The following is a 1,000,356-nucleotide window of genomic DNA, read 5'->3' as shown; positions in this document are numbered from 1 at the left end:
GAGTGATCTCACAGTAAATCTTCATGTAGTTGAGTTATTCTTATCTTTCAGGTCTTTGTTCCATGGTTACTTTCTCCCCAGTGGCTTCCCTGGCCATCCAATCCTACTTGCTACAGCTCATCGTGTTATCTTGTTTCATTTTCTTCTTAGCATGTATCACTACCTGCTTCACTGGAATATAAACACTTAAGAGTGGGGCCATGTTTTTCTTATTTATTACTCTATTCCCAGGGCCTGGCAGAAAATAAGTTGGAAACAAATATTTGTTGATAAAGACTTATTATCCCATGACTACTATGCAAAATATAACAAGTTTACTCACAAAGATGACGTTTATCCTATATTTTTATGTCCATTCATAATTTTTAGTTAAAATATCACAAAAATATTTCTCCAACTTTGGAAATTTAAACCTTTTTTTTTTGTATTTCAGAGAAAGAGCTTAATGGTTAGACAAAAGGAATAGTTATCACTGCAGATGACAAATTGCTAGAGGAAAAGTTCTGTGTTGCTGGTCCTTAAACAACAATTCCAGAAGATAGCAACTCCACCCAATTGCACTCAGAAGGGCCAAGGCTTTTAGTGCATCTTCCAGCAGTTCATTGGCCCCTTTACTGTCACCAAAGCAAAATTATTGAGACATCTCTATATTCTAATTATTTCTCTTCTTCCCCAAGATTACTTACATGTGGCTGTTCAAGGCTCTGATAGGTGATCCATATTCAACTTTCTCTCATAAAATCTAACGAGCGAGGAGAAAAGATAAAATAGATAACTGTAATTATTAATTTTTTTTCTGGGTCTTTTTGCCTCTTTGAATATAGAAGAAGAAAAACATTTTTACTGAATAACTGTTATATGCAGATACTCTATTAGGTATTTTGCGCATTTTATATCACTCGACCCTCCTAAAACAATCTTTCAAAGTAGAAATGAAGAGTGAGTGGAAGGGTCTTCAGATCCTCAGGCTACTCGGTGGTTGTTAAGCATAGTTCATGTTTCTGTTGTTGTCGTCGTTGTTTTGTTTTGTTTTGTTTTGTTTTTCACATTAGTCCCTGGGAATGACTCTGATAACAAAAAAAATACCATTTTAAAAATGAAATCTATTGACTTAAGACAGGCAGCCCTCTGGCTGAGTATATACATATTTTGATTATATGTTTGGTGTTCACATCAACACCATCAAGAAATCTTCACAATAGTGTTCCCCTCTTTTGTATAAAAGTTGTTTCATTCCAGAAGGACAACTCCAAAACAGTTTGAGGGTAAGCTAATTTTCAGGGCTTTATCTCAGAATATTGTTGAAATGTCTCATTTATATGTCAGTTTTCTTATACTGTTTCAGACAGACAACAAAAAATTTTTGATTTTTTTTCCCTAGCTGAAATACCTTTTAAATAGAAAACAATCCTAACTTCCAACTCCATTGACCCTATGTAAACTCTTCAAGTTCAAAACTGATTTTAAGTTTGGCAGTTTCTATTGCCTGCAATATAAAGGTGAGGGAAATCTAAGATTAGACCATCGAATGTGGGAAAAGAAGATATAATTGATAGAAACCAGCAGACATTTATTTCAGCTCACCTCCACTGCAAAATAAGGACTATTCACCTTAGCTAAAGAGATTTTTGAAGACTGCAGAATACTGACAAAAAAAATTGTGACTGTAGTGCAAGTTCTCTCGAATGTGTATTAATTTATATATATATATATATATATTTTATACTCTTTATTGCAGAATACAAACATATGACCTGAATATAGAACAAAATAATTAAAATCAGAAACTTTTCAAAAAATTTTAAAATTAGATTTATGGAAGAATGCATACTTTTTTCTAATAAAAAAAGAATATTTCATAATATGGATGCTTGTACATAATACTTTCTGTATCTACTTCTTAACCTCCTCTATCTCCTTTAACAGTACACAGACATACAGTGGTTTTTCTTTTTGTCAAAGAAAGTGCTACAATTTCTAAAGCTGCCCATTGAGTGTTTCTGAGCCATAGCCAAGAGCTATTTCAAAATGAGGACAGATTTCTTTTCTCCCTGGGGACAGACAGCATGATGCTTCTTCAGCCCTGCATTCTAAGTTTTTTCTCCCTCAGATCTTGTCCAATGCCAGGCATAAAAAGTCACTTCTACTATTAAAATGCTGACAGCAATCAAGGTGGGATTAGGTTTATTTTTTATTCATTTCATGTTAAACTAAATCATCTGTATTTCTGTAACGATGAATTTAGCCATTCACTTAAAGAAAAACAAAAGAGATTTCAACCATCCCATCAGAAAGGAAACAACCACCAAATTGTTCTCAGATATGGGTCAAGAACAGGTCATTGTGAATGTAGTTGAACATAATTATGACATACATTAATAATGCCTGGCATTGTCTCCATTCTCATCAAAGAGCGTGCAAAGAGAGTCTTTTAGATACTAAAGATGACAACCATCTCATCTTCCTGACCCATCACTATGTTTTGTCAAGCCTGGTTTCCCCATCCATTTTATTTGCATCTGCTGCAGTAAAACAACAGTGTGTTTTGTTATTGTTGCAGAGTTTTCCCAATACAGTGCTTTTCCGTATTTTCATAGAGGTTTAACAACTTGCAGATGAATTCTCACAACATCCCTTCAGACTTCCCACGTGGATTTAAACACAATATGCAATTATGTCATTTATATGAGGAGAGAGAAACCAAGAAAGGTTAATGTTCCAATGCTTTTAACGGAGTTCTTTCTGCATCATGCCATTTTATTTCTCTGTGCAGAAAGAAAATACAGTTACATATGGTGATAAAGGAGATGAATCAAATAAGCCTGAATCATATTAGTGATATTGAGTTAAGCTTCAGCTGTCAGATTCTCTCTACCTTGCTACACTTTGAACATCCTTGAAGCTACCAACATTCTTCTCCACTATTTAAATTTTCTACCTATTTAACCTCCAGGTTGGTAGGCTGCAGGAGGGGCAGAAGGTAGAGTAATACATTTTAAGTATGAATCATTTGCTTTATAAAGAAAAGCAGTGTTAATTGACACATTTCAAATGTCTTTAATGCCAATTCCATTTTGAAAAGGACATAAGAAAAATATATTTTAATAATCTCAATTACTATTTTAATGTTTTGTTAGGGGTGTGTGTGTGTGTGTGTGTGTGTGTGTGTGTGTGAGTTTTTAAATAGTATTCATGTTGCCATTGCAGGATTCTCTTGTCAGAAGCAAGATTCTAGTGTACTGCTCGAACAGGCTTAAGTTAGCAAGAAACATATGCGTAAGTACTTCTATAGCACTACTGCTGCTCCCTGCCTGTCAACAGCTATTCCAGGGCTCAGGGAAGGATTGGATACCACTTAAGAGAAGGCCAAGCAAAACATGTGGGGTTGAGCAGAAGCTAGGGACTGGCACAAAAGACAGTTACCAATGACATAATAAGCTATGCAGCATAAAGGAACACAGATCTAAGATGAGAGAGGAATGAATCTGAGAAGGAAGTCAGGCAGAACTCAAGATCCAGAAGCTGAAGATCAAAATATAAGCAGCAGAAATGGAGACTTAGACATTTAAATAGATAGCATGTGGAGCCAAACCTAGGCACTAAGACACTTGGAGTCAAGGGCAGGAATTCAGATAATTGAAGATGGCACCATGTTTAGTGGAAAAAGGAAATAAGCTACCAAAGCATGAAAAGACATGGAGAAATCTTAAATGCATATTACTTAGTGAAAGAAAAGCCATTAGATCTGAAAGGCTATCTACTGTAAGATTCCAACTATATGACATTCTGGAAAAAGCAAAACTAGGAAGACAGTAAAAAGATTAGTGATTGTCATGGGTTAGGAGGGAGGGAGGGATGAATAGGAAGAGCACAGAAGATTCTTAGGGCAGTGAAACTACTAGGTGTGACACTATAATGGTGGATACAAGTCTTTATACATTTGTCAAAACCCATAGAATGTACAGGAACAAGCATTGACCCTAATGGAAACTATGGACTATAGGTGATAATAATGTTTCAATGTAGGTTCATCAATTGTAACAATTGTACAATTCTGATGCAGGAAGTTGACAGCAGGAGAGGTGAAGCTGTGTGTGTGTTGTTGGGGACAGGAGGTATATGGGAACTCTCTCCGCCTTCCTCTCGATTTTGCTGTGAACCTAAAACTGCTCTGAAATAAAGTTTGTTAAAAAAAAAATGGTACCATCAAAGTTAAAGCAGAATTACCAGCAAGACTGTTTTAGTAATGACCCAGAACATCAATCAAAAAGGAGTCAAAGCTGGCCTTGTTGTCTGGGGACAGACTCAAATTTTAAAATAATGAGACAACATTGAACCTAGAGTTGGGTGATGTTATGAGTTGAAATGTGTCTTCCCACTACCCAATTTATATGTTGAAGCCCTGACCCCCAGTGCGATAGTATTTGGAGATGGGGCCTTCAGGGAATAATTAGGTTTAGATGAGGTCATGAGGCTGAGACCCTAATAATGGGATTAGTATCCTTATGAGAAGAGACACCAGAGGGCTTGCTCAATATCTTTCTCTACCATGTGAGGACACCCTGAGAAGGCAGCCATCTGCAAGCCAGGAGGAGAGCCCTCACCAGAACCTAACTATGCTGGCACCCTGAACTCAGACTTCCAGTGTCAAGAACTGTGAAAATAAATGTCTTTTGTTTAAGACACCCAGTCTATGATATTTTGTTATGGCAGCCCAATCAAACTAACATAGGTGACAGCTGCCAGGTCTAGCTTCTCCTGAACCAAGGCCCCTAATATCCAACCTAAAATTGGATGTGGTAGATGTTGACTGTACCCTTCAATCCTTGTAAACTTCCAGGTCTTTCTATCTTTGCTCTGCAGCCAAATGCATTGAAACATTTCACTAGGTGCAGAAGAAATCACTGAGGCCAAGATAAAGTACTTAAATGTCTAGAATCCAAATTGCATTGTGAATGAGCACTATGTTACTTTGGATGGATATTTATTTTTTAGTATAAAAGATATAAAAATTTATAATTATGAAGGTCACTAAGGTGGTGGATATACTCACAAGTCCCCTCAGCCATTCTGTGTTAGGTAAAAATGCAAAGGAAAACAGACAAAATATGGATAAAAAGGATGCTCTTTACTTGTTTTCAAACTCTGTCATTAAAACCACTTCAAAGAAGAGTTGCCCTCTGGTTGTCCTATTCTTGAATTTTCTGAGGAATTCCACATTCATTATAGCCATTCCCCACTTATTCTGACTCTTATTTCCAGGGTAACACATCCTCATCATTTTGATCTATGCTGAAAAGTTGCCCTAGTGTTATGTTTTCATTTTCATCTTCACTCAAGGGGCAATGATGAGACTCTGGTGACATGGCCCAGGTAATGGCACACCGAGGCCTTCTGAAAGGCCCTGATAAAGGTTGCTCATGTCCTTCCTTACTCTGTGGTCAGGGACTGGGGAAAAGGATTTGAGGTAAAGATCCTGCCTCTATAAAGTAATACATATGCACAAAGTAATGCAAACACTACCTGTACTTTTGCTAGTCTCAGGAAAAAAAAATAAAACCCTGAAATTCTTTTTTGACATGATGCCTAAGATGAGAATAGCAATAATAGAAACTAAAAATGAACTCAGTCAATTAAAGGAGAATCTCAACATTTTCAAGGGCATTAAAAGAAGGAAATCTGAGGACCTCAAATAAGGAAGGAAGGGTAGAAGGACCATTCACGGCAAAGGCAGAGGTTAGGAATCATATTGACTAAGTAGCCTATTATGTAGACATTATATCATTAAACCTGTGAGGGTTTGCTTGCCATCACTCTCCCCAGCTTTGCATCTGCTTGTGAGCAGGGAAAATTGAACTTAGCATTCAGAGGCACTCTGCTCTTTCAAGAGGTCTAGAAGCGACTATTATTACAATTTATCAAAATACCAACTTCAACAACTTGTACCAGCACAATGTATTGAGGGTTTAGTAAGTGTTGGGCGCATTCTCTCACTTAATACTTAGAGCAAACTTCCTAAGTGTCCTCTCTCTCTTTTTTCTATGCAGGATACAGATATGGTAACTAAGTTGACTAAGGTCATGAAACCAGCAAGGATGAGACACAAAATTTTAACCCATGCTTCTGGAACCATGATCCATTCCGCCAGACAAATATGGGGGTATGTTAGGGATTTGATACACTATTTTGTGATATAATGAGCATACATGGCTACTTAATATAATACAATGTCAAGTGTATACGAATATAGATGAACACAGAACTTCAACAAATTTCCAGGTGTATTATTCTGTCACGATGGGATATAACCCAGGTCCTCCTTCAGTTTCCTTCTTCTAATATTATTAGATGCTGGGTTGAAAAGTTGGGGGTGTGCTCCTTTCATGCAACGTCTATACAGTCAGTATTACAGTTTTTATAAATGAGAGTTCTGAGGAAAACTGGAAGACAGCATGCCCAATAAAAATGCAAAAGCTTAGACACAGAAGATAAAATCTAGAAATCTTTGTGTTTTGATTCATGTATGTTCCAACTTCTTATTTCACTCCTGTCTTATTGAGCACTAAATAAGACTCCTCATACACCAGTCTGATGTGGATTTGAGTTGCCATTGTTCTTAGTTTTGGAGGCATTCTAAGGTTCTCTCCTAAACATTTTTCCTTGCCCACTTTCAGGCCTGGGAACCACAACTTGCCATGGCTTTGCTCCATTTCAGCTCCACAGCCATCCTGACCTTTGGAAACACCTTTTCTATATGACTCCAAATATCCCTCCTGCAAGCCATTTCACACTAACTCTGCAGATGTCTTCTTTGCCATTTGAGAGCCAGGGACCTGTGCCTGTAGATTCCTCCCCCAGGGTACTTCCTTCTTGCAGCAAAATCCTCCTCTAGCACATGACTCATCCCTTTCCGCCTTCTTCATCTCTTTGAAATATAACTACTGCCCCCACTACTATTTTAAGATGGGCTCACCTTCCAGTCTAGGTGAACACAAGAAGCTGGTCCCTTGAGCATTCAAATGGCCTCAATGTCTGCTGCCATCATCCATGCAGAGCCACCATCTCATCACAGTCCCAACCAGGCTCAGCCTACCACTACCAGTCAGCAGTGTTTCGCCCAAGGTAGAAAATTTTAGCAATCACAGCTTTGAAATCTGAGAGTTTCCTCCTAGGTTTCTGTAATCCAAAATGAAGTAGAAGTCTATTATATATAACAGACATAGAGTTTAAACAATGGAGACAATATATTTGAACACATGTCTCCAGAGACACAGTTTCCTTTACCTCTTTTCCTCTTCTCTCCATCATGCTCCCATGAAAATGACCATTCACTAAAACAGATCTTAAAACAGTTTATGGGAACTGATGAATGAACAGAAAGCCTAAACCTTCTTCTAAAACATTATAACTCATTGAATCCAGTGAATCTCCCTTGGGTGCAATGGGTAGGAGAGCTCCCAGTGCACACAGGCTGCTGCTGCTCTGTTCCCTTCACCACCTGACAAACTGATAGAGCTTGCAGCCAAAATCATGGAGTCGCATAACCCAATGCCATCCACCTACTGTTCTTTTACCTTTGAAGACAGCTTTGTTCCCCTCAGTAAAACAGTGAAAATAGTCTTTCAGTGGCAAAGAAAATATTTCAAAACCTGTTGTGGAAAGTATCCAAGTATACAGGTTTCCTCTCCTGCTTTTTCTTATTTTTGCTTTGCAGCAAATCCCATAACAACAACAAAAAAAAAAACTGGAAATAAATAACTCTTCATTGTCCCTATCCATTTCTAAAAGAATGTACAAATCTTCTGGTCTGTCCTTCCATCAGAAAATTATGAAGTTTGAAAGCCTGTTAAGATATGACCTAAATTCATCCCATTTTGCCTCCAATCACAAAGGCATAATTCCCTTTCATTTTTTTTAACAGAATATGACTTTGGTGTAGAAGTTATTCATTTTGATATAAATCTCACTCTGCAAGAAAACATGAATAGTCAATATTTCGTCGTGTATCATGCTGTTTATCTACAATAACCAATTTATTCAAAGAGATTTATTACCTTACTACAACTCACTGCTTAGCACTGACAAAGCTGATAAGATATTCACTATATTTATGAAACTAAAATCATTTAGATAGGTAAAGGAAGGTATATATAAAGATGTGCAATGAGTATGTTTTTACATAACTGGAGGTAGAATTGCAGAGTGGTGAAACTGACATAACTACCTTAAGGAACCAAGTACTAGCCAACATGGCTGAGGTTCTCTTGGGCTCTTGTTTAGAAGCACTTCTTTTAAGCAGAATCTGTATGTATAAAATTGCCAACTTCTTCATATCTTTGACAAGTATATGTCAAAGTGTTAAGTTTTCATTAAATGCAAATTTGATCTTTTATAAAATCATGCTTAAAGCTAATATCACAGCACATCAATTAGACTTCTGTATGCTTTTAAGAGGATGAATAATTGCATTCATTTAGAAGGTACCTTGCAATATGCATAAAACAGAAATCTTATAAAATTTAGCTAATTAGAGCACAAGCCAATTCCACTCTCAAAATGTAAACAAAGCCACACTACTATTTGTTTACTCACTCAGTTCCTTTCTCTTCAGAATAATTCTGGTCCTTGAAATCAATACTAACTGATTCATCCTTCAGTGTTGCTTTAGTTCCCAGGCATGAGAAATAAGGTATTTTGGAAAAAGGAGGATTCTAGAGCTCTTCAACTATATAGTCAAACTTTAAAAATTTTAATAGTAGTAACATAATCTTACAAATATCTTTTATGTATTTCAATGACTCAAATAACATAGGTTATTTTAATCTGACTTTAATCCTCTTCTACACTCTGCCAGGTATGTAGAACAGGTATTTTCACTGAACAGAGGAAATAAAAACAGAAAGCTCAGAGAAGTTAAATGACTTTTTCAAAGTCACTTATCTTTTGAGTGGAAGATACAATACCAGAACCTATGTCTTTAGATTCTATAAAAAGTGTTCTTTTTGTCAATAATGTCTTGAAAATATCACACTTAGTTCTCTGCTTTACAAAACATGTTTCTCAAAATACTTTAAAATTTTCTTGATGAATCAGAAAGGTTTTTTGAATTCAAAAATTGAACTATGCAGTAATATATTGCTATTTTTTGCATTTTGGAACATGAAATATTACTTTTCCCAACACTGTATAATTTCAGAATACAGCACTGTTCTAATTGGTGAGCTTTATTCTTAAATTGGCACTAAGAATCCCTAGAGGGTTACTCAGCTATGCAGAACTTAAATTATCCTTACACTAAATGTCCTCAGAATATTTTAGTGTTCTAATGGATGTTCCTCTCTCTCTTCCCCATTGTTGTCTACAGATACTTCCACCATTGTTCAGGTGTCAGAAGGTTATCCCATCACTATTTTCAATTCCCAAAGGTACTTTTAGTATCATTTTTGCCTGCTGTTGCTATTTTACTCTGTCTTAATCATCTTTAATCTTACTAAGATTTAGGTTATTATATTTAACATCCAGCGAGAGTGGTCCTTTCTTCAGGTTGATGAACTAAATAATTACACCACATTTCCGATTACCTTTTAATCTTTTTACCTGTGGTTCATTTCAGCAATTTTTCCACTGTTCAGACTTAGAATATATACATATATAAATATTTATTTTAAAATTTGGATTTGGGCCTGCTGCGGTGGCTCATGCCTGTAATCCTAGCACTTTGGGAGGCCACGGCAGGTGGATCACAAGGTCAGGAAATCCAGACCATCCTGGCTAACATGGTGAGACCCTGTCTCTACTAAAAATACAAAAAAATTACCCGGTCATGGTGGCACGTGCCTATAGTCCCAGCTACTCAGGAGGCTGAGGCAGGAGAATTGCTGGAACATGGGAGGCGGAGGTTGCAGTGAGCCGAGATTGCTCCACTGCATTCCAGCCTGGGCGACAGAGTGAAAATCTGTCTCAAAAAAAAAAAAAAAAATGGATTTGTGGTTGATCAAAGCTGTGATCACAAATAAGTAGGGATGTTGCTGTTCTAGAGAAAACAAATATTTTGAATATATAATACTCAAGTTGTCATTAAACTCATAAAATGAAAGAAAATTTGACTCTCAGTGTAGTAGATGAAGTAACTTAAAGGAAATTGTGGATCTCTTTGATTCCTGATGTGGAGAATGGAGAACATCTATAGTAGAATAATGGGATCATGGAATGTTAAAAGTTAAAGCATGAAGCCTTAGTGACCGTCTGAACTTGACCCTGAAATTCCCAACCTCTTTTTTTCTGAATCCACATATGAGATGATACTTATAAGCATAAACTACTCTGTAAGTTTATTCCTGGCACACAAGCTACAAATCTACCCTTTTCTCTCCCACTCAAAATTAACATATAGGAATAAAAATGATTGTGCATGATATTATGCTAAATATAACAACCCTAAAATAAAATGTAAGTCCTTGGCAAATTTAGCACTATCCACCATTAGAAACAAATTAATAGCAAAACACATCATGTAAAATTCAAAATAGCAAAGTGTCAGGTCCAAATTTCTGTGCAGCACCTGGGTTCCAGAGAGGTGGAACAATTTAAGATCACACAGTAGGTGGTGATAGTGCCAGGTTGGAACCCACACATGTAGTTCCACTGATATTTGGAGTATATTATGATGCTCACAATTAAAATGCAAGACCATGACATACTAAAACACTAGAGAAAGGCTACAAAATGATTTTTAAACTGCATATTATTGGAGAGGAATGCTACTCCTCTTGATAATATAGGCCATATAAATTATTAAAAAGTATTAATAGTGATAAATTAACAGCCAAAGAGACATTTCTGGCATATAAAAATTACCCAGTAGAAAAAGAGAATCCAGAAAAGACAAAGTGGAACTAGCTAGCACATTTGCTATTACAAACATCCTTTTTCTATGCCATATTGGTAAAAATAAGTTCCAAGGAAATAGCACCATAAAATCAATAAATATGTATGTGATGCAAGATGTAATTTTGATACTGAACAAAGTAGTTTCCAGCAAGCTTGTATCTACATGCTCAAAGTAGTATGTAGAAAAGTAAAACTGTCTTCCTGCAATTATTTGGTGTATCTGGCTGAATTCATTTTTAATTACATTGGCTGATGGGGTGAAATCAGGTGGAGCCCTTGCCCTTTAGGCACTTACAGTCTAAAGTAGACAACATCTTTGTTGGTGCTGATAGTAACCCATGATCTAAAGAGTGTACCTCAATTGCATAGTTAGAAAGTTACTATGAATTTTGTCATAAAACTATATAAAATTAATCAAAAGAGAAAATGTGCAAAAATACTACAGATCAAAATGTTAGGTTTTGTAATTTAATCACAGAAGTAGATTTTTATCATTGTTTAGTAATTAGCATGCTAAAGTATTTTTAAAACATATACATATATGTTCAAAAACACTCCTCATGTTTCAGCAGAATGTCTTGCTTTTCCTTACAAGTGATTTTTAATTCCACTAACCTAACCGCAGATACACTGCTTGTCAGATACATGAAATATCCTATCTGTTTCACACATGGTTCACCTATCTGCAGAGATAAAATTGGATTCCACATATTCGTTGGGGGTGAAAAAAATCTCATCCTATTCTTCACTTTATCCTGAACCACCTCCTCTATGCTCTGACAATGCTTATTACAATCTCATGTGTGATGATGCAGAATATATGTATCAGAATTTTATATACATACATAATCATTACAAAAAAATGTGCTTGAAACCATACTGTCATCAAATCAATGTTTATTGTTGTCAACCTATCTATACTTTTGATGTAGAACAGATAAATTATCTAATCAAGCCAAGCCCCTACTCTTTTAAAGGGCTGCAAACAAACAGACCATTGTACAATGACAAGGGCAGATCAATGAAAATGACTACTGTCAATAAGGAGTTGTGGTTTGTCTTGAGCAAAGATCTTGGAAAAAAATTAAAATAAAAATCCCCACCAAATTGAGGGATAGAGTCACAAACTGTAATGGTTGTTTGAATTGCAGCTTTACCTGAATTCTTTGAATAGTAAACAATAAAACAATCTTTTCCTCAAAGAATAAAACAATTTAGACATGCCAATGAAAATTTTCTCCAAAACTGGAAGCCAAATCTTGAAAAAGATAAACATGAATGGTTAATTTTGTAAAGCCTGGTAAACAGATTCATTTTTAGCAAGCTTTTATTTCTTTTAATGCACATTAGGGAATTCAGAATGTGCTTAATATAAATAGGTTTAAATGTAGAAGGATTTCAAGTCCCAAATGGGCAGCTAAAATATTTAATGCTTCACAGACTATATATGCCAAGTACTTTGAACTTAAAGACAACCATTAGCAATCGCCTGGGAAAAAAAATAGAAAAAGAAAGGAAAAGAGCTAGGCTGTTCAATCTCCTAAAGACATGATTCTATGTTAAAAAGATTTGTGGCTAATTGAGGATGTTAAACAAGTAGTAAGAAGACTATGACTGTCCATTATATAATTTTATTCTAAAGTTCTGCTTATAAAACTTACAAATGTAAATTTTCTTCTAGAGCTATTACTTTACTACTCTATTAACTTGTTTTAGTAGGATTATGAAAAGGGAATTTAAACATGTAAAGGAAAGTTTATCATAGAAACCTATGAGAAATATAGTTAAATTTACATACAATAATTTGAAGACTATTGACATGATGTGTTAGAAAACAATTAAGCCTGTATCCTAAATTCCTTTGAGTCTCAAATTTCAAACTTGATGTAAAATCTCAACATATTAATAACATTTGAGGAAAAGCAAATCTGAATATAGAGTATTGTTTAGGTATGAATTTTGCAATTATTTTCAAATATATACAAAATAAAATCTCAACTAACATCATATCCATAATTTATGTCAGTTATGTTTTTGATTATAGGATTAATTTCCTATATATTATACTCAAAGTCATAAAATGCGTGTTAATGTGTGCTTCTAAAACATTTAGGAAACTTTAATTTCAGAGTAGTTAAACACTACTCAGCTCCAGGTTTATTAATGTGTACCTTTAATAGAAGGCCATTTCTAAGCTAAAAAGGACAAACCTAGCCCATACCCAGTTATCTAAACATAAAATTAATTTACAGTCTAGAAATCAGTATTGACATGGTTTCATTTTCAGGATTGTAAACTCCAGAGGGTATTTTTGTCTGGTTTGTTCACTACAACATCTCCAGCATCTAGAATAGTGGGGGGCACATGATGGGTACTGAAAGTCTTTCTTGAGCATTAAATGAATATGTTGTATTTCCAGTTTTACTCGTGGAGAAAGTTTATTATTCTTCTCTCTGGCAGAGCAAGTCTTTTTTGCAGGAGAGAGGCTCTGCAACTGATCTCTTCATATGTTCAGACTTGTCTCAGTCTCTCGAAGTAAGTATTTCCTCAAATAATGTGCTGTTATTTTCAGAAATAAGATTTTATTACATAATGTTGCTTTTAATCGTATTGAATTGCAGGATCTTTTAGAATATATAGAGCTGCTTGGGCATAGTTAAGAAAAAGAGTTCCTTGATAAGATTCCTCCTCAAGGAAGGTAACTAGCTAAGTGCAAATGTTCCAATTTATTCAGTGTAACCAAGAAAGTGATGTGAGCTGGACATTTATCAGTGGTCCAAGGATTAGCATTTCTAAAAGATATATTAACTAAACTATTTTTAAGAAAACTCCTTATACTCAGTTTACTCTGAGAACATTTCTCAAACATTAGTAGAAATAAAATGTTTCAAAAGATAAAATAAGGAAAATCACAAAGATTAGAAAAAGTTGCCTTTTTGTTTAGCATACTCATTGACAGAGTTAATAAGTAAAACACTGCATGGATTTAATCTCCTTCACGGCAATATGGTTCAAAACTCATAGCAGAGATCAGATTGCACATTTTGCTATCTATTACCCAGAAATAATCAATCATTTTTGTCTTACAGAAGCTATGTTTAGAGATCCCGTATACATTTTTCAGCTTGACTTGTAGTCCTGAATCTCTATGAGATGAAGCACAGACCTAAAATATGGTTTAGGGATGTCTTTACACTTTCTGCTTCCTTTTAATTTTTTGAAAACTCCATGTTTTACTTCTGCTTTTAAAAATACACACTCATTGTTAAAAAATGCAAACATTAACAAAATGTATGGCTTAGAAAGTAAAAATACCTACATCCAAAAATTGATGACTCTTGGCAGGTAATGAATATTCTTCATATTTTTTACTTTCCATTGACTAATATATGTATGTGTGTGCTGTACATTTAGACAGATAGCTAAGTGGATATATTTTTACAGAAACATAATCATATCAAATGTAGTGTGCTGATGCTTTTTCTTTTCATCTAACAATATGTCTTATAAACTTTCCCATATTATTACAAACATAGAAATCTAATTTTGTAAAAATAGCACAATATTTTATGGCTATACTATAAAATATTTATTTAATACAAGATTGGCAGATATATAAGTTTTACCTTTTTTTTCCTTTTATAAGTGAGCACTTCTGCACTTAGATAATTCTTGTGTATTTTGTAGGGTGAATTTTCTAAAAATACAGTTTCTGGGTCAAAAATATGTATTTACAAAAGTTTAAAAGCCAAATTTCTCTAGAAAATGATCATATTCACTTACACTTTTACCAATATAAGTGAGAATATACTTCATTACACCTTTGCCAATACAAAGGCTACTTTTATAGATTATTTAAAAACTTCTTGCATATTAGGGATATATGCCTTTGGACTGTTTTATTGTTGTAAATATTCTTTTCAGGCTGTTGTTTATTTTTGAAACTGGTTATGATATTTATATTTTTTGCCACAGAGATGTCTGTTTTGTGCATATGTAGTAAGATCTTCTCCACATATAAATATATATAATATAAATTTACTCAAATATGGAAGAGTAGCCTCAAAATATTTAGCACTATCTTAGCTTGGGTTTAAATTTATATACTAAAATGGTAGAGAGATAGATAGATGACAGCTAGAGAGATAGGTAAATGATAGATACAGATAGATGGATGGATAGATAGATAGATAGACATAGATACAAAGAAATAGATAAGCAATATATTCCATGCTACTAGTATGCCTGTACTGATTTGTTAAAACTGAATATCAGTCCTGCATGCATCTGTCTTCTTTTATTTCTTTTATGGCTTAAAAGTGTATATTTAAGTCTTTGATTCATATGAAATTTACTTAATATAAAGAGTGAGATAAAATGCATAACTCAACTGCCCCCAAAAGCTAAATATTCTATTGTCATCTATTAAATATTAAATATTACTCCAGTAATATAAATGGCAACTTTATTTTTGTATAAAATATATAGATATTTAAGGGAAGGAATGTTCCAGGAATTCAAAGTATCCAGTACAAAGGCTCTAGGGAGAGTACACCTGGAGTATTCAAGGAACAGCAAGGAACCAGTGTCACCGGAGAGGAGAGAGCTAGAGGGAAAGGACAAGGAGATAAGGCATATGGGAAATGCCAGGAGCATCCACCTTGTATAGGGCTTCTTCAATCACTCTCTGCATCGGAAGGACTTTTTAACTGGTATCCTTTATTTTGTTGGTTTGTTTGTTGGTAGCTAGAGGTGAGTGTGGATTTTTGAAAATCTCAATTTCTTTCATTGTTATTTACTCATTAAGTTATCTTTTTTATATAAATTCTAATCATTCCTACATTTAAAAAATTTAAAAAATTTGTGTTTTCTGGCACTTTTCCAAATTTGTAGCTATGGAAAGGTACAAAGACATATCTTAACATTTAAAATGTATAGTTCCTCTAAATCCACAGATGCTGCTTTTTTTGGTTCTTATTTACACACCATTTCCCTTTTTCTTTCATTAAGTGAGCTAGTAAATTTTTTTCAAGAATTTTTTTAAGAAAGCACCTCTGAATTTATGTTATTTTTTCTCCAATTCGTTAATGTACATTTCTATTTTAACAATTATTTTCCTCTGTATTCTTAGTTTGTTTTCCCATCCTAATGCCTTGAGCTTAATATTTAAGTGATTCATTTTTATTCTTTTTTTGTGGGGGGGGATGACGAAGTTTCATTTTATTGATTTTCAGTACCCAAGTGTGGCAATGTAAGGTTGCCACAGACAGCAAGTGACATGACACCACAAGGACCTTCTAAGAGAATTATTCTTACTTTTGATGGAAGACATCACTTAAACAAACAAACAAAACATTTAAAGAAGCTCTCTTGGTTTTTATAATTCCTAACTGTAGGCTATTATTTTAGTACAGAGCAAAAAATTCTCCTTGGTTGGTCACATCATTCATTATTGAAAGGGAAACTCAGTAACAAAGGAAACAAAACACTGAAATAAAGAACTAAATAATTTACTGAAAGGTAGTTTCAGAAATTATTAATAATTATTAATCAGAAATGATTAAAAATACCGCAATATTTTTATTGACCACACAGAATTCGCCCATATCCTATAGCTTGTGAATTTACAATGTTGCACCTTTATTTACTAGAAATTCTATAATTTGTTTTGATCTCTTCTTTGATCTAAAAATTATGTAGAAGAGAGATTTGTTGTTCTTTTTTTAAAAATGTTTTTTTTGTTTTAATCTCTGCTATTTTAATGAATTTTGTCAAAAATATTGATTACATTGCTTTAATTTCTTAAAATCTATAAGGTTTATATTTATGGTCAATATGAAATTCTTTTAAAATTTTGATAGATTTACACTTAATAATAAACCTTAATTTAGCATTTGAAATTTATTCAAAATACTTTTACACTCTTTCTGTGAACTGAAAAGAATCTTGGTCCTTCATAGAATTAAACTAAAATCACTACTTGGTATTAACGCATTGATCCTATCGATTCAATTAATTCCATTCAAGCAAACCAACTGAGTCCCTATACTGTTTCAGGCTCTGTGTTAGACATGCGGGGTAGAATCATAAATGAGCCATAACTCATTTTTTTCTCACCTACTATGATTTAGTGAGCAAGAGAGTTGTGCACAATTACAAACAAAAAACAGAGGGTCACATAAAAAGTCTGGTTAGAGAATACAGTAGGGAGAAATTAATTCTGAGAGGAGGATCAGTGAAGGCAATAGGAAACCATTGCCTTTTCTCTAACAGGGTCTTCAATACATATTGTTCAAGACGTCTGTTCACAACTGTGATCAGAAAGGACAAGAACTGTTAAATAAATCAGGTCTCAAAATACCATGAAGTTTTTGCTATAGATGTCATGGTTTTCATCATAAACCCAAAGTAAGAACTATTTTATTACGCATAGGAAAATCTTCCAATGAAGATTTTCTAGCAAGACTTACTAAATTATTTCTCATATGATGGCAATGCCCCTACCCTGCTTCAACCCACACAATTGAAAAAGATGTGACTTAAGGGAATTTATATTGGAAGGCACAAATCTCTGAGACCACAGTAAAAGCTAGTGAGAAAAAGGCTGTCAGAAAGGGAAAGTAAGGTTTCATAAAACAAAATGGGACATTTGTCTTATTGTTAAAACATGCCATGGAACTCCAGGAATTGTGGTGCTCAGGTGCAGAATAATGAGCCTTGATTTGGCAATGGAAAATTCCATGAAGGATCCAATAATACATTATGCTTCATTAATATAAAGATTTTTACATTTCTACTGTGGATTTTCATCCTTCATTATCCCCAAATGCTTTGTTAACTGAAGCCACTATGAAGAAAATCTCACCACCACCTTAGGAAAGGTTTCTAACGATATGTTTTTAAACAAAAATATCAAAAACAAGTTTGTTTCAGGAAAAGAGAAAAAATGTACCATAAAAGGTTCAGAAATATCTAAAGCCAGCAAATCTTAGCACCATCACAATATAAGTTTAGATTTACACAGAGTAACTTATTTGCACTGAGAGGAAGGGCAAGGGCCTGGCCTGAGCTGATAGTTTAACAGTGGATTTGGATGTCAGCCTTTTTGTTGATAAAATCTTTGAGTGACAATCTTTGGGAAGACAGATGTAAAACTGCTACATGACACCTCATATTAGGTTGGTGCAAAAGTCATTGCGGTTTTGGTCATTATTTTTAATGGCAAAAACCGCAACGACTTTTTCACCAACCTAATACAATTTCTAACTCTTCAGTCTGCTCAACCGAGAGGTATGATTTAATTCTCACCAGCCCTTTTCCCTTCTACCTAATGTTTCTCTGTTACTTGTAATAGAATAAATGTGGATAGAGAACAGGGTACTCAGCAGTGCAGAAGCATTTCATGTACTGAGGTTGGTTTTTCCTATTCTAGTTACAAGCAGCCACAGTCAGCAAGTCACAGCAGAGCTCATGGTTTTGAGGTTCAATGAAGACTGCATGTGCTATTTCCTAAGTTGTCTTGCCCAGAATAGGGGTAGCAGCCTCATCTTATCCATAACAGGTAGTCAGGGAAGCTTCTAGTTAACCGTCAGTGGCTACAAGAGATGTGGTCAGAAGGAGTGGGCTGTGTCTCTGTTTCTGCCCTTAAACAAGGCAGATGTAAATTTTTATTCATCAAAAAGGCAGGAGATTCGACCTGATCTATAAAAGCCCTCTACTACCACAAAACTTAAATTCTTCCAGTCCTTGGGTAAGCCCTGTCCAATGTGTGGAGTCTAATACAGACATTCTCAGAACCTACAAGTATTTCCTAGGCTGACTTTCTTTGACTTAAAAAAAAAAAATAGTGTAAAAGCACAGATTCTGAGCTTATGAGTTGGTTACCTTGGTCAAGTTACTTAATCACTCCATGCTTACATGTCCTCATCTGTAAAATGAGGATAATAACCATGCCTATTTAGTAAGTTTTAAAAAGAAAGTGCTTAGAATAGTGCCTCTCACATGGAACATAATCTATGTAAACATCTGTTATTGTTAATGGTCAGATTATACAAGGTAAAATGAGATAGAAAATTTTGCAAGTACACAACTGACTATAAAAAAATTAACAAATATCCAAATTAATGTTTCACAAATTTATATGTTTAAAAGCAAGATTTTTAGTATTTTCTCATACCGACTTCCCTTGATATTATAATGGGAGCAATTCCCCTGCCATTAATATTTTCAACATTGGTTTTAATGGTATTATTACATTCTCTCACATAAGGATATATTGTGATATATTTAAATTCTTCTATTGTTTAAGAAAGACTATTTCCATTCTTTGCTATTTGAAAAATGCTAAGATAAATAACCTTGTATGCAAATATTGGACTAAAAATTGATTTTTATTTCCTCAGAATATATCCCATGAATGAGATTTATTGGTCAATAGGAATTAACATCCTTAGGGTTCTTCATATACAGCTCCCAATTGCTTTTCCAAAAGGTTATCCTAATTTGCACTTCTATTGGTAGGGTTTGAGGGTCCTGGTCAAACTATTCCCTATTCAGCATTGAAAAATACCTTTAAGTAATCTTTGCTAATCTGATACATAAAACAGTACATAACTAACAAATTAATTTGAAAATCTTTGCTTACAGCAAGTTTTTTAGTAGTTAATAACTCATCATGATGTATTTCTTCTGTGAATTGTTGAATTGTCTGTATACATTTTTTAGCCATCATTTTTTATTATAGTATTTGTGTTTTATTATGGTATCGTTTTATTACATAGACCTTTGTTATGTTTTGGAAACTTTTTTTTCTCACAATTGCTATTCATCTTTCATTTTGGTTTACATTGATACTTCATTCATCTAGCAAGTATTTATTGAATATAAACCATATGTTGGTCATTGCTCTAAGCCCTGAGGAAAAAAGCCAATTTTCTCAAATAAAGACGAAATCCTTGATCTTGTATAACCTACAGTCTTGTCGGGGAGACAAATATTAATCAAGAAACAAAGCAAGTAAATAATATAATGAATAATTTATAAAATTGATATCCAAAGGGTATTGATCATTTTTCACCAGCCAGAATGCTGCAATATAAGATACATGTTGGCCGGGCGCAGTGGCTCACATTTGCAGTCCCAGCACTTTGGGAGGCTGAGGTAGGTGGATCACCTGAGGTTAGGAGTTTGAGACGAGCCTGACCAATATGGTGAAACCTTGTCTCTACTAAAAATACAAAAACTAGCTGGGCATGGTGGCATGCGCCTGTAGTCCCAGTTACTCTGGAGGCTGAGACAGGAGAATTGCTTGAACCTGGGAGGGGGAGGTTGCAGTGAGCCAAGATCATGCCACTGCATTCCAGCCTGGGTGACAGAGCGAGACTTCGTCCAAAAAAAAAGATACATGTAATTCATGAATTTTGAAGTTTAAGCAGTGTTTCTCAGAACACACAGAGCGATTTTTCTTGACAGGTTTCAGGATAATGCCTACCTCTCTTTACTTCCAGGAAGAGGGTTCTCAACTCTACCTGCACAGTAGAAGCATCAGCTTTTCAAATACCCATGCTTGCTCACCCATCCCTACCTGATGAAGTAGTATTGGGTAGGAGCTGGGCATAATATATTTTTGAAAGCTTTCCAGATGATTCTAAAGTGTATCCAGTGTTGATAATAAAATTACCTACTAATGCCTTTCTGTTCTCTCAGCTTGAATACAAAAAGTCTAAGACCAGGCTTCTACGTTAAAACTAGACACACTAATGTAGGTCACCATGGGATAATGAGGAAAGCACACAATTATCTTAATTTCTGGGTGAACTTGTAATGACTGAAAACCAGACCCAAAATTGTCTGCTAATAGTTAAAGGGAAGGATTTGGGGACTATGGCTAATACATAACTTAAGATAAAACTAAGATACAATGGGCAGTGTGGAAGGAAAACCAAATAGCAATCAAAGCTATGCAATAAGAAAGGAAAGGGCTATGCTTCAGCATTGCTATAATAATTAGCAATTCCGATTGTTAGTGGTTTAAAACCAATAAAAGTTCATTTCTTGCTCAGGGTAAATATTATACAAGAGTTGACAAAGAGCTCTACTTCACAGTCACATTCACAGTGTTAGGATAACACATGAATTTAAACTCAAAGAAATACTAAAATATGAAAATCAAAATACCATATCTTTCTAATTTGGACCCATACTGATAAAAGTTACTGCTGTTTTTGCTCTCCATCCTCAAAAAAGAATGATAGCTGTGTTAAAGTGGTCTATATATATTTATTATTATTAATCAATAGATTGTCCCTCAAGGCAAAACTGACTTTATTCAAAGCTGAATTCAGCAACAGAGGAAGAAAATAAAATATGAGTGTTAATGAATTTTTAAGCCATGTTAGCCCTGCTTACCAGGCATATGGTTTAGGAGTTTGACCTCTCAGAATAGCAATTCTCTCTCACATCTGCATAGGTGTGAGGGTGGCTGGTGGATAGAGCTAAGAAAGAAGCTAAGATATGGAACTGTTGGCTGTTCCCTACATGGCATCGCTAATTATGAATAACAAATTGGCATGGAGCGTACTATATTCTTAAATGGCTGCCGTATGTAAAAATAAATCATAAGACCTGATGACATCAGAAAACAAAGAATACAGCAGGTAATACTGACAGGATGTATTCCTTAATATCATCCGATGTATGTTAACTCATGAATATTATTGTATGGGACTTAAGTTCAGTTGGTTGAACACCAAGTTCCTGACATCCGTTAGCAGTGTGATCCAAATCCACATGTGCCTATCTACCTCTTGGAAATAAGAGAAGATGAGATGAAAGAGGCTGGATGTATCGGTTAAAATACTTTCCCCTTTTCCAGTAAAAAAGTCAGAATATGGGCCTCTTTTAATCTTAGAAACAACACTTCAGGAATAAAATAGTAGTCCTTCTCTAAGTTCTAGTACGTTATTGAAACACCCTGCTGTGAGCAAATTCCCTCTTGAGGAATTTAGGACTATGACATGGGTTTAGGAATTGATCACATAGGGACCAGTGACACAACCCTATAAATGTTTTTATATTAACCAAAATAAAAGGAAACTCTAACATTAAATAGACTAGCAAGGGCACACAATATATTTTAAATGAATAATTACTGATATTCTAAAATTAATTCTCATTTTCCTTTTCTTCCTTACTGGAGCTACTTCAGGATCTTCTGTCCTCATCATTTTAGTGAGAGGCTTATTAAAGAATTTTGTTTTGTTGCAATCTGTGACATACTGAAGTGGAGTTTGGTCTTGTATAGAAATGTTCAATGTCTTTCTGCTCTTCTGACCTACATTGTTGAGTTCTGCTTCCAGACACCCAACAAAACCATAATAATATATGTACTTTATATATTGAGATAAAGGAGAAAAATGCAAAGCAACAATAATATTGTGGGTAGTCTTGCAACTTTTTCAGTGTATTACAGAGGAGTAGATTTTATGAAGGCCTAATCCTACCCAACAAACATGCCCCAAAACAAAGAGACAGTTAGTTATTTAGAATTAGCTTCATGCATGAACCTAACCAATGCCAGCATAAATCAGAATACAGAAGAAGATCTGGGCCAGACTTCGTGAAAATCTCTGACACTTTTAACTGCTTCGCATCTAACAGAGAAGGCTTGGGGTTATTTGCATCATCTTCCTATCTCAGTCTTAAGGCAACCTGTGAAATCTGCCATCATACATTGCTGACCACCAGTGCTTTATTTATCTTTATGCAAGAAAGTTGGAAAAGATGCTTCCTTCTCAAGACGTGATGTTAGCTGTGTTGATAAGATCATGGACTACTCAATCTGTTTTTATCTTCTGCCTTTACCAATAAATAAATAAATAAGAAAATAAGACAAAAAAGGGAAACAAATTTACATTCTTCCAGGATGATGATCCATACCATGATCTTTCATAGTACAATGTACTGTGAACAAATACATTTCTAAGATTTACCATTTTTTATTTCTTTTAGAAACCTGGGACACTATACCGTGATTTCAGGAAGAAGCAACAGGACCATACTTCATCTGTGATTTCTTCTCTGCCTTTCACCAGGGCTCCTTTTCTCTCTGAAGTATCACTTCTCACACACATTCCCAATTTTCTCAAAATCCATATCTACTAAAACTGCAATTTTCCATGTTGAGGAAGAACTTTTTGAATCAAATTATCAAGGGAAGAAAAAGTATATGAGGATAGACCAAATTAAGAAATTGCAAATCAAAAATCTGTTAGGGTATATTTTGCATTGAACATATAGTACTAAGTGCATTAATAAGAAAATTTAATGGTTCTATTCAAATAGAAGCATTTGTCTTTCCCTCGCTTTAAGAAGTATTCAAAGCTATGATGGATTATTTTTCATATTGTGTTTGAAAGAGCAAGGATATATAAAATAATTTCCTATTTTGATTTTAAAGAAAAAATATTATTTTGGATAGAAAGTTTCGTAGCTTGCATGTCACAAACTTTCTCAGACATAATTTGGTAAAGACAAGCATGTTAGTGAAGTGGCCTCCTTTGGGGCTGGACCTCATTCCCGACTCTACAGAGGTGTGGACTATTGTAGAATACTCATATGCAGTCCTGATCTATGCTGCTAAACTAACCACCACTAAGGGGTTCCTTAGCTGTTCCTCTTCAAGGGGAACTCTGGGCCTCAAAGGAATTCAATCCTATTTTCATGTGTTAGGCATCCTTTGGACCATACTACCCAATATAGATCTATAAAGGAATACCTAGGGAAGCTTAGAGAAGGTCTGGAGAATAAGTGGGATGGCTCCAAAAATAATATTATGGTTCACACAATTAATATACATTTATCAGAGACCTACTGTGTTTCCCACACAATTTTTTCTATCCTTCTCTGTTTGCAGGTAAATACTCAGTTAACCAAGTCATAGCTTCGTTTTTCTTCAAAGGCAAATATTTAGTGAAATATATTTGGTATTTTTCCTCTTCTAATAAATAGACCAACATATATTTGAGACATCTAACCTCCTTGCAAGAATCTCAGAAGACACTAAGCCTGTAAGTTAGCATCACTGCTAATCATTTCAAATTTTAAGGGTTACCATTATGTTTGCTTCTGTATCTTCCTTTATGTTTGTTTTCCATGTGTTTAAAGTGCTAATGACATTCACTGCTTTTGCGATTTATCAGATTAGCACTGCTGTAACAGTTTATGATGTTACATTTTACAAGATTCACTTAATATAACTTTAATTATCACTGAAAAATGGCTTCTAGTCATAAAAGTACTTTAAAAATTACAAGCTAAACCTACCCTAAATTAAAAGTCAGGGTTCATGCTGTTAACAATTTTATAAAACAAAAACATCCCATGGTACAGTAACTCAAAATTAAAATATCCATATTTTAAATAATAAAAACACATTTAGAATTATAAAACTGCCAAATAAAATGGATTCTTTCTGATACTTTATAGCATTGTAGAAAATCACTGGCGTGACAATTATGGGGTATTACCAATGTGTGTTATTTCAGGAAACGAGGTTTAGTTTGGAATCTTGGCATTTAACCACCATATGGTAGCTCTAAAATATAATGTGATGGTAAAAACAGTGGAAGAACCCATTGGAAGCTAAGTACCATAAAGATTGTACTTGCGTAATAGATAAACTGAATTTTGAATCATCTACAAAAGAAACTCATTAAAAGCGTTAAATAATGACTCTTAGGCACCAATATTGCCAACAATATCTTAAGATTTTGTGCAATTTTTAATTTAAGAAGCTCTATTCCAGAGGATATTGTAAACAAAAATATCAACTCCTTATTCCAATCAAAACCAGTGTATAATTAGAATATTTATTATTTCACATAACTATTTGTTCCTTCCTGAACATGCTATAGGATTTCTACCTCTCTAATTTGCTTAAATTGCTTCCCCTACCTCTTACTGGAGTGTTTTCTATACTTCTCAATAGTGCTCTACTACCCACCTCAATTTGTATTAGGTCAATTACTTTGAAGACCTTGTTTAAGGCCTGAGGGTTAAGAAAATCTAGCATTATATACAATTTCTATCTAGAACACTAAAGGGTTGGATAACAATGTCAAGGATTAAAGACCTTAACAGCTTAAAATATTAGATCATGTGTCCAAAGGCAGATCTGAAATTTACAGATTAGTTAATCAGGGGAAAAAGATAGGCTGGACTAAAACATGACTAGCCAAAAGTCCTATACCTTATCTAAGATTCAAGGCATATGTTCAAGCCAGGGTCATTGGCTATTAACAAAAAAAACAAGAAGACAGGTGGCTAGCATTTGGAAACCTGGTAGATGATATCAGAAAACCAGCTCTGAGAAGTTGGTTCAGGGACAGAAAATTCATTTTCTGGGAGATCTAGTAGGTAAAAGTGGTGGTTCAGAGAGAAACTCATTTATATAAGCCAAACAGAAGTTTAGTTACTGTGAATTTGAGGCATAAGGTGAGAATTTACTCACAGATTTATAAAACAGAAACTCAGATAATGGATGTAGTGCTTAGGTCAGAGTGGAGACGAATAGCCTAAGAACCAGAATGGGCAAAGTGCTTGGGCAGAAGTTCTCCTACATCGAGAGTTAGAAGCCTCAGGCATAAACAAAACTGAAAAACAGACTCCCTCAGAAAAAAATAAGAACATAAAAACAAAAATTTCCATGTGATTTCAAAAAATTCTTGATGTTTATGAAGTCCATCTGTGAATCCTTTATGGGTGCATGGACCACTTTCACAAATAGCTGGATCTCCAGATACATGTTTAAAGCCTGGAAAACCATTGCTGTACTTTTCTGGGGAGTTAGTCATCTGCCCCAGCTTTGACTTCTTAACTCCTGTAGTAATTTTTATTTCCCTCACTTATGTTGAATATTTAGAATATACTATTAGTGTATAGTGTTAAAAATATGTTTATGATCTCTCTATCCCTGATGTCTGAGATCGTATCGTAAATCTCTTTGCCCTTTATTTTCCAGGAACCTGGCACAAGGGCTATTGATAAAGATTTGCAGATGATGGTGACTTTATAAGACAGAACCAGGAGAGCTGGCAGGCATTGACTTTGAAAATTCAAAATGTTCAACAATTTTGAGGGAAAGGGGTAAATTTATTTACCTTGAAAACCGGATATTGCTCCTGTGAGTTTCCAAATATCAGATAAACAGCTGTTCTGATTAACCACATCAACATTTAATCCTTGCCACGGAAATCTCACAATCCTCAATATTATGAGAGAGAAGGAGTGAGTGAGAACACGATCGGTATGATTAACTTAAAATTATTTAAATGAGTGGATTTTTAAAAAAATCATCTTTCATGTACTTATAGAAAAAGTGATTAAATACATTGAAAAGAGAAAATTTTAAGAGACTTTAAAAGTGTACGATTAAAACCAAATGAATGGAAGAAAGAAAAAGGAAATGAGGCTCAAAATCAGGAAAGATTTTGGTAGCAGAGCCATTATCCTGAAGTACATAGAAGTGGATAGGAGGATTACAGATATTGTGAATAGACAAGACTTCTCATTGCCCTAGAGTACAGACTAGAGTTTGAAGTTAGTTTTTTCCTATACAACTAGTGAGATGCTTTGTGAACTAGTTGGTACTATTGTGGTGCTGAAAAATTTTGCTCTCATTTTGCTTATAAGAATGTTTATATTTATGAAAGGATTGATGGTTTTCTGTTTTAGGACTATATCTTCTTTTCCTTTGTGCTGGTGGAGGCTCACGTGCATGCACCCATTCAAGTACACACACACACAAAGAGAGAGAGAGACAGGGAGACAGAGAGACAGAGAGAGACAGACAGGAAAAGGAGGGACCTATCTCTCTCATTGCTTTGAGGTATGAACTTAGAGATATCTTACTTCTAACTTCTTGTTACTGTTATGACTGACATGACTGACTTCTGAGTCCTATTAACACTGGTTGGAAAGACAGAGACATTAATCCCACAGTCAAGTTGTCTCACCAGCTGGCCTCAGTGATTGCAGTATGCGTGCCCAAAACATTGTCCATATGGAAGTTCTACCCAACTCAACTTCCCAGTGGGAGAGGGGCAGAGACATGATGGTATCACTTGGTCAATTGAAGTGTGACAACTAAGAGCAAAGAGAAGAAGGAGGCACACTTTAAAAATGCACAGAAGTATTACATAATAATATATTCTAAGCTGCAACCAGTAGTCAAAGTAGATCTTAGAATGCAAATTCATAGGCTACTATGCTGGAAAGAACCTTGGAGCTCTCCCAAAACAGCCTAAATTGCAATCCTTAGATGGAGAAATTGAGGTCCAGTGAAGTAAAGATATTTGCCTGGGAGGGGAGGGTTATATGCCTGATTAGCAATGGCAGGTAGACCAGCATTTCAGACTTTTGGAGCCAAGGTTTTGAATGACACTCGTTGTTAGAGGCAATTTTCTAGCCAATGCCCTTAAAAGACTTGCAGTTAGAAAACAAGGGAATGTCCATATACCTGAATAATTTTAAAAAGTATTGGCTGCCAATCATTTTTTAAAATTCCTTTCCATTATAAAGATATCCATCTCTGCTAGTAATAACACCTTTGAAGAAGAGAGAGATGCACACACACACACACACACACACACACACACACACATACGCACACAAACTTTAAAAAGCACTATCATCTTTACCCCTTCTCTTAGGGGTAAAGTAGCCCCAAGAGTTCAATTTGTAGCTTCACTCTACTCAGAGAAAACCCCTGAAAATATAGTGTACTTCCTGACTTAAAAAGCCATTTGCCCCCATTTCATTTCATTAGTCTCCTAAGGACAATTGCATTTATTTCTTCACCTTCTCATTCAAAAAATAATTGTTGTGCATCTACTGTGTTCTAGATATCATTCTAGGTTAAAGGAGTAAATACAGTGACAAATAGAATAGAAAAGTCCTTCTCATTATTGAACTTCAATTCTGGTGGATACAACAGAGTGCACAAAATTATCACATACCTTTCATGAGGCTGCACATTTATAGTTTAAACTGTCTCCTGCAAAGGGAATGGGAGATTTGTCTAAATAATTTTCTAATGTCCTTTCCAATCGTATTATTTTATACCAGTCAGAGTAATAGTGGATATTAAAAGTGTAATAATAAATCAAAATGTGAACATCCACTGTGTTACAAACTCTCATTCAAAGAGCAAAACCACAATATCCAGATGTGTTTCTTTCTCCCTTTTCCTCTTAAGCAGTCTCATTTATATTTTTTACAAACATTCACTATTCCTACCCTTCACTCAGAATGCTAAACTATTATAGGAAAAAGTTTTTAAAATCTCATTTAGTTATCTAAAAACCAGTCAGTCCCAGCCAATTCAAGGTGATCTCAGTTCATTTCTCTCCTCTCCTTCCCTCCCTCCTGTTCTTCTTGCCAGCACTTGCATGACACCCAGGCCTTCATAAATGAATTACTTGCTGTGATGAAGACCAGAAGTCATTTTCCCCTTAATCCCCTTCCTGGAGTCCAGCAGATTGAAAATGTACCAACTTTGTTTTCTGAAGCTAACCAATGTAGGTCCAAACTCTGTATGGAATTCAGGACAGGTAAATGGGAAAATAAAATAGTATAACCTCAAATACTCCATTTTCATTTTGGTTTAAGTGCTCTGGTGTATACAAGATTTAACATAGAAGAAACTAAAATAAAACCTTGTGATATAGTCAGCAAATCATTTGCTTTGCATTTATTAGCTGCTTTTCTATAATACAATTTACTATCATTTTCTATGTTCTCCAATTCCACTTTCCTAAACTTGATTTCCTAATGAGTATTAATATTAAATCACTATGAAGTGGCATATTATTCATAGGAAACATAGTTGCCAACTAAACAATGTATCAAAATTCAAGTTTGATTTTTAAAAATTTCATGTTTTTATTTATTGCTCCTGAGAAATGCTTGTGTGCCTCTGAAACCCTAGGAAAATGTAGGGGCCTGTGCTTTTCTTAATCAACAAATATTTATGTGGTAAATAGAATGCCTTTGGCCAAGAACTCACATGTCGACTTGCATCCTGATGAAAATTTAAATAGCTGATTAAACTCCTCAAACACAGGATTTATAATGAATGCCACTATCATTTTGCAAAGTAATTTAATGCATATTTAGCGCGATTATTATCTGCTCTCTTTTCATAAGGAGACCCAGCTGTGATTTTGCAAGTTCAAGAAAGAGAGCAATTGGTATAAGGGCAGCAGTTTGTTGAGAGCTGTGTGAAGAAGGTCTTCTGAGCCTCACTTCACTGGAGATATGTAATTGTAGCTTTGGAAAAACTTCGTGGTGTTGCTACTATATATTGTGTGCATGTTGAGTAAAGTAGATAAACAAATATAATATCCAACACTCAAGAATTCAAAAAAATTATTTGGAACTTACTATCTTTAATTAGATAAACACATTTAAATGAGCACACTCATATGGTATATTCCTTATTATGTAATGGAACACAAAGTAAGCTAAGGACATAGGGAGATAGCAGAGTATTGCCTTATAAGGTGTGTGCACACACATACACACACACACACAGAGATAGAGAGAAAGAACAAATACAGACTGAAGTCAATCTTCCTCCACTATGTGAATAAACCATAAACACTTAAGGTCTATCTAAATTAAGCCAATAAAAATTCTCCCAATTTCCAAAGATCTCAATTTCCTCAGAAATTGTTCCTGGACTCTCCCAAGTAGAGAACTATTTTTAAAAATTATTATTATGAACTCTCAATTCATATTCTTCTAAAGTAGTGGAATGTTCTTTGGAGAGAGCCTTTCAAATCAATTTTTGCAAGGGAACCATAGAAAACACGGTGCTTCACAGATAGGGAGAAGGAAGACAGTGAGAAACCAAGGAAATGATGAGAAATGTATCTTCAGATGAGAGTTAAAATGAACCCAGCCAATGTACTCTCAAAATTTATTTCCAAGTTAAGTTTGTAGTATATACCACCAGCATATTCTCATTTTATATCCTTTTATGAGGGGGAAAAAGGCTTATTCAGTGTATCATATTTTGCATATTTTCTTTCTGCTGCTTTTAATAAAAATGTTATTAAATCTTTCCAGTGCATTTTGGCTTCATTTACTAACAGTGCTCAGCCTGTATGTGCATGTCTGAAGCAGCCTTCTTCCCGTAGGCTCCTGAAATCTTATCAGCACAATTTCCCTTCCCAAAAAGCATAATAAAAAACCTTGGTCTCTGAACCCTATTTAAATTGACATGTTTAGACTATTAACTAAAAATATGTCAATTCTTGCCTCTCTTTAAATGAAATTCAGGATTATCTATAGACATTGAAAATAATTGGAAAAAATAGTCTAGAAAATAATATTCTTTAACAGATAAGACACATTAGTATTTTCTTTAGAGGGAATGTAATAAAGGTGCCATGTGCTATCTTTAGTACTCAAGGGCATTAATCATACAACCCCCTTCCCTTCACCTGATGCCCTCTGGAGGAAAGATGAGGCTGAGAGGGAAGATAATCTCCCACCTTTTTTAAAATGGGGAAATAGACAAAAAAAAAAAAAAGCACTGAGAGATTTTTGTTTTTTAATTTGGGTTACATTAGTATAAAAAAATGCACCAGGGCCCTTGGAGCCGGAGCCTCCACAAGGTTAAACAAGAGTTGATTGCAACCCTCTCGACCTAGTGCTTAAAACCAAAAGGTAACCAGGGGGAACTGAGAAAAAAGATGTTGTCCAGAGCATCAGTTATTATGACTTCTAACTAAATTTTCTGGGGTACTCCAATTTCATATAAATATAGACTTTGGAGTCTATATTTTATAACCACTGTTGACTTCTTCAGTGGATGTTTATTTAGTTGCTTTATGCATTTCGGCAGGAGCTGAAAGGGAAGGAAAGCAATCTTTCAGAAATTCTCAAAAGTATTCAAGCTCTAATAAAAAAGTGAGGAGAAGCAGTAGGGAAAAAAGAGGAGGGACAGATCTCAATGTCTTTCCTCCCAGAGAAATCAGTAAATCAGACAGAGTTTAGATAGCGTTGCTCAAATTACACTAGCTTCAGCTTTAGAGAACTCTTTTCCTCAGCACTGAGAGGAAATGAGAGAGGGTAAATCCTCTTGAAAGCACTGACGGTAAGAAATGGAGGTAGCTTTTTTTTTTTCCAAGTCCATTTGAATTATGTTTTCACAGAACAATTCAATATGTATTCTTAAAACGTATGTGTCATGGAAGTGTGAGATACATTCATGTTCAAAACCAAAAATAACATTACTTGGGAGTCAATATTTGTGATCTACTTTACAAGCTTCATTGTTTCATTCCACCAGCCACTCCAGCACACAGTTTAACAAATATCTCTTAAAGCTCTATTATACAATTAACCTCTCTAGCTATGACTGTAGGGGATGCATTAAAAAAAAAAAAAGAAAAACTGTGACCTGTAAGATGGCTGCCTACTCTAAAAAAACTTACAGATTAGTTGAGGCGTCTAAACCTAGAGTTATTCTGCTGATTGTAAGAAGGATTGTCCCCTGCTCTGGGTGGACAGGAAGTAAAGCTTAGTCAAAGGGATTTTGTATGAAGAGTGCAATTCAGTGGCAGGCTGGATCAGTTCAATTGACTTTTCTAATTTTGAATACATGTTAATAAAAAGGGTTTTTATAGTCAGTGAAAAATAGAGTGGCAGATTGTTCGTGCTCTCTTGAACTATGGACTTAGCCAGTGAACTCTCTATGGTCTATCCTACACAGAGTGAGTTCTATAACCTACGTTGTTTCTCTGCTGGTATCCCTGTTGCTGTCTTTTCTTTCTTTTATTGGCAAACAATTTTTTGATTTAATACGGTTATTAAAAGGTGGACAAGTAATACTGCTAAAACTGCTGTTAAGACACAAGAGAGGATTATGATAGTACACTTAAGGTGCAAATTTTAGAGTAGTTTGAGGCACCATCAAGATCATGGTCAAAGAAACATGTAGTGAAGATCAACAGCCACATAGGTATTGGAGGAAGTCTAACATTACTAATGGCCTTGTACAATTATTGTAATTGGGAGTAACCACCCACAAATGTATGGCTAGTAGCTGGAAGAAAAAATAGTTGGAAGTGCATCACAACGTCAGGGATTTAAGGAGAAGAAAGGGTGATTACTAACTCTTTGTATCTGGAAGAGTTACAAGTACTAACTGGTATCTGGAAGCAAGACTCAACAGGGCTACACAATAATAATACTGTACAGAAATTATCTCATTTGAATTACCACTTCCAGGAACACATCCCCAATGTAACCAGAGTCTGCATACAGTCTTTTCTAGGAGAACAGAGGAAGCTTTCTGTTTGGTTTACCCAACAGTAAAAGGGTTTTGAGCCATGCAACTTCAATACATGTGTATTTACTTCTTCATAACACACTACTAAAGTAATCAGAATTTTAAGTGTTTGTTACATTACAGAACACGTTTAAAAGCATGACATAAGGACTAAATTCACCATAACTTTAAATATTCTTTTTAAATTAATAGGACAAACTCTTTTGACTCCTTCCACAATATTGTTTATAGTAAATGTAGTAGATAATGTCTTATTTTGTGAGATTTTGGCTTAAATTTTGTGATTCAGATATTTGAAGGTCTGGTTTTAAGTCCAGTTTATTTCAATATTTGATTTTACTTGCTGTCATAGTTGAAAGGCTAGCTCGGCCGGGCGAGGTGGCTCATGCTTGTAATCCCAGCACTTTGGGAGGCCAAGGCGGGTGGATCATGAGGTCAGGAGTTCCAGACCAGCCTGGCCAACATGGTGAAACCCCATCTCTACTAAAACTACAAAAATTAGCCAGGCGTGGTGGTGGGCACCTGTAATCCCAATTACTTGGGAGGCTGAGGCAGGCGAATCACTTGAAATCAGGAGGCAGAGGTTGCAGTGAGCCGAGATTCCACCACTGCACTCCAGCCTGGGCGACAAGAGCAAAACTCCGTCTCAAAACAAACAACAAGAACAACAACAACCAAAAAAGAAAGGCTAGCTCAAAAACATACATAGTTTCAAACAGAAGTATATACTAGCTATGTTTACTAAATCATGAAACTTATTTTTCAATCTCATCTACCAATTACACAAAAATTTCTGCTGAAATTCAGATAGTAAATTTTCATCTTCTCTGCTATTAATCAGTTGCCCTTAACAAACAAATTGGAATGTGATAATTTTCTGATTTTTTTTAAACTAATGGGTTCAAACTCACTGAACAAAATCATTTGGAAGATTTTTAAACAGGTGAGAAAATTTAGTTTTTCAATTTTGTAAGTACATCCAATTTTGTAGATACAAGAGATTTTATATGTGACATTATTTTCAGCAATAAATGACAAAGCAATAAACTTTCAGCAATAAAATTACAAAGCAATGAAAACTTCTAAATATCCATTTCTGAAATGCTCTCTGAATAGAGAGATTTTTTAAAAATTACCTTTTACTTTCTCACTTATGTTTTAAATTTCACCCTTCTTTGAGAGAGATATTTAATGTATGTGTGTGTATATATATATACACATACATATAAATATATATATATTTCAGATAGCATACTGCTGGAAGTCATTTCCTTCATAAAAATTTAGCAAACTTAAAATATGTATCTTTTTATAAAATAGAAATATTTAACTTAAATTTTAACAACTGTTTTTAATATTTTGTCAAAAGATAAATGGCAAACCTCTGTGTGAAATTTCAATGTTACTTCACTTCTCATTACAAAGTATTTAAAAAAGAAAAATTTCTTGGTCTTCTATTTATAAAAATAATTACCTTGGTGGCAATCAATGGCATGTAAGCTATACCTTTGTTACAAGACACTAAAATCAAATGAGTAAGACCAGCATTGTCAACACCTCCACTTTGAGAAACTTCCATTTTTCCTTCAGAATGTCTCAAGGGCCTGGCTTGCTGTCTACGATGCCAGTGAGTGCAGGAACCAGTGTTGATCCATATATTGATTAAGAGAAAAGCTTAATATTTTATATAAAAAGTAATATAAAGAGAAGCTCTAATTATATTTTCTTTGCTCTGGTGAATGCCTTTGTACACCCCAGGGAGCACAGCACTGTGAAGACTACTGCAGAGTGTGTGGTAGCTCCTATCTGGGTTTTTACACATAACTATTTTTATTTATTTATTTATTTATTTATTTATATTTTAGAAACAGGGTCTCATTCTTGCCCAGGCTGGAGTGCAGTGGTGCGATCATAGCTTACTGCAGACTCAAACTCCTGGGCTCAAACACCTCCCTCTTCAGCCTCCTGAGTAGCTGAGACTATAGGTGTGCCACCATGCCCATCTAAATTTTTGTTTTTTATAGAGATAAGTCTTGCTATGTTGCCCAGCCTGGTCTCAATTCCTGGGCTCAGGTGATCCTCCCGCTTCAGCCTTCCAAAGCACTGGGATTACAAGTGTGAGCCACCGCCACCAGCCTACATAACAATTTAGAAAACATGAACAGAAGAACTTCAGAAGAGTAAGTGAAAATTTGGGATCTGAACTATAATTCAAAGTTGAATCATACAGATGCTATAAACTCTACAGCCCACGCCTTTAACTGTCACACACACACACAGCCTTTGCAGTGGGAGGTGGAAATGACTAGCCTGCTCCACTCACCAAGATGCATTTATGACAAGAGACAAAGAAAGAATACATCTTGTGAGAAACTAGAAGTCCAAGAGGAAAATGGACAGCTTTTTTTTCTGCCCATGGGCCATAGAAACCTTACCATTTGTATAAAACCAAGGGGTGCTCCCAACTTTGACAAGAATGGTATGTTCTTTTTTCCTGGGTAAAAGGACTAAAAGGGAGTGTGGTGGAGGGACCCAAATAATTCTCATTGGCACTTCCAAATTGAAAGAATAAAGCAGGAAAACCTTCCCTAAGGGCTGAGTTCTCCCACTATCTCTCAGCAGTTAAGATAACTTATTCAACCCTTTTTAGTCTTTGTGTCCCATGTAAAACAGACTGGAATACCTGTGCCAGGCTTAAGTGAATGTGTTTCATAAAATGTAAAATACTATAAATGTGAGGATGGGTCAGGTAGGTCCTTGTTGCCCTCAGTAGTTCAAGAAACTGACAAACATCCAGTGCTCAGGGCTACCTGGTGAATGAAAGGAGGAAGAGAATACATTCAAATTAAGACAATTTCAAAGAAATTGGCTTTCAATTCACAGCTTGGGTGGATGCAACTCTTCCTCCCACAGCCAGCTGTGCACAGAGAAAAACCTAGTCCCTGTATTGGGTAGCACCTGGTCTGCCTAGAAAGTTTGAGGAACAGTTCTATTTCTGGCCATCTCAGAAGTACCCAAGCACTCCTCCACAACATGCAATTGAATCAGTACTTTCCTTGGACTGCCAGTCTTTTGTTTATTCCTATTATGTATTATAAGGCCTTTATAGACAAAATTCTCATTAACACCCCTTTTTGTCTTCCCAAAAGAGTTAACTAAAACATGACTCCTCTTCCTCAAGCTGTGGAAACCACATTCAGGGAGAAAAACAAAAAGATACCCTTGTCTAAAAATCCTGTGTTTTTTGTTCTACAAACCATGGAACTTCACTCTTATAGAATTGCTTATGAAAGCTTCTTTCAGTATAGTATTAGGGTATAAGTGATAAATGAAATGAACGGTATAATTCATAACAAGATAGTTCGTAGATGTTTTGCCTTTGCTAAAAGTCAGAACTCTGTCATACTTTCCTTCATTAAAAGCTCTCAAATAACCATTCTTATTATAAGCCTGATAGTCTGTATGTTATATATTTGAAAGTCATATATTATGTAACAGATCTGAAAATAAACTTCAGATACATTTGTGAATCAATTTTCTTACTCCTAAAGCTACTATTCCATCTTTCCTTCTCTTTACCATCATACTTCTATAACAAGAAGTAGGTCTCCTTTTATCAGCATCTTGTAGCCTGGCTTCTTCTCTCATCAGTAGACTGAAGCTGCTTCCTTGGAGATCATAAGCTGAGATATCATCCATCTTAAAGTCATAAAACATTTGACATTAACATCCTGTCCTAGAAATTGTCTCCTCTGCTGATTCTAGGCATAATGTCTTATTGTTTTCTGAGTGCACTATGCAGTTTCGTATCTCTGGTCCCTGGTTTTTTTTCCTAGAATACCTAACCTGACGGCAAATGGGATGTCACTAAATCCTACACACACATGTGACACAAATGAGAAGGCTCTCCACCTCTCAGAAGCCTTCCTGAATACCCAGTGATATTAAATCTACCCTTTGACACCTCCTCACCACACACACAGCGTGGAGTCAGCCTCTTCTGCTGGAGCATTTAAGTGATTGTATCTCATGTTATTTGTCTACATGTATATTTAGCAAAGGAGGTTTTAAGCCTCCTGAATCATAATGCATAGAAGATGCTCAATATATATTCAATAAAAGAATGAAAGATTTAAAGAATGACTAGAAATCTTGTACAGAATTGGTATAGGAGAATGGGGAGGATAAATCACTTTTTTAAAAAAGTCTTCACATCCTCTCCAGCACCTGTTGTTTCCTGACTTTTTAATGATCACCATTCTAACTGGTGTGAGATGGTATCTCATTGTGGTTTTGATTTGCATTTCTCTGATGACCAGTGATGATAAGCATTTTTTCACGTGTCTTTTGGCTGCATAAATGTCTTCTTTTGAGAAGTGTCTGTTCATATCCTTTGCCCACTTTTTGATGGGGTTGTTTGTTTTTTTCTTGTAAATTTGTTTGAGTTCATTGTAGATTCTGGATATTAGCCCTTTGTCAGATGAGCAGTTTGCGAAAATTTTCTCCCATTTTGTAGGTTGCCTGTTCACTCTGATGGTAGTTTATTTTGCTGTGCAGCATTGTGCACATGTACCCTAAAACTTAAAGTATAATAATAATAAAATAAAATACATAAAAATAAAAAAACATAAAATTTTAAACTAAAGGGCAGGGAATATTATAACAAACACCAATGTTTAACACTATCCAGAAATAATAAAAAATAACAAATGTTGACATTTCATTTGCCACAATTTTTTTTTGTTTGTTTTTAGAGATGGAGCCTTGCTCTGTCACCCAAGCTGGAGTCCAGTGGTGTGATCTCGACTCACTGTGACTTCTGCCTCTCGGGTTCAAGCTATTCTCCTGTCTCAGTAACCTCAGTAGCTGGGATTACAGGCATGAGCCACCACACCTGGCTAATTTTTTTGTACTTTGAGTACATACAGGGTTTCTCTGTGTTAGCCAGGCTGGTCTAGAACTCCTGAGCTCAAGAAATCTGCCTGCCTTGGCCTCCCAAAGTGCTGGGATTACATACATGAGCCTCTGCACCTGGCACCACAAATATTTTTAATTTTAATTTAACAAAACATTTCTGAAACAATTGAAGATCCCTTAGTATCCAATCTATAGTTGCATTTTCTTCTCTTTCGTGATAGAATTGTTCTATATCTTATCCTTCGGAATTTCTTATTTTAAATACTTTTTACATATTCAATAATGCAAAAACAACGCCAGTATTTTTTTGTGCATTTTAAAAGTTTAAATAAGTTATATCACTATGTAACTTGTTTCTTCGTCTCAATATAATGCTTTTGAGATCAGTCCATATTGGTATGTAATGATCTGGTTCATTCACCTTAATTGCTATACATGTCATTTTGTAAATATACAATTTGTTTAATCATTTTCTTATTGATAGATAGAAAAACTTTCCCCAGATTTTTGCTCTTGCTAATAGTACTGCCTTGAGTATACTTGTATCTGTGTCCTTTGCACATATGCAAGTGTTTCTCTAGAATATATGCATAGAAGCAGAATTGTTGGTTTATGAATGTTTGCATTTTCAACTTTAATAGATACTGCCACATTGATCCCAGAAACTGTGACTTAGGATGGAGACATCTTAATAAAATGTGAATGTAATAGACAAAACAAGAACTTATTTCTGTCATCACTGACAGTCAGAGCTAACTAGATTACCAGTCAGTGAGAAATACATAAATATTAGGAATTGGCAATTCACCTGCTGCTTACCAATAATCAAGTAAACCTAATTTATAAAGATACTGGTGTTAAGCTTCTGTGAATTTTTTTCTAGTATACAAAGTTGATCCCTCTTTAGCAGATATTAGTCTTGATGAAAATATCAAGTAAGCAAAAACTAAAGTTTCTTTTTTTCTTTATATTGCCTACTATTTTATTGATATCTCCATTCTTCTTTTATCTTCTTCCCTCTCCTTCCTCCAGATCCCCAGGGATATGCAAAGTTTCCAGGGACATATGTAGCACCAGGGCTTTCCAGAGTTCTCTACAGTCAGTGCTGCAGGCGCATCACTGAAATTCTGCTGTCCCAGAGCACACGGCCCATTCTGATCTGGCAGCTTAGCTGCTCATTTGTCACAGGAGAGCATGGAAATATTTGTCGAAGCACTGAGGCCATGTGACTAGGGCCCAGATGACTCAGAATCGCTATGCAGGTTTCTTAGGTATTATTCCCTCTGTGCTTCACTCTAGGGGAGTGAAGATTTACTAATCTCGGGAATTTCCTATTTTTTCCTCTTCCCTACTTTCTTGAAATCCAGTCCCTCTATCTCCCTCATTCTCATTATCTCTCTCTCCCTCCACCCTTTCCTTTTATCTTCAAAAACCTTCCACTCCCTTCCTTTCCACTACAAAAACACTTAAGGAAATATCCATGGTTTATGAGAGCAAATAACTTTTGTCTTATCTCTGTGGTATTCTATCAATTTGCAACAAAGTTCAAGATATTTCAGGGACAACTGCCACTTTTCGTTGATTAACAAAAAAGGCAATTAGGGACACCAATTAGCCAGAGTGTCGGTTTAATTAGATGAAATAATTATTTTCTGCAGGGCTTGGAAAAGACATGAATAACCACTTCTTAAACTACTGAACAGTTTGAGGAGGACCAATTTGGAATTACTGGCTCCTATTTCTTCCTATTCTTTTTCAAATATGATGGGCACAGAGTGAGCACCAGTACCAGAAAGTTACCAGAAAACACCAGTTGACAATGCCGTACCAATTGTAGAGAAATGAAACTCATCAGAGGAGGTTCAAAGGTCATGATAGTTTTTTGAAGAACTGTTCCTAAATTACTAAACTGCTCAAGGATCTAATTCTCTTTTATAAATATACAACTGGGGAAGGCCAAGAAAATCAAAAGACAACTCGATTCCAAGCCCAATTGACCACCAGGCTTTCATGTTTTCCCAGAGCTCAGTGTAGACACGGTGAGCAAACCTTCAGGGCCTGATACATGGTCCAGTGTGAGCCTTGTCTTGCCTCTGCTGACCATGCTACACAATTTCTTATTCACCCAAGTGCTGGCTTTGTGGCTGTAGAGACTGAAGTATATCAAGACAAAGAAAAATAAATAAAGGTCATCTGTAAGCCCATCTGACTGAAAGGGAAAGCATGTATCCTACTACAAGTTTGGGTCGCTGGGCTAAAAATAGTATCACTGACAAGGAAAATGCAAATGGATGACCATAATCTACTCATTAACCTGAATACTGGAATCAAATGTTATATGGCAAGTGGAAATGGTGGGTGGCAATACGAGTTTCCCTGTTTTATCACACAGTAAGTCTCAGCAACAAAGATTCAAATGTCCTTTCCTGTTGCTTTATTTATAGGTCATTAAACTATTCCCCTGAAGGAGTTCAGCAGGATTTGGGGTAGAATACATCCCTGAAGGAATTATGACACAGAGTTTGCCTCAGTTCTCTTGCCAAGGAAGAGCCTTGGGTAACATAAACACAGGACATGAGACAAGTCAATATCTCCTCTACAGGTGAGGGAGTCCAGGGGAAAACCCAATAGATTGGTACTTAACTAAAGGAAGAGTCAAGGGCTTTATTCCATGAGCTAATTCTCAGCATATGGTCTCTAATCAGGAGTGAAGAGCTGTTTGCAGCAAAATTACTACAACTAGCTGGAGTGAAGAAATCAAGGACTAGCTCTTCATTATTTGCAAGGTAATCTCTTAAATAGAGAGCTGTAGCTGAATTCTGTTAAATATAATGAAGAAATGTATGTGTGAATAAAGGAGACAAAGAATCCAGTATATAATTTTTTTAGTACACTATAAAGATAAATCTTAATTGCTTTGGAGATAGACAAAGGAGTCAAGACAACACTGAAATCAGTGTTCAGTATCCCACTTAATAATTGGCTAATGCAAAGGAAAGGTTAGGAGAGTCACTACTGCTTTTCATTCTACCAGGCTGGAATAAGCAACACTGTGAGGCCAAAGTAAAGGTGAGAAGACCTCAAAGAAAGAAAACCCAGAGAGCTGGAAAACTTCTGGAAAAATGATAATAGCTGATCAAGGCAAGCCAGCCTCCAATCCATTGGTAGAAAATCATAGGACTATTTCATAGGGAAGAAGATGAGTTAGACTGGGATATAAGAAAATAACCTATGCTCATTGGAGAATATAGAGGAAAAATTTCCCCTCATACTCAAATGTCTAGAAAGAGCATGAAATGGCACATGACCAGAGGTTGGAAACCAGTAATCATAATAGCTTGGGGAGTGAAGAGGGGAAATCAAGCACTGAGGCCCAGGGGATGATAAGAACGTGTTTGTACATGAACATAGGTCTTAACAACTGTGAAAAACTGTTTAAACTGGAGAAACTACAGAGATGACCTGGAAACAAATGATAGCATAATAGTTCAATATCTAATTCTGTAGAGGGAAAAGACTTTCATCAGAGGAATAAACTTAGAGAAACAAGTGAATAGCAAGTATCAGATGAAAAAGATATTGGAAATTTAAAAATAATAGCACTCCTAAATAATTGATGAGCAAAAGGAAAAAAAAGAAATTGTACTGAAGATTAGAAAATACTTGGAAAATAATACTAATAAGCTTACAATATGACAAAACTTATGATATGCTGGTTAAGTGTTACTTAGTGGGTTACCTACAACCTTAACTGCTTAGAGAAAAAAAGTTAGAATAAAAATCATGAGTTAAAGGTTATACTTATGAAATTAGAAAATAGCAATAGATTAAATTCAAAGTAGAAAGTAGAAAGAATGAAATAAGCATAATACTAAACATTATTAGGTGTAATATTAAACATTATTAAATAGAAAGCAAAGATAAGATAGAATCAATTAATTTAAATTATGGATCTTTGAAAAGTCTAAGAGAGTAGACACATTTATGACAAGAATTATCAAGAAAAATAATATTTGCAATGATAAAATAATCATAACTACAGATAAAGCAGAAATTTTAAACATGATAAAAGAATATTACTAATGACCTTATACTAACAAGAGTAAAATTTTAAACAAAATGGTTTTCTAGAAAAATAACTTACTAAACGTGAGTCAAAATGAAAGAGAAAACATGAATGAAGCTACAGTAACAACATTACATCAGTCATTAAAAATTTGTCAACTTCAGCTCTGAGAGAAACAGAGACCAGATTTACCCTATTTCTGAAAACAACAACAACAACAAAACAGGACAGAGTTATTGAACAATAACAGGCAAGACATTGTCCTGAGCTCTATGATTGGCCTAGTTGACTGCCAAGACAAAGTTTCCAGGTCACACTGCAGAGAGGGAAAACTCAGTCATAGCACAGCAGTCTCCCTGAGTCAGGAAGATAGAGCTTGGAGTCCTTGGATACCAAGGTGTCTAGAGTTTGAAGTGAGGAGTAAGATAGAGGAGAGACCTATACGGAAACCCCAGAGACCTGCAGAGGTTCCCCCTTGAAAATTTAGTTTATGATCAGTGCATGCGTGAAAGTAAGCAAACTATCCAAATCAAGGTGGAAAACCACATAAACAGATTACAAAGAATAGTGCTTTAGACTCATGCAGAGCAGAGAATAATGGACTCTTCCCAGGTGCTAAAGTGGAAAATCTTATAATTCACAGGGCATCAATTAAAGAAAGGTCTTGCCCCAGTAGCAGGGTTAAATTAATCATAGACTAACTACTGCTGCTCTGGTCCTGCCTAACATATCTTAAGAGCATAACCTAAGAGGATTAAGCTATTCCAAAGTAATTTATCTGCTTCCCAGAACAAATCTCAAAGTCTGCCACCCAGATAAAAATTATCAGGGATGCAAAGCAGCTGAAAAATATAGCCAATAATGAGAAGAAAAATAAAAACTGACAGAGAAATGACACAGATTATAAAACTAGTAGATAAGGACATTAAAAGTTATTTGTAACTGAATTCACATGTTCAAGAAGCTAGGGCAAAGGTTGAATATGCATGGATAATGTAAAAAGACCCAAGCCAAATTCCTAAAGATAAATCATACAATGTTCAAGATTAAAAATACACTTGGTCAGATTAAAGGCAGATTGCATGCTGTAAGACAGAAGATTAATTAATTCTAAAACAGCAATAGAGGCAGGGCACAGTGGCTCATACCTATAATCCCAGTGCTTTGGGAGGCTGAGGCAAGAGAAACGCTTGAAGCCAGGAGTTTGAGACCAGCCTGGGCAACAGAGCGAGACCCTGTCTTTAAAATAAAACTTTTAAAACCAAATACAGAGACATACAAATAGCAACTATCCAAAATAAAATATACAGAACCCCCACCCTCCCAAATTGACAAGACTTACGCGGTGGAACAACCTAAAACAGTCCAATGTACCTGTAGTTGAATGTCCAAGAGGGTGAGGCCAGAAAGAGTATTTTAAGAAATAATGGCTGAGGGAGGAAATGGAGCAACATGGCAGAATAGAAAGATCCACCAATTGTCCCCACTCCCCCTCTGCAAGGACACTAAGTTAACAACTATTTAAACAGAAAAAACACCATAATAAGAACCAAAACTCCAGGGAGTACTCATATTACCTGTTTTTAACTTCATATCGCTGAAAGAGCCATTGAAGAGAGAAAAAACAGTCCTGAGTGGTAGATGCCACTCCTCCTCAACCCTGGTAGTGGTAACAGTACAGTGTCTCTGAGCACTGGGGGAAGAAAGAACACAGCACTTGTGAGGCATTGAACTCAGTGCTGTCTTGCTGGAGCAGAAAGGAAAACCAGACCAAACGCAACTGACACCTGCCTATTGAGGGAACATTTAAACCAGCCCTAGCCAGAGGGGAATCGTGGATCCTAGCACTCCGAACTTGAGTGCCTGCAAGCCTTGGCACCAAGAGCTACAATGGCTCTGTGTCTCCAAGTAAACTTGAAAGGCAGTCTAGGCTGTAAGGATTGCAATTCTTATGTCCTAGTGCTGAACTAGGGCCAGAGACAGTGGACTGGGGAGGTACACAACAGACTAAGACACCAGCTGGGGCAGCCAAAGAAGTGCTAGCATCACCACTCCCCTAACCCCAGGCTGCACAGCTCACAGCTCCGAAAGAGACCCCTTTCTTCCACTTGAAAAGAGGAAGGTGAAGAGTGTGGAGGACTTTGTCTTGCATCTATGATACCAGCTCAGCCACAGCAGGATAGGGCACCAGTCAGAGTCATGAGGCCCTTTACCAGGCCCTAGCTCCCAGATGACATTTCTGGACACACCCTGGGCCAGAAGGAACCCGCTGCCTTGAAGGGAAGGACTCAATCCTGGCAGCATTTATTACTTGCTACATGAAGAGCCCTTGGACTCTGAATAACCAGCAGCAATACCCAGGTACTATGTATAGGGCCTTGGGTGAGCCTCTGAGAATTGCTGGCTTCAGGTGAGACTCAGCACATTCTCAGCTATGGTGGCTGCTGGGCAAAACTTCCTCTTGAGAAAAGCAGGGGGGAAAGTAAAAGGGACTTTGTCTTGTATCTCAGGTACCAGCATGGCCACAGGGAGGCAGGGCACCGAGAGGGTTCTTGGGGTTCCCAATTCTAGGATTTGCCTCTTGGATGGCGTGTCTGGACCTGCTGTGGGCCAGAGGGGAGCCCACCGCCCTGAAGGGTGAGTCCCAGGCCAGGCAGCACTCACAACAAGCTGACTTAAGGGATGTTGGGCCAGGCTAGGTGCAGTGGTTCACGCCTGTAATACCAGCACTTTGGGAGGCCGAGGCGGGCGGATCACGAGATCAGGAGATCGAGACCATCCTGGCTAACACGGTGAAACTCTGTCTCTACTAAAAATACAAAACATTAGCCGGGCGTGGTGGTGGGCGCCTGTAGTCCCAGCTACTAGGGAGGCTGAGGCAGGAGAATGGCATGAACCTGGGAGGCGGAGCTTGCAGTGAGCCGAGATCGCGCCACCGCACTCCAGCCTGGGCGACAGAGCAAGACTCCGTCTCAAAAAAAAAAAAAAAAAAAAAAAAAGAGAGACGTTGGGCCTTAAGGGAACATCGGAGGTGGTCTGGTAGTACTCCTCATGGCCTGGGGTGGCAGGGGCTCCTCTGCCTTTTGAAAGGGGAAGGAATAGTGGGAAGGACTGCATCTTGTGGTTTGACTGCCAGCTTAGCCTCAATACAACAGAACATCAAGCCAACTTCTACGGGTTTTGACTCTAGTCCCTGACTCCTGGACTACACTTCTAGACCCACATGGGTCTGAGGAACCTCAGTGCCCTGAAGAGAAGGACACAGGCCTGACTGGCTTTGCCACCTGCTGATTGTAGAGCCTGAGGGCCATGAATGAACACAAGTAGTAGCCAGGGAGTGGTTACAGCAGGCCTTGGGTGAGACCCAGCACTGTGCTGGCTTCAAGTCTGACCCAGCACAGTCACAGTGGTAGTGGCCACATCTCCAGGTTTCATTCCATCTCCAGGTTTAGGTGGCTCAGAACACAGAGAGAGACTGTGTATGTTTGGGAGAAAGTAAGGGAAGAGAACAAGAGTCTCTGTCTGGTAATTCAGAGAATTCTCCCAAGTCTTGTTCTAGATAATGAGGCAGTGCCTCTATGAGTCTACAAGAACCACAGTGTTCCTGAGCTTGGGGCTTAGAGGACAGCACCCAAGTACTTTCATATATCTGGAAAGCTTTCCCAAGAAGTATGGGTAAAAATAAGTCCAGGCAATGAATATTACAATGAATACCTAACTCTTAAATACCCAAACACTAAAAAAAATCTACTAGCATCAATATCATACAGGAAAACATGACCTCACCAAATGAACTAAATAGGCACCAGGGACCAATTCTGAAGAGACAGATATATGTGAGCTTTCAGGCAGAGAATTCAAAAGAGCTATGTTGAGGAAACTCAAAGAAATTCACAGAGAAGAAATTCAGAAGTCTATCAGATAAATTTAACAAGTAGATTGAGACAATTGAAAAGAATGAAGATGAAATTCTGGAGCTGAAAAATGCAATTGGCACACTGAAGAATGCATCATAGTCCTTAATAGCAGAACAGATCAAGCAGAAGAAAGAATTAGTGAGCTTGAAGGCAGGCTATTTGAAAATACACAGTAAGAAGAGACAAAAGAAACAAGAATTAAAAACAACGAAGCATGCCTACAGCATCGAGAAAACAGGCTCAAGAGGGCAAATCCAAGTTTTTTTTTTAACACCCCGCTTTCAGCATTGGACAGATCTTCCAGACAGAAAGTAAACAAGGCAACATCAGACTTGATCTTTACTATGGACCAAATGGATCTAACAGATATGTACAGAACATTTCATCCAAGTGCTGCAGTGTACACATTCTTTTCCTCAGCACATGGACTATTCTTAAAGATAGATTATATGTTAGATGTCAAAACAAATCTTAAAGCATTCAAAAAATTGAAATAATATCAAACATCTTCTCTGATCACAATTAAATAAAACTAGAAATTAATAACAACAGGAATTTTGGAAACTATACAAATACATGGAAATTCAACAATATGCTCCTGAATGACCAGTGGGTCAATGAAGAAATTAAGAAGAAAATTTAAAAATTTCTTGAAACACGTCATAATGGAAGCACAACATGCCAAAACCTATGGGATACAGCAAAAGCAGAACTAAGAGGAAAGTTTATAGCTATAAGCGCCTATATCAAAAAAGAGGAAAAACATCAAATAAAAAACTTAATGATGTATCTTAAAGAACTAGAAAAGCAAGAGCAAACAAACCCCAAATTAGTAGGAGAAAAGAAGTAATAAAGATTTGAGCATAAATAAATAAAATTAAAATTAAGAAAACTACAAAAGATTAATGAGACCAAAAGTTGGTTTTTTGAAAAGCTAATTAAAATTGACAAACTTTAGTCAAACTAAAAAACAAAGAGAGAAGATCCAAATAAAAAAAATCAGAAATGAAAAGGGAGATATTACAACTTATACTGCAGAAATTCAAAGGATCATTAGTAGCTACTATGAGCAACTATATGCCAATAAATTGGAAAATCTAGAAGAAATGGACAAATTCCTAGTTACATACAACTTACCAAAATTGAACCATGATGAAATCCAAAATCTGAACAGACCAATAACAAGTAATGAGATTAAAGCTATAATTAAGTCGCAGAGTAAAGAAAACACCAGAATCTGATGGCTTCACTGCCGAATTCTACCAAGCATTTAAAGAAAAACTGATACCAATCCTACTCAAACTATTTTGAAAAACAGAAGAGGGAATACTTCCAAACTCATTCTACAACGCCAGTGTTGTTACCCCGATACCATAAACAGATAATGACACATCAAAAAAAGAAAACTATAGTCCAATATCTCTGATAAATATTGATGTAAAAATCCTCAACAAGGTACTACCAAACTGAATTCAACAATACATTAGAACGATCATTTATCATGACCAAGTGGGATTTATCCCTGAGATGCAAGGATGGTTAAACATGTACAGATCAATCAACGTGATACATCATATCAACAGAATGAAGGATAAAAACCATATGATTATTTCAATTGATGCTGAAAAAGCATTTGATAAAATTCAACATCCCATCACGATAAAAACCCTAAAAAAACCTGAGGATAGAAGCAACGTACTTCAACATACTAAAAGCCATATAAAACAGACCCACAGCTACTATACTAAATGGGGAAAAACTGAAAGTATTTCCTCTAAGATCTGGAATGTGACAAGAATGCCCGCTGTCACCACTGTTATTCAACATGGTACTAGAAGTCTTTGCTAGAGCAATCAGACAAGATAAAGATATAAAGGGCATCCAGGTTGGAAAGGATAATTTGCAAATTATCCTTGCTTGTAAATGATATGATCTTATATTTGGAAAAACCTAAAGACTCCACCAAAAAAACTATTAAAACTGATAAATAAATTCAGTAAAGTTGCACTATACAAAACCAACAAATAAAAATCAGCAGCATTTCTATATGCCAACAGTGAACAATCTGAAAAAGAAATTTAAAAGTAACCTCATTCACAATAGCCACAAATAAAATTAAATACCCAGGAATTAACTAAAGAATTTAAAAAAATCTCTATATTGAAAATTATAAAACATTGATGAAAGAAATTTAAGAGAATAACAAAAAATGGAAAAGTATCCTATGTTCATGGATTGGAAGAATCAATATTGTTAAAATGTCCATATTGCCCAAAGCAATCTACAGATTCAATGCAATCCCTATCAAAATACTAACAACATTATTTACATGAATAGAAGAAGAAAATCCCAAAGTTTATATGAAACCACAAGAGCCCCAGAATAGCCAAGACTATCCTAAGCAGAAAGAACAAAACTGGAGGAATCACATTACCTACTTCAAATTGTACTACAGAGCTATAGTAAACAAAACAGCATGGTACTGGCATAGAAACAGACACATCAGTCAATGGAACAGAATAGAGAACCTAGAAACAAATCCACACACCTACAGTGAAATGGTTTTCAACAAAGAAGCCAAGAACATGCACTGGGGAATAGGCAGTCTCTTCGACAAATGGTGCTGGGAAAACTGGATATCCATGGGCAGAACAATGAAACCAGACCCCTATCTCTCACAATATACAAGAATCAAATAAAAATGTATTAAAGACTTAAATCTAAGACCTCAGACAATGAAACTACTACTAGAAAACATTGGGGAAAATCTCCAGGACATTGGTATGAGCAAAAATTTCTTGAGTAATACCCCATAAGGACAGGCAACCAAAGCAAAAATGGACAAATGGGATTACATCAAGTTAAAAAGCTTCTGCACAGCAAAGGACACAATCAACAAAGTGAAGAGACAACCCACAGAATGGTAGAAAAAATATTTGCAAACTACTCATCTGACAACAAATTAACAACCAGTATATATAAGGAGCTCAAACAACTCTATAGGAAAAAAATCTTATAATCTGATAAAAAAAAATAAGCAAAAGATTTGAATGGGCATTTCTCAAAAGAAGATATACCAGTGGTAAACAGGTATATGAAAAGGTGCTCAACATCATTGATCATCAGAGAAATGCAAATCAAAACTACAATGAGATACCATCTCACCCCAGTTAAAAAATGTCTTTTATCCAAAAGACAGGCAATAATAAATGCTGGTGAGGATGTCAAGACAAGGGAGCCCTTGTATACTGTTCATGGAAATGTAAATTAGTACAGCCACTATGGAGAACAGTTTGAAGGTTCCTGAAGAAACTGGAAATAGAGGTACCGTATGATCCAGCAATCCAACAGCTGGGTATATACACAAAGAAAGGAAATCAGTATATTGAAGAGATATCTGCACTCCTATGTTTGTTGCAGCATTGTTTACAATAGCTAAGATTTGTAAGCAACCTAAGTGTCCACCAACAAATGAATGGATAAAGAAAATATGATACATATACACAATGAAATACCATTCAGCCATAAAAAAGAATGAGGTCCAGTCATTTGCAACAATATATATGGAACTGGAGATCATTATGTTAAGTGAAATAAGCCAGGCACAGAAAGATAAACGTTGCATGTTCTCACTTATTTGTGAGATCTAAAAATCAAAACAATTAAACTTACTGACATAGAGAGTAGAAGGATGGTTACCAGAGTCTGGGGAAGGTAATGGGGAATTTGGGGGGAGGTGGGGATGGTTAATGGGTCCAAAGAGAGCTAGAAAGGATGAATAAAACCTAATATTTAATAGCACAATAGGGTAACTAAAGCCAATAATAACCTAATTGTACATTTTTAAATAAAGAGTGTAATTGGATTGTGTGTCACTCTAAGAATAAATGCTTGAAGGGATAGATATCCCATTCTCCATGATGACCTTATTTCACATTGCATGCCTGTATCAAACATCTCATGTATCCCATAAATACGTTCCTACAAAAATTAAAAATTAAAAATTAAATAATGATTGAAATTTTTCCAAATTTGATCAAACTAATCATAAAATCTGGCAGAAAGGAAATCAATTAGGTACAGAGAAACAAATATTAAGATATATCATTAGTTTTTTATCAGAAATCATAAAGGCTACAATAAAATAGAACATCTTTAAAGCAGCTAAAGAAAAAACTGTCAAACTAGAGTTTTTTACCCAGCAAAAATATCTTTCAAATGTATGTTACATACATACAAAAGCTGAAATAATTCATCACCAGCAGACCTGCACTATAAAATATGTTTCTAAATAAAAGTTCTTCAAGCAGAAGGAAAATGATAACAGAGGAAACTTGGATCCTCATGAAGGAATAAAGAGCACCATAAATGCTAACTACATGAGTAAATAAAAATATTTTACTATTACTTAATTTTCTTTAAAAGGTAATTGACTATTTAAACAAACAAGTTTTATGGGGTTTATAATATTTTTAAATCTAAGTGTATGTAAAATGTATGAGAGCAACAGTAACATTATCAAGAAAGGGAGAAATGGAAGTATACTGTATACTGTTATAAGGTTATTATATCATAGATGAAGCAGTAAAATATTATTGGTAGAGATGATATTCTATCGATCTTTCATGCTTCCACATTTTTGGGCTTTGCCAAGAATGCAAAGTTCTAATCACTTTCTTCCCAGGTTATTATGGTGTCTGCGGCAAGCAATGTTGAGGAATGAGGTAAAGTTTTCCTCTGGGAGGAAGGGTTGTCTTGTTTATTGCTTGCTATAAAATACTGTGTTCCTCAAGTTAAATATTCTTCTCCTATAATGCGAACCACTGACTGTGCATGCATTCATGTCCACCCCACTGGCCCCTGTGAGACCTGGGAGGTAAAAGGAACCAACACAAACATGTTGATGCTCATGCTGCCTGCTGTGCCATAAGTTAATAGTCCATCACCTCTGACCTCAGCGTCTCATACCTCCTTTCAGCATCTATGAAACAATAACAGGATACTTTATTTATTAGCTTTTAAGTAGGATAAAATAAAATTTAAGACCTAACAAATAACACTTGGAATTGACTGTGATAAGTTAAAGATGTGTACTACAAACCTTTAAAGCAATCAGTAAAACACTTACAGCTAATAAACCAAGAAAGGAAATAAAAGAAATCACAAAATGCAATTGATCTAAAGGAATGCAGAGAAGAAGGAAAAGAAGAGCCAAGGATGATGAGACAGGAATAAATATAAGATGATAAATTTAAATCTAACTATATCAATATTGTTTTTAAATGTAAATAATCTAACTACATCAATTTAAGTTTGGAACTTCTCAAACTGGGTAAAATAAGACCCAACTACACGCTGTCCATGAGAAACTAATTTCCTGTGTAAAGAAACAAATAAGCTAAGAGTAAAGGGATGGAGAAAGATAGGCAACAAAAACACTAATCAAAAGACATTTGCAGTGGTTACATGTCAGACTAAGTAGACTTGCAGTGGTTACATATCAGGCTAAGTAGATTTAAGACCAAAGAATATTATCAAAAATAGAGGATTATTTTATAATAATAAATGGTTAAATTCATCATGAAAAGACTACAATTCTAAACATTTATTAAACAACAGAGCTTTAATATATATGAAGTAAGAACTGATAGAAAAAAGAAGAAATAGAAACTGCAGTTATGCATGGATATTTTAGCACTCCTACTTCAATAATTGATTTTAAAAGCAGATGAAAATCAGTAAGAATACACAACCCTTGAAAAGTACTATCAACTAACAACATCTAATTGACATTTATAGAACACTCCACTTAATAGAAGATTAAACATATTTTCAAGTGCACACAGAATGTTTACCAAGAAAGACATTCTGGGTAAATTCTCAATGAATTTAAAAAGAGTCAAGTTTACAAAGTGAGTTCTCTGACCACAATGAAATTTAATTAGAAATCAATAATAGAAGGATATCTGGATAATCCCCAAATGCTCAGAAATGAAATAACACTTTTCTAAATAACTCATAGGTCAAAGAAGAAATCAGAAGAGAAATCAGAATGTATTTGAACTGAATAAAAATGAAAAACGCAATAAAAATTTGTGGGATGCAGCTGGAGTAGAATTTAGAGAGGTCTATATTAGAAAGGAAGATGAATCTCAAGTACTGATTTTAGCTTCTCCTTTAGAAAAGAGAAAAAGAAGAGCAAATTAAATAAAAAGTAAAGAGAAGGAAATAATAATAAAAATCACAGCTGAAACTGACTAAATAGAAATATAACAACACAGAAAATCAGCAAAACCAAAAGCTGCTGTTAAATAATTACAAAAATTGATATGCTCTAGCCAGGTTAATTGGGAATCATGAAAGAGAAAAAACAAAGTATCAGTATCAGGAATGAGAGAAGTCACATCACTATAGTTTCAACAAATATTAAAAGGATAATAAAAAATATTATAAACAACTTTATGCCATTATATCTGACAACTTAAATGAAATGGCTAAATTTCTCTAAGGACACAAACTTAAAAAGCTTGTTTGATCATTCATATGTCCTTTTATGACATGTTTTTCAAGTCCTTGCTCATTTATTGTGTGTTGTTTCTCATTTCATTATGGGTTGTAGGGGCTCTTTATACATTTTGCAATCAAATTAGTAAAATCAAAAATAAAAGGAAATTAATATGGATATTGGAGATATAAAAATAATTATAAGAAAGTACAATGAACAATTATATCTCAAAATTTAAATGAAATGGGCTAATTTTGGGCCAGATGTGGTAGCTCATGGCTATAATCCCAGCACTTTGGAAGGCTGAGTTGAGAGGATTGCTTGAGGCCAGGAGTTTGAGACCAGCCTGGGCAACATAGCAAGACTACATCACTACAATTAAAAAAAAAATGCATAGAAAGACACAAACTACCAAAACTGACTCAAGAAAACAGAAAATCTGGGACGGGCGCGGTGGCTCACACCTATAATCCCAGCACTTTGGGAGGCCGAGGCGGGCGGATCATGAGGTCAGGAGATCGAGACCATCCTGACTAACATGATGAAACCCCGTCTCTACTAAAAATACAAAAAATTAGCCGGGCATGGTGGTGGGCGCCTGTAGTCCCAGCTACTCGGGAGGCTGAGGCAGGAGAATGTCGTGAACCCGGGAGGCAGAGCTTGCGCGAGCAGAGGTCGCGCCACTGCACTCCAGCCTGGGGCGATAGAGCGAGACTCCGTCTCAAAAGAAAAGAAAAAAGAAAAAAGAAAACAGAAAATCTGAATAGACTCGTAACAAAGAGTTGGAATGATGATCAAGTTGGCCTTAACATTACCCTCAGCTTCACTAAACTTTAAATAAACTGCAAATAAACTTCTTTCTCATTATATGCCCCTGAAGTTCCTTTTCTTAGAAATTTTATTCAGAAAACTTGTAATTATAAATTATTTATCTGCTCTTTGAAGACGTAATTTTTTTTCCAACCTCTTGCCAGTTTTACATTTCAGGAATATCTTTCTCAAGGACCTGGGAACCATCTCTCTGAAATGTAATCATCCAATAAAAAAGTGTTCCTATCTCCCAGTTTCTGGGGGAGGGTAGAAGTAGGTAGGATACCTTGCTCCAAATTGTGAAGCTACTTTCTGTTATAAAGACAGGAGAAGGTTTACTTTTTCTCTGGGAAAAACCAATTCGCAAACACTGATGGCCTATAATCTCCCTGACCTTCTCCAGCACTTAAAACATTTCCAGCACTTTGTCTTGAAGGAACCAGGTATCCAGATGTGTTGTGTGACCTCTGCTCTATGCTGGCACTAGTATCAGAATAAAAACAACTGTTGTCTGTCTGCTCATCTTGTCCGGTACATTTTTTTTTTCTTTAATAGCTAGTAATAACAACAAGAAAAATCCCACAAAGAAAAGTACAGGACCAGATAGCTTCAATGATAAATTTTATCAAATGTTTAAATAAAAATTAATACCAATCCTTCAAAAACTCTATTAGATAAATAGATGAGGAGCACTTTTATAGGAATATTATGAGGACAGTATGACCCTAATTCCAAGGCGAAAGATATTATAAGAAAAGATCACTACAGATTAAAATCCCTTAGAAATATAGATACAAAAATTCTCAACAAAATACTGGCAAACCAAATCCAGCAACAAATAAAAATATGATACATTATGACCTAGTTTGAATTATCCCAGGAAGACAAAGTTAGCTCAATATATGAAAATCAGTCTATGTAGTATACCATGTTAATGGAATAAAAGGGAAAAATTACATGATTATCTCAATAGACACAGAAAAAACATTTGACATAATCTGACAACCTTTCATGACAAGGACACACAACAAAATAAGAATAGAAGAGAGCTCCCACAATCCGTTAAAGAGCATTTATTTTTTTAAAAAATACCCACAACTAACTTAATAGTGAAAAACTGAAATCTTTCCCCCTAAGTTGAAGGACAAGACAAGGATGCCCATTCTCGCCACTTCTATTCAACATTGTACTGAAAGTTCTAGTTGGGAAATTTTACAAGAAAAAGAAATTAAAGGCATCCATATTGGAAAAAATGTGAAATTATTTTTACATGAAGATGACATGATATTATATATAAAAAACCTATAAAAATACACATATATACACACACACACGAACTAATAAACAAGTCCAGCAAATTTGCAGGATACAAAATCAATAGACAAAAGGCAATTGAATTTCTATACTCTAGCAATAAACAATCTGAAAATGAAATTAATAAAATAATTCTACCATCAACCAAAAAAGTATAAGCTTTTTACACTGACAACTATAAAGTATTATTCAAATAAATTTTCAAAGATCTAAATAAATGGAAAGCATTTTGTGTTTATTGATTGAAAGATTGAATATTGTTAAGAAGGCAATATCTCCCAGATTGAGCTACAGATTCAATGCAATCTTTATCAAAATTCTAACTGCCATTTTTGGTAAATAGAGAAGTTAATCTTAAAATTCATATGAAAATGCAAGGGGCTCCAAACAGCTAAAACAATATTAGAAAAGAAGAATGAAGTTGAGAGACTCACATGTCACAATTTAAGAAGCTACTACAAAACCACAGTAATAAAGAGAGTGTGGTATTGGCAGAAGAATTGACTTATAGACAAAAGGAATAGTATTGAAAGTCCAGAAATAAGGCCATACAATAAGATCAACTGATTTTGGACAAGGGTACCATTGCCATTCAACAGAGAAGGAGTAGTCTTTCAGCAAATGGTGTTGGGCAACTAAATATCCACATGCAAAAGAATAAATTAGGTCCTCAAACCATATATAAAAATTAACTCAAAATAGAATAAAGAGCTAAATATAAAAGCACCATGTATAAAACTCTCAGCAAAAGTAGATGTATATCTTCATAAGTTTGAATTTGCAAGATTTCCTGTGCCTATCAAATCATGATAGACCTATCAACATTCATTTCCAGCACTACTTCATTCAATGTATTCAGACTTCAGAAAATATCTGCAACTGTGCCTATAACACTGGTCCTGTTCTCCTGGGAACAGATTCATTTCTGCTGCTATTTCCTGCCCTCAGACTTTACTGTGCGTTATTTTCTAGTGATTGCCAATAATTTGATCTGCTCCAATCCATGCATGTCCCTGTCCCTGAACTCTCAACCTCATAATACACTATAAAATGCACATTCTAGTCCCACCCTGGAATGACTCTGTTCCAGCCCTCAGTTATTATGAAATATTTCTGACCATAATTGTTTATTCCATGCATAAAATATTCCAGGCTTAAGTTAAGATTTAGAAGTAAAATGTAAAATAAGCCCAAAAGATATCCTATTTTTCCAAACTATAGTGGTTTAAGAAGAAAAAGCAAATTCATTTTTCAGGTGTCTGATTTGGAGATTATACAAGTAAATAATGTTTTTACTAAATATTAGTAGAATTAAGAGCTAAATAATGGAGAAAATAAATATTCACATTTTATTTACATTTTCTTACTTACACATGAACTCTTATTTTTACCTGATTCAACATATTTCCTAAATTGCAAATGTATAGTTTTCATCTTCGTCAATTTATATTGCAGATTGAATAAACTGTACTGAATATTTAGAAACACAAACATCTTCTCTTGAATGATAAGCTAGTCATGAGGGGAAGAATAGGCATTCTCATTCTCAGGAATAGCCATATATATTTAGAATGCAAAGATTTCTTTTATAAATCTGAGACCAGAGAACCTATTGTAGATATGCAATACTGATTTAGAGAGTCCAGCTAGGCTGATGTGACCAAACAATAAATTGAAATTATTTTTCCTGAAGAAAAATTCATTAGCTAGAATAAGGAGGACATATTTTCACCTTTTTTTTGTTTGAATTTAGTTCTAAAAGCTATGTTGAGATTAAAAGCTTGAAATTTATTTTAAGTGAGGTTACTTGGAGAGATTATTTAGTGATTGGTCATGATGAATGTCATTCTCAGTAAGAGTCATAATTATCAGGTGATGCCATACAGTAATTAATGCTCTTGTACATTTTCTGGAGCAGCCTGAGGTAGGAAGGCACATACTCCTATCCCCACATTTAGATGAATGGCACCTACCAACATCCACTTATAAAATTTACATCTCTCTCCTCTCAGAATTTGACCCAATGCTCTTTGGGTACCTGCCTGCTGTTAGGACAATGGCTGCAAGTTTCTGTTCATGCTCTGCCTAGAGAAGAGAAAATACTAATCCTTACTCTTCCCTAGGCCAGGCACCCTCGTTTTTCTTTCCTGGGTCAAAAAGTAGCAGGAGCAGCAATTAGTTACAATTTTATTTATATGACTGCAGTCTCTGTGTAGGAATCTCGTCAGGTGAAAGAAAAATATATAGCTTTTGTTTCATCTTTGAAAATAAGAACTTAGTCTTTGACAAGTAAAACACCTAGTCATTCATGTTTAACATGAAGAAAATTTTGGGTTTATTAGACATAAACTGAGAGATTAAATGACTTACTCAGGTCAGTACAGATATGGGAAATCTTATAAATTTGAAACATACTTTTCTTATGACTTTATGTCATAAGGTTATAAAATATGTAAAATATTATTAATATTAATTCATACAAAGAAGGCAATGGCATGAGAATCAGACCTAGTAGAAAATAAGAGGAAAAAGCCCAAATATAAGGGATTACAGAAAAATGGTTGACAAACAAAACAAAACAATTTCTTTGGAAGACCAAAAGCCAAAATACCATTCTCCTCATGCTGAAACAATTATAATATAACCCTGAGACTGCCAGCTCAGGTTGCTTGATTCTAAAAATGTATCTACTGTCTTTTTATTCATGAATCTATTTCTCTAGGAAAATATACATCAATTAGTCCAGTTGCCTATTTAATAAATACTAGTAAAATATTACCCACTTATAAAGTTAATCCCTAAAGAGTGTACTATCATATAAATATACCAATCAGTCACTGCAACATCTAAATAGGAAAACTTTCCATTATGGACAAAATCAAGTGACAAGAAACATCATTCCATAAGAAGGATTTTTCCCCCTAACTACACTTGCAAATTATTCAAAAATTGTAGCTGTTCTCAAACCTGGTTTCACATAACAATCATCTGCAAAGCTTTTCAAAGAAGTTTAAATTCAACCCTACACTCAATACTGGATAGATCAGACTAAAGATAAGCAAAGTAAATCCAGGACTTGAATGACAATAGGACCAAAAAAGAAAAAAAAAAGAAAGAAAAAAGAAAGAAAGAAAGAAAGAAAACTAGACCTAATAAACATATACAGAACATTCCACCCAACAACAGAATACATATTCTACTCAAGTGCCTGTAAAGTATTTTCCAGATAGACCATATATAAGGCCACAAAACAAGTCTTAGTACATTTTAAAAATATTTAAATTACACAGTGTCTTTTCAGAGCTCAATGGAATGAAGTTAGAAATCAATAACAGAAAGAAAAACAGAAAAATTCACACAAAAATGTGGATTGAAACAACACACTCTTAAACAAACAATGGGTCAAAGAATAAACCCCAAAGAAAATTAGAAAATACATAAAGGCAAATGAAAACAAAGCACAACATACTAAAGCTTATGGGACTCAGCAAAAGGAGTGGAATTTATAGCTGTAAATACCTATATTAAAAAAGAAGAAAGACCCCAAGCCTACATCTAAGTTTATATTTTTAAAAAGTAGCAAAAAATGAGCAAGTCAAACCCAAAGTTAGCAGAAGGAAGAAAATAATAAAGAATAGAGCAAAGATAAACAAAAAAGAGAATAGAAAAACAATAGAGAAATATTAATATAACTAAAAGTTGGCTCTTTGAAAATATAAACAGAATTGACAAACCTTAAGTTAGACTGACAAGGAACAGAAGAGAGAATATGCAAAAAACTAAAATTAAGAAGGAAAGTGGAAACATTACTACCAAACTTACAGAGATAAAAAGAATTATGAATACTATGAAAAATGTATATTAACAAGTTAGATAACCTAAAAAGACACATTCTTGGAAACATACAAATTACCTAAACTAACTCAAGGAGAAATAAAAAAATCTCAATAGATTTATAGTAAGTAAGAGACTGAATAAGCAAACAAACACTATCCAACAGAGAAAAGTTCTGGATTAGATGGCTTCACCAGTCAATTATACTGAACATTTAAAGAAGAATTACTATCAATCTTTCTCAATCTCTTCCAAAAAGTTGAAGAAAAAGAAAACACCTCCTAATTCATTATATGAGGCTAACATTACTCCAATATCGAAATCAGATAAAGATGTTACAAGAAAGAAAATAACAGATTAACATTTCTTATAAGTATGCGGGTAAACCTTCTAAACGCAATATTAGTCAGTCAAATCCACCAGCATATTAAAGGAATTATTCACAAAGACCAAGTGGGATTTATCTCAAAAATGCAAGAGTGGTTCAAAATAAGAGAGTAAATCAATATAATTATATCACATTAAGAGAATGAAGAAAAAAAATACATGATCATCTCATTTGATGCAGAAAGGCATTTGATAAAATTCAACACCATTTTATGATTAAAAACTCTTAGACAACTAGAAATTTAGGAGAAATTCCTCTAAATAATAAAGGTATTTTTTTATTTTCCTCCAGCTTTATTTAGGTAACATTAATAAATAAAAATGGTATATATTTATAGTATCTAATGTGATGATTTGATAGACATATATAATGTAAAATGATTACATCAAGCCAATTAAGATATCAACATCTTATGTATGTATCAGTTTGTCTGCGGTGAGAACATTTAATCAAATCTTAGCAATGTTTAAATATACAAAGCATTATTATTAACTATAATCACCATGTTGTACATAGATCTCCAAACTTGTTCATTCTAACTGAAACTCTGCAATCTTTGAACATCTCCCTATCCTCCTCCAGTCCCAGTCTCTATTCTTTGCTTCTGTGAGTTCAAATTTTATAAATGGTATTTATGAAAAGCCCACAATTAACATCATATTCAGTGATGAAAGACTGAAAGCATTCTTCCTAAAATCAGAAACATGACAAGAATGTTTCAACACTGCTGTTCAACATTGTACTGTAAGTTTTAAACAGAACTATTAGAAATAGAAATAAAGAAAAAAGAAATAGAAAGCATCCAAACTGGAAAGGAAGAAAGAAAACTATATTTATAAGTGACCTAATCCCAAATATTCAAAACTTCAAATAATCTACAATAAAGCTACTAGAGTAATAATTATGTATTTTGTACAATTAATTTATAAAAAATTCTTTAAAGTTGCAGGATACAAGATCAACACACAAAAATCAGTTGTTTTTAATATACACTATCTACAAACAACCCCCAAAAGAAATTGTGAATAAATACCTTGTACAATGTGACTAAAATAATTAAATACATAGAAATAAATTTAATCAAGAAAGTAAAAGCCTTATACACTCAAAATTATAAAACCCTACCAAAAGTAATTAAAGATCTTGAAAAGTGGAAAGACATCTTGTACTCATGGAAGAAAGTTTGACGTTGTTAAGATGTCAATACTACCCAGAGCAATTTATAGATTTAAAACAATGCCTATCAAAATTGTCACAGATTTTTCATGCAAAAATGGAAATGCTAATCTTTAAACTGATATAAAATTGCAAGGGTTCCTGAAAAACCAAAACAATATCGAAAATGAAGAATAAATTTAAAGAACTCACACTTCCTGACTTTGAAACTTACTAAAAAGCTACAATAATCAAGAGAAACTGATATTGGTTTAAGAACAGATATACATACCAGTAGAATTAAAGAGAGAGGTCAGAAATAAACTCTCATATATACAGTCAATTGAATTTCTTTTTTCTGACTTTTATTTTAAATTCAGGGGCACATGTGCAGGTTTGTTACATAGGTAAATGTGTTTTATGGGAGTTTGTTGCACACATTCTTTCATTACTCATATTAAACCTGGTACCCATTAGTTACTTTTCCTAATCCTCTCCTTCTTTCCACCCTCCACCCTGCAATAGGCCTGAGTGTGTGTTGTTCCCCTCTATGTGTCCATGTGTTCTCATCATTTAGCTCCCACTTATAACTGAGAACATGCAGTATTTGATTTTCTGTTCCTGCATTATTTTCCTAAGGAAAATGGCCTCCAGCTCCATCCATGTCCCTGCAAAGGACATAATCTTATTTTTTTTTTTTGTTTTTTTTATGATTGCCTAGTACGTACTCCATGGTGTATATGAATCACATTTTCCTTATGCAGTCTATCATTGATGGGCATTTAGGTTAATTCCATGTCTTTGCTATTGTGAATAGTGTTGCAATGGATGTAAGTGTGCATGCGTCTTTATAATAGAATGATTTATATTCCTTTGGGTATATATGCAGTAATGAGGTTGCAGGATCAAATGGTATTTCTGCCTCTAGGTCTTTGAGGAATCCCCACGCCGTCTTCCACAATGGTTGAAATAATTTACATTCCCACCAACAGTGTATAAGTGTTCCTTGTTCTCTACAACCTTGCCAGCATCTTTTTTTTTTTTTTGACTTTTTAATAATAGCCATTCTGACTGGTGCCAAGATGGTATCTCACTGTGGTTTTGATTTGCATTTATCTAATGACAGGGATGTTGAGCTTTTTTTCATATGTTTGCTGGCTGTGCAAATGTCTTCTTCTGAGACGTGTCTGTTCATGTCCTTTTGTCACCTTTTAATGGTTTTTTTTTCTCGTAAATTTAAGTTTCTTACAGATACTGGACATTAGACCTTTGTCAGAGGCTTAGTTTGGAAAAATGTTCTATTTTGTAGGTTGTCTGTTTATTCTGTTGATAGTTTCTTTTGCTGTGTAGAAAGTCTTTAGTTTAATTAGATCCCATTTGTCAATTTTTGCTTTTGTTCCAGTTGCTTTCGGTGTTTTCATCATGAAATCGTCGCCTGTGCCTATGCCCTGAATGATATTGCCTAAGTTATTTTCCAGAGTTTTTATAGTTTTGAGTTTTACATTTAAGTCCTTAATTTATCTTGAGCTAATTTTTGTACATAGTGTAAGGAAAAGTCCAGTTTCAGTTTTCTGCATATGGCTAGCTAGTTATCTCAGCACCATCAACACACGTAGGCTCAAAATAAAGGGATGGAGAAAATTCTATCGAGCAAATGGAAAACAGAAAAAAGCTGCGGTCACAATCCCAGTTTCTGACAAAACAGACTTTAAACAAACAAAGACCGAAAAATAAAAGAAGGGCATTACATAATGGTAAAGGGTTCAATTCAACAAGAAAATCTAAATATCTTAAATATATATGAACCTAGTACAGGAGCACACAGACTTATAAGCAAGTTCTTAGAGACCTACAAAGAAACATAGACTCCCACACAATAATGGTAGGAAACTTTAACAACCCACTGACAATACTAGACAGATCATCAAGACAGAAAATTACCAAAGATATTCAGGACCTGAACTCAGCCCTAGATCAAATGGACCTGATAGAGATCTACAGATCCTTTCACCCAAAACCAACAGACTATACATTTTTCTCATCAACACATAGCACATACTCTAAAATCAATCACATAATCAAAAGTAAAACACTCCTTAGCAAATACAAAAAAACTGAAATCATAACATACTCTTGATCCATAGTACAATGAAATTAGGACTCAAGACTAAGAAATTTACTCAAATCCACACAACTACATGGAAATTGAACACCCTGCTCCTGAATGACTTTTGAGTAAATAATGAAATTAAGGCAGAAATCATCTACATATTTACAGTCAACTGATTTTTGACAAATGTACCAAGAACACACAATGAGGAAGGGGTAATATCTTCAAAAAACTGTGTTGGGATAACTGGATAGACACATACAGACAGATAAAAGTGAACCCTATCTCATATCTCATATCACAAAAAATCAACTCGGCTGGGTGTGGTGGCTCATGCCTGCAATTCTAGCACTTTGGGAGGCCGAGGTGGGTGGATTGCCTGAGCTCAGGAGTTCAAGACCAGCCTGGGAAACATGGTGAAACCCGTGTCTACTAAAATACAAAAGAAATCAGCTGAGCGTGAAGTTGCGTGCCTGTAGTTCCAGCTACTCCGGAGGCTGAGGTAGGAGAATTGCTTGAACCTGGGAGGCAGAGGTTGCAGTGAGCCGAGATCGTGCCTCTGCACTCCAGCCTGGGTGACATAGCAAGACTCCATCTCTAAAAGAAAAAAAATCAACTCAAAATAGATTAAAGACTTAAACATAAGATTGGAAACTATGAAACTAACAGAAGAGAACATAGGGGGAAAGGTTCTTGACATTGCTCTGGGAGATGATTTTTTGAATATAACCTTAATAGCCCAGACAACAAAAGCAAAAACAGACAAATGGCATTGCATCAAAACTAAAATATTTTTGCACAGCACAGCTAATTTTAAAAAAGCAACAAAGTTAAGAGAAAACCTACAATTTTGTCCTATGGAAGAATATATTTGCAAACCATCTGATAAAGGATTAATATCTAAAACATATAAGGAACTCAAACAACTAAATAGCAAAAAAACACAATACGCATTTGAAAAATGAACTGAAAAATACTAAACATCACCAAGCAGCAGGGAAATGCAAATCAAAACCACTATGAGATATTATCTTATACCTATTTAAATGGCTACTATCAAAAAGACAAATGTGTTGCTGAGGATGTTAAGAAAAGGGATCCTTTGTGCATCACTGGTGGAAATGTAAATTGGTATAACCATTATGGAAAACAGTGTGAAGTTTTCCTAAAAATTAAAAATAGAGCTACCATATAAAATATGGTGTATATATATATATATATATATATATATATATATATATACATACATATATGTATCCCTAAGAATTGAAAGCAGAGAGTTCAACAAAATTTTTTATAGCTATGTTCGTAGCAGCATACTTCACAACAGCAAAAAGGTAAAAACAACAGAAATATCCATCAACAGATGAATGGATAAACAAAATGTGGTATATGTGTGTACAGTAAAATATTTAGCCACAAAAAGAAATAAAATGTTTGATATGTGCTACAACATGGAGGGACCTTGAAAATATTATGCTGGGTGAAATAAGCCAAACACAGAAGGACAAATAGCATATGTAAAAATATACAGAAGTACAAATATGAGGTTCTTCGAAAAGGCAAATTTGTAGAGAGAGGAAGTAGAACAGAAGTTAACAGAGGATGGGGAGATGGGGAGAGGAATGCTATGGTTTAATGGGTACAGAGCTTTTGCTCAGGTTGATGAAAACATGTTGGGTATCAATAGTGGTGATAGCTATACTACAATGTGAATGCACTTAATGCCATTAAAACATACACTTAAGAATGGTTAAAATTATAAATATTGTGTATATTTTGCCACAATAAAAAGTATTGAGGCCAAACCAAAGACTTTACAAAAAGGAAAATTATAGACAATATCTATTATGAACCAAGTTGTGAAAATCTTCAATAAAATATTAGTAAATTGAATTCAATGAAGTATAAAGGAATTTTATACCATGACCAATTCCAGATTTATGCTAAGTATGCATGGCCGGTTCAAGATCTGAAAATTAATTAATGTAATCCACCATATCAACAGGGTAAAGAAGAAAAATTACATGATTATATCAATTGATGTAGTAAAAGCATTTGACAAAATCTAATACCCATACATGATAAAAATTTTCAGCAAACGACGAATTGAGGAAAATTTCCTCCACTTAATAAAAGATATCTACAAAACAACCTAATAAAGACATCATAACTGTGAGAAACTAGATGCTTTGTTTTCCCAGACTGGGAAAAAGTGAACATGTTCCCTTTTACTTCTCTTATTTGATATTATACTGGACATAGTACATAGTGCTTTAAGATAAGAGAAAGAAAGAAATCACACAAATTGGGAAGAAATAAATAAAACTACCTTTTTCAAAGATTACATGACTGTTTGTGTATTAATAGAAAATCCCAAATAATCAACAAAAAATCCCAGAATTAATAAGTAATTTTAGCAAGAGCACAGGATAAAAGGCAAATATCCAAAGTTAATGGTTTTTCTTTATATAACAATGAATTGGAGTTTGAAATTTTTAAAAAATCATTTACATTAGCATCAAAAGTTAAATACTTAAGTATTAACAAAATATGTTTATGATCTATATGCAGAAAACTACAAAACTCTGACAAATGAAATCAGAGAAAATCTACATAGAGATATATTCTGTGTTTATGAATTAAAGTACTCAGTATTGTTAAGATGTTCATTCTTTCTAACTTAGTCTGTAATCTAAGTCAAAATCTAGTCAACATACAAGCAAGATATTTCATGGACATCGCTAAAGTGATTATAAAGTTCGTATGAAAAGGCAAAAAAAGTGCATAATGGCCAACACAATACTGAAGAAGAATAAAGTTGGAGGATTGACAACGCCTTCTTCAAAATTTACTATACTGCTACAATGATCAAGACAATATAGCATTGGCAAAAGAATAGACACATAGAACAATGGAACAGAATACAGAGTTCAGAAACAAACCCACACAAATATAGTCAACTAATCTTTAACAAAAGGAGCAAAGGAAACTCAATGGAGAAAGAGCTGTCTTTTCAACAAATGATGCTGAAAGAATTAGACATCCATCTAAAAAGAATCTAGACACAGACTTCATTACACTTTTCACATAAGTTAACTCAATGTAAAATTAAAACTATAAAACTTCTACAGAAAACAAGGGAGAAATCTAGGTGGCCTTGGGCTTGATAAGTTTCTAGATACAACGCCAAAAGTAAAATGCATGAAAGAAAAAATTGATAAGTTGGAATTTACTAAAATTAAAAGCTTCAGCTCTGCAAAAGACACTTTTCAGAGAATGAAAAGACAAGACAAAGATTAAGCAAAAATATTTGTAAACCTATCTGATAAATGCATTCTATTCAAAATATGCAAAACAAAAAACTCTACAATAAGAAAACAAACAAAAAACAAAAATGGGACAAATATACAAAAAAACCTCACAAAAGAAGATATGTAGATGAAAAAATAAGTATATAAAAAGTTGTTCAACATCACTTGTCGTTAAAAAAATGCAAATTAAAACAATGAGATACCACTATCCATATCTTAGAATAGCTGAAATACAAAAAACTGACAATACCAAATCCTAGTAAAGACATTGAGCAACAGAAACTTTCATGTATTGCTTGTGTGAATGCAAACTGATACGAACACTTTAGAAGACAGTTTAGCTATTTCTTACAAAGTTAAACATAGTCTTATACAATCCAACAATCATGCTCATAGTTATTTACACAATTGAGTTGAAAGATTATGTCCACAAAATATTTGTGCATGAACACTTAAAGCATCTCTATTCGTAATTACTAAAAACTAGAAGCAACAAAGATGCTCTTAAATGGGTGAAAAAATTGTGATACCATCATACAGTGGAATACTATTCAGCAATAAAAATAAATGAACTATCAAATGATGAAATGATATGGAGAAACCTCGAGTGCACATTGCTAAGTGAAGGAAGTCAATATCAAAAGCCTACATATTGTATGATTCCAATTATATGACATTCTGGAAAATGCAAAATTATAGAGACAGTAAAAAGATCAGTGGTTACTATGGGAGTAGGAAAAGGGCAGAAGAAATAAGTGAAGCACACAGGTGAAATGATTCTGTATGATACTGTAATGATAGATATATGGCATTACGCATGTGTCTATAGAACTTTATCACAGAAAGAATGAAGCCTAGTATATGCAAATTTTTTAAAAATTATATTTTTCCCAAATATAGATTCTAGGTTATTGACAAGAATTTTAAAGTTTCATGCTTTCAGAGGCTTACTAATTATTCTCAATGATATGCAAATTAAACATGATTGAGGAGTATTCCTTATAAGAACTCAAATTCGGGGGCAGTGGTAGGCAGAATGGTTCATCAAAGATATCCCCATCCTAATCCCTGGAACATAGGAATATGTTACATTGTATGGCAAAAGGGATTTAGATGTAAGTAGGTAACAGGCTGTAATACGGAGAAATGATCCTGGATTATTGAGTGAATTCAATCTAATGTCATGGAAGGGCCAAGGTGCCAAGGAGTGTAGGCAGCCTTAAGGAGTTAAGGGAGGCTCCCCACTGACATTCAGTAAGGAAAGAGGGACCTCAGTCTTATAATTGCACAGACCTGAATTCTGGCAATAACCTGAATTAGCATGAAAGCAGGTTCTCCCCTACAGCCTCCAGATAATAGTGCAGGGCCACCAACACTTTGATTTCAGCTTAAAGACACCCATTGTAGAGGACCAAGCTGACTCCATCCAGACTTCTGACTTATAGAACTGTGGGATAATAAATTTGTGTTCTTTTAAACCATTCATTTTGTGGTAATTTGTTACAGGAGACAATTGTAATTTTGCCCAACTCGAAAATAGCTTTAAATTTAAAAATGTTTAGAAACAGTGAGTTTAACCCTTACATAATGTATAACTGAGCACCATGAAGAAGATACCAGCAGATGAAGTATTACATAAATATTTCTAAACCCTGTACTACCTCTGCTATTCTGCTCTAGTTTATTTATTCATTCAATTCACTCATTCACTTAGATATTTTGAAATGGAAGTACCGAAAGGCTTGAAAGAGAAAAACAAACAAAAACCAGCAACATGAATGTAAATGAAATAAGAAATAATCAGTCTTGATGGATTAAAGAAAAACAAGGCCGGGTGCGGTGGCTCACGCCTGTAATCCCAGAAGTTTGGGAGGCCGAGGCGGGCGGATCATGAGGTCAGGAGATCGAGACCATCCTGGCTAACATGGTGAAACCCCGTCTCTACTAAAAATACAAAAAAATTAGCCAGGCATGGTGGTGGGCGCCTGTAGTCCCAGCTACTCCGGAGGCTGAGGCAGGAGAATAGCATGAACCCGGGAGGCGGAGCTTGCAGCGAGCAGAGATCATGCCACTGCACTCCAGCCTGGGCGACAGAGCGAGACTCCGTCTCAAAACAAAAAAAAAAAAGAAAAACAAGTGCATAGAGAAGGAACAATGAGAAAAGAAAATAGAAATTCATGAAATTACATATACAAAATTAGTAACCAGTAACCTTACAGTGGCTTAATAAAAACAGTGGTAGAGACCTGGGTTCTGGTTTCCGCTCTGCCTCTGACTGAGACAGACGTTTAAACAAGTCAATTAATTTAACTGGCCACTTAGTGAGCTAATGAAAATTTTCTAGGACCTTTTGGATTTCAAATTCGTAAACATAATAATAAGAGGAGGAATGGCTCTGGAAAAATGTTCTAGTATTCATGGAGTCCCCGCCTCTGACATTATTGCTGTGGACTCTATCTCAGAACTCCAAATGGTGTCATGACGCTTGTGGGACAGGAGAGCACTTTGAAAAGGCGATTATCAAGAGAAAACGAGGCTGACATGAAAACAGAAAGTGACTGTTTAAGACAAAGTTCTTTTAAGGGACTAAAGTGATACAAATGGGTACTAACAAGTAGACAATCATGAATATGATCTTTTTTGCTAAAAGAATAGCTCTCTGAAGACTCAAGGACTTGGCTGACTATTGAAGGTTGAGTTTAAATGGAAAGTTTCACAAGTTTGTTCCTCTGTACTGAAATTTCCTTCAATTATATTTTTAATTTAACTGTTATTGAGATAGTTTTATGCTAGCAAGTAGATGATTTAGTGGTGGTAATAAGCGGGATTTATTCGGGCCATTAACTATTCCCTAAAGGTTTCCATCTGAATGTTGCATCTTATTGAACCTGAAACTAAGTTTGTGTGAAAATTCCCATAAGAGTAAATTGTAGGATTCTCTATTTTTCTTCTATTCTAAGAAAATTTGGTTAAGGTAGCATTAGCAATGATAGGGAAACAATAAAGTCATTTTTTCCTAATTACTATAATTACAAGCTTTAAATGAGAAACATGAGTGATTAGGACTTTATATTGAAAACCGGGTTGTATAAGTTGTTGTCGGAGGACTTGCAAACTCTTAAGAGGGAGGGATTCCTCTCAGGCTGGGGACTGAGTTTTCTGCAACCATCTTAAAGAGACGAATTTATTATGCTCATGTAAAATGTGGTGAATAGATTGTAAATTATGTGCACAATGTAAAATTAAGAATGTATGGCTTTCTTCATATAATTAAGATTTTTGAGAAAGGTTGAAGAAGAAATTAAGAAAAAGAAAGCTTGGCTGGGCGCGGTGGCTCACGCCTGTAATCCCAGCACTTTGGGAGGCCGAGGCGGGTGGATCACGAGGTCAGGAGATCGAGACCATTCTGTAAATGGTGAAACCCCGTCTCTACTAAAAATACAAAAATTTAGCCGGGCATGGTAGCGGGCGCCTGTAGTCCCAGCTACTTGGGAGGCTGAGGTGGGAGAATGGCGTGAACCTGGGAGGCGGAGCTTGCAGTGAGCCGAGATCACGCCACTGCACTCCAGCGTGGGCGAAGGAGCGAGACTCCATCTCAAAAAAAAAAAAAAGAAAGAAAGAAAGAAAGAAAGAGAAAGGTTGGATCAAGGAAACTGAATAGGGAATGGAGTGTGTAAGAGAGAACAACCTGAAGATATTTTATACAATTTCCAATAACCCGGATTTCTCTGACTTGGTAATTTCCAAGATACGCTTGATTTATATTTGAATTATAACAACGAGGGTCAGAAGAGTCAGTTCACATGGGAAAAATAAATCTTTCAAATGCTAAATCTCATGAGAAAGCAGGATGATGGAATAAATAACAAATATCCTAAGACTCATTACAAAATTTTCAAGAATACATAGGCCAAGTCTATATCATAAAAACATTCTTAAGAGATTCTTTTTCACCTTAAAATTATTTTTTTAAGTCAAGAGAAAATGAAACCAGTTAAGGTGCCTCAACTTTCAAGGCGCTGCTAGTCCTCTGCTTCCTGCAGCTGCAGAGACAATCTTCATTCTTCACTTTGCAAGGCTATTACCTAGGGAATTGTATTCCTCTCCTCAGAGAAAACTCATAGATTGGACACTGGACTTAGGAGTTGTAGTAAAGGAATAATCATCCCTATTTTATATAAATTGGTGTTATATTTCTTAAAGTACTGTATCTAATAATATTAGCATGTGAGTCAGAAATATTAAAACAGAATGTATATATCACTGAAGTGTCTACAAAAATTTTCATGTGTTATATTTATATATTATTTCATCTTCACAACAAACCTGTGAAATATTATAATGCTCACTTAACTTGTAGCCCATTAGTTGGCCATCTCAATTATTGACAGCCTGATCAAGTATCTGGAGAGAATTAAAAAATTAATCAGCTCAAATCAATGTCTGGAAAGGCCATATATTAAAATTTGTCTGCTCTACTATTAAGAGAGTCATTCAGTTTTGCTCTGTACCTAACCCTATGTTCACTTGAGGCATAACTCTAAGAAAATGAATCATAACTGAGTAGAAAATCAACTAGAAGTGGTATGGGGAAAGGAGCAACGTGTTATTGATGGACACATTGAGAGGCAGTGGTCTGATATTTGAAACACTAACACATTTTTATTGTAAAGAAGACTTGGAAGCTAAAAATGGGAGCATTTACTCATGGCACAAATGCTTCTGAGTTATTTTATCAATAAAATAACATCAAAAAAATAAAATTTATTGTGGTTATTCACATGTATTGACTAGCGTACTGTTCATAGTACTTTATAAATATATTGGCATTTATACTCACCACAACACTATAATGTGGAAACTGTTAGTATCTCTATTTTACAGATAAAGGAACTGAGACATGGAGAATTTAAGAACTTTGTTCAAGGTCTCACAGCTAAGCAAAGACTTCTACCCAGGCAGTGTAACTCCAGAGCATGTAGTTTTAATTATTCTACCTTAATTCATATGACCACTCTGCATAATCCAGGAACAAATCTATTACATGCACTGAACTTGCTTTTTGAAGGCAGAGAAATAGATATGTTTAAGAAACATTTTCTTCAAAAATATTTTTATATTTTTTAGTTTGTTTTTAAGTTCATACATTTGTTATGTGAAAAAAAAAACTTTAAGAAATATCCCATTCCTTAGTAATATTAGTTTAAAAGTTTTGCAGTATTTAAAAGTTCTGACTACCTAACTGTCCCTCTGAAAAGCTAAAGAGCTAGAAGAACCAAAATGAGAAACTGTTAATATCTCTGATCACTTTAGTAACAGAAGAAAGGGAGAAAATAATAGTCATTTCAGACTAACACTTATTGTCTTCTGCATGCCAGGGCTGTCCATACCAGGTGGCAGACAGGAGGCTTGCACACTCTTCCACAGGGATCCCGGAGGTGTATGTGTTCTGCTAAGGATGGAACCACTGAACTTCCGGAGTAAATGGCTACATGAAGGTAACTACTCAGCCCAGTTGTCCTGGACAGTCCTTTTGTAGGCCAGTTAGGTCAGTATGCCCCCTTTCATTCTCAAAATACATTGATATGGATTAAAACTCGGTGTGGCTAGAAAGGTTGACCCCTAGGTACCAAGTTTCCAGTCCAGCAAAGTAGTTTCAGCAGCAGATGCAGAACAATGAGCTTAGATGAGGAGCATTTCAGTAGCAGGAAGACCAGAAGTCTTCAGTGTCTGAAAGTCCCCTACGCCACCAAGCTGGAGAGCTCAAAAAAATGTGAAATTTATGGCAGTCTAGCATAATGGGATTTGGGGAATCAGTTTAATGTAAAAGGTAATACTAATATAATGTGACATTTCTACACACCATACTTCTCAACAGGGCTGAATCCATGGGCATTGCAACCTGTGTGGCTGCACAATGCCATAGTCAGAAAGGCCTTGTGATTGATGTAATGCTCTGTTGTCGACATATTGAAATTCATAATAGTTTTTGAACAAGAGGCCCGGCATTTTCACTTTGTACTAGGCCTTGTAAATTATTTACTCACTCCTGTTTGCAAGTATGCAGAGTGAAACCTACATGTACTACATAGAGTTTTGAACATTTTTAACATCTCCACACTACCTGACTTGAAACTTACCTATTATAAATAGCCAATAAGTTTTAGGGCTGAATTAAAATCTTACAACAAATAATTAAAATTTTTCTTTTGTTTCACAATTTAAAACTTATCAGATTAAATTTTAAAACACAAAACCTTCCGGGCAAAGTGGGTTAAAAAAACCCTTGTAGAATTGTATATTGTAAAGCCAAGTAATAATGGAATCCCTGTGGACTAAACAATATCACTTAGCAGCCTGCACAACGTGAAAGACTAAAAGCTTTTAATTAGACTTTTACTCAATAGGGGAGAAAAAAATAATTTAAAAGACTCACGGCTAAATCTGAATTGTTAGTTTTAACTTTGAACACAATGAAGAAACAATTTGACTAAATTAGTTTAGCTGTGTATTCATTAGCCTTTAATAGAAATGTGAATGCAAACTGACTCCAGGTTATTGTACTTAGAGCCAGCTTTTTAATTAGTGATTGGCAAAATGTTTATCTAGTTTGTTGTGGGAATGTTGAATCATTTATACAACAGGACTGTTGCAAACCTTTATGCAATCTTAATTAGATCTTTTAGGAAAACAAGATTTCATGTATATAAAATCCAAACTATAGTAATAAAGTTAGCTAATTTATATCACACTTGGCACTTGAAAAGAAAAGGTTGTGTTATGTGGCTCAGTGAGGTGAAGAAATAGTTTATGTCTATTTAGTTAACTACAATGGTCAGTTGAACTTGGGTAAACCTTGGTTGTCATTGGCTTTGAAGTTGTACTTGATTTCCAGGTGGTAAGTGGCATACTAATCCTGTAATATTGGACACATTAATTAGCCTCTTTGAACCTAATTTCCTGCTTTGAGTTATTGTGAGTGTTCAAGATAATATATGAAAGGCCCTGTCCCTGTCACAGGCACTCAACATATGGTAGCTATAATCCTCATCATCATCATCATTGTCATCAATCAGGTGTTCTTTTAATGTACTTAAATTAAATATATTTTAACTATATTATACCTATATTTTACAGATAAAATGAATCACATGTTGTAAAAATCAAAATCCTACAAAATTTAATATACAAAGGCGCATACAGAGAAAAGTACTGTCCCATTCACCATGAATAATATGGCATATTGTATGCATTATTCAATAGGTTATGTCATAATTATACAATATAATAGCAACTTTATTATTCTACATCAATACATATAATAGGTCCTCATCCTTTTAATGACCACATGGATATTTCATCATTAAAATAAGTAGTGCATTATTGTTGGAAAAATAGGTTATTTCCACCCTTTTGCAGTTGTAAATATACTGAAGTAAATATCTTTACTCATAGATTATTTTGCACCTGTGTAAAGACAGCTGTAAAACAACGTTCTTAAATAACCTTTTCTCTTTCTGCCATGGTAAATTATTTGTTTAGTATTTCCATCTTTCCAAAGTTGTTTTCAGTAATTTATAATCATAAATATTTATTATTCTATTCAAAATCATATTAATATTTTTCTATTTATATTTTCACATTTAATCTCATTCATTACAGTCTCTTCTGACTTTTCAGTTTCTTCCAAATGCATGGCTACTTGCCTATTTTTATTTATTGATTAGGTTGGCTAATATGTGATCTCTTATTTTCTTCTTGTTAATATTATTAATATTGTCTTTGTTACTAAAACAGCTCTGGGATTTATTTCATTATGGAACTTTTTTGATTTTGTTTTTCTCTTTTTTTGTTTTGTTTTGTTTTAGAGACAAGATCTTGCTCTGTCACTTACACTGTAGTGAGTAATGCAATCCACGGCTCAATGCAGCCTCAAACTCCTGGGGTTAAGGGATCCTCCTGCCTCAACCTCCCAAGTAGCTAGGACTACAGGCATGCACTATCACACCTAGCTAATTGTTAAGTTTTTTGTAAAGATGGGGCCTCACTATGTTGCCCAGGATGGTCTCCAACTCCTGGCCTCAAGTGCTCCTCCTGCCTCAGACTCTCAAAGCACTGGGATTATAGGCATGAGCCATCATGCCCAACCTTGTTTCCTAATTTTTAGTCTTCTGACTCTTTTTGTCATTTTCTTTCTTCTGCTACAATGTAACTATGTTTTTGTTTTTATAACTTCTTGAGTTGAACGCTTAATTTAGTTTTATTCTTTTTTTATTTAGATGAACTTTTAAGTTTATGTATTTATATTCTTTAAAACTAGAATATTTTTATCCTTATTTTATTATTACAAGTTTTTTAGTATATGTATTTATACTTTTATAAGTATATGTATTATGCTTTTTTAATATGAGTTTTTAAGTTTTTGTATTACACTATTTTTAAGTGTATGCATTATACATTTTAAGTACATATATTTTTATGTATATGTATTATGTTTCTTAAAGTATAAGTATTATGCTTTTTTAAGTGTTTTTATTTATATGTATTATACTTTTATGTTTTTAAGAATGTCTTTATCCTTTTTAAATTAGAAGATTATTATTTTATTTATATGCATTTTTAAGTATATGTATTTATACTTTTAAAAATTAGAACTACGTTTATGCCAATAAAATTTATAATAGATAATACATAAACTACTTAAAAGACAAAAAAAAAGATTTAAGAAAAAATAGAATACCTGAGTAACTTACATCAAAGTTTTTCAGTTGATTGTTACAACAAAGAAAGTATTTTCTCTGAGTACTATTTTAGTTGGATACAATTGGTTCTGCTAGGTACTATTATAATTATTACTATTTTCTAGATATTTCAAAATTTTGATTGTGGATTCCTATAATCATAAGAGTGTTTTAAGACAGTTTTTAATTTTTAGGAGACAGGATTTTATTTTCTACTTTTATTTTTCTCTGAGCAGAGAATTTTGCCTTTACTGCTTCTATTTTTTTAATTCATTTTGGTTGTGCCTAATATAGTCATTATTAATGTTCTATATATTTATGCATAGTACATTAAATACATTATATACATAATGTACTATGCATATAATATACTTTTTGAAAAGAAATATGCTCTGTTTTCTTTGAATATAGTTTGATATTTATACTTAAGTAGATTTAACTTATTATTGTTTTATTTTTCTGTGTATTCACTTATTTTTCATCCTTTTAAATTCATATTGTCTGAGAGAAGTACATTAAAATGTCTTGCTACCAAATTCTGTCTGTATCATATCATATGTTCTATGTTTTGCATCTATTTTATTTGGCACATTATACATGATTGTTAACTATTCATTGTGAATTATCATAATAAAGATTTTTTTGTCTCATTTTGGCCTTTTTTTCTATATTAAACCTTATCTGATACTAAAACAGTAAGCTAGACTTTTTTGGTTGTTTGAATTGTCTGGAACACCTTCATGCATATTTTTTATTTTTAACTTTTCTTAGTCATTTTGTTATAGTTGCATTTATGTATTCAGTAAACATAAAAAGTGAATAAAAGGAAAAATCAATAAAACCAAGAGCTATAGTTCCATAAAAACACAATGAGATGGATAAACTCTAGGCTTACTGAGAGACATCCAGAGAAAGAGATACAAGAAGAAAGAGAGAGAGAGAGAGATACACAGAATATAATTATGATTATGAGGTATGAGCGAGAGTATTTCTACAGGCTCAAAAGGTATTAAAAGCATAATAAAAATCCAAGAACTATATTTATGCCAATAAAATTGGTAACAGATCAAATAGGTAAGCTACTTGAAAGACAAAAAAAATTAAACAGATGTAAGAAAAAAATAGAAAACCTGAGTAACTCCATATCTATTAAAGTTTTTCAGTTAACAGTTACAACAAAATCTAAGGCCCAAATGACTTCAATAGTGAATTCTATCAATCATTAAGTGAGGAAATAATGCCAAAATGACAAAAACTTTTTCAGAAAGTAAAGAATGTGAGACTACTTCCCAACTTATTTTGTAATGTTAGCATTTCTCTGATACCAAAATAAGACACAGACATTACAGTAATCTTTTATAAACGCAGCCATTAAAAATTTTGCCCCCGCAAAATATTATCAAATCAAATCCAACAATATCTAAAAGTACTATTACACAATGACCAACTTTATTTTTCCCCCGGGAATGTAAGATTGGTTCAAGATACTATATATATATACGTGTGTGTGTGTGTATATATATATATATACACACACACATATACACTCTCTAACACACACACACACATACAGAAAAAAAGGAAAACCACATACTTATCTCAGTAGGTATGCAAGAACACTTAACAAAATTTGACATCCACTTATAAAATTCTCAGAAAATTAGTGATAGAAATGAAATTCCTCAATTTAATAAATAATGTCTATAAAATACTTACAGCTAACATCATGCTCAATTATTAAAGAGTGAATGCTTTTTTCCTAAGACTAGAAACAAAAAGAGGATGTTTGCTAACACTACTTTTATTACACATTGCAATGAAACAAGTAGCAAGTTTAGTAAGTCAAAAAAAAGAAAGAAAACAAAAAAAGAAACAAAGGCATGAAGATAGGACAAAAAGATATTTTCACAACCGTCTTTATTCTAAGACACCTAATGTACATATTGAAAATCTTAAGAAATCTACAAAAAGCCACCGTGAATGGTGGCTCACGTGTGTAATCCCAGCACTTTGGGAGGCCTAGACAGGCGGATAACCTGAAATCAGGAGTTCAAGACCAGCGTGTCCAACATGGCAAAAATTAGCCAGGCATGGTGGTGGTAGCCCATAATTCCAGCTATTCGGGAGGCTGAGGCAGGAGAATCACTTAAACCTGGCAGGTGGAGTTTGCAGTGAGCCAAGATCATGCCATTGCACTCCAGCATGGGCAACAAGAGGAAAACTCCATCTCAAAGAAAAGAAAAGAAAAGAAAACAAAAGAAAAGAAAAGAAAAGAAAAGGAAAGAAAAGAAAGGAAATCTACAAAAAGGTATTATAATTCATAAGTAAATTAACAAAGTAATGAGTAAATCACAGGATACAAGGAAACTATTTCAAAAATCAATTGCACTTGCATATACCACAAATAAGTTCTAATTAAAAAACTAGAACTTAAAATTTTACTGTTTACTTTTTAAATTTATTCTAACATGAAATAACTAGGGCTGAATGTAATAAAATACATGCCAGACCTGTAGACTATAAACTACAAAATAGTCTTGAGAAAAATTAAAGATCTAATTTTATGGAAAGTTATGCCATAATCATGAGTCAGAAGATGTAACATTGTTAAGATGTAACTGATACCCAAATTAGTCTACATATTCAACATAATTTCAATCAAAACCCCAGGAAACTTGCAGAAATTAATGCATTGACCCTAAAATTTACACTGAATTGAAAGAACCTATAAAACCCAAACAGAGGAGTGTCCTATTCAAAGTTTGGATCAATGAAGCCAAGAGAAGAAAATGATCAGATTATAAACTTCCTAAGGAAACAAATTTCAAAAGAAACCCTACACATCACGAATCACAAGCTGCTTTGTTTTTTTATACATGAACTTAATCTACCTTCCCTTTCATCAAGTAAATAAAAATGTGTAATTCTGATTCAAAAAAAAAAGTTAGCTCTGGTGGCCAGGCACAGTGACTCATGCCTGTAACCCCAGAACTGTGGAAGGCAGAGGCAGGAGAAATGCTCAAGCCCAGTAATTCAAGACCAGCCTGGACAACACAGTGAGACCCCATCTCTACCAAAAAAGAAATACAAAAAGCTAGCTAGGCATGGTGGCATGTGCCTACAGCCCCAGCTACTCAACAGGCTGAGATGGAAGGATTGCTTGAGGTTGGGAAGTCAAGGCTACAGTGAGCCGTGATCATGCCACTGCACTCCAGTCTGGGCCAACAGAGCAAGACACTGTCTCCAAAAATAAAAATTAATAAATAAACAATGTTAACTCTGGTAACCAAGAAGAGGAGGAACTGAAGAATGGCAGGTCTATATAAAAAAATGTTTTATAGCATGAGATTAAAGTTGAAGATTTACTATAAAACTAGAAATATCAAGTGTGATATTGTCATAAGGATAAATATATAGAATAATGAAACAGAATACAGAATTCAGAAATTGATTTACTAACCTGATACCAAATAATTTTCTTCTTTTTTACTTTTATTTTGGATTCAGCAGGTACATGTGCAGGTTTCCCTCATGAGTAAATTGCATGTTGTTGAGCTTTGGTGTATGGATTATTCGGTCACTCAAGTAATAAGCACAGTACCCACACTCCCCTCCATCCATCCTTGCTCTAGAAGTCCCCAGTGTCTATTGCTGCCATCTTTATGTCCATGTATACCCAATGTTTAGCTCCCATTTATAAGTGAGAATATGTGAAATTTGGTTTTATGTCCCTGCATTAATTCACTTAGGATAATAGCCTCTAGCTGTATACATGTTGCTGTAAAGGACATTATTTCATAATAAAAAGGCATGGTAATTTAGTGGTGGCATGAATACTTTCAGCAAATATTTTAATGGAAAAATGAATAACCATATAGAAAAAATACAAACCTGAACCTTTACTCCATAACATACATGAAAATTAAATAAATGTAACTAAAATATCTCTAAATGTAAAAAGTAAACTTTAAAAAATTCTAGAAGAAATAGAGGAGAAAATTTTATGATTTTTGAGTAGGCAAATATTTCTTAGAAAATAAAAAATGATAAATTGGACTTCACCAAAATCAAAAATATTTTATTTTCAAAAGACACTGTTAAGAAAATATAAAGGCCAGCCACAGACAAAGACTGCCAAATATTGTATATACAGTAATACATCACTTGATGATGGGGAAACATTCTGGGAGATACCCTAGCACATTGATCTGGGCAAAGATTTCTTGAGTAAGACCTCAAAAGCACAGGCAACCAAAGCGAAACTGAACAAATAGGACCACATCAAGCTAAAAAGCTTCTGCACAGCAAAGGAAACAATCAACAAAGTGAAGAGAAAACCCACAGAATGAGAGAAAATGTTTACAGCCTAGCCATTTGAAAAAGGATTAATAGCCGGAATACATATGGAGCTCAACTAACTCAACAGCAAAACAATTAATGTAAAATTGGCAAAAGATCTGAATACATATTTCTCAAAAGAAGACATACAAATGACCAATAAGTATATGAAAAAATGTTTAATGTCACTAATTATCAAAGAAATGCAAACCAAAACTACAATGAGATATTATCCCACCCCAGTTAAAAGTCTTTTATCCAAAAGACAGGCAATAAAAGGTGCTGGTGAGGATGAGAAGAAAGAATCCTTCTGCATTGTTAGCAGGAATGTAAATTAGTACAGTCATTATGTTGACCAGTATAGAAGTTCCTCAAAAAACTAAAAACAGAACTACTATACAATTCAGTGGTCTCAATGCTGGGTCTATACCCAAAAGAAAGGAAATCAGTATTTCAAAGAGTTATCTGCACTGTGTTTATTGTATCACTATTCACAATAGCTAAGATAGGTAATCAATGAAAACATTCATTAATGAGTGAATGGATAAAAAATGTGGCATATATACACAATGGAATATTATTTGCTATAAAAAGAATGAATTCTGTCATTTGCAACAATATGGATGGACCTGAAGGACACTATGTTAACTAAGCCAGGCACAGAAAAACAAATACCATATTTTCACTTCGATGTGGAAGCCGAAAAAGTGAATCTCATGAAGATAGAGAGTAGATTGGTGATTAGTGGAGAGGGAGAGATCAAGCGGGGTTGGTTAATAGGTACAAAAATATAGGTAGATAGAGTGAATAATATCATGTTCTGTAGCACAATAGGGTGACTATAGTTAACAATAACATATTGTGTACTTCAAAATAACTAGAAAAGTGGAATTGGAAGGTTTCTAACACACGAAATGATAAACGCTTGTTAGGATAAATTTAAAGAGTAAATATTAAAATTTTAAGTTCTAATTTTTATTGATAGTATATACAAATGCAATTGATGTTTAAAATAGTTTCCTGATATCCTGTGATTTACTCATTACTCTGCCAATTTACTTATGAATTATAATAGCTTTTTGTAGATTCCTTAGGGTTTTCATTGTGTGTATGAAGCTGATCATTTATATTGGAGATGGCGATGATGTTGTTTGCAAGTGATGGACTTTTTATGGGGACTTGGTTTGCACTCAGATATTTTACAGAGTAGATTCTGAGTAGACACATCACTAGATTTTAGATTTGGATGCTTGAATGCAAAGCCTTCAGCTGATTCAAAATGAGGCTCATGACTTCTTCTCACCAAACATCATTTCGAAATTGGGCAGAAGAGGTCCAAACTTTTAGCATAAGACCCAGGAACTTGCTTGGAGGCATCCTCCCTCAGGGATCTTTATATGGTGCCTGATTTTTGTATGGAGTTGTAGAAAGGAAACTTACTGTTTGAAGTAGTTTCAATTCAAAGGATTCTATTTTTTCCTATGGAAAAATAGGACTGTACATCACACTTGTATCCTTTGTGTATATATGTATATTTCTCTAATGTCTTATTTCATCTTTGTATTATTTTTCATTTTATCCTTTTAGTATGTCCTTTAAGTTTATTTACTTTTTAATTAGCAGTACCTGTAGCTGGCATCATTGTTGAATGTAGTTTTCTATACTATACTGGTAACTATGGTGTTCACACATGTAAAAAATACTAAATCTGAGAGTTCTAAGTTCTCCTCATAATAAATAATAAATTACCCAGTTGAAAATAGAGTTTATTAAGTTATTTCATTATCAGTAGATATTAGGGTAAGATAAAGTTATTATCAGGCTCCTACTTCTAAAACACAGAAAGCAGATGTTTTTGTTGCTAGTGGGCTGGTTCAGTTCTTGACTTTACTGCACAAAAGAATGTGAGAGAGAGTCCAATGTAAAAGTTACTGTAAAGCAAAAGTATACTCTGACAGCGGATCAGAGCGAGCTGCTCAAAGGTGAGATAGCACTGACTGATACTGGGGAAATTCCCTTTATGGGAGTATTACATGATTATTCATGAAAGGGTGGGAAGGGGTGTTGATATTAAGCATATTACAAGTGGTTTCTTCAGCCTGCATGCACAGCAGCTCTACATGCTGGTATATACATCACATGCCTCATTAGCATCTTAAATTTCCACCCAGGGTTTACTATTGTAATGAGCATAGGTCAGCCCAAAGACATTGAGCATGGGTTTCTGCACTTGTGTGAGTTTGGGGATTTTCTCTTCTGCTCTTCTTCCTCCTTGCTGCAGGATGTTCTAACCACAAGCCCAGGATGCAATTTGTGCATTGTCGTGTGGTTTGTTCCTCCATTTATTTGGCAAGTTTTGCCCCTAAAGGGGAGGCTATGACCACCATATCTAATCTACCTCACTTGGACTTTTATCTTGTTGTTCTCCTCAGCCCATTTCTTACATTTCATCTGTAACTAAACAGAGTATATTATTTCAGGTAAGAAAGATCTATATTCAAATCCTGACTTTGTCACTTACCCTGACCCTTAAGTCACAACTCTCTGATCCTAAATTCCCTTCTCTATTAAAATAAAGAAAAGGGTAATAATGAGAATCATAATATTCCCTTTCATGAGTAAGAGAGAAACCATAGAGGTTGGGCATGTCAGTAAGCCTTAACAGAGAAAGTGATATTTCAACTGTTCTTTGATTCACAGGTGGGTCACAAAGAGATAAAAGTGTTACAGTCCAGTTGGGTTCTTCTTGCCCACTACCTAGAAAAAGCCAATGCCCTGAAACAGTAGGGAATTGCAGCAGAGAAAGTTTAATAATCACAGAGCAGCTGTGAAATGAGGATGGGAGATAATTCTCAAACCCACCTCCTTGAGATATTGGAGGCGAGGGTTTTTAAGGACAATTTGATGGGCAGCAGGCTAAGGAATAGATATTGCTAATTGGCTGGGTCAGGGATGAAATAATATGCTTGTCAAAACTATCTTCAGGCACTGAGTCACACTGAGTCAGTTCCTGGGTGGGGGCCACAGGACAAGCTGAGTCAGTTTCCAGGTATGGGTCACTAGTCCAGGTGCCATCAGTTGTTCTACCAAAATGTAAGGTCTAAAAAATATTTCAAACACCAGTCTTAGGTTTTACAATAGCAATGTCATCCATAGGGGAATTTGGGGACATGAAAGTTATACATCTTGTGACCACCAGCTACATAATCCTGAGCAGTAAGCAGTTACAAAAAGGCAAGTTATAAAACTATGACTGGTTAGAGTTTAACTCTACTGTATTAGTCTGTTTCACACTGCTATAAAGAACTACCTGAGACTGGATAATTTGTAAAGAAAAGAGGTTTAATTGACTCACAGTTCCATATGGCTGAGGAGGCCTCAGGGAACATACAATCATGGCAGAAGGGGAAGCAAGACACATCTTACATAGTGGCAGGAGAGAGAGAGTGAAGGAAGAAGTGCCACACACTTTCAAACAACCAGATGTCATGAGAACTGACTCACCTATCACAAGAAAGGCAAGTTGGAAGTCTGCCTCCATGATTCAATCACCTCCCGCCAGGCCCCTCCCCCAATACATGGGGATTACAATTAGAGATGAGATTTGGGTGGGGACACAAAGCCAAACCATATCACATACCTACATCTTAGCAAAAGAAACAATGACTGGTTAGAGTTTAACTATGCCTACATCTTAGCAGAATTCTGGCCCCTACCATAATTCTAAACTTTGTGGCTTTTCATTAGTTTTACAAAGGTGATTTTAACCCCTGAGAAAGGAGAGGTTTAGTTTTGAGAAGTGACTATTATCATTCTTGCTTTAAACAATAAACTAAATACCTCCTATAGTTGGTCTAGCCTACATGTAAATATGAGCAAAGACAGCTTCTGAGGTTAGAAGCAAGATGGAGTCAGCCGTGTTAGATTTCTTTCACTGTTATCATTTTGCAAGGGAAGTATCAGAAGGAAGAATGTAGCATTTGAAGGAGAATGTTTTCTTCAGCAAATGAACATTGGTAAGAAATTACAAGGTATACTTTGCAGCTATTCCAGTTTGTACATGGAGTAGGAAATTATGAGAGCTGTGAAAGATGACTATAAAGGCAGATTGGGATTAGATCACAGAGAGCTTTAAATTCTAAGACATAGAATTTCAAATTCATATGACAGCTAATGGGTAGAAGTAAAAATTCTTGACCAAGAAAATGATTGTTCAGAATTATACATAGAGAAGAGTATTCTGGTGATAATGAAAAGTACAATTGGTACTCGACCAACCAATGTCCATAATTCAAGAGAGGGTTAATTAGGAATTTACGTAGAATGAGACATCAGGTCTAAGATACTATCAGTTGTAACATGCATCCTTATTTTATGTACCATCATGAAAAAATGTAAAGCCCTGATAATTATACTTTGACACAATCCTAATACACCATTAATTTTAAGACATGTGCCAGTTTCGGACATTAAAATTTGAACAAATATGCATGTTAGAATTGATGAAATATGTTTTAATGGTTTAATGAAAAGGAAGAAGAAATTAAAAGTCTTGACAGAATTTGATAATCAAATTGCTGAAGATAGAATGGAAAAGGAAGTAATCAAACATGGGCTTGAGATTTTTAGTTTTATTTCTTGATGTCAGTATCAAAAAATGGGAAGTCATAATGAGAAAAATGGTTTAATTGTGATGCCATTGGGATTTCTGGGTGTTGTAAAAGAGTCAGAAATGTGAAATAAAGCTTGAAAACATGGTTGTTATTTGAGAGTGACATTTAAAAATCATCTCCTTAGGAGTAATTTTTAAAGCCATGGGAATATGTGAGCTCATTAAGTAGCAGAGGATATAGAAAGAAAATAGAACTAAGGTTAGGAAGCTAAATTTCTGGATGAGGATAAAGGAACAAACAAACTCCAAAAGCAATGATAATTAGAATAGCAAGAGGTGTGAGATAGAGTGAATTAAATACTTTGGGCATTTTGTGGTTATTTTGGAGAAAATCGTTACCTTCTTTAATCATTTGGATTGTGTGTGCTGGGAATGCACTGGTGATTAGGGGTTTGATGGAGGTGTAATTCGACTCTGGATGTCAACAGGATCACAACTCTAGATAGTAAACATTGCCTGTTAACTGATGATACCTGTGTAACTTAAAATGTCTTACAAGTTGTGTCTTGGACCTCATCAATATATTTATGCTAATAAACTCGTTTGTGGGAGGGAACATCAAAACAACAAAAACAACAACAACAAAAACAGAGAAAAAAAGAAGTAGAGAATAGAAAAACAGTCATTCTAGGATAGGGGATCCAAGTTGGGAAAGAAGAGTTTCCAGAAGAATGGGTTGGCCATTAGGGTCAGTGGTTATAGAACCAAGAAGGAAATCAGCTACTGCAGGAAGAAAAAATTGGTAAATTGGTTCGCTTTCAACCGAAGTTAATTAAATGAAGTTAAGTTTTTACATGCTGAAAAATAGTCTCAGAGAAACATGCAGAACAGATTTTATGTTCGTTTCTTTTTTGATATTTTTCCAGTGTTTAAGAGGGACACATTTTGTTTTAAAAGCTAGCATATAGGTGTTTAGAATCTGCCCCAAATTTTTAAAAGCTAATGCATGCAATTTACCAGTAATCTTAACTAAATCTGAAACATAGTGTCATAAAAACTTCTCTAGTTCCCAGTACTGCAGATGGTCATTAGAATTTTCAAAGAGAAAAAATAAATGTAGCATCCAAAAATATAAAAACAAAGAGCAAAACATTTCTCCAAATGAATAAGTAAATATTAATATGCATTATATTACAAGTACTTTCTAACAGAGGATAAAGATATCTGGTATATATTCTTCCAGAGCCAAAAGCTCTACCAAGTCACACCTTCTCATAGAAAGCATAATTTCATTGAAAGGAAGCACCTTATCTTATGCCCAGCTCCTCACTCACCCCAATAGCAACCTGCTTACATCTCATGAAGAAATGACTAGCACTTTCTGGGTCTCCACGTATGCATGGGCAGGGACTATGGGACTACTCCCATGTCAGCTTTTGTCCAGCTTCTGTTGTGTTTCCCAATTAGAAGAATAAACCAGTATTCAGATTCATTTATTGTTATACATTGCAGTTTTTGAGGAAATTGTAAAGTTAAATTCTCCTCTAGAAACATGCCTGGGTAAAGGAAAGGAGATTAGGGAGGAGTGAATCACCTTCTTCAAGTGCCCCCACCCTGAACATTCTATACTGGCAAAGTCATAGTAAAATGATCATTAAGGGGAAGACTTAATGCAGAAAATGTAGGCTCAAAAAGTAGGGACAGAAACTAACATTTGTTGAGCATTTAACTATGAGCCAAATCTTCTGCTAGATGCTTGAGATATATTCTTTTATCTCATTCTGAAAGCTACATTGTAAGATGTATATTATTGGTCCCATTTTACAAGTTCTGATATTGAAGACCAAAGAGGTTATTTGTAATCTGTGAAAGACGTTTAACAATATCTACCTTCTAATATTGTTGTATAAATTAGAGATTATTCATTTACACAAAAATACTTATTGAGTACCTGTTACATTCCAAGAACTGTTTTAGTTACATGAATAATAGAGCATCATGCATGCAACATACTAGCACTCAAAAGAAGGGCATGCATTTCATCTTATGGAATCACAAGCAAACAGAGAGTCAATTATCAAAGGGTCTGCTCATGACTTCTGAGGAATGTCCTTTTCCCTTAGTTTCCAGGCAGGCATTGATCATTGACGATCATCAGTGGAGGCTTTGCTGTGTTTCCTCTCTAGACAGCTGTATACCTGGATAACACAGTGTTAAATAAATGGACCAAGATGGCTCCTGTATATTGGCCTCTATTTAATATAACAGGCCAGGACCATTATGTCAAAGCCCACCAAACTCAAATTATTACACATTCAATTGCTTTAAATATAGGCCAAATAAACATATTTTTAACCAGTTAGAGTGTGCCCAATTTGGCCACCTGTGAAACTGCACCCAACACTTGCTGACCATAGATAAGACAAACTAAGTATGTGAAACAACAAAAACAATTTGTAACAAACTAATCGTAAAGAAAGATTATGTTTCCAAAGCTTATTATACCCCACCTCCCTATACACACACACACGAAACCAAAAAATCTCTAATAAAGGACCATAATCAAAACTTTGCTTAAGAATATAGTAAATTGAAAAAATTGGCACTGACTGTGGCCTCTATCTACAAAATACTCTTATTAAAATGCTAACTGTGTACATTTTATGTACAGTAGTTATATTTCTAAAGTTCTTTATCATGAGTTAATGTATAGTATATTAAACAGAAAAAATAGGGGCCTTCTAGTAAGAAAAATATATGGTAGGGGCACATTTAACCCATTAAAAATATAATTTGAAAAGTCTTTGATTTATTATTTACATGCAAATAGAAATAGCTATAATAAACTACTTCTTAATCCAGTTTACAGAAGCAATGTTTTATGAAATGTTGAAAAGAGCGGACTAGGTTTAAATTCCAGATTGGCCACTTAATAGCTGCAATATAAGCAAATTACTTATCTTCTCTGAGCCTCAGTGTTCTGATTTGCGAGCTAAAAAGAGTAACGTTTAGGATGATCCACATGAAATTGCTGATATTCAACAGTTTTTTACCTACAGAGAAGGCAAGTTCATGTGGTTTAATCAAATAATTAACTCTTATATGTATGGCGAGGGAATTACAGAGATAATCTGTGAAGAGCCTCCAGCATGCTTCTGGGAATATAGTCAACACACAATAATGTTCCCTTATATTTCTCTCAATTCTCCACGGATGATGCTGACCATTAGGATAATCTGGATTCAATTTTCTGTGTTAGTGAAGATACCCACAGGATGGGAAACCAAATGCTGCAAGTGATAGTCATATATTGTCACAGCTGAATATAGGTAATAATTATTTCTGCCTCCTATATTTTTTCAAATCAGGAAGCTGAATAGAGCCACTAATAGAGAATGCTTTACCATCCTACCTTAGAATCAAGGTCTATAAACCCACAAATTTTCTTATGTGGCTAATTCATCTTAACTCAAACTTTAAATGCCAGAAGGTCTAAGTGGGCCTTTTTGTGGTAATTTAGAGCTTGAAATAAAATTTAACATCAGTGTTAGTTTAGAGTGATGTTGTGTTAGAACTTAATAAACATTACCAACTGTAGCCATTTCATAATAATTAAGTTACGAGGAACATTTATTAAAATATTTAAAGGAAAGATCCCTAAAATAGAACTAAAACATTAAGTTAGCAATATAGGTCGTAATATATTTTCCATGCTGCTTCCTATAAATTTATCTTCCTCACACCTACTATTTAACCTTTTTAAGGCCCCCTAGGCTTACTTATTTTATGTAAACTTTAGCATAATAATGCAATATTCACAAAATCTTTAAAAAGAACAGGCCACTCTGGTTTTATAGGCATGCTGTTGTTTTATACACAGTTTGTTACAGAGCATAAACATGCTATATTCAAAATAAGAATACCAGCAGCAGAAAACAGCAGAATGTCATGACCACTTCAATTAAGAAGTATAGATATTTGTTAGATTAATTAAAACTCCAGGCTTTGATTCAGAAAAATATTAACTGCAATTCAGCCTCAACTAGATTCCAAACTGGCAAAAAGCAAACGTATTAATATGTGGTCAATAATGACTGACAGCCTTAGCAAAATCTGGTAAAAAATCAAGAAATGATTTTCTGGGTATAAAGTTTAAGCATACTATAATCCATTTTTCATCTGCTCATACCCTGTCAGTGGTATTATTATATTGCCTATGGAACTCAAATTACAAAGCAATCTTTCTTTGCTTATGTTATACCATGCCAAGTAGGCCCAATAATTCAGAAATATAAAACCACTACCACTGCCCATTTTCAATAGAAAGCAAATAATTGGCTAGGTTTTTATTTGAATAGTAGCCTTGCTTTCCACAGATCAGAGGAAAGATAAAGTGGAACAAGTTAAGAAGGAAAAAAGGAAAAAGAAAAAGATTGCCTCAGAGGTGACTGAAGTTAGCAAGGGCATCCAAGAGTCAGGATCATAGCACCACTTTGTCATTTGTTTTCTCAAAGTGTAACCAAAGGTTGTTTCCAGCTCTTGATTTAGGATCTAAGCAATCCTGGCAGTACTATCTCCTTCATCAAGTATTCTGTATTCATTCCCTAGCAAAGCTGGTTATCGATTAATTTTTTTCTGATTAAATTTACAAGAATAATACAAAAGCAATTGCCCCATGAATTTTGCCTCTGATACCCCAGCCGACCAAATGTAAAAGTGGCATATGGCATAAAAGCAAGCTGCAGATGGCCCAACAACAGCCGTGCACATCTGGCACATGGTTGTTTGATTTTGTCTTTGCCAACTCGCCAGATGACTCTTTCTGGAGAGAAGCCCAATAAGAGAAATTCACTCATCTTCCTTCTTTCACAAGCTCAATGTTTTACTCACTCTTCTCACTCGCATCTGTACATCTTGAAACAATTATAAGATTCTCAGCCATTCTAAAACAAAAATATATATATTTTTCTGGTTCAATATGACAGTAAATAGTAACCAGGTTCTCCGATTTTACAACCTCTGTAACTAATTCAGAGCTTTATATTTGGAAGCTAGTTAGCCTATAAAATGAAAGAACATTTGGTGCAATGACTATTTAGTGGTAAAAATACACTGATAAAAATCCAGGAATATCACTTTCCCTCCAAAATCCTTGTAGCTAGATACTGGAATCAAGCTATCAAGATATTTTTAATCTCACTCAATTTGACAGTAGAGATACAATTGGAATAGAATATTAAGAAATCACTCTTATTACAAAAATTATTTTTTATGGGAGGTAGATTTATATGTTCTACGACAAGAGCATATATGCTTTAAGTATGAGCTATCAGCATAAGATGTCTGTGGTTGTTATTTTTGCTAATCCCCAACTATTACCTATTCTCCCTATTTCTAGACACAGGATGTGATTGATCTTTGCGACTATGTGACTTGCTTTGGCTAATAAAATTTGAGTGCAAGTGACATATGCCATGTCCACGTGAAAGACTTCAAAGCCAGTATATGATTTACTACATTTCCTTCCCACTGATGAAGTGACCCTGAAAGCACATGTATAGAAGGAGCCACCATCAACCTGGGTCTCTAAATAACTACAATGAGTAGATGTTTTGCTGCCAAGTCACTTCAGACATATAGACTAAGTGAGAAACTTTTATTAAGCACTGAGATTTGAGAAGGTTTTTTTTAGTGTATTATTAACCCATCCTCACAAAGTCAAACACAAATTTCAGGAATACAATCATCTTAACTTCAAGTTTAATTAAAAAAAAGAGTGATTTAATAACTAGTTCTCAGACAAACTATCTTATATAATCATATTTAAAAATGACAGGATTTTATTGAGAAGTCGAGAGACTTCAGTCTCTGACTAATTACCCCCCTTTCTTCTTGCTTCACCACAGAGAGAAGTGAAATAAGATAAACTGGAAGTACAAATGGAACCTTTATAGTAAAGTGTTATAATCCAGCATTTAAACTATTTCCATGCTATTGTATGATCTGAAGCTTAATAGAAACTAGCAGTAGAGACTCTAGAAACCATATTTCCTTCAAGTTCCTGGAAAACAGAAAACATGAAAATACCTAGAGACGATTTTTTTTTACTATAAGAAAAAAGTGTTTGGGAAGCTATCAAGGATTTTTGTTTTGCTTTTTTTTTTGCTGTTTTTTGGTCATTTTATTTGTTTTCTTCTATTTTAACAATTCTAACCTTGATTTATCTTGGGCTGATAAAAGTTAGATATTAAAGACTTCACTTCCCATTATGGGTGACTGACACCAAGAGTCCAATGACTCACAGGGTTGTGTCTGAACATTACCTGAATTTTTCTTCAGTGCCTCACAGTCAACATGTTCAAAAGAAACAAGTCTCCTTCCTAAAATTTATTTCTTCTACTCAATTTCCCAGCCACAGAATGCAACCACCATTCCCTCAAGTTTTCTGAGTTAAAGGTACATGATCCACCCTTGGCTTCTCTATATTTCCTGGTTTACTAGGTGATATGGCTTGGCTCTGTGTCCCCACCCAAATATCATCTGAAATTGTAATCCCCATGTGTCGAGGGAAGAACTCAATGAGAGATGATTGGATCATGGGGACAGTTCCCCCATGCTGTTCTCATGATAGTGAAAAAGTTGTCATAGATCTGATGGTTTAAAAGTGGCAGTTTCCCCTGCATGGACTCTCTCTCCTGCCACCTTATGAAGAAGGTGCTTGCTTCTCCTTCGCCTTTCACCATGACTGTAAGATTCCTGAGGTCTCCCCAGCCATGTGGAACTGTGAGTCAACTAAAAACCTCTTTTGTTTATAAACTGCCCAGACTCATGTATTATCTTTATAACAATGTGAAAATGAACTAATACAGATAATTGGTACCAGCAGAATGGGATACTACTAAAAGATAGCGTGAAAATGTGGAAGCAACTTTGAAACAGGCAGAGGTTGAAACAGTTTGGAAGGCTCAGAATAAGACAGGAAGATGTGGGAAAGTTTGAAACTTCCTGGAGACTTGTTGAATAGTTTTGGCCAAAATGCGGGTAGTGATGTGGACGATGAAGTTCAGGCTGAGGTGCTCTCAGATGAAGATGAGGAACTTGTTAGGAATTGGAGCAAAAGTTACTGCTGCTGTGCTTTAGCAGACTGGTGGCATTTTGCCCCTGTCCTAGAGATCTGTGAAACTTTGAACTTGAGAGCGATGATTTAGGGCATCTGGTGGAAGAAATTTCTAAGCAGCAAAACATTCAAAAGGTGATTTGGCTTTTGAAAGCATACAGGTATATATGCTCACAAAGAGATGGTTTGAAATTGGAACATATGTTTAAAGAAAAAGCAGAGTGAAAAGTCTGGAAAATTTGCAGCCTGACCATGTGGTAGAAAAAAAAAACAAACATATTCTGGGGAGAAACTCAAGCCAGCTGCAGAAATTTGCATAAGTAATGAGAAGCTGAATGTTAATAGCTGAGACAAAGGGGGAAATGTCTTCATGGCATCTCAGAGATCTTCAAGGCAACCCCTCCTATTAAAGGCCTGGAGGCTTAGGAGGGAAAAATGGTTTCAGGGGTCAGGCCCAAGGCCCCACTGCTCTGTGCAGCCTCAGGACATGGCGCTCTGTGTCCCAGCTAATCCAGCTCCAGCCATGGCTAAAAGGGGCCAAGGTACAGCTTGGGCTGTGGCTTCAGAGTATGCAAGCACAAAGCCCTGGCAGCTTCTACATGGTGTTGGGTCTGTGGCTGTGCAGAAGAAAAGAACTGAGGTTTGGGAACCTCCACCTAGATTTTAGAAGATGTCCAGGAACACCTGGATGTCCAGGCAGAAGTTTGCTGCAGAGGTAGAGCCCACGTGGAGAACTTCTGCTAGGGCAGTACAGAAGGAAAATGTGGGTTTGGAGCCCCCACACAGAGTCCCCAGTGGGACACTGCCTCGTAGTGCTGTGAGAAGAGAGTTACTATACTTCAGACCCCAGAAAGGTAGATCCACTGACAGGTTGTACCATGTGCCTGGAAAAGCTGAAGGCACTCAATGCCAGCCTGTGAAAGCAGTGGCAGGCACTGTACCCTGCAGAACCACAGAGGCAAGCAACTCAAGACCTTGTGAACCCACCCCTTGCATTAGTGTGCCCTGGATGTGAGACATGGAGTCGAAGGAAATTTTAAAGATTTAATGACTGCCCAGCTGGGTTCCCAACTTGCATGGGGCCTGTGTCTCCTTTGTTTTGGCCAATTTCTCCCGTCTGAAACAGGAACATTTACCCAGTGCCTGTATGTACCCCCATTATATCTTGGAAGTAACTAACTTGCTTTTGTTTTTACAGGCTCATAGGTGAAAGAGACTTGCCTTGTCTCAGATGAGACTCTGGACTTGGACTTTTGGGTTAATGCTGGAATTAGTTATGGCTTTGGGGGACTGTTGGGAAGGCATAATTGGTTTTGAAATGTGAACAGGTCATGAGATTTGGGAGGGGCCAGGGTGGAATAATATGGTGTGGCTCTGTGTCCTGCCCAAATCTCATCTCAAATTGTAATCCCTACTTGTCATGGGAGGGACATACTGGAAGGTGATTGGATTATGGGGGCAGTTTCTCCCATGCTGTTCTTATGATAGGGAGTTCTCACAAGATCTGATGGTTTAAAGTGGCAGTTTCCCCTGCATGCACTCTCTTTCTCTTGCTGCCTTGTGAAGAAGATGCTTACTTCTCCTTCACCTTCTGTCATGATTGTAAGTTTCTTGAGGCCTCCCCAGCCATACAGAACTCTGAGTCTATTACAACTCTTTCATTTATAAATTACCCAGTCTCAGGAAGCATCTTTATAGCATTGTGAGAACGGACTAATATACTAGGTCTTGTTGACTTTGTTTCCAAATTTTTCCCTTCTGTCATCACCATTTCTATTGTTTTAGATCAAGATGTTATTATATTTCATGGGAATATTGCTATAATCAATTAACTTCTTTTTGCATTTAGACTTGCCTCTCCCCAGTCCACTTTTTTTTTTTGGCTACCAGAGTTAACTTTGATCATGTCACTCTTCTGCTTGACTCTCACTTTTCCAGTTGTTTTTAATTTTTTGCTTTGTATGGTCACATATCTTAATATTCCAACAAGTGTCCAGAAGCAATAATTGTTTTATTAGTTGTCTTAATATTTTTCCTCTGTAGACATCAATCTTAATATCATAGCAATTTTTCATTATTGTCCATTGTAATAATGATTTTAAAACTTTAAGAGCAAATGAGCAAAGTTGGGCAAGTGTAGTTTATAAAAGACCCAGAGAGGATTCTGATATCTTTCACTCTGATTGAGAATAACTAACCTATTTAATAAAGTCTAAATGCATTATCATTGCATAAAAGATGCTTCATAATCTGAAAGCTGCCTGATTTCATAGTCTCAACTCCTCACCTATCTCCCTGCTTGCTCTTCATACCCCTACCCACTAACACACATGGAAACACACATATACAAACATATCCAACTCTACCAAACAACTTGCATTTACCTAAATATTCCATGATTTATCACATCTTCTTATATTTGCATATACTTTTTACTTTACCTGAAATATTCTTCTCCTAATTTTCCACATAATATCTTATTCATCATTGAAATTTCAATGTTACCACTTCTATGAAGATTTTTTTCTTCTTTCCCCAACCCCTAACATTACCTGATCTCTCATTTATGCTTTTATAGTACTTCAAAAGTCTTATTTTTAAAATGCACTCATCCAACTTTATCTACCTGACTAGTGTATTAGTTTGCTGGGGCTGCCATAACAACATATGGCTTAAACAACAGAAATTTATTTTCTCACTATTATGGAAGCTAAAAGTGTCAGATCAAGATGTCAGCATGACTGGTTTCTTCTGAGGCTTCTCTCTTGGCTAGTAGATGGCCACCTTTACCCTGCATCTCTACATGGTCTTCTCTCTGAAGATATATGTGTCATAAGCTCCTCTACTTAAAAGGACACTGGTCATATTCAATTAGGGCCCACCCCAACTTTCTCATTTTAATTTAATTAACTATCTAAAGACTCTATCTCCAAATACAGTCACATTCTGGGTACTAGGGGTTGGGACTTCAATATATGAATGTTGGAGGAAACAATTCAGCATATAACAACTAGGTCAAATACTTTGAGTCAAGATCTGTCTTAATGACTTATGTATTTCCAGTTTCTAGCAAAACCTCCAATACATAACTTCAGTGAGAGCTCTCAACCCATTTCCCCTAAAAATAAACAGAGATGGAAGTTGAAGGTAGGTCCAAATCCGTAAGGAGGAGAGGTCAGAGAGAGGTCGTGAGAATAGCATTAATTCACAGGATTCAGTCAATGACCTAGGTCACTTATTTACCACGCTGCTGACCAGGCAAAAAGTATCAAAAAAGGTGAAGGTGAAAAAGGTAAAACAGCTTATTGTCACTGAGGATGAAATGGATTCAGTCACAAGTATTGGGAAACCAAGACATAAACCAGAAAATATAGTTCTTGATAAACAAAATAATAAGGCAGAAATCCTAACACTAAACCTTAGGGCTATTATTAGTGCCAACATTTTAGTTGTTGTGGTCACATCTGTTAGCTATTACCACATGATATTATGTAACAAATGGCCCCAAATTTATTGGCTTAAAATGGCAACTCAGGCATGGGTGGTTCAGCTCGGGTAGGGAGAGGTGGTTTACTCATCTACTCTAGGTCAAGCTGGCCAGCTCTGTTTCAAGTTTTTGTTGTGTTTAGGCTTATCCTCACTGTGGGTTGGATTCAGGTCAGCTCCATGTGTGTTCATTCTGGGGTCCAGTGTAAACAAACAGCATCTACGCAGGGGAAGCTATGCTCATGGTGACAGCAAAAGTGCAAGAGGGGAAGCCCAACCAGGTTAGTCCATTTCAAGCCTCTCTTTGCATCATATCTGCTAACATTACGTTGGCAAAGCAAGTCACATGGTTGCATACAAAGTGAAGGTGGGGAGTTCACTCCACCTGTAGTAGAAAGGATAGCAATGTCACATGACAAAAGCCATGGGTACAGGAAGTGGTGAATAATTGGGGCCAATTACACAATCTACCATAAGGACCTTCAAGATACTGAGGTTAACGTTACAGGAGACAACGAAGTTGACTTTCAGTCACTTCATAGATTGTTTTTTCTTTACCTATCCTTAAGTAAAGATAAAATTTACTTAGTAAAGATAAGTATCTTTATCTAAAGATAAATCTACTTAGTAAAGATAAAATTTACTTAGTAAAGATAAATATCCTTATCAAAATGGAAAAAACATAATTACTCAAATAATATACAAAAATATTTAGTCATCAATCAATATCTTATTCCAACATAGAATTATATAAACTTTACTAATTTCTGGTCCCTCCCAATATAATACCTTTTACCTGGCTGAATCTTACTCTTTGTACAAATCCCAGCATACACAAAACTGTCAATGTTGAACATGCTACTCTATGCTCTCACAGCATTTTCAGATTCTTGATTTTTGAAAATTTCCTTCTATTTCAGTATAGGGACAACCAGGTCTATGGTTATATTGTTAACTGCTGTAACAGAAACATCTAATACAGTATCTGGTGCATAGTACTCACCAAGTAAATGTGTGTTGAATGAAAAGGAATGATATCCTTGGCTTACAGTCTTCTCAGAGTTAAGTGGTGGGTCTAAGAGTATTACTGGATCTTAGGAGGGCCTGAGACTGTGTCCTGCATCTCAGTCAATAGGACCTCTAAAGAAGGCAATACAAGGCCCCTGAGTACAAACTAAATGCAATAGCTAACTCCAATTTAAACTCACACTTGAGCTATTCTGGTCTATAAATAATACTTTTTCATCATTGTATTTCTTTATTAGAATAGATAAATGCTCCTTTAAGATGATTTATTGGATCTCTGTCCTCAGGATCAGAATATGTAAGTTAAACACATGTTGGGGAGGTGAGAGGAATGTCTGAAACTGAGGGCAATTATCTTGTTAATAATAGAAATCCTTCTGGCATCAGGAGTTAACGCAGGCCTATGTCTGCAGCTTGAGTAAAATCCCCAGATGATCTGTGTTCCCGGTGAACCAACAGAGCAGCAGTAGCTTCTGTGGCTCAGGAGAAAGGTGCTGCTAGTTCGACATCACAGTTAGGCCAGGTTTCAAAGATTTGGAGGGAAGAGGCCAAGGCACTGGCCCCTTAGGGGAGATAACAGGAATTCCAGGAAACTATTACTGCTACTAAATTTGCTATCATCTAATACAGTAGGTTACTGAATGCACTAAATAATGAAAGCCACATATTAAGGCAATGGTATTCCACTTTTTACCTCCCTAAAAATATTGTTAAAGTCATGTTTAGAGATAGTACCTAGTTCGAGTTGATTTTGGGGTGGTCAAGCCTCAAAGTTAATAATGGAGTTGGATATAAATTATCCAAACTCCTTACCACAGCCTTTAGAGCCTCTATGATCTACCCTCCCAGCCTTGCCTACCCCTTCTCATCTTGGAAGCATCTGGATCAGTACCAATTCAAATATACCAGTATTAATTCTGACTCCCTGAAACTCAAATGCCAAAGTCTTTCCTGTGTCTATCCTTTTATCTCCACCGTCTCCTGTACTTACAATGTTTTTCTAAAATGTCTTCCTGGATGGCTCCATATCTTCATTCAGATCTTTGCTAAAACACCACCTGCTGAAAAAAGCCTTCCCTGACCACATAATCCAACAGTCTCCTCACCCCAGCCACCCTTGCTCCCTTTATTTTTCTTCATAGCACTTGCCATTCTATGAAGTTATCTTATTTGTTGATAATACTCCCTACTAGAAGAGAAGTTTCTCAAGGATAGAGACTCAATAAGTATCTTGAATGAATACATTCATGAATGAACCAAAGAATACAAGCAGAACCGGCAGTAAGACTGCTGAATTTGATGCGAATGACAGAGCCTTGTTGTAGGATTGATCTCAAAGTTTGGTGTGAGACTAATTACAATAATAATTGCTAATAATATTATCCTGCTTTTACAGAACATATGCATGGGCCAGGCACTGTGTAATGAACTTTACATGCATTAACTTATTTAATTCTCAAATAACTCTATGAGACAGGGTACCATTTTTATTTCTGTTTTACAGGTAAAGAAATGGATAGTCTCAGGGACTATAAGTTGAAGGACTTTTGGTAAGTATGAGGCAGCACAGAGAGAGTCCAGAATGTTTTATTTAAAGCATAAGCCCAATGCTATGATGTCTACTGGGATACACAATGCAGTCCTGTTTGGTCCTTCGCTTTCTGGAAGTTATGCCACTAAAGTATGAATTTAACTACCTCATAGTTTTGTTTTCACTCATTTTCACCCAAAATTTTGCTCATGTCACAGAGGATTTGAAATCTGTAATAAGCTTGATTTCAATTTTCCCTTTCCCTTCTGGGTCATTATGACCTTGATGGCCTGTCATGGTTTCACAGATCTTTTCTATAAGTCTCTAAGTCCTTGAAACATGTACATTTCCTTTACTCTTTGTTTATTTTGCTTACTTCTTGGTAATATGCTTTTCTCACCCAGTATTCATCCTCTATTCTCTATCACTGACTACTGCTTTCCTGGCCTCCATAGCACATTGTAACTAAATTTATAATCTCTTTTGTACATAAGATGAGGTTATTAATATATAAATTGGAAATTCCAATTTAGTGATCAATGTGTAGTTTCTCTTTTGAAAATTTTAATATTCCCATCACAATTAGTAATAACAAATGGCATTATGGTCTTTCCTGTTGTAATCTATTTTGCTTTCTCATAACTCTTTTATTAAGAATATTTCAAAGAGTAAGAAATGTCTCTCAGGTAACCTCGGCATCTAATTTTCTGCTTTGGCTCCCGTGCTTGGCATATACACAGACATTCACACTACTAGAGTCTAAATGAGACAAATATGTTTGTTGTTATAGATCTGGAGCCGAAACAGTTTCTTCTTTTCACTGTGTCCACAAAAACATAATGACAAGCAAAAGAATGACTGGCACACAAATTTTCTAACCAGAGATAGCAATTAGACTTATAGTCAATGCCTACAGTGGTAAGGTCAATATTAAAAAACTGAGCTGGGGTGGTCAAAACTAGGCTATGTTCCTGGGAATTATGAATCCTGGCCTTGGAAGAAGGGACTATGGGATATAGTATTGCTTTAAGTGTTCACCCTCCAATGTGGTGTTCTGTATATTGTCAGCATTTCTTAATTTGTGCAATAAAAATCTAATGTTTGCCAGGCAATTCAATTTGAGATTCGGCTCAATGTTTATGGACTAGTTTAGAAATAAGTCAGTCACTGTGATAGAAATTTAAATAAATACGAGCTCTATATATTCTTTCTTCTAATTCAGAAATCTAAACATGGGGTTTTCCATTCACCTTTGGCTTATTTTCATGTGGCTCCTTTCACTTACATGTTTGCATATGGCTGGTTAAATATAAAGTGGCATGAAAATCAAAGTTAAATAAATAATAATTAAAGGGGCGTAGCAAAAACAGCCCATATCAATAGGGCTTTGTGGAGAGGGGACACAGCAGTAATTGAGACATGCATTTGAGAACTGCTGCTGCATCCAACACCTCTGAAGGAGTAAATATCTATGTTCTAATCAGATTTGATCTTAATAGGAAATGCCATACACAAAATACCCACGTGTAAGAAGGTCTAAGGTCATGGCTCTGAAATTAATTCTACAGTAAATCCACACATCAAACTCCATGAACTTCAACTGGAGTTAGGAAAGACAATTTCAGAACCTGGCTGTGGGTGGATAATTTATGATGTGGTGTGAAACAAGGGACTTTCTATACCTGAGCAACACAAAGGGCTGAATTTACTGCCGTCAATTACTTTTATACAACAGCAGGGTCAGCCTCTGCCCCCAATTACTCATGTGCAGAAACAGAACTGGTAGCAAGAAAATCAACAGATCCTCAGAGGTTGTAAAAGAAACCTGGAAATGAATTGAGCAGATAACATTGGTCTCTCCATCCTCTGGCCCTAGGCACCAGGAAAGTTTTGTGGTCTTAAAGAACCCACAGTCAGACATTTTGAAATTCTGATTCTAAAAGAATGCCTTAAGTTTGGTTCTCCTTATTGTATGCAGGAGAGTATAGTCTGGAGATAAGTAGGAGCATACTTGGAGTATCTCACACATCTTTTTCCTTTACCAATAACTGAAGCAGGACATAAGTGCTGTCTGGATACCAGAGAAGCTCTTGAACTGAGTAATTCTATGCAGAAGGGAAAGGTTTTACCTATCAGCTTAATAAAACTTGGCCTTTCCCTATGTTTGGTACATGCCAAATCTACCAAAGTGAACAAGACAAAAGATAGAGTCATGGACCTGCGAAACCATAGTCCCAGTCTTCCTTCCCTTTTAAAAGCCCATTTTCTGCCTACATTTTGGGAGTACGGGCCTGGACCAAATGTTATTGGTCACCTCTTCTCACCTTTAGGTTAGTTGTTTTCAACAGTGCTCCAGTGTCTAGGCTGCTCCCTGTTCCTTAACTTAATCACAGAATTCCTGTATTTATTAGATTTACATAATTTGGATCTCAGGTAAGGTTTTATTAAAATAAAGGGTTATGCATCTAAAGATTTGAAAAGCATTGTAGAAGTGTAAGCTCAAGTTTTTCTTCTATCCTCATTTATACCCCCTTGAACTCCTCTTGAAGACACAGACAAACCATAGTTCTGAGGAGACAATGAGGCCAGACTATGTGGAAGTGTAGCTTTTAGTATGTGGAATTATATATTGAACATGGATGCAACCATTCTTTCTTTTTTGTTTTTGTTTTTTTTGTTTTTTTTTTGAGATGGAGTTTCGCTCTTGTTGCCCAGGTTAGAGTTCAATGGCGCGACCTTGGCTCACTGCAACCTCCGCCTCCCGGGTTCAAGCAATTCTCCTGACTCAGCCTCCCGAGTAGCTGGGATTACAGGCATGAGCCACCATGCCCAGCTAATTTTGTATTTTTTTTTTGAGACAGTCTCACACTGTCACCCAGGCTGGAGTGCAATGGTGCAATCTTGGCTCACTGCAACCTCTGCCTCCTGGTTTCAAGCAATTCTCCTGCCTCAGCCTCCCGAGTAGCTGGGATTACAGGCATGTGCCACCACGCCCGGCTAATTTTGTATTTTTAGTAGATATGAGGTTTCTCCATGTTGGTCAGGCTGGTCTCGAACTCCCAACCTCAGGTGATCTGCCCACCTCGGCCTCCCAAGGTGCTGGGATTACAGGCGTGAGCCACTGTGCCTGGCCGAATGCAACCATTCTTATTGGGGAAGCATGCTTCCATTTTCTCTGAAGAGCTCACTTCATTTATTCCCATGTAAGGTGAAGTTGCAGAGGTTCAGGGAAGGGTGCTTTCTAATGAGGAAGACTTATGGGACCAAGCTATAGTCTGGATACCCAGAGCAGCTGACACTGCTTTGTAAGTGGGCACGGCCAGGCTGGGGCCCTAGTAGAGGCCAGCAGACTAAGGAGTGCTCAGGTCAAACCAGCCCTGTCTGATGTGCAGGACCACCCTGCAGAGATCAGGTCCAACAATTCCCCTAAAGCAGAGCATGACCAGGAAGGCCGGCTGCTCTGCTGCAACATCTGTAGCAGATGTAGCCATCCCTCTAGGCTCCACCTGCTCCCATAAGACCTAAAGCCTAGAGGGATGGCTGTCCCTGGTCGTGCTCTGCTACAGATGCTCCTGCACCAAACCCACTGGGCTCCACATCAGCTGGCTTGCTGGTTCACCACTTTTCTTGTCTCCTGGGGGTGCCATCCCAGAGAGATGGAGGCCAGCAATTACTCAGTGCAATCAGCCCAAGATCGAGGGTCTGTGCTGTGGGCCCAAGCCAGGTGTTCCCTGTCTGGTGATGAGCAGTGGCGGAGTGTGGGAATTATGGACGATCCACTGGCCTCCTCTTCTTGAGTCAACTTCAGCTTGTTGGAGATGTGGATAAGGTACTAAGGGTCTTTGCTCCTTTGTTAGCCCGAGGGTACCAAGGACGGTTCCACAGCAGAAGCAGTGGCAGAGAGGACCTGACAGAGCTATTGAGCCAGTAGCAACTTGGCAACTACCTGGACAGAACTTCTAGGGGCAACTGAAGGCCTCAGTGCTGGAGACCCCAGTTAGGAGGCTCTGCCTGGTGATGAGTAACGGGATCTGGAAACTACTTTAAAAAGTAGTCTGGCCATGTCTTTGTAGGGCTGTGCTGGGGTGCCACTTATGCCCCTGGTTGGCTTGGACTTTCCAAAGCCCAAAGGCTGGAACCGCTAAGTCACCCAAACAGCAAAGATAGTGGCTCTTCCCTCCCTCTGGGAGCTCAGTCTCAGGGAGGTTTGAAAACTTTGTCAGCTAGAGAACACTGGTGGGGGTGGCTGGAGACCCCGGTTGGGAGGTCCTGCTCAGTGAGGAAGAATAGGATCAGGGACCCACTTTAAAAAGCAGTCTGGCCACATTTTCTCAGGACAGCTATGGCTGTTTTAGGGGACCACCTCTGCCTCCAATCAGCTTGGACTCTCCAAAGCCCAAAGCCTGGAACTGCTAAGTCACCCACGCAGCAAAGATGGTGACCTGCCCCTCCCTCTGGGAGCTCTGTCTTGGGGAGTTTTCAAATCTCTGTCAGCCAAAGAACACTGGCAGGGGTGGCAAGAAACCCCAGTTGGGAGGTCCCACCTAGTGAAAAGGAATGGGATCAGGGACCGATTTAAAGAAGTAGTCTGGCCATGTTTTCATAGCGCAGCTGCCATGTGCTGGGTACTGCTTTTGCCCTCGGCCAGCGTGGACTTCACAAGGCCTAAAGGCTGGAATGGCTAAGTCACCCAAACAGCAAAGATGGCAGCCCACTTCTCCCCATGGGAGCTTTGTCTCAGGGAGGTGTAGCCCTGCTACTGGTGACTGGCTGGAATCCCAGGCCAGTGGGACTTATCCTGTGAGGTGCCACAGAAGTGGGGCCTGCAGACTGTGGCTGCTTGCCTCCCTGGATTCAGCCTCCTTTCTAGGGGTGTGTATGGGGTGTCTAACCTCCCATTTAGCCAGAGTTGCAGCTGCTTTTGCTGAGAAGCCTGGAAAGCCCAAGTATCTCCTGGGCCTCTGTGCCTGCCTGAGCCGCTGCTCTGCCGAGACTCCATGTAGCTCTGTGTGTCAGACTAAAGGCCCTGGAGGAGTGGGTTCATGAGGGAATCTCCTGACCAGAGAGTTGCAAAGATCTATGGGAGAAGTGTGTGGGGGCGGTCACACATTCACTCACCACTTCCCTGTGCAGGGGGAAGTTCCCTTGGCTCTGTGTTGTCCCCTGGGTGGGCCGTTGTCCTGGCTTGCTTTTCTCTGTTGTCCATAGGTCGAGTTTTTTCTTGATTAGTCCCAATGTGAGTATTTCAGTTGAAGATTCTGTATTTACTCACCCCTTCCATTTCTCTCCATGAGAGCCACACACACTAGCTGCTTCTAGTCGGCCATCTTGACCATCTCCCCAGCAGTTTTTTTGTTGTTGGTTTTTGTTTTTTTTTTGTAATAGAGAAACAAAACAACATTTAAAACAAACAAGTAGCACTTTGGGAGGCCGAGACGGGCGGATCACGAGGTCAGGAGATCAAGACCATCCTGGCTAACACGGTGAAACCCCGTCTCTACTAAAAAATACAAAACATTAGCCAGGCGTTGTGGCGGGCGCCTGTAGTCCCAGCTACTCGGGAGGCTGAGGCAGGAGAATGGTGTGAACCCTGGAGGCAGAGCTTGCAGTGAGCCGAGATCGTGCCACTGCACTCCAGCCTGGGCGACAAAAAAAAAAAAAGTGACCATCCTGGGTTTACAGGCATGATACAATCGTGGTATCACAAACCACAGATGAGCAGCTGAGCTTAACAACATATGGGAAACCCAGTTTGAACCATAATAGTGACTGTCCTCCTTAGCACACACAGAGGAATTTTACTGTACCTCTTAAAGATGAACTGGAAGTATGTATGAGAACTTTAATGCATTTTATAATGTGTTGCATACTCAATGTGTATCGTTCTAGTTCTCTAGTATGGCTTTAATAACTCTCCATCTTTTCTTATGTTTATGAATCCAAAGTTATAATACATTTCTAAATGTTAGTATGTCTGGGGTGAGGGGATACTATCAGAATATTTCAATCAAGATTCTAGTATCTGCAAGGAAAATTTCTCATTGCAGAATTCTATTTTAACATCAATATTTCAGTGCTGTTATGCTATATATCCCATTTTTAATAAAGTGTCTTAGTGAAATCATGCTTCCATAACAAAATACCATAGGATGGGTAGCATGAGCAATAGAAATTTATTTTCCTATAGTTTTGGAGACTGGAAGTCCAAGATCAGGGTGAAGCATGGTCAGATTATAGTGAGGGCTCTCTTCCTAGCTTCTTTCCCACAGCATTGTTTTATCAAACAAGAACATCACCAATTGCCCCATGAGAAATGTGTACAGCTGTTACCAAGATGGCATTGTATACATGTGTATCACTTCATGGTCACCAGATGACCAGTGCAGCTCCAGTATCAAACCCAAATTCCATACAGTAAGAAGGGAGGAAGAAAATCTCCAGGGATCTGTTCATTTTATCAGGAAAGCAAGTTTCTCAGTTGACTCCTAGTCAGTTTCTTCTTAATATCTTATTGGTCAAAACTGGGTCAACCAGTCACCCTACCTGGAGGGAGGCTGGAAAACAGGTTATGCAGCTTTCTATTTCTATACTTGGTATGGCATGGAAGAAATGGATTAGGAGTGGCTAATGGGCAAGTCATCTGTGATAGGCAGAATTCTGACAGCTTCTGGTTTATACATACCTTCTCCCACTTATACACTCAAACTCTAATATAAGTACTGCTGTGAAGGGATTTTTTTCAGATATAATTAAGGACCAGAATCATTTGAGTTTAATATAGGGAGATTATCTGGGGGAGTCTAACCTAATCACAGAGCCCTTTAAATATTAACCTAGATGTCAGTGGCAGAGAAGCCAAGGTGATTCCAAAGCACCCTTGATCCTTAAAGAAGGAAGAGGCTGCATGGCAAGGAATGTGGGGACCTCTAGCAGTTTTGAATATCCCTTAGCTGACAGCAAGCAAGGAAATAGGGACCTCAGGCCTACAATCTCAAGGAATTGAATACCAATAAAAGTGAGTTCCAAACAGCTGGGGGTTTTTCTTCCTCCCACCCTTTTCTCAACAAAGTCTGTAGATATGAATTCATTTTAGCTGATATCTGGACTTCAAGTCTGAGAGAAGCTGACCTAAAAAGTAGCCATGCTGTGTAGAACTTCTGACGAACAGAACTGTGAGCCAATAAATGCATGTTGTTTCAAAGCCACTGTTTGTGGTCATTTGTTACACAGCACTGGGGAATTAATACACCTCTAACACTGCCTACCATAACTCCTTTTAGTTTAGGAAAAGTCTAAAGAGTATATTTATATAATAAAAGTAATGTAGGAAATAGTATGTGGTGGGGAGGTCAGAAATACTTTGAAGGAGGAGAGATGATTTGCTCCAGTTGGCATAATGAAAAGAGGCAAAAAGCAGGGAGCAGTGGTGAGTGTTGACTCAAGTCTCTAGATTCAAACAATCTGGGCCCTAAATTTGGAGGTTACAGGAAGATTTTCTGCATTCAGCAAGTAAACAAACAATTTCTAATAAGAAGAAAGTTTTCAAACTTAATTCAAAGAATAATAAAATAAGCATTGTTTTATAAAGCAATGACTCCATCATTTGTGCTAAAAGACAATTGCACATACAATTAAGATATGAACTTCGCTATATTATGGCTTCACTTGCAGAGGTATTACTCGAGGCCTGGAGCAAAAGAAGCATTTCTACAATTCAAATTTATTTCTATTCTAAAAAGGAACTTCAACTAAGTTATTGTAACTGCCCCAAAATCATAACCAATTACACAAAAAACATTCATTTTATCTAACTACATGTAACATCACTTTCTCAATATTGTATTTATACAAACTAAAAGAAGGAGTGAGAAAACAGTTAAAATCCACAAAAATGAACATTTAGTATCTATATCAATGTCAGAAAAGTTGATTACCATGGGAGCCTTTGACACTTATTCAGAAACACAGAATCACTACCTAATTTCATAGGGTCAATAAAAAGAACACTAGCCCCATATCACCTGAGTCAGGTGGACACTGGGTCCAGTGTCCCTACACTGGAAAAAAAATTAACCAGATGTGCATATATGATCCAAATCCTGGCATCTTGCAGATAATATGATCATTTGTCGGTATGACACCGGGATGCTTCGAAAAAAAGGCGAACCCTAAAAGTCACCCAGCATATTAGAATTCTTGAAGAGAAAAGTAAAAATCACCCTGTCACTTGGTGGAACTGAAGGATAGAAAAATTAGACTTCCTTTTGATTAATGTTAGTACCTTCAGCTTCCACTCTGTCACCTACTTTATTGGAATCTGGGTTTGCATCATGGGCAGGAAGGAGCAGTTAAAGCATGCATCAAGGCAAAGACAGAGCTAGCTTTTAAAGAAAGATTGCTTTAACTCTTCAAAGGACCTCCCCTTTCACATACATCATGTCTCTCTCTATGGCTAGCTCAGATCAGTGAGTATAATTAGACTGAATCTCTGGTGGCAGGATAGGTAGCAACTGAATGGCTAGAAAATTACATGCTTTACTTCTACACTGCCAGAAGCTCCTGTTTCCCTGTTTCAGATTTTGTTCTTTGGAAAAAATAAAAAAAGGTTTCCCAAAGAACAACTTTAAGAAGAGCTACATTCAAAATCTTTACAAAACAGCTAACATTACAAAAAGATAGTCTATAAGCACTGGGTCCTGTTGAATATGATAAGTAAATTAATAAAATGTAATATTAACACAAACCAGACAGGTTAAGGAAGAAAAGTAATGATATTAATCATACATGGATTATTTCCAAGTTCATATAAAAATCTAACCATATTTATTCCTTGTATAAGTTGAAGGTAAGATCTTGATCTTTAAATCCTTACATAGGCATGCTTATTGTCATCTTGGACACCCTTAAGAATTAGCTAAAATCATAAATCATCTCCATAAGAAAAATGCATATGCATACATTTATGGTGAAGTACCAGAACTTATAGAATTATAGAAACATCAGTTTTAAATCTTTCTCAATTAAAATTCTATTCATTATAGATTAAAAGATTTTAAAAATCCAAAATATAAGGACATATAAATATTTAAAAAAATCCTTTTCTTCAAGAAGTGTACACCCTATGCTGGACAAATGTTCAAATGTGATAGTTCCTTTCTCAGAAGCAGTACCTTGGGTAAATGAAGGTGTGCTATGAGACAAATTAAGGAATAACTTTTTAAAAAGGATGTTTAAATTAAAAGGCGGTTGAGAAAGACCAGTACATTATTCTAACAAAAGGGGATAGTGGGATAAAGTTTAGGCAAGACTTTAACAGATGAAGCAAACAAACAGAGAATGGCTGCTCAGATGGAGTCAAGGGAAAGGACAAAGGATATATAAAGATATACAGAAGGATGTTGAAAGAGTACTCTGAAGCCAGGAAAGGAATCTGCTGCAAAGAGCAACAGATGGACATGTGAAAACTATAAAGGGTGAGGATCATTTTCAAAGTGGTGTCAAAAGAGAAAGAGCAGAGGAGTTAGAAGTTGATGGAAAAGAAAGTTTATTATTAGACTAAAGAAATTAAGAAGCACAAGCCTTAAAATTCAAAAACTAAGTGGCAAAATTTAGAAATAGTAAAAGTAAATGAGTGTCAGGGGCCAGAGGGTATGATGGATTAATAACTCTCATGACAATTTTCACAAATAAAATAACTACACTACTTGACTGAGGAATGCAAGACCAAGGTCAAGAAGTGACAGGGGATGGGGGTGGAGATCCCTTTACTGATTGGTCTCAACCATACAGCAGGACATGTCCAGAAATTTCTAAAACGTCTGGTTTCATAAATGTTCCCTAATATCCATGGAATGTCTTTAAATCTCTCAATTCATTCCCAAACAAAACCCCTTTTGTCATACCAAGAACAGTATTCTTACCGTTCCTGAACCTCTTAACTTCTCTTTATCGACAGGCTCTCTTTCTCTGGTTGAAGTCAGCTTCAGTGGGCTATGGTCTCTCTCACATCTATGTCTCCAGCTTTTATCTTTCTCCGAAGTTCTAACCCTACATTTGCATTGCCTCCTGAATGGCACAATGTGGTCATACTGAAAAACAGTGATTAAATCTAACTTGTCTACTGTTTCCCTGTTAGTGAAAGGAAGAGATATACTTTCACTGTGTCCACTCACAGTTTTCTTCTATCTTGTTAAAGACATCTCCACTTACTAGTTTCCTAAGCTATGGAATTCATAATTATCCCATCTTTCTTTTTCTTCATAGCAAATTTTTCACTGAGTCTCATACAGTTTTCTCTAGAAATATACCTTAAATCCGATGCCTTTTCTTCACCACCATTATAACTTAAACACTCATCACTGACTTAATCCACCCAACACTCTTATAACTGGCCTTCCTGCTACCAGATTGACTCTTCTTCAAGCTACCTTCTTTAGTGTCCAGATAACTATTCCCAAAGCCAAACACATATGTAACAATAAGTTATATTGCTCCTTTGCTTAAAAGTCTTCATGGCTTTCATTTACCTACCGGAAGATGTTAAGATTCCCAATCAGGATAGTGAAGGTCTTTTGGGATCACAAATAGCTTATCTTTCCAACTTTACCCCCACTCACCTCTTGCTTTGCAATCCACAGCCAAACTCAGCTTCCCTAAATACAATTAGCAGTGTGCTCCTCCGGCTCATCAGGAGAATCCTATTCACTCTTCACAAAACTCAAATATTACTTTTTGAAAGCCCTTACCCCCGCCAGACACAGCAATGGACCAAATCTATCCCCCTCCAATACATTCCTCTGTATTAAAATAACTCATTTCTATATCTGCCACTCTCATGATACTTTGAGTGACTAGAGACAAATATGATAACATGCTCATCTCTTCTACTAGCACAGTGTCTGCTATGTCTTGTTTCTAAAAATATATTTCATAATTCACTACAAATGATGTGACTTCAGACTTTGATTTCAACCTATAGTTTTCCTAAAGTATATTGACTGGTTTCTCCAATGTACAGAGAATACCTATGCAGCTGGAAAAAAAAAGATGTCAAAATGAAATAGGAAAGGACATTTTGCCAAGTGCTTAGAAGTAGCTAGGAGAGAAATTGGAAGCGCATATATTGTTTTGTCATATTATTTTTAGTCTTGATATAGCATGACATGAATTTAAAAGTATATGTTTATATGTAATCAAATGGATGATTACCGAAGTCCTAGAAGCACATAAGAAAAACAAGGATGGTTAGAATTTTCTTCCAATAATTAAACCAAGAAAGCAAACACAGTAGATATAAAGGCATATTCTTTGGCCAGCAAAAATTGATCATAACCAAATTAATATTACAGATATAACTGAGTAAAGAATGTTTCACTCAAAAGAAGGTTGTTCAGCTATATGAGCACAAAAAATGATTGCCACAGAGGCAAACATCCACAATGTCAATACAAGCACTAACAAGGAAAAAAGATACCTTTCTAGGCAAGTATAGATGTAAAGCTGATCTCACTAAAATATTTCTGTGTGGAGCTGGACATAGTAAGCTATCTCTAAGATGTAGTCTTTATAATTACATGCTATCTCCTGACAAATTTTCTCAATTAAAAATAGGAAAATATAGAGCAATTGGCACCAGTCTTAAGAAAACAAACTCTTAGAAAATAATGGTAATTGAGAGTTACAAAGATTAAGAATGGGGAATAGGGTGACTATACTGCTGGAATCTGAAGAGTGATTTCAAGGAGGAAATAATGCAATCTGAAAGGATAAGTAATGAGTCATACACTTAAAATTGGTAATAAGGACATGATTTTAGTGAACTGGAAACCAGACTGCTGAAAGTGAAGGAGAAAACAAGACAAAGAAAAGTAAAGGCAATAATATAAAGCTCATAAAGCACAAGGACAAGTGACACATTGAGATTCACACTTACAGAAAGATAAGAGCTTTCAAGTTTTGCTCACAGACCTGCAACATACCATTTTGTTCATGTAACTAGAAGTGACTAGAAGCAGGAGATGTCAGAAAAGTGGTAGCCAAAAAAAGAAGAAGAAGATAGTGATCAATAGCAATAAATAAAATACAAACTAAAGTGGCTCTACAATTTTTGCTTTCCATACCAAACCAATTCCAAGAGGAAAAGATCAAAGTTTAGTTGTCAATACAGAGGATATTGCATCCAACGTAGATTTTAAAATTAGGCTTCTTCTATTTTCTTTACTACAACAAAATCAACATTATCATGGTCTGCTTTGCGCTCAAGTATAAATTTTGCCACCAATTATGGGCAGCTGAAGGGAGACTCTCAAGCCCAATTTTATCAAGTTAAGAAGCTTTTATTTTATTGTAAATACATGTGTATTCCTTTCACATAGAGAAAAAATGTTCACTATTTTTGAAATGGAAATTTTAACAGTAAGCGGATCAGTAACACGTTCTCGACAAAGATAATCTGAATCGCTGCCGTTTATCAGGATTTATCTAACCTTTAGTACTTAAGACACTTTCTATTATAATTTAAATATATAACTAGGATAAGCCCAAGCAGTTATTTGTTCTCTGAAATGGTCTCCTAAAGCAAGTGGTTCAAGTTCAGTAATTTAAAATTTCAAAAATCAAACAGAAAATTACACACAAAGCTGCTGAGAAGGTAATCTTTTTTTGGCACAGGACCAGACCACCAAACAGGTCTTTTTGACCTTTTATTTCTGCATGGAGAGTAAAAATTCTGAGATCTTTCAACTCTTACAGGATTAGCCAAACATGAACAGTAAGCCTACTAAAAGTTGATGAAACCTCCTTTAAAGCAAGGCTGTATGTTGTAACACATTACAGTAGCTTAGCAAATCTCAAGCCTTGAAGCAGATGACTTGATAATGAGCAGGGTCAGTGTTTTTACTTAGTTCTGCAGGGGATTGGAGTAGTTCGAAGGCAGGAGAATTAATGTATAACAAAGAAATTATATTTATTTAAATTCTCCCAAATATTAATCAATAAATTGCACATCTAATATTAAAATATTTGTAGAGAAAATTGAAAACAATAGTTCAAAGTATGATTTATCTACTTAACTATTACTTCCTATAATTCATTAATTGCTTTTGGACTTTGACTAAAAGTGACTTTTAGACTCCCTCTCTAGTAAAAAATGATACACACACACACACTCATATGCACACATATAGACACATACACATAAATTGAACCAAACATTTACCATTTCTTTTTGCTAGGAACATTCCAATTCCACTTTTCTATAATAGTAACTTTACAATATACAATAAATTATTGTTAACTACAGTCACCTTATAGTGCTATAAAGCTCTAGAACTTATTCCTCCTATCTAGCTGTAATTTTTTATCCATTGACCGACCTCTCCCCACCCTGTCCTCCTCACTACCATTCCCAACTTCTAGTAACCATTATTCTACACTCCACTTTTATGAAATCAACTTATTTAGCTTCTGTGCTTGACTTATTTTACCTAGCATAATCTTCTACAGGATCATCCATATTGTCGTAAATGATAAGATTTCATTCTGTTTTGTGGCTGAATAGTATTCCACGTGTATAGATACCACATTTCTTTATCCATTCATCTGTTGATGGACACTTAGGTGGATTAGCTATCTTGACTATTGTGAACAGTGCTGCAATAAACATGGGGGGGATGAAGATATTTTTTCAATGTACTGATTTTCTTTCTTTTGGATAAATACCTGCTAGTGGGATTGCTGGATCATATGGTAGTTCTATATTCAGTGTTTTGAAGAACATCACCAGAAAATAAAAAATATTATTATTATTTGTCTTTTTGATAACAGTCATTCTAACTGGAGTGAGATAATACTTCATTGTGGTTTTGATTTGCATTTCTCTGACAATTAGTGATGTTGAGCATTTTTTATATACATGTTAGCCATTTTTATATCTCTTGAGAAATGTCTATTCAGATGCTTTACTCATTTTAAAATCAGATTATTATTTTTGCTGTTGACTGTTTATATATTCTGGATATTAGTCCTTTGCAAAATGAATAGTCTGCAAATATTTTCTCTCATTTTATATGTTGTCTCTTCACTCTGTTGATTGTTTTTACGGCTATGCAGAAATTTTTTACTTTCTCTTTTCCTATTTGAATGCCCTATTTTTGCTTTTCCTGCTCGTGCTTTTGAAATCCTACCCATAAAATCTTTGCATGGACTAATGCACTGAAATATTTTCTTTATGTTTTCATTGATTAGTTCATATTTTTAGACCTTAAATTGAAGTCTTTAATTCATTTTGCATTGATTTTTGTATTTGGTAAGAGACAGCATTCTGAATAAAACATTCTGAATATGTAGTTTTTCCAGCACCATTTATTGAAGAGGCTATCCTTTCCCCTTCAGTTCCTTTGTTGGAAATGATTGGCTGTAAACATGTGAATTTATTGCTGCATACTCTATTCTGTTCCATTGGTCTATGTGTTCATTTTTATACCAATACCATGCTGTTTTGGTTGCTATAGCTTTGTATTATATCTTGAAGTCCTCAAGTTTGTTCTATTTCCTCAGTATTGCTTTGGTTATTTGAATTCTTTTGTGGTTTCATACAAATTTAAGAATTTTTTTATTTCTGTGAATAATTTAATTAATATTTCAATTTGGATTGCATTGAATTTTTAGATTGCTTTTGGTATTATGGTCATTTTAACAATATTGATTCTTCCAATCCATGAGAATGGAATATCTATATTTTTCATGTACTCTTCAATTTCTTTCATCACTCTTTTATAGTTTTCATTGTAGAGATCTTTTACTTCCTTGGATAAATTTATTCCTGGACATTTTATTTTTACACCTATTATAAATGGGATTACCTTATTAATTTCTTTTTTAGTTATTTTATTATTGGTGTATGGAAACATTACTGATTTTTGTATGTTGATTTTGTACCCTGAAATTACTAAATTTGTTTCTTAGTTCTAATAGGTTTTGGTGGAGTTATTAGGTTTCTCTATACATAAAATCATGTTGTCTGCAAAGAAAAAAAATTTGACTTTCTCTTTTCCTATTTGAATGCCCTTTATTTCATTCTTTTGTCTATTTTTTCTGGCTAGAACTTCCAATACTATGTTGTATAACAGTGATAAAAGTAGGCGTCTTTGTCTTGTCCTGTTCTTTGATTTTTAGAAAAAGAGCTTTCAGTTTTTGACCATTTAGCATAATATTAGTTCATATAAGGTCTTTATTGTATTGAGGTATGTTCTTTCCATATCTAATTTGTTGAGAACTTTTGTTATAAAAATATGTTAACAAATGCTTTTTCTGCATCTATTGAGATGATTATATGGTTTATATCATTCATTCTATTGATGTGATGTATCAGATTTATTGATGTTTCATATGTTCAATCATACTTCTATCTATGGGATAAATCCCACTTGATCATGGTATATTATCTTATTGATGTGTTCTTGAATTCAGCTGGCTAACATTTTATTGAGGATTTTTGCATTTTTGTTCATCATGGATATTAGCCAGTAGTTTTTTTTATTGTTGTGTCCATGCCCGGTTTTGGTATCAGGGCAATGCTCATAGAACAGTTAGGAAGAATATATAGTTCTTCAGTTTTTAAAAATAGTTTGACGGCCAGGCTCCGTGGCTCACACCTGTAATCCCAGCACTTTGGGAGGCCAATGAGGGTGGATCACGAGGTCAGGAGTTCGAGACCAGCCTGACCAACATGGTGAAACCCCATCTCTACTAAAAATACAAAAATTAGCCAGGTGTGGTGGTGTGTGCCTGTAATCCCAGCTGCTTGAGAGGCTGAGGCAGGAGAATCGCCTGACCCCGGGAGGCAGAGGTTACAGTGAGCCAAGACTGTGCCATTGCATTCCAGCCTGGGCGACAGAGCAAGTCTCCGTCTCAAAAAAAAAAAAAAAAAAAAAAAAAAAAAATTTGACAAGCATTGGTGTTAGTTTTTGATAGTTTGGTAGAATTAGCAGTAAAACCATCCAGTCTTGAGCTTTTCTTCATTAGAAACTTTTTATTACTGATTAGATCTTAGTACTCATTATTGTCCTCTTCATGCTTTCCATTTCATTCTAGCTCCATCCTAGTAGGTTGTGTGTGTCCAGAAATTGATCCACTTCCTGTAGGTTTTCCAATTTGTTAACAGGTAGTAGTCTCTGCTAATTCTTAGTATTTATTTGGTATCAGTTGGAAGATTTCTTTTTTATTTATCTTTTTATTTAGTTGTGTCTTCCTTTTTTTTTAGTCTAGTTAATGGTTTGTCAATTTTGTTTATCTTTTCAAAAAAATACTTTTTTGTTTCACTGATCTTTTGTACTTTTTTGTCTCTATTTCATTTAGTTCTGCTCTCATCTTTATTCTTTCTTTTCTTTTACTAATTTGGGGTTCCTACTTTTCTAATTCCTTGAGGTGCATCACTAGGTCGCTTACTTGAATTTTTCTAGTTTTTAAATGTTGGTGTGTTTATTGTTGCAAACTTCCTTCTTTTTACTGCTTTTGTTGTATCCCAAAGGTTTTGGCATGTTGTGTTTCAATTTTCATTTATTTAAAAAATGTTTTAAACTTCCTTCTTGATTTCTTCATTGACCCATTGGTCATTCAAGAGCATGACATTTAATTTCCCTGTATTCGTAGTTTCCAAAGTTCCCCTTATTAATTTTTAGTTTTATTTCACTGTGATTTAAGAAGATACTTAATATGATTTCAATGTTTAAAAATTTGTTGAGACTTGTTTAGTGGCCTAACATGGTTCATCCCGGAGAATGTTCTATGTGATGAGAAGAATATGTATTCTGAAGGTGTTGAATGAAATGTTCCGTAGATATCTGTTAGTCCTATTTTTGTCTATGGTGCAGTTTCTGCAAGTCTTAACCTTCTTTGTTGATCTTCTATCTAGATCATTTGTTCAACGCTGTGATCGGGTAGTGAAGTCCCTAACTATTATTGTATTTGTGTCTATCACTTTAATTCTAATAATATTTGCTTCATATGTCTGGGTGCTCCAGTGTTGAGGGCATATATATTTATAATTGTTATGGTCTCTTGCTGAATTGATCCCTTCATCATTGTATATTGATCTCCTTTGTCTCTTCATATGTTTTTTGACTTAAAGTCTGTTTTTATGATGGGGATCTTTACAGCTGAAGTGAATTTCATGAATAATGAAAGTGAGTTTCAGCATATAATTTGGTCTTCTTTTAAGTCCATCAGCAAGTCTATATTTCTTAAGTGGATAATTTAGTCTATTTACATTCAAGGTTATTATTGATAGATGAGGTTTTTTTCCTGTCAATTTGTTAATTATTGTCTGGTTATTTTGAATATCTTTTGTTCCTTTTTTCTCATTATCATTGTGGTTTGGTGGTTTTTCTGTAATGATAATATTTGAGTCCTTTCTCTTTCTCAATTGTGTGTCTGCTTTACTAGTGAGCTTTATACTTTTGTATGTTTTCATGATGTACTTGTTATCTAAATGAAATGGATACAAACAGAACTAAATAAAATAGATACAAATATAACTAAATAAAATGGACACACAAATACAAAAAAAGAATAAAATAATAAGGTGCTTTTTAAAAAATGATAAACATGATAGCTTACAGATGTAGGACTCCCTTACACATTTCTTATTCGCTGATCTAGTAGAGATGAATTCTTCAAGTTTTTGCTTTTCTGAGAGACTTTATTTCTCCTTCATTTTTAAAGGATAGCTTTTCAGGTATAGTAGTATTTGCTTAAAGGTTTTTTTCTTTTAGCACTTTAAAAATATCATCCAATTCTCTCCTGGCCTGTGAGTTTCTGTTGAGAAATATGCTGTTAGTCTGATGGGGATTCCCTTATACGAGATTTTAACACTTTTCCCTTGCTCTTTTTGGAATTCTGTCTTTGTCTTTGAATTCTGACAGTTTGATTATAATGTACCTCAGAGAAAACCTTTTTGGATTGAATCTATATGGGGAGTTTTGAGCTTCCTGTATCTGAGTGTCCATATTTCTCACAAGACTTTGGAAGTTTTCAGCTATTATTTTATTAAATAGGTTTTCTATGCATTTTTCTCCTGTTGTTCTGAAACTTCCATATTATAAATGTTTGCTTAATGGTGCCTAATATGTCACATAGGATTTCTTCTTTAATTATTTTTTTTTGCCAGACTTAGTTATTTCAAAATATCTTTCTTCAAGTTTAAAATTTTTTCTTCTTTTTAATCTAATCTATTGTTGAAGCTCTCAGTTGCATTTTTTATTTACTCATTGAATACTCCGGTTCCAAGTTTTTTTTTTTTTTTTTAGTTCTTCTTTATGATATCTATTTCTTTGTTACATTTCTTATTCAGCTCATGAACTGTGTTTCTGATTTCACTGAATTATTTACCTGTATTCTCTAGTATCTTACCAACTTTCCATAATGTCATTATTTTGAATTCATTTTCAGGCATTTCATAGATTTCCGTTTTGGAAGATATGTTACTGGAGAATTATTGTGTTCCACTGGAGATATCATGTTGCCTTGGCTTTTTTGTTTCTTGTGTTTCTATGTTAATATCTGCATATCTGATGGAACAGTTGCTTCTTGCAATTTAGTGTACTACCTTTCATAAGGAAAGACTTTTTCCTGTAGATGTGTCCTATAGTTTCAGTTGGACAGGATCCTTTGGCTTTGTTCTGACTGGGCACAGTAATGTAATCTTCATGATTTTTTCTTCTTTAATCAATGTCAGCAGAGTCTACAGGTGCCTCAGTGGCCTAGGATGCTGTTACTTGTGGAGCGGTGGGGACAACAGTAGACCCAAGCTGGACAGTCTTCAAGCCCCTAGGCAGTGCATGTGAATGTGGGGTGACCCTTCCACTGGAGATGGTGGAGTCCACACTGGGGGTTGTAGTGGGCCCCAGATAGGCAGCTCTCAGGCTTTGCAGTATGTGCATGTTAGCTCTCTCTTTCCTGGAGGAATTTTCCATGCTATGCTGGACTGTTTGTTTCCAGTAGCATAGGGTGATGTGTGGGCTCAGGTGCCAAGGGTCACAGCCTCACTGTTGGGTCTGGCTGGTGTTGTGATACTGTAGACCATTGGTTGGGTGTAGCAAGATGTCAGAGGGACCCCAGTGATGTGGAAATACAGGGGCTATTGGACCTCTAGGCAGGATTTACTCTGTTGGTGGCTCCACTCTAAATATGGTGCCATGCTGCAGCAGCTTGGGTTCTGTTGCCCCAAGCTCTGGAGGCGGGATGATTCAGCATGAATTTCCTCTCTGAAATAATGCAGTCACATGGACTCCAGGCAATGCTCTATGCTGGGCTCAGGAATGTAAGTGCTCTGGGGATCTCCTGTAGCTAAGATTGCAGCCATCTGTAGTAGGAATGTTGACTTCTGGGTATCTCTCACGTACCTTTTCTCTTCAATGGAGACTCCTTCTTGATTCCAAGCCAATCCTGGCTGACTTCTTTATTTCTGTCTATATACTGCCATCCTGAGTTTTCATGTCTCATGGGGGTTTTTGTCACTTCCTTGTTTCATTCCAGTGTTCTCCCTTAGAAGGTCCATTTAATGTGTGGTTATCCAGTTGATGTTTTGGTCTTTTTTTGTGGAGTAAGTGCTGGGTGCCTCTAGTCAGCCACTTTGATCTATTTTTTTAAGCCTGAGAATTTAGAAGTGGGAAGAGTACAAAATGACTTGGTTTAGTGAAAGCTGAGCTTGTTTAAGATATGTTAATTTTGAGATGGTGGCAGAATACTAATCAGAAAGATAGAGTAGGAATTTAAAAATGTAAGGCTTGAGCTCAGAGTTGTAGTCAATGTTAAGCATTTAGATCTATAAATAAGTATAATGTGGAAACTTGGGTAGGCATAAATGACAGAAAATACAGAGGTTAACTAAAGAGTGAAGATTAGATGCAAGTGTCTACAAAAGACATTATTGATTAATTAAGTTACCAGGGATCTGTCCACCATCTAACAAGCTTCCAACTCAACTGAAATTTCCTCAAGAGCACAAATTGCTGTATTTTATTTATCTTTATATGCCAAGTGCTTAACATAGTACCTGGCCAATAGTAGATATTCAACAAAGTGTATAAAACCTACATTGACAGAAATCATGGACTTTTGGTTTGTTATATCCAGTTCTACCTCATGTAGCTCCTTTTTAGAGTTCAATACTCATCTTATCACACAAAACCCTTCTCTCCAGGTTTACCTGCCACTCTCCCCTTGTGCCAACACTTTGCTATAGCTAAGCATAACCATTTAAGTTCACAAAAACATATCACTTTGTTGCAAAAGTACATATCATACACATGCTGTTTCTGCTAATAGAAATCAATTTTTCTGCCCCACTCATCACCTTCATCCAGATAACTCCTCCTCATTCATCAGTTTCATCTCACATGTTGTTTTCTTCAGGAAACTTTCCTTATAACACATCTAATCTGACTTAAAGTTAGTTTAGCTGGAGCTGGTTCAAACAGGCTCCTGAGAATCTATTGTGCAGGTTTCTTCCCACCTCTATGTTCAGTGGCATCATACTGATGCCCCAAATTATCCATAGTAGAGGTATTTACACCAGGGGAATGGACACCTGCCTCAAATTGCTTTTTTTTCCTCCAAAGAACTAGTTGTTGAACATTTACCAACCCATACTGAGTTTCTCTTTTCCATGTTTTTATACTCCCCAGGAATTATATTATCATAAATACTATATTATCTCACTGTCCTAAAATCATTGATTTGTTTGCCTCTCTCTCTTTCTAAATCTTAAATTTCTCATAGATTTTCTATCCTTAGCTTCTACCACATATACTAGGTACTCAAGAAATGTTTATTAAATAAATCAATGAAAAAGAATACAATTGTTTCCTTTTATTGATACTTTGAAATCTTTTAACCTTGAGTTGATAGAGCCTTTCTCCAAGTATAGGAATTACAATTATGAGAATAAATTAATTATTTTAAGGGGAAAAAAGCCTCTTTCAAGAACAGCAAAAATCCAAGGAGTGAACATTGCAAAATGTATATATCTGGAGGCATTCTTTGGGTAGGGAAGAGCAGAGTTGGAGAAAATAGGGAGCAGAGAACAGAGGGGGCAATAAAAAGTATATTTTGAGATATCAGAGACTATCAGGATAATGCACTGTGGGAGAATAGAAAAGAAAGGATTTATAAAGATTGGGCTAATCAATTATCAAATGCTACTCGTTGTAATTTATAATGCTTAATAATTCTTTAAGAGGGATAATTTGCCCAAGTTCCAGCATCAACACTGAGGATAATACACAGATCACATGATAAAAAACTGGCTTTAGGATCACGTGCAGTGGACTTTTTATTTAAGAAAATAGAAGTGAAAATTTTACTATGAACATTTCCTAAGCAAAGATTTTTCTTTTAAACAAGTATCACAAATATTTGTGGGATTAGAAAATAATCCCCCCCCCACACACACAAACACACACATAGCAAACTTATATAATTGGAAAAGTATATTTATCTCTTCCTAATACTTCAATGCTAGAAAAATATTTTACTTTAACATTTATTTAAAAGCAATACTATATTCTGTTAAAGTGGTAAACTGATAATTTCAATAATTGCTTCAAATAAAATTTTAAAAATGTTTTAATTGTGATAAAATACACGTGACATAAATTTACCATCTTAACGATTTTTAAGTGTACAGTTCACCAGGGTTAAGTGTATTCACTTTGTTTTACAACCAATCTCCAGACCTTTTTCATCTTGAAAAACTAAAACTCTTTACCACATCAAACAAAAACTCCCCATTTCCTCCTCCCCTCAGCCCTTGACAACTGCCATTCTACTTCCTGTTTTTATGTGTTTGACTACATTAGATACTTCATATAAGTGGAATCATATAGTATTTGATTTTGAGGGTGTGGCTTATTTCACTTGGCATAATGTCCTCAAACCATGGTTCATCCATGTTTTAACATGTATCAGAATTCTCTTTCTTTTTAAGGCTGAATACTTCATTGTATATATATACCTCATTTTGTTTATCCATTCATTCGTTGACAGACACTCGGTTTGCATATACTTTTAGCTATTGTGAATAATACTATCATGAATATGGATGTGTTCATATGAAATTTGAAAATTATTTTTCTTAGTAGTTATAAATAATAATTATATTGAAAGTTAGCAAAACTAGAAACCAATACATCAAACATTATGCTTTTGGCAATAGAATAATAAAAGTTTCCATATAAAGTAAAAATAGTCAACAGCCTTTACCAAGTTCAACATGAGAAATCATTTACTTGCCAAATATATAATTAGAAGAAACTTTTAGAAATTGAAAATAATATGCTTCACTTTTACATACATTATATATGTAAAAACCTCTAAATTTTACTAAATGCTTTGAATAATTAAAAACTGAAAACGGATATAAAACCATTGCTTTAAAATTGTTCAGTGTGATACAGAGAAATATTTCTTCTTTGATCACTATAACCAAACTCCCTCAAAATAAATTGCCTGTGTTAATTTAAAAAAAATCTTGTCATGTATTTTACAGGATATTTGGACAATAGCAGCCGAAGGCTTTTTTAAAAAAACTGTATACATTGGATAAGAGAAATGACTTCAACATATGGCTAGTTTTGCAGCTATAACTTAGCAGATGGTTAATACTGTTTGAAAAACTAAAATAAAATTTGTTAGCATCTTAATATACCACGTGATCTTATTTACCTTTTAAATTACTGCTGTATCTTTCTATAATGTAAATTGCTTTAATTATGGCAAAATAACCAAAATAATAGAAAATACTTGTTAAATATAAGAAAAGGAAGTAAAAAAATAACAATTTACTACAAGAATAATACTTTTTTATTCCATAAAGTCTTCAAATAAAAGTATAGTAAAACACTAATCTAATTACCTTGTTGTAAGTTCTACTAAATAATGTCCACCATGTCTTGCATGTGTAACTCTTACTCTAATGCCAGCTCAAACATTAGTGTTGATTATTCTAGGTCCGCAAGACCTGGAGATTTATGAGAGTCCTATGCCTCCGAAAACTAATGAAATTTCTAAACTAAAACAACCCTTGCTCCAGCCAGGTGCAGTGGCTCATGCCTGTAATCCCAGCACTTTGGGAGGCTGAGGCAGGCAGATCACGAGGTCAGGAGATCGAGACCATCCTGGCTAACAACGTGAAAACCCGTCTCTACTAAAAAATACAAAAAATTAGACAGGCGTGGTGGCGGGCACCTGTAGTCCCAGCTATTCGAGAGGCTGAGGCAGGAGAATGGCATGAACCTTGAACCCGGGAGGCAGATCTTACAGTGAGCCAAGATTTCACCACTGCACTCCAGCCTGGGCAACAGAGCGAGACTCCGTCAAAAAAAAAAGAAGAAAGAAAGAAAGAGAGAAAGAGAGAAAGAAAGAAAGAAAGAAAAGAAAGAAAGAGAGAGAAAGAAAGAAAGAGAGAGAGAGAAAGAAAGAAAGAAAGAAAGAAAGAAAGAAAGAAAGGAAAAGAAGAGAAGAGAAAAGAAAAGAAAAGAAAAGAAAAGAAAAGAGAAAAGAAAAGAATCCTGCCCCCTCTAAGCCAGGCTCATGTGTTCACTTGAAAATTTTCCAAATGGATTGTGATATGTCCATAGGAAACAGGTATTTTAATTTTTAACTATTTTTAGTCTACTTATTTTAATTTTTTATACAGAGAGTTCTAAAATTGTCCATTTTAAAATTTTTATACGTGGAAGAAGAAAGAGTTGCACACAATTAATTGCATTGTTCAGGGAAATATCTAATAGTTACAAAGAAGATTACTCACTGATACAATGTAGCAAAGGAATTCAATTTCATAGAAAACAAAATCGTAATTAAATACATAGGGTTGATTCTTGTTATTCTTGGAGGTTATGTTTTATAAACTAGAACTCTGAAGTGTTGTTCTTAGGGGAAATACAAGGTTAGATTCCTAGAAGCCTCCAGTCACAAAATTTTCATCAACCAAAATGCTATCTAAGTTATTTTGCTACTGTCCATGTTTCAACAAGCCATTCTCATCAGCGTTGAAAACCTGTTCTTTCACACAACTCTTTTCCTGTATAGCACTAAATAGTTATTTTAAAAAATTATTCTCCAGTATCCTGATCTTCAGAACCCACTTTATCTGAAAGTTAAATATTTTTCATACTATATGGCCATTTGCAATATGTGAGTCAGCCGGCATTTGCTAAGAATGGTTTAACATTTTTCTGATGCTGGGTAACTTTCTTTGGCTTTCAGCCTCAACAGCAACACTATTCACTACATTTTAAAAATCAGTTGTCATCTCATGAGTCCACAAATATAGCCATTTTCCCATAGCTTTATCACACACCATAGATGTTACTTTAGTACTTTATGGAGTGGCCTCACGTAGATATCAAAGAATTTATTCTTCCCTTTTCTAGATATACAGTATTATTGATTATTAATATTGAACTGATGACCAACCCCACTATACCCATACCTTAATGAAGCTTATCTAATGCCCATATTTGCCTCCATAAAGAATATTACAGTAAACTTGTGCTTTGGAACACCAGATAGCACTTTAGCATTACACTTGGGGGCCATTTTAAAAAGTGAAATCACAAACAAAAAGCCCCAAAATGCAAAAAACAGGGCATTCAATAGACCTGGAAAAGGTTACTTATATACAGTATGAGAACTGAAACAAGAAGGCAGAGTCTCACTTTGTTCAACCTCAGCTAGAATGTGTGGGTCAGGCAGGTGCCTCACATTTTTAGCAGTTCTGCACGTTTACAAAAGACCACAAAAGCACAAGCGTATTAATTTGAGGGTTAGAAATAAATTTTATCAAGTAGATGGATTCACAAATACTGAATTTGCAAATAACAAGGACAAATGCAAGTCACAAATATAAATTGTGAGCTTGTGTTTTGGGAGCAGGACTGACAGAATTACATCTGTGTGGCAGAAAGCTCTGGAGCAAAATAGAGCACTTGAAGAGCTGAGAATATCTAGTCTTGGTTCTAACATATTGCTCACTCACCACAGGATCTGCCTTCTTTTACATTTTTAAAAGTCATTGTTACCTATATGTTAATTTACCGTAAATTGGAAAACCAAAATCAACCAGAAGGTCCTAATACATGGTCAGCATAATGACACAGAACTAATATTCATTCCAATTTTAGTTCTCTTCCAATGAACTTACCTGTTAATGAAGTAACATAACACTTAATACAGTTTGTCAAAAAAGCTTTAAAAACTAACAACCAGAAGTAGAAAACAAAGTAAGTAGAAAAAGAAAAACATATACATTTACCATGTGCCAGATTTAAGAATCTAAGAGGAAGGAAAAAAAGAAAGCTAAAATTTATTAAATCCACTATTATCTATCAGGCAATTCAGTAGTCCCTTTTTACAGAGGGAGAAAATAAAAATCAGAGGATAGCATGCACAAGAACACAGTACAAAGTGATGAAACCATTATTCAAACCTGCTGTTACAATGCAAGGGAAATTTCTTTCCAATCAAGAGTGTAAGGCCAACATCGGTTTAAGGGACAATGTTATAAGGAAAATTAGCTTCTACTAGTAAGTTTGTAGATGTGTCTAGGATTGCAACTATGAGCAGGGAAAATGGACTTGTTATTCCCTGTGTGTCCCTCCATCCCATGCTTTGGGCCCCGATCTCTGAGGACTGTGCTACCAGGGCTCTATTATCCTCTGGCTTGCAGTTGGGTTTAGCTAGTGGGAAGCTGCAGCAGGAGAGTAGACGTCAGGATAGAACAAGGTAGTCCTAACAAAAAAAGAGGTAATAAGGCTGCTAATATGCATTCATAGTTTAAAGAGATGCAGGGGAGGGAGCAGGCATGGTGGCTCAAGCCTGTAATCCCAGCACTTTGGGAGGCTGAGGCGGGTGGGTCACTTGAGATCAGGAGTTTGAGACCAGCCTGGCCAACATGGTGAAACCCCATCTCTACTAAAAATACAAAAAACTTAGCTGGCATCATGGTGCATGCCTGTAATCCCAGCTACTCGGGAGGCTGAGGCAAGAGAATCGCTTGAACCTGGGAGGCAGAGGTTGCAGTGAGCAGAGATTATGCCACTGCACTCCAGCTTGGGAGACAGAGTGAAACTCCATCTCAAAAATAAATAAATAAACACATAGTTTAAAGAGATGCGCACAGTGAAGAGGTTCCTGTCACGAAGCAGGATATCACTAATTAATGTATAAATGGTGACAATGATACCTAGTAACACTGTTTTGAGAATTAAATATTAAGATAAAAGGGTAAAATTAGACGCAAAGTTGCCAAAGCCATTGCATAAATGCATAGTAATTTCTTTACTTCTTACTTAAAAATTAGAATATAAAAATTTTTAAAACTTTATAATAAAAATAGTTAAGTGACTTATATAAAATCAACAATAAACCATGGACTTTTAAGTGAATTTGAATTTTCTGCTTTCTTTTTCCCACTACACAAGGTCAGTAGAGTCTCATCAAAAGTTACGGCTCAGTCAATCCCATGAAATTCTCCTACCCCGGGCTCCACTAGTCCCCAGGTGAGGGCACTTTAGTATAGCTACAGACCCCCGATTAAGGGGAAGTCTAAGAAACTTGAGAACGGTGGCCTTTAATCTTTCTAACAGTAGGAAAATCTATTCTTGTCCTTTTCTCTTCTTATGTAACTTTAAACCATAAACATCAAATAAATATGTATTAAAGTCTAGAGGAACTGGCTGATTCTTATGATTTTAAACAGGTTTATCATGGTATAACTGATATAAAATACATTACAATTATTTAAATCATACAACTTGACAGGTTTTGACATATGTATAAATACATGGAAACATCACCTTAATCAAGATAATGAATATATCCATTACACACAAAAGTTTTACTACACTCTTTTATAATCCTTCCCTTCCATCCATCCCGATCCTTCTCCTCATCCACTGTTTCCAGATACCCATTGATCTGCTTTTTGTCACTCTGAATCAGTGGTCCCCAATCTTTTTGGCACTAGGGACCGATTTTGTGGAAAACAATTTTTCCATGGATCGGTGGTTGGGTGGAGGGGGGCGGGGGAATGGCTCGGGGATGATTCAAGCACATTACATATAATGCGCACTTTATTTCTATTATTATTACATTGTAATATACAATGAAATAATTATACAACTCATCATAATGTAGAATCAGTGGGATCCCTGAGTTTTCCTGCAACTAGATGGTCCCATCTGGAGGTGATCGGAGACAGTGACACCCAAACTGTGTTGCTTATGTCTGGTCTATTTCTTAATCTCGTTTTAGTTGCTGTCACTGCAGAAGACCCTGCTTCACAAAGATAAGATGTTGGATATGGAAGCATGCTTTTCAGTGCTTTTGTGGCAATCTCAGGATATCCTGCTTTGAATTAAATCCAGAACATATGGAGATCTGAAGTTGTCTCAAACATACTTTTAAGGCCACTGTCATTTGTGATCTCAAGCAGTTGATCCTCTTCTAGCACAGACAAAGTTGATTCACCAGGCTTACTCACAGATGGTTCCCAACAGATCCATTCCTTCCCAGTTTGGCAGTCTTTTATGGTTGGGAAGTAATGCTCAAATTCTTTTGAAAGCTGGGATAGGTGATCATGAACCAGCTCAGAGAAAGAAGGCCCTGGCTCAGTCTCTTTCAAAATCTATGCTAATGTTTGAAACATGTCAAAAATCTCAATGTTCACTCATCGCTCCCATAATTCCAGTTTGGCTTTGAATGCAGCCACTTTATCTGCTGACTTGAACATAGTTGTCATTCTCCCTTGAAGTGACATATTAAGTTCATTGAGCAGGTTGGATATGTTACAAAAGTAAGCAAGTTTTGTGACCCATTCTGTGTCACTGGAACATGCTGCCAGTGGTGACTCTTTTCTAAAACAAACCTCTGGAGCAGCTCTGACAACTAAAAAACTCTGGCCATCTTTAGAAAGCCATCTCACTTCTGAGTATAAGACAAGACATGTGTGCTCTGCATCCATCTTCTCACAGAACTAGGGGAACAGATGTGAGTTAAGGGCATGTACTTTAGCGTGGTTAATTATTTTAATCACATCCTGCAAAACATTGTTACATTCAGGTGACACTTTTTGGCTAGCCAGCATTTCTCTATGGATGACACATAGATTCACATTCAGAAGTGGCATAGATTCACATCTATGCACACTCAGAAGTGCATAGATTCACATTCAGAAGTGGCCTCTTTGACCTGAATAGTGAAACCAGAAAGCCGTCCAGTCATGGCAGCTGCTCTGTCTATGCATACTAACACAAAATAACCAATTCAGTTTTCCTGATGCGTAATCGTTCAAAGACTTGAATAGTTCTGCAGACGTGGTGTTGGTTGGCAACAACAGTGCACATAACATATCCTCATGCACATCCTCCTGAAAAATATATCACGCAAAAATAAGCATTGTTGCTTTGTTGTCAACATTGGTAGACTCATCAACCTGGATTGCATACCACAGTGACTCATTAATCCTCTCTAAAAGTTGTGCCTCAATATCCTCTCCTATTTCATCAATTTGTCTAGTTATGTTGCTTGCCAAAAGAGGCACACGTGCCACCTTTTGAACTGCAGCCTCTCCTAAAAGTTCTCAACAAACGTCCTTAACAGCAGGTAGGATCAACTCTTCACCAATAATAAAGGGCTTCTCAGCTTTAGCAATGCAGTTAGCCACTAAGAATGATGTTCTCAATGCAGACACATTTGATGAAGTGAGGGCCTTCAATAATTGCTTCCGTTCTTCATGTTCAGACTTTTTTTTCTTTTGAAAAACTCCAAAGGCTTGTCTTTTAATGCAGGGTGATTGGTCTCCATGTAACGAAGGAGTTTTGAAGGTTTCTTGGCTTTGTTGGATAGCCGATCATCACATATAATGTAAATTTGGTTTGGAGAATGTGAATCACCTGTTGCAATGAACCTGTAAATTAGGTAGGGCTCTTGGTATTTTCTTTTAAATGCAGCTTTCTTTTTGTTGGGAGTCTCAGAGTCTTCGGCTGCCTCATCATTGAGACTTTCCCCCTTTCCAAAGAAGCTCTTCAGTAACATTTGTTTTTTACTCATTTGGCTAGGGTTAGCTTGTGGGCTTACTATAACTGTGACTGAGTCAAGTGCACAGTGCAGGAAAGAGGCATGAACAGAAGTGGTAAATAAAATAATGGACAGGCCATGTGCAGACTAAAATAAGTGTCAGATTCTGACTTAAAGCCTGTTACCAGATGCATCTGTACAATTGAAGTACATTGCTTGCCACTATAAAGGCTGCCACCAGATGCAGCTTGTCACTGCCACTCACTAATAGGGTTTTGATAGGAGTCTGCAAGAAATTGATTTATTATGGTCTCTGTGCAAACCTCTCTGCTAATGTTAATCTGTACTTGCAGCCACTCCCCAGTGCTAGCATCACCACCTCAGCTCCACCTCAGATCATCAGGCATTAGATTCTCATAAGGAGTTCACAATCTAGATCCCTCACTTGCACATTTCACAATAGGGTTCACACTCCCATGAGAATCTAATGCCACTGCTGATCTGACAGGAGGCAGTGCTCAGGTGGTAATGCAAATGATGAGGAGGAACTGTAAATACAGATGAAGCTTTGCTCACTTGCTCACCTCCTGCTGTGTGGCTTGGTTCCTAATAGGCCATAGGCTGCTATAGGGGTTGGCAACCCCTGCTCTAAATTAACTTGCATTTTCTAAAATTCTATATAAATGAAATAATCAAGTATGTTTTTTGTCTGGCATTTTTAATTCAGCACAGCTTTTTGAGATTTGTCCCTGTAGTTGTATATTTCAATAGTTTATTTCCTTTTATTGCTGAATGGTATTCAATTGTGTGGATATATCACAATTGTTCATTAATTGACTTGAGACGTTTGTGTTGTATCCAGTTTGGGGTACTGAAAATAAAGTTACTATGAACATTCTTGGACAAGTTTTGTTTGCATAATATCAGGAAACAATCCTCTACAAATATTTTTGTTTTTCTGAATTGTCGAGGCTTTCTGGGCAAAGGATACTGGCTCTTAGATTAGGAGATGAATGAACAGCAACTCTAAAGACAGAATTCTATAAGGAGATATAAGATATAGTCTCATCTCTCCTAAAGGCCATCATTTAATTCCATTTGCAAGTGTAATTGACCTGGAGACTTTCCTTCTTCTCCCCAGAGAGGATCTGCTGGCATTCCATATACTCCAGAGCAAATCTCTCTTCTCTCACTCTCTCTCTTTTTCTCTTTCTTTCTCTCTCAACCCAGAAGGGGTATATTGGACAACTGCTCTATATAAACTCTGTAATTAATAATTTTGGAGTTCCTTTCCTATGGTGCAAACTCTCCTCCACACACTGTGTCATCCCATGGAGTATTGAAGTGTGGAGAAATGGCAGGAAGATAGTCTCTGAGTAAATAATTAATCTGTCTATAATCCAGTAACTTCATATGTCCTATAAGGATATATAAATAAATATAGACACATTTTTCATTCTCTCACATAAATACTTAGGAGTGGAATAGCTGCATTAAATTATAGATATATGTTTAACTTTTTAAGAAAATTCCTAATGGTTTTATAAAATAGTTGCACCATTTTTCATTCTCACCAGCAGTGTGTGAGAGTACCCATTTCTTCATATCCTCACCAGTACTTGATGTAATTCATCTTTTTATTTTTTCCATTCTTGTAGGTATATCATATCACTTGACTGTGATTTTAATTTTCATTTTGCTAATAATTAATGATTTTAAGTATATTTTCATGTCTTTATTTTCCATGTATAAATCTTCTCTGGTGATGTGTCTATTCTTTTGACCCTGTTTGAAATTTTTTAATTGGTTGGCTTTTCTTCTTATTGAGTTGAAAAAGTTCTGTATATAATCCAGTTACAAGGCCTTTGTTGGATGTATGTTTTCCAAGTACTTACTTACAAAACAGCTTATCTTTTTATGTTCATAATAGTGTCTTTCAAAGAGTAAAAAATTTAATTTTGATACAGTTGAATTTTTACTTTTTCCTTAAAAGTTCATGATTTTTGCATCCTGTTCAAAAAATGTTTGCCAAATCTAAAGTCATTAGTTCTTGCTATATTTTCTTCTAGATTTTTTATACATTTATGTTTTAAATGTATACATATGATTGATTTTGAGGGTTTTTTGTATATAGTATAAGACACAGATCTAAGTTCTTTTTTTGCAAATAGATGCCTAATTATTTCAGCATCATTTATTGAACAGACTACTCTTTCTCCATTGCACTCTTATTAAAAATACATTGTTTACACCTGTGTGGGTCTATTTCTCTATTATCTTCCATAAATTTAGTTGTCTATCTTTGTCCCAATGCCATGCCACCTTGACAGCTGTAGCTTTATAGTAAGTCTTAAAATCATGTAGTGTAAACCCTATAACTTTGTCTTTTATCAAACTTGTTTTTCTTATTCTATGTTCTTTGCATTTCTGTATGAATTTTAGAATTAGCATGTCAATTAAAAAAAGACTACTGGGATTTTGATTGGGATTTCATTGAATCTATATATCAGTTTGTGAAGAACTGACATCTTGACAATTTTGAGTCTTCTGACCCACTGACACAGCATATATTTAGTTAGGTCTTCTTTAATTTCTCTCAACAATGTACTGTAGTTTTCAGTATTTAGGCCTGCACAGCTTTTCTTAGGGTTATCTCTAAGTATGTATTTTTTGCTACTATATTGTTTTCCAATTTTAACTCTGATTGTTCATTGCTAGTACACAGAAAGAGAATTGATATTTATCTATGAATTGGTTATCTGCAATCTTGATAAGTCTTCTCATTTTTTACTAGTTATTTTTTGTAAATTTTAGTTACTTTTTTGTAGATTCTATAGCTCACTGATGCCCTTTTAATTTTTTCCATTTTTAGTTTTATTTTGGATAGTTTGTGTTGTGGAGTGTGTAAATACATATATCTCATATTCTTCAGTGTCTAATATGTGCATTTTTATCTCAGTCTATTAATCACATATAGTGTATTTTTCGTCTCAGACATTGTAGTTTTCACCTCTAGAGGTTCATTTTGAGTCTTTTAAAATATCTTTCACATTTCTGCTTAAGCATTTAAAGATATACAGTGAAAATAATTGCTCAATATATTTGTCTGCTAATTATAACGTGTCATTTCTGAGTCAGTTTATATTGATATATTTCTCCTCATTATGAATTGTGTTTTCCCACTTCTTTGTATGCCTGATAATTTTTCATTGGATATCATACATTGTGCATTTTACCTTGTTGGGTATTAAGTATTTTTGTATTTGTATAAATACTCTTGAGCTTTTTTTCTGGAATTCAGTTAAGTTGCTTGGCAACAGTTTGATTATTTTCAGGTCTTGCTTTTTAAAATGTTTAAGGCAGGACCAGAGTAGTATTTAGTCTACAGCTAAATACTAGATACTGTATTATTTCCCTATATTGAATCAAGACACCTCTGGGTACTCTATCCACTGCTCTGTAATTTATGTGGTTTTCTTGACTGGCTTGTAGGTCTATTCCCAATCCTGAGGTGATCATTGGGAACCGTCCCTCTAACAATTTTGTGTGGTTCTTTCCACAGTCTTAGACTCTTGCCTTGTGTGCTTGCACTGATCAGTATACTGCTGAAAACTCAAGGGGAAATCCAAAATCTCTGGTGTTGTCTGTACAGATCTGTCTCTGGTACTTTCTCCCACAAATTTAAACCTTCTTGGTCTCCTTCAATCAGAGGTCTGCCAGGCTCAAATTTTGTCTCCTCTCCCTGAGCCCAGGCCTAGAAATATTTTCAGACCTAGGACAGTCTTAGGGCACACCTTGTTTGTTTCTTATTTCTTTTTTTTTTTTTTTTTTTTTTTTGAGACGGAGTCTCATCATTGCCCAATGTCCAATGTCTTGAAAATCATTGTTTTACATATGGAGTCCAGTTTTTTGTTGCTGTTTCTTATGAGAGGATAAATCTGGTGCCTGTTTCTTGTCACAAACCAGAAGTCCCCCTCTGTTCTGTTTTCTTTTGGAAAGCTTATATTGTCAGAAGATATCTTTACTTAGGATTTTATGACAACTATCAGCAGTTCCAGACATATGTCTTCATAGCTCCACTCCCAGAAGAAAAGATCTCAACTCCTTTCCTGGTTGCTGAAGTAAAAATTTCCAAGTTGGTACTGATTAAACTTGACTGGCTGGACATCAGTCAGGTGTATATACTGAAGCAATCACTGTGGCTTGCGGGGGTGCTGTGTTCTGCTGGGGTCACCATGCATCTCTGTCAACCCCAGAACCAGAAGATAAATAAAACTTACTTTATTCATTCAATTAAAAAATTTTAGGTCATTTTGTTTTGTTGTCTGTTTGTTTTACTTTTAAATCATTTAATTAACTGTTACAGCTTTATATTAATTCAGTTCAGCTAAATTAATGTTTTGGTCCCAACATTATAGATATTCTCTGTTCAAGATCATAAATGAAATACACTTTTATTAATAAGATATTTTCATTACAGAAAAGAATATTTAAAATAATAGTAAGCTTCTGCTTTATCTCTTTTCTACATCAAATGTTTGCATCATTTTTCCAATTAGTTAACTTCTCAAGTTATCTGTTTTCAATTCTGTATAGACTTTCATGGTTTATTTTATATTAAAGATTAGGAATATGCAAACACAGATTCATTGTTAGTAAGGACTTTCAAATTTTTATCTTGTTCTAAATTAGTTTAAATAAAGTTACTGATTCTTTGCTGACCAATGGTTTTCACGCTGCTTCTTGTGAGTAAAACAAATGGGGTGAGGCGAAAATGTACTCTTTCCTCCCTCATTTATATTTCTAAATGACTTGTGAATAGGTAGATATATCCTAGGAAAGACATCAACATTATTATCAAATTACATATCACCTATTTTTTTCAATGAACTTTCCCACATTTTCTAGAGTCTCCTTAAAAGTAGGATCATCATTAAAATATAACTAAAATGTGTTATTTAATACATCTTTCATTTTTTAATGTCACAAGTAATCATGCACCTTATATTAGAATAATTTCCATCTTCTAACTCCAGCTGTTCAAAATGGCATGAAATTCATTTAAAAACTTATAGAACTATTGGACTGAGATTTCTTTAAATAAAAGTTTTGTGACAAATAAAGTTATATCTGCCTAGTCTTCAGAACAACAGAATGCCTACTGGGAAATGCTAGCTGGGAGTCAACCCATTGGATACATTTAATTTACACCTGGCTACTTCTCTTCACAAATCATCTCTAATTGCAGACAGGTACAATAATCTAAAGTTTGAATGACATTTCTTGAGCATGAATCAATGTATTCACTTCAGAAATGCTTAAGCTGTCCATTTTTCCTTTATTATTTTCCTAAAATGTTAGTTCTTTGAGAAAAAATGATATAGCAGCTCATTAAGTTAGATTAAATAATCCTTTTTTTCCTGAGGACTACATCAATGCAATCTGTATGGTTTTATTTTTTATTTCTCATCAGGATTGGATAGTGTTGATATGCCTCTACACACATTTTAAAACTACATAAAACTTTTGTCAAAAAGTCCAAGAAGAGTTCTTAATTATAGGACTCTCCCTGTCTACGTTTATAAAAACAATCAGTCAGAATGACAGTTGGTGAAACAATTAGCATTTTTGTGTTTCAGTTTCTCTTATATGGCTACATGATGTGATTTGATTTTTTCAAGACATTTTTACCAACTTTTCTTATTCACTTTATCCCATCATAGTGTCATTTAAGTGAGTAGCTGCTGCTCAGAAACTAACATATAACCTCAAAATGAATATATTGATTTGTGACATGAACCCATCACTTAGCATGTTATAAAATGGCAGGCTATTAAAATATTGATGGATGGCTATGCCCTTTTTTTTTTTTTTTTTTTTGAGATGGAGTCTTGCTCTGTCACCCACGCTGGACTGGAGTGGTGCAATCTTGGCTCGCTGAAACCTCCACCCTCTGGGTTTAAGCAATTCTTCTCCATCAGCCTTCCAAGTAGCTGGGATTACAGGTACCCCCCCTCCACACCCAGATAATTTTTGTATTTTTAGTAGAGATGGGGTTTCACCATGTTGTCCAGGCTGCTCTCAAACTCCTCCCTTCAATTGATCAACTCACCTTGGCCTCCCAAAGTGCTGGGATTACAGGTGTGAGGCACCGTGCCTGGCCTAAATTCACTTAAAATTTAAAAGTAAGCATTCATTCAGTGTTGACATTGGAGACTCCAAGCCTCCTTCAATGAGTTAAATATACTTTGTTAAAAACTGGTCATAGATGGCTGAGTGCAGTGGCTCACACCTGTAATGCCAGCACTTTGGGAGGATGAGGTGGGTGGATCACCTGAAGTCAGGAGTTCAAGACCAGCCTGGCCAACATGGTGAAACCCCATCTCTATTAGAAGTACAAAAAATTAGCTGGGTGTGGTGGCTGACACCTGTAATCCCAGCAACTTGGGAGGCTGAGGCAGGAGAATCGCTTGAGCTGGGGAGGCAGAGGTTGCAGTGAGCCAAGATTGTGCCATTGCACTCCAGCCTGGGCAACAAGAGCAAAACTCCGTTAAAAAACAAAACAAAACAAAACAAAACAAAAAAACTGGTCACAGATTTCACTTCTGGCCTAAGTGAAAATATAGAGACCAGATTTACCCAGTCACTTGAAACAATGAAAAAACATATCAGACAAGTGATATCTAAAAACAGATATGAAATACAGTGATTCCTAAGAGACAGAAAAAAAAATGAGGTAATCCCTACTATTGTCCCCAAACCACTGCCTTGAGTAAGTTTCCAGGCTGTGACCTAAGGAGAGGAACATGGGCATGGGCTGGAAGAGTCCATAATTGAAGAGAAGAAGCTCAGAGCCCATGGAGACAAAGGCAGTTAGAGTTCTCAGGGAAGAGAAACAGAGATGTTGTAGCTGCAAAGAAAAAGAACCCCAGAGTGCTGAAAAGGGTTTTCCTCAAGTATTCAGCAAAGTACTGATTGGTGTATACACACTAGGAAACTCTTGAGTCTAGGGAAGAACCATCTGAAAGAAATAAAGGAAGAGGTACCTCAGTCAGGGTCAGAATTAGTGAATGCTCCCCTAAGCCAGTTTGGAAATTCCTATAATTCACAGGTATTGGGTGGAGTTATTAGAAGAGTATTCCCTCAGAGTGAAGTATTTTGCTCTAGACAAAACATTATTGTGTCCTTACATAACAAATCTTAAAAGCAAGACTAAAAAATGAAATTGTTTCCAAGAAACTTAACAACATTATGGAACAAAGCTCAAAAATATTAATAGTAATACAAAACATCCAGCATAAACAAGGTAATGTTATTTTCCTTACATGGTTAAAAGAGAAGGGACTTCTTTATTACACTAAAACAGGTTTAGCAGAATCTCTTCTTTTATAGAAAAATTGGACCACTTTAAAGTTTAGTTGGATAATGGAACATTTTGGACAAGTAACTTCATTCTGGTTTGGTCTGATCTGCTAGGGTCTAATGCAGAAAGCTAGCTCAATCTCCCAGAAGCTTTGTTTCACAAGTGACGTTCAAATATTTTCACTCATTCTATAGGTTGTCTTCTCACTCTGTTGATTGTTTTCTTGGTTGTGCAGAAGCTTTTTAGTTGGTGGTGATCTCATTTGTCTATTTTTGCTTTTATTGTCTCTGCTTTTGGGGTGATATCCAAAAACTCATTTCCCAGACCAATGTCATGGAGCTTTTTCTGCATATTTTCTACTAGTAGTTTTACAGTTTCAGGTTTTGCTTTAACTATTTAATCCATTTTGAGTTGGTTTTTATATATGATGTGAGACCAGAGTCTAATTTCACTATTTTGCATGTGAATATCCAGTTGTTCCAACACTATTTTAAAAATAACTGTTCTTCTCCTGTTGTATGTATTTGGCACCTTTGTCAAAAATCAATTGACCATAATTCATGGATTAATTTCCAGGCTCTCTATTTTGTTCCATTGGTCTCTGGGTTTATTTTTATGCCAGTAGCATGCTGTTTTGATTACTATAGCTTTATAATGTATTTTGAAGTCAGGTAGTATGCTGCCTCCAGCTTTTCTTTTATGCTCAAGATTTCTGTGACTTTTGGGGTCTTTTGAGGTTGCAGATCAAGCCAGAATAGACTCATTTGCACTAAGTTTTATGTAATCAAACTAAACTTTAAAATGGGATAGTTTTCTTTAAAAAACAAGTGATTCCAATTAGCCTAAATCAGTGTAATAAGTCCCCTTAATTTTAATCCTATAAGGAAAGTAACTTTGAAATGACAAATCAACTTTTGTTCTCTGTTTCTGCTTTTTTCAGACTTTTCTTTTGCCTAGAAAACCAACCTACCCTGCTCAGTTAATGAAAACACTCATTCTATTGTGTAGAATGAGGTGTTGCCTGATTTTAGAATTGGAGATAGAAACCAATTAGATCTTTAAGCTAAATTTGTTGTAACTTCACCTTTTGACACATACATCTGATACATATACATCTGATACATTCTTAATACATATGCAATATGTATAAAGAGCTCAAACAACTCAATAGTAAGAAAACAATAAGCTGATTAAAAAATGGACAAGAACTTAAATATACATTTCTCAAAAGAAGATATCAGTATTCTAATTTTGTCAGTTTTCTTACTTTTGCCAGTTAAGTTTTATACTTTTAAATGTTTACTTATTACAGGTTAATATCCATTTCTTTCACAGACCTCCTTTTAGCATTTCCTTTAAGATAGGTCTGGTGTTGATGAATTTTCTCAGCTTTTGTTTGCCTGGGAAAGTGTTTATCTTTTTTTTATGTTTAAGGATACATTTCCTGGAAACAGTATTCTTGGTTGTCAGTTATGTTTCTTAAGTGCTTTGATTATAGCATCCTACTCTCTCTTGGGCTGCAGAGTTTCTACTGAGAAATCCACTGAAAGCTGTATTGGCACTCCATTGAATGTAACATGTTCTTTTTCTCATGCTCCTTGAAGAGTCTTTCTTTGTTTCAATTTTTACTAAAGTGATTATGATGTGCCTTGAGGAATTCCTCTTTAAGTTGAATTTGATTGGTAATCTCTGAGCTTCCTGTACCTGGATGCTGTCATCTTTCTCCAGACCTGGGAAATTTTCAGCCTTTATTTGCTTAAATGTCTCTCTTGTCTCCTTTGGGAAGTCCAATCATGCAGAGATTAGTTCACTTGATAGTGGTCCATAGTCCTCATAGGCCTTCTTTAATCTTTTTTTTTAATCTTTTTGTGCCTCTAATTGGCTGATTTTTTATGTTCTGTCTTCAAACTTGCCCATTCTTTTCTCTGTTTGATCAAGTCTGCTGTTGAATCTTTCTAATGAGTTTTTCAGTCAGTTACTATATTTTTTACTTCTAGGATTTATAATACTTTCATACTGTTGGTGGGAATGTAAATTAGTATGTAATTTTGAAAAACAGTATGAAAGTTTCTCAAAAAATTAAAAACAGAATGGCATGTGATCCAGCAATACCACTGCTGGGTATATATCCAAAAATAATAAAATCAGTATGTCAGATATCTGCACTCCCATGTTCATAGCAGCATTATTCATAATAGCCAGTCAACCTACTTATACATCAACAGATTAATGAAGACAATGTGCTGTATATAGAAACTGGGATACTATTCAGCCTTTTTAAAAAGGAAATTCTGGGCTGGGCGCAGTGGCTCACACCTGTAATCCCAGCATTTTGGGAAGCCAAGGAGGGCAGATCACAAAGTCAAGTGATCGAGACCATCCTGGCCAATATGGTGAAACCCCGTCTCTACTAAAAATACGAAAATTAGCCAGTCATGGTGGCGGGTGCCTGCAGTCTCAGCTACTCACAAGGCTGAGGCAGGAGAATAGCTTGAACCCGGGATACGGAGGTTGCAGTGAGCCGAGATCATGCCACTGCACTCCAGCCTGGCGACATAGCGAGACTCCATCTCAAAAAAAACGAAAAAACAAAAAAGTAAACCAAACCAAAACAAAACAAAACAAAAGGTAATTCTGTCATTTGCAATAACATGAATGAATGTGGTGAAAATGCAGAGATTTTCAGATTAAATAAAAAGCGAGAACCTAGCAAGACTAATAAAGAAGAAAAGAGAGAAGAATCAAATAGACGCAATAAAAAATGACAAAGGGGATATCACCACCGATCCCACAGAAATACAAACTACCATCAGAGAATACTATAAACACCTCTACATAAATAAACTAGAAAATCTAGAAGAAATGGATAAATTCCTCAACACATACACTATCCCAAGACTAAACCAGGAAGAAGTTGAATCTCTGAATAGACCAATAACAGGCTCTGAAATTGAGGCAATAATTAATAGCTTACCAACCAAGAAAAGTCCAGGACCAGACGGATTCACAGCCGAATTCTACCAGAGGTACAAGGAAGAGCTGGTACCAATCCTTCTGATCTATTCCAATCAATAGAAAAAGAGGGAATCCTCCCTAACTCATTTTATGAGGCCAGCATCATCCTGATACCAAAGCCTGGCAGAGACAAAACAGAAAAAGAGAATTTTAGACCAATATCCTTGATGAGCATTGATGCAAAAATCCTCAATAAAATACTGGCAAACTGAATCCAGCAACACATCAAAAACTTATCCACCATGATCAAGTGGGCTTCATCCATGGGATGCAAGGCTGGTTCAACATACGAAAATCAATAAATGTAATCCAGCATATAAACAGAACCAAAGACAAAAACCACATGATTAGCTCAAAAGATGCAGAAAAGGCCTTTGACAAAATTCAACAACCCTTCATGCTAAAATATCTCAATAAATTAGGTATTGATGGGACATATCTCAAAATAATAAGAGCTATCTATGACAAACCCACAGCCAATATCATACTGAATGGACAAAAACTGGAAGCATTCCCTTTGAAAACTGGCACAAGACACAGATGCCCTCTCTCACCACTCTTATTCAACATAGTGTTGGAAGTTCTGGCCAGGGCAATCAGGCAGGAGAAGGAAAAAAAGGACATTCAATTGGGAAAAGAGGAAGTCAAATTGTCCCTGTTTGCAGATGACATGATTGTATATCTAGAAAACCCCATCGTCTCAGCCCCAAATCTTCTTAAGCTGATAAGCAACTTCAGCAAAGTCTCAGGATACAAAATCAATGTACAAAAATCACAAGCATTCTTATACACCAATAACAGACAAACAGAGAGCCAAATCATGAGTGAACTCCCATTCACAATTGCTTCAAAGAGAATAAAATACCTAGGAATCCAACTTACAAGAGATGTGAAGGACCTCTTCAAGGAGAACTACAGACCACTGCTCAAGGAAATAAAAGAGGATACAAACAAATGGAAGAACATTCCATGCTCATGGGTAGGAAGAATCAATATCGTGAAAATGGCCATACTCCCCAAGATAATTCATAGATTCAATGCCATCCCCATCAAGCTACCAATGACTTTCTTCACAGAATTGGAAAAAACTACTTTAAAGTTCATATGGAACCAAAAAAGAACCTGCATCGCCAAGTCAATCCTGAGCCAAAAGAACAAAGCTGGAGGCATCAAGCTACCTGACTTCAAACTATACTACAAGGCTACAGTAACCAAAACAGCATGGCACTGGTACCAAAACAGAGATATAGATCAATGGAACAGAACAGAGCCCTCAGAAATAATGCCGCATATCTACAACTATCTGATCTTTGACAAACCTGAGAAAAACAAGCAATAGGGAAAGGATTCCCTATTTAATAAATGGTGCTGGGAAAACTGGCTAGCCATATGTAGAAAGCTGAAACTGGATCCCTTCCTTACACTTTATACAAAAATTAATTCAAGATGGATTAAAGACTTACATGTTAGACCTAAAACCATAAAAACCCTAGAAGAAAACCTAGGCATTACCATTCAGGACATAGGCATGGGCAAGGACTTCAGGTCTGAAACACCAAAAGCAATGGCAACAAAAGCCAAAATTGACAAATGGGATCTAACTAAACTAAAGAGCTTCTGCACAGCAAAAGAAACTACCATCAGAGTGAACAGGCAACCTACAAAATGGGAGACAATTTTTGCAATCTACTCATCTGACAAAGGGCTAATATCCAGAATCTACAATGAACTCAAACAAATTTGCAAGAAAAAAACAACCCTATCAAAAAGTAGGCGAAGGATATGAACAGACATTTCTCAAAAGAAGACATTTATGCAGCCAAAAGACACATGAAAAAATGCCCATCATCACTGGCCATCAGAGAAATGCAAATCAAAACCACAATGAGATACCATCTCACACCAGTTAGAATGGCAATCATTCAAAAGTCAGGAAACAACAGGTGCTGGAGAGGATGTGGAGAAATAGGAACACTTTTACACTGTTGGTGGGACTGTAAAGTAGTTCAACCATTATGGAAGTCAGTGTGGCGATTCCTCAGGGATCTAGAACTAGAAATACCATTTGACCCAGTCATCCCGTTACTGGGTATATACCCAAAGGATTATAAATCATGCTGCTATAAAGACATATGCACATGTATGTTTATTGCGGCACTATTCACAATAGCAAAGACTTGGAACCAACCCCAATGTCCAACAATGATAGACTGGATTAAGAAAATGTAGCACATATACACCATGGAATATTATGCAGCCATAAAAAATGATGAGTTCATGTCCTTTATAGGGACATGGATGAAGCTGGAAACCATCATTCTCAGCAAACTATCGCAAGGACAAAAAACCAAACACCGCATGCTCTCACTCATAGGTGGGAATTGAACAATGAGAACACATGGACACAGGAAGGGGAACATCACACACCGGGGACTGTTGTGGGGTAGGGGGAGGGGGGAGGGATAGCATTAGGAGATATACCTAATGCTAAATGACGAGTTAATGGGTGCAGCACACCAACATGGCACATGTACACATATGTAACAAACCAGCACGTTGTGCACATGTATCCTAAAACTTAAAGTATAATAATAATAAAAAAAAGCGAGAATCAACTGTGTGCTGCCTACCGATGCAAAAAAAAATGGCTTTTAAATATAGAAAAATATATGCTAAAAGCAAAAGAATTGAGGAAAGTTATACTATGCTAACACTAATTATGGAAATGCTGGAGTGGTTATATTAATATTAGTCAATATCAGAGCAAAGAATATTACCTTGGATAAAGTTATTTTGTGATGATAAAAAGGTCAATTCCTCAATAAGCATAACAATCCCACCTAGTAACAGCTTTAAAATATATTAACCAATAACTAATAGAACTGCATGAAGGAATTGACAAACACATAACTATCATCAGAGATTTTAACACCCCTCTCTCTCTCTAAGAGAACAAGTAGAAAGAAGTATTATAGTAGACATAAACAACACTATTAACCGATGTCACTTAATAGGTGTTCAGTGAAGACTCCATGCAACAACAGAAGACTACAAATGCTTTTAACTGTATGTGAAACATTTAACAAGATAGATCTTATTCTGGGGCAAAAAAAAAAAAAAAAGGAAACCAAAATTTCAATAAATTTTCAAGTATCGAAATCATACTGTGTTCTCTTTGGAAATAAATTAGAAACCAATAACAGAAATATTTCTGGAACATCCCCTAATTAAAAAAATATAAGTAACACATAGAAGGAACTCATTGGTCAAAATGTCAAAAGGTAAATTATAAATATTTTGAAGTGAGTAAAAATGAAGCAACATACAAAATTTGTGGGATAAAGGTAAAGTAGTACTTTGTATAAAATCTGTAGCACTAGATGCCTATATTAGATGAAAATCTTAAATAAATGTAGGTTCTGCCTTATAAAACTAAAAAATACAAGTAAATTAAACCCAAAGTGAGCAAAGAATAAAATAAAATAAAATTTAAAGAAAAAAATCAATAAAATAGAAAACAAGAAAAATACAAAGGAAATCAATGAAACCAAGAGCTGGTTATTTGAGAAGATCAATACATTTAATCATCCATAATGATCAATTTTTAAAAAACAAACACATACAAATTACCAATAGTAGTAATGAGAGGTAAGGTATGCGTCATTACAGAATCTATGGATATTAAGCATATACTAAAGCAACATTACGCATAACTTTATGCCAATGAGTCTGACAATATAAATAAATAGATAAATTTTTTGAAATACGTAAACTACCAAAGCTCACTAATAGGATCTGGATAGCCCCATATCTGTTAAAGAAATTGAATTTGTAGTTAGAAATCTTTCCACTGAGAAAACTGCAATCTCAAGTAGCTTCCTAGTTTATTTTTTTCAGGAAACCAAAGAGCACAAAGTACTTACCAACTCTTCTATGAAGCCATCACTGACCTGAAAGCAAAATAAAAACATTACAAGCAAATAAAACTAAAAATAATGCCCCTCCCAAATACAAATGCAAAATTATTAATAAAATTTTAGCAAACAAAACTCAACAATATAGAAAATGAATACTACATTTTGTCCAAGTGGGATATATCCCAAGAATGCAAGGTATATTCAAAAACTCAAAAAGAAAAAATTATGTTATCATTATTAAAACTGAAAATTCATAGTTCATAATAAAAGAGATGACCTTAGAAAATAATCAAAATGGAAAAATAATACAATAGCATCAAAAAGTGAAATAAATAGGGATGCATCTAACAAAAGATGTGCAAGGCCTATATACTGAAAACTAAAATACACTGCTAAGAGACATCAAAGCAGACCAAAATAAATGGAATTATACACTGTTTGATGGGTCATAAGACCCAATATTTTTACGATGTCACTTCTAATTTGGATTTGATGTCATTCAAATTAAAATTCTTGTAGACGTTGTTTTAAAAATTGGCAAGCTAAATTCTGAAATCTAACATCAAAAAGAAATACAAAGGATGTACAATAAGCAAAACAACTTTGATTTAGAAAAAAATGTTGGATGACTAACACTACCTAATTTGAATACTTAAATCTACAATAATCAAAACAGTGTGATTCGGTATAAAGATAGAGAAAAAGAAGAATGGAACAGAATAGAGAGTTCAGAAATAGACTCGAACATATATACAGATAACTGGTATTGAACAAAGGTTCAAAGGCATGTCCTTAGAGAAAGGATAGTCTTTTCAACAAATGGTGCTGAAACTACTGAATATCCATATGCAAAAAACTGAGCTTTTTCTATAATTTGCACCATATATAGAAGTTAGCTTAAAGTGGATTATAGACCTAGATATAATACATTAAACATAAATCTCTAGAATAAAACAAAACACTTTTGTATCCTTAAATTAGACAAAAGACAAGATAAAACATCAAAAGTATAGTCCATCAAAAAATATATGGACCTTTGCAAAATTAAAAACGTTTGCTTTTTGAGAGACTCTGTTATAAGAATTCAAAAACAAACCACAGACCAAAGAAAATATTTACAAATCATATATCTGATAAAGGATTGGTATTTACAATATATAAAGACATCTTAAACTGAATAATAAGAAAACAACTCTATTTTTTCAAAAATGGAAGAGGATATACTAATGGCAAATAGTCACAAGAAAATATAATCAAGATAACTACAATGAGATAATACTACATACCTACTAAAATGACTAAAATTAAAAATATTTACCACACCAAGTGTTAGTGATGGGGCGGGGGAACTAGAACTCACATACACTGCTGGTGAAAATATGAAATAATACAACCATATTGGGAAACAGTTTGGAACTTTATTAAGAAGTTAAAAATATATCTATATCACATGTAATTTCCTAAGAGAAATGAAAGTATATATCTATACAAAATCTTGTATATGAGGGCCTATAGTAGCTTTTTTGGCAATAGACCAAAAATGGGTACCACCCAAGCATAAACCAACTGGTAAGTGGATAAACAAGTTGTGATGTATCCATACAATGAAATAATATTCACCAATAAATAAGAATTAACTATTAATCTACAAAACAACTTGGATGAATTTTAAAATAATTATGCTAAGTAAAAATAAAAAACAAAAACATAAAGCAAGCTGAGACAAGAAATGACCAGGGTCTGGGTAGCATATTGAATATAGCTAGGCTGGAAGTCAGATATACCCCAGCACTTTTTAGTTAAGTATGTGATTAAACCTAATCTTTGGGCAACTTATTTTAGATTGTATTCACTGTCATATGAAACAGAGAAACAATAATGTCAATTGTCTTTTTAATATTGTTCTCTGAGGTATATTATCATTCAAAATTATATCAATCACATTAAAAAGTTGAGACTTGACATAATTAGCAAAGTATTACTTGATCTCCCAAAGCCCTGCCTTCATTGTATGTAGCTTTATTCCTGGTAACCACAGGCTGCATTACTGTGACTGCATTTTCCCTACGTTCCAAAAGCTAGCAGATATTGCAGATATCTGCTAGTTTTTGGAATGTAGGGGAAATGCATCATCACTGCCTTTGTCTTAACCATGTCTGAATAGAGTTCACAAGTTTAGTAAATAGAAATACAAATATTGCATGAACCATAGATATAATAAAACATAATTCTTTGTTTATCTGAAATTCAAATGTGACTGGGAATTCTGTACCTTCTCTGGCAACCATAGATAAGATAATTTCAGGTCTTTGTCTTTGACATTCTATATCCGAGACACACTTTTGGTACCAGAGAAATCATTGTAGTTATTTCAAGCAGAATGGAATTGAATAAAGGGAATTCTAGGCTTGCAAATATGTCAGAAGGCGGAAAAATAACAGGGAAGACTCCTTCTACCTCTTAAGTTTGTCATTAGATTTCAGGAAAATCTTCTCACGTCAGGAACTGCAGGAAAACAGTTGCAATGCCCATGGCTACCGACAACACCAAAGAGATAATTCCTGAGGGAACTCTCTAAAGAGGCCCATTTGGAGGCTGATGCAAGTTTCCCATCTTCACATATGACCATTAAAGGCATATATATGTAAATGTTTGAATCAGCTTTACTTTTAAGAGCCAAAAACTTGTAACAATACAAATGTCCATTAAGAGTGCAATAGATAATAAAATATGGCATGGTCATATAATGGACTACTACACAAGAACTAAAAAATGAAATACTGCCACATACAGCAAATGGATAAGTCTTACAGACAACATACTGAACAAAAGAAGCCAAACAATGCAAAAACCATACATAACTGTGTGAGACAATTTACATGAATTCCAAAAGCAGGCAAAGCTAAACTGTTAGAAATCACAATTGTGGTTACCTCAGGTGGGTATTGATTGACAAATGACATGAAGAAAACCTCTGGGATGATGAAAATGTTCTGTGTCTTTATCAGGGTGTTGGTCACACAGATACTTGCATATGTAAATATTCACCAAGCTGTAAACTTAATAATAATGCATTTTACAGGGTACATTGGGTTTTTTTTGTTGTTGCTGTTGTTGTTTTAAGTCATATTTTCTGGAGCCCACACAACTATCTACCACTACTGGAGGAGGAATAACATTCCCCACTTTCCTTACAAATTCCAAATGTCATCAAGTGTCTCTTGGTAGAAACTAGAACTATATGAGCAAGGGACTCTAGAGAATTCAGTGCCCAGGATTCTGACCCCAGCAAAACAGGGGACAGGATAAGATGGAGTAGGAATGATGCTGAGTGTTCTTCACAATACTTTTATCTTGTAGAGAGTGAATGAAAAGCAAAGAATAAAAGTGTTTTAGATTGTGGGCACTGCAGATAATATTTTTAAAATAATCCCCTTGGAATATCCTACTATCTATAATTTGTGGTTAGCTAGGAACTAGAATATTTAAATTATGACTCCCTATACAATTGCATGATAAACATTTAAATTTTCCTAGAACATGGGAAAAAATCTTAATTAGACTATACTTTAACAAAACAAAACACAAGCTTTAATTCCCCAAAAAGGAATTTTTATTGAAACGGCAGAAAATGCAATATAATTACAAACATATTTCAATAACTTTCTTATCATAATTGCAAATATAAGAGATATATACTATTTTCATGTTTTTATTTTCCTTGTTTTATTTACCTTCCTTAGAAAGGAAATCTTTGAATGCACCCTGTCTAGCTTCAAGTCCATCAATCCAATTTTATGACTTTTTAAATTAGCACATTTTACTACAGAGAAAAATACTTGACATGTTATAAAGTGCATTGCCATTAATTAATAAACTAAATTGCCATGCTTTTTAGGTTTTTCTTCAAATTAAAAAAAATCTGTAATTATGCATACTACAAACCAATAGTTCAAGGTTTTATCACACCACATTACAATGACAAAACACATTACAGAGAATAAGGGTTGCAAGTCTTACAAAACACTATAAAAGTATCTTTTTAAAGATTTGTTGCCTACTCTTCTGCAAATTTTCATCTTTAATACTATCCCTACTGCTATAATTTGTCCTGTATCTTCCAGCATCCTGTTATGGCTCAGACAATATCATTTAACAAGCAAGGCCCATATACTTCTTTTTAATTTGGAAGCCTCCAGTTGTATTCTTAACTTGGTATAGATTTGTCACATTTCCTTATGAAGAAGAACACAGGACAACTTACATAATACAGATATGTTGTTTCATTCCATCTGTCATTTTATCTTTTCCCACCTCCACTGAGTATGGGCATCCTAGGTTCATTTGGATGCATTGTGCTTATATATCCCAGCATGTTCCTGAAGAGAAAAACACTGTCCCTCTAAACTATTCTCCCTACCTTCCTCATAGCATATTTTGTAATTTCAAGTTCACTGGCCATTTCCTTCTGATTTATGGAACACCACTGCACTGCAAGTGTCATCCAATAACTATTCATGAGAACAGTTGCAGCAGGATTACTGGGGGAAAACAGCAACTTGAAACTGTGTTTAACCATGTCAAGGGCCTCTCTTTTCCCATATTCTTTTTAAAAACATGACTAGCACCTTATTGCAATATTGTAGTCATTTCACACTTTTCCATACATCATTGAATACTCATCAGAGGTTGATGAGAACATATTCAAATGTCTTGAATTCAGCTCTATGGCTCTCAGACCCACTAAAATATATGTTACTTTTCTTTCCAAGCTTTTGTTTCTTCATCCCTGCTTTGATTTCCGCATGCTATTTGGCATTCTTTTCCTAATTCCTGTTTCTTTCATGATATCTGAACTCATTTCATAGACTATTCTTCAATTCTTCTCTTCTTCATCGCACTCATCTAAATCTGACCACAGTTCTCTTAAATCGTTCAACATGCTTCTCTTGAATGTTTTAATATATGTAGAGTGTACCCACTTTTTTGTTTTTAATTCTCTTTTCTCCCATCTTTATCATATTTTTTTCTTTTGTTCTCTTAGTTACTTATATCTTAATTTTCTCTCTTGCTTTTTTTTTAATCTATGCTTACAAGAGGCCCCATGATACAGTGGGGAAGCATTAAACAGGAAAGAAGTCTTTGGTTAATATCGGTACATTAACTCTTCCTCTAACCTTGGACAAACTACTGCTCCTCTACCGGCCTCCTTTTTTTTCACTTGTAAATGGGAAGATTGGTTGGAATGTTTTGTGAGGTTGCATCTAGTGCTGGAAATTCTATAATTCTAAGAACCAGTAATAATATCTATACCTATATCTATATCTATATCCGTATCTATATTTATATTATATCTATGTCTAGCAAGCTAGCTATTTTCCTGTTATATTCAATCTGTTTCTTGCACTAAAGTAGAATCAAACTTTTTCTCTCAGTTTCCTGTTCTAAATTCTGCAATATTATATTACTTATTGTTCTTATTCTGGCTTTCACTTGTACTTTATTTTACTGATTTCTGTCTTGTTTTTGGTCTGAACTCTAGAGAAATCAGAGTATAAAATTTATCAGTATCCTGCTCTGTACATTTTAAACCTGGCAACATTTGGTAAACTATGCAACAGTTCATGAGCATATGTACATGTGAATACACACACACACACACACACACACACACACACACACTGCTGCCTTTGGAATCATAGTGGTCTAAGTTCAAACTCCAACTATATACAGTCATGTATCACTTAATGATGTAATTATGTCCTGAGAAAAATTTGCCGTGATGTGATTCTGTCATTGTGCAAACATCATAGAGTGTACTTACAGTGACCTAGATGGTATCACCTACTACACACCTAAGCTATATGGTGTGCTCCTATACTGCAATCCTGTATATCATGTGACTGTACTGAATACTGTAGGTAATTGGAACACAATTATAATAAGCATTTGTGTATCTAAACACAGAAAGGTAGAGTAAAAATGTGGTATAAAAGATAAAATGCAGTACACCTGTATAGAGTGCTTACCATGAGTGAAGCTTAAAGGAGTGAAAGTTGCTTTGGATGAATCAGTGAGTAATTGGTGAGTGAATGTGAAGGCCTAGGACATTACCACACACTACTGTAAACTTTACAAACACTGGACACTTAAGCTACACTAAATTTATAATAACTTTTTTCTTCAATAATAAATTAACCTTAGCTTAAATTTGTCTTTTTAATTTTTAAAACTTTTTGGGTCTTGTAAATACCTTACATACATTGTATATAAATACCTTATATCTTATAATACAAACACATTGTACAGAGATACAAAAATATTTTCTTTATATTCTTATTCCATAAGCTCTTTTCTACTTTTTGTTTTTTAACTTTTTAAACTGTTTTATTAAAAACTAAGATGCAACACACACATTCATCTGGACATATACTGGGTCAGGATAATCAATATCACTGTTTTTCACCTCTATGTGTTGTCCCACTTCAAGATCATCAGGGGTAGTAACATATATAGAGCTGCCATCTCCTATGATAATACTGCCTTCTCCTAGAATACCTCTTGAAGGACCTGCCTCAGGCTGTTTTACACTTAACTTTATCTGTAAGTAGAAGGAGTACACTCTAAAACAAGGATAAAAAGCACAGTATAGTAAACACATACGCCAATAACATAGTCACTTATCATTATTATCAAGAAGTATGTACTATACATAATTTTATGTGCTAGACTTTTATAGCACTGGCAGTGCAGTAGGATTGCTTACCAGCATCACCATGAACACATTAGTAAGTGTTGCGCTGTATTGTTACAATGGCTAAAGGTAATTGTTCAGATACATTATAATCTTATGGTACCACTATTATATATGTGGTAGGTCATTGACCAAACTGTTGTTATGAGGCACATGACTATACTTGTGGACAAGTCACTTCCCTCTCTAAACCTGCATTTCCTCAAATGTGAAAAGAAGGTAATATCTCTACCTCAGAGCTCTGTTATGAGGACTGCACAGGTAATTAATGCATAGCACTCAATACAGCATAGGCATACAGTAGGTCTTCAGTAATTGTCCAGCTGTTTTCCTCCTCCTCATTATTATTATTATTATTATTATTATTATCATTATTATTAAAGACGGAGTTTCACTCTTGTTGCCCAGGCTGGAGTGCAATGGCATGATCTCCACTCACTGCAACCTTCGCCTCCCAGGTTCAAGTCATTCTCCTCCTCAACCTCCCAAGTAGCTGGATTACAGGCATGTGCCACCACACTCGGCTAATTTTGTAGTTTTAGTAGAGATGGGGTTTCACCATGTTGATCAGGCTGGTCTCGAACTTCTGACCTCAAGTGATCCACACACCTTGGCCTCCCAAAGTGCTGGGATTACAGGCGTGAGCCACTACACCTGGCTTATTATTATTTCAAATGCAAGAGCTTCTTGAGGCAAGCCAGATTCCTTGGCCTTCCATGAAGGGCACCATAACTGCGACCTGGTAGAAAGATGGGGTCCTTCAAATCCTTAGATCTATTTTTAATAACTCCTGGAGGAATTCTTCCTTGGTAGATTTTCTGGCAATAATAAGGATTGGCTAGCAATGACTGAATCAACTGTACGTAAAGAAAACTACCTAAGTTTTATTATATGGTGTGAATGGCAGCTCTAGTTTACCTCTTCATCAGTGAGAAACTGATATATCCCTTAGCTAGTGTCATCAAAAGAATAGTATTTGCTCTGGTCCTGAACAAATAGATTTGTCACACACAGCTTCCTCCTTCTTTGTCCAGATAGGAATTCCTTTGTCTGCCAACCACCAAATTCGTGGACTTCACTGTATCCTAACCCTCATTCTCTGCTTTCCCTTTTGCATTACTGGAAAGTATGTCCTGCCAACTTTTCACTTGTGCTCGTGATCCTGTTTCCACTCACCTTCTCTGGGGCTTTTATTCCACGGTCATTCCTGTCTCTCCTGCATTATTTATTCCTTATTCTCTACCATGCCATTACTATCTGCTAATGACAGGTTCTAAGATCTACTCTCTTTAAAATATAAACCTTCCTCGGTTCCAAATCCCTCAGTTACTATTTCATCTCTCATGCCCTTCACAGGAAAACTGAAACAATAAAAGTAAAAATAAATGTTCTCATGTTCTTCACTTCCTTACTTTCCATTCACACTCAGGCTTCCTTCACTTTTGAATCAAAATGCCTCTATCTATAACAATCAAAAACTATCATTTTGTTAAGTCCATATCTACTTCACTGGTTTTCTCTGCTTTGGCCTCTAAGAAGCATTAACAGAGAACTCACTTTTTCTGGAGTATTTTTCCCTTCACTTCCATGGTGTCACATAGCCCTGATTTTCCTTTTCTTCTATCCTCCATCTCCTTTGCTAGACTATCCTCCTCTCTGACTTATTAAGATTTTTCCTAGTTTGGACTGCTAAAACAGAATGCCACAGACAGGGTGATTTACATACAACAAATTTATTTCTCAAAGTTCTGGAGGCTAGAGTCTGAGATTAGGATATCAACATGGTCAGGTTCTGGTGAGGACCCTATTCTGTCTTCTCCTTATGTCCTCATATGGTGGAAAGAAGGTAAGAGATTCTCTGGGGTCCCTTTGGTAAAGGCACTAATCCCATTCATGAGAGATCCACCTTCATGACCTAAATACCTCCCAATGGTCCCACCTTCTAATCCCATCACATTCAGAGTTAAGATTTGAACATATGAATTTGGTGGGGAGGGGGGGTACATTCAGTTGATAACAATATCGGGGAGCCTAGGAGCTCTGTTCTGAGATGTTTGCTTTCATCTTTCTGTAAGTAATCTCTCTGTGTGTAATCTCTTCCAGTTTCATAGATAGAATTGCTGCTTTTGAACTGACTTCCAAAATCTTATCCCTGGCACCAAGCTCCACTCCTGTATATCCAGTTTCTGCTTTACGTCTCTACCTAGATCTCCAATAGGCATCTCATATTTGACACGTTCTAATCACCCTCTTAATATAAACCCCTCAGTTCCTTTTAAAATCTTCCCATCTCATTAAATGGTACCACCATCTTTCCTGTTAGACTAAACTAAAATCATAGCCTTACCACTGGCTCTTCTCTTTTCTTTTTATCCCCTTAAATTTAATTTAGGTAGGCCCTGCCTATTATTTCTATCTATGAAATGCATCTCATAATATCCATTTATCTCTACCTCAGATGTTGCCATAAATATAAAGAATACATGGCTCCAGTAGTCAATCCTTAGGGCTTTCCAAGAAAGGAGTATAATATAAAGATATTTGAACACGTGTTAATAACATGTCTATTATTTGAACATGTGTTAATCCAAAGTGCCTTCAAAATGCATAACTCTGTCTTTCTAATTTAAATCTGCAACTTTTAAGAATAATCAGAATTTTTAAGTTTACAATATGCATATAGCAATAAATAAAATTTAAAATATGCTTTTGATAGAAAATATCTCTTTATATTTGAAGTTAGAACTTAATATATCTCATTTACTTCTTCCTCTTCTTCCTCTTGTATCCCCATGCCCCTAACTCTTAGACAGCCCAAGAAACCGTATTTGGGGACATTACTATGTAATCTCTTCATGTTTTAAAGGAACAAATTGCTAACACATAATTTTTTGGTGTAGGATCTAGCAAATATATCTTTCCCCTTATGTTAATCTTCTGATTCTCCTATTGTCACCTCACTTGCTGAGCAGGCTTGTAAATTTTTGTTTATTTTGCTTAAATCCCATAAGCCCTACACAACCTTCCTGGAGGCTAATATAGTACAGACCACACACTGATATGCTGGAAATAATGCCACCCTCTGGGTATCTTCTGTTCATGTATGTAGATTATGGACTTCAGCAGTTGGCTTTCCCTGCTCTCTAGGGGAGACTCTCCAAAGTGTTTCTGCTGTGGCTCTTCTCCAATATTTTAAGAGGACTAAAATCTTACTTTGCTTTCTCCCTTTACCATCTTTCTCTTCCCAGATTTTACTAACCAATAACTTTTTATCTTGCCCTCCAGCTTCCAAGAGGACTCTAGTTTCCTCAGATATCTCTTCAAGTATCTCCTGCCAATCAGAATTCGATGCTGTCCTACTCCATAGTATTTTCTGCTGCAGTTTTGTTAAACATATTTGCCTTAGTTATTCTCTCAAGATCTCCTTTGAAATCCTTCTTGTCCTACTGTCATTCTGTCTCACTTTGTTTCCCAATTAAGTTTTTCTCCTATCTTATATTTCCACTTCTGCTATAGCGTCTTTATTTTTACCACTATCAAAGTCACAATATCTGTTAGCCACTCCTTTTCTGACCTTTGCTTTTTTCCTGATATTCTTTAGTTTTGGCATATTCAGAAGAATTACTAAAATAATCTCAAGAGTCTTGGCCTCCTTTTTCATATTATGTATTCTTCAAAGTTGAGTCTATTTCTTTTTGCCCAATATGAAGCTTACAGCAAATTTATTATTAACAAGGAATTTAATTATCTCAAACCTGTATCTTGTGTTCAATCCAGCTGAGTTTCTAATCTGTGTTCCCTGGCTGAACAACTCTTTTCAGCCTCCTGTGACAAATCTTCACTGTGATTCTCCCCTTGAAGGCATCACCAGCAGCCCTCCTATTCTTTTAGAGACTAAACAAGTTCTTTCATGGCTACTTTTAAGCTCCTCCCTAAGTTAATCCTTAAAAAACACAAAATATCTAAACCAACAGGATTAGTTTGCTTTACTTTTCCTTCTTCTTCTGTTTCTCTTTTCCACACTAACTCAGCTTCTTAGTATGGTCCCTCTTTTTCAAAGTCCACATTTGCATTTGGCCTAGACATGGACAGTGGGCTTGGTCTGAGCTCAGGAATACCACTGAGAGGTCATCTCAGGTAAACTTCGCCCACTGTGGCTCTCCCAGAAAGAGTCTTTCCTTCTCCACAAGGATCACAATAGCCTGAGCACATACTATTCTGTTGCTTTCCCTTGACTCCTCCAACGCCTGACCTACCTGAGTCATTTGCCTTCGATTGAAAGATTGAAGCACTAAAAATTGTTTTAGGAGTTCTGGCTCTTTTCTCTGGATTTCATCTCTAAATTAAATCTGTGTTGCTGTCCTCATTCTTTGTTCTTCTTTTACTTCTTATCCCAGGAGCCGTCATGCTGCCTCATCAGAAATACAAGCCTCTAATGCAGGTAAAAGAAGATCTACAAGCTAAATTTAGCAGTAACTGTATTTCAACTTATAATGGCTCTAGCATATGTAATGACTTCTAACCTGAAAATTATAGGGGTCTGCTGTGATCCAGCCAGGCATGGCAGTACAATCAAAGAAACAGTAAAACAAAATTAAATACAATTTACTTCAAATCTTCACTCATCTCTTTAGAAACCCCACAAGACATAGTAAAATATCTTTAAAATCCTTTTTAGCTATCACTGCCACTCATATTCTCCAAACAGATGGAGATACTTACAAAAACTCAACCCACATGGCTCTTCTCACTTGCCATATGTTCTCTCTGTCATGTCAGTGGCTAAAGGCACTCCTTCTTTAGTTCATCAGTGCACCAACCTTTGCTACACAGTGGTTTTCTATTTTCCTTCCTGCATGCTTATGCCATCACTCCATCCACACCATGCCCCACTTGGAAGCCCAAATTCTCTATTCTTGAGACACCTCACTGTGCAGAAGAAAGAGGTGTAGTGTAATATATTGCCCTCACAAGAATCAGCACATCACCCAAACTGTAAACAAACAAAAAAAGAAGGCCTATGAACTGACCTATCCATGAAGGATGGAATCCTCCCTCCTTTGAAGGGAGCAAAAGAGTGAGAAAGCATATATGAATATGGTAAATACTTATACTTTCTTTTGAAAAAGTTCAAATCCACATATGCATAAAAAAGAGCTGGAAGGAATATTTTCTGACTCTATTTCTACCTTTCTGATGTGTACATAAATGTCTAGAGTTAATATCAATCTTAAGTCTAGTATATACAGAACACTTCCAGAATGCAATAGTAAAAAGAAAACTGGTATAAGACTTAGAAAACCTGGAATTAAATATCTTCACTGCCACTGGCATTTAACAAGTCACTTGCTGTCTTAGTGTGGGTTCCCCAGAAACAAATTCTAATTCAAATATTTCAGTATAAGTAGTTGACTTGGAAGGTGATTCCAAGAACACCAGTATTTCAATAGAAAAATGGAACAGAAAAAGGAAAAAAGTTAATAATAAATGTATTATGAATTATCACCATGGGCAACTGGAGATTGATTTTGCTAGAGAACTTGGGATATGGTATAGAAGATACGTCACCAAGTTATTCCACTCCAAGATGAGGAAGCTATGTATTTACATAGCAACCCCTATCAAGTGTTGGTTGAGAGCATGTGTGTGTGTGTGTGTCTGTGTGTGTGTTTGTGTGTGTGTGCATGGTGGAGGGTGGAGATTAATTCTAGCCTGCCTTTAGAACAGACAGAGAAGGATCTGTTGATCAGAGTGAGCACTCAGAGTCACAAGTCCTATCAGTCGGAAGAGGTGTCAAGATACAGGAAAATAGTAAATACACCGATTCCACAGGTAGGGCACTTGCATGTCTTGCTACTTCCTCCCCTTGCGCAACTCAGATTTACTCATAACTTGTATGAAGGTCATTCAATCCCATCACTGATTCACAATTTCTTTTGTAAAATTATATTAGGAATATTGGTGGAATAAACTACAGCACTTACAGTTTCAGTTGATCCTGAAGCCATAACTGGTATGCACTGTCTCCTTTTATCATCCCCGTGCTAGCTTTTTTGCAAAAGAATCCTCAACTAGTGATTCAGCTTCTCTAGGTTGCTATCCTGGTAGGGTGACTCAGACTCTCATCCTTGAAGGGTCTGAGCGCCTAGTTACTGTACTCTTGTCAGATGTGGCTGCTGCAGTGCCCATTCAGTTATCGTCATGAGGAGAAAGGCCATTTCTCTTACTGTCTCCTGTCACTGAAGAGAAGGAGGAATTAAAAGCTGAAAAACAACAGGAATGAAGTCAGCGGCAAGACCCACCAACGCCACTGACCAGGCATGAGGTTAAAAGATTAACCCCACCCCAACTCTAACCTCATGTGCTATCTATAGATCTCAATCTATCACAACCCTTTCACGTGGACCCTTTAGTGTTGTAAGCCCTTAAAAGGGCCAGGAACTCTTTCTTCGGATAGCTAAGTTCTTGAGACGCAAGTCTGACGACGCTACCAGCCAAATAAAGCCTCTTCCTTCTTTAACCCGGTGTCTGAGGGGTTTTGTCTGTGGCTCATCATGCTCCATTTCTTGGTTCCCTGACTGGGAATTGAGGTGATTAACAGACGGTTAAGGCAGCCCCTTAGGCGGCTTAGCCCTGCCCTGTGGAGCATCTGGCCAGCTTGAACGACACAGAGCCTGACTCCCAGGTAGGCATTTGCCCTGGTAGAACGCCTCATCAGAGCTGTGCATGGCAGGCCCCCACAGAGGATCAACACAGCAGCTGAACACCGGGAAGGAACTGGCGCTTGGAATCTGGACATCTGGTACTGTAGGACCGGTCTTTGGAACTTGCCCACTCCATTTGAGTGGAAGCATGGCCTGATCATCCACAGTGTGCCCTTATTGGCACTTTGGTCTCAGTATTGATTTTGATTTGGCTTGACTTGTTTGCAAAAAGAAAAGTGAAAGTGAGTGCTTGAGTTTGAGAGGGGCAAGGTGAGTGAGTGACCCCTTTACCCTTTCCTTCTTGTGGTGTGAGTTTTGTTTTGTCTTGGGAGGAAGATGGGTGGAACACAAAGTAAGCCAACTCTGCTAGGAACTATGTTGAAAAAATTCAAGAAAGGATTTAATGGAGACTATGGAGTTACTATGACACCAAGTAAACTTAGAACTTTGTGTGGGATAGACTGGCCAACATTAGAAGTGGGTTGGCCATCAGTAGGAAGCCTAGAAAGGTCCATTGTTTCAAAGGTATGGCACAAGGTAACTGGTGAGCCAGGACACCCAGACCAGTTTCCATACATAGACACTTGGTTTCAGATGGTTTTAGACCCCCCACAGTAGTTAATAGGACAGGCAGCAGTAGTACTAGTGGCAAAGGGACAGACAGCCAAGGAAGAATCCCGCTCCACCTGCCGAGGGGGATTGGCTCCTAAAGTCCTGTCAGACCCAACATCACAGGATTCATGGCAAGAAATGGCACCAGTGCCCCCCACCCTTTCACCAGGGAGGAAGGCCTCCCACTCCTGAGCCCACTGCGCCCGAGCTTCCACAAGGCCTACATACCCCTAGGCCACCCAGAGTAGAAAAGGAAGGATCTGAGACCTTGGGAGAAACCCTTCCCTTGGCAGCCTGTTTGAGGCCTAGAACTGGGATACAAATGCCCTTAAGAGAGCAATGGTATACTGGGATAGATGAGGACGGGCACATGGTAGAAAGGTGTGCCTTTGTGTACCAACCCGTCACCTCTGCCAATCTCCTCATTTGGAAAAACAATACCCCATCCTATACCAAAAAGCCTCAAGCTATAATTGATTTGCTCCAAACTATTATCCAGACCCATAACCCCAACTGGACTGATTGCCACCAGTTGTTCATGTACCTCTTTAACACAGATGAAAGGAGGAGAGTGCTCCAAGCAGCAACTTGGAAGAAAATGTTCCAGCTGATTACCAAAACCCACAAGAGTATGTGAGGATACAATTACCAGGAACAGACTCCCTGTGGGACCCAAATGAAGACAGGGTATGCAAAGGCTAAACCGGTACAGGGAAGCCCTTCTGGAAGGGTTAAAGAAGGGAGCTCAGAAGTCCACAAATGTTAACAAAGTCTCTGAGGTCATTCAAGGGAAAGATGAGAGCCCAGCACAATTCTACGAGAGACTATGTGAGGCCTATCGTATGTATACTACCTTTGATCCTGATAGCCCTGAAAATCAGCACATGATTAACATGGCTTTAGTTAGTCAAAGTGCAGAAGACATTAGAAGAAAATTGCAGAAACAGGCTGGGTTTGCAGGCATGAATACTTCACAGTTATTGGAGATAGCCAACAAGGTGTTTGTGAATAGAGATGCAGTAAGCCACAGAGAGAATTGCAGAGAGAGTGAATGCCAAGCCTGGTGAAATGCCGACCTGCTAGCTGCAGCTATGAGAGCGGTCCCCCTGAGGGGTGAGAGAAGGGGGGCCCCAGGAAACATACCCAGTCTGGCTGTCCACGCTTGCAGTGTAAGCAGTGTGCTTACTGTAAGGAAATAGGACATTGGAAGGACAAGTGCCCCCAGTTGAAAGGGAAACAAGGCAACTCTGAGCAGGAGGCCTCAGAGAAGGACGAAGGGGCCTTGTTCAATCTGGCAGAAGGGTTACTGGACTGAGGGAGACCAGGCTCATGTGTCCCCAAGAGCCCATGGTCAGGATGACAGTTGGGGGCAAGGACATTGAGTTTCTTGTCAATACTGGTGCTGAACATTCAGTAGTAACCACCCCAGTCACCCCCTTATCCAAAAAGACAATAGATATAATCAGAGCCACAGGGGTTTCAGCAAAGCAAGCTTTCTGTTTGCCCTGGACCTGCACTGTGGGGGGACATGAAGTGATTCACCAGTTCCTGTACATGCCTGACTGCCCCTTGCCTTTGCTAGGAAGGGACCTACTTAGCAAGCTGACAGCCACCATCTCTTTTACAAAGCACAGCTCTTTACAGCTAAAGCTACTTGGAACGGGAGTCATCATGGCCCTTATGGTTCCTCAGGAGGAGGAATGGGGACTCTTCTTAACTGGGCCAGGCCAAGAGATAGGATCAGCTCTGACTAAGCGGTGGCCAAAGGTGTGGGCAGAAGACAATCCTCCAGGGTTGGCAATCTACCAGGCCCCCGCACTCATAGAAGTTAAGCCTGGGGCCCAGCCAGACAGACAAAAACAGTGCCTGGTCCCCAGAGAAACTCTTGAAGGTATCCAGGTCCATCTCAAGCAGCTGAGGTCCTTTGGAATTATAGTCCCTTGTCAGTCTCCATGGAACACTCCCCTCCTGCCTGTTCCCAAGCCAAGGACTACAGGCCAGTACAGGATTTGCGCTTGTTCAACCAAGCTACAGCTGAGGATAGCTGGTTCACCTGACTGGTTCACCTGGTTCATCCTTCAGGGATGCTTTCTTTAGCATCACACTAGCCCCTGAGAGCCAGAAACTGTTTGCCTTTCAGTGGGAGGATCCGGGGTCAGATGTCACTACTCAGTACACTTGGACCCAGCTTTCCCAAGGGTTCAAGAACTCCCCCCACTATCTTCAGGGAAGCACTGGCTCGAGACCTCCAAAAGTTTCCCACCAGAGACCTAGGTTGCATGTTGCTCCAGTACATTGACAACCTCCTGCTGGGACACCCCACAGCAGTCGGGTGCACCAAGGGAACGGATACCCTGCTCCACCACCTGGAGGAATGTTGGTAAAAGGTGTCCAAGAAGAAAGCTCAGATCTGCAGACAGCAAGTATGTTACCTGGGATTTACTATCCAACAGGCGGAGCACAACTTGGGATCAGAAAGAAAGCAGGTCATTTGCAACCTATCAGAGCCTAAGACCAAAAGGCAGGTGAGAGAATTCTTAGGAGCTGTGGGGTTCTGCAGGTTATGGATCCTAAACTTTGCAGTACTAGCCAAGCCCCTGTATGGAGTCACAAAGGGGGGTGACAAGGAACATTTGGAATGGGGGTCCCAACAGCAATGAGCTTTTCATGAGTTAAAAGAGAAACTCATGTCGGCCCCAGCCCTGGGGCTGCCTGACCTGACAAAGCCATTTACACTATATGTGTCAGAGAGAGAAAAGATGGCAGTTGGAGTTTTGACCCAGAACACGGGGCCCTGGTCAAGGTCGGTGGCCTACCTCTCTAAACAACTAGATGGGGTTTCTAAAGGTTGGCCCCCATATTTGAGGGCCTTGGCAGAAACTGCCCTGTTAGCATAAGAAGCAGATAAGCTGACTCTTGGGCAAAATCTGAACATAAAGGCCCCCCATGCTGTGGTGACTTTAATGAATACCAAAGGACATCATTGGCTAACGAATGCTAGACTAACTAGGTACCAAAGCTTGCTCTGTGAAAATCCCTGCATAACCATTGATGTTTGCAACACCTTGAACCCTGCCACCTTACTCGCGGTATTAGAGAGCCCAGTTGAACATAACTGTGTAGAGGTGTTGGACTCAGTTTATTCTAGCAGGCCCAACCTCTGAGACCATCCTTGGACATCAGTAGACTGGGAGCTGTACGTGGACAGGAGCAGCTTGGTCAACCCACAAGAAGAGACGTGTGCAGGATATGCAGTGGTAACCCTGGACACTGTCACTGAAGTCAAATCATTGCCCCAGGGTACTTCAGCCCAGAAGGCTGAACTCATTGCTTTAATTTGGGCCTTAGAGCTAAATGAAGGTAAGACTGTAAACATTTACCCTGACTCTTGGTATGCCTTCTTAACCCTCCAAGTGCATGGGGTGTTATATAAAGAAAAAGGCCTGTTGAACTCTGGGGGAAAAGAGATAAAACATCATTGAGAGATCCTGCAATTGTTAGAGGCAGTGTGGAAGCCCCCAAAAGGTGGCAGTCACGCACTGCAGAGAACACCAGCGAGCTTCCACCTCGATTGCCTTGGGGAACTCCCGAGCTGACTCAGAGGCTCAAAAGCAGCATCCACCCCCTACCGGGCATCAGTCACTGACCCCTGCTCCCTCAGGCACCTGACCTTGTACCTACTTATTCTAAAGAAGAGAAGGACTTTCTCCAGGCAGAGGGAGGGCCAGGTGATAGAAGAGGGATGGATCCGGTTATCAGATGGAAGAATAGCCGTGTCACAACTGCTGGGCACCGCAGTCGTATTGGCTGTGCATGAGACCACCTATCTAGGCCAAGAGTCATTTGAAAAGTTGTTAAACCAGTACTTCTACATCTCGCATCTGTCAGCCCTTGCCGAAACAGTGGCGCAGCAGTGTGTCACCTGCTGGCAGCACAATACTAGGTAAGGTCCAACCGTCTTGCCCGGCATACAAGCTTATGGGGCAGCCCCCTTTGAAGATCTCCAAGTAGACTTCACTGAGATGCCCAAATATGGAGTTAACAAGTATTTGCCAGTTCTAGTGTGTACATAATCTGGGTAGGTGAAGGCCTATCCTTTACGAACTGAGAAAGCTCATGAAGTAACCCGTGTGCTTCTCCGAGATCTCATCCCTAGGTTTGGACTGATCTTACAAATCGGCTCAGATGACAGGCTGGCATTTGTGGCTGATTTGGTACAGAAGACAGCAAAGGTATTGGGGCTCACATGGAAAATAAATACCGCTTACTGACCACAGAGTTCTGGAAAAGAAGAGTGGATGAATCGGACTATCAAAAATAGTTTAGGGAAAGTGTGTCAAGAAACAGGATTAAAGTGGGTACAAGCTCTCCCTATGGTATTAAGATTAGATGTACCCCTTCTAAAAGGACAGGATATTCCCTTTATGAAATATTATATCATAGGCCCCCTCCCATACCACGAGGACTCCCAGGCACTTCTCAAGAGCTAGGTGAAATTGAGTTACAGCGACAGATACAGGCTTTAGGGAAAATTACACAAACAATTTCAGCCTGGGTAAATGAGAGGTGTCCCATCAGCTTATTCTCCCCAGTTCACCCTTTCTCCCCAGGTGAACGGGTGTGGATCAAAGATTGGAACGTAGCCCCCTTGCGGCCGTGGTGGAAAGGACCCCAGACTGTTGTCTTGACCACTCCCACAGCTGTAAAGGTAGAGGGAATCCCAGCCTGGATCCACCACAGCCGCATAAAACCTGCAGCACCTGAGACCTGGGAGGTGAGACCAAGCCTGGACAACCCCTGCAAAGTGACTTTGAAGAAGACGACAAGCCCTACTCTCGTCACACCCAGAAGCTGACTGGTCCACACACAGCCAAAGCATGAGGAAACTCATCGTGGGACTTATTTTCCTTAAATTTTGGATTTGTACAGTAAGGACTTCAACTGACCTTCCTCAGACTGAGGACTATTCCCAGTGTATACATCAAGTTACTGAGGTAGGGCAAAAAGTTAAAACAGTCTTTCTGTTTTATAGTTATTATGAACATACTAGAACTCTAAAAGGGACTTGTTTGTATAATGCCACCCAGTATAAGGTATGCAGGCCAGGAAGCGACCAGCCTGATGTGTGCTATAACCCATCTGAGCCCCCATGAGTACAGTTTTTGAAATAAGATTGAGGACTGGCAACCGGGGAAATGCTGATGTGAGTAAAGTAATAACTAGAACAGAAGAAAAAGGAGTCCCCAAACAAATTATCTTAAAATTTGATGCCTGTGCAGCAATCAACAGTGACCTGTATGGAAATAAATAAGATGCAGCTCTCTAGATTGGGAAAGGGCTATATAGCATAAAATAAGTATGTTTGTCATGAATTAGGACTGTGTAGTGAAGATGAGAGTGAGAACTAGCACTAGCGAGTGAGATTCTCAAAGAGGGGAATGAGGAGCGAGGCCATTTCTCTTACTGTCTCCTGTCTCTGAAGAGAAGGAGGAATTAAAAGCTGAAAAACAACAGGAATGAAGTTGTTTTCATTCCTGAAATGACCAACCGGCACCACCAACCAGGCCTGAGGTTAAAAGATTAACCCCCGACTCTAACCACATGTGCTATCTATAGATCTCAATCTGTCACAACCCTTTCACGTGGATCCCTTAGAGTCATAAGCCCTTAAAAGGGACAGGAATTCTTTCTTTGGAGACCTCAGTTCTTGAGACACAAGTCTGCTGACACTCCTGGCCAAAGAAAGCCTCTTCCTTTTTTAACTCGGTGTCTGAGGAGTTTTGTCTGTGGCTCGCCCTGCTACAATCAGGCATGGGAGAACTAAAAGCATCTCACTGAATACTCTAAGCTCTATCCATACTCTTTCTTGCCCTCATTTGTAACAGAAATCCTAGCTCCTCTTGACAACCAGGGTCAATTATCCTGCCAATGTGGTAACTTCTTTCTTTGCTTGCTTGGCCACTATTGTGAGAAGCACAAAATGATCAGGTGGTAGCCATAGCCAAAGCTTAGTGGAACATTTACCATGTCCATTGGTAGAAGCCTTACTTTTTGTTCTTAGTAACCAAGACCTCTAATCCATGGTTTAAAGTTGTGGGAACAGTAATCACAAATTTGTCAATTAGACTGATAGTGAGATGAGCCATGCCAACTTCCACTCTTTGGTTCCTTTTCTATCAGGAGACACTGCATCATAATAATGGCAATCAATTTAAAGAATATAACATCTTTTGAAAGCAGAGGCCCCTTCCCCTAGAGCTAGAAGCTGGCTTTTTAGCATCCCCATCTATTACCATATATAAAAATCAATGCAAAAATGGGTTAAAGACTTAAATGTAAGACCTGAAACTATGAAACTATCGAAAGAAAATGTTAAGAAATTGCTACTGGACATTGCTCTGGGCAAATATTTTTTGGGTAAGACCTCAAAAGCATAGGCAACAAAAGTGAAAATAGATAAATGGGATTGCATTAAGCTAAACAGCTTCTGCACAGCAAAGGAAACAAACAACGAAGTGAAGAGACAATCCACAGAATGGAAGAAAATATTTTTAAACTATCCATCTGACAAAGGATTAATAACCAGAATACATAAGGCACTCAAACATCTCAATAGCAAATAAATAATCTGATTAAAACATGGGCAAAAATATCTCAATTGACATTACTAAAAGGAGACATACGGGCTGGGCGTGGTGGCTCATGCCTGTAATCCCAGCACTTTGGGAGGCTGAGGTGGGCAGATCACCTGAGGTAGAGAGTTCAAGAGCAGCCTGGCCAAAATGGTGAAACCCTGTCTCTACTAAAAATAAAAAATAAAATTAGCTGGGCATGCTGGTGGGCACCTGTAGTCCCAGCTACTTGGGAGACTGAGGCATGAGAATTGCTTGAACCTGGGATGCTGAGGTTGCAGTGAGCCGAGATGGTGTCACTGCACTCCAGCCTGGGTGACACAGTGAGACTCCATCTCAAAAAAAAAAAATTTAAAAAAAAGAAGAACAAGACATACAAATGGCTGATATATGAAAAATGCTCAGCCAGGCATGGTGGCTCATGCCTGTAATCCCAGAACTTGGGAGGCCAAGGTGGGTGGATCACCTAAGGTCTGGAGTTCGAGACCAGCCTGGCCAACATGGTGAAACCCCATCTCTTCTAAAAACACAAAAAATTAGCCAGGTATGGTGAAGGGCGCCTGTAATCCCAGCTACTTGGGAGCCTGAGGCAGGAAAATCACTTGAACCTGTGGGGTGGAGGTTGCAATGAGCCGAGATCATGCCATTGCACTCTAGCCTAGGCAACAAGGGCAAAACTCCATCTCAAAAAAGAAAAAAGAAAAGAAAAATGCTCAACAGCACTAATCATCAAAGATATGCAGATCAAAACCACAATGACATATCATTTCACCCCAGTTAAACTGGCTTTTATCAAAAACACAAAGAATAACAAATGTTGACAAAGATGCAGTTATATTCCCACCAACACTCATACACTGTTGGTGGGAATGTAAGTAGTACAGCTGTTACTGAAAAAGGTATGGAGGCTCCTCAAAAAACTAAAAATAGGACTAACACATGATCCAACAATCCCATTGCTGGGTATACATCCAAAAACATAAAGGAAATCAATATACGGAAGAGATATCTCTACTCCAATGTATATTCCAGCACTATTCACAATAGACAAGATATGGGACCAATCTAAGGACCTATCAATGGATAAATGGATAAAGAAAATGTGGCATATATACAATGGAATACTATTTGGCCATAAAAAAAGTATGAAATCCTGTCCTTTGGAGCCACATGGATGGAATTTAGGTCATTATGTTAAGTGACATAAATCAGGCACAGAAAGACAGATATTACATATTCTCACTCATATGTGGGAGCTAAAAAAAAATGGTTCTCCTAGAGGTAGAGAGTAGAATGCTGGTTACCATAGGATGGGAAGGGAAGCAGGAGGGGGAGGGAGGAATTAGGAGCTGGTTACTCAGTACAAAAATGGTTAGATAGAAGGAATAAGTTCTAGTACTTGATACTACATTAGGGAAATTTTAGTCAACAATAATTTATTGTAGATTTCAAAACAGCAAGAAAAGAATTGTAATGTCCCCAACATACCTTTAAAAAAATGAATGTTTGAGGTGATGGATATCCCAATTACCCTGATTTGACATTACATATTGTATACATGAGTAAAAATATCACAAGTACCCCAAAAATATGCACAACTGGGATATATAAATAAAACACACACAAAAGAAATAGGTAGCACTTCATCAAGCCAGCAGCTTCTGGGTCATGCATGTAAAGGTAGAGCTAATGGCCCTGAGGTCATTTGTCTGCTGTTGAACCTCCATTCTTGTAAGTACATCCCTTAGTGAAGCAATATCTTGTGGAATTCCATTAGGATAAATCAAACACTTTGTGGGCCCTCTGATTGTGGCACTGGAAAAGCAAAAGGTCACATTTACTGGCAGTTTGAAAGCAAGCCAGCATGCACAGAAATGATAAATGCAGAAAGAGTATGGCTGGAGCACTGACAGTATCTTCTATACTCCCTGAATCTTGTTTCCTCATCTATAAATTGGATCCAATAATAATGCACTTTAAAGAATTTGTATGGAAATCTGCTTTTGAAGTATTATAGAAATTTAAGCTGTAAATATTCAGTTTTGTGATAGAAGCTACAAAAGAAATAAATATCATCACCCGACCCTCCAGAAAGTGAGAACCTATTACGAAATTTCTTTTACATTCTATTTCATACTTTGCTATTTCTGGTTAATATGTGACTTTAAATCTCAGATATAAAAATTAGGCAACTAAAAAGAAAAGTTGTCTTAAATTATAAATGCAAAATAAAAAATTAATGTTGAGTCCATTTTCAAAAAGATCATTACTATCAATAACACAAAAAAAGAAAACTATGAAAAATTCATTTTTAAAATAAAGTGTAATCAAATACTTGGGCAGTTTATTGGGGGGAGAGGAAAGCCATTTACCTGTCTATGATTGATTGACATTGTTATCTAATCTATCAAAATAATCATTTATTTTAGAAATATGATTACTGAAGGGTACCCTTCATTTCCAAGATCAATAAAATCAATCCTTAGACTTTAAATTCTATTTCAAAATTTTCTTAATTAATTTAAATGCCCCAGCGGTATTTTCTTCCTTTGAGGATCAGCTCAAATTATTTTCTATTCAGTAAGTACATATCCATTTTTGTAAAGATCTAGTTTCTTTTAAGTTATATTAATTTTGTGCACTTTATAGGCAAAAATGATACCCTAGCCTTAGGAACATGAGGCTACTTTGTGAAATGCAAGAGCTAGACAAGTAGAAAAAAAGGTCTACTAGGAAAGAAAGGGTATTATGCTGACACTTTAAGGAAGCAGAAAAGAAGTTTATCTGCACAGAGAGAGGTGGATTTTTGTTGTTGTTGTGTGGGTTTTTTGTTTGTTTGGTTTTTTTTTTTTGCCAAGAAGGTGCTTTTATAAGAGAAAGAACGGATTTGACCTAGTTGGTCCTAACAGTAATGTTCATGAGCAAGATAATCCTGGGGAGACAGAAAGCATTCTCTCAGAAGAATGAGAGTGTCAATTGACTGTCAGGTGGGATATCAATTACCTCTTCGAATATATTGTTATTTTCCAATGCAGACAGTTTCCGTTTTTATAAATTTTATCTATTTGCCTATTATTTTGTTTTAATTGTAAATTATAATTGCTTTAACCAAAAATACATATCTTGTTATAAGTAAACATTGATAACCTTTATGATGCCATGTAAAATCTGTTTGCACATTCCTGAAGCTGTCTAGATATTCACTCACAATTAAGAAATGTTCAGTATATCTTCTTATTCAGTGCCAGTAACATAAGAGTGAGCACAAAATCTTAGCTGCATCTGAGAAGTGGAGTTGGAACTACCTCAAGCCTCAAAACAATAAGAAAAATAATGGGCAATACTTGTTAAAAAAAACAAAAACAAAAAAACAGGGTGAGATTCTTCACGTCCTTTACAAAGGGCAAAGATGAAAAGAAAGAAGTCATTAGTGACAACAAATGCTCGTCACAAGACTTAGGGCTTGACAAACCAGGACTTATGACTACACCAACATTCAAGATTAATGTTCTTTTTGGTTCACCTGGAGAACTCTAGACATGATTAAAAGTTTGTCTCTCAACCACATCCTCTCTTATATATGTTCTTCCCACAAACAAATGTTTTCATCAGCATTGGAGAAGGCTATACCCATAATCTCATTCCCACACTCAGGAAAATTATATTTAATATTGTGAAGAAGACTGATGTTGTGTATTTTACCACCTGCAGAGCTAGTTAAAATTACATATATATGTGTAATTTTAACAAAGGAAACTATATATGTGTATATATATATACATATACAGCTTATATATACAAAAAGTTTTTAATTTCTTGACTAGTTATGTTTTCTTCTACCAGCATAAAAGTATTTCTCATGTAATATTTGGATCTAAAGTTACAAAGGAAATAATATTTTGGGCAACACCTGAGGGAAAAGAGTTTATTCTTTTTTATTACAATGTACAAATGCAGAGATTTATTTTCTTTACACTTTTATACTTGTATGGCATTTTAAATGGTGCTTTTCATACTATGAAAAAATATTTATCTCAAAGTATTTAGGGATAGAAGCAATACTAGACATTGAGAAATGCAGAGGTGGGAAGAAAAAATAGGAAGAGAAAAAATGTATATGATTGCTGGGATAGCAATGATTTTTAACTAGAAGGTAATAATTAGATTCAAATTTCTAAACCCCTGGTCTTATACTTTATAGTAACATGAATTTATAGGAAATTTAAATAGGCAGAAATCATATTAATTTCTATCTAAATGAAAAAACCAGATCAAATGTTCTGTCAAAAATGGATCTTTGATTCAATTTGAAAATTTTAATCTAACCACCAGTTGCATTATACGAACTGAAACACTTTTGTTTTGTTGAACGAAGAATATAAAAAATTAAAAGACATAGTTTCTGAATTTATGATATGGATAATTATTATTTTATGTACTTGGTCTATTACATTTAACCACATAAGAATTTATACTTGATTTATTTAACTGAATAGATATTCAACTAAACTAATCACCATACCACAGTTCTAAATATTAAATAAAAACAGATACAAGACAAAGTTTATATTCCCTATTTACTTCAAACACTTGGATTTTCAAAAACAGTAAATTGCAAAGAAAATTCAATGAACGAAATATGCCACCTTTATATAATATTGCTATTAAATACCTGTTACAGTTAACTTATACATTTACAACAATCTGACTTAAAACACTTTAACTAACTAATGTATACTGAAGATCTTTAACAAAAAACCTGTGATTCCAGTATAAATTCAAATATATAAAACTATTCTAATAAGTAATTGTATTTAACAGTATGAATGTACTCTGAATATTTTAAGTTCTCCTGAACTGACTTCATAACCTGAAAAATAATGGGGGAAAAGATGAAAAAGTAACATATTAAATGCTTGCTCTGTGTTTGTCTCTGTTTTCAGTGCATTGCAAATATCATCTTAAATGCCAGTTGTCCTCCTTTCTATACTCTAAATGAAGGTTGGCATTTTCTTTTCCATAAAGGGCTAAATAGTAAATATCTTAGACTTTGCAGGGCTCTGTCTCAGTTGCTAACTCTGTTGCTGTAACATAAAAGTAGCTATGTACGTTACATAAAAGGATGAAGTATCTGTGTTCAAATAAAATTTTATTTATTAAGACTGAAGTTGGAGTTTTATATATATTTGTGTGTCAAAAATATCATTATTCCTTTGATTTTTTAAAACTATTTTAAAATGTAAATATTATTCTTATCTTGACAGCTGTACACAGACAGGTGTCAGACTGGAATTGACCCACCAGCTAGAGTTTGCCAACCTCTGCTCTAAATTTATGTCAATATAATCCATATTTTAATAAATTAAAGTATTGGCATTTTACAAAATTAAATTGAAGTGATGGTTTAATGAAGTTTTTTTTTTTATTTTTCTCTATGTCACTACAGATTACATTAGCTTATGAATTGACTTGTTAGTCCCCAAATCTCATAAATTTGGGCAGAAATTTATAACTAAAATCAAGAGAATTTTTTACAATACTAAAAACTGTTATTAATTTTAAAATTAAAATTTAAAAAGGTCATGCTTATTGCTTTACAATAAATGTTAAAGCTCTTTTTAAAAGATAAAATGTTATGGCCAGGCGCGGTGGCTCACACCTTTGAGGGGGCACCTTGGGAGGCCAAGGCGAGTGGATTGCTTGAGGCCAGGAGTTCCAGACCAGCCTGGGCAAAATGGCGAAACCCCATCTCTACTAAAAATACAAAAATCAGCCGGGTGTGGTGGCGCACATGTGTAATCCCAGCTACTAGGGAGACTAAGGCATGAGAATCGCTTGAACCCAGGAGGCAGAGATTTCAGTGAGTAGAAGTTGCACCAGTTCACTGAAGCTTGGGTGATAGAGTGAGAGTCTGTCCCAAAAAACAAAAAGAAAAAGAAAACGAAAAATTTAAAAGGTAGTTTGTACAGCAGTCAGAAAACTGTATTTCATAGTATATAGAAAGTATGTCTATTTAGACAAATTGTGACAGAAAAATATCAATTCAATATTCAATAAAAACTTGAACTAGTGAGAATTTCAGATGTTTCTGAAAAAATTCTCATAGTTCCTATGATGCCACCAAGTCTTGATTGTTTTCTTCTACATCCCTGATGACATTTTCAGTTTTCATTGCATAATCCTTATCTGACTACCAATGTCACTGTGCTCTGGGGTTTGGTTCTAGTAAGACATCTCTTCTAATCTTTCTACAAAGACACACAGATGAAAATTACATTTTTATAATCAGAGTAGACCACTCTCTTGAGATACACATTTCTATAGTCAACTTTTTACTTAATGTATCCAGGGGAACATTTAATAGATGCCTGTGGCAATGCATAGCCATTGACCAAAAATGAAAGCTTCTTTCCCAGTTCAGAGTTTCTTCTGGAAAGTGGCTACTCTTGCTGTGAGGGGATGATATTTCCCAGATTCTTTTGCATCTTATTTTATTTTTAAATTTGACAGATAAAATTGTATGTATTTATCATGTACAACGTGATGTTTTGAAGTATATATACATTGTAGAATGACTAAATCTCACTACTGTTATATGCATTATCTCACCATTATCAGTTCTGTGGTGAGAACATTTAACATCCACTTTCAGCATTTTTCAAGAACACAATATATTGTTGTTAACTATAGTCAACATGTTACACAATAAGATCTCTTGAACTTATTCCTTCTCTCTAATGGGAATTTTATATTCTTTGGCCAACATTTCCACAAACTCCCCTAACCCTCTACCTCACTGCCTTGTAAGACATTATGTAAAGTGAACTAATACAGGCACAGAAAGACAAATACTGCCTGTCTTACTCATATGTAGAATATTAAAAAGTTGATCTCTTAAAAGTAGAGAGTAAAATGATGGTTACCCTTTTGCATCTTGGTGGGACCATATGACTGATTTTCCCCCAACAAAATATAAATGGAATATATATGTGTCATTCTGCTCCAAGAATAAGAAGCAAGTGTGCATTCTCCATATTGTCTTTCCTCTTCTACCTGCTTGATTCAGAGGGCTTTGTTCCCTCAGTGCCTGGGGAAACTCAGGGGAGAAAGAACTTGAATCCTTGAATCAATATATTGACAAAAGCCAGCCGCTAATCAGGAAACCAAACTTCTATTTCGGTAAACCACTGAAATTTGGGGTTTAGTTGCTATGGCAGCTAACATTAGCCTAACAAATACATCTCAAATGTAACATGTCCAAAATACAACTCCATTCCCCCAACATATTTCACCCCCAATCATTCCCATCTGAATAAGTATAGCAACAACCACTGAGTTTCTCAAGGTCAAAACCTCAGTGTCGCCAATATGCATTTCTAAAATGTAAATCAGATTATGGCAATTCCCTGCTTAAAATCTTTCAATTGTTTGTCAGTGAAATCAGAAAAAAAAAACAAAACCCAGATTTCTTAGCACAGGCCCTCCCTGACTCTTCAACCTAGATTTGTGCCACAGATCCTCTTAGTACACTCCAGCCATATGGGTCTTCTTTCAGCTCCTCAAATGTACCAAACTCTTTCCCACCACAGGAACTCTGAGTATGATGTACTCTCTCCCTGGAATGCTCTTCCCACCGTACTTCTTTTGGTTAATTCAGACATAGCTCAAATGGCACCTCCTCAGAAGATCTTTCAACCTCACTATATAATTTGTGTCTCCTTTCTCTTTCTCGCCTTTTTTTTCCCTCTCTCTCATCACTATACTTTTTATAGAATTTATTATATTTATAAGTATATAAACATTTTTCTCTCTACTGATTCAATGCCTATCTCATTTACTAGGCAGAGCTTCCTACGTGGGTAGAAGGCGACCCAGGAAATACACCTGAAAATTTATTACTAAAACTTTAATTCATGTTTCCTTTTATCTTACCCTGTCATGATTTATTCTTGAATTAGTTTTTTAATGTGCTTCATATATTAGTAAAATAGTACATGCATGTTATTTATAGGTAAATATACATATATCAATGGTGCATTGTCAAATATTTCTCCTATTAGAGCCGTGCAATCAAACAAGTTTCTAAAACGTTGCACTAGACCAAAAACTCCACAATATGAGGGATAATGTCTGTCTTCGTACATGATTACCCCTAAGAAAATACTTGTTTAGTAAATAAATGAATAATAATCACCTCCAGTGTACTATCTTTAATAATTATTTGGAATTATTATATGTATACTAGAGTAACTAAAACTATATTTGTAAAAACAAATTATTCTAAACTTGCTTTAATTAATAGACAAAAATCAATTCATAAATAAAAGCATCTATTTGCATACAATGTTCTAAAGCCTTCTAAATTATGTTGACTCTTTTATAAAGGTTAAATATCTTCAACCATCTTCTTTAAACTATTCATCTATTCAGTTAAAACTTTCTTCAGGATAATGCAAAAGGAAATGTCACCCTTGGCAAGCAATCACAAATTCCAAATTATGTAGAATATGAATTAATGAGGTCTTATATCTTCAAACCAACAAAAATCACTTTATAATGTTTGAGGTCATTAGTTCTATTTTTTAAATGGTAAATTTGACTTTTAAGTAAATGTGTGCTCAATATTGATTCTCTGAGCCAAATGGTGCATCCATATCTTGGAATGTCTTAGAAAACATTAAAATAATCATTGCTAATAAATATTCATATCTTAATTATAATGAAAACATTTTTATAATTTTCGAATCATATAGTTGCTTTATTACTTTTTTTACTATAACCTCCTTCAGCATACTAGAAATGTAAAATCTTTTCCTGTTTTTAATATAACCTTTTTTATACAATAGATTTTGTTTAAATAAATTCCAATTTTCTGCCCCAAATTCCAATTTATTTCTTTTTCTACTTCTCATTCAGATGCAAGAACCCACCTTCCAGTACCATGCTGTTTTGGGTACTGGTACCAAAACAGAGATATAGATCAATGGAACAGAACAGAGCCCTCAGAAGTAATGCCGCATATCTACAACTATCTGATCTTTGACAAACCTGAGAAAAACAAGCAATGGGGAAAGGATTCCCTGTTTAATAAATGGTGCTGGGAAAACTGGCTAGCCATATGTAGAAAGCTGAAACTGGATCCCTTCCTTACACCTTATACAAAAATCAATTCAAGATGCATTAAAGACTTAAACATTAGACCGAAAACCATAAAAACCCTAGAAGAAAACCTAGGCATTACCATTCAGGACATAGGCATGGGCAAGGACTTCATGTCTAAAACACCAAAAGAAATGGCAACAAAAGCCAAAATTGACAAATGGGATCTAATTAAACTAAAGAGCTTCTGCACAGCAAAAGAAACTACCATCAGAGTGAACAGGCAACCTATAAAATGGGAGAAAATTTTTGCAACCTACTCATCTGACAAAGGGCTAATATCCAGAATCTATGATGAACTCAAACAAATTTACAAGAAAAAAACAAACAACCCCATCAAAAAGTGGGTGAAGGACATGAACAGACACTTCTCAAAAGAAGACATTTATGCAGCCAAAAAACACATGAAAAAATGCTCGTCATCACTGGCCATCAGAGAAATGCAAATCAAAACCACAATGAGATACCATCTCACACCAGTTAGAATGGCAATCATTCAAAAGTCAGGAAACAACAGGTGCTGGAGAGGATGTGGAGAAATAGGAACACTTTTACACTGTTGGTGGGACTGTAAACTAGTTCAACCATTGTGGAAGTCAGTGTGGCGATTCCTCAGGGATCTAGAACTAGAAATACCATTTGACCCAGCCATCCCATTACTGGGTATATACCCAAATGACTATAAATCATGCTGCTGTAAAGACACACGCACACGTATGTTTATTGCGGCATTATTCACAAGAGCAAAGACTTGGAACCAACCCAAATGTCCAACAATGATAGACTGGATTAAGAAAATGTGGCACATATACACCATGGAATACTATGCAGCCATAAAAAGTGATGAGTTCATGTCCTTTGTAGGGACATGGCTGAAATGGGAAAACATCATTCTCAGTAAACTATCGCAAGAACAAAAAACCAAACACCACATATTCTCACTCATAGGTGGGAATTGAACAATGAGATCACATGGACACAGGAAGGGGAATATCACACTCTGGGGACTGTTGTGGGGTGGGGGGAGGGGGGAGGGATAGCATTGGGAGATATACCTAATGCTAGATGACGAGTTACTGGGTGCAGTGCACCAGCATGGCACATGTATACATATGTAACTAACCTGCACATTGTGCACATGTACCCTAAAACTTAAAGTATATCCAACTTCCTCCTGCTAGCAAGCTATTAGAATGAAGTGACAGAAAGTTTAGCAGGACTTGATCTCTGATATCTCCTAGTCAGTTTCTCTGCAGTCAAAATGGGAAGGATTAGTTAAGAAATGACGTTCAGTAGCTGGTAACAGTTGCTAACCTTCACACACAATTACTAGTATGATTTCCTCTTATTTCTTTATTTATTAGTCAGTATTTAATAAACACCTTTATGTGTCAAGTGTTATAAATTCAGGTGTGCGCACAACAGGCTTAAACCCTCCCATCATGGAGTTCATTTACAGTAAAAGAGAGAGGTTGTACACCTGTGAACAGATAGATGGGATATGTGAACAGATAGATGGGATATCATATTGCAAAATATGATAAATGCTAAAAATAAAAAGAACAGGTATTTTTGTTATGTTCTACCCACAAACTGATGATTTAATAAAAACCACCAGTCAAAATAGACAAAATTTTTTTAAAATTTCATTCTGGATATTGGTAGAGGCTGAGACCTTCCTGGTTAGAATTCAAACACTTCTGTACTGATTCAGTTTCAGTATTATAACCATATCATGCCATGATTTTCTTGCCTGATTTTATCTCCGTATTCTTGAATCTTTCATGGTTATTCTGTATTAAAAAAATTATGAAGGACAAGGTGGGGTGTGGCAGTTAGAGGAAGTCAGAACATCAATTTTTTACTGCATGTGTAAATAATAAAATGCTTACCACCATAAACACTTAGGAACACTGAGGAAAAGCAAAGGAAAAACAAAAGGCTGTTAAAATGCTGACAATGCAATGACAATTAGCTTGGGCACTTTATCTATCAATCGATCTATCAATCAGTCAACTATCTGTTCCTCAGGCAAATGCAGTCAAGCCAGATATCAAACTGAAATGATATCTCTTTCCAAGCACAGCCAAGCTGCGATGCCCAACAAAATATAACACGCTTCTAATGTATACACATTCCAGAATAAAAAAGCATTCTTAGTTGTATGTAACAGTACATTTAATATCAACTAAGGAACAGTTTATCTTCAGTTTCTGCTGTGGAATATACTAATGATCTTTTTTCTGAGCTTCCAGCACAATTATCAATTTAAACTTAAAAGACAAGTGAGAACAGTTTAATTATTACTATTAGTTCAGGAAATGCCATGTAGTAATTTACTGAGGTGAGGAAGCTCAGAAGGACATTCTGTGTAGAGAAACAGCATTAAGCATTATATTTTCTTCTTTCTTCTTCTTGCTTTTTTTTCTTTTCCTTTTCAATGAATATTTTTCTTGTTAAAATCACTATGGGCTTTATTTTATCCAAAACACAGAAAAGCAGAATATATCCTTATAGAAAAGGCTGGTATAGCAACAAATTATTTCTACATGCTTAACTTTCCCAAGGTGAGTCATATTTAGGTGCATTTTATTGTAATGATTGTTTGTGGGTTAATTAACATTATAAAATTATGCTGTTTTCTTATTTTTCTAGATAGATGTTAATCTCTAATTCAATTTTACGGTAGTTTAAACATCATTTTTACATGTATCTAGAAATGTCTGAATTTTAGAATTTTAGGACCGTTGCATTTCTTCTATCAAGTATTTTCTCTTCTTATCTTTTGTTGTTTTCATTCTGCTTGTTATTCATCTTTTGCTTATGATGTGGGAGAATAATTTTAAGTATTAAGAATTTTAAACCTCTGTCATGTGTTATTTTTATATATTATTAGACATTTTTCATTACTTAAGGACTAAAATACATTTTAGTTTCATGGCATCTCGGGTTTCAGTATTGTTAAGAAGACATTTTCTACCTCCACAAGGTAAAATTGTCATTTCATTCTAATGCTTTGTCAAAAAAAATCAGTTAGTACTTTTTCCCATTGAATTTTAAGCAAGCCCCCAGAATAGCTAACTAGCATCAAACTCCTGAAGAGACTGCTACTGTACCCATAGCGATGAAAGAGAAATACATAGAAATAAATAAATAAATGCAACTGTGACCAAAAACCTCACTATGCTGACATCCAAATGCTCTAGGGATCTGAGTTTGAATACAGTCTTCCCTGGTCTCCTCAGAAAGGGCCCAGGCTGAGAGTGAGGCTGAGATCTGAAGTTGACCCTTCTTCAGAGAGGGTTCAGTCCATAAAGTTGTCTGGGACAGCCCTCCTTCCCTAGCCATCTTTACCCTTTTCCACAGCCTTAAAGGTGATGTTCCACAGCTGACTGGGGGCACTGCACTTCCTACCTGAAGCAAGTGCTAGTCCATTTCAAGGAAAATGGCATTTCTCCTCATCAGATGAGGAAGGTGAAAAATGAAGAAACTCCAAGTAAAGGACAGGTAGAGGAAACAATAAAAAGCTAGTATCTTCATTTTTCAAGGTGGAGAATGAGCAATTCTGTCTGAAATTCATAGAACAAGGATAATAAGTGAAATGATTTTTTCACAGTAACACACAAGAAACAGATAAACTGAAAATAATAAAACAGTATTAGGAATATGGGCAACATAAAACGAAGAAGCAGTATAAACAAGTCCTTGCTATTCACCTCCTGGATGGAGTATGTCTAGGATAGATTATGTCCAAGAGTTCACCAGTCAAGAAAGAAGAGTATAAGCGTCTTATTGGAAGGCTAAACATAATGACCATAAGAACTAAAAATGAAAATCGTTAAATTTGGAACTAGGAATAGTGCAGGGTGGAGCAGAGGACAAGGAGGCTGGAGCCATATAAGACCCCTGTGCAACTGCATATTTTAACCATGTGCATGTTCTACTTTTATAAAAAGTAAGTATATGTGTAGAGTGCCAATATACACTTAATGACCAGCTCTAGCATCACCAAAAGTTAGGCATTATCTCCTAATAATGAAATACAATAACAATTGATGCCAATGACTGTGAATTATTTTTGTCTTAAAAGAAGCTAACTGTAATCAAACATTTATATTCTAACAACCAGTTTATTGGAAATACATGGAATAAAAAAATGAAAACAAACTGAACAACAGAAGAATAAAACAATCAACCAAATTTCAAAATGTTGGACATTCTAAAGGACAAATGATCAGTGTTCTAATAAATCAATAAATAAAAAGGGTGAAGAAGAAGAAGGACATAAGAAACATAAATTAAAGAAAATATGTAAAGCACGTTTGATTCCTGGTTTGAATAAGCCAAGTGTAAAAAATACATTATTGAGAGACAGTCAGGCAAGTGTGAATATAAACTGGGGAGAACACAAAGCAATTGCTATTAATTCAATCAGTTAAGACAATGGCACAATGAGTATGTTAAAAAATGACTTTGCAGTGAGAAATGAATATGAAAGTATTTATAGGTAAAATGATATAATATCTAAGATTTGCCTTAAAATATTGCAGCAAAACAAAATGCTATGGGTAATAGTGAGTAATAAAAAAATAAAAAGTGTTGATTGTTGGCTGTGAGTGATAGGTACACAAGTTCACTCTGCATATTATGGTCTCCATTTTCCATATGTTTGAAAGTTTCTAAAACAAAAAGATTTTAAAATTTTAGTAAAAAGTGCATGAAACTCAGATTACTAAGACACTTTAGTGACACATAATCATGTAGAAAAATTTTAAACTATAGATAAGCAAAATTAAGATTTTAAAAAAGTCACACAATATCATTGTGGTACACACTAGTTCAAACCTTTTTCTGTGTATGTGTGCGCAAAATAAAGTGGATGTTTCCACTGAAAGAAATATTTATTCTGAGAGAGAGGAACTGGGAGCCGGACTAAGTCCTCTGAGCTGATTCTACCGTCAGTTTGTGACAACTTCGAAAATGCTCTGGACTAAGTCACTGTAGATTTGCCTTGGAAAGCAGGGCTATGAGTGAACACTGCAACAACCATTAAGTTTTAGAGTATAAGCAATCTTGGTGTTGAGTATCTTTGGTCAAGGAAAACACAAAAGAAAATACATTTTTCCCTCACACCCTAAGGAGTGGGTTGCACTGGACAGAAATATGTATCGGCAGAAGGGACACTAAACACACCTTTCGTACCGACAAATTTCAAGGGCAATATTCACTTCCAGTCTTGTTAGAAATCTAAGGGGTACGGTGACTTATTATGGAGCAACTGGCACTCAGTGGTAATGTGCAGTCATTCAGCCTCAAGGGAGAGCTTCTGAATTCTGGCTCTTGCAACATGGCTAAGAAAACCAGAATAGGTCCTTTGGACATGAGAAAACAGCCAAAGGTGTTCTTGGAAATATATCTGAGGAAGGGCCTCAAGGAGAGAAAAACATTCCACCAGTCTTTGTAGGAAGGTGCTCTAGTGTTGTGCTTTGGGTACTACTGAAAAGCCGTTATATGCTTCCTAAGCAATTAAGCAAAGAATCTCACTTAAATACATATTTACATAAATATAATCAGATGTACACACTCATTGTTTTATTGCTCTTAATAAATTTGAACATATCAATAAATAAACTACAATATCTTATCACATAAGTATTTGATTATATGACTGCACTTCAATTTGCTCAATTTATCTTCTATATTTAGAAGTTTAGATTGTTTTCCAATTTTCGCTACTGCAAAAAAGTGACACAAATAAGTATTATGTAGTCAAATATTTGTGATGATCCTTAATTATTTTCTTAGGATGAATGTCAGACAGTGGAGTTTCTGAGTCAATGTAGTATTATAAATGAGCAAAAAAAAAAAAAAGAAAGAAAGAAAGAAAAGAAAAGAAACTGCCCCAAAACAGAGCTTAATATATGTAAAAAATTAAATATGTAATAAAGACATCATGGATTCGTGCAGAATAAAAGTTTTTCAATAAATTCTGTTAGGCCAATTGCTTAGCTCTTCGTGAGATTTATATTTTATACCCCTCTTTGTTACAGAAATGTTTTAAGATGCCTTAATATGTATCACACAGCAAGATAAGGCAAATTTAAGATGGGAGAAATGAAATAAGAGAAAGATAAAGACAAAAAGGAGAGAGGTTAATTTTTAATGCGTGCATTAATATATTATATACTTGCTGGACATGAGCCATAAACTTTATTTTAACTTTCTAGAATCCAGAAAGCATTAGTTACTTAATTCACATAGACCATAAGATAAACACAAACTGGTTGCTAAGGAAAAAAACACAAATACTTGTGTGTTGACCCCTGCAGGAAGTTTCTCCATAGGTTCTCTTGGAGAACAAGGTGTAAATGTAATGCACAACACCCTTATGGTATGCGCAGCAACGCATTTCGTCAGGCTGCTTCCCGCAATATCCTTCAACCTAAGTTAATGTCATTGTGTCAAAGTGCAAGTCAATACAAACTCCACAGGATATAGGAGCAATAAAACAAAGTTCACACAGGCAGCTCCCTATTGAACTGGTTTTATCCAGAGACAGAGTACCTGAAGGAAGATGAATGGCATATTTTTCAAGTCAATCTTCCTTAAATTTCTGTCAACAAGAACTTTGATGGATGTTGAGCAGAATTGATTTAGTATTAATATAATACTTTCTCAATGTACCCTGAGTGTAGCAATATTCAAAGAAGATAATGGGACACTGAAGCTCCTTACAAGCATACATAAACCTGCATAGAAGTCCATCTCATCTCCTTGAAGTAATCAGGGCAAGTAACTTGAAACCGTTTAGATGGAATAACTAAGTCAGTTAATGGGTCCATACTCTTTGCATCATGGTTCCTTATACCCCAGTAGTTAAATACTTATGTAATGAGACATTTCATGTATAATCTCCCTGCTAGACTATAAGCTCTAAGGGCAGGAATCATAGCAATCTCAACCAACACAGTACTGAAACATCACAGGCACTGACAACCTATCACTACCATCACAATTATGTGTCTTGCGTGGAATACTGACCAATAAATTCAGGCCTGTAACATACTAGGCAAAAGAATGGCACACATTTTGGGCAGACTGTTTAGTAAGTCAATAGTCTATACTTTGCAGGGATTAAAAATGCCCCTGTTTTATTAAAAGGAATACACTCAGACCTGGGAGTTCATATAATTAAATTCTACCTGTTGAGCTGATAAAATTGAAAATGTAAGCAAGAGCTAAAGGCCAAAATTCAGAGGGAGACTCTTGATAGTGTTAAGGTCAGGAATCCCTCCCCAGTTGCTTCTTTTAGCTTAAAACTTTAATTATATTCTATCTGGGTTCTGCAACGTTTGAAGCAGGTGCCTTTTGTTTATAAACTGGAAAGAATAAAATCTTCCAGGTGGTAATTTCCCAGAGGTATTGAACTTGTTAAACAAATGAATCTCTAATTGATGGAAATGCAGGCAGCTGTGGAGCTCATATTGTAGGGAGGGGAACTTTCTTTCATACAATACACTCTGCCTATTGGTAGATGAAAGTGGGGGGAAAAAGAGGAAGAAACATATGAGCCCCTTTCTCTTTCCCATTAATCCTTGTTTTCTTCATTTATAATTTTTTTCTAGTGTGCAGACCACTTTATAGCATATTTTGCACTATAAGTTACTTGGACATCTTGTACATATTCCATATTTTTAATAAATTGCCACATTTTATTAGAATTATTTAATAAGATATCTAACAACATGCTTTTCCTAAATAATGTAGCAAAAAAAATGCTCTTTGAGATTCTATAATAGCACCCCCAATCATGAGATATAAAAAGTCTAGTGAAAATATGATCATACTATAATGAGGTATATGTTTAGAATACTGACTCTATGAAAAATTTTTAACTCATATTTTTGTTTTTGCTCTGGCAGAACATGTAAAAATAAGCAACCTTATTAATACAGCAGTGAAAACATTCATACTAATGGAAGACTTTTTTGCTATCACTTTAGATAATATTCATAGTAAAACTAAACCTTTTAAACTAAATATTTAACTAGCTTTAAAATCTATCCTTGATCTTAGTGAGAAAAAGTAAATTTCTGTAATTATGGATGAATTTAACAAATTTTGCATATAATCCAAGAAACTAAACTAAACTCACCTGTTTCATTTGCCTATATCTCAATGATCAAGACAAAATACTAACTTTTCTTGAAACTAGACAAAATTAAATTCATTATTAAAACAACAGTTTACACCATTAAAGCAATAAAAAAAAAAAAAACAGTAGAGTCCTAGGCTCAATAAAACAAAGGGCAGAGTGCCATCTATGTATAATTATCCAGAGGCCTGAACCACTCTTTCCCATTCTTGGGACACTGATCACTTTTATCACATTTCCAACTCTCAAGAGAATTCCAAAGTAGGAGAGAGGAGAAATAGTGAAGGGGAAAAATAGAGCAGAGGGAGAACGAATGTCTGGCGCTTTAGGAGAGGCAGGTAGAGTCCCTGCAAGTTTTCCAGAGAGGAGAAAAGAGAATCTTTTTTCACTGAGTCAACAAACATGAATGCTTTCAACATGCCAGAAAATGTTCTAGACATTATTATGGCATCAATTTTAAGTAGTTAAAATAACGCCTTCAAAGATTCAGACCATAATAGTCCTTGTCCAAAATATCATATGACTGATGTGGAGCAAGAAACGTGTCCATCAAGAAATCCAGAGTAAAGGCAGGAGTGACATCAGCAAATGAGAAGGACTGATATCAACCAGCTTTAAACTGTCATGATGAAAAAGCAACATCAGTTGAGGGATGCCAAATGACTCATGTTTTTCTTTATTTTTGTTTTCTATTATGATGGAGAAATATGCTTTTTGACAACTCGTATATTGAATATGACTTAGATTTCACAATTTAAAGCATAAGTTTTAAGTCTACGGCAATTCTTTGGTAGCAGATCTGGTATACATGTGTTCTCCCCTGAACCCCACCATACCCACTCCTGATGTTCTTCTTACTTTGGACTTCTTTGCAATTTAGGACAAGTTTTGTAACAGTGAGAATCCTAAATATAATGGTGACAAAAATTTTAATTGCTTGACAAAATGACTAGTATAGTGCAAGACCTAAGATAAAAGCTTACTTTGGAACATATAACATGTCAAGGCTTCAGGGCCATATACACCCTGACAGTGTCAGTTACTCTCTTTTGACCCAACTCCTTCTGAAAATTTCACAGCTGTGCTATCTCTCTCCTTTCCTGCATTAAGTATCACATTAATCCTCTGACCCTATCCTCACTAAGCATCGTTGAATACAGGTGCCCTCCTCTGTCAGCTCCTTGATGCTCACTGCTCACAAAAATAACCAGGTTCAGAAAAAAAAAATCCTAACCTGCCTTTACCCCCACCTATCTCAGGGAAAACTTAGGAAAATATCAGGAGTCATAAATAATAATTGTATAAATGGTAACTCCATTAAAAAAAATTATTACAACCACAAACATTCAAAAACCACATTCTAACATCTTAAACATAGTAGTGGTTCAGTAAACATTTATTGAAACTGAACAAACAAATGATAAAGAAAATCAGTCTTCCTTTCCACTCACTAAATTGTAGTTGAATTACAGTTGTTTAATAAGATGGTAAAGGTCTACTTACGCTACATAATGTAGCCCATCCTCTGTGTCTGTGGGTTCTACATGCACACATTCAACCAACTGGAGATCTGAAATATTTAAAAATTAAAAATCATAATAATAATATAAATAAAATACTCCAAAACAACTATTTTTATAGCATTTACATTGTTTAGGTATTGTAAGTAATCTAGACATGATTTAAAGTACATAGGAGGATGTCCATAGGTTATATATAAATACTACACCATATTATATAAGGGATTTGACCACCCTCAGATTTTGGTATCTATCGGGTATCCTGGAACCAATCCCCCATGGATATGGAGGGATGACTGCATTTTTCACGATTTTGTTATTACTGTTCTCTTTTCTAACCTATGAAATACTACAGTCTGCAATTTAAATATTTGTATGTATATATTTAATTAGAAATAACAAATTTGTAGGTTGGGGTCTTTCCTCCTCAATAAAAGCTATTTTAATCCAGAAGATAAGAAATCTAAGACCACTTTATTTGGTCAACAATAACTAAACTAAAATGTCCTAAATTAGGTCATAGTACAGGAGACCCTACTGACTGAAATAAGCCATTAGGCTATTTCAAGTTCCAACTTCTTTTATTTTTTCTAGATAATTATAAGACATAACAAAAAAACGAATAAACACTTTCTACATCCTCATGCAGACATGACATTTAGGCCTTCATAGTTCATAATTTCCACAAAAGTCAAATGGCTATTACTAGTCATCCTGAGCTGTCATAGCTTATAAAGCAATTAAGACCTTTTCAAGGGTTTGTAATGGCTATTTTTTCTTAAAATACTATGGCAAGCAACAAATGACATTTGGCTGCACTTAAGTCATTTTAATGGTTTGATTGGATCACATTCATCATTAGACCAAAAAACTCAGAGGGCACTTTTCTCATAAATCTCTTTATACAAATCACTGCTGCACATGCATTACTTAACAGACTGTTCTCAATTCCTAAGTACAAGGACATAAAGGTAGTCTTGAAGTTTAAGCTGCACCTCTATTATCATACCTTGAATTGGTGCACTAATACCAGACTACATCCTCAGCATTTTATAGGAACTCTTTCTGTTGCTATAGAGCCTTCATGCCTACATATGTTTATGTATGGGAAGACATACGGCTACTACCAGAAGGAAGCATTTTTGAAAGCAATCTGTAATCATAGCTAAGTCTTTTATGCTAGGTCTTTTAAATGATGTGGAAGACAAGTGTAATGAGCAAATCTATGTACTGGCTGGAGTGACAGGTGCAGATAAAGTCAAGCTCTGATTATCAACAAAGAACAGGCTGAAGCTCAGTGCTTAAGAGAAATGAACAGAAATGTGCTGCCTGAAGGCTCCAAAGCAAATGCTGAGGCCTTGATGACAGCTTCCATTTTCACTTACAACTTGCAAAAGATTGATGACAAGTGGTAGACGAAGGAAAAAGATAGCCCTGATCCTATATATACACAGCATATTTCAGCAGTTTCCTTGGGAATATTAAAGTTATTGTTTTTACATCCTAAATCCAGATATAGTTCCAACGAGTAATCAAGAATCTAACCAAAATTACATTAACCCACAGGAATTGAAAGCATAGAATAATGAAAGCTAAAAATGTATTTAAGAAGAGAGAGCTGAAATTTAAACTAGTCTTTCATAATATTCAATATATAATTGAGCTGATGCATGCTGTCTTAGTGTGTTTTTGCTGCTATAACAAAATACCTTAAATTGGGCAATTTATAAAAGACAGAAATTTATTTCTCACAGTTCTGGAGGCTGGGTAGTCCATGATCAAGGCACTGGCCTGTTGCATGTTTGGTGAAAATTGCTGTCTGCTTCCAAGATGGAGTCTTGTTGCTGCATCCTCCAGAGAGAACTAACCCAGTGTCCTCATATGATGGAAGGAATGAAGGGCCAGAGAACTCTCCTTTCAACCTTGAGCCTGTTTACAAGAATGTGACTCCCATTTATGAGGGTGGAGCCCTTATGACTTAATAACCTCTCAAAGGTCATACCTCTTAATACTGTTGCATTGAGGATTAAGTTTCAGCATAAATTTTAGAGAGGATGACATCACTCAAATGATGAAATATGTGCTTAACTTCATGGGATGTAAATTAACAGGTAGTAATATTTTCTTTTTGCTACACTTAGGTGATCACAGTTCTTTTGGTTGCCATCCATGAATCATTGTATTGTTGCAATTACTCCTCTTTGGTAGCATAAAAAGCCAACAATCAATTAAACAATAAGCTTTCTCCTATCATTTATGAAATAGAGAAGATTGATTGATAGGGAAGTTGGGTGGTTATGGTTTTCTGTTTTCTATTTATCAACTCCCTGGTACTTCATTGAATCTTAGACACTATCAATTATAAGACACATCATTATTTTATATACCACTACAAAAGTTTTTAAAAACCTGATAACTGAACTATGACATTAAACTATGACATACCATCAATTATATGCCACATTCTAATTTCAAAGATGTTAAATGTGAAAAATATGGTAATCTCAGAATTGCTGAAATATGGTATCATGCTACACATGAAGAAAAGGGCCACATCTTGGTCCAAAAAATGCATAATTAGATAATTAATTAACCATTACCTAATACACAGATATAAAACTTTAATTTTATAAGCAGTTGAGATCCAGAAGAGCAGATGACTTAAATCACAGAGAACTGATGGGGTTGTTGAGATTTAAATGCAGATTTGCACTAACTGTGATGGCAGCTTCCGTAACTGCAACTCCTACTTCAAACAGTAGGTGACTATGTGCCTGGCAGTGAGTCATGTAACCCTCTCTCTGGATCACTAGATTAAGAATGAAGGTCCACAATAAGAACGTAGCACCAGGTTCTCTCTACAATCCTTTTCAGACTTAATGATCTTTAGTTATTATGCATAAATGCAATAGCATATTCTACACAAAACTATAAAGTAAAAATCTAAAATGTTTATGAAGGATCCGATCTTCACTCATGCCTATTATAATCAACACTTATTATTTTATTGTCTGTATGCCAACTAATTTCAGAAATAATTTAAAGGAGCTTAAAGAAATAGACAAATATATAATAAAGCCATTAAAGTAAATCAGAGGAAAAAGAATTAAATACTAAAGGGTAGAAGATAATTGTATCATAAAACCTAGGCCAAGAAGAGCTATATAAATTTAATCAAAAAATTAGTTATGGGCATCTTTAAAATTCAAAACAACAAAAAATATTTAAAATGATTTAAGGAGCATTTGTAAGATTTATTACAGGAAATATTCCTTAAGAGGAGAATTACAAGGAAAGACACTGATGTTTCTGGACAGAGTCTTGAGCGAAATTAATAAAGAGATTCCTAACGTGTTTTGCATCATTGACCCTTTTAACAATTGCTTTGAGCCCTGCCCCAAATTTCCGTATGCAAATACACATAAAATACTGCATGTTGTTTCAGGGAGTTCTTGAAACTAGAATTAAAAACTTCTGCCTTGATTTCTCATCCTTCTGTCTGTGCCAGAAATTAAGGCCTGCATTCATGGTTTGGGCAATTCCTACCACACATGAGCTGAGGGGAACTTCCATTTTTCATTCCTTCTGCACTGAACTCTCCTGTAATCCCTTTACACCAAAGTAGGACACATGCTATACACAGATGCCACTGAGATGTGGCATCTCAGTGAGATGTGATCTTCAACTTTGCTGAAGGGTGTGATTCCCCAGTCCTGGGGTGAATTCTTTAATGCCAACCCCTACAACAATTTACCTCTATGTTCTTCTACATCTCCATGCCAAAAAAAATCTGTAATTTTTATTGCTTTTAGTTTTAGAAGTATGTTCCATTTCCTTCAATTTAAATAAATCTTGATTGCCACTTCAAAATTGATTTAAATTATACAAGTAGTACAACTTATCATGAAATCATCAATCTAAAAGTGTAGGTAGTATGAAAGCATGTGGAAAATCTTCCCATGTGTCACTTCTCAATCTTAAAATTTGAGTGTATTTTTCCAGAATTTTATCCATGTTATAAACCAGCATACTTCTGTGAACTCAAACACAAAGATACATGAATTTATTATTATATAAATAGTAGGAAACTTATTGCTTTATACTTATTGCTTTGCTCTATAATACCATGTGCATATCAAGTAGAAGTTTACTGCAAATATAAGGTAAATTTTTACTTTCCCAATAAGTGGATCCAATATTTTTGGAAGGTGGTCAGCTTTAGTGTACAGACATTTAGAGATGTATATAAAATAGCCAATGTCTGCTTATAATGTTGACTTAATTTTGGAATGATACATGCTTTAAATGAAACATTGTATGAAATACCACTTTGCTCCCACTCTCCAGTTTCATGAAACTGAAACATTTCAGATGTATGTTGAACATAAATATTTGTGATCATTAGAGCTAGTTTTGGAGTCTTGTAACTTAACTTTTTGAAGTGTTTTATCTTCAACTCCATCTAACTGTTGGGAATGCCATTACAGCAAATGTATTCCAAACCATAAGAACTCACTCACAAACTACTAGAACAATAATTTTTTATTATGAGGATTATTTCCATTTATCTAATAGACCAGCAGTTATCGAAGTGTGATTCTGAGCCAGGAGCATCAGCATCACCTGGAAACTTACCAAAAATGCAAAATGCCAGGCCTGGCATTTATCTGACCTATGAATTAGAAACGTTTGAGAGGGTGGGGCCAAGTAATCTGTATTTTAACAAACCCTCCAGATGCTTCTGTTGCACACTGAAGTTTGAGAAGCACTACAGTAGATATTTATTTCCATTTTCCATAACATATTTACTTATTGCACTGCTTTAAAAATAATATTTTTAAACTTTATAAACAGTTTCAAACACTTTTATTTGTGAATGTATATACACAGGAATAAATAACTAACTCTACTTCTACTTCTCTACTACTTGGACTTCTTCAAAACTATTTTATTGATTACATCAGATGAGCTTAACAAGAGAGCATAAATGGCACTGATAAAAATTACTGAAAGCTATATCCTCCAAACAGCATTTCTTGCTTCAAACAGGATAATTGAGATAACATCCTATAATATGATTTCAAGAGGTCTCAAACATAAAGTAATTGTATCTTTTTTGAGGAATAATTTTTGGAAAACAATATTTCCTTATAATTATGCATGTATACTACTCCCATAGCTTCATAACATTTACCACTGTTGAGAATTTATGTGTATGGATTATAACTAAGTTCTGGTTATGGCAACTTATCACAATTTATCAGCACTGTAAGAATTACCTGTGACCAGGAAGAATATCTAATTTACATATTTGTAAAATCCAAAGTCAGATAAGAGGTTGTAGCAGAGTCAAATGTTCACTATGCCCATTTAGAACCAACATATTAGGGCTTTGACCCTGCTTTGTAACACCTGCTTCCTCTGCAGGACTGTCTGTTGCTCTTCCACTGTTCCAATGCTGGAAGGTGGAGTCTCTGGCCACAAGCTCTGGACTTTGCTCTGACAAGAGATCCTTGTACTGAATCTTATCCACAGTGATGATCTAGGCAGCCACCAGTGGGAGAGGAACACTACAAGGCAACTAAGGAACAATCACAGATACCACCTAGATGCTACTGTAATGGAGGCTATGGTATTCCACTTAGATTCTCCATTTAGGACCAGGGCACTCATTGCCCCAGCTGCCAGGAATGTTTGCCAACCACGCTTCATAGCTCAATCCCACTACAGGAATTGGCCTCAACCAAAGAAACTTCCTTCACCCACACTTATACCCTCCACAGGGACAACCTATATTCAAAGACTGCTCAATGTAAGGGTACAAAGACTCAACACTCTTGCTTCCATTTATGACAACTTTGAAAGTCCATCCCAGCCCCAGAAATCCCCATGGGGTCAACTAAATATTCCAACAGCATCACAGTTCAGCTTTTCCACTGCCCAATCTGGCAGCCCTCTCTCCCTCACAGGTGTTCCCCAAAGCACTCCCAATACATCACCTACATGCAAATCTCTGTCCCAGATCTGTTTCCCAGAGAAACTGACATAAGACAGGAACTGTGGCCTCCTGCCCATACTGTCTCTCTTCCTCAAAAGTGTTGGTGGGAGATTTAATTTATACAGATTACATAATTTTATACTAAATAATCTGTTGTGTTAAATAATTCTATGATAAATGTAAGTATTTTGTGAAGGTTACCTTGGTCAGTTTCTCCATTTTTACATTAAATCCAATTGATATAGTATTGTATTACAGGCTTTAGACCTGCAGTTGTTTTGTTGCTACCCTCCTACATTTTTTAAACCAAATGTTGAATACTATTCTAATATGTGGATATACTACAATCTATTTAACCAATTCACTATTAATACAAGTATTTTTAAATTAGATTTAATATTATGGAAATAATTTCTACATATGATTTGAAAAGAGTAATTACAAAGTAGAATATATGTAATATCTCCCATACTGTATCCCCGATTTCTAGTTCCCAAAAATGATCACTTTAAAGTATGTGGTTTTTGATCTTTAGGGACTGCCATTACAATTCTAAATAAAATAAGTAAACTTTTTTTCAGTTTATCAATTTGGATTGTATTTGTTGATGTCTCTTATGAAAGAGGACTGCTTTGACTATGTTTTATCAGCCACTTCCTCATTTTACTTAGTTATATTATTACATGTAGTTGTTCTAATGGTCTCCCTTTTAAGTTTAAATAATGTACTGAATCCTCAAATTCTTGATTCACCATTGTAAGACATTATTAACTTTTGACTGTTTATAATAATAGTAAGTAGTGTGACTAGACCTGAAGTTAAATATTTTTCTTCCTCTTAAAAGAAAGAAACACCTATGCTTGTAGATCTTCTGAAGAGTTTCTTTAACTGCCTTTATTTATTTTATCCTATTTCATCTTTCCTGTATGGCCTGGGAGACTCTGGTAAGTGTGATGATTCACAAGTTGAGTTGTGAAGTTAAAGGATCTGATTTACATTTTTATTTATTTTTTTATTTATTTAGAGACGGAGTCTTGGTCTGTCGCCCAGGCTGGAGTGCAGTGGCATGATCTCAGCTCACTGCAACCTCTGCCTCCCAGGCTCAAGCGATTCTCCTGTCTCAGCCTCTGGAGTAGATGGGACTAAAGGTGTGTGCCACCACACCTGGCTAATTTTTGTATTTTTAGTAGAGATGGGGTTTTGCCATGTTGGTCTCAAACTCTTGACCTCAGGTGATCCACCTGCCTCAGCCTCCCAGAGTGCTGGGATTATAGGCGTGAGCCACCACACTAGGCCCTGATATATAATTTTAAAGGATAACTGTGACTGTTTGGAAAATAGATGGTAAAACAAGAATTCCAGTTAGAAAGATATTGTACTGGTCCAGTCTAAAATGGGAGAGGTAGACATTGTCAATAGTCAGACCTAGATATATTTTGAAGGTTAAATTGATGGCCTTGGTGTGGGATTAGATACCAGATTGCAAAAACAGAAGCAGAATCAAGGATGACTCTTAGATTATTGTCTTAGAAATCTGGGAGAATGATGAAGCCAACTGCTATGGTTTGAATGTTTGTCCCTTCTAAAATTCATGTTGAAATTTAATTGCCATTTTAACAGTATTAAAAGGTGAGACCTTTAAGAGGTGATTAGGCCATGAGGGATCCACCCTCATTGGTGGAATTGGTGCCTTTATAAAAGGATGAATTTGAACCCCTCTTGACCTCTCTCACCCCATCATCTTCCACCATGAGATGACACAGGAAGGGACTTCCTAGACTCCAGAACTGTGAGCCAATACATTTTGTTCATTATAAATTACCTAGTCTCAGGTATTCTATTATAATGGCACAAAACAGACAAAGACACCAACTAAAAAGACGTGAAAGACTGGGAAAAAGAACAATATTCGAAGAGAAATATCAAGAGAGTCCTACTTAATGTCTTGAAAACACTTCGAACTTAGCACGTTTTAAAACTAAAAGTGCCTAGCACATAACAGGTCATCAATAGATTTTTATTAAATGAAATGAAGGAAGAAAAGGCAGAAAAAATAAATAGGAAAGATTCAGCTATACAGAAGGCAATTCTTAATTATTCTACTTATCTATGGCCCAGTTTCTCTTTTTGTAATTATTGATCCTGTCTTAGAATCTCCTGGGGCTCACTTGGGAAAAACTATTCATAGCTTTCATTTTCATTGTTGGTCTCTCTAGTTTCCCTATCAGTTCCAACCTGTCTGTTTTGTATCTTCCATGAGGTCCTTAATACCCCTGACGTGTTGATGTTGCTCTTTCTTTTCTTGCAGCACAGTTATGACTTCATTCTTTTGAAATTTACTTTATGTCATTTGCATAATACTTTGGAGAAAAGGAGAGATGAAAGTGGGTATTTAGCACACTACGTTGAACTAAAGGACTCCATAAATAATGTTTAAAGTTGGTAAGAATTACTTGAACAAAATTTTAAATCTCTAGATTGTATAAGTATTAGGTTGCAAATGTATCATTTTAAAATAGCATTGACACTAGATGGAAAACAATGTATTAGAAAGAAAAAAAAGGATATCTAGCTCCTCACTGCAGGAGTTTGTAATATTTTTAAAAAGACAAAGACAAATTAAAATAAATATATATAAAGGATATGAAAATAGTCTATTAATTATACAACAGTCCAGAAAACAATGTCACACCAAATTCAAAAACTGCAACAAAAAATACTTGCAACAGCATGGATTTCTGTCTTACATTTTGTTTTTCATTTTGCTTTCTTTTCTTTCCATATGTGAGAAGCATTGAGGCAAGAATGAATGTGTCATTTCTGTTTCTCAATTGGAGAAAAAATTCAGAGAAGCGAGATTTTACAGATATTATCAAAAACTGATATTTACTGTCTCTCTTCCACCTGATCTAAAAAGGATAACACAATAGCAGACCCCATTGCATATTCTGTATGTCGCAGTAATATTCAATGAAAATACCATTATCCACTTTCCCCCCTTCAACATCCTATACCACCAAGAAAATCTCTTTGCACAGAGTGGTTTTAGAATAAATATAATTGACTGACAAACCTAGAAGAAATGGTAAATACTTTAAACCATTCCCTCATTTCCATTTTTTAAAATTATAGCTTATTGAGCTTCTCTGAAGTCAAAGCAGCTGGGGAAGTATGCAGGAGTTTGAGGGCAGGCCAACAACCTAATTCAAAACATTACATAGGCCTAGAATAGATGTAAAATGCATTGCAACAGAATAAAGACATGGCTACTCCTACTCACATGCAGGGGGAAATGTGAAATGAAACTTACTATGAACTGATTATCTTCCTTCCTTTCCTGAATATAGGTCTTCTAAATTTCAAGCTATGAGCAATGACAAAGGAATGAACTAAACCCTATGTTGTCTGCATCTAACCATCTGCTTTTCAAAGTTATGTTTTAAAAGGACACATAGGGACAAAGCAATCAGAATCTCTTCTACTGCAAACATTCTTTAAATTTCTTTAAAAAGATTTTCCTTAAATAGAAGGAATCTGGGATGAAAATAAATCTTGAATGTTTAGTCATCCATTTGACCATGAAAACAAAGCATTCAGACATTTTTAATAAAAATGCCATATCAGTTGGGATTTGAACCTAATGTTTTTGAAATATAAGGTACTTAAAACTGTTTATAGTGCTCTTTTTATTTGTTTTAATGAGACCGATTCCACTTATCTAGCTTTTCTAAAAAGCGAGTCATGGAGAAATGAAATTTTGACACTTCTAGTTCTATAAAACACATACACACACACCACATACACATACACACGCACTCACACAAATGACAACTTTGCTGCTATTTACAGATAAAAGTTAAATTTTGAACACCTTTTTTCTAGCAGTCATGTCTTCTAAATATATAGCATATTATCTGAGTATTCCAATAATTACATAGCTCTCCTTTCTGTGTCTGGTTTAATTAGCTATTATTTTTCCTATTAATGAAGTAAATCAGAATCATAGATAAACCAAAATACAGTTGTGTGATGGGCCGCATATATGCTGGTAGTCCCATAAGATTATAACGGAACTGAAAAATCCCTATTGCCTAGTGATGTAGTAACCATCATAATGTCATAGCACAATGCATTATTTATGTGTTTGTGGTAATGCTTGTATAAACAAAACTACTGCACTACCAGTTACATAAAACTATAGCACACACAGTTACGTACAGTACATAATTCTTGATAATAAATGCCTATGTTACTGGTTTATGTACTTACCATATTTTTTATCATTATTCTAGAGTGTACCCCTTCTACTTATTAAAAACAAAAATTTAACTGCAAAAACACCTCAGGTAGGAGGTATTCCAGAAGAAGGCATTGTTATCACAAGAGATGATAGTTTCATGAACATTATTGCCTCTAAAGACCTTCCAGTGGAATAAAATGTCAAAGTGGGAGACAATGAGTGATACTGATCCTGAACCTGTGTAGGCTAATGCCTGTGTTTGTGTCTTAGTGGGTTTTTTTTTCTATTTTTTTATTATACTTTAAGTTCTAGGGTACATGTGCACAACGTGCAGGTTTGTTACATATGTATACATGTGCCATGTTGGTGTGCTGCACCCATTAACTCATAATTTACATTAGTTATATCTCCTAATGCTATCCCTCCCCCCTTCCCCGACCACATGACAGGCCCTGGTATGTGATGTTCCCCACCTTGTATACAAGTGTTCTCATTATTTTTTAATTTTTTTTTAATTTTTTTTTTGAGACGGAGTCTCACTCTGTCACCCAGGCTGGAGTGCAGTGGTGCGATCTCGGCTCACTGCAAGCTCCACCTCGCAGGTTCACACGATTCTCCTGCCTCAGCCTCTTGAGTAGCTGGGAATACAGGTGTCTGCCACCACACCCGGCTAATTTTTTGTATTTTTAGTAGAGACAGGGTTTCACAGTGTTAGCCAGGGTGGTCTCGATCTCCTGACCTCGTGATCCGCATGCCTCAGCCTCCCAAAGTGCTGGGATTACAGGCGTGAGCCAGCGCACCTGGCCAAGTGTTCTCATTGTTCAATTCCCACCTATGAGTGAGAACATGTGGTGTTTGGTTTCCTGTCCTTACGATAGTTTGCTGAGAATGTTGGTTTCCAGCTTCATCCATGTCCCTACAAAGGACAATTAACTCATCCTTTTTATGGCTGCATAGTATTCCATGGTGTATATGTGCCACATTTTCTTAATCCAGTCTATCATTGTTGGACATTGGGGTTGGTTCCAAGTTTTTGCTATTGTGAATAGTGCTGCAATAAACATATGTGTGCATGTGTCTTTATAGCAGCATGATTTATAAACCTTTGGGTATATACCCAGTAATGGGATTGCTGGGTCAAATGGTATTTCTAATTCTAGATCCCCGAGGAATCGCCACACTGACTTCCACAATGGTTGAAGTAGTTTACAGTCCCACCAACATGTAAAAGTGTTCCTATTTCTCCACATCCTCTCCAGCACCTGTTGTTTCCTGACTTTTTAATGATTGCCATTCTAACTGGTGTGAGATGATATCTCATTGTGGTTTTGATTTGCATTTCTCTGATGGCCAGTGATGATGAGCATTTTTTCATGTGTTTTTTGGCTGCATAAATGTCTTCTTTTGAGAAGTGTCTGTTCATATCCTTCGCCCACTTTTTGATGGGGTTGTTTGTTTTTTTCTTGTAAATTTGTTTGAGTTCATTGTAGATTCTGGATATTACCCCTTTCTCAGATGAGTAGATTGCAAAAATTTTCTCCCATTCTGTAGGTTGCCTGTTCACTCTGATGGTAGTTTCTTTTGCTGTGCAGAAGCTCTTTAGTTCAATTAGATCCCATTTGTCAATTCTGGCTTTTGTTGCCATTGCTTTTGGTGTTTTAGATATGAAGTCCTTGCCCATGCCTGTGTCCTGAATGGTATTGCCTAGGTTTTCTTCTAGGGTTTTTGTGGTTTTAGGTCTAACATTAACCCATCTTGAATTAATTTTTGTATAAGGTGTAAGGAAGGGATCCAGTTTCAGCTTTCTACATATGGCTAGCCAGTTTTCCCAGCACCATTTATTAAATAGGGAATCCTTTCCCCATTGCTTGTTTTTCTCAGGTTTGTCAAAGATCAGATAGTTGTAGATATGCGGCATTATTTCTGTGGGCTCTGTTCTGTTCCATTGGTCTATATCTCTGTTTTGGTACCAGTACCATGCTGTTTTGGTTACTGTAGCCTTGTAGTATAGTTTGAAGTCAGGTAGCGTGATGCCTCCAGCTTTGTTCTTTTGGCTTAGGATTTTCTTGGCAATGCGGGCTCTTTTTTGGTTCCATATGAACTTTAAAGTAGTTTTTTCCAATTCTGTGAAGAAAGTCATTGGTAGCTTGATGGGGATAGCATTGAATCCATACATTACCTTGGGCAGTATGGCCATTTTCACAATATTGATTCTTCCTATCCATGAGCATGGAATGTTCTTCCATTTGTTTGTGTCCTCTTTAATTTCGTTGAGCAGTGGTTTGTAATTCTCCTTGAAGAGGTCCTTCACATTCCTTGTAAGTTGGATTCCTAGGTATTTTATTCTCTTTGAAGCAATTGTGAATGGGAGTTCACTCATGATTTGGCTCTCTGTTTGTCTGTTATTGGTGTATAGGAACGCTTGCGATTTTTGCACATTGATTTTGTATCCTGAGATTTTGCTGAAGTTGCTTATCAGCTTAAGGAGATTTTGGGCTGAGAAGATGGGGGTTTCTAAATATACAATCATGTCATCTGCAAACATGGACAATTTGACTTCGTCTTTTCCTAATTGAATACCCTTTATTTCTTTCTCCTGCCTGATTGCCCTGGCCAGAACTTCAAACACTATGTTGAATAGGAGTGGTGAGAGAGGGCATCCCTGTCTTGTGCCAGTTTTCAAAGGGAATGCTTCCAGTTTTTGCCCACTCAGTGTGATATTGGCTGTGGGTTTGTCATAAATAGCTCTTATTATTTTGAGATACGTCGCATCAGTACCTAATTTATTGAGAATTTTTAACATGAAGTGCTACTGAATTTTGTCGAAGGCCTTTTCTGCATCTATTGAGCTAATCATGTGGTTTTTGTCTTTGGTTCTGTTCATATGATGGATTACGATTTATTGATTTGCATATATTGAACCAGCCTTGCATCCCAGGGATGAAGCCCACTTGATCATTGTGGGTAAGCTTTTTGATGTGATGCTGGATTTGGTTTGCCAGTATTTTATTCAGGATTTTTGCATCGATGTTCATCAGGGATATTGGTCTAAAATTCTCTTTTTGGTTGTGTCTCTGCCAGGCTTTGGTATCAGGATGATGCTGGCCTCATAAAATGAGTTAGGGAGGATTCCCTCTTTTTCTATTGATTGGAACAGTTTCAGAAGGAATGGTACCAGCTCCTCTTTGTACCTCTGGTAGAATTCAGCTGTGAATCCATCTGGTCCTGGACTTTTTTTGGCAGGTAAGCTATTAATTATTGCCTTAATTTCAGAGCCTGTTATTGGTCTATGCAGGGATTCAACTTCCTCCTGGTTTAGTCTTGGGAGGGTGTATGTGTTAAGGAATTTATCCATTTCTTCTGGATTTTCTAGTTTATTTGCATAGAGGTGTTTATAGTATTCTCTGATGGTAGTTTGTATTTCTGTAGGATCAGTGGTGATATCCCCTTTATCACTTTTATTGCGTCTATTTGATTCTTCTCTCTTTTCTTCTTTATTAGACTTGCTAGCAGTCTATCAATTTTGTTGATCTTTTCAAAAAACCAGCTCCTGGATTCATTGATTTTTTGAAGGATTTTTTTGTGTCCCTATCTCCTTCAGTTCTGCTCTGATCTTAGTTATTTCTTGCCTTCTGCTAGCTTTTGAATGTGTTTGCTCTTGCTTCTCTAGTTCTTTTACTTGTGATGCTAGGGTGTCAATTTTAGATCTTTCCTGCTTTCTGTTGTGGGCATTTAGTGCTATAAATTTCCCTCTAGACACTGCTTTAAATGTGTCCCAGAGATTCTGGTATATTGTATCTTTGTTCTCACTGGTTTCAAAGAACATCTTTATTTCTGCCTTCATTTCGTTATGTACCCAGTAGTCATTCAGGAGCAGGTTGTTCAGTTGCCATGTAGTTGAGCAGTTTTGAGTGAGTTTCTTAATCCTGAGTTCTACTTTGATTGCACTGTGGTCTGAGAGACTGTTTGTTATAATTTCTGTTCTTTTACATTTGCTGAGGAGTGCTTTACTTCCAACTATGTGGTCAATTTTGGAATAAGTGTGATGTGGTGCTGAGAAGAATGTATATTCTGTTGATTTGGGGTGGAGAGTTCTGTAGATGTCTATTAGGTCTGCTTGGTGCAGAGCTGAGTTCAATTCCTGGATATCCTTGTTAACTTTCTGTCTCATGGATCTCTCTAATGTTGACAGTGTGGTGTTAAAGTCTCCCATTATTATTGTGTGGGAGTCCAAGTCTCTTTGTAGGTCTCTAAGAACTTGCTTTATGAATCTGAGTGCTCCTGTATTGGGTGCATATATATTTAGGATAGTTAGTTCTTCTTGTTGAATTGATCCCTTTACCATCATGTAATGGCCTTCTTTGTCTCTTTTGATCTTTGTTGGTTTAAAGTTTGTTTTATCAGAGACTAGTATTGCAACCCCTGCTTGTTTTGTTTTCTGTTTGCTTTGTAGATCTTCCTCCATCCTTTTACTTTGAGCCTATGTGTGTCTCTGCACGTGAGATGGGTTTCCTGAATACAGCACACTGATGGGTGTTGACTCTTTATCCAATTTGACAGTCTGTGTCTTTTAATTGGAGCATTTAGCCCATTTACATTTATGGTTAATATTGTTATGTGTGAATTTGATCCTGTCATTATGATGTTAGCTGGTTATTTTGCTCATTAGTTGATGCAGTTTCTTCCTAGCAACGATGGTCTTTACAATTTGGCATGTTTTTGCAGCAGCTGGTACCGGTTGTCCCTTTCCATGTTTAGTGCTTCCTTCAGGAGCTCTTGTAAGGCAGGCCTGGTGGTGACAAAATCTCTCAGTATTTGCTTGTCTGGAAAGGATTTTATTTCTCCTTCATGTATGAAGCTTAGTTTGGCTGGATATGAAATTATGGGTTGAAAATTCTTTTCTTTAAGAATGTTGATTATTGGTCCCCTCTCTTCTGGCTTGTAGAGTTTCTGCCAAGAGATCTGCTGTTAGTCTGATGGGTTTCTCTTTGTGGGAAACTCATCCTTTCTCTCTGGCTGCCCTTATCAGATTTTCTTTCATTTCAACTTTGGTGAATCTGACAATTATGTGTCTTGGAGTTGCTCTTCTCGAGGAGTATCTTTGTGGTGTTCTCTGTATTTCCTGAATCTGAATGTTGGCCTGCCTTGCTAGATAGGGGAAGTTCTCCTGGATAATATCCTGAAGAGTGTTTTCCAACTTTGTTCCATTCTCCCTGTCACTTTCAGGTACACCAATCAGATGTAGATTTGGTCTTTTCACATAGTCCCATATTTCTTGGAGGCTTTGTTCATTTCTTTTTACTCTTTTTTCTCTAAACTTCTCTTCTTGCTTCATTTCATTCATTTGATCTTCAATCACTGATACCTTCTCTTCCAGTTGGTCGAATCAGCTACTGAAGCTTGTGCATGTGCCATATAGTTCTTGTGCCATGGTTTTCAGCTCCATCAGGTCAATTAAGGTCTTCTCTACCCTATGTATTCTTGTTAGCCATTCGTTCGATCTTTTTTTCAAGATTTTTAGCTTCTTTGTGATGGGTTCGAACATCCTCCTTTGGCTCAAAGAAGTTTGTTATTACTGATCTTCTGAAGCCTTCTTCTCTCAACTCGTCAAAGTCATTCTCCGTCCAGCTTTGTTCCGTTGCTGGTGAGGAGCTGCATTCCCTTGGAGGAGAAGAGGTGCTCTGATTTTTAGAATTTTCAGCTTTTCTGCTCTGGTTTATCCCCATCTTTGTGGTTTTATCTACCTTTCCTCTTTGATGATGGTGACATACACATGACGTTTTGGTGTGGATGTCCTTTCTGTTTGTTAGTTTTCCTTCTAACAGTCAGGACCCTCAGCTGCAGGTCTGTTGGAGTTTGCTGGAGGTCCACTCCAGACCCTGTTTCCTAGGTATCACCAGCGGAGGCTGCAGAACCACAAATATTGCAGAACAGCAAATGTTGCTGCCTGATCGTTCCTCTGGAAGCTTCATCTCAGAGGGGCACCCAGCCATATGAGGTGTCAGATGGCCCCTACTTAGACGTACCTCCCAGTTATGCTACTCGGGGGTCAGGGACCCATTTGAGGAGGCAGTCTGTCCGTTCTCAGATCTCAAACTCCATGCTGGGAGAACCACTACTCACTTCAAAGCTGTCAGACAGGGACGTTTAAGTCTGCAGAAGTTTCTGCTGCCTTTTGTTCAGCTATGCCCTGCCCCCAGAGGTGAAGTCTACAGAGGCAGGCAGGCCTCCTTGAGCTGCGGTGGGATCCACACAGTTCCAGCTTCCTGGCCGCTTTGTTTACCTACTCAAGTTTCAGCAATGGCAGGTGCCCCTCCCCCAGCCTCGCTGCCGCCTTGCAGTTCGATCTCAGACTGCTGTGCTAGCAGTGAGCCAGGCTCCATGGGCGTGGGACCCTCCTAGCCAGGCGTGGAATATAATCTCCTGGTGTGCTGTTTGGTAAGACCATTGGAAAAGCGCAGTATTAGGGTGGCAGTGACCTGATTTTCCAGGTGCCATCTGTCACGGCTTCCCTTGTCTAGGAAAGGGAATTCCCTGGCCCCTTGTGCTTCCTGGGTGAGGTGATGCCTTGCCCTGCTTTGGCTCACGATCCGTGAGCTGCATCCACTGTCCTGCACCCACTGTCTGACAAGCCCCAGTGAGATGAACCTGGTATCTCCGTTGGAAATGCAGAAATCATCACTCATGCTGGGAGCTGTAGACTGGAACTGCTCCTATTTGGCCATCTTCTGGAGTGTTCTTCCATGTCTTAGTTTTTGACAAAAGAAGTTTAACAAGCCAAAAATAAATAAATAAATAAAATAGAAAATTTTAAATAGAAAAAAGTTTATATAATAAAAATATAAAGAAAAAGAAAACCCCATTGTCTCAGCCCAAAATCTCCTTCAGCCGATAAGCAACTTCAGCAAAGTCTCAGGATACAAAATCAATGCACAAAAATCACAGGCATACTTATACACCAATAACAGACAAACAGAGAGCCAAATCATGAGTGAACTCCCATTCACAATTGCTTCAAAGAGAATAAAATACTTAGGAATCCAACTTACAAGGGACGTGAAGGACCTCTTCAAGGAGAACTACAAACCACTGCTCAATGAAATAAAAGAGGATACAAACAAATGGAAGAACATTCCATGCTCATGGGTAGGAAGAATCGATATTGTGAAAACGGCCATACTGCCCAAGGTAATTCATAGATTTAATGCCATCCCCATCAAGCTATCAATGACTTTCTTCACAGAATTGGAAAAAACTACTTTAAAGTTCATATGGAACCAAAAAAGAGCCCGCATTGCCAAGAAAATCCTAAGCCAAAAGAACAAAGCTGGAGGCATCACGCTACCTGACTTCAAACTATACTACAAGGCTACAGTAACCAAAACAGCATGGTACTGGTACCAAAACAGACATATAGATCAATGGAACAGAACAGAGCCCACAGAAATAATGCCACATATCTACAACTATCTGATCTTTGACAAACCTGAGAAAAACAAGCAATGGGGAAAGGATTCCCTATTTAATAAATGGTGCTGGGAAAACTGGCTAGCCATATGTAGAAAGCTGAAACTGGATCCCTTCGTTACACCTTATACAAAAATTAATTCAAGATGGATTAAAGACTTAAATGTTAGACCTAAAACCATAAAAACCCTAGAAGAAAACCTAGGCATTACCATTCAGGACACAGGCATTGGCAAGGACTTCATGTCTAAAACACCAAAAGCAATGGCAACAAAAGCCAGAATTGACAAATGGGATCTAATTGAACTAAAGAGCTTCTGCACAGCAAAAGAAACTACCGTCAGAGTGAACAGGCAACCTACAAAATGGGATAAAATTTTCACAACCTACTCATCTGACAAAGGGCTAATATCCAGAATCTACAATGAACTCAAACAAATTTACAAGAAAAAAACAAACAACCCCATCAAAAAGTGGGCGAAGGATATGAACAGACACTTCTCAAAAGAAGACATTTATGCAGCCAAAAGACACATGAAAAAATGCTCATCATCACTGGCCATCAGAGAAATGCAAATCAAAACCACAATGAGATACCATCTCACACCAGTTAGAATGGCAATCATTAAAAAGTCAGGAAACAACAGGAGCTGGAGAGGATGTGGAGAAATAGGAACACTTTTACACTGTTGGTGGGACTGTAAACTAGTTCAACCATTGTGGAAGTCAGTGTGGCGATTCCTCAGGGATCTAGAGCTAGAAATACCATTTGACCCAGCCATCTCATTACTGGGTATATACCCAAAGGACTATAAATCATGCTGCTATAAAGACACATGCACACGTATGTTTATTGAAGCACTATTCACAATAGCAAAGACTGGGAACCAACTCAAATGTCCAACAATGATAGACTGGATTAAGAAAATGTGGCACATATACACCATGGAATACTATGCAGCCATAAAAAATGATGAGTTCATGTCCTTTGACATGATGAAATTGGAAATCATCATTCTCAGTAAACTATTGCAAGGACAAAAAACCAAACACCGCATGTTCTCACTCATAGATGGGAACTGAACAATGAGAACACATGGACACAGGAAGGGGAACATCACACTCTGGGGACTGTTGTGGGGTGGGGGGAGGGGGGAGGGATAGCATAGATGGGAACTGAACAATGAGAACACATGGACACAGGAAGGGGAACATCACACTTTGGGGACTGTTGTGGGGTGGGGGGAGGGGGGAGGGATAGCATTAGGAGATATACCTAATGCTAAATGACAAGTTAATGGGTGCAGCACACCAGCATGGCACATGTATACATATGTAACAAACCTGAACATTGTGCACATGTACCCTAAAACTTAAAGTATAATAATAATAACAAATACATATATATTTTTGTCCAAGCTTTACAATATGTTCATGTTTTAAGCTAAGTATAATTAGAAGAGTCAAAAAGTTAAAAAGATAAAATTTCACAAAGCAGAAAAGTTACAGTAAGTTAAGTTTATTATTGAAAAAAGAAAAAATATATATAAATGTAGTATAGCCTAAGCACACAGTGTTTATAAAGTCTGCATTAGTGGCTAGGTGTGGTGGCTCATGCCTGTAATCCCAGCACTTTGGGAGGCCAAGGTGCGTGGATCACCTGAGATCAGGAGTTCGAGACCAGTCTGACCAGTATGGTGAAACTCTGTGTCTACTAAAAATACAAAAATTAGCTGAGCATGGTGGCAGGCACCTATAATCCCAGCTACTTGGGAGGCTGAGGCTGGAGAATTGCTTGAACCCGGGAGGCAGAGGTTTCAGTGAGTCAAGATCACGCCACTGCACTCCCGCCTGGGCAACAGAGCGAGACTCCATCTCAAAAAACAAAAAAGTCTACCTTAGTATATAGTAATGTCCTAGGTCTTCTCATTTACTTACTACTCACTCACTGACTTACCCATAGCAACTTACAGTTTTCCTGCAAACTCCATTCATAAGGGCCCTATCCAAGTTTCCATCTTTTATCTTCATATATTTAGACACACAAATACTTACCATTGTGTTATAATCGCCTACAATATTCAGTACAGTAACATTCTACACAGATTTGTAGCCAAGGAGCAATAGGCTATACCAGATGGCTTATGGTGTAGTAGGCGATACCATCTAGGTTTGTGTAAGTACGCTCCATGATTTTTGCATCACAAGGTAACTGTCTAACAGCACATTTCTAAGAATGTATCCACATGACTGCAGTATACAACTATAGTATACATGACTATAGTATACAACTCTCATCCCTCTGCCACCCAAAAAAACCTACAAAACTTTTTTTGGAATATAATTCCATCCCCTAGTATTAAGAGGAATAATGTGATATGGTTAAAAATGTGTACTTGGAATCACATCTTCTAGGATCCATTTCCAGCCCTCACTATGTTTGACTCTGTGACCTTGGAAAAGTTTCCTAATGTGGCTAAGCCCTAGTTTCCTCATACACAAAACTGGAGATACTGATGATACCTACCCAATAGTGTGGTTGTGGATCTTAAGTTGGTTGATGTATATAAAGTACTTTGAACAGATTCTAGCACATGACAAGTGCTTAATAAATGCTAGCCGGTAGTAGTAGACATAGAGGTACTAGAATTCTGTAAATGAATTTTTTTAAAAATTATAAAATCACTAAGAGGAAGACTGATTCAGGGGGCTCTAAGGAACAATATTTACCATGAATATATCTTAGAGAATAATATCCCTATAATTTAAATGTCGACAATATTCTCACAATTAGAATGTCTTGCTCTTCCTTGAGAGAGATCTAGGTATCACACCACAGTGTTCACCATGAAGACTCAAAACCCTGTTAGATACAAAGACAGTTCAATTAAATAAGAGATGTATCTTATTTATATATGTAAATAGTCTAATAGTTATACATCTATATTATACACATGTACATACAATTATACATATATATTACAAATATATACACATATATATTTCCTAGAGTAAGTTACACCCAGAAATCAGGAATATGTTTCAATTTAAAAGGAACAATCAGAGAAAGAGAAGGAACATGAAAATATGCATACTTAGATGTTAAAAATTCAGTGGATCAGAGGTGCAAAACTGCTGAGAGTTGTGAGAATGGGTATAAACTATTAAAAATCAAAAAATTTCATGGTTTAGCAACAATCTGGCTTAATGTTAAGGAATCTCTTTCACTAAAAACTGGGCAGCCTGGAAGCTTAAACAGCGAAAACCAACCAAGGAGAGAATGACTGTAACAACTTTAGGCCGTTATTTTATCATTCCTGTATCTCTGTCTGCTTGGAAGATGAACTCAAGGAATTTTAGCAAAAGAAAGAGACGAGAGAGCCCCTGCATGATTTTTCTCCATCTTTCTAACCTGACTTAACTTGGAAGTAGGAAATATTAAATGATAATGACAAGCTAAAAGATAATTTAAAGACTCCCCTCAACATAAATATGTAATGAGCAATGAACTAAACCTATTCTGTTCCCTCAGTGGCTGTTTCAAAGAACAGAACCTGAGGGTTGAAGTGACAGCTTCCTTCATAATGAGGTAGCAGTTGAGGGAGAAAGGCTACAAGGATTCTAGGCTAAGGTACTCAGCTGCCAAACAATGGCAGAGGTGCCCACTGCAACTGACCCCTGAATATTCCAGCTCGTAAGAAAGGAAGTTCCAGAATTATTGCTTTATCACAGTTAATTGAAAGACAGCAAGAATAAGTGGTATTGAAAAGATACTAGGTTGAGCCTCACTTTTTGTTTCTTTTAAATATTGCTGTTTTAATATGTTCTTATTTATCAGCTTCATGTAGCAGAGTCTTAATAGTATTCATTCCATAAGATCTATTTTTTTTATTTACCTCTGTCTGCCCTTAATGTGTTTCCATCTTTCAACTTGTAAGGCTCAATTGACATTCCACCACAAAGTGCCTTCTTCACCTTGCATCAGTTCTTTCAATACGTAGAAACCAGCCTGAAGCCAGTAGTAAGCCTAAAGGGGGCATTTCTTGCCAATACAATATGATTCTAGTGACAGCTCATAAGATTTGGAACTGAAATAACCTAGCTATTCATCATATTAGGTCAAGACTCTAAAGCCAGAAGGGCTGAAGAGAGGTATGCAAGGTCACATGGCTAGCTCGTGATAGGTTTTAGACTAGAACCAGATTTCCTAATACCTAAACTTACGTGCTTCCCAGGGTACCACCAAACCACACTACCATTCTCGGGGAATAGGAATGAGGAGGTGAAAGAATTTGGCTCTGCAACCTGCTATCAATGTTACTTAGATTGCATGCTGCTTCTGCTGAGGAGTCTGCAACCAAAGACATGTATCTACTTGACTCTTGCCCACTTCGCACAGTTATATAGGATTATAATTAGTGAAAATGTTTTTAGAATGTGTATCAAATGCAATTTCTGTGTCCTCCAACCCCAGAAATTTGCTTGGCTCTACCGTCCTCCTAGATCTTCTGCCATGTGCTCAATGTAGAGCTTCAACCCCTACCACCATTGCCTAACTTCTGAGCATTGTCAGTGTTTCAGTCTCCCCAAAAAAAGGAGCAGGCTCTGGCTAGTCCTCCACGTGCCCAGTGCAGCAAGAGCTACAGCATCGCCAACTCTCACACTCTACCGAGTTGGAACCAAAGAAGCTTGTCCTACTCTAACCATTTCTGGACTCAGTTGAAACGTCTTTGTGTGGCACATGGAATCCAGCCCCCACCAGCACTAACATCCAATTGGTTCACAGAATCCCTGATTCTTCAACATGACATCCCCACAACATCTCTTCAGACCACAGGATTTAAAATATATATGTGTGTGTGTTTGTGTCTGTGTGTGTGTGTGTGTGTGTGTGTGTGTGTGTAAGACAATGGGTTCATGACTATGAGAGCATTGCTAGAAGTACTGCCTGATAAAAGTGAGATAGTCTCTTAAAAGCTCAACTAGAGCCCTAGCTTGGGGCAAACCCATCTCAGGATTGCAGCACTGTCTTTCAGGATGCAGTACCTACATTTAAACAAGGACCAATACATGGTACTATCTTCTCAATAGTTGGAATGCTTGGGAATTAGGTGATACTCTGCACCACCATTCCCAGTGACCCACTTACAAAAATGTATGCTTTCACATGCTAAAAAACTAAGATCTGGAGGTTAAAAATTCTGGGCCCACGAATGGGGTGGTTACTACTTCTCCCAGAGGACATATTGTGTCCACTGATTTGTAAGCTGTGAAAACCACCCGACCACACTGAACTCTTCATGTCAGTGGACAAGCAGGGCAGAAAAAAAAAGAGTTATAGCACTTTATGAGCTAATCAACCCTAATTACAATAGCAAGCTAGGATTGTAACACAATGGGGCAAGGAGGAGAGTGTCTGAAACCTAGGGAATTCACTTTGTTCTCTTAATAGTTTCATGCCCAGTACAATTGTCAGTGGGCAAGCAGTAAACATATCCTAACAAAGGAAATGCAATTAAGAAGTCAGACCTTTAAAAAACCCTTGAGAAAGATGTTGAGTATCAATTATAGCAGCAAGATAAGCAACAACAGAGGGCACTGTAGTCTGACTTAGAGATTATTGTTTTTCAAAGATTGCAATAGGCCACCATCTTAAAAGATGATTTATGATTGGATGGATTTATACCTCCCTTTTGAGGGTGAAATGAGAATACCTCATTCTTACAAAGATGGAGGCCCCACTCTAAACTATCACAAGAGGGTATGAGCTAATCTGAATGCTGCAAGGAGAGGATTATACAAGACGCAATTTATGCGTTTCCCAGATTTGCACAGACTCACCTGCCTTCTGATCCCTTGGCTGTTAGGGGAAACTTGTTGCCTTACCTTCTAACACTACCAGCTGTCTCTGCCACCTCTCAGCATTTGGGTAGGCTGTGCCAGCCGCTATTATACCCACTGAGGAAGGAGCTGCCACAGTTCCAGACTCCAAGCCCAACTCAGGATTCTGGCTTCTCCCACTCTTCCATACTCAGATGAAGTGCCATACCAAGGGATGTAGGATCTGGCTTCTCCACGGACTGTCCAAAGGGGTCAGGTGACAAAATCCAGAAGTGTCGGAGAGGACAGTGAGAAGCTAACAGATTCCCCTCTTCTCCTCCCTCTGCTAGACTGTGCCAAAGTGCCGTGATTTTGTATGGCTTTTCTCATCCACATGATCAAGCTGGCTGTGTTTTTTCATGAAGTCATGCCAGTTTGGTAATGAGCCACTTCGTATTTGCTGTCCCTCCTTCTCTGCCTCCCCATCCTTTTTCCCTCGCTATTGCCATCCTGGGATTATGCTTCCCAGTGAAGTATTATCATGGAAAGTTCTGCCTCGGGCTATGTTTTCTGGAGAGCCCTGGCTAAGACATAAATATTTTGAGTCACTCCTCCAAAAGTACTCCAAAATTCAAGATTACATTCTATGTGCTCCTTTCCCTGAGTTTACCACAAAAAGGGGTATAGCATTATCTAAGGATTCTATTTCAATTGATAAATAGCCTCAATTTATACTTTCAATAAAATAAAAAGTTAGTGTGTCTCAAATGTTATTTGTTCTTCATAATTCTCTGATATGCATTCTATTAAAATTTTTGTCTAAGTGTACTTGAAAGTGTTTTTCTTCTAGCTTACTTTACCAAGCATCTTTTTATAACTTTTAATTTGGCAACACATTGTTTAAGCTTGAAATATTTGTGCACTTTAAAAAAGGTTTGATAGCACATTGTTATGATAAATATATTTTTAAATATCTATCTATAATTCCAAGTTTTGAAAGAGAAATGTGTTCTTAAAATTGCAGAGTATGAGTACACATAAGAATAGAATACTGAATTTTTTTTAATTCCTCCTCTGTTGAAAATGAGCACGTGAGACATCTTTTTGGAGGATAAAATATAAAAAGCAGTGATAGTTGTTGAAATACTGATCCACGACCTCTAGATGACTGAGTAGAGAAAAAGTTACACCATCAAAAGAAGAAAGTTGATCCATTAGCAGAAAAGACTGAAAGACTATCAAATTATAAATAACTAATTTACAAGAAAAATCTAGGAGGTTTTGTTTCAATTTGTTAAATGGAAGCTTTCAGATGTATTTACTAACTAAACACAATGGTAGTGATATAGTGAAAATGAATTATATCTTCATTAATAGAATGTTGAAAGGGCCCAGGGAGACTTGCTAGACCCTAAAGGGGGTCATTGTAGATATTCAGTCTGCACTTGAGGACCGGGTGTTCAAACAACAGGATCTTGTCATAAGTCATTACAACCAAGCAGAGTAAATGAAGAATTCACCAGAATGCAGGCTCTCAAAAGAAGGAAAATAGTAGGCTCTCCTGCTTTTTAAAATACATTTTCTGTTGGATTTTTAAAAGTTGTTTTCCTAAAATGTAGCAGAAAGCTAAAAAGTGCTTTCATGAAGCAGATTCAAACACGACAAAAGGAAACACACAATTCAGAGAGCATCACTTGAAATCTCAGCACAGAGGTGGTGATTCTTACCAATTACAAATTGTAGACTTAAGACTTAGTGAACAGATGTCTACCACTTTGGGAAGTAGCTCATCCACCTTGTTTTCTTCTGGGGAAAGTTGGGTGGACTATGGTATGTGCTCTCCTTTTCAGGTTTGACCCAATGGCCTTTCAGAAAGTCACCAAATCTCTAAGAATGTGAATTACTTTTTTGTGGATTCATTTCATTTGTTTGAGGCAGCCATAGTAAAAACTTTCAAAACTGTTCTAAATGTGATCAGTTTTACGAAAAGGTGACTCCTCAGCTTTAATCAAGTAAAAGTACACAAGCCCACACATCTTTTTCAGAAAATCAGGTCCCTCTGATCTATATAATTGGTGAATATGGTTTATAAAGTATTTAGAAAATCATGTGCTTTTTTATAAAATGTAGTTTTTATATTTAAAATGTGTTTGAAGGGTAGGAAGAAAAAAGTAACTTTGAAATCAGTGGTCTACTTGCTTCAGTAAAGAAAACAATTTTATCTTTAGGAGATAATGATTAGGAGGGCAAAGGAAGAAAGAAGAGAGGATCTGAGTAGGGTGGTTGCCTTGGCCAGAATAAAAATAGAAATAGTCTGTGATAGAAGCTTAGAAATGTAACTGTTGCTGATTGGAAGTTTGGCATCATAGGGAGACAGGAGAGAAAAAGAGAGGAAGGAATAGCATATTTTCTATTTTTATCTGAAATAGGCAACATCAAGCAGTAGCCCTTCTAAAGACTGCTATAAACCAGCTTCCTAAGCTGTGAACTCCTGGAGAACAAAGCCTGTGTCTTCTTTATATCTTTATCCTCAGCCCATGGCACAGTATGTGGCATATAGAAGGCTGATGATAGATGTTTACTGAATGAATAAATGACTGTGCAGCTATTTAGTGAGAGGGAAGCACAACTAAGCATGATATAGAAATGTCAGGAAGTTATCACACAGAGGAAGTTATGTGTCAGTGATTGCCACATATGGAACAGCAGAGAAGCAGCATGGTTTGAGAGGTCCCTTGTCTTTTATCTACTGTCTTTGCCTTTTGACTTTTATGAGACTCCTAATGAAAGGAATCTCATAGCACTTCCTTGTGCTAAGTGAAAGGTTGCTTTGTAAACTTTATATTTTAGTCACTGCTGAAACTTAAAACTCTTTCTTGAAATATTATATTAGCTTCTGAAATGATACCATTAGAGGCTAGGACATTCATGCCCCACTAGTACATTCATGCCTCACTCTTCTTTCCCTGTTTGCTTTATGAGCAGCTCAGTTTGACCCCTATATCAGAGATATGTACATTCAGAATCACATTTACTTTATTTACTTGCACAGCTCACAAACTCATTGCACCCATTTGATTGTGGAATAGCTCGGGAATGTATTCTAGTCACATTTTATGTTTATAATTTAAAAAAATACTGGCTCAAATCCCAACATGTAGAGATAAATCTTCCTCATCTACCACAAAATGTATTCAGTGGCTATTTGTTTGGGATGTTTTCATGTCCCCAAACACCAATTCAGAACAGAACACAGACTAAGTCATTACTTAAAACACAGTTACACTTTAAATTGAGCATTTACGTGACCTTGTAAATTTCTGTTTTCTTCAGGTGACATTCACATGAAGTTTACTATTTAACACACCAGCATGGGAATCTCCTGGATGCAAGCATGAAAAAGCACTGCTCACATTACTGGACACGCCCCATGATGACCCCTTAGCACAAGTGTGCCCACTGCAAGAGCACATGCCAGTTAGCACACGCAAGGGCATACAAATGCAAGTCCTTTTCAGCTGACTCCTGAACTGGCTGACACCTTGGTTTGACACACAATCCTGTTAATCCTATTTCTGACTTGGCTATTCCCCTGTTTATGGCTCCATCTCTCCATTTTGACAAAATACTGCTATAAACAAAGCCCTTTTATTTCTACCCACCAACAGAACCTTTGGGCTCATATACCACCCTGGGGGCGGGGGGAAGTTTCACCACCTTGCAGAAATAATCCGTATGATATTTTGACTTACAAGGGAATACTCCATACAAACCATGCATGTATTAATGCATTAATAGATTATGTTAACCACAGACTTCCTCTATATGACAAATTATCAACCAAATAGTTATATCAGATGCATCCTGTCAACACTCACCTTTAGCCAATTTCATTAACTAAGTATCATAACCATAAAACTGTATGTGTGTGTATATATATATATATACAAACATATATATATACACACATATATACATATATACACATATATACACACACATATATATACACACACACACGCACACACCCAGCTGTGACCTTGCTGTTGTTATAAGATTAGCAGACCCTAACCCAAGCCAGTGACTTCACAGCACAACTCCTCCAGTCGTATGCCCACTCATGAGCCTAATCTCCCTTGGAAGTTCCCTTTTACTTCATCTTGACCTGCTCAATGTCATTGCTCTACTGACACCTACTTATTCTCTCAAGGACAGACTACCCTATCAGACCTAATACACATCAAGGTGCTAAAGCTAGTAAAGCTTATTATAAAACCAGACCTAAAGTTGCTCCATTCTAGTAATGAACAATTATTTATTAATGGTAAAATCTCAGTCATTAGCAAAAAAGATTATGAGGAGATATCCCAGAAAGAAGACCCTTCTCATGGGGCTCTACCTACATCCTCTATATAAAATGATCCTACTTCCTATAATCAATCCCCAGCTTTCCAAGGTGTACTTTATCTATATAACTAAACTCTATGCATCCCTGGAAAACACTGATTGAGTGATAGTCTTTCCTATTCCTGCCATCATTACATTTTTTTTAATCAGGTCCTATTGTTTCCTATTAACCAAATGTCAATTTAAATCATTCAATAAAATAGATATAACATTATTCTAGGATGTACCTGATGAATTTTACAGTGTTCTGCATTCAATAAAATAGCCCTTGACCCACAGAGTCAAGTATTTCATGAAACAAAGCCTGTGATTTAATTGAATAAAATTTTAGCAAATTCCATTTATTTATTTATATGCCACAATGCGATCAAGCAATGTTATTAAACTAAAAGGACTCTTTCCAGATTTGACATTCTTACTGCAGGCCACAGTATATCTCAAGATAAAAACAGTAAACTTTCTTCAGTAGGGCAGAAAAAAGAAAAAAAAAACTTGATTAGTAAGAGTGACTTAAATAGCAAAACCTATCTTTAGCCAGAGTATAAAATGTTCCAGTCTCAAAAGTAATTATCCTAAAAGTAATGGTGAATAAAATTGGATTTAAATGCAATTTTCAAAGTGCATTATCTATTCTAAATTTGATAAAAAGAAAAAACTTGCTAGTTTTCACATCATCCCCTGGTATGTATGATTATTTGCCTCTGTGCCTGCTCTTCCCTCTGTACCACTGTCATTAACCAACTGGCAAGGGTTTTTCAAGACCCTGTTCAAATACTACTTCTTCAGTGAAGTTTCTCCTAACTATGGTGGGACATTAAAGATGGGATAATAGGGATAATTATGTGCTTCATGATGCGCATATGATACAGTAGGAAATACCTACCTCATTTACAAAATAGTATTAGGAAAAGAGTAGAACCTTCATCTACTCGAACTCCTCAATATAACAAGTAGTTTATAAGAGGCATATAGAATAGAAGAAACAGTTAAATGACACCCCAAAGAAGCACTTAGCCAAATCCAGAATGCAGGGCATTCTCCAGGATATATTAGTGGAATTTTTTTTTAAAAACATAAGGTTAGGTAGATAATTATAGAATAAAATATACTGAAGAGACATAACAACCAAGCATAACTGGTGGACCTTGTTTTGGTCCTAATTCCAACAAAACACTATAAAAAGACATATTTGAGACAATTTGAGAAATTTGAATGTGGACTGGAAGATGGCATTTACGTAAAAAACATACTTTTCAATTAGAGATTCCTATTAAGTGAAATGACATGGAATTTGTTTTAAAATACTTAAGCAAAAAAAAAAAACAATAAGGGACTAGATGATAGTTGAAATAAGATTGACAAAACAATGGTAATTATTGAGGTTGCTGAGAGGTATATGAAGGTTTATTAAACAACATTCTCTACTTTTGTGTATCTTTGAAATTTTACATAATAAAATGGTTTAAAAGCTGAAAGGCTATAGTGGGGGAAAAGCCGCAGGACTCTCTTTATACAATGGCGAACAAGAGCCCCACAAGTGTTTATATTCTCAAGTAGGAAAAACAATAATAAGCAAAATTTTTTTACAAATATAAAATATTACAATCTGTTAGTGCTACAGAAGAAAAATACAGTGTGTCATCAGAGTGTGCAATCAAGATTATGCTTGGCTGCCTGCGGGGCTCTGCATGCTTCTCAATATTCAACCCAGACATCCCACCAGCTCTCTGAGTTATCTTGTCCTCACTAGGATATCTGGTTATCCTCTCCTTTTCCCTTCACTCTTATATACCACATACAGTTTTATTCATAATGCCAATTATAATTTACTGCACATATCTAATTACATGTCTTCCCAAACTACATCCACCTCCACCTCCTCCCAAGTTTATAAAGTTCTTAATGGCAAAGACATGATTTGGTCCAGGTCTCTGTTCCCAGGATTCATTTAACTGTGGGTGCATGGAGATACTGGCTGATCCTACCATAAAAAAGCTCCCCCTTCAACCTTTCACCTAATTGTTTTGGTATCCATTGGTAATCATTACCCAGATATATTATTAAAGCAATGTTTTAAAAATAAAAGTTTACTAAAGGCAAGGACATTTATTAAGCCTTCTGTCTGACCCTACACTAAAGCCACAATGTCAGGCCAGATTCCAGGACTCAGATGGACAAAAGGACCTGATCTGGCCCCTGAAACCTCTACTTAATGACTTTATTGATTACATTCCCTTACTCATCTTCACCGCAGACAGGGGTGAGAGTTCCTTTCCTGTCACTTGGAAAACTTATTATTTGAAGTAGAGAAACCTAGATTAGAGTAAAATGAAGCCAAAACTCCTCCAAGACAACAAAGTATCATCTATCTTTCTAGTGTGCCTAGGGGGTTCTGCACCTTACAGAATCTCTGCTTTACCTAGCATGATAACCAAAGGATCCATCCAGTGCTGAGATTGTGGTAACCAGTTAAGATGTTTTTAGCTAGGTACAGTGGCTCATGCCTGTAATCCCAGCACGATGGAAGGCCAAGGCAGGTGGATCACCTGAGGTTAGGAGTTCGAGACCAGCCAGGCCAACATGGTGAAACCCTGTCTCTACCAAAAAATAAAAATAAAAAATTCCACTATTCGGGAGGCTGAGGCACCAGAATCGCTTGACTCCGGGAGGCGAAGGTTGCAGTGAGCAGAGATCACACCATTGCACTCCAGCCTGGGCAACAAGAGCAAAACTCTGTTTCAAAAAAAAAAAAAAGTATATATGTGTATATATATATATATGTTGTTTAAATTTTAATCTTTTTATACATCATATATATAGATTATATATACATAGTAAAGATTTGAACTTAAAGGTTTGCTATACCTCATGGAAAAAAAAGTTCCAATTCCCAATTAAAATGTGTGTATTATATATATTTATATATAATTATATCTAGCAATACAGTGCATGTAGTAATTTTACTTGAGCTAAACCTAAAACTTTATTAATACTGCTGGGAAAAAAAGGGGGAATTTTATTTATAAATACTTCATTGTGTTCAGGCCTGATCATTAGCCATGGATAGGAGAAATTGGGAAAGACATGACTGTGGCAGCAAGCACTCCCCCTACATGCAACCTGAGATTAGAAACAAGGCAAGGACATCCATTCTCTTACCACTTTTATTCAACATTGTACTGGAGGTTCTAGAGAGTGAAATTAGGCAAGAAACAGAAAAAAAAATGGTAGCTAGATTGGAAAACAAGAAGTTAAACTGTCTTTATTTACATACAACATGACAGTGTACAAAGAAAATCTTACAGAGTCTACAAGAAAATGCCTAGAACTAAGGCGTGAGTTTAGCAATGTATGGGATTCAATGTCAGTACATATAAGTCAATCATATTTCTTGTGCATTAGTAATTAACAATTAGAAACTGAATATTTTGAAATAGCATCAGAAAAAATAAAATACTTAGAGAAAGACTGGACAAAAGGTATATAAGGGCTATACAATAGAAATTATAAAACACTATTGAAAGAAATAAAGACCTACAAAAATGAAAGCTATACTGTGTTCATGGATTGAAACTCTCAATCTTGTTACAACGTCACTTATTATAAATTGACCTATATATTAAATGCCATTCCATTAAAATTCTGGAAGTCTTTCTTTTAGAATTTGGCATACTGATTCTAAAATTCATGCAAAATGCGGAGGACATAGAATAGCCAGAGTAACTTTGAAAAAGCACACAGTTGGAAGATTTATATTACCTAAGTTCCAGACTTAACATTAAAGCTACATTAATCCAAAATGTGGTATTGACATAAAAACAGAGAAATAGATAAATCAGACTGAGTAAAGGGTCCAAAAATGGGCCCATGTATATGTGATCGGTTGATTTTCAAAAAAAAAAAAATGCAAACCATTACAGTAAAAAAAGAGGATAGTCTTTCAACAAATAGTACTGGAACTATTCAGAATCCATATACAAAATGATAAACTTCCATCTACACCTACCAATGTAAATAAAAATTAATTCCAAATAAATCATAGGCCTAAATGCAAAGTCCAAACCTATAAAACTTCTAGAAGAAAGTAAAGGAGAAAATGTTCATGATGCTGAATTAGGTAATGATTTCTTAGATACACCAAAAGCATGATGTATAAAAGAACAGATGAATAAACTGGATTTTGTTAAAATTAAAACCCTCTGCTCTTTGAACAACTCTTGGAAGAGAATTAAAGTTATAGACTGAGAGAAAATATCTTAAAATAAAATATCTGAAGAAATACCTATATCAGCATGTTATTTAAAACTCACAAAACTACTCAATAAAACAACAAAACTCAAACATGCAAGATATTTAAGCAAACATTTATCCAAATAATATACATGAATGATAAATGATCCATTTGTATATAAAAAGATAATATAATTAAGTAATTAGGGAAATGCAAATTAAAACTATAATGATAGTTTCGATTTTTAAATGACAGTATGGAAGCAAGGTGGCTCTACTCTCTCCAGCTGAAAACCTAAAACAAATGCACAGCACTAAGGTTTTCAGCAGCAACAATCCAGAACTCAAATATGAGGGTGAGACAGATCCTGGGGCCACAGAGTAGTAAAATACTCAGAGCAGATGGTGAGAGTATTGGACTTTCACCCAAGAATACTGTATACAGAAAAAAATTCTTTAAATATGAAGAAAAGATAATGATTTTCCCAAGCAAAAGCTGAGATAATTCACCACCACCGGACCCATCTTACAAGAAATGCCAGATGGAATTCTTCCATCTGAAAGAAGAAAACACTAACATGAAAAAAGAGAACTTTTCAATGTATAAAACCCACTGGTAAAATTAAGTACATGGACAAACCCAGAATACTCTATTACTGTAATCATGGAGTACAATTCATTCATAACCCTAGTATGAAATTCAAAAGACAAACCTGTCAAGAACAATAACTACAGCAACCAGTTAAGACATAGGTAATGTAAAAATATGTACACTGACACAACTAAGTCAAAACGGGGGGAGTGAAGTTAAAGTATAGAATTTTTGTGTGTTTTTGGTCTTTGTTTCTTTTCCTTTGTTTGGGTTCTAAGATAAGTTGTCATCTCTTTAAAATAATGTTTTATCCCTATAAGATATTTTTATAAGCCTCATGGGTAACCACAACACAAAAACCTTTAATACGTTCATTAAAAATAAATAGCAACAAATTAAAACACACTACCAGAGAAAATCACTAACCACAAAGGAAGACAGTAAGAAGATAGAGAGGATTCTCAAAACAACTAGAAAACAGGCAATGAAATGGCAGTAGTGAGTCCTTACAAAACAATAACATTGAATGTAAATGGTCTCATTTTTTTCAATTAAAAGGCTGAAAGTAGCTGAACGGCATTGCAGGAAGTCAGGGACCCTGAATGGAAGGACCAGCTGGAGCCGCGGCAGAGGAACATAAATTGTGAAGATTTCATTTGAATATGGTCGTTTATCAGTTCCCCAATAATACTTTTATAATTTCTTATGCCTGTCTTACTTTAATCTCTTAATCCTATTATCTTCATAAGCTGAGGATGTACGTCACCTCAGGACCACTGTGATAATTGTGTTAACTGTAAAAATTGATTGTAAAACATGTGTGTTTGAACAATATGAAATCAGTGCACCTTGAAAAAGAACAGAATAACAGAGATTTTTAGGGAATAAGGGAAGACAACCATGAGGTCTGACTGCCTGCGGGGTAGGGCAAAAAGAGCCATATTTTTCTTCTTGCAGAGAGCCTATAAATGGACATGCAAGTAGGAAAGATATCACTAAATTCTTTTCCTAGCAAGGAATATTAATATTAATACTCTGGGAAAGGAATGCATTCCTGGGGGGAGGTCTATAAATGGCCGCTCTGGGAATGTCTGTCTTATGCAGCTGAGATAAGGACTGAGATACGCCTTGGTCTCCTGCAGTATCCTCGGGCTTACTAGGGTGGGGAAAAACCCTGCCCTGGTAAATTAGTGGTCAGACCAGTTCTCTGCTCTCAAACCCTGTTTTCTGTTGTTTAAGATGTTTATCAAGACAATATTATCAAGACAATACGTGCACTGCTGAACATAGACCCCTATTAGTAGTTCTGCTTTTGCCCTTTGCCTTGTGATCTTTGTTAGACCCTTATTAGTAGTTCTGCTTTTGCCCTTTGCCTTGTGATCTTTGTTGGACCCTTACCAGTAGTTCTGCTTTTGCCCTTCGCCTTGTGATCTTTGTTAGACCCTTATTAATAGTTCTGCTTTTTGCCCTTTGAAGCATGTGATCTTTGTACCTACTCCCTGTGCGTACACCCCCTCTCCTTTTGAAATCCTTAATAAAAACTTGCTGGTTTTGAGGCTCAGGTGGGCATCATGGTCCTACCAATATGTGATGTCACCCCCAGCAGCCCAGCTGTAAAATTCCTCTCTTTGTACTCTTTCTCTTTATTTCTCAACTGGCCGACACTTATGGAAAACAGAAAGAACCTACATTGAAATATCGGGGACGGATTCCCCCGATAGAATGGATAAAAAACAAGACCCAACTATATGCTGCCTTCAAGAAAACCACTTCTCCTATAAACATACACATAAACTGAAAGGCAAGAGTTGAAAAAAGATAATTTATTCAATTGGAAACCAAAAAGGAGAAGGAAGAACCATATTTATATAAGATTAAATAGACTACAAATCTATGGTTGTAAAAGAGACAAAGAAGGTCACTATATAATAATAAACGGATCAATACAGCAAGAAGTTATGAAAATTTTAGGATATCTATGCACCCAACACTGCAGCTCCCAAGTATATAAGGCAAACATTAATAAAGCTAAAGGAAGTCATAGACTGCACAACAACAATAGTAGGTTCAATAATAATAATTTGAAAAGATACTGATCTGTTCAAATATGAAGGAGAGAGAAAGCTTTTCCCAGACAAACAAAAACTGAGAGACTACATGAAAGAAGGGAAAAAATGAAGGATAGAGGAAGGAAGGGAGGGAGGGACAAAAGGAGGGAAGATAATCTGGGTATTCTCACACACAAAATATATAAGCCTTGCATGAGGAACACTTGAAAATTCTGATAAATAAAAGATTATATAAATAAATGAAGAGTATTTCCATGCTTTAGAAGGCACATCCTAATAGTATAAAAATACTGGTTTTCCCATATTAATCTCTAAATTCATCATAATTTAAATCAAAATTCCAGTTCAATATTCAATCAATAATTATTTTTGTGGAAGAATAAAATCTAATAAATACCATTTTTATAAGGTTAGGAATTTGAAGAAGCTCTGGATGTCCCTTTGTAAGACAGTAAATTAAATGCTTATCATGGAGTACTACTATATGGATTTTTGAAATCTGGGACTTGATGCACACATAACAATATGGTGGAACTTAAATACACAGTGCTGCAAGAAAAAAAGTAAGAGAAAATGAGATATATAACTCAATGCATTATGAAGCTATAAAATATAAAAAATTGTTTGGGGTGAATGTATATTCTTTTAATTTTGTGAGTACATAGTAGGTGTATATGTTTTGGGGTACATGAGATGTTTTGATACAGGCATGCAATGTGAAATAGGCACATTATGAAGAATGGGGTACCCATCCCCTCAAGCATTTATCTATTGAGTTGCAACAATCCAAATATACTCTTTATTTTAAAATGTACAAGTATTATAGTCACCCTATTTTGCTATCACATAGTAGGTCATGATTTTTTCTAGTTATTTGTACCTATTAACCATCCCCACCTTCCTCCCAGTCCCTCACTACCCTTCTCAGCCTCTGATAACCATTCTTCTACTCTCTATGTGTTAAAAAGGCTTCTGCACAGCAAAAGATACAATTAACAAAGTGTAGAGACAGCCCACAGAATGGGAGAAAACATAAGTTTTGGGTGAATGTATATTGAACACATGTAAACAAATGGCTGCACATTGAACACAATGCAATGGTTACCCAATGTAGGGAGAGACTGGGAGTGAAAAGAGAGGAAGAAAGCAATAAATAAATAAGAGGAAGATTATGTACAGACTAAGAACAATAATCTGTCAAAAACTGAGCTGTTTGATTAACTCAACCCACTGCATCTGAGGTCCTACTAAAAGTAAATAAAGTAATTAACTAAGAAGGAAACACCTTAATGTTTGAAAGATCCTTCTCTGTTGACACCAATTTAGTGACATAAAATTATATTTTCTTCTCTATGGATAAAACAATTTTATTTAGATCTATATTGTATTAGTTTTATATTACTATATAGCAAGTCATGACATCTTAAAACCACATGCATTTATTATTTCAGGTTTTGTGGACCAGGAGTTTGGGCACAGCTTAGCTTGGTCCTCTGCTTAGAGTCTTACAAGGCTGCAATCCAGGTGTTAGCTAAGCCACATTCTCATCTAGAGGCTGGACTGGGGAAGAATCACTTTCCAAGCTCATTCAGTTTGTTGTCAGAATTCATCTTCTTGTGGATGTAAGACTGAGGTTTCTATTTTCTTGGTGGCTGTCAGACAGGGCCCACACAGCATGCGTGCACACACACAAGTATGCATGCACACACATGTGTGTGCATGCTCACACACATACACACCCCTATAATGTTATCACGGGAGTAACATCCCATCACCTTTGCCATATTCTATTCGTTATAAGGAAATCGAAGGTCCCACTCATACTCAAGGAGACAGCATAAACATGGGGGCCACCCTAGTGTCTGTCACATATATGAACAATATTTATACCATCATATGACTATAAATGCTATTTTTAGCTTTTCAATTTTTAGAATAAACCTACAATGTACAGAGTTAATAACAGCTATTAAAACGGGAAAATTTCCCTTGTCCCCCTCACAGGGCATGCAATGGGGGTGTGGCTCGCTTCTTCAGTACCCTGCTGCTCCTACCTCTAGGGCAGCATACGGACAGGCAGACTGTGGGGCTCTGAACCACTGTGAGACAGTGTCTAGGGGTGAATGTTTACAACTGAAGCCCCAATGGGTGTGTGTTACAGGATGCTCTTTTAGTTTAGCCATCCATAGGCAGCTTGTATTAGTCAGCTCAATTAGACCCCTGCCTTATCCCAAGGAGGAGGGCTTCCTGTATCCCGGGGTTCTTGCCTTGGTGTACCAAAAGAATCGGATCACATGTGGGCTTGGAGAATGAGTGCAAGGTTTTATTGAGTGGAAGTAGATCTCAGCAGATGGGGATGCCAGAAGGGAGATGGTTTTCCCCTGGAGTTAGGCCACTGGGTAGCCCCGGCTCTCCTCCAACTGCCCTGGCCAAACTCCGCCTCGTTCCACCAGTGCCAGCGTCTGTCGGTGTGCTCCCGATGTCCTCTCGACAGCCAGCCCCTTGCGTGTTCCTCCGCCGATGTGTTTCTCTCAACATCCAGCCACTTGTGTGTTTGCCTGCTAGGGTTTCGGGGTTTTTATAAGCACAGGATGGGGGCATCACAGGCTAGGGTGGTCTTGGGAAATGCAACATTTGGGCACGAAAATAGGCGTGCATGTCCTCACCCAGGCCCGTGAGCACAAACCTGGGGGTGGAGCCCTAGCCAGGGACCTGCCCAAGAATTCTTTTCTCAGCACTTCTCTGCCCCCTTCCGTTATCACTATTACACAGTTGATAAATAGTAGGAGAGTTGGAAAATACCAAAGATATATTCTAAAGTGACTGAATAAAAAAAAAAGGAGAATGTGTTACTTAAAGTCATAAAGGTAACTACTGGAAAAGCTAAAAATAAGACATAACTTAAAAAATGAGAAGGATTTGCTGGTAGTATAAATGGAATCAATTTTACATCTTTTATAAAGGACGTCCATATTATCTAGTAGTAAACCTAGAAATTGAGTGACAAGATACTATTTGAACGGTAATCACGAGAAGTGAAAACCAGAAACCATTAATGCTTGCTTATGAGGCACAGGCCAGTGGTAGAAACAGGAAAGAGGATATCTTTAATTTTTCATTAGACCCTTCTGCTATAATTAGCTTATTGTTACCATGTCATTATTTTTATATTAGTTTTAATCTTATTTTAAAAATAAGATATTTTAGGGCTGGGCAACATAGTGAGACCTCATCTCTACGCATTTTTTTTTTAATTAACTGAGCATGGTGGCACACACCTGTAGTCCCTGTTACATGGGAGGCTGAGGTGGGAGGATCACTGGAGCCCAGAAGTTCAAGGCTGCAGTGAGCCAGGATTGTGCCACTGTACACCAGCCCAAGTGACAAAGCAAGACCCTGTCTCAAAAAAAAAAAAAATAAAATAAAATAAGAATTGGGTAACAACATATACATCGCCAAATATAAAAGTTAGAAAAAAAAAACAAAGATTATACATACCACCAATCTAATTTCTATACCCACAGAAACTTAATCACAGACAAATTAAATTGTTTATTTTGGGTGACCCAGCTGATTCTAAACAGATCCAGGATTAGAACTTTGGTCTCCTGATTCTAAACTCATTTCCCCATTGTTATATAACATGGTGCTCAAGTGTTTTTAATCAAAAAGCAAGAAAGCTGAGGTCTAGGTTCTAGTTTTAGATATGTCAAGAATATGCTTTGGGCAAATCATTCATTGAACTTCACCTTCCTCATGGATAAACTTCATGATCAGATATAGGTCCATGGTTTTCAGCTTTTTTTAAGCAGCAAAATTTATATATCAAATGAACTATTGGAGTCTTAGATTTAGCGAAAGCTCACAATGAAAGAAAAAAACATCAAACCTGAACTTCTCTCATTGAAGATTTCAGGCTCTCCACAGTCCTAAAAGACACTGGTTGAGACATCTGTGGCTCTTTGGTTCATGTATGTGTAAACTATCAAGCTAGATTCTGATTGATGAACCCAGGGATAGGGCAAAGAGCCTGCATTTCTAACAAGCCCCCAGGGGATGCTAACGTTGCTGGTCTGCTTACCACCTTTAGTCAAGCCACTTGATGAGCTAAATGTCTCTTCTGTGCTTGTGTGAAATTTTATCTTCCTTCTGCTACTTAACATCCATTTTTATGTGCCCCATTGACAATGGAGACCAATCATGAAGAGCATTGCTGGTTCCCAATTTACTACTCAGGGAGCTAACATAAAGAGTCTGAATCTCTGCTGCAGCACCAGAGCACAGGGACAGATAACATAACCTCTGAGTATGATGGATCTGGACTCAACTTTCAATTTTCCCACTTACTGGTTGGGTAACCTTGGCAATTAACTTCATCTCTCTGAGCGTCAGGTTTCTCATCTGTAAAATGGAGATAATAAAAGTAGTGTCTTCTAGGTGGTTGGGAGGATTATAAATGATATTATGCTATAAGGCACTTAGCACAGTGCCTTGACTATAACAAGCATTCAATGAATGTTAGCCATTAGAGGAGCAGAGAGAATATTTCACAGAATTGTTTGTAAAACCTTAACTCTAGTATAAAAGTACCTATGTATAAAGAATTCTATCCTTTGGTTGGTAGACCCAAAGCAAAGTTGTAATGAACAGAGCAAAAGAACAGGAAGGGTTAGGCAACCGAAACAAACTTCATTATTTTCACCGGGGCACTACATGCCCTTTATTAATATATCATATCAGGAAGACAGTGTCTTCATATCATTATAGTTACCCAGTGTTTTGCCAGAAAAGAGTGTTTCTTCTAATGTGTCTTTGTAATAACAAGTTATAAATAAAATACAAAGCAAGAGCAGATCTTTTCTAAGTTATAATTAATTAAATATTTCTTGAAACATTGATTACATCTCCTTAGGGTTTCTGTCACATTTTGCTAATAAAACTCTACTATTGTAAGAAGAAAAAACATATTTTACAATCATCTTCAAAACCAAGTATAAACATTTTCTCCATCGCATAAAAACATATGTCCTCTAGTATCTCCCCCCAGCTCACCATACATAAATCATTTTTAAAAATTTGAAGCTTCTATACTAAAAAAATATAGATTTGAATAGAGGAGATTCTTTCCTGAGAAACATAGTCAAGAATACTGTTTCTTTCTGATTTTCTTTAAAGTAGCACTTCCCAAGAGCTGAGGATAACTCATTGTGTGAGATAGCCTAGGAATTAAGTGATTTGCAGCTAAGGCATGATGCTATATTTTGGGAGAATATTGTGCAAAGATAATCTATCACAAGGTATTTTCACACTAACCTGTAATAATCCTAATGTTACAGGCTCAGCCAAAATGTACTTTAAGAAAGCTTAGCTGTAAGTAAATAGCTAATTTAGAAAATAATCAAAAAAGTAATCTAATAGCAGAATGTGAAACAACAAACAAAAAACAAGCTAAAGCTTCACTGAATAACTATTGAATAAAAGTCACACATATTTTCAAAAATAATGATTAATTTATGAAAAGCGTATGTATAGCAGAAGGGCAACAATGCTGGCAAGAATGGAATAGGTCGAGCCTTAGTGAGATGGAGCTCACCCACATGTTCCAATAAAATGTAGTTTGTTTTCTCATATTCAAGAGGCAATATATTGTCATTTTATAACCTCTAAAGAGCATGTGAAATAATTTACCCCAATTTTACCTCTACTGAGTTGTATGACCTTGGGGAAGTCATTTAATTTCTCTGAACTTTGATTTCTTCATTCATTAAATAAAGGGATTTCCCATTCCAATTAATTTTTTCTATAGTTATAGAAAAATATAAATTTACAAATTTTCTATATTTATCCTGTGCTGTTGTTGTAACCTTATCTTTCACAGGCCTTCAGCAACAAAATTTTAAAAGGTTAAAATAAATTATATTTGAGAAGGAGGGATGTGAGAGAGAGAGAGAGAGAGAGATAGGGAGTTAGAGAGTTCATGCCTGAGAGAATACATATGTGTTGAAAATACAGTGAATATCCATCTTTCTAAAACAATCCTGCAATGTAGTTTGAGTCTTGTATTTACGTTGTTACCTCCTGGAAGAGAAGAAAAACAGTTTCAAAATGACTTTGCACAGTGCCTGCCGTGGTCTCACAGGTATTTAGGGAGTTATGAGGTACCATGCCCATTAGAATTGTTTCTTCCCTAAAGAATTACTCTTCCTTCTCTTCCATGACATTTCTTCCTATTTATTTCCCAAAAGACGCAGTGTCTTATATGCGGTAGGCACTCAATAAATGCTTGCAGAATGGAACTGAATGCTAGCCAAAGTGAAAACAAAGCAAAAGGAGCCGTTTCTCCTTCTTAAATTCTTTCTCCCAGTTCAGTAAGCTTCTTTCTCTTGTTTTGATGCCTCAGTGTCCATCACACCAATGAAGTCTGCAGTTTTTCTAGTTCTCAGCCTGGAAACCTCCTGCAGCTCAGCCACCTGCTTCCTGATACACTTAACCGGTATGCACCTCCCACACCAGATGGCTCCTTTCTCCTGCTTTTGCTTGGCAAGAATTTACAAACATATTTCCATGTGTCCAGGCTGGGACGTGGATGGATACACTCAAGAGTCAAGGATCTGTGTGGGTGTCAGTAGAGGAGGTTCAAACAGCTTTACTGAACTTGGAAGATCTTCATTTCTACACCATTTTAAATTTTCTTTTGTTTTACACTATACTTTTTTTGCATGCAAATACTTTGTTCTAGAAGCTTGGTTTCCCTGAAATTTCATATCTTTTCAAAAATTCCCCAAAATCTGCCTAATAAAACCATATCAGAGAACTGAAAGGATTTCTTGACTCTAAGGCTCATATTAGACCTCACTATTTTGTATAAACCGAACATCAGTCCCAGCCCCACTGTGATAATGAGATTAAGAATGGAGTGCTTCTTTAGGGCAACTGTAATTACAGGTTTCAGAGGGTGGGAGTGAATGGAGGAGGTAGACTTTACACCTGGAAGATCACTTGTAAAGCAATAAGAGCAAGCTTTACTATTCACATTTTAGAGATGCCAATCACTTCACTCCTTCTTTTGATTTACGTTCTTCAAAAGTGAACACAGTTGTTCAAAATGGGAATATAAACACTATACAGTTGGAATTGAAAGAACTTTACTTCCTCTTGGTTCATCTGTTATGGAGGTGAAAAAAGGAAGCAAGTCTACTTCCCCCTAAGTTCTCCAATTCTACAAACTAATATACAAAAGTGGGGCTCTAAGTGGAACATGGTACCCTTGTAAAGGGTAAAGGACAGAAACAAGAATTTAATTCAGCCTCTCTTTAACAACCACCTTCCTTCCCTGAAAAATCAGTGATGAGCCTGGGCCAATTAGCTCAGTTGGTTAGATCCATGATCTCAAAATATAGCACAGAAATAGTGAATTTTTAACATATGTTCATAAATGTATCATGATGTTTATGTTATTGCAGAGCCTAATCTAATAACTGCAGAGTAAACTGCAGTTATTTGTTTATAAAATTTTGAAGAAAACCTTTACTGATAACATCTCAAAACTGTCAGCTTGACCCCTCTGTCCAGTGAAGCTCCTTGGGTTCATTGGATGATTGGTTATACTAGAATTCAAAAGTTGGTTTAGATGGTCCATGGATGTTTTTTGACATTACCAAGGATTCACTCGCATATCTTTGAACCTCACAAAATTATCTTCCACCCACTTGAGAAGGAAATGAGAAAATCAAGAAAGATGATATCCTTGAATAATTTCCACTCCTACACGCATTTCTCTCTCCTTGAGATAATAACCATGGCAAAAACTTTAAGATCAATCAGTTTCACAGCTGGCAGGAGGGAAGAAATCTTGTGTATCCATCATTTTCTTAAACATTCTCCTTTAATTCAAGGCGATCCTTCCATTAAGAATAGTCTACATGTGAATCACAATGTGCCAGCACAGAGTTAAGACTAACACATTGTGAAGATTACTAATACTTGTAGCTGCTTCGCCCCTGTGCTCCCATTGCTGTTGTCTGTCTCCATTATTCCTCACCTGAGCCAGCCTAGTACAATGCCTTTCCTGTGGATCAAAAGTCTGAAGCTAAAAACCAAAAGCTTGAAGGAACAGAAAGTAATGAATATAAACATCACTTTCAGTCACTTTATTCCCTTCCAAAAGCACTGATGCATTCATTTTTATTACTTTCCTAAAGATACGTTCTCTAAATTGCTCTCAAGAAATAGCTGAGGGAAGAAGTCAGGGAAGAAGGTGAGGAAAGAGAGAGAGAAATGAGCCCAAGATTAAAGGCTGGTGTTCTGAGTAGGCAGTGTTTATGGCTGCCAACTACTGTCCTTTCAGAAAGTCTCCTCTGCCCCTTAAATTTCCTTTCCCACAAGTTTACTAAGGTTTAAAATGCCTTATTCAGACTTGTATGAGTGAATTTAAAATGTTAGGTCCTATTAAAATACAATTGCAAACACATGCAAATTTTAAATGACTTATTAGACCCATTCATAAGAATAGATTTGTTAGCAGTAATGGAGGAAAAATGTGAGAAAGCTAGGGATGAGTTTTTTAAAAGGTGGGGTTGGGGAGAAAACACAGAAAGATTACTTGGCATGTCATAGATAAACTGTTACTGCCTAACTTTGAAGTCAACATTGGGTTTTTCAGTTAACAGGAAATAAATTTGCAAATTATTATCCTATATTCATATTACTTTCCTTCTCTCTCATCTCAGAGCAGTGGTAAAATGGGCAGACTCTAGCATTAGAGTGCCTGCTTTGAAGCCTGGCTCTGCCAGTTACAATCTATGTGACTTTGGACATAAATAACATCTGCCAGTCTCAATTTCCTCATCTATAAAAAGGGTATAATAACTGCCTATTGCATAAAAATGAATGACATGTTGCACAGAAAAATGCTTGGTTCAGTGCTTGCCAAATTAAAAAGCTCCAAAAAGTGTTCTTCATTATTACTTTCATATGGGAATACAATAAAGAAACAGAGAAATTGTGTAAGAAAATTAGGTAGTAAAGATATTACTTTAAAAAATTATTCCCATTTGATATTAATATCCCCCATAAGCTCAATAATAAATTTTGGTTTGCTTTCCTTGACTAATAATCATCATCATTTACTGAGCATCTATTAAGTGCAAAGCACTGTGCTATTTACTATATGCATTTATATTTAATCTAAGACACAGTACTCTGAAGAAAAGCCCATTTTTAATTAATTTTAACACAGCAACCTACTTTCTAGGAATTTTCCTAAGAAAAAAAATTAGACCTATGCACAGAAAGTTATGTATAATTTTGTTCACAAAAGTATTATCTATAACTGCCAAAACAAGAAGAAAACCTAGATGTCCAACAATGTAGAATTAGGTAAATAAGAATGTTTGCCTTTCTAATGAAATATTATTAAGCTTTTTCAAAATATATTGTAGAGAAATATTTAATGACATGGAAAATTATTCAAAATATATAAGCAAAAAAGCATCTTATAAAACATTGTAATGTTATTTTATTTGTGTAAATATTGACAAGAATGTAGTCCAGAGCCTAAATTAAAAGACACTTGTCAAACATATGTAAATCCAGAAAACAAATACAGTAAGAATGTTTAATGCTACCAATGGTTATGTAGGGGTAAAAGGATTACAAATATCTTTGATTTTTTTTAATTTGTCTGAAGTGTCCAAATTTTATATAACAAACATATATTACTTTTGTAATTTATAAAAGCAAAAAGAGACATTCTGACCATCTCAATAGACCAGTAATTCTAAGAAGCTTGGCAGAGGGGAAGCATTTTACAGGAGACAAGGCTGAAAATCCTATAAACAGGTGAGCAAGGGCTTTAAAGTTGAGGGTGGGAAGCAGAACCTATACAAACTCCCTTAGTAGGACAGAGGGGAGCTGCAGCTGCCATCAGCTGGTTCTTCAGGCATGAACCAGGAAGTAGCTGCTAAAAGTTCCAACCCACCTGGGACATTCATTGATGTCAAAAAAATCAATGGCTAATGTAGCTGCTCAAAGCATACACACAATCTTCATCATGTTGTTCAATGTCCCTTACATAAGATCCCATATGATGAATTCCTTTTGGAATTTAGTGCCAGAAGGAACTTTGTCTTCCCTAAAGAAGCAGTATAAATGAAGGCAGTGTAGCATGGTTGTGAGAGTGTGGGCTCTGAGCAAGAGTGCCCAGTTTGTTCTAAGCATCTCTCTGCCACTTATTACCTTAGTGATCTTAGCCAAGCTACTTACCCTATTTAGCCCAGGTGTCTGCATTTGGGAAATTAAAGTTACAGTAATAACTACTTAATGAGCTCTAATGAGGACTAAATGAGATTCTACATGTGTAATATTCATTAATATTGTCTAGTTTGATTATTGTTATTGGATAATGAGGCTTATATGGATATATGGGGGCATTATATTGAATAATGAGGCTTATTTGATCCACAGTCTTTCCTTATTTGTACTGGCTTCCAGAAAGTACTGAATAAAATTTAATCTTCAATTATATTCACTACCTCATACCTCATAAATAGGCTATTTGCTTACTTTGCTTTCACAAGATTTTACTTTTCTGTGTTTGGACATTATCATACATTTAAAACATTTATCACAAAGTGACTCATTATTTTCTGAAGGAGGCAACTCTACTTTAAAGAATCTTTACTTCATTTCTCTTTCTAGTACCACCTTATCTCATCTACTGCATACTCAAACTTCGTTTTCCATGCTTACTGTTGACTTCATTTCTCTTCAAACCTCTCCAATCGAATTTTGCTCCACTGTAACCCAATCACATCACTGAAGTATCTCACTCTAAGGTCCCCAATGGCATCTGAGTACCTAATCCACTGGATATTTTCAGTGTTTTTCTTATTTGACCTCTCTGTACTTGACCACACACAGTACTTACTACCGTGGATCACTCCCTTCCCTTTGAAACATTCTCCTTCCTTTGCTCCCATGATGCCCCTCACTTAGTTTTTCTTCAAAAGTCTCTGGCTCTTCCTTATCTAGCTCCTCTACTGGCTCACTCTCCCTAAGTTGGCCATTAAATATTGATATTTTCAAGTATCAGGCTTAGTCCCTCTTCTCTTTGTACTCTATAGATATATTAGCCATGTATAGATCTGCCTGGGATTTTATCTTGCTCATGTTATAATACATCTGATGATTCCCAAATTATCTCCAGCTCCAGACCTGTGTATTCAACTACCTACCAGATTTCTCAACTTAGATGACTCAAAGCCAATTTTAAGTTCAGTTTTCTTAAAACCAAAATAATCATTTCCCCCATAATTTTTTAATGGTTTAATGAATCAACAAAGGAACCAAAGGAGTCACTTTCTCTAATTCTACAATGAGTATTTCAATAAATCTTACATAATTTACTTCTCTCTCTTCCCCTGCAACTAATTTAGTTCAACCTACTATTACATCCTACCTGGACCATTGTAGTAGCCTCTTAATTGGTCTCCCAAGATCAAATTTTGCCTGTCTCAAAATCATTCTCCATACATGTCAGAGTAATCAGTTTGAATACAATCAACTATATCTCCCACGTTTTTTACTGATACATGATATTTGTACATATTTGTGGGGTACATGTGATAATTTGCTACATGCATAAAATGTGTAATGATGTAGTCAGGATGTTTAGGGTATCTATCACCTTATCATTTCTATGTGCTGATAACATTTCAAGTCCTCTCTTCTAGCTATTTTGAATGTACAAAATATTGTTATTAACTATAGTCTGCTATCAAACATTATAGCTTATTTCAATGTAACTATATTTTTGTACCCATTAACCAGCCCTCTTTACCCACTCCCTCACCATCCACAGGCCCTTCTCAGCCTCTGGTATCCCTCATTCTTTTCTCTATCTCCATTGATCAACTTTTTAAGCTCCTACACATGAGTGAGAACTTGTGATATTTGTCTTTCTGTACCTGGCTTATTTCACTTAACATAATGACCTCCAGTTCCATCCATGTTGTTGAAAATAAAATGATTTCGTGGGGTGGAGCCAAGATGGCCGAATAGGAACAGCTCTGGTCTACAGCTCCCAGCGTGAGCAACACAGAAGACGGGTGATTTCTGCATTTCCATCTGAGGTACCGGGTTCATCTCACTAGGGAGTGCCAGACAGTGGGCGCAGGTCAGTGGGTGCGCGCACCATTTGCGAGCCGAAGCACGGCGAGGCATTGCCTCACTCAGGAAGCGCAAGGGGTCAGAGAGTTCCCTTTCCTAGTCAAAGAAAGAGGTGACAGACGGCACCTGGAAAATCGAGTCACTCCCACAAGAATACTGCGCTTTTCTGATGGGCTTAAAAAATGGTGCACCAGGAGATTATATCCCGCACAAGGCTTGGAGGGTCCTACGCCCACGGAGTCTTGCTGATTGCTAGCACGGCAGTCTGAGATCAAACTGCAAGGCGGCAGCAAGGCTGCGTGAGGGGCACCCACCATTGCCCAGGCTTGCTTAGGTAAACAAAGCAACCGGAAAGTTCGAACTGGGTGGAGCCCACCACAGCTCAAGGAGGCCTGCCTGCCTCTGTAGGCTTCACCTCTGGGGGCAGGGCACAGACAAACAAAAAGACAGCAGTAACCTCTGCAGACTTAAATGTCCCTGTCTGACAGCTTTGAAGAGAGCAGTGGTTCTCCCAGCATGAAGCTGGAGATCTGAGAACGGGCAGACTGCCTCCTCAAGTGGGTCCCTGACCAATGACCCCTGAGCAGCCTAACTGGGAGGCACCCCCCAGCATGGGCAGACTGACACCTCACATGGCCGGGTACTCCAACAGACCTGCAGCTGAGGGTCCTGCCTGTTAGAAGGAAAACTAACAAACAGAAAGGACATCCACACCAAAAACCCATCTGTACATCATCAAAGACCAAAAGTAGATAAAACCACAAAGATGGGGAAAAAACAGAGCAGAAAAACTGGAAACTCTAAAAAGCAGAGCGTCTCTCCTCCTCCAAAGGATCACAGTTCCTCACCAGCACAGAACAAAGCTGGATGGAGAATGACTTTGACAAGCTGAGAGAAGAAGGCTTCAGACGATCAAATTACTCCAAGCTATGGGAGGACATTCAAACCAAAGGCAAAGAAGTTGAAAACTTTGAAAAAAGTTTAGAAGAATGTATAATTAGAATAACCAATACAGAGAAGTGCTTAAAGGAGCTGATGGAGCTGAAAACCAAGGCTCGAGAACTACGTGAAGAATGCAGAAGCCTCAGGAGCCGATGTGATCAACTGGAAGACAGGGTATCAGTGATGGAAGATGAAGTGAATGAAATGAAGCGAGAAGGGAAGTTTAGAGAAAAAAGAATAAAAAGAAATGAGCAAAGCCTCCAAGAAATATGGGACTATGTGAAAAGACCAAATCTACGTCTGATTGGTGTACCTGAAAGTGATGGGGAGAATGGAACCAAGTTGGAAAACACTCTGCAGGATATTATCCAGGAGAACTTCCCCAATCTAGCAAGGCAGGCCAATATTCAGATTCAGGAAATACAGAGAACACCACAAAGATACTCCTCGAGAAGAGCAAGTCCAAGACACATAATTGTCAGATTCACCAAACTTGAAATGAAGGAAAAAATGTTAAGGGCAGCCAGAGAGAAAGATCGGGTTACCCACAAAGGGAAGCCCAACAGACTAACAGTGGATCTCTCGGCAGAAACTCTACAAGCCAGAAGAGAGTGGGGGCCAATATTCAACATTCTTAAAGAAAAGAATTTTCAACCCAGAATTTCATATCCATCCAAACTAAGCTTCATAAGTGAAGAAGAAATAAAATACTTTACAGACAAGCAAATGCTAAGAGATTTTGTCACCACCAGGCCTGCCCTACAAGAGCTCCTGAAGGAAGTGCTAAACATGGAAAGGAAAAACTGGTACCAGCCGCTGCAAAATCATGCCAAAATGTAAAGACCATCGAGACTAGGAAGAAACTGCATCAACTAATGAGCAAAATCACCAGCTAACATCATAATGACAGGATCAAATTCACACATAACAATATTAACTTTAAATGTAAATGGACTAAATGCTCCAATTAAAAGACACAGACTGGCAAATTGGATAAAGAGTCAAGACCCATCAGTGTGCTGTATTCAGGAAACCCATCTCATGTGCAGGGACACACATAGGCTCAAAATAAAAGGATGGAGGAAGATCTACCAAGCCAATGGAAAACAAAAAAAGGCAGGGGTTGCAATCCTAGTCTCTGATAAAACAGACTTTAAACCAACAAAGATCAAAAGAGACAAAGAAGGCCATTACATAATGGTAAAGGGACCAATTCAACAAGAAGAGCTAACTATCCTAAATATATATGCACTGAATACAGGAGCACCCAGATTCATAAAGCAAGTCCTGAGTGACCTACAAAGAGACTTAGACTCCCACACAATAATAATGGGAGACTTTAATACCCCACTGTCAACATTAGACAGATCAACGAGACAGAAAGTTAACAAGGATACCCAGGAATTGAATTCAGCTCTGCACCAAGAGGACCTAATAGACATCTACAGAACTCTCCACCGCAAATCAACAGAATATACATTTTTTTCAGCACCACACCACACCTATTCCAAAATTTACCACATACTTGGAAGTAAAGCTCTCCTCAGCAAATGTAAAAGAACAGAAATTATAACAAACTGTCTCTCAGGCAGCAGTGCAATCAAACTAGAACTCAGAATTAAGAATCTCACTCAAAACCGCTCAACTACATGGAAACTGAACAACCTGCTCCTGAATGACTACTGGGTACATAACGAAATGAAGGCAGAAATAAAGATGTTCTTTGAAACCAACGAGAACAAAGACACAACATACCAGAATCTCTGGGACACATTTAAAGCAGTGTGTAGAGGGAAATTTATAGCACTAAATGCCCACAAGAGAAAGCAGGAAAGATCCAAAATTGACACCCTAACATCACAATTAAAAGAACTAGAAAAGCGAGAGCAAACACATTCAAAAGCTAGCAGAAGGCAAGAAACAACTAAAATCAGAGCAGAACTGAAGGAAATAGAGACACAAAAAAAACCTCCAAAAAATTAATGAATCCAGGAGCTGGTTTTTTGAAAGGATCAACAAAATTGATAGACCGCTAGCAAGACTAATAAAGAAAAAAAAAAGAGAAGAATCAAATAGACGCAATAAAAAATGATAAAGGGGATATCACCACCAATCCCACAGAAATACAAACTACCATCAGAGAATACTACAAACACCTCTACACAAATAAACTAGAAAATCTAGAAGAAATGGATAAATTCCTTAACACATACACCCTCCCAAGACTAAACCAGGAAGAAGTTGAATCTCTGAATAGACCAATAACAGGAGCTGAAATTGTGGCAATAATCAATAGCTTACCAACCAAAAAGAGTCCAGGACCAGATGGATTCACAGCCGAATTCTACCAGAGGTACAAGGAGGAACTGGTACCATTCCTTCTGAAACTATTCCAATCAATAGAAAAAGAGGGAATCCTCCCTAACTCATTTTATGAGGCAGCATCATCCTGATACCAAAGCCGGGCAGAGACACAACCAAAAAAGAGAATTTTAGACCAATATCCTTGATGAACATTGAAGCAAAAATCCTCAATAAAATACTGGGAAGCCGAATCCAGCAGCACATCAAAAAGCTTATCCACCATGATCAAGTGGGCTTCATCCCTGGGATGCAAGGCTGGTTCAATATATGCAAATCAATAAATGTAATCCAGAATATAAACAGAACCAAAGACAAAAACCACATGATTATCTCAATAGATGCAGAAAAGGCCTTTGACAAAATTCAACAAGGCTTCATGCTAAAAACTCTCAATAAATTATGTATTGATGGGACGTATCTCAAAATAATAAGAGCTATCTATGACAAACCCACAGGCAATATCATACTGAATGGGCAAAAACTGGAAGCATTCCCTTTGAAAATGGCACAGGACAGGGATGCCCTCTCTCACCACTCCTATTCAACATAGTGTTGGAAGTTCTGGCCAGGGCAATTAGGCAGGAGAAGGAAATAAAGGGTATTCAATTAGGAAAAGAGGAAGTCAAATTGTCCCTGTTTGCAGACGACATGATTGTATATTTAGAAAACCCCATTGTCTCAGTCCAAAATCTCCTTCAGCTAATAAGCAACTTCAGCAAAGTCTCAGGATACAAAATCAATGCACAAAAATCACAAGCATTCTTATACACCAATAACAAACAGAGAGCCAAATCATGAGTGAACTCCCATACACAATTGCTTCAAAGAGAATAAAATACTTAGGAATCCAACTTACAAGGGACGTGAAGGACCTCTTCAAGGAGAACTACAAACCACTGCTCAATGAAATAAAAGAGGATACAAACAAATGGAAGAACATTCCATGCTCATGGGTAGGAAGAATCAATATTGTGAAAATGGCCATACTGCCCAAGGTAATTTACAGATTCAATGCCATCCCTATCAAGCTACCAATGACTTTCTTCACAGAATTGGAAAAAACTACTTTAAAGTTCATATGGAACCAAAAAAGAGCCCGCGTTGCCAAGTCAATCCTAAGCCAAAAGAACAAAGCTGAAGGCATCACACTACCTGACTTCAAACTATACTACAAGGCTACAGTAACCAAAACAGCATGGTACTGGTACCAAAACAGACATATAGATCAATGGAACAGAACAGAGCCCTCAGAAATAACACTGCATATCTACAACTATCTGATCTTTGACAAACCTGAGAAAAACAAGCAATGGGGAAAGGATTCCCTATTTAATAAATGGTGCTGGGAAAACTGGCTAGCCATATGTAGAAACCTGAAACTGGGTCCCTTCCTTACACCTTATACAAAAATCAATTCAAGATGGATTAAAGACTTAAACGTTAGACCAAAAACCATAAAAACCCTAGAAGAAAACCTAGGCATTACCATTCAGGACATAGGCATGGGCAAGGACTTCAGGTCTAAAACACCAAAAGCAATGGCAACAGAAGCCAAAATTGACAAATGGGATCTAATTAAACTAAAGAGCTTCTGCACAGCAAAAGAAACTACCATCAGAGTGAACAGGCAACCTACAACATGGGAGAAAATTTTCGCAACCTACTCATCTGACAAAGGGCTAATATCCAGAATCTACAATGAACTCAAACAAATTTACAAGAAAAAAACAAACAACCCCATCAAAAAGTGGGTGAAGGATATGAACAGACACTTCTCAAAAGAAGACATTTATGCAGCCAAAAAACACATGAAAAAATGCTCACCATCACTGGCCATCAGAGAAATGCAAATCAAAACCACAATGAGATACCATCTCACACCAGTTAGAATGGCAATCATTAAAAAGTCAGGAAACAATAGGTGCTGGAGAGGATGTGGAGAAATAGGAACACTTTTACACTGTTGGTGGGACTGTAAACTAGTTCAACCATTGTGGAAGTCAGTGTGGCGATTCCTCAGGGATCTAGAGCTAGAAATACCATTTGACCCAGCCATCCCATTACTGGGTATATACCCGAAGGACTATAAATCATGCTGCTATAAAGACACATGCACACGTATGTTTATTGCAGCATTATTCACAAGAGCAAAGACTTGGAACCAACCCAAATGTCCAACAATGATAGACTGGATTAAGAAAATGTGGCACATATACACCATGGAATACTATGCAGCCATAAAAAATGATGAGTTCACGTCCTTTGTAGGGACATGGATGAAATTGGAAATCATCATTCTCAGTAAACTATCACAAGAACAAAAAACCAAACACCGCATATTCTCACTCATAGGTGGGAACTGAACAATGAGAACACATGGACACAGGAAGGGGAACATCACACTCTGGGGACTGTTGTGGGGTGGGGGGAGGGGGGAGCGATAGCACTGGGAGATATACCTAATGCTAGATGATGAGTTAGTGGGTGCAGCACGCCAGCACGGCACATGTATACATATGTAACTAACCTGCACATTGTGCACATGTACCCTAAAACTTAAAGTATAATAATAATAAATTTTAAAAAAAGGAAAATAACATGATTTCATTCTTTTTCATGACCAAATTCTATTCCATTGTGTATATATACCACATTTTCTTTATCCATTCATCAAACAACTCAACAGTAAAAATATCTCTCCCATGTTTTAAGTCCAGTGCTCTAAGACTAATGTAGGCTTAATTTGACCTACCAGACCTTGGATGATCTTGACCCTATTTATAGCTTCACTCTCATATCACATTGCTCTCCCTCCTGTTTTCTTTGACTCAACCTTACTGATCTCCTCCAAGTTCCTTGAACTTAATACCAGATTCTTGTTCACCTTGAGGCTTTTGATGTGCTTATTCTTCTGCCTAGACTGCTGTTCCACAACTCCCTCTCCCTCTTTCATATTTGATTCTTACCCATTCTGATTTCCTAGCAAATGTTATTTTTCAGGGAAGCCTTCCCTATATCTCCACAGGCCTGCATCAGATCTTCCACTACATATTCTTCCAGCGCCAAATGTCTTCCCTCCATAGCCCATTCTGTGTTTACAGTGATGCAATTATGAGATTATTTAAATAATCTCTTTCCCCACTACTATATTATAAACGTTCTGAAAGCAAAGCCCATTTCTACTGTGCTCACCAATATTATTTCAAAACCTAGCAGAGCACAGGGTATCCAATACATAGTAGCTGGACAGATGAACAGCACATTTTACTCATCCACTTATTTCCATTCCTACTACCTCTCCTAAATCAGGCATGCATTATCATTTTTCTAGGCTCTGCAATAACCTCCTAACTAGAATTTCCCCCTCCCAGTCTCTTCTCCCTTTGGCACACTTTACAATTCACTACCAGATTAATCTTCCGGAGCACAGCTCCGATCATTTCATTCCCAGCTCGAGAAACTCAAGTAATTTTCCATTGTCCACATAATAAAATCCAAATTCCTTTTGGCCTGTAGCTGACCTTTCCATCTTTCCATTCTTACTTTCCCACTAATCTTCACATGCACTATGCTCTGGTCAAACTAAACTATGTACATTCCATGATACTTTTATCATTTTTGTGCCACACACTGGATCCTGTTTTCATATTGTTTCCTCCATCTAAAGTATTTTAATAATGCCTCCACCATGTCCACATATTCAAAATGTATGATCATTTAAACCTAGTCAAAATCTAATTCCTATAAGAAGTACTTTAATTTCTTCCAACTAGAAATATCTCTCTTGCTTTTGACTTCCCATCCTTTCTTTCCTATACCTCTGTAATGAAGCTTGTCATTTTCTATCACTACAAATACTTATTATGTGCATGCTCCACCAGACTGCAAACTCTTTGGAGACAAGACTGGATCACCCAATCAGTGCCTTGTACATTGGAAGAACTGTAAAAATGTTCACTGAAGTTTTTACTTATGTGAATTATTTCAGTAAGATGCCCTTTAAGGATTATTGTATAATTAGAAAGAGGAAAATCCATCCACATCACCTCCTCTTTGTAGACAGAAGTTTGTTTTCATTGTCCTAGCAGGTAATTTTCTTTGTGCACTCAAATTCTTCTAATTACTAAATTGGCAAAAAAAAAAAAAAAAAATGATATGGGGAAAATTATACTATTAGTTGTTTCCTTCTCTTTGGATTAGAAGTTCAGGAAAATTCTGCAGCTACAGATCCTTTTGACAGAATATAATTATGGCCTATAGTTCTTTATCTGTTTCTTGTTAATTCCATTTGGAGGATCATGCTGGCAATTGAAATTCTCAGTTTTTCTTTTTGCCTGAGCTACTGTTTCCAGCTAGCTTGGACAGCTCATGCTGTGCAGCCAAGCCACCTCTCTCAATGGGCTCCTGCCTCCCCTTTTAAAGTTAGGAGGCATACTAGGGAAAGAAAGTGCCTTTCCTTGACAAATTTAAAGCATTTAAAGGCAGAAGGAGGGAATTAACCCATCAGCATAACAATGTGTACTGTTGTCACAATTTTATCCTTGAAAGTTCAAATCAAGTGAACTCTAGATAAATGAATTCAGATGAAGAGACCTCATAATTATGGCTGTAAATGTGTTTTGTACCTTTAATGTGTTCATAGAAATATAAAATATTGTTAATACTAACTACATATGATCCAAAAGTCTAATTCAGTTACAATATTGAATTGTGTTTGAAGGACGTATTATATATTGTTTGAGAACCTAGAATTTTTGACTGGGAGTGATTTCATTTCGGCCTATTGTAAAGGACACCACAGTGGAAGCCAGAAAACCTTTGTTCTACTTAATGATCATGTGTTCCCAGGAAGAGTGCTTAACCTGTCTGAGCTGCAATTTGTTCTCCCTGAAATCAAAATGATAATATCTAATCTATCTGCCTCTCTGGATATTTGTAAGAGTTCAATGAGAACAAATGAAATACTATATATAAAGGTATGTTGTGAGCTGAAAACACATGATTTTAGTAAGACATTTTCAACTTAATGTAGTTAATATATTGCATGAAACTCAAATATTTCCAAAAATATTTAACATAAACCACATTTTAACTTTGTCCATATAATAGCATACCTTCATACATAATTGAATATAACCTTGCCCTATTTCTTCAAATAACTTTTTCTTTGGGGTTAGTAAGGCCAAGACCTATTCCTACAAGGTTGAAATTAATCCTCTTTTTCTCTTCACCTTTTCCAAATTTTCAACATTTAATTTAAGCTGCTAACATTAGTAGTAGACAGACTGAGCCAATGGATATCAGTTGATGGTTGAGCTTAATGATAATACCAGCCCACTAATTTTCCTTCATGCAAATTTTAAAACTGCTTGTATTAGCATCATTCATTCAGTAGCATTTATTGAGCACCTATTATGTGGAAGGCAGTAAAGAAGGCATTTATTACATAGAATGCAAAGTTATGTTTGATACTGGCTTGTCTTTCCAGGAGTATACAGATCTAGTAAAGGAGATAAAACATTCAGACAGATAATAATGTCAGTTTCTACAAAGAATAGATAATTTTTTTTAATCTGTGGAAGCTTTATTCTGAGAAAGTAACTTTACTTCATGATGTTCCAGGAATCTTACTTGCAAGAGTAATTTCATTTATCTCAAGAGTGGTCATATACCTGTGTGCTGGAAGTCCTAGGCTACCAGTGTTTATCTTTCTTCATATGTTTAAATGACATTCTTCTTTCCCAAGACCTGGGTATGTCCTGAATCTAATCAATGCTTCCCAGACTGTGTTTCTGATTTATTATCAGGCATGAGACAGTGATGCTTCTGGTATAATCAAAATGTCCAACATCACTGACTCCAAGTGAAAATATAACCCAATATGATATTTTAAAGTCAAATCAAAATTTAGAAATCCCACTCAACTTCTTTTATTTTACAGATTTGAAAAGTTGAAGCCGAAAGAAATTCAGACTAGCCTGAGGTTCCACAAGTAATTAGTAATTTATCTGTGACTCTCTGTCCTCCCAAGGTAGTGTCTTTTCTATGTGTCCAAATTAAGAACCTTTCAGATAAAATTACAGATATCTCAGTATTTATTGACCTTTTTTTTTCCTTTTTACACTTCCACTGTCCTTTTTACCAAGATCTACACAGGACTGCATCTTTTCCACAAAAACTTCATAGATTGTTAGTTCAAAGAAGCTGGTACCATGAATTGAATCCTAATGCATAATGAAGTGATTGGACATGGCACTTAATTGCCTTTTAACACATTAAATAACAGCTTCAAACAAACAGGTAATTGTGATTATTTTCAAACAATGCATGACAGCTGAGAGAAATCATTCCTTTTTTAATTCAATTTACATTTACATATAATGAGCTTGATATATTAAGACAATTATATTGACTCACCCAAAAATAAAAGTAATATCACTATGCTTATCTTAGAGTTTATTTTTATATTTTTAGGATTGAATTTATTTTTATCCAGATCCCAAATAACCACTCAATTGACCATACCTCTTTTGCTGTACTATGCTAATTAATTGTGGATTTTTTTTTTTTTTTTTTTTTTTTTTTTTTTTTTTTTTTTTTTTTTAGACGGAGTCTCGCTCTGTCGCCCAGGCCAGACTGCGGACTGCAGTGGCGCAATCTCGGCTCACTGCAAGCTCCGCGTCCCGGGTTCACGCCATTCTCCTGCCTCAGCCTCCCGAGTAGCTGGGACTACAGGCGCCCGCCACCGCGCCCGGCTAATTTTTTGTATTTTTAGTAGAGACGGGGTTTCACCTTGTTAGCCAGGATGGTCTCGATCTCCTGACCTCATGATCCACCCGCCTCGGCCTCCCAAAGTGCTGGGATTACAGGCGTGAGCCACCGCGCCCGGCCTAATTGTGGATTTTAATAGTAAAAAATCTTCTAACACAATCCCTTTAAAAATGATTTTTGCTGAATAAATAAGTTAGTTGATAACAGAAGTTATTCATGTTGAGAATTTAGAAGACTATGAAGTCAGGAGAAAACAAACATTTAATAAATTCTTAAATGTGTATGTTAACATCTCTGATCAAGTCAATGCATTCCTTTGTCATGAAATGAATTTAGGGTCTACTACTTCAAAAGAGAATTTTCCCCCTTCCTTGATATTTTAATACTGCATTAACTTTGTCATAATCATTTAGACTTTCTTTATATTCTCATCTTTTAATCATATATGACCATTGCTGGCTTGAAAAACTCACTTAAACTTGACTCCTGATGTTTCTCTCAAAATCTGTCATAACAAAAGTTCTAAAGTAATGTTGAACTCTTTGTTTTTAGCAATATGTAAGAAGCACTTCATCCTTCCCCTGAAGAAACTTATTTGAAGATAGTAGGAGATTTGCAATAGGAGAAACAGAAGAGAATTAAAATTTACCTTTAAGAGTGTCTGTAAATGAGCGCAAAAATGAGATAAGAGACCAAGACAACCTCAGACTTTTCAACTTCATAGCCATGTCAATTTTATCACATGCATTGGTATATCAAAAGGTGGGTTTGGAGATTATTTTATTTCTATAACTAGAGAGTTCAGTTCTCTGAACACAATCTGACCAACTGGTATATGCTAGAATCCTGAATTTGTTATTTGGACACTGGGTCTCTCTGTGGCTCTGGTAATCTTGCATTTAACTCAATGTTAAACAAATCAACTAACATTTCTCAGTATCATTTTTCTGATTGTACTGTGAGAATAATGAAACGTGTGACTTTTCTACCTTATAAGTGTGAGTGGATGTTAATTATGTGCAACATTTACCAAGTAGCCTAAGAACAGCACTATGTAGAGCTACACAGAACTGAAAGAATCATCTGAGGAAAAATGAGCTAAAGGGGAAAGATGAGAAAATCTGTGTACTGGCTAAATCGCAAGTTTTTTAAAAATGGCCAATATATTTATTAAACAATTTCTGTAATTCTAATGCATTTGGTATAAAAATCATATACAATTATTACCAAATGTTACATGGCAGACAGATTATCCCCTCTTAACAGCATAGCAAGAGTTCATGAATGGAAGGCTGTGTTATTTGTGTTGGCGGGGATGCTTAAAAAACTATGGACATTTCCTATTTAAGGCATATATTTTAAGAGCAGACCAGATTGCTCAGTTCTCATTTTTCAACCACAAAGAGAATGAACAATGAATGCTATTCAGTGATTTTTCCCTTTTTGGGGAGGGCATTGGTCAGAGGGCTCCCATCATTCCTTACCACACAAGATTCCGCTTTCTCTTCTGGCCTGAACTCTTTGATGTCACTGATTTCACAACAACTTTCTATGATCACATTGTGAGTAATTGACAATATTTTGATTTACATTTCATAAATTGAACAAAGAATATCGCACATCATAAAACATCTAGAATTATGTCATCCATTTTCTGGGGCAAAATCAGTATGGCTAACATGATAAAGATATTTTACTGTAATCAACTTACAAAGAAGATATTTAATTTGACCCCAACATTTGCATTATAGAAAATATTCATGATTCATCTAATATTTATACAACAACTTTAAGGAGAGTGTTTTAATGACCTAATTATTCTCACAGCAGTTAAAAGCAAGTTTTATTAACAGGGAGATTACATTGTATTTGATAGCAAGGCTAGCACTGAAACCCAGATTGCCTGTCTCTGATGTAGCATTCTATGCCACACTTCATTTTTTCTTCAGTTATCTGATAAGTAACTACTGTGTGTCAAATACAGTGCTTGATACTGTTAAAATAATGCAGAGCTTAGAGTCTGAAGGTCCTGGGGTTTGTTTGTTTGTTTGTTTGTTTGTTTTGAGATGGAGTTTCACTCTTGTTGCCCAGGCTGGAGTGCAATGGTGTGAACTCGGCTCACTGCAACCTCCGCCTCCCAGGTTCAAGCGATTCTCCTGCCTCAGGCTCACAAGTAGCTGGAATTACAGGTGTGTGCCACCACACCCGGCTATTTTTTTTTATTTTTAGTAGAGACTATGTTGACCAGGCTGGTCTCAAACTCCTGACCTCAGGTGATCCACCCACCTAGGTCTCCCAAAGTGCTGGGATTACAGGCTAGAGACACTGTGCCTGGCCTGGTCCTGGTTTTTAAAATGAGCCTACCCCTTATTAAATGTGTGACTATGGGCAAGATCCATTACCTCTCTACAATCTTCTTTGATAAGATGAGCATAATACCTACTTCACTGGGTTGTTTTGAGGAATAAGTGAGATGCTGTATATAGGTAAGTTGTCTAGAATATTCTGGATGCTTAGTAAATGTGAAGGAGTAAGAAGAAAAGAAAGGAAAAAAACAGGAGGATGGGGGGGAATAGTACTAAATGAAATAGTGAGGTTATAATTACTTGTTCCTCATCTTACTTTCTTCACTATAACCATCATCATTTTCTATCTCTTTCCTATCTCCCCAGCTCCAGAACACAGCCCTAACAGAAGTCCAAGTCAGCACTGGTAAAATCAACTGCTTATCCTCAGTTGGCAAAAAGCTAGTAACAACATTTTTACTCCATCTATTCTCAAAAATGTTTTCTGCCTTGGGCTTCTTTATCTTGTCTACTGCCTCCTTCTCCTCCTTAATGCCAACTCTCCCTTTGATTTCCATTAAATTGCCTGCTCCAAGTTTCATTTTCTTCCATTCTTCCTTATCCTCCTTACTGTCTCCTCCTCATTTCTCTTTCTTCTAAATGTAGCATTTCCTCAAAACTCTATGTTAGGAACTTACTCTTTCTCTATAGCCTCTTTCCCTATAATCCCATCCATTATCATAGCTTCAACAGTTTAAACCTCCTCACCCATAGCCCAATGTTCCTCTCTGCTCTAAATCTGCATTTTCAACTCTGCCTAGCATCTCAACTGAAGTGCCCTGCATTGAACCATAACTGCACAGGATAGCTTTCATGAGCCCTCCAGATCATTCTCCACCCTTCACCCTACTCTGCACCCTGGGAGGCTGACATAAGTGGATGACATCAACAGTCCTCTTGCCCTCTGGCTTCCAGTTTGCCTGGCCAAGGGGAAGTCCTAGCAAGAAACCAAAAGGAGGGAAGAAAATAGTCAGGCTATTTTCCCTGAGGTTGCAATAAACCAGCTGCCTCCCTCTGCAAAGGGTTTTCTGTCCCACACAATTCTTTCCTTCTGGGTTCTGATAATGCTTCTTTCTCACCACTTCAGACATAGGGGTGGTGATGCTACCTGCTCTAACTCATCCAAGGAACTGCATCATCTATCCCCAGTAACTTTCCCATGCTGTTGACAGCTGTAAAAACAGTTCCATTATTAAACTTTTCCCAAATTACCCAAATTGAGTATACCACTTGTTTTCTGTTTGAACTCTGTGTAACAATTCTTACATCTCTGCCCTGCAATCCCACTCCTTTCTAAGTAATCTAGGTACTAAAATATTGCAATAACTTTACAGTTTATCTTCTCTCCTCTAATCTCAATCTAGCCTAATTTCTGCCAGACCATGTTTCTTTAACTATAGCACCAAACCTACTCTTCTTTTCCTCAAATTCTTTCAATGGCTCTCTACTTCCAATGAAATTAAGTCTGGATATTTCACCTAATATTTAGACCCTTCTTCAAGTGTCATTCTAATTTCATTTCCCACCAAGTCTCCAACTGTACTTCAGATCTCAGTTACCTTCAACTACTCCCTATTCCTTCAAAATATGGACCATGTTCCCACCATTTAGCTTTGCTCACACGCTTCATTCTTCCACCCCTGTACTTCTCACCAATCAAAATCCCATCCCTTATGCCCATCTTAATGCCATCCTTTTCACAAATCTCAATTACTTTAACTAGTTTGGTGCAAAACAGACATATAAACCACTGGAACATAATAGAGAACCCAGAAATAATGCCACACACCTACAATCATCTAATCTTTAACAAAGCTGACAAAGAAAAGCAATGGAGAAGAGACTCCCTATTCAATAAATGGTGCTGGGATAACTGGCTAGCCATATGCAGAAGATTGAACTGGACCCCTTCCTTACATCATGTACACTAATCAACTCAAGATGGAATAAAGACTTAAATGTAAAACCTAAAGCTATAAAAACCCTGGAAGAAAACCTAGGAAATACCATTCTGGACATAGGACCTGGCAAAGATTTTATGATGAAGATGTCAAAAGCAATTGCAACAAAAGCAAAAATTGATAAATGGGACCTAATTAAACTAAAGAGCTTCTGCACAGCAAAAGAAACTATCAACAGAGTAAACAGACAACCTACAGAATGGAACAAAATATCTGCAAACCATGTACCTGACAAAGGTTTAATATCCAGAATCTATAAGGACCTTAAACAAATTTATAAGCAAAAAGCAAACAACTCCATTAAAAAGTGGGTAGAGGACAGGAACAGGCACTTTTCAAAAGATGACATACTTGTGGCCAACAAGCATATGAAAAAATGCTCAACATCACTAATCATTAGAGGAAGTGCAAATCAAAACCACAATGAGATGCCATCTCACACCCATCAGAATGGCCATTATTAAAATGTCAAAAAATAACAGATGCTGATAAGGTTGCAGACAAAAAGTAAATTTTTCTGATGGAAGTGTAAATTAGTTCAGCCTCTGTGGAAAGCAGTGTGGTAATTTCTCAAATAAATAAAAACAGAAATACCATTCAACCCAGCAATCCCATTACTGGGTATATACCTAAGGAAATATAATTCACTCTACCATAAAGACACATGCACACATATGTTTATTGCAGGAATATTCCCAATAGCAAAGACATGGAATCAACCTAAATGCCCATCAATGGTAGCCTGGATGAAGAAAATGTGGTACATATACACCATGAAATACTACACAGCCATAAAAAAATGAGATCATGTCCTTTGCAGCAACATGGATGCAGCTGGAATATCCTAAGCTAACTAACACAGGAACAAAATACCAAATGCTATATGTTCTCAATTGTAAGTGGGAACTAAACAACGAGAACACATGAACACAAAGAGGGGAACAACAGACACCAAGACCTTCTTGAGGGTGGAGGATGGGAGGAGGGAGAGGATCCAAAAATACCTATTAAGTACCATGCTCATTATCTGGGTGAGGAAATAATCTACATACCAAATCCCCACAACATGCAGTTTAGCTATATAACAAACCTACACATGTACCCCTAAACCTAAAATTACAAAAAAAATTGTACTTTTCTTACTTTTTTATTACAATTATTTGTGTTCTTATCTTCATCCCACTATTGATTCATAAGCTTCTTGAGGAGAAAGCCCATATCTTGCCCCATTTTTATATAACCATCTTGTACATAGTGCTCTGTTAAAGAGACATTAAATGAAAAGTTAAATTTTAATGATAGTGTCAGAAGCTACTCATGTATTTCTAAGCCTTTGGGCTACTGGCCAAAAATTATGGAAAACGTGATCACCTACATTATATAAAGGTGTCCATCTATATTTTTGACCCTGGCTCTTGATATAACATGTATAATTTTGGAAGTCGCATACTTGTATCATTCTCTATGTCTGTATTTGTAATTTTGCCTCTAGGTCTAGTAAAAAGAATTTCCTCATCCATTTTATTACTGCACATCACATGCAGCAAGGAATCAAGTACATATGGGACTTTGATGTATTAAATTTTCTTCCACATGTCATGTAGAAAGCTGGAGATGGAGTTCTGTCACAAAGCCTAAACTAAATGTCAAAAATCCAAACTGTCCACTTTTATGACTCATGATAAAAGGGTAGTGTCTGCTGGCCTACTTGCTACTTCATGTATATAGTAGGTCATTGCTGCTCAAAATCCAGGACAGAGAAAGAACAGAACTTTCAACTTTCTAACAGGAAAGGAAAAAATCTGCATTTAGCTAAGCTGCAGTGTAGCTCTTTCATTGTTCACATTAGCCATGTTGTCCAAAGTCAGGTTGTTGATGGCCAATTTGACAAAACAAAACAGACTATGGGAGGGTCTTAGAGATAAGACGGTGAGCTTGTCTTTTCATTGGCTCATTCACCAATTCATTCAATTACTTATTAAATAAGAGTTTGTGGAGTGCTTACAATGTGCCACGTATGGGGAACCAGCAAACGATAAAGAAATAAAGTAATAAAAATAGTAAAGAAATGCTTCAGGGAACTCACAATATAGTTGGGAAGGCACAGGGTTCAACCTCTTTCTTTTACAAAAAAAATTTAGAAGACTTTTTTCTCACCTCTACTTACTTTTTGTTGTAATAACCAAAATATTAAGGCATATATGTGATATAAACATTTATATTATTGCCCACACCTTTCCTTCTTTCTTCTAAATCACTGTTCTCAGTAACTTAGACCCATTTCTGAACCTAACCTTTCAGTAATAAGAGCTGAAAAGACTTATCTGAGGTTATTTAGCTGGTGAGGGAATGGCTGACACCAGAACACTGCTGACATCCTGCCCTTCCACCACCCAAGTGGTTTGAAATAATCTTAACAGCTATTTTTTCAAATAATATATTATACAGAATCCCATTATATAAAATGGTAAGTGATGTATAAAAATATACATTATATAAAATCATAAAATGCTGAATGAGGTCCTTGGGTAATTAAAATCTTAATTGTTAGGTGGAAAGTACTTTGCTGTTTCACTATCCTGAAACATCTCCAGGAAGTCATTGTGTTACCAAAAGCATGATCTGAAAACCTGTTCCACCAACCCCAACATGCATTTTTGATCACTTCAGTAATATCCTCTTGAGAGTAGGAACGCTATCTCTTCTTCATGACTATAGGAAGTCTTCATCAACACTTTCTTGGCAGAGAAACAACAATACATAAGCTAGTAAGGATCCTGAATAAAGAACTCCATGGTAGATTTCTACAAGATTTATGTGAATGAGGCATTCAATAATCCTGAAGGATATGAATTCAAGTAGCAATGGTTAATTTTTTGATCTGGTCCTTACAGAATGCTCACAGTACAATGGACTAGGTAGCATATGAGATTAAAAATTGCCTGGTTCTTGTTCTCCAGAAGACTAGAGACCAATTTTGGTCTTTGATTAAAAACCTCAGAATCCTCAAGCAGACTCGCTTTCATTTACTTTTTCTGTTTTACACAGAAGCAATACAAAGCTTCCCTTTGCTGGGGGTCACCCTGAATGACCTAATTGAATGTCAGGAGCAGTGACTTCCCAGAGAGGTTTCTATTTCAGTTGAATGAACTTCAGTGACTTTCTGGCTGCCTGAGGGCCAGACCTGAAACAGCAAAAGATCCTGTTTGTGTCTAGCTTCTGAGAATAGCTTACCTGAACCCTCAGTTTTGATCTAACATGGAGAGTACTCATTCCTATCTATGAAGTTACAATGTCACCAAAAGCAGTGTTCGGTTTTACCTGTGATTTCAAAACTTTGAAAGAAAAAGAAAAGACAGATGTGCAGATAATTGCAACATACGTGTTCAGAAAACAAAGAAAATATTTTTTAAAACTAATTGTTCAGAGTAAAGAAAAATGAGTAGAGAAACAATGGCAGTTGTAAATATTATATTCAATGAGAATAAAGAGAAAATAATGTCTACTACATTTAAGAATACATAAAGCAAAGGAAAATAAATCAGTGAAATAAAGTGCAATGCCAACCAAAGCAGGAGTGCAGAAGTTTGGTTGACACTTTATATGTAGCAAGTGAGCTTTCCTAAATTTCTTTTCCTATGTGTATTTATCAAATTCTTGCAATTAAGGACCAAGGCTACAACATGCTGTGAAAACAAGAGAAAGTAGTTAAGGAGCAGAAGCTACTAATAATAACTGCATGGTAGGATAAGGAGTTTGGACAAAGTAAACTATTTTATTACAGAATACTTTTCTAAAGGTATAAATTCATCCTTTTTATCATTTCATTGGAATAAAGAAAAAGTTGAAATATATTATTGGCTTATAATCTTTCATGATAAACATCTGTCCTTAATTGCTTAAAGAACAGTGGCCAGGAGTGGTGGCTCACACCTGTAATCCCAGCACTTTGGGAGGCTAAGGCAGGCTGATCACGAGGTTAGGAGTTCGCGACCAGCCTGGTCAACAAAGTGAAACCCCCGTCTCTACTAAAAATACAAAAAAATTAGCCAGGCATGGTGGCGCGCACCTGTAATCCCAACTACTTGGGAGGCTGAGGCAAGAAGAATCACTTGAACCTGGAAGGCAAGGGTGCAGTGAGCCGAGATGGCGCCACTGCACTCCAGCCCAGTGACCGTGTGAGACTCCATCTCAAAAAAAAAAAAAAACAGCTTAATTAAAAAAGAAATAAATATAAAATCAAAGGGTTTTCTTTGTGACCTCCTCTAAATACTATAATCAGTGGGGTGGTCTGCTTCTAATGTTCTTTCATTAGTTTTTACAGTGGTATACAACCATGCTATAGAAATCATGTCAGAAAAGGTGGCTGGTCTTGGCTGAAGCCTCTATCTCTGGCATCAAACATCAATTCACATATGTAAATACAGATGTCATGGATTCAGTTCTGCCATGAAATTCATATGTTGAAGTCCTAACTCCCAGCACCTTAGAATGTGACCTTATTTGAAAGTAGGATCTTTGCAGATATAATTATTTAAAGTGAAGTATTACTTGAGTAAGTTATATCTGGTGTCATTATAAAAAGTGGAGACTTAGACACACATGCATACTGGGAGCCCACCATGTGAAGATCAGAGTTCTGCTGCCACAAACCAAGAGGCTAGGAAAGAGGCATCGTACTAACTCTTCTCTTGTACCTTCAGAGGGAGTGTGGCTCTGCCAACCCCTGATCTTCGACTTCTACCCTCCAGAACTATGAGACAACAAATTTCTGTTATTTAAATTGCTCAGTTTATTGTACTAGAAACTAATACAATGGGACTGTAAAAACTCGATTAGATTAATAAACTACTCTAGCTTGTTTACTGCTTGTTTACTCTCATGATAGGAAATTCATGAGAACTGATCAAGTACATTGTAAGGATAATCAGTCGCTCTTTACATCAAAACCTATAGGTGAGGAATTGTTCAATGATCAAAGCACTCCAAATCAACTGATAAATCTTTAACTACTAAACAGATACATGTATTTTTCTTTTCCTAAAGAAAGATATACCAGTGGATGACAAATTTTGAGAGTCAAATAATTAAATGTTAAAAGCCCAACCAGTTTCTATAGTGCCTTTCCAAATCCTTAGGTAACAGCCATGATTGAAAGATTCTACATGTGAACCACCAAAGCGATGCTTCATGAATAAAATAGCAGAGGCAAAAGAAGTGGATGTACCTTCTCAAAATAGCAGATAGTGAGCACAGAGAATAAAGCATGTCCAGTTTTATGGTTAATTTAAAATTATAAGCCTTGAGAAACATGTAAGGCCACCATTATATTGTTCAGATACAATAAAATACAGCAGATGATATCCATTAAAAGATACTGAAAATCTCAATAAAAAAGTTTTACAAAATGCTATATTAACAGTTCTTTAATAAATGTTATACGTTAAATATGAAGGTTGCTGACATTAGAAAAGGGAGAGAAATTCTCATGAATTACCTGTACCAAATATTTTGCCCTAGAGATAATAGAAAATTAAGAAGATGAGAAGTAGGAAATGATGTGTATTTTATACTTACATTTTTTTGCTACTTCTTGATTTTAATTTTATAGTTTAATTTTTAATTTATAGTTTCCTATAAATTAAAAGATTATAGTCTATTGATTTTTCTCAGTCATATTTATTAAAATATGATTTACTTAAAATGTACACTTTTTAATTATAAATCTCTACCGTCAGTTCTATGAATCCCGATAATTGCATAGAATTCTGTAACCCTCACCAAACCAACATACAAAACAGGCCCATCACCTCATAAAATCTCCTTGTGCTTCTTTGTGGTCAAATTCTTCCTCTACTCCCATTACCTGACAACCACTGTTCTGATTCTGTCCCATTGTTACAAACAAAATCTTTCAAAATGATGATTTAATTTATCAAAAGTGTTGATTATGTTGAGTAAAATAATACAGTTCTAAAGAAGTTTGAGATTCATTCATATCATTACATATATCTATAGTCCATTTTTTATCTCATTGCTGAGTAGCATTCCATTTTATGAATGGACTGCAGTTTGTGTATCCATCCACCAGCGAAAGGATATTTGGGTTGTTTCCTGTTTGGTGCCATTACAGACAAAGCTGCTATAAACATTAGTGTACATTTTTATAATTTCTCTTGAATAAATTACCTAAGAGTGGGAATGCTGAACATTATGATAAAAATACATTTACCTTCATAAAAAACCTCCAACTTTTCCACAGTAGCTGTACTATTTTGCATTCCCATCAGCAATGTACAAGAGCTCCAGTTGCCCCATATCTCAGCTAGCACTTGGTACTAGCAGTTTTCTCTCTGTATTTTAACCATTCTAATAGGTATGTAGTGACATCTTGTTGTGAATTTAAATTGCACTTTCTTGATAACAAATCATATTTAGAATTGTTGTATGTGCTTATTTGCCATCCACATCTCTTTTTGGTGTAAGTCAGTTAGTTCAATTTTTTATTATTGTATTTTGAGAGTTATTCTTATATCTGGATACTAGTCATTTATAAGATATGTGATGTGAAAATATTTTACTCAGGCTACGGCTTGTCTTGATTTTTCTAAACTGCATACGTCTTAAGAAGAAAAGTGTTTTTTATTTTAATAAAGTGAAATTGATCTAATTTTCTTTTATGGATCGTGTTTTTGATATCATTTCTAAGAAAACTTTGCCCAACCTGATGTCACAAAGATTTTCTTCTATACTTCTTCCAGAAGTTTTATAGTTTTAGGTTTTACATTGAGGTGTCTGATCCATTTTTAGTTGATTTTTGAAATTGGTGCAAGGTATGGATCAAGGTTTTTGTTTCATATAGCTATCCCCTTCTAGCGTCTTTGTTGGAAAACATCCTGGACTTCCAGTATCAGGTTCAACATGCAGGAAGCTTAGAAGTGAGCACTCCAAACCTTATAACAAGAAAAGAAGCTGGATGAACTCAAAAGTTGATGACTTTTCTTGACCTAGCAGAGAATTGAGGCTGCAGGGCAAACTGCCACCCCTGAAATCTGGAGAGATGGGTGAATACAGAGAATGGCAGCAAGATCTTTTTACATGAAACAGAATCCACTGAACCATAAACTGGTAAGGATACTTAAGTGGTAATTTTTTTACTAATTACTGGAAGTTTAGAGCAGATTAGTATGAAAGTGAGAAACTCCTTCTGGCCATAGTCTTAGGACCCTACCCACCCTCAACAATTGTGAGTTTTACCTCAAGGAACATAATGGGGTTTCATATGGGTACTAGCGTGAGAGGGCTTTGTTGCACATAGTAGGTTTTCGTCTTTACATTTTATAGGATATTTTTTGCATTTCTCAAACTCGGGTTTTATTAAGTCACTGTTGGATTCACAGCTGTTTCTTATAATTAATGATGCCAAATAATTGAAATGTTAACTATACTTATTTGGTTGACAAGTACAAGCCAAACATCTATCATTGGGTACTATTAAAATGTTTATAAGATACATAAGGAAAAGTGAAAGTATAAGCTACCATATGAATTAGAACTCATCAAACAGCAAGTCATTTTTAAAGGAACTTATTAAAAGTTAAATTGAAAATAACAACTTATTAATAATGATGTCTTACCAAACAGTTGTTTAAATTCAATTGTTTGTTTCTGAAATGTGGTTTTAAGGAGAAAAATTAAAATTTAAAGTAGATTAGTTAAGGTTAACACTAGACTGGATAAATGAGGGGCATACAAATACAATACAAATAAAGAACTTAAAAGGGGGAAAGCACTTTGGTGAATATAAGCATATTTCAATAATGTAGCTTGAAAACATGGAAGGAGTTGGAAAAAACAGAATGGTACCAAGTGCCACAAAATCAAGAGGAAAAATATATAAAAATGCATAAGGATTAGCTTGATTGAAGAAAGAAATGCCTGTGTCTTTTCAAATGGAAAAAGGAGCCAGGCGGAAAAGTAGCTTAAATGTTTCCTAATTGTAAACATCACAAATAAGATCAAGAAACATTGCAAAGAATTGATGGAACAAAAATGAGCAATCGGAATTGGAGGAAAATAGGCATTCAGGTAATGTCGAGCTCATATTACACATATAGAAATGAGAGAAAAATATTTAAACAGAAAAAATAATATTTGGAAAAGGTTACAAAAAAAGAATATACCAAAACTTAATATGTTAAAAGGTAATATGATTCAAACATTTAAGCAAAGAAAGAAATGTCAATTGCACGCCAAGAAAATAAAATAGAGGTGTTTGAAGACATTACTATCTCAATAAAATATTCTCACTTAAAATGACAGAGAAGGATCCAAAAGGCTAAACAGAATACATGAAAGTCATAAAAGTAGACAATCAAAATGAATCGACCCACAATAAGTTACCACAAAATCTAGTTTCCCACGTGGTTGTTTGAATCACTTGTGTCAATTTTTTTATGAATGTGGTAGACGGAAAACACTAAAGAAAGGCCATTGATCTGGAATGTAATTATTTCAAAAATGACTACAATAAATAATGCAAAAATACAAAAAAGAAGAGATGTAACACCTGCCAAGTGTCTATTATGCAATTAAGCGAAATCATCACAGCAACACTTTAAAGTCAATATTATTGCTCAGATTTTACAGACAAGGAAACTAAACTCTAGCAGGCTAAGAAATTAACCCAAGGAATACCACTGGAAGCCAAGAAAAGGGACTCAGATGTGGTTCTCCGAAGGCAAAGCCTGTGTTCTTTGCTTCCTTCCCTACTACAACTAAATCTAGTGATGTACACAACAATGGACACTATTATTTGTAGTAGGAAAGGAAAAAAAATGAAAGTGCAAATTATAGGACTCTATAGTAGGAATGGTAGGAATAAGGGCATTCAGTATAAAATTGTTCAACTTCGTTGTATGTTTAAAAACTTTCAAAATAAAATGTTGCCATCTGGGGGTAGGAAAGATACCTGACTGAAAGATCTAAAGAGAAAAAAAACTCTAGACATTAAATGTGGAGTGGTCACCTCAACTGAGTATCAAAAAACTCAAAGGCCCATTTTCTTAAAAAATATCTTCACCAGAGTAGCAAAATATATGTACATCTCTTTTGGTTAAATGGCTTTATAGCTCTCGTGTTGAAATAGAGATACATTGCCTGGATTGGAATAAGATCTTAAACCATTTAAATCCATGAACATATTATGATAATTTCATCATCTTAATACTTTAGAAATTATACAAGAGGCCCTAGAATAATGGGGCAAGGAACACTAATTAATTTAGTGTTCCTTGATAACACTAATTAATAATAATAATAAGAGCTTTACACCTATACTGTGTTTACTATGTTACAGACACTGTTCTAAATACATAACAAGCAATAACTCATGTAAGCTTCTTAAAAATAAGACGAAGAAGGTATTTTTATTATATTCTACAATTGATAACAGTAGTTTGACTCCAGATAACACATTCGGAGCCATTGTACTGCATAGCCTTTCTGAGGTTCATTGCTATCTCCAACATACATGGAACCCCCTGGACACCTGGGAGAGGTAAAGTGTTAAAAGTGATGGTGGTAAAGCTAAGGGGGTTGGGTAGAGGGGTTGGTGCAGAGGTAGGATTTAAAATGAAATGTACAGCCAGGCTTGGTGGCTCACATCTGTAATCCCAGCACTTTGGGAGGCTGAGGAGGGCGGTTCATGAGGTCAGGAGTTTGAGAGCAGCCTGGCCAACATGGTGAAATCCCGTCTCTACTAAAAATACAAAAAAAATTAGCTGGACATGGTGGCGGACACCTGTAATGCCAGCTACTCGGGAGGCTGAGGCAGAAGAATCGTTTGAACGTCAGAGGCGGAGGTTGCAGTGAGCCGAGATCGTGCCACTGCTCTCCAGCCTGGGTGACAGGGCGAGACTCTGTCTCAAAAATAAATAAATAAATAAATCATACATGACTTCACTTACGTTCTCACCAGTGCATTTTTTGTGATAGGAAAAGAAAGGAAAACTATATCTACATGATGTTTTGGATAAAATAATTATTTAGAAACATGATAGAAAGTCAGTAAGAAGCTAAAAAGGAAAGGAAAAGAAAAATATAGATGTTTATGCACTGGAAGTAATGAAAATTGAGCAAAGAAAGGGGGAAAAGATTATTGTGATTTATAAAAATTAATTTTTACAAAATTTCTATCTTAGTTCAGCTGCTATAACAAAGTATCATAGACTGGGTGGCTTATAAACAACAGAAATTTATTTCCCAAAGATCTGAAGGCCAGATGTCTCATATCAGGGTGCCAGCATGGTCGGTTTCTGGTGAAGGCGCTCTTCCAGGCTGCAGGACTGCCATCATCTTGTTGTATCCTCACATGGTAGGAAGAGGACTAGAGAGCTCTCTGGGGTCTCTTTTGTAAGGGCACTAAACCTATTCAAGAGGACTCCAGATCCACGACCAAATTACCTCTCTACCTCCTAATACCATCACATTGGGGATTAGGATTTCATATGAAATCCCAACATATGAATTTTGGGGAGACATAAACATTCAGTGCATATAAATTTGGGGAGACACAAACATTCAGTGCATAACAATTGCTAAGTCAACAGTAATAACATTTTAAGTAGAAAAGTATCTGAAGATAGAGCATGGAGTGAGTCCATTAGGCCAAATGCAAGACAGGTGCAAACCATTATGCATTTCTATACAAATGTTTTTCCTTTTAAATGTTTCTAGTTGCATTATTTTATTATCATGTTTTCCTACTCTGTACCCCAAAATTTTCTGGTTGGAGAAAATCCCTCATCATATGTTATGAGGGCTCTGATTGCATAGGCTGAAGGGCCCAGAAACTCCCTCCTTGCCCTCAGAGAGCCAAATCAAAGATACATGACCTAAGATCTGTCAATTGGATGTTTGTACTAGGGAGTTCCAGTCCTGCAGGAGTAATACAAACATTCAGTGGCTGGAATCTATGTTGGAGGCCTAGACCAAAACCATGTCACCTCCAATAAGCAAACAGAGACTGGGAAGCCTCAAGCAGTACTCAGGCTGTTCTAAGGCATGATCTAGGCTGTTTACCACTGCAAGTGGCCTTACCTCTTGCCATTTCTAAGCTTAATTCGTCAGCACTTCTATTGCTTCTATAATTTCTCTTCCAATCAACTCATTTTCAGCTTAAATTTGGTTTAGTTTTATTGCTTGTGACTAGAAAACCTGAAAAACAAAAATTGGTCCTAAGGAGGGGCCACAGCATTGAAGGCAAGATGCAGAAGGCCACACTGCAACAAAGAAAGTATGAAAACATGAAGACCTGGTGTGGTGCTTTTTTCAGTGGCATTAAGTAGATAAGAGAGGACATGATAAGCTCATATCCTCAAATGTTGGGCTAAAAGAACAAACTGATACCCAGAGGCTTTCTGTGAATGTACTAAAGAATTGCTTCACTGTTAAACTTCAGGGCAGAGGTGGCAAAAAGCCCAAACTTTGGGGGTGGGCAAGTAATTTGTGTGGGTTTTTTATCTTTTTTTTTTAAGACAGCGTCTCACTATGTTGTCCAGGTTGGAGTGCAGTGGCATGATCATGGCTCACTGCAGACTCAACCACCCAGGCTCAAGTGATCCTCTCACCCCAGCCTCCTAAGTAACTGAGACTACAGGTGCATGCCACCATGTCCAGCTAATTTTTTTTTTTTTTTAGAGATGGAGTCTTGCTATGTTGCCTGGGCTGGTATCAAACTCCTAGACTCAAGTGATCCTCCTGCCTTGGCCTCCCAAAATGGGTGAGCCACTGCATCCAGCAGTAATTTGTTGAATTACGTCCACGGAAGTTATAGCTTCACCACTTCCTTTTATATGGAAGTTACGGTATTGATGAAGAAAAAGTAAGACCCTATAAATTAGAACAGGTATAAATAAAAGGCTTCAGAAGACACAAAATACTTTAAACTCCAACCTCTTATTCACACCTATGTGTCCCTCCCTTGTCAGCTGACATATCCACTACTTCATTTTCTGATGAAGTTCTTCCTCCATTGCTTGGAATCATGTCTTACCTGGGGAGTTATCTTAAAAGATGAAGTCAATATTCAAGCCTCTTCTGCCTCAGTCTAGCATACCTGTAAGGTCAAATACATCAAAGAATTTTTCAGTGTACTGCCTTGAGCAGCTGAGAAGGATTATAATTGTTTTCTCAGCTGATTATTAGAAACTTGGAGTCAGTGATGGACAACACTAAAATGAGGCTGACATGCCAAAAAGTCCTTGATGGTTTCCATTAAAAATTCCTGATGGCTCTACATTCAAAATGTATTCAGGGTACAATAGTTCTGACCATCTAACTGTATCCTGGACTGAATCACCACCATCTCTTGCCAGGATTACTGCAGATGCTTCCTAATTGGTTTATGGACTTCTACCCTCATCTCCCTTACCTCGTCACCATAATTTTTTTCCCAATTCAGCAGACAGATTGATCTTTTAGAAACCTAAGTTCTGCACTGTGACTTTCTTCCAAACCTTGCAACAGAGTAAAACCTCACACAGTAAAAGCCAAACCTTTAGAATGGCCCATAAACTCTACATGGCACAGCTCCCTGCTGGCCATCTGACCCTTTCTTTTACCACCAATTCCTCAGTCACTCTGCTCCAGCCACACTGGCCTCCCTGCTGATCCCTGAACTCGCTGAGCACAGCCCTCCTTAGGGACTTTGTACTTACTGCTCCTTCTCTCTGGACCTCTCTGTCCCTAGATACCTATTTAGTTGGTTTCCTCACCTCCTTTAAGTCTTTGCTTGCCTTCTCAATAAAGCCTACCTTGATCAATCTATTTAATTTTGCAACCTTCCCCCTTCTTGCCACCCAGCATTCTAGATCCCCCTTGCCTGCCTTTCCTTTTTAGTTTACAGTTGCATGCAGTCTTCTAACATGCTATGTAATAATTTAATTAGTAAGTTTACTGTTGATCATCTATCTTCTTGTGGTAGAATATAAGACTCCAGGGATCTGGTCTCTTATGCCAGTCCTTAGCTTACCTATTTGTCCTCATATTTCTTCTGAGCCCTTCTGTTCATTCTGTATCTAGGAGGTGCTGATTTCTTCAGGCTGCATTCCTAGATCAGCTACCTTGGAAATAAAGGGAGACAAGAAACTCGAAATGAGTTGGTTAGGTAGATATTTTGTCTTTCAACCCCCAACACATCATGACCCTCCAAAATCCTGATATTTCTTGAAAGATCATGAATGCTATTGGTCTACTAAGATAACATTAATTGGAATGAAGATATTGTTTACTAAATAGTAACCTGAAGGCTTTAAAGAGTTAATGTCACTTTCAAATAGGCTAAACATAACCAGACCATGTATTTGGGGTGGGGGAAAAGATGAGGTTTTGTTCAATTTGTGCTCAGATATTTGTCTTACGATATATAGTTTTTCTTGAAATTCTAAAAATAATATATTCATTTGGAAAGGCATAAAAGTTGAAAATTATTATAGGAAGTTTCTAAAGCTAATTAATTTATCTTCTCTTGATTATTTTCCATAAATATTCCCTGATGTTTCCTTCTGTCTTTTATGGTTTTTGAAGTAGTTTGCAGTGTTTCAGAAACAGTCATGGTGAGCTAGCTGCATGCTAGTGTTCCAAAGTCTGTTTCCATATTTCCATCAGACAGTAGGCTATTTGTTCTTGGATATGTCCTAAGGCAATCTTGACACAGAAATGCAAAGTAATCACAGTTATCTGGAATGTTTGATTAAAATTTACAGTGATAGCTTTGGCAGCAGAAATATTCTTATACACTAAGATGTCATAACGCTTGTTTTTTAGACTGTGATTAGACAATGAATCCATATAATCCTGCAAAAGTACCTTTACATTTATTACAAGGGCTCCTGTTTATTCAACCTGGCTATATGTACTGGACAATTTACAAACATTATTTCTTTGAATTCTCAGAACCATCCATTTTACAGATGAGAAATTGAAACTGTGAGTCATGCAGTTATAAGTGACAGAGATGAAATTTCCATGCAGATCTCTCTGATCTCAAATACTCAGTTGTTTTTACTAAATCTGCCACCTTAGGCTTTACAAAAGGTAGGATAGATAGAAATAGAAATGCACAAATAACTACGAAATATTTTTGATTCCCAATTAATATAAACTTATTTCAGGAGGGAGTGAAAGTATTCATTTCAGAAGGAAAGTGACGTGTATTCAAGCCAGAAGATCCAGTTGAAGATGAGGCCAACTGGGAATACTGTCTGTTCCCTTTTGTGGTAGTGGTAACTCCATATAATATATCACAAAATTTCAATGAGTTTTAAATTAATAAGGAAAAGGCTGAGCTAGCTAATATTTAGATAAAGAGTCATTGAAATATCTAGGAAGAGTACACAGAGAAAATTTTCTGTACTTCTACTTAATAGTAGTAGATCATATTTTTCATGGTTTAATATGAGGCAGTCACTGGGAGAAACACTTTCATGCAATCCATAATGTCCTCCACACTCTTATTATCAACTACCTTAGTTGAGGAAATTGAGACTTACATAGGTTCAGAATTTGCCCAAGATAACAAATGGGAGAGTTGGCAATTAAAGTCTATGTTTTTAACCGAAATTCTCTTAAGTACTATAAAGCATTGGTGGTATTGCCTCTGAACTGAAATGTACCTTCACTGCATGTTCCCTCACCCCCATGCAAGGTCACAACATCTTATAAAAACAATTGAAATTATTTAAATTGTCCTAACACAAAATATTAAACATAGTAGTATTTGAAATCAGCTATATAGAGTTATGTAATATAGATTATGAATGTATTTGTTCTGTAATAGTAAAAAAAGAAATCAACTTTAAACAAACTATTTTAGATAGGGATCTTCTGGCCATAATAACACTCCTAGTGTGTCACATCTTCTTGTATCCACATCTTTGTGTAGTTCTCTCTCACAGTGACTTTAAGTGTGGAGCATGCCTTGCTTTGGCAGTAGGATGTAAGCAAATATGACACAAGTAGAGGCCTGAAAGATACTAACACATTGAGGGGGATGTTCTTTTGGAATACTACCATAACCTTGGTAGTATCCTGCTGGAGAAACTACATGGAGAACACAGGCACATTGGCTAATATCTACAGATAACTCTCAGACACGTAAGTAATGTTATTGTGGACTATCCAGCTCCAGTTGAACCATAAGAGGACTATAGACACAGGAGTGACTACAGGCAATATCAACAGAAGAACCACCAGCTGAACACAGCCCAAATAACAGAATCATCAGCATATAAATGGCTGTTACCTTAGTCAGTAGGTCTTAGGATAGCCTGTTACCAAAAATAAATAACTGATACACTTTTTTTTTCTTTTTATACACACTCAAGCACCTGTGTGTATACATACTATTCTCTGCCAACATATTTTCACGTATTATCTGCTCTTGACACTGAAAGAAAATGTTACAAAATGTCTAAGCCATATTTCTCGATATTGTGTGAATCATTGATATTGCTGTCTTTTTGGTTGCACTTCTATAAACCTTATGAATATGTCACAAATACAAATTTACTGCACTGTGGTATAAAACTAGCAAATATGATGCATACTAAAATATAAAATGTTATTTCATTTAAACATTTACATATAAAAATATTTAGTCCCTATCTTCCTCTTTTAGTGATTAAAAAATAAAAGACACTCATAAGATGGGTAAGACTGACAGTAAAGTGAGTAATACTTTAAAATTCAGAAACATTGACTTAAAGTCACCTTCATGGACAGATACGAAAATGGACATCTGTTTATCAGAACCTCAAAAATATTATCCTCATCTGTATTATTCATAGATGACTGAAATAGCAAGAAGATATTAAATATTTTGGCACAGGGCATTGCCCCCAGTCAAAATGCAAATCCTTGGTTAGGATAATATCTCTAGCATCATCATTAACAATGTAGTATAACTATATCGGATTCCTCCTTGAGTATGGGTTTCCCAGGATATTAGGAAGTGTGTGAAGAATCTATGACCCTAAGGGACTATGACTAAGAAGAGAAAGGGTGGGAGACACACCTGATCCATTTTATTATTTTTCTCAGAATCGGGAATGGAATCAGGCTAACCATATATGCTTTCAGGGAGCAGGTAGGGGGTACCAGCCTCATGAGTCCCAAACTCTCCCAATTTTTCATTCAACACTGTAACTTTTATGCCGGCCTCTCCTAGAAACTTGCACAACAGAGAAAAGGAGAGTCACATAGGATTTTGAGAAATATGAGAAAGAATTCTAGAAATATATTCAAAGCTCTGCTACTTTGACCTAAGTTCTCCTAGTTCTTTCTGAAAAATGAAAATAATAAATCATTTTTATTTGATTGTTCTAAGGCAAAGATTAGCAAATTCTGGCCCATGGGCCAAATCCAGCCCACTTCCTATTTTTATACAGCTTGTGAGCTATTTCTAGTCTAGTCTACAAGGCACACAACATAACCAGAAATGTGACAACTTTTTCTTCTGATCTTTATTAAAAAGTAAACAAAATGATTCATGCCAAAATTTAATACTAATGAAGATATCACTAAAAATATTACATTTTGTAAGCTCTTGAAAACAAGGAATGTTTTGTGAACTGCCATGAAAAAAATAGTGTTTAACATTTACCAGAGGCTCATGAAAATCTTTTGTATGAATGAATCCATTTCAACATTTTATCCATTACTAACAACTAGCTATCTTACTTGCTTATGTACAGACAGAAAAATCCTTTAAAAATGCAGAGAATATTAAAAAATTAGACTAATATAGCCAAGAAAACCAATTTGGAAGATGAAATTATTTAGACTGGTTGCCTTTACTGCTCTAATTACAGATAATAGCTCTGCTCCTCTCTGCTTTGACTTGTTTGTGTGGACCTTGTCTTAAAGGACAAAGTGGAGTATTTGAGGATAAGGAAAGTGGAAGATTAAATATTTCAAAGAGAATCAGAGGAATCCTGAGAGCAGATGGGCAGATTAGAGAAAGAATAGCAGAGCCACGGCAGTAGCTGCACCTGTCAAAATTTGGCTGGAATATATGTTCCCAGTTGATCTGATTTTACAGTAACAGGATGAGTCCATGAAATACTTATCCTGACACTTAAAAATTGTGGATTTTACGGTTTGCTGCTGCTCCCGCTGGGCTGCCTGTTCCATTCAACTATGCTGAATCTACATATCTGGAAATGGCATCACTTGTCAGAGGTTGAACTGCTTCCAAAAAGGCCAGTTTAGTCCCAAGAGACCCAAGATTGACAGTGAGGTCACAAGGTATTATAAGAATATAATAAAATAAATAATGGAATGTTGGGGGAAAATATTGCAGTATTTTAGTAATCAGTGAAATTGATAAATCATAAAAAGAATATTTATTACTTGGCTCTGAAACTTTAACAGAATAGAATTTGGTTTCCTTGAACTCTGTGATGCCTATAGTGTTTAAATCTATAATAAATAAAGACTAAAATTGTAGATACTGTGGCTCCCATCTTGGTAGAGTATTGAGATTTGGACTCTGTGAATAGAAGAAAGAAGGAAGGGAACTGGGATGGGTGTAGATATAGAATAGCAGCCACCTCATTTCCCTACCACCAAATAGCCTTGTTGTCCATTCCCTCCTTACACTACTACCGAATCGTCTACCAACACTCTGAAATACTTGTATCAAGATTCCCCATTAGTCAGTGATATTGCCAACTCATGTTCCAGAATATGTGACCTAAGTCCCTTGAGTGAAACTCCTAGAAAAACAGAAGAGTAAATATTGAATCAAATGTCTTTTAAAAAGCTTAAATTTATGTATGAGTTGGCAAGAAAATAAGAAATACTGAGTTAAGGCAAAAAACCAAAAAGACATGGGAAGCATTGAAATTGGCTTTCACCTTGTGAGCATTTGCCAAATTCTGATACATTTTTACTTCCGTTTTTATGACTTTGGAACCTGTCAGGGGTTATATGGGGGTGGGGGAAGTCCAAGGTCTCCTAACTTACAGAATATGAAAAGCCCTTCCCTCATAAAACTGGACCTCAAAGAACTGCAATCTCAGTGGAAAGGTGAGAGCGAGCATAAAATAATTCATCCGACCACCCACCTCTAAAAAAAAAGACTACAAAGAAAAACACCTTGGCTCCTGTTGAAGGAGAACTCCCTTGAGAATTTATAAACAAAAGCCAGGCTTCACATGGGTTTTACATTAACTCATGCTACTTATGCTACTTATTTAATCTGAAAACCTCAAGTTGAGAATGTAAAACATTTCTAGACTTGAATTAGTAGAAGACAATGCAAATCTTCTTTGTATAAACTTAACTTTATTCTAGGTCTCATGCTCCAAGAAATATTTACTCAGTCAAAATTACAAAACACAGAAATATGTCACTTAGTAGAAAAAAAAGAAAACAGAATCAGACAGACAAACAGTTTAAAATATTCAACTATCAAACTATAAAATAAATGTTTATGTTTTTTAAAATAGGAAGGATCAATAGTATAAAGATCAAGAAACTAAAAATGGCCAGCCATATTTGAAAAGTAACCAAGCAATTTTTGGAAATAAAAATATAACAATTAAAGTTGAAACTCAAATAGTGAATTTAATAAAGTTTTATTTAACAGTAAGTTAGATCTGAAAACTGCAGCAGAAAAAAACAAAGATGTGAAAAACATAAATGAAATGTTAAGACATATAGAAGAGAGAATAAGGTCTAAAAATTTTCATCAGTTAAATTGTCTATGTTTTGAAAACTATCAAGCAAGATGAATAAAAAATTTCCCTAAGCAAATCACTACAAAACTACAACTAATAAAACAAAGAATATCTTAAAACAGAAGAAAATGATAGGTTTACCTTTAAAGAAACAACAATTATACTGACAGCAGATTTTCAGTGGTACCAGTGCAAGCCAGATGCAAGTGGAATATTTTCAATGTGTTGAAAAAAAATTCTTTATCTAAATTCTATACCAAGTAAAAATATCTTTTAAGAAAAAGATAACACAATATATTTCTATGCAATGAAAACCTGATGGTTTGCTCACCAGTGGACCATCACTAAAATAATCTCTAAATTATATGCCTCAGGCAAAAGGAAAGTGATTCTTATGGAAAATCTGAGAAGTAAAAGGAAAAGAATATGAAATGTCCTTCCCTCATAAACTGGACTGGACCTCAAACACTACAATCTCAGTGAAAAGGTGAGAGTGAGTTTAAAATAATTCATTCAACCACCTGCCTCTCAAAAAATGACCATAAAGAGAATCCCCTTGGCTCTCTGTGAAGGAGAACTCCTTTGAGAATTCGTAAACAAAATCCAGGCTTCACATGGTTTTTATTTGAACTCATGCTACTTATTTAATCTGAAAACCTCAAGCTGAGAATGTAAAACATTTCTAAGCTAGAACTAGGAAAGTCACTGGTTAATATTTAAATAAATCTAAATATATATTGACTGCATTAAACAATAACCATGTATTCTGGGATAGAAAATATAAAACTACAATGCATGACAATAAAACATATTTAGAAGAGAAATAATTGGATTTACAGACATTAAATTATATTGTTTTGAAAGAGATGGAAAATATTGATTAAATTTAGACTTCAAAAAATATTCATGTTAAATTTGATAGAGTAACCATTAAAAATACATTTAAAAACCTATATTTTCAAACTGACAGAAGAAAAATTTAAATAAGAAAAATAATCCAAAAGAAGGCAAGAATAGAGAACAATGAAGCATAGAAGCAAGATAGTCAAAAACACAAACTATGACTGTAGAAATAATTTCAAATATATCAGTAATTCCAATAAATGCAAATGCAAAAAAAAATTTAAAAAATAAAGATTATGATTAATTTATTGGATTCTGTCAGATTTCTTTTTAAAAAGCAATTTATAAAATATACATCTAAGACATAGGATTCAGAAATATTAAAAGTAAAATGATGGAAAAAGATTTATCAATCAAAAGAAACTGGTGTCACGCTAATGGTATCAGACAAAATAGACTTGAAGGGAAAAAATGGATTATTACAGATAAAAATATTACTACATATTTAATAAAAGATTCAGAAATATATAAAAATCCTAAGCCTTTACTCATATAGTAGCCTTTTAAGTATAAATAGCAACAATCAAGAATTACAGGAAGAAGTCAACCTAAGCAAACAAAAATTATTGTTACATCAGTAAGTTATATATTTAATGGGTGCACTTAACAAGCTTTACATACATAAAAATATATAAATAACTGGATCCAACAATTGCAGAATACACATTGTTTTCAAACTCACAGAGAACATTATAAAATTCATCAGATAAATGAAGAGTGCATCTCAACAAATTTTAAAGGGCTAGTATAACCATCACATTTTCTGATCTTAATAACTTTAAAAGAAATCAATAATGAAAATATAACCATTAAAATCTCCATATATTTGGATATTAAGAAATATCTAAATAATCAAGGAGATAAAAAAAAGAAACCACAAGGAAAATAAGAAAATATTTTCAACTGAAAGATAATGAACATACTACATATTAAATTGGGTAGAATGCATTGGAAGCATTATTTATAATCATAAACATTTGTATTAGTAAAGAAGAAAGTTTAAAAATTAATGAAGTAAACATGCAATTAGCTTTAGCACTTTTCTATGCGACCCTGCAAAAGTGACTTAACCCCTCTGTGCCTCAGTTTCCTCATCTAAAAATAGTACGAATATAGTACTTATTGAAGATTGTTTTGAAGATCAAATGAGTATGAAAAATATTTCACATTTCCTCCAGATCTACTCTCCTGACTTCTCCACTCTGTTCTGTATCTCAGGACGCTTACCTACATAGACTACAATTATAAGACTTTCCGGATCTCTGTAAATCTCAAGCAATAGCAGGAAATAAGTTGATCAGAAAAGAAAGAATAAGGATACTTATTCACATAGCTCCTTCACTCTACGCCAAAATTTGGCAATGGTTGCATTCCTAAACTTAAGATTACAAGTCCTGTTTGGTGGCCAGGTTACAGTAACTGCCTTCTCCTGTACTTTAAGGCTTAGAGGTGGCAGAGGCTTACCGTTGTTGTTACCCTAGAGTCTTTTACCATCTATTGTTGGTTTCCTTTAATCCTAACCACAATGTTGTAGAAAGGGAGAGAAATACGGATCAAAGGGTACAAAGTATCAGTTAGACTGAAGCAATAAGTTTTAGTAATTTATTGCACTGCCTAGGAACCACAGTTAATTATATTGTATATTTCAAAATTGCTAAAAGAATAGATTTTTAATGTCCTTTTAATGTCCTCATCACAAACAAAAAGCTGATGAGGTGATGGGAATGTTAATTAGTTTGACTCTACAATGTATACATAGATCAATGTATACACGACATCATATTCCATATAATATATATAAAGTGATTTGTCAATTAGAAATAAATTAATAAAAAAGAAATTTTAAAAGGTTGGTGAGAGGGATGGATTTAATATAGATTATTGGCAGTAGACTGTCATACATAAACATAATGGCAGTAGAGAAGGGGAGCAAATACAAGATTACCTAGATTTATTTTTCTTGCTAGAATTAGGCCATTTAATAAGCATGTCTCAGCAACTTTCAGACTTAGATGGATTTAAGGTTTAAAGTCCCTCAGGTGAGATAAGAATAGTATGGAAAATAATGCACTACGAGGAAGTTGAGATTAAGAAATACAGAAATCCTTATAATGATTGAACTTGGAAAAAAACAACAGGAATGGTATTGGGCAGAAATGTCTTGCCCAGTGTCCTTCCCACACCCATATTCTTCTGGTTTCTCTCTTTGATAACTATTTTTCAAGTTCAGTTTTAGAAAATAAAGAACTCCCCTCTCTATCCCTTGTGTTACGCTCTGAAACAGGGATATTTACACTAGTTCTGAGAACTGAACATCACTAGGAGTCACCAGCATTCTGTGCTTCTGCAGGGAAAAAGCTAATTCAATTGTGCCTGGATATTTTATTGAAATGAGAACAAAGAATGGGTAAGTAAAACAAATAAAATACCACCCCTAATTTACACAGAATTGATATGATAAAATGGCATGGAGCCATAATAATCATCTTTGTTGAAGAAAGCTCCCCTTACAATCCTTTGAGACTTGGCTCAGATTTCCAAGAGAACCCTGTGGATCCTCAGGTTAGGTAGAAGTCCAACCTCTCCATTTTGATAATAACATGAATATGTAATCAATAAATTCCCCATTAAACAGAAATTTATAATAACTTCGTTTCATGCATTACTGTAGGGCAACGACAATGTTGCTTTATCATCATATGCCTGCACTGTATCATGTCATGTGCATAAACATAGGTGTTCGATAAATATTTTTTTGAATTGTGGCACCAAAATCATCCCATATAAAATAACGTGATGCCACCACACATATATGCTCCGCTTAATCTAAATGCCACCAAAAATAGCCCTCCAATACAAGGTACAATATTTAATCCATTATTGAAATAAAGAAATACATTCAACTATATTAATATAAACAAGAAAATTTTCCTCAGGCAGGCTATACCCTGGCTCAAAACAAAACTTCAACTGATGCCATTGATATGTAATGCAGATGCTTCATGCCAGATGAAGTATTTGAAATAGGAAAACAGTGAATGTGATTGTTCACATTCAACTTTGAATACAGATATCTTAAGTGCTAAGCTTTTTTATACAGCCTTTTTTTCTTGGCAAGATTATTTCATCTCCTCAAAACATTTTCAAACAATTTAATAATGTAATATGACGTAATGTAATGTCCTCAAACAATACCAGAGTGTATGAAAGACAATATAATACAATAACGGGGTCCCTGTAACAACTCCAGCCCTGATTCGCTAATGACCTAAGTATATCATTATATATATAATACAAACTATTTGTACTAGAAGTTTCTAAAACTTCATGAGAAAAAGACATATCGTGCCTCTATAAAAATAGCCTTTTCTCATTAAGAATATTTGTCGTTCAAATATTCTTCGTTCAAATATAAGAATATTCAATTCTAAATATTTAAGATTTTATGAAAGTTAAAACAAGGGAAGTAACTCATTCCTATAGTGAAGTAGAAGCACCTGGTGCAGACTAGAAAAGAAAGACTAAGAGAATCTAGGTTAAGAGTAAAGTATATTAGGGAGAAAAAACCCTATCAGCTTAGCATCAATTCTTTTTTCACATTCCACTGACAACTCTCAATGATATTGAATTTGGTTATATGTGTTCTCATTGGAAGCCAAATTTTTGTTTAACATTTTAGAAAGCAGTGCAGCACCTCTGGTGGAATACCCTCTTATCCTATGGGGAAGGGTCTCAAGTATGACCTCTTCAGGCCTTTTTTCTTTAGTCATGATTTTAAGAGCCCACCAAAATGTCCACCCTCTCCCTCCTGAGGTTGCCTAAGCAGGATAACTTTGAAGTTCAGCCCCAAATCTGATAGTATGCATACCTAAACTTCACTGTAGAAAAACTCCAAGGGTTATTATTAGAAGTTTGTTGCGAGGTTGGAGAAGTCAGTAACTTTATAATTTCAACTGTTTTCTGAGAGCCTCTGGGACACTGTCCTAGATAAGCATGGTGTATAAAACATTGGTATATGATTTCTTATATCAAATAGCATGGTAAGACATAGCCTGGCTTTGCTTCACCAATATTAAAGGAAGTGGAATACTCAAAGGCAGAAGTGCAACATAGGGCTAGAGTACAGACACTGAAGCCAAGGTAAGGTTCAAATGCTCCATTGTTTCTAAGCCTCAGTTTCTGTACCCATAAAATGGTGCTAATGATATTTACCTCATGGGGCTATTAAAAGATTAAGTTGGCCGGATGCAGTGGCTCACGCCTGTAATCCCAGCACTTTGGGAGGCTAAGGTGGGCAGATCACCTGAGGTCGGGAGTTCAAGACCAGCCTGACCAACATGGAGAAACCCCATATCTATTAAAAATACAAAAAATTAGCCTGGCATGTTGGTGCATGCCTGTAATCCCAGCTACTCAGGAGGCTGAGGCAGGAGAATCACTTGAACCCAGGAGGCTGAGGGTGTGGTGAGCCAAGAACGCACCATTGCACTCCAGCCTGGGCAACAAGAATGAAACTCCATCTCAAAAAAAAAAAAAAAAAGATTAAGTTGAATAAGATATGGAAATGCTTAGCACAGTGCTTCACACGTGAGAAGTAGTCAAAAGAGGAGGGTTAGTATTATGCTAAGAACCAATAACTAGTGTATTAGGCTGTTCTTGCGCTGCTATAAAGAAATATCTGAGACTGGATAATTTATGAGAAAAGAGGTTTAATTGGCTCACGGTTCTGGAGGCTATACTGGAATCATAGTGGCATCTGCTCCTGGGGAACTCTCAGGAAGCTTTCAATCATGGCAGAAGGTGAAGGGAGCAGGCACATCACATGATGAAAGCAGGAACAAGTCAGAGAGAGAGTGGTTGGAAGGAACATTTTTAAATGACCGGATGTCACAAGAGCTATCACAAACACAGCACCAAGCCAGAAGAGATTTGCCCCCATGATTCAAAACCTCCCACAAGGCCCCACCTCCACCACTGGAGATTACAATTCAACATGAGGTTTAGATAGGTACGAATACCCAAAGTATATCAACTAGTATACACAAAGAGTATTAAATATTTAACCCTTTTTAACTTTCTTTCAAATGAAACTTTTTTCTTCCTAAAACACGCACAGCTAAGAATTTCTTTGCTTGAGTCTTTTAATCACTTCTTTATAGACATTAATCCTGTATTTTTTTCTCTAATTTGTACTGTAATTTGATCCTTTTTTAAAGAAAGCCTGTTTGAGGCTGACTCTTCAGATTCTTTGTACAGCATACTTAAACTATAAAAATGAACTTAGGATTTTCATGTATGTTTTGGGGAAGAAGTTCTGAGGGGTGTTAAATAATATATATCTATTTTTTAAGGATCAAATAAATATCATGGATTTTGCAAGTGAATAATGATTTGTGAATCAAGCCTCACTATATTAAGACTATACTGAGTGCCCCTTTTAGGACAAGACTAACAGTTTGTTTCTTTAAGCAGTTTTTTAAAAAAATTATACTACAGTTCCTCTCATGCCTTAGGCTGACAGTTGCAGTCTCCATGACATTTACCACTGTTAATTTTATTTTGGCTGCATTTGTAATAATGCCATTTTATTCATCTTTAACATACCAAATTTGATTAGACTTCTATCATATGAAGATATAATTCCAGTATAATAAAATAAACATGCTATGTTAAAGATCTCATATGGTCTCTTGCATGTACTCTGATCTCTGCTTTTAAAGCTAGGGATAAACACTATAAATATTGTATGAATTAAAACTTTGTCACATCAGTTTTATTGTAGTACTAATAGGCTGGCAGAATACATTTCATATTATGGTGATACAAATGCTTAATCTCTGAGCAGAACAATAAAATTCAGAAACATAACATTCCTTTGTGGGGAGGAGTTGCTTTTAAAGGAGCTCAATAAAAAAATGCAAACTGATTACTCCAAGCACACTGAAAATTAGGCATCGCCAGAAGGAATGTGTAAAAGGCTTTCTGATAGCTTGGATTAGAGACAACGATTCCCACAAAGCCTATCAGAGATAAATGAAATAAATGGAAGGAAGATGCAAACTCGGTCTTTGTTCCAGTAACTGCCGAATGTCATATTGGAATTCTCAACACAAAACCAAATGACTAGCAAGATCATCTGCATGCAAATGTAGAGTAAGTGACCCTCCCCAGCTCAATAGCTATTTTGAGATAATTGAAGTCTATACTATAGAAAAGTAGTTTCTTTCAAAGACTATGTTGCCTTTTCATGACACCTTAAAAATTCCATGTGAGTACTTAATGGCTAAAAATATTTTACTTTTACAGTTTAATCCTGTTTCTGTAGCTGTTCAGCATCTGAAACCCTTTCCTACTTGGTGAAAGGCTAGTTTTCATTTCTCTGAAATTCAAAGGGGGTCAGAGACTACCTCTCCCTGCCCCGACAGGTAGATCAGGTGACCCAGGCTTGGCCAATCTGATGATCCTTCCTGCCACTTTGCATTGTGAGCAAGTGATAGAAAGGAGCAGGGACAGTTTGGAATTCATTTCACGAGGCATCTTGCAGCGGGAAGTGCAGCGCTGCCCAGGGTGGAGGCCGAGGGTAGTGTGACAGCAGCAGAGCTGGGCGGGGCACCCCAACCAGGCTGTTCCTGCAGCATGACCTTGGCTGTGGTTCTTGCTGAGGAACCTGCCTGCATTTTTGCCAGTTTATAGCGTCTTCAGGCTTCTCCGCAAACAACTGAGCTTCCTGATATTCTGCCAGCAGATCTCTCTTTTGCTGAAGTTAACAAGAGTCAGTGTCTGATGCTTGCAACAAAGAACCCTGACTGACACGTAGAGGGTTTTCTTATTGTAAAGTGTTGTCGGCACTGCTCTAATATGTTTTGTTCTATGTATGAAATGAATAATAATACTTGATGGAAATATACCCACTCTTCCACACATCTCTCTATATAATGAAATCCTCATAATTCTAAGGATTCATCTGATAAAAAATATTGTTTCAGAGACAGAATAGTCAGAATTAAAGATTTTTATTGTGGGCGTGTTACGTCACATAATAGGCACAACAAAGGATTGGTCACTAAAACTAACAGAATGCAGCTATTGAAAGAAAAATTATGTAAGGAATGTCCATCTCTGTATAAGTAAAAATGTAACTTAACAATATATAACTAGCAAAAGATTTTGGGAGGCAACATAGCAAATTTATTAAGACTAAGAGTTCCAGTTCAGATTTGCCACTGACTAGCCATGTGATTTTAACCATTCTACATCTTATCTTCCACATCTGTCAACTGTTTGTGCTGATACCATTTAGTTCACAGGGCTAAAGTGAGAATTAATCGGGATGCTAATATAAATTTGTGAGTGCAGTACTAACACACAGTGAGAGCTTATACATGATGGAGGCCCATCTGCCAGGTAAGTCTGTTGCACTCACACACCAATACCACTCCCGGCTTTTCCGAGGTTCCGGCATATTGATTTGTTGGGATTTATGTTGGGAAGCTCATATTAGCATTCTGTCTCTTCCCTGGTCCCTCAGGGATTTCATTAAAGGAAACTATCCTTTCCCTGCCTCAGCCACTAGGGAACTCCAGGTGCCGTAATGCTGGTATTGTTGTTTTCTGCTCTATGTGACATTTAATGAGAGAAAAACAAAAACAAAAAAAGCCAACAACTTTATACTGTGAATAATATTAGCAAGTTTGCTCTAGAATAAAAAATGCTGATGATTTAGACAACGAAAACAGCCATTAGGGAAGTACTATTGAATTCTTTTTTCCTTTAAAATTAGCTCCTCATGCCCTTCCTCACCTTTGACTAAGAACTGATCCACGGAAAAAGAATCCTGAAACTTCCAAGTTACAGACTATAAGAAGTCAGATTAATGCATAAAAGTTGCTCATCATTAAAGGAGTAATCGCAAATCTTTACCTCCAGCAACCTAGCGCAACCCATCATTCTCTCCCCTGCCCCACTGCTCATGCCTCCTAAGGGATCTCCCTGCTCTTCACACTGGCTCCCACCCATTCTCTAGTCATCATCCTGAGTGATCTTTTAAAAGCATACATCAAATCACCTCAATGCATCTCACGAAACTTTCATTCATCTGCCTCTGCACTTAGAATAAAATCTAAGCCCCGTCCATGTGACACACAAGGTCCCACATACTCTGTACTTCAACTTCCATCTTGAATGCCTTTACCCTTGCCTATTGTGTGAACAAGCTGAAGACTTCTCCAAATGGACTTCCAAGTCAGATTTCCCTCTGCATGACTTACCTCCTTCCCCCAGATCATTTCCTTGTTGTATCCTATCAGACAGGACCCCTCTTAGATGTCACCACCACCCAAGTACTTTCTATCTCATCACTGTTTTATTTTCTGCAGAGCAGTTTTCTGAAAAAAAATGCTGCATATTTATTTCTTTCCCATTCCCCAATGGAGTTAAGCTCTATGCATGCAGGACCAATTCAGGTTTGTTTACCAGTGTGTCCCCAGTGCCTTAAACAATACTTGACACATGGTAGTTCAATAAATATTTGTTACCTGACTAATTGACTGAATGTATGATTCAAAAGATAATGGTTTCTACCACGCACCCCTCACTCCCTTTTCTGAAAGTTTCTCCCCTTTCCTGAGTAGGATTCTGCCAGTAAGAAAGAAAGAAAATGCTCTGCAGCCCCCAGCAACTTCTGGTTCTGCCAGTACAAGGGACATACATTGTTTGTAGCCTCTGCCAGTTTCCCAGATAACAGTCTGAACTCTCCTTTGCTAGCAGGGTCTCTCACGCTCCCCGGACTAAGAAATCACCCAGGATTGCACACCTAAATCAGACCATAGAAGACAACCTCATATGGTAACACCACACCAGGCTCAGGACAGGAAATTTACTCACCACACATCAAGGTAATGAAGGTAACCAAGTGCGATTTCACACCAGGCTTCCTGCTCCCAACAACAGAGGATGAGGGGGCAGCTCATTAACCAAGTTTGAATTTAAGTATAAAATGCCATATTTTCACAGGAGGAAATAGATGTGTTTTCTGTTAAGAATTCCAGTCTGAGTTCTCACTCAGCCTTTAATTCCTAAATGCAGAAAAAAACTAATAAGCTTCTTAGAATACATACATAAGAAGTTCTGTTTAACCCTAAGCTATTTAACACCTCAGTGGTTTTATAAGCACCAGTCTCATTAAATCTTGTGTGTGTGTCTTTGTGTGGGTAAGGCAAAGGGTGGCCGGGAGAGATCACTGCCACTGAACAGTCACATTGAATAAGCCATAGGACTGAAATTAGGAGGCAAGCAACAGTGACATCTAGTGTGGGTAAGAAATGCCAATACTGGCAAACTGCTTTTCTTTCTATAGCAAAAGACAGGACACAAGAAAGATGGTAGCAAATTAGGGTCAGAAAAGTGAAGATGATGCCAAATGTGAAACAAGAATGCAGATATACTAGATGACTACAGGAAAAGATTCTTTTCCAATTCCTTTGCCACTAAATGTTCTTCCTAGTTATATATTATTATGCACTTTCTTAGCTGAAAAAGCCCCTAAGGTGACCCAGCCTCCCACTTCTGCTCTCCCTTTCCCCTAAACCCTCCCACTGTGCCCTCTGGATCTCCTGTCTGGAATCAGTAAGCTCTTCTTATCCTCTTCTTGGAACATTTCTTTGCCTCTTGTTTTAAAAGGAGTCTGTTGGATACTACTTGCCCTGAAACCCCCCTGAGGAAAAGCTCTTTCATTTGTTGATCACACCCTGCCATGATGGCTGCTCTTCTTGCCTCCCGTTGCTTATCTATATCTCCCTCTTACAAAAATTTCTGATCCTTTGAGCTCCTGCTAAGCAGATGTGTCACTCTATCCCCACTATACTTGTTGCAACCATCTGACAAATCCCTGCTCATTCACAACCATTTGTTGAATATTTTAACTCTTGTTCACAATTTTTTCTAGACCCACCCTATCATCGTTTTCAATATCATCAACATCCACTTGATGAACCACGGCTGCTCAGCTCTTCAACCTCCTCAACTCCAATGCCTTCCCCTCCACCTCAGCCACCTACTCCCATTGTCCCATTTGTCATCAACAGAAGCTGCAACATTTCTGAAAACTCACTTCAAACCTCCCACTCACATATATTTCTCCTATTCAGTCTCTCAAGTACACCCACTAACCTATTCCACCAGCCACAGTGAAACCTCGAATCCATTAACCCCTTTACTTTCTGCACCTTCTGTCAGTCCCTACCTGGACTCACTGCCCTCCTTATCCAGTCCATATACTCAAGGTCTAATATTGTATTTGCTGCTCTGAAAATACACTTGATTCTCTCATTCTTTTCTCCTTCCACCACACTCATGGTTAATATTGCTTATCCTTGCCTAGTTAAGCAGTCAAACATTCCTAAAGAAAAATTAGTAAACCCACCTGACTGGTTTTACTTTAAATTCATGACTACCAACCTTAAGTAGATACTCACTACTGGCTGGCAATCCTGCTATGTTTCTCAAGTAGTATAACTTCCTAACTCACCAAGAACTATTTTATACATACTTCAACCTCACTCTCATATAACAGACTCACCTCATTACTCTTCGAAAATAAAAAACTCAATGATCCACTTTATATTCTCAACCTTAAACCTATAAACCTACCAGCATCCACACCCATTTTTTCTTCTTCCTTCCTCCTATCAAAGCCTACAATGTGAATGTATGCTCAAGCTCCCACCTTATCTCTCACCTTCTCAAGGTCTTCACTAGTCAATCTCTCCCCCTTGTGCATCAGCAATTTTCCCTTCTCTGCTGCATCAGTTCTATCTTTATACAAACATGCTGCAGTATCACAGATCAAAAACAAGCAAAAACCTCTCTCAATCCCAGAATTTTCTGTTCCCTCCTTTGGAGCCAGATTCCTCAAGAGGCATTACTGGTGCTGCCTCCACTTTCTCACCTCCCATTCCCCCTTCATTCTGGTTCCTGCTCCCCACTGCTCTGGCAAACACTTCTTGTCCTTAACCTCTCAGGAGCATTAATCAGAGTTGACAATTTCATCCTTCCACTGAGGGCAGGACTTTACATTCTGAGTTTTCCTCCTGCTTCTCTGGTTATTCCTTGTCACTCTCCTTTCTAGGCTCCTTAGCCCCCATACTAAAGCTATAAATATTAGTAATTCTCAATGCTCAGTCTTGGCCCAACTTCCCTTCTCCTCTTCGAGGATGGTGTGCATTCTGACCGAAAATACTATTAATATGTTTCTCCCAGAAACTAGCATGAATCTCTACTTTGAGCCCCGACTCACATATTCAGTTACCTAACATCTTTACTTAAATATTTCACACACATCTCAATATTATTATGTCCAAAGCTAAGTATTTTTTGTCCTTTCAACCTGTCCTTCACTCTTCCCAATCTCAGTACACAGCACCACTACAAAACCTGGTGATCATTTTTTATTCTTCCTTCCCTCTCTTTCCCACATCCAAGCATTTAACAATTTCTGTATTTTTTTTATATCTAGCATATATCTTGAATTAGAGTATTTCCTCCATTTTTACTGCCATTATCATATTCCTGGTCAACATTATCTCTCACTTGGTCTCTAAAAAAGTAGAGTCAAGATAGATTAGATGATGCTCCAACAACCGTAAAATCTGAGTGACCAAGAAAGAAAAAGAACGAGAAATATTTGGCACTAGTGACTACAAAGTCTGCCCCTTTAGTCATCAAATATTCCATTCACCATCTTTCCCACAGGCCCAATAACTACCCCTACTCCAGAGAGACAACCTGCATTGTATTAAGCTCAAAGTTCAGGATCTCTTGATGATATATGATGGGCTCTCATCTTAGTGTGGCTTCTCTTAATATGGAGACTATAAAGAAACAGAAACTTCCGCACATATACCCAAAATACAATAGTGGAACAGGGTCAGGATAACTGCAATAAACATGCCCATTTAGAAAGCAAAAGAATGAGAGGAAGACCAAAGTAGTCAATGTTCCATTGTAATTATGAAATTCTACCTGGGGGTGGAGAATGTTCTTTGATTAGGCTCCAATTCTCCTGGAGAGAGATTCCCTAGTCCATTGTTTGTCATGACCTTGGCTCTGCCCTTGGAGAAGATCTTTCTTTTTCATCATCCAACATGGCCACTTCTAAAATAGTCATTGGAGAAAATGCCCTCCCAACCCTCACCTCCCACCCCTTTGGGCACTGAGCCTGCTTCCTACCTTTAGATATTTGAGGACCCAAGGAACACAAACATATCTAGTTCACACTGTGATTTCTTTGATATACAACTCTTTCAAAAAGTTTGCTTCTCATCTATTTGATTCCAGCTAGCTCTGTGTGCCATTTACCACACCCATAATCCTTTCAAGGCATATCTTCTCTCCTTTTCCCCTCTCCTCTCTCTTTTCCTGTCTCCTTTTTCACTAAAATTTTGGCTCTGTGAGATCTATGATTTTATTATTTACTGCTGTAACCACAATACCAAGCTCAGTGCCAGGGATATAGTAGACACTCAGGAAGTAGTTGTGAAATGAATGAATAAAGGAACCTTACCTGAACTTTGAATTATGATTCTGCCTTCAGGTCCAGTTTATGCTTCTTTTAACTATTTCATTCTTCTTTCTTCTCATCTTCACCTTGTAAAAATGATATCACCTGCTGGCCCAAGTCTAAGTAACTTCTTGTCCTAACCTGTTTTCTTCTCTACAAGTTTTCACTTCTTCACTCAAGTATACTTTGGACCCTGAGAAGTTGAAGAATTCTAACTAATATTCTTCACCTGTTTTCCTAAAACAATATTGGCCTTTTTAAACTCTAGAGCAGAGGTTTTCAATCTTAGCTGCACATTAATATCAGCTGGAGAGCTTTTGAAACTCAATTCACTAGCAACATACCAAGGCAATTAAATTAAGAGTCTCTGAGGGTGAGACCTAGACATCAGTACTTTTTAGAGCTGCCCAGGTTATTTCAGTATGCAGCCAAAGTTGAAAACCACTGTTCCAAAGTAAGCTTTCTCTCCACCTCTTTCTTTCCTCCATGACTCTGAACCCTAATACTGATTGCTCAACCTGTGGATCTACCATCATTCCAAACAGCAAATCAACAAGTATTGAATTCCCTAAGTACTCACATCTGTGACTAATTTACTTCCTCCTCATTCATTTTCCCCCTCCCAGCTGCGCCTTTCTCTTTCTATTCATGGCACTAAATTCATGGTTTTAACAATTGCACTTTAAATTACTTTTCAGATTTGATCCCACATCTTCTCTTCTCCTCAATTCCAAAACTTTGCTTGAGATTTCATATAAATCTTCTATATTTTCCCATCCAGCACATGAGCTCATTCTCTCTTGCTTTCACTCATTCTCACCCACTTGTCTTTATTTTTTGTTTTAATCATAAAAAACAGTATATCCAGACTTTTAGTAATGTAGCTTATCTCTGTTATGTTCACTGTCCTCTGATTTGTCCTGATTCTTGCTTTCTTGACTACAGTTACTGGTCAGCACATCCTCCTGCAGATATCTTTCTAAATATGACACTGTACTAGAAGGACACATTGTTATTTATTGTCTCAATGTCTAAAAAAAATCTATAAACATGCAAACCAATATTTCATATGCCTTGCTATGAGCCTAATTTATAAAAAGAGGGTATTTTTAAAGAGAATAAAAAATGGATATTTGAAGATCCATAATCTTAAAACATGTATAAATAAGCACAAATGTATATGGTCAGGAATGGGAATATCTTTTGACAGCTTATCAACCTCCCTTAACATGTCAGTTGGTCCTGAATATGTGTCTGTAGGATGTCAGACTCTTTCAGGGCCTGAAGCTGGGGCTAGAAGGTAACATCTCTGGTTAGCTGGCACTTGAACTTTCTCCGTAGATTCCATCATACTGTAAATGGGACAGAGCAAGCTGTTGGAGACTTGACTGGGAAATAAGTTTCTGGTCCAAAGTATAATTTGGGCAGGTCACAGGTTCATACAGCAGTTGAGTTCAATTCAGACCCAGCTGGACGCAACAAGCTAGCAGTAGAAACAATCATGATCAGACAGAAAAATAATATTCACTCATCTGCTTCTTGATTTCCTGAACTGCCCCAGACATGGTGCAAAGCCCTGAGATTAAGAACATCAAGGACGAGTGAAGAAATAAATATACTAAAATAATGGTACTACCATTCAAAAATTGAGATGTACATTGGGTAGAAACATGACATAAAGGAGGGAGTATTTGAATAGGTCCCTAAAATTTGCTGGGAACCAGGAGATAGAAATTGCGGAATTAGTGGTGGCAGTTCACGCCTGTGATCCCAGCACTTTGGGAGGCTGAGACGGGCAGATCATGTAAAGTTAGGAGTTTGAGAGCAGCCCAGCCAACATGGAGAAATCCTGTCTCTACTAAAAATACAAAAATTAGCCAGGCATGGTGGCAGGTGCCTGTAATCTCAGCTACTAGGGAGGCTGAGGCAGGAGAATCGCTTGAACCCATAAGATGGAGGTTGTGGTGAGCTGAGATCACACCATTGCACTCCAGTCTGGAGACAAGGGCAAAACTCCATCTCAGGAAAGAAAGAGAAAACAAAAAAAGAAAGAAGGAAAGAAAGAGAAAGAAAAAGAAAGAAAGAAAGAAAGAAAGAAAGGAAGGAAGGAAGGAAGGAAGGAAGGAAGGAAGGAAGGAAGGAAGGAAGGAAGGAAGGAAGGAAGAAAGGAAGGAATTGTGGAATTTAAGTATGTGGAGGAACATAGCAATCATTAATTGACAAAAAATCTGCTGGGCTATTTTGAAAAGCAATGAGCTTCCTTCCCATGAAAAAGGAAGCTGTTCACATCTGACAGAGATGCTGAAAAGTTCTTCACCAGGAGGTGAAGATAAAGCTCTATATTGAGTACTTATTCCCCCTCTGCAATCCTAGAGCTCAAATGGAGAGCTAAAAATAGAAGTATGTAGATAAAGATATGTATGCACATATTATATCCATATAGACAGAGAAAAATATAGGAAAAACTCTACTTAATACATAGACTTGGAAATTTTAAAAAGAAAATCACCAGTAGTGAAATTAATGAAGTGAAATGGAACAATTTCACTTGCAAAATCTTTCCAAATGTACTATCTTAAAATAACGTTAAGACTCTCATGATGAGACTAGTGGTGGTTCTATTAACTCACGCAAACACTGAGGACATTTTCAATCATTCTGTGATAAACTGTCACACAGCAGCCTAATTAGCTCCACAGACTGCTTTCATTTAAGGGCTTTCACTGTGTTACTATTCTAATCATTTTTAAATGTCCTCCTCAGACTATTTTCTATTGTACTGTTTTTCACTCTGGGATCCACATTTTATAGGCCTCCCAAAAGCTCCTCATCATTTTAAAGATTGTATTTCTAATAGTGTCTTTGATTATGTTGCAAACTCCTTAATCTATATGGTATTGTGTTGGTCGTGTTAGCAAAGTGTGATCTGAAAGAATAAATCCCTGTAACATTCTATGAACACCAATGAAGAAGGGGTTAATGATTTTTCAGCTGCATTTCTTGCTGGTGAATATGGCACAGATGAATATTTTTAAAATGAATATGAACGGTTTTAGATGAGTGCTCCTTAAATGTCACTGCGCATTAGTCATGCAAGGATCATTAAGGGGTATGAGAGGTAGACTTGCATCCAAGACATAGATTCTTGCTGAAGACTGTTACTGTCAGAGTTGCCAGGTTAGACTATGCTGGTAATGATTATTAATGTAACTGAAGCATTAAACGGTTCATTTTTCTCCATTTTTCTTCATATACAACAATATTTCCAAAATATTCATAAAAATGCATTTTTCTGCATGAGTCCTGGGGTGGCAGAGAATACAAAGTAAATAAAATGGTACAAATATCAAAATAAATGCATGCAATGGAAATTATCTTCTACTAAAACTTAACAATAAATTAATGTGTCTATTTATAGGCATAAAATCCATTCCTGCTAATGAACCATGTTAGTTTTCCAGGGAAACATGAATCATTGAGCGTCTCTAATGTTTAAATGCCAGTAGATAACAATAGGTTTTCTTCCTTTTTGATAGTTATGTTAGATATAAATCCCTGGTTTATAAGTATACTTTACCTTAAGATAATATCCAGTGCCTCCCAAATGTTTCTGTGCCACATGAGAGACAATTCACAATCTCACAAAATACACTGAGTAGCAAATCATCTAGAATTTGTTAGAATATCAAGTTGCTTGAAAGAGTCTTGAGATCAATCACCAAAGAATAGGTTCTTTGAAATTAGCCTGATTGCCCCTAGACAGCCTATCTGTGCCATTGGCATATTCTCACTGTAGGAAGAGGGGATAGGTCTGGATCAGTGGTCTGAGTAAGGCCCTAGCAGCTTTTCTAAGAAAAAATACCTTTTTTCAATACCAGGTTCCATATATCCATTTCCTTTGACTCTAAGCAAATCACTTAACTTCAGTTTCTTCATCCATAAAGTGAGAAGTTTGTCATGGGGATGACAAGCCTGCTTAAAGCTTTTAATAAGGTTCTTTGAAGACAGCCAATACAATTCACTGTAAATTATAATATGGCAATTTGAATTTAAATAATTTTTTTCTCCTGAATAATATTAGATACTCAGTACTCTTTGTCAGTGTAGTAAATTATTCTGTAACTAGGTAAAGCTAGCCAGCAAAGTGTGAAAAGTTGCTGTCAGCATCTTAACTTTGCACAAAAAAAATCACTATAAAGTGGCAATGTCTTTCATTTTATCGAAATATGAGTAAGGTGGCAAATAAAAGTGATTTTAAGCCTAGTTGTTAAACAATGAGTTCTTAAATTGAGTAGAAATCCCCATGCAAGGAAAAGAATTCAATGGTTTCTATCGTTATTACTATTATGTTTTCAGAATCCAAAGCTTTATATTAAAAGCTGTAATTAAATTTTTAAAAATTAAATATCATAAACAAAATTTCCTTTTCTATGTAGATTAAAAATTATTTTTATATCCTGACAAAAATACAACTCTGCAAAAAGTTTTTCCTGTCTTCCTAACTCTATTCATCAATCTCCTGTATATAATCAAGTAAAAAAAGTCTCCCAAAGCAACTCAAATGATTAAATAAACTAGCCCTAAATATCACAACCTCATTAAATGAGTTTGAGGTAGAAGTAGCAGGGCACAAATGCATCATAAACATAGTTATAGTCGTAGGCCAAATAGGAGAGTAACGACTATAAAACTCGCCTACGACTTCAGACACATTTTCACTAAATAATATGCTTCATTCTCATCCCCATTAAGTCCTTTAGTAAGAGTATGATTGTGAATATAATCATTGAGATGAAAAGGCCCAAGAAAATTAAATGACAGATCCAATAATCCTTTAAATATCAGTTGCAAAGTGATGATTGAAAACACACACACACAGGCACACACAGAGGTTGGGGCTGGCCCCATGCTTGGTACAGCGGGTATGCAGAGGAACTGTAACCATAGCCTCCAGCATCCTTTGCCTCAGCCAACCCACCTTCCTCACTCCTAGTATCACCAGAATGAAGCCTATATGTCTTTGCATTGCCCCTATAGCCCCATCAGGCTTTGTCTTCTCTGCCTGTCTCTCCAGATTTATTTCTTGCAACTTTGCCACATATACTTCATGTTCTTGTCCAACTTTCTCTGACATGTTATGCACACACAATGCTGCTACATACAAACTTTCTTTCACTCCTCATTCTTCACTACTCAGGACCTTTCTTCATCTTTTAAAACTCCCCTCAGAGGATTCCTCCAGGAGGCCTTCCCTAGCCCTCCAAATCCCCAGTCTGTACTCTGATAGTACCCTATTTACTGCTGTCATAGCGCTTTTCATAGTCTGCTTCTTCTCTATTTTCTCTACAAACTGTACGCAGCTCAAGAGCAAGGACCATGTCTACCTTATTCTAGCAGCCTCAGGCCCTAGCACAGTGACTGAGACATAGTGAGTATTCAGAGTTGGGCTCTAGTGGTGCTTATGAGCTGGTCAGAAACCTAAAATATATACATTAGCAATTAAATACAACAAAAGGCCATTTCAAACTGTGAAGTGTGGAATTTGGTGCTCTTTGATATAGGAAGACTTCTAAGAGAAACAATAATTTGAACTGAGCCCATATGAGCAAAGAGGTGGAGGAAAGAACAGCCAGTATGACGACCGGAAAGCCAAAAAATCAAGGGTTTGGACCTAACCTATAGCAGGGAAAATGAAAAGAAAGAGGCAAATCCAAACACTATAAGAATACAGTATAAGACCTTATATATGCTTGTATATACTACTGTTGGAACTGTAAATTTGTACAGTGTAAGTAGGCAATTTTCCAGGACCAAAGCCTTAAGATATACCAGCACTGTCACGACCAACACCACATTACTGTCTCTATATCTTTCCCCACCTATTAATACAATTCCACTTCTAGGAATTTTCTAGGGAAAGAAATAATTAATAATGTGTGAAAATATATATGTACAAAGTTGTTCATTACAGTATTCTAAAAATTAGCCAAAAAAGAAAAAGGAAACTAAATATCCATTAGTGGGGACTCCTTAAGTAAAGCTTCATGTTGCCATGTAATGAAATACCCAACTAACTATCCAACTGACATTTGAATGTTCATTTCCTGTTATAACATGATATAATAAAATCATATTAAATGAAAACTCTAAAATGTTAAATATATTAACCAACAAAAGCCCACGTTTATGCAGTACAATTTTATTTTCAAATATATTGGCAGAATCAAATCTAAAAATATCAGAATGTATGAACAATGGAGCAGTTGTGGGGAAATTTTTGTTTTGCTTATTTGCATTTTATATGTTTTTTAAATAATTATGTTTTATAATAAATTAATATTAATTAACAGAAAATTTCTTATTGGCTCTAGTAAATGAAGAAGAAAGGATAAATTAAGACAGGTGAATTATTTGGGAGAAAATGCTGAGGTTATTTTAGAATTACATGTTATGGAATGGTTGTTAGACTCCAGTGAAATCAAAGTGAAAGGGCTTTGAAAACTCTAAAGCAAAGTGACTGCATTTCTTGAAGACTCTTCTCAGAAATGTTCATAGAGGCTATGTCAAAAATGTTCCATGGTATAATAAAGATAGGATATGCTGGGTTAAGCAAAGTTAAGTAGATTCTCACTGTAGGACTTCTCAGAGCTTTTAATATGCTAGTTTTAATGTAGACATTCAAGAAAGAAACATAATATGCATTGTTTTGCAAGCATATTTGACCCTTTTCTCAAAGAATATCTGATAGGACTAATGTTTTCTTGCACATACTTTGGGAGATGCATTAAAAACACAATGTAGTATTTATTTTGAAGTCATTGCAAGCAACCGTAAATACAGGACTGGGGCACTCAATTTGAGTCATCACTTTAGGTCAGGTTTTCTTAATCTCACCACTATTGACATTTGTAGCCAGAAAATTTTTTGTTGGTAGGGGGATGCCCAGTGCATTGCAGAATGTTTGTCAGTATCCCTGGCTTCTACCCACTAGATACCAGCACCTCTACCCCCACCCTTCACCATTATCACAACCAAAAATATCCACAGGTATTGCCAAATGTCCCAGCAATGATAAAGAACACTTATTTGAGGGATTTAAGTGGTAAACTTTGGCTGAGGTCAGAATCCCCAGCTCTCCAGTCTTCTTTAATATAAACTGCCTTAACATCTTGCAAAATGCCTTTCTGCTCTAGCAAATGCAGATTGTCATCATGTTACTTTTCTAAAACACTATATCAGAAAACAACCATCTGTTAAAATGCTGCATCTGACGCCATCGTCATTTTATCTATATAACATTTTGATGAATGCTTAATTTTTAAAAAACAGTTCCAACTTTTGGAAACAAACTAAAATGCCCTCTTTTTATATTAACCACAACAAATAGGTGTGTTATTCTGGGGAAATCACTTATTCAAAGCTTTGGTTTCCTTACACACCAAAAAAATAATAATAAGGCCTAGACCTTTAGCCAATGTTATTTCTAGAGTCTTTTCCAGCACGAAAAACATCAACATATGTCATTAAACCTCACTTTTATTATTTTTAATCATGACATAAAACATTTTACACATTAAACTTATTTTCTGGTTGTTGCAATATTTTCAATTAGGAAAATGCTACATTTAGACTTTGAAACAAATTATATTCAGAAGAAACCAAGAGTTATAACTTTATACTTTGGAACCCTAATGTACAACTGGGAAAGTGAACTATGAGTTTATCAAAAACAATAATATTAATACACAACATAATGAGAAAGAAGATAGAACTTCAGATACATGGGACATCTTTAAATTATAGGTAATACTATGTTAACATTAAAATTAGAATTATTGAGGCTTCTTAAAAGCTACAAAATTATAGCTAGTAGGAGGAATAAATTCTAGTGTTCTTTACAACTGTAGGATGACTGTAGTTAAAAATAATATATAGTTTCAAATAGCTACTTAGGAGGATATTGAATGTTCCCAACACAAATAAATGATAAGTGTTTGAGATGATGAATATGTTAACTACCCTGTTCTGATCACTATATATTATATGTATCAAAACATCACTATGTACCCCCATGAATATGTGCAAGTATTATTTGTCAATTAAACAAATTTTTAAAAATTCAAACCTAAAATAATTAGAATCATTGATGAAAGAACTTTATAGAAAAAATGATAAAAGCAATTTAAAATGTTGTCCAAAGAGGCCAAGCTGAGTTTTATGACAGAAATCTTTCCTCACAACACAGGTTATTCCTATGCTATTTTAACACTTCTGATAAAGAAAAATCTTGAAACTTTGTCGATTCTTTTAAAGAAGTTATCAATCTTAATACTAAAACATGATGAATATGTCACCAAAAAAAAATACTAAAATAGCAACCTCACTAATTTAAATGCAAAAATCCTAAACAAAACATAAGTAAATCATATCCTATAAAGAATGAAAGGAAAGATCTGACATGATTAAGTGGGATTCTGTGCATGCATTCATTCATTTAATAAATGTTTATTAAGCATCTATAATGTGAATCATAATTTTCATTACTAAGGTTATATCAGCAAACAAAACAAAGATCTCTGCCTCACGGAAATTACTTTATAGCAGATGAATGAAGACAACAAATAACTTGAATCATAAATAAGTAAGTTACGCAATAGTTAGAGAATGAGGAGTGATACAGGAGAATAAAAACTAGAGCTAGATAAAGAGACCAGAACTGATGAGAATAGATGGTTGGTTGCAACTTTAAATACGTAGTTCAAGAATAGACCTCCACTACTCAGTGGAGCATTTGAACTCAGCTAGCATTTGAACAAAAACATGAATAAAATGACGGAATTAGTTTTGTGGATTCCTTGAGACAAAGGATACAACTAGGCCAAAAGTATTATGGCCTAATTATGCCTGGAAATTTCAAAGAACACCAAAGAGGTCAGTGGGGTGGGAACAGAGTGAAGCTGGGGTGGAGGAGGAGTCGGGTTGGAGAAGTAATGGGGCCAGATCCTTCAGTGTTACATTATAAAGGTTTTAGCTTTTACTCTGAGTTAGCTGGGGTGACCTTGGGGGTTGAGCAGAGCTGTAACATATATGACCTACACTGTAAATGAATCGCTCTGGCTGCTGTGTTGAGAGCTGACTGTAGGGGGAAAAGGTGGGATGAGGGAAAACAGGAGCTTATTGTGTATTGCAGGTGATACATATATATATATGGTATTTAAATCCATTAGATTAGATAATTTCAAGGATAGAAAAAGACAAATAAAGACTGAGCTTTGGGACAGAATACTGGAAGGATAGAGAGAAGAAACTAGCACAGGGCAATCCCTGTGAAAATTCCAAAGACATTTTTTACAGAAATGGAAAAAAATTTCCAAAATTTGTCTGAAACTCCAAAAGATCTTGAAGAGCCAAAGAAATCTTGAGCAGCCACAGAAATCTTGAGCAAAAAGAGCAAAGCTGAAAGCATCACACTACCTGACTTCAAAATATAACACAAAATTAGAGTAATCAAAACAGCATGGCACTGGCATAAAAGCAGACACATAAACCAATGAGATAAACTAAAAATAGAGAGCCCAGAAATAAATCCACGCATTTAGAGTCAATGAATTCTCAACAAAGTTGCCAAGAACACACAATGAAGAAAGGACACCCTCTTCAGTAAATTGTCCTGGGATAACTAGAGATACACATGGAGAAGAATGAAATTAGACACTTATCTCACACCATATACACAAAATAAACTGAAAATTGATTAAAGACTGAAATGTAAGACCTGAAACTGTGCAACTACTAGAAGAAACAATAGGAGAAAACCCCATAACATTGGTCTGGCCAATAATTTTTTTGATGTGAACCCAAAGCACAGGCAACAAAAGAAAATATAGACAAATGGGACTGCATCAAATTAAAAAGCTTCTGCACAGTCAAGGAAACAATCAAGGGAGTGAAAAGACAACTTATGAAAGGGGAAAGAATATTTGCAAGTCACATATCTGATAAGGGGTTAATATCTAAAAAATATAAGGAACACAAACAACTCCATAGTAAGAAAATAAATAACCAAATTAAAAAATAGGCAAAGGGTCTGAACAGCCATTTCTCAAAGGAAGATATATACCTGGCAAAGAGGTATAGGCAAACATTCTCAACATGACTCATCATCAAGGAAATGCAAATTAAGACAACAATGAGATATCACTTCACACTTGTTAGAATGGCTATTATCAAAAAGACAAAAGATAAGTATTGGAGAGAATGTGGAAAAAAGAAAACCTTTGAACACTGTTAGTGGAAAAGTAAAGTATAGCCATTATGGAAAACAGTGGGGAGGTTCCAAAAAACAATAGAACTACCATATGACCCAGACAACCCACTACTAGGTATATATCCAAAGAAAATAAAATCAATATGCCAAAGAGATATCTCCACTCCCATGTTCATTGCAGCATTATACTCAATAGCCATGGTATGGAATCAACCTAAATGTTCCTCAACAGATGAATAGGCAAAGAAAATACATTTTATATATAGTATTTATATTTAGTGGCATGCTATTCAGCCTTTAAAGAGAAGGAAATCATGTCATTTGCAACAACATGGATGACCCTGGAAGACATTATGTTAAGTGAAGTAAGCCAGGCACAAATAGACAAATAATGCATGATCTTGTTCATACGTGGATTGTAAAAAAGTTGAACTCATAGAAATAGAGAGTGGAATGGTGGTTACCAGGGGCTGGTAGGGAAAGAGAAATTGGAGAGTTGTTCATCAAAGGATACAAAATTTCAGTTAGATGGGAGGAATAAGTTCAAGACATCTATTGTAAAAAAAAAAAAAAAAAAAAAAAGGAGAAAAGGAAAGAAAAGCAATCAGCAAAGGAGACTGAGACTGAGAAGGAAAGAAAAAAAAGTGGAAAGTAATCCAGGAAAAAAATATATTCTAGTAGCTGATTCCAGTAAAGATGCTTCAACACAAGAAACTCTATTAAAATAATTAATATAACATTATGCTAAAATATTTTGACATAATTAATAAAACACTAAGAAGTCAAAGAAGAAAAATTATACCATCATATTAACAGCTGCCAGCATGTTATTTAATAAAATTGAAGGCTATTTAAAAAGATATGTGATCATCTAAGCCAATATCACTTAACAGTGAAACAATGAAGAGGAGACATTCTCAAAGTCAGGAACAAGAATGGAAGCCTACCATATCCCTGCTATACCCTTACTTTTCTACAAATTCCAGTGAATGAAACAAGATGTTTCTCTCTTTAAAAAATATTAAAAAATGAGTTACATATGTTGGAATGCAGAAGACAAATTTGTCATTATTTGAAAGTAATAGGATTGCCTATTAGAAATCTTCAGAAAAATTTTGAAAATATTTCCAAAAATTGGGATTGAGGCCTGTGGGGACACTAGATCTACAGAGTGGTTTTTCTGAGACTTTTTCCCATAAAGAATGTGACATGCTATCGGATTTCAGAAACAAACTTTATATATCCATGAGCAAAAAGTAAAGCAAGCAAAAAGGATTTGATCACAGAGAATAATGGAGACCTGAATTCTAGTTCAGCCTGCCTATGGATGATCATCATACCATACAGCTGTGCAACTGGCAAAGCATCTTAATCCTCACATTAGCCACATGAGGTTGCATATAGACACGGCAGGTTCTACTATTTGTACTTGTTGCACAAAAGAAAGCCCATCTTTCTAGAGATTAAAAGTCTTTTTTCATATGTTTACTGGCTGCATAAATGTCTTCTTTTGAGAAGTGTTTGTTCATATTCTTTGCCCACTTTTTGATGGGGTTGTTTGATTTTTTCTTGTAAATTTGTTTAAGTTCCTTGTAGATTCTGGATATTAGCCCTTTGTCAGATGAGTAGATTGCAAAATATTTCTCTCATTCTGTAGGTGGCGTGTTCACTCTGATGATAGTTTCTTTTGCTGTGCAGAAGCTCTTTAGTTTAACTAGATCCCATTTGTCAATTTTGGCTTTTGTTGCCATTGCTTTTGGTGTTTTTAGTCATGAAGTCCTTGCCCATGCCTATGTTCTGAATGGTATTGCCTAGGTTTTCTTCTAGGGTTTTTATGGCTTTAAGACTTACATATAAGTCTTTAATACATCATGAGTTAGTTTTTCTATAAGGTGTAAGGAAGGGGTCCAGTTTCAGTTTTCTGCATATGGCTAGCCAGTTTTCCCAACACCATATATTAAATAGGGAATCCTTTCCCCATTGCTTGTTTTTGTCAGGTTTGTCAAAGATCCGATGGTTGTAGATGTGCAGTGTTATTTCTGAGGCCTCTGTTCTGTTCCATTGGAAATGCAAATCAAAACCACAATAAGATACCAACTCATGCCCGTTAGAATGTTGTTCATTAAAAAGTCAGGAAACAACACATGCTGGAGAGGATGTGGAGAAATAGGAACACTTTTACACTGTTGGTGGGGGTGTAAATTAGTTCAACCATTGTGGACGACAGTGTGGCAATTCCTCAAGGATCTAGAACCAGAAATACCATTTGACCCCACAATACCATTACTAGGTATATACCTAAAGGATTATAAATCATGCTACTATAAAGACACATGCACATGTATGTATAGTGCAGCACTGTTCACAATAGCAAAGACTTGGAACCAACCCAAATTCCCATCAATGATAGACTGGATAAAGAAAATGTGGTACATATAGACCATGGAATACTATGCAGCCATGAAAAAGGATGAGTTCATGTCCTTTGCAGGCACAAGGATGAGGCTGGATATCATCATTCTCAGCAAACTAATACAGGAACAGAAAACCAAACACCACATGTTCTCACTCATTAGTGGGAGTTGAACAATGAGAACACATGGACACAGGGAAGGGAACATCATACATGGGGGCCTATTGAGGGTGGGGGGCTAGGGGAGGGATAGCATTAGGAGAAATACCTAATGTAGTTGATGGGTTGATGGGTGCAGCAAACACCATGGCATGTGTATACCTATGTAACAAACCTGCACGTTCTGCACATGTATCCCAGAACTTAAAGTATAATAATAAAAAAAAGAGTAAACACAGGTGTATATATATATATATAAATTTATAAAAAAATATATATTTTATAAATATATATATTTACCTTTATATATATATTTACCTTTATATATATTTACCTTTATATATATGTATATTTACCTTTATATATATATTTATATATATAATATATATATTATATATAATTTATATATTTATATATAAATATATTTTATATATATTATATATAATATATATTATATATATAAATATATATAATATATATAATATATATTATATATATAATATATAATATATATATTATATATTATATATATAATATATATTATATATATTATAATATATAATATATTTATATATATAATATATATTATATATAAAGGTAAATATACATATATATAAAGGTAAATATATATATAAATATATATATTTATATATAATATATATAAATATATATATTATATATAATATATATATTTATATTATATTTATATATATAAAGGCTTTATATATATTTATATATATAAAGGCTTTATATATATATTTATATATATAAAGCCTTTATATATATATTTATATATATATATAAAGGCTTTATGTATATATTTATATATATATAAAGGCTTTATGTATATATTTATATATATATAAAGGCTTGCCTGAGGTCACAAAGCCTGTGAGTGGCAAAACCTAGGGTTGAACTCCAGCCTCCTGGTACAAAATCCAGGGTCTTGCCACTACATCACTGCATTAGTCTGGACCAAAAATTTCACTTCTCTAAGGACTCAGTTCCCTCATTTCTGCAATACACAGCCACTATCACTCCAGTCCTTCTGGGTCTAAATTCTTTCTGTTTTATAATACATATTTTTAAAAATGTTTAAATAAATTAGAAATCAAATTATCAATGAAGCTTTATACCCTATGTCTTTATAAAAAAGCGTTACTAAATTTAAAAAATATTATGTGTATTCCTTCTTTGGAATTTTTAAGACTAGTAGCCTAATGAAAATCTTCTAATTTCAAGTTTATATTACCAAAACCTAGCTGGCTTTATTGCCAGACTAATTATGTGGTACACAATAAGTCATCACAACACTTGTCTGAGCAAATAAAGCACTTTTTAATATCTCACCACATCCTAAATCTCAAAATCTGACCAAAAGCCCAGAGTTGATTCTACATTTGTGTCTTTGGGTCACATTGTTTCCTCACCTGGGAATTATTTCCCTGACATTCCACATATTTCAATGCTGTGTCTCCTTAAAGACTCTCCTCACTTTCTGCTATAACCTCAAACAAAACAACTAAAACCTCTTTGACCAGCTCCTCCTCTAAAAGCCTCAAAATGCCCAGAGAACTCATGGTCTTCTCCTAAAGGACATGACTGTATTCACTACCAAGCAGATATTTGTCTATTTATGACCACAGAGAATTGTTTGTACCCACTTGTCTTCAGAGAGAAGGAAATATCTAGTTATTTTGCATTCAATATACTATTATATTATCACCAATCCCTTGAAGTGGCAATAAGACAATTATTCAGCATTTCATAGATTATGCCATCAAATTATTTTATAGCCATTGTCCTCAGCAAACTAATGCAGGAACAGAAAAGCAAACACCACACTTATAAGTGGGAGCTGAACAATGAGAACACATGGACACAGGGAGGTGAATCACACACACTGGGGCCTGTGGGGCTTGGTTGAGGTGGGGAGTGAGGGAGAACATTAGAATAAATAGCTAATGCATTCTGGGCTGAATACCTAGGTAATGGGTTGATAGGTGCAGCAAACCACCATGACACATGTTTACCTATGTAACAAACCTGCACATCCTGCACATGTATCCCGAAACTTAAAATAAAATAAAATAGAAATCCTACTATTTTATATTTCTCCAGGTGAATTACCTGATCTTTTACTGAGAAATATATCCTTAAGCACAGTTCTTTAAGGAAAACTAAAGGACCAAGTTTATTTACCAAATTTCTCATGTACATACATATTTTAATATAAAACATTATTTTAGTATAAAATTATAATGTATGTATAAGAAGTATTAAGGTAATATAAAATTTATACAGAATACTTTTAAAGTAGAGATTCTTAAATTATTTCATATTGCTATATTATGGGCAAGATGGAATATCTAAAATATTCTAATAGGTGAGGCATGAAATACACCTTATGGTTTTTGGAAAAGCTCAACTTTATACTTCCCTTAGGCTTACATTTGAGTATGTCACTTAGAAAGGAGTCAGTTGAATTTAATGAATATTCTTGCCTGAAAATTTTCTGCTGGCTGCTATAATCATAGACACTTTAAATTTTTTTTAAGGCGGGAGAAGATAGCTACACAACACGTGAAACAAACCAAGGAGGCTGTATATGTATGAAGAATGTAGTTAATTGTTGAAATAAAAAGCAAAGTGCTATCTTCAAATAGAATTTTATCTAAAGTGGCCATGGATCCCAATATTCTACTTGCAGAACCAGCAAGTAGCAGATACCAGAGAGATGCGTAATAGTTTGGAAGAAATAAGGACAAAAAAAGGCACTAGATTTGGACTTTTAAGACCCAATTTTCAGGAGCGATTTTTTTTTTTTTTTTTTTTTTTTTTTTTTGAGACGGCATCTCGCTCTGTCGCCCAGGCTGGAGTTCGGTGGCATGATCTCGGCTCACTGCAAGCTCCGCCTCCCAGGTTCACGCCATTCTCCTGCCTCAGCCTCCCAAGTAGCTGGGACTACAGGCGCCCGCCACCACGCCCGGCTAACTTTTTGTATTTTTAATAGAGACGGGGTTTCACCTTGTTAGCCAGGATGGTCTCGATCTCCTGACCTCGTGATCTGCCCGCCTCAGCCTCCCAAAGTGCTGGGATTACAGGCATGAGCCACCACGCCCTGCATATTTCTAGGAGAGATTCTAACGATGTAATAGCTGTGTAAACTTCTATGTAAACTTCTTTAAAGATCAGTTTTCACATCTATAAAATGATTCCCATAAGACCTTCTATTATCTGACATGGTAAGATGCAAGATGTATTACATATAATAATGTATATAAAAGCATTTTGTAAATTATAAAGAACCATATAATTATTCAAAACACTTCTTGCTTGTTTATAATTGCGAAATAATATTTTGTCAAAGAAAATAAGAAATGCAAATTTTTTAAAAAAGAAAAAAATCAAATTACAAATAATTCTATCATCCAATAATCATTACTATTTCAGAGTGTAACTTTGCAGTTTTTCTTCTATATGCATGTATACACATAAATATCTTTTTAAATTTTGAGTTATGCTACACTTAGTGAGTTAGAAGTTTTTTTTAATATAGTAATATACTACACAGATTTAAGTCATCATTAGATATAAATGACAGTGGGTTACATATTTAAAGTTTTTCACATTCAAAACCAGCATTTGTGGGCTCAGATAAATAAAACAAAGAGAAAAAGTGTGTAGTGAAGAGACAACTTGACAATGAAAATCTCTCTAAAATCTCTGAATGCATAACACAGAGAGTCCCCAAGATTAGGACCTCCCTGCTTTTTCAGTGGGAACTATCTGAACTTCTTTGTCTTTTCATTGACAAGGGTAGCTCACCTTCAGACTTCATCTTGGAATCCAGTGAAGGAAGGGAAAGGGTAGTGGGTGCTGTGATGTCTGCTTATATTCCATCTTCAGGTGGAAGTACCCATCCCCCAGCAACTGAGGCTATCTGCTACTGATGCTTCAGAGCTCCCTGCTCACATGCAAAGGCCCTTGGCCAGGAACCACCTCACCCAGAGATGGCGCCAAGCTGATAATTGGCTAATAAAAGGCCAAAAGTTGGCCTGTTTCCTCAAATGGAAAAATTCTGAAAGGCCTTCCTCATTTCCATATAGGGGTATCTCCAGAGAACTCTTCCAAGGAACAAATTTTCTCTTAATTTACTCAACTTTCCATCTCAGAGCTGTTTGCAGACACCCCATGACAACACCACATCCAGCAAAAACGGCAAAAAAGGCCTAAAAGTGATTCAGTTATAGAAAGAAAAAAGAAACTTTTGTGGCTGGTTCTGAAAGTAATAGAAGGCTGGGATCCAGGGCCAATTTAGATAAAATTCTATTGGTAGACAGCACTTTGCAGGTTACTAAAGACTTTCACATATATTATCTTAGTTGAAATTCACAACAGCCTGGTAAGATGTGTTTTATTTTTTCATTTTTTATTTATAATATTTGTGTGTACATAGTAGATGTATGTATTTGTAGGGTGTATTAAATGTTTTGATACAGGCATGCAATGTGAAATAATCACATCGTGGAGAATGGGGTATCCATCCCCTCAAATGTATATCCTTTGTGTTATACAAATAATCCAATTACACTCTTTTCATTATTTTAAAATGTACAATTAACATATTATTGACTATAGTCCCTCTGCTGTGTGATCAAATAGAATGCTTTAAGATGTGTTTTATTATCTCCATCTTATAATTTAAGCATCTAAGAAAAGTAGATTGCATAGCATGATTTATGGAATGATAGTCCCTCAAAAATGCCTTCTGTAACCCATAGACTCTCTGAAACTTTTTATTTATCAGATACCTATAGAAGAGTTAAGTAAATATTAGTCATTAATTTCTTTAGTGTAAATTATCTTGCTTTTCCCATAGCTTCGGACATGTAGTTTCCATGACAATTTGTGGAAGATTAAATGATACTGGAAGAGTCAGGAGTAAAGGGAATATGAGAGGATAATTTTCTCTCCCCAACTGCCTTATTTCATAAATGGGCCCACCCTCCACCTCCAATCAAAATCTCCCACTGCACTCCATCTCATCCCATGCTCCTAGCCAACTTCAAGCTATTCCTCAAATAAGCCCAGCTCCCACACATTTCACACAATAGTTTGAGTTTTCCTACCTGGAAAGTACTTCATAACTCTTTGTGTTTGGAAAACTCCTATTCATCCTTCAAGATCCATTTCAAGAATTCTATGGCTTTTTCCTTCCTAGATTTCAAATACAGAGTTGATACCTTATTTCACCTGTTTATATCCCTTATTTTACCTCTCTGTTTTTTGTTTGTGCTGCTGTAATGGCTCTGGAAGCATGGTCTTGTATTTATCTGGTTTTATATCTAACTCCACCACTGGACTATGACTACAGAACTGTATTTAATTCTGTGTATAAAGATTTTGGGTTCCCAGAGTTTTGCTCAGTTTCTGGTAGGTTAGTGGTTTATCAATAAATGTTTACAGAGTACATGAATAAATAGTAACTTGACTGGGTAAAAAGTCATAGAATGATTGGATAGAGGCAGTTTAAAGGAATTAACTGGGTTTTGAAAGGTAAGTAAGAATGTTAGAATGATAAAATTTTATCTTTCCATACATTTAGCTTTATTAAATAGTTAATAAAGTAGTTTGGAATTTTCACATTAAAATTATAATGCATCTGAATTTCATAAGGTAGAAGGATAAAGAAAGGGGAGCATAAAATGTTCAAGTCAGAAAACAACAGATGGTGCTTCTGTTCATAGGGCTGTGGGACTTTCACCTTATATACCAATAGTCAGACAATGGCAGTGACTGGTTTACTAGAATTTGCCTCATATAAAGGCAATTGTTTTAGCAAGTTCACTGAGATATGGGGCAAGATGGCTGACTGGATGCAGCTAGTATGCACTGCTTCCAAGGATAGGAACCAAAATGGCAAGTGGATATTCACATTTTGAATAGACCTTCTATGACAGAACACTGGAATTCAACAGAAAAGTTAAAAGAAGCATGAAAAGCAAAAAAAAAAAAAAAAAAAAAAAGAAAGGGAAACAAAGCAGCCTTCTTGGCCACGATCCACTGGGAGCCAGGTGAAGATCTCAGATACGTAAAGAGAGTAAGTGAGAGACCTCAAGGGCTCCACATTCCCACCATGGACTTTTACAATCCTAGCTGTGAGAGAGCCCTTTGACCCTCATGGGTCCTGAGACTAACAAAGGGAGTTGCTAAACATTGCACAAAGGCATTGACCCAGAGGGGGAACTCATGGTGAGTCCCACAGGTTTCCAAGACCTGAGCAACTGCAACATGGTGCCATTCTGAGAGCTTAGTCCCAAGAGGACTATGTTATGCCCTGAGGCCAATACTTCTGATGCTGCCAATTCCACTGATGCTGCTTTGGGATGCAGGACCAAGGTGCAAGCAAACCAAGCTATGCCCCATAGCTACCTTCCTATGCTGTCTGACTGACAGTGGCCACACCCTCTCTGGTGGCAGGTCTGCAGTGCAGCTGCAGCTGCTCCCACCTAAGCATACTGCCAGTGACATGGTGACCACCTTGCTCCTGCCTATCATGGCCAACACTTGAAGTACTACCAAGAGGCCTGAGGACACATCCACCAGCCCAGTCCTGTCTCCCTAGTACTTCAGCACAACATCCAGGCACCTGGGAATTGCCCAATCCAGCCCGGCACCATTGAAACCTGAGCACTCTTCCTGGAGTCTGAGGTCAGGCTGACCCAAACTATCAATGCCACCATAGCAGGAACCCACCTACACAAGTTACCTGTGGGCCAGAAGACTGCCCCACTTAACTCATTGCAGCCACTGCCAAGATCAGCATCAACTGCTTGGGTTTCAGTGGGTTGCCCCACCACAACTACTGCCATTGCTGACATCATGCCCACTGCTTAGGGGCCAGAGAGCCCACCCACACACCTGGCCCAGCACTGCCACTACTGGCATCTGGGTAAGCTGCCTCGAGGCCCAAGAATCAGCCCACCTGGACCCCTAACACCAGAGCCAACATACTCTCTTCTGGGGATCATTAACAGGTACATTCAGCTTAATGCTGTCACCACAGGGGCCAAAAGACTGACCCAACTAGCATCCAACTCTCCAATAGAACTTCACCACAGCTTCCATGAATAACCCCATCCTAAGCCACTAAAGAAATCACAGATATAACTGAACTATATACATCCAAAGAAATCATATAGAGACTATATTTCTGCAGGACTAAAAATCAAAGCCAAAGTGCCCTACCCAGTGAACACCATAGATACCTCTTCAGGAAAACGTCATACCCTATGAAAACAAATTTTAAAAATTGGAATGCAACTGTTACAACAGATGTGCTGATATCAAAGTAAGGACACAATGAACATGAAAAGGGAAGAAAATATAAAACCTCCAAAGGAACAGAATAATTCTACACCAACAGATTTCAATCACAAGGAAAGTCACAAATTCTCAGATAAAGAATTAAAAATATTGATCTTACAGAAGCTCAGTGAAATGCAAGAGAAATATGAAAAACAATACAGAGAAATCAGAAAAACAATTCAGGATATGAATGACAAGTTTACCAAAGAGATAGATGTTTTTAAACGAACCAAACAAATCCTGGAACAAAAAAATTTATCAAATGAAATACAAAATATACTTGAAAACTTCAATAGACTAAATCAGGCAGAAGAAAGAATTTCAGAACATGAAGGCAGGTTTTTTGGAAAAAAAAGAATTAAAAAGAATGAGTAAAGACTTCAAGATATTTGGAAGAACATAAAGCAATAGAATACTCGAATTATAAGTGTCCCCAAAGAGAGAACAAAAGTGTTAGAAAACCTATTTAACAAAATAATAGATGAAAACTTCCCAAGCCTAGCAAGAGACTTAGATATTTAGATACAGGAAGCACAAAGATCCCTAAAAAGATGCAATGCAAAAAGGTCTTCTCTACAGTACATTATAGTCAAACTGTCCACAGACAGCTTCAAAGAGAGGATTCTACAAACAAGAGAGAAGCATCTAGTCATCTATTTTCTAACAAATCATCAGAATAAAAGCAGATTTCTCAGAAGAAACCTTAAAGCCCAGTAGAGAATAAAATGACATACTGAAAGTGCTGGAAAAAAACCTGTCACCCAAGGATATTATTTCCATTAAGATTATTCTTCATGAATGAAGGAGAAATAAAGTCATTCTCAGGCAAGCAAATGCTGAGGGGATGAATCACCACTAGAACAGACCTATGAGAAATACTCAAGGGATTCCTAAACTTGAAAGAACAACATTTACCATAGTGACAACACAAAAAAGTATAAAACTCACTGGTAAAGCAAACACACAAATGAGAAAGACAATGGACTCAAATGGTGCCACTATAGAAAACCACCAACCACAATGACAAACAATAAGAGAAAAAGAAAGGAACAAAGAAAATACAAAACAACAGAAAATAATTAACAGTATGACATTACCAAAACCTCAAATATCAATAATAATCTTGAATGTAAATAGATTAAACTCTCCACTTAAAATATATAGACTGGCTGAATGAATGACAAAATGTGATTCAACTTTATGCTGCTTAAAAGAAACACACTTCACCTATAAAAATACATATAAACTCAAAGTAAAGGGATAAAAAAGATATTCCACAAAAATGGAAACCAAAAGTGAGCAAGGTAGCTATACTTACAGAAAATAAAATAGACTTTAGGTAAAAAAAAAAAAAGTGAAAAAAAAGTGAAAAAAAAAGATAAAGAAGGTCACTATGTAATGTAATGATAAAGGGAAAGAACAATCCAGCAAGAGGATATAACAATTCTAAATATATATGCACCCAACGCAGGACCACAATGATTCATAAAGCAAACATTATTGGATTTAAAGAGAGAGAGATAGCCTCCAATATAGTAATAGTAAGGAAATTCAACACCTCACTTTTGCATTAGACAGATCATCTAGACAGAGATCTAGAAAACCAATAGAGAAATATGAGATTTAAACTGGACTTTAGAGCAAAAGGAACTAATGGACATTTATAGAAAATTCTATCCAACAACTGCAGAATATATACTGTTTTCGTTAGCACATAGAACATTCTCCAAGATAGACCATGTATTAGGCCACAAAACTAGCCTCAACAATTTTTTTAATTTTAAATTATATCAAGTACCTTCTAAGACCACAATAAAACAAAGCTATAAATTAATACCAAGATTAACTTTGGAAACTACAAATGCATGGGAATTAAACAACATGTCCTCAAAGACCATTTGAACAATGAAGACATAAAGATAGAAATCAAAAAATTTCCCGAAACAATTGAAAATGGAAACATAACATACCAAAACCTGAGGGACACAACAAAAGCAGTGCTAAGAGGAAAGTTTATATTAATAACCCCCTGCCTACATCAAAAAAGCAGAAAGATTTCAAATAACCTAACAATGTACCTCAAGGAACCAGAAATGCAAGAATAAACATAACCCAAAATTTGCAGAAGGAAAGAAAAAATAAAAATCAGAGTAAAATCAAATGAAATAAAGACTAAAAAAAATTACAAAGGATCAGCAAAAAAGTTGGTTCCTTAAAAATATAAACACAATTCATAAATCACTATCTAGATTAACCAATAAAAAGAGGCAGAAAGCCCTAACAAACAAAATCAGAAAGGAAAAATGAGACATTGCAACATATACCACAGAAATACAAAAGATAATCAGAAACTATTAGGAATAACTATTTATTAACAAACTGAAAATCTAAAGGAAATGGATAATAAATTCCTGGAAACACAACCTACCATGATTGAATCAGGAAGAAATCGAAAACCTGAACAGACCATTATGAATAACAAGATTGAGTTAGTCATAAAATATCTCCCAACAAAGAAAAGATGAAGACCAGATGTGTTCCCAGCTGATAGCGACCAAATGTACAAAAGATAAACATAACCAATTCTCCTGAAGCTATTCCAAAAAATTAAAAACAAGTGAATTCTTTCCTACTCATTTTATGAGGCCAGCATCATTCTGATAACAAACCCAGACAAGGACACATAAATGAAGAAAATGACAGGCCAATATACCTGATGACCCCAGATGCAAAAATCCTTAACAAAATACTAGCAAACCAAATCCACCAGCACATCATAAAACACCATAATCAAGTGGGATTTATCCCAGATATGCAAGAATGGTTCAACATATGCAAAACTACTGATATGAACCACCACATCATCAGAATGAAGGATAAAAATGACATGATCATCTCAATAGATGCAGAAAAAGCATTTAATAAAATTTGACATTGCTTCATGATAAAAACCATCAACAAACTATAAATAGAAGGAACATACCTCAAAATAATAGACTAAGTAAGACAAACCTACATCTAACATCATAGTGAATGAGGAAAAGCTGAAATCCTTTCCTCTAACATCTGGAACACAACAAGCACGTCCATTTTTACCACTCCTATTCAACATAGTACTGGAAGTTCTAAACAGAACAGTTAGGCAAGAGAAAAGAAAAATAAAAGAGGTTTAATTGGAAAGGAAGAAGGAAGATTGTCCCTCTTTGCTGATGATATGATGTTTTATGTAGAAAAACCTAAAGTTTCCACCAGAAACTCCTAGATTTGATAAATAAATTTTGTAAAGCTGCAGAATACAAAATCAATATACAAAAACCAGTAGCATTTCTATACACCAATAATAAACCAGTTGAGAAAGCAATCAAGAAGGCAAACATATTTATGATAGCTACAAAAATATACTTAGGAAAAAATTTAACCAAGGTTAAAGATCTCTACAAGAAAAATTTCAAAACACTGACAAAAAGTTAAAGAGGATGCCCCCAAAATGGAAAGATAACCCATGCTCGTGGAATAGAAGAATTAATATTATTAATATTAAAATGATCATATTGAATAAAGCAATCTACAGATTCAATGTGATTCCTATGAAATACTAAAGTCATTATTCATAAAATTAGAAAAAACAATTATGAAATTCATGTAAAATGAAGAAAGAGGCCAGGCGCAGTGGCTCACTCCTGTAATCCCAGCACTTTGGGAGGCCGAGGCGGGCAGATCACGAGGTCAGGAGACAGAGACCATCCTGGCCAACATGGTGAAACCCCATCTCTACTAAAAATACAAAAAATTAGCCAGGCGTGGTGGCGCACACCTGTAGTTCCAGCTACTTGGGAGGCTGAGGCAGGAGAATCACTTGAACCCGGGAGGCAGAGGTTGCAGTGAGCCAAGATCACGCCATTGCATTCCAGTCTGGGTGACAAAGCGAGACTCCATCTCAAAAAAAAAAAAAAAAAAAAGAAGAAGAAGAAGAAGAAAGATCCTAAGAGCCAAAGCAATCCTGAACAAGAACAAAGTAAAAGGCATTACACATTACACTACCTGCCTTCAAAATTTATTAAAAGGCTGTAGTAACCAAAACAGCATGGTATTGGTCTAAAAATAAATATAGACTAATGGAATAGAAAACAGAACCCAGAAATAAATCCACGTATTTACAGTCAACTAATCTTTGACTAAGCTGACAAGAAATTACTTTGGGGAGAGGACACCCTCTTTAATAAATGATGCTGGAGAAACTTAATAGCCACATGAAAATGGAACCTTCTCTCACTGTGTACAAAAATCAACTCAAAATGGATTAAAGATTAAATGTAAGCTCTAAAATTATAAAACTACAAAAAAAAAAAAAAAAACCTAAGGAAAACTCTCCTAGACATTGGTCATCTAGACAAATAATTTATGGTTAAGACTTCAAAAGCACAGGTGACAAAAACAAAAGTAGATAAATGGAACTATATTAAACTAAAAAGCTTATGCACTGCAAAAGAAGTAATCAACAGTGAAGGGACAAGCTGCAGATATGCTCTCCAGCCTTCTCTGCTCTGCTCTGTGCCCAGGAGGCTGACCTCTATGCCTTGTGATCCTATTTGGCTTTGCCAGCAAGAAGCACTAGTAGCTGATCAGAGAATGGAAGGAAAGAGAGATGGGGCACTCCTCCCTGTGAAGTGCAGGTTAGCAGTAGCTACATTCCTCAGCCTAAATTCACAGCTCCTCTCTGGTCCTCCTCTCCTTCAGCTGCAGTAACCACTCCGTTTCCTGCTGAGATCCTAAGTGATACAAGTAATAAAGCAGAATACTACTTTAGAAAATTTTCTTCCCTGCTTCCTTCCTGCTAGACTTTAATTATCTGTTCATATACTATTCCAGCTTATTAGGGAGAAACAGTTCTTTTGAGAAGTAGCCACATTTCTCAAGCATTAAGGACTCTAAATTATATTTGTTTGGTACCTATCAAGCATCACAGTCCCCTGATTACTAGATATGACTATAGTAATGTGCATTTATTGGGCAATCACCAAATGGTTGTTGGTTTCATACAGTGAAATCTAACCTAAGCAATTTCTGTGATTATTTTATGATCCCAATTACCTCAGTAATGTTACCTGAGGCAAAAAAAAGAAAAAAAATTAACAAAAAAAATCATATTATCAATCAAATAGAAAAGAACTCAAAAGCTTTTGAAATTTCTAGGACCACCTTTGGGAATAATCAGTGAAATTGAATAAAGCAGCTATATAGAAAAGAGGTCACAATTTTTAATCAAATACAAGTCTAGTAACTGCATATTTTTACTAATGAACAGCATTTAGTCTTTTCTTAAGGAATAAATTAACTTTATATGTGTTTTAAGAAAATTTCTTAAACAGGTGGCTTTAACTACAACATATATTTTCCATCTCATGTATCTGTGTATTTACAAAATTAGAAATGTCCATCTTAAAATATTTTAGTAATTACTACAACTAAATTGGAAAGGAAAATAATACATAAATAAGGCAAATAGTGTTATTCCACAGCAAATTCAAATAAACATTAAATTGTTTTCCTTACTTATTGTGTTTACCAGCTAAGTTATAAAAATTTATTTGTACAACATAAAAATACAAAACTTGTGGAAATTGAATCTTGCAGAAATTTGTTTAACTTTTCATTATGTAAATCAAAGAAGCAGAGCACCTACAGCTTTGACAAATGAAGATTAAGTACCCTATTTGTGTTGGTTAGTTCACTCTTTCACAAACCACAATCCTGAAAAAAATGAGAGGGGCCGCATTCCAGGTGGAAAAACAAACCCTTTTAAAGCCAGAACAAATTTGACCCTAATCTACTCGACCACAACTTTGCCTCACTGAGAAAGGCTGAATGATAAACGGGTTAGTAAAACCAAACCTATCAGAAAATGTGTTATACCCAACACTGAAGAGAATGACAAGGACATAAACCATCTGGACTGTGGTGGAAGCTCATAACCTCTTCTATGTGTTATCAGAAGTTATACTTAATAACTTTATGGGAAAGTACTCAAGCTGACCTTAAAATACGAGAAAAGTTAAGAGACATTCTCTCCTCTTGGTCCTGGAAAAATATGATGCTCCAGCTTGTAAAGTATAATTAAGCTATTAACAAATATGACAATAAAAATCTTCAGAATAAGAAACAGTGCTCATTTGGAGTCACTTAAAAAGCAGATTTTCCTACACATTGGAATCTGACTCATAATACAAAAAGAAAAAATTCTTACAGAAAAAAGCTATAAAAATTCTCAAAATCCAAGAATATAAATTTTAAAGGTAGATGATTACAATAAATACTAAAGCTTGTGAAAATTAATGTATAGATACATTCAAATATCAAGTTGAAAAAACATTTATTCTGAGAGAAAATGTTTTGAAACTCCCAATTACAATGCATTATTCATTTTCTCTCAACCTATGATCATGAAAAGCAAAGTTCTTGGAGAGTCACTAAAATTGTTTCATGAAGATATATTTTTAAATAATATTTATCATTTGATAAGTAAATGGTTTTTGAATTTTAAATTATAGAAAAATATAAAAAAGAAAATAAAAATTATCCATAATAAGCCAACCAAAGACAGCAACTCATTATGTTTTGGTACTGACTATACATTTGATTCCTGTCTTATTATTTAACATATGTCATCAGTATTTTTCTGTGACTTAGATGTGTCATAATTTAGCAATTAGAAATAACACCTTAATTTGAATACTTTTGATTAAAGTTTTGTCTGCATTTTGAAAATCTCCTTACTACTGAGTTGTAATACTGAAAAAAGGAAAACTTTAACACTTGAGAGAGACACACGATGGTTAAGGTTTTAGAATGAAAAGTCCCTTGTTGTCTAAAAATATTATTTATTCCATGGTTTTAGATTTCAAAATTTTCAAAAAAAATACTGAAAATTCTGAACAACTCTCATAAGAACAAAGTTTGTAGGGTAATTGAAACAGGGTTTTAAAAAGCCTTTTAATTGAATATTATTTTTGAATTATATATTGGCTACTCTCGACAAAGAAAAATTGCACTGGATAAAGTAAAACATAAAAGAAAGACTTTATTTAAAACTAATGCAAAATGAATCAGAGATTAAATTCAATACCCCTGAAACAAAAGAAGAAGAGTTCTTAGGCACTGGAATGAGCTAGTGAAAAAGTACTGAAGGACCTTAGAGGGGAGGTTAGTCCATGTCATTAGGCAATCTGTGTTTGTTACATTGGAAATCAGGCTCCTACCTCTGAGAGAGAATGAGAGATAGAAACACTATCTTTCTTGATGATTTCATTTCAAAGGGATGACTCCCAGTTTTTTTCAGAAAGACAGCCCCTCACTTCCTCCAGCCTCAGGAAAGTGTAGATTTACATCTCAATGGGGCAAAGAAAGAATTTACAATTATAGGTTTTCTAAAGTAAACTCCCTAAGAAGAGTAAGATCAGGCCTGGAGTCAGGAATAAAGGACATTGCCCATTGTACTAGATGGCTGGTTTTATGGACACAAAACCCCAAGAAGAAATTATCTTTCTTATATAATGACTACAATTTCCTGTTTGCTTTTCTTATGACTAATAAGACACTCAACAGCCGTTGTTGACTGAATTCTTCTAAAGATGTGTAAATACATCCAGATACCAAGCACTTCATTCATTTTTTCTCACGATCTCACAAGTCCCAGCTACTTGAAATAAATCCCTGCAAATGACCCCACAGGTTTGCAATGTGAGTGAGTAATGAACCTTCAGTGTAACAAGCTCTAAAACTTTGGGAGGTTTTTGTTACTCGATTATACCCACCTCCCTCCTTTCCCAACTAATTTACCCTGAAAGAACTCGTTGAAATTTACACAGTGTACAAAAGAAGGAAGACAAACACCTTTCAACCTGAAAAACAAATTTCCAGTAATTTTCAACTACAAGCACCACGTTATTTCTAAATTTAATTATTTAGCCCAGTAAAATCTAGAACAAAATGTCTATTGTCAACAGCTAGTAATTACCCATAACTCAGTGAATAGATCTTTATCACAGAAAAAAAACAGAAATAGTTGTATATAGGAATAAATGTTGGAGGAAAAAAGAACACAAAATTCCATTTTTACATTTAGAGTCAATACGTCAATAAATTGCTTAAAATTTCTCTATTTAAGGACCCATATTCGTGCAAGTAAAACTTATTTTACTTAAAATAGGCTGATTAATGGCATTTTCCCTAACAAACTTTAATACTTCTTTAATCTGTAGAAGTTTTAATCAGTTAAAACGTGAATAAAGTCTCTTGAAGTATTTTGAAAATATTAAGAACTTTGCCCAAGCTTCTATTCCTTTTTTTGAAGGGCAGGGACAGAGTCTCTCTCTGTCGCCCACACTGGAGTGCAATGGCATGATTTCAGCTCACTGCAAACTCCGCCTCCTGTTTTCAAGCGATTCTCCTGCCTCAGCCTCCTGAGTAGCTGGGATTACAGGCGTGTGCCACCATGCCTGGTTAATTTTTGTATTTTTAGTAGAGACGGGGTTTCACCATGTTGGTCAGGCTGGTTTTGAACTCTTGACCTCGTGATCCACCCGCCTCGGCCTTCAAAAGTGCTGAGATTACAGGCATGAGCCACCGCATCCGGCCCACATATCTATTTCTACAGTAGACAATTATCTTAGAATATTTGTATCCAACCACATGACAATTTACCCATTTTCCCATCTTTATGACTTTAGTTTTACATAAAATTTGTATGATCTTTTGAAATTTGCCATTAAGAGAGTAAAAACATGCTACAAAATACTGCATAGTAGCATACACACATAGCCTTTTAGCAACCATGTCTTTTTAAAATCCCTTCACTGGTTTCTGGTACCTTTTTAAAAAGCCTACTTTGATTCATTATCACAACATGGCTAGTGAGAGATATAACTTGCCCTTTGAAAAAAGAAAACTATGGTTTTTAATGATCTGAAAATGACAAACCTCTGAGAAGTCCAAAACCATGGCAACCCTATGTAAAGTACTAATTATACCTTAAATTCAAGAGCATTCATCATCTTCTCCCCAAAAGCCTTTACTTTGACTATGTCCCCATCTTTACAAATGGCATTGTCATTTTTCCAGTTACCTAGGTTCTCAACCTCAGAGTTATTTTGTGATCACCCTCTCAAATCAAGGCTCCAAGTCCCATTAAGCCTAAATCCATTATGTTCTTTCCCCAATCCAAAATATATTACTGTAAGAACTATCTCTCTAAAACAAAATACAAATTGAAAGTACAATACTGTATCACTATACACCCACCAGCAAGATAAAAATTTTAAAATATATATGTATATACACCAAGTGTGTCAATAATGTGGAAAAGACAAAACTCTCATACGATTCTGGTGGGAGTATAAGTTGGTATGTGTTTGAAAGTCAGTTTTTACTAGAGCTGAATATGTGCATATCCCAAGACCCAGAAATTTCACTCCTACGAATATTCCCAAAATAGCAGAATATGTTCTCACAAATGTAACTTGTCCTCTCAGATAAGAATAACAGAAAAACAGAAGTAGCCATTTCTAACTAGACTTCTAAAAGGACACAGAAACATACTTTGTATTTCTTTGACGAACTCATAACTATAATGTAATTAATAAAAAATACAGTTAGATGAAATTGTAATAAGCTGAATTAAATTTCCATCAAATTGTATACATTTAATTTAACTTAACAATAAGGGCATTAACCAATAATTATTTATTTTAGTGCCCTCTGCCTTTCCTGTTGGCGTTGTGACAACTGTTCAGTCCATTATAGCTGCATTCTTTGTGCTCACTCATTCTTTATTTTTATACATTTTTCCAGTGGGTTTTTTTTTTTGCCTTAATGTTTTCATTACAATTTATTTCTACATTAATGTAGAATATAAATAAAGTGACTTTTTAAAGAATTTTTAAAAATAATTGAAAAGATTCAGAGGAAAAACTAATAAATGAAATGTTCTACTATAAGCAAAATTTTTATTTCTATTCTGAATAAATAAGAAAGATACTTTTTTGCAAATAAACACCTTTTGTCGTCATTTTGATTGTTACATCTTCTACTTTATTCATATGAATATAAGAACTGTTCCTGTGAGATCTTTTATTATTTAGTCTTGGCTTTAATCCTCATAAAATTAGGTGAATCAATATACAGAAGACTGGTTCCCAAGAGTCTGATGCCTATAAACAACCTGTCTGTTTTTATTTTTAACTTGAAGCTCAAATCATCTCTCATAGCTGGAATACATCAAATAATATTTGCTGTCATAATATATTTATTCATTAGTTTAAACTACTTGTGTTGAATGTAAGTTGGGCAATTTTACACATATCAATTCCCCTAATTGTGACAGGAAATCAAATAACATATGCTTTATTGCTGTGGGAAAATCCAGTATCATTTTTTTTCATCAACACATCCACTGCAAAGAATGGATTTCAGTTGTAGTACTTATTCTGACTACTTTTGTCTGTAATGAATCATTTTGAAAGTGTCGTGACATTTTGCTCTGTCAGATAATTAATCTGTACTTTTCCTAAATACTCATTGCAACTCTATGAATCATTTTATAGCTAATAAAAGATATTGTGTAACAGAAAGCCTGGAATATGTGAAGATATGTGGTGACTGTGCATGTTGGACTTAAGGCAATACACTCTGCAGGCTTACTTCAGGTGTCCTGTGTGCACCAGGGACTGCGGCTAGTGGTACACAAGAAAAGTTAAGAATAAGGAACAATCTTTGTACTTAAAAAGGTAGCATCTTAGGTTAAAAATAATAATCAATTTTAAAAAGCATGTAAAGTTTTTTATGACTTATTTGCTGTGGGAATCCAGAGCGGACAGTGATTTACTTGGAGGATTTAAGAAACCACTGGAGGTAACCCATGTGTGGAGTCTTTTTACAGGTGAATAGGGTTCTGTTGGCATGTAAGAGGGGAACAGAGATTACAAGCAGAGGAGGGGCATGATGGACCCCCCAAAACATGGAATCTCTGGAAAAGCAGAACGTTATCTTGTTCTAACACCAAATATCCCCCAAAGGACTATATTATTTTCAGTTTGTAAATCAAATAATGGGATCAGGGCACTCTAGTAATTCTGCATTTATTTGGATTGGAGGAACATTCCAAAGGAATATATCTCCTGCCAGAAAACTGAATTTATTATTAAAGCCATTAAGGCAAGGCACTTAAGCAGCAAAATTACAAAGTGTTTATGTCAGTGATCTTTGAAAGTTGCTAAAGGGCCTTTGTCTCTGCTTTTAGTAATCCAATTAAAAGCTACAGAGTTAGGCCCTATGAAAGGAAAAAAATACTTTCTTCTTTTAGTTCCAAATGTTTTCTTTTGTTCCAACCTGATATTACAAGTCTTTGTTGAATAGAGTATGATCTTATCTCTGTGTGATTTAGCCTGCATAAACAGTCAGATGAGGGTGAAGGAGAGTGGAAAGGAAGGGAAGTTATCTCCAGTACCATTTGATTAGCTATTATTTAGTCAGAATTATATATTAAAAAAAAAAGTGGCAAATGATACTAATAGCAAGTTTTCAGGTTGGATGTGGTGGCTTATGCCTATAATCCTAGTACTTTGGGAGGTCAAGGCAGGAGGATCGCTTGAGGCTAGGAGTTTGAGATCAGCCTGGACAATATAAGGAGACCCCATATCTACAAAAACTAAAAATAAATTATCCAGGCATGGGAAAGTGTACCTGTAGTCCCAGCTACTTAGGAGGCTGAGGTGGGAGGACTGCTTGAGTCCAGGAGTTCAAGGCCGCAATGAGCTATGATTATAAAACTGCACTCCAATCTGGGTGACAGAGCAAGACTCTGTCTCTAAAAAAATTTTTTGGAAAAAAATAGCAAGTTTTGAGCAATCTCCCATGGTGAAAAAGTTTTCAGTAATCTCCCATGTTGAGCAAATTTTCAGTAATCTCCCATGGTTTGTATGCAGATCAGGTTATTTTTGAATCCTCCACATATCATGCCCAATAAGATCTCACTTACTGAAATTTCAGTGATGACTGTAAAATGTGTTTGATATGTGACGTTATATGCCATTAGTAAAATTAAGGACTAGGGTATTGTCTTAGTTTATTTTGTGCTGCTATAACATGATACCACAGACTGGGTAATTTATAAAGAACAGAAATTTATTTCCTCACACTTCTGGAGGCTAGGAAGTCCAAGATTAAGGTGCCAGCATCTGCTGTGGGCCTTCTTGCTGTGTTCTCACATGGCAGAAGGCAGAAGGGCAAGAGAGGGTGAACTCACTCTTGCAAGCCCTTTTTATAGTGGCATTAATCCATTCATGAGGACAAAGCCCTCATCACCTAAATACCTCCCAAAAGCCCTACCTCCCTATATAGTTGCATTAGGGATTCAGTTTTTAACACATTATTTTGGGGGAAACATTTAGACCATAGCAGACATTTATCCAATATAGTGTACCCATAAAACATCTTTATTCTTAAACATAAAGCTATTTTAAAATTATAGAAATCAAAATGTCCATGATGACAAATTTTAATGATCATTTTCTACAGTAGGTTCACAGAGTATTCCTAAATGCGATACATTATCTACCTTTGCTGGGGATCCTTATGTTGGAAATGCTTATGTATACAGAGATGTTCAAGCCAGCACATTATATAGTATCTTCTACAATAGTATTTCACTGATTGAAACATGATACACTTCTACCTTTCTCACCTGCCTATCTCTAACATTATCTAATACCAATGGGTCCCTCATTCAGCCTCACTTGCCTTTCTTTCTATTTCTATCTTTTGAACACATTGCACAATTCCTACCTCAGGACACTTGTACTTGCTGTTTTTTTGCCTAGAAAAATCTTCAAACAGCTGGCTCATTTTCTTCCTCTCTCTCTCCCTCCTCCCTACCTCTCTGTCTGTCTGGCAGTTTCTCTTAGAAGTCAGGTGCAACATGTTGGTCTCAGCCAACAGCCAGTGTTAACCGCTAGACAAGTGAACAAGCCTTCAGATTTTTCTAGTCCTCAGCCTTTGAGCCACTCCAGCTGATGCCAATTTAAGCAGAAATAAGCTATCTCTGCCAACACCTGTCCAAATTTTGAGCAAAATAAATGTAATCATTTTAAGCCACTAAGTTTTAGGGTAATTCATTATGCAGCCATCGCAACTGGAACAGATTTTTGGTACACACATTGTAATTGTACACTTGTTATTGTATAGTGTGATTATACACATATGTGTGTACATATATGTGTTGTCAAAAGCAATATTTTGTCATATCAATATCCGTTTACTCATGTATTTTCCCTCTCCAATGTTCTTTATACTTTTCTGTAGCTTCATGCTTCCATCTGTGATTATTTCCATTGCTTAAATAATTCTCATAGTATTTCTTTCATTTGAATTTGCTAGAGACTTTTTTTTCCACTTTTTGTTTAAAAAGTCTTAATTTTACCTAAATTTTTGAAGGATATTTTTGCTGAATATAAAATTATGGGTTGGATGTTGTTTTCTTTTGGCACTTTAAAGAGGCTATTACAATGTTAGCCTAATTGTTGTTCTTTTGAAGATAATATACCTTTTTCCTCTGTTTATAACATTGCCTTTTTGTCTTTCTCTGTAGTTTAATTATGCTGTGCCTATGTTTTTTTTTTTAACTAGTCATCCTGTTTGGGGTTGGTAGAAGCTTTCTGGATGTGCTTCAAAGTCTTTCTTAACCATTATCTCTTCAAATGTAGTTTCTGCCACCTATTGTCTTTCTTCACTCATTCTGAGACTCCAATTATACACCTGTTGAATCCATATATCATACATATTCTCTTCTGTGTTTTCCATTCTTTTACTTTTCTGTGTTTCAGCCTGGATATTTTCTCTTGACCTATTTTCCAGGTCACTAATTCTCTCCTCAGCTGTGATTAATCTAATAATTCATTGAATTCTTAATTTCAGTTATAGTCTTTTCAGTTCTAGAAATTCTATTTATTCTTTTTGTGTAATTTCCACTTCTTTACCAAAATCTTCACCTTCATGTTTAACTTATAAAACATACTAATTATTTTACTTTAAATTCCAAGTTTAAAATTGCCATCAATCTAATATTTGAATCTTCTGTATGTTCTATTGGTCTAGGTTTTATTTTAACTCTCATTCAATTCTTATCTTTTTATACATCTAATTTGTTTACACTGGGTGCCAAATATTTTGAGAGCTCTGAATGATGTTCTTTTCTATCAGAGAGGATTTACAATTGCTCTTGGCAGGCAACTAGGCTAGGCAGGAAGTGATCACCATATCTAATCAGGGATTGAGCTAATTCAAAACTAAGCCTCTAACATTTCGAGGGATGGTTTATTACTAGCATAACCTTACTCCTAGAGCTCAGTCCTTAGGAGTCCCAACTGAAAATTTCAGGTATTTACCAAAATCCTTTCTCCTTAGAGAGCCCCAAACTCTGATTTTTATCTCCCAGTGCCTAGAGATTGCTGAAGTCTTTGCTTACCCTCCTATCCTCTAAGCCAAGGTTTTAACTTCAGTTTCTCAGCTTCCCCTTTTGAATCAGTAAATGTCTCAAGGGGAAAACTGGTACCAAATATTGGATCATTTCAGTGTGTGTGTGTTTTTTTTTTATATATCCTCACTATCTTGATATTTCTCTGGTGTTATCAAATGTATTTTTAATATTTATTCTAATTTTATAATTGCTTCCATGGCAGAGTTGGTCAGAAACAAACTAGTCTGCCATTATTAAAAATTGCTCTCAGGATGATTTATTGTTTTTTATTTTTTATTAATTTTAACTTTTATTTTAGATTCAGAGAGCACATCTGCAGGTTTGTTACATGTGTATATTGCATGATGCTAGGTTTAGAGTATTACTGATCCTGTCACTCAGGTAGTGAGCACAGTACTCAATAGTTTTTCAACTTTTGTCTCCCTCTCTCTCTCCCTTCCCCCTCTAGTAGTCCCCAGTGTCTGTTGTTGCTGTCTTTATGACCATGTGTACCCAATATTTAGCTCCCACTTATAAGTGAGAACATGTGTTATTTGGTTTTCTGTTCCTTTGTTAATTCACTTAGGACAATGGCCTCCAGCTGCATCCATTTTGCTGCAAAAGACATGATTACATTCTTTTTATGACAGTGTAGTATTCTATGGTATATATCTACCACATTTTCTTTATCCAGTTCACCATTTACGGACATCTAGGTTGAGTCCAAGAATTTGCTGTTGTGAATACTACTATGATGAACATACAGGTATATGTGTCTTTCTTGCAGAATAATTTATTTTCTTTTGGATCCATACACACTAATTGGATTGCTGGGTTGAATGGTAGCTATATTTTAAGTTCTTTGAGAAATCTGCAAACTGCTTTCTACAGTGGCTGAGCTAATTTACATTCCCACCAACAGTGAATAAGCATTCCCTTTTCTCGGCAACCTCTCCAGCATCTGTGGGTTTGGTTTTTTTTTTTTTTTTTTGAGTTTTTATTGATGGAAGATGGCTTATTCTTAAGCATTAGATGACTATAAAAATACTACTGTGTTCAGAGAGGACTTATTTTACCATGGATAACCAAATTCATCCTCATCCTCATTCCTTTACTTTCCTTCATATTATCTTATTTCCTTTAGAGCATTTATCACAACCCGAAATTATCCTGTTTAATTACTTGTGTATTTATTAATGATTTTATTTAAAAAATTGTCTGCCTTTCCCAACTAGAATATAAGTTACATGATAACAAGAACATGACTCCCTTGATTATAACTATATCCAAGTGCCCAGGATTATGCCTAAAATACTCAATTACTATTGTTTGAGTGAATAATGAATGACTGAATGAATAAAATGATCATAATCAGCCAGGAGATTTGAAAGGTGCTTTCCAGGAAGAGATAAATAAATACAACTAAAAAATCATAAGTAATACACTTAGTTGTGGAGAACATTTTATTCTATATATGTATCGCTAATGCAAAGAGTAAGAATGTTCCTCCTAATGGGGTTGATAAAATTTAAAGAAGCCATATCTAAATTTTGTGACAGATTTTCAACCATGTCAGTCATTTAACAAGTATTTGCTGAGTGGCTATTACACTCTGTTAACAGCTTTTCTCTGCAAATTACGAGAAGCCATGGGAGCTTTTGAAAACAAGCACCCATTCATGTTCTTTACTTAAATCAGTAAGTGTTATGGCTACCACTGCTCCTCTCTTCAGTTTATTCTACAATTACTAGTACTATATAGTTAAACTGCAAGATAATTTTCTTCTTCAGTATTTTCTTCATCTTTCCTCTTTAGATCTCTAAAACTGTTTCATATAGAATGTAGTAATTTTTATATATGTTCTTTCCATAAACCTCTCTTACTGTCAGAGTTATGATGTGCATGTACATGCATATATGTATACAGGAGATAAAGTGGGGAATAGAGAGAATAAAATGCTGGTAGAGACTGAAATATATTATTAATGAGTTCACTTTAAATTGGCTGGGTATTCACTCTGCCTGAATCTCTGAACCATGCTCAAAAGGCCATTTGAATGGATGTTTGGTTTTACCTCTCCTAATATTCAGGGAGAAATATGTCCTGCAGCTACCCTGAAACTGTGTGTGTGTGTGTTAAAATCTTGAAAAGCCAATGCTTTCAGCCTACTTATAAGACTCATTTCAAGGTGGGCTGTGACAGCTGGTGATAAAGCACTGCAAGTTGGTGCCAGGTTGGTGCCTTGGTGAACCTCTCCTTTACACCAAAGGGGAGGTGTGTATACCACAGTTACAATCATTGTTTCCAAATACTATCGCACAGACAGGTCTTCCGGAATGGGAATATTTTACTTTTCTAGAAGAGTAAATTCTGTCTCATTACACCTGGACAGGAAATAAAACGGAAAGACGCTGGAACCAATCTAATATATACTGAGTAGTACTTGAAGGCAGATGGAGGAGGCAAATAACATACAACATCTCAGTCTTCTTTCAGTCTCTTCTAATTGCAAAATTCAGCCCCAAACCTGACAAAGATAAAATGTGAGGTAATGCTTGAACATAGGTCAGAAATCAAAATTTTGAAATAGAGGTTGTAAACTGGCAACCCATGGATTGAGCTGATCCTCATATATGTGTTGTTTGGCCTGCACAATGTTCTTAAAAATTTGAATTTAATTCCTTTGGATTGGAAACGTGTCCTTCACTCTGCCAATTCCCCCCTACTGCCTAGTATTTTATACCAAACATGAGTGTCTCAATTATATTGCATGCCAAACTTCCACAGGCATGTCAGTTTGCAACCTCAAATTTAGAATGTATGTATTCAGATTTTTACAATAAATGGAGTTTCCTTAAAATTAATTGCATAGATTAGCTTGCAATTTTTTCAAGAATATTGAACAATGGTCATTATAATTTTTATTTCAAAGCAAATATTCAATATATTCAGTCACTTAGATGCCAGAATAGCCAGAGACACACAATGTACATTTAGAAAGCGAACTGTTGGGCTCCGCTTCATGTTATTCTGTTAGGTTGCCCAAGGTCCCCCAAAAGCATAAAAGAAATACACTATTATAATTGTTATTCTGATTTGTATTTACAAAAATATTACTATCTGTAAAATAAAAATAACAACCACAAAATCTCACTAGCATAGTAGCGTACAACAATAAACATTTGTGCTCAGTAGTCTTATGGGTTGACTAATTTTGCTGCTTTGAGCTGGGTTCAGTGGAGCTCAACTATGTGGCTACTGGCAAGTCAGATGGAGATAGGCTGGCCTAAGATAATCTTACTTGGGACAACTGGTCTCTCCCACTCCACTAGACCAACCTATGGTAGCAATACTGCAAAAGAGACAGAAGAGGACAATTATTCTTGAGGTCTAGGCTCAGAGATGGCATACTATCAAAACATGAAATTGACCAAAGTCACAAGGCCAGTCCAGATTCAAGGCATGAGGAAATAGACTCTACTCTTTGAGGTCATATTACAAAAGGTTGGCTACAAGGAGGGGTAGAACACTGAGGCCATTTTTAAAATCAATATACCACAGTAGTATTTTCTTTTATTTGAGACTGAGTCTCGCTATGTTGTCCAGGCTGGAGTGCAGTGGCATGATTTTGGCTCACCGCAACCTCCGCCTCCCAGGTTCACGCAATTCTGCCTCAGCCTCCCAAGTAGCTGGACTACAGGTGCATGCCACCACGCCCAGCTAATTTTTGTATTTTCAGTAGAGATGGAATTTCACCATATTGGCCAGGTTGGTTTTGAACTCCTGACCTCATGATCCGCCCGCCTCAGCCTCCCAAAGTGTTGGGATTACAGGTGTGAGCCACCATGCCTGGCCCACAGTAATATTCTTTAAATCTCTTTTTTCAATATACCTCAAGATCCTTAGAAATAATTAATGACCTCTGCCAACTTCTTAGGAATGTTCAACTTTAAAAGCATAGAATTTTAATGTTGCCTTAAGGTCTAGGATTCAGGTTCTAAGAATATGTTTGACACTGTTATGGCTTTGGATCTCATACAATCTAAAGACTAAAAAGGTTTTTAAAAAACAAAATAATTTAGTGGCAGAACCAGAAATAGATATTTCCTCAGCATTTATTCTGATTATCCTCAGACTTTGTTGGTTTTTTCCTTTTTCTTTTCTTCTTTTTATTAAGGTTATAGAAAACATTTCATAGGAGAAACTTTTAGTTGGTGTGGTAATTCTTTCATCATATTGATCAATTATTAAACCCAATAGAATAATCGTAAAAATTTATCTAAATTCTGAAGATTTTTATTCAATTTATGATTTTGAGGTAATTTACTGCCTAAAAAAGCAATTAGACCCCAATTGGCTTTTCTTTCAGACAACATATTGCATAATTTTGAACAAGAAATATTATATTGTAATTGTTTGAAGATCCCTATATGTATACTAACACATCAATTAACACATCAATTATGCGTATATCACTCAAATCCCCAAACTACTGTTTGTATAAGCAAATGTAGAGAAAATTGAATATTTAAGTCTAGTTGCAGTATGTCTTTCTAAGAATGGAGTTTAGCTTCTGTGACATGCAGGGATTTATTTCTGTAGCATCTGTTGAGCACCACACAACTAGCTAAGCATGGAAAACACAAGACACACTCCCTGCCCTTAATGAGCTCACAATAGAAAAAGAAGCAGGGATGGTTTTTTGTTTTTATTTTTATTTTTTGAGATGGAGTCTCACTCTGTCACCCAGGCTGGAGTGCAGTGGTGCGATCTCGGCTCGCTGCAAGCTCCGCCTCCTGGGATCATGCCATTCTCCTGACGCAGCCTTCCAAGTAGCTGGAAATACAGGAGCCCGCCACCACGCCTGGCTAATTTTTTTTTTTTTTTTTTGTATTTTTAGTAGAGACAGGGTTTCACCGTGTTAGCCAGGATGGTCTCGCTCTCCTGACCTCGTGATCCACCCACCTCAGCCTCCCACAGTGCTGGGATTACAGGCGTGAGCCACCGCAACCGGCCAGAAGCAGGCATGTTTTTCACTAGCTATAGTACAGTGAAAATCCTGGAACAGAAAGTGTTTTCTTCCACCAAATAGAAATTGTAATAAATTTCTCAAGAAAGAGCTTAAAAGGGCCGGGTGCAGTGGCTCACACCTCTAAGCCTAGTGTGTCCGGAATTGGTGGGTTCTTGGTCTCACTGACAAAGAATGAATCCGTGGACCCTCGCGGTGAGTGTTAACAGTTCTTAAAGATGGTGTGTCGGGAGTTTTTTCCTTCTGATGTTCGGATGTGTTCAGAGTTTCTTCCTTCTGGTGGGTTCGTGGTCTCGCTGGGTCAGGAGTGAAGCTGCAGACCTTCACAGTGAGTGTTACAGCTCATAAAGGCAGTGCAAACCCAAAAGAGTGAGCAGCAGCAAGATTTAATTGCAAAGAGCAAAAGAACAAAGCTTCCACACTGTGGAAGGTGACCAGACCTGGTTGCCACTGCTGGCTTGGGCAGCCTGCTTTTATTCCCTTATCTGGCCCCACCCACATCCTGCTGATTGGTCCATTTTACAGAGAGCTGACTGGTCTGTTTTACAGAGAGCTGATTGGTTCGTTTTGACAGGGTGCTGATTGGTGCATTTACAATCCCTGAGCTGGACACAAAAGTTCTCTAAGTCCCCATTAGATTAGCTAGACACAGAGCACTGATTGGTGCATTTACAAACCTTGAGCTGGACACAGGGTGCTGATTGGTGTGTTTATAAACCTTGAGCTAGACACAGAGTGCTGATTGGTGTATTTACAATCCTTTAGCTAGACATAAAGGTTCTCCAAGTCCCCACTAGATTAGCTAGATACAGAGTGCTGATTGGTGCATTTACAAACCTTGAGCTAGACACAGAGTGCTGGTTGGTGTATTTACAATCCCTTAGCTAGACATAAAGGTTCTCCAAGTCCCCACTAGATTAGCTAGACACAGAGCACTGATTGGTGCATTTACAAACCTTGAGCTAGACACAGGGTGCTGATTGGTGTATTTACAAACCTTGAGCTAGACACAGAGTGCTGATTGGTGTATTTACAATCCCTTAGCTAAACATAAAGGTTCTCCAAGTCCCCACTAGACTCAGGAGCCCAGCTGGCTTCACCTAGAGGATCCTGCACCAGGGCCACAGGCAGAGCTGCCCACTAGTCCCACACCATGCACCCACACTCCTCAGCCCTTGGGCAGTCGATGGGACTGGGCACCACGGAGCAGGGGGCAGTGCTCGTCGGGGAGCCTTGGGCCGTGCAGGAGCCACGGTGCAGGGGAGGCTCAGGCATGGCAGGCTGCAGGTACCAAGCCCTGCCCTGCAGGGAGGCAGCTGAGGCCCAGCGAGAATTCGAGTGCAGTGCCGGTGGGCCGGCACTGCTGGGGGACCTGGCACACCCTCTGCAGCTGCTGGCCTGGGTGCTAAGCCCCTCACTGCCCGGGGTCGGTGGCACTGGCTGGCTGCTCTGAGTGCGGGGCCTGCCAAGCCCACGCCCACCAGGAACTGGCACTGGCCTACAAGCACCAAGCGCAGCCCCGGTTCCCACCCGCACCTCTCCCTCCACACCTCCCAGCAAGCAGAGGGAGCTGGCTCCGGCCTCAACCAGCCCAGAGAAGGGCTCCCACAGTGCAAGAGTGGGCTGAAGAGCTCCTCAAGCACGGCTAGAGTGGGCGCCGAGGCCGAGGAGGTGCCAAGAGTGAGCGAGGGCTGCAAGGGCTGCCAGCACACCATCACCTCTCACTAGCACTTTGGGAGGCCGAGGCAGGGGGATTACCAGAGGTCAAGAATTCGAGACCAGCCTGGCCAACATGTTGAAACCCTGTCTCTACTAAAAATACAAAAAAATTAGCCAGGCATGGTGGTGCACGCCAGTAGTCCTAGTTACTCCAGAGGCTGAGGCAGGAGAATCACTTAAACCTGGGAAGTGGAGGTTGCAGTGAGCTGAGAATGCACCACTGCACTCCAGCCTGGGCGACAAAGTGGGACTTCATCTCGAGAAAATAATAATTTTTTGAAAAAAGAGCTTAAGCTTAAAAGGCATTCTCCAAGCCACCCAACCTCCATGGAAACATATATGTAGCTCTTCATGAAAAATTAGCCCTAGCTTCACCAGGCTAATTCAACTCTTCCCTGAACCACTTTTTCCTTGACTGCCTAAATAGTTTGACTATGCTGCCATCCTTAGGACATGGGAACACTATCAGAAAAGCATGCCCTTTAGATGATTTTTGCTGCTGTCCTGTCCTGAAAACCCTTTCCTGTCCATATGCAGGCTTCCCATTATTTACCCCAGCCTCCTCATGAAAGGTGAACAAAAAGATTGACAGCAGCCAGCAAGGCCTCAGTGTCACACCAATCCAGGCAGTTGGTGGTGGGGGGAATCATTCACAGTGTATGCTAAGGAAATGGGGCCCTGCAACAGCACTGTCTCAATTTTGGCAAGGATCTTACCATGGAGTGAAGGCACTTTCTGCATATAACAATGCTTTGCTTTTGCTATTTAATGACTCATAATGACCTAATCATGAATTATGATTTGTAACTTAAGTTCTTTTTTTATATATAGATATACACTTTAAGTTCTAGGGTACATGTGCACAATGTGTGGGTTTGTTACATAAGTATTCATGTGCCATGTTGGTTTGCTGCACCCATCAACTCGTCATTTACATTAGGTATTTCTCCTAATGCTATCCCTCCCCCAGCCCCCCACACCCCAACAGGCCCTGATATGTAATGTTCCCCACCCTGTGTCCATGTGTTCTCATTGTTCAACTCCAACCTATGAGTGAGAACATGCGGTGTTTGGTTTTCTATCCTTGTGATAGTTTGCTTAGAAAGAGGGTTTCCAGCTTCATCCGTGTCCCTGCAAAGGATATTAACTCATCCTTTTTATGGCTGCATAGTATTCCATGGTGTATATGTGCCACATTTTCTTAATCCAGTCTATCATTGATGGACATTTGGGTTGGTTCCAAGTGTTTGCTATTGTGAATTGTGCCGCAATAAACATACGTGTGCATGTGCATGTGTCTTTATAGTAGAATGATTTATAATCCTTTGAGTATATACCCAGTAATGGGATTACTGGGTCAAATGGCATTCCTAGTTCTAGATCCTTGAGGAACCGCCACACTGTCTTCCACAATGGTTGAACTAATTTACACTCCCACAAACAGTATAAAAACATTCCTATTTCTCTACATCCTCTCCAGCATCTGTTCTTTCCTGACTTTTAATGATCGCCATTCTAACTGGCATGAGATGGTATCACACTGTGATGTTGATTTGCATTTCTCTGATGACCAGTGATGATGAGCATTTTTTTTTATGCCTGTTGGCTACATAAATGTCTTCTTTTGAGAAGTGTCTGTTCATATCCTTTGCCTACTTTTTGATGGGGTTGTTTGTTTCTTGTAAATTTGTTTAGGTTCCTTTTAGATTCTGGATATTAGCCCTTTTTCAGATGGATAGATTGTAAAAATTTTCTCCCTTCCCGTAGGTTGCCCTTTCACTGTGATGATAGTTTCTTTTGCTGTGCAGAAGATCTTTACTTTAATTAGATCCCATTTGTCGATTTTGGTTTTTGTTGCCATTGCTTTTGGTGTTTTAGTCATGAAGTCTTTGCCCATGCCTGTGACCTGAATGGTATTGCCTAGGTTTTCTTCTAGGGTTTTTATAGTTTTAAGTCTTACATTTAAGTCTTTAATCCATCTCAAGTTAATTTTTATATATGATGTAAGGAAGGAATCCAGTTTCAGCTTTCTACATATAGCAAGGCAGTTTTCCCAGCACCATTTATTAAATAGGAAATCCTTTCCCTATTGCTTTTGTCAGGTTTGTCAAAGATCAGATGGCTATAGATGTGTGGTGTTATTTCTGAGGCCTCTGTGTATCTGTTTTAGTATGAGTACCATGCTGTTTTGGTTACTGTAGCCTTGTAGTATAGTTTGAAGTCAGGTAGTGTGATGCCTCCAGCTTTGTTCTTTTTGCTTAGGATTGTCTTGGCAATTTGGGCTCTTCTTTGGTTCCATGTGAACTTTAAAGTAGTTTTTTCCAATTCTGTGAAGAAAATCAGTGGTAGCTTGATGGGGATAGCATTGAATCTATAAATTACCTTGAGCAGTATGGCCATTTTCACGATATTGATTCTTCCTATCCATGAGCATGGAATGTTAATCCATTTGTTTGTGTCCTCTTTTATTTCATTAAGCAGTGGTTTGTAGTTTTGCTTAAAGAGGTCCGTCACATCCCTTGTAAGTTGGATTCCTAGGTATTTTATTCTCTTTGTAGTAATTGTGAATGGAAGTTCACTCATGAATTGGCTCTCTGTTTGTCTATTATTGGTTTATAGGAATGCTTGTGATTTTTGCACATTGATTTTGTATCCTGAGACTTTGCCGAAGTTGCTTATCAGTTTAAGGAGATTTTGGGCTGAGACAATGGGATTTTCTAAATATACAATCATGTCATCTGCAAACAGAGACAATTTGACTTCTTCTATTCCTAATTTAATATGCTTTATTTCTTTCTCTTGCCTGATTGCCCTGGACTTCCAACACTATGTTGAATAGAAGTGGTGAGAGAGGTCATCCTTGTCTTGTGCGGGTTTTCAAAGGGAATGCTTCCGGTTTTTGTCCATTCAGTATGACATTGGCTGTGGGTTTGTCATAAATAGCTCTTATTATTTTCAGATACATTCCATCAAAATACCTAGTTTACTGAGAGTTTTTAGCATTAAGGGCTGTTGAATTTTGTCGAAGGTGTTTTCTGCATCTATTGACATAATCATGTGGTTTTTGTCATTGATTCTGTTTATGTGATGGATTACGTATATTGATTTGCATATGTTGAACCAGCCTTGCATCCGAAGGATGAAGCTGACTTGATCGTGGTGGATAAGTTTTTTGATGTGATGCTGGATTTGGTTTGCCAGTATTTTATTGAGGATTTTCGCATCGATGTTCATCAGGGATATTGGCTTAAAATTTTCTTTTTTTGTTGTGTCTCTGCCAGGCTTTGGTATCAGTGCAGCCTGCCATGCCCAAGCCCCCCCAACGGTAGGCTCTTGTGCAGCCCGAGCCTCCCTGACAGGTGCCACCCCCTGCTCTGCGGTGCCCAGTCCCATCGACCACCCAACGGCACAGGAGTGCAGGCACATGGCGCGGGACTGGCAGGAAGCTCTGCCCACGGCCCTGGCGTGGGATCCACTAGGTGAAGCCAGCTGAGCTCCTGAGTTGGGTGGGGACTTGGAGAACTTTTATATCTAGCCAGAGGATTGTATATGCACCAATCAGCACTCTGTGTCTAGTTCAGGGTTCGTGGATGCACCAATCAGCACTCTGTATCTAGCTAATCTGGTGGGAACTTGGAGAACCTTTATGTCTAGCTAAAGGATTGTAAATACACCAATCAGCACAGTGTCTAGCTCAAGGTTTATAAACACACCAATCAGCACCCTATGTCTAGCTCAAGGTTTGTAAATGCACCAATCAGTGCTCTGTGTCTAGCTAATCTAGTGGGGACTTGGAGAACTTTGATGTCTAGCTCAAGGTCTGTAAACACACCAATCAGCACTCTGTGTCTAGCTCAAGGTTTTAAACGCACCAATCAGCACTCTGCGTCTAGCTCAGGGATTGTAAATGCACCAATCAGCTCTCTGTAAAATGGGCCAATCAGCAGGATGTGGGTGGGGTCAGATAAGGGAATAAAAGCAGGCTGCCCAAGCCAGCCCCGGCAACCCGCTCGGGTCCCCTTCCATGCTGTGGAAGCTTTGTTCTTTCGCTCTTTGCAATAAATCTTGCTGCTGCTCACTCTTTGGGTCTGCACCACCTTTATGAGCTGTAACACTCACCATGAAGGTCTGCAGCTTCACTCCTGAAGCCAGTGAGACCACGAACCCAATGGAAGGAATGAAGAACTCTGGACGCGCCACCTTTAAGAGCTGTAACACTCACCATGAAGGTCTACAGCTTCACTCCTGAAGTCAGTGAGACCACAAACCCACCAGAAGGAAGAAACTCCAGACACATCTGAATATCTGAAGGAACAAACTCCAGACACACCATCTTTAAGAACTGTAACACTCACTGTGAGTGTCCGTGGCTTCATTCTTGAAGTCAGGGAGACCAAGAACCCACCAATTCCAGACACATCAGGATGATGCTGGCCTCATAAAAGGAGTTAGGGAGGATGCCCTCTTTTTCTATTAATTGGAATACTTTCAGAAGCAATGGTACCAGCTCCTCTTTGTACCTCTGGTAGAATTCGGCTGTGAATCCTTCTGGTCCTGGACTTTTTTTGGTTGGTAGGCTATTAATTATTGCACCAATTTCAGAACTTATTAATGGTCTATTCAGACATTCAACTTCTTCTTGGTTTAGTCTTGGGAGGATGTATGTGTCCAGGAATTTATCCATTTCTTCTAGATTTTCTAGTTTATTTGCATAGAGGTGTTTATAGTATTCTCTGATGGTAGTTTGTATTTCTTTGGTATCAGTGGTAATATCCCCTATATCATTTTTTATTGCGTCTATTTGATTCTTCTCTCTTTTCTTCTTTATTAGTCTTGCTAGCCATCTATCAATTTTGTTGATCTTTTCAAAAAATCAGCTCCTGGATTCATTGATTTTTTGAAGGGTTTTTTTGTGTCTCTACCTCCTTCAATTCTGCTCTGATCTTAGTTATTTCTTGCCTCCTGCTAGCTTTTGAATTTGTTTGCTCTTGCTTCTCTAGTTCTTTCAATTGTGATGTGAGGGTGTTGATTTTAGATCTTTCCTGATTTCTCTAGTGGGCATTCAGTGCTATAAATTTCCCTCTGTACACTGCTTTAAATGTGTCCCAGAGATTATGCTACAATGTGTCTTCGTTCTCATTGGTTTCAAAGACCATGCTTATTTCTGCCTTCATTTTGTTGTTTACCCAGTAGTCATTCAGGAGAAGGTTGTTCAGTTTCCATGTAGTTGTGTGGTTTTAAGAAAGTTTATTAATCCTGAGTTCTAATTTGATTGCATTTTGGTCTGAGAGACTGTTTGTTATGATTTATGTTATTTTACATTTGCTGAAGAGTGTTTTACTTCCAATTATGTAGTCAATTTTAGAATAAGTACAATGTGGTGCTGAGAAGAATGTATATTCTCTTGACTTGGGGTGGAGAGTTTTGCAGATGTCTATTAGGTCTGCTTGGTCCAGAGCTGAGTTCAATTCCTGGATATCCTTGTTAATTTTCTGTCTCATTGATCTGTCTAATATTGACAGTGTGGTGTTAAAGTCTCCTATTATTATTGTGTGGGAGTCCAAGTCTCTTTGTAGGTCTCTAAGGACTTGCTTTATGAATCTGGGTGCTCCTGTATTGGGTGCATATATATTTAGGATAGTTAGCTCTTCTTATTGAATTGATTCCTTTACCATTATGCAGTGGCCTTCTTTGTCTCTTTTGATCTTTTTTGGTTTAAAGTCTGTTTTATCAGAGACTAGGATTGCCACCCCTGCTTTTTTTTTGCTTTCCATTTGCTTGGTAGATCTTCCTCCATCTATTCATTTTGAGCCTATGTGTGTCTTTGCACATGAGATTGGTCTCCTGAATACAGCACAGTGATGGGTCTTGACTCTTTACCCAATTTTCCAACCTGTGTCTTTTAATTATGGCATTTAGCCCATTTACATTTAAGGTTAATATTGTTATGTTTGAGTTTGATTCTGTCATTATGATATTAGCTGGTTATTTTGCCCATTAATTGATGCAGTTTCTTCATAACATCAATGGTCTTTACAATTTGGCATGTTTTTTCAGTGGCTGGTACCAGTTGTTCCTTTCCATGTTTAGTGCTTTCTTCAGGAGCTCTTGTAAGGAAGGCCTGGTGGTGACTAAATCTCTCAGCATTTGCTTGTCTGTAAAGGATTTTATTTATCCTTCACTTATGAAGCTTAGTTTGGCTGAATATTAGATTCTGGGTTGAAAATTCTTTTCTTTAAGAATGTTGAATATTGGCCCCCACTCTCTTCTGGCTTGTGGGTTTCTGCTGAGAGATCTGCTGTTATCTGATGGGCTTCCCTTTGTGGGTAACCCGACCTTTCTCTCTGGCTGCCCTTAACATTTTTTTCCTTCATTTTAACCTTGGTGAATCTGATAATTATGTGTCTTGGGGTTGCTCTTCTCGAGGAGTATCTTTATGGTGTTCTCTGTATTTCCTGAATTTGAATGTTGGCCTGCCTTGCCAGGTTAGGGAAGTTCTCCTGGATAATATCCTGAAGAGTTTTCTAACTTGATTCTATTCTCCCCATCACTTTCTGGTACACCAATCAAACGTATATTTGGTCTTTTCACATAGTCCCATATTTCTTGAAGTCTTTGTTCATTTCTTTCCATCTTTTTTCTCTAATCTTGTCTTCTCACTTTATTTCATTAATTTGATCTTCAATCACTGATATCCTTTCTTCCACTTGATCGAATCGGCTATTGAAACTTGTGCATGCGTCATGAAGTTCTCATGCTGTGGTTTTCAGCTCCATCAGCTCATTTAAGGTCTTCTCTACATTGTTTATTCTAGTTAGCCATTTGTCTAACCTTTTTTCAAGGTATTTAGCTTCCTTGCAATGGGTTAGAACATGCTCCTTTAGCTCGAAGAAGTTCATTATTACCGACCTTCTGAAGCCTACTTCTGTCAACTCATCAAATTCATTCTCCATCCAGTTTTGTTCCATTGCTGGAAAGGAGCTGCGATCCTTTGGAGGAGAAGAGGTGCTCTGGTTTTGGGAATTTTCAGCTTTTTTGCTCTGGTTTTTCCCCATCTTTGTGGTTTTATGTACCTTTGGTCTTAGATGTTGGCGACCTACGGATGGGGTTTTGGTGTGGATGTCCTTTTTGTTTATGTTGATGTTATTCCTTTCTGTTTGTTAGTTTGCCTTCTAACAGTCAGGCCCCTCAGCTGCAGGCCTGTTGGAGTTTGCTGGAGGTCCACTCCAGATACTGTTTGCCTGGGTATCACCAGCAGAGGCTACAGAACAGCAAATATTGCTGCCTGATCCTTCCTCTGGAAGCTTCATCCCAGAGGGACACCCGCCTGTATGAGGCGTCTGTCGGCCCCTACTGGGAAATGTCTCCCAGTCAGGCTACATGGGGGTCAGCGACCCCCTTGAGGAGGTAATCTGTCCATTCTCAGAGCTCGGACACTGTGCTGAGAGAACCACTGCTCTCTTCAGTGCTATCAGACAGGGACGTTTAAGTCTGCAGAAGCTGTCTGCTGTCTTTTGTTCTGCTATGCCTTGCCCTCAGAGGTGGAATCTATAGAGGCAGTAGGCCTTGCTGAGCTGCAGTGGGCTCTGCCCAGTTTGAGCTTCCCGGCCACTTTGTTTACACTGTGAGCTACTCAAGTGTCAGCAATGGTGGATGCCTCTCCCCCCGTCAAGGTGCAGCATCGCAGGTTGATCTCAGATTGCAGCACTAGCAGTGAGCAAGGCTCCATGCATGTGGGACCTGCTGAGCCAGGCTTAGGAGGGTATCTCCTGGTCTGCCGGTTGCTAAGACTGTGGGAAAAGTGCAGTATTTGGTCAGAAGTGTACCGTTTCTCCAGGTACAGTCTGTCATGGCTTCCCTTGGCTAGGAAAGGGAAATCCCCCGACCCCCTGTGCTTCCCAGGTGAGGCAGCACCCTGCCCTGCTTCAGCTCACCCTCCATGGGCTGCACCTACTGTCCAACAAGTCCAAATGAGATGAACCAGGTACCTCAGTTGGAAATGCAGAAATCACCCATCTTCTGAGTCAATCTCACTGGGAGCTGCAGACCGGAGCTGTTCCTATTTGGCCATCTTGGAAGCGACTGATTTGTAACTCTGGTTCTAACAAGAATGTCATGTTAACTGGCACTGTAATCATTCAGGATTTTGGTATGAGAATAAACTAATAAATGGGTGGGTCCAGAATCTAGAAGGAAGCCAATACTTACTATACACATATATATGTATGTATGTGTGTGTGTATATATATATATATATATATATATATATATTATGTATAACATTACAGTACCAACTTTTTCATATAATCTCCACTGTCATCTTTCAAATGAGTAATTTTCTAAGCACTCATTATGTGGACTATTTTTCTTCTATCTGTCCCTTGAATGTTATACCCCTCAGAGTTCCAATCTCTGTCATATTTTCTTCTCAGTAGCTATATTCTCCCATTGATCTCATCCAGAAGATGGCATTTACTACTGCCTACATGTGACCATATCCTAAATTCACATCTTTAGAAAGAGCTCTTTCCTGAGTTCCATACCCAATTCTCCTATCTTCTAGGCCTCTTGGTTGAAGTATTCCTTGTGCCCCCTCCAACTTTACCTGTCTAAAATTGAATTTATTATCTTTTCCCTCAACCCTTATCTCTTCTTGTATTTTCTCCATATTAACAGCATCATCATTTTCTCAGTTTCTCGGGCACCCAAATCTGAAAATTATTTAGACAAAACACCCAAAGGCAATGAGTGTAGTCTACCTCAGCTCTGTAACAACTGTGCCTTATTCTCCATCCCCACAGTACTGATTCAATTCCAGTCCTCATTATCTCCTCTCTGGAATATGATCAAAGTTTCCTGCCTGCAATCTGAAATCAACCCGAAAAAAAAAACCTACTAAAATTAGCTTCAAAATGATATCTAATCACACAACTCTATTCTGTAAAATGCTTCCACGGTTTTCCTATTTCCCCAGGATAAGGTCCAATCCTTGGCACAGCATTGTACGTGCACACACACCACACACCACCCAGAACCATCTGTTTTCTTCCCATATGTAACCTCATCTCCTGTCACCTCCACATACTCCTTATGTTGTAACTGCAACTCAACATTCTATTAATGTGCCATGTTGCCTCACATCTTTGAGACTTGACAAATAATGTTCTCATTTATGGCCTACAAATTGACAAAAATGTAAAAGATTGATAAGCTGTAGAAAAACAGATATTTTCATATGCCTTTGGTAAAAGTCTCAGTTGTTACTAACTTTTTGGAAAACAAACTGGCAGTTATAGTAGAATACATGATCTTTCCATTTAGTGGGAGAACATATTAAACACTGATCTTCCTGCTTCAATTTTATTTAACTAAAATTTACCAGTAAGAAACATTGTTAAATAAGTGAGATTCTAAGTAACTAATCAGTGTCATATCATGTCAAAAAACATAAATATATATTCTTTTAACCGCTGAATTTTTAAACCTCTTTTCTTAAGAGCAAGATTTTTTTCACTATCTCCTCCAAGAATCAGCACATATATTTTTAAAAAGCTAAGAGCTTGTAACATAGATGAGAAAGAAATGGCCCTAAAAAGCGAAGCTATTACTGCAGATGGCCTTCAAGCAATCCCATACCTCCTTGAGCCCTCATTAAAGTTTATTTTTTATAAGAAACACATTGAAGGTCAGTATGCTGTACTGAGTAAATTGAATGTGGATGCTCTTTCACACCGGGTTGTGAGGAGGACTTGGAACAATCCCAAAAATGAAACAAGCTCACTGTTTTTGAGAGAAAAAGAAACATTGTTAGCATCTTAGTGAAGTTTGCAGTTTTGCCGCTGAGCCCCTTATGATGAGTCAGGTGGACAGCCTGAGCTGAGAAAGGTGAGTGATGGACAGATGATAGGTCAATATGACCAGAGTGTTTACAGAGAGTCGGTGAGACATCTGCCGCCCCCCTGGCTTGGTATATCCAAATCCATGTTTTATCATCAGCTAAATGGGGAGAAAAGGAGCTGACTCTGCCAGCTTTTTAAAACTGACCCTACATGTCCTCATTCACCACTGCACACCCCCCTGGGGTGACCTACTTGCCAGTCCTTAAAACATTAAGAGTTTGGATGTTGGAATAACATAAAACTATTTTAAAGCAAGGTTTATGGGAAGTACACACTCCAGAATTTATCAGATCAAATACAGATAAATTGCAGACCTACAATTGGCATTTTTTATACTTTCATTGTTTCATTAAGCACGTTCGTAAATATAAATAAAAACTTCAGTTTATAGGCATATACAATTGGGCTACGAAGAGTGAGTATTTGTGACAGGCATTTGCTGACAAATAATTCTTTTCTTTTTTTTTTCGATTAACCATTGCCTTCAATAGAGTTGAGAACTAGAAGTTAGCAGCCGAGGAATAAAATGTAAATAGCAAATTCCCTAAGTAAGAACCCACCTTCAGCTATACTCATAAAGAAAATCATATACCAGTCATACAGCAAAGTATTAGCAATAGTTTTATAAAGGGAAATCAAAAGAACAAAAGACTCCTTTTCTATTCTCAGAAAAAAACACCAGCACATACAGGCACTGGTCTAAAACAGGACTAATGTTCAAAATCAATGAATTATGCATAGGGGAGGAAGGACTGAAATCGATTTCGTTCACATATTCCTTATTGTTTCTATTTTTCAGGACAAAATATATTTTTTATTGTCTTTCATTTTTAATCAGGCCATTTTTTTTTTAGTTTTTAGTAGAGACAAGGTTTCTTTATGTTGGCCAGGCTGGTTTCAAACTCCTGGCCTCAAGTGATCCACCCACCTCAGCCTCCCAAAGTGCTGGGATACAGGTGTTGTTTTATTACTAATGTGACTTAGGAGTTAAGTTGTAAATTTTTTGGAACTAGGAGGATAAATCTATTATGTATTTTAACTGCAGTTGGAAAAAGAAACATTCTCAAAAACAATCCTTCAGACAAGCCAGCGCAATGCAGAGAAAGCCTAATTCATTTGGCTATGGGGCTTTTGTTGTTTTTGTCTTTTTCTGAAGTGGGGGCTATGTCTTAATCTCATATAAGGAAAATATATGTCATTTTAAAATTATTAAAAAAATGTTAGTCCTTGCAAACTGAGCTAGAAAAATATTTTCTCCTGGATATTATAAATTTACTATTCTCAATATTTTAACAGACATGGGACTCTCCTGCTCCCCAATGTGGTGGGCAGAATGCTAAAATGATCCCCCTTTCTGTACACACTGTGTATAATCCCCTCCCTTTGAGTGTGGGATCTATGAATATCACAGGATATCACTCCTGTAATTAGATTATGTTATATGGCAAAGGTGAAGGGATTTTGCAGATGCAATTAAGGTCTTTAATAACTTAAACTTAAGTTAATTAAAAGGAAGATTATCTTAGGTGGACCTGACATAATCAGGCAGGACCTTTCAAAAGAAGGGGGTTTAGAGATCAGAGACAGACTTCAGAGAGATTTGAAGCAAAAAAAATAATAAAAGCCACCACTCTCCAGCTGGCCTTGAGAAACAGACAGACATGCTATAAACTGCATTTGGAAAGAGCCAGCCTCTAAGAATGAAGGGCCTCAGTCCTACAAGCTCAAGCAACTGGATTTTGCCAACAGCCTGAATGAGCCTGGGAGAAGATTCCAAGGCTCAGATGAGATTATAGCCCCAGATGATACCTTGATTTCAACGTGGTAGGACCTTAACTCATACTTGGACTCCTAACCCACAGAAATTGTAAAAAGATAATTTACATTGGTTTAAGCTGGTAAACTTGTGGTAATTTATTACACAGCACTAAAAAGTAATAGACCCAGCAAATTGTTGGCCAAGTTTAATAGAACATTCTTGAGTGGAAAGAACAGTAGAAGTCATCTAGTCCCATTTTTCATTCAATTAGTTATGTAAATACTTTTCTGATTAGAGAAATTAATTAATGTCTCCTTGTTTCTTTGTCTGCGTGCTCCATAGTTCATCATGAGGTGTTATGTAGCTTTGAGGAACTGATCTCATAATGTATTCATTTCCTTAGATATACCTCTCATGTTTACTAATATGATCGAAACCAACATGGGCTGAGAGTAATATGAGGGCAAAGTATTCCACTATGCTACATGGTACTTATTTCCAGTTAGCTGGTCCAAAAGCAGGTTTGAGATTTAGCTATCCAATTTAGCTCATTAGGATGTGACCACTGATTTGAATCTAAAAATTGGATGTGGGCCCATTCTAGATTGTCATTTGTGAATAGAAGGGAATTTATGCACTTACATAACTTCTGACTAGGAGTCAGTCAGAATATTCAGGTGCAGATTCTACCTCTGCCACTAATTCATTGTGTCATTTTACACGAGGCCCAAATCTCCGTACATAATTTATAAAATTACATGAATTATTAGAGGAGACTCTGGTGGTCCTTCTAGTACAAACGTTCTAAGATCATGTTAGTTCATGTCTATTTCTTAAAGTAGGCCTATGCCTACACCAGCTCACTTGATTTCTTTGCTATACTCACTAGAAATATTGTTTCATTTGTATTCTCTCTAAATGAAGTGTATCAATGATAAAAACAACTCATAGAAGTGATATAATGGAATATTTGGCATTTGCCCACCTAATATCCCAAGTTATAGCAGACAGAAAAAATGAGAGGCAAAATGAAGGGGAACAAAGGGGAATAAAAGAGAAGAACTAGGAATAAGAAAAATATAGACTAAGAGACAGCGTTTGCAAAGGGCAAAAACAGCCAACTTTTCCAACCTCATCTCCTTCCAAGGGAGGAATCCCAGGGAATCTCAAGATTCCCATACAAAAAGGAGATCCCCACAATCCAAGATCCCCACAATCCAAGAAAAGTGTGAATTGGCTTCTAGCCTACCTATAATGTAATAGCCTCTCTATAATATGAATTCACAATGTCCTTAGAAACAACTATGAAATACACAGGGTCTTAAAGGCATCTCAGATTTTGTCCACAAGACTCTAATCATATTGAAGAAGATTTCATCTCTCAGAGGTCCTATGAAATGATATCACTAAGCTCCTAGAAGACAGAGTCAATGTTTAATAATTTTCTGTATTATCTAGAACAATGTTGTATAAAATATTAGCTACTGATAAACGCTTTTTCAGAACCATACTGAGAACAGTATGCTTTAATAGGGGATCTGTTAATACCACACAGAAAGGAACAATTCAACCATCTGTTTCATTTACTTTTTTCCCATCTGTCCCATTTAAACATCAGTGAGCGTATCTTTAAGAGGCTTGAAACAAATTTTCAGACTGACCATGAATGCTGAGGGGGCCACATGGTAACTACGACCCCCTTAATGATATCTAATTCCCATAAATCTCCTGGATCTTAAAGAGTGTGAACCAAAAACAAATTACCTGGGTCCTTCACAGCATCAATTTCAAATGATCTGGTAAAAGGGAAACAAATGTGTTTCTCTAGTTAATAAACATTTCATTCCAAAGTTCACAAAAGTTCCTCTTGTTCCTGCTCCTGCCATTTGATGTGCAAGCTCCCACTTTGCCTTCTGCCATGAGTAAAAGCTCTCTAAGGCCTCCTCAGAAGCTAAGCAGATGCTGGCACCATGCTTCCTGTGCAGCCTGTAGAATCATAAGCCAATTAAACCTCTTTTCCTTATGAATTACCCATTTCTTTATAGCAATGCAAGAAGATCCTAACACAGAAAATTGGTACCAAGGAGTGGGGCACTGCTATAAATATACCTAAACACGTGGAAGCAGCTTTGGAACTGGATAACAGGCAGAGGTTAAAAGAGTTTGGAGGGCTCAGAAGAAGATAGGAAAACAAGAGAAAGTTTGGAACTTCTTAAAGACTGCTTAAATGATTGTGACCAAAACGCTAATAGTGATATGTACCATGAAGTCCAAGCTAACAAAGTCTCAGATGGAAATTAGGAACTTATTGGGCAAAGGTAACACACGTTATGCCTTAGCAAAGAACCTGGCTGAATTGTGTCCATGCCCTAGGGATCTGTGAAAGTTTGAACTTCAAAATGATTATTTAAACTATCTAGTGGAAGAAATTTCTAAGCAGCAGAACATTCAAGATGTGGCCTGATTTCTAACAACCTACACTCAGAGAGGGATCAAAAGAATAATTTAAAGTTGAAATTTATATTTAAAGAGGAAGCAGAACATCAAATTTTGGAAAATTTGCAGCCTAGCCATGTGGCAGAGAAAGAAAAACCATTTTCAGAGGAGGAATTCAAGCAGGCTGTGAGCAACCACTTGCATAACTTTAGTTATGCACCATGTACTAATAGCCAAGACATTGGGAAAAACTGCCTTGAAGGCATTTCAGAGACTTTCATGACAGCCCCTCTTATCACAGGTCCAGATGTCTAGGAGGACTGAATGATTTTGTGGGCCAGCCCCAGGGTCTGGATGCTCTGTGCAGCCTTGGGGCACTACTTCCTAAGTCCTAGCCACTCCAGCTCCAGCTGTGGCTCAAAGGAGCCCAGGTGCAGCTCAGGCTGCCATGTTGGAGAATGCAAGACATAAGCCTTGGCAGCCTGTATGTAGTGTTAAGCCCACAGGTGCACAGAGTGTGACAGTGAAGGAGGCGTGGCAGCCTCTGCCTAGATTTCAGAGGATGCATGAGAAAGTCTGGGTGCTTAGCCAGAATCTTGCCACTGGGGCTCGCAAAGAACCTCTACTAGGGCAGTGTGGAGAAGTGTAAGGCTGAAAGTCCAATACAGAGTCCCCACTGGAACAATGTCTAGCAGAGCTGTGGAAAAAGGGACACTGTCCTCCAGACCCCAGAATGGCAGCTCCACCACCAGCTTGCAACATGCACCTGGAAAAACTGCAAGTACTCAATGCCAAATGATGACAGCAGCTGTGGAAGCTGAACCCAGCAAAGCCGCCCAAGGCCTTGGGATCCCACCCCTTGCACCAGTGTGCCCTGGATGAGGGACATAGAATCAAAGATTATTTTGGAGCTTTAAGATTTACTGACAACCCTGTTGGGTATTGAAGTTGCATGGGGCCTGTAGCCCCTTTCTTTTGGCCAATTTCTCCCTTTTGGAATGGGAATGTTTACCAGATGCCTGAATCCCCATTGTATTTGGAAGTAAATCACTTTTTCTGATTGTTTAGGCTCATAGGTGGAAAGAACTTGGCTTGAGTCTCAAATGCTGAAATGAGTTAAGACTTTGAGGGATTATTAAGAAGGGATGATTGTATTTTGAAATGTGACAAGGACATGAGATTTGGGAGGGGCCAGGGACAGAATAATATAGCTTGGATATTTCTCCCTTCCCAAACTTCATGTTGAAAAGTAATCCTCAGTGTTGGAGATGAGGCCTGGTGAAAGGTGTCTAGGTCATGGAGGCAGATCCCTCATCGTTTGATGCTATCCTCACCACAGTGAGTTCTCATGAGATCTGGTCATTTAAACATATGTGGGGGATTCCCAGGCAAGATGGCCGAATAGGAAGAGCTCCAGTCTGTAGCTCCCAGTGAGATCACTGCAGAAGGTGGGTGATTTCTGCATTTCCAACTGAGGTACCCAGTTCATCTTATTGGGACTGGTTAGACAGTGGATGCAGCCCACAGAGGACCAACAGAAGCAGAGTAGGGTGTCACCTCACCCGGGAAGTGCAAGGGGTCAGGGAACTCCCTCCCCTAGCCAAGGGAGGCCATGAGGGACCGTGCTGTGAGGGATGGTGCTATCCAGCCCAGATAGTATGCTTTTCCCAGGGTCTTCACAACCCACAGACCAGGAGATTCCCTCAGGTGCCTATACCACAAGGGCCCTGGGTTTCCAGCACAAAACTGGGCAGCTGTTTGGGCAGACACCGAGCTAGCTGCAGGAGTTTTATTTCATACCCCAGAGGCACTAGGAATGCCAGCAAGACAGAAACGTTCACTCCCCTGGAAAGAGGACTGAAGCCAGGGAGCCAAGTGGCCCTGCTCAGCGGAACCCACCCCCATGGAGCCCAGCAAGCTAAGATCCTGGCTTGAAATTCTTGCTGCCACCCCAGCAGTCTGAAGTCGACCTGTGATGCTTGAGCTTGGTGGGGAAAGGGGCATCCGCCATATCTGAGGCTTGAGTAGGCAGTTTTCCCCTCACAGTGTAAACAAAGCTTCCAGGAAGTTCAGACTGAGTGGAGCCCACTACAGCTCCACAAAGCTGCTGTACCCAGACTGCCTCTCTAGATTCCTACTTTCTGGGCAGGGCATCACTGAAAGAAAGGCAGCAGCCCTAGTCAGGGGCTTATAGATAAAACTCCCATCTCCCTGGGACAAAGCACCTGGAAGAAGGGGTGGCTGTGGGCGCAGGTTCAGCAGACTTAAACATTTCTGCCTGCTGGCCCTGAAGAGAGCAGCGGATCTCCCAGCACAGTGATCCAGCTCGGTTAAGGGACAGACTGCCTCCTCAAGCGGGTCCTGAACCCTGTGCCTCCTGACGAGGAGACACCTCCCAGCATGAGTCAACAGGCACCTCATATAGGAGAGCTCCGGCTGGCACCTGGCAGGTGCCCCTCTGGGACGAAGCTTCCAGAGGAAGAAGGAGGCAGCAATCTTTGCTGTTTTGCAGCATCTGCTGGTGATACCCAGGCAAACAAGGTCTGGAGTAGAGCCCCAGCAAACCCCAGCAGACCTGCAGAAGAGGGGCCTGACTGTTAGAAGGAAAACTAACAAGCAGAAAGAAATAGCATCAACATCAACAAAAAGGACAACCACGTGAACTCCATCTGAAGGTCACCAACAGCAAAGATCAAAGGTGGATAAATCCATGAAGATGAGGAAAAACCAGCACAAAAAGCCTGAAAATTCCAAAAACTAGAACGCCTCTTCTCCAAAGGAATACAACTCCTTGCCAGCAAGGGAACAAAACTGGATGAAGAATGAGTTTGACAAATTGACAGAAGTAGGCTTCACAAGATGGGTAATAATAAACTCCTCTGAGCTAAAAGAGCATGTTCTAACCCAATGCAAGGAAGCTAAGAACCTTGAAAAAAGGTTAGAGGAATTGCTTACTAAAATAATCAGTTTAGAGAACATAAATGACCTGATGGAGCTGAAAAACACAGCAAAAGAACTTTGTAAAGCATACAGAAGTATCAATAGCTGAATTGATCAAGCAGAAGAAAGGATATCAGAGATTGAAGATCAACTTAGAAATAAAGTATGAAGACAAGATTAGAGAAAAAAGAATACAAAGGAACCAACAAAGCCTCCAAGAAATATGAAACTATGTGAAAAGGCCAAACCTACGTTTCATTGGTGTACCTGAAAGTGATGGGGAGAATGGCAGAAAGTTGGAAAATACACTTCAGGATATTATCCAGGAGAACTTTCCCAACCTAGCAAGACAGGCTAACATTCAAATTCAGGAAATACAGAGAACACCACAAAGATAATCCTCAAGAAGAGCAACCCCAAGACACATAATAGTCAGATTCACTGAGGTTGAAATGAAGGAAAAAAATGTTAAGGACAGCCAGAGAGAAAGATCAGGTTACCCACAAAGGGAAGCCCATCAGACTAACAGCAGATCTCTCTGCAGAAACCCAACAAGCCAAAAGTGAGTTGGGTCCAATATTCACAATTCTTAAGAAAAAGAATTTTCAACGCAGAATTTCATATCCAGCCAAACTAAGCTTCATAAGCGAAGGAGAAATAAAATCCTTTCCAGACAAGCTGATGCTGAGGGATTTTGTCACCACCAGGCCTGCCTTACAAGAATTCCTGAAGGAAGCTCTAAATATGGAGAGGAAAAACCAGTACCAGCCACTGCAAAAGCATGCCGAATTGTAAAGACCATCGACATTATGAAGAAACTGCACCAACGAATGGGCAAAATAACCAGCTACCATCATAATGACAGGATCAAATTCATACATAATAATATTACCCTTGTAAATAAATGGGCTAAATGCCACAATTAAAAGACACAGACTGGAAAATTTGGATACAGAGTCAAGACACATCAGTGTGCTGTATTCAGGAGACCCATCTCTCATGCAAAGACACACATAGGCTCAAAATAAAGGGATGGAGGAATATTTACCAAGCAAACGGAGAGCAAAAAAAAGCAGGCATTGTTATCCTAGTTTATGACAAAACAGACTTAAACAAAGATCAAAAGAGACAAAGAAGGGCATTACATAATGGTAAAGGGATCAATTCAACAAGAAGAGCTAACTATCCTAAATATATATGCACCCAATATAGGAGCACCTATTTTCATAAAGCAAGTCCTAAGAGACCTCCAAAAAGACTTACACTCCCACACAATAGTAGCAGGAGCCTTTAACACCACACTGTCAATATTAGACAGATCAATGAGACAGAAAATTAGCAAAAATATTCAGGACTTAAACTCAGCTCTGGACCAAGCAGACCTAATAGACATCTACAGAACCCTCCACCCCAAATCAATGGAATATACATTCTTCTCAGCACCACATCACAACTAATCTAAAATTGACCACATACTTGAAAGTAAAACACTCCTCAGCAAATACAAAAGAACGGAAATCATAACAAACAGTCTCTCAGACCACAGTGCAATACAATTAGAACTCAGGATTAAGAAACTCACTCAAAACTGCACAATGACATGGGAACTGAACAACCTGCTCCTGAATGATTACTGGGTGAATAACGAAATGAAGGCAGAAATAAATAAGGTCTCTGAAACCAATGAGAACAAAGACACAATGTACCAGAATCTCTGACACACAGCTAAAGCAGTGTTTAGAGGGAAATTTATAGCACTAAATGCCCATGGGAGAAAGCAGGAAAGATCTAAAATCAACATCCTAACATCACAATTAAAAAATCTAGAGAAGCAAGAGCAAACAAATTCAAAAGCTAGCAGAAGACAAGAAATAACTAAGAGCAGAGCAGAACTGAAGGAGATAGAGACACGAAAACCCTTCAAAAAATAAATGAATCCAGGGGCTGGTTTTTTGAAAAGATCAACAAAATAGACCACTAGACAGACTAATAAAAAATAAAAGAGAGAAGAATTAAATAGCCAAGATAAAAATGATAAAAGGGAGATCACCAGTGATCCACAGAAATACAAACTACCATCAGAGAATACTATAAACACCTCTAACCAAATAAACTAGAAAATCTAGAAGAAATGGATAAATTCCTGGACACATACACCCTCCAAGACTAAACCAGGAAGAATTTGAATCCGTGACTAGACTACTAACAAGTTCTGAAATTGAGACAGTAATTAATAGCCTACAAACCAAAAAAAGCCCAGGACCAGAAGGATTCACAGTCGAATTCTACCAGAGGTACAAAGAGGAGCTGGTATCATTCCTTCTGAAACTATTCCAATCAACAGAAAAAGAGGGAATCCTCCCTAACTCATTTTATAAGGCCAGCATCATCTTGATGCTAACACCTGGCAGAGAGACAAAAACAACAAAAAAATTCAGGCCAATATCCCCGATGAATATCGATGTGAAAATCCCCAATAAAATACTGGCAAACCAAATCCAGCAGCACATCAAAAAGCTTATCCACCACAATCAGGTTGGCTTCATCCCTGGGATTCAAGGCTGGTTCAGCATACACAGATCAATAAATGTAATCCATCACATAAACAGAACCAATGACAAAAACCACATGATTATCTCAATAGATGCATAAAAGGCCTTTGATAAAATTCAGCAATGCTTAATGCTAAAACTATCAATAAACAAGGTATTGATGCAACATATCTCAAAATGATAAGAGCTATTTATGACAAACTCACAGCCAATATCATACTAAATGAGCAAAAGCTGGAAGCATTCCCTTTGAAAACTGGTACAAGAAAAAGATGCCCTCTCTCACAACTCCTATTCAACATAGTATTAGAAGTTCTGGCCAGGGCAATCAGGCAAGAGAAAGAAATAAAGAGTTTTCAGATAGGAACACAGGAAGTCAAATTGTCTCTGTTTGCAGATGACATGATTGTATATTCAGAAAACCCCATCATCTCAGCCCAAAATCTCCTCAAGCTGACAAGCAACTTCAGCAAGTCTCAGGATACAAAATCAATGTGCAAAAATCACAAGCATTCCTACACACCAATAATAGACAAACAGAGAGCCAAATCATGAGCAAACTCCCATTCACAAATGCTACAAAGAGAATAAAATACCTAGGAATACAACTTACAAGGTATGTGAAGGACCTCTTCAAGAAGTACAAACCACTGCTCAAGGAAATAAGAGAGGACACAAACAAATGGAAAAACATTCCATGCTCATTGATAGGAAGAATCAATATCATGAAAATGGCCATACTGCCCAAAGTAATTTATAAATTCATTGCTATCCCCATCAAGCTGCCACTGACTTTCTTTACAGAATTAGAAAAAACTACTTTAAATTTCATGTGGAACCAAAAAAAGAGCCTGCACAGCCAAGACAATCCAACGAAAAAAGAACAAAGCTGGAGGCATCACACTACCTGACTTCAAATTATACTACAAAGCTACAGTGACCAAACAGCATGGTACTGGCACCAAAACAGATATATAGACCAATGGAACAAAACAGAGGCCTCAGAAGTAACACCACACATCTACAACCATCTGATCTTTGACAATCCGGACAAAAACAAGCAATGAGGAAAGGGTTTCCTATTTTATAAATGGTGTTGGGAAAACTGTCTAGCCATATGCAGAAAATTGAAACTGGACCCCTTCCTGACACCTTATACAAAATTTAACTCAAGATGGATTAAAGATTTAAATGTAAGACCTAAAACCATAAAAACGCTAGAAGAAAACCTAGGCAATACCATTCAGGACATAGGCATGGGCAAAACTTCATGACTAAAACACCAAAAGCAACGGCAACAAAAACCAAAATTGACAAATGGAATCTAATTAAACTAAAGAGCTGCTGCACAGCAAAAGAAACTGTCATCAGAGTGAACAGGCAACCTACAGAATGGGAGAAAATTTTGGCAATCTATCCATCTGACAAAGGGCTAATATCCAGAATCTAGAAAGAACTTAAACAAATTTACAAGAAAAAAGAAACAACCCCACTAAAAAGTGGGTGAAGGATATGAAAGAAGACATTTATGAAGCCAACAAACATATGAAAAAAAGCTCATCATCACTGGTCATTAGAGAAATGCAAATCAAAACCACAATGAGATACCATCTCACACCAGTTAGAATGGCGTTGATTAAAAATTCAGGAAACAACAGATGCTGGAGAGGATGTGGAGAAATAGCAATGCTTTTACACTGTTGGTGGGAGTGTAAATTAGTTCAACCATTGTGGAAGACAGTGTGGCAATTCCTCAAAGATCTAGCACCAGAAATACCATTTGACCCAGCAATCCCATTACTGGATACATACCCAAATGATTATAAATCATTCTACTATAAAGACACATGCACATATATGTTTATTGCAGCACTGTTCACAATAGCAAAGAGTTGGAACCAACCCACATGCTCATCAATGATAGACTGAATAAAGAAAATATGGCACATATACAACATGGAGTACTATGCTGCCATCAAAAAGGATGAGTTTGGGCCAGGTGTGATGGTTCATGCCTGTAATCCCACAGCTTTGGGAGTCCAAGGTGGGCAGATCACAAGGTCAGGAGATCGAGACCATCCTGGCTAACACAGTGAAACCCTGTCTCTACTAAAAATACAAAAAATTAGCTGAGCATAGTGGTGGGCGCCTGTAGTCCCAGCTACTCGGGAGGCTGAGGCAGAAGAATGGCATGAACCCAGGAGGCAGAGCTTGCAGAGAGCAGAGATCAACAGAGCGAGACTCTGTTTCAAAAAAAAAAAAAAAAGCATGAGTTCATATCCTTCGCAGGGACATGGATGAAGCTGGAAACCATCATTCTCAGCAAACTAACACGGGAACAGAAAACCAAACACTGCATGTTCTCACTCATAAGTAGGAGATGAACAATGAGAACACATGAACACAGGGAGAGGAACATCACACACTGGGGCTTCTCGGGGGTGTGGAGGGCTAGGGAAGGAATAGCATTAGGAGAAATACCTAATGTAGATGATGGGTTGATGGGTGCAGCAAACAACCGTGGCATATGTATCCCTATGTAACAAACCTGCACATTCTGCAGATGTATCCCAGAACATAAAGTATAATTCAAAAAAGAAGGAAGAAATTTAAAAATAAAATAAACAAACAAACCTCCACCAATTTAAAATAACAAACAAACAAAAACTTGGAATTTTTGAGCTCCTGGTGGTCCTGAATTTATCACAAAGGATTCTTGAATTTATAAAAATATTGGCATTTTGTGTAGATTGAGTAATTGACATGCCTTTACACATGTGTACATATGTATGCTATAAAAAAAGAAAAAACTACTTTAAATTTCATGTGGAACCAAAAAAGAGCTCATATAGCCAAGACAATCCCAAGCAATAAGAACGAGGCTGGAGGCATCATGCTACCTGACTTCAAACTATACTACAAGTCTACAGTAACTGAAACAGCATGGTACTGGTACCAAAACAGATATATAGACCAGTGGAATAAAACTGAGGCCTCAGAAATAACACCACACATCTACAACCATCTGGTCTTTGACAAACCCAACAAAAACAAGCAATAGGGAAAGGATTCCCTATTTTATAAATGGCATTGGGAAAACTGGCTGGCCATATGCAGAAAACTGAAACTGGGCCCCTTCCTTACACCTTATACAAAAGTTATCTCAAGATGGATTAAAGATTTAAACATAAGACCTAAAACCATAAAAACCCTAGAAGAAAACCTAGGCAATACCATTCAGGACATAGGCATGGGCAAAAACTTCATGACTAAAACACCAAAAGCAACGGCAACAAAAGCCAAAATTGACAAACGGAATCTAATTAAACTAAAGAGTTTCTGCACAGCAAAAGAAACTATCATCAGAGTGAACAGGCAACCTACAGAATGGGAGACAATTTTTGCAATCTATCCATCTGACAAAGGGCTAATATCCTGAATCTAGAAAGAACTTAAACAAATTTACAAGAAAAAAACAAACAAGACCATCAAAAAGTGGGTGAAGGATATGAACAGACACTTCTCAAAAGAAGACATTTATGAGGCCAACAAACATATGAAAAAAAGCTCATCATCATTGGTCATTAGAGAAATGAAAATAAAAACCACAATGAGATACCATCTCATGCCAGTTAGAATGGCATTCATTAAAAATTCAGGAAACAACAGATGCGGGAGAGGATGTGGAGAAATAGCAATGCTTTTACACTGTTGGTGGGAGTGTAAATTAGTTCAACCATTGTGGAAGACAGTGTGGCAATTCCTCAAAGATCTAGAACCAGAAATACCATTTGACCTAGCAATCCCATTACTGGGTATATACCAAAGGATTATAAATCATTGTAGTATAAAGTCACATGCATACGTTTGTTTATTGCAGCACTGTTCACAATAGCAAAGACTTGAAACCAACCCAAATGCCCATCAATGATAGACTGGATTAAGAAAATGTGGCACATATATACCATGGAATACTATGCAGCCATAAAAAAGATTAGTTCATGTCCTTTGCAGTGACATGGATGAAGCTAGAAACCATCATTCTCAGAAAACTAACACAGGAACAGAAAACCAAACACCACATGTTCTCACTCATAAGTAGATGAACAATGAGAACATATGGGCACAGGGAGAGGAACATCACATACCAGGGCCTGTCAGGGGGTTGGGGGAAAGGGGAGGCATAGCATTAGGAGAAATATCTAATGTAGATGATGGGTTGATGGCTTCAGCAAACCACCATGGCACATGTATACCTATGTAACAAACCTGCACATTCTGCACATGTATCCCAGAACTTAAAGTATTATATATATATGACACCTCCACCCCAATACTCACTTGCTTCTGCTCCCACCATGTGGAATGCTCTCCCTTTGCCTTCCACTATTCACGCTCTCCCTTTACCTTCCACTATGAGTAAGCTCCCTGAGACCTCCCCAGAAGTGGAGTAGATGCTGGTGCCACACTTCCTATACAGCCTGCAGAACCATGAGCCAATTAAACCTGTTCTCTTTCTAAATGTTTTTAAAGCCCATGAAAGACATGATTCATATAATTTACATCTGTAGGGTTCTTACAGAATAAGGCATGGGGGGGTCTAATGTACATATACTAACAATATTATAAAGAACTAAGACAAAAATGTTGAACCTTACAGCGTCAATCAAAAACAGAATTCAACAGAGGGGAAGCTGTTATTTCCCTCAGATTTCAGCCTAGCACTCTAAAGCAGATAAAAGTAAGTGCTATATTGAGAAAGTCTTTTGTGGAAGAAGGTGCTAAATCTCCAATTACACCTCAAAAAAAAAAAAAAAACCTCAATAGTTGCTCATCACAAATGATGACACATATTTTGAGATCAAAAGTCAGCCACCTGCCTGGTGCATACAGCAAAAGAAAAATTTTTTAAAAATCTATCCTATACTCTGTGATAATGTAAGTTTGATAAGAAAAATGATAGAAAAGATTAATAAATAGCATAGCTGTATGTTCATAGTTAAAATTAACGGCCTTCAGAGTTGTATTCTGACTCCCTGATGAGTGCCCAAAAATGTCCATTTGAAATCTATGAAGTCTTATGTTGTAATTTGGGATCACGAGGTGAAAGAATTAATTATAAAATAATTTTGCAAGCCATTATCAATTTATACACAGTAAAAATCACATGTATATGTATAGACATATATGTGTGCATATATGTATTTTATATATATGTAATTTGTAATTTTCTATAAAATGCCTATCTTTCATACCCCTCCTTTTAACCCTTAAGACTAAAATGTTAATTCTTATGAATTGAAAGAAAAATATCAAATTGAGGTGTGTGTGTTTGTGTGTGCATACACAAATATATGCATTTTCTAGTATATGCAAGTCTGTCCAAACAGTAAGTTATGTAGCAAATCACAATTTGTCAGGTGTGGCACTGGGTAGCTTACAGTTATTTGTTTTGGTTCAATGCTTATAGCCTTAGAAACAAAGGTGCTCTATTCTGTGCACATTTAAAAGCCATTTCATAAACTTGAAATGCCAACAGTTTCCCATAAATGTTGCTGTAATTATGTTAAATCACCTAATAATATTCCAGGAAAAAAAGTGACTTACCTGTGTTATGCCCAAGTTCATTTTACAGAAAACAACAGCATGGCCTAGAGCTTGGTGATTTTATTCTTTGTTTTCATTTTTGTTTTTTAATCAAGATATCTGTCATAGTTCAATTACTGTTATGGTTTTCAAGAAGCCACCTTTAGGCAGGGATAAAAAATGTTTCAATTGATTTAAAGAATACTGATTAATGTGAAAGATTAATAGACTAGGGAGATACATGAAAGACATCTTTTGTGGCTCAAAATCTCCAATCTGAATCATATCTACCAACATGGCAAATCATAAGAGATTATTTTACATTCAAATCGATTACCATTTCATTGTTAGTCTGCATACAGCTTCTTTCAGAAATTCCATTTTCACAAGTGAAAATAATGAGAAAATACAGTCTACACAAATATTTAAAAAAACTAAAATAATCACCTGCTAAAGGCTTTTCTCATAAAAGTATCAAAACTTCTGAATAAGCAACTATATATTCACACTCAAAACAATCAACATTTTTGTTGGTTTGTATTTTGTTGTTTATGAAGCATTTTTATTACCTGGGTTTATAGCGACAGTGAATAAAATATATTTGGATAGCTTTTTTTGTGTTATGCATCAAGATCTCACCTACAACCATTCTCTGCACTTTTCATAACAAGTTATATTCATAGGTTCTAGCTATGGTGCTTGGAGTGTGTAGTACTTAGGAGGCCAACGAACAAACTGCCTCCATCATCAGCCTAACCATACCTGGTCAAGGTATCCAAAGTAAATGAAATGAAATTCCTGTTTTGCAGTCAAAAAAAACAATTGAATGCTGTTCCCCCTCAAAATTCTTTTAACTTTATTAGATATTTGAAACTTTTCATAATAGAATGTTGGAAAAAGGTCAAATAAACTGCTATTCATATGGTTCAACCTAATAGTATTCCTTAATTCTGTATCGTTGAATTTCTTAAAGTAGATTCCTAAGCCTTCCCTGCCTTGATCCCAATTAAATTGGACATTTAATTGACCAATGTCCCAGATCCTAGACCAGGAATGACAAACATATGATACACACTCTGCCACTCACAATCTGTGTGAAACAGCAGTGAAGTTGAGTGAATAGGGCCTCTCGGCACCTCCAGGGATACATCCCCCGAGTTAACTCCCTTCATTTCTAAACATAGGCCACCCAAAATTTCCCTATGGTCATGTGGCCCCTAGTTATCAACACAGAAACCATCCACGATTTTCTTTAGGGCCGATACTGCAACTTCAGCCCCCAACTCTTGGGAGTTCCAGTGTGCTTTTTCCACCTAGTTCTCAGTTTGAGCAGTCTCTTAATCTCACCACATACAGTCTGCATAGCGCCTTCAGCACCATCTTCCAGGATTTTCCCAGTTTATTCTTCTTTCTTTTTTATAATATTACATAAATTCATAATTCTCCACCAGTTTCAAGATCCCCTGGCATGTCTGTTGATTATGAGTACTTGATCAATGCTTTCCTGCGTGTAGATACCAAGTAATCAGTCATGTAACCTGTTTTGAGTGGTGACAGTCCATGGTTCTAAAATGACTACATGCAGTGGGAAAGGGTATCACTAGGTAAATGAGACAACTAGAATATTTAAACATTCAATCAACATTTACCGAGCCCTTAATATGAGCCAAGAATTTATCATGCTAGCCAGTCAAAAAAGGCAGCTTCTCCTCACAGGCCTATGACGACTCCAATGAATTCCAGTGTAAAGATCTTTTTCTTTTTGGTTAAGGTACAAGTTTCCATTTGTCAATGTTTACATTCGCTATTGATTTTCTATTACAGAAAGCTAAGATATGGCTCTCTCACACCACACAAAACACAAACACACACGTACCCTTTGCCCCAGTATCATTATGGTTTTTTTCTTAAATCACTATATAGTTTGCATTTTTCTAAAGAGCTGATCCATGCAATGCATTTTTTGTTACAATTTCTTTTTTGTATAGCTTTTTGTTTTTAAGATTTTATTTTCAGAAAAAGTTTTCAATCTTGGAATCTTGCAATATTTGATCCGTTTGTTTTGTTAGTCATCTAAAGTAGACCTTATCTCTGATCTTAATAGGTTTAGATTAGCCCCACTTCTCAACCTCAACAGTTTTTAGAAGACTCACTAACTGTACATAAGGAGGTTAACAACATCCAGCGTCTCCTAAATCATAATTGGCCCATAGTATGCAGGTAAAGAAGACACATTCAACTGAAAGACTACATACATTGTCTTATTTATGTGCATATTTCCTCCCTTTTATCAGTAGACATTTTATTGCTAAACTTACTGAATTAAAATTACCCATATTTCCCTGACTATTGCCAACCAGGTATCTAGGAAACTCCAGAATTCCTGCAATTCTCCTTTGAAGATTGTTCCTACTTCTACTGCAACCCCATGTAGAGAAGCACCTGAATGCTTATAAAAAGCAAAAACACCTATTGCTTCATTTACATTAACCAAAAAAAGTCAAGTCAAAATCATTTTATAACTCTCATCAAGCTTTAAAAATCACAAGCACACAATGAGGGAATTAAGAGGAAAAAGTCTATATTGAATTTAAAATTTGTGAATAACATAAGAAAATATAACATTGTTAAATAGGTGTACATTAAATAACACTAAATTTATAGTATCACTGAAAGAATTTCCAAATTTGTTGAAAGTTTGCTGTTTTAAATGTACATAGTGCCGGGCGTGGTGGCTCACGCCTGTAATCCCAGCACTTTGGGAGGCTGAGGCGGGCAGATCACAATGTCAGGAGATCGAGACCATCATGGCTAACACAGTGAAACCCCGTCTCTACTAAAAATATAAAAAATTAGCCGGGCGCGGCGCCTGTAGTCCCAGCTACTCGGTAGTCTGAGGCAGAAGAATGGCGTGAACTCGGGAGGCGGAGCTTGCAGTGAGCCGAGATCGCGCCACTGCACTCTAGCCTGGGCGGCAAAGCGAGACACCATCTCAAAAAAAAAAAAAAAAAAAATGTACATAGTAATTTGGATTAGATCAACCTGTTTGTATAAGCAAGTTAAGTTTTTGAATGCAAATAGATAATTGTGCACAAGAATATCTTCAAATATCTTGAAAAAATCCTTCATAAATAAAGCTCCCCTTAGTTATGTTGTTTCCTTAAAAGGGTATGTTTCAAATAATGTTAAAACTAATTTTTGTCTTGTCTACTTCCTTGCAAACACAAATCTTTAATCAGTAAAGTCTATATTTATAACACCAAATCAAAATAACATGGTTTTAAAATAAAATATTTTAACAAATTTACATATCAACTATTCAGACTTCTGTTTTCAAAATTACCTTTCATTTTTCAATTTGAAAAGCAAAACATAGAATAAGCCTTACATATTTATTAAGAAGGACATTTGAAGTTACTGTATGCTTTCATTGTCCAAAGTTATCAGAATTACAAATCCCACATTGTATTTATAGATAATTTCTTCTAGACCTTATTACTGCAAATACCTCACCTACTGTGAAAGAGTTTACTAGAATTTAATCTTTTATTCAAAACTGAGTATTTTGTGGTACAAGCTTTGAAAATATTAATATTTTCTCCAGTGTGAGCTCAACACAGTAAAAGAAAATAAGCCATGCAACATAATTCATTCTGTCCGGAAGGAATCAAAGTCATCCTACACAGTAAAGACTCAGGTATATGAGTGGTGAATCAGGCCTAAGAACCTACCCAGAAGGTTCAAATTGCCATGTACATAACAAATTGGCAAGAAGAAAGAAGAAAGAAGGAGAAAGAAGGAAGGAGAGGAAGAGGAAGAAGGAGAAGGAGAAGGAGAAGGGCAAAAAGAAGGAGAAGAAGGCAGGTTTCTGACAAGCCATTTGCGCATAATATTGTACATCTTCTGTACAGCTTTGAACTTAAACCAAACACAGACTAAAGTGGGTAAACTTAAATTTATCAAAAAAGTTAGAGGATTTGAAACAATAAGTGCTCAGCTACTAAACGAAACGATTTTTAAAGGTTAGTCATTAACTCTGGTTTCCCCACAACTATCTAATCCTAAATCATAAAACTGAATATATTTATTGGTCCTAGAGGTTTCACCAGCAGACACACAAGTGAAATAAGGCAAGAAACATAAATGTAACACACATTGTAACCAAAATAGTAAACTGTCATTATTTCCAAATGATAAGATAATGCAGAAAATTCTAAGAAATACACCAAAAATTATTAGACTCAATAATTAAATTTTGGAAATCACATGATACACTCACTATGCAAAAATCAATTGCATTGTTAAATACTCACAATGAAAATTTGAAAGCTGAAAGTTTTAAGTACCAAACCTGTAAAATTATTAAGGAAAATTTAATAAAATATGTACAAAATATATATGCCAAAAATTATAATGTATTAATGAGAGAAATTAAGACCTAAGTAAGTAGAGGAATACACCATGTTCATTAATAGAAAGATTCATTATTGTTAAGATGTCAATTTTCTCTAAATTGAGCTATAGATTCAATGTAATCACAAACAAAATTCTAGAAAGATTTTTTTTGGTGGAAATTGACAAGTTAATTTTACACTGTATATAGATATGCAAAAGAACCAGAAAAACACTATTTCAAAACATAAGACAAAGTTGAAAGACTTAAGTAATCAAGGCAGTGTAGAATTAGTATAAAGCTAGACCTACAGATCAATGGAAAGACAGAAATCAGAAAAAGAGCAATACACATATAGGTACCCTATTTATAACAAGATGTCTTTGGAGGAAAAGATCCTCTTTTAAAAACTCCTCTCTTAAAAAAAAGTAAGTAAATTAAAAACTCATTTTAATTTACCTTAAAATGAATCATTGACAGAAATGTAAAAGCTAAAATTATACAATGTCCAGAACACAGCATAGAAGAAAATCTTTATAATCTTTCAGTAGTCAACATTGTCTGAGATAGGCACAAAAATATAAACCGTCACAAGAAAAAAATTGGCAAATTTGACTTTTCAATATTTAAGACTTTTGCTCTTGGAAAGACACCACTAATAAAATGAAAAGTCAAGCCAATAACTGGAAGAAAATATTTGCTAACCATTTAACTGCCAAGGAATTTTTATGTAGATTGTATTTTAAAACCCTTTAAACTCAATAATAAAAAGATAAACAATTAAATTTTAAAATGGACAAAATATTTGAATATATACTTTATCAAAGAAGATATATGAATGGCTAATAAGCACACAAAAAGATGCCCAACATTTATTCATTAGGGAAATGCAAGTTGGAAGACCAACAAGATATCATGACACACTCACTAGAATGGCTAAAATTAAAAGAACTAAAAATACCACGTTTTGGTGAGGTTTTGGAGCAACTGTTACTCTCATGTATTGCTGGTAAAAACATTAAGTTGTACAACCACTTTGGTTCTCATAAAGTCATGCATACACCTACCATATGACCTAGTAATTTTACTCGTAGAGAAATGAAAACGTATGCTTACACAGAGACTTGTTTAAGAATGTTCACAGAAGCTTTATTCATAATTGCCAAAAGCTAGCGAGAACTCAAAGGCCTACCAAAAGGCAAATGAGTAAATAACTTGTGATATGCCCATTGAATGCCCATGAATTGAAATTCAAATTGAAATTCCAATTGAAATACATAATGATATATCCATATCATGAACTCAGTAATAAAAATGGGACAATTTACTGAAACATGCAACAACATGGATAATCTTAAGCACATGCCGAGCCAAAAAAAAAAGCGATTCTTGACACAAAAGTAGTACATACTGTATGATTCCACTTATATGAACTCTAGAAAAGCCAAAAACTATAATGACAGAATATGTATCAGTGTTTGTCTAGGTATAGGAATGGCAGAGGATTGACTTGAATGTTGGGGGATGATGGAAGTGTTCTATGTCTTGATGTAGTGAAAGTTACGCAGGAGTATACATTTTTCAAAGACCATTAAAATGTATGCTAGTGCTGCATTTATTATATATAAAATATATCCCAAATAATATTAATATTTAAATGATATAAATATTTAAGTGACAGGAAAAGATAAATCATTAAAATTCTTTTTAAAAGTTGCCGTTATCTATATAAATATCAGACAAAATGGGCTTCAAAGTTAAAAACATCACTGGAGTTAAACTGGGTACCAGGATAAATTTTTTTTTTTTTTTGACACGGAGTCTCGCTCTGTCATCTAGGCTGGAGTGCAATGGCACAATCTCGGCTCACTGCAACCTCCCCAACCCAGGTTCAAGCAATTCTCCTGTCTCAGCCTCCTGAGTAGCTCAGACTACAAGTGCACGCCACCACACCCGGCTAATTTTTGTATTTTTAGTAGAGACAGGGTTTCACCATATTGGTCAGGCTGGTATCAAACTCCTGACCTCAGGTGATCCGCCCACCTCGGCCTCCTAGAAATTTTATATTTTATCCATTTAAAATTATAATGGCTTCAAAATATACAACTCAAAAATTGACAGACCTATAAAAATATGTAAACAAACCCACACTCATGGTAGAAAATTTTAACTCATCTCTCTCATTGAGAAAACAGACAAAAATCTTTAAGAGGATAGAAGATTTATCAGTGTGATTAACAAAAAATGTAATGAATATATAAAATCATTTTAATAAACTTACACAAAATACATATTCTTTTCAAACTCTTAGAAAACATTTACAAAAACTGACCATATTCTGGACATAAATTGGGAATCTAGCAACATGTAAAAAGAATACTACCTTATTACCAGGTGGAATTTGTCTTGGAAATGCAAGGCTGTCTAAACATTCAAATCTCAATCAATGTAATCCATCATATTTACAGATGATTTAAAGAAGAAAAACAATGTGATCATCTCAACTGATACAGAAAGATATTTGACAAAATTCAACATTCATTCATGACCTATTAACAAACTAGTAACAGAAGGGAATTTTCTTAGACTGATAAAAAGCATCTGAAACAAATTGGTTCACATCATACTTAGTGACAAAACACCGAATGTTTTCACTTAAGATTGTGAACAAGTCCTGAATGATTTTTTTTAGAAGAAGAGCATAAATGGTAAATTTCCCAAGTTCTTTCCTGTATTTAAATGTCTTTGTTTTGCTCTTATATTTCACTGTTTGATTTATTGTATTATATTTCAACACATTTTAGAGGAAACATTCATCTCCATATATCAACTTCTGGAACCCTCCTCTTTCTTCAAGGTCCCAGCTTTAAGCCTTTTCTCATTTTCCCATCCAGGAAAGATCTCTTCATTTAGTGACTTCTCCACTATCTTTGTAATTTTTTGATACCAACAATATTCTGTGGTATGTAACAGTTACTTTTGTAATTCCTTCTCCCTGTTTAGTTAAAATTCCCGAGAAGAGTTGCTATCTTTTCTTAGCAACACCCAACTAAGACCCTATATAAAGCTGGTAATCAATTAATATTTCTTAAACAAAATAGAAATTTGCTGCTGAACTGGAGAAACATTTCACCTGGCCTGTCATCTAAAAGCACTGGATTACTCATTTCATTCACTTAGGCACCTTTTGCTGTTTAGTGCACCTTCTGCTGACATAGTTGTTAAAATTCAAATGAGGCATTAACTAACTGCCACTCAACTCTTTTTACAGGCATCTAGTGCTTTAGTGGCTTCACATAACCAAAGGACTATAGCAGTTAAGTAAAGCAAATATGACACTTTTCTAAATAGAAAAATATAATTAACAGTATCTCTTCTTTTCCAATTGAAATTCAAAATGCTCTTTTAGTTCTCCTATCAAGGGAAATTACTAAACTGATGCTTCACAAAATTGTGTACTATTAGAATCCAAAGCATAATTATGGAATTGTAGGGACAGGTAATATAATTTTTGCCTTCATTCATCTCACAGATGGTAAGGTCAATAGTTTTGAGAAGTTTGTCAGAAATGGAACTCAAAAGCTGAAAAAAAAGGACATTTATCTATAATGAACTTCAACTAAAAACTCAGTGTCTTGTGCCAAACACACTTCCAAATATACTTTTTAATTACTGTTCTAAGGCACAGAATTTTTTTTTAAATGACAAAATATGCAAAAGAAAATCAAGCCTTTTACCAATAACATGGTATTTCCCAAAGTGGAGAGATCCATGCTCATTATCAGTAAATATTCATTTTCTCCTTTTTTCACAGCTGGGGGTCTCACTCTGCACTCTGTTGCTGAGGCTGGAGTGCATTGTTGCAGTGGTGTGATCATAGCTCACTGCAGTCTCGAACTCCTGGGCTCCAGTGATCCTCCTGCCTCTCAGCCTTCCAAGTAGCTAGGACCACTGGTGTGCACCACCATGGCTAGCTAATTTTTGTTATTTTTTGTAGAGAGAAGATCTTGCTTCATTTCATTTTCTTTAGATGTGATATGGGAATCCTACTGACCTATGTAGGTAGCGTATGTGTTTAAAACTAGTTAAATATATTAAATAACTATGCACTACATGTATTTAGCATTGTACTTTGCACATGCCCTTTTGACAAGATCAGACAATACTTACTTTGTTAATAAAGACCAGACTATTTGGGGGAAGAGGAAAAATGAAAAGATACCCAATTCTTAGCACAGTGCATGGCACCTGGTAATCACTCCATAAATATTTGTAGAGGAAGGAAGGGAAAGAGGGAGGGAAGGAAGGAAAAAAGGAAAGAGTGAATCAAATAAATAAGTCTTTCGAGCTCTATTCAAAATAGGTGTTTTGCAGTTATAAGTGTAAACAAAGATGAATCAAAAATGCAAGCAACTATTGAGAATGAAAACAAATTCTTCACAGAAGCCATAAATCAACTGCTACAATTTTATTTCAGATTCCTCTAAATGATTTATTTCCAAATTCAAAAAACCTCCATGAGTTTAATTAAGAACTTTTTTCCATGGTTTAGACTTCCTCCCTCAATCATAGGATTTTCTTTGTTTTTTTTTTTGTTGTTGTTGTTATTTGTTTGTTTTGTTTTTCTTACAGGTAGCTCAGGAACAGCAAATTTTTGAATCTACCTCTTACCTATCACTACTGCACAAAATAAATGGTGTTCGTGGAGAAAACCTTATCTTCTAATAGCATAAACTATTTTATTTGATTGAGATTTTATAGTGCTATTTGTCTCAACTGCTTGCCTTGTGTCTTTAAAGCTGTCAGGAATAATTTTATAAGAAATTTGATATTATCAGAAGTTAAAGAGAAATAATACAGTAGTCTCCCTTATCCACAGTTTTGCTTTCCACAGTTTCAATTATCCAGGGTCCACTGCTATCCAAAAACAGATGAGTACAATACAATAAGATATTTTGAGAGGCAAATCACATTCACAATGTTTATTACAGTATATGGTTATAATTATTCTATTTTATTATTGGTTATTGTTGTTCATCTCTTACTGTGCCTAATTTGTTAATTAAATTTTATTAAATGTATAGAAAAAAAGCATATATATTTAAATATATATAAATACACACACACACACACATATATATATATATGGTTCAATACTGTCCATGATTTCAGGTATCTACTAGACATCTTGGAATGTATCCCCCTGAGGGTAAGGAAGACTGCTGTATGGACAAAGAATTTAGAGAGAAATGAGGGCCATCTGTGTATAGAACCAGGAAAGTGATGCCTCTTAGACAGAAGGTCCTGTCAGGGATGTTTATCAGAAGTCTTCTTCCTACAGCTCTGATACTGCAGGTTTATATAGCTGGTGTCTGACCTAACTGCAATTCCCCAAATAGACTTCTTTTTTTTTTTTTGAGATGGAGTTTTGCTCTGTCGCACAAGCTGGAGTGCAGTGGCACAATCTCGGCTCACTGCAACCTCTGCCTCCCAGGTTCAAGGGATTCTCCTGCCTCAGCCTCCCGAGTAGCTGGGATTACAGATCCAAGCCACCACGCCCAGCTAATTTTTTGTATTTTTGTAGAAATGGGGTTTCACCATGTTGGCCAGGGTGGTCTCGAACTCCTGACCTCAAGTAATCTGCCAGCCTCGGCCTGCCAAACTGCTGGGATTACAGGGGTGAGCCACCACGACTGGCCCCAAAATAGACTTCTTTACAGAAAAAAAAATGCACAGAATGGCCGAAATTAATATTAGCAGCATCTGTAGCAATCATCTCATTTCATAGGTCTATATTTACCTTTTGATACACATTACATTCTTGTGAGCTTAGGGACTGTAAGTTTTGCTCTGGGACTGATCAGGGCTGAATGACCTGGCCATCCAAATTTCAGAACTGCAGTAAAAAGAAAGGAAATCATGAGGTATAGAGAAGTAACAATCAGACTTTCTTGGCCATCAATCCATTTTCCTCTCAGGCAGTGCAATGATTTGTTTTTGGAGCAAGAGCAAGTGTGACTCTGGTCAGTATACATGGCAAAATCACTTATTCAAATATATTTGTAGATTCCCTTAATTTCTTTTGATGTAGTATTTTAGTAATAAGAGTTGGAATGAATGAGGAAAAAAACAAGTTAAAAAACAGTAGATATAAGCCAAGCATTTGGGATGGCCAGAAGCATTTTCCAAAATTGACATCTCTTTGAAATCCTTCATATATAACTGAGTAAAAAGTATGCAGGAACAATTCTTGCTATTCCCCTTACTTAACTAGAAAAATTGCAAAATTTCATGTGTACCAGGTTAGTTATTGTTACTATTTATATTAGCAAAATATTAGGAATATTGTAATCACTCATAAATAGGGAACTAGTTTGAATAAGCTATGGTACATCCTTAAAATGAAGTATTATGCAGCCATAAATAGGAGGAAAATCTCTGTTTTTATCTAAAGTAATTTTGAAGATGTATTGCTAAGTAAAAATAAACAAAGTAGAGAACAATGTATATTACTCTTTTGTGTAAGGAAGGAGGAAAATGCAAACAGACATGTGCATTTCCTTATATTTGCAAAAAGAAAATACTGGAAAGATAAATAAAAACTAATAAAAATGCCAACTTATACAAAGAGGAAGAGATGGGAGAAGGAAGAATACAATGAAGAATTTCTTCAATATACCTTATTATATACTTTGAAATCATGAAAATGTTTTACATACTGAAAAACGAAAATAAAAAATAAAAAGCAGTCCATAAAAATTGAAAACAAATTTAAACAACAAAAACATTCCTGTGTCAAGGTAGTGCTTTTGCTGTATACTCTTTGTAGAATACATACAAAGGGTAATTTTTGCCCTTTACATCTTTTTATTTGCCTTAAACATTTCACAACAAAGTTTTTTAAACTTTTAAAACTTACACCTGTGTCACATGTTTGGGGGAAAATTATCACTTTCTGTAACAGTAGAAATCAATTGGATAGTGCAAATCAAAAAGTAAATTGTTATTTTATCCAAAAGCTTATTTTAATAAGAAACCTGCTGTTGTTAATCATTATATATATCATCTTTTCAAAAGAAGCTGTTTTCTAATGAAGGGGATCCCAAATGCATAGTGCATTTTCAGGACAGAGAAAACTAGGGATGTATCTTCAGCTTTGTTAGATTTATGCTTCCCCTGGAAAGATCTTGCCATCCACAAAGCAGTGCTTTTGAGTTCCATTATGTTTATGGAAACAAAACAAAATAATGTGTCTATGAGTCTATTACAAATGAAAAGAAATAAAATAACTTTAAGATCAATTTCTAGAGTGTTTGATAAAATTTTAAATGTCACATTAAATATCTTACAACTTACCACATTATAAAAGAAGCATCAGATAGGGTTTATACCTAAACCCTAACAGAGAACAAAACAGGCTTGCATCAGATCCTTTGTTGAAATATTTCAAAATGATGTTTATTTTCTAAGTAAAAAGAAAAAGGTTAGATATACTAATGAGGGATTTTTTTGCTCCTTAGTTCTGCTAAAATCCAGGTTCTTGTCTAATGACCAGGAATAATTAGGCACACAGACACATTGAAAGGCAAGGAGAGCAAAATTTATTAAAAGAAAGCTCTCAGCAAAAAAAAAGAGGGGTCCTGCCAATAGGCTCCCACCTCACAGATTGAATACCAGGCCACCATACACAAGCTGAAGAGGCCAGGCTCCTCCCCGCTGCATAAGGTGCAAATCCCCAGTGGTTCCACCCCACTCTCCCAGTGTGAAGGTGGGCCCCCAGTCCATTGAGGGCATGCCAAGACAAGGCCCTGGGCAGGTTCCCTCATCTGCACAAAAGCATCTGTATACATCTGATGTATACACTTGTGGGGTGGGTCAGAGATTCTCTGAGTACCCTCCCTTATCTGCCTCCTGCATCTATCATTCCCCCCTCTAAAGAAGTACATCTAACTGCCATTAGAATAGGGATAAGGATAAGGACAAAGACTGATATTAACTGCCTCTTGATGACATGGGGTGCTGTTTTGGGGAAGTGGCAGTCAGAGCTCCCTCAAAAACCTATCTAAGCATCCCCAACAAAAGGGGCCATCATCCAAGGCTCCGGTTGCGTGACTGTTTGGAGTTTGATGGCCCAAAGGCAAGAAGAGACAAACCAAGTTATTAGAAAATATGTATCAAAACAAAACAAGGTGGGGTAAGAACAGCTCAAAAATCCCAAAGCTTTTACCAGTTTGCACAGGGAGAGGGAGGCCAAAAGCCTGACTGGTAAACAAACAAACAAAAAAAAATTTACCCTTTTGCAGACATGTCAGTGTTCTGGCTTCACTTACTCCAAGCCCAATCCTAAGCCAACCAGTTTAAGGTTTGGGAAATGAACTTTTCCAAGTTTCAAGGATGTATATGAGGGGAGTGTCCCATAGTACAGAGACACAATTACCTATCTGTGAAAAGAAGACAGAGGAGGAAAAGGAAAAAAGAAGGCATTTTTTTCAAAAGCATCCCAGGGGTTCAGGATATATTCAAAAGGAGTACAGACTGCAGAAGAATGGCTACTCATCTAGAAAGAGGGGAACAAGCATCCCTGGTTCCTTTCTCTTCCTAGTGAACGCCCAGAGTACATAAGGGAGAGAAAGTGAGGCATCCTTTCTTTCTTCCATCCTTATATCCCTAAGTCCCAGCAACTGCAAAAGGGTGCTGCCCATGGGTGTCAAAGCGGCTTTCGCCAATGTTAAAAGGAGGGCCTAGGGGTGGGAATACCCACTCTTACCTACATACAACCTGTCTCGCCTGCTGTGAGTAGCCTTCGAGTTCCCGAGACTTCATTTATTCCATGAATACTAGCATGACCTTTATCCATGGAATGAGAGGCTTGGCTTAATTGTCAGGAATTAGTCATGCTCACCTGTGCAGTGCCTTTTAACTTGTGTTATGGTCTGCCTCTGGATTCCTTGAATCCAGTTTTTGTTTTGTTTTGTTTTGTTTTGTTTTGTTTTGTTTTTTTCCTAAGGCTTTGACCCAAAGCTTGAAATTTAGTTTGAGACAAAAATGTGTCTCAAGGTGGTGGTTCCAAGATGGCCGAATAGGAACAGCTCCAGTCTACAGGTCCCAGCATGAGTGACGCAGAAGACGAATGATTTCTGCATTTCCCACTGAGGTACTGGGTTCATCTCACTAGGGCTTGTTGGACAGTGGGTGCAGGACAGTGGGTGCAGCGCACCGAGTGTGAGCCGAAGCAGAGCGAGGCATTGCCTCACCCGGGAAGGGCAAGGGGTCAGGGAATTCCCTTTCCTAGCCAAGCAAAGCTGTGACAGACGGCACCTGGAAAATCGGGTCACTCCCACCCTAATACTACGCTTCTCCAATGGTCTTAACAAATGGCACACCAGGAGATTATATCCCGCGCATGGCTCGGAGGGTCCCACACCCATGCAGCCTCACTCTTTGCTAGCACAGCAGTCTGAGATCGAACTGCAAGGTGGCAGCAAGGCTGGGGGAGGGGCACCTGCCATTGCTGAGGCTTGAGTAGGTAAACAAAGCGGCTGGGAAGCTCGAACTGGGTAGAGCCCACCGCAGCTCAAGGAGGCCTGCCTGCCTCTGTAGACTCCACCTCTGGGGGCAGGTCATAGCCAAACTAAAGGCAGCAGAAACCTCTGCAGACTTAAATCTCCCTGTATGACAGCTTTGAAGAGAGTAGTGGTTCTCCCAGCACAGAGTTCGAGATCTGAGAACGGACAGATTGCCTCCTCAAGTGGGTCCCTGACCGCTGAGTAGCCTAACTGGGAGGCACCCCGCAGTAGGGGCAGACTGACACCTCACACAGCCAGGTACCCCTCTGAGACGAAACCTCCAGAGGAATGATCAGACAGCAACATTTCCTGTTCAGCAATATTCACAGTTCTGCAGCCTCCACCACTGATACCCAGGCAAACTCCAACAGACCTGCAGCTAAGGGTCCTGACTGTTAAAAGGAAAACTAACAAACAGAAAGGACATCCACACCAAAACCCCATCTGTACATCACCGTCATCAAAGACCAAAGGTAGATAAAACCACAAAGATGGGGAAAAAACAGAACAGAAAAACTGAAAATTCTAAAAAACAGAGTGCCTCTCCTCCTCCAGAGGAATGAAGCTCCTCACCAGCAATGAAACAAGCTGGATGGAGAATGACTTTGACGAGTTGAAAGAAGAAGGCTTCAGATGATCAAACTTCTTCGAGCTAAAGGAGGAAGTTCGAACCCATCGCAAAGAAGTTAAAAACCTTGAAAAAAGATTAGACGAATGCCTGACTAGAATAACCAATGGAGAGCAGTCCTTAAATGACCTGATGGAGTTGAAAACCATGGCACAAGAACTACATGATGAATGCACAAGCTTCAGTAGCCAATTTGATCAACTGGAAGAAAGGATATCAGTGATTGAAGATTAAATGAATGAAATGAAGCGAGAAGAGAAGTTTAGACAAAAAAAGAATAAAAAGAAAAAAACAAAGCCTCCAAGAAATATGGAACTATGTGAAAAGACCAAATCTACATCTGATTGGTGTAACTGAAAGTGCCGGGGAGAATGGAACCAAGTTGGAAAACACTCTGCAGGATATTATCCAGGAGAACTTCCCCAACCTACCAAGGCAGGCCAACATTCTAATTCAGGAAATACAGAGAATGCCACAAAGATACTCCTCCAGAAGAGCAACTCCAAGACCCATAATTGTCAGATTCACCAAAGTTGAAATGAAGGAAAAAATGTTAAGGGCAGCCAGAGAGAAAAGTCGGGTTACCCACAAAGGGAAGCCCATCAGACTAACAGCTGATCTCTCGGCAGAAACTCTACAAGCCACAAGAGAGTGGAAGCCAATATTCAGCATTCTTAAAGAAAAGAATTTTCAACCCAGAATTTCATTTCCAGCCAAACTAAGCTTCATAAGTGAAGGAGAAATGAAATACTTTACAGACAAGCAAATGCTGAGAGATTTTGTCACCACCAGGCCTGCCCTACAAGAGCTCCTGAAAGAAGCACTAAACATGGAAAGGAACAACCAGTACTGCAAAAACATGCCAAATTGTAAAGACCATCAATGCTAGGAAGAAACTGCATCAACTGACGAGCAAAATAACCAGCTAACATCATAATGACAGGATCAAATTCACACATAACAATATTAACCTTAAATGTAAATGGGCTAAATGTTCCAATTAAAATAAACAGACTGGCAAATTGGATAAAGAGTCAAGACCCATCAGTGTGCTGTATTCAGGAAACCCATCTCAAGTCCAGAGACACACACAGGCTCAAAATAAAGGGAGGGAGGAAGATCTACCAAGCAAATGGAAAACAAAAAATGGCAGGGGTTGCAATCCTAGTCTCTGATAAAACAGATTTAAACCAACAAAGATCAAAAGAGACAAAGAAGGCCATTACATAATGGTAAAGGGATCAATGTAAGAAGAAGAGTTAACTATCCTAAATATATATGCACTGAATACAGGAGCACCCAGATTCATGAAGCAAGTCCTTAGAGACCTACAAAGAGACTTAGACTCCCACACAATAATAATGGGAGACTTTAACACCCCACTGTCAACATTAGACAGATCAATGAGACAGAAAGTTAACAAGGATATCCAGGAATTGAACTCAGCTCTGCACCAAGTGGACCTAATAGACATCTACAGAACTCTCCACCCCAAATCAACAGAATATACATTCTTCTCAGCACCACACCACACTTATTCCAAAATTGACCACATAGTTGGAAGTAAAGCACTCCTCAGCAAATGTAAAAGAACAGAAATTATAACAAACTGTCTCTCAGACCACACTGCAATCAAACGAGAACTCAGGATTAAGAAACTCACTCAAAACCGCTCAACTACATGGAAACTGAGCAATCTGCTCCTGAATGACTACTGGGTACATAATGAAATGAAAGCAGAAATACAGATGTTCTTTGAAACCAATGAGAACAAAGACACAACATACCAGAATCTCTGGCGATTCCTCAGGGATCTATACTGGAAATACCATTTGACCCAGCCATCCCATTACTGGGTATATACCCAAAGGACTATAAATCATGCTGCTATAAAGACACATGCACACGTATGTTTATTGTGGCACTACTCACAATAGCAAAGACTTGGAACCAACCCAAATGTCCAACAATGATAGACTGGATTAAGAAAATGTGGCACATATACACCATGGAATACTATGCAGCCATAAAAAATGATGAGTTCATGTCCTTTGTAGGGACATGGATGAAGCCGGAAACCATCATTCTCAGCACAACTATCGCAAGGACAAAAAATCAAACACCGCATGTTCTCACTCATAGGTGGGAACTGAGCAATGAGAACACTTGGACACAGGAAGGGGAACATCACACACTGGGACCTGTTGTGGGGTGGGGGGAGGGGCAGGGATAGCATTAGGAGATATACCTAATGTGGATGACAGGTTAATGGGTGCAGCACACCAGCATGGCACATGTATACATACGTAACAAACCTGCACATTGTGCACATGTACCCTAGAACTTAAAGTATAATAAAAATATATATATGTATATATATACAAATTATATACAAAAAAAATGTGTCTCAGGGGTTTTGCATAGACTCCTTATCATAAGCCAAATGCTAAGGCAAATCTGTGGAATTGAGTCCTCCTACAACAAGAGAGAAAAGTATGTCCTGTGGCATGCTCAGATAACTGGTGGCTATAGTAATGCTTGCTAAGATTTGAGTGCAAATGATTTGACTTTGGTTAGCTCCTTTGGCCTTACTTTCTCAAAAAGGACACCTCTGTGTGATGGGCACCCTATTTATTCCCATCACCTGGCAGGATTTGCAGGATAATTGCTCAGAATTAAAATATCGATCAGAGTTTTACATTACTTATCCCTTTTGTTCCTTCTGAGCTGCAGTTGGAAATTGCTGGTTGGTTCACAGGAATAAGCAGGGTTAGTCTGAAATGTAGGCAAGAAACTTAAAAACAATCAGTGAGTCTGGAGTTTAATAACAAATGTATGATAAGTTTTGAAACACAATTACTCTCTCCAGTCCTCATTTTTGTTAAAAGCAAATTATGACAGGACGGTGTTGTTTGCAAAATAGACTTTAGTCTTATACTTGGCCTGATTGTTTGCATAAAGTGCAGCAAGAATAATTATTTCTACATAAGCCTGTTAGATTGGCTTTGATGGAACTGTATTTCACAAGGAATCTCAGATAGGATTTTCTAAAGCTGAGCCCAGCCATAGGTTTGTATCCTTAAATACCTGTGAGTTGGGTAAACTTCTCTTTTCCTGAGGTCTAAAGAACATGGGTTTCCTGAGCCTGTTAGAACGTGACTTTCTCTACTAACCACAGGTTAGGAACCCTGTACAAGGACTGTGTAGACAAGGTATGAAGACAGTTTCCTAACAAGGGCTTTTATAAGCTCTGCAAGTCGAGCTTGACTCCTTAAAGGGAGGCACACCCTTCCAGTCAAAGCCTTGGTAAAACAACCAGTTTCTCCAATTGTGTCCTGTTGCAAAAGAAAATAAATTCATATTGCACTGATGCAAACAACTATATTGCCAGAAGTTAAGAATTCTCACAACTAGTTTCCAAATTCTGTAGAAGCCAGAGAGGACAAATATGCTCCAAATTTTGGTCACAGGAGTATACCTTACTCAATTGTTAAAGGCTGTAAATAGCTCAAAATAAGTTCCCTTGACTCTGAAAAATGAAACAAGGATCAGTAATGTTCCAAGCAAAAGTCAAAAATATTACTTCAGTTTTCTATTAGTTCAGTCGACCCAGTTAACTCTTATTCTGCTTTATATTCATGAACATTTCAGCTCTTCCTGAATCTGGTATATTTTTCCTTTATTACAGTGTAACAATCTCCAAAGTTATAAAAAAAAAAACTGCATTTGAGAGGACCTGTCATAGTTCTATAGCTGATTATAAACCATCTTTTGAAGAGGATTAAAACAAGACAACAATTGAATAACAAAATGTCCAGGGTAGTTAGAGTCAGAAACACAATTATCAAAGCAATTTGGTTATCTCTGTAGTTTACTATAACTTTAACATAATTGTGATTGATGGCATATACTCAGACATTAGAATTTTAGAAATCCCATACAAATTCAGAACATTATTAATATTACTCATTAAAATATAACCTGAAGAAGATTAAAGATCATTTTAGCAATCCCATGTACCTAAATATGTCAAATAATCCTGTTTACTTCTCTTCTGTATGTTTCAGGGGCCCTCTGTAACATCTAAAAGCTAGGAGTCGGGAGAGAAATTTTTGAAACTAAAGTTTGGTTTTGGGAAGTCTGTTAAACATATTAGAGGTTTAAAACACTTGATGTTATTAAACAGAATTCCAGATTACCTTAAGTTATTTATTTGTCAAATGATGACTCAGAAATTTTAAAAAAGGAAAAACATTTTATAATCCTTTTCAATTTAGTCAATGTTCACACAATTTTTTTCAAGATTAATTTTTATAATCCTTCCACAACTTGTTTAGACTTTTAGCTTTATCTTATCTAATTCAAAAGAATCCTTTAACCATAGGCAAAAATTTACATTTTGACATCTTCATTTTACCAATAATCTTTAAGGCTGTTTTTATTTTTCAAAGATTAAAGTCATGTGAACTAAAAGGTACCACAGCTTTTATCGTCCCTGTAAAAAATGTTTGATCCAAGCACTTATCCTTCAAGTCAATTAACTAGATCTCTTATTTATAGAAATGACACACATAACACATATAGAACTACACAGACAGGCAGAAGAAGATCCAGTAGCTGTAAGATTTTTTGTTTGCCAAGCTCCTAATTGAATTATTGGCCTCTGGGTGGAGCCCTTTAAGAGCAAGGCTAGGAAAGCATGTGATTTTCTAGGACCTAATAAACAGGTATAGCTGGAAGACAAAAACAAATTTTGAGAGGTATCCATCTGCCTCTAATTCCTGGGGCTCCATGAGGAAAACAGAGGTCTCTCCCAAAATGGAATCCATGGGGCCTTTTCTGCTTTTCCCAAGGACTCCTAGACCATCAGAAATTATCTTAGAGGCTCTTCTGCATGGATTAAGGGTGGCAAGACAAAAGGGAGAAAATTCAGTCGACTGGAAAAAAAAACTTTTTTGTAGCAAAATAAGATCCAATAAGAGAAAAGCATAAAGGCCTTTAAAATATACCTGTAATTTTGATATCCACTTTTAATTAAGCTGAGCACTCTTAAAGAAAAATCCTTGGAAATCCCTTATTACCTGTCTTTAGCCACACCAAGTGGCTAATATTCCTGGCTTTTGAACTTTACCAAACATAACCTCCCAGGTGCTCAGAGAAAGGAAAATTCAAGGCAGTTCATGGAGGGGTAGAGAATCAACAAATGGCAAAGGTCACACAGACATCAAATCGGAAAGGAATCATTCCCTAAGCCAGATTGAACCTGGGCCACCACTGTAAAATGGCAGAGGTTAAAACAAAGCACTGCCACGTGGTTCTCCCAAGGACATAAAACAAGATGGAGGCCTGCAGCAAAGTTTACTACTGACCAATTTGCCAGGCTGGCTTGAAGAGTGGGCTTATAAAATCCTAGGCCCACATCTCATCCTAAGGTACCCCTCTTTCTGATGGAACCATACAGAAAGACATGAAAATCATAAAAGAGTTGCTATAGCTTAAGACAAACCTCACAAATCCTTTATCATAATTAAAACTTTACAGAGAATGTCAACAGTGATATTTGGGGTCCTGGCTTAGTAAAACGTCTTCTAAAGGGGAAAAAAAAGCCTTCCATGTAAAAGTTAACTCCCAGTGAAGAAAAGAAAAAAAAAAACAGCTTAAAGCACAGGGCTGTGTGAACTGCTGACAGGGTGGAGAAAAGAAAAAATCTGTTGCTAGAGAAATTTTGTGTTCCATTGGTGGTGTCATATTTCCTTGCTTTTTCATGTTTCTTGTGTTCTTACATTCAGATCTACACATCTGGTGTAACAGTTACATCTTTCCATTTTTTGAGTTGGCTTTTATAGGGAAAGACTTTTTCCTATAGCTGTAACCATAGTGTTGGTTGCATAGGGTGCTTTAGTTTTGATTCTGAGTACATGTGGTAATGTAGTCTCTGTATGACTTCTTCAGCTGTAATGAACATCAGTGGTGTCTGTGAGTTCCTAAGTGGCTTAGGTTTAGGTTGTTAACAGAGGCTGTGATGAGGCTTTGTTGAGGCTTTATTGCTGAGGCTAACCCTCAGGCCCCAGTGGCAGTGGCAGAAGGCCAAATGTGCTTGTCCTTGGATTCCCATGTGGCATATATGGACAATGGTGTTAGCAAATCTAGGTGGACTGATCCTTGAGCTTCCAGGTAATGTGTTTGGATGCCATCAGTGGCAGAAGTAGGTCAGGTAGGTAGGCAGGTCCTCAGTTCCCTGGGTGGTGTGCATGGCATCAGTGATGGCAGTAGTAATGGCAGGCCAACCCTCAGGCTTTCAAGTTGCACATACAGGCAGCAGTAGGCTAGGCACGTCAGTCCGCAGGCCCCTAGGTGGTGTATGTGGGTGGATGCCAGTGTTATTGGTGATGGCAGGCTGGGTAGGCCTATCTTCAGGCTCCCAGGAGGAATGTGTGGGTGCCATCAGGCCATCAGTGGAATGCAGGGCAGAACAATCCCCAGGCACCCAGACCATGCACTTGGGAACTGGCAGGAATGACACCAGGTGAAGCGGTTCTGTCCTCAGGCCCCCAGTAGTGCACATAGGCACAAGCTGCAGTAGTAGGGCTTGTTGGTCCCTCAGCCTCCAACAGATGGGTACAAGCACCAGCAGGCTATTCAGACCTGTCCTTAGGACCCTGGAAGCTATATATGGGTGCCAGTGACAGCAGGTGGGGTGGGTTAAACCCGGGTCCCCAGAAAGCACACTCAGATCCTTGCAGCAGATGTGCTGGGTCAGTTTTCAGCCTTCTGATGGTGCACACACATGCCGGTGGTGACATTCAGGGTTGGTCAATCAATCCCCAGGTGCCCATATGGCATGCTCAGGCACTGGTAGGAGCAGTACCAGGTAGGGTGGCACTAGTCTGTTTTACACTGTTTTAGTCTGTTTTCACACTGCTATAGTCTGTATTAGTTTGTTTTCGCACTGCTATGAAGAACTGCCCGAGACTGGGTAATTTATAAACAAAAGAGCTTTAATTGACTCACAGTTCCACATGGCTAGGGAGGCCTCACGAAACTTACAATCATCGTGGAAGGCAAAGGGGAGGCAGGCACCTTTTTCACAAGGCAGCAGGAGAGAGAGTATGTCCAGGATAAACCGCCACTTTTAAACCATCAGATCTCATGAGAATTCCCTCACTATCACGAGAACAGAATGGGGGAAAACAACCCCATGATCCAATCACCTCCCACTAGGTCCCTCCCTCCACACATGGGGATCACAATTCCAGATGAGATTTAGGTGGGTACACAGAGCCAAAGCATATCAGGTGGGCCAACCCTCAGTATCCCCCCCCGCCCCACAATGATGTGCACAGGTGCAAGCTGTGTTGTGCAGGGAGGTTGGGGCAATCCTTAGGCCCCTGGCAGATACATTCAGGAACTGGTAGCAGGCAGCCTGGGCCTGTTGTCAAACCTCCTGATGGTTCTCATATGCACCAACTGCAATAGATACCTAGCTGGTGTGCTCGGGTGGCGATGGCACAGGGCAAGGTGGGTCTGTCTTCAGGCCCATTAAAGGCATATGTAGGTGAATGACAGCCCTGCTCCTGGAGGAGAGGGTAAGGTTGTTTTCAGTGGCAGCAGCCCCAGGCAGGTAGCTCTCAGGCTATGGGGAGCATGCATTTTGGCTCCCTTTGTCCCTAGGGCAGCCTCCTCCCTGTTAAACTGCACTGCTCATTCCCTAAAATATAGCACCCTGTGTTGGCTAAAGTGCTGGGGACTAGGCTGCATGACTAGGTTCAGACAGTATCACAACACTGCAGCCTACCAGGTAGATACAGGAGAATGTTATGGGGCTCCGGAAATATGGAGATGCAGGTGCTGTTGGGCCTCTGGGCAGGATGTAGCCTGGTGAAGGCTAGGCTCTCAAAATGGTGCTGTCCTGCCCCTGCTTGAGTCTCAGGGGATGTGTGGGACCCCGTGCAGACTCCCTCTCTAGAACAATACCATCACACAGACTCCAGGTAGAGCCCTATACTATTCTCAGGGTCTATTAGTGCCAAGTGGCTCACCCATGGCTAAGATTGCAGGAGTTCATGCTGGGGAAGTGGACCACTGGGAATCTCTCACTTACTCTTTCCCTGTACTGGGGATCCTCTTCTAGATCCCAGCTGATCCTAGCCAGGCTGTGTGCCTCACTTCCTTTACTTTCTGTCCCTCAGATGTTCCTTGTCACTTCCATGCCGAATTCCAGTATTCTTTCTTAGATGCTCTATTTAAAGTGTGATTATCTATTTGCTGTTTTGGTCCTTCTTTGTGGAGTAGGTGAATGCCAGGTGCCTCTAGTAAGACATCTCTCATAGTTTTAATCAGTAATATTATTCTAGCCCTAGAAAGAGATGCAGCCTTTCCCCTCTCAGAGAGCAGTATCCCTTTCCCCAAACCTGGACCATTCCTGTACTGTCTAACAGAACTTTTCTGTAAGCATTTTCCACCTTAAACTCAATATTTTGAATGAGTTGAAAGACTACCCTTGAAAATAGCTCAAAACCATGTTTTGAAATTAGGCTGGATAGAGGGAGGCCAAGGGCTATGGGCTGTTTATCACTATCTTAGAGTAAATGAAAATTGAAGTTGAATGCTAAGGTAATGCTGACTCAGACTTCAAACATAGAAGCTCTGCATTCCATTCCAAACTTCCCTTTCAGACCAACTGAGTTTTTATACCACTTGGCAATACCCAGAATTACTATCACTGTGGAACTTAACCACTTTTTAGTATTTTAAGTAGTTAATTGTATTGAATGGTTTTAGAATGTTCTCATGTATTTTTGTTCAATAATATAGGTAGGGAAGGCATGTCAGCATATACTTATAAAGTGAATATAATAACTTATGATATATTCATTCTCATTGTTATAAAACATCTTTAGTCTCTGGCTATTCAAGAGACATTAAAAAATTTAAAAATTCCAAATATGGCAACATTAGAATTAAGAGCATTAGAGTAATGCTGGAGATGAGAAAAAAAGTTAGCAAGTGAATGAAACTAAGAGGAGCTGATGAGTTTGAAGTATGCAAAAGATAGGATTAATAGTGTGTAGACAACTTGAATAGAGAGGTAAATAGTTGCAAGGAGTCTAAAAAAGTTCTTTAGCTTCAGCAACTTTCTGTGTGGTAATACTATAGGTAATAGGGTGCTGAAATATAATTTGGAGAGATGCACAAAGGAAATATACAGCCTATTTTTGTGTAATTTTGAAGCGCTCTTGTGAGCTGTCTAGGCAGAAATAGCTAGTCAGTAGTTAGATATACAACTGTAACTCAGGAAAAAAAATGGGTCTAATTTTCTTTTCAGTATTATTGAGGTAGAATTTACAAACCATAAATTCATTCACTGTAAATGCATAGCTCAATAATTTTTAAATTGTTGCACTGCTTCAATCCAGCTTTAGAAAAGTATCACCCTGAATCCCATGCAACCACTGATTTACAGTCTGTCTCTATGGATTTGGAAATGTCACAGACATGGCATCATATAAAATAGATACTTTTTTTGTCTGGCTGTTTTTACTTAGAATACTGATTTTGAGGTTCACCCATTTTGCTGCATACATCAGTAGTTTCTTCCTCTTTATTGCTGAGTTGTATTCATTAGATAGATATACTAATTTTGTTTACCCACCAGCATGTTGAGGGACATTTGACCATTTTTTTTTACTATGATGAACATTTGCAAAAGTCTTTGTACAAACATGCTTTCATTTCCTTCAAGTATAAATGTAGAAGTAGAATGGCTCATTTGTATCATATGTGTATGTTTGACTTTTTAAGATACTGCCAAATTTTTTCACTAAGTGACTGTATCATCTTAAATGCCCACCAGCAATATATACGGATAGTGATATATATTTGTCATAAGTATTTAAGTAGTAATAAAAACAGTATATAAGTGGTAGTGATCATCCGGCATACTGGTTATAATAGGCTAGATTATGCTGCAATAACAAACAATTCCAAGATGTCAGTGGTTTATAATAATAAGAGTTTTTCTTCCTGCTCTTGCAACGTGCCCATAAAGAGTTGGTTGAACCAACCAACTCTACCATATTTCATCTTCATTCATGAGCTCAGGAGGATAGAGCAGGCCCTATGTGGAGTACTTGCCTTTTGTAATAGTAAGGAAAAAGACAATGTAGCAAACCATAACCCAGTTTTAAAGCTTCGGCCTGAAAGTGACACCCTAATACTAACCCTAACCAGTTCCACTCATGTTTCTTTGTTCAATCTAGTCACGTGGCTAAGCCTGACTTCAATGAATGGGAAGATATAATCCTTCCTCAAGAAGGGGAAGAAAAGCAGATATTGGTGAAGCTGAGGCATACAATCTACCACACCCAGAGGGAAGATAAATGGCCAGAAGTGAGCAAAGACCGTGTGGAATACCATTCATTTATTTAAACACATTTTTAGCAAGTACCTACTATATTCCAATGATAATGTGTCTCTGGTCGTCTAGCAAGCTAGCCTGGGCTAGTTCATGTGGTAGGGCAGGAAATCAAGAGGACAAGTAGAAGCATTCAAGACCCCTTGAGGCCAATGCTTGAAACTGGCACAATTTCATCACATTATACTGGCCAAAGCAAGGCACAAGACCTACCCAGTCTAAAGAGATGAGGAAATAGACTCCACCTCTAGATGTGAGAAGCTGCAAAGTCATACTGCAAAGGGCATAGATACAAAAAGGACAAATAATTGTACTTATTTTTACAACCATTCTACCACACAACAAAATGCCAGTTATTGCAGAAAGCTACTGTAACACTGCTTCCATATCCATATGGAACACTTCCCTTGGAAATGGAGTGTTGGAATAAACCCAGGATGAGGGTGGTTGTAAATTGAGTAAGAAAGTGGTCAAGTAAAATCTGGTCAAGTCTGAGGAACTCATTGAATTGTTTTCTCCTTCTATAGTAATAGAGAAATTTCTAGTACATCATGAGATCCTGTAATGATCAGTGTGGAAACTATTTTCAAAATTATGTATTCCAGAGGATGGAAAGTTTTTCTGATATAGCATAGGAACAATTTTTGCTGTAGTCATTAAAATTTGCAAACTTGTATGGAATTGCTTAACTGTAAAATATACCAGGATCTATCCTAATATATGGTGATACAGAGGTACATGACTCCTGGAAACTATCATGAGCAAAATATTAGGAGACTTGATTGGGCACTGAATAGGCTAAGGCCCAATGCCTGATAAGAGGAAAGTTTGTCTTCCATTTCCTCCCCTGCCAACATCCAAAACAAATTATCTGCTTCTAACACTCCATTGAAGATAAGTGAATAAAATAGAATATTAATCTAAAGATGTGAAATTAGGAAGACAAGGGTGATTATTTGAATGCTAATAGCATTAAGAACTCCATAATTGCTACATAAATGAAGCATCACCTCCTTTTTAAAGAATGCATCTCTTGATTGGGGAAATACCCTTGAGAGTAGTTTTCTACACTACTCATGGTTAAACCCTGCCTGAACAACACATGCACAATACGTGGACCACCTTTGATATTGCTTCTCACCTGTAAACTCAGTGTAGCCACTGATGCTAGTCTAAAGAAGACATTTTGTTTTGAAAACTGTAAGGTGCCGTTTTGAAGATCACTGACATTTTGAAACAGAACAAATTGAAATAAAATCAAACGACCAAATTTTAAAAAGAAACTACTCAGTTTCCATCTTTGATGAAAGAATTCGAAGTCATTTGCAAACCAATCACCATGATAGACAATTGCTAAATGAGTTATTAATATGCATTATATAGCAAACTATATAAATATATCCTCAAATATAACCTTATATAAACGAGAATCATGCAGTTGTTAGCCAGAGAGTTGGGGGAGATGCGTTCTTTTTTAGTCAGTCATTGTGGCAGCTAATATATGTAACAAGATGAGAAAAGATACAGTTCAGTTCCACTTTCCTGGTGATTTACTGCCACTCACAAGACTGACAGAACATCGTACCCAAGGCATCAGTATTAATCATTCCACAGCTGTTCTCAATTTACCTCTTGAGCTTTCCAAATGTTAATGGCATATACTAGTCTGGAATGGCAAGAAGAAAAATTTTAAGTAAAGGTTTAAATATTTATTAGGAAAGATATAGATATAGACATAGATACAAATGATATTACTAGGTACAAATCAAGAAGACTAGATGGCCTAGATTATACATGAAAAAAAGAGACATGTAAAACTTTTTTGTTTTCAATTTTTTTTCTAAACCATATATACACTATGTTTAAATAGCAACACTCAATAATGTGTTTTAGATGCTACTTACATGAATTTATGGAAGGATTTCCACAGTACTTAGAAAATTATTTGACAATTAGGTGTCATAGAAAGAGTTTTCCTAAACAAATGGAAGTTTATTATTGCCCCGGTTTAAAAAACAAAACAAAAAAAAACAAACTTGGTTTGTGGACATAGAATTTCCCTGTGTAAATCAATCAAGCAGAAAAATTACAAATTACTGGTATTGCTTTTTTTACATGTAAAATGAGATAGTTTGCTACTATCTCTATTTGTTCTCTTACCTAAGTTTCTTTTTAGGAATGGTAACGAAGAGGTTTAAGGAATAATTTTAATCTTAATTCTTAGGAATGAAGACTAAGAAAGAAAATTAAATCCTGACCATTTCCTCTCTATTCTACTGAGAAGTTACAGGGCTCCAAAATTAATGCTAGACACAAAAAATGATTTTCTTCCAAAGCAGCTTTAAAAGCCTCAGGGGGAAATAAAACCTTGGGTGGTAAGTAATTCATTTAATCTATATCTGAACTTTGGTTTCCAGACCTGTAAAGTAAAACTAATATTACCTTCCTCGTAAGAGTTTCTGTAAGGACTAAACACAATAATATATATTTTAAAACCTGAATAAATTATAGTCGATTTGCCTAGAATTAAAAAAAATTGAGTTGGAAATAACAGCAACATCTAACAAATGTGTATAATGACGGTCCACATTCTTTGCTGGCTGGCTGGCTGGCTGAGAGAATAAATACTCCAATCTCCTTTTCTTCACTTCTTCTTATGTCCTTCTAGGCTCTCATTGCCCTATCAGAAGGCAATGGTCAAAGTTGTCCATGTAAATAATCCATATTAGGTCAGCCTCATGGAGAAAAGAGCAGGGTAGAAAAGAGTAAAGAGTGAATTTGGAAGGGCAAATGGAAGATACTTGGCACATGACATTTTTCACTGTTTCTTGAACACCATAAAGGTGGTAGCCTACGCCAACATTTATATAACTCCTTTTGTTTTCTCTCTCATTAACTTTTCTTTCACACCACAAGTCCTACCATATCACCCTCTCTCAAACTACCAGTAAAAACGTACTCTGTATATACTCTTCCAATCCCATTCAGCCCTAGTCTTTCCCTCTTCTCCCTGTTCTGCCTAACAACATCCCAGAGGGACTCTGGAAATGGCAGAAATCTCCTTAGAGGTGATGGGTAGAGAAGAAAATAAGTAAACAAGATTAGTATCTTCTTTCCTTGCTAAGTGGTAAAGAAAGGACTCAGAATATTGATACAATAATTTTTCCCAGTACAATTACAAAGTCCACAGCTACTCTTGTTTTTTGTCCACTCTATCTCCTTTCCATTTCTCCTACTGCTGTTAGAATGATTACTCTAGACACAAATTTGATTCTGCCATTTATTCATTCATTCATATGTAAGTAGCTTTCTTCAATAAATTACAAAAAATAGCCACAACTCTCTACTTTTGTTTATACTCAGGTCCCCTTGCAATGTGATGTTGCTGGCTCTCTTATCAAGAGGTAGAGTCTCATTCCTCTCACTCCTGGAAACACTGTCACCACCTATGAACAAGCCTAAGCTTACCTGATGGATGACAGGAGACACTCAGCCCAATAGCCTTCATCGCTCCACCTAACTGGCAGCCAAGCACCAGACATGTGAATAAAGCCATCCCACCTAGCCAACCACTGAAAAGGAGCAAGTCTAGCCAAGTTCAGCTGAGCCTGAGCCAGATCCGCATTACCAGCCAGCTCACCCTTTGGCTTGTGAGTATTATTAAACAGTTATTATTTTAAGCCACAATGTTTTGGGGATTGTTTATTATACAGCAGTGGATAACTTATACACTCTTCATCGCACACAATACAAAAAATATGACTGTCTCATAAGATAATAAGACCCTTCATGAAGCCTGATATTAATGTTCAGTCTCATACTCTGACCTCCAAAGCTGTCTGTACTACAGTTTAGCCCTTGGAGTCTAAGCAGTGCTCTGCAAATAAGTGTATATTTCCATACTTTTCTGCTTTGCACGGGCATTCAAGAACAGAAAAGGAAATGGAAGCCAACATATATAGAGTACATAAAATGTTCCAAGATCTTTACATATTGCTTTTTACACCTTCACAATAACCCTATAAAGTTGTAGTTATCCTCATATTATAGATTGAAACTTTTGTGACACAGAAGTCCAGATTTCTCAAGCCTATCCAACTAGCAAGCGATAAATCTACATTTTGAAAAAAAAAATCTATATGGTCTCAAAGTCCATGATCTGCCTATTGCACAATTGCCTGTGAGTTTGGTGTCCAGATGGGGAGTGAGCTGGGTTAAGATTAATTTCAGTATTATGTTGATAATGCTGTCAAAGGTTATTTGAGTTATTTGCTTACCCCATTTATCTTGTTGGACATGTAAGGATTTTAGCAGGATGGAAATGGGCTCCTCTAATACAGTTATCCTTTCTCTATAATTTCCTTTTTTGAAAACTACCATACTTGCTTTATAAATGCTATTTTTTCTGCCTGGCAAAGCTTTTCCTCTTTCTCCATCTGACTAACTCATACTCATCCTTCAAGACCCGGTTAAAAATCTAACATACCCAAGGAAGACTAGATAGAAATATTATAGATAGAAGTAAATGCCCACTCCTCCGAGCTTCAAAACCACTTTGTCAATGTCTTTATCATAGTATATTTAGTTGTGTACCTTTCCCTTTTCCCCTTTTTGAGAAAACTGAGAAAAAGGACCATATTGTATCCATTTGCACCCATGCAACTTAGCAATATACATGGTGCATAGCAAACGTTCACTAAATATTTGTGGAATTATAGTGAATAGTTTTCTATCTGCTTAACAAGATATGACAAAAATATGTTTGTTCGTTTTTCCAAAACTTTGGGTAAGAGAACTGGTTTGGGCTAGGAAAAAGATGTTCACTGAAACACCAAATTCTGTTGCTACTTCTTTCTTTCTTTTATTCTATTTATTTATTTATTTATTTATTTATTATTGTTATTTTATTTTATTTTTTTTTGGAGAGCCAGGGTCTCACTATGTCACCCAGACTGGCCTCAAACTCCTGACCTCAAGTGATCCTACCATCTTGGCCTCCGAAAGTGCTGGAATTACAGGTATGACTGAGCAACAGCACCCAACCTCTGTTGCTATTTCTAAGTAAAAAACTCTTTTTCATATTTCTTTTATAAAGTAATTTCCAATATAATTAATGCCAAGAACTAAAGCATTAACACCTCTAGAGAAAAAAACAATGACAGCAATATCTGAGGTAATTGGGAAATGTAATGATGAATTTGCACAGTAGACAAATAGAACTACTAAAGAGATCCATCCTACTAAACGTAGTTATTAGCAAAGCACACATTAATCTTCTCATGTCAGATAAAACTTTGCACTTAAACTTTTACCTAATTGATTACTTAGCTGACAAAGCTGTAATTACCGCTGCAAATTTTAAAAGAAATGTCAAGATATTGAAGTAATCTGGTCTAGAAGTGTGAACGTTCTTTATTTGTTTGTGTTAAATCATGTTAGTAGATAATGTCTTTTGCAGAGAAAAAGAATGTCGATGAGAAATGTATATGTTATAAATAAATTTCTGGACTCTTTCCAAATATTCCCCCAACCCAAATCCAACATTCTAAGGGAAGGCGCCTCTAATTTCATTACCTTTTTAAAGTAGGCTGTCTAAGGAATTATGGCTCCCTAATAATTTAGGCCCATTTTAATGTGGTGATATATATTTAAGGTTTTAATGATGCTATTTACAATTATCAGATTAAGTTTGACCCTTGCCCCCTATCCATTTCAGTGACTATCACATTACCACAGTCCTCAGAAGTACAGATCAACTTTGGTAATTATTCCTTGTAGAGAGACATGAAGACTATTTTCCATGTCTTCATAGGAAGACTATTCAAAGTAATAAATTAGGTTTGTATAAGAACACTGATTGATGACCACAATGATGTATGTTGAATCATCAATCTAAATCTGGCTGTATGAATAATTTGTGTGAGCATAAAGACATGTACAATATCATACAAACAAGGGTGGAAATTCTAACATTAAATGATTTAGGAAGCCAAATCAATCACAGACTATGAGAAAATGATCACGTGCTAAGAAATAACAGACCTGAGAATGAACATGATTCATTAATTAGTGAGATGTAGGATTAAGGCCATAAGGCTTCAGGCTCTGACAAGGGCTTTTCCAGGAGTATGATCAGTCAATTATGAGGCATGGTAACTGCTGGCTGCCTGGGAACACAGTAGTCATAGTTCTAGTTTTAGAAAACACTGGCTTATAAATGCGTAAGTGAGAAAAGGAATTGCCACTAGATTAACTATGAAGATCTCCAAAATTTCACCTTCAACTGTCTAAGGCAATTATGAATATATATATAGGTATGGGTTGCTTAATTTTTTAAAGCAAAAATACAAAACAATATCATCTTTGTTAGCACTACTGAAAGTTAGATCATCAGAAAGGAGTTGGGAAAAAATAACTTAGAATTGGTAAAAATAAAAATATAGTAAGGGTAAAAGAGTTCACCTTAAGCCATCTATTTTAATATGCCTCTGAAGAGTTATGATGGCTTATGGGGAAATTTTAAAACATAATAGAAAACTTGAGACCAATTCTACATGTTTTCTTCTATTTTTTTCCATTAAAGATTTTGGTTTGGATTCTATTTCCTTTGCTACTTTCACCTTCCTGAAGTCATAATCTTCCAATTGTAACATAAAAAAACTTTTTCTGTAACAACCAACTGTGATACCTCAAACAGAGGACTACTCTTTGAGATTCGAAAAAGCAGCAGGAAATGACTGTCAAATTAAAAAAAAAAAAAAAAAAAAGAACTAGCAAAGAACTAAGCAGTAGAAATTCAGAGAACATAACATAGAGACAGAAAGGACCTTCCAGAGAATGTCTAATTTTCCCAAAGAGATTTCCTGGGTTCTGTTAGACCACTTTCCCAGAATATAATCAGCCAGAATTTATCTTGGAAATAATAGCAAAGTTTCACAATGCAGAGAATTTAGGGCCCAGGAATTGTTTAAAACTCACAGTTTTCATATAGCATTAACAGTATTGTAGGCTGTTTTGTTCCTTTAGAATTGTGACCTATGTGAATGTATTACTTATTCAATAAATAGTTTTTCAAATGCTCAAAAAAATCACAGTTCTCAAGAATCTCACTATTCCAAACAGAAATATCATGAAAACTGCTAATTTCTTGAACATTAATGAGTATTAGTAAGTGAAGACATGAGACAAATACTAAATAAAGAGGCTGTAAACAAAAAGAGAAATAAGTTATAACTCTCCACTAAGTTATGTGTTTCTTCCATATATTGAAAGAATTTTTAACCATCATTGAATCGGCAGACTAGATAACAAAAAATTTACCTGTATCAAAACATGTAACAGTTGTAAAATGAAGAAGGGCTTAAATGATATTCTTTGGAAGACATTATTAAATCATAAGAAGAAAATTTCAAATTAACAACTACATAATATCTATTGCTCAAAAATAATTTTTAACCCCCTTCAAGCTATAGAATATCCGAAGATAATTTTAATACTAAAAGCATAATCTAGATTGTTGTGGGAATAAAAAATAATAATACACATGAGTGTACTTTATAAATATGAAGCGTTCTTCACATGAAAGAAATTGTAATGATCATTGTTTTGGGAGTTGACAGAAGTGATAACACATGCTGATTCAAGAATTTTTCAGAATATACTTCACACCATCATCTAATTTTGACTCTTTCAATCTGAAAGTATTATTTTCTTCTTATGATTTGCTGAAGAGACATTTTCTTTTTATCTTCGATACTGCATCTCTTGGTAATAATCGCAAGAGATGTAGCACTCAAGGAGGGGAAGATTTGCTTGCTTCTTATCTAGTTCATTTAAAAGGCTTGCAACTCTCTTAGTTTGGATTTCCCTGAAAACAGAATCTGAGAGAAGAACTTGCATGCAGGAAAGTTTATTGTAGAAAGAAAATGAGACAAGAAGGATAAGTTAATAAAATGTTGAGATGGTGAGCAGTTGAGGTCACTGCTCTAGGAATCAAGGCTCAGTTCTACCAGCACTTCTGTGAAACATGTGGAATTGTCCACTCAAAGAGCACTAGGCTGGAACTTTCATCTACTGACTTTACCCTCCATTGGATTAGTGGTGTAGAGTATCAAGTCCCTTATACTTCCAAGCTGTGACTGCACAGGGCCAAAGAAGCTTCTACTCATTGGAGAAGACCCTGGGGTAGAAAGAGGATGGACACATAGTGAATCTTTAAGGTAGGATGATGCTGGTATGAGGTGAGTCTGAGCTCACACAGAACTATTAGCAACAGTTGAACATTAGTGCATTAGTTTTTTATTGCTGCACAATAAATTACCACAGGCAGCAGCTTTAAAAAAATACCCATTTTTTAGCTCAGTTTCTGAAGGTCAGAAGTTCAGGTGTGGCATAGATTCTCTGCTCAGGGTCTCACTGGACTAAAATGAAGGTGTTGGCCAGGACTGTCATTCTCAGCTGGATTCAGGGTTCCCTTCCAAGCTTATTGGTTATTAGCAGAATTCATCCTATAGCTGTAGGACTCAAGTTTCACTTTCAGTTCTGCTCTCAGTTCCCACTGAGACTGCCCACATTTCCTTGCCAGGTGCCCTCTCCCCACCTGCACCTCCCAGGGCCCCAGGCAGTTCACAAAACGGATGTTTGCTTTCTTTTAGGCCAGTAAGGATGAATCTTGATGACTTCTTCTTCTGCCAGCGATGGAAAAAAAACTCTGATTTTAAAGGGTTCATGCCATTAGGTCAGATAGTGTTCCTATCTTAAGGTGAAAAGATTAGGACTTTAATTCCATCTGAAAAATCTCTTCACAGCAGCACCTAGGTTAGTGTTTGATTAAATAATTGTGAGATAGAGTGTGTATACCAGGAGCCAGGAGCTTGAAAAAATCTTAGAATTCTTTATTCTAGGAAACATCTTAGAATAAAGAAAAGAGGTTTAATTTGCTCACAGTTCCACAGGCTGTACAGGAAGTGTGGCAGCGTCTTCTTCTGGGGAGGCCTCAGGGAGTTTTTACTCATGGCCAAAAGCAAAGCAGGAGCAGGACTGAGAGAGAAGAAGGAGATGCTACATACTTCTAAACAACTAGATCTTGTGAGAACTCTATCACAGGTACAGTACCAAAGGGATGGTACCAACCCATTCATGAGAAACCACCACCATGATCCAATCACCTCCCACCAGGCCCCACCTCCAACATCGCAGATTGTAATTCAACATGCAGTTTGGGCGGGGACGAAGATCCAAACCATGTCAGGCACCAAAAGCATCTGTTATAGCAATTTTTTAAAGTGAGTTTGTTTTTTGCTTAGTAGTTTTGTAGGAGAGAAGCCAAAGTTTAACAATATGGGTTTGAGTTAAGAAGTACCCTTTTAAGATTTGTCTAAAGAATTAATTGATTATACTTTTCTGGTATTTAAGGAACAAAACAGGATAGATCTCAACACCCATCATAACTTAGATTTTCAATTATTTCCTATGATATATTCTACATAAGTTGCTTAAATATGTATGTCTGTTAAATAAGGACTATGCCATAAAACTGTGCGGAAGAACTGTGCAACTACTAAAAAAGGTAAAGTGGCAGATTCTAAAAGATTTACTTCCCATTTATCCTGTATTGTGAGCATTACTTGAATGAATTACAACAGACTCAGTTAATTTTTTCATACATAATTGTTACATTTTATCTAGCCTATTAAATCTAACATTTAAATTTAAAAACCCAGTTACCGTAAATTAAATACCTGCCAATTTTATGGATATAAGCACATGCTAATCTTCATGCTGGAAGATGAGCCATGCAGATAATGAGAAACAGAGCTATATTTAGAAGCACATAACTCGAGCTGGTTATTTAAATTTTAGCTCCGCTAGATCTTGTATGAAGTTTTTTTCCATTTTGTGAAAAGTATGTTCAACAGTTCTTCTAACTGTATCATTTAACTACTGAGAAGCCTACCTGACATTACCTATTTTTGTGCAGACAATCGCAGTGTTGCATTTTTGGTTACTGACACACAAAAGCAGCACTGTGGTTTTTCTGAATACACTTTCAGCTCTATATGACATCTCTGGTAATATCTGCTGTGGCTTCCTGAGAAGCTCCCTAAACTATTGATGAGCAAGAGAGAAGCAAAGGGAAATACAAATCCCAAAGGGTGCCTTCCTTACTCTCTTTGCACCTTGATCATTTTCATGCTCCTTGGCTTGAAAGGAGTGTCCTACGTGTTTGAACACTTATTGTATGCCAAACACTATCCCGAGAATTTTACTTATATGCTTTATCCTCATTTAACCTTGATAAACTTTATGAAATAGCCACTGATTATATCTTTATTTTACAGATAGGGTGACAGAAGAGATTATGTGACTTGCAAATGCCTAATAAGGTCATATAGCTAATAAAAACATAATAAAGATTCAAACCTAGGCAGCCTAACTTCATAGCCAGTGTTCTGAATCTTATGCTGTATTATCATAAAGGTAGTGAATAAATTAATCTTCTACAATTGCTACTCAAGGTCTAGAGAAATTAGTAAAATTTTCCTCAGTTCCTTAAAACCAAGATGACTGGAGGATACAGCTTCATAAAGTACTATAAAATGCTGCACATAAATGTGCCACCAAGTAAACTTTAATATAAAGCATTTGAAGATCCCAGGGCTTCTTTTCCTCTTATACAACATTCCATTTATTCAGCCATTGATAGAACTTTTATTATCAAATGTTGATTTCCCAAATGAAACTATGACTATAGAATTATTTGAAGATGTGACTATCAGAGAGCAGCTTTCTCAAGACAGGAATTTATTTCATACTCTTTTTTTCTTAGATGTTAGTCACTTTTGAAAAATAAGGAAAAATTTTCTCATAGTCCATATACTAATACCTGATGAGTGCTTTGTGGTAATGCTATGTTGGCACCACCCAGTTAACTCACATACTCCCAAAGTCACCTTCCTGATCAGCTTCCTGAGCTATTTCTCATTGCCCTCACTTAGGTAGGATTTATGATCGGTTTTAAGGGTAATCATTTAGGAAGCAGAATGATAGAAAACTACTACCATGTGCACTTACTACTATTTCTCAAAGAAATTATCCTCTTAAAGATTGTTTCTTATTTCAAAGGAACGAAGTATCCTCAGGAATTAAAAGACCACCAAATGGTCATTCACAGTTCAAGTGATGTGGCTCACGTACTCTAAAAGCAGAATGTTAAACAGACTTTAAATTCCCAATGTGCATTTTGTAGGACACAGCAGGATATATGAGGCTAAGAACTGAACCACCAAAACACATCCTAGATAAATTTCACCAAATGAACTGCTTCCAAATGTACTCTTGTAAACAGGATAGATGAGGCTAACAACTGAACCACTGAAATGCATCATAGATAAATTTCACCAAACTGCTTCCAAATGCAATCGTGTAAACTTCCAATCCACATCTTATAGAATTTCATATAATAATGAGGAACCAACAGTTAAGCTCATGCATCTCTTCTTCTTTTTAAAGGGTCCTGATACCCTGGGATTGGAACAGATATTTCACAGCTGGAGATAATCATCCATATTCCATCATACCATTTAGTTCAACGCTTGCTGAGTTCTCAGAACTTCTCAAAAAGTACGAAATCATTCATTTCCTGTGCAATGGATAAGTTTTACTTAGTATAGATAAATTTGGAGTTTTAGTATTAATATATAATCACCATGTAAGAATAAAACTACTGGGATTTTTTTCCAGTTTTCTGAAGAGTACATTTACATATTCAAAATAAGAATTACAGGATCAATGAAAGAAATACATTATTTTTAAAGATACTTGCAAGTTAAATAAGTTGTATGAGTGACCTACACTATCATCAGCAAACCTTATTATGCACGTAATTTGTGCAAGCCCCTGTTCTGGGTTCCATGAAGAGAAATAATGAGTATATAATAGTCTTGAAAAGAGATTATAATCTACAGATAAATAATTAATACCATAGTTTCATGAAAGTTATATATAATTATCTCTTTAAATGAAGCACAAAAGTCGTTTGACTTTGTGTAATATTTTTCTTTAGACTAGCAATTATTTTAAAGTACAATCTCCAAAATATTATACTCAAGTACTATGGTGAAATGACAAATAAACAGAAATCAAAGTTTAAATCATAGGGGGATGCCAAAAAATACCATAACTTCTTGTATTGCATGAGGAAGAAAGTATTTTCTGTAAAAAATAATTGATGGATTATTTTCTCATTTGGTTTATTATTTTTACATTAGGTATAATTCTGGTCATTTTATGATTTAATGCCATGTTAATCATTAATCATTACTTTATAATTTTGCTAGAAATACTTGAAAAATAAAGGAGCCATACTTCTGGTTCAAGCTCCTGTACAGAAGTCACAATATTGCAAATATGTATGTATACACACACACACACACACTCACACACACGATATGATATGATATAAAGCAAATGCAACAGACATATGTTCTTCACTAGGCAGATAATCCAAGAAGTGAGAGGTACAGTGTTTGTGACTTTTGCCTTAGATGACAGGTTTATTCTTAAAAAGAGTATGACCCATGCATAAGTCTAATCACTTTTCCCTAAATGGAGGTAATACAGTAATATCTTCATTGATTTGTTGTGAAATAATGCATATTAAGCAGTGAATATGTCTTAGTCTGTTTTGTGCTATTCTAACAGTATACGTGAGACTGGGTGATTTATTAAGAAAAGAAATTTAGTGCCTCACAGTTCTGGAGGCTTGGAATTCCAAGATCAAGGGGTCACATCTGGTAAGGGTCTTCTTCCTGCATCATAACATGATAAAAGGCATGACATGTTGAGAGAGAGAGAGAGCTTAACTTGTTTTTATAACAAATCCACTCTCTCAACAACAAACTTGCTTCTACAATAACTACATTAATCAATTCATGAGGGCAGAGCTCTCATGACCTAATCACTTCTTAAAGGTCCCATTTCTCAACACTGTTGCATTGAGAAAAAAAGTTTCCAATGCATGAACTTTGGAGGACACATTCAAACCATAGTGGAATGGCAGCAATTACATTTTCAAAACAATAATTGAAATAGTACAGATATTATTCAGTCATTAACAACAACCAAAATATTAAATACTATTTCTCCATTATTTAGATAAAGATATTGAGGCTCTGAGAATCTGGATAACTCAGTCAAAGAAACCCACCCAGACCATGATATAGGTAAGATTTCAATCCAGACCTGTCTGATTTTTCATTTATACTAGACTGCCAACTGTATTCTGCAATTCTCAAAATCCCCCAAGGGAGGAATATTTATTTTTATGTTTCTTATTGTCATTTATAGTCCCTGTATTGGTTTGCTAGGACTGCTGTGACAAGGTATCAAAATTTGCTGCCTTAGAATAACAGAAATTTATTGTCTCAGTTCTGGACGCTAGAAAGCAGATCAAGGTGCTAGCAGGGTTGGTTCCTTCTGAGGGCTGTAAGAGGAAATCTGTTCCAGCTCTCCCTCCTAGCTTCTGGTGGTTTCCTAGCAAGCTTGGGTATTCCTTGGCTTCTGCTATGACACCCAGATCTCTGTCTCCATCTTCACATGCTGTTCTTCCTGCATGTGTGTTCTTGTCCAAGTTTCTTTTATTTTATAAGGATTCCAGTCATATAGGATTAGAAATCTATCCTACTCCAGTATGACCTCAACTTAATGAATTACATTTGTAAAAACCGTATTTCTGAATAAGGTCACATTCTGAGCTATCAGGGATTAGAACTAAAAAATATGACTTTTGGGCTACACAATTCAACCCATAACAATTTCTGAAGGAAAAACATCTTTTCAAATAGGCAGGCCACTGTTCATCAATGTAATTTACCCACAAAGCGGTTGCTGTGTTGATACTGAGGTGGGGAATAGGCCCCAGAGTTCCAGCCTGTCCCAGACCAATTGCTTTGCTGAGAACAGCCCACACAATAGCTCTCATGGCTTGGAGTCAGATACCAGAGCTCTTTTAGGTTGGCATTGCACACTGGTGTCTCTACAGTTCTAGGGTCTTAGGGCCATACCTGCCCCATGGCTCCACTGGGCATTTCCCTAGTGTGTGCTTTCTGAAAGGGCTCAGCCCTTCTGGCAGCTCTCTCCCTGGGTCATGTGCCCAAGGCCCCTGGCAGCTCCATTTTTTGAAATCTAGGTGGAGGCAGCTGTAATGGGGTTGACTGCTGAATCAAATGATTCAGCATTTTAACTTTCTGAGGAATTGCCATACGGCTTTCCACAATGGTTGAATTAATTTACACTCCCATCAACAGTGTATAAGTGTTCCTGTTTCTCCACAACCTCACCAGCATCTGTTATTTTTTTACTTTTTAATAATAGTCATTCTGACTTGTGTGAGATAGTACCTCACTGTGGTATTGATTTGCATTTTTCTAATGATCAGTGATATTCAGCCAAGGCATAGGGGATAGAACTCTATCAAAGAGGGGCTTTGGGCACCTCTTTGATAGAGTTCTGTCCCCTATTCCTTGCATGGGACCTTTGCACTTGTTTCCAGGTGCTGCCTCAAGGTTCTACTCCCTGCATTCTGGTGCCACACTGCTCAGCTGCCCCAGGTAGGCTGAAGGCTGCAGTGACCTCCCCTCTGGAAGGCACAGGTGGTAAATCTTGGCAGTGTCCACACATTGCCATCTCCACCAGAAGGCACAGCCCATGAGCTGTGGGGGCACAGGATGCAAGGTTTGTTCAACATACACAAATCAATAAATGTCATTCATCGCATAAATAAAACTAAAAACAAAAAGCACATGATTATCTCAATAGATGCCGAAAAGGCTTTCAATAAAATTCAACACCCATCATGTTAAAAAATTCTCAATAAACTAAATATTTAAGGAACATACCTTAAACTAATAAAAAGCATCTATGACAAACCCACAGCCAATATTATAGTGAATGGGCAAAAACTGGAAGTACCCTCCTTGAAAACTGACACAAGAGGAGGATGCCCTCTCTCACCACTTCTATTCAACTTAGTATTGGAAGTCTTAGCCAGAGCAATCAGACAAGAGAAAGAAATAAAGAGCATCTGTATAGGAAGAGAGGAAGTCAAACTATCTCTGCTTGCAGATGACATGATTCTATATCTAGGAAATACCATAGTCTTGGCCCAAAAGCTCCTCCAGCTGATAAACAACTTCAGCAAAGCTGCAGGATACAAAATCAATGTACAAAAATCACTAGCATTCCTATACACCAGCAACAGCCAAACCAAGGACCAAATCAGAAAGGCAATCCCACTCACAATTGCACAAGAAGAATAAAATACCTAGGAATACAGCTAACTAGGGAGGTGAAAGATCTCTACAACAAGAATTACAAAACACTCTTCAAAGAAACCATAGAAGACACAAATGAAAAACATCTTATGCTCATGGATAGAAACAATCAGTATCATTAAAATGACTAAAGAAATTTACAGATTCAATGCTATTCCTATCAAACTACCAATGACATTCTTCACAGAACTAGAAAAAAAGTATTTTAAAATTTATATGGAACAAAAAAGGACCTGAATAGCCAAGGCAATCCTAAGCAAAAAGAACAAAGCTGGGGGCATCACAGTACCCAACTTCAGACTATATACTACAAAGCTACAGTAACCAAAACAGCATGATACAAAAACAGGCACATAGACCAATGTAACAGAATAGAGAGTTCAGAAATAAGGCCACATGTCTACAACCATCTGATCTTCGACAAAGCTAACAAATACAAGCAATGGGGAAAGGACTCCCTATACAATAAATGGTGCTGGGTTATAACCATATGCAGAAGATTGAAGCTGGGCCCCTTCCTTCCACCATATACAAAAATCAACTAAAGATGGATTAAAGACTTAAATGTAAAATCCAAAACTATAAAAAAGCCAACCTAGGCAATACCATCCTGGACATAGGCATGAGCAAAGAATTCATGGTAAAGACACCAAAACCAATTACCACAAAAGCAAAAATTGACAAATGGGATTTAATTAAACTTAAGAGCTTCTGCACAGCAAAAGAAACTATCAATAGAGTAAACAGACAACCTACAGAGTGGGAGAAAATATTTGCAAACTATGCACCTGACAAAAGTCCAATATCCAGCATCTCTAAGAAACTTAAACAAATTTACAAGAGAAAAGCAACTCCATTAAAAAGGTGGGCCAAGGATATGAACAGGCACTTCTCAAAAGAAGGCATACAGGCAGCCAACAAGCATATGAAAAAAACCTTGAGATCACTTTTGCTCTTGTTGTCTGTGCTTTTGAAGTCTTCTCCATGAAATCTTTTCACAGACCAATGTCCTGAAGCATTTCCCCTATGTTTTCTTCAGTAGTTTTATAATTTCAGGTCTTATATTTAAGTCTTTAATTCATTTTGAGTGATTTTTATATATGGTGAGATATAAAAAAATCTAGTTTTATTTTTTTGCATAAGGATATACAGGTTTCCCAGCACCATATATCGAAGAGACTATCCCTTTCCCAATGAATGTTGTCACTACCTTTCTCAAAACATTCAGTTGGCTGTCAGTATAGCCAACTAATTTTAGATTTATTTCTGCATTCTCTATTCTGTTCCATTGGTCTATGTGTCTGTTTTTATGCCAATACCATGCTGTTTTGATTATTATAGCTTTGTAAGATATTTTGAAGTTTGGTGGTGTGATGCCTCCAGCTCTTTTTGTTCAAGATTTCTTTGGCTATTTGGGGTCTTTCATGATTCCATACAAATTTCAGAATTTTGTTTCCTATTTATGTTAAGAATATCATTGGCATTTTGATAGGAATTGCATTGAATCAGTCTCTTTGAGTAATATGGTCATTTTAACAATATTAATTATTCTAATTCATAAACATAGGATGTCTTTACATTTGTGTCCTCTTCAATATCTTTCATCATGTTTCATAGTTTTCTTTGTAGAGATCTCTTATCTCCTTGATTAAGTTTATTCCTAGATATTTGTTGTTGTTAGCTATTATAAATAGAACTACTTTCTTGATTTCTTTTTCTGCTAGTTTGTTGCTTCACATCTTTGAATTTTTATCACTAAAGATTGTTCACTGACATTTCTACCCCAGCAATTACTTGTCATTACCAAGGTGAGATATTCCTGCCTCAAGATGTTTATCTGTGTTTATCCTGGTTTTTAGAGCAGCATCACTGACTGACTTGGGCCATTCAGTTGACCTGTGCCTCACCCAGTCTATCCTTGTAGATGATGGGATATTTTTCCTACAAATGGCCAAAACTATCTTTTGAGGCACCGCCAAACTTACTCAATTTATTTTTAGTTTCTGAAATTCACGACATAATAGTAACCAAAAGCATATATTACATCTGTGTTGAACTTCTCTTGATCTGAAGTGGAGAGTATGTCTAGTCCTAAAATTTCATGTTTTTGTGTTTATGAATATACCCTCTTATTCAGAAATAAAAAATTTAAAAATCCAATATCACAGCATTTATAAAAATACTAAAAAGTATATTAGATATATAAAAAATATGTGGAGGTCCATAAGTTCCTTAATAATTAGCTGTAATTCTCATGGAGTGATAAAAGAAAGTTTAAGTGTTCATCTTTAGGGTCTGGCAGGATCGAATTCAAGTTCTATTTCTGCCACCCCCTATTTCTGTGACCTTGAGCAAGTTAATTAACCTCAAAAACCTCGTGTGTAAAATGGAAAATTAAAAGCACCTACACAAAAGGTTGTATTTGTGTAAAACAGTGCTTCTGAAACTCGCCAGTGATCAAAATCACCTGAAAAACATTAAAAGCACAGATTTCATGACCTTTCCTCCAGAGATCCAGGTACACGGCTCAAAATGAATGTTTTTAATAACTTTCCCAAATAATCAGGATCATCACGCAAGTTTAGGAACTGTTGCCATACTGCACAGTTCATATTCCATTCAGTAAATGTTAGTGTTATTTACATTTTTTTACATTTGTCAAAATTTATTTTCCTAGAGAACCTTGGAAAGGAGGCTGGTTAGATGTTTACCAAGCCAGTTTCCCTTTCCTAGTCACACTACTGAACTACAATTCCCAGGACTTGCTCTAGGTGATCCTATGAGATTAACCATGTCAGCAGAAATAGTATCTCTTCTTTCTCTTCATCTCCCTCCCTCCAGTTTGATGGTGGTATATAATCTAATGTGAACTTGAAAACTAAGTTTAAAATGTCAAAACAGGCTGGCCACGGTGGGTCATGCCTGTAATCCCAGCACTTTGGGAGGCTGAGGCAGGTGGATTACTTGAGGTCAGGAGTTCAAGGCCAGCCTGACCAGCATGGTGAAACTCCGTATCTGTTAAAAATGCTAAAAAATTAGCCAGGCATGGAGTCCCAGCTACTTGGGAGGTTGAGGCAGGAGAATCACTCGAACCCGGGAGGCAGAAGCTGCAGTGAGCGGAGATCAAGCCATTGCACTCCAGCCTGAGCAACAGAGAGAGACTCCATCTCAAAAAAAAAAAAAAAAAAGTCAAAATAGCAGTCTGTAAATTACGTAAGATCCTAAATGATTTTATTGCACCAAACCTCCCACTAATCCATATGGGACTGCAACATGAGAGAGGAATAATACTTTATTGTGTTAAGCCACTGACTTTTGAAGTTGTTTCAGCAATCAGCATTACATATCTTAACACATCCACATTACATCATCTAGGATTGCTGAAACTGCTTTTATTTCCTTCATTCACACTTCCTCTCTGCAGTTCAGCTTGCATACCCACTGCCTGACACTAATTTTAAAACTGCATTTCCATCACCTCACCTGCCTATACACACATATATTAGTGGCTTCTTTTATTTTTCTCATCAGGTCAGAATTCCTCACCTTGGTTTTTAAAACCCTAAGTAGCTCATGCCAACTATCCAAACTTTATTTCCAAAGTGTGAAAAATACAGCTTAAGTATAAAGAAATAGGGAGCTATAAAGAAGATGATTTTTTCTTCCTGGAATTCTTATTTCACGTGGAGTCAGAAGCACATAACATAGCATATAATTTTTCTGGGTTTTAAAAAAATATATAAAATAGCTCTATCTCCTCCCCTGGGGTAAGACACTATTGAGTGTGGTGCCTTACACATTTTTTTACCCAGTCCTATCTCTGGCACCATACTAAATATACAGCAAGAGTGCAATAAAACCTTGGTGTTTGATTATGGAGCCTGATTTTACACCTCCTTTCTCATGTGGAAAGTGTTTATTTCTTAAGTGTGGTCCCTTACACAAACTGCTAAGATAATGGCAGGTGAGAGCAACTAGACAAAGTGTTCTATTTCATAATAAGCAATCGAATGACTAACAGCTGCATGATATTTCCTGGATTACATAAACGTGTTGAGAGCCACTATGCACAAGACACATTTCAGCTCCACGTGTTCTGATAAACATGTTGAGAGCCACTATGAGAGCCACTATGCACAAGACACATTTCAGCTCCATGTGTTCTGATAAGTAGCTTTTGTTCCCAGTTACTTGGAAGTTTACATAAAAATATAGAAACTACCTAAATCATTAGATTTTTAAATGGATAATATTAGAGGAGAAAAGAACCATAAAAATTATGTAGTCCATCTCCTTCATTTTATAGATGGAGAAAATGCCATGTTGGAAACAAGACTTGACCAAGAACCAAGTGTCTGCAGTTCTGGTTTCAATTCCACGTGTATGGTTTGAGCAAGCCACTCAGTTTTTCTGGGTCTCAATTAGTCACGTATAAATTAAGGGAACAGAATGAACAATTTAAATTTAAGAATGAACGTATAATTTAAGGCCCCTTCCAGCTCTAGAATTCTAATTCTATATGCTTATTAAGTACTTTTTATTCAAAATTTTAAAAAAACATTAATTTACAAGCCCACATAAATAACTATGATTACTTATTTAAAAACTTCGAAAAATTCTTGGGATATACTGAGTTAATACAAGTACTATAATATTCTACTTAGCAAAAATATGGCAATGCTAAATTAATGAACCTTTAGTTTAGATCAATATCAATGAATTAAAACAAAACTAAAATTACGGGCTTTTTAAAAAATCTGTTTTTAATAGATTTTGCCCGTGTTGCTTTTTAAAAATCTATTTTTGAGCATATAATGAGTGAATTTTCCCCAGTACCTAGGTTATGACATGGACATAAATTAGGCATATAAAGAAAATGAACTTTTATAAGTCACCACATTACTACTAATGCACAGTAATAAATTACTAAATGGTACCCATAAGGTTTGAGAAAAAAAGTACAGTTTTCACAGTGACTTATTCGAATAATGTTGTCTACAAATCAGATTTGTTCTTATTCACTCCAAACTGTATATAATTCAGTTGTCAGCATGAAATCTCTGCCCTTTAAACTCTAAGTAAAATTGTCACCAAAGTCCCACCTCTATTCCGAAGCCTGCGCAAGCTGAAAGGCTTTCTCAGGTTGCCAGTGAACTAATGGAGGCCTCCTCTGCATTCTTAGAGGTGGAGTCTCTGTTTTGCTTCTTAGCAAAACAAATGTAATTTCAACAGCCACTTCTTGCATTTCCACAGAAGCAACATCTGCATTATTAAGAACAGAACACCTTACTGAAGGTCAGGATCATGAGAAGGAGTCACCTAACAATTTTAAGATTCTTTCTAGACATTCCTTTCCTCCAAGGGCCCTTCCACTCTCTGTGCTCACACATATCTCTCCTGGCATCTCCCCCATGTTGCACACTTCCCTTGTCTTTCTTAATATTCCAATGCAACAAAAGCAAAAAAAAAAAAAAAAAAAAAAAAGCCTTTCCTTGCCTCATAGAGAGCAACTCAATCTTCTTTTCTAAAACTTTCTTCAATGCTCAGAGTCTTGGGGTCTCACCTGTATTTCTAAAGCCTGTTAAGATATTTTTCCTAAATAATCTCCTTGTAAGTCTGGATTCTTTTTGTTGAAAGTTACTGGAACCATGAAAACTACCTTAAGCTATGAAGGGGAAATTTTTGGCATCTGTAACTGGGAAGTGTGGAGTGGACCCTAGAACAGGCACGTGACATCAAGACACTCTCACTGACTCTGCTTCTCTCTGGGTGTTGACTCTGTTCTCTCAGACCTGTTCATGTTGTGAGGGATATGGTGACTGGCACCTCAGGGTCATATCATTAGAGCTCACAATTCAAGTGAAAAAAGAGATCCACATAATATCCATTATTGCCATTTTTCAGAAGCAGGATGGATCCTTACTCAAAGTTTGAATCAGATGTCAAAACTGATGACACCACACATGCACCATGAAGGCATTAAAATGGGTTACTACTTATATAATGAAGTTTTCTAGGAAAGCAGGATAGACTTTCCAAGCTGGGTTTAGAAAAGAAAAGGCAACTGATCTAAGGCTTGTATTGTGGTTAGGAGGTGGGGGTCTGGGTGAGGATTCCCAAGCGTGGGCAGGGGCTTATGTGGCTTGAATCATCCACCATCACCAAAGGAGAGAATACTGGCTTTTTTATTATCAGCTTTCCCAGAAGCAGAAGGGAAGACAGAGGAGTGAGGCTTAAAAGTGGTTACAGTCAAAACTAAAACATGCAGTCAAACTCTTTATCACAACACCTCAACTTGAGTCACACATCCAACTGTTGGAATCACCATTGCATCCAGGAGATCATAGCCCTATGACAGATCTTATGCTCACATGATCACATCGTGACTATTGGGCCAAGATGCTGAAACCAGCAGTCCCACAAGATCGAATGTAATGGGTTGTGGGAAAGGAATGGGTCTCAAAGAAAAGAGATATGCTCTTGTTAGAAGAAGTTGACACAGTATGCTGAGAAGAAAAAAATACAACAAAATAAAACATTAACACAATATTTCAATGAAAATATTATGAAGCCACCTCATAAGATTTTTTAAAGTGTCCACTTATTTGTTTGTATAATTGGTAACACAAGTAATCTGCAGAATTGCACAATACAAAAAGCACAGGAGTCTGGATTCAAAATATACTAGATAAGAATGTAGGCTGTTTCACCAGCTGTGGGGACTTGGGCAAAAATAAAAGTAAAAGAAGAAGATAAAAGGGGAAAATGAAGGCTTTCCAAGAGTGCTTACTAAGTGCCAATCATCATGCTAAGTGCTTCAGATGAGTTATCCATTTAATCTCCCATTAGAACCTTATGATTTTGAGGCTGTTATAACCTCCACTTTATTCATATAATGATAGAAAACCAGCAAGAGAACTCTAAGTTTGTTAGACTTTAAAGGCTAAATCTTATAGACTGTTTCAATGAGTATTCATCATACTCTTAGTGATCACTGGCATGCCACTAATTTGTTTTGCTTAGCAGCCTTATATTTTGTTCCAAAATTCATCATCTGTGATTCAGAAACTAAGATGTTTCTTTATTCAGCATCATCTAATCTCAAGCTATAAGATGCTGTTGTCTGTCATGGTAACTTTATATCTTAATTTGGGGAAATCAATAAGAGCAATAGGGCAGTATTCCTATCACTAACAGAAATCAGGAATGAAAATGTACTTGTGTGAAACAAATAACAGAAGGGCCTCTGAAAGACATACACACAAACCATAAAATACCAGGGGAAGTTCTGAAATCTGCCACCATAAGTTATTGCTATCACAAGGTGTAAAATCAGTAATGACAACAGCAATGATTCAAGTTAATTGAATTCTGAACTCCCTTATTCTTATCTTCACACCCAAATTGGTGCCCAGGCCTCTGTTTCTGACTAAAATAATCTATATAAAGCCTTTCACTCTCTCCTTCCATATTTTGCATACTGTGTAAGAAATAAAATTAAATTTCTCTTTCTGTAAGCAATTCACAAAATGGTTATGTACTACATCCTTTTCTCATTTTTTCTGCAAAAGTATCCTCAGTTTGAAATGGTCTTTTTTTATGTTATGTGCCACACATTGTTCTAAGCTCTGGAATACAAGACAGACAGTTCATTACTTTGCAGAGTTCATATTATAGAAGATAAATGCAGACAATAAAAATAAACAAATGAAAGATTGTTTCATATGGTGATAATTGCTTTGAATTATGTGACGATGACTGAAAAGAGGCTAGCAATTTTAGATTGGGTATAAGGAAATATCTTTCTATGAATGAATATCAATTAGACAGTCAGTATTCTGCTCTGGTAACAAGTGATCCCAAAATCTCAGTAAGGCTGTCTGCTCCATGTCAGACACCCTCCAGGGTAAGTGATGTTTGTACAGTGACTGAGCAGCACAGGACAGTGGGGTCTCTACCTTCCTGCAGCTGTACCATCTGAAACCCACATCCTTACTTGATATGGCAGTTGAAGAAAGACTGAAAAATAGCATAGTCAGTGACTTTTCACTGTCACTCACCCTCAAAGCCCATTGGACAGAACCAGTCACACAGCCCTGCCTCATGCCAACCATTCACTGATGTTCTTCCCTCAAGATGTGTACTCTTTAACTAGGTACTCAGGGACTATCTTGACCTGTGCAGTACCCTGTTCATGTCCCCACTTCTTTCCCTGTTAAAGAAAGGGTAGGATGGGGGTGTATTCAGATCTTCACATATTTCTCCTACTCCTTGAAAAGCTCTTCTTGCCACCATTCACTGCCCTCACTTTCTCTGGAAATAATTTTTACTTGTGTTTGGTAACTTGAGATACTGGAGATACTAGTCATCTCCTCTAGGGAATCTTCTGTGACTCTCCCATGCTGGGTAAGTGTCCTCTTCTATGCTCCCACAGTACCCTGTGCTTACCATTGTTACTCTAGTACTTGTTTCTCTGCCAGAATCTCCATTAAACAGCAAAGTTATGGGGAGCATAACTGACCTCCTAAGTATAGAATCCCAACATTTGTTCTTAAAACAGAAGATTCAGTTAAATATTTGTTCAAAAAAATTGGGAGAAAAATACAAATTGTGTGCTGGATTTATTTATTAATGACACCATGTATCATTCATAAAATAATGGTATCATTCACAAAATAATGGAGAGAATAATGGGAACAAGTATGTTTGATGTAAGAAGAAAGAAAACTGGAATTCTCTACCTTGTCAAATACTCAGCTGAAAGTATTATGGATATTCACTTAAAGTTTGGACATAATAAATCTGAGATACTATTAGAATAACTATGTAAACATATCCAAAAGATAGGTTAGACTGATATCCAGTTGTCATGGATGAAGACACAGATTTGACATTCATCCACCAGCTGATAAATGGTGCCATAGACTCCCTGTGTGAAAATACCTGAATGGAAATATAATAATAGGGCAAGGCTGAGTCAAAAGCCAAGAGCAGGCAGCATCCTGAAGCCAGATACTGTTAGAAATCCTAAAGGGTATAGTCTATGTAAACAGGAGAAAATGGAAAAAGTGTGAGGTTCAAATTAATTCTATTACACTTTTTATTTGTGTTCAGCTTAATTTTGCTGTTCCAACTATGCCCCACATCATGTTTACATCCCCCACAATTCCGTGATGCATAAAAGCTAATACTATTTCTGAAAAGTAGGAGTCAAAGAGATATTTGTAATAAAGAGGAAAAGAACAATGTGGATTGAAAGGGACAAGGGATGCATGAAATAGAAGAGAGAAAGAGAGGGTAGGAGAGGAGATTTAGCATAAAATCTTAAGGGGCAAATATATTTTGAAGGAGAAGAAAAATAGCTGAAGGGTTAGAGAAGTAACAGTTATACAGATGTGAGTATAATCATGGTTTATTTCTAGTGATTAATTCCAAATTCATTAAATGAAGGAAAGAGCCAGAGGGAAAGAAAGAGAAGAGGGAAAGCCAATAGGAATTAATGTAAATTAGTTATTACTTAATGTTGAAACAATTTTCAATTTACAATTAGCTACTGGGAATTCTCTGAAAAGAAAATTGTTTTATTTACCAGTTGAAATGCTGCTTCCATCTAATTTTACTTCTCATATCATTCTTCTTTGATGCAAGGGCTAGTTAATTGTCAACATCAGTCTGGCAAATGCAACGTATTTGCTGGGGCTACCTGACTGCAAAAAAGAGAATGTGGCTGAAATAGGCCATTCAATATACAATACTTCAGCTCATGAGGACAGTCCCTTGAAATCAGTGCTTAAAACCTTCCTGTTTTGTGCAATTTCCGGAGCTATACAGATTGCAGTAAACTGGAGGCAGAAAATCTTTTGTCCATGTCAGCTTAACTCTAGTCCTGCACATATTGCTGGAATGGAGTTGTCCTTCAAGCCTCTTTGATTTTGATTTCACTCATCCAGATTTTGCAATATATAGACTCATTCTGGAATGAAGTTTGTTTTTCCTAAAACTGAAAAATGCTCTGAGTTTCCATTTCTAGAAAATATCTAACCAAATGATTTTTGAAGTATATTCTGCAGAATTAATATTTATCTTTTAAATGTTAAACTCAGGAATAAGCAAAGTCAAGCAGCTTTGTTTAACATGGAATTTCTAAGTTTTAAATATATGTTATTGTCTATTATGATATTCCCCAAGGCAGTTATACAATGAAGTTTTTCCAAAGGTTATCTCAACTTAGAACATCTTTGTCATAGAACACATTTTAGAAAATATTAGTCTAGCTTAAAGCATGTCAGTGCAGATTATATTTATTTTTGGAACATCTACTACGTGACTGGCATTGTGCTGGCACAATCTTGAGAAGCAGACTGAATTCCTGTCTGGATAAGACAGACATTAAATCATAATTAATTTCATAATTCTAAGTGTGCAAATTACTGAAAGAGAAAAATTCAGGGGAATCTAACCTAGTCTGGGAGGTGAAGGAAGGCTTCACTATGAAATGATGTTTAGTCTAAGATTTGCAAGATGAGTGTGAGTTTGTTAAATGAAGAGAAACAACAAGAGCATTCCAGGTATAGGAAATAGCAAATACAATGGATCTGAGCCAGAAGAAAGTCTGGCCAATCTGAACAATAGCTAACAGTCTAGTAGAGCTGAAGGACAGAAGTGCAGCCCTCATGGAGCATCCTTTCTGTTTGGAGAAGACAGGTTCTATACAACACCCTTCTAATTCCAACCCATAGGGAATCTCTTTTCCCAGCCAGTTATGAACTAGCTGTTCAAGACTACACACTCACCAAAAATAATCTGAAAGGCAAGAATAAACATAAAAGTCATCTCTTTGAAGTCACTGGAGAGCTACCAAAGCAATTACAACCTAAAGAAACATGATTCCAGAGAAAAAGCGAAGCCCAGAGAGGTGAGGCAAATGTTGGGAACCTCTCTTACCCTGCAGGCATTAGCTAGTTTGAAAGCTTTAGATGAGAAAAAAAGAATCTAAGCAGAGCACTCAGCATTTTCACAGGGGTAAAGACACAAAAACTACATTCAGGGCCTGCCAAGAAGAGACACAGGTTAAAATACTGAAGGCCTTCAGCTGGGAAAACTAAAAGACCAAAGGAAAACCTTGAGATGGGAAAATCAAAAAAACAACCTCTGACTAAAGAGTGTTCACAAAGGCAAAACTCCAGCTTTAAATCAACTTGATCTCTGTTTAAAATGCCCTATCCTACCCTAACTTCCTGCAAGAAGCAAAAGTAAATTCTTTCAGGAGAAAGAGGTCATCATTTCAAACCTCATGTTACCTCTACAAATTGTAATTCACAATGGAAGTCTATGTAAGTCAAAAGAAAGCACCCATATTAAAGAAGAAAACTAAAAAATAATGGAAAATACAGGATACTGCTTAAGAAACATTTGGGGCTTGGTAAAAGTGTCTAACATATCTTGAAATCTCAGCAAGAGGAGTGAGGAATGGAGCAGAGCAATATTTCAAGAGCTAATGACCAGAAGTTTTCTAAACTAATGAAAAATATTAAGGCGCAGGTACAAGATGCACTGTAATTCCCAAACAGGAAAAATACAAAGAAAACCACATCCAGACATACAATAACAAAACTGTAAAAAATAAAAGATAAAGAGACAATCTTTAAAACAGCATGAGAGAATAGGAAGTATTACTTCTTCTTTTTGTTTTTTTAATGCTTCAAGTCCTGGGATACATGTGCAGAATGTGCAAGTTTGTTACATAGGTATACACATGCCATGGTGGTTTGCTGCACCCATCAACCCAGCATCTACATTAGGTATTTCTCCTAATGCTATCCCTCCCCTAGCCCCCCAACCCCCGAAAGGCCCTGGTGTGTGATGTCCCCTCCCTATGTCCACATGTTCTCATTGTTCAACTACCACTTACGAGTGAGAACATGTGGTGTTTGGTTTTCTGTTCCTGTGTTAGTTTTCTGAGAATGATGGTTTCCACCTTTATCCATGTCCCTGCAAAGGACATGAACTAATCCTTTTTTATGGCTGCATAGTATTCCATGGTATATATGTGCCACATTTTCTTAATCCAGTCTATCATTGATGGGCATTTGGGTTGGTTCCAAGTCTTTGCTATTGTGAACAGTGCTGCAAGAAACATATGGGTGCATGTGTCTTTCTAGTAGAATGATGTATAATCCTTTAGAAATATACCCAGTAATGAGATTGCTGGGTCAAATGGTATTTCTGGTTCTAGGCCCTTGAGGAATCGCCATACTGTCTTCCACAATGGTTGAACTAGTTTACACTCCCACCAACAGTGTAAAAGCCTTCCTATTTCTCCACATCCTCTCTAGCATCTGTTGTTTCCTGACTTTTTAATGATCACCATTCTAACTGGCATGAGAATGGTATCTCATTGTGATTTTGATTTGCATTTCTTTAATGATCAGTGATGATGAGCTTTTTCTCCTATGTTTGTTGGCCACATAAATGTCTTCTTTTGAGAAGTGTCTGTTCATAACCTTCACCCACTTTTTTGATGGGGTTGTTTTGTTCTTGTAAATTGTATAAGCTCCTCGTAGATTATGGACTTCACAGAATTAGAAAAAACTACTTTAAATTTCATATGGAACCAAAAAAGAGCCCATATAACCAAGACAATCCTAAGCAAAAAGAACAATGCTGGAGGCATCACACTACCTGACTTCAAACTATACTACAAGGCTAAAGTAACCAAAACAGCATGGTACTGGTACCAAAACAGATATATAGATCAATGGAACAGAACAGAGGCCTCAGAAATAATGCCACACATCTACAACCATCTGATCTTTGACAAACCTGACAAAAACAGCAATGGGGAAAGGATTCCTTATTTTATAAATGGTATTGGGAAAACTGGCTAGCCATATGCAGAAAACTCAAACTGGATCCCTTCCTTACACCTTTTACGAAAGTTAACTCAAGATGGATTAAAGACTTAAAACATAAGACCTAAAACCATAAAAACCCTAGAAGAAAACCTAGGCAATACCATTCAGGACACAGGCTTGGGCAAACACTTCAGGACTAAAACACCAAAAGCAATGGCAACAAAAGCCAAAATTGACAAATGGGATCTAGTTAAACTTAAGAGCTTCTGCACAGCAAAAGAAACTATCTTCAGAGTGAACAGGCAACCTATGGAATGGGAGACAATTTTTGCAATCTATCCATCTGACAAAAGAAGCATTACTTCTAAAGAATCAAAAATAAGATTGAAGAAAGCTGGCTTCTCAACAACAACAAAAAAGCAGAAGCCAAAAAATATCTTCAAAATGTTGAAAGAAAATAACTGCCAAGCTAGAATTTCTATATCCAGTCAAAAATTTACTCAAAAAAAGAAGGTGAAATAAAAACATATTCAAATAAATAAAAACAGAGGATTATACTCCAGCAGACCTATACTAAAGAGATACCAACATGAGGTTTTCAGGCAGAAGAATCATAATCGTAGATGGAAGCATGGCAATAAAAAAAAAAAGAAGACTGATGGAAAAAGTAAATATGTAAACAAATATAAATAAAAGTTGCCTGTATTTTAAAAAATGAGGTCTTGATGTTGTGTGTGTGTATGTGCATATGTGTGTTATATAAACACAGAATAGAAATAGCACAAAAGCCTAGTAGAGACTACATTAAATGTTCTAAGACTCTTGCATTTCCCAAGAAGTAATAAAACAACAAATTTATATTGTACCTTTTAAGCCAAGGTTGCAGGCTATAAAATATATAGCAACTACTAAAGAAAAATAAAAGGATGTAAAACTAACAATTAACAAGGAAATACTGAATTAAAATTCTTAATTGAACTTCTGGTTGTACCGTGATGGATTAGGTACTGAACTTTCCCTGCCACCATAAAACAACTGGAAACCTGGACCAATTATATGAAACGGATGTTTCCAGAGATTAAAATAAAGGCAACAGAGGACTGTGAGTCCAGAGGAAAGAAAAATAAATGACATAGGACTGACTATTGCCACAGCTTTCCATGTAGAGTCATTTTCAAGGCTACAACACAAGAATGATTTAACCAAACAGAGCATGGATGGCTCACTGAATTGAGAATCTAGAAATCGGAGTTTGAGGAGAGTGTGGTGGTTGGAATTTGTGGTACAAACTCCCATAGAGAAGGAAGATATGCAGAAAAAGAGATCCTGTAATCTGCACAGGAATTCCTTGAGTCCACTACTAAATAACCAGCTGTGCATGGATAGGGTAATGTAAAAAGCTATCAAGATCCAACTGAACAAGTTTAAAGGCTCAGGCAGGGCTGGGAGACATTCTAGTTCCAAACAGTCAGTGTGGAGAAGTGTTTTTAAACATCCAGAGGATTAGATAAGGTTCCAGAAGAGTGATGCCTTAGTAGTAGAGCTAAACCAGCTGCAGCATGAAGGCTACCTTCAATCTGCTCTTCAGAAAACGATGAAGAGGAAAAAAAAAGCCTTGAAAGGAGTAAGCTGATCCACAAAAGCAAACACAAGAGAAAGGCATAAAGCTTACTCAAAGAGTCTTACCTCTATCAAGGCTCTCTGCTGAACATATAGTATGGGTCTGTGTTCAGGACAATGACTTCTATTGCTTTCTTTTCTTGTAGGACAAGGTGAGAGCAATAGTATTGATAAAAACTAAACAGACTACATATAGCACCACTATCCAATAGAAACTTAACACAAGCCACAAACATGACTTTAAATTTTCTAGTAGCCACACTTTAAAAGCAGATAAAATTAATTTTGATACTCTAGTTTATTTAACCCAATATATTCAAATGTAATCATTTTAGCATGTAGCCAATTTTAAATAATTATTGAGATACTTTATATTTTTCATGCAAAGTCTTTGAAATACAGTGTGTATTTTACACTTTCAGCAATCTCAGTTTAGACTAGCTTCAGTTCAAGTGCTCTACAGTCATATGTGGCTAGTGGCTACCATATTGAACAGCACAGGGCTGAAGCAGAGGAGTCCAGATTGGAGGTTCCAGCTGTGTATAGAGTTGTATAAGAAAGCAAGAAGCTGGAGACCTTCAGCTCATAGGAAGCTGGGGAGAGAAGTCATCAATCCCTTGGGAAACTAACCATAGAAAGCTGAGTTTGGGTATAGTCACTTATAATCTGCCAGGGTTATTTTGAGGCAATCCTGCTTGTCACATCATAGAAAGATATTGGTAATATCCAAAGCATTTAATTAATGTGTCTGTCACCTTTCGTAGCTCTTCTAAGAGCTTAATTAGACCGTAAGATAAACAGGAACAACCCACTTCAAGACTGTTCAATCTTTCAATGACTGGCCTCCAGATGGGAGGACATAATATGCAAAATGGGAATAATATGCAAACTGATAAAGATCCATTCTGTAATGGATTAATCATATTTAATAAAAGCATGTCATTTATTGGAAAATAATCCACCTACCTTATTCCTAGTAGTAAAATAGTAGTCTATCTAAGAACTATAAATAGAGAAACGGAGTAGCTCTTGCTCATGGAGAAAATCCAGTAGGCCAAAGGGCACATATATCTAGACCTTATACATATTAGATACCATGTCATTTGTTTATGGTTCCAGATTTTTCATGCTGCTCAGTGGTATAAAATACTTAGTTTTCCCAGATAGTCTGCATAGTGTAATTCACACTGTAATTCATAATGTAATTCCCAGTGTAGTCATATTGTAATTCATAGGTCTTAGTCACAGAAGGAAGATGTATCTCCTTTGGTCCCTTAAACAGTAATTGGCCACATTTCAGCTAAAAGTGACAAAACCAGAAATACTCAGAAAGCTTGTTTTGGGTAACTGAGTACAAGGTGAATTTTGTCTGGCTCAGTGATTATAAATGTCCTGAAGGCAACATATGGTCAAGTCTCACTTAGTAAATGTGCTTGCTGAGTCTCTGCATTTCTCCTTCCAATTTTGCATTCAAGCCCTATTTAGTAATTTTCAGATTCTTTAGAATACTTCTTTAATCCCTCTATTTAAGGAGTATGCTATAAAAACAAGAGAGCATTTCTTTCAAATTCACATGTAAAACCTCTCCAGTCAGTTTTATAGGATTCTTGCCTGTAGCCAGGATTCTCAACTGAATTCTGTGGCAAATGCTCCTTTCTAAATGGCTTTCCTTTGGAAAAACTACGCAGCTGAAAACATAAACACGCATGCAGGCACAACCCTAAATAAGACTATGTAACTTTGAGCTTGGGGACTTATCTGCACATCGATTTGGATTTGGGTGCAATAGCAGCAGACATTTACTATATCCTTTTAGAATAAATATTTTTGAGAGAATTTCTGGAAGGTTATTAACAACATGACAACAACAATAATAATATCTATTCAATAGCTATTGAGTGCTCATTACATGTGGTGAGCTAAGCACATCACATGGTTCTTTAATTCCATTTGTGCAACAAACTTTGAGGGAGATATTCTAATTTTCTGAGGGAATGTTGGGGGAAAAAGTAACTTGTCCAAATTTATCCAGCTAAAAATGGAGCTGAGTTTGAATCCAGATAGTTTGATTTCAGGTTTCATTCTGCTTCTTGTTACATATACTGATTCTCATTTGTGAAAGACCTAAATCTCTCTTACACTTCAAAATCAATTCATACTCCTCCAATAACCCTCTCTGCATTCCATCCTGGATCTAAAACAGTTAATTATTTTTTATCCCTCTTCTTTGCTCCCAAAGCACATTTGCATTCCCCATTCACCACACTTTTTGCATTATTTAAATTATTTGTTTACTCCTCAGTATCTTCCGCTTGATTTAACTTTCTTTAAGGCAACGGTTCTCAACCGAGGATTATTTTGCCCTCTGGGGCACATTTGGCAATGTCTAGAGATACTTTTGGTTGTCACAACTAGCAGGAAAGTGCTATTAGAATTTACTGGGTAGAGGCCTGTGATGCTGCTGAACATTTTACAATGCTCTAGACAGCCTCCCACTAGAAAAATATTTGGCCCAAAGTTTCGACAATATCGAGGCTGAGAAACCACTCTTCAAGGTACACCCAACCACAAATTATTAGTCTTTGTATGCAGCACAAAATACAATATCTGGTACATAATAAATGCTCAATAGATGCTTGCTGAACAAGACTCAACTGATATAGTAGGTTAGAAAATTATGCTCCATCTTTTATTAAACACTTTTCTTAAACTTCAGGTTGTATTGGCCCCTCCATTCTTCATAATCTATTATTACCTTAAGTCACCCACCAGACTGGAGAAAATCTCTCCATATTTACATGCTCGTTAGATGGTAATCAGTCTCACATATCTTTGCATCTCAGTCCCTGCATATACAAAGCAGTATTTAAAGATACTATTAAAAGCTACATGCAGAAATACTTATCATAATTAGGTGACTTACTGGTATCTCCCTCCTGCAAAAGCATAACTCCTCTTAGTCCCAAAGCCTGTAGGACACACAGCCTCAGGGGATCTACAGCCAGCAGAGAGTAAAATCATCTGGGGGTTATGAAGGCTGGCCCTGATGTACATTACTGTTTTCTATTTTCTGTTTCTCTGTTATGTAAGTCTGTAATATTCCATTATATATATGAGCTATAACAGCTGACCCTGTTCAAATTTCTCTCAAACTTACATTGCTCCTCATTGAGGTTGTGATTTTATTTTTATCTGTTCTTCACAGGTCTGAAAAAGCATGTTACCCAAACTGGTGTCAGGACACTCTATAGTAGGAACTGTCTTGCTTTTCTTGCAGTTAGAAACATGCATTCCCCTGACAACTCACTACAGAAAAAGTTGTGATTTTTTTCTCATTGAAAACAGATAAAATAAAATCAACAGCCATAATTGGTAGCTCTTGTTCAAGAGCAAGAAAATGAAAGCCTTTCTCACAAAAGACATTGGGAAAAAAAAGTCTGTTAAATTTGATTAGATCATTAACAAACTACTCAACCTCTTTTGTTAATGTTTATATTTGATAGCAGTCTAATATTCTCATATTGGAAGAATATAATCTTCATCTCCTCCATATTTTTTATGAATTATGACCTATATTACACTTTCTTTGGCTTAATATCTCAGTCTTCAGCTATTCAATCCTTTATTTTTAATTTTGTTTAAGATTTAATTAAGATATTTCTCTGGTATTTTTTCTAAGTACTAGGTTAATGACCATCTGTCATTTGATCATTTTTCTATAAAGAAAACGCCACTACAACTTCCATTTTTAGCTATGACAAAGTAGCTACTAGCAAATCAACACTCACACCAAAAACAACTAGAAAAGCTGAATAAAACATAAAATGAAAACCATTTTCAAGGTATTGGAGAGATTCAAATCAGCCAAGACTCAAGGGGACAAGAAGCCAAAGAAACAAGAAGCTTCTTAGAGTGAACTCGACATTTTTTAAAAGATTTTTTTAACTTTTATTTGAGGTTCAGGGGTACATGTGAAGGTTTGTTACATAGGTAAACTCACGTCATAGAGGTTTGTTGCACAGATTATTTCATATTTCAGTTATGAAGCCTAATATCTAATAGTTATTTTTTCTGCTCCTCTCCCTCCTCCCACCCTTCACCCTCAAGTAGACCCCAGCGTCTGTTGGTACTTCGTGTTCATGAACTTGATATCTTGTGTATCAATTTTTCCCTTTAGGCATTTGCCAAATCTTTAGGACACTGGGGCTGGTCAATAAAGAAGAAAATATTAGTGGATGAGTAAAGTTTTCAATGGTCTCAAGGAGGTGGGGAAATAAAGAATTTGAGTTTAAGCCTGATCAGGCAGCCAGGACTTAAGAAAACAAGAATCTGAGGAGAAGAAATGAGCCCGACATGTACACTAATTCTCCCTTCAAGATATCTGACAAATCTTAGGCCGAGCGTGGTGGCTCATGCCTGTAATCCCAGCACTTTGGAAGGCCAAGGTGGGCGGATCACCTGAGGTTGGGAATTCGAGACCAGCCTGACCAACATGGAGAAACTCTGTCTCTACTAAAAATACAAAATAAGCCGGGCATAGTGGTGCATACTTGTAATCCCAGCTACTCCGGAGGCTGAGGCAGGAGAATCACTTGAACCCGGGAGGCGGAGGCTGCAGTGAGCCGAGATCGCGCCATTGCACTCTAGCCTGAGCAACAAGAGTGAAACTCAGTCTCAAAAAAAAAAAAAAAAAAAAAAAAAAAAAAAAAAAGATATTTGCCAAATCTTAAGCTGTGCATGGTGAGAAGCTAAGTAGAAAGTCACCATAAAGTAGAACAAAGTTTTTTGTAGATTGCCCTAAGAAAGAAAGGCCAGCAAACATCACAGACTTTATCTGGGGACCCCTAGAGAGATATGTCCCAGAAGTAAACAGAGTTTTACAAACGTTGAACTTACCTTAAGACACCTTGTTCTCTTATTAAATTGAGGTGATTTGCTTCTACCTAGCTGTTTTCCAGAGGACAAGTTAAGGCCCATTTAGAGAAATATAGTATCACCCAAATCTTTACTTTTTTTTTGTTGAGATGGAGTCTTGCTCTGTCACCAGGCTGGAGTGCAGTGGCACAGTCTCGGCTCACTGCAACCTCCGCCTCCCAGGTTCAAGCAATTCTTCTGCCTCAGCCTCCCGAGTAGCTGGGACTACAGGCACGCGCCACCACACCCGGCTAATTTTTGTATTTTTAGTAGAGACAGGATTTCACCTTGTTGGCCAGGATGGTCTCAATCTCCTGACCTCGTCATCCACCTGCCTCTGCCTCCCAGAGTGCTGGGATTACAGGCATGAGCCACTGTGCCCTGCCTTTAAAACTTTTTAATGCAAAAAATCTAGCAGCCAATCAAAAATTACCAGAACCAAAAGGGAAGACAAAAGAATAGGGAAAGTAATTTAATAGAAAGGGATTCATAGTTGATTCATATTTTGGAGTTATTAAAAATTGAATTTAAAATAATTGTGGTCAGGTGCAGTGGCTCATGTCTCTAATCACAGCACTTTGGGAGTCCGAGCAGGTGGATCACTTGAAGTCGGGAGTTCAAGGCCAGCCTGGCACACACAGTGAAACCCCCTCTCTACTAGAAATACAAAAACAATTAGCCTGGCATGATGGCATGTGCTTGTAATCCCAGCTACTCGGGAGGCTGAGACAACAGAATCGCTTGAACCCGGAAGGTGGAGGTTGCAGTGAGCCCAGATTGCTCCACTGTACTCCAGCCTGGGAGACAGTAAGACTCTGTGTCAAAAAAAATTAAAATTAAAATGTTTAAAAATAAATAAATAAAATAATTGTAATTAATATGCTCAAGAAGATCAAGAACAGGAGGTAGAGTTTTACCAGAGAACAGATGGCACAAATGAAAAATAGCAAGAGTACATATATATGTATATTTATATTTGTATATCCAAATATATCAGTAATTACATTAAATGTAAACAGACTAAATAATCTAACAAAAAGATTAAAATTGACAGACTGGATTATGAAAACAATATCCAAATCCATACTGCCTGCAAAATGTGACAAAGGTATTACAAGAAAGGAGAATTATAGTTTTATCACTCATATAAATATAGATGCAAATATCATTAACAAAATATTAGCAATTCAAATTTAAATTATGCAAAAAGCACAATACATTGAGAGCAAGTTGGATTTATTTCAGGAATGAAAGTTCGGTTTTAAATTGAAACATCAATGTAATTCCCCACATTAAGAGGGAAAAATGAAGGTGCAGTCACATATGATTATCTCAATAAATGCTGCAAAAACATTTCTGGATCTTTTCTTTAAAGTTTGGTAATGTTCTAAATTAATTTTATCTGGTTATATGCTTCTAAAGAAACCTAAAGGAAACATCATGTTAAACAGTGAAATATTACAGGGTTGATACAGTCTGGCTCTGTGTCCCCACCCAAATCTCATCTTGAATTGTAATCTCCACCTGTTGGGGGAGGGACCTTCTGGAAGGTTACTGGATCATGGGAGTGGTTCCCCCATGCTGTTCTCCTGATAGTAAGTGAGTTCTCAAAAGATCTGTTGGTTTTATAAATGGCAGTTTTTCCTGCACTCATTCACTCTCTCCTGCTGCCATGTGAAAAGGCCCAAGCTTGCTTCCCCTTCACCTTCCACCATGATTGTAAGTTTCCCGAGGCCTCCCTAGCCATGGGGAACTGAGTCAATTAAACCTCTTTTCTCTATAAATTACCCAGTCTCAGGTATTTATTTATAGCATTGTGAAAACAGACTAATACAAGGCTATAACTACATACTCTAAAGGGCCTAGTATGCTCAATAAGACGTGTAAAAGGAATAAGAACTGGAAAGGGAGAAATGAGATTATATTCATAAATGGCACGATTATATATATAGAAAATCCAGGCTGAGCCCAGTAGGTCACATCTGTAATCCTAGCACTTTAGGAGGGCGAGGATAGTGGATCACTTGAGACCAGGAGCTAGAGACAAGCCTAGCCAACATAGCAAAACCCTGTGTCTACAAAAAATGCAAAAATTAGCCAGGTGTTGGTAGCTCATGTCTGTAGTCCCAACTACCTGAGAGGCTGAGGCTGGAGAATCACTGGAACCCAGGAGGCAGTGGTTGCAGTGAGCCGAGATCCTGCCACTGCACTCTAGCCTGGGCGACAGAGTGAGACCCCTGTCTCAAAAACACAGAACAAAAAAAACAAACATTAGCTGGGCATGGTGGCACATGCCTGTAATCCCAGCTACTCGAAAGGCTGAGGCACGAGAATCACTTGAACCCAGGAGGTGGAGGTTACAGTGAGCCAACATCGCACCACTGCACTCCAGCCTGAGTGAGAGAGAAAGACTCTGTCTCTAAATAAATATAAAGCCAGTTCAACATGCGAAAATCAATTGAAATTTGTACAATAGCAATAAACACATAGAAAATAAAAATTTTAAAACAGTATCTTTTACAAAACAGCATTGAAAAACAACTTTAAGACATAGGAAAAAATCTCATGAAAGATTTGGAGGATGTTTGTACAGAAAGCAAAAAAATAGTGAGACCGGAAAAAAGGTCTAAATAATACCTTGTTTGTTGATGAGAAGGCTTAATATTGTGAATATGCAGTTTGTTCTCAAATTATTTTATAGACTAAATGCAATTATAATTACAATTTTAGAGGGCATGGGTGTCTGTCTGCCTGTACATGTATGTGCATGTGTATATATACATATATTCACTAATATTTAAATTTAAATGCAAACACTCATTTTTGAAAAGATCAAAATTGGAGTACTTGCTCCTGCAGACAGTGTGATATGAACCCAAGGATGGATAAATAGACCAATACAACAGAATAGAGAATACAGAAACAAACAAAACATATACAGTCACTTGATTTATGACAAAGGCCACTACAAGGTAGTAGTAGTACAACATAGTAGAAAAGGGTGCTTTTTAAATAAACTGTAGCTACTAAAATGTAGTAGAAAAGGGTGATTTTTAAATAAAGGATGCTGAGGCCATGACATCCCTACATGAGAAAAAATATAAATCTTGACCTTTACATTACACCATCAAGAAAACCTCTTCCAGATGTATTTTAAGTTTAAATGGAGTGTATAACACTAAAAGCTTCAAAAAATAACATAGGAAATTTGTATTATATTTTATTTTACTATATTGTATTATATTAGACATTTTCAACAGAACCTCAAAAGCACTAACCATGAAAGAAAAGATGAATCAACTGAGCTACCTTAAAATTAAGAACAACAAAAAAAGGCATCTTAAAAAGTAAAAAAAAAAAAAAAAAAAGAATGAAAGAAAACATTTTATATTTATCTGGCCAACAAAGGTCTTGTACCCAAAGCTCCTACAAAACAGTAAGAAACTAATTAGTACAAACTAATGCAGGAACAGAAAACCAAATACCACAAGTTATCACTTATAAGTGGAAGCTGCATGATAAGAACTTATGAACACAAAGAAGGAAACAACAGACACTGGCGTCTACTTGAAGAGGGAGGGTGGGAGGAGGAAGAGGAACAGAAAAGATAGCTATTGGGTACTGGGTTAATATCTGGGTGTTGAAATAATCTGTACAACAAACCTCCATGACACAAGTTTACCTATGTAACAAAGGTTCACATGTATCCCCAAACCTAAAATAAAAGTTAAAAATAAAATAAATAAAATAAAACAATAAAGAAAAAGTGGATAATTCAGTTTTAAAAATAGACAAATGACTCATATGGACACTTCATAAAAGATGATCTAAAATGGAGAATAAATGTGAATATGTTCTCATAATCATTACTCCTCATGGAAATGCAAAGTAAAACTTGTGAGATATCATAAGAATAGATAAAATTGAAAAGAATCATACCAAGTGTTCATCAGAATGTGGATAACTAAACTCTCATACCCTGTTCTGAGAGTGTGACTTAGTGTAATCACAGTTTGGCAATATCCACTAAAGCTAGATACATGCATAATCTATGATGAAGCACTGCTACTTCTATGTATATGCACTGCAAAGATGCAAAAATATGTTCATCAAAAGACATTTATATGGCCATCTGTGATCTTCCCTAGGAAAAAAAAGTAAAATTTTTAAAAGACGTTTATAAGAATGCTATTGTAGCACTATTTGTATTACTCAAAAACTGAAAGCAATACAAATGTTTTTTAACAGTAGAATGGATTAATAAATTATAATGTATTCATACAAGGGAAAGCTAAACAGCAATAAGAATGAAAAACACTGTTGCACACAACAACACTGATAATCTCAATGAAAGAGAACAAACACAAGAGAACCAAGGCTATACAACTTCATCTATTTAAAGTTTAAAAGCATACAGAATTAATTAGTGACATGAAGTAAAAATAGTGGTTGCTTTTGGGAGGTGATGTTAGTGACTGGGAAGAGCTATTGGTAATTATTCTGTTTATTTATCTGAGTAATGGTTACACCAGTGTGTTCATTAGTGAAACAAATTCACTGAGCTGCACTTTTATAATTTGTGCCCTCTTCCTATGTATGGTAAATTTTAGCATGAAGTTTATGATGGAAAAATTCCATTACACAATACATGACAAAGCAATCTTCATGTTTCAGGAGTAGCTTATAGAAGTTGTATTTGGTGTATGGTTCTTCCTATGCATGGTATATTTTAGCAAGAAGTTTATGATCTAAAAATTCCATTACAAAACTCATGACAAAGCAATGTTCATGTTTTAGGAGTAGCTTATAGAAGTTGTATTTGGTGGTAAGGTTGCAAAAAGAAATTTTGACCTCGATATATTACTTATTTTAATTAAGATATCCTTTTCTTCATTCCACGTATATTCACCAGTTGACATTACATTATATATTAATTTGTTTTTTACTTGTCCCCCCGACTATTATGTAAACTACACAAAGGCAAAGAGTTTATTTCATTCACTGCTATATATTCAGCATCTAAACTACTATCTTAAAAATTTTTAATAAATATTTACCAAATGAATGAATCAAGCTGATTATGATCATTCTTAGTAATTGAGACTTTCACTTAAATTTTATTTGAATTTCACATTCACTGAAACCTACAGTAAGCCTTTAATAATTCTAGATCTTTAGCAACTTACATGCAGTGGGCAATAAGTAATTTAAATTTTTAAAATTTTGAAAGATAATTCCTTAAACCTGCTTCCTAGCTACAATGAAGATGTGTAGGGAGAAGACCAGAAAGCATTATAAAGTAATAGTTTGGTTCAAGGGAGTTGCTTGACAGCTAGATTCTTCTCTACAAATATTTTAGTTTCTTAAAGGGAGAAAATAGTTCTTTCTATAATATCATTCAGAGAGGACAAAAGAGGAAAATATGGATCAATGACCATGGGATAATGTAATGACTGTACCAGTGTCCACAATGACCTGGCTGTCTGCTGGCTGTAGGCATTCCCACCTAAACTGCAGAGGGAACATGAAGTGTTAAGTGGTGGATAACATAAATAAGAACATCACCTTTAGGGAACAAGTGACACAAGCTCTCTCCTTACAGGGTAGCTGGTCCCAAAACATACGACCTCTGGGCCCAGATGAACAGCACAGAGGGAAAGCCCAGAGAGCTCAAAGCAAATTTGTGCAACTCAACAGGCATGAGGGTGAGCTTGTGAAAGTGGTTCTGAAAGGGTGAGCGCAGATAAAAGGAGCAGGAGAGGCCACAGCATGATGGGGCTCGGGAGCGAGAGTGAGTCATTTAACATAAAGAATAAAGAAGAGAAAAAGTGGAGCAGAAAAGAGAATGTTAACAACTAGAGTGACTGCAGGAGAAAGGGAAAATGAACACTTAAATACATTTGTATCCAGAAAAGCAAACCCCAGTTACATAACTAGCATTTAGTAAACACTGAACCAGTTCATATAAAAAAGATGTGGGAAGATGGAAGAGGAGAACAGGCAATGAAGACACTGGGACAAATGCTGAGGTGGCTCTCTTCATCTAGGGGCAAAGCTAAATACCTTTTGGTTGTACATTGTAATGTCATTGATGTTTAATTTGGCTATTTAGTAAATTCAGATATTTTATATTTAAAGCTAATTTTAAAGAAAGTGTCCAAAGAGAATTCTAAAAGACCATTTGCTTATTATTTTTAATTATCAATTTTTTTAATTACCAAATTCAGGACTGACACCCAGTAAACCTGTGCATGACAGAGGCATGTACCCTTCCTACACAACAGAAAGGAAATGGCAGTGTTTCTGGCAAATTCCCTTAAAAAAGGGTGATTTGAGGGATACTCATGATCAAGATTGCATTTGAATGATATTATTTCACTATATCAGAGTAAAACCTGGTACACGAATCTGCTTCTATTATAACCTGAGTCCATGCAGTTAATGGTTTGGTCTTTCTTTAAAATATAAACATGGCTCAAACTCAGTATTGAAAATTTCAGTGGGTCAGTAGACACTGTTAAGAATACAAAATTAAAACCAATGTTAAAACCTGTTAGAATCTTTTTTATTAAAAAAAATGCAGGCTCACAGAAAATACACGCTAGGTAGGTTATTAAAGCTCCAAACTAAAATAATTTATTTCCATATAAGTTAAAATGTTAATGAAATGTCTTTACCAAGGGCAAGAAAAAGAAAAGGATTAAACAAACTACAGTTGTGTAACTCTGACTTAAGGGACAATAGCCATGATGAACCTATTATCTCTTTTTCCAGGCAAGATATTTACTGAATCCACTTTTTAAACCAGCCAAAATTGCAAAATGCAATTCATTCTTTAAATAATTGGAAATCAGTATTGTGAATAGATTTTGATTGCTAGAAAAAATGTTAGCTTTTTCTTATTAGCAAAGTGCAGCTGAAAATGGAGAAGAAAGACAAATAAAATATGGACTTGTTAATGGGCCCTGGAAAAATAAATGAGGTTTTCTTAATTTCTTAGTGACTGTGGAGAGAGTGTTTATGTGACATTGAAAAAGACAGTTCTGTTGCAGCTCTGAAAAGTTAAGTACAGAGTATATAGAAATTGTTATTTAATTAGGCCAGATTTTTTTCCTCTAGCAATTTTCTGAAGAATACTTTTAAAAATAAAAAGCTAAATATTAAATCACTTATTCTTTTCTTGTTATATTTGTTAAAGTCTTCAATATCCAGGAAATATATAGACTCATTTATTCCAGAGATAAACAGACTTTCAAGGTACATAATTTCTTAGAAAGTGCTGAGTCTTAAATCTGGAGATAGATGGAAAGAAAAGGTCTCTGCTCCAAAGTGTACTTTTTTTGTTGTTTATTTCCAACTTTTATTTTAAGTTCAGGGGTACATGTGCATGATGTGCAGGATTGTTACATAGGTAAACATGTGCCATGGTGATTAGCTGCACAGATCATCCTATTTCCTAGGTATTAAGCTCAGCATTCATTAGCTATTCTTTCTGATACTCTCCCTCCTCCCACCCCCCCACCCTCTGATGGACCCCAGTGTATGTTGTTCCCCTGATGTGTACACGTGTTCTCATCATTCAGCTCCCACTTAAGAGTGAGAACATGCAGTATTTGATTTTCCTTTTTTGTGCTAGTTTGCTGAGAATAATGGCTTCCAGCTCCATCCATGTCCCTGCAAAGGAGATGATCTCATTTCCTTTTATGGCTGCATAGTATTCCATGGTGTACATGTACCACATTTTCTTTATCTAATCTATCATTGATGGGCATTTAGGTTGATTCCACATTTTTCCTATTGTGAATAGTGCTTCAGTGAACATATGTGTGCATGTATCTTTATAATAGAATGATTTATATTCCTTTGGGTATACACCCAGTAATGGGATTGCTGCGTCAAATGGTATTTCTGCCTCTAGATCTTTAAGGAATTGGCACACTGTCTTCCACAATGGTTGAACTAATTGACACTCCCACCAACAGTGTATAAGGATTTCTTTTTCTCCACAATCTCACCAGCATCTGTTGTTTTTTTGACTTTTTAGTAATAGCCATTCTGACTGGCGTGAGATTGTATCTCACTGTGGTTTTTGTTTGCATTCCTCTAATGATCAGTGATAGTGAGCTTTTTTTCATATGCTTGTTGGCCATAAGTATTCTTCTTTTACAAAGCATTTGTTTCAGTCTTTTGCCCACTTTTTAATGGGGTTGTTTGTTTATTTATTATAATTTAAGTTCCTTGTAGATGCTGGATATTAGACCTTTGTCAGATGGGTAGATTGCAAAAATGTTCTCCTTTTCTATAGATGTCTATTTACTCTGACAATAGCTTTTTATCCTGTGCAGAAGCTCTTTAGTTTAATTAGATGCCATTTGTCAATTTTTGCTTTTGTCATAGTTGCTTTTGGCATCTTCATCATGAAATGTTTGCCTGTGCCTATGTCCTGAATTGTATTGCCTAGGTTGTCTTGAGGGTTTTTATAGTTTTGGGTTTTACATTTACGTCTTTAATCCATCTGGAGTTGATTTTTTTATATGGTGTAAGAAAGGGGTCCAGTTTCAATTTTCTGCATATGGCTAGCCAGTTCTCCCAGCACCATTTATTAAATAGGCAATCCTTCCCCCATTGCTTGTTTTTTTCAGGTTTATCAGAGATCAGATGGTTGTAGGTGTGTGGTCTTATTTCCAGTTCTATTCTGTTCCATTGGTCTATGTGTCTGTTCTTGCACCAGTACCATGCTATTTTGGTTACTGTAGCCTTGTAGTGTAGTTTGAAGTCGAGTAGTGTGATGCCTTCAGCTTTCTTCACGTTTAGGATTGTCTTGGCTATTCAGGCTCTTTTCAGGTTCCATATGAATTTTAAAATAGTTTTTCCAAATTCTGTGAAGAATGTCAATGGTAGTTTAATGGGAATATATCTATAAACTGCTTTGGGCAGTATGGCTATTTTCACAATATTGATTCTTCCTATCTATGAGCATGGAATATTTTTCTATTTCTTTGTGCCCTCTCTGATTTATTTGAGCAGTGGTTTGCAGTTCTCCTTGAAAAGGTCCTTCACTTCCCTTGTCACCTGTGTTTCTAGGTATTCTATTCTTTTTGTGACAATTGTGAATGGGATTTCATTCCTGATTTGTCTCTTGGCTTGACTGTTGTTGGTGTATAGGAATGCTAGTGACTTTCACACATTCATTTTGTATCCTAAAATTTTGTGAAAGTTGCTTCTCATGTTAAGAAGTTTCAGGCTGTGACAATGGGGTTTTCTAGACATAGGATCATGTCATCTGCAAACAATGATAATTTGACTTCAACTCTTCCTGTCTGAATACAATTTATTTCTTTCTCTTCTCTGATTGCCCTGGCCAGAACTTTCAATACTGTGGTTAATAGGAGTGGTGAGAGAGGGCATCCTTGTCTTGTGGTGGTTTTCACGGGGAATGCTTCCAGATTTTGCCCATTGTATGATATTGGCTGTGGGTTTGTCATATCTGGCTCTTATCATTTTTAGGTGTGTTCCTTCAATATCTAGTTTATCAAGACTTCTTAGCACAAAGGGATGCCAAATTTTATCGAAGTCCTTTTATGTATCTATTGAGATAACCATGTGGTTTTTGTATTTAGTTCTGTTTATGTGATGAATCACATCTATTAATTTGCAAATTTTTTTTTTACTTTTTTATTATTATACTTTAAGTTCTAGGGTACATGTGCAAAACGTGCAGTTTTGTTACATATTTATACGTGTGCTGTGTTGGTTTGCTGCATTCATCAACTCGACATTTACATTAGATATTTCTGCTAATACTATCCCTCCCCCAGCCAGCCCCGGTGTGTGATGTTCCCCGCCCTGTGTCCATATGTTCTTATTGTTCAACTCCCACTTATGAGTGAGAACACGTGGTGTTCGGTCTTCTGTCCTTGTGATAGTTTTCTGAGAATGATGGTTTCCCGCTTCATCTATGTCCCTGCAAAGGACATGAACTCATCCTTTGTTATGGCTGCATAGTATTCCATGGTGTATATGTGCCACATTTTCTTAATCCAGTCTATCATTGATGGACATTTGGGTTGGTTCCAAGTCTTTGCTATTGTGAATAGTGCCACAATAAACATATGTGTGCATGTGTCTTTATACTAATATGATTTATAAACCTTTGGGTATATACCCAGTAATGGATGGCTGGGTCAAATGGTATTTCTAGTTCTAGGTCCTTGAGGAATCTCCACACTGTCTTCACAATGGTTGAACTAGTTTACACTCCCACCAACAGTGTAAAAGCATTCCTATTTCTCCACATCCTCTCCAGCACATGTTGTTTCCTAACTTTTTAAGGATCGCCATTCTAATTGGTGTGAGATGGTATCTCATTGTGGTTTTGATCTGCATTTCTCTGATGACCAGCGATGATGAGCATTTTCTCATGTGTCTGTTGGCTGCATAAATGTCTTCTTTTGAAAAGTGTCTGTTCGTATCCTTTGCCCACTTTTTGATGGGGTTGTTTGATTTTTTTCTTGTAAATTTGTTTAAGTTCTTTGTAGATTTTGGATATTAGCCCTTTGTCAGACAGGTAGATTGTAAAAATTTTCTTCCATTCTGTAGGTTGCCTGTTCACTCTGATGATAGTTTCATTTGCTGTGCAGAAGCTCTTTACTTTAATTAGATCCCATTTGTCAATTTTGGCTTTTGTTGCTATTACTTTAGGTGTTCTAGTCATGAAGTCCTTGTCCATGCCTACCTCCTGAATGGTATTGCCTAGGTTTTCTTCTAGAGTTTTTATGGTTTTAGGTCTAACATTTAAGTCTTTAATCCATCTTGAATTAATTTTTGTATAAGGTGTAACGAAGGGATCCTGGTTCAGCTTTCTACGTATGGCTAGCCAGTTTTCCCAGCACCATTTATTAAATAGGGAATCCTTTCCCCATTGCTTGTTTTTGTCAGGTTTGTCAAAGATCAGATGGTTGTAGATATGTGGCATTATTTCTGAGGGCTCTGTTCTGTTCCATTGGTCTATATCTCTGTTTTGGTACCAGTACCATGCTGTTTTGGTTACTGTAGCCTTGTAGTATAGTTTGAAGTCAGGTAGCATGATGCCTCCAGCTTTGTTCTTTTGGCTTAGGATTGTCTTAGCTATGTGGCCTCTCTTTAAAGTAGTTTTTTCCAATTCTGTGAAGAAAGTCATTGGTAGCTTGATGGGGATGGCACTGAATCTATAAATTACCTTGGGCAATATGGCCATTATCAACATATTGATTCTTCCTACCCATGAGCATGGAAGGTTCTTCCATTTGTTTGTATCCTCTTTCATTTCATTGAGCAGTGGTTTGTAGTTCTCCTTGAAGAGGTCCTTCACATCCCTTGTAATCTGGATTCCTAGGTATTTTATCCTCTTTGTAGCAATTGTGAATGGGAGTTCACTCATGATTTGGCTCTCTGTCTGTTATTGGTGTGTAAGAATGCTTGTGATTTTTGCACATTGATTTTGTATCCTGAGACTTTGCTGAAGTTGCTTATCAGCTTAAGGAGATTTGGGGCTGAGATGATGGGGTTTTCTAAACATACAATCATGTCATCTGCAAACAGAGACAATTTGACTTCCTCTTTTCCTAATTGAATACCCTTTATTTCTTTCTGTTGCCTGATTGCCCTGGCCAGAACATCCAACACTATGTCAAATAGGAGTGGTGAGAGAGGGCATCCCTGTCTTGTGCCAGTTTTCAAAGGGAATGCTTCCAGTTTTTGCCCATTCAGTATGATACTGGCTGTGGGTTTGTCATAAATAGTACTTATTATTTTGAGATACGTTCCATCGATACCTAGTTTATTGAGAGTTTTTAGCATGAAGGGCTGTTGAATTTTGCCGAAGGCCTTTTCTGCATCTATTGAGATAATCATGTGGCTTTTGTCTTTGGTTCTGTTTATGTGATGGATTACGTTTACTGATTTGTGTATGTTGAACCAGCCTTGCATCCCAGGGATGAAACCAACTCGATCTTGGTGGATAAGCTTTTTGAGGTGCTGCTGGATTTGGTTTGCCAGTATTTTATTGAGGATTTTCACATCGATGTTCATCAAGGATATTGGTCTAAAATTCTCTTTTTTTGTGTTGTCTCTGCCAGGCTTTAGTATCAGGATGATGCTGGCCTCATAAAATGAGTTAGGGAGGATTCCCTCTTTTTCTATTGATTGGAATACTTTCAGAAGGAATGGTACCAGCTCTTCTTTTTACCTCTGATAGACTTCGGCTGTGAATCCGTCTGGTCCTGGACTTTTTTTAGTTGGTAGGCTATTAATTATTGCCTCAATTTCAGAACCTGTTATTGGTCTATTCATCGAGTCAACTTCTTCCTGGTTTAGTCTTAGGAGGGTATATGTGTCCAGAAATTTACCCATTTTTTCTAGATTTTCTAGTTTATTTGCATAAAGGTGTTTATAGTATTCTCTGATGATAGTTTGTATCTCTGTGGGATTGGTGGTGATATCCCCATTATCATTTTTTATTGTGTCTATTTGATTCTTCTCTCTTTTCTTCTTTATTAGTCTTGCTAGTGGTCTATCTATTTTATTGATCTTTTCAAAAAACCAGCTGTTCAATTCATTGATTTTTTGAAGGGTTTTTTTGTGTCTCTATCTCTTTCAGGTCTGCTCTGATCTTAGTTATTTCTTGCCTTCTGCTAGCTTTTGAATGTGTTTCCTCTTGCTTCTCTAGTTCTTTTAGTTATGTTAGGGTGGCGATTTTACATCTTTCCTGATTTCTCTTGTGTGCATTTAGTGCTATAAATTTCCCTCTACACACTGCTTTAAATGTGTCCCAGAGATTCTGGTACCTTCTGTCTTTGTTCTCATTGGTTTCAAACAACATCTTTATTTCTGCCATCATTTCATTATTTACCCAGTAGTCATTCAGGAGCACGCTGTTCAGTTTCCATGTAGTTGTGTAGTTTTGAGTGAGTTTCTTAATCATGAGTTCTAATTTGATTTCACTGTGGTCTGAGAGACAGTTTGTTGTGATTTCTGTTCTTTTACATTTGCTGAGGAGTGCTTTACTTCCAACTATGTGGTCAATTTTGGAATAAGTGCAATGTGGTGCTGAGAAGAATGTATATTCTGTTGAGTTGGGGTGGAGAGTTCTGTAGATGTCTATTAGGTCTGTTTGGTGTAGAGCTGAGTTCAAGTCCTGGATATCGTTGTTAATCTACTGATTAACTGATTAACAACATTGATCTGTCTAATATTGACAGTGGGGTGTTAAAGTCTCCCATTATTATTGTGTGGGAGTCTAAGTCTCTTTGTAGGTCTCTCAGGACTTGCTTTATGAATCTGGGTGCACCTGTATTGGATGCATATATATTTAGGATAGTTAGCTCTTCTTTTTGAATTGAACCCTTTACCATGATGTAATGGCCTTTTTTGTCTCTCTTTTTTTTAATCTTTTTTATTATACTTTAAGTTCTAGAGTACATGTGCATAATGTGCAGGTTTGTTACATATGTATATATGTGCCATGTTGGTGTGCTGCATCCATTAACTCGTCATTTACATTAGGTATATCTCCTAATGCTATCCCTCCCCACTCACCCCACCCAACAACAGGCCCTGGTGTGTGATGTTCCCCTTCGTGTGTCCATGGGTTCTCATTGTTCAATTCCCACCTATGAGTGAGAACATGCAGTGTTTGGTTTTTTGTCCTTGCAATAGTTCGCTGAGAATGATGGTTTCCAGCTTCCTCCATGTCCCCACAAAGGACATGAACTCATCATTTTTTTATGACTGCATAGTATTCCATGGTGTATATGTGCCACGTTTTCTTAATCCAGTCTCTCATTGTTGGACATTTGGGTTGGTTCCAAGCCTTTGCTATTGTGATTAGTGCCACAATAAGCATACGTGTGCATGTGTCTTTATAGCACCATGATTTATAATCCTTTGGGTATATACCCAGTAATGGGATGGCTGGGTCAACTGGTATTTCTAGTTCTAGATCCCTGAGGAATTGCCACACTGCCTTCCACAATGGTTGAACTAGTTTACACCCCTACACTCCCACCAACAGTGTAAAAGTGTTCCTATTTCTCCACATCATTGTCTCTTTTAATCTTTGTTGGTTTAAAGTCTGTTTTATCAGAGACTAGGATTGCAACCCCTCCCTTTTTTTTTTTTGCTTTCCATTTGCTTGGCAGATCTTCCTCCATTCCTTTATTTTGAGCCTATCTGCATCTCTGCACATGAGATGAGTCCCCTGAATACAGCACACTGATTGTTCTTGACTCTTTTTCCAATTTGCCAGTCTGTGTCTTTTAATTGGGGCATTTAGCCCCAATTAAATTAACCTTACTTTTAACGTTAATATTGTTATGTGTGAATCTGATCCTGTCATTATGATGTTAGCTGGTTATTTTGTCTGTTAGTTGATGCAGTTTCTTCCTAGCATCGATGGTCTTTACAATTTGGCATGTTTTTGCAGCGGCTGGTATCGGTCGTTCCTTTCCATGTTTAGTGCTTCCTTCAGGAGCTCTTGTAAGGCAGGCCTGGTGGTGACAAAATCTCTCAGTATTTGCTTTTCTGTAAAGGCTTTTATTTCTCCTTCACGTATGAAGCTTAGTTTGGCTGGATATGAAATTCTGAGCTGAAAATTCTTTTCTTTAAGAATGTTGAATATTGGTCCCCACTCTCTTCTGGCTTGTAGGGTTTCTGCCAACAGATCTGCTGTTAGTCTGATGGGCTTCCCTTTGTGGGTAACCCAACCTTTCTTTCTGGCTGCCCTTAGCATTTTTTCCTTCATTTCAACTTTGGTGAATCTGACAATATGTGTCTTGGAGTTGCTCTTCTCAAGGATTATCTTTGTGGTGTTCCGTGTATTTCCTGAATATGAATGTTGGCCTGCCTTGCTAGGTTGGGGAAGTTCTCCTGGATAGTATCCTGCAGAGTGTTTTCCAGCTTGGTTCCATTCTCCCCATCACTTTCAGGTACACCAATCAAACGTAGATTTGGTTCACATAGTCCCATATTTGTTGTAGGCTTTGTTTGTTTCTTTTTACTCTTTTTTCTCTAACCTTGTCTTCTCGCGGTATTTCATTAATTTAATCTTCAATCACTGATACCCTTTCTTCCACTTGGATCAAATCAGGTATTGAAGCTTGTGCATGCTTCATGAAGTTCTCATGCCATGGTTTTCAGCTCCATCAGGTCTTTAAAGTCTTCACTACACTGTTTATTCTAGTTAGCCATTCATCTAAGCTTTTTTCAAGGTTTTTAGCTTCCTAGATATGAGTTCAAACATCCTCCTTTACCTTGGAGAAGTTTGTTATTACTGACCTTCTGAAGCCTACTTTTGTCAACTCATCAAAGTCATTCTCCATCCGGCTTTGTTCCATTGCTGGCATGGAGCTGCAATCCTTTGGAGGAGAAGAGGCACTCTGATTTTTAGAATTTTTAGCTTTTCTGCTCTGGTTTCTCCCCCTCCTTGTGGTTCTTATCTGCCTTTGGTCTTTGACATTGGTGACCTACAGATGGGGTTTTGGTGTGGATGTCCTTTTTGTTGATGTTGATTCTATTCCTTTCTGTTTGTTAGTTTTCCTTCTAACAGTCAGGTCCCTTAGCTGCAGGTATACTGGAGTTTCCTGGAGGTCCACTCCAGGCCCTGTTTGCTTGGGTATCAACAGCGGAGGCTGCAAAACAGGAAATATTGCAGAACAGCAAATATTGTTGCCTGATCCTTCCTCTGGAAGCTTCGTTCCAGAGGGGCACCCACCTGTTTGAGGTGTCTATTGGCCCCTACTGGGAGGTGTCTCCCAGTTAGGCTACACGGGGGTCAGGGACCCACTTAAGGAGGCAGTCTGTCCATTCTCAGAGCACAAATGTCATGCTGGGAGAACCACTGCTCTCTTCAGAGCTGTCAGCTGAAGAAGTTGTCTGCTGCCTTTTGTTTAGCTATGCCCTGCTCACAGATGTGGAGTCCTGAGGCAGCAGGCCTTGTTGAGCTGTGGTGGGCTCCGCCCAGTTTGAGCTTCCCCAGCTGCTTGTTTACCTACTTAAGCCTCAGCAATGGTGGATGCCCTTCCCCCAGCCAGGCTGCCGCCTAGCGGTTCAATCTCAGACTGCTGTGCTAGCAGAGAGCAAGGCTCCATGGGCATGGGACCCACCGAGCCCAGCAAGGGAGAGAATCTCCTTGTCTGCCGGTTGCTAAGACCTTAGGAAAAGTGCAGTATTTGGGCAGAAGTGTCCCCTTGTTCCAGGTAGTCTGTCACGGCTTCCCTTGGCTAGGAAAGGGAAATCCCCCGACCCCTTGTGCTTCCCAGGTGAGGCAATGCCCCACCCTGCTTCAGCTCGCCTTCCGTGGGCTGCACCCACTGTCCAACCAGTCCCAGTGACAGGAACCAGGTACCTCAGTTGGAAATGCAGAAATCACCTGTCTTCTGCGTTAATCATGCTGGGAGCTGCAAACTGGAGTTGTTCCTATTCGGCCATCTTACCACACCTCTCCCGGATTCATTAATTTTTTTAAGGGTTTTACATGTCTCTACCTCCTTCAATTCAGCCCTGATCTTGGTTATTTCTTGTCTTCTGCTGGCTTTGGGGTTTGTTTGCTCTTGGTTCTCTAGCTCTTTTAGTTGAGATATTAGGTTGTAAACTTGAGATTTTTCTAGCTTTTTGATACGGGCATTCAGTGCTATAAATTGCCCTCGTAACACTGCTTTCGCCACGTCCCAGAGATTGAGGTACATTGTCTCTTTGTTCTCATAATTTTCAGAGAACTTCTTGATTTCTGCCTTATTTACCCAAGATTTATTCAGGAGCAGGTTGTCCAATTTCCATGTAGTTGTGTGGTTTTGAGCGAATTTCTTAATCTAGAGTTCTAATTTGATTGCACTGTGGTCTGAAAGCCTGTTTATTATTATTTCAGTTTTTATGCATTTCCTGAGGAGTGTTTTACTTCCAATTAGGTGATCAATTTTAGAGTAAGTGCCATGTGGTGATGAGAGGAATGTACATTCTGTTGTTTTTGGGTGGAGAGTTCTGTAGATATCTAGCAGGTCCTCTTGATCCAAAGTTGGGTTTGGCTCCTGCAAATCTTTTTTAGTTTTCTATCTCGATGATCTGCCTAATATTGTCAGTGGGGAGTTAAAGTCTCGCACTATTATTGTGTTAGAGTCTAAGTCTCTTCAAAGGTCTCAAAGAACTTGCTTTATGAATCTGGGTGTTTTTGTATTGGACACGTATATATTGAAGAAAGTTACCTCTTCTTGCTGAATTGAACCCTTTACCATTATGTAATGCCCTTTGTCTTTTTTTGTCTTTGTTGATGTGAAGTCTGTTTTGTCTGAAACTAAGGTTGTAACCCCGCTTTTTTCTGTTTTCCATGAAATACTAATCCACTTTTTACATTGTCTAATTTATTAACTTTTTCTTAACAATTGATATCAAGAAGTATAATTGTTGCATTTCTTGTGCTTTGGACTTCTTTAAAAAAGAGATGATTAATATTTTTTCTATATTTTCCATTTATTAAATGCAAAAGTAAAACCTCCATATTTAATAATCAATGTTCTCTGGCCTTTCTTAGTTAATGACATAAACCTCCCACTTTATGAAAATTAAATACTCTCCTTATTTTCATTCAATGATAAATCTCATTGACACCTGGAATCATAATCTAATGGATATACATACTTCCTTTCACCACCTGAACTGTCTTTAGGCTCAGGTAAGAGGGAACACGGACCTGAGCTCTGCACTTTTTAGAGCCAGTTTCTAAGGCCTGCAAAGAGTTTGGACAGGTGGACCAAGTTGAGCATATATGTGGACGTAAGTCCCTCACAGAGCCAGCAGTAGAAAGAAAAATGGGTAAGCCACCTCATTTGAGCATAGAACCTCATGGAGTCTGAGATCCCTAACTTTAAATCTGGCCTTTCTAATAATTATGAAGGTCAATTTGTAAAAGAAATAGGATAAAACATATTTTATTCAACAATCTGTTAGTTTGATTTGTAACTTTAAATATTTAGACATCTGGGCCTCCATTTTACTCATCCCCTGTTCCTATGATGTAAGGAGTAGACAGGACAGCCACCATCCTCCATGTCATGTGCCAGACATGAGGCTAAGGGGACACATGGAAAGGTGAACAGTGAAAATGTATGTAAGTCACTTTAAAAATAAATTGATTAGGAAATTAATTAACAGATATTCTCTACTTTGTTTTTACATTCCTTCTGTTAAATTTTTAAGTCCATCTTCAAAACAGAGCTAAACAGAACTTGCTAGTCAATTTCCCTGTTAGTCAATGCCTGTTCTAGGAATAGTGGGCCCCAAACCCCCTTCTGAATGGACAGGGGGCTGTGTTATCCCTCCTCCCCTTGGCCTAGTTTACTAGATGATTGTGGGTAACTTGTCTGAGCTGGACAAATTATGATTTGTCCCAAAATCAGTTATAAGGATACAAGAATTCTAGTTTATCTCTGATGGGCAGTTCACTTAAGGGATACAGTGCCAAGGTGAGGTAGCTAAGTCAGGCTCATGAGCAAATGGAACAGAGGAAGGGTATCTGGAAAAACAGAGAATCATAAAGCAGACTTACACAAAAAGATGCTTAGCAGAGAGTCCTTACAGCCCACAATAAAGAGGGAAAAAGAGGGAGAGAAGCTGCCTTGATTTCTGCTGCTTTCCAAATCCTGCTTCCAGACCTAGTGAATGGCAGCTGTATTTTCTCCTTTGAATTCTAAAAGGATTCCCTTGTATACTTACAACTTAGGCATTTTACTTATGCTAACTTAAGTAGTACTTAAGAACAGTCATCTTTCAATAAAGAGCAAATAGGTTTTGCCATGTCTAATTCTGTAATTCTATGATGACATTTTGCATACAACTCATATGCAGAAATAAAGTTAAACCAAACTTTTACCTTCATGAGAATCCTATAATGTAGGTACTATTATTATCACTGTTGTACAAATGAGAAAGCTGAGGCACCAGAGAAGTTAAGTAACTTGCCCAGTGTCATCCAATTAATGTTTAATGTCATTCAGTTAGGATTCAAACACAGCTCCAAAGATCCCTGCACGGCTCCAAAGATCCCTACTCCTAAGAATGATAATTTACAGCACATCAATCATTTTTCTATGATTCAAAATCATCATATTTTAGAGAAAGCTTATGATAACTCATAATTTATTTAGAAGTTACATTAAGCAGAGTAAATAAAACAATACAGCCATTAGAAGGAACTTGAGAAAACCATAAGCATTTCGAATTATGAGCTTAATATGCAGATTTAAAATAACAAAACCTTTAACCTTCTTTTACAGAATGCCTCATTGACCATCCTTTCTCGGAGGAGTTATAAAGAAGATTGATATATTATAAAATCATTATGAAAATTAGGAGATTTATTTTAATTTTCCAATGGATAAGCAAACATGAACTAGACAGTAATGAGACAAAATATTTATTAAGCACTCAAGAGACTCTGAGTAACAGTTCTTGCACAGCTGAGAATCTTTTTGCAATTTAAAATAATTTCATATATAGTCTTCATTCCTCTGTAATATATATTTAGTTAAAACATAAGAAGCTAAGACTATTATGTGATTAAATTAAAATTTTAATGGTTTTTTAAACTAAAATTAATATCATTTTAAGATAAAACCAAATATAATACCTAAAATTAAGCTTTAAAATTTTAATGACCAACAACATAGCAATAATTAGCAGTTCTGTGTTTTGGACCATTAAGAATTAGACAATAATAGTCTGCCATTTCTACTCTGAACCTAACTCTGTAAGGCACAGCAGAAAACAAGGGAAAAACAGCTGTCACAAAGAGTGTACAACCTGGCTTGAAAAACAAAAGGTACTCACATGAAACAAGTGCAGGGTAAAAATAAGAGTATTCTTTGTTATTTATTTGTGCCTTAAACCTATTAAAAATTAGCTGAGTCAACTTTAAATGGCAGCATATAATCTAGCTGTATATTATATGGTATAAAATATTAGTCCAACAGAGAAAATAGATAATGAGGATTAAGAGTCAAAGAAGGTGTCTTGTAGCAAGAAAATAAATCTTTACCTTATCCTTACAAGATGAGTATTTCAATAAACAGAAAGAAGAGAAAGGTCAACATTTAATTATAGAGAAGCATCATAGACATCAGTTTGGAGACAGGCAGTATTATGTTGTGATTGTTCTCCCAACATCCATTCCTGGCACCATTAGCTCCATGGGTAGGAGCTAATGATCCCAGTTCTAGGAATGAGTCCTACACTGGCCCCAGGTAATTGGTAATTCCATTCTTCATCCCACAGTCACTGGACCAGATTTTCTAGGCCTAAGCCAATTAGCACACTGTGTCAACTCATCTGAGTGGTTCAAAAGGAAGACTTTTGATCCTGATGTAGGAAGGAAGGCTTTCTGTCACATTGATCATAAATGAAGCAGTATGTGGCCCTACTAGGAACAAGCAACCATTCTATGACATGACAGGATAGAAGGCAGAACAAACAAACATTTTTTTAAAAAAGCTTGAGTTGCTGGTTATTATAATTATTCTCAAGTATTGAAACACAAAAAGTGTGATTCTTCATAATCATGGCAAATAGAGATGCTTTCTACCAAAGAAGTATTGTCAGCATATGGTACCACTGATTTGTGATTCTGTTTACAGTCCCTAAAATGTGGCATCTATAAAGAGGAATTTTGCTTTCCAGTTGCATAATACTCTTGTTGATAACATATATCAACAATGAAGAAAATACAGAGAGGGATTTGCAAAACGCTTCTATTGTGTATAATATGTACAACCTATTGACTTCAATGATCATCACTTCATTAAAAGTGTAGCAAGTTTTTATCTCTATCTCAAAGATATTTTGAGAGTCAGAGATTATAAAAGTGGTATGTTATGATAATATCCAATGATATTTCAGGAAGAATATAAGCATAATTGCACTAAAATGAAAATCACTACTAAGCCAGTAAATGACCAAATTTATACTCTTTTTCAAAAAATAAGTTTTATTAATGTGTTTTAGTTTCTAAAACACCCAGAATACTACTCATAATGCTGCTTTAATCAATCAGAGTTTCTCTGAATCATTTTCTTTCCTAACACAGTCGGAACATTTGGAGTGGCACAGCGTAAACAAAATCAAAATAAAAGAGTAAGTTTATATAACTCCTATTTCAAATAAGTACAATGTAAATAATCCATATTCTTTTGATTTAAAGTCAGTTACAGTATTAATTCACCTAGCTAAATTTCTTATTTTTCCTTTGAAATCTAAATAGTCCCTTTACTACTTGCAGTCAGTAGTATCTAACTGAAATTTAGGTCACCCTACAGCCCTCTTTTTTTCCCCTATTCTAGTTTCCAAATCTCTAAGTTTTATCATTTTAATTTCAGTCAGCACAATATATACATGCACAAAATCAATACTCAATTTGATAGATACAGGACAAATTTTAACCAACTTTATCTCAATCAAACCTTTTCCCAAATGTTATCTTTCTTTTAAATACCCTCTAATGCTCAATGTTTTAAAGTTCTTTTCATTTTGCTCCCAATACCTCTCTTCACATTGTCAACAATAGCTTGCACATTTTTTCTTATTTTTCATTTGGAAATTTTGGGCATTGAATAAGCCACAGCAATTGATTCTTTTTTCACCTAAATTACAACTTGAAACTTTTTTTTTTTAATGTGTAGAAATAACGTCTTACAACTACAAACAATGCTACTTAACCCTCACATGCCAACAGCTCTGGTTTATTCAACTTTCATAATATACTTGCTTTTTGAATAAATTTTAAAGAGAAATTTTAAAAATTCAATAATAATTTTTTTTCAATCTCTAAAATCAGTAGTTTTTCTAAACTTCTGAAGTAATCTCCTCAACATATTAAATCTAAACATTATAAGAAATGGTAACCTTATTTTTTCTAAAGATGTTTATAGAGATTTTTGCTAAACTTCCAAAAATGTCACCCAACAACTTGTTAATATAGCAAAACCAACTTTATTTGGAATTTCTGCACTAAAGGAGAACACCATCTTGAGAAAGTTTTAGCAGTATCTCAAAAGAAGGCTATCAGCACTGAGATTGTTATAAGATGGTGAGGTCTGAACCCAGGTGATTTAAGGTAGGTCTTTCAAGACAGGGAACTGATTAGGATTGGATAAAAGTTTTTGGTATATTCATTTAGGATTAGTAGACATAGCACAGTGAGGGTCTTGAAGCAAATCTTAAAAAATAAGCCCTTGTTTGATAAGTGAGCAGTTCTCCCAGGTCACCAGATGCCCAGGTCACCAGATTATGTCCAATAAATTGGTCTGTAGGAAAGTTCTGAAACAAACAGTGAATTTATATATTGGTTTATAGTTTTATCTCTCCCAGACAAAATTTTCCTGGAACAAACAACTAGGTCAGGTCGACATAGTCTAAAATCTTACCAAATTCCTGTTGATGCAGATGGTCTTGTTTCTCAATTCTCCATCATGGTCATTCTTCAGCCTGATCTGGAAAACAGATGGTTATCACATGGGGGAGATGATTACATAGATGTTTGTACAGTCATCATTACATACCTGAATTCTGTTGGTGGTCATTTCAACCACTGCATACACCAGGTTTCCTTGTTCTTTTTGTTGGATTATCATTTGATGGAACAGTGGTTATGAAAAGCATTTAAGATGCTAGAGATTACACATTTGAACATTGTAGTACCACTGTGAAATACCAAGAATACTATGAACAGATTCTGTAATCTACACATAAGCCAAGAGCCAGGGGTGGCCAAACTAAACTAAATCCAGAAAACAGACTGCATCCACCAAAAAGCCTATAGACTAAATATGTGCATTTTAGTCAAATTACCTAATTTTATAATGTTCTTATTGGTTTCCTGGACCTTCTTATCAATATTAAAATTATCAGAAATATCTATGGGGGTAAAAAGAATATTCTTTTTCCTAAAATGGTACACATAATACCTCTACAGTCCACTTATGTCTATGGACTCTATTTTTGAACAGAGAAGTTGTTCTATTGATTTCTATGAACTTACTGACATTGTCTAACTCTCCTTTCAATATCTGAACCATAACATGTTAATATTTTCCCCATCATCCATGCCTCTAATAAAAAGTGATATAAAGAGGCTTGAAAGCAGAAGAAAACCATCTATAATTTCCCTGTGTAGTTACGGTTTCATATCTTAGTAAAGACATAGTTATTTTCTTCTTTGAAACAAGCTGTGTAGTTACCTTTTTCTGAGAAGGAAAAATAGCAATCAAAATGTAGCCAGAGTGATAGCAAAGACTACCTGAGTAGCCTGACACAAGCATTAATTTACAAAGATAAGCTCCTGTCTAAGTTACTGATAATATTCAAAAGGCTTTTGTGCCACAGATTCAATACCTGTGGTAGGGAGCTTCCCAAATAACAAGCTCTCGGCCAAAATACCCCTTCATTGACGCTAAATTGTATTGTATGGTTTTGACACTCTTTAGAGATAATTAGGTGCCAGATAGGAGAACATGCAGTAAGGATGTCATGAAATAGATGAAATGTTATATTTTATAAAGAATCCAAAGATTTACCTACATAGGAAACCTTGTTGGTAAAGTCTGTAAACATGAGAGACAGGTATTAAATGCATTCCACATTTTCCCTTTCTGAGTCTAGCTCATTTCTGAGTCTAATTAATCTGAGATGTATATCTGAAGTACAGTCCAAAATTAGTAAAGAAATAGCCAGTCTCATAGTATGACCTTTTAAAAGTCCATGTGGTAAGAGGCAATGACTGCTGGGAGGTGTTAACTTCATTGTCTTAAGGGCCAGAGTGAATAACCTTGGGCAAGGGAGACAAAAAATGTCAGATGATTTTGCAAGTTTGAGTTTTAAAATATGATTAGCCCTACCTAATTTACCTATGGTTTGAGAGTGATAGGCACAATGAAGTTTCTGAGTAAGTACAAAGCTTTACAAAATCTTCTAACAGTCCTAGTAAGATGAGTGTTGTATCACTGGAGGGATTGGAATTCCAGGTTGAGAACACAACAATGTGTTTGATACTCTCAGAACCACAGCTCTCTAGCAAGTAAATATTTCAGCTCACTCTAAGCATTAGCAAATACTGATAAGGACATATTCAAAACCCATAGAAGAAAGTAGGTTATATAGACTCTTTGAAGACGTTGACACGAAGTTCTTGTCCGAATTGGTATGGGTTCTTGTCCATATCGTACATTTATAGACATCTACCAGAGACACCCTCAGCAATCCTAGTAAAAATTTCTTCACTTACATTGACTGACTATAGTGATCAATTTGTCCTTGTTGTAGTAGATGATTTCATGTAAAATTTTTGGCAAGGTTTCAGTTGAGGTCCTCTGGTATCATCAAGTATCTACTCTAAAGTGTCAGAGAATATCCTCTTGAAATTTACAACCAGATTTTTTCCAGTAACTCTTTTCAGTTTCTGGGGTCAATCACTGGCATTCTACAATAGCTTATTTCAACCTTTCAAAAGAATTGGCTTCAAGGATTATCATAGTGCCCAGAATCTTAGTGAGGGCTATCTGCCTGCCATACTGATTATGTAGGCATTTCCTTTAACTCCATGCTATATGTTTTTGCATAGCTTCAACTTTTATGATAGCCAACTGTCAGGAAGTTCTAGAATATTTAAAATTTATTTAATCTGTTAACCATTTCTATCTGGGGTCTTAGTCAGCTCATGCTATCATGACAAAATACCACAGACCGAGTGGATTAAACAATAGAAATTTATTTTCTCACAGTTCTGGAGCCTGGAAATCCAAAATCAGGCTGCCAGCATAGGCAGGTTCTGGTGAGAGCTCTTTTCTTGGCATGTTGATGGAGCCATATTTCTGTGTGCTCACATGGCCTTCCTCAGTAGAGAAGAGAAAGCAAGGTCTCTGGTGCCTCTTTTTATAAGGGCATGAATCCCATCAAAAAGTCTCCACCCTCATGATCTCATCTAAACTTAATTTCCTCCCAAAGGCTCTACCTCCAAAAACCATCATATTAGGCGTTAGAACTTCAATATTTGAATTTTGGAGGGACACAATTCCATAGCAATGGTTAATTGCTAAGATTAAAAACATTTATTAATACGTTGCACCCATTAGGATAGCTGTTGTCAAAAGTATGGAAAATAACAAGTGTTGGTGGGGTTGTAGAGAAATTAGAACCCCTATGCATTGCTGGTGGGAATGTAAATGGTGCTGTCACTCTGGAAAATTGTTTGGCTGTTCCTCAAAAAGTTAAGCATAGAATTACCATATAACCCAGAAATTCCACTCCAAGGTATATACTCCAAAGAATTGAAAGTAGGGACTCAAACAGATATTGTACACCAATGTTCATGGCCGGATTATTCCCAATAGCCAAAAGGTGGAAACGACCCAAGTGTCCATCAACAGGGGAATGGATAAACAAAATGTGGTATAGACATATAATGAAATACTAATCAGACATAAAAAAAGAATGAAATTCTGATACATGCGACCTTGAAAACATTATGCTTAGCGAGATAAGCCAAACACAAAAGAACAAATGCCATGTAATTCCTCTTATATGAGTTACTTAGAATAAGGAAATTGATAGCTATAGAAAGTAGAATACAGGTTACAAGAGCTGGGAGCAGTGGGGAACAGTTAGTGGGTACAGAGTTCCTGTTTGGGATGATGACAAAGTTCTAGAAATAGATAGTGGTAATTGTTGCACAACATTGTGTATGTACTTAATGCCACGGTTATATATACAGATATAGAGTAATATATAGAGACAGACACTACAATTTTTAAAATGTTGTTTCCAAAGCATTCCAAAATTGTAGACTTATCCAGTGGCTTACCTGCTCTGAGGGTATAAATCAACCTTGTCTTTGGCTATTGTCAAGCTCTGGCAAGTGCAAAAAATTCTACCATCAAGGCTAAATTTACTTCTGATTAGGTATATTTTAGGAGTGAATTGATATTTGTCATGGAATACACTGCCTGATATTTTCCAGTTTCAGAGGTAAGAGATGACCCATCAACAAACATTACTGAATCAGAATATTCTAGGGCAATTTATAATAAACCTGTTCAAACATAGTCAGTTATTGAACGAAGCTAAACAATTGTGGGATTACCTTCCTTTGGGTAATGAAAGAGGTTAGTAGGATTTAAAATATTACAAAAATGGACAGAATTGGTGAAGGAGAAAGTAATAAAATTTCAGGAGTTAAGCCTGCTTGCTGAGAAATGGGATGTATTTTCAGTAAGTAACACAGATTACACACCGCAAAAAAAAAAACATCAAGCTTAAGAAAGATCCTAAAACTCAGTCAGTGAAGCCTCCACTTGTTTGGCTGCTGCTGCTGCTTACACAAGATTATGGATCTAGGGAAAGGCTGAAATAAGTAATTTGTCTGTGATTATTCCCATGGCTTTGGATCAGAACACTAAGGGATTTCCCAGAGCATTCATACACAAATAGGTAGAGAGTTTATAATTAGAAAGGCCCATAGTCTGAGGCTTTTGAAGACGTAATTTTATGTCACAAAATGCCTATTAATATATAGATTCCCAGAAAACAGTTTCAGCTACCAAGGACTAAATAAGTCACATAAAGATGAGATGATTTTTTAAAAGCTAGGAATCCATTGCTTGCAGGTGCCAGTGAAAACTAGAAAACCTTTTAATTATTTCTTAGTAATCAGTCTAGGAAAATTTTGAGTGGCTTGTAACCTATCAGTGGTGAAGAATGTACTCCCCTTAAGATAAATTATGTCCCAGATAATGCACTGTGTTTTGACAAAATTGTAATTTTGGGGGGCAGGAAATGATATAACCATTCTGAGCTAGAACATTAAGTAAATCAAAATCAGCCTTCAAGCTCAACTTGTCTTTAGAACATAGCAAAAGTTAGTCAACATACTAAGAAAAATTTGCAGTACTGAAGTTCCTTGTTAAGCACCTGTGAAAAATGGAAGGGTGACTCCATAAACCTTCAACTGCCCAGGTAAATATTTTAACTTTCCTAGGAGAAAACAAACAAATAAACAGGTATTGACTATTTTTAATCTAAAGGGACACTAAAAAAAGCAGAACAAAGTTTATAATGATGGCATTGAAGATTAAATAGTATTGGGATTTGGTACCACAGGAAAGCAGAGATTGACTTTTATTTGGGCTTAAGGTCCTGAACAATCTATATCCTCACCCATTCATTTTCTTGGCTAAATGAATTGGAGTGGTACAAAGACCAGTATAATGTATGACTAATATTCTTTGCCTACTTGGCTTTTAGCTATTGACTTGAGAACTTTCGTAGCTTCTGGTTTTGGAGGATATTATAAAAGCCTTGGATCAATCTGAACCTTAACTAGTTCATCCCCAACAATTCTGCAAATATCAGTAGAATTTTTGCCCATAAAGAATCTAGCATGAAGATCTTCAACCTGGGCTTCATGTAGATACAAAAATACTGGAAAGTCAAAGTTTAGTTTAGCTAAAAATCTATAATCTGATTATCAACAGGGGAATTCTAAAAGACTTGAAGAAAAAGATAATTGGGAGAGTTTTGTTTGTTTGTTTTACTTTCTACTAATTTTGCTGTGAAACTAAAACTGCTCTAAAAGGGAGAATTTTTAATTTAGCAATTCCACAGCTTTTGTAAATCATTCTGGTTTCCTGTGCAATTCAGAGGCTTCTTAAGTAGTAATTCTTATGGCCCATTTAGTCCTTTTTTAATCCAATTTTTGTATATAAGATTACTCTTAACATATAAACCAATTGATATTGATCCAGAAACCTGGGTTTTATGTTTTTAAAGCTATTCTAAATGCTTTTGTAAATTTCTATCTCATCTACAGGTATGAAAGTCTTTGACAATGACTTTCATCTAATACTAGTCTTTTTTTTTCCATATCAGACTGGTATTGTGTTGATGTCCTAACAATGTTTGAGGGAGGCTCAGCTCACATATGAGCATTAAATCCTAACCATGATGCTTATAAATTACAAAAGGATCTAACGCTAGTCTTTTTATGAGTCTTAGGGCTTAAAGTCAACCAGAAAAGATTTGCCTTTTCTAAAGGGAATTTAACTTTCAGAGATGGGTCAGCTTTGGGGGTTTCTGGACACCCAAAAGATAAGAAAACCAGATCAGAAAGAGGAGTAGTGGTAGAGTATAATGGAAAAGCAAAAGATGAAGCAAGACAGTAAGACAAAATCCATTAAGTTCAAGTTCTGATTGGGACTATCTAAAAGAAAGAAATTTCAAGTTTTTCACATTTATTAGCCAAAGAAACTTTTAAGGAAGCAATTTTGGAATCAGAGTTTCTTTTGGGAGTTTCATTATAACAATAAAATCAATGTCCGCCATTGGATGTTTGGGATTTTTTTCCCTTTCTGTTCCAAAGTGCTTCTCAAATAAACAATTTTGTTCATATCGAAAGTTTCTCAAAGTGACTATGATCTAAATTATTCAAGGTGAAATCAGGTCATTTAGAAAGATATTTACAGAAATTGATGTGTAAAAATATGTAAGAGTTAGGAGAATTGACCAGAATGAGGCACAGACTTAGTTTAAAATGAGATAAACTCATGAGAATTCTAGCATCAACCCATCAACAGTATTGTTGATGCACCTTTTGTCTTGGGCCCTCAAATGGTTGGCCTTTACCCTTCTACATCACACAACCTCTCCCTTAGAATCAGTCAACTATACAGACTTCAAAGTCTGTGTAGATGGAAACTTTGGATGAGAGATATCTTCCAGAATCAAGTTCTCATGGGAAGCAAACAAGACAAAACTAAGGAAAATTCTCATTAGACACTAATTGATAATAATGTAAGGCAAAATTTCTCCAAAAGAAACTGATTTAAGTGAAAACTTTCTGCAGTCCTCAGTCCCTGGGTCTGTTCTGAGAAACAGACTTATTCGGGCTTATGCTTATTCACTTTCTTCTTACAGAGTCACACACAGACAAAAACACACACACACACACACACAGAGCAAGGACAAAGATAAAGAGTAGAGTTATGAATAACAAAGCTGATTTTTCAACAAAGATAACAGCTTTCAAATCTGATCAGAAAATAATGAAAGCATTATTATACAATCTCCTCCAAAATTGTATTTCCTGGAAGAGAATATAAACTTAGCATTTCATGACAAAAGGAAAAAAAAAACAGATCAAAATCTTCCTCTCCGGCAGGAAGGTGAAAGAATCTCAGTGGAAGTACTGTTCCTGACTAAAAAATCTCAACCACAGTAGTGAGGTGAGAACTCAACTGAATGTCAGTGGAACTTCCAGATCTGCTCTCTCTAATATGAGAGACCTTAGGTGTGTATGTATACTTCAATTTAAATTTAAAGCAGTTAAAATTAAATAAAATTAAAACTGAGGTCCTTAGTTGACTAGTCATATTTTAAGTGCACATGTGACTAATGACTACCATATTGGATGTTTCTATGATTGCATAAAGTTCTATTAGACATTAGTGTTTCTGATTGTTGAACCCACCAATATCTCACCAAGCAACTTGGTAATCAAATAAATTTATTTGAACTCACTATAACAGGGAAAGCATCCCTTTGAAAGAATCTTAGCAGTGTCTCAGAAAAGAGAAATCAAAATTGTTTCTGGGATTAGGTGTTTAGGGCAAGATTTTTGAGGCAGGAAATTGGTTCAAAATGAACATAGTTTGTGATAGAATAGTTTCAATTTGGTAGACAGCAATGTGAGGGGTTTTGTTTTGTTTCGTTTTGTTTTGAGAAGGAGTCTCGCTCTGTTGCCTAGGCAGGAATGCAATGGCAAGATCTCAGCTCACTGCAACCTTCGCCTCCCGGGTTCAAGTGATTTTCCTACCTCACCCTTCCTAGTAGCTGGGATTACAGGTGCCTGCCACCACACCTGGTTAATTTTTGTTTTTTGTTTGTTTGTTTTTTGAGAAGGAGTCTCGCTCTGTCACCAAGCTGGAGTCCAATGGCGTGATCTCGGCTTACTTCAACCTCTGCCTCCCAGGTTCAAGCTATTCTCCTGCCTCAGCCTCCCAAGTAGCTGGGACTACAGGCGCGTGCCACCACACTCAGCTAATTTTTGTATTTTTAGTAGAGACGGGGTTTCACCATGTTGGCCAGGATGGTCTCGATCTCTTGACCTCGTGAACCACCCGCCTCAGCCTCCCAAAGTTCTGGGATTACAGGGGTGAGTCACCACACCCAGCCTAATTTTTGTATTTTTAGTAGAGACCAGGTTTCACCATGTTGGCCAAACTGGTCTTGAATTCCTAACCTCAAGTGATCTGCCCACCTGGGCCACCCAAAGTGCTGGGATTACAGGCATGAGCCACTGTACCTGACCAATGTGAGCATTTTTAAATGAACTTTGATAAGTAAGCTCTTATTTAACAAACTGTTTCTTCCCAGGTAAGCAGACTATTGTTTCTGATAAAACTGACCTGCAGGAATATCCTGAAATAAACACTGACATTATTTCTGGTTTGCAGTCTTATTTTTAGCAAGCAAAATAAACTGAATCAAGATTAATTAATTCATGTTCACGGCACTCTCATATTATTTAAACACAAAGATAACATGTTCAAAAGTATATTAAAATAGGAAATCTTTTCCCTTCTGTAAAAACAAAATAAAAACATTAAAACTGCACCCCAAAACATTTTCACATTTTAATTTGTAAAATTAATTAATAAAATAGTATCATGAAAGCATCAAGAGAAGAAAAAAATCTATAATAAAATCTAAAATACTAACAATAAGAATAAGCCTCTTATGAGAGTATAGAGTTTGGACTTTCTGCAGACTCTAATTCTAATGGGTCACAACTAAGAAAGATCCATATAAACTAAAATTGTGCATTTAAGGGAATTCCAACCAACTCGATCCACTTTTTATAATTTAGGCAAACTAAATGAAAGCTTCCCCAGACTAGCAGTTATTTAACAACATGATTTTAAGAGAGATATTTCTAACTCAGAGTGCAATCTGCAAGCAAAAGTCAGCTGGAAAGGATTTTTAAAACAGCATCCTCTAAGACCAGTTCTCCACAGATCAATAAATAATCTGAATAAGATATAGAAAAATATTTTTAAATAATAATTAAATGACAATATTGAGAAAACTGGAAAAGATGAAAGTAAAAAGAGGGAAGTAAATCTTACCCCAGAATAGACCTTACAGGTATATGAAGATGTTACCTCTTATCAAGGAGAATCTTTTGTCATTTTACTTATTGAGGTGTTGTAGAATGAAGACGCAAAACAGAAAAATTTAAGAAAATTTTAAGTGTGGCACACAAAAGATCAGATATGATGGAGCACTGCACAAAATGGTGAAGACCAATGGACTAGATGAATGAGGAGTAATAACAGATATAATATAATGTATTAAGATTCTCCAAAGAAACAGGATCGATAGGATATACATAGAACATGAGGGGATTTATTATAGGTATTGACTCACATGATTCTGGAGGCTAAGTCTCATGATCTGTCTACAGGCTGGAGACCCAGGAAAGCCAGTGGTATAATTCACTTTAAAGGCCAAAGAACCAGGAGCACTGCTGTCTAACAGCATCAAAGGGAGGAGATGCATATCCCAAGAAGAGAGAATAAATTCAGTTTCTCCACCTTTTTGTCCTATCCAGGGCTTCAACAGATTTGGTGAGGGAGGATCTTCTTTACTCAGTTTACCAATTCAAGCGCTAATATCTTCAGCAAACACCCTCACAGACACACCCAGAAATAAGGTGCTTTGGTTTTTTTGTTTGTTTGTTTGTTTTGAGACACAGACTTGCTCTGTTGCCCAGGCTAGGGTTCAGTGGCACAATCTCGGCTCACTGCAACCTCTGCCACCTAGGTTCAAGCAATTCTCGTGCCTCAGCCACCGAGTAGCTGGGATTACAGGCATGCACCATGACGCCTGGCTAATTTTTGTATTTTTAGTAGAGACAGAGTTTCGTCATGTTGGCCAGGCTGGTCTCAAACTCCTGGCCTCAAGTGATCTGCCCACCTTGGCCTCCCAAAGTGCTGGGATTACAGGCATGAGCCACCACGTGCAACCAGAAATAAGGTTTTACCAGCTATGTGGGCAGCCCTTAATCAAGTCAAGTTGACACATAAAATTAAACATCACATATACCTTGAAAATAAATATTTTGTTTTACAGTCATATGATGTTCTTAAGAGAAGTTTTGCATCTAGTATGAGAAGAAAAGTGGACAGAGGAATTTCCTTTGGCTGGGGATATAACTGTATTTAGAGAGAAGCTGGTTTAAAAAAATATTATATAGAAAGAAAAACCAGATATGATTTTGAGCCTTGTCCTAGCTTCAGAGGAGGTGGTCAATATAGTTACAGTTACATAAGGATGAAGTGCTGTAAACCAATATGCACAGCCTAAGGTATGTAAATAAATATTCAAATTTGGCTTGTGTCAAGTCTTTCTCTGCAATATCCAGAGATCCAAACTAGTAGTTTTAGAGTGGATCTCAGTGATATTAGCAACTATTAAGTAAGAGTGAAAAGATAAACTGAAGAACTATTCAAATCATTATTTGAATAATATAACTCATTCAATACTATTCAACGGACAGAAGCAATACATTATTGAAATATTACAGAAAAAATTGATCAGTGAAACAAGTGATAAACTTGAGGAACACACATAGAATAATGAAGAAAATGAATATGAATGTGATTTATGAAAGAGATAACATGGTACAAATTTAGAATTAATGGAATCAAAAATAAAACTAAACAGTGATACCTATAAATGTTTTTTAAAGAACTGCCGGGTCTGACTCGCAGACCCTGGTTGAGTGATGGATGAAAAAATGTATGCAGATACAGGTTTTTTTGCCTGGCCGTGTAGCTAGGGGACAGGGCCACTCACAGACTTCCAAGAGGATGCCGTGAAGAGTCACAGCGGCTGCAGCCTCGACAAGCCGACAAGCCGGCACTGCGGGCATTTTATGAAGTACAGATTTAATGACAAAGGCCTTGAGTTAACACACTTGTGGGTAATTAACATGGTCACCCCCCACCCACCTTCCAGAGAGAGCAGTCCTGCACATGGATGATTAAAGGCCAGGTTCTGAGGCCCAAGTAAACTAACTTATCTAGATCAATTTCCTTACACTTCCTTATTATCTACTCTGACAGAATTCAGTTGCCTTCAGCCAAATCCTTACCCAAAGCTTTTGCAAAACCTCCCAGCCTTCCAAGAAGGTTTGCGTCTTTTCCTTATAATTTTTATAACTTTTCCCACACAACCCTGACTGAACTCCTACATCTCCCCCTTTTCTGTCTTTTGCATCAGGTTTAGTTGATTGAAGAGAGCAAATGTGTGAAACAACAGGTTTGTCAGGTGCAGCGGTTGTAACTCGTACTGCAACTTTGCATGCCAGAATTAGCAAATAACATAAGACAAACGTGAGTATAATTAGCAACATTCTTCTCCAATCAAGGAGTGATCCCCCCACAGGAATAGGGGTCTATCCAGGAGAGATGATCTCACACACCCTTCCATATGCCTGTTTGTTGGGCATGTAGATCTATGGCGTTTAGGGATGCTAGAATTTTAGTTTTAAGTTACTTTACATCTGCTGTTAAATTATCATGAAAGGTTCCCCAGAGGTATTGTTTCACCTCATCCCAACTATGTATTGATTGATTCCAAAGTAGAGAGGTGACACAGATGTGCTTAAGCTCCTGGTCACAGTTCAATTGCTGTTGGAAGGCCAGTGCATCTCGTTGCTCCCCCACATATTCCAAGGCAGCCTTGAGGGCTTGCAGACATGTGAGAATCTTTTGATCTATACCCCACTGTAAGAGAAGTTCATTAGACACATTTCTGACCAAATTATCTACAAAAGTAGCTGTTTGTACTGATTCCGTAATAGATGCTACAATAACACTGGCAGTTGCTAGGATGACTATGGCTGAGACTATAAAGGCTATAAGTGTAACTATGAATCTTTTGTGTCTGACCTGGGACAAGGCACATTCTAAGGTGGCAAGGGCAGAGGAACCTTGCTAATAGCGTGTTAAATTGACTGGTAGGAAAGCCTCAGATTGTCTCCTCAATACCATGACACTAGTAATATTTAAATTAGATATATTATAATTAGTGATACAAGAGGCATACCAAGCCTGTCCCTGAACTTGGGTCACAAACATGGAGTTTTGGGGTGTAATGGAAATATTGGTCCCCACAAGGAAAACGTACGGATGGGTGGTGCAAATCAGGCACTGATAAGTGTGATTATGAAAAAAGGTCATAGTGTAATTGTGACTGGAATTATGATATGTCCCATCCCAGGTGTTAAGGGGGGGTGCTAAGAAGTCCCAGGTGCCATAAAATGTCTTGGGGTGGCATGGACTCTACTTGGGGTCTGGGATATCCCATCCCCCTATCGGCCCAAATTATAGGGGAATGGGACATGGATACGAAACTGTCATTGATGCCATAATAGATGCGGACATCAGTGCGATCGCCCTGCAAATGGCTGTGGGGGCTCCAGTCTAAGACGTTATAATTGCCTAGCTGGAGGCTATGGGCATGCACCCTGTGAGACACCTCCCAGCTAAAGTGGAATCCATTGCTTTCCCGGCTTTGTTCTTTAGCACAGGAAGGAATGTTTGGGAAAGTAGCATTGACTGCATTGCCCAGTTTGAGGACTCCTGAAACTAAGACTGTTAAAGCACTTCCTTTGCCATGATGTAGCCATAATTATGTTTGGGCAGGTACATAGTAACAGTTAGAATTTTTATAACTTACACACAGTGGGAGGATAGTGGAGTGATATGTAGTGTTACTGACACCTTAGTCCAATGTGTGCCATTAATGATGGATCCAACTGGGGGTAAATCTATCCCTCCCAGCCAAGCAGTTACATTATTAGAGGCTGGGAAGGGGGTGTCTGCCCAGGTGACGGGGCGGAAGAAAGGCGGATCTAAGAGATGAGCCCAATAGAGTGTAGCAGGTACAGGTTGCAGACAAAGCAAGGGGTCCTAGCCACACCATGGTATGGTTTGATGCATCATGCTGGAATCCAAAGAGGATCTGAGGGGGTGCGAACACAAGCATATCCTCTTCCCCACGTTAACAATTTATTTGGACCACACCATACATTACTGTTTGCATCTTTCCATAAAACTGCAGGTTTTATGTTTGAGAGGTTTTAGCAAAGTGCTTTCCTACAGCTGATTTAAATTTATCATCTAAATTTTAAAAATTAAGAGTAAATAAGGCTTGTGCTAATAGTGTTGCAGGGTCCTTACTCACATTACCACTTTTTTGTTTTCTGAGCATATTTTTAAGGGTGGGTTGGGTACGTTCTACTATGGCATGTCCTTGGGGGTTATACGAGATGCCTGTGGAATGTTGGATGTTCCACGTGTGACAAAGTTGTTGAACTTGTGAGCTGGCATAAGCCGGACCATTATCAGTTTTAATTTTTGTGGGCCGCCCCATAAATGCAAAAGTTAAAAGATGTCTAATGACATATCAGGTGAGCACTAATTAAGTGGGAATTGGTATCAATGGATACATGTACATATCTAAGTTTTCCAAATTCAGGGACATGTGTAACATCTGTTTGCCATAACTGATTAGGTTCTAGTCCCCCAGGATTAACACCTGTTGAAGGAGGGGATGTGCCTGTGAGCTGGCAATCTGGGCACTGCAGGATAATTTGTTTAGCTAGTCTCTGGGTAAGTTGAAATTGTTTAGATAAGTTTCTCCAGTTTTGGTGGAAAAAATGATGCAATTAGGTGGCTTGGTCAAGCTGTGATGTCATAACCTGTAGGTCTGCTTGATCATTGCCATAAGCCAATGGGCCAGGCAGTGAGCTGTGGGCCCAAATATGTGTAATAAGAATAGGATGTGTACGTTGATCTAGCAATTGCTAAAGTTGAAGAAAAAGTGCACACAGGGTGAGATCCAGAGTGGACTTAATGAAGGCTGTCTCAAGGTTCTGTAATAAACAGAGTAAGCAAAGTCACTAACAATATTGATGGGCTGAGTGGAAAAAGTTTCCAAGGCCAATATTAAGGCTCCAACCTCAGCTCTCTGAGTGCTAGTAAATCCAGAATGAGTGAGGGAATTATGCAATCTCTACCAGACAGCTGCTTTTCTGTGTATACCAGAGCCATCAGTAAACAGTATTAAAGCTTTAGGTATGGGGGAGTGAAGTATTTTTGTAGGCAAAACCACAGAAGTATGAGATAAGAACTGAGGTAGTTTATCAACAGGAAGGGCATGCTCTATATGGCTTGTGTAATCAGAGAGTACTATTTGCAGGCCTAAAGGGCAATACTGCTTCGAATTGCTTTATACTCAAAGGAATTCTGATGACATCAGGGTCATAACCTAGCAACTGATTGCATCGCCTGTGGCCTGAATAGATGACTTTACTAACCAGCTGGACATAGGGAGAGAGTGTTTTAGTCCTGGTATGTGAGCAAAAATCCCATTCTAGGAAGCATAGCCCTGGGGCCATCTGTCCTATTAACCCTGTAGGGGAATGTTTAGTGGGAAAAACAAACAACTGAACTGAATGTCGTTGATCTATGCAATCTAGTTGCCTCTGAGAAATAGCTTGCTCTACTTCCTCAATTTCCCTTTGTGCTACAAGAGTTAAATACCTAGGAGAGTCTAGGGCAGCATTGCCTTTTAAGATAGAAAACAGGTTCTGTAACTTATCAGTAGTATGCCCAAGGTGGGGTGAAGCCAGTTAATATCACCTAGTAATTTCTGATAATCATTTGAGGTGTGTGAGTTGCTAGTATTTAATTTAACTTTTGAGGTCTTACCGACCGGGAAGTTAGTATGTACCCAAGACATTTCCAAGGAGAGGACATTTGTACTTTTTCAGGTACTATGATTAAACCTCTTAAATGTGTATTCTTTACAACAGAGGCATATAAACTTAAAAGTACTGGCTCCATTGGGGCTGCTAGTAAAATATCATCTGTGAAATGAATAATCTTACAATTAGGAAATTCTTTTCTACTGGGGAATAAAGCCTGATTTACATGATATTGACACATGGTAGGACTGTTTAGCATCCCTTGAGACAGGGCTTTCCAATGAAATCAGTAAGCTGGCCTTTCATTATTAATAGCTGGTATTGTAAATGCAAATTTTTCTCTGTCCTGTTCTGCAAGGGGAATAGTACAAAAGCAGTCTTTTAAGTCAATAATGATTATAGGTCAATCTTGAGGAATTACCATGGGGGAAGGGAGCCTCTGTTGAAGGGGCCTCATAGGTTGCAAATTAGCATTAATAGCACGTAAGTCATGCAAAAGTCTCCATTTACCAGACTTTTTGGGAATGATGAAAATGGGCAAATTCCAAGGGCTGTTTGATGGTTCTATATGGCTGGCTTTTAATTGCTCCTCAACTAATTTATGGGCTCTTTGTAATTTAGCTCCCTTTAAAGACCACGGTTCTACACAAATTGGATCTTGAGAGAGCCATGTCAGGGGTAGGGGAGGGATAATAACAGTGGCCATTATTAGAAAGGGGTCTGCAGAGTGACCCCCTATTGGGCTAATAGGTCCTGTCCCCAAAGATTAACAGGGATGGGCATGATTAGAGGTTGTGTAACTGTTTTTCTCCTCTCCAAATCGCAACATGTTAGGGGGCATGTGTTCTGCTTGGCTGTGTGCACTTCTCCAGTGCTGACAATTTTTTGTTTCTGAGTGACCCAAGGCCAAGCTTCTGGCCAGTTTTGATCACTAATAATCAAAATATCTGCTCCTGTGTCCAATAACCAGTAAAATTCTTATTTCCAATTTTTAAGGTGATCATGATCAGTGATTAATTGATTCCAATATACTCCTATGGCTCCTGTGCTTCCAAAACTTCCCTTTCCCCATTCCCTTCCATGGGCATTGGGGACCCAGTATGGTAAAAGTAGTAACTGAGCTATCTTTGATCCGGGGGAAGAATATGCAGACCTTTACATTCCATCACAACTAATATTTCACTTTGATAATCACTATCAATTACCCCAGTGAACACATTAATTCCTTTACTGGATAGGCTTGATCACCCTAGGACTAATCCCATTGTTCCTGGAGGCAGTGGGCTCCAGATACCAGTTGCAGCCCTTTTAGGGTCTTCTCCTTCTCTTAGCACTAAATCATTGGGGCAAAGTAAGTCCAGTCCTGTGCTGCCAGTGGTGGCTGCTCTGAGAGAAGGACTGTGGGCTTTCCATCTGATCGAGGAAAGCTACTGGCATTGCCCCAGTTTGAAGCAGGGCCTGGGGCCGGCCCCCTCATGAGGTTTCCCACCTGGTTACTTATCGGGTTGCTGTTTTTATTAAATTTGGACCTGCATTGATTTGCCCAATGTTTCCCCTTTTTACATTGGGGGCATATAGAAGGGGGTTCTTTCCTTGAGTTACCTTGGTCTCTATTATTGGTGTATTCCCTCTTCATATGACCTGGCTCTCTGCATAGGAAACAATTTGGGTTTCTCTCCCTTTTCACTTTAGGAGGTCTTAATGCCATAGCCAATATTTTGGCTTTGTGTGTTTCAGTCCTCACCAGTTGACATGCTCATATAAGTTCCCCAACTGTGGCTGTCTTTCCTCTGATTGCCTGCATTACTTGCTGGCAGTCAACATTAGCATTTTCATAAGCCAATTGCAACAATAAGATATCAGCAGCCTTGGCATGACTAATTTGTCTCTTAATTGCCTGGGTTAACCGATTGATAAATTCAACAACTGGCTCTGAGGCCCTTGTCAAACATTTATAAACTGCTGAACTCCACTTCTGGGAATTCAGTCCAAAGCCGTGAGACAGCACAAAGACACTTGTGCATAGGCCTGGGAATGAAAATTTAGTTGTTGTTGTACATCAGCATGGGGACCCCTCCCCTGGAGCATAGCAGCTGTTATGCCTTGCCCGGCCACTTGATTCTGGTTGGCTTCTTGTTCACACAACTCATCATATTCTGCCCTCCAAAGGAGGTATTGGCTGGGCTCCAAAGTTGTTTTAGCTAGCACTGACCAGTCCCATGGGGTCATATGGAAGTTGTCTGCCATGGCATAATCATTCCTTTCATAAATGGGCTAGCAGCTCTGTTTTCTGTAATGCTCTTTCTTAGCTCTTTATAAGCGTTAAAAGAAATAGGTTTGGCCAGGTGCGGTGGCTCATGCCTGTAATCCCAGCACTTTGGGAGGCCGAGGCAGTCAGATCACGAGGTCAGGAGATCGAGACCATCCTGGCTAACACAGTGAAACCCTGTCTCTACTGAAAATACAAAAAACTTAGCCGGGCATGGTGACGGGTGCCTGTAGTCCCAGCTACTCGGGAGGCTGAGGCAGGAGAATGGCGTGAACCCAGGAGGCGGAGCTTGCAGTGAGCCAAGATCACGCCACCGCACTCCAGCCTGGGCAACAGAGCAAGACTCCGTCTCAAAAAAAGAAATGGGTTCACGTACCTGATTGCCTTGTCAATCTTGCATTACTGGGCAGGCTAAGAGCTCCCCTTCTAATGCCACTTGCCTAAGACAGGGTCCCATAGCTGCAGCATATCTCTTGTCTTTTTTCTAACTTATTGGAGGAGGGGGCTCTGGCAAAACCTCCATTTTCTCTTTGGTACTTTTGCCCGGAAACAGCAGGGCTGAGGGAGAAGGAGGAGGTGGTAAGGTAGCTGATGGTTCCTCCTCCCTTCCCTTTTTAGGCTCTTGTGTGTAGAGTGGGACCAGATCCACCCTAACTAAAGCCCATAACGTTAGAGATGCTACTGGGACCTGTTGCCCTTGTGCATGATGTTGTTTAAGATTTCTCCCCACTTGTTTCCAGAGCTCTAGGTCTAGCGTACCTTCTTCCAGGAACCATTAGTTATGGGAAACAAGTTTGCATTAGGTCCCTTAGTTGAGCCTGCAAAACCGAGGCTCCACTAGCTTTAAGCTGCTGTTTCAATACTTTTATATACTGTTGCTGTTGAACTGATAACTGTTGTCCCATGATGAAACCCTAGCCTGAACAATTCCCTTGAACTTGGAAATCCTGAGTGAGTACCAATGGCTTACTGATTTACTGATTGCGCAGTCTCTTCTTCATTTTTGAGGGTTCCGTTGTGATCCGTTGCAGCGTTCCTCACACGGGGCACCACCTGCTAGGTCTGACCCAGTGGTCAAGTGACAGATGAAAAAACGTATGCAGACACAGGTTTTTTGCCTGGCCATGCAGCTAGGGAACTGGGCTGCTCACAGACATCGAGGAGGATGCCATAAAAAGTCACAATGGCTGCAGCCTCAACAAGCCAGCCCTGCGGGCATTTATTCAGTACAGATTTAATGACAAAAGCCTTGAGTCAACACACTTGTGGGTAATTAACATGGTCACACCACCACCCACCCCCACCCAGAGAGCAGTCCTGCATGCAGATGATTAAAGGCCCTGTTCCAAGGCCTAAGTAAACTAACTTATCTAGATCAATTCCCTTATGCTTCCTTGTTACCTACTCTGAGAGAATTCAGCTGCCTTCAGCCAAATCCTTTCCCAAAGCTTTTGCAAAACCTCCCAGCATTCCAAGAGGTTTGTGTCTTTTCCTTAAAATTTTTATAATTTTTCCCACCAAGCTGACCAAACTCCTACAAAGAACCTGAAACCTGGAAGGTCTTAGGATGTCTTCAAGTAAAAATAAAAAGCACACTGTCATTTGAAGACACAGCCTAAAGAATTCAGAATCATGAAGGTTAGGATACTGCCAGATTTCTCAATTATAATAAAGCAAATTATAGGCTATGGAGTTGTATTTTCAGAATTATCAAGCCAGTGTTCTCATCCTGACCATGTTTGTAAATGTTCTTAAAAATCTGTATGCAAAATGCATTATGCATTGCATTTGTACCATTTCTAGTAAAGAGTCCATAACTTTCATCAGATAAAACTACACGACCATTACCCTTTTCTTGTTTATTTTGAGGAGCACCCATTTTGTATCTTTCTGGTGAAAATATCAAAGTGCCCTGTCTTTGATGAGCACCTAACCTGCCAAGAGATGAGCACGTAACCCAACATAAATGAATAGGTTTTTCTCTCCTCACCTCTCCTTCCCTCTCTCTCCCTGTCTCCCTCCCTATCTTCTCTCTTTCTCTTTTTATCTTTCCTCCTTCTCTTCCTCTTTCTCTCTCTCTCTTTCTCATTCTCTCTCTCCCTGGCTCCTTTTAATTTTAACTAAAGTTATGCAAATGCAGCAAATATAGTATAATAGTAGCCTCTGCAAAAGGTGCTATTAAAAGAATAAAAAGAAAAGCCACAAACTGGGAAAACACTTGCAAATCACATATTTGATAAAGGACTTATATTCAGTATATATAAATAACTCTTAAAATGTAATAATAAAGAAAAGCAGTCCAACTTTTAAGAAACAGGCAAAACATATAAAACTATAACCAAAGAAATGCAGATTACAATTACAATAAAATAATATTTTCACCATCAAATGACAAATTCTTTGTTCCGTGTTTCCAAGGACATGTGAGGACATGCACTCATACTTTCTTGTAGGAATATAAACTGGTAAAACTTCTAGAAGAAAAATCTCACATGATTCATCCTAGAGTTTTAAACATGTTCATACTTTTGGGTCATTTAGTTTCCTTTTGTGTAGCTAAAATAAGGAAATAATTAAATATGTGGTCAAATATCTGTATTTAAAAATATTCTTTATAGGTTTTTTTATGATAGCAGAGAATGGAAATAACTAAAGGCACAATAATAGGAAAATTATTGTATAAAATTATAAAATGTAGTACACAGACACATTACACAGCAGCCACCAAAACTTCTGCCTAACCAGAGAAAATGCTTCAGTTTTAATATTGAGTAAAATGATCATATTTCTTTAAGGATGTTAATATACTCTATCTACCTCAGCATAAGAAACTATCAAGACTGAAATGTAAAAAAGAAGTTACCTCTTGTTACTTAAAAAACATGAGATTCTGGATAATGTTTTTAAATTGTAGATAGTTTTTGTCTCCATATTTTATTTTACTATGCTTTTTATAAAAAACATTATAAAAATAAACATTGTAGAAACAAACATTTCTTTTATGTGAGAAAATAAATGTTTCATTTATTTTAAGTAGTAAAGCAACTTTCACAGGGAAAAATGAAATTAAGCTGTAAATCTTCTGAGAATACTATAAATACCCATATGCAAATAAACTAGAAACTATAGAAGAAATGGATAAATTCCTGGACACATACACCCTCCCAAGACTAAACCAGGAAGAAGTTGAATCTCTGAATAGACCAATAACAGGTTCTGAAACTGAAGCAATAATTAATAGCCTACCAACCAAAAAAAGTCCAGGACCAGACAGATTCACAGCTGAATTCTACCAGAGCTACAAAATGAGCTGGTACCATTCCTTCTGAAAGTATTCCAATCAATAGAAAAAGAGGGAATCCTCCCTAACTCATTTTATGAGGCCAGCATCATCCTGATACCAAAGCCTGGTAGAGACACACACACAAAAAAGAGAATTTTAGGCCAATATCCCTGATGAACATCGATGTGAAAATCCTCAATAAAATACTGGCAAACCAAATCCAGCAGCACCTCAAAAAGCTTGTCCACCACAATCAAGTTGGCTTCATCCTTGGGATGCAAGGCTGGCTCAACATATGCAAATCAATAAATATAATTCATCGCATAAACAGAACCAACAAGAAAAACCACATGATTATCTTAATAGATGCAGAAAAGGCCATCGACAAAATTCAACAGCCCTTCATGCTAAAAACTCTCAATAAACTAGGTATTGATGGAACATATCTCAAAATAATAAGAGCTATTTATGACTAACCCACAGCCAATGTCATACTGAATGGACAAAAACCGGAACCATTCCCTTTGAAAACGGGCACAAGACAAGGATGCCCTCTCTCACCACTCCTATTCAATATAGTGTTGGAAGTTCTGGCTAGGGCAATCAGGCAACAGAAAGAAATAAAGGGTATTCAATTAGGAAAAGAGGAAGTCAAATTGTCCCTGTTTGCAGATGACATGATTGTATATTTAGAAAACCCCATCATCTCAGCCTCGAATCTCCTTAAGCTGATAAGCAACTTCAGCAAAGTCTCAGGATACAAAATCAATGTGCAAAAATCACAAACATTCCAATACACCAATGATAGACAAAGAGAGAGCCAAATCATGAGTGAACTTCCAATCACAATTACTACAAAGAGAATAAAATACCTAGGAATCCAACTTACAAGGGACATCAAGGACCTCTTCAAGGAGAACTACAAACCACTGCTCAACAAAATAAAAGAGGACACAAACAAATGGAAGAACATTCCATGCTCATGGATAGGAAGAATCAATATCATGAAAATGGCCATACTGTCCAAAGTAATTCGCAGATTCAATGCTATCCCCATCAAACTACCACTGACTTTCTTCACAGAATTGCAAAAAACTACTTTAAAATTCAAATGAAACCAAAAAAGAGGCCACATAGCCAAGACAATCCTAAGTAAAAAGAACAAAGCTGGAGGCATCACACTACCTGACTTCAAACTACACTACAATTCTACAGTAACCAAAACAGCATGGTACTGGTACCAAAACAGATATATAGACCAATGGAAAAGAACAGAGACCTCAGAAATAACACCACACATTTACAACCATCTGATCTTTGACAAACCTGACAAAAACAAGCAATAGGGAAAGGATTCCCTATTTAACAAATGGTGCTGGGAAAACTGGCTAGCCATACGTAGAAAGCTGAAACTGGATCCCTTCCTTACATCGTATACAAAAATTAACTCAAGATAGATTAAAGACTTAAATGTAAGACCTAACACCATAAAAACCCTAGAAGAAAGCCTATGCAATACCATTCAGGACATAGGCCTGGGCAAAGACTTCATGACTAAAACATCGAAAGCAATGGCAACAAAAGCTAAAATAGACAAATGGGATCTAAGTAAAGAGCTTCCGCACAGCAAAAGAAACTATCATCAGAGTGAACAGGCAACCTACAGAATGGAATAAAATTTTTGCAATCTACCCATCTGACAAATGACTAAAATCCAGAAAATACAAAGAACTTAAACGAATTTGCAAGAGAAAAACACAACCCCATCTAAAAGCGGGCAAAGGATACGAACAAACACTTCTCAAAAGAAGACATCTATGCAGCCAACAGACATATGCAGAAATGTTCATCATCATTCATCACTAGAGATATGAAAATCAAAACCACAATGAGATACCATCTTATGCCAGTTACAATGGCGATCATTAAAAGGTCAAAAAACAACAGATGCTGGAGAAGATGTGGAGAAATAGGAATGCTTTTATACTGTTGGTGGAAGTGTAAACTACTTCAACCATTTTGGAAGACAACGTGGCAATTCCTCAAGGATCTAGAACTAGAAATACATTTGACCCAGCAATCCCATTACTGAGCATATACCCAAAGGATTATAAATCATTCTACGATAAAGACACATGCATACGTATGTTTATTGCAGCGCTATTCACAATAGCAAAGACTTATAACCTAACCCAAATGTCCATCAATCATAGACTGGATTAAGAAAATGTGGCACATATACACCATAGAATACTATGCAGCCATAAAAAAGGATGAGTTCATGTCCTTTGCAGGGACATGGATGAAGCTGGAAACCATCATTCTCAGCAAACTATCACAAGAACAGAAAACCAAACACTGCATATTCTCACTCATAAGTGGGAGTTGAACAATAAGAACATATGGACACAGGGCAGGGAACATCACACACCGGGGCTGGCTGGAGGAGGGATAGCATTAGCAGAAATACCTACTGTAAATGTCGAGTTGATGAATGCAGCAAACCAACATGGCACATGTATACCTTTGTAACAAACCTGCACGTTGTGCACATGTACCCTGGAACTTCAAGTGTAATAAAAAAAAGTAAAAAAACAGAAAGTAAATCTTGATTTGTATTAATCATTTTAACACAAAGATTAAGAATAGCAAGCTCAAATCAGCATGTTCTCCCAGAGAACTGAGTTAAGTGACTTAATTTCCAGCTTCATGTGAATACACTTTTTTTTTATGACAGGGTCTCACTCTGTCACCCAGGCTAGAGTGCAGTGGCACAATCTCAGCTTACTGCAACCTCTGCTTCCCAGGTTCAAGTGATCTGCCCCGCTCAGCCTCCCCAGTAGCTGGGACTATCAGCAGACACCACCACGCCCAGCTAATTTTTGTATTTTTTGTAGAGACAGGGTTTCACCATGTTGCTCAGGCTGGTCACCAACTCCTGAGCTCAAGTGATCTGCCCACCTTGGCCTCCCAAAGTGCTGGGATTACAGGCATGAGACACCACACCTGGCTGTGAATACGTTTTTAAAGTTGAGTTTGGGAATACAGAGCAGACAGATATAGTGAATCAAAGATCTTGCCTTAGCATTGGAGGATGGATGGAAAACATATATGGCTAAGTGAGGGTAGGCTAAGATTTTTATAAGAAAGAAAATTAGAGGTTGTTTTGTCTAATCTTCTCATTGTGTAGATGGGCATCTGAGCCCTTGCTACTATTCTCATGTTTAAGAATATATTAGTTAACTAATGTATTAATTCAAATATTAATTCTAGTTAATATTTTCTATCCCCAAAATTCAAAATACTAACCACTCCTCAGAATATCACTGGGACCTGAGACACCTAATAGCTTTCCTATTTGTTGTGGGAAAAAAAAGCAAGCAGGGATACAAAGGAAACCTGCAGAATAATAAATGATGTTCACAAATGTGGCCCAAAATACGTTGGAATGAGGCTCTGCTGGATTTATTGTTAGAAAGCAGCTCCCTTTCAAACTGTGCCTGAGTGATTTCTGATAATGTCACCAAGTACTCCTTTCCATGTGCTCTCATGTTCTAGCATCAGCTTCTTCCTCAGCCTGGCACTGTTACCTTTGTGCTAACAACCCTCCACCAATTGTCCTACCACTGACCATAACTGTCTTTGTTCAGTGGCTGCTTCCAATACCACCATCTGGCCTCAGAAGAACAAATCCTGCCCATTGATTGTCTGTCATAAAGATTAGATAGATACTTCTCTTTAATTCCCCATAGCGCATCATCCCAGCTCTGTAGCTAAAGAGGAAACGGAAATTTGTAACATATCTTTATTGAAGGACCAGGGATAACAGAAAGGAAACATAAGGGAACTTACAATCACCCATCACCATCATTTCAGCATATCATACAAAAGTAGGGCCCATGAGTTTTCAACACACACACACAAAAGCTGCTAATTACACAACTGTGTTTGCACCACCATGTACTCTAAACAGCAAGTAAGAAGTCATTCTCTTTCCACATGTCCAAATTCTTGCTTTCTCCAGGATGCACATTTCCTTCTCAATAATTAATCTAAACCTTATAATCTCTTTAAGCCTGAGATAAAAATGCTTTGCCCATCACCAAGTTGTACAATTTTGATTCATCTTGATATTTGTCATTTCGGCATTGTTAGAATATGTACATTTTCAACACTGAAATATAGGTATTATATTGCAAATTATTATCTTGCATTTGTTTATTTCTCTGAATGCTGTCTCCACAGCTAGATAGCTCACATTCCAAGGACAGGAACTACTATTTTTTTTTGTTTTGCCCATAATACTTTGCATTAAACTGGACATAGAGTAGCCTTTTGATACTCAAAGATTTGAGTGAATTTGACTTATAGCAGTAGAATAATTTGAGATTTGAGATATGAAGGTAATGGTCTTCAAATATTCTTTCTCCTTTCTTTGGTGATTTAATTTAAATGCCTTAGCCCAAAATATAAGTACAAACATAAATCATCATAAGCACTATCAGGAAACAATAAGGAATGGAATTCAGGATTAGAGAGAAAATAACTATGTACACATATGATTCGTTATTTGAATTTTACAATCCTGTGTTATTTTCTTCCTTTATGTAAATTGCTTCAGCTCTTAATGACAAAAATAGTCTTCGAAAATTCATTCTACTTTAATATTAGTCCAAGGAAACACTTGGATCAGTACTATCCTAAGCATATTAACCTGCTGACTAGGGACTATCTTAAAAAACAACAATCTAACATTCATTCGCTGGAACAAGGACAAATAGAACAGAAAAACTGTTCACCTCCGGACTCAGGCAATTAGTTTTAAGTATGTCTAGACGAGTGCTGCTACGAGAAGTAAATGCACTGAATAGTCACTATGAAAAAAGATAAATTGCAAAAGAAGCCAACGTAAAAGTAAATATCCTAACAGAAGGCACTTGAAAATAAATCCCCACTACTATTATTTGAAGTTTCAAAATATAAAGATCTATTAAATTTTATTTTTGAACTTTCATAACTGTCCCTCATGGTAACACTCCAGGGCAATTCAGATGGAAAATTTAAACTAAGACCCATAGGTTGGATAGAAAGTACAAATGTTCACAAAACCCTAACCTAATTGAGCAAATGAATCTAGTATTCTTTTTTTAAAAAATAGTAATAAGCCTTCTGTTATGATTAGACAATGGGTAATCTGAAGATAATCAGATATTTTAAGGATGTGGATATAGAACTACAACATGACAAATATTCTGAAGATAACGATGTTTATCTTTCTCCAGACTGACAGAAATTTCTTTTAAAAAAAAAAATTTTATTTTATTTGTGTCATAAGAGTAATAGATACATAAACACAGAAACAAATCTTTTTTTTTTTTTTTTGAGACGGAGTCTTCTATCTGTCACCCAAGCTGGAGTGCAGTGGCGCGATCTCGGCTCACTGCAAGCTCCGCCTCCCAGATTCACGCCATTCTCCTGCCTCAGCCTCCCAAGTAGCCGGGACTACAGGCGCCCGCCACCACGCCCCGCTAATTTTTTGTATTTTTTTAGTAGAGACGGGGTTTCACCATGTTAACCAGGATGGTCTTGATCTCCTGACCTCGTGATCCGCCCACTTTGGCCTCCCAAAGTGCCGGGATTATGGGCGTGAGCCACCGCGCCCGGCCAGAAACAAATCTTTTAAAAGTATAGAAGAGTTTAAAATGAAAAACAAGCCTTTCTTCTTGTCTCCCAAGCCCAATTTTACCCCTCATATATAACCATATTATTACTATTTCCGGATTTAGTTCTTCTTGAGGTTATCTTTATGACTACAAACAGTATGCTTAAATCTTTACACTTCTATTTATTTTATCAGCTGTCCTCCTTACCAGAAAAGATAAAAAAATTAGTTCATTTCCTCTGACACTCTCCGCTCCCCATTCAATCTTTATTGCATTATTATTTTGGTTAGATTACTCTCAAACTTCAAGTAATATGCATAAACATAATTTTAACTTGATTTTTAACTTTTCTGTTTCTTCAGGTTTTTTTAATTTTATTTTTTAAATTGACAAATAATTGTGCATATACATAAGGTACACAGTAGTGTTTTGATACATTATAATGTACAGTGATCAGGTCATGGTAAATAGCATATGCACCATCTCGAACTTATTTTTTTAAACTTTAAATAGCACTTTCTAACTCTTTACTACAAATATGAAAGAATTAGTTCTTCTGTACCTCATTCCACATCTCCTTCCTCCTTCCACCTCCCAATTTCAGTCAGATACACTATTATTTTACTGCCGATGATTATAGAATTTGCATTTTATTCTCTAACAATGATTAGTTCTTTCATTTTTTTGCCTATAGTTGATTCTGAAAACTGAAAGCTAATAGAAAGTATTTACATTATTATTCATTACAGAATCACACTGTATGATTGAATTTAAGGAAAAGGAAATCTAGCCTATAAAATTGAACCATGTGAATACAATATTCCAAGAGTGAGGGTCAATGACTTCTCACTATTTACTTGACCATCTCTCAAAGCCCTTGAATAGAAGGAAATAATTAAAGAAAGAATGAAGTTATATTTTCCAGAATTGTTTTAAATGTAAAATACTTTAGATTGAAAAGGCCGAAAAAATGCCAGCATAGAAATAAAGATAAAACCCACCCTGAGACACATTACAGTGGCATTTATGAATATACAAGATAAAGAGAGCCTCTTTTGTTATTTACAAGGAGAAAGAACAGATCACATACAAAAAAAATAGAATTACACTGACTTGAGATTTTTCAATAGCAATATAAGCATACAATAGAGCAGTCTTCAAAATACTGAAGAACTTAAAATCTAGAATTTTCCATGGCCGGGCGTGGTGGCTCATGCCTATAATCCCAGCATTTTGGGAGGCTGAGGCGGGTGGATCACGAGGTCAGGAGATCGAGACCATCCTGGCTAACACGGTGAAACCCTGTCTCCACTGAAAATACAAAAAATTAGCCAGGCGTGGTGGCGGGCACCTGTAGTCCCAGCTACTCGGGAGGCTGAGGCAGGAGAATGGCATGAACCTGGAGGCAGAGCTTGCAGTGAGCCACTGCCCTCCAGCCTGGGCGACAGAGCAAGGCGCCGTTGAAAAAAAAGAAAAAATCTATAATTTTCCATATTGCTATTAAAATGTGAAGACATAATAAAGTACTCTCAAATATGTAATATCTCAGAAGCTTTGCTGCTCTAGATTTTCTCTTGAATTCTCAATTATTACCATATAGCTGATACAAGGCAGACACCCAATAAACATACAATAAAGAAAGGAAGGAAAAATGGGAGGGAGAAAGGGAGTGAGAAAGGAAGGAAGAAAAGAAATCCTAAAGTAAATCCAGTATCAAGTTTCATGAAAACACAAAAACAGAGACACTATTTGGTATGTGGTTAATAACACAGTACTTGCTACGCTAAGGCATACTTTGAAAACAATTTTGAATACTTCAGTAAGAAGAGAAACAAATTCAAAAAATGATGTACATGAAATATGAAGTAAGGTGAGCAAATATTTTGTTGCCTTTATAAAAATATCTGAAACTAATTATTTGGCCTTTAAAAAACCTATGCTATAATACTGAGGATATGATGCTAAGTGAAATAAGCTAGTTACAAAAAGACAAATGCTACATGATGTCACTTACATGAGGTATCGAAAGTACTCAAACTCTCAGAACTGAAAGTAGAACGGTGGTCGCCAGGGGCTGAGCAGAGGAAGAGAAGGGGAGTTGTTGCTCAGAGGTATAGAGTTTTAGTTTTACAAGATAAAAAATGTTCTAGGCTGACTCTGGTCATACTGCCTATGCGTTAGCCCTGCTCTACAAGGAGCCATTAAAAAAAAGGAAAAAAAAAAAAACATGGTCTTAGAGGCCTGTTGCACAACAGTGGGAATATAGTTAATGGTACTGTACTATATACTTAAAATGTTTATGATGGTAAATTTTGTTATGGGCTTTTTGCCACAATAAACAAAATACCTAAAACTAGACGTTCCATCTCTGCAGTTAACTAGCAACATAGGATAGCTGCCTTTTAATTCCTCCTCAGGGAACACATGGTAACTATTAGGCTTTTAAAATACCTTCAACCTATTCTACTGTTTTCTGGGTTCCTGTTTCCTCAGTACTCTTCTTACTTATATGGCTAGAGGCTTAAACTAAGCCAATAAGACCCCCTTGTTTAGTTTATTGACTGAAACATGCCTCACCCCTTCAAATTCATATGTTGAAGCCCTGACTTTAGTACCTCACATGTGACTATATTTAGAGATAGGGCCTTTAAGGGGTAATTGTTAAAATATGACTTTAGGATATGCAAATCCAATATGACTGGTGTTTTTACAAGAGAAAGAGAAACCAGGCATGTGCATGCACAATGGCTTTGTGAAGACACAGTGAGAAGGAAGCCATCTGCAAGGCAAGGAGAGAGGCCTCAGGAAAAATCACACTTCTCAACACCTCATTCTTGGACTTCTAGCCTTCAGAACTTAGAGAAAATTAATTTTTGTCATTTAAGGCACCCATTCTGTGGTATTTTGTTATGGCAGCCCTAGTAAAGTAGTACACTGAGAAAAGTTATTTTGAATAAAGATACAAAAAAATCCAAGATGGTTGGTGTGGTGGTGCACTGTGAAGCAGTTCCATGAACAGCTAACATTTTGGGCAGAAAACAGAATATATATATATATATATATATATATATATATATATATATATATATAAAATTCAATGTCAAGAAACAGTTGGTCCAATTTAAAAACTCTAAATGAGAGTAAGGGAATATACTGATGGAGGATGAAGGCCCATTTTAGGGTAGTTAGAAAGGTAAATATTGAGAACTTTGTTCAATATATGCTTTTCTATAATGACTCAGGGAAAATATTTTCTGTGTCCATAAGATATCCATGTACATTTATCGGCAACTGGTTTATTTTCACCATGTTAAAGCCATGACACTTGTAAATGTTCAGGTTACCTATGTAACATTTGTAATTTACACTTAGAAACCAGAAAGAAAAGATAGGTTACCAATGAAGAAAAGAAAATTGGACAGATAGCTGATACCCTAATAGCAACAACAGAAGAGACAAAAGAAAGGGAAAACCTGTAATCACATTTTAAAGCTGGTCCTAATACCAGGTATATCCCTGTTAAAGTGATAGTTATATTAGGTTACTGATGTTGAACATGTGAATCAGGATAATAGCTAACAAAAATACCATTTGTTTCCCTAGGAAATAGATTCTGAAAAAAGTACCATTTGTAACGTACCAACAATACATATACAATCTCTACTCTTCAAAACAATCCTAAAAGTAGGCATTATTATATCTATTTTATAAAACAGAACTAGAGACTCAGAGAAGTTAAATTACCTAAAGCCACACAACTAATAAAAAGCAGAGCTCAAACTCAGATCCACTGTTAGATTCCAAAGTCCATATTCTATATATTACAACACAGGTCTTCTAATTCTTCTTGCTCTAGATGTATGCTCATCAAGAAAATGTTGTAGCCCTACTGGTGCCCTGCCCCAGCCAACACGTGTGCAGTCCTCAGTACTGCCATGTCTGCAGGCGTGCATGAGTGAGCACAGATCCTGCTGACACTGCCCTGATGAAGCACTTTGGCCAGTGCCACCCATCAGAGAGTTGCGGTGAGTGGACCAGGAATACCTCAGTCCCTCCAGCACAGCAGGTTTCTAAACTTGAGGGGCCAGAGAACAAAGGCTTGGTACCAGGGGGTACCGGGGTACTTCTGGGCTATGTGCTATAACTCTGGTGGGGGCTGGTACCAGGCCCCCCAGAGTTACAGCACATAGCCCAGCAGTGCTGAGCTGAGCCTTGGCCCGTTAAAATCTTCCAGAAACTAAGCCAATTGACTAAACCCACCCTATACCCAATCAAACCCAAGGGAATCAAATGAAGGGAATCAAAGGAGATAAAAGTGATAAAACCCATCTAAAGGACAGTGAATGCAAACACTGAAAGAGCATCAGCCCACACAGATGAGAAAGAACCAGTGCAAGAACTCTGGCAACTCAAAACGCCAGAGTGTCCTCTTGCCTTCCAACGACTGCACTAGTTCCCCAGTGATGGTCTTAATCAGCCTGAAATGGCTGAAATGACAAACATCGAATTCAGAATATGGATAGGAATGAAGATCATTGAACTTCAGGAAGAAGTCAAAACCCAATCCAAGGAATCTAAGAAATATGATAAAATGATACAGGAGCTGAAAGACAAAATGGTCACTTTAAGAAACAACTAAACTGATACAACAGAGCTGAAAAACAAACTTAAAGAATTTCAGAATACAATCACAAGTATTAACAACAGAATCAACCAAGCTAAGAAAGGAATCTCAGACCTTGAAGAACAATTCTCTGAAATAACTCATTCAGACAAAAAAAAAAAGAAAAAAGAAGAAAGAAGAATAAATAAAGCCTCTGAGAAATGTAAAATTATGTAAAGAGACCAAATCTATGACTCACTGGCATCCCTAAAAGAGAGAGAGAAAGCAAGCGACTTGGCAAATATATTTGAAGATATCATCCATGAAAATTTCCCCAACCTCACTAGAGAGGAAACATTTAAATTCAGAAAATGCTGAGAACCTAAGATACTATACAAGATGACCATCTCCAAAACACATAGTAATCAGATTCTCCAAGGTCAAAATGAAAGAAAAAATGTTAAATGCAGCTAGAGATAAGAGGCAGATCACCTAATAAAGCAACCCTATCAGGCTAACAATGAAATTTTCAGCAGAAGCCTAAAAAGCCAGAAGACATTAGGGAGCCTATATTCAGCATTCTTAAAGAAATTCCAGCTAATAATTTTATAGCTAGCCAAACTAGCTTTATAAGCAAAAGAGAAATAAGATCCTTTTCAGATAAGCAAGGAATTTGTTACCACCATACCTGCTTTACAAGAGGTCCTTGAGGGACTGCAAAATATGGAAAGGAAAGACTGTTACCGGCCATCACAAAAATATGCTAAGTACATTGACTATTGACTCTATAAAGTACATACACAATCAAATCTGCATAATAACCAGCTAACAATACAATGAGTGGATCAAATATGCATACATTCATATGAACCTTGAATGTAAATGGAATAAATGCCCCAATTAAAAGGCACTGAGTCGCAACTTGGATGAAGAAGCAATACCTAATAGTATGCTGTCTTCAAGACACCCATTTCACATGCAGTGACACCCATAGTCTCAAAGTAAAGGGCTGGAGAAAAATTTACCAAGCAAATAGAAAACAGAAAAAAGCAGGGGTTGCTATTCTAATTTCAAACAAAACAGACTTTAAACCAACAATGATCAAAAAAGACAAAGAAGAGCATTACACGTTAGCAGAGGGTTCAATTCAACAAGAAGGCCGAACTATCTTAAATACATATGTGTCCAACACAGGAGCATCCAGATTCATAAAACAAGTTCTTAGAGACCTTCAAAGAGACTGAGACTCCTGCACAATAATAGTGGGAGATTCCCACACCCCACTGACAGAATTAGACAGATCATTGAGGTAGAAAACTAACAAAGATACTCAGGACCTTAACTTGACACTTAACCAAATGAACCTAACAGAGACCAACAGAAATCGCCACCCCAAAACAACAGAATATACATTATTCTTATCGGCACATGGCACATACTTTAAAACTGACCACACCATTGGTCATAAAACAATTTGCAGCAAATTAAAAATAAGCAAAATCCTACCAACCACACTCTTGGACCACAGCAAAATAAAAATTGAAATCAGTACCAAGATCACCCAACTAGGCATTAAGGGAACATACCTCAAAATAATAAGAGCCATATATGACAAACCCACAGCCAACATCATATTGAAACTGGATCCTTTCCTTACACCATATATGAAAATCAACTCAAGATGGATTAAAGACTTAAGTGTAAAACCTAAAACTATAAAAATCCTGAAAGATAACCTAGGCAATATTATCTAGATGTAGGCCCTGGAAAGATTTCACGATGAAGACACCAAAAGCAATTGCAACAAAAACAAAAATTGACAAATGGGATGTAATTCAACCAAAGAGTTTCTGCTAAAAATTAATGTATTTTCAGAGTACACAGACAACCTAAAGAATAGAAGATATTTGCAAACTATACATCTAACAAAGGTCTAATATCCAGAATCTATAAGGAACTTAAACTAACCAGTTAATGCCAACCAAAATCCCATTAAAAAGTCGGCAAAGGACATGAACAGATACTTTTCAAAAGAAGACATACATGTGGCCAACAAGCATATGAAATAATGTTCATTATCACTAATCATTACAGAAATGCAAATCAAAACCACAGTTAGATACCATCTCACACCAGTCAGAATGGCTATTACTAAAAAGTCAAAAAAATAACAGATGCTGGTGAAGTTGCAGAGAAAAGAGAATGTTCATACACTGTTGGTTAGGGTGTAAATTAGTTTAGTCATTGTGAAAAGCAGTGTGGCAATTCTTTAAAAAACTTAAAACAGAAATACCGTTCAACCCAGCAATCCCTTTATTGGATATATGCCCAAAGGAATATCAGTCATTCTACCATAAAGACACATGCACGTCTGTGTTCCTCACAGCACTATTCACAATGGCAGAGACATGGAATCAACCTAAATGCACAACAATTGGTGGTACATATGCACCATGGAATACTACACAACAATGAGATCATGTCCTTTGGAGCCATATGGCTGAAGCTGATGGCCATTATCCTAAGTGAACTAATGCAGGAACAGAAAACCAAATATCACAAGCTCTCACTTATAAGTGGGAGCTAAACATTGAGTACACATGGACACAAAGAAGGGAACAATAGATACCAGGACCTACTTGAGGGTACGGGGTGGAAGGAGGGTAAGGATTGAGAAACTACCTATTGAATACTACACTTGCTACTTAGGTAATGAAATAATCTGTACACCAAATACCAATGACATGCAATGTACCTGTATAACAAAACTGCACATGGCCTTTTGCACCTAAAATAAAAGTTTTTAAAAAATAGAAAAAAAGAAAACTTTGTGTTATAATCCTAATTTCCATATAAATTTTGTTTTTAGGAAATAAAATTGCATACTCTTTTTTATATAGTTTCTAAAAGATATATTTGAAATATTAGGAAATTTACATGAATTTCATTTACACAAATATTTAGAAGCATGCCTATGATTTTAAAAATTGAATGTACTTGTCACAAATGTATGCATTTTATAAAACCTAATTTTGCCTAATTATATGAGTAAAATACCATCTTTAATATATAAAGTACTAATCTATCATCAGAAGGACATAAACATTGAAATTGTTTTAGTGCAGATGAAATGTTAGTACTACTCTACCTTTCTTTCTTGATTTTCTTTGTACCTCTTCCATCCTTCCAATTGCAAAATAATTAGTTGTGATTAAGTGTTTAACACCCGGAATATTCTGACCCACAAAAAAAAAAAATCAAATTCATGTCCTTGGCCTCTTTAGAGCAGTTTCACTAATCATCATTATCCTAATTTACTTTAAAAAATTATAAGAGTAATTATTGTCTGTAGAGTTCTTTTAGCAATTAATCATGTACTACTTTGTGACATACCTATTGTTCTCTTGAGCTGTTATTTAACTATTTTGATATTTATTTTATGCTATAATTCATCTTATATATTATCACAAAACTATCTTCCTAAAGCACAGATATTATTATATCATTGCACTACTCAAAAACTGTGAAAGGCACTTTCTCACAACCCCGTCTGGCTTCAAGCTCCTTGCTTCCACTGAATGGTGCATTGTAGAGATCATCATACTGTTCCACTGCACTCTCTGTTCTCCCTCTCAGGGACCTTGCTGTGACAGAATAGTAGACTTCCAAAGATGTCCATACACTATGCCCCAAAACCTGTGTATATTGCCTTCCATGTCAAAGGGGCCTTTGCATATGTGCTTAGGAATCTTCAGATGGAAAAATTATTCAGGATTACTTAGTTGGGCCATATAAGAGTACTCACACCACATAAGAGTACTTATAAGGGAAAGAGGGAAGCAGGAGAGCCAGAATCAGACAAGATGTGATGATAGAAGCAGGGGTCAGACAGGGAGATGATTTGAAGAGGTTATGCTGCTAGCTTTGAAGATGGAGGAAGGAGCCACAAACCAGAGAATATGGGAAACCTCTAGAACCTGGAAAAGGCAGAAATAGATTCTCCCATAGAGCCTCCAGAAGGAACTAGCCCTGCTGGCACCTTGACTTTAGCCCCATAGGACCCATTTTCAGACTTCTGACCTCCAGAAATGAAAGATAATATGCTTGTAGTTGGGTGCTGTGGTGCATGCCTGTAGTCCCAGATACTCAGGAGGCTGAGGCAGAATTGCTTGTGTCCCAGAGTTCCAGTTCAGCTTGGGTAACATATCAAGACCACAACTCGAAAAAAAAAGAAAAGAGAAAAGGAAAAGAAAAGTAAAGAAAAGAGAAGAGAAGAGAAAAGAAGAAATGCTATAACCTGAATTTAACATGTAAGAAAGTGTTACATTGTCCTTTTGCTGAAGGTTCCTGTAGTTGCTTTTGAATCTTCTGTCAGAAAGACGTCAATGGGTCTAAACTTAGTAGGACATGATTTTTATTTGCTCTTCTTTAATGATGATAGTTTACAAAGAACTACATGCAACTGCACCAAATATTCTCTGTGACCTATTGTATGTATTTTCAAAATGTTTGTCCATAATTTTTTTCTCTGTTTTCTTTGTTTTTCTCACAATCTGAAATGAGCAGAGGTCTTTGAATTAGAATTATGACCATAGCCTAGGTTTTCAGAGGAAGAGATATACCAGAGACCAAGAGGTCACATTAGATTGTACCAACCAACAGGTCTAGGAATACAGACAACTAGAAAGCCAGCAACAAAGTGAGTGGTCAAAAATCAAGTAGAAATCTTGACAAAGGAATACCAGAAATATTACAGAATGCTATTATTAACCCAATTACTTTTCCCTGTTTCCTAACTTCTCAGAAAGTTAAGAGAAAGATCATTGAATGTAGTCAATATGAGAAAGGTCTAGGCCGTCTGGAGTTTTTCTTATCTTTTGTACTGAGAAAAAAAGTGGATAACTGGCTTGACAAGAAGAAACCAAAAGTGTGATATTAAATGCCAAATAAAAAATTTACTTCATAAACGTCATGCTTAAATCCAAAATTTAAAAAACTGGCACATAGCCATAATCTGCATTTGATTTTATGTTACCTGAGTGAGAGCACTCTATATCCAGAAAATAATGTTTCTGGTGTTTGATGTTAGCATGCCCCATTCAGAACAGAATTTTATTTTTAAGATTTAAAGATTGTTGGCTATTTAAAAAGTAAAAAAACAACAGATGCTGGCGAGGTTGTAGAGAAAAGGGAACACTTATACATTGCTGATGGAAGTGTAAATTAGTTCAGCCATTGTGGAAAGCAGTATGGCGATTCCTCAAAGACCCAAAAGCAGAACTATCATTTGACCCAGCAATCCCATGACTGGGTTAATAGCCAGAGAAATATAAATCATTCCACCATAAAGACATATCCACATGAATGTTCTTTGCAGCACTATTCACAATAGCAAAAACATAGAATCAACCTAAATGCCCATCAATGACAGACTGCAGAAAGAAAACATGGTACACATACACTATGGAATATTATGCAGCCATAAAACAGAATGAGATCATGTCTTTTACAGGAACATGGATGAAGCTGGAGGCCATTAACCTTAGCAAACTATTGCAGGAACAGAAAACCAAATACGACATGTTCTCACTTATAAGTGGGAGCTGAATGATAAGAACTTATGAACACAAAGAAGGAAACAACAAATACTGGGGTCTACTTGACAGTGAAGGGTGGGAGGAGGGAGAGAAGCAGAAAAGATAACTGTGTGTACCGGACCTAATGGCTGGGTTATGAAATAATCTGTACAACAAACCCCCATGACACGAGTTTACCTACAACTATTGTGTACTGGACTTAATACCCAGGTTAGGTTATGAAATAATCTATACAACAAACCCCCATGACACATGTTTACCTATGTAACAAACCTTTACATGTACCCCCAAACCTAAAATAAAAGTTAAAAAAAAGATTGGAATAGTTGAAGCATGATTAATAGTGATTAATTATATAATCAAAATTCAAAAGACAGGTTATATTTGATTATTTACTTACAATACCATAGCTCAAGTAAATAGTCAACTGTGACTTAAAAAAATTATTTATTTCCAACTGACTTCTACCACTGAAGGCTTAAGTTTCTGATAATGGGTATCGCTCTTTTAAAGTCCTCGCCTGAAAAAGTGGTAAATCTCCCCACAAACTTCTTAAACGTAAGCTCAGGGGCCACAATATAGAAACATGGGATTATTATTTTTTAAAAAAAGAAAAGCCAATAACACCACATAAAATTAAATAGAAAACTGACAGTAGTGAAAATTCTGCCAAATGAACAAACCTCAATTTCACATATTTTTTAATGGAAGTATATTTCATGGTAAAGGCCCGGTCTCAGTTACATGGCTCTCCACTGGCATTCTCCCTCTGTGCCACAGGAGTAGCCTCCTGTGGCTATTCAAAACCTTCTGTGGGCATAAGCTACTCTGAAAAGATGTTTTATTTTGTTTATTTGTCTTGTACTAGGTCTTTATCTACTATCTCCTGTAGCTTCCTCTGCTTTAGAAGGAGATATCACCAAATGTAATCTCAAGTGTATTACTGAGAAGCATTCCACTGCAATATCTTCCATAATTTGTTTATCCATTCGCCTTTTAATAGACATTTGAGTGGTTTCTAGGTCTTATCTATTGCAAATAACACTACTGTAAACATTTGTGTCCCTGTATTTGTGTGGACACTTGCTTTTCTTTTTTAAGAGATGAGGTCTCCCTATGTTGCCCAGGCTAGAGGGCAGTGGCCATTCACAGGCACAATCATATGACACTGTGGAACTCCATGGCTCAAGTGATTCCCCCACCTCAGCCTCCCAGGTAGCTGGGACTACAGGCTTGCACCACTGTGCTTGGCTATTTCTCTTGAGTGAATAGCTAGAAATGAAATTGTTGGATCACATGAAGGATGTATGTTCAGCTTCTTAAGAAACTGTCAAACTGCTGTCAAAAGTGGTTATACCATGTTATATTCCCATCAACAGTGTATATGAGTTCCGTTTCCTAAACATCTTTGCCAAAATCAGTCTTTTTAAATTTTAGCCATTCCAGTAGGTGTGTAATGGAATCACATTGTGAATTTAATTTGCACATCCCTTATTACTAATGATGTTGAGCATTTTTCATGTGCTTATTGGCCATTTGAATATCTTCTTTAGTGAAGTGTCTTTTCAAATGTTTTTGCTCATTTCTGGGAATTGTTTTTTTACTGTTAAGTTTTGAAAGATTTTTATATATTCTGGCCAAGAGTCATGTATCAAATACATGATTTGAAAATGTTGTCTACCAATTCATGTCTTTCATTTTCCAAGCAGCTTCCTCTGCAGAGCAAAAGTTGTTAATTTTGATGAAGTCCAATTTATCAATTTATGTTAATGAATGGTGATTTTGGTGTCATATCCAAGAAAGTATTATGTAACCCAGTGTTATCTCCTATATTTTTCTGTGCCTATTTAGATGAATCATGTAATTTTTCTTTTTAGTTTGTTAATGTGGTAAATTACATCAATTGTTTTTCAAATGTTTACTCAATCTTGCATTCCTGGAATAAACCTCACCTAGTCATTCTGTATTATCTTTTTTACATAGTTTTTATTAGATTTGCAAAAAAAAAAAGTTTTGTTTAACAATTGCTATATATGATTATAAGAAATAGTGATCTGTAGTTTTATTTCCTTGTAATATCTTTTTTTTTTTTGTCTTTTTAATTAAGACACGGTCTCACTCTGTCACCCGGAGGGCAGTTGCACAATCATGGCTCAGCTCACTGCAACTCGACCTCCCGAGCTTGGGTGATCTTTCCATTGTCAGCCTACGTGCGCATGCCACCACGCCCAATTTTTTTGTGTTTTTTGTAGAGATGGGATTTTGTCGTGTTGCCCAGGCTGGTCTCAAATTCTGGGACTCAAGCCATCTACCCACGTTAACCTCCCAAAGAGGCTTCCTAATTTATTCTGTAAGGCCAAAAAGTACTCTTATTCCTAAACAACAACAACAACAAAAAGGTATTAATACCCAAAGTACTCATATACACAAACAAAAATTAAATATTTTTCTTTGTTTGACTATAAGAGTACTTTTGGCCTCATAGAATGAATTAGGAAGTATCCCCCATTTTCAGTTTTCTGGAAGAGTTTGTGGGGAATTGGTATTATTTCTTCCTTAAATGTTTGTTGGAATTCACCAATGAAACCAGCTGGAACTGAAGTTTTCATTGTAGTAAAGTTGTTCACTACAAATTCTATGTCTTTAATAGACATAGGGCTATTCAGTTTATTTCTTCTTTAATGAGTTTGGTGGTCTGTGTCTTTGAAGGAATTTGTTCATTTGATCTGAGTTGTCTAATTTATTGGCATAATGTTCATAATTGTTAAGTCAGAAACTGTCAAAGGTCAGAGATCTTATCCTGCTTGCAAGCCAATAAGTTAGCCTGCCACAGTTTTATAGACATATAGATTTAGCTATCTTGACAGGAGAAAAAATGTTTTTTGGATAAGACAAATAAGTTATTATTTACAGCAAAAACAGCCAGAGCAGCTTCTTTCCGGAAAGAAAGACGCTTTCTGGAACAATTTCCCCAGCTCCAGTCTCCATGGGCCAACATGATTGAGAGTGAGATATTACTTGTGCATGTAACAGAAATGCATCCAAGGAGAGGAATTCTAAACTTATGAGGTTCAGAGCTTATATAGGGACTGCTGTATATATGCCTATTTTCATTTCCAGAGAGAAAAAGAGAGGGTATGTTTTATTCTGAAATGTAAACAAATCCTCTTCAGGAAAGAAGGGGAAGATCTTTATCTTTATTATTTTGGAATGTAAGCAAATGTCTCGACAGGAGACAAATCTCTAAATTTCCAGCTTTCAAGTCCCTTGCTATTCAGACATTATCCCTTGCTTTAAAGATATGAATCATAAAGAAATGTGAAAATGTTCATGGAGAATTGTCTGCCAACATCAAATACCATACATCCTATTATAAACACAACAAACTCCTGTCCTCAGGGGAGGCCATTCAAAAATCCATCTGGCTACTACATCAAGAGGCAATGTCATAAGACCACTATTATCTAGAGGATGTCCAGGACCCTGTAATTTGAGTAGAGGAATCTGATTCAAATATATACATTCATTCCATCTTGTGGCCATGCAACCCCTAGGGTCCCATTATCTCTACAATCTAGGATGAAGTTCCACATCCAGTTTCCAATCAGAAGAAGAAAAAGAATGTCAGAAAGGCCTAGCTTCTCTCTTAAAGGACTGTGGTAGGCAGCCTCCAAGATGCACCGCCACCACCAGTGAATTCCACCTCTGGGTAGCCACACTTCTTCTGTAGTACTCTCCCACATTGAAAGGAGCTGACCTGTATAACCAATCTGATATTGTGGCAATGACCACATACAACTTTTGAGGCCAGGTCACAAAAGATACTGCAGCTTCTGCCTTCCTCTCTTGGGTCACTTGCTATGGGCAAAGACAGCTGTCATGTTATGAAGACACTCAGGTAGTCTTTTCAGGAGATGCATGTGGAGAAAAAAAAAAAAAACCCGAGGTATCCTGCCAAAGGCCATGTAAATAAGTCATTTTGGAAGTGAAACCTCAAGTCCCAGCAAAGCCTTCAGATGACTGCAGCCCCATTGCCATCTTGACTACAACCAAGACCGTGATCTAGAACCATTCAGCAAAGCCAATTCTGAATTTGCAACTCCATAGAAACTGTATGAAATGTTTATTGTTATTTTAGGCTATCATTTGTATAGCAAGAGATAACTAATATAATGGTATTCATTACTTCCATTCACATTTCACTGGTAAAAATTTACTTGGACCACATATGACCAAGAGAGTGTAAGAAATGTAGGCTAGCCATATACCCAGTAAGAAAACGAGAAAAGCTTTTGGTGGACAGCTGGTATTATCTGCAAAACACATTCTAATATCTGGACATTATCTAACCTGTGCCTCAGTTTCTCCTTTATTTTAGGTTCAGGGGTACACATGAAGGTTTATTACATAGGTAAACTTACATCACAGAGGTTTGATGTACAGAGTATTCAATCATCTAGGTATTAAGCCCATATGCAATAGTTATCTTTTCTGCTCCTCTCCCTCCTCCTACCCTCCACTCTCAAGTAGACTCCCTCCTCCCACCCTCCACTCTCAAGAAAGTTGTTTCTTTCTTTGTGTTTATAAGTTCTTATCATTTAGCTCCCACTTATAAGTGAGAACATGTGGTATTTGGTTTCCTGTTCTTGCATCAGTTTGCTAAGGATAATAGCCTCCAGCTCCATCCATGTTCCTGCGAAAGACTTGCTCTCATTCTTTTTTATGGCTGCATAGTTTTCCATGGTGTATGTATACTACATGTTCTTTATGCAGTCTACCACTGATGGGCATTTAGGTTGATTTCATGTCTTTTCTATTGTGAACAATGCTGCAATGAACATTCATGTGGATGTGTTTTTATGGTAGAATGATTTATATTCCTCTGGGTATATGCCTAGGAATGGGATCCAATGGTGGTTCTGCTTTTAGGTCTTTGAGGAATCACCATACTGTTTTCCACAATAGCTGAACTAATTTACACTCCCACCTGCAGTGTATAAATGTTCCCTTCTCCACAACCTTGCCAGCATCTGTTATGTTTTTGACTTTTTAATAATATCAATTCTGACTGATGTGAGATGGAATCTCATTGTAGTTTTGATTTACATTTCTCTAATGATAAGTCATATTGAGCTTTTTTTCATATGCTTGTTGGTCACCTGTATGTCTGTTTGGAGAAGTGTCTGTTCATGTTCTTTACCCACTTTTTAATGGGATTGTTTGTTTTTCTCTTATAAATTTGTTTAAGTTCCTTAGAGATGCTGGATATTAGATGGGTATCAGGTGTATAGTTTGCAAATATTTCCTCCTGTTCTGTAGGTTGTTTATTCTGCTGAAAGTTTCTTTTGCTGTGCAGAAGTGCTTAGGTTTAATTAGATCCCACGTGCCAATTTTTGCTTTTTGTTGCAATTGTTTTTGGTGTCTTTGTCAAGAAATCATTGTCCATTCCCATGTGCAAGATGGTATTGCGTAGGTTGTCAGAAAGCCTAAATTTTAGTGATGATTAGCCATTTCTGCATAGCTGACTTGTGTTAAATCCCCACAATTGAACCAAAGAATAGAGGCCAGGAAGCAGAATTAAATTCTACTAGTATAATGGCCATCATGATACACAAATGGATGGGGATAGCAGTCCTCAGAAGATTTGTGTGGTGGGGTACTCAGTAGACAGTTTCATAGATGTGCGCTTCATTGCTCAATAAATATCTGTAGAATAAATAAATTATTAAATTAAACTTCCCTACAAAGGAAAGTCTACAACATAAAACTGTTAATGGGCATAAGACAGATCTGTATGTCATGACATGAAAAGAAGTCTGTGCTATACTGTTAAGTGATAAATACAGATTATAGAATAGTCTGAATAAAACGATCCCATTTATAAAACAAAACAAATGAATATGAATAAATATATTTTCATGAAAACATCTTGAAAAATGTTCAAACTGTTAACAATGGTTGCCTCTGAGAACATTCACCTTCTCTTTATATTAATACAGTTTTGCTATTTGAGTTTTTACTGTCTATTTTATATATACTGCATTATTTAAATTGTTTACAATAAATAGCTATTACTTTTATAGGGATATATAGTAATAAAAAGCAATAAAATCAAATATACTATAAGGAAAAAACTCTCTTTAAAATGCTTCACAAATTCTTTTTCCTCCAATGCATACTACTTCCTTAGTTCAGGTCTTTGTCATTTATAAGCTAGACCAGAATTCAGCAAACTTTTCATGTAAAGGGTCATATCATAAATATGTTATGCAACTCTTTCACAGCTACTCAATTCTACTGTTGCAGCTTGAAAGCATTCGTGGATAATACCTAAACTAATGGGTGTGTCTGTGTTCAATAAAACCTTATGTAATAAAACAGGTGATGGGCCAGCCCCTCGGCCATTGTTTTTTGACCCCTCAATTAGACAACTGAAGTCCCCCAATTCAGCCTCCAATCCTTTTCCACTCACTCTCATGTATCTTACGCTTTTCCTACATATGTCATGTAATTTCTTTCCACCCTATGTTTTTGCTTAAGTCTTAATGGTCTAGAAAATTCCTAGACATTTGGTAACTTCAAGATTATTTTTAAGACCCTGAATAGATTTCATACCCAAATAAGTAAAATGGACTGCACTTTGTTCAGTGCTTCCACAGTCTGTGTACATATCTTGATTAGCACCTTGTAATGATTTCCATATATGGCTCCCATTTAGACATGGGGACTGAGACTACACCTTTGAATTCCTGGAGCCTATAACAAGACAGGGCAAAGAGTGGGCATTCAGAAATGTTTGCTGAGTGAATAGAGAAGTATCTCTTTGGCTTCTTAGGCTTTCAAATTAGGTGCAGAAAATTGCTTCTCCTGGCAGTTTTCCTTTTCCTTTCTTGATCAGAACAATCAATACCTGGAAGTTGGATCTTTCTCTCTTACTTTCCACATTTCTGCATGATTTAATGCCTACAGCAAATAAGATCATATAGCTAATATCAAATTTTTTAATCTCATTTGTCGTCTGATCCAAAGCAATGCTTTAAGCAGCATTTACAAGTAAAGACATTCAGGATATAGTTCACTTTTGCTCTCTGGTCCCATTTACAAGGATTTCCTCATAGCCCAGGTTTACTACAACACGGTTTACTAGATGATGAACTACTTGACTATAGGGACTTTATTTTTTAAAAGCTAAGAAATATTTAGTGCATAAGTGACTGAGTCACTAGGTTACAACCTGAAAACTCAAAATATGTTCCATCTATGCTTGGGACTATTTCACAGGTTTTGTACATAGGAGACATCTTATTTTATATAAAATAATCAATTACCTTATATTTAAAAAAACAGTGATTATGGGCCCACTATATGTTATATATCTTCTTTCATATTATTCAATTTAATTCTCCCTCAGACCTTTAGATGGCTATTGTCATTAATTTCCTAATGAGGAAATTGAGGCTCAGAGATGTTAAGTAGCTTGTCCAGTGTCATAGTAAACAAGGGGATACAGGCTGGGCACAATGGCTCATACCTGTAATTCCAACACTTTGGGAGGCTGAGATGAGTGGATTACTTTAGCCCAGGAGTTCAAGATCAGCCTGGGCAACATGTGAGACCTTGTCTCTATAAAAAAATAAGAAATTAGCCAGGTGTGGTGGTGTGTGCCTGTAGTCCCAGCCACTTGGGAGGCTGAGGTGGGATGATTGCCTGAGTCCACGAGTTTGAGGTTGCAGTGAGCTGTGGTTGCACCACTGTACTCCAGCCTGTGCAACAGAACAAGACTTTGTCTCAAAAACAAACAAATAAAAAACCATGAGGGGATATACCTGGGTCTCCAACTTTGTTCATCAGATTGTAAGTCCTGTAGTCTTTTCTCATACATAGCTTGCTTTCATCTTCCTTTGATTCTTAACATTTGTCGAAAGCCATTTGTATATAATTTATAATTAGTTATTGAACTATCCTATCAAGTCCTGGAGCTTTTGCACCTGACTTTCTGTTAAACAATATGGTTAATATATCAAGCCATTGTTAAAAGGGGTTCAAAAATTTGCATACTGAACATTTTAAAAATATTTAGAATAATCAATTAAAAGTTTTAAGTACTACTATTTACAGAGTTTTGTTGGGTGGTCCCTGGATTTTGACCACCAGTCAGATGGACCAAACTGAGATGACCTACGTCTGAACTGAATAAATATCCATCCATAGGCAAGGCAAGTGAGTGGACTAGACCTGTGCAGCCCAGACATGGTCAGCAAAGGTCAATGTCAGTTACAATATCAGGAAAATTCAACAGTAGGTGAGATCTCCAGTAGATGTACAAAACATAGCAATAGAAGGACCAGAGGTATACTCATCATTCAAAAGATCCAGAAGCTGATAACTGAAAACCCTCATGGGGTAAGGACTGAATGGTAAACAAACAAACAAGCAAACAAAAAAGAAGCTAAGCTCCATAAGAGGTAGAATACTCTGTCTTAGATGCAAGGCAGAGACTCAGGCACAGGGAAACCAGACAGTATGTCAGAGACAAGAACTGGGATGCAAAGTCAAAGTGATACCAGCTAATTCATGACTTAGGTCCCTCCCATTCTCTCTGCCCAAAGGGCAAAATGTTCCAAGCAGTCATACAGGTCAGAATCTCTCAGTGACATATACAATCCTCCAGCTATGAAGAGACAGGAAAAACAAGCAGAGATTACAATACCCATCTGTATAAATTTCTCTTCCAGTGTGTCCATTCTCTTACACATGTCTCTCTATCTCATCTCTCTCCTGCATGCCTCTCCTTTTTCCTTGCTCCTTAATATTCAAAGGATTTACATAACCTAAGTATACTTTGAGATATTGTTCTTAATTATTAAATAATGTTTTTTTTTTAAATAATTGAATGGTTTATATTTCACTATGAAAAGAATATAAATTCAATTTATTTTGTTGCTTTGGTTCAATAGTCCTCTATAGAATTCCTAACTCTGCCTTATTATTTTTAATAATAAAATAAAACTGCTTTATTTTATTCACTAAATTAAAAATTAAAATTAATCCAAACCACACAAATTGAATTTTTAAAAAATCTCTACACTCCAAAAAAAATCAAGCATATACATGCTCCTAAATATTCACAAATGATGAAACGGTAATTATTCACTGTGCATTCACTTGATGAAATATTATGCACTGATTAAAATGATATTTTAAAATGCTAAGAAGCCAGGTAAAGAAATGCTTATATTTGAAAATATAAATCTGAACCCATGACTACAACTAGGTAAAATTTTTGTAATTATCTAGGCAAAAATATTTAGAGAGTATAAAAAAAAATACGGTTCATAGGGATGCAGAAAGAAAGATGAATGGTAAATTATATATTTTTTTGTTATTATAATGTTACATGGCAATTAATTATATTTCTTGAAATGAAATGTATATTTCACACATATATTCTTATTCTTTTATATATTTATCGAAATGGTGCATGAGCTCACTGGACATATAGCCAATTTCACGGAGCTACTACCCTAAAAATGCTCAACTGTTCAGCTATGATACTTTTAAAATAAAGTATTTTAAATAACCTAGTATCTTTAGGAAATGAAACCGTAACGTTATGTACCTAAAAAAAAGTTCATCCATGATAGATACGATAAAGTAAGGCATCATTGAAAATGGTTAGATTAGAATGAATTGAGTTCCAGGTAAATCTCTATCTTTGAGTCCCTGATTACCCCTATTTCCCAACTCTAACTTTCCTCATCCTCGTGAAATAGCAAAGAGCCACTGTTTATATTTGGGGTTTGAAATTTGTCTGTAATCCTCAATATTCCTGCAGAAAACACCAAAAGACTAACTTTTTGCCCTTAATCTGCTTTCTGATATGTCATTTTTTGTTTCTAGTTTAAATGCACTTAAATCCTGCACAAAATTAAATTCTGATTGCACATTCACTTACCTTTTATTTCTTAAAAGTAGTTTTCCTTCCTTTGAGTTTATAGAAGCAGTTTGATAAAGGCCTGCTTACATGTGCAATTTTATTAAATTAATATACATTCAATGAAAACTTTCAGATATGATTATTTTACTATTCATAATATATAACTTGTTTCCTTTGAGAAAACATTTATTCTTCCAACAAATAACTTCAATAAAATACAATAGCATAATATTGAATATATGGATAGACTCTTTTCATTGTGAAGAAATAAAATGCTTATTAAAAATATGAACCGTTCCCATAAGAACTTCTTAAAAATCCATTCTAAAAAGATGAAGTAAAAGGGATTCTTATAATAGTATTAAAATTTGAGGCAGCTTCAACTGAAATAAGATTCTATATGAAAACGGTTGCTTATTGTTTATATCTTCAGATTCATTGCCACTATATTGTTTCGGTTACTAGCTATGACCTACTTTTCATTTGTTTTTATGCTTTTTTTTAATCTTATGGCAAAATGCAAAATACTGAAAGAAATGTTTAAATAACCTCAAGGATGTTTATGTCAACCATTCTAGAAAAAACTTGAGTTTTGGTGAGTATAAATTTGGGGTGGTAACTCTAAGGCAGTAGCATGCTGGGTATATTCAGCAACAGCAAGGAGGCAGGATGGTTGGAGCAAAGAGTTAGATTGAGGGGGTGAGTATAGCAGATAAGATCAAAAGATAACCAAGGGGCAGGACATAGCTATGCAGAGGTCTTTGGATTTTATTACACATGTTTGATGGTAAGCCGTTTGAGGATTTTGAGCAGGAGTGACATGATCATATTTACATATCCAAAGGCTCAGTCTTGCTGCTGTGTGGCGAACAGACTGTAGATTGGGCAAGAGTGGAATCAGGATGGTGGTTTGAGAAAGGTGGCTTTGTACTGGGTGATAAGGTGCGGTCAGATTCTGGAGCTGTGCACACCTAAAGACAGAACCCTTATCTAGTTTCACCTGCTGTTAACATTGTACCCTGTCTGCTTTATCAGCTCCTCCTTTCTCTCTTTCAATATATATGTATATATGTATAAACTTATATTTATATAAATATGTATTAATATAAAATATAAAGACAATATCAATAATATGTCAAATATATTAATATATCATACAGTATATAATATATAAATATATAATATGTTATATAATATATATAAATTTATATACAAATAGTGTTTTTCTTTCATTTTAGCTATTGGAAGGTAAGTTATTTTCATCTTACATTGTGACCCTTTACTTCTAAATTTAGCAGTGTGTATTTCCGTGTTTCCTAAGAATAGGATCATCTCTTACATAACCACAGCACAATGATCGGCTCCAGTAAATTTAACATAATAAAATACCTTTATGTAATTTACCATTTGTGTCCCAATCTTGTCAGTTAACCAGTAATGTCCTTTTTCTTGCCTCTAGTACAGGATTCAGTATTACATTTAGTTGCTGTGTCTCTTTAGGTTCCTTTAATATGGAACATTTCAACAAATTTTCTTGGTCTTTTATGAATATATTTTTAAGGTGAGCCAACTGACAGGACTGTATATTGATACAAATTGATTTGATGTGGGCTTTGAGGGAATTGAGGAAGACTACAAGACTTCTGGCTTGAGAAAAGGAATGGGCCTCATTTATTGTGATAACCAGTAAAAGAAAGATACGGTACAGGTATTACGAATAGGATTCACTAAAGAAGTGACTTTCTGTGAAAGGGATGTCTAGTGCTCACTGGTATCTGGTTCTGTTATCTTAAACATGCTGGAGGATTATACTTCTCTACCACCTTATGTGGGACTATGAGACCAATTTTGGTTAATGAGTTGTGAGCTGAAGTCATAGAATTGCTCTGAAGAATTGCACAGACCCATAGCTGACTTTGCATAAATGAATAAACATTTTGTTAATCCACTGAGATTTTGGAGTTAATTGCTACTTAGTCTGTCCTAAGTCACCATTAGATGTTCAAACGGAAATGATTTGTAGACATTTGGATGTAAAATCCTGGAGTTGGGGCCAGGTTAGATCTGGAATGTTTGGGGGTCATCAACTTACAAATGATATTTAGAGCAATAAGATCCTCCATCCAGTGACATGAAGTGAACATAATTGATAGGTGATGATGGATGGATGAAATGAATAGATAGATAGATAGATAGATAGATAGATAGATAGATAGATAGATAACCAAGCCCTCAACTGCCTGCCATAGATGCTTAATCCAGGAAGGAAAAGACGTCTCACCTAAGCCAGCCACCAAAAGTCTTTTGTAAGGTTTTTCAAACTACAACTAAGGAAAGCGAGCCAGTCTCTCCTAGGTGGTTGAAATCATAGACCATAGAAGTCATAATCTAAGCTATGTGGAGTGATTTATTTGGTGAATACTCTCAGAAAAGGAGTGAGGGGAACAGAACAGGGAAGGGAAAGGAAGCTAAACAAATGGTCTTAGCTGGAGGCAAGCATCAGACTGGTCACACAAGGAAACTAAAGGTGTTTGTTTATTTGTTTAAACCAATGTCTATAAAATTCAGGAAAGTTATTTCATTTGAAAACAACTAAAAATATTTAGCAATTCAAAGGTTCAGGTTCAGAAGATATACCATCCATGTACCATAATTTACTTAAATATTAAACTCCAGCAGTAAAATAATGAACCAAAATAAAGACCTTAAAACAGTATATCATTGCCCGGTCACTTGCAAGACGGCTGAATAGGAACAGCTCCAGTCCGCAGCTCCCAGCGAGATTGACGCAGAAGACGGGTGATTTCTGCATTTCCAACTGAGGTACCTGGTTCTTCTCATTGGGACTGGTTAGACAGTGGGTGCAGCCAACAGAGGGCGAGCTGAAGCAGGGCGGGGCATCACCTCACCCGGGAAGTGCAAAGGGTTGGGGGATTTCCCTTTCCTAGCCAAGGGATGCCATGACAGACTGTATGTGGAGAAATGGGACACTCCTGCCCAAATGCTGTGCTTTTCCCATGGTCTTAGCGACCAGCAGACCAGGAGATACCATTCCGTGACTGGCTCGGCAGTTCCGACGCCCACAGAGCCTTGCTCACTGCTAGCGCAGGAGTCTCAGATCAACCTGCAATGCTGCAGCTTGACAGAGGGAGGGGCGTCCACCATTGCTGAGGACTGAGTAGCTCACAGTGTAAACAAAGCGGCCGGGAAGCTCAAACTCAGCAGAGCCCACTGCAGCTCAGCAAGGCCTACTGCCTGTCTAGATTCTACTTCTCGGGGCAGGGCATAGCAGAACAAAAGGCAGCAGACAGCTTCTGCAGACTTAAACACCCCTGTCTGACAGCTCTGAAGAGAACAGTAGTTCTCTCAGCATGGCTTTCGAGCTCCAAGAACACACAGACTGCCTCCTCAAGCGAGTCCCTGATCCCCGTGTAGCCTGACTGGGAGAAACCTCCCAGTAGCGGCCAACACACACCTCAAAGAGGTGGGTGCCCCTCTGGAACGAAGCTTCCAGAGGAAGGATCAGGCAGCAATATTTGCTGTTCTGTAGTCTCCAATGGTGATACCTAGGCACATAGGGTCTGGAGTGGACCTCCAGAAAACTCCAACAGACCTGCAGCTGAGAGGCCTGACTGTTAGAAGGAAAGCTCAGAAACAGAAAGGAATAGCATCAACATCAACAAAAATGACATTCACACAAAAACCCCATCTGTAGGTCACCAACATCAAGGACCAAAGGTAGATAAAACCACAAAGATGGGGAGAAACCAGAGCAGAAAAGCAGAAAATTCCAAAAACCAGAGCGCCTCTTCTCCTCCAAAGGATCTCAGCTCCTTGCCAGCAACAGAACAAAACTGGATGGACAATGACTTCAACAAGTTGACAGAAGTAGGCTTCATAAGGTCGGTAATAACAAACTTCTCCAAGCTATAGGAGCATGTTCTAACCCATCGCAAAAAAAGCTAAAAACCTTGAAAAAAGATTAGAAAAATGGCTAACTAGAATAAACAGTGTAGAGAAGACTTTAAATTACCTGATGGAGCTGAAACCCACAGCACGAGAAATTAGTGACCCATGCAAAAGCTCCAATAGCCAATTCAATCAAGTGGAGAAAGGATATCAGTGATTGAAGATCAAATTAATGAAATAAAGAGAGAAGACAAGATAAGAGAAAAAAGAGGGAAAAGAAACAAGCCTCCAAGAAATACAGGACTATGTGAAAATACCAAATATACATTTGATTGGTGTACCAGAAGGTGACAGGGAGAATGGAACCAAGTTAGAAAACACTCTTCAGGATATTATCCAGAAGAACTTCCCTAACCTAGAAAGGCAGTCCAGCATTCAACTTCAGGAAATACAGAGAACACCACAAAGATACTCCCCAAGAAGAGCAACTCCAAGACACATAATTGTCAGACTCACCAAGGCTGAAATGAAGGAAAAAATATTAAGGGCAGCCAGAAAGAAAGGACAGATTACCCACAAAGGGAAGCCGATCAGACTAACAGTGGACCTCTCAGCAGAAATCCTACAAACCAGAAGAGAGTAGGGCCAATATTCAACGTTGTTAAAGAAAAGAATTTTCAACCCAGAATCTCATATCCAGCCAAACTAAGCTTCATAAGTGAAGGAGAAATAAAATCCTTTACAGACAAGCAAATGCTGGCAGATTTTGTCACCACCAGGACTGCCTTACAAGAGCTTCTGAAGAAAGCACTAAACATGGAAAGGAACAACTGGTACCAGCCACAGCAAAAACATACTAAATGGCAAAGACCATCAATGCTACGAAGAAACTGCATCAATTAATGGGCAAAATAAACAGCTAACATCATAATGACAGGCTCAAATTCAAACATAACAATATTAACCTTAAATGTAAATGGGCTAAATGCCCCGATTAAAAGACACAGACTGGCAAATTGGATAAAGAATCAAGACCCATCAGTTTGCTTCATTCAGGAGAATCATCTCATGTGCAAAGACACACATAGGCGCAAAATAAAGGGATGGAGGAAGATCTACCAAGCAAATGGAAAGCAAAAAAAAGCAGGGGTTGCAATCCTAGTCTCTGATAAAACACACTTTAAATCAACAAAGATCAAAAGAGACAAAGAAGGCCACTACATAATGGTAAAGGGATCAATTCAACAAGAAGAGCTAACTATCCTAAATATATGCATCCAATACAGGGGCACCCAGATTCATAAAGCAAGTCCTGAGAGACCTAAAAAGAGACTTAGACTCCCACACAATAATAATGGGAGACTTTAATACCCCACTGTCAATATTAGACAGATCAACAAGACAGAAGGTTAACAAGGATATCCAGGAGTTGAACTCAGCTCTGGACTAAGTGGACCTAATAGACATTTACATAACTCTCCACCCCAAATCAACAGAATATACATTCTTCTCAGCACCACATCACACTTATTCTAAAATTGACCACAAAATTGGAAGTAAAGCACTCCTCAGCAAATGTAAAAGAACAGAAATCACAACAAACTGTCTCTCAGACCATAGTGCAATCAAATTAGTATTCAGCATTAAGAAACTCACTCAAAACCACACAACTACATGGAAACTGAAAAACCTACTCCTGAATGACTACTGGGTAAATAACGAAATGAAGGCAGAAATAAAGATGTTCTTTGAAACCAAAGAGAACAAAGACACAACATACCAGAATCTCTGGGACACATTTAAAGCAGTGTGTAGAGGGAAATTTATAGCACTAAATGCCCACAAGAGAAAGCAGGAAAGATCTAAAATTGACACCCTAACATCACAATTAAAAGAACTAGAAAAGCGAGAGCAAACACATTCAAAAGTTAGCAGAAGGCAAGAAATAACTAAGATTAGAGCAGAACTGAAGGAAATAGAGACACAAAAAACCCTTCAAAAAATCAATGAATCCAGGTCCTGGTTTTTTGAAAAGATCAACAAAATTGATAGACCGCTAGCAAGACTAATAAAGAAGAAAAGAGAGAAGAATCAAATAGATGCAATAAAAAATGATAAAGGGGATATCACCACTGATCCCACAGAGATACAAACTACCATCAGAGAATACTATAAACACCTCTACACAAATAAACTAGAAAATCTAGAAGAAATGGATACATTCCTCGACACATACACCCTCCCAAGACTAAACCAGGAAGAAGTTGAATCTCTGAATAGACCAATGACAGGTTCTGAAATTGAGGCAATAATTAATAGCTTACCAACCAAACAAAGTCCTGGACCAGATGGATTCACAGCTGAATTCTACCAGAGGTACAAGGAGGAACTGGTACCATTCCTTCTGAAACTATTCCAATCAATAGAAAAAGAGGGAATCCTCTCTAACTCATTTTATGAGGCCAGCATCATCCTGATACCAAAGCCTGGCAGAGACAAAACAAAAAAAGAGAATTTTAGACCAATATCCCTGATGAACATCGATGCAAAAATCCTCAATAAAATACTGGCAAACTGAATCCAGCAGCACATCAAAAAGCTTATCCACCATGATCAAGTGGGCTTCATCCCTGGGATGCAAGGCTGGTTCAACATATGCGAATCAAGAAACATAATCCAGCATATAAACAGAACCAATGACAAAAACCACACGATTATCTCAATAGATGGAGAAAAGGCCTTTGACAAAATTCAACAACACTTCATGCTAAACACTCTCTATAAATTAGGTATTGATGGGATGTATCTCAAAATAATAAGAGCTATCTATGACAAACCCACAGCCAATATCATACTGAATGGGCAAAAATTGGAAGCATTCCCTTTGAAAACTGGCACAAGACAGGGATGCCCTCCCTCACCACTCCTATTCAACATAGTGTTGGAAGTTCTGGCCAGGGCAATCAGGCAGGAGAAGGAAATAAAGGGTGCTCAATTAGGAAAAGAGGAAGTCAAATTGTCCCTGTTTGCAGATGACATGATATATATCTAGAAAAACCCATTGTCTCAGCCCAAAATCTCCTTAAGCTGATAAGCAACTTCAGCAAAGTTTCAGGATACAAAATCAATGTGCAAAAATCACAAGCATTCTTATACACCAATAACAGACAAACAGAGAGCCAAATCATGAGTGAACTCCCATTCACAATTGCTTCAAAGAGAATAAAATACCTAGGAATCCAACTTACAAGGAATGTGAAGGACCTCTTCAAGGAGAATTACAAACCACTGCTCAACGAAATTAAAGAGGACACAAACAAATGGAAGAACATTCCATGCTCATGGATAGGAAGAATCAATATTGTGAAAATGGCCATACTGCCCAAGGTAATGTATGGATTCAATGCCATCCCCATCAAGCTACCAATGACTTTCTTCACAGAATTGGAAAAAACTACTTTAAAGTTCATATGGAACCAAAAGAGAGCCCACATTGCCAAGTCAATCCTAAGCCAAAAGAACAAAGCTGGAGGCATCATGCTACCTGACTTCAAACTATACTACAAGGCTACATTATCCAAAACAGCATGGCAGTGGTACCAAAACAGAGATATAGACCAATGGAACAGAACAGAGCCCTCAGAAATAATGCCGCATAACTACAACCATCTGATCTTTGACAAACCTGACAAAAACAAGCAATGGGAAAAGGATTCCCTATTTAATAGATAGTGCTGGGAAAACTGGCTAGCCATATGTAGAAAGCTGAAACTGGATCCCTTCCTTACACCTTATACAAAAATCAATTCAAGATGGATTAAAGACTTAAACGTTAGACCAAAAACCATAAAAACCCTAGAAGAAAACCTAGGTATTACCATTCAGGACATAGGCATGGGCAAGGACTTCATGTCTAAAACACCAAAAGCAATGGCAACAGAAGCCAAAATTGACAAATGGGATCTAATTAAACTAAAGAGCTTCTGCACAGCAAAAGAAACTACCATCAGAGTGAACAGGCAACCTACAAAATGGGAGAAAATTTTTGCAACCTACTCATCTGACAAAGGGCTAATATCCAGAATCTACAATGAACTCAAACAAATTTACAAGAAAAAAACAAACTCATCAACAAGTGGGTGAAGGATATGAACAAACACTTCTCAAAAGAAGACATTTATGTGCCAAAAGACACAAGAAAAAATGCTCATCATCACTGGCCATCAGAGAAATGCAAATCAAAACCACAATGAGATACCATCTCACACCAGTTAGAATAGCGATCATTAAAAAGTCAGGAAACAACAGGTGCTGGAGAGGATGTGGAGAAATAGGAACACTTTTACACTGTTGGTGGGACTGTAAACTAGTTCAACCATTGTGGAAGTCAGTGTGGTGATTCCTCAGGGATCTAGAACTAGAAATACCATTTGACCCAGCCATCCCATTACTGGGTATATACCCAAAGGATTATAAAACATGCTGCTATAAAGACACATGCACATGCATGTTTATTGCAGCACTATTCACAATAGCAAAGACTTGGAACCAACCCAAATATAAAACAAAGATAGACTGGATTAAGAAAATGTGTCACATATACACCGTGGAATACTATGCAGCCATAAAAAATGATGAGTTCATGTCCTTTATAGGGACATGGATGAAGCTGGAAACCATCATTCTCAGCAAACTATTGCAAGGACAAAAAACCAAACACCGCATGTTCTCACTCATAGGTGGGAATTGAACAATGAGAACACGTGGACACTGGAAGGGGAACATCACACATCGGGGCTTGTTGTGGGGTGGGAGGAGCAGGGAGGGATAGCATTAGGAGATATACCTAATGTAAATGACAGGTTAATGGGTGCAGCACACCAACATGGCACATGTTTACATATGCAACTAACCTGCACGTTGTGCACATGTACCCTAAAACTTAAAGTATAATAAAAATAAAAAATAAAAAAATGTTTAAAATCATAGACTTAGGCACTAGAAGATCTTGGTTTGAATCTAGCACTACTACTTACTACTTGTGTAACACTGGATAAGTTATTTAGTTTATTTCTATCTCTATAAAATGCTACCTCCTAAAATTGTGATGTTTAAAATACATGAGCTAGCAAGTGTAAAATAATGAACTAAAGCTTACTGTCTTATTAATTTTGTTTTACTGTTGTACTGTAGCAAAATACCTCAATACAAAATGGGATTTGAGATCCTGTAGGGATGAATAAAGAGATTTTTAAAATTAGAAATGGGGCCTCACTATGTTGCCCACGCTGGCTTTGAACTCCTGGTTGCAACTGATCCTCCCTCCTCAGTTCTTTGAGTAGCTGGGACTACAGGCTCACACCACTACATCTGGCTGAAGAAAAATTTTAATTTATTATGCTTTAAGTTCTGGGGTACATGTGCAAAATGAGTAGGTTTGTTACATAGGTATACATGTGCCACGTTGGTGTGCTGCACCCATCAACCCGTCATCTACATTAGGTAATTCTCCTAATGCTATCCCTCCCCCAACCCCCTACCCGCCGATAGGCCCCAGTGTGTGATGTTCCCCTCCCTGTGTCCATGTGTTCTCATTGTCAACTCCCACTTATGAGTGAGAACATGTGGTGTTTGGTTTTCTGATTTTGTGTTAGTTTGCTGAGAATAATGATTTCCAGCTTCATCCATATCCCTGCAAAGGACATTAACTCATTTTTTTGTGGCTGCACAGTATTCCATGGTGTATACGTGCCACATTTTCTTTATCCAGTCTATCACTGATGGACATGTCAGTTGGTTCCAAGTCTTTGCTACTGTGAACAGTGACGCAATAAACATAGGTGTGCATGTGTCTTTATGGTAGAATGATTTAAACACCTTTGGGTATATACCCAGTAATAGGATTGCTGGGTCAAATGGTATTTCTGGTTTTAGATCCTTGAGGAATCGCCACACTGTCTTCCACAAAATATTTTTAAAGGGATTTACAGAGACATCTGATAAAGAAGATTACTTATAGTTTGCTTTGTGTGTACAAGTTTCCCCAAGAAAATTCCACAACATTTACATTACTGACCAATGCTTTTGAAGTTGGACTTGCTTTTGCAGAGAATGTCAGAAGTTCTGAGTCTGTTCTCAGAGTGGACTGGGTGCAAGAGAAAGGGCTGCTCAAAGGGTTTAGTCACATTTTTATTACATAAGTAAAAGGCTATTAGAGGCTGGCACATAATAAGTCCCCAATACATAGGAGCTATTATTCTACTGATGCCATGCACTCTAAAAGAGGCATGTAGTTGGCTGAACGGGGGCCTGCAGAAAGGACACATCCTTATCCCCATATCTGTGAATATTGCTTTATATGGTGAAAGATGTGATTAAGTAAAGGGTCTTGCAAGGAGGAATTTATTCTGGATTATCTAGGTGAGCCCTTATGCAATGATATGCTTTTCCAAAAAATGAATATTAGGCAGAGAGGTTTAAGACATATGAGACAGCCACATGACCATGGAGGCAGAGATTGCAGTGATTTGGCCACAAGACAAGGAACTACTGGAGGCAGCAGAAGATGGAAGAGGCAAGGAACAGATTTTCCCTTAAAACCATTAGAGGGAGCATTGCCCTCCTAATACTTCGATTTCATGCTTCTGGCCTTCAGAGATGGGAGAGAATACATTTCTGTTCTTTTAAGTCATCCAGTTTGTTGTAATTTGCTACTGATGCTAAAAGAAACAAATATAAAACAGTCAGCTCAGCTTGTGAATACAGGTACTGCCTTCTGAGCTGAAGAAACCTTGAAGGGAAAAAAAGATCTCAGCCAGTTACTACTACATGTAAGTCATCAATTAAAAAAAAAAAGAAAGAAAAGGAAAAAAGAAACCATCACAAGACATGAAACAGCATGATTTTTAAAGGTAACATAATGCTAAGAAAGCATGAATTGTGGCCATGGATAAGAGATGAAATCAGAGACATAGACTAGGTCTTCATATAGCACAGCTAAGGAGTCAAAACTTCTCTATGTTTTTGGCATCAGTATCACCTCAGAGTTTTTTTTTTTTTAAATGCAAAGTTAGGAGCCACACTCCAAACGTTATTCTAATAGAATCTGCATTTTAACAAGATTCCCGAATCATTTTATACACTCTAAAGTTTGAGAAGCATGCCTCTTCTCAAAGTAAGAGGTAAGGCTATTAAGAAATCTTGAAAGATTTAAAGCAGAGAACTGACAAGATAATATTTGCATTTCAGATCAACCAATCCAAAGGTATTTTGAAGAACAGATTTAACTGGGATAAAACCCAAATCAGAGACAAGTGACTTCAACAGTACTTGTTACAGATTATAAACTTTTGAACAAAGATATGGGTAAATATAGACGGCGGAAATGACATAAATTTAAGAAATATTTAAACCCTGGTGTGATATATAGTAACGCTGCTTTCACCTAGGTTCTATAATGTGTCTGCTTATTCGTGCCTATATTTCTAAAAGGATCTTAGAACAGACTTCTTTCTGTTTGTCCTAGTTTCTATTGAGGCACCAATAGATGATAAGACACCTGAGTATGAGATATATTCTTCCCTACATATACAGGTTTACTAAAGAAATGGATCCAAGAAACTGTTACATGATTCTTTGAGCCTTCAACCAGAAATCAAAGATATTTTTTAAAAAGTGTCAGAGAAGTAGAGGAGAAACTTCTTGGGAGAGCTGTTACAGTGTTATGAGTACCCACCCCCTCTAGGGAATAGGCATACATGAGTATTACCTTCTAACCTCAAGGGAAGCAAGGGGTATCACAAGGGGACTATAGAAAAGCTTTGAAATGCGTTTTATGCGGTTAGAAAACCCAAGGCCGGATGTGGTAGCTCACGCCTGTAATCCCAGCACTTTGGGAGACTGACATGGGAGGATTGCTTGAGGTGAGGAGTTGGAGACCAGATATAATGAGTCCCTGTCTCTACAAAAAAAAAAAGTTAATTAAAAAAAAAAAAAAAAAAAAGAAAACCCAAAGAAGTAGTGCTGCACTGACACTAGAAAAAGCTAAAGTGGATGGCAGATTGGGGTCTAACTTCACCTCAGGTAATTTAGAGGCTAAAAGGATGACTGTCTGCTTGGTGGTAGAGCCAGGAGGGTACTGTTGCTTTAAGACTGGCCTTCATTCTTAAAGCTTATCAGGGCAAGGAATGTAAGCCACCAAAAGGAGAGTTAGAGTAGATCATTCTATTTTGGTTTAAATTTTGTTTATATTTTAAAATTATTTCCCAGGAGTATAGATTCAAGTTGTTCTGAATATAAAATCCCTAGTGTGGGTCATTCTGGGTTCTATATTAGTGAAGTTTCTCAGATCTCCAGAGAAACAGAGTCAATATAGATAGATGATTGGTAGATTAGATAGATAGATAGATAGATAGATAGACAGACAGACAGCTATGGGTGATATAGACATAAATATAGATGAGGGGATTTATTACGGGTATTAGCTCATGTGATTATGGATACTGTGAAGTCCGAAAATATGCTGTTTGCTAGCTGGAGAACCAGAAAAGCCAGTAGTGTGATTCAGTCTGGGTCCAAAGGCCTGAGGACCAGGGAAGCCGATAGTGTAACTCCCACTCTGAGGCCAAAAACTGGGAGAAGTGGGGGTGGGAGTGGGGTGCTGGTGTAAGTCCCAGAGTCCAAGGCCCAAAAACCAGGAGCACTGATGTGCAACAGGAGAACAGGATTGGTGTCCCAGCTCCAGAAGAGAGCAAATTTGCTCTGCTTACGACTTTTTGTTCTATCAGGAAGGTCTAAACACTGGATATGCCTGCCCATATTGTCAAGGGTGGATCTTCTTTACTCAGTCTACTAATAAAAATACTAATCTCTTTTGGAGGTACCCCCAAAGACACACCCAGAAATAATGTTTTACCAGCTATCTTGGCATGCCTTAGGCAAGTCGACACGTGAAATTAACCATCACAGGTTCTCTCCAATAAAACCAGCTGGAGGAGTAAGGAATTCCCCTCAATAAAGAAAGTGTAGGTGCACAGCAGATTTCCCAGAAGTGGAGGAAGGAAAGATGCATCGGCCAGAGAAATGCAGGAGTTGGGAGGGTGTAGTTGAGAAACTTCAAGGAGTCCTCAAAAGTGTTTCCCAAGAAAAAGTTTGTTTTAATCCTTTACTGGAACTTGCCAGGAATCCTTGCCTTTAGATCCAGAGAGGGAAACCTCTGGGCTTTGCAATCAAGCACGAAATTTCCTATATCTGTCTGGACACAGTGGCTCACACCTGTAATCCCAGCACTTGTGGGAGGCAGAGGCAGGCAGATCACTTGAGGCCAGGAGATTGAGACTAGTTTGGCCAACATGGCGAAACCCCTTCTCTACTAAAAACACAAAAATTAGACAGGCATGGTGATGCAAGCCTGTAATCTCAGCTACTAGGGAGGCTGAGGCATGAGAATTGCTTGAGCCCAGGTGGCAGAGGCTGTAGTGAGCCAAGATCACACCAGTGCACTCCAGCCTGGGTGACAGAGCGAGACTCTGTCTTAAATAAATAAAGAAATAAATAAATATAGAGAAGCTTGCTATATCTCCTAATTTCCTGATCTTTTCTCAATCCCCCAACTATTAAGGGACATGTGTAGCCTTGGAAATGAGAGATAAGTGGGGTGGGAGGATGTCATGATATGGAGAAAGGAGAGAGAAGAAGGTCCACTCTACTTCCTCAGTTCAGGCTCTCAGCCTCAAGTAGCCTTATGCTGGGGGAAAAGGAAAAGAATTAATACTAAATTCAATTCTGAATTTTTATTATTACATAGTACTATAGTCTAGTTGCAAGAGTCTAATTGGAAAAGTGTTTGTGACCTACAACGATTACGAAATGTTATATTACTTAAAAGCAAACAACAACAAAGCCGTAGATCCCACCAGAGTTTTCATCTAAGTACAGGAAATCCCCACCAATCAACTCCACCCACCTCCAGCACCAAGTAGAATTTAAAGAAACTGTAAGAGAAAAAAAATAAAGTTTAATTTTGGATATGTCAAAAGCTATGCTTACTCAACATAAAAACAACATTTACACTTTTAGTAAATATTGCTTTTTAAAATGTTATTTTTTAAACTTCTGACATCTGGCAAGTTGAGTTGGTTCCATCAGGTCAGAAGATAGCTAAACAGGAAAAGACAAAATTCTGAGACTGATGTCAGCTGTGGGTATTGGTAACCTCTATTCATATCAGGTGGAAGGTTGTCTCAACACACAAACTTGCTATTCCTAGAATATAGTTGTCCACTTTCAGAGTCTCAAACTGCAAGAGGATATTACATTCTTTCTGCTTTCATAAAAGAAAAAACAATAATTAGTGCTACATACATAATAAAATTGCCACTTAATCTTGTTGTGCTTATATATGTATTTATAAGTCCTTGCTGTGTCTTTGTGAAAGTTAAAAAAAAAAAGGAGACATTCTCCCAAAGAGCATATATATGTCAGCAATTATTTGTAAAAATTCACTTTAGTGATTAAATAGCCAAGGCTGTGCAGAGTATTTAAATCTGAGACTTTATGTTCAGGCAAGGACAATTTTTCACTTTGTTCATTAATTAATTGTACCAAGATTTTAAATTTTAAAATGAGATATTAGTGAAACCAATATCATATTATTAGGGAAGACCTTATTTTAATGCAACCTTGAATATATAGTTTAAATACTGATTTGCTAAAATTACCCCTATTTTTCTTTCTTCTGCATAATGGCAAAATAAACAACAAGTGATAGAGCTGTAACCAAACAGAGCATCTCCTTTTCTAGAAAATACTGATATCCTGGGTGGAAAAAACAAAACCTTTTTAATAAAGAAGAAAATAAAGTAACCCATAATTGGTTCATCATCAGTCCTGAGGGTTGCCCTTCTTTATGAAATTTCATAGTTTGCCAAAAGATGTGGTTCCTGTATCCAGCACAGAAGCTGAAAGTGATAGAGAAGATAAGGATACTTTTTCTAACACTGAGAAACTGTGACCACCACAACTGGCAAGGGCCTTTGACGGGAAGAAGTTTCCACTTTAGAGCATAGGCCAAGCGGCTCTGAGATGTTTTCTTTCAGCTAAATGGTAAATGTGTCAGAGACTCGATTTCCTTATTTGTTTAACCTAGGTAATAATTAATAAACTTAACTATCAGAAAGAAGAGCATAGCACAATGCCTGGCAAACAGCAAGTTAAGTGTTCAGCAAGTCAGCTATCATCTGTAAAAGGTGCAACATCGTTTTCTTGTCTTGTTACTTTGCCAACTCATAGTAGTTGCTCAATATATATCAATTGAATGAATGGATGAAACTTCAAATTAACCAAGAGAACTAGCTAAATAAATATTTTAGTTTCAGCCTCTTGAGCCTATGAAATCCGAATCTCATGCCTGACTTGAACCTTGCCCTTCCTGACCCATAATTCTGTAAAAGCTGCCTGCCTGGCCTGTGATTTGATTGACTTCAATTTCCCCAGTCCTGCTTGAGCTGCTAAGGTGGCATTTCAGTCTCCAGCCTGTTTCATCCATTTAAGTTCTGTAGAAACACAGAACTTGTTAAATATCTTAACAAGAAGAAAAAAAAACTTGGCAACTCATATCTAAACTTGGAAGGGTGCTAAATCTATCAAAATAGTTATTGAAAATTATTTTAAACAGAAACTTGACATGAATAATACTAAGTAGCCCCTTAACTTTTAAATATTTTAATTTCACTTTTACTATAATAGTTCCATAGTGATGACTCTTCAACATATTTATGTAAAAAAAATTTTTCTTCAAAATTTAGATACAATTTTTGAGGAATTTACTGTTTCTTATAGAGCTCCTTAGGAGTTTCACTCTTTCTTGGGGGAGAGTTGTATACTTGCCCGAACCCCAACCCTGAAAATCACTGAAATGCTGCTACTTAGCCTTGTTTTCCATTCATGACAGTTCTGGCATTACAGTCTACTGGGAAACTCTCAATTTTATTTTGTAACTATTGCCCAACTTTAAAAGGAATGCTCAAGTTTAGTAATCTTGGTAGAATTCTCATACTTATATGTATTATATAATTGGTGGGGGAAGAAAATGTTAGTACTCCTACTTTGATATTAATTCTCTTGTCAAATATGTTGAGATGCTTCACGATCATTCAGAGTTTTTCAAAATAAAAATTCATGGAATTAATCATAGAGGAGACAAATTTTGTAAAAGGAATTTAATTTTAGGGTTTAAAAGCAACAAATTCTCCACATAGGGAAGTGAAGATTCAGAAGGCATGTAGTAAGTAAAGAATTTGGGCTTGCTCAAAGAGAAGGCCTAGCCTTATAGGATTGTCTGTTTGTCTGGGGGACTTGGGTCAAAGTAGGTATCTAGCAATGTGATTTAGGGTGGGGACTAGCCACACATATACAGTTTTATGTTTGGGGCTAGACAACCAAAAATACCAACAACATAACTTAAGTGAGGAGCTTTGGGTCACACAGTGTCACAGTATCAATGGTCCTGGATTCTAAGATTAACCAAATGGGCAACAATCAATCAATTATGCCTATATGATGAAGCTCCCCCCAAAAAACCACTCACAATACTCAGGTAAACTTCCCTGATTTGCAATACTATATGCATACTGTCACACGTAGATGACAGAACAGTGATATCCTGATTTCATGGCTAGAAGTCAAGTGAAATTTCATATTTAAAACTCTCCTGGACAACGTTCTATGTGTGTCTTTCTTTGGCTGATCTTAATCTGTACCCTCTCCATTTAATAAACCATAACCATGAGTATAACAGCTTTCAGTGAGTTCTTTGAGTCTTTCTAGCAAATTATCAAAACTGATCTGGTTTGGGGGACTCTTTAAACCTCCAGTTGGCTTCAGAAATTAGGGTGGGTACTGTGCCTCTAAGTTTGTAATTGGCCCAAACTTCTCAGGGGATTTCCAGGTTTGTTTTAATAAAAAAAAATCACAGCAAATTAACTTGGCTGTCATTTTAAAAGTACCAAGCTGTATTACAATGGTGCAGGATAAAAGTTATGCTGATTTTGGCTTATCCTTAAGGTAAGCACAACCTGTCTTTGAAGTCTAAAGATCAATGACATCTTTAATGTATAAAACTGTATAATAAAAAACATTTTCCACACTGTTATTAGGTTCTCCCATAAGAAAAGTCTTAAAATAGAGGGTGGGAAATACCTCTTTCAAGTATCAAAAAGCCTCACAAATTAAAGCCAGGATGGCAACAAATTGAAAAATAGTGAGTGACATATGATTTCCTTCATAAGAAGTTCAAAATCAGGAATACTAGTCTATGTTTATAGAGATCAGAATAGTGGCTAATTTGGGGTGGGTGAGGTGGGGTAGGGATTTAGGTGCTGACTAGGAGGAATCATAAGGGAGTTGTATGGAGTGTTGGAAATGTTATAAATCCTGATTTGGGTGGTGGTTATGTTGTAGAAAAAAATGGGTTCCTGTCACATGAACAGGAGAAGTTAGGCACACAAACAGTTTGAAGAGTGAGGAGAAATAGAATTTACTAGGCAAAAAGGAAAAAAACCTCTCAGCAAAGCCAGAGGGGTTCCTGTTAACACACCACCATCTCACAGACTGAATCCCAGGTCACCACATAGGAACTGAAGAACCCAGGCTCCTCCCCACTGCAAATGGCGTGAACTTCACAAGGCTCCACTCCAACCCCCCCAGTGCGCAGGCTGGTCAGAGATTCTCTGGGGACCCTCCCCCTTATCTTCCTCCTATGTCTATCATTCCTCCCACTAAAGAAGTACATCTAAGTGCTGTTAGGATAAAGATAAGGACAAAGACCGATCTTAACTGCTTCCTGTTGACAAGGAGTGCTGTTTGGAGAAAACAGCAGTTAGAGCTCCCTCAGAGGACTATCTAAGGGTCCCTAGCAAAAAGGGCCATTGTCCGAGGCCCCGGATGCATGACTGTTTAGAATCTGATGGCCTGAAAGGGAGAAGAGACAATTCAGTTATTAGAAAACATGTATCGAAATGAAACAAGGGTGGAGTAAGGACAGCTCAAAAATCCCAAGGCCCTTTACCAATTTGCACAGGGAGAGGGAGGCCAAAAACCCAGCTGTTTACTTTTGCCAGCATGTCAGGCTTCTGGGTTCCCTTCCCCCGAGCCCAATCCTAAGCCAACCAGTCTAAGGTTTGGGAAATTAACTCTGGCAAGATTGGAGTATGCATTTGAGGAGAGTGTCCTGTAGTACAAAGACACAATTACCTATCTAAGAGAGGACAGAGGAGGAAAAAAGAAAAAAGACTCCTGTTTCAAAGGAGCCCCAGGGGTTCAGGATGCATTCGAAAGGGGTACAGACTGAAGATGAATGCCTAATGATCTAGAAAGAGGGGAGCAGGCATCCCTGGTTCCCATCTCTTCCTAGCAAATAACTGGGATACATGAGAGAGAGGAAGCAAGGCATTGCTCTTTCTTTCCTCTGTTACTGTATCCCTGAGTCCTGGCAACTGCAACAGGGTGCCACCCATGGTTGTCAAAGTGACTTTCACCCATGTTAACAGGGTGGGGGGGCAGGGAATGGGAGTATTTGCTCTTACCCACTTACGCCCTATCTCCCCTGCTGTCAGTAGCCTTTGAATTCCCTAGACCTCATTTATGCCATGGATACTAGAATGACCTTTATCCATGAAATAGAAAGCTTGGCCTAATTGGCAGGAATTAGTCATGCTCACCTGCACTATGCCTTTTAACTTTTTTTTTTTTTTTTTTTTTTGAGACAGAGTCTCACTCTGTCACCCAGGCTGGAGTGCAGTGGCGCAATCTCGGCTCACTGCAAGCTCCGCCTCCTGGTTTCACGCCATTCTCCTGCCTCAGCCTCCCGAGTAGCTGGGACTACAGGTGCCCACCACCACACCTGGCTAATTTTTTGTATTTTTAGTAGAGACAGGATTTCACCATGTTAGCCAGGATGGTCTTGATCTCCTGACCTCGTGGTCCGCCCTCCTCGGCCTCCCAAAGTGCTGGGATTACAGGCGTGAGCCACCATGCCCGGCCGCCCTTTAACTTCTGTTATCATTTGCCTCTGGATACCTCAGATCCATTTTTTCTTTCTAGGGCTTTGAACCAAAGCTTGGAATTGAGTTTGGGACAAAATGTGTCTCAGGGGGAGTTGCATGGACTCCTTATCATGAGCTGCCAAATGCTAGGGTATAGCTGTGGAATGGAGTACTCCTCCAACAAGGGAAGGAAAAGGATGTCTTGTGATATGCCCAGATAACTTGTCGCTATAGTTATGCTTGCTAAGATTTGGGTGCATGGTGCTCGGCTCTGGTTAGCTCCCTTGGTCTTACTTTCCCAAAAAGGAAACCTGCAAGTAATAGACATCCTATTTATTTCCATGACCTGGAAGGATTTGCAGGATAATTATTCAGAACTAGAATATTGATCTAGATTTTTACATTACCCATCCCTCTTGTTCCTTCTGAGCTGCAGCTGGAGATTGCTGATCGGTTCACAGGAACAAGAAGGGTTAGTCTAAAATGTAGGCAAAGTCTTAAAAACAGCTAATGAGTGTAGAATCTAATGGCAAATGTATGATAAGTTTTGAAACATGAGGATCCTCAGTTTTGTAAAAAAAACAAATCATGATGGGATCGAGTTTGCAAAATAGACTTTAGTCTTATACTTGGCCTGATTATTTGCATAAAATGCAGCAAGAATAATTATTTCTTTTAGAAACAGGGCTTTTAGATTGGCTTTGATGGAACTCTGTTCCACAAGGAATCTCAGATAAGACCTTTTAAAGCCGAGCCCAGCCATGGGTTTGTACCCTCAAATACCTGTGAGTTGGGTAATCCTCTCCTCTTAAGGTCCCAAGATAAACTTGGAGCTCCTGGGCCTGTCAGGAAGTGACATTCTTTACTTACCACATGTCAGAAAACCTAAAAGGACTGCATAGACAAGGGTATGAGGCCAGTTTTCCCAAGGGGCTTTTATCAGCTCTGCAAGTTGAACTTGACTCCTTAAAGGAAAGCATATACCCTTCCAGTCAAAGCCTTGTTAAAACAACCAGTTTCTCCAATTGCATCCTGTTGCAAAAGAAAATAGATTCTTATTGCACTGATGTAAACAACTATATTGCCATGAGTTAAGAATACTCATAACAGCCGGGCACGGTGGCTCACGCCTGGAATCCCAGCACTTTGGGAGGCCGAGGCGGGAGGATCACCTGAGGTCCAGAGTTCAAGATCAGCCTGGCCAACACAGTGAAACCCAATCTCTACTAAATATATAAAAATTAGCCAGGCACGGTGGTGCGCATCTGTAATCCCAACTACTCAGGAGGCTGAGGCAGGAGAATTGCTTGAACCCGGGAAGTGGAGGTTGCAGTGAGCCAAGATTGCATTACTACACTCCAGCCTTAGAGTGAGACTCTGACTCAAAAAAAAAAAAAAATAATACTCATAACTAGTTTCCATATTCTGGAAAAGCCAAGCAGAAAGAGAGACAAACATGCTCCGGATTTTGTTCAGAGGAGTATAATTTTCTCAATTATTAAAGGCTGTAAATAGTTCAAAATAAATTTCCTGGACTCTGAAAAACAAAACAAGGATCAGCAATATTCCATGCAAAAGTCAAAAAGATTGATTCAGTTTTCTATGAGTTCAGTCCATTTAGTTAACTCTTGTGTTGCTTGGTATCAGTGAACATTTTGGCTCTTCATGAGTCCTGTGCATTTTTCCTTTATTCCAATGTCACATTTCCAAAGTTATCAGAAACCTGTATTGGAGAGCACCTGTCAGAGTACTATAGCTTATTATAAACCATCTTTTGAAAAGGATTGAAACAAGACAATTGTCTGTGAATAACAAAATGTCCATAGAAGTTTCATTATCTCTGTGTTTTACAATAACTTAACATAAGTACCTTAATTATGATTGATAGCATATACTTTAGACATTAGAACTTTAGAAATGTCATACAATTTTGGAACATATATTAGTATTATCCACCAAAATATAACCTAAAGAAGATTGAACACCATTTTGGCAATCCCATGCAGCTAAACATGTCAAATAATCCTGTTTACCTCTCTTTTAAATACTCCAGGGGCCCTCTGTAGCATCTAAAAGCCAGGCATCAGCAAAGACAATTTCAAAACTGAAGTTTGATTTTGGGAAGCCTTTTAAATATGAAGAGGTTTAAAATACTTGATGTTATGAAACGAAACTCCAGATTACCATAAGTTATTTATTTTGCCAAAATGACTCAGAAATGTAAAAAAGTAAAAACCTTTTGTAACTCTTCATAAATTTTGCTAAAGAGCAGATTAGTGCCTTAAGAGTATCTTGTTGTGCTTTTATTTCAATGCTCAATTTACAGAAAAACCATGTAACACCCTTTTGAATTTAGTCAATATATTCACCCATGCAATTTTTGCAAGATTAATTTTTACAATCCTTCCACCACTTGTTTGAACTTTAGCTTTATCTTATCTAATTTAAAACAATTCTTTAACCCTAGGCAAGAATTTACACTTCCATGCCTTTTTATAATCTTTTACTAAAAAAAGTTACTGTTCTTACACACCAAACATGTAAATCTATTTCTAGTAGTTTATGTTTTAATGTTATAATGTTATAATGGTAACTCCCAGCAATTTTTAACTTTAATATAAAACCTAGCAAGTAGCTTTAATTATGCAGTAGGTGCAGCCAAGGTTTGATTCCTTCCAGCATACTTAAGGGCATAGTCAATTTTATATGTCCCTGGGCCTTACCAATTGTGGAACAGGCAATTCAAAGAGTTCTCACAACCCAAAAAGCAGTATAACTTTAAAACATTTAGCAAACTAGTATCAGACCTGCATAATTTAGTTCACTTACTTACATTTTGATGATATCTGGGATTTTACCAATAATCTTTTTTTTTTTTTTTTAGATGGAGTTTAGCTCTTGTTGCCCAGTCTGGAGTGCAATAGTGTGATCTCGGCTCACTGCAACCTCTTCCTCCTGGGTTCAAGTGATTCTCCTGCCCCAGTCTCCCAAGTAGTTGGGATTACAGGCATGCACCACCACACCCAGCTAATTTTATATTTTTTTTAGTAGAGATGGGGTTTTGCCATGTTGGTCATGCTGGTCTTGAACTCCTGACCTCAAGTGATCCACCTGTCTCGGTCTCCCAAAATGTTGGGATTACAGGCATGAGCCACCGCACCTGGCCCCTATAATCTTTAAGGCTGTTTTTTACTTCTCAAAGATTAAAGTCACATGAATTAAAAAGTATCACAGCTTTTATCTTCCCTTTGAAAAATATTTGATGCAAGCACTCATTTTCCTTTAGGCCAATTAAAGCTATTTTTATAGACATCACAAACACAACACATACATAAAACTACACAGACAGGCATAAGAAAACCCAGTTGCCATAAGATCTTTTGCTTGCCAGTCTCCTACTTGGATTACTGGCCTCCTGGTGGAGCCCTTTAAGAGACAGGGCCAGGAAAACACATAGCCTCTAAGGCCTAATAAACAGGCATAACTGGGGGCAAAAACAGATTTTGAGAGGAATCTATCCACTTTTAATTCCATTAGGAAAACAGAGGTCTCTCCCTTCTCATGCATGCATTGAAAGTGGCAAGGCAAAACGGAGAAAAAGAATTCCATTCACTGAGAACAAAACTTTTTCCACTGGGAGGCCGAGGCAGGTGGATCACAAGGTCAGGAGTTCAACACCAGCCTGGCCAAGATGGTGAAACCCCGTCTCTACTAAAAATACAAAAATTAGCTGGGTGCAGTGGCAGGTGCCTGCAATTCCAGCTACTTGGGAGGCTGAGGCAGGAGAATTACTTGAACCTGGGAGGCAAAGATTACAGTGAGCCGAGATCGTGCCACTGTACTTCAGCCTGGGCAACAGAGTGAGACTCCGTCTCAAAACAAAACAAAACAAAACAAAACAAAAAAACACTTTTTCCAGCCAAACAAGATCCCAGAAGAGAAAAACATTAAGATCTTTTAAATATACCTATAATTTGGATATCCACTTTCAATTAAGCTGAATGCTCTTTAAGAAAATCCTTTTAACACCTTATTACCTGACTTTAGCTGTGCCAAGCGGCCAATATTTCTGGCTTTCAAACTTTACTGAAAGCTCAGGGAAAGGAAAATCCGAGGTGGTTCATGTAGAGGAAGAGAATCAATAAATGGCAAAGGTCGCACAGATATCAAAGCAGAAAGGAGTCATTTCTTTTTTTTTTTTTTTAGGTGTATTATACATTTCTTCTCTTTTTTTTTTTTTTAATTATACTTTAAGTTTTAGGGTACATGTGCACATTGTGCAGGTTAGTTACATATGTATACATGTGCCATGCTGGTGCACTGCACCCACTAACTCGTCATCTAGCATTAGGTATATCTCCCAATGCTATCCCTCCCCCCTCCCCCCACCCCACAACAGTCCCCAGAGTGTAATATTCCCCTTCCTGTGTCCATGTGATCTCATTGTTCAATTCCCACCTATGAGTGAGAACATGCACACATATGTTTATTGTGGCATTATTCACAATAGCAAAGACTTGGAACCGACCCAAATGTCCAACAATGATAGACTGGATTAAGAAAATGTGGCACATATACACCATGGAATACTATGCAGCCATAAAAAATGATGCGTTCATGTCCTTTGTAGGGACATGGATGAAATTGGAAAACATCATTCTCAGTAAACTATTGCAAGAACAAAAAACCAAACAGGAGTCATTTCTTAAGCCAGGATTGAATCTTGGCTGTGTAGACGCTAAACAAAGCATTGCCACAGGGTTACACATCATGCTCTCAAGGACCTAAAACAAGAGGGAGGCCCACAGCAAACTTTGTTGCTGATCATTCAGAAAGTCATGCAAAGCACACCGGATTGGCTATCGCTTAAGACCAATCTCACAAATCCTTTTTCATAACTGAAACTTTACAGAGAATATAAACAGTGATCACTGGGGTCCTGGCCTGGTTAAAATGTTTTCCAAAAAGAAAAAAAAAAAGTAACCCTCTCACATAAAAATTAACTGCTGACTAGATAGCGAAAAGGAAACAAAAGTTAAAGTGCAGGGTTGGAAAGATGCCTGGGGGAAGAACTTCATATTCTTTTGCAAATTGGTTCCTTTCCCCCAGGCATGGACCCAGCAGGAGTCTGGCCAGCCAGCTGTGCAGAGCCCAAGCCCCCAAGGCGGCCCTGGTGCCTGGATAGTGACTGTGGCTCATTCCTGCCATGCAGCTGGACACTGCACACACATGTGGCAGTCAGGGCCATGCACTCCACTCAGCTGGGAGAGAAGGCGGGTGGGGAGCCACTGCTTGCCCAACCAACCCACAGGCATGCTTGTGGCTGTTGTGGTGGGTGTGGACCACCTCCCATATTGTAAAAGAAAAGAAAAGAGAGGGGAGGGGAGGGGAGGGGAGGGGAGGAGAAAAGATAGATGCTGTTACTGTCCTCAAAAAAAGAAGAAAAATGTCATAGGAACAAAATACTCAGAAATAAAAGTGAGAGGTTTTCAGTCCACATTTCACTCACCCTTCTTCATGTCCCAAGTTCTGGGTGCCAAAAATGTTGAGAAAAAAAAAAAGTTCTTGCCAAGTGACCAGGTAAAATTAGGCATGCAGACACTTTGCAGGGTGAGGGGGAATGGAATTTACTGGGCAAAAAGGAAAAAAATACTTTGCAAAGCGAGAGGGGTTCCTGTTAACAGGCCTCACAGATTGAATCCCAGGTCACCACACAGGAACTGATGAGCCCAGGCTCCTGCCCCCTGCAAATGGCGTGAATTTCCTGAGGCTCCACCCCATCCTCCCCATGCCCAGGCCAGTGGGAGCTTCTCCCAGGACCCTCCCTTATCGTCCTCCTGCATCTATCAGTTGCATGAAGTGGTGTATAGCACTGTTCACTTAAGGTTTCTATACTTTGGAACACTTCAATGTTTAAAAAAGCTATAGCTCAATTTTTAAAAGTTCTTGGTCAAATAATAAAGGAAACACTATTATAAAAAGAAAATTATTTAACAAATACTTACTTATGTCTACTATGTGTCAGGCACTCTGCTGGTACTCGTGGATACAACCTAAAGCAAAAACACAGAAAACTGGCATATACACTGAATCAGCCACTTTTATCCTTTAAACTATCACCAGCAACAAAAGAATTTTAAAATTCAGTAACTTTATATTCTAGAATGAATCCTACAAATACACCTTTTAAGAGTTTACATATGAAAGGTTTTATAAATAAATTCTACCTATACTTATATGATCAATTCAAATTTCAGTTTTCCACAAAGGCTTTTAATCTCCTGCAGCCAACAGGGGCCTATCTTTAATTTAGACTCCTTTTGTATTCATAAAAGAAGTATCACACAACTCAGCACCTAATTGTTTTTGAAAAGTCTTGTGAATGTTAAATTTGTCTCCTACCCAAACTGTAAGTTCTTGTAAATTCCTTGAGAATAGAGATCATATCATATTTTTCTTTGGAATGTTTCACAATGCTTAGCAAAGTGTGGATTATGAGATATATGCTTAATTAGTTGTGGGTAGAGTGAATGAAAATTTCACTTAATCATAAAAATACTTAAGAATAGTTTAAGTTTCAGGAAAAATTAATTTTTAAAATAATTAATATCCAGCATTTTATTTTGCCATCTTCTACTAGCTCAATTTTCATATGCTTGAAAGAGATAAAAGTTATTATTGACATTACATTCCATTCTGTTCCCTGAGGTTCAGTTCTGATAAGAACTGAAGAGAGGCTACCCTTATCTGCTTAATACCAGTATGTTTGCTTTAACTGAGGAAAAGCTTTATGGGTGAAACATTTATCTCTAAATATCTCTTTATCTCTTACAGTAATAGAACCCATGCTTTTTAACTAAGTATATAGTTGCTTAAAATGAGGACTGTATGTTCTAGCTTTCCTTGCAACTGGGTGTCACCATGTGACTTAAGTCTCGTAAATAAAATATGACTGTAAGTGATAGGTATACTTTCTTTTTTTTTTTAATCAATTAGCTAAAAATTTAATTTACATACATGTTGGCCTGGATTAAAAACAAAAAAGTTAGTTTCCATAAATAGCAGACTTTAGGGCTGTATGACCCAATGACTAAAAATAAAACCAGGAAATTTTTACTAAAAGCTCAAGGATAAAAATGAACACTGGCTGGCTATTGAACTCCACATCTGACAATAATTACTGACAGTTTAAAAATGACATCCACAATATAACCTCAAGAGGACCAGGTTTATTTGTCCGACAGAGCAGCTCAAAATGTTGAGGCATCACTTGTTTGGATTATGATGGGTTATTCTCAAAGTTTATTTATTTAGAAGGGGAAAGTGATTATAGAAAAATACTTGAAGTAATTTGCCAATGAAGTCACAGATTCTAACAATAATCCACATCTTAGATTTTTAAGTGTGTAGTTTCATAGTTTAAACAAATTCTGTCAAAGAGCTAGTGAATATACTTTATCACTTTAACTTTCCATGAAAACCAAATAAAAATCACATCTGAATGATTTACTTCTATGCTTTTATCTGATTGTATACATATGATGTACTACACATCCAAGTACAAGAGGCAGTTATCTTCTCTGAGAGGTGCAAGAGTTGTTCTTTCATGAATGCCCTCTAATAGTGAAACCAGCACTTTTTATATATGCATTCATGTGCATATATACGTACTTCAAAAAGCAAAGCGTCATCTCTTCGTCCATTGTTAACTTAATGGTAAGAATGGGGGCCACCAGGCATCAGTGGAGTACCAGAAGGTCCTGAAGGCACTTAGAAAGGATTACTAGGAGTAGGATAGAGTCCTGGTGTGGGATACGATCCTGTAGGGGCAGGATATGGTGCTGGTGGTCCCCAGGCTCCTAGTGGAACGGTGCCCCATGGAACAGGTGGTGCTGCCCCAGAGGCTTGGGGAGGAGGAGGAACAGGATATGGCCCTGGAGATGGATAGGGCATATTAGGGGTAGGATACTGCCCTCCCATTCCTGGCACCCAAGGTCCAGAAGACATGGATCCCCATGGACCTAAAGGACCAGCTGCAGCTGGATCTGTGGGTAGCACCATATGGTCTGGGTAGCTCTGGAAAGGGCATATTTGGTATAGGATATGGCCCTATGGGCCAGGGCCTGGCACAGTTGAGGCTGGATAAGGACCACCAGGTGGGGGGCATGATGGTTCAGAAGGAGTAAAGGGTGCTGGGGGTCCTGGAGGTGGTCCGGTGGGAGGCACGGAGAGATACATTCCTGTTGGTACTGGTCCAAAAGGCACAGTGGAGGGTGTTGCACTTGGTGGGAGTCCAGATGGCACCGAAGGTGGAGTACTCGGATTATTCCAAGGGTTGGAGCCTGGTCAGCTTTGAGGAGGTTGGCCAGGTTTTGTATTGCTCACAGCAGAGGTTTTGGCAGGGGAGTGTTCAGGTAGTGCATCTGCCAACGAAAATTCATCAGACATTTTCCCAGCAATATCCGAGACTGCAGGAGGGTCTAGAAGCGGCGATGTGTCCAAGGGACTGGGCCCTGAAGAAGCAGGCGCAGCCTGACTGACTGCAGCGAGAGCAGCGGCGGCAACAGCACCAGCAGCACCAGCAGCGCACGGCTCCTCCTCGATAGGTGTACTTTCAACTCATGTTCCCAAAGATATGTCCTTTTCTTCTCCTCTTCCTTTAGACTGCTGCTTGAAATATATATGGTCATGACTGTGAGCCATTTTGAACTATTAGATGAAAACAACACTCTAGAAATGGCAAAGTGACAAGAAAGAAGGTACTCTCGTCCCGGGATGACTAAATTGAGAAAGCAACTACACAATTTCAGGAGTACCCATCACTAGCCTATTATATGAGAAGAAAACTCTATTAAGTTGTTGGTTTGGGGTCTCATATCCTAACTTATCTCTTGGAGGAATGATAGAAAGACAACAGTTGGCAAGGAATGATTCTTCCCTTTTCACACAATGCTTTAAGGATAAATATATTTCAGCCCCAAACTTTGGTGGATTATTTGCTTGTATAAGAAAGTCAAATCTAGTTTCAGATATTAAAGGCTAGATAAAAATCATTAGTTTTGAAGCTAATTACTTCCAATTTTCTTTTCTCTAGGTCTCATGCACACACACTAACATATGTTCATAGGTATACCCACATTTATCATGGGGTATCACCTGGCATTTAGGAAACCAATTGGACACCAGGTTAAATTAACCAGTGACAACTGTGACTTGTAGTTTTCATTTCATATGTTTATATTGACTGAGAATGGTGTTGCTTTTTGCAACCTAATCTATGACTGCATTCTTGAAATTGGATTTTGTCTGATTTTTGTATTTTATAAAAATTTAATATCTCACTACCTGATTGGAAGTAGTTTAAAATATTTTTGCAATGAACAATTCATAATTTCAAGGACACCAAAAGAAACATGGCTTTCATATTGCATATTCACTTCAAAATTTATATAGCTATACATTCCTCAACACATTAAATGTTCCCTGTATTTTCAAACATCCTCTACTTCTTCCCTCCTGTGTCCCAGGAAAACTTCTCTCTACCAAGGTTAAGAATAACTTCACCCACAGACTTCAGTGTATCCTTGTCTGCCTTTACCTTATTATTTCCTTACTTGATTCACTTCTTATAGGTTCTTTCCTTCTATTTATATGTTTTTTTTTCTATCCTAAAAACAACATGCAAGTAACAGTTTTTTTCTGGACCTTGATATTTCTTCCATATATTGCCCTGCATTTTTCATTCATTTATTAGACAAAAACAATTATCATCACTGTTTTCACTTTCTCACTTCTCATTTACTCTCTTACACTTGACATCTAATGCCATGCCTACCATGTTACTAAATTGCTTCAAATCATCAATCACTTAAATTTCCAAAGACATTTACTCAATCTTCACCCTCCTTAACTCTGAAGCAGGAATTACCTTGGTGATTGAAGAAAACTTTTTAAATATACTCTTCGTTTATCTCATAACTCTTTAACCACTCTTTTTTTCTCCTTCATTGGCTCTCTTTCTTCCTTTCGGTACTAATTTTCCTGCATATGTACTGTTTTTTACCCTTTCCATGGTAATATTTTTTAAAAATTTCTTTTGAGGAACTACTCTTTCCTCCCTTTTATTCTGGCACTATTTGGTTTACTATATCTTCATTTTTTGTTTTACTTTTTTTAAATATTGATTATTATTATTTGAAATTTTTTCTTTTCATAGGTTATTGGGGCACAGGTAGTGTTTGGTTACATGAGTAAGTTCTTCACTGGTGATCTGTGAGATTTTGGTGCACCCATCACCTGAGCAGTACACACGCATGCAATTAGTAGCCTTTTATTCCTCACCCCCTTCCCACCCTTTCCCTGAGTCCCAAAGTCCATTGTGTCATTCTTATGCCTTTACATCCTAATAGCTTACCTCCCACTTATGAGTTGAGAATGTAAGATGTTTGGTTTTCCATTCCTGAGTTACTTCACTTAGAATAATAGTCTTCAATCTCATCCAGGTTGCTGTGAATGTCATTAATTCATTCCTTTATATGGATGAGTAGTATTCCATCGTATATATATATCACAGTTTCATTTTTTTGTTTTTCAAATTTCCTATCTTACCATCTAGTCTATTGAATTCCTTCTTTTTTTTTCTCTTATGTGACCTCACTTCTTGAATCCTCCATGCTCTTCTCCAATGTATACTGCTTGCTCTCTAGACTTGCTGCACAGCCATCCTGCAGAGATTTGTCCTTACCTTTCTCTAGCATCAGCATAACTTTTTGTCCTTATTTTGTTGGATTGTATGGCCTAGTGACATTCCAAAAGATCACCCAGGAGAAAAATATTCTACATCCTTGTTAGTCTGAAAATATCTTTATTTTACTCTCATAGTTAATTGATAATTTGAATGAGTATAGACTTGTAGACTGAAAAACATCTACAACTACAATTTTGAAAATATTCTGTCATGTCTTCAGGTATGCAGTGATGCTGATAGCATCAGTCCCTATTCCTTTGTTGATTATAAGTCTTTTATGTTTAGGAACTTTGGGGATTTCTTCTTCTTCATAATTTTTATTTGTGGCATTACATGATAATATCTCCAGGCATGAGTTTTTTAATCTATTTTTCAATACCCTGAGTCTACTCAAATCTGAATAGTTATTTTCTTCTCTGCTCTAAAAAAAAAAAACTTATAATTTTCTCACTCTCCCTCCCCTTTTTTTTAAAAATCTTTCTCATCTACTGGTTGAGCCTATTGGATTGGCTCTCCACGACATTCTTATGTTTTCTTTCTTATTTTCTCTCTGCTATGTATACTATATTCTTATAAGATTTCTTCGATTTTATCTCCAGTACTTCTCTTGAGTTTTTAAGTTAACAAATTTTTAATGTCTGGTAGCTCTTTTTGTTCTATCATTGCTCCTTTTTCAAAGTATCTTATTCATATCTTGTAGACATAATATGTTCTGAATTCCATATTAATTCGGGTGCTTCTTTAAAATCTTTTATTTATGCTTCCTTGCCTTCTTTAGAGTTAGTTTTTCTATGTTTTTCTTTGTATTTTTCTCTCATGATGCTGATTTTCCTTATTTGCCTGTTAATTCTTCATGTTTGTTCATATATATATATATATATATATATATATATATGTATATAAAATTGGTAGTTGATGCAGTTTTCTTTTTGTAGGTAAGAAGTCTGCCAGTTCTCTCTCTCTCCTATGTAGGAATTGTGAATACGTGGCTGGGTTAGGTAGGACAGGGCCAGGAATGCCAAATATGAAGTTTCACTTTACATGAGTAGGCAATTAGCTTATTCTCAGGATGCTGGCCCTGAATGCTTGAATAAGAATGTTTTTCCTTTGTGTCATCAACCTAAAAGTCTTCACTTTTCTGTACTAGTTATTCAATTAATTTGGAGAAGATTTGGGGGGTCAGTTTTGGTCTTTTTGTCTGGTGGCAGATATTAATATCTTTTGCTTGCTCTCAGTCTATATGTCTGAGAAAGCGAAATGTGTATGGTGATAGATTCAATTGTGCCATATTTTATCCCCATTTTCAGCCCTTATTCTCACTTCTGCCCTATCCTGTGTAGCTTCTCCACTATATTTTTTAGGCTATGGTTTTGGTCAAATCACTACTATTTGCTTTGTATCCCAACACATTTTTGAAATTTCATTTGCTTCTCTTGACATCATCTACTTTTTTCTACTCATGTAAGTGCATGCATACAGGCACACATCATCTTTACTCCTTCACTTATTCTTCATTTTTTCTGTTTCTTCATTTTTATTTCTATGGTGTGTAGGAAAGGATAGTAGGCAAATGATATGCCGAGTTCACCATATTGAACAGTAATTCAAGAAAAACCCTTTATATATTGTAAGCACATATTTTGAAACCTGGGTAAAACATATTGCAGGATTCTCCGAAGCTGATTGTCCCTTGGCCCATATGCCCACCTATACAACATTCTTATTCAAAGGGAAATGAAATTACTTTGGGAGAAGCTCACATTTTTTGAGTTGTTTGGTACTTTTAAAAAATCATCTTACTAGTTAAGAAAGAGGAAAGAAATGGTGGTTGAGGAGGCAAACAACACTGTCTGCCATGGTAGTAATCTAACTTTTTTCTTTTCTAATATCATTTATTTAAAAGAGTAGAAAAACATTTTAGAATTGAGTCTTTTATTAATCAGCATTCCTCAAAGGTTAAGCATCAACTTCAGAGCAGGAACTGCACTGGAGTGCAGTAAAGATGGAATTTTAAGACTCGGTGTTGCAGGATAAGGCAGGGGTGAAAAAGGGCAGGGAAGAAGTGACTGACAATAGATAAAATAAGAAAGGCCTAGAAGCTGAGGCTATGGCACACTGGTGAGCTAGGCAGACCTAGTGCACACACATACTGAAGGAGGTATCCAGAGACTGATGGGCTGGAAATGGTTCTGAAACTTGGCAACCCATCCTTACAAACCATGAAGTGGCAAATCTGATAATGAAAGGCTAACATACTAAGGATAATGAAACATAGAAATGAAAAAAGTCAAAAGCATGAATGATTTTGTTGAGCTGTAAGAAATAGGTTGGAAACACTTCCACCTTGAAATTTTCTGTTCTTGAGACAATTTTGAGATAATTTAAGGCACTCTTTGCAAAATAATCATGTTACACACATACAGAAGACACACACAAACATATATAATTTTACCTAAATGTGTTCATATTATGTATAGATTGTGTTGCAAGCTCTTTCATACAACTGTACATTTTGGACATATTACCATATCAAGCAATACAGATTCACATTATACTTTTTTAATGCCTCTATATTTAGAGATGTATTACAATTTATTTAAATAAATCCAATATTGAGCCTTTTTTTGGTATGATACTTTTTTTTTTTAAGACAGTGTTTCACTGTTACCCAGGCTAGAGTGCAAGGGTGCGATAATGGCTCACTGTAGCCTTGACCTCCCAGCTTAAGTGATCCTCCTGCCTTAGCCTCCTGAGCAGCTGGGACTATAGGTGCATGCCACCACACCCAGCTAATTTTCATTTTTTTTTTTTTTTTTTTTTTTTTTAGAGAAAGGGTTTTGTCATGTTGCACAGGCTGGTCTCAAACTCCTGGGCTCAAGCAATTCACCTGCTTCAGCCTCCCAAAGTACTGGGATTACAGCTGTGAGCCACCACACCCAGCCATATGATATATTTTTAAATGCAATGTGGAGTTTTGTTTTGTTTTTCAATTAGAGATGGGGTCTTGCTCTGTTGCCCAGACTGGAGCTGAATGGCATGATCATAGCTCACTGTAGCCTCAAACTCCTGGCCTCAAGAGAGCCTCCAAATTCAGTCTCCTTGGTAACTAGGACTACAGGTATGTACCATCAAGTCTGACTATTTTTTTTCTATTTTTTGTAGAGATGGGGGTCTTCCTATGTTGCCCAGGCTGCTTTTGAACTTCTGGCTTTAAGTGATCCTCCTGCCTCAGCTTCCCAAAGTACTGGGATTACAGGGGTGAGCCACTGCGCCTAGCCCACTGCAATGAGTTTTAATTGGTTTCCCAGCCATGCACTAATTTCAACCCACCCTACCCAATATTGCCAAAGTAATCTCCCAATCCCATTTTGTGACTGCCAAACACTGACTGCCTATTATACTCAATTCTTTAAATTTAAAATTGAGTCTCCTTATAGACTAGTTTGTTTACATTTTAACTTTGTCACTACCTTCTATTAACAATGTTCCATTACAGATAAATAGGTTTTCATTATCTAGAATGCAGTTATAGTCTTGTTTCTTGTCTTTGCTCATGGCATACTTTCTGGACGGTCTTTCTCTTTGTCATCAGGGCCATTTTCATTAGGTTGTCTTTCCACTAACATTTGGGGAAGCTGGGCTTGATGGCAGGTACCTGTAGTCCTAGCTACTTGAGAGGATGAAGCAGAAGAATCATTGAGCCCAGGAGTTCACGGCTGTTGTGCACAATGATCATGCTTGTGAATACCCAGTGCACTTCTGCTTGCGCAATACAGCAAGACCCCATCTCTTGAAAAAAAAAATGGGGAAACCCTGGGGACTATAAAGAGGACAAAGATAGCTCTTAGAGTTCAATGAAGTAAGACCATCCCTCAGTGTCCACAGGGGATTGGTTCCAGGACACTCCCACATACCAAAACCCCAGGATGCTCAAGTCCTTACACACAATGGTATAGTATTTGCATACAAACTATGCACATTGTCCCATATACCTTAAACCATCTCTAGGTTACTTATAATACCTAATACAATGGGAAATGCTATGTAAACAGTTGTTACATCCATATTGTTAAGGAAATAATGACAAGAAAAAAAGAGTCTGTGCGTGTTCAATGCAGACATTACCATTCTTTTTTTTTTTTTTTTTCAATTGTTTTTGTTCCAAAGTTGGTTGACACATATACAGAAGCCATGGATACAGAGGGCTAACTGAATTTCCTTCCAGGCCAGGACTATGTAATACAAATATGATGCAAGCCACCTATGTAATTAAAAATTTTCTAGAAGTCACATAAAAAGTAAAAATAAAGTTGAAATTAATTTTAACATATTTTATTTGATCCATTATATATTATTTCAACATGTAATCGACATAAGAATTACAATATTTTACATTTGTTTTCTAAGTCTTTGAAATCTGGTGTACATTTTGGACTCATTGCATGTCTCAGTTTGGACAAGCCACATTTCAAATGTCAAGAGACGTATTTAACTGGTGGCTACCCCAATGGATAGGGCAGTTCTAGGTAGTCTATTTTCAGTTCCTCTCTTCTCCCTTAAGCCTCTGGAACTGTGATGGGAATAATCTGTCATGTGAATTCCTAGCACTTATCAGCACCTCTCATTATCACTTGGCCTCCTTGCATTATTTATTTTTGTGATGCATTTGTCTTGTCTCATGAACTAACTTGTAAACTCTATGAAGTCCAGGACCAAAGACACATGTAATCTCAAGACTGGAAATATCTTTAACAAAACCATCAACTAATTATTCTGTTGATGTGTGGCTCCCCTGTACCAAGTCCCTATTAAGTGAGCTTCAGAATCTCCTTGAAGCAAAATTCTGTGGTTGAGGTATTCACACATGCTAAGGTAGGCAATTCTTTGGGTCGTGCTACAAGGGCATCTTCTTTTCAGGATCTTAAATCTGTTCCCTGAAGTTTGCATCACATGAAACAAATCAACTTCACATGATAGGTCATTTCATATTTGGAGAGAGTCCAGTAGTTTTCTCTCTTCTAGGTGAGTCCTGGAAGGTTTAATCAATCCTTCTTCACTTGCCCTGTTTTTGAGTTCTCGTCATCATTTTGCTCTTCCCTGATATAATGCCAGCTTGATTAAAGTCTTCAAATGCTGAACACAGCACTTCAGAGGTGGTCTGACCAGTAAAGACAATAACTGGATCACTATTGGCTGCCTCTACAAAACAGTTCTACCAGGCATCGGGGCACATTACCTTGAGGAAGCGGGAATGGCAGAAGAGAGCCACAACAAACATATTAACTCATACTATCTTTGCATTGTTGGCTTTTAGTCTAGAACTCTTTGCAGATAAACCACACAATTCTTTAGGTTAGTTTTTCTTCGTATCTTCCTATCTTTTCAATCGAGTTAGGGAATCTTTGGGCTTTCTGTTTTTGGAGGAGGTCTTCTGACCGAAGAGCCGACTTGCAGAGATCACTTTGAGGGAACTAAGCTGAGAATCCAGAAAGCTTATGGAAAACAGGCCTTGACACCAGAGAACCATGTATACTCTCTAGCAGCCAGAGGGCTTTGGCTGAAAACGACGATAGCAACTACCTGTTTCTTCATTCAAATTGCTCTCCTTTCCTTTACCTTTAATAGGAATTATTTCCTCCACATATTTACCTTACAGAGAAGGGCGGGGAGAAGACGCGGCAGACTGAAGTAAATGCAGGGAAAAAACTCACAGGTAGAGAGGTAGAGACGGCAGGCCTGGCCCGTTGCGGGCAGCCAGGGTAAAGTGGAGCGTCCCGCTCCCGCCCTGGGGCGCATCCTCGCCGCCGCCGGGACCTTCCGCCTCTGCTCCTCCGAACCCAGCGGACTAGAGGCTGGAGGCGGGAGGCGGAGCGGCGCGCGCACGCGGGCGGGGCAGAGGGCCCGGAGTCGACGAGTCGACGTGCCGACGTTGGCGCTGCAGCGGGGCGGTGACGTGTAGGCCGGCGCCAGCTCCACTCTGTCCCTCCTCGCCGGGTCTGTGCGTCTTTGCGTCTGTCTGTCTGACTGATGGTCCTCACACGCGGTTCCCTGTGACTGGGCGCGACCCCGGCAAGCGCGGCTTGGAGGGCGGACGGGGCGCGGCGATACAGCTGCCCGCTCGCATCTTTGGCCCTGCGCTCAGCTCCTCACCCGGCGTGGGAAGTTAAAGTAAAACCGAAAGGGAAGAAGGCGCGGTGGCAGGAGCTGACAGAGTGATGGGAAACGCGTGAGCCAGGCCGAGAGGTGAGGAGGTGGAGGTGGAGGTGGGAGGACGAGAAGGGTCGCCGCGGCCAGGGGAGCTGGCTGGAGGCGGGGACGGCGAGGCGGGCTACGCGACCCGCCAGAGATTCTCTTCCTGCCTCCGGGGCAAGTCCCGACCTGTCATCCTTTTCAGTGGCATGAGGTCGAGTCCGGGGTCTCGCAACAATACCGCCCATTCCTAGAGTTTGTAGGTGGGGTTGGGGATAGAAAACTTAACCTAAGCTACATATTGTCCAAGTGTTAAGCCACAACGTGACCAGATGAGGTTTTTCTGTCCCATGCATGGGTAATTTGTTTTCTTTTTTTCTGTTACAAAGCCTTGATAACTTCGTTTTCTTCACGTAGATTTGGGGAAAGAAATCTTCCTCATATTTTTCCCCCAACACACTGGAAAGTAAATAGGTAGCTGACCGTGATGGATTGTGGGTGAATTTCGCAATCAAGGAGCCTATAATGTCATTTTGAAATAAATAAATGTGTATGTGGGTGCTAGGGAGGTTTTGTGAGTACTGGGCAGTCATTTCAAATAGGTTTCTTATAAATTAACTTACTCATGGAATGCAGTGTGCTAATGGTATTTGCTATTCTTTGGTTTAAAAGAAGCATAATTCTAGGGGCTGGTAAAAGTTTGATGTGTTGTCACTTGTGCATTCAAACTCATGGTTACATTTTCTTTCTTTCCCTAGGTTAGGTGAGATTGACAGCCATTTTCTCCATCACCAGATTTTATGTTTCATAGATTGAAATCCTTTTTCTGATTCTCAAAGTTCTCAAATGTTGAGAATTAAGCTTTTGGTTTTACTATGGATTGTGCTCCAGTTTATGTTGTCTCTTTTTTTTAATGATGGTTATAATAGTCTTGCATGAGAAAAATGATCCTTAAAGATGCTCTTAAGCTTAGGCTAAATAATCCTATTTATATGAGAAATTAATTTTTCATGGTTCAGCTTTCTTGATCCCTGCTTAACAGTTTTTTGTCATTCATTCATTCAAGTCTTCCTATGTGTCAAACGCTGGGCTAGGCCTAGGAGAGCAAGAGAGAGACAGTCTCTGTGCTCATGAACTTTCTATAATCCAGCAGCCTCCTTTTAAGACAGAATCTTGACTAGGGTTCTTTCTCATGCCATGGATCTGTAGTTAACCAAAACAAAGCTTTTAAAAGAAAAAGTTATTGTCAATGTATATATGTAATTGGCATTGAAAGGGGAACAGATGATCTTGCTTTAACAGCATGATTTGATATTGCCTTTGATCAAAAAGTAGTATATGTACCAGTGGTTTGCCATTTCAGAAGAGTAAGTTTTTCTTTTTCAAAGCTTGTTTAAATATAAAGTTCACAGTTCTACCTCAGTTTCTACCTCAAAAAAAATAAATAAATAAAAAGCTTTTTCTTTTGAGGTAGAAATCAGTTTCTTTCCAGTCTTCACTTTGGTCTGATTGATCTCCTGTGTATCTCTGGAACCCCTAGGCTCAAGCAGTCCTCCTGCATCGGCCTCCCAAAGTGCTGGGATTACGGGCCCCATTTTGCCTTTTTGTATGCTAATGAATTGACTAAGAATTTTGTCTTAGCTAGCTGGCTGCTCCTAGTAGCTTCAGGATGGGGGCTGGTTACCAGAAAGGTCAAGGAATTATTAGAAGGTTGGGACTTTCATCCCCACCCCCTAACTGCTTAGGGAGGTGAGAGAGGGGCTGAAGATTAAGTTGATCACCAGTGGCCAAAGGGTTTAATCAATTATGCCTATGTAGTGAAGCCTCCATAAAAACTCAAAATGACAGGGTTCATAAAGCTTCTGAAAGCTGAACATGTGGAGATTCCTTGAGGTGGTGTGCCCAGGAAGTACTTGGAAGTTCTGCATGGAAATTCCCTTCCCTTATAAATTACCCTATCCTATGTATCTGTTCATCTGTATCCTTTGTAATATCCTTTATAATAAATTGGTAAACGTGTTTCCCTGAGTTCTGTGAACCACTCTAGCAAATTAACCGAACCCAAGGAGGGGGGTCATGTAATCCCCAATTTATAGCTGGTCAGTCAGAAGTACAGATAAAAAAGCCTGGAGCTTGTAATTGGCATCAGAAGTGGTGGGCAGTCTTGTGGGATTGGGCCTTCAATCTGTGGGATATGACAGTATCTCTAGATAGTGTCAGAAATGAATTGGAGAACACTCATCTGATGTCTGCTGCAGAAGTGATTGTTTGCTTGGTGCATGGGGAGAAACTCATACACATTTTGTCACAGACATCTTCTGTGTTGATGGTTGTCGTGTGAGAGCAGAGGAAAAACGGTTTGAGTTTTTTCCACTCTCACAAGAGGGCAGGCGTAAATTCCTTCAGTCTGCCTCCCAGAGGCTCATGGATTAGGGTGGAATGAGAATTTTGTCTTTCAGACATAATCTGTGCTAGGCCCTTTTCCACTGGACTTTCGTGGGAAGAGTTATAATACATACTGCCTAATATGTGCTGGGTCTGTTCCACGTTTTCTTGTGCTCGTTTCATCTTTGTGGGATATTCTGGAATTTTCTTTCTGACTATGCTTGTCCTTATCTGGTGTTAAAATATTTTTTTTTATTTGTTTTCCCAAGGACATTTAAAGGAAAAGCCTTCCTTACCCTGTGCTAAAAGTAAAATTAACACAACTTTGGGGGGGAATATTCTGAATATAAAGACTAATCTGCTTTATAGTTATGAGCCTGTCCAGGATTTTTTTCCCCCACCTTTGAATGGGAAACCTAGTTAGAGGATAAGTTAGAGAATAAGAGCCCCATAGAAATTTGGTTGTTTTTAACCATTATATATTTTGTATTGTGTGAAAAGTGTTTATGTGTTTTATTATTTTTGTCATGCTTTCTCTGTTCTGCATGCTTCAGATGTGTTTCCTAACTTGATTGAGAACTATTCAGGAGCAATTGCTTCTTGCTTAAGAATGAGTTAGCATCTAAAGTGAACTTGTTAGGTGGAAACTGTGAATAGCTAAGATTACCTTTGAGAATCCCTTAAAAGGACATCAAGTTGGCATAACATGCTGTCTCTCAGCATGTCCTACACAGCCATGTTTTTCATCCTGACTTGGAATGTATCACAGTTTCTTTAGATGAACTCCCAGTGAAAAAGTTGCTCTGTGTTTGGTCACCACCTTGTATGTTTTTTAAAAAAAGAGAAAAAGTGTTAAAAACTAGAATCATGCAATGCAGCAAGATGCTCACATTTTGAGATGCATGTGGTGATTGAAACAGACTAAAAGAGCAAGATTCTTGTTGCCCATCCCCCATTCACTCTGGAGCAGATATTCAATACCTGAAATGGTAAGCAGAATCTCTAGTAATTATTGTTTTTGTCTGTCTCTGCCTTCCTTTTTTTGGCCTACAGTGTTTGGTAGATTCAAGAAAGTTAAATGTGCCTAGACTCTGCTGTATGAACCAATTGATGGTAATAAGGTTTAATACAAGTAAGAAATTAAATTATCTTTAGGATTTATCATGAAAAAATCACCCCCTTTTGAAATCGCATAATGGAGGATTATAAATATGTGTCGACGATGGTTATTTTCTGAGTTCTGATCTTGCTAATGTTAACAATATCACAACTCAATTTTTAAAAAAGGCACAATAAAATATAAATATTCTTATTCACTGTTTAATATTTATTCACTGTTCATTTTTCAAGGTGTGGTTTGTGGGTACAAGATTCTATTTTAAGTACTGAAATCTTAAATTCTAATTTTACTCCATTTACAACCTACTCCTTCATGTCAGTGTTTTTATCCCTTAATCTGCAGTATATCACTTTGACTATTTTTGTCCCTTTAATAATTCCCTAGTATCCATAATTGCCAGTAACTAAGTGCTGACTTTAAACTTATTAGGAAATATAGTTTGGCTGTTTTGGAGATCTTTTCATATTTTTATAACGAAAAAATACAGTAACTATCTTTTCCTAAAGTTGCTATCAAGCAGTCAGACCATCTTTAGAGTTTAGAAACACAGGTTTGGTTTAAGAAGAATAAACATTACAATTTTAAATGTAGTACTTCAGAATAGTGTGTACTGGAATTCTAGCTCACTGATTATTGGTTAATATCATCTTGCAAAAGGAAATATGCTACCATCAGTTTAGTTTTCTCCTTATTTGGAATGTAAAAAAGGACAGTTACATTTTTAAGACTTTCTTTTTACCTGTACGTATGTTTAATTAACAATTTAAAGATTTGTTCAGATAGCCACAGCCAGTACTTCTGACGAACAGAAGTAGGCTTTTAGGGTTTCAATCCTTTAGAAATTATATTTGTTCTGGGGCATTAAATATTTATTATTAACAGAATTTTTCATTTATATATTTGTCATTTAGTGGACCATATTAAATGTGGAGTAAAAATTAGTAAGGTAAAAATTGATATGTAGGCCAGTTTTTCTTAATCCTTATTCACTGTGATCTTACCAGAAATTTTAACTATGAATGTTATGATTCATCTTTAAGACCTCCTAGTTGAACATCTTTTCCTTTCATCTAGGCCTAAAGTTAAGCACTTAATAACCCTTATCATTTAGGCTTCATTGTCCCACTGCCTCTGTGTTACAAAACCTTAACCCTGGTTCACACCAACCTTTGTTCCTATGCCAGATTATTGCCACCTTAAATTGTTTGCAGTATGAGCTGAGCATTCATTGCTACCTGAAAAATATTTCTTCTATTATTGTGGGTGGTAAGTTCAGACTTTTGCCTCTGTGTTAGAAAAAATCCCACCTCATCACCTGTTTGAACAGTCTTAGCATATCTCAAATAAAATCAGAGTCATTTTGGTGGAACTCCCTTTTACCATGTTTTTCTCTCCTCATTCACCCTCTGCTTAACCATGTTATAACCATATGCACTTCCACTCATCCTTCCTTCCGTACTCCTTCATCTATCCAAGTCTCTCTAGACCTATGCTTTTGTTGTCATTCTCGCCTGCATTCTCAGAGACCCTACTCCATCAGTCACAGTCTTTCTCCTGATTGCTCAACTTTTCCTTCTCTCTTTGCTCTCCCCTGATTATGATAAAATCATGATCAACTCTATCCTTTATTTTCAGAAACTCTTAAACCACATTATTTCAGTATTTCCTACTTTTTCTCCTTTTCTTTCTCATTTTCTTGAAAGAATAGCATGTACCCATTTGTAGGGTTTTTTGTTTGTTTGTTTGTTTTTTCCCTATTTTCTCCCTTTGCGTTTATCCTTCAACTCACTGAGATTTAGCTTCTACCATTTTTGGAAACTAGGTGTGCTAGTCATCTAGGACCGCAGAGTGGCTGAGTACAGTGGACTGTATCATGTCATTTGAAACTTTCTTTTCTGTTGTCATATCACTTTTCCATATGACAACTGATTTGTGGATCACTTTCTTAGAACTCTGTTCTTAACTCTCTACTGTCTACTTCCAAGAGGCCTTTAGGGGTGGAGTGCATGAATGGGCATTCATGCAGCTTTTGAAATGGAGTACAAAATGTTGTTTATATGTATGTATGTCTGTTTTCTTAGGAAGAGGGTCCATGGGCTTATGTATATTTGACTTAGACAATATTATGTTCATCCATGGTTTTAACTATGATGAAGTGATAACATGAAATTCTGGATTTCCAGCCCAGACCTCTGATAGGAAATCCAAAACCATATGCCCCACTTGATAGCCCATAATTAAAGTTTTCCAAAACAGAATTATCATTCCTCTTCCTGATGCCCTCTATACATATAGACTCCTCCACTCTTCAACATTTCCTAAGCCAGAAATTTGAGTGTCCTGCTCCTTTCTCCTTCTTTAAATCCTATTCCACATTGATTCTGTCTTCCAAGTATACTGATCTCCTAAATCCATCCTTTTATGTGTTTCCCTGGCTTAATTCTATCCTCTCTGTCTTTCAGTTGGTTTATTGAAATAACTTCCCAACTGGTTTGCCTGTGTCCTGTTTGACCCCACCTTGACAGTTCACCACATGTAAATCTGAGTAATTTTTCTGTAACATGTTAGTATTTTTTCAGTGATTCTGATTATCAGAATGAAAAGTGCCTAATTTGAGACATGTTGTTTGGTCTCTGCTTACATTTTTAGGTCTTATTTCATCAGTTTCCAAATGCACATTCTGTAGGGGTTTTAAAAGTAATTAAGTCTGTTATTTTGGCTTTCCCCCTCATAGTTTACCTCTTGTAATAACCTTGTCTAGGTCCTTTAAGTCTCAGCTCAAGCTCAGCTTCCTTCTTTATATCTAGTGCCCTCCCACCCCTTTAGATGCTCCTTCCCTGTCTTCCTACAGTTATAGCTGCATAATTATTGCAACTATTTTTCTTTCTTCCCAACCATACTGTAAGCTCATCATTGAGGGCAAGTGCAATCATATCAAAATGTTTTTCTTTTTTTAATCTCTAGAGCCTCATAAAATATCTAATATATGGTGGGTGATCTATAAATATTTGCTTAGTGAATGAATAACATAATATTTAAAATTTGTTTTCTCAATTTGACCTTTATACATTTCAAATAAAACTTAAAGGGAATCTTTTTCCTGGTACAAAATACAATGAGTTGTTTTTTTTTTTTTTTTTTTTTTGAGACAGAGTCTTGCTCTGTTGCCAGGCTGGAATGCAATGGTGCGATCTCTGCTCACTGCAACCTCTGCCTCCCGGGTTGAAGTGATTCTCCTGCCTCAGCCTCCTTAGTAGCTGGGACTACAGGTGCGCACCACCACGCCCAACTAATTTCTGTATTTTTAGTAGAGACGGGGTTTCACCATGTTGGCCAGGATGGTCTCAATCTCTTGACCTCGTGATCCGCCTGCCTCGGCCTCCCAAAGTGCTGGGATTACAGGTGTGAGCCACCGCGCCCAGCCTAAAATGCAATGAGTTTTGAAGAACTGTAAACTTCATTAACATCCAGTGCCTAGCCCAGATCCTAGTAGATAGGAGAAACTCAAATATTTGTGTATAAATGATTTATAGGTAACAATGAACTAATGAGCTGTTACATTTTTAGTGTTGCTCATTCAACCTGGGGAAGAAAACACATCAAATAAAAATAGCAAATCTGGTAATGTGCTTTGCTTCATTCCCTTAACAAGCATAATTTCATGCTGATTATTTTGATAAGATCTCAGGGAGCTTTACTTGATGTGTTTCCAGGATTTGTTTCAAGATTTAGAGCTCTTTTTAGCAGTTTTTGTAGTGCTGGCTTGGTAGTGGCGTGTTCTGAGCATTTGTTTGCCTAAAAAGACTGTACCATCCCTTCATTTATGAAGCTTAGTTTTGCTGGATACTAAATTCTTGGCTGATAATTGTTTTGTTTAAGGAGGCTGAAGATAGGGCTCCAATCCCTTCTAGCTTGTAGAGTTTCTGCTGAGAAATCTGCTGTTAATGTGATAGGTTTTCCTTTATAAGGTTACCTGGTGCTTCTGCCTCACAGCTCATAAGATTCCTTCCTTCATATTAACTTTAGATAACCTGATGACAGTGTGCCTAGGCGATGATCTTTTTGTGATGAATTTCCCAGGTGTTCTTTGAATGTCTTGTATTTGATTGTCTAGGTCTCTAGCAAGGCTGGGAGAGTTTTCTTAGATTATTCCCCCAAATATGTTTTCCAAACGTTTAGATTTCTCTTCTTCCTCAGGAACGCTGACTATTCTTAGGTTTGGTAATTTAACATAATCCCAGACCTCTTGGGGGCTTTGTTCATATTTTCTTATTCTTTTTTATTTGCCTTTGTTGGATTGGGTTAATTAGAAAACCTTGTCTTCGAGCTCTGAAGATCTGCTTGTTCAATTTTATTGCTGAGACTTTCCAGAGGATTTTGCATTTCTATAAATGTGTCCATTGTTTCCTGAAGTTTCGTTTCTTATTTATGTTGTCTATGTCACTGAAGATTTCTCCCTTCATTTATTGTTTATTTAAATTTCCATAAATTGGGCTTTGCCTTTCTCTGGTGCTTCCTTGATTAGCTTAATAACTGGCCTTCTGAATTCTTTTTCAGGTAAATCAGGGATTTCTTCTTGGTTTGGATCCATTGTTGGTGAGCTACTGTGATTTTTTGGGGGGGGTGTTAAAGAACCATGTTTTGTCATATTACCAGTGTTAGGTTTCTGGTTCTTCTCATTTGGGTAGGGTCTGTCAGAGAGAAGGTCTAGGACTCAAGGCTGTTGTTCAGATTATTTTGTCCCACGGGGTGTTCCCTTGATGATATTCTCCCCCTTTTCCTAGGGATATGGCTTCCTGAGAGCCAAGCTATAGTGATTGTTGTCTCTCTTCTGGATCTAGCCACTCAGCAGGTCTACCAGGCTTTGGGCTGGTACTGGGGGTTGTCTACACAGAGACCTGTGATGTGAACCGTCTGTGGGTCTCTCAGTCATGGATACCAGCACAGTATTTGGGGTATATCCTGGGCCCTGCAGGAGCAATCTGCTTCCTTCAGAAGGTCTGTGGGTTCTCTTGGCTTTCCTGATTTATTCCTGCCGTCATTCTGGAGCAAGAGTTTACAATGCAAGACTCCACACGGTGCTCTGTCAGAGTGGGAGCTGCAGTCTAGTCCTGCCTCCCGTCTGCCATGATCCCCCCCCGACCCTTTTTTTTTTCTACTCAGGTCTCAGGGAGCTTTAAAGTTTTCAGTTACTGTAGTTTGTAACAATGTGACCTCATTACCGAATCCTAATATTAGATCTCTTCTTAGAGGTTGAGTGTATTATCTTGTTAGGATTTGCTAGGTTTGTGAGTTAGAATAAAAATGAAGTCTTGCTTTCTACTTTTTAAAAAAGAAAGGCACAGAGGATTCAGGACATTACTGTGATGTATATAAAAATGGTGAAAGTAGTGGTCCCAAGTACCCCATTAATTTGTAAGACCATGCCAGAGGCACAGTATTAATACATCATGTTTCTTGTTCTGATGCTACATTTTGAAAGCACTAACTTGTGTGGTAAAAGGTAGGTTCTAGGTTCTGAGGCAGAGTATGTTTAGTTTACTATCAGAGCCTTTCTTTAAAGACTTGACTAAATTTAGTTATCTTGAATACATTTTTGCAGTGTCTCAGTGTGGGTAGAAAATAAAAACCCCAATGCTTTGGCATCCATTGTATACCTTACTTCCTCTCTATGGATGACATGTACAGTGTACATACATACTGTGTACTGTGTACAAACATACTGTGTACTGTGTACAATTCTTGGGAGAATTGAGAAAAAGTCAAGTCACTTTCAATAAAAGAGTTGTATTCTCTTACAGACCCCCATTGAGAAAGGCTGGTAGGAGCCAGGCTATGCACTGAATTCAGGCCATGGATTTCTGTCACCCAGGCTGACTGCAGTGGCATGATCATGGCTTACTGCAGCCTTGACCTTCCGGGCTCAAGCAATTCTCCCACCTCAGCCTCCTGAGTAGCTGGGACTACAGGTGCATGCCACTTGCCTGGCTTTTTAAAATTTTTTTGTAGAGTTGGGGGTCTCACTGTGTTGCCCAGGCTGGTCTCAAACTCCTGGCCTCAAGCAGTCCACCTGGCTTGGCCCCAAAGTGCTGGGATTACAGGTGTGAACCACTGTGCCTGGCCCCCAGTCCATGGATTTCTTAATAGATGAATTTCTTCCTTGGCCATTATTGGCTTGAGACAAAATTAAGCGGTGATTTAAGAATAAAAGACATTGGCTAGGCATGGTGGCTCACACCTGTAATCCCAGCACTTTAGGAGGCCGAGGCGGGCGGATCACGAGGTCAGGAGTTTGAAGCCAGGCTGACCAACATGGGGAAGCCCCATCTCTGCTAAAAATACCAAAATTAGCCGGGCGTGGTGGTGCGTACCTGTAATCCCAGCTACTCGGGAGGCTGAGGCAGGAGAATTGCTTGAATCTGGGAGGTGGAGGTTGCAGTGAGCCGAGATCACGCCACTGCACTCCAGCCTTGTCAACAAAGTGAGACTCCGTCTCAAAAGAAAAAAAAAAAAGAATAAAAGACATCATCTCTAAGACAGTGGTTCTCAACTACGATCCTTGACCTACTGCATCATCTGCAAAGTTGTTGGAAATGTAAATTTTCAAACCTCATCTCAGTGCCATCTGATCTGCTGAATTGGAATATTGGGGTGAAGAGAGTAAGGTGGTAGGGCTCAGCCAGTTTGTTTTTCAAGAAGCCCTGCAGGTAGTTTCAATATATAATAAAGTTTGAGAATCTCTGCTCTGTGCTGTCCACTGACTCTTGCTTTCATTTTTTTCTTCCAAATGCTCCAGGAAGTATGTTATCTAGTGTTAGAAAAATCCAGATGTGATTCCCTGAATCATCTTATTTCCATGCTCTCCTGAATTCACTCCCAACAGGTAGTTGAAATCTGAAGTCAGCTAACTTAGAAGTTTATTTGTAAGTTGGATCATTTGACTTCTCTGTTTAAAATTCTCCAATGTGATGTAGAGAGTCCAACTGTTTTTTCCCCAGCTGTCCTCATACCAGTTCTTTACTGATTTGCAGTGCAATCATGTTTGTTTTTAATACCTCATTTTTTTGTTTTTGATTTGTAATAAATATTTTGCTCAAAGAATGTGACCTCTATCAGGGATCAGTAAACAGATTTGGTCACCCTGAGCCCCAGAATGGGTTTTACACTTCTAAAGTGTCATTTTTAAAAAAAGGAATGAATGTATGGCAGAGACTGCGCTTGCCAAACCTAATTTTTTTTTTTTTTTGAGACGGACTCTCACTCTGTCACCCTAGCTGGAGTGCAGTGGGGCCATCTTGGCTCACTGCTACCTCTGCCTCCCAGGTTCAAGCGATTCTCATGCATCAGCCTCCTGACGCATGAGAAAAAATGCATTAAAAAATGCATTAAAAATGCATTTTTAAAAATATGCATTTTTTAAAATCAAGTTCAGGTTTCTATATTTGTTCATTAAATCAGACTTAGTAATTGTACTCTTCAGGTTCTCTATATCTTTATTGATTTTTTATTTTGGAGGGAAGATTGGCTTGACCTGACAATAATTGAAGTATTTAAACTTTTACTTTGATGTTAGACTTGTCACTTTCTCCTTGAGGTCTGTTTGTTTTATTTTGAGACTATCCTAGCAGTGCATACAAATTCAGAACTTTTAAGTCTTCTTAGTGAGCTTTATCTTATATTATTATGTAGAGAGGTTTTTTTTAATCCCTTCCTAATACCTTTTGTTTTGAAGCCAATTTTGTCTGATCTGATATTTTTGATAGAGCCACCAGCTACGTTTGGTTGTTTGCAGGAAGATCTTATCCTATCCTTTCAGCCTTTCCTTTCCTATGTTTTCAGTGTAGCACTAGTGTTTTACTTTTTTGTTATTTTGCAGTTCATCCTGTCAATCTTTTGAGAGGTAAGTTTAATTTGTATTTATTATGATTATTGATATATTTCAATTTGTTTTTATTTATCCTGCATTATCTATACTTAGTCTGTGACAGCATGCATGGGTTATTTCTTCAAGTCTTTTCCAGGTTATCACTTTTATTTTTAGCTGTTGCTTAACCCATCTGTTGATTGTTTTAAAATTTAACAAGTATATATTTTTATTTCTAAAAGTTGTATTTTCAAATCATCCTACTTGTATTTTATTATTCATTATTAAAAAATTTCTATTATAGTTGTTATAGATAGATATTTTGTATCTGATTATTCTAATATATAGGTCATAGATTTTTCCAAGTATTACCCTTTTTGATAACTTCAGGAATACAGTAGTCAAGAGGAACAGCAGGAGCAGAGAATAGTCTGAGACATTCTGTATGTCTCCCCTTTCCCAGTTCTTTCCTTCCCACGTTGGACATTTTGGTGTAGATAATTCTTAGTTGTTGGGGAGCTGTCCTCTGCATTTTATGTTTAGTAGCATCATTGGCCTCTATCCAGTAGAAATCAGTAGTCCCCTTCCACCTCCCTGATAGTTGTGACACCCAAAATATCTAAAATATTGCCAGATGTCCCATGTGGGGCAAAATCATTCCTAGCTGGGATGTTTTAAAGACTTACATAGCTTATGTGACATTCTTCAGGGAGCCGTGCCTTATAGATCTGTAGATAGTAGTTGTGTTATAATAAGCAATCTTAAACTAGTACAGTCCTCCAAGAGTCTTTCATAGATCAGGGCTCTCCTAATAGTAAATATTATTAATCTTTTTGCCTGGAAATTGTTTAGTCATCAGCCTGTTAAGGAGGAGATTAGACCAGGCCATCTGAATTCTCTCTTTCCCGGTATGTTCTTCCCCCTCATCAGCTGTTTTCTTTTCTGGCCTGTTGTCCAGTCTGTTACCATTTTTGCCTTTTCTTCATTTATCTTCCATTTATTCATTAACAGATACTTATTGAGTACCAAAAATATTCTGGTTCTGTTGTCTATTTGCTGGGGAGATTAGTAAAATAGAGATCTTTCTGTCATGAAGCTTACTTTTTGTGGGTTGAAACAACACATACGTTAGTAAATAAACAAGAAAGTGTCAAATATTACTTAGTGCTATAAAAAGAATTAAAATTTTGGGCTTTGATAGACAGCGACTGGGTCGCCTGTTTTAGATGGGGTGGTCAGGAAAGGCTGCATCTTAGGAGGCATCTTTTAAGCCAAGAGTTCAGTGTGAAGCCAGCTATACGAACATCAAGGGAAACCATTCCAAGCAGAGGAAACCACTGGAAAGTGGTGTAATTTGAAATCAGTGAGCATAAAACAAAATTAGGGAAAAAGATGAACAGGTGGTTTCATCTCTTTAAATATTATTGGCAGTAGTAATATAGTATTTGATGCCTGTACTTGGGAATCTACAGAACCCAATTTTGAGGAAATGTTTGTTTCTTTTTCCTTTCTCCAACCATAGCTAATGCTTTTTAAAAACAAAAAAACTTCATGGATAGAAAATATGTCAGGAGAATTTTTCAACGTTGATAACAATTGCTTTTTAACCAATTTTTTCCTTTTTTCTCTTGTACAAGCTAATTTGTTGAGTTTGATTACCTCTGCCACCTCTTCCGAACAGATAAATATCATCTTGTTTTGTTTCAGTTTCAGGTTTCTTGCTGTATGGATCACTGATTGAATAATAGATGGCTTTACCTCGTCTCACAGGAGCCTTGCGTTCCTTTTCAAATGTCACCAAGCAAGATAATTATAATGAAGAAGTGGCTGACTTAAAGGTAGATTTGTTAAAGGTAGAAATGTTGAACATTATTATAAACACAGACTATGGACAACTATTTGACATTCTTTTTCTCCATTCTATGTGGTTAACATGGAAGTTTTATCTTGTTTGGTGTGAGGCAAAGATGGAGAATGTGTATGCTGCTGTTTACTATGGTAATACTTACGTTTAGCATCTAAAACCATATTGTCAAGGGGAATAATCAGAACTATGATAATTGAATCCTTTGTTAATTTTTTTTTTGTTCAGCTCCCTACCACAGTTACGTTTGTAACTTAATCCTGTAATTTACCTCTGGATTATCTGAGTAAGTTTTTTTACCAGTGGTCTCTGGTAAAATTTACCAGTAGGTCTCTGGTAAAATTCTTATCAAATGAACAAAAGCAGTGTCTGTACCTTATGAGAAATATGAATATTAATCTCTTGAACTCAGAGGCTGATCTCATAATTGATTTGTCATTATAATTGGTAAGAAAGGCATTTAAGACTTAAGAAACATTGTTATTTTAAAAGCTACTTTGTGACTAAAACTTCAGAAATACATTTTAGTAAGAAACAAAAATTAAATGTACATGGACTGCTTTGACATTTATAGTAAAGACTGACCCCTGCTTTAGTAATTATGGTATGGAAAAGTTTCCTTATATGAGTTAATATTATAATAAATAATGCTAATGTTACCCTTCCTACAAATACAGGTAAATCTCACTAGGTCAAAAATGGGCAATTATCACTTTGGAAGATCATTTTTGTTTTATCGAAGGAACTTCTTCAGTGTCTTTCCTGTATAGGTTCAATGACTACATTTTCTGAATCACAAATTAGGGCATGACGTTTGGCAAGTAATTTCTTCTGATGGATAAACTTATATAAGTCTTAAAAAGGTATAAAATAAATTACATATGCAGTTACAAGTTTTAATATTATGGAAAAATTAAAAGCATATGATATCAAGACTTCCAGAAAATTCTAGACATGTACTTATAAGATACTTAAAGGAAAGATTCTTAGAAATGTCTCTGAATGTGGTATATTAGTTTGCACAGAATAACAAAATACCACAGATTAGGTGGCTTAAACAACAAAGATTTATTTTCTCATAGTTCTGTAGCTAGAAGTCCAAGATCAAGGTGTTGGCAGGCTTGGTTTCTTCTGAGGCTTCTCTGTGTGGCTTGCAAGTAAGGCAGCCTTCCTGCTGTGTCCTCACATGATTTGTCCTCTGTACAAGCACATCCCTGGTGTCTTTTTATGTGTCTAAATTTTGTTACAAGATCCATCAGATAATTAAGTCCCACTCTAAGGGCTTTAACTTAATCACCCCCTTTAAGGCCCGATTTTCAAAGATAGTCACATTCTGAGGTACTGAAGGTTAGGGAATCCACATATGAATTTTGAGGGTATATATGCAGCCAATAACGTACGGATTCTGATCAATTAGTAGATGTGATGATTTCACTACTGTGATGAATGAATGAACTTGTAATCTTTAAATTACTGTGGTTTCTTCCTGAATGTGATTTTGAAGTACATAAATCTTCTGTTTCAAAAGGCACAAGAAACAAAAGAGTAAAAGCTGTAGCCATTCATGTCATTTGAATGTATTTTGGACATCTTTGAAATTATTTATCTCTAGGGCCAGGCGCTGTGGCTCACGCCTGTAATCCCAGCACTTTGGAAGGCCTAGGCGGGTGGATCACTTGAGGTCATGACTTCGTGACCAGCCTGGCCAACATGGTGAAACCCCATCTCTACTAAAAGTACAAAAATCAGCCACGCATGGTGGTGGGCGCCTGTAATCCCAGCTACTCAGGAGGCTGAGGCAGGAGAATTGCTTGAACCTGGAAGACAGAGGTTTCAGTGAGCTGAGATTGTGCCACTGGACTCCAGCCTGGGTGACAGAGCGAGACTCCATCTCAAAAATAAATAAATAAATAAATAAATAAATAAATGAAATTATTTATCTCTAGGTTGCTGAAACTTGCACAAAATATAATAACAGGTTTCATATAAATGTCACAGGGAAAGGGCAAATGTTTTAGAAGCTTAGCCATAATGTTGTGAATTTTATAGGCCTGAAGCTCTATCAATTGAACATACGAAGAAATGAACCATGTAATATAGTATATGAAGTAACTGGCCCTTTTTTTTGAAAAACATCATTCACTTTAATTGCTGACTCATTTGAATCTATTGTAGAATGATAACATTGTTTCCTAGTAGATTAGAATTTTATTGCTAAAAGTCCTTATGCAGTTTTATAACTAATAGTTTCACTCAAAGATTGATACCGGGAAGGAGTTTTGTAACAGGTTTGTGATAGATTTTTTTTTCTCTAATGATACAAAATTTGGTTAGATACAAAACAGTTAACCTTCTTTTCAATAGTAGCTGTTTTACATTGTTCACAGCAGTTAAAACAAGAGTATATTAATATTGCTATCTTAAACCTGAATTATTTCCTCTCTTCACCTCCCCAAGGCCCTTTGCAAGTTACTCTGTATTAGAGATATAACAGAAGATTTTAAAATTTAAAAGTGTGTAAGTACTACAAGCTTATCCCATCTTATTAATTCCTATAAACTTTTAAACATTTTTTTCTTCCCTGAGGAAGGAAAGTGGTATAATGATGAGCTTCATTTTAATATAACTTTTTATGTCAGAAGCTGTTCAACATATACAAAAGTAAAGAGACAAATAAGATAAACCTTAATATGCTTACGACTCCATTGTAACAACTTAATTCATTTTATGGCCAATCTTATTTCATCTCTACCTTTGCCCATTCTCCTCCCCCTAAACTCAGATTGACTAGTCACATTTGAAATTAAAAAATGGAGGCAGGGAAGTAATGGTGAATTATGTATTTTCATCATTCTAACCAATAGCAAAATTACTGCTTTCTACCTGACCCACTACTTTTTCATTTGGTTTGAAAGCTTCATGAGTTTTCTCTATGGATCAAAGCCAGAGGTCTGAAATAAAATTTTTATTGTGTTCTGTGGTCAGTTCTTGAGAGTGGAAAGATTTGTAGTCTCAAATATACAAAAGCCTCAGAAGAACCCAAACCTGCCAACACCTTGATCTTGAACTTGTAGCTCCAGAACTGTGAGAAAATAAATTTCTCTTGTTTAAGCCACCTAATAGAAAAGAGTGTGTATAGAAAAGAATCTTCCAAATGCCTCACCTGGTCTAGGATCATGGTTAAGAAAGTAATGCTGACTTGAATATATTTGAACCTGTCATGGGAGTCTAATTTTCCATAAATGCGTTTCATTAAAAAGCATGACATAAAGCTCTTATTTATATACACTATAGTCTAAGCTATATTAAAAACAAGCAGTTAGAAAAATGGCAAGATGTGTGATGTTATCAGTAACAATAATAATATTGTTATCTGGATGTTGAACTTTTTACTTTGCTGTATGAAATGATTTTATGAGTATGCAGTGTAATTAAAACTGTAAAAAGAAGCTTTTATTAAACATATCTTTTCAACGAATGAGAATCTATGAACACCCATTTAAGTAAAATTGTTTTGTGAGTAGTCAGTTTGGATGTGAATAGATACAACTTTGAATTCTTGTGGGTAGTACCAAGTTGTATAATGTAATGCAAAATATATGTAATCAGCGTTGGAGTTGAGAAGAACTTTAAGCAGTACTTTTCTACATTATAATCTCTGTTTCAGATAAAGCGATCTAAACTTCATGAACAAGTTTTAGATTTGGGCCTGACATGGAAGAAGATAATAAAATTTTTGAATGAAAAACTGGAGAAGAGTAAAATGCAAAGTATAAATGAAGACTTAAAAGATATATTACATGCTGCAAAGCAGATAGGTATAGTTTTCTTTTTTTCTTTTTTTTTTTTAAAGAGAACCAGTAAGGTTCAAAAACAGATTCCTTGTAAACAACATACTATGTAAAGGAAAGCTAAAATTTCCTGGCATCTAAGTATTCATAATTATGAAAGACAGTCCTGGCCAGGCGCGGTGGCTCATGCATGTAACCCCAGCACCTTGGGAGGTCGAGGCAGGCAGATCGCTTGAGTCCAGGAGTTCGAGACCAGCCTGGGCAACATGGCAAAACCCTGTCTCTACTAAAAATACAAATAAAATAAACTAGCTAGGTGTGGTGGTGTGCACTTGTAGTCCCAGCTACTCTGGAGGCTGATGTGGGAAAATTACCTGAGCCTGGGAGGTTGAGGCTGTGGTGAGCCAAGATCATGCCACTGCACTTCAGTCTGGGCAACTCGAGTGAGACCCTGTCTCGAACAGAAAAAAAAAGACAGTCCGTATCTATCAGCGAGCTTCGGATAGAGAGTGACAGGCTGGGGATAGGCAGAAGTAAATTAGTAATTATAATACTATCTAGCATGAAGGATTTGTAGGAATTCAGTGTTTGAAAACCACTGTCTTGATTAAAATAAGGATAAAGTAAATTAAAATTTTAATGTAGCTCTAAGGAAGCTTAAAAGCTATGTAGCTCAGTCGCTTATTATAGATGCCCACCTAGTACACAGTGAATAACAGCACTTAAACTAGACTTTGACTGCTTCACTTCCCTTCCTACACTAATATTCTTATCAATTGATTATATTTGAAGGAAAATGTAATTTGAAATTACAATATTGTATACGAACTCAGGTTACTTTCCTAAGGCTAAAAATCAAACTAAATGAAACAAATGACTGGTAAAACCCCTGTGTTTGTACATTGAAATTCATCATATTGCAAATTCTGATAACTAAAAAGCATAATTAACACTATTATAGTTCTAGATTTTCCAAATTTAGCAGGTTTGCAACTATAAAATGTCCATACACCTATTCTGGTCTTGCATGATCTGGCCTTCCCCTCTGTCTGACCTCACTTCATTCTTGCCTTCATTACTGTGTCAAACACGTCTGTCTTCAACTTCCTCAAACCTACCAGGCTAGTACCTGATTTGGGTCTTCACACATGCTGCTCTCTGTGTTGGGAATGCTCTGTTCTAATCTTAATGATGGTAGATCCCTTTTTGTCATTTTAAACTCAGCTAAAAAATTACTTCCTTAATGAGGTCTTTTTGCCAGTAAGTTGTTACCCAATCACTCTTTATCTTATAATCATTCATAACATTTTCTCCATAACATGTATTATTGTCTGACATTTTACTTGTTTATTATCACTCTGATGTAAGTTTCATGAGAATAGGATCTTATTCTTGTTAAACTCTCCATCGCCAGTGCTTATACTAGAACCCACAATATTTTAGGGTCTTAATAAAAATTCATTTGTTAAATAAATGAAAAAACTGTTCTCAGGTGATTCCTTGGTAGAGAGAGAATTTGGATCCTTACCTTACCATATGCTTGCTGGTTGGCAATTTTATTCCATGTACCAGCTCTGGATTGTGTTTCTGTTACGTCTCATAGACTTGAAAACTTTTTATGATCATCAAATCTATAAATTTTTTTTTCCAAATATGTTAACTTTTTAAAATATGTCATTTAACTATCATTGGTCTGTAACCCAGTATGATATTTAATTGAATGTCCTCATTGTTTTAAGTTGTGAAAGTATAAAATGTCTCATGTTTGTACAGTTAGATCTTCCGAAGTTCAAGGACATTAGTAAAAATTGAGTTTGCTTAAGCCTAGGGGCAATATAACACACTTTGATGAGGTTTGTAATGGCATTTGGCATAGAATTAGACTTTATATTTTAAGAATACAGAGGCAGGTTGTTTGAAAAGTAGTGGCGAAAATACAGTCTTCCACATCACCTTGACTAGGATCTTAACCCTCCTGGTCTTCATCACATCTTCATTTGTAAGATGTTGAGGCCTCCAGAATCTGACTAAAGTACTTTTCAAAAACTATACAGAGTGTCCTTCCTCTTCTTTAGTTCTATTATAAAAATGCCTCTAAATACTGAGCAAAAATGTAATGACATATTGAGCTTATTCAATACCATGACTAAGTTTATTTCTTTACATAAATAAGGTGGAATTTAAGATTTAAAAAAAGAAAACCCTTTAGATTGCTTTCTCTGGCTATCTCTGGCCACAAGTCAAAAAAGATTGTTTTAAATACCAGTCATTAAATATAATTCTGGGGATTGTACCTGTGGTGAAGTAAATATCTGATTCATACTTAGGGACTGATCACCTGGCCCATGCGTTTAAGGGATTATTTTGAGATTAATGTCTCAAAAGAATATTTCTCAGACAAATAAAATCTTAAGTTGGATGTAGGCAAATTCTAAATCTTTTATACCCATTTTTAAATGCTGTGCTTCAGTTGAATAACTATTAGGTTTAGTGAAACTTAAGTTGAGTAGTAGTCAGCTGTCCCTTCTGGATGAAAATGCTGATACTGGAAATGTAATTAAAGCTACCAGCTTTGAAAGGATTAGTCTCATGTGGAAAATGTCCCTGTCATTTCTCTTATATTTATCTTCTATCATAGACAATTTTGCTATAATTGTATTAAAAAGGTTAAGCAAGAGAATAAAGAAAAAAATATTTCACTTGAGTATAATATTATGAGACACTTAAGGCTATGCGTATTGTTTAATCTGGACAATTGACATTAAGCTGGAGGAAATATCAGAGGACATCTTGTCTAATGTCTTCATTTTGTATGTGAAGAAACAGGGCCCATTAAAGTTAAGTGAATCCTGTGGTTTGTATGTGTTGAAAGTAGGCCTAGATCTAAATTCTGAAATAGAAGTATGGTAGAAATCCTAGATTTTTAGCTTTCCTTTCCTTGTAGTTAGAGGTCATATCCTAGTAAGTCTACTTTTCAGCTGTTCTTAAATTTACTCTGTATATTTACCATTGCCCCATTTCAGCCTTTTACCACCTCCTGTCTGAACTACTTCAGTAGTCGTTTGCTTTAGCCTTCCTTTCTCATCCACCTTCTTCACTGTCACTGGACTGATCTTTGTCAAAGGCAAAGCTCATTTTTATTCCCAGCTTACCTTTTAGATCAGATTCTTTAGAATGATACATAAAACTCCTTTATGAGTTGACACGATTTACTTTTTTATCTCTTTGCCATTGAATCACATGCAACCTTTATGCCAACATATGCAGTGTTTACTGTCTGAATTTCCTGAATAGTGCGTACTGCTTTTCCTCTCTCTTTTATGTGTTAAAATAACTTTCCCCATTGTGTCCTGTTATACATACTTATTTAGAGTACTTGTTTCATAATTATTTTCCTGTCTTCTCCCTTCACAGTAGTGAAGTCTCTGATAGACTGTGAATGCTTTAATGAAACAGGTATTACAGGAATCAGAGCATCTTTCTACTCCATTGCCTAATATGCTGCTAGGGATCCAGTAGATGTTCAATAAACAAATGAAGTATAGAGAATCCAACTCAAAGTTCTCTGTGGTCTTCACTACCTGTAATGCTGACGATGTCTTACAAGTGGCAGTTTCTCTCTTTTTTGTTATTTTTAAGTATTCCTCCTCTCACCCCCAACCCCACAATTTACATGTGGTATATTCCCATACCTTTTTACAATTTGATTCTTCCCTTAAGATTATTTTAATAATAAAATTTAGTTTTATGGAGAAAATATATAAATTATTTAAAAATAGTATTCTTGGTCCTTAATCTTAGTGTATTCAAATACTCATTGTAGGCATAGCTGTCTCCTTCATGACTGTTGAAGGATACAGTCTACATTCTGTTGGCAATGAAACTTTGTCAGTATATTTTATGTGCTCTAAGTATAAACTTTTTAAAATAAAGAAGTCAAGACTGAGACTAGTAATCAGTAAAATGCATTATGTATTAGGCATATATCTGTTACTTAAGAATTTAAATTATTTCATGAGGCCAGTAAGATTTGCACAGTGCAGACAGAAACTAAGATGGGGGCCAAGAGTAGTGGACAAGTGGGTAGAAAGACCTTACCATTCCCTAATCAGCTCTCTAACTGTCAAACTGAATATCTCTTCAAGAGCTAGAACAGAATGTTTGAAGTTGTCCCAGAGTGCATTGATCTAATGATTTTACTATAGTATGGATGCAAATCAAGACTCAGCCAGAAATGAACTAGTTTATTTCACTATTCAACTTGTCATAAAAAGACCTGTTTGTTTTGCTTTTTCTAATTTATAAGCCCTGATTTATATGAGTTTTGACTTTTTTATGCATCTTACCTTTAATAACTTCATCTTTAAGAAAACTATGAATCAAAAGGTAGGTTGGACAGGAGTGGCTTACAAAGTATGGTTTAAGGCATTTGTAAATCCATTGTAGTTTGTGAGTTATCAAGGAAGTAAGATTTTGCTGTTAAAAAATGAGGAATCAAAATCTAGGGTGGAAAGCCATTTATAAAGCAATGACTGGAATAGGAAGTATAAAAAGATAGTAGCAGAATCTGGCAATTTTGTGTGTGGACATAATGGTAGATATTTAGAATTCTAAAGGCCTGTTAAAGGGATATAGCAGTATTTGTGACAGTTATTTTGAAAATTGCAGATTGCAAAAGAGTTCAAAGAGTTTTACTTCCCACAAAGTGGCAGACAGGGTAATGTGGAACAACCCTCTACAGAGAATACCTAGAAAAACTGCAAAATACAAAATTTGTTTGACTATATCAGAGAAGTTATCAAAGCAGTGAAGATTTTTGGGGCCAAGATGTGGAAGCAGAAATTAACCCAGAAAATGTGATCCTGGCATTTGGGCTACTTTTTCCTAGAAGTGAATTGTCCATTCCAGAAGAGGAGGCTGGATGGAAAAGAGGAGGATGAGAAGATGAGCAGAGCTTCTGACAGATTCAGAGGACTAAGATGACAAAAATGACTAAAATGGACAAAAGAAGAAATAGAAAATCTGAATATTTGACTATTAAAGGAATTTAATCTGTAATTAAAAACCTTAAGTACAAAGAAATCTATATGCTATGATGGCTTTAATGGAGAATGTCATAATGTCATTTAAAAAGGTATGAGAGTACTATTGTAGATTAAAAGAGGTTAAAGGCATATAATAATCAAAATGTAATGTATGATCCTTGATTGACTCTTGAATCAGAAAAAAATTACGTATTTTTGGGGCCGTTGGAGAAATCTGAATATGGGCTGGACATCATTAGGTAATATTAGATCTCAGGTGTGATAATGTTGTGGCTATGTAAGAGGATATCCTAAATCTCAGGAGAAGCATACTGCAGTATATATAGTGGTATCTCATGAAGATTAAAATGTACTGTCAAATGTGTCAGCAAAAGAAATACACATGATGTGTGTGTGTGATCAAGTGTTTATAATGAGTGGATTAATAAATATGAGAAGATAGGGTGATTTGTTGTAAAGTAATAAAGGTTTAAAAATTACATGATTCAGTAGAGAAAAAGCATTTTATGAATATCTAACATTACTTATGATAAAAAATCTCAGCAAACTAGGAATAGAAGGGGATTTTGTTAATCTGATAAGCTGTAGCTATAAAAAACTTGGAGAAAACATACTTAATGCTACAAAGTTAGAAGCTTCCCTGAGGTACGGAATTAGACACAAATGCCTGTTACCACTTCTGTTTCTCACTGTATTAAAAATCCTTGCTAACATAATATGGCAAGAAAAAGTAAGGGCATAAAGACTGGAAAAAAAAACTTTTCCATTTTTCACATGACTGTACCTGTAGAAAATGAATTTAACAAGGTTAATATAAAAATCAATTTTATTTCTACTTACTAGAAGCACATTAAAAATTACACTTATCTTTATGTAACGTAATACATTTTACCTTAAATTTTAAAATTTTAATTTATTTTACGTTTACAAAAGCATCATAAACATCAAATACGTAGGAGTAAATTTAACAAAAAATAAGCAAGACTTCATGGAAAACTAAAATATTGAGAGAATTTAAAGAAGATCTAAATAAACAGAGGGATATACCAAGAATTGGAAGACTCACTATTATAATGATATATTTTTTACCCAAATTGATCTGTAGATTCAGTGCTATCCCAGGCACAGTCTTATGTTTGAGGGTGTGTGTGTGTGTGTGTGTGTATGTGTGCATGTGTGTGTGTGGAAATTGACAAGGGTAATATGAAAGTTATATGGAAATTCAAAGGCAAAGAGCAGCCTGGTTAACTTTGAAAAATAAAAAGGGAGAACTTACTCTAGTAGATCTTAAAACTTATTATAAAGATAAGTATACAGTGTGGTGTTGGTCCAAGAATAGGCAAATGGACTAGTATGACAGAATATAGCCCAGAAACAAACCTACGGATAGAAATATACTTGATTTATAATGAAGGCCAAACAATAGTGAGACAAGGCTATTTTTTCAGTATATGGTGCTGGGTCAACTGCATATACAGATGAAAAAAAGTACCTATTTTACAAATAATTTTAAACAGCCTACAGAATTAAGCATGATACACAAAACAATACATCTTCTAAAAGATGTAAAAGAGTGTCTTCAGGATCTTTGTATGTGCGAAAATTTATCAAACAGAGAACAAAAAGTACAAAGGGAATGATTAAGTTGGACTGTAGTAAAATTAATACCTTCTATTTATTAAGAGTAAAAAGGCAAAACATGGAGTGGGAGAATATAGCTTCAAGATATATAACCAAAAAGAGAGCTTTTATCCAGGTTAAATACGAGCTCCTACAAATCAATAAGGAAAGGACAGATAATCCTATATGAACATGAGTAAGAGCTTTGAACAAGGACTTCACAAGAGATAGTTGACCAGTAAACATGAAAAGGGCTTCAGCTTCATTGGTAGTCAAGGATATGCCACTGCATGCCCATTAGAATGGTTAAAATGTAAAAGACTGACATACCTATTGTTAGGATCAAGAATGTGAACTAGAATTTTTGTCTACTGCTGCTAGAGTTTACAATTGGTACAACCACTTTGAGTAACTGTTTGACAGTGTCTACTATTACCTACTGTGGTTGGACAAGTGAAATTTTAAATCTTAGGACATAAATATCCAATAAAAATGCTTGTACATACATGTATATCAAAAATAGGTGCATTCATTGCAACATTATTTGTGATAGCCTTAATGTAGAAACAACCCAGTTCATTGTTAAAAAGCTTAAGTTGTAGTATGTAGACTGCCTTATAGCAGTAACGGATTACAGCTATGTATAACATTGTAAGTGAATCTTATAATGTTGACAAAAGAAGCCATACAACACATATTATGATTCCATTAATATGAAACTGAAAACTAGGCATGACCAGTCTCTGGTTTTAGAAGTCAGGATAGTGGCTGCTTTTGAGGAAGGAGGTAGTGACTAGGAGTGAATATGAGGGAGGTTTCTGGGGAGCTGATAATGTTCTGATTCTTGAAGTAGTTAACCAGATTACACAGGTGTGTTCGTTTTTTGATAATTCTTTGAACTGTATGTGTACTGTATATTTTCTTGTTATATTCAATAAAAAGAATTACTATGATTTTTATATTACATAGATTAAATAAGAAGTATTTCAGATTGATAAGTAACACATGCTTGTGTATTTATTTAGCTTAAGGTTTGGCTATCATGGTGAGAACTCCTATGTACCCTGCTCAGGTCCTGGTAAACAGTATCATAAGTATAATAAATTGGTGTTTTTCATTCTCATGCCTATTTTTATATTTGTGTTACCTATTTATACATCCATAAATATATGTATTAGGAATACATTCAGCTCAAATATCAAAACCTATTGTGATAAAGCCACCAAGTGGGTTAATTTGTTTCATCTGACAAGTTCCCTATGTAGGTCAGCAGCTTGATAATGGTAGGGCTCAAGTCTGTGCTAATGATTTGGCCTTTTCTTCACATTTGTTGCCTTTTATTCACCAGATATCTGCTCCACATCTAGGCATTATATCTGTGTACTTGATGCAACTATATTTCTTGTACTGTCTTTATTTGCTTTTCAGATTCCTAACTTTTTTATAGTTTGGGATAATTTCAAAGTATCAGTTAATATATGTGGGTACAAATTCAGTTCTGTCAGTTACTAGTGGGTAGCTAATTAATATCACTAAACCTCTTTTCTCTTCTATAATATGGTTATAACAGTTCTCACCCTCTGTAGTTGTTGTGATGTTAAGTAGTAGTATAAAGTGCCTAGGGTTAAACTGATAAGTGGCTGTCAATTAATAATTTTATTATAACTTAGATGTGCTAATAACCATTAGTAAACAAATAGTTGCTTCTATGGGTTAAATGTTATGACAGATGTAATGTGTCCAGTGATGTACTGGTTCAAAGAGCAGGAAACTGCTTAGGTAAGTCAGGAAAGAATTCATAGAGAAGGTAACATTGGACAGCATTATATTGTGTTTTGAATGTTTCAAAGACAGAGGTGTTATATTTATGTCCATTTTACAAGAGAAATTTTAAAAAGCTGGATAACTTTATAAAAATCAAGAGTACTTTGCAAATGTATCAGCTGTGTAAATAGGTAATTCAGATTACCTGGGAATATAGCTAAACAATTGTAAACAGAATGGATACTGGCTGGGTACAGTGGCTTACGCCTGTAATCCCAGAATTTTGGGAGGCCAAGGCGGGTGGATTGCTTGAGCTCAGGAGTTTGAGACTAGCCTGGACAACATGGTGAAACCCCATCTCTACAAAAAATACAAAAACAATTAGCCAGGCATGGTAGTGCACGTCTGTAGTCCCAGCTACTCGGGAGGCTGAGTTTGGAGGATGGCTTGAGTCCAGGAGGCAGAGGCTGCAGTGAGCCAAGATTGTGCCACTGCACTCCAGACTGGGTGACAGAGTCAGACCCTGTCTCTAAAAAAGAAAAAAAAAAAAAGGTTCTTGACAATTTGCTTTAGTTTATTAGTAGATTAGTTTTCATTAACAAATTATGATTCCTTAAATATAAGAAAATTTAAAACTGCATTCCTTAGTAGAGGCATTTTAAAAGTGATACTTTTAAATAGTATTACGAGTATAATATTAATAAGCATCTGATATATGGATGCAATACTGAAGTGTTGCACTGAAGTGAAAATAATCTTTTTTGTTTGTTTTTCCTTGGATGTTAAAACAATCTAAAATGGAAGTTAAATCTCAGTGAGCTATATGATTTGTTTTAATTTCCTTAGTGATGCTCAAAATGATGGTTTTATTATAGGAAGCTTTTATATGAAGTCTAATTCAAACTTTTATGTTAGCTATTTGGTTGCTTGGGAAGTTACATTGTAATTTGATGCAGGATTTTATACTACTGGAAAGGTAATATAGTGGCTGGTTGCTGCCTTAAAGTTGCAAGTTGAGTATTCACATTTTGTAACGAATGTACATAAAATTAAATGGCTGTTTCTAAAACATAGGGAAATGCCTTGAACTATTTTTAATCTTTTGTACTACTACTATTTTTTTCTAACAAATATCTTTGTTTGCTTTCCTTTATTTGTTCATCCCAAAGGCAACAGTTTTTATGTAAATGTAGTAATAATTTTAACATTTAAGTAACTCCTTCAAATTACTATATTGAACATTTCTTGAATACTTTCCCTGTTTAATGCAAGGTATTGCTAAAGGTGCTTTCATGCACGGAAAGAGTTTATACTCTAAAATACATGAGGCTTATTATACTAAATTACATTACTTAGGCAATTTTAAAATTATATCACAGAAATTGTTCATTTTATTCCCCCAAAAGCCACATGGAAAATGCCTACCTCTGTTATGTCAAAAGTTTGATAATTTTGTGATCATTTGAAAGATGGTTTAATACTCTCCCCCTCAAAAAAAAAAAAAAAAGTACCTGGCTTGTTCTTGTAGCATCAGTATGTTATGTAATCTGTTTGTATCTGAGTTTTTCTGTAAAATTGAGGAAAATATTAGCAAGATTCATGAGACTAGTTTAGATATTGTACTTGTTTAATAATTACACTAATGGGAAATGAACAGGAATATATAGAGGGAAAAATTATGGGGACATGGTATATTTTATATTCAAGTTGAATCATTTTTGTATTTTGTTAAATAATGTACTTTGTTGTATCTAATGTTGTAGGTAAGGTCCTGTATTTTACATATTTGTAAAAGAAAACATCATCATACTTGCCAGATTCAAAAAAATCAGCTAATCTCTGAGGATTTAACAGGTCAGGGAACTCATTTGTTGACAACTTCTAAATTGAATACTTATTGGCTGGGTACAGTGGCTCACGCCTGTAATCCCAGCCCTTTAGGAGGCCAAGATAGGTGGATCACCCGAACTCAGGAGTTTGAGACCAGCCTGGGCCACATTGTGAAATGACTCTACAAAAAAATTTAAAAATTAGCTAGGCATAGTGGCGTGTGCCTGTACTCCCAGCTACTCAGGAGGCTGAGACTGGAGAATCACTTGAGCCCAGGAGGCGAAGGTTGCAGGGAGCCCAGATTGTGCCACTGCACTCCAGTCTGGGTGACAGAGCAAGACTCCGTCTCAAAACTGCACTCCAACCTGGGTGACAGAGCAAGACTCCGTCTCAAAAAAAAAAAAAAAAAAAGGAATATTTATCAATTATGGATGCAAGTGATTGATATTTTAATTCAATCTTTAATTAAAATTTTCTACTCATCCTTTTTCCAGGATTCCTCAACTATTAAAGTAGGCTACAGAAAAAAGTGACAACTTACAACCACTTAATTCTTAATATTTTGAATCAAAAGAAAACAGACGTAGATTGTGTGTTGAGGATGATTGACAATTGTAACCATTTAACTCTTTGATTTTAAAAAATTATTTTATAATCTTATAGTAACAATCTACCAAATATATCATTTTATATGGTAAGGTTCTATATAAGGTTTTTTAAGTTTGAAAATTATTTATAATAAAAGCGCACCAGTCAGCCAGCCAAGTTGAGTTCTGATCATGCTCTGCTACTTAATGGTGATTTTTGGCAAGCCTCTTTCACTTTTGACTTTTTTTTTTTTAATTCTGGGAAGTGCCTTATAGTTTACTATGCATTTCACATCCCATTTCCTCTCAATATAACTGCAAAGTAGGGTGAGTATTTCTTCTTAATAAAAGTATTGTAGGGACCTTCTAAGTGCATCCTTTTAAATATATTACAGTTGAAGTGCCAGGTGGGTAGAGCCAGTTTTCCGGTTTACAGCTTATGTTATTCAGTGTTTTATGGATACAAAGTTAGATACCCAAGTATGTAGGTTTCTAGAGTACCTTCTTTAAAAGTTTGGAGTTCTTAAGTTTTATATCAAGTCTTATATAAACTTTTCGTCAGTTGATTAGTGTATCAATTTATCTGTGGCCAAATCTAAACTTAAAATCCTGATTCCTCTTTGAAAGGTGACCACAGTGAGTGATATGAAGCAGACAGAAAAAGCTTTAAGAATTGGGTGCAAATGTTAACTTAACCAAAGATCATAAACCTAATCGTTTTTATTATTAAATTACATATAGAATATAAAGGGAAGTGAACAAAAGGCTATTTCGGAACAGGATTCTCACAGTTAATGTAACATGTTCAATTTTGGATTTAGTGTCAGAAAACAAGAACATGACTAACACCTTTCTACTTTAGAAGTGTACCACACGCGTTGTCCAAAGCCGTTCCATCTCCCCCTTCTGATGTGGCCAATTGGGTGGTGGTTCAGCCGGCTAATAGAGGTTCGCTTAGTGTTTCCCTTCCAATTACATTTTTGTTGAGGGTAAGTTGGGCCTTGGATAGCTTTGGCTAATTAGACAACTGACTGCATCGTTTTCTTCAGATACTTTGTCTACATTTTACAAACTTTTCATACATTTTAGTCACCCAAAAAACACTGAGTGGGCTGTACCAGCAAGCTGTGGTGCATCCTTTGCGGCCCCAGCACCTGGGGTCCTTCGTCTGCTCCAATCTGATCAGGGCTCTCATCTGGGCAGCGTGCTAACAGCCAGTCTCTTACGCCTACATACGTCATCTCATGCGGACAGTGTGCTGGAAAGCATGTCGGTGCCTCTTAGGGAAGACAAGCCGGGGTGGTTGCCCCTTAGGGAAGACAAGCCGGGGTGGTTGCAGGAAGATGGTGAAAGTGGAAGTTACCATCTGATGTTTTAGCGCCCTGAAAAAGTTCATTGTTTTCAGAATGCCGTAGTCATTATTTCTGTTGTGTAGTCATCCATGTTAACAAATAGTGTTGGCTGGTGGAACTCCCAGAACCGTAAGGCATATAGAGATTCTCTGTTGAAAAACTGTTCTGTGGTATGAACACGTGTCCATTTCACATAGGTTGTGCAGGAGAGTTAGTAATTAGGGTAGAGTATTAACATTTATGAAACACCACAACCCAGCAAGGTTTAAATTTTTTTAAGTATTTGTGATTTTTGAAATTATAGATTTAAGTTAATGGTTATTAAAAATTTGACACTCCAAAAAAGTTGATCTTTGTTGATGTTTCTGTGAGTCTACAATTATTTTCTCTTCAAACATGGGCTTATAGCTTTTTTACCCACTATTAATGGACTTTTTAAAGGCAAGATATATAAATCTGCTGCACTATATTTAGTGAATGTATATGGCTATATCAGAATTCAACCAGTAACCTAATAATGGATATTTAAGTTAATTACACTTTTACATTAGATAATAAGGCTGTTCTTCCACTATTTGATTTCTTAAGGTGACCTATTTATTTTTAAAATTTATTTTGTAAACAAGAATTAGAAATAAGTCTACTGTCTAGGAATTTACAGGGAATCAGTGTGACATAGGGGAAATAACTTGTTTAGGAGTTAGAAGACTAATGTTAATCTTGTTTAATGATGTAATAGCTGTTTGATCTTTCCCTAATTACTCAAATTCTGTTTCCATTTAACATCTATAAAATGGAGATACTTTTGTTAGGACAAAGTGAGATAATTATGTGAAAGTTTTTAGTAAATTATTATTTTTAAAAAAATCCCAAGATGCAAAGTGTTAGCAATACTATCTTTACAAAAAATGTGTATTTACAATGGTAGATAATGTTTGTAAATGTGAATTCCATTTTTGCTCAGACTTTAGTATCAGTTCTATCAACCCCTTTAAATTATCTGTAGAAGTACCATAATCCCCAAATTATCCAAATCCTGTTTTACAAGTTATAAGTAAAATGTATAGAATGAATAAATAAATGTATATAAATGCTATTGAATTAATTTAAAAGCACTATTTATAGATTTTCATATATTTTCTTAAATACTAAAAGAATAATTGTATGTCAGATAATTGTGTAAATTATAACAGTAAAAGTAGACTTCATACTTGAACAAATTGGAAATATACATTGTAAAATTGCTTATTTTCCTACCTATAAACTGTTAATCTTCTACACATGATTGAATAGCAGATAAAGTAAAAAGTGACTCAGGCAGTTTGATGTAGTATAAAAATACTAATCTGGTGTCAGTGAGGCCTGGGTCTAGTTTAAATCAACTAATCTTTGTGGAGCTACCTATTTGGGGCTAAGTACAGTGAGGAATACTACAGTGGTATTGTCATCAATACCATTGTATTTGTACAATGTACTCAACGTTGTACTCATCTTGAAAGAGGTAGTTGAGCTATATTCTGAAACATGGGTAGGATTTGAACAATCAGAGGCCTTGAAGAAGAATCAGTATGATATAGAAATAGGCATAGAGTGGGGTAGAACGTGGTTTTTGGTGAAGAAATTCTTTTTGGCTGGAGCAGGAAATATATAATAGCCAATAAGACTGGAAAATAAAATGCTGGGGTCAGCTTCTGGCAGTGTAGGAGCTTGGATCAAGCTATAGTAAGCTGTGGAAGATTTGTGAATAATGATACTGGAGTCATGTTTCCTTCTTTTTTTTTTTTTTTTTTTTTTGATAGAGTCTCAATTCTGTCACCCAGGCTGGAGTACAGCGATGCTATCTCTGCTCACTGCAACCTCCGCCTCCTAGGTTCAAGCGGTCCTCCTGCCTCAGCCTCTCGAGTAGCTGGGATTACAGGTGTGTGGCACCACACCCAGCTAATTTTTGTATTTTTAGTAAAGACGGGATTTCACCATGTTGGCCAGGCTGTTCTCGAACTGCTGACCTCAGGTGATCCACCCACCTCGGCCTCCCAAAGTGCTGGGATTACAGGCGGGAGCAACTGCAGAGTCATGTTTTTTAGAAAGATACCAGTATTCATTACATTATTAACTTTAACAGTATTTAGGTAAGTCACATAGCTTTTGGGGCCTTTTGAAGATTTAAATTCTTCTTTTCTTCTCTAAGAATATTCTTTGAAACCCATGTCAGAAATACAGATTCTTTTTTTTATTTGAGAAAATTGGATATGAGAAAATGCCTTAAATAAATTAGAGGCTGATTCTTCTTATATTTACTTCTAGCCTCTTTTAAACAGGAGCTTTCTTTTTTATTTTATAATATGACTAACTTTATCTTCAGCTTAATAAATATCCTTGATGGTATTAAATGTTTTTGAATGAGAACTATAGAAGTATTTCTTGCCATCTCAGGTTTATGGTACAAATTGGAAAGAAAATTATAGATATTTGAGGTTTCCTTGAAGCTCCAAAAGTCTATAATTCAGATTGTTTTCTGTACCTTACTTTGGTTTATTTAACTAGCTCATCAAATCAATCTTTAAAATTAGTTTTAAAGTGAGTTTTAGCTAGTGTCTCAAGTTGTTTTTAGAAAGAAGCTGTAAGGATTGTTACTAGGTAGTTTCTGCACTTAGATACATAATAATTACTGATAATGATTTATTTACCTAAAATAGTTCTTTGGGAAATAAATAGTTCTTCAGGAATGGGTTGGTTCCTGCTCCTTAAATTGGCTATCTGTCTTTATTGTTATGTTTTTGTTGTTTTTTTTACAAGGTCTCACACTGTTGCCCAGGCTGAGTACAGTGACACAATCATGGCTCGCTGCAGCCCCAACCTTCCAGGCTCAAGCAATCCTTCCACCTCAGCCTCCTGAGTAGCTGGGACTACAGGTGCACACCACCATACCTGGCTAATTTTTAAAAATTTTTGTAGAGATGGTTCTCACCATATTGCCCAGGCTGGTCTTGAACTCCTAGACTCAAGTGATCTTCCTGCCTTGACCTTCCAGAGTGTGGGGATTATATGGAGCCATTACACCTGGTCTATTGCTATGATTTGACTGTTAGATTTACTCAGGAGAATATTTGTGGTAATTTTTTGGAAGATCGTAACTTGAACCATGATTCAATTGAGCTAATACTGTTTCTTTTGTCTTTGAATAGTTGGAACTGATAATGGGAGAGAAGCAATTGAAAGTGGGGCTGCATTTCTCTTCATGACATTTCACTTGAAGGACTCTGTTGGTCACAAGGAAACAAAGGCTATCAAACAGATGTTTGGCCCCTTTCCTTCATCATCTGCCACTGCAGCTTGTAATGCTACTAATCGAATTATTTCTCATTTTAGTCAAGATGATCTTACTGCTCTTGTGCAGATGACAGAAAAAGAACATGGCGATAGGGTTTTTTTTGGTAAAAATTTAGCATTTTCATTTGACATGCATGATTTGGACCACTTTGACGAACTGCCAATAAATGGTGAAACTCAGAAAACTATAAGCCTAGATTATAAGAAGTTTCTGAATGAACATCTCCAGGAGGCTTGCACCCCAGAACTCAAGCCTGTGGAAAAAACAAATGGCTCCTTTTTGTGGTGTGAAGTTGAAAAGTACCTAAATTCAACTTTGAAGGAAATGACTGAAGTGCCAAGAGTAGAAGATCTTTGCTGTACTTTATATGATATGCTTGCTTCTATTAAAAGTGGTGATGAACTTCAGGATGAGGTATAGTTGAAATGATTTATTTTTTTATATTAATGTGAACTATCCTAATGAAATAGTGTTTTTTAAACATGGGTGGTTAGCAAAGAAAGTTCTTTAATGTTCTGTATAGTAGTTGAATCTATAGCCAAATGGTTTCACATAGCAGGCCTGTATATACGTTCCTAATGGATAGTTACAGGAGGTCTGAAAGTGTAATGAGTGTAGCAGAGGAGTAAGCAGACAATAGTTGGGTGTCCACATGCTCTGGTTACTGGGACAGTGCTGGTTTGATGTCAACTTAATTTTAATACTGGACAAATTGAATGAGTAATATATTTCATGAAAGATTAAGAGGGATGGCCTACTGTTGTAGAAAGGACAGGCTTTGAAATCAGTTTGTTCTTCCCTTTCCACTTACTGGTTGTGACACTTTAGGTAACTTAATCTCTCAGAAGCTCAGTTTTCTTGTTGGGCTATCTCAAGGAGACACCAATATCAAGATAGATAATTGTTATAAGGATTGAATGTGATATATGCAAAATGGTAAGTAACATGTTAAATAATCATTATGTGGTAGCTGTGATTATTTTTGTCGTTATTATTGGAATTAAGAATTTTTAAATCACATTGAGTATTGGAAATACAGAAAAAATACTAGCTGTATTTTTCAGAGAAAAATTAATTTAGAGAATTAGCTAAGTAGGTATTGGAGGACTTAACCCATAGGTGTTATGCCAACTAACATTAGTTTGGAAGTAAGATATTATATCATTAATTCTGTGATCAGTCTTTTTACTGTGAATGTTTTACACTTGGTTTAATTTTTATCAGATCTGTTCTCACTATTAAATTTTCTCTAACATTCTGAACATAATATTGTTTTAAAAATTGTGATTTACGAAGAAAATTTTACTAATATTTGCTCATCATAATTGAATACATAGTAGTTATCCAATTATGATTATAATAAACTGAAATTTATAAATATCTAATTAATGGATATTTTATTTTCTTAGTAAGCCATAAAACCATTACTTTCACTTCTGAATATCTATAGTAAGTTTGTATTTCTTAGTCTTTCACCACAATTTTAAAGTATGTAACTGAATCTGATTGTTGGAAGGGGAGTATTTGTGCTAGATTTTTTTCATAATAGCTTCATTTGTCATATATTTATTGTATGCTTATTGTATTGCTAGGTACAGTGCTATTTACTGAACATAAAAGGATGAATAAGATAGCAAACTTGTTCTCAGAATTAATTGTCTAGCAGGAGGAGACATGTCAACAAGTAACTGTACTGAAATATCATAGGTATTATAATACTACATGCAAAGAAAATGGGTGCATAAAAGAACAAGTCATAGATTTTATAGAGGTGTTAGTATGGTAGCAAAAGTATGCATAGAGAAGGTTAAGCTTGAACCAATTCTTAAAATATGACTAGATTTAACTCTTTCAAGTGGACCAGAAAGGTAGGGAGCATATTTCAGGCTTGAACACTGTTTTCAGAGAGCTGTAGCTCTGTACAGCAAGCATGCAAGATGCAAAGGTGGAGTGCTGAGAAACAAGGGTATGCAGATAGGTAAGAGCCAAAGGAGGTGAGGGCTGAGCGCCTTGTTAAGGTGTATGACAAGCCACACTGAAGTCTGCATAGTCTGGTTCAATGATTTTTTTCAACCAGGGTTAATGGATAGTTTAACATGTAAGTTGATATTTCACATCCTGTCAGTGGCTTGAGTGGTAGTTCTGTATAGTTTTATGTAGTCAGTGTTTTGGTTTTCCTGTTCGTATATGAAAATGGACAATCATTGTCATAATTTTTGTTCTGCAGTATAGATTATTCATGCTTTATATTTTAGATACAATTCTTTGCTGTTATATGTTATATTCTGTTGTTATGGCAAATTTTCAGTATAATTTTCAAGTGATACTTCAGGAGTTTTCTACAATTGTTTCCCTACAGTTGTTTCACTGCGGTTGTTCTTGACCAGTGTTGTTTTCACTTTAGGGTGTGCGTGCTATACCTTATGTGTTGTCTATTTACTTCTAAATACTTAAGCCTGGAAAGAGGATAATTAAAAAGGCCATCAGTTCATATGATAACAGTTAATTTCTATTTCTTTTTAAGCTTTTACTTGACTCTTTATTTAAATAGGAATATTTATGTAGCATGCTGTGTGCTCTTGCTCCAGAAATGTAGCAGAACCATGGGAATATTTTTACATATAATCTAAGAAAAGCATATAAAGCTACTTCTATGCTGATGGCAAAAATTCTTCTCAACCTGTGGTTTCCCAGCTCTGAATAGTTAATTGACATAATGACTAATTGATGATAAATCCATTTTTAAGGGCTAGCTATTAAAGTCTTTTTTAAAAAGACCTTTATGTTATTGTTAAACTAGTGTTAGAAACATGGGAATAAAAAGTATATTCATATGATTACATTTACCACAAAGACTGTGTAAGAGAGATTTCTGACTGAAACGTGGAGAGGAATAAGACTAATGACAATAGTAATAATAATAACTGACATTAATATGTGACATAAGGCATTATGTTAAGTGCTTTATGTGCATGACTTCATTTAATCTTTATAGCAGTGCTTTGAGATAGGCAGTGCTGGATTAAGATGTTAGAAGCCCTAAGAACTGAAAAGGTTACACTCTGAGGCATTTCTCCTCCTCTCCCATATGTGATTAAAATTTTTTTAAAAATAGCATACTAAAGCAAACATAAGAAAATCTAACAAAATTTCATTTATTACTGTGGTGACAAAGTTGATGTCTTTTTCAAACATCAAGTTCCGTTTTGAGAAGTTTTTCTAACTTTCCTGGTCTGCTTTGCTGGTACCTTAAGTAAATGCTTTGTCCGTCCCATAGATTATTGCTCTCTGGTGGCAGGTATTTTATGGATTAGCAAATTGAGTTTAGAGATGTTGGGAAATTTGTCTGGAGTTACAGAGTAGACAGTGGATCCAGGATGTAAATTCAGACATTCTGACAAAGTACACAGGCGCACTGAAGTTTAAGTAGATTTGTACATATTCCTGTGTTTTGAAGCTAAGCATCTTAAATTTATGTAGGGGAATTATTGACATCTACTCTTAATTCACAATTTCTTTAGAAACAAGATCTTTTCCTTTTAGAGTTTCAAATAAGGAATTGGCTGAAATAAAAGGATGAAACTTTTAGATCCTGTTAAAGATAAATTTTAATAATTCCTCAGGGAATTTATTACATAGAAAGCACATCTATGTTCTCCTGTTTTAGACCTGTTTAAGATGAGTTTTAATTATTCCTCAGGGAATTCATTACATAGAAAGTACATCTGTGTCCTCCTGCGTGTTGTACTAATAAAACAACCCACTTCTTAGCTTTTGCCAATATCATCCCCTTTTCCCTCCCTACCTTGAGCCTCTATGTTACTTTCTTCTAAGAGCATTTCTTCTTTTGGCTTCTGTAATTTTCCAGGTAAGACTGTAGGCATTATGATTAAGCCTTAGAATTTGATTGGCTAGAAATCTTTAAGGTTCTTTATGTTCTTGAATTTTATTCACTTTTAGAAGTGCATTTTAACACCCGGAAGTGAATAAGACTTGAATATTCCATGTTATTTTCTTAATCAAAACCTGTCCATTATTGGTACAGATTGTCTTCCTGCTGCGGGTGTTTCAGAACCAGAATTGTAGCAGTAGGGTTCGTTCTACTGGAATGGTATAACTAATGGACTTTCAACAGAAAATTTTCCCCTAGAAAGTAGTAGTATTAACAACAGTAAAGCTACCAGGTTTTAAGTGCCTGTTATGTATGGACCCGAACCAGGCTTTCTTCTCTGACCTAACCAGCTTCTTCACAGTCCTGCAATGTGTAGGAGTGATATCCTCTTTATAAAGGTTAAAAAAACTGAGGCTCAGTTGTTTACTAAAGTCACAAAGCAAAAGAGTGGTAGAAATTCTGGGACTTTTTTTCTCAGTGTAGATCTACTATTCCTATCTAGTATGCCATCAGATTTTTTGAAGAAAAGAACATTAACTGGCAAGGCTCTTTGAAGGAATTTCTTTTCTTATAAAGCCAGGCCAAATTTTGTCTCTGTTTGCTAATGTCTTATCGACTATGGGCAAATTACTAAGCTCTTGTGAACCCCATTTCTCTAATTTGTGAAATATTTGCTTCACAGTGTTGCTGTGAGGATTTGTGAGATAATATATATGAGACATAATGTTTCACAGACCAGGTTCTCAAGTGTTTGCACCATATAGTTGCACAGTCAAACTTTTATTTAGGTGTATACCTTATATGTCAGTAAATAAATTTTTATCTATGCCTTCTTAGCTATGGATGTTTCAAACAATAAAATGATATTTAAAAGCGAGGTCTTAATTCAGGGACTTATTTAGTTATTTTTATTTTTTTCCTGCCTGGCTTTTTAATGTCTGACTACCCTAAAGAAAATCTTTTGGATTAAGTTTTTGAAGTGAGTTCTGATATTAATAGTTCTTGTTAAGATGGAAAAGATGTTAATAAAAACACACTTGAGAAATATGTAAAGTGGGATCTGAAAGGCTAGCATATTGGAGATGTATTGAAGTATACATATCTCAGTATTATTTCAATATTACATGCTATTTGCAAAGCTATTAATGCTGATGTAGATACTGATAGAGTTATTGTATAATCAGTTTTTAGAAAAAGAGAGTTTTGAGTTTTATTGATACAACCGTAGTTTGCTTTTGTGCAGATGGGCTGCTTCTTTATAGCATTTGTGATTTGACATTTGCCGTTAGTATTATCTCTTGACTCTATGCAGATGGCGTTACTTGACCCATGCAAGTTCATTTCTGAACCTCCAGATATGTGTCTGATGTCAAGCAGTGTGAGTTATTTGGTTAGATTGTCTTCTGAGGGAAGACTGTGTATTTTTTGGAACTTATTTGCATTGGAAATGATTCTATCATCCTTTGAAAATTTGGTGGAGAATAATTAGCTTGCTTTAATACAGTGATTCTCGTTTTTTGTTCTCAAAACTCTTTTGCACTTTTAAAAATTACTCAGAACCTCATAATTTTTCTTTATGTTATTGAACTCTATTGATATTTGTCATATTTGAAATTAAAATTGAATTTTTACTATATTAATTTAATAAATGTCTATTAAATCATTTGTTTTTTAGTCTTTCTTATTATTCTTTCAGAGACAGAGTCTCATTCTGTCACCCAGGCTGGAGTGTAGTGGCATGATCATAGTTTACTATAACCTGTAACTCCTGGGCTCAAGCAATCCTCTTGCCTCAGACTCCCTAGTAGCTAGGACTACAAGGATGCCTCACCACACACAACTAATTTTTTAAAGAATGTTTTGTAGAGACAGGGTTCTGTGATGTTGTCCTGACTGGTCATGAATTCCTGGCCTCAAGTGATCCTCTCACCACGGCCTCCTGAAGTGCAGGGATTGCAGGCATGAGCCACTGCACCCAGCCCCAAATCATTTAAAATAATAATACTAAATCTATCATATTACTATAGTATAAATAACATTTTTATGAAAAATAACTATTTTCGAAAATCAGAAAAAAAGTATGAAGAGTGGCATTATATCATATTTTTATAAATCATTTCAATGTTTGGCTTAATAGAAGACAGCTAGATTCCCATATATACTTTTGCATTCAGTATATTCTGATATCACACATTACATTATGTAGCCTCTGCAAAAGTCCACTACATTACACTCATGAGAACATGAGAATGAAAAAGTTAAATAATGTTTTAGTATGATTATGAAAACAATTTTCACCTCATATATCTTCTGAAAGGATCTTAGAGATTCTGGCTCACACTTTGAGAACCTCTCATTTAATGTGTGTATTACAATTTGATAAAGAGGTTGTAGTAGTTTTTTTTGTAACTAGAATAGGGTATTTAAAATGTTGCTGTACTGAAAGATTCACATTAGTGCTTTATGAAAAAGTTCTCCATTCATTAGGTGCTGTACATTGTTTTTGGTAGCCTTAATACTGCTGAGCTATGATATCATATCAGCCAGATTGGAATTAAAAGTGTCCTTTCAGCTATGAGGACCAATATGTATTGGTTTTTTGTTGTCTTTTCATCAAATAATCAGAAGAGCCTCTACCCTGCTGCCTGAATTGAAAATTATCCTTTACAAGAATGTTTAGAATCATGGAATTTCTCCATCCAGTGTGGTATTTGTGTGTTTAGAATTCTATGGAAATGGTGATCCTCATGTAATGAGGTATACTTATTCTAATGAAGAGCTTCTTTTATTCAAATGGTATACCATCTCTTTCTGGAGTAGTTATCTTGTAAATTATTTCTTTTGCTAACTGATAATACTCCTACTGCCATTCAGTCCTATATGTGTGCAATGGGGCAACAAAGTCATAGGCATCAACTCCTATATGACTGTCTTTTAGACATATGATGGGTTATGTTTTTCATTCCTTAGTCTTTTTTTTTTTAATATGCACAACTTCAGTTTTCTTTTATGTTGACATTAATCCATTATCAACACAATTTGGATACAGCTGTTTAGTGTTCTAATAGTACTGACATGTAGAATGCTTTTCCCCATCATCTTCAAAGATGTCACACTTCCAGTTGCTTTGCCAATTTAGGAACTGCTAACCTAATAATCTCATAAGAATTAAGATTATTTTGTCATGACTTTTTTTTGTAAATTCACATTGCCATTTGTTGATGTTAAGCTTACAATTAAGTAGTTTTCACAATCCATGACTTTTATCTTTTCTTTTTTCAAATTGGGGACTTTTGCCTTCATCTGACACTTACTATTTTTTAAAAAAATATTTCTCAAGAGATAGCAGTGATTCTGAGATCAAATGTATAAGTGGTTCTTGAACCTCATGATATGCTCTGTCAGGGTCTGCATACCTGAACTCATTTGAAGGGCTAGGATGTTCCTTACTACTATCTCCTTTGCTGTAGCTAGCATTCAATATTTATGGGTTTTGTTCCGCTCTTTTCTGTTTTAAGCTAATATTCTCTGTAGGAGAAGATGCAAGCAAAAGGATTAGTAAGAGAATGACTCTTTTATCTTTCCGAAGGAAAGAACATTTTTTGATTTGTTTCTTATTGTGATTTTGCCACCATTTTTTCTCTTATGTCCCTCTAGTTTTCTCAGTTTATGGCTACTAATGAAGCCACAGTATTTTATTAGATACCAATCAATTTTTTCTCTTTTTTTTTCAGTATAGTGATGGAAATTTCAATTTTTATTGCCACCCATTCTTTATACAACTCGTTTTCTAATTTTGAAAAATATATCCATAATTTTAGAAAATTTAGGTCTTGTATAAGCAGAATGCAGGAACTATATCATCTGTGAACCCACCATTATTCAGTCATAATCACTGCAAATATTTTGGAGTATATATCTTTTAAAATAAAAACACTTAAAAACTAGGTCACACAGGATATATAATTTTGAACCTGCTTTTATGTTCCTTAACATTTTCAATGAGAATAATCTATAATGTAATAATTTTTAATGGTTGCAGAGTAGTATTATTATTTGCTATTGAAGATTCAAGTTTTATCTAGTTTTTTACTGTTATAAATAACATTGCAATAAAGACTCTTACGCTAAAATAACATTGCAATAAAGACTCTTACGCCAAAAAAAAAAAAAAAAAAAAAGCCTGGCGTGGCATGTGCCTATAGTCCCAGCTACTTGGGAGGCTGAGGTGGGAGGATTGCTTGAGCCTGGGAGGTTGAGGCTTTAGTGAGTCATGACCATGCCACTGCCCTCCAGGCTGGTGACAGAGTGAGCGCCTGTCAAAAACAAAAACAAAAAGACTCTTATGCTAAATATTTACTCAGGTGTATATAAACTTTTTGAATGTACTCCTATCACTAAAAATTTTGCATACAAAAGTACTCACTGGTTTTGGGTGGAGAGTTATTTGGATCAGATGTATCTTTTGTCTGTCTTTAATTTGTGGGTATATATCTGAATATGTTCATACTGTATACTCTAAAGTGATATGCCCATTTTCTCCCAAGTTTCTTTTCACTTCCACATTGTCTGCTATTTTAGGTTATTCATTACTATTTTTACTTTAAAAGGGATAAAATTTTCATGAGGAAAACTCAAGAATCCTGTGTTCTACTTTTAGCTGACTGTGATGTTTAGGAAAGATCAACATAGTTGAAGTAATTTATCTGCTATTACAGATCTTTGAAGTTTTATAATCTGTATTAGGAAAACCCAAGCCATATATTTTATTGATCTTGGTTGTATGTTGCTTTTTTCCCACTTAAGAAAAAACTGCAGTTGGTAGTCCTTTTAAAGAGAAAGCTCCAGTGAGATAGAGAGATGAGCATAATACTCGAAGAGCTGTATATGGAAGAAGGGTGGTCCAAGGGTTATAACTAGGATTTCTGGGTAAAAAATATGTAAGGACAGATCTCAGCTCAGTCAAACCTTTTCAATTTTCAAAGTCCTTTAAATATACCAACCTCTTTTGGCAAGTAGTGAGACTTGTTATTGAAGATTTAGAAGAACATGCTGAATCATCACTTTTGTTGTGATTTGTGGAAAGTCTGATTTTTATGACTTTTAAGATACCTGTCAACCTGAAGCATTTTTGAGGCCATATATTGTCTTGTTATAGATGTGGGTAAAAAAGCATTATTAATATATTAAGCTCACAATGAGGAGCTTAAATATATGTTTCCAATTTATGGCAATAACAGATTTTGAACTAATTTGCTCTTGATTGGAATGGTTGCTCAAGGAGTAAGACAAGTTTGACAAATTTCATACTACTCTGTTTGATACTGTTCACTCATTCATTTATTCAGTCATTAATTCTGTACTCTGTGCCAAGTACTTTTAAGTTTGGGGACATAAAAGGTATCTAACAAAGTTTAATCAACCTCCTCCCATTATCTTGCTTTCTTAAGTCTCTCCTTTTGGATCTTTCATACATACATTTAAGAAGGGAATGCTGGAAAATTGTATGTGATATAATGAATGTTGTTAGGAATGATTTGGAAGAGCACATGGATACTTGGATTAGATGTATGGAGAGTTACATGTAATATATTGATATGGGGAAGAAATAAGATAAATGCATTTTATTAGTAAAACAAAGATATGTTTCTGTTAATCGTATTTGAGATAAATAAAAACATTTTGGATAATATCAGTTTGTAAACATAAATAAGTATGGTTATTAGATTTAGAAATTGCTGTAAGCATTCACTCAAATATTTAAGATTTAATACATAAATTTTAAGTTATATATATATGTGTATGCATGCATGAGCACATACATACATACACACATAATGGTTGAAATTTGTCTTCTGAGACAATTAATATCAGAATATCCTTCTAAGAATCAAGGAAGCTGTCAATTTGCCATATACATGAAAATGTAAAGTAAGCTTTTAAATATGTAGTGGTACCTAGCTTTGACTTATTTACTATGCAGCTAATTATAGTATGTGGGGAATAAATAGTGTTCACATTCCAAGTTGTCTTAATTAAGTTGTAAGTGACCTTGGTTTTAGCTTTGTAAATTGTTGTGTAGATTAAGTACCTGTAAATAATGAGCATTAGTTATTCTGTAAATATAATTTATCTAATTCTCTGCAAACAGCCACAATTTGCATAGAAATTCTTCTTAAGAGATAAATAAATGCTGTCATAATTTTCATGGTCATTTTCTTATGTTATTTATGACCTTATTTTATAATGTATGAATACTTAATAATTTTCTATGCCACAATTCAGAGTAAGAATAATTTATAAAGTTTTAAATAACATTATCTGCTATTTATAATTATCCATATTCAGATCCATATGAACTGTCAATTCAAAACTGTTTTCAGGTTTTAACATTTTCTTCTCTTATTATACTTCATATTATTAGTTTTCAATATGCATATTTTAAAATTTCACATGCAAATCTAAAATTGCATCATATCTCAAAGAAAGACATTTCCTAAATTGCATAGTTTTTCTTTGCATAGTATGCTTACTGTAATTTATAATGTATGCTGTTTATTACTTTAATGTATAGAACAACTTTAATTTTTAAAAACTTTTTTGGTCATACTATTTACCATGTTTTAAAATTTTTTTAAATTTTGTTTTTAATGGACACATAATTATGCCTCTTTATGGGGTCTAGTGTGATGTTTCAATACATGTATACATTGTTTAAAAATCAAATCAGAGTGTTTAGCATAACCATGACCTCATACATTTATCATTCCTTTTTTACATTAAAAATCCTCTTTTCCAGCTTTTTTGAAATACCCAACACAATATTGTTAGCCCTAGTCATCCTACTGTGCACTAGATAGGCCATAACTTATTCCTCCTCTCTAACTGTAACTTCGTACCCATTGGCCAAACTCTCCTTGTTCTCCCTCCACCCCCAATCTCCCCAGCCTCTGGTAATCACTATTGTACTCTCTCCTTCTATGAGATCAGCTTTTTTAGATTCCACATGTGAGTGAGATCAAACAGTATTTGTCTTACTGTGCCCGGCTTATTTTACTTAACATAATGTCCTCCAGGTTCATCCATGTTGTTGCAAGAGACAGGATTCCATTCCTTTTTACAGCTGAATAGTATTCCATTGTGTATATACTATATATTTATCTATTCATCTGTTGATGGATGCTTAGGTTGATTCATATCTTGGCTGTTGTGAATAGTACTGCAGTAAATATGGGAGTGCAGGTATCTCTTCATCATACTGATTTGTTTTCCTGTGGATATATACCCAGTAGTGGGATTGCTGGATCATATGATAGTTGTATTTTTAATTTTTTGAGAAACCTTCATACTGTTTTTCATAATGGTTGTACTAATTTACATTTCTACTGACAGTGTATAAGAGGTCCCTTTTCTTCACATCTGCACCAACAGTTGTTTTTTGTTCGTTTGTTTTTTGTCTTTTTGGTAACAGCAATTCTAATTGGAGTGAAATGGTACCTCATTGTCATTTTGATTTGCATTTCCCTGATGATTAGTGATATTGAGCATTTTTTTCCTATACCTGTTGGCCTTTTGTATGTTTTCAGAAATGTCTATTCAGATTTTTTGCTCATTTTTGATGGATTATTTGTCAGATTATTTTGCAATCGAGTTGTTTAATTTCCTTATTATTCTGGATATTAGCCTTCCTAAACACGTAAACCCTACCAAAATTGAATCATGAAGAACCAGAAAATCTGAACAGACCAGTAACAAGTAATGAGATGAAATCAGTAATAAAAAGTCTCCCATCAAAGAAAATTCCAGGATCTGATAGCCTTTACTTCTGAATTCTGCCAATAAAGGCCTTGTAATAGTTCTACTCAAATTATTCCAAAAACTTGAAGAGGAGTGGATACTTCCAAAGTCATGCTACAGGCTAAGCACTATCCTGATACCAAAACCAGATAAGGACACAACGAGAAAAGAAAACTATAGGCCAGTATTGCTGATAAACATAGATGTAAAACATTCTCAACAAAGTACTAGCAATCCAAATTCAAAAGCACATTAAAGGGATCATTCACCATGACCAAGAGGGATTCATCCCAGGGATGCAAGGATGGTACAAAATATGCAAATAAATAAACATAATATATCACATGAATAGAATGAAGGACAAAAACTTCCTGATCATTTCAGTAGATGCAGAAAAATCACTTGGCAAAATTCAACACCACTTCATGATTAAAACCCCTCAACAAATTAGAAGGAATGTACCTCAACATAACATAGCTAATATATGACAAACCTATAGCTAACATGATATTGAATAGGGAAAAGTTGAAAACTTTTAAGATCTGGAATAAGATGAGGATGCCCACTTTTGCCACTTCTATTCAACATAGTACTTGAAGTCCTAGCCAGAGCAGGTAGGCAAGAGAAAGAAGTAAAAGACATCCAATGTGGGAAGGAAGGAGTTAAATTGTCCCCGTTTGCAGACAACATGATCCAATCTTATGTATAGGAAACCCTAAAGACTCTTAAAAAACTGTTAGAATAAAATTTAGTAAAGTTCCAGGATATAAAATCAACATACAAAAATCAGTATCATTTGTATATTAATGCATTAAAAGCAAACTATCTGAAAAACAAATCAAGAAAACAATTCCATTTAAAATAGCTACACATACACAGAATACCTGAGAATAGATTTAATCAGGGATGGGAAAGATCTCTACATTGAAAACATATAAAACATTGATGAAATAAATTGAAGAAGATGCAGATAAATGGAAAGATATTTTGTACTGGTGAATTGGAAGAATTAATGTTGATTACATGTGTATACTCCTAAAGTGATCTATAGGCAGTTCAATCCCTGTCAAAATACCCGTAACATTCTTTACAGAAATAGAAAAAACAATCCTAAAATTTGTATGGAATCACAGAAGACCCTGGATAGCCAAAGTAATCTTGAGGCATCACACTACCAGACCTCAAAATATACTTCAGAACTCTAATAATCAAAAGAGCATGGTACTGGCATAAAAATAGACACAGAGACCAATAGAACAGAATAGAGAATGCAGAAATAAATCCATGGGCTTATAGCCAACTGATTTTTGACAAATGTCCCAAGAAGACACAATGGATAAAGGACAGTGTCTTCAATAAATGGAGCTGGAAAAGCTGGATATTCATGTGCAGAAGATTGAAACTAGACCTTTATCACAATGTACAAAAATCAACTCAAAATAGTGTAATGACTTAACTGATATCTGAAATGATAAGTCTACTAGACAACAACATAAGAGAAATGCTTCTTGACATTGATCTGTGTAAGGGTTTTTTTGGATAAGACCCCCAAATCATAAGCAATAAAAGCAAAAATAGACAAATTGTATTACATCAATCTAAAAAGCATCTGTACAACAAAGGGAACAATAAACAGAATGAAAATACAGCCTAAGGAATGGGAGAAAATATTTGCAAACTATTTCTGAGAATAACTCTAATTTTTGAAATGCATGTTCTGTGTAATTAAAGAGGAAATGTATGGGTTTTCTTCAATTGGTAAGAATCAGAATGTGTCTTTTTTTTTTTTTCCTCGAAGGCTTATTGGGTAGGCACTGATGCATTATATGGTTTTTAGATGCTTATACTATGCCTAGAAACTCAGCCAGATTCGAGAATTTGGAAATTATTCTGTGTTAATAGTTAACATTATTCCAGTTTCATAAAATAAACTTCTGGAGCTTTCTCTTCTGTTTTCAAAAGTTTCTGTCAGAAAACAGTTATCTATCCATGAAAGTTTAATACTAGTATGCCTCTGAAATAATACAGCCCGATCTCTTTTGGAGGACCAACTTCAATTACCAATTTGAATTTTCCAGTAGTTGTTTGTTTATTCAGACTTTCTATTGCTAAGTTGTTTGATAATTATATATTTTTGAAATTAGCCATTTCTTCTGAGTACTTAGCTTTTTGCTATAAAGTTGTTTGTAATGTGCTCTTATTTTAAAAAAATTATGCTAGCTTTTAGTTATATTGCCTCTTTCTTATATCTGTCTCTTCTATGCTTATCTCCTTTTTGCTAGCATTGTGTTTGCCTTGTTTTCAGAAAAGCAGCTTTTGTTTTGTTGCTCTTTTCGTTATTTTTATTTTTCCCACATATGTTTTGGGATTTAATCATACAGCATGTGTTCCTTATAATAAGACATCTGACAGTTTTCCAGTTTTTAAATACTGAAGAGGTTGGGATAAGCCTAAAGGTCTTCTAATTAAACCCAGTGATGACAAATATACTTCTTTCACAATGACAGTGGGTTTCTTCTTTAAAAATGTTAGACTGTTTACAAATACTTGTTTCCTTATGCTATCAATAGTAATTGTGCTAACATTTGAAATATTCTAAGCATTTTTATTGTATGTGAAAAATAAAATAAATTCTAATGTGAAATTCCAAAAGAGATTTATATTTTACGACCTAATGACAAATCTCATAGAAAACAACCTTGTATTAGTCACTGATTCCCTCCTTTTATTACTTATTCATTTTTTCCACAAAGATTTGATAAGCATCTTTTATATATAAGACATTTAGCTAGATAATTTTTGTTTAAACCACACTCACTCACACTGTCACCCAGGCTGGGGTGTAGTGGTGCTGTCTCGGCTCACTGCAACTTCTGCCTCCCGGGTTCCAGCGATTCTCCTTAAGTAACTGGGATTACAGGCACGCACCACCACGCCTGGCTAATTTTTGTATTTTTAGTAAAGATGGGGTTTTGACATGTTGGCCATGCTGGTCTCAAACTCCTGACCTCAAGTGATCCACCCTCCTGGGTCTACCAAAGTGCTGGGATGACAGGCATGAGCCGCCAGGATTTCAGCCTTTAAAAGCGCGCGTCCTGCCACCTTTCACTGCGGCCCTTCACTCTGAATGACACATCCTTCAGTTTTACAAACATTTACCAGCATTAAGGGAATAATCATTTTCATCGATAATAGCTTTACAATTATTTTTTTCTTGAATTTTATACCATATTTTGTATTTAATTAATAAACTAATTTTTGGAGCAGTTTTACATTTACAGAAAAAATAAGTGAAACGTATAGAGTTCTTGTATATCTACTCCCCTTATTTTCTCCTAACATCTTGTATTAGGGTAGTACATTTGTTATGATTGATAAGCCAATATTTACACATTATTATTAGTTGAAGTCCATAGTTTACCGTAAGATTACAGAAGGATTCACTCTTGGTATTATACATTGTATGGGCCTTGACAAATGTATACTGGTATGTATCTACCATCACAGTATTATACAGAATAGTTTTACCACCCTAAAAAGTCCTTTGTGCTGTACCATTTCATTCCTCCCTTCCCCTGTAGCCTTGGGAACCACAGATCTTTTTACTCTTACCATATTTTTCTTTTTCCAGATGTCATATAGTTGAAATCATATAGTATGTTGCCTTTTCAGATTGGTTTCTTTTCTTAGCATTACGCATTTAAGATTCCTCCATGTATTTTCATGGCTTGACAGTTGTGTGTTTTTTTAGCATTGAATAAAATACTCCATTATACAGATATAGTACAATTTGTTTATTCATTCACCTATTGAAGGATATGTTGGTTGCTTCTAAGTTTTGGCAATTAAAAATAAGATTTTTAATTTCATTAATTAAGCTTTATATTTTATTTCCTTCTTTGTTTTTCTAGTATAGCTCAGCTGTATTTATTTGTGAACACTTTTCTCATTTCCACTCTTCAAAATTTCTAAGTGGTGCTTTAACTGTATTTCATTTGCTGTGTAGTTTTTATTGTTTAATTGTAATCCATAAACTAGATGAACATCTTTTAGTTTCTAAGCTTTTGGGTTTATCATTCTTCCCCTACCCTTTTATATTGTCTGTGGGATTGATAATATTTTTATATTCCCTTTTATTCTCTTTCTGGTTTAGGAGCTAATAGATTGAATTTTACGTCTGGTGCATACTCTTAAATTTGTTTTAAACATGAATGGGTAGCTATGAATGCTTCTTCCAACCACTGAATACCTTCCTTTTGTCCATCTTACTATTTTTGAGAGCTTTCTTTCTTTTAAGTTAAAAATGATTTATTCATTTGAGTGTATAATTAAATTTACTGGCATGTTTTATAAGTGTGCTCTTCCTTTCTTATATTCATGATTTTCCTTTAGATTCATTTTTCTTCTTACTACAGTACTTCATTAAGAATTCTTTTAGAGAGGTTCAATGGGTGCTAAGTTTTTAGTCTTTGTATATCTTAAAGTGTTTAAATTTTTTTCTCATTCTTGAATAATAAGAATAATAATAGTTTGTTGGCAATTACATTCTAGGAAGATTATCTTTCTCTCAGCACTTAAATGTATCACCCCACTTCCTTCCAGCATCATTTGCGGTTGCTGAAAGACTTGCAGTCTTTTTGTTATTCCTTTATAAGCGTTCTTTCTGAATATTCATGTATTTCTATAATCATTTCTATAATCCTAGAACATTCCAGGCTATAATCTTTTAAAATAATGCCTTTCTGTCATTCTTTCTAGTCTTCGTCTTTCAAAAATCCTATCAGAGATATATTGGAACCTCTCACTCTATATCTTCCATCTCTTCAATACTTTAAAATTTTTTTAAAATCTATTTACTTCTGTCTTGCATTCGAGGTGAATTCTTTGTACTATTTCCACAGAATTATCTGAGGAATTTTTAGTGATTATTTTTTATTTCTTGATTTCTGCATGTTTCTTTTTATATCCACCAGTTCTTCTTTAACTTTTTTGTTTTGTTTTATAAATTCCTTTTTTAATAAAGCAACTGCTTTATCTTTTCAGCTTTATAATACTTATTTCAAAGTCTTTGTCATATTGTTTCATATTATTTTCTTATGTTTCATTGATGATTTTGTTGACTGCCAGTTTTAGTGTAATATTTCTTATGGTTCAGAATTTTAATTTTTAGACTGATCTTAATTTGAAGCTTCCCCCTTCACATTCCTCCTTACTCCATGCCCTAAATTTCTATAGTAGCTGTGGCCCCAGGAATCATTTTGATGGTAGTTCAACTTTTTTTTCATGAACGCAGAAGCTCCATGCCTAATCCCTGGCTTCCATTAAGATTAGCTCTAGTTCCCATTTGCATGGATCAATTTTTATCTAGGTTACCCAGCAGGAGCCAAACTACTGGCCTAGCTGTCCAGAAGTGGAGCTGAGCCTACTGCAACTTTTAGCTGTGTTCATTGCTTTGCCTATTTTGTTGAATTTCTGGTTGAGGGAGATATTAGTCTTATTTTTAAGTTCAAGTGTACCTTTTTGTTTGTTTTTTTTCCTTTTTTTTTTTAACCAGAAGAGTTGCATTAAAGTATGAATTTTGTGCCATCTTTATCATTTTAATTGATAATACCAGTTCTCTCAGCAGGCATCCTCCTTTTTCTCTCAAGCATAAAAGGGAAAGGGTTTTTCAAGATAATTTTTAGAAGAAATTTAAAAGTAAAATATATTTTATTGTTTTTATTTAAAGAGAAATGATTGTTTATAAGATCACATTTTTGTTGTGATAAACTGTTTTAGTCTTTTATAAATATTCTAAAACTTGAAAACAGAAGAATAACTAAACCCTTTCTACTTAGGGTTAAAATTGAAAACTAGTTTGATCAAGGTAAAAGAAAATTAATCATGATGTTATGTTGGTTTTAATAAGAATAACTTAACTGTAGCCTTTATAAGTATTTTGATGAATCTGAGGAAAACAAAACCAAGAAATCATACTTACTTATATTAGTCTTATTTATATTTTGCTTTACTTTGATAACTTTAACCCCGTTTTTAGTTTTATATGAGTATAGGTTCCCATAACTTAGTTGCTTATGCATTTTACATATCACCTGATGCCCAGAAACAGTGCTTTGTGATATAATCTTCTTGTGAATTGAATTTCTGTGAAGCAAGTTGTCTTGCAATCCCTTAAGTAGAAAGATTGATTCCTTGATAAATGCTATGTTTTCGTTTTTGTTTTTTTACAAAGACAAAGGACAGTTTATTACTTGCAGCAATAGCAGTAGCCTAAATATCAGCATTTGTATCTGTTCCAGGAGCCCCAATTCCCACAAGGCAACACAAAGAGGTACAGGTGGTACCTACACATAGAAATGCTGTGATTTTTCTTTTATTGTCCATATTCATAAGGAAAGAGAGTAAACAGTATTGCTTATATACTGATTGTCTACCATGAAATGTAATATATCTCATACAAATGTTATATCTATGTAGTGGGTTTTAGGTATTGCTTTCTGTGATAAATGTTCATTTCTTCTTGATATACAACAAATGAGCTTACTTGAAAAGAAATACCTTTCCCATTTGCTACATTTTGTGTCTGGTCATTCAGATACTCAGTTAAAATTTTAGTTTTTTTGTCTATAAGTTGCTATTCCTTTTCTTAACTAGCTTTGCTCTAAATGCCGTCTCCTACTTGAAAATAATATGTGGTAGTCCCCTCTTATCCAAGTTTTGCTTTCTGTGGTTTCAGCTACTGACAGTCAGCCACATTCCGAAAATATTAAATTATAAGTTCCAGAAATAAACAACAAGGTTTTTAAATTACATGCCGTTGTGGGTAGTCTTGTACCATCTTGCTCTGTCCTGCCTGGGACGTGAATCATCTGGTTGTAGACACTTAGTAGCCTCCTTGATTATCATATTAGCTGATTTCTTCTTGGTTATCAGATCGACTGTTGCAGTATCACAGTGACTGTGTTCAGTAACCCTTATTCTACTTAATAATGCCCCCCAAAGCCAAGAGTAGTGGTGCTGCCATATTATTATAATTATTCTATTTTATTATTGTTGTTGATCTCTTACTGTGGCTAATTTATAAATTATACTTTATCATGTATATATAGGAAAAAACATAGAGGTGACAGCATGCTGGCATTCCTCACAGCCCTCGCTCGCTCTTGGCACCTCCTCTGCCTGGGCTCCCACTTTGGCGGCACTTGAGGAGCCCTTCAGCCCGCTGCTGCACTGTGGGAGCCCCTTTCTGGGCTGGCCAAGGCCGGAGCCGGCTCCCTCAGCTTGCGGGGAGGTGTGGAGGGAGAGGCGCCGCCAGCGGGAACCAGGGCTGCACGCGGTGCTTGCGGGCCAGTGCGAATTCCATGTGAGCGTGGGCTCGGTGGGCCCCGCACTCAGAACGGCTGGCGAGCCCCGCCAGCCCTGGGCAATGAGGGGCTTAGCACCTGGGCCAGCAGCTGTTGTGCTCAATTTCTGGCCAGGTCTTAGCTGCCTTCCCACGGGGCAGGGCTCAGGACCTGCAGCCCGCCATGCCTGAGCCTCCCCGCCACTCCATGGGTTCCTGTGCGGCCGGAGCCTCCTCCATGAGCGCCGCCCCCTGCTCCACGGTGCCCAGTCCCATCGACCACCCAAGGGCTGAGGAGTGCAGGTGCACGGTGCGGGTCTGGCAGGCAGCTCCACCTGCAGCCCAGGTGCGGGATCCACTGGGTGAATCCAGTTGGGCTCCTGAGTCTGGTGGGGACTTGGAGAACCTTTATATCTAGCTAAGGGATTGTAAATACACCAATCGACACTCTGTATCTAGCTACTCTGGTGGGGACTTGGAAAACCTTTGTGTGGACACTCTGTATCTAGCTAATCTAGTCGTGGAGAACCTTTGTGTCTAGCTCAGGGATTGTAAACGCACCAATCAGCACCCTGTCAAAACAGACCACTCGGGTCTCTGTAAAATGGACCAATCAGCAGGATGTGGGTGGGGCCAGATAAGAGAATAAAAGCAGGCTGCTGGAGCTAGCAGTGGCAACCTGCTTGGGTCCGCTTCCACACTGTGGAAGCTTTGTTCTTTCGCTCTTTGCAATAAATCCTGCTGCTGCTCACTCTTTGGGTCCACACTGCCTTTATGAGCTGTAACACTCACCACAAAGGTCTGCAGCTTCACTCCTGAAGCCAGCCAGACCACGAACCCACTGGGAGGAACGAACAACTCCAGATGCACCGCCTTAAGAGCTGTAACACTCACCGCGAAGATCCGCAGCTTCACTCCTGAGCCAGTGAGACCACAAACCCACCAGAAGGAAGAAACTCCGAACACATCGGAACATCAGAAGGAGCAAACTCCAGATGCGCCACCTTAAGAGCTATAACACTCACTGCGAGGGTCCGCGGCTTCATTCTCGAAGTCAGTGAGACCAAGAACCCACCAATTCCGGACACAATAGTATATATAGGGTTTGATATTCTGCAGTTTTCAGACACCCACTGGAAGTCTTGGAATGTATCTCCCCACCGCGGATAAAGGGGAACTACTACAATAGATACCTTGTACTTTTTTTATCCCCATTTCTATCGGATAAAGGGGAACTACTGTAATAGATACCTTGTACTTTTTTTATCCCCATTTCCTCTTAACTAGTTCCAGTTACATATTAGGCTAAATAATTTGCTAAACTAAAATGATTGCATTGTTAAATATTTGTTTTGTTGCTATTATGAAATAATTATTAATATGAGTTACTAAATTGTTTTTTCAGTGTTAAGCTTTTTTTCGTTTTTTTTTTTTTTTTAGAAAATACTGTGTGTCAGCATGATATCCAAGTGGTTAAATTGTGTTTGACAAAAACATTTTTCTTATGAGAAATAAGTTTGAAAGGAAATAAAGTTTAAGTTGTTTAATATCAGTCCTTGTATATTAGTTTTGAGCTGCCTTTGTCTACATGATAATGGATTTTTGTTTAAAATTTTTGTTGTTCATTCTAAATAGGGTAAATGTGAAAATCCATTTTGTTAAATTAATGGTGTATGCTTAGTAGACACAAAGTGAAAAAAATGATAAAATCTGGTTTGTATTGTTTGAAAATAAAAAATTTTCTGTGATTAATATGTTTATAATTTTAGAGTTGGAAAACATAAAAAGGAAAAATGAAAAGTGTACAATATAGTAGTATCCTGTTAGCATTTGTCTGTATAGGATTTGTTTGCTTGTTTTTTGGACATTATAGTATTTATAAAGGGCAAAATTTATTGAAATAAAAAAAGACTTAATTGCCAAAACTTGGAAGCAGCTGAGATATCCTTCATTAGGTAAATGGGTAAACACTGTGGTGAATGCATCTAATAGAATATGATTCAGTGATAAAAAGAAATGAGCTATCAAGCCACAAAAAATTACAAGAACCTTAAATGAAAATTGTTGGGTATAAGAAGCCAATCTAAAAAGGCTACATATTCTGTGATTCCAACTGTTTGACCTTCTGCAAAAGGCAAAAACTATGGAGACAATGAAAAAATAAATGGTTTCCAGGGATTTGGGGAAAGGGAGAAAGGGTGGAATAGGTAGAACACAGGATTTTAAGGGTAATGAGTGATACTGAAATGATTCTGAATGATACTGTAATGGTGGTTACTTGTCATTATAATAGTTATATATTTGTTAAAACTTGTAGAATGTAAAACACAAAATGTGAACCCCAGTGTAAACTGTGGACTTCTGAAAACTAATTGGTAGTAAGTATGATACAACTAGACAGATAAATGGTGTGATATAAACATATTCCATCTAAATCTGAGCGGACCATTTTACAGTAGAATCCAGACTAATGCCATCTTTTTGTGATGATTGATGTATTCTGTATTTGCTCTCCAACATGGTAGACAGTAGCCACATATGGCTGTTGATTACTTAAAATGTGGCTAATGTAACTTAGAAATTGTATTTTAAATTTTATTTAATTTTAATTATGTAGAATGTAAGTAGCCTCATGTGGCTGGCAGCTACAATATTAGGAAGTATCTAAATGACAGAAGAAAGAGAAATGTAGACTGGTAAAATACAGTTTAGATGGAATTAGTAGTTGATTGAAAAAACCTTACTCTGAATTTTGGTTCATTGCCTGTTTGGGAGCAGGTCTTCATTCTTTATCCTGCAGTTTTATTGAAAAACCTTACTCTGAATGTTGATTCATTGCCAGTGTGGGAGCAGGCCTTCATTCTTTATCCTGCAGTTTTTAAATTTGGTTCTGTCTTCAGCAGTTCAATTAGTAATCTGCATAAAGGTGTGGTTCTAAAACTTGTGAGGGTCAGATTCAACATTGATAGTATTACAGATATGATGGATGACATAATGTGGACTTAGAAAGCTTCCAAAAGACTAAAATGAGGAAACAGTACAAAAGTGAACTGTATAAGGATCCATTTAGACTTAAAAAATATTATGTAAAGTACAGTTTGGCCAGGTGCAGTGGCTCACGCCTGTAATACCAGCACTTTGGGAGGCCGAGGCAGGCAGATCACAAGGTCAGGAGTTTGAGACCAGCCTGGCCAATATGGTGAAACCCCGTCTCTACTAAAAATACAAAAAATTAGCCGGGCGTGGTGGTGGGCACCTGTAGTCCCAGCTACTCAGGAGGCTAAGGCAGGAGAATTGCTTGAATCCGGGAGGCAGAGGTTGCGGTGAGCCAAGATCACGCCACTGCACTCCATCCTGGGTGATAGAGGGAGACTGTCTCAAAAAATGAAAAAAAAAGTACAGTTTGTGGGAGACTTAGCCTAAAAGAAGTTCATGTGGAAAAAAAATTAAAACCAAAGGCTTTTGTTTGACTGCATATTGAGTTTGTAGTCAGCATTTTGTTGTCATTACCATTTTGTGCTGTGTTCAGAGAAGCTTAATACTAATCCAAGGTTGGTAATAATCTTTGTGATCTGTGCTGATCAAATTATATTTGAAATACTATGTTCAATTATGAATGCACAAGTATCAATAGCCGAGTCAATCAAGCAGAAGAAAGAATATCAGAGATTGAAGATTAACTTAATGAAATAAAGTGAGAAGACAAGATTAGAGAAAAAAGAATAAAAAGGAACAAACAAAGCCTCCAAGAAATATGGGACTATGTGAAAATACCAAATCTACATTTGATTGGTGTACCTGAAAGTGACGGGGAGAATGGAACCAAGTTGGATAACACTCTTCAGGATATTATCCAGGAGAACTTCCCCAACCTAGCAAGACAGGCCAACATTCAAATTCAGGAAATACAGAGAACACCACAAGATACTCCTCAAGAAGAGCAACCTCAAGACACATAATCATCAGGTTCACCAAGGTTGAAATGATGGAAAAACTGTTAAAGGCAGCCAGAGAGAAAGGTGGGGTTACCCACAAGGGGAAGCCTATGAGACTGAATGCGATTTTTTAAGAGGCTCCGTAAAAGGGACATTTCTAAAGGAACTTAGATGAAGAATCATTAGAAACCAAGTTATAAGAGTAGTAGTAAGAAGTTGTTGCATTTTTACCTAGGGAAAAAAAACTTGAGTAGCATCCCTAGAATATTACTTGACATTATCTGCTTTTTTAGCCGATGGGCTAAAAAAAAAAAAAAAAAAATCACAAAAGAATCTCATAGTGTTTTAAGAAAGTTTACTAATTTGTGTTGGGACTCATTCAAAACTGTCCTAGGCCACATGCGGCCCACAGGCCACGGGTTGGACAAGCTTGAAAAACATATCCTATAAACAGGCTCTTCACTATCCTGGTTACTTTTTTCAGAATGTATTTCAATTTTTCATTGTAGTCTTCTTAAACAGTATAGATTATAATTTAATTCAAAACTCAATAAATATGGTTCAATCATTGTAGCATCCTTTGGAATGGTACATGGGGTGTTTAACATACTGTATTACTATTGAGATATTAAATTTTTTCCTGGCCTTTATTGTATTTTTTATTCACATTAAGCTTGCAAAAAAACCAAAAAGAAACAAAAAACTAATCCTTTACCCTTCAAGGCTTTCATGTAATGTATTTATGGTACCAGTTTTCTCCATCTTATTTATGCAAGTACACATGAGTTTTTAAATCTAATTGCAGAGTTTTATATTTACCTCTAATACTTCTTAAATTATATCAGATTATTTACAAAGTTTGAAAGTATTGATATTATCATGTACCATATTAATACTCTTAATTTATTTTATTTAATATGTCTTCTAGTTTATATATCACTGATAAAATTATTGAACAGGGGAGAGCGATGAACAATCCTTGAATAATAACTTTAGTGGCTGATCTCAATATTGACATTAATTCCATAATCTGCCTGACCGTATTCTAATTCGAAAGGGTTCTTGATCTTAGCCAAAAGGCTGAGAAGCGATAAGGATGTCTCATTCACATCAAGATATTCTGCCTACTGTGCATCATCAGCTATTTTTCAGAATGTTGACTATTTATGTGGAAAGTAGTTGGTTTCTCATTTGAATGAGGTCTTTTGGAACTCCAAGTAGACTTATTTTTGACTTTTAATGAATTCTCTAGTAGTCACTAGATGGAAACAGAATGGAACTGACAAAACTTTTGTAAGTTTTATTTGCTTTAAAGCCTGTTTTAGTGCTTACTTAATTATTTCTTAAACACTGTAGTCAGAGAAGCAGGGTTCAAATAGCACAATAACATAGCAAGAATTGTGTTTTACTTGGATATAATATTTTGCTTCTGCATCTTTAAGTAAACCCATAATCTAATTAGGTTTGTCATATTTATTCTTTGGTTTCACAAACCCTCAGTTTACCTCTGCATAACCCAGTTTGTAGATTTATGGTTCATATTTAGGCTCATTATATCTTTTTTAAGCCGATTTTTATAGGATTTATAATGTAATTTTCCATGGTATATTATTTAAAAAGCTTAACATTACTTCTAATTTTGTATTTGTGGTGATATCTGTGATTCATTTGATATTGTATTGGGAATTTAACATACACTATAGCATTGTTCCTGTTGGAATAACAGTGATATAATTCTGTGTATGTGGAAAATGAGGATTACCTTTCTTGAGAGATTCAAAGCTGCATTTGTTTATTAAATGTGTTGTATTGTCAAGAAAAAAGGAAGTAATGCTGTTTTAGTTTGTGCATGCCCTGAAATAATTTTTTTGGCATCTCAACAACTGAGTCTTTTGGTTGATTTTTTGACTGTTTCTATTCATGAATTTTATGAAAAACTACTTAAAAAATTTAATTTTAAGAATAAGGCTTTATATTAATAAGAATAACTGTAAGCACCTTTGTCTATTGGATAAGACCTTAACAGATAATAATGACTTTAAAAATTTCTACCAGGAAAAGCATGTTGCCCGTCCATACCTACTGTGTCTCCCTTAAATCTCATATCTTTAGTTTATTGCCAGAATAGTGAAACTTGCCTTTTCATTGTTGGAGAGCTGCATTCGTTCATGTTTTGTTTTAAAAATCTCTTTAGTAGAAGTCTGTTTCTATACCCGCAGCTAACTTCTTCCTCGCTGTTTTTTTTGTTGTTGTTGTTGTGTTTTTAATTTGATAACTTCAGGAACTTGTATCTGTGCGTAGAGCAGTGATCCAGACAGCTGTACTTTTATGAACAGTCACTCTGACTGCCAAATTAGTTTGTAGTGCAAATCTTGAGTGAGAACAGCACCTGTTCTCAATGTGGATGAAAATGGCAAATGTTATGGGAAGCATAATTTTGGGATTTCTTTAAATCTAATGGCAGCTGATCTCAGAATTCTGATGGGATCATCTTGGAGTTACGGAAATCCTATTAAGAGCAAAGCACTCTTTTTATCTCTTTTGCTAGGTCTTAGGTGTGTTATTTTTAAAAAATAATGTGCTTTTTTGTGTGGTGATCCTATGCTTGGGACTTGGCACTAGAAGTTATCTTCCAAATATACTGGTGGTTTCCTAGAAGTATATATTGGGTTAAACATTTCTAACTAGAACTTATCATGTATGAACATTGCATTTTGGATTGAATAGCTAAGATATGTAAGGATATCTCTGCCATGATAAATTATTTTCTTATGGAAGAAATGGTCTCATTTTCAGAACTAACAAATTTTTTGGGAGTTGATAGGATTTAAAGGACAGTTCATGCTGTATATAGAGAGCATTTCCTATTTGTTTCAAGTCAGGTGGGAGAAAGTAACTATGTAGGTATGTATTGTAGTTATCTATTTGAATTTTCAAGGTTCTTTAGTACCGGTCTTAACCTTAAGCACAGAGGTTGTATCTCACTCACAGCAATTCAAGACACTCATTCAAAATGCTTTTAGGGAAAATTATATTTAATCTTTTTTTTTTTTTTTTTTGGAGACGGAGTCTTGCTCGTCGCCCAGGCTGGAGTGCAGTGGCGCGATCTTGGATCACTGCAACCTCTGTCTTCCAGGCTCAAGCCATCCTCCCACCTCAACCTCCTGAGTAGTTGGGACCACAGGCATATGCCACCATGGCTGGCTAATTTTTGTATTTTTTGAAGAGATGGAGTCTTACTTTGTTGCCCAGGTTGGTCTCGAACTCCTGAGCTCAAGTGATCTGCCTGCCTCAGCCTCCCAAAATGTTGGGATTACAGGCGTGAGCCACTGCGCCTGGCATTTTTGTTTGTTTGTTACATTTTCTATTGTAAGTCATTTTGGTTTGTAAGCTTTAAAGCATAGCTTAATTGATTCATAGTTCACATAACATACAAGACATCCATTGAAAGTGTATCAATGATTGTTTTTAGTATATTAACAGATGAGGGCAGTCATTACCACAGTCAATTTTAGAGCATTTTCATCACCTCAAAAAGAAATCTTTGACCTTTAACTACCATCTTCCATTCTCCTTCTCCCTACCCCCTCCACCCTTAGTGAACCAATTATCTACTTTCTGTGTCTGGAGATTTCTCCATTTTGGACACTTTGTACAAATGGAATCATCTAATATGGTCTTTCTTGACTGTTTTTTTTACTTAGCAAAACGTTTTCATAGTTCATTCATGTTGTTTATTACTTCATTTTTTTATTTTTTTATTTTTTTTGGTGAGTCGGAGTCTCGCTCTGTCATCCAGGCTGGGGTACAGTGGCACAATCTTGGCTTACTACAACCTCCGCCTCCTGGGTTCAAGCAGTTCTCTTGCCTCAGCCTTCTGAGTAGCTGGGATTACAGGCTCGTGCCACCACGCCCAGCTAACTTTTGTATTTTTAGTAGAGACAGGGTTTCACCATGTCAGCCAGGCTGGCCTCGAACTCCTGACCTTGTGATCCACCCACCTCAGCCTCCCAAAGTGCTGAGATTATAGGCGTGAATGACCACGCCCTGCCTACTACTTCATTTTTTTTTTATAGCTGAATAATATTCCATTTTGTTCATATATCACATTTCATTTATCAGTTCATCATTTGATGAACATTTGGGTTTCTATTTTTTGGTTTTTATGAATAACCAAACTTGTGCACATGTTTTTGATTGGACACGTATTTCAGTTCTCTTAGGTGTATACCTAGAGGGAATTATTGGGCCATATAGTGATTCTATGTCTAATTTGTTGAGGCTGCACATGGTGGCTCATGCCTATAATCCCAGCGCTTTGCGAGGCTGAGACAGGAGGGTTGCTTGAGGCCAGGAGTTTGAGACTCAACTGGGCAACCTAGTGAGATCTTGTCTCCACAAAAAAAATAATTAGCTGAGTGTGTTCGTTTGCACCTATAGTCCCAGCTACTTGGGAGGCTGAGGCAGGAGCCCAGGAATTCCAGGCTGTAGTGAGCCATGATTGTACCACTGTACTCCAGCCTGGGTGACAGATCAAAACCCCAACTTAAAAAACAAAACAAAACAACAACAACAATACAACTTATTGAGGAAACAGCAAACTGTTTTCTCCACATCCTTGCCAAAACTTGCTATTTTCCATTTTTATAGCCTTTCTAGTGGGTGTTAAGTAGTATCTCATTGTGATTTTGATTTGCCTTTCTCTGATGACTAATGTTGAGTTTCATCCTGGTTATTGGTCATTCGTGTATAGTCCATGCAGAAATTCAGATCATTTGCTCATTTTTATATTGGGTTTTCTTTTTATTACTGAGTTATAAGAGTTCATTGTATATTTTGGATGCACACCCCTTATCAGATAGATACATGATTTTTTTTTTCCTATTCTGTGGGTTACCTTTTCACTTTCATGGTGGTATCCTTTAAAGCACAAATAGTTTGTTTATTTTGATGAAATCTAAATTATCTGTTTTCTTTTGTTGCTCATTCTGTTGATGTCATAGTTAGGAATTTTTTTTTACCATATCTACATCTGTAAAGATTTATTCCTATGTTTTCTTCTGAGAGTTTTATCATTTTAGCTCTTACATTTAGGTCATTTATTCATTTGAGTTGATTTTTTATATGGTATGCAGTAAAGGTGCAGCTTAATTTTTTGTACATCACTGGCCAGTTGTCCCATCATCATTTATTGAAAAGTCTCTTCTTTTCCCTTTAAATAGTCTTGGCATTCTTTTAAAAAATTGGTTGACCATAGATGCTTGGGTTTATTTCTGGACTCTCTATTCTGTTGATTTGTCTGTGTATCCTCATGCTGGTACTACACTCTTTTAATTACTGTTGCTGTGTAGTAAGTTAGAAGTATGAAAGTGTGAGTCTTAAACTTTGTTCTCTTCAAGTTTATTTTGACTATTCTGAGTTTTCTGCTATTCCATCTGATTTTTAGAATCAGCCTGTTAATTTCTATGAAGAAGTCACCTGGGATTTTGATAGGAATTGGATTTAATCTGTAGAGCAAATTGGGGTTTATTATGATCCTAGCAGTAGTCTTCTGGTTCTAGTCTTCTGATTCATGAAGATGACTGTTTTTTCCATTTATGTAGATCTTCTAAAATTTCTTTCAGCAATATTTGTAGTTTTTAGTGTAGAACTCTTATACTTCCTTTGTTTGATTTTTTTTTCCCAGTAATGTATTATTGTTAATATTGAGTGTAAACTTGATTGGATTGAAGGATGCAAAATACTGTTCCTGGGTGTGTCTGTGAGGGTGTTGCCAAAGGAAATTAAAATTTGAGTCAGTGGACTGGGAGAGGTAGACCCACCCTCAGTCGGGGTGGGTGCAATCTAATCAGCTGCCAGCATGGCTAGAATAAAGCAGGCAGAAGAATATGGAAAGACTAGACTGGCTGAGTCTTCTGGCATTCATCTCCCCCCACCCCCTTCCTGGATGCTTCTTGCCCTTGAACATCGGACTCTTAAGTTCTTCAGCTTTTGGACTCTTGGATTTACACCAGTGGCTTGCCAGGGGCTCCTGGGCCTTCTGCCACAGATTGAAGGCTGCCCTGTCAGCTTCCCTACTTTTGAGGTTTTGGGACTCGGACTGGCTTCCTTGCTCTCAGCTTGCAGACGGCCTTTTGTGGGACTTCACCTTGTGATCGTGTGAGTCAATACGCCTTAATAAACTTCCTGTCATGTATACATCTATCCTATTAGTCCTGTTCCTCTAGAGATCCCTGACTAATACATAATGTTTTTGATGCTATTGTAAATGGAATTTTTTTTAATACTTTTAAGTTCTAGGGTACATGTGCACAACGTGTAGGTTTGATACATAGGTATACATGTGCCATGTTGGTTTGCTGCACCCATCAACTCTTCATTTACCTTAGGTACTTCTCCTAATGCTGTCCCTCCCCCAGCCCCCCAGCCCCCGACAGGCTCCCATGTGTGATGTTCCCCGCCCTGTGTCCAAGTGATCTCATTGTTCAATTCCCACCTGTGAGTGAGAACATGCAGTGTTTGGTTTTCTGTCCTTGTCATAGTTTGCTGAGAATGATGGTTTCTAGCTTCATCTATGTCCCTGCAAAGGACATGAACTCATCCTTTTTATGGCTGCATAGTATTCCATGGTGTATATGTGCCACATTTTCTTAATCCAGTCTATCACTGATGGACATTTTCAGATTTTTCATTGCTAGTTATAGAAATACAATTGATTTTTGTATATTGATCTTCTATCCTGTAACCTTGCTCAACTTGTCACTTCTAATGGTTTTTTTTATATGTAGTTTTACTGCTTTTTAATCTAGATGCCTTATATTTCTTTTTTTTTTTTTTTTTTTTTTTTGGCTTTTGCCTAACTGCCCTGCCTAGAACCTACAGTACAGTGTTGAATAGAAGTGGTGAGCGCAGACTTATTTTTTCTTATTTCTAATCTTAGTGGGTTAAGTATCCAGTTTTTCACCATTATGAAATACTGCTATGTATGTTAGCTGCAGATTTTTCTTCTTCTTTTTTTTTTTTTTTTGAGACGGAGTCTTGCCCTGTCATCCAGGCTAGAGAGTGGCATGATCTTGGCTCTCGGCAACCTCCACCTTGCCTCCTGGGTTCAAGCGGTTCTCCTGCCTCAACCTCCTGAGTAGCTGGGATTAGAGGTGCCTGCCACTGCACCCAGCTAGTTTTTGTATTTTTAGTAGAGGTGGGGTTTCACCATCTTGGCCAGGCTGGTCTCAAATTCCTGACCTCATGATGCATTTGCCTTGGCCTCCCAAAGTGCTGGGATTACAAGCATGAACCACCGTGCCTGGCCAGCTGTGGATTTTTCACAGATACCCTTGATCACATTGTGGAAGATCCCTTCAAGAGCTACTTTGTTGAATGTTTTTATTACAAAAGAGTATTGGATTTTTTCCAGTTCTTTTTTCTGCATCTGTTGAGCTGATCATGTGATTTGTTTTTTAAATTCTATTGATATGATGTAGTCTATCAGTTGGTTTTCTAATGCCGAACCAACCTTGTATCCCTGACATTAATCTCACTATCATGATTTATAATTCGTTTTCTATATTGATGCTTTTGGTTTGCTTGTATTTCATTGAGGATTTTGTGTTCATATTCCTAAGAGATATTGCTCTATAGTTTTCTGGTGATATGTTTATCTGATTTTGGTGTCAGAGTAATACTGTCCTAAAATGAATCGGGAAGTGTTTTCTTCTCTTTTTGTAACGAGTGTGAGGAATTAGTATTAACTTCTTTAAATATTTAGTGGAATTCAACTGTGAAGCCATCTGGACCTGGCCTTTGTGGGTCGTTTCTTGATTACTAATTCAATCTTTTACTTGTTATAGGTCTGTTCAGATTATCTATTACTTCTTGAGTTGGTTTTGGTAGTGTGTAGCTTTCTAGGAGTTTTTCCCTTTCATCTAATGTATATAATATATTGATATACAATTGTTTATAGCATTCCTGTATAATCTTTTTTTACTTCTTTCAACTTAGTAGTGATGTCCTAACTTATATATGATCCTACTAATTTGAGTCTTCTCTCTTTTGTTCGTGGTCAATCTAGCTAAAGTTTTGTTAATTTTGTTAATCTTTTCAAAGAACACCTTTGGTTTCCTTTATTTTCTCTATTGTTTTTCTATTTTTGATTTCATTTACTTTTTGCTCTAAGCTTTATTATTTCCTTCCTTCTGCTTGCTTTAGGTTTATTTTGCTCTTCCTTTTCCAGTGTCTTAAGGTTGATAGGTTATTGGTTTGAGATCTCACTTTTTCTTTATATATGCATTTACAGCTATAAATTTTTCCCTTTTCACTGCTTTAGCTAATCCCGTAAGTTTTGTTCTGTTGGATCTTTATTTTCATTCATCTCACATATTTAACACGTATTTGTAAGTTTTCCAATGTTTTTGGTTACTGATTTCTAGTTTCATTCCATTGTAGTTGGAAAACATACTTTGTATTATTTCTAAATTTTAAATTTCTTTAAAATTATTGAGGTTTGTTTTATAGCTAACTATATGATCTATCCTGGAGAAGTTTCATGCGTGCTAGAGAAGAATGTATGTTCTGCTTTTGATGGATAGGTGTTCTATAGATGTCTGTTAGGTTTAGATGGTTTATAGCGTTGCTCAATCCTATATTTCTTTTTTTTTTAATTTTTAAAACTTTTTTTATATTTCTTAACTTTTATTTTAAGTTCAGGAGTACATATGCAGGTTTGTTATATAGGTAAACTCAGGTCATGTGGGTTTGTTGTACGGATTATTTCATCACCCAAGTTATAAGCCTGGAACTTATTAGTTATTTCTACAGATTTTCTCTCTCCTCCCACCCTCTACCCTCAGGTAGGCCCCAGTATCTGTTGTTCCTCTCTATGTGTTCATCTGTTCTCATCAATTAGCTCCCACTTATAAGTGAGAACATGCAATATTTGATTTTCTGTTGGTGTGCTAGTTTGCTAAAGATAATGGCTTTCACCCATGTTCCTGCAAAGAAGATAGTCTCATTCTTTTTTTATGGCTGCATAGTATTCCATAATGTATATGTACCACATTTTCATTGTCCAGTCTACCAATGATGGGATTTAGGTTGACTCCATATCTTTGCTATTGTGAATAGTGCTGCAGTGAGCATATGTGTGCATGTGTCTTTATAATAGAATGATTTATATTCCTTTGGGTATATACCCAGTAGTAGAATTGCTGGGTCGAGTGGTAGTTTTTTTTTAGCTCTTTAAGGAATTGCCACACTGCTTTCCACAAATGGTTGAACTAATTTACAGTCCCACCAGCAGTGTATAAGTGTGCCTTTTTCTCCGTAACCTCACTAGCATCTGTTATTTTTTGACTTTTTAGTAATAGCCATTCTGACTGATGTGAGATGGTATCTCATTGTGGTTTTGATTTTCATTTCTCTAATGATCAGTGATGTTGACCTTTTTTTCATATGCTTTTTGGTCACAGTGTATCTTGTTTTGAAAAGTGTCTGTTCATGTCCTTTGCCCACTTCCTAATGGGATTGTTTGTCTTTTGCTTGTTAATTTACGTTCCTTGTAGATATTGGATATTAGACCTTTGTTGGATGCATAGTTTGCAAATATTTTCTCTCATTCTGTAGGTTATCTGTTTACCCTGTTGATAGTTTCTTTTGCTGTACAGAAGCTCGCTCTTTTAATTAGATCCCATTTATCAATTTTTGCAATTGCTTTTGGCATTTTTATCATGAAATCTTTGCTCATTCTTATGTTCAGAATAGTATTGTCTAGGTTGTCTTCCAGGATTTTTATAGTTTTAGGTTTTACATTTAAGTCTTTAATCCATCTTGAGTTAATTTTTTATACGGTGTAAGGAAGATTCAATCTTCCAGCTTCAGTCTTCTGCCTATGGCTAGTCAGTTATTCTAGCACCATTTATTGAATATGGAGTCTTTTCCCCATTCCTTGTTTTTGTTGGCTGTGTCAAAGATGAGATGTTTGTGGGTCTGTGGGCCTATTTCTGGGTTCTCTAACCTGTTCTATTTGTCTATATATCAGTTTTTGTACCAATACCATGCTGTTTTGGTTATGGTAGCCATGTAGTAGTTTGAAGTCAGGTAACATGATATCTTCAGCTTTGTTCTGTCTGCATAGGATTGCCTTAGCTATCTGAGCTCTTTTTTGGTTCTATGTGAATTTTAGAATAGTTTTTTTTTTTAGTTCTATGAAGAATGTGATTCATACTTTCCTAAGAATAGCATTGAATCTATAAATTGTTTTGGCAGTATGGCCATTTTAACGATATTGATTCTTCCAATCCATGAGCATGGAATGTTTTTCCATTTGTTTGTGTTATCTCTGATTTATTTGAGCAGTGTTTTGTAGTTCCTTTTGTAGAGATCTGTTACCTCCCTCATTAGCTGTATTTCTAGATATTTTATTTTTCTGACAATTATGAGTGGGATTACATTCCCGATTTGTCTCTTGGCTTGACTGTTGTTGGTGTATAGGAATGCTAGTTATTTTTGTATGTTTATTTTGTATCCTGAGACTTTCCTGATCAAAAAGTTAGAAAGATCTCAATTTAACAACCTAACATCACAACTAAAAGAACTAGAGAACCAAGAGTAAACCAACCCCCAAAACTAGGAGAATACTACAAATAATCAAAATCAGAGCTGAACTGAAGGAGATTGAGACATGAAAAACTATTCAAATGATCAAGAATTCCAGTTGATTTTTTGAAAAAAAATTAATAAAATAGACTGCTAGCTAGACTAATGAAGAAGAAAAGAGAGAAAATCCAAATAAACACAATTAAGAATAAGGGGAATATCACCACTGACCCCACAGAAATACAAACAACCATCAGAGAATACTATAAACACCTCTGTGCACATAAACTAGAAAATTTAGAAGAAAAGGATAAATTCCTGGACACATATACCTTCCTAAGACTGAACCAGGAAGACATTGATTCCCTAGACAGACCAATAATGAGCTTTGAAATTCAATCAGTGATAAATATCATACAACTAAAAAAAGCTCAGGACTGGATGGTTTCACAGCTGAATTCTACCAGAGGTATGAAGAAGAGCTGGTACCATTTCTATTGAAACCATTCCAAGAAAATGGGGAGGAGGGACTCCTCCCTAACTAATTCTATGAGGCCAGCATCATCCTGATACCAAAACCTGGCTGAGACACAACAACAACAAAAAAGAAAACTTCAGGCCTATATCCTTGATAAACATTGCAAAAATTCTCCACAAAATACTGGCAAACTGATTCCAGCAACACATTAGAAAATGTATCCATCATAACCAAGTAGGCTTTATCCCTGGGATGCAAGGTTGGTTCAGCATATGCAAATCAATAAACGTAATTCATCACAAAAACAGAACTAAAGACAAAAACCACATGCTTACCTCAATAGATGTAGAAAAGGCTTTTGATGAAATTTAACCTCCTGTAATGTTAAAAACCCTCTATAAACTAGGTATTGAAGGAACATACCTCAAAATAGTAAGAGCCATCTATGACAAATCCACAGCCAAGATCATACCGAATTGGCAAAATCTGGAAGCATTCCCCTTGAAAAGTGGCACAAGACAAGGATGTCCTCTCTCACCTATTCAACTTAGTATTGGACATCCTACCCAGAGCAATCAGTCAGGAGAAAGAAATATCAGGCATCAAAATAGGAAGAGAGGAAGTCAGTCTGTCTCTGTTTGCAGACAACACGATTTTATATCCAGAAAACCCCATAGTTGTGGCCCCAAAGCTCCTTAAGCTGATAAAAATTCTTGTATTTTCTTAGTAATCTTCTGCTTGGTTTTATATCCAGTATTGAAAGTGTGATATTGCACCCTCCGACTGTTATTGTTGAATTATTTATTTATCTTTCATCTCTCCATTCTGTATTCCTTTTCAGTTTCAATTAGTATATGTTGGTACTTTGCTTATACACAAACACACATACACGCACACACAAACACAGACGCCCTGTATAATGGGTAAAGTAATTTGTGAATTTGAATTATCATCTGAAGTTACTTGCTTTCAGCCTGAAAAACTTCCTTTAAGGTGTCTTGTAAGGTAAGTCAGCTATCAACAAAATCTCTTAGGTTTTTTGTGTTTTTTTTTTGTTGTTGTTGTTTTTTGAGATGGAGTTTCACTCTTGTTGCCCAGGCTGGAGTGCAATGGCACAACCTCAGCTCACTGCAACCTCTGCCTCCCCAGGTTCAAGTGCTTTTCCTGCCTCAGCCTCCCATGTGGTGGATTATAAGCATGCGCCACCAAGCCCAGCTAAATTTTTTGTATTTTTAGTAGAGACAGGCATTCTGCATATTGGTCAGGCCTGTCTTGAACTGCTGAACTCAGGTAGTCCTCCCGCTTCGGCCTCCCAAAGTGCTGGGATTACAGGCATGAGCCACCGCACCTGGCCCATACTTGGAATTTGTTAAGCTTCCTGGATGTGTGTTTTTCAATAAATTTCAGAAGATTTAAACTATTGTTTTTTCAAAATTTTTTTGCTCTTTTCTTTCCTTTGGGTATGCTTATTATGTGTATGTTGGTGCACTTAATGGTGTTTCACCTTTTTCTGATTCTCTTAATTTTTCTTCATTTTTTTCTTCATCTATCTGTCTTTCTATCTGTCTGTCCATCCATCCATCCATCCATTCAATTTTGAGACAGAGTGTTGCTCTCTTGCCCAGGCTGGAGAGCAGTGGTGTGATCATAGCTCATGGCAGCCTTGAACTCCTGGGTTCAAGGATTCCTCACACCTCAGCTTTCCGAGTAGCTGAGACTACAGGCATGCACCACCACACCTGGCTAATTCTTTTATTTTTTGGAGAGACGGAGTCTTGCTATGTTGCCCAGGCTGGTCTCTAACTACTGGCCTCAAGCAATCCTCCCTCCTCAGCTTCTCAAAGTGATGGGATCACAGGTAGGAGCCGCCATTCCTGGCCTTGTTTTTGTTCTTCAAATGTCATAATATCCATCTGTCTTCCAGTTTGCTGATTATTTCTTCTGACAGTTTGACTCTACTATTGAATCCTTCTAGTTAATATTTAATTGCAGTTACTGTAGTGTATAATTTCATAATTTTCTTTTTTTTTTTAAAGTGCTATCTCAGTTTCCTATTTCATTTGGACTTGTGTTTATTTCTTTGGTCATTGTTTAATTCTTTAATCACGGTTCTCTTTAGTTCTTTGAACATATTTACAATGCCTACTTTGAAGTATTTTTCTATTATATTTGACATGTGGTTACCTTCACAGGCAATTTCTGTTGCTTGCTTTTTTCCCTCTAGTATATGGATCATACTTCTCCATTTCTTTACATGCCTTATAATTTTTCATTAGAAAATGAACATTTTAGTTAATATATTGTGGATACGCTGGATATTTGTCCCATGTTTCCACTGGGGCTAGTTATTGTTGCCTGCTTGCTTATTTTTCTTTTTAAATCACTTTGCTAAATTATTTTAGTGGAGATGATTTCATCCCCTCTCACTTCACAGTATTAAGCTTCTGATGTTGTTTGTTACGGAGATGCATCTTTGGGTATGTCCACAGTTACCCTGGTATGGTTTTGGCAGGGCTCTTTCTCCTTTTACTGATTATAACTAGCTTTGAAACTATCAATCTCAAGCTTATTACTGTCTCGTTTGCAACATTTTGTGGGGACATAAATTTCTCTACAAACTAATCCAATAACTCTGTGGCCCCTTTGAAAGAATGATTTTAGAGGTCAGTGTTGACATTTATCCTGAACCCAATGGGCTCCTCTCTGTTGTCTCTTTACTCAGTTCTCTCCTCCTATACAACCTAGTCCTTCAATCTATGACTCTTTTTTCTAGTTGTTGTTCACCACAATCTTAGATGTTTTTCATAGAGTACTTAGGCTTCAAATTTTTGCCCTGTTGAATGTTTGAATTTTTGGCAATATGAAAGGTTAACAGAAATCAATGTAATTTTAAGGTTTTTTTTTATATCGAGGTTTTTTCTTTCTCTTGTTAAAGACAAAAGAGTGTTTTTTACTGTGTTTTGATATATGTAAGGACTATTTGTAATTTCATTCTATAAACTGTCCTTTGTATATTTTTAAGTTTCTCTACTTTTCTGATAAGAACAATCACTTCACTTATAGTATGATTTGATATTAAGTGTAACTAGAATAAAGAATAAATTCTGATCAGAATATTTTGAACTTGAATTTCACTGAGGGATTGTTGTATTATTAACAGAATTGGTGATGAAGGGAGAAAGATTTGAGAAAGGAGGTGATAACTTTAGTTGTGTTTTTTTTCTATATTTGATCTTATCGGAGCTATAATTTAGCACTTTAATGTTAACATTTATAAAAATTAATATATGTTATTTTAAATACAGAGTTAATACTTGTAAGAGCAGGACTGTGCAAGATTGTGGAAAAACTGGAGTTGGACAAATGGGCCTATCATTCATTTCCATTGTGGTCATCACTTATGTGATTTTTTGATTCAACTCCAGAAATATTTACGTTGTTGGACACTGTTTCTAGGTGACTTTAGTATGGGCGGGGGGTAAACATGGACAAAAATCCTCCTCTTGCCACCCCGCCCGGCCACATCTTCAGTACTTTTACACATGCCTGAAGGATATAAGAAAGGAGGATTAAACGTGGATCTTGTGTTTATTATTTTGTCTAGACTATTTACTTGCTTTTATTTTTTCACAGATCTGTCAATACTTCTTATCAGCTTTTTAGGAATCTTAATGTAGATTTAGTGTCATCTCTTATACTTGTTATGTTAACCATTTTTGAGGTTGTAGGAGGGCCTTAAAGTGTTTGCAACTACTAGCAATTGAAGGAGATTAAACAGCAACAACAACACAAGATCAAAAACTTAATCTTCATCCTGTGTTGGTTGGAGTTTGCCAAAAGACTTTTTTATGTTGTCAAAAGCAACCTACTTAGGATTCTTTCTGTTTTGAGATTTTGTATATAGACAATATTTACTTTTATTTAGAAAGAGTTTAATCTAGTAAACAAAACATATGCTTCTAATGATTCCCTTTGAAAAAATATGACACTTATTTAAGGGTTAAAAATTTGAAAGAAAATACTGTTACGAATACAACATGTCTTTGATACATCTTAATTAATTAGCACTTGCCATTTGTCTTGCACTATTTTAACTCTTGGAGAAACAAAGAGTAAAGTTTCCTTGAAGGAGGACATAGAGTAATGAGAAATCTTTGTATGCTGTTTAACTGCCATAAAACATAGTAAAGATAGAGAAAGCCGTGGAGAAGAGTTATTATTTGAGCTAGATTTTGAAGGCTGAAAGGAGAGGTTACTGTGCTGAGGAGATTAGAAAGGTCATTCTGCCTAGTAAGACCAGCATGTAGAGACACATGGACATGTGAAAGAGCATGCCTTCAGAGTAGCAGATGGATTGGTGTCATTCAATGATAAGGACTTATGAGTTGGGGAAAGCAAGAATGTGATGCCAGACTGGCTTATTGGGACCAGCAATAGAAGGTATCAATCATGTGGGCGTACTTAGAAGTTTGGATTTTATCTTGTAAGGATCAGGATACTATGAAGGATTTTAAACCATGGTATTATGTGAACAGATTTGCGTGTTAGTATAGTAGAGGTTTCCTTCTGGTGTACCAGGGCATATGACATAATGGGTTGTAGGTGGGCTGGGATACTATTCTTATTAACTAACTCTCAAGGAAGTTGTCTGGGCCAAGGATCACTTGGGCTTTTAATTAGTCTTTTTTGTTCAGAGTAGCCTCATCCATTTACTTCATATACTTTACAAATATTATGACTTTCCAAATGTGCTATGGCATGAAAAAGCTATAGAAATGTGGGTATAAAGTAAGTAGAGTGTGACCATTTAAAAATGTTTTATAGTAATCTTGGCCATCAGTTATCAAAATTTATGATCTCAGAACCTCTTTATGCTCTTAAAAGTTATTGAGTACTCTACAAGATTTTGTTTATGTGGTTTATGTCTATTGGTATTCACTATACCAGAAACTAAAACTGAGAAACTCTTCAAGTACAGTCATGTGCTGCATAAGGATGTTTTGGTCAGTGACGGACTATATACAACAGTGATGCTGTAAGATTATAATAGAACTGAAAAATTTCTATCACCAGTGACATCTTGATGATCCTGACTTTATGTAGGCCTAAGCTAATGTGTTTTTTTGTGTGAAGTTTTAATTAACAAGTTGAAAAAATAAAAATTTTAAAAATAGAAAAAAGCTTATAGAATAAGGTTCTAAAGACAGACAATATTTTTGTACAGCTGTACAGTGTGTTTGTGTTTTAAGCTAGGTATTGTTATAAAAGAGTCAAACAGTTAAATGTAAAGTTTATGAAGTAAAAAGTTACAGTAAGCTAAGGCCAACTTACTAGTGAATACTATTTTTTTTTTTGAAAAAATAAATGTAGTGTAGCCAAAGTGAATAGTGTTTATAAAGTCTACGGTAGTACATTAACATCCTAGGCCTTCACATTCACTCATTACTCACTCACTGACTCAACTAGAGTAATTTCCAATCCTGCAGGCTCCGTTCATAGTAAGTGCTCTTTCAAGTATACAGTTATACCATTTTTTATCTTTTGTACAGTAGTTTTTACTGTATCTTGTCCGTGTTTACATATGGTTAGATACACCAATACTTACCATTGCATGTCAGTGGACTCCAGTATTCAGTATAGTAGCATGGTGTACAGGTTGGTAGCCTAAGATAAATAGGCTACACCATATAGTCTAGCTGTGTAGTATACTGCCTCATCTAGGTTTGTGTAATTACACTCTATGATGTTCCCACAAAATCACCTAGTGGTGCATTTCTCAGGATATGTGTTGTTAAGTGACACATGATTACATATATTTATTCATTTTAAAATAACAATAATAATAGAAGTTAGCAGTTTGATGAAAATTAACTATATTTTCCAAAACTGTAAAATATAGAAAGAAAAGTATCATTATTTTACATTTTTGCAATCTTTTTAATATCTGGTTTAATAGAAAGCAGATTCTCATACCTGCTTCTGTAATCAATCTGCTATGATATATATTTTTGGTTTAAGCCTACAAAGGGAATCCAGGCTCACATAGATACACAGTTAGAAAAGAGAATAATATTTTAAAAGCGTTTTCAAATAATTTTTAATATTCTTTTTTGATACTAAATTAAAACTTGACAAGCAGTAGTTTCTTGCAGTTTAGTTACAATGAAAATCTGGCATATCAATGAATTTTTATGCTAGGTTTTGTGAAAATCTATTGGTCTCATTTTTAATGGATTTTTTTACCCATGTATAATTTTATAACATCATATATGAGTCTTTTGGAAAATAATTGATTGAGTGAGTTATGCAAATCTTCTGAATGTTGACGCATTTGATTATATAATAGAAAAAGAATTCATTCATTAATATTATCACTGGTATCATCAGAAAAGTCTTAAGTATTGGGAAATGGTCAAATTTACAGTGGTGGATACAGTTTTTCAAAATTCTAATTTTCTCTTGAAACCTTGCATTTTAGCATTGGCAACAAATACATTCAGTTGTTTTCCTTTGTGTAGGAGGCTCACTTTCATTTTTGAGAAAATGTTTGTCAGATACCCTAATCTGAATAATCAATTTGTTTTTAGCCTTTATTTCAAATCAAAATGATGTTACATAGAAAGCCTCTTCACTAGCAATTTTATACATACTTTTATAAAATTTTTACAAAATACTTTTATACATAACATTTATTCTATATATAGTAGGAGTAATTTTATACATACTTCCCCTTTTGTCACACAGAATATTAAAAAAGATACATACTCATGATATGAAATTTACAAAACTGATAATTTTTATTGCATTACTTACGGACATTCTTAAGTGAAGTTGGCTTTGTGTTGTTGTTGTTTGTATTTGTGCTTGTATGACAGTGAAGAATACAATCATTACTAATTTATTTGACACTATTAGCTTGATTTATGCTAAGGCACCAGCAGTTTTACCCACCATTGCTTTTGCACCATCAGTACAAATGTCACCAGAATGAGAAAGGCAAATAATAGCTAAGTATTATCATGAAAATAATTTTGACCATGTGGGCCCCCTAAGTGTCCGGGACTTCTAGGACTCCATATGTCATACTTTGTTGATGGATAATTCTTTGCGGAAGTATGGAGGGTAAGGGAACACAGACATTATGTCTTGTCTACCAGCATCCTTTATCCTTGTCTGTCCTAAACCCTTTCTGCCACATATTATTAATATCTTTTTTTTGAGGGGAGGGAGGGTGGGTGTCACAAGTTATATATTTACTTTCATATTTCTTGACCATTTTCCTGTTATCTTGCTTCTTTACTGCTTCCTCTGCTGTTTCCCTGTACAAGTTTCTTAACTTCAATTAATGTCTTTTATATTACCGAATTTGGTATCTTTTTTATTACAATATATTGCATATTCATTTCAGGGTCACAGTTTTCTGGAAAATATTCAACAGTGTTAATATAGTGCAGTGGAGAGTTCTTTAGGCTTGGATTCAGATAGATGTCATTTTAGAAAACACTACTATTAGTTGTAACTTTGGCCAATTTGTGTAAATTTTCTAAAGCTTTATTTTCTTAAGTCCAAAAATAACAATAATAATACCTTAATTTGAAAGTAGTATTAGGAGGATTTGCTTGATAGGATTAGCAAAATGCCTATCATAGTACCTGGCATATAATGTGTTCAATAAAAAGTACTGGCCAATAGAATTAAAATTGATTGGACAGGACTATTCTTAATAATTCATTTTGTTTCTTTTGTTGTCCCTTTGTGTGCATAACTTCAGTAAAATGAACAGCAAAAAGAAAATATTTATTAAACTTTTAATGTCCATATACACAAAGTAAATTTTTATTTTATGGTTTTATTTGTGTGGATTCTCTGAGAATGGTTAGAATTTGGTTAATATGACATCTTCATATGCAAAATTAGAGCATTATATTTCTAAACAAGAAATATATACATGTATCTTCCCAGATCATACTCGCGGAAACCTAGAGACTTCCTAGAATAGTTATATTGTGCAATTATGTGGTTGAAACTCTGAATCCTAACACTGGTTCTCTAACTCTGACATCAACTTAATCTTTGGTAACTACTCTGCATAGGAGAGTGGGATATGCTTCGGAAATTTTCATAAAGTTATGTAAAGCACTTGCAGCACTTTGTTTTAGATTTCAGACTTATTTAGCATTTAAAATACATGTAAAAAATTGGCACGAAGTCATGATTCATTAAAACATTCTAATGGTTCTTTAACGCTAAAAATTACACTGTTGTATAGTAGTTGTAAGAAAAATAGTACTCTGGACTCTATTTGGGAAAACCAGAATGATATGTTGAAGAGCAAATTAAATTATTTTAGAATTTCATTTGGTTATACCAAGAATTTGTTATTCTGTGATTTGGAGTTATATATTCAAATCGTAATTTTTAAAAATTGAATAATGTTTTTTAATTATGTAATTGCAGAAAGCCTTTATAAAGCTTCTTGGCAATGTGAAGAGTCATTTTTCTTAGTTTAAGGTACCATTTTTATTAAATTTTTTGAGTATTTCTATATTAGTTTGGCTTTACACCTCTGTTGAATAGGTTGTTAATAACTTGAAAAAGTTAAACTTTGAGATAACTGATGTTTGTTACTTTTTTCTCTTTTTATAAGCTATTTGAACTGCTGGGACCTGAAGGACTTGAACTTATTGAGAAACTCCTCCAGAACAGAATTACAATTGTGGATAGATTTCTTAATTCTTCAAATGATCATAGGTTTCAGGCTCTTCAAGGTAAGAAAGTATGCAGTGGTCATTGTAATTTAAAGGAAATATTCATTGGTTAGCAAATGTTTTTAATGTAATTACATTTTAAAATATGTTTTGGTCTGTTATATAATTTACTGATATTACTCTGTTAAATAGATTTTAGATATGGCATATTATGAAAAAACGTAAGTGATCTAAATAGGAGGGCAGTGTTTGGGTATGGCAGTTTTTGGTAAAAGTTAAAACTACTTAGAATACACAACTTTCTTCTTTTATTTTGCATATAGGAGGTACACGTGCAGGTTTGTTGCATGAGTATATTGTTTGATGCCAAGGTTTGGGATATGGATTCTGTCACCCAAGTGATGAACATAGTTCTTGACAGGTAGTTTTTTAGCCCTTTCCCTACTCCCTCTCGCTCCCCTTTTGGAATCCCTAGTGTCTGTTGTTTCCATCTTTGTGTCTGTGTGTACCCAATGTTTAGCTCTCACTTACAAGTGAGAACACGAGGTATTTGGTTTTCTACGTTAATTCGCTTAGGATAATGGCCTCCAGCTGCATTCATATTGTTGCAAAGGACATCATATAGTCATGATTAATTAAAACATTCTAATGGTTCTTTAACTGTAAAATGACAGCTGTTATGTAGTAAGTTGTAAGAAAAATATTACTATGGACTCAATTCAGGAAACAGAACAATTTCTTCTTTTTATGGCTACGTAGTGTTCCATGGTACATATGTACTGCATTTTTGTTATCCAGTCCACTGTTGATGGGCACTTAGGTTGATTCTGTGTCTTTCCTGTTGTGAATAGTGCTGTGATGAACATGTGAGTCCATATGTCTTTTTGGTAGAATGATTGATTTTGTAGGGGGTATATACCTAGTGATAGGATTGCTGGGTCAAATGGTAACTCTGTCTTAAGCTCTTTGAGAAATCTCTAAACTACTTTTCATAGTGGCTGGACTAATTTACGTTCCCACCAACAGTATATAAATGTTCCCTGTTTTCTGCGGCTGAGCCAACATCTGTTATTATTTGACTTTTTAGCAGTAGCCATTCTGGCTGGTGTGAAGTGGTATCTCATTGTGGTTTTGATTTGTGTTTCTCTGATGATTAGTGATGATGAGCATTTGTTGGCTGCTTGTATGTCTTTTATTGAGAAGTGTCTGTTAATGTCCTTTGCCCATTTTTTAATGTGGTTATTTGTTTTTTGCTTGTTGATTTAGGTTCCTTATAGATTCTGGATATTAGGTCTTTGTCAGATACAGTTATTTTCTCTTGTTCTGTAGGTTGTCTGTTTACTCTGTTGACAAGTGGGACCTAATTAAACTGAAGAGCTTCTGCATAGCAAATTTTCTTTAAAAAGAAAAAATATATATACTTACTATGGGCCAGGTAGTAGTGTAATTTCTCTCCAACTTTTTATTTTGACAACTTTCAAACTTAAAGTTACAAGAATAATACAATGATCACTGTTTACCCTTCACATAGATTCATTAGTCATTAACATTTTGCTCTTCCTAGACCCGTTACCCACACACCTACTTTTTAAATTTTTGCTGAACAATGACAGGAAGTTCTAGACATCATGATTCTTTACCTGTAAAATCTTTAGCACATGTCTAAGCACAATACAATTATCACACTGAGCAAATTGAACACTGATAGTGTCATGTATTACACATATTTTAAATCCCGGAAAAATTAAGAGTTGGCTAGGGAACAAAACTTATTTTTATAAAAGCTTGACTTAAAACATAGCTGATGCGAAACTCAGGTTTTAAGTGGTAAATAGGAAAACAATTTTTTTTTACCTTTACCACACTGTTTTTTGCCAGCCTTACAAATAGTTTTGGATTTTAAAAAAGTATATGAGCGTAAGAAATTTGGCAACTGTCTTCAAACTATTCAACATCTATCCTTCTTGTAAGTTACGTCCTCATTTTCTTACATTTATGATTATGACACTAAAAGGAAATGATAAAAACAGCTATAATTTAAATCTAAAATTTCTGACAGATTTTCTGTTTCTTACAGATTCTCTTGATTACTAATACATGTTCTCAGAGCCTTAAAGTTCCTTTGAGATTGTAAGAAACTTGGAAAATATAAATTTAGCAATTTTGTCTGCAGGTCTGTTTGTTCTTTGAGTGTATTGAACACTTCTACTCTGCCTTCCTCCAAGAGCGCTCCCACCTTGTATTAGTCAGTTCTCACACTGCTATAAAAATACTACCTGAGACTGGGTAATTTATAAACAAAGGAGGTTCAATTGGCTCACAGTTCCACATGGCTGGAGGCCTCAGGCAACTTGGCAGAAGGTGAAGGGGAAGCAAGGACCTACTTCACATGGTGGCAGGAGAGAGAAATATGTGCAGGAGGAACTTGCCAAACACTTATAAAACTATCAGACCTCCTGAGAACTCAATCACTATCACTAGAACAGTATGGGGGAAACAGCCCCTGTGATCCAGTCACCTCCCACAAGTTTCCTCCCTCAACACCTGGGGATTATGGGGATTACAATTCAACATGAAATTTGTATGGGGACATAAAGCCTAACCATATTACACCTGTTGAATAGTATATAATCAGAAATTGCACTAAGCCAGCAAGGTTTATGAGTATCTAAAATGGGTGTCTGCTAAGGAAAAAAAATGAGTTTAAACATCTAGTCCTGCAATGTTGTAAATTCTGAGAATTTGATATTTCATTTTGTCAGTCTCCTAAATATTAATAAAGAGATATTTACTGATTCTAGCTTTTGTTTTTAAGACACGCCCTCACACTCTTGCTCAGGCTAGGGAGCAGTGGCACAATCAGGGATCACTGCAGCCTCAACTTTCTGTGCTCAAGCAATCCTCTCATCTCAGCCTCCCGAGTAGATGGGTCCACAGGTGTGTGCCACCATGCCTGGTTAATTAAAAAAAAAATTTTTTTTTTATAAAGATGAGATCTCCCCATGTTGCCCAGGGTAGTCTTGAACTACTAGCCTCAAGCAGTCCTCCCACCTCAGCCCCCCAAAGTGTTTAGATTACAGGTGTGAGCCACAGTGCCCAGCCTGATTCTGCTTTTAATAGTGGTAATCTATTAAAATAAAGTTTAATACAAATCTAGCTTTACATATTTTTTGGAAACTGTAGATGAGTTTTGTTTATGTTTATTATGTTGATTCCATAAATTTTATAATATTAGGATAGCTTCTTAGAATCAATAAGCTTTTTGTATCAGTGTATTCTCACATTGCTATAAAGAAATACCTGAGACTGGGTAATTTATAAAGAAAAGAGGTTTAATTGGCTCACAGTTCTGCAGGATGTACATGAAGCATTAGCAGCTTTTGCTTCTGGGGAATCCTTAGGAAGCTTCCAATCATGGCAGAAGGCAAAAGGGGAGCAGGCATCTTACACATCAGGAGCAGGAGCATGAGAGCAAGGGGGAGGCTCTACACACTTTTAAACGACCGTTCTAAAAGGATACAAGCCTCTACATAGTTCTTCAGAATAACTTTGTGTTAGAATTACTGTTAAGGATATTCATTTCATTTTTGCATGTCAGTTTCTACAGTTAACCTAACCCAGCAAGGAGAACCATACATTTAAACATTCACTGCTTTACAACTTGATTTTTTGAAATTGCCTGTTATACTCAGCCTTACAGGATTCCAGTATGTTCTAATTAGACCTTTTAAGCTTTCTATGAGGTAGACATATTTTCTTCTTATAATTTTAATTTTATTTGGATGATCATAAGTATGTATAATATTTTATTACTGTCACATTTGCTTAAAATGTTAATGACTTTAGCATAGCATCTAGTATGTCACCTAAAATATTTACAGTTTTACGCTTAAAATCTTTAACATTCATTTCTGATAAATACATTTTTAAACATTCTGCTTAATATCTGTGTTGCTGATTGTGTAATTTTGCAGACAAGTTAACTTTTATGAAGAGTTCAGAGTACATGTGAAAACTGGCAGAATGTTGCATTCTTTTTCTAATACTGAACACTAATTATAAATTCTGTTATTATAGTAGGTATGTAAGACTTAATTGGAAAATAAGAGATAAAATACTTAGGAAAATGCTTTTTTCAGAACTGTAAAATTTAGTCCTAATATAGATGGGATTTTATTTTATTTCATAATTTTGAGACGTATTTTCCTTTTTAGGCCTTATAAAGCCATTATACAAGTTTTCCCTATGATTGAGAGTTTAATGACTTGTATTCAGAATTATGTAATGGGGCAGTAACAACTGTCTGAGAATTGTGAAGATTTGACTTAGAATGAATTAGAAAGCTAATTTTCCCATCTTGATGCTATTTTTAATTCCTTCTCTCTTCTGCATTGGATATTGGAATTTGATAAAATAATTTGCACTGTGCTTTGTCAGAGTATGGACCAAATCTCATTCTTCATTGTCCTCCTAGCCTAGCTGCAGTGGCTAGAACTGAGTAGGACCTCAATACAGTAAATGTTTATTGACTTGGATTACTTTCAACTACATTCCTTCTAGTTTCTTTAGAGTTTCAGTAAGTGAAGATACTGTTGCTTGTAAAGATTTAAACAAACACAGAAGGTAATCCTGTTGGAAGAACATTTTTTTCTCAATATTGAGTTGACCAAACCACAGACCTAAAGTGTACTTAGTAAACATTGAGATTTAATTCACTTGGTTTTTCCATTTTTTAAAAAACTGTGTTTCCGTAAAAAGGTGGACCATACTTTTGCTTTATTTGCTTTAGTTATTGTCTCAAATATGTCTTGAACTACTGCTAATAAATTTTATGTAATCTATAAATAACTAAGTAGTAACATATGTGCAACTTAACCGCATAAGGTCTATTACATAGTAAAAATTTATGTCTAATAGGGAAAGAGTTTATTTCATTACTATATTAACAGTAAATGCTAATTATTATCGATAATTATTATATTTATTAAAATTATATAAACAAATTATTTCAAATGATAAAATTGAATTTTTAGGTTCCTAATGTTATATGTAAGAATTTATAATGTCAGTGACATTGAACTGTTTAGTCTGTAGGAAGAAAATACTGCTGACTTTTCTTAAACCACCGTGTAATTTTATTTAGATACTGTGATTTTTAAAAACTCACCTTAAAACATATAATTGAATTTGCCAGCTTTAAAAAATGAATTGTAAGAGCATTATATGTTGTGGGGTGGAGGAAAGAAATGGTTTTCATGAAGGTTAAATCATATTCAGATTTATAAAACATTGTGTTTCTTAAATTTGCTTCTTAGACAATTGTAAAAAAATTTTAGGAGAAAATGCTAAACCCAATTATGGTTGTCAAGTCACTATTCAGTCTGAACAAGAAAAGCAGTTAATGAAACAATATCGACGTGAAGAAAAAAGAATTGCCAGACGAGAAAAAAAGGCTGGAGAAGATTTAGAAGTTTCAGAAGGACTTATGTGCTTTGATCCTAAGGAATTGCGGATACAAAGGTAATAAAAGCCAGGAGCTGAAAAATGCTTGTGTTGTAATTGCTGCTTTTACATATCATTATCACTTTTTAGTTTAGTCTTAGCAGTATAGATGATTTTTACTTCAAGTCACGTTTTCTTCATAGAAGTTTGTTTTATGAATACCTAATTTTCTGGGATAAGAAAGCAATGGTCTGTCTGCTTAATTAGAATATTCTTGGTCGCATCCAGGTAGATAAGAGATTTAGATTATAGAGCTAAGCTATTTTTAGGTGCTGTGTACACACCACTAGGTTAAGATTTATATAGCTTACATAAATTTATTTGAGATACATTTTATTTCTGTGCTCAATGTACCTTTTAAAAATTGTTGTTATTTAGAAGTAGAAAGGAGAAAAATGAAATATAAGCATTATTGCACTTGATTCTTTAAAGATTGAAACACATTTCAAAAAAGAAATGTATACCTTAATAAGTAAACATTTGAATTGTGAAAAAGCAAAATTGGAAAGAACATTAAATCAAACTTACCAAGTGGTGTTATCTATAAATAATATCTAAAAATGTACTGAATCCTATTTTGTCACTCAGAAAATTTCAGGATTCCTAAAATCTTCCTTTGTGTAGTTTAATTTCTTTTTTATGGTGGAAGGCTAGCTCCCAATATCTTTTATAATTGCCTTGTTTTGGTGTATGCATTACCTTTCAAGATAAACATTTCAAATTAGGCCTATTTTTATGTTTACAGAGAACAGGCACTTCTGAATGCTAGAAGTGTTCCAATTCTGAGCAGGCAGAGAGATGCAGACGTTGAAAAAATACATTATCCCCATGTGTATGATTCCCAGGCTGAAGCCATGAAAACATCAGCATTTATTGCTGGTGCAAAGGTATGTCATTGTTATATAACTACTGTTCAATAATATGTCTATTCTAAAGAAATGATGTGTGGATTTTCCCTGTTCCTTCGTGAGTCTAACACTAGTTGACTATGCTAAATTTTATTTTAAAGTATTGGGGAAAATGACATAATGTGGTGTATGTAAAGCTCCTGACATATAGTAGATATTCAGAACATATATGTTTCCCTCCTTTTCATTGTTTTTGCAATTTGTATTTTTGAGTTTTATCAGTTGCATTGCTGCTAGGCTAAACTTTATACTGTATGCTGTACATTTTCCTAATTATATGAATACATTTGTATTCAGGTATACCATCTAATTAGTGTATACTTTAAGATTTGTCAACATACTGTGGCCTGTGTGTTATATAAAATACCTGATATGTTAATGCTTTGTGTGAGTGGTTTTTTGCATTTGTTTTTGTTTTATTTAAGTTTGTTTTCTTTTAAATTAGCTAAGTTTATTTACCAGTGCTTTGTTATAAAACCAGTAGTGTTTTCTGTCTCTCTCTAAAGAATATTTACCAGAGCAAGTGTTTTATTTTTTATTATTATTGGATTTTTATTGTTGATGTTTATAGATGATTTTGCCAGAAGGAATCCAAAGAGAGAATAACAAGCTTTATGAAGAAGTAAGGATTCCCTACAGCGAACCAATGCCACTCAGCTTTGAGGAAAAGCCAGTTTATATCCAAGACTTAGATGAGGTGAGATGAGCCTTTTATAGAGTTGATAGTTTTGAGGCTTGGTATGCGGTATGAATGAATTTATACTGGAAAAATTGTTTTAAAACATTATTAGTTGGCAAATACAGTACAGACATATATAGTTGGTTACTAGAGAATTACAGTAGGAGAGTTTAAAAAATATATACACTATATTTCTTCATACATTAAACAAATGTGTGTATTTTTGTGCATATATTTCTATGTTTCATGTTTTTTTTCAGCTAAGATTTTGGTTTAACTTATGCAAACTGATTTAAATAAAATGTTAAAGGATTTATTTATTGTATTTGATTATATCAAATGATCAACCTATAATAAAATAGAATACATTGAGGGGGTGGCAAATTCTAAAGTAGTTTTAAGAATTTATTTTTTCTAAATTTTTAAATTTTGAATAATGTTTGCCTGTGGAAAATTGGCATGAATATTACTATCTTTATATCCTTTGCTTGGATTCACCATTTGTTAAAATTTTGGCACATTTGCTCTATTTCAAAATATAATATTCCTTAGTTTAGGTTAAAGTATTCATATTATTGAAAGTTAATCTTTTCCATATCAAAATTAAGTTGCTGTGGTTTTTCATGTATGTTCTATAGAATCATTCAGAAATAACAAATAATACAGGCAAGCAAAAACAGCAGCATAAAGCATCATAAAGAATACTCACAGCCAACCAAAATGAACTTCATTCTATATGTATGTGTCCATATGTATTTTCTTTTACAAAATGGAATTACATCATACACACTGTTTTGTGTGTGTATATATAGTTACATGTGTCTTTCTGTGTCAGTAAACATATTTCTGCAGCATCAGTTTATCACTACATACTATTCCATTTTATGCCTTTATTCTGAAATAACTTATAGTTTTAAGTTGTCTTTTACAATAAGTTCTTAGAGTAGAATAAAATTCTAGTTATATCTTGTATATCAGAAGTACTCATAGAACATTTTTATAATCCAAGTGCCTCGCTACTATTTAAGTCCTAATCTCTTCGAAGAGGTCCACGTATCAATATTTTGGGAATGATTTTTTGAAGCTCTATGGGTGATTCTACAATACAGCCAGGACTGACAGCCAATAAAACTAAACAATTATAATACAATTGTTATAAACCTTATCAATCATTATAAGCAATATCATCATTAAGATTTATTAAGTTTTATTTTATGTATTAAATATTTAATTTTAAGTTTTTTTTTTTTTTCATTTTTTTTTTTTTTTTGAGAACGAGTTTCACTCTTGTTGCCCAGGCTGGAATGCAATGGTGTGAACTCTCGGCTCACCGCAACCTCTGCCTCCTGGGTTCAAGGGTTCAAGCAATTCTCCTGCCTCAGCCTCCCAAGTAGCTGGGATTACAGGCATGCACCACTGTGCCCAGCTAATTTTTGTATTTTTGGTAGAGACAGGGTTTTGCCATGTTGGCCAGGCTGGTCTTGAACTCCTGACATCAAGTGATCCACCCGCCTCGGCCTCCCAAAGTGCTGAGATTACAGGCATGAGCCACCGCACCCGGTCTAAATCTTTACATTTTTAAAAAAACATCATTGACATTTATTTAAATTAATAATGAATGAAACAGGCTTTTAAACTTTTCTATCATACTTATTTCTAAATAAGTACTTTGTTCCATTTTTATTTGGATTCTTGGAGTAAAAGAGTTTTTCTGAGTAGGTTAATTCCCTCTGCCACCTTAATGTGCATATCTTATGTAATCTAATATATTCACAGACCTGAGGATTAGGATGTGGAGATTTTTGGGGGGCATCATTATTCTGCCTACCACACGTGATGTAGATGACCACAGTTTTGTTTTTGTTTTTGTTTTAAACTATTCACCTACTGAAGGACATTTATTTTATTGATAGTTTTTGGTGAAACTATATTCGTCTGCCATAACAAAAGACCACAGACCAGGTGGCTTAAAGAGCAGAAACTGCTTTTCTCACAGCTCTGGAGGCTGAAAGTCACAGATCAGGTGGTGCTAGCAGATTTTGTTTCTGGTGAGGATTTCTTCCTGGCTTGCAGGTAGTTACTTCTGCCTTCTTCCTGTGTTTGCACATAGCCTCTTCTCTATGTGTGTATGAAGAGAGACCTCTGGTGTTTCTTCCTCTTTTTTCAGGTTCACCAGCCCTATCAGGTTAGGACTCCACCCTCATGACTTCATTTAACCGTAATTACCTCCCTAAAAGTCCTGTCTTTAAAACAGTCACATTGAGGGGTAAGGGCTTCAGCATACAAATGTTGAAGGGCATAGTTCTTTCCATAACACAGATAAAGCTGTTATAAACCTGGTATGCAGATTTTTGTGTGAATATAAGTTTTCATTCTGTTTAATAAATGTCCAGGAATGCATTTGCTGGGTCATATTGCAACTGCATGCTTAGGTGTTTAAGACACTACCAAACCGTTTTCTAGAGTGACTGTACCATTTAACACAGCCATGAGCAATTCGATATAGTCTAGTTTCTCCACATACTAACCAGCATTTGGTGTTGTCACTGTTTTTTATTTTTATTTTAGCCACTTATATTTTTATGTATTATTTGTATTTTTATTTTAGCCATCTGATTGTAGTGATTTCTCATTGTGGTTTTAATTTGTACTTTTCTAATGGCTAATAATAACTGGGGAATAATACATTTAAGTGAAATTTGTCATTATAAATAAATAAACCATTTGCTATCATATCACTGTAGATATTGATCCTGCCAGACATCATAAGCTTGAGTAATAATACAGACATTGGGAGAAAAAATAGACATTAACAGAATGTCAGATAGTTTAGTAGATGTTTCTTTTGTCTTGGATCTTTTTTGTACCAGGTAGGATCTTTTATGTGTCAGAGAAAGTGCTATTGAAGATGAAGGTCTGTCGTTTTTCACTGAGATCATAATTGCATGCTATTCCTAACTGTCCTAAGATGCTTTTATGTCCTTTTACTGACTGTCACGTTGGATAAGTTTAATAACTTCTGTAATTTGATTAAAAACTTAAGGAGAATTTAAAAATTCTAGTACATGCAAAAATACCATTAATGTCATTAAATGGATTTTGTACTTTCTTGGAAAGGGAGCAATGTAAAAAATGTAGATGCATCTCTTGATTAGTCAGGAGTCACTCAGTTGGAACTCTTAGAAATCTAAGTCAAAGCAAGCAAGGGTGACAATTTATGGCTTTTCTACCTGGATTGTCCAGAAGTAAAGCTGCCTATGTGCCCAGCTTGGCATATAGGCTCAAATGTTATCATCAGATTTTTTTCTCCTCTTTGTCTCTTTTTCTTTATCTCCATTTCCTTTTTTTCTTTTTCCTCCCCTCTTTTCCTGCTTTCTCTTACCCACCCCCTTTTGTGTTTCTCTTATTATTTTTCATCCCCTGATTCCCAGATAGGCTTTCTCCATATAACCAGGGAAAAATGTGTGACAGCAGAAGCAGCAAACATGACCGTTTCCCCATACTATAATCCCAGAAGCAATGGGTTTTTTTTTTCCAACCAGTTCTGCCAGGAAAACAAAAAAACCTCCTAGGATGAACTCTGATTTTCCTGACTTAGGTCACCAGTTCATTTCTGAACCAATTCCTTTCCCTGTGATGTGATGTGAATGGCGTTCTTACTGACACATGGCTACTCACTTGTATATCCTCATTATCAGCTCCCCATGAGCCACCAGGAGTCAAAGGGGAGTTTCCCAAAGGAAAGGAGAGTGCTATTATTACCCTTAAAAGTAGGATGAGAAAGATGCTAAGACAGAACCATGTCTTTGATATTTTTGGTGAGAAACTCAGGTTTACTTCTTTGTTGGTGTTAAATATGTTGACTTCTGTCTATTTCCACAGTTAGGACTTAGATTTTTTAAGAGTCAGTAGGGTGTTATTCAGCAAAAATGGACTACTGGCCCAAACATAACACTTGATTTAGAAAAGTAATATAAAAGATGCATATAATATTTCATTTTAAAATTTACAATAATTGAGTCCTATAAAATCTGATTGTAAAGAATTTAAGATTTAAGTTTTCTATGAGCCTAGCTTCTTGAATCCTGTGCTTATTCGGCTAAGTTCTGGGAAAATAAAGAATAGGATATTATCTCTGATCTTAAGTTACTCAATGTAGTGTATCTGTTCCATTTCCATGGAAATAAGTGGTACAGTTGGGTTATGTTGTACAAAGTTCTATGGCAGCAGAAAAGGCAGACTAAAGAGATCAAGGAAGAAGCTTTCATGAAGGATATGAAAGCATACACTTTTGCCAGATAGACAAAGCAGGTGGTGGTGTATGCCACACAAAGGATGTTGCATGAAATTGCTGTTACCTTTGGACATCAAGCACTTCAGTCTTATTAGCATGTAGGCCATATGTGGAGAGTGCCAGGAAATGAGACTGGAAAAAGACAATTGCCTGCACATGAAGGGCTTTGAAAACCATGCTAAGAGGTTTACACTCAATATTGTGGGAAATATTACTTCTTAAAAATAGGAAAGTAAATGATCAGGTGTTTTCACTTAAAGGAATTACTCTGGCTGCAACACAAAGTTGAAGGTCTAGAGTAGAGCTGCTGCAATAATTCAAGGAAGAAAAGCTGCAAGCCTAAATTAAGAAAGGGGCAGCCTATATATACAGGGGACAACTGAGAGAAATTTAGCTGCTAGTGTATGTAAGACCTGATGACTGATTAAATAGGAGGGGATGAGGCAGAGAGAAGAATTTAGAATGAGATATAGGCTTTTTGTTTTGAGCAGTGTTGGTGAGTGATAGTGCCATTTACTAAGGTGAGGAATAGGAAATAGGAAAAACTTTTGTGCATGTTCAGCATACAGTGTTAGTTAGGAGCAAGTGTTAGTTAGGAGCAAGACCCCTGAATGTAGGCTGAGTTTCAGTCTTCACTATCCCACATTCTATCTGCCAGACTTTAGGCAAGTTACTTAACCTTTAGGCAAGTTACTTAACCTTTCTGCAACACATGATTCAAATTGCCAGGTGAGGCTAGGCTTGTATTAAGGAAATTTAGTACTTGCCAAATTAAATTAGAAATTTAATTTTTGCTCCATTTAATTTGTGCCACATTTGTGTTTCCTTCCTCATGAAATTTATGAAATCATCTTTGCTATGATGTCTGTAAATTAAAAAAAATGGTAAATTAAATTTTCAGTTTCAAACTTCATAATTTGTTAATATTTCTTGATACGACCTCTTAAAAAGGCTGTGATTTCAAGGCCATGGTTCTGATGAAATTGGTGGCATGTGTGACAGTATAATAAACAGCCTTGTGGGATGCTTTAGAAAAAGGCTTTTTAATTTGGGGCATGACCAGGTTTTAGTGACATTTCATTGTCTTCAAAGTGATCTCATGAAAAGGATCCATACTCTGAAGTATTTTTCTGGATGCTTCTTTAACTTTCTTGCCTTCATGATTTGATTGAATCAAAATATGTTGAACAAAGTAAAGCCAAAGTAAAAGTCACACTTCTTTATAACTTCTCTATTTGACTTTTTCCAAATTTTCGGTCTTAAGATAACCACAAATGTCAGTAATTATAATGACTGCTTTGTTTAGTTCTATCAGTTAATTAGAAACTAGTTTAAGATGTTTTGCTATGGTGACTATGTTGCCAGGCTTTTCAGATCTTGTAGGATAGCATCCACTACTACTCCACATGGGTTTGGAATGAAAAAGTAGCTGAATAGCATAAATGAACATAAAAATAATTTATTTCATAAAGGTAATTTCCAAAGTGACAATTAAGAAATGGAGAGAAGAAAACCCTTTCATATTTTATTTTCTTATCTGGTTTGTGGATTGCCACCCTGCTCCAAGCCAAATTATTAATTTTCTCATGCAACTCAAGTTAAAGTTTCTGTTTTAGCCTGTATCCTGAGGTCAGTTGTTAGTGCAATTTTAAAAACAGTTTTTCTCATTTTTTCATTCTAAATTGGATGAACTTGTTTAGGACATGCTGAATAAAACAACATTGGAGGAAACTATTAAATTCTTAGATAGAACCTTAAATAAAGTATTATAGGGTACTTTAATGGAAATGTAAATTTTCTCTTCTTTCCAGATATATAAATAGTTGGACTATATAAGGAGTTTTTCAAAAATAATTTATAGCACTAGCAATAATTAATTGACCATGATGATTTTACTAGTTCTAGAGCTTTGCCAGATAGACAAAGCAGGTGGTGGTGTATGCCACACAAAGGATGTTGCATGAAATTGCTGTTACCTTTGGATATCAAGCACTTCAGTCTTATTAGCATGTAGGCCATATGTGGAGAGTGCCAGGAATATCAAAGCTAGGGAACAGATATTTTAACCAAAAAAAATTCATACATTTAAAGATAGACATAATTTTACCACCTCTTGTCAATAAATTATTCAGATGTATTGTATAGCAAAATATTTGCTTCACGAAATATACCCAATTAGCACTGTTTGTATGATTTAGTGTATCAACAGGAAGTATTACTGGTTTCTAGGTATATTAAACTGATTAAGCCACAGTACAATACTAGGAAAACTGATAAGTACAGTACTGTATTATGATGATTACTTGTTGAGATTTAGTTTTTCTATCACTTTGAATACTTCTGGCTGCAGAAAACCTAGCTCATAAAAACATATACTATTATGTTATAAATAATAATTTATAGGAAGCCAAATAGTCCAGGTTCGTCCATTTGTTTGCTCAATGATGCTATTCAGAACCCAACTTGTTAATGTCTTTCTATTCTGCTATCCTCATTTTTTTGGCTTTTCCTCAAATTAACTCTCATCATGGCTGTTATTCCAGGGTCACTGTGCAAAAAAAGTCCAGTAAGAAATGAGGACTAAATTTTCCTGTGTCTATTTTAAGAGTGAGGAAATATTTTCCAGGATTCAAGGGAAACAAGTTTGCCATGTTTGGCTTAGTGAAACACATGATTTTGTCAAAGAGGCCAGATTTTCTGAATAAAAAAGTGCATTTTCATTAGAAAAAACAAAATGAAACAGTGATTGTGTGTGGACAGCTAACGCTGTCTGTGATAGGATGTGTCAGAACAAGGTTACTGGGATCATTGCAGAGTATGGCTGTTAATGAAGACTTCTTGGAGAACATGAGACTTGAGTTGCTTCTTGACTGCTTAGTCTGTGGGCATTGATCTTCATCGGAAACAGTGATAATGAACTAAACAATTGTTTCCTTAATAGAGCTGTTTTGGGTATACAGAGAAAAGAATAGTTCTTGACTTCATGTTGCAACTTTTGTGTGGACCTGGCATAAAATGTTGGAGATTATGTCTTATCTGTGACATCTTTTATACAGAATCTTCCAAATTAAGTTTTGTTATAAAAACTTGGTCACTGTCAAGAAGGCCATGATTTTATGTGTTGGAGTATTATTTAGAGTGCAACTATGGAAACTGTAAGGAAAAACTTTTAAAATTCTCAGTTTATTCTTGAAAGTAATTGGGGATTTTTGATACATTCAGTGTGGTACATGCTTTTAATAATTATTATTTTCTGTTTGGGCTATCAATAGATGCTTAATATGTTTAAAAATGATATATTGGATAATCTTCCTTATAAAATTATAAATAAGAAATTTTTATCAATTTTTGACTCTCAGCAATTATTTAAATTATTAAAAAATAATGTTTACTTGTTATGAAAATGCTTTATCATTCAAAACTATGAAACACCCAAGTCTTATTTGAGGGGAAATACTGTCTATGTTTTCTCTTCTAAATAAGAATTCATTTTGTCTGTATGCCCAAAACCTTTTCAGGATTGCAGTACCGTATAGTCTACTGGGAACACTTGCAAACAGATAACTAGGAAAAGGGCACCAGCTGCTTCAAAAATACCTGCTAAACTACAGAAAAAGTTATAACTAACATCTGCCTCTAACTAGGAGTAAAGTAATCAAACAAAATAATTTTCTTTACAACCTACACTTTATTGATTTTATAGCAGGAAATTAGAATGGAGAAGATTAAAAACTTAAAGACATTGAACTGTCCCAGTATAACTTTTCAACTTGAATGAATTCAGAAATCTGAAAATCTAATGAATTTAAGTTATATTCTGGAAATTCCAAATTGCTTTAGAACTGGATTTAGTCCATGTCTTTCAATATATCAGTGTGTTGTGGTTTCACAGACCTACAACAACACACAGAAATATTTGATATTTACAGGTTGCTATTTATAGATTTTCTTCTTGTTATTTAGTTTGAAAGTACATATGTATTGGTTATTGGTCATCAGTAATAATTTCTTGAGTTCATGATTGATGCAAAGCATTGTACTAGGAGTTATGGTGGATACACAGAGGTTTAGAACTATGATCCTGGCTTTAAGAAGCTTGCTATCCAGTTAGGTAGGACTGATGGGAGTTCCCTCCTTCACCATTTGCACATTTTGTGACACGAATCAAGTTAAATTATGCCTCTGAGTTTCAGTTTCCTTTTCAGACTATTTATTTTGATGATTACATGAGTTAGCACACAGAAAATGTATAGTGGTTTTTGTGATATACTTTAGGTAATCGGTAAATTCTTAGCTCAAGAAATGCTTATATAAACTGTCCCTTCAATTAATTTCTCACATTGATAGCTGACTTTTGTTGTTTTATCTGGGAACCCTTCACATAAACATCATATAAATCCTGGCACATCACGTCAACCCTGACAGCAAGAGGTTTAGAGAGGACGTGTTTAAATTTGATCCAGTGGTGCAAATATCAAAGTGGTTAAGTAAACATAGGTTGCTTCATTTTGCATTCTCAATAAGGTCTCACGTTCTTGGTAAATTTCAGAGTTATATGAAAATAAGCATATAATTTTGGTAAATTTTAAATGTACCAGGGAATCAGTGTATAAAGGGATCTCAATTATTAAGCCATCGGTACAATATCATGTTTTGTTACACAGCTTTCATGATTTCTTCCGCTAAATGTTTTGCTTGTTCCTTCAAGTCTTTACGTATTATACAAGAAGTTCAAACAAAATATTTTTCTTATAGGGACCTCTTTCTTCTAAACTTATACGTTTTTAACAGAAATTTTTCTGAGTAAAATGTACTTTGTTCTTTCCAGAGTAGATTGTATTAAATTATTAAACATAGATGAATCAGAAAACTTAATCACTGTGTTGTGGATGGGTAGGATATTTGATAATAATTCTCAGGTTTGCTTATACTTAATAGTCATCTGGGAGCTGTTAAGAAATGTACAAATTACTATTTCCCCCTGGCAAATGAATGAAAATCTCAAGTGTTGACCAGCAGCCCCTAACCTGAGCATGAAGAACCTGTTTTTAAAAGCACTGGCCTCCTCAGTACATCCTTTGAGCTCCATCCTTTGAGTCTCCAGTTGTCTGTGACTAACTCCTTCCCCTACTCTTTTGAGTTGTGGGTTCAGTGTATTTGGAAAGCTTATACTCTGAGCTTCAGATCTCATGTAGAGAAGCATAAAAGTCAACGGGATTTATAAGTTACTTCCCTAAATTTAAAGATAAGATGATCAATCATATATATAAATGGCCTCCCCACCAAATTCTTTCCTCTGCCCTCCCTCCTGTCCTCCCTTCCTTCCTTCCTCCTTTCCTTTCCTCCCCTCATTTTGTTGTATTGCTTTATTTTTTGTTTTGTTTTTGTTGTCTTTTTTGAAAGCCTGGTGTATTAAAGTTATCATTTGACTACTATAAAATACACCCTTTTGGGGGTACAGTGTAGTAGATTTTGTAAATATCAACATGAACAAAAACATGTAAATATCAACACAATCAAAAACAACATTTTCATCATGTCAAAAACTTTACTACTGCCTCTTTTACCTCTTTCCCACCACTCCCAGTTCCTGCAGACCACTGGTCTGTTTATTTTCCCTATGGTTTTGACTTTTCCAAAATGTCATATAAGTATCATAAAATTCCTTGTGTAATGCTTATGTATACGTCATATAAGTTACTTGTATAATATCATGTAAGTGTCATGAATATTTTGAATCTGGTTTCTGTCACTTAATGTAATACATTAGACATTCATCCATATTGCTCTATGTTTCAGTACTTGTTTTTTTTTTCATGGCTGAAACGTATTACATTTTGTATCCGTACTTCAATTTGTTCATTCTCCATTTGAAGTACTTTTAGCTTGTTTGCAACTTTTGCTGATTATGACTTAAACTGTTCATGTACAGGTATTTATTTGAACATATATTTTTGTTTTCCTAGGGTAAATAGGAATGGAATTGCTACATTATATAGTAAATATGTACTTATCTTTGTAAGAAACTGGCAAACTGTTTTCCAAAATGAATGGAGCATTTTGTATTTCCACCAGCAATGTATGAGTATTCCACTTACCCTATATTTTTGTCAGCACATAATATTGTCGGTTTAAAAATTTTTAAACATTTTACTTAGTTGTGTAGTAGTATCTCATTATGGTTTTGGTTTGCATTTCCTTAATGACTAATAATGTTGAGCAGCTTTTTGTGTCCTTACTTGTCATTCTTCTTTGGTGAGATTTCTGCTTAAATAATTTGTCAAGTTTTTAATTGAGTAATTTGTTTTCCTGTTAATGAATTTTGAGACTTCTTTGTGTAGTCTGAATACAGTCCGTTTTCAGATATGTGTTTGTAATATTTTCTCCCATTTTGTGACTTGTTTTTTCACAAAATGTCTTCAGTGGAGCAAATGTATTAGTACCCTTGAAGTTCATTCTATAAACAAAAAAAAAAACTCGATTATGCTTTTTGGTCATATGTAAGCAATTTTTGCCTCACGCGAGGTTATTAAGATTTTCTTCGTAATTTTCTTCTGTAAATTTTAAAGTTGGAGCTCTTACATTTAGGTATATAATCCATTTATAATTGGTTTTTATATATGGTGAAATGTAAGGGTCAAGGTTTTTGTTTGTTTTTGCATATAGCTGTCCAGTTGTTCAGGCATCATTTATCAAAAAGATTTCTCTCTACATTGATTTGTTTTTGCATGTTTGTTAAACGTTTGTTAAAAATCAGTTGATCATATACATACAGGTGAGCTTATTTTTGATTCCCTGCATGTCTATTCTTTGCCATGCTGTCTGGATTACTGAAGCTTTATAGTAAGTCTTGAAAACAGGTGTTAGTATTTGGTTATTCTATGTCTTCGATTTTCCATATGAATCGTGTTGTTTTCTACAAAATTTTCTGCTGAGATTTTAACTGGGATTCCATTGAATCTATAGATTATTTGATGAGGATTTAAATCTTAATATCAAACCCTCCAAACCACAAAGATTATATACTTCTTCATTTATTTTTCTTTGATTTTTTTCATGATTAATTTGTAATTTTTAGGATATGTTTTACGACTGTTGTGTTAAATTTATACCTATGTATTTCATGTTTATGTTTTCTGGTATTATTTTAAAACTCTTTCAAATTCAACCTCTAATTGTTCATTAAGTATAGAGAAATACAAGGGGGTGTCAGTTGCTTGTCAGAAGGCAAATCCTACAAGATGGAGTCATATATAACATAAAATAATCATGGGAGTGACAGCCTCTGCCATATTCTTCTGTTGGCTAGAAACAAGTCACAGGTCCCACTATGCTTGAGGGGAAAGGATTAAACTAGGGCATGAACACCAGGAGGCAGGCATCTGGGATTATTTGGGCTTACCTTAGGGTCTGTCTGCCACTTAAAATCTTACTTTGCACATTTACATTTCCAAACCATCTAAAACTGATACTTACTGATAATATGAAGTAAGATAAAGATTTAAATTCCATTTTTAAATATAGATAATCAGTTAACTCTAGCCCCATTTTGACCCATTTTTAAGACTCAATTTCATCCCTGTTAGAAATCAGGTATGTATAAGTATGCCTCTGGTATATCATCTGAAGTGCGGTTTCAAAGTGTTGTAGCCTAAAATTATTTAATTGGTATTACAAACAGTCTTGGCTGAGATTGTAGGATCTAACTTCTGATAAACAGCTGCACTTCTAATCATGGCAATAAAACTGAAGCTAAAGAGTCTCTGTTAAATTCTGTTGAATCCAACAATGAAAATGTCATTTTTAGTTTCTTGGCTGATATTTATGGTAATAATTGGTTTCAGCTCTGAGTTGAACCTTTAAATTACTTTTACTAGTTTGCTCAAAGTCTTTGCAAAGGATAAAATATTTGGGCACTTATACGGTCAAGTCCATAAAATATTACAGATGTTGAATCAAGGGTAATTATTTAATTTAAATTTGTTATAGTTCATATGAGTTTAAACTTTCCAAACTGATTAAATAGTGCAAGAATGCCATTTTAAATGTACATCTCCTTAAACAAGAGAATTTCATTATTAGAATCCTCAATGGGAATTTTTGGAAGACATTATTTCCATCCGCATTATATCTAACAATTTAATATAATGACATACCATGAGCATGTGTATGAATGTAACTATTGACATAGCACCCTAAAGAAGATGTTTCAGAATGACATCTGACATGTTGAGTTATTGTTAAGAGTGTGCTGGTGAAAACCCAGATGTACAATCTGGATGGTTTGTCAGTAGAGCTTGTTATGATTGTGCAGCCCAAGTTTTGTTTCTCTTTTAAAATCCCCCATTGAGAACTTTGTGTTTTTTCTTCAGTCTTCCTAAACATTCAGCTTTTGCTCAAATCATACCTCTCCTGGGAATTAGGAGGGCATCTTACCCTCCCAAGAAGAGGGTATGCCTCTCTGACTCCCATTATATCTGAAATTCTTGTTAAACATGGTATTGCTATTGTTTGTTTTTTCTCTCCTGTGTTGTGTCTTCAAGACCAGTAATAACATCTTATTTATCATTTTACCATCAGGCTGTGAAGTATATTTCTAAGGTCCATCTGTATTTAGCTGACATTTGTTTTTGTTATGCTTCTTAGACTTTTCTGTATGAGAAGTTTTAGGAATTGACACTTACAGGCATATTGAGTATTGTCAGTATTTTATACAGTGTAAATGAGCTGGGCATGGTGGCTCACACCTGTAATCCTAGCACTTTGGGAGGCCAAGGCAGGAGGATCACTTGGGCCTAGGAGTTCAAGGCCAGCCTGGGCAACATAGTGAGACCCCATTTCTAAACATATTTTTTAAAATTAAAAAAATTAGCCAGACATGGTACTGCATGCCTGTAGTCCTAGGTACTCTGGAGGCTTATGTGGGAGGTTCACTTGAGTCCAGGAGTTTGAGATTGCAGTGAGCCGATGATCATGCTACTGCATTCCAGCCTGGGCAGCAGAACGAGACCCTGTCTTTAAATTAATAAACGATTAAATGAGTGAATGGATGGTGTAAATGCATTCAGTTAAGTAACATAAAAATATATGAATAATAAATTGCAATGTCTAATTAATTTAGGTGGGATTTCTTACTGCTTTCTTCATATGTAATACAATTTGGCTCAGTTTCATTGTAGAAAATAAGTAACTTGATTTTCACAAAATCTAACAATCTCACTTCTTTCACAGATTTAATATTAGGTTACTCTTTTGAGGTGCTTTGTTACTAAGACTTAATTTCCTCTACTCAGATCATCTGATTCAAAATATATTTTTATCGTAAAGCATTAAAACACATGACTCTTCAGTAAAGAGAAAATAACAGTGTCCATGTACTGTCTTTCATATCTCTTAATAAAATTTAGTAATTTTTCAGTGCACTTTCAAGAGGGGGTACAAATTAGAAATTTGGTGTTTGTAAAGATGTAGGACTCTATATTACAGAATGAAAAAGAGGGTTAGTCAGTTATTTTGTATTACTACAAAAGCATTAGGTATTTCTATTTATAAAGAAATATTGTTGTTTTAATACATGAAGTCAATACAGAATAGGCCTTTCTCCTTTTGTTTATTTTATCTAAACAGAAAAGATTTCTGTAGGGCTGATGATAAAATTTATCTATTACCAAAAAATAATATTAAAAATGTAACATCTACATTTATAATATAAAATAGAAAGTGAAAATGTCTTTATAGTCCCAACTTTAGCAGAATTCTTTGATATATATCTTTCCAGAATGTTTTTGTATTAATATATTTAATTAGCTACTATTTTGTGGCATACTTTTTTTCTCTTTTAGACACATTTTTCTATAAGCAAATATGTCTTCATTCTTATCTACCGTGATTCATGGAGAATGTGTCATGAATTACTTACTCCAATACCCTATTTGTAGATATTCAGCTTGTGTCTGTTTTTTTCTTATTGTAAATGATGTTAAAGCAAGCATCTTTGTGCTTATTTATCTATCTGACATTCTTATTCAGTTATTTCGCTTGGATACTTTTTTGTCTAGGAGTTAGGTTAAATGATGTATGCACATTTGTAATATGAATTGGATATAAGCAATATATTTGAAGATATAAACATTACCAAGAGCAATAAATTTTTAATAAATCTTCAACACTCAGATTAATAAAATTGTATCTTATTCTATTTTGCATTTATTTATTAGGGAAGTCAGTATTTTCATTGACTGTATTTTCATATTTAGTTTTATAAATTATGTTACTTGGTTAAAAATCAGTTTTAGGAATCAAAAAATTTACCTTAAAAATAAAAGTGTAAAGTAATGAAATTAATAAGTTTTACAAGCCTTTAACTTGGACTTTTAATTTAGACTTTGGTGTCAGATACCTGAGTTTCAATCTTTGCTCTGCAATTTACTAGCCATTTATCCTGGTTAAGTTCTTTAAACTCACCATGCCCTACTTCCCCCCTCTTTAAAAGAAGGACGATAAAAAGACCTACCGCATAAATTTTCTTTGGATGCTAAGTGAAATAATGCACTTAAAGCATTTAAAACAAAACCTCATATGTAGTACGTGCTCAGTAAAAATGGTTGCTAAATAGATTAGTGAACAGTTTACTTGCCAAATTAAATAAGGAATATATTATCTTATGTATTTACCTTTAATTTAAGAGCATTAGAAATCACATTGTAGTTTTTGTGTTCAGTTAGTCTACTGACTTGTCACAAATTATGTAGTTTGGGATTGGTGTATTTAGTGAAGTAGTATGTAAGATCTTCTCTGGTTTCTTTAAACGTTACAATGTGGAGGTATGTGGAAAGAAAGTCATAGTTGGAGCTCATGAAATGGGTTTCTGGTAGTCTAGATTCATCTGCTGCAATGTGAGCTCTTGAGGACAGACCACGTCCTCAAAGCCTGACACTTGGTAGGCAGCGTTTAGTACATGATGGAGGAGTAGGAGGATACATTTTAGATAACAGCAAGATGTGATTTAGGCTTGCAGTTAATAACAGATCTGGTCCTCTGGTGAAGCCATTGAGGTTTAGATGAGACCACGGGTCTGATGTCACAAATATTGGAGGTAGAAAGAACACTTGCTGTTTTCTTCTGTGTCTAAACTTTTAATTGGGAAGTCCTTTGAGGAACTAGCCATGTTAAGACCAAAAAAGAGAACGCTGGGAAGAACACTGAGTAGGGGACATATGGTGTAGAATAATTTGAAGGGGCATGAGAAGAGTAATTTAACTTACTATTTTGTTTCTAAAGGGTAGAATTCAAGGAATAATGAGAAGAACTTAATATGAAATATTTATATAATACATGAGAGCTCATTTAGGCTTTTCCACTAAATCAGACATGTTTTTAGTTTTTCCATTTCTTAAAAGATGTCAGTCATATTTCTTTTTTTTTTTGGCATAGGTATTATCATATGGTTTCAAAAACTAGCAACCTTTACATACTGAGAAGCCTTTTATTTGTGTCTTTTATCTTCCCAGGTCCCTGACTTCTTTCATTAATAAGCAGTGTATTTAATTTTATGTATTCTTTCAGAATTTCTGCAAGCAAATATAAATAATTATTTCCTGCCCTCCTCAAATTTGGACAATAAAATAGCATATTATAATACTATTCTGCAGCTTGCTTTTTTTTGGCCATAAAAAGATCTTTTCATCTCAGAAAACAGAAAACTTTCTTATTCTGTTTATGGAGGCATAGAATTTCATTGTATGGATATGCCATAATTTATTCCAGTGGTACACTATTGAGGAAATTCGGATTGTTTCTAATTTTTGGTATTACAAATAATTTGTGATAAATAATCTTATGCATACACAATTTTGCACATGTGTAAGTATATTTTTGGATACATTTTTAAAAAGTGAAATTGCTAGATAGGCCGAAGGTAATAGGCATTGATTTGTGAGCGAAATATTTTTGTGTTCCCAAAATGAAGCAGGATCATATTTTGAAAGAATGCATTTGTGTTCACTAGAAAGTATTTATTTGTGGCATTGGATTTCAAACTTTTTTTATTGCACTCATCTAAAAAATATTTTACATTGTAATCAATATACTCAAACACAATTAAAACAAAATTTTCATGAAACTGTTTTATCCTTATCACATGTGATGCATTAGTATTTCCTTTTTCTTTTCTATTCTTTAAAAGCACCGATAACAATCCACTAAATTAATTTCATAACTCACTAGTAAGGCATAACCTTCTTTGTGAAATACACTGATCTAGAGTTTAGTTGACCAACTCTGTTATGTATAGTAGAGGAGGAACCCTAGTTGGACTATACAGTCTCCCAAGAATTCCCTATAATTCTTTTGCAGGTCAAACAAACAAATAAGCCTGGGTTTTAGTAATTTTTATAAAGTCTCTTAGAAATAATATTTTGTTACCTCTGGACCTAGAAGGATGATATTTTAAAATAATAGCATATGTTGGTATAATATATATAGAGAGATATAAATATATAAAAATATAGATATGTAAATTGGGATTGGGTATAAACAGTCAATCAGTTTCTTAGGGATAAGTAGAAAAGATAGAATGTTACATATTTCTTATGTAATACATAATTTGTATTCTTAATGTGGGAAATTCCATGATATGCTAAATGTCTGGTTATGTTTAGAGTTTTTAGTGCTTAGTGTCAGGAAGATTAAAAAATATATTAAAAGTATGTTTTGAAACTACCTTTTTTGGTTTTAAGAACAAATGTACTGGCCGGGCGCGGTGGCTCACACCTGTAATCCCAGCCCTTTGGGAGGCCGAGGCAGGTAGATCACGAGGTCAGGAGATTGAGACCTTCCTGGCTAACATGGTGAAACCGTGTCTCTACTAAAAAAAAAAAAAAAAAAATTAGCCAGGCGTGGTGGCACCCACCTGTAGTCCCAGCTACTCAGGAGGCTGAGGCAGGAGAATCGCTTGAACCCGGGAGGCGGAGGGCGCAGTGAGCCAAGATCGCACCACTGCATTCCAGCCTGGGCAACAGAGCAAGACTCTGTCTTAAAAACAAAACAAAACGAAACAAAAAAACAAGTGTACCACGAGCAGTTGCAATCCAAGCTAACTTGGTGTTTTACAGGCGGCAACTTCAGTGAATAACTATAGAAAAAAATTATTTGACTAATATTTATAATATATGATAAAAAACACTTGTGGAACTTAATAAATAATGTGAGTAGAACAATTTATTCTTAACATGGAGCATCTTAACTCTTAGTTGATTTATAAACATTCATCAACAATGCAGTTCATAGTTGATAATTATGATTTAATCAAAATGACTCAGCTGAAGCAAGCACAGAGGAAAAAAACAACATCACTGAGTATTTGCTTTACACCATTTACTGTGCTAGGAATTAGAGAGATGAAGTTGAAAATCATAATTTCTGCCTCATAGTAGTCATATTTTAAAGGAAAATACTTCTTATATTTCTTGTTTAGCACTTTAGGGAATACAAGTGATTTCATTTGATCAGGTGATGTATTTGTAAAGTATTTGTCAACCTTTAATAAAGATGAGTAATGAGGCTTAGGTTGGGACACTAATGTAATATGTGGTTGACATTTCAACCTCACTGTTTTATACCTTGGGTTGGAATATAGAAATAAGTATGAGTGATTGAGTCAATTTTGGAAAAGAACATTAATTCCATTGTTTAACACATTCAACAAATGGTTACTTGTTTCCTTGTTTTTATGCTTACCAAGGATAACTATAGAGAATAAGACATCAAGAGAAAGACTAATGTCCTTTCTCTTTCCTAAAGACTCCTTAATATGTAGTTTTTTATTTTCTTTTTAAGTCAGGACCTTGCCTTGTCACCCAGGCCAGAGTGTGGTGGCATGATCATGGCTCACTGCAGCCTCAAACTCCTGGCCTCAAGCAATCCTTCCATTTTAGCCTCCCAAGTTGTGAGATTGCTGGCATGAGTCACTGTACCTGGCAATATATTTTATCTGAATTTCATGAACCTCATATTATGGCAGGGTCTTTTCGACCACATTAAGGATTTTTGAATGTTGCCCTAAGAGATTTTCCCTGAATGTAATCTGCTGTGTTAGGACAGTTTATTTATCAATTTATGAGCATTATATAAGTTAGCTGGGCACTCTCCAGAGCTGCACTGTTTGACATAGTAGCCATTAACCACATCTGGGTGTTTAGCAATTAAAATATGGCTAGTCTAGATTGCAATGTGCTTTAAGTGTAACATACACTAATTTTACAATTTCATATTAAGATGATATTTTAGATACATTGAGTTAAATAAAATTCATTATAGAATTAATTTCACATGTTTTTGTGTGTTTCTAATGTTCCTGCTAGAAGATGTAAGTATATATTATATGACTTTTAATATACTTCCATTGGACAGTGATGAATTAGACTGGGAATATTTAAAATGTTTTTAAATATTTTTCAGTTGTTTATTTTCAACTTCTAGGATTAATTTGTTTGTTTCTTAATATGTAGTCCTCACCTTTAAGATTTCTCTATGATTAGGGTAGCTGATATTTTGTCTTCTATTGTTCTTAGTAGAGTATGAAAGATTATGGTCTAAGCCTTGATTTCTAAGTTGTTTATTTACAACTCAAATGCATTTTTCTATGGAAACAAACTGGTCAGATAAAGATACTTGCCCTAGTATGTTAACATAGTTTACCTGAAATTAACATATCCATAAACCTACCTGTCCCAAGGTCTCTAAGGCCTAAATTGAAGTCCTGAGCTTTCTACACTTGTTTATCTGAATCTATTACTGAGAGATCCCCTGAAACTTAAAAAGGATGAGAATTTTAGGGCAAAAGGTGGCTCACTCATGTAAAATATGAATCAGTTTCTGTTATCTGAAAGCTTTTTCACCTATAAATTAGGTTTATCCTCAGAGAGATGAAAAGGGGACTCCATGATAACAATAGAGGAGTGGAGCCAGCCAGCAGTATTTTCTTCCAGTTTTTTAATGTGGTCTTTTAAAATATGGTTGTAAGCACAGTACAAATATAATTTTGGAGCCAGGCATGCTGGCACATGAGGGGAATCCCAGCAACTTGGGAGGCTGAGGCAGGAGGATCACATGAGCCTAGGAGTTTGAGACCAACTTCAGCAACATAGCGAGACTCCATCTCAAAAAATAAAATAAAATATAATTTTGTATTTTTTTCACTTAATGTATATAGGATTTTTTTCATGTTGCTTCATATTCTCCTTGATTACTATTTTAATGAATGCATATTATTTCATTGAATAGGTATATCATAATTTACTTAACTGTTCCTCTAATTTGAGAAATCACTTGGTAATTAGGAAAGCTGAAAGCTTATCATAGCTGTATATCTTGCAATGTTCATCTTTTATGTTGATCTTTTAAAATTACCTTAAAGATTTTTATCTACATAATTACTAATTATATATTTATGTTAATGTGGTAAAATGTGTATGATTCTTTTGCCCAAGTAATCATATGAATTGTTGAAGTAAAATAATCAGAATATATTAAACTTAACTTTTAGTTCAATTTCATATTTATTGAATAGCCAAACGTTTCTCAAATATGTGAGATCTATGATATTATATTGGATATGGTTTACTCTTCCTAAGCAAGACTTTGATTACATTTGGAACACCAAGTTATTCAATTTTTAGAGGCTGTTGCATGATTAGATTTTAAATATTAAAAAATCTGCATTGTTGTATGTCACGTAGCCTTTCAATAATAAAATTTGTTTATTAAGTTATGTTAACTATCAAAAGTATTTTTATTAAGATGATTGAAGTTTAATCTTGTGACTAGTTACTTATAACAATGCTTATCTAGTGTAAGTAGTATATTACAAAATTCCATTGACCACAAATACAGTTGATAAACCCTAATTGACAAAAAGAAGATTTCTAACAACTAAAATAGAGGTGTAGTATTATTATATAAAACCTTATATACTTTATTCCTCGAAGAATCCACTAAACTGTTACCTAGTGTCCGTTAACTTCTTATTTTAGACAGAATTTAGAAAGATTACTAGAATGCAAACTTTTGAAATTTGAGTCTGCTGCTACTATATAATTTTGGAAGAATCACTACCTTTCTGAAAATTAATTTTTAAAAATCCTTGACCTTTCCATGACTTTCAAATTCTGATGTAATTGCCTGTTTGAAATCTCTACTTAGATGTATAATAGGTACTTCAAATGGAGTGTTTATTTTTCTCTCTCAGTCTGTCATCTTAATCTTCCTCATATCCTAAAAACTATTTTTCACTCAAGAAAAACGTCATCTTTGATTTATCTCTCTTTTTTTTTTTCCACCATCTTACATTTAAGTCATCATCAGATCCATTGGCTGTACCTCGAAGAGATAGCCTGGGTTCTGCTACTTCTCTCCATTTCCTCTGCTGACACTCCAGTATAAACCAGCATCACCTTTCACTTGTATTACTGCCATAGTTTTATGCTACTTCTCAGTCTTTTTTCCACATGGTAGCCAGAGACAGCTTTAAAAATTACAAATCATATTATATTATTCTTCTACTTAAAATCCTGCAGAGATTTTAATTGTGTTGAGAACAAAAATCCAACGTCTTTGCTATGACCTACCTACAATTCCTGTCTTTCTTTCCCATCTCATGTGTGACCTCTTACTCAGCCACTCTAATCTCTGTACAGTTCCTTCAACATTTCAACTTAGTCCTGATTTAGTGGTCTGCTTCTGGATCTTCATTTTGCCTAGAATGTACTGAGGTTTCAAATTTTTTCGTGGCCTGGTTCTTGTCATTTTATTCTCAACTCAGATCACCTCTCTTGAGGCACCTTTCTAGAAACCTAATTTAAGGTAACTGTTATGTCTCACTCCCCATTACACCATCTATTAAAATGTATTCATAGGAGCATTTGAAACAATTTTTAAATTAGTAAACATGTTGATTTTTTTTTGTCTTCCACCCTAATTAGAATGTAAGCTACATGACAGCAGAGACTTTGTCTACCTTATTGAGTGTTTGAACAGTTTAAGCCACATAGAGGAGATATTCAAGAACTATTTGCCAAATAAATGAATGATTCCACCTATAAATGAAAGATCAGAGTTTTTTTAAAACGTATCCTGTTAGGAAAGCCCAAAGTCATCTATTTTAGAGTAATTATCAAAAATAGTTTTATACACTCACACATACACACACATGTAAAGTAGTCAGTACTTGAAGACCTTTAAATGAAAAAATTTATCCAGTTATCTAAAAGAAAATCATCTGATCATCTAATGAATACTCAAGTATGTTAAATAAGGTATTCATGTAAATTGTTTGATTTTTAATCTCGTGACTTACGTAGATTATGGCATGGAGCCAGGTTTGTGAGGAATATTAGAGTGGTGGGATTCCAGAATATAAAACTTGGACGGAGTGTGTGGAGTGGCTATCATCACTAATTCTGAAATTTTGAGCCTAAGCCACATTTTATAGGGAGCCGAAGAAAAACTGTGAAAATTATGTAATGTATGTCCTTGGTATCTATATGATTTATCATAAATATATGCTGAAATTTTAATGTCTATGGTTTGATTATCTTAAACTTAAGCTTATGATATTTACACTAGTTTGGGAGGGACAGCATGTTCTTGGGTTCATCCTAGATACTTAGTTAATGCTTTCTAATTAACTGACAAAATAAATATATATGATTATTATAAAAAATGAGGTATGTTTACTGTATATTTTTGTTCTTCCAGCTAAATACTATCATCCAGTTTACTTTTAAAAATAGAGTGCGCACTCACGAGTAGCCTGTATTACCAGTATTTAATAAATGGATATCCAAAACATACACTTTCTATGGAATTTCATAAATAAGTCATCTTATTTCAGTAGTCTAGTGAGTCCCAAATATGTAAGATAAGCATATGTAAGATCAGTAGTCTGGCGTATGTATGTAAGATCAGTAGTCTGGTGAGTCCCAAATATGTATAAAGTGGATGTAGAATGAAGCTTGTAACACTTAAAATGTTTCTGGTCTGCTAATTATGATATGTTTTGAAAATGCTTAGTAGTTAGAACCAGTTAAAAGGGAAAATGGTATATACTTAGAATGACTATCTGGATTAAACATAAAGCACTTAAGATAAATGATCATGAGACTCTCAGTTTTCTGTTTAAAAGGAAATGCTGATTTGCTAAGAAATAATTTCAGTTTAACTTTATGTATTCATTAATGTATAAAATCAATATGAAATGTTTTAAGTTAGAAGAATGTCAAATATTTGGAAGCAAAGATTATTAGCTGCATTTAATTAGGTATTGTGTGTGCAGGAAATATAAATAAAACAATAAATATTATTAGCATGTAGTTCTAAAGTTGAGTAAAATAGAGTTTTGATATAACCCACATTATTCTTCTTCTTTAATCATTTGTTTTCTTAACTTAAAGCATTTGTTAATATAATTTGAATATTATTCAAATATAAGAAATCTATGCATAATGGATGTTAATTATTTCATGTTCCAATAGCTTACAAACACAATTCACAATATCAAGTATACTGAGCCCTCTAGTGATTTTTTTTTTAACTGCTGTCACAATTGCTGTCTGAGCACATTCCTTTTATTTTTACCAACAAGTTTATTGGTGAAAATTATTTCGTTCATTTTCCTTAATTTGAAATGAGAAATAAAAAGAAACTTTATAGGGAGTGGTATAAAACGTGGGCTGTTTTAAATATGTTAGGAAGTTTTGGAGGGTTTTTCTTTTTTAACTTGCTGTTTCTATTCAGCATGTTCTGTTGATAGTGATGTATATATATGCAATAATATTATAAAGATTTTTTTGAGATGTTTATTTTGAAATAAATGTAGAGGATACTTACCGAACAAGATAAATCATCATATTTTAAACAGTAAATTTAGTGGTAATTTGTATTTGAGCTAGGACAAACTGAGTTTAGGTCCCGTCTCGGCCACAATTTATTAGCAGGGTAGACTTGGGTAAGTTATTTAACCTCTCTAGGCCTCAGTTCCCTCTGATAATTTCTTCATATAGTCTCTAAAATATCTTTTAGAGATGTTTCCAGAGGAGTCTTGATAATTTCTTTTCTTTATATTGAATTTTTCTTTCATAATTTAAATCTAAGCCTTCTTATTCTCAGAAGATAAATTTATTATTTCTATGGTTTTAGACTTTTTAAATTATATTCCAAATAGAACTATAACATGCTTTTTCCTTGCTTAAAAGAGACCTTGAATAGTAACCGTGTCGCTTTTGGTCACAGTTACATCCCTAGTGGCTGAAAAAGTCCCTGGCTATTTCATTCAGTAATTTGATGCTCATTTAGTAACTTGGTAAATGAGTGAAGAAAAGGTCAGCTCCTTCAGTGTAGCATATGTGATTTTTTGTAGTCTGCTCTTGGCCTACTTTTCCATCTTCATCATCTTTGCTACTCCTTTTCACCAGCCCTAAGTGTTTTTCTAATATCCTGTTTCTTGTACCTAATATGGCATGCTTAGTGACTGTCTCTCCCTCACATACCTTAGCATATAGTTCATATCCTTATAGAAACCTAAATGATGTAATCTAATTTTAAACATGCCTTTTTCTTCCTTTAAACGACAAACTAGGGCCAGGTGTGGTAGCTCACAACTGTTATCTCAGTGCTTTGGGAAGCTGAGGTGGGAGGATAACTTGAGCCCAGGAGTTCAAAGACCAGTCTGAGCAAGACCAGCAAGACCTTGTCTCTACTAAAAATAAGAAAGTTAGGGCCGGGTGCAGTGGCTCACGCCTGTAATCCCAGCACTCTGGGAGGCCAAGCTGGGTGGATCACGAGGTCAGAAAATCGAGACCATCCTGGCTAACATGCTGAAACCCTGTCTCTACTAAAAATACAAAAAATTAGCCAGGCGTGGTGATGGGCGCCTGTAGTATCAGCTACTCAGGAGACTGAGGCAGGAGAATTGCTTGAACCTGGGAGGCGGAGGTTGCCGTGAGCCAAGATAGTGCCATTGCACTCCAGACTAGGCAACAGAGTGAGAGTGCATCTCCGAAAAAAAAAAGTTAGTCAGGTGTGGTGACATGCACGTGTCATGACATGTACGTGTCATGTACATGCACATGTCTGAGTACATGCACGTGACATGTACTCAGAAGGTTGAGGCAGGAGGATTGCTTGTCCCCAGAAGTTTGAGGTTGCAGTGAGCTATGATTGCTCCACTGCGCTTCAGCCTGGGCAACAGAGCAAGACGCTATCTCAGAAATCATCAGCAAAACCCAGAAACTAGTCAGTTTTAAGGATCATTTTAAAAATTGTCTGACTTTTGTTATGAAAACAAATATTTGTATTGACAGAACTTAGTACAATAACAATCAGTAAATGAATGTTGAATCGATTAGAATGTTATAAACCTCTATATATGTAATAGGTTTTGTTTGTTAGTATATTCTTCTGATTATTTATTTCTTGAACTATAACCTTCAAAAACAAAGAAATAGGTTTTTTACTGAAAGTTGAATATAGGGCTTTTGCTAAAATGCTACATATTTTGGCTAGATTCAATTTAGTATTTCTTTGGAGGACATTATGTATGCAGTGTATATCTATCTTTAAACTTTTCCCCTCATTTAATTATAGTTCTTTTTCCAAGTAGCCAGCATAAAATCATTCAATAAAAATGTATTTAGTAGCCTATTATGTTCCTGGCAATTGATTAGGTACTGGAGTAATACAAAGAGTAATAAAAAACAGAATCCTTAGTTTCAATCTAATGGGTCAGAAATACATATAAAAGACTCATTTCAATATTTGTGGTTAAGGGTCATAATAATAATACATAAAGAGGGTTGTCTGAGTGTCTAGTTGTTGAGAGAAGCTACGGTAGTTCCTTAAATCTTCTAAAATATGCTGAAGCACAAAGAAGTAAAGATAACAATTGTTTAGGGAATTGGAGAGAACCAGAAATTGCTTTTGAGCTTAAACTTGAATGGTAATGAAGAGTCAATGAGAAGTCTTGGAACATTTTGTAAGCTGGAATGTGACATGATCAGATTTGTAGTTTAGGAATAGTATACTCTGTTTCTTGTCATAAGTCTATAAAAACTGGAAATAGCTGCATTCATTCATAGCACTATTTTAGGAAACCTCGTATAAAAATGAAATGATATATGATAGTAATAATAATAGCTACCATTAATTTATTTCAACATATTTAACAAGTACCATCTCTGTGTATGGTTTATAGTATATGATTTATAAATATTATCTAATTAAAGACTCAGCTTTTGAAGTTATATGACTTCAAATACTAGCTCTACCATTTATAGTTGTGTGAACTTAAACAAGCTTTCTCAAGTTTCAGTTTCCTCATCTATAAAATATTCTGGTATGGCTATAGAAATAATTAGGATATTTTATGTAAAGGACTCCTGTGCTTAGCCCATAGTAAGCACTCCATAATTGTTAGCTATTTTAAAATTAATTTTTGTAACTTCCTTGTGTTAAAAAGATAACACCTTTACCTTGCAATATTACCTTGCAGATGAGGAAATTGAATTTAGAGATCTTAAGTTACCTGCGGGTCATACTTGCAGTATTACCTTGCAGAGGAGAAAATAAAATTTAGAGATCTTAGGTTTCTTAAAAGTTATATTGCAAGTAGTGGCAAAGCCAGTATTTTAACTTGGGTCTCTGACTGTAAGCCCAGTATCCTGAAAAATGTGCTGTACTGTCCTTCCGAGGCTAAGTGATCAGGAGAAATTGGTGAAGAAAGTATCAGTGGTACTCTCAGATGTTTAATTGGCCTGCCTAAGAGCTTCTAGGCCTAAGAGATACTACTGTGATCTCTTCTGAGTATATCTTTTGTCCAAATGAAAGCATAAGCAAATGTATAATAGATAAGTCTATGTTGTCTAACTCATCTATGTTGTTACATGTCTCAATAATTAATTCTTTTTTAATGCTGTGTAGTATTCCATTGTATCAATATATAACATTTTGTTTATCCATTTATCTGTCGATGGACATTTGAGTGGTTTTCCTGTTTTAGGCTATTACAGGTAAAGCTGCTATGAGCATTCATATTCATGTTTTTGTATGTACATGTACTTCTTTTTCTCTTGGGTAGAGCCTCAAAGGGGTATGTTAGGTGTATGTTGTTTAACTTTTAAAAACTTGCTAGATTGTTTTATTAAAGTTATTGTACATTTAGTTTAGGTGTATGTTTGTTTAACTTTTAAAAACTTGCTAGATTGGGCTAGGTGCGGTGGCTCATGCCTGTAATCCCAGCACTTTGGGAGGCTGAGGCGGGTGGATCACGAGGTCAGTAAATCTAGACCATCCTGGCTAACATGGTGAAACCCTATGCCTACTAAAAATACAAAAAAAATTAGCCATGCCTGGTGGCTGGCGCCTGTAGTCCCAGCTACTCCGGAGGCTGAGGCAGGAGAATGGTGTGAACCTGGGAGGCAGAGCTTGCAATGAGCCGAGATCATGCCTCTGCAACTCAGCCTGGGGGACAGAGCAAGAGACTCCATCTCAAAAAAAAAAAAAAAAAAAAAAAAAAAAACTTGCAGATTGTTTTATTAAAGTGATTGTACATGTAGTTTATCTGCTATCAGTATGTGTGAATTCTTTTTTCTCTACATCAACAATACTTGCAATTAAAAAAATTAAATTATTAAACATTTTGCCAATTTTTTAAATGTTAGCCATTTTAACAGGTGCATAGTTGTGATTTTAATTTTTATTTCCCTAATGACTAATGATGTTGAGCATTTTTATTTGTGCTTATTTGACATCTATATATTTTCTTTGGTGAAATGATTCTTTAAATCTTTACATACTCTTAAGATTAAATTGCTTGTTTTCTTTACTGTTGTGTTGAGTTTTTTTATTCTACGTATAAGCACTTTATCTGATATATGTATTGCAAAGATTTTTCTCCCATTCTATGGTTTATCTTTTTATTTTCTTAACAGTATCTTAAAGATAGTAGGTTTTCCATTTTGCTTAAGTCAAATTTACTGATTTGTTTATAGATTTTATTTTATTTAAGAAATCTTGGCATAACTCACATTCACAAAGAATTTCTTCCATGTTTTCTTCTACATGTTTTATACTGTCAGGCTTTACATTCAGGTAGTGATTTATTTTGAGTTAATTTTTGTATGTGACACAAGGTATGGTTTCAAGTCATTTTTTTAACGTGTATATCCATTTGTTCTAGCATCATTTATTGAAAATGCTGACCTTTGTCATCTACATTGCCTTTCAGCCCTTGTCAAAAATCAGTTGTCCAAATATGTGTGGATTTATTTCTGGATTTTGTATTCAGTTCCTTGATTTGTTTGTATTTATGTAAATACCTTGCTGTTTTGATTTCTCTAGTGTTTTAATAATTTTTGACATCAGGTAGTTTTAGCTCTCTAACATTGTTATTCTTTTTCAAAGTTGTTTTGTTCCTTCTAGGTCATGTGTGTTTCCATATGAATTTCAAAGTCAGCTTGTCAATTTCCATAGGAAACCCTGGTGGGATTTTGATTGGAATTGCATTGAATCTGTAGATGAGTTTGGGAAAAAAAAAAAAAAAAGACATCTTAAGAATTTTATCTTTCATTTAGCAAAATAGAATATTTTTCAGTGTACAGGTCTTTCCCATCTCTTTTCATATTTATCCTTAAGAAATTCATAACAGAGTGCTATTTTTACTGATTAAAAAAATTGCTTTCAGATATTTCATTGCCGGTATATAGAAATGTAATTTTTTAGTTGTTGATCTTGCATCCTGCAGCCTTCCTGAATTCACACATTAGCTTTAGGAGCTCTTTTGTAGATTCCATCCGATTTTTTACATAGATAATCAGGTCATCTCTAAATACAGGTATTTTTTTCTTCCTTTTTTATATTAATGACTTTATTTCTTTTTTTTTTCTTTTTCCCCTTTTCCAATTGCACTCCAGTACAATGTTAAGTGGATAGAGCCTTCAATACAATGTTAATTGGTGAGTGAGTGTAATACCCTTCCTATTCCTGGTTTTAGAGGAAAGCATTCAGTCTTACCCTGTTAATATGATAGGAACACCTGTAACGCTTTTGTAGATGCCTTCTATCAGGTTGAGGGATTCTCCTCTACTTCTAGTTTGCTAAGATTAAGACCAAAAAAATAATAAATGGATGTTCGATTTTGTCAAATGCTTTTTCTGCATTTATTAAGATGATCATGTAGTTTTTCTGTGATGTATTATGTCATTTATAATTTTTAAATTTATGCTTTGAGGAGTATTAGTCTGTGATTTTATTTTGTTTGGCTTTTATATTGGGGCAGTGCTAGCTTCTTAGAATGATTTGGGGAGTATTCCTTTTTTTACATTTTTTTTGAAATAGTTTAAAACTCCACTTAAAATTGATATTATTTCCATCTTAAATTTTAGGTGGAATTCATTCAAGAATCTTTCTGGCCCTGGAGGTTTTTTTGTGGAAATAATTTTAACCTCATTCTTAATTTCTTTACTAGATATTGGGTTAAGTTGTGTATTTGTTTTTGAGTGAGCTTTGGCAATTTGTGTTTTTTAAGAAAGTTGTCCATTTCATCTGAGTTGTCAGATTTACTGGCATATAGTTGTTCATTATATTTTCTTACTATTCTTTTAATATCTATATTATCTCTAGTGATGCCACTTTTCTCACTCTTGATATTGATAATTGGTGTCTTCTCTTATTTTTCCTGATCAGTCTGCCCAGAGGTTAATCAATTTTATTAATTTCAAAGAATCATCCTTTTCTGTTTTTTGTTTCATTGATCTTTATAATTATTTCCTTTATTCTGCTTTGGTTTTGATTTTCTTTTTCTAATTTTTCATTTTGGAGGATAAAGTTGTTCTTTTGAAACCTTTGTTTTTTTCTTTTTTAATTGATTATTTTTAAAAGTTTTATTTGTAATTGACAAATAATAAATAATGGTATGATGTGATATGTTAATGCATGTATATTCTGCGCAATGATCAAATCAGGGTAATTAGCATATCTGTCACTTTAAGTATTTATTATTTCTTTGTGATAATAACATTCAAAATCTTTTCTTCTAGCTATCTTGAAATATATATTATTATTTGTTATAGTCTTCTGTGTAATAAGACACCAGAACTTAATCTTCCTGTCTAACTATAACTTTGAACTCATTGACCAACCTTTCCCCATGCTTTTCTTCCCCCTGTCCTCTGTAGCTTCTGGTAACCACTATTATACTCTCTACTTCGATGAGATGAACATTTTCAGATTCCACATATGAGTGAGATCATGTGGTATCTTCTTTTTCAATATAGTAGTTAGTGCTACAAAATTTCCCCTAAGTATTGGTTTAGCAGTCTCTGCAAATTTTGACATAATAAATTTTTATTTCCCTTCAGTTAAGAATACTTAACTACTTTCTGTTTTGATTTCTTCTTTCATCAGTGGTAGAAAGTGTGCTATTTAAGGAGGTGTGCTATTTCATTTCAAATATTTAGATATTTTCCAAGTATCTTTCTAATAAGGGTACCTGATATAATTCCATTGCAGTCAGAGAATATGCTTTGTATGACTGTCTTCCTTTTTAATTTATTAAGACTTGTTTTTTGACCAAGAATATAGTATAACTTAAATGTTTCAAGAGCAGTGGAAGAGAATGTGTGTTCTACTATTATTAGATGAATAAGTGTCAATCAAGTCAAGTTGGTTTATAGTGCCATTCAAGTCTATGGTAGCCTTGCTGATTTTCATGCCTCCTTGTTCTATAGATTTTGAAGTGGTATTGAAATCTTTGATTGTAATTGTGGATTTGCCTATTTCCCTTTGCATGTCTTCAGTTTTTACTTCATGTATTTTGAAGATCTGTTATTAGGTATACAAATGTTTAGGACTATTATATCGTGTTGATTAATTTACCTCTTTGTCATTATGAAATGGCTTTCTGTTTTGCTGGTAATATTCTTGGCTTCAAAATTTATTTTTTCTGACATTAATATAGCCATTCCAAGTTTCTGCCAGTAATCCCAACCAGTGTTTTGCTTACTTTTAGGCCTTTTAGTTTTCATCTAAGACTTTTATATAGGAAAATTTTAGGTAAAAATTATTTAACCGCTCTGTGTCTTAGTTTCTTTTTGATTAAAGGGAAGTAATAAGAGTACCTACACCATAGAATTGTTTTGAGGATTAAACAAAATAATATCGTATATTCTACACCTGCACATGTTGCAGTGCAAACTCTGTGTCACAAAGTGTAGTCTATGGCTTTTGTTCCTACTATTACTGCTGCGTTTTAAAAAAAGGTTTTTTTATAAACATATGAAATAGAATTTGCGATTAATTTACATCTTCAAGAAGTATCTTGTTTGCTGTTTCATTAATCATCTTTAGACTAGATAAATTAGAACATCATCATGAAATTTATAAATGAATATGAACTCAAAAAATACCTGTATTTAATTTTGTTTTCTTACATTACTAATTTACCATCTATTTTACTTAAGAATTGTATTCTGGCCGGGTGCGGTGGCTCACGCCTGTAATCCCAGCACTTTGGGAGGCCTAGGTGGGCGGATCACGAGGTCAGGAGATCGAGACCATCCTAGCTAACATGGTGAAACCCCATCTCTACTAAATATACAAAAAAAAAAAAAATTAGCCGGGCATGGTGGCGGGAGCCTGTAGTCCCAGCTACTCGGGAGGCTGAGGCAGGAGAATGGCATGAACCTGGGAGGCAGAGCTTGCAGTGAGCCGAGATCACGCCAGTGCACTCCAGCCAGGGCGACAGAGTGAGACTCCGTCTCAAAAAAAAAACCAAAAAAACCAAAAAGTGTTCTAAAATATAGGTATAGTGTCATCATATTTTTCAAATTTATCGAGTTGCCATTTCAAGTATACTTGAATTGTACAATATTTTTCAGTTATTCTCAACTGCATATACCTCCGTTTAAATAAAAGACACATTGTGAAAGTACAAATTAGTCTTTTTTTTAAAAAACAAAGGAAATAAATGTTAACACATAATGATTTGTATGGGTCCTTCACATTGTTACTATTTATAATGGGTGATGCCTTTTTTTTTTAGATCGGACAGCTGGCTTTTAAAGGAATGAAGAGACTCAATAGAATCCAGTCAATAGTGTTTGAGACTGCCTACAACACCAATGAGAACATGCTGATTTGTGCCCCTACAGGAGCTGGAAAAACCAACATTGCAATGCTGACAGTCTTGCATGAAATTCGCCAACATTTTCAACAAGGTGTTATCAAAAAGAATGAATTTAAGGTAAGTAAATAAATCAGACAACAGCTTTTTAAATTGTAAGGAATAAAATAAATTTGCAGTTTTAATATTACATGAAATTTGAAAGTTCTTAAAGATATTGTACTTGAAGTCAGATAAGTAATACTGTTTGATTTACTTCATTACTATTAAGGCAGTTCTTATTTGTGTTATGAAAATTCTATTACCATGTAAGAAGCTATGAAAATACATCTATACAATTTTCAAAGTGATGTAGCTGTGTAAACAAATTCTATTGTCCTTTAAACAGCTACACACATATCTCACAAAGATAAGACTTTTAATATATCACTATTAAGATTTTTCACTGGAAGTAGTTAGAAACATATTTCACAATAAATTGTGACTTGTATTGGCTACTGTAAGACAAATGACATGGTAGTTTTTGCTCATTAATCAAGCTAGTGTTCCTTTGGTATAGATTGTATATGTTGCTCCAATGAAAGCCTTGGCAGCTGAAATGACAGATTACTTCAGCAGACGTCTAGAGCCACTAGGCATCATTGTGAAAGAATTGACTGGTGACATGCAGTTGTCCAAAAGTGAAATTTTACGAACTCAGGTATGTTGTTTACCTAGATTTTTTGTTTAATACCATTCTTTTTTTAGGTAATTGTGAAAATTATTAAATGACTATATCTTAAATAACTAGAATACATAATACAAACATAATATAGTGAACTTTTATTTGTAACCACATCTTGTCTCTGTACTACAAAGAGTTTTTGCTGGTTCTTTGTTTTCTGGTATCCCTTCTAACTCCTGTAATTCTTACTGCATCTCAAATATGGTTAGGTTCCAAGTCTATGGGCAGTAAGGCTATTCTTTTAAAATAGTAGGGATGAGGATATAAATAATACCAGAGTTTAATTTTAAGAGGAGGGACATATATAGATCTTAAAATGATTGCACTAGTATTCCAAACTATTCCATAAGAATGGCTTAACATATAATAAGCTTTTTGGTCATTCATTATTTCATCAAATGCAAAGTTATTATTATTAAATCATGCACTGTATATAGCACTATATTAGACGAAATGAATGAATACCTGACAATAAAGACACTTAAGACACAGTTTCTGTCTTCAAAAATCTTATGACTAAGTAAGAAAAAATATTTAGGTTTCAACTAGATGATTAGTATTGAAAGCAATATATAAGTAAGGTGAAGTTCATTGTGTTTTTAAAAAAATAAAATAGTGGATGACCAGATATTAATGGAAAAATTCATAGTTTGATGGAAAATAGATAATAGAACTTTTTAAACAATGGGCAGACGTTGATTTAAAATGTGATTGGGGTGTGAATTAATTTCCTAGGGCCCCCATAGCAAAATACCATAAGCTTGGTGGTATAGACCAAAAGTATCTGAGACAGGTCTCAATCAATTTTGAAAGTTTATTTTGCCAAGGTTAAGGATGCAGCAGTGACAACCTCAGGAGATCCTGATGACATGTGCTCAATGTGATTGGGGTACAGCTTGGCTTTATACATTTTAGGGAAACGTGAGACATCTATCAATACATGTAAGATATACATTTGTTTGGTCTGGAAAGGCAGGACAATTTGAAGTGGGGGCTTCCAGGACACAGGTAGATGTATAGATTTTCTGATTGGCGGTTGGTTGAGTTATTATCTAAAGAAAGGAATGTGGAGACCAAGGTTTTATCATGCCGATGAAGCTGATCTATTCAGTGAGAATAGTTTGTAAATGTTTCTTATCAGACTTAAAAAAGTCTGTTCTATCAGTAATTCCAAAAGGAAGGAGAGTATAATGAGGCATGTCCTGCTCTTACTTCCCATCATGGCCTGAACTAGTTTTTCAGGTTATCTTTGGAATGCCTTTGTAAGAGGAGGGGTCCATTCAGATGGTTGGGGGGCTTAGAATTTTATCATTGGTCTACAGTGGCTTAAAACAACTGTCTTAATTCTCTCACAGTACTGGAGTTTAGAAGTCTGAAATCAAGGTGTCAGCCGAGTTGTTTCCTTCTGGAGGCTTTGAGACAGTATCTGTTCTATGCCTCCTAGTTTCTGGTGGCTGCTGGAAATTTTTGGCATTCTTTGGTTTGTAGATTCATCACTCCAAGCTCTGCTTCCATCTATGTGACCTTTTCGCCCGCTTATCTTTTCCCCTACTCCCCTTTTTTAAGGATACTAGTCATTGGATTTAGGGCCCACCATAGTCAGGATGATCTCATCTTAACAACCTTTCCTTAATTACATCTGCAAAGATCCTTTTTTCAAATAAGGTCACACATATGGGCTGAATGTTTACATATCATCTCCCCGACCCCCCAAACACAATTTATATGTTGAAGCCCTAGTCCACAAGTAATTGTAGTTGGAGGTGAGGCCTTTGGGAGATAATTGGACTTAGATTAGGTCATGAAGTAGGGAGGACTGGGTGACAGAGTGAGACTCCATCTCAATAAATAATAAATAAATAAATAGAAATATTGATAGATTTAATTCAAAAAGACAAAGTTCTTTGTGACCTGAATAATTTTAAAGATTACAAAGGAGTCCCAAAGCCAAAACAATTTGAAAACTACTATGATAGGTGAAAGTGCCTTATATATGACATCAGATTCTTTTTATTGTCTACATCCAGCCTGGTTTTCAACCTTATCTCCCAGATGCTTCTCAATATAAACTATAGTCAGGCCATTTTTGCTTTTTCTAAAATAGCATTGCTCAAATAATATTTTCTTAAATGAACATTGCTTTTTAGTAAGTTTCCTCATGTGTTTTCTCCTTTTTCTTAGTATCTTCCTTTATCTATTGACATTTGTCCAAATCTTGCCCATTCTTTAAAACCCAGTTCAAATTCTGTATTTACTTCTTCCCTGAATCCCGTAGCACCATTCATTTATATTCATAAAATAATACCTAGTGCACAAAGTCTGTGCTTTTGGACCTGATGTAGTGTTAAAAACCTGAATCACTCTCAAGTAAAATTTTGATTGCTCTTGTCCTATATCCAACTATGTTACTGATGCTAATGCAAGAATGTTTGTGGAAAGACAAGGGAGATAACATTTAAATTCAATTTATGAGTTAGTCACTATGCTAAATGCATATGTGCAACTTCCCTGAGTCTTCACAAGAACCCTACTGGGTAGTACCTCCATTTTACAGGAGCAGAAAGTAAAACCAAAAAAATCTACTTAGACTTATGCCTAGTCTGTCCTGCAGACTCTGGCCAAGCAATGGATGTAAGAAGTATGCAGACACAGGTATTTTGCCTGAGACCATGGCTAGGGGACTGCACGGCTTAGCATCACTGATGAGAGTGCAGCCCTGCCAATGAGAGTGCAGCCCCAATAAGCGGGGGACATTTGCATTTATTTAGTACAGATTTAATGACAAAGGCTTGAAGCAAACACAATTTGTGGGTAATTAACATTGTGGACCACCCAAGTAGATAGCAGTCCTGTGTACACATGATCAAAGATTGGTTTCCAGAGACATAAGTAAACCATTTTATCTAGATCTAAGGTTCCCTTACATTCCCTTGTTGTCTACCCTTTGCCCTCTGCTTCAGGGTAAGAGAATTAGCCGCCTTCAGCTTTTATTCTCTCCCGAAGCTTTGCAAAACCTCCTGCCTTCCAAGAAGTTTTGAGCCTTTCCCTGTTAACTTTTCCCACCACCCTGACCGATCTCCTACAGATTTATGTATTTTCAAAAGGTTTATGAACATCTATTTCTTACCCATTTGCCCATTTTTGCACTTTGCTAGACTCTGTATCCTTCGTCAGTAATTTTTGACTGTGTAAGGGCAGGGACTATGTGCTTTGCCTCAGAAATAGTTTATTAATTGAACCTTTTGTGCTTGCTCTAATTCTGCAGGTGATAATTTTTGTAGAACTGAAACTATATAGTTTCTAATCTTTTTACCCTGTTCTTCTACCCTTCTCACAGATTCTTACAGATTAAAACCTGTTCTGCTGTCACTGCCTTTGAGATTAGGCTATAGAGAAAGCAAAGCAGAGAATTATGTAAAGAATGTGGGAGTACATACATATTCAACTTTTTTTGTGGAGTTTGAATTTCTTGCTTTCCTCACTTTCATTTTGTAATTTTCTTAAAGCTTCTTAATTATTCATGTTATATATTTTTGGTAAATAAGTTTCCCAATAATCAGCATTGATTAAATCAAATATAATCTTAAATTTGCCTTGTGATTTTTTCTAACTTTCTCCGTATTGTTAATCTTTTTTTAAATATAGGAAGGCAAATTAATCTCATTTGCAAATTTTCTGCCATGCCATTCTGATCATATTACTCTCTTGCTCATAAACTTTCATTGGTTCTTTATTGCTTATTGAATTAAGTCCAACTACCTAGCTTGTTAAGAATCTTGTATAAATTAAGTATAATATGAGATGTGATGTATTTTGTGGTTCACTAGGGACCTTCAGGTATAGCAGCAGTTATGATTTTATTGAGGTTTGAATATAAAATTTCCTTTTACAAGACAGAATTATATAATTATAAGATTTACTGTTAGGAGAAACAGTATAGACAACAAATACCTTTTTGGTGTACAGCTAAAAAGCAATTTTGTGCAACTTTGAAAAACACCATAAATTTGTCATTGGTTAAAACACTTATCTACTTTTCCAACCTTATTTTCCATTACTCTATATCTACCATTGGTTTCAAACTTCTCCCTCTAAATGTATCCTTGATGAAGAGTTACTATTTTACAATGTTCACTGTACTTTTCAGTGGTTCCATTGAGCAGTGTTCCTTTGAACATCAGTGAAAACACTGGTTAGAGATTTCTCCTGTCCTGGCAGTAACTGTGTTAAAGCAAAGCATTTGCTCTGAGTTCTGAATTGTTCTCTTCTTTTATATTTGTTTGCTCATCCTCGTAGGGGGAGGCGTTTACCTGTGTACCTTTGGGAGTTGAGATAGGTTATTTCAGGTTTTGTTTTTGTTTATTTTTTGCTTGAGGATAGAGGGAAATTCTGTTCAGATCTCTTAGGCCCAAGCAATTGCAAAGGCAAATCTGAATTTTCTTTGTATTACTCTGCTAGATCAAAGCTCCAGCAATTGTGGTTGACAGGGTGTGGGTGTTGTGTATACACATGAGCTCAGATCACAGGCAGTGTTCGATGTCACACTGCTCTGATCTACTCTTCTTTCAAGGGGATTTTTCCTATGGTATGTAGTCTATTGATTATTTCAATATATGGGATAAGGGTGGGAATAAAGGGTAGTTGGAGATAGGGGCAGATATTGTATATGCAGTTTTATCTGTATATCTATAAATTATATGCTTAAGTCCCATAAATGTACTGTTTAGTTCTCTGCCTGGCATTGGGCTTTTCGCTTTAAATTTCAAGCTACTTTACTAGCTCTGAGTCCCAGCTCTGAGCTCTGATTTTGGGCACCTTTCACCAATGAAGCTGTAGTTTTCTCTCCTCTTTTTGTGCAGCCATAGTCATGCATGTTGGATTATACCCTTGGGCCAATAATCTCCAAACTCCAATTCTTACTGGCAGTTGCTGCCTTTCTGCATAAAATCTGAGAATGTCTTTATTTCACTTCCATTCCTGAAGGACATTTTTGCTGGAAATAGATTCGTAGGTTGTCAGTTCTATTCTTCGTTTTTTATATTTTTATTTTTTAGAGAAAAGGTCTCACTCTGTCACCAAGGCTGGACTACAGTGGCACAGTAATGGCCCACTGCAGCCTCAGCCTTCTGAGCTCAAGCGATCCTCTCCTCTCAGCCTCCTGAATAGCAGAGATTACAGGCGCATGCCACCACATCCCGGTAATCGTTATTTTTTGTAGCAATGAGGTATTGCCATGTTGCCCAGGCTATTCCCAAACTCCTGGCTCAAGTAGTCCTCTTGCCTCGGCCTCCTAAAGTGCTAGGATTATAGATATCAGCTACCATGCCAGGCCTTCTTTTCTTTCAGCCCTTAAAAAGTATGCCAGTTTTCTTCTGACCTCTGTGGTTTCTGAAGAGAAATTCACTCCATTCAAATTATTGTTCTCTTATAGTTAATATGTTGTTTCTCTTGGGCTTCTTTAAAGATTCAAGATTCTTTCTTTATCTTTAGTTTCCAACAGTTTTATTATGAGCTGCCTAGATGTAAATTTCTTTTAAGTTCATCCTGTTGAGTGTTTGCTCAGCTTCTTGAATCTGCAGGTTTATGTCCTTTGTCAAATTTGGGAAGTTTCCAGCCTTTATTTCTTCAACCCGTCATGTTTTCTCCTTTACTTTTTGGATTTTGCTGATGGGAATAGATCTTTTGTTATTATCCCACAGGACAATGAGATCTAGATATTTTGTTTTGTTTTATTTTCCAATCTGTTCTCGCTCTGCTGTTCTGTCTGGATGATTTTTTTGGTCTATGTTTGACGCCACTGATTCTTTATTTTGCTGTCTACATTCTGTGGTTGAGCTCTTCCAATTAGTTTTTAACTTAGGTTATTATGCTTGTCAGTTCTGAACTTTCTATTAGGCTTTAAAACTATCTTCTATTTCCTTGCTGAGACATTTCTATTTTTTAATTTGTTTCAAGGGTGTTTGAAATTGCTCCTTGAAGGATTTTTATGATAATTACTTTAAAAGTCTTGTCAGAACCAAATCCAGCAGCACATCAAAAAACTTATCCACAACGATCAAGTTGGCTTCATCCCTGGGATGCAAGGCTTGTTCAACACATGCAAATCAATAAATGTAATCCATAAACCACACGATTATCTCAATAGATGCAGAAAAGGCCTTTGCTAAAATTCAACATCCCTTCATGTTAAAAACTCTCAATAAACTAGGGATCAGTGGAACATATCTCAGAATAATAAGAACTATTTATCACAGTCCCACAGCGAATATCATATTGAATGGGCAAAAGTTGGAAGCATTCCCTTTGAAAACCAGTACAAGACAAGGATGCCCTCTCTCACCACTCCTGTTAAATATAGTATTGGAAGTTCTGGCCAGGGCAATCAGGCAAGAGAAAGAAATTGGTATTCAAATAGAAAGAGAGGAAGTCAAATTGTCTCTTTTTGCAGACAACATGATTTTATATTTAGAAAACACTATCAGCTCAGCCCCAAAACTCCTTAAACTAATAAGCAACTTGGGCAAAGTCTCAGGATACAAAAATTAGTGTGCAAAGATCACAAGCATTCCTTTACACCAACAATAGACAAGCAGAAAGCCAAGTCATGAATGAACTCTCACAATTTCTACAAAGAAAATAAAATACCTAGGAATACAGCTAACAAGCGATGTGAAGGACCTCTTCAAGGAGAACTACAAACCACTGCTCAAGGAAATAAGAGAGGACACAAACAAATGGAAAAACATTCCATCCCCATGGATAGGAAGAATCAATATTGTGAAAATGGCCATCCTGCCCAAAGTAATTTATAGATTCAATGCTATTCCTATCAGTCTACCATTGGCATTCTTCACAGAATTAGAAAAAGCTACTTTAAGTTTCATATGGAATCAAAGAAGACCCTGGATAGCCAAGACAATCCTAAGCAAAAAGAACAAAGCTGGAGGCATCATGCTACCTGACTTCAAACTATACTACAAGAAATAACACCACACATTTACAACCATCTGATAAAGCTGACAAAAACAAACAATAGGGAAAGGATCTCCTATTCAATAAATGGTGCTGGGAAAACTGGCTAGCCATATGCAGAAAACTCAAACTGGACCCCTTCTGTATACCTTATACAAAAATTAACTCAAGATGAATTAAATATTTGAATTTAAAACCCAAAACCATAAAAACTCTAGAAGAAAACCTAGACATTACCATTCAGGACATAGGCATGGGCAAAGACTTCATGATGAAAATGCCAAAAGCAATTGCAACAAAAGCCAAAATTGACAAATGGGATCTAATTAAACTAAAGAGCTTCTGCACAGCAGAAGAAACTATCATCAGAGTAAACAGGCAACCTACAGAATGGGAGAAAATTTTTGCAATCTACCCATCTGACAAAGGTCTAATATCCAGAATCTACAAGGAACTTAAACATATTTACAAGAAGAAAACAACCCCATCAAAAAGTGGGCAAAGGATATGAACAGACACTTCTCAAAAGAAGACATTTATGTGGACGACAAACATATGTAAAACAGCTCAAAATCACTGATCATTAGAGAAATGCAAATCAAAACCACAGTGAGAGACCATCTCACATCAGTCAGAATGGCAATTATTAAAAAACCAAGAAACAACAGATGCTAGCAAGGCTGTGGAGAAATAGGAATGCTTTTACGCTGTTGGTGGGAATTAAATTAGTTCAGCCATTGTGGAAGACAGTATGATGATTCCTCAAGGATCTAAAACCAGAAATACCATTTGACTCAACAATCTCAATACTGGGTATACTCAGTACCCAAAGGAATAGAAATCATTCTACTATAAAGACACATACACACGCATCTTTATTGCAGCACTATTTGCAATAGCAAAGATAGGAAACCAACCCAAATGCCAACAATGGTAGACTGGATAAAGAAAATGTGGTATATAGACACCATGGAATACTATGCAGCCATAAAAAGGAATGAGATCATGTCCTTTGCAGGGACATGGATGAAGCTGGAAACCATCATCCTCAGCAGACTAATACAGGAACAGAAAACCAAACACTGCATGTTGTCACTCAGAAGTGGGAATTGAACAATGAGAACACATGGACACAGGGAGAACACATGGACACAGGGAGGGGAACAACACACACCAGGACCTATTGGGGTTTGGGGGGTGAGGGGAGGGAACTTAGAGGATGGGTCAATAGGTGCAGGAAACCACCGTGGCACACATATACCTGTGTAACAAACCTGCACACTCTGCACATGTATCCCTGAACTTAAAGTAAAATACAAATAAAGTGAAAATAACAATCTTGTCAGATAATTCCAACATCTTTGTCATCTCAGAGTTAGCATCTGCTATATGTATCGTCTCATTTGAGTTGATATTTTCCTGGCTCTTGGTAGGCATGTTATTTTCAGTTGCATCCTGGACTTTTTGAGTATTATGATATCAGAGGGCTTCCTATTTAAATCTCCTGGGTGGGATGGTAGCCGATACTCTTTTTACACATGTTCCCACCCATCAGTGCCAGTCTTCACACACAGTGAGTTGGGAGAGGAGCACTTTCATTCTCTGTGGTGTTTGGCTGGTGTTGTCAAAAAGATTCTGTTTCTCTTTGGTGCCCCCTCTCAGTCCTTTGTATAGAAAGAGAAGTCTTATTTTGTTTGTTTGGGGAGTTAGTTCTGCACCCATTGACTTTCTGAGTTGTGGGCTTCTTCACCAGTCTGGAATACACAGAAAGAAACTCCAGGAACTCCCTGCCAGCTCTTTCCTGATGTCCCTATCCAGTCCTACTTCTTTTTTCACTTTTCAGAATCTTCTGATGTCTGTTTCATGCATTTTGTCTAGGGTTATTAGGTGTAATAAGCAAGAATAAGATGAAAGATTTCTACAATATCTTGTTCAGCCATATAGACTTAAAATTATAAGATAGTCAAATTTATAAACTTCTTCTGTGGTTTGTGCCTTTTTTGTTCATTGTGCTTTTTTGAAAATCCCAGTTTATCCCAAGTGTATGAAGTTCTTCCACATTTTTCTTCTGAATGATTTAAAGTTTTATTTTTTAGATTTAAGTCTTAAGTCTCTCTGGATTTTTATTGTTACTTTGGTAAGAGCAGGGTTATTATTTTATTTCTTTACCTAAAGAAAGCCATTTTGTCATCATCTCTCTAGCCTTTTCTAGTGAATTATAATATTATCTTTGCCATATTCTCAATTCTAGTGTTGTCTTGTGGCTATTACTGAGCTGTGTTTGTTGTTGTTGTTGGTGGTGTGTGTGTGTGTGTTTGTGTGTGTATATCTGTATCTGGCCCTCCTTGAGGACTACACTGTTTTAATTACTATCATTTTAGTATAAGTCTTGATTATAAAGCAAATTCAGCCTCATTATTTTATTCTCATGTATTAGAATAGCCATAGCTACTTACTGAACATTTTAATTTTGAAATTGGACTCTTTCATTACATCAAAAGATCTGTTTGGGTTTTTATTAGAAGTATGTTTCTGCAATACTTTGAACAAAGTTAACACCTTTATTATGTCTCTCCATCTGTGAGCATTGCATATTTTCCAGTTTTTAAGTCTCTTTTAAAGCTCTTCAAAAATGTATTTCGTCATAGGTCTTGTACATTTTAAAAGATTAATTTCCAGATATCTTGTATTATTTGTCACTATTTTTAAAAAAAAATTTTATATTTCATAATGGCTGTTGTTGGAGTATAAGAACACTTGGTTTTATTCATATTATATCCCACAACCCTGCTAAGTATTCTTACTAATAGTTATAGATTATCTGTAAATTCTCTTTGACTTTCTGTGTAGGCAATGATATAATCTGCAAATTAAAGCAGTTTGACCCCAAAACTTTGAGAGAAGCCCAGCCTTAGAATCAGATATTTTCATCATTCAATTCCCTTAGTGTATATACATGTATAACGTTACTATTTTAAATATTTTCTCATCTTTTTATACTTTTGAACTGAGAGAAGGGAGTTTCCATAAGCCCAGTTGACTTTATTGAGTGAAGGTTACAATTTTATTATTCTAATGCTAATGAACAACAGACAAAATAATCACAGAATAGTGATTAAGACGTATGTCAAAGATTATTAAGAAAGTTTATTTTTTCTCATAAGTCTCGCACTTGCAAGCTTTTACTGAATTACTTAAGTTAAATTAAATTAAATTAAATTAAAAGTTGAAAATAGAGAAACATACATTACCTCTAAGGAAGAAAATTGATAAAAGAAATGTAGAAGTACTAGAAAGTTCAGAAGCACAAAAGTATTCTACCTGTATTTTTAACTTGTCGTACAAAGAAGTTTTTTTTTTTAATTATTTGGAAATACCATTTGTCATAACAAAATTTTGGCCAAGTGAAAATAAACATTCACTCAAACCAATTTTAAATCACTAGTGGTTTTTTGTTTAATAGCAGTTCCAGACCTAATAGAAAAATTCTTGATAAATTACTTTTGTATTGTATTCCAACAATAAGATTTTTACATATATGAATCTTAAAAATCTCCTAATGATATCTGTTAACATAAATATATATTTTTTGATATTTTTCCATGTAGATGCATAACTAAAAAAAGTTTACTATTTTTTTACAAAAAAGGTTTGTTACTTCTATAGAGTTTGGAAGTTCTTTTCAAAGTAAATTTGAATTTTAATATTGTGAAGTATACCATGTAAAGTATCTTGATACATGTAGTTTGTCCAGTAGTTAGCTTTTTGATAAAACCAAAAGCTTATTTAATTTTATGATTCTGGGAGGTCTTTGTTTTGTCTGTATTCTTACTTTGTGAGTGAAAATGAAAATAATAGAAATATTTGAAATTTAAACTTTTATTATACTCTAGAACAGGTTGGCCCAGTGTGTGTTTGTGTGTGTGTGTGTAGCAGAACAATATTTTGGGGAGCTGCTGAATGAATGACATAATTCTATACTCAGATGGTCATGTAGTCTGATCTTTAAGAGTGATTCCTAATTCATGTCAATATAATAAAGACAATAAACAAAATTAGCTGGGGGTGCAGCTGCTCAGGAGGCTGAGGTGGGAGGATCACTTGAGCCCTAGAGGTTGGGGTTACAGTGAGCGTGGTGGTGCCACTGCACTACAGCCTGGGTTTATAGAGCAATACCTCATCTCAAAAAAAGAAAAAAAAAAGAGGAAGCACATTGGGGGAAAATATATATATAATAGAGATTACAGTGCTTTGCAGGAAGGTTAATTTATTTAACATTATAAACTTAGCATTTTCCAAACTTACTTGAACACAGATCCATTCTTTCATAGAACAATTATTAATAGAACTTGCTTTGAGAAATGCTGTTCCAGAACATTTTTACTGAATTAGCAAAAGAGTGTTCCAGTGAGAAAGAGTTAATTCTACTTTTGAGAGTTTTAAGAAACCCAGGTGCAGAAAGGCAGACATCACATGTTCTCACTTATTTGCGGGATCTCGTATTAGTCCATTTTCATACTGCTATGAAGAAATACCCGAGACTGGGTAATTTATAAAGAAAAAGAGGTTTAAGGGACTGACAGTTTCACATGGCTGTGGAGGCCTCACAGTCACGATGGAAGATGAAGGAGGAGCAAAGACATGTCTTACATGGCAGCAGGCAAGAGAGTGCATGCAGAGGAACCACCCTTTATAAAACCATCAAATCTCGTGAGACTTATTCACTATTATGAGAACAGCATGGGAAAAATCCACTTCCATGATTCAGTTACCTCCCACTGGGTCCCTCACACAATACATGGGGATTATGAGAGCTACAATTCAAGATAAGATTTGGGTGGTGACACAGCCATACCATATCAGATCTAAAAATCAAAACAACTGATCTAAAACTCAAAACAATTGAATTGAAAATCATTGAAATTGAAGAGTAGTACAATAGTTACTAGAGTATGGTAAGGGTAGTAGGGTGGGTATGGGGAGGTGGCGATGTTAAAGGGTACAATGAATAAGACCTACTATTTGGTAGTACAACAGGTTGACTTTAGTCAATAATAATTTAATTGTACATTTTAAAATAAGTAAAAGTATAATTGGATTGTTTGTAACAAACAGTTGAGGGGATGGATAACCCATTCTTCTTGATATGATTATTATTCATTGCTTGCCTGTATCAAAACATCTCATGTACCTCATAAATACCTACTGTGTACCCACCAAAATTAAAAATTAAAAGAAATCAACACCAGGTCAATGTTTTATGTTGCATTGGCATTTCCTTTAAAGCATTTGGTCTTCAACAAACCAGATTATGTTAAAGTACATTTGTTTTAAACCAAACTTTTTTGTCAACACTTATAATTTCTTGTTATATTTTATGACTAATTATACTTTTTTTGCTTTATAATGTTGCAATTGATATTTAATAAAATTGTATCCATTGTTAGTAGTAGCCTGCAAAATGTTTTCTTAAAACAAATTGCTAAAATACATTAAATATAAAAAGGCTGTGCATTTTCAGCACAATTATTGAATAGTTAAATAGTAGGAATTTGAATTTAGTCATGGTTTAAAATTGATGATGAACTCTTTAGGTCTTCTGTAAAACACTAAGAAATTGCAGTGTCATATAGTGACCATATTAGTAATTAATATTAAATATTTTGAAATTAGTAAAGCAAATTGATTTTATGTTCAGCCTGTTACCTTAGGCCTAATGATTATGGTTCTTTATGCAGTGTTTCTTTTTGCCCAAATAATATAACAAAAACAGTTGTCTCTTAGCATATACTGTCCTCCATATTACAGATAAGATTGCTTGTTTCAAAATGTCAGCACATTCTTTGATCACTGCCACTACTCTAATTTTCTCCTCTAGATAGAAGACATTTTGCAGGACGCAGTGGCAAGAGCCTGCAGTACCAACTACTCGAGTGGCTAAGGCAGGAGGATCACTTAAGCCCGGGAATTTCAGGCTATAGTGCACTATAATTGTATCTGTGATTAGCCACTGCACTCCAGCTTAGGCAACATATTAATAGCAAGACTGTTTTTTTTTTTAAAAAAAAAAAGGGCACCTGTTTGATTTGTCCATTTTTTCATGCCCTTTACTGATGACATTAATACAACCTTCCTCCTTATCATGTCACTTTAGTTTTTTTCATTGGATGCTAAAGTATAAATATCACTTTAATTTTAATGGTGATATTTTAGGATAGCTGATAGCCATTCTATTGTCAAAAATAAATGTTTTGTTTTGTTTTGCTATTGAATATTTTAGCAAAAAACTACTTGCCAATGATCTTGGTCAAATTTAAAATATTAATTAGAATTGTTACCTTTTCTTTCTCTAATTTCAATTTACATGAAATATAAACATCATTAACTTTATTTTGTTCACGTTACTTAGGATTTTGATGTATATTAATGCGAAATTTCAATAAGCTATGATCTTCAAAGTTTTTGATTGGTAAGAGTGTGGTGCTTATAAGAATCAGGTTAGAGCCATATAATTTGGCCCTGCTCCTGGCTTTAGAAATCCCTTCATGTCTGTGCTCTGAAAGGGGCCTATTTACTTCAGAATTATCTCTGCACAGAATTATACTATACAGAAGGAAAATAAGCAGATAAATAGTTTAATAATTATATTTCTTATTTTGGGTTTATCAAATCATTTACTCTCCTTTTTTCATACTTACTCTCATATTTTTCTACATTTGAGAGACATTCCATTTAATTTTAAACCAGAGATCTGGATTATGAATGAAACAACTTTTTTATTAAGACTTCTTATGTACAGTATTGAACTGTCTGTTGCAGAGTTCTTATAATTTGATCAAAATATATACAGTGGTTTTGGGGGGCATAAATTTTGATTGGCTCATGAAAATAGAATTTAGCCCATTTAATGTTCTGGACATCATTCTAAAAGGTTGGAGGATAAACAGATGTCATATACCAAAATAACTTTCCTAGCAGGCAGTTTTGAATCTGAGCACATAGGATGACAAAGTAACTTCTTAAATAGTGAGTTTGGTTTTAAACATGTTGAGTAGGAAAAGATGGCTGAAGGTATTAACAAACTGAATTAGATGGGCAAACTACTTCAAAAGGATTCTGGAAACATTTCTAGAGTAAGTTGGAAATGTAATGCCACTTTATTTGGGTTTCCATATATAATTTCTAGTCTAACTGTTTAAATGTGCTTTAAATGTGCTGTACTTAGAGATTAGCATTTCCTGAATCTCATTAGCTTTGCCCTCCTGTTTCATAAATGATTTAATCTCTTTTACATGGAGATGTTTAAAAAAATAAACACAAACCAGCAAGATAATATAAACTTCAGGTTGGTAAGAAAGGAGAAGGAAAATATGAGTTGGATTAAAAAGAGAAACTGAGAATAATACTGATGCAATAATGCAGGTAATAAAATCCAGGAAAACTAAACAGGTTTATAAATCACAGTGACCATTTGATCTGGAAAAGCACAGCTGTTCTTAAGGGTAAGAGGCAGAAACATTTCCCAAGGACTCCTATAAAAAAGAACAATCAGTAATATAATGAAAGAAATTCTCAAAAACATCTCTCCAATAGATGCTATGGTAAATTTTATGGACCTTTTTTAAAAACATGGGTCTGATGTTTAGGAATCTATAGACCTGTATAAAGTACAAGGGTAGTTTGTGTTTCCTTCTCTTTTAGGGAGTTAGTAATATGGCATATTTCCTCATGGCCAGATGTTTAGTATTGAGGACTTTAGCACACTTGCTAAGGTTCTTAACTGTTAAATTATAGGCAGCCTTTGCTTTCCGTGGTAGTGTGTGACCATATAAATGAGCAGGTAAGCTGAAACCCTGCAACTTGGCGTTAGCAGTAAATGGACAAATGTTTACAATGCGGTCTTGAGCAGCTCCCTATAATCAAACACATTAATGTTTTTACAGCAAAACTTTTTGGTGTTTATATCAAGCATAAAAAATAATTTGTCTTTTGGAGTGTTTTTTTTTTATTGGATGTACAATTATGGACCTGCATGGTAACGTGTCTATAGGAAAATGCATTTATATTCACACACTGGGAAGCCAGAAGCATAGCACTGCCTCTGGTTACTTTTGTAAGCTGTGGTAGGGGTCTGGGATGTCTTTCCTTATTTATGACCGTATTTGTCAGAAATTCAAGAACCCTGGGGAAGGAACTCCTATAGAATAAGGTTTAGGTGTGAGGTAGGAAGTAGTATGACTGTGTTTTTTCCAAAGACTTGAAATAAATTTATGATAGAAATTTAATTTAATTTTCTATAACTAGCATTAATGCTAAAGATATATTAGTGTAACATAACATTTTAGTTTGTATAAGAAACTTGGGTCAGAAATATTTCTCAGCCATATGAATTGAGTGATTGAGTCTAACTACCTTGAGGAAGAATTTGATATAGTAAATCTAGATTTATGCAAGCATGAGGGAATAGTCTAAGGGCTATTCAATTTATCTGGATTATGAGCCAGTGAAAATCTGATAAGTAGTGGTACTTCCCTCCCACTAGAGTTTGAATTAGGGGAGCAAATAAGCACAAATATGTAAAATTCCTCACAGTATGTTGTAGTGATTCATTGCTGTAAAGTGAAGAAACCCTGCCCCAAGGTGACCATCAGAGGAAAGGGTACTTTGATTTGGGAATTACAATTCTGGAGTGACTTTGATATCCACTGACATTTCTACACACTTGAGTGGTCACCAGCATTAGTACAGGTTTTACCTACTAAAATCTGTACTACAGATTTTACCTGTGGCATGCTGGCACTTTGTTTGCTTTTGTTTGTTAAGCATCTAATGTTTTATAAAAGAATGGTGAAGTATATATTGCTAGGTATTCAGTGCCACAGATGCAGATGAAAAGGTTTCATAAGCTATATTCTTTAAAAACTATGTAGTTATAAGGAGATGTAGATCTGGTTAGTGAGAATCTTATACAGGAATGGTTTTTAAGGATGCTGGGGTAAATGCATTTCATGAGTCTTATGATACAGCTTGTGTTTTTCACAAATGTTGGTATGTAGCTAGAAATTCCATGACAGTTCCAGGAAAACTATATTGTCTTGGCAGACATAATTCACTCTTTAAACAATCAGTTCCTCTAAAAATTAAACTTTATTGATAGAGCAGGAACTTCATAATTCAGACACATCAGATTTCTTCTCCTAAGGCATCCACAAAAACATAAGGGCATTCTCCATACTCATTAGTATCTGTGATATTTTCTGATATTGTCTATTTGTTCTCATCATATACCTTTGAAATTTTTAAGGTTATTTTATTAAATGTCTAAAAGTTCAAGTTTCACTTGTGATGTCACATGAATAAGCAAGTACAGAGATCCTGGAATCCTGAAAGCTTGATAGTTTGGGGCAATTTTTTTTAGTTTCAAGTAGTTCTTGATCTGAAGCAAGTTTTCTATTGTTTGGGGGCAGTTATTTTGGTCAATTTTCCAGGCAGTTTTTGTCAAAAAGGCTCTTGTCTCACAAACACTGCAATAGAACCGCAAATTTGCTGTAAACCTAAAATACAAGTTTTGAGCTGGTTAATTAAAGGAATTGTAGAGAGCTGTATTTTCTGTAACTTCCTAGTTTCTCTTGAATTTATATTTTGAATTTATATTTTACACATTAAATATTAATTTTATATGTAAAATTATTTGACATAATTTTATATAAAATTTATTTCTATATATCAGTACTAGAAATATATGTAATCTTATTTTTCAGAGCTTTGTGCCATTATACTCATAAATAGTTTTCTAAAGGAAATTAGTTGTGCTTGGATTCATCATTGATTTTAACCTTGGTTGAATACATAGACATATTTACTACCTATTGTTCTTAGATAATTGCAGTCAACGGAACATTAGAGGGCATTCCTCTTTATGATAAATATTATTTTAGATCATATATTTTAAACCATTTTGAATCCTAAAGGTCATTTTCAAGGTATGTTGTTGCATAGTTTTACATTTCTAACTGTGGCTTTGTAGCACTTTTAAAAATCAATTCAAATTAAAAGTGACTTTTATTTTCAGTATTTCCATACCCCACAATTTTTTCTGATTCTAAAAGGATAATATTCTCATTGTAGAAAAGTTTAAAAATGCAGATTACAGAGATGTTTAGTATATACCCTTTTAATCAATTTCCTAGTAAAATATTTAAAAATGAAAGTTGATTGTATATTGTTTTGTTAAATTCTTTTCCAGGGAATATTTTTGCATATTATTAAATACTAGTTCATATTATGTGACATTTGATAGCTGCAGAGTATTCCTATCTTAGATATACCAAGTTAACTGTGTACTTCTGATGACTTACTTATTAAGAATAACGTTTTTCGTTCACTCACCTACAGCAAATTGAACACTGTTTGACGGGGAAGAGGCAAAAAGAATATCTCAAAAACTAAGTTGATATGGAGGAGAACAAATAGTTCCCTTTTAGTATTAAAGTTGATTCTTCATGAACTTCAGGAAAAGGAAATTTCCTCACATTCATATTTATCAGTCACATTACCACAGATGTCTTCTGTTTTAGCCATCGGCATAGGCTTAAATTTCTTTAAGCCCAGAGATTCCTTGGGTCTGGTCCCCTTAAAGTGTTCTTTGTCTTTTCTGCTGATGGATGATAGGCATGTGTACAATGCACTCCTCTAGACTTACTCATTGAATGGTCTATGGGTTATCCACTTCTTGGCGCTCCAGGTAGAACTCTTCTTTTTCTCCAGTCATGAAAGCACAACTGAATGCAGACTAATCTTGGATCTGCTATGTCTAAAAAATAAGATTAAGATTATTTTCAAATATAATACTTCAGTTCTCATTATTATTTAATTTATATATTGTAAAGTATTTCATATATTTTAAAGGAATATTGAGCAGGCGAATACATTGTGTGAAAGATGTGGTGCTTTTTGAGGTGATTCAACTGTGTCTGAGGCAGGCCCAGAACTCCAACTCCAAAACTAACAGTCTGAAAGAATAATATCTGTGCTCTCTAGTCTTTCCAATTTACCTTAAAAACATTTTCACTGGATAGTGCTTTGTTTCATCAAGTTATAGAAGACTAAAATATTCAAAAACAGTATCTTGTTTTACTGTTATTATTTAATACAATGTATAGAAAACAATTTGAGGATAACGGTTGGTACATAATTCGCTTTCAACAAGTATTAGTTCCTTTCTGCTTCCTCATTTTTTTTTTAATTTCTCCCCCTAACTTACTATACTTCATGAAACATAGCCCCAAAGTATTGACTTGATGATTGTGCTACATTGACTGTTCAAACTAGGCCTGGCTCTTACAATTCAAAGACAAAAGAAAAAGTAGATTATTTTCTTCCCTGTTTAGAAATGGCAATACAGTAAACATGAGTGGTACTTACTTGGAAGTAAGTTGACTTCTCTTTGACTTACCCATTTGGCAGAACAGTAATCTATAGAATTGATCCTAGAAGAAAACCTTTTGAAGAGTTGATTTAAAAGAAGGCTCTTATTTTAAATTTTATCCTTTTTCTAAATAAGAGGATAAAAGCTATTTATTCATTCCTAAATTTCAGACTTTTCTTATTAGAAAAGAAAATAGTAATCAATTATATTCTAAGGAAAGCACTAGATACTACATGATACATTTAATGCAGGTATACTGGTTGATCTTTAAACATTTTATATCAGCTTTATTGAGGTATAACTAATGTGCACAAAATATACATTTTAAAAATACAATTTGATGAGTTTTGACATGTGTATACCTATGGAACCATCATCACAATCAAAATAATTCATCCCTCTCTCTTCCTCCTGCTGTCCTCAAACACCCATTGAAATGCTTAATGTGACTACAGATTTGTTTACATTTTTAAAATTTTATATATGTGGAGTCACACAGCGTATACATTTTTATCTGGCTTCTTTCACTTACATTATTATGTTGATATTTATCCATGTTGTTGCATGTATTAATAGTTCATTTTTTTGGTACTGCTAAGTATATCAAGTTGCTTGGTTATACCATGGATTGTTTATCCCTTTAATTTTCACAGACATATGGCTTGCTTCTAGTTTTTGACTGTTACAAATCTGCTGTGAACATTCATGTACAAGTATTTGTATGGACGCATGCATTCATTTTGGGATAAATACCTAGGAGTGGAATTGCCTGACATACAGTAGATGTTTTTTTGAGAAACTACCGAACTGTATTCCAAAGCAGCAATACCCTCCACCAGCCAAGTATTGAAAGTTCCAGTTTCTCCATATCTTCTTCAAAACTTGTATGAGTACTCTTTGTAATTTTAGTTATTCTAGTTGGTGTGTAGTATCATCTGGTTATTTTCATTTGTATTTCCCCAATGACTAATGATGTTGAGCATCTTTTTATGTTTTTTTTTTTTGCAACTATATGTTTTCTTTGGTGTTGTGTGTATTCAAGTCTTTTGCCCTGTCTAAAATATTTCAAGTGGGTAGTTTGTCTTGCAATTGAGCTGTAAGATGTATGACTGAATACAAGCTCTTTGTTGGATACGTGTTTTGCAAGCATTTCCTTCCAACTAGTAGGTTTGCCTTTTGACGTTTGTAACAGTGTCTTTTGAACTTCCAGCATCAAATTGACTTGACACCTCTATTGAAAACAAATTGACTGTATATGTGTGGGTTTATTTTTGGATTCTGTTTCTTTGCATCAATTTATATATTTATCTTTATGCTAATACCATACTCATGATTTTATAACTATATGTTAAGTTTTGAAATCTGGTTAAGTCTTCCAACTTGTTCTTTTTCAAAGTTATTTTGATTATTTCAGGTCTTCTCATTTCCATATGAATCCCATGTGGTTTTCACTAATTTTTGATAACTTTTTCCACCTATTACTATATAATTTTACCTTGTAATGATAACAGCAAAGAATGTTATAAAAGTGCAAATAGTGAGGCTTCTAGCTGTTATTAATTCATTTGCAAATCTTGCACTCCCAGAAAACATTGCATTAATGGTAGTACAACCTTAAGTGAGTGAAAGGAATCTGAAGTTTTAGAAAGTAGGAAAAAATTACCCACAACCCTTAGGATATTGATCCTTCTAAAATATTTAATTTTTTAAACACTTTTCATTTTGTTTTCCATCTCATTTCAATGCATATTCTTTTTAACAGAAAAATTAATAGACAAAACTAACATATCTAGTCACAAGTTATTACAAGTACATATACTATTTAACTTGTTCTAAGATAGATTAGATTAATATATTTAATTAGAGGCAGTATGGCATAAGTAAAATAGTCTATGGAGTAGATCACCGGGATTGAAACCCTACCTCAGCCACTTAGGTCTTTGGTCAGGTTACTCAAATTCTATGTGTTTTAGTTTCTTTATTTTAAAAATTGTTCTGTTAAAAGTTGGATTGATGATTTTACCTGAAAGTTAACTGATTTTATACATGTGAAGTGTTTGGAATAGTTCTTGGCACACAATAAGTTTTCAATAAGTATTAGCTATCTTTTAAGAAAGCTATACAAATAAGCTGCTTTATATCCTGCTTTTTTATTATTTTAAAATATACCATGAACGCCTATCTATGTCGATAGATATATATCTAAAAGAAATTTAATGACATTGACAAAGTGGGTTACTGATTGATGGGAAAAGACTAAAAGGTTACTGATTGATAGAAAAAGACTAGACACACAAACCTGCCACGTATCCCTCATTTATTAAACTAGGAAATAGAGCAGTACTGCTCAATACAGTAGCCACTAGCCATAAATGACTGTTAAAATTAAAATTAAATAAAATTAAAAATTATTTTCCTCATTTGCAATTAGCGTGATTTCAACTGTTCAGTAGTTACCAGTGGCTACCAACTTGGATAATGCAGATACACAGAACATTACGGTTATCACAGAAAGTCCCTTCCAACAGTGCAAACATATGCTTAAAGAAAGCATGATGGCAATACAGAACAGGAGCAGAGGGAGTGTATGTGCATGCATCACATTTTCTTGTTGTTGTTTTTTGTTTTTTTTTTTTGGTTAGGTTTTTTTTTTTGAGACCAAGTCTCACTCTGTCACCCAGGCTGGAGTGCTGTGACACAATTTCAGCTCACTGCAACCTCCACCTTCTGGGTTCAAGCAGTTCTCTGTCTCAGCCTCCCTAGTAGCTGGAATTACAGGAGCCTGCCACCATGCCTGGCTAATTTTTTTTTTTTGAGATGGAGTCTCGCTCTGTCACCCAGGCTGGAGTGCAATGGTGCAATCTCGGCTCACTGCAACCTCTGCATCCCAGGTTCAAGCGATTCTCTTGCCTCAACCTCCTGAGTAGCTGGGATTATAGGCGCGCACCAACATGCTCAGCTAATTTTTGTATTTTTAGTAGAGATGGGTTTTCATCGTGTTGATCAGGCTGGTCTCTAACTCCTGACCTTGTGATCCGCCTGCCTCGGCCTCCCAAAGTGCTGGGATTACAGGCGTGAGCCCCCGCACCTGGCCCACTTTTCCTTCATTATGAGACACACAGTTGCTTGGTGCTGCCACAGTTCAGAAAAAAGCCAATTGTTACTAAGTCACTCCACTCCCCTTTTATAGAAGTTAAGCTTACAGTCTCTTGGCTTTAGCTTAAGGGAATGTTTACAAACGTCATGCTTTCCTGATTCTTGAACCAATTTTGACACAATTCTCAAACATATGGTGAGAATTCTCTGCTTCTAGCTTCCTAGGGTCTTGCAGAATGCTCTCTGCATCATATGAATATTTTATATTTATTTAACTCTTCCTTGGGCATTTGTTTATAGCATTTCCAAATTTTTCCCTTTGGAAAAATCAGAGTGTATATGATTACCTAAAAGTACATACCACAAAATAAATAGTATATAATAGCTAGTAAAAACTCTGTAAGTTGAAAAATGGACATGCCTCCTGAATAAAACATCGAAGACTGCAAAATGACCCTGTACAACTCCAGGATTTTAACACATTCAAATTAGTAACTGGAAATACTATTTTTATTAGTTTGTCATTTCATAATTTATCATTATAAAAGTTAATTTTGATGTTATCCTATATTATCAAGTTACCTATAGTCTTCACAGAAAATTAGAAAGCAGCTTGACTTCTAGACCTTGTCTCTTTATATTACATATTTAGGCACAGAAATTGTTGTTACTATGTTGATTGTACTTTGCTCTGGAAAATACAGTTCAGTTTTATAACCTACCTATAATAATCAGTAATCTTTGCCCCTACTCCTCCATTCTCCTTCCCAGTGCTCTATTTGGTATAAAGAGCTAAAAATAAAATAAAATAAATTTAAGCTACTTGATAAAATATGGAATAAAAAACTAAGGGAAAGTAAAATGATACACGGTGTAGATTTTTATCAGCACAAAAGGATTTGTTTCAGCTTCTGGATTTGCTGAAGGTTTGAGCTTCTGCTAAGGATAAGTAAGGACATTCAGGGTAAAATCCTTTATGTAGCTTGATAAAGTACTGTGTATCTTTTTCATATATCAGTTCAGTATGTTAATCATTTAACAATCAGTGTTTAATAAGCTACTTAAGCATAAATACAATTTTAAAAATAGTTTAAAAACCCTGCATGATGGTAATGATGATGATGTTAGAAAACACAATTGATCCCTATCTGTCAGGCATTATTTTAAAGATTTGTGAGTATTAATGTGTATCATATTCATTATAATCCAGTGATATGTAGGTACTGTTATCTTTTCATCTTGTATTGTAGGGAACTGTAGGATTTGTACTAGTAGGTGTATAATAAATATTTGATAAATGCATGAGTGAAAGATATTGAATGTGTTTTCATTAAACCTTCATAATATATCAGATATAGTATATTGATAAATGAGGCTCTAAGAATATAGATTTAAGAATGTTAATAAATTACTATTTATACAAATATAGAATTGAAACCATGTTAATAGGACCACCCACTCTGCTTTCTTGCTTTGGAGGAAATTAAGCCAGGAGACCTCAGTTGTTGCCTTATGGGAGATAAGGGAGTAAAAGGTGGCCTGTTTTGATAGGAGAGTCCGGGGGTGAGGGAGAAGACTGAGGATTGAAGGGGATGGGGAAGTCACGAGACAGGAGCATTATAAAAATCTATGAGTCAAGAATCAGCTTATGGCCGAAATCGAAGATGGCCAATTAGAAGCAGCTGCAGTCTGTGGCAATCATGAAGCGGAATGAAAGGGGCAAGTGATAATAGCACCTTCAACTGAAATATCCAGGTTCTCACATTGTGACTGATTAGGCAAACAACTCAACCCATGGATAATGAAGAAAAGCAGGGTGGGATGATGGCCCACCCAAGAGTGGCACAGAGCCAAAGGACTCCCCACCCCCGGCCAAGGGAAGAAGTGAGTTATTGTGTGACCCCACCTGGGAAACCACGCTTCTCCCAGGAAGCAACCTGTGGACCAGGAGATCTCATGAACCCACTCTACCAGAGCCTTGGGTCTGATACACAGAGCTGTGCAGAGTCTTGGCAGAGCAGCCACTCAGGCACACACAGAAACCCAGGACTTTTGCATAGTATGGCCTCGAGATCCCTGGCAAGGCGAGAGAGGTCCACCTGGACATTCCCCTAGGTAGGGGGCTGAATCCAGGAAGCCAAGCAGCATTGTTCTGCAGGCCTCACTTCCACCACACCTGACAAGATAAGATCCACTGGCTTGGAATTCCAGCCAGCCAATGGCAACAGGGTTGAGTCTACCTGAAACAGGATGGAGTTTCTAGGGTGAGGAGGATGGGGGCTGCCTTCTCTGCAGTTTGGTCAACTCAGCCACTCCAGCCTGCCAGCTTTGGAGAGTCCAAATGGTCTAGATGAAGAAAGGTCCCCTCCAAAGCAGCACAGCTGCTTTTCCAGACCATGGCCAGACTGCTTCTTTAAGCAGGACTTGGATGCATTTGCCCTCACTGGGCAGTACCTCCCTGTGGGGGCTTCAGCCACTCCAGCCAGTGTTATACAGACAGGGCTCTGATCTCTCCCTGGGATGGAGCTCCTGCAGTTAGGGGCAGCTGCCATTTCTTGGTTCAGTCAATTCAGCTGTTCCAGCCTCCTGCCTTTGGAGAGTCCAAACAGCCCAAATGTGGAAGCGTACCCCCTAATGCAGCACACCTGGTAAACCAAAAAGCAGCCAGAATGTATCTCTGAGCAAGTCCCAGATTCTGTTCCTCCTGACTGGGTGAGACCTCCCAACAGAGGTCTTCAGCCACCTCCTTCAGGCACGTTCAGGCCAACAACAGGTCAGTACCCCCTGGGATGGAGCTTCCAAAGGAAGGAGCAGGGTGCCATCTTTGCTGTTTCATAGTCTTCACTGCTGGTGATACCTCCAGGTATGAGTAAAACTGAGCCAACTAGGATCTGGAGCAGACCTCCAGCAAATCACAGCAGTCCTACAGAAGAGTGGCTTGACTGTTAAGAGAAAAACAAACAGAAAACAGCAATATCAGCATTGACAAAAGGACCCCAAAAACCCCAGTCAGAGATCAGCAACCTCAAAGATTGAAGCTAAATAAGCCCGCAAAGATGAGAAAGAACCAACACAAAAATGCCGAAAACTCAAAAATCCAATGCCTCTTCTCCAAATGACCACAATACCTCTCCAGCAAGGACATAGAACTGGTTTGAGACTGAGATGGCTGAATTAACAGAAGTAGGCTATAACAAACTTCACTGAGCTAAAGGAGCATGTTGTAGCCTAGTACAAAGAAGCTAAGAATCAAGATAAAACAGTACGAGAGCTGACAGCCAAAATAGCCAGTTTTGAGATAAACATAACCAACCTCATGGAGCTGAATAACACTACGAGAACTTCACAATACACTCACAAGTATCAGTAGCAGAATAGACCAAGCAGAGAAAATCATCTCAGAGCTTGAAGACTGTCTTTCTGAAATAAGACAGGCAGAGAAGAATAGAGAAAAAAAGAATGAAAATAAGTGATCAAAGGCTCTGATAAATATTTGATTAGGTAGAAACTGATCCTACGACTGATTGGGGTACCTAAACGAGATGGGGAGAATGGAACCAAGTTGGAAAACATACTTCAGGATATCATCCAGGAGAACTTCCCCAACCTAAAAAGACAGGCCAACATTCAAATTCTGGAAATGCAGAGAACCCTACTAAGATAATCCATGAGAAGATCAATCCCAAGACACATGATCATCAGATTCTCCAAGGCTGAAATGAAAGAAAAAATGTTAAGGGCAGCCAGAGAGAAAGGCCCAGTCACCTACAAAGGGAAGCCCATCAGACTAACAGCAGACCTCTTAGTAGAAAACCTACAAGCTAGAAGAGATTGTGCACCAGTATGCAACATTATTAAACAAAAGAATTTCCAACCCATAATTTCCTATCTGGCCAAACTAAGCTTCATAAGCAAAGGAGAAAGAAGATCCTTTTCAGAGAAGCAAATGCTGAGGGAATTCATCACTACCAGGCCTGCCTTGCAAGAACTCTTGAAGAAAGCAGTAAATTTGGAAAGGAAAAACTATTACCAGTCACTACAAAAACACATTGAATTAAACAGAGCAGTGACACTGTGAAGCAACCATATAACTAGCCAATATCATGATGACAGGATCAAATTAATGTGTAACAATATTGATGTTACATGTAAATGGGCTAAAAGCCCCAATTAAAAGACACTGAATGGCAAGCTGGATAAAGAGCCAAGATCCATCAGTCTGCTGTTTTGAAGAGACCCATATCATAGGCAAAGACACACATAAACTCAAAATAAAGGAGTGGAGCAAATGGAACACAGAAAAAAGCAGGGGTTGCCATTCCTAGTTTCTGACAATGCAGATTTTAAACCAACAAAGATAAAAAAAGACAAGGAAGGGTGCAATTCAACAAGAATTGCTGACTAACCTAAATATATGTGTCCAATACAGGAGCACCCAGATTCATAAAGCAGGTTGTTAGAGACCTACAGAGAGACTTAGATTCACACACAGTAATAGTGGGAGACTTTAAAATCTCACTGACAATTTTAGACAGATCACTGAGACTGAAAATTACAAAGATATTCATGACCTGCCCCCAGGTTTGGATCAAGTGGACCAGATAGATATCTACAGAACTCTCCACCCAAAAATCAACAGAATATACATTTCTCTCATTGCTGCATGGCACTTACTCTAAAATTGATCACATAATCGGAAGTAAAACACTCCTCAACAAATGCGTAAAAACTGAAATCATAATCAACAGTCTTTCAGACCACAGTGCAATCAAATTAGAACTCAAGATTAAGAAATTCAGTCAAAACCACACAACTACATGGAAATTAAACAACTTGATCCTGAATGAAACTTAGTTAAATAATGAAATTAAGGCAGAAATCAAGAAGTTCTTTCAAAATTATGAGAACAAAGAGACAGTGTACCAGAATCTCTGGGATACAGTGAAAGCAGTATTAAGAGGGAAATTTATAGTACTAAATGCTCACATCAGAAAGTTAGAAATACCTCCGATTAACAGCCTAATATGTCAACTAAAAGAACAAGAGAACCAAAAGCAAACAAACCCCAAAGCTAGCAGGAAACGAGAGATAACCAAGATCAGAGCTGACTGAAGGATATAGAGACATGAATAACCCTTCAAAAAATCAATGAATCCAGGAGCTGTTTTTTTAAAAAAATTAACAAAATTGTTAGACCACTAGCTAGACTAATAAAGAAGAAAAGAGAAAAGAATCAAACACAATCAGAAATGATAAGGGATATGTCACCACTGACCCCACAGAAATATAACCAGCCACCACAGAATACTATAAACACCTCTATGCGCATAAACTAGAAAATCTAGAAGAAGCAGATAAGTTCCTGGATACATATACCTTCCCAAAACTAGATCAGGAAGAAATTGAATCCCTGAATAGACCAATAGTGAGTTCTGAAATAGAGGTGGTAATACATAGCCTACCAACCAAAAAAAGTCCAGGACCAGTTGGATTCACAGGTGAATTCTACCAGAGGTACAAAGAGCTGATACCATTTCTACTGAAACTATTTCAAAAAATTTAAAGGAGGGACTCCTCCCTAACTCATTTTGTGAGGCCAGCATCATCCTGATGCCAAAACCTGGAAGATCCAACAACAAAAAACAAAAGATGAGGCCAACATCCTTGATGAGCTTCGGTGCAAAAATCCTCAATAAAATACTGGCAAACCAAATCCAGCAGCACAACAAAAAGCTTATTGATTATGATCAAGCTGGCTTCATATCAGGATGCAAGGCTGGTTCAACATATGCAAGTGAATAAATGTGATTCATTGTATAAACTGAACTAAAGACAAAAACCACATGAATATCTCAATAGATGCAGAAAAGCCTTTGATAAAAATTCAACATTGCTTCCTATTATAATCTCTCAATAAACTCTGTATTGAAGGAACATACCTCAAAATAATAAGAACCATATATGACAAACCCATGGCCAATATCATACTGAATTGGCAAAAGCTGGAAGCATTCCCCTTGAAAACCAGCACAAGACAAGGATGCCCTCTCTCACCTCTCCTATTCAGCATAATATTGGAAGTTTTCACCAGGGCAATCAGGCAAGATAATGAAATAAAGGGTATTCATATAGGAAGAGAAGAAGTGAAATTATCTTTGTTTGCACATGACATGATCCTTTATCTAGAAAACCCCATTGTCTCATTCCAAAAGCTTCTTAAGCTGATAAGCAACTTTAGCAATATCTCAGGATAAAAAACCAATGTGCAAAAATTGCTAGCATTGACATTCTTCACAGAATTAGAAATAAAAACTATTTTAAAATTCATGTGGAACAAAAAAGAAGTCCAAATAGCCAAGACAGTCCAAAGCAAAAAGAACAAAGCTGGAGGCATCGTGCTACCTGACTTTAAACTGTACTACAAAGCTACAGCAACCAAAACAGCATGGTAGTGATAGAAGAACAGAGACATAGAATAGTGGAACAGAACAGAGAACTCAGAAATAAGACTGCACTCCTACAACCATCTGATCTTCAAAAACCAGACAAAACCAAGCAGTGGGGAAAGGATTCCCTATTTAATAAATGGTGGTGAGAGAACTGGCTAGCCATATGCAGAAAATTGAAACTGGACCTCTTCCTTACACAAGTGCAAAAATTAACTCAAGATGGATTAAAGACTTAAATGTAAAACCCCAAACTACAAAACCCTAGAAGAAAATCTAGACAGTACCACTGAGGACATAGGCACAGGCAAATATTTCATGACAAAAATGCCAAAAGCAATTGCAACAAAAGCAAAAATTGACAAATGGTATCTAATTAAACTAAAGAGCTTCTGCACAGCAAAATAAACTATTTTCAGAGTGAATGGACAACCTACAGAATGGGATAAAACTTTCTCAATCTATCCATCTGACAAAGGTCTTATATTCAGCATCTACAAGGAACTCAAACAAATTTACAAGAAAAAAAACCTTATTAAAAAGTGGGCAAAGGACATGAACAGACACTTCTCCAGAGAAGACATACATGCAGCCAACAAACATGAAAGACAGCTCAACATCACTGATCATTAGATAAATGCAAATTAAAACCACAATGAGATACCATCTCATGCCTGTCAGAATGGCTGTTACTAAAAAGTCAGTAAACAACAGATGCTGGTGAGATTGTTGAGAAAAAATGCTTTTACACTGTTGGTGGAAGTGTAAATTAGTTTAACCATTGTGGGAGATAGTGTGGTGATTCCTCAAAGACCTAGAGCAGTAATACCATTTGAGCCAGCAATCCCATTACTGGGTATATAACAAAAGGAATATAACTCATTCTGTTACAAAGATACATGTACATGTATGTTCACTGTATCACTGTTCACAATAGCAAAGATATGGAATCAACCTAAATGCCCATCAATGATAGACTGGATAAAGAAAATGTGGTATCTGTACACCATGGAATACTGTGCAGCCATAAAAAGGAATGAGATCATACCCTTTGCAGGGACATGGATGGAGTTGGAAGCCACTATCCTCAGTGACCTAATGCAGGAACAGAAAACCAAACACCACCTATTCTCACTTATAAGTCAGAGCTGCATGATTAGAACACATAGACACAGGTAGGGGAACAACACACACTGGGGCCTGTTGGGGGTGAGGGAGGGAGAGCATCAAGAGGAATAGCTAAGGGATGCTGGGCTTAATATGTAAGGTGATGGGATGATCTGCACAGCAAACCACCATGGCACACGTTTTCTTATGTAATAAACCTGTACATCTTGCACATGTACCCCTGTACTTAAAAAAAAAAAAACTTTGAGTCCTGATCATAGAATGTTCAATTTATATTCATTCCCTACCCACCCCCACTGCCTCCCCCGCCTTTTTTTTTTTAAATAGACGGAGTCTCACTCTGTTGCCCAGGCTGGAGTGCAGTGGTGCAATCTCGGCTCACTGCATCCTCCACCTCTCGGGTTCAAGCAATTCTCCTGCCTCAACTTTCCGAGTAGCTGGGACTACAGGCGCACGCCACTACCCAGGCTAAGTTTTTGTATTTTAGTAGAGTTGGGGTTTCACTGTATTGCCCAGGCTGGTCTTGAAGTCCTGAGCTCAAGCAGTCTGCCTGCCTCAGCCTCCCAAAGTCCTAGGATTACAGGTGTGATCCACTGTGCCTGGCCTCATTCCTCTTTTAATGATACCTTGAAATACAGTTTAGGTCTTCCTGAAAAAATGAGGATCCAGGCCACTTAGTTTAGCTTAGATCCAAGGGGAGCCATTAAGATCCCACCCTTCCTTAGCAACATTCATTCTCAGGGAAATGATATCTGGACACAGGAAGTATCATCTCATTAGGCCAAGGGCTGGACAGTGGAGGTACTAATGCCTTTGTGCAAGATGTAGTAAATGTGCTTCTTTGCTTTTATACACATTTAGAGTTTTCAGTGTGGTTAAGTGTATACAAGCAGATTAGGGAGGAGAACATTTCTCTAAGTCACAAATCCTATTATGTGACAATGTCTTAAAAGGAACTTTTTTTTTTTTGAAATGGAGTTTTACTCTTGTTGCCCAGGCTGGAGTGCAGTGGCAAGATCTCGGCTCACTGAAACCTCCGCCTCCCTGGTTCAAGCGATTCTCCTGCCTCAGCTTCTGAGTAGCTGGGATTACAGGCATGTGCCACCACGCCCAGCTAATTTTGTATTTTTAGTAGAGATGGGGTTTCACCATGTTGGCCAGGATGGTCTCGATCTCCTGACCTCGTGATCTGCCTGCCTCGGCCTCTCAGGAAAAGGAACTTTTTAAACCTACATAGCTACATAGTAGAGCTTACATTATATATTATTAAATGTAAATATACTTTGTTCTGTTTTCCTCATTAGACAAGAATAGTTATCACCAATATTGTGGTATCGATAATTATTACCTGCAAGAAGTATAATTTATCAACAGTTACTGGAGTATGTTCCATGTGTCAGACCACTTCCAGGCATTGTGGATACAGCAGTCAAGAGAGTTACTGTTCCTCCCTTTGTTGTACTTGTGGGTGTATTGAGGGAGCAAGCAATATAGTGTAGTCACTGCTAAAATTGAAAATGTGGGTATGGAGATGCCACAGAAGCATATAAAAAGGAAATATTACTACGGTATATGGTTTGAGAAAAGCCACCTAAATATGTAAGCTCAGGGGCTGAAGGGTGTAGAGAAACATTTTTATACGTAGTTTTATTTTACTTTAATAAAAATTGTATCATACTTTGTGTGTGTGTTTATATAAAGTGCATAATACTATGTCTTTTTTACTTAATTTTGTGTATGTATGTAGAGATCTTATTGTCTTCAGAAGAACCTTATGAATGTTCATTTGTGTCTGTGCCTTTTTCTAGGATGGAATTATGAAAGCAAGATTGCTGAATGTAGGGTTTGTGCATTTTAAATTTGATAAACATTGCCAAATTTACCATCTAAAATGGCTCTATTTTGATGCTTAATATCTCTATTAAAAGGAGAATTTATGCAAACTGATAATAGAAATTTTACTGAATGGACTCTTCACATAAGGGAAAAATGCAAAGTTTCAAAAAAAAAAAAATAAGATGTTAAACATCACTAGCAATCAAACAAATGCTTATTAAAGTACGAAGCTGTTTTCTCATAATAAACTAGTAGTTAAAGATAATAAAAGTACCCCATGCAGGGAAACCTACAGTGTAACTTCAGCTCTCAACCTTGCAAATAGTGTTGTAAAATCATTTTGGCAAGTGATTTCCTTAAATGAAATCGGGGTAATATGGTGAGAAAGAGTTGAAAAGAAAATGGATATTGGAGTCTTGGTGTCCAAGAAATTCATCTTAAGTTGTAATATCAGATCACTCGGGGAATATTTTCCTATTATATACACTGATATTTTGCCCTTTCTATCATGCTCCTACCCTTACTGAGAATTATATGTCATTAAAATAAAAAAGGATGCCTTTTAGCAGCACTTTCCTCCTTAATATATAACATACAATGTTTTTATTGATTTTAGGTTGTTTAAAGTAGACTTTTTATACCCTGCTCTATGGTTTTATTCTAATTAGGATTGGAAATGATGGTTCTGGTATCAATCAATGTGTTCTCAGAAATAGAGATATATTATCTACAAGAAGTAAAAGGTGATATTCTGTTACATCATTTCTAGCATCAACCAGTTTTGCAGAGTAGCTTAGTTTGTTTTGTTACATAAGTATATTTTGTAATTAAGCCAGTGTAGACACTTTGGGCTACTACCTTGCTTATGATTTTATTCTTTCCCTGATGTGGCACCTAGTGGTTTCCCTGATGTGTCTTTACCAGTTAATTGCCCAAAATAGTGGTAGTAGTGATGGTGGTACAGGACTGGGGATAGGGACAGCAATAATAATAGCAGACACTTACATAAGCTTAGTATGTGCTTTGTGCTATAATCTTTTTTATATGAAATAATTCCCATAATCACAAGAAACCTAAAAGGTAAGTACCGTTTTAATCTCCATTTTACAGATGAGAAAATTGAAGCAGGGAGAGTTTAAGTTGCCCAAGGTCACACTGCTGTAAGTACCATGGCAGGTACTCAGACTACTCAGTCTGATGTTATAGTCTTTTTATAATAATTACATCACATTACTGTAGTTAATAAAAAGGACTTCAGGTTTTGTGCTTGTGAGTATTGTTGAAATATCTGATATTTATGTCGTATCAAAAACTCATTTTAATAAATTAGTTATATTTAAGGAAGATAATATAAATACATAGTACCTATTTAATCTTCAGTCAGTGTTTTCCAATATGCATATGCATCAAATAATGAGAATCCCCTTCATAATTTATCACATGGTGGTAAAAAATTCTTCTCCTGCTACCCAGAGGCTCTGCTTTACTTAATGGTGGTTACAAAAGCTTCCTTGCCCCCACTTACCACTCCTAGGCCCAAATAAACAGAACAAGAAAAATGAGAATTATTTCTCTGGGGATTACTAATTTGCATCAAATTGGACAACTCGCTCTGACAACATCATTGTAGCTCCTACAAGAACTATCATAAGACAGGGCACAGTGTCCTTTGTCCCATTTGTGTAAAATATTTGAGAGCGTATATATATTTTGTTTGTTTGTTTTTAAAGGGATATATATAGTAAGCAATGTATGTTTTAGGGGAGAAGAACAAGCTAGTGGAGAGGAGATGGGAGAGTCTCTTTGTGATTTGAATGCTTTACAAACTCATGCATTTTCTAATTTAAGAAATAACGAACAAAATTGCTTTCAAGAGGTTGAGTTTTAATGCTGAACTTTTGGATTTTGTCTGAAGGAACTATAAGTAATTGTCTCATGAGGTTGCTGTTGCATTTATTCTGAAAGTATTGTTCTCTTAGTTCGTTTATTGTTGCTGTAACAGAATACCTTAGACAGGGTAGTTTATAAAGAAAAGGTATTTATTTGGCTCATAATTCTGGTGGCTGGAAAGTTCAAGATTGGGCATCGGCGTCTGATGAGGGCCTCAGGCTGCTTCAGCTAAGTGGCGGAAAGCAAAAGGGGAGCCAGTGCAGGGGTTTGTTGGTGGGTAGGTTCCAGGCTCTTTTTGACTGCCAGTTCTTCTGGGAACTAATAGAGTGAAAATCCACTCACCCCCAAAGGAGGGCATTAATGTATTCATAAGGGATCTGACGTCATGACCCAAACACCACCCACGAGGCCCCACCTACCAATATTGCCACATTGGGGAACAAATTTCACTGAACAAGATGGTCACTGAGTGAACATACTGTGTCATTCGGTCTCCAGAATAGTGTTCTATAGAAGAAACCGCTCTTAAAGTTTGATGCCAGAATAACACTTTTATTGAGGTTCTCTTTTGTCTCTATTTGAAGCTATGTGCCAGTTTTTCTTTCTCAATATAGTGTCAAAAGCTTTGAGCAAGGTTTTATATATAATCACATATTATGTATACTTTCATCATATTTGCTTTTCTCTTTTATCACTTTACTAAACCTTATTTTTAGTGTATGTGAACTTCTGTTAAGCCACTTCAAAACCAATAGCAAATAATTGTTCCTTGATCTTTTTTCTAATGTTGTTAGTTTTCCAATGTTGTTAAATTGCAGGAAATGGAAGGGAAATGGAGGGGGAAATAACAGAAAATGTATAATTTCACTTGGCTCTAACACTACACTACTGGTGCTATATTAGTAATGTGGACCTTGAGGTATAGGTTGTGGCAGTGGCAGTTACTCGAATTGGACAGCTGTACCACATAGATGACCATTGCATTTCATAACATTGTGTGAGAGAGAGTTTGGACCACATTTCTCCTCTGTTTTGCTATATTTTCTCAAAGTATAACTTCTAGTTATCTTTGTATTCTAACCATAGACACACATCTAAGGACATTGAATGAGTGAGTTAGTCACAGGTTTCTATCAGGAAGCTCTTGGATAAACATAAATTGTGGTTAAGTTTATAGATGTACCCATGTTCTTTGTTCTTTTTCCAATTAAAAGAGAAATGATTTAAATAATTGAAATGGGTAAACAATAAGGAACTATGAAAACATCTATTTCTTAATTAACGGTCATTTTCAGTAGCCTTTATCTTACTGTAATTTGTTGATAAGGTTTTAGATTCCCCCTTTCCTCTGTCTGCCTTTCCCAAAAGTACACCCCAAACAAACTTTTGACTACTTATTCTTGAATAAATGTAATCTCTTAATATTGACTGACTGGAATTAGTTTGAAGAGATAAAATTTTTATTATTTTGAGTCTTTTTTGTGGAGAACTGCAGAATACATTTATTTAGTTCATCACATTTAAGGTGTAGTAGTGTGGTATTGCAATACATCTTCTTCTTCTTTTTTTTTTTTTTTTTGTTTTGAGACGGAGTCTCGCTTTGTTGCCCAGGCTGGAGTGCAATGGCATGATCTCCACTCACTGCAACCCCCGCCTCCCGGGTTCAAGTGATTCTCCTGCCTCAGCCTCCCAAGTAGTTGGGATTACAGGCGCCTACCACCATGCCTGGCTAATTTTTGTATTTTTAGTAGAGACGGGGTTTGCCATGTTGGTCAGGCTGTTCTCGAACTCCTGACCTCCTTTTATCTGCCCACCTTGGCCTCCCAAAGTGCTGGGATTACAGGCATGAGCCACCACACCCGACCTGCAGTATGACATTTTAAAGTGTTTCTTTTTAGTAAAAGATTGATCCTCAAACTGGGTTTTACAAATGTAGCAGGTAAGAGGTAGTGACTGTCAAATGTTCAAAGTTGTGTTTTGTTTTGGTTTGGTTTGGTTTTGCTTTCAAAGGGCACACAAACCAGTCCGATTTGAAAAACACAACTTTACAATAAATGAAGGAAACCTGTTCTCTATGAATATCCCAATTGTAACGATTAGGTCTCACCACAGGACAAGTTGCTACCACAAATTAGTCACATGTGAACAGCAAACTGTCTTTACGAACATAAAGAGGCATTCTAAGTTGTAGCAGACGCCTGCTCTACGAGACATTAATGGAGTAAAATCCTGGAGTATTACAGATAAGCAGTTAGAGTGATGAACAAGGGCTTTATGGTTTGTATAAACAGAAATATAAACAATTTTGTATTTTTCTCAATTATATGTAATTAGTTAAGGTTTCAGGGTAACAAAGTATTGTGTCCCTTTTTTTACAAGCTTATGCTAATGAGGCTAGACTTCAGTATGTATATTCTGAGATTGATGAAAAATGTCTTAACACAAAGAACTGCAAAGAGAATGAACTGCAAAAAGAATTGTGTTTCAGATGTAAACACACATAGTCTGGAAAGTATTTTTTTACATGTTCAATTTTGAATAGGAGAACGTCTCTCCCCAATTCCCAGCATTTCCTGCTCTGTTCCTTCAAAAGCTTTAGAATTTCTTCTTGAATTATCCTTTTTTTTTGTAAATGTCAATTTGAAATTTTAGCTAAAAATAGTATCATTTATTTTTCCTAATATGAAAATACCGAGATACATTTCAGGTGACACTCTTTGTGCTTTAGCTTTATTATATTATACTTTTCAAAAAACAATATGCTGTGAGAATACTTTTGTACTTGAATACATTTTTATTTTGTAATTGAAAGCCACCATCCTTGACATAAATATAACTTGATATTTGAGACTATGCTTTATGTGTGTGAGCGTGCATTCGTGCATGTGAATTGATGGGAGAGAAGGGAACATAAAAAATGTTGAAGAGGAAGTGAGTGGAACTAACTGATTTGTTGTAGAGTCCCAAGGGGCAGGTATAATCTGCAAGCTGTCAGATTCCATTATGGGGACTGTTGCCATCAATCAGAACTGACATTTGTATATCAGAGGTTAGTATAACTAATTATATGTATGTTTATGGAATGTAAACCATGTGACATTTTAGATTTAATCTTTAAATTAAAACATCCGTATAATTTATAAGCTTATCGGTTGACTGAGTATGTGATTATGTATTTTAGAAAGGAAGACAGTAGTTCTTAAATCTTGCAAGCTGTTGCCTGGTCTACACCTATAGTGTTAGAATGTGATTTGTAACAATTCCAGGCTATTTTCACCACAGAAGATGTACTAGGCAAGCATTCTTGAAGGTTGCTCTTTAGCTTAGTTAATAGATTCCAAACATTTTTCAACTAAATGTACCATATTTTATCAATTGTAAGATACATTTTGAAAATATACTTGGTAGTGGCATTTGTTTTGTTTTGTTTTGTTTTGTTTTGTTTTCAGAGATGGAGTCTTGCCCTGTCTCCCAGGCTGGAGTGCAGTGGCATGATCACAGCTCAGCGCAGCCTGGAACTCCTGGGCTCAAGCAATCCTCCCACTTCAGCCCCCTGTAAGACTACAGGCATGTGCAACCACATCCAGTTAATTTTTTTTTTTTCTGGAGGCGAGGTCTCACCGTACTGCACAGGCTGGTGTCAAACTCCTGACCTCAAGTCATCTTCCCACTTTGGCCTCCCAAAGTGCTGGGATTATAGGTGTGAGCCACTGCACACAGCCCAGTGGTATTTTTTCACCTTCTTAGTGACAATAAAATATGGTATAGCTGGAATCAATGGCTCCTGAGATTTGATGATATATAGTATACTATTGTATTTTAGTGGCTATGTTTTGATATTTTATCATTCTGGTTTTAAAAAAGTCACATATGTGATTACACAGTTTGCTCCCGGTTTTCTACAGTCTAAGTACTAAAAATTTCAAAATCAATTTTAAATGTTATAAAGACAAGAAAGTATACTTTTATCTTTAAAATTTGTGTATTCCTTTTGATTCAAAACTTTAAATCTACTTTTTAGCCATATGCTTCAAAGTAACAAACTGTTCCAATAGTCAAAATGATAAATTATTTAAAATTCAATATGATATCAATATGACTTGTATAACTTCCCATCAGATATAACAAGATGAGTTAAACATACAACAGGCTACTTTTATGCATCACATACATTTTTGTGTCTTAAGCCAGATATATATTCTCAATAGTAAAAAATAAAACCTTAGGACTCCATTTTATGTATAATGAAACAATTAAAATTGGAAGGTTTTAAGGATTGAGGTGCATCGTTACCTAGCTAGTTGTTCTTCACTAAAGAAAAACTGAAGCATAGCTTCCAATACACATTTGCTTTGTCAGATCTTTGTTCGAGATCTTCTTCTAGAAGTTTGTTCAAGAAGTTGAAATCTTTCCATAAAATGCCTTCTCTGTTCACACACACATTCTCTCTGCCATTTTTCTCTGTTCACACACATATTTTCTCTCCCTCCTTATCTCTTTCTCTTCCTCTTAATTTCTCTAGTCCTCTCCCTCTCTTATTTACCCCCTCACACTAGCTCCTTCATTCTAAAATAATGGCTATTTTGATTTTGATTTACTTTTTGCTCTTGTTGTTAAAGTACCAGTCTTTCAGTGAGATTGTTCAGACATCCATAGTTGTATTATCAGCCTTCCCTGATTTGTCTTAGTCATAAATATATCATGGGCAAACTTTGTCAAAAGTTTCAGTATATACAGAAAACTATGTATATACTGTGTCTAGTGCTTTCTCTTCACTGCCTTCTTGTTGACTTTATCCGATGTGAAAATGAGGTTGAATTGGCATGACTTTTTCTGATGTATTCGTGCTATCACCAAGTGCGCTTTCTTCCCTAAATGCTAACATATGCCCCCATAAACATGGAATATGAGATTAATCATAGGCCATCCGCAGCTATGGATGCTTTCATTTTTGGGAAGAGACTCCTTGGCAAAGGAGAGAGTGGGAAAGGAGAAGGTAAAAAGTGATTATACTTAATATTATGAATTTTTTTCCATGCTGTTGCACGTAGTTTAATAGTTTATTTATTTTTATTGTATAGCATGTATTTTATCCCACTGTATAAATATATTACTTATTATTTATCCATGTTATTGTTGATGGACATTTGGTTTGTTTTTGATTTTGGAGTATTATAAATTATACAGCAATAAAAATTCTTATACATGTCTTTGGGTGCACATATATGTGTGTTTCTGTTGGGTATATAGTATATTAGGAAATGGAATTGCTGGGTCACAACGCATGCATATTTCAGCTTTACTAGATGTTACCAAGCAGTTTTTCAAAGTGATTGTATAAGTTTATATTCCACCGTTACTTTAGGAGAGTTCTAGTTGCTCTACATCCTCTGTAAACATATCCTCTGTTATTTTCTATCATTCATTCTAACTTTTATGGTAGTTGTATAGTGATGTCACTTCTCTCTGTCTATCTGTCTCTCACTCTCTCTTTATCATTCCCCCCTTCTTTTTTGTGTTTTTTTATTAAATATGAAAAAATATATATTCATTATTTTCAATTAATTGTTTGGCTCATGTGTTAACTGCATATTAAGCACTATAGCATAATTATATACTATAGTTACATTTATATGTGCACCTTAATGTTTATTCCCAAGCTCACATATTGCATTTGTTATGTCTACTTAGACAATTTGATTGTTACTTTTGACACATAGAGAATAATGTTATATTTGCAGATGTTTATCTTTAGGGAAGAAAAAGTTATTTTTAGACTTTCTTTGACTTACAGCCAAATAGAAGAGATACACTGTGTTTTGGCAAATGTGTAAGCCACACTCTTAAGCAGGTATAGAAAATTTTTTTCTCCTTAGAATGATCCCTACTGCCACTTTTCTGTCTGGCCCCCCTCCCCCTCCAAACCACTATTTTGATTTATTTCTCTTCATTCTGGCTCAGTTCTTTGTGAAGCCACGTTAATAACATTAGTCATTTTTAATCTTTGTCTCTAATAACTATTTGTAGAGTAAAAATATGAATAAAACATATTTAGACCCTTTTTTGTTGTTGTTGTTGTTGTTGTTGTTGTTGTTACAAACCCAGAACAGAAAGTTCAGATCCATAGCTGCATAGCTCTGGGATCTAACACTGGAGCTGGTCATCTGCCTGTAATTGCTGCCTGGCTGATACAGTGAAAGTTCCTTCTTGAATCTTTGCATTTTCTGTTTCTCAAGGAGCATTAGATTAATTCAATCTAGTAATTTGTGGGGGAAAAAAGAACCAAATGTAAAATGCACAAACTCATTCCTCTCGGAGGCTTTATTACACGAGAGATTTTATGATCTCTCTCATAATTCTTTAGTTCAAAATTCAAAAAATTCCTTTTGGGACAAGTCTGTGAATACGCGGATTTGGGCGTGACGTTCTTCATTCAGTGAAGCACTATCTCTGGTATGTTTGATATAGGGCTTGTTGTAGTATTCAATTAGTAGATTATGCAAATCATTAAAAGTTTAGATTAAAATTTTTACTGTGTTTTTCTCTTCTCTTCCCCTCCTCAAGGAGGAATACACTTTACCTAGGATAAACAATAATGGAGTAGTCGTTAAACAATTGTAGAAAACAAAATAGTGTAATTTTACTATATACAGCTGTAAGGAAAGTTTTTAATAATAACGTTTAAGATGAATTGGTTCTGGCAAGTCTTAGGTCCTTTGGTTTTGCTGTCAAATTAATGAGCATTTAAAAATTAAATACACCAAATGTTTGGCATAATCGTGGTTTATAAGCATCTCAACTATGCCATTTTCCCAGTGGACAGGCTAAAGTTGGAACAGTTTAGAATACTGATTTTTATACTGCCAAGGGATTAAGTACATGTACTGAGAGAAATTTAAGTTGACAGTAAAAGTATTGACAGTTAACCCAGGCCCTAATGCAAGAGCAGATGGAAATGTCTTGCATGAGTTCCAAATCATTAAGCAAATGTGACACTTTATTTTCTAGCCATTTTAGTTCAGGGAACTGAAGTAGTAAAATAGTATTATAAATGAAGCCACTTCTTACTGTGCTGAAATTAAAGCATAGAAAACAAAATACTAGAAAGGATTTTAAGATTTGGTGGTACAGGTTGAGCATCTCTAATTTGAAAATCTGAAATCCAAAATGCTTCAGAATCTAGAACTTTCTGAGTGCTGACATGATGCTCCAAGAAAATACTCATTGGAGCATTTGGATTTTGGATTTTCAAATTAGGGATGCTTTCTGATATCTGAAAATTTTGATTTTATAATTTGTTACCACATTTTTTCTCTGCAAATTAATAAGAAAGGGCTGGCATACTGTTCTAAGTTGGTGGTGAGGTAGATGGCCACGTTTGTATTTATTATTGTAATTTAATAATCTACTTTGTACCTCTCCTAATATTTACTAATAACAAGCTAGTTTTATATTTTAATGTGCCATTAATTTAAAATTTAGGAGAATTATGGTGTCTTTTTGTTTTACAACATATGGGCATGTTTTTCAATGAAAAGCATTGTTAGTAAGTGATCTCTGGGTATATTTATGATACTATATCTTGGGTTATTTTTAATCTGTCATCCAAAGTAGATTATCGGTAGAGTGAATTGTTGATTTTTCTTTCTTTCCTTTTAATGCTTTCATCATTTTTTAGTCCCTTTTCAAATAAAGACCATTATCAGTATATGCTACTTTAAAAAATAGTGTTCTTACTGTTTTTTTTTTTTTTACATTGTAAGATACTTTTTAAAAAAACATGTGTATTTTGTACACTTTGCCCTACAATTCACTGGCAAATTACCTTCAGTGAGCTTAAACTGCCTAGTATCACAGCTTAAAAAGAGTTCTTCTTGAAATGACTGTTGTCTATAGTAAATTAGATGTAATTCTAGGCTATTCTAAACACTTTTTATTTGATTTATGTAGAGGTGGCCAAAATATTTCTTTCTGAGTATCACAGTTCAATGTTAAATAACCTATGTAACTTTCCCCTTTTAAAATGTGTCTTCTCTTATAGATGCTTGTGACCACACCAGAAAAATGGGATGTAGTGACAAGAAAGAGTGTTGGGGATGTAGCTCTTTCCCAGATTGTAAGGCTCCTTATTCTTGATGAAGTTCATTTGCTGCATGAAGATAGAGGACCAGTATTAGAAAGCATAGTTGCCCGTACTTTACGGCAGGTAAGAGGAAGTTATGTATAAGCTTATTTTGAAGGGATAAATATGTTTTTCAACTTAAAATGTAGCATTTTCACTGTAGACCTGTGTTACAAAGCTAAATCTAATATTGACATAATCTTCATATTTTTAAAAGGGGGAATGTACCTGTTGTCCCTAGTTTTAGACCTCACTGGCTATTCATAAATAGCCCAAACCAAAATTGGTAAATTCCTAATGCCAAGAGTCTTAAGATATTTTCTGTTAACCATTCTTTTCATTAAATGAAAAGACAGGATATCTTAGAATATTCATGAGTTTTTAACTGATGTTTTCTGGTAGATTGTACATATATAGAAAATAGATGAACACTTATTTTTTGACCTAATCAAGAACTCTAGTTTCTTGATTCCTCATTTATTGTCTTTTATTCATATTCTCTTGCCTTTATTTTCTTCTGAAATAGCTAAGATTCCATGACTAATCACTTATCTTCTTAATAACTTTAACTTACTTATCCCCTGAGCACCTGACAAAATTACAACAGTGAATCAATTGAGCCATGTCTGTACTTCCAGCCAGACTGCCGATTACTAGTGGGAAATATTGCTGGAGATGCTGACTAGTATCAGTAGACGTTCATAGACTGTGATTTAGAGTAGACATTCCTAGACTACATTCACATGGATCCTTGGGATTACCCTGTAACTTCTAAGCAGCTTTTCGTCTGTGTCCCTAATGTGACCCTCTTCAAGCTTCACCAGTTTCCTTTCTCACTCTTCATCACCCTGTCATGCCGTATTCTTATACAATAGTATTTTGTACTGAAATGGAAATAGAGTCCCTCGTGCTTGAACTCTCTCAATTTCCATTCCTTTTCCCTCCTCTCCCTAACCAGGAAAATGCCCAGCCCTTCCCACCACAAGCATACCCTTCATTCCACCCCTTACTCGTTTCTCAGAGGTCCTTTCTCCCCTTGCCTTAGACCCCATTTCTTTCACTCTGTAAGTTACCCCTTTTCTTTCTCCTATGTCTTTAAGTTCTCTCTCAGTGGGCACTGTCTTTTTGACTTAAAAGGATTGCAAAGTCCCTTCTGTCTTTACCAAAAAATTTCCTTAAACCTATCCCTCACCACCACCTACTGTCTGGAAATATTAATCTCAATTCAATTTCCCTTTTGACTAAACCACTGCAGTCTGGTCATTGCTCAAACATAAGTAATAAAATGTTTTTACCAAGATCACCAGTTACCAGTTCTCAAACCTGTTTTTTTTTTAACTTTTGATTCTACTCATTTTTGATGCTTAATACTACTCATTGTTTCCTCAGTCTTGAAACTCTTTGCTCTTTGACTCTGTGATCCCACCCTGTCCTGGTTACTTTCACTTGTGTGTTTTTTTTTGTTTTTTTTTTTGTTTTTTTGTAGCTACTCTTTCTCAGCCTTCCTTGCTTCTTCCCTGTTCTCAATCTTGTAATGTTTATTGTTTATGTTCTCTAAGACTCCGTCACTTGCCATCTTCTCTCTTTATTCTAAATATTTACTGGGGAAAAACACTTCTATGCCCATCTTACCTAAATTATGTATATATAATATGTATATGATGTATATGCATGTGTGTGTGTATATATATATATTATATATATGTGTCATATATATAATTATAAATATATATATATATATATATATATATATATATATATAATTCCCTAATAACTTCTGGCCATATCCAAACCCAGTTGTATATTTCTACTCTGATATCCCATAAACATCTTTTGCCCATAAACATGTCAGAACTCTTGTCATCTTCCCTATATACCTAGATACGATATCATAATCTACTTGATTCCGAAGCCAAAACCCTGGGAGTCATAGTCAGGCTTTCCCTCTTCCTTAATACTTTCTTCCATCCCAATATCTAATTAGATATCAATTCTTTATATTTTTTTCTAAATACCTCTGATTCAGATTCAAGTGTGGAAATGTAAAGAAGTAGGTACAATAAGTGACATAATGTATTTTTTAAAAGTTCGAAAGTGTTTGTTTTTCATTTTGTAAATTCACCATAAAATTCTAGATGGATTAATGATTTAATTGTTTCAAACAAAGCTCTCAGTTCAATGAAGAAAACATAGGAGAGTTTTTTTTAAAAAAATAATCTTGTTGTTCTATGCAATATGCAAGCTCAAGAAGTTATAAATGAAACCTATGTCACATTTGGATGCATAAATATTTTAAAATTCTGATCAGTAAGACACACCCCTGAAATTTTAAATGTGAGACCAAATAAATTATTTGCAACACATAAAACAACTTGTTAATATTATTTATATTTAATAGGTTTCTATAAGAAAAATAATCAACTGGAAGGAACATTTTACAGTAGAAAAAATTATTGAGAAATATTTAAAAGATGCTTAAAAAGAATATGAATCAGTATGAGACATTTCTGTTCTATCACATTAACAAAAATAAAAACGAAATGGAATTTGAAAGCATCTAGCAAAATCAACGCTGTGTTTTCACTTCTATATATCAAACTGTGGAAATAATAGCACAAATTTATAAAGATCTAGTAATACCAGTATTCATTGAAGCTCTTTTTTTAATACAAAATATTTTAGTAATATCTTGAATATTCAACAATAGAAGAAATTGTTTAATGAATTATAGTATATTTATGCAATGAATTGCTGCTTTGCAGCCTTTAAAAAAAGTGAGAATGAACTGTGTGCTCTTCTTTACATTCGGGGAGCTATACCACAATAATCTATACATTCCACATTTATTTATGTGAACTGGGCTTAAAAGATGTTATATTATTCACTGAAAAAGCAAGCTGTTCTGTATGTGTAGCACAATCCCATTTGTGTAAGAAAAACATGTGCAGTATATTTATGTTTTTATTCATTCATTCATTCAGTTAATGAACATTTATTAAACACTTACACATGTACCAGCTACATAGTTCTAAGTGCTATAGATATAGTGATAAACAAAACAAAGTTCTTGCTTACACTTAGATTTTAGGCTGGTGTAGAATTGGGTGCATATGCATGAAAAGATATGCAACAAGTTGAAGAGTGGTTTCTTTTCTTTCTTTTTCAATTTCAACTATTATTTTAGATTCAGGGGTACATGTGCAAGTTTGTTACATGGGTATATTGCATGATGCTGAAGTTTGGATGTCATTCTTCATAGAATTAGAAAAAACTATTCTAAAATTAATATGGAACCAAAAAAAGAGCCCAAATAGCCAAAGTAATCCTAAGCAAGAAGTACAATAAAAGAGACATCACACTACCCACCTTCAAACTATACTATAAAGCTACAGTAACCAAAACAGCATGGTACTGGTACAAAAACAGACACATAGACCAAATGGAACAGAATAGAAAACTCAGAAATAAAGCCACATACCTACAACCATCTGATCTTCAACAAGGCTGACAAAAATAAGCAATGGGGAAAGGACTCCCTCTTCAATAAATAATGCTGAGATAACTGGTTAGCCATATGCAGAAGAATGTAAATGGACCTTTACCTTTCACTATATACAAAAATTAACTCAAGATGGATTAAAGATTTAAATGTAAGATCTTAAACAATAAAAATCCTACAAGAAAATCTAGGAAACACCATTCTTGACACTGGCCTTGGCAAAGAATTTTTAGCTAAGTCCCCGAAAGCAACTGTAACAAAACCAAAAATTGACAGGTAGGACCTAATTAAACTAAAAAGTGGGAGATAGCAATTGCAACAACAACAACAAAAAATTTGACAAGTAGGACCTAATTAAAAAGTGATTTCTTCAGTAGAAATGAAATTGTAGAAATATTTGGGACTTGTTTACTTTTTACCACATAAATTAAAAATATGTGTATATGCACACACATACAGAAAACACACAGGGTTGAAATTTTCAAAGCTGATTTATAAAACCAGCTTTTAGCTAAAATCCAATTTAAGAGCAATTTTTAAAATCCAGGTAGTTGTCAGACACAGATGAAGTATGATGAAGTCTGAAACTATCATCTCTATTCTCTAGGTCCATTATTCCTACAAGGCATGTGCTCTGGCCCACATGTTATACATGAGGTCTCATAAAAGAAGCATTCAGGGCATGATTTACACAAAGGAGAGCTATTTTGATTATGAAATGTTTTGATTTTATGTCCTGATACTTAACTTACTGATGTTTTTCAAGGAGCCATACTATTACAATCCATACACCACATTTATTTGCAGTGAGCCACCTACAGAGACCATGTCCATCCAGCAAAGATAAGGACTTTCTTCAACTATAGAACATTAGAGGCCAAGTAAATATCATTAGTATATTTTCCAAGAGGTCTATCATTCATGATTACAAGGGATTTTACTGTTATAGTACATCTTTCTTTCCTGAGCATCCCCAGTAGAAAAAGAAAACAGATTGTAGTCTTAGTGCTAATCCTTTCTGTATGTATGTACAAAGACACATAGATATAACATTATATATCATAATATTTTTAAGCAGGCATTATAACCTTAGAAAGTTTACAAATAATTTTGTAAATTGTTTATAAATATATAATTTTTTATTTAAAATATAAATTAATTGTAAATAGTATAGTTTCTATATAAAATCTATAAATGTTATAAACTATATCAAACTATATATTATAGGTTTATTATGTATTATATGCAATATATTATTATATAAATATATAGTGTATCAATATATAAGTGTATATCATATATATTATATATGTATAATAATTTCATCTTCACATTGTCATCTGTATATTGTAATCAAATTCTAATTATATCGTTTTGTACTACTTTGCCCATAAACCTTTGCTGACTTGCTGTTTGTTATCTTAAGAAAAATGGTCAAATTGTTTAGCTGGACGTTAAAGACTACTAATATTAAAGCGCTGTCTGTCTAATTTTAACTTCTACATCTTCATCAGCTACCAGAGGTTCCAGCCACACAAAACTATTTGATCTTTCCCCTACCTCCTTTTAAATATCATTGACCCTCTTTCAAAAACGAAACTAATCTAACTTGAGGCAGAATGTGTTGTTGGTTGTGAGATAAGGATTGTAAATGCCAAATTATGTAATGCCTTCTTTTTTTGTAACTCCACCCATCCATCTATGGAAAATTTACTGTTCTTTTGAATCCATCAAATGCCACTTCTATGATGTGTTTCCTAGTTACTGAATCAGAATGAATTACACCTTTTCTGTGTTTTCTTTGCACTCCCTTTTTTTACATAGTTTTAACGCTTATGATGATCTTCCTTATAATTTCACAACTTACTATAGTGAATTCTGTCTTCATCTAAATGCCTCACTAGAATTCAGCTTCCTTGACAGATGTGTCTGTGTGAATCTTTTCATATTTTCGAAGTATTAGTACAGTGCTCATAGTTATTTTTATTACAAAACAAAGCTCTTATTTTTATTTGTTCCTTGTGATTACCAAATGTTCCCAGTAGATGGCACATCACATCACACTTCAACATTTGTAACTAATGTAGAAGTGCCTTCCAAAGCTATTGGAAGGCAATGTAGATTTTGTTCAGGTTCTGAACTTACATGATGATATTAGGCACTAAATTCATAATACACTTGGCATGATTGGGAGAAATTTGGAAAAGATAAAAGTCTAAGAAATCTTAAATCTATTTTATTTAACAACATGAACTAATAATTAACCTACTTTTAGTAAGTAGGGAGACTTTATCAGAACTAAATTTTATGTGAAGGAAAACATCATAGAAATATACTGTCTAATCCGAGCTAATGATAGGGAGAAAGCTATAAATTTTTAATTTTTTGTAATTGTCAATAATTAATACTTTTAAGGTAAATAGGTATAGTGTATAGACTTGAAGGTTTGGCTTAAGACATAACATTCCAGATTATTTCTATTTCAAATAAAGTATTTCTCACATAGATTTAACTATATTAAATAACTGTATTATAATTATACTTTTAGATTTAAAAATGTTGTTTTAAAGTGGATTTTTAGCAGAAAAATGTCTGGTGTTTGCCAGAGTATTGTGTCTTTAACATCAAACAACCTTAAAAATATATTCTGTAACTATTGTGTCTTAAAAAATGATTTTAAAACCAAATATCACTTTCATTTCTTTCCAAATCACCACTAGTACTACATAGAACTGTGGGATAATTAATCGTTCTAATTACTGTATGTTGTGAAAGAGATTTCTTTAAAAATAGGTCTGGTGATTATTTCCCCTTATTTAGGGTTCCTTGCTTTTGATGGGATTTGGTTTGGGGTTTTGCCAATATCTATAAGATTTCTTCAGTGAAAACAAATTTATAATAAGATACTATATATGTATTGGTACTTTAATTTTTACCCATCTCTACTTTTTTGATCCCTCCCTTGTTATGTTTCTGCAAGTAGTCTCTGCATGTGTGGATCTATGTCTTATTCAGCACTGCATCCCTAGTGCCTACAGATTAGGTCCTAACCCAGTGTTGATGGATGGATGACTCTGAAAGTATTAATATTATTCACATTGAACTACTTTGCTTATACCTATTGAGTCTCCTAGACTGAGTAAAATTATTAACAGCTTACTCAGAAAATCATACTGATATATTTTAATTAACAAATGAATGGAAGTTTTTGGCCATCCCTTGGTTTTATCTTTTTAGGTATGTTACATCATAATCAGATAATATGGCCTATATGATTTTTAGTTTTTGGAATTTACTGAGTTTTTTGTGACCTAAAAATACATTTAGTTGTCACAAAGTTCTTAATTCACATTTTTATTTTTATTTTTATTCATGTATTTATTTTTGAAACAGAGTTTTACTCTGTCACCGATGTTGGAGCTCAGTGACATGATCATATGGGCTCAAGTGATCCTCCCACCTCAGCCTCCTGAGTCGTTGGGACTACAAATGTGTGCCACCACACCAGTTAATATTTTTTTTTCTTTTGGTAGAGATGGGGTTTTGCCATGTTGCCTAGGCTTGTCTCAAACTCCTGGGCTCAAGCAAGCCGCCCACCTTGCCTCCCAAAGTGCTGGGATTACAGGTGTGAGCCAACACACTCACCCCTCATGTGTATTTTTAATTATAGTGGGTATGGAATTCTACTATGTATCTGTTAAATCAAGCTTGTGAATTATGGGCTACAATGTCTGACATGATAGGACCCTCAATTGACCTCTACACTCATCTCTGTCTAGAGTTTTTAGAAGTCCTATTAATAGGACAAATTATAATGTTTTTTGGTTAAATTAATTTAAATAACCCATATTTAATTAAAATAATCCATATAGGTGGAATCCACACAGAGTATGATAAGGATTCTCGGACTGTCTGCAACTTTACCTAACTACCTCGATGTTGCCACATTTTTACATGTTAATCCATACATTGGACTTTTCTTCTTTGATGGCCGTTTTCGACCAGTACCTCTTGGACAGACATTTTTGGGGATTAAATGTGCAAATAAGGTAAATACTCATTTTAATTCTTATCTAAAAATATTTTTGTTGACTTATTATTGAATACTTGTTTGGAGTTAGAGACTCCAAAAGACCATTTCAGCCTTTTGTGGTGTCCACTGAAATGGCCTTTTGCAGAACATTGAATCACATTACAGATGTGATATCCTAGACAAAATCAAGCATACTTCCTCAACTATTTGTAGTAGAGTAAGTCCTCCTATAGAAAGTAGCTTGTCATAGTTTGCATTGGTGTTTTCCATGTATGTTACGTATTTTCAGCTATTAAAAGTTTTACGTTATTTTGACGTGAAATGATTGAAGGGCATTGTGGAATAATAAAAACTCCAATTAAACAAGTAATATATATTGTGATGATATTCATTTAATAGAAATAATAGTACCTCATACTCAATTGAAAATAATATCATAGTAGCAACCATCAAGGAAGGTGTTCTGTTTAACTTACAATGTTCTATGATTACCTTTATTATTATATATATAAATGGCATTTCTAAAATTCTATGCTTTAAAAAGTTTATCTAATTTTAAAATTAGTACTACCTATACTATTCACACTATTAGAGTACTTATGATAGGCTTATTTTATAATATGAAGGAAAACATTACTTAAAATTTAAACAATTATCATCCTATTCAACAACACCTATTTTTTGTGTAGAAGGAATAGTTTTAGGAAAATATTTACAGGCCTTTTGACATTTTTAATAAAAGAGAACAAGATAAAATCATGTTACTATGTCAACCTTAGTCTTTAATGTATTACTGTCACTTCTTGTCTAAAAACAATTTCATTAGTAAAATAGAGCCATTTTTACCTTGTACTATTATAGGTAAAATATTCACCTAAAAATATCCAAAGTGACTGTTACCATAATACAACAGTTAATGTCCTGTAACTGCATTGCATGAATGTTAGGTGTCTTTAGAATTCTAGGGAGTCATTTTAGACTTGTACACAAAGGGAGAGTTTATGATATACAATTCTGCATATTTTAAGCTTCATAATTGTTTCAAGTGCTGCTTTTCAGAAATATTTGCTGCTTGTTTTTTTCAGTTATGTTTCAATATAATTTGATTATGTAGTTCATTTTTAACATATCAGTAGGATAGATGTAGACCTTCTTTTATAGCTTTAGAATGTTTTCAGCTTTATAATTTAAAAGATAAGCAGATGATTATCACAGAGAGATATAAAGAGAAGACAGTTGTTTCACATGCTTGTCAGCCACCTTAAACCTTATTTTCTTTCAGTTGCATCATACAAATTGTTAAATCACCTAAAGCTAATTAAATCCAAAGTATATTTCACTACAGTACGTTACCATCATAATCATGAAAGGAATGGGAGAATGATGTGAGTGTTATGTCTAATTTGGAATAATGGCTTTGGCCAGAAATGAATCCAAAGTACACTGAAAAAGTTATTGGGAGTTTTGTCTTTTGTAGAGGGTGGGGATTGTTTTTAAATTATTCATGAGGAGTAAATTATCCTATGATCATCTCATCCTACTTAGCCGTTATAGGTCATAAGAGTTCCAGTATTTTAAAATGTTTACATTAATGAAACAAAAAATCCAAATCATTGTCATTTTAGATGTACATGATGCTTTTCATCCTCTTCTAAACTCTTACTAATACATGTTAAGTGGAGAGATAATAGGCTGGGTCACATGCCTACTCCTTTGGGTTAGCCACCTTACCTTTTTGGTTAGAAGCTTTCTCATCATTAATAAGGAATATGAGACCCTTTTAAATTTTTTTAAATTGATACATAGTAGATTTACATATTTTCTGGGCATATGTGGGCATAATACATTCATAATTATATGAATACATTGATAATTATATGCATGTATTAACTTACATGAAAATCTTCGGTCAAATCTATTTGACTGAATATCAAATTAGTTTAATTGGGATATCCATAACCTTAAATACTTAGAGACCCTTTCTTAATTCATAAATTTTATATTAGATTTCCAATTAATCTGAAAAATGTTTCTGTAGAAGCATTCTGAATAGCAACCTCTCTCAATATACATTACAGAAATAGTGTGTTACCTTATGTTTTAGCTCTGTGTGCCATTTGACACTTGATCCGTAGTGTTCTCGCAACATTTAGAATCATACAGGAAAGGTGTGCTCTATGGTTTATATAATGAAATATATGGAAAATAGCCTGGAGAATGGGCTTCTCAGAAAAGCAGAGAGAACTTTAAAAATTATTCTAAAATATTTGTAACTAACAAGAATATCCTTAAAGATACTGTATTTTAAAAACTTGGTGGGTTTAGAAAGTTAGTACTCAGAAACTATTATCTGAGTTACTCTATTTGTACTTTTAAGTTGCGTTGCATATTTTTTAATGGATTGTTATATGTTATATGTTTATGAGGTATTTGATACCTCTGCATTCTAGATAGCCTGAAAGCTTAAAAAATGCATTGTAATTGGCAAAATTTTATTTGTAGTTAGAAAGTTTATAATTGTTTCACATGATTTTTTTTATGTTTTAAAATCTTCAAGATGCAGCAGTTGAATAACATGGATGAAGTATGTTATGAAAATGTTTTGAAGCAAGTAAAGGCTGGACACCAGGTACACTTATTTTATCTGCTTTTACACTTATTTATCTGCTTTTAGAGAGTGCTTAATGATAAAAATTATTAATATTTACGCTCTTCAGAAGAAAATTTTTCTTTAATTCTGAGGCAATGACTCAGAGGTTCTAATTCTTAATAACTGCTTTAGCCCAATGGGTAAGTCATAAAAATATTCATAGATATTATCATCCCAGTATTGATAGGTCGTGCTATTTTGTTTGCCATTTTTAATTTTAAATATTATATTCTTACTGTTTTCATGAAGCAATATCAATTGAAATGTAATATATATAATAAAGTTCTGTATTGTTTGATGGTGTTTAGAAATTAAGCACTTTTATTTTTTAATTCTCCATGTTCAATATACTCCCATCAAGATTGTTAAAGACAAAGTGAAGTGATAATAATTGCTTATATAAAAATTGTCCACTTCCCAATTGTTCACGGTTCTTTGAATAACTTTATTATGTCATTTCTTAAAACAATGTGAGCCTTTTATGACATGTAAAGTGTTTTCCTGGCCTTTAGGTTGTTAAATTCCTTTTAAGAGTAGTGAAACCTTTTTTTCCCAGACTAAATCTTGTTTGCAACTCCAGTATATAAAATAAATCAAAGATGATTTGAACTTGAGAGCATGGGACACTGCCTCCTTAAACATTGGAACACTGAGCATTCTTGAGGCATTTTTTCTGTTTTTAGGAAATAATTTTAAAATCACATTCATAACTAATCTCTAGAGATTGTGCTTGGTTTTAAGAATAACTTTTTCGGAAATCACAAGTATTTTAAGTTGTATACTAGCAAGAATAATAGTTGCTAACCTTTTCTAGTTCTTAATAAATGTATGAAGCTGGTAAGATTATCTTATACTTACTGACCAATTGAATTTTCTCTGCAACCTATGAGGCAGGTACTATTATCTTCACTTGACAGATGAGGAAAATGGAGTTCTTTGCAAAATAAAGTAACATGTTCAGGTCATTCTGCTAGTGCACTTTCAGATCCAGGCCATGAGCTGCTAACTATTGTGACATATCACTTTCTTTGCATTTATTTTATGTCATTGTTCTCCTTTGACCCTCATAAAAAACTATTTTGTGAGTTGCATTATTTATCATTTTAAAAATAAAGAAATATAAAATGCCAATATTCTTTCTTTAAATTAAAAAAATCCTACTAAATAAAAACTATTTGTTCTAGGTCAGAGGCTGGCAGAATTTTTCTGTAAAGAGTCTGATAGTAAATATTTAAGGCTTTATGGGCCTTATGTTTTCTGTTGCAGCTCCTTCAACTTTGCTATTTAGCATGAAAGCGGCTATGGACAATATTTGAACAAGTGGGTGCAACTGTGTTCCAATAAAACTTTATTTACAAAAATAGGCGGCTTGCTGGCTATAATTTACCACCTCTGTTCTGGATTGCCTCGTGAGGTTTTATTTGTAGTGTATGTGTGATGATCCCAAAATGCTGTCTAGAGAAACTTTTGAAAGCATTTCAAAAAAGATTCTAATGGAATGTCCCGTATAGCCTTCTTTGCAAGAGTATCATAAATTCAGTGTAAGTAGCTAGATGTTATCACCATGCACATTTATTTCCAAGTTTTAGATTAGAAAATATATAAACTATATTGTTAGCTAAGGAATGTACCTGTGGTCTGTAAACTCTTTTTGTATAGGGAATATCAAAAAGATTCAGTAAATATTTAAATGTTTTCTCAATTTAGTTTTTTTAAAAATACAGTTTTTTTAAGAGAAGTTTTAGGTTCACAGTAAAATTGAATGGAAAGTAGAGTTTCCATGTGCTCCCTACTCCCACACAAGCACAGTGTCCCCAGTACCAGAGGGATAATTTGATTCAATCAATGAACCTACATTGACATGCAGATGTTACTCAAAGTCCACAGTTTACGTTAAGGTTAACTCTTTGTTTTGTACATTGCATGAATTTTGAGAAATGTATAATTACATGTATTTGCCATTATAGTTTCATACAAATTTGTTTCACTGACCTAAACATCCTCTATGTTAAGCCTGTTTTTCTGTCCTCCCGCTTAACTGCTGATCTTTTTACTCTCTCCATAGTTTTGTTTTTTTCTGGAACATCTTGTAGTTGGAACCACATAGTATGTAGCCTTTTCAGATTAGCTTTTCTTCACTTAGTGATAGGTATTCTAGGTTCCGCATGTCTTTTCATGGCCTGGTAGCTCAGTTCTTTTTGGTATTGAGTAATACACCATTATCCTGGTGTGCTAATTTGTTTATCTATTCACCTGCCAAAGGACATATTGGTTGCTTCCAAGTTTGGCAATTATAAATAAAGTAGCTGTAAAATCCATGTGCAGGTTTTTGTCCGGACGTAAGTTATCAACTCGTTTGAGTAAATAATAAAGAGTATAATTGCGCTGGGCATGGTGGCTCATGCCTGTAATCTCAGCACTTTGGGAGGCCGAGGCAGGTGGATCACGAGGTCAGGAGATGGAGACCATCCTGGCTAACACGGTGAAACTCTGTCTCTACTGAAAATACAAAAAAGTTAGCCGGGCGTGGTGGTGGGCGTCTGTAGTCCCAGCTGCTGCAGAGCCTGAGGCAGGAGAATGGCGTGAACCTGGGAGGTGGGGCTTGCAGTGAGCTGAGATGGTGTCACTGTGCTCCAGCCTGAGTGACAGAGCAAGACTCCGTCTCAAAAAAAAAAAAAAAAAAAAAAAAGAGTATAATTGCTAGATCATATGGTAGGAGTATGTTTAGCTTTTTAAAAAACTACCAAACTATCTTCCAAAATACCTATACCATTTTTCATACCCATTAGAGAATTTCTGTTGTTCAACATCCTCACATCCTTGCCAGCATTTGGTTTTGTCAATATTTTGGATATTGGCCATTCTAAAAGGTGTGTAATGGTATCTTGTTTTAAGTTGTATTTTTCTAATGACAAGTGATATTAAGCGTCTTTTCATATGCTTGACATTTGCCCATCTTCTTTGGTGAAATGTCTTTTCAAGTCTTTTGCCCATTTTTAACCAGGTGGTTCATTTTCTTATTGTTGGGTTTTAAGAGTTCTTTGTATATTTTGTTAACAGTCCTTTATCGGGTATATATTTTGGAAATATTTTCTTCCAGTCTGTTACTTGTCTTCTCATTCTCTTTCCTCTTATTTCTCTTAGTGTTTTTCAGCAGAGTTATAAATTTTAATAAAGTCCAGCTTGTCAATTATTTCCTTTATGTCTTTGGTGTTGTATATAAAGAGTTACTGCCATATCCAAGGTCACCTTGATTTTCTGTTATGTTATCTTCTAAGACTTATAATTTTGTGGTTTTCCATTTACTTCTTTGATCCATTTTAAGTTAATTTTGTAAAAGATATGAGGTCTGCGTCTAGATTCATTTTTTTTGCATATTGATGGCCAGTTGTTTCCAACATCATTTCTTGAAAGACTATATTCACTCCTTGTTCCTTAGTCAAAGATATGTTAACTGTATTTATGTGGGTCTATTTCTGGGATCTCTGTTCTGTTTCATTAATCTGTTTGTAAGTCTTAAAGTCAGATAGTGTCTGTCCTCTGACTTTGTTTTTCTCTTGCAATATTGTGTTGGCTATTCTGGGTCTCCATTTAATTTTGAACTGTGAATTAATAACATTTTGCATCATAATTTTTAATTGTGGTGGCATTTCTTCCATCACAAGAGAACCTTTTCTAGTCTATGATAGTTTTTTGTTTTTTGTTTTTTTGAGACAGAGTTTCACTCTTGTTGCCCAGGCTGGAGTGCAATGGCACAATCTCAGCTCACCACAACCTCCACCTTCCGGGTTCAAGTGATTCTCTTACTTCAGCCTCCCAAGTAGCTGGGATTACAGGCATGTACCACCACACCCGGCTAATTTTTTTTGTATTTTTAGTAGAGACAGGGTTTCACCATGTTGGTCAGGCTAGTCTTGAACTCCCGACCTCAGGTGATCCACCCACCTTGGCCTCCAAAAGTGCTGGGATTACAGGCGTGAGCCACCATGCCCAGCCCTATAGATTTCATTATGAATGAGTACTCTTAAATATTTCTTCTCTTTTTAATTAATGGAAATTAAAATATAAATACTTTACTGTGGGACACATAGTAGATATTTTATCTTTTTAATCTAGTCAGGAAAATACCTACCACATCTTACGATATCTTTTGTAACTGATCAGACTTGCATGCATTATGAAAAAATCTTAAGAGGCCACTAATAGAAATGTTATTGTGTTGCCCCTAGAAATTAAAGCAATTGTTATTTTTCTGTCATAGTTAATGCTTAATGACCAGGTAAGGAGGTACCTGGTACTTTAGTATGGAACATAGGATTGCTTCGCATTAGAATAAGTTACTTTTTTAGAGTAAAAAGAGAAATTTCTGAAAATTTTTTCCTATTGAGATTGATAAATAAATGTAGCCATGTATAAACACATAAATAAACATAGACTATTGTAAATTCAAGCTTATATGAGTAAATAGTTTAATAATGCTATTACTGCCAGTACCACAGCTATTTTGAGGCTTTAGAAGCTACGGGTTGCTTAGCCTTTTAGGGTTATAGCCTTCATCATACTATTTATAATTATTATTGAAACGTATTTGTTATATGACTCTAGCTTTTTTATTAAGATGATGTTACATTTTAAAATATTTATTTAAAAAATAAAATGCAGCTGTATCCCCAAATGTTGGGAAAAGTAGCAGTTATATCTTCTATTTTAGATAAAAACCCAAACATATGTTGTAATATAGGGGATCCTAGGAGAACTTTCCTCTCTATCTCTTCTGTTATAATTCCCTCACTGTAGTAGGGACTAAGATGCCCCCTTAGGAATCATTAATTATAAAACTTGGATGCTGGCTAGGGGCGTTTAGTCAGTAGAGATGAGATCTTACTGCCAGCTCTTTTATTTTTATTGTAAATCCATTCATTGCCTTACTTTTCAAAATGAAAGGTGACTGAGGAGGGCAGGCTCTTACTATGGTAAATTCTGATAGGACAAAGTCAGTTGGAGGGCTAGTTTCACAGTAGTTGTGCATGGTTAGAAAGGATAGACTTGGATGGGATACCCAAGAGAAGTCTTCAGGTTACCAGGGGCTGGTTGCTCTAGGGCATGAAGAACTTAGGAATGGAGAATGCACACAGCTGAGGCAGAATTTAGAGATAAATATCACCTCTCCATCTTTTGTGTGCATATTTTTCCATCCATGAGCTCTTTAAGAATGTGTGACTTCTAAGTTATTTTCTTGTCTGGCTAAAAATGCCCTGTGGGTAATTGTGTAAAGTATGATTGCAGTTTAAGAGTCTACTAACAAACTTTTGGATCTGAGATCGTGTCCAGATTTGTATTTTAGTGCCTTACTGCAAAGAAGAATTAGAGCAGGATAACTATGATCCTTCTTTAAGATGCGTGCCCTAAGAAGTAAGGTTTAGTATACAGGTCTCACAGTTTCTGTTTTTGAATGATTAGTGATGACATTCGTTTTCCGTAAGAGTGGGACTTCAGGTTTTGTAGAAATACCTACATATCTCCTATACTGTTTGTTAGCTATAAAAATAAAATGACAATATTAAAATTGTTTATAGTTTTCTATTATTTTACCATTTTAACATTGTAATTGCAGTTTTATACATTTTCCATTAGTCTTTTATCCATTCACACATGTGCCTTTTAATTTTGCTCCTTCAAACTTAATATTAATTATTAGTTATACTGCATTACTAAATTATAATTATACCATATATACAGTTTTATATTCACTTTTTCTTAATGAATAATAAACATTTTTTAATGTTTCTACATGGTCTTCACAATTTTAATGTTTGCAAGAGAGAAAAAGGAATCTTTATTCAGGTTCTAATTTTCAGATACCATATAAGTCTCTTTGGACTTTTAACCTTCCCAGTCCTCTGACATAACATGATTATTTCTCTTTGTTAAAGGGAGAAATGAACCTAAGGCATGTTAAGCAGCTTCCCAAGGTCACAGAGCTAGTTAAGAGAGGCACCAGTACTTAAATGCAGGTGTTTGTGTTGATAAAACCCATAATGTCTTCAGAACTTGACACTGTCCCTTTGAAATTAAGCTGATATTGGTTATTATTGGTTATTCCTCCATTATTAAGTACGTTAAATGTTTGCAGTTTTCTGTTATTAAAGATTATGCTACTGTAGTGATTATCTTTCTACCTGTTATTTTTGTTTAAATATTTACTTTAAATAAATTTCCTAAAATGGACTTTTGGCAGAAATGGCCACATTGTGTGGTCTTGCCGTATGACCATAATGTATACCCAATGAATTAAAACATTTTGTTGTCACAGGAGACCTACATAGGATTTTATAAACATAGGCCATTTCTTCTGAATACTGTTATCAATCTAGTGCTATGTAAGGTTATGATCTAATGTATGTTTGCCATTTTGGATTTTTTTTTTTTTTCGGTCTTAAGGCATAGAAAACAGAGTGATGTCATACCAGTGAAGTTTTTTCTTAATTGGCAATTGTTACCTCTAAATCACGATTGCAATAACACATGTATTGCACACGATTTGTTCATGTATTGGTTTGGATGTACACTTATTTTCAATTAGTAAAATCTATTCTTTCTTGCATTTTTGTTTTATACTGTGACACTGTGGTCTTTTAGCCCCTGAATTTTTTTAAGTGTGATTTAAATATGATTAACATATATATCCTAGCCAGTTGATATGTATTTTGCCTGTTGACATGGGCAATATTGACATTTTGGACAGAATAATTGTGTTTTGGGGGATGGAGGGTGTGTCCTGTGTACTGTAAGTTGTTTAGCAGCATCCCTGGTCTCTACCCAGTAGATGCCAGTGGCTCTCCCCGCTCCAAATATCACAACCCAAACTGTCTCCAGACATTACCAGATGTTCCCCGGGGTACATAAGTGCCCTTGGTTGAAAAGTGTTGTTTAGAGGGATGTCTCTTGAGGCATCCCTGAGATTTCTTTCCTAGTGAATGTATTTTCATCTAAATGTGTGTAAAATTTGCCAATGATGAATATTAGGACATCGTGTAAGAAAGAACCAAGATATAAATTTATCTCAACTGGGCAGTATTCAAATTCAACATCCTAAAATTTCTAATGGATAAATGTAAAGTCCTACATTTAAACTCAAATAATAAATTTCATAGGTATAAATTAAAGAAGCATTGTCTTGGAAAAAATAATTTTAGTTGAATAAATTCACTTTAATTCAAACAAGTATTATATACACTTTAAAAAACTAATGACACCTTAAATGTCATCAGAGAGAAAAAAGTTCAAATCAAGGAAGGTGAAAACTTTGTTGTAATTTGGTTTGTTACCAAGTACTGTGGTCATTTTGTATCATATTTTGAGAATAGAGGTTCAAGAGAAGGTTATTACAATTGTGAGAAGTTGGGAATACATATAATTTGAGTTAATGGTCAAGAGAAACCAGAATGTTAAGATTGCAGGAGAGAAAATCCAGGTGGGGTTTGGGGGAAAGTGGTGGTAATGGAAAGGCTGTCATATGAAAGGAAGGTATGTTCTATTTTGCACAAAGAGATTTAGAACCAATGCATGGAAGTTCTGGAGAGCTAGATATAAGGAACTGCAATTTTTCTACAGTGAAATAGACTGAATTGCAAAGGAGCTATCCTTCTTTTGACCATAGCTGGACAATGCTTTGTCTAGGATACTGTAAAAAGTGTCATCTACATTGGGACAATCATCGTGAACCTCTAAAGGATTCTTAATTTTAAATAGACAATTTTGTGATAATTCTACTCTCTTAGCAGTAGCTGCCTGGCACACTTTTGTTTTACCCTATTAAAGAGGTAAACTTTAATTTTTATCTTTTAATAAAATGTACTCAAACAAATAAATAAATAGATTAATACAAAAGAGACTGAATAAAGAAATAGTTTAAAGTTTAACCCTTAGGCATACCATAAACCAAACATGAAGGGGAAAAAATAATCACTGGTAATTCCACTACCAGAGGTAGCTTCTGTTGGTATTTGTCCTTCCATTTTATTGATGCATTTTATTCCCTTAATTTTTTTTCTTTTATTCCTATAGTTTATCTAATCTGTTGTATTTTTCTCATTCAAAAATATGACAGAAGCATAAATAGAAATGATAGCATTAAAATGTAAATAAATGCTTTGGTAAAGGGATTATATTTAAAATTTTTAATCAGTTCTTCTGATTTCTACAATGTTGTCCTTTTACTTTTTGTGTCCCAGCAAGACAGGTCCTACCACAAAAGACTGGGTTATAAGGAAATACTGTTGATTTAGTTCTCAGTATATCATCATATGCATGGGAAGTCTGTGGTAAATATGATTTGATTTTGATGCATTGTCTTGTCTTCAAAGTTTTAACATACTTGTGAGATGAGGATGATAGAAATATGAAACGCATCAGGACTATGGTCCACTAGTTGAAATTTGCTTCTAGTGTTGCTAGTATTACAGATGCCTAGGCCAATGCCTTCAGATTTTAAGTACTAAGCCAATAAGGCAATGGTCTTTTACATTAATGCAATCATCTCAACTTAAGAGCCCTTTTGCAACATAAGTGAAGAACAAAGTTCTATCATTTTTCATTTCTTGAAAGTACCTACATTATATGTTTAACTTTATAATAAAGTTGCCCAAAACTGAAATCTCTCTCTGTATCAGTCTTCTGAAAAGGCTTGCTCTGTTTAAGGTTTCTACTTGCAGGTTGATCTGCCAATACTATTTGGCCTAAAATCAGTTAGCTTACTATGTGGCAGCTTCTGCTGAATGCCTTTGTATTATATCCAGCACAGAAAATTGCCGAGTAGGTACTTGGAAAGCACGACTGTTAAACAATTTGATTTTGGTAAATATACCTATTTCAATAAAGTTGGCAACCCTTGATTTATTCCATCACACAAGAACTGGTACTTCATAGTAGTCATTGATTATTGAGACTCATTTAGAGGTTTGTTTTCAGGAACTTGGAACCTCGTAAAGGATTATTTTTTTCTTTGACCTTAACTAAGCTGTAGTGTTCTGTCTTCTGCTTGTATTAGAAGGTCAACAAAGAACTTCCCGGTAGAATAGTTTTTGAGTTGTGTTTTTTTTTAACTCATAATAATTGAGGTTGAAGTTAATGTTATCCCAGTCACTAGCTGTCTTTGTATAAGGTTTTAAATTATAACTTTAAGTAGGTGATTTGTATATATCCATCTGTCGGAAAATGAAAAAAATATAATTCAACAGTTTTTCACGTTATCTAAAAAACTGACAGCCCAATAAACTCTTCAATTTTATTATTCTAACTCTGATGACTGAGAAGTCTAACTATATGTGTATGTCATTCTGAGATTCTTTTCTGTTTAAATATTTTGTTATACATGTAAGTATGGTAAATTATGTATGTATACTATGTGCATGTGTGTATATATATGTAGAGAGAGAGATTTGCTTCTGGAATTTCATTATAGTTATAACTAACTACATATTAGTGCATTGTTATTAACAGTGGTCATGGTTAATAACAATATTACCAATAACAATGGTCAACGATAGCGCATTATTATTAAGCAGCCAATTACATATTTCATAAATATGCTTTCCTTTTTATTAAGGAAAATCAAGTTATTTCTTGTGGGGCTGTGTACGTAAACTGTTATTTTTCAAATATATCTTGGCAGTTTTAGTAATACAGTGTACAGCAGTAAGAAATATGCAGTCTATTCTAATCTAAGTAAACTAATTGAATTTTTCCTGCTACTACCTCATGCTGCCTGCCCCTTCTTCCCCACAATCAGTTAAAAAAAAGTGAATACTCTTCGGAATTTGCTTTTTTCTTGCCTTCAAGTTGTTCAGTATCTTGGATTTCTCCCTGGTTTGGTTTCCTTAAGTACTTTGGTTTTATCAGAGAAGCTACGTTTCAAACCATTAGTGAGAAGACTGAAATACATGTCCATTCGAAAACAAAAGAACTATGACTCTCAGGCAACTAAACACTTTTTAGGCAAAAAATTAACAGTTTTATCTTAAATAAACAAATGAATTCAATTTGTTTCTCCTTATTTGGATTAAAACAAATTTCTTGTTCAAAAACCATGCTGATGTTCTCTGATCATACTATTCCATGGGTTTTAGTGATCTAAACTTGCGTGCTCGTGTACTTAATAGATTTTATGTGCAACTTTGCCTTAAAAGTGTTAAAAACAGTAGGAGGCAGTTGTGTTCCACTCAGGCATGTGTGATGACAGATGGAGAAAATCTTTTCATGTTGACTTTTCAACAGTCCTACTCTGCAAGACTTCAAGCTCTTCTTGGCTATTGGGAAATCAAAAGTTGGCGATTCAGCCTTTAATTTTGATCCATCTGCTCAAACTAATGAGACGTCTCATTTGTAAGCTTCTCTTTGTGTTACCAAATGCAAGTACAGCTTTATCATTCCGGCTAATAATTCCCCTCCTCCTGTGTAACTTGCAGAATGGGAAAATAATTAATGCCTTAACTCTATTGAGATTTTTCTTGTTATACAAACTTTGTTACAGTTATAGGAAAAGAAATTAGAAACTTCCTCAGAGATTATGGCATATTTAGTAAGTTAATTTAGGTTCTTTTCCATATTGTCAAAAAAGTTAAATTCTTTGCAGCTTCTTACTGAAAATCTACCTTCAGTTTTAAGGAATAAAAGGCCTTGTGATACTAAAGACAAAAAAAGTCTTCTTCAACCTTGGATTAATGCTGAACATCAGCCTTTGTTTAGATGTGTGTCTTATTTTCTCTTTCCTCATTGTTTATAAGTTGTTAGTAGACATTTCTATTTCTAAGAAATCACCTTTAAAAATTGACTAATAATTATAGATTAATTTATTACTATCTGAAGAAAATTATTTTTATTTCTAATCATTATTTCTTAGTTTAATTATGTAAATTAATTATGTAAAAATCAAAACAAATTCCATCATGCTAACTTAAATAATGAAACTTTCCATTGGCCCTTTGCCTATAAAGTTTATATTCTCCAGATATAATAAGCATCTCTAATTCTCAGTACTAGTGTTTCTGCTATATCAAATTTGCCTCGCATGACTTTTATTTGTGAATTATTTGAGTGCTTCTTTCTTTACTCCGCTTCCCACTTTCAACTGAGATGTAATTCCAAAGGAATATAAAAGCTAGAGTCGAAGGAGACATTTTAATTAGGAGCACAAGAATTAAAGATATTTCTCCTTCATCTTTACCACTAAAGATAGTACTACTAAAGAAATATTTCAGGTGTTTTTTAAGTACAAGAAAATCTAAAGGAATCATTTTCTAAACGTCTACTTTTAAAAAAGTGAAAAGCTCTGTTGAGTCTTCTGTCAAATTGAAATTCCCCTATCCATATTGCACAGGCAAAAAAAAAAAATACTTCTTGGTAATGTTGAGTTTTCTATTTTACTTTTAAGTTAATATTACAAGTATTTGCTTAGAATTTTAAAACTTTCCTATATATAAGATAAAAATTTCATTAATATATTTGTATATAACTAATATATAAAAACAATAGTTGATACTTGATGTACTTTTTCATTAACAGTGGCCCTTTTATAGAGAGAAGAGGATAAGACATTGAGGTTATACATTTATCCATTTATTCATTCCTTTGTTAACAGTCATTTGTTATAGACATTCTATGGGTAAGGTGTTTGGAAGAGTTGGAAGTGCATTATCATCCTATATGGGCCAAATGCCAGATAGTTGAAAGTTAACATCAACATTTGGTTAAAGTAAAGGCCAGAAGAAAATATCACCATCATAGAAGGAATTTCTAGTAGAATATAATGAAAATTTATCAAAGAGAATTTAATTATAATTATAAATTTAGTAGTTAGATTTTAAAAATTGGACATTGTAATTCAAAAGCAATAATTTCTTAGCACCGTAAGCTGCTAGAGTAATCTTGTCATTAATATACTGCATATTGGGGATACTAATAAATGCTCATTTTCAGCTGAGACCAGTAGAAGAGCAAGACTTATTTTACTGTCACCAAATTATTAAGCTATTCTTTCTCTCTGATAATAAGTTACTTAAGTAAGTATTTGTCTCTTCTCTCCTAATCTTGAAGATTTGGTCATTGCTAAATGGTACTGTTTTATTTAAGCAAACTTACAAACTGAAGCTTTGTACAGTGTTTAAATATAGTGTTTTCCAAATATTTTTAGAAAGGGGTTGAAAATTATTGTCCTCTTACGTTTTTAAATTTCTATTATTTTTGTGTTTACTTTTTATTCTACACAATTATTTGAAAAAGCAGCTGCTCTTGAACAGTTCATTTAGAAGTATCAGTGGAGAATGGAACTGATTTTCAAGATGACAGAAAACATTTATGATATTTAGAAAAAAAAATCCAGATGGCATGTCTTGTTTATATTATGCTATTAGACTGGTCAAAAACTATGGTAATAAACATTATCACATGATCATTGGTCATGCCTAATTCAAGAACAGGAAAAATCATGTTGACCTAGGCATTCTGCTGTTCACACTTCCAAAACCAAAGCCAAAGGTGATTAGCACATTTTTAACTAAATATCAAGGAAAATTCAAAGCTTGATACACCCTCAATAAAAGGTTGTTTTTACAAAAAGATAAAATTCCCTGATAATAAGAGCTCACAATTGTGAATAAAATAATCAATAGATTAGGTGGAGGTTGTAGAAGTGGAAATACTTGCAAAATGCTGATTTTACCTTTTACCTATCTCCTTACTCTTTTTGACACAAAACTCTGTTTTTCTTTATCCTCTAATCTCTTTGCCCATTCCTCATTCTTTATAGCATTTTCCTTCTCTACCAGGCGTGGCCTTAGACCCTTTATAAATTTAGCTCTCTTTCTTGTGGTTTTATCCCATCCCAATTATGACCTTTATAGAACTACCTTACATATTTGTACTCCAAACCCAGACCTCTTTTCTGAGCTCTGGATCCATATGATCCTGTGTGGCTGGCCTTTTCTCTTGGGTGTCTCAAATACAGTGTATCTGAACCAAATTTGTAATCTCCCCCTACAAAATGGTAGTAATCTGTCATTCCTTAGCTTAGTGAATGGCATGACTATAGATTTAGTTCCATAAGCCAGAAACCAAAACATCATCCTTGTCAACTCTCTCTCCCTCAGTCTCATTTGTAAACCCTCACCAATGCCTATCTAGTTTACCTCCTAAGTATCTCTTAAGTCTGCCCATTTCTCTCCATTCCCTCCTCTTTCTGCCACCACTACGTAAGCCAAGCAACCATCATGTCTTTCCTGGACTACTCTAGCCACTTCTTAACTGCCCTGCCTGCCTTCATTCTGTCCCTCTTATTGACAGACTGTACATAGCAGCTAGCTAGACCTGGCTTTCAAAACACGGTTCCAGTATGACATTTAAATGATTAAAGTTCCTGTATAAGGGCCCAGTTATTCTCATATTGTTTTGCCATTACCTGCTTCTTCTTTACATATTTCTCTCTCTCTTTCTTACTTTCTCTCTCACTTCCACCTCCCACGCCTTCTTTCATCCCTCATCATAGTGATGCTCTTTTACTTTTCTTGGGGCTTTTGTACAAATTGTTCCCTATGACTCACACATCCTTATTCTCTTCACTTAGTTGTACTCTACCAAATTCTTCAGACTTCATCTTTCTCAGAGAAACCCTTTTTTTTAAACATCCCTGACTGTCACCTTCTTATTATAAGCTGTAATAACACTGTATATCTTATTCGTAATTCCAGCTATAGTTTTACATTTTTTGGCTTTTTAAAATTAGTGTCACCCTTTATTATAGGATCATAATTCCTATTACAACAAGGGCTGTCTCTGGTTTTGCTCACCATTGTACTGACATGCGTTGCTTAATGCATGGGGATGCATTCTGAGAAATGCACCGTTAGGCACTGTATTAGTCCATTTTCACACTGCTGATAAAGACATACCCAAGACTGGGCAATTTACACAAGGAAGAGGTTTTATGCACTTAGATTTCCACATGGCTGGGGAGGCCTCACAATCATGGCAAAAGGCAAGGAGGAGCAAGTCACATCTTACATGGATGGTGGCAGGCAAAGAGAGAGAGCTTGTGCAGGGAAACTCCTGTTTTTAAAACCATCAGATCTTGAGACTTATTCCCAATCATGAGAATAGCACAGGAAAGACCCACCGCCATGAGTAAAGGAATTGTGGGAGTAAGTAAAGTTAGTTGTTTTATATAATTTGTTTTAAATTTTTGATTTTTGAAAGATTCAACATAGATCAAGCTGATTTAAATCAAATATTTCTGGTTTAGGAGTTGAATGCATTAGATTATTTGGCAATTTATTTGGCAAGTACCTCCAACCGGGTTCCTCCCATGAAACATGGGAATTGTGGGAGTTACAATTCAAGATGAGATTAGGGTGGGGACACAGCCAAACCATATCATTCCACCCTGGCCCCTCCCAAATCTCATGTCCTCACATTTCAAAACCAATCATGCCTTCCCAACAGTTCCCCAAAGTCTTAACTCATTTCAGCATTAACTCAAAAGCCCGCAGTCCAAAGTCTCATCCAGACAAGGGAAATCCCGTCTGCCTATGGGCTTGTAAAATCAAAAGCAAGTTAGTTACTTCCTAGATACAATGGGGTACAGGCATTGGATAAATACAGCATTCCAAATGGGAGAAATTAGCCAAAACAAAGGGGCTTCAGGCCCCATACAAGTCCAAAATCCAGTGGGGCAGTCAAATGTTAAACCTCCAAAATGATCTCCTTTGACTCCATGTCTCACATCCAGTTCATGCTGAATGCAAGAGGTGGGCTCCCATGGCCTTGAGCAGCTCCACCCCTGTGGCTTTGCAGGGTACAGCCTCCTTCCCAGCTGCTTTCACGAGCTGGTGTTGAGTTTCTGTGGCTTTTCCAGGTGCCTGGTGCAAGCTGTCAGTGGATCTACCATTTTGGGGTCTGGAGGATGGTGGCCCTCTTCTCACAGCTCTACTAGGTGGTGCCCCAGTAGGGACTCTGTGTGGAGGCTCCCACCCTAGCAAAGGTTCTCGATGAGGACCCCATCCCTATAGCAAACTTCTGCCTGGGTATCCAGACATTTTCATACATCATCGGATATCTAGGCAGAGGTTCCCAAACCTCAATTCTTGACTTCTGTGCACTCACAGGCTCAACACTACATGGAGGCTGCCAAGACTTGGGGCCATAGCTGGAGCAGCTGGGATGGAAGGCACCAAGTCCCTAGGCTGCACGCAGCATGGGGACCCTGGGTTCAGCCCACAAAACCACTTTTTCCTCCTAGACCTCTGGGCCTGTGATGGGTTGGGCTGCCACAAAGGTCTCTGACATGCCCCAGAGACATTTTCCCCTTTGTCTTGGTGACTAACATTTGGCTCCTCTTTTCTTATGCAATTTTCTGCAGCAGACTTGAATTGCTACTTAGAAAATGGGATTTTCTTTTCTACTGCATTGTTAGGTTGCACATTTTCCCAACTTTTATGCTCTGTTTCCCTTTTAAAACTGAATGCTTTTAACAGCACCCAAGTTACTTCTCGAATGTTTTGCTGCTTAGAAATTTCTTCCAGCAGATACCCTGAATCATCTCTCTCAAGTTCAAAGTTCCACAAATCTCTATGGCAAGGGCAAAATGCCGCCAGTCTCTTTGCTAAAACATAACAAGAGTCACCTTTGCTCCAGTTCCTCATCTCCATCTAAGACCACCTTAGCCCAGATTTCATTGCCCAAATCATTATCAGCATTTTGTTCAAAGCCATTCAACAAGTCTCTAGGGAGATCCAAACTTTCCCACATCTTCCTGTCTTCTTCTGTACCCACCAAACTGTTCTGACCTCTGCCTGCTACCCAGTTCCAAAGTCATTGCACATTTTTGAGTATCTTTTCAGTAGCACCTCACTCTACTGGTACAAATTTACTGTATTAGTCCATTTTCACACTGCTGATAAAGACTTACCTAAGACTGAGCAATTTACAAAAAAAGAGGTTTCACATACTTACAGTTCCACATGGCTGAGGAGGCCTCACAGTCATGGCAGAAGGCAAGGAGAAGCAAGTCATGTCTTACATGGATGGCGGCAGGAAAAGAGAGAGCTTGTAGAGGGAATCTCCCGTTTTTAAAACTGTCAGATCTTGTGACACTTATTCACTATCACAAGAACAGCACAGGAAAGACCCACCCCCATGATTCAATTACCTCCCACCGTGTTAGTCCCACGACACATCAGAATTGTGGGAGTTACATTACGATTCAAGATGAGATTTGTGTGGGGACACAGCCAAACCATATGATGCATTATTTCGTTGTGCAAACATTATAGAGTGTACTTTCACAAACCTAGATGATATAGCCTACCATGTACCTAGGCTATATATGATATAGCCCTTATATGGGACCAATGTCATATATGTTGTCCAATGTTGATCAAAATGTGGTTATGTAGCACATGACCCTATTCCCATGGCCTCACCAGCACTTGGCATATAGTTGGTGCTCAGACAGTGTTTGATGAATAAGTGAATAGGTGAAGTCTTCTGCTTAAGTCTGATCTTATAAGATCAGGGGGGCAAAACAACTTCAAGAAAAATCAAGAAGATAATTATTAGTTCTTTGGTAAGCTGAAAGTAGAGGCTGAAGGGAAAACAACTTTGAGATGTGGAACAGTAACAAAGGTAGCTTTGACTACCTTCTTAAGGATTTTTTTCCCTCTGTGGTCTGTAAAGATCAATGAAAGAATGTCAGTATTCTCCTTAAAAACATTTTTTATGTAAATTTGCTCTTATTATTTCATCTAGTTATAGATCTTTCTATTAGAAGTATTAAATTATCTAATTTCTCCTAATTTAAGATGTCCATCCAACTTCACTATTTTTTCATGATACAGACTTATCATTTTTGTCACCAGTTATTTTAAGTTAGTATATTTTTGCTTTTTTAAATTTCTATTCATTAAGCCCTTGAGTAGTAAATTTGGAGCCCTTTTAAAAATTTAGATTTTAGAGCAGAGAAAATTTTTGTTTTTCTGAAATATAGCTAGCTTATCATAAGAGCACTCCATTATATTTTTGAAATTTTATACAACAGTTTTTAAAATTAACCTTGTTATTTTGTTCTCATTTTCAAAGGAATACTTTTTAATGAGGAATATTAGTATTGTATTTTTCTTCATTGCTATTAACAATTTTTTCCTAAGTCTTTGAGGATTTTCAAGTTACTGAACTAATACATACTTGTAACAAGTGAATGGATGCAAAGATATAAAAAGAAAAGGCTAATGAGTTAGTTTCCCCCCACATCACCTTACACCTAATACTCCTATCTTTGAAGTGTATTCAGTTTCCTCCTTGCAAATACAGACATCTACAAATGTACATATATTTAAGCATTTGAGCTTTCTAAATGATTTTTAAACCATTAATCAGTGATTTCTGGAATTACTGCACAAACTGAAAGAGCACAGTGGAACAGTTTGTCTCCGAATGATGTTTAGGAATTTGAAGATATAAACTAAGCTTAGATCTGCCTTTGTGCATGCCATAGACCTATTCCCAACTTCTTTGTTGATAGTAGTGAATGTGATTAGGGAAATTTTAATAAAATCTCTTAAGATAGATTTAAATTTTCATGGAAAAATTCCTTCCGTTACCAGCCTTTCTGCTGATGGCAAATAATATTTCTTTTTACCTCTTGGCCACCTCAGTTCCAATTGTCATATTGATGGGAATTGGATATCCTAGGTATGTAAGTATGCAGTAAATGTTCTTTTTTCATTCTTGTCTTCCCATTTTAAGTTTTACCCAAAATATCAAAAGAAAATACTGTGCATAATTTTGGAAATAATTGGAAGCAAAACAAGTAGTTTTGTTTATTTTCTTGAAAATGTTTTTTTTTTTAATACAGTTACATTGTTGAATGCCAAGGAACTTATATAAAATTAGATTTAAACCAGGACAGTGAAGCTAATGTTTCATTCACTTCAAGTCTTTGCCTCTATTATGTATTAGCATTATCTCTTTTTTTTTGTGTGTCTCAGTATAAATTGCTTATAGAAGTTACCAACTTTTCCATCCATTTCTTCATTCTTTAAATCTTCTTTGATTCCCCTTTTTAACTATCCATCTTTATGTCTCAAGCAGCAAAATGTGAAGATAGCTAATACAAGTTGCTTTGCCTTGTTAACTAGGTACTATTTTTTTTTTACCATAGCACTTTGTAATTTTTATCTTGTTTTGTTTCACACCTCCAGAATGTCTTGCATAAAAGCAGATATTACTATTGGGCCCTGCATGTATGTGCTTTATGTGCATGTAGCCAATGCATAAATGCATGTTTTCTGACTTGCTACATAAAAGTAGACTTAGTTGTTATATAAAATGTGTTTTAAAATTTTGGTTTTTGAAAGATTCAACATAGATCAAGCTGATTTAAATCAAATATTTCTGGTTTAGGAGTTGAATGCATTAGATTATTTGGCAATTTATTTGTGTGATTTCATGATTACAATATCATATTACAGTGTGCATATATATGTAATTTAATATGTATACACATATATAATTGTCAAATTAAATAATATAAAAGGACCTTTGAACCTATTTTAAAATATTCACTTCTGTGAAATACATCATACTTTCGTTAATTTTATTTATTTTGGCAAAAATGAAACCTAACTTGTATACATGTTTATTTTATACTATTTATTTGAATTAATTTATTGTTGTTTAAGTATAGCCTTTAGTCATGCTAAAATAATGTTTGCTTGCAGTCATTTTTCTGTCTTTATAAAGTTGTAGAAAATTCTCTAAACATCCATTGGGAGTATTTTACATTGTATTATTAGAAGTTTATTTGACAGCTATTTATTTCATTCTAGAGAATGATGTATTGAATCTCCTTATTAGCTTCTTTCCACCTGATATTTGGACTTAAGCCATTGGTAAATATAGTTAATAAGTTAGGTTACTACCATAAACATTTGTTGACTACATTTTTAGAGAAATCATTTGATAAAATTGAACAGAGTATTTTTTATTAAAGCCGAATATGAAATTTTATGTGCCAACGAAATCTGATACAATTATCCATGTATTTTCTCAATGTGAAAAAAAGGAGATAAATATTCAAATATGATTAACCATTATACATTTGTACTGTCTTTATCTGTAGCTGTCATTTTTATCAATTTTTTGTTTGTTTTCATAGTAGCATATTTAAGTGAGAGGGGATGGAAAGAAAAATTATGTGTCTATATTTAATATTGTAAAATAATGTTCTGTTTTTAAGAGAATAACATCATAGTCTTAGATCTCATCTCCTTTTTTCTTTGTTTTATAATTGAGTAGATGAGAAATGTAGCTATCACTATATTATGGTAAATAAAGTGGGCATTTCTAAATAGCCCATCATTTAAATTAGTAACTGCTCCAGAAATACAGTCAGAGACCTGTTAAATAAGTCTGAAACTGTGAAGTGTCTAAGATGTTGCCCTACCTGCATACTAAAAGGTAGCCTGCCATAGGCTAACTTTGACACCTGGGTCAGGGTACAGACCGTGTTGCTTCTCCCTAACTCTCCACTGGTCTATCTACATGGCGAGAGCCAGCTACTGCATGTGCATGGGTTGCACCACAGGAGAGGTACTCCAAAATTATGAAACTCTGAGCTTGTATAGGAGCTATGGGCACATCTGTTCATCCTCTCCTCTGGAGAGAGAAAGAGAGGAGAGAAAAAAAGTAGACCAATTGGCCATGCAGGGACCTTATCTTTTACTATGGTTACCAGACTCCCTTGAGGAAGGAAAGGAAGGCCTATATCTTGGAAAGTAAGCAGTTGACTCCTTGGGAGATAAGAAAGGAGTCTCTAGGCTTTTGTTACCCTTTGAATTGGAGAAAATGGCTCTGGGGAAATGAAGACATTCTCTGTCTGTTTAGCACTTTAGTTTCTATTACTCAGAAGGCCCTGGACGTGTAGGAACACCAGAAATTTCAGGGAGGATTACCTTCCAACAAGACCCAAGGTGTCTGGAAGGGACACACAGGGTCTACTAAACTTGCTAGTATTTTGTTGATGATTTTTGCATCTGTATTAATAAGGAATAATAATGTCTTTTATAGATAATTTTTTTTCTGGTTCAAGATCCCTGTCCAAGATTGCATATTGCATTAATTTATCATGTCCGTTTAGTTTCCTTTAATTTAGAACAGTTCTTTGACCTTATTTTGTCTTTCTGGATTTGACTTTGACATTTTTCAAAGAGCGTATATCAATTATTTTGTAAAATGACTCCCAATTTGAGTTTGTCTAAAGTTTTTTCATGATTAAGCCCTATTGGCTTTGTAACAATAATACAACAGAAGTGAAGTTATGTCTTAGTACTTGACACCAGGTAGTAAATGTTATTGGATTTGTCCAGTATTGCTGACATTCATTTTTATCACTTGTTAAAGGTTGTTTCCTCTAAGTTTCTCCATATAAAGTTATTATTTTCCCCTTTGTTTCTAATAAGGGAGGAGATACTTGTGTGACTAAATATATAGTGCCCCTCATCAAACTTTTACCCATTCATTTTAGCATCTTTTGATGATTTTCTAACTCCATCATTTCCTTCATCCCACTATATGTATGGAATAGCTTCCTTTCCCCTATTTATTAATTTATATCTCTGTGGACTTTTATAATTTACTCTGTGGACATCTTGAAAGTGTTACAATCTATCACTATACAATTTACTTTGAAGATAATATTGGCCCAAATTTGGCCAGTGGAAGCCCCTTCAAGCTAGCTTCTGGTTTTTACCATTTTGCACAATAGGATCTTCTAAGATCTAATTTTGTACTTTCCACTTCTCAGACTTGGAATTAACTATTTCTGCAAACACACCTAGTCTCTTTAGTAGGGAATGGTTTTATAAACTCTTTAGAAACAATGAAACTGTTTTATCTTTGATTGATTGATTGAGATTGAGCCTTCCTCTGTCACCCAGGCTAGAGTGTAGTAGTGTGATCATAGCTCACTGCTGTCTCACTGCTGTCTCAAACTCCTGGGCTTCAAGCCACTTCCCATCTCAGCCTCCCAAGTAGCTGGGACTACAGACATGTGCCACTGTGCCCAGCTTTTTTTTTTTTTTTAATTTATTCTAGAGATGGGGTCTCCCTTTGTTGCCCAGGCTAATCTCAAACTCCTGACCTCAAGTGACCCTCCAGCCTAGGCCTCCCAAAGTGCTGGGATTAAAGGCAGGAGCCACCTACCTGGACTGTTTTATTTTTAAATAGAAATTTTTACCAATTTTTTTCCCAAAAATATTATTCAGGAAAATGAAAGGGATGATGAGATTTTAGAATTTTCAAACTTTTATCCAAGAGCAAATATAATTTTCCACAGTCCCTTTCCACTGGAAGATTTCCTCCTATACCTGTAATATTTAGACTGCTTCAGGTTGCTCTGAGGTGTCACAGGAATTGCTGTCATGAGGTTAGGAGTAGGGAGAAGTGTGCTGTTTGGAAGTGAGAAAAGAGATGTGGATTTCTCTCAGATCCACTTCAGTCGCTTTAATCTTTTTGTTTATTTATTTATTTTTAATATATTGAGCTGCTACAAGAGTTTGTTGTAAGAACAAATTCCACAGCTAAAAAAAATTTTTAAACTGCTTCCTTACAGCATTAGTTTCTCATAATTTACATAAAGATTAATAATTTCTGTTCTGTGGTGACACTTAGTAGACATATTTCACATATGGAGTATCTATTTCATTTTTGTTACAGAAATGGAATTTGGTCATCTACTTTGTCATGTATGCATTGGACCAAGCAAATCAGCAGTTTTCCCTTTTGGTCCTAAAATCCCAGCTTGAACACTAATTGTCTATACTAAGTGAATACTGATTGGGTGTACTATATGGTTTCAAATATAATGTCTTATTCATTGAACAACTGTGATTCCTCCATTTTCTCAAATCAGGTATAAAGTCAAGTATTTGCATATATAATAAGACAGACCTGTAACTGAAAATGCTGCCCCAACTCTACAAACCAGCACTGAGTTTGAAAGCTTTTTTTTTTTCCCACAGCCTTTCCACCCTCAGTTTTGTTATTTTTTCTCAGTGATTGTGGACTCCTTGCATATGGAGATTCTCACAATTCATACTACCTTCACTATACAGACCAAAACTTGAACACCTCAGTTTGTTGGTTTGGCTAAATGCTTTTATATAAATACCTGTAACAATATCAAGTTTTCAATTTAAATGCTTTCAACATAAATAACAGTTATGAGTGTATCAAAAACTTATAATCAAATGTGATATAAAGAAGATATACTCTATAGTCATCATATATATGTATCTTAAATTCATATCATTATATATTCTGTCTTTATAATTTGAATCATTGCCAAAATACTGTTGAGTTATATTACTTACTTAAAAGTTAAAATGGATAATATTCTAATTTTTTCCTTAAATTGTAGGTTATATTTATTAAATCATATTTTTAACATCTTCTGATCAGGTCCCTAATAATTTTATTTTATAAAAAAAGTATTTCAAAGATGGTATTTAATAGATCATCATTATGTTGATCTTGTCATTAAATCTTCTAAAGCATCATCAAGTTCTCCTAGTCCAACTGCTTATTTACAGATGAGAAAACTAAGCCTAATACTATGCCCAAAGTGAAATATGCTTATGCTTTGGAATTGAGAATAGAACCTTGGCTTCTTCACTTCCATTTCAAAGTTTTTTCCCACCACAAAACTGACATCTTCATTTAACCACTTAATGCCCTAAAGAGAGAAAACAATTCAGAGAATATGTTTATAAATTCCAATTGGAACAAAAGAAAAAAAGAAAAGAATAATTTTTAAAATTCCAACTAGAAAATCTGAGGCCTAAGGAAATTTTCAATAGTGTGGGTGAAAGATCTGTAGTTTCATGATAATTTTAAGTTACTAAAGTTTTTTTCAAGTTTCTAACTGGAGTTGATGTTCAAGCTCATATATTTTTGAAAATATAATCATATTAAACCATATTATCAAGCTAAGAACAATTTAGACGTGAAGCATTTATAAATTTTTAAAAAAATTTCTTCAGCAAATTATCTTGCTTGAACGTATACTTTTTAGTATTGAAGAAGTATAAAGTACATAGAACTCATATAGTGTCAAACCATGAAAAACCATCATTTATGAAAAACAGCATTGAGAACTGGTGATGTTTAGTTCAAGAAAGAGAAAGTCATACCAGAGATATGATAGCAGTTTCCAAATATTTGAAGAATTGTTATATGTAAATAGTAGTTCAGTTTTGCTTTCCTCTTGCCACAAGTAGATCAGTATTGGTCTTGGTCCCAATGAATGGGAAGTTTAACAAATAAATCTGGGTGAATGTTAGAAAAACTTCTGTAAAACAACTAAACGTTGGCCTACCAAATAGATCACTTCCATGTGCCAGGTGTCTTCCTAGTACTTTGTAATTATTGTTTGTTGTTCCCACAGCACCCTTGTAAGGCAGGTACTGTTATCTCCATCTTACAGATAAAAATTGAAGTGCGGGTGAACTTGCCCAAGTTTATCTAGTATATAAATGCTGAGCTATGATTTGAACATAGGTCTACTTGATTCTTAAACACTGCTGATATTCAGCACAAGTCTATATGTTATATAGATTAGTCTGGCATCAGGTAAGAATTTGATAAGTTAGTCTAGATTGCTAAAAAATTTTTCTAAAACAAAAACAATTGATTTATATTAAATTTGTATAAGTAATTATGAGCAAGTAAAATTAACGTGTATGATTATCTTTATTTTCTTCTGTATGTTATAAATACCAAATAAAAATTATAACATAGTCTATGTTCAAGAAAATGTTAAGGTGTAAAATACACATTTATTTATAGCATTATAGTATTAAGTTATTCATGTTTATAAATATAAGTTGCAAAAATGAATTCATATCTCAGATTAATTGAATGCATATTAAGAATGTATAGAAAATTTATTCAAGCATCAGTTGGATGACATAAATTATTTTACCTCCAAAAAATACATATGCTTAAGAAAACATTGTTTTCATTAAAGAAAAAATTTACAGTAAAGGAGAAATGCATTCAAAATATTTACTGTTTTAAAATTTTATACTTAATAAACTATACGTTTTGTTGTATTTTCTGGGGTCCTAGTATTTCAGGGACTGCTGAAATATGTCTTATGTTTCTAAATATATTGTACAATGTCTTGCTATATTGGTGAATTGATTGTAAGATAATATTTTTTATAGTTGGCTTAGAAATATGACTACTTGTATTTTTGCTGTCATGGTACATAATGTACACTTAGTCCTCTGGTTTTTTAAATTATACTTTTTAATACAGATATCTTTTAGATTTTAGGAGATGTAAAGTATTGTTGATTTCTTTTAATAAAATATAGCAGTTAAAGCTCTCCTCAACTCAAACATACAAGCTGATAAATATTAAAGTGATTTTTAAGTGAAATTTATAAGGAATGTTTCACATTCAGAGTAGTGTTCTGTATATAATTCAGTAATAATAACCTGAAACTATTTATCACTTAAAAGCTTGGGTTTCTTGAGAAGAGCTGCATGAGAGTCCTGAGCTGGCTCTGAACTGCCAAGTGTGGATCTATTACATAGCTTGGAGCTGTGGAACCACATCTCACTATTGTGGATTACTTTCCTTGGCTTATTTACATAACTTCATGAATGAAGACTAGTCAGTGAATTATACAGTCTTATATAGCTAGGGCAGCATAAATTAACCCTATTTGAGGTAGCTTATATTTTCATGGCATATCTAATAAATGTTTACCTATGTCTTCTTGTGCTTTAGTAATTTGATTGGTTGCCAGGAATATCTAATAATAAGTGCTGGTTGTTAAATGCGAATTGATACACTCATGATTAATAGAGGATTTTAACATTTATCATTTTTAGCCCTATTTTTAGTAAATTATAGTTTTATTGTTGTAATCCAAATGTAGTAGTGTCAATTTTTTTACCTTTATCCAAAGTAAGGATGCTTCCTTTATTCTTGTTCAGTAGTACATTACAGTTGGCTCTCCATATTCATGGGTTCTACATTTGTGGATTCAACAACTTCACATGGAAAATATTTGAGGAAAAAAAGAATGGTTGCATCTGTACTGGACACGTAGACTTTTTTTCTTGTCATTATCCCCTAAACAATACAGTATAATAACAATCTACAAAGCATTTACATTGTATTAGGTATTATCAAGATATGATATAAAGTATACAGAAGGATGTGCATAGGTTAAATGCAAATACTACACCATTTTATATAAGGGTCTTAAGCATTTGGTATCCACAAGGGGTTCTGAAACCAGTCTCCCATGGATACCAAGGGAAGACTGTATTTTGGTTAATACATTTGATTAATTTTTAATGTAGGTAGCTTAGATTTAGAAGCCAATTTTGACCTTAAAGTCCAGAATTTTTATATCTTTTTTTCTTATAAGCTAATCTTTCAGAATAGCTTATAAGTAATTTATTTCTTAAATCACATATTTTACACCTTTTAATAGCACTAAAATACGCATACATGTATTTCTATAACACTATCAAAAAACTAATCAGCAGCAACTTTAACTGATTAAATAAATAGCAATGGGAGGTCTGCTGTTAAATTTAAATAAAACTATCCATGAAAATTATTTGGTTGAGTAATTGGAAGTTTGCTTGTTACCTCATATTTTAATAAAGGTGTGAATGGAAAGTATTAACTCAGCCTACAAGCTATTATAATTTATAAACTTTTAAATTCAAATCTCTGCTGAAAAATATGTGGTCTTTGTGAAAACTGACCATTTTTAACATTGTAATTTCAGCAATATTTATTGAGCATCCACTGATTGGATGATAGCAGGAAGGGTAGTAGGTAGACCTCAAAATTAGCAAAATGTAAGCTCTGCCCTCAGGCAGCATTCAAGGAAGAGATATAACTTGATGGAAAGAAAGTAGGCTTTGAAATGGCAAATCTGAGATGAACTCCCTATTCTTCTGAATGAGTGGCAAATTATTAAAATGGTCTGAGCTTTAGTTTTCTCTTCTGTAAAATACTAATACAATTACCTACCTCGCTATGTGGTTAACAGTAAGATAACGTGTATTGTACCTAGTAATGGACCTAGCACGTAGTATGACCCAATAAATGGTGTCTTTTATGATTAGTCTTAACATTGGGGTGAGCTATGTAAGCTTATGATTACACAGAGTGCAAGTATGAACAACGTGTGATGGGAGTGATTAATTTTCCCTGGCGAGATTGGAGAAGGATCACTAGAACTGGGCTTTGTAGGTTTATAGAATTTACACAGATGCAGTCAGCAGGAGGACTAAGTGAAAAACATGGCTAACGTCCTGGAAATATACAAATGCATGAAGGTTTTAAACAACAGGAAGAGTTCAGAGAGATAACACCCAAAGGGCCAATAATGAAGAACTTTAGAGTGTTATGACCTTTAAAATCAAGTACTTTGTCATCTTTGAGAGGGAGGATCCTAGTTAATTTCTACATTATTGTATTTATTGATTTTTGGTTACTTCCTCCTATAGTTGTTCATGTAATGAATGGTGGCTTCTGTGTTCATCATCTTCCTAGACTCCAATCCTTTACCATATAATTAGATATAAGCTCCAGAAGCACAGGGACCAGTGCTAGGCGAGCCCGTTATATGTCCGCAGTGCCTGTCACGTAATTGTTGGATGATCACAGACTAGCAGAGGAGCTAAGTCAAGCACAAAAATAGTCAAAAATAAAAGATAGGCAGTGATAAACACTTAAGAGAGACGCATCTGAATTATTTGGATGCCCAAAAGGATAAGGCATCACAGCACTTGTATCTGGAAGCAGCCAGGAAAAACTACTTAATCGTAATAGTAATGTTCATCTCTTCCACGTAGGTATGAGAGTTTCTATTTTATTTCTTAAATGAAATTTTATGAAAAATGTATAAACTTTTCAAGTAATTCAGTAGCCACAAAACTATATTTTAAAATGTTTAAATCTTAGATTTTTTCATAAGATCTATCTCAAATATTTATACTCAGTTTACTCAGATATACATATCTAAATGCTTTCTTGCTCACCTTCATTTTTAATAAAAGAATCAAGAGTTCCTGTTGTTGTTTTTTTTTTTTAATAACTCCACCACTTTAAAATTATCCTGTCTTCTGTCCTATCAATTACAATTCCAAGATTGTCTTTAGGTGTTTTCCATGGTTTGCGTACTTTTTAAAAATATTTCTTCAAGCCATATTTTTTGACCATGTGATATGTATTCCTTTATTAAAATCAATATTGTTTTAAACCATGATGGCCTTTCTCTGTTAAGTTTAAAATACTTCTCTAACTTAAAAATAATTTTTCAGGTATTTCTTTTAGTAGTATCAGGTTTTTTTTTTTCTGAGCCTTGAAATGAATGATTTCCTTTATCTTAGTATATAATTTTTTATGAGGTTATGTTTTACCTTTTCAGGTGGTATTATTTTTGTCCACATGTCCATTTCTACAAAAAGTCTGTATTGACCGCCATATGAATTTGCTCTCTTCTCTGTTTGAACATATGGATACTTTCCCTTGAACTGCTGTTGATTTCTTCTGCTAGGTCATGTCTCTTTTTTCTTCCTAAAGCATTTCCAGGTAAACTAAAATATAAATTCATCACTTAGACCACAAGTTTTATCATCACCCTTTTAAGTGCATTGCTAAATATGTGTTTTTTTAGGCTTTTTACCATAAAACCCATAGCAGTAAAATAACCATAGCAAATATACTATCTTATTACCATAGTATATTATGAATATATTATTATAACCTCATTGTTATCAATTATTTCTCCGGTTCAAAATAATTTATATATTTAATTATAAAAACTATTTAGCCAGGCATGGTGGTGCGCACCTGTAGTCCCAGCTACTCGGGAGGCTGAGGCAGGAGAATCTCTTGAACCCGGGAGGTGGAGGTTGCAGTGGGCTGAGATCACGCCACTGCACTCCAGCCTGGCGACAGAGCGAGACACTGTCTCAAAAAACAAACAAACAAAAAACTATTAAAGATTTGCTTCAATGGGTAAGACAAACGATACAAGACATACAAAGAAAAAATTGTTTTTTTAATTCTGTTTCCCCCATCCCCCACCAAATCCCGTTTTCATTTTGTGAGATAACTAATTTGGAGGGTGTCCATATCTCTGTTTTCAAACATATACATTCACATACACCTCTATAGAATATAACAACACACTCAGGATAATATTATGGAAATTTTTCTTCAATTGATATTTTTTCACTTAGCAGTATATTATGGACATCTCTGTGTGTATGTGTGAGATCAGGTCTGTGTGTGTGTGTGTGTGTGTGTGTGTGTGTGTGAGAGAGAGAGAGAGAGAGAGAGATTTAAGTACAGAAAAAATGAACTACGTCTGTATTGAAGAGATACCAAAAGTAAAAATCAAAAGATAAAGCACAGACTAGGACACAATATTCACAATACAGAAAAAGGAGCAAAGTGTACTATCTTTCATATACAAAAAGGACCAACAAATTGATAAGAAAAGAATAAAGCCCCAAAATTAAACAGATTATATTCAGAATAGGGACATAGTTCAATAAATAGTCTTATATACTTTGACTTAACTATTCTACTTCTATGAATGTATCCAACAGATATATTCACAAACATGTAAAATGACTTGTGTACAGAGTTATACTCTGTATACACTCTGTATTTATTACATTGCTTTTAATAACAAAAGATTGGAAACAACATAAATGCCCATCAAACAAGGACTAGTTATTATAAATAAGTTTTGGTGTTTCTATGTAATGGAATACTATGCAACTGTAAAATATAAATGAGAAAACTATACTGATGTGAGATCTTCAAGATAATATGGTTCAGTGAAAAAGGAAAAACAGTGTGTATAATCTACTACCATATGGTGAAAAGGGATTAAAATTGTGAATTTGTAGTTGTTTAAATATGTGCATAAACTCTCAAAGGACACACAAGAAACATAGTGGCTACTAGGTTAGAGGGAAGGGTGGTAGAGACATTGTGCACATTTTTATACTTTCTAATTTTGAACTATGTAAATATATTACCCTATCAAAAAATTAATACAGTATATTATAAGGAGCAAAATTATACTCTAATAAACAACTGCTAACATTTGTTGATCACTTACTATGTACCACACACTATTGTAAATGCTTTGTTTATATTGTCTCATTTCTCACAACAACCCCATGTTTTTAGTATACATAAAAGACAAAAATTATTTTTAAAAAGCAGAAATTGCCATTATTAGCTGTGATGGGCTAGTGTGTTTGATTGGGCTCAATGTGTTATATTTACTTAAGACACATTGAGTATTTGCTGTATGCCAGGCTCTTTGCTCACTATTGAGAAGTCAGATAACTAAATATGGAAAGTTATTTGATAGAGGAAGTACTAGAAGAATAAGAATGTGGTCAGATGACTTGAGTGTCTTCAGCTGGCTCGCACTGTGATCTAAAACAAAAACTCTGTAGTGACTTGTAGTGTCTAACTATGGATGATTCTTGGATCTACGGCATGCACAATGAAACCTTTTAAAATTGTATCTACCTGATAATACAAATGTGGTAATGTAATCACAGCAGCAGAAACTATTCTGTGCCTACATGCTGTCATGGGATATAAATAAATATATCTGAAATATATCTGTAGTGGCATTCCCATTCAGACCATACAACACTGTTTTCCCACTTCTTCAGAAGATGGTATTTGCCAGAACTATTGTAAATGCACAGAGGAAAAGCTAATAATTTTTTTAACTTATGATGGATGCCTTAATACAGGATTCTCCTATTTTAACTTGCATCAGAATAACCTGGAGGGCTTGTTAAAACAAATGGCTGGGCCCCACCCTCAGAGTTTCTGACTCAGGGACACTGCTGCTGCTGCTGATGCTGCTGATCAGGGAACCACACACTTTTAAATCACTATTTATGTAGGTCTTTAGGGCTTAATTCTCTTGAAGAGCCTGGGTTAAGAAAGTCGAGAAGAACTGAGAGCAAGACAGATAAGTGGCTGTGATGGCTAGAATGAAAACATAAACTGCCAGGACATGACCCTCCCTACCCCAAGCCTCAGCTTTTGCAAGAGCCAATGCCATATGTGCCACATAATGTAAAACAAAATTTCTCAGCAACATTTTTTCTGTGGGACATCTATCTGCCATATTGTTGTATCTTTTTCAGATATATCCATTCTGCTTCACTTCTTAGCAGTATTCCTAGAAAAGAGGGTTTGATTTGGCCGCGCATGGTGGCTCACGCCTGTAATCCCAGCACTTTGGGAGGCCGAGGCTGGCGGATCACGAGGTCAGGAGATCGAGACCATCCTGGCTAATACGGTGAAACCCTGTCTCTACTAAAAATACAAAAAAATTAGCCGGGCGTGGTGGCGGGTGCCTGTAGTCCCAGCTACTCTGGAGGCTGAGGCAGGAGAATGGTGTCAACCCGGGAGGCGGAGTTTGCAGTGAGCCGAGATCGCGCCACTGCATTCCAGCCTGGGTGACAGAGGGAGACTCCATCTCAAAAAAAAAAAAAAAAAAAAAAGAGTTTGATTCAAGATTTCACATTAAATATTCCTACCGATTTTTTTATTCCTAGTTCATCTTTCACAACCCCCTTAAAAAGGTTGCTAAAGGGGAAGTGTTTTAAATTGTTTTGTGTGATGTTAAATACACATACACACACGCACATATGCATGTAAACGAGTAATAAACAAGTGCATAGTTGTCAATGTATAACAGTGGTATACTGGTCTGTTTAATCTTTTAGGCAAAATTAATTTTGTTTATGTTTATTCGACCTAATAATGGTGCTAATACTTACCAGCTATGACAGAGGTTCTCAAAGTTTCTGGACAATAACATTAGCATCTTTGAACTCCTTAGAAATGCAGTTTCGTGGCTTGCCCCAGACCTATATAGTCAGGAAGGGGATTGGGGGAAACAGCAGCAATCTGTGTTTTTAACAAGCCTGCCAGGTGATTTTGAAGCTTTCTAAAATTTTAGAGCCACCATTTTACTAAACACAGTGTTTTCCCTTACATTGTATCCTTTGATTCTTATAGTAATCCTGTGATACATTGTAACTCTTTATCTGTGTTCTGGGGGAAATAAGAATTGAAGAGATTAAACAATTTATTCTAACTCACACTGATATTTAGCAGTACTCCAAAGAAGAATTTTCAGATCTTTTTCAAATAATATGTCCTTCTTTCCTTTGAATACACCCTGAAACAGTATGTGTTACTTAAGCATTCCAGTTTTCTGAATCATTATTTTCTGAGCTTTTACTCCTTTATTAATTTTAATCAGCATCTCAATGTGAAGAACACTTTCTTTGACAAGTCAAATAACAGGACCAGAACTCAAATTTACATACTTTTTTTTCCCAAGTATGGGAATGATTCCATGATGTATTTTAAATATAAAAGGCTTTTGCAGTTTATGACCACATTCTGCCTACTTTTGTTTCTATGTGAACTTTTCCATAATAAAAATAAAACAATATGAAGAAATGGCTTTTGAAACTAAAAATAGTATATAAAATATTTTTAAATGCATAACCTAAAAAACTCAAATAAAAGCATAAAGTTTTATAAAAATCTGAATTTGCCATCATTATTGACTTAATCTTACTATTCTGTTCTTATTTTAATGACACACACCAATTTAACTGTTGCTCAGTTACCAAAAAGTGTTTCTAATATTAATTTGGAGTTATTTCTGTCAAATGAAACAATGCTGTCCTATTACTTGTGATTTTCATATGAGTCTATTTAAGTTAATTAACCAAATTAGCAAACCATAAAATCAGGTGTGTTTATAGAGACCCAAAACCTTGTAATGACTTCAATGAAATTTTTAATTAAAAAAAAGGGTTTATTTTACTTAACACGACATGATGGATTCCTTAATAAAATGAAATTGTTACTTTAAATTGTAACTAATATTTCTCTTGGCTGCAGTAGAAAATGATTTGCAAAATGAAAAGTTGACAAGTAAGACTGAAATAATTAATGAAGATTTAGGTTGTATTCTGTTTTCCCTTATGTTCTCCATATCTGCTAATTCAACAGGATTTACATAATGTGGCATTTGAATTATGGAGAATAGAAATCTGGTAGCATTATAAAACCCCCATCTGGAAAATAATGTTGGGGCTTATTAGTTATATAAAATACCTTAAAATTTCCTGATATTTCATATGTATAGGTAAATAAAGATATTATTGGGGGGTTCTCAAAACATCTTTGTAGTGGTGGTTTTATTTATTTTACCTTTTAATCCTCTTTCAGCTTCAGAGGGGAAAATTAAGTTGGTAGTAATTATTAACCAATTTCACACAATAACGCTGTGATCATTTCAGTAGTTGTTAATAATTCAATTTCTAGACCCCTCCCTTAGATATCCTTACTCAGCTGGCTTTAAGGGAGGACCCAGAAATCTATTTTAACAAGCAGCAGCAGTGATTCAGATGTAATAGTCCCTAGGTCTCACTGTGAGAAACCTTAGAAGAGAATGTACTCCTTCAAGCTAACACACTAAAAATAACAAAATTAAATATTCCAAATACAACTGTAGCCTCCTTTATGCAACTTTAATCTTGGAATGATAGGAATGATTATCAGAGGATTTTTCTCCCCGTAACAGTAATGTATGAATTTAGAGCTTTGAAACATAGTTATCATAGTATTCCTGGTGCTGTACTAAGCACTTGGTACAGTATTTGGCACATAGTAGGAACTGCATAAATATCTTGGGATGGATGAATGCAGAAAACCAAGTAGCTCCATGTTTAGGGTTCCCACGTTATCCACATGTTATCTTCTCTTTGGTTCAACTGCCTAAGTTATGTGTACAATTTTATCTTTCTCCTTAAATTGTGCAGGTTTTTAATGGAAGAGACCACAGCTTATCTATTTTCATCACTATTTTTTAACTCTGTTTTACACATACATGCCTAGTAAATATTTATCAAGTAAAAAATATTTTGTGATTATTTAATTCATCATAATAGATTCTCATCTCCATGAGGGCAGGGGCGTTGTCTCTCGTTTTCATGGCAGTTTTATCAGGACTTGGTAGTTAATGCATGTTTAGAAACATATGAATGAATGAATGAATAAATAAATTACAAAAAACTTCATTTTAATTCCGATTTTCTTACAATTTAATTTGGGGGTTAATGAGGTTTTCTGGGTGGTAAAATTTATTTTTATATTAGAGAAAAAAAATTTGCCTTGCTCTTTAAAAAGAAACTTACAATGGAAATGTCCCTACCATTTGCAAGAGATAGAATGATAGAACTGGACAAATTCTGAACTGATGAATCTTCAGCAGGGCATTATTATAACAGAATTTTCTATCTTAGCATTAAATAGTGTTTATCAGTCATTACGAAAATATCACAATTTGAACCTATGTGGCAGTTCTTAACATCCTATGAAGTAAAGATGTTTGCCCATGAAAGCTAGAGAGCCTATCAAAAATCAAAAGATTTGTTTTCTTTAGTTGAAAAATTAGGAAAACAGAATGTCCCAGTACCTGCAAACTTTCTGAAATAAATTCTATTAGTGTACTCTTTTTAAAATATTCTTTTCTTTTTTTTTTTTTTTTTTTTTTGAGACGGAGTCTCGCTCTGTTGCCAGGCTGGAGTGCAGTGGCGTAATCCCGGCTCACTGCAACCTCTGCCTCCCAGGTTCAAGCGATTCTCCTGCCTCAGCCTCCTGAGTAGCTGAGATTACAGGCACGCACCACCACGCCCCGCTAATTTTTGTATTTTTAGTAGAGACGGGGTTTCACCATGTTGGCCAGGATGGTCTCAATCTCTTGACCTTGTGATCCACCCACCTTGACCTCCCAAAGTGCTGGGATTACAGGTGTGAGCCACCACGCCCAGCCTTAAAATGTTCTTATGATCATATTTCCTTTCAAAACCTATTAGTATCAGTAAATAAGTTAGAGCTCTGATAAAGTATGAAATCTCAAGATTTATGCCCTTGGTAACTAATTAGCTGATTAAATTTCTCCTGATGACTTGCAGTGCTTTTTGTTTTTCTGTAAACATTTTGGGTTTTTTTGTTTTGCTTTGTTTTGAGGAACTTCTTATCTTCTACAAATTATCTGTTCTCCTTTACTTTGAATGTACCTAAAATAGTATTAGTTATTTAAGCATTCCAGTTTCTTGAATGATTGTTATCTGAGATTTTACTGTGAATTTTAATAAGCATCTCATATGTGGAACACTTACCTTGACAAGTTTATAGACATAAGATTACTATGGCTTAAATATAGAGATACCTCTATAGAAGTATAGATGTCTTTGTGTCACCCTGTCTCCTTTCTGGTCAAATCCCAGACCTCATTCCCCTTTTCATTTCTGTTAGTCCTCAAAATGATCCTCTCTTTTACTTAGGTCAGCTCACATGAGCCTATCGATTCCCTGACTAGATACAATTCTTGAATATCCTCCTAAATGTATAGCCTGCAAAAAACATCAAAGTTTTAACTTCCAGAAAAATGTAACTAACAGAGGAGTATAGGGGAGATATTGAGAAGAGGTGCAAGGATTAGGACATCCAAGTTGCTTCAGGCCTAAGCAGAATACCTTAGTGATTCCAGAGATTTAGATGTGTGAATTTAGTTGAAAGCAGGGGCTAGGGGAACTTGTCTTTAAGTCATTTACTGCACCCACACATACTATCTTTAGATTGTATATTCCAGATTGTTAACAATGTAAAGTTGCTTTTATTCACACCAGATAAAATTGAAAAAGAGCAGTAGTCTATATGAGAAAATAATTTTTATCATACTAATGGCTCTTTGGGAATGCTGGGGTTGAGCTGATTCTGATGTAAGGTAGAGGCCAAAGAAGAAACTTACAGAGGAAAGAAGGCAGGTACTGACAGGGAGCAAAGGCAGGCTGCTAAACACTCCCTTATTCTCTTCAGTTGTATTCACACGTGCCTGGTGACTGTCCCTGAAGATGCATTTTTTCCCCACTTCTTGACACAGCATTCAGGCACACACCTTCCCCCTAGTTCAGATATCCCCAGTCACTTCATGAATAATTCCACAGGAAGGCTTGCACAGAGAATTCTAGGTACTTCTACAGAAGCATTTTTATCTCCAGAAGTCCCCTAACCTTTGTATTTTAAGTGATTGTTCTTAGACATGATTTTGTCCAAGGAAGAGTTTTCTCTATTGTTTTCAATTTCTTGAAACATCTTTATGGAACTGGAAATTTAACTGATGGTAGTAATCTTCCAATGAGAAAGCTCTCAATATTTTTGTATGCTGTCTCTATAATACATGACTATGATAATGAATTATGTATTCAAAAGAGAAACATACAAATTAAACTCCAAATTTTATAGACTCCACAAACTTCTATCAACTTGTAAGCTAAATTTTATTTAACTTGTCTTTTTCCTATATATACTTTGTTCTAAAATAGGGATATGTTGGAGAATTCGTAAATTTGTGATTATGTTTTGAGAAATTAATAGTTGTTTATATGGAATGATATCCAGGCTACTATTAAGCTGTAATTTAATTAATTGGAATATTAAATAAACTGCTTTCCTTTTTTTCAGGTGATGGTGTTTGTACATGCTCGAAATGCCACTGTAAGAACAGCTATGTCTCTAATAGAAAGAGCAAAAAATTGTGGCCATATTCCCTTCTTTTTTCCTACCCAAGGACATGACTATGTACTTGCAGAAAAACAGGTAAGAAACAAAGAGGACAAGAACTAAAGCATGTAACATGCCACATATCCCGGGTATTTTATATGTGAAAGATCCACGGTCTCAATTTCCAAGAAGTTAATTTTGCAGATTTATGATGTTATAATCTTGACTTTTTTCTTGACTTAATGATCTTTTATTAAAAGGTTTCACTCTATGACATAACACTTATCATTCCTTTCTATATGGTTATAATTGAAGTGCCTAGTCCTGCTCTTTAAAATATAGTTAAAATATAAAATGCAGTTAAATTTCATATCCTATGTTAACATCTAATGGGCTTATTATTGTACTTCTAAAGAATTAATACTTTTTAAAAATTTCTCAGTTTTGATTTCTAAGGTTAATATTGACAGATACAACCTAAATAGGCTTTTTTTTTTTTTTTAAGCAATGTAAAGGAATTCTGAGCCAAAAAGTTTGTCAACAGCTTGTTACTCAGTGTACACATGCTCAAAGGACAAAAAGGTCTTGGGGTCACCTGCATCCTTTTAAAAAGGGAGACCTTTAGGCCCCAACCCGGACTCGCCAAACCAGAATCTACATTTTAGCTAGATCCTCAGGTGATTTTGTATACATTACAGTTTAAGAAGTACTCCTCTAGGTAATTTGAGTATTGGTAGTATTTTAAGATTTATATCAGGTTTTATTTAACTATATCAGATAATTATTTACATGAAGATTGGGCAGATTATGGCCCGAAGGCCAAAGATGTCCGTCTGTTTTGTAATTAAAGTTTTGTCAGAACATAAACATACCAGTTTCTTTATTGTGTGACTTTTTTTGCACTACTGGAGAAAAATAGAGTAGTTGTGATAGCTACTGTAAATTACTTTCTGTTTCTTTGCAGAAAAAGTATGCTGACTTCCTGATTTAAAGCTATGAAAATAAATTATGAAATAAAAAATCTGTTGGCATAAAATGATAGTAACTTTAAATTTTATATATATATATAACGTAAGATTTAACTGATTGGTTACTGAACAGCTGCTAGCTGCCAGACATTGTGCTATGCCCTTTTATATTTATTATCCTAGTAAAATATATTTAATTGTGACTGTACTATAAATTTCACTATTTTATATTGATATTTTAAATTCTATGTTAAGCTGATGTCAGTTGTTTTGAACATCAGAGTCTCTTTCAATTTAGAAACACAAAATTTATTCATTTTCTATTTTTTTACTTTTATTACCTAACACTTATTGTACAGATTGTACAGTTTTGTGTCCTTCCAATTATTTATTAATCATGAATTTATGAGAGTCTTTGAAAAGTCAAGTTGGTATTCATAAGTCTTGTTTCATTTCTTTGGAAGTACAAAACAACTCTATGCTGTTTAAAAGACAAGCCTTGAGAGCCACCTTGTGGATTTCTGGTTTCTTTATCCATCTCAATTCAGATAACTATTGTTAATTTAAATAATGCCGGTTTATTATTTAATTGTTGTTATTGTAAAGCTTAACATTTATTAAGTGGTCACTGGTGTCAGGCATTGTTTTTATTACTTTATGTAACTCATTCAATCCTTACAATCTATGATATTGCTGGTATTATCCCTTGATATGGCATATGTGTAAATCAAATATAGTATGAAATATTCTAGAGCATATTATAATAATTTATATGGAGATATTTTAAAATGATGTTTATTTAAGGCAATGTCACCAAGCACTAATTCACAGATCACTATGCTGGAAGAAAAATAACAGAGAAACGGAAAGTTTTGATACAATTGGGTAGACTTGAAAATCCCTAGTCATTTTTATTATAAGCTTTTTTATATTTTTATTATACTTGATTTTTTTCCTGATCCAACTATTATTAGACTTTTTTTTTTCAAGAAGAATGAATTGCACACACATTTATTAAGAACATTGTCCTACTCACCCTTATATTCCCAGCCTTTCATAGAGTATTTGTCTGATAGTAGGTATCCCAGAATTACTTTTTTTCTTAGCTTTTATTCCTCTGAGACTGACATTATAATAGATGTTTCACTTTAATTTTCTCATCTGACCTGTACCATTGTGCTGTCCTTTAAGATTCTTATTCCCATTTTACAGATAAGGAAACGAAAACTGAGAAAGTAAATAATTTTCACAGAGAATCTCATATTAAGTAGTGAGGCCATGATTTGAGCCAGTCTGACTCCAAAGTCCACCATTTTCACTACACTGTGTTCTATTTGTTCAAAAGCAAACAGATCAAATCCAGTCTGGAGCTTTCTGAAGACCTTAGGGCATGGGGTCTTTTTTTTTTAAATAAAATAGAAGAACATTTCTTCAACCTAACTATATCCCTCACTTCTCCTAAAGAGAGATTTTAAAGAGTGAAACCCTCCACAGTGCATATTATAACAAAAGATAAGGTCATCTTTCTCAATATTTTCTCAGAGCTCTAGAATTTAAGAGTATTCCTCTAGTGCTAGTAGTACATTCCTTCATATTTCTTGAAGTGCCTTTGAACTTAAATGGTATTAACATTCTAGCAATTTCAAGGGATCTATTATCATCATGGTGGGAGACATTTCCTCCCATGTTTTTGAAAAATGGGAAATTAAGAACCCAAAACATTAAAATTTAATTAGAAGGTAAATTTGCTACAGCAGTACATAGAAATTTAGCCTCATGCCTTCTGTTACATGGCTAAATCCCTACCATGCCACAGTGATGCCTTACCCCTAAGTGTTTAATGTAATCACCTCAATTCCTGACTTACTAAGATCTTTAAAAGCACTTCTTTACAGTTTCATTTAACACAATGTATTTTTATTTGTGTAAATAACAAAACTCCATTAAGAAAATCCTCCTTTTGTGTGTGTGTGTGTGTGTGTGAGTGTGTGTGTGCGCGCACGCGCGCGCACACATACATTTGCTTGTAATAAGGCTATTTCTATGCCTTAGCTGCAACTGAAATGAGTCTTTTCTCTCTGGTAGTAACAGTTACACCTCAGGACTTCTCATATAATATTGATCTTTAATATCAAAGTCACCCCCAAGGGAAAAACTACCTATATTTCCAGATTTGTCCACTGAAACAAGAATGTAGGGAAAGGAAAGGAAAGTCTCCCAGGAGTAGTTTAACCTTCAGAAATGGAGCTTGGGGCTCTCCCTGGGCACAGGAATATCTCAGGATGTACAAATGATGCCCAAACCAACAGGACACATTCACAAAAAGGTCTGGTTGTGATTTTACCTCTAGAAGGTTTGTGGCCTTGGACATCTAAACATTTCTGAAACGTACTTTCTCTTCTCTCAAATGGAATAATAATGGAGTAAATAATACCTATTCTAGTTATTTACTATGAGAAACAGATAGAATGATGTATGAAATTATTTTGGAAACTGAACAATGATAAAACTTCACCTGTCATAGAAATCTATTTTTAGAAAATATATATACTAGTAACTAAATTTTAAAATGGCAAAAGGATAATAAACAATATGGATAAAATTTTCTTAATTTACCCTACATATTTAATACTTGTATACTCTCCCCCTCAAAGATTGTGTCTTAAGAAACCACTGTTTTCTATAAAATAGAACATACCTCAAGGAATAGCAGCAGTTTATATTTATAAAATTAAGTATATAATTAAAGATGCATATATTTTCGTTATTAAGCCATTGTTTTTCACTGTGATTTTAATTTTAAGTTAAATGAATCCTTCAGTTAGAATTTTCAGATTCTGTTTTACTTGAGATCTCAATCAAATCAAATTTTTCTGTTAGGGACAAATTTTTAACAGGCTTTAACTGTTCTCATAGGGATTGAGTATTCCCACCCATCCCTTTACCGTATGTTTCTGATTTATGGCCCTGATGTGAGTTCAGTATTTTTACATATATCAGTGATGTTAAGAGTTTGTCTTTTAGATAGAATTTCTACCACGTAATAAGCCTTGTGTCTGTAGTTATTGAAAATATCTATTGAACAAGTTATAAAAAGAGGAAGAATCCAATAGTAATACGTATCCTCAAGCTGCTTTAAAGTATAATTTTCTGACTTTTTATTATGTAGATCTGTCAATCATTTCCTTGTTTTTATAAGTTCAGCTTTAGTCTTTGCCTAAATCAATGGCAACTGGAATTAATGCCAATTTGATTTAGTTATCTGATGCTTACTATTACAGCTTGCTTTAATTTTGCATGAGCAGCTTCGGTGTCAGTATGGCCCAGATTAGAATCGTCTCTTCCGAGATGGTATCTGTTAACTAAAGATAGCATAACAGACTTAGTAGTAGCAGGGATGGTTAATAGCCCTCTTTCTCTTACTTTTGTTTTTTGCTTTAAATATATGCAAAATATCATCTTCACAGAGTTTATTCTTTCCCTGCCATATCTTAACCTATTTTCCTCTTGGAGGCTAATATAGTAATTTTACTGTCAGTTACCACCACATAGGATGTCAAAAGTGTATTAGTATTTTTTAAATAAAATCAAACAAAATTGTAAAAAAAAAAAAAACAACTGTTTGCTTAATTGCATTTTTGGGAGCATGACTTTTCTGTTTTCAAAGGGAGGTAACCTCATATAGAATAAAAACTTTGGATCTAAGCAAACCTGTGTTTTAATGTTGATTCACACACTCTGCCTTTTTAACATCCTCAAGCCACATTTCATCACATACAAAGTGGCAATGATGCCTATATTTTAAGATTTTTGTGGCCAGTTGCAGTGGCTCATACCTGTAATCCCAGCACTTTGGGAGGCCGAGGCAGGCAGGTCACCTGAGGTCAGGAGTTTGAGATCAGCCTGGCAACATGGTGAAACCCCGTCTCTACTAAAAATACAAAAAAAGCCATGCATGGTGGCATACGCCTGTAGTCCCAACTACTTGGGAAGGCTGAGGCAGGAGAATCGCTTGAACTTGGGAGGCGGAGGTTGCAGTGAGCCAAGATCGCGCCACTGCACTCCAGCCTGGGTGACAGAGGGAGACTCTGTCTCAAAAAAAAAAAAAAAAAAATTCTGTAATAAATAAGCTAACATATACCTTGCCTAACACATGGTAGATATTCTGTAAATGTTTACCCATGAGTTTTGAAGAGAAAGAAGATAACAGTTTAAAACAATAATAGATGAGACAAAAATTAAACTTAATGCTTTGGAACAATAAAAAATAATATTGAATTGTAAAAAGCAGTAAGCAGGTTGGTGGAAGAAATATTAGGAACAGCAACAACAGACCAGTTAATATCTACATCTTTATATGTATACTTATTAAATTTAATAACTTAAAACATGAAGTTTCCAGGAAGAAAATAAGCAAGAAGAAGAAATAAAGTGGGTAAACAAACTTTGGATGAAAAAAAATTTCTTAAAAAATTATGTAATATATATTCATCAATATATTATCAAAATCTAAACATAATAGTACCCAATTCTGAAGATGATTTGAGAAGATTTTCTGTAGTATTGATCAATTCAATACTTTAAAAAAATTTTTGATAATAGATTTAAAAGCCAAGCCAAGGGTCTTATTCCAGACCTTTTAACTTTGAAATTCTAAACCTGGGAATTTTTCAAAGGAAAGATTAAAAGAAAAAGTTAATATACACCAAGATTAAACAGTTCAGAGGAAATGTAAAAGAGAAGCAGATTAATTCAAGCCAGTAATTTTAAATTTCAATAGGCAGCAACAGGGAAAGGACGTTCCAAAGAGAGAAAAAAGAGAACACAGGCAAAGGAAAACTCTGGGTTTATTTGGAGAATAAGAATGTTCTCTATTCACAGGAATGTAAGGTGCATGGAGGGCTAGGCATGGTCAGACAATGGAAGACTTTAAATTCCATGCCTAGGCTTTTAGACTTTATATGCAGTGAGAAGCTATTGAAGATTGTTGAAGAGTCAAGTTGTGTGACCAAAATTCACGTACTGAAAAGTAGGATTCACTTTCTTCCAATCAAGGGACATTGTTGTGGCCCATGTGTTCATTTCAGTGTAGTCTAACATGTGGTTCACTTTGAATAAGTGAGACTCTTTTTAAAGAACATAGTAAATAGCATTGAAATTTTATCCTTGTTTCTTTTGTTATTCCTTTTAAGGAAATTTTGATTGTAGCTATTTTTTTTTCTGTGCTTTAAGATGCATTTTAGAAGCATAGAATAAATTTCTTACAATAAATTAATACATCTTGTTAAGGAATCATGCTGTTTTGACAAAAATATGTTAATTAGAATGTTGTTTTTCACTCACTTGAAAATACTTGAGTAGAGGAAGCACTCTAAAGACATCAGATTAATAAATAATGTTATAAATTCCTAGGGGTAGAGAGATTTGTAATGATAAAATTTAAAATCAAAAACATATTTCATGTTGTGATTTAATTTTTTTAATTTTTCTATTTATTTACAGATGGCCAATTGAATTAAAATAATGCAATTTTAGATGAGATTTATCTTTTTCTAATTAGGGTCCTCTCTCTGGAATGCCAACTTATTTCTATTAATAGTCAGGACAGCCCATATGGGAACTAGGATCATCTTTCAAGGAATATGACATGAAACAGAGCAAATAGCACTTTCTTTCTCCCAAGTTAAAGTGCATAATTAACACAATCAGAATAACATATGGAAATTAGTTATTGGGATTAGGCTAGTCTGGGTGATTGTGACTTGTTTATATACACATGAGCCTTAAACTGTTTTTTGTCGTGATCACTCAGCAAATATTTACTCGGTGTAAGCTGGTTACCAGTCATTTTAATAGATCATTGGGTATCAATATAAATAAAGTGCTGTCAACCTGTTTATAGTGAATTGAAGTAGACACATGTATCAGTTATGATTTAGTAAAAGGAACAGAAACCATTCTAGGTACATTTTAAATAAAAAAGAATTTATATAAGAAATTAGGTACTTATTAGAAATTTGGTAAAATCAGAGGAGTAGAAGTCCAGAGCTACTACTACAGATCTTGAATTTAACAACCAGTTACATGATGGTGATTAGCAGTTTAAAAGCCACAGCTATTACTACAGATGCCTTCCAACATTTGTGAACACACTAGAAAACCAAATTTTGAATGTATAGTACATCTGTTAAAACTTTCAACCCTTCTGTCTCCAAAATCTTGCTTGCTAGAAAAACACAATAAGAGATAGTTATCTCTTCATTTCCATCATCCAGATCTTGCCTGAATGCTTTTAATTAGCAGAATGGACTTTATCATCTAGTAACCTTACTATATGAGATCTGGGAAATTATATTCCAGTCCAGGCAATACAGTAAGACTCCTAGAAGGAGGTAAGACCAGATATTATATGTAGACTAATATTATTTGCTTTAATTAGAAGTGGAAATATTTTTAGGGAGGAAAAAGTAGTCATCCCTTTACGCTTATGGAGCTTATATTCTGGAAGGACAGAAAGATTAAACAACTAATTAAATAATTGATTTTAATTACATTTGAAATAAATAATAAAGAGGGATAAAGTGCTAAGAAAAAATTGAGTTAGAGAATCTGATCTAGACCCATGGTGTTAGAGGATGGTGTTGACCAACAAAGTGACATTTAAGCTGATCTGAAGGCTAGGAGTTGACAAAGCAAAAGAGAACAGACAAGAATTCAAAGAAAAGGCTGACATAAAAACATGCACATTGAAGCAAATAAGAAAAACAAATCAAGATGACTAAAATGTAAATAGTGACAGGGAGTGGCAGATGGCAACTATGTGGCATGAGTCTAATCTAGGCAAGGACCAGATGTAATACCCTCAGTTGCTTGCTACCAGTTTTTTAAAAATCATGTTATTTAATCATGTATTTGTGTTAGTTTAGAAGTAAATGTTGGGAAATAGTCACATTTTTACCTTATTTTTAAAAGCATTGACATTGTGTTTTTTCTCTCATGAGTAGGAAAACGTTATGTAAAGTCGTGGAAAGAAGTTCTGCATGCTTTCACTGGGGGAAAGGAATATAATGCCTTAATTGTGCTGATGGATTATCTTAGCAGTTGCCCATTCCGTTTGAGTTTTACTGACTATAAAGCCCTGTGTGGAAAGTTCACTTGTGAAAACTGGAAAGATTAAGTCAGAGGAAACCAAACTTAGACAGTTCTGAAACTACATACCTTACTTCCTTTACCTTTTCACAGCTGGTATTCTTTTGTGCTGGATTTCCATGTGTAGAACACTTTATCCAGTGAGTATAGTATTGGATCTCAAATGGCTTCTGTGGAGAATCCAAATCGTCTGTTCACAAAATGTGAACAAGATAAAGTATATCTCTGTAGTTATTCAGACAGTAGCAAAACCTGGGCTCCGTGTAGTGCTAGCTTTGGAGAACCGAGTAGAAAAAGCAGTGATTTTTCTGATGCTTTAGAAAGCAGCAGGCATCTTATAGTAAACAAGTTTAGCTCCATAATTTATGGTCTTAACCATCTCTTTGTCCTTCATTTCTCCAAATAAAACTTCTTTTAAAAAGCTTCTTACATTTCTTTTGAGGAAAGATTTGTACAACAACCATTGTGTGTTTGCCTGTGTGCATGGGTATATGTTTTAATACAAAAAAGTTGCATCATGTTATATACACCTTTTTGTCTTTTTCTTTTTCATTTAGTAATATAACAAGGAGGTCTTTCCAAATCAACTCAGAAAGATGGGTTTCATTCTTTTTGCAACTGTATAATATGTCACAATGTGGATATTACAGTAATTCATATATGGAATCCTATATTGATGGATACTTTTGTTGTTTCCAGTTACCTTTTATTGTTAACAATGCTGCAGTACACATTTTCGCTCCTACTCTTGCAATGATATACATTAGAAAAATTCGTAGCAGTGAAATTTATCTGTCATGTACTACATGCATTTAAAATTTTGATGAGTGGCCCTAAACTGCCTACTGGAGATATTGTTCCAATTTATACTTCCTCCAGCAGTTGTTACAGATGGCCCTCCATGTCCATGGGTTCCATGAATTCAGCCAACTGCGGATTAAAAGAATTTGGGGGGGAAAAAAAGTTGGTTGTATCTGTTCTGAACATGCACAGATGACTTTTCTGCAGATTAAAAGAATTTGGGGGGGGGGAAGATGGTTGTATCTGTTCTGAACATGCACAGATGAATTTTCCTTGTCATTATTCCCTAAACAATACAGTATAACTACTTATATAACACTTACATTGTATTAGGTATTATAAGTAATCTAGAGATGATTTAAAGTATACAGGCAGACAGTGTAAATTATATGCAAATATCACACCATTTTATATAAGGGACTTAAGCATCCATGGTTTGTGGTGTCTACAGGGGAAGAGAAGGTGTTTGTTGAATCAATCCCCCATGGATACCATGGGAAGACTGTGCTTTACCCCCACATAACTTTGCCAGCACTGGGTAGTGTTAACGTTTTTAAGTTTATAACAGATTAACAGGCAAAAAATGGTACTTCATTATTATTTTGATTGGCATTTCTTTAATTATGAGTGAAACTGAGCATTTTTTACATTGGCTATTTGTATTTCCTATTCTTTAAATTGTTCATAATCTTGGCCCGTTGTGTACTAAACTGCATGTTTAGTACATATAGGTTACATAAACTTTTTCTGTTTAATCCTTGATGTTTATTTTTGTTTATGATTTTTTTTACCATGTAGAAATTCCGTAAATTTATTTATGGTTTCTGGGTTTTATGTGTTGCATATAAAAGCCATACACCTACTTCATCTGTGATTTCTTCAAGCCTTATATTTTATTTTTATTATTAAATACTTGATGTTTCTGAAACTTATTTCAGATAGTGGTGGGCACATCATCTTTTTCTAAATACTGTTTTTTCTGTTGATTAAAAAATTTAATATACAATATTCTCTTATTTACTTGAGTCATTTCTGAAATTTCTCTTCTGTGTCATTGATCTTATTGTTTCTTCTTTTTTATCAAACTGTTTTACTTATTTTGTTTTCATAGAATTCTCAATAACTGATTGGATTAAACATCCTGATTATTCTTCAGTTGTAGAATTTCTCCTGGATAAATTTTCAGTCTTACTTTTCAGGATGAATTTTAGTATTCCCTCCAGGAAATCATGTTCATATTTTAGTTAAGTTAGTGCATTGATTTTACACATTAAGTTAATGAGAAATGGTATTTTTGCCAAATCAAGTTTTCCTGTCTCAAAATTAAATCTATTATTTCTTGAATGTTCTTCAGCAATATTATAAAACTTTATATGGATCCTGGCTATCTCTTATTATTTCTGTTTTTGCTGTTATAAAAGTGATTTTTTCCACTTATTTTATGAGTTATTGTCTGTGTATATATATATAGTGTATATATGTCTTTTTATAAAACTTTTATAAAATATATTTTTATAGTAAAGATTAATACTTTATATTAAAATGAAAGAAAAGAAAAATATATTTCTTTACATTTTTAGAAAATATGTAATATAAAAAATATTTTACATAATATTAAGGAAAAGAAAAATGTTTTCATAAAAGAAATACTTTTATAAAAATATTAAATTTTTGAGACTATCATCTTTCCAAATTCTTTTATTTTATTTAGTATATTTTAGTCAGTACTCAGTTTTCTAAATAAACACTTTATCTACAACAAATAATTAATTTATAATTATACCTTTTCAGTATTTATATTCGTTTTTTCTCATGTCTAGTATTGTCTAGAACATCAATAGACTGATACCAAACAACCTTGCCTACTCCCTAATTTTAATTAGTATACTCTGTATGTTTACTATTAAGCATAGTTTCAGATGTATATTGTCATCTCTAATCATCAGGACTGAATGTAGCCTTTTGTCAAAATTCAATGTCTGCACATGATCATAATGTTCTTTCTTTTTTGAATTATTAAATATGTTAACATATTAAGTACAATGCCCTTGCATTCTGGGGTTGAAGAGTACTTAGTTGTGGCATTTTGTTTTAATGCATTGATGAATTCTGTTTTCTAAAGTTCTTTACTATTTAGAGTAATATTTGTAAGAGAGATATTGTTATTGTATTCACTTTTCTGCTTTGTCAGGTTTTAATATCAGTGCCATTATATTCGCTTGTAGAATCAGTTTAAGTGTTCTGTTTCTGTCCTCTAGAGTCTCTTAATAGCATTAGAATTAATTCATCTTTAAAAATTTGAAAGCCCAGCTGTTAAATTTAACTCTTAAATTTTCTTTCATTATTTTTATCATTTTAGAGTTTTCTGTCACTTCTAGGTTAAATATTAGTAACAATATTTTCCTAGAAAATCATCCATTCCAAACAGTTTAAGTGAAATGCACTGAATTTTACAAAGTGCTCTTTTCTGATTCTTTTAAACTGTAGTATATTTCTTTCATATTCTTTCAAATTGTGATATTTTCGTTTTGCTGATATTGGGTCTTGTGCTTGTGCTGTTGTACTTGTGTACAGCTATACAGATTATTTTACTTAAAGACCAGGTAGTAAACATTTTAAGCTTGTAGACATATGATCTCTCCCACAACTATTCATTCAGCCCTCCTGTTGTAGCTCAAGCAGCCTTAGACAATCTGTAACAAATTGATATGGCTGTTTTCCAATAAGTTTTATGTACAAAAACAGGTAGTTGGCACATATTTTGCCAGCTCCTTCTCTAGTCAGTAATGGCCACTGTCTATTTTTGTTTGATTTTTTTCTTTTAAGGTAAGAGTGTTAATTTTTTTTCTCAATTTCACAATCTTTAAATCATTGGTTCTACCAATGATTACCTAACTGGTCTCCCTTATTTCTCTCCTTCTCAGAAATCTTCAGTGGCTTTCCATTTATTTAGAAGAAAAGCCCAAGTCTTTATCCATGGATCACTTCAAACTCATGCGCAAAACATAATTTACTCCTGACCTTCTTAGTACCTAAGTTAAAGGCAATCATTGACTCTCCTCATTCTGTTTACCTTATCGTATATTCAGTGCACCAAGATAAGGATTAGCTTGAAACAATTCTAACTCCTTTTCTTTTATGTCATGTTCATCCCCCTTTCTAGACAGTCATCCAGTCTTGGTTACTTTCTAGCCAACTTTAACCTTGACTTTGTTTGGTTATTTCTGTTTCCCCTGCCTCCATCTTCTGCAGATTGCTGTAGTGGCCGATACCTGCTCTGGTCTTAGCACAACTGTGAAGTTACCTCTCTAAAGAACAAATCTGATACTGCTTAAAAACTTGAATTGGCTCCTTTTCCACCTATGTTCAAGACAATGTAAAGCCTGACCCCAATCCTTTTTTCTAGCTTAATTTTCTTAATTTTTGCCCCACACCCTCTGAACAGAATGCCCTCCAAACACACTGTGTGTGCTCTTTAATAATTCCCAGCTTAGGTACTTATATATCCTGCTGCCTACCTTTCCCCATTTAGCAGTTTATCCCTTGTCCTTCAAGACTCACGTTTCACATTTTCTGTAAAGACTTCTTTGATCAAACTATCAGATCACTGATTCATTCATTCAGGGAATGTGTAGTATCAGTATGAAGAAGGCACCCTGCCAAATGTTAGCGATACAAATGTAAATAAGACATAATTTTGTCATAAATGACAATATCATGTCATAAATAACAAAGTTTCATCTTGGTCCCTGTACCTCTATCATAAACACATTATATTTAATAGAAATCACTTGTATATGAGTCTGTCTTCCTTACCAGTCTGCAAATTATCCAAAGCTCAGATTTTGTCTTAAATTTCTTTGAATTCCTAGGATCTAATATATGATAAATACATGTTTCTTATTGATCTTCTCTTTGATTCTTTACAGTGCTTTTTTTTTGTCTGTTAGTGACTATCATGTTTCATAAATTTGTTAGGAGGTACTCTTCTTAGGAATGTAAATAATTTAGTACAATAACAAATACGAGGTTGCTTAGCACTAAATAGTCTCATGAGGTCAAATTGTACAGCTGTATTATAACACAGGTGGATAAAAACATCATTGCAAATATCCTTCTGTAAAAAACTCGCTCCTTATACTTTTGTGTGCAGTAGAATCACTTGAGGAGCTGATTAGATATGCACATCCAAGAACATGGAAGATGTTTAACATCATTAACTGTTAAGGAAACTTATGTTAAAACCATGGTAAGATACTACCACACACCTGTTACAATTGCTAAAATAAAAAATAATAATTATATAATGTATGGGAAGCTGGCAAGTATGGGAAGCAACTGGAACTGTTATACAATGCTGATGCAAATGCAAAATGTTAAAATTCTCCAGAAATGCTTTGGCATTTTTATAAAAGTAAACATACATTAACCATGTGACCCGTAAGATTCATGCCTGGTATTTACTTTGGAGGAATGAAATCATATTAATATATACAAAAAAGTGTACATGAATGTTTATAAATGTTCTGTTTATAATTGTGAAAACTGGAAACAACCCCCATGTCCTTCAGTGAGAGGTCCGATTAACAGACTGTAATGTGCCCATCTGTAGTACCGTGGAATACTACTCAGCAATAAAAAGGAATGAGATATTGATATATGCAACAACTTAGATGAATCTCAAAGCCATTAATCTGGGTGACAGAAACTAATTTCAAAAGTTTATAAGCTTTCTGACTCAATTTATATAGTGGTCTTGGAGAGACAAAACTATAGGGTTGGAGTACAGATTAGTACAGTGGTAGTAGTTGCGAAGAGTTTAACTATAAAGAAATAGCATGAGGGGGTTTTTTTAAGGTGGAGAAACTCCTCTTGATTATGATGGTAGCTACACAAATCTAACACAAATATGTCTTAAAATTCTTAGATGTGTACACTAAAAGTGGAAAAATAGTTTTGCTTTATGATGATTTTTAAAATCACATGAGGAACATCCCTGGGCCTCATCTCCAGGGATTCCAGTTCATTTTTTTTTCTTCTTTTTTTTTTGTTTTTTGAGACAGAGTCTCACTCTGTCGCCCAGGCTGGAGTTCAGTGATGTGATCTCGGCTCACTGCAGCCTCCACCTCCTGGGTTCAAGTGATTCTCTTGCCTCAGCCTCCCGAGTAACTGGGACTACAGGCACATGCCACCATGCCCGGCTATTTTTTTTTTGTTTGTTTGTTTGTTTTTGTTAGTAGAGACGGAGTTTCACCATGTTAGCCAGGATGGTCTTCATCTCCTGACCTCGTGATCTGCCTGCCTCACCCTTCCAAAGTGCTAGGATTACAGGCATGACCCACTGTGCCCGGCCAGATTCCAGTTCATTTTTGTTGTGAGCTAAGGCAGACCACAGATGGAAAATTCAGATTCAAAGATAGTTAAGAATAAAAAACCCAGACTTACTTTGATTGTTGTCACTTCAAGTCTGTAATGAACCAATAAAAAAAATGCACAGAGTATGCAAGAATAGAAATAGAAGTGACTCCTACCTCCTCCTAGTTCCTCACAGAGACCAGAGAGATATACCAAGTTGGTGGCCACTGACGCTGGTTGAATGTGAAACTGGCCACTGATGCTGGTTGAATGTGAAACCCATGTGATCAAGTGGGAGGTACTATGTCAGTACTCCAAGATCCACCTGCTACTTTATAAGAAACATCTCTATCACAGATACATACTTCCCTTGTTTAACTTCTTACTGTGTCATTGGTGCCACAGCAGTCCTAGCCATGTCTTCCCTCAAATGGGGTTTGACTAAGGAATCTATTTGTAAGAAGGACAGCAGAACATTTCAATGCAGGGAGCCCACAGAAAGCAGACTTAACCTAAAACCAAACAGCAATCCAGCAATATGATTTGAATATCACCTTCAACCAATAGTTTTAGTTTCCTCTGTTGGCTTTGAATATCCACTCTTGAATATTAGAAAAGAAATGAAGTAAGTGAAATGTTTCTCCTCTCCCTACCTTTAGCCTCTGAAGGAGCTCTTAGCAAATACACCACAATTGGACTTTTTTCCATATTCATAAGAGCTGCTTTAAGATTACAGTAACAATATTGCTTGTCTGAAAAGATGAAAGCTGAGGCAATGAGATCCAAGTGTAATTAGTCCTAAAGTATATGTATAAAATAATTTCTAACAGGCTGACTGCACTGCATAAGAATAAAGTAAGAATACACCCCCCTTGAAACTTTAAGAAGCTCTCCTCTTTTGTTATGTTTATATATGTATTTTGTTTTGGACCCTTAAGAGGCTCAAAATGTGTAAGTTGTTATTTACTTGGTTGGCCACTAGATGGTGTGGTTTGTTAATGCATTACTTTTGGTTTTATAATTGAAGCAGATTTCATGGAATACTATTTTCTTAGATAATTTTATTAGTTAAATATTATTAACTTAGAAGTTTAAAATTTTAAGTGACCTGAGAGATAATCAGTATGGCAAAGTCTAGAATGGAACCCCAGTCCCCTGAAATCTTACTCCCTGCCATTATCCAGCCCTTAAGTAAAAAGTGTAGGGAAAAAACTGTTCAAAAAGAAGCTCATGAATTGATAATGAGATTTTGAGACCAATAGCAAATAAACACATGATGTGATGGCCAAACAGAAGCTTTAACTATATAAACATTTCTTTAAATGTTAATCTAAGGTCTTTAATTTTTCTTAAAAATTCTGCCTATTGTATAGTGAATCTTCAGTGAGTCTTTTAAGACCTTCTGCTACAGCACTTACACAGGTGACATATAAGTATACTAAATCTCACCTCTGGGCTCAGATTAGGCCAAAGAACAGAACCAGAAGTAACATTATTACAGTAGTCCCCCCTTATCCATGGGGTATATTTCCAAGATATGAAACCACAGATACTAGTGAACTAACTTGATTGGTGTCAATTAAGTGCGTTTTTGTTTTCGTGTCTTCCACCCACAAATTTAAAGCCTTTTTCATCTTAACTATGTATCACACTGTAGCTGTAACTTGCAATTTGAGGTGCAACAGCAAAACTAACACAAATTTCTGTTTTCTTCTTTGTAATTTCACAACTAGAAGATTTGTTGCTCTTACCATCGATTTTAGCAACCTCAGCATACAATTTCGTTTTTATTCCCTTAAGTTGAAAACTTTCACCTTTTCACATAAAGGAAACACTTTATGGCTTCTCTCTGGCAAATTCAAGTTGCCAGCATCACTAATGTTGTGCTTCAGGGCCATTATTAAGTAAAATAAGGGTGACTTGCAAACACTGTGATACTTAAACAGTCAATCTGATAACCAAGCCTACTACTAAGTGACTAATGGGTGAGAAATGTCTACAGCTTATATATGCTGGACAAAGGGACGATTCATTTTCTGGGCTGGATGGAATAGGACAGTGTGAGATTTCATCATGCTACTCAGAAGAGCATGTAACTTAAAACATGATTTGTTTATTTCTGGAATATTCTACTTAATATTTTTGGACCACAGTTGACCTCAGGTAATGGAAACCACAGAAAGCAAAACTACAGATAAGGAAGGACTCCTCTATACTCAATGCACATCTATAGTTGAGGAGCTAAAACAGATGGTCAATGCTTTGCTATCAAAGATCACCAAGAACACAGCTGTAGGTGAACAAAGCTGGGTTTATTGACTTATCGCAATGAGGAATATCATAGGGGAAGCATCATGGGGATCTCAATAAGAAGGGAGAAGTCCTCAAAGGCAGTGGGTCTGAAGTAAAAGTGTAAAGGCTCTGAAGCAGATATGGACTTGTTGGAAAATATACTCAGAAAAGCCAGCCATTGTGGCTAGTGTGGATGAGGTAAGGGGATGAGATTGATTTCCATAGTCTTGCATTGTAATGACTCTGGCCTTTACTCTTAAGGAGTTGAGAAGCCACTGAGATTTAGTTTTATTTTGAATAGTGTATATTTTGAAGGCTAAGAAACAGGTAATACTGATTGATTGCAAAAAGGGACATCTGGATGAAAGAGACACTTGCTTTTCACCTCTTTCCTTTTGAATTTTGTGATATATTTTGGTATTACCTATTTTTTAAGATAGGTAACATTATTTTTTATGATTTTATATAAAGCATTATATACTAAGACCTAGTAATACCTTAAGATGCTTAAAAATAATTTTCTGATTTCTTTGATGAACTCATACAACAGAAATGCTAAAAACAATTGCTTTTAAATGCTAAATAATACTCTTACGCTTTCTTGGTATCTAGGTACAAAGGTCGAGAAATAAGCAAGTACGAGAATTATTCCCAGATGGTTTTAGTATTCATCATGCAGGAATGCTTCGGCAGGACAGAAATTTAGTTGAAAACTTGTTTTCTAATGGGCATATCAAAGTCCTAGTGTGTACAGCTACGTTAGCCTGGGGTGTCAATCTTCCCGCCCATGCTGTTATTATTAAGGTAAGAGCTTACCTTCCTTGATAAATGGATTTTGTGTGTGTCTTAAAGCAAGGCTCTGGGTTGACTTACATAGAAAAATATTGTGATTTGGCTGTTTCCTTGACTTTGAATGTTATTTATAAAAGGTCAGAATTATTTTCTCCAATAAGAATCTAGTTTATATTGTGAAAATTTTACTCTATCACAGATGATGAAAGGATTAGTTAAAGTACACTTTTGAGATCTTGCCATATTTGCCTAATTTCAGTATTCAGTTCATCAGGATTATATTTGTGTGTGTTTATGTAAATTTTTGTTAACTTTTCCTCATCTAGGGAACACAAATATATGCTGCAAAAAGAGGCTCCTTTGTTGACCTTGGAATTTTAGATGTCATGCAGATATTTGGTCGAGCTGGACGACCACAATTTGACAAATTTGGGGAAGGAATAATTATAACAACGCATGATAAACTCAGCCATTACCTCACTTTGCTCACTCAACGAAACCCAATTGAGAGTCAGTTTCTGGAAAGCCTTGCAGATAACCTAAATGCAGAGGTAAGATCTAATGAGTAAAAGTTTGGAATAGAATCATCAGCCTTAAGAATGACCAAGAAAGATGAAGATTGAGTTGGTTGCTGTTTTGTAGTGTTTAGGATTACAGCCTATGCCATATAAGTTATAAGACAAAACAGGGTGAATGGCATTATTGTTGATTAATTCAGAGGATTATAGAATGATAACTGATAAAAATCTATTGTTAAAAGACCATACTTTTAAACTATGAGGCTTTCCTAGAGACCAGAAATCTAACAAAGACTATAGAAAATATGGAAACAGAAATAGCAATAATAATTAATATTTGTATGGCACTTTTGCAAAGTTTTAAATGAAATTTTTACTAAAGGTTTAATGAAATTTATAAAACTCTTTTAGCTCTATTAGGTCAGTTGATTAACTTTGTTATACACAATGTGATTGAGCTAGATTATGATCATTTGTTTTGTGTGTGTGTGTGTGTGTGTGTGTGTGTGTGTGTGACTTTTGTGTTAAGATTTACATAGCAGACCCTGGAAGCCTAGGTAACATCTTAACTGGTAAAGAAAATAAACATTCTTAAAATTTAGAGTATATGTATAGAACATTAAAATCAGGTTTGACTGTTTTTGTGACATTTTAAATTATTGCTTTGGTATTCAACACTTTGCTAGTTCAGTATTCTTTCATACCTTTAAAGTTGACTCAAACAATACTTGAAAGTAGGTAGGATATAAATATTAAGTAAATGAATACTTTGAAATATTTGTAATCAAATACTACTTATTTTGTACAAAGTCCTATATTAGGTACTTCTTAAAGAGCTTATACAAATTTCATTTAACATTCCATTCATATTATTGATAAGTCTTTTTAGAGAATGAAAAACACACTTACTATTTCATTTTCTCTATTAAGAAGTGTATATTCCAAAAGGGGAGAAAAAGACATGAAAACACAGTGCAATAATGTTGGAAAGACAGTTCTGTAGAAGGATTCAGCAGAAGGAGAAAATAGGTTTCTCCCAGGCTATCAGGAAAGTCTTGGTTCATGAATGTGGTAAAATTTGATCCAGTGAGAGTATCTTTATTTTATGAGAAAATTGGGACTTTTAGGTGAAGTGAGTTAGAGTAACAGCTTGTCTAGTGCAGAAGATCTGTGTTGGAGAGTATTCACTGCCAGAATTGGGACAGTCATTCAAAGAATGGATAAGTTTTAGAAGATAACGGTTAGAGAGAAAAGCATGAAAGGCCTCATTTTCTATTAGCAAAATTACAAGAACATTTTTGAAAACTGAGAAATAAAATTTGAATCCAAAGGAAATATTATGATAGCTCAATTTCAGTCTTACTGGCTACTGTAATTGTGTGGCTTAAATAACTACGTGTTGGGTTAACAGTGTCTAATGTACAGAACAAAGTCTCTTAATATAAAATGATAGTGGCAGTGAACTGAGGACCTGCTGTATACCAGAGACTCTGCTCAGTGCTTCACGTACATTATCTTATTCTCTCAATACTGCTGCTATGGAGATATTATCCAGAGAGTGATATGTAACTGACCCAAGGTCACTACATTATAATTTTTGAAACTAGTATTCAAACTCAGATCTATTTAACTCTAAACCTAGACTTTTCATTATAGCTTAGATTTCTTTTATATAAAATGTAGTAAGTTAAAGGTGAATACATTTCCCTATATTAATATATAGCATTTGCCCTCTTCTCAGGCCTCTATTAAAAACATTTTCCAAAATGGTAGCCATAATTTTTCTGACTTACAGTAAAAGGCATGGTTCTTTCATGCACGTCATGAAATGCATGTCAAGGAAGACTATATTTCAAATGTAGAGGCCTTAAATCCAAGGACAAGGTGTTTGCATAACATTCTACAGAGATGGGATGAACTCTGTATAAAAAATGTATGTAGTATGTAAGGTGAAAGAAAGATTAACGTAGTTTTGAAGAACAGACTTAAATGCTAAAGTTAAATATGAAGTGATATCTTAAAACGCATGAATGCATGTCAAGGAAAACTATATCTCAGTAAACTTATGTCCTTAATAGCTTTTTGTAATTGGTAAAATAAACACAAGTTGGCAATATTATACAGAAGACACAAAGTCAGTAAAATACTGCTTTTTTCTTCAAGTAACTCTTTTTCTTAGGGACTGTAAAATAGCATCACTAAAACTATTTGATCAAGCCCTGAGAAATTAAAAATAAATTAGGGCCCATAAATTTATCAAATATTTATAAAGTACTTATTAAATGTGTGATTTTCAGGAATGTCAGCTAGCTATAAGCATAATTCCATTTAGTGATGTAAATGGTATTTAAATAATAAAACATATATCCTGACATTTTTCACCCATATGGTGAAGTATAGCCATTGTTGAACTAACTTGCTCATATTCTAATCTATTGGAATAGTTCCCTATTAAAATAAATTTTCCTGTTAAGGAAACAAACTCTTAAATTATTGTTGAATGTGAAATTAAATTTGGCTATCTGTGGAAATCAAGTGTGAAATTGGTTTATAAAATGAATATGTGCTGTGTTCTTTAGGTAATGAATTTTTAAGTCTTTAAATTCCCCAAATCATTGCAAGACTGTACAGTTGCACTAATCAACATTAGAGTCGTGCTAGATTAAGAATGTTGCCTCTATTAATATCTTTGATATCATGAGTATCAATTCTGACTATTAGTTTAGGAGAACTGGAGAAATTATTATATTAAGTTATAATTTCAATGCAAACATGTTATGAGGCACATTTGCTTATCGATGCATAATGAGACTGACTAAATAATCCTAATGCTGAAAGGTCACAAGTCCCATCCATATATAAAGTCACTTAACTTTACACAGAGAAATACTGAGGCTTATTAAAATTTATTCATCAGACATTACTGAGTACATACTCTGTGCCAGCTCCCTATAGTCTGTTCTTCAAAACTATATTAATCTTTCTTTCACTTTACATACTACATACATTTTTTATACGGAGTTCATCTCATCTCTGTAGAATGTCAGGTAAACACCTTGTCCTTGGATTTAAGGCCTCTACAATCTGAACGACCTTGTAATTCTGGCTACAATTACTCTCCAACACAGATCTTCTGCCCTAGACAAGCTGTTGTTATTCTATTCACTTGTAAATAGAGATACTGTCACTGGATTGTTGTGGAAATTTAAGAAATGCCTGTGCCAAGGTAGTTTACAGTAAATGATAGAGTCACTTACCATTTTCTGATAGTCTGTTGATATTCAGCCCCATTCATACTTATTGCCAGCACTGAAATTTTAGTTAAATAAATAAATGAATAGTAGCATAGTTTTTATATATATTTACTAGCTTATATATACATATATACACACGCATGCATACTCATGATGATTAGAGTATTTGCTTAAGTTTTTATATAATTTCAACAATTTTTTAAAAATACATATTCAAATAAACAATTGAGATAACCTTAAATACTAAAGTTAGATATGAAGTGATATTGAGTCTTATTTCTAAATTACCAAATTCGTGGGGGATTTTATTTTTCTCTTTTATTTAACAGAGCATAAAACTATCACACTATATACTAATGCCACTTTTAGAAATGTCATGTTAGATGTTTTTCTTTAAAAGCATTTTGAATAGGTATTATGTGCTAGGCACAATGGATGGTGGGTTTATATATGTCATTGTAGTTAGTTACATATGTCTCACCTCCATGTGACTCTGGAACTTCTTGAGGCCAGGGAGCATACTCTATTTGTTACCATATCCATTGTGCTTTACTCAGCACAGGCTTGTTACTGACTTACTATATGATTTTGAGATGAGGGAATAAATTTCAAAGACACACTATGAAAAAATTCCTGTTTTATAAAAGGTTCCTGTACTAAGTAGCCACTAGGTGACAGCAAATATTTACAAATACATTTTTATTTTTTGTCACTAGGTGGCATTCAAATATTACTCTCAAAATAAGGTATAGCATCATAAATTTACCTTCATTTTTCTGAGTAGTCTTGTCCTTTTTAGTGAACATTTACAACACTTGCTTTAGTTGATCGAATCTTTGCTACCTACTTTTTCCTTTCTTTAATCATATCACTGGTAGCAATAGGTAATTTTTTAATGTTAATTTACTATCTGATTTTGAAAATAATAGCAAGCTTATTTTATCCCTTATAAATTTTTCTACTCATAGGAGTTGTGTGATGTTACTTTAAAATAATATTCTAAGGTTATAAGGGAATGTAGGTCATTATTTTAAAGTAACATCATAAAGTCATGATGGGAATATAGGTCATATGTCTATGGTTTAATACAATTTGGTCTGTCAAATAATGGATTCACAAAGGAGAGACACTCTCAGATTTTTAGCTATATCACCAAACTAGTTTCATTTACCTAAGTAGACTAGAAAATGTTTAACTGTTTTAGTTGTAAATCTTCATGAATTGTTACACAGCTCCCACACTGGCTCAATTTTAGTTCTTGCTACTCTTATTTTGGTGGAAAGGCTTACAGTTTACACTGAGTATATATATTTACCTACATTATGGATGGCTTAGCCGTTTGTAATATAAATTTAAAAGTTAGTAGACAGAATCTCCCATATTATATTTCAACTTTTGGTCATTTCTCTGTTTTAGTAACAAATAGTATATCATAATACTATAATGAAAATTATACATTATAATGAAAATTATAGATTACTAAATCTCATCTTCAACTAACTAAAGACAATTAACCATCCACATATTTATTTCATGAAATTAGTTATACAGAATTATAATTAAAATTATAATGAAGGAGTTAAACATGAAGGTTTTACTTTCTTTAATATTAGGACTAAATCGAGAGGGTTTGTTTTTCCTTTTTTTTCTCCTAAAATTAATAATTTAGGTAGGGAACATCTCTTCTCCTTTAATTAAAGTTTTAGGAGGTTAAAAACAATTTCAGTTAAGGATTCAGGAAAAAAAAATACAACTATGAAGTTTTACAACGTGGGTAAATTTTTAAAGTAAAATAAGTACCTTAAGTAAAAATAAAATTACTACCTATAGAACCATTGGCTAAGGAAATATGTTTCTAAGAAACTTTTCATTGAAATTCTTTGTTAATATCATCTTCTAATAATTTTTTCTCTTTGTTATACAGCTCTTATATGCTATTGTTGTGTTTTTAAATTATTAACCTTTGATTTCATTTAATTAATATATCACAAAGCTACATTAAATGCTATATTTAAAAATATTTTCTTTCAAGATACAATCTGAAGAATTATCCACTGTTTATTATGGTTCAAATGCATGAATATTTTTTCCATAGGTTAAGTTTACTGATAAATAAAAACCACTCCCTGTTCTTGTACATGAGTTTGTTAAAATGTATGTATTATTAATATGTATAAATCACAACAAAATCTGCTTTGTTTCGTGCAAAACAGTGAATTTTTTATTGTATTCATATTACATCTTCACACTCGCAGTCCTGCAAATTCGTGTCTTGGGAGGTAAAAGCTAATGTTATCCCCTCTGTGGTTTTGGTGATGACAGTATACAGAATTAGGATAAAAATGAATAGAATTAACAATGTTTTGTTGTTTTTATTCAGATGCACTTAACACTTACATTTTTCAGCAGTGTAGTCACATAAAATGAAACTAAAATAAGTTGTATACTGAATAAGAAAAAAAAATAACAAATGTCCTTAATGCTATGTAGAATTAAACTCCTTATAAAGAAAAATAATTGTCTGCCATAATATTGAGTAAGTTCAGTTCTGAAAGATAACATTTCTCATGTATCATTCTCAATTAAATGAGGCAGGACTGATTTTAATTAATTGGCAAAGTGTTGTGTCCAGTCACTATGCCTACCTTTTTAAAAATACTGCATAATGATGTATTTTTAAAACTTCACCTCTGACAGAATGGACTTTGATGTAATGTTTATGTTCAACTTTAATACATTAATTTCTGTCATCTTTTTGATTTGCAGATTGCTCTGGGAACAGTTACTAATGTGGAAGAAGCAGTGAAGTGGATAAGTTACACTTATCTTTATGTACGGATGAGAGCAAATCCATTAGCATATGGCATCAGTCACAAGGCTTATCAGGTAGAAAACTCATTTATTAAAAAAAAAATTCAGACCTTCTTTTTGGTTCTTTCATGATATGAGGATAGATATTTGTTTGCTGCTCTTGCCTCATCTGAAAAGAGGTACCTAGAAGAAAAACAAGAGATTTAATATTTTTCAAAAAATTAGATAGGCCCCTGTAGTTATTAGGCAGGCTATATTTAAATATCTTTTTCTACAAATACTTATGTTAATCTTTGTACTATTATCCATGTATTCAGGTATATTTCTATTTGATATTAATATTTTGGTGTGATTTTTTAAACTGTGAGAAATTTCGTTTTAGAATAAATTAGACATGAGGAAACTTATAGACCATATTTGATAATCAGCTTAGGTTATATACAATCTGTTCCTCTTATCAAGTCTCTTCTAATCCCTATTCTGAAATTTAAATATACCATTAAGGAGTTACTATCTTAACAGTTTGAGGACTGGAATCAGTTCCACTATTCAAGTCCATATACATAGACTGAGAATTAGATGCATTTGATAGCAGTTCTTCCTATGAACTTCACAATTGTGTGGTCCGTGTGGCTTATAGATTCTGTGAAATCTTGTCTTTCCTTTATAACTCTGCTTCATATATTGTAAATGTGTCCTAATTGCAGATAAAATCCAGTTGTTGTCTAATGAAAACATTATTCTACAATGATCATATGGATATTAACTAGTATTAAGTCAAAATTTGTATAAGTTGAACTTTATTCAAAATTATAGTTTCCCCTAATTTACTATGACTTAGTTTTTATATGAATCCTATTGTGTTATCAAAGCAGTTACCAATTTTTAAATTTTTATTTCTTTTATTTTTTTCTTTCCCTATGCAGTAGATTTTACCATGGGAAAATTGAAACTTAAGGCTTGCGGGAGGAAAAATAAGAAAAGCAGCAGCAGCAATTAGTTCTGAGGCTGTTAAATCTAAAGCCGTTATTAGGTTTTTATACTTAGATTTACTCTAGATGGGACTCACCTACCTTTCTTTGTCTCAGTTGAAATTTGTGCTAATCTTTAAATGAATGTTTACATTTACAGCCAAATTGCTCTGTTATAACATATAACTGCATTATAACCTGTAACCTTACACATTTAAAGAATATGGCACTAGTTATTCCCATCACAAATATGGGCATTTTGAGAAGACCCAGTGGCACTATGAAAATGTTTTGAAGGAGTAAAGAAAAACAAAAACTAAACAATTTATTTTTACGGACTAAGCCATCTCAAATTTTGGAACAAGATAAATACATCAATTGACTTTAAAGTACTAGGTTATAATCAAAAGTCATTTGCCTTTCATTTTCCAGTATAAAGACCTTTTGGATACATAGTACCTTTATACGTCAGAAAATCTTGACCCTTTTTTTTTTTTTTGATTTGTGTGTTTTAATGTTATTACTCAATACAAATTTGTGGCCACAAAACTCTTATGAACTAACACAGATAAAACAGTTTAGCATATTTTTGATGGTTTAGTAATAGGTGATTAATAAAATAGTTTTATAAGTTGAACCTGATACATATATTATCACTCATAGCAAACATTTAAGACTTTTTGTATTTGCTGATGTAACTCTTGACTCCATCTTACTTCCCTGCAGTTGATATTCTTTTGCTCCATTTTCCTGATTTTTAAAATTTATTTTAGCTATATTTTGTACATAAATAAGCTGCCATAAATATCTAAGTTAGAACAAATGGTAGTAGTGTTAACTCATTAATTGATTTCTAAATTGTTTTAATACTCCCCCTACTCCATTAAAGGTCATATTTCACTTTACTCCTCATGACTACAGAGTGTTCCTTAATAATTGGCATGTGTACATACATATATTTATACACAATACTATAGTAACAAGAATATTTGTTAATATCTTATGTTTTATTATTTCTGCTTAGAAAAAGTATTAGATAAGTAATAGTTTTAAAACTATACAAAAATTCACTGTCAACTTTATTTACTTTAGAATGGGTTCTCCCATCTGCATATAATAATAATAAAAGTAAAAAGTAAGTAAAGTGAGCCAAGATCACGCCACTGCACTCCAGCCTCGCTCTGTCGCCCAGGTTGGAGTGCAGTGGCATGATCTTGGCTCACTGCAACCTCTGTCTCCTGGGTTCAAGTGATTCTCCTGCCTCAGCCGCCTGAGTAGCTGGGATTACAGGCGCGCACCACCATACCCAGCTAATTTTTGTATTTTTAGTAGAGATGGGGTTTCTCCTTGTTTGTCAGGCTGCTCTGAAACTTCTGACCTCGTGAGCCGCCCACCTTGGCCTCCCAAAGTGCTGGGATTACAGGTGTGAGCCACTGTGCCCGGCCGGATAACTTTGCAGTTCTAAATATATCTTGATTTTGACAGGGAAAGCATTCTTGCTATCATTTCTCCAAATAACTGATAATAAAGTAGGAATATGATTTGACAATTTAAAATCCCTATTTACTTTAGTATGGGAGAAAGAAGACAATTATTGAGTTTTTAAAATTTGATTTTTAATCTTTGTGATTTTAAAGATCATAAGATCATATAAGAATTTTAGATTCCAAAATATTGGTATCTGAAAAGAATATGCACATTGATAATTTTAATGAATTTTTAAGCTTCCTTTATTTAATGGCATAAAATATTTTCAATTATTTCCTAAATGTAGAAAAATGTACTTTAAAAATTGTAATTAAAAAGTCTAACTAAAACATTAAGAAAAGTTTTAATTTCCATAAATAAATATATGTTTGCAAATGGTTACTCTCTAAAGCACTATTCAACTGTTTATATATTTTTTGCCATAGATTGACCCAACATTAAGAAAGCATCGAGAACAGTTGGTCATTGAAGTTGGACGAAAACTAGACAAAGCTCAGATGATTCGTTTTGAGGAGCGAACTGGATATTTTTCCTCAACTGATTTGGGTAGAACTGCCAGCCATTACTATATTAAATACAACACCATTGAGGTATTATACTAATGCAAATATGTTTGATTTTAGATGCAAATACTTTCTAGACTTCAAAATATATTATTAATGTAAAATAATGAAAGCAAATAATAGAACAAAATCCATTTAACTTATATGAATTCAACAGTATACCCTCAGTAAAGACAAGAAAAAAATAAAACTTCAGATACTAAGGAACCTCTTGTCATCCTATTCAATGAGTGTATCCCAAGCAATAAACACACCCAAGCCTAAATAGTCAAGGCACATTTGCTTTTACATGTAACGGTTTTCAGAAAACACCTCATGTGCTTACTAACTTTCCCCCGTCTTTCCCCAAATAAACCTTCTATTTGTATAGCACTTTAGGTTTCTTCAAAACCTTTAAACATATATTATCTCAGAACTATGATCCGGTTGAAATCAATCCAACACGTTGTCTCTGGCTTTTCACTCCTTCCATCACCTATTCACATCCACTCATTTTGTCAAAGTAACTTTTTAAATTTGTTCACTTGCTAGTGTGTTGCTACCACTCTATATCCTAAACCTGTTTGCTGTTCTTTTGCAGGAACTTTAGGCATTCTTTAGCATTTGTCTTCAATCTATGTGGCCTTTGACTGATTTTTTTCAACTCAGTTTTCTAATTTTCTGTATGTCCTCACTAGTAATATTTTGAGAATTTTCAGACTACATATTTTCTAGATATACATCTCTGAATTTTATGATACATGATCAGCTTAGAATTCGTGAATTGTGCAGATTTCCACATGGCCATGCTGAAAATAAGCACAAACCAGAATTTTATTAACTTTTTAAAGGTATCTAGTGTAGATGTTATTAACTTTTATTCACCATCCATCTTTTTGCTGCTAAAGATCTTCCTTAGCTAATTATGTTCTAGGAATTTTCTTTGGTCTTTGATAAATTTGTTGATGTTTATAAAGCAGTGACTTTAAATACTGTAACACAGACATTATAACTGCACTGTCTAGGGCTCAAATTTCTTTTAAAATGTGTAATTTATAGTCACATTTTTAATTTAAAATATTTAAAATATTTTTATTTTAATCAAATATAACACTTACTTTGGTAGACCTTTAATGAACTCTTTGATGCTCACAAAACAGAAGGTGATATCTTTGCCATAGTCTCCAAAGCTGAAGAATTTGATCAAATTAAGGTAAGATTTCTTGAAATTTGAATCAAATGCATACAACATGTATGCATTCATTCATTTATAAAAGGTTCTCATTAATACCATATAAGCTGTATGGCACATCACATTTGGAATATCAGCAATGTTCTTCATTTAACAATAAGACCCACTGTCCTAGATTATAATATTACATCATACCTGACATCATTCTTTTCTCTGTACTCCACATCAAATAATTTAAATTGGTTTTGCAGTAATGAAACTGTTGAAGAATGTAGTATGAAGATTTTGGTTTATTGCAATATAAGGCTCATTGAAGAAAATGTAAAAGTACCTGTATGATTCAAACCTTAGATATGAGTATTTCTGTACCTGTATTAATATTTAATCTTATTAACAGTGAAAACTTTAATACTTTGAATCATAGTACTTCATGGCTTTAAGCTATGAATGTATTATACCATATAAAAATATATGACTATAATGAATGCATTTGAAGATAATTCAAGTTGCCCTAATCCAGTTGGGCAGAGGTTTTACTCTGGTCAAATAAAATATGAAATCTCATCAATTCAAGGATGGTGAGGTCAGAAGATTTAATTTTTTGGCATATCAAATTTTTATATGTCAATGGCAAATTTAATATTGGTGATGAATAATAAAATGTAATTGTATCAGCCTCAAGATCATTTCATATTGCAGTTTTTTAGCTACCTATGGAAAAATCATTGTTATTTAACTCTATGAAAGAAAAATGCTGCATTATAGTAAATGGAAACTCTTTAAAAACATGCAATGTATTTAATTTCAATGTGAAAAATTTAAATAAATCAGCCCCAAAATTCCAATAAATACATTGATTCTTCTAGGTCAGAGAAGAGGAAATAGAGGAGTTAGATACCTTATTAAGCAATTTTTGTGAACTCTCCACTCCTGGAGGTGTAGAGAATAGTTATGGGAAAATAAACATCTTACTTCAAACTTATATCAGCCGAGGAGAAATGGACAGTTTCTCCCTTATATCAGATTCTGCATATGTTGCACAGGTAAGTATCTTATTCCCTTCCAGTTTTCTCTTCCTTGAATATATTTAGAGGACCAAGGTGTTAATTCATGCTGTGCTATGAATGCATTGCTTTGTGACATGCTACCAAACCACCATTTTACTTAGAACTGTTTCTGCTAATTTGTAAATATTTTATGTAATCTATGCTCATAAAACAGGACTGGGGATGAGATTTGGTGACTGATAGGGCTTTTTTTGGTGATGTTGATGTTTCTTACAAAGTTTTAAAATGATACCTGATTTTTTTCTACTTTAAATGATGAATTTCATTTCTTTTACTTATAAAGTAAAAGAATATAAAGTACTTATAAAGAGAAAAGTTAAAGAATATTGCAAGCATAAAGAAAAGATTGTGGAACTTTTTTAGATTTTTACCAAATATTAGAAATAATAATATTTTTAATCATTAAACAAGGCGTAGTAAACATATTTCCTACCATACGTTCAGTGTGATGTCTCTGGTTTTTACAAAAGTAATCTCTCCTCTCTACTGTTGAAACTTAAACATTGAGGACAGAAAGAAAATTATTCCCTAAACTACAGCTCATTTAATTTATAACTTTTAAAAAATACCATGGTATAAACTGTTCAAATATTTGTGTTTTTATATTCAAGCCCTTATGTGAAGTAAAGTAGGTTATATTTTACCCTATTTATCCTTCAAATGAAAGATTTCCCTTCTAGACATACTTTTTTAAAAAAATTATTTACCTGTCAAGGCTTTTTAATTTTATTTTATTGAGTACTTCCTTTTATAAATTAAGAAGAAATTAAAGCTTAATTTTATTTTAAATATGGAAATGATTCTGCTGTTATATTTGTAATTTTGTTCAAAGAAAGACTAAATATAGAAAAAGAATGTTTGTGTTAAATATATCATTATTAATAGCCATGAGTACTCAGGAGTCCTTTAAACATGGAATATTTACAAACACAAACCAAGACATATTGGTAAACATTTTGAATGCATGTAGTAATTTAATCAATGTAACCAAGATACCAGGTTATATAATTCATAAATTATATAAAGTTAATATAGATGTAGTGAAAATATTTATATATTCTTTAAACCCTATAGCTTCTATAGGAATAATTTTCTAATCTCCTTTGTTTTATCTGTTTTTCTGTAAAGTAATGTAATATTGTCATTTTATATTTTCTAATGATTTTATATTGAAATAGTTAATCATTTAAATAAAAGGTAAAGTTTTACTGGGTTCTGGATGAATAATCTGGCAACATTTCTGCTTGCTTCAAGATTATGAAGATATTATCAGAGACTGACATAAGAATTGCTTACAATGTAAAACTTTAATTCTCTTCATGATTGGTATCCAGGAAGTCAACTTCTGATTAAGGATATCTCAAAGCATCCCTGTTTTTTCTTAAACAGCCATTATGGATTTAGCATCCCTGAATGCATCAGATAAATTATACTTTATTACATTTTAAGTTTAAGCTATCAGTAATTGAACAACTACTCTCTCAACTCTGTAAAATGATATTTTCTTCTATATTTTTTAAACTTTCTCTCCTCAGCCCCTAAGGTAAACCTATAGCTCAAATATTCTAGGATTTTATTTAAAGGCCTATGCTTAACTTTTCTAGACTGTACATGTTATAGACTTATTATTTTGAACCAATTTATATCATTCTAGATTAACATGTCCTGTTTGTATCTTGTCATATGGAATTTCTCCTACTTCTTTTAGCATTGAGGGGATAACTGTAGATCCTGAAATATTAAAATGACATACTTTCAAAGGCAGGAAAATTAGCCTGATAGTTTTTTGTAAGAACAAGTGGGAATGAGGTAGGAAAACCTATTTGGTAGATACAGTAATCAAAATTTTATTTATTATTCTCTGGGCCTTATAAAGACCCATTCAGTCATTTTTAATGGATATCAGAACTGTCCTCATACTTCTATCTACCATTTTGTACTTTAATTTCTAATACTGAAACAAAATAGTCAAATTTATCAAAAGACAGCGCATATCTTATATAAAATGTGAAATGAAAGCCTTTAACTCATCTGTCATTTTTGACTTCATAATTTTAGGCTGGATTGTTTGTCTGCCATTTGAAATCTTTTCAGTTTTGTATCTCTTGTTTGGATTTTAACCAGACTGAACATTCTTTATTTTCAAATACAGATGTTACTGGATTTTGGAAGGTATAAGTTCATTTAAAAAACAATCTTTAATAAAACAATCTGCAAAGTTAATGATAGAGGAGTGGAGGCAAAATAAATGGGAGCTAGCTGTAGAAATGTGAAGAAAAAGACTACATTCATTATAACTTTCTATATGTCTATTAATAAAGTTATCCTCAGACCACTGAGTCTAGAATCTCAGTTATATTTGGAGTCCTTTAGTCCTGGCTTTGAGTAGATGCTCTGACACCAACTAGCAGTGTGACCTTGGTCAAATTTTTTACCTCTTTAAGCCCTAGTATATTCATCTATAAAATCATAATATTAATATCAATTAAATGCAATTTTTGTAAAAGTTAAATGAGGCAATATATGTAAAGCAAGTTAACACATTGTTTGGTTTATAGGAAGCCATTTGTATGGCCCTTTCATATGAGTAGCTACACTAATCAGTATTTCATTTGTCACCCTTCTCTCATTATTTTTTTTCCCTATCAGGATCCCAGTCTTCCTTAATCCTCTAAATAGCCTTGTAAATTTAATCATTCCACTATTCACCAAGAGGCGTCCTTGTCTCTTATAGTCAGATGCCTTAACAGCCTCCTAAATATTTTGCATGCCTTTTGTCTCTTCCTACTTCATTCCTGTTTAGAAGGTAGAGCTTTCTAAGAACTTGGAAATAAGGCTTCCCCTCTGAGAGTAAGCAAGTAGCATCCACATATAAAGGATAGGATTATTCTTATGTAGAAATAATAAGATAATTAGGATTATATGAGAAAAGATATTGCCCCACAATTCAAGGATGCAGCTTGACTTGCACTTCTTTTCAGACTGAGTTTGAATAATAGATTTATTGACAAATTTAAAAGCACATTGGGTATAACCACCAATCTCCTCCTATAATTTTTTAGAATGCAGCTAGAATTGTCCGTGCTCTTTTTGAAATTGCTCTGAGGAAACGTTGGCCTACCATGACCTACAGGCTCCTGAATCTTAGTAAAGTCATTGACAAGAGGCTTTGGGGTTGGGCTAGCCCTTTGAGACAATTTTCAATCCTACCACCACACATCCTAACAAGATTAGAAGAAAAAAAGCTTACTGTGGATAAGCTGAAAGACATGAGGAAAGATGAAATAGGTAAGAAGGAAGCAAATATGTTTGAATGTATTGTTTTGTGCAAATAAAATATGTTGCTGGGTGTAAAAGAAGGTATTGTGAATTTCCACATTAATCAAAATAAAAATTTTACCGTATTTATAAATCTTTTTCATTTATCTAAAATCAAGCGAAAATCTCTTTATATTCAAGTGAGTCTGTTTATAGTAGTTTAAACACTATCAAGTCTCAGTAATTTTAAGCACCCTATTAATAGCTAAAGAAACCTTGATACTGACTTTAAAAACTGTGAATTGCTAATTCAAGTTAACTATTACAAAATATTCAAACATGCCAGGTCAAGAATGTCAGCTATTCTACATAGCAAATCATAAAACAAGCAATAAAATCACCTTCTCTGAAATCCCATTTACAAGTCAGATTATATTGCTTTTTTCTGCCTGGACACATTTCTTCTATGTGATATTTTTCTTGCAGGTCACATTTTACATCATGTGAATATTGGACTGAAGGTCAAACAATGTGTTCATCAGATTCCTTCTGTTATGATGGAAGCATCCATTCAGCCTATCACAAGGACTGTCCTCCGAGTGACACTCAGCATCTATGCTGATTTCACTTGGAATGATCAGGTAGAAGTGGAAAACGGCTATATCTGTGTTAAACAAAAATATCTGTACTACAGACTCAACTACATCTGTTCCTAAGGCATATAGAAAATCCTCTAAAAAGAATATATATTGAGGATTTATTTTAAAAATTATAGCAATTAGCCGGGCATGGTGGTGGGCACCTGTAGTCCCAGCTACTCGGGAGGCTGAGGCAGGAGAATGGCATGAACCCGGGAGGCCTGAGCTTGCAGTGAGCCAAGACTGTGCCACTGCACTCCAGCCTGGGCGACAGAGCGAGACTCTGTCTCAAAAAAATAATAATAATAATAGTAAAAAATTATAGCAATATTTATTCTCATCCTCAAGAAAACCATGGTATATTAGTAATATGTCAACGAGTGAGATTCCTTCAAAACATTTAGGAAACCTAAATTTCAACAATGAACAACAGTTTAGTGGATTTAACTCCATAGAGATTTTGCTATATTAGTTCTATCTTCTTTTATTTTCTCTATGTTATCTTCATTTTTGCCATGTCTACTTTGTCATTTTAGCCTTCCAAAAAATTCAAGATTTTTCATGGTAAAAAGAGCCATTTTTCATCTTGATGTCTCTTAAATTAATATTCTTTCCTTTTTTGAAACATTAGACTTGTAGAAAAGTATTCTATATTTTCCCCCAATCACCTGTTTCTTTGCTGCTGAGACTACTTTCTCCATGATCTCCAAAGACTGATGGGTTGCCATAATAAATAGATTTTTCTCAGTTATTTTCTTTACTTCTCTGAATATTTAACACTATACAGTTTTTCAAAATGTCCATCCTTGATTCCCATCATGTTTTTGTTTCTGTTTTAATTCCTTCTTCTCCTTTGATAGCTTAGATATTATTATGTATATAAAGATACACACCAGATTCTCTTTTTATTCAATCAACATTTTTTAAAGATCTATTTTTGTACCAGTTACTATGTTAGAGATTGTAGGTACAAAGGCAAGTGAGGCTCAGTTCTTACATTCAAGAAGCCAATCAGGGAAAACAAGGAAGTCACTATTTATAGTATAGCAGTGCCTATTTCACACGTTATTGTAAAGTTCTAATTAAATAAGTATCTTCTGCATTACCTGATGTTTATACATCTTTAATGTCAATGAATTTTAACAGTATGCTCTAAAATTACCCAACCATGGTTTTAACCCAATTCTACGTTGGTCTTAAAAGTGTCTAAACCTTTAATTCCTTTAGTTTCCTCAGCTATAAACATTATTATTATAATAATAATAATGTTTTTTACAGAATTTTCATTGGGACTAGATGATACAAAATTATATTTAATATTTCTATAGATATAAAGTTTCACATAAATATAAATTTACAGTTACCCATAAACTCATATTTGAAATTTTAATAGACTATTTTTGAAATAAGTGGAAGTTTTGTATTTCTTACACTGTCTCCTACCAATATCTGTAATAAATCTGCAGTTTGATTTAATTCATTAGTAAGACAGAGTACTTAATGATTTTAATAGTTACCACTGTCAGGCACAATGCTGTTGGCTTCAAGAATGGAAAACTTGACTTGCCTCAAGCTGAGTTAAGGACGAAAGTATATTATCTTTCATAATGAAAGGTCCACAGGTAGAATAGGCCCTAAGGATGGTTGAGTCTTCTGTTTAAAGATGTCATTCAAAGACCAGGAACTTTTCACCCATTTGCTCTGCTGACACTTTTGGGTACTTCTCAAATGTTTTCAGGATTTTTTGTTTGCATTAAACAGAGCATGGGAAACACATCCCCACTTCTCCAGCCCAGAACATGGACCATAGACCTTTTCTTCAGTCTAATTGGGCCAGTATTTGTCATGTGCCTCTGCCTTACCACAGCAGTTGGGAGGGGAATCCCATGAGCTGATTGACTTATGCCAATCAAAATTATCCCAGGGGATGTGGTCACTTTTTCTTGAGTCACATGAGGGAGAGATGCTTGCTGAACAAGACTGGGTTCTGCAAGGAAGAGCGAGACAGAGAGAGTAAGAGAGAGAGAAAGACATTGAAATGGATAAAGCAAAATACAGTATATCTATCCAATGGGATATTATTAGACAATAAAAAGGAATGAAAGCATTGATGCATGCTAAAACATAGATGAACTGTGAAACCATCATGGTAAATTAAAAACTCCAGTCACAAAAGACTGCATATTATATGATTTTATTTAATTGAAATTTACAGATTAGGCAAATCTGTAAGGAAAAGGTAGTGACTACTAATGGGTACAAGGTTTCTTTTTGAGGTGGTGAAAATGTTCTAAAATTAGATTATGGTGATGGTTGTACAACTTTGGAAATATATTAAAATCATTTAACTGTATACTTGAAATGTTTAAATGAGTAAACTTTGTAATATAAATGATATATCAATAAAGCTTCTAGAGTGAGAAGATTGGATGCTATCCCTTATTTGAGTTATGATATGCATAGTAGCAGGATGCTATTTTTCTTCTAGGTACATGGGACAGTAGGAGAACCTTGGTGGATTTGGGTAGAAGATCCTACAAATGATCATATTTATCATTCAGAGTATTTTCTAGCTCTAAAAAAACAAGTAAGTGTATATATGTGAATATATCCTTATTTGCTATTGTAAAAAAAATTATACTAACAGTTTCTGCTTTTATTTCTCTGTAATTTTATAGTACAATTAAAACTTTATTTTATGTTTTAGTTTCCTATTAGTTTTAAAAGAATACAGTGATTAAATGTTATAGTATTGGTATATTCAATGTGATCATGGTTTAAGAAATTCACTTACCAGTAATGCCCCACATAGTGACATTTCAGTGAACAAGGGACCACATACACAACAACAGTACAATAGTGGTCCCATAAGATTATAATACTGTATTTTCACCTACTTTTTCTAGGTTTAAATATGTGTAGATAGGTAAGTACCATTGTGTTATAATTGCCTAAAATATTCAATACAATAACATGCTGTATGGTAACATGCTGTATAAGAGCAGTAGGCTTTGCCATGTAACCTAGATATTTAGGAGGCTATACCATCTGGCTTGTCTACGTACACTATGATGTTCTTAAGACAAAATTACGTAATGACACATTTTTCAGAACCATTCCTGTCATTAAGCAATGCATGACTGGATAATCTTTACCATGGTTTAAGACCTGGGTTCCAGAGGTGTAGAATATGTAAAATAGGTAGGATCAATAATAATCTTAAGGGTCACATGCACAAAATACTGAATACTATTGGATTAAAAGAGCATTTCTTCTAAATTTCTTTATAAATCACAAGACAAAGACTCAATTTGATGGTATTTCTTTAACTGATGCTTCATTCGTAATTTCTGTTTTTATCAAAGATAAAGCAAGCTTCAGGTAAGAGTCTTGGGTAGGCAACAGTAGAATTTCATAGCAGCGTTTTGTATTCATTGCTTTTGTCTGCTTGGTTACCTTCTATTTGTACCAAGTGATTGCGGTATTCCATTTTAGGTACTGATAGAACTTAACAAAAAATATTAAGTAAACAATATGGTAATTCGGTAAGGTAAAAATCATGAAGTTATGTAATTGAATGAATGATGTTTGGGAAATTCAGGTAGTCAAATTGGTAACTTGTTAATACATGATTATATGCATATGTAAATAATATAAATTAGCCATAAAATTTTACCTTCTATCAGGTATCCTCAGAAGGGCACCATGCACAATTTTCTAAAGTTTCCGAATATCTCAGCTATTTACAAATTCAAGATACTTTGTCTTTAGTATATCTTGTAGAGATACCGTTATCTTAACAATAGACTAATAAGGCCTTTATGCTATTAGAATATCCATATTTATTTTTGACTGTATTTCATATTAGGTCATTAGTAAAGAAGCCCAACTACTGGTATTTACAATCCCTATTTTTGAGCCTTTGCCTTCCCAATACTACATCCGAGCAGTGTCTGATAGATGGTTGGGTGCTGAGGCAGTATGTATTATCAACTTTCAACATCTAATTCTACCAGAGAGACATCCTCCTCATACAGGTAACATGGTGAATGCTGATTTGAATCATTGATTTTTCCAAAATGGTTGTTTTAATTAATGTTGAAAAATGTCTACACCGTAATAAAGTTTTACTTGTAATCATTATAACTTCTCTATAACTCCCTTTTTATTTCATTTGTCATTCATCATTTAATCTGTTCTCTCTGTAAAACTTTTATTTTCTCCCTTGCGTTTATTCCAGTTTACTTAAACTTATTTCTAGTATGTTAAATTAACTAACATACCAGTGAGTTATGGGGAATTTCCCCCCATCTTTTGTGTTTCTACACCAAAAACAAAAAAGCTAATATTAAGGAATCATATTATGGTATCACTATGGAATGGATTTCCACATACCTCAAGTGAGTTTGTGTCCTGCAAATAACATCTACCCTTTATATTAGTTTTTTTTTTTTTTAATACTTTAACTTTTAGGGTACATGTGCACAATGTGCAGGTTTGTTACATATGTGTACATGTGCCATGTTGGCGTGCTGCACCTATTAACTCGTCATTTAACATTAGGTATATCACCTAATGCTATCCCTCCCCCCTCCCCCCACTCCGCAACAGGCCGCGGTGTGTGATGTTTCCCTTCCTGTGTCCATGTGTTCTCATTGTTGAATTCCCACCTATGAGTGAGAACACGTGGTGTTTGGTTTTTTGTCCTTGCGATAGTTTACTGAGAATGATGGTTTCCAGCTTCATCCATGTTCCTACAAAGGACATGCACTCATCCTTTCTATGGCTGCATAGTATTCCATGGTGTATATGTGCCACATTTTCTTAATGCAGTCTGTCATCGTTGGACATTTGGGTTGGTTCCAAGTCTTTGCTATTGTGAATAGTGCTGCAGTAAACATACATGTGCATGTGTCCTTATAGCAGCATGATTTATAATCCTTTGTGTATATACCCAGTAATGGGATGGCTGGGTCAAATGGTATTTCTAGTTCTAGATCCCTGAGGAATCGCCACACTGACTTCCACAATGGTTGAACTAGTTTACAGTCCCACCAACAGTGTAAAATAAAAAACCCCATCAACAAGTGGGCAAAGGATATGAACAGACACTTCTCAAAAGAAGACATTTATGCAGCCAACAGACACATGAAAAAATGTGCATCATCACTGGCCATCAGAGAAATGCCAATCAAAACCACAGTGAGATACCATCTCACACCAGTTAGAATGGCGATCATTAAAAAGTCAGGAAACAACAGGTGCTGGAGAGGATGTGGGGAAATAGGAACACTTTATATTAGTTTTATCCCTCTGCCCTAACATTATAAAGGGGTACGTGGTAATCTTCAACATCATACAATAGTGTTTTTCACTGTCATACCTTGCAAAAATCCATTTTAAATTTTGGTGACGTGAACAAATACCTTTTTATTTTGACTTAATATAGAAGCAGATTTTTCAGGAATAAATGTTTACAATGATACTTTTAAGTGCCCTATGAAATACTCTATTTCAAAAAATCCTAAACTAATCTGTTAATTAACTAGTATAATAAGTTTATTTCTTCTTTTTCAGAATTGATTTTAAGAGGGCCTTAATTTATAGAAAAATGAAAGTCCATATTTTTTCTCATATGGTTCTTCCAAAGAGAAACCCTTTGTCATTTTCAGAATAAAAATATAGTCCTCACTACTTTTAATGAACTCATTATTTGGCAGTCCTTTGGGAATTGAAAGAGGTCTTAATGTGACTTTAAACTTTGCCATTTTTGTCAAATGTGTACCCTATTCATTATCTTAGCTTATCTTAAAGAGAGATACTTTATACTTTGGCTTAATTCCACTTTGATATCTTGGCAGAACAGAACTAAAAGGCTTGTCAACATAGAAAAATAATGAGATTGTAGTATCTAGTGATCTACTCATTGAAGGGAATCTTTCCAGTCTTCTTTCATCAAGTGTGCTACATGTAATATTTAGAATCTCAGAATAAAATATATAAAAAATGTTTGGTGCTTTAATTTAAAATACATGCTTCAAACATCATTAATCTTTGAGTATAGCACTTGATCTTAACTTGCGTTAACATTCTATTTCAATGTTCATTTTATCTTTTGTCTGCCAAATGACCAAGAATGTATCACCCTATTTATATAATTAGCTGAGTTCTGACTACAATTTTAAAAACAATAAATGTACCACCATAACATCTCAGTTGATATTAGACATATACAAAGTAACCTCAATGATTCCAGGGTCTCTTTGAATATATAGTCATTATCATTGAGCCCAAATGAGCCAAGAAAAACCTTCATCTTTCACTAATGTAAAGCACTGTAATTTAACATCATCAGTAAATATGCAATATGCAGTTTATTTATTTATTTATTTTTTAGTCTTTTTAAGAACATATCTCGGCTTTGATTAGCATTACAAGCATTAACTTGCAATGCCTCCCCTCCTTCCTTCTCTATTATTTTTTATTCATTTTATTTTATTTGTGAGACAGAGTTTCACTCTTTCACCCAGGCTGAAGTGAAGTGGGATGATCTGGGCTCACTGCAACCACCACTCGCCGGGTTCAAGCGATTCTCCTGCCTCAGCCTCCCGAGTAGCTGGGATTACAGGCGCCCACCACCACGCCCAGTTAATTTTTGTATTTTTAGTAGAGATGGGGTTTTGCCATGTTGGCCAGGCTGTTCTCGAACTCCTGACCTCAGGTGATCCATCCGCTTCGGCCTCCCAAAGTGCTAGGATTACAGGCTTGAGCCACCGCTCCCGGCCTCAATTTTCAGTGCTTCAGAAAATTTAAGAAACCTACAGTCTGGTGTAGAAAGTATGTCGTTAGCCCTCAGTTACCTATGTAATTAACTGAATAGAGCAGTGGGGAAAGGATAATTTTTTAAATTAATTTTTTGACTTTTAAAGACATTTTTTAAGAAGAAAATTTGCCATACTTTCATTTTGAAACAGTACCATGAACATCTAACTCAAGGTACAGAATACTATGTTACCTTATGGATTATTTCTTCTTGTTCAAATTTCAAATGACTGGATTTATCTTTCATGAAATAATCTTGAGAGTAAAGTGGCCTTCTGGTTTTCTAACTGATACCTTTCTGGATTATGGAAAATATAAGGTCTGTTGAATTCAAGGGTGTATAACTGTTTCTCTAAATTATTTTGTTTCTAATTCCCTAGGCCTCCCATCCACATAATAAGAAACAACTAAATCTAGTTTCTTTCTAGGTTTTCTCAGGGCAGGTTTTGTTTACTCAGTCATGCTTTGCTTTAAAACTCCCACCCAATTTTCTACCTGGAATTACCCTAAATTCATTTTACTTTCCATTGACAACAATAGTTAACTCAACTGCTCTTGCTTGGTCAGTGTCTAACAGAACAAAAGTAATTCGTTGTTAGTAATCATTTCAGTGTTGAAGTCTGCAAATGGTTTTAATTTTTTTACCACTTGAGACAGATTTAGGTTTTGTTCTATAACATGCATATACTTGTTATTCAAATGACTTTCCTGATTGGAAAAAGAAGGATATGGCATTATAGTTGGCTTATAGGGCACTCCCCCAGAAAAGCATCCAGTATGTCAATATGGTAAATGTGGTTACTTGCGTGACATATTTGTTGAAATGCCAGATCTGTAATGGGTATATAAGAGTTTGTGTTTTTTCTCCTTGTCTAAGGAACTAAGGATTACTATAATCTATTATTTATAATACAGTATTCAGTATTATGCGTGTTTTTCAATTGTCGTATAGCCATCCTGTTGGGTCTTTTCAGAATTACTGGATCTTCAGCCTTTACCAATCACAGCTTTGGGATGTAAAGCATATGAAGCCCTGTACAACTTCAGCCACTTTAACCCTGTACAGACACAAATATTTCATACATTGTATCACACGGATTGTAATGTCCTACTTGGAGCACCTACTGGATCGGGAAAGACTGTTGCAGCTGAATTAGCCATTTTCAGAGTCTTCAACAAATACCCTACTTCAAAGGTCTGTTGAAAGAATCATACTTACATTTAATTAGAAAAGACAGTTCATAATCTCTAAACTAGACAGTTCTAAATATATTGGCAGGGTCTAATGAATAGATTTGTCACTCTCAGTGAATTTCCCAGGGGACCAGATCAGTACAGATATACCGTGAAGATATCATGAGTTTGGTTATATACTACCACAATATAGTGAATGTCACAATAAAGCAAGTCATACAAATTTTTTGGATTCCTAGTGCATATAAAAATTCTGTTTATACTATACCATAGCCTATTAGTGTGTAATAGCATTATGCCTAAAAATATACATAGCTAAATTTGAAAATACTTTATTACTAAAAAATATTATCAATCATCTCAGCCTTATAGTGAGTCTTAATCTTTTTGCTAGTGAAGGGTTTTGCCTCAATGTTGATGGCTGCTGACTGATCATGGTTGTGGCTACTGAAGGTTGGAGTAGCCGTGGTCATTTCTTAAAATAAGACAATGAAGTTTGCCACATTGATTGACTCTTCCTTTCATGAAAAATTTTTCTGTAGCATGTGATGCCGCCTGATAGCATTTTACCCACGATAGAACGTCTTTCAAAATGAGTCAACCCTCTCAAACCCTGCCACTGCTTTCTGAACTAAGTTTATGTAATATTCTAAATCCTTTTTGTCATTTCAGCAATGGTCACAGTATCTTTGTCAGTAGATTCTATCGCAAGAAACACCTTTTCTTTGCTCATCCATGAGAAGCAACTCCTCATCTGTTCATTTAATCATGAGATTGTAACAATTCAGTTATATCATCAGGCTCCACTTCTAATTCTAGTTCTCTTGCTGTTTCCACCACATCTGCAGTGCCTTTCCCTATTGAGGTCTTGAACCCCTCAGTCGTCCGTGAAGGGTGGAATCAACTTCTTCCTAACTCCTGTTAATGTTGATATTTTGACCTCCTTCCAAGAATCATGAATGTTCTTAATGGCATCTAGAATGGTGAATTCTTTCCAGAAGATTTCCAACTTACTCTGCCCAGGTCCATCAGAGGAATCACTATCTACGGTCTTATGAAACATATTTCTTAAGTAAAAGGATAGGAAAGCCAAAATTACCCCTATATCCCTGGAGTACAGAATAGATGTTATGTTAGCAGGCATGAAAACAACATTCATCTCTTTGTACATGTCCATCAAAGCTTTGGAGTGTGATTAGATGTATTGTCAATGAGCGTCACATTTTGAAAGGAATCTTTTTTTCTAAGCAATAGGTCTCAACAGTGGGCTTAAAATATTCAATAAACCATGCTGTTTAGTAGATATGCTGTCATCCAGGCTTTGTTGTTCCATTTATAGAGCACAGGCAGAGGTGATTTAGCATAATTCTTAAGGACCCTAGAGTTTTCAGAATGGTAAATGAGCATTGGCTTCAACTTCAAGTCACCAGTTGCATTAGTCCCTAACAAGAAAGTTAGCTCCTCCTTTGAAGCTTTGAAGTCAGGCATTGACTTCTCCTCTCTACCTGTGAAAGTCCTTGATGACATCCTCCTCCAATATTAGGCTATTTTGTATACATTAAAACTCTGTTGTTTATTGTAGCCACCTTCATCAATTATCTTTGCTATATTTTCCAGATAACTCGCTGCAGCTTCTACATCAGCACTTTCTGCTTCACCTGGCACTTCATAGAGGTGAATTCTTTAAACCATGTGAAACAAGCTTCAAACTTTTCTTCTGGAGTGTCCTCACCACTCTCAGCCTTCACAGAATTGAAGAGAATTTGGGGCTTGCTCTAGAGTAGGCTTTAGGTTATGGAAATATCGTGGTTGATTTGATCTTCTGTCTACACCACTCGGACTTTCTCCGTATCGGGAATAAAACTTTCACTTTCTTATCATTCATGTGTTCAATGAAGTAGCACTTTTCATTTCCTTCAAGAACTTGTCCTTTGCATTCAAAACTTGGCTAACTCCTTGGTATTAAGAGGCCTAGCTTTTTGGCCTATCTCAGCTTTCGACATGCCTTCCTCCCTAAGCTTAATCATTTCTAGCTTTTGATTTAAAGTGAGAGACATGCAACTCTTCCTTTCACTCGAACATTTAGAGGCTATTGTAGGGTTATTAATTGACCTAATTTCAATATTGTTGTGTCTTAGGGAAGAAGGAGGCCTGAGGAGAAGGAAAGAGATGGGGGAATGGCTGGTCAGTGGAGAAGTTAGAACACACACAATTATCAATTAAGTTTGTCATCTTATATGGTGTAGTTCATGACACTACAAAACAATTACAATGATAACATAAAAGATCACCGACCACAGATCACCATAACCGATATAATAATACAGAAAAAGTTAGAAATATTGGTAGAATTACCAAAACGTAACAGAGGCATGAAGTGAACACATACTGTTGGAAAAATCAATAGAATTGCTTTTGATAGAATTGCTCGATGTGGGGTTGCCACAAACCTCCAATTTGTAAAAAAACAATATCCGCAAAGTGCAGTAAAATGAGCTATGCCCATATTAGGATAATTTGCAGCAAGAAAATTTACCTTAAACTTTGTAGTCCTCCAGTTGAATTTCTAATGTATGTAGTGACACACAAATCCTTTCCTCATTGTAAGATTTCTACAATTCATAGATAATTTCACTGTGAGAAACCCACTTCATAGGCAAAGTTAAACAATACAAAGTAATTCATAATCAAATCTTTTCTGTATGAAGAAAATGCTAGTGCTTTAATATAGTTTGATTATACATATTAAATATAGAGTAGCTTTTATATGACTTCTACAAATGGCCATGATATTATTTAATATCAAATACATTACAAGTCAAGTAAGTATTGCTTTAAAGCTTTCTTGAAGCATAATTTTTTAACTCTTTCCTAGTATATATTATTTTTAATAAAAATTATGTATATTTAAGGTATACAATGTGATGTTTTGATATACATTGTCAAGTGATTACTACAGTCAAGCTAATTAACATACCTATCACTTCAAATAGTTATCTTTTTTGTGATGAGAACACATAAAATCTATTCTCTTAGCAAATTTCAAGTATATAATGCAGTGCTATTAACTGTAATCACCATGCTGTATATTAGGTGTCTAGTACTTATTCATTCATCATAAATGAAACTTTATACCTGTTGACCAGTATCTCCTCATTCCCCCATCCTCACCGCTGGTAACCAATATCCTACTCTTTCCTTCTATGAATCCAACTTTTAAAAATTCCATGTGTAAGTGAAGTTATGCAGTATTTTTCTTTCTATGTCTGGCGTATTTCACTTAACATAATGTCCCTTGGGTTCATCTATATTGTTGAAAATGGCTGATTTCATTCTTCTTTAAAGCTGAATAATATTTCATTGTGTGTGTGTGTGTACATATATATCACATATATATATATACACACACACATATATATATTACAATTTCTTTATCTATCTTGAGGCACTTAGATTGTTTCCATATTTGGGCTATTCAAAGTAAAGCTGCAATGAACATGGGAGTGCAGATATCTCTTTAAGATACTGATCTCATTTCCTTTGGATATATACCCAAAAGTGGGATTGCTGGATAGTTCTATGCTTAATTTTTAAAGAAATTCCAGATTGTCTTCCATAATGGCTGTACAGTTTACATTACCACCAATCATGTACAGTAACAGTTACCTTTTCTCCACATCCTCACCTACATGTGTGTTATTTTTTTCTTTTTTCTTTTCTTTTTTTTTTTTTTTTTTGTTTTTTGAGGAGATGGGGTCTCGCTGTGTTGCCCAGACTGGCCTTGAACTTCTGGGCTCAAGCAATCCTCCTGCCTCAGCCTCCTGAGTAGCTGGGACTACAGGTTTGTGCCACATGCCCGGCTGTCTTTTGTCTTTTGGTAATAGCCATTTTAACAGGTGTAAATTGATATCTTATTGTGATTTTAATTTGCATTTCCTTGATGATGTTATATTGAGCACCTTTTCATGTATCCAATGGCCATTTGTGTGTTTTCTTTTGGAAAAAAATATGTATTCAGATATTTTGCCCATTTTTAATTGAATAATTTGGGTTTATCTGCTATTGAGTTGTGTAAGTTTCTATTTTGGATTATAACTTTTTATTAGATATTTAGTCCCCGCTTATCCTCAGGTGATACATTCCAAAACCCCGATGGATGCCTGCAACCTGATGGTACTGAACCCATTTGGGTAGGGGGAAGGGAGAGATAAGGAGAGGATGGTTAAAGGATGCAAAATTACAGCCGAATAGAAAGAATAAATTCTAGTGTTGTATACGACTGTAGAAGGACTGTAGTTAACAATAATATATAATGTGGTTTCACATAGCTAGAAGAAGGATATTGAAGGTTCCCAACACAAAGAAATGATAAATGTTTGAGATGATGGATATGCTAATTACCCTGATCTGATCACTATACATTATATGTATCAAAACATCACTATGTATCCCATAAATATGTGCAATTATTATGTGTTAAGTAAAAACAAATAAAAAGTAAAACAAGAAATGGTATAGTAGTGCAATACTATGTTCTTTATAAATATGTACTTAAGAAAAGTGTACTAAAATTTAAAAAACACATTTTATTCATGTTTTCCACCCACAAATTTAATACCTTTTCCATCTTAACCAAGCACTTATCGTGTACTGTGGCCATAATTTTTGCAGCTTAAGGTTCAACATCAAAACTGGCACAAATTTCTTTTTTCTTTTTTTTTTTTGAGACGGAGTTTTGCTCTCGTTGCCCAGGCTGCTGGAGTGCAATGGCGCAAACTCGGCTTACCGCAACCTCCATCTCCCGGATTCAAGCGATTCTTCTGCCTCAGTCTCCCGAGTAGCTGGGATTACAGGCATGAGCCACCACGCCTGGCTAATTTTTGTATTTTTTTTTTTTTAGTAGTGACGGGGTTTCTCCATGTTGATCAGGCTGGTCTGAAACTCCTGACCTTAGGTGATCCGCCCACCTTCGCCTCCCAAAGTGCTGGGATTACAGGCCTGAGCAACCGCACCCAGCCTGGCACAAATTTCTTATGATTTCCTTCTTATGATTTCACAGATAGAATGTTTGTTCTTACCACAGATCTTAGCAGTCTCGGCATATGATTTTTTTTTCTTTTATTAAGTCAAGAACTTTCATCTTTTCACTTGAAACACTTTGTCTTCTCCTTGGCAAATCCGAGTTGCCAGTATCACTACTCTTGTGCTTTGGGGCCATTACTAAGTAATGTAAGGGCTACTTGTACAAAAGCACCGTGATACTGCCACAGTCTTTCTAGTAAACAAGACAGTTACTAAGTGACTAGTGTTTGGGGAGTGGCTACAGCCTGAATACTCTGGACAAAGGGATGATTCATGTTCCAGGCTGAATTGAGTGGGACAGTGTGAGATTCCATCATGCTACTTAGAAGGGTACATAATTTAAAGCTTATGAATTATTTCTAGAATTTTTCATTTAACATTTTTGGACCACAATTGACTACAAGTAATTGGAAGCGTGGAAAGGGAAGGCATTAAGACAGAACTAGTGTATATGGTTTGCAAATATTTTCTTTCGTTTTGTCATTTCTTTCATTTCACATTGTCTCTCTGTTGATTTTATTTATTTATTTATTTTCCATGTAGAAGCTTTTTAGTTTGTTGTACACCTATTTGTTTATTTTTGCTTTTGATGCCATGTCCCAAAAATCATCGCCAAGACCAACATCGAGGAGCTTTTTCCTTATGTTTTCTTCTAAGAATTTTGTAGTTTTAGATCTTATATTTAATTATTTAATCCATTGTGAGTTAATTTTTGTATATGGTGTATGGCAGTAGTTCTTTTACATGTGAATATACAGTCTTCCCAACATCATTCATAGAAGAGAATATCTTTTGCTTATTGTATGTATGCTTTAGGCCCTTGTTGAAGATTAGTTGACCTTGTTTGTGTGGGTTGATTTCTGGGCTCTTTTCTGTTCCACTGGTCTGTGTGCCTCTTTTTATGTCAGGTCCATACTTCCACACTGTTATGATTACTGTAGCTTTGTAATATAATTTGAAACCAGGAAATGTGATGCGTCTGACTGGTTTTCTTTCTTAAAATTGCTTTGGCTATTCAAGGTCTCTGTGCTTCCTTGTGAATTCTAGGATTTTTTTTTTCTATTTCTGTGAAAAATGCCATTAGAATTCTGATAAGGATTGCATTTAAACTGAAGATTGCTTTGGGTTGTATGACCATTTCAACAATATTAATTATTCCAGTCCATGATCATGGGATATCTTCTCATTTATTTGTCTTTTCTTCAGTTTCTCTTCAATGTTTTATAGTTTTCATTGTACAGATTTTTTACCTCTTTAGTTAACTTTATTCCTAAGTACTTTATTCTTTCTGGTGCTATTGTAAGTGGGACTGTCTTCTTTTTTTTTTTTTTTTTTTTAGATAGTTTGCTAACAGTATATATTCTACTGGTTTATATATGTTGACTTTGTGTCCTTCAAGCGTATTGAATTTGTTTATTAATTCTAACAGTTTTTTTATGTAGTATTTAGAGTTTTCTTGTTCTTAATTTTGTGAGTACATCACACTAAAATAGAAACATTTACAGAGATGTTGTGATTGGAATTATGGGCTAGTTTCTTCATCATTTATGATTTCAGGAATGTCTTAGCATCCTTTTGTAGTGTTTCCTAATTAGTGGCTTTTCTTCCCTACTTAACCCTAAGTTTTCCTACTTTTCAGTCTCTCTAATATGTGGTTATTGATCTATAGAGACATGTTAATATAACAGTAGAGCTCTACTCTAAATTAGAAACATAAAGGGAATACATTTTGTATAGGTTTGGATTACTATAGACCAGCTTTTATTTATTTTTTTGAAACCTGAATTATACTACTAGCATCTTCATAAAATCTGCATTAAAATTTAAACAATAGTTTATTTCTCTTCAAAACTTCAACATCAGTACATTTATTCATGAGTTACATACAACTCAAATAAATATTAATCATAATAATAGAAAAAATTTTTTATCAGAACCCTAATTTTCTCTTATAGTGTATTATCTCATAATTTGTTTTGTTTTTATTATGTAGAATATAATTTCATAGTAAAATGCCTGAGGAAAATACCTCTGATGCTTTTTTAAAAGTAATTTAAATTCATCTATGTTAATATTTTTTATGAATAGAATGTTTGTGATATGTTACATTTCTGTCTTATTTTGGGTAAATGTAGTTTGAGTTAATGACTTTTTCCCGTTGATTTAAAAATTTGAGTATTCAGAATTAAAAGATACATTTTCAAACCACACTGTCATATTTTGACAAATTTTTTGGAGTTTACTTTTATTTCAAAATGCTATCACTATTTTCATAAGAGTATTTTTGGCTATTCTCCCCTTTTTAGGCGGTATATATTGCACCCCTAAAAGCCCTAGTACGTGAAAGAATGGATGATTGGAAAGTTAGAATAGAAGAAAAACTTGGTAAAAAGTAAGTTCTTACTTTTACTCAAAAGATACGCTTTGAATTGACTAAAAGGACCAGGAAATAAGAGTTGAATAAAACTGTTGAATGGTTTTACAGTGATTTTCATAGTCTTTTATTTAACTGCTGAATGGTTTTACATTGATTTTCATAGTCATTTATTTAAAGATATGTACCTACTATTAAAATGATATCAATATTCCCATTGTTTTAAGATTGAAAATGAAATCTCCTAAATTACTTAATGTGAGTACTTTTATTTGGCAGGATAACTTTTTCAAAATATTTTCACTCTAAAACAAAACAAAAATAAGTTCTGCCTCTCTATTTTTTTCGTATTTTGCAGAGTAGCTTCCAGAAACTGCTTAGAAGGCATTTTGCATGTAAATTATTTGTAAAAAAGCAGAAGTTCTTTGAAAAACATGATGTGGGGTTTTTTTCATTAATAATTTAATATACTACAAGGTTATTCATTGCAGTATTATTTTAAATAGCAAAAGATTACAGAGAAACGAATTTCCAGTAGAGCATCAGTAAGTAAATTATAGTACATTCACACAATGTAAAATATTGTATTACTCTGTAAAAAAAACTATATGAATTTTTTTATACGGAAAGAATGATCTCCAAAGATAATGTAAAAAAAAAAAACAAAAAAAAAATATAAGTATCCTAGCTCATGTTTTTTCAAAATGATAAAGAATATGAACATGTGGTTCTTTTCAGAATGAGAACTAGCTGTCTATAGGATAGGGATGTTATGGAGACCATTCCCTGTATTCTTTGAACCATGTGAATATAGTCCATATTCAAAATAACATATAAAATGTAAATCTTTAAAATAAACAAGAATAGGTAAATACTTTGTGAACATTATGCTTAGAGGAACAAATTTTGCCCTTTTTCTTATTTTCCAAGTCTTAACACAGATTAGAAATTATATTAGGCTGGGCGTGGTGGCTCATGCCTGTAACCTTGGCACTTTGGGAGGCTGAGGCGGGTGATCACCTGAGAAAAGGAGTTGGAGACCAGCCTGGCCGACATAGTGAAACCCCATCTCTACTAAAAATAAAAAAGGAGCTGGAGGTGGTGGTGCATGCCTGTAATCCCAGCTACTTGGAGACAGGAGAATCACCTGAACCCGGGAGGTGGAGGTTGCAGTGAGCTGAGATCAAGCCACTACACTCTAGCCTTGGTGACAAAATGAGACTCTGTCTCAAAAAAAAAAGAAAGAAAAGAAATTATTTTAGTAATTACTTAAAATTTGATGTTAGCCCAGAGCTAATCCTATGTAATTAGGAATTCTTAGGTAATTCCTCTAGATCTACATAGGTTTTTCTTTTCCTTCTCTCTCACTATATGACTGTGATCTGCTTATAATGAGTTGGTACATATTTGCTCTGGCTTATCTTGTTTTCATCCTAATACATTTCATTTTGGCTATAAAATCTATAGAAAATTCCAATCTAAGGAAAGAAATGAGCTTGCACACAATCTAAATTACACATAATTTTAATTAAATTTACACATAATCCTAAATATTCTTAATGAATGCCTTTTTTTGTCTCCATAAAGTAACACTTTCCTTCATTAAAAAAAATTTTATTCCAACATAGGGACAAGGAAGTATGAGTTCAACTTTATAAAATCACCTAGGATGGAGTTTCTATAAACATAATTAAAGCAAAGTTTGATATCCTTGTATATCTGTATAAAAGTTAGATATGTCAGTGATTGGAATTTATATGACCTTCATTTTATGGCAAGAAATTTTCTTAGAGTTCTTAAGAAATGTACATTTTGGACTCAACTTGGAAAATTTCAAAAATCAAAGGTAGATAAAGTAATTTTAAGCCTTATAAAATTTTATTTTAAAAGAGATAGGTTTTTGCATTTCCAAGGTCATTTGTTACCTGAAAAGTTTCTGGGATCATTGTTATATTTCCCTCCAGAGTTATTGAACTAACAGGGGATGTGACTCCTGATATGAAATCCATTGCCAAGGCTGACCTTATCGTCACTACGCCAGAGAAGTGGGATGGAGTCAGCAGAAGCTGGCAAAATAGGAACTATGTTCAGCAAGTCACTATTCTCATCATAGATGAGATCCATCTGCTTGGTAGGTACCACTGTATCTAAAGCCAGTTTACAAACTTTAACTTTGTAAAATATTAATTATTAGTATTTTTAATTTGCATGTAATATTTATATATATTTCTAGGGCACAATGTGATTTTTTGATGTATGTATATAATGTGGAATTATTAAATCAAGCTAATTAACATCTATCACCTTACATATAAATTGAGGTGAAACATAAAAAATTTTCTCTTAGTGTATTAATCTGTGCTCACATTGCCATAAAGAAATACCTGAGACTGGGTAATTTATTTTTAAAAAGAGGTTTAATTGGCTCAAGATTCTACAGCTTGTACAGTAAATGTAGTGGCTCCTGCTTCTGGGGAGGCCTCAGGAAGCTTTCAATCATGACTGAAGGCAAAGCAGAAGAGAGCTTCTTACATGGCAAGAGCAGGAACAAGAGAGCAAGGTGGTGGGCGAGGTGCTACACACTTTTAAACAACTAGGTCTCATGAGAATTCACTCACTGTCATGAGAATAGCACCAAGAGGATGGTGCTAAGCCATTTAGGAGAAACAGCCCCCATGATCCTATCACCTCCTACCAGGCCCCACCTTCAACATTGGAGATTACAGTTAAACATGCAATTAGCAATTTTGCAATTTAGCAATTTTGAAATATATGATATATTTTTATTAACTGTTGTCACACTGCTGTACAATTGATCTGACAAACTTATTTCTCCTGTCCAACTGAAACATTGTACCCTTTGACCACCAACTCTCTATTCCCTTCTCTTGTGACTCCAACCCATGCCCCTAGACTCTGGTAACCACGTTTCTACTCTACTTCCATGAGGTCAGTTTTTTTTAATTCAGCATCTAAGTGACATCATGCACTGGGAGTAGGATTGCAGAATCCTTTGGTAGTTCTAGCTTTAGCTTTTTTTTTGTTTTTTTTTTTGTTTTTGTTTTTTGAGGAAGCTACAAACTCTTCCTTTTGTGGTTGCTGCAATGACCAACACAGGCTTGTTAAATGATTAACATTGATTTTTCCCTATTTTCTAGGGGAGGAAAGAGGCCCTGTTCTAGAGGTCATTGTATCTCGAACAAATTTTATCTCATCACACACAGAAAAGCCTGTTAGAATAGTTGGACTATCTACTGCATTAGCTAATGCCAGAGACCTTGCTGATTGGCTCAATATTAAGCAGGTATGTAGAAGATTGATAAATTATGCATTTATTTAGTAGTGTTACTTTGATGATTCCTTTTAAGAGATATTATAACCTTATAAAATTCAATATAAAAATTGAAAATGGTTTCTCTCTCATATTTACTCTAGATGGGCTTGTTTAACTTCCGACCATCAGTACGCCCAGTTCCACTGGAAGTTCACATTCAAGGCTTTCCAGGTCAACATTACTGTCCTCGTATGGCTAGTATGAACAAGCCTGCATTTCAGGGTAAGCTTCAGATTCTTGGAATAAAATAGTAACCATTGTTTATGGTAGCTATCAAATATCTTCTAATTGGTGTTGGTTTCTTTGAAAGGATGATACTGGTCCAGCTTCTACGTATATCTAAAACTGTTTGTCTCAACTGTTAAGGAATACAAATATATGTTAAATTACCTAGTGAAGATTGGAGCGATTTCACAAATGGTAATGACTTTGTAGTTGAATAAAAGTATGTAATTAAAAAAAGTTATCAGAGTTTTCTTAATATTAATCAAAGTGTTTTTATGATAGTAGCTTGGACAGATGAGAAATGGAAGCTACAGGTCAAAAACATCTCATAATCATTTTTATGAGAAATCATAAAACTTAGAAATTTCAGTACTTTAGTACAGTGCTTCTGTTTTTAGTTTTTCCTCTTCTAACAAATTAGGCAAACAGGAAAGATTTAAGAATAGCACTCCTATTTTATTGAAACATGTTTTATTTGGGCTGCATAAAGAATATTTATTATATCAATTAAAAATAACCTCAAAAATAAATTCTCAAATGTGAGCTGCTGTTGATTGTGTGGTGACAGTTGTGAGGTGACTTTTTAGCTGCTGTAATTAGCCTTATGACAGAAGCAAAGTATTGATTGTGAACTAGAGACCAATCTTGGCAGTTCAGATTATTTACACCTCCACAGAAGCATTGTACAAAATCACTAATGAACAATAAATCTGCCGTGAGCTGTTCAGCCACACCTGTTCTTTCAGCAGCAAAAATCCATTAGATGTTGAGGTTTAAAGAAAGACAAGAGATCCATTTATATTTATGTGTCCAAATGATATCAATATTGTACTAATATGTGTATTTTAAATGGTGTATCTCTAATATGATTTATCAAAGCTTTATCATTTACATTCTGTAACATTCTGATAAACAATAAAAGGGTGAGAAATAAGATAAATGAGTTTATTTTTCATAATATATATTGTTGAAATTGCATATATCTATATGGAATGACTGCATACCATTGATGGAAAGGAAGTATTTTGTCTTATATAAATCAATAGTAAATAACTAAAGTACTTACACTTCCATAGAAATGGTATCAGCACAGCAGCTATACTTATGTACTATTTATTATACCTGTAGTGATTACTATATTTCTTTGAGTTTAGAAATATGATTGTGTGATAGCTTTATTTCTCATAGTTAGGATGTAAATAAAGTCAAGGTCATGTCAACATTTCCATTATAAACCTTGTTTCCCAGCCCATAAAAAGAAATTCTGCAGCTCACATTTCAAACAAGAAATTACAAAGAGGTTGAACTTTTTATATAAAATTTTTAAATATCTCTGACTGTTTTAAGAGAGTTGTGTAGACCTAAATATATATTCTACTCGTGGCATCTTATCAGCTTTTTGGAGCCTATGTAAAGCAAAAAACAAACAAACAAACAAACAAAAAACCTCATTTCAAGATAAGCCAAGTGATTTATGTGGCTCTTTAATTATTTTTAAAGATTTGATTTACAAAATTTACTTCAGTCTTGTTACTCTGGTTTGTGTTGACCAGAGTCATCTCATCTTCTTTGTGTTGACTACCATGTCCCATTACTCAGATACTCATTCAGGCATAGTATTCTCTTCAGCCCTCTTCTACGTTATCTTGTCTGCCTTTCTCACACATATGCTTTTAAAAAAAAATGGAGGGAAAACTTTCTTCTGATTTATCTCTTAACCTGTTTACTGGTACAAACTTCTCCTAATTTTTCTATCACTGATAACAAAAATAAAAGAAACTTTTTGTGGTCTTTCTAGACATTTTCCGTCACTTGACAGGACTTGATTTTCTCACCAGACCCCAGGACCAGTTAACTCTGTAATATCACTGCTTAGGCAAACACAAATAGCTGAGAAACACAACTTAGTACAGAAAACTCAATCTAAGATTTAGTGTCCATGTATAGCTCTTAATGGAGAGTCTCAGTCTTTAAGTTTCTCCTTCCTTGGCAACTCAGAATAGAACTTGGACCCAGCATAATTAAATCTTTTCTCTCCTAGGCAATATACTCTCTAGGTAGGGCCATCAACCTTTCTTTTCCTATTATCTGTCTAATATGCTGCCAGATCCATGTAGTACCTGCAATAATGCCACATTTCATGCCTAAATTGTTTACATCATTAGTTTTCATGTATCCATTTGATATCCTAATGAAATTCATATTCTGGGGTTAAGTATCTTTCCATTTTATTTCCCACAACTTTTCAACAGCAATTAGAAGCCATTCTCCAGCCAAACCTGTTTTGATATTTGTCTCATCAAGACGTCAAACTCGTCTTACTGCTTTGGAATTGATCGCCTTCCTGGCTACTGAAGAAGATCCAAAGCAGTGGTTAAACATGGATGAAAGAGAGGTAAGCAACATATTTTATCTTCTACTACTTACACGTTTCAGGTTGTATTATATTAGAATGATCATTACATATGTAATTGTATTATAGGGAAAGAAGAAATTCATAATACCGCCACCTTACCACACTATTAATATTCTGTTATAGTTTGTTCTACTATAGTCCCACTTAATATTTATTTTGTATATTCATATTTATAATTTTTTCCTTTAACGTTATCACCTGTGTATATTGTAACATTCAATCATTTTCATATTCTTTAAGTATTCACTGCCCTTACTGAAGTTAAAATCAATTTTGCAAAATTTGGGTTTTAAAAAATATATAATAATCTTTTTTTAATTTTAGGAAGCACTAATATATAAAAATTTAAAACCTGTTATTATCCTTTCCCTAAGTAATAACCACCAGTAAAATTTTAAATTAGAATTTTTGTGTCTATGCAGTTATATTCCATTATGCAACTATTTCATAGTGGTTTTCTCCTGTAATTTAATAATCATGCATCCTTATTATTGTAGATTTTTCTCTGTTTAAAATTATTTTCTCAGTATAGAGTTCTAAAAAGAAAATCAGTGGGTCAAATAATGTGAATATTTTTACAGCTTTTCAGGTACACTGCTAATTACTTTCCAAAAGAACTGTACTTATTGGTGTCATCACCACTGATGTATGAATTATCAGAAATATATGAGAGTAACAGTTTTACTACATCCTCATTTGTTGCAACTTATTGATATATTATAGATAAAATATTATCTTACCTTAATGTATGCCTTCATTTTTGATTGGTTGAACATTTTTTTTTCATATATTTACTAGTTGTCTTCTTTTTTATTTGTTGTCTCTTCATTTCTTTTGGTCTTTCATCTATTCCAGGACAGCATTTATTTTGTAGATTTGTGTGAGAGCTTTGCCAAATTTAGAAAAATATATACATATATAAAATTTTATAGATTACTTTTCTTCATATATGTGTATTTCTATACATATATACATATTAATCTTTCACCTGCTGTATTAGGTAACTTTGCTAGTTTATTGCTTGTCTTTTTTTCATGGTGTCTTTTTTTTTATTATTATACTTTAAGTTTTAGGGTACATGTGTACAACGTGCAGGTTAGTTACATATGTATACATGTGCCATGTTGGTGTGCTGCACCCAGTAACTCGTCATTTAACATTAGGTATATCTCCAAATGCTATCCCTCCCCCCTCCTCCCACCCCACAACAGGCCCTGGTATGTGATGTTCCCCTTCCTGTGTCCATGTGTTCTCATTGTTCAATTCCCACCTGTGAGTGAGAACAATATCATGGTGTCTTTTTACAAATAGAAGACTTTGCATTTTATGTAATCCAGTTTGTTAGTATGATCCTTTATGATTCTTTATACTACATCTAAATATAGATATTCCTCCTCCTCTCTATAGATTTAATATATAGTGATTGTTCTTTCTTACACTTTTCCAGTTTTGAAAAATATTTTCCTAAATTGAGTTACAATGAAAACAGATGAAATCAGTAGATAATTGTTGCATTGTGATCTCTCCACCAACCCTCTTCAGTGTTCCCACTTTGTAATCTCATGCAGGCTAAAGAAGAGCAGTGCTGTTCGGCATCAGTAAAAAACAATGTTCCAAATCCACTGGTGCCCAGGATTAACAGTTTGCATATTTCTCCCCTTCTACTTCTCATGACTCATTTAGAGTTAGTAGGACTGTTAGATAGTACTGTATGTATTACATTATTGTGTAATAGTTAACTGATATTTCAGAATGTTTTTGCTTAGTTCTATAGATGACCTTATTCACTAACAGACTCATAAATTAGCTTAATATGCAGGCTATCAAATGACTGCTTGAAGTAGAGTAATAGCGATCATTTTATCTTTTAAATTTTATCTTTATTTACTTAATGTTACTTGTATGGGTATACCAGATATTTAAGAAAATAATTTATGTTCAAAGTAATGTTGATAAAAGATTTTTTTATCCTGTATTATTTAATTGATATCTGAATAATCATCCTGTTGTGTCTAAGGTAGTATCATAACTTAGGAGGCAAATGATGAAAAATAGATATACAAAATATTGATGACTCAGTTTATGTGTGGTATCTCTCTAGGCTTAATTTTATTTTATATGTTATCCTAAAAGTCTTCCAAATGGACACTTTTCTTTGAAGTCAAGATACAATGTACAAACCTACCAAACACACTTTGGGATGTTTGCTTAAAGTATATAGACATTGTGCATTATCACAGTGTACACTTCCACTGTGTTTCTTTTTGTTGTTGTTGTTAATTTTAATATATGAGACCTAAAGAATTGTAGTTAGCTCAGACTTTGTGTAGAATTCCTTCTCTGTTTCATATTTTTTTTATCGGCAGAAAACTTTATCCACAAGGCTAGGTAGAAACTATAGAATATACTCTCGTGGTTTCTGCTGTTGTAGATTTTTCACTGCTAAAATAGGATACCTAGAATATTTATTTTATTATAAATTTATTATTGTATTTATTAACAAATATTTGTTATAATTGTATTATTTTTATATTTTTTTCTTCAACTTTTATTTTAAGTTCTGGGGTATATAAACAGGATGTGCAGGTTTGTTACATAGGTGTATTAGTCTGTTTTCATACTGCTATAAAGAACTACCCAAGACTGGGTAATTTATAAAGGAAAGAGGTTTAATTGACTCACAGTTCAGCATGGCTGGGGAGGTTTCAGGAAACTTACCATCATGGTGGAAGGGGAAGGGGAAGCAAGACCCCTACCTCACAAGGTGGCAGGTAGTGGAAGTGCTGAGCAAAAGGGGAAGAGCCCGGTATAAAACGATCAGATCTTGTGAGAACTCTCTCTATCATGACAACAGCATCGGGGAAACGGCCCCCATGATTCAATTACCTCCACCTGGTCTCTCCCGTAACATGTGGGGATTATGGGGATTACAGTTAACGATGAGATTTGGGTTAGGGTCACAAAGCCTAACCATATCAATAGGTGAACATGTGTCATGGTGGTTTGCTGCACAGATCAATCCATCACCTAGGTATTAAGCCCAGCATCCATTAGCTGTTCTTCCTGATATTCTCCCTCCCACCATCCTCAACAGGCCCCAGTGTAGTTCCCCCCGTATGTCCATGTGTTCTCATTTTTCAGCTCCCACTTATAAGTGAGAACATGGGGTGTTTGGTTTTCTGTTCCTGCATTAGTTTGCTGAGGATAACAGCTTCCAGCTCCATCCATGCCCCTGCAAAGGACATGATCTCATTTCTTTTCATGGCTGCATAGTATTCCATGGTATATATGTACCACATTTTCTTTATCCAGTCTATCACTGATGGGCATTTGGGTTGATTCCATGTCTTTGCTATTGTGAATAGTGCTACAGTGAACATACGTGTGCACGTATCTTTATAATAGAACGATTTCTATTCCTTTGGGTATATGCCCAGTAATGGGATTTCTGGGTCAGATGATATTTCTGCCTCTAGATCCTTGAGGAATTGCCACACGGTCTTCCACAATGGTTGAACTAATTTACATTCTCACCAACAGTGTAAAAGTGTTACTTTTTCTCCACAACCTTGCCTGCATCTATTGTTTCTGGACTTTTTAATAATTGCCATTCTGACTGATGTGAGATGGTACCTCACTATGGTTTTGCTTTGCATTTCTCTAATGATCAGTGATGCTGAGCCTTTTTTCATATGTTTGTTGACCACATTAATGTCTTCTTTTGAGAAGTATCTGTTCATATCCTTTGCCCACTTTTTAGTGGGGTTCTTTTTTTCATGTAAATTTGTTTAAGTTCCTTGTAGACTCTGAAAGTTAAATCTGTTAGTTTTATTATTGTATTTATTAACATAAATATTTGTTATAAATGTACTATTTATTTAAATGTGTGATAAAATAGGACAGCTAGAAATATTATGTCATTTCCATTTGGTTTTCTGTTCCTGCATTAGTTTGCTGAGGATAACAGCTTCCAGCTCCATCCATGCCCCTGCAAAGGACATGATCTCATTTCTTTTCATGGCTGCATAGTATTCCATGGTATATATGTACCACATTTTCTTTATCCAGTCTATCACTGATGGGCATTTGGGTTGATTCCATTTTGTTTCACCGCGCCCATCTGAAGAATAAGGCAAACTATGCTTTGTTTTAGTACTGATTCTAAAAGCAATCACCTTTAAAATGAAAATTTCAGAGGGTTTACAGCTGATTACTATGTAAATTCAGTGTGATTATACTGAAGCATACTATAAAGCAGGTGTTTTAGTTGTTGAACCCTTAAATAATTAGCCCTAAATAATTAATAGGAAAACTTTTTAACATTTTAATCTTTGTGTGGGTTACTTTCCGTAATATTCTGGGCTGGAAGCTTAGCGGTTGCTTCCATTGCTGCTCCTTGTGTAGTGTTAAATTGATGTTCTGTGGCAGGACATGGGTAATTGGTTAAGACTCTAGTGTTGACAACTTGAGCATTCAGAGGAAGCACAGCAGCAGTTATCCCGGCAACTATGAAGCAGTGTGTCTGGCATAGAACAGCATTCAAATTATTCTGCTGTTCAGTGACCTTAAGTCAAGAACTGTCTATAGATATTTGGGCTGGGGGCATGGAGAATAAAGAAAGCTAGGGTAGATCACAAGAGGCTAGAGAGAGAATATGACTAAGAAGAGTATATGTGTTCTCATTAATTTATTGGCAAAGGCAAAAAGAGTTATTCATCTATCTTCTTAATCCAGTATAGTTTCAAAGTATTAGGAAGCAGAAAGACACCTTCAAGTGTATCATTGATGTAAAGTTATACTGCATCAGGAAACCCCAAAGGAAATACCTTTCCATATTGTCATTAGGAATCCTTATTGCAGTGGTTTCAAAAGTTTATGGGTATATGCTACCATGTGACCTGGATTTTGCTACTTCTGCCACTAACCTCAAGCTATTATTAGGTCTTTGCATCATTCTCTCAAGCTTCAAGTCAAGATAGAAAGAGTTGAATGCCTGAGTTTCCATCTCTGGTATGCAGCAGAAAAAAGGAATCTCCCTTCTTTGGCTTCTCTCATAGGAGGTGACATTCAGATACTGGCTGCCCATAAACAACAAAGGTCCACTATGGCCCTTTCACTCCTCAAACTCATACATACACTACTTTTCCTATACCTACATTTAATTAAAAAATTTTTTTTCTAGCAATGCAAGGTCTCCTTCATTTAACCCAAATCCACTCATCCCTCTCCAAGGAAAGACAAGTAAAAATTTCGTCAACTCCATTTAGCACTTAGTCCTAGATCTCTTGCTTGTATCTAGTCACCCTCTAGTTCTTTTGCAAGCCCATCTCAGTATTCTCTAGTCAGTGGACTAGATTATAAAGTTACAGCTAACTAATGCCGTATTCTACAGTAAAAGAGGATAGAAAGAGGGAAGAGGAATAAAATTAGTTTAAATATATTAGTTAAAATATGTTGATATATAAGACAGCAAGAGAAAATGATTAGAGACCACTCTGTATTTCTGCAACTAGCCAGGGGGCCAAATAGATATTTATGATTCATTTTCTCTACCATACATCATCTGTACATTTTTTCTTCAACCAGTCATGAAGCTAATCAAGACTCTTTATCCAGTGGAGTGACCAAAAGCATACATTCTTGATAGATTGAAAATTGCAATTTTATATATGGTTAATATATAGGATTGTAAAATCTTTAATTAATTTTTCAAATGGATACAGTAGTGTCAGATTTATTTATGTTCTATCCAAATTTCTCTCCCCTTATTATAAAAAAATAGCCCAATTTCTTCATCAGGATAAGTTTCCCAGACTATACTGAGACCACATTTTGTTTGTTCATCCAAGAACCTGAGAGCCTGAAGTGGTCATGTGGCTGTTTCAGTTTCCAAGTAAACTGTTAATCCTTTTGATAATAAGCCTCCGAACTAGCAAAGCTAGAGTTATAGGGAAGAGAAGGCAAAAGTTTTCAAGTGGTTTTTTGTCTGTGATTTCAAAAGACATCCACACACCTTGAGTACTTGGTTCCTGGAACCATATATTCTGGCAATAGAACAAATAGCATCATTGATGATTACTAGTTCAGAGGCTACACCTCATCCTGCAGGATAGTACCCCAACCTTTCCCAGGTATTGCCTCCCAGCTGCCATTCTGAATCTTTAATCTATAAAACCAGCTCTTTCTATTAATGAGAACATAATAAGACCAGTGCATTCAATGGCATCATCCTATTGTCTTACCTTTTCCTTTATGAAGTGAGTTCCTCAGACAGAAACATTATTATACAGGGTATCGTCATGATGTATAAGGCATTCAGTAATTCTACCCTTGAGGCTACTAGCAGAACCATGTTTGGTAGGAAAAGAGAATTAAAATCCAAAGTAAGTGCCTGTTCTTACAGAGATGAATACGTGTCTCCTCAGTGATACAGAAGGTCCAGTATAATCTTCTCACCACCAGATAACTGTCTGGTTTCAGGGGTAAGATACTTTATTATGGGCCCAGTGTTTCCACTGTTGGCATATTAGGCACTGAGCAGTAGCAATAGCTGGGCCTTCGTGAGGAAAAGGAAGTTTATGTTTCACCCATGCATAATTTTCATCTCTTTTACTTTGGCCACTGAGTACATAACCTATTGCATAAAACACTGTGGCCTGGGAAGGAGGCTGTCCGATATCCTAAGAGGTGGTTATTTTGCCCATTTGATCATTACCAGCATATTGCACAATGCTCTTAACTTTTTGTCACGAATCTTCGTGAAATACAGGTAGCCTTTTATTCTGGCACTGTTCTAAGAGTTCATCCACCTAAAACTTGTGCCTTTCTGTCCTCCAGTAATACTCTTGTCAAACTCCTTACCATCTGGCTAATCTGGTTACCTTCAGGGCAAAATGTGAATCATCAACTTGCATCATCTCTACTTTCCAGTAAAGTGACAGTGAAATACTCAGTTTATGATCAACAGTTTTCATTGCAAGGTCACCTGGTATCACATAGTCGGGCACTCAGTCTTCTTTCGCTTCCTACTTCCCCAAAATATCCATAAAAATAGCAGTCCTCTAATTCAAAGCCATAGGCAGCCCTTCTCAGAATCTGTAAAGTATTCATTTTTAAAAGAAGAAGTTATATTTTGGACATGTTAGTTTGTATATCTAAGACTTTCAAGTGGAGATTTCAAGGCAATTAGATACAAGTCTGTAAAACCCACAGAGACTGTGAAATGAACATATGAACATGGATGCATCAGCATGGCGGCAACCCTTAAACCAAGGTAAGCACATGAGACTCTCAGACAGAGTGTGGAGAAACAGAGGGCAGGCCCTGAGGGATTCTCTTAGTGCGAGCTGAGATAGAAAATGAGGAACTGGCACAGGTCACTGAGAATGTGATGCCAGTATAGTAAGACAGTGTCCTAAAACACTGTAGAAGAGAGGGTTCTGTGAAGGAAGGAGTGCTTGGCTATATCAAATGTAAATGGGAGTTGAGTGGAGGAGAGCACAGGAAACACCCATGGGGTTTATCATTTGAAGGTCCTGGATGAACTTGGCAGTCAGTGACATGTGAACAGAAGCAGTTTGGAATAGACTGAGGAGCAAATGAGGGGGGCAAGGAGGTGAAAATAGAAGCAAATAGCATATACAACTTCTAGAAGTTTTACTGTGTAATTTAATTAATATTATAATTTAACATCTAGCAAGTATGATCTGTCAGCTTCCACCCAATATTCTGCAGTCTGGTCCCATATTTCAAGGAAAATAGTGCTACGATCTGGATAGTTGCCAACCAGCACTAACAGATAAAAGAACAGAGGGAAGGCCTTTTCTTCTGAGTGAGTCTATGGATTGAAAGCTCAGAATACTGGGCCAGGCACGGTGGCTCACGCCTGTAATCCCAGCACTTTGGGAGGCCGAGGCAGGCAGATCATTTGAGGTCAGGAGTTCAAGGTCAGCCTGGCCAACATGGTGAAACCCCATCTCTACTAAAAAAAATACAAAAATTAGCTGAGCATGGTGGCATGTGCCTGTAATCCCAGCTACTCGGGAGGCTGAGGCATGATAATTGTTTGAACCCAGGAGGCAGAGATTGCAGTGAGCCAAGATCGCGCCACTGCACTCCAGCCTGGGTGACAGAGCAAGACTCTGTCTCAACAACAACAACAACAACAACAACAACAACGACAACAACAAAAAGTTCAGAATACTGCCCTTAGATGAGATTCCTTTTCTGGGGTGGGAAAGCAGGATGCTGGCTGAAGATTAGACTTCATTCTTTAGTATTGCTTACATTATTTCCCTCAACACCTCTGTGTTTCTTGCCAGTTAACAGCAGGGCGGCCCCTTTCTTCTGCCACACTGTTAAATAAGATCCAGGTAGCTAAAAGAAGAATACAACAACAAGAACTCGCTATTCACTTTTGTCCTTACAAGTAGAAATTAATTAGGATTCTGCAAGGCCTTTTGCCATGAATGTTTTAAGTTGTGCTCTAAAGTCTACAACATCATCCAAAGGTAGGTGGGGGAAAAAATCTGAAGCAGGAAAGGTAAGAGCCTTCTGACTGGAGCAAACCATGGAAAAATTCCAGGTAGAGGTAATACGAAATTAGAAGGGTATGGGAGATAAGAGTTCCCTGGAACAAGGAACAGCAGTATAGTTAATCCTTGTTAATTCAAATTAATTGGCTGGAAGTCTCTTCTAAATTATACAGAACATTATTTTTTGAATGTGCCAATTATAATTTTACATGGTGCTTCAAAGTGAATTTATGAAAACTGTAATGCAGGTGCATAGGAAGAATACTTTCATGAAAAGTAAGATTGATAGTGTTTTCACATGCTTAATACTAAAGTGTTTTTAGATGCTAGAGCAGTTTATCATTTTAAGCTAAACATAATCCACCTAATCTCATTACAAGTAAAATATTAGTAGACCTACAGAGATGAACTATAGTTTTGCTTTACTCAAAATTATCCTGAGTTCAGATTTGGTGGAGATTCTAATGACATTTTACTATAGTTTTCTTTGATTAATTTGCCTGTTCATTCAACATATAAATAGATATTGGCCTCTTCTTGTAGGTAAGAAGTTAGTACTAGATGTTGAAGATGGATTTTGAAATTGTTTTAAATCAGAAATTAAGTTGAATTTAATGCAGGATAACAACATCATTTCTAACTCAAAGGACCTGTTTTTTATAGAACTAAAATAAATTTAGTTCATGGTACAAAATTCCCACCCCAAGTGCTTTCTGTTTTATCAAGCCTCATACCTCTAAATGACTGACCAGTAAATAAACTATTAAGCTGAGAATATTGAGTGTCAAGCAGACATTATCTACAGATTTGCTGAGCACTGAATGTTTGAAACCAGTTGGGCCTTGTGAAATATTTCTGCAATTTAGAGCAGCTATTCAGTATCCTTGAGTTACAATATAGGAGGCTGTTTTATTTTATTTTGCCTTAGTTGGTAGCATGCATATCCTACTGAAGAAGGAGGCAAAATGTATCAATTATTGCTAAGCATAATAGTAGTTTACTTTTACTAAACTAAGTATTAAGTGATGTATTTATATAGAGTACTTTAGAATTCATTAAAGTTTATATTATCACATTTTATCATGAATTCTCAAAGGGTAGTTTTTATTATCCCAGTTTTATAGATGCAAAAACTGAAATTAGAAGGATTAAGTGATTGTCCAGATAGCACAAGCAAGCAAGTGGCAGCTTAGGAACTCAAAACAGGGTAGCTAACCTACAGTCTCTGTTATTTTAATCTGCCATACAGTAATTGGAATCAGTGACAACAATATCGAATAGAAAAGATGGAAAAGTCATGGTGGGGGTGGGAGTAATTTGATGGGGACAAAAGTGCAATAAAAATAAAGAAAAATCAGTAGCTGGGCTGAGCACGGTGGCTCATGCCTGTAATCCCAGCACTGCAGGAGGCCGAGTTGGGTGGATCACCTGAGGTCAGGATTTCAAGACAAGCCTGGCCCAGGTGTGGTGGCACGCACCTGTAGTCCCAGCTACTCGAGAGGCTGAGGCAGGAGGATCACCTGAGCCTGGGAGACAGAGGTTGCTGTGAGCCAAAATCACGCCACTGCACTCCAACCTGGTCGACAGAGCGAGACTCCATCTCAAAAATTTTTTTTAAGAAAAGGAAAAAAAAAATAAAAATTAGTAGCTGAAATATCAAACGAGCAAACAACAGGAGCTGTGCCATTCTCAATCATGAAGATAGTTGAAAAAGGTAATATTTTAGTTTAAAAAAGAAAATAATTTTAGACATTCTTCATTTTTAGGCATAGAAGTGGGAAATTAATAAAAAATAGATTTATAAATCATCTGCATAGAGTTACTCATTATTTCATAACTCATTATTTCAAATACATTACTCATTATTTCAAATCTTACTTGTTTTCTGCATGTAGTCTAAAACACTGGGGCTCACCCTTAAGCCTGATTAATAATATTATTACTTTCATTAGTTAACTAAATATCCCTCTTATTCATGTAGTGATTAGAGGGTGGCATTGTGCTTGAGAGGATGGACTGGAGCCAGGCTTCTTGGTCAATACTGACTGCCTGTTACAAGCTATGTGGCCTTGGTAGGATTAATCTCTGCGCGCCATCTCTTCAGTTATGAAAGAGAATAATAGGAAACCCATCCTCATAGGAATGTTGTGAGGATTACATGTGTTAATACGTTTAAGATACCGAAACATAGTTAAATGTTTAATAAATATTAACTGTTATTACTGTGATTGTATAGCAACATGAAATTATACCTTATAGGTTCTCTTTGTTGAGAGTTGTGGTAAAATCTGATCTTATATTTGTACCTTTTTGCCTGCTGTGATCCTTCACAAATTTAATTCATGTTAATATCATAATTACGCATTTAACAATATACTACTTTCGAAAATTTTATAATGTCCCTTTCATTACCTTTATCTGCATTTTTAAAGTTTTTCAATATATGGAAATGCTAAATATGAGTTAGAATCAAAATTCTTCAACAATGGAAATAAAGATAAAAGTTATAATCAGAAATAAATATGAAGTGCTTACACTGGGATTTCCTACCAACAGCGTGCCAAATTAAATTAAAAACATGAATAAGAAAAAATCTTTAATATCTTACCCTACAACCCAGTTTTGATACTGCTTTTATTAAGAATTAGGCCAAGTGCAAGGGACATAGACATTTTTCAAAAGAAGACATACAAATGGCCAAGAAGTATATGAAAAAATGCTCACCATTACTAATCACCAGAAAAATGCAAACTAAAACCACAATGAGATATTATTTTACCCCAGTCAAAATGGCTATTATCATCTATGAGGATGCAGGGGAAAGGGAACTCTTACACGCTGTTGGTGAGAATGTAAATTAGAACAACCTCTATGGAAAATAGTCTGGAGATTTCTCAGAAAACTAAAAATAGAATTACCGTTCCACCCAGCAATTTTACTACTAGGTGTCTACCCGAAGAAAAAGAAATCAGTATATCAAAAAGATACCTGCACTCATATATTTATTGCAGCACTATTCACAATAGCAGATACAGAATCAACCTAAGTATCCATCAGTAAATGATTGGAATCAACCTAAGTATCCATCAATAAATGATTGGATAAAGAAAATGTATATATACAAAATAGAATACTATTCAGCCATAAAAAAGAATGAAATCATGTCTTTTGCATCAGCATGGATGGAACTATATAGGTCATTATCATAAGGGAAACAAGCCAGACACAGAAAGCCAAATATTGCATGTTCTCACTCATAAGTGGATGCTAAAAAATGTATACATGTGACTATGTACCCACAAAAAATAAAATTAAAAAAATTTAATTTATACAAATGGATGGAGAGGAATAATATACAATGGAGACTTGGAAGGGTGACAGAGTAGGAGGGAGGTAGACTATGAGTAATTACTTAATGGGTACAATGTACCCAATTCAGGTAATGGGTACCCTAAAAGCCCTGACTTGCCCACTACGCAATCTAGACAGGTAATAGATTCTGCTTGTACCCCTCCCTCAAAAAATATTTTAAGACAAATTTAAGCATGCTTTCCTGAAAAAAAAAAGAAAGAAAGAAAGAAAAAAAGAATTAAGCCAAACTAAAAAGCAAACATTGAAAATAGTATTGTGTATATTTGGCAAAATAGCAAAGATTTAGCTGTTATTGTTTGTATTTCATTTGTACATTTAATTTATATTTCACTTATATATTTACTTCACATGTAATTTAATCACATATAAATATATTTATATTTTGAAAGTATGATAAATCATTTTGAGGTGTGCTTGTCTTTGAGCGTCAGAAAGAGCAACGAAGTATAAATTTTGGGAGTATTGATACAGTTTAGAAACTATTCTTTTTAATTCATTTATTTCTTGAATTCTTTTTTATTAGTGTATCAGTAGAATGCTGTAAAATGTTTCATTGTTTTTCTTCCTTCAGTGTATGGGGTTTATCATACAGACTTGTATTAAAAGAAATTAACATTTGGTGATTATAAGGAAATGTTTTAGTGTCATTTAATATCTGTACCAGATATGATAGATTTAATTATTTTTATTTAAAAATAAAACTTCAGAACTTTTATGATTCTTCTGTGGTACATCTTTTATTGAGCATTTCAGACAATTGATAAGCATTATTCAGTGGCATATGGTCTGAGTCTGACATGCTTTGAAAAGAGTATAGAGTTCTGATAATGAGGATTCTGTGAAAATGAGAAAACCAGCACAACAGATATGCTTTGAGAAAGTATGGGTTTTTAGCATCTTGAAACAATATATCACATTCAAAAGGACAGAATTGGGCTGCACAATCTGTTAGCTCATTCTTGTTCAATCTGGTCTCCTCCTTTTGGTGCCAACGTTGTCATCAACTCACTGAATTATATTCGACTGGAATGTATTTCAGGCACAGAGTAATGTATCTACTTAAATGGAATCTATATTTCTACAAAAGCTTTTTGAGTATAATAAATATAAAATGTAAAAAAGTTCTATTAAGTTAAAGTAAATGGTTCAACAGTTTACATATGTGCCTCCTCCCCCCAACCTTAAGAAAAAGATCACTACCTAGAATAACATAGATCTGTTTTTCTGTTACGTATAATATTGAATAATTTTTTTAACAATCAGGTGGTCAGACATATTTCAAAGGCTATTTATTGGAAAGACACCTATACATTACAACAAATAATTTGTTGAACAAAAATGAACTATGGAAGTAAAACTTCTTCTATCAGTGTTTCATTTATCATGGTTTTTTTTTTTAATTCTATAGCAACTCTTCTTAACAAGAATTAAGCCTTAATGTCCTAAGGCATCCATTTTATGTATAAAATAAACTTGTCTCCTCTCCATCTAGAAAAGTACTAGCTATCACTAGAAAAATTGAGAAGATGGTAACCCAAGTATTTTTTATGGGGGTTAATTCTCTCATGGAACCAGGGCTAAGAAACTATACTCTTTAGTATTCAAAATCACTGGGTCTTTCCATTTGACATATACTCAGTTGTATAAATTAATTGTTATATTAGGACTATATTACTTTATATAAAGGATTAAATGTGATAATCTTTGTAAAGTGATAAACACAATGCCTGGCATATTATAAGTGCTCAACAAATTATATCTATTGTCATGTTTTAAACTTTCATTATCCTAAGTTCCTGAATACTTTTGCTTGTCTTAAGATGTTTTGATCAAGATGAAACTTATTTTTAAGTACAGTAACAAAGATGTATATAATCCAAAAAATTAGATTTTCAAATTTGTATAGGCCGTCCTAGTAGTATTTTGTGCTTAATGATTAACAGCTATAAATTTTGCTTTTTATGATGTTCAAATAATTTGAAATTCATCCAGAGAAACCATGTAATAAATGAAGTTTTTTGTGTGTGCGATTGTCTTCATGAGGATGTTAAGTCTTTGCCAGTTCAGATAAACAAACAGTTCTCTTTACTGCATTGATTTATGTGAAAGTGGGGTCTAGGAGATTGAGAAACTGTTAGCCTTCCCTGGTGTAAAAGACAGAATATTAATGCCTCACCAGACCTTCTGCCAGAGGATTCTTTAGCTTTCCTATGGCAAATGATTCATTATTCTTTGGGTATGATTGGCATTGCCACGGGGCACTACAAATTACACAAGTTATATATACTTATGTAAGTTTAAAAGTGAAAAAAAATCTCTCAAACTAATTATTAGAACAAGGACACCAGTGAATTAGTTCCTTGTAGTGTAAATTGAAGACATTTTATGCTGTGAACTATTGAACAAAAAATGGAGAATAAGTTGTCTAATGAGAATACCTAACATGTAGTTTATGAGACAAGACAAGCACCTTTCCTTATATCATGCATTTATAGTCAGTTTACATGTCCTGTGCTAATTTTAAGGTAAAGTGGATTCATACTAATATATTTCCATATTCCTGCTTAACAGTTCATAAAGTAAATAATACAAGAATACTAGGTGGCCAAACAGAATGAACTATTTATACATGAGCTATTTAGACATTGTATTCAGTTCAGTGAAAGTTGATAAATAACATTTCTTATGTGTATGTCATTAAAATATCACCTAGTTTGTACAGTGCTTTTTTAATACCTTAGTAATTATTATAAAGCTAAACTTTATTGTCCTATTTTATGGATTATTATAAGTATAAAACAGCTTGCTTCCACATTAAAAAAAAACTTAGAAAATTTTTCTGACTAGTGAAAATAAAATGAACAAGAAAGCAGTTGGAATGTTTCATTATGTGGATATTTTCATACATTTTTACTAAACTGCAGCAGCAGCAATAGTTTCTCAAGCTGAGGATTTTGTGATCTACTTATTGATTTATGCACAGACAAGCTACTAAGTATATTGCAAGCATGCTTATATATATTAGAGGTTGCTAATAGAAAAAAGGAAATAAGATCTGAAGAAATTGTCACTTTTTTATACTTCTATCTCAGGCATATAAAAGTTATGCATTTACTATTTCCAAGTTACTTCTCCCCTGTTGCTTACTGCTGGAATGTGGTGGTGAAACTTTAGAGATGTATCCTTCTTTTCAGTGCTCATGTCTTCTCAAATCACTTGGTCTTAACATTATTCTCCTCATGGAGTTTCCCGGAAAGAACTTCCTTATGCTGTGCCTTATGTTATCCTCTGCTTCAAGGACAGAGAACTATCTGAAACAAAGAAACTGGACTTTCTTTTTTTCTTCTTTTTTTGTGAGACAGAATCTAGCTCTGTTGCCCAGGCTGGAATGCACTGGCATGATCTAAACTTACTGCAACCTCTGCATCCCGGGTTCAGGCGATTCTCCTGTCTCACCTCCTGAGTAGCTGGGGTTACAGGCATGCACCACCATGCCCAGCTAATTTTTGTATTTTTAGTAGAGACGAGGTTTCTCCATGTTGGCCAGGCTAGTCTCGATTTCCTGACCTCAAACCTTACATGATCCACCCACCTTGGCCTCCCAAAGTGCTGGGATTACAGGTTTGAGCCACCACACCCAGCCACAACTATTTAGTTCTTTACAACAAATTTTGTAAGAAAATAAGATTTGCTTTTTCTTCCCATAAAATTTGTGTTACTTTAAGTATTTTCCATGTTGAATGGAAAGTGATAGAATATTCAGAGAGCGTTTCTACAACATGAGTTTCAAAAACCATTTAGATATATGACAGTTTAGTGAGCTAAACTCAGGCTGGAAATGTTTAAAAATGTAAAAATTATAATATATAAAAATTGTGAATATACTAAATGTAGCATTTAAAGTAAGATAAGGAAGTATTTAACCTATATTGCTAGAATAATTGGTTAATTATTTAGGAAAACTAAACTTAGATTTCTACCATAGTTTCTATACAAAAATAAATTACAAGATAATTATTTAAATTTAAAAAATAAAACTATAACAGAAGTTGAAGAAATGGGGAAATATGTATGTATATATTTAGGAAAAGTTTTCTAAGCAACAAAACATAAGGGACCGATTTACAATTTTAGGTCCATAAAGTTAAAGCATAAATAAAATAAAGTGCAAATAAAAAACTGGGGGCAAAAATATTTATAGCAGGCCAGGCGCGGTGGCTCACGCCTGTAATCCCAGCACTTTGGGAGGCCGAGACGGGCGGATCACGAGGCCAGGAGATCGAGACCATCCTGGCTAACACGGGAAACCCCGTCTCTACTAAAAATACAAAAAATTAGACGGGCATGTTGGCGGGCACCTGTAGTCCCAGCTACTCGGGAGGCTGAGGCAGGAGAATGGCGTGAACCCGGGAGGCAGAGCTTGCAGTGAGCCGAGATCACGCCACTGCACTCCAACCTGGGCAACGTAGCGAGACTCTGCCTCAAAAAGAAAAAGTATATATATATATATATATATATATATATATATATATAAAGTATATATATATAAAATATATATATAAAGTATATATATATAAAATATATATATAAAGTATATATATATAAAATATATATATAAAGTATATATATATAAAATATATATATAAAGTATATATATATAAAATATATATATAAAGTATATATATATAAAATATATATATAAAGTATATATATATAAAGTATATATATAAAGTATATATATATAAAGTATATATATAAAGTATATATATATAAAGTATATATATAAAGTATATATATATAAAGTATATATATATAAAATATATATAAAGTATATATATAAAATATATATAAGGTATATATATATAAGGTATACATATATAAGGTATATATATAAGGTATACATATATAAGGTATATATATAAGGTATACATATATAAGGTATATATATAAGGTATACATATATAAGGTATATATAAAGTATATATAAAGTATATATATAAAGTATATATAAAGTATATATATAAAGTATAAAGTATATAAAGTATATATATAAAGTATATATATAAAGTATATATATACACACACATATATAAATATGTATATAAATATGTATATATAGATATATATACATATATATGTATATATAGATATATATACATATATATGTGTATATAGATATATATACATATATATGTATATATATGTGTATATATGTATATGTATGTATATATAAATATATATATACATATTTCTAGCATATGATGGACAAGGGGTTAATATCGTTAATATATAAAAAAGATCACAAGCCAATTAGAAAAAAAAAGGCTATCACATCGACTTAAAAAATTAAAAGGTAAATTATAAAACAGCCAATAAATATAAAAAGTGTTTAGCTGTACTATTGATCGAAGATAAGAAGTAAACAAAAATACACCAGTTTGATTTTTTAAATAATATTCAGAGTTTTGAGAACATAGTAACATTGAGATGCTAATATGTTTATAGCTGTGTGCCTCTCTGGAAAACAATTTTTGAATAGGTATATGTATCCTTTTATCATTACTAAATTTACATATAGGATGAATAATAGTATTTACTATTACAGGGCTTTAGGGAAAATTAAATGCATATATAAGATTACTGTTATTATTTCAAATTTACAGTTAAAGAAACAGGCTTAGTGAGGTTGTGTGACTTGTTCAGGGCCAATAAGTTCTGTAAGAAAGCATAAATTGGAACAATTTCTTTCTGTCTGCAAGGATTATGGCTGATTTTTTTTTTCCACTATTTTTTGGTCTGTATTTTTAAAATTTTTGGCACTGAACTTCAAAAACAGTGTTTTTTATAACAAGAGATGAACAGAGACACTGAAATATTGCATCCTTTTTAATGGTTGTTACTCATTAAAGAACATATCATTTATCTACAGATTTTTTTTCTTGATGCATAAAAATAAGATGGATAACATTTAAACTTTAGTGTGTTTAGAGTATATATTCTCACCAAGTAGATATTCTTTTCAGTTAGTTGAACTTTAATCATAACTGTATATAGGACTTATATTTTATGTCCATATAATAACATAAAGACAAAATTAATGTTTTTTGAAACATGAAAAATTAATGAAAATTTTAAAGTTATGCATCTACATCTTGTAATTTTGTTTTTACTTGCAGATGGAGAACATCATTGCAACAGTAAGAGATTCCAACCTCAAGCTGACCCTTGCTTTCGGGATAGGAATGCATCATGCTGGACTACATGAGAGGGACCGAAAAACAGTAGAGGAACTATTTGTAAACTGTAAAGTTCAGGTACTTTTTTTTCTCCAGTGAACACATATTTAAATGTAACTTAAAAGTTATATTTTACTTAGATATAAGATATTTTATTTTGCTTTTTAGGTTCTTATTGCTACAAGCACATTAGCCTGGGGTGTAAACTTTCCAGCTCATTTAGTAATTATTAAGGGAACAGAATACTATGATGGAAAAACAAGACGTTATGTGGATTTTCCCATTACAGGTAATTTTCTTAAATTCACAGAAATACATGAAGCTCTATTTTACCCTGAGTAAATTTGAATTTGAATAATTAATTTGAATTTCCACCAATTAAACTTCTGAGAATTGGTCACATTTAAACAGATGATAAGCAATTATAGACTTTTTGTTTTCAGTTAAAATATTATACAAAATATTGCTGCTGTATTTACTTTTACTTACACAAAAGTAAGAAAATAATAAGTGGCTTAAAGTACTTGTTATTAAGCCATCCAAAGTTGGTTTCAAATTTATAAATAGATAAAAGTACTTCTTAGGAGCTATTAGTGAAATTCCTTAGTAAATTATGACTAAGTATTGTTTTGCTTAATTTTAAATGTGTTTCACTAGAAATGATACCTCCATGGGATTTCCAGAACCAAAGTGTTTATTGCTACAACTTATGCATGAAGACTCTGTTAAGATATTTTAAAACATGATAAAAGCATTTTCAGTGAGTTCAAAAAGGGAAATACACTCAATGTATATTTCCACTAAATGAATACATGTAAAAGCTGTATCATTTCTAAATCATTAGTTATCTCAGAGATTTATGTAGACTAAAAGAAAGAAATTTTATACCGGGGTGCAGGGAGGACAAGGCCTAAATGGGTTCATTATTCACGGGGAAAATAATCAAATGACTCTGCTGAAAAGATTTTTGTATATATATTTTATTTTTTACTTTTTCTTATTTAATTAAAATAATATCTATTAAACAGCATTTTAAAGCATTCCACTAAAGGGAATTTTCATCTTTCTTACATCTATAAATGTTAAGAAAGACCCTTTCAAAGACTCAGTTTTTCATCATAGTTACTTGCTTATTTATCAATTTTCTGAGTTAATTATATTAATTTAGGGAACTCAACGTAGTAGTAGCCATCAACATAGCAAACATATTATCACAATATTCTATTTCTTTTGTTATTTGGTTGATTATAGAAGCATGCCATAATCAGTAAATATACCTTGTGCTATATGCCACATTGTAGAATATCTCTTTGTTCTCTCTTTTAAAGATGTCCTCCAGATGATGGGGCGTGCTGGGAGGCCGCAGTTCGATGACCAAGGCAAAGCTGTAATTCTAGTTCATGACATAAAGAAAGACTTTTATAAAAAATTTCTTTATGAACCTTTCCCAGTAGAATCAAGGTAAATCTTATTTAAATTAGTTTAAATGGATTTATTTAATCACAAGTTGGTGTTTTTCTGGTTATATTTTATTATATAAAAATCAGTAAAACAGGTAGCTTAGAAGAATTTAATATAATGTGAAACAATATAATTATCACTTTATGACAATATTCAATTATAATTTAAATGTTAAAAATAACTTTTTAAAATAAGCAGTATAGTACAGTGTTCAGACGCATTGACTATGAAGCCAGATGACCAGGGTGAAAATCTGAGCTCTACCATTTACTTGCTTGATCTTGAGCAAGTTGCTTAACACCTCATTGCCTTATTGCACCTATTGTAAAATGGAGATGGTAGCAAGACCAGCTATCTCATAGAGTACTAATAATAATCAAATACATAGTGCTTAGAACAGTGTCTATCACATAATAAACATTTAATAAAGTATTAGTTTGGTGAGGGTTTTCATAGTACAGTTGTACAGTTAATAAATAAATATCCCAAATAAGGGAGCATGTAATTAATGATTTAGGCTGCTGGCTCATTTGAGAATCATCCTATACCTCTTTTGGGACCCAGTAACCACTACCCCTTTCTCAAAGTCTTCTCTTGTATTCTCAGCTGAAAATAACCTTTCTTCCTTCAGGTTTAGGTATTTTTCACTTATAAATACTTATCACTTTCTACCTTTTATCATAGTCCTTTTCTATATATTGGATCTCCTTTACCATATTCTAACTGCATTGAAGACAAAACATCTGATTTATCCTGTATATAATTGTTGGTTCTTTTTATTTTTTATAAGTGCTAATAATGTTGATTTTAAAAACTTAAAAAGTCAGCCAGGCAAGGTGGCTCTCACCTGTAATCCTAGCACTTTGGAAGGCTGAGGCAGAATTGCTTGAGGCCAGGAGTTTGAGACCAGCCTAGGTAACGTAGATAGATCCTGTCTCTACAAAAAAGTAAAAAAAAAAAAAGTTAGCCAGGCATAGTGGTTCATGCATGTGGTCCTGAGGCAGCAGGAGGATTGCTTGAGCCCAGGAGCTTGAGGTACATGTGTTGTAACACCACTGCACTCTAATTTGAGCAACAGGGTGAAACTCTATCTGCAGAAAAATAAAGGAAAAAGAAAAAAAAATTAGTAGTCTAAGTACTGATCTCAAGAATTTAGAAAAAAAAATAGCGAATTAAACTCAAAGAAAGAAAAAGAGTAAGAATTAATAAACTGAAAATAAACATAACTAGAGAAAAATCAACAACACCAAAAGTTGGTTCTTTTAAAAGGATGAATAAAATTGATAAATTTTTTAGTCTAAATATCAGGAATGGAAAAATATCACAGACTGGAATAATAATAGGATATTAACAACCTAATGCAAATAATATTTAAATTTTGTATCAAATAGTAAAATTTCTTTTAAAAATTACTAAAACTGACACAAAAAGATAGAAAATCTAAATAGTCTCTCATCTATCCAAAGCAATTGAATCTGAAATTTAAAATCTTTTAGAATGAAATCTTCTGACCCAGAAGCTTCAATGGTGAATTCTTCATAACATTTAAGGGTGAAATAGCATCAATCGTACACAATCTCCTCCTAGTAGTGGAAAAGGGAAGAATACTTGCCAGCTTGTTTTATGACACCAGAACAACTTGGATACCAAAACCTGATAAAAAATTTACGAGAAGGGAATATAACAAACGTCTCTCATTAATATAGATGTAGAAATTCTAAACAAACAATAGTTAATCAAATCAAGCAATGTATAAAAAGATAATATATTACTACCACATGCAGCTTATTCTATAAATGCAAAGATGATTATTTGAAAAATGAATGGATATAATTCACCACATGAACAAAAATGAGAAAAATCATATAATCATTTCATAGATGTAAAAAAAATTGATGAAATTCCATACCTATTTATAATAAAACTGTTAGCAAGCAGGAGTATGAGGGAATGTTCTTAATCTGATAAAGAATATCTACAAAAAATCTATATCAAACATCATAATTTATAAGAAGATATTGAAAGCTTTCCCTTTGAGATAGGAAATGATAGAGGGATTTTGCTGTCACTTCTTCCAGTAAGCATTGAGCTACAGGCCCAAACCACTGCAGTAAGGTAACAAAAAGAAATGGAAGTCCAAATATTCTTTTGAGAAGAAAGGGACTAGAAAAGCACAACAGGAGGGCTTCTGGGACACTTTCAATGCTTGATGTTGATGTTGATTACACAACTGTGTTCACATTGTAATAATTAATTGTGTTGTACCTATATAATTTATGTAATTTTTTCTGTGTATACTTCGATAAAAAGTTAACTAAATTTTTTTTTGGTTTTGTACCTTGATATGACCGTTATTATTTTATGTATTACATAGTATTTCATAATTTATTTATTCATTTCTCTATTAATGTGCACCTAGAGAATTTCCAGTTTTCTCCTCTTATGTATAACGTTGCAGTGAAAGATTTTCTTTCCTATTCTCACATGTAAATGTTTCTCTAGCAGATCATAATGAAAAAGTGAAATTGCTGGTTCATAGTGATTGTTCAGATAGATATTACAAATTTGATCTCAAAATTGACTGGACCAATTTGTAGTCTGCAGCTGGTGACCTGAGAGTAACATAGCAACTTTTTTAAAAATTCAACTTATTATAACTATTTTCTCGTGTCCTTTGCAAAAACTATTTTTAATACCTGCATATTTTTCCATGAATTATAGTTTTACTTAGCTTTTTCTTTTGTTGAACATTGCTTCCTTTTTTATATTTAACATAAGAAACTAAACTAAACATTTTGTTATACCAGTCTTTCAACACATCTGATTATCTTTGTGTACTCCACAACACCTAATACATAATGTCTTATATGACTAGGGACTTTAATATTTACAAATTAATGAAGAGAATATATTTGCTCACTTTTCTGTTCTAAATAGCATCTCTTTGTCAACTCTCCTTTAATCTGCCTCAGTACTTATTCTATACTTGCTCCATGTCCTGTACCTGTGCTCTTCCTTCCTCTGCAAGATATCTCTTCTGTTGCCTGCTCTTACTCTACCTCTCGTGGCTGTCCTCATCTCCTGAAAGTCAGTAGCTTTTTTTTTGTCAGCTTGTATTTATTTTACACCTAGCAATTTATTTTCCAAAAATGATTGGTAGTGATAAGTGCCATTTATTGAGTACATACCATGTGACAGGCACTAGTGATTGCTTTCAACAAATTATTACTACTGTTAACTTAATCTGGAAAAATATTATTATAATAGTACTTTTGTGACATTCTAACTAGCCCACTTTTTATTCACATTTAAATGAAAATTATAACATACTTCTTTAAAAGAAAATGAGAACACATATATGTACTGGTGAATAATACGGGTTCACCTGAGTTCATGATACTAAGTGATTTATAGACTCATGGTTAAAGTATGTTGGAACCAAATTCCCACTAAATAATTTGGAATGAATTATTTACACAGTATACAAAATTATATACTAAATATTTAAGTTATATAAAACAAATTTGTTTTTATCTTAGAACATAAAATCTGAATCTTGACTATGTGAGATAAATTTCAGTGTTTTTAGTTTAATGCTCTTGTATGCTTCCCATGTCTTGTTCACTATATAGTTTATTAGGAGTGCTCTCTGACCACTTAAATGCAGAGATTGCTGGTGGTACAATTACATCTAAGCAAGATGCATTGGATTATATCACCTGGACTTACTTTTTCCGACGTCTTATCATGAATCCCAGGTAAGTGCAAGGGCAGTTATATACCTTTCTGTTTTGCCCCGAAATAAGACATATTTGAAAGTAATAAACTCCAAATTAAGGTACATACAAAAAAGGCAGAACTTTGGAGATTCTAGGTATATGAATTTGTCTAAAGAATCAGATGATATCTCTGGTATCACAGTATATAAAATATCAATAATTATATGCATTTGTTACTTAACCTATTTTAATTACCTTAAGCCATCCTGAGGAGTTTGCTCTGTAATTGAGACATGAGATACCTGAAGTCATTAAGAAATGTGCTAAACTACATGATAGTGACTGACTTAGATGCAGTTGGAATTCAGAAAAGAGTGAGGCTTGTGAAGTTGTAGGTGGAAAAAAATTTGTGGGGCATTTATAAGTGTTAATAAGAATATTGCAAGAGAAAATAAAATTGAGGTGTGGTAGAATGTCACTCCAGACAGTATGTTAGATCTTCGTTCAGCACTTACTGTTTTTCAGATGGTAAACTAAACACTGAGATGTAAAAATGAGTACATGACTCCCTGTTTTTTAAGGGCTGATCTTTAGTGTGGGAAAAACCATATAAGTCGTTACAATGAATATTATAAATCCTCTAGTAGAACGATATTCAAGCCTATGAGAGTGACAGCTTCACAGAAAAGGTGACACTTCATCCAAATCTTGAATCAGGAACAGGAGTAGAAAAGGCGGAAGGCACTTCAGGCAGAATTAAATTATGTGGGCAAAAATCCTCAGGGCTTGAAAGAGTCATAAGCATTTAGAGAATATGAAAAAGTTTAATGTAGCCAGAACCTAAGGAGAAGGGAGACAAGATTGTCTTGACTACAAAGTAGGCCAAGAACCAGAGGCTACAAGGCCTTTATGCTGTGCTAAGTAGTTTGCATCTGATCCTAGAGGCTATGGTGAGTGTCTTTAAATATGGATTAACATTACCAAATTACGTTATGTTTTGTTAAATATTTATTGCACTATGGTAGGAAGTGAAGTGGGATGGAAAGACCATTACAGCAGGAAGGCCAGTTAGGAAGCTACTGAATAATAGGGAAAAGATGATGAGGACCTTAGATACAGAGTGAATGGAGGGAGGGTCAATGTTAAGGCACATTCCAGATGTAAGTAAAAGAAAATATTAAACCATTGTAAAGTCTTAGAGAAGTCATGATGAAAATGTTCTTACTAAATCTTACCTACTAACACCTTAAGAAGTTTCTTTTCAGCCAACATTTTCACTTACTTAGATAGGAGTTTGAGAATATGGTGACATTTTGCCCAGTTCCCTCCACCGTTAGGGTGTCTGGGTTAGGTACTAAATATTATTTGAGAACATAGCTGCAAAATTAGTGAGATAGCCATCCAGAACTGCACATTTACCACAGTAAACAAACACATTACAGGATTAGAATCATGGAATAGACTTCACATTTATTCTAGCCCAATCTTCTTGTTTGATATTGAATATATGGAAGCTGGAAGCTTTAAATCACTTGTTCTAGGTCCCATTACTATTTCTTGATAAAGCCAGATCTTACGAAGTCAGGTTTTCTGACTCATAATCTACAACTGTGTGTGTGTGTGTGTGTGTGTGTGTGTGTGTGCATGTGCATGTGTGTATAGATGGGAGTTGGCATGTAACTGTAGATATATTTATCATTTCTATTACATAAGAATCAAGGCATTTAGTGTGACAGAAAGAGCTTTGGGCTTGGAATCAACACACTGATTCTTATTTCCTCACTATCCTTTACTAATGGTGTGAGTCTGAGTCACTTTACCTCTCTGAGCTAGACGTTCTTCATCTGGAAAGTAACGAATAGCCTCCCTCCCTCACTGGGTCATATTGAGAATTAAATAAATGAATTAAAGCCATTCTAATTCTGTATTAATTATAAAGAATATAATGTCGATTTTGAGCTGCTGTTCTGGACTCTCTGTCAGTTGCTTTACTGATCTGTACCATCCTAAAGAGTCTAGTTTAGAGATAAGAACCTAGTCATTTTAGTCAGTTTGTCTAATTAGCACACAGAGACATAATTCTCTGAGGCCAATTTAGTACTTTAGCAAATTGTAGTTCCTTACTGAATCCACAGATACGTTGCCCTTTGTATATGTATCTCCTTTTTAAATTTTTTTTTAATTGTTGAACTTTCTATTTTAAATTGCAAAAAAAAAAAATAGTACAAAGCAGCACTGTATACCCTTCACCCAGCTTCCCCATGTTAACATCTTACATGACCATGTCTAATTATCAAAATCAGGAAATTAACATTTATACAATACTACAAGCTATTCAGATTTCACCAGTTGTTCCACTAATGTCCCTTTTCTGTCCAAGATCCAGTTAAGTACCCTGAGTTGCATTTAGTTGCCCTGTCTAGTTCACTCTAGTCTGTGATATTTCCTCAGTCTTCCTTTGTCTGTCATAACCTTGACATTTCTGAAGAGAACTGGCCAATTGTTTTGTAGAATGTCCTTCAATTTGGCTTTTGCTGATTTCCTCATCACTAAATTCAAATTATGTCTATTCAGCAAGAATATTACAGAAATGATATTGTGTTCTTCTCAGGACATAATATTAAAAGGTTCTTCTCTGCTGGTCCTATCTATATTTAAAATATCACCTTGTATGTGAAAGACCCTAAAATATGTGGCTATAATCTGCTGTCTATCAAGTTACAATTTTATTTCTCCAGCCTTCTGAATGTTGCCACATGGACTTCCCACCATCATTTCACTTTAACATGTCCAAAACTGAATTAATCATGTAACTCTAAAAATCTTTCTCTACTCTAACTTTCTTACTTTTCTTAATATTATCACTGTATCTGTTTACCTTGACTTAAAACCCCAAGTTTGCTTTTTGATCTTCCCTCTCCTTTGCTTCCATAGTCCTCTAACTGCTTAACCTGCTTTTAGTCTGTCTTTCAATTTTGCCTACTTTGTAAACTGTCAGATAGTATTGATCAGAAATTAAATGTATTATATAGGGGGTGGGAACTAGATAAGGTTTAGTTAGCAGACACAGAATGCAGTAAATCTTTAAATTAAGATAATGAGTAGGAAATTGTCCAGTGTTTACATTTTTTTCAACCATAAGAGTGAGATGAGCCAGGAGCACAGTTGGAGACACGGGTCAGAACAGGGGTCCCACACACAGGGAGCTGGGTAGGTATGACTCCCTGTTGCTCTGGTTACAAACTGCCTTCTATTTTATAATATTATGGTGAGAAAATCCACATGAAACTGTAATAAACAGTAGTAATGAAAGAACAGGAAGTTTGGGGAGACTTATCACAGTAGACAAAAGATGAAATCTTAAGAGGTTTATTAATTACAGAAATTATAGTGAGCCTCTGATCCAGAGTATTCTTGGGTATTAGCAATTTAGGATGTCTCCTGCTCACACATGGTGGTAGTCAGTGTAGTCCATGTAAATAAATGAGTATTCTTTAGTTCACACCTCTTTAGCTGTAGGAAATTTGGGGACTGAAAGTCAGAAGGGTAAATTGTCTTCATGCATTGACTAAGAGCTCTTAGTAGTTGTGGCAGCTGCTTTCCCTCACATCTTGCTACCCCAAAAAGAGGGTTGAGTATCTCCCGCCTACCACCAAAGGGGCTAGTGTAGATATTAACCCACACCGTCTACATAAGAGGTTCCTCTCACTTTTGTGCTTCTGCTGTCACTCTTCTTCTTGCCTGCAGTACCCTCCTCAGCCCTTACAGCTAGCCAAGTCTTAACAGTCTAAAAAGTCCAGTCAATATTGATAAATGTAGCTTCAACTGATTTTCACAAGTAACAGTTTATCCACTTTTTTTTTTTTTTTTTTTTTGAGACGGAGTCTCGCTCTGTCGCCCAGGCTGGAGTGCAGTGGCGCTATCTCGGCTCACTGCAAGCTCCACCTCCTGAGTTCACGCCATTCTCCTGCCTCAGCCTCCCGAGTAGCTGGGACTACAGGCACCTTCCACCATGCTCGGCTAATTTTTTTTTTTTTTTCAGTAGAGACGGGGTTTCACTGTGTAAGCCAGAATGGTCTCCATCTTCTGACCTCGTGAACCGCCCATCTCGGCCTCCCAAAGTGCTGGGACTACAGGCATAAGCCACCACGCCTGGCCCAGTTTATCCACTCTTGACCATTCATATTTCATGTGTTGGTTCCTTCAGTAGCCACCAATACATATGTTGAGATACGTGGCTGGGCTGTCATTATTATTCTGAAGTAGAACCCTATGCCCAAGCTGTTGCCATGTAAGTTCATAAATCTAGAATAGATACAGCAATAATTTGTTTTTCAGAAAAAGCTATGATTGGCAACTCTTACTTTCTGTTGGAAGATAGTAGCAACATAAATAATGACTTCTAGCCTCAAAAATCATAAAATTTACTTAAAATTATAAAGTATAAGCATTTAAAAATTAATTTTTTTATTTCTTAATTCTGTAAACATTTATTGAGTACCTACTATGTTCCAGGCACCACTCTAGCCACTTTGAAGATGTATTAGTAAACTAAACAAAAACTTTTGCTATCTTGGCACTCATGTTCTTTTAGCAGAGACGGTAGATTTTAATATTATTAAAAGGTAATAGATGTTTAGAAGGAAAACAGGATAAGGAAGATTGGGAGAGCCAGAAGGCGGCCTGGGGGGAGATGGGAGATTACAATACTGTATTAAAAAGAAAGTCAGGGTGGGCCTCATTAAGGGTGCTGATATTTCAGCCAAAACTTGACAAAGGTAAGAAAGTTGACCACTTTCTAGAAAACAGCATTTCAGGCCAAGGGAACAAGAGAGATATTAAGGCTGGCATGCCTGGTGTATTCAAGGAACAACAAGGAAAAGATGTCGCTGAAGTAGGATAAGTGAAAGCAGGAAAATAGCAGGAGATGAGGTTGGGGATGTGGAGGGCCAGTGGTGATATAGGGCATGGGTGGTCTTAGAAACTATGGTGAGGATTTTGACTTTCGTTCTGGATGAAACAGGAACCATTGCAGAGTTTTGAGCAGGGGACAGATGGGATCTATTTATGCCGTAAGTCAGGTCAACTATAATAATAAATATTGTAAATGATTTAAACTTCCCTGTTGTAAAAGAGAAATTATCAGATTCATTCAAACGTGATTGACATAGAAAAGCTGAAATTTAAGGATTGAAAGAAGATGTAAAGGAGAATGATAGCAAAGAGAAAACAGCAGCAGCAGAATTAAAATCATACAAAACCAAATTCGAGGCAAAAAAATACAAAGGACAAAGAAGAGTGTATCATATTGGTAACAAACACAATCACTAGAAAGTTATGGTAGTTTACAGATTTTTAGAGAGACTAAAAATAACATCAGATATGTAAAGCAAAAACTGAAATTCAATTAAAATTACAGCCCAACTAAATTAGTCATGTTAGGAGACTTTAACACATCAAAAAGATAAGTATTTCATAAAAAAGAGGATTTAAATAATAATATCCTTGAATTTGTATCCATTGTATCTTTGTACATATGTCCCTAACAAAATATCATTACTTACAAACACTAATGGAAGATTTGTTTTGAAAAATTTACTATGAAGTAGACCCCAAAGAACATCTCAACATAGAGATCATAAGGCTACATTCTCATTGTGTAATATAATAAAACCAGAAATAAGCAATAAAAGGGATGGCAAAAAAATTTAACTGCTTGGGATTATAAAACTTTTATTGTAGTAAAAGATGAAATCAAAACGAAAGGTATAGACCATAGCTGTACAAAAATACAAATGTAATAAAACAATGAATTTAAACCAAAGCACAATTCTAAGGAATATTTATATCTTTACAGACCTCATAGAAAATGTGAATGCTTAAAAATAAAATAAGCATTTATCTTTAAAAACTAGATAAAGAACAATAGCAAAATGTAAATATAGGAAAGAAATTTATAAAAATAAAAATTGGAATTAATAAAGTTGTAAACAAAAATCTGCATTGATAATATTTATTGGGTGTCTACTATATTTGAAATGCTGTTTCAGGAGCTTAACTCATTTAGTACTGTTATGATCCTCATTTTATAAATAAAGGAAGCACAAGGAGAATAAGCAACTTGCTCCCAATAGCACAGCTCCCAAGTGACAGAGGCAACACTAGGATTCCATCCCATTCTCCATCACTGTGCTCATTGTCAGGTCCACATTCCCTGTCCACTTCTCTTTTCAGTGCTATGCTGAACAATGGGTTCTTTATGGAAACTCTGCCATACTCACTCAAATGACCCTTTTTATTTGATGCCCCCCAAAAAACAAACTGTCAGTTTTAATATATAAACCTTCACATCTAGATAAAAATGGAAAAATGTGCCTAAGTAAATTTTGACAATTTATATATTTTACTTAGCTATAGTCAAGCTCTGCCACCTTCTTTTTTAATTGACTCTTTTTTAAAATAATGCTGCTATAAATATTTGTGAGATTTTGTGTGAACATAAATTTTCTTTTAAAAAATTTTAACTGATAATTATATTATGGTGTACAATGTGCTGTTTCAAAACGTGTACATTGTGAAATGAACAAATCAGGCTAATTAACATATCGATCACTTCACATGCTTATCATTTCTTTGTAGCAAGAACATCTACTCTTTTTAGTAATTTTAAAATACACAATACATTATTATTAACGATAGTTACCATGCTGTGCAGTGCATCACCAGAACTTATTCCTTCTGTCTAACCGAAACTTTATGCCCTTTGACCAATTCCCCCTTTGCTTGCATGGCTTTCCCAACCCTCATGGCCTCTGATAACTGACATCCTACCCTCTACTTCTATGAGTTTAACTTTTTTAGGTTCCACATATAAGTGAGATCATACAGTATTTGTCTTTCCATACTACCTACCTTATTTCAATGGCATAATGCCCTCTAGATTCCTCCCCCTCTAGATTTATCCATGTTGGTGCTAATATAGAATTTCCTTCTTTTTTAAATATTCCATTGTGTATATATACACCATATTTTTCAAATCCATTTGAATATCCATTGATGAGCACTTATATTGTTTCCATATCTTGGCTATTGTGAATAATGCTGCAGTGAACATAGGAGTGCAGACGTCTCTTCAACATACTGATTTCATTTCCTTTGGGTATATACCCAGAACTGGGATTGCTGGATCATATGCTAGATCTATTTTTAGATTTTTAGGAACTATCCATACTGTTTTCCAAAGAGGCTGTGCTAATAATGTACATTCTCAGCAACCATGTACAAGGATTCCCCTTTCTCCACATTCTTGTGATTGGCCCTCGCTTGTGTCTTTTTATTATTGTCTGTGTTAAAATCACTTTTCCCAAAAGCTGGAAGCAAACCAAGCCACAGGAAACTGGTAAATTTTTCCCACTTATTTTTAGATCTGATAAAATTTTTTAAAATGCTAAAGTAATTGTCTCTAATGAAACACTTACATTATGTATAGTTTTACTTTTTCCTTAATAATCCTTATCATCTAGTACCATGAATTGAGATTTGACTTTCCTTGGGAAGGAAGAATATGTATGCATGCTTGTTCATCTGCATGTGTGTATAACAAAGAGACTGAGGTTTACTTAACAATAGAAAAGAAAGACCATTTTTATAATATAGTTATATATAGGTAAAGAAATACAACCTCATATTCCAGCTCCCTTCAGCTAATCATACTACTATGAAGTCCTCGCCACAGCACACCAAAAGTAAAACTTGTGTTGACAAAGATTTCAACCACTGTTCCTGAGTTGGTCACTATATGTCTATTTATATTCTTGTGTGTGTCTGTGTGTGTATATTATGTATATATGCATATAAAGATAATTATGTTTAGATATGTAAACACATATATATACATATAACATACACACACACATTAACTTGTGCAAATGAATATAAACACATGTACTGGTGCTTTCATAAAATATAATATATTCCAAATTGAGTTCTGGATTCAATTTGTATGTTCAGTTTTACTCTGTTTTCCCCTGAGAAAGCTTTTAAATATATCTGAGGCAAAAATGTGGTAGTTTCAGCTGTTCCTGCAACCACTTTCGCTATTTGTGTCATTGTTATTGCTGCATAATCTGAACATAAAAAAAATGGTGCTGTAACAAATGACTTCCCACTACTGACAGTTATAGCAGCAGCATTTCAATACTGATGAAAAATTTCCCAGCAAGATATCTGAACAGGTTTACATAAACCAAACAGGAAATGGCTGCCACTATTCACATTAAATCCAAACCGTTTGGTGTAACTTTATCTATGTTTTACATTAATATAAAACCTCTTTCATTCTCAACTGGTGAAATTTCATCAGTATTAAGATTTGAAAAAGTAACTTGAGATTTCATATGTAGTATTCTTGTTTGTCCTTTGATAAGATCTTTTAAAGATAATTTTTGAAAAACTTTTTAGTTTTTGATTCTTTAAATTTTACGAACTTTGTAAATTTTTATGATAGGGAGAGGTTTGTTATGACTTTTTCCCAATGGACTGCTAATAGAAGTTAGCTTGTGTAGCCCATGTGCTGGATGCTGTCAGTATCAAACTGCCTTTGACTTTCACACCTCTCAGGGGACTAGTAATTGTTGTGTTCAAACAGCCTGTAATTGTGATCCCGCTGGCTTTCTCAGTACGCTTCTGGCTATTAGAATCATTAAACAACTCAGCACCTGTTAACAGCATTGTAAATATTCAACCCTGCTTGTGTGCAGGTTGAGTCCAATATAGAGAAGTCTTACAGAGCTCAGTCTCATAAATTAGAGCTTCTGACAAGTCAATTATTGTGAAACTGGGTTTCTCTGTGAAATAAATGAAATAGCATGCTGACAAAAAGGTAGGCTGTCCGTTTATGGCAAAGAGAAGATAATGACTTGATGATTCAATGCAGTGAACATAAAACTACGTTTTATCCTTTACCCATAATTAAACAGTTGTGAAATGTTTGTGTTTAAATAACCAGTAAATTACAAATTTTGTACTGTGGAGAGTGCAACATGAAAACAGACCTTTTTACTTAGCTGTTGCATGCTTTTTCAAGTTAGTAAAGTGATTATTAAAATTAATGATATGTAATGTTTTAAGCTAAATGCTTATAATTGTTCAGGCTAGAAGATGCACAGTAACTAAAAAAAGTTCACCTCATAGAAGTAAAGGCTGTATTATGCTACTAATCGAGAGCATATAAATCTGTACTCTATTCCTTATTCACAGAAAAATTCAAAATATATTAACTCCCAAAATTTTATGTAACCTAAAAAACTTCATTTACATTTAAATTATTTTATAGTGTCTCACAAATTGTATATCTAATTAAGATGTAACAATATCTTACTTTTATAAGGATTTGAAAATATTTTAAATGACTTTAGAATCTCAGTCCAAATATTGACCAAGAATAGTATTTGGTAAAGATCAGTGAAGTTCAATTTACTTGAATTGAATTTTGTATTTCTTCTGTTATGCAAGTCAATAAGAATGTTGGTGACCACATTTAGAAAAAAAAACTGTGTTAAGAAAAAATAACAGTGAAACATTTATGTTTTCTGCATGAAGAAATGTGAACTTTTAGCAAGTTAGATTATGAATAATATTTTAGTGGTGTCATCATATAATTTATTGTAATCTCAGAAACATCATTTAGGTTGATTTTTTTTTTTTTTTGGTGACTTACTTTAAATGTTTAAGATATATTTACCCTGACTATATTTTATCTGGATGAAAACCACAGATTTGTCTTTAAAAAGTCCCAATAGGCTTAAATAAACAGACTTTAGAAGGGATATTAATCCATTGAAATATACCTTGTAAATACAGTAAACAAAATAAAGCAAATACAGTAAATAAAATAAGATAAATATTTAAAAGAACCTGTAATTTTTTCAAGGAAAGTTTTTTTTCATTGATAGTTTTAAATATTATTTGTAAGTGTACCAAATTTATTCATTAAAGCATAAAAATGGTAAAGTTGACATCCCAGTTATATATAGGACAACGGCTGATGGTAATCCGTAACAGGATCCATTAGTTTTCAAACGACCTAGTAAATGGATAGATAAAAATAGTATTTTAATTTTTTTGTATTTCACAGTAATATTTTCAAAATATCTTCTTTCTGTAATGTCAGTTGCATAAAGAATTGTTTGTTCCAAGATCAAGGCAGACAGATTTGGTTTAAAAAAAGAATAGTTTGATTCTTACTCTACAAATCCTACTACTTAGTATCCTGGGCACATTTTGACTAGTGTTTTGAATTTAGAAATAACTTTATCAGCTATGTATTAGTCCTGACAGCTAAAAATAGTATTGGAAAATTTATAGGCTTAGTAAGCCAAAAGAATGTGAAATACAAAGTAAGCACTTATATTGTAGAAAGTTTGACTGATGAATTTCATTTCTTGCAAAACAATGAAAGAGAAAAAATATTTTAAAAATTTTGAATGACTTTGGATATTTGTATCTTTTATATGGCTTGAATGTCCAGAATTTTTATTTTCACCTCTAAAGCAGAAGACATTATTCTAACTACTCCTCCTTAGTCATTTTCCAAAAGAAAAGAAATATTTTCTAATGGTTAATAATTTTGGTTTTTCACTTCCATATATGCTTAGACATAAATTTGAACATTTTGTTTAAATTAATGACAGCACTAGGTTCAGTACTTATTTATCTCTTAATTGATTAATATTGCTTTATTTAGGTACATGCCAAGAGCTTTTCTAGAAAAAGCAGTAACTTTTCAATAGATCAAAATTAAAGTAACTTCCTTTTTAATGGAAGTAATTTTCCCAAATAAATTGCAATAGTCTTTTACTATAATAATTTTTATGTAATGGGGCCTCTCATATTTGGGTGTACCTAGCCATTTGCACTAACTTTTCTTTCTAATGAAAATATGTCCTGACATTATTAGTCCTGCTTTGTGTATTTTTAAATAATTTTTTTATAATTTACTGACCCCAAGTCTCTTCCTTTGAAGAATGAAAAATATCACAAAAATTGTCATCTAGATAGTGTTCTCTATTGCTCTCAAGTTGTGGCTTTCTTTAGTCCTCTCCCATTTGAAATTGTTAGCACCCTTTTCCCAGACTATGAATATTCCCTTCCTAGTCCTGTACAGATGTAAAACCATCATGATGGGGTCTTAGGGATGAGAACCGGTTCTCTAAGACCACTTTCCACTGCCATTCTTTGATGTGGATGGGGAAAAGGGAGGTAGGGCATATAAATTACCCATGCTGACTAGGATATAGGGTTCACCTAGTAGGAATTAGGGAACTGCCAAGATTATGGGTGTAGTCCCTTGCTCTTCGGATCTGTTTCCAGGCACAGATCCCTAGAGGCCATGGGGTTTTGCCAAGAACTTCTCAGTGTTGCAGGGATGCACATTCAGGTGAAATGTATGTCTTTAGGCTTTTTGCTTGGAAAATATACAGAGCTGGACTTATGTATTTTTCCTGTATTAAGACTTGGTTAGAATGCTTTATTTTTACCCTGATGATGTCCCTTCTAGTCATTAGGATGACATTTATTCTGTAAGCACTAGGGGAACAATAATTGACTGAATTGCCTAAAAGAACTCATCTACCACCCAAGATTAATATTTCTGTGAGTTTTGTGATGTTACTGAGGATAGGTTTTATAATAAAAGGGGATTATATTTATATATATTCTGTGAAACTGAGGTGATAGTTTTAGTAGAAAATGTCTTGAAACAAATAATAATAACCTTGCTTGTTTTCTAGCTATTACAATTTGGGTGATGTGAGCCATGATTCTGTGAACAAGTTTCTGTCCCATCTGATTGAGAAGTCCCTGATTGAATTGGAACTTTCCTACTGTATTGAAATTGGAGAGGTATGACTTAGTCATATGCATTCTAATTGAAAAGATTGCCCAGCTTTTTGACAGGTCTTTTGCTTTTAATACTATCAAAATTTTTTAAAAAATTGTTTCAAAAGCACCTGTCTGAATTATTAATTTTATAAAGATATGTACTTTCATCGTACTCTTCATTTGTTATTCTTTTGAAATAGGATAATCGCAGCATTGAACCTCTAACTTATGGCCGAATTGCCTCCTATTACTATTTGAAGCATCAAACAGTTAAAATGTTCAAGGACCGCTTGAAGCCTGAATGCAGTACTGAAGAACTGCTTTCAATTCTAAGTGTGAGTTTTTCATATATTTCATATCTTCTCTTTTAATTTAGGGCTTAAAGTTTTGCCACCTAGTTTGTCTTGAAATTTAACAGAAACCATTTGTAAAGCCCTTTCCTCTGTCAAACAAGGTCACTACAAAGCAACACATCTAGACTAAGATACCCATAGATAAGGTGACCACATAATTTATGATCCAAACTTGGATCCTTCTGAGTGTGGAATGAGGTCCTATTAATATTTAAGCCAGGATAGTAGATGTAAACTGGACTGTCCTGAGCAAGGCAAGTCATCACCCTATCCTTAAATATAATAGCCTCTTTGAATTATGATTGAAAGCTTTTCTTATTACTTTTTTGGATAGTTCCTGTTGAATACTTAGCTGTGATGCTACTGAAGTTTCTTTCATAAGCATCCACACAATTAAGTTCTTAGAATTAATGTCAGGACAGCTGTTTATCCCCCATCCCCACAAACACCCTTACCAAAAAAATGACCACAGATATATCACATGGTAAAAAACTATACTGTGTTCATTTTTCCTTTTTTTGCCAAATAGCTAAGAAATTAATATTAGAAGCATCTTGTCCACCTTTCCTTCTACATAATGTCCCCTTCTGGCTTTTTTTCCCTTTGTTGATTTTAAGTGTAATAATTTACCACAAAACTTTGTTAACACATTAGTTAGGATATTCATATATTCTTACTGTTATCTTATCCTTCAGATGTGTTGGTGCTTTTTAGAAAAGTTAAGAACAATTGGACCATTCTGTCTTTAAAGTCCTTCTCTTATAAATTCATTGACTCTATGGTAGTTCACTTAGTAACTTTTTTCCTTCCTCTCCTATTGCTTTATAATTCTCAATAAGCTTCAATATCCCATTCACAGTTTTTCAATTTCTCAGTTTTTTCCCCTACAAGAAACTAGTTTGTAAATTTTGTGCCCAGCATAGTGCCATGTACATTTTAGTGAGTTTGAAAATTTTTATTAATGAATTAACAGATGGAAGGATAGGTAGATCCTGTAATAATCAGTTTTCTATTCTTTGCTCTGTAGAAAAGAATAGAGGACTAAAGTATATAAGGCAGCTACCAAAAAATATTTTTTAAGAAAGTAAAAATTTATTTCTGATAGAAGAGTACAAAATATAAAGAATTTTTTAGATCCTTAAGAATGAGATTTATATCAGCTCCTAGCCAAAGATTCATAAAAGTAGGATTTCTCTGGGGAAGAGACTGTTGGCACAGGCAGCAAAATAATGGTTAATTTGGGCATGCCTCTTAAATTAGTATCTGTTAGATTTAAGAATATAACTTCTTTCGTATTTATCTAATCTCACATTTAACCATACTTTTCTGCCTTGGAAACATGTATGATAACAGCTAACACCTTTGAGCAGTTTTTTGAGCTAGACATTAAGAACTTTAAATTAATAAACTAATTTAATCCTCACAACAACCACTTATTTGATATTAATAACATCCCATCATTATTCCCATTTTAAAGATTAACCATCTTGTCCAAAGTGAGTGGTTTGCAGTCTAGCACCAGAGTATGGGCCCTGAAACCATCCTACTATACTGCCTCTCAAGTCATACACATATGCACACATGCACATAATTAGGTGGAAAGCACTGAGGTGGGAGATACAAAGTAATTTAAAACTAGATACATGCTGTAAAGGAAGTTTGTGAAAATCATATGCCTACTACATTCTGTACCCCTGTTTACTCCACTAAAAAAGCCAAAAAAAACCTTAAAATCCCAGGGGAATTAAACGTTTGTTTTAGTCTTCTCTTTGAAAAGGTATTGATCACAAAAGGTCTGTTCCCATCCTGTCAGCAGCATGTTTCTTTCTGGCATTACACTATATAAAACCAGTTATGCCGGTATATTTTTGTTAATTAAAGTCAGTTCTCCAGTTAATAACTAAATAAATGGAACCATCTGAAAATATGTGTAAGGAAAGCTGTATAACGGAATATTTATATAGATATGGTTTGGTCTACCCCATAAAAATTTCCACAGCAAGAATATCTTCTTCTCCCATGGTGTTTAGTCCAAGGAACTTTCAGCTTGCGCTAGATATTGTCTCAGTCTGTATTATCTCAATGAGGGTTCATTCTGAATGAAGAACCATAGGACTCACATTGACAAGGAGATACGTAGGTATCACACTGTTTTCTTAATTTCTTGCCTAGGAATTATTCTTTGTTCACTATTGAACACTATGTGTAGCTACCAGCAAAATGCTAAATAATACAGCAAGATTGTATAATTGTGGTGTAATTTCCAGAAATCCTTCTTCTTCTTAAGTTTCTTTAAATGACTTTTTTTTTTTTTTACCATGAAAAGACTACCAAATGACTCAAAGAACTCAGTATCCTCCCTACTCTTGCCTCCAAAAATGCATATTAATCTCATTGTGGTTTTAAACTAAGGAGAAAGTGTAGTCAGACAGAAGCTGTAGGGTGCAGGATGATAATAGCATAAGAAGATGAGGAAAGCTGTGGGGATAACATTAGTGTTTCAAAGATCTGTTTCCATTATCATTGCTTTTGTTATTATAATACTTAAGAAAGTCATATTATGTTTTTGTACAATTCACTCATATAACATTCATTGTTAATGCTTCCTTTTACTAAGATACATTCATTGATGTTTCTAAAGTCATTTTTAAACTTTAGTTTTTAAATTTTTAGTATTTCTGATAACATTACAACTGAAAAACTTCTATTCTTTTGAGTATTACTTTGAACTTACCATAATATTTCCTTAAATTTTATTAGTGAATAAAGTTTTCTTATTTCTTAAGCTACCCATTACATTTGTCTTTTGGTTTTCAGGATTTGGGGGTATTAATAACGTATAGAAATTAGGTTCATTAAGATTTTTAGGATCTGATGTAGGGGGAGGAGCCAAGATGGCCGAATAGGAACAGCTCAGGTCTACAGCTCCCAGCGTGAGTGACGCAGAAGACGGGTGATTTCTGCATTTCCATCTGAGGTACCGGGTTCATCTCACCAGGGAGTGCCAGACAGTGGGTGCAGGTCAGTGGGTGCAGCACACCGTGCGTGAGCCAAAGCAGGGCGAGGCATTGCCTTACTCAGGAAGCACAAGGGGTCAGGGAGTTCCCTTTCCGAGTCAAAGAAAGGGGTGACAGACGGCACCTGGAAAATCGGGTCGCTCCCACCCGAATACTGCACTTTTCCAACGAGCTTAAAAAATGGCGCATCAGGAGATTATATCTCGCACCTGGCTCGGAGGGTCCTACGCCCACGGAGTCTCACTGATTGCTAGCACAGCAGTCTGAGGTCAAACTGCAAGGCGGCAGCAAGGCTGGGGAAGGGTCACCCGCCATTGCCCAGGCTTGCTTAGGTAAACAAAGCTGCTGGGAAGCTCGAACTGGGTGGAGCCCACCACAGCTCAAGGAGGCCTGCCTGCCTCTGTAGGCCCCACCTCTGGGGACAGGGCACAGACAAACAAAAAGATAGCAGTAACGTCTGCAGACTTAAATGTCCCTGGCTGACAGCTTTGAAGAGAGCAGTGGTTCTCCCAGCACGCAGCTGGAGATCTGAGAACGGGCAGACTGCCTCCTCAAGTGGGTCCCTGACCCCTGACCCCCGAGCAGCCTAACTGGGAGGCACCCCCCAGTAGGAGCAGACTGACAACTCACATGGCCGAGTACTCCTCTGAGACAAAACTTCCAGAAGAAAGATCAGACAGCAGCATTCGCGGTTCACGAAAAACTGCTGTTCTGCAGACACCGCTGCTGATACCCAGGCAAACAGGGTCTGGAGTGGACCTCTAGCAAACTCCAACAGACCTGCAGCTGAGGGTCCTGTCTGTTAGAAGGAAAACTAACAAACAGAAAGGACATCCATACCAAAAACCTATCTGTACATCACCATCATCAAAGACCAAAAGTAGATAAAACCACAAAGATGGGGAAAAAACAGAACAGAAAATCTGGAAACTCTAAAAAGCAGAGCACCTCTCCTCCTCCAAAGGAACACAGTTCCTCACCAGCAACGGAACAAAGCTGGAGGGAGAATGACTTTGATGATTTGAGAGAAGAAGTCTTCAGACGATCAAACTATTCTGAGCTACAGGAGGAAATTCAAACCAAAGGCAAAGAAACTGAAAACTTTGAAAAAAATTTAGACGAATGTATAACTAGAATAACCAATACAGAGAAGTGCTTAAAGGAGCTGATGGAGCTGAAAGCCAAGGCTCGAGAACTACGTGAAGAATGCAGAAGCCTCAGGAGCCGATGTGATCAACTGGAAGAAAGGGTATCAGCGATGGAAGATGAAATTAATGAAATGAAGCGAGAAGGGAAGTTTAGAGAAAAAAGAATAAAAAGAAACGAACAAAGCCTCCAAGAAATATGGGACTATGTGAAAAGACCAAATCTGCGTCTGATTGGTGTACCTGAAAATGACGGGGAGAATGGAACCAATTTGGAAAACACTCTGCAGGATATTATCCAGGAGAACTTCCCCAATCTAGCAAGGCAGGCCAACATTCAGATTCAGGAAATACAGAGAACACCACAAAGATACTCCTCGAGAAGAGCAACTCCAAGACACATAAGTGTCAGATTCACCAAAGTTGAAATGAAGGAAAAAATGTTAAGGGCAGCCAGAGGGAAAGGTCGGGTTACCCACAAAGGGAAGCCCATCAGACTAACAGCGGATCTCTCGGCAGAAACTCTACAAGCTAGAAGAGAGTGGGGGCCAATATTCAACATTCTTAAAAGAATTTTCAACCCAGAATTTCATATCCAGCCAAACTAAGCTTCATAACTGAAGGAGAAATAAAATACTTTACAGACAAGCAAATGCTGAGAGATTTTGTCACCACCAGCCCTGCCCTACAAGAGCTCCTGAAGGAAGCACTAAATATGGAAAGGAAAAACCGGTACCAGCCGCTGCAAAATCATGCCAAAATCTAAAGACCATCGAGACTAGGAAGAAACTGCATAAACTAATGAGCAAAATAACCAGCTAACATCATAATGACAGGATCAAACTGACACATAACAATATTAACTTTAAATGTAAATGGACTAAATGTTCCAATTAAAGAGACAGACTGGCAAATTGGATAGAGTCAAGACCCATCAGCGTGCTGTGTTCAGGAAACCCATCTCACGTGCAGAGACACACATAGGCTCAAAATAAAAGGATGGAGGAAGTCTACCAAGCAAATGGAAAACAAAAAAAGGGAGAGGTTGCAATCCTAGTCTCTGATAAAACAGACTTTAAACCAACAAAGATCAAAAGACACAAAGAAGGCCATTACATAATGGTAAAGGGATCAATTCAACAAGAAGAGCTAACTATCCTAAATATATATGCACCCAATACAGGAGCACCCAGATTCATAAGGCAAGTCCTGAGTGACCTACAAAGAGACTTAGACTCCCACACATTAATAATGGGAGACTTTAACACCCCACTGTCAACATTAGACAGATCAACGAGACAGAAAGTCAACAAGGATACCCAGGAATTGAACTCAGCTCTGCACCAAGCAGACCTAATAGACATCTACAGAACTCTCCACCCCAAATCAACAGAATATACATTTTTTTCAGCACCACACCACACCTATTCCAAAATTGACCACATACTTGGAAGTAGAGCTCTCCTCAGCAAATGTAAAACAACAGAAATTATAACAAACTATCTCTCAGACCACAATGCAATCAAACTAGAACTCAGGATTCAGAAACTCACTGAAAACTGCTCAACTACATGGAAACTGAACAACCTGCTCCTGAATGACCACTGGGTACATAACGAAATGAAGGCAGAAATAAAGATGTTCTTTGAAACCAACGAGAACAAAGACACACATACCAGAATCTCTGGGACACATTCAAAGCAGTGTGTAGAGGGAAATTTATAGCACTAAATGCCCATAAGAGAAAGCAAGAAAGATCCAAAATTGACACCCTAACATCACAATTAAAAGAACTAGAAAAGCAAGAGCAATCACATTCAAAAGCTTGCAGAAGGCAAGAAATAACTAAAATCAGAGTAGAACTCAAGGAAATAGAGACACAAAAAACCTTTCAAAAAATTAATGAATTCAGGAGCTGGTTTTTGGAAAGGATCAACAAAATTGACAGACCACTAGCAAGACTAATAAAGAAGAAAAGAGAGAAGAATCAAATAGATGCAATAAAAAATGATAAAGGGGATATCACCACCGATCCCACAGAAATACAACACTACCATCAGAGAATACTACAAACACCTCTACGCAAATAAACTCAAAAATCTAGAAGAAATGGATAAATTCCTCGACACATACACCCTCCCAAGACTAAACCAGGAAGAAGTTGAATCTCTGAATAGAGCAATAACAGGATTTGAAATTGTGGCAATAATCAATAGCTTACCAACGAAAAAGAGTCCAGGACCAGATGGATTCACAGCCGAATTGTACAAGAGGTACAAGGAGGAACTGGTACCATTCCTTCTGAAACTATTCCAATCAATAGAAAAAGAGGGAATCCTCCCTAACTCATTTTCTGAGGCAGCATCATCCTGATACCAAAGCCTGGCAGAGCCACAACCAAAAAAGAGAATTTTAGACCAATATCCTTGATGAACATTGATGCAAAAATCCTCAATAAAATACTGGCACACTGAATCCAGCAGCACATCAAAAAGCTTATCCACCATGATCAAGTGGGCTTCATCTCTGGGATGCAAGGCTGGTTCAATATACGCAAATCAATAAATGTAATCCAGCATATAAACAAAACCAAAGACAAAAACCACATGATTATCTCAATAGATGGAGGAAAGGCCTTTGACAAAATTCAACAACCCTTCATGCTAAAAACTCTCAATAAATTAGGTATTGATGGGGCATATCTCAAAATAATAAGAGCTATCTATGACAAACCCACAGCCAATATCATACTGAATGGGCAAAAACTGGAAGCATTCCCTTTGAAAACTGGCACAAGACAGGGATGCCCTCTCTCACCACTCCTATTCAACATAGTGTTGGAAGTTCTGGCCAGGGCATTTAGGCAGGAGAAGGAAATAAAGGGTATTCAGTTAGGAAAAGAGGAAGTCAAATTGTCCCTGTTTGCAGACGACATGATTGTATATCTAGAAAACCCCATTGTCTCAGCCCAAAATCTCCTTCAGCTGATAAGCAACTTCAGCAAAGTCTCAGGATACAAAATCAATGTACAAAAATCACAAGCATTCTTATATACCAATAACAGACAAACAGAGAGCCAAATCATGAGTGAAGTCCCATTCACAATTGCTTCAAAGAGAATAAAATACCTAGGAATCCAACTTACAAGGGACGTGAAGGACCTTTTCAAGGAGAACTACAAACCACTGCTCAATGAAATAAAAGACGATACAAACAAATGGAAGAACATTCCATGCTCATGGGTAGGAAGAATCAATATCATGATAATGGCCATACTGCCCAAGGTAATTTATAGATTCAATGCCATCCCCATCAAGCTACCAATGACTTTCTTCACAGAATTGGAAAAAACTACTTTAAAGTTCATATGGAACCAAAAAAGAGCCCGCATCACCAAGTCAATCCTAAGCCAAAAGAACAAAGCTGGAGGCATCACACTACCTGACTTCAAACTATATACTACAAGGCTACAGTAACCAAAACAGCATGGTACTGGTACCAAAACAGAGATATAGATCAATGGAACAGAACAGAGCCCTCAGAAATAACACCGCATATCTACAACTATCTGATCTTTGACAAACCTGAGAAAAACAAGCAATGGGGAAAGGATTCCCTATTTAATAAATGGTGCTGGGAAAACTGGCTAGCCATATGTAGAAAGCTGAAACTGGATCCCTTCCTTACACCTTATACAAAAATCAATCCAAGATGGATTAAAGACTTAAACGTTAGACCTAAAACCATAAAAACCCTAGAAGAAAACCTAGGCATTACCATTCAGGACATAGCCATGGGCAAGGACTTCATGTCCAAAACACCAAAAGCAATGGCAACAAAAGACAAAATTGACAAATGGGATCTAATTAAACTAAAGAGCTTCTGCACAGCAAAAGAAACTACCATCAGAGTGAACAGGCAACCTACAAAATGGGAGAAAATTTTCGCAACCTACTCATCTGACAAAAGGCTAATATCCAGAATCTACAATGAACTTAAACAAATTTACAAGAAAAAAACAAACAACCCCATCAAAAAGTGGGTGAAGGACATGAACAGACACTTCTCAAAAGAAGACATTTATGCAGCCAAAAAAACACATGAAAAAATGCTCACCATCACTGGCCATCAGAGAAATGCAAATCAAAACCACAATGAGATACCATCTCACACCAGTTAGAATGGCAATCATTAAAAAGTCAGGAAACAACAGGTGCTGGAGAACATGTGGAGATATAGGAACACTTTTACACTGTTGGTGGGACTGTAAAGTAGTTCAACCATTGTGGAAGTCAGTGTGGCGATTCCTCAGGGATCTAGAAGTAGAAATACCATTTGACCCAGCCATCCCATTACTGGGTATATACCCAAAGGACTATAAATCATGCTGCTATAAAGACACATGCACACGTATGTTTATTGCGGCACTATTCGCAATAGCAAAGACTTGGAACCAAGCCAAATGTCCAACAATGATAGACTGGATTAAGAAAATGTGGCACATATACACCATGGAATACTATGCAGCCATAAAAATGATGAGTTCATGTCCTTTGTAGGGACATGGATGCAATTGGAAATCATCATTCTCAGTAAACTATCGCAAGACCAAAAAACCAAACACCGCATATTCTCACTCATAGGTGGGAATTGAACAATGAGAACACATGGACACAGGAAGGGGAACATCACACTCTGGGGACTGTTGTGGGGTGGGGGGAGGGGAGAAGGATAGCATTGGGAGATATACCTAATGCTAGATGACGAGTTAGTGGGTGCAGCGCACCAGCATGGCACATGTATACATATGTAACTAACCTGCACATTGTGCACATGTACCCTAAAACTTAAAGTATAATAATAATAATAATAATAAAAGATTTTTATTTTGGGTCTTCTGAATATGTTGCATTGTGATGATTGTAGGCACAAAAACAATAAGCTAGAAGGTAATCATAAATTGGAAAAAAAAAGAATATTAAAACATCTATTCACTTTTACCAAACATTTCTAAATATATAAACCCATTATTTCTCTTCAATTATCATCAAAACATAGTTTCAAGTGATGATCTCTTGATTGTATCTAGTCCTAACTGATGGTACCTTCTTTTGGACCTTTTCTTCCTTTAGAGAATATAAGTATTTATAATCTTGAACTGAGCTATATATTTTTCTCTCTTTAAAAAAAAATGAGTTAGAATTCTTACGCTTTATGTAGTCAATTTAAGTGTTACTATTAACTTTTCTGAAATAAGAATTAGCATTTCCAGAATACAAAATTAGTGTACGCAAATCAGTAGAATTTCTGTACACCAACAACATTCAAGCTGAGAGCCAAGTCAAGAATGCAATCCCATTCACAATAGCAACAAAAAGAATAAAATACCTAGAAATACAACTGACGAAAGAGATAAAAAATCTCTATAACGAGAATTGTAAAACACTGCTCAAAAAAATCAGAGTTGACACAAACAAATGGAAAAACCTTTCGTATTCATGAATAGGAAGAATCGCTATTGTTAAAATGGCCATACTGCCCAAAGCAATTTATACATTCAGTGCTATCTCTAACAAACTACCAATGACATTCTTCACAGAATTAGGAAAGACTATTCAAACTTTATATGGATCCAAAAAGAGCTGGAATAGCCAAGGCAATCCTAAACAAAAGGAACCAAGCTGGAGATATCATGTTACCTGACTTCAAACTATACTACAAGGCTACAGTAACCAAAACAGCATGGTGCTAGCAGAAAAACAGACATAGACCAATGGAACAGAATAGAGAGCCCAGAAGTGAAGCAACACATCTACAACCATCTAATTGTTAACCAAAAAAAATGGGAAAAAGACTCCCTATTCAATAAATGGTGCTGGGATAATTGCCGAGCCCTATGCAGAAGATTGAAATAGGACCCCTTCCTTACCCGTATACAAAAGTCAAGTCAAGATGGATTGAAGACTTGAATGTGAAACCTAAAACTACAAAAACTCTGGAAGATAACCCAGGAAATACCATTCTGGACGTAGGCCCTGGCAAATATTTCATGAAAAAGATGCCGAAAGCAGTTGCAACAAAAACAAAAGTTGACAAATGAGACCACATTAAACTGAAGAACTTCTGCATAATAAAACAAACTATCAGTAGAGTAAACAGACAGCCTACAGAATGGGAGAAAATATTTGCAAACTATTCCTCTGACAAAGGTCTAATATTCAGAATCTATAAGGAACTTAAGCAAATTAACGAGCAAAAAAAAAAAAACAAACAACCCCATTAAAAAGTGGGCAAAGGAGATGAATGAACAGATACTTTTCAAAAGAAGATATACGTGTGACCAACAAGCATAGGAAAAAAAGTGCTCAACGTCACTAATCATTAGAAAAATGCAAACCAAAACCACAGTGAGATACCATCTCACACCAGTCAGAATGACTATTATTTTCAAAGTCAAAAAACAACAGATGCTGGTGAGGATGCAGAGAAAAGGCATCATTTATACACTGCTAGTAGAAATGTAAATCAGTCGTTGTGGAAAGCAGTGTGACAATTTGTCAAAATATGTTGCTGGTAGAAATGTAAATTAGTTCAGCCATTGTGGAAAGCAGTGTGTCGATTTCTCAAAGAACTTAAAACAGAACTACCATTTGACCCAGCAATCCATTATTGGGTATATACCCAAAGGAATAAAAATTGTTCTGCCGTAAAGACACATGCACGCATATGTTTATTGCAGTGCTATTCACAATATCAAAGTTATGGAATCAACCTAAATGCCCGTCAACAGTAGACTGGATAAAGATAATGTGGTACATATACACCATGGAAAACTATGCAGCCATAAAAAAAAGAATGAAATCATATTCTTTGCAGAAACATGGATGGAGTTGGAGGCCATAATCCTACGTGAAACACAGGGATAGAAAACCAAATACCACATATTCTCACTTATAAATGGGAGCTAAACATTGAGAATACATGGACACGAAGAAGGGAACAACAGACACAAGGGCCTACTTGAATGTGTAGGCTGGGAGGAGGGAGAGGATCAAAAAACTACCTATTGAGTACTATGATTACTACCTGGGTGACAAAATAATCTGTACCCCAAACCACCACAACACACAATTTACCTGTGTAACAGACTTGGTCATGTACCCCTGAACCTAAAATTAAAGTTTAATTAATTACTTAATTGATTAGCAGAAGATTGTCAGAATTGGTAAAAATTCTATATGTTATGCCTGTTTATACCTTATCCTCTGAATTCTCGCCTTTTATGTTCTTTTTCTTTATATGTGGAATGATTGGGGTCAGCCTGGTAGTTTTCAGAATGATATTATATTGACAATATCACCCTTTGACCAAAGAATGGAGACAACAGACAGTTTCTGAGTTTGCAGATGAAACTGAATTCTTCCAAATAGTATAGAGCTAAGCTAAAGGAAATTGTCTAAAGAAATATTTTAAGAATATATTGCAGTGTGCCTGTCTTGGATAGCTTATCTTTAAGTATTACTCTCCATTTTTTCATACTCAATTTCGTTGCTCACTATTCTACCCACAGACTATATACTGATTCATCAAAAAATATATTTATTGTGTGTCTACAATGTGTAAGGCACTTTCTAAGGGCAAGATACAGAAGAATGAACATTAGTGACAAACTTCCTATGTGTATGTGTGAGAGAGTGTGTGTGTGTGTGTGGGTGGGTGGGTGTGTGTGTGTTCACACACAGATAAATTATGGGCAATGGTAGTAAACCATGAAAGACACTTGCACTTTGGTGTTGCTGCTGACGGAAGTCATCAGCTCAGTGTGATGCTCTAAGGATGACAGCAGGTGTTGCCCATTATCAAAAAGAATATCTAAAAACAAAACAGGAAATAGTATTCTGTTCTTTATGTTAATCGTCCATATGGAGAAGACTTGCTATATACATTTCCGGTGGCCTCAGATCAAAAGGACATCAGAGAGAAAGTCTGAATGTGTCCAAAGTGAGTTACTCGAATGTTAGAAGACATGTGATTAGAGTACTTTGGTCTAGGGAGGCAAAGGCTTTGAATCAATGGGACCAAAATTGAAATCATGAATAGAGGCCCTCTTTGGATCTTGAAAACAGTAACTTTTTCACAGTTAGTAGGAGGTTCCATCTGATTTATTACTTCAGTTGACAGATATAATATAGGCCAAAAATTTATAGATTCAAAAAGAGATGGGATAAATTTATTAAAAGTTACTAAAGAACTAAAATAGAAAATGGAATTGTGCTTGTCATATTTGGTGTGATAGGTGATTTTTTTTACAACGTAGGGATCAGGATTGGACCTGCCTGGCATTTGCATGAATTTTTTTCTGTTGGAGCTCTGGATACTTTAGGAATATTTTTATTCTTCAGAGTATTGTGGGCTTTTTTTTTTTTAATGTGGCAGTCTGTTAATACTTGCAGATACTAATTCCTGTTGATTATTATTCCATTATATGAAACTACTCCAGTCAACAGTGAGAAGGAAAATACACTTCCACTCATTTTTTTTTTCTCCTGTGACATCTCTTTTGAGACTGCTATTTTTATTTATTCTTCTTTCCTTGAAGCTGAGCTGTTTCTGGCTTATGTTTTTAGATATTGTCATCCTTAAATGATAGTAAAATACTCTAGTCTGGGTGGAAAGCAAAGATTCTATCGAAACTTTCTCTTCACTAATCTCCTTCTACAATAGAAACCCATTTATTTTAATCCCATCTTTTCCATACAGCGATTAAAAAATAATAATTACTTTTTACTGAGAACCCACTACATGCTAGGCAGTTTATATACATTATTTATAAGCATCAAATAACCCTTCAAGTTAAGTGTTAATATATAAATAACGAAATTGAATTTTAATCTCATTAAGTTGTTACAGGTTCTATAGAAGGTAGCTCCTTAGAACTTTTTTTTATACCCTATTTCCTTTTCGACATATTCTATCTTTATCCTATTATTTCATTCCAGCTGTAAAAAAATTTTAAAGCATTGACATGTAAGAAATATACTTTTAAAAAATAAAGAACCAGAGTTACTTTTAAAATTATGTATGACCTTGTAACTAGAATTATAAGTATTAAATACAGAGCTTAAGTACTAACAAAATAATTATTTCAGCATTTTTTTATTGAAGACATTATTTTAAGTTTTAAACAATCTGATGCTATTTTGGAAAATGTTAGGTGTTTCATAAGAACCCTTGCCAAGTTTTTTCTAACACCATGAATTAGTAAGCTTCATAATTAAGGCAGCTGCTTCACACCTCTACTGTTAACCGGTGACATTACATCTGTCTTGCTCCATTGATGCCCTCCTCCTAGTTATTGAAGCATTTAGCAGTTTTGGCAACAGGGATTACGTGGCATGGAGTAAGTAGTCTAATTAGATATAAGTAAAAATCCTGAGGGAAAAGGACATTTTGAAAGTAATTTGAAGAATCTCTTAATGATGTTGGCACTGAAATCCGAAGTCCAGAGTAGAAAGTGCCTGTCATCGTGGCAAACCAGGATCATGATCTGATATGTTCAGTGGACTTTTAGAAGGTAGTCTATTTTAAAACTGGAATAGAAATGAAAAGCTTCAAAGTTAGGGAAAATTTTTTTTGAACAGATTTTTTAGAATATGCTGCTATAATATTGACAATTTTGAAAGAAAGCAAAATATGCCCCAAATGTCTTATGTCTCAATAATTTTCAGTTAATTTTTATAACGTACACTCGGTTGTTATGGTTCTTATGACAACATGAAATGAGATTTTATTTATATATCGAATATTAAAAGTAGTGAAATTCTTATTTTCACACAAGCTTGGATATTGACTAAAAGAATGAGTTTCATGTCTAAATGTAAATAGAACTATTCCAAATTTAGAAAAGTACCAGAACAATAGAATTTTTATGTGTCAATAAATGTCTAGGTTTAGCCGTTCTCAGTACTGTTCTCTTTAAAAGCATGCTGATTCTTTGCTCTGCCTGTATATAGAACATTTTCAGTAATACAACATTTTTAATGCTTGAATTTTATCGTGTTTGAGGCACAACTATAAATTGTTTTGTAGGAAAAATTGCAAAAATATCTTTCTCAAACATATAAGGTTGAAAAAATAAGCAAGAATGTTTTTGTTTTTATAAGGGAGAAATTTAAAACTAAATAAAAAGGACAAGCCAGTTATGAATAGCATTGGTGGGGGACCCAGCACGTAAAAAAAAATTAAAGAGTTTGTTAAAGGAAAAATGAAAGAAAGGAAGGTTAACTGAATAATAGTGAACACCTCCAACCTCATGGCCTTCCATTTCCAAATAACCTCCTGACAATCACAGGATCCCATCTGCTACTCTTTATCTTCTTAGTGGGGAAACCTAATGGGATATCTTCCAGGGTTTGCGAGAAGAGCTTCCTTAACCCTCAGGCTGGGGAGCTGCCTGGCATCTTTTGGAGAGGCACAGATGGCAACTGTCTTGAAAAAAGGTATCTTTCTACTTCTCTGGGTCTCTTTCCCTTGAGACCTTCCATGTTGTCCATTATTTCTTAACTTCTAACTTTCTGCACTTATAAGCTTTCTTTAACATAGAGAAATGAAATATTTTCCCGATAGAAGTCCTCAATCTCAAATATATCTATTGTGATTTAGTAGATTATAGGTTTTTAAGCTGTTATGTTCCGACAAGCATAAAATGTATTTGTAATACTATCTGGAATTTGTCCTGTTTTAAATTTTTATTCTTTTTTTTTTTCTTAATTACTTTTCATTTCTTAAACTGTCCCACAGATTAAGGACTGTCAATTACCAGGATTCCAAAGGTTGGTGATTAAATAGGAAATGAGTTTAGATTTAGGAATGAGTTTTAGTTATTTAAGAAATGTGTTTAGATAGCAAAATATATTTATTTTATTTTATACTAGTTTAACAGTCTCATTAAAATAGAAAATGGCCCAACCTTGCCCAAGATGACACAACTACTATGGAAAAATAATATAAAAACTCAGCTCCCAACAGGGAAAAGACAGTGTTAGAATTTATATCTCCCGGGAACCTTTTGAATGTCCTGTCTCTTTTCCCATTTCTGTTTTGTACTTTTCTTTTTTCCTTTTTACATCTTATTTTGCTCTTTTATCTAAATTTACAAAGTAAGGTACATAAAAAGGTTGCACCCATAAACTTCTGTGCCAAAGCTATCTGTAAAAGATACTTTTAGCTTGTCATTTATTAAAGTTTGCTATGTATTCTATCCAATAGTCAGTGCACGTGGGGAATACCAAAGAAACAGAAGATAGATCCGTATTTTTTAAGGAGATTTATACTAGAGCCCTAAAAGCTTAATGAAAACAAAGGGATAAGCTTGTATCTAGTTCTGTGTGCCATTGCTGCTCAATATAGCTTTATGTAAGCATGGCAAGTGTTTAGTTCTACCTTCAGCATTCAAGGCAAAAGGAGTTGCTGACATTGTCCTCCCCCAAAGAGTTACCAGCCTATCCTATGGGCAAGATTGGAACACCAAGCTCCCCGGGGCATATAAGAACATTTACAAAGGGTACTCCAACTAAACATTTTTAAATCGCAAACGCAATCTTTATTGGGTTTATATAAGTTAAGTCATATTTATAAAACTTCCATGGTATTTTACTTTCCAGAGAATCTTATTAGGAATTATTTGGCAAAATAAATTATTATTAATCTGGTTTTGAACATTTTTTAATTATCGGTAGTAAGTCTCTGCTTAGTGATATAATAACTACGTAGAATTGTCATTACACAAGCAATCATGTTGGAGAAATAAAAATAACACTGAAGCATATTATCTTACTGGAAATAAAATTTCTTCCCCAAATTTTAACCACCTCTCACTCTACGTTGAGTAAGTAGAACATTGTTTAGATTTTTTAAATAAGTGGAAAATATGGAAACTTTAATGTTGAATTAAGAATATTAAAATCTAATTTTCATATGCTAGAAATTGGCTTCTGCTTAAATGTTTCTAATTTCATCCCAATAAAGTTTAAGTACTCTAAAATTGTTAGGGTCTCTTTGGTCCAGCAGGTGGGGCAATTCAGAAATCACTATGACCTCCTTCCTCCATGAATAATGGTGATTACAACTGTTTCCAAAAGATTCATGATTCATGTCCCAGATGTCTCCTCAGTACAAATAATACCAAAATGCTGTTTTAACTAAAAATCATATTATCCTACTTTTTATCCTCAGAAAGCAGCCCAGTAGGTAAATAGGAGTGATCATTTCCAATATTTAAGGCCATCTGAATATGTTTCAGTATCATTTTTATGTAACAGAGAAAAAGAAAAATTAAGCATGCCAACATTCAATCCAACCCACTATAAGCAGAGCCCTACAATATTATGTTACTTTGGAAACAGAATTTTAAAAGGAAAAAATAATCATGGAAAATACCCCTTCATGCTGAGGGACAGACAGCCTTTTAGGTTAGCTAAAATGCCAGACCTTTTATTTATGTAACAATGTTTCATTCCAGCTGTAAAAAAATTTTAAAGCATTGACATGTAAGATATATACTTTTAAAAAATAAAGAACCAGAGTTACTTTTAAAATTATGTATGACCTTGTAACTAGAATTATAAGTATTAAATACAGAGCTTAATTACTAACAAAATAATTATTTCAGCATTTTTTTGTTCATTCACTATGTACTTTAAACAACAACAACAACAACTATGTTAACACAGATTAGGACAAAAATTTTTGTAAATTATTTATTATGAAGTATATCCTAATGTGTTTAAAAACAAGTCATTATGTTTATCTCCTTGCTTTATTGAATCTTGTTTTATATATAATACTACTTTTATAAGTTTTTAAAATTGAAAACAGAACAGTTACCCTTTCTTAGTTTGTTTGTTATTTCTGGCAGTATTTCCCTATGCCCTATTCCCTTTTCATTGGTTGTTATCAGACCACCAGTAGTCCTCATACCTTAGCTATTATTTAGCCTGTCTTGGTGCATTCAGGCTGCTACAAACAAAAATACCATAGAATGGGTAGCTTTAATAACAGATATTTATTTCTCACAGTTCTAGAGGCTATGAAGTCCCAAATCAAGGAATCAGCAGATTCAGTGTTTGGTGAGGGCCTTTCTCCTGGTGCAAACATGGCCATCTTCTAGTTGTGCCCTCACATGGCAGAAGTGGTGAGAAATTTCTCTGGAGTCTCCTTTATAAGGGCACTAATCCCATTCATGAGAGTTCTGCTTTCATGACCTAATCACCCCCTCCCCAAAGCCCCCACTTCCAAACACCATCACACTGGGAGTTCAGGTTTAACATATTAATGGGGGGGGATACAAATATTCAATCTATAGCATCGTCTATATAGAGATTTATATCTCCTGATCATTTTCTCACAAGTCTTACTATAAGAGTCAATAGTCCATGTGCAGAAAGATTGCAGAGCTATATCTTTTGTGGTGTCACCACCATTTGTGTATATTGCCACATCACATTAGCTTTTCACATTAAATGTTACATTATAAAAGAGTTTCTGCCTGTGGGTGATAACTCTAGTTTTCACTGACTGCCATATTCCACGAAGTTACAAAACAAACCTGCTGTGAAGAAAATTTTGCATATTAGCTTATCTATCATCTAGTCAATTCACTAAGGTTATAATTCTGATCATGTAAGCTTAGTTATTATGAGCCTGGGTTCTGAAATCAAACCTGAACAGTTTCGAATACTATCTCTGCCACTTTCTAGACCTTGGACAATGGTACTTACCCTCTGAGCCTCAGTTTCCTCATGAGGTTATTGGAATGATTGCATTAGTTTATATACGTGAAATGCATAGAACAATTTTTTGCTTATTTGCAATAATCAGTAAATGTTAGCTATTATTTAATAATAATATTTATTGAGCACTTATTATATTCCAGCCATGGAGGATACAGCAGAAAACCGGGCTAGTGGTTCCAGCACTCATGGACCTTATAGTTATAGTGGAGTTGGCCAAGAATAAACACACATGTAATTTCAGGTGAATATAAGTGAGATATGGGGAAAACACGGTAATAATCAGAAGATAATTAGAGGACGCTGTTATTAATAGGATAGTTTATGATGGTAAAGGAATGCCATTCTGAGAAGATGATATTTGAACAAAGAACTAAATAATATGCAGGAGCAAGTCATGAGAAAGCCTTGGGGAAGAAATCCTGGGCAGAGGGAAAAGCAAATGCAAAGGAAGCAGGAGCTGCTTGGAAATTTCAAAGAATAGCAGAAAAGCCAGTATGCTTGAAGTGGAGTGTACACTGAGAGGGCCTAGGAGGCAGAGGTGACATCATCTAGGGCCATAGTAAGGAGTGTTGATTTTATCCTAAGTGTTCAGAGGAGCCATTGGTGGGATTTTGATCCGATGAGTGATGTGATGTTACTGATAGTGAAAAAGACCATTCTAGCTTTTTTATAGAGAACTGGCTGCTGCAGAAAGTCCACATGAGAGAAGATGGTGGCTTGGATAGAGTGGTTAGAGGTTGAAATGGTGAGTAGTAGTCAGACTCAGGATGTTTTAAAGGTTGAGCCAATAGGAATTAATGATTGATTGATTATAAGTAAAGAATGGAAGATGATGCCTAGGTTTTGGCCTGAACAATTTGGTGAGAGAGAATACCATTAATTGAGGTGAAAAGCAATGAATAAAGAGCAGGGTGTATGTTTGTCTTGGGGAATGGGGGGACTGTGACAGGCATATGGATTCTTTTCCAAGTTTCAAAGTCATTGAATTGGTTGAGATCATCTAGGCAGTCAGTATTGAGCAGAGGTCTAAAGGTTGAGCTCTGAGAATGCTAGCATGTAGACATTGGGGAGAGAAGGAGGGGAAGGTGTGACAACAAAGAAAACTAGGAGTGAGGAACAATAAGCAAAAAGGAAAACATCCAGGAGAGTGCATTGTCCTGGAAACCAGGTGGAAAAAAGTATCTCAAGAAGGGGATGGTCTCAAGAAGCTAGGTATCAAAGGAACATAGCTCAAAATAATATGACAAACCCACAGCCAACATCATGCTGAACAGAAACTGGAATCATTCCCCTTGAGAACTGGAATGAGGCAAGGATGCCCATTCTCACCATTCCTGTTTAACACAGTACTGGAAGTGGTAGCCAGAGCAGTCAGGCAAGAGAAAGAAATAAAAGACATCCAAATAGGAAAAGAAGAAGTCAAACTATCTCTCTTTGGTGGTGATATGATTATATACTTAGAAAACCCTAAAGACTTCACCAGAAGAATATTAAAACCAACAAATGATTTTAGCAAGGTTCCAGGATACAAACTCAGTGTACAAAAATCAGTAACATTTCTCTACACCAATAATGTTCAATCTGAGAGCCAAATAAAGAATGAAATCCTATTTACAATAGCCACAACAAAATTAAATACCTGGGAATACATCTAACCAAGGGGGTGAAAGAACTCTATGAGGAGAACTTCAAAATACTGTTAAAAGATAACATAGATAACACAAACAAATGGAAAAACATTCCATACTCATAGATTGCAAGAATCAATATCATTAAAATAGCCATATGACCCAAAGCAATCTACAGATTTAATGCTATTCCTGTCAAACTACCAATGTCATTTTTCACAGAATTGGGAAAACCTATTTTAAAATTCATGTAGAACCAAAAAAGAGGGCAAATAGCCATGCAATTCTAAGCAAAAAGAACAAAGCCAGAGTCATCACATTACCTGACTTCAAACTATATTAAAAGGTTACAGTAACCGACCGCGCCACGCCTGTAATCCCAGCATTTTGGGAGGCTGAGGAGGGCGGATCACGAGGTCAGGAGATCGAGACCATCCTGGCTAACACGGTGAAACCCCGTCTCTACTAAAAAAATACAAAAAATTAGCCTGGCATGTTGGTGGGGTCCTGTAGTCCCAGCTACTCGGGAGGCTGAGGCAGGAGAATGGTGTGAACCCAGGAGGCAGAGCTTGCAGTGGAGCCAAGATTGCGCCACTGCACTCCAGCCTGGGCGACAGAGCAAGACTCCATCTCAAAAAAATAACAATAATAAATAAAAAAAGGTTACAGTAACCAAAACAGCATGGTATTCCTACAAAAACAGACACATAAACCTGTGGAACAGAATAGAGAGACCAGAAATAAAGCCACACACCTACAGTCACCCAATCTTCAAGAAAGTCAACAAAAATAAGCAATGCAGAAGGGACTCCCTATTCAATAAACTCGCTAGCCCATATGCAGAAGAATGACACTGGACTCCTACCTTTCACCATATACAAAAATTAGCTCAAGGTGTATTAAAGATTTAAATTTAAGACTTCAAACTGTAAGAATCCTAGAAGAAAACCTGGGGAACCCCATTCTGGACATCAGCCTTAAGAAATAATTTATGACTAGGCCGAGGCAATCAGATCACGAGATCAGGAGATCAAGACCATCCTGGCTAATGTGGTGAAACCCTGTCTCTACTAAAAACACAAAAAAAATTAGCTGGGCATGGTGGCGGGTGCCCGTAGTCCCAGTTACTCGGGAGGCTGAGGCAGGAGAATGGCATGAACCTGGGAAGAGGAGCTTGCAGTGAGCTGAGATTGCGCCACTGCAGTCCAGCCTGGGCGACAGAGGGAGACTCTGTCTCAAAAAATAATAATAATAATAATAATAATAATAATAATAATAATTTATGACTAAGTCCTCAAAAGCAATTGCAGCAAAAACAAATTGACAAGTGAGACTTAATTAAACCAAAGAGCTTCTGCACAGCAAAAGAAACTATTAAAAGACCAAACAGACAACCTACAGAAAATATTCACAAACCATGTGTCCAAGAAAGGTCTAGAATCCAGAATCTATAAGGATCTTAAGCAATTGAAGAAGCAAAAAAAACGAAATAACTCTATTTAAAAATGGGTAAAAGACATGAACAGACACTTCTCAAAAGAAGACATACAAGCAACCAGCAAACATGAAAAAATGCTCCACATCGCTAATCATCAGAGAAATGCAAGTCAAAACCACAATGAGATACTATCTCATACCAGTCAGAATGGCTTTTTTTTTTTTTTCAGACAAGAGTCTCACTTTGTCGCCGAGGCTGGAGTGCAGTGGCGTGATCTCTGCTCACTGCAGTCTCTGCCTCCAGGTTCCAAGTGATTCTCCTGCCTCAGCCTCCCTAGTAGCTGGGATTATAGGCGCCCACCACCATGCCTGGCTAATTTTTATAGTTTTAGTTGAGATGGGGTTTCACCATGTTGGCCAGGCTGATCTCAAATTCCTTACCTCAGGTGATCCTCCCACCTCAGCCTCCCAAAGTGCTAGGTTTACAGATGTGAGCCAAGACGCCCAGCCCAGAATGGCTATTATTAAAAGTCAAAAAAAAACAGATGTTGTCAAGGATGTGGGGAAAAGGGAATGCTTACAAACTGTTGGTGGGAATGTAAATTAGTTCAGCCACTGTGGAAAGCAGTTTGGAGATTTCTTAAAGAACTAGAAACAACTACTATACAACGCAGCAATCCCATTACTGGGGATCCAAAAGAAAACAAATCCTTCTACCAAAAAGACACATGCACTCACATGTTTATCTCAGCATTACTCACAGTAGCAAAGACATTGAATCAACCTAAGTGCCCATGAACAGTGGATTGGATAAAAAAATGTGGTACATATACACCATGGAATACTACACAGCCACAAAAAAAAAGAAATCATGTCCTTTGCAACAACATGGATGCAGTATTATCCTAAGCAAATTAACACAAGAACAGAAAACCAAATTCTGCAGGTTCTCACCTATAAGTGGGAGCTAAACAGTGGGTACTCATGGACACAAAGATGACTGTAGACACTGGAGACTGCTAGAGGGGATGAGGGACAAGGGTTGAAAAACTAATTGTTAGGTACTATGTTCAGTACTTGGGTGATAGAATCATTCATACCCAAACCTCAGCATCACACAGTATACCAGGTAACAAACGTGCGTATGTACCCACTGAATCTAAAAGTTGAAAATAATTAAAATTAAGGTACATCTATGCAATGAAATACTGTGCAACCATTAATCCAATGATGTACACCTATGCCTCTAGTCATGGAATGCCATCCACAACATACTGTTTAGTGAAAGGAAAAAAAATTAAGGTACAAACAGTGTATGTAGCTTGAGCCATATATATTACTATGCATAGATATGCATAGTAAAAGATTTAGATGAATGTACACCAATATATTAACACAGATCATCTCTGAGTGGTGGAATTTTAAAGAATTTTTTTCTTGATTATGTGTTTATTGTCTGATGTTTTCAATAAGTAAATTATATATTTAAAATAATTTAAAAGCTATTTTAATTTTTAAATAAAAATTTTCCTATTGTCTAGTCACTAAAAAAACAAGAAGGGGATAGTGATTAACTGAGTTAAAGACTGTTGAGATACAGAGTTAGATGGGAGCTGAGAATATTCTTTCAATTAATAAGATGGAGATCCTAGGCATCTTCAATGAGTAATTTCAGTGGAGGGTTGAAGACAAAAGACTTATTTGAGAGGATTCAAGAGAGAATGAATTTTAAGAAAGTAGAGACAGAAAATACAGCTAGGAGTATCCTTCCTTACATGGAGCTAGGGAGGCAGGGATGGCATGGAATCAATTTTCTTTCTTTTTCTAAAGCTGTTGCAGCATGTTTATATGCTCATGGAAATGATCCCAGGGATGGGGTGGGGAGATAATACAGGAAGAAGCAATGTCCTTAAAAAAACAAAAAACAAATGGCAATCAATGCATAAATGGAATAATTGGCCTTAGGTACAAGTAGAGACAATTTATCCATTGTAATAGAAGATACAGTGTTGAAGTACAGATATAAGGAGGTTGCTGTTGGATAGTGGGATACTGAAGTAATACCCTTCTGTTGACTTTAATTTTTTCATAAACTAAGAAGCAAGATCATCAGCTGAAACTGAGGAGGTGGGGAATGACCTGTGAATGTAGGTAAAAGCCGTTAATACATTGAGGTGGCCATAGTATGGTGGACTTATTAAGGGTATTTGCATTTCAGAAACATGGGTTCGAATCTCAGCATGACCATTTTAACCTCTTTGTGTAACTGGCAAGCTATTTAATCCCTCTAAGCTTCAATTTCTTTATTCATTAAAAAATGTGTGATTATGCCTACCCTATTCATCTTCACAGGTTTACTGTGTGTATCCAGTAAGGTAATTAGATAATTAGTATGTATATGTTTATAAAGCATTATACATATTTAAGGGACACATGTTGGAACATATCTGACCTTACTCTAGACAGGTTTTTGTTTTGTGTTGTGCTGTGTTTTGGTTTAAGTTTATTATTTACGTTTGGCTTTTCTTTTGCATTCAGAGCTGCTTTACTCTGGACACCTTTACATTTTTAGGGATTCAGAACACTTAGTCTCTCCTTGACCATCAGAAGAGCAGCCCTATTGGACTCACTAAGAAACATTTTATTTCATTATTAATGGCTTGGAGGAATAAAAAAAAGTACACAGTCTTGTGACTATTATGCTGCCAAGTAATCTTTGCTCTTAAGAGGCATTTAAAAAAATAAATGTCAATGTGTATATTTAAGGTCTGCAACATGATGTTATGAGATATAAAGTGGTTGCTATAGTGAAAGAAATTAGCATAGCCATCCTCTCTCATAGTTACCCCTTCAGTGGCATTTTCTGAGTTCTCTCTTTTTGGTTGCTCTGCCCTACTCCCTTGTTCCCTTCGTCCTCTCTCCCCAGGTTAATATTTTACTGAAAGCCATGGCCCTGGGGTTTAGACTATGACACGGGAGTGACGGTCTGTAAAAAAATGAACCTTCACTGCCACATCATCCTACCTCCAAATAAAAAAGCAGTAAGGCTCTTTAATGTGACATTATCCTGGCTTTCAGACCAGTGTCTGTGCTCCTAAGAGTGCTCATCTATTTATTTATTTATTTATTTATTTTTAAAAAGCCACTTAGTAATTAGAAGAAATCATAAAGTAATTATTATTAGTAATACTGATTATGGCTGGGTCATTACTCCTTCACTAAGACGCTTTGCAAATGGATTAGCACTTCTTTGAATTAGGAACTTGGGCTTGAAAGCTATGAGGAAGCTGTGTTCGTAAGAAAAATGTTCTTTCTTTTGGGGCTAAGCAGTAATCTGCAAAACAGTCGGGAACCCATTGGAAACCTGGCTGAGAGAAAAATCAGGCAAATCAAATTGGCCATTTTATTAGGCATATATTCATCTGGAAAAATGCAGTTGATTCAATTGCAGTTAAAGCTCTGGTCAATTTAATCCAGTTCTTTGGTAATGCCAACTCTAATTTGGTTGGACTGTGATGTTTAGTATTTATCTTCCTGAATAATTAGGCAAATATTACATTATTTAATATGATACTGGGCAGCAAGGAACCATATTTAAAGTCTAAGTATTTATAAAATATAGTTTTTCAAGAATAAGCCTTTTTGTTACACAAAGCATTACTTCATTTTAGTTTTTAATGAGGGACTAAATGTCCATTTATTCTTTTATACAGGTACTGCACTTTTGTAATCTCTTCCTTCTTCTACAACTTATTCTTGACCACCTTTCCTAGTTAGTTCCTCTAGTTTTTCCTTCATTTTCTCCTATTTGGAAGATTATTTGTTCTACACCTATTACTATTCTACATATAATTTTTAAACATAGCCTTTCAACAGTCCAACAAGGATATTTTATATAGCACCTACTATGTTAGGTACAAGAGGAACCATGATAATTAAGATATGATTCCTGCTTTCAGGAAGGGAACCGGCCTATGTCTAAGAAGTGATTGTAGCTTGGTAGTAACAGTCTTGAAAGTGTAACTGGTACCAGCATATCTGGAATATGCTGCAATTCTGGTTATTAAGAACATGGGCTTTTATAATGGATGGAACTGGAGGGCATTATGTTAAGTGAAATAAGCTGAGCATAGAAAGACACATATTACATGTTTGCAGTCATGTGTGAGAGCTAAAATAAAATTGATCTCATGGAGGTAGGGAGTAGAATAATAGTTACCAGAGCCTGGGAGTATGGGGGATGAAGAGAGGTGGGTTAATGCGTACAAACACAGTTAGATAGAATGAGTAAGTTCTAGTGTTCAGTAGCTCAGTAGAGTGACTATTATTAACAAGAATTTATCGTATATTTCAAATAGTTAGAAGAGAAGACCTAGAATGTTTAGATATCCCAGTTACCCTGACTTGATCATTCTACATTGTATGCACGTATTAAAAAAAAAAACACATGTACCCCATGAATATGTACAACTATTATACATAAGTAAAAACTGAAAAAATAAAAACATTATAGTGAAACACCTTAAAAAACAAGGATTTTTTTTAATATTAAAAAAAGAAGATGGGCTTTGGCGTCAAACAGGCATAACTGCACCATTTTCTAACTGTATGACCTTGGACTAGTCACTTAACCTAAGATCCATGCTCCTCTAAAACAAAGGGGAGGATTAAATAAAATAATATGTATAAAGCCTTAGTACATTACCTACCATATGATATCTGCTGTTGCTAGCTTTCATTAGTAATAATATTTTAATATCGATATCAATTTTAATATTTTAATATTGATAGCAAATTTAGATTATCAGTGTATTATAACTTACATAAATCATTTCTACATATAACAAGTATCATTATTCTGTTCTAATAAAAAAACCTTAGATGAATTTACATTCCTTAGCCTTACATATGGGATTGTTCTGAGTCTGGCTTCGGCATTGGGCAGAGTGAGAATAGCCCCCATCTTCAACTGCTCTTCCCCTTTTAATCCCTCATGAAGCTCATGCTAATCCACGTGCGAGGAATGCCTCCTTCCCCACCACAGCCAGGACAGTTTGTACACTTTGGTCAAGACCCACCTCACTTATCATCCATGTGAAACACTAACCAAATAAAAAGGAAACATCATAAATCATTGGTTAAGGGATGGTTTAATTCAACAAGTAGGAGGTGAATCGTATAACTTTTTGGAAAAATATTCAAGTTAGATTCTAATTCTATAGTATACGCCAAAATAAACTTCAGCTAGATTAAGAATTAAAGCCAAGCATAATGTTAAAATTGTATATTCTTCCCCCTTTTAAAATTCTAAAACGGGAAGATGGGAAGAAGCACAAAAAAGAGTTGAAGAAATCGCAAAAGGAAATGGGTAAATGTGCATACATAAAAATATAGAATATATGCATGTCTTTAAATGTAATTTAAAAAGCATTAATATATGTCATAATTCTGAAAGGTAAAAAGGTAATATTAAAAAATTTTAATCATAATATTTAAAAAAATAGCCACTAACACTCCAGTGGTAAAATGAAAAGAAGGCATTTGGTAACAACTTACAAAAGAAGAAATTCATCTTTAACAAATATAAAGAAAATACTCAGCCTTCTCACTGATAAAGGAAATAGAAATTGAAAAAAAAATGGCAACCTTTTTAGCCTATGAAATTGTCAGGGATTCAAAAAGGATAATACATACTGATGATGAGAACACTGTAAGTTGGGCATTCCCTAACACTGCTAAACAGTCTTCATTGACCTGGAAATTTGATATCTATCAACATGTTTATTTTACATCTCTAAAAGATTTGAAACTTGACGTTTCAATTGCATTTTTAGGAATTGATCCTAAGGAATTAAGTGTGCTGTCAAAATGTATGTACACAAATGTATACAAATGGTCTTCACAGCATTATTTATAATAGAAAAAAAAACTAGAAAACTTTTCCGTAAAGACCAGTATCTCTCTTTCAGAATAAATAATTTGTAACCACCAAAACATAAACTTACGTTCTTGAAAGGGAATCAGTGGGAAAAAGTGTTTGTTTTTATACAGACCTATATGCATACTCTAATAGATATTTATGTTTGTCAAACAATAGATCACTTACTAAGTAACTGAATCATTTTGAAAAGCTCTTTCAAGAAAAAAATCTACCTACTGATTAATAATTCTTAGCAGACTCTAGTCTTCCCACTATGAGAAGGCTAAAATGAATATTTTTATGCTGGTTTAAAATATTTATGATAGAAGCCTAGAGGAATTTCCAGTGATACCTTTTGATTTCTAAACCCAAAGAAATGGATATGCTTCATTCTCATACTATGTTTTCTGAAAACTTTTGTTGTTACTACCAAATAAAATACATGGAAATGGTCTTTATTACAGTAGTATTATTCACACATCTGTATTTTATTTTAACATTATATTCTCCTGAAAAAGGATTCCACTTATTTCACAATGTTTTCCAACTGACAGTCCAATGGAATATAAGCTTATCTCAGAAATTTGATTATTTCAGAAAGTTAGAGCTCATTGTGCTTTAAAAAGAAATTGAGGTGTAAGAAGGACTTCACAAATATCATCCTCCTTGGATACATAAAATGTTATGCTTTCTTATGTTCTATTCGTTGTTTTGTGTGTAACTCAGAAAAATAATGCAATTTGCCAGAAGCACTGTAATCTCAGTTTTCAAGTATTTCTGTTGGTAAGAGAGAATTATTCTTCTATGTACACTTGCTTCAACTTTTAGATTTAGGTCTTTTATATCATCTTTTTAAGTATTTTCTGTTATTTATTAAACAGTATAATAAATTTGTAAGATGAATGCCAAACAGGTGTCATCTTTTTTCTGATAGATCAACAAATGAACAGCTCAGAATCAGTGACTGAGCTGACAGTATTACTTTGCTGAACTAAAAGCATAGAAAGTGTTGTGACCTGGAACTACTTTTACTTTTTTAACCAGTGAAGAAGGAAGGAATGAGAGAGAAAGAATCAATTAAGACCTCAAAATAACCTGTGAATGCAGCTAAAATCAGGGAAAAAACAAAGGATAAATAAATTGTCATTTGAGACCCGCACCAAAGTGACGTGGGTGATACCAGACTGAAACTTAAAAGCAGGGTTTTGTTTTTTTTTATAAATCATGGACTGGGAATATGATGTGATAGTTATTTAAAATATTTTTGTTAATGAAGTTTCTACGTATATATGGATTTCAGAATTCAAGGAATTTTAACACAATACATTTAGAACAGTGTTAAAATATATATGTATGTGCATTTATGTATTTCTTTGATGAATCAGAAGACCCCTAAGGCTCTTTAAAAGTCCTGAGGCTATCATTATAAACATCAGCACATTATGGATATATTAACGTGCTAGAGAGCTTATTAATATGGAGCTGATAGAGTCCTGTTAAATACAATTTTGCTATTTGTAGACCAAGCAATGGTTTTTTTTTTTTTTCTTTTTGGAGAAGACAAAAATCTACAGATATCCACCACATCAATGTATCAGTAAAGTTAAGCCACTGAGTCTTATTTTATAAAACAAGTGGTTGGTTGCTATATTTGAGAATTTGGAAATGCATATATACCTGATGTATCCTCATATCACACCCTAGAAGTTTAATGTCTGGTGAATCAGCCCCATATATGCATACCAAACTTAAGAGCTGTACTTTATACCCCCTCAACATATATGTACTTTGTTTTCCAATGTTAAAAGCACCAAGGAAATGCAAACTAAATTGAGGAACTGGGTTAATTTAGCCTACAGTATGTGCTTGCCTGTTATGTGTGCGTGTGTGTGTGTGTGTGTGTGTGTGTGTGTGTGTGTGTGTGTGTTCCTCTAAGATGTTTGGGGTTTGACTATGACTTTAGCCATAAGAATGCATGTTTGCTTTCTCTTGATTCACACAGAGCAGATGGATGCTTGACTGCCTCCTAATCCACAGCTGGAATGGTTTCAGCAGTTGCCACGTTGCCAGGTTAGAGTGGCTTTTCTAGTGGACTGAGAGGGCAGCAAAAGAGGGATATCATTATTCATCAGTATCCCAGTGGGAGTGCTGCCAGCAGAGATTAATTTTTTCTGTTATGCTTGTAAAACAAGCTCAGGTGGAGTCTCTAATCCTCAGGGCACGGGTGGCAGATCAAGGAAGATGCTACAAAGCTAGTTAATTTTCTGATTCTGGGGGAAACAGAAGCTCTGTTAGATGTATAAATACATGATTGCAAATTTAAGTAGCTCAAATCCAAATGGGATCTTCCCTGACATCTGGTACTGAAAATCTCTGTTTTTCTTTGTTGTCTTTAAATATAACTTCTCGAAAGTTTACCCTGGAGCCAAAATATTGATATCTCTAAATATTAGGAAGTGATTAATTTTATGAGTTAATAACTTCAAACATCTAAATTTTGCAAACATTAACTAAAACTAAAACTTTCTGCCTAAACAGACACTAAGTTAGATGTCCAAAGTATATCCACTTACATATATTACCAGAAAGACATAGCATTAGCTATTTGATTGACAGGTGTCATTTTGTTTTCTAATGTATAACCATTCTATTTTTAGTGGTTTTATTTTCATTCTCCCAATTTAAGATTTCCACGTGACACTTGTTTCCCATATCTTATTATATGATCTATCAATATGTTTATCTTTTTGAGTAATGAATATGGGTTTCAAAATAGAATTAAGTGATGTTTTTAACAAATGTAACAGAATTTTTTTTTTTTTTTTTGAGATGGAGTCTAGCTCTGTGACCCAGGTTGGTTGGAGTACAGTGGCACCATCTCAGCTCTCTGCAACCTCCTCCTCCCAGGTTCAAGCAATTCTCCTGCCTCAGCCTCCCAAGTATTTGGGATTACAGGCACCACCACGTCCAGATAGTGTTTGTATTTTTAGTAGAGATGGGGTTTCACCATGTTGACCAGGTTGGTCTTAAACTCCTGACCTCAGGTGATCCTCCCGCCTTGGCCTCCCAAAGTGCTAGGATTACAGGCGTGAGCCACCATGCCCAGCCCTGTAACAGAATTTATACGTCCAATGACTATTGTCTCCTTAGGATTATTTATTTGAAAAGCTGTTTTTATTAGGCTTTGCCATTACAAAAAAATATTAACTCCTTCCAGGCCCTATTGTACATTCTTTTGATTATTTGGGTAGCAAAATGTGGTCCGCTAATGGTTATTTTTCTTTTGTGGGTTTTTTGTTTTGTTTTGTTCATTACCTTTACTTTTGTTTTGAGAAAACAGAAGGAATTTATTTGAAGCCAAGTCAAGTGAGTAAGTTTGTTAAGTCAGGCAATGTAATTTGGAGTTGTAAAAAATCTTGTTTGACTACATGATAATGTGTAGTTCCTAAAGTCATTCTGATTGCAATGCCAAAAAAGAAGTTTCACAGTATGTTGAGTAGTGAATGCCCTATTGAAATGCATTTATAACCTCCCAAGGTATTTGGTTAACATGACATACATATGTTCTGGTATGTTTATTTAAAATCAGTTTCTCCTGTGGTTCTATTCACACCTTACATAATGATATAAACCTTTATTAAGTTTCAGATTTTTGTTAATACTGAGTCCAAATCTTGTTTTACCAAGAGTATGCTCAATACTCAATTCTCAATGTATATCTCAAGAAGAGATAAACATTTTTAAAAGCCCTAAGTAGAATTCAAAGATTGACACTTCATAGAAAAAGCTCCTACAAAAATGCAAGATTCATAAGTGTCAGGAAGACTTTCTCATCATGATAAAATAGCCAGAGGACATAATATGGAATGAAAGCAAGCAAGTCTAAGAGGGGCTGGATAAATAACTGAGGAGTTAAGAAGCCTAGAGCAGTGTTAAGTCGAGGTAGTAATGATTGCTAATACATTGAAATAATTGTTTCCCAATCTATACTAAATAAGCCATCTCTTGTTGTCAGCTATCTGTCCCACTCAGAAGAAAACTATGATATCTTCAAATGCTGTACCTAGCCTAAATAAGGAACAAAAACACCCCACAAATCTCTAGTTTCTTTATTTTACATGTTCCATCATGACTTCTTCAAAGTTGTCTTTTTGAGATATGGCTTGCAAACCATGTGATTAATTCTGTAGCAGCATTTGACCCTCTATCATCATAAAGAACATTGTTTCAAAAGAACAAATCACTTATTGAATCAATCCTTAATTTTAAGCAATGTATTTACAAATCAAAATAGAGAATTAGAATATTCATAAGAATTACTCAGAAATTTGAGGGTCACCCATTTCTTCCTAATCAAAGCAGGGTACAATGCTTTTCACTTTGGGTTTAACTTTTAGCACACAATCATATAGAAAATTTTTTTACCAGAAATATATATATCAGGACATCATCAATTTTCTCATTATCCTCCCTTAATACTTTGATATTCAAGTCTTTTGCTTTTGAGCACTTATAGTATCATTAGTCTTATGTAGTTTTCTTCTTATATTACTATAATAAACCAAAATATGAACATTTCTTCCTGTCCTTGTTTTTTTTTTTTTCAAAGAAGTGAGGGATTATCAAGTATTTTCTCCTTTTTTGTTTATAGAGACAATAAAGTATACTTGAAAATGCCCCAGTTTTGGAATCAGACAGAACTCAGTTGAATTCTGATTCTGGAGAAAATAACAAGACCTAACTATACACTATCAGCAAGAGACACATTTTTTTGGGGGGGGTGATCCCCTCAAGCATTTATTTTATGTGTTACAAATAATCCAATTATATTCTTTTACTTATTTTAAAATATACAATCAAGTTATTGACTATAGTCACCTTGTTGTGTTGTCAAATAGCAGGTCTTATTCTTTCTAACTATTTTTTTGTGCCCATTAACAATCCTTACCCCCCACCCACCCTACCCCTCCCATCCTCTGGCAATCTTCCTCTCTATGAAGGGGCACATTTTATATTTGAAGATAAAATTAGGTTAAAAGTGAAGGGTTGGGAAAAGATATACCAGGTAAACAGCAACTGTAAAAGCTGAATTATACCATACTAATGTCAGTCAGTGGCTATACTAATGTCAGTCAAAATAGACTTTAAACAAAAAAAAATCATTTTAATAGAGACAAGGCAAACGTTTTATTATAATGAGTTCATTTATTAGAAAGATATACAAATTATAAACATATCCATACTAAAATCAACATCCCAAATCCATGCAGCAAAAACAGACAGAAATTGAGGGGAGAAATCACAACAGAAATTAGAAAATACTTTCAAATAAAAGCACAACATAACAGTACTTATGAGATCCAGCTAAAGCATACTTAAAGGGAAATTCGTAGCTGTATATGCCTGCGTTAAAGAACTATCTCAAATCAGTGACCTAACCCTCCACCTTAAAAAAGCTGGAAAAAGAAGAGCAATCACAACGGAGCATGTAACAAAAATAAATGTTGAGATAAATGAAATAGAGAATATAAAAAGAGTAGAATAAGTCAACAAAACTTAGTCTGCTTCTGCTCGCTCAGTAGATATTCCCATGTCGCTGTTCCTCTGTGAACATACTCAACATGTCTAAAATCTTGTGTTCATCATGCCCAGAAGACTGAGGAGTCCTACCATTGTTCTATGTGAGCTGCATTCACAGTCTTTAATACTTCCAAGATGAATTTTTGGGGGTAATCTTTGGCTCCTCCCTCTCTGCTCCCCAATTTCACATATTAAACCAGCTGCCTTTTATTCAGTCCTTTCTTTATTATTTTTTTTCTCAAATTTCTCCCTTAAAAAAAAATGTTCACTCTTTAGCTCCTATTTGGGTTCTCATCACCCTATTCCTAAACAATTGTGCTGACAGTCTCCTGAGTGATCTTCCAACTTTAGTTTCTCTGACATACTTAATGTACCCAACACAGTCTTGCCAATTAATCTGTTTTAAACCACCGTTTGCATCATTTCTCCCCTCCACAGTCTACAATTATATACATAATAAAGAATTATTTCGTTAGCCTGGCTGTCAAGGTCCTCCACAGTCTTAGTTTTCTACCTACACCTTCCATTAGACTGTTATAAATTACTTCTTCCCCTTTCTCCTGATTAACATTCTTACTCCCACCTTTAATCATGTTGTGTACATATTTCGCTTCATAAATTTGCTTATGATTCCCACCTGGACAATGTATCTGACATTCATCCATCCACATGGTATGGCATCCTCTTAACATTTCCTTAATTTAGCCTCAGTGATTATTACCTTTTCTAAATTTGTAGCACCAGCGTTCATTTCATTTATTTGGCAATTGTGCCTGTATTATGGTATTTCTTATATATTGGCCTGTTTTGATATTTCATTTTTAGATTTATTTAACTTTTTGTGTATGTATTTCTTAACTCCTAGAACAAGAATATTAAGCAAATATTAAACACATTAGAAAGGTTTTAATGCTATGCCTTAATCCTTTCCATTTTGGGTTTAATTCTTGTGGGGTTCTTTTTGTTTAAGTTTGATATATTCTCATACCCAGTAGAAATGCAAATTACAAAGAAAGTCACTTCTAATAAATATATATGGTTTTAAAGGTAGAAGCAAGGTAATTAGAAAGATTATTTGGCTTTTTCATTTGTTTGTTTTTGAGATGTGGTTTCACTCTGTCGCCCAGGCTGGATTGCAGTGGCTCTATCTCGGCTCATTGTAGCCTCCATCTCCTGGGCTCAAGCAATCATCCCACCTCAGCCTTTGGAGTAGCTGGGACCACAGGCTTGTGCCACCACACCCAGCTATTGGCTATTTGGCTTTTTAAGATAGATTACAGAGTGTGACACTGAATCTTACACAATTATATGTTGCTGTTAATCTCAGTATCCCTTTTTAGGATTCAAACCTGACAGCCTTGAGATTTTTATTTCTTAAAAGGAAAATATCTAAACATTGTTAAGCTGTAAGGCATTTTTATTGTAGCCTTTAAAACAGGAATTTTTTCAAGTTTCATCAAAGGGCAATTTTTTAAGGACTTAGCTATAAATCCTGGGAAATAGATGTTCCTGATGGAATTCTTACCACTTGAATTATTTTAAGTACAACAGACCTGCTGGTACCCACTATTTTAAGATCCCTTAAATTCCAGCTGTCAACCAGGTGGTCCTTCTTATATTGGAAAAAATGAAGTATCATTTCTTCTTCATATTTATTTTTGACAAATGCTTATGTGCTTGTCCTAATTGGTTGAGGGCCGAACATATGTCCATAAGTACTTATAAGACAATGATACAAGTCAGACACATATATTCACATGAGCCCTGAAAGGAAATATACATAGATTTTTATGAAGAATTACAATGATAGACATTAGTACTTATATTTTTACCATTTACATGATAAAGTTATTTTGATACTTTATTGTAGTGGAGTAAACTATGTGCATATTAGAAAATTTTTAATTAGCTGGATTTTAGTTTTATCATTTCCAATAAATGTTTTCTAACATAGGGCTATTTTTTTTTTACTTTTTTCAACCTGGAATGTTAATTCCTAGTATACCTTGCAGTGAATTTTCTGGTCAATATAAATACCATGTAAATCCAATTTATAATAGTCTTTTATTTTAGAGGTTTATTTTGTTTGGTATGATATATGATTTATAAAGTTTGAATAGATAATTTTAATAAAAGTCCAAATCATAAGTGTTAAAAACAATGCTAACTATATATATTTGATAATATATAGAAAAAAGTTATATCACACTTAGTTTTTAATAGATAATGATCCAATAATATCTGAAGAAATAAAGATAAAAATATAAGGCATTTTTTTTATCCGTTGATATATCTGGACCTAGTGTGGTAAACGCCAGATTGTTTTTCAAATATTATTATAAAATACAGAATACCCAATTAATTTAATACTTCAGAAATTAAACAGGATTCCTATCAGGGAAATTTACTGAAATGTTTTTTCTAAAGCTTCAGTGGCCAAAAGACAGCAGTGGAATGTGAGAAACTAATTTTGGTTTGTTTTAACGCCTCAGAATGTTACAAATTAATCAAGTGCTACTTAAAGTCTAGAACTCATTAACTTTATAAGTTTTACTTTTCCCATGACAGAGATTAAGTTATAGCATAAAGCTTCTTTAGTCTCACATCGAGCAGGCTGCCATCCCCACTGTACAAGTGCCCTCTTATCTGTGATTTAGTGAGTTCAGTGTAGGCAGCGATGTGTGCAGTGACATAAAAGTACTAGTTTACTGTTGCGTAATGTTTATGTGCAACCAGGTACAAATCCATTCTGGTCGTGTCTTTCCTCTATTCCCAGTAATCTGCTTAGGTAAAGCAGACACTAATAGTTACTGTACCTGGAAGAAAAAATATATATGTATGTTTAAAAATACACACACACTCAACCAACATTCATTTGTTCACATGCTTTCAGTAAAGAAAAAGTCAAAGTAGATTTTAAGTATTTAATCATTTGTTTCTTATTTTAACAAATCTAAAAGGTAAAGTTACAGTCAATGTTGTTAAGGGTCACAGTACATGTAAGATTTACATATCAAATAAAACTACCAGAGCTTTAACTAAACCCAAGTGCCAGCTAATTGCTGAAAGGCATATCTCATATTTAGCTGTACAGATTTTGCCATATTATTCTTAGGAGAACAAGCAAGTGAGTTATGTGACATAAGGGTGTGAGTAAACCATTATGTAATAGTGTATATCCCCAGTAAACTAAAAATCAGCATGAATATGCAAGCAAAATTTAGTAGGCTAAATATTTTTTTCTTTTTTAACTTTATGTGGAGTGGCTGAGTTTATGGCATTTGTAGAACAGATTGAGATTTGTAATGAAAAGGGAAACAAAATGAAAAGTATTCAGAGAACAGCAGGGACCATTTGATGTGATTACAAAAGATGTTTCCTTATTCTATTTTTTTCTTTTGCAATCTAAAAACAGTAGCAGGGGGTTACAAGCAGAGTTCATCATAGGTTGTCGATCACTGTCATTTAACATTTGCAGGGGAAGATGTCTTTATTCAAGGACAGCTGGGCAAATCAGAGACACAGATTTGCAGTTAGTAGTCTGTCCAGCCTACACTAAATAAACAAGGATAGGGCAGACAAACCAGCCTCTCACATAAAAATATAATGGACTCCACTGACCTTGCTGCCCTCCATTCAGCTTCAATCCCAGTTGCATAAAAGCTTCACTACCCACTTTCAATTTCCTCTAATTACCTACATGATGTAGATAAGAAAATGAACCTTACCGATAGTCAGTGATCACACAGGAAATTAGCTAGACAAGTTGTTTAAAATTAGAGGAGTAATTTGGAGGTAAATAGAGTGTCCTACTAAGGAAGCAGTGGCTAGAAAGGATTTTTGTTTGCTTGTTTTTAACCAGGGATTGTGATTATTTTACTAGCTCACTTTCTGCTGATCTTGAGATTGCTGCCTTTCTAATTAATCTTAACTAAGTAAAAAACCTCCTCCGTAAGTATTCTGAAACACCCAGCATAAAATACTTGAGGGACCTGAGAACTAAGTAAAGTGGTGAAGCAAGCATGTCATATTCTAAAGAGCTTAGAGAAACTGTGAACTGGAATTTCAGGAGTACATGACCATGGTATTCACAGGAGAGCCTGGCAGAGCAATTGAGGATTAAATAGCAGTTGTCTTCAGTCTGTCTTCATTTTAAATCTCTTTTCAAGTCCATAATCAAAATATCATCTCCAAAAGGAAAAGAAAAAAACAACTTATAATATTTTCTATTCATTCTAAATAATCTAAAATATATAATATTTTCTATCTTTTTCTTGTGGTTCATAGCACTTGAGTTTTAATTAAAAAACACTATAGGGTTTCAGAGTAATATACTCCATAATACTTTTTTTTTTCTTTCAGAAATGTTGCATTCCAGCTGTATTAATGCTTCTTTTTCTCTATCTTTCCACACTATTTTGAGTTAGTTCCACTGAGGTGCACTGGAAAGAGCATATTTCTTTATCACACATTGATGTACTTTTGTGAGCATTTAATTAATGTGGATTTAAAAGAAACCTAATTGGAGATTGGAGACTAAAGCTCACAGTATCAAATCTGCAGTTCAAGAGGATACAATTTCTGAATATTTTATCTTGAATTTGACTGTCTCTTATATTACAAGCACATATTGGTCTTTCAAAGAACCAATATTTTCAATGATGCAATCACATATAAATTGTATGGTTACTTGAATAAAATGAATGTGAAACTACTAGTAAAGCATAAGTTTTAAAAATCTTGTTTCTTTGAATAACACTTTAAGAATCATATTTTTTAAAGTAGGTTAATTAAATTTTATTTTACATAGTGAAGGACACTTACATAATTATAAACAAAGATTTACATCTGAAAACTGTAGAACAAAATTCAATTAACTCTTAAAATTCAGTTAACATCCTTTAGAGTATCAGATGTGATTATTATCATTATTATTACTATTATTTTTATTATTATTATTTCTAACATTTACAGCACATCTTACCATGTTTAAGTGGTTTATAAACACTATCATATTGAATTCTCACACCAAACCCAAATTTAAGATAAGAAATTTGGGACCTGGGGAGTTACAGTTACTCTCAGAAGGTTACATAGCTTGGAAGTGGCAGAGCTGAAGATCACCTATTGTATCAATTCCCAGATCTCACATTTCTCTCCACCACCTCATCCCACACCATGCCCACCCTAGAGATCTATAATATCTCTAAAGGGATGAGTTACTTACTACCACATTCTTTGGATTCCCTTTATTTCAAACACTGGAAGCAGAAAAAGAAGAACTGTCAAAGGAAGTAATAGCTGTTGATTAGACCTGTTAATTATAATTTTTAAATATGGAAACTAATATTGATTTGATAATTGATAAACATTTATAAACCAAATGTCAGCTCCTTTGAAGATCTCAAAAGTGTTGTCTGTGTCAAATTTGATAATGAAAAATGTCCTACTTACCAAAAGCATATGTTTAATTATAAAATCAGTGTAGACACTTTTGGATTATGACTCACTATCAAGTACAGTGTAGATATAACTTATATTTGAAAAATAATATTAAGCCTTTTTAAGAGTATGTTACTATAATAAGTGCCAGTCCCCCCTTTTCTATTCAAATTTGATTCTTAACCTATCTTCCCTCCTTCCTTTTTCTTTTAAAAAAATCATTTTGATTGTCTTTCAATTCAATCATAACTTCTTCACAGATACCTACATGCCCACTATTATTATATGTACCTCTTCCTCATTATATTTGTCCAGTTGCCATTTTGCATTTATTTGTGATTATCTTTGATTAAGGTCTGGCTCCCCCGCTAGACTGCAGAGCTTCATAAAAGCAGAGAGTCATGTCTCTTTTTGTTTACCATTGTGTATACCTGTCCATAATATATGCTGAATAAATATGTGGTAAACAAGCTACCCAGCCCAGTAAGACCTTGTGGTTATTGAAGTACTTTTAATTTTTATTGAAGTGCATATAGTTTTTTGCAAAGAAATTAAGGAACCCTTAGTTAAGAAAGATTACTTCATGCACTAAGAAAAGGCATCACTGGGTTAACATTTTAGGAGGGTGACTGTCTGGATAACTACATAAGGCATTTTTATTAAACTTATTAAACTTAGATTAACTACATAAGGCATTTTTATGAAACTTATTAAACTTAGAAACTTATTAAACTTAGAAAAATATCTCTACTGCAGAGCATTCTTTCCAACCCAAAATATACTCAACTGTTAGCAGACTCATCTGATACTGATACTACTGGCAGTGGTCAAATACACAATCCTAGTAAAGAAGGGGATTAATGCAATAAATCACATAAATCTAGCAGAATTAGCATGGTTTAGAAGAGAACAGTAGAGTCACATCTTACATGGAGTTGAAATTCTAACAGAGTTGAAATTCTAACATAGGGAAATACAACTAAAAGTACTTATGATCAAAGTTACCTGCAAATAACCCCACAAGTGCAAGCATGGTCGAGTATAGTCAGCCCTGTTCAGATATGCTGATTCTCTGTGAGTTCAGCACTCCTAAGTTTTCCTCTACCATTGGAGCAGATCATTGTTTCTTTAGCACCAAATGAAGTAGTTTGCTTACATTTACAAGGCAAGCCTTATGAAAAATGTATACTTTTGAATACTAGAAACATATTTAGAAAGATGTTCACACTTTCAGAGGTTTCTCTTTCTCAGGGGAAAATGGGAGTGTATAGTGTATGTAATTAAGTTGACCTACATAGTACTGAAGAAAGTAGATTATCTAATTAATAGATAATACTATTAATTAGTGTTTTCATTCAAAATCTGTAGACCCAATGCAGGTTGCAGTACTAAAATAGCTATTGAATTTTCTTCTGATAAAGGATCAGAAGGAATTGGATTTTACAAACAGTAGAAAGAAACATAAAATGTGAATAAAGTTTTAGACTATGAAACAGAATTAAAGCTGATTTCTTCTCCTTCCACCACCTCCACCGAACTATCTGGATTCTTGCTGTTTCTTTAAGTGTATTTTGCATACTTGACAGAAAGCTCCTGCTCATGGATGTTCCCAACTCCACTGCTACTAATAGCATCATCATTCTTCTCATCCCTGAAGCTTAAACCTCAGATGCTCCTTATCAGTTTTCATGGATCTACTCACACTATTTTCTTTGCCTGGAATGCAGGGAATCTCTCCTCTCTCCTCTTCTACAAATTGTTCTAAGCCTAGAACAAATGCCGTGTCTTCTGGGAAACTTTCCAACACATCCAGTTTTCTTCAGTGCTCTTCTCTGTAGAATGTCTTATTCCTCACTTAAAATAATTATTCATTTATATAATTTGTTTCCCTAAATATTATTTTAATTTCCTTGAAGGAAAATTTTTTTTTTAGATTTCTGAGTCATTCTCTTCCTTATTTGCTATTACATTTTTCTTAAACCAGTTGGCAAGGCTGGGAAAATAAGTGAACTTTCTGATGGGGACTTTGATGGAGCTTAAACAGGTTGAAATGAGTCAGTCAGCAGGTAACAGTAGTTCAGTCCTGATTCACCTGAAATCCAAGAATAATAGCACTGTCTTATATAGCTGATCCCTCATTTTTGGCAAATGACTTCAAAGAAAAAAGGAAAAAACTAACATGACATACAAGAAGAAAACCAAGGTGACACACAGGGTTAAATAAACATTGTTAACTGCTAATGTGTCAGCGTATAGTTCTTCCATAAAATAGTCCAAAATAGTGAAGACAGTATTCAAAACAGCGTAGAATAGCCATAACATTGTTTTATTATTACCAAGAAAAACAAGGGACATAATTAACAAATATTTATCAATTCAGTTAAACAGAATGTTCCAAATAATATTCAAGATACTTTTTCAGCCTGCTGTATTAAATCTGTTGAAACTATTTTTGCACAACATTTTTCAGTCTCGTGGACTCACCATTTTTCCTCTCATTAGAGGGCCTTTGTATACAGCAGTCCCCCCTTATTTGCAGTTTTTCTTTCCAGGTTTCAGTTACCCATGGTCAACCACAATCCAAAAATAGGTGCCTACATTACACAAAGTATTTTGAGAGAGAAAGAGGACATTCACAAAATTCCTATTGCAATATATTATTATAATTGTTTTATGTTATTATTAGTTATTGTTGTTCATCTCTTACTCTACCTAATTTATAAATTAAACTTTATCATAGATATGTATGTATACATAGGAAAAACATAGTATATATAAGGCTTGTTACTATCCGGAGTTTCATGTGTCCGCTGGGGTTCTTGGAATGTATCCCCTGTGGATAAGGGAGAACTACTGTATACTATTCCTAGAACACTCCTCACTTCTCTTTTCACCTAGTTAATATCTGCTCATCCTGTATATCTTAGTTTGAATGCCTTTTCCTTCAGAAAGCCTTCCTAACCTTCCTAACTTGGTCAAATTTCTTTACAAAACTCTCTCATGTTTCCATGTATCTCTTCCTCATAGCACTTGTCACCATATCAAATTTGCGTTTATATATGTAGTTGCTTGAATAATGTCTGTCTGTCACACTAGGGAGCTTGACTGTGCCAAGAGCCTACAATGGCATATGGTAGATACTCAAAAATATTTATTAAATTATTTCATACAAAGTTTTGATATAGGAAGTTTCCTATTAATATAGTCTAAATTTTTTCATAAGGATTTAATACTATCGTCATTGCCCTATTTTTTAGTACTTTTGTAGTATATACTTGGCATGTAATATGGGCATGGGGTTCTGAAACTGTCAATCAAGCACAAAAAGATGCAGACATTATGCATAGATAGTAGAATATTCCAGTTGTTTCATATTACTGCATTCCAAATAATGAACTCTCTAAGGGGTTCCATCGTTAAGTCTTATTTCATAGACAAGAATCCATGAGTGCAAATCAAAAGTTGTCTTATTTTTCTCTATGAACACACCTCCCACCATGACCACTCCCCTAGGTAGCTAGTAATCTGTTTGCTGTTCCTATAGATTCATTTGCATTTTCTAGAGTAGGATATAAATGAAATCCTAGTGTATGTATTCCTGTTTTTTTTTTTTGGTCTGGCTTCTTTGACTCAACATAATTATTTTGATACTCATTCATGTTCTGGCAAACATCAATCATTAATTCCTTTTATTGCTAAAATTCCATTGTGTGGATGTGACACAGTTGTTTACCTTCTCACCTGTTGATGGACATTTAAGTTTTTTTCTGATTTTTTTTTCACTTTACAAATAATGCTGCTGCCAACTACTGTGTACAAGTCTTTGTTGTATGGACATACACCTTCTTTTCTCTTGGGTAAATCCCTAGGAATGGAATAGCTAGATCACATGGTGGGTGTATGTTTAATGTTTTAAGAAAACATGAGACTCTTTTCCAAAGAAATTGGAACATCTTACATTCCCACCAGCTATGCATGAAATTTCCATTTCTTTCCCATTCTCTCCAACACTTGCTATGTCACAGTTATTTTAATTTTGGCCATTCTAATTTATATTTTTCTTAAAACTAGTGATATGAGACATCTTTACATAAAGTATCTGTTAAAATCTTTAGCCCTTCTTTTACTGGGCTGTTTGTTTTCTCATTGTTGGAGCTTTGAGAGAACCTTATATATTCTGGATACAAGTCCTAGATCAGATATCTGCTTTGCAGATACTTTCACTCTGTGGCTTTTATTTTTAGTATTTTAACAATATATTTTAAATCTTGATGATGTTCAGCTGATCATTTTTTTTCTTGTATGGGTCATGTTTTAACTGTCCCATCAAATAAATTTTTTCCTAATTCCAGGTAACAAAGATGTTCTGTGTTTTCTTCTGGAACTTTTAAAGTTTTAGATTTTATATTTAGGTCTATGATACATTTTGAGTGAATTTTCTTATGGTATAAAATAAGGATTGAAGTTGATTCTTTTTTGCCATATGGATACCCAGTTATTCTACTACCACTTCTTGAAAAGACTGTTCTCCCCTGCTTTGCCTTTGAGCCTTGGTCAAAAATTAGTTGCCCTTGTATATGTGGGTTATTTTTGGACTCCTTGTTCAATTCCAATGTATACATTTTTGCTTAGTGTAGCTTTATAAGTCATGTAGTGCTCATGGAGAACATGCTTAAGAATCCATCATGATGGGAAATATTCCATTCTCAAAAAAAAATTATCTTCTTCCTGTTGTGGTAGTTGTGAACACTAGATATTTTTTTCCATGGGGTCAAAAGGTACCTAAGTATATGATTGTGAATGAAAAAAATAGGGGACAGAAATCAGGTATTGGCAGTTTTTCCATTTTTATTTGTGTGTGAATTTTTAATATAAATGTGGAGACATAAAGCATTAATGCAAATCAAAATGTTTCAGTGAAAAAGTTTCAGCAATTCAGCTTTATGATAACTATAAATAAACTTGTTAAATTTTTCTGGACAATGCCAGGATTTGGATTTTTTTTAAACAAGTAAATTTCTTATTGACAGCAACTAAATGATGTTGGTTGCATTTCTATCATACAGTAGATTGCATCCGTTCACTGTATTTTTCTGAGTTGTCCTACATGCAAGCACGTTTTTAATGTTGTCTGTCTTCTGTGCTGTTCCTGTAAGTTTGCTATTAAAATACATTAAACTATAAAAAAAAATAATGTAGGGCTAGCTCTTCAACGTTGGTCTTTTTATCCTGAGTGCTTTTGGCTATTCTAGGTCCTTTACATTTCCATGTGAATTTTAGAATCAACTTGTCAATTTCTAATACACACAACATAGGGCCTGCTGCAGCTTCAACTGAAATTGTATTAAATCTGTAGATCAATTTGGGAGAATTAAGGTATAACCCTTCATTTAGTTGGATCCTCTTTATTTTTTCCTAGCAGTGTTTTCTTTGTTTTGTTTTCAATATCCAGGTTTTCATATTTTTATCAGATTCATCTCTAAGTGTACTTCATATATATAATGTTATCATGAATTCCTTTTTTATTTCTGATTGTTGGTTCCAAATATACAGAAAAATACAATCAATTTTTGTATATTAATTTTGTATCCTACACCCTTGCCAAACTTATTTTTTAAATATCATTGGACTTTCTACATTGATGGTCATGTCAACTGCAAATAAAGATAGTTGTACCTCTTCCTTTCCAATCTAGATGCCTTTATTTCTTATTGTTGCCTGATTGTACTGGCTAGAACCTGTGGTACAGTGTTGAATAGAAATAGTAAGAGCAGACCAGGCATGGTGGTTCACATATGTAATCCCAGCGCTTTGGGATGCTAAGGCAGAAAGTTGCTTGAGGCAAGGAGTTTGAGATCAGTCTCCGCAACATAGTAAGATCCCAAGTCTACAAAAAATATTTTTTTTAATTAGCCAAGCATGGTGGTGCATGCCTACTCTGAAGGCTAAGGTGAGAGGATAACGAGCCCAGGAGTTTGAGGCTGCAGTGAGCTATGATTGTGCCACTACATTTCAGCCTGGGCGACAAGAGTGAGGCCCTATCTCTGTTTTTTAAAAAGAGAATAATTAGTAGTAGTGGTGAAAGCAGAAATCCCTGTTTTGTTCCAGATCTTAGGGGAGAAACATTCAGTCTGTCACTATTAAATGTTAGCCATAGATTTCTCAGAAGTGCCATTTATGGCCAGCGCTGTGGCTCACGCCTGTAATCCCAGCACTTTGGGAGGCCGAGGCATGCAGATCACAAGGTCAAGAGATCGAGACCATCCTAGCTAACAGGGTGAAACCCCGTCTCTACTAAAAATGAAAAAATTAGCCAGGTGTGCTGGCACACGCCTGTAGTCCCAGCTACTTGGGAGGCTGGGGCAAGAGAAGCGCTTGAACCTGGGAGGTAGAGGTTGCGGTGAACCGAGATGGTGCCACTGCACTCCAGCCTGGGCGACAGAGCAAGACTCCGTCTCAAAAAAAAGCAACAAAAAAAGAAGTGCCATTTATGAGGTTGAAAAAGTAACCCTCCTTTTCTTAGTTTGCTGAGAGTTTTTGTTAGGCATGGATGTTGAACTTTGTCAGATTTTTTTTTTCTGTATAACTGAGATGATAATGTGGTTTTTCTTTTAAAGTTTATTTATAAGGTGAATTATATTTATTGATGTTTGAGTGTTTAACCAATCCTGCATCCCCAGAATAAACTTCATTTGGTCATGATGTATTATTCTGTTTATATATTGTTAAATTTGCTAAAATTTTGTTTAGAATTTTTACGTTTATGAGAGATATTTTGTGGTTTTCTTGTCCTTTAATGTTATTGTCTAGTTTTGACATAAGGACAGAACTGGTGCCATCAAATTAGTTGGGAAATATTTCTGTCTCTTTGATGTTCCAGGAAAATTCTTACAGAATTGGTTTTAATTCTTTCTTAAATGTTTGATAGAATTCACTAGGGAAGCTATCAGGGCATGGAGTTTTCTCTGTCAGAAGATTTTTTACTACAAATTGAATTTCTTTAATACATGTAAAGATTTTCAGGTTATTTCTTCTTGAGTTTTCTATTTCTTCTTTTTTTTTGTCTTTCAAGGAGTTTATCTATTTCATCTTAGTTTTTACAGGTAAAGGCATAAAGCTGTTCATATTATTTTTTAATTATTATTTTAGTATCTGTAAAACCTGTAGTTATGTCACCCCTCTTATACCTGATATTGGTGTGTGTCTTCTCTCCTTTTTCCCTGATCTGTTTGCTAGAGGAGTATCAGTGTTGTTGATCTTCTTAAAGAACCGGCTTTTGGTCTCATTTGTTTTCTCTATTGTATTTGTTTCCTATTTCAGTGATTTGTTCACTTTAATTTTCATCCTTTCCTTTCTTTTGCTTATTTGGACTTAATTTCCTGTTCTTTTTCTAGTTTTTTAAGGTGGACACAAAAGTCACTGATTTGAGACCTTTCTTCAATTCTAATATAGATGTTTAGTTTTATAAATCCCTCCTAAGTACTGTTCCAATGATATCCCACAAAATCTGAGACGTTATATTTTTATTTTCATTCAGTGCAAAATACTTTCTCATTTCCTGTTTTATTTTTTCTTTCAATCATGAGTTAGAGGTGTATTACTTAGTTTCTAAATATTTGGGATTTTCCAGAGATCTGTCTGTCATTGGTTTCTCATTTCATTTTCTTGCAGTCAAAGTATCACTTGAAATTTGTTTTTATGGCCCTCTAATATGATCTCAGTAAATAGTCTCTGTGTTCTTGAGAATAAATATATTCAACTCTTATTGCGTTGTGTGTTTTATAAATGTCAATCAAGTCAGCTTAGTTAACAGTGTTGTTCAATTCTATATTCTTGCTGATTTTTTCGACTTGTTTTAGTGATTATTAAAAGATAGGTATTGAAATCTTCAGCAATACTTCTGATTTTTTTTCTGTTTCTCCATGTACTTCTACAAGTTTTTTTTCATGGATTTTGAAGCTGTTATTCAGGACATAAATGTTTCAGATTGTTATGTCCTTCTGATTGATTGACTCCTTTATAGTTAATGAAGTTACCGTCTTTATCCATGATGATAATCTTTGCTCTGAAATGTACTTTATCTGAAATTAATATAGCCACTCTGCCTTTCTTTGAACTACTGTTAGCATAGTATATCTTTTTCTATTCCTTTACTTTTAACATATTTGTCTCTCTATACATTAATATATACATATCTACACATATATACATGTATTTATATATGTATATTAGTGCGTGTTTGGTAGTAGGCAAACATATATAGTTGGTCCTCTGTGTCTATGGGTTCTGCATTCATAGATTAATCAATTGCAGATCGAAAATATTCATAAAAAAATGGCTGCATTTGTACTGAACATGTATAGACTTTTCTTTGTTGCCATTATTCCCCAAACAACACAGTATAACAACTATGTACATAGCATTTACGTTGTATTAAGTATTATAAGTAATCTAGAGATGACTTAAAGTATACAGGAGGATATGTGTAAGTTACATGCAAATACTACACATTTTATATAAGAGACTTGAGTATCTGGATTTAAGTATCTGTAGGGGGTCCTGGAACCAATCCTCCATGGATACCAAGGGACAACTGTAGTTGGGTCATGCTTTATTATGTAGATAATAAACTCTAATTATGTATTTTAAACTCCATAATGCATTATTTATTATTTTTGTTTAAACAATCATTTTGTATTGAGTGATATTAAAATAGTAATAACAAATTATTACATATTTATCCATGAAATTACCACTTTTAGTGCTCTTCATTTCTTTGTGTAGATCCATATTTTCATCTGGTATAATTTGTCTTCTGCCTGAACAATGACTTTAACATTAAGCATGTCAGCTGAATTATTTCAGCTTTTGTATGTTTGAAAATTCTTCACTTTTGAAAGATTTATTTTCACTGAATTTAGCATTCTAGATTGACAGTTGTTTTTCTTTTTTTATTTTATTATTATTTTTTTTTTGACGGAGTCTTGCTCTGTCTCCAGGCTGAAGTGCAGTGGCGCCATCTCGGCTCACTGCAACCTCTGCCTCCCGAGTTCAAGCGATTCTCCTGCTTCAGTCTCCCGAGTAGCTGGGACTACAGGTGCGTGCCACCATGCCCAGCTAATTCATTGTATTTTTAGTAGAGATGAGGTTTCACCATGTTGGCCAGGATGGTCTCAATCTCTTGACCTCGTGATCCGCTGGCCTCAGCCTCCCAAAGTGCTGGGATTACAGGCGTGAGCCACCGCGCCCGGCCCGACAGTTGTTTTTCTTACAGTAAATTAAACATGTTGCTTCACTGTTGCCTTATGGCATTATTTCTGATGAGAAACCTGGTTTCTTATCTTCCTTCCACTGTACATAACATAGTGTTTCCTCTGGCTGCTTTTCATATTTTCTATTTATTAGTGATTTTGAGCAATTCAGTAGTGATGAATTATGGTTGTATAGTTCTCTTCATTTTTCTTTGGTTGAGGTTTGTTGAATATCTTGAATCTATAGATTTATAGTTTATATCAAATTAGACCTTTTCCAGTGACTATATCTTCAAACTTTTTTCTGCCCTTCCTTCCACACTGTGCATTAGGCCACTTGAAGTTGTCTCACAACTCATTGATGTTGTGTTGATTTTTTAAATTCTTTTTTCTCTTTGTGTTTCATTTTTAATAGTGTCTATTGATGTCTTTAAGTTTACAAATTTCTTCAATGTGTATTCTTCCATTAATAAAATTCAGTGTATTTTTCATCTCAGACATTGTAATTTTCATCTCTAGAAATTTGAATTGAGTAGTTGTCAGTAACTTTTTAAATATGTAAAATACAGTTGTAACAACTGTTTTGTCTGCTAATTCTAAGATCTATGTCAGTCCTAAGTTTTCATTGATTGATTATTCTCCTTGTTATAGATCCTCTTTTCCTGTTTTTTTGCATAGTTGATAATCATTAATTGGATGACATACATTGTGAATTTCACCTTCTTGAGTACTGTATTTTTTGTATTCCTATAAATCTTCTTGAGCTCTGTTCTGGAATGCAGTTAATTTACTTGGAAGCTGTTTGATCCTTTTAGGTGTTGCTTTTTGATTTGCTGGGCAGGTCTAGAGTAATATTTGTCGTAGAGCTAATTATTCTCCACTACTTAGGCAAGGTTGTCTTCATCTCCTCAATACAGGTAGTCCTCCAGGTGTACCTGGATTCTCTCTCACTACACCACAGTGTGGTAACGCTCCATGCAGTAAGCTGAGGCAATGCTAAGGGTCACCTAGTTTGTTTTCTATATATCAGAGATCATTCTCTTTCATAGTTTTATGTTCAGCATCTGGAAGACCACTGTTTCATAGGTTTTTGTCTTTTTTTTTTTTTTAATTTTTTGGAGGAAGTTGGCAGTTGCAGTAGGAGGATAAATCCAGCCCCTGTTTGAATATTAACATATCCAATTAATGCTATGTCTGATGTAGGATTCATATCAACATCCATGGACAATCTCAAATAACTACATATTTGGAAAAATATGATGTTTGTTTCACAACAAACGCTAATAAATAGATCAGTCTATTTTTTAACAGAACAGTTCTAGTTTCGCTTGTAGGTTCAATTGGCACTTATTGACTGATATCATGGAGACTACTTTTCACTACTGTACCCTAAAAAATCTAAGATGAAAAATCAAAACATTCCAGAACAATCTAACTCTCTGTATGATCTAATTGGTTACAATAAATAGTAAGTAATAATTCTGCTCTTTACCCTTTTCTCATCTTGCCAATCTTATCCTTGCCCCTTTCTCCAGCCCTGTCTTATTTCTTCCATTCATTCACAAGATCTTAAGTTAAACATCACTTTTTCAGAAAGCTTTCCCTCACCCTCTAAAATAAGAAGGTCCCCCAAACTGAATTGCCATTCAACACTCTGTACTTTTACCATATCGTAACATTTATTACACTTTATATAATTTTTTTATCTACCTCTCAGTTTCTGGTTCACTGCTGTGGCCCCAGTGTCATGTATAGTGTGTGATGCCTAGTAAATACTCTGTTATTTTTGTTGACTATAAATACAAAGGAACATTCATGAATTTCACAGATTGTACGTTATTCACTATCATTAATACATTGCTTGTGTATTAATGATAATATTGAACAAGCAAAATTCTAAGGGATATGGTTATTGTATGATTTTTCTGAGCCATGTTTTAAATGTCAGTAAAGCTAAGAAGTACATTAATTATTATACTTTGATCCAACAATGTGGGGCTTTTTTTTTTTTTCAGGATGCAGAAGAATATACAGATTTGCCAGTGAGACACAATGAAGATCATATGAATAGTGAACTGGCAAAATGTCTTCCCATTGAATCAAATCCTCATTCATTTGACAGCCCTCACACCAAAGCACATCTCCTGCTACAGGCACATCTCAGCCGAGCCATGCTACCCTGCCCAGATTATGACACTGATACCAAAACAGTCTTGGACCAAGCTCTCAGAGTATGTCAGGTATGAAAGTCATTTCTAATACCTATGTGTGTTTTCTCCCATCATTCCTGCCCTCTTTTTTCTAGTTTTAGGATAAAATGTACTTGCATTTAACAACTTTATGGTAGCATTGTTGAGAAACAACTGGTTGATCATATCAAGAATTTCCAAAGTAAAAGCAAATATAAATGAAATAAGATGACAGTTTTAGTCACCCATTCTACTAAAACATATTGAAGGCAAACTACGTGCCAGATACTTTTCTAGGCACTGAGCATATAATAATTAACAAGACAGAAGAGTCCCTTCTGTTAACGGACTTTCACTCAAGACGGGGAAGACTGACAATTTAAAATATAAATTAATAGGTAATAACTGCCATTTTTCAATAACTGCTATTTTTTAAAAAAAATAAAGAATGGTAAAATAAATAAAGAGAAAGACGGAGGGTAATGTTTTGTACCATTTTTTAATATGGTATTCAGGAACTATCTCACTGGTAAGGTAACATTTAACTAAAAATGAAAGAAGAGAGTGAACCGTAGGGTCTCTGGAGGTGTGTATTCAAACACTAAGAAAGTTTGCATGTAGGAAGTTACTTGGTATATTCAAGGAGTATCAAAGAGGCTTATTGTAAAAAAGGTCAAAAGAGATGGTTAAAACAATAAAAAAAAGTGAGAAGTATTGCAGTTTTTACATTTTGCAAGTATCTTTAATCTCCAACTTAAGAGATCAACTAGATTTATATATCTTCTTTTACAATCAACATAAAATGTCTGTTGCAATAGGATGTGTTAGTTGAAGTATATGAAAAAAATCCAGCCTAGAGAGGTAAACAGTTTAAAAAGAGAAGAGTATTTTTATAGCCTTTTCAGATAATTGTGGGTATTCTTTAATGCTACACTAGAATCTGACAAGTGATATTTCTTGAAGATTAGTTGCAATATGGAATCTGAAACCATATCAATGACCTTTTTATACCTTAAGTGCTGTAGTGCTAGACAATAAATGATGGTGGTTTGAGCAGGTTAGTATGGGTGAGGTTGATTAAAACTGGTCAGATATTGAATATTTTTCTAAGGAGAACTAACAGACTCTTCTAATGAATTGAACAAGGGTTTTTAGGGAAAGCAAGGAACCAAAGATTATTTCAAGGCTTTTCTCCATAGCAACTAGAAGCATGGAGCTGACATTACTGGGGGATGATTGTCAGAAGAGCCGGTTTTGGTGGGGGAAGAATACCTAAAGGATTGCGATTATAAAGGATTTCGATTTTCTACTTTATACCTTTTTTGGACATGTTTCTAAACATTTTTTTTTTCATAAAACCCATTTTTAAAATTTTCAAAAGATTTAAGTTCTTTAAAGGTAGAGTAAGTTAGTCTATATATGTACAAGAATATACATTATGAAATGATTTGCAAAGTTAAGGCTTGGAAATAACCTAAGTATCTCTCAGGTTATCAGAACACTACAAAATATTACAATTCCATTTATGAACTCTACATTTGTATAGAATGTCCATATCTGTATATGAACATATACCCAGAGAGGAGATCCAGAATGGTGTCCACCAAAAGATTAACAGTAGCCGTATCTGAGCAGCAGGAATTGGGGTGATTTTTAATTTTTTTCTTTATGCTGTTCTTAAATGTTTGAATGTTTTAAAATTGGCCTCAAACATTTTTGTTACCAAAAATAACAATTTTATTGTTTTAGAAACTGAAGAATTATTTAAAAAATAGAGTAAGCTCAAGTTATCAAAATTGGAAGGGAAGTAAGGCTATAATAAACATGTAACACGTTTTTACACTCTTTTGTAACTAACACATGGTTTACTTATTGAGGAAGGTGATTTGCTACTGCTTATTAGTCACACTTCACAAAGGTTAAAGGTCCTAAAGTTTTAGCTGTTGCCCTGGATACTCATTTGTGTTTCCTATAACTTCCTTTCCTCTCTCAAACACTTAACTTGTTAATGAACTCTGGGGTCAGAAAGGGTTGAAGAGAAGTGGCAAGATGAATTAAATTTTTATATTTGCAGATATATTGATTGTACATTGTAATTTTTATATGTATATTACTTCTAAAACCTATATTGCGTGATCAGTTCATTGATTCATTTTTAGCACTCAGTCAATAATGATTCAAAAGCCATATAATAATCTAGGAAATTTCTTAAAGGAGTCTGTTTCTAAATTTACTTTTAAGGAAAAGGATTCAGCCAGGTACTTTTAGCCTCTATTAGATATTTTTATATACAGTATATATATTTATACAGTATATATATCTATATATATCCTTATATACAGTGTCTGGGATAATATTTATATTTCTTAAATATTGTTGATCCTTCTAAACAGCATTTAAAGAGAAATCGTTTTCTCTTTAATTATAAAAATAGTATGCTTCATTGTAGATAATTTGGAAAAGCAGCATACTAAAATTAAAGTCATTCATAGTAATTATACCTTCACCCACATGAGTATGAGGGTCTTTTCTTTTTTTCAATGAATTTTTAATTTTCTTAAAATTAGACTTTCGTTTTGAAATAATTTCAAGCTTACAAAAAGTTTGTAAAATACTACAATGAAATTTTCTTGTACATTTTACCCAGCCTCCCCTAAAGGTAACATCTTAACTCGGTGTTGGTTCAGTCCTATTAACAAATCTACAGACCTATTCAAATTTTGTCAGTATGAATTTTATCCCAATAATTGCCCTTTCTCTCTCTGTACCATGATCCAATTCAAGATCCCACGTTTCATTTAGTTGTCATGTCGCCTTAGTCTTCTTGTCTTTCTTGGCACTTGTGAAGAGTACCAAGCAGTTATTTTATGGAGTTATCCCACAGTTTGGATTTGCCTGATGTTTCCTTCTGATTACATTTAAGTTTGTGGTATTCTTTGTCAAGAATACCACAGCAGTGATGGTTTGTCCTCTTAGTGTATCATATCAGGAGGCTTATGACAGATGTGTATGGCAATGATATTGACTTTATACAATTGAGGTGATGTCTGCCAGCCTTCTTCACTATAGAGTTACTTTTTCTTTTGTAATTAATAAATATATTTGGGGAGAAACTTTGAGATTATATAAATATTCTGTTTCTTGTCATAGTTTTTAACATTATTTTCAGCATCCATTTGTGATATTTGCCCAGAACAATTACTACTGTGATTTTCTTTTTTAGTCATTCCTGGAATTATACTATAAGGAAGAACTTCCCTTCTCCCCCATTTATTTACTTTATTCAGTTATTTATTTATGTAAGTATAGACTCACCCCAGTGTTTCTTGAATACTACCTTGCATTCTGGCATCTTGTGCTGTCCCTGCCCCAGCTTTGGAATCGGCCATTTTGTTTTTAAGAAACTTGGTTCCTTTTATTAGAGAATGGTTGTAGAAACTAAAATCTGGACTGGGCATGGCAGTTCATACCTTTAATCTCAGCACTTTGGGAGGCCAAGACAGGAGGATCACTGAGGCCAGGAGTTCAGAACCAGCCTAGGCAGCATAGTGAGACCCCATCTCCACGAAAAAATTAAAAATTATCTAGGTGTGGTGATGGATGGTAGGGGGTGCCAAGGTGAGAGAATTGCTTGAACCCAGGAGGTCAAGGCTGCAATGAGCCATGATCAAGCCACTGTGCTCCAGCCCGGGTGATAAGAGTTAGATCCTGTCTCAAAAATAGAAAATCTGGGTGCTTGCTGCATTCCATTGCTACTTGGGTGTCTTTGCTTCTAGGCCCTCTGTGTACAAAGCAAGGAAATGTAAGTATGTATACACAGACATTTGTATTTATTTGCATGTCCATTTACCTCCCGTGTGTATGTGTGTGTAAAAACATCTATATTTATCATTCTTATACCTCTTATTTCAATCTAAGACCAAAGGGTTCACTTAGTCTTCCTCCTTTTTTATTAATAACTCCTCTTTCTACCTGTAAGGTATAACACTATTGTTAATAAAGATATATTTATTTAGCTCCTCAATCCTAGAATATTCAGTGTTGTAGTTTTAGAATTACTAGCCCTTACTCTTGCAAAAAGCAGATGCTAACTAAAATGCAGTAGTTGTTTACAGTTCTTTTTTTCCTTTAGAGACTTTTTCTTCATACATTTACACGCACAGTCACTTTTTTCTTATAGAAATATCTTCTGTTATTTTATAAATGCCTAATAATTTATAGCATTAAATATTGTTCTCAAGAATAATTTCTAATGGCTACACTATATTCCCTCATATAAAATATCATAATTTATTTAGTGAGTTATCTGTTATTAGACATTTGGGTATGCAGTTTTCCTCGATTTTAAGTTATAAGCATTCGTTTTGACCATCTTAAATGTTTGGCTTGGCTTGTCGGAAGCCACCTGGAAAGAAAACTGCATTGTAAAGAGATGAAAACCAGCTTCTGCTGGGCGCCATGGCTCATGCCTATAATCCCAGCACTTTGGGAGGCCAAGCCAGGTGGATCACAAGGTCAGGAGTTCAAGACCAGCCTGGCCAAGATGGTGAAACCCCATCTCTACTAAAAATACAAGAATTAGCCGGGGGTGGTAGTGGGCGCCTGTAATCCCAGCTACTCGGGAGGCTGAGGCCGAGAACTGCTTGAACCGGGGAGGCGGAGGTTGCAGTGAGCCAAGATCGCGCTGCTGCACTCTAGCCTGGGTGACAGAGCAAGACTCCATCTCAAAAAAAAAAAAAAAAAAAAACACGAAAACCAGCTTCATATTCTAAATCCTCTCACTCTTGGAAGTTCTCTACAAAATTGTGTGAAAGTAAACAAGCCAGAAAGAGGAAAGAATATTAGAGTTGCCAATGGGAAACTTGGAGAAAATGACTGATTGGCAGTTCTAATTCTGTGCCCTGTTGTTTTCATTTGATAACATGGGTACTATTGGCCTTAGAAAGCACTGGTTCAAGCAGTTTGCAGCTCTGCTGGCTGATTGAAAATTATACTACCTCTCTCATGGGACATCAGCATGATCTTGCAAACTGTGGATGGGAATCTGCCACCAGTTCTGACTGTAAATTCTCCTCTGCTGCCATTTTAGTATAAGGCCATAGGCAAGTCACTTAACCTCTGGTATCTGAGTAAAACTAACACCTTAGAAGAGTGGTGCATTAGTTAATGTTTAGAAAGTAAACAACAATTTCAGGACTTGGAAGTAGGTCTTAGTATCTTCATTCTTAGTAGTTCTTTTATTTCCTCGCTTTATCATAGTAATTTAACTATTCCCTTTATTTTATAGAAGCATACCTTTTATTTGCACCATCATCCAGACTATGAAAACTCTGTAGTCTTGACTACTCATGTTCTGAGCAGTCTTTCACAAAAGAAAAACATAGTTGTAGTAGAATTATTCCTCCTGGCTTGAAGTCAGAGTCTACAATACAGCCTGCCTTTGCTTCTCCTATCCCATTTCAAATTATGTATCAAGGGCATTTGTGTCATTTTTTGGTTTGAGATATTTTTGTCATGGTTCCTTTCAATATGTTACTGTTACTAGCATTTCCTTTGCTATCCCCCTTAACAAAAATAAATGTCAAAATTACTATGCATATCTCAATTTTTAAAATTTGTTTACAATATTCTAATTTGTAAATTGCATATTTATGGAATTGATTGTCCTTGCCCTTTACCTTTGAAATCCTCTTCTTGATCATATTAACTGCAAAATGTATTTGTAAAATGTAGTAAGTGATATGACAGCCTTTCTGTACTGGATATGCCAAAGAAAAGCTTCATGTTAGCTCTTATGGAAAAATTAAAGTAAAAAGTATCAAAAATTTAAGTGAGTTGTCTAAATGTTCAAATTTGGTGACAAAACCAGAACTAATGATAAATGTCTAGTGTTTTGAGTACCTCTCTGCCTTTTTTGTGTATTTTTTGTTTGTTTGGTTGGTTTTGATTTTTGGTTTTTGGTTTTTGCCTGGGCAACAGGATCTTGCTCTGTCTCCCAGGCTGGGTGCAGTGACACCATCTTGGCTCACTGCACCCTTGACTTCTGGGCTCAATGGATTCTCCCACCTCAGCCTCCTGAGTAGCTGGGACTACAGGTGCAAGCCACCACGCCTGGCTAATTTTTTGTATTTTTTGTAGAGACAGAGTTTCACCATGTTGTCCAGTCTTGTCTCAAACTTCTAGGACTACAGGCGTGAGCCACCACGCCCAGCCCTGACACTGTTTTTTATCAAAGAACAAAGCAGTTGGTTTTCAGAGAAGTTAAATAGCTCTGCTAAAGGTGATTTGTTGAGGCAATTTGTGCTGAAACCAAATGGAGATTCCAGGACTTTTATTCTTGCTCTGATATCTCTGATCCTTTCTAAGATGTGCCACCAGTCTGCAAATTAAAAAATAATCTTCATTTAAGTGAAAAACACCTAAATATAATACTAAGCCAAATAGTATAAGAATATGTGTTTATATCTTGGTCACTCTCACTACTTCCTATATATGGTATTTATTTCAAAACTTTCCAGTAATTGAGCTTTCATATGTGTTATGCAAAAAGAGAAACCATGGCTTATGGAGCCTGAACTCAGTGATCTGAGAAGCAGAGGGCTGTGTGTTTCCAAGTTTAATTGTGCTGTCAATTGACTGAGTTAGTTTGGGAAAGTTTTTTTTCAGAAGTCATAGAGGCTAGATTTGCCCTTCAGCTCATGTTATCAAGCCTGCAGCCTACATTTTAACAGATCAAAACACTTGTGTGTATTTTAAGATTTATTTTACATCAAAACACTTGTATGTATTTTAAGATTTATTTTAAAGGATTCTAGCAGCAATATTCTTTTCAGCCCTAGTAAAAGTTTTGTTTAATTCTAAGATGCCATCATAGTGAACAACCTTAACTTCAGTGCTACATAACTATATTCAAAGCTTTATGTATTTTTGTTTATAATTACACAGTAATTATAAATGCTTAGTACCAACCTTATGACAAACACTATTCTGTTGAAAAGGTTTTGCATTTAAAAAGAAAAATATATAAAATCCAAGGCACTAGGCCACAAACGAATATCAGACTTTTGAAGAAAACACTTTATATTGAAAAACAAAAACAAAAAAACAAAACAAAAAAAAACAGCTAATGGGATCTTATTTCAAAACACAGCATATGTGAATTAATCAGTCTGAAAACAATAACTATAACTCAAAATCTTCAAAACAGGAAACAAAACAGTACATATGTATAGAGATATATGTATCTTTTAAAAGTGTTTCATAATTGAAATTCTCCTTTATATTTACAAAAATGAAATCAGGAAATACTGAAAGCAGCAGGATTCTTCTTTTTCCTTTTTCTTTTAATAACCAATTCCAGTAGCCTGAATATAAATTTTCAGATTTTTCTTTTGGTAAAACTGCATTCTTGAATTAAAATTATGATTGGAATATTAATATGTTTATAGGGAAAGCTTTCTAGTCTATTTCAAAATCATGTAAATGAAAAGCAGTTTTAATGTGTCATTGTTTCTTAAAATAATTTCCATATTTGCATAAAATGTACTGCTATTCTGAAATACATTCCTTTGTTAATATCAACCCTAGACCTTAGAGAGTGCCTGGATATACCAAGCAGAATCTGCTCTTATCAAAAGACCATAATCATCTAACATTTGAAGTATTACATTTCTAGCCTGCCTTACGGCAATGTTTAAGAAAGCAAGAAACCCTTCTTTGAGTGTCAGTAAGTGAACAGAGAAATGATCATTTTCAGCATAAAAGCAGCTCATGGCTTTTGTAATTTAAAAAAAAAAAAAAAAAAAAATATATATATATATATATATATATATATACACACATACACACACACACACACACACACACACACACACACACGCAAGATAGCATTCTGCTTTGATGAGAAAACTGAGCTAATCTGAGTGAAACAAAAACAGTAAATAGACTAGAAGCCAGACTGGTATTTTGCATCGTGTATGCTTGTTTGAAAATCTTTGCTTCTGAAGTAAATATTTGGCAACCACAGTGATTAGCAGTTAAAGTAATTTCAACAAAATAAGAAGTCATTAAAAATGGACTGTTTGTCTGAAAGAGCAGTACCTATATTATAAAGATTGAATTTCGTGGCTCATCACAACCATTTTCAAAATTTAACTCCTACTATCTTCTTATAAATTAAGAGAATTTCATTTGTGTTCCATAGTGCAATGACAAAAAAAAAAGTAAAAACAAAACAAAAAATAAACCCTCATGCCTAAATTTAGAATATTGTATTGTGTAGCAATCCAAAACATTCAAAACACATTAAATAGTTTAACTTATGTGACAGGCAGATAAGCATTTCAAAAGCATAATGAAGTCCAATTATGTAGTGCATAATGTAGACAGGAGTAGAATCTTACATTATGCGGGCATTTTCTAAATAAAAGCTCCCCACAGGACAACTATATATAAACATGGGTAAGGTAAGCGCAGACTAGTTCTGTGGAACCTTTTGAAATCAAGAGTCTGAAACACAATACATTTTTCAGGTAGGCACCAAGTTATTCTAAAAATTTTTCACGTTGGTTATTCTGACATTGTTTTTTCATCAGATACTCTAGTCACATCAACAACACATGTCATTTGCCAGGAAAAAAAAAAATTCCCCCCAAACCAAAATACCATTCCAGATCCAGTATACTTAAATATATCACCCTTATTGGAAGTGCTGTTAACATAGTCTTTGCAACTAGCCCAAAGCGTAGTTTAAGAAGTTCTTATAAATGGCTTTGTGATGTTCATATGTTTAATTCTTATGCCAACTGTTTTCTGATGAAGACAGCATTGTGCTTTATGCAAGAATGGAAACCTCAAAATAATCACCATAAAGCTTCTAGGACTTATGGGAGAATAAAGTAGGATGGTCCACAGATGTAAGATGAAATCCACAATGTTGGAATTATAAATGTTTAGAGCAGCCCAGACTAGAAGACAAGCCCAAACCACCATTAGAAGAATGAAATACAATATGGTCCAAGATGTATCCTTAAAGTTTTGTCTCAACCCTCAGTCTGAATTGTGAGAATTGATCTTTAGTTCAGTCCAGCCAGCAGAAATTGTGCAATTTTCTGTTGTATTTATTGTACAGACTATGTACGTTCTAGAAGATTCCTTTAGTGCTACACTGTTGTACTTTTTGTCCCAGCAGTTTGAGGGCGTGCAAATTCCACAAAGTCATCAATAAGAACAGGCCATGCTCCTTCATCATAATTAGACACGTGATTTGCAATCACTGTACTGAAGTCTAAAAGAAGATTCCAAGTGTCTTTTGGTATTGATTGTTTGTGATGTTCCACAAAAATTTATTCCATAAGTCTAAGAATTTAAATCTTCTATTAAGCACTAAGTTCCAGTAGGCAATGGCCATTTCTAGATCTAATCCTTTTTGTCTTGGATTCTTTGCAAAATTAAAAGTAAACTGGTAAAAATCCTTAAATTGTCCTGGTTCTTTCAATTCTTGTTACATCTTGGGTATCTGGGCCTTTAGTTTTTCTATGCTGTCACATCCTAATTCTGTCATGCCATCCATGAACTCCTGTTTGGAGAACTCACACTGTATTGCTGCTCTGAACATCCATGCAATAATCAACACACTAATGCTGGCTGGATTGAGTGCCAGGCCATCACAGAACTGCTATATACCATCTATTCCAATTTTATTCTCATTTTGAGGATCTTTGTCTCTATTGTACAGTTGTTCTAACTTCTTCCTTTCCAGTGATCCTTTTACACTCTCTCATATATAAAGTTCAGGATTTTGGAAAAAATTATCTGTTGCAACATCTAACTTCCAGTCATTTTGAGATAGACAACTTACTGCGGTTTTTTTCACTAGATTGTGTGAAGATCATAAACTGACAAACTTTATCCTTCTGCGATGATTTCAACTTGTTCATGTTGGTGTCCTCCAGGCCTCTCCCCTCCTCCTGTGGCTCTGAGCGAATGAGCAGCAATATTCTTAAAGACTACAAGAAAAATGATGTTAATTCATGAAAGGAAAACACATCTCACACACATGCACATAGAGAAATGTGACAGTGTACACTGATTAGAAAGATTTCTAGAAACCTATGCTTGCAAATTTAAATTGGAATTAATGTATGTTAAATACCAAATTATACCAGAATATTTGGAGAACTGCACACCATTCCTGTACCTCCTACCAAAAAAGAAAAAAAAAAAAATCACGATTTAATGATGGGCCCTAAGGCAAACATCATGACAGCTGTGGTAATGGTGAACATTTATTGAGGGCTTTCTTCGTATCAGGCCCTGTTGTACTTGCTTTGCATTTAATTGACCCATTTTCTACAATAGTCTAGTGAAGCAGTACAATTATTACTCTCGTTTTACTGATGAAGACTAGGTAACTTTCCCAAAATCACATCAGAAGGCAAAAACAGCTTTCAGCACAGGTTGGATATACCATAAAAATGTATTTGACTGTGTTTCCTTTGTCCTATATTGATGGATTTTAAAATTGTACCCATGATCTAGTGAGAATTTGTTTTAAAATTTGAGAACTTCATAGAAATTTCTACATTTTTTAACCGAGAATTCCCATTAGACCATGAATAATATTTTTAATCCCTGTTTTTCAATGCATACTTAAATCACCTCCTTTTAATTACTCAGGTTCCCTTTTCAACGGTCTGCCTGTATTTACTTTAACCAGTTTCTAAGAGGGATTTGGTAATTTGATTGAATATTTGTAACTGCTTTATTATATCACTCTACAGTGTCCAGTTGGTAGGGTGTTTGCCTTTTTTGTATCAACTGCTTATGCATCTTCTCAAGTTTTTATATTATGCTATATAAACTAATGAATTAACCACTTGTTTCCTCACATTCTCCCATAAAGCTACAATAATTGAAAATAATGAGAGAAAGATCAGATTGTTGATCCATAGGGAGAAGGAAGAATAACATCATAATTATAAGATAGCCCTATAATAAAAGGTAAATGCACACTAGAATAATTTCTGCGTAGGTTTACTATAATAAACACATACACACACACACACACACATTTTATGTTCCTCTCTCATTTTAAGGTTTGCCTCCTTAGGTTAGTTTTTTGGCTTCTTTCACTGTCTAACCACCACCACCACCACTGATGGTGCCACCTGGATAGCAAACTTTGTCCACCTACTGGTTCTTTTTGAAAAACTTCAAACTTCTAGAAGTAATAGGCAATCTCAGAGGTTCCTTGCCTCAAGATATGGAACTACCAATTCCCCCAAAAGATAGCAGATATCTCCTCTTTACTATTGAGGAAGAATGTAAAGATCTGTCTTCCAAGGTAAATGTTAGTATAGATTGAATTCATATTCCATTGCCCTAATGGAAGTAGCCAGCACAGCTGCTTTGAAAGTATTCTAGGTGATTCAGTGTGCCTGAAAGGAAGACCTTTAAGGAGCTATGTTCTGGTGGATAAGTTTCCATTGTTATATATAGTCTTGGCTCTAACTTTAGTAGGGGAGCTTTCATTTTATATTATTTTCCTTAACACCCAAGTATTTTTTTTTCTTTTAGTGAAAGCAAGTTTATTAAGAAAGAAAAGGAATAAAAGAATGACTACTCCATAGGATGAGCAGACAAGTCTTTTTGATCTACTGAGTTTCCAGTCTTTCTTCTCTTTCGCATGTGAGATACTATGTAGACTCCAATTAATGTCACAGTGTTCTAGTAGGCTTTATCAATTGTCATATGTGCTAGCCAAAAAAATAAATCAGCTGCATAAATAAAGGGAAGAAGTATATGAATTGTATGTCTATACCTTTCTTCATTCAAACAACCTTCCTATATTTGCAAAAACAAATCTTTACAAGTATATTGGTGGGATTGTTGTTTAGCCTAAACTTCAATAATTTGACCTCTTAATCTCTGTAACAACTTCTGATAAACTAAAATTATATTACATTTCACATAGCTAGTATTATATTTTTCCTATAATTCACAGATATTCTGAAAATGCATTTTATCTTTAATCTATTTTTTAAAGTATATTAGCAGATAACCTTAAGATATGTATGGGCCAAGTGCAGTATCTCATGCCAGTGATCCCAACAGGGGGGAGCTGAGGCAGGAGGATCACTTGAGGCCAGGAATTCGAGAACAGCCTGGGCAACAACAAAGTGAGACCCCATATCTACCAAAAAAAAAAAAATTAGCTGGGCATGGTGGCACTCACCTGTAGACCCAGCTGCTTGGGAGGCTAAGGAGGATCATTAGAGCCCAGGAGTTTGAGGCTGTGGTGAGCCATGATTCATGCTGCAGCACTCCAGCCTGGGTGACAGAGCGAGATGCCATCTTAAAAAAAACAACAAAAAAAAAAACAAAGAAGATGTGTGTGTATATCTATGGATACACACAGTAGAGTCTGAGAATAGGAAAGAATAAGGGAAGAAAAAGAAGATATAACGATGTGGGTATTTTTCATTAAAAATTATTTTAAGTGAAAGATATTATGACTGTAAGCTGGTTCTATATTTTCATTAACAAATGATTCTCATTTGTAGTAGATTAAAAAGCATAGGAATATTTTATGATGCCAGGAGGTAGAATTGCCATGGAGCAGAGTGTTTACGTATAGATGCACTAAGCTCAGGCTCAGTGGGTTGGTGATGTATTAAAGAATGTCAGTGTCATTTAAGAGTTTTAGAATTGCAGAGTTTAAATACATTTAGCAGTGAAAATAGTCCAGGTATTGCTGAGCTTAACAATAGAAGTACTTGGTGAAACCCTTAATGCAATACCTGTACGAAATGTTTTGATATAGCAAATGGTAGATAAAGTCTTGTGTATTACTGTAGAATCTTTTCAAATTTTTAAATGCTTATAATTAGACCAAGAAAACGTTCTCTTTAAATAGACAGTACTGCGCAAGAAGCTTCAGAAAGCTTCTTCTAATCATTTTGAGAAAAAGATGGGTAGATTATAAGTAAATAATTTATGGATATGTTTCAAGGAACTATGAGCATTAATACTATAAGCATACATTGGGGTCTTTTGTATCATCTAAAGTATGCTGGAAACTTATCAACTATAACAACACCGACTGTTAAGGTGACTTGAGTACAATGCTTGGGGTATATAGATCTCAGTGTATCATAGGTAAATAAATATTTCACTTTTTTCTTTTTAGTTCTTTTATAGGCAAGACTGGAAAAAGAGATTTTTTGTTTGTGGAGTCTTACAATGTTTTTAAGATTTTCTGCCAAATCTGAATTATCCACAAACAAATGTAGTTTACTTATTGTAAGTATTAATGTGACCTTATCAAATTCATAGAGATGAAGGTGAAATCTAATTCAGGCTGCATTCCTGGCCAGACTGCCCGGAGTTCATATTCTGCCATAAAAACCTGATGAAGTCGTATTAGTGGATGACTAAAAACAAATAATTCTAAATGAACTTAATCCTGAGTGATTATTCTTCCAAATGCAAAGGACCACACAGTGGTGCAGAATCCTAGTCCTAGATGGTCAAAGCTATATTTTATCTCCCAAAACACCACCTAAAACAAAGCACCATTCTCCACTAGGGAAGTGATACAGAGTTGATGCATTTAGCTTTCCCAAAACTAACACAAATGTGTGGATTTTGAGGTGTTAAACACCTTTACTTACTCTTGTGGATTTATAGCCAATCTCCCTTCAAGGACTATAATATAATTTGGAAGGCTGTTTTCCCTCTGGGTGACTTTACCTGTAAGCTTTTGTATAACAATTTGGTGGTGGTTTGTTGATGATATGATGCTATTATGAAGGATCCTTCTACCCCCTGCTCCTCTCCTTATACCCACATAACAACCCTTTTCCCGGTTGGGGCTGTAGGAAATGAGTAATGCTTAACCCATTTGTGTGATCAATTCACTTAAGCAGCTACTGTGAAATGTTAATCACAACTTTAATTTGTACTGCATTAGCATTTTGATTAACTTGTAGGCTTGCTAGCACACTTGAAGCGCTTTTACTCATAGTTACAGCTCGGAAATGACTTTTTGATTAATTAAGTTTGTTAGACAGCAGCTGAGCTTCCTGAATGCTAACCTTCTGGGGGTAAAAGTTCAGGAGAAAGTTACTATGAACAACTGTTGCTATTGAAAAAGATTCTTATAAATGTACTTATAGCATTTTAATTATTGACAAAATATTGTATCATTACTTGCAAGTGACCTGAACCTTTAAAGGAGTGGCTTTTCTGTCAAGAAAGCTTTTTCAGGTTTTCCCATCATTGTAAAACTTCTGGGAGCTCTTGAACTAAATAGTGCATTTTCTAGCAGATGTCTAACAACTAATGTTTTAACAAGCTGCCTAGGATCAATTTCCGTAATTTTTTTAAATAAACTTTTTGCTTGAGAATAGTTTTACATTTCCAGAAAAGTTGCAAAGATAGTACAAAGTTCCCATATACCTAGAACCTATTTTTCTTCTAATATTGACGTCTTAAATATATTAGTAAGGTACATTTGCTACAATTAATAAGCCAATTTTGGCAAATAATTATTAACTAAAGTCTATACTTATTCACAATTCTTTTTCACCTAATATCCTTTTTCTTTTTAAAATTTTTTTCTTGATATATAATACTTGTACCTATGTTGAGGGTACATATAACATTTTGATACAGGTATACAATGTGTGATGATCCCTAATGCCGTTTTCTATTCTGGAGTCTCATTGTAGATATCCCTTTAAATTCAGTAGTCATTTCTCCGGCTCCTCTTGGCTCTGAAAGTTTCTCAAACTTTCCTGTTTTTGATGATCTTTCCATAGTGTTTTGCATTCTTGTGATACTTTATAAATAACAACTTGGTTTTTATAAATTAATGTAATTTTTCTCATTTTGGCATAAATAAATTTCTTTCTTTTAAACTCTGATGACAATATATCATCCCCATGTCATTTAATTTGAACAGACATGCCTCACTTCAACCTTTGTCATGATCTTATTTTCTCTTTTCTTTTTCTTTTTCTTTCTTTCTTTTTTTTTTTTTTTTTTTTTTTTTTTGAGACAGGGTCTCACTCTGTCACCCACACTGGAGTATAGTAGCCTCAACCTCCTGGGCTCAAACGATCCTTCCACCTCAGGCTCCAAGTAACTAGGACCACAGGCACACACCACCACACCCAGCAATTTTTTTTTAATGGGATCTCACTGTTTCCCAAGCTGGTCTTGAACTCCTGGGTTTAAGTGATTGTCCTGCCTTGGCCTCCCAAAGTGCTGGGATTACAGGCGTGAGCCACTGCTCCTGGCAGTGATCTTATTTTCGTATGTTTATTGTAATCCCTATACTAACACTAGATACATTAAGATGATGACAAGAGATATGGGAAAAAGGAGGAAAGGTTCCTTGAAGAGGAGGAAGGATAAAGGGAGGAGGAAGAGAGAACATAAGTCTAAAGAATACTAAGAAGCAGAGAGAGCCTGGAGCCATCTGTCCAGTTCCATGAATACACCCTACAGCCACAGAGACTTGAGGACACTAAGGATTAAATTGACAGATTTCTTAAACTGAAGTTTAGATTTTAGGGGAAATTTTTAAAATAATGAGCCTTAGAGCTAGATTTTATTATCCACCCTTCAACCTACCTCTTTATGTACATTTAATGATACGGATTTTCGTTTAGTAGACTAGGTCAGTGATGCTATTTCCTTGCAATGAAACTGACATAATTTTATCACAGTGCTCAATGTTCCTATTTTACTTTTGGATTATTTAAATCCAGAATTCAGTCATGTTTCAAAAGATAAGTGCCTGAAGATCAAATGTCAAGATGTAGTTATAACCAAATGGTAGGTTAAAATTAATTTTAAAATTTTAGATTTTCAAAAAATATGTTGATAAAATTTACCCACAGAGACAATAATGAATTAAATACATAATAATTTTGTCTGGAGTTCACATTTTTCTGCTGTGTGGGAAACAAGGTCAGATGTAAGCCACCTCAGATTCTTTTTGAAGCAAGACAGAATATGCAGAAATCAGCACACGTAATAGAATACAGTGTAATGAGCACATATATGAAACTGGAAAACCAAAATCAAGCCTTAACTTCATCATTTGTTTACCATAGTCACTAAACTTCTTTAAGCTTAAGTTCCCCTTTCTGTGAAGGGGGGTAATATTAATGCCTGCCTCATAGTTAGTATTGTTAAATATTAGATGAGAGCTGTTACTGAAAGTGTTGTATAATCTGTGCAATAATATACAAATATTTTTATCACACCATATTGCATACTCTCTACACTGTCTGACTTTATATAATTCACTGTTCAGAGCTTTTTACAATAAATTCATGGGATTTACTTAATATGAAATGTAGAAGATACGTTGTCAAGCTTAAAATGTTAGCTTTTTAAAGTATAATCTGCAACTGTGGAAGATAAGAAGAAAAGTGTCTATAGGTTTGGATAAAACTGTTCTTTGCAGAAATACTTACACCACTGTAAAAATGTGGTTGAATTTAAATGCTAAGACCAAGCCTGTTATGCGTAGGAAATTCTTAAAATTGATTCGAAATAGATGTTGAGGACATGTGGTGTATCCAAGTCATAAGGGATACCTTTGGCTTCAGGAACCCCACACCTTTAAAAATTTCCTTACAGAGACTGCCCATTTTCTAAACTCTAGAGGAGACCAGCGGAAGCCCCTCTTTTCTATGAGTTCTTGCCCACATACTCTGGAAGCAGATAATTTATCTTCCTCTGACCCCAGAAGGGTCTTTTCTCTGTATAGCTTATTTCCTGCTTAGTATATGCTACCCCTAACCTCAAGGATATTACAGTCCACCTGGAAAAATAGAAAGTAAGCTCTGTAAAAACAAATAGCTATATAGTATGAGTATGTTGGCATTTTATTGTTGAAAAATTAAAGCTTACAGAAGATAGAAGCCATTAAAAAGCACCTAATGAAACTCCTTGATTTATCAGATGAGGAAAATGAATACCAGTGGTTAAGTGATTTGCCCAAGATATTACAGCTAATTTAAAGGCACAGTACTCTAAACTCTCAGGCTAAACCTTTTTCTAGTATACCACATTCCCTCTTCAACCAGTATCATGTATTCGTGAATCATACTACTGATTATACTTCATCCAAACTTATTATTTGCTTACATTCTGTCTTGTCAGGAAAACTTCACAAAGTTTCAGTTTATCTAGTATGCACATTCCTCAGAGAATCCTTAATTCTAATTTAGAGCCCCATGCAAAGTCTACACACCTTCCCCCTCATCCTGAACTTCATAGGCAATATACTGTATTGGTTAAAGCAAGCCCTTTGAAGTCAGGTTCCCCAGAACTGGAGTCCCAGCTGTACCCATTTACCAGAGCTATGCAACCTTAGGCAGTTTTCTTTACCTTTGTAAACCAGTGTCTTCATCTGAAAAATGGTTTAAATTCAATAACTTACGTTAAATGGTTAACAGAGTGTTTGACAAATAGTAGATGCTTAACAAACATCCATCCTAATCACGACTATTTCAGCAGTGCCTGTGAGACTCCCTTAGCTGCCCTCCCCTTCCCTTTCCAGATGTCATCTCCAGGTAAACCCCACTCTGCTTCCCCTGTCTCTGCTCCATGCGTGTTCATTTTAATTATTTTGACTGCCCACTTTGTGCCCAGGATTTCTAAGTCCACAGCTCTAGCCCATACACTTTCTCCAGAGCTCATTTTCACCTGAACTTCTTGGCTTCATAGTAGCACCTCACTTAAAATGTGTTCAAAATTAAATTCATCACCTCCTCTCCAGCTCACCTCTCTTAAGTAAATGAAAACCCTATTGTTTTTGCTAACTAAAATAAGGTTTTAGTTATAGTATAATTTTATAAGTGGATACAGTGCTTGAAATCACATTTCCATTCTTCCAGGGCTGGTGATGACAAACAATTCCGAATCAACAACTCACTGAAATTGATTCCAACTTTGTAGAAGAAAGTGTCACACACAGAGTCAGCCCCCATTCATGTTTCCCCAACACTCAGAATCATCCTAGCTTTGTCTGGTAGATAGAGTGTCAAGTAGAAAGTGGATAAGAGGTAAAGGGGTATTAAGTATTTGCCTAATGTTAATGTTAAGCTGCTAATGAATGTCAAGGATAATTTATCCTCCGTGTACTAAAACAACCTTTTATTGTTTAGATCACTGAGTATTAGATCCCTAAAAAGGACTTTGGGGGTTACTTGGGAAACTCAGGCATGCTCTCCAGTTGTTACCAAAGCCATCCCCAGTCTGGGGAGGAGCATATACCTATTAGTCCTTATCTGCCAGGAAAACTGCTATAAAAGGTAGTGAGACACAAGGAACTCATCCTAAGCTCAGTCATATGAAGTGTATCAGTGCAAGCTACCAGGACTCTCCAATCCATTTGCCTGGACCATCCCTTGGCCTTAGCCCCTATCAGGTTTGGATCTCTGAACAGTCACTTGGGCTTGCCCACTCAAACTGAAAACCAGGCCCACATCCTCCAGTTTGGCCTGAGCTGCAGGATCTGTCTTTGGCCTTGTTCCCTGCCATCTTGTACAACAGTACCCCCTTATCCTTAGAACATAGTTCCAAGACCCCCAGTGGATGCCTAAAACCATGGATAGTACAGAACCTGATTACCATCAATTAGAACATGTTTCTGTTCATGTCTTCTACCCATACATTTCATGCCTTTCCAATCTTAACTAAGCATGTTTCATGCACTGAAGCATAACTTCTGCAGTTTGAGGTGTGACAGCAAAACTAACATGAATTTATTTTTTCTTCTTCACAATTTCATGGATAGACTATCCTCCCTTCTTATTGTATGCTTTAGCAACCTCAGCGTATGATTTCTTTTGTTTTCTTATTAAATCAAGAACATTCACCTTTTCACTTAAAGGAAGCACTTTGCAGCTTCCCTTTGGCGTATTCAAATTACCAGCATCACTACTCTTATACGTCAGAGCCATTATTAAGTAAAGTTAGGGTCTTAGAATATATTCCCTACAGATAAGGGGGGATTACTTTATGTTTATCTGACATTAAAACTTGTTTTTTTCTCCTGTACCATACTGTATTTGGTAGATGTGCAATAACTTAGGCAGAATGTTGTTACAATCACTGTAATTAGATTTTTACCTATATTATTTAATAAATATTTCTTGAGTGCACTGTGCTGGGACTAGAATTACAAGGAATGATTCCAGATTCTTGCCATCAATAAGCCTATACTTTAAAAGACAGATGGGTAAACAGAGGATTACAAAAGGATGATGGTGGAGTGTGTCAAGAACAGCAGAGGCACAGGAAAAATACTGTCATGCATCACATAACAGAGTTGAGTTCTGAGAAACGTGCCCTTAGGCAATTTCTTCATGTGTGAACATCATAGAGAGTACTTACACAGACCTAGATGGTATAGCCCACTACACATCTAGGCTATGAGCCTGTATAGCATGTTAGTGTACTGAATACTGTAGGAAATTGTAACACAATGATATTCATGTATCTATACATATTTAAACATAGAAAAGTTAGTTACAGAGTATATGGTTGTATAGTCTTATGGGACCACTGTTGTATATGCAGGTTCATTCGTTATTGATCAAAACATCATTATGTGGTGCTTGACTGTACCTACAACTATCTGGCAGCTTCATTGTAAAAAGTAGCATTTGAATGAGACTTGTTGGATGAATAGGAATTTCCCAGAGGGACAAAGTACAAGGAATGGTATTTGTTTAAAAAAAGAAAAAAAAAAAAGAAGAAGAAGGAGAAGAAGGAAACATTTAAAGCAAGGCTCATTGTGGGAAAATATGAGTAGTTACGTATTGCTCTACTAAGTGTACAGAGGGGGACGTGGCCAGAGTGAAAAGCAAGGACCAGACAGATCAGAGGATGCTGACTGTCATTCAGAGAAGCATCAGTTTTTTTATCCCCTACACAGTGTAAAACCATTAAAGAAACCTAAGCAGAGGAATGATATGATCACTTTTACCTTCTTACAATTCACTTCGGTAACAATGTAAAGTACAGATTGAAAAGAAATTAGATGAGAATAAAGAATAATTAGAATTTTCCAGGAGAGAAACGAAGGTCTGCACTAAAGCAGTGGGGGCAAAGAGAACAAGACAACTAGGGAGTAATTGAGCAGAGAAACTTGTAGCAACATTTTGGTTCAACTCAGTTGGGGAGCCACAAAACCTTTTACCATCACAGATTCTTGGTCTCCCCACTTGCCTTTTCTCTAAATTTAAACAAGATAAATAATAGTTTTCTATTTATTATATGGCTTTTTAATTTATTTCATATAAGTAGTGAGCATGATTTTTTTACATTTTCACATCTGGATCCTACAGTGAAAAATTGTGGGGAAATCTCATAAGTTTTATGAAATCTTTCAACTTCATCATGAAAACTTCAAAGTTAAGAACATATGGTTCATCCATCTAGCTCTTCTAGTATGTGAGCTTTTGGTCTGGAATTTATTTCCAGTCAAGTTGCAATGTAAAATCACAAGTAAAATTGCCATAGTTACTCCACATTGCAAGTTCTGACATCATCATAATACTGCATTAGGTATAATTACGCATTTCTCTTTTCCTTTTCTCTTCCCTTTGTAAGACTTAAGAGTTGTGACTTGTGAACTACTCTTTTTTGTCTATGAGTAGCATTCATCATGACCTGTTGTCTCATATACTTCAAAGACAGACAAAGTGTATTATCCTGCTGTACAGAGAAAAAGGAAGAATATAAGTGGATTTTCCCTAGATTTATAAATATGTGCATTCATACATGTATACACATTCATACACACACACATATATAAATATACCTATTATACCAACATTCTGTCTTTATGATGTATATCTAGCAGGTTAATGGATGCTAAAGACCAATTTGACCATGCCATCACATGAATCATGATATCCAGAAATTTTGATCCATTTCTCTGTAATATACTAAGAAAACCATAGATTCGTTTAACCAGATGTTTTTTAAACTTTCACTTTTTGTAAATTAGAGAACAGAGTGGGATATTCAATGCTCAGAAGGAAAATGTTTCTCTATCAACAGTACTAAGTAGTATAGCAAATTAATTTTTACAACATAGTATGCCTTAAAAATTATTTCTAAAAGTCCACTAACAACAGATTTTGTACATTTTATAAATATTTTGCTGTCATTGAGATATTTACTATTAAAGTATCATTTTAATTATTTGCTAGGCATATCTAATTTCTCCTGTCTTCATATCCTCATTTCCCAAAACAAGAGTACAGTACTAAAACTGTATAAAATAGCTACCTAAGATCATGATATTAACTTATGTGTCTTTAAGTCAGCATTCTCCAGAATCTAATTTAATTGAAATAGCTTTGCCTGTGTAAACTTCGCCTTTGTTTAAATAAGATTTCACTGTTTAGTTTTGCCTTAAGCAAATGCAGCCTTTTGTTTGTCCATAAAACATTAGATTAAATGTATAGACTAATATGAATAGCTTCTCATCATTCCACATGTACCACTAGCAGTTGCCCCCTTTGCTAGTGTGTGGTGTGGTGTATTATTGTCATTGAAAACCAGGCCTCTATCTTTAGGCTGTTCTTTGGAGAAAATAAATTTTTGGCAAGAAAAACTATCTCCTTACCATTATTGATTTTAAATTTGAAAGACTACATGAGATTCACTCTTTAAATTCAGCTGCTAATGTTCTTAATACAGTGAATTATATGAGTATTTGCTCTCATAGTAAGTATACTGAGTTTTTATCTTTGTTTTAATGCTAGCTACCAATTTTATGTAGCTAGCCCTGCTGCCCTAACAAAACTGATTATTTGGCCCTTTTTAGGAAGTAATGTACAGTAAATGCTATGATCAGATTTGTTCCCTGCAATCCAACTGTGATTTATTTTCTGGTTTCTATGTTGATGAATAGTAATTTAGAGATACAATGCTTGGTTTCTTTGTTTTTTGTTAAAGCTAACATCAGAATCCCAGTGGAGGGGGCAAGTACCATGATATAATTCTTGTAACATGTGCATTTTCCCTGTTCAGGCAATGCTGGACGTGGCTGCAAACCAGGGCTGGCTGGTGACTGTCCTGAATATCACCAACCTGATTCAGATGGTGATCCAGGGTCGGTGGTTAAAGGACTCTTCTCTTCTTACACTACCAAACATAGAAAACCATCATCTTCACCTTTTCAAGTAATTGTTTTACTTTTCAATGTAATTGTTTTGTTTTGATTTCAAAAAAATATTTTTTATATATGTAGTCACTGAAATTTTATGTTATGGAGAATACTGATTATTGACATGGAAAATACTCCTGTTTCCCAGAGTGAGACATGGCCAAGTGACGTAACATTCTTGTTTGGAATTTGATCATCAGTCCCAAGCTGAACTACAGTTTAAACTTCTCCTATCTAAATCATTTTCCATTTGAAGCATTGGAAACATTTTTATGTTAATGTGTTTATTCTTTTATAATATCAATCTTCATTTAAGAAGATATCATTAAAATGCTTTGTGATCTAAAGCAAAATAAATGATCAATGTCTGTTATCGTTGAGGAGATTTGAGATATCTGAAATCCATTGTCAAAAGTAAATTGTGCATCTGCAAAATGTCCCAAACTAGGTGGTTATACATATTAGGAGCTCAAGATATAACCTATACGTAAGAGTTTATGTTAGCACCAAACCCGTAAGTCTCATGTACATGACTGAAATATGTTTGCAGGGAAAAGAACAGTGTCTAATACAAGCAGGGTTGGCAATGTTTAATTGGAAATGTTTCTTTCACACCAGTGTTTCACGCCAGTTAAGAGATACTTTGCAGCCAAAATATTGGTTCACAGTCATGTAGACAAGCAAAACAATCTGGCCGTAGCTTGCCGTCATGCACTCCCTACTCCTGTTCATCTGGATGAGGGGTGGCAGTTATTTGAGACATCTAGACACAGATGCCAACAAGAACCTCAGGCACACAGCAAGTCTCCTCAGGAAAGTCCCTCAATTTGACTTAAATATATTGGGTTCCAGGGCAGTTGTCTCCATAGTACTTGGGTTCTTACCATGGGATGTCCCTAGAAACTAAAAGACACTCAGAGAGCGTGCCATACCAGCAGCAGATGGCATGGGGAGAAAGGCAGATAACCCCCTGTGTGTCTGCAGCTCAGTTTCAGGAGCCCTTCCAGTATGGTATAAAAGTTATGGGAGTAGGGTTTCAGCAGTAAAGAACGCACATTAGGGTACTACCACACGTAGCACACAGGTCTGCTATGGTAGCTGCTTGGGGCCTAAGAGATTTGATACAGTTTTCACAGCACTCTTAAGAGTGCTGTATTAATGTAATTTCAATTATATTTTTCTTCTTACTGGAAAATTTATGTGGCCTGTGTTTCTGGGATCTAGCACTACTTATGCTGTAAATCTCAAAAATTCTCAAAATGAACTTTTAACTTTATGTTCCCAACAACTTATAATTTAAAACTTTATTTAAGTAATTATATTAAAGACATTTGCTACACTCATTAAGCACATGTCAGGGGTCCAGATCAGTACTTCATCTACATGGAAGCATTACTTCACATTAGTGCCTTCCTGTGGAAAGACACCCAATGTCTGTGAACCCTAAGTATTTACTGACTTCACATAAAATTAATACATTTGATGCAGTGATAACAGTACTGCCTTGGGCTGTTATCCTATACAGAATGCTGGCTGAATTTTTAAACTTAGCATAATGGTCTTAAAATGTTATTTCTTAATTAAAACAAAAAAAGCTATAATTATATAAACCACCATTGTCAGAAAATCTTCTTTGTGCTGTGAAACAATTATTTGGTTGGTTTGATATTATTTCCTAGGAAATGGAAGCCGATTATGAAGGGCCCACATGCTAGGGGTCGGACCTCCATCGAGTCCCTTCCTGAACTGATCCATGCCTGTGGAGGGAAAGACCATGTATTTAGCTCCATGGTAGAAAGTGAGCTACATGCTGCAAAAACGAAACAGGTAAGACCATCTCTTAAGTGTTTTGAAGGCTCCCCTACTCTGAGAAGGTGTACCAAGAGTTTTCTAACTTAGAGCATGGATTTTGGAACCAGGCTCACCTTGAGTTAAATTGTCTCTGCCATTTACTACTATGATTATGAACATGAAAACATAGATGTCTCAAGAAGTTCTTGTGAAAATTAAGGAAGATACTCTTATGTAAACTGCTTTATACAGTTCTTGACATAGAGTAAGAACTCAATAAATGAATACTAAAAATAATGACAGTAATAGTAATTAATAGTGGTATTGGCATTATGAGAAGTTGTTTCAGTATAAATGCTACTAAGCTGGCTGCGAAAAGCCTCATGTAGCTTGTCCATCACTCGTCTGCATTATCCTAGCCTTCTACTCCCTCTCTTCAGGGTAGTGTTTCCTTCTGTATGCTTGGGTATATTTTCATGCAATGCCCTCAGTTATTTGTTTATGCCCCTCTCTTATTATAATCACTTTGCTTCTAGATTCAAAAGTATCCTTTCAAATAAACTATGTGTGTGAGTGAACCATATAACTTACATAGAAAGCTAAATCTGTATTGCAGAAAACAACAAGGATCATGTCTCCAAGCAATCTTTAGGAAGACCAAAAATATGAATGAACAATGCCAGAAATATTTGGCTATCTAGACTTTAAGTCTTAAGCAGTTTTACCCTAAACATGTCAAAGTAAACGTTCAGGATTTATAACATAATTAACATATTGACTTGCAAATGCAGGTATTAAGAAACTTCTAAACCGTGTCTTTTTTTTTCCAAGTGGAACTTATTTTTGAGCAAGACTTGGAAAAAGTGTAACAGGCATTAATGTCTGATTGACTGTTCAGTTTCTGTTGAACCCAAGATTGGCACAAAATACTATTTAAATATTCATAATAAATGCCTACCTTTCTAACTAAATTACCATCAAAATTATGAATAAAAACAATATATTTAAATCAAAACAAAGCTTCTGTTAGCAACAACAGATTTCCAACATAACATACATTGATTTCAAGCCAAGTTTTAGATACGATGAAAAATTAGAACATTGTTATAATTAGTTCAGGGAGAACTCAGAAGTAAACTTACTTAATTTATTTGCATAAATTGCCATTCTGTTATCTTTAAAACCAAATGCAAATTGGCTCTGTCTGATATGATGATGGTTATTTGGCTCAAAAGTGCTTCAATTTGCAGAGCAATCTGGTGCCGGCTCTGCAGTGAGGCGATCCCAGGTAACATACAAATCCTGAATTATTCCAGAAATTAGTATGTTTAAAGCATCAATTTAAGTGCTAATTGCAGTAGTAATGAGAAAAAGCAGTATGACTGTGAGATTTGCATCTTCTACCCCATCAGTATGCCTGGAACGGCTGCTGACTGGCAGAGGATTTGGCTGCTAATTAAATAATTGTATGCATGGTAGTGCTCTTGCCTGATTCAATAGATGAAGATTAATCCTCAGATAAATATGTTTGGCTGGTATTGAAATGTCTTAGCAGTTTCTTTAAAAATAGTTCATGTTTTATATACATAAATATATATATATATATCCAATAAATATATGTGTACACATTGTAGATTGAAAATAATAATAACATTAAGTCCTACAAAAATTACATATATATAAAAGCCAGATATGACATTTGGGGACTTTGTAAAGTAAAATCCCAATGAGTTACTAATAACAAAACATTATATTGGTAACTGATTTAATGGTACAGGTAAAGAAACATAACAAGTCTTGCTTCATGGGGTAAATGTTACTTGTGCTGTCTGACAAAGTCAAATGCTTTACAGAAATTGTGTTTTTAAGTCCCCTTAACCCCTTTTCCAGACTGGCCAGTCCTAGAAGAACATCTAGTGGTACAGCTTCTATACTTAGTGACTATGGGTTCTAGCAGGGGATAGACCATCCTTTGTACAGGTTGTACAGATTGAAGTACCATCTGTGGCTTGACTACTTCAAAATCCAGTTCAAGACATGATTTCAGATTGATAAGACAAGTTATAGGATTGGAGTTGAATTGAAAATTTGCATTGAATTTACATTTTTTTTAATTCCTAAGGGGTAGTTTGGTTCATCAGGACTACTTCATTTCAATTAGGTATACTCAGCAGCACTAAGCAAAATCAAAGCCTATAAGGAAATCTATAGTATATATTAAAGGAATAAAAGAAAAACCAAAATTAAAGTACCATGTACTTTTAAAAACTAACTGAGAAGGTAACAACTGATTAAAAAAAAAAAAGCCAATGTATTGAGAAGTTTTCTTGACTGATGGTGATATTGCCATATAAGTGTATATGTTAGAAAAAGATGACCTCAAGTTTTTTGTTACATCTTTTCTGTAGACCTAGGTATTCTCATTCATTCATTCATTATTGTTGAGCACTTGCTATTTGAATACTGATTTTTTACAAATGTCTTTCCACTTCAAGAGCAAGTATAAAGTTAGGTAAAATATCTTTTAATGTGTCATTTTAATTGGTATTCTCAGTATGATGATGCCAAAAATTCATATTTGTTTCTAGAAGGAACCCTAGACTTATAGAATTCCTTATGATATAAAATATAAAGAATTTTTTTCTGAATAAATAGGGCAAATTTGAAATATGGGCCAAAAAATGTACAATAAGTGGTCAGTGGAGGATTCTAACATCAATAATTGAATTACAAAAATATTTTCACATTGCCCTTTTATCCCCAAGTAATGCTCTCCTTCTTAGAAGCCATGTGAATGTCTGAATAGATGCTTCTCTAAAACAAACCAGTTCGATAACAGACATTTTTTAACTTGTTTTATTTTAATATAGTCAACAGCTGCTCAGTATCAGGAAGGATTTACAATAAAGGAATCACAAGTTTAAATAATGATAAGCCCTCTTTTAGTTATTTTTACAAAGACATTAAAAAGACTAAAAGCACAATATTCTTACACATACATGCATATAGACACAAATACAAGAAAAATTGGGGAAATCTGAACAAAATCACTGGATTATGTTAATGTCAATATCCTAGTAGTAATAAGTACCGTAGTTTTGAAAAATGCTACCTTTGGAGGAAACTGGGTAAATGGTCCACAGAATGTCTCTGTATTATTTCCTGCAACTGCATTGGATCTAGAATTAATCTCAACATTAAAAGGTTAATTTTCGTCTAAAAGCACACTATTTCTTAATTGATCATTGCATTTCACATAAACTCCTCCTTTATTGTTTCTTTTCTCTTTTTATTTAGGCATGGAATTTCTTATCTCACTTGCCAGTGATAAATGTTGGCATAAGTGTTAAAGGCTCGTGGGATGACTTAGTTGAAGGACATAATGAACTCTCTGTCTCAACTCTGACTGCAGACAAACGAGATGACAACAAATGGATCAAATTGCATGCTGACCAAGAGTATGTGCTTCAAGTGAGCTTGCAGAGAGTCCACTTTGGGTTCCACAAGGTATAGTGTTTGGTTTCCATTCTCAAATATTTCACACCAAATACCAGCATGCACCACCACACATATCTGTTATGTGACTAATGTGCCCGTGTCATTCATGAATCCTGCTTTCTCAACTGGTCTTAAGCAGCGAGAGTTAGTCTTTTGAAATTCGTGAGTTCTCCTCATGTGTCATTTTTCAGCCCCAGAAAATCTACCTTACATAAGAATATATTGCCTAGAGTACTATTCTCAAAGTATGGTATACAGACTCTGGCCAGCAGAATTTCCTGGAGTGCCTTTTAAAGTGCAGATTCCTTGGCCCCACTCCAGACTGGCTGAATCAGAACCTCAAGGAGGCGGGAATCTCAAAATCTATACCTTCACTCAGTGCCCCACATGATTTTTAAGGGCCTTAAAGCTTGAGCAGTACTGGCCTAGAGGCACTTTGGTATACAGGAACCACATTGGGCTAGATGTAGATGAGACTGAAGCTTTACCACTTAGCTCTATGAATTTGAATAAGACATTAAGCTTTTCTGAGCCTCAGTTGCCACATTTGCCTGCGTCCTTCATTATAATGCATAGGAGAGCTTTGTCAATGTTCATACAGGCAAAAATGTACAGTATTTTTATTTTAGATTACTATGCTCTTTTCTGTTGCCTCTGATTATCTGGTCCTCTAAGAATATTAGTACACAGCAGGTGGGCAGATTGGTTTTTAGTGCCATAATAATTAAAATAAGAAAGAATTAGTCTTCTTTTTGGTCCAGTGGATTCAGGGCTTTCCCATATCTAGAATAAGCCCTCAGGGGTGAAGCTGTAGTTCATAAGTATTGTCCCTTCTGTTCTCACACACAAAATGATCAGTAACTTTCTATTCTTAAGATGTTCTTTCAGTATTGTACCTTCAAGTCTCACCTCATTTGATTTCTAATTCTAAAAAAGTCTGTCAGTGTAAGTATTAACTGATTGGCCTCTGGCATTTCAGAGGCTTTAGTATGAGCTTTTTTTTTTGATACGAAGTCTCACTGTGTCGCCCAGACTTGGCTCACTGCAACCTCCACCTCCTGGGTTCAAGCATTTCTCCTGCTTCAGCCTCCCAAATAGCTGGGTTTTACAGGCATGTGCCACTACACTCAACTAATTTTTTGTATTTTTAGTAGAGATAGGGTTTCACCATGTTGACCAGCTCATCTTGAACTCCTGACCTCAAATGATCCACCTGCCTCTGCCTCCCAAAGTTCTGGGATTACCAGCATGAGCCACCACACCTGACCTTAATATGAGGTTTCATTTGTTTGTTTGTTTGAGATGGAATTTCACTTATGTTATCCAGGCTGGAGTACAAGGGTGCAACATCAGCTCCCTGCAACCTCCGCCTCCCGGGTTTAAGCAATTCTCCTTCCTCAGCATCCCGAGTAACTGGGATTACAGGTGCCTGCCACCATACCCAGCTAATTTTTTGTATTATGTTGGCCAGGCTGGTCTCAAACTCCTGACCTCAGGTGATCCACCTGCCTTGGCCTCCCAAAGTGTTGGGATTACAGGCGTGACCCACTGCACCTGGCAATATGAGCATTTTTTAGATGACTTAATGTATTCCAACTTATAAAAAAAAGTAATAATTACAAACTAATAATAGTAATAATAAAAATAGCAACAATCATAAAGATAAAATCATGGGGGAAAACTATGATTTTTTTACCTTAATATTCTACTTAAAGCTTAGATTTAATCATGCCAGAAAATCTCTTAATTTTTGTTTCTGAATGCTGTAAAAATATATTACTCTCTGACTCCCTTTTGAAATACTGTAAGTGAAACATCTCCCTCTAGAATACTGAGTGAAGTCTGAGAATGTATCATTATTACTATATTTTATGCCATAAAGTCATTGTCTTAAAGAATCATTAGAATAATCTTGCATTTTATAAAAATTGATCTAAAATAAAGACCTCAAGTGCGATCATTATATTTATATCTAATTTTGGATTGTGGTGATTAATATATTTTACAAATTGCTTGACTTAAAATTGCCCATTCCTCAGAGAAGGGACTTTTTAATGTTACCATATTAGAATATGTGCTTTTTTATGTGAGTTTTATTCTTGGATGAGGGGGAAAGTATGTGTTTGATATAGTACTCATCATCTTGGGGTCCAGAGTCTAGTCTTGATTGGCTTTGTGTTTTTGTTTGTTTGTTTGTTTTCTTAAGCATTCGTTTTTGGTGAATAAGGTTTTGGAAGATTTGATTAACATGGTTATGTCTCAATTTGTTCATCTACCAATGTGGTATTAAAGTTAATTGTAGGAATAGCATGAGAATTTGCTAATTTGATGTCAAGATCCAGAGTTTTTTATTCTAACTGGCCATATATTCTGATAGTTACAACTACGAACTAGTGTCTATAATATGCTCTGAGAATCTTGAAGTAAGTTAAATAATTGCATATCAAAGACACCAAACCAGAATGGAAGAAAATTTAAAACATCTCAGATAGATATGCTGAACTATGTAGATGTATGGCCTTCAAGTAAGACAACGTAGCCTTAACCACAACCAAGTGGTATAGGAAGTCTAGATATTTTTAATGTTGTATCTTTTTTTCTGGTTTACAGGGAAAGCCAGAGAGCTGTGCAGTTACTCCTCGATTTCCCAAATCAAAAGACGAAGGATGGTTTTTGATATTAGGAGAAGTGGATAAGAGAGAACTTATTGCTTTGAAAAGAGTAGGATATATTCGAAATCATCATGTTGCTTCCCTTTCTTTTTATACCCCTGAAATACCTGGAAGGTAAGAAGAATCCTACTACCAAAGTTCTCTTTTTTTTTTTTTTTGAGGCGGAGTCTCGCTCTGTCGCCCAGGCTGGAGTGCAGTGGCGCGATCTCTGCTCACTGCAAGCTCCGCCTCCCGGGTTCACGCCATTCTCCTGCCTCAGCCTCCCGAGTAGCTGGGACTACAGGCGCCCGCCACTGCGCCCGGCTAATTTTTTGTATTTTTAGTAGAGACGGGGTTTCACCGTGGTCTCCATCTCCTGACCTCGTGATCCGCCCGCCTCGGCCTCCCAAAGTGCTGGGATTACAGGCGTGAGCCACCGCACCCAGCCTCCTACTACCAAAGTTCTGAAAGAATTAAATATGATTGTGATTACAAAAGTGGTTTTACATTTTTCTTCTATTTTTATATTTTAGGTATATCTACACATTATATTTCATGAGTGACTGCTACCTTGGCCTGGACCAGCAGTATGACATCTATCTCAACGTTACACAAGCGAGTCTTTCTGCACAGGTCAACACCAAGGTCTCTGATTCCCTGACTGACCTGGCATTAAAGTAACTTGACCTGAACAATCCATTTGAAAGGAGTGGCTAAGAATTCTCTCTGTTCAGTCATCTAGACAAATCGAATTACTTGATGTTTGCCTTGAAAGAATCAACTTCTAACCTCAACCATCCAGGAAATTGACAGTGGCTGCAGTATTGACTCCAGTGACATAAAGTTAACCACAGTGGCCTTTTAACAAATGTTGCCTTTTATAATGTTATCTTTATGAGTTTCTTGATATGTAAGATGAAAAAGCATTTAGAATAATCTTTTAATTTGTGTATATTTGGGATGATATTTAGGAGCTATCAATCAAATTTTACATCTCACAATGTACTGTTTACATGGATATTGGCTGCTTTTTTTAAGGAAAACCACATTGAGATGTGACAAGTGTTAGGACTTGTCACAGATTTCTAACTCTGCCGCATAAACTATAAATCTGTAAGGTGGTACACAGCGTGTCTTGTTAGCAAAATTTATACTTTGATATGATCACATGTAGAAGTAGCTTCAAGAATTTCTTGTAGTCATAAATGTTTAATAATATATGATGTAAAATTATATTATGGAGCCTAATGATGATAACAAAGAAAACAATATACTGATCTTAGAAAATGTAGACATGGTTAACTGGGAAATAAAATATAGAGTGGCACTTCAAGACAAGCTGACTCAATGTTTTCTTCTGCTTCCTTTAAATAATATCCCCTTACTCATCTGTTCTTCTTTTCTTTCCCTTCTACTTCAAGGCTTTATTTCTATTATCTTTCTGACATATTTATTTACAGAAGTAGAGAAGTATAATCTAATTCATGTTGTAGCACTTACAGATCATATAGTACAATTATTTGTCTTTATGCTCTCCAGGAAAAATCTGAGACAGAAAATTTTTCACCCCTATGGATAGGTTTTCACCTGTAATAAAGAAAATTTCTCTATGTCCAAACAAATTCCTTCTTGAAAAATACTTTTTCAAACTAAAAACTTGTTAAAATTCAATGTTCATATAATATGCATTCTAGTGGAATGAAATTCTACCTTTGTGAAATAATTTCAGTTTTCTTAGCCCTAAAATGAATTATTTTAAAACATTTTCCAATGTCATTGTTACAAATACTAGAATTTAAGTGTTTCTGAAATTGGAATGTATTGCTTGTATATATCCTTTTCCATGCTTAAATAAAAAAGAAGAAGAAATAAATGTAGGTTGCAGGGGAACCAGTTATTCACTTCCCAAAAATTAAATCGAAATAACTATTGTGAGCAAACCAAGTATAGTGAGAATGAGGTGTCCCAATTACTCTAGTCTGAGAAATTTACTTCATATAAAGAGTTCTCTCTGTTTTTTCTTTGGCAAAGTTTATTACCTAATTGGAATTTATATCTTAACCACTGTTTTAGTAGAATTAAAAGAAAATGGAGATTATATATAGATAACAATCACCAGTCCATACAGGAACCTGAGGAGTAACAATCTCACTGATTCCATGTTTACCAACATCATTCCTTTTTGTTAGCGAGCAAGCCAACTTGGGGAGTCTCCTTCACTGGACATACGACACAGGACATAGGAACAATAAGAAAGTATTTCTGTTGTCCCCTTTAGAGAGAAGAGAAATAATGTGACAAATTTAAGTTAATCTTATTCCAATGAGTGACCGACACTATCTACAACTTTATCCACACTCATTACTCAACAAAAATTGTAGTGTTAAATGTGTCTTAGAATATATGCCAACATATTCAGATTAGTACTACTATTTACATATCTGCAAGTCATTCACTTCTTATAACTTTTTTAGTGGCCAAGAATTTTCCCAGTGTTTAAAATAATTCCAAATGCTGATTATTGAGAGAATGCATTTGTTCTAAAGTGTCTTGGATGGTTTTGTTTTCGTGAAGAGAAATATTGTGATAAAAAGGTTTCAGGGCTGTATTATAAAGTGCTTTCTTAACTGATGTACCCACACCACAGCCCACTTATCTCAGAACATGCACCTCTGGGCTGGCTATCACACTATACAACTCTGTTTTCATGGCAGGTCATTTCATATTTCTCTGGAGTTTATCAACTCAAAATAATTGAAGTTCCAGTCAAGGATTTGTTGTAGGCACTGTGTTGAGTATTCTGATACCCACATGAATCAGAAACATATCCTGCCTTCACAAAGGGTAGCCTGGGGTTGACAAGATGTCATAATTATAATAAAAAAATTGCACTAATACTAGTGATGGGGGGAAATGCTATGGGAGTTCAGAGGTAAAATATTACTTAGAAAAATCATGAAGCGACATTTAGGCTGTTTTTAAGATGCTTAGTATCGGGAAGGCACAGACGAAAGAGGACATTCCAGGTAGAATGGCATTAGCAAAGTTTGGAGCTACCCAGCCTGGAGTGGCTACGTATGCATTCTCAGAGACATGAAAGGGATCAATAGGCAAGAAGAAGGGGAAAGTCTGTGAAGTGACTGTGAATTAGAGAGTAAAGACCATAACTCTTATGTGAATACAATGGAATTTCTTGGCAAGTCACCAAAGGTTAGGGTTTGGCTATGTGGGAGTTTTCTTTATGAAAATCTGGCCTAGATGTAGAGATGATATGACCAAGCAAGGAAGTGTAGCAAGAAAAGCCAAAGAAGCAACATTCAAAACCTAACTGCAGTAAGGAATCAGGAAGGACCAGAGAAGGTTATGACGAAGAACATTCTGAGAGTGGAACAGACAGCCAGTGCAGAGAGGAGACAGCCAGGAGCCTGGCAGGACATGCGTCCATGCCTGTGGTAGGTGATGGGTACTAAATACTGACAAGAGGTCAGGGAAGTGAGAACCAAGTCAAGGGTCCTGACTTTGGGAGCGGTGGATCATGAATGATTGTTAAGAGAGTAAGTTTAGCTAAATAGGAAGAGAGAAAGCTGAGATTTCAGGAGGTAAGGACCAGAGTGGGCAGTAAGAAAGGAGAGGCAGTGAATGAAGAAAGTAATTCTACAGGCTTCGTTCAGCAAAGATCCAGTGTTACCACCTGCATTGAAGAAGAGTGATGATAGAGCAGACAGGAATTGGTAAGAATCAGCTTGTTTCCTTTCAACGTTCTCCCCTGCAACCACCATTCCTGAACACATACAAATATATGTATTGGCCCTCATCCCCACCATTACCACTATCAAGCTGAAAACTAAAACTCCTCACACATTTCCCAAAATACTTGGGTTGTCCTTAATCTTATTCAAGTCAAGGCGGATTCCGATTCCCTTGCTGACAGGCCTTCCTCTTTCTTGTTACATTTAGAAACAACTGGAATTCAACTTTCATAAACAACCGTCACATCCCCACAACCCCTGACACCAAAACACAGGAGACTTTTAAGTGTGGGGATCCTTCAGCCCCAATGATAAGAAAATTTAAAGAGGGAGTCTACCTATTTCCTTGACGTGAATTAGAAGCCCTTCTCATACTTAAAAATTCCACTGCTAGCTTTGATGGGAAGAGGATACGGTGGTGGGATATTCAGTCACCAAAAATCATCTGTCTTCTCTTCCCTTTACACATACAAACAACACAACAAAGTCCAAATATACAAGATTGACCCCCTCCCCCTAATTTTGACTGCCCCTTCTCGCCATTTAATCCAATAGCCTTAGAAAATTACACGTCACTTCCCAAGCATATGCTCCACACATACCTCCAGTTGCTCAGGACCAAAACTTTGCAGTCATTACTGACTCTGCTTTCCTAATCTAATAGAAATGTAATTAGAAAACCTCAACCTACATCTAACCTGTCAGCAGACCTTTTCAACTCTACCTTTGAAACCTATCTGAAATCCAGCCACCTTCCCCACTGCCACCCTATCCACTCCACCTACTGGCTGGCCTCTCTGCTGCTACTCTTTCCCCTTTTCAGTCTTTACTCAACAATTTGTTTTTTGAAACATAGGTCTGATCATGAGTTCACTCTGCTCAAAAGCTTCCAGTGCCTTTCCATCTCAGAATAAAAGCCAAAATCCTTACAGTACCAAAAGTCCTGCACAGTGTTGCCTTCTCCCCTCACTACCCTCTGACCCTCCTACTCGCTACACACCAACCACAGGAGTCACCTCCCTGCTTGTTGAACTCGCCATTTCTACTCCCTCATTTGGATGACTGTTGCCCCTAATCTCCATATGTCTCATCATCTTATTTTAAATGGCAAACCCACCAAATCTCCCTATCCCCCTCTCTTGTTTGTTTTTTTTCCATTGTTTTATCAACACTATTAAAATATGTGTTGATTTATTATTAGTCTCTTCTGACTATGCTTCAGGAAAGCAGGGATTTTTGTCACTTTTGTTCACTGCTACAAAGAAGGACTTACATTTCCTGGCATACGGTCACTCGATAAATACTTTCTGAATGACTAAGTGAACACAGAGGCATACGGGAATTCTAAACTACCTCCGCCCCCACCACCACCACTGCCTCCACACACACAGTTAACCACTTTTTCTTCTAGGGATTACAAGTACTCTCACACTCACCAAAAGCAAGGTACTAACTGACCATCTTGTATCTTTTGTCAACAGAGGAAAGGTATACTTAATTGGTAGTTTTATGATGATGATTGTTATGGAAAAGGAGAATGAGTTTTTGTGTAGTAATGGATCTTAGGCATTACAGATATTTTAAAACTTCCAATGATTGTAGAATCTTTCTCACCTGAAGTTTTAGCTCTCTGTCTTCTCTCACCAGACCCTTTCCTTCCCTCCATCACTGCTGCTATTTACAGTGAAAAGACCCCCAAATAGGATCTCCATATAGTTAAGAATATAGATTGATAATAATTTTGGGCCTTCTGTTTTTAGAAATAATCCAAAATGAGTAGGCAGAAATTATTTCATGAGCTAGCTTCTTAAAAGAAAAACCTAAATTAAGTTGCACATCTTTCAATTAAGTATTACTGAATATAGAACTTGGCTTCAGAGATGTGGATTAAGCCCTTGGATTAGCTTTCTTTTTCTGGCTTCAGAAATAGAAATTCTAAGTCTAAGCAACACAGGAGATAAAAACATTTTGAGTTTCATAAGTTTTAGTTATATTATTTTCAGGTACTCAAAAATGCCAAGAATGAATGCTGATTCCATGTTGCCCTGGAAGCCTGTTTTTTAAGCAGTGGAGGAACAGCTATCATGAGTTCTGGAAAGATTTAGTCCCACAATTTCAGCTTCAGTCCTTCCACTCTTCATCATGGAGCATTCAGTACTATCTCTGAAAAATAGAGTTGTTCAAATTTGAGGCCTTTAAATGAAGTTTCAGGGATTCTATTTTGCTTGAATATTCTTCCCAAGACTTTGCATTCCAATTTGAGAAAGATCTTGCAGGGGTGCTGTTCAGATATTAGATACAGGCTGACCCAAGGTCAAGCTTTTGGCTAAAAAGACAGACATATTTGAATGGATACTTAAATTTGTATCGTTATTCTTCGATTGCCCTGTGATTTGGAGAATTTGTTTAAAATGCACCTGATTAAAGTTTCCTAATACTGTGGCTGTAAGTTGTTAACCATTCCATAGAGACTTCCTGAAGAACATGATGGACTATAGATCAAACCATGTTGGTTGAGCAGAATCACAACTTCTAATTAAAAGTTCTTTGAATCCCCCAAATCCACATTTCTTTACTTGTTACTTTTATTACTTGGGTGTCCTTGATGTTACTGGAACTTGCTAAGCCATGTAGGTGCCACTCCTGACCATTGAAAACAAGTACAGTCACTTTGAATGATCATACTTTTTGGCTCCAAGTTATATTGGAAGGAGTTTGTAATGATTTGAGGATTGCAGAGCTGATCTGAGATGAATTTCATGTGTGAGCTTCCATCCCAAGTGTGGCTGGCTCTTGGCCTCAGAGAACTGTACTTTCCAGGATGTAGAGGATTGTTCTAGCTAGTTTTGGAACTACCTGCAGCTGATAATTCATTTTTCCAAAAGGCCTAGAAGATGCCAAATGTTATTCCTTTGAGGGATGAATGGAGATCCTGAAATAAATAATTTCTGAGAATTAGACAGCTAATGACACTGAATAATACTGACTACCATAAAAAACAAAACTGCTTTTCTTCTGATGACACTAACTGTAGTCAGAAGGTTCTAAAAATGTTCTTTATGTCAACACACCAGGATTGGTGCATATGCTCCAAAGTTCACCTAAAAGTTTATTCACCTAAAATGACTCAATTTATTTGAATGTGTAAGTTCTAGGTTTGCAATTGCTTTTTAGTCAAATTGCATGCATGGGTTATTACTTATTTTTAAAATGTCACCAGAGTGGACCACTAAAAAAAAAAAAAGTACATTTAAATTACAGAAGAGAAAGTTTGGATTGAAGTGAGAGAAAAAAAAATACAAAATCTTCACAACACAATTTTAAAATAATGAACAAGCAAGCTACCGATGGAGATCTTCATTTGTCAAACATAATCTGCCTCAACATAGCTGTCTCTTTCCACTGGGCTCCTGGACACACTCGAAGCCCATCCTTACATACTTCTTTAAATGTCTGAAACTGATATTGCATGGAAGTGTCTAATAGTAATTTTAACAAAGAATGCCAGTAACTTCAAATGAGCTTTCAAATAAGCTCAAGTACATACAAAAGTGGCCTAATTACAGGCTGTCTACCAGGAATGTGCATCTCTACCTGTGTTACTTTAGGTGGTAATTATTATCAGAAAACATGATATTTGCCTATTAGAACACAATTTCACCAGGGATCTGGAAGGAATAAGTTTTGTTTTTAAGCTAGGTTTGCTGTATCAAGAAAAGCAGTTTAGGGTTTTGGCTTTTTTCTTTTTCTTTTTCTTTTTCTTTTTTTTTTTCCAGACAGAGTCTTGCTCTGTTTGCCCAGGCTGGAATAGCGCAGTGGTGCAGTCACAGTTAACTGCAGACTCAACCTCCCACTCAACCAATCCTCCCACCTCAGACTCCTGAGTAGCTGGGACAACAGGCACATGCCACCATGCCTGGCTAGTTTTTTGCTTTTTAATGAGGTTCTGAAATGCTACCTCACTATGTGCTATATTTGGTGATCTGGCCACATTTTGTAAGATTTAGGACAATGTATCTGATCAACTTTCTTCTGTTCCCATTTCCTCACCTCCAAAAACAGAGGTAACACCTGCCCAGGCTTCTCTCAGAGTCATTGGCTCCGTCATGATAAGAAGGGCAGTGAACGTCATTGCTGTACACACAGTACCTAGAACATAGCAGGTGTTCAATCAATTTTGTTGAATGAATCATTTATGTGAAAATGCTTAGAAAATGATAAAGAACTATAAAGAGTAACTATAATGTAAATGGAAGTCTAAGATGATCAATAGCAAACAAACTTATCCTCAGGATTAATTTTATGTGTCAACTGGGTGGTAAGCTAAGAGCCCCACCTCACCATCTCTACTCCCACCCCAAACAGAAAAATTGTTGTGCCCAGAGAGAGATTTGTGCTCCATTCCTTTTTTGCTACAGGATTCCCACCTGTCAAAATGCAAAATACGTGTACACTTTCAGGTGTAGCTTGGCACTCACATGGGAATGTGAATTACTTCTGAGAGCACTTTTTGGGAACATGTATTGATGGGACAGTAAAGGGCACCTAGGATATCCAGACAGTGCAGGTGAAGTCTGACTGCTTTATTACTTCCCAGCTGGGTTCTGAGGACAAACTTTAGAATCTTGTTAAGGGCCATTTTTTATATCCAAATAATCAGAAATGGATCACTCTGGAAGCAGAACAACTTTTGAGAGCAAGAGTGGAGGCAACTCACACTCTCACTGAGTGTTTTGATCATAAGGTATGTTGCACCCAGAGTGAAATAAAAATTTTAAGCAAATTCTGTAATGTTCTTTAAAAGCATTAATGTACTTTCCTTAATATTGCAAGCAATACCCATTCCGTCCAATCTTCCTGGCAGTCGTGTTACTCTCATGCTTGTATAAGCATGAAAATCAATTTAAATATATTCAGTAAAAACCTAAACCCTTCCCTTTTAAAAGCAAATATCTGATTTTTCTTTCAGAAGCAACCATTTTTACGGTATTTATTCAACTTCTGAAGCCTAATTCTATCCAAAAAATAAGGAGAAAAAATATGCTACTGGCTTCTAATATAGGGCTGTTGTTACCAGAAACAGAATAATACAGACATCTTAGTAAAACCTCAATCTTATTTCCTGAGCCTTTAGAAAAATGCATTCCTCTAAAAACACATTACCCTACAAGTGGCCTTTGGAGAAACTGAAATATTGAAGAAATCCTTGGATTGCAGCAAAGAACATTCTCCGTGGACAATTCTAATCAATTATAGAAACATAACTGTACCCAGATCATGTAATATACCACAGTGATGATCCTGGCTTCTGTCCATCTTATAAAATGCTACAACTCATAACATCAGACCCACTGCTGTTTGCAGCAATCCGACCCAGAAAGATTTACTCTCAATTGATTGTTACTTTTCATGCTGAAAATGATTGTACATCTGCATCTTCTATTTCAGTTTTGTCATTTCGTTATCTTTGCCCACTGTGTTACCTTATTTTTTGATGCTTCATCCCATCCCCAAACAATATATTTGAAACACTCATGAGGATGCATTGCATAAATATTGAATGTGTTAAAGACAGGGTCTGAGGTAATTCAGAATGAATTTAAGTAAATTGATTGGAATCAGCTTTTATTTAGGAAATCTTCTAGGGACAATCCTGACATATTTAAAATAACTAACTGTTCACAGAGATGCAATCTGCAGGTGCATTTCAATGAATCCATGAATCGGCAATCAGAACAGAAATGCTTGATTTTAAGTTGTCAGAAAACAGGTAAAAAGGGAAGCAGAAAGACATTACCAATTACAACAATAAAAAAAACCTGGAAAAAGTTCTTAGGAACAAAAATGTTTTTTTAAAAAAAATCAGATAAAGATAATGTAACAATGAGTTGCTTAATCCCGAGTTCCAATTTGATTGCACTGTGATCTGAGAGACTGTTATGATTTCCGTTCTTTTGCATTTGCTGAGGAGTGTTTTACTTCCAATTATGTGGTTGATTTTAAAATAAGTGCAAAGCGATGCTGAGAAGAATGTATATTCTGTTGATTTGGGGTGGAGAGTTCCGTAGATGTCTATTGGGTCTGCTTGGTCCAGAGCTGAGTTCAAGTCCTGAATATCCTTGTTAATTTTTCTGTCTCATGGATCTGTCTACTATTGACAGTGGGGTGTTAAAGTCTCCCACTATTACTGTGTGGGAGTCTAAGTCTCTTTGTAGGGTTCTAAGAACTTGCTTTGTGCATCTGGGTGCTCCTGTATTGGGTGCATATATATTTAGAATAGTTAGCTCTTCTTGTTGCATTGATCCCTTTACCATTACATAATGCCCTTCTTTGTCTTTTTTGATCTTTGTTGGCTTAAAGTCTGTTTTATCAGAGACTAGGATTGCAACCCCTGCTTTTTTATTTTTTTTGCTTTCCATTTACTTGGTAAATCTTCCTCCATCCCTTTATGTTGAGCCTATGTGTATCTTTGCATGTGAGATAGGTCTCCTGAATACAGCACACTGATGGGGGTTAACTCTCTATCAAATTTGCCAGTCTGTGTCTTTTAACTGGGGTATTTAGCCCATTTACATTTAAGGTTAATATTGTTATGTATGAATGTGATCCTGTCATTATGATGCTAGTTGGTTGTTTTGCCCATTAGTTGATGCAGTTTCTTCACATTGTCAATGGTCTTTACAATTTGGTATGTGTTTGCAGTGGCTGGTACCAGTTTTTCCTTTCCCTATTTAGTGCTTCCTTCAGGAGCTCTTGTAAGGCATGCCTGATGGTGACAAAATCTGTCAGCATTCGCTTGTCTGTAAAGGTTTTTATTTCTTCTTTGCTTATGAAGCTTAGTTTGACTGGATATAAAATTCTGGGTTGAAAATTCTTTTCTTTAAGAATGTTGAATATTGGCCCCCACTCTCTTCTGGCTTATAGGGTTTCTGCAGAGAGATCCGCTGTTAGTCTGATGGGCTTCCCTTCTTGGGTAACCTGACCTTTTTCTCTGTCTGCCCTTAACATTTTTTCCTTCATTTCAACCTTGGTGAATCAGACAATTATGTGTTTTGGGGTTGCTCTTCTCGAGGAGTATCTCGGTTGTGTTCTCTGTATTTCCTGAATTGAATGTTGGCCTGTCTTGCTAAGTTGGGGAAATTCTCCTGGATAATAGCCTGAAGAGTGTTTTCCAACTTGGTTCTATTCTCCCTGTCACTTTCAGATACACCAATCAAATGCAGGTTTGGTCTTTTCACACAGTCCCAAACCACTGCTCAAGGAAATAAAAGAGGACACAAACAAATGGAAAAACATTCCATGCTCATGGATAGGAAGAATCAATATCGTGAAAATGGCCATACTGCCCAAAGTAATTTATAGATTCAGTGCTATCGCCATCAAGCTACCACTGACTTTCTTCACAGAATTAGAAAAAACTACTTTAAATTTCATATGAAACCAAAAAAAGAGCCTGTATAGCAAAGACAATCCTAAGCAAAAAGAACAAAGCTGGAGGCATCATGATACCTGGCTTCAAACTATACTACAAGGCCACAGTAACCAAAACAGCATGTTACTGGAATCAAAACAGATAGACCAATGGAACAGAACATAGGCCTCAGAAATAACACCATACGTCTACAACCACTTGATCTTTGACAAACCTGACAAAAACAAGCAATGGGAAAAGATTCCCTATTTAATAAATGGTGCTGGGAAAACTGGCTAGCCATATGCAGAAAACTGAAACTGAACCTCTTCCTTACACCTTCTAAAAAAATTAACTCAAGATGGATTAAAGACATAAAAACCCTAGAAGAAAACCTAGGCAATACCATTCAGGACATAGGCATGGGCAAAAACTTCATGACTAAAACACCAAAAGCGATGGCAACAAAAGCTAAAATTGACAAATGGGATCTAATTAAACTAAAGAGCTTCCGCATAGCAAAAGAAACTGTCGTCAGAGTGAACAGGCAACCTACAGAATGGGAGAAAGTTTTTGCAATCTATCCATCTGACAAAGGGCTAATATCCAGAATTTACAAAGAACTTAAACAAATTTACAAGAAAAAAACATACAACCCCATCCAAAAGTGAGCAAAAGATATGAACAGACACTTCTCAAAAGAAGACATTTATGTGGCCAGCAAACATATGAAAAAAAGCTCATCATCGCTGGTCATTAGAGAAATGGAAATTAAAACCACAATGAGATACTTCTCATGCCAGTTAGAATGGTGATCATTGAAAAGTCAGGAAACAACAGATGCTGGAGAGGCTATGGAGAAATAGGAATGCTTTTTTTTTTTTTTTTGAGATGGAGTCTCACTCTGTTGCCCAGGCTAGAGTGCGGTGGCAAGATCTCAACTCGCTGCAAGCTCCACCTCCCAGGTTCATGCCATTCTCCTGCCTCAGCTTCCCGAGTAGCTGGGACTACAGGTGCCTGCCACTACGCCTGGCTAATGTTTTTGTATTTTTAGTAGAGACAGGGTTTCACTGTGTTAGCCAGGATGGTCTTGATCTCCTGACCTCGTGATCTGCCCATCTTGGCCTCCCAAAGTGCTGAGATTACAGGTGTGAGCCACTGTGCCCGGCCAGGCATGCTTTTACACTGTTGGTGGGAGTGTAAATTAGTTCAACCATTGTGCAAGACAGTGTGGCGATTCCTCAAGGATCTGGAACCAGAAATACCATTTGACCCAGCAATCCCATTACTGGGTATATACCCAAAGGATTATAAATCATTCTAATGTAAAGACACATGCACACGTATGTTTATTGCAGCACTGTTCACAATAGCAAAGACTTGGAACCCACCCAAATGCCCATCAATGATAGATTGGATAAAAAAAATGTGGCACATATACACCATAGAATACTATGCAGCCATAAAAAGGATGAGTTCTTGTCCTTTGCAGGGACATGGATGAAGCTGGAAACCATCATTCTCAGCAAACTAACACAGGAACAGAAAACCAAACACTGCATGTTCTCACTCATAAGTGGGAGTTGAACAATGAGAACACATGGACACAGGGAGGGGAACATCACACACCAGGGCCTGTTAGGGGGTTGGGGGGCTAGGGGAGGGATAGCATTAGGAGAAATACTTAATATAGATGATGGATTGATGGGTGCAGCAAACCACCATGGCATGTGTATACCTATGTGACAAACATGCACGTTCTGCACATGTATCCCAGAACTTAAAGTATTAAAAAAACTGAGATGTTAAAATGAAAAAAGGGATATATAAAGTACACCAAAACTGTAATTATGCACATGTTTTATAGATTCAGTAAGTAGGCAGAAAAATAATCTACCCTGGTGAACAGAGGAAGAAAAGTGGCAACTATAATTAAAAGTCAAATATCTCGGATTGGATTTGAAATTATTTCTTGTCTATGACACCAAAGGCACAGACAATAAATGAAAAAATAGACACTTGAACTTCAAGAAAATTGAAAATTTTTGTGCATCAAAAGACACTATTAACAGAGTAAAAAGATACCCCATAGGATGGGAGAAAATATTTACAAATTATATATCTGACAAGAGATAACATCCAGAATACTCCTAAAACTCTACAATAAAATAACCTGATTCTCAAAGTGACAAAGGTCTTAAATAGACATTTTTCCAAAGAAGATACACAAATGGCCAATAAGCATATGACAAGATGCTTAACACCACTAATCATTAGAGAATTGAGAATCAAAACCACAATGAGATACCACTTCACACTCACTAGGATGGCTAACCAAAAAATAATAAAATAAACAAACAAAAAATAACCAGTGTTGGTGAGAATGTGGAGAAATTAGAACCCTTATCCACTGTTGGTAGGAAAGTAAAGTGGTACAACCACTGTGGAAAACAGTATGACAGTTCTTCAAGAAAATAAAAACAGGATTACCATAAGATCCAGCAATTCCGGAAAAATTGAAAGCAGGGTCTTGAAGAGATATTTGTATACTCATGTTCATAGCAGCATTGTTCACAATACCCAAACCTTAGAAGCAACCCAAGTGTCTGTCAAAGGATGAATGAATAATCAAATGTGGTACATACATACAATGAAATATCATTCTGCCATATGATATGATGTGGATGCAACTTGAGGATATTATGCTAAATGAAAGAAGCCAGTCACAAGAAGATAAATATGCTTTGATTCCACTGATATAAATTACCTCATATATATGAGTAGTCAGATTTACAGAGACAGAAAGTAAAATGGTGGTGCCAGGGCCAGGGAGGAAGGAAAATAGGGAGTTATTGTTTAAAGGGTAAAGAGTTTCAGTTTTTCAAGATGAAAAGAGTTCAGGAAATGGTAGTGGTAGCTGCACAGGAATATGAAGGCACTTAATACCACTAAACTATATAGTATAAAATGGTTAAAATGGTAAATTTTATGTTATATACATTTTTTACCCTAACACAAAATGTGCACTAAAAAAAAAATCAACTGCTTTGAATCAAAGATGATAAATTACAAGAAAAACAAATGGCACCTGATATGGTTTGGCTGTGTGTCCCCACCCAAATCTCATCTCAGATTGTGATCCCCACATGTGGAAGTGTGGAAGGAGGGACCTATAATCCCCATATGTCAAGGGAGGGAGGTGATTGGATCATGAAGGCAGTTTCCCCCATGCTGTTCTCATGATAGTGAGTGAGTTCTCACGAGATCTAATGGTTTTATAAGCATCTGGCATTTCCTTTGCTTGCACTTCTCTTTCTGGTCACCATGTGAAGAAGGTCCTTGCTTCCCCTTCACCTTCCGCCATGATTGTTTTTTGAAGCCTCCCCAGCCATGTGGAACTGTGAGTCAATTAAGCTTCTTTCCTTTATAAATTAACCAGTCTCGGGTACGTCTTTATATCAGTGTGAGAACAGACTAATACATCACCCACAGGTTTATTTAAAAGTTCAGGATAATACACTATGGAGTCAGAGTTCTATATAAGCAAAAGCAAACTTTCTAAGCAGAAAGCTTACCAAATCATTTCACCAGTTTATCCCATTGAAAACATACTTCAATAACCTATTAAATGCTCAATCTGGAAATCATTGTTTCTAGATATTTTATTAAATGGGGTGGAGCAACTAATTTTCATTCGTGCATCCTTTGCTACTCCTTTTTCTGCCAGAACCCACACCCGCAAATTAGGTGAGAGTCAGGTCTTCTCATAGTATGAGGGTGAATTAGCATCCCTGACACTCAGCCTAAGACAATGCTAAAATGTTATTGATTGGTTGAGTAGCAGTCACTTTGTGACACCCAAGCCCCCAGTAAAGTGAAACCCAAGCAAAACTGGAAACCAAAGAGCCAAGTCTTCTTTCTCCCTCATTTCCGACATCTGTTTGCCAAACACTTGAACCCAACCTTTCAAGCCCAAAGGAAATAGCATAAAAAGGTTTTAATTATCTGTAATTTGCTCATTATTTTTTATGATGAAATATTTCAAACCTATTTAAAATGAGAAATTAACAAAACGGACATCCCTCTATTGTCTCCCAAATTTATTGAATTATAACATTTTCCACACTTAATTAATAAAGAGAAATAAAACATTAGATGTATAGTTGGTGTCCTGATGTACCCTTTTCCAATGCTGTTCTCTTCTTCCATTCCAGAGCTAGTCCTTATTCTGAATTATTATCTTTTGTGTACATGTTTTAAACTATTACTGATATTACCACATAATTTTGTTCTGTGTTTTTATACTATTCTCACATACCGTATATCCAAAAGTAGTACACAGCAGTTGTGGTGGGCAGCCTCCAAGATGGCGCCCATTGATCCATGCCTCCTTGTGCTCACACCTGTGGGCAATCCCTTCCCCTTGAGTGTCTGCTGGACTTAAGAGATTCACCTCTAATGACTAGAATACATAATGGGATGTCACTTCCAAATGTAGGTGATAAGAAGACTAATTTCCATTTGGGTATTCTCTGTCTTGCTCTCTCTTGGTTGATCACTTACAAGAGAAGCCAGCTGCTATGTCCCACTTTGTCATGGGGCAGCCCTGGGGAAAGACCCACATAAGTATACATGGAAGTAGACCCACTGAGGCCTGCAAATAGCCATGGAAGATAGCCTGTAAGCAGCCTCATGAGAGATCCTGAGCCAGAAGGAACCAGCTCAACCACTCCTGGAGCCTTGACCCACAGAAACTATGATGAAATAAATATGTATTCTTTTAAGCTGATACATTTGGAAGTATTTTGTTACACTGCAATAGACAACTAGTATGGCAGAGTCTAGAATTTTGTAAACTTTTTTCACTGAATATGGTTGTTGAGATTTATCAATGTTGATACATGAAGCTGTAGTTTAACTACATGTATGAATATATCATAGTTTATTCACTCATTTTTAAGTTCATGAGCTTTTATATTTGTTTCCAATATATGCTACTACAAGTAAAATTCCTGCAACAAATATTTTTCTCACTTCTCAGCTAATCATTTCTAATTTCATAAAAATCACAAAGCCAACCAATATGCAAGTTCAGATTCTTCAGTAATCAAAATAAATTAGACACGAGGAATTTATGATTTGTCTACACTAGTATGACATGTTTACATTTTTAAGTCAATATTTAATCTACCAAGGTGAAGCCCTGGATTTCTCCACAAAAACTGATCTATGTAGGTGATATTGGAACTGTAGAATAAAGGTGACCATTGAAGCATATTCCAATCCAAAGCTGAGGCACACAGGTAGCAGTTTCTCATAATTAGCCCTGATTTGAAAAAAGTTGACCTAGTTAGCGTGCTTTTCCTTCTCTGCTGTTCTAAGATGAGAAGTACTGCAGAATTTCCCAATAGATGTTTCTTTTGTGACTCAGTAGGAGACTTCTCACAGGTGCATTCTCTAGTAGTCACATGAAGAAAAGTCAAGATGCAGAGCCCCTCCTCACACTGCCCTCCTGAGCCAGGAAATGGCCGGCTCTGCCCCGCGGCTATACAGTGGGGCTCCTGAGATGCCTGTTACTCTCTTTGGACTACAGGGGTGAAGTTGAAGTTGTAAACCTCCTAAGAAATGGGAACATGCCCTGTCATGATCTCTCCTGGCAAAACAGGACTGGTTAAAATGTCATCATGAATTAACAAGCGTGCCTGCATGCTTCATGATGTGACAAAGGTCTTAAAAGATTCTCTTTTATTTTTGATTTACAGACTTTTGAAGCTGATATTAAATATTATTCCTCCCATAAAGTGTATTTGGTAAAATGGTATCACTTTAGCAGGCTCAGTTATTTGTATTAAACATATTTCTTGATGTTTTTATATTTCCTATCACATATTGATAGGAAAAGAGAAACTAGCAAATGATGACCTCCCAGTTTTAGCTATAGCCATAGAAGCGAAGCACCCCCAACACCACTACCACCCCCGTTGAAACATAAAAGTGCTAAATAAAGAAAAGACAGCTTTGATGAGAGATGCAAATACAGCAACACCCCCACGATGAAGGACTTTGAATGACTGTCATTTTGATGCACACCCGAATGGGTGATCTATTTAAAGGGATGTCAGGCTTGTCAAAGCACCGCAGTAACCACTTCACCACAACCTAAGATTTATTCAAGAAAAATCAAAAAGATCACGTATAACATTCCTTCATTATTTGAATCCTTTTTAGAAGCAATCCATATCTCTCTCACAATATATACCACAACTCATGTGCATCAATAGAAGAAATACATACTAAGCAAAATCTGCAACCAAAATTGTATTATCCAGATGCTTCTGAGCAGAAGAGGCAACAAAGATCGGCCATAGGCAGTCTCCCTGGCCCTTTGGTCCTGTGCAGCTTCCACCTCGGTCTTGCACACTGCGGCCTCCCCCCGAGCCTGCCCCCACAGCAGAGCCTCTCTCAGGACACGAGTTTACTTTGTCTCCTCACCTGCATAGCACACAGCCTTGTGTATCAGAAGTGTTTGAAAGATGACTGTGGAACAAATACAAATTTAAACTTACAGGCTTAAGGATTAAAATAGACAATCAACTGACAGAGAAAAATGAACTGAAAGTTTTCTTGAGCACCCATTATGCTCATTGTCCCATCTTCTTTTAAAAGGATCAGTTGAGGTGTCTCCGGCGAAGGTCAACAGAACAAAATGAGGTTACCGAATATCCTTCCTGCTTGCAGGTCATTAGGCAGACAAATGCCTTCCTGTGGCGGGAAAGCTGATATGAAAGAGAGCAAAGTAAGCACAGAATCTAGGAAATTAAAGGTATTTTTCAGGCAATGAGTTCAGCGGTAAAACCCAGTCCCTGACGTCTAACAGACCCTGCTGGAGAATATTTTACAGCCTCCGCCCCAGACTGCTATTCATTTAACAACACATTCGTTACTAAATGTGCATTGTCTAAAGAACTCAATGCTCTCCATAGAATAATTCTGGAAGGCTATCAGAGGAATTTATGAGCAGTGGCTTCTGAGGAAGGGACTGCAGGGAGAGACTTAATGTTTAATGTTTTGCACCATTTGATTTTTTTTTAACCTTATGCTTACACAGTTTTTTCCATTAAAAATAGTTGTTTGAAAATGTTTGATTTAAAAAAAAACACTCAAAATCATAATATGCCTCAAACAAACATAACAAAACCAAAACATAGCACTTACTGTTTCCTTTACAAGCTGCTTCACTAGCTGTACATCTGAGAGGTCCGTGGAGAGTTAAGGAGAAAGCTTTAATTTCCTGCCAAGGACAGCTTTGGGGAAAAGGGGGTTATTTCTTGTTCACACATGTGAAAACACCCTCCTCAGAGGAGACACAGGTTCTCTGAAGGGTTTGCAGGGTATGGAGATGTCACAGTTGTGCCCAAAGCCCTCAAGTCTTCTATGACTTTAACCTGAGTGGATGGTCACCAGGGCTGGCTCCGTATAAAAGGATGATTAAAACAAAGTCAGATTCAGTATTGTGCTTTAGGGAGAAAAACTGAATATTTCCGGGAAAGGGGTTTTATTTTTGTGCATTTTCTACTTAAAAAATCTCAGCCAGGCGTGGTGGCTCACACCTGTAATCCCAGCACTTTGGGAGGCCGAGGCGGGTGGATAATGAGCTCGGGAGTTTGAGATCAGCCTGGCTAACATAGTGAAACCCCGTCTCTACTAAAAATACAAAAAATTAGCTAGGCATGGTGGTGGGCGCCTGTAATCCCAGCTACTCCGGAGGCTGAGGCAAGAGAATCACTTGAACCCAGTAGGCGGAGGTTGCGGTGAGCCGAGATTGCAACACTGTACTCCAGCCCAGGCAACAGTGTAAGTCTCCATCTCAAAAAAAAAAAAAAATCTCAAGGTGATTTCTCTCCTTTCACCCCTGTTCTGGGTTGAATTGTGTTCCCCCCAAATATATGTTGAAGTTCTAATTCCCAGGACCTCAGAATGTGAACTTATTTGGAAATAGGGTCTTTACAGTGCCTTCCACAGTTAAAAAGGGGTCATTAGGATGGGCCTTAATCCAACATGACTGCTGTCCTTATCAAAAGGGGAGGTGTGGACAGACACACATAGAAGGCAGATGATGTGAAGAGACACAGAGAGGATGCCACTAGAACAAGAAGGCCGAGATTGGAGTTATGCTGCCATGAGACAAGGAGCATGTGGGGCTACAAGAAGCCAGAAAAGGCAAAGGAATATCCTTCCCCTACAACAGCAGTCCCCAACCATTTGGCACAAGGGACCAGTTTCTTGGAAGGCAATTGTTCCACGGACTGGGAGGGGAATGGTTTCAGGATGATTCAAGTGCATTACATTTATTGTGCACTTTATTTCTATTATTATTACAGTGTAATATATAATAAAATAAATTATACAACTCACCATAATGTAGATTCAGTGGGAGCCCTGTGCTTGTTTTCCTGCAACTAGACAGCCCTGTCTTGGGGTGATGGGAGACAGTGACAGATCATCAGGCATTAGATTCTCATAAAAAGTGTGCAACCTAGATCCCTGGCAAGCACAGTTCACAATAGGGTTCATGCTCCTATGAGAATCTAATGCCACCATTAATCTGACAGGAGGCGGAGCTCAGATGGTAACACGAGCAATGGGGAGCAGCTGTAAACACAGATGAAGCTTCACTTGGTCACCTGCAGCTCACCTCCTGCTGTGCAGCCTTGTTCCTAACAGGCCAGGGACCACTACTGGTTTGTGTCCTGGGGCTTTGGAACCCCTGTCTTTCAGGTTTCAAGGGAGTATGGTCCCCCTACTGACAACTTGATTTTAGACTTCTAACCCTTGGAACTGTAGCACAATGCATTTCTGTTGTTCTAAGCCATTCAATTTTTGATAGTTTTTAATGGAAACCGTGGGAAACTAATGCAATCAATCCTTCCCTGTAACTTCTGTGTTTCAGAGGCTCTTGGTGAATCCTGCAAAGACTCAGTGCCTGCAGCTCTTGCCTCATTCAGTGCCTTGTATTTTGCCTCCCTGCTCTTAGTCCTCTCATGCTTCCTGCACCTATAGGCCCGGCTCAGTTAGTCTCTGTGCTTGGCAGACCTTCCACCCCTTTGTGGCAGTGGACCTCTTGCTTATCCTCAAGTGTCAGCCCACAGGCATCTCCTCAGGCTGACTGAATGTTCATTCCCTGCTCTTCCCTCGTCCTGCCTGTACCTCGTGGCTGCACCTGCCATGATGCTGAAAGCATGTATGGATCTGCATGGCTCAGTGGAGGGCAACCACCCCCTCAAGCCCTCAGAGCAGGTGCCAGGTCTCCTTCATCTTTTACTCTTAATGCCCAGCACATAGATGATCCATGAATTGTTCCTGAGAAGAACAGCCCTCTTAGTACCGTCAGTAGCACACCATCAAGGAGAGACACACTATTTCCAATCACCTCCAATTAAGAGACAAGGCGCAGAATCTCAGCAGTCTTGTGGTGGACTAGAAAAGAACTACACAACAAGGAGAAACTAGGGCATCTAGTGTGTTTCTAGCACTTCTGCAGCAATTGTTCCTCCCCACTCAGAGGCCACATGAGATAAAAGAGCCCAGAACAGTCAATGAGACCCCAGGAATGGCATCAGACATAGGTTATAAATCTGTCTGGGGTATTTTTACTCCCATTGTCTCTCACTTGTCTACATGTACATCTGCACTGATTTCATTCAGTCATAAGTTCCTTTGGGGCTGTAACCTCCACCTCAGACAGTGCCATTCAGTGTCCTCTGGGAACTGAATAAATGATTGCTGAATTGAAACTCCAAAACAATGAAGACTAAACAAATGGGCAGATGTGAAAGCATTCCCTGAGATAAGTAAGTGGTTTCATTCCTCACTTCTCTAACACCAAAAGAACATGTTTAAAGAATTAATGATTTTGAATGCACAAAAAAGAAAAGTAGAAATAAAAGCCCTATTTTTCTAATAAAAATTTTTTTCTTGATCATCCACAAATTACAGGACTACATATATTAGCATTCTGTTTCATTAACAAATTCCTGCCAATTCTCCACAGCGAACGAATAAAGAAAAAGTTCACCTAATAAAAGAGGTTAGCTCCTAATTAGGATCAGGCTACAGAATTTGCCGGGTGTAATTTTCCACTTCGAATTGTTCTCGGGTTGACCTTGGCTGGTATTAAGGACATGGGTTTGAAAACACATCTTTCCTTTGCCAGCACGTCCCCATAAAGCACCAGCACCTTCCACAGACCATTATTGAGTCTGTCTCCTCCCTTAGTACCCGACTCCCCATCGCCCCACATTGCCTCTAGTTTTTAGGAATCTTCTTGAAGAGGAATTAACTTGCACTGAGACCCATGGGGTAGCAGAAAAGGCACAAGACTTGGAGTCAGACAGGCCTGGTGATTCTGCAATGCCTGTGTGACGTGGCCCTCTAACTCTCAGTTCCCAGTGGTATAATGAAATCATAACATCTACTTTCACGGGGGTTAAACATGAGGGTGGTTTATAATGGTATGAAGCAACTGCTCACACATGTTACTTCCTTTCTGTTTTGAGTCCTGTCATCAGCTCTGGCATTCCTCTCCATTCTGCCCTAGACACCCAGAGCAGCTATGTAAATCTCCTAAGAATGTGCAACTAACATACGGTAAGGGCAAGATTGAAAACATTGACCCCCAAAGTGTTCCTTTTGGCTCCACTGTCCACCCCATACTCTCACCTTGAAAATTGACTGCACTAAGCACACTGTCTTATCCATGTCTGCCATCCTTTGGGGCTCAAGAAAGTGAGTTTGGAGGGGAGGATGAGGCAACAAGGTAGCCCTGCACAAGGACCCTGTCCCTGCTTGGAACCCCAACGCCCTGGCGGTGCTGACACAAAGAATCTCCCTGCTTACCCTGCTACCTCTGCCCCGCTGGATTCTAAGTAGATTGTGTAAATCCCTTGAAGGTATTATTTATTTACTTCCAGGAAATCATCACCACTTATCTTCCTATCCCATCCCAGTTGGTTCTCCCAAATGCCCCGTGAGGTCCCAGGTATGATTGATCTGTGTGGTTATTTCATAATGAGGCAAGGGTCAGAGCTTTATATAATCACTTCATCCATATTGATTGCCTCACCACATGAATAGAAAACCCATGGAAAAGTTCTATAAATGCACACCAAGCAAGCCAGCTTCCTAAGTCAGCACTTTGGAAAACTTTGGGGCTCTGAAAATTTTCCAGTGGTTCCAGAGATGTCAATGTGACTTTCAGAGACAGGACAGTGGTATGGAAGTTTGGGAGGAATGAAGGAACGATGATTTAGAGCTGAGGCCAATTCTGCTCCCACATTTCTGCAATTGATAGGTATCTGGGAAATTCTTACAGAACTTCAGACTTCCCTCGATTCCTTTTAGGGCTTGTTATCTCTGTTTGTCCCAAGTGGGCCCTACTTTCTCAGCTTAAGGACTATGATCAAGAAAGTTATTTCAAGGAAAAAAATCAGTTAAAATCTCTAAAATTTAGAAATCAAAGATTGTAACAGGCTGTAGAAGAGAGTAAAAAGAATGAAAAATAAGTATAGGGAGATAATTTTTCTTGGCCAAAACTTATAGACTTAGCAGGTGATATAAGTTATTTTCATGAAGATGAAGAACCTGAAAGCAAAATTCTTAACATGCCAGTATGTTTTAAAGGGGGAAGGAAAAAGATTTCTTTTTCTCTTGTATCTCAAGAGGAATTGTACAAATTTCAACAACCTTCCTTCAGTTAAAAAGACTTACCTGAATTTGGTTATATAGATACTCAAATTTACAAGGGATAATTATAATACAATCCGACTTTTAGCAAACCCCCAAAATTGCATTTAAATTACTGTTATTTCCTTCAATGTAGTCATCTCCAAAGCAATTATTGCCACAAGTTTTTTAAAAACTCCCTTTCAGAATTATTTTCAGAACCTGAGGGATATTTCTCCTCAGTAGTGGTAAACAGTTGTTCTTCGAGAGAAAATTTAATTTTTGGAAATGGCCCCAAACCGATGTGATCAGTTTAGGTAAAAACAGCTTTGGTCAAATAACAAGATGAGACTGAGATTCTGTAGTCATTGATTTCAAAACCAGTTCCCAAAGAGAAGTTTGAAAGTGTATTTTGCACAATGGTAGCCTTGTTAAAATAGGTGTTTTCTTTCCCAAGATGATTGTGTTCACTTAGCTTTATGAAAAGCTTCCCTTCTCTTTTTGAGCCTAAATCTCAGTATTCCATTTTTGCTAGCTGCTTTTCAAAAACTTTTAATTAGACATTCATGACTTGATGATACTACTCCTTTCACTTGGGATCAGTAATTTTTTTCTTTTCTAGTGTGTAAAATTAGTTCTCTTAGAACTCACAGAACTAATTAGCTAGTAGAAAGGCCACTGTGGATTTGCTGGACAGCCTTATTCTTTAGTTTACAATATTTTCTGGCATTTGTAAGCTGTTAAGATTAGTGCTAAGTTGTAGCTTTACCATGTTTCTGACTCCAATAACATGTAGAGGTTAGCTGGGCCTCCTCTCTTCTCTAATTTAGGAGCTCATTAAGAGACTTTTACTTACTTCAAAAGTGCATGACCATTAAGGTTATCAAGTGCTAATCTCTGCCATGCCATCACAAGAGACAAGGAACAAAATTTTTCTACACCCACAGTGTTTATGCATGCTTTTGGCTCAGTTCCTGTGGCAATTTTTCTATATTCTGGGGAAAGATCTATGTTGGTTTCTATGGGAAGAAAAGGGATACAGTTATTTAGAAATGATGTTCTCTCTGGACTCCTTTGGAGCATCTGTGCATCTCCCCATCGTCCAAGCCTGCCTTTTAAATTCAGTTGAGTAGAACTTACATGGGCATCTTCCCTGCTCCATGCTGAGGCCACAGCAGGCTGAGATGGGATCCTAGCCTAGTGTTTGGGAACACAGTGGAGTTACCCAGGCTACCAGGGGTGCCTGTTCCACAGAGGTCAGCTGTCATGAGCCCATCTGAAATTGGCATCAGGCTAAAACACGGTGTGTGTTCCCTTGGGCCATAACGGAGGAGCACACTCAGAGGAGGAGCCTCAGGCATCTTAGAAAACTCCAAGTTAAGAGGCACAGGGAACGGCCTGCACAGTCTTTTGGATGGCAGCTCCTAAGGGTGAGTGTTCCACCTACTGACCCAACCTGATATTTTGGGATTGGGGTAGAGGTTTTCCACCCCATGAACAAGGAGGACGATGGATGCCATGCTAACCTACTGTTAATGTGAGTGTTTACCTTTGTCACTGATGCTTACCTGAGTATTTTTATTTAATTCATATAATTTATTAATATATGTAAATTGAGTTTGACATTTATATTATTTACATAATTAAAGTTTTGTGCCTCTAGATTAGGAAAAGGTGTCATATTTATCACTTTCAGTGGTTATTTGACATCACTAACCACTCAGAATGGCTTATCAAAATGGAAAGTGAAGACAGTTATTCTTCTAAACTAGTATCAAGTGAATCACTTGCTCAGGAAGTTGGAGAATATAAAGTTAGATTCTGAATTGAATCCCTAAGTTCTCAATAATATTTGTATATAGCACATTCTACTGACAAGTTTGCTGCAACTTTGAAACAGAACAGAATCTGCCCTGGAAAATGAGTTTTGCCTGGAGTCAGTATTTTCTGGTGGTTGGCTGCCTAAGAAAGGGAAAGTACCAAAGAAGGCTCAGGATAACTGGAAATATCACACCCTGTGGGCCTTCCCTCCTCTGTTCCTCTGTTGCTTGTTTCTCAATCTTTGCTTCACAAGCTGGTGGTAACTTAAATACACATTGTTTATATAGATAACTCTACTAATTTGTCACTGTATTGTCAGCACAAAGAAAAATTTATTGAGAGAAATCTGCTTGCAAAATACCTCTCCTCCCACTCTGCTCACACATCAAAATATCCTGTTTTTGACACATACAAATGTGACTTTAATAACGGAATAAAATATAGACTCACTAAGCATTCCTGTACCGTTTCCATCCCTTGTTTCTTCAGCCTTTCTCTCTTTCTCTCTCTCCTCACTATTCTTCTTTGAGTCTCCTGATTTGTTGGGGTGGAGAAGGGGTTGATAGGTCTAGTGTGGGGACAGCAGTGATGAAAATCTCTAACTCCTGAGAGACACAGGTCAAATTTCTCTTTGTGCTGGCAAAGAAACACACGGTCACTGCCAAAACCACAGAGTAAAGTCTTCTAAAAATCCCCTCAGACAGCGATGTTTTAGAGTTAAGCCTTTTCATTTATATTTGGACAACCACCTGTTGACTTCTACTGGCGCTTGTCAAGGGCGGGTAGATGGCGGGAACCTGGAGCAGAATTAGCCCATTCAAAGGGCTTGGTGTTCCCCTTTGAAGAGGCTGCCACTGTTTTTAACTGAGCCTAGTCAAGGCTCATAAGATCAAAACATGAAAAACAAAAAGGAAAGCGTTTACTTGGGACAGGGTCTCACTCTCCTCTTGAGATTATCACAGCATTCTCAGACCATCCCTTTTAATCCAGGAATCAATTAGAGCAGTCTTTACAATGTATTTCCTAGTCCTGAAAGGCAGTCAGTGAGAGCCAGGGGAAAAGACAGAGGAGAAAATCCATGCTGGATGTGGAGGGTGCAATGGTGGGTCCTGCCCGATGACTCCTGCTGTGGCCACACATTTTCCAGGGCAGGCTTTTTCTCTGCTACAGAGGAAGAAGGTGGGTTGGAAGCAGGTGAAGCCAGAAGTAAGAGAATGAAGTACAAAATATGCTTCAGTTAGGAAAGTCTCATTTAAGCCAAATTGCAAGTTTGTGATAGGAAAAGTGTCTGCCATAGATTGACATCTTTGGTGAGATGCGGACACTCAGTACTGACTGAGTTACCTAATTCTCCAGTTGACCTAGATTAAGCCATTCTACCTACATCTCGGGGTTTATAATGAGCTCCTTATGTCTCAGGGGAATGGATCTGTGTTAGGTACTTCAAAAGGCAGATGAAAAACTGCAAATGTTCTATTGCAGGTGGTGGGGAAGAGTAGACAAGTCTAAGAAATTAATTAACAACAATAAATTCAAGAATTTATGAATGTATACTATACTCTAAGCCCTAAGGGAACACATTGATGAACCCATCATGGATCCTGCCCAAATAAAGGTGTATATTATTAATTATTCTTAACAATCCCTAAACGAGATAAGAAGATAAAACTCAAAACTGTATAGCTGGCCTGGCATGGTGGCTCATGCCTGTAATCCCAGCACTTTGGGAGGCTGAGGTGGGAGGATCACCCAAGGCCAAGAGTTCAAGACCAGCCCAGGAAATATAGGGACACTTCCATCTCTACAAAAAGTGAAAAAGTTAGCCAGGCATAGTGGCACACACCTGTAGTCCTAGCAATTTGGGGGGCTGAGGTGGGAGGATCGCTTGAGCCCAGAATTTAAGCCTGCAGTGAGCTGTGATTACACCACTGTACTCCAGCCTGAGCAACAGAGTGAGACCTTGTCTCAAACAAAATAAAACGAAACATAACACAACAAAAATTGTATAACTGTTTTTCCAGAATAAAACATTCCAATGTCTCTCTTCTGGAAACAATCTTTTGGCCAATTCAAGAGCATAAACTGGATGATGTCTTTTACTTACTAATGTAACATTTATTGTGCACCTCTGCAGAGTCAAAATTATGCTAAGGGCTAAGAAGCATACAGGCAGCTGGGGTGAGAAAGGCATCTCCCCTCCTGCCCTGTGAGCTGTAACATTCTGACAAGGGCAAGCACACAGGTCCACCAGGTTCCTCCTGTACCATGGACATGGGTTTTGCCACAGCTTGCAATTCATTGCCCTTTATTCTCATCCATGCCTACTCCAGCCACTCTTCAACCTAGACACTCAACTGAGCTTCCACAGAGCTGGGGTAAAATAAACTGGCTCTGCATGCTGGGGACTAGGGGACCAAAGCCAAACCCAGACGGTTTGTCCTTGCCCTCAAAGTCAACATGGTCAGTTCTAAATCAGGGTTTCTGTGAAGTGTTATGGGAATACGAAAGGTAAATATTTGCTTTTGGTGGGAGAGAAACAGAGACTTCTATAGTCCTGATTAAACACAAGATCAGCTACAACCAGGCTTGGGACAGGGCTGGAGCTGGCTAAACAAGATTAGAGCTTTGTTGGAGCTATGAGAGCCCATCAGGTGTTCAATTCCTCAAATTTATTTTTTGGTTTCTTGATTACTTAAAAGTAGTATTGGGCTTTGAAAGCAGACAATAAACAGACATGTCACCTAGACAAGGTAGCCTGTGGCAAGAGCAGGCACTCTGTACAGCAAAGAAAGTACATCTACACCTGCCCTTCATTTCCACCCTCACTTTGCTGCCCCTCATAGCCCAGTCCTTCATCGGTACTCTTTCACTAGGTGGAAATCATCCTTGTCATCCATCCTGCATCCTGCAGGTTGCTGCCAAATCATTTTCTCCAAAAGGCCCTTTGCACCTTGTCATAGCCAGATTCCAGCAGGAACAGATGGGCATATGCACAAAATTTAACTGAAAATAGTTTAATAAAAGAACTGTATACAGAAGTGGATCAGGATTCAGATATTACCAAAGGATGCCAAATACTGAGGGACTAGCAAAAGTAAGATCTTGACCCAGGTCTGAAAGGCTAAGAGGAGAAAGATGGACTCCCTCAACTGGTGAGAGCCATAGTTATAGAAGAGGGAATGCCCACCAAAGTCAAGGCCTAGAAAAATATGATCATGTAAAAGCCATGGCAGGAAGAGGATGATGCAATGAACATTCCAGCTTTTCTCTCCCCCATCTCTCAATGGTTACCCACTGGTTAAACCCAACCAGAAGCTGAAGGGAACCCCGCTTCCCTCTGGAGTCCCTGCATGGGTTCAGTGTCTGTGGCATAGAGCAGGATAGAAAGGGTAGAGAATGAATCTGAAGGGGAAGGAGTTCTTTTATATCGGTATCTCATATAATTCCTATGGTTAAATTGTAGATCGGCATCTTACCCATTTTACAGATGATGAAATGAGGCTCAGTCAGATTACATGTCTTAGCAAAGGCCTCACAACTAATAATATGGCCACATAGAGTCAGAATTCAAATTCAAATTCGTTGTATGACTCCAAAATCTGTGTGCTCCAACCAGGGAAGCTGCACCGATGACTGGACTTGGGGATTGGTGGGGTCTAGGAAAGGAGCAAGATGGGAGATCTGAAGATGTCATTCAGGGGTTGATTCTGTTGACTTTGATCAAGTTGAGACCATGAACTGAAATAGGAAAACCAGGAGGGACATATTAGTTGTATGTGCCCACCCATGCTGAATCTGAGGGCCCTAAGGAAAACAATCATTTAGTGGATGTGTCTAGCATGCGATATGAACACAGGTCTGGAGTATCCGGAGGGCTCAAAGCCAAAAAGAAATATTTGCAACCATGGAGTAGGGTGATGGCTAATACCTTGAGGGTAAAGAACATCACCCAGGGGACTTGCTGGGCAGAGATGAGATGAAGACTCAGGCAGGGCCATCCAAGACCCCTGCACTGATCATTTCCTCATTACCAAGGGATTTCAAGGCATTTCATAATGCGTAGCCTGGCACAAAAGGCCCTCCTCCACTGGGCCCCAGACTTCAGCATTCTTTCTCACTGATTCCAGCAACCAACTCTCTTCTCTGGTTAAACCTACTTGCACTCTCCCAGCTCTTCCACTTTCCCATACCCCAAGCCTTGACCTGCCCACGCTCCACTCCTCCTTTGAGGCACACTATGCCCTGGGTGATGGCTCCCTTTTATGACCTTTGGTAGTCCCCACATCTTCACCCCACAGCATATCCTGTCTTACAGACCCTGTGCCTTTGTCTCCATCTGTATGAAGAATTACGTGCTCAGCATACATTGGACGTAGATAAATTGAAAAATACCAGTTGGCTTAATCATTTGCTTATTTTGGAGATGGCCAAACATCAGTAAGGCCAGCTTTTTTGTTTTATTCAAATTAGCTCGCCTTGGCCAGGCATGGTGGTTCACACTTGTAATCCCAGAATTTTGAGAGGGCAAAGTGGGAGGATTGCTTGAGACCAAGAGTTAGAGACCAGCCTGGGCAGCATAGCAAGATCCTGTCTCCACAAAAAATTTTAAAAATTAGCTGGGCATGGTGGTATGTGCCTGTAGTCCCAGCTTTTCAAGAGACTGAGGCAGGAGGATCACTTGGGCCCAGTAGGCTGAGGCTGGGGTGAGCCAAGATTATGCCATGCCTGGGCAACAGAGCAAGACATTGTCTCTTAGAAAAAAAAAATAGCCCACCAGTGTGGGCTACTTTGTGTCCAAAACAGTGATCCAAACATAGTAATGGCAATATTATTAGAATATCTGGGTGGGCTTCCAAAGGGACTATATGAAAGGGAACGGCACTCACTGGATATATATTATAGCGCCTAAAGTCATGATGGGCGCAGTAGGTAGTCACTGGTCAACTTCTGACCATAGCACATATTTTCTTATAATTTGGGGCAAGTTACTAAATTTCCCTCAGTCTCAGTTTTCTTACTTGTAATAGTGTCACTTATTTAATAGGTTTACCACGCAGATCAAATGAGATAATTCTTAGCCCAGGCCTGACAGCTAGTAAGACCTTAATAAATGCTAGAAATCATTGTTATTATAATTACTTCAGCCCATCGAGTTTAGCTTATTAGAGCTAGAAGGAACTGCATAGAAAATTCAGTCCCAGCACTTAATTTATAGATGAGCAAATGGATGCTCAGGTGTCAGGACATGATCGGATGGAGCTCAGATATAAAACAAGTCCTGTGTTCCTTCGTCCACTGGCCAGCACTACTCAAGAGTCTGTGTCACATTTTATACCTGCACAGGCCCATGCTTTTACTTGTATTACATGCAGTGAGGCAGAGTGATCTAGATCTGTTTTTTGTTCATTTTCTGAAGAGATAGAACATTTATGTCAAATCCAATCTACCTTGATCAGACAGGAAATATAATAAAACATTTAAGACAAATCTTTATAGAGCAAAAGTTATACCAGTTTGTAGTTACAAAAATCATTGCTGGTGACCCTAATTCATACCAACACTTACGGGAATAATGAAAGCAAACATGTGAAGAGTAAGGTTGAAGTGAAAGTCACAGGGGTGTTTTGTGCATGACTGGTTTTTTGTTAGTTTTTGGGTTTTGTTTGTGTTTTTAGACCACTGTCTGGGTCAGAGAAAAACACTTGTAATGAAAATGTCCACCTATAGGTGGCAAACTTGTACTGCTGTCATTCTGTCCTTGGGTGCCCTTGCAAGTAAATGTCACTTGGAATGGAGATGAAAATGAAATTTGAAGAAAGAAAACAAGAAATCTAAATGGATCCAGAAACAACACTCTCACAAAAATTTTAAATGAAAAAAAAAACCATGTAATAATCTCACAAGATACTTAGTCTGATTCATCTGCAAGAATACCTCATGAAATTGCACCAGATGCATTTATTCAGGATCCATTTCAGAGTTCCTACAACATAGCACACCCTGGTTTAGAGTGGGAAAGACACATCCCTGCCTTGAGAGTGCTGACAGCTGGGAGCCTTCCACCTGCAAAGCACTTCCAGCAACATCTCTCATCTGACTTTTGCTGTTGTCCCCGATGTCATAGATAAGAAAACAGAGGCTCAGAGACACCAGGGGAGCGGCAGACTGGAGCCCAGCTCCTTAGAGTCCAGGTACTGTCTCTGTCTGCCACTTTATGCTACTTCAACATAAGGCAGAAAGTGACAAAGTGATCCAGGATTAGGGGGTAGGAATAACTAATTCTTTGGGGTGTATCACTCACAGGAAAGCCCCAGTGGTTCTTCCAGAGCCTTTGTAAATAGAATGACCTTGGACTCTCTCATTTCTGCCCTTCACCCTGGCTAACCAACACTTACTCCCTAATCGTGAAAGGGGGGTTGTTTCCCAGAGTGAGGGTCAGGATCCCCTGGGGACTCTAAGGAAAGTAGTGAAGACTTTAATTTACAGTGGCCAGGCTTGGTGGCTCACATCTGCAGTTCCAGCTGCTTAGTGAGGCTAAGGTAGAAGGTTCACTTGAGCCCAGGAGTTTGATGCTGCAGTGAACTATGATTACATACCACTGTTCAACCTGGGTGACAGAGTGAAAAAAAAAAGACTTTATTAACGAGAAATAATTCTTTTTTTTTTTTTTTTTTGAGACAGAGTTTTGCTCTTGTTGCCCAGGCTGGAGTGCAGCGACGCGATCTTGGCTTACTGCAACCTCCGCCTCCCGGGTTCAAGAGATTCTCCTGCCTCAGCCTCCCGAGTAGCTGGGATTACAGGCATATACCACCATACCCGGCTAGTTTTATATTTTTAGTAAAGATGGAGTTTCTCCATGCTGGTCAGGAAATCCCGACCTCAGGTGATCCGCCCGCTTCAGCCTCCCAAAGTGCTGGGATTACAGGTGTGAGCCACCGCACCTGGCAAGAAATAGTTATTCTACCCTACTTTTAAAAACTTTTGATATAGTATACTCATTTAAATGTGTTTAATTAAAACAATATTGAGTGCCTGTTTAAACGTATAAAGAGGGTACAATGTGTTTTTCCATGCATTCCTTGCTCCTTTGAAGATTTTCCTATGTATCATCCCAGGCTTATCCCTAAGTATTTACATATATGTAGATACGTAAGTGTGGATATAGAGAGAATTTTCTTTGCCCAATTCATGTAGTACTCTGCTGCTTGCTTTTTTCATTTAACAATATAACTTGGAGAGCTTTAACTAGACCTATGTTATGCAGTTTAACGTGGCATGGGGTTTATAGTTTGAATGTACCATAATATATAAACCATTCCCTTCCCTACTGGTGGATGTCTAGGTTGTTTCTGTTTCTCACTATTACAAATAGGTCTGTAGTTAAGTCCTTTTACATATACCTGTGTACATGTGCAATATCTCTGAAGGATAAATTCCTTAAAATAAAAATATTGTTGGACCAAAGCATAGATATGCATTTTGAATTTAAAAAAAATACTGTTAAATTAACTCCCACAAAGGCTGAACTGCCTTTTTGTTGACCCTCTCTCTCATTAACTTTCTATTCACAACCTATACTGTGGGCCACTTTTATTCTGTTTTAACTTTTGTTTTGTTTTGTTTTGAGACATGGTATCCCTCTGTCACTCAGCCTATAGTGCAGTAGTGCAATCATGGCTCACTGCAGCCTTGAACTCTTGGGCTCAAGGGTATCCTCTTGCCTCAGCCTCCTGAGTAGGTGCGACTATAGGCACACACCACTATGCCCGGCTAATTTTTACAAAATTATTTTTTGTAGAGATAACGTCTTGCTATGTTGCCTAGGTTGGTCTCAAACCCCTGGGCTCAAGTGATCCTCCTACCTCAGCTTCTCAAAGTCCTGGGATTACAGGTGTAAACCACTGCGCCTGGGCCTATGTTTTAACTTTAATCTTGAAGTCTTCCTTCTCCTGCTTTCTCTCACCACACACTCATTTCACCGAAAACTCTGTTAGATTTACTTTCAAATACATCCAGAATCTAGCCACTTCTCACCACCTACTCTGCTATCACTTGGTTGAAGCCACCATTACCCCTGCACTGGATCCCTGTAGTAGTCTCCTACGCATCTCCTTGCTTCTGTTCTGCCCTCCTTCAAACTACTGTCAACACAGCAGCCAGAGTGACCCTGTTAAAACAAGTCAGATCATTTCATCCCTCAGCTCAAAATTCTGCAGCGTATCCTCACTTCACTTCGTGAAATCCTTATGATGACCTCCAAGGGCCTATGTGATCTGCACCTACATTCTCTTCTCCTACATTCTCCTCCTCCCCATCTGTACTCTGCCATGGACACTGACCTTCTTGCTACTCCATGAATCCTCCAGGCACACCCCACATTATGGTCTTAGCAGTCCTCTCCTTCCTGATATCCACTTGACTAACTCCTTCACCTCCTTCAAGTTGGCTCAAATTTCTCTTTCTCAGTAAAGCCCTTCCAATACCCTTATTCAATACTGCAAACATCCCCCATCGGCGTCCTATACTCCTTGCTCTTCTTTTTCTTTTCCCAGAGCATTTACAACCCTTTTACCTGCTATGTAATTAACTTTATTATGTTCGTTGCCTACCTCTCCCATTTGAATTTCCATGCCACATGGGTGGGGATCTTTGCTGTTTTGTTCACTGGAAAAAATCTTTCATAAATATCTGTTGAATTGGAGTCGCCATTCCTCTCTCCATTGCAATGGTGAAATAGCTTCAAAAAGCTGTAGTTTTGACACTGAGTCATTCCCTTGTGGATGATGTTGTCCTATTGCTTTTTAAAGATAAGTTTCGAAAAGGAAAAAAAAATAGAAAAATTGGACATCATCAAAATTTTAAACTTTTGCTTGTGAAAGACTCTGTAAAGGGGATGAAAAGACAAACTACAGACTGGGAGAAAATATTTGCAAATCACAAATCAAACAAAGAATATATATAATCTCAGAACTCAACTGTAAAAAACCACACACAGGCAATTCAATTAGAAAATGAACAAAAACAAGAACAGACATTTTACCAAAGGGGATACAGAGATGGCAGATAAGTACATGAGAAGATATCTAACACTATTTGCCATTAGGAAGATGTAAACTAACAAACACCACAATGATATCAGACCTATCTGAATGGCTAACATAAAAAAAATCACGTCAAATGCTGGCCAGGCACGGTGACTCACACCTGTAATCCTAGCCCTTAGGGAGGCCAAGGCGGCTGGATTGCTTGAGCCCAGGAGTTTGAGTCCAGCCTGGGTAACCCTGTGACACCCCCTTCTCTACAAAAAATACAAAAATTTGTCAAGCGTGGTGGTGTATGCCTGTAGTCCCAGCTACTTGGGAAGCTGAGGTGGGAGGATCACTTGAGATTGGAAAGTCGAGGCTGCAGCATGCCTGGGTGACAGAGAGAGACACGATTTCAAAAAAATAAATAAATAAAATGCTAGTGAGGATGTGGAGAAAACGGATCACTCATACATGGTGGTAAGCATGTAAAGTGGTACAGTCACAAATATACTTTTACTTTTTCTTTTAAAACCAAAAATGGACTTCCCATACCACCCAGCAGTTGTACTTTCAGGCATCTGTGCCAGAGAAATGCAGACTTATGTTCATACAGAAACTTGTACAGCAATGCTCATAGCAGCTTTATGTATAATATACAAAAACTGGAAACCACCCAAATGCTCTTCAACAGGGTGAACGGTTAAAAAAAAACTGTAGAACATACATACCGTTGAATACTACTCAGAAATAAAAAGGAATGAACTACTGATACGTGAAACAATATGAACTGATCTCAAGAGGTTGTGCTGAGTGAAAACACCAATCTCGAAAAGTTACATTATATATGATTCCATTTACATAACATTCCTGAAACAAAATTATCAATGGAAAAGAGAGTAGTGGTGTCCAGGGTTTAGAGATGGGGATGGAGGGAAAGAGAAAGCTGTAGCTATAAAGGGGTAATATAAGGGAGTCTTGTGGTGATGGTGCAATTCTGTATCTTAATTGTAGTGATGGTACACTAAGCTAAGCTACACATGTGATCAGACTGCATAGGTCTATGAGCACACACACACGGATACACACACGCAGGCACACACACACGCACACTCACGAGTACAAGTGTAACTGGAGAAACCTGAATGAGCTCTGTTAATTGTACCAATGTCACTTTCTTGGTATTTATACATACTGTAGTTACGCAAGATGTTACTGGGTCAGGCAAGGTAAAGCGTGCACCAGAATTCCCTGTACATTTCTTTGCAACTTCCTGTAAATCCATAATTATTTCCAAATTGAAAAAATAAAGGACAGGGCGCGATGGCTCACACCTGTAATCCCAGCACTTTGGGAGGCCGAGGCAGGTGGATCATGAGGTCAGGAGATCGAGACCATCCTGGCTAACACGGTAAAACCCTGTCTCTACTAAAAATACAAAAAATTAGCCAGGCGTGGTGGTGGGCGCCTGTAGTCCCAGCTACTCGGGAGGCTGAGGCAGGAGAATGGCGTGAACCCGGGAGTCGGAGCTTGCAGTAAGCCGAGATTGCACCACTGCACTCCAGCCTGGGCGACAGAGCGAGATTCCCTCTCAAAAAAAAAAAAAAATAAATAAATGTGAAGAAAAAAGTTTCAAGAAGAAATCCAGGCCAGCTTTCAATTGGGATGTTTTCCCCTGGGGTTACTGTCCTTATTTCCAATACATCTAACTTTAACTTCTTTTTATTTGGTCTTTTTCACTTTTCGAGGGAAAGCCCGCAAATACTTACTTGAGTGAACATTATTCTTACGTGGTTCTGGGTAAGCTACTCAGCTCTCTGTTCTTCAGCCTTCCCTTTGGAAACTTGGGGGAATATCATCTGTCCCCATCCTCATGGGAATGTAGAGAGTTACAAACTCACAGAAGTTCCAATTAACTCCTTCCATGCTGAAATCATAGAGCAAGTGGGAAGTGAGGTGAGCACTCTCCTCCAATGAGCACCCACCACATTCTGGTCACTGCACAGGCACTTCAAATACACTGTCTCACTGGCCAGGTTTCAGCTCATTCGAAAAAGATGTGAAGGTCCTACATAAACTACAGCATTGCTGACCACTGAAGAACTGATAGCTGATAACATTGCTAAACAGCAAGAGTTCTTACTGGGTTTATACTTCTCAAATTTCCAATTAGTCAAAGCTATAGTAATATTTAAGTTGCTTTTTAAAAATGCACAAGCTAATTCTCTAATGCAATTTTCAAAATAAGCATACTTGGCTCTTTTTAAAGCATTTCCCCCTGAATTTGGTCAATAGATTTTGGAACCATTTTAAACAGGTTGACGTCAATCTTTTTGTAAAACTTTCTCCTTGGTGCTTCCCACCTCCATGTGTCCATCTCTTTTTCTTCCTCACAGAAGCATTTCTTTTCCTTCTCTTCTTTCTCTGGGATATGCCCTCACTAAACAAATTTGCTCTGTCACCTCTATTCTTATACTCCCTGGGAATGAAATGTTATTTGTTGGTCACCCATTAAGCACTGAAACTACTGCAAGATTATTTCCAATACATCATAACAAACATTCTTTGAAGTGTGTCACATGAGCCCTGAATCAGCAAGGAGGATAGTATTGCGAGGGCTGTTGCTAGACTATACAGTGCCTTTGTGCAAATTAGAAAAAGACCCCCCTCTGGATGGGACACAGGACTGAGCCAGGGCTGAATTTCAGTCCTTACCTGCATGGATGAGACACAACCTCCTCAATAAGATCCAGAAGCTATGGAAGGAGCTCTCAAAAGTAAACTCAGCTCATCATCACTTTTGTACCCAAATCCATCCTTGACTTATAGTGATTCCAAGAGTGAGCACTTGACTCATTTGTGACCCAATTTTTTTCTGTGTTAGACTAAAAATCTATAAAATACTTAGACATGAGGTTTTACAAACCTGTCCTATACACATTTCTTGTTTATCATCATGACACTTATCATCTTATTTATCATCATGACAGTGGTGCCAGTACTCATTGGGAGATCAGCAGATCACTCAGCTTTGGGACAAAACAGAGAGTTTTAAGTAAGACGGGGGTACACCAGATATTTTTATCCTTGTTTAGTTTTCCTCTTCCAGTGCAGTGGTCTCTGACTCAACAAAGCCCAACATTCACAACCTGCTGTCAGGGGCCTGATGCATGCATTGTCTTGAGTTGAATAAAAACATTTGACTCTTTCTGTCAATTTGCAGTGGAACACACCTTCCAGATTTTCTACATTATGTGATACCAGCTCTGAATATTTCCTATTCAGTGTTCACCTCTGTCAGCTAGTCTGAAAATTGGAGCCAGAAACACTTGACAAATCACTGGCCACATTGTGGTTACAGGTGATGACACATTGCTGCTGCTGCTGCTGCCGGTGCTTATTCATGAAACTGGAGATTAACGTTCCATTTCTGAGATGTAAACTAGGGAAAACCCCATATAAAGCACCAGCATTGAGCAGAATAACAGACAGACAATTTTCAACTGAAATGCCAGTTATTAGAAGTCATGTGGAGTCAGGAGTTGCCATGGAATCCATTTGTATCTAAACCGGCTCCTCCTGCTGGAATAGTTTCTCATTATCATGTCTTTCTTATGGGGTTGGGGGAGAAAGAAAGTGAGAGTGCCATCTCATATAAAACTATGTTATAATTCTGAAGCACTGAGGCCCTACAATGAATAGAAAATTAAAAGTTTTAAGGAAAGTTAATGTAAAATTGTAATACCCATTTATATTGTTTGGCTTGGAGTAAAACAATCACATTGCCATCAAGATTTCCTTTCTGTGACTTTTGATTATTCAAGGAGAATACACAATGGCTTGTGGTACAAGATTTATCTTCACAAGCTAGTTATCAGATCTCCAGGAGTGAAAATAAATATCAAAGCAGATCTAAACTGAGATGGGCTGCACATTTGCAGTGCACTTGTGTTCCCCTGCTTTCTCCTACGTATCATTTTTATTTAGATTCTTAACCAGATGATTATGGCTTTTCCTCCTCTTAACCAGACCATTATGGCTTTTCCTCCTGTGAAACTGCTGATGAGTCTATCCCCTTGTTTCCTCCAAGTTATTTGTTCAAATCACGAGAAGTGATTGGCTGGCATATGTTAATGCTTGAGTTGTTTCTGTGGTAAAGTCTCCCATGTGTTTATAGGTAAAATACAGAAACAGATTGATCAAATATCAACTTGGGACAACTGAATTTCAAAACACAGAATCCAGAAATTAACCACTGTTTTAACATATGTACAATATAATTGATTATAATTAGACAGGAGATCTGTTGAATGAAGATACATTAGAATTATATTTGCATATTTATCTTATTCTGTGTTTTCTATGAAAGAATATTAAATGTTTCATGTGAGTAAAATTGTTAGTAGATTACTCCAGAACCTTGAACCTGTGTTTGTCATTGTCTCGACTTCCCAGTGTTGACCAGTGAGCTCACCCCAGGGATTCAAGAATGGTTCAACTGTATTTAAAACCAGACCCCACCTCAACCTCCTACCCAAGGATTTACCCACCTCAGAGCCAAGAGGGCCCCCACCCTCAAATCATTTGGGTTGACAGTTTCCAGTAGAAAAATGCAAGCAGCACTTAGGCATATGAAAATATGCCAAACCTCCCTAATAACAGAAAAAAATTAAAAATCAATTTTCATCTAGTAGACTGGGAAAAAAGTTAATAATGTGCTTCATTCGAAGATTGTAGGGAAACAGTCACCCTCACACATTGCTGATGAGAGTGTCAATTGGCAAAACTGTCATGGAGGGCAATTTAGCAATGTTTATCAGGAGTGCAAATCCATGTATCCTTCAATATAGCAACTCCATTGTTGGGAATTTGTCCCGTGGGTGTACTTGTACACAGGTAAATGACATGTGTACAGTTATCCACTGCAGCATTGTTTGTGAAGCAATAATGGGAAACAAACCTAAATGTCCTCAGTGGGTGAAAGGTTAAATAATTTATACTGGTATTTTCTGGAATGCTATACAGATGTTTAGGAAAGAAAGGATGAAGAAGCTTTCTGTATACTGTCATGAAAAGTGAAAAAAAATCAAGGTGCAGAACGGTGTGTGTAATATAAATCTTAATGTTTGCTTGAAACTCCAGAAGAGTAATAAGAAGCTACGTAGTTGTATAGCTGGAGACATAAATTGGTAGCCCAAGATCCACTTGCTTGGTTTGCATAGTGTTTTAAAATTGGATTTCACTTAATAATCTGGATTTCTAGGTAAGGAAAATAAGTGAAGCAGGCCAGGTGTTAAGATAAGAAATGGTGCTGGTAGTCTAATCGGTCTGGATTTTCCACTCGGTTTTAGGGTGGAGGGACTCTGCAGTGGGAGCCCTGAGGAGATGAACAGCTTCATTCCAGAAATGGAGCTGTGACTCATGGATAGAGATTGTCATCCCAAACCTCTCTCATCTGAAAGGGGCTTAGGAACCACTGCTGGGAAAAGGCATGCCCAGCATCCATATCATCCCAGGTGTACCTAGGAGCAGCACTGACTTATCCATTTCACACAATAGTCACAGTGCCTAGGGCCCATGTAGTTTTACGGCCTGAGAAAAATGTTTCACTGTTTATTTCTTTTACCATCAGAAGAAAAAAAAATGTAAGAATAATGAATATATGATAATGAAACCAATCTGAATTACACTCATCTGTTTACCAATGCAGTTGCAAAATATAATTTTAAAATATTTTCTTATGCAGGATGGAGCCATAAAAACATTACAAAAGTGCTTAAGGATCAACAAAGCTGTGTCATAACGTTGACCCTGCACAAGAGGAAGCCCTTGCCACTTGAGGGGAGGCCTAGACCACCCTGGCCCAATGCATCCAGGCAGGGCCCCCTCCTCTAGCGACCACTCCCCCTGCACCAACATCACACACACACACACCTTGAACCCTTTATGCCTAAGTGGTCTTGAAAAATGAGGGAACAGGTTTGAGGCCAAAAGGAGAACCAATGCTTGTCTGCTATATTTCCAGTGTGTCCCACCCCTGGTTGACTGAACCAAAGTCTCTGGACTTATTTCCAGCAACATAGCTGAGAACCCTGGAACACTGAAACATTGTGAGAGCACCCTGTGTATTTCCCTGCTCTTCTGAAGCCAAACTCCCCACGGAAGTTTGCCCCGGCTTCCTCTCCCTTTTTTGACACTAACCACTTTCCTAAGGAGGCAGGAATAAGCCATCTTCAGAGACCCCATCCTTATCACAGAGGACAGCCTCACTCCTGGGCCTCAACTAGACCGCCCTATCATTTTATGCTGTATGTTCAAGATCCCACAATACTAGGGACATCGCTTCGAATATTTTCCCTCCTCACAGTCTTCTACTTCAGAAGCAGGCTGAGAAAAAGCAGACTAAGGCAATGGTTCTTAAAGTGCGGTTCCCTCACCAGCAACATCACCTGGGAACCTGTTAGAAATGCAAATAAACTATTGGGTTCCACCCCAGATCTACTGAATCATAAACTCTGGAAGTGAGGCCCAGCAATCTGTGTTTTAAGCAGCCTTCCAATCAATTCCCATGCACGCTCAAGTTCCAAAACCGCGCTAACAGCAAAGGCGCCCAGATATTCAAGGGCAGATTCCCATGTCTCGGGCCCAGAGGCGGTGAGTCTAGGGTGGGACCCAGGCATGTGCCCCAGGCTTCCGAAGCACCGGGTCTCCGGCCCAGACGAGCACAGTGGTAATTTCCCGGGGTCCTGGGGTTGCGACGCGAAAGCGGGAGCAGCTATTGGAGGCTCACGACTTGGAGACGCAACCACCTCAGCGGGGCGGCGCCCCCAACGGGGTTAAGCTGCGACTGTCACTGAGTCTCGGGGCGGGTCCACGGCCCCTCACTGCGCAGCCCAGGGTGGCGCCGGCAACCCTCGCTCTGAGCTCATCTTTGCTCCCGCTTCCCCGCGTTCGGAGCTGCCTAGTGGCCTGAGGCCCTCCGCTCCCTTACGGAATGCCAATTCCCGATTCGGACAGGGATTTCCTATTCCTAAATCAAGGTGGGGCCTTAGGGTTTATATTTAAAAGCCGCCCTCCTCCCCCACCTCCATGCCAAGTGACCCCGAGTTTGGTCTGAAATTCGGGAACCGATTTAAGAATCAAAGTGTTTTTCAACCCGAGTTTCCAATCCAGTGTTCATCTCCAGAGTTAGAACGCCTCAGTTGAGTGCCTGTATTCAGCGTTGCTGAAATTTATGCACACACAGCGTCCTCCGCTCGATTTCTGGAAAAGAAAAGTGTGAAAGCGCAGGCACCTGGAGCGGCAGGCACCCACCTGCTCCCATCCTCAGAATGCACAGAATCAGACCTCTTTCCAGCTAGCAATTATATTTTAAAATAATTATATTCTTTAAAGCTTAAAATTTATGTCTGCAAATACAGTGGTGCACAATTCAAGAAGCACTTATTTCCCAGCGGCCGTTCAAGGTTATATATTAGACCACGGTTTCCAATATCTGGAAAATTAACCAGAATATTTAGAGAAACTATATGAAACCCTTACTTGTATTCGCCAATCTCATTTTCCAACTTGGTGCATTTTCTTTTTTTCTTTCTTTCTTTTTTTCCAGTGTGTAACCACTGAAGTGAATTTGGGGGTATTTCACGGGTCAATTTAGGGAGACAACTGAAAAGCAGTACCTAGGAAAAGGGTTTTTTTATATTTATATACATAAAATATACTTTTCAAAACGTCCTGATCAGACAAGTAATATTTACCATAACTTCTAAATAGTAAATATGACCATATTTTGGGGGGCTCCTTCTACACTTTGTTTAGGGTCAAGGCTACAAGTGGCCCTTGTTTCTGCCTCAACATCATAACGACTCTCAGAGATGTAAATGTCTAAATGTGGTAAAAATAAATGAGTCTAGGACAGGATTACGTTAACTAATATACTTGGAACTAGAAAATGTTAATATTTCCTAAGACAATAATATGTCCCTAGATAACTTGTCCTTTTCAGTGACAGAGTGAACATCTGGATGTAACATACTGAGATGTTCGAGTGACCATCTTCAGATTTTGTATCTTGGTTATAAATATATCCTTCATCCTGACCTTGGACATTGAGCAAAATCCATGTGTGTGTGCTTTGTGCAACTGTGCATGTGGGATGTGCGAGCATGCAAAAGTGTATGTGTGCGTCCCTAGCAGTCTGCAAAAAAATAAAGAGAATGGTGGTGGACAGAAATCATTCTAGTTTTGATAAGATGCTCAAACAGCCTGGAGCAAAGAAGAGTCATTAGAGGAGTTTTTGGAAGGCAGGGTGGAGGTCTGTGCCAGAGCAAGGGTCGGGGGCCGAGGCATTGAACCCCGGTTCGGCGGTTTGCACCGGAATTCCAGTATGTGTTCACTCGTTCTTTTACAACCGAAAGTTCACCTTCTGTAGTCTTGATTTTGCCTTTTGCGGGGAGGGGTCAGAAGGCCCTTGAGGTGCCCGCTCCCCCTTCTTTCTGGGTGCGCGCGGCATGCTAGACATTGCTCACAAAGGCGCGTTGGTTCCAGAATCTACCCGGCCTGGCTCCCCTGGGGTAGAGTCACGGACGCCTGCATGTCCTGGCCTCCGGGGTCCGGGGCAGGCTCCATGAGGGCAGCATCCTGGGTTGCCCCAGAAGTGGCAGGGACTCTTGGGGGAACAGTGTCGCCATCACACTAGGCTGTTCGCCCTGCTTGGTGGGGGAAGGAGGGAGACACTTTTTTGCAGCCCCGCATGGGTTTTCTCCCACATCAGGATCGCATTCTGGGTGCCTGAGGGCCAGAGGCTAGGTTTTAAGGCCACCGGCTCAAGGAGGTGGCGGCCTAGACTCTATAAGGATCTCTATTTGGGGTTAGTGGGTCGCCCGTGACCGTCTCTTCCTTTCTGGGGCTTTTCTCCTTATATTGGCAAAACGATTAGTCTCTGAGCTTCAAGAAATTCATTTAAAATTTCCCGTGCTAGAGGCGAACGTAAATTCGCAGAACACGTGGGAGGCACCTGAGGTTCCGGTTCACGGTTCACGCCTCCGGCTACAGGGCGCGTGGGGGGCTGGCAGGCGGGGTCGTGGGGAGGGTGCAAAGCCAGGTCCCTGGGCCCGGGAGGGGGAGTGAAGGAGCAGCGTTCCGGCTCCAACCTAGGTTCAAAGATTAGAAAAACAGGTGTTACGTCGTCATGCTAATTCACTCTCTCGGTAAACGCGGCTCAGACAGTTGTGTGCTGAGGACTTAGCGAGAGGCCGTCACCTCGTGGTCGTGCATTCACTTTGTTTATTAAACGACATCTACTTGGCTCATTGACAACTGAGCTTCACTGGGACATTGGAACAGCCCGCCCAGCCCCCCAGGACGTCAGCCTTAAGCGTGAAGACTTCCTTACTCATTTTGCCCATCTTGCTTCTGAAGGCAAAATTACTGCATTTTTTCTTCTGGAAACCCAGCATTACCTGACTCCCTACCTCCACCCCCCGGAAGTCCCTGCTGTGGACACAGGTTTCAAACCCCAGAGAGGCACTTCCACACCGGCATGTTGTTTTAAGTAGAGATAGGGTTAGAGTAACCGCGGTCTTGACTGAAATCCTCTCTAGAACACAGTCGAATGGAAAACCTCCTCTTAACCCTAAGTGTCATTGCTTCGCCTGGCAGCTATATGTGACCTGGTTGGAGGGGAGAGGAGGGTCAAGAAAGGTTATTTCCCCTCTCCACACGCACCCTCCACCCCCGACTTTACATGTAGTAGCCAACTTGACCTTATCTGATCTTTCTGGAATCTTGTGTATAAGTGAGCCACAGTGCATCTCTCGCTATCTTCTAGCTATGTCTTGTTAAAAGCGCATCATTGGGTGGTTGGAAGGCGCCCAGAACCAGATCTCTAAGTGGCTACAGCCACTGGGGAAATGACTCCTCCTAGATTAGAGTCCATTAGCTGGATTCCAGTTTTGAAAGACCTACAAAATCTCCGTGCTTCTTTCTTTTTCTTTCTATCCAAAACTTTCACCTCCTCCAGCCAGGTGTTGCCCAGATATGTAAATAACACCAGAAAGCTGCTGTTGTCCTTCTACGACTATCTTACTGCCATCGGGCGGCAAGGAGGTGGCAGATGTCTGTATTTTTGAACAAACACTCTTAAAGTTGTTCTGAATATCAGCAGAATGGCACACACCCCTCTTCAAAGTATTTATTTTCTCAGTGGCAATTAGCGCCACAAACGAGAGGATGAGTGCCCCGTCACTGGTGTTCTCACTGATTTTTATGGTAGATGAAACAACTCCCTCCAAACGCACCTCTAGGAGCCGAATCTGGTCACCGGCGTACCAAAACCAAGCCGGGAGTCGAGTCTGTAGGGGGTGATTCGTGAGGACAACAATTGTTTTTGGGACAATTTGACTTTTTCTTGATGCTACCTGTTGTGTTTTCTCAGATGAGAGAAAGAGAAGGCGGTTCAAATTAGAGGGTCTCTAAAAGATAATTAGTCAGCAAGAGTCCTGGTGAGCGTTTGTTTAAACAGCTCCTATTAGGGAACCGCGAGCATCGTTAAGTTCATTCATGTAGACTGTATCCTTTCTGTAAGGAATAATCATGTTGGACTTTTGTTTCCTGAAACAAAACCCGACAAAGAGTTGGCTAATGTTTAAGATAAAGGACTGTTGGGAGCTATGTATCTCTATATCAATCATTCTATTTTGCCCTGAAATGTAAGCTTTTCCCCTAGTGTCCCCCTAGCTGCTCCCCATAGGAAAACTCCCCGGCCGAGTTTCCACGGTGAAAAAAATCAGCCCCAAACCCAAGCCATTTCGAAAAAGACGCACTTCTTTGGGATTAATTTAAAGACAGTTATTGTATTTATTTCCTCTGGCAATGAATTCCGTGTCGCCATGGTTTCAGAGAAACGAGAAAGAGAAAATAACTCCCCAAACCGGCCTCGCGCACGCCGTCGGCCAGCGACTGCCAGCGGGATGGGCCTTTGGGCGAACCCTGCCTCCTCCGCCGGTAGACCTAACCCGCAGGCCCGACCTCCGCTGCCTCCGGACGTTCCCGGTTCTGCTGGGCCGCCGCGCTGGACTGAGCGCTCAACCACCCGACCCCAGGGAGCTCGAGGAGCGCGGGTCGCGCACGACGTCGGGAAGGCCCAGGAGGCCGCGAGCAGCGGCGGCAACCGGACAGCGCCGACCCGGCACCCTGAGCTCATTAGGAGTCCAGCGGTCCCGCGGGTAGTAAGATTCAGAGCCCGGAGCCTGGGCGCGCGGAGGGCGGCTCGGGGCCGACTCGTGTCACTCAGCCCTATTGGCCAATGAGCGCCTCGCCCCTGGCCGCGCCAGGCCAATGGGAGGCGAGGGGGCTTGTGAGTGGCATTGAGGGAGGGCGGGAGAGAGGCGGCCCCGGAGTGAAGTTGAAGCTAAACCCTTAAGCTATAAAGAAGTTACGGGGGGCAGTTTTCGGCTTCCAATTAGGAATAATAGTGAACTGGCTTCGTAGCAACTACGGAGGACCAGGATTCTAAAATCACCTCACTCGTCCCAAAGCTTGCATCCTCCTCTTTCTGCCACGCACCCCTCCTCCAATTCATGATCCAGAAAAGGGAGCCGGGAATGCTCTGCTCCTCTCTGCCGGTGGGAAGCGGAGAGGCCGGCGGTGTCGCTGGGTTGGACGGTAGGCATGAGAACAGTTAAGAGATGGGCGCCCCCGAAACCTCTGCCGCTTGTGGGGACTGAAGGTAGGTGAAGCAGAAGACGCCCCGCGCCCGCCCAGCAGCCCCGCAGCTCCGCGGTGGTGTGGGAGAGGCCGCGGCGCCTCCCACCCCCGGGGGAGCCTGCGAGGGGCTGTCGCGAGCGCGCCACCTGTTAACCTGGCGCTGCTGGGCCCCGCTTGTTGCAGCCCCTGCTGGGCAGCCAGAGCGCTGGGTCGCCTTGGGAGTCCCGAGAGACTTGGTGTGTAAGTGTCACTTTTTGAGGAATCCCTCAGACTTGAGACCCAAGTTAAAGAGGTAGCCAAGGTCCAGATCTGCCAAGGTAGGGAGCTGAAAGGCCCCTGCCTCGCCTTGGAGGAATTCTGATTTGCGGAAACCTGCTTTCCTGGGACGTGCGCCCGGCCTGGGCGCGGACTCGGGGATCCGCGGCGGAAGATCCCTTGCGGGTCTTCAGAAATATGTATTTTGTTGTTTGGGCAACTTCCCAGGGGTCTGGAGGATGCGGCTGGCATGGGTGAGGGAATGCCAGCATTATTTGCAGGGGGCTGTCTCGCTGCCGATTTACCCGTTTCTTTAAAAACAAACCCAAAACGCCTGGCTAGGCGCACTGAGGCCCTTTCCGGCCGTGTTTTTGGAATTGGGACGAGTGTGTGAGTACTTGTGGAGCCGCTGATCTCTTATGCTCTGATGCTGTTGTCTTCACAGGGCCTTGAAAGAGTTGTCTGGGGTTCCTGCTCTTCCCAAAGGGGCTCGGAGATACCTTAAATGCCGCGAGACTGAAGAGCAAACGTCAGGGATTATTATGTCGATTTTCCGAGGACCAGGGTTCGCAGCTGGCAGTAGAAGAAAAGGCTGGCTCCTCAGGGGTCCCACTGGCATTTGATACCCTGAACGACCCTCAGGATTGCCCAAATTCGGTGGATCGCCCAAATTCGGTGGATCAGCAACTTTCCTATACTGCATCCCGAATTTTCAAAGAACATATTTTCCGTTCACCCCCGCTGGTCTTTTACTGCCATCAATACACTGTTCTTGGTGCAAATACTTCAGCCTCTTTATTCAAAGTATGTTTTATGTTTTTGCCAAATATGATCTCTAATTGAAAGTTTATTTTTGGTTTTGGATGAATCTGCGGAGCTTAAGTTGTGAGAAGAAAGGGGGAACAAGACACAATGAAAGAAAAGTCCAAAAATGCTGCGCGGACTAGGAGGGAGAAGGAAAACAGTGAATTTTATGAACTGGCTAAATTACTGCCTTTGCCCTCGGCTATCACCTCGCAGCTGGACAAAGCATCCATAATCAGACTCACGACCAGCTATCTCAAAATGAGAGTGGTGTTCCCAGAAGGTAAGTGACTTTGCCCAGATGGAATTTCAAAGGCAGAAGGGGCCGGGGATTTGCCAGGCAATGAGCCGACATCAGTGACCAGAGAAATGCATACATATTTACATATATATTTTGCAAAGGGAAGTTTAGCTCGGCTGCTTCACTAAGGTCCTCACTGAACTCAGAATTTCTGTCGCTTTTTTGAGGCTCCCTCTACCTCCCCATCAATACTTTCTCTTCAGTCCATCAGATATGTTTGGTTGGGAAGCAGCCCAACAGTCCTTTTGTCAACACTTCAGATACTAGGCTCAATTGAAAGTACTACTAATCCAAACATGACTTTCTTTTTTACTCCTCTTGTTAGAATTTTGTCCAGTAAAAACCAGGAGCACCGCCTAATTCTGTATTTTTTTTTTGCCAGGTGTGGATAGACCCATGTACCTGGAGCTAGATAGGCCAGATAATAATTTCTCTATATATCTAAAGATTTGCAAATGAGTAACATGCATATTTGTGAACAAGTATGCCTGAATTTACTCAAGTTCTTAAATAAATTCTAAGCAAATTTATTCCGAGTTTTCAAGACATTCGCAGATTCTGAAACTAACTCTGGAGCTTGATGATTTGCAACTGTGGGCTTGATGTTATCTGTAAGATAATAGGCTAGTCCTAAAATACATAAGATTGAATTAAGATGGCTAGCCCGCTTAGAAAATATCTTCTGGGTGGCAGGTTGGCAAATAGATCCTGAGAAAATTGTCTTATAAGGCCTAGAAGTTAGAATAGCTGAGCTGTTGACATGATTTAAAACTCATATTTAGATTATCAAGATTCACTGTGTGAGGACAGAGCAGCTTTCATAGAACACTGTCCTATATACAACCATTTATACTTACTAGAAAAGGACACTTTTCTATTTGTCCATCTTTTCCTTTACTTGGATTCAAATAATGCAAACAGATTTTTAAAAATATTTTAGATATGTCTTTGCTGGGGGAAGGGGATTCAGAAATGTAAAAGAGGGATTACTGAACAAGCAAACAAACAAAAATCCAAGGGAAAGAATTGTGTTTATTTACAAATGAGAACTTCTGATTTGACCCCTGGAGGTTTTTGTTGTTGTTGATTTTAGATGTTTGGGGTTTGTGGTTTTCCGTTAAATGAATGGATGAGCAGGAAACAGTCATTATTGGGTTTGCAGTTTCACTTTGCTTGATCATGACATAAAAGTTATTATCTAAGTCAAAAAGCCTGCAAAACATGCTCCAAATTAGTGGAGCATGAAAAACATGCTCCAAGCTAAAGGAAAACTTTCAAATTATAGTTCAGTTCTACCTTCAAACTACAAGTGATGCTTTAGTCGTTCCCTCCTAAAGCAGTTCCTTGAACAGTTCTTCTCTGACCCTGGAAACTGTGGGGAAAAAAGAAATGAAAGCCTAAAGTACCTGAAAATTAAAAAAAAAAAAAAAAAAAGAAAGAAAGAAAGAAAAAAAGAAGAAAAAGAAGGGGAACTTATATACTAAAAACCACATTTCCCGTTCAAACTGTGCTATGAATTGTTGATGGGATAATTACCATTATACCACACTGCCTTCTATTTAAAAAAGAGATCTCGTTGTCTTTTATACTGTCAGCGCCTACTTTATAAAAATAAAGCTATTGCGAACTCCGCTGGCCGCACTGTTCCTAACAGGATTATTAGCAGTGATTTGTCAGCCCCTGCGGTCTCAGTGGGCTCCCTTTCTGCGTGATTTCCAGCCGGTCTCGTCAATTATTGGTGCCGATGTCGCTCGCTGTTTGATCAGAAGCAGCATATGGTGTTGCTTGTGGGGCTGCGAGTAATCGCGGGAGGAGAAGAATAGCAGGGCGGCGTTCTGGGGCGGGCACCGAGCCGGCCGGGAGAGCCCGGGGAGTCGGCCGGCCAGGGAAGCTAGTCGGCTTGGTGTAGACCCGGGGGCAGGCGCAGCTGGGAGGAAATCGGGCTGTTTTCTGCTGTTGTTTTGTTTTTGTTTTTAAAAGAGCAAGCCTTTTTGCATAATTAAGTGCTAACTCTACACATTATAAGTCTCGTTATAAATAAATAGGAACAAAATAAACTCTTACAGCCAACCTCTCGTTATTTTTAAAGAGAGCGCCAATGAAGGCTCCCGCTGGAGTCCTCTTGGTGGCCAGAACGGTCCCCTCTGGCTACTTTAACAGTGACTGTGCTTTCTGCAGCCCCCTCACCTTCCCCCGAGCCCCGGACCCCTCCTTTCTCTCCCTTCTGTGGGTGAGTGTGAGTTTATGGGGAGGAGGGGATGGACGATGTGTGAACTCTGGGCACATCATTTGTTTCTCTAGCTACTGTTGAGCTCATAACTCACCCTCAGCCTCCACCCAGTGAGCTAGACAGGGTCATCAGAACAGCTGGCTCCTAGGGATGAGTTTTTAATTTTTGACGGTGGACAAGCTTCAAAAACCCAAAATCAAACACAGCTCTTTAAAATATTAAAGAACAACAACAACAACAACAACAGCTTTCAAAGGAATAAAATAGTCACAATCGCAAGACCAGGCACAACCTATAGGGGGTGCCAAATTTAAGTTCAGTGTTGACTGAAGGCAGAGAGCAAACAAGATTGGGGTCCAAGGCAGTTGGGGAAACTGATCACTTTATATGGATGTAATCTTTTCTAGTGGCGTTAAATGGAATTTGTTGGAAGATGAAATTCATCTTTACATTTATCATGAAGCCACCCTAGTACATAGTAGGTCCTCAATACAGCTTTAAGGATGAAATAAAGATAGGTATAAGTGTCTTATCACAGGTAATATATGGATTTTATAAGGTATATAATCTAAATAATTATTAATCTGGTGACATAGCTATAGGTATAAAAATGCTGTAAAACTTCAGTTTTGTTCATACACTATTTCATCTCTAACACACTGTAATGCCAAAAGGCTATAAGTTAAATGAACAAACAAAATCATTTCATAATTATATTTGAAAGAAGAAATATCCTTAAATACACCTTAAATACAGGCAATTTCCTTCCCTTCTCATTTGCCGAATACACTTTTTTTTTTCTCCCAAGTCTAGTAGCTTCCTTGTCTGGGGGCAAGTTTCAGCTTTTATTTGCCTGACTAGATGAAATTAAACTGTTTAGGTGAAAATGGGGGAGTGGGAGAACAGAGAAATGGAATATGGGTACCTGGAATAATTAAGAATAAAGCATTAGATTGGAGATTTCAGAGAAAAAAGAAAATTAGGAAAGATAACTGAGAAATCACTAACACTTCATATCTGCCAATTAGTGACATATTCTATTCCAAAGTAGCCTTGCAAAGAAAAAATTGAGGCACATGGAAATGTATAAATCTTTGGTATTATCAAAGCCAGAGGGGCAGGATCTAAAAAATAGCATGACTTTATTTGTGTGCAAAATAGGACAAATTCAACTAGAAAGACATACATATTTGTTATCCAGCTCTAAAGCAATTTTGGCTGGGGGTGTGGAGGCTTTCATAATCAACTTTGAAAGGATCAGATATATTTTCTGATCTATAGCTATTCAGAATCTTGGTAACATCACATTGCCATTTCATTGACAAGATGTCTTGGAAAAATAAAAATAATCACAGAGTTGAAATTAGTAACTACTCAGGAAAGATCATCTCTACAAGGGTGATTAAACAAACTTCCACAGATGGTTTCTATAATATTCACCTCAAGATTGAAATTCTTAATGGTGTTATATTTTTTTGAGGCAGAGAACTGAAAAAGAAAAAGAGGCCCCATGTCCCACGTGGGTCGGTGATTTAAGGCTGTTTTTCTTGCTTCTTGGGGAAATGATTGAGCATTAGGTTTCCATGTTTATTTTCTTACAGAAGTTTTTCTCATTTAAAGGCCTTTAAGCACAGTTTACCCTCCATGCTAGTTTTCTGTGTTTAATTCCAGTTTTGATGTTGACTTAAAATGTGGAGTGCAGAACTAAACTCCGTGCAGAGCATTTGCAAGGCGGATTTATATGCTAGAAATTGTAGATCAGATCAATAAAAAAAATACTTTTTTCTTTAATGGGAGGGATCACTAATAAAAACAACAAACAACAACAAAAACAGGTATTATAAGCTATGGTGGGATGCTTTCAAGCAGGGTGCAATCACCCGTCTAATGATAAAACGGGGCTGAATTTCTAAAGAACAAATCTAATTTCTAGGGGAGTTGTTGTCCAGTTCTAAGAAATCTTGGGAGCTTCCAGCTTTTACAGACCCAAATGTGGACACAGAATGAGAGCCCATAGATTCTCACCGCACTTCTCCGTCCCGCCAGGTATTTCTCAGGAAAATGAGGCTTGTACCTTGCTAACACCTAATGATTTTAATGGGCCACCCATTGCCAGTGTCTGATCCGTGAAATTTTAAAATTTTGTGTGGAGGAGGGGGAACCTCAATTATTTAGGAATGGTCCTGCTACTCTTAAAGTGCTAAAACAGTGTCCACTGCAGAGTAAACTTCCTTCCGCTGGTAGCCCCACCGAATAGGCGGTTCCTGCGCCTTGTCACTCGGCCTCGGCGGCGCAGGGCCGACAGGGGACAATCATGTCGAGGTCCCCGTCGCGCCTCCCGCACCGCCCGAAGCACGCAGTCAGCCAGGTCTGCGCGGTGTGTCCCATCCTCTGTCCGCGGTGGCCCCAGCCAAGGGCCTAGCTCGTGGCCTCAGCACAGAGTCTCCTTACTCCCCAGGCCGGCCCAGGAGCCGCCCCCTGCCCTCATCAGAGGTCCCGCAGGTGCAGGTGTGTGCCAGCAGCCCCTCCTGCCCTCCCGGCCACTGTCCCTGAAGGGCAAGCAGTCGTCTAAACCTTAGGTCCAGATCCAGTCTGTTTGGGCAGTTCCCGGGAAGGCGGGTTAGGTGCCATCGTCCGAGTCCCTGCGCCAAGTAGAACCTAAGTGGGATTCGCCCGCGCGTTCGGGCTCGGCCTCGCCAGCGCGGGCCTCTAGGGAGGTGGCATAGCCAAAGCTGGGCCGCATTCGAAGACCCGGAGTCCCAGGGCGACATCGATTGACGTTTTTCGGCCGTCACGCAGGACTGTCTCATGAACGCTGCATGAATTTCGCCCCCAGTTTTAGTCTGGCCGAACCCCGCCCTCCTTGGGTTTCTGCCGTCTTTTCGCGGCTGGCTCCAACTCGGGCAGCCAGGTTGGCCCGCAGGCTCTATCCCTACGGGAAGCCCAAACTCGAGGGCTGGAGCTCCGCGAAGGCAGAGAGAGAGAGAGAGAGAGAGAGAGAGAGAGAGAGAGAGAGAGAGAGAGAGAGAGAGAGAGAGAAAGAGAGAGACAGACAGCGGTGTGACCTTCGGCCTCCACCCCACATTTACAGTAACATTAGTGGATTCCCTGGGTGCGGCCGCGGTGTCTCTGGCCCGGGATCAGCAGGCAGGAGAGATCAGGGCACTGCCGAGTGCAGGCACACACTGTGGGGTCCAGGCTGCTGCGTGGAACAAGACCTGGCCCGGCGCGCTCGCCGATGCCCTCAGGTCAACCACACAGGCTCCTTAGCCGGAGAGGGCCGCAGGCAGGGCGGGCAGCAGTGCCAGAGGTGGGGTCGGGTGCGCCTTGGTGCGTGAAGGGACCTCCTACCAGTGACTGCTCTAGGAGCTTGATTCGGGCTGGTTGCACCAATTTCCCTCTCTTTTTTTCTCTAAAGAGCTCGGCTGCGGAGGCGCCCGGAGGCTGAACACGAAGGCCACTCGACGCCTCAGCCCGGGGAAGACTTGCACAGTACACATTTAGCGAGGATGTGCAGGCCCGGCAGGATACATGGGATTTGGGGTTTTCAGGATTACCCCCTGGGCCAGACTCTCCTACACTCTCTCAAGGGATACACAGTTGGTTGAGACAAGCTGTTCAGGAACCGCAGTGGCCTCGGCCTAGGAGGGCTTTCCCCTCCTCAGTCACCAAGTCGTAGTCAGGTCATGGAACAGGGCCTCCGCCACCCTCCCCCATTGCCTACAAGGCACCTCAATTAGTTGGGGAGGTGAAGGTTCCCGGGAAGGACTGCAAGGAGGATACATTTCTATTGAGATGTAGCGTTTATTTATTAAAATAAAGAAAAATTTTAAAAGAACAGAACACACGCTTATCTTCCTCCTCTTCCTGTCAGAGTGAGGGCGGTGATGATGTCGGGTCTGTAATATATATTTTGTCAAGGGTATTAAATTCATTCCGAAGGAAAAGCTCTATCAATTTATTTTTGCTGCCTGCAATAACACAGCTGGATGATGCTTTGAGCTCACACTAGACTGGGGCTCATCATTCATTCGCCAAGAACGGGCCTAAATGGTGCCTGTGGGATTAGGTCAATTTTAGTGGATCTACTTCGCCTCATTTGGTTACTAATTGGTTTCTTGTTTTATAAATCGAAATCTCATTTTCAGGAAATTACAAAACCCGTGCAGTCAGTCCATTGAGGTAATCCTTGGGTCAGGGGGTATTTAAATGGAAATGGCTCAACTAAGCACGGAGGGTAAAGCCACAGTGAAACTTGCCTGAGTTTCACAGGAAATGTGAGCTAGCCCTTTAGATCCATAATAGATACATCCCTTCTAATGCTACTTATGTAAATATGATAAAGCAGACTTTAAGGGAAGAGGGGGGCCTGGGAGAAGCAAAATTTATCAGCTAAGGTTAATGTGGCATTTCTTGGAAATCTTCCAAAATAGATTCTGTTTTCCTTTGTCTTCGGCCACTTTAGCTGAGGAAAATCCTTTTGTCTAAAACCCGATTTAGTTATCGCCTCCCTCACAGAGCTCCTTTTCTCTTTTGCAAAACCCCGTTCCCTCGGCCTCGCCGAATTGCAAGAGAATCTTTAGATCTTGTTCCCACTGTAATCCCGCCGCAAAGGGAGCTGGTTTCCTCCTCATTTTAAACAGACAATCAAAGGATTTGCGAATTTTCTGCGGTAGGTCAAGTGCAGAAACGAAATCTCAGCTTACCCCCTCGCCAACTGAAATTGGGTGTGCTAGAGCGCGTCACCGAAGGCAGGAGGCGAGGGGCTCCAGGGAGAAGGTCTCTACCCCACTTCGAGACTTTAGGGAGGGGGGACCCCTTACTAGGACTTGGGGAGGTTCCTTCGATATTAGATCGGGAAAGCCCGGCAGGTAGACGAGAGTAGCCAGTCCCTTATAAAACATTAACCCAGACACAATCGTAAGATTTCTACGGGGAACAGAAAGAGAAGGCAAACCTCCGGGAAGGCAAAAGCTTCCTTAAAAGGTGGCGGGGGTGGGGCAGGAGAGGGCGAGAGAGGCTCCTGTTAACCTGTGCCGGACAGGTTGTTTATTAACCTGTGGGGAAGTCTCATTTTCCCTCGTAGGCGCATACTAATGAGGCCGAAACCCGAAACAACAAATGGCCTAGGCTGGCGCCGGGAGTTCAGAACTAGTATTTATCCCGAGCCCAGCCTGGGGGATTTTCAGATCATTCTGGTTGGGAGGCCGCTTCGGGGTGTCTTCCAGCCGCTTTGGGAGGCCTTCAAAATGCTCAGCGCAGTCTTCGCACCCTTCGGGAACCGCGCGAGACCTGTCCCCAGTCGCAACGCAGTCTTTGCCCGCTCCAGGCTCGCTCGAGTGCCCCGGCCCTTCGTCCCCGCCAATCTTTGGGGTTTAAGGCCTCCGTAGGCCCCAGAGCGCCCAAGGGCCAGCGTCGCCGGCGTCCTCGGCTTTCCCAATAGGGTCCTTTCTCCTTTCCCCCGTGTGGCCTCCGCAGCCAATCCCTCCTGTCACTCCTTCTGAGTGGGTATGTCGGAGCCGGGATTTAGAAAGAGAAGAGCAGGTCGTGACAGAAACGAAGGAGAATAGGTTGGCTGAAAGGGGAAGAGCGATAAATGTGATAAGGCCAAGGGGTGTGTACAGGTGGCTGTGGCGGGGGCCCTTCCAGAACGGTCCAGGAGGACCCCAGGGACCAGGGCAGTGGAGTCACTCCGGGGAGGAAACCTCGGGCGGGCTAAAGAGTCGGGATGAGTTGACCGGGAGCCAGAGAGGTAGAGGAGTCCCGAGTGCGGGCGGGGAGCATCAGTGTTTGCAGAGTGGTGGGGAAATCGTTAGATTTATTTAGATGTGCAAACAACCAGAAAGACCGGATTTGAGCTTAAGGGGCGCTCACGGTTCCTCCTTACCAAGGCTTTGATTGCTTGCTTAGGAAGCAGCTCCTAGCCAACACCTTTTAAAAAATCCAACTCCATGTTTTATTTTGAAAGATCTGCCCCCAACCTCATATTACAAGGCGAGTGTTCATCATTGTGTACTTCTTGGTGATTTGCTCCTTAACGCAGTAAATCACCTTTCTGAGGGGTGGGATGGGGGAGGTCATGTTAAACTTTGTTTAATGGTGTAAGGATAAAAGGATTTAACTACCTAGTTAAAATAATTTTAGCAGCAGCACTATTAAAAAGATAATACTCATAAATAGCTTAACACAGGTCTTCGAAAGTTTTTTTGCCTTCTTTGTTTTTTCTTTCCGCAAAAGGGTACTCTAGCCGACTCCATATTAAATTTTTAAAACTCGGCCACAAGAGTCCGGAGCGTTTTATTTTTTTGGGCATCACCAGAGAAAGTTTGCGGCAAAGCCTCCAAAGATCTTAACGGGGAAACACCAAGGAGAGAAAGAGAGGGTCTTTGTTAATAGAATACAGTACCTGGAAAGTAGAAAAGTTGAATGAGTCTCAATTAGAGATGAGAACGAAAATATTACAAAAAGATTGTTAGCACCCAAAGTAACTGACTTCAGAAAAAGCCTATGCGGGTTTTGGTGGTAGGGGGGTGGGTAGGGGGCATGAGCTGTGTGTAAGGCAGAGGGCTAGGAGGGGAAATGAATAGGAAGATGGGTTGAACAGGGATGCTGGTAAACGTCAGGCTGGAAATCATCCGCCAGGGAACTAATTTTTCCGAAGGCGATTAAAGCCAGAAGCCAAGGGGAGGAGAGTGGCTAGAAGCCCCGCAGCCAATCAGAAAGCCCGCCAAGGACCGGTTGGACCTGGCCGGTCGTCTCAGGTCGCTGCGGGCTGGCAGTGGCTTTCGCTTGGTGTTAGGACAAGCTCGGCCTCGGGAAACGGATGACGATGAAAACTTTGGGCGAGAAGCAGAGTGCCCTTACGCCCCGTAAACACACTGGTGAACCTACATGAAAGTTATCGGTGGGGTGCAATGTTGGAGGCTTTTTCCGAGCCTGGGCCACTTGGAGTCCTACCAGGGGGCCCTTGGCCTGAGAAACCAGTTTTAGTTTAGAAGAGGAAATCTAACCTCTGCTGAGAAGCTGACAGGACGGACTGAAATGTACACGCTCCCATCCCCCGCTGTCCACTTTGAGAGGGATCCCCTATGGTATCCAGTCAAAGGGGCCGGCACTCGGGTAATACAGTCGCGGGACTTGGTCCCAAACTGCCTGTCAGGTCCGGGTTCAGTGGCTACAGGATGCTTCTGTGTCTCCACAGGGCTCGGCGAGGCGTGGGGCCACTCAAGTCGGACCAGCCCCCTGGACAACGTTGGCCGAGAACTGGGCTCCCATCTGCTCCAGGTACAGGTGCAGGTCTTCCGGCAACACATAAGCTTTGAGGGTCTGAGTGCCTGGCCCTGAGTTGAGCTTTTAGTTTCTCAGAAAACAAAAACAAAAAAAAAACAAACAACCCCCCCCACAAAAACAGGGATCCGGACTGCACGTGGCCCTCTCAGAGCCCAATAGCTGCTGCAAAGTAAAATTTTAGCTTTTGCAGATGATGCCTCAAGAGGCTGAGAGGGAGGCAAGGTGACAAGTGAGAAGTTGGGTTTGGAATGTAGCCCAACGAGGCCCCTAACCAAGGGAGGGGGCACCATTTGTCTCCATTGGGCTGAGGGAACTGGAACACCCCAGATCAGGCAGAAGAGGCAAGGCCACAGAACCATCCCAAATGAAGGATTTCCAAAGGAAATAACAGGAATCTGGTAAAAAGACCTGTCAGTGCTTTAAGCCCACGTCTTTCCAATTCAGCTACATCTGCAACTGGTTTTGTGTCCCTGTAGTGCCCAGGCTCCCTCTTCTCTTCCTATTGCCTTTCACTGCAAGCCAGCCCAGGCTGTGTGCAGGACCTTGCTTAAGCACATACACACCCCCAGATAATGAGTTTAACCAATGCTAGGCTCCCATTACCTTGTGGTTTGTAGTGCTCACAGTTTTAACTTGCTCTTTGCCTACTTAAGTCACAGAACAAATATTTTAAATTGCAAAACCCCGGTGGCATTTTTAGATTTTGCGCTTGTCCCAACCCTGCAACATCATCATTATTATTATTATTCAAGCCCACTGGGAGCTACTCTCCTGGAAGCCTTGAACCTAAGCAGCATTTGGGGAATCTAAGCAAGTTCTCCCTGTGGGCTGGCATGAGTGGCATCTCTTGACAGGAGCTCCTTTTCCTACCACTACCCTATACCTTTCTCCTTCCAAGACACCAAGAAGATTTTAGTTTTGTGGGACAAAGGAAGGGGTTGGGCAAGCATTCTCTCACTGACGTGGCCTTCACACCTTTGAATTTATCTAGAAAGGCACTTAACTCTAAGACATCTTCTATCAGATTTCCCTGTGTCCTTCCCCCAATATTTTCATATTCCCAACTAATTTTCCTCAGAAACATAAACAAGAAAACAAAATCCAAACTGTCCCTGACACTTTCCAGCTCTTGCCAATTTATTTCCTCTTCTTCATGCCACATTTCTGGTAGGACTGACTTACATTCCCAATTTCAATGGCCCACCCTCTCCCCATTTACTCCCTCATCCCTGCAGTCTGGCATCTCTCCCACCCATCATGCTCTTCACTGGCTTCACCACATTTTGATAGCAAGAATTAGATGCTCATCTCTTATCCTAATGAAGCTCACTCATTCCGCAAATTTAGGAGGGGCAATCGCATGCCAGATGGAAAGCCCTGCTCTCATGGAGTTTGCATTCTAAGGAGAGCAGCTTTACAAGCCCACACTGGTACAGTGTATAGTTTACCAGGTGGTATAGGTGCCATGGAGAAAAATAAGGAGGAGAGGAAGAAAGAGTAGTGCCTTTTAAAATAAGAGATGGTTGGAGAGGGCCGCACTGAGAAGGTGACATTTGGACTAAGACTTGAAGGAGGTGACACTGATGATTTAACATTCTCTCCTTCCCTCAGTTTCTAAAATAGCACTATTTCCCAGATTCTTCTCTCTCTCTGCCTGCTCCCTTTTGATTTCCCCACCACTGGTTGGCCTGCAAATGCTGTAATGTCCCCTAGGTTTCAGCTCTGTTTCTCCTGTTACAGCTTCAAGGCCACCCAGGTAATCTCACCCAACACCAGCCTCTCAACTCCTTTCTCTACATGAAACCAACTGGTTTCTCTAGTCTAGACTCTCCGTCTGAGCTCCAGATTTTTGTTTCCTACTGCAAACTGGACACATCTAAATGGAAATCTGCATACACTTGAAGTTTAGCATCTCCAAAACAAGGAGGCATTATCTCCCTCCCCCAGAATTCTACTCATACAAAATCACACTAAATCTTGGTTAATGATGTCACCTTCTGCTTAGTGCCTTCACTGAAACACTGAAGTAAACCTCTCTCTGCTACCAGTGAAGTCCATATCCAGAACCATCTTTGAATTAGATTCTCCCCTTTCTATATTCCCCTTGTGACTACCCCATTTCAGGCTTGACCATCTCTGCTGCAGCTGCCTTCTCTGATCTCCTCTTCCCCTCCCCTTCCTCCTCAGATCACTGTCTGCATTCTGCAAAACAAAATAAAATTAAACAAATGCCACATCTAAGCATGCTATTCTCCTGCTTAGAAACCTGTTAGAACTCTAGTGCTTACAGAGCAACTCCAGGTTTCTCAAATTGACATTTCAAGCTCCAAAATCTATTGCAGGTTTAGCTCCTCTGCAGTCTCTAGTACACCAAATTCATCACCTCAGAATACACTAGATTGGTCCTATCCCCAGACCCAGCAGACTTGGCCACTTCATTCCTTCTGCCTAGAATGCTCTTTCTCTCTTCTCCAGTCCAAGCTTCCTGTTCAAGGTTCTGCTCAAACATCAGCTCCCCTAAGGCCTGATTGTCCCCCAGGCCTCCGGTCACTCAGGCTCTGGGCCCCCTGCCTATTCAGCACTACCTGTTCAGCTATGTGGTCACTATATCTGTCTTCAGGCCAGTTGCTCCTGTTGGACTTCCTGCTCCTTGAAAGCAGGGTCTGACTCCTCTTGTCTCTGCCTGGACTGAGGCCTTATTCACAGAGATAGAGACAGTGAAAGTCTTAAGACTTTCCTTCATGGAGAGCCTGTCAGTTTGATGTATCAATGTAAACTTACACACACATACACCCTATGGCAATACTCTGTGGACTTACTCCTTGTAAAGCCTCTCATCTCCTAAACGCCCCCTGTCCTGGACTCTTTCCAGAGTCACTGGCCAGCTTTCTTCTGTCTACAAACTTTTGACTGCCAGCCCTTCCAAAATTGACTGACCAATGCCTACTGCACTGCTATTCCCAAACCCTGCTATTACTCCTTCCATTATAGAACACATAGGCTGTGATTTTTCCCCCTAGAACTGTGTGTGTGTGTGTGTGTGTGTGTGTGTGTGTGTGAGAGAGAGAGAGAGAGAGAGAGAGAGAGAGACAGTGTGTGTGTGTTTTATGGATGTATTTTCCTTGTTTGTTTCAGTGGATCCTGAGTCTTACAGGGCACTAGCCTTGTCCACCAATTACTCTGGATCTTTCCCATTGGGCTGCATGCCCCAGATGTTTACAAATTTAGAATGAACAAAAGGGCTCATGTGGCTAGTTTTCTATGCCCTGTTTCCTGCCAAACCTGCTCCACTCCATCTCTCTACACTTTTGGCTGAAAGTCACTAACTTCTGTCCTCCTGCTCCCATTTCTCCAGATGGCCCAGAGGGCTCTCTATTCTCTCTATTTGTGCCTCCCCAGACCCTGGATGGCTTCATCTTCGTGGTAGCCCCAGATGGGAAGATCATGTACATCTCAGAGACAGCCTCAGTCCACTTGGGTCTTTCTCAGGTAGGTGAGTGGTTCACATATCCCACCTGCAGTGTTTACAGCCAGAGCTGGAAGCAGGGGTAGGGGGCTGGGTTGGGGGCTGGGTGTGCTTCTCTAAACCTGGAGCTGGACATCTCACAGCTAGCAGGAAGACTCTTAAATAGTTCTGGGTCTCTCCATTTCTCCACTTCCCTTCTCCTTTACCTTCCACCCTAGGCCCAAACAATGGCTACTTTTTTGAGTCCCTACGTCAAGCCAGACAACATGAGAGGACGTTACATACTTATTTCATGATGTCTTTATCAGAACTTTGCCAGGGAACTGCTGCTGCTGTTGCTACTACTACTATTACTACTATTATTATTATCATCATTATTACTGCTATTTTTATTATTATATAGACAAGGAAGTGGAATCTTAGATAGGCTGCAATAGGTAGCAAGAAGCAGAGCTGGCATTGGAACTCAGGGCCAATTCCAGAATTCTGGCTGCTGTCCTCATGGTCCTGCAGATCCCCTGGCCTAATCTTTCAGTCCCTTCACCGGGCATTCCACCGCCACGGCGACGGCGACATCCTCCTCTTTACAGGTAGAGCTGACCGGAAACAGCATTTATGAATACATTCACCCGGCAGACCACGACGAGATGACGGCGGTGCTCACCGCCCATCAACCCTACCACTCTCACTTCGTGCAGGGTAAGGTAGACACATGCCTGCGACGCTCAGGCCCATCGCAGTCCGCTTGTGGTTTTTCCCCAATTAGTCGTGGCAGAGACGCGTGCTGTCCCACGCCGCCGGTGTCACACGACCTGAGCTTCCCTTCGTTCCTCTCTCCCAGAGTATGAGATCGAGCGCTCCTTCTTCCTGAGGATGAAGTGCGTCTTGGCCAAGCGTAACGCCGGCCTCACCTGTGGCGGCTACAAGGTGCGTAGCTGGAAGATCCGCTCCGGGTGGAGTCAGAGGAGGCGGGAAGCAAGGCGCGTGCGGCGTGGGAGGAATGTCCCTACCTCTGGGACTACCCGCAAGGGCACCCCCAGCTTGCGTCGAAGAGCCGCAGGCCAGGACTCTCCACGAGGGCCACGGAACTTTGTGAACAGCTGGGGACTATGCTTAAAGACAAAGTCTGACTGGGTCCCAATACTGGGTGGCCGCGGGGGCTATGAACTTGTGACCCGTAGAGATGGGCCTTAAGGGTCCGTAAGGCCTCTGAATGGGCGAGTAACTTTGGTGAATCCCTAAGAGTTTATGCATAGCGTTACATAAGAGGTTAGAAACCAGAGCTTTAATTCGAAGCTATGGGTCTCACGTTGAATGTCCTTGAACGTCATTAGCAGGTTTCAGGGACCTACTTCGCTATTCGGATGCGTTAGGGTTGGTGGGGCCAGGCTTCTGCATTTTGTACGCGCTCCCAGGTGAGTTCAGTGTGGCTGTGCAGTCACTTTCTTAAGACACCTTAGAGCACCAGTAACTTTGGATTCCTTAGTGCACGGGCGTGGTCAGCACTGCTTTGGGGCTAAGCAGAGTTTCAACATGTTTCAACCCCTTCTCCACCTTTTGGGGGCTCTTCCTACCTGTGGCTGAGTCTCCCTCCCTATCCCTCTGCCTCAGGTCATCCACTGCAGCGGCTACTTGAAGATCCGCCAGTACAGCCTGGACATGTCCCCCTTCGACGGCTGCTACCAAAACGTGGGCCTGGTGGCCGTGGGCCACTCGCTGCCTCCCAGCGCCGTCACGGAGATCAAGCTACACAGCAATATGTTTATGTTCCGCGCCAGCCTGGACATGAAGCTCATCTTTCTGGACTCCAGGTGGGTGGGCAGGGCCGGAAAGGGCCTCTCCTAGCCTGAGGGCGGCCCTGCTTAGTGACTGAGAGATTTCCGTCTATCCTATGAGCCCATTTTGCACATGAGGCGACTGAATCGGCCCTGGAAAGTGAGGGCGGACAGCTAGGTGTCAGACGGCTGTCGAGGGTGTGTGGGGAGGGCATCCCTGCACCCGCGCCTGCATTCATCCTGCAGGGATTGCTCTCCTCAGGGTGGCGGAGCTGACGGGGTACGAACCTCAGGACCTGATTGAGAAGACTCTGTACCACCATGTGCACGGCTGCGACACCTTCCACCTGCGCTGCGCGCACCATTTGCGTAAGGCGCCACCCTGCCCCGTACCCTAGCAACCTTGGCGCATCCGCTGGTTAGGGGGTGGGGGAGCCACGATTTAAATCCCTCGCAAGAGGACAGGTGGGAGCCCAGGGAGCCGGGTGGTGGTGGTGTGTGAGGCCTCCTGAGGGACTTCTCCGACACTGGGCCCACCTAAATTCTCTAACATCCGCGGGCCGCTAATATAGGCGGAAGAAGCATTTCTGGGCGAAATACGTCCCCCGCCCCCGGCGAAGGTATATTACTCTCCTATTGGTATTTTTTCACATCTGTGAACCACACTAAAGATGAACAAAAACCAAGGCTGGCGCTCACTTGCGTTGACTCGCCTGGCTTTTGATACAGCTTTGCTTTGAGCGTAATCTCCCGGGCAGGGATCGTGAGCGCCGGAGCTCAGCTGCCCAGAGCCTTACTTCCGTAGTTAGAAAAGCGAATCTGGAGGAAACCTCCAAACTCTAAGTGTTCCTCCCTTTGCTAATGGTGAAGACATCTGGCCACCCCTGTATCATCCCTAGAAGGGTGACCGGAGGGCTCGATGCAATACCACGGGACAATCAGTTCCTTTGGGAATTTGCCTGTCGTCTCTCTCTCTCTCCTGCCTGGTGCAGTTATTAGGGCCCACAGGGAGCCCTCAATTCTTACCACCAGGGATTGCATTTGGGGCCAGTCCCAGGCAGGCTGGTTCACCACCATCTGCCTCCTGTCTCTCCGTCAGTGCTGGTGAAGGGACAGGTGACCACCAAGTACTACAGGTTCCTGGCGAAACACGGCGGCTGGGTATGGGTGCAGAGCTACGCGACCATCGTGCACAACAGTCGCTCCTCCAGGCCACACTGTATCGTCAGCGTCAACTATGTCCTCACGTGAGTGCAAGACTGAGACCCCTTCACCCACCCCAGGCGACCCTGCTCTCTGCGAGAGTGCGGGTGGCGGCACGGCCGGGTTAGACAAGGCTCGGGCCACGGGGAATGCCATTTTGACCCTCGAGTGCTGGCTGCGCCAAGAGGAGGCAGATCGAACACTTTCATCTTTTTGAAGAGGTTTTCTTCGTTATATTCTAGAGAAAGATTTAGGAGTTTTTCCATCACAGTCCATATTTGCTTTCTTCTCTTTCTTTTTCTCTCTTAACCTTTTAAGCGAACTCTGCATTAAATAAAACTTAATGCGGCAGAAAGAAAGAGAGAGAGAGGAAAGGATCTAAGTACGGAGGCATTTATGGTTAACAAACAGGACATCTGTTTCATTTTTTCAAATCTGGGGTTTGAAGTTCTTAATTTTAACCAGAGTCTCCAATCAAAGTTAAGAGTTCTGAGAGAGTGGCTTCCCCCCTGAACCACAAAGGGGGCTTAAGTGACCAGGAGGATCTGACTTTAACTCGTAGAAAGCTAAGGGACCCAAGAGAACGCTGCAAGTCTTGGCCGGCGCCCAGGCCCCGCGCGGGGCGTAATTGCTTCACTGAGTGAGGAGCGGAGCTCTGGGTGCCACCTGCGGGCGCGAATGACAGGGAGGCTGCAGAGGCCTGCATTTGAGCCTTATTCTTTCTAGAAACAATAATCGTTTCTGGTTGCCAGTGTGGCCCTGCAGGCTCATCACGTGGCCTGGTGTGCGGCTGGTGAAGAAAGCGTGTTCTGTACAATGTTTGTGGAAGTTGAATTGCTTAGGGTTGAAGCCTTTATGAAGAACTCTTGTGTGTGCTGTTGCGCTCTCCCCACGCTTTTTTTGGTAGAGGTTGAAATTCTTGTGATTTTAGGGGATCTCATGGGTTGTTTACTTTGGAAGCTGGAAGTGTTGACACACCAGGCACTTAGTAGAATGCTATTTAGACATTAGGAAGTTGGTGAAGGGGTGCTATTTGGAATCAGACTATACTATAGGTGATAAGGACTAGATTCGTTTCACGTTGTTTTAAATTGCCAAATTAAAAATGTAGTAGTTGGAAATATTATGCTTGGCAGTGAGACTATTTGTTCTGTGTCTTGTTTAATAAAAAAATTTAATTCAATAGACTTAGAAAATGAATTTGGCTTAGATGAGGATTCAACATTCAAGAATAGTAGCTGGCAATTAGGAATAATCTTTTAATTTTTTTATCTTAGTAAACGGTGTTAATATTATATAATTCTTGTAATATCAAGAAGGCTGTGTATTTTAATACAAAACAAAATTCACCAACATTTTGGGTTTCATGAAACAAAACTATCAATTTCATGAATACAGTTCTTCATATTATTAAAATAAATGCAAGAGAGAATGGCAAAGCATAATACATAAAATAGCCCCCTCCGTGAAACAGTAGTATTAAAGGGTGAAAAATTATGTCCGCTTACCATGGAAAGGAAACGGACATTCTTTAAGAAGGTGCTTTGTATGTCTGAGACATCACAAGCATTACACATACACTCTGTTCTCTGGTGGGTGCCTGTGGTTAGTAATCATTTTTTATCAAACAGCAGGGTATATAGTCACACAGACCCATATAAATGATCCAAATGCAAGTTAGACCTCCCAATGGGTAAACTTAATTTATGTTTGGAGTCATTTTGAAATATTCTGTTTTGTTTTCCAGTAGATAAGTGTACATTTCTTCTTCTGTTGATTCTGTCATTCCTGACTTTACATACTCCTTCAGAACTGTATAATTAGATGATCAACTTTACATCACATTTAAAAAGATGTAATGAGGATAAATACATGATTAATAGAAGGAAAAAGAGCATGGTGCACATTGTTAAAACATTTTATACCTCTGAATGAAAATGGAAATAAACACACAGAAGCATATATACACAGCACACAAGATGAAAAGCTGAAATTGATTACCCTTTTATGAGTCTCAGCTTCAATTTCTTGTAGAAAAATTCTTAGGACAATTTTTATAGCTGCAAATGTGGAAATTGCTTTAGACGAAATGTCATCAAGTGGCTCAGTGTGTGTTGACAGGATTTTCATAATGAACAGGTTGCAGTTTGTTTGATGTGCATATCACACATCTGGCTGGAAGTTACTAATTTACATTGTCTTAGCAAATTAAATAGATGGCTATTGATTCTCCATGGTTGTAGTGAACTACCACATACATTTGTTTTTTAGGGCTACTTCCCTATGAAGCCTGAGAATGACAAGTGAATTCTTTCTAAATACACCACCTCAAACAAAGTACTTAAAACCACAAGCTCCCAAATAGTTTGACATGCCAGATGTTTTTCAAATTTAAACGTTTCAATAGCATACATTTTAAAGGGATTTTCATGTCATGAAAGTAGAGGTTTTAAAATAAGCCTTGGTCAAATGAGGTTGTGATGTTTTGGTGGAGGCAACATTCATAAGCTCGTTGATTTTCTAATTTCCTGATTTATTGCTGAAGTTAAAATATGCCTAAAAAATAAGTTATTATTATCTAACAAAAGCAACAATGAATTATTTAGCAACCTTGTTTTAATAAGCAGTTGCAACAGGGCATATAGGAAAACTGGATGATTTTAGAGGCAGGTGGTATACGCCTTGATGCTTTTTACTGACTTCTGTATGCCCACCATATGTTCTGAAAATCTGGAGAGGAGAGTGAGAAGATACTATGAGTAAATTCCGAAAATTCCCTTAGTTTTTCTGGGTCTCCGAGGTTCAGTGAAGCTTCTATAGCTCTTCATTAAACCCTTGCTCCAAAACAAAAGAAAACAAAACAAAACACTGATCAGTTCATAATTTTCTGCAAGACACACATACCCTGTTAGCTTTACACATTTAAAAAAGATTTTTCTTATAAGTTATGAGTATCCTCAGGCTTTGAAATAAGTGTTAAGTATGACAGGCCTTGATCTCTGGTTATTTTCAAGAGGGTAGGTGAATGGAACTAGTGTCTAGTAACAAGGATGTCGGGGAAAGTCCAGAATATATGGAGTATACTGTGTAAAGACCTACGTGAGTTTTCTTGAATTCATATTTTCTTGAGTTTAATTAGTATTATTAATTATTCATAGCCAGTTCAGATGGAAAGCTTTAGTTTTTAATGTAAAGAAAATGTAGAACACCTAATAAACTATGAAAAACAATTTCTAAGAAAATTAAGAGTCTTGGTTCTATTTATGTTTTCAGACTACATGTATTTTTAAAATAAGAAATATTCTGCCACTTTTAAAGATAACCCACTAGAGTATAAAATTCCTATTTAAAAATATTTTAAAACATAAACTTTGCAAATATAAAAGTTAAAAGAGAAGTAAATGAATATCCATATTCACATCATCTACATCCAACAACTGTTAATATTTTCCTATAAAAATATGCTTTATATCTCTCTCTACCTATATGTGTGCCTATTTTTAATGTGTATTTTTTTTCCTGCTAAATCACTTCAAAGTAAGCCACAGATATCATGGTGCTTCATCCTTGAATAGCATTTTCCTGCGTAGCCACTGTATCATTTATGATGACACATTTAAAATGTTAAAAATTATTGTGTGTAGAGCTTGCAAAAATATAGTTGAGAGCTAGTTTACTGGTGCCGTTAAAAACAATCTGCCACTAATGTTCGTCAAGTACTCATTGGTGTATGATCTCAATTAGGCTGATGGATAGATGATATTTTGTGAGGAGACTTTCGTAGGATAGAAAGTTCTAAATGATACTGTATTTTAAACTAGCTTTCTAATAAGACTTGCAAGCTAATACAATTCTGATATTATGTCTGGAAAGTAAAAGAGAGAGAATAGATTTAGTGAGTAATTTGGAAATTTTGGAATCAGACAGATTTAACATCTCAACTTCTTTTTCTTAGCAAAGACAGCTTCTCTGCTTATTTATTTTCTAAGTTTAGGATGGAACATTGCTTTCCTAGAAAATCTCACATGGTATTTTAGAGTGATTCACTGAACATATATGAGGAAGTAGTTTTCTATGTTAAAACTTCTATTTCTGTGTTACTAAAAGCAGAACAAATAGAGACAATTTATATTGGTAGTGTATGTAACATTTGCTGTCTACTAAATACCCCTTTTGAATTCATAGAAAAGTTAGGCTAAATACCAAAGGTGACATACAGTACTTCCTTCATGTCAATGAAAAAAAAAGGGGGCTCTATATTGTAATTACTGCAGATCCTATACTTTTTGTTGTTGTTTGCATATGGTATGTTAACCACAACAACTTACCATTATGAGAACCACTGTAGTTCTTAGAATTAAAAAGGATTTTAAATGTTAACATATTCTGTCAATATAAAACCCGACATATCCTTGCCATAAAGCAGCAAACATTAAAATATGTTCATATTGCTTTCCTCTTTTAGGTACATTATTTGTGCTGGGTTAATTTGGGTTTTCAAATTTTTAAAAATTACTTATTTAAAGACCAGTGATATATTATTATTATTACTAGGAGTTTTTAGAGAATGCTTTAAAAAAACTTGACCAATAACATATATAGTTATGGAGTACAATTTATTTTCCTGGTTAGCAAAATCACTTTTGTATTACAAAAATATAAATACAAACAATATAAAATGAAACACCTTTTCACTTAGCAAGCTTCAGAAAATATAAGATAATTTACTCTCTGGAGCATTTGTATAGACTTAATCTTTTGATCTTCCAAAATAATAATCATGCACTAATGTATACCCGTAAATTAGATTTGATCCTTAATTGTGTTTAATCTTTACTAAGATAATATTGAACATCAGAGTCACAGTTGTTCTTTTCAGATGATCTTTCATGTAACTTAATGATTATAAAAACAAATTGAAGATATATTTGTATTAATACTAATTTTATAACTACCAAAACACTTAGTTAAAAGGAAGAGCTGGGAGATTTAGTCTCTTTTGAAATACATAATACCAGTTAAATACTCACTTAAATAATCTTATTCTTCATACACTTTTTCCTTATTATTGTATTTTATCAAAAGGATCTGTATTTGGTTTTGAATTCATCTTTCATGAACTTACAGACTTTGTATTTTTTTAAACAAATGCTGAATTCGTATCTGTTTCAAAGTGCTGTCACATTGGTTACCTGACTTGCTTCTTTGATGGCTCTGCACAGTGGTTGGGTCGGAGATTGCTTTTTGTATTTTTAGGTGTGGAAACTGAGGCTCAGATATGCTGAGTAAGTAGTGAAGCCAGAATTAAAAGCTGGTGTGTCACTCCTACTGCATCCTGCTGTTCTCTGTGTATAGGGGTGGAAGTGGAAGGTGGTTGTGGGAAAGATGTCTGAGAGACAGGGATGGATTTGAATGAGTGAGGCCTGTAGTGTTCAGCCCACAAAACTTCAAGATAGGCTTTGATCTGAATTAATGATGGAAGATTAAGAAGCTGCCTCTTTGTGGTTGCTTCACAAGGGTGCGCAGATATTGACATTTTCCTAGCTAAAATTTAGCTGTTCTATCTTCTCAATGACATTCAATTAAGAATGTCTCATTTTTTCCCCATAAGTTTCACTAAGGACATTTTCATTTTGTAAGAAGAAAATGTAGCCTGCAAACATTTTAGTTGTTTACTGAATTGCTTGGTCCTAGATTATAGAAGTACATTATTGCTATTACTAATTATTCTATTTCTGCAACCAGATTTAACATTTTATGTTTTTGCTAAACAAAAGAGTTAACCGAAATGTCAGTAGATTTGCAAACCAAGTCAGATGTGATGCAAATTGCCTGCTGTGGCAGGGGTGTATTTCTTACATGGTGTGTGTGTGTGTACATCCCCATGGGGATGGGATGAGAGGAAGGAATTGACCCTTTTCTGCCTTTGAGAGAGAATGGAGGGGATATATGGCAGCAGGGGAGGCCCCCTGGGGGTTCTATTCAGAGGCCTGGGATAGAGAACTTCCTAGTATTCTTGGGTCTGCTGTGCCATCCTCTGGCCCCTTGGCACTGCCACTATCCAACTACTTCTCCCTCCCCAGGCCTCTCTGGCCTCCACTCCTTCCTCTGTTGTTGCTCTGACCTGAAGGACACTGATTCATAGGAGTTTCCCTTTAGTTCCTGGGTAGAGGCCACTTGGTGTGTATTGAATGACCAGCCTGTCTACTTTCCTCTGGCTTTCTCTTAGTCTGGCTGTTGGGAAAAAAGGGTTTTGATCTTTGACTCACATTGTAGAAAAATACGGATCACTGCCTCATATGAAGGCAGGCACCCATATATGTTATTGTGAATGGATGGAGAAATTCAAGGGAGGCTTTACTTGAACTCCAGAAAAACATGTTTTTGTCTCCTGACTTAGTCTACTCACATGGGAAACACTGTTATGTTTGATACAAGATGTGTGTGTGGTGGGGGGTGGGATGGATTATACATATCTTCATAATTTAGTAAAAGGCTGCCACTGCTCTCACCTTAACCAATACTTCCTTCTCTGTTCTTGGCTTATGATGTCTTTCCAGATGAGCAGGTGATCATAGAAAATTCACTGGAGCTGAAATGCTAGTGTCTATAATTAAGCCTTCATGCAAAAAAGGATTGGTTGGAGTTTAGACGAAATTTGGAATTCCTGAGTACCTGTCAATAGAGGAATTTAGCATTCTGGCTTGCCTGAGGGAGTAAACTCCCTGACTCCATCTCCCTTTCTCCTCGCCTTGGCATTGCAAGGACAGGGAGCTGGCCGGGAAGAGGGCTCCTCCTTGGTGATCATGGAACTGAAAGGAGAAGTTACTTTGTGGGGCATTGACAATGTTTGGGGTCTGGCTGAGCCTGGGCCATCTCCAGAAAGTGGTATTGCAGTAGGATTGTGATTTTGTTTTTATAAAGACCCACAGTATCATTTTCCAAGCAATCTGTGAAACAAAGGCATGGGCTTTAGTGCCAGATGGGCCTGGGTTAGAATGAAGACTATGCTACATAATAGCTGTGAGGCCTTGAGCAGATCACTCTACCCCTTTGACCCTCTGTTGCCCCATATGTGAAATGGGGACATTCGTACCCACCTTTTGGGGATTTATGGAGGATTAAATGATATAATATAGAGAGAGAATATAGCACAGTATCTGACAGAAAGCAGGTGCCTAGTATTTCTTAGCTGTTTTTATTAGCTCTTGCCAATTATGTAATGTCAACTAAAATACTTTGAAAGAGAATTCATTGTTTTCTCCTTAACTTGACTTTCTGTATCCTCAAATCCATAAATTTAGGTGTTTATTTTCTCTTCCCTCCCCTATCCCTTAACACACAAACCTCCAAGTTTTGTGCTCTTTGTGTGTGGTGATTTCTGCAGTTTGGTTAGGCTCACCCTGTTTTTCACTGTAGTCTTGATGCTCTAAGGGGAGTAGAGATTTCTATGTAGAGGGAGAAAACACAGCATTTATTGAGCACTTTCTTTGTGCTAGAGAGTGTGGAAGGTGTTTTACATAGGTTAGTTTCTTGGGGAAAAAGAGATCATAAGAAACTAACCAAATATCTAGGGTAATTTAGTTGGAATCAGTGTTTTGTCAACTTTACCAATAGTTATAATTTAATGTGCATAAAACACCAAACATTGACATTTCTGATGGTGTTCAGTGGAGCCTTTTGTATATTCCTCATTGTTCTACATGGACTGAGTGTGGCTGTATACCAGTGTTTCACAGAGTATAGCAGATTGCAATGATTAATTGCATGATTACATGAAGTAGGAATCTTAGCATTTATCAAGCAGTTGACAATTTAGTTGGTGAAATAGAAGAGTTCCATCGAAATCTTTGAGAAGTTCAGATTAGCTCAGTTTGCAATGTTATAGTATACTTGCACCATTTGCTAAGGACACAGAATACAAAGGAGCTCAAAGTGACAGTAGAGCTATCAGGGAAAGGATGGAATTTTAAGGGTTGGAAGCAGAAGTAGAGTGTTTTGAGATGGGTCAATGACCTATATACATTTGTCATGTTGTTCTTTTCCCAGTAAGCACTCCTTGTAACACTGTTAGTATCACTCTTCAAATTAGGTTCAAACAGTGATGGTCTCACTGCTCTTGTTTAAGCTAGGTTTTCTCTCTTTCTTTACATTCTTCACCTTGAACTTCATTCTTGAAACTGAGCATGTTTCTTTTTTTTAAATTTCAATAGTTTTGGGGGTACAGACGGTTTTTGGTTACATGGATAAATTCCTTAGTGGTGATTTATGAAATTTTAGTGCACCTATCACCCAAGCAGGGTACACTGTAGCCAATATGCAGTCTTATTCCTCACCCCACACAACCTTTCCCCTGGAAGCCCCAAAGTCCATTATACCATTCTTATGCCTTTGGGTCTTCATAGCTTAGCTCTTACCTATAACTGAGAACATATGATATTTGGTTTTCCATTCCTGAGTTACTTCACTTAGAACAGTGGCCTCCAGTTCCAACCAAGTTGCTGCAAAAGACATTATTTTGTTCCTCTTTATGACTGAGTGATATTCCACAGTATATATATACCACATTTTCTTTATCCACTCATTGGTTGATGGGCACTTAGATTGGTCCATATCTTTGCAATTGCAAATTGGGCTGCTATAAACATGCATGTGCATGTGTCTTTTTCATATAATGACTTATTTTCCTTTGGGTAGATACCCAGTAGTGGGATTGCTGGATCAAATGGTAGTTCTACTGTTAGTTCCTTAAGGAATGCCCATACTGTTTTCTATAGTGATTGTACTAATTTACACTTCTATCAGTAGTGTGAAAGTGTTCCCTTTTTACCACACTTACACCAATATCTATTGCTTTTTGATTTTTAAATTATGGCCATCCTTGCAGGTGTAAGGTGGTACCTCACTGGGGTTTTAGTTTGCATTCCCCTGATGATTAGTAATGTTGAGCATTTCTTCATACGTTTGTTGGCTGTTTGTATATCTTCTTTTGAGAAATGTCTATTTATGTCCTTTGCCTACTTTTTGATGGTATTATTTGTATTTTCTTGTTGATTTGTTGGAGATCCTTGAAAATTTTGAATACTCGTTCTTTGTCAGATGCACAGTTTGCAAATATTTTCTTCCAATCTGTGTGTTGTGTGTTTATTCTGCTGATTGTTTCTTTTGCAACGCAGAAGCTTTTTTTTAATCAGGTCCCATTTATTTATTTTCATTTTTGTTGCATTTGCTTTTGGGGTCATAGCCATGAATTCTTTGCCTAAATCCATGTTCAGAGGAGTTTTTCCAATGTTATCTTCTAGAATTTATAATTTCATGTCTTAGATTTAAGTCTTTGATCCTTCTTGAGTTGATTTTTGTACAAGGTGAGAGACGGGGATCCAGAACTGAGCATGTTTCATCAGGACTGGAAACTATTTTCTCTATATCCTCAAACCCACACATTTAGGTGTTTATTTTCTCTCCATTCCCCAGTCCCACAACACACAAACCTCCAAGCTTTGTGCTCTTTGTATGTGGTGATTTCTGCAGTTTGGTCAGGCTCACTCTATTTTTCACTGTTGTCATTGATACTCTAAAGGAAGCAGAGATTTCCATGCAGAGGGAGAAACGTCAGCATTTATGGAGCACCTTCTTCGTGCCAGGGAGGCACAGTCTCTTGCCTTTCCCAAATTGGTACTGATATATAATTAACAAGTTCACCCAGCTTTAGTAATAAATATGTTTTTTTTTCTTTTTAGCATCTAGACATACAACACCATTTAAAATTTTTTTTTTTGGATATCAATATTCTGAATGTAAATCTTATTGAAACGAATACACTGTGCTGCCGTATGTATGATGGGTATATTTTAAAAATTATTTTCAGAAAGAAAATATGAGGTATATATTAGGATGACAAACACCAGCAGATTGGAGAAAAGGGAGGTTCAAAGTCCCTATACAGCTGGTTCCAGATTTGCAGGGTCAGAGAGTCTCATTTGATATTATAATCCTGTTGTTATTAGAATATGATGCAGTCTAAACCTTAGGCTTCTTAGTTGGATGTTTCAAACTCTGAAAAACATAGGAATGCATTACAAGGTATTTGAAAAATATGTTATCAAATGAGGTATCATAATATTTTATCCTGTGACATGGCATATTAGTTAAGAAGTTGGGCTCTAGAATGTAGAGTCTATTGTCCGTTCCCTAGCACTGCCACTCATTAGCCCAGTGACTATGGACAAATTGCTTAACTACACTATCTCTCTATTTTTAAAAAATCTGTAAAATGGGCCGAGTGTGGTGGCTCATGCCTGTCATCCCAGCACTTTGAGAGGCTGAGGTAGGTGGATCACGAAGTCAGGAGATCGAGACCATCCTGGCCAACATGGTGAAACCCCGTCGTTACTAAAATACAAAAAATTAACCGGGTGTGGTGGTGCGGGCTGTAGTCCTAGCTACTTGGGAGGCTGAGGCAGGGGAATTGCTTGAACCTGGGAGGCAGAGGCTGCAGTGAGCCAAGATCGTGTCACTGCACTCCAGCCTGGTGACAGAGCAAGAGGCCATCTCAAAAAAAAAAAAAAATACCAAAAACAAAAACAAAAACAAAATACAAAAAACAACGACAACAACAAAAACCTGTAAGATGCGGGTAATAATGGGTTCTACCTCATAGAGTCAATTGGAACATTTAATGAGATCATGTGTAAGGTTGGTGGCCCTGTGCCCAACACAAAGTAACACTGAGTACATGTGAATTATTACAGTGGTTATTTTAGTGAAATTGAATAAAATAATTTTTGTCTTGCCAATGAACACAAAATAAATGTGTGTGAGTCTTTGGACCAATGGAGGGAAAGCATGAGTCTTAGGAAGCAGATGGTGGCCCAAGAACAAGAAATCAGCAATTATCTTGATGCATCTGGAAAGATCCTCCTTCAATTGGTTAGGACTAGTGGCCTTTAAGCATTCATAAAAGGCTTATTGAACACCTATTATGTGCCAAGCACTGTGCACAGTTCAGAGGACATCAAAATGAGTAAGACAGTGTCTGTAGGGAAAAGAAATAAGCATATGTCCAAGCTGTATCCTAGCCTGATTTCCCTGTGGGCTTGCTGGTAACTGAGATGCCTTTATGGAGGAAAGTACGTCCACTCACAATTAGAAGGAAGAGGGCCTAAAGCACCTTGGCACTGTTTGGGTCACTCCTGAAAAATGAGCTCACAGGTGTGGTTAGACTGCTTTCTGGCTAGATAGTAGGTAGGGAGGAGAGACAGTGGGAGGAGTTGGGCACCTTGGGAGGGGTGTGTGTGTGTCTGTGTGTGTGTGTGTGATGTGTATGGTAAGGGAGTTCATGACTGGCAGCAAGGTAACTGGCTACAGATTAAGGAGTTCAACTTTAACTCTCTCAAGGACGTTACCCAGGGTGGGCCCTGTTTATCTCATTGCCTCAGGGAGAGGGAGCAGTTGTGTTGATTTTTGTCCTGTTGGAATGATGTTTTGTCCTGCTGCAGATGGGATTTTTCAAAATTTTGGGGTTTGAGTTCTGATAGGATTATGAATCTCAGTGAATTTTTAAATTAAAGAATTCTAGATTCAAAATAGTCTTTGCAGATGTATTACATTTTGAAATATGTTGTCAATTATTTTGGATGTTTATAATTTTTTTTGCTTCTTTTTTCTTTTATAAGAGGTAATTCTCAGGTATTGTTCCTCTGTCTGGGAGAGACTGGGAGGTGGTTGTTAGCTCTAAGCTGAAAGAGGCGTGGCACATTGTTTTGTTCATTGCATGCTTAGGAAGGCTGAGGAGTAAGACAGACTCACATCTGAAGGGCGGCTGCTTTGTGTGAGAGGCCAGAGAAGCTAAGTGACTCAGCCAATACAACATAGCTAGTGAGTGGTCCAGCGAGCATACCAACCCAGGGTCTGGACTCCAGCATCCACCTGCTTTCCTCTTTGGCATGCTTTCTTTAAGTGGATAATGCTGTTTTAGGGTGAACCATATGAAATTGTCACTTCTATACATTAAAACAGTTCAATATTGGCAATTTCATATGATTCCACCTAATACTTACATAGTCATTTATGACATTTTGCCAATATTTTGCATGGTCTATGGACAGTTTACTCTCTTTTTTAATATGGGGTCTCCACAAAGTGACTCAGTTTCTTCAGAGTTTGGGTATACTTGGGACCTGCTCAATTGCCAGTCGATATCCTGAGCCCATCTCTTCTTCACTAATTTTAGCATCAACAGTCATGATGTTTTCACAAAACAACAATCAACGTGTCACCCACAGAAAATTATTTTATTTAGAACATTTAATATTTTACGAGGATTCAAATGGGAGCTGCTGTCTTTACTAGAAGAATATTTTTTCTTTGATTGATTGCTAAATGGATAGGGCCTGTGAATGGATCCTTCCCCCACCCCCGCTCCAGGGATTTCTTGTTCAAACAGAATTTGTTGTATCCGCATCAGTAAAGCGTGCTAATATGGGCTGATGGGTAGATTGTAGAAATAGCCTCATTATATTGAACTGGATATCATAATGGTACCCATTAAGGTGGGATTCTCTCTGTGTTTGTGCTTTTAAACCCAAGTCCCTTGCCACTTTTTACATCTCTCCAAGAATAGCAACATTCTCTGGTAAAATGCGATCTTAGAATGTGCTGTCTCTCACCTCTTCCTACTGAAAACCGTTAACAAAGGTAGAATCCCTGGTTCTGAGCATTCTTACAGGTTTGCGGCTGCTCTTCAGCCATTCATTTTACTCTCGTGCTTGTAATGACTATAACGTGTTCTTGTGACTGAACCAGGAGCTTCACTTGTTTCAGTACCTCCCATTAATTGATATTGGTGTCCAAACAAGCGACAGGCAAAGAGCTGCTTGTTATCAGATCAAGCCAAATGCAACACAGAGTTTTTCATTTTAATTTTGATAGGCCGTTAAGAGACTAATAGTGTTGGAAGGCACAGCATTTATATTCACTGTTGAAATCTTACCACAGTCCTGGCGTAGTGAAGTATTTGTTGTGTTGGATTTGGGTAATGGACCCTTGCAGGGTTACAGCTCAGGAATGCTAGAAGAATGAAGCCCACAAAGGGGAGGGCAGAGTGGGTGTCAATTTCATTCCTCCAATTAGAGCAGTTAAAGAAATAGCAACGTGCAGGATAGCATTTTATTGTGAAGGCTAATTGAAAACCAGGAAGAAAATATTTACAGACGTTACATGGCACTTTACAGAATAATCTCTTTTCTATTTGTGTCTCTTCTTGGTTGACTCAATAGGACCTTCATTACAAACAAATTTCTATCATTAGAATCAGCTTAATCTCTGTTGTTGTAATTAAGGTAACGGTAAGAAATGTTTTAGAGTGTAGTCATCTCTATGACAAGCTGGGGATGGTTCATGCATTCACTCAGCAAATATTTCCCTAGTGCCTACTGTGTGCCAGGCCCTGGTAGGGCTACAGTGTGGCTGAAAGAGACAAAGTCCCTACCCTCATGAAATGTAAGTTTTTAAATATATATGTATATGTAAAAAATATACATTATATGTGTGTGTGTGTGTGTGTGTGTGTGGGTGGGGGGGTGGGTCTTAATCTGTTGCCCAGGCTGCAGTGCAGTGGCAAGATCATGGTTCACCGCACCTCGACCTCCCAGGCTCAAAAGATCCTCCCACAGCCTCAGCCTCCGGAGTAGCTGGGATGGCATGCATGTGCCACCACACCTGGCTAATTTGAGTATAAATTTTAATATACTTATAAAGTACTTATAAAGAAATAAAAAAGTCATATAATATCAGAAAGTGATAGGAGAAAAATTAAGCAGGACAAAGAGGTAGGGATGGTCAGAAAGGTTTCTCTAAAGATTCATAAATGAAGGAAGGGAGCCAGCCATGTGGAGTCCTACAGGGAGAGTATTCCCGATGGAGGGAAGTGAATGCAAAGGCCCTGAGGTGGAAACCTGCTTGGCATGTTGAGGAACAGAGAAGGTCACTGTGGTGGCCACTGAGTAAGGGAGGGGGAAGAATGGAAGGAGATGATGCTAGAAGAATAGGCAGGGCCAGATCGCCTTGGATCTTGAAGGTTTTGGGAAGCCATTGGAGAATTCTGCACACGGGCATGACATGATCTGATTGTATAAGAAAAGATCATTCTGACTGGTTTGGAGAGTATGGATGGTGGAGATGGAGAATACCATTGAGAAATGATTGTAATTGCCTCGGTGAGGGAAGGTGATGACTTGAAAGATGGGGTAGTGGTGAGGGGTCAGATTTGGCATATGTTTTGAAGGTAGGCCCAATGGGATTTGCAGATAGATTGGATATGGGATGTGAGAAGATGAAAGGAGTCAAGAACAACACCTAGATTTTTTAGCCTGAGCAACTTGGGTAAATGGTGGGAAGGAACAGTTTAGCAGGCAGAGGCAGCAATGAGGGTTGTGTGTGGACAACATGTTTAGCTTCAAGATGCCCGTCATTCGTCAGAGTGGAAATGTCATGTAAGCAGTTGAATCTGGGGTGCTGTGGAGTTGGGAGGACTGGCCTAGATACTGGGGGTAAACAGTGTATGGAATTTAAAGTCAGCAGAGTGGATGAGATCCCCAGAGAGTATGTGTTAATAGAAAAGAAGCATCCTGAAGACTAAACCCTGCAGCTATGCAATGTTTTGGGGTCTGCAGAAGTAAGAGGCACTCAAAAGGAGGTTAGGAGGAAGTAAGCAGTTGGAAGTAGGGGTGGGAGTACTTCAGTGGAAGATATGCAGTGAGGTACGCCTTGGGGAAAGTGTGAAGCTTGAATTTTGTCCTTGGAACCCTCCCTTTTCAGTGGTTTCTTATCTTCTCTGTGGTCCCCTTTCATCTGATTCCTTTCATTTAAACAACAACAACAACCACTCAGATAACAACTGGTTTAGCTCTCAAAGTATGGCCCCTGATTGTAGCATCAGCACCACCCAGTAGCTTGTTAAGAATGCAAATCGTTGGGCTCAACCCCAGACCTACAAATGAGAAACTCTAAGGGAAACAGCCCAGCAAGCTGTGTGTTAACACTCTTCAGGTGCTTCCGAGGCGTGCTGAAGTTTTAGAACTACTGCTTTCAGGAAAGTAGCTGATAAACTGAATCAATAAATGATAACACATGAGGCATACACTATTATCTCTCTCTCTCTTTTTAAGAGATAGTGTGTTACTCTGTCACCCAGGCTGGAGTGCAATGGCATGATCATAGCTCACTGCAGCCTCAAAATGCTGGGCTCAATCAATCTTCCTGCCTCAGCCTCTCATGTAGCTAGGATTACAGATGTGCACCACTAGGTCTGGCTAATTGTTTTTTATTTTTTATAGAGATGGGGTCTTGCTATGTTGTCAAGGCTGTTCTTGAACTCCTGGCCTCAAGCAATCCTCCCACTTTGGCCAATGAATGAGCCATCACTCATCCAGCCCTACTATTATCTCTTTCTGGGCCATCGGCTTAAGACAAATAGATTAAAATATGAATAAACGCATTTTAAGCATCAGCTATTGGACCACTATTGAGACATCTTCGTCATGGCCAGGGAACTTTCTCAAGCCCTATAAATCATAAAAACCTGCTGCTGCTGCCTATTCTGTCTTTGGTAACGGGCTCTGTTGTTAACTACGTATTCTGTGTAGTATTATACAAGTTCTCTGACTTCAAGGATAGAGACAATGAAAATTTTGGTGTTTTAGTGGGCAATCCAAAATCTCTAGCAAATACTCAGAACTTATTTTGTTTAAACACAACTTATCTACCAGGCAATTTAAAATAATGTCTGAATACTGAAGCACAGAATAATACTACTAATAATGGTAGGACATTTGTTGAATTGTGAATTTTTATTCATAAAATAAATCTCAAATTTATTTTAGTCATTTAAATAATAGAGTTTAATGTATATTTAGCCAAGCATTACAGTAGTAAGGGCTTTAAGGAGATTAGAAATAAATGAATCCAATTAAAGAACATGTCTATGAGATTTGATAAGTCATAGGTATGAATGAACTGTTTGCACAGCAACTGTAAAGAAACCATTAATGATTAACTATCTAGAAGAGGTTTAATCAAGAATAAATGTTATAGGACATATTTTAAAATATTTAAGTTAAACAAATGAAGATTTGTGCATTTGAAAACATTGCATCATGCCATCATTTTTTGCGGTGTCATTTCCTGGGGAGTTCAGAATCTGAGGCTCTATTTTTCTATAATCTACAGAAATGCCAGTGTCTTTGTGTTGTACAGAAAAGGGCAGAGCTTCCAACCGTGCTGTGAGGTTTGGCCTTATGGGGTCTCCCCACGTGAGATCCTGTGGGGAATTTGGGGACTCTGTGGCCTTGGGTATGGGGTCTAAATTTCCCAGTGTTGTGGAAAATTATTTTATTATTACAGGTATTTTTTTTGTTCCTGGAGTTTGTGTGGAGCTGAAAACAGGAGGTATGCTCCCTTCACCCCTCCACCAGAGGATACTTTTAGGGTTTAGGAATCAGTTTTGCTAAGAACTAGATAGGAAAGCTGTTTCTGTGATAACAGAACCTCAACCAAATATAAGGTGTTCAGTAATGGGATCCTCCATTACTTATCTTTCTTAGGTATTGGAAGACTTTTAAAGGGAACATACACTTGAAAAACATTAGCTTAATAAATGACAGTGAAGGGTCTGGTGAGGGGGATGGACACAGAGGGTGGGGAGGTGGGAAATAATGGAAAAGAGGCAGCCCGAATAACATATGTGTATTTTATTTCCTATTTTTGAAAATAAAAGAATTAATATAAATGTGATTGATATTAATATGATATTAATATTACTTTTTCTTTATATTTGATTCTTTTCTAGAAGTGGGCTACAATTAGGGGTTTAGATTGTGGAAGAAGAGACTGACAATTTTAAATATATGCCTCATTTGAAAGGGCAGCATATTTTGTGTTTATTCAGATCTAACTATTAAAGACCAACACCCTCCTCCAGCCTCCAAGAAAATAAGAAACAGAAAGAATATCAGATCTGTCGAATGTACAACTTCAACCTGAAGGAGTCACAAATATGTTTAAACTTTAGTAGCTAAATATGGAATGAATTTCTGAGCATAATAAAGTCCCTCAGAACAAGAAATGTGGCCCCCACATTAGGGTTTACTTCATTTGAACAATGACAAATGTACCATTTATAAGCCACATGACACTAAATTGTTTTAAGAAACTACATGACAAGACTTTCTTTTTTTTTCAATTATGGTAATAATTTAAATTATATTCTCCTAAGAAGGAAACAGAAAGTCATATAGCTCACATGAAAGGCTTCAGAGACAGATCATTCTATAAGGTAGGAACGGTGGTAAACAGATCAGAAAGTGAGTGAAACATGCAGGCACTGAGACAGCATGTGGATATTTTAAAATTACAGCTGGTATACCTGAGGAGCTGAACCTTGAGAAAAGAAATTTGCTAGTGCTTTCTCTTTTGTAATTTAATATACAGAAAGAAGAAATTCTGGAAATGTAAAGAAAGTTTTAATATGAAATGAAAGTACATGAAATTTCCCTCAATTAGTGTTTTTTTACAAAGAAATATTTTGCTGATTATAAAAGTCACACATACTAGAGAAAAAATTAAGGTAATGCAGAGATGTTTAAAGAGAAGATGAAAGACATCTTTAATGCATTTTCAAATACTAACTAAATGTTTTAGTTTATTATCTCTCAATATGCATATACAGTACATGTCAAAGAGAGATAATTTTTTACTTTATTGTGGTATATTTTATGTCATTAGGGTCAAAATATTTAATAACTGCATAATATTTTATCACATGGATATATCATAATTTAGTAATTCTATTATTGTTGGTTCTTCTTATTTGATTATTTATAATTAAACTGAAGAGATTATGCTGTGATAAACACCCTTGTATATAGTGTGTTTTTTTTTTTTTTTGAGACAGAGTCTCACTCTGTCCTCCCAGCTGGAGTGCAGTGGTGCAATGTTGGCTCACTGCAATCTCTGCCTCTGGGTTCAAGCGATTCTCCTGCCTCAGCCCCTCAAGTAGCTGGGACTACAGGCATGTGCCACCACGCCAGGCTAATTTTTTGTATTTTTTGTGGAGATGGGGTTTCACCATGTTGGCCAAATTGGTCTCAAACTCCTGACCTCAAGTGATCCACCTGCCTTGGCCTCCCAAAGTGCTGGGATTACAGGCGTGAGCTACCGTGCCCAGCCCTGTATACAGATTCTTGATACTTATTTCTAATTATTTTTATAAGATATATTCCCAGAGGTGGAATTACCATAGTCCCCCCTTATCCACAGTTTTGCTTTCTGTGGTTTCAGTAATATGAGGTCAACTGTAGTCCAACAATAAGTGAGTGCAATACAATCAGATATTTTAAGAAAGAGGGAAAAAGAGCATGTTTACATGCAATTACAGCATGTAGTTATAATTGTTCTATTTTATTACCAATTTTTATTGTTAATCTCTTATTATACCCTATTTTAAAATTAAACTTTATTATAGGTATATAATAAAGTGTGTGTGTTTTCCTATACATACATTTCCTATAATGTAGGCATAGGGTTTGGCACTATCCATGATTTCAGGCACCCACTAGGGGTCTTAGAATGTACTCCCTCGGATAAGGCGGGGACTAGTGTGCTGAATTTAAGGTATGAACATTCTTAAAACTCTTGATAAACACTACCAGTTTACTGTCTTACTAGTAGTATATAAGCATGTCCATTCATTTCACCTTATCTTCATTTGGATTTATTGTCATTTAAAATTTTTTGCTAATTTGAAAGCAAAAAAGGCACCCGTTAGCTGCTTTAATTCATATAGCTGCTTTAATTCATTTTACTCATGAGGTTAAACCTTTAAAAAATGTTTCTCAGCAATTTGTGCATTGTTCATATCTTTTTCTTATTTTTCTATTGTAGATATATTGTATTTATTATTGATTTGCAGAAGTTATTTCTCTGGGCATCTAAAACACTATCTTTCTAACTCCTTCAATACAACTGTAATAGTCCAAATAAATGGTTGAGGATGAAATTAATTTAAAATTCCAGTTTGGCTAAGTAGCACATATGCTGAGCCTGAATTATAATTTCATAAAAATAAGTACCTTTTATTAATGTGCATAACAGGAAAACATGATTTGCTTTTTTTAAATTTAAGACCTCACAGAACTTCAGAATGATCATTATTAATTATAATCTGAGAATTTAAGAATCTCTCACATAAACTCACTTACTTAGTAGGTATCTCTTTCTCATTTATATAAATATATTTACCAGTATTTGAACTTTTATTCATTTGGATTTGAGATAAGCAAAATTTATTAAAAGATAATTATTTTGTTAATCTCTTGCAAGTGAGCATCTGTTCTATGTGAGATACTGTCTAGACAGTAAATAAAGGCTGTTATAAGAGAAGGAATTTAGAAAGAGGCTATCAAGATATGAAGCCACCACACTGTAAGACAGAACATTAGAAATGCTAGATGAGTGGTTGAGGCAGTGAATGGTATAGGAACTCAGAGGAAGGAGCTGGGAGAAATCACTGTGGCCTGGAGGGGTGAGGAAACAAATTTAGATGTAGTGTGATGGCAGGTCTGGATTTAGCTATATTTCCACTTGTTTCATGGGTTGGTGTGAAGGTATTACACAATCTCTGTTATGAGGCTGACTGACTTTGCCACATATCAACATTTCACAATTTTTTTGCCTTACTTTTTGGCTGTTATTGTTTGCCTGTTGATTACACTCATGTCTTTCCTTCTTGAAATTACAATGTGATAGCAAACTTTGTGTCTGAACCATTCCTTACCCTTGTGGTGCCATCCACTCCATAGCATGTTGGATGAAACCTTCAAAGTGGAGAAGAAAGATGGTTTCTAGGCAGAGGCAATGTATGTTTATGTAAAACCAAAGACTTTGGGAAAACTATTAAAATCACCAGATCAAATGGAGAAAACTACAAGGAGCAAACATAAATCCACTTATTAGTATGAGACTATTACATTTCCAAGGGTGCCTTACCCTAATTTCCCAGCAGATTGTCTTAGTCTGTGAGCCCCTCGCAGTATTCCTCCTTGTCAGCTCTCTCTGCTGGGCTCCATAGGAGCTTGAAAATGAAACATAAAGTAGGTCTCTCTGCTGCGGAGGTTTACCCAGTGGCCAGGCGGTAACTCTGCCAGAATATAAAGAAGGTCATACACTTCGTGTAACAGTGACTCTAGAATCCAATTAAAAAGTTTACTGTAAGGCGCAGTCATTCCCACCTAATCCGATCACGGTTTAATGCAATCCTCTGCTTATTTCAATCAGCGCCTTTGGAGCCAAATCAATTGTATGTCTTTGTTTCCACGTTTCCTTGGTAATTTGATCACCTTCAGCTGTTTAAAAAAATAGCTCAATCGGGAAATCTGGCAACCTCTTTTAAGAATTGCCACATGACATAAAGCCAACAAAGAACTCCAGATTGGCCAGCAGACTCCAAATTGACATGACAGAAGCAAAAATAAAGTAATCTAAAATGAAAGTGGAATATGGTGGGGTGGAAGAGAAAAGTTCTTGCAAATAATCTTGAATCAACAAGAACTGATAAAATACTGTTGATTGCTTTCTCTGTACACTCATTCAAACTCACTTGAAATTGTAAATAGTTCCACATTTCTTTGTAAATTAGTTTGGCTATTGGTATTATGGAGGCCATTCTCCCAGTTGAAATGATAGAAATAATGTTAATGCATTTCTCTAGAACTGACAATGCCTTTTTGTGGTGAAGACACCTTCTATTGGCTTTCCAAGGGTGTCACGCTGAGCTTCCCATGCGGCATGTTGGCATTTGCCTCATGAGTGGTCACGGTGCATTGCTTAAGGGAAGGATGAGGAAGCCCAATGATACAAAAATGGCCCCATTTTCTCTATTGGAATTTGAGTTATTTCAAATATGTACATGACTATTATAAAGTTTAAAGTAGACTCAGATGGTTAATTCTGCAAATTGAATGATTTCTGACTGCCCATAATGGAATAAGAGGATTACTTTGGTCTGTGCAAATATGGGTGAGATTGACAAGCTGCAATTCCTAGTGATTGCAAATTTCCCATTTCAGACTGCTTTCAGAGCTGAGGCACCTGAAGATGTGTGGAGCTCTCTACAAATCATTGAAGGGAGAAAAAAATGTAACTTTTCCTCAGTAGCCTTTTGAAGGATATGTCAAATGGCATGTGCCACAGTTCCTTTCCATATGCCAATCATGTCTGAGAGAACAGCATGAACTGCCCTTGAGAAAGTTACCTTACGGAGCCCCAAACAGGGTTTGTGTGGCACTTTTCAAGAAAACTTTAGAAGGAGAGCAGTGCTGTCCTTCATTTAGAAAAATCAGAGAAGTCAAATTTTTTACCACACTGATTTAAGAGTCTAAGTTCTGTGCAGCTGAGTATTTTATTTTGTTCCACTCCATGAGGAAGCATTAAATACATGATTCTACTGAGCATGCATGTAACTTTGAGGACATATGTGATACCAGAAAGTGCCTCACCAAATGAAAGGAAGAGGGTAGGGCCAGACAATTTGTGTCTGGGTTAGGAGGAAGAAAATGGAGCTCATAATGTGATTTCCATCAGCATCTAGCCCTTAAAGCTATACAAATGAAACGCTCAATTTAATAGAATTCTAAAAGTAAAACAAATGCTTTGTTCTTAGTGAATCTGCCATTCAGATTCACTCTTGGCAGCACATCAACCGTATTTGAAATGGCTTTAAGTGGGTATTTTTTATTGTGCTTTCCATCCTAGCACATCTTTTGAGCTGTTGGAGTTTTGAACAGAGAAGCAGGAAGGCCAAATTCCTCTCAGAGTGACTGTGAGCATAAGGTCCCCATTTGCTAACTTAGCAATAAAGAATTTACCTTAAAAAGTATTCTGGCCATACTGCAATAGATTTTAGAAGCTAAAAAGTAACAGAGTAAATTTAAATGGTCTAGGTTTGTATTAGTCCGTTTTCACACTGCTGATAAAGACATGCCCAAGACTGGGAAAAAAAAGAGGTTTAATTGGACTTACAGTCCCACATGTCTGGGGAGGCCTCAGAATCATGGCGGGAGGTAAAAGGAACTTCTTGTATGGCAGTGGCAAGAGAAAATGAGGAAGAAGCAAAAGCAGAAATCCCTGATCAACCCATCAGATCTCATGAGACTTATTCACTATCACAAGAATAGTATGAGAAAGACTGGCCCCCATGATTCAATTACCTCCCCCTGGGTCCCTCCCACAACACGTGGGAATTCTGGGATATGCAATTCAAGTTGATATTTCGGTGGGGAAACAGCCAAACCATATCAGGGATAGAAAGGAAAGAAATACAGCAAAAGGTTTTTATAATGAAATGTGTTGTAATCACTACCAAAGTGAAACTATTGTTCTGGGGAAAGCAGGTGCCAAAAATTGTCACACAGTTTGGAAGGTAGGATATGATACTATTTATTGAGCATTTACTATGTTCTAGGCACTGTGCTTTGAGTTTTTCACAGAATATTTCATCTAAACTTCACCAAATCCAAGGCTCATCATGGTGGCTCACCCCTGTAATCCCAGTACTTTGGGAGGTCAAGGCAGGAGGATCGCTTGAGCCTGGGAGTATGAGACCAACCTGGGCAACACAGAGAGATCTCGTGTCTACCAAAAATAAAAAAAAAAAATCAGTTGAGCATGGTGGTGCATGCCTGTAGTCCCAGCAACTTGGGAGGCTGAGGTGGGAGGATCACTTGAGCTGGGGAGGTTGAGGCTGCAGTGAGCCGAGATTGCACCACTGCACTCCAACTTGGATGAGACAGTGAGACCCTGTCTCAAACAAAACAAAACAGAACAAAATAAAAAAATTCACCAAATCCATATGAGTTACAAAAAAGAAATTGAGGCCTATACATAGAAGCAGAGGTTAGCTTAAACCACTGATCAATCAACCTGCCATCATGGTCTTCCGTTAAATTTTGGTGGATTATTTTTGTATTTTTAATGTGTACCAAAGCATTGATATTTGTATTAAGAGTATTTGTATAACTCTTCTTATATTTTTTAGTTTTCATGTGAATATGTGAAATTTAAAACCATGTCTTGGTTTAAAATGTTATTTAAACCTATTTAATTTGAAGTATTTCTGTTATTAGAAGCCATGTAAAAATTTTGGTAAGACTTCTTCAACAGTGAGATGCGTACCCTGGGCGGGGGGTGGGAGGGGGGTGGGGTCTGAAAGTGTGCAAGAGAAAAATAAATCCTTGTTTATTCACTGCTTATAGCCATAAAATCCCTGGGCTGAGATGCAGCATTAGGAATGGGTTTACCAAGTTATTTGGCCAAACTTTCATGGGTGCACAATTCTTACTGTCTGTCTAGATCCTGTCAAGCAGGAACTAAATGTCTACTGGACTATTGTCCAATGAACGGAAGTGCATTTGACACAGGAAATGCCCAAGAGTGGAGGCTCTACCTCCTGTTAGAGTCCAGTTAACTTGGCTCACTGATGTCTAATGGCAGGTAGGTCAGAGGACTCACAGCCCATCTGAGTTTTTTCTCATGCAGAAAGGATATTGGGTTGCAAGTTATTAGTGGTCACTGGGGAAAACAATCTTTCTTAGTTTCATCCTTGTTGTCTTCTGCCTCTTCCTTCTATGTGAAATACTGTGCAAATGACCATTGGAATATAATAAAATATCTCTTAACTCTTGTCCTCTAGGGACTTAGAATCCACTGAGAAAGATAAGACATAATCACTTGAAAAGTAAGGCTAGAGGTGGAAAAGGATAGTTCTTGTTCCTTCCCCAAAATACTCAGGAACTGGCCCTGGTACCTTCTTCATGAGGGGTAGGAACTTAGTCCTTGTGCTCATTGATGTCTCCCTGCCCCCAGAACAGGGCCCCATACAGAAGAGACACTCAGTAAATATGTATTGAATAAATAGCTTTAGCAGTCAGGAAGGGCTTCATAGAGGCAAGTGGGAGTTAAGAAGAGTTTTACAGGTTAAGAAGAACCAAGAGAGTTTAAAGTCAATTCAGGGACAACTGTTTGGATGAAGCAAGGGGTAGATGAAGGGAAATTTTGAAATATTGTCAGAAAAATAAGTGGGAGCCACATTTTGGAGGATATTGCATTTCTGACAGAGTGCTCAGAGTCTATATGGTCCTTGGAGTTGATTAGAGCTAAAAAGTAGACCAGTGATGAGATCGGACTTCCCAAGCCTGAAAGACAAACTGCAGGTTCACTTTCTAAATTTTTACTGCTTATGTAGAAGAACATTTTTTTAAAAGAAAGCTTGCATTGAGTGGATGGATTATTTGATAGTAAGCCATCGTAATTTGCTGATATACATCATTGCCCTGTGTTTGGTGGCAGTGATATTGTTGCAGCTGTTTTAGCTGGTTTCTATTCTTACTCACTTAAGAGACTCCTTGTCTGAATTATATTTTGTCCATTTTAAATTGACAAGTAAAAAATGAATATCTGTGATGTACAACATGATGTTTCAATGTATGTATACATTGTGGAAAATCTAAATCAAACTAACATGTGCATTACCTCATATATTCATCATTATGTGTGCGTGTGTGTGTGTGTGTGGTGAAAATACTTTAAATCTACTCTATTAGCGATTTTCAAGTACTGAATTATATTTTTGCTTTTGCCTGATCTTGCTATAGAAGAACCAATAGGGACAAAGAAAAGAAGATAAATGAATATTTGCTGATCCATGGAATGTGCCAGTCACTTTTACATATATGATTTTATTAATTTATCAGGTTTTAGGCCGGGTGCAGTGGCCTACACCTGCAATCCCAGCACTTTGGGAGGTCAAGGTGGGTGGATCACCTGAGGTCAGAAGTTCGAGACCGCCTGGCCAACATGGCAAACCCCTGTCTCTACTAAAAATACAAAAATTAGCCAGGTGTTGTGGTGGCTGCCAGTAATCCTAGCTACTCGGGAGGCTGAGGCAAGAAAATCGCTTGAACCCAAGAGGTGGAGGCTGCAGTGAACTGAGATCATGCCACTGCACTCCAGCCTGGGTGACAGAGTGAGACACTTCTCTTAAAAAAAAAATTATCAGGTTTTATATGCTTCTCAATCCAAAGACTATTAAAAATGCATGTAAAAAATTTTAAAAGGCAAACCCATTAGAGAATCAGAGAAAGTGAAAAATAAGAAAAATAAAAGAAGCCAGTGGAGTTTGTTGCACAAAGTGCATGCCGTGAGGACTTTGTACACTTGCTAGAAGTGATTATAAATCAGACTCAGGGCTTGGGGACTTTTGATTTTAGTGCAAAGAGGGAAACGTGAGGAGCTATATGATTCACAGTGTTCAAGAGATCAAAATAAATCAATTACCGAGGGGCAGCCCAGCGAGTTCTGGTACCTGAGAGAAAATTCTCCCATGAGTCTTCATAAAGAAGACTCTAAAACATTTTATTTTGGCTGCCAGTGGAAAGGGTTAATATCCTCTTATGAAAACTGAGGAGTCCGATGAGACTCGCTGCTGTCTAGAAGCCAGCAGAGGTTGTATCTATGGGCAGGCCAAGGCTGTCATCTTCAGGCTCTAGATATCTCAAGTATACCTTTGCAATGAGCTTCCTAAGATAAGCTTCATACCACAGTCTGCAGTTATTATATATGTTTATTTGTTTACTGTTTCTTCTCCCCAGTATATTATAATCCACACAAGGGCAGGGTTTATAGGTATCTTATTTATTCTTACATCCCCCTGTATTGTAGCACAAAGTCTGGTGTATATTAGGAACTCAATAAATATTTATTGAATAAACGAAGGAATGGAAAGAACGGTGGTAAAATGTACCTAAAGGAACTGAACTAACCTGTTGAGAGGAATTTTTAACTATTTATAATCCTGCTTAAACTAGTTAGCTAACTTTAAAAATGCTTTGAATGTTTACCAGAATGATTGATCCTAGAACAGCTGAAAGTAGACATTCTCCTTATATTGGTGGTAGACATGCTACCAATAATCTGGTAGTATCAGATAACCACCCCACATAAGAAACCTGTAGAGTAGGTTGTTTAATTCATATCTCATCAAAGAGCTCACAGAAGTTCAGAGAATTTGAATTATGTGTTTATTTTCCACTTAACGAAAAAAAATGAAAAATACATTATTATCAGCACACTAGTTAAATGTTAGGCCTTGCTAGAATAATCCAGGTGCTTGTGGAAGCTAGTTATAGGGCTAACTTTTGCTTGCCTTCTTTTCAAATTCGGATTACTATCATTCCTGATGAGAGTATGCATGAATCCATTTCCTATGGTGGCTGATTAAGGGCTTTGTCCTCCCACCCTGCAGAGACACAGAATACAAAGGGCTGCAGCTCTCCCTGGATCAGATCTCAGCCTCCAAACCAGCCTTCTCCTATACCAGCAGCTCCACCCCCACCATGACTGACAACAGAAAGGGGGCCAAATCCCGGCTCTCCAGCTCAAAGTCAAAATCCAGGACTTCCCCATACCCTCAGGTAAGTGCATTGCTGTTTTGCAACTTTCTTTTTTTTGGCGACATGGTTTGAACTTGAAGTTGAGAAAGTATTAAAACTATTTGGAATGAATTATCTAGTTTTAATAACTAAAACTTCTATAAATCTGGAAGGTTCTCTAAACTATCTGCCTCCTTTTAAAATAACTGCTAGTATAACTTTGAAATAATTTTGTGGTTTACTGCATTAATATAAAGGTCATGAGAGTCTGGTTGTTGTCAGAACTATAACTTCTTTGTGATTTTGAGGAGATTGATCCTGAATTTCCCTCCCACCCAGTGAGTGACCATGATGTAGCCAGCATAACAAAATACAGGAAACAAGAGCTCGATGTAGAAAAATGCATCTTGGGACAGGAACTAAAGAAGAAGAAAATTAAGAGGGGGAGGCAAAGGATCAAGGATGCATGTTCCCATGCAATTTGAACACAGACTGGCTATTTACTAGAAGGAATGAAATAAAGAGGGTCTTCCAGATGGCAGGAATGGTAGGAAAAGCAAATTCTGCTCATCTTTGCAAGGTAGAGAGAAGATGAGACCCCAAGAAGTATTCCAGAAACACTGCAAGGTACAAATAGGATTCCTGGTTCTTGGAAGAAAAAAAAATTATTTTTCTGTTCAGTCACAGACATATAAACTAGACTGTGTCAAGGTGTGTACACAGCTCTCCTGGCCTGAAGGAAGTAGGACAGGACTGAGAATTACCCACTCCCAATATCCTGTGGCCACCTCACCTCCAACCTTCTCTTTTAATAGCATCATCTCATACCTCCTGCAGTTCACTAGAGTAGCTCAGCAAATGCTTCCTGGGCTAGTATAAAACCAAACTGGAGGCTGGGCACGGTGACTTGTGCCTGTAATCCCAGCACTTTGGGAGGTCGAGGTGGGGGATCACTTGAGGTCAGGAGTTCAAGACCAGCCTGGCCAACATGGTGAAACCCTGTCTCTGCTAAAAATACAAAAATTAGCCAGGTGTGGTGGCGTGTGCCTGTAGTCCCAGCTACTCAGGAGGCTGAGACTGGAGAATGGCTTGAACCTGGGCGACAGAGGTTGCAGTGAGCCAAGATCGCACCATTGCACTCCAGGCTGGGCGACAGTGAGACTCTATCTCAAAAAAACAAAAACAAAAACAAAAACAAAAACAAACTGGTTTCTGAGTCACTTATTCATCAAGGTGGCCTTTGTCATTTATTTTTAAATATATTTTGTAAGTAAAAATGACAATCCAGTAGGTATAGAAACTATTGTTTTCTTATTTGTCAGAGTTATGTTATTCTGTTGATATCTATAAGTGTATACTATTTGAGAAAATGTTGTTCACTGAACCAGTGGTCACTAAGAGGCTACTATTTGCTAGATTATTTTAGTGGCTTGTTGTATGAAGATGAGCACAACATGGTCTCTGCCTCTAAGAGACTTATGTCACATGGTCTTCCACAGAAGATCAGGTTTCTTTACTCTGGCAAAAGAAAGGAGAGTAGATGTGTGATGCCCAGATGTTTTTCAGTGTACAACTTCCATTATAAGTACTGAGCACTTAACTTATAAAATATATATTTTAGTCAAAGTCACTGCAGAGAAGAAGCTGCTTCTTCTTCTTCTTTTTTGAGATGGAGTCTCGCACTGTTGCCCAGGCTGGAGTGCAGTGGTGCAATCTCGGCTCACCACAACCTCTGCCTCCTGGGTCCAAACAATTCTCCTGCCTTAGCTTCCTGAGTAGCTGGGATTACAGGCACTGCCACCACGCCCGTCTAATTTTTGTATTTTTAGTAGAGATGGGGTTTCACCATGCTGGCCAGGCTGGTCTTGAACTCCCGACCTTAGGCAATCTGCTCGCCTCAGCCTCCCAAAGTCTGGGATTACAGACATGAGCCACCATGCCTGGCCAGGAGCTGCTTCTTTTTATGGAACATCTAATGAGAAGCTTTTCTTATTGCTATCTTGTACCTTGGCAAGAGAGTTTTATGGTTTATTTTTACTGCTTGGAAAGATGGATTATGGCTATGGGTAGTTCTCTCCTTTAATATATAGATGTGTTGGACACATAGATGAAAGAAGAATTTAAATTAGGAGGTACTAAGTAGAAGGAGTTTGTCTATTGTTATATAGAAATTAAGCCACAAAAATAAAGTCTCCCTATTGGACCCCCAAATCCTCACTGTCTAGTCTTTGTTTTCTTTCCTACTCAGCTCTTAACATCTAACATTTCTATTAGTTCACTCTAACAGGATGCTAAATGTTATAACTACCATTAGACTACCCCTTCCATGTGGTGAGGGTGGGCAGAAAGGAGTTAACTGGAAAGTTATACACGTTCTATGATTTAAAGAAAAGGAACACAGATGAGTAGAAAGTAGAAAATTTTCTTTTTTAATTTTTTATTTTATTTATTTATTTATTTATTTATTTATTTTTGGAGACAGGGTCTCAGTCTGCTGCCCAGGCTGGAGTGCAGTGGCAAGATCCTAGCTCACTGCAGCCTCAAACTCCTAGGCTCAAGCAATACTTCCCTGTAGTATCAGCTTTCTAAGTAGCTGGCACTACAGGCACACAACAATGTGCCCCATTAATTTTTAAAATTTTTTTTTAATTTTTGTAGACATGGGAGTCTCACTTTGTTGCTCAGGCTGGTCTTGAACTCCTGGCTTCAAGCCATCCTCCTGCGTCAGCCTCCCAAGTGCCCATTTTTCATTTTTTCTCTCCAAAATTGTTCTTTCTTCTAGAAATGTTCTATGAAATGCACATGCACACACATATGTCCACATAAGATTTATCTTGAAGTTTGTGTATTTGTTATTGTGGTTAATGCTTATATAAACTAGTCCTTAGAATTTCAACCATACGTCTCATTTGAAATTGCACAGTCGTAAATTAAGTTTACTTAACATTTATGCACCTAGTTAAAGTTATTCTTTAATTGTGTTTAGATAATCATGGTGCTAAATCAATCATTGATGAGTTCCTACTGCATGGGTTGTTGATAACCTAGAGATCAGAAATGGAACATGCTATCCTGGGTGGTATAGACAGACAAGTGAGCAGGCATTTACAGTGAATTGTCATAGGCTGAGAGTTTCCTCTGGGGCACACTGGAAAAGCATGTTGTCCAGGGCAAACTCATCACCGTTTCTGTTGGAAGAAGCAACTTAGAAGTCCTCCATCTTGGATTCTAAATTCTCAAAATTTTTTTTAAATTAGCTTCTCAAAAATCTTATCTGGTCCAAATTGTTTGTATACTGTTAAGGAATAATTCACTTTTAATTTTCATGCATCATTGCTATTATGTGTTTTTGACTTAACAGATGCTAGCTGAATACCTGCATTAAAAAGATACTTCTCTGGCCATCAAAATAGTTGGGAGTTAGGGGTTGGATTAAAAAGTGCTAGACTATAAGGAAGTGGTAAAAGAAATATCCTTAAGTTTCGCAGTACAGATGAAGTCATAAATTATATACTAGAATAACTATTGTCTAGGAGATGGTGTATACAAAGGACATTGCTGGTGGTGTAAGCAATATGGACTCTGGCCTAGCTGAGGAAAGTGTTGTGAAAGACCTAGCGTCGAGGGTAGAACTCAGGTATATGGGCATAAGGGAGAGGAGAGGGGACTTCAGGAAGCCTAAGATTATGAGGAAATGCAGGAATAAATTGTTAATGTGATTGGGTCTGGAGGTGGAGTGGAGGAGGGTTGGTGTCATTTAATGAGAGCAAAGAAGAAGTGGTATGTTTGGAAACATAGATTGGTACCAACTATATGCTAGGCCAAAGAGTTTAGAGTTTGTTTTTTTTTTTTGAGAACTAGTAAAGGTTTTGAACAGGAAATGAGAGGATTAATGTGATTGAAGCAAGGAAAACTATTTAGGGGACAAATTTTAATAGTCTGGCATGAGTCTATGAAGATCTAAACTGAAGTTCTCTCCTGAAATAAAAGGGACTGTAGAGGAAGAATGGATAGAATGTTTTATCCTTTGTTGCTTGTATCTTTTCTTGTCATAAATATATTCTGATCATTATGGATTTAGTTGGAAATTATACTTTTAAAGCTTACTTTTAGTAGTTATTGACACACATATCAGATTCTCCTTTCTGTGTTAATAGCTGCAAAATAAATTCCCTTTTAGTGACTAAATGATAAAGCTTTTAATTGTATTTAATTTTAAATATTTCTGTCCATTTTTTCAAAAATAAGATGGCAGTCTTTTTTGTTATCTACATATTTACATATTTTTGGCATGCAAATTCTCATCAAAATTTTCAAGAGGCAGTTTCCAGAGCAAAAGCAAAATTGGACTCATAGGGTAATGTCTTGTGCCTCTTTAGCTACTTACATAAATGGTGGTTTAATGATTCTATCACTATTATACATTAGGCTTTTTGCTCTAATATGTATTAGGCATATCTAGATTTCTAACATACCTAACAAATGGCTGACAGTAACACTGCTTTTTGGAATTATTTAGGCACCCTTATACTAATATGCAAGACATGCACAAATTGTAATTTGCTACCACTGTAAGAATTAAAGAAAGAGGAGAGAAACATGAAGGGTGGCTCTCCAGTCAACAAGGACAGGTTTATTTTAGAAAATGAACCTGAGAGGGACTTCTGGCTGAGTTAGGTCAGAGCCACACTGTCTTACAGACTAAGAGTTTTTAAGGATTCAGGGTGAGAGAGTTTATTAGAGGATTGGACTGCTTCTGTGTCTCTTTGTTGTGCTTATCTGGGAGGGAGAGTTGTATGTCTGCTCCCATACATCTTCATGCAGCTGCAGGCATCCTCCTGAGTCTGCTTTTAGCTTCCCTATCTTAGTGAACCTGAAGGAAAAGGAATGTGCTTATTAAGGCCCCCTGTTTTACTGGGGCCCATTGTATGAGGGTAAAGTTTGGCAGTTACCCAAGAGACTTTCCCACCACCTCCCTCTGTGCCCAAGCTGTCTTATCTGTATTTTACTGTCTGCTCTTTCTGGCTGCTTGTAGTTAGAAGGAAAGTGATTTCCTTGAAATGCATAAGGCTAGAAAAGGAGCTGGAACTTAAAGTGGCGGTGTTTGTCCGAGATGATGGTGCTCCTGCTCTGTTAACCACCACTCAGTTTGTCCAGTTTGTCTGCATTAATAGATGAAACTTTAGGTCCCTTTCTGCTATGAGATACCCTTAGGAATGATTTTAGACTTGATTATATTATGGCCACTTAATGAATGACTCAGTTACAAAGGTATTACTTGGGACAGGAGAGGTCAAAATAAAATTGTTTTGAATGGTTTTGGAAAAATTGTAAGAAATATTACAGTTAATTTCCAAAGATTCTGCCCATAGCTACTGTGCTGCTGTATGGTGGCAATCTTACCATTATGACAGTTGTATTTTATTATTATGACATTTGTTATGCTTATGAAAATAGCAATGTATTTTTCATAGTTCTGCTGAATTAGAAAACCTGAGTTTATAGAATTTATTTCAAAGACTTTATCTGCTAGAAATTGCTGCAATATTTTCTATTTTAATAAAACTAGTTATAGCTACATTAACACAAGTTGGATGTTATCTTGCCATGGTTTCGTCATGTCAATCATGAATAAATTGCCTCCTCATTCCAGAGTTTCCTTTTAAACTTCTCACTGGCATGTTTGTAGTTACATTTATTACAGAAAGTGCGTGCCATCCTGTTTTATCATGTCATCCTGCCCTCCTCTTGCCTTTTCCCTAGTCAGTAATAACCAATACACTATATAATTCAGTAGTAACAGTGCCTACAGAAGACTGTATGCTTCTGAAATCTGAAAGTATTTAATCACTTGCTACAGACACACTGTAACACTTGCAGATTTTATTCCACATCTGTTACCTTAAATAATCCCACAGAACCCTCTTAATTTTCATTGCCAGCAATCTGGCTTCCTTTTGGTGAAGGTAGAAACTCTTCCTTTGCAAAGGTTTTCTCTGGTCTCAAAAATATACCAGTGACTACTATGCTGAGAGACTGACTTTTTAAGTCACAGATATCAGAAGGGTCAATAATTTCTTAAGCATAGTTATCCCTTTATACATAGCACTTCTATTGGTATAGCTATTCCTTCATTTCATGTTTTATATGTAACACCCAAATGTGTAATCCTTGACCATTAACAACAAAAATTTTTAATGCATTTTGCCAGAAAAATTTAGGTTATCTTCCTAGAAAGTCTTATATTAGATAGGTTTATTTGTATTTCCTGTTCATGGATAAATTTGAGATTAGTCTTCCTCTCCTGTTGAAATTTTAGGAGATTATTAGAGTAGACCTTTATAATCTTTTTAGATGGTTTTCATAAATGAATCTCAGATTATTATTTTAGAAAACATTTTACTCAGTGGGGTGAGGCCTCTGTAGTTTGGTTTTTACTAACTCTTGCATTTAGTTAAATACTATGATGTGCAATGAAGTAATATAGGTGAATTCTTAAGCGACTAGGGTCTAGTTGGGGAGGCAAAGCTAACCTGTTAGAGAGGAATTATAAGATGTCGTTGGTCATAGGGCCTCAAGGCCACAATTTCTGCCCTTTTATTCTCTTGGCATATGACTAAGGCAAGGGGCAGACAGTGGTGTCCAGGGACTGTTGGCTTCTGCCCATCCATCCCTTTTTACAAACAGGGTTTCTCCATGATTGCTTTATGAAATCACATTCTGTTCATACTATTCTCCATTAATTAACTTCCTTATAACCCCAAATGTATTTGTCACTATCCTGTTTTTCTATCCTGGGTCTCAGGAGGAACCAGAGTGCCTTATTTCAAATAGGTTATAGTGAAGTCTGCTATGAAGGACACACAATCTTGCTGAGTGAATATGCATGGTAAAGGAGCATAGAGAAAGGGAACATTTTAGGAGACAGTGTGCAGAAGGGTAAAGAGGTGGAAGGGAACTAACAGTAGGGATAGGCAAAAGTGGTTGTTTCCAATGCAGTTTATCTAAGCCATTATAGAGAACTTATTTGGCCTTTACCTTGCTTTGGAGCACAACAGTATAAAATAGATATTTATGGTAGATAAAGTAGGTACATGGAATCAGACATAGGATTGTATACCTTTTTGTTTGTTTACTTAAGTGGGTATCTTAGGTATAATATTTTATTGATGTTTACTATCATAACATCATAATACACACTGATACATGGCATTTAGAATGCATTCCTAATAGTGAGAATTTAAAGATGACAAATCTCACAAAAATTAAGTAAATGGATGGCTAGATTTAGTCGCATTAGTTTTCTAAGTAAGGCAGCAGGAATTATTGAATAAGAAAAGAACAATAAGAAGAAAAAATGAGAAAAAGTGGCATAAATGAGGAAGGTGAAATTAGACCTACCAACAACGACATGCTAAAAGGAAGACATTTTGGGGCAGTAAAGATAAGATTCATGAGGATAGGAGATGTTGCCCGTGGTAACCAGATTGCCTTGGCCACCTAGAGGTCCTTAGCAGATATTGAGTGAGTGCATGAGTGAATGGATGGATGATTCCCACCAAGGTGATGGGGGTAGATGGAGAAAGAAGCAGGAGAGTGATGAGACGTGTTAAGTCCTGAGGATACCGTCCTCACCCCAGAGAGCTTATGGATTCAATGGGGAAGATTAAAATGTAAACATCGTTAAAACACATGTAGTATGTAATGAGATAAAGGAACGTGGTGGTGTCAGTGTGGTATCTGTGGTGGTGGTGGTATGTGTTGGGAGTTGACCTGCCCTTCCAGCAATGATCTGGAGACAGGAGTTGGGAGCAGATAGTGAGAGAACCAATAGCCCCTAGGCTTAGAGAGCTCACATGTTAAGGGGAGTTATCAGCAGGATTGGGTTTATCCCTGTTTACAAGATTTGCAGAGGGGCTGCAAGATGACAGTTAATAAACTCCTGGTGTAGCTTGGGTGCCCCTTCAAGGACCAGACTCATGATCACTCTCAACACCCAGCTGTGACTTTCCTTCCTTCCGTCCGTCCGTCCTTCCTTCCTTCGTTCTCTCTTTCTCCCTTTCTTTTTCTTTTCTTTTTTCTTTCTTTCTTTCTTTCTTTCTTTCTTTCTTTCTTTCTTTCTTTCTTTCTTTCTTTCTTTCTTTCTTTTTCTTTCTTTCTCTCTCTCTCTCTCTCTTTCTTTCTTTCTTTCTTTTCTTTCTTTCTTTCCTTCTTTCTTTCCTTTCTTTCTTTCTTTCTTTCTTTCTTTCTTTCTTTCTTTCTTTCTTTCTTTCTTTTCTTTCTTTCTTTCTTTCTTAGACAGAGTCTTGCTCTGTCACCCAGCCTCGAGTACAGTGGCACTGTCTCGGCTCACTGTAAACTCTGCCTCCTGGGTTCAAGCAATTCTCCTGCCTCAGTCTCCCTAGTATCTGGGATTACAGGCGCCCACCACCACGGCTGGCTAATTTTTGTATTTTTAGTAGAGACAGCGTTTCGCCATGTTAGCCAGGCTGGTCTTGAACTCATGACCTCAGGTGATCCACCCGCTTCGGCCTCCCAAAGTGCTGGGATAACAGGCGCAAGCTACCATGCCCAGCCCAAGATGTGATTTTCTGTGCTTTCACCCATTTGATCTTCTTTCCCCCATTGCCCGTGTCCTGGGAGGTCCCTCAGCCTGGATGATTGTAACAGCATCTTAATTTTCTCCCTATTTTGGAAAATTTTCCTCCCCAGTCTGCCATGTCTCCCAGACCATGATCAGAGACCACTGATCATGTTAGTACTTGGAGACCCACCACTGCCCTAGCTGTTCCTCAAGGTCATTTATAATTGGGCCCTAAATAACCTTCCCCGCATTCTCTCTTGTTGGTCCCCTACCTGAACTTTGTGATCTAGGTAGACTGGCCTACTCACTGTTCGGTGAATGCCTTGTCTTTTTCTGCCCCCACGCTTGTGCTTATGCATTTATTTCTGCATGCATTGCCCCTATTTTTCAAAATTCTGCTTAAGGTCCAGATTGAGTGCCACCTCTTTCATAAAATATTGCTGAGTTATATTTCTCCTTTGGACCCCTATTTAGAATAATCTGCCTTCTACTGCCTTCTAGACATGTCATATCTCCTCTCTTGGACTATAATCTCTTTGAAAGTAATGACGTGTCTTTTTCATATCCACCTCCCTCCCCCTCCATTCCCCAGCATCCATGTATTTACTCACTAAATGATAATGGAATGAATGAATAAATAAATAAATTTAAAAATTGTGCGGACACTTTGTTAATTGTCTGTGGAGATATAAAAACCCCAAGAAGAGGGGAACATACTGCTGCTAAGAAATGTATAACGTCTGTAAAGAGACAAAACAACCTAGGGATGGTCTGACAAATGCCACATTGTGTAATAAAAATCAAACACCTGAGTGCTGAGGAGGAATTAGATGTGGTAGAATCTAAGGGTTCTTTTGAGAGTAAAACTTTGAATGAGCACTCTCTGTCTCATACTCCAGGGTTTCCAGTCCTGAACTGGGCTTTCTAGTCTTCATGTCCTCACTGTCGTCTCCAGTACAAAATGAAAATATGTGACAGCTGTTATTTACTTTGTATGTGTGTTTTGATAATAAAATAATTGCATCGGCAGTTGAGTGGCTGTGTAGGAAATGCCATTTGACCCTATCTTCCATCTCAGTTACCCATGTTTGTTTATGGGCTCAGCCCTAGTTCCAGGGCTCAGTTCTCATGATAACTAGTCTCTTTCTAGATTACATTCTTATTCTTCTTCTAATAGTTTATATACATTTTTTGTTCTACATCTTTAATAGTGTTATGCTTATGAAAGATAGATTTTCTCCACAATAAAGGGAAAGTATCTTAAACTATTTTCTGTTTGTTTGGCTTGGTTTTTGATATTCTGGACATAAAAGGCCTTGTGAGGGTCATGTTCCTTCATAATGCTTCTTGACTCTTGTTCCCTCCTCACTGTCTTTGTCTGGTTCCAGGCTCTCTGGAAGAGGACATCACATTTAGAGAACTTCATCTGCCTCTTTATTGTTCTTTTGGTCTCTGATCATTCCTGCCAGGATAAGATTCCTGAAATATGATATTCATTATGCCTTACTTTATCTGCTTAAATACCTACAGAGCCACCTCATTGGTTAGAGTATGACATCCAATCTTGACAGTCTGGCCCATTGCCTGCCTCACTCTACCCACTCCAGTCCACCTGCCAAGCCTGCCCCCATGTCAGCACTCCACTTTAGCTAGAGTCTGTTTACTCTGCCTGAGGATAACTTGCTTCTCAAATCCTATCCACCCATCAAAGCACAGCTGCAGCTTTGTCTCTCATCCTTACAGATTCCTGGATATATGTCATAATTTATGTTCAGCATGTCACAATTCCATAGTGTAGTGTGGTTTGGATCTGGGGAAGAGTTAGTGTCAAAAAAGAAATCAGGCAGCGGGTGGAGCAACTGTGCTAAATCAAATGGGAAGCCTCTGCTTCTGGCTTAATGGAAGTGATGCTGCAATTTGTGATTCCGCTCCCCAGCTTAAAAGAAGAGAGGAGGAGAATGGCTGAATCTACTATCAAAACGTATCTAGGGAAATTTGTTTTAACAAAATCTATAGAATAAAATATTATTAAAACTAAAGAGTAAATTTAAAGAGAGCAATGCCTCATTTGGCAGTATATGGTGGGATTTGACCCTTCTAGAGTTAATGAAGTTGAATTTGGATATCTTTAGCTGAGAAATATAGATTTCTTTAATTCTTCCTTCTTTCACAGATTTTTTAGGAAACTCTCTTGGCGTATTATAGTGCATGGAATTGCTTTGTTTTTCCATAAGGTCAAGGTTCTGACGCAGAACATACATTTTTCTCAAGCTCATGCGGAACATTTTCCAGATAGGTCATTTGTTAGTCCACAAATCAAGTCTTAATAAATTCAAGAAGGTTGGACTTATATCAAGTATCTTTTCTGACAAAAGTTGTATGAAACTAACAGTAAGTAACAGGAGGAAAATTGAAAAATTTGCAATTTCATGGAAATTAACAAACTCCTGAACAACCAATGAATCAGAGAATAAATAAAAAAAGAAATAAAAAATATCTTGAGATGAATGAAAATGGGAACACATCATATAAAAATGTCTGGGTTGCAGCAAAAGCAGTTTTAATAGGAAAGTGTATAAACACTTACATTAAGAAAAAAATAAAGATTTCATATAACTTAACTTTACACCTAAAGGAACTATAAGGTAAAGAACAAATTAGACTGAAGTTTAGCAGAAGGAAGGAATTAATAAAGATTGGAGCAGGAGTAAATGAAATAGAGAATGGAAAACAATAGAAAAGATAAACAGAAGTAAGAGTTGGTTTTTTGAGAAGATCAACATAATTGACAAATCTTTAGCTTTCTAACCAAAAAAAAATGATAGGGGACAGAAATAAAAAATTATAAATGGAAGAGGAAATATTATAGCTGATACTACAGAAATATCAATGATTATAAGAGACCCCTATGAACAATTATATGCTAACAAATTGGATAACTTACTCTTCTGGATAAATTTCCAGAACATACAGTCTACCAAGACTGAATCATTAAGGCACAGAAAATCTGAACACATCATACCTAATGTTAAATGACAAGTTAATGGGTGCAGCACACCAACATGGCACATGTATACATATGTAACTAACCTGCACGTTGTGCACATGTACCCTAAAACTTAAAGTATGTAAAAAAAAAGAAAATCTGAACACATCAATAATGTGTAAGGAGATTAAATCAATCATCAAAACCCTCCCAAACAAAACAAAGTCTAATATCAGATGACTTCGCTGGTGAATTCTACCAAACACTTAAATAATTAATGCTAATCTTTCTCAAACTCTTCCAAAAAATTGAAGAAGAAACATTTCCAAACTCATTTTACAAGGCCAACATTACCCTGATACTGAAGCCAAAAAGGACACCACAAGAAAAGAAAATGACATGTCAGTATCCCTGGTGAACACAGACACCCAAATTCTCAACAAATTACTAGCAAACAAAATTGAACAACATATTGAAAGGATCATACACCATGATCAAGTGGGATTTATCCCTGGGATGCAAGGTTGGTTCCATCCACAAATCAATAAATGTTATATACCACATTAACTGAATGAAGGATAAAAATCATGTGATCATCTCAATACATGCTGAAAAAGCATTTGATAAAATTCAACATCCTTTCATGATAAAAACTCTCAACAAATTAGTATAGAATAAATGTAACACAACATAGTAAAGATTATATAGGGCAGGCTACCATTATACTCAATGGTGAAAAGCTGAAAACTTTCCCTCTAAGACCAGGAATAAGAAAAGAGAGAAATAGAAAAAAAATTCTCAAATTCATATAGGACCAAAAAAGATCCCGAATATCCAAAGCACCTCATGAGAAAGAAGAACAAAGATGAATGAATCACACTTCCAGGCTTCAAACAATATTATTATACAAAGCTATAATAATCCATACAATAACAGTACCAGCTTTAAAACAGACATATACCCCAGTGGAAGAGAATAGAGACCCCAGAAATAAACCCACATATATATGATCAACTATTATTTGACAAAGATGCCAAGAATGCAAAATGGGGAAAAGAGTTTTTTCAATAAATTGTGCTGGGAAAACCAGATATCTACATACAAAGAATGAAATTAACTTGAATGGATTAAAAACCTAAATGTAAGGCCTGAAACTATATAGTTTCTAGAAAAAAACATAGGGAAAAAGCTCCTTGACATAGGTCTTGATAATGATGTTTCAGACATGACACCAAAAGCACTGACAACAAAAGCAAAAATAAATCAGTGGGAGTACATCAAACTAAAAAGCTTCTGCATAGCAAAATAAACAATATAATGAAAATGCAGCCTTTGGAGTGAGAGAAAATATTTGCAAATCATATATCTGATGAAGAGTTAATATCACAAACATATAAGGAACTTGTACAACTCAATAGCAAAATAAACAAAAGAGAAAAGCAGAAAAAAGAAAGAAAAGAAGAAGGAAATATTTGATTAAAAATGAGCAAAGGACCTGACTAGACCTTTTCCTGAAGAAGGCATACAAATGGCCAACATGTACATGAAAAGGTGCTCAACATCTCTAATCATCAGAGAAATGCAAATCAAAGCCTCAATGAGATATCACCTTGTACCTGTTAGAATGGCTATTATTTAAAAAGACAAGAGGTAAGTGTTGACAAAGATGTGCAGAAAAGGGAAACCCAGGCAGTTAGTGGAATGTAAATTGGTACAGCCATTATGTAAAATGGTATGAAAGTTCTTCAAAAAATTAAAAATAGAACTATGATATGATTCAGCAACTTCACTTCTTATATACCTGAAGGAAAAAAAAATCAGTATGTTGAGATGTCTGCACTCTCATGTTCATTGCAGTGTTATTCAAAATGAAGACATGGAAACAACCTAAATGTTCATTGATGAATGAGTGGATTAAAAAATGTATCTATGTACAGTGAAATATTATTCAGCCACAAAAGAAGGAAATTCTGCCATTTGCAACAAAGTAAATGAACCTGCCAAGTGAAATAAGCCAGATAGAGAAAGACGAATACTGTATGATTTCACTTATATATGGAATACTGTATGCATGGATTAAAAAGTATATATATACAATGAAATATTATTCAGCCACAAAAGAAGGAAATTCTGTCATTTGCAAAAAAATGGATAATCATGCTAAGTGAAATAGGCCACATAAAGAAAGATGAATACTGCATGATTTCACTTATATGTAGAATCTAAAAAAATCAAACTCATAGAGAATGATAGTTGTCAGGGCTTGGAGGGTGGGGGAAATGAGGAGACGTTGATCAAAAGGGTACAAACTTCCAGTTATAAGATGGATGTGTTCTGGGGATCTAATGTAGAGCATGGTGACTATAGTTAATAATATTGTATTTTACACTTGAAAGTTGCTAAGAATAATCTTAAGTTTTCACACCACATGCACACAAAAGGTAACGATGTGAGGTGACGAATGTGTTAACAAACTTGTTTGTGGTATTCATTGCACAATGTATACGTACATTAAATTTATGGTGCTGTATACCATAAATGTATACAATTTAGTAGTCAATTATACTGCAGTAAAGCTTGAGGCAAAGGTTCTGATGTATATTGTTTAATATAGTTTATATTATTTTAGTTTTCCTCATTTTTACTGTACTTGACTTAGAAGAAGAAAAGGTAGACTTATCCTTCCATTCACAGTTGCTCAACTTGGTGGAGGGCCTTTAAGCTTCAATTTCTTTTTACAAAATTACAAATCTGATAGACCTCCTCTTTCAGCGTGCACAAGGTTGGTAATATGCCTGACAATCTGCTGGCCTAGTTCTAGGACACTCCCAAGAACAGCTTGGGCAGTCCATGCTTTGTCCAAACACAGAATAAAGCAGTAGAAGACCAAACAAAGCTGCCACAAGGGGTTGGAGCAGGTGGCACCACCTGTACCCATTTAATTCAAACCCATTTAATCTGCCACTTACATATGAAAAATCAGAGAGTGAGTCAGAGCATCAGCAAAAGGATCAAAGTGATTCTGGCACATGCCTGAAGCCCATCATGGAAGATGGGCTACTTTAAATTAAAATTAGTGCTACTGGTTCTGGAAATCCAGGATTTTACCCAGTGGGCTAGAACTATTTCTACATTATCTATCCAAGTTGGGATATACTGAATCATTTACAGCCGTGGATGCCATGACATAAAGGACTTAATTAAATACTTATTCTAATTTATTGTTACCTGATTAAAATATTCAGTGCAATGAAAATGCTTGCAAGTCTTTAAGACATCACCTTTGGATTTACAAAAGGGATGGATTGTAGATTTCATGGTTTGGGAACGACTCTCTCCATATGGAATCCTATAGGAGATTCCTTATAGAGTTACACTGAAGGAAACCCAGCCCTGGGTCCTGCGTGCTGATTCCCTTCCAGCTGCACATCACCCTGACAGCTAATGAGATGTGGACTGTGGTTACTTTTCTGTGAGAAAAATGAGTGAACCAAATCCCAGGAACATTTTTGTAACTTTTTTTGGGGGGTGGGGTGGATTAAGAGAAGGCCTGTGACATTTCAAACCACATTTGAGGCATATTTTTAAAACTTCCCATGTTTCTACTTCATGAAATATATCAGAGAATTTACATGTATAAAAGATTTCTTGCCAGAATATGTTTTTGAGCTAAATATGACTAAAATATGGATAAAAGGTAAAAAAATCAGGATAAATAATAGATTAAACTATAAATGAATCAAATTATAAAATAATGGGGGGAAATCTTGTGAATAAATACTTTAAAATTGGTTTTGGGAAGCTGATAATTTGTATTATTCTTTAAAATGAAGGAAGAAATGGCCAAAATATTTAAAACTTTTATTAACTGAATTTTGATTCAGTATTTACCATCTAATTATTTATAGTATAAATGAGTATATTTACTGCTCAGTTCCTCTAGCAAAATTATCCTCAACTCTGGAATGTGACTCAAGGTTGATGTAATTTTTCTTTTAGAATATATTCTCCAACTTTTCTTGAAGTTTTTTTTAAAGCTTAATTCTTTAGGAACTGTATGTAATTGAATTAAATTTCATAAACATATCTCAGGAGGGTTCTTTTCCAATGCTAAAAATTTGTGAGACTTGTCTAGAAATCATATTATACTTAGTTTTTATTAATATGTATTATATAGATTTATTTTTGCTGTTTATTAATAAGATAAATTAGAAATGAAATGGCAGCAAAAATTTCTATTATTTGTAGGAGTGCAGGAATGTAGAAAATAATTTCTACTTGATATTCTCTTTGCAGCTTTATTTAGTTGTATTTTCTAGGTACTAAAATTTTTCAAGTTAGAAATGAACTTTATTATTTGACTGCTGTTCAGCTACGTTATCACAGGCACATAGTTTCCATCAGCCTCTCAGATTAGCAAAATAAGTTGCATTATTGTCATTTAAAAATACATTTGATTCTGACATTAGTTTTTCTCTTACTCCTGTGTTTATCCTTGAGAAAACTCCTGGCAATTTCCAATGTGTGTAAGCCAAAGCCATTCTTTATAGTAAACAGTACTCCTGTTTGAGGGAAGCATCCCGAGAAGTGGGGGTTATTTTAATGGACATGCTGTATTACTTTAATCTAACCCTTTCACCATCTGTTCTTCCCATAACAGTGAATGAAAAAAAAGAACATATTTTATGTTTCAGGGTTACATTAGTAAAAAAAAAAAGATAAAAGTGATTTAAAAGCATGCATATGTTCTTAGTACAATGCAGTCTGCATCTGTGATTTTTCTTTTCTCATGGTTCAGACACAAATCAAGAGGAAAGCTGCTCATGCCTGATAGAGTGAAAGTTTTTCATGAAAAACAGGACTTTACCAGAAGAGGGTCTCTTTATATATTTTACAGCTATAAATGATAAAAACCTCAATGAGCTGCCAGAATAAAAATAGATAACTATAACATCTATTGTTGGAACATCTGGCATTTTTCCTGGGCTGGGTGGTTGCTGCCACATCCAGATGAATGCAGAGCACCTGTCTGGAACATGCTGTTGAAGCAGGAATGAATCTTAACGACCGTAATCAAAAGAAGAATATCTATGGGTGTACTTGTGGTATGAGACTGTTTGAGTGATTAGAGGACATACCTAAGGGTGTGTGGAGGTGGTTTACGGGGTGTAGAGGCTGGAGAAAGTCCCCTTTGTAAAAAGATTCTTGGGGACTTGAAATCTATTACTGCATAGGGGGTAGGACACTGTTGTCTTTCTTATCTAAGTATAGTATATTGAAGTATGGGACAGTGAAAAGAGTAAGAGTTCTGGAATTACATGTCCCCTCTTAAACTTCATAATCATGCAACTTTGGGCAAAAACATTTTTTGAACCTTATTTGTTATGTCTGTAAAGGGATTAATAATACTTTTAAGATGTTGTTAGCATTTAATAAAACAGTGTGTACGGAATCTGCATAGTGACGAATGCATAGCAAGTGTTTAATAATGGTAACTATTGTTGTAATGGGTATTAGTTAGCATAAGCAAATCATATAGTAAGTTGCTTCTTAATACATCACAGTTCTTTTCCTTTTTCCTAAATAACTTATTTACTAAGGGAAACAGTAATGTTTTCCTTCTTTGAACTCCTATTTTGTTTTTCCCTCTATTCAGGTCTTTGCCTTTTCTAAAGTGTATTAAAGTTATATTCTGTGCATTATTTATATCCCTCTTAATGTGAACACCTTGAAGGTGGGGCTGTATTTCTCCTATCACCTGGCATGCCGCCTTGCAAAGCAGGCACTTAATAAATATTAGAATGAATGTTAGAATGAATTTTTGTAAATAGATCCCATTGGGTGCATATTAAGCCCCAAAGGATGGCTCAGGCCTTTAACCTGATGAATTATCAGTCTGTTCTAGAAGGAATGATTCTGTTATAAGCTGAATTCCAGGGGAGAGCTGGGGGACTGTGGATGTCATCTGAAATCCAGTTTTGGCAGTCATCTGAGCTTTTTGCTTGCCAGCCTCAGCCCACCTTTGGTGGCTGGCATTTGGTTGCGTGTTTCATGAGAACAAGGGCATCCATCATCTGACTCATATTTTAATTTGCAAAATGAATGCTTGTTTTGAAAACTAAAACTTAAATATGAAATTGAGGTAAATTAAGGTGCACAGTATTCAGAATGACAAAAAATTTTCTAAGAAGAGGTTTCAGGAAAATTAAAGCTAGATTTTTACTGAACTTTCTTAATTGATTGGTATAATCTAATGAAAATAAAGGAATAACTCAGTTTCTCAGCTTTAAGTATAAGAGAAAACATTGTTATCTTTTCAAAGGAAGAAGAGCAAATACTCTCTAGCTCATAAAGCATGACTGTTTTACTTGAAAACAGTCAATACCGGCCGGGCGCGGTGGCTCACGCCTGTAATCCCAGCACTTTGGGAGGCCGAGGCGGGTGGATCACGAGGTCAGGAGATCGAGACCATCCTGGCTAACACGGGAAACCCCGTCTCTACTAAAAATACAAAAAATTAGCCAGGCGTGGTGGCGGGCGCCTGTAGTCCCAGCTACTCGCGAGGCTGAGGCAGGAGAATGGCGTGAACCCGGGAGGCGGAGCTTGCCGTGAGCCGAGATCGTGCCACTGCACTCCAGCCTGGGCGACAGGGCGAGACTCCGTCTCAAAAAAAAAAAAAAAAAAAAAAAAAAAAGAGAAAAGAAAAGAAAATAATGTCAATACCAAGAAAGGCTAGGAGAACCATCCACAGGCTTGCCTGAAACCTAATTGACCATGATTCTCCCTCCTCGCCACTCTTAAAACACATCTGTAGGCTCTTAATCAAAGTGTAAATGATAAAAACTGTTGGTACCAAACTACCTTCCAGCTTTGAAAACTGGAGTATTTGGAAGAAAAGGCCCTACTATTTAGATGACTGGCTAGTGGCCTGATTTCTTTCTGCAGTTGGGAATATTGATTTTTTTTAATCCTTTAACATATATATCTTATCTTTTCCTGCCTATAAGATGGTACTGAAAACAAGGTTTTTCTAGACAATATAGTCTACAGCAGAAAATAATTTTTACAAGATGGTAACCATTTCTGTTTACCTAAGTGAAAGTGATTAATCAAGGACCTTTACATGACACATACATATCTGTACCATTTGTATTTTTTAGTGCTGTTATACATATTATTTATTTGATTCTTACTGCAATCCTATAAGGTAGTCTGTTCCTATTCTACAAATGGGAAAACCAAGGCCCAAGAAAAGTGATCCTTTGCACAAGTCATATGAAATGGCAGTAGATGAGGATACGCCCATGTCTGAATCCAAGATTTGTTTGTACTGAAATTGCTAGTTGATAACTTTATATTTTCATATGCAAAATATTAACAGTCAGAAATAAAAACAAAGATTTAAACGATTAAATTATAGCTTTATTAAAACAAGTTTCCATTTCTTCAGAAAAATGTTGTTTAAAAAAGGGCTTTGTCTGAAATGATTCTATAAAAATAAGACATAAGTTTACTATATGGGATTTTTCTGATGTTCAAATATTTATTTTAAAATGATTACATACTTTAAGAAAAGTTGCAAGAATAGTATAATTGTACACTAGGTTCACCAGTGCTTAGCATTTGCCACATTTGCTTTATCATTTTTTTTCTCTTTCCCTTCCCTCTGCCCTCATTATTATTTATTTTTTTTGAACCATTTTAGAGTAGGTTACATATGTCATGCCTCTACCTAAACCTTAATACATCGATGTGTATTTCCTAAGGACAAGAATATTCTCTTATATAACCACAGCACAATTATCAATATCAGAATATTTAACATTCATAAGATGCTTTTTATCTAATCTTACAGGTGTAAGATGTAAGATTTCTCCAGTAACATCCCTAATAGCATTTGTTATTTTCTCTCTAGTACAAGACTTAGTCCAAGAGTCTATATTGCATTTAATTTTCATGCCTCTTTCATCTCCTTTAATCTGAATAGTTCTTTAGCCTGGCCTTTTCTTTCATATTATTGGCATTTTTGAAGAACACAGCCCAGTTATTTTACAGAATGTTCTTCAGTTTGAGTTTGTGTGCTTATTCTTCATGGTTAGATTCTGGTTATACATTATCCACTATCCACTGGAATACTTCATTAGTGAGGTTGTGTCTTCGGAGTGTCTGTCACATCCAGAGGCACATGATGTCCATCTGTTCTGAGTTGGGTGGTGATATTAATTTTGATCACCTGGTGAAAGTGTCATTTGGTTTCTTTACTGTATAACTGTTTTTTTTTCCTTCTAATTAAAAAGCAATCTGTGGGGAAACCCTTTAAGACCATAAAAATAGCCTATTTCTCAACAGTTTTTCCCCGAGATTTATCATCCATGATCATCTGTGCCCAAATAAATCTTTATTGAGGTGATTGCAAAATGTATATTTTCTAACTCAACTACTCCCTCCATATTCATCAGTTGGCACTCTACTGTAAGGAAGATTCCTTTATGTTTCCCCGTTTATTAGCTAGTGTGTTTGCCAGTTTGGACCCATGGATTTATTTAGTGGGTTACAATTTATTCATTACTGTCATTTACTTTTGCTTAAGTTTTTCTGTATTTGGCCAGAGGCAATTCCTTCAAGCTGGCTCCTGTGTCATTTTGACATGTCCCTATCATTCCTATGTAAAGCTCTTCAAAGCTGTGTATCTCATAGGTCTGGATATGCAGTTTTTACCTCCAGAATTCTGTATTTAATTTATGTAATTTGTGTTTGCCTATTTTCCCCAAGGATTATTTAAAAGTTTTTTTTTCAGGTTGAAGCATTTTTTTAAATTGTGTTTTTAATTTCCATTTTTATGCATTGTGATCAGAGGGTGTTGTTTATATTTCTACTCCATGAAATTTACTGAGGTTTTCTTTGTGACCTAATATTTGCTTGATTTTGATGATTGGGCATCTACATCAAGAAGCTTTCTTCTTTATTATCAGTATGTGAAGTGATATATAGCCATACAATTTAACTGATTGGTTTTCTTTTTTTTTAAGTCTTCTGTAGTCTTTATTATTTTAAAATTTACTTTACTCTGTTACTAAGAGTGGTATGTTAGTCTTTTATTTGTCAGGATGTTTCTATATCTCCTTTGTATCTCCTATAGTTTTTGCTTCATGTAGATGGCATTGCAATGTTATTTGGTGCATAAATATTCATAACATTTCTATCTTCTTTGTGAATTCTGGCTTTTAGCAACATAAAATGTCTTTTGTTTTGTTTTATTTAATGCTTTTTTTAAAGCCTGAGTTCTACTTTGCTTGGTTTTATAATCCAAACTCTTGGTTTCTTATTGTCTACATTTGCCTTGTTTATGTTTGCCTTTCCCTTTATTTTTAGCCTTTTGAAACTGTGTTTTAGGCATGTCACATGATCAGTATAGAATTGAGTTTGCTCTATAAATTATCAGAAAATTCTTTTCTAAAATTGGTGATTTAAGCCAATTCACATTTATGGATGGGGTTGATATGTTTGACTCAATGCTGTCATATTATTTAATACTTACTGAATGCATTATGCTATATTTAATGTGTTTTCTTGATTTGTCTATTTTTCTGTTTTTAGTCAAATTGTAAATTTGATATACTTCTAAGTTAAAATGTAGGTATCACAGAAAGTGCCCATTTACTCATTATCTGGTTTCCCCAGTGGTAACATCTTGCAGAGCTGTAGTACAATGTCACAACCAGGATATTGCATTATTACTATCATCATATAGAACAATTTCACTACCACAAGGATCTCTCATGTTGCCTTTTTATGACATCTACTTCTCTCCTACTCCTGCTTTTGTCATTAACCCTAGCAAGCACTAATTTGTTCTTCATATCTGTAATTTTGTCATTACAAGAATGTTGTAGAAATGGAATCATATAGCCTTTTGGATTGACTTTTTTCACTCAGCATAATTCACTGGAGATTCATCCACATTGGTGCATGTATCAATGGTTCATTCTTTTTTATTGTTGAGTAATATTGCCTGGTATGAATATATTTTGTTTAACCATTCATCTTTTGAAGGAAATCTGAGTTGTTTCCAGTTTTTGGTTATTAAAAATAAAGCTATAGCAACTCAATAACAACAAAAGCAACTCAATTCAAAAATGGGCAAAGGACTTGAATAGACATTTCTCCAAAGATTTACAAATGACAAATATGCCTGCGGAAGGATGCTCAACATCACTAATCATTAGAGAAATGCAAATCAAAACTGCAATGAGACACCTCTCACACCCATTAGGATGGCTACTACTACTACTACTACACATACACACACACACACACACACACACACAATAACAAGTGTTGGTGAGGATGTAGATACATTTGAACCCGTTGTACTATTAATGGGAATGTAAAATGGTGCAGCTTCTATGAAAAACAGCACGGCAGGTCCTCAAAGAATTCAAAATAGAATTATCATATGATGCAGCAATCCCATTTCTGGTAATATACCCTAAAGGATTAAAAACAGAGTCTCAAAGACATATTTGTACACCCATGTTCATCGTAGCTTCATAGTCAAAAGGTAGAAGCAACCCAAGTGTCATCAATGGGTGAATGGATAAACAAATCATGGTATATACAATAGAATACTCTCCAGTTTTAAAAAGGATGGAAATTTTGACATCTGTTTAAACATGGAAGAAACTTCAGAACATAATGCTAAGTGAAACAAACCAGTCACGAAGAGACAAATACTCTATGAATTTACTTATGTGAGGTACCTAAAATAGTCAAAGTAATAGAGACAGAAATTAGAATGGTGGTTGTTAAGGAACTGAAGGGAAGACGGAATGGGGAGTTATTGTTTAATGGGTACAGAGTTCAGTTTTGTAAAATGAAGAGTTCTGGAAATGAATGGTAGTGATGGTTGCATGGCACCATGAATGTACTTAATGCCACTGAACTGTATACTTAAAACTGGATAATAGTAAATTTTATGTTACTTGTATTTTTCCACATTGAAAAAGAAAGGAAACAATTAAAGAGGACTTGGAAGTGGAGGGAGGTAGCTGCTATAAATATTTGTGTGCAAGTTTTATATGAATATAGTTTTTATTCCTCTGGGATAAATTTCCAGGATTACATATAGTAATTGCACATTTAGTTTTTAAGAAGCTGCCAAACTGTTTTCTAGACTAGGTACACCATTTTATATTCCCATCAGCATTGTATGAGTGATCCAGTTTTCCTACATCTTTGCCAGCAATTGGTGTTGTCATTATTTTTTATTTTAGCCAGCCTGATAGGTGTATCGTGATATTTCATTGTGGTTTTAATTTGCATCTTCCTAGTCACTAATGATGTTGAACATCTTTTCATATGATTATTTGCCATCTGTATATCCTGCCCAGTGAAGTGCCACTTCATATCTTTCACCCTTTTTTGTTGTTCTTGTTGTTGATTTTTGGGAGTTCTGTATATATTCTAGAGGCTAGTCTTTTGTTGGATATGTAATTTGTAAATGCTTTATCCCTTCCTGTAGCTTGTCTTTTCATCCTCTTCACGGGGTCTTTTTTGGAGCAAAAGTTTTTAATTTTGATCTAGTTCAATTTATCTTTTTTTTTCTTTTATGGATTGTGTTTTTGTTGTCAAGTCTAAAAACTCCTTACCTAGTCCTAGATCTTGAAGATTTTCTTCTATGTTATTTTCTAAAAGCTTTATAATCTTAGGTTTTGCATTTAAGTCTGTGAACCTTTTGAGTTTTTTTTATATAAGCTGTGACACTCAGGTTGAGATTTATTTGATTTTTTGCCTATGAGTGTCCAATTACTCTAGCACCATTTGTTGAGAAGTTTATGTTTCCTTCACTGAATTGTCAAAAATCAGTTGAGCATATTTGAAGTTTGTCACATTTTCCGCCTCCAAGTAATGCTGATAGTATGGGTCATGTGTGACTTAATTTGTGCTTCTTAATGACCTTATAGGTCTTAAGGGCAGAATATGTGGACAGATCCAGATTACAGTGGTTGCCATTATCCTTCAAACTCAGAAGCCTCTAGAATATAATAATTCATTGACCAAAAGGCAGCATGTAATTCCTAATGAAATTGTGTCATAACGGGATACTTGGAGGGAAAATTGGCCTTATAGTAAAATTATAATTTACACAATAACTTTCTTTTTATAGTTATGACAATAAAAATTTGTAGACTTGGATTATTGTTCTCAATAATTATTTTCTTCCAATAACTGAGATGTAGGGACAGGCACAGGAATCAAACATTTCAAAACTAAAAAGGATACCAAATAGTTATTATATTATACAGAGTATTAGAGCTGAAAGACAAGTTAGATAAAGTCTAATCTAACCCACTACTGCATTTTTATGCAGCATTCATTCATTGCACCGCACACACTACATATATTGGCTGGCTGCCTTCCTCTCTTTCTGCCTTCTCTCTTTCCTCAAATATTTAATGAATACCTGAAATATTTTGGATCAAGTAATGCGGCTGTAGTGTCCTCAACAGAGTTTACATCAAGTGCAGTTCATTTTAAAGGGATGAACGTGGCTCAGAGTTTTGATGGTGCCCACTGGTGCAAATTTATAGGTCTTGAAAACAAAGGTTTACTGTGAGGCTTTTCCTCTGTATCTCCTAAGCAGTGTGAGGTCTTGGACTAACTGAACCACCCAACTTCTGCCTGCTTGAATATCTCAGGGCAATGCGCTTGGTATTCTTGTAGTTTCCTGCCTATTGACAAGAGGCTTATCCTTCAAATTCTTCTTTGGGTGCTCTTGAAATGTATACCTCCTGTATGCCCAGGTTGTCTCTTGTTGAATTTTCATTGTGATTGAAGGACAGAATGTTCTTCTCTGTTGCGCCAATAGCACTTTCCCATACACACTCAGGGAAAGCTTTTCCCCCTCTTAACAGGGCTCAAAAGTCTTGACTGGAGTACCTCAGAAATAGACCTGGTTTATACTTTTATAAAAACAAGCAGAATCTGGGCAACTCCTAGCTTGGAATAACACTGATGGTCTGAGTTTCTCTGAGGCAAGCACATGGATGGTACTCTCAAGGAACACATGTATAGCACTTGGATCCCCACTCAGTAAGGTGAGGAAGCGCCAGCCCTGCTTTGGTGAAAGTGAAGGCGATATCTTGTGAAAAGAGAGTCTGGGTTCACTGGAAGAAGAGGATGATGGCATGCGGAAGGCATGATGTAGGTACCGAGCCCCAGGATGCCTTGATGTCTCCTATTCTACAACCCTGCAGGGAGATAAGGTGGATTTTCTAATTTTTTTTCTTGATGGAATATGCTGATAGTCCATATGTGTAGGTGGAAAATAATTAAAGTAATAATTAGAAATGGCAAAGGAAAAATTTTGACCTGGAATTTGCACAGGACTCTGTTCTGAGCATGCTATATTGGCATACTTTGGAGGTTCCCCAGAGGAACCTGTGTAGTTCATCTCTCTGTCCCCAACAGCCCTCAGCTGAGTTGCCTCTTTTTACTGAAATGGGAAGACCCAGGATTCTTACTCCCACAGGGTGGGCCTAGTGGTGAGGGGAAAGTTTGTTTTGTCCTATGAAGTTCTCATCATGGGCGACAAGGGAACAGCAGTGGAGCCTAGGAATTTTTCTTCTTCCCTCCACAACACCACATGTGCCCACCCCTGTTTATTCTGGGGTAAGAAATAAAAGTCTAAAATGGACTTGTATTTTGGTTCCTGGGACTGTGAAACAGTTCCTGCCCCTTCACTGCAAATCTCCCTAATATTGGATCTTTTTTTCTCTCCTTTTTTCGTTAGCACTGTTTTATCTGAAATGTAAAATCATGGTTTCAAGTGCAGGCTTTGAGACCAGATAGACTGTGAGGTGGCTGTGTCATCTTATTAAAACTTGTAGTAATGTCCTTTCTTCCTGTATTAAATGGAGCTATATTATGTTCAGGTGGTTGTGAGGATTAAACGACAAAATGTATATGGAATGATTAAATGACAAAATGTATATGGAATGTATATGGAATATTGCCAGACACATAGTAAGCTCTCAATAAATGGCACCCATCATTATCATAGTAGGTAATCTCTTTACAATACCTAGAATTGTTTGGCATTAGGCAACCAAAAACTGGTAAAAATTATTGTTATATTACTGATTTTAGTGGCTTGTGAGGGCCTTCAAACTGAGCACACTTCCTAGGGAGATCTATCAAGCATTTTATGTTCTCTTTCAAAATCTGACCAAATAGTCTGGGAGTAGATAAGCCATTTAATTCCAACAAGGCACAGCAATGCCTGTGGCTTGTTATTTTCTGGTGACCCTATGCATATTTCAAGTTTTATCTTCTAAACAAGAGGCACATCCTAGTGAAGAGGCCCAACTCTTATATAGGATAAGACTTCTTAAGAGTTACATTGCAGTTGAATTAGGTAAGCGTTTATTAACTATTCTGCCATCTATCCAGCATGGCCCTCAGAGAGTTAACAGAGTTAACTTAATGAAGATTAAGTTTCAGGAGATTGGAGCCTTAAACCTTAGGTTTTTGTTTGTTTTAATTAAGAAAAAATGTAGGCTAGGTGTTGTGGCTCATACCTGTAATCTCAGCACTTTGAAAGGCTGAGGCGGGAGAATTGCTTGAACTCCAGAGTTCAAGACCAGCTTGGACAACAAAGTAAGACCCTGTCTCTACCAAAGAATTTAAAAATTAGCTGTGTATTGTTGCACACCTGTGATCTCACCTACTCAGGAGGCTGAGATGGGAGGATTGCTTGAGCCCAGGAGGTGGAGGCTGCAGTGAGCCATGATCACGCCACTGCACTCCAGCCTGGGGGACAGGGCCAGACCCTGTCAAAACCAAAAAATACGTGGAAAGCAAATAGAAATAAAATATGGAACTTACTTGGAATCTCTCTTTGGCAATACTGTTAGGGTAGACGAAGAACCTGGGTCTGAATCTTGGTTGTGTCACCTGCTAACACTGTGGCTTTGGGCAAATCACTTTCTCTCTCTGAGCGTTAGCTTCTCTATCCCTAAACTGGGGATACTAATAGCGCCATTAAGGGTTTACTGCAGGAGCTAAGTGGATAGTTCATATGAGGCACTTCATTCAGTGCCTAGTACTTCAGTCGATGGTTGCCATTATTATCTTTATCTCCTGCTTTCATCAACCAAAAGGATTTTCTTTGGAAGCATCATAATGAATTAAGTAATTCCAAGTTAGGTGTGCACAGCCATGATGCCAAAGCAACGGTTATTTTGACGACCTCAGGACAATGAGACCTTAAGGGTGCTTGTAGAGTAAATAAAGGCTGTTTTTTGTTTGTTTGTTTTCTCTTACTGATCGATTGATTTTTGAAATGGACTTTTCTCCCCTACTCGGTTTCAGTATTCGGGATTTCACACAGAAAGATCGGAATCTGATCATGACAGCCAGTGGGGCGGAAGTCCCTTGACCGACACGGCCTCTCCGCAGCTTCTGGACCCCGCCGATAGGCCTGGCTCCCAGCACGACGCATCGTGCGCCTACAGACAGTTTTCGGACCGCAGCTCTCTCTGCTATGGCTTTGCGCTTGACCACTCGAGGCTGGTGGAAGAGAGGCATTTCCATACCCAGGCCTGTGAAGGAGGCCGATGTGAGGCAGGCAGGTACTTCCTGGGAACGCCGCAGGCCGGGAGGGAGCCCTGGTGGGGCTCTCGCGCAGCCTTGCCCCTGACAAAGGCCTCCCCAGAAAGCAGAGAAGCCTATGAAAACAGCATGCCTCACATCGCTTCAGTCCACAGGATCCATGGTAAGAGCAGGTGAAAGGGTTCCCGAACTCCAAGCATTAGGCCCTGGGCAGGTTCATCACATTGTGACACTAGAGTGAATGACCAAATAGTTATCTTCTTTGATTTACAAATCAGAACCAATGGGATTAAAAACAAAGTTCACTCAGTTATTAATTTTGCTTGTATTTGCTAAATACATTTAGTTTTGACAAGTGAATAAAAATGATTCCTATATTAAACATCAGAAAGTATAGAAATTACATAGTTTATTATTGAATATGTCTATTGAATTTGTAGTGTGTACGCATTTACATTCCTCATACATTATTTTCTTTTGTATTTTCGTGCTTCAAATGTGGACTTGAATAGTCGGTAGGCTCATTTGGTCATAGCAGTGTTTCTCAATGAGGGCACTATTGATATGTTGGAGAGGGCCAGTCTTTGTTTTATGGACAGTCACACATATCTCAAATGTTTAACCTTTCTGGGCATTAAATGCCAGTAACTTCCCCTTTCCCCCATCATTATGACAACCCACAATGATGACCCCGTGAGTGAAGGATGAAGCAATATGTAGAATGCACTGGGATTTTCACCTTGGGATAATTACATGGCTTTATAAACACGTCGAAATGGACACCATAGCTAAAGCTTTGATTGTTGCTAATGCTTCCCTTTGTTCATTTCAAAGTAAACTGGTTAAGGAGAGCTCATTCCGTCCATCCCAAGCTTGGGTCCAGACCGGTCTTTGGAATCCTCCCTATTTCATTAAAAGTCAGTGACATTAGGATTGATCTGAAGGCCCCAATACTACTACTCTTGTCTTTAGAATGAGACATGTGCTAGACAATATTGTTTCCATTAATAAACCTTCCTGTCAGATACCACTCAGAAGCTGAGTAATTTTAATCTGTTTCTATTCTTGCTTTCTATTTTTCTGATTTTACTTTGAGTATCTCTAGTTTGGTAGACTGGTAATGGAAACCCAGAGCAAAGGGCAATCACTTGCCAAAGAATAGAGTTAAGTGAAAATCCTGGCTTAACCTACAGGATCTGGAAGAAAATATTAGAAATAAAACAAGAAGAAAAGATAAAAGGAAAGCAACGAATAGTGTGATCCAGGCTTTCTCTGCTGCATTAAGCAGTTTACAGCTTTCATATATTCCTACTTGTTTCTCTTCTCTCTTTTTATATTGACTTCAGACTGTTTTGAGAATAATTTGATTTATGGAATATACTTTGGATGCACTACTCCTCCATATTTTATCTCTTTCCTTGGCTCCAAACAGGTTGTTATTAAAATTATAAATATTGTCTAAAAAAATTTTTTTTGAGACAGAGTTTCGCTCTTGTCGCCTAGGCTGGAGTGCAATGGCGCGATCTCGGCTCACTGCAACCTCTGCCTCCCGGGTTCAAGCAATTCTCCTGTCTCAGCCTCCCAAGTAACTGGGATTATAGGGGCCTGCCACCACGCCCAGCTAATTTTTGTATTTTTTAGTAGAGACGGGGCTTCACAATGTTGGCCAGGCTGGTACTGAACTCCTGACCTCAGGTAATCCATCCACCTGGGCCTCCCAAAGTGCTGGGATTACAGGTGTGAGCCACCATGCCCGGCCTTATTCTTTACCTTACTTCAAAAACAATCTAAGGTAACTGAGTTACTATATGATTACCTGTAAAGCTGAGATGTTTACCCCTAAATTTGATAATATTTATGTTTTTATTTGGACAAGATTGTATCTATATCTATAATCTTCAGTTATATCCATCCATGCTTACATATATATCTATGTGAATAGATGTATATTTTTAACCTTCAAATACTCTAAAAATGAACATTAGAGCTTTATTGTAACCGTACTTAAGATATATTAGAGCTTTATTTTAACTCTACTTAAGATATATTTAGCAATACTAACATTTTAGGTTATTTATTTGGAAGTGAGAGAATAGTTCAGCCTGTATCATCATTTCCCTCAAATCCAATCAAAAACATTTTTCAAGCATCAATTTAACATGGCACTGCTCTACAGAATAACATAAACCAAATTCTATGCATCCTTCTCTTATTTCCAGTCAGACAGGTCTAATAACATATATCCATGGAGAAGTATAAACACACTTTACCATTTTGCTAATTGTCATTCACAATGAACAAGGTTTATCTTCTAAGAAACTTGTTATAAACTTGGTCTGCATTTAAAATTCACTGATTTTATATGAATCCAGTACAGAGAGTTGACACATAGAGTGTCATGTGTCACTCATGTGCTCACATCATGTGAGCCTGTTTCAAATATTGGTGCATATATTAAAAATGAAAGATATAAAGTTTATTTTAATAGGTAAAGGAAATATACTTATTTTGAGGGTGAATTCTGAGATCACTTACTTTTGACTTTTTCTAATTTTTAGGGCGAGGTCATTGGGATGAAGATAGTGTGGTCAGTTCTCCAGACCCTGGGTCGGCCAGTGAATCAGGTGACCGATATCGTACTGAGCAGTATCAAAGTAGCCCACATGAACCCAGCAAAATTGAAACTCTTATAAGAGCCACTCAGCAAATGATTAAAGAAGAAGAGAACAGATTACAGCTAAGGAAAGCCCCCTCAGACCAACTGGCTTCCATTAATGGGGCTGGGAAAAAACACTCCCTGTGTTTTGCAAACTACCAACAGCCCCCACCAACAGGTGAAGTCTGCCATGGCTCTGCTCTTGCCAACACTTCACCATGTGACCATATCCAGCAGAGAGAGGGAAAAATGTTGAGCCCCCATGAAAATGACTATGACAACAGTCCCACCGCACTATCTCGGATAAGTAGTCCCAATTCGGATCGCATTTCAAAATCCAGTTTGATCCTAGCTAAAGACTATCTGCATTCGGATATATCTCCTCATCAGACAGCAGGAGACCACCCTACTGTCTCTCCAAACTGCTTTGGCTCTCACCGGCAGTATTTTGACAAGCATGCTTACACATTAACTGGATATGCCCTGGAGCACTTATATGACAGCGAAACCATTAGAAACTATTCCTTGGGCTGTAATGGCTCACACTTTGATGTAACTTCCCATCTGAGGATGCAACCAGACCCAGCACAAGGACACAAGGGAACATCTGTTATAATAACCAACGGAAGCTGATGTTTTGCTGAAATATTTTGTTCTTTAAGGATCTCTGAAACATATTTATAGTTTAATACCCCATTACCAGCATTTACTATGCCACAGATTGTTAGAGAGTATAACTTAAGTTACTGGGTATTTGATACGTGTTCCTATAAAATCAAAGAAAACATAGCACTAGCATTCAGGGTTATACACAGAAAAGGGAGCTAAATTGAATACACAAATTTCCCCTCTAATTATATGGGAACCAGAATAGATAAATTTTGACTTGAAAAATATTCATGTAGATCAAGTGTGCATATATACTACATGAGAGGACTGATGAATGACAACATTGCATTGTGACTATCCAGTGATCCTCAAACACACAAACTATTACTTACAAACTGCGGTATACATTTTACATATGGAAATATAGGCTATGTAATGTAAATACATCAAAAATGGGTAATTTTCTTTGACTCTGTCACACTAAACTTCTTAACGAAATTTCCATTCCCAAAATAACTGAGAAAGAGAGAGATACATCTTATAAACTGACTTCTTTGTGGTTTCAAATCAGCCAGCTCATTTGGTTCAGGCATAAATTAGAGAAATGGTTCTGGATATGGTGCAAAAATGAGTTTTCACCTGGTATCCATTATAAACAATCAGGAAGAGGTAATTTTTCACCTTGCTTTTCAGTTAGACAAGGACCAGGATTGCACTGACATGGCGCTGAGGGTTTTTCTAAGTAAGAACACTGAGATATTGGGACACACATCAAAAACCTGGAGTGCTCAATTGGAAGTAGTTCTATGAATATGGAAAGGCCAGAGGCAGAGTGAAATAAAATGCTATCTCAAAGTTTAACACAATTTAAGGGCTCAGCATAAGTAAACAACATATTTGGGGTTTGCTTGTAAAACCAACTAAATAAAAAATTCAAACCAATTCACCCAGAAAAAAGACCAATAGGTGCAAAAATAAAAGGAAAACCAGTGAAGTGCCACATGACAGCAGTGTTAAGTGTTTGAAAACGTTTCAAAGCACATATGTGCCAATGTGACAACATGTGGAAAGCCTCAGGAGAGAGTCTAAGATAAAAGCTTAGGCTGATAGACAAGTAGTTAAGAGCTAAGAGCAGTACTCTGAAGGAATAGGCAAAATGTTTATTTTCCTTATTGTTTGTAAACAACAAACTTGGTCTTACATCTGTGTGGTATAGTAGAAAGGCCAGCTGACTAGATCTCTGGATTCTAATTTTGGCCCTACCTGTAACTTAATTTTGTGACCACAGTTGTACCATTCACCGTGCCTGGGCTCTAGTTTCCTGGTTTGTAAGGCAGCCCCAGCGTTCATGTTCTGTGATAGAGCAGAACTGAACTTATTACCTAATTAACTCTCTGCTATGAGTTGTCAAGACTGATCATTCTGTTTTTTCTGTACACAGAAGTTTAGATGCTTTGTGACTTAAGCAGGTGTGTGGGCTCCTTTAGGCAGGTTACAGTTAACTTTCTAGATTTAGCCAAAATGTAGTTGGTAGAAATTTATGACAGAGAAGAAAAATAGCAAGATTTATTTAATGCTCTATTCTCTAGTAATTAAAGCAAAATGATATAAGTGATTAGAGAGATTTCATAGATAATATTTCCTAGGAGTCCCGTGCCCAAAACTCTTGCCATATTTAAGGAAGGGAATGTACTGGCAGAACTTGACTTACAATTTTGGAAACAGAACATGAAATTGAATACTCAGGGATTAGTAGTATATTTTCATCATTTAACACAGTTATTTCACAGTCCATAGGTAGGTGACAATCTGAACGATAATATGAAAGATGAGTACTGGGTTGTTTGTATATGAAAGGAGAGGCTACATAAAATTAAATAATGTTAACATTTGTGCTGTAAATGCAAAAAAGTGCAAGTAAGTGAGAAAGTTAGTGGTTATATATATTTTCAAAAAATTCAAAGTGCAGTTGACCCTTGAATAACATGGGTTTGAACTGTGCAGATTCACTTATGTGTGGTTTTTTTTCCAATCAAATGCAGATAAAAAACCCAGTATTTGGAGAAATGTGAAACCTGAGTATACAGAGGGCGATGTTTTGTATAAGTGAGCGCCACAGGGCCAACAGGCAGGACTTGAGTATGTGAGAATTTGATTATATGGGGGTAATCCTGGAACCAACTCCCTGTTTATACCAAGGGGTGACCATACAATAAAAACTAAGTTTTGAATTATACAAAAAAGAGTATTTAGTAATTTTGAGAAAATTATTTATGAGAAATCCTGGAATACATAAAATGGAGTTTTGATCAATTTGCAACATGAAGTAATGTCTTAAGAATGCTAAAGGTTTTGTAGAATTCTGTAGATTGATAGATGTTTGGAAGAAAAAATATTTGATGAATATGGTGTATTTTGGAAAGGTAATTTTCACAGATGGGTATTTCTGGTGGCTATATATTCTACCAAATGTGCCAGGGACAGAAGCTAAAAGAAATGGAAACTTAAGAACCAGGGAAAATGAACTGATATTAAAGAAAAGGCTGTCACTAAAGGAATTTCAGTGGAATTTTTATATGGAAGATAGTTAACTGGTGAGAAGAAGAAATTATGAATTTCACAGATGAGAGTAATCAGAAGGAATAATGCTCTTTAAAATGACATGACCAATATTTTTAAGAGAATACAGAATTAACTAAATTATATATTGATTCAAAATTTTGGTAGATTGACCCAGTTTTAAGTACATAACCATTTTAAAATTTACTGAATGTCAATAATTTTATAGTAGCAGTTTTATTACATTACATAAAATGTCATATTGACTCACTATATTGTATAGCTTACATTTTTTGCAATATGGCATGATTATCACAAAATGACCCAAGGTAAGTTAAGACATTTGATGACAATGTACTTTCTTAATATACATGTGAATGTGTTAAAATGTGTTTATAATCTACATTATTTTGTTCTGTGCAGCAACATATTTCCTCATAATGAAGATGTCATCTGTGTCTTTTAAAAATAGTATATAAAATAACTACGTTCCCGATAATTTAATCAGTTAAACTTAATATGGCTTTAGTTTTAATTCTTGATTTCCATAACTTTGCCAAATGTTGAGAAACATGAAACTTGATTGAAATAGATACAGAAGTATGATTTTCATATCACCTTGGGGATACATAAAAATGTGCTCTATCCAATTACTGGTATAATATGTATCAATTCATTAGATGATACATAGCTCATGGTTTTGTAGAATTCTGGTTTCTAGTGATAATAAGTATCTTTATTGCCCATTTCACCTGCCATACCTACTTTAAAAATTTGGATGACCAAAGAAGTGAATGAAGTTTCCCCAATCTTTCTTGGGAAAATTCTGTTTAAATTGTTATTGGGAATATATAGATTTGATGTGTTATTTTGGGATGTGTAATATTAATGTCACAATCACTACAGGTCAGATATTTAGGTGTGCTTCGGTCCACAAGTCTTTTGTCATATTGTGCTCGCTTACCTAAACTGTAATTGCCTGATAAAAGATAATATGACAGTGCTGAGGTGACATTCAAAATGAGACGGGATGCAATAAATGATTGCCTTCAGTATTTACACAGAAAAACCACTTGCTCTTTCTTGGTTATATTTCATAGGGCTAGATTGTTTCCATCGGGCACTATTCTTAATTCACTCTATACCGTGTTGTCACATGCTGCCTCTGGGCAGAGAATCCCACTTAAAATAAGCTTTAGGGGATCTTCTAGAAAAGGGTAGTGTGCTCCAATTTTTATTTCTCCTTCTTATGGGGGATGAGGATCAATTATAGTACAAGACCATTTGGAAAATATGCATATATATTTTAAAATGAAATACAAGATTTCCGCCCTCAAGATCTAAACCAAGTAAGTTTGATGGATGGCAGCACAGATAAAGAAATCTTCTGAATACACATTTGATTTTTATAGCTCTCTCTTTCAAGAGTAGGATATTACTAAGATATTCAGTGCAATCTATCAGTCCTAGTAGTATTTAGAAGTGACAGAGTGAATGCTGATATTTGGAAAATTGAGCATTTGACCATTTTGGGGTCACTCACCTGGCCTAGTGGAATAGCTTACACTTTAATACAATCAAACACAGTCTTTCTGATATAAAATGTTTGAATGCCCAGATTTGGTTCCCTAGTTCACTCAAATCATAGATGTTGACATACATCCTGTTTTCATAATGATTTTAAAAAGAATGTAAATCCTATGGTCCTCCAAATAAATGATTCAACGTTTATGTAAATGTCAAGTTTTTGTGAATAGGGATTTATGTCTAAGACAGAAAAATCTACTGAACTAGTTCTTACTGTGGAACTAATTGTGGATAAAACATTCGTTATCATCTAAATTTTAAATGAATGACAACAGTTATGGACACATGCAAAAGGTATCAGACATAGAAAATATTGTTGGGGGAAATTTCTGTGTGGTGCTAATTTCTTGTAAGGGTTGTACAGATAGTGCTTAACTCAAAAAGTGAGAGTGTGGTCATTGCCAAATAGGGGTTTGCTCAGAGTTCCTTCTCTAGGACTGTATGCAGAAAGCATACACACACACATACGCACACAGAAAAATATGATTTTTATATCATATTCATGAAAATGTGCCATATCCAATTATAACACACACACACACACACACACACACACACACACACACACATAAATAAATAAATGATGGTTCACATAAGAAATCCTAATTGCTAATTTTAAACCAAACATTTGTAGTTTTGTTTATTGCAACTTTGCTGCATGGGACTTTGCTTTCATAAATCTATATGGGGTTGGGGTTAATTTGCCCTAATTTGCTGACCTGGGACACATGTAATCACTGTTAAACTTACACCCGGTAACCCTGATGTGTTTACATTTCAAAAGAAATGAAATTGGCCTGGAAAAAAATTTTGGAAGTACTGTAAGTCTTTTTTCTTTTTTTTTCCGAAGGGAAATATTTCAAAAAAGGAAACATTATGAGTAGACACTTCAAAAAAGATAAAATATTTTACATTTGTTTTTTGACTAATGTGCTATAAAAAGGATTATATTTGTGAGAAAAGATACTGATCGCCAATATTTCAAATACCGTCTTGCAATGTATAGTTTTTAGTGACATTGTAGTATAAAGCTGTAATTTGAAATTTTACTTTGGAATGTAAAGTAGAAAATATTAGCTATGTCAATGATATCTTGCAAAGTGTTCCCATTTATAATTATTTATATTGTAAATAGCTTTCTGAAGTAAATTCGAAGTTAATGTGCATAAAATGTATTTATTATGTGAGGAATTTTTTGGTTTAAAATATAGTTACCAATATGCACTTTGAGTCTGGGTTATTCATTGAAAGAAAAATCTCTATAGGACAAAAAAGACTGTCAACTAAAAGAGTGCTATAAAGAAACAGGAACCATTTTAGCTCTAGATTCTATTGGAATGGGTAGCACTAAACACACACACACACACACACACACACACAAATATGCACACACACATACTGTAAGAGACCTGGGAATGGAAGCATATACATATGTACAGCAACTATTAAATAATGGGTCTGTTTTTTATTAGACACTGGAGAATGGTTTTTCAATGTTTCATTAGGACAACTTACGCAGGACTTCTTTGTTAAATAAAGCAGAAAATTTGAAAGTAAAGATTACATTTTTAATGCCTCAGTGAAAAGAAAACCTATAATATTGAGATTATTTAACTTGTTCTCATTTAAAAATACTCTCTGAATAATTTTTGTTTTGGAATCCAAAGTATTTTAAAAATTCAGAATGAAGAATTAAGGTCAAACAAAAATAGATTGCCAGGTAGCAATCTATTCTACCTGGCAATCTGTTTTTTTCTCTTTTAAGCATTTTCATAATGCCCAACATGCTTTTCTTTTTCTCCTCTGGGAATTTCTGATTTGCCCTGAAGTATTCAGAAATTGTCAACTATTGGCCAATTTAATGAACTACACAATATCTGTCTAATTCAATGGAAATATAGTTTGTATTTTTTATGAAGCTGAACAAAATATCAATATATCATTGTTACAGCATTTATCAGATATTTTCCAATATGATTCTTTGAAATACTTGTTTTAGGGCTTTTGCTTCTGCAAATATAATTGTTTTCACCTATTTCATTCTCCAAAATAACTGCACTTCCAATTTAATCCACAACTTTTATTGAATACCTATTATGTGTCCCAAATGGGATAGGCGCCAAGAATCTTTGTCATTGCAGGGTGTAATAAGAAAGTACATACAAGGGGTCTTTGATTTTCTCTATGTGCTTTGAAAGTGTAAATTCTTTAGATAATCATAAAAATAACAAGCATTTATTGAACTATCATGTGCTAGGCACTGAATCAAGCTCAGATCATCATAGAAGTCTGAATAAAGACCATCACAGAGGAAGATACCAATATGCTCCATTTGATTAATGAGGGAACTAAGACTCAAAGTCTCACTTGAGTAACTTAGTCACAAAGCTAGTAAGTGGTGAGATGAAATTTGAACTCAGGACGATTTACTCTAAAACTTTACCTAACTTCATTCTGCTTTCTTTATATATGTAATATAATATAATATTTCATATAATAAATCAGCCTGCTGGGATCAGTCTGTCTCTGGTTGCCATGGTAATCATTCAATCCACGGGTATTAGGAACTGAGGCAGCCTTCCAGGCCCACCCAGCCATCCTTTCTCAATTAACAAAATACATGTTTCATATATATATATGTATGTATATATGTATGCATGTATATATATGCATATATACATACATATATATATGTATGTATGTATATATGCATATGTGTGTGTGCATGTATATAAAGAAAGCAGAATGAAGTTAGATAAAGTTTTCTTTTACCTAACTTCATTCTGCTTTCTTTATATAGGCTGTTTCTTTCATATATATAGATATGTCTCCTTACATACATTTTTCTTTCCTGCTGAATGAGGGTTCTGATGTTTCTTTTATATGACCATGATACCAAGAAAAGTTTAGGGCACAATAAGCTCACAGGAAAGTTATCCTAAAAGTTTCCCCATAATATTTGACTTTTTTTGAGGCTTTCTCAATTAACAAAATGCAAATGGCTTCACTAGTAATTATCAACTGTATACATGTTTTACCTAACATTTTCAGGACATGAGCCAAAACAAACGTTTTACTTTTTCATCACAGTCATTAAATGCTTTGTTTTGTTTCATGGAAAATTTTCCT

At 36.2% G+C, this 1,000,356-nt stretch overlaps 2 protein-coding genes, 2 long non-coding RNA genes, 1 other non-coding gene and 2 pseudogenes across 14 annotated transcripts, besides 15 other annotated features; 2 read left to right on the top strand and 5 right to left on the bottom strand.

Annotated features, from left to right (window-relative positions):
* Window positions 79,957-81,156: an enhancer, noted in NCBI's record as "P300/CBP strongly-dependent group 1 enhancer chr6:101750186-101751385 (GRCh37/hg19 assembly coordinates)". NCBI's record gives its function as "activates an origin of replication core promoter dependent on BRD2, BRD4, P300/CBP, MED14 and CDK7 cofactors, with strong dependence on P300/CBP, by STARR-seq in HCT116 cells {active_cell/tissue: HCT116}" and the evidence as "EXISTENCE:reporter gene assay evidence [ECO:0000049][PMID:35650434]".
* Window positions 86,108-87,818: an enhancer, noted in NCBI's record as "VISTA enhancer hs1738". NCBI's record gives its function as "enhancer in: limb[7/7]" and the evidence as "EXISTENCE:transgenic organism evidence [ECO:0001131][PMID:17130149]".
* Window positions 134,846-502,009, bottom strand: LOC107984041 (uncharacterized). 3 transcript variants are annotated; one of them, XR_007059692.1, is made up of 8 exons: window positions 501,812-502,009; window positions 491,421-491,468; window positions 420,715-420,780; window positions 252,747-252,837; window positions 251,769-251,831; window positions 178,323-178,389; window positions 138,810-138,836; window positions 134,846-135,006 (listed from the first exon to the last, which is right to left on the bottom strand). It is a non-coding gene; the product is annotated as an uncharacterized LOC107984041 (long non-coding RNA). The 3 variants fall into 3 exon arrangements; XR_002956381.2 differs by lacking the exons at window positions 134,846-135,006; window positions 138,810-138,836 and adding an exon at window positions 151,524-151,796; XR_002956382.2 differs by lacking the exons at window positions 134,846-135,006; window positions 138,810-138,836; window positions 178,323-178,389; window positions 251,769-251,831; window positions 252,747-252,837 and adding an exon at window positions 420,261-420,607.
* Window positions 296,559-297,148: an enhancer, noted in NCBI's record as "OCT4-NANOG hESC enhancer chr6:101534194-101534783 (GRCh37/hg19 assembly coordinates)". NCBI's record gives its function as "activates a minimal SCP1, AML or CMV promoter by ChIP-STARR-seq in naive H9 embryonic stem cells {active_cell/tissue: H9 hESC(naive)}" and the evidence as "EXISTENCE:reporter gene assay evidence [ECO:0000049][PMID:30033119]".
* Window positions 414,199-414,493: an enhancer, noted in NCBI's record as "tiled region #1689; HepG2 Activating non-DNase unmatched - State 12:CtcfO, and K562 Activating DNase unmatched - State 4:PromP". NCBI's record gives its function as "activates a minimal TATA promoter and a strong SV40 promoter by Sharpr-MPRA in HepG2 and K562 cells {active_cell/tissue: HepG2 | K562}" and the evidence as "EXISTENCE:reporter gene assay evidence [ECO:0000049][PMID:27701403]".
* Window positions 426,203-426,306, bottom strand: LOC124901545 (small nucleolar RNA U13). Its single transcript, XR_007059976.1, has one exon. It is a non-coding gene; the product is annotated as a small nucleolar RNA U13 (small nucleolar RNA).
* Window positions 431,039-431,559: an enhancer, noted in NCBI's record as "NANOG hESC enhancer chr6:101399783-101400303 (GRCh37/hg19 assembly coordinates)". NCBI's record gives its function as "activates a minimal SCP1, AML or CMV promoter by ChIP-STARR-seq in primed H9 embryonic stem cells {active_cell/tissue: H9 hESC(primed)}" and the evidence as "EXISTENCE:reporter gene assay evidence [ECO:0000049][PMID:30033119]".
* On the bottom strand, window positions 492,929-494,015 carry LOC728098 (mitogen-activated protein kinase 1 interacting protein 1 like pseudogene; annotated as a pseudogene).
* Window positions 502,137-875,272, top strand: ASCC3 (activating signal cointegrator 1 complex subunit 3). 7 transcript variants are annotated; one of them, NM_006828.4, is made up of 42 exons: window positions 502,137-502,405; window positions 515,428-515,558; window positions 519,252-519,402; window positions 534,759-535,318; window positions 577,586-577,706; window positions 582,962-583,166; window positions 583,894-584,035; window positions 584,628-584,753; window positions 616,121-616,321; window positions 616,761-616,901; window positions 657,763-657,927; window positions 665,215-665,391; window positions 667,933-668,004; window positions 703,714-703,848; window positions 720,930-721,121; window positions 721,436-721,660; window positions 727,648-727,767; window positions 730,577-730,741; window positions 731,820-731,906; window positions 732,752-732,928; window positions 736,015-736,240; window positions 736,697-736,851; window positions 739,337-739,435; window positions 740,717-740,885; window positions 744,645-744,865; window positions 752,253-752,338; window positions 754,285-754,451; window positions 755,479-755,624; window positions 755,756-755,876; window positions 758,132-758,274; window positions 776,378-776,515; window positions 776,606-776,726; window positions 777,766-777,898; window positions 781,531-781,656; window positions 793,407-793,518; window positions 793,698-793,832; window positions 843,079-843,303; window positions 865,324-865,475; window positions 867,139-867,286; window positions 870,548-870,757; window positions 873,359-873,534; window positions 873,933-875,272. In NM_006828.4, the coding sequence occupies exons 2-42, from the start codon at window positions 515,469-515,471 to the stop codon at window positions 874,078-874,080; spliced, it is 6,609 nt and encodes a 2,202-aa protein (NP_006819.2). In that variant the 5' UTR covers window positions 502,137-502,405; window positions 515,428-515,468; the 3' UTR covers window positions 874,081-875,272. The 7 variants fall into 7 exon arrangements, with proteins under 7 accessions (NP_006819.2, XP_011533696.1, NP_001271200.1 ...); XM_011535394.4 differs by having other exon boundaries at window positions 515,428-515,573; XM_047418108.1 differs by lacking the exons at window positions 502,137-502,405; window positions 519,252-519,402 and having other exon boundaries at window positions 515,480-515,558.
* Window positions 502,174-502,293: an enhancer, noted in NCBI's record as "active region_24867". NCBI's record gives its function as "activates an Ori minimal core promoter by ATAC-STARR-seq in GM12878 lymphoblastoid cells {active_cell/tissue: GM12878}" and the evidence as "EXISTENCE:reporter gene assay evidence [ECO:0000049][PMID:35858748]".
* LOC153893 (defective in cullin neddylation 1 domain containing 1 pseudogene) lies at window positions 852,036-853,238 on the bottom strand (annotated as a pseudogene).
* Window positions 898,664-898,773: an enhancer, noted in NCBI's record as "active region_24866". NCBI's record gives its function as "activates an Ori minimal core promoter by ATAC-STARR-seq in GM12878 lymphoblastoid cells {active_cell/tissue: GM12878}" and the evidence as "EXISTENCE:reporter gene assay evidence [ECO:0000049][PMID:35858748]".
* Window positions 900,439-900,733: a silencer, noted in NCBI's record as "tiled region #3240; K562 Repressive non-DNase unmatched - State 22:ReprW". NCBI's record gives its function as "represses a minimal TATA promoter and a strong SV40 promoter by Sharpr-MPRA in K562 cells {active_cell/tissue: K562}" and the evidence as "EXISTENCE:reporter gene assay evidence [ECO:0000049][PMID:27701403]".
* Window positions 915,222-915,813: an enhancer, noted in NCBI's record as "H3K4me1 hESC enhancer chr6:100915529-100916120 (GRCh37/hg19 assembly coordinates)". NCBI's record gives its function as "activates a minimal SCP1, AML or CMV promoter by ChIP-STARR-seq in naive H9 embryonic stem cells {active_cell/tissue: H9 hESC(naive)}" and the evidence as "EXISTENCE:reporter gene assay evidence [ECO:0000049][PMID:30033119]".
* SIM1 (SIM bHLH transcription factor 1) lies at window positions 918,545-998,457 on the top strand. Of its 2 annotated transcripts, none has more exons than NM_005068.3 (12): window positions 918,545-918,852; window positions 919,531-920,172; window positions 929,622-929,704; window positions 933,110-933,199; window positions 933,767-933,875; window positions 934,018-934,103; window positions 934,788-934,987; window positions 935,214-935,320; window positions 936,051-936,198; window positions 962,508-962,676; window positions 989,577-989,979; window positions 992,375-998,457. In NM_005068.3, the coding sequence occupies exons 2-12, from the start codon at window positions 919,998-920,000 to the stop codon at window positions 993,103-993,105; spliced, it is 2,301 nt and encodes a 766-aa protein (NP_005059.2). In that variant the 5' UTR covers window positions 918,545-918,852; window positions 919,531-919,997; the 3' UTR covers window positions 993,106-998,457. The 2 variants fall into 2 exon arrangements, with proteins under 2 accessions (NP_005059.2, NP_001361698.1); NM_001374769.1 differs by lacking the exon at window positions 918,545-918,852 and adding an exon at window positions 919,010-919,070.
* Window positions 925,306-926,287: an enhancer, noted in NCBI's record as "H3K27ac-H3K4me1 hESC enhancer chr6:100905055-100906036 (GRCh37/hg19 assembly coordinates)". NCBI's record gives its function as "activates a minimal SCP1, AML or CMV promoter by ChIP-STARR-seq in naive H9 embryonic stem cells {active_cell/tissue: H9 hESC(naive)}" and the evidence as "EXISTENCE:reporter gene assay evidence [ECO:0000049][PMID:30033119]".
* Window positions 926,275-927,214: an enhancer, noted in NCBI's record as "VISTA enhancer hs2319". NCBI's record gives its function as "enhancer in: neural tube[4/7] | midbrain (mesencephalon)[4/7] | forebrain[4/7] | eye[3/7]" and the evidence as "EXISTENCE:transgenic organism evidence [ECO:0001131][PMID:17130149]".
* Window positions 927,822-928,383: an enhancer, noted in NCBI's record as "H3K4me1 hESC enhancer chr6:100902959-100903520 (GRCh37/hg19 assembly coordinates)". NCBI's record gives its function as "activates a minimal SCP1, AML or CMV promoter by ChIP-STARR-seq in naive H9 embryonic stem cells {active_cell/tissue: H9 hESC(naive)}" and the evidence as "EXISTENCE:reporter gene assay evidence [ECO:0000049][PMID:30033119]".
* Window positions 934,626-935,307: an enhancer, noted in NCBI's record as "H3K4me1 hESC enhancer chr6:100896035-100896716 (GRCh37/hg19 assembly coordinates)". NCBI's record gives its function as "activates a minimal SCP1, AML or CMV promoter by ChIP-STARR-seq in naive H9 embryonic stem cells {active_cell/tissue: H9 hESC(naive)}" and the evidence as "EXISTENCE:reporter gene assay evidence [ECO:0000049][PMID:30033119]".
* Window positions 935,308-935,989: an enhancer, noted in NCBI's record as "H3K4me1 hESC enhancer chr6:100895353-100896034 (GRCh37/hg19 assembly coordinates)". NCBI's record gives its function as "activates a minimal SCP1, AML or CMV promoter by ChIP-STARR-seq in naive H9 embryonic stem cells {active_cell/tissue: H9 hESC(naive)}" and the evidence as "EXISTENCE:reporter gene assay evidence [ECO:0000049][PMID:30033119]".
* Window positions 936,672-937,354: an enhancer, noted in NCBI's record as "NANOG-H3K4me1 hESC enhancer chr6:100893988-100894670 (GRCh37/hg19 assembly coordinates)". NCBI's record gives its function as "activates a minimal SCP1, AML or CMV promoter by ChIP-STARR-seq in naive H9 embryonic stem cells {active_cell/tissue: H9 hESC(naive)}" and the evidence as "EXISTENCE:reporter gene assay evidence [ECO:0000049][PMID:30033119]".
* Window positions 938,670-989,980, bottom strand: SIM1-AS1 (SIM1 antisense RNA 1). Its single transcript, NR_187148.1, has 3 exons — window positions 989,091-989,980; window positions 956,198-956,348; window positions 938,670-946,210 (listed from the first exon to the last, which is right to left on the bottom strand). It is a non-coding gene; the product is annotated as an SIM1 antisense RNA 1 (long non-coding RNA).

Source organism: Homo sapiens, chromosome 6 (genome assembly GCF_000001405.40).
Source record: "Homo sapiens chromosome 6, GRCh38.p14 Primary Assembly".
In the NCBI taxonomy this organism is placed as follows: domain Eukaryota; kingdom Metazoa; phylum Chordata; class Mammalia; order Primates; family Hominidae; genus Homo; species Homo sapiens.
The sequence above is the reverse complement of the archived record's forward strand: the minus strand, read 5'-3'. Positions and strand labels throughout refer to the sequence as shown.

What these genes read in the sequence shown, in the direction of transcription:
- ASCC3 (XM_011535394.4), top strand. Translation starts at nt 515,469, where the DNA reads ATGGCTTTACCTCGTCTCACAGGAGCCTTGCGTTCCTTTTCAAATGTC. An exon ending in TCAAAAAGAATGAATTTAAG is followed by an intron (nt 616,322 to 616,760) that starts GTAAGTAAATAA and finishes CCTTTGGTATAG; the next exon opens with ATTGTATATGTTGCTCCAAT. An exon ending in CGTCTTATCATGAATCCCAG is followed by an intron (nt 781,657 to 793,406) that starts GTAAGTGCAAGG and finishes CTTGTTTTCTAG; the next exon opens with CTATTACAATTTGGGTGATG.
- SIM1 (NM_005068.3), top strand. Translation starts at nt 919,998, where the DNA reads ATGAAAGAAAAGTCCAAAAATGCTGCGCGGACTAGGAGGGAGAAGGAA. An exon ending in CTCATCTTTCTGGACTCCAG is followed by an intron (nt 934,988 to 935,213) that starts GTGGGTGGGCAG and finishes TGCTCTCCTCAG; the next exon opens with GGTGGCGGAGCTGACGGGGT. An exon ending in GGACTTCCCCATACCCTCAG is followed by an intron (nt 962,677 to 989,576) that starts GTAAGTGCATTG and finishes ACTCGGTTTCAG; the next exon opens with TATTCGGGATTTCACACAGA.